The sequence below is a fragment of the Hemitrygon akajei genome, chromosome 9 (genome assembly GCF_048418815.1).
Source record: "Hemitrygon akajei chromosome 9, sHemAka1.3, whole genome shotgun sequence".
NCBI classification, from domain to species: Eukaryota; Metazoa; Chordata; class Chondrichthyes; order Myliobatiformes; family Dasyatidae; genus Hemitrygon; species Hemitrygon akajei.
This window is the reverse complement of record NC_133132.1, coordinates 86,598,299-87,751,731: the sequence shown is the minus strand read 5'-3', so window position 1 is coordinate 87,751,731 and position 1,153,433 is coordinate 86,598,299. Positions and strand designations below refer to the sequence as shown.

General features: G+C 41.0%; 5 protein-coding genes across 19 annotated transcripts in view; 3 read left to right on the top strand and 2 right to left on the bottom strand.

Moving 5' to 3' along the window:
• LOC140733319 (succinate dehydrogenase assembly factor 4, mitochondrial-like) overlaps positions 1–5,268 on the top strand; it is a 9,816-nt gene extending 4,548 nt beyond the window's left edge. Inside the window, exon 3 of the mRNA XM_073056494.1 lies at positions 5,077–5,268. Within this exon, the coding sequence (XP_072912595.1) occupies positions 5,077–5,186 (110 nt within the window). The 3' untranslated portion in view covers positions 5,187–5,268. The remainder of the gene's footprint in view (positions 1–5,076) is intronic.
• Positions 5,269–12,404: 7,136 nt separating this feature from the next.
• Positions 12,405–141,209, top strand: smap1 (small ArfGAP 1). Of its 5 annotated transcripts, none has more exons than XM_073056485.1 (13): positions 12,412–12,640; positions 13,660–13,744; positions 49,878–50,011; positions 50,159–50,244; positions 66,521–66,593; positions 69,320–69,391; positions 71,801–71,881; positions 88,135–88,230; positions 91,253–91,325; positions 108,785–108,912; positions 118,329–118,506; positions 132,247–132,560; positions 139,344–141,209. In XM_073056485.1, the coding sequence occupies exons 1-13, from the start codon at positions 12,563–12,565 to the stop codon at positions 139,476–139,478; spliced, it is 1,533 nt and encodes a 510-aa protein (XP_072912586.1). In that variant the 5' UTR covers positions 12,412–12,562; the 3' UTR covers positions 139,479–141,209. The 5 variants fall into 5 exon arrangements, with proteins under 5 accessions (XP_072912588.1, XP_072912590.1, XP_072912586.1 ...); XM_073056486.1 differs by lacking the exon at positions 12,412–12,640 and adding an exon at positions 13,395–13,451; XM_073056487.1 differs by lacking the exon at positions 13,660–13,744 and having other exon boundaries at positions 12,405–12,640.
• Positions 141,210–141,712: 503 nt separating this feature from the next.
• b3gat2 (beta-1,3-glucuronyltransferase 2 (glucuronosyltransferase S)) lies at positions 141,713–204,698 on the bottom strand. 3 transcript variants are annotated; one of them, XM_073056492.1, is made up of 5 exons: positions 204,680–204,698; positions 203,566–204,269; positions 160,245–160,389; positions 146,535–146,683; positions 141,713–142,000 (listed from the first exon to the last, which is right to left on the bottom strand). In XM_073056492.1, the coding sequence occupies exons 2-5, from the start codon at positions 204,067–204,069 to the stop codon at positions 141,914–141,916; spliced, it is 885 nt and encodes a 294-aa protein (XP_072912593.1). In that variant the 5' UTR covers positions 204,070–204,269; positions 204,680–204,698; the 3' UTR covers positions 141,713–141,913. The 3 variants fall into 3 exon arrangements, with proteins under 3 accessions (XP_072912593.1, XP_072912591.1, XP_072912592.1); XM_073056490.1 differs by lacking the exon at positions 204,680–204,698 and adding an exon at positions 204,480–204,566; XM_073056491.1 differs by lacking the exon at positions 204,680–204,698 and having other exon boundaries at positions 203,566–204,357.
• Positions 204,699–233,062: 28,364 nt separating this feature from the next.
• On the bottom strand, positions 233,063–782,510 carry rims1a (regulating synaptic membrane exocytosis 1a). 7 transcript variants are annotated; one of them, XM_073056477.1, is made up of 34 exons: positions 782,232–782,510; positions 662,170–662,262; positions 575,746–575,823; positions 538,087–538,300; positions 505,631–505,959; positions 498,730–499,598; positions 485,010–485,077; positions 483,416–483,526; positions 482,469–482,568; positions 475,835–475,958; positions 462,313–462,359; positions 448,437–448,549; positions 444,344–444,474; positions 433,018–433,189; positions 431,478–431,631; positions 423,888–423,959; positions 420,878–421,031; positions 420,465–420,590; positions 408,290–408,352; positions 379,588–379,683; positions 374,236–374,325; positions 368,657–368,734; positions 348,735–348,847; positions 342,795–342,907; positions 333,383–333,555; positions 332,653–332,814; positions 307,975–308,216; positions 301,816–301,947; positions 297,817–297,915; positions 259,196–259,334; positions 250,347–250,456; positions 247,227–247,328; positions 241,414–241,553; positions 233,063–235,351 (listed from the first exon to the last, which is right to left on the bottom strand). In XM_073056477.1, exons 1-34 carry the CDS (start codon positions 782,366–782,368, stop codon positions 235,133–235,135), a joined length of 5,163 nt encoding a protein of 1,720 aa, XP_072912578.1. In that variant the 5' UTR covers positions 782,369–782,510; the 3' UTR covers positions 233,063–235,132. The 7 variants fall into 7 exon arrangements, with proteins under 7 accessions (XP_072912578.1, XP_072912579.1, XP_072912580.1 ...); XM_073056478.1 differs by lacking the exons at positions 368,657–368,734; positions 379,588–379,683; XM_073056479.1 differs by lacking the exons at positions 368,657–368,734; positions 379,588–379,683; positions 408,290–408,352.
• A 40,806-nt stretch (positions 782,511–823,316) lies between these two features.
• hace1 (HECT domain and ankyrin repeat containing E3 ubiquitin protein ligase 1) lies at positions 823,317–928,778 on the top strand. 3 transcript variants are annotated; one of them, XM_073056474.1, is made up of 26 exons: positions 823,317–823,680; positions 837,624–837,698; positions 847,893–848,220; positions 851,162–851,216; positions 852,103–852,192; positions 852,659–852,763; positions 865,772–865,847; positions 870,921–871,052; positions 873,134–873,216; positions 875,153–875,249; positions 876,399–876,500; positions 878,033–878,139; positions 878,749–878,995; positions 880,575–880,921; positions 882,825–882,893; positions 882,977–883,064; positions 883,663–883,774; positions 887,539–887,636; positions 891,493–891,580; positions 891,767–891,916; positions 893,744–893,940; positions 901,838–901,969; positions 907,902–908,000; positions 915,705–915,775; positions 926,390–926,503; positions 927,933–928,778. In XM_073056474.1, the coding sequence occupies exons 3-26, from the start codon at positions 848,142–848,144 to the stop codon at positions 928,033–928,035; spliced, it is 2,841 nt and encodes a 946-aa protein (XP_072912575.1). In that variant the 5' UTR covers positions 823,317–823,680; positions 837,624–837,698; positions 847,893–848,141; the 3' UTR covers positions 928,036–928,778. The 3 variants fall into 3 exon arrangements, with proteins under 3 accessions (XP_072912575.1, XP_072912577.1, XP_072912576.1); XM_073056476.1 differs by having other exon boundaries at positions 823,319–823,680; positions 878,749–878,899; XM_073056475.1 differs by lacking the exons at positions 823,317–823,680; positions 837,624–837,698 and having other exon boundaries at positions 847,874–848,220.
• The last annotated feature ends 224,655 nt before the right edge of the window (positions 928,779–1,153,433 follow it).

Sequence of the window (1,153,433 nt, the reverse complement as noted above, 5' to 3'; positions counted from 1 at the left end):
GTCATCTATAAATTTGTTGCCATTGTCGGTAGAATCTCATGGAGATGAGAGGGCCTATGGGAGTGAGATATATCAGCTTGTTGAGTGGTGTTGCATTCAACGTCAGTAAGACCAAAAAGCTGATTGTGGACTTCAGGAAGAGTAAGATGAGGGAATGCAAACTAATCCTTGTGGAGAGAGTGAGCAATTTCACATTCGTGGGTATCAAGATCTCTAACGTGGTCCCAAAATATTGATGTAGCTATAAAAGGCTAAATTTTATTTGGAGTTTGAGGAGATTTGGTTTGTCACCCGAAACATTCAAAATTCTATGGATGTCCTGTGGAGAGCATTCTGACAGGCTGCATCACTATCTGGTATGGGGGGGTGCTACTGCACAATATTGAAAGAAGCTACAGAAAGTTGTAAAATTAATCAGCTCGACTTTGGGTACCAGTCTTCGTAGTATCCAAGACATTTTCAAGGAGCAGTGTCTCAGAAAGGCGGAATCCATCATTAAGGACCCCTATCAACCAGGACATGCCCCCTTCTCATTGTTACTGTCAAGAAGGGGGTACAGAAGCCTGAAGGCGCACACTCAGTTTTAGGAACAGCTTCTAACCCTCTGCCATCCGATTTCTAAATGTTTATTGAGTCCATGAATACTACCTCACTTTTTTTTATATTATTTCTGTTTTTGCAGTATTTTTAATTTAATTGGATGTGGTAAATTGGATCAGCAAATTTGCTGATCATACAAAGATTAGAGGTGTAGTGGACAGTGAGGAAGGTTTTCAAAGCTTGCAGAGGGATTTGAACCAGCTGGAAAAATGGCAGATGGAGTTTAATACAGAGAAGTGTGAGGTATTGCACTTTGGAAGGAAAAACCAAGGTAGAACGTACAAGGTAAATGATAGGGCACTGAAGAGTGCAGTAGAACAGAGGGATCTGGGAATACAGATACAAAATTCCCTAAAAGTGGCATCACAGGTAGATAGGGTAGTAAAGAGAGCTTTTGGTACATTGGCCTTTATAAATCAAAGTATTGATTATAAGAGTTGGAATGTCATGGTGAGGTGGTATAAGGCGTTGGTGAGGCTGAACTTGGAGTATTGTGTGCAGTTTTGGTCACCAAATTACAGGAAGGTTAATAAGGTTGAAAGAGTGCAGAGACGGTTTACAAGGATGTTGTTGGGACTTGAGAAACTGAGTTACAGAGAAAGGTTGAATAGGTTAGGACTTTATTCCCTGGAGCATAGAAGAATGAGGGGAGATTTGATCGAGATATATAAAGTTATGCTGGGTATAGATAGAGTGAATGCAAGCAGGCTTTTTCCACTGAGGCTAGGGGAGAAAAAAACCAGAGGACATGGGTTAAGGGTGAAGGGGGAAAAGTTTAAAGGGAACATTAGGGAGGGCTTCTTCGCGCAGAGAGTGGTGGGAGTGTGGAATGAGCTGCCAAATGAAGTGGTAAGTGTGGGCTCACTTTTAACATTTAAGAAAAACTTGGACAGGTACATGGATGAGAGGGGTATGGAGAGATATGGTCCAGGTGCAGGTCAGTGGGACTAGGCAGGAAAATGGTTCGGCACAGCCAAGAAGGGCCAAAAGGCCTGTTTCTGTCCTGTAATATTCTATGGTTCTAATTATTTAATATATGTACATATACTTTGATTTACTTCATTTTTTCTATATTACCGTAGATTTCGCACTACAGAGCGCACCTGATTAAAAGCCGCTGGCTCTAATTTTAGAAAGAAAATCAATTTTGTACTTGTACAAGCCGCACCGGATTTTAGGCCGCACCGGATTTTCGGCCGCAGGTGTCCCACGTTGTAATATGAGATATTTACACAGAAAGATATTACACGTGAGGATTTTTTAACTTTCAATTAAATCCGTATGGTAACATAAACAAATACATATTGCAAATGCTTTTTTTCGAACCGTGCCTGTAACGCAGCTACTTTTAAATATACATACGTATCGGTAACACAAATTACGTTGCGTATACTTTTTTACTGAACAACATTCCAATATCTCCTAACGACTGGTAAAAAATATATATACTGCAGCCTACCAGTAAAAGTTATTGATCGCCTTTAACTTAAAAGCAGCGTTCGCTCGCCCCCCCACCTTCCCGTTTATCGCAAACCGGTATTTCCCACAAGACGCGGCGAAACCGGGTGTGACGTCATAGCATCCCGCGATGTAGTACAGAAAACAAATATTGTTAAAACTCTTCTAACTTTAACTAGAAAATGAATTACTAAGCGAAAATATTATAAACTAAATAACTGCCATAAGGCAGCACAATGCTTCGAGTGTTTTCCATGTTGATGAGGGTGAGTACAAATGACTGATTTACAATAATTTAATTGTGAAACTGCGCTTGATTTATCGTACAATTTCATTGGACCTCTGTGAACTACTCATCAATTTTATTGGTCTACTGTTACGAGGCAAAATGTTTTTGGCGGCATGAAAAAAAATCATGTATTAGCCGCACCGTAGTAAAGGCCGCAGTGTTCAAAGCTGTTCAAAATGTGGGGAAAAAGTAGCGGCTTATAATCCGACATCTACGGTAAGTCTTGCATTTGTACTGCTGCCACTAAGTTAACAATTTCATATACTGGTGATATTAGATCTGATTCTGACTTCCATACATTGGTTTAATTTCTTTTTTAGAAACTTTTGCAAAGGAATTTTAGCCTCTTTATATTAGATTAAAGGAAAAGGTTGAGACTTTATTTTGAGACTATTACCCCTGGTTCTCATTTCCTTCAACAGGAAAAACAAGAACACTGCATCTAGCCTACCAAGCCCCTTACGGATTTATTGTTTCAATAGTCACCATTCATTCTTCTAAAACTCAGGTCAGCTTAATCTCACCCAGCTGGATCAACTCCCCAGCTCAGAAATAAGTATGGTGAAACTTTGCTGCATTTCCTCTATTACAGTTATGTTCTTGCTTCAGATACCTGATTTGCACTGAATATTCAAAGTGCAAGAAATCGAGTTTGGCTTTATAATTGCTTGCTCACTTGTGTATTAAATTCCAAAGATTTGTGTAGAACAACACTCATGACCCTCTTACAATCATCTTTCAGTCTCTCATTTGTGGAAAGAGAAAGTTAGCTGTTTCATAGAGAAGTTTCTCCTTCAGAATTGGAAAGAAGAGGAATCCAGTTTTAAATGACAGATAGTGGGGGAGGGATAAATAAAACAAAGAGCTTATCTCTAATACGGTGAGGCTGGGGTTGCCATGATAAGACTGTTGATGGGGTGATCTGGTTGATGTATTAAAGATAGCAGTTGCTGAGAGAAAGCACAAAGAAATTGCAAAAGTTGTGAAATGAGTTGTTAGGACTGCAAAACAAGTCAGGCCATGCTTGTATAGAGAGTAAAACTGAAGTAATATTATAGATGGTTTACTTAGAGTGGACCTGGGCCAATTTTGATATAGACAGAAAGCAAATTACTGGAAGCTGTTGAGCATAGAAGGCTGAGTGGAAGATGAAGTACTGTCTTCAAACCTAGCTTGGGTCTTACAATAGTGCAAATGACCTTTGACTGTTTGGTCAGAATGGAGTAAGATGGAGAATTAAAGTGGCAGGCATCAGAAAACTGAAAGAAAATGCTCTGAAAAGTTGTCATCCAATCTGTACTTGGTTTCTGCATTGTAAAGACTAGGTTGGAAGAAGTGTAGGTGAATTGCTATATCACCTTGGACAGTTCAGGTCCAAGATGGTAGTGGAAGGAGTGGATGGCAGAGTACATTGGATATTTGCCCTTCCTCTGTTTTATGGGGAAAGTGCTGTAGGAAAAGGAATAATTTTTGTGGGAGAGGAAGATGAGTCCACTTTGGCTTCTAGGTTCTTATTACACGGAATGGCAGGTGACTTCCCTTAAGGAAGTAAATTAATTACCGTAGATTCCGGATTTTAAGCCGCTACTTTTTTCCCACATTTTGAACAGCTTTGAACTTTGCGGCCTTTAATCCGGAGCGGCTAATACATGATTTTTTTCATGCCGCCTCGTAAACATTTTGCCTCATAACAGTAGACCAATAAAATTGATGAGTAGTTCACAGAGGTCCAATGAAATTGTACGATAAATCAAGCGCACTTTCACAATTAAATTATTGTAAATCAGTCATTTGTACTCACCCTCATCAACATGGAAAACACTCGAAGCATTGTGCTGCCTTATGGCAGTTATTTAGTTTATAATATTTTCGCTTAGTAATTCATTTTCTAGTTAAAGTTAGAAGAGTTTTAACAATATTTGTTTTCTGTACTACATCGCGGGATGCTATGACGTCACACCCGGTTTCGCGGTGTCTTGTGGGAAAAATGCCGTTTGCGATAAACGGAAAGGAGGGGGTCGAGCGGCGGAGTGGCATTAGACCCGAGCGAAACGCTGCTTTTAAGTTAAAGGCGATCAATAACTTTTCCTGGTAGGCTGCAGTATATATATTTTTTACCAGTCGTTAGGAGATATTGGAATGTTGTTCAGTAAAGAAGTATACGCAACGTATATTTAAAAGTAGCCGCGTTACGGGCACGGTTTGAAAAAAAGCATTTGCAATATGTATTTGTTTTTGTTACCATATGGATTTAATTAAAAGTTAAAAAATCCTCACGTGTAATATCTTTCTGTGTAAATATCTCATATTACAACGTGGGACACCTGCGGCCGAAAATCCGGTGCGGCCTAAAATCCGGTGCGGCCTTTACAATTAAAAAATTGATTTTATTTCTAAAATTAGAGCCAGCGGCTTTTAATCAGGTGCGCTCTGTAGTCCGGAATCTACGGTAGTTGTATGTTTTGACCATTATTGCTATTTTGTGATCAATGCTGCATTTATCATCAGATCTCACATTTTGTTGCACTACACCTTAAACTCTCAAACTCTTAGTTGGTTGTGAATTCCTTAATGATTGCACCTCAATATTTTGGTTGAATTTAAAATAGAAATTAGGCTGTAATGAAACATGCCTGATTTGTCATATCACTTGTTTGTACATCCACTCTCAGGGGAACTGCCTTTTTTACACAACAGGAAATTAAGCAGCTGACGTTCTTTTTTCCTAGGGTTTCCTGATGACATCAATCCGGTTACAAAGGAAAAGAACGGACCAAGAGGCCCAGAGCCCACTCGCTATGGAGACTGGGAACGAAGGGGACGTTGTATTGACTTCTAATTTTTTCTGTTGACCATATATGGGTGTATATAGTTTGAATATTTTGTGTTTAATATGTATTGGTAAAAGCATTTAAAAATAATGACATCAGTATCTCTCAATTTCTTTGCAGCAAATGACTATATAATTTAAAAATCTTTACATTCATACAACACACAAAATGCTGAAGGATCTCAGTAGGCCAGGTAGCATCTATGGAAAAGAGTATCATCAACGTTGCGGGTTGAGACCCTTCATCAGGGCTCTAAATCAGATTTGATCATACCTTCAAGATGAGTTGTTGGCCATTGTTACGTTCCCCAGTAACCGGGTGGTTTTCCAGCAAAGATAGATGGATGTACCAAAACCTGATGCTACTATTTTCAAACGTTTTATTCAAAAAGGGGCACAAACGTATGGTTAATACAAAACATTCAGATCATATACATCATCAAAACTCAATCTAAAACACCGGTGTAATAATAGTCATTCAAAACACAAGCTCGATTGTCGTCTAGGGGTAATGTAGATTTTATATCGTTCGCTGGATATCTAAAAGTCTTTTAGATCACGGCAGTTTCACTTAGTTGCCGGCGGAAGTGTCGCGTTGGTGCACTTTTGTTAGAAAGACAGAGAGAGCATGAAGCATTTACCCGACAGGTTTTCCAACCTGTAGGAGGTAGTCGGAAGTCTCGTTGGGGGAATGGACTCTCATCTGTGGCTTCCCCTGTAGCTAGGCCGTCTTCCGTGGTGAAGTCGCCAATCCCAGGCAAGGGAAGGACGCACACGAACCCCACCACCGGCTGTAGCTATTAAAACGCTGTTGCAGGATTTCTAGCGTTCCTCCTTCGTGTGTTTCCTTGGTGCGTCTGAGGGGCCGTCTCTACAGCCCCTCTTTTATCTGGACTCACGGGGTCTCAGATGTCAATCAGGTTGAGATGATGCATTCTCTCCCCGTCACCCAGCCCACATTGCCCTGAGGGCTTGCACGTAGCCCCAGTCCCCAATCCACAAAGGTGTCTCCAAGAGACAATGGCCGTTATCCGTGGCTTTGTCTTGCTGAGGGGCCAGGACACATTCCAGACTGTAAGGCTCTCTCTCTCTGGCGATTCTCCCAAAGGAGGGGGCTGAGGTCATAACACCATGTACGCACTTCCAATGTCATTGGAGTAACATAAAAAAATCACAAAGGCTGATCTTGACAGTTGACTATGTGGTGTATTTTTTTTGGTATCTGCATTGGCCACACCTTTTACTGTGGTGCAGTTAAGGTATGTGCTGGCCCAAGTGACACAGATATCCACTTGCCAAGTATTGGGTGGGGTTCCTCACACTGGTTTAATGAATTTGGAAAACCGATCCCTATAGGGCGTTCTTTCTGGTATGTTTCTGTTGGCAGACTTTCCCCTTTGTGAAGAGAAGGATATAAGATGTATAGTAACACACACAAAATGCTGGAGGGACTCAGAATTTCAGAAAATGTATAGGGGAGTAATAAAGAGTCAGTGTTTCAGGCTGAGGCCTTTCATTAGGATTGGAAAGAAAGGGGGAATAAACCAGAATAAGAAGGTGAAAGGAATACAAACTGGAAAGATGTGAAATGTCATGAAAGAAAACTACGAAGTTCTTTATCGCAAATACCTTGTTCTTCACTGTTATTCATAAATTATGCTGATAAACTTAAATAAATTTGCTCAACTGCTTAATAATCTCTAGAGTAAAATACATTAGCTTACTGCTTTTCATCAGACCTCATCTTGTCACATACTATTTTAGTCAACTAACAATTCTAGAAATTAATACCCTCAGATTGCTTGCAGGGGTAACTACATACCTGTCAGAATATTTTTTGGAGTATTATTTGAAAGTTCTTACTGAAATTATTTGAAATTATTTTCCTGTTCATGAATACTATAAAGATTTTTCCAAAGTTGTTGGAAAATATATATATACATGTGAGTGTGTATACAATACTGTGCAAAAGTCTTTGGCACATATATGTAGCCAGTGTGCTTAAAGCCCTTGCATAGTACTGTAGTAATTTTATGTATTGCACTGTATTGCTTCCACAAAAATTTCATGCCTTATATGAATGACGATAAACTTGATTCTGATATGAATCTCTATTGTGAACTGAGAGTGGGAAAAGGACAGGGAGAGTTTTGATTGGAGTACTGCACAGATGCAGAAGTGCTCCCATGCAAGTCCTGGGAAGAGCTTTAAAAAGCAGTAGGTTTTATCAGTAGGTGTTCTTGATTCGAGTACTGCTGCGACGCAGGAGAAGTGTTCCCGTGCAAGTCCGGGGAAGGGCTTTAAAAACCCAGTCTCCATAAAAGAGGGGTACTATCTCGTCATCAGAGTGGTCTGGGTCAGAGTGATAAGGCTTTTGCTCGACAGGGCTTTGGCGAGAACATTGGAGGTAAGTTAAGTAGGTGAGTTCTTTCCTTATTTCTTATTTCACTCTTGAGAGAATAGGGGGAATGTCTACAGAGTCAGTGTTCTGTTTGGGGTGTTATGTGGGGTTTCCGGGAGACTACTAGCCTCCCTGATGGCCATTTCTGTACTAGGTGCATAGGAGTGCAGCTCCTTAGGGGCCATGTTAAAGAACTGGGGCTGCAGCTTGATGAGCTTTGGCTTGTTAGGAAAAGTGAAGCAGTGATAGAAAAGAGCTACAGGGAGGTAGTCTCCCAGATGTCAGAATCCACGATGTTTCTAAATACATCCATGATATCCTGAAAAGGGGGGTGACCAGCCAGAGGTCATGGTACATATTGGTACCAACGGCACGGGTAGAAAAAGGGAGGAAGTCCTGAAAACAGAATACAGGGGGGTTAGTAAGGTAGCTGAGAAGCAGGACCTCAAGCGTAGTAATCTTGGGGTTGCTGCCTGTGTCACGGGACAGTGAGGATAGGAATAGAATGAGCTGGTAGACAATGAGTGGCTGAAGAATTATGTCAGGGATTCAGATTTCTGGATAATTGGGACCTCTTCTGGGGCAGGTGTGACCTGTACAAAAGGAACAGGTTGAACTTCAATCCAAGGGAACCAATATTCTTGCGGACAGGTTTACAAGAGCTGTTGCGAGTGCTTAAAACTAATATGGCAGGGGGATGGGAACCAGTATAATAGAGCTGAGGATGAGTCAGCAGGTTTACAAGTAGTTGATGAATGTAAGGAAGGACAACCCATTAATTGAGTACAAATGCAGGCAGAGCAAAGAGTTAAATTGTACCACGGGCAAAATTCAAAAGGGTGAAGAATGCAGGACTAAAGTGCTGTATTTAAATGCACGTAGCATTCGGAATAAGGTGGATGAACTTGTGGTGCAATTAGAGATTGGACGGTATGTGGGCATCACTGAATCATGGCTGAAAGAAGACCATAGTTGTAACATCAAAGGTTATACTTTATATCAATAGGACAGGCAGAAAGGCATAGGTGGTAGTGTGGCTCTGTTGGTGAGAGATAGAATTACATCTTTAGAAAGAAGTGACATCGGGACAGAGAATGTTGAATCTTTGTGGGTGTAGTTAAGAAACTGCAAAGGTTTTTTAAAAAAAACATTATGGGAATCACACAAGGGCCTCCATATAGTAGCCAAGAGGTGGGGTTGAGATTGCAAAGGGAGCTGGAAAAGGCGTGTAATAAGGGTAATGTCACAATTGTAATGGGGATCTTCAACATGCAAGGTGATTGGGAAAATCAGGTTGGTGTCAGATCGCAAGAGGGGGGAATTTCTTGAATGACTACTAGGTGGCTTTTTAGAGCAGTTAGTACTTAAGCCTATTCAGGGAAAGGTTATCTTCGATTGGGTGTTGTATGATAACTCAGATCTACTAGGGAGCTTAATGTAAAGGAACCCTCAGGAGGCAGTGATCATAATACAATTGAATTCATACAATGTGGAGGGAGAAGCAGAAGTTATATGTATCTCTGTTGCAATGGAATAAAGGGAATTACAGAGATGTGAGTGGGGATTTTGCCTAAGTGGATTGTTGGAGGATTCTGGTGGGGATGATGGCAGAGTAGATGTGGCTGAAGTTTCTGGGAATAGTTCACAAGGCGCAGGATAGATATCTCCCACAGTTGTTCTCAAATGGCAGGGGTAGGCAATTGTAGCAGACAAGGGAAGTTAAGGACTGCATAAAAGCCAATGAAAGGGCATATAAGATGGCAAAAGTGAGTGGGAAGTTCGATTTGAAAATCAAACAAAAGGCAACTAAGAAAGCTAAAAGAAGGAAAAAGATAAAATATGAAGGTAAACTAGCCAATAATATAAAGCAGGATACCAAAACATTTTTCAGTTATATAAAGAGAAAAAGGGAGGTGAGAGTTGACAGTGGACCACTGGAAAATGATGCTGCTGAGATAGTAATGGGCAGATGAACTTAATGGATACTTTGCATCAGTCTTTACTGTGGAAGACACTAGCAGTGTGCCAGAGGTTCGTGAGTGTCATTGCTATTACAAAGGAAAAAGTGCTAGGTAAACTGAAAGGTCTTAAGGTGGATAAGTCGCCTGGACCAGATGGACTACATCCCAAAGTCCTGAGAGGGGTTGCTGAAGAGATAACATGCATTGGTCATGATCTTTCAAGAATCACTTGATTCTGGCATGGTCTTGGAGGACTGGAAGATTGTAAATATAACTCCACTAAGAAGGGAGAAGGCAAAGGAAAGGAAATTATAGGCCAGATAGCCTAACCTCAGTGATTGGGAAAGAGTTGGATTCTATTATTAAGGATGAGGTTTTGGGGTACTTGGAGATGAGTAAAGTAAGTCAAAGTAAACATAGTTTCTGTAAAGGAAAATAATGCCTGACAAATCTTTTAAGAGTTCTTCGAGGATGTAACAAGCAGGGTGGACAAAGAAGAGGCAGTGGATGTCATTTACTTGAATTTTCAGAAGGCATCTGATAAGGTGCCCCACAGGAGCCTGCTGAACAAGATTAAATCCTATGGCATTACAGGAAAGATACTGGCATGGATAGAAAAATGGCAGACAGGCAAATGGCAGTGTGTGGGAATAAAGGGGGCCTTTTCTGGTTGACTGCCAGTGATTAATGGTGTTCCTCGGGGGTCAGTATTGCAACCACTACTTTTCACGTAGTTTGCTAAGTATTTGGATAATGAAATTGATGGCTTTGTGGCAAAGTTTGCGAATGATATGAAGATGGGTGGACAGGTAGGTAGTGCTGAGGAAGCAGGAGGGTTTGGACAAATTGGAAGAATGGGGGGGGAGTGGCAGATGGAATACAGTGTTGGGAAATGTACAATAATGCATTTTGGTAAAAGGAACAAAAGTGCTGACTATGGGGATGACGGAACAACTTTTGTATCTGGCACTGCAATGGTAGGAATGACAGAAAACACAGCAAAGTGTTTTTGAGAATTACTATAATGACAGTGAAAATAGAATCATCATTGACACTGTCCTGTCTCTCAGGCAGCAATTTCAGACAAAACAATGAAAGTTAAAATCACCCATTTACAAGCCTATTATTATTATTCTGAAGCTTATTATTCTTAGATCTGTGGTCTTCCTGCGTATTTGGTCCTTTAATTCCTGATGATTATTTGGGATGGGGCTGTGGTTTTGCATTGTCATGAGGTTCTCCCTAATTGAAGTACAACACCCTTTCATTTCTTACCACCATCTTTATTACACTTGCAGCACAGTATCACGGAACACTGAGCTGCTAGTCTTGCACACTCCTCAACCATCTTTCCGTAATACCTATAATATTCCAGTCCCAGTCCCAGTCCCGGCATCTGAGGAAAATGAAACAATTAACGTTTTAGGTCCCGGACATGTCAGAAAAGGGGACAAAAAGGTGGGATTGTGAGTTGCAGAGGGACATGGGGACTTCAAGACAACATCTTTACATTAAGAAACAGTGCAGGAGGCCATATAGAAAGATGGGGGGTATTTTTATGTAATAAATGAGAATATTTTTGGTCAGCCGAGTCAAGGATCAATTGGGTTCAAGGATCAAGCATCATCCATAAATTTGTTATATCGCTACTTTTAATACTGGTTTTATGGCTGTCAGGCATCTGAGTTGCGCTTTTGTACTGCTGGACATTGCTTGTACTGGCTGGTTACTTGATTTTATTTATTGTTTATTTTTGGTTGTTTTACAGCATTGAGTACGAGAGTTGCAAACTCATTTTCGCTGTATTGGTACATGACAAATTGTACTATGCAATGACAATAATGATATTTATTTTCAATCGCTGTTATGTGCAGGGTGTCACCAGTTGTAAAGTTGTGGGACATGCCCAGCGGGTCATTTATATTTATAAAAGTGCCAAAAGTAAAATAGAACTGAATCAAGGCAATGGTATGCAACAACAGTCAGTTCTGATAGAAATATAGACTAAGTGCGATTATCTAAAATTAGAGAATTAAATCTCATGTGCTGTAAACTGTAAATCCTGTAAGCATCTTCCCAGAAGGAAGCTGAAGAGCATTCCTTGAGATTGAGTCGACCCATTCTCGCAACAGGCAGATAGACACAGAAAATTGTGAGAAAAAGACAAGCAGTTAACTGATATCCTTTAAGTCACATGATGAAGGTTATCTAGCTATTTATCTCGTCGATATTTGTAATGTACACAATTTGACCAAAGTTTTATCTTCTATTCTACATGAGAGCGATAAGACGAAACATCACCTGTCGCACTTTCCCAATCGAAAAAGACCTGTTAATATCTCTTCCCATGATGGAAACCTTAAGATTCCGTGTCATCAACCAACAGTTCCATTGAGTATCTGCGTCCCTACACACCACGCATGTTCCTCAACGCCCAGTGTTTCCAATGCAGCTTCAAATTGGAGCATCTATAGTATTTGGGGCTGTCAACGTGAAGATCCTCTCACTGCCTGTTGCTCCCGGTGCCGTCACCTGAGATCGCACCCGGGTGACAGCCCCTGACGGAAATGGGCGTCACGTCACACCGTGGACGGCCCGAACTCACCTGCCGGCGCAACGATATGGAAAAGCCGCATATCGGCAAATCGTCCCGGAACCCGAATCAATGGGGGCGAACTGCTGATATTCCACAAAAGGTGCTATTCAATTTGCATTGTTAATCCGCATGCCACTTGATGTTATAATGCAATTTTGGTGAATAAATAAATATCTGCTCTTGGTTTCCTTCCTTGCTCAAGGTGGGAATTTTGGTGTTACTATTTTCCGCGGGCGGCAGCGGCATTATTTTGCCGGAGCTATTAGGAGGTAATGCGGCGCCGTTTCCGGTCGGCGCCACCATATTCGTGGGAGAACGGCGCGGAGGCGGTGAGTGAAACGGTTCCTGTTCGCAGATCGTTGGGCAGCCGGTCGCACTGCCATTCTCATGGCCACCCGGTCGGAGCGAGAGAAGTCTCAGAAGCAGAATGAGCAACACCAGGCCATTTTGTCCAAGCTGCTGCGGGAGGAGGACAACAAGTACTGCGCAGACTGCGAAGCCAAAGGTAACGACGAATCTGAGCTGCGCCGCTTCAGTCAGGGTGGGTCCGGTGTGGCCGCCTATTTGCCGCAGTGACCTTTAACGGTGTGGTGCAGATGGCGAGCCGGCTACGGGCTTCGTTTTCTCCGGAAATGCAGGCCACCGATTGTGTTGGTGTGGCTTATCCGGGTCTCCTTTCTGCCGGTAATGGGTGCTGTTTGGAGCTATGCGCTCACTTCCATTGCCACCGAGCGGTAACTTTTACTGATTGAATTGGGAAGTTATGTCATCAATGAGATAGTGCCATTTGTGTTCTTGGGTGAATTAATCAGCGTTCTTATCGTTAATGACACAAGCTGTCTTTAGAAGTGATTTCTGTTTGCCAAGATATAACGCTTTCACTTTCTACGTAATGCTAAAATTACAAAGGAAAATTATGTGGCATCCATTTTCGGTCAACGGTCTCAGCTGGATAAGTTACTTCGGATCTTTATCATTGCAATCCATTCAGAGGGGGCTGAATAGTGTGTCCACCTTGAATAAGCGGTCAATTCTTGAATTATCAAAAGTAAGATTTCCTAACGTAGCAACGATCAATCTGCTGGAGGAACTCAGCAGGTCGAACACCATCTGTTTTAGGGGTGGGGGTGGGAAAGAGAACATATATTTGTGTTTTGGGTTCAAACACTGCAGTATTTGGTTTATTTGGAGGTGGGTGCAGTGCTGTTATCACGACTTTAAGGAAATACAATGATCGTTGGCCTGTGGAATTGGTCGGTCTCTCTGTAATGTGGATGTTCTCTAGGTACTCTGGTTTCTTCCCTCATCTGAAATATGTAAGTTACTGCTTAGTTACTTAAACTGCCTATAAGGGGTCATGCACCAGTCACAGCTTTGAGTGCTTAATTTATTTGTTGAAGTGCAAGAAAATCCATAATTTCAGAAGTTGTCTAATTTAATCAGTAATGGTCAGTGAGATTGCTTGTAACTTTTAATGTATGTGTTTATATCTCCTCTGACCAAATGTACACAATTTCTCAGTAGAGGAAAGAACAGAAGGTGCTGGAAATGTGTGATGCAAACTCAAAATGCTGGAAGCACTTGGCAACTGAGGCAACATTTGTAGGAGGTAATAGTTAACATTTTGCGTGAAGGCCCTTTGACATGGTGTCTTCAACTTAACACATTAATTTTGTTTATCTGCCCATAGACATTTTGCAGAATCCAGTTCAAAATTCCATCATGATTTAGAATGACGCTTAACTTCTCTGAAGATAACAATTCCAGTTTTTCCTCATCCTCCCAAATATTTGAGAGTATTTTAGTTGTCATTCTATGGGACCTGCACATCCTACTTAAAGTGGCTGATATCACAATGAATAGAATTAGAAGTTTCATCACTTGTAACTGAAATTTGACAGCACTATCTGCTGCAAATGATTCATAGACATGAATCTGTTAATGTTACTTGCACTAAGAAATGGATTCTCCCTGCTTTTGCTTTCAGAGCCTCTCAATGTTGAATGCTTCTAATTGTGTTACCTTGGCATTCTCATTTCCACAGAAGACATTCTAACTTCTACAATCTCTTCAAATGACATGAGGGACAGTTATTTATGGTTAGTTTCCTCTGTCCCCTCTTTACATATGATATGCGATCACAGAATTGCATAAAATCCCAGCTAAGGCCAAGGAGTTGGAAATGTTAACATAACTGATTTGTTTTTATTTATAAAAACAGCTGTCATCTATGTGCTGTTTTGCCACACCTCCATCAAAAAGAAGTATCATTTTGAGATCTTCCCTCAAGTGGAGAATGATTGATTTCTGTCCAGATCATGCTTCAACATGATTCTTGTTGAATGATTCAATTGAAGAAATTGAATCCTTTACTAGATCTGGATGTAAACTGAAAGAGACATAAAGTAGATTTCATTGCAGAAACCATAGATGTATAGACAGATCTTTATACTTTATAGTTGATAGGTATATAGTTGTGTAAGTTAGGTTTGAAGTGCTGATTGAGTTTAAACTGAGTGACTTCTTGGCAACAGAAAGTAGTCAGTATGATCTTGTGTCTAATTTGTGATTGAAAGATACTACTGATAAATTATTACATATTTCTCTCATTGACAAAAAAAATCATTTAACTGAGAAAACTAAATGAAGCAATGAAGTACAGATATAAAAGTAGCTTGATAAGTTCAAGTGGACTTTAAAGGCTTTAATAATTCAAATAATTCAACTGTGGACCTGTTGACCATGTTAGTAGGCCATATGCTTAAAATTATGTTGGATTTCTTCTGGAAATATGTTAGTCAGGATTTCTATTTACTGTGTCGACACCAAGGTTAAATAATGACTGGTGCAATTTTTGAGGCTGATGTTTTCACTCATTGTCTTGATTTGTTGGATTCTGATTTTTTTTTCTGACTGTTGACATCTACAAATGATTGTTTTCTCGTATTTCCTCTTAAGCTTTGAGTAACTCAGTTTTGACCAGTATGACATGTGTATAGGGGTAGAAGGGAAAGCCTTTCTATATGTTTTATTGCAGTTAGTTTTTGCTTTTGGGTCTAATTTTTAGGAAAGCATGTCAGATTTTCTTATATTAAGATTATTACACTAAAATCTGGCATTCTGAGCTCGTTCTGGCAGAGTTCCTAAGGAAATGATTTTTAGTGTAATAGTAGATAATACAATTAGGTTAGTAAGTTTGGTGGAATTCTAGCGTAGAAAATGGGATATTGACAAGATGTAGAACTGGGTGAAAAGTGGCAGATGGAGTTCAACCCAGAAAAGTGTGAAGTGATTCCTTTGGAAGGTTGAATTTAAAGCTAGAATACAGGGTTATTAGGATTCAAGGTTCATTTGTTAACAAAGAGTTTATAAGTTATACAACCTTGCTCACAGGTAGCCACAAAGCAAGAAACTGGAAAGAACCCAATTAAAAGAAAAAGGAATAAAAGCCTAATGCTTGATGTGGAAGACAAAGGGGGGAAAAATACAAATCATGCAAACAATTAAGCGGACAACAGCATTCTGAACCAAAATTGAATCTTCAGATCCGAATCCCAGAGTAGGTCCAAAGCCTCACTTGTCAGTTCATCATATCAGAAGGTGTGGAGCACAGTAGCCGGGGCAGTCTTCATAGCCTCAGTGCCATGGAGATGACCATCATGGAGAGCAAGCGAAATTGGCTCTCATCCCAACCGACACTTAGCATTGTGGGGGAGCAGAACGATTTTAGGGTGCACATCCATCGGTCCCTCAAAGATTCCACACAGCTAGGGCTGTTCAGAAGGTATATAGATGTTGGCCTTCTTGAGTCAGGGTTAGGTTCAAGAGCCACAAGGTAACATTGCAGCTCCATAAAACTCTGCTTTGACCACACTTGGAATATTGTGTTCCGTTCTGGTCACGTCACTATAGGATGTGGAAGATTTGGAGTGGGTGCAGAGGAGATTTACCTGGATATTGCCAGGATTCAAGAGTATGTCTGCCTTATGAGGAAAGGTTAGGTGTGCTAAAGCTTTTCTTTTTGGAGTGAAGATGGTTGAGAGGTGACTTGACAAAGGTGTACAAGATGATGAGCATGGATCAGGTGGGTGCCAGAGACTTTTCCTCAGAGTGGAAATGGCTTGTACAAAAGGGCATAGTTTAAAATTGATTGGAGGACGGTATGGGAGGGGCAATGTCAGAGAAGCTTTATTAAATAGTGTTCAATACATGGAACACCCTGCCCTGAATGGTAGTAGAGGGCAGATAAGTTATGGGCATTTAAGTAACTCTTAGGCACGTGGCTGATAGAAAAATCGAGGGCTATGTAGAAGAGAAGGGTTAGAGGGAGTAGATTGAAATGTTGAAACAGCTTTGTTGGCTGAAGGGCCTGTACTGTGCTGTAATGTTATGATCTGTGCACATCTGGCTTTAAAAAAATAACTGCTTTCTGGGTTTCAGGTAGGTACCTCAGAGGACTTGAGATATCATGAGGATGTGAATATAAAGCTTGTGTATGAATGGAAGTTTTGGAGTTCAAATTAGAATCTGGTTTATTATCACTGCAACATAAAATTGTTATTTTGTGATAGCAGTACAGTGCAAAACATAAAAGTTGCTAAGTTACAAACATAGTGTAAAAGAATTGAATTGACATTATTTCTTACGTCCTTCACATACATGAGTAAAAATCTTTACGTTACTTCTCCGTCTAAATGTGCAATCATAGTAATTTATAATAAATGGCACAGTCAATGTAACAAAGAAATACACTCAAATCAGCGTGAGTTAATCATTCTGATGGCCTGGTGGAAGAAGCTGTCCCAGAGCCTGTTGGTCCAGGCTTTTATGCTGTGGTACTGTTTCCCGGATAGTAGCAGCTGGAATAGATTGTGGTTAGGGTGACTCGGGTCCACAATGATTCTTCGGGCCATTTTCTCACACCTGTCTTTGTAAATGTCCTGAATCATCGGAAGTTCACAACTACGGATGCGCTGGACTGTCCACACCACTCTCTGCAGAATCTTGCGATTAAGGGAAGTACAGTTCCCATACCAGGCAGTGATGCAGCCAGTCAGAATGCTCTCAATTTTGCCCTTGTACAAACCCCATTTCCAGAAATGTTGGGATATTTTCCAGAATGCAATAAAAACCAAAATCTATGATATGTTAATTCATGTGAACCTTTATATAACTGACAAAAGTACAAAGAAAAGATTTTCAATAGTTTTACTGACCAACTTAATTGTATTTTGTAAATATACACAAATTTAGAATTTGATGGCTGCAACACACTCAACAAGAGTTGGGACAGAATTAAAATAAGATTGAAAAGTGCACAGAATATTCAAGTAACACCGGTTTGGAAGACTCCACATTAAGCAGGCTAATTGGTAGCAGGTGCGGTATCATGACTGGGTATAAAAGTAGCATCCATCAAAGGCTCAGTCTTTGCAAGCAAGGATGGGTCGTGGCTCACCCCTTTGTGCCAAAATTCGTGAGAGAATTGTTAGTCAGTTCAAAAGGAACATTTCCCAATGCAACATTGCAGAGAATTTAGGTCTATCAACATCTACAGTACATAATATTGTGAAAAGATTCAGAGACATCTCAGTGCGTAAAGGGCAAGGTCGGAAACCACTGTTGAACGCGCGTGATCTTTGAGCCCTCAGGCGGCACTGCCGAAGAAGCCGTCATGCTATTGTGACAATTATAGCCACCTGTGCTCAGGAGTACTTCAGAAAACCATTGTCACTTAACACAGTCCGTCACTGCATCCAGAAATGCAACTTGAAACTGTATTACGCAAGGAGGAAGCCATGCATCAACTCTATGCAGAAATGCCGGCGAGTTCTCTGGGCCCAAGCTCATCTCAGATGGACCGAAAGACTGTGGAACCATGTGCTGTGGTCAGATGAGTCCACATTTCAGCTAGTTTTCGGAAAAAAACGGGCGTCAAGTTCTCCGTGCCAAAGATGAAAACGACCATCCTGATTGTTATCAGAGAAAGGTGTAAAAGTCAGCATCTGTGATGGTATGGGGGTGCATAAGTGCCCACGGCATGGGTGAGTTGCATGTATGTGAAGGTACCATTGACTCTGAGGCGTATATTAGGATTTTAGAGAGACCTATGTTGCCATCAAGGCGACATCCCTTCCTGGGACGTCCATGCTTATTTCAGCAGGACAATGCCAGACCACATTCTGCACGGGCTACAACAGCGTGGCTTTGTAGACACAGAGTGCATGTGCTTGACTGGCCTGCTGCCAGTCCAGACTTATCTCCTATTGAAAATGTATGGCGCATCATAAAGAGGAGAATCAGACAACGGAGACCACGGACTGTTGAGCAGCTGAAGTCTTATATCAAGCAAGAATGGACAAAATTTCCAATTGCAAAACTACTACAATTAGTATCCTCAGTTCCAAAACGATTAAAAAGTGTTATTAAAAGGAAAGGTGATGTAACACAATGGTAAACATGCCTCTGTCCCAACTTTTGTTGAGTGTGTTGCAGCCATCAAATTCTAAATTTGTGTATATTTACAAAATACAGTTAAGTTGGTCAGTAAAACTATTGAAAATCTTTGTACTTTTGCAGTTAAATAAAGGTTCACGTGAATTAACATATCACCAATGTTTGTTTTTATTGCATTTTGGAAAATATCCCAACTTTTCTGGAAATGGGGTTTGTAGAAAGTTCTTAGGATTTGGAGGCCCATACCAAACTTCCTCAACTGTCTGAGGTGAAAGAGGCGCTGTTATGCCTTTTTCACCACATACCTGGTGTGTACAGATCACGTAAGGTCCTTGGTGATGTGTATGCCGAAGAACTTAAAGCTGTTTGCCCTCTCAACCCCAGATGCATTGATGTCAATGGGGATAGCCTGTCTCCATTCCTTCTGTAAGCCACAACCAGCTCCTTTGTTTTTGTGACATTGAGGGAAGGGTTGTTTTCTTGACATCACTGTGTCAGAGAGCTGACTTCTTCCCTGTAGGTCACCTAGTTATTGTTTAAGATTAGGCCAATCAATGTAGTGTCGTTGGTAAATTTAATTAGCATATTAGAGCTGTGGGTGGTGACACAGTCACAGGTGTGGAGCCCACTGTTACCACCTGCCGGTGATCTGACAGGAAGTCCAGGATCCAGTTGCACAAGGTGGGATGAATAGTGAGGCAGTGTTCATGGACTGTTCAGGAATCTGGTGGAGGGGAAGATGCTCTTAAAATGTTTGGTGAGATCTTTAAGCTCCTGTACCTCCTCACCGATGGCAATAAAATTACATAGGGCATGCACCAGATTATGGTCATTAATGATGGATGCTACTTTCCTGAGGCACTCACTCTTGAAGATGTCCTCAATGGCAGGGAGTATTGTGCCCGTGATGTAACTGTCTGCAACCTTCTGCAGCTTCTTGTGTTCCTGTGAATTGGAGGCTTCATACCAAGCTGTGATGCAACCAGTCGTAGTGCCCTACATCTGTAGATGTTTGCAAGGGATTTTGGTAACATTCCAAATCTCATCAAGCTTATAAAGTAGGGCCACTGGTGTGCTTTCTTTGTGATTGCCTCTAAGTGTTAGGCCCATGATAGACCCTCTGAGATGTTGACACCCAGGCTGGTCACCTTTTCCACTGCTGATCCTTCAATAGGACAGGTGTGTGTTCTTCCCTCTTCCCCTTCTCAAAGTCCACACTCCATTCTTGCTGACATTGAGTGTGATGTTGTTGTGGAAACACTATTCAACCAGCTGTTCGAACTCTATCCTGTATGCATTCTCATCATCGTTTGAGATTTTGCCAACAGTGGTGTCATCAGCAAATTTGTAGATGGCATTTGAGCGGTGCCCGGTCACATAGTCATGAGTGTAGAGCGTAAAGTAGTGAGCTAAGCATGCGTCCATGAGGTGGACTTTTGGTGATTGTCATTGAGCAGATGTTATCATCGGTCAGCACTGACTCATTTCTCCCAATAAGGAGGACAATGATCTAATTAAAGAGGGAGGTCCAGAGGCACAAGTTGTTTAAGCTTGTTTATTGGTACTGAGGGGATAGTGGTATTGAATGCAAAGCTGTAATCAATAAACAGTAGCCTAATGTATGTTTTTTCCGTCGTTTATGTGCTCCTAAGCTGAGTGGAGAGCCATTGAGATCACGTCTACTGCAGACCTGTTATGGCAGTACGCAAATTGCAGCATGTTCAGGACCTTGCTCAGACAGGATTTAATTCTAGCCGTGACCAACCTGTTAGTGCACTTCATCACAGTAGATGTGAGTGTTGCTGGGTGTTTGAGGAGGCTCACCCTGCTCTTCATTGGCACTGGTACGATTGATGCCTTTTTGAGCCAGGTGGGAACCTGTGACTACAGCAGTGAGAGGTTGAAGATGTCCTTGAACACTCCAACCAGTTGGTTGACACATATTTTTGGTACCTTGCCAGGTGTACCATCAGGGCCCCTCACCTTGTGAGGGTTTACTCTTTTGAAGGATGTTCTAATCTTGGCTTCTGAAACAGAGATCATAGGGTTGCCGGATTTTGTAGAAATTCTCCCTTTAAAAGCATGCATGAAAGACATTGAAGCTCATCAGAAGTGAAGCATCACTCCCATTTATGCTCTTGGGTCTTGCCTTGTAGGAAATAATGGCATGCAAACCCTGCCACATATGTCATGCATCCAGTTGTGTTTCTAATTTCATACAGAATTTGCTTTTTTGCTCCAATGATTGCCTTCTGTAGATCACACCAGGACTTGCAGGGTTCTGGATTGCCATTCTTCAATGCCATCGCTCTAGCTTCAGCAGACGATTAATCCCTTGGTTCATCTAGGGCTTCAGAGGTTTAATGAGACTCAATTCTTTCTCAAAAGTGCACACTCATCCACATCTTGATGAAGTCAGTGGGAGCTGTGGCACATTCATTCAGATCCAGAGATGAAGATGGTTTGAAAATTTTAATAACTCTTGTTTCCAAAAATCAACAAGTGTTACTCATAGGTTCTAATTTTTTTGTATTTTTAACTTCCAAGTGAAGACTTTTCTAATATTCAATTCTGTTTATTTTGTCTTGATTACAGTGCTAAACACCAAGCTTATTTCATGTATTTTAGTGGAGTAGGTACTTCTATGGTTCAGTATATTTTGGCAATGCCATACTAACTTATGACTCTTCGCAAATTTGGAGCTAGCGTGACTACTTGTCCTATTGCTCTAATAAGAGACTAGTTCATATTGTGGCTGGTGTCACTAATGCACGAGAGGGTGTTTTGAAACATAGTTGTAAGCTGTAAGCTTTGAGACTACAACTGCAGTTTGATTTTCCTCTTGTATCTTTTGGGAGGTTGAGATCTGGTGCAGATGGAACACAATTGACAAAATGTGGATTTCAGGAGTGAGAAATAGTTTTTAAACGGTGGAAGACTTGAAATGTTCAAGTGAACATGGGTGTTCTTGCACAAGTCATTGAATGTGAACTAGAAAAGAATAAGGTTTTTTATTTGTAAAAAGATTTGATTTACTGCAATTATGTAGGTCCTTGGTAAGACTATACCTGATGTAACATGCAGTTTTGGTCTCTTTGCCTGAAAAATATTATGTTTGCTGTGATGGAGTACAGCAATGACTCCATGAGTACAAAGTTGTATAAGTGTCTTTCATATGAGGAACTATTTGAATAAAATTGTGTTATTCTCTGACTTTTTGAAAAATGAGAGGCTATTGTCATACTGATGCAGGCACAATTTTTAAAGTTGAACTGTCATTCAACTATACATGAATACTGCCAAATGAAACAGCATGACTCTGGCGTCAAGATACAAAACACAGTACCAGCTGTCTCACACACAGAATAGGGCACATGTATCACATATAAGATATCAGTAAAATAGTCACATCAAAAATAATATAGTCCTAATATCATGAGTCCAAGAATGTTGCAGCAATCTGCAATGGGAAACGATCTGGCTTGTCTTCTGCTGAGTGAATACAGGGGGCAGTACCGACACAACACCCTGGCTTGAGGCCTAGTGCTCTCTACAACGGAGAACACACAGTTCCCTCAGCGTCCGTCAATGAATCAGTGAATTGGACTTACAGTATTGCACATTAACAGGGCCTTGGCATCACAAGAAAAATGACCAAGATGCTGTGAGACTGCACACCACCTTTGCGTACTGACTCCTCTGGTGCCTCTCTGGCACAGGTAACGGCATGATCTGCGCCTTCTGTTTCTCCACCAACAAGCAACTCGCTGATAGGGTAGACCTGCACTACTTCCAAGTTCTTAGTGTCCAGTGGGGTTTTATGATTGTATACAATGTTTTTTAAAAAAGACATTAACACCTTTGGTTGGCCCTATAGAAGCCAGTACAATCAAATCTGCCGCCATCTTACTGGAAGTCTTGGAGAGTTTGACAAGGTGGGTATTTTCTTTAGCTGAAGAGTCTGCAACCGGAATTGATTTTTGTTTTAAAAAAGGGGGGTAGGCTATTTAATTCTGAAGTTAACAGATTTCTTCTGAGAATTTGGAATTCTTTACCGTAGAAGGTTGTTATATTCAAAATGGAGATTGATTTACTAGATTAAAGGAATTGAAGAACTTATTAAACAAACTACGTAAGTGAGCTATTTGGCCCTTAAAATCTGCCCCATCATTCAATATGGCAGGAAAGTGTTGATCGTCGTAAATCAGTATGCTTTTCCTCCTACTTTCTCCCTTTAAACCTTGCTTTATGTGTAGCCCTTGGAATAAGTATGCAGATCCTCCTTAAGTATGTTTTAATTTTATGTGAAAGAGAATTCCACAAGTTCAACACTGCATGAAAAAAAATCTCTCAGTTTTAAATGGTTTACTTCTCATCCTCCTCCCCCCCCCCCCCCCCAACCCCAATGGTGCTAAACACTCTGCACATCAGGAATGTCCTTCCCACAATTAACTATCCAGCCTCGTTAGTATTTTTGGGTTTTTCTGCAATCTGTTTTTTTTTCCTATCCTTTCTCTACAAATGTATATCAATTAAGTTTGAGAAGAGGCTGAGCCAGTCTTGCCATTCCATAAATCAATCAGATAAATTCACACCATAGCAAATTTGTCCTTGACTATTGAGAGGCCAATACAATGCTGAAGACATGTATGCCTGCCCCTGTACTTGAATTTACTCCCTGTCCGGGATACCCAGCATAGGGTGTCTGTTTTCAGATCTTCGAAATACATTATCATGGCAAATCTGGTAGATCCTTAGTGCATAACAATAGAGTTGCAGTGTGAAAATGGGTCCTTCAGCCTGTCTCATTCATGCCAGGTGAGATGCCTATTTGCCTTATTTACCTGCTACTCCGTGCTTGCTTTAAATGACTAGTGTATAAACACACCTATATCTTCTTGTGCCGCCCTTTCCAATCTGAAGTTATTCAAATATTCTATATTGCTATTATTGCCATTGAAATGTATGACCACAATTAGTCATATTATAGTACAACTGCCATGTATTTTAACCTGTTCAAATCAACTTTGAATTTCTCTGCATCTCTAAGGCTTATGTTCCCTAGATCTTTAAACTTGGTGTTATATTTAATTCCCTTACTTATATCAAAATTATGTATTGCAAATAGCTAATCTCTCTGGTACTGTAATAGCCAAAGTGCGTCATGTGATAAAATATCCATTTGTTTGACCCTTTTTTTCTGCTAGCCACTATCTAAATCAGACGTAATCTTCAATCCCATTCCACTTCTGTGGAACACACAAAATGCTTGTGGAACGCAGCAGGCCAGGCAGCATCTATAGGAAGAAGTACAGTCGACGTTTCGGGCCGAGACCCTTTGTCAGGACTAACGTCAGAATGGCACACAATATTCCTATGTGGCAGATGTTTTTGCATATTCATTAAACTATACCACTAATGTTTTCTTGCCATTTGAAACCCCGTTTACATGAACTGCGTTAAGTGCATTTCAAGGGATTAGTTTTCTATTGGAATTACTTGAGAGGAAGTGTAATATAAAATGCTAGCGTATGTATCCACAAAGGAAAAGCTGCCTGAATGGGGCCAAGAGCAATGAGGCTGTACTTTATTGTAGGTGGTAAACAAAAAGGTTGTGTCAACACGAGTGAATCTGCAGATGCTGGAAATAAATAAAAGCACAAAATGCTGGTAGAACTCAGCAGCCCAGACAGCATATATGGGAGGAGGTAGTGATGACGTTTCGGGCCGAAACCCTTTATCAGGAGTCATTGACAGGTTGTGTCATTGGTTTTGTTGCTGTGTGTTCTGGTGTTTAGCATGAGTCAGCTCTCAACCAACAACTTGCCACTGCAGTTACAATGTTAACTACTTATTGTGTTTTAGGATGGCCCAGTTTATTTCAAAAAATTACTTTTGAATATTTGAAGTTTGTGTTAAATATAACAACAGGCAATGTTATGAATTGGAATAGACAAAAGATACAGAAGATAGCCACTCATTAAAAGTGCAAGCATTTGTCTTTGGCCTTTTATTCTGCAGGATAAATATTTTCCATTTAATTCCATTTTACAGGTGACTTCAGGTAGAAGTAACTCTGTCCTGTCTTTGGTGTCAGTGAAGTATTGTGTTTTGGCATTTGCATTGTAATGTGAAACAATCTGACTGTTTCCAGTAGTTGTGTAACCACCAGTATGAATAACTTCTCTCTATTGTTTCTTCTGTTTATTACCTGTGAATAAAATGATTTTGGATTTTTGAGCACTCCCAGCTCCTAACTAACGAGATTGTGAGTTTAATTTAGAGAACATAGAAACATAGAAAACCTACAGCACAATACAGGCCCTTTGGCCCACAAAGTTGTGCCGAACATGTCCCTACCTCAGAAATTACTAGGCTTACCTATAGCCCTCTATTTTACCAAGCTCTACGTACCTATCTAAAAGCATCTTAAAAGACCCTATCATATCCGCCTCCACCACTGTTGCTGGCAGCCCATTCCACTCACTCACCACTCTCTGAGTAAAAAAAACTTACCCCTGACATCTCCTCTATACCTACTCCCCAGCACCTTAAACTTTTGTCCTCTTGTGGCAACCATTTCAGCCCTGGGGAAAAAGCCTCTGACTATCCACACAATCAATGCCTGTCATCATCTTATACACCTCTGTCAGGTCACCTCTCACCCTCCTTCGCTCCAAGGAGAAAAGGCCGAGTTCACTCAACATAATTCTCATAAGGCATGCTCCCCAATCCAGGGCAACATCCTTGTAAATCTCCTCTGTACCCTTTCTATGGTTTCCACATCCTTCCTGTAGTGAGGCAACCAGAACTGAGCACAGTACTCCAAGTGGGGTCTGACCAGGGTCCTATATAGATGCAACATTACCTCTCGGCTCCTAAATTCAATTCCACAATTGTTGAAGGCCAATACACAATGCGCCTTATAACCACAGAGTCAAACTGTGCAGCTGCTTTGAGCGTCTTATGGACTCGGACCCCAAGATCCCGCTGATCCTCCACATTGCCAAGAGTTTTACGATTAATACTATATTCTGCCATCATATTTGACCTACCAAAATGAACCACCTCACACTTACCTGGGTTGAACTCCATTTGCCATTTCTCCGCCCAGTTTCGCATCCTAACAATGTCCCGCTGTAACCTCTGACAGCCCTCCACACTATCCACAACACCCCCAACCTTTGTGTCATCAGCAAACTTACTAACCCATCCCTCTACTTCCTCATCCAGGTCATTTATAAAAGTCATGAAGAGTAAAGATCCCATAACAAATCCCTGAGGCACTCCACTGCTGACCGACCTCCATGCAGAATATGCAGTTTACGACCACTCTTTGCCTTCTGTGGGCAAGCCAGTTCTGGATCCACAAAGCAATGTCTCCTTGGATCCCATGCCTCCTTACTTTTTCACTAAGCCTTGCATGGGGCACCTTATGAAATGGCTTGCTGAAATCCATATTCATTACATCTACTGCTTTTCCTTCATCAATGTGTTTAGTCACATCCTCAAACAATTCAATCAGGCTTGTAAGGCACGACCTGCCCTTGACAAAGCCGTGCTGACTACTCCTAAATCATATTATACCTCTCCAAATGTTCATAAATCCTGCCTCTCAGGATCTTTTCCATTAACTTACCAACCACTGAGGTAAGACTCGCTGGTCTGGACAGCTAAAGGAATAACAGTTCTTTGCAATATAATGAAAGAAGGAACACTGTTCAGTTTTGAAATGCTTAAAGAGCAACACTTATTAGAAAAACAAGACTTTTATTGGTATTTACAGATGCAACAATATGTTAATAGGATGGTTAAAAATGTAACCAAGGCAAGAACATGTTTGATAGAGCTATTCAGAAAAACATATAATATAGATAACGGTAGTAGAATCATTTCAAGTGTGTATAAGTGTTTGTCAAAAAGTTAAACACATTTGACTTCATACATTAAAACAAAATGAGAGAAGGGAAGAGGCATAATTATATGAGGAAGAATGGACAATAATATGGAATTGTGCCAGTTCACAGAAATGGAGGGAGCTCGGATAGAAAAACTTGAAGATATTTTATTACACCCTCTCAGAAACCCCATTATGATAGTAACCTCCCTGATTGCTGGAGAAATTGTGGAAATCAAAATGCAAACCATTATCATATTTTCTGGGAATGACCCATTATCAAAGACTATTGGAGTGGGATACACAATGCCCTACAAGACATCTTTAAATGTGAAGTACCCTTAGAAAGTAAGACCATATATTTTGGGTATATACCTTAAGAATGGTTGAAAATAGATATTTAATGAATATACTGCTGGTGGCTGGTTAAAAAGACTCTTACTAGGAAATGGTTATCACAGGGGAGCCCAACCTTAAATGCATGGATGGAAATTACAATGGACATTTACAAAATGGAGAAGATGACAGCATCTGTTAATCATAAGTTGAAACAATTTGATTCATACTGGGAAAAATGGTTTAACTACATAACATCTCATAGGCCTGATTTCATCCTCACAAATCAATGAATATGTTGTTTTTTAAAAAAAATCACTCCCTACTTGTATGTAGTTTTCTTCTTTTGCTTGTTCTTTCTTTCCTCTCTTTTCTATAAGTGTATACCTCAGATAAATATATGGAGATTTGTGGCATATGACTATTTGATATATATGTACAATATCTGAAATACATCTTATAGAAATGTTTGCTTAATGATGAACTTCAATAAAAAATAAATTACAAAAAAAAAGACTCATTGGTCTATAATTTCCAAGGCTATCTCTACTCCCTTTCTTGAATAAAGGAGCAACATCAGCAAACCTCCAATCCTTGGGAACCTTTCCCGTCCCCAATGATGATGCAAAGATCATCGTCAGAGCTCAGCAATCTCCTCCCTCGCCTCCCACAGTAGTCTGGGGTACATTTCGTCCGGTCCCGGTGCCTTATCCAACTTGATGCTTTCCAAAAGCTCCAGCAGATCATCTTTCTTAATATCTACATGCTCAAGATTTTCAGTCTGCTGCAAGTCATCACTACAATCACTAAGATCCTTTTCCATAGTGAATGCTGAAGGAAAGTATTCATTAAGTACCTCTGCTATTTCCCCCGGTTCCATACACAATTTCCCACTGTCACATTTGATAGGTTCTTCTCTTTCACATGTTATCATCTTGCTCTTCACATATTTGTAGAATGCCTTGGGGTTTTCCATAATTCTGCCTGCCAAGCCCTTCTCATGGCCCCTTCTGGCTCTCCTAATTTTCTTCTTAAGCTCCTTACTCGTAGCCTTATAATCTTCTAGATCTCAAACATTACCTAGCTCTCTGAACCTTTTGTAAGCTTTTCTTTTCTTCTTGATAGATTTATTATAGCCTTTGTCCACCATGGTTCCTGTACCCTACATAACTTCCCTGTCTCATTGGAATGTACCTATACAGAACTCTACACGAATATCCCCTGAATATTTGCCACATTTCTTCTGTACTTTTCCCTGAGAACGTCTGTTTCCAATTTAAACCTCCAGTTTCCTGCCTGATAGCCTCATAATTCCCTTTACTCCAATTAAACACTTTTCTAACTTGTCTGTTCCTATCTCTTGCCAGTGCTATTGTAAATGAGATAGAATTATGATCACTATCTCCGAAATGCTCTCCCACTGAGAGACCTGACACCTGACCAGGTTCATTTCCCAATACCAAATCAAGTACAGCCTCTCCTTTTGTAGGCTTATCTATATACTATGTCAAGAAACCTTCCTGAACACACCTAACAAACTCCACCCCATCTAAACCCCTTGCTCTAGGGAGATGCCAATCGATATTTGTGAAATTAAAATATCCCATCACAACAACTCTGCTATTATTACACCTTTCCAGGATCTGTTTCCCTATTTGCACCTTGATATCCCTTTTACTATTGGGCGGCCTATAAAAAAACACCCAGTAAAGTTATTGACCCCTTCCTGTTCTTAACCTCCACCCACAGAGACTCCGTAGACAATCCCTGCATGGCGTCCACCTTTTCTGCAGCTGTGACATTATCTCTGATCAACAGTGCCACGCCCCCACCTCTTTTGTCCATTCTGAAACATCTAAAACCCAGCTCTTGAAGTAACCAATCCTGTCCCTGAGCCATCCAAGTCTCTGTAATGGCCACCACATCACATCTCCAAGTACTGATCCACACTCTAAGCTCATCCACTTTGTTCACAACACTCCTTGCATTGGAATAGACACATCTCAAGCCTTTGGCCTGAGCACGTCCCTTCTCTATCACCTGCCTATCCTCCCTCTCGCACTGTCTACAAGCTTTCTCTATTTGTGAGCTAACCTCCTCTTCCTCAGTCTCTTCAGTTCGGTTCCCACTCCACAACAATTCTAGTTTAAACTCTCCCCAGTAGCCTTAGCATTCCTCCCCGCCAGGGTATTGATCCCCCTGGGATTCAAGTGCAATCCATCCTTTTTGTACAGTTCACACCTTCCCCAAAAGAGGTGCCAATGATCCAGAAATCTGAATCCCTGCCTCCTGCTCCAATCTCTCAGCCATGCATTTATCCTCCACCTTATTCTATTCCTATTCTCACTGTCGCGTGGCACAGGCAGTAATCCCAAGATTACTACCTTTGCGGTCCTGCTTCTCCTAACTCCCTGTAGTCTTTTTTCAGGGCCTCTTCCCTTTTCCTGTCTATGTCATTGGTACCAATATGTACCATGACCTCTGGCTGTTCTCCCTCCCACCGCAGGATATCTTGGACGCAATCAGAAACATCCCGGACCCTGGCACCTGGGAGGCAAACTAGCATTCCAAGTTTCTTTCCTATGTCCACAGAATCGCCTGTCTGACCCCCTAACTGTAGAGTCCCCTATCACTACTGCCTTCCTCTTCCCTTCCCTACCCTTCTGAGTCAGAGGGCCAGAATCTGTGCCAGAGGCATGGCCACTGCCGCTTACCCTGGGTAGGCTGTCCCCCGCCTCCCCCCACAACAGTATTCAAACAGGAGTACTTATTGTCAAGGGGTACAGCCACAGGGGTACTCTAGTTCCTGACTCTTTTCCTTCCCCCTCCTGACTGTGACCCACCTGTCTGTCTCCCGTGGCCCTGGTGTGACCACCTGCATATAACTCTTTTCTGTAGCCTCCTCGCTCTCCATGACCAGGCAAAGGTCATCGAGTTTCATCTCCAGTTCCCTAACTCAGTCCCTCAGGAGCTGCAGCTCGACACACTGGGTGCAGATATGGCCATCTGGGTGGCTAGATGACTCCAGAACCCCCCACTTCTGATACCGAGCACAGAACACTGGCCTCACACATACTTTCTACCTCGCCTTGTAATGTTACCGCCTAAGCCCGTTGTGCCAAAGTCTGTCACTCCGTTGCCCGCTGGATACGGCGGTCTTTTTAAACCTTTTGTGCTGTACTGGCTGACGTCACGCATCTGCGCAGTCTCACATCTCTTTAACCTGAGTAGTTTTTTTTAAAAAAACTCCCTTCGCTACAATAAATCAGCAGTTCACATGGAGGAAAACAGAAGAATAAATGGTGGTGAGTCATTTTTTTGCCATAGTAGGAACACTGACAGTTTTGCCACATGGGAATGGTTTTGCAGTTAGCCTTGTTATTTCAGTTACAGTGAAATTACAATTTACAGTGAAAACCCAGTGCCTTGTTGCAGTGGTATTATCTAAACCACTGTGTGGTTTGAATTGTTGATTGCAGTTTAAGCTTCTGCTTAAAGTTTTGTCCTAGCAGTGTAGAGTACAGTCGGCCCTCCTTATCCACGGGTTCCGCATGCACAGATTCAACCAACTGTGGATCGGGAAAACCCGGAAGTTCTCCCTCCAGTACTTCTTTAAGTATGTACAGACTTGTTTGTTCTTGTCATTGTTCCCTAAACAATACAGTATAACAACTATTTACATAGCATTTACTTCGTATTAGGTATTATAAGTAAGTCGGAACAGGTACATCTGATATTATTTAGCGTCAGTCAAACGTTTGTCTTAGTATATAGTATATATTTTACCTTTCTATGCATGTAAGTCAGCTTACAGAGAGGAGGTGCAGCGGCTAACGGACTGGTGCAGTGCCAACAACCTGTCTCTTAATGTGAACAAAACAAAAGAGATGGTTGTTGACTTCAGGAGGGCACGGAGCGACCACTCCCCGCTGAACATCGACGGCTTCTCGGTAAAGATCGTAAAGAGCACCAAATTTCTTGGTGTTCACCTGACGGAGAATCTCACCTGGTCCCTCAACACCAGCTCCATAACAAATAAAGCACAGCAGCGTCTCTACTTTCTGCGAAGGCTGAGGAGAGTCCATCTCCCACCCCCCATCCTCATCACATTCTACAGGGGTTGTATTGAGAGCATCCTGAGCAGCTGCATCACTGCCTGGTTCGGAAATTGCACCATCTCAGATCGCAAGACCCTGCAGTGGATAGTGAGGTCAGCTGAGAAGATCATCGGGGTCTCTCTTCCCGCCATCATGGACATTTACATTACACGCTGCATCCACAAAGGAAACAGCATTATGAAGGATCCCATGCACTCCTCACATAATCTCTTCTCCCTCCCGCCGTCTGGGAAAATGCTCCGAAGCATTCGGGCTCTCACGACCAGACTATGTAACAGTTTCTTCCCCTAAGCTATCAGACTCCTCAATACCCGAAGCCTGGACTGACACCTTGCCCTGTTGTCCTGTTTATTATTTATTGTAATGCCTGCACTGTTTTTGTGCACTTTATGCAGTGCTGTGTAGGTCTGTAGTCTAGTGTAGGTTTCTCTGTTTTTTTTTACGTAGTTCAGTCTAGTTTTTGTACTGTGTCATGTAACACCATGGTCCTGAAAAACGTCGTCTCATTTTTACTATGTACTACACCAGCAGTTATGGTTGAAATGACAATAAAGTGACTTGACTTAACTTGAAAAGACTTAAGAAATGTAATTATTTCAATAATTAACTTTCACTGTGTTGCTTAGTAATAATTGTAGCTTTCATTGGGGCAGGGCCTTTCACATGCTCCATTATTTTCACTTTATCTTTTAAAATTGTTCTGATCATTGACCGACTGTAGCCTAATGCTTTTCCAATGACTAATGGTGTTTCGCCTCTTTCTGATCGCTTTATTATTTCCATTTTATTTTCAATCATGATTGTTTTCTGTCAACAAAACAGAAACACTGCGGGCGGTGGGTCCCAAGCTTTGCAGGGTCCTAAAGTCCACCGCACTGAGACAGGTTAAATAAGCTCTGCCGGGTCCTAAAGTCCACTGCACTGAGACAGGTTAAATAAGGGAATTGAGTATCTGTGTTGTTTGGTATCCACAGGGGGTCCTGGGACCAGTCACCCCCGAATAAGGAGGGCTGACTGCAATTTCCCTCTGTTGTCATTGTTTTTCTAATCTTTGCAATGATATCATTAGTTAACAGTAACAAAGGGCTGCTTATAGATTTTTGCAACCTTGAAATTTATAGATTCGTTTGAAAGACATAGCATGGAAACAGACCCTTTGGCCCACCTGGTCAGTGCTGACCACAACACCTTGAAGCCTGACCATTTGATCACTTTAGGTCCATATTTCTTTCTGGCCCTGTCTATACTTTCCGGTTTTTGGTTCCCCAACACTGTGGGCAGAAAAGAATATGTATTCACCATATCAATGCCCTTCATCATCTTGCACCTCTATATGATCATCCCTCATTTTCTGCATAATATTGAACAAAGTCCTGATCTACTCTACCTCTCCATTACTGCATGCAGGGTTTGACTCAAAACTATTATTCCCTCCAAAGTGCACGGACATGCAGTACCTGAAATGCTCCTGCACATATAGTATTTTTGTTGCCACACAGCTGGAATCTTCTAAATAATGTGCCAGGTAATTTTCAAGCTATGTAAAAATGTTTTGCTCATAGCAATGGTTGGTTCACACAGACTGTTTAAAAAAAAAATAGCAGGAACGTTGCTCAAAACAAAGAATTCCTGCTCTTTCCTCCATGTTCCACCCTATTGATACTGTTCGACCTGCTGATTTCCTCCAGCAGATTTTATTTCTGCAAGTTGATAGAGAGCCTCAATTTGAAGGTGTGTGCAAAGCCCGTTTTCTTGTATGCTTCAGTGGATGTAAACAATGTCACAAACCTTATCCCTGCACATGCACGTATGCCACAGTTTAATGACTGCACTTGGTTCTGGAATGAACATGCTATAGATTGAACAGTTCCTCCGAGGGATGCCGCAGTTGCATTCAAAGTACATATGTCACCATATACAACCCTAAGATTCATTTTCTTCTGGGCATAATCAATCCAATAGCCATAATAAAGTCAATGAAAGACTGTACCTAACAGGGCAGACAATATGTATGAAAAAGACACAAAACTATGCAAATACAAAATAATACATAAGTAATAATAATAAACAATAAAAATCATAAAAACATAGATATCATGCATAAAGCGATGCCGAACATGTCCTGTCCTTAGAAATTACCTAGGGTTACCCATAGCCCTGTATTTTTCTAAGCTCCATGTACCTATCCAGGAGTCTCTTCATAAAAGACCCAATCATAACCGCCTCCTCCACTGCCACTGGCAGCCCATTCCACCCACTCAGCACTCTGCGTTTTTTTTTAAAAAGAACTTACCCCTGACATCTCCTCTGTACCTTCTTCCAAGGACCTTCAAACTGTGCCCTTTCGTGCTAGCCATTTCAGCTCTGGGGAAAAAGCTTCTGACTATCCACACAATCAATGCCTCTCATCATCTTATACACCTCTATCAGGTCATCTCTCATCCTCCGTCACTCCAAGGAGAAAAGGCCGTTCACTCAACCTGTTTTCATAAGGCATGCTCCCCAATCCAGACAACATGCTTGTAAATCTCCTCTGCACCCTTTCTATGGTTTCCACATTCTTCATGTAGTGAGGCGACCAGAACTGAACACAGTACTCCAAATGGAGTCTGACCAACATTACCTCTCGGCTCTTAAACTCAATCCCACGATTGATGAAGGCCAATGCACCATATGTCTTCTTAATCACAGAGTCAACCTGTGCAGCAGCTCTGAGTGTCCTATAGGCTCGGACCCCAAGATCCCTCAGATCCGCAACACTGCCAAGAGTCTTGCCATTAATACTATATTCTGCCATCATATTTGACCTACCAAAATGAACCACCTCACACTTATCTGGGTTGAATTCCTCTGCCACTTCTCAGCCCAGTTTTGCATCCTATCAATGTCCCACTGTAACCTCTGACAGCCCTCTACACTATCCACAACACCCCCAACCTTTGTGCCATCAGCAAATTTACTAACCCATCCCTCCACTTCCTCATCTAGGCCATTTAAAAAAATCACAGTGTAGGGAACCCAGAACAGATCTCTGATACACTGGTCACTGACTTCCATGCAGAATATGACCCGTCTACAAAAACTATCTGCCTGTGAACAAGCCAGTTCTGGATCCACAAAGCAGTGTTCCCATGGATCCCATGCCTCCTTACTTTCTCAATAAGCCTCACATGGGGTACCTTATCAAATGCCTTGCTGAAATCCATAAACACTGCATCTGCTGCTCTATCTTAATCAATCTGTTTAATCAATCCTCAAAAAATTCAGTCAGGCTTGTAAGGCATGACCTGCCTTTGACAAAGCAATGCTGACTCTTCCTAATCATATTATGCCTCTCCAAATGTTCATAAATCCTGCCTCCCAGGATCTTTTCCATCAATTTACCAACCACTGAAGTAAGGCTCACTGGTCTATAATTTCCTGGGCTATCTCTACTTCTTTCTTGGATAAGGGAACAACATCGGCAACCCTCCCATCCTCTGGAACGTTTCCCGTCCCCAATGATGATGCAAAGATCATTGCCAGAGGCTCAGCAATCTCCTCCCTCGCCTCCCACAGTAGCCTGGGGTACATCTCGTCTGGTCCCGGTGACTTATCCAACTTGATGCTTTCCAAAAGCTCCAGCACATCCTCTTCCTTAATATCTACATGCTCAAGCTTTTCAGTCTGCTCTAAGTCATTTCACCAATCGCCAAGAACCTTTTCTGTTGTGAATACTGACGCAAAGTATTCATTAAGTACTTCTGCTATCTCCTTCAGTTCCATACACACTTCTCCACTGTCACACTTGATTGATCCTATTCTCTCACATCTTACCCTCTTGCTCTTCACACTGTTGTAGAATGCCTTGGGGTTTTCCTTAATTCTGTCTGCCAAGGCCTTCTCATGGCCCCTTCTGGCTCTCCTAATTTCATTCTTAAGCTCCGAGAGCATGAGTTGAAGAGTCTCTGAAAGTGAGTCCATAAGTTGTGGGAACAGTTCAGTGATAGGGCAAGTGAAATTGGGTGACATCTACATCATTTATTATTATATTGTGATTTGTCCTCTACTGTGCCTATTGTCTTGTTTATTAATTATTGTACAGTCCTGCACTGTTTTGTGTAATTTATGTAGTCCTGTGCAGGTCTGTAGTCTAGTGCAGTTTTTATGTTGTTTATGTAGTCTAGTGTAGCCTTGTGCTGTCTCACATAGTCTGGTGTAGTTTTGTGTTGTTTCATGTAGCGCCAGGGTGCTGGAGAAACGTCGTTTCATTTTTACTGTGTACTGTACCAGCAGTTTATGGTCGAAATGACAATAAACTTGACTTGAAGTTATTAGCACTGGTTCAATAGCTTGATGATTGAGGGGTAATAACTGTTGCTGACCTAGTGGTGTGAGTCCTGAGGCTCCTATACCTTCTCCACGATGGCTTCAGCGAGAAGACAGCATGTCCTAGGTGGTGGGGCATCCCTTATGATGGATGCTGCTTTCCTGTGAACACTGTGTATTTGTGCTGAATGGTGGGGAGGGCATTTCTCGGAATAGACTGAGCCAAATTCATAACTTTTTGTAGGATGTGAATTTTCTAATCAAAGGCATTGGTGTTTCCATACCAGGCTGTGATGCAGCCAGCCAATATACTCTCCACTACACATCTATAGAAGCTGGTCAAAGTTTTAGATAACATGATGAATCTTCAGAAACTCTTAAGGAAGTAGAGGTGCTGCCGTACTTTCTTCATAATTGGACCTGTGTGCTGGGCCCAGGCCAGGTCCTCTGAAATGATAACAGAGAAATTTAATGTTGCTCGCCCTCGCCACCTCTGATTCCCCCATTCAGGACTGGATTGTGGACCTCTGGTGTCTTGCTTCAAGTCAATCAGCTTCTTGGTCTTGCTGACCTCGTTTATTGTGGCACCACCAGCCAGATATTCAGTCTCCCTCTTATATGGTAATTCATCACCACCTTTGATTCAGCCTACAGCAATGGTGTTGTCAGTTTATGTAAATATGGCACTGGAGTTGTGCTTAGCCTCATAGTCGTAATTATGAAGTGAGTAGAGCAGGAGGCTAAGCACACAGGGACCTGCTGGTAGTTCTTCCATGTTTAGACATTTAAAGCGAGCATAGAAGGCATAGAGATCATCTGGAAGTGAAGCCCTATTTTCATTGCTTGATTTCACTTTAAAAGAGGTGATAGCATACAAGTCCTGCCACAGCTGTCAAGCATTTTTCACTAATTCAAGTTTAATTGGAATTGCCACTTTGCCTGTGATATGGCTTTCTGGAGATTGTGCTGGGACCTCTTGAAACTTCCTTGGTCATTAGATTTGAATGCCTTTGATCTGGCCCTGATGGTTCATCCAAGACTTCTGGTTGGGGAAGACTAAATGATTTTGTGGGGAAACATTTGACTGTGACTCTTTTTATAAGGCCTGTGACAGTCATGATGTGTATATTCATTCATATCCACACATGAGTCCTTGAACATGGCCCAGTCCACCAACTTGATTTTTTTTTGTGTGCCATATTCTGCCAGCGCTTTGGCGACCACTTAATTTTTCAAGTGATTATCTTGGGGGAAAGATTCTGTGAGTGGTCCCCCATGTCCTCACGGCGCAGTGTTTTTTTTTTACGAGGACGAGTTGCGAGCTTGACACTCGACCAGGCACGGATGGAAAGCATGTCCGAGAATGGCCTGACTGGATTCGAACTCAGGAACCTACGCTCCGGAGTCTAGCGCTGATGTCACTGCGCCACCACTTGATTAGGCTTGGGTTAAATTGGTGGGTTGCTGGGTGGTGCAACTCAATGGGCTGGGAGGGCCTGTTCCACACTGTATCTCAAATAAAAATGTGTTGCTACGATGCATCTGGATAGGTAGAATTCACACTGTGATATGGATAGTAGATATTCTGTCACTGGGAGGAAGCAGTTGAAGAGGACCCATGTAATAAATTTAACTGGAGGCTTGTTAGATTTGTCTTTGTTCTTGAAGATGGTTACAATTAGTCTCTGATTCCCCTTTCCCAGATGTGGGGAATGAATTTGTGCTGAAGTATCCCAAACCTCTTGACCTCCCGCACTTCCCCAAACTATTCTATTGTGATAGTTGGATGCAATACCAATTTTTGACAATAGAGACCTATTAAACACTGACTCAAATTTCCATCTGTGTTTACCTGAATGAGGATGAAACAACACATACCCTCCGAGTTCAATTTATTTACACATATACAGCCAAATAAAACAATATTCCTCCAGATTAAGTTGCACAACACGCTCTCACGCTCAAAAAGTAAACAGCATAATATTACCTGCACTTGATATGTGATGAGACCTTTGTGGTGGCAGGGAGTTCAGTAGTCTTATGGCCTGGGGCAAGAAGCTGTTTCCCATCCTAACAGTTTTCTTGTTTAATGCTACAGTACCTTCTACCTGATGGTAGGGGGTCAGAGATTGTTGGCCAGATGTGAAGAATCATTGATAATGCTAAGGGCCCTGCGTACGTAGTGCTCCTAATCTTGGAAAGAAAGACCCCAATGATCCTCTCAGCAGTTCTTACAATCCCACCCTAATTATGCATCTTCAAAGGCATGAATCCTACTATTTGGAAGAATTTAATTATTTACATACTTAATCATAGGGTAAAGAGATGAGGCTGAAGTTTTGATTGTTTCATGCCATTCAGACTGTCTTGATAAATAGATAATTTGGAAGGCAGATTGTTAAATCTGGATTGAGGTCCTGGCATACTATTCAAAGAATTTGCTGTGCTTGGCGATTGGATATTGTGCTACATATATATTACCTCTTTTAAGAGGTAATATACTGATGTTTCCACCTGAGCGTTCCCAATCTGTGAATCGTGAAGAAGCTGAGTCCTTGGGGAAAAGTACATGCCCTTTTCTGGTTCTGATTGCAGAATGAGATACAGGAGGAACATGAGGATATATTTGAAGTTTTATTGGGATTTAGCATGTATCAAACTGTGACCACTTCATGCATTCACATAACTGATTTCATCTGTCAATTTCTGATTCTTAGTCTATTTTATTAATAAAATAATATTTAGCCAGGTTATGATGCTTTGCATTAATATATTTCTTGTAACTTCAATTAGATCTGGCTGTTAATAAATTGAATTGCTGTGATTCTGTCTATAAGTTTTGAAAATGACTGCAAGAACTTCCTTCAGCTTTACTTACACAGTATGTTATCCTAAACAACAGCCATCCAATATTGTTTAGTGTAGGAAAACTGCAATCTCAAATTTTCATTTAACATACAACAAAAGAAATCCAAGGTTATTCCTGCTTAACAAACTTAAGAATTTTTGTATTACTGTACCATAGGGTAGAGCCAGAGTTAAATACATTATGAACATGTAAAATAAAATACTGGTGGTGGTGCACAGAATGAAAATTCAATACAGCTGTGGCTTTTGCACAATAATTGACCTCTTGAATTCCTTCCTAGACCAAAACAATGCTCATCCTCCTAGCCTATTGGAACAGTGTATAACCTAGAATATTGAGTACTGACTCCTTGTCACCCTGCTGTACTGAAAATACTGTTTTCCCAAGAAGCAGAAAAATTCTAACATTCAGACTTCAAATTATCTTGTATAATAGTGGTCATCAACCTTTTTAAGCCCAAGATCCCCTACCCTGGCCTTAGTAAAAGGCAAGATCGACTCCAGATCAATTAGTTACATGCATGAGCACCAGGGCAGAAAAGACCGGAAGTAAAACCTCGCAACCCGGAAGTAGAAATAATGTATAAACACCAGAGGTGCCCACCCTTTTTTTGCACCACGGATCCGTCTAATATTGACAATATTATTGCGGGCCGGCCGACAGTGGGGGGGGGGGGGGGAGTGTTAAACACAATGGGAATACAGCGATACTCAAAGCAGCTACCTTATGTCCAGTCTATTCCGCAGTTTAGTTTTTGCGGCGCTCGGCAGTTAGCTTCAGTCCCGCGCTGCTCACGTTTTTTCTTCTGAGAAAAACTCAATGGGCTTGTCTTTAAGTGCTGGGTGCTTGGACTCAGGGTACTGAAGCAGTTTTGAGGGCTTCATTGCCTCATTAGACAGCCTCCAGGTCTGTGCTCCACCCTCCCGCCCGCCCACTGCCAGACACCTTGGCCAGTTGCAGTTGGTTATGGGTCGGGTGAGAGAGCAAGGTCAGGGCCAGAGGTCCCCGTGCCAGGGCCGCAGCGGTCGCAATCCGGAGAGAGCTAGCGACCGAGCAAGGAGTGCAACAGGGTGCACACCAGCCCCCCTTGTAGGATCTATCGGCCGACAAAAGTTTGTTTCAGTAGATCACAACAAGATAGCTGCTCTGATACTTATGAAATGCTGAGCCCAAATTAGGTCATCTGCGAATATTTTAGCACCAGGTTCCTCACGAACATTCAGTGTGTTAAACAGGTTTAGAGGCAGCACTCCAGGCCAGTAGCGACAGCACTTCCTGCCGGCCGTCCAAGGCCAATCAGTGATCCCTGGCGTGTGTGTATTCAAGTTCAACAGTGGGCTGACAGGGAATGAGGAAAGGTGCAGCTGACTCCTATCGTTTCCTCGTGGCCCGGTGGTTGGGGACCACTGTAGTACACTGTGTAGTGTGGGGGAGCTACACGCATGTGCACTGGGCAGAAAGAATGGCACTTAAACCCCGCAACCTGAAAACAATCTCTCAACAGTATTTGTGTATTTATTTTTCTTTTTTTTGGGATCTACTGAGAAAGCCTCAAAGGTCGACTAGTCGATCGCGATCAACGGGTTGGCGACCACTATTGTATAAGATGACCAAAGTTCAATGTAGATGAATAATTTCACTTAGAAAGATATGATATACACCTTATCCTCGTTATATGCAGGGGGTACTTTCCTCACAGTCGACGCATAGTATGAAAATGCATAATATGACTATTTAAATGGAGAAAATAGGATTGTGTTCCAGAGGGCTTCCTAAATATGCTTTATCTGTAATTTATTCACATTTTCATACCAATACGACACAAAAGCGGTACCATAAGGCAACATTCGTATTATATTTAATCAATTTAAGGTAGTATTCAATGTAATAAATCAGAAAGTTAACATACTAGGGTGTACAGTACTCACCAACAGTGGCAGGTGTGTTCGCTCCAGGAGATGTGTGGTTGTGGTGTTGGGAAACTTTACATAGATGAGGTGGATGGTTGTGGGTCGTCAGGATCATCAAGCACAGCAAGGGGTGAAGGAGGACTCATCAAACTCTCAGAACTGCCGGCAGCAGGAGATGACACTGGTTTTGAATAAAATGAATAATCTCTTTCTTTTGGATTAATTCTTCTCCATATATCGATCAGATTTAAGTCTTTCATCAATGATAGAGTTAATTTTACTGCTTTTGATTTTGTAACAACCTTTGTTGATCTATCTAAAGCTGGATCTAGACAAAAATTAAAATCTCCACCTATTAATATTTTATCATGTGCGTTGGCCAAATTCAGAAAGACCTCCTGTATGAATTTTACATCATTTTCATTTGGTGCATAAATGTTCATAAGGGTCCATAGTTCTGAAAAAATTTGACAGTGTATAATTAGATATCTCCCCGCCGAATCAGTTAATACGTTTTGTATTTTAATTGGTAGATTTTTGTTAACCAAAATTGCAACTCCTCTCGCCTTTGAATTAAATGAAGCTGCAATAACATTTCCAACCCAGTCTCTTTTTAATTTCTGATGTTCTATGTCTGTTAAATGAGTTTCTTGTAAAAAAGCTATATCTGTTTTCATTTTTTTAATATATGTTAAAATTCTTTTTCTTTTTACTGGCCCATTAAGCCCATTAACATTAAAACTTAAAAAGTTTAGTAGATTAGTCATTATTTTTTTTATTATATTATTCCAATCTATAATAGTACCTAATCTTTCCACTTTCGTGGTATCTTGGGAAATCTTTATAAAAATCTCCGTGTTGCTATGTCCCCACCAATCATCCAGGCTAAAAGATAGAAGAAAATTAAAATATAAAGAAAAAAACAAAATACCCCCCTACTAATGTTGTGGGAAAAAAACACAACATTACCCCCCTCTGCTGTACGGGTCATGGCAACCGCCATGATTACACATGTGAATCCCGCAGTAACCGATCCAAAGCTCCCCAGCCCCCCCGCAACACAAAAACGTATATGTATAAGAAGAGAAAAAAAAGAAATACCATTCTCATTTAGTATTTCTAAAATTTTGCTTTTCTCTTCTATAATATCCATAAATGTCCATCACTTCTGTTCGTTGGGTCTATCTTCATCTTTAATCCATTACGTTTGGAAGTCTCTATGCGTAATTAGCGAATAGATGGAAGTTCTTGTACAAACTCCTCCGCTTTTCGATAATCGGGAAAAAATTTTTTTCCTTCCTCCAAAAAAATTATCAGTGTTGCTGGATGACGCATTGTAAATTTGTAACCCTTTACCCATAAGGCTTTTTTCACTGGGTTAAATTCCTTCCTTCTCTTCAACAGGTTGTAACTTATATCAGGATAAAAAAGAACTGGTTTTCCTGCTATCATCAATGGCCCGTTTCTATTTTTGGCACTTTGGGCAGCGGCCTTCAGGATCTTTTCTTTGTCTTGGTATCGTAAGCATTTTATCAAAATTGATCGTGGGTTTTGATCAGCTCGAGGTCTTGGCCTTAAGGATCTATGAGCCCTTTCGATCTCAATTGGAATTTCTCCTTCCATTTCCAACTTTTCAGGGATCCATTTTTGAAAAAAATTTATTGGATCTTCTCCTTCTATATCTTCTTTAAGTCCAACAATTTTAATATTATTTTGTCTACTGAAATTTTCAAGCTTATCAATTTGTTCCATAAATTGTTTTCTTTCTGATGCCCAAGCAGCATTTTCATTTTCTATTTTGTCCATTCTTTCAACCATGTCCTCCGTTGTAGTTTCCAAGTCCGTAATTCTTTTTTCCATTTTTTCCTGTCTCCTTGTCATTTTATCAAGCATAATCTCCATTTTGGTCATTTTTTTTCGAGTATTTTTTGATTATTTTTAATTATTTTTAATGTGTCTAATTTACGCATTATTTGCCTCAAAGTCTTTTCTATATTTCTAGAAGGACTTTTAACTTCTTCTTCATCTGATCCTTCCGAGACACTTGACTCTCCCTCCGATTCACTATCACTTTCAGTTGCAGTGGTAGCTGGGCTTTGTAGTTCTTGTTGCTCCCGTTTGCGCATGCTCCGTCCTTCGCGTTTGCGCAATTCACGATGACCCTTCCCTTTAGGAATGGCCATTGTTGCCGCGGTCTCTTGTTCCGCCTTGCCGGTGGCACAACGTACCTGAGACCGCGGTTCCTCGGCAGACGTGGGCCCGGCTCTTGTTCCAACTTGCGTAATCTTCCCGGTATTAGTTTTCTTCATCTTCCTTCTTTGAGGCATAGCTTGACACAATCCGGAGTAGTTTATAAGTAACTATTAGAAGGTACTGACTAACTTTTCTTCATTTAGACATTAATTTATTAACTTTTTACGGGAGAGCTGGGTTCCAGCGTCTCGATCCTACGTCATCACGTGACGTCCCCCCGAGATGACACTGGTTTGAAGAAAGTGGTAAGGGTTGTTTACTTGGCACCATTTTGTTTTTCAGCATAAATTTGCTAGTAGGGAAGAAGGGTTGACAGCAGCGAACGACTGAAGTGCTGACTCTGTTCTAAACTTGGGTCCATGTCCATCGCCATTTGTGCCAAGTGTTCCAACTTCCACCATTCCCACACTGTTGGTAAACTCCCGGGATTTTCAAAATTGTCTGTTGCTTGCAACAACTGAGATAGTTCGCGCATCTGACTTGTATTGGCGGGAAAGCGGTGCTTCTTGTCCCAACAGTGAGACTGTGAGGTATGCGCACGTGACTTGTATTGGCAGGAAAGCAGTGCTCCTCGCATAACTGAATTTTGGACGCATATAAGGAGACATTGGTAGATTAGGTTCCTCGCATAACTGTGAATCTGCATTGTCTGAAGATGCATATAACAAGGATGGGGTGTATACAGCAGTGTGTTCCAAACACTATTTTCTTACATAGTTCCAGATTTGTAACTAATAACAATGGAAATAAAGGCAGAAATGCAATGAGGGGTGCAGAATAGACGATCTTTACAGGTGATGACAGTAAACTGAGAGGAAACCTTTTTAAAACTTTTTAAAGATGGAGCGCAGAACACGGCCTTCCGGCCCAATGAGCCGCACTGCCCATCTATTTACCACTAGCTAAACACAGGAAAATTTATAATGACCAATTAACCTACTCATATCTTAGGATTGTGGGAAGATATTGGAGCACCCGGAGGAAACCCATGCACTCACGGGAGACCGTGCAAAGTCCTTGCGGCCTTAATTGAACTTTGAACTCTGGAATGTCCTTAGCTGTGATTGCACTAGGCTATTGTGATGCCCAGTTCAACTTTATTTCATCATTAAGTTGTTTTGAACTTATTTAGTCAATGTGCTCTAAGAATAGTATAAGTCAATGTTTAGGACAAAAGTATTTAATATGGCTTTTCAGAGTATTGAGATAAGGGAAGGCCTGAACAGATTAGATATGGCAAAGTTATTTCCCATGGTAGGTGAGCCCAGGACAAGGATGCATGACTTCAGGATTGAAGGACATCCATTTCGAACAGAAATGCAGAGAAATTACTATAGTCAGAGGGTGGTAAGTCTGTGGAATTTGTTGCCACGAGCGGCCAAGTCATTGGGTGCATTTAAGGCAGAGATGGATAGGTTCTTGATTAGCGAGGACATCAAAGGGTATGGGGAGAAGGCAGGGGAGTGGGGATGACTGGAAGATTTGGATCAGCTCATGATTGAATGGCGGAGCAGACTCGGGACGAATGGCCTACTTCTGTTCTGCTCCTGTATCTTATGGTCTTATTTTGTTAGGTGGAATTAAGGGTGATAGAGTTTTTTGCCTGCATGCTCCAACTTAACCTGTTTCTGGTCTCCAATCTGGATGAATGAATGCGTATGTATTTCCTTGACCTTCTTAATGACCCTGAATGGGTCACAGGAGACTATATTACTGAGACTGTATTACTTCAGAAATGAGAACTATTACTACAGAGAAGCAGTTTTGAGATCTAGGATTATGGGAATAGGGGATTTCTGTTTTGCCACCGACGTTAACTGGGATCACTTTGGTGTGAAAGAGACGGAGTTTTTAAAGTGCATCTGGAGGACCTTTTATTGAGCTGATACATAATCCTACAATAGAAGGATAATACTGAAACTGATCTAAGACCAAGTATTTGAAGTTTTTTGGAGAGCATTTTGGAAATATTGTGTGTATATTTGTAGATAGATTTATATCCAACAGTCAGTCAATTAGAATAAATGGAATTCTGAGCCAGTGTTTGTTTCCATAAGGCACACCCTCAGCGATTCAAGAACCACTTCTTCCCCTCTGCCATCGGATTTCAAAATGAACCCATGGACACTACCTCATTATTTATTTATTTCTGTTTTTTGCACTACTTATTAGTAGTGGAGAGGTAGTGGAAAGTGTGGAAAACCTAAAGTTTGTCAAAACAGCCGACACCTTGCTGCTTGTAAAAAAAGGCACAACAAAGACTCTTCTTCCTCAGAAAGCTGAAACAGGCCTTCTACAGAACTTCTACAGAAGCACAATTGAAACCATCCTGACCAACAGCGCCACAGTGTAGTATGCCAGCTGCATAGCTGCTGAGTGACAAGACCTGCATCGCGTGGTGAAGGTAGCCCAGCGAATTGTCAGGATGGAACTCCCAGGACTGGACACCATCTATTCCAGCAGACTCAGGAGAAAAGCAATCAGCATAACCAGGGACACCACACACCCCGGCCACTTCCTGTTTGACCTGCTGCCATCCAGCAAAAGGTTCAGGGCACTAAAATCCAGAACAAAGAGACTGAGGAACAGCTTCTACCCCAGAGCTGTGGCCTCCAGCACACCACTCCCACAGAACAATCACTGAAACTGTGAGCACACACATGCACACACAAGGACTCAAATACTTGCACTAACTTCGTGATATTCTGGTGCTGCTGCAGCTTATTTTCTGCTACTTATCTATTTAATATTGTTTTTCTGTTACTGGCTTGTTTTTATCTACCGCTTTATTTAATTGCCTGAGAGGAAGCCAAACAGAGTTTCATTGTATCTATGTATAATGACAATAAAGATCATTCATTCATTCATTTAATATGTATATACTGTGAATACTTAACCTTTATCGGGAAAAAACTGAATTATGGTTATGGTATTATGGTATTGAATTATGAATTATGGTACTGCTGCTGCAAAGTTAACAAATTTTCACGATATCAGTGATATTAAAGCTGGTTCTATATCCCTCACTGCTTGGGTTATTATGCTGGCAATCATTGCACTTATTTCCGTGCAATGTTTTCTGCAATTTATAACATACTTTATAAATTAATTAAATCTAACTTACAATTATTCCATGAACAATATATAGAGGGGGTAGTGGTTAAAATTATGTATTAAGTAGTTATCAATAAAAACATTCTGAAAATGTATATTAAAATATATATTCAAGTACCGTAGATTCCGGACTACAGAGCGCACCTGATTAAAAGCCGCTGGCTCTAATTTTAGAAATAAAATCAATTTTTTACTTGTAAAGGCCTCACCGGATTTTCGGCCGCAGGTGTCCCACGTTGTAATATGAGATATTTACACAGAAAGATATTACACGTGAGGATTTTTTAACTTTTAATTAAATCCATATGGTAACAAAAACAAATACATATTGCAAATGCTTTTTTTCGAACCGTGCCCGTAACGCGGCTACTTTTAAATATACGTTGTGTATACTTCTTTACTGAACAACATTCCAATATCTCCTAACGACTGGTAAAAAATATATATACTGCAGCCTACCAGGAAAAGTTATTGATCGCCTTTAACTTAAAAGCAGCGTTTTGGCTCCGCCGCTCCCCCCCTCCTTTCCGTTTATCGCAAACTGGTATCCCACAAGACGCGGCGAAACCGGGTGTGACGTCATAGCATCCCGCGATGTAGTACAGAAAACAAATATAGTTAAAACTCTTCTAACTTTAACTAGAAAATGAATTACTAAGCGAAAATATTATAAACTAAATAACTGCCATAAAGGCAGCACAATGCTTTTCTTCGAGTGTTTTCCATGTTGATGAGGGTGAGTACAAATGACTGATTTACAATAATTTAATTGTGAAAGTGCGCTTGATTTATCGTACAATTTCATTGGACCTCTGTGAACTACTCATCAATTTTATTGGTCTACTGTTACGAGGCAAAATGTTTACGAGGCGGCATGAAAAAAAATAATGCATTAGCCGCTCCGTATTAAAGGCCGCAAAGTTCAAAGCAGTTCAAAATGTGGGAAAAAAGTAGCGGCTTAAAATCCGGAATCTACGGTATCTACTTTCAATGATGTACAGTAATTTTTGAAATGGTAATCCTGTATCGTATTGGTGGGTAGTATTGGAGCACCTTTTAGTTCAAGATGATGGCATGCCAGGTTGTGACAAAGTTTTTAATAACTCAACAGGATAATGTCCTCTTCAATGTATTATAGTGTCATAAACTTGTATTATAAACATTGTCTGGGAAGCTGCTAAAGAATGGTAGGTGTCTGGAATTGTCTCCCAGAGGTGATGATTGATGCTGATATCTAGGAGCATTTAAGCAATTCTGAGATAGGTGCATGGGTGGGGAAAAATGGAGAGTTACGAGCTATGTAGAAGTTAAGGGATAGATTGATCATAAAATATATTAAAATGTCAGCACAACTTGATAGGATGAAGGGCCTGTGCTGTTCTATGTTCTAAGACGATTGATGACTTGCAATGAGTTTTTGTGCTGTTACGTACCCGTGACACGTGACAGTGGTACCCTTGTCACGTGACTGGGGTTGAAGTTATACTGGACTTGAGGTAATAGTCTTGTGATGGTGGAGTGATGTCATTTTCCCACCAGTAGAGGTCATGTGACAGGTTTTTTTTACAGGTTATAAAAGGAAGACCCACCCTGTGAGGTGGGGCAGTTCGTGGCTGGATTTGCCAAGCTGACTTCATGCCACTGCGTGATTTAATGTGATGACGCAGTTTAGTTGAAAAATGAAGTTTTATCTAATGCCTAAAGTTTAAAAGGTCATTGCCAGCAGTTTCTTTGCTGGTGGAGAGTGAAGATAAGAATTTGGAAGATAAAGATCGAGGAGAATCGATTTTCGACGGTGGATTGGTTTCGACCTTATTTGATCCTCATTCGGAAGGATTCCGTTGACTGTTCTTGCTGTTAATCCCTGGGATGACCAGAAAGGATTTGAGAATAGTGTGGAAGGAAAGGTCAGTGCCTTTAAACCGTTACATTTCATAAAAGTATTCATGGGAAAAGTTCGACGCCAAGGATCGAAGGACAACGACGTGGAAGAGAATTTAAATCGCCTTAAAAAGTCTCTCCTTTTAAATGGACTGGGCATTTTGAACTTTCGGCATACCGTTTTAAAGAACTGTTTTTTTTCAATACCGCTTTAAGAACTGTTTTTGCTGCATCGCTTTAAGAACTGTTTAAGCTGCTGCACAGCAGCTGTTTTCCGGTTACGTTTGAGTTTGTTTACTTTTGGGGGGTTTGTTTTCAGTGTTTAATAAACGTTTTATTTGTTATAAAAACCCTTTGCCTAACTCATATATATTTATTGTTGCCTGAATACGTAACAGTGCTCAAATTGCTCTTTTATGCAACCATTGGTAATTCAAATAGTGTTGAGTATTATATTTGGGGGAAGCTTCTTCCATTAGATCTCAAAATTGATGTGATTATTCAATCAACATTTTCATTGAAATTACCCCATTTAGTGTTTATTCTTTGGTGATTGAAGCAATAGATCGTCATTCATCCCTGACAAGTTTACACATCTTTTTAGATGATATTTTTTCTTTGCTGTTCCCGAATGTTAAATGCTGGCAACTGTACATTTTTTATATCAAATTTTAAAGGGACATTAAAAACTACATGCAGTCCTGTTTCCCATTGCCTCCACCCACCCAGCCTGTTTAAGCAATGCTTAATAATGCCAGGGCAGTTATGATTTGTCTTTGAACGTTAGTCAGATGTAGATTTGTAAGGATGGTTAATCCCCTTCCAGTAGAAACATCCATATTACTTTGTCAATGTAAATGGTTATTATACAGGCTAAGGTATTTCTGTGGCATACCATTAAACTTGGTTCTTTCTCTCAAGTATATTCTCATTGGTATAAATTTCAGCTGGTCTTGTGCAGAATTTCAATGCAGAAATTTTCAGTTTCATTCTGGTTTCAATAGACCAGTGGTCAAGTCCACCTAAACATTTGTTAGCTCAAATTTGAAGAAAAAAAATCTGTCAATTTTCAGTTGTGGAAGTTTGGACCCCCCTTGGTCGATGGAGGGCTTCCTATAAAGGTTTAGGAGAAGAAGCTAGAAGTGTAACAAAATTACATCCACCTTTCCAGATTTTGTAATTGAGCTATGTGCAGAACATGTGGACATTCTAGTTTGTATCTTTTTCTGGGGTAATATGATTTACATTTTCAATCTCTATAGTTCCATGATTTTATCCTTTTTTTTGAACAAAAATGTTACTTTCTGACCTAGTCTGATACTTTTCTGAACTAAAAATTTCTTCATGTTGGAAAGTACCCACTGTGATTAACTCTTGGCCAGACATACTTGTTTCTTGGGTTTGGTTGTGTTGATTACTCCTTTTAAACATAATCAACTCAAACTGTTTTTTTTATGATTTTTTGGGGGTTTTTTCCTCTCTCACTGTGGGCACTGAGGGGTTGGTCTTATTTTTTCATATTGGATTCTTTTGGTTTCCTTGCTTTGCGACTGCCTGTAAGCAAACATTGGAGAGGTTGTATAATTTATCTCAAGATTGTATAATATGTACATTCATTGATAATGCACTTTGAAACTTTGCATGTACTATAGCAGAATAGCCTAGTTTTGTTTGTAGTTCTGATCACCACACTATAGGAAGAATATGATTGCATTGGAGAAAGCATAGAGGAGATTAACTAGGACATTGCTTAGATTGGAGTTTTGGGGAGATGTTGGATAAGTTGGACTTGTTTCCCTTGGAGTAAAGGAGACTGAAAGGTGCCTGATAGAAGCATAAAGGTTGAGAGGCATAGGTGGGTCAAAAACAGATTATTCCTCCCCCCCCCCCCACCCCCCATTGTGAGGGCTATCAAGAACAGAGCGCATTAGTCCAATTTAAGAGATCGGAATTTTAAACAGGATCTGAGGGGCAAGTGTTGTAGAGAGTAATTGAGATCTGGAACATGCTGTCAGAGAAGATGGTGGAATCTGATGCAATTAAGAGGCATGTAGAGAGGCTCTTAAATAGGGAAGCATAGAAGGATACAGCAATGTATGGGCAAATAGAATTAGTGTAGTTGATATGGGAGAATGAAGGACCCATGTCTGTACTTTCAGACTCCAACTTTATATCCCCAGTTAATACAATTCTAAGTCCAGAATAGTTTGTTTGAGTTAAATGTTTTATTTCATGGACTTGGCTGTCAAGAATTTTACAATGATTTCAGTCTGGAGCTAGTAATCCCTGGGCCACTGGATGATACATCATAATTTCATTTTAAAGGGCTTTCTTGTCATCATCAAACTGGCAATATTCATTATTAAGTCCATTATTAAGTCTTGTTAGCTTTGCATTGTGCTTTTCTTCCCTTTTTCAATTTGATTTCATAATCAAGATTCCTGTCTTTGGGATTTGAAGCATCTTTGTCTTTTTTTACCATAGAAATGTTTGAAGTAAATTTAAGAAAAATAGCAGTAGAAATTCCATTTGTGTGTGTGGGGGAGGGGTGGAATCAAATGAAGATTTAATTTGACATTTTTGTTACACTTTTCCTGCAGGTCCAAGATGGGCTTCTTGGAATCTTGGTGTTTTCATTTGTATCCGGTGTGCGGGGATCCACCGTAATCTTGGTGTTCATATATCACGAGTAAAGTCTGTTAACTTGGATCAATGGACACCAGAACAAATACAGGTAAAAACTGTTATTATACTTGACTTTTACTAATAAATGACATTTTACTCAAAATGAAATGGGTGTATTTAATATTGTAGTACATTCTGCTCACTTTGGCTGGAGCAGTTATTTAAGAGTTGCTGACTGTTTACTTCTGCTCCACAGTGTATGCAAGATATGGGAAACACCAAGGCTCAACTTCTGTATGAGGCTAACCTTCCTGAACACTTTCGACGCCCTCAGACTGACCAGTATCCTTTTCTTTGTGTAATGTGAACTTATACCCAACATATAAAGAATGATTTGAGTGTGTTGGTCAATATGTGAGAGAGACATTTTCTTTGGTGCTGATTTTCCACAATTTATTACATTTGTGTTTTGATATTCTGCATCTAGCAGAATCAGTTTTATTATTATCGGCATGTGTTGTGAAATTTGTTAACTTAGCAGCAGCAGTTCAATGCAATACCTAATATAGAAGAAGAGAAAAAATAATAATTAACAATCATCATAAGTCAAGGGAACTGCACAAATGTGTTTGAAAAATAACCATTTTGCTGTTATATTTTGTATTGAGCCCTTTAATCCCCTACCTAGATTACATGCTTCATGCACTGAATTTTAGGATGGCCTAAGAGTCTGTTCCTCTGCTGTATTGTTCTGTAAGTTCGTCACTAGTTTAAATGCATGTAATTGACTTAGCAGTTGCATTTATGAAATTATTTAATTTCCTCCCACCACGAGACCACTGACTCAGTCTGACACTGAGATTTATTTTTGTCAATTTTCAAAATTAAAGATTTGTTTTTCCTTGCCTAGAATAAATTTGAGTGCTTCTGCTACTGAAAGAAAAGCTCTGATAAAATAGCTTAAAATATCTGATAATAAGTGTATTATTTGTGAAATTTCTATTGTCTCCATTTCTAAAAGATCTTGATTAGATTTATTGAAGTACTTTTTATTCTTAAAGATGAAGGATATAAGAGTCAAGTGAAAACAAATGACATTTCACAGCACAGAAATGGATCCTTTGGTTTAACTGATCTATTCTGACCAAAGTGCCTCTCTGAGCTAGTTCCACCTAACTGCATTTGGCCAATAACCCTTCTAAACCTTCACACACAAATAGAGGAAATCTTTGTGTGTGTATATACTGCTATCTCTCCTCTCTTTTAGTCCAGAAGTCGTGTCAACACAAAATAACAACTATCCATTTCCCTCAAAGTGCTGCCTGACTCTTAGTTCCTCCGGTTTGTATTGCTTGTGATTCCAGTATCTGCAGTCTCTTGCATCTCCCTTTATTTTCTTTTTCAACCATAAAGCTGCCTAAATGTCTTGTTAAATATTGTAATTTTACCTGTCTCTACCACTTTCTCTGATAGCTTGTGTCTATACCCCACCCTCTGTATGGGATGGAACTTGCTCTTCAGATCCCCTTAAATCTTTTGCTTCTCATCTTAAAACCTGTACCACCTTCTTCAAGATTACCCTGCCTTGGGAAATCGATTGGCTGTGACCATCTACCTTATCTAAACCACTTATCTTCTAAATCTTTCTAAGGTCATTCCTTGGCTCCCATTGTTCTAAGGAAGACAGCCCCAGCCTATTCAGTTTCTCTTCACAACTCAAGCCATCCAGTCTCAACTTCTTTGTGAATCTTTTTCACTGTTTCTATCTTAATTGTATCCTTCCTGTAGATGGCAACCAGAAATGAACATAATCAAGTACAGTTTCACCAGCATCTTGTATAGTTGGAATGTGCATCCTAACTCTTGTACTTGGTGCCCTGTCCAATTCAGGTAAACATACCATCCACCTTCTTTACCTTGTCTACATGTGTAGCCACTTTCAGAGATGTGTGTACTTGTAACCCTTGGGTGTCTCAATTCAACAACACTTCCCAAGGCCTTCTATTCACTGTGGTTGTCCTGCTTTGGTTTTACTTCCAAAACTACATTCCTTTGCATTTGTTAAAAATAAATTCTCTGTGCTATTCCCTTGTCCACTTACCCATTTGATCTAGATTGTGTTGTTGTTACCTTTAGTGCCCAATGTGACACCAGTATTAGTGTTGTCCACAAACTTAACTATGCCATTTACATTTCTCATGTAAATCATTGATCTGTGACAAACCTAGAGCCCAGAACCAATCTGTGTGGCATACCATTTCAGGCCTCCAATCTGAAAGCCTACTCTGCTACCACCCTTTGATTTCTTACTCTAGCCAATTCTATACCAAGTTCCTAGATCTGATATGACCTCATCTTCTGGACCAGCCTACCATGTGGGACCTGTGTCAAAGGTTTGCTTTGGTCCATGTGAAAGTGCCTCATAAATCCTCTTGGTTACCTTGAGCAAGTTGGAAAGACACTTTTGTATGCACAAAGCCATTTTGACTACTCCCAATCATTCCTTACCCTTTCAAGTGTAGGTAGAACCTCCCTTTCAGAATCTCTTACGGTACATTTTCCAAGACTGATACTGCTCCTTAAATAAAGGGACATCCCCCCCCCCCCCAACCCTTGGAAGTTTTCATGTTTTATTGTTATACAACATTGAACCACAGTGGATTAAATTTAGCTTTTTTTGCCACTGATCAACAGAAAAGACTTCCATGTCAAGGTGAGAACGGATCTCTACAAAGTGATCTAAATTAATTACAAGTATGAAACACATAATAATTGCATAATTACTCACCCCCTTCAAGTCAGTATTTAGTAGATGCGCCTTTGGAAGCAATTATAGCCCTGAGTCTGTGTGGATAGGTCTCTATCTGATTTGCACATCTGGACACAGCAATTTTTCCCCATTCTTCTTTACAAAATCATTCAAGTTCTGTCAGATTGTATGGGGGTCGTGAACAACAGCCATTTTCAAGTCCAGTCACAAAATCTCAATTGGATTAAGGTCTGGACTCCGCCTTGGCTACTTCAGGACATTAACTTTGTTGTTTTTAATTCATAAAGCTTTGGCTTTATGCCTCGGGTCATTGTCTTACTGGAAAACAAATCTTCTCCCAAGCTGCACTCTGCAAGGGAACTGAATCAGGTTTTCCTCCTGTACTTTGCTGCATTCATTTTACCCTCTACCTTCACAAGTCTTCTAGGACCTGCTGCAGTGAAGCATCCCCACAGCATGATGCAGCCACCACAATGCTTCACGGTAGGGATAGTGTGTTTTTGATGTGCAGTGTTTGGCTTGTGCCAAACATAGCACTTAGTCTGGTGGTCAAAATAACTCAATTTTGGTTCCATCAGGCCATAGAACCTTCTGGCTGACTTCAGAGTTTCCCATATGCTTTCTGGCAAACTCAAGCTGAGATTTCATGTGAGTTTTTTTTTCAACAGTGACTTTCAATTTGCCACTCTCCCATAAAACTGTGATTGGTGAAGCACCTGGGAACAGGAGTTGTTTGCACAGTCTCTCCGATCTCAGCTACTGAAGCTTGTAACTCCTCCAGAGTTGTCATGGGATTCTTGGTGGCCTCTCTCACTAGTCCCTTTCTTGCGTGGTCACTTAGTTTTTGAGGATGCCCTGTCCTAGGTATATTTACAACTGTGCCATATTCTTTCCATTTCTTGATGATTGACTTAACTGTACTCCAAGAGATATTCAGTGACTTGGAAACTTTCTTGTCTCCAATCTCCTGACTTGTGCTTTTCAATGACCTTTGCACAGAGGTGCCTGGAGTGTTCTTTTGTTTTCATGGTATAGTTTTTGCCAGGATACTGGCTTATCAGCAATTGGACCTTCCAGATACATGTGTATTTTTTTTTACTATCAATTGAAACAGCTTGACTGCAGACAAGTGATTTCCATTTAACTAACTATGTGACTTCTAAAACCAATTGGCTGCACCAGTGATGATATGTTGTGTCATATTAAAAGGGGTGAATACTTAGCAATCAATTATTTTGTGTTTTATATATGCCAGGGCCATAGCAATCTCTTTCCTTGCTTCCTGCAATATTCTAGTATATATTTGTTCAGGCCCATAGATTTATCCAACTTGATGCTGCTCCATTCTGCAACAAACTACCATGGCTGACAAGTGAAGTCAGAGCCAAAGTAAAAGCAAAAGAGAGGGCATACAAGGAAGCCAAAGCTAGTGGGAAGATAGAGGATTGGGAAGCTTTTAAAAACTTGCAGAAGGAAACTAAGAAGTTTATTAGGAAGGAAAAGATGAATTATGAAAGGAAGCTGGCGACTAATATCAAAGAAGATACTGAAAGCTTTTTTAAGTATATAAAGGGTAAAAGAAAGTTGAGAGTAGATATAGGACCAATAGAAAATGATGCTGGAGATATTGTAATGAGAGGTGTAGAGATGGTAGAGGAACTGCATCCGTATTTTGTATCAGTCTCCACAGTGGAAGACACCTGCAGTATACCGGACATTCAAGAGCGTCAGGAAAGTGAAGTATGTGCAGTGAAAATTACGACTGAGAAGGTGCTCAGGAAGCTTAATGGTCTGAGGGTGGATAAGTCTCCTGAACCTGATGGAATGCGCCCACAGGTTCTAAAGGAAGTAGCTGGAGAGATTGCAGAGGCATTAACGATGATCTTTCAAGAATCAATAGATTCTGGCATTGAACCAGATGACTGGAAAATTGCAGATGTTATTCCACTATTTAAGAAGGGTGGGAGGCAGCAGAAAGGAAACTATAGACCTGTTAGCCTGACATCAGTGGTTGGGAAGTTATTGTAATCGATTGTTAGGGATGAGATTACAGAGTACCTGGAGGCACATGACAAGATATGCCAAAGCCAGCATGGTTTTCTGGAAGGAAAGTTCTGCCTGACTAACCTACTGCAATTTTTTGAGGAAATTACAAGCCGGGTAGACAAAGGAGATGCAGTAGATATGGTGTACTTGGATTTTCAGAAGACCTTTGACAGGGTGCCACACATGAGGCTGCTTAGCAAGATAAGAGCCCATGGAACTATAGAGCAGTTACTAGCATGGGTGGAGCATTGGCTGGTTGGCAGAAAGCAGAGAGTGGGAATAAAGGGATCCTTTTCATTTTTCAATCTTTTTTTATTGATTTCCAAATAAAGAATATACAAATCGGAAGAGGAGTTTAACAAGTAGATAATATAAAAGACATATAAACAGCAGCAGTAAAAACAAAAAGTATATAATGTCAAAATCAAGTAAGTAAAATATTATGCTGTTATATATACAATGATAAAAAAAACTACAACTCCTCATAGCAATCATAAAAAAAGATTAGAAATTTTATTGATAAGGAAAAAAACCCCCACTAACTGAACAAACAAAAAACAGAAAAAAAAGAAAAAGAAAGAAAAAGAAAGATTGGGCAGTCCAATTGAGGATAAAGTTAGAAAAAACAGAGAGAGAGAAAAAAAACACATCCTTCCAGTCATCTCCGAACCTTCATGAATAAGGATTTTCCCCAAAGAGAATAAAGAAAAATAAATAAATAAAAATAAATTAAATCATGTGAAAATAATGAATAAAAGGTTGCCAGACTTGTTCAAAATTAAAGGATGTGTCAAATGTCTGGCTTCTAATTTTCTCCTGTTACGCCTGCGCCCCAACTCTGAGGTGCCGAAGGGTAGAAAGTAGCCCCCTCCTTTTTGAGAATTGCAAGATCGCTATTAATTCAGGTCAGGAGACCCAGGAAATGAGAGAGAGAGAGACGCAGAATCCACAGGGGGTTTGGAATGTCCTAGCCCTCAGCGATTTCAAAGCCACGGGAACCGGCCATTGTCTCTTGGAGACGGAATTGTGTATTGAGCGCTGTGCTATTCATCGATGCCCTCAAGGAATGAGCAACGTGGGCTGGTTGGGGGGATGGCATCCTCCCCAACCTGATTGACATCTGAGACCCCGTGAGTAAGGATAAAAGAAGGTCTGGGGAACCACCCCTTTAGACGCACCAGAAGAAATGATAGAAATTCCATGACAGCGTAATAGCGACAGCCGGTGGAAAGCCCACGTGCGTCCTTTTCCATTTGCCTCGGAATTGGTGGGACTGACCACGGAAGACGGCTTAGCTGAAAGGGAAAGGACACCGACGACATTTCGAAGGATCAACATCATAGAAAGGAAAACGGGCAAGTTCTAAACCCCGTCTCTCTCTCTCCAGCCAAAAGCTGCAGCCTAAATGAACTTGAGTGACTTTTATATTTCCATCGGACAATACATTATCCCCTAGACAACGATAGAGCTATTTCTTATTGATTATTATTATACCCGCGCTTTTAGATTTAGTATTGACGACGTATATTATCTGTATGTTTGCATTGATATTATTTTTGTGTATTTTTATCAATAAATACTGTTAAAAATAGTACCATCAGACTTCCACGGACCTCTCTATCTTTGCTGGTAAGTGACCCAGTTACAGGGTACGTAACACTCCAAGCTTAGACAAGACATAATGGAGAAGAGCCAATAGAAAACAGTAGGTGGGTTAGATTCTTTCCAATGTAGCAAAATAGCTCTCCTAGCCAGTAAAGTTGGAAAAAGCTATCACATGTTGGGCAGAAGCAGACACATTGCTTGCTTCCTCTGGAATAATCCAAAAAATTGCTGTAAGTGGATTAGGTTGAACATCCATATCTATAACTTTAGATATATTCCAAACACATCCCTCCGAAAATTATTTAAACTTACACATGACCAAAACATATGAGTTAGAGTAGCCATTTCTGCGTTACATCTGTCACAAATAGGGCTTATATTCAGAAAAATATGCGCCAATTTATCTTTGGACATATGGGTCCTATGTACTATCTTAAACTGAATTAAGATATGGCGTGCGCAGATAGATGAATTATTGACTAAATAATAAATTTTGCTCCATTGATTATCTGAAAGTGAATGTTCTACTTCCCAGGTACGTTGAACCCTATCATTAGGCGACATGCGAGCATTCATTAACTGTTTATAAATGATAGCTATTAATCGTTTTTGAAAAGGTTTAAACTGACAAATGACATAAGCAAAATTTGAAGAACAGGCCCAGGGGTAATTTGGTAAAAAATCACTTAAGAAATTCCTAACCTATAAATACCTGAAAAAATGTGTATTAGAGATATATTTATCCATTAACTGTGAGAAAGACATTAAACAGTCTTGTAAAAACAAATCTAAAAAAGTTTTTATTCCCTTAATTTTCCATGTTAAAAAAGCCTTATCCAAAGTTGATGGTTTCAAAAAGGAATTAGAATAAATATTACTAGAAAGTAAAGGATCATTTAATTCAAAAAATCTACGAAATTGAAACCAAATTTTTAAAGTATGTTTAACAATAGGGTTAAGAGCTTGTCTACCTATTCTGGAGAGCGAAAACGAAAGAGGAACTCCTAATAAAGAAGCTAACGAAAACCCCATTACTGAATTTCCCACCAACTGTAACCGTGAAGGGCGATCTTGGTCGTCTATATCATAAATCCAAAAAGTAATATAATGAATATTAATTGCCCAATAATAAAATCTAAAGTTTGGTAAAGCCAGTCCTCCATCTTTTTTTGATTTTTGCAATAAAAGTTTATTCACTCTAGAGCTTTTATTATTCCAAACATAAGATAAAATCAGAGTCTATTTTATCAAAAAATGTTTTTGGAACAAAAGAGGGAACTGCTTGAAATATATATAAAAATTTCGGTAGAGTAACCATTTTTATAGCATTTATTCGACCTATCGATGACATCGACATAGGTGACCATTTGGAAAGTGCCTGTTGAGTATATTCAACTAAAGGGAAGAAATTATACCTATATAGGTCTTTAAAATTTTTTGTAATTTTGATACCAAGGTAAGTAAAATGGTTTTTGGCAATATTAAAAGGTATTTGATCATAATAATAAAAATAATTATTAATAGGAAATAATTCACTTTTATGTAAATTAAGTTTATATCCAGAAAAAGTACCAAATTCCATAAATATAGATAACATAGAAGGAATAGATTTCTTAGGATTTGAAATGTAAACTAATAAATCATCCGCGTATAATGAAACCTTATGTAATTTATCCCTTCTCCTAATACCCTGCACAGAATTAGAATCCCTAAGAGCAATAGCAAGTGGTTTTAAGAGCAATAGCAAGTGGAAAGGGATCCTATTCTGGCTGGCTGCCGGTTACCAGTGGAGTTCCATGGGGTCAGTTTTAGGACCACTGCTGTTTAGGATGTATGTCATTGATTTGGACTATGCGATTAATGGATTTGTGGCTAAAATTGCCGATGGTACAAAGATAGGTGGAGAAGCGTGTAGTGCTGAGGAAATGGAGAGCCTGCAGAGAGACTTAGATAGTTTAGGGGAATGGGCAAGGAAGTGGAAGATGAAATACAATGTTGGAAATGGTCTGGTATGGTCATGCATTTTGGTGGAAAAAATAAACGGGCAGACTATTATTTAGATGGAGAGAGTATTCAAAATGCAGAGATGCAAAGGGACTTTGGAGTCCTTGTGTAAGACACCCTAAAGGTTAACCTTCAGGTTGAGTTGGTGGTGAAGATAGCGAATGCAATGTTGGCCTTCATTTCTAGAGGTATAGAATATAAGAGCAAGGATGTGATGTTGAGGCTCTATATGGCACTCGTGAGACCACACTTGAAATATTGTGTGCAGTTTTGGGCTCCTTATTTTAGTAAGTGTATACTGACACTAGAGAGGGTTCAGAGAAGATTCAGAAGAATAATTCCAGGAATGAAAGGGTTATTGTATGAGAAACATCTGGCAGTTCTTGGTCTGTATTCCCAGGAGTTCAGGAGAATGAGGGGCGATCTCAGAAACATTCCAGTTAGATATGGCAAAGTTATTTCCCATGGTATGGGAATCTTAGACGGGGGCATGGAGGACGTCAATTTAGAACAGAGATGCAGAGAAGTTACTTCAGTCAGAAGGTGGTAAATCTGTGGATTTTGTTGCCATGAGCGGCTATGGAGGCCAAGTCATTGGGTGCATCTAAGGCAAAGATAGATGGGGTTACTGTATGAGGAATGTTTGCCAGCTATTGAGCTGCATTTCCTGGAGTTCAGGAGAATGGGGGGGGGGGGGGATCTCATTGAAACATTCTGAATGTTAAAGGACTTGAACAGATTAGATATGGTAAAGTTATTTCCCATGGTTGGGGAGTCTAGGACAAGAGGGAATGTCTTCAGGATTGTAAGATGTCCATTTAGAACAGAGATGTGGAGAAATTACTTTAGTCAGAGGGCGGTAAATCTGTGGAATTTGTTGCCATGAGTGGCTGTGAAGGCCAAGTCATTGGGTGCTTGTAAGGCAGAGATAGATACGTTCTTGATTTGAGAGCATCAAAGGGTATGGGGAGAAGGCAGTGGAGTGGGGATGACTGGAAGAATTGAATTGGATCAGCCCATGATTGAATGGCAGAGCAGACTTGATGGGCCAAATGGCCTACTTCTGCTCATGTACCTTATGGTCTTAACTGCTTTTGTAATGTCAATATGTTCATCAATGTCACTTTTTTTCCATGATGTTCATGATAAACGTGAAAACCATAGAAAGGGTGCAGAGGAGATTTACAAGGATGTTGGGGAGCATGCCTTATGAAAATAGGTTGAGTGAACTCAGCCTTTTCTCCTTGGAGTGACAGGATGAGAGGTGACCTGATAAGGGAGTACAAGATAATGAGAGGCATTGATTGTGTGGATAGTCAGAGGCTTTTTCCAGGGCTGAAATGGCTAGCACGAGAGGGCATAGTTTTCAAGTGCTTGGAAGTAGGCACAGAGGAGGTGTCAGGCTTAAGTTTTTGACACAGAGAGTGGTGAGTGTGTGGAATGGGCTGCTGGCAGCGATGGTGGAGGCTGAAACGATACAGTCTTTTAAGAGACTCCTGGATAGGTAAATGGAGCTTAGAAAAATACAGGGATATGGGTAAGCCTAGGTAGTTCTAGGGTAAGGACATGTTTCGCACAGCTTTGTGGGCCAAAGGGCCTGTATTGTGCTGTAGGTTTTCTGTGTTTATATAAAATCAAAGTACTCATGTGAAACCTTGCCTATCTTTGATGACACCACCCGTGGGCAACTACACTGATCCTTATTGGCACCTATTCATCCTTGGTTACCCTTTTGCTCTTTATGTACTTAATCTTTTTGGATTCTCAAAAATATGTACTCATGTATCCCTTGAATGCAAAAGATTTCTTTGATCCCAGCTGTATATACCTGACTTGTGTTTTCTTTTTCCTGACTAGAGTCTGAGTATTCCTCTTCATCAGGGTTTCGTAATTCTACCAGTCTTGGCCTTTACTCTAATAAGAACATGCAGTTCCAGAACATCTTACTTCTAAAAGCCTCCCACTACCAGATGCTTCTTAACCTACAAGCAGCCTTTCTCAATTGCCCTCTGCAAGTTCATGTCCAATTCCATCAAAAGTAACCTTGCCATAATTTAGGACTTTTAACTTGTGGTAATACAACATGAAAATGGGCCCGTTGGCCCACCCCTCCATCTAAGCTAGTCCCATTTGGGCCATATCCCTTTAAACCTTTTCTGTCTAGTTCTGTCTTTTTCTATAATTATTATTTAATTTCTTCCTGTCATGAGTTCTTTCCTCGAGCCTGTCCTGGTCTGACACTGAGATTTCTTTTTCTGATGGTTTTAATATTTTAAATTGCAGTGACTAGTTTTCTGATGGAATGCCCTTTGCTATTTTTGGTGTAATTGCAGATTCTTGTAAAATCTGCTATAGGGTGCAGATATTACTCAAATGTGTATTATACATTTAAAACATTTAAATGTTTTAATCACTTCATTTACATCAACCCTTTCTTCCTCAAGAGTAATGTGTTTGCCCCTCTGTGGTCTTTGTTAAGATTTTTTAAAATATAATCCAGTGTTTCCTCAATAAAATGATAATCACCTAACTGCTTTATTAATGTTTGGTGATTTAATTGCCGAAAGATTTGGGGAATCCTCTGTCCAAGCAATTGGGTATCTGCTTACACTAAATATCCCATCTTAATCCAGTTGTATTCATACAACATTCTTGTCAATGTCTACTTCATATCTACTCCCCCACGTTTGCCCGCACAATCATATCTGCACATCCCTTGGGATCTGGCGATAATGCAGAGCGCCTGGATGCAATCCATGTTGTTACTCTGATAACGTACTAGTTCCAAACCGACAACACTAGAGGTCAGTATTGAACCTGGTGTTGGAACTATGAATTCATGGCATGTGTTGTGAAATTTGTTGTTTTCCAGCAGCAATACATTGTAATTTATAGTTTTTTTATTATGTATTACAATAAGTATATAAAGAGCAAATTATATAAGTAATTTGAAAAAGTGAGGTAGTGTTCATGGGTTCACTGTCCAATCAGAAATCTGATAGTGAAAGAGGAAAAAAACTGTTCTTGAAATGTTGAGTGTGTGTCTTCAGGCTCCTATACCACCACTTTGATGGTAGCAATGAGAAAAGGGCATGTCCTGGGTGATGGGGGTCCTTAATGATAGATGCCACCTCTTTGAGGCATTGCCTTTTGAAACTGCCCTGGATGCTAGGGAGGCTAGTGCCCATGATGGGGCTGGGTACGTTTACAATTCTGCAACTTTTTCTGATCCTGTGCAGTAGCCTCTCTACCAGAAAGTGATGCAACCAGTTAGAACGCTCTTCATGGTATATCTATAGAAGTTTGTGAGAGTTATTGGTGACATGCCAAGTTTCAGGTTCATGATTGTGTTGAATGCTGAGCTGTAATCAATAAACGGCAGCCTGATGTAGGAATCACTATTATCCAGGTGATCCAAGACCTACGTACACAATGCTGGAAGAACTCAGCAGGTCAGGCAGCATCCGTGAGAAAAGATTAGCCAACGTTTTGGGCTGAGACCCTTCATCAGAAATGCGGGGGAAGAGAGGGCCGAAGCCCAGTAATAGAGATAGGGGAGGGGGTAGGGCCTAGAGGCGCCAGGTGGAAAACCAATCAGAGGAAAGGTAAAGGGGAGAGGGGGAGGGGATAAGCATGAAAGAATTGTAGAGATAAAGAAGCAGAAAGTTGAAAGGGGAGAGAGAGATCTGGGATAGGGGAAGGGGGAGGGGTAGGGAATTACTGGAAATTGGAGAATTCAATGTTCATACCACCAGGCTGGAGGCTACCCAGATGGTAGATGAGGTGTTGCTCCTCCAACCTGAGTTTGGCCTCATCATGGCAGTAGAGGAGGCCATGTATGGACATATCTAGATGGGAATGAGAGGCAGAGTTGAAGTGGGTGGCAACCGGCAGGTCCTGTCTATTGTGACGGACGGAGTGTAGGTGTTCGACGAAGCGGTCCCCCAATCTGCGTTGGGTCTCGCCGATGTAGAGGAGGCCGCACCGGGAGCACCAGATGCAATTGACGACTCCAGCAGACTCGCAGGTGAAGTGTTGCCTCACCTGGAAGGACTGTCTGGGGCCCGGAATGGTGGTAAGGGGGGAGGTGTGGGGACAGGTGTAGCATTTGCGCTTGCAGGGATAAGTGCCAGGTGGGAGTTCTGTGGGGAGGGATGTGTGTACCAGGTAGTCACGGAGGGAACGATCCCTGCGAAAATCTCTACAGTTCTTTCATGCTTATCCCCTCCCCCCCACTTTATCTTTCCTCTGATTGGTTCTCCACCTGGCGCCTCCAGGCCCTACCCCCTCCCCTATCTCTATTACTGGGCTTCGGCTCTCTCTAACCTCCCCCCAATCCTGATGAAGGGCCTTGGCCCAAAACGTTGGCTACTCTTTTCTCACGGATGCTGCCTGACCTGCTGAGTTCTTCCAGCGTTGTGTACGTATTCTTTGATCCACAGCATCTGCAGTTGTATTTTTGTGTTTTGATCCAAGACCTAGTGGCTGTGCCATCTAGCATGATTTGTTTGATTAAATGAAGGTATTAAAGTTGGCAAGGAATACAGTAGATGTTTGTGTAGGTTTTCGAAATGATTTGGAAGATTTCAAAATATTGATTCCAAAATGAGGCCCATGGAATAAATATTTTTGTTTCGCAACATTGATAATAGAATCAGTTTAAAGATGGTAGATGCTTCTCCGTTTCCTATTGACATTGAGAAAGGATATGAGTAAGAAATGGGGACCAACAGAGCCATTCTTGGCTCTGAACTGAATATCAGCTTTCTTTCCAGTAATTTTTTTTTAAGAGGATTTGTGGAATCGGGCAAAAAATTGCAACCCATTTTTTCATTTCATTCTACAGTTGGAACAAGCAATTGAATCAGGAAATTGCTGAAGTTTTCAGTTGCATCATCTTCTAGCATGTTGGCTACCAATTTAATCATGTAGGTCAGTTTCTATTTTACATGTGAATAGTCATGTCCAAATCTTAGAATATTGAAACATCTCCATTTTTGAACTTCATCTTTAGCTCTTGAAACACAACTTTCCCTTGCTTACATCTCCTCTATTGTCTGAACTCCATCAGACTCTGCATTGATTTCAGCTAACACCAATGTGCTATTACACAGCCACAGAATAGACAGTGTCCTTTTAGAACAAAGGTAAGGTGGAATTTCTTTAGCCAGACAGTAGTGAATCTGTGGAGTTCTTTGCCACAGGTAGCTGTGGAGGCCAAGTCTTTATATTTAAGGGAGAGGTTGATAGATTTTTGACTGGTAAGGGCATGAAGATATGGGGAGAAGGCAGAGGTTGGGGCTGAGACGAGAATTAGATCAGCCTCGAAATGGTGGAGCGGAACCAATGAGCCGAATGGCCTAATTCCATTCCTATGTCTTATGGTCTATATGATTGCACAACTCGTTGTGTCTTCACATTCCTGCCCCGTTAAGTTTTCCACAAGGACCACTATGACTCTCTGATTTACTCATTCCTCCCTACCCACCTCTCCCTATCTTCCAGCACATTTTTTGCAATCATAGAAAGTACACTATTCTTGCACCACTTCCCTCACCACCAAGGACCTAAGCAGCTCTTTCAGATAATGCAGGGATTCACGTGTACCTCCTCCAACTTTGTAGATTTAATTTCATACTTGTAATGTGGCCTCCTTTACATTGGTGGGACCAGTCATTTGCCAAGGTGGTTACTAAGCTAAAGATTTGTTCTGTTCACAATTACTGTCTTGAACTTCCAGTTGTATGCCTTTTCAACTCCCCTTTCCTTTGCCACACTGACCTGTCTGTCCTCTGCCCTCTCTGCTGCCAAGGTGAGGCCATCCACAAGCTAGAAGACACCATCTTATATCTTGCATTGGATGTTGACTGTTTATTCATTACCATTGATGCTGCCTGAGTTTCTGCAGCATTTTGTGTGTGTTGCTATGAATGTTGATTCTTTGAATTTCAAGTTACTTGCACCTCCTGCGTTCATTTTTCTCTCCTCTTGTTCACATGCTCCCCTCCCCCACCTAGTTCCATATGGCAGTCACCCATTTACTCAACCTATTTGGCCCTTTGGCCTCTCTGCACTGGTTCCATCTGGCCATCATTCCTCTTTTATCTGATGCCACTTGTCACCTTGTCAGATTCCAGTATCTGGTCATTTTTTAGCACCACTTGTCAACTTCTATCCTCAGACACCAACATCCTTCTCCCTGTCTGGCTCTGTAGCCCTTCTGTCTTTTTTCATCTATCACCTACCAGCTCCTGCCTCAGACCTCCCCTTCACCTCTTTATACAAGCTGTCTCCCCACCTCACTCACTCATGATGTGCAATGTCAATCTGAAATATTGATTAACCCTTTGTCTCTACAGATGCTACCTTCCCTACTGATTCTTCTAGCAGTTTGCTGTTTGTTCCCATTTCCAGTACCTGCACTCTCTTGTCTCTCCAGTTTCCATTTTATTGTTCTGCTCCCTTCCTGTGTAATATTTTCTTTATTTTAAAATGTAACTGGTCACAGGTTGGTTTGCTTGCTTTGTATTTCCTTAATAGCTTTTTCAGACTTGACTGCTTCTCCCAAATCAACAGTAATCATTTTGCATAGGATTTGTGAATGTTAGAAAATAAAAAAATGAATCTAATTGTAAACCAGTCACAGTAGTGATAACACCATAATTTCACTAACATTTTCTTTAATATGCTGGAATTTGCTATTTATGTTAGTAAGAATAACTGGAAAACCTGTATATTCAATAGGTCAGCTAGAGTTAATGTTAATATTTTGGATGTGCCTTATGTAAAAACATTTCTTTCTGGTGTAACTATTGACAAGGTGATACTTTCAGAGTAAGGGGTAATATCTGAATTGAGCTAATTGCAACTTATCAAGTTGTGTAGATTCATTTGTCTTAATTACTTGGCATTTACAACAGTTAGATAGTATATGCTTTCTAAAGTACAGTGCATTCCAGCTCATTGGGGTAGCTGTTAATTTGGGTCAACTCTTAAAGAGCAAAAACTAACCGAGAAAATAACCAGAATTCCTTTATTTTATTTGGGACACTGTGCCACTTAATTGGGACAGGAGACTTGCCAATCAATTTCTAAGTAGCATCAGTTGCATGGAATTGTATTTGACCAATAGGTAGTACCTTGTGCTTCGAGTGAACAGTTTTAGAATTGCGTAAGTTGTGTGTTTGTTTTTTTTTTAAAGGAGTGATTTTTTTTTTGTCACTGATATTTGTCAACAAATAAGCAGTAAGACAATCCAGAACTGTTGTGCTCACTGGTTTCAAGCATGCAGGCTAGTATATGTCAGAAATGGCCAAAGTGAAAATGAAACTATTTCACTACTTCAAGTGAGAAACTGCAAACAATTTTAAGGTATCAACAATCGTCTTGAATGTTATAATGAAAATGATGATTTGGAGTTTGCAATCGTCAAAAGCATTGTATGATGGCAGTTCATTACCTGCACTAGTTGTCTTTGATTTTGTTCATTTATAGCCAGCATACATTGGATGAATTCTTCTTTGAAACTATTAGTAATTAATATAGTTTTATAGTATTGATAGTCTTCTAATTTGTTCTGTATTTGATTGAAGTACTTAATTTGTTACTCTGTTAAATGATAGTTTGTCTTTATAGCTTCTTAACTATTTCCATGAAACTTTGGGCCAAAATGGACTGGTCTCCATCTGTCCCAATTAAACAGAATCCACTATCTTAAAAATCCAAAGCAGATGCGTTTGCTCTCTTGCATTTCGAAAGTTGACCTATTTCCAATCATAAAATTGAACAACTACAGTGCATACACTTTGAGCATCATGATCAGCATACTGGTTGAGAAAACTTAAGAGTCCATTTAATATAGTTGGAAACCCAAAGTTGGGAAGTCTTGATCAGCAAATATTTTTAAGCTTGTGATCCTAAAGATGTTGCACTTTACCCCTTCTGCGAGATCTTAACTAGACAATCTCTTCTGCTGAGTTTGTTTTTCACCTTCAAAAATATTGTACTGCATATTGAAAAAACTACTTTAGCAATAAGAATTTTCTTTAAGTAGGAGTCAAAATACTGAATATTATAGTAATGCATGCTTTTAATTTGATTCTAGACACATGAAGTTTCTCTCTTAATTGCATTAAAGCAAAGGAAGTGATGACTTCTAATTTAATAAAATTTCCTTAATTGAATATTCATCAGAGCTGTAGAATTTTTCATCAGAGACAAATATGAAAAGAAGAAATACATAGATAAAAATATAAACAATGTAACAGTAAGTATTGAGGCATGATCTATATTGATGCAACTTTGTTTAAATCTCTTTTTTTCGCACCATCAACTCAACTCCAGGAGCTGTGGAAATTGTAGGATCCTTATTGAATTTGATAAGTTGACTCTCTTGCTGAGTTATTTAATGATAATATGGCATTATTGCCTCAGTGCACTTATTTTTTCTGGTCCACAAGAGGCAAGATGTGAATGTGTTGTTTAGCTATGTATTTTCTGTCTTCTGAGAAGCCAGGCACTTTCCATATGCAATATATATTTTGTTAACATGATTGCTGTAGCTGTTAACAATCATTCTAAACAAATTGTGGTGGAATTTAAATAGAGCCTCCTCTCCATGCTGTTATATTCGAGGGAGAAAAATACTCCCCTCAAGAGGTGCCATTTGTTAATGACCATTTTATTTAAGAACTAATAGGTTGTTGATTTTAAAAAATCTCTCCCCCCCCCCCCCCCCCCCCCGCATAAAGCAACCCTCAACAAGTTATGTTGTATTTACTGGATCAAATTATAGTACACCATTTTTCAATCAAAGACTTCATAAAGCACAGCACTGCACAAAACCTGTTTGGTTGACTTGCAAATTCCAAGTTAGTTTTATAAGACTAGGGTTTTCTTTGATCAGGGGCCAGTTTTTCACACAACCTGATTGAAAAAGGAACTGTAATATAAGAACCTTTTAAGAGCTCAGGATGCCACAAAACAATTGTGCAATTAATTACATAATTTCAAGTATAGTCAGGTATCATAAAGTAAATGTCCGTCAGCAGTTTATTTTTTTAGGCTTAATTTTTGGTTAACCTAACTGGGGAATATCCTCTGCTCTAGAAATAGTGCCATGAGATCTTTCTGCTGAGAGCACTGCTAGTATATAATCTAGAAGTCTGTACTCATGGCAGTTCAGCGCATCCTCTGTATATTACAAGAATGAGACATCTTGCATTTAGCTAAGAATAGCTGCAGTAGATAACATTTTTCCAAACAGTTAACTGTGTTTTTGTTTGACTTCCTCCAGTTGCAATATGCATCGTAAGTTGAGAGTCCAGAGCAGACAAAAGCATTAGTGCAATAACCTGTTGAAAATCCTGTTCAAATGCACTTAGTGATTACCAAGTAAGATTTAACTGAAGGAATCTTATATTTGTTGATCAAAGCTCTGTGAAGCAAAAATTATTTCTAATCAATAATGCCACTTTGAAAATATAACTTCAGATTGGCTTCTGACTGTTCTCTTTTTAAGTTCTGCATTTTTTTACCCCAAATTTAAATGAAGTTCTGATATGACAATAACTCTCAATAAGTCTGTTTCGTATGAAAATGTTTTGGAGTTACCATCTTCGGTATAACTTGGTGTCATAGAGTGCTACAGCCCATCTAGTCTGTGCTGAACTGTTATTCTGCCTAGTCCTATCCACCTGCACCTGAACCCTAGCCCTCCATACCCCTCCCATTGATGTAATTATCCAAACTTAAATGTTGCAATTAAAGTCCAAAGTATTGACTCTAAACCAGGTGTGCATTTAAGGTCTGAATGGTTTCAGAATAATGAATAGTTTGTTACTTTGATAACAGCTACCAAATTTAAAATCTTTTGTCCAATGGACAAGTAAACATGTTAATTAAAATCTTTAATCTTTATTTCAAAACTAAATGTAACAGTTTGGTATTAAAACCATATATTGGAATGGTGATATTGCAACTTACAAACATGTTTTAATGAAAGTGGGAAGTATGTGCAGACAATAGAAACAAATGTTGATCGAAGTGCTTTACTGTCTGTGAATTAACTTGGTGATGCGCTTGCAGTTCTAATGTAGCAGTAGCAATTCTGGAGTTCCCTGTGTAAGCTTGTTGCTTCTGTCTTTCCTTCCTCTTGGTTGCCTTTTTAAAGTTGGCTCACTTGGCAAAGCTTTGTCTCCTGCCTTTCTTTACCATGATATAGTGTTGTATTAAAATTCGATAGAAAGTTTTGTCAGGATGGAAGAATGGCAAATATGATGTTTCAGTCCTTGTAGTAACTAAATAATCTGCCCTGTAGTGACCATACTGTTTTAATTCATTAATTCTTCCAAATAAGAAATTATCTGTGTGTTCAGATCATTAACTAGTAATCTCAAAAATTAGGGCGTTCTAAAATAACTTGGACACTTGATAGAACTTAATTTGGAGGACTGAAATGGCTTGCACAATAATGACAGCTTTATTCTGTTTTCCTTGTCAATTGCTCTGATAATAAGGAGGGTCAGAGGTTCATTATTTTGTAGCCTTAAATATCCCCATCTGAATTTGTGGTATTAGTTGCAGTTTCCCCTTGAATGTGAATAGTTGTGAAATGACAATTGAAGTCATTCATGTATTGAAAATTCCCTTTTGATATATAGTGTTCAAATCATAGAATACAAATCTAAAATTCTACTGCATTTGATTAAATGTGAGTGAAAAAGCTTTTGATGTGTTATTGGCATTTTAAGCTGTAATCAAATGGATTTCTATACATGGCCAATATTACAATATTCTCTACAAAGTGGTGAGATATTTGTGTTCATGCATTATGTAGGTATGCAGTATATCAGAAATAATACCATACAACATGCCTTATACCTTGGCCACAGCTAATAGTTTCTGCTTTCATATCTGTGTATTCTATGATGATAATTAGTTTCTGCTCTTATTCTATATGCATCAGTGTGTTCTTTTCTCTGTTCTGTGCAGAGCAGCTCTGTTGCTGTGCCTTTGCCATCATCTCCTTCTTTATCAAATGCTGCTGAGAAGAGCAAGCTAGAGGTATTGCCTTAGGACTTTCAAAAAAAAGTGATGGACATTGAATGAGATGCATTTTTCTTTGCCCGATTTTCCTTAGCTTTTAATAGTGTTTGAAAAGCCATAATATATACAATCACTTTACAATCTAATTCTCACATCTTCTGATAAAAATCATTGTATTGGAATCTACATTGCATTGGGTTAGAGAATTTGCCGATTTGTAGAGTTTTGCAGCACAGGAATCAGCCCTTCAGCTCAACTCATTCATGCCAACCAAGATACCAGATGAAACTGATCTTATTTGTCTACATATCCCTCCATGCCTTCCCTTTCTATGCACCTGTCGAAATATTTTTTAAATGTTGTTGCATGTACCTCCATCACCGCCTCTGGCAGCTTATTCCATGTATAAAAGACTCGACTCTCATCTCTTTTAAATCTTTACCCTCTCACCTTAAATTTGTGCCCTCTGGTTTTTAGACTACCCTGGGAAAAAGACTGACTATTCAAATTATCTATGCATCTCATAATTTAGTATGTCACCCCCTTATCCTTTTTAGTCCAGGGTAAACCGTCCCAGCCTATCCAATCTCTTTGAAATTAAATCTTTCCACTTCAGGCAACATCCTTGTGACTCTTCTGTGAAACCCAGTCTGGATTTCCATAGCATGGCACACCATTTTGTAGAACAGCAAATGAGTGACTATAAATCTTCAGAATGTGTCCCCAGCTACAAGACTCTCTCCAGTCTATTAACATTGTGTCATCAATTGCTTCAAAATCTAGAATTTTGTTTCAATCACCCCTCATTCCTTTGTACTCCATTGAGGAGTTTACTCAGTTGGTTCTCCTTATGACAAGTTCTCACTGTAAAAAGCATTCTAGTGAACTCCAAAGCAAACTTTATCATTTTTTACATGTTGCATAACAGTATAATAAATTTTCCATTGAACCTGCTAAGTTTGAATTGAGTGCAGGAAACAGAACCAACTAGGTTTAAAGGGATTATGGGAATTGAGGCCCAGTGGATTTAAAGGCAGCTGTGAAACCAAATGCCCAACCATCAGGATTGCTAAACAATCATTTAATGGGTTATGAAAGTTTTCACTATATTCTGGTTCCTGTTTTATTAACAAAGTAGATGGCGTGATTTTCCTACATTTTAATTTACCTGCTTGCTAAACTTGTAGTAATCCCTTGGTGTTATATTGGACAGTGAAGATGGTTATCTAAGAGTACAATAGAATCTTGAATAACTGGAAGGATGAGCCAAGGACTGCCAGATGGAATTTAGTTTAGACAAGTGCAAAGTGTTGCACTTTGGGAAGTTAAACTATGTTGAGACTTCTCACAGTAAATAGCATGACTCGAGTGAATCAAGAGACCTAGCAGTACAAGAATGCTGAATGTGGCAATATAGGGGGACTGGATGGTGAGGAAAGCATTTGGCACACTTTCTACAACTGTACAAGACATTATTTAGAGATACAGTGCAGAACAGGCCCTACTGGCTCAATGAGCTGCATTACCCAGCAACCTACCTATTTAACACTAGCCTAAGTACAGGACAATTTACAATGACCAATTAACCTACTAACCGGTACATCTTTGGAAAGTGGCAGGAAACTGGAGCACCAGGAGGAAATCCATGTGGTCACAGGGAGAACGTAGAAACCCCTTACAGCCGGCACCGGAATTGAATTCCGAACTCCATCCCAAGCGGGAATAGCGTCTCGCTAATTGCTACAGTACAGTGGATTTTGAGGTGCATTTGGCATATTGTGTGTAGATCTGGTCACCTACCAAAAGGAACAATGTCATTAAGCTGGGTGGGATACAGAAAAAAATTTGCAATAATGTTAGGGTGGGACTGGAGGAGTTGAGGTACAAGGCCAAACCAGATAAGCTGGTGTTATATGTTCCCTGGAGAATAAGAGGCAAGGCGTGTAAAATAATGAGGAGCATGGATCAGTTCAATGATCAGTCTTTTTCCCAGGGTAAGTAAGTCTAAAACTAGTGGGGATAGATTTGCTATTGGGGGTGGGAGATGATTTAAAGGGACCTTGAGGGCTAAGTTTTACCAACACAGAGTAAGGTGGGTATGTGGGACAAGCTGATAAAGGTGGGTACATTTGCAAGACTTAATAAATGTTTGGAGATGTTCATAAATATGAATGATACGGAGGGATGTGAGCCAAACGAGGGCGAATGATTAGCTTACGTAGGAAACGTGAGCATGGACAAGTTGGGCTGAGCAGTTTGTTTTTCCCTTGTTTTCCTCTTTAATTCTGTAAGAATTATTCAATCACAAATGAACAATGAGAACGCTTTTTATGCTTCAGTTTTATCTGAAAGCCTGCTATTAAGGCAATAAACATTTTCTTAACTTGTAATTATTTTTTGTTATAAATTATTTTTTTATATTTGTAGAGAGAAAAATACAAAAGGAAAGACGAAAAGAAGGGGGGCAAAGATCAAGAGAAACCCGCTGCTTTTGACAAAGTAAAAATGGTAAGTTCAATAATTTTCTCCATTTTGAATTGTGTTGATATTGTGTCAAATGCAGAAATTTAAACTGACAGAGATGTAGTGTAATTATTTAATGACATGCCACTTAGCTGTTAAGCTCAATTAGCTAAGGAAGCAGATTGGACAAAAGCATATCATCTTTGACAGCACAAGTTATGGTGACTGGCATTTGCTGTTTTTGCAATTGCTAATTCAAGTATAAAAGGAATTAAATGTTAACCAAATACTAATTCTGACTCTGAATAACTAACCATTTCCAAAAAGGGTAGGCCATAAGATCCATTTCCACTCTTGAATTTCTGATTATGATTAGTTTAATAGGAGCAACTTTTAGCTTCATTATGGAGAAGCAAGTCAATCCAGTTCATAAACTCATGCTAGATAGTATACTTGTTTAGTAAATGCAAGTGGGAATATATTATTGTAGAAGCTCGCCTGTGTGGCCCAGGGTGGAAAATAATTATGGAGATCAGAACTGTATGATTTTCAATTCTGGAGCCATAATGCTTATTTACATTTTTATAGCACTTTTAGTAAAGCATGCAAAATGCTTCATGAAATGTTTTTTCAGAGACTAAGACATGAGCAAGTCTCTGGTTTCCCTGCAGCAAGGAATTTAATATTTTCAGTGAGCAATGTTACTGATGTCATTGCTTGAACGTATACACAACATTTGGTTTCTACATTTTTTTTCTTGTTCTGGTATTTTACCCTACATATAAGACTGTTATTCTGTTCCCAAGTTTAAGCCTTAACCAGTTTTTCCATAAAATGGCACTTAGTGTATCTAATTGCTTTGGGTCATCTGAATCCACCACATTTGTCAGCAAATTCCAGATACCCATCAATTTTTTTCGTTAAAATAAACTTGTCCTTCTAATCCCTGCCTTCCCAGAATCCCCTTAATTCCGGGGCACCTTCAGGATGGATACGACAGTGGCATGCAAAAGTTTGGGCACCCCTGGTCAAAATTTCTGCTACTGTGAATAGTTAAGTCAGTAGAAGATGAACTCATATCCAAAAGTCATAAAGTTAAAAACGAAACATTCTTTTCAACATTTTAAACAAGATTAGTGTATTATTTTTGTTTTATACAATTTTAGAGTCAAAAAAAGGAAAGGAGCACCATGCAAAAGTTTGGGTACCCCATGAGATTTGAGCTCTTGGGTAACTTTTACCAAGGTCTTAGACTTTAATTAGCTTATTAAGGCTATGGCTTTTTCACAGTCATCGTTAGGAAAGGACAGATGATGCAAATTTCAAAGCTTTATAAATACCCTGACTCCTCAAATCTTGTCCCAACAATCAGCCCAAAATAAATGATGCCCACAAAGCAGGAGAAGTCTATAAGAAGATAACAAAGTGCTTTCAGCTAACTGTTTCCTCAGTTCATAATGTAATTAAGAAATGGCAGTTAACAGGACGGTGGAGGTCAAGTTGAAGTCTGGAAGACCAAGAAAACTTTCCGAGAGAACTGCTTGTAGGATTGCTAGAAAGGCAAATCAGAACCCCCCATCTGACTGCAAAAGACCTTCAGGAAGATTTAGCAGACTCTGGAGTGGTGGTGCACTGTTCTACTGTGCAGCGACACCTGCACAAATATGACCTTCATGGAAGAGTCATCAGAAGGAAACCTTTCTTGCGTCCTCACCACAATATTTAGCATTAGAAGTTTGCAAAGGAACATCTAAACAAGCCTGATGCATTTTGGAAACAAGTCCTGTGGACTGATGAAGTTAAAATAGAACTTTTTGGCTGCAATCAGCAAAGGTATGTTTGGAGAAAAAAGGGTGCAGAATTTTATGAAAAGAACACCTCTCCAACTGTTAAGCACGGGGGTGAATCAATCATGCTTTGGGCTTGGTTATTAATAAAAATAAGCAAAAGCCATGTCAATAATGCAAATATACATATAAAACAAGTTAGCAGTAATAAACCTAAAAGTCTAGGAATAATAATAAACAAGCTCTATCAATGTCTAGGGGTAAATGAATTGTCATAGAATAGTATAAAGTTCAGTTCAGTTCATGAGTGCTGATGTAGTTATGGTTGTTGTAATCGTTGGGGAGAGAGAGAGAGCGAGCGAGATGTAACAGCTACAGTCAGGCATACCTTCCTTTGTTTTCTTAATCCGTCATATCGGTGTGGTCATTCAGTTATGACCTCTCCGTTCTTCTGTGGTGGACTCGTCACTCTGGCATGAGTGGATACACACACAAGTCCCCACTGGCCCTGCTGTAACACTGTGAGTTTTACTGACCGATCTCTTGGTTCGGTCTCCGAAGCCCCCACCTTTCTTGTGGGTTCCAACACTCAATCAGTGTCCACTGGCGTGTCTGGAGGGTGTCTCTCCAGACCTGTCTTTTTATCCCTACTAACGGGGACTCAGCTATCCATCACCCCTGAATGACTGTGTCCATCAAATAAGGCCACTCCTTCAGTCCACTGAGGAATGTTTATGAGCAAACTATTGTCCTTGCAGCGAAACAGTAAATAATTCAAAAAGGAGTCACAATACGGTTAATCAGTGATTTCCCCCCCTCTCTCTTATCTGTCGCAGATGTTCTTGCCTGTTTTTCGTCTCTTTCTCATGGTCAGCATAGCAACAGTAATAGTTTGTGTTTCTCGGGGGGGATGGTTAACTCTTCACCCCATTGTCCATCAGGTCTGTTCATCACTCATAACACCCCCATCCTTCTGGGAATTTTCACTGGGGGGGGGGAAATTAACTAATAAAGCACATGACTGAATTACAGAGTTTAACAAAATACAGAAGTTGCCTTAACTACAAGAATAATACAGATACACATTCAAATTAACATCTCGATAAACAATCAGCAATAACATTATCACTCCCCTTTACATGTTGTATTTTAATATCAAATTCCTGTAACAACAGACTCCAACTTAGTAACCTCCTATTTTTATTTTTCATGTTAGCCAAAAATACCAAGGGGTTGTGATCAGTATAAACAATTAATGGTCTCTGTGCTGAACAAATGTAGACCTCAAAATGCTGTATCACCAAGATAAATACCAACAATTCTTTTTCCACAGTGGAGTAATTTCTCTGATGCACATTGAACTTTCGAGAGAAATACGCCACTGGGTGTTCCACTCTATCCCCTGCTTTCTGCAATAGGACTGCCCCTGCAGCCTCATCACTTGCATCAGTCACCAGGGAAAAAGGTTTCAAAAAGTCAGGTGCTTTTAACACACGGTGATGGCACAGTATGGTTTTCAACTTTTCAAAAGCTTCCTGACAAGGACTGCTCCACTTAAATTTTTCCTCCTTCCATAGGAGTTTTGTAAGCGAGAGGGCAATATCCGCAAAATTCTTACAAAATTTCTGATAGTACCCCACCATACCCAAGAACCTTCTCAATGCCCTTTTATTTGTTGGGACAGGAACCTCGGAAATAGCCTGTACTTTTGCCTGCACAGGAGCCAACTGCCCCTGTCCTACCACATACCCCAGGTACGTGATCGTGGCATGGCCAAACTCACTCTTTGCGAGGTTCACTGTGAGATGGGCTGCAGACATTCGTTTAAGCAGTTTCTCCACAGCCTCAAGGTGTTCATCCCAAGTATCACTCCAGACCACTGCATCGTCAATATAAGCTTTTGTGTTTAACTCTCTAATCACTGCGTCAATCATTCTCTGAAATGTCCCTGGAGCATTTTTCATTCCAAATGGCAACACATTGTATTCATAGAACCCTGATGGTGTGACAAAGGCTGAAATTTCTCGAGCCTTGTCAGTTAAAGGAACACACCAGTATCCCTTTAGCAGGTCAATCTTATTGATGTATCTTGCTTTATCCACTTTATCAATACAATCATCCACTCTGGGGATAGGATAAGCATCTGTTTGTGTGATAGCATTCACTTTTCTGTAATCTGAACAGAATCTTATATTACCGTCCGGCTTCGGTACAATCACGCATGGAGATGCCCATGCAGAGGAAGATTCACGAGTAATACCAGCAGCTAGCATATGCTCAATTTCTTTTTTCACTAGCTTGCTCTTTTCCAAATTCATCCGATAAGGGGATTGTTAAATCGGCTGGGCCGAGGTAACAATAACATCATGCTCTGTTACTTTGCACCTCCTGGGAACATCTGGGCATAAATCTGCATGCCGTTTAATTAGCTGTGTCAGCTGCTCTCTTTCTGCAGGCTCCGAATGACTGACTTTATCAGCAAAGTTGGCTAAAATAACAGCGTTCTCTAGTCTGGTGGGTACTATGCTTATCTTTTCAAAACGCTCAGGCCCCTCCTTATCAATCCTTTCTGCCTCAGCGGTCTTCACGACAACACCGCCCACCGTTGGGAGTTGTGTCATGATAACCTTTGAGCATGTTAACATCAACCAACTGGCTCGGCTTTCGCCTATCATGTGTTTCGATCACATAATTCAACGAGTCTAGTTTTTTAATCACTTTGTACGGCCCTTGAAACCTTGCCTGTAGGGGTTGGTAACTACAGGGAACAGGACCAAAACCTTATCGCCCACTTGAAATTCCTGCTTTCGGGCTCGTTTATCATACCATTGTTTCATTTTAGTCTGGGAGTCTTTAAGATTTTGTTTAGCAAAATCACAAACTTTCTGGAGCCTTTCGCAGAACCTCAAAACATAGTCAATCACATTGACTTGCACGTTCGGACTAGACCATTTTTCTTTGAGTAAGGTTAAAGGTCCTCTGGGTCTGTGACCAAAAACGAGCTCAAATGGACTGAACCCCAGAGGTTCCTGAACCGTGTCCCTCACGGCAAATAACAGAAGTGGTAATGCATCATCACAGTCTCGAGTGTTTTCCTGACAGTAAGTTTTAATCATGGTCTTTAAAGTCGCGTGGAATCTTTCCAACGCTCCTTGAGATTCCGGGTGGTATGCAGAGGCTAGAATTTGTTTAACTCCCATCCGTGTCAACATTTGCTGAAATGCACGGGACGTGAAGGTACTTCCCTGATCTGACTGTATCTCTCTAGGTAACCCTACCGTGGTAAAAAATTTAATGAGGGCCTTTACTACCGCAGGAGTCCTAATGTTCCCCAGGGACACAGCCTCTGGGAATCGAGTAGCAGCACACATCATAGTCATGACATACTGCCGCCCGCTCGCAGTTCTGGGCAAAGGACCCACAAAATCCACGATGATTCGGGAAAAAGGCTCCCCAAAGACGGGTATGGGTCTGAGGGGTGCCTTAGGAATAACCCGATTTGGCTTTCCTACCACCTGACAAGTATGGCACCTTTTACAATAGTTAACAATATCCTTCCTCATGTTTGGCCAATGAAAATCTTTCATAACCCTATCTACTGTCTTCCTTACTCCCAAATGTCCACCTAGAGGTCCCTTGTGAGCCAAGTTCAAAATTTCATCCCGATAAACCTTCGGAACTACCACCTGGTGTACCACTGCCCAGTCCTCATTGACTGGCACCGTGGTCGGCCTCCACTTCCTCATTAACACTCCCTCCTTCAGGTAGTAGCCCTCTGGTTCTTTATCAATCTCTACTTCAGAAAGAGCTGATTCTTTCAACACCAGAAGCTCCTCATCACGACTCTGTTCCTTTATAAAGTCCCTCCTGGCTAAGGGTAAATCTACCTCCTCTCCTTTACTCTCTTTCCTTTCTTCCTCCTTTTTCCTTGCAGCTTCTCTCTCTGCTTCCAGCTGCCTTATCCGAAGTTCATGCTGCCTCTTCTCCTTTTCCTCAGCCAACCTTAATTTTTCCATCTCTAACTGAACCTCCCCCTCGGCTGGTTTCCTCTCAGGGAACAGGTCCAATACATCTGGTGTGAACACACCCTTGGATACATAATGCATAGCTATTTCTCTCTGTATATTCACCTTCCTTATCGACGATTTCACCTCTGGGAGATGTAATCGTTTCGCAACATTCACCAATTCAGCCTTCCTGGCAACCTCTAATGCCCCTGCAGTCGGGTCTTTTAAAAATTTGACAATGTCCATCTCTGCTGGTTTCCCATCTGGTTAATCTCACAACCAGATCAGATAAGGGATTTTTATCCCGATTCACTGACCCCCTAATTTGGTAATCAAATCTCGAGATGAGGCCCCAATTTGTTACGTACCCCGTAACTGGGTGTCTAACCAGCAGAGAAAGAAGAATCCATTGGAGTCTGGTGATACCAAACTAAAGGTGTTCATTAATAAAAATAAGCAAAACCATATCAATAATGCAAATATACATATAAAACAAGTTAGCAGTAGTAAACCTAAAAGTGTAGGAATAATAATAATCAATAATAAACAAGCTCTATCGATGTCTAGGGGTAAATGAATTGTCATAGAATAGTATAAAGTTCAGTTCATGAGTGCTGATGTAGTTATGGTTGTTGTATTTTAATCGTTGGAGAGAGAGAGAGAGAGAGAGCAAGCGAGTGAGATATAACAGCTACAGTCAGGCAAACCTTCCTTTGCTTTCTTAATCCGTCGTATCAGTGTGGTCATTCAGTTATGACCTCTCCGTTCTTCTGTGGTGGACTCGTCACTCTGGCATGAGTGGACACACACACAAGTCCCCACCGGCCCTGCTTTAACACTGTGAGCTTTACCGACCGATCTCCTGGTTTGGTCCCCGAAGCCCCCACCTTTCTTGTGGGTTCCAACACTCAATCAGTGTCCACTGGCGTGTCTGGAGGGTGTCTCTCCACACCTGTCTTTTTATCCCTACTAACGGGGACTCAGCTATCCATCACCCTTGAATGACTGTGTCCATCAAATAAGGCCACTCCTTCAGTCCACTGAGGAATGTTTATGTGCAAACTATTGTCCTTGCAGCGAAACAGTAAATAATTCAAAAAGGAGTCACAATACGGTTAATCAGCGATTTCCCTCTCTCTCTTATCTGTCGCAGATGTTCTTGCCTATTTTTCGTCTCTTTCTCATGGTCAGCATAGCAACAGTAATAGTTCGTGTTTCTCGGGGGGGAGTGGTTAACTCTTCACCCCATTGTCCATCAGGTCTGTTCATCACTCATAACAAAGCCTTTTGCAAGGAAGAATGGGTGAAAATCCCCCAAACAAGAATTGAAAATCTCTTAGCTGGCTACAAGAAGCATTTATAAGCTGTGATATTTGCCAAAGGGGGTGTTACTAAGTACTGACCATGCAGGGTGCCCAATCTTTTGCTTCGGGCCCTTTTCCATTTTTTGTTATTTTGAAACGGTAAAAGACGAAAATAAAAAAAGTAATCTTACTTAAAATTTTAAAGGAATTTGGAAATCAGGTCATCTTTTACTCACTTAGCTATTCACTGTAACAGAAATTTTGACTGGGGTGCCCAAACTTTTGCATGCCACTGTATTAAATACTCCCATTTCAGCTGAGAATCACAACTGTGTCCAAGGGTCAGTACAGTTAATAAAGTTGTTTTAATGTGATTGAACAATATTGCTGCTTCAAACTGATGGAAACAATCCCAATTGTTGCTGTACTTTTCATCAGACTTTTCAAAAGTTGCTGGTCTGTGGACACAAAGGTTGTTATTTAGGTTATTTAGGTTTAAAAAGTGTAATTTTTAAAAAGTAAATACATAAATGAGCGTTTCATCTCCCACTACTGACTATATTGCTGACAAATATACAATCTTTAGTAAATAAAACTAATAATCTCAGAGCTAAGATGCTGTATCAGAAGGACATTAGGACAGCGCATGTCCTGTACTTCACTAGTTAACCCCTTCCGTACCAGACACAGTGATTCGGATTGACAGGTTCACTATAACTCTGTCAAGATAGGACTGTCGAATCTTTCAAAAGCACAGCTGGAGGTGTATGCCTAATGATCAATTCCCTTTGGTGCACAAATGTGTCAATGATGTCCCAGTTCTGTTCACCAGACCTGGAATATCTCGCAATGAAGTGTCGAACATTTTACCTGCCGCAGGAGACTTCAGTAATCATTTTCGTAGCAGTGTAATTCCCCTCAGGACAGTGTCATTCAGGCTGTAGATGATGTGAGCAATGTGATCAACTTGCATGAAGTAGCACACTGGTGCCTTCACCATTATTTTAGGGGATTTTAACTAAGCCAGCCTGAAAGTCACTAAATAATTATCTGCAAATCACTTGTTGTACCTGAGGATACAACACTGGACCACTGTGACACCATGATCAAGAATGCTTCTGCGCCCACACTTCAGAAAGTCTGATCACCATACTTCTATCCCTGAGTATAGGCAGAGACTGAAGACTGCAGCACCAGTATTGAAGACTAAGAAGGTATGGACAAGGGAAGCATAAGAGTGTGTACAGGACTGCTTTGAATGAGTGGACTGTATTCAGGGATTCATCTTTGAATCTGGATGAGTATGCCACAGTTGTTACTGACCATTAAAACCTGTGTGGATGAGTTTGTGCCTACGAAAGCTTGCTGTACATTCCCAAACCAAAATCCGTGGATGAACCAGGAGATTCAATGTCTGCTGAGGGCTAGATCTATGGTATTTAAGTTTGATGATCCAGGTCTGAATAAGAAAACAGGTATGACATGGAGAGGGTTATTTCAAGAGCAAAGTTAAAATTCTGAGCAAGGTTGGAGGGAACATTGGATGCAAGCAAACTCTGGCAGGGTCCGCAAGACATTACTTCCTACAAAGTGAAACCCAATAGCATGAATAGCAGTGATGCTTCACTTCCAGACCAGCTCAACAACTTCTATAACCGCTTTGAAAGGGAGAATATAACTACAGTTGCACCTGGTGACCCTGTGATCTGTCTCGGAGGCTGATGTCAGGTTGTCTTTAAGGATGGTGAACCCTTGCAAGGCGGCAGGCTCCAATGGACTACCTGATAAGGCTCTGAAAACTTGTACCAACCAACTGGTGGGAATATTCACTGCTATATTTGGAAGTTCCCACCTGCTGCAAAAGGACAACAATTATACCAGTGCCCAAGAAGAGTAGTGTGATCTGCCTTAATGACTGTCAGCCAGTAGCCCTCACATCTACAGTGCTGAAATGCTTTGAGAGGTTGGTCATGGTCTAGACCCACTACAATTTGCCTATTGCCACAATAGCTCTGCAGCAGACGCAATTTCAATGGCTCTTCACACGGCTGTAGATCACCTGGACGATACAAGCAGCAGTGTTAGGATGCTGTTCATTGACAGTAGCTCAGCATTTAACACCACCATTCCCACAGTCCTGATTGATAAGCTACAGAACCTGGGCCTTTGAACCTCCCTCTGCAACTGGTTCTCAATTTCCTAAATGGGAATCGTAATCTGTGCAGATTGGTAGTCATATCTCCTCCTTGCTAACAATCAACACAGGTGCACCTCGGGGGTGTGCTTAGCCCATTGCTATATTCTCTCTATACCAATGATTGTAAGGGTAGATGTAGCTCAAATACTATCTCTAATTTTGCTGATGGTACAACCACTGTTGATAGAATCTCAGATGGAGACAAGAGGGCATACAGGGGTGAGATATACCAGCTAGTTGAGTGGTGTCACAGTAACAAACTTGCACTCAATGTCATTAAGATCATAGAGCTGATTGGTGACTTTAAGAAGAGTAAGATGAGGGAACACAAAACAATCTTCATAGAAGGATCAGAAGTGGAGAGAGTTCCTGAGTTTCAAGATCTCGGAGGATCTAACCTGCTGCCAGCATATTGGTGCAGCTATAAAGAAGGCAAGATGGCAGCTTTATTTCATTAGGAGTTTGAGTAGGTTTGGTTTGTCAAGCTTGTACAGATTTGACCGTGGAGAGCATTCTGACGGGTTGTGTCACTGTGTGGTGTGGGGGGGGGGGGGGGGTGCTACTGCACTGAATTGGGAAAAAAAAGCTTCAGAAAATTGTAAATTTAGTCAGCTCCATCTTGGGTACAAGCCTCTGTAATATCCAAGTTACCAACAAGGAGTGGTGCCTCAGAAAGGTGTATTATTAAGGACCCCCATCACCCAGGACATGCCCTCTTCTCTTTGTTACTGTCACAGTGGAGGTAGAGAAGCCTGAAAGCACAAACTCAGTGAATCAGGAGCAGTTTCTTCACTTCCCTTCTCCCATCCATTTCCTAAATGGACATTGAACCCATGGACACTGCCTCATTTTTTTATATTGTTACGTACCTGTGACATGACAGGTACTGTCACGTGACAGGTGTTGAAGCTGTACTGGACTTGAGGTAATGGTCTTGTGATGGTGGAGTGACGTCATTTTCCCGCCAGTAGAGGTCATGTGACAGGCTTTTTTCACAGGGTATAAAAGGAGGACCCCTCCCTGTGAGGAGGGGCAGTTTGTGGCTGGATTTGCCATGTTGACTTCATGCCACTGCGTGATTTAATGTTATGACGCAGTTTAGTTGAAAGATAAAGTTTTATCTAATGCCTAAAGTTTAAAAGGTCATTGCCAGCAGTTTCTTTATAACACTGCTGGTTGAGAATCAGTGGAGAGTGAAGATCGGAGTTCAGGAGTTAAAAGATCGAGGAGAATCGATTTCGACGGTGCAACAGGTTCGACCTTGTTTGATCCTTATTCGGAAGGAATTCGTTGACTGTTCTCATGTTAATCCCTGTGAAATAGCAGAAAGGATTGGGAACAGTTCTGTAAAGGAAAGGTCAGTGCCTTTAAGCTGTTTCATTTGTCCATCTTCGTAAAATTCTTCGTGGGAAAAGTTCGATTTGGGAACTGAAGCAACACAACGTGAAAGAGAGTTTAAATCATCTTAAAAAGTCTCTCCCTTAAATGGACTGTGAGCATTTTGAACTTTTGCAATACTACTTTGAAGAACTGCTTTTGCAACATCGCTTTAAGAACTGTTTAAGCTTCCTTGCTTTAAGAACTGTTTAAGCTGCTGCACAGCAGCTGATTTCCTGTTACGTTAGTGATTTGTTTACTTTTGGGGGGTTTGTTTTCAGTGTTTAATAAACATGTTATTTGTTATAAAAACCCCTGCCTAACTCATATATTTATTGTTGCTTGAATCCGTAACAATATATATTCTGTTTTTGTGCTATTTTTACTTTAACTATTTATATATATAATACTTGTTATTTATTTTTTATATTATCATGCATTGTATTGCTGCTGCTAAGTTATCAAATTTCACAACATGTGTTGGTGATATTAAACCTGATTCTGATACCTTTAAATTTCTTCCTCTCACTTTAAACTATGACCATTGGTAGAAGATTCTTTACCTGCCTCTTATAAATATGCTTCCATCAGATCATTTTTTCAGCTTCCTTTGCTGCAGGGAAAACAAGCCAAGTTTACTTACTCTCTACCCATAAGCCTTGTCCTCTATAATTCAGGCAACATCCTGGTGTATCTCCTTTGCATTTTTTCCTAGCACAACATTCTTTATAGTGTGATGACTAGAACTGCAAACAGTACTCTAAATGGGATCTAGCTAGTATTAAGAGGATTTTAATTTTACTGAATGTTTTGTCAACAGAGGGAAAAGAAAAATGCATTTGTTCCAAAAGTGAAGTTGAGATCTTATCATTTGAAGCCTATAATTTGGTTTAGTGTTAAACTCTTGAGACATGCCAGCAATTAATTGAGTATTCATGCATATTCTAAACTGACTTGTATGCTTAACAGTTCTGAAGCTAGACAAATTAGTTCTGAACTTCTATTTGGTGGTAACTGTTATTACACTGGGTTGTTCTTTGACAATTACAAATTTTCATTTTCATTGTGCAATGTTTTCCAATTGAATTGCTAAGGTAATCACTTTCTTCAAAGTCCAATAAAGTAATGGATATTTAAATTATATCCCTTGTGCCTTTGCAACAATATGCCTTGTTAACTACCATATTGATTCATTTGGATTCTTAATCAATTCCTTTTTCTTTCTGGAAAAGAGCATTAACATTATAATACTTCTCTACTAATGGAAAAGGTGCCTGACTGAATAATGTGCTGCATCTGGAGCTCAGATTTGTTTGTCTCATGAGTATGAATTTTTAAATCAGTGAGTCTCACTGGCATATTATGCTAATAACATGGTAACAATTCATTTGTTAACGGCTAGTTTACATGTCTGAAGAATATTCCTGATGTAGCTAAGTCAAATCAAATAGCAGATCTGCAGCATATGTGTAAGTTTCTCACTGCATTAAGTGCCAAGTAAAGGCACTCTCCTATTGAAGATGGTCAGAAGACCTTCCGTTAAGATTCAGCCACCATTATCATTGGCTGTCATTTTGAGAAGTCAACATTGACCAGGAATTTAAGTGCTGTGCAAATAATTCTTCTACTTCAGACTGGAGACCAATGCCTTGAATGATTTGCTTCTAATCCAATCCATCATCTTCAGGGCACATGATGAGTATTTCAGTTATCAGTTCTTGGATGGGGGGGGGGAGGGTAGCAACAGTGGTCCAATGCAGAAGTGGGCCTCTTGGCATGCATGTCCATGCATATACGAATTCCATTTATCAGGTAAATCAGCTGAGGTATCAAGTTTAGAGTTAAGTAGAAAATATTTTTGATTGCTCACTGGAATGTGCACTGCTTGAGGCCTGCAGATTACCAGATTGCTGGCTAATTCCCACTTCTAATCAGTATTGCCAAGGTGTATCCACGGGAACTTGCACGGCTCCCAGTTATGCCTGTCTTTTTGTCGGCTGCGTGGAACAGTCAATGTTCCAAGCCTAGACTGGTGTCCCCCACTTTTCTTACGCTGCATCAATGACTGCATTGGTGCTGCTTCTGTACCCATGCAGCACTTGTTGACTTCATCATCTTTGCCTCCAACTTATACCCTGCCCTCAAATTTACCTGGTTCATTTCCAACCATCTCTCTCCCCTTTCTCGATCTCACTGTCTTTATCTATGGAGACAGTTTATCTACTGATGTCTATTATAAACAGACTCTCACAGCTACCTGCACTATTCATCTTCCCACCCTGTTACTTGCTACTTCTCTCAATTCCTCTGTCTCCATTGCACCTGCTCTCAGGATGAGGCTTTTCATTCCAGAACGAAGAAGATGCCCTTCCTCCACGATTAATGCTGCCCTCCTGCATCTCTCCTGTTTTACGCACATCAGCTCTTACCTCATCCTCCTGCCACCCTACCATTGATAGGGTTCCTCTTGTCCTGACCTACCACCCCACCAGCCTCTGCCTCCAGCACGTAATTCTGGAACTTCCGCCATTTCCAGTGGGCTCCCACCGCCAAGCACACTTTTCCCTCCCTCTTTCTGTTTCCCTCCCCCATCCACTTCCTGCTTTCCGCAGAAATCACTCTTTATGTGACTCCCTTGTCCATTCGTCCCTCCCCACTGATTTTCCTCCTGGTACTTTTCCTTGCAAGTGGAACAACCTGCCCCTACATCACCTTCCTCATTATCATTCAGGCCCCAAACAGTCCTTCCAGGTGAGGTGATGCTGCAACTATGTTTGTTGGGGTCATATACTATGTCTGGCACTCCAGCTGTTATTTTGGGTTTCCAGTGGAAAATAATTAAGAAGTGATTAGTAAAGAGTGACATTAGTAAAATGTTTTCTGCAGGAAAAGACAAAGGGTCCTCTTAGAATCACAAACAAGAGAAAGTCTGCAGATGCTGGAAATCCAAGCAACACACAGCAAATGCTGGAAGAACTCCAGCATCAATGGAGAAAAGTACAGTCGACATTTTGGGCCGTAACCCTTCAGCAGGACTAGAGAATAAAAAGCTACGGAGTAGATTTGAAGGATGGGGGAGAGGAGAGTGACATTCCCAGTGATAGATGAAACTTGGAGGGGGAGGGATGAGTAAAGAGCTAGGATAGTGGTCGCCAACCTGTTGATCGTGATCGACTGGTCAATCTTTGAGACTCTCCCAGTAGAACCCGAAAAAGATGAAAAATAAATACACAAATACTGTTGAGAGATTGTTTCCAGGTTGCGGGGTTTTAGTTCCGTTCTTTCTGCCCAGTGCGCATGTGTGTAGCTCCCCGCCATGCACTACACAGTGTACTTCAGTGGTCCTCAACCACCGGGACGCGGGGAAACGATATGATTTGGCAATATGAAACGATATGAGTCAGCTGCACCTTTTCTCATTCCCTGTCACACCCACTGTTGAACTTGAAGGCACACGAGGTCATCAGTGGCCTAAATGCAGAGATACCCTCGCACCAGGAATCACTGGTTGGCCTCATGTGGCCGGCGGGAAGTGCCGTTGCTACTGGCCTGGAGTGTGGACAGATGGGTGCCACCTCTAAAGCTGTTTGCACTGAATGTTCATGGGGAACCCGGTGCTAAAATATTCGCAGACGACTGAATTCGGGCTCAGGGTTTTGTAAGGAGCAGAGCAGCTACCTCGCTGCGATCTACTGAAAGTCATCCCTCGAGACAAACTTCTGTCAGCCAATAGTTCCTACAAGGGGGGGCGGGGATGCGTCTTGTCGCACTCCTCGCTCAGTCGCTTGCTCTTTCCAGACTGTGACCGCCGTGGCCCCGGCATGGGGACCTCCGGCCCATACCTTGTCCTTTCACCCCACCCATGACCAGCTGCACCTGGCCAAGGCGTCTGGCGGCGGGCGGCTGGAGTTCGGGCCCGGAGGCTGTCTAATGAGGCAATGAAGCCCTCAAAACTGCTTCAGTACCCTGAGTCCAAGCACCCAGCACTTAAAGACAAACCCGTTGAGTTTTGTGAGCAGAAAAAAACGTGAGCAAGCAGGACAGCAGCTAAGTGCTGAGAGCCACAAAAACTAAATTGCGGAATAGACTGGACATAAGGAACCTGCTTTGAGTATTGCTGTATTCTGGTCGTGTTTAACGCCCGCCACCGTTAGCCGGTCCTCAAGAATATTGTCAATATTAAACCAGTCCGTGGTGCAAAAAAGGGTGGTGACCCCTGGTGTTTATACATTATTTCTACTTCCCGGTTGCGGGGTTTTACTTCCGGTCTTTTCTGCCTGGTGCACATGTGTGTGACTAATCGAGTTAGTAAATCGATCTTGCCTTTCACTAAGACCAAGGTAGGGAATCTTGGGCTTTAAAAGGTTGGTGACCACTAAGCTAGGAAATTGGTGAAAGAGAGAAGGCTGTGGAATAATGAAAAAGGGAGGGTGGAGGAGCATCAAAGGGTGGCGATGGGCAGGCAGGGAGATAACATGAGAGAGGGACAAGAGGGATGGGAATAGTGAAGGGGGGAAGTGTGAGAAATCGATGTTTGTGCCATCCGGTTGGAGGCTGCCCAAATAGAATATAAAGTGTTGTTCCTCCAACCTAAGTGTGGCATTATCCAGACAGTGGAGGAAGCCATGGATGGATATATTGGAACAGGAAGTGGAATTAAAATGAGTGGCAACTGGAAGATCCTGCTTTTTGGCGGACAGAACGTAGGTGCTCGGCGAAACGGTCTCCCAATCAATGTTGGGTCTTACCGATTATACAAGAGGCCACACCGGGAGCACTAAACACAGTATATGACCCCAACATACTCACATGTGAAGTGTCGCCTCACCATGAAGGACTGTTTGGGGCCCTGAGTGGTAGTGAAGGAGGAGTTGTAAGGGCAGGTGAAGCACTTGTCCTGCTTGTCAGGATAAGTGCCAGGAGGGAGATCAATAGGGATGGAGGAATGGACAAGACGGTCACACAGGGAGCAATCCCAGCAGAAAGTTGGTGGGGGGGGGGGGGGGGGCGGAGAGGGACAGATGTGTATGGTGGTAGGATCCAGTTGGAGATGGTGGACATTTTGGAGAATTATGTGCTGGACGCAGAGATTGGTGGGGTGGTAGGTGAGGATAAGAAGAACCCTATCCCTAGTAGTGTGGTGAAAGGATTGGGGGTAAGAGCAGACGTGCATAAAATGAAAGCAATGCGGTTGAGGGCAGTGTTGATGGTGGAGGAAGTGAAGCCTCTTTCTTTAAAAAAGGAGAACATTTCCGGAAATGTGGACTGTACTTTTTTCCATAGGTGCTGCCTAGCCTGTTGAGTTCCTCCAGCTTTTTGTGTGTGGTCCTCTGAGAATATTTGCTTTTGAAGATACATTCTCAACACTTTAAATATTTATATTTTCAGTTTTTAAAATGTATTATGTTACATACACTATCATTAATTGTCTTTTTAAAATAAATTTTGTGCTTTATACAGGTAAGTACTGTTGAAAGAAGCTGTCCTCATTGTCGATGAGAGTCCAGCTAGTTTGATTAAGTTAACCTGGTCTTCAGTAAATGTTAATTTGTTTCTCTTACTCATTTCAAATGCTCATCTTTCACTTCAGACGTTTTGTCTTGACCTTCAGCTCTTTTGTTTCTAGTCACCTCCCCATTCCATTGGGCTACCTCCAAGTATTCTCAACCTAACTGGAGAAGAACTTCCTGCTGAGAAGGAAAACTCTGTTACTGCAACTCCTGTAAGTATTTTTTCCTCAACGTAGCAAAAATGAAATTTGTCTACACAGAGCAAAAGCAGCAGGTGATAGCTAATATATATGGGTTTGACAAAATTGTCAAACATGGAGGGAAAAGGAAGCTGAAGTTGAATACGGACATGATGGATATCATCAGAATAAATACAGCAGAAGCCAGGTAACATGAAGAATTCAACAGATTCTTGTAGGAACTGAAGCAGATGAACTTTGTCCATTGATAAGCACAGGAGAATATTGTTGCTAACAGAGACCATTGAAAGTAGCAAAAGACTGGCGTCTAAATATTCCAGGAGAAAAGTTTCAATCATGGTGTCGGGAGGTGAAATTACATTTATTAGTTGAGGAGTTCATTATTAGAGTAATGAGAGAGGATACTGTAGAAGTCTCTCCAAATGAGGCCTTATTGATGGTGCTTGAGAATGAAAAGGGTAATGAAAAGTAAATGAGCAAATCTGAGATGCAAAATAATAAGGTTAAAATGCTAGGCTCTCACTTTGGTGTTACACTCTGGGCCTCCAAATAGGCAGCAGGAATTAGAAGAACACATAATAGGTACATCATGGAAAGGTGTAAAAGCAGTTGGTTTGGGGATCTTAACTTTCCCAATGTTGTCTTGGTTGTTCTTAGTGCATGGGCAGAGAGGGGGAGGAATTCATCAAATAAAGGTTTTCTGAAGCAATGTGCAGCAAGTCTCACTTAGAGGGAGCTGTGTCTGAGTTTAGGGAATGGAGATGGGTAAATGATTGAAGTTTCTGTAGATGTTCCCTTTGGGAACAGTGATAATTTCTGGTTAGCTTCAAGATGATCATGAAACTTGGTTCTTAAGTTAGAGTGTAAACCAGGAAGAGATGGGAGGAGAAGAGTAGATTTCCATTGGAGAGCTAGGTTGGAAGCAGCTGCAAGAGGGGAAAACAACATCTGATAAGTGGGAAGCATTTAAAAGTGAGATTGTAAGATTTCCAAATTAGCACATCCCAATAGGGGTAAAGAGCAAAGATAATTATTCAGTGAACTTTGGTTAACAAAGGATTTTAAATGTTTGACTGTTAATCCTTTTTTGTTAATTGTTTGTCAGTCTAAAACTGTCCCTCTAATGTTTTATGGTTTTGAAACCTGGCAAATATACGCTAAGACATACAACATTGAAAGGATAATTAATCTGCTTGAAAGGTTTGAAATATTATTTACATAATGTTTATTTTCCCTGCCGCCACTGAGGTCTTGTCACAAGGACTGCGAGTTGTATATTGTACTGTTGACCTGTGCTGCATACCTCGTGCATTTTGAATCATATTTTATTTATTTATTTTTGGTAATGTTTTATTTGCTGTGTGTGACATGCATCTGTGTGTGTGTGCGTGCGCACGTGTATGTATGTGTATATAAGGTGCATCATGGTCCAGAGGAATGTTTTTTTTCTGCTTGAATATACATAGTCAGATGACAATAAATGAACCTCATTATCTGTACTGAAAGCAAGAATGGAAGGTGGAAGAGTTTAACAAAAAACATTAAACATCTGCTATTTTGGTAATATTTGAATGTGCAGAAAAAAATATATGGAATAGGTTACTTGTAAAATGTCTACCTCCTGTGCTGAATTTTTTGATCACCCCAATATTTGATCTTGCTGCATAAGTACACTATATATGCAACCCCTGTACCTAGATTTCCCATCAAATTTGACAGTTTAAAAAGACAATAATTATTACCGTTGTCATCGTGTAACTATATTTATCCCTCACTCCTTGTTCTAAGCAAATTACTGACCCCACATATACATAAAATTAATAAAATCAAGGGACTGTTAGTGATGTTAACTACGTGCTTTTCTCTTTGAATTACTGAGACACAAATTTTGTGCAACGTTGGCCACTAAGTTCATTATAAACCACTTATTAAATTCCAGTTTGCTAAACAGCTCTGTTTATTCCAAGTGCATCCTGTTAAAGCTGGCAAATATTAAAGTTAATGTGAAGTTACTGATTGTGGTACAGGCCAGCAGGAGACTGGATTTAGGGCTGGTTTTGCTTTGTTTGAGGTAGAAAAGGCTGGTGAGAGACCTGATATAAGTATTAAAAATTGAGGTGTAGAAGTTCAAAGAAAGGGAAAATTTGACTTGATTAGCTCAATGGTTTGGTTTGTAAGATAAAAGCTGATGGGCAGTTAAAGCAAGATTAATAAGTTTATTAATTTAGGACAACTAGTACACATAGGGAAAATTACATTTTAACTATTACTTTCTTAAGGCAGACTTGTGTCATCTGTGCCAGTAAGTTTTCAATAAATTACACATTCCATAATTTTTATTTATTCAGTGAATAAAGTGCATATTTTCTCTGCCCTTTTATTAAAATATTTCTTTACTTCTTGTCTCCTTTATATTGTGCTGTTTTACATTAATGGTATCTTAGAATTTACATCAATGCTTGCAAATACATATTAATATCCTACCCCACAACAGAGTGGATTTGAAAACATTGCTTATCTGAAGATCTTTCCATAACGTTACCAAGTTTATCTCCTCAACCCTTTTAACAATTAGATACACCTTTGTTATTTATTCCAGAGTTGGTAGTGATATTATCCATTGTAGACTAAAGTTTTGGAATTCCTTCCTTCCTACCTTAAATATCCCTTTCAGAAGTAACAAAAAAAATTTAGTTGTGCTTCCAGTATACCTTTGTTTTATTTTCTTATTCAGGCTTCCCTTTAAGATTCCTAGATATTTTTACCCTCTTAGTTTTGTCCTACGTTAAATTATTGGTGCACATAGAACTTTAGCATTAAAGCTGCATAATACATTAACAAGTCATCATAAATGTTTTAAAAAATTTGTGATCTGACTTGTAATTGGACAAGAAAACTTGGCGAAGGTAAAACTGGATGTAGGAAATTCAAAATGACAGAATGTGAACATAATGTGGCTATTGTAAAAATTTTTAATAGTTTTTGTATTCAAGTTATCTTAAGCTCTATTAAGGTGCATATGATTTCAATGCAGAAGAAAAATCAACTGGACACCAGAACAAGCCCTCAGAAGGTGACACAATCCACCATTGATCTGTTAGGACTGGGTAAGTATAGAATATTTAATAAATATTAATGATTTTATAAATCATTTTATTGGCAAAAAAATAAACTGTAGGAGAAATTCAGTGTGTCAGGAAGTATATGTAGTAATAAAGGACTGGTTATGTTTGGCATCAAGGCCCTAAATGTAATAGCATTTTACTGGAATTAAAATTACAATGCTTGTTAACATTATAATTGTTGATAAAATTTGAAGTGGCTAGGAATCCTGATGCAGCAGTACAGGCTGTAAGACACCCATGCATTTCCTGCACAGCAGTTGGGCTATACGCACAATGAGCTCGAAGGGAGGGGGTTTCTCAGGACAAATGTACATGACGCTTGAGCAGTAATGATACAAAAGGCTTTAGAAAAGTTACTGGAGAGATATGAAATGCACATTTAGAATCTGGTGATGTTGATGTTGGCTAAGTAACTTGCTATTATCTTGATTGGTTGTAATTATAATTTATCTTGTGACTCAAATGAATTTGTAGGTATGAATTTGTTGAATTTTCCTCATTTTCTACCATCTGGTTTGATTTTTGAACAGGCTATTTTCCTGTAAACCATATTTGGCTTTAGATAGATAGATAGATAGATAGATACTTTATTCATCCCCATGGGGAAATTCAACTTTTTTTCCAATGTCCCATACACTTGTTGTAGCAAAACTAATAACATACAATACTTAACTCAGTAAAAAAATATGATATGCATCTAAATCACTATCTCAAAAAGCATTAATAATAGCTTTTAAAAAGTTCTTAAGTCCTGGCGGTTGAATTGTAAAGCCTAATGGCATTGGGGAGTATTGACCTCTTCATCCTGTCTGAGGAGCATTGCGTCGATAGTAACCTGTCGCTGAAACTGCTTCTCTGTCTCTGGATGGTGCTATGTAGAGGATGTTCAGAGTTTTCCATAATTGACCGTAGCCTACTCAGCGCCCTTCGCTCAGCTACCGATGTTAAACTCTCCAGTACTTTGCCCACGACAGAGCCCGCCTTCCTTACCAGCTTATTAAGACGTGAGGCGTCCCTCTTCTTAATGCTTCCTCCCCAACACGCCACCACAAAGAAGAGGGCGCTCTCCACAACTGACCTATAGAACATCTTCAGCATCTCACTACAGACATTGAATGACGCCAACCTTCTAAGGAAGTACAGTCGCCTCTGTGCCTTCCTGCACAAGGCATCTGTGTTGGCAGTCCAGTCTAGCTTCTCGTCTAACTGTACTCCCAGATACTTGTAGGTCTTAACCTGCTCCACACATTCTCCATTAATGATCACTGGCTCCATATGAGGCCTAGATCTCCTAAAGTCCACCACCATCTCCTTGGTCTTGGTGATATTGAGACGCAGGTAGTTTGAGTTACACCATATCACAAAGTCCTGTATCAGTTTCCTATACTCCTCCTCCTGTCCATTCCTGACACACCCCACTATGGCCGTGTCATCAGCGAACTTCTGCACATGGCAGGACTCCGAGTTATATTGGAAGTCTGATGTGTACAGGGTGAACAGGACCGGAGAGAGTACGGTTCCCTGCAGCGCTCCTGTGCTGCTGACCACCGTGTCAGACCTACAGTCTCCCAACCGCACATACTGAGGTCTATCTGTCAAGAAGTCCACTATCCAATCCACCATGTGAGAGTCTACTCCCATCTCCGTTAGTTTGTGCCTTAAGATCTTGGGCTGGATGGTGTTAAAGGCACTAGAGAAGTCAAGGAATGTAATCCTCACAGCACAACTGGCCCCATCTAGGTGAGAGAGTGATTTGTGCAGCAAATACATGATAGCATCCTCCACTCCCACCTTCTCCTTATACGCAAACTGAAGAGGATCCTGGGCGTGCCTGGTTTGTGGCCTCAGATTCTGTATTATCAGCCGCTCCATGGTCTTCATCACGTGCGACGTCAAGGCAACAGGTCTTATATAAAATATATAAAATACACAGCTTAATGCTGTGATGTTAAAGTGTCCTGCTGTAAATTACTACAACAAACAGAGCACACATGAGTTTGGTTCAAATTAAATTAAGAATTTATTTATTGCTTAAGTTAATTTCAGGCTGAGTTTTTTTTTAAGATGTTCTAATATGCTGATGAAAAGAAATCTTATATTTCAGAGTACAGCAACATCTAAGATGGTTTTAGGATACTGTGTCTTTTAAATTGGTAAACTCGCTTTAGGATTAACTGGCGTGAGATCTGTAGTGAACTGGCTGTTTGGATTCAGAACTGGCTTGCCAATGGAAGACTGAGGGTAGTGGTTGAAGACACTTATTCGAGCTGCAGGTCTGTAATTAGTGGAGTTCCACAGAGATCTCCGCAGATATACAAGTGACCTGCATGAAAGTGTAGATGGGTGTGTTAGTAAATATATGGTTGATACCAAGATTAGTGGACTTGTGGATAGTGTAGAAGACTGGCAAAGAACACAGCACATTATAGATCAATTGCAGATAAGAGATGAGAAATGGCAGATAGAGTTTAACCCAGATAAATGCGAGGTGTTGTATCTCTGTAGGGCAAATGCAAGGAGACAGTACACTGTTAAGGGCAAGGCCCCTAACAGTATCGCTGAGCAGAGAGATCCTGGGATTCAAGTTCATAGCTCCTTCAGAGTTGTTATCCAGGTTGAAAAGATGGTTAAGAAGGCTTATGGAATGCTTGCTTTCATTAGTTGAGGCATTGAGTTCAGAAGTCAAGAGGTTATGTTGCAACTTTATAAAACTCTGGTTATTGCATCCAGTTTTGGTCACTCCACTGTAGGAAAGACGTTGAGGCTTTGGAAGGGGTGCAGAAGAAATTGTGGAGGCATCAGCAGTGACTTTTCATAAATGAGTAGAGTCAGGAATGGTTTCGTAGGATGCATAATCTCAAATGTCACACCACTCTTTTAAAAGGTAGGGAAGAAAAATAAAGTAAGAAATTATAGGCTGCTTAGCCTGACTTAAGATGTTGGAGTCTATTACTGAGGATAACATTTCAGTGCAGACCAAAGTTAGCATGGAGAAATCTTGCCTGACAAATCTTACAGAATTCTTTGAAGAAGTAACAAGCAGGACAGACAAAGAGGAGTCAATGGATGTTGTTTACTTTGTTTTTCAAACTGCTTTTAACAGAGTACCACACAATATGCTGCTAGATAAGAGCCCATGATATTACAGGAAACATACTAACATGGAGCGAAGATTGGCTAACTGGCAGAATGCAAAGAGTGGGAATAAAAGGAGCTTTCTTCCTTGTTGGCTGTTGGTGACTAGTAGTGTTTGTTGGGTCTGCAACTTTTTGTGCTATATGTTAATGATCAGGATGATGGAATTCCAAACAAGAGAAAATCTCCAGACGCCATAAATCCAAAGCAACACCCAGAAAATGCTTGAGGAACTCAGCAGGCCAGGCAGCATCTGTGGAGCAGAGTACAGTTTCGGGCCAAGTCCTGATGAAGGGTCTCGGCCTGAATAGTCAAATGTACTCTTTTCCATAGATGATGCCTGGCCTGCTGAGTTCTTCCAGTATTTTGTATATGTTGCTTGGATGATGGAATTGATGGCTTTGTGACAATTTTGTGGATGATACAAAAATACTGTAAGTAGAGATGTACGGAGTGTTGAGGAAGCAGGGAGTCTGGCAGAAGAACTTGGACAGATTGGGAGAATGGGCAAAGAAGTGGCAGATGGAATACAGTGCAGTGAAGAGTATGATCATGCACTTTGGTAGAAGGAATAAAGGTAAAGACTTTTCTAAATGGGGAGAAAGTTCAGAAATCGAGGTGCAAAGGGACTTGGGAGTCCTTGTGCCAGATTCTCCAAATGTTAATTTGCAAGTTGAGTCAGGTGAGGAAGGCAAATGTGAGGTTAGCATTTATTTCAAGAGGAATAGAAAATAAAAGCAAGGATGTAATGCTGAGACTCTATTGGTGAGGCCTCACTTGGAGTATCATGAACAGTTTTGAGCACCGTATTTAAGAAGGGATGTGCTGACATTGAAGAGGGTTCAAATGAAGTTCATGAAAATGATTCCCGGAATGAAAGGCTTTATCATATGATCGTTTGATGGCTCTGGGCCTGTACTCACTGGAATTTAGAAGAATTGGGGGGCAGGGGTTATTTCATTGAAACCCATCAATGTTGAAAGGCCTAGTTAGAGTGGATGTAGAGAGGATGTTTCCAATTGTTGGGGAGTCTAGGATCAGAGTGCACAACCTCAGAATAGGGGGACGTCCATTTAAAAGGAATATCATCTTCTGCACGATTCCTTAAAGGTTAATTTACAGGTTGAATTGGTGGTGAGGAAGGTGAATGCAATAGAGTCGTAGAGGCTTACACCAGAGAAACAGGCCTTTTGGCCCATCTAGTCCATTCTGAAACCGTTTAAACTGCCTATTCCCATCCACCTGCACTGGGACCATAGCACTTCATATCCCTACTATCCATGTACTTATCCAAACTTCTCTTAAGTGTTCAGATTGAGCTTGTATACATCAGTAGTGCTGGCAGCTCATTCAACACTCTCACAACTCTGAGTGAAGTAGTTTCCCCTCATGTTCCCCTTAAACTTTTTAACTTTCATCCTTAACCCATGACCTCTGTTTGTGGTCACACCCAACCTCAGTGGAAAAAGCCTGCTTGCATTTACCCTATCTATACACCTCATAATTTTGTACACATCTATAAAATCTCAGTCTTATATGTTCTAAAAAATACAGTCCTAACCTATTCAATCTTTCCTTACAACTCAAGTCCTCCAGACCCAGTAACATTGTGAATTTTCTGTACTCTTTCAACCTTGTTGACATCTTTCCTGTAAGTAGGTGACCGAAACTACACCAATACTCCAAGTTCAACCTCATCAATGTCTTAGACAACTTCAACATAACATATCATCTTCTGTACCCAGTACATTGATATATGAAGGCCAATGTGCCAAAAGCTTTCTTTACAACCCTAGCTACCTGCGATGCCACTTCCAGCAAATTATAAACTTGTATTCCCAGATCCCTTTGTTCTACCGCACTCCTAAGTATTCCACTGTTCACAATGTAAGAACTAACATGGTAGGTCTTACTGAAGTGCAAAGCCTCACATTTATCTACATTAAATTCCATCTGCCATTTTCAGCCTATTTTGCAGCTGATGTAGATCCCTCTGTAAGCCATGATAGCCTTCCTCTCTGTCCCAGTCTTGGTGTCATCTACAGATTTGTTCATCCAGTTAACCATATTATCATGCAGATCACTGATATAGATGAGAAACAACAAAGGCTCCAGCACCAGTGCCTGTGGTACACCACTAGACACGAGCCTACAGTTAGAGAGGCAACCCTTTGTTACTGCTCTCTGGCTTCTCCTGCAAATCCAATATCTATTCCAATTTACTACCTCGTCCTGAATGTCGAGTGACTGAACCTTCTTGAATGGCCTCCCATGTGGAACCTTGTGAAATGCCTTGCTAACGTCTATGTAGACAATATCCATTGCCTTGTCTTCATCTACTTTCCTGCTAATTTCCTCAAAAAACTCTATCAGATTGACTAGACATTACCTACCATACACAAAGTCATGCTGACTATCCTTAATCAGTGTTTGCTACCCTGATGCAAATCAGAGTGGATAAATCCCCAAGGCCTGAGAAGACATTCCCTCGGACCCTACGGAAGGCAAGTGCAGAAATTGCCGGGGCTCAAGCGGAGATAGTTAAAATATCCTTAGCAACAGAAGTACCAGCGGTTTGGAGGATAGTCAATGTTGTTCCACTATTTTAAAAAAGGCTCTAAACATAAACCAGGAAATTATAGGCTGATGAGTCTGACATCAGTTGTGTGAAAGTTACCTGAAAGTATTCTGAGGGACCAGATATATAAGTATTTGGATAGACATGGACTGATTAAGTGTTCTGTTACATTTCTTGTTCTCCATAAGCACCTAATTTGTTCTTGTTTGCCTAAACCTGCTATGCATCTCCTTTTTTCCCTCTTAAACAGGCCTCAATATCTCTTGAAAACTAAGCTTTGTACTCTCAAAATTTCATTTTTGAAGGACTCCCACTTTCCAAGTACGCCTTTGCTGGAAAGCAGCCTGTTGCAGTCCACACTTGCCAGGTTATTTTTAATACCATTAAAATTGGCCTTTCTCCAATTTAGAATCTCAACCTGCAAACCAGCCCTATCTTTTTGTATATTTATTTCAAAACTAAGGACATCGTGGTCACTGGATGCAAAGTGTTTCCCTACACAGTATCTGTCACCCGCCCTGACTCATTCCCTAATAGCAGGTCTCATTGGAACTTGTATGCTGGTGAAGGAAACCTTCCTGAACATATTTGACAAACTCTATCCTATCTCATCCTTTTGCAGTATCTGATTCCCAGACAATATGTAAAGAGTTAAAATCACCTAAAAAAAACAACTTTGTTTCTTGAAACGGTTTGCAATCTCTTTGCAAATTTGCTTCTCTAAATCCGTAGGACTGTTGAGTATTCTGTAATTTAGCCTCATTAACGTGGTTATACCTTTCTTATTTCCAAGTTTCACCCATAATGCCTCACCAGTCAAGTTCTCCAGTCTGTCCTGACAAAGTATTGCCGTGACATTTTTCTCAACTAGTAATGTCACCCCTTCTCCTTTAACCCCTCCTGCTCTGTCACATCTGAAACAACAAACCCCAGAATTTTGAGCTGCTAGTCCTGCCCCTCGCAACCATGTATTGATCCATGCCCTGAGTTCATCCACCTTTCCTACAATACTCCTTGCATTGAAATGTACGCAGCTCTGGGCACTAGTTGCACCATGCTCATCCTTTCGATTCCTGACTTTGTCTGAGGTCTTACCAACATCTGTCTCCACAACCTTTCCATTAACTGTTCTGACACACTGGTTCTCATCCCCCTGCAACTCTAGTTTAAAACCTACCTTGCAGCATTAACAAATCTTCCTGCTATTGTATTAGACTCCCTCCAGTTCAGGTGTAAAAATGGCCCTTCTATACAGGTTCCACTTTTCCTAGAAGTAAGCCCAATGATCCAAAACTCTTGTGCACTCCCTCTTACACCAACTTCTTAACCACATATTAAACTGTACAAACATCCTACTCCAGCCTCACTAGTACGTGGCATGGATAACAGTCTGAAGATCACAACCCTGGAGGTTCTGACCTTAAACTTGGCACCTAATTCCCTGAACTCCCTATGCAGAATCTTGTCACTCATCCATAATACCTCATCAGTCATTGGTACCCACATGGACCATGACCTCTGGCTATTCACCCTCCCACTTAAGAATGCTGAGGACTCAATCTGAGATGTTCCAGACCTTGGGATCCAGGGGTCAACATGCCATTTGGGTGTTTCGTTCTCGCCCCCAGAACCTCCTGTCCGTTCCCTTAACTGACAAATCCCCTATTACCCCACTACACCTCCTCTTCTATTCCCTTCTGTTCTGAGTCACAGTGCCAGAAACCCAATTGCTGTGACTTTTCTTTTGGAACATCCCCAACCCCAACGGTATCCAAAGTGATATACCTGTTGTTGAGGGGGGTGTCCACAGGGGCACTTTGCATTGGCTCCTTAACCCCCTTCCCCTTCCTGGCTGTCACCCAGTTTCCCGTGTCTGCACCTTGGGTGTAACCACCTCTATATGTTCTGTCATGCCTTCAGCCTCCTGAATGATCAGAGTTCATCTTGTTCTAGCTCCAGCTGCTTAATGCGGGTTGTTAGAAGCTGCAGTTGGTTGCACCTCGCTGTTGTAGTCATTAGGAACACTAAAGGTCTCCCATGTCGTTCCACATCCCGCAAGAGGAGCATTCGCCTATTCTGCATAGCACTTCTACTGTCCTAGTTGAGCAGACATAAAGAAGGGCAGGAAAAAAATTACCTAGAGCTATTCTCTTTTTTGCTTTCTCTGACTGAAGCCTTTCTTTGCTGAAGTCTCAAAGAGATGCAATGTTAGTGTTTATTTCAAGAGAACTATAATATAAGGGTATCAAAGGTTATGGGAAGAAGGTAGATGAATGCAGTTGGGAGGGAGAGATAAATCAGTCATCAGTCAATGAAAGCAAGCATGCAGGTACAGCAGGCAGTGAAGAAAGCTAATGGCATGCTGGCTTTTATAACAAGAGGAATTGCGTATAGGAGTAAAGAGGTCCTTCTGCAGCTGTACAGGGCCCTGGTGAGACCCCACTTGGAGTATTGTGTGCAGTTTTGGTCTCCAAATTTGAGGAAGGACATTCTTGCTATTGAGGGAGTGCAGCGTAGGTTCACAAGGTTAATTCCCGGAATGGCGGGACTGTCATATGTTGAAAGATTGGAGCGACTGGGCTCGTATACACTGGAATTTAGAAGGATGAGAGGGGATCTGATTGAAACATATAAGATTATTAAGGGATTGGACACACTGGAGGCAGGAAGCATGTTCCCGCTGATGGCCACAGTTTAAGAATAAGGGGTAGGCCATTTAGAACAGAGATGCGGAAAAACTTTTTCACCCAGAGAGTGGTGGATATGTGGAATGCTCTGCCCCAGAAGGCAGTGGAGGCCAAGTCTCTGGATGCATTCAAGAGAGAGTTAGATAGAGCTCTTATAGATAGCGGCGTCAAGGGATATGGGGAGAGGGCAGGAACGGGGTACTGATTGTGTATGATCAGCCATGATCACAGTGAATGGCGGTGCTGGCTAGAAGGGTTGAATGGCCTACTCCTGCACCTACTGTCTATTGTCTGTAATAGTTTGGCATGGACGAGATGGGCCAATGGGCCTGTTTCTGTGCTATGCTGCTCATACGCTATAACATTTTGCTAAAAGCAAACTGCGGAAAACTCAGCAGGTTGTGCAACATCTGTGAAGGCTGAAGGATAATTGATGTTTTTGAGTAGAGACCCCGCATCAGGACTCAAAACTTTGACTAGTCTTCTCCGTCTACAGATGTTGTCTGACCCACTGAGTTCCTCCAGTAGTTTTTTTGCTCCTGATTCTAGCATCTGTAGTCTATTGTGGTTCCCTGTTACTGCTAAATTTGTTTGCTTATTCTGTGTAACACATTACACTAATTTCTTGGTTTAGATTATTCCCTATATTGCTATTGAGCCCTATAGATCATTCCCACTAACATTTTCTGTCATTAGGGTTTTTATTTAGCACCACTAAAGTGTTTGGCTTTTCTCCTGCCTGCACCTGATCTGTGACTTTCCTGATTCTGGCACTAGGCACTCATGCTCAGCTAGAAGTTTCCCTTCCCTGCTATGCATCAGGATTGATCATGGGGCTACAAATTTAATGTCTGCTGCAGTTTCTTTCCTCTGAGAGGCCTCTTTCAACCTGGCTGCTCTGAGGATGGTCACTCCACTGTAGGCTTTGTGTCTCTTGCTCTCATCATTCCCACAGGTCTTGCCAATTTCACTACGGCTTCTAGGCTTTATCTAATTTTTTTTCTCAAATGGCTTATATTTATAGCTGATTTGTTTTGATTTTTCCCCCTCGTGTTTTCATGAAATTCATTTTAGTTCATTCTGTAGAAAATTAAAACAAAGTATGCCAGGTTTGTCTCAAATGACAGAATATTTCCATTTCAATAACCAATTTAAAATTGCATTTAAGTTCAGAAGTTTAGTAATATGCTACATGCTGTGTATCCTCATCAGTTTTCAGAAATTTGGTGGTGCTAATTTTGAATGTTAATAGAACAACAAAAGGAAATATGCAGCAAAGAAACACTGTTCTCAAGTTCTTGGAAATGGAACCTTAAAATGGAATTAAAAGAATTGGGTGCAGATGGAAGTCATTTTCATTTAAATTTGTACTTTTATTTCAAGAGGCCTGCATCAGGTGTATGGCTTTGAGTCTTAATCTCTGCCTTCAAGGTTGTGCATCTTTTGAGGGCAAGGTTAAATTTACTGTTTCTCAAGTAGTATAAAATACTCAGTGTTGGTCTGCAAATTGACCAATATTTAACCATGAATATTAAAATAGATTATCAGGTCACTATCTCATTACAGTTTTCAGTACTTGTGTGGTTTCCTGCATTGTATCAGAGACTACACTTCAAAAGTACTTCATTGGCTTTAAAGTGCTTCAGGTATATCCTGAGGTCTTCTTAAGCAAGTTCATTCTTTCAGAATATAGATCAGAAGCAGGTTTTGTTCTCTTCTGCTCTCTGAATCGTTCATGTGGAAAAGGAAATTGAAGAGAGGATTGTGAATTTTTATATTTCAGATTTGTATTAGTAAATGTTTGAGCTGAATATCATTAATGCTTGGCTCTGGAAGAGGTATTTTATCATTTTTAGTTGTCACTCCTGGTCGTTAAGTTTATGTAACAAAAACAGAATGCTGGAAAAAGGCAGCCTGTCAAGCAATATCTATGAAAAGAGAAACCATTTATCAAGGGAATCTTCCTTTGAACTGGGCAAAGAGTGGAGGGATTTTTTTTACTGTGCTACATACCAAAATTCTTTAAAAAAGAAGTGATGCTGGTGTAGTAAAGATTTGCTTGGTCTCGCAGTATTGCACATTTGGCAAGCTTGTTACGTTAAGTTGATGAAGATACCTTGCATATTTTTTTTTTAAAATTAGAAGCTAGGGAAAGAAACACAGTGGTCAGCAGCACAGGAGCGCCACAGGGAACCGTACTCTCTCCGGTCCTGTTCACCCTGTACACATCTGACTTCCAATATAACTCGGAGTCCTGCCATGTGCAGAAGTTCGCTGATGACACGGCCATAGTGGGGTGTGTCAGGAATGGACAGGAGGAGGAGTATAGGAAACTGATACAGGACTTTGTGATATGGTGCAACTCAAACTACCTGCGTCTCAATGTCACCAAGACCAAGGAGATGGTGGTGGACTTTAGGAGATCTAGGCCTCATATGGAGCCAGTGATCATTAATGGAGAATGTGTGGAGCAGGTTAAGACCTACAAGTATCTGGGAGTACAGTTGGACGAGAAGCTAGACTGGACTGCCAACACAGATGCCTTGTGCAGGAAGGCACAGAGTCGACTGTACTTCCTTAGAAGGTTGGCGTCATTCAATGTCTGCAGTGAGATGCTGATGATGTTCTATAGGTCAGTTGTTGAGAGCGCCCTCTTCTTTGTGGTGGCGTGTTGGGGAGGAAGCATTAAGAAGAAGGACGCCTCACGTCTTAATAAGCTGATAAGGAAGGCGGGCTCTGTCGTGGGCAAAGTACTGGAGAGTTTAACATCGGTAGCTGAGCGAAGGGCGCTGAGTAGGCTACGGTCAATTATGGAAAACCCTGAACATCCTCTACATAGCACCATCCAGAGACAGAGAAGCAGTTTCAGCGACAGGTTACTGTCGATGCAATGCTCCTCAGACAGGATGAAGAGGTCAATACTCCCCAATGCCATTAGGCTTTACAATTCAACTGCCAGGACTTAAGAACTTTTTTTTTAAAGCTATTATTAATGCTTTTTGAGTTAGTGATTTAGATGCATATCATATTATTACTGAGTTAAGTATTGTATGTACAACAAGTGTATGGGACATTGGAAAAAATGTTGAATTTCCCCATGGGGATGAATAAAGTATCTATCTATCTATCTATCTATCTATCTATCTATCTATCTATCTATCTATCTATCTATCTATCTATCTATCTATCTATCTATCTATCTATCTATCTATCTATCTATCTATCTATCTATCTAAACAAAATACTGGAGCACTTGGGTCAGGCAACATCTGTAGAAAGAAAAACAGCTTCTTTTCTGGTCCAGTGCCTGTCTTAGAAATGCACAGAATGGTATATCATTCCTGTGTTTTCATCTTTGGGCATATTTTGAATAATTTTTGCTCCCAAGAAAGCTGTTTCATAAATGTTTGTTGCATGGTGTAATAGAAATCAACCAATGAAAGATGCTGCTGTTGAATTTAGTCAAAAAATGCAGGGCCACAAATATAAATCCTGATTATCCATATCTTAATTAAAATTTCTTTAGATTCTCTTTCATCATCTCTGCCGCAACTATCTGATCCACTCCTCCTTTTTCTTGTCCATGACTTCTACCTCTTAAAGGTTTCGCTACTCCTGCCAGATCTTTGCTTCGCTCTAACAGGAACATGTAGATCTTGAACTCTCGCCATCTCACTTTGAAAGACATCTCACTTGTTGGGGATCCTTTGCCCACAAACAGTCTACTTCAGCCAACCTTTGCAAGCTCTTGTCTTAATACTATCCAAACTTGCCTTTCCCCAGTTTAAAATCTGAACATGTGAACCAGATCTGTCCCTTTCCATAACTAACTTAAACTAATAGAATTTTGGTCACTGGTCTCAAAGTACTCCTACACTTCAGTCACTTGCACAAAAGTAAGTCAGGTTTTGCTCTCTCCCTTGTACAGTCCTTAATATATGGTATAAAGAAACTTTCCTGAACATAAATTCTTCCCCAACTGATTCCTTAATACTGTCAGTCCTAGTGTACATTAACAAATTTAAAATCTCTTACTATGACAACCTTGCTAATCAATCTGCATTTCCATGCATATTTTTTCTAGATTTCCACATTTTTGCATTCAAAGTATTTGTATCCCATTTAACTTTCCTATGTTGTAATTTTCCTCTTAACTGACTTTCCAGACTATCTTTGTGTCATCAGATTTGGTAACCATACAATACTTGGATGTCTTCATCCAATTAACTATATGGATTGGAAAACAAAACAAAGTTAGGTCTGACTGCTGCTTCCTTTGGCACACCAAGTAACCATTGCTTATTTCCAGTGGTTCAAAGCTATGCTCATTTCTGAAAATACATTATATATTATTATACAAGGCTGCTATCCTGCAATAAGGTTGGTAAAATAAGTGAACAGTTTGTTGTAAATTATTTAAAAATTCATTTGAGAAATGTCATTAAGGACAATGTAATATTGTACAAACCCCATTTCCAGAAAAGTTAGGATATTTTCCAAAATGCAGTAAGAACAAAAATCTGTGATATGTTAATTCACATGAACCTTTATTTAACTGACAAAAGTACAAAGAAAAGATTTTCTCAACTTTTGTTGAGTGTGTTGCAGCCATCAAATTCTAAATTTGTGTATATTTACAAAATACAATTAAGTTGGTCAGTAAAACTATTGAAAATCTTTTCTTTGTACTTTTGTCAGTTAAAGAAAGGTTCATGTGAATTAACATATCACAGATTTTTGTTCTTACTGCATTTTGGAAAATATCCCAACTTTTCTGGAAATGGGTTTGTAAATGAAATTTGCTTGATTCTACCATCAATTTTAATGTTACAACTGAATTAGTGACAATTATTTTTATATATAGTGCTATTAAACAATTTGTTCTGAAGTTTTGTCCATGAACAGGCATGTTGCTAAATAATACTGTATGTACTAGCATGTTGCTAAATAATACTGTATGTACTATTTTGCTGCTGTGAAAAAGAAAAGAAAGGTTGGATAATTTTATGTTGTCAGCATTGTTCCTAAGGCACATTCAATGTATTCTTTTCAAAGAGGCTGGTTGATTTTGCGAAGGCGTGCTCTGAAATTTGCTTCTCTTTTAGCAAGAGCTGTTGGATTTACAGATCTTGATTTCTCTCCTCCCCCTCCCCCCTTCAATTATGTACATATGCATATACTCGGAGTATTTTATCAGAGGCTGTTTGGTTGTGTAGTTCTTTTGCTGGATATGTGACTGCTATGAATGATGCTGTGAAATTGGTACCAATTTGAGTGGTGTGAGTAATGGCATGTTTCACAGTCACATATGCAGGGCTTTATATTTGTATTGAATGGACTTGATGTTTGCAATTTAGCTCAAACCCAAATATGCTTAAAGCAAAATGGACTGCTCTTATATAACTGCTAAAATGAAATACCTACAGCATAGCAGTAAAAATCTTAACCAGGGCATTACACACTTTTCACCAAAGAGCCAGAAACTATGCTCACAAAATGTCAGAGGAATTCAGTAAGCCAGGTAGCATCTATGGAAAAGAGCAAACAGTTGATGTTTCGGGCCGAGACCCTTCAGGACTTCTAATGGTGGTTGTAAAAATAGTTAACCAAGCACTTCTGAATGCACACATTGAAATAACAGCCAAATGGAATAATCCAAGTCATAAACAAATGAAATATTCAGCACACAAGATAGCTTATTTGCATATTCTAGAAGGACTTCGGGTATCTTGTACTCCAGATCAACTATCATGGATGCTTAAACCATGAATTAAAAACTCCAGAGAGACAATGGACATTAAGAATAGATCATGAATCACAGCTACCATTCACTCTGCCACTCCTGATGGAATTATTTGTTTTTAGTTTTAAAATATCCTTCTGTTGGTCTCCAGAAATGCCTGGTGTATCAAAGAAAACAAGCTGTGGATGTTTTGGCTAAGTTGGGTTAAAACCATTTTCTCAAGATGTTTTTGCACAATAAAAGATGCATAGTTATCTTCCTTAGCTTCATAATCCTCTTCAGAAAGTGTTCATGCTGCACGTGACAGCTCCAGTTCTTCGCCGCTGCTCATTTTACAGCAGTTCTATAGCTCTTTAATAGGACTTGAGCTTCAAAGTATTCTGACATGTCTCTTTGGGGATAACATATTGATTTCCTTTGATTTTGAAGTCTCTCTTACCTCATTCTCTCAGTTTGAAATTAACACTAGGACTTTTTAAGTGGCTATTGTGTTATCAGGTGTAATTATATAGGACGTTGTTCAATTCTGTTTGTTTATTATTTCTCCACAAGTACGCATCAGTATTGTTCACCTTTGTCTTCCCCCTTCCTCCTGGTTAGAAATTGATATTAAAACATACTTTAAATCATTTTTCAAGTCAGAAAATCCAAAGTATGCTGTGCCATATGTACATTTTTATTATATTTGTATAATTATATGACAGGGAACAAATCCTAATCTGATTTTAAATATTTTTGCTATGTAACTTTAACATAATTCTCTGCTGCATCTTTCATTTTCACATGTATTCTTAAATCTGAAGGATCATATAAATTCAGTTATTTATTCAGTTGAATAGCATTATGGGTTACAAATATTTTACCTAGGGCTGTTTTGCTTTAATGCTTTTATTGAATCTTATATTCATTAGTGATATTTATTGTTTTGCTCTAAAGAAGTGAGTGCAGTTGATATTATTAGGGAGATGGTGCTTCGGAAACTGAAAGATCTGAAGGAACTAAGTCACCAGGACCTGATGGACTACACCCCAAGGTTCTAAGAGGTAGCTGAAGGGATTGTGGAGCCATTAGTAATGATATTTCAAGAATCTGGCATGATTCCAGAGGGCTGGAATATTGCAAATGTCACTCTACTCTTCAAGATGGGTGAGAGGCAGAAGAAAGGAAGTTCTAGGCCAGTTAGCCTGACTTTAGTAGTCAGAAAGATGCTGGAATTGATTGTTAAGGATATGGTTTCAGGGTTTTTGGATGCACATGACAAAATAGGCCAAAGTCTGCATGGTTTCCTTGAGGGAAAATCTTACCTGACAAATCTGTTGGAATTCTTTGAAAAAATAACAAGCAGGATAGACAAAAGAGGATTGGTGGATGTTCTGTACCTGGATTTTTTTTGAAGGCCTTTGACAAGGTACTGCACATAATGTTGCAAACAAGATGAGATCTGAGTGTATTACAGGAAAGATACTAGCATGGATGGAGCTTTGACTGATTGGCAGGAGGCGAAGAGTGGGAATAAAGGGAACCTTTTCAGATCAGCTGCCGGTGATTACTGGTGTTCCATAGCATCTGTGTTGGGACAACTTTTTATGTCAGTGGTTGAAATTGATGGCTTTGTGGCCAAGATGGCAGACAATACGATGAGAAATCTGTTGGAATTCTTTGGAGAAGTAACCAGCAAGATGGACAAAGGAGAATTGGTCGATGTCGTGTACTTGGATTTTCAGAAGGCCTTTGATGAGGTGCCACACATGAGGCTGCTTAGCAAGCTACAGGCCCATGGTATACAGGGGAAATTCTAACATGGATAAAGATGTGGCTGATTGGCAGGCAACAGAATGGGAATAAAGGGAGTCTTTGCTGACTGGTTGTCAGTAACTAGTGGTGTTCCACAAGGGTCTGTGTTGGGACCGATTCTTTCCATGTTATGTGTCAATGATTTGAATGATGGAATTGGTAGCTTTCTTGCCTTGCAAAGATTGCAGACAGTATGAAGATAGGTGGAGGGGCAGGTAGTTTTGAGGAAATAGGCTACAGAAGGACTTGGGACAGATTAGGAGAATGGGCAAAGAGGTGGCAGATGGAATACAGTGTCAGCAAGTGTATGGTCCTACACTTTGATAGAAGGAATAAAAGCACAGCAATTTTCTAAATGGAGAAAATTCAAAAACCGAGGTGTAAAGGGATTTGGCAGTCCTCGTGCAGGACTCCCTGAAGGTTAATTTGCAGGTTAATTCGGTATTGATGAAGGCAAATTCTAACTTTAGAATTAATTTCAAGAGAACTAAAATATAAAAGTAAGGATACAATGCTGAGGCTGTACAGGGTACTGGTGAGGCTTCACTTAGAGTATTCTGAGCAAATTTGGCTCCCTTATCTAAGAAATGATGTGCTGATCTTGGAGAGGGTTCAGAGGAGGTTCCTGAGAACGATTACAGGAATGAAAGGGTTATCGTATGAGCAGTGATTGCAAGCTTTGTGCTTGTAGTTGCTTGAATTTAGAAAAATGAGAGGGGAATCTCATTTGAAACATAGAGATAGAGTGGATGCGAAGAGAATGTTACCTTTGATGAGGGAGTCGAGGACGAGAGAGCAGTCTCAAAATAGGGGGATGTTTATTTAGAACAGATGAGGAATTTCTTTAGGCAGAGGGTCAATTTGTCTATCTGTGGAATTTGTTGCCACACCTTTTGAGGCCAGGTCACTCAGTGCATTTAAGGTGGTTCTTGATTAGTCAGATTATGGAGAGATGGCAGGAGAATGGGATTGAGAGGGAGATTGATCAGCCATGATGAAATGGCAGGGCAGACTTGATGGGCCAAATGGCCTAACTTTGCTCCTAGGCCTATAGTCTAGATAATCATACCAAGTGAAAGGAATAGCTGCTGAAAACTGATGCACCTTTGGAGCTATAATGTTAAATTCTGAAAAGTGTCCTATGTAGTTTCTTTCTAAAGATTCATTGGTGCAATATCAATTTTTCCAGTTGCTAGCAAATGTTCCTGTTCACATCTGATCAACATAAACTTGTACAATTTTGGGCCCTGTTATCTAGTTGCATCAGAGTTGAATGCTCTACTTTTTTTGTAATTGTTAGTTCATTGTCTATTACTACACCATAATTGGTAAGAACTTTCCTCCTGGGTAAGCCACTTTTATACAGCTAAAAGCTAAGCAAAATGTTGGCACAGCTGATAGTTTATGATTTAAATAAATAGGTTAGTGTCCAGTTTGCTCTCTAAACTGTATCTTGAAATGCTTATCATAGTCAACTTAAACCTTCTGCTTTTCTCCTATCAAGATACACCTATTGAAGCTCCTATTGCTAATGGCGGCACCACTTCAAACACAACTTTGAATGATGACCTTGATATTTTTGGCCCCATGGTTTCTAATCCTCTTCCAGCATCAGATACACAGTTACAGCAGGTAAGTAAGCTTTATGTGTTACCACATGCTCTTTTTATTTCCATGTCTTTTGAGCGACAGAGGGAATCCATTGTAGGTCTTCCACTTCGTCTGTCTTAATGTGCCAACATTTGTTTAGTTTTACTATTGTTAGATGCGGTGGGAATCTAGGGGGAAATGGGGAAATGCTGAATGAGAGAAAATGATAGCAATGGTCCTGTTAAATGGAGGAGCAGGTGTGAGGAGTATCATTTATTAATTGTAAAATCTAAAAATCTGAATGAATAAAAACAAACTTTGTAGTATTAATGAAAACTCGTTCCCTATTAAATTCAAGCACAGTTATGACACTTTTGACCCATGCCAATTACAACTTAAAAAAGATCACTAGCTTTATTTATCTGCCTATTTCTTGATTTGATGCCTTGTACACTGTAGGACTACAAGGACTTAATAAATGTGAAGGCTTTTCCCTGAACTATTTTCAAATAGCTAATTTTGAATTTGAGACCCTTAATTACTGACCTGTGCTGAAGTACTCTGGGGCTGGGTGGTATATTAAGATGTGTTTCTTAATGCAAAATAGATCAAGGGATAGGGGAGAAGTTAGGAAGAGGGTATTAAGTGATGAGCAGCTATGATCATTTTGAATGGAGGGCAGGACAGAACTGCTGATGCTGTTTCACTGTATGCAGTTGTGAACTATACAGCCAACTTTAGTTATTTGCAGCCGCCTTAATTGTGTGCCATAATTTTGAGTGTAACAGTGTGTAGCTTTGATTTTCTGGCCCTGCTGCTTAATATTACACAATTTCAGCAAGTGTTAAAGAGAAAAGGTTCCGTATACTCACAGATTGGTTTAGTATGACTAATGGGTATCTATACACTCAAAAAAAGCTCCCAACTATTACATTAAAAATCTGAAATGAGTACTAATGTTTGTTTCTTATCTCTCTCTTCCTCCTCACTCCTCCCAACCCATTTCTAATAATGGTTCATATTAGTCCTGTGTTTCTGTTGCTATTCATTACAATATCTGGATCAATTGTTAACCTGTCGAGTGATTTGTATAACTGTGTGGATCACACATGCATTTAAAGAATAATGTCAGTCGCAATTAAATTTAGAAACCGTCTTCAAAAAATGCACTCAGCAAGATAATGTGTTTTTCTTTTCCAAAAATAGTTACTCTGAATGTGAAGAAGAATGCCTGCTCCTTTCTACAGCAGCTATGGCACTGATTTTTAAATTTAAAAAATTCCTCCAAATCACAACCTGCTCAAGTGCAAAATGTTTTGATTTTGCACTAGCAATTAGCCATTTCTTATGTAACCCTCAGGCTTGGCCAGCACATGTTCGTCTAGGGGAAAACAAATTCTGGCCCTGCCAAACTGAGAAATCTCATTTGTGGATGCTGCGTGATGTGTTGCCCAGTTACAAATCAGCACTGCAAAATATCAGACAGTACACCATAATCAATTAAATGATTGAACTTTATAAATCTTAATCTGAATAAAGGCTTAGTAAAGAAAATAAAAAGTAAAAGGGCCCTTTTTAAGGAAAAAGTCTATTGCGCATCTCCTCAGTCCACTCCATCCGGTGGTCTTCCAACTCTCTCCATTCGCGTTCTCACTCCATCACTACCCATTGAAAGACCGCAAAAATCTCGGCTCCCAGACACACAAGAACAACCTTTAGAACATAGAATAGTACAGCACAGTACAGGCCCTTCGGCCCACAATGTTGTGCTGACCCTTAAACCCTGGTCCCCATATATCCCCCCCCCCCCACCTTAAATTCCTCCAAATACCTGTCTGGTAGTCTCTGAAATTTCACTAGTGATTCTGCCTCCACCACAGACTCAGGCAATGCATTCCACGCACCAACCACTCTCTGAGTAAAAAACCTTCCTCTAATATCCCCCTTGAACTTCCCACCCCCTTCTCCCACTGAATAACATACATTGCAAAGTCCCATTATCTCTAGCCATTACCCAAACATTACTGCAACAGAGAAACCATTACATTAACAGTGAAACATTACATAGAAGCCATTACATTAGCCTTAGCAGTGAAACCTTACAGTGTGTTGCACTTAAATTTGCATAGCTGTGAGAAACAGCTGGCCTTGCATTATTTTTGTATCATTGTTAAATCTTTATGTGAATTTGATTGCATTCATGCTGCTGTTGATTTCCTTCAAATGATTACATAACTCAGTTTATTCATCGAACGTCTCCCCTCGTACCTAAAGCTACGTTCAATGCAGGTTTCCCCCGCAATCCGAAGGTAGAGCGTTCCTATGAAACTGTTTGTAATCCAAAATGTCGTAAAGCGAAGAAGCAATTACCATTAATTTATATGGGAAAATTTTTTGAGTGTTCCCAGACCCAAAAAAATAACCTACCAAATCAAAGCAAATAACACATAAAACCTAAAATAACACTAACATATAGTAAAAGCAGGAATGATATAATAAATTTACACCCTATATAAAGTAGAAATATTGTAGGTACGGTGTAGTTTCACTTATCAAACTCAGGAAGGCAGCGAACCAAAATCGATTTGGTGAAAAAAAAATCGGCACGTACAAACATGTGCAAACAACTACCCGCACAAGGCTTCACGGTCATTGTAGTCTTTCTCGGGGTAAACACACGTATAAAGTGGGCGTCCTTTTTCGTAAAAGCGAAAATCCTCTTTGGTTAGCGAAAACAAGTACCGTAGATTCCGGACTACAGAGCGCACCTGATTAAAAGCCGCTGGCTCTAATTTTAGAAATAAAATCAATTTTTTACTTGTAAAGGCCGCACCGGATTTTCGGCCGCAGGTGTCCCACGTTGTAATATGAGATATTTACACAGAAAGATATTACACGTGAGGATTTTTTAACTTTTAATTAAATCCATATGGTAACAAAAACAAATACATATTGCAAATGCTTTTTTTCGAACCGTGCCCTTTTAAATATACGTTGCGTATACTTCTTTACTGAACAACATTCCAATATCTCCTAACGACTGGTAAAAAATATATATACTGCAGCCTACCAGGAAAAGTTATTGATCGCCTTTAACTTAAAAGCAGCGTTTTCGCTCCGCCGCTCCCCCCCCGCCGTCCCGTTTATCGCAAACGGCATTTAAAAGCAGCGTTCGCTCAGATCCAAAGCCGTTCGCGTAATGCGCTCCCCCCCCTCCTTTCCGTTTATCGCAAACAGCATTTTTCCCACAAGACGCGGCGAAACCGGGTGTGACGTCATAGCATCCCGCGATGTAGTACAGAAAACAAATATAGTTAAAACTCTTCTAACTTTAACTAGAAAATGAATTACTAAGCGAAAATATTATAAACTAAATAACTGCCATAAAGGCAGCACAATGCTTTTCTTCGAGTGTTTTCCATGTTGATGAGGGTGAGTACAAATGACTGATTTACAATAATTTAATTGTGAAAGTGCGCTTGATTTATCGTACAATTTCATTGGACCTCTGTGAACTACTCATCAATTTTATTGGTCTACTGTTATGAGGCAAAATGTTTACGAGGCGGCATGAAAAAAATCATGTATTAGCCGCTCCGTTTTAAAGGCCGCAAAGTTCAAAGCTGTTCAAAATGTGGGAAAAAAGTAGCGGCTTAAAATCCGGAATCTAGGGTACTAATGTAAGTCTTTCGTAACAGCGAGTTGTCGTAAATCGAACGTTCGAAAAGCAGGGGCCACCTGTATTTATTTCTAAATTGATAGTCTATCTTTGTAAGTTATTTGGGAAGTTATTCCAGTTCAAAACAAAAACCAGGAGAATATTACCACTTTGAATTCAGTTCTGATTGCAGTAGAGTTCAGGGAGAATATTTTGGGGTTTTTTTTTGACAGCAACGCTTTTTGCTTGTCAGAAATGGCAGACTTCTTTTTAAATCTGAGGATAATCTGAACTAATAATAAATTGCTAGAAGCACACCAAGTCAAGTAGCATCTGTAAAAAGGAAACTACGTTTCAGGTAAAAGAACTGTGAATACCTTAGTTTTAAGTTGCAAGATTGTCCCAACACTCTGCTCTACCCCCCCCCCCCCCCAAACAATAAAGTGATACATTGAGGCTAGCACTGTGCAGATAATTTGTGTTTATGAAGCAGTGTTGTTAAACTGAGTGAAATCAAACAAGTAAATTTGTTGAACCTGAATGCTAGAAATATTCAGCACATTAGGCAAAATGCAAGACTAACTTTAACTTTACAGAACGCACCCATTCTGATACAAATAAAAAACAATGCATGAAATTATCATTAAAATCCAAAGGTTGCAATGTCTTGAGCAACATGCCTGATACTAAATTTTGAAGTATATCGTTATATTTTGTCACTTGCAGGATTCTGGATTGAATACATATGTTACTTTTGGATTGGTACCACTCTGACTTACTGACAGTGTGGATGTTGCTCTGCACAGCTGAGGTATCCTGCTGAATACTGTAGGAATGGTTTAATACTCCAAGTTTCCTGGAGTCACAGAGAACATATGCCTGATGAATTATTTGGAATTTTAATCTGATTTTATTGATTCAGTTGTCAGGAATATTGAATTATTGCAGGGCTTTGCTGCACATAGTGTATTTTTGCATGGATTTGAATTTTCTGATGCAAACAACTTTTATTGTGGTTTACAATTCATTTATTTACTGCTTAGTGTTTAAACCAGTCATAAAAGGAAACAAACTGGATAAAGAGAATTAAGAGGTTTTACCATATGCATGGATAAGAAAATGTCTGGATCCATTTCTTTCCAAGGCTCCGTGGAGTGCTTTTTGGTTAGTAAGCTGTCAAAATCTCACTAACATAGCTCTGAGATAGACAATTAGGTGATGTCTCAGTTTATTCTGTATTACCCAGTTCCTTTAAGTTTTTGTATCCAGCTCTCCCCTCTATAATGGCATTGACAGTTCTTGGATTTCCCTGTATTTTCTTTAGAAAACGGCTGACACGAGAATGTTTGAGAAATGAGGTCAGTTCAGGCTGTTGGATTCTTTTGAAAAGATCACACCCTGGAGCTGTAATGTTTGTTTTGGTGTATTTAAAAATGCTAAACTACTATCCATGTTTTTCAAAAACTTAGTCTGCTGCCTGTTTACATTTTAACTCATTTAAAACTAGTGATATAAGGAAAAAAGCCATATTGTGATATCTCTGTAGAAAGGCAGAGTGATTATAATTGATATACTCCATGGTCAATTAAACCAGCCGATTGGGTTGTTGTAAATTACTAAAATTGTGTTTGAAACACAACGTTCATGAGTAACTGTCCTCCCTATCTGGCAAAACTAGCCTGGTTATACTGGGAGAAGTTGTTGTTCCCTGAAGTTCATTTTCTCTTGCTCCTTAAATTGCTGTACCAATAAACTCAAATTAACCATACAAACTATTGTATATAATCCAACTTTGTAGCAGAGATAATTATTGATAGCGATTCTGTTACAAGTATAGGAAGTTCGAGCTGTGTCAGAACAACTGGAATTGTTCCTTTGGTGCTGAGATTGCTTTAATCAGCTGACGATTTTTGTTTTTAACTGTAATTTTCCACTTGCCTCCTTCTAAAATGCAACGATTCCTTAATCAGAGCATTGCTGTTTGTTCTTGATTTCTTTGCTTATCATTTAGCCACATTAGTTGAATGGTGTGATAGAATATTTAATTATTGAAGTATAGTTATTTCTAACCCAGTTGATTTGAGGCCATTCCAAGGTTGTTGCAGCTGACTGATCCTAGGTTGCTACAATTGTCAGTCATTCCTTTTATGTCTGTACAGTTAGATAAACCTGCTTGACAGCTATATATTTGTACTTTTCAATAGCTGAGATGAATGTGAATAGCTCATTTTGTCATTACTTCCCCATTCCATGGTTAACCACGTTATCAACCACTGAATTGGATAGCAGAGGAATCTTCAGCTATGTATCATGAGAATTTGAATCATTATCTGGGCAAAAAGAAATACCTGCAGTGATTTCTTTTCCAGAATTATATGTAAGAGTTGCACAGGATGGAAATAGGTCCTATAGCTTAGATTGTGCATGCTGACCAAATAAATGCCTTCTTGAATTGGTCCTAGAACAGCACATGATATTCCAGAGACTGTCACACCATTGTCTTCTAGTGTTGTGATATGATGTCCCAGCTCTTGTATTCAGTGCCCATTCAATGAAGGCAAGTGTGAATGCCCTCAAGAAAATAAATCTTAGGGTTGTATTTGGTGACATGTACATATGTACTTTGCTACTTTGAAATGCATCACTTTGCATTCATCTGAATTAAATTTCATCTGTTATTCTTTTGCCCACTTTCCCAGTTGGTCTAGATCCTGCTTTAACCATTGAATTTTCATTTGGACTTAGTCTGAATCCTGTGAGCCTCACAGAATAAATGTGCAGTTGATGCTTAATATGGGAGTTGAATGTATCGAAAAAGGAGCTACATTCTTGTCATTATCCTTGAGATGCTATCAGGATTAGTATTTGAAGCATAAGAATCATTAATGAAATTTATGATTGGATGTAATGTTTATTGTACTCTTGACAATTTTGGGAATGTTTTATCAAGTACTGTACCTTTGGGAGTTTACATGTTCATTGATGCATTCACTACTTCTGATGAAATTGAGCTCAGGATACCTTTCAACTAAAAACATCTTATAATGTGTTATTTAATGACCTATATGTTAAAATAAAATTGCCAATTACTTTTGTAATTTCTTTCTCTTTTTTTGTAATTTTTTTAATTGAAGTTCATCAAACAACTTTTGTAATTTCTCCAAATCTATTGTGCATTGTTCATGGAGGAGTGTTTTGAGTTAAAATATTTTTAGAGAATCCTAATAAAATGTACTTCATTCTGTCATCCTCCGTTATAACCTTTGAGTTCTGAACTCTTTGCACTTGGCTGACTGTGGCATAGTGATCAATTTGAATCACAATTTTATCATAAGTTCCCCGTCTATATTCTGTATATGAATGCCCAGTTTCTACTGATCACTTGCATAGCTTAACATTAGTTAAATCAGGTAAAAGTTCTGTGGTTCTCTTTGCGCTACTATGTTTAAGAAGTCATGGAAACAGAAGTAAAATATTCTGTGTAAAGAAAATGCCAGGTGCATGACCATTGATTTTCCAGTAATCCACATATAAAGACTACACCATTCTCAGGCTGCATCCACACTAGATCGGATAAATCCGTAACTGAAGTTTTTTCTCTTCGTTTTGACCCTCCATCCACACTGATTGGCCAGTGTAGTGTGTACGGGGTAACCGAAGTTTTTTAAAAACGCAGTCATGACGTGCCGGAACAGATGGTAGCGGCAGCGCAGCATTTCATGGTTTTCATGAACGCAACGTCCGCAAGAACAACGGCAGACGGCTTCAGGAGACTGTTCCTGAGCAGAATGTTACTACAGCTTTGGAGATAATTTCAACCCCCCCCCCCCCCCACACACACAACCTAACAATTTCAGAACAGACAGCAATGAGACTGAAGTCAGAAGAGTTAGAAATGTACTCACCAAATACTTTGACCCATAACTTACTGAATAAATGAGTATACTCACTTTGCCCTGTTTTCTTGCTTGTATGAAGGTGGTGTACCTATTTATGCAAGTACTTCTCTGACAATAGATGTGGTACAGCCTAATGTAACATTGTATGGAAATACAAGAAAACACTGATGCAGACATGTTTCATACATTTAACAAGGTGCTTTATTAATGTATTGCTTGTGCAAACATTCAATAGATGCAATTGTCACTACTTCCAAAATGTAATTTTTAAGTAGTAGCTTATGTTTGGCATAGATGTGAAAATGTTAAGGCCAAAAAAGGAAAATTGTAAGTTTCACTTTTACTCAAGTAAAAATAAAATCACTTTTGCCCAGTAATTTGTTTTGTTGCACGTGTTAAATACAGCAAAATAGTACAGAAAGACATGGCAAAAGTAAAGGCAAACAAATGAGGTAACAGCAAATTTCACTTTTGCCCAGTAACAAGCCTTATTACATTTACTTGTAGCCGTCGTCCCTTTCATCAGTGACGAGACTATGGCTGTAGGAAATGTTTCCAATACTGTCCATGAACTCCCTGTCGGTTGCCTCCATATGCTCCAGTATTTGTTTTTTTTTAGTTTTAAGTCCTCCTGCGCGAGAGCCAACAGCTGTCCATCGTTTGGCAATTTCCTTTTAAGTTTTTCTAGTCTGTAACTGGACAAACGCACTCCAAGTCTTTCACGGCGAGATGTGACACCAAACATGCCACCTGTTTTCTGTAGATGTGTCCTGCGCGTGCCCAGTAGGAGGAGATTCGCCCAAATACCCGTTTTAATGTGGACGGAGGTATTTTCAAAAACGCCTGGTGTGGACGCCTATTGTTTTTATGTGAAGCCGGCATTTTCAAAATTATCCGGTCTATTGTGGACATAGCCTCAGTGTTTTGAATTTCCCTCGAGTTCTGTCTACAAAAGTGATGATCATATTTGAAAGGTTCTGGTCCTGGAGTGACACATATTAATACAGTAAGACTTTCTCCCAGAAGGAAGCACAAATTTGTTTAGTGAAATTTCATTAAAGAAAATCCCAATGCATTCTATACCTCAAAGGCAAAAGGATAACTAAGAAGAGGGTCGGGGATAAAGGGAGGAATATGTGCTTGAAAACAGAGGATGTGGACTAGTCCGAAATGAATGCTTCGGCATTTACCAATGAATAGGGCATGGAGAGTAGTGAAATCAGTGTGGAGTGTGTTTGGCCAGGGCATTTTGACATGTTCGTTGTGTCATATTCTTTGTGTCCTCTAAGTATTGCATTTACTTCTGCATATTGAATACAGTATTACATAGAGTATTGCATTCAATCAGGTTGTTCCATTATAGGAAGAACGTGGAGGCTTTGGAGAAGCTGCAGAAGACGTTTACCAGTATGCTACCTGGATTAGAGGACATGGACTAATAAAGAGGGGTTGGACAAATGGCTGGTTTTCTCTGGGATGGCAAAGGCTGAGGGGAGACTTGATAGAAGTTGATAAGATTGTGGGGGGCATAGATAGACTGCCAGTATATTTTTCTAGAGCTGGGTGCCTGGAATGCCAGGAGTGCTACATAAATGCAATAGAGGCATTCAGGGGATTCTTACATTGCCACATGAGTGAGCAGAGGAAGGAGGGGTATGGATGTTTTATTAGGAGAAGGATTGTTTTCTTTAAGCATTTAATTGGTTTAGCACAACATTCTGGGCCAAAGGGCCTGTCTCATACTGTACTGTTCTATTTGCAGAGTTAGAAAAATCTCAAAATCCTGAGTTGATTCCTGGAAAATTAATAATTTAGTTGACTGTTCTCCTGCCTTGCATAATTATTGGTAAAGTTATATATCTGGATGTTTGCATTCACTACTTTTGACCTTTTCTTCACAGCCTACTTCCACTAAACCAACAGGAGCAGCCTCATCTGTAGCAGCAGGAGATCTTGATCTTTTCATTGAACCAACCACAAAAGCAGAAGACTGTAAGAAACCACTGTCCAAAGATTCCATTTTATCATTATATGGTACAGGAACAATGCAGCAGCAGCAGCAACAACAAGGAACCGCAGGTAAAGGACTGAAAGTCTGGAATACAAAGTTGAAGTCGCAGTCAGATGAAAATCTGTATCTGCTTTTTAGATGTACCAAGACCTCCATAATGAAACATTGCCATAATACATAAAATTTGGAGTATCCGTTCTTAGATGGTTGATATAGTTACAAGCTGTTCCTGAGCTAGTGTTCAATGCATTTATTAATTTCCATTGGATACGAAGTGTATAGAAACACAGAAAACCTACATCACAAAACAGGCCCTTCAGCTCACAAAGCCATGCCAAACATGACCTTACCTTAGAAATTACCTAGGATTACCCATAGCCTTCTATTTTTCTAAGCTCCATGTACCTGTCCAGGAATCTCTTAAAAGATCCTATCATATCGGCCTCCACTACCGTCGCCGGCAGCCCACTCCATGTACTCATCACTCTCTGCATTTTATTAAAAAAAACTTACCCCTGACATCTTCACTGAACCTACTTCCAAGCACCTTAAAACTGTGCCCTCTCATGCTAACCATTTCAGCCCTGGAAAAAGTCCTCTGACTATCCACAAGATTAATGCCTCTCATCATCTTATACACCTCTATCAGGTCACCTCTCATCCTCTGTCACTCCAAGGAGAAAAGGCCAAGTTCACTTAACTTATTCTTGATTTGATCGAGGTATTTAAAATTTTGAGAGGGATAGATAGAGTTGACGTGAATAGGCTGTTTCCATTGAGAGTAGGGGAGATTCAAACGAGAGGACATGATTTGAGAGTTAGGGGGCAAAAGTTTAAGGGAAACACGAGGGGTTATTTCTTTACTCAGAGAGTGATAGCTGTGTGGAATGAGCTTCCTGTAGAAGTAGTAGAGGCCAGTTCAGTTGTGTCATTTAAGGTAAAATTGGATAGGTATATGGACAGGAAAGGAGTGGAGGGTTATGGGCTGAGTGCAGGTAGGTGGGACTAGGTGAGATTAAGAGTTTGGCACAGACTAGGAGGGCCAGAATGGCCTGTTTCTGTGCTGTGATTGTTATATGGTTATATGTTATATGGTTATTCTCATAAGGCATGCTCCCCAATCCAGGCAACATCCTTGTAAACCAACACATGCAAAATGCTGGTGGAACGCAGCAGGCCAGGCAGCATCTATAGGAAGAAGCACTGTCGACGTTTCGGGCTGAAAGAAAAGATAGTAAGAGATTTGAGAGGGGGAGAGGGAAATGCGAAATGATAGAAGAAGACCGGAGGGTGTGGGGTGAAGCTAGGAAAGCAGATTGGCAAAAGGGATACAGAGCTGGAGAAGGGAAAGGATCATGGGATGGGAGGCCTAGGGAAAAAGAAAGAGGGAGGGGAGCACCAGAGGGAGATGGAGAACAGGCAGAGTGATGGGCAGAGAAAGAACAAAAAGGGGAGGGGGGTAAATAAATAAATCAGGGATGGGGTAAGAAGGTGAGGAGGGGCATTAACGGAAGTTAGAGAACTCAGTGTTCATGCCATCAGGTTGGAGGCTACCCAGACGGTATATAAGGTGGTGTTCCTCCAACTTGAGTGTGGCTTCATTTTGACAGTAGAGGAGGCCATGGATAGACGTATCAGAATGGGAATGGGACGTGGAATTAAAACTGGGAGATCCCGCTTTCTCTGGTGGACAGAGCAGAGGTGTTCAGTGAAATGGTCTCCCAGTCTGTGTCGGGTCTCACCGATATATAAAAGGCAGCACCGGGAGCACTGGACACAGTATACCACACCAGCCGACTCACGGGTGAAGTATTGCCTCACCTGGAAGGACTGTCTGGGACCCTGAATGGTGGTGAGGGAGGAAGTGTAAGGGCAGGTGTAGCACTTGTTCCGCTTACAAGGATAAGTGCCAGGAGGGGGATCGGTGGGAAGGGATGGGGGGTGGGGTGAACGAATGGACAAGGGAGTCGCGTAGGGAGTGATCCCTACGGAAAGCAGAAGGTGGGGGGGAAGATGTGCTTGGTAGTGGGATTCCGTTGGAGGTGGCTGAAGTTACTGAGAATTATATGTTGGACCCGGAGGCTGGTGGGGTGGTAGGTGAGGACAAGGGGAACCCTATCCCGAGTGTGGTGGCGGGAGGATAGGGTGAGGGCAGACGTGCGGGAAATGGGAGAGATGCATTTGAGAGCAGTGTTGATGGTGGAAGAAGGAAAGCCCCTTTGTTTAAAAAAGGAAGACATTTCCTTCGTCCTGGAATGAAAAGTCTCATCCAGAGAGCATATGCGGCGATGGGGGAATTGCAAAAAGGGGGATGGCATTTTTGCAAGAGACAGGGTGGGAAGAGGAATAGTCCAGGTAGCTGTGAGAGTCCATGGGCTTATAGTAGATATAAGTAGATAAGCCGTCTCCAGAGATGGAGACAGAAAGATCAAGAAAAGGGAGGGAGGTGTCGGAAATGGACCAGGTAAATTTGAGGGCAGGGTGAAAGTTGGAGGCAAAGTTAATGAAGTCAATGAGCTCAGCATCTGTGCAGGAGGCAGCGCCAATGCAGTCGTGGATGTAGCGAAGGAAAAGAGGGGGACAGATACCCGTATAGGCTTGGAACATGGACTGTTCCACAAAGCCAACAAAAAGGCAGGCATAGCTGGGACCCATGCTGGTGCCCATGGCTACACCTTTGGTTTGGAGGAAGTGGGAGGAGCCAAAGAAGAAATTATTGAGAGTAAGAACTAATTCCACTAGACGGAGGAGAGTGGTGGTAGAGGGGAATTGGTTAGGTCTGGAATCCAAAAAGAAGCGGAGAGCTTTGAGACCTTCCCGGTGGGGGATGGAGGTGTATAGGGACTGGACGTCCATGGTGAAAATAAGGCGGTGGGGGCCAGGGAACTTAAAATCATTGAAAAAATTCAAAGCGTGAGAAGTGTCACGAACATGGGTGGGAAGGGATTGAACAAGGGGGGATAAAACAATGTTGAGGTATGCAGAAATGAGTTTGGTGGGGCAGGAGCAAACAGACAATGGGTCTACAACATCCTTGTAAATCTCCTGTGCACCCTTTTTATAGTTTCCACATCCTTCCTGTAGTGAGGCGACCAGAACTGAGCACAGTACTCCAAGTGGGGTCCGACCAGGGTCCTGTATAGCTGCAACATTACCTCGCAGTTCCTAAACTCAATCCCACGATTGATGAAAGCCAGTGCACTGTATGCCTTAACCACAGAGTCAACCTGCGCAGCAATTTTGAGTGCCCTATGGACACGGACCCCAAGATCCCTCTGATCCTCCACACTGCCAAGAGTCTTACCATTAATACTATATTCTGCCATTGTATTTGACCTACCAAAATGAATCACTTCACACTTATCTTGGTTGAACAGGGCAAGCCAATTCTGGATCCGTAAAGCAAGGTCCCCTTGGATCCCATGCCTCCTTACTTTCTCAATAAGCTTTGCACTGGGGTACCTTATCAAATGCCTTACTGAAATCCATATACACTACACCATCTGCTGTACCTTCATCAACGTGTTTATCAATTGTACCCACCTCTACTTTCTCTGGCAGCTTGTCCACGTCCCATGAACAAATAACTGAAATCCTAAATATCAATAAAGCCACCTTCAGGGAAGGGCAGGGAAGAGTAGCTCCTGCTTTCAACTGAGCCTCTCCTGATCAGAACCAATTTTATTGCCAGAGGAGAAATACTTGATCATACTCACTCATCATGTGTCACTCATTATACTTGATCTCTATATAAAAAAAATGTACCTCAGATCCCCTTAAATTGTTTTCCCTCTCACTTAAAAACTGTACCTAATTTTATAATTCCCTATTCTAGGTTATTATTTGTGGCTATTTATTTTATTTCTGCCCCTCATGATTTTATAAACTTCTTAAGGTCACCGCTCAGCCTCCTAGACTCCATGGAAAAATGCCTTGGCATATCCAAATTCTCCGTGTAACTCAAAGCCTCTAGTCTTGGTAACATCCTTGTAAATATTCTTTGTACCCTTTTCAGTGTAATGGCATCCTTCCTATACCAACAGCATACAGTTCTCCATATGTGGCCCAACCAACATATTGTACATGTGTGTCATTTAGCAATATGGAGGCCTGATTGAATTGCTCCTTTGGAAGGTTGGTGGTGGGGTGGGGGCAGGTGAGGGCTGTTGATTTACATCATTACTGAGCTGTTTAATCCCTCTGCTCTTCTTTTCCTGACCTTTGCATCACAATTCATTCTGGTTATCTCTGTGGCAGTCTATGGAACTGCACAGCCTCTACAGACTTGGTACAGTAGTCAGATGTGAACTAGGCAGGAGCTCACAACCAAGTTATACACGAATGCACAGGCCAGGTTTTAACACTTCTTACAGGCACTAAACCACTGGAACCATTGTTTAAAGCAAGGATGTTCCAGTTCCATAGATTAGTTTTGTTGACTCCTTTTTTTTTGGCTTAGGACAAAATGTAATTCTAATTTCACCACCTAAAATGGGTGAAATTCAATTACCAGACAAATGTACTTAAAGCTGGAAAGACACTGGGCTCTGACAAGGTCAGAACAAATTCACTTCAACCAATAAAGGACAAAGTCACACTAAACTGTTAAACTGATCAACAGTTATATACTTTAATTCCTATTTACCAAATGTACAACCGTTGGCAAAGTTAATGAGAATGATATCATTGAGTATATCTTGTTAATTTCAACAGTAATTGTTTTCTATGAATGTTCTGAGCATAATGTTGTGGGATACTCAATTTTACTTTAATTTTCCTCAGTTCTTCTGCCATTTCTCCCATTTTCCAGAGGTTTTTTTGTTGAAGTACATTCAATGGCTGTGGCAGCTTGCTCAAGTAGTCAATCTCATAAAGTGTCATCAAACAAATTACTTACTTACTTTATTGTCGCCAAACAATTGATACTAGAGCGTACAGTCGTCACAGCGATATTTGATTCTGCACTTCGTGCTCCCTGGAGTACAAATCAATAGTAAATATAATAAAAATTTAAATTATAAATCATAAATAAAAAATAGTAAAGGGTAAGTAAGGTAGTGCAAAAAATTAATTGATGATGAATATTATATTAATTTTGACTGTGTGGTGTCTTGACCTAGAAGAAGCACTGGCTGATGGGAATCTGGTTGTTCTTTTGTCCTTCCAGCTTGTTTATTATCATTGTCCTTCCTGTGGACTGGAACCCCATCATATTTGACCTACCAAAATGAACCACCTCACACTTACCTGGGTTGAACACCATCTGCCACTTCTCAGCCCAATTTTGCATCCTATCAATGTCCTGCTGTAACCTCTGACAGCCCTCCACACTATCCAGAACACCCCCAACCTTTGTGTCATCAGCACATTTACTAACCCATCCCTCCACTTCCTCATCCAGGTCATTTATAAAAATCACGATGAGTAGGGGACCCAGGACAGATCCCTGAGGCACACCACTGGTCACCGACCTCCATGCAGAGTATGACACATCTACAATCACTCTGTGTTTTCTGTGGGCAAGCTAGTTCTGGATCCACAAAGCAATGTCCCATTGGATCCCATGCCTCCTTACTTTCTCAATACGCCTTGCATGGGGTACCTTATCAAATGCCTTGCTGAAATCTATATACGTTGCATCTGCTGCTCTACCTTCATCAATGTGTTTAGTCACATCCTCAAAAAATTCAGTCAGGCTTGTAAGGCATGACCTGCTTTTGACAAAGCCACGCTGAATATTCCTAACCATTTATGCCTCTCCAAATGTTCATAAATCCTGCCTCTCAGAATCTTCTCCATCATCTTACCAACCACTGAAGTAAGACTCACTGTTCTATAATTTCCTGGGTTATCTCTACTCCCTTTCTTGAATAAGGGAAATACATCTGCAACCCTCCAATCCTCTGGAACCTCTCCCGTCCCCATTGGTGATGCATAGATCATTGCCAGAAGCTCAGCAGTCTCCTCCCTTGCCTCCCACTGTAGCATGGAGTACGTCTTATCTAGTGTCAGTGACTTATCCAAATTAACGCTTTCCAGAAGTTCCCGCACATCTCTTAATATCTATATGCTCAAGCTTTTCAGTCTGCTGCAAGTCATCCCTACAATAGCCAAGATCCTTTTCTGTAGTGAATACTGAAGGAAAGTACTCATTAAGTACCACTGCTATCTCCTCCAGTTCCATACACACTTTTCCACTGTCACACTTGATGTGGTCTTATTCTCTCACGTCCTATTCTCTTGCTCTTCACATTCTTGTAGAATGCCTTGGGGTTTTCCTTAATTCTGTCCACCAAGGCCTTCTCATGGCCCCTTCTGGCTCTCCTAATTTCATTCTTAAGCTCTTTCCTGCTAGCTTTATAATCTTCTCGATCTCTATCTTTACATATTTTTTTTTAACCTTTCACAAGCTTTCCGCTTCTTGACTAGATTTACAACAGCCTTTGTACACCACAGTTCCTGTACCCTGCTATCCTCTCCCTCTCTCATTGGAACGTACCTATACAGAACTCCACACAAATATCCCTTGAACATTTGCCACATTTCTTCCATGCATTTCTCTCAGAACATCTGTTCCCAATTTATGTTTCCAAATTCCTGCCTGATAGCCTCATATTTCCCCTTACTCCAATTAAATGCTTTCCTAACTTATCTGTTCCTATCCCTCTCCAATGCTATGGTAAAGAAGATAGAATTGTGATCATTATCTCCAACGTGTTCTCCCAGTGAGAGTTCTGACACCTTACCAGGTTCATTTCCCAATACCAGATCAAGAACAGCCTCTCCTCTTGTAAGCTTATCTACATATTGTGTCAGGAAACCTACCTGAACACACCTAACAATCGCCAGCCCATTTAAACCCCTCACTCTCAGGAGATGCCAATCAATATTTGGGAAATTAAAATCTCCCTCCACCACAACCCTGTTATTATTACACCTTTCCAGACTCTGTCTCCCTATCTGCTCTTCAATGTTCTTGTTACTATTAGGTGGTCTATAATAAATACCCAGTAGAGTTATTGACCCCTTCCTGTTCTGAACTTCCACCCACAGAGACTCTGTAGACAATCCCTCCATGACTTCCTCCTTTCCTGCATTCCTGACACTATCTCTGATCAACAGTGCCATGCCCCCACCTCTTTTGCCTCTCTCCCTGTCCTTTCTGAAACATTTAAAGCCTGGCACCTGAAGTAACCATTCCTGCCCTGAGCCATCCAAGTCTCTGTAATGGGCACAACATCATAGCTCCAAGTACTGATCCTCGCTTTAAGCTCATCCACTCTGTTAATAATACTCCTTGCATGAAAATAGACACATCTCAAACCATCGGTCTGAATGCATCCCTTCTCTTATCACTTGCCTATCCTCCCTTGCACTGTCTCCAAGCTTTCTCTATTTGCGAGCCAACCACCTCTTCCTCCATCTTTTCAGTTCGGTTCCCAACCCTCAGCAATTCTATTTTAAAACTCTCTCCAAGAGCCTTGACAAACCTGCCCACCAGGATTTTGGTCCCCCTGGGATTGGAGTGCAACCTGTCCTTTTTGTTCAGGTCGTACCTGCCCCAAAAGAAATCCCAATGATCCAGAAATCTGAAAATGCTTACCCTCTGCTCCAATACCTCAGCCACGCATTTATCCTCCACCTCATTCTATTCTTGTACCCATTGTCACATGGCACAGGCAGTAATACCGAGATTACTACCTTTGAAGTCCTGCTTCTCAACTTCCTTTCTAACTCCCTGTTGTCTGTTCTCAGGACCTCCTCCCTTTTCCTACCTATGTTGTTGGTACCAATATGTATCATGACCTCTGGCTATTCTCCTTCCCACTTTAGGATATTGTGGACATAATCAGAAACGTCCCGGACCCTGGTACCTGGGAGGCAAACTATCATCCAAGTTTCTTACCTGCATCCACAGAATCACCTGTCTGACCCCCTAACTATAGAGTCCCCTATCTCTGCTGCCATCCTCTTCCCTTCCCTACCCTTCTGAGCCACAAGGCCAAACTTTGTGCCAGAGGCGCAGCCACTGTTGCTTCTCCCAGGTAGGTTGTCCCTCCCAGCAGTACTCAAACAGGAGTACTTGTTGTTGAGGAGGTCAGCTACAGAGGTACTCTCCCGCATCCGACTCTTGCCCTTCCCTCTTCTGACTGTAACCCACTTATCTGTTTCCTAAGGCACTGGTGTGACTACCTGCCTATAGCTCCTCACTCTCCTTGACCAGACGAAGGTCATTATTATATCATAATGTATGATCATTATTATTAATAATTAAACAGTCGTATCTATAGCAAGAACTTGTAAGTTGAATGTAAATTTCAAAACAAGCTATAATTTTGAGCTTGGGATTTTCAAGTCCTAACATACTGATACCAACAGCTGCAATTTTAATCCTGTTGGATTGAAATTCATAAGTTCCATTGTGTTTATCTATTTAACTAGTCTTCCTCCTCTTTAAATAAATACTTTTAGTTTTAAAGTTATTGTTTTGACATGATCTAAAGTTTACATCTTCACCTTTACATATCAATTAAATCATTAATCTGGAGACAGACCTTTATAAAGCTTGGCACTGCATAAATGGCTCTTACATGTCATTCAGAAGCATCCTTGGATAAGTTAACATCCTGAGAAAATGCTTTTATTCCACATTAATGTCCAAACAAATTCATAACCTTCAATTGATATTCCAGATATGCCTTTATCATAATTCAAGTGAAGGTAACTGACACAAAAATATCATAATATACCTGTGCCTATGAGTAGCTGTTCTGTCTGCCCTTTGAAGCTTAATTGAAAGAAAACAGATTTTGTTTTCCACTATTGATTTATGTCAGTTGAATGTTTTATGAAAGCCTTATCGCTCTTTTTTAATACCCACTATCCTTTAGCACAAACTTACCTAGCAGTTATATCTTTATCTATAGTTATACCATTTGATTAATTCTTTCCTTCCACATGACATTAATAGTGTCCCTTGAAGAAAAAAAATACTACTTTCTGATGTATGTTACTTGTGCAAAGTTATTCATTGTCATTTAGAATAAACCAATAGACATGGAAATTAAGCATTAATTTTTCTTTTAGGTCAACATTCTAATTTATTGAAGCTGCCCTGCTCATTGATGAACATATCTTTATTTTGTTGTAAGCAGTATTGGACTAAGCATTTTGATGTTTTCAAAGATACATCCTGGATTACCTTTGGACTTTCTATTGAAAGACTGGTTCTTTATGATGACAGTAGGAGAGTGAAGCACTTGTGAAATCCACTTCTGGAACCCAACTGAATACATTTCCCTAGCACCCCACCCCCTAAGCACTGAATATCTTCATTGTATTATCTGAGTGGATAATAAGTCAGACACCTTGTTCACTCTGAAGGTGCATGAAAGGTTCTGGACCTCTTCATCTTGAAAATTCCTGATGCTAGCAAGTCAGCACTCGGTAGTCTGTGTATAACCACGAAGGAAATAAAACTGATCTCTTACTTTGTCTTTCTATGTACAATATGTACAATAATTATAATCCATTCTTAGACTTGAAATATGGAAGGCATTGGTCATTCGATTAAAAAGCTGAGTTTTAGATCCATTTTAGTAGTAATTACCTCATTAAACACTTATGATTAATTAAGTAATGACATTTGCAATTTGCAAACACCAGAGGGCATATGCACAAAATTAAGGGAGGGAAGTTTAGGGGAGACATCAGGGGTAAGTTTTTTACACAGAGGGTTGTGAGTGCCTGGAATGACTTGCCAGGGATGGTGGTGAAGGCTAAGACATTAGGGGTATTTAAGAGTGTCTTGGACAGGCACATGGATGAAAGAAAAATGGAAGGTTATGGGGTAGTGTGGGTTTAGTACTTTTTTTAAAGGATTATATGGGTCGGCACCACATGGAGGGCTGAAGGGCCTGTACTGTGCTGTAGTGTTCTATGGTTCTAAGCAGAACATGGTCGGGTGGAATGTTTTCAAGGAGGTCCAGCTCAGGAATATTCAGTTCAAAATAATATTAATTTCTTAATTGGTAAGAACATGTCTCAGTACTCTTATTTCAGACATTGACCGTCAGATCAGTGCCATGTATTTTGTTTCCATATATTTGCAATCTGCAAGACCTTTGAATCTGGTGCAAATTTTATGTCTAGGGCAGTAGTATTTGAAGTACACATGTGTGTCTTCTCCTGAGGTATGATCTCAGCACACGGTAATGATCAGCCAGTCCCCACAAGGACCTATACATAATTTCACTGGTATTGGTAAAAACACCACTGTAGCCTAAATCATGCTGTTAGTGTGGTGATGTCTTAAGCTTGTCATCTTGTTTCTACTCAAGCTCAGTTTCACTGCTCCCTTTTGCATCTAAAAGGTAAAATAATTTTACTGTCATTAATTATAGTAATTAACTTTTCCAGATATTTGGAAGTGACAGGAAATTAATTATGAGCACAAGAGAAAAGGGCGCTTGGTTCTATTATGGAAATCTATCACAAGTGTAGCATAAAAATAAGATCCTGTGTCTACATAGTGAGGTCAAATTATAGCTTTGGTAGATTAATAAAACCCTCCACAATGACGCAACTGTACTGTACTTAAGTGATTGTGTGGGTAAATATTAAAAGAAATTGCTTTCTGGCTTTCATCTAGGTCCCTTATTGCAATTTTATTAAACCTGATCGTTTGATTTTTAATACCTAATGGAATTATTTTGTTTACATTAGCAATGATCCTTGCCATGTAGCAGTTTAAAACTCTCAAAATTTTGCAATTTCAATTAGCATTGACTTGTGTATGTTCTTGTATAGCATTAACTCCCTGCTGGAAGTTAAAAAGAACTTAGCTAATGCATAACACTATACACTAAATATCAGTTAAGAGAGTTGCAATGAAATATGAATCTGAGCTTAAGTGGCTGCATTTATTGCAATCAAAGAAAATTTTAAGTGTAAGTTATGAAGGGTAGCCTGCTGACACTGTAAGTTTATTATCATCCTGTATCTTTCAAAAGCAGTGTATTTATCAGGTACAGTATTTAGGCAAATTAAAATTAATGTACACTTTTATCAAGTGTCATAATACTTTAGATGGAAATCGCTGATGGTCCAAGTTGTGATCCATACCAACCTATGTGGGCTGTGGTTGCATTGAAAAGTCAGTTTAAAAGTAATGGTTGGATTTCTGAGGAGCTACACTTTGAACATAGAATAGTACAGCACATTACAGGCCCTTCAGCCCACAATGTTGTGCCGACCCTCAAACCCTGTCTCCCATATAACCTCCCACCTTAAATTCCTCCATATACCTGTCTAGTAGTCTCTTAAATTTTGTCTTTAACTATGATGAGCTAATTCATCTTGTTCAGAACTGAATCAGAAAATATGGCCTTCTCTTCAAATCTGATAGGCAGAAAAATTATTTCAGTGAGTAGTTGGGGAAAAAATGAAATCTTGGAATGAATAGTATTTTCAGCATTTCCTAATTTGTTTTCTGAATGAAAACAGGAAGGAACATTAAATTTGAGACATGATTAAAGTTAGTGGTATCAAATAACTTTGTACCAATTTTTCCCAAAGCTTTGTGGTTTCCTTAACTTCACTTGTGTCTGGTAGAAATTGCTATTCACTGATCTCCTCGGCACTACTCAATAGAATGCTGATTTGTTACCCTGTTTTTGTTCCTGGAGTATGTACACTTGCAGCTACCCAGTATTACCCCAGTTCTTCACAAAAATATATATGCATCCACCATGGCAGTGTGCTGCTGTGCCAGGAACCTAGTGTTGCTGCAGCATTGAAATGGTGATTTCATCACCAAAAGTAATATGTAAGGTCTGTCTGTGGGATCTGGTACTGGGCAGGTAAGATATGTAGGGGGGTTAGGGGTTGTATCTCTGATGACGTGAATGCAGACTTAGCCAATCATAGTGCCAAAACACATCCTGTCACTAAAATAGTTTTTAAATGTGCTCTTGTCTTCTCTCAGAGCTCTCACTCTGTAATAATTCATTTGTTTAATGTAATTTTCAGGCTTTTGATTAAGGTTACTAAGTGAATGACTGCAGAGTATGCTTAAAGTGACTGAAAATGGCCCATCTCAACTGACCTGGTTTTTTCATTTTAGTGAGGGCCCAACGTGCTTGAATTTGGATAATTCAATTTATCCCACACTGTGGGAGAGAAATACATATTTCTCATGTTGCGTGTGTGAGATGTGTATAAATTTTGTGCCGTGTCCAAAGATGATTAGGTTTCCCATAGTTACGTAGTATGTAAATGAACTTGTAATTGATGTTACCCGGACTCTGACTGTCAATGAAGGAAGGACAGTTGACATGACGTCATGATGATATATGACCTGTAGACAGTTGACATGAAGTTACAATGGTACATGACCTGTAGGGGAGTTTCAAGCTTGTGGCCTTGCCATCATATTGTTGTTTATTTGTGGTTGCTCATAGGAATTCAAATTTCAGATTAAATTTATTATCAAAGTACATATGTATGTCATTGTATACTACTCTGAGATTCATTTTCTTGTAGGCCTACTCAATAGATACATTATAGATTAATAACCATAATAGAATCAATGAAAGATCACACCAACTTGGGCATTCAGCCAATGTGGAAAAGACATGCAAACTATGGAAATACAAAAAGAAAGAAATAATAACAAATAAGCAATAAAAATTGAGAACATGAGATGGAAGAGTTTTGAAAGTCAGTCCATAGGTTGTGGAAACATTTTGAAAACAAAGGAGCTGGTTGTGGATTACAGGAGGAGACAGGTTAACCCCTATTGACATCAATGGATCTTGTGTTGAGAGGGTAAACAGATTAAAGTTCCTCGGCATCCCCATCACCGAGGACCTCACTTGGTCTGTACAAACCAGCTGTGTGGTGATAAAGGTACATCAGCACCTCTTTCACCTCATATGCTTGAGGAAATACTGGCTGTATCACTGTCTGGTATGGGAACTGAACCTCCCTTAATCGCAGGATTCTGCGGAGTGGTGTGGACAGCCAGCGCATCTGTAGTTGTGAACTTCCTGTGATTCAGGACATTTACAAAGACAGGTGTGAGAAAAGGGCCTGAAGGATCATTGGGGACATGAGTCACCCCAAACACAATCTATTCCAGCTACTACCATCCAGGAAACGGTACCACAGCATAAAAGTGAGGACCAACAGGTTCCAGGACAGCTTCTTCCACCAGGCCATCAGACTGATTAACTCACACTGATTTGAATGTATCTCTGTCTTACATTGACTGTTCTATTTATTATAAATTACTATGATTGCACATTTAGATGGAGATGTAAAGATTTTTACTCATGTATGTGAAGGATGTAAGAAATAAAGTCAATTCAATGAAGTGAAGTTGAGTCAACTCTTTGCTTCAAGAGCCTGATGGTTGTGGGGTAATTATTCCTGAACCTGTGGGTGTGAGCCCTGAGGCCCCTGTACCACCTTCCTGATGGCAGCAACAAGATGGGAGCATGTCCTGGGTGGTCGGGGTCCCTGATGATGGATGCTGCTTTCCTGCAACAACATTTCATGTAGATATGCTCAGTGGTGGGGAGGGCTTTTCTCGTGATGAACTGGGCCGTATCCACTACTTTTATACATAAGCAAATTTATCTAAGCTGAAAATACCCAATAGACTTTATACACTATGTATTAGGGCATATTGAAAGGCACATAAATTAATCCTGTCCTCTGTAAAATATTATGCACTTTATTTATTTAGTATTTGTTTACACTGTTTGCATAACCAAATTTTTAGTATATATTTTTATTCTCTACAGCTGCTGTGTTTATGGCACCTACTCCAATGCCGTTTGTTTCGCACTCTACGACTAGCTATCCTAATTTCCCAAGCCTTGGAGCCCCCTTGCCTGCTCCCACAGGCATGATGGGGAACATGATGGGACAGTCAGTTGGAATGATGGGACAGCCAACAGGGATGGTGGTTGGGATTGGAATGCCCAATGGATTCATGGGTAATGCCCAAGCTGGTGTCATCAGAGCTCCAGAGAATATGGTGGGTCTTCAAGGAGGAGTGCTCGGAAACTCGTATGGGGTACAACCAAGCCAACCACCACAGTGGAACCTCAGTCAGGTCAGTGAAGTCTAGTTCTTATTTAGTAGAAATGTAAAATTGCCATCTAGACTTATCTGTGCTGCTCCTTCACTACGACAAATCTAGCTGATTATTGATGTGAGTTTTCTGTGCTTTTTATTTGAGGTTCACTGTTACTCCATCATGCAGGTACTTGCCTGTGGAATGATATTAATCATTGTCATGGAATAGCTTAAAGCATTTAATCTCTTTGTTAGTAATCTAATTCACCCACTGCAGAATTTTCTGCAATGGACTAGCACTTTATAAACACCATGGGAGTTGTATTGAAAAATAAAAATGGCTGGTCTGCCAACTGCAGCCCATATCAAAAGAAAGACAAAAGACGGGCTTTGAGAATTAGGATTTTAATTTCTACTATTAACTTGTCTTCACTGTCTGGTATTCTATATCAGGTCCAGGTAGAGATTTGAGATACACTGTGAAAATAGAATGCTCAATCTCCAGGGTTTTTAACCGAGACGAGTGACTTGAAACAATGAAAAGGCAGGTTTACAAGTTAATTTTTTAAAATGTTCTTTATGCTTAGAGTATATCTAATTAGTTATGAGGAAAACATGATTATTTGACATGTTATTTGAATATCTTAAGCTATCAGCCTATATAGAACTGACATGGGTAGTATTTATTCATTCAAATGTTAAGACCCTAGATACTGCCATAAGAAAAATTATTGCAAAAAGCTGGAATCTATTGGTGCAGGGTGCTCTAGGAAAAGTCAGTGTTTTATTCTTCGTTAGGAAGCTTATTTTCTATACCTTGCCAAGCACAGCATGACTATTAACACATCCCACCTATTACCATCTCTGGGTTGCTGAATGCATTGGGAACACTTACAATGTTCCCAATTTGTAAGTGCTCCACTTACAATGAAAATTTAGATCCATTAATTCTGTATTTTAAAATACCTTTAACAAATGTCTTCAATCTGCTTTTTGCAGGTGACCCCTATGTTACAGGCACTTAGGTTGGAAAATTTGGTCTTGCAGAATTTACTCAAAAATAACTACCCCCAAAATTTCAAGATGTGGAATAAAAATAATTCCCACACAATTAATGTAAAATAAGTATATACCGTAAGTGTAATTTTTTTAAGCTTGCATTTCCTGACACATAGTTGAGAGGCAGAGTAAATCAGCAGTGTTGTAATAGTGGGGCAGACTTGATGGGCTAAATGGCCTAATTCTGCTTCTATGTCTTTTGGTTGTATGTGAAACAGAAAGTGCCTCCAACCCCTGACAATGTGGTGGTCACCTGTATTAAGTTTTAAAACACTTTCTTCCTTCTGTGCTCAAGTGTCCGTTTTTCTTCACAGAGGGCAGTGTTCAGAGTTTTCTCAACAATGTCAAGCAGGTTTTGTGAAATACCAGTTCTTTCTGAAGTTAGTCCAACTTTCCTTTCCATTGAAGCATAATCCAATGGTCATCTGATCTGCACATTTCCAGATCCACATCATGGGTCAAGTTGTGTCAACATAATCTTTCTTGACATCAATCCTGGTCGTCTAATTTCTGTCTGAGTCTGCTAAAATTATTTTTCTTAGTGGTGTTTCATGTATTTAGTACCAAGACAATTAGTCCACAATCACGTTTGAATTTAAAAATAACATTATAACTTTTTTATTGTTACCTTCTTTGAACTGTTAACAGGTGTTTAATTCTAGCTCTTATAAAAAGAGGTACAGTGTTTATAAAAATAATTTGAACTCTTTAGACTCATTAGTGTTAAATCTGAGGTGCAGGATTTTGTGAAAGTTTAAATAGCTTTAAGAAATGTCTGGAAATACTCAGCATGCCAGGCATTTAGCATATCAAATAGAATCAGTACCTTTCTCCCACACAAGCTATCTGGCCTTCTGAGCTCATTCAGCTTCTGTAATATTTTGATATTGTAAATTGGCAAAAGATAAATCTGCATGACTAACCCATTTATTGTGACTCCAGCAGTCAGAACATTAACTTCTCAACTGATAATTGGTGTTAGAGCAATGATTTATTAGCATCAGCCCCGATTATGATTTTTTTTTAAAAATAGCTTTAGTTTAAGCAATTTCTTACATTCTTAAGGGTTTCTTACGATAGTTGAGATCCAATTGTAATGTTTCACTCACCATCCCAAATTATGTAAACCCTAGTCTATAAATTGTGTTAGCTTACATCATTTAGAACCCAGCTTATTCAATACTTTCTTTTAGACCACAAGATATAAGAGCAGAGTTAGAGGCCATTTGAGCCATCAAGTCTGCTCTGCCAACTTATCATATCCTCTCACCACCCATCTGCCTTCTTCCTAAATCCATGTATACCTTGGCCAGTCGAGAACATATATATATCTACTCTCCAAATCCACTCTATCAGGGCCTTTCACCATTTGGTAGGTTTCAATTAGGTCACCCCTCATTCTTCTGAATGTTGTGAATACAAGTCCAGAGCCAGCAAATGTTCTTCATATGAAAAGCTATTCAATCCTGGAATAATTTTTGTAACCTTTGAACTCTCTTCAGCTTTAGCACATCCTTTCTAAGATAAGAAATACTCCAAGTGAGGCCTCTCCAGTGCTTTTTAAAGTTTCAACATTACATCCTTGCTTTTATATTCTAGTCCTGTGAAATGAATGCTAACGTTGCATTTGCCTTCCTCATCACAAACTCAAGTTGGAAATTAACCTTCAGGAAATCCTGCACAAGGACTCCAGGTCCCTTTGCACCCCAGTTTTGGTATTTTCTCTCCATTTATAAAATAGCTAACCCTTTCATTTCTTCTACCAAAGTGCAATATCATACTCTTCCAGACAATGTATTCCATCAGCCATTTTGTCTATTCTCCTAATCTATCCTCGGTCCTTCTGTGGCCTTTCTACTTCCTCAATAATGTAAAAAGAATAGGTCCCAACACAGAACCATGTAGAACACCACTAATCAATGGCAGCCAACAAGAAAAGGCTCCTTTTACTCTTTGCCTCCTGCCAGTCAGCCACTGCTTTACCCATGCTGGAACTTTCCCTGTAATACCATGAGCTTGCTTGCTAAAGAGCCTCATGTGTGGCACCTTGTCAAATGCCTTCTGAAAATCCCAAGTGCACAACATCAACTGAATCTCCTTTGTCTAGCTTGCTTGTTGTTTCTTCAAAGAATTCCAACATATCTCGTTTTTCCTTGAGGAAACCATGTGACTACAGCCTATTTTATCATGTGTCTCCAAGGACCCTGAAATCTCATCCTTAATAATTGACTTCAACATCTTCCCAACAACTGAAGTCAGACTAACTGGCTCCCTCTTCTTGAAGAGTGGAGTGACATTTGCAGTTTTCCAGTCTTCTGGATCCATTCCAGAATCTAGTGATTCTTGAAAGATCTTTACCAATCCCTTCACAATCTCTTCAGCCACCTCTCTCAGAACCCTGGGGTGTACACCATTTGGTTTAGGTTACTTATCTCACCTTCAGACCTTTCAGTTTCCCAACAACTTTCTAGTAATAGTAACTTCACACTCATCATGCTAGTGTCTTCCAGAGTGAAGACTGATTACTATCTCTCCAGCACCATTTCCGGGAGGATTGATATCCACTCTCACCTCTCTTTTATGCTTTTAGGATCTGAAGAAACTTTTTTGCAACCTCTTTCATAGTGTTGACTGGCTTACTTCCATACTCCATGTTTGCCTTAACGACTTTGTTAGTTGCCTTCTGTTGGTTTTTAAAAGGTTCCCAATTCTCCAACCTTACTAATTTTTGCTCTATCAATTCCCTCTCTTTGCCTTTTTGTTGGCTTTGACTTGTAGCCTTGGTTGTGTCATCTTGCCTTTAGAATATTTCTTCCTCTGTGGGAGATATATATCCTTTGCCTTCCGAATTGCTTCCAGAAATTCCAGCCATTGCATCCCTGCCAGTGTTCATTTCCAATCAATTCTGGCTATTTCCTGTCACGTGCCTCTGTGATTCCCTTTACTCCACTGTATTACTGATACATCTGACTTCAACCCTCCTTCTCAAATTTCAGAGTGAATTAGATCCTATTATGTCCACTTACCCCTAAGTGTTCTTTGACCTTAAGCTCTCTAATCATTTCTGGTTTATTACACAACACCCAATCCTGATTAGAAATTTCCCCCTCTTGGAATCTAGCACCAGGCTGATTTTCCCAATCTATCTCCATATTGAAATCCCCCATGACTAATGTAACATTGCCCTTTCAGCATGCATTTTCTGTCTCCCATTGTAATTAGTAGATCACATCCTTACTATTGTTTGGGGGTCTATAAACAAGTCCCACTGGGGTCTTTTTAGTCTTGCAGTTCATTAATTCTATCCACAATGATTCAATACTCCCTGACCCTATGTCACCAGATTCTAAAGATTTGATTTTTTTTTACCAACACTGCAACCCGCCTCCTCTACTTTTCTTTCTGTCCTTTCGATACAATCTGTATCCTTTGACATTAAGCTCCCAGCTATAATCTTCTTTCAGCCATAATTCAGTGATGCCTACATCATATATGCCAATCAGTAAATGTGCTACAAGTTCATCTACCTTGTTCCGTATACTGTCCCCTTTCAAATATAACACCTTCAGTCCTGTATTCATTCTTTTCAATTTTGGATACCTTTTACTTTGCAATTCATCCTGACTGTAATTCTACTCTATCAACAGCCTCTCCTCAATACATATTGCCTCTGTTTGTAAACCAGATACCTCATCTTCACACCATCATCTGCCTTTCCTACAATACTGCTTCAAATACATGCAGCTCAGGACACTAGTCGCACCATACTCAACCTTTTGATTCCTAACTTTGTCTGAGATCTTACCAACATCTGCCTCCACAGACTCTCCACTAACTGTTCTGGCACTCTGGTTCACATCCTCCTGCAATTCTAGCTTAAACCCCACCATGCAGCATTAACAGACTTTCCCACTAGGATATTAGCCACCCTCCAGTTGGGGTGCAAACTGTCCCTTCTGTACAGGTCTCACGTTCCCTGGAAGAGAGCCCTATGATCCAAAAATTTTGTGCCCTCCCTCCTGCACCAACTCCTTATTTCTGGCCTCACTGGTGCGTGGCATGGTTAGCAATCCTGAGATCACAACCCTGGAGGTCCTGGCCTTTAACTTAGCACCTAATTTCTCAAATTCCCTATGCAGAACTTAATCACTCATCCTACCCATGTCATTGGTATCTACATGGACCACGACATCTGGCTATTCACCCTCCCATTTAATGCTGAGGACTGTATCCAAGATATCCTGGGCCCTGGCCCCCTGGAGGTAACATACCATCCGGGAATCTTGCTGTCGCCCACAAAACCACCTGTCTGTTCCCCTAACTGACATGCCACATCTTCTCCACCACCCCCCCCCCCCCACCTTTCCTTCCGAGTCACAGAGGTAGACTTAGTGCCAGAGAACCGACCACTGTGACTTTCCTCTGTTAGGTCAGGTCAATCCCCTCAACAGTATCCAAAGTACTCTGCACTGGCTCCTTAACTCCTTTCCCCTTCCTGTCATCCAGTCTCTTGTGTCCTGCCCTTTGGTGTAACTACCTCCCTGTATGTCCTGTCTATCACCACTTTAGCCTCCCAAATGAAAGCGGATTGTTAGAAACTGCAGCTGGATGTACTTACCGCGGTTGCAATCACTGGAGGTCTCCCTGCCTTTCCACATCCTGTAAGAGAGCATTCAAGTACACTGCCTGGCATCTCTACTATCCTAACTGAGCAGATATAAGGGAAGGCAAAAAAAACTTGCCCTCTGGAGCTTTTCTTTTGCTTTCTCTGAGTGAACTCTTTCCTCACTGAAACCTCGAAGAGTTAAAACCTCAAGATGACCACTCTGATTCTGTCCACTCAGGTGACTGCTGCTGTACTTGTTAATCAATCACAAATGTAGATTGTTTGCTGGGCCAATGCTCTATTACATTGTTGTGACTCATTTGCTGATGCCTTATCTACTTGTGTGTGAACCTGATTGAAAGCACCCCCCCTCTCATTCTTCCGATGTCCTTTTCCACTAGTTGACCAGTTGCGAGTATCTTTTTACCTCGCAAGCTGCTCCTGTCTTTTTCATAGTTACCATACATTCTTTCTGATATGTTCTGTTGCTGTCTCTTGTATGTTATGAGCTGGCTAAAGATGTAAGCAGAGATAAGACAAATGTTCAGTGATGATGCTTCAGCTGTTTTCTAAGTCATTAGTTTTGTAGGGACGAATTAACTTCATGCCTTTTTATCTCTCTGCATGTGTGCCTACTAGCATTTAATAGCTTTGCTTTTTTTCAGTGTTCCTCTTTGTTTTCTCTCTCCTTATTCACTGTCCATCAGCTACACATTAGTTAATTCTTAGTGTTGTTAGCATATAAACAAAAGGAGTCTCTTCTCTTTAGATGGCTGAGTTGATGTAATTTTGTTAATATCATAAAAGCTTTATTATGACAATGGTTAAAATCACAGACCATGAATACAAGGCCAGAGATCCAGCTGTAAGTTGTAGAGAAAATTGTTTACCAATGGAGTCATGGCGATGTGAAACTTATTTCCACATGGAGAGGTTTTGATATATTTAAGGAGTGGGTTGATGATGACGTAAGGTTGAAGTGAATAGAGGCTCACACTGATGGATTCAAATGAAAAAATTCATGAGCCAGCTCATATGGAATACAAGCCAAAGTAAGGAGTGGTTGGGCCAGTTGGCCTACTTCTGTCTTGTATCCTACACAGATGGATTATTAATAGTTTAGTATATGACTGTATTGTCTCATTTCATTTACAGATGAATCAGCAAATGGCAGGAATGAATATAAGTTGCCCAAGTGGTATGATGAGCTTTGGCCAGCCTGCAAGCACAATGGGAGGATGGACAGGTAGTCCTGCAGGCCAGACCCTCAGCACTCAGCTTTGGAAATGAATGATGCCCCACTTATTATGATAAATTCCTGAATTGCATTACAGACTTGTTATTTGATCTATGTGAAAGAAAGCTCTGGTTTGACTGCTAATATTACCTAGTTGATCTAGATCATTCCTGGCAGTCTTGTTTATTCAATCTACTGAAGTGATTCCATGGTTAAACTATGGAAAAGCAGTTTCAGAACTTTTTCTCCCCCATATGTCTTTTTCTAAGATCTGTCCACTGCAGGCTGTCTGAACAGTGTATAATAACTTGTGATGATGTTATTGCGTGACATGTAGTTAGTACTTGTACAGCGAGGGAAAGGGGAAGTGAAATTACCCTCTATGAATCCAGTTCCCTTTGGGAAAAAAATAATCTGCAGACGTCTCTCTAGATGAAATTGTATGAGCCAATGTACGTTAAATAACTAAATGTGTGTGTGTGTTACAAAGCTGTTCTTGGAGTACCAACCATCTTTTGTCTTGTCCGTCATTATTTTTGTTATAATGAGGTGGAGCAATCAAAGTTATGAAAAAAAAATAAATCTGGATGATAGAGTAAACGATTTAAACTTTTGGTTGGGTTTAGATCCCAGGTATTGGAAGCAACTCAGGTTTGAAGTCTTTTACTGCCAGAGATCCCAAAACCATGTTGATTAATTTGTTGTGCAGACATGTTATATGCATAAATCGCCTCACTCCCACAAGTGAATAATATCTTTTTAAACAAAAGGTTACCAGTAGATTGTGTTCAAAATCAAAGCAGTGCTAACATTGAAGCATAAATTTAAACTTCAGATTGAGTTGATATGTTAATGAGTTGCACAATGCAGACATATAGGTAATGGATACCCTAAAGTATCCACTACAAATCAATTTTTAACAAAGCTTAAATTCTCACCTGTGTAAAGCATTGCTAGATACATTTGTGTAGGAGGTTGCAATACTATGATAAATTGCAGTGGTTGGCTCTGTCAAAAATTGAGCAATCTATACATGTTCAGTGGTGTGCTGAACAGTAATTTATTTTAGGCAGTAGTCACAAACTATTCACCATAAACAATGCATCCAAATATTGTGGCATTCATTCAAATGATGTAGAAAATTTATAATGTAATTCTAAATTTATTTTAAACTATTTGAACCAATTGACTGAATGTCTGCTGAGGTTTTAAAAAGGCTAGTTAAAGGAATATGTTTACAGTATTTTATTCCTTGTTTTATGATCCCTTTTTCAGCACAGTAACCTAAATGAGGGTCTTCAAGGACGTAAGCCTTATGTGACAGATAATGATGCGGCAACAAATACTTAAGGGCAGAAATTCTATTTGAGCTCACCAGCCTGTAATTTGATGCTCATCATCTTTGAAAGGCAGAGGATCCCAGGATAATGGGCACAGATTTCAAATTCTGGAGCACCATTTTTTTTAAAGTCCCAATTTGCAAATGATTGATATAGTTTTTAAAACTATTGATGCTATATGATAGTGTTTAAACATCTGTTGCAATAGGAATGATTTCTTTTGAAGCTGAGCATTATAGCTTTGTTAAATATTAACTGCTGCTTTGTAATAGATACTTAAAATGAAGGGTTACCAATTTAAAGCACCAAAGCACTTCTCAAGACATTGAATTTTCCCAGAGCTACATCCAGGTTTATTACTGCGGCTGTGTTTACATTTTATGGTGCCTAGTATAACAAATGTTATTTACCTGTATTAAATCAATTAAACCACTATCTATTGTGCACCATTTGTCTGGTGGAATTATTTACTATCCTGGTCTGAGAGCATTGATTTCATTTGCCTTTGTAAGGTATAAATAATTACCATTGTGTCCTCAGTGAGAGTCCAAGTTCAGAACATTGCTCAAGTTGAATACATTTGGTTTACATTAAAGAAAGGTGGATGTAGGCATTTACTTACGACATTGAAAGTGGCAGTTCAGCTTAATGTCTAGCAAGGCCATGCTAGCTCTCAGTGGTTCTCTGTAATCTGTTCCCACCACATTTCTGTCAGCTCCTCCAGGGGTAATTTACAGTGGCTACCAACCTGTATGTCTTTAGGGTTGTGGGAGGAAGCCAAAGGAACCAGGCAAAACCAAGATCACAACATGGAAACTCCACACAGGCTGGATATGTGAACCAAACTCATCATTAGAGCTATAATGCAGCATACTACCCCACTATAATCTCTATAAATTGGACATGCAGATATAAAATGTATAACTACATGTGTAAGAGAGACTTCATTTGTTTGTGGTACGCCTTTTATTGAAATGAGCACTGTACTACAAACATGCAAAGACACAGCTGTGAAAACTTTAAAACTGATGTTGTGAACTGTTTTGCTTTTAAAAAGAGTCCCAAGTAAATATTTAACAAACTAACAGATTGTTAGTGCAAACTGATTTAGCTGAAGGTATTACCAAGGTGTCTGAGCTCCCTGGATTCTATACTTCAATGTGAATTATATCCTGGTTTTGCTTCGGCTCAAAAGCAAGGTTGGCCTTTTCAGTCCGTGTATGCCAAACAAGCACCTGAAATAAAATATGAAAAGAATAATCATTTGATGCTGTCAAATCCCTCTGCCTGTAGCTCTGAAAATTTCTTAAGTTGAATTAATTATCCAATGCTGTTTTAAAATTATTGTTCAATCTGCCTCCACAATATCAGGCAGTGTAATAAAGATAACACTTAATACTTTTCCAAAAATTTGCATTTCCTAATTTCTCTAATTATTCTATCAAATTCCCCTCATCATTTTTGACGGAGGTTATAGTAGACGCGTTAGTAATCATTTATCAAAATTCTCTAGTTTGCTCATCACTATCTCTAGTGACAGTGATTTTATTGAGGTCCTCACCTCCCATTTCATCCATAACATCCTTCTTTGGCATATTAGACGTGTCCTCCACTGTGAAGACCAACACAAAATAGTCGTTCAATGCCTCAGCCATTTCCTTATCACCCAATATCAATTTCCCCTTCTCGTCTTCCAGGGGACCTATTTTGGCTTTAGCCACCCTTTTCCACTTTATATATTTATAACAACTTTTGCTATCTGTTTTTATATTTTGTGCTAATTTACTTTCATACTCGTATCTTCCCTTTCCTTATTTCTTGTTTAGTTGTTCTGTTGCTTTTTAAAGTTTTCCCAATCCTCCAGTCTCTCACTACTCTTTGCGACTTTGTACATATAAGTTTTTAATTTGATACTATCTTTCATTTCCTTAGTTATCCAAGGCTAGCTCTCCCGACACTTACTGTCCTTACTTTTGACTGGAATATTCTTTTGTTGAGCACAGTGAAAAATCTCTTTGAAAGTACTCCACTGTTCCTCAACTGTCCTACCAAATAGCCTGTGCTCCCAATCCACATTAACCAACTCCTCCCTCATCCTGTTGTAGTCTCCCTTGTTCAAGCATAATACACTAGTTTTAGATCCAACTATTTCATCCTCCATCTGAATGTGAAATTCAATCATACTATGTCTTCAGGTGCAGTAGGGATCTTCACAGCTGTAGTTGTGTTCTCCCTTTCAAAGCGTGCATAGAAGGCGTTGAGTTCATCTGGTAGTGAAGCATCACTGCCATTCATACTATTGGGTTTCACTTTGTAGGAAGTAATGTCTTGCAGACCCTGCCCAGAGTTGCCATGCATCTGATGTTGCCTCCAACCTCATTTGAGATTGTCTCTTTGCCCTTGGAATAGCCCTCCACAAATCATAGCTGGTTTTCTGGTATAGGCCTGGGTCACCAAACTTGAATGCCACAGATCTAGCCTTCAGCAGATGACGTGCCTCCTGCTTTTCATCCATGGCTTTTGTTTGGGAATATACAGTAAGTCTTTGTAGGCACACACCCATCCACATAGGTTTTAATGAAGTCAGTAACAAATGCAGCATACTCATCCAGGTTCGAAGATGGATCCCTGAATGCAGTCCAGTCCACTGTTTCAAAGCAGTCCTGTAGGCGCTCCTGTGTTTCCATTGTCCATACCTTCCTGGTCCTCACTACTGGTGCTACAGTCTTCAGTCTCTGCCTGTACTCAAGGAGTAGAAGTACAGCCAGGTGATCAGATTTCTGAAGTGAGGGCATGGAATGGCACAGTAGATATTCATAATGGTGGTGTAACAATGGTCCAGTGTGTTGTTCCCTCTGGTATTGCAAGTGATCTGTTAATGGTAATTGCTTAGTGATTTTTTTAAATTTCAGACTGGCCTGGTTAAAATCACCCAAAACAACGGTGATGGTGTTAGGGTACACTTTCGTGCATAAACATAGAAAACATACAGCACAATACAGGCCCTTCAGCCCACAAAGCTGTGCAGAACATGTCCCTACCTTGGAACTACCTAGGCTTTACCCATAGCCCTCTTTTTTTTCTAAGCTCCATGTAGCCATCCAGGAGTCTCTTAAAAGAACCTATCATTTCCGCTTCCACCACCGTTGCCGGCAGCCTATTCCACGCAACCACCACTCTCTGCGTAAAAAAATGTACCCCTGACATCTCCTTTGTACCTATTTCCAAGCACCTCAGAACTGTGCCTCCTAGTGCTAGCCATTTCAGCCCTGGGGAAAAGCTTCTGACTATCCACACGATCAATGCCTCTCATTATCTTGTACACTTCCATCAGGTCACCTCTCATCCTCCGTCACTCCAAGGAGAAAAGGCCAAGTTCACTCAACCTATTCTCATAAGGCATGCTCCCCAATCCAGTAAACATCCTTGCAAATCTCTGCACCCTTTCTAGGGTTTCCATGTTGATCTCATTGCTCAGACCATCTAAAACCTGATTGACATTAGCCTGAGATGGAATGTATACTTACCAAAATGATCCTTGAGATTTCTTGCAGTAGGTAAAAAGGACGGCACTTAACTGCTGGATATTCCAGGTCTGGTGAGCAGAATTGGGACAGCGCTGATATATTTGTGCCCCAAGAAGAGTTGATCATGAGGCATACTCCTCCACCTCTGCTTTTGAGAGGTGGACGAGTATGATAACGATGATAGGTCTATCCTGACGGTGTATAGTAATCCCATCGATCAGAATCGCTACATCCAGTGCATAAGGGTTTGAGCAGGATTCCATGAAATGAAGGGCACATGCAGTCCTAATATCTCTGATCCAGCGCCCTAGTTCTGAGATCATCGATTTGATTCACCAGAGACTGCATGTTTGCCAGCAAGTATCTATATTTACCAACAATTGGTCTGTAGGTTGTTATGCATTTCAAGTTCTCATCCCAGATACATCCATAGACATGAGAATATCTATCACCATCACTTTACTGTTTCAGATTGCAGCTACCCTCTGTTTGGAAATTTATTTTCTTCAGAACCTATGTAATTATCTTGCTACTCACAAATCTGAAAGTTGCTCACTATCTATGGCTTTCATAATTTTGTAACCTTCTGTCAAATTTTGTCTAAAACATGTCCTCTGCTTCAAGTTAAACAATTCCCTCACCTTCAAATTGATTTTCTTCTAAAATCTGAAATATTCCATGGCAGCTAAAAATTCTGGTAAACGCCTTTGCATCCCTTCCAATCTAATTATGGCTTGGCAAACAGAATTACACACAATATATCAGCATCCATATGCTTTCCAAGCTGCCACCTTTAGAGTACTGTGGACTTTTGTATACAAAGTTTTGCCTGTTCCTCAATACTTCCTAGAACCCTACCATCCATGGTATATATTCAACCCTTGCTGCATTCATCTTTCATCTCATCAATAACACACACTATCTTCCTCATTACCAACACCAGCACCAATTTTACATCATCCACAAAACAACATACCTCCTACATCTATATCCAAACCATTTAGCTTGCTTTACAGATATCCATGTAAACTAAATCAACACATTAACCTCAGTGTACTTTCTCTAACCCACCCCTTCCCGTCATCTGAATTTTAATGATCTAGGTTTGTTATATATTCATTAGTCAATGAAGCAAGTGGAAAAAAACTATCAAAATTTTAAACAAATTATTAATCAGATTCATTGACAATCCATTGTGAAAAGGTTTAAAAGGCAAATAATCAGCTAAACATGTAGTGAATTTCTTGTGATTTGGTTTATCCAGATCAGAGAAGAATTAGTACTTACCAAATTAACATTATCATGTTTTAATTTTTTACCAAATGTTTTATTATTTCCAAATCATTGGTTAGTACTAGGATTGTAGTGTTTTCCCCAATGTAGTTTGTTTCATTCTTTGTTCCCTTTAATCTATGGTCTGCCCTACTCTCCTATCAGATCCCTTCTTCACCTTTGTCTCTTCCACCTGTCACCTCCCAGCTTCTCACATCATTTCCTTTCATACACACTTCACCTCTCTCACCTGGACTCACCTATTATCTGACAGCTTATGTTCCTCGCCGCCTTTTTATTTTGGCTTGTGACCTCTTCCAGTCCCAACGCAGGGTTTCAGCCTGAAATGTCAACTGTTTATTTCCCTCTGCAGATGCTGCCTCACCTGCTGAATTGCTCCAGCATTTTCAGACTCACATGTCCTTCCTTGCCTCAGTTCAAAGGAAGCTGTTTTCCCTTTGAATCAGCTACAGATTCTGCCCTCCTTTATCATTCCAAGTCAGATCAGCAGCAAATAAAAATTGTTTGTGCAAAGGAATCATGCCAATTGCACAGAATTGACCTGATCTGTCAAAGCAGAAAAGTACAGTGTATGCTGTTAATTCATATTTGTTTATAGAACTTAAAAATTCCGGCCAAGTCTATCCTCGAAGTCATGAGAAGTACAACAGAACAAAATCTTAAAAATATACACAGACAGATGAAACAAAAACTCAAAATGCTAGATGCAGTCAGCAAGCTGGGCCACATCTGTGTAAAGAGAAAGAAGGTGAACTTTCCAGGTCAGAGACAGGGACAAGCTTCAACTTTTATCTGAGGTTCAGTTGGTCATTTTGTTGAAGATGCTGCAATTTCTTAGTGCTCACACAGACCCCTTCTAATCTTGGTTCAATAGTGACATAACAGCAATCAGCAAATAACAAACTAGCAGCGGTAGGTTTTATAGATCAGATAATACATGTAGTCATACCTTAGTGCAGTTAGCAGCTTTTGGCTCAAGTTCTTGGACAGTTGTGATTTGTTTCAGAAAGTCTGATTCCTGCATGCCAGGCTGTGATCCACCCCGTCTGAAGACGGCTTTAGGATTTGATAGAATAACTTTCAAATTCACAGCAAATCCTATATGAAAACAAAATGAGAACTTGCTTTTGTATTTGAAAACAACGGGGTTGCTTGGGAGTAATCATGCTGTCTAGAAATCATTCCTTGACGTGTCTCTATGGTAGCTTTCTGCCTTTTATTTACCATTTGCCATTTGCACTGCAGCAGTCAGCCAAAGTGGTTTTGAGTGACATCTTGCCTATGCCATTGTAAAAGGCAAGTAGCCCTACTTGTTTTAGTGTGTACAGTCAATCATGCCAATTCTAAAGATGGAGAATGCTAACTAAAGTAAGTTTGGTTCAATTTCCTCCGCTGTCTGTAAGGAGTTTGTACATTTCCCCCATAACCCAGTGGGTGTCCTTAGGGTGCTCCAATTTCCCCCCACAGTCCAAAGACTTACTGGTTGGTAGGTTAATTGGCCGTTGTAAATTGTACTGTGATTAGGCTAGGATAAAATCAGGGGATTGCTGGGCAGTGTGGCTCAAAGGGCCGTCCTGTATCTCAATAAATATATGACAGAGCATGATCCATTTAGTCCATATCCACAGTAAGCTGCAAATAAGCGAAGCCTGCACAAGATTGAAAGGGCTACACAAAAAAATACCTTTTTTATTAAATCCACAGCTATTAGTAGGCTTCAAGTTTTAAATTATTGATCAGAAAATAATTATTTACTTATTTAAGAATTTATGCATCGTTCTGAACCATAACAGTCCCATTAGTTTTAAGCCGTTTTACTAGTCCATTTTAAATTGTGTAAAAAAAAGGTTATTTTTCATGATAAATCTACTCTTATCTCAAAAATACACTTTGCTTTGTTACCCACTTTTTAAAATTTCATGCACTTTATAAACAGAATTGCACACAAAAGATTTTACGTTAATGACTATACAACTGAATTTCAGGTGGCAAGTTAGTGTGGCAGGTGTAATGAGTTTTACGTTGTGTCCTTGTTCAAAGCTTACCGCCATCATTTGCAGTTTTATCAGTTTTCATTGGGGATAAAACAGTCACAGAAAACAATCATGTTTGCCTGGATATCTAAAGACCAGTGGTTGCTAAAGATGCACTGCTTGCATCCCAAAAGAAAATCTTCCCTGAGGGTCGATCTTTGTACTTGGAAAAGCTACTGCATGCTGTTGTAACCATGCATGCTGCAATGATTTGGGAGTCTCTGCCTTCTCAAGTAAGGAGGCAAATGGATTATCCTTGATGAGAAGGTTAAATGAAAACTTAATCGCTGTGATGATTGTACGCTCTAGTATCAATTGTTTGGTGACAATAAAAGTAATCTGGTGATTTGAGATTTACACTCTTGTATAATTTGATCATCTGATTTTTGAAGTGACATTATTTATTTATGGTATGTCAGTACAATGCATGTTATTGATGATTCAATTATCTGAAATATAACCTTGGGAGACTCAGTTAATCAAATTCCATCCCCGTCAATGCTTTCTGAGTCCAACTTCTACACAAGAGTTTTCAAACTCATAAGTTCCTTGTAACTACTAAGAAATTTATGTTTGATTCAAAGCAAAAGTTGAAATAACAATATCATAAAACAATGGTATTAAAATGTAAAGGAAAAAAGAACTTTTATCATTATGATTTCCTCTGTTCGGACAAGACAGCAATGTAGTATTTAAAACAATTTTTAATATTGTGAAGCTTTGAATGAACAGAAAATAGGCTGCAATCATTTGTGAGCTTAGGAGGATGAAGGCACATGATGGAAACTCCTTTGCTTGCATCTTTGGAAATAGTTCAATTTCTATCTTTATTATCTCTATTTTTCCCTTTTCAGGTTTCTTTTGAAGACCCTGACCTAGAGCTACATGCTGACTTCAGTTCTTGGTGGGAATGGGACTTGTTCTCATGGTCTCATGACTGGCCAGTATTCGGTATACCAAGGACACGGCCTAGAAGACTAGCGCCTTCAGGGTCCTGGGGTTTTGTGACTCTGGAGGCGCGCAGACACGAGGTCGGTGCCACTGCAGAAAACTGGTGTGTTGTGGGAGATGGAAGATCGAAAGCAGCGAGCTGGCTGTGTGCCCAGAGACCCGAGTTCTTTGGGCACAGAGCTCGGAAGAAGCAATGCAACAGATTTTTAACACCATAAATCTGTGAGTTGTTTCGTTATGTCTCCTCTTTTGCTGTGAAATGGAGACACCTCTTTTTTCCCTGGTAGGTAGATAGAGAGCCTGTGGTATGTTGAATACCTGGTAGTCTTTAAGGTACTGCAAGTTTGTGTATTTATTGTTGCTTTGCTGCACACTTGACTGCTTGGTGGGGGTGCCATTGCTTTGCTGCTGGGGGAGGGAGGGGGATCATTGCTTTTTGCTGCTGGGGGAGGGAGGGGGATCATTGCTTTGCTGCTGCTTACGCATGGGAGCGGGGAAGCTGGGGTTCTAACATTTAACTGTCATTCATTCTTTGGGGCACTCTGCTTTCGTGGAAGTTTGTGAAGAAAAAGGATTTCAGAATGTATATTGTATACATCTCTCTGACATTAAATGTACCCATTGAAACCTATTGATTACAAAAATGATGGCAGTTACTTGTGTTGGAATTACCAATATTCTACCGGTGCCCTGGAGAGCAATAGGGAGTGCGTGTGTAAGGTTTAGGGGCATGAGTATCAGGAGCATGCACAAATGTGTCAGGGAACCAACTGTGTGGTGGGGACCTAATGGGAAATTGGCACGTGTCACCCATGTATGTGATATGCGAAGAGTTAAAAATCAGAACAAACAGAGGTTGGAAAATAAGGTCAAGTCTGGCAATGCTTATGGTGGGTACCTAAATACAAGGACTTTCCATAACAAGACTTGAGATGAAGGCATCAACAAGCATGTTGTAATCTGTTGTTCCAACTAGCAATAAAAATAGCTCAAAAGATAGGCTAGCCTAACAGGGTTTTCAGATGGGGAGGGGATAAAAAGGGCGTGGCAATACTCTGTAGGACCAGAAGATACAGGAGCAAAGTTCGGCCACTTGGTCCATTAAGTCTGCTCCATCATTCTATCGTGGCTGATTTATTATCTCTCTCAACCTCATTCTGCTGCCCCCACCTCGTAACCTTTGATGCCCTGCCTAACCATCAACCTATCAACCTCTGCTTTAAATATACTCAATGACTTAGCCTCCACGACCATCTGTGGCAATGAATTCCACATATTCACCACCCTCTGGCTAAAGAAATTCCACCTCACCTCTGTTCTAAATGAATGTCCCTCTATTCTGAGGTTATGCCCTTTTGTCCAAGACTCCCCCACTATATGAAACACTCTCTGCACATCCACTCTGTCTCTTACAGAAACAGTCACAACTGTGGGAAGGAATTTGTTAGAAGGGCCATAAAATGAAGTCCAGTAGGTTGAATGAAAGAACAAAAAGGAAGGTGGTCATACAGTTGGAAGCATGCTCATTTACAGCACATTTCTGTGGTGCAAAAACAAAAGAACAGTAAAGGGGTAACTGACATCCCAACTGGGACTGTCATCTAAAAGGAATATTCTAAAGCTGCATTCGAAAGAACCCTTTTAACTAAACTGTCCAAGCCCCACAAGAGGGGCAGCAATTCTGGATTTAGATTTGGGGAAAAGAATAGGCCCCTCTTGCAATAGTGATCATAGTTCAGATAGATTTTCCATAGTTATAGAGGACATAAAATAGTAGGGAAGTTCCTAAACTGCAGTTGCCCAGTTTTGTTTGGCTAAGAAATGATTTAAGCAAAATGGTTTGGAAACAGCTATCTGAAGATAATTCAGGCTCCAGCAATGGGATCCATTAAAAGATGAGATTCAGAAGGGTCTGGAGAAATATGCTCTGCTTTCTTCTTGCTGCTGCCATGGGAAGAAGGTATAGCAGACTTGAGTATCCCACCACCAGGCTCAGGAACAGTTATTATACTTCAACCATAAGGCTCCAGAACCAGCACTCACCTCAATACTGAACTGATTTCACAACCTATAGACTCACTTTCAAGGAGTCAATCCTTGAAAGTGAATATTATTTATTTACTTATTATTTTGTTATTGTAGTTGCATAGTTGTCTTTGTTTGCACATTGGTTGTATGACAGTCTTTATAAAGTTTTTCATTGTAATTCTTTGATCCTGTGAATATTTGCAAGAAAATTAATCTCAGAGTAGTTTATAGTGTCATGTATGTACTTTACTTTGAACATGTTCCCACAAAGAAACACAGTAGAGAGAGACCCTTGAATGATAAAGTGTCTAGAGGGTAGAATAAGGCAAAGGTAAAACAGCAGAAAGCTTGGAAGAATACAGAAAATGCAAGAATTAGAAAGGAAATTATTAAAGCAAAGGTAAGATATGAAAATATACTGGCAACTAAAATGAGAAAAACCTCAAAATATGTTCTATCATTGCATAAACAGCAGAAGGATAATTAAGCGAGTAAAACCAATTCAGGACCAAAATTGAGACAAAGGATGTGAGGAGGGTTCTTTACTCTTTACAAATACCTTGTAACTGTCTCTTTAAATAGACTGTGGGACATGAAGGGAGTGCCATCATGGCTGTAAATAAAAAGGAAAGGTGTGAATCGTTGGATGGGATAAACACAGTTAAATAACAAGTATGAATGGGTTGAAAATATTTGAAAGCGACCCAGCTATAGTATAACTCAGGTTGCTAAACATTAGCATAGGAAGAAATATGAACCTGGACCATTTCTCACTACTCCATGGTACAGTTGATGCTCTCAGGGAAGGAAAGGATAATGATTAATTAGACCCAATTAGTTTAAGAAAAATCAGGAGCTGATTTAAGTAAATCATTCCTGATATTCTTAACCTCAACACCACTTTATACACTCATAGTGTGTCCTCCGATTTCTGTTACAAAGTACCTTGTTAAGGTATTCAGCCCCAATCCTTTGTTCAGATAAATGAGTATTACAACCAGGGATTTGGTCAATTTAACTGAGAATTTTTATTTGTGAATCACATGCTGTCTTTTTCTCCCCCACAGTAAAGCCTAAAACAAAGACAGTAATTTGAAAAGCATGAAAAACTAATAATTCAAAAACATAAAAACAATTCAAAAGTATTCATCCCCTTTGATCAGTAGTTAGTTGAACCACCTCTCACAGCTATTATAGCCAGTAGGCTTTTAGGATATGTCCCTATTAGCTTTGCAGAATGTGATGGAGCAAAATTTGCCCATTGCTCCTTGCAAAATTGCTCAGGCTATGCCAGGTTAGTTGGAGAGCAGCAGAGGATAGCAAACTTGTGGTCTTGCCAGAGATGTTCAATTAAGTTAAGATCAGGACTCTGACTAGGCCACTCAAGGTCGTCAATTTTCTTCATTTGAAGCCACCCCATGGTTGCTAAGGCAATGTACTTTGGGTCGTTGGCCTGCTAAAAGACTAATCTCACCAGTTTAAACTATATGGCAGAGGCTAGCAAGTTTGTATCCAGGATCTTTTTGTATCTAGTAGCACTCATCTTCCCATCAATCCTGACCAGATTTCTAATCACTGCCGCTGAAAAGCGTCCCCATAGCTCAATACTACCTCCACCATACTTCAGAGTTGGAAAGATGTTACCTGGTGGTTGCACAGTGTTATAATTTCTCTATACGTATCACTTAGTGTTGAGGCCAGAAAGTTCCACTTTAGTCTCATCTGACCACAAGACCTGCTTCCACATCTTTACAGTATCTTCTAACTGATACTTTACAAAGTCATTATGGGCAACGATATGCTTCTCTTAAAGCCAGGGCCTCTTGCCACTCTTCCATAAACACCCTTTTTTTGTGCAAGGCCTTTGAGATTATGGAGCCATGAACTTCATCTCCAGTTGCAACTGCTGACTTCTGCAGCATTTTAAAAAAATGAAACTATAAAAGTTTATTTGCACAACAAATACAAAAAGTACAAAACTCTCAGTATTTACAAGACACTGAGTACATTCTGTAAAACATGATCACTACTGACTATAAAACAGACAATTCCCTGGGGGTCCCCGCTCCTGGAAATCCCCCACTGTACCTATTGTGACCATATGCTCCCTCTCCAAGGACAGCTGGGCACAAGTGTATCTTCGAAAGAGGGGCAGGCAGTCAGCCCTAGCAGAGCCCTCCACTTTTCAGCGCCTAGACCCGTGAATGTCCATCTTGACCAGGCCCAGGAGCAAGCCCATCAGTAGATCCTCCTCGCAACCCGCCCCCTTCTGTACTGGGTGCCCATATATGAGGAGCACGGGGCTGAAGTGCAGCCAGAACCCAAGCAGCTGCCCCTTCAGATACTCAAGCCGGGGCTGCAGCCTCTCTCACTCCATATCACTGACTGCTTCCACCCGCAGAATGGACAGGTGGATGGGGAGTCAGTGAACCTGCTTAAAAACATGTTGTGACTTCTGCAGCTCACTCAGAGTGACTGCTGGCATTAAAATAGCCTCTCTTACAAATGCCAGTCCTCTGTAGCAACTAAGTTTAGAAGAGCAGCCTGACCTAGGAAGTGTCTCTGTGGTTTCATATTTTTCCACTTTTCCATGATGGGCTGTACTGAGCTTCGATGTATGTTCAGTGCCTTTGAGATGGTCTCATCCCCTTCCCCAGATCTGTGCTTCTCTGTATCAGTTCCCGACTTGTTTTGACTTCTCTTTTGTCTTTATTTTGGTTTGGTCTGTTGAAAATCTATCGTACTGTTGTACCTTGCCAGTGGGGTGGGGGGGGGGGGGGGTTCGGTATTTATTCTTCTGAATTCATTGAGAACAGGTGATCCTCCAATTTTCTAGTACATCCACAAATTGGGTGAATTGGCAATGTTATATATTAACCTGAGAAAAGTCAGCACAGTAATTACTAAGGGGACGAATACCTTTTCAGCCTCAATTTTGTTTTTTTTTTAAATATTTAGTAAATTGCTAACAGATTTTGGAATTTTTCTTTTGATGTAACATAATGCACAGTATTTTGTAGATTTGTTAAAAATCCTACTTCAACATATTTAAATTTAGTAAATGAGACAATAAAAGGTAAAAATGGTTGTAGAGTTGAATACTTTTAAGGCTCTGTATCTTGAATAATCTCAGGAACGGAGTGTCCACAGCTTCTCTGATTGAGAATGTCAAAAACTCATCCCATTGATGAAGAGGTTTCTTCTATCAAAAGGATATACCCTTGTTTTAAAACTCTGATCTTCGGGAGTGCAGCACCTCTGAAACTATGTGCTACATGTAGCTACCCATCCTAGGAATCTCTAGGTCCAAATGTCAGGTCACTTATTTCTTAGTTAAGGGCCCTTGTTTAACCACTCATTATATTCCTTCTTTTAACAACCTCTAAAATAAATTATTTAATGTCCTCTGTCTCTTCCAAACCAGAATATAATGGTCTACCTACCAAATATTGAAAGACTTGGATAGAGTATGTTACATACCCCGTAACTGGGTGTCTGACCAGCAAAGATAGAAGAATCTGTTGGAGTCTGGTGGTACTATTTTCAAACAGTGTTTATTAGTAAAATATACAAATCAATATCAACAATGCAAATATATAGATAATACACGTTAGCAATACTAAACCTAAAAGTGTGGGTATAATAATAATCAATAATAAACAAGCTCTATCGATGTCTATGGGATAATGAATTGTCATATGTGAATATAAATTTCAGTTCAGTTCGTACGTGCTGAGGTAGTTGTTGGTCGCTGTGTTGTAATTGTTGGAGAGAGAGACAGAGAGAGAGAGAGAGAGAGAGAGAGAGAGAGAGAGAGAGAGCAAACAGTGACAGCTACAGTCAGGCAAACCTTCCTTTACGTTCTTGATCCGTCGATGTGTTGTGGCCATTCAGGTATGACCCCTCTGTCCTTCAGCTAGACCGTTCTTCTGTGGTGGACTCGTCACCCAGGCAAGGGTGGACACACACACAAGCCCCCACCGGCCCTGCTATAACACTGAGAGTTAAACTGACCGATCCTTTGTTCGGTCCCCGATGCCCCACACCTTCTCGTGGGTTCCAACACTCAAGCAATGCTCATTAGTGTGTCTCCGCAGACCTTACTTTTATCCCTACTCACGGGGTCTCAGGTGACAATCAGTTTTGAATGGCTTAGTCCATCAAACCAGCCCACTCTGGCTGTCCACTGAGGAATTTTAATGAACAGAATAGTACCAAGTAAACAATCCTTCTCAGAAGCCATAAGTCTTTCAGGAGTCATAATATGGTGGAACAACAAGCCTCTCTCCCCTCTCTTATCAGTAGCAGATGTTCTGGCATGTTTTTGTTCCATCTCTTTCTCTGTCATTAGCAGCATGGCAACAGTAATGGTTTGTGATTCTCCCGGGGGGAGGGGGGGTGGAATATGGGCAACTCTGTACCCTTCTGCCCATCAGAGTTGTTCATCCTTCATAACAAGTAGACATGGAAAGAATGTTTCAAATTATGGGAGAGTCTCAGACTAGAAACCACAGCCCCAAAATACAAGAACTCTCACGCCCCACAGTACAGAAATGAGGAAGAATTTCTTTCACCAGAGGGTGTTGAATCTATGGAATTCATTGCCACAGGTGACTGTAGAGGTTAAGTCATTGATAGGTTCTTGATTTGTAAAAGTGCCAAAGGTTAAGGGGAGAAGGCAGGAGAATGGGGTTAAGGGGAAATAAATCAGCCATTGTGGAATGACAGAACAGACTTGAAGGGCCAAATGTATTTCCTTGTCCCCCATTACTACTTTTCCAATGTCATTTTCCTGCAGTCCGATATCTACTCTTGCCTCTCTTTTACTCTTTATATATCTGAAAAAAGTTTTGCGTCCTCTTTGATATTATTGGCTAGCTTACCTTCATATTTCATCTTTTTGTTCCATATGACTTTTTTGGTTGTCCTCTGTCGATTTTTTTTTTTAAAGCTTCCCAATCCTCTAACTTCCTACTAACTTTTGCTCTTTTTCATTGATTTGACTTCCCTTGTCAGCCACGGCTGTGTTATCCTGCCTTTAGAACACTTTTTCTTCTTTGGCATGTATCTATTATGCACTTCCGAATTGTTGCCAGAAACTAAGTCATTGCTGCTCTGCTATCATGCCTGCTGGTGTCCCCTTCCAATCAGCTTTGGCCAGCTTCTCTCTCATGCCTCTGTAATTCTCTTTAATCCATTATAAATTAATACATCTGAGTTTAGTTTCTCCCTCTCAATTTGCAGGGTGAATTCTATCATATTATGATCACTGTTTTCTAAGGGTTCCTTTTCCTTAAGCACCTTAATCAAATTTTGTTCATTACACAATGTCAGTTCATTCAGTCCATGTCAGTCCGCTCTTAAAGATAGCCATGTCAAGGGATATAGGGAGAAGGCAGGAACGGGGTACTGATTGTGGATGATCAGCCATGGTCACAATGAATGGCAGTGCTGGCTCGAAGGGCCAAATGGCCTACTCCTGCACCTATTGTCTATTGTCCAGAATAGCCGATTCCCTAATGGGCTCAACCACAAGCTGTTCTAAAAAGCTATCTCATAGGCAATAAATTCTCTTGACCTTAGACTCATAGGCTTATAACTACTTGGCTTATCGCTGCTACCCTTTATGAATAAAGATACTCTGTTTGGTGTCCTTCAGTCATCTGGCACATTTAAAAATCTCTGTCAAGCTCCAAACATTCATCTCTTATAGCACACATTTAAACTCTATAAACATATAATACATCTTCCTTATTAATAATATTTAGGATTTCACAACCCTCTACTCCTATCCCTTCCCAAGTTCTTCAACTACAATGGGAAATCAAAAGAGGAGTTCCTCCTACCAGCGGGAAGGAGATACAGGAGGATGAAGATCCACACTCAGTGATTCAAAACAGCTTTTTCTCCTCCACCATCAGATTTCTTCGTTAACAATAAATCCATAAACACTACTTCATTATTCTTTTCCTGCACCATTTTAGAAATTTATGGAAATTACAGTGGATTCCAGTTAATTGGGCCGTCAGTTAATCAGGGCAGCCATTACTTTGTGACAACTCTTAAAGAACAAAAACTATTCGAGAAAATAGCCACAATTCCCTTCATTTATCTGGGACAGGAGACTGTTGCCAAAGAGTTTCTAACTTGTGCCAGTCATGTGTACGTGTGTAGCTATTAAACACTACTCCATACTTAGAGTGAATGGTTTTAAAATTGCACCTGTTGCAGGTGTTTGTGTTCAAAAATGATTTTTGTCACTAATAGTTGGTGAGAAAAAAAGCAGTAAGATAATTCAGAATGGTTTTGCTCACTGTGGTTTCAAGCATCAAGGCTTGGAGATGCCAGTAATGGCCAGGAGTGAAAATGAAAGAATTTCACTATTTCAGTAAGTTAGGAATTGCAAATAATTGAAGATATTGACAATCATCTTGAATATTAGAATTAAAATGAGGATTTGAAGAGTGCAATTATTCACTTTAATTGAACTAAAAGTTCAAAGTTCTAAGTACATTTGTTGTCAAAGTATGTATACATTATAGAGCCTTGAGATTTGTCTCCTTACAGACATAAAACAAGAAGCCAAAAAGAACCCATTAAAAAAAGACTAACAAACACCTGTTACAAATGTGAAGCAACTCTGAGTTGTACAAAGTCGCCCCCTCCTTTTTGAGAATCGCAAGATCGCTATTATTTCAGGTCTGAGACCCAGGAAATGAGAGAGAGACATCCAGAATACAGAAGGTTTGGAATGTGTCCTGACATCAGCGGAACGGAACCACTGATAACGGCCATTGTCTTTTGGAGACGAAATTGTGTATTGAGTACTGTACTATTCATTGAAACCCCTCAGGGGACAACCAGAGTGGTCTGGTTGAGGGATTGCATCATCCCAACCTGATTGACATCTGAGACCCCGTGAGTAAGGATAAAAGAGGGGTCTGGGGAACAACCCCTTTAGACGCACCAGGAAGAACGCTAGAGATCCCGTGACAGCGTTTTATAGCGAAAGCCGGTGGGGGCTCGTGTGCGTCCTCCCTTGCCTGGGTGGCGGGCTCACCACAGAAGAACGGTTTAGCTAACGGAGAGGCCACAATTGAATGGCCACGACAACGAGACACCTGACGGATCGAAATCATAAAGGTTGGAAAAACCCGTAGCGGTAAGTGTTCCCATGATCTCTCTCTATCTCTCTCCAACAAAGTGCAACACAGCGAAAACCAAAAGACGGCAGCTTGTGGAACTGCAGTGAACTTTATATTTCCATCGGACAATACATTATCCCCTAGATAACGATAGAGCTTATTTCTTATTGATTATTATTATACCCGCACTTTTAGATTTGGTATTGATGACATATATTATCTGTATATTTGCATTGATATTATTTTTGTGTATTTTTACTAATAAATACTGTTAAAAATAGTATCATCAGACTTCAACGGACGTCTCTATCTTTGCTGGTAAGTGACCCAGTTACAGGGTTTGTAACACACCCAATGTGCAGAAGGAGAAAAAAAACAGAAATAGTGCAAATAAAAGCAACAGTATTCAGAATGAAAGTGAGTCCATAGACACAAAGCCTGGAGCAGGTCCACAGCCTCAGTTCATAACATAGAGGAGTAAATTGTGGCAGAGCTTGCAGACACAAAGCCCAGAGCAGGCCCACAGCCTCTGAAGAGCAGAGCAAATGTCACGGAGTAGCAGGTAGAACTGGCCCAACCCTCGCCTCCGGTCCTGACACCCTTCCTTTTCACTTCATCCAGCCCTGCGTTTAAATCATCCAAATATCAGGTCGTTCTAAGACTCACTCTAAGACCCGGGCCCTGTCGGATTGATATGTTCTGGTCCTAGACCCCACCACCACATTCTGACTTGTACCCGACCTTCCCAAATCTGCCTGGCGTTTCGATCAATCAGACATCACTCTCGGTTTAGGTGGACTGCTCCGAAACTTCTCTGCTTCACATGGCCCAATTCTGTTTCAACCATGTCTCCATCCTGCTCTGACCATTTCTCCTCAAAAATGCCTTGATTTTGCTCTGTCTTTGCATTTGTTGGTCAGAATAAACCACAGTATACAATTAGTGAATTTGACAAATCAATGATAGGGGAAGCAGACAAATTAATTGTCTTCGTTTCCCTTCCATTTTGTGAGCTCTGAACTGATTCTTGCTCTGGGATAATCTAATCAGAGCAATCGAATGTGGACAAAACTCAGGTAATGACCTGCTAAACCAGAGACCATTCTCAGATGAGTAGGTACTTATTACGTAAAATGCCAGACGTACCAAAGAAGCAATTTGTAATCTCCTGGGACTCTGTCTGGGCCACCTCATTTAACTGCTTTGGACCAGTTAGAGTTGAAAGACACAAATCCACAAGGCTGGGGTGGGCAGAACCATGAAACAATGTTGGTTGTAGCCCTGTACAAGAACCAGTAAGAAGGTGACCCAGGTAGATCAGGTAACCTTGAGCCAATGGGATAAAGATCCACCAGTTCAACTGAGGAGAAATACAAGAATCAGGAGCTCCAAATGCACAGGGGCATTAACTCTCCAGCAACCAAAGAACAACCATCACAGATAGGAGGATCCCACAGACAAGTGGAGATTGGAACCTGTAGACTCCTTTCACGGGTAATACCTCATCTCTTCATTGACTCTTCAAGGAAGGTCAGGGAATTCTAGTGGGTGTGCACACAGGTAGTTAGTTTGTGAACCCATGTGTTTTTTAATTGAGACAATAAAGGTTACATCAATACAGATTCTCTGTGGCTCACTGATAATTATTACAAGGGGTCGTTCTTGAAACACATTGCACCGGCACACCTCAACCCTCGAGTCAGTCTTGCCTCTGCTTGCCTCTTCATTGTTTGTGGTGAGCATTTACAATTCTTTTTTAATATATAGAAAATAGGATTATTGACAAAGTATTTTGTTGTATTTCTTGCTTTGCGAACTCCCAGCAAGTTATTGCTTATCTTCAGTATCAGCATCTTAAATCGGATAGGATTTATAGAATTAAGCCATTGAAGGTTCACTTGTAGATCCAGCAATTCAGCAATTCTTCTAATTGGGTCATTATATTACTAACATAAAGATGATAAGACATAGGAACAGAATTAGGCCATTTTAGCCCACTGAGTCTGCTACACCATTCTATCGTGGCTGATATATTACCCCTCTCAATCCCATTCTCTTGCATTCTCCCTGTAACCTTTTATGCCCTTAAATATACCCAGTGACTCTGCCTCCACAGCTATCTGTGCCAATTAATATAACCAATTTACCATCCTCTGGATGAAGAAATTATTCCTTATCTCTGTTCTTAAGAGATATCCTTGGACCAGAGTGTACAGTTTCACAATCTTAGACATTCCTACTATTAGAAACATTCTCACCATGTCCACTCTATCTAGGCTTTTCAATATTCAGTAAGAGGAATCATGCTAGTATACTATATGTGTGCACAAACTTCATTGGCTATTTCTAATATTAAATTGTCAATATTAAGCCAGAGTGCCAGGGGAAGAGTTAGCCAAAACCATTTCTCTGATACCAGTGAATGCAGAAAATAGGTATGAGCTTCAAACCAGAATGATCCACTGAACATTTTTAAACGTAACGGAGCTGGTGTTTGCCTACCTGCCATATCGATGGCGAAGGGTCTGTCCGGTCTCCAGCCTGTATACCAGCCCACCACGTGGCCTTGTTCCACGAGTGGCCGCTCATACCGACGGCCCCCAGCCAATCCCACTGGCCAGACAGCCACCTTTTTGGTGAAACGCATCTAGAAAAGCACCAAGGCAAGCAAGTGATTAACCAGCAAGTGCAGGAATTGCCTTCACTAGCAGAAGGAGAGAATGATATAGCTAGATAATAACATTTTTCTTTTCCTCAGTTGTCCAAAAGTCTTTGGGACCATTCCCTACTTCTGAACATTCCTCTGGCAGGTAATACTAAGTCAATCCATATCTGATGCACATGGTTCAGCAACTGGTTGGTCAACATACTGTGTACATTCATGTGCAGGGAGGTAATCACTAGCTTGCTCACATCCCTATTAAAGCCCTCCCTACCATTGAGCACACCTACAAGGAGCGCTGCCACAAGGAAGCAGCGTCCATCATCAAGGACCCTGCCATCCAGACCATGTCCTCTTGTCGCTGCTGCCATCAGGAAGGAGGTGCAGGAGACTTGGGTCCCACACCACCAGGTTCAAATGTGGTTATTACCATTTAATCATCAGGCTTCTGAAGCAGCCTGGATAATATCGCTCACCTCAACTCTGAAATGATTCCACAGCCTATGGACTTAATTTCCTATTATTTATTTACTTGTTTTGTTCTTGTCCTCGTTTGTTCTTTGTTTATTTGTCAATCTTTGTGATTGCATTGTAAGTTTTGTTCTGTAAATGGTGACATATACATGACCCTGGGCCTTTTATGCCTTGGCAAAGGCATTCAGGGTATTTTGAAGGCATTGTTCAGAGCGTGCTGTGACGGCGTTGTCAACTAAAGTTCCACGGTAGTGGTGGTGGTGCTGGCCTTGAACTGCTGGAGGTTGAAATGATTGCAGTGCATTCTATGGATGGTTGAGATTCCCTGTGGCAGGTCTTGGCCAAAGAGGTGAGGGATGGGAGCAATAAAGGTGGCAAATAGGGCGGGCACAATGATGCAGTCCTGTTTATCAGTGAAGGGTTCTGATTCAACAATGCTATTTCTGAGTATATGCCATCATGCAATAGCCTCAATATCTGTAAGTACTTTTTGGGTCAGCTATGTCTTGAACATATATGCCAGAGAGCTTGGCAGTCTATGTCAGGATTATATTAGCCACCACCCAACTGCCACTTATCCAGCTCTCCATAAAAGTTATGACATGGCCCTTGAACATCTAGACCACTCTCTATTCCATGGCAGCATTCACTCCTCAAAGACAGTTACCGATTCAGAGATATACCACTGCTTGAGTAGTGCTCATGGAGGTTCTGCAAGATTAAGGAAAAAAGCCCTTGAAGACCAGGTCCAAACAAAACTTTTGTTTCTTCCTACATTAGCATGATGAGGCTACCTTCAGGGTGGAGGCGCAACACTTTATATTCTGACTGGGTAGCACCCAACCAAGAGTGGGCATAAATATTAATTTTGCTTTCTGGGAAAAACAATCTCCTCCCCCTCCCCTCTTCTTCTATTACCAACTCTGGCTTCTTACCTATTCTCACCTTACCCTGGTACCCCTCCACCTTCCCTTTCTCCTACTAGATTACTTTATCTCCACCCCCCTACCTTTCCCACCCAGCTGGCTTCACCTATCACCTTCTGCTATCCTTCTTCCCTCCCTCACCCCCCCCCTTTAATTTTGGCATCTTCCCCCAATCTTTTCCAGTCCTGAAAAAGGGTCTCGGCCCAAAGCATCGACTGTTTATTCATTTCCATAGATGCTGCCTGACATGCTATGTTCCTCCAGCATTTTTGTATCGTACTTTAGATTTTCAGCATCTGCAGAATTTCTTCTGTTTATAATCTCTGGCAATGCTTGATTGTAAAAATAACTGGAACACCCAAAGATCTGACTAATGACAAAATGTAAAAAGACAGAACTGCCCCTTTAAGTAGTTAAGGGCTTTTTGGATGGAGAAGTGACAGCCACAACATTCTTTCTTTATGCATGTGATACAAAAACTATTAGGTGATCTTGACTTTCTCACATTCATACTAAATCTTAGTGAAGGAGGTTTTGAAGTTTGTGCATCTGGTTCTCATATTCAATACTGCTCATAATCAGAGAGTGATTGTTAATCAGAACCATACAAAGAGTACAAGTATTAACAGAAACTATCATGTTAATTGTTTGCAAGCTTACATTTAAATTGTCTTTCCTACATTACTATGAGGAGCTGAATCGTGGAGCAGCTGCAGCAGGTACCCGAGAGCCCTGGAACAATACCACCAAAGATCCTTATGAAAGATTGAGCATCAGCTGGAAGGACAAACACATAAACAAACTCCAGCACATTGGAGGAGGTCAACATGAACAGCATCTCCACTACAATAAAGCAACACCAATTCCGATTGATAGGTCAGGTCATCCAGTTGCCAAACTCTCATATTCCCAATCAGATCCTTTACTCCCAGTTGAAGGAAGGTCAGCGGACCCCTGGTGGGCAAAGGAAACGCTTCAAACTGTAACATCAAAATCAGCCTGAAGAAATTTAACATTACATCTAAAGACTGGGAAGATACTGCACTCAATAGATACACCTGAAGGAAATTTGTTCAAGAGGGAGGTGCAGTACACAAGAGCACCCTGGAGAACGTGGCATCTGCGAAAGCAGAGACTGAACAACCAGATTACCTACATTGTACCAGGTTTTTTTTTTGCAACATTCCCTGTAAACTCTAGACTGTTGTGCATGAAAATCCCAGGAAATCAGCGATTTCTGACATGCTCAAACCACCTTTTCTGGTATCAACAATCATTCCACAGTCAAAGTCACCTAGGTCATATTTCTTCCCCATTCTGATGAACGACAACTGACCACGTCTGCATCTTTTAATGCATTGAGTTGCCACCACATGATCGGCTGATTAGATATTTACGAGCAGGTGGACAGGTGTACCAGATGGTTGAGTAAGGACAGCCAGTGCAGTTGGTTAAAAACAAGGGTGTGCTTAACCAAGCATGATTAAACTCTTGATACATGGATCTTCACAAATTCTCTCACAGCAGCCTGCCACAAAGACAGAAAGCAATGAGAGGTGAAAAAATGGTGTTTTCCAGAACTTCTGTTTCAGTGAAGTAGCCAGCATAATCAAAAACCCCACCCACACTGGGCATTCTTTCCCTTCCCCTCTTCCATCAGGCTGAAGATACAAAAGCCTGAGTGTATGTACCTCCAGGCTCAAGGACAGCTTCTGTGGCCCTGTTATAAGACTATTGAATAGTCCCTGATAAGGTGGTGCCTTGACCTCATGATCTACTTCATTGTGATCTTGCACCTTAATGATAATCTGCACAGTACTTTCTCTGTAACTGTGACACTTTATTCTGCATTCTGTTGTCGTTTTACTCTGTACTACCTCAATGCACTGATGTAATGAATTGATCTGTTTGAACTGTATATAAGGCAAGTTGTTTTTAGAAGATAATGTTTTTTTTAGAAAATGGGCCATCGTTTCAATAGAGTGCAGAGCAAAGCAAGTTTCGCACTGCCTTGTGTTGTTCTGCAGTTTGTTCAGAAAGCAATTAAAATTCCAGCTCATCTTTCAGATATGAGCTGGGAATACATGAGATGCAGTAGCAGCTGCCTGCTGACACATTGATTGCTTCAAAAGTTGTTTTAGTTCCCTCAAAAATTCTGCAGGCTTGCCAAGTGTCATTCACAATAGATGAAAAGTATCACATAGTTTCATACAAATTGTTTAGGAAACTAGCAATCTGGAGTATCACTCTGGTTTTAAATTTCACTCCTAACTACTCCCTTATGTTCACCAATTCTCACTAGCTTTTATCAAAGGAGCCATGAAAAGATCACTACATTGGAGAAACCAGTAGGATATCTCACATTCCTCACATTAATGATCCTTTGGTGGACACAATCCCAAGGCAGCTCTGGATAATTCTGGATTTGCATCCTAAAGCACCAACTTCTTCCTCTTTTAGAAAGCTCCTTAAAACCTTCAACTTTGACCAGACTTTGGGTCCTCTGATCAGACATCTCCAGCTGTGATTGGTCTCACATTGGTCACAAGTTGTTGATGTGCACCTTCCAGAGTATTCAAGAGGCTTTAGTGTCTGAACCAAGGTCTTCCAGATTGCTTGGAGGAGCAAGTAGATGAGCCACACGTGAACATGTCACTATCTTTGTGGCTCTCTATGGCACTGCCACCCATGATGATCAATAGATATCATATGAGCATGGGAAGGACTTGTCTAGAAGCAATGCTATTCAGGAAACCTTCCTGCTACAAGATGTCTTTCCCGGCTACTAAGTTTTGCTAACAGTGCTTCCTGTTAACTCAGGGTTGAAAGTCAACAACTGATGTCTCAGATAACAAAAATACTTAACAGGAAAGAACATTTTAAAAAATGCCTTGCGTTTTGACCTCAGTGTTACTAGATATGTTTGGGCTTCAGATTCCTGAAAGCCTCCTAATTCAATATTCTTTAATGAAAACTTGTAAGATATTTTGTTGCACTGACAAGCACAGTGAGAGAAGCAGCAAGCCTGCCCAAGGCAACACTGGCAATATGCTGACAAGTTCAACCAGCAAATCATTCAGCCCACCCAAAGACTAGGCCTTTTGAAGCACCTGAAATGGTAAAAACAAGGGTAAAAAAAGCAAACACGAGGAAATCTGCAGATGCTGGAAATTCAAGCAACACACACAAAATGCTGGTGGAACGCAGTAGGCCAGGCAGCATCTATAGGAAGAAGTACAGTCGACATTTCAGACCTTGACCCTTCGTCAGGACGAACTGAAAGAGATAGTAAGAGATTTCCCTCCCCCTCCTGTCTTCTCCTATCATTTCAAATCTCCCCCTCCTCCACTCAAAGCTCTTACTATCTCTTCTCTCAGTTAGTCCTGACAAAGGGTCTCAGCCCAAAACGTCGACAGTGCTTCTTCCTATAGATGCTGCCTGGCCTGCTGCGTTCTACCTGCATTTTGTGTGTGTTGGTAAAAAAACCAAGTTAATGGAAATAATGTCAGAGATTTCACTTCAAACCTTCTCAATCCTAACCAAAATAGGGAAGGAGATAAACTAACTGGTTGTAACTAGCAGAATAGATAAGGGGTAACCAGTGGAAAACAAAAGAGTATACAAACCAGGAGCAGGAATGGGCTGCTCACCTTCCTCCACTACTTAATAAGATCATGATTTATTAAAGATCACATCAATTCCACATTTCCATCTACTTGCAGTAAACTTTCACACTGTTGCTTATCAATATTTGCCTTTATGAAAATTAAATGAGGTCAGTACTGCACAGATACAGACTCAAAGTTCTGCAAAACTGAAGTATAACCTCTCTGATTTTATGTCCCTCTCAATAATCAATAATATTGTTAGCAAACATGAGAAAATCTGCAGATGCTGGAAATTCAAGCAACACACACAAAATGCTGGTGGAACGCAGCAGGCCAGGCAGCATCTATAAGGAGAAGCACTGTCAATGTTTATTATTGTTAGTTTCCCTTATGACTTGCAGTATTATGTACTGTAGGATTCTGATGTTTTAACCCAAGGTTCTTCCAGAAGTTAGGAAAGAGGCACAAAACTTGTTGCTTCATGATCATTTTATTAAGGGTTTATAAAACAAATGAAAAATTAAAATGGACAGTAAAAGGGAGCAGGAGCCAGTAGCAGAAGGCAGAAAAAAGAATAAAAGAGAAAGAGACTAAGATGGCACTGCCTTTATATTTCATTGAAAAGGAACATTCCATTCAATCACAATTAACAGTCCACCAATAAGGTAACCCTTATTCAAATAATACAGTACCAAGAGAACCTTTAGAACTTTCCAGAATTATACCAATGTAACCACCAGAGGACACACTTAATAACTGCATACAGTATAATAACATAAGTAAAATAAGAACTACTTAAAATACAAACAGATAATTGTTAAACTGCAAAGAAAATAACAATTACCCAGTCAGATCCAGCAATTTCCCCTTTGAATCTAAAGAACACATTTAGAATAATTCCATCTTGGATATTCAGAGGCAGAAAAACTTATGGTATCTATGTTAAATATAAAATAATCAAAACCTATCTAAGTTTTGAAATATAATAAGGTATATATTCTTCAAAGTATTCATAGGATTATATCATGGCTAGAAATATAGAAACATAGACAACCTACAGCACAATACAGGCACTTTGGCCCACAAAGCTGTGCCGAACATGTCCCTACCTCAGAACTACCTAGGCTTTACCCATAGCCCTCTGTTTTTCTAAGCTCCATGTAGCCATTCAGGAGTTTCTTAAAAGACCCTATCGTATTCATTTCTACCACCATCGCCGGCAGCCCATTCCACGGACTCACCACTCTCTGCGTAAAAAACTTACCCAACACCTCCTCTGTACCTTCTTCCAAGCACCTTAAAACTGTGCCTCTCATGATAGCCATTTCAGCCCTGGGAAAAAGCCTCTGACTATTCACACGATCAATGCCCCTCATTATCTTATGCACCTCAATCAGGTCACCTCTCATCCTCCGTCGCCCCAAGGAGAAAAGGCCGAGTTCACTCAACCTATTCTCATAAGCCATGCTCCCCAATCCAGGCAACATCCTTGTAAATCTCCTCTGCACCCTTTCTATGGTTTCCACGTCCTTCCTCTAGTGAGGTGACCAGAATTGAGCACAGTACTCCAAGTGGGGTCTGACCAGGGACCTATATAGCTATAACATCACCTCTCGGCTCTTGAATTCAATACCACAGTTGATGAACCCCAATGCACCATATGCTTTCTTAACCACAGAATCAACCTGCGCATCAACTGTGAGTGTCCTATGGACTTGGACCCTAAGATCCCTCTGATCTTCCACACTGCCATTAATAGACTTACCATTAATACTATTTTCTGCTATCATATTTGACCTACCAAAATAAACCACCTTACACTTATCTGGGTTGAACTCCATCTGCCATTTCTCAGCCCAGTTTTGTATCCTATCAATGTCCTGCTGTAACCTCTGACAGCCCTCCACACTACACACAACACCCCCAACCTTTGTGTCAACAGCAAATTTACTGACCCATCCCTCCATTTCTTCATCCAGGTCATTTATAAAAATCACGAAGAGTAATGGTCCCAGAACAGATCCCTGCAGCACTCCACTGGTTACCGAACTCCATACAGAATATGACCCGTCTACAACCACTCTTTGCCTTCTGTGGGCAAGCCAGCTCTGGATCCACAAAGCAATGTCCCCTTGAATCCCATGCCTCCTTACTTTCTCAATAAGCCTTGCATGGGGTACCTTATCAAATGCCTTGCTGAAATCCATATACACTATTCATACAGCACTTTGATTGTGCTGTATGGTGAACTCTCCACTGGCCACCACTGTGACGGGGTGGGGGGGGGGCACTGAAGAAGAGGTACAAGGACTCTCTGAAGAAATAGTGCCTGTCACATTGACCATTGCCAGTGGTCTACTCTAGCTTCTGATCGCGGGATCTGGCAACACACCATTCACCAGTCTGTCTCCTCCTCTGAGGACGCACACAGGGCTGGCCTTGAGGACAAAAGGGGAAGGAGGAATAACCGTGACACAGCAGCACCAAACCCAGAACAGCCGCTGCGGCCAGGTCTGCCTGTCCCGTATTGGCGTCATCAGCCACCAGGGAGCCCGCAGCAAACGTGGGCAGCCCCTGTCCTAAATCTTCATTCGCGAAGCCAAACCATGATGATGATTACTTTACCTTCATCAACGTGTTTAGTCACATCCACAAACAATTAAATCAGGCTCATAAGGCATGACTTACCTTTGACAAAGCCATACTGACTATTCCTAATCAATTATGTCCCTCCAAATGTTCATAAATCCTGCCTCTCAGGATCTTCTCCATCAACTTTCTAAACACTGAAGTAAGACTCACCGGTCTATAATTTCCTGGGCTATCTCTACTCTCTTTCTTGAATAAGGGAACAACATCTGCAACCCTCCAATCCTCCGGAACCTCCCCCGTCCCCATTGATGATGCAAAGATCATTACCAGAGGCTGAGCAATCTCCTCCCTTGCCTTCCACAGTAGCCTGGGGTACATCTCGTCCAGTCCTGGAGATGTATCCAACTTAATGCTTTCCAAAAGCTCCAGCACATCCTCTTTCTTAATGTCTATATGCTCAAGCTTTTCAATCCAATGTAAGGCATCCCTACGATCACCAAGATCCTTTTCCGTAGTGAATACTGAAGCAAAATACTCATTAAGTACCTCTGCTATATCCTCCAGTTCCATACACACTTTTCCACTGTCACACTTGATTGGTCCTATTCTCTCACATCTTATCCTCTTGCTCTTCACATACTTGTAGAATGCCTTGGGGTTTTCTTTAATCCTGCTTGCCAAGGCCTTCTCATGGCCCCTTCTGGCTCTCCTAATTGCATTCTTAAACTCCTTCCTGCTAGCCCTATAATCTTCTAGATCTCTATCATTACCTAGTTTTTTTGAACCTTTCATAAGCTCTTCTTCTTGACTACATTTTCAACAGCCTTTGTGCACCACGGTTCCTGTACCCTACCATCCTTGCCCTGTCTTATCGGAACATACCTATGCAGAACACCATGCAAATATCCCCTGAACATCTGCTACATTTCTGCCATACATTTCCCTGAGAACATCTGTTCCCAATTTATGCTACCAAGTTCCTGCCTGATAGCTTCATATTTCCCCTTACTCCAACTATACACTTTCCTGGAAGAGGCCTACAGACTCTCACAACTACCTAGACTATTCCTCCTCCCACCCTGTCTCCTGCAAAAATGCTATCCCTTTCTCTCAATTCCTCCACCTCCGCCGCATCTGCTCTCAGGATGAGGCCTTTCATTCTAGGACAAAGGAGATATCTTCCTTTTTTTAAAGAAAGGGGCTTCCCTTCGTCCACTATCAACTCTGCCCTCCATCGTATTTCACGCACCTCTGCCCTCACCCCATCCCCCCGCCAGCCCACCAGGGATAGAGTCCCCCGGTCCTCATCTATCACCCTACCAGCCTACAGATCCAACGTATAATCCTCCGTAACTTCCGCCACCTCCTATGGGATCCCACCACCAGCCACATCTTCCCCTCCCCCCTACTCTCGGCTTTCCGCAGGGATCGCTCCCTACGCGACTCCCTTGTCCATTCATCCCCCCCATCCCTCCCCACTGACCTTCCTCCGGGCACTCATCCCTGCAAACGGAAGAAGTGCTACACCTGCCCCCACACTTCTTCCCTCACCACCATCCTAGGCCCCAGACAGTCCTTTCAGGTGAGGCACCACTTCACCTGCGTGTCAACTGGGATGATATACTGTATCCGGTGCTCCCGATGTGGCCATTTATACATTGGGGAGACCCGCCGCAGACTGGGAGACCGTTTCGCCAAACACCGGCGCTCAGTCCTCCAGCAGTGGCGGGATCTCCCTAGGGCCACACACTTCAATTCCACAGACCACCCCCACTCCGACATGTCTGTCCATGGCCTCCTCTACCGTCAAGATGAGGCCACACGCAGGTCGATGGAGCAATACCTTATTTCCCGCCTAGGTAGCCTCCGACCTGCTGGGATGAACATTCAACTCACCGACCTCCGTTGACACCCCTGCCCCCCACCCTTACCCCCATCCCTATCTATAATTTTAGTCTGGTTCTCTTTCTCTTTTTCCCCCCTCACTATAATCTCCCCCCAGCCCTATCTTTCTTTCTCTTTTATTTCCCATAATTCTCCACCTTCCCCCTAGCCCATTTCCCTTCAGCCTATCACTTCCCAGCTCTCTACTTCATCCCTCCCCCCACTTCTTATCCCCCCTCGACCATCCCATGTTACTTCACTCCTGATGAAGGATTTCGGCCCGAAACGTCGTCACCACCTCCTCCCATAGATGCTGTCTGGCCAGCTGAGTTCTGCCAGCATTTGTGTTTTTATACACTTTCCTGACTTGTCTGTTCCTATCCCTCTCCAATGCTATGGTAAAGGAGATAGAATTGTGATCACTATCTCCAAAATGCTCTCCTACTGAGAGAATGACACCTGACCAGGTTCATTTCCCAATACCAGATCAAGTACAGCCTCTCCTCTTGTAGGCTTATCTACATATTGTGTCAGGAAACCTACCTGAACACATCTAATAAACACTACCCCATCTAAAACTCTTGCTCTGAAGAGATGCCAATCAATATTTGGGAAATGAAAGTTTGCCACCACAACAACCCTGTTATTACTACAACTTTCCAGAATCTGTCTTCCTATCTGCTCCTCAACAGCCCTGTTACTACTGGGTGGTCTATAAACAACACTCAGTAGAGCTATTGACCCCTTCCTGTTTCTAACTTCCACCCAGAGAGGCTCATAAACAGACAAGGTAAACTATTTACCTGAATCAGGGATTTTAAATGCAGATACAGTACACAATGTCACCTTTAAAGATTGAAACATTTGCAGTTGTTCTTCATTAAGAGTTACCGGTTGTCTGAGCATTCACTGCCTTTCAACAGATTGATGAGTGGTTGGGCAATAATTGATGGATCTGTCATTAGGGGGTTTAGCTGGTCAATGCATTGATTAGCAATGGTTTAGCTTGTCAATGCATTGATTAGTAATGAACTCACCTTCAGTCCTGCATGCCTTCACTCCCTTTTGCAAACATGAGACCACTCTCAGCATCGAGGAGTAACACAAAATATTCCATCTGGTTAGCCTCCAATCTGATGGCATAAACATTGATTTCTCCTGCCCGTAATATTCTTCTTTTTTTCCATTACCCCACCGATTCCCTCTTCTTTCATTCCCCACTTGGCCTCTTACCCTCATCTGCCTATTACCTCCCCCTCGGCACGAAATGTCGACTGTTCATTCATTTTCATTGATGCTGTCTGACCTGCTGAGTTCCTTCAGCATTTTGCGTGTTACTTGTAGCATAGCTGTCAATCTTGTTTCATTACTGTCATCCTCACCTGAGGCACTAGGGGTCACTGTAGCATCAATGTCTTGTAATTCTTTGGAGTTCGAATGGTGTTGCCCTGTCCAGGATCTGTTCAATATCGGGGGTGTTTCCCAGGGTGGAACTTCAGACATAGCGTCACTGTCAGAATCACTATAAGCATCAGTAGCAGGAATGGCCACTTGATCCCTTTTCAGATTCTATATATTGTTTCTGTTTGCTTCTGAGCTGCGCACAATGCACTTCGATTGAATTACCACGTTGTGCAGAGATTTGCTCTTTAGACATTTTTCTGTCTCTATCATGCTGTTTTTGTATTTTATCACAAACTTCGAGTTTCTTTTGATTAGTAAAAGTCTTTACTCACCACATAAACTTTTTAACTTGCTTGCGTATTTGATCAAATGGACCATGTGGTCTTATCTCAAAATCACTAGCAGTCAGTATAGGTTTTTCCTTTCGCTCAGCCATTTTCTAAATTTCAATAAACTTGAAATTGCTTGTAAATATCATCTGAACTTTTTTATTAATTTTCTCAAACTGAGATGTTTTATTCAGCTAAGAGCTCTTATTACGTTTGAAGACTTTAGCAATTGTTTTGATTCAATCTGAATTTATCCATACTTTATATTACTTTAACCACAATTTTGAAGTATTGATTGTAACTGAAATTTTAAGTTTCCTCTGTGCTCCACTAGCTTGTATGTATTTAAGTTTTCACATGCACTCTACTAGCTTGCATGCATTTCATTTTTCTTAATCTATACTCTGCTACTTGTTCATTTAAAAACATTTTGATGCTCTATAGGCCTGCATATTTAGTCTGCACTCTACTGGTTTGCATTTCTTTTTTACAGATCTGTTTTTTTAAAAAATAACAATGCAGTATTTCCTTTAATCCAGAACAAGTTTTTCTCTCAGACAATTTGGGACTGATGAAGATCTTACCCTTTTTGTGGTAGGCTAAAAAATCTACTTTGTCTGCAATTGTTCTAAGTCCTTAAACTGCAAAATATCCTGCGGCTGATTATACCAATTATTGTATTCTTATGTTTTAAATCCAAGGTTCTTTCAGAAGTCAGGAAAGAGGCACAAAACATGTTCCTTCACTATTAATTTATTAAGCATAGATAAAACAAAGGAAAGATTGAAACAGTAAAATGGAGCTGAAGCTAGTTGCAGAAGGCAGAACAAAAACTAAAAGGCAAAGAGACTAAGACGGCACTGCCTCATAATCAGCTATTTTTATACGCCACAAGGAAAATTTTATTCAAATTCTTGGATAAGTGTCAACCAATGAGATAGCCCTTATTCAAATAAGCTTCCAGAACTTTCCAGAATTATACCAATGTAACCACGAGGGTACACATTGAACACCTGCATATCGATACTGTGGCCACTCAGTATATTGAACTGCTACATGTATATAAGAGCTACTTAAAATAAAAGCAGATAATTAAGTGTAAGAACTGCAAAGAAAGTAACAATTAAACAGTTGGATACAACAGCAGTCTGTTAGATTCTCCTGTTTTCAGCATTCTGCAGTCTCTCACTTTTTATGTAATATGCTTCTTTTTTTGCATAGATGGATAAATTCACATTTCCCCACATCATTGCCTGTTCAGTTAACCTATCTGTATCCATGATGTGGTGCATATGGGCTCTTAGAAGACATCCAATAAACTGCCAGAGAAATTTACACCGCCCCAATAGGTCCACAGCTGTTGCAAATTCACTGGCTCTCCACTTGGCCTTCAGCCAACTGGACAACAGCAACATCTACACCCAGTGGCCACTTAGTTACCTCCTGTACCTAGTAAGTTCAAGTTTATTTTCATTCAACCTGACACATAAATACAGCTAAACATCATTCTTCAGGGACCAAGGTGCAAAACACAGTCCATATATCACATACAGCTCATAAAATAATATTAACACAATAATATTAACAGATAAAAAAGTATCCTGTAGATGTACAAGCTGACATAAAGTACACATACAACATATAGTTAAATATTTATCAGTATTATTGCTACTGGCAATGTCATAAATAATGTGTGCTGGGTGGTAGCAGAGTGTTCAGCAGTCTTACTGCCTGGGGGAAGAAGCTGGTAGAAATGACTATAGGATCGCACTGTTATTCAAGTTACTGTTGCCTTTCTGTCAGATTGAACTAGTCTATCCATTCTCCTCTGACCTTTCTCATTAACAAGGCCTTTCACCCACAGAAAAGGTGTCTTCTTGTCTCTCGCACCATTCTGTGTAAACTCTAGAGACCTACGTGTGAAAATCCCAGAAGTTTCTGAGATATTCAAACCATCCCATCTGACACCAACAACAGTTCCACAGTCAAAGATCACATGTTTTTCCCATTCTAATGTTTGGTCTGAACAACAACTGAACCCTCTTTACCATGTCTGTGTGCCTTTATGCATTAAGTGGCTGCCACATGATTAGCTTATTAGATATTTGCTTTAGTGAGCAGGTGTACTGAATAAAGTGGCCACTGAGAGCATGTTAGGCTGCTATTTTTGATTGCAGCTCAGCACTCAACACCATCATCCCCTCAGTACTTATCAATAAACTTCAAAACCTGGGCGGATGTATCTCCCTCTGCACCTGGATCCTTGACTTCCTCATTAGAAGACCACAGTCAGTGCGGATCAGAAATAACATTTCCTCCTCACTTACAATCAACGCTGGTGCACTTCAAGGATACGTGCTTAGCCCCTGCTCCACTTGCTCTACACCCCTGACTGTGGGGCCAGGCACAGCTCTAACATCATTTACAAATTCAATGATCTTGGCAGAATCTCAGATGGTGAAGAAGAGGTGTACAGGAGTGAGATAGGTCACCAGGTTGTGGTATTGCAAGATAGTGGACTTCAGGAAGGGGGAAAGCCGAGGGAACCTACACAAGTACTCATCGGGGGGTGGGGTGGGGTGGGGGTCAGCATTGGAAAAGGAGAGCAGTTTCAAGTTCCTGGGTGCCAACATCTCTATCCTGGGCCCAACATATTGGTGCAATTATGAAGAAGGCACACTAGCTTCATTCAGAGTTTGAGAAGATTTGGTACAGTCCTGTGTGAGATTTATACCTATATCTAGGATGTCTAAGACTTTTGTGCTGTACTGTTTGTCACAAGAAACTCTAGCAATCTAACTGGTTGCATCACCATCTGGTATGGAAAGGACAATTCACAGGATCAGAAAAAGCTGCATAAGGTTGTAATCTCAGCCAGCTCCCTTAATGGAGGCTAGCCTCCCCAGCTTTGAGGACATCTTCAAAAGGCGATGCCTCAAAAAATGGATGCCTTAACATCCATTATATTGTTAAAGGACTTCAACAACCCAGGACATACCGTCATCTCATTATTACCATCGAGCAGGAGGTAAAGAAGCCTGAAGATACATGCAATGATTTAGGCACAACTTCTTCTCCTCTGCCATCAGATTTCTGAATGATCCATGAACATAACCTCATTATTTTCACTCTCTTTTTGTATTACTTCTTTATTTTACATATTGTAGCATATGTATTGCACTGTACTGCTGCCGCAAACAGCAAATTTCATGGCATATGTCGATGAAAATAAACCTGATTCTGCATTTATTAAACAGAATCAGTGCACATCAAATTACAGGCAATATATTTGCATTTCCCTTTCACTTTAAATGCACTTGCTTGACAGTTCTGTCCTGGAAAAATAGACCTTGAAAGAGTATCAATTGTATATATGCCTCTCATAATTTGATGTACTTTAATGAGGTACCCTCATCCTTCATGCTGCAGAGAAACAACCCAAGTTTGGCCAACCTCTCCATTTAGCTAAATACTCTCTAATCCAGGCAATATCCTTAGTAACCTCTTCTGCATTCCCCCTAAAGCCTCCACATCCTTCTGTAATGAGGTGACCAGAACAGCACATTATAGTCCAAGTGTGACCTAACTAAAGTTTTTATACAACTACATTATGATGTTTCTACTTTCATAATTAATGCCCCAACCTATCAAGGCAAGAATGCCATCCACCTTCTTTACCATGCTATCCAGTTGTAATGCCACTTTGAGATCTATGGATTTGCACCCCTTGATCCTTTTTCCTTTTATTGTTTACTTTCCTCTTATATTTGACATCACAAAGTACATTATGTGTTTACTGCAAGGGGCTGGAGTTTAAAAATAGCTAAGTATTGTGCACAACTTTGGCTCTCTAATGAAAAATAATGATAATATTACAGGCAGTGCAAAAGGGAATTCACCAGACAAAATCCTGAGATGAGAGGACGGTCCTATCATATTAGTTATGAATTAGGCTCTGTATTCCTAGGAATTTAGAAAAATGAAACAAATAAGATACCAAGGAGGTATGACAGCATAGATATCAACATTTTACCACCAGCAGGAAAGTCTTGACTTGGTTATATAGGTGATCATTTAAAAGTGGGCTATGTGAGAATTTGCTTATGCAAATTATGAGAATCCCCAAAATTATCCACCAGAGGTGATTATGGACAATAGATTAAAGGAAGTATTTAAGGAGAAAGTAGTTACATGTCTGAAAGATCAGGATATAGAGGGCCATGTGGAACTGGAGGAGCTGAGGCCTAGACAGATCAGCCATGATCACAGTGAATGGCAAGACATGATCAAAGGGCTGGGCTGCCTATTCTGTACTCATTTTTTGTGTGTTATGGTCTTTGAATTTTTTCTTCTCAGTTTGTATTCTTTGAAATTTGAAATTGAAAACTTAATTCAAGGGAAGGAAGAGTCTAACTTGAAGAGCCTCTGGCATAATCTTTCCTGGGGACGGTTACAGAGAACTGGACAATAACGGCCTCGTACCCTGAATTTAAAAGTTAAACCAAATGATTACTGGCAAGCCAGACCAATAGATGACATTCTGAATCAACAATTCAGCACTAAAGGAAAGGGCATTTAGAAAAGAATGAATTCATGAATGAGAGCATTGATAGATTAAAAACACAGATGTTTGATTAACTTTCTGGCTCTCTTTGATATTGTAATGAAGGCGTTTATGAGGGTAATTGTTAACATGGTATGAGTGTTCAAATGATGTTTGATTAACAAAATAGATGGCATGAAATTTTAATGATGGTAGCAACAGTGAAAATGTGGACATGACTCCCAAAGGAAAAGAAAGCAGTACAGTACCGTATATGGTTGTTCTTCAGATTGAGAAGAGTTATATAATATGAAACTGCACTTCATCCCATCACAAGCTACAGTGAGGGGCTGGTATTGACATCAAAATGCAAAGTTAGTGTCAGTATAAGAGCTCACTGACAAAGTGAAGGAATAGACAAACTATGGCTATTGAAAACTATGTAGGGAAGTGAGAAGCTACATATTTTAGCAAGAGCAATGAAGCAAAAAGAAAATCCAGTTTATAGGGAACAGGTACATAAGGATTCCAAAGAACCCTGAGGAACAGGTAGACCCATCAAGGCAGCAATATTAGAGAGAGGAAAATGAATGAGATTCTGTTGAAGGAGATTCAGGGGTATAATAAGAAGCAGTTTCTAAATTCAATAAATGGACTCAAACAGTTTAGGGTTGCAATGTGTGGGTGAAAGGATGGCAGGGCTTCAATGGTCAAAACAGTCATTTGTATCAGCAAAAAACTAAGCTGTCCAGAGCTGCAACTCATCAATAACTAGCTTGTTAAATATGGTTTTAAACCAATAAGATATTGAATATAACACAGAGGCCAACTCTTGAAAGAAATATCAAGGGGGTAGGGGCTCACAGTAATTTGAGTAAAAGTAAGTAGATTAAAAAGAGGGACAGAAACTTAAACTGTTAACATTGGCAACTAAGGTCATGTCCTTGAATCATTACAGATGCTGTGAATGAGCAAACGTCTTTCGAAACAAGGTGAACATCACAAAATAGGGTTTTATTTGGTGGCTTTTACTGAGATTTTAATGAGTGGTTAGGGCAACCTCAGTATTGGTTCATTCTGTGATCTGGACCAGACAAGAGAACCATGCCATGTGTTACGATGTAGCAGTGCCGACTCAACGGCTCACCAACAGAAATAAGGATATTGCAATTTGGCAGAGCCCTCAGATAATGAGGAAACTGGATGATATACCACAAGTAGTAGTGACAGAATGATTTGAGGAAACATGATAAATAACAAGGGTTTGTTCTTGCAGACAAACAAGGGTTTTCAAGAACAAATAGGCCAAAGTCAACATGGCTTCCTCCAGGGGAAATCTTGCCTAACAAATTGATTGAAATTCCTTGAGGAAATAACAAGCAGGATAGACAAAGGAGAGTCAGTGGATGCTGTTTACCTGGATTTTCAGAAAGCCTTTGACAAAGTGCCACACATAAGGCTGCAGAACAAGATAAGAGCCCATAATATTACAGCAAAGATACCAGCATGGATAGAAATTTGGCTAACTGGCAGGAGGCAAAGAGTGGGAATAGAGGGAGCCTTTTCTGGATGGCTGCTGGTGACTAGCGGTGCTCTGCAGGGGTCGGTGTTGGGACTGCTTTTTTTACATTATATTTTAATGATTTCAATTACAGAATTGATGGCTTTGTGGCTGATTTTGTGGATGATACAAAGATAGGTGGACAGGCAGGTAGTGTTGAGGAAGAAGGGTGCCTGCTGAAGGACTTGGATAAATTGGGACAACGGGCAAAGAAATAACAAATGGAATCCAGTGTAGGGAACTGTATGGTCATGCATGTTGGTACAAGAAATAAAGGCATAAAATATTTTCTAAAAAGGGTAAAAATTCAAAAATCAGAAGTGCAAAGGGCTTTGGGAGTCCTCGTGCAGGATTCCCTAATGGTTAACTTACAGGTTGAGTCAGTGGTGAGGAAAGCAAATGCAATGGTAGCATTCATTCTGAGAGGACTAGAATATAAAAGCAAACTGTAATGCTGAGGCTTTATAAGGCATTGGTCCGACCACACTTGGAGCATTGTCAGCAGATTTGGGCCCCTTATCTAAGAAACTTTTCATGAGGAATCTGGTCTATCCATCACCGTGCATGTTCTACTGAGAGTGCATAGCAAACCACAGTACACCAGCGTGAATGGATTACTCATCATTGTATACAAGTGGGGTAATATGACTGATCCTAGTAACAAAGTGCTTGATGTAACCAATAAATGAGTTCAAGGACCAATCAATGTGAATATCAAGCCAACAGACCTGTTCTTCAAAGTGAACAAAATCACAGAAGATAAAGACCCAAATCAGTGGTCCTGCTGGGGGTTGGTCTGGTTGTATAATGTGCTGACAGATCTCCTCACACCATACAAGTTGGAAGCTGCATCGTAGAAAGATTACCTCACTCCAAAACCGTTACCGTAAATGTGGGACAAGGAACCAGAAGTAAGGCAATGTATGTGTGGTAAACTACGTATACCTGTCTGGACATGCCCCTCTGCTGACTGCTCTTGTGGCTCCTCCCACAGACCCCTGTATAAAGGCGATTGGAGGCACTGCTCCCCCCTCTGTCTCCGAGATGCTGTGCTCAGTTTTGCTGCTAATAAAAGCCTATCGTTCGCCTCCCGTCTCCGAGAGTTATTGATGGTGCATCAGTATGAAGGCGGGGTAAAGTCAAGATGGTGCTAAATGGCAACTCGTTTGCTTGCATCTTTGGAAACAGCTTTATTTCTATATTTGATATCTTTTTTTTTCCTTTTCAAGGTTCTTTTGAAGACCCTGACCTGAGTTCTGCTCTGACTTTGGTTCTTTGTGGGAATGGGACCAGCTCTCAGGGCCTCACGACCGGCCACTTTTTGATATCCCAAGGACGTGGCCTGGAAGGTTAGCGTGCCGTCAGGGTTCTGGGATGTTGTGGCTCTGGAGACGTGCTGATTCTCGGCTGGTGCCCCTGACTGCAGCACCGCGGGAGAACATGGAACATCGGGAGCCGTGGGCCAGCTGCTGTGTGTTGAGTGTCTGAAGTGCTGCGCCTTTTTGGTGCCGACTCTCTGGGTGGAGAGTTTGGAAAAAAGCGACACAACTGACTTTTAATATCATAAATCAACGAGTTGTTTGTTGTGTCTCCACTCTCACTGTGAAACGGGGACACCTCTTTTTCCTTTATTTGGGAGAGAGCGAGCCTGTGGTATGTTGAATTACTGGTTTTTAGGGAACTCCAAGTTGTGTCCTCAGTGATGCTTTGCTGCACACTTGAGTGCTCAGCGGAGGGTGCTGATGCTTTTTTTGCTGGTGGGGGTGCAGGGTGGTGTTCATTGTTTTGCTGCTGCTTGTGTATGGGAGGGGTTTGGGGTTCTAATATTTTAACTGGCATTCATTCTTTGGGGCATTCCTCTGTTTTAGCGGATGCCTGCAGAGAAAAAGAATTTCAGGATACATGTTGTATACATTTCTCTGACATTAAATGTACCTATTGAAACCTATTAATGAACCTTGCCTTGCAATTTAAGTACCTTTGTAGAACATACCTTACTCTGCTCTGAACAGGACATAAATAGATTCTGACAAAACCATTAAACAATCTGACATTGGTGTGTGGAGACAAATGGCATTTCAAAATGTGACCACCACAAGTGACTTGTATGGCTGTAGTACATCGTCAGAGTGACATAACAAAATCCAAGACTACTAATGCATCAAAGATTATGAGGAGAAGGCAGGGGAATGGGGTGGAGAGGGATAATAGATCAGCCATAATTGAATGGCAGAGCAGACTCAATGGGCTGAATGGCCTAATTCTGTTCCGTTGCCTTATGGTAAACCAAGTCCAAAGCACACAGTCTAAAAGTGGGCCATCATTGTGGTAGCTGTCACTCTCCACAGGCCTGTCAGCTTACAACAATTAAGGGTCCATTTGCCAAAGCAAGGTCATATTCCAGTGGCTTATAGATCGAGGGTTAAAACACCAATAAACACAGCTTTTCTGTCAATGGACAATGGAGAGGAAGACTTTACAGTTTGGCAGTTCATTCAGACATGACTAACAGGGATTGTACAGCATCTATATCAGAAGCAGCAATGATAGATAGATTTGAGTAAAAGTATTAAATAACAGGCAGTGCATTGACATGGAAATGGATAGTTCTGCAGGCAACAGGATAATGAACATATGTTCAACCAGGCACTATCGGCAGAAATGGAGACACAGTGGCTGTAGATGCTGAAATCTGGAGCAAGGAAAAAAAAGCTGCTGGAGTAAGATGCTGCCAGTTAGACAGCAGCTGTGGAGGGAGGACGGTCAACATTTCCAGTTGATGCCCTTCATTTGGACTGAAAGACAATATGAAGGGGTGAAGGGAAGAGATGGAGCAAGAGCCGGAAGGTGACAGGTGGATCCAGGTGAGAAGGGGTAAAAGGCACATGCAGGAAGAAGAGCAGAAATAGTGACAGAGGCTGGGAGGTGATAGGTGGAGACATCCAAGAGCTGCAGATGATGGAAACTGAAAGGAAAGAAAGTGGCACCGTGGAAACAGATAAGGAAAGTAGAGTGGCAAAAGAGAACAGACAGGTATCTGGTGAGAGAAACGTGTGTTATCGACAGATGGAATGCAGGAGCAGGGATGGAGTCCCAGTGATTTCAGGTAACCGGCTCTCTCCCCCATTCTACAGTTCCTTCTACTGCCACTTTGCCCCCCTTTTACCACCCTACATTAAGCATGGACGTTGGTGCGGATAATTACAGCTCCTACTTTCTGGGTTCAATCCTGACCTCCAGTGCTATGTAGAGTTTACACATTCTTATGTAACCCCATGGGTTTTGTTAGGTGCTGCAGTTTGCACCCATCTCCAAGACATGTGATTTGGTAGATTAATTGGTCACTAATTTATTGGTCTCGGGGTGGAGGATCAACACGTTATATTTCGTCTGTGTAGCCTTCAACCTGATGGCATAAATTTTGATGACTCCTGGTTAAAAAATCCCCACCCCCTCTCCTCTTCTTCTACTCCCCCCTCTAGCCCCTTACCTCTTCTCACTTGCCTCTCAGCAACCCCTCACCCCTTCTTCTTCCCTTTCTCCTATCAGATTTCTTCACCTCCAGTCCTTTACCTTTCCTACTCCTCTGGCTTCACCTATCACCTTTTAGCTATCCTCCTGCCCCTCTCCCCACCTTTTCAATCTGTCATCTTCCCCCTTCCTTTCTAGTTCTGAAGGCTCTTGATCTGAAACATCAAATGTTTATTCATTTCCATAGTCGCTGCCTGACCTGCTGAGTTCCTCCAGCATTGTGTGTGTGTGTGTTTGTGCTGCTTTGGATTTCCAGCATCTGCAGAATTTCTTGTGTTAATAATTCCACTTGCTGTGTAGGTGGATAGTAGAATCTCAGGGGAAGTTAATGGGGATATAGGGAGAACGAAATAGAATTAATGCAGGATTGATCAGCCTGCGTTTGGTGGGCCATAAGGCCCATTCCCATTTGTATAACTAGTGCTACAAGTTAGCACAAATCGATAGGGTGGTTAAGAAGGTGTGCAAGTGTGCTGGCCTTCATCAGTTGGGCTATGGAGTTCCAGAGGCACGAGGTGATGTTGCAGCTCTATAAAACTCTCATTGGACCTCACTTGGAATATTAAGTCCAGTTCTGATCACCTTATTATAGAAAAGATGTAGAAGCTTTAGAGAGGGTGCAGAGGAGATTTACCAGGTTGCTGCCTGGATTGAAGAGCATTTCTGATGAGGACATGCTGAGAGAGCTGGGATTTTTCTCTTTGGAGAGAAGGAGAATGAAAGGTGACTTGATAGATTTTGATGAGATAATAAGAGGCATAGAGTGGACAGTATAGAATGTAACAATTCTGAAGTTAAAGCTTGTCTTGGTGAATGATCACAAGCTTTTTCCCTGGGTGGGGGAATCTAAAACCAGAGGGCCTAGATTTAAGGTGAGGGTGTATGTTTTAAAAAGGGTCTTGATGGGTGAGAATTTCCATATGGAGGGTGATGAGTAGTGGAACGTACTGCCAGAGAAAATGGTTGCAAAATAAGCATTTTTAAAAGACATCTGGACAATTCAATGCACAAAGTGATATAGGCTGAATGCAGGTAAATGGAACTAGCTCAGAGCAGCATCTCAGTCAGCAGCGATGAGTTGGGTTGAAGGGCCTGTTTCTGTGCTGTATAACTCTAATTCAATGAGTAACCATGATTGAGACATCATTAGGTCTACCTACACAACTTACCTACTTCACTAATGTTCCTCAGGGAAAGCTCCCAGCTGAACCAGTATAGTCTCTATGTAACTCCAGACTTCTGTCGGTTCAGGGATAAATAGGGATCAAAGTTCAAAGTAAATTTATTACCAAAGTACAGATATGGTGTCACCATATACAACCCTGAGATTCATTTTCTTGTGGTCATATTCAATAAATCTATAGAATAATAACCAATAATCTATTATTCTGAGCACCAAACGAGAGTGGCTTCCAGCTGGATGGTGAAATCTGGGCCCAGAGCGAGTCGCTGGCAGTGTGGTCTAGGCCCCAAGCCCTTCGTAGTAGCTGGATTCTAGTGCGAGGTATCATGTGCTGTTTAGACAATTTAAACACTGGCCCAGATCAGAGGCAAGAGCCAATTTTGCTCACTGTCTGCAATGTTCACTTCTGTTCTGGGCACCAGAGTCCTTTGCTGTCCATTGTTTGGTCAATTTAAACACCAGCCCAGATAGACTGAAAAGACAGGGTGTCGGGGTCCGAGGCGAGAGCCGATTTTGCTCACTCTCCTCAATGGTCACTCTTCTCTCCATGGTGCTGAGGACATGAAAACTGCCCTGGCTGCTGGGCTCTGTGCCTGCGAATATGATGTACTGGTAAGTGAGACTTTGGGCTTACTCCAGGGTTCTGATCAGAGGACTCAATTTGGTTTGGAATATTGTTGTTGACTTCAACTGTTAGCATGATTTGTGTTTTTCTTCCCCCTCTTGCTTGTTGGGAGTTGGTCTTTTTATGTTTTTTCTTTAATTGGGTTCTTTTGGGTTCCTTGCTTTGTCAGCTGTCTTTAAGCAAACAAATCTCAAGGTTGTATAATTTATAATGTATAATGTACTTTAAATGTTTGAATAACAAAATCAATGAATGATCGCCAAACTGGAGCATTCAGCCAGCATGCAGAAGACAATGAACTGAAAATACGAAAAGAAGAAACAATATTAATAAATAAAGTAATAAATATTAAGAATATGAGATGAAGAGTCCTTGCAAGTTAGCCCATTGGTTGTGGGAACTTTTCAATGATGGGGCAAGCGGACCTGGTGGTGTGAGTTCTGAGGCTCCTGTACCTTCTTCCTGATGACAGCAGCAAGACCTCAGTTTGTCCTGGATGGTAAAGTCCCTGGTGATGGATACTGCTTTCCTATGACAACGCTTTGTGTTGATGTGGTCAATGGTGGGGAGGGCTTTACCTACGATGGACTGGGCCATATCCATTTTCCATGCAAGGGTGTTAGTGTTTCCATACCAGGCTGTGATGCAGTCAGTATATGACAGAAGTTTGTCAAAGTTTTAGGTGTCATGCTGAATCTCCACAAACTCCTAAGGTGCTGCAGTGCTTTCTTCATAATTCCACTTGTGTGCTGGTCCCCGGACAAGTCCTCCGAAATAATAACACTGTGGAATTTAACGTTGTTGACCCTCTCTACCTCTGGTCCTCCCATGAAAACTGGGTCATGGACCTCTGGTTTCCTTCAACCTGAGGTCAATAATTAGCTCTTTGGTCTTGTTGACATCGAGTAATGGTTGTTGTATTGGCACTACTCAACCAGATTTTCAATCTCCCTCCTACATGCTGATTCATCACCACCTTAAGCAAAGACATAGCAAAGGCAAAAGCATCCTGTGAATGAATTGAAGTAGTTTAAGGACATTGTCCTGCAAATAAATCAATACCTCTTGTAGATATCTGCTGATAAAAAAAGAGAAAGGATCCAGCCCACAAGTCAGCATGGATTGAATTTTAAACACAAAATGGGCAAAACAAGAGGTGGGAATAGTTTAGAAGATTAACTGCATTAATCAGGGGGCACACCAGCAAATGTTAGGATCACAGTACAAGGTAGGCTACAATCACACAGGAGATCAATCTTCTTGTAGATAAGCCAAACTGACAAAAGTAGTTCGGGGGAAGGAGGAGTTCACAAAATGCACTCAAGACAATTTTCTAAAATGTTAAGTTCATCACACAGCTGGAGTACAGGCTACTTTAGGATCTAGTTTAGTTTAATGACTCCAGGTTAATTAGTAATCAAATTGTAATGGATCTTTAGGGAAGATGTGATCATAACATGACAGAATAACACATTGGATTTTAGAGTGAATTGCTCAAATCCCAAAATAAGATCTTAAATTGAAACAGATCCAATTACAGAACTACAGCAGCAAGTTAAGATCATAGAACAGTACAGCACACAAACAGGCCCATGATGTTGTTCCAAACTAATTAAACTAATTTCACTTAATTAAATTAATTCCTTCTGCCTACACATGGTCCATATCTCTTCATTCTCTGCAAACCTATGTGCCTATCTAAGGACCTCTTAAATGACTCCACTGTATCTGACTCTTCCACCATCCTTGGCAGTGCATTCCAGGCACTCACCACTTCACTGCATTTTCTTTCAACTTTTCCTCTTATTTTAAATGCATACCCTCTAGTATTAGGCATTTCAAACCTGGGAAATGGCTACTGATTGCCTAATATATCTACGCCTCTCTTAATCTTATACATCTCCATCAGATCAACCATCAACAGCTGCCACTTTGAAGAGTAAAAAAAATCACAAGTTTGCCCATCTACATTTAACAGGAAATGCTCTCTAATCCAGGCAGTATCCTAGTAAACCACTTCTACGCCCTCCACATCCTTCCTACAGGAAACTAGATCTGAATGCTATACTTCAAATGCAGCTTAACTCGACTTTTATAAAGTTATAACATGACTTCTTGGTTCTTGAACCCACTGCCTTGACTAATAAGCAAGTCATCCACTTTCTTTACAAACCTATTGACTCCTCCAACCCTATGGACTTGGACCCCAAGGTCCCTCTACATTAAGAAGCATTGATGTTAGCTGTTTTCCTCTCCACAGATGCTGCATAGCCCATGACTATTCTGGAATTCTCTGTTTTAATTTCAGATTTCTGCAGATTATGATGCCATTCTATCTTAGAGATCTGCAGCAGAAATTGGAGAAATAGTGTACAGAGTCCACACTGAACCACAGATGGTTTTAGGACACCAAAACTCAGGAAGAAGCCAGATCGAGTTTCTCTGATTCCCCCAAAATGATCCCAGACAAGGCCATGCTGGAAAATAATGAAAGGACAATGGGAGAACTATGTTGTGACTGGATCAGAGATGGAAACATAAGAATATGAAAAGAAAACATAACAGGTTTCATGAGCAGCAGTGACATGGTCAGTATCAATGAATTAAATAAATGCAAGTCAATTTTTTTACACTTTTACACCCCTTGAAAGTTTTCATGTTTTATCAATTAATAACATTGAATCATAGTGGATTTAATTTGGCTTTTTTTGACACTGATCAACAGAAAAAGACTCATGTGTCAAAATGAAAACAGATCTCTACTAAGTGTCTAAATTAATTACAAATGTAAAACACAATAATTGATTGCATAATTACTCACCCCTTCAAGTCAGTATTTAGTAGATGCACCTTTGGTAGCAATTACAGCCTTGACTTTGTGTGGATAGGTTTCTATCAGCTTTGCACATCTGGACACTGCAATTTTTCCCCATTCTTCTTCTTTACAAAAGGCTCAAGCTCTGTCAAATTGCATGGGGATCATGAGTAAACTGCCCTTTTCAAGCCCAGCAACAAATTCACAGTTGGATTGAGGTCTGGACTCTGACTTGGCCACTCCAGGACATTAACTTTGTTGTTTTTAAGCCATTCCTGTGTAGCTTTGGCTTTGTGCTTGGGGTCATTGCCTTTGTTGGAAACAAATCTTCTCCCAGGTTGCATTTCTCTTGCAGACTGCATCAGGTTTCCCTCCAGGATTTCCCTGTATTTTACTGCATTCATTTTACTCTCCACCTTCACAAGCCTTCCAGAGCCTGTGGCAGTGAAGCATCACATCAGTATGATGCAGCCACTGCCACGTTTCCCGGTAGGGTTGGTGTATATTGATGATGTGCGGTGTTTGGCTTACACTGAACAGAGCATTTATCATATGGCCAAAAAGCTCAACTTCTGGTTTCATCAGACTATAGAACCTTCTTCCAGATGACTTTGGAGTCTCCCACATGGCTTCTGACAAACTCTAGATGAGATTTCATGTGAGTTTTTTTCCCCCAACAGTCACTTTCAATTTGCTACTCTCCTATAAAGCTGCAACTGGTGAAGCACCCAGGCAACAGTTGTTGTATGTGCAATCTCTCCCATCTCAGCCACTGAAGCTTGTAATTCCTCCACAGATGTCATGGGTCTCTTGGTGGGCTCCCTCACTAGTCCCCTTCTTGCAATGTCACTCAGTTTTTGAGGACAGCCTGCTCTAGGCAAATCTACAGCTGTGTCATATTCTTTTCATTTCTTGATGATTGACTTAACTGTACCCAAAAAATATTCAGAGACTTGGAAACTTTCTTGTATCCTTCTCCTGATTTGCAATTTTTAATAATCTTTTTGTGGAACTGTTTGGAATATTTTTTTGTCTTCGCAGTGTAGTTTTTACTGGGATACTGACTCACCAACAGTTGGACCTTCCAGATACAGGTGTATTTTTACTATGATCAATTGAAACATCTTGATCGGACACAGGTGATCTCCATTTAGCTAATTCTGTAACTTGTAAAATCAATTGGCTGCACCAGTGATGATGTGCAATAGTAAAGAGGGTGAATACCTATGCAATCGATTATCTTGTGTTTTATATTTGTACTTAATTTAGATCACTTTGTAGAGGTACGTTTTCACTTCTTCATGAAAGTCTTTTTCTGTTGATCAATATAAAAAAAAGCCAAATTAAATCCTCTGCGATTCAATATTGTGAAACAATAAAACATGAAAACTTCCAAGAGAGGTGAATACTTTTTATAGGCACTGTATAATGATAGGATCCTGTTTGAAACAAAGTAAATTTTAAATTTCAATAACATGGCTTGGACCCCCAAGTGCTTTTACTGTCATAACCTGTATATCAACTCCATGCTCATTCTCCCAATATCTCTTGATTTTTCTCAAGGATAAAAATCTACCAGCCTCAGCCCTGAATATATTGTCTCAGCATAGAAACCTTGAAGGCTACAGAACTCTAATGATTCACAATGAAAATTTCTCCTCAACCCGGTCCGAAATGACCATTTTCTCACCTGGATGGCTATGGGTATTCGCCAGGGAAAACACCCTCTCAGCATCTCTTCCAGGAGTATTTCTTCATTTCAGGAGTGACCATCACTGAAGGCCATGAGGATATAGAACCAGTTCCACTCTAGCAATGTGGAAAGGAAAAGAGCTAGCCTGGGAGTTCTGGAGCAGTTGGTTCACAGAACTGTACAGGGACAGGGTGAATGATCGCTTATGGAATTCAATTCTCTCGGTTCTCATCGTGTTCTCCAAGTCTTCAACTCATCTGAGATTCGCAATTGCATGGGTGGCAGAGTTCACTTCTCATGTTCCTTCTATTTCCATTTCTCATTGCCAATACATACAGTTAACATAACAAGAAAGTGCAAAACTATTTTGCTTGCCTCAAATCAATACATTAAAAAGCAAAAAAAAAAGCTTGATGATAAGAGGAAAACTCCGGCATGGATGGTCCCAAGTCTAGCTGCGAAAGGAGAAGGGTTAGGCATTGAGATAGCAACCCCAACCCATAAAAGCTCAGAGCTACAGAAACACCAACAAGAGCTCCAAAGACCTCATTCCTGGGAGAGGAAGGATCTTTGCCTGGAAGACATACGAAGCCATGTGGTGAAAGCAGAAATCACAGGGCTGATCAACCTTCTAATGGCCCAGTGAGCTGCTGTTGGTGGCCTATGCCCCAGCAGGGGTGATGGTCTTAAGAAAAAGATGAAATTTGTAAATTTAAAAAAAGACCTAAAGAGTTCTAGATGGCTGAGTGCTCCACTGAGGGGTTTACTGATGTGCCTCAGCTTTTACTTTATTTTTATTTAGAGATACAGCACAGAACAGGTCCTTCTAGACCAATGAGTCACACCACCCAAGAATCCTCCATTTTACCCTAGCATAATCACAGAACAATTTACAATGTCTAATTAACCTACTAAATGGTACATCTTTGAACTGTGGGAAGAAATCCACATGCTCACAGGAAGGATATACACACTTTTTCTGGCCAGGGTAAGAATTGAACTCCAATGACCTGAGTTGTAATAGTGTTGTGCTAACCACTACATTATCGTGGCAACATCAGTTGTTCAAGGGCCAGTGCAATGCTCCTTCAAAATCACTAACTGTTCAAAACCTGACATTAACCTCAATTCAATTGCCCTCAGATTCCAAACCTCCATCCATCTTGTACCTCTTCTATCTCATCATCAACTGTTTCTGCATCATCTGGATCAATGCACGGATTCCCAAGTTAGCTCTCCCACAATGCTCTCTAGACACAATTCCTTCCCACATTGCTCCAATTCCTTAGCATCTGACACTCTCCAGTCTCCATTATTACACCATTTGGCCCCTAACACTTGTGCAGCTATTCACTATTAATCTTTTATGTTCCTTAACAAGTCTATCATACAGAGACTGAAGACCCACAGATCTCGTTGATAAAAGAGACCAAAGATTACACTGGATAGTAAATTTTTTTCTAAAGTTTTGCTTCCTCAGAATTTTTCTCTGTTTATGATAGACTGCTTGAATATGAGTTCAAGAATCATTTCAAACTATTGTATCAGATTGGAATTTGGAGAAACAAGAATTTATCTTTTATTGACTATATGTTTAATTGCATAAAGGTGCTGATGTTTGCAATAGTTCAACTAAGCTAAAAATGTTTTATTGATGATTTTCATTTGTACTTGACGTCTGAGGCTTCTCAAGTGTCCCACAATAATCATTGATGATTCTAGTTGCCCTGGTATTGTTTCTCCATGATTGCAACATCCTGGTGAAACCTTTCACCATGCTCGTTATTGACAGTGCCAACACTTTCAGGGAAGAAGTCTAAATGGGAATGTAAAAATGAAAGTTGCACTACATGGTTTTGTATGCTTTAAGCATATTGTCTACCAGTTGCATATAGTCTGGTGCTCTGTTATTGCGATGAAAATGTATAAATTATACAACCTTGGGAATTGTTTGCTCACAGTCACTCCCAAAGCAAGGAACCCAAAAGAGCCCAATTAAAGAAAAAAGAATTAAAAGACCAACCCCTGATGCTCAAGAGAAAGGAAAAAAAAACACAAATCATGCAAACAACTGAAGCAAACAACATTCCAAACCAAATTGAATCCTCAGATCTGAACCCCAGAGTAGGCCCAAAGCCTCTCTTACCAGTTCATCATATTAGTGGGCACAGAGCACAGTATTTGGGGCAGTCTTCATAGCCTCAACACCATGGAGAAAGGAGTGACCATTCAACAACATCCTTCAATGCCTTCTGTACAATTTTCTCCAGTCCCTCCAGAAGTTCTTTAAATTGACTGTCATTAATGACCTGTTTGATTTTTTGGACCAACAAAAATGTTTTCCTTAATCTTGGCATCAGTTACTTTGGGAAACAACTGTCTCAAATATTGAAACCCTTCATGGAAATTTTTGTGCCTGGTGACAGCAGATTCTATCCTTGCAGTCTTGAACCCAGTAATTCTGCTTTTGCCTTTGACAAACCCAAGTCTCTGACCAGGTCAGTTAACTCAGATTGAGCTATCAGCTGAGGCTCAGGGTTCAAAATCTGGATCAGTATCAGTGTGGTTTTCCATTTCTGGTTCATGCATCATGGCATCTTCATCTGCCTCGTCATGCAGCATGGGTCTCATGGCTGAGGGAGATTTGGGTATTCAATGGATTTCTTGCTCGGTACACACTGGTCAGGCAGAAGCAGCAGTCTGTCACACGATCCTCTGCTCTTGCCATATCATTGGGCAGGTAATAGGCATTGACTTCCAAGTGCCTCTGAGCCAAGCTCTAAGATTGACAGGGTATGTTGCAAAGGAAATGTGAGGAGCCCAAGCTTTGGCTTGGTCACCAACTTTACACCCAAAGTAGAGCTCATAGGCTTTGTTCATAAGAGGAGTCATACTCCATCTTTGAGATTTAAATGTTTGCACACCAGAAAATATCACTGGTGCAACATTGGTGAGACACTTTGCTATCACAAATACTCCTGAAAATACAATTACTTTATTACTATGTACTTAATAAGTACATAGAATATGCTATGCACGTACAGCATGCACATCAACATGATCACAAACTGATATACATGTAAACACAATGCATAGAACAGTGTGTGTGTGTGTTTGTGTGTGTGATGCTTCTATAGCCTTTCTAAAATGTGTCCTGCCTTGCAGTATCCGCCCTGCCTAAGCATGCCTGGACAAGATAGAAAACGTTTCATCTTATGTTGTGGGCAACATTTTAATTGACTTGAATTGTGAATTGAAATAACAAATATTGGTAATTTTTTTAAAAATAGTGTACGATAAATAAATTTCATGGTGATTTTCATGATCAGCAGCCCAAAATCCATAAGGTAGACCCAAAGATATTCAGGAAGCAAATTTGTTCTCCAGTGTTAGCACTCATTAGTGAAGAGATCTCATTTTTGAATGGCCAAATTATTGTTATGAGACTGTGACCTCCGGTTGAAATTACTTCAATTAATAGACAATAGACAGTACGTGCAGGAGTAGGCCATTCGGCCCTTCTAGCCAGCACCGCCATTCACTGTGATCATGGCTGATCATGCACAATCAGTACCCTGTTCCTGCCCTCTCCCCATATCCCTTGACCCCGCTATCTATAAGAGCTCTATCTAACTCTCTCTTGAATGCATCCAGAGACTTGGCCTCCACTGCCTTCTGGGGCAGAGTATTCCACATATCCACCACTCTCTGGGTGAAAAAGTTTTTCTGCATCTCTGTTCTAAATGGCCTACCCCTTATTCTTAAACTGTGGCCTCTAGTTCTGGACCCACCCATTAGCGGGAACATGCTTCCTGCCTCCAGCGTGTCCAATCCCTTAATAATCCTAATAATGGAAACACCAACTCCACATCTACCCTGTGAGTGAAGCTCCAAAAATGTGGTGTCCGTCATTAAGGACCCCCACCACCCAGGACATGACCTCTTGTCATTGTTACAATCAGGAAGGGGAGGTACTGAAGCTTGAAGGAACATACTCAATGATTCAGGAACAGCTTCTTTCTCTCTGCCATCCGATTTCTGAATGGATATTGAACCCATGAACACTACCTCCCTATGATTTTATTTCTGTTTTTGCACTACTTAATTAATGTAACTATTTGATATACATATGTATACTTACTGCAATTCAGTTTTTTTCTACATTATCGTGGATTTCATTGCACTGCTGCTACAAAGTTAATAAATTTCATGACATATGCCAGTGATATTAAACCCGATTCTGAAGTCCTGTAGGCATTTTGTACATTTTAATGAAATCACATCTCAGTTTTTTAAAAATAATAATTGAACACTTGTAGAGTAAGTCAATCAACAAAGGGCGGTATGACCTTGTTAGGGGTGATACATCACTAAATGAACTGCAGATCAATCTATGCTCTGCAAGTTGCTATACATCTTTACCACAGCTTTAGTAAATATGTTAGCCTCCAGCCATGCAAGAAACCTATCCAATATCTAGTGGTTGCTAAAATCTGACTTCCATACATCAGCTAAGTAGATAATTTAAGAAAAGTGAAATTAAATGATTATGCAGACAAGCTGAGGCAAGTATAGTGGAAAGCCTATATGGACCAATAATGCCAGTTTAATTAGTCCAGAAGACCGTTTTCAACGCCACTTCATCAATTTGATTGTTTTACATTTGCCTGACCACTCTAAGATACAGCACTTAGATAATCCCTAAAACATCAAGATTTCTTAAATCATCAGCATGCTCAGAAGCTGTTATTCTTGCAAAAAATTCCAAAAATTAGTTCGCCTCCAAAATATTAACCAGAGAATCATCAGTCACATGTTAGCAATCATGAGGTTCCACCATAAACCAACACTTGAATCATTTATATTGAAGTCAGAGGCAATTTATAAAAACCTGAAGCTGAAAGATACCAATGGATAGTCTGCATTTAACAATGGCTGTGTGGAGAGACTGTGACATCAAGGAACTGCTAATAACCATCAGCAGTTACCCGGTAACTATTGATGAGTTTACAACCAACTAACAAAGTTCCCCTTCACAGAACAATCTTCACAACAAAATAAGGTCCATTTGTCATACAACACAAACTGAACAGAGCAGCATAACAGATCACTAGAAAGAAATTTCAGAATAATTGTCTGGATGGAAAATAGGGGAGAACACGTGGATTTCTAGTTTTAACTAAACATGCACTGTACTGCACAGACACCAGACAAGTTGGTGACAGGACTGGGGAAGGAAAGAAAGTATTGGGGATAGGGGGAGGGGAGAGGATCAGGTGCAACCGAAATGAAAATGATAGAGGGATAGGCTATTTACCCTTCAAGACTCTCCCCACCATTTAATAAGTTCAGAGCAGATCTGTACTGGGATCAATTTAACTTTTGTGCCACTTCTCCATAATCCTGTATTCCTTAATCTATAAAATATTTATCTTCTTCCACTTTAAATACTTCTAATAATCCAGCTTCCACTACCTCTTGGGGCAGAGAATTCCAGAGATTCACCACACTCAATTGTGCCTCAGTTTTAAATGATTGCCCTCATTTTTTGTTCAAGACTGTTACTAGTGAAAACATCTCAACATCTATCAGGACCCCTTAGGACCTTATGTTTCAACAAGATCATGTCTTATTCTTCTAAACACAAAGTTGAATTCAATGTATTATCAAAGTAAGTATATATCACTATATACTACCTTGACATAAGAACCATCACAAAGGCACACCAATACCTGCACTTTCTTTGAAGTTTGCATAGATTTGGTATGCCATCTAAAACTTTGTCAAACTTCTATAGATGAGTTATGGAGAAAGATTGAGAAGTTTAAGATTTTTTTCATTAGAGTGAGCTTATAGAGGGGTATAAATCTATGAAGGGCATAAACAGAGTGAAATATGCACAGTCATTTTCCCAGTGTTAGGGAATCAAGAACTAAAGTTTTAAGAATGAGGGGAGTGATTTAAAGGGAACCTGATGTGCAACTTTCTCACCCAGGCGGTGGTCAGTATTTGCAATGAACTGCCAGAGGAAGTATTTGAAGCAGGTTTATTACCAGCATTTAAAAATGTACCTGGATGGATAGGAAAGGTATTAAATGGATATTAGCCAAATGTGGGCTAATGGTACAAGCTCAGGAAGACATTTTGGTTGGCACGCACAAGTTGGGCTTGAGGGCTTGTGTCCATGCTGTATAGCTCTTTAACTCATGTCTCCTTTGGTCCTTTTGCCCTTAGCTATAACATTCAATTAGCTTACCAGTATATCTTTGTGATGTTACAAGAAATGGGAGCATTCGAGTGCTCACAAGGAGAACATGCAAAGTCCCCATAGAGTGTAAATCTCTGTCCTCCACATGTTTTTTTTCTATATTTTTCTTATAATATGGTGGCTAGCACTGCACACTGTACAATTTGCCTGCATGCATGTTCAAGGGACTGTGTGCGTGGGCTTTTGTGCCAGTGTGCATATGTGCATAGGTTTTGTGTATGGGAACGTGTTAGAAGTGTGAGGTTTTGTGCATTGGGTTCTGTACAAAGGTTTGTGAGCACATGCAGGGACATTAAGGAATATGGGAACCATGTGGATGGTGGTGTAGCTAGCATACACAAAGGCTCTTGAATATACGTCCACTCCTCCCAGCATACACACTGTTTCTTGCATATACTGAATCTGTCACGTCATCTCTGGCACAGGCAGAGTCTGCTTGTGTATACCACCTTTGACATAAACCATACAGTATATACAGTGCGTCTCACATATACACTGACCAAAGTATACACACTGTGTCTCATTTCACATATACACTGTCACTCATATGCACTGATCAAAATATACACACAGTCTCTCTCATATACACTGTCCGAAGTATATCCCAGATATACCGTGTCCAGTATACACCACCTCTCAGATATGCATTGCTGCCATTATCCACTCTGGGAAATATACTGGCCTGAGTACACTCAGCAACTCTGGGATATACACCAACCCCCAGTGAATAAAGATCTTTACCTTAATATAGTTGGCGGGGGGTGGGTGGGAGAGAAAAGAGAGTGGGGGAGAGTCAGAGGACAAGGAGAGGCAGTGTAGACTTAGTAGACATGTGAGGAAGAAGGAGTCATTCGACACAGGCAGTGGGGGAAAGAGAGTCAGTCAATACTGGGAGAGGGGGGAGAGAGTCAGTGGACACGGGGAGGGGGAGAGAGTCAGTGGACACGGGGAGGGGGAGAGTCAGTCGACACGGGGAGAGGGGAGAGAGTCAGTGGACACGTGGAGAGGGGAGAGAGTCAGTGGACACGTGGAGAGGGGAGAGAGTCAGTGGACACGGGGAGGGGGGAGAGAGTCAGTGGACACGGGGAGGGGGAGAGTCAGTCGACACGGGGAGAGGGGAGAGAGTCAGTGGACACGTGGAGAGGGGGAGAGAGTCAGTCGACACGGGGAGAGGGGAGAGAGTCAGTCGACACATGGAGAGGGGAGAGAGTCAGTCGACACGGGGAGAGGGGAGAGAGTCAGTGGACACTGGGAGAAGGGCAGTGGACACGGGGAGAGGGGAGAGAGTCAGTCGACACAGGGACAGGGGAGAGAGTCAGAGGACACGGGGAGAGGGGAGAGAGTCAGTCGACATGGGGAGAGGGGAGAGAGTCAGTGGACACGGGGAGAGGGGGAGAGTCAGTCGACACGGGGAGAGGGGAGAGAGTCAGTGGACACTGGGAGAGGGGAGAGAGTCAGTGGACACTGGGAGAAGGGCAGTGGACGGGGAGAGGGGAGAGAGTCAGTCGACACGGGGAGAGGGGAGGGGGCAGTGGACACAGGGAGAGAGTCAGTCGACATGGGGAGAGGGGAGAGAGTCAGTCGACACGGGGAGAGGGGAGAGAGTCAGTCGACACAGGGAGAGGGGCAGTGGACACAGGGAGAGGGGAGGGTCAGTGGACATGGAGGGGGGGAGAGTCAATGGACATGGGGAGAGGGAACAGAGTCAGTGGACACGTGGAGAAGGGCAGTGGACATGGGGAAAGGGGGGAGAGTCAGTCGACATGGGGAGAGGGGAGAGAGGCAGTCAGCATGGGGAGAGGGGAGAGAGTGGACACATGGAGAAGGGCAGTCGACACGGGGAGAGGGGAGGGGGCAGTGGATACAGGGAGAGGGGGAGAGAGTCAGAGGACGGGGAGAGGGGAGAGAGGCAGTCAGCATGGGGAGAGGGGAGAGAGTGGACACGGAGAGAGGGGGGAGAGTCAATGGACACAGGGAGAGGGTACAGAGTCAATGGACACAGGGAGAGGGGCAGTGGACACTGAGAGGGGAGAGGGGCAGTCAGCATGGGGAGAGGGGAGAGAGTCAATGGACACGTGGAGAGGGGGGAGAGTCAATGGACACAGGGAGAGGGGAGAGAGTCAATGGACACAGGGAGAGGGGCAGTGGACACTGAGAGGGGAGAGAGGCAGTCGACACGGGGAGAGGGGAGAGAGTCAGTCGACACAGGGACAGGGGAGAGAGTCAGTTGACACGGGGAGAGGGTCAGTGGACACTGAGAGAGGGGAGAGAGGCAGTCAGCATGGGGAGAGGGGAGAGAGTGGACACGTGGAGAGGGGCAGTGGACACGGAGAGAGGGGGGAGAGTCAATGGACACAGGGAGAGGGGGGGAGAGTCAGTGGACATGGGGAGAGGGGCAGTGGACACGGGGAGAGGGGGAGAGTCAATGGTCATGGGGAGAGGGTACAGAGTCAGTGGACACGGGGAGAGGGAACAGAGTGGACACGGGGAGAGGGGCAGTGGACATGGAGAGAGGGGGGAGAGTCAGTGGACACGGGGAGAGGGACAGTGGACATGGAGAGAGGGGGGAGAGTCAGTGGACATGGGGAGAGGGGAGAGAGTCAGTCAGCATGGGGAGAGGGGGGAGAGTCAATGGATACGGGGAGAGGGGCAGTGGACACGGAGAGGGGGGAGAGTCAATGGACATGGGGAGAGGGGGGAGAGTCAGTGTACACAGGGAGAGGGGCGAGTGTCAGTGGACACAGGGAGAGGGGCAGTGGGCACGGGGAGAGGGGAAGGGCAGTGGACACGGGGAGAGGGGGAGAGAATCAGTGGACACGGGGAAAGAGTCAGTGGACACGGGGAGGGGGAGGGTCAGTGGACACGGGGAGAGGGGAGGGTCAGTGGACATGGGGGAGAGTCAGTGGACATGGGGAGAGGGGCAGTGGACATGGGGAGTGAGTCAGTGGACGGGGAGTGATGGGGAGAGGGGAGAGAGTCAGTGGACACATGGAGGGGGAGAGAGTCAGTAGACACGTGGAGAGGGGTGGGTCAGTGGACACATGGAGGGGGGAGAGTCAGTGGACATGGGGAGAGGGGCAGTGGACAGGGAGAGGGGGGAGAGTCAATGGACAGGGAGAGGGGAGAGAGTCAATGGACACGGGGAGAGGGGAGAGAGTCAGTCGACACGGGGAGAGGGGAGAGAGTCAGTGGACACGGGGAGAAGGGGAGAGAGTCAGTGGACACGGGGAGAGGGGCAGTGGACACAGGGAGAGGGGCAGTGGACAGGGAGAGGGGGGAGAGTCAATGGATGGGGAGAGGGGGAGAGTCAGTGGACACGGGGAGAGGGGGGAGAGTCAGTGGACACGGGGAGAGAGTCAGTCAGCATGGGGAGAGGGGGGAGAGTCAATGGACATGGGGAGAGGGGGAGAGTCAGTGGACACAGGGAGAGGGGGAGAGTCAATGGACACTGGGAGAGGGGAGGGAGTCAGTCGACACGGGGAGAGGGGAGGGAGTCAGTCGACACGGGGAGAGGGAGAGAGTCAGTCGACACGGGGAGAGGGGCAGTGGACACAGGGAGAGGGGAGAGAGGCAGTCAGCATGGGGAGAGGGGAGAGAGTGGACACATGGAGAGGGGCAGTGGACACGGAGAGGGGGGAGAGAGTCAATGGACACTGGGAGAGGGGAGGGAGTCAGTCGACACGGGGAGAGGGGCAGTGGACACAGGGAGAGGGGAGAGAGGCAGTCAGCATGGGGAGAGGGGAGAGAGTGGACACATGGAGAGGGGCAGTGGACACGGAGAGAGGGGGGAGAGTCAATGGACACGGAGAGGGGGGAGAGTCAGTGGTCATGGGGAGAGGGGCAGTGGACACGGGGAGAGGGGCAGTGGACACGGGGAGAGGGGGAGAGTCAATGGTCATGGGGAGAGGGTACAGAGTGGACACGGGGAGAGGGGCAGTGGACATGGAGAGAGGGGAGAGAGTCAGTGGACACGGGGAGAGGGACAGTGGACATGGGGAGAGGGGAGAGAGTCAGTCAGCATGGGGAGAGGGGGGAGAGTCAATGGATACGGGGAGAGGGGGCAGTGGACACGGAGAGGGGGGAGAGTCAATGGACATGGGGAGAGGGGGGAGAGTCAGTGTACACAGGGAGAGGGGCGAGTGTCAGTGGACACAGGGAGAGGGGCAGTGGGCACGGGGAGAGGGGAAGGGCAGTGGACACGGGGAGAGGGGGAGAGAATCAGTGGACACGGGGAAAGAGTCAGTGGACACGGGGAGGGGGAGGGTCAGTGGACACGGGGAGAGGGGAGGGTCAGTGGACATGGGGGAGAGTCAGTGGACACGGGGAGAGGGGCAGTGGACATGGGGAGAGGGGCAGTGGACGGGGAGTGAGTCAGTGGACACGGGGAGTGATGGGGAGAGGGGAGAGAGTCAGTGGACACGTGGAGAGGGGTGGGTCAGTGGACATGGAGGGGGGAGAGTCAGTGGACACGGGGAGAGGGGCAGTGGACAGGGAGAGGGGGGAGAGTCAATGGACGGGGAGAGGGGGAGAGAGTCAGTCGACACGGGGAGAAGGGGAGAGAGTCAGTGGACACGGGGAGAAGGGGAGAGAGTCAGTGGACACGGGGAGAGGGGCAGTGGACACAGGGAGAGGGGCAGTGGACAGGGAGAGGGGGGAGAGTCAATGGACGGGGAGAGGGTACAGAGTCAGTGGACACGGGGAGAGGGGGAGAGTCAGTGGACACGGGGAGAGAGTCAGTCAGCATGGGGAGAGGGGGGAGAGTCAATGGACATGGGGAGAGGGGGAGAGTCAATGGACACTGGGAGAGGGGAGGGAGTCAGTCGACACGGGGAGGGGGAGAGAGTCAGTCGACACGGGGAGAGGGGCAGTGGACACAGGGAGAGGGGAGAGAGGCAGTCAGCATGGGGAGAGGGGAGAGAGTGGACACATGGAGAGGGGCAGTGGACACGGAGAGAGGGGGGAGAGTCAATGGACACGGAGAGGGGGGGAGAGTCAGTGGTCATGGGGAGAGGGGCAGTGGACACGGGGAGAGGGGCAGTGGACACGGGGAGAGGGGGAGAGTCAATGGTCATGGGGAGAGGGTACAGAGTGGACACTGGGAGAGGGGCAGTGGACATGGAGAGAGGGGAGAGAGTCAGTCAGCATGGGGAAGGGGGGAGAGTCAATGGACATGGGGAGAGGGGGAGAGTCAGTGGACACAGGGAGAGAGGGGAGAGTCAGGGGACACAGGGAGGGGGCAGTGAACACGGGGAGTGAGTCAGTGGACACGGGGAGAGGGGCAGTGGACATGGAGAGAGGGGAGAGAGTCAGTCAGCATGGGGAAGGGGGGAGAGTCAATGGACATGGGGAGAGGGGGAGAGTCAGTGGACACGGAGAGAGGGGAGAGTCAGGGGACACAGGGAGGGGGGCAGTGAACACGGGGAGTGAGTCAGTGGACACGGGGAGAGGGGCAGTGGACACGGAGAGAGGAGGAGAGTCAATGGACATGGGGAGAGGGGGGAGAGTCAGTGGACACGGGGAGAGGGTACAGAGTCAGTGGACACGGGGAGAGGGGGAGGGTCAATGGTCATGGGGAGAGGGTACAGAGTGGACACGGGGAGAGGAGCAGTGGACACGGGGAGAGGGGGAGGGTCAATGGTCATGGGGAGAGGGTACAGAGTGGACACGGGGAGAGGGAACAGAGTGGACACGGGGGAGGGGCAGTGGACATGGAGAGAGGGGGGAGAGTCAGTGGACACGGGGAGAGGGGCAGTGGACACGGAGAGAGGGGGGAGAGTCAGTGGACACGGGGAGATGGGCAGTGGACATGGAGAGAGGGGGGAGAGTCAGTGGACACGGGGAGAGGGGCAGTGGACATGGAGAGAGGGGAGAGAGTCAGTCAGCATGGGGAAGGGGGGAGAGTCAATGGACATGGGGAGAGGGGGAGAGTCAGTGGTCATGGGGAGAGGGTACAGAGTCAGGGGACACAGGGAGGGGGCAGTGAACATGGGGAGTGAGTCAGTGGATACGGGGAGAGAGGCAGTGGACACGGAGAGAGGAGGAGAGTCAATGGACACGGGGAGAGGGGGGAGAGTCAGTGGTCATGGGGAGAGGGGGGAGAGTCAGTGGACACAGGGAGAGGGGCAGTGGACACAGACAGAGGGGGAGAGTCAGTGGACACTGGGAGAAGGGGAGAAAGGCAGTCGACACGGACAGAGGGGGAGAGTCAATGGACACGGGGAGAGGGGAGGGAGTCAGTCGACACGGGGAGGGGGAGAGAGTCAGTGGACACGGGGAGAGGGGCAGTGGACACTGGGAGAAGGGGAGAGAGGCAGTCGACACGGGGAGAGGGGCAGTGGACAGGGGGAGGGGGGGAGAGAGTCAGTCGACACGGGGAGAGGGGAGGGGGCAGTGGACACAGGGAGAGGGGCAGTGGACAGGGGGAGGGGGGAGAGAGTCAGTCGACACGGGGAGAGGGGCAGTGGACACAGGGAGAGGGGCAGTGGACAGGGGGAGGGGGGAGAGAGTCAGTCGACACAGGGAGGGGGGAGAGAGTCAGTCGACACGGGGAGAGGGGCAGTGGACACAGGGAGAGGGGCAGTGGACAGGGGGAGGGGGGAGAGAGTCAGTCGACACAGGGAGAGGGGCAGTGGACACAGGGAGGGGGGAGAGAGTCAGTGGACACTGAGAGAGGGGAGAGAGGCAGTCAGCATGGGGAGAGGGGAGAGAGTCAGTGGACACGGGGAGAGGGGGGAGAGTCAATGGACACGGAGAGAGGGGGGAGAGTCAGTGGTCATGGGGAGAGGGTACAGAGTCAGTGGACACGGGGAGAGGGGCAGTGGACACGGGGAGAGGGGGGAGAGTCAATGGACACGGAGAGAGGGGGGAGAGTCAGTGGTCATGGGGAGAGGGTACAGAGTCAGTGGACACGGGGAGAGGGGCAGTGGACACGGGGAGAGGGGGAGAGTCAATGGTCATGGGGAGAGGGGGGAGAGTCAGTGGACACGGGGAGAGGGAACAGAGTGGACAGGGGGAGAGGGGCAGTGGACATGGAGAGAGGGGGGAGAGTCAGTGGACACGGGGAGAGGGGAGAGAGTCAGTCAGCATGGGGAAGGGGGGAGAGTCAATGGACATGGGGAGGGGGTACAGAGTCAGGGGACACAGGGAGGGGGCAGTGAACACGGGGAGTGAGTCAGTGGATACAGGGAGAGAGGCAGTGGACACGGAGAGAGGAGGAGAGTCAATGGACATGGGGAGAGGGGGGAGAGTCAGTGGACACAGGGAGAGGGGCAGTGGGCACGGGGAGAGGGGAGGGGCAGTGGACACGGGGAGAGGGGGAGAGAGTCAGTGGACACATGGAGGGGAAAGAGTCAGTGGACACGGGGAGAGTCAGTGGACACGGGGAGAGAGTCAGTGGACATGGGGAGAGGGGAGAGAGTCAGTGGACACGGGGAGTGAGTCAGTGGACACGGGGAGGGGGGAGGGTCAGTGGACACGGGGGGGAGGGTCAGTGGACACGGGGAGATGGGAGGGTCAGTGGACATGGGGGAGAGTCAGTGGACATGGGGAGAGGGGCAGTGGACATGGGGAGTGAGTCAGTGGACGGGGAGTGATGGGGAGAGGGGAGAGAGTCAGTGGACACGTGGAGAGGGAGAGTGTCAGTAGACACGTGGAGAGGGGTGGGTCAGTGGACATGGAGGGGGGAGAGTCAGTGGACACGGGGAGAGGTGCAGTGGACACGGGGAGAGGGGCAGTGGACAGGGAGAGGGGGGAGAGTCAATGGACACGGGGAGAGGGGAGAGAGTCAGTCAACACGGGGAGAAGGGGAGAGAGTCAGTCAACACGGGGAGAAGGGGAGAGAGTCAGTGAACACTGAGAGAGGGGAGAGAGTCAGTTGACACGGGGAGAAGGGGAGAGAGTCAGTCGACACGGGGAGAGGGGAGAGAGTCAGTGGACACATGGAGAGAGTCAGTCGACGGGGAGAGGGGAGTCAGAGGACACGGGGAGAGGGGGAGAGAGTCGGTGGACACGGGGAGTGAGTCAGTGGACATGGGGGGGAGAGGGGAGTCAGTGGACACAGGGGTAGAGAGTCAGTGGACATGTGGAGAGGGGAGAGAGTCAGTGGACACGTGGAGGGGGAGAGGGGAGTCAGTGGACACAGGTAGAGAGTCAGTGGACATGTGGAGAGGGGAGTCAGTGGACACGGGGAGAGGGGCAGTGGACACGGGGAGAGGGGAGTCAGTGGACACAGGGGTAGAGAGTCAGTGGACATGTGGAGAGGGGAGAGAGTCAGTGGACACGGGGAGAGGGGAGTCAGTGGACACGGGGAGAGGGGCAGTGGACACGGGGAGAGGGGAGTCAGTGGACACAGGGGTAGAGAGTCAGTGGACATGGGGAGGGGGGAGAGAGTCAGTCGACACAGGGAGAGGGTTGAGGGGCAGTGGACATGGGGAGAGGGGAGAGGGGCAGTGGACATGGGGAGAGGGGAGTCAGTGGACATGGGGAGAGGGGAGAGAGTCAGTGGACACATGGAGAGAGTCAGTCGACGGGGAGAGGGGGAGAGAGTCGGTGGACACGGGGAGTGAGTCAGTGGACATGGGGGGGAGAGGGGAGTCAGTGGACACAGGGGTAGAGAGTCAGTGGACATGTGGAGAGGGGAGAGAGTCAGTGGACACGTGGAGGGGGAGAGGGGAGTCAGTGGACACGGGTAGAGAGTCAGTGGACATGTGGAGAGGGGAGTCAGTGGACACGGGGAGAGGGGCAGTGGACACGGGGAGAGGGGAGTCAGTGGACACAGGGGTAGAGAGTCAGTGGACATGGGGAGGGGGAGAGAGTCAGTCGACACAGGGAGAGGGTTGAGGGGCAGTGGACACGGGGAGAGGGGCAGTGGACATGGGGAGAGGGGAGTCAGTGGACATGGGGAGAGGGGAGAGAGTCAGTGGACACATGGAGAGAGTCAGTCGATGGGGAGAGGGGAGTCAGAGGACACGGGGAGAGGGGGAGAGAGTCGGTGGACACGGAGAGTGAGTCAGTGGACATGGGGGGGAGAGGGGAGTCAGTGGACACAGGGGTAGAGAGTCAGTGGACATGTGGAGAGGGGAGAGAGTCAGTGGACACGTGGAGGGGGAGAGGGGAGTCAGTGGACACGGGTAGAGAGTCAGTGGACATGTGGAGAGGGGAGTCAGTGGACACGGGGAGAGGGGCAGTGGACACGGGGAGAGGGGAGTCAGTGGACACAGAGGTAGAGAGTCAGTGGACACGGGGAGAGGGGAGTCAGTGGACACAGGGGTAGAGAGTCAGTGGATATGTGGAAAGGGGAGAGAGTCAGTGGACACGGGGAGAGGGGAGTCAGTGGACACGGGGAGAGGGAGAGGGGAGTCAGTGGACATGGGGAGAGGGGAGTCAGTGGACACAGGGGTAGAGAGTCAGTGGACATGGGGAGGGGGGAGAGAGTCAGTCGACACAGGGAGAGGGTTGAGGGGCAGTGGACACGGGGAGAGGGGAGAGGGGCAGTGGACACGGGGAGAGGGGAGTCAGTGGACATGGGGGTAGAGAGTCAGTGGACATGGGGAGAGGGGAGAGAGTCAGTGGACACGGGGAGATGAAGAGGAGAGTTAGTGGACAAGAAGTGATGGGAAGTCTCGGGGAGAGGGAGGAGGTAGGTGTTGATGGAGAGTGGGCACCAAGTCGCGGAGGGCTGAGGGAGACAGGAGAAGTGTCGCAGTCTAGAGGCGCCGAGTACTTACCTCCTGGAAGAGTTCGAGGCTGTAGGTGTTGTCATCGTCAGCGAAGAAGACCACGCCGGAGTTTTGCAGGGACAGATTCTTGCGGAGCCAGCGCAGCCCCTCATTCCGCTGCTCGGTGGCCCGCGGCATGCCGGCCCGCTTGTACCTGCGCTGGGTGGGGACATGCAGCTGGGTGTAAGAGTGTACCCCGGAGTTGGCGAGCAGGTCGGCGACCAGGCGGCTGCGAAAGGAAGCGTCCTCCACCAGCACCCAGTGGAAGTGCTCGAGCTGGCGGAAGGTGTTGGCCAGGCGCGTCAGCTCGGCTTTCTGCACCGGCCGGCTATAGGTGGGAGTGATGGCATAGATGGTGGGCAGCGAGGCGTTGCTGACTGCAGGTTGCCCGTGCTCTCGGCGGCGCCCCGAAGCTCGCAGCGACCGTCTTCCAGAGTCAATGTCCGCCACCAGCAGCAGCATCAGCACCCAGGGCAGGACGAGGCACAGGCGTCCGAGCAAAGGCGACTTCATGGCGTGGCAGGCGTCTGAGCGATGGCCAGTAGCTCGCACACCTCATCCCTTTCCCCCGACCGGCTCCCGCCGCGATCCTCAGCCTCCCGCCGCCGCGGGCAGGGCGGAGACCGGTGGGTGAGTGGGTGGACGTTCGGGCGAGCGGACAGACGGCGACGCTGATAGAAGCTGCTTGTGTTGTGTTGGACGGGAGTTAGAAGCTGCGAAGAAAGGGGAGGGAGTGATGGTGAGAGGATGAAGGAAAGGAAGTCGAGGAGGGGAGCGCTAGCGGAGCTAAAGGGAAAGAGAGGGAGGAGGCAGTGAAAGGAAGGAGAGTGCGGGAGGGGAAGGGGGGATCGGAGGAGAGAGGCGGGGGGAGGGAGAGCAGTGATCCTGTCATTCACCTCTCCTTCAATAGTTCCCATTCTTACCTTTTACTTATCAGAGCCAGCACCGGTAGCGCTTTGCTCATCTCCCTGGAGCAGTTATCTCCAATCTTGACACTCCTCTCTTCCCGCCTTGTTCCACCCCTCCTCTCTTTGTCTGCCGCCATCTGTCACTCACCTGCCATTGCCTTCCAACTCCATTGCCGCTCTCCTCCGCTACCTGTCACTCCCTGCAGTCATCTTACCTCACTCCTCAGTCCTTCCGTTGCCCCAGAACCCTGTCTGGCCTCACACAACAGGCTGGACGTACTCAGCAAGTCAAGCGGCATCGAAGTTTGTTTCCCTGCCTCCGCCACTAACTCCGACAGCTGATTCCACATACTAACTACTCTTCGTGTGAAAACGTAAGCATTATTTCCCCGTTCAATCTCCTATCTTTCACCTTCAACCTGTGTCTTCTAGTTTCAGATACCCTTACCCCTGGGCACAGGCTCTGGCTGTCTGCCCTATCTAACACTCCCATGATGTTCTATCATATCAGTCCTCAGCCTCCATTGCTCCAGGGAAAACAAACCCATTGTATGTGAAACACAAGAAATTCTTCAGGTGCTGGATAGAAGGTACAAGAGCCTCTGGACTCACACCACTAGCCCCTGGAACTGTTATTACTCTTCAACCATCATCCTGAGCCAAAGGGATAACTTCACACAGCTTCACTTGCCCCATCATCTGAAGCTTCCCTAACCTGTGGACCCACTTTCAAGGACTCTTCATCTCATGTTCTTTTGCTCTTTCCACACTGGTTGAACACCCAAGTTGGTGCAGCCTTTCATTGATTCTATTATGGTTATTATTTTGTTATGGATTTATTGAGTATGTTGGCAAGAAAATGAATGTCAGGGCTGTATACGGTAACATGTATGTATTTATATAATAGATTTACCTTGAACTTTGAAATCCAGAGCAACACACAAACTGCTGGAGAAACTCAGCAAGACAGGCAGCACCTGTGGAGGAGAATAGATGTCAACATTTCAGGTGGAGACCCTTCATTAGTGTGTCAAAATGCTCATTGTAACTGAAGCCCTGCAATACAAGCAACAGCTTTATCAAACTTTTCTGCATCCTCCCTTGTTTGATCACATCTTTCCTGTAGTGTGGTGACTGGAATGGTGCACAGTACACAATGTCACCAGCATTTTGTACAACTGTAAGATGACATCCTAATCCACACCTGATGAAGGCAAGCTGATTATCACTGACGTACTGTATGTCATGAAATCTGTTGTTTTGTGGCTGTCGTGCAGTGCAAAAAATAAAATTATTGTTAATTACAACAAGAGTATATAGTGGATTCCGGTTAATTGGGTCATTAGTTAATCAGGGCAGCTGCTTATTTGGGACAACTCAAAGAAGAAAGACCGATCAAAAAATAGCCAGGATTTCCTTCATTTATTTGGGACACTATGCTACTTAATTGGGACAGGAGACTGTTGCTGAACAGTGTGATGAGATCCTAAGGTTTATTCATTATGGATTGTGCCTTTAAAAAGAGAGAGAGTGTGTGTCACCGATTCAGAGAGAGCGAGCACTGAGCAGCTCGTGAATCTCCATGGTGATGGAAGGGCAGAGCTATATGATGGACAGCTGGTGTTCAGCATGTTTGGGATGTATACAAGGTCAGCTGGCTTTTCAGACGGACACACAGAAGACACAGAAATACAGAAGAAATAGACACTGGATGAGCTTTGAGTGCCCACGAAAGGGTGGGTTTTGCTCGCAATGTGGAAAAGGGGTGACCGGTGGAAGGCTATCGGTATGTTTAACCCTTGCCTGGGTTGATAGCTTTACCACGTGAAGACGGTACCCTTTAGTGTGGTCATAGTCGGTGACTTTAACAGGGTTAGGGTTCGGGTGACTTCGAAGGGCAGCGGAAAGATCAATGCCACCGACTTATCTGGAAAACAAATCACCTCTCTCTCTGTCCTCAATCTACTCAACTCAATATCACGAACTGAACGGACTTGTACCATTATTCCTACACCATCGTAAGACTGTATCATTTATCACCTGAGCTTGAAGAAGTTTGGGGTTTTATAGTTGGCTAACATGTTTGATTTATCTGGTTTTATATTACCATATTATGTAGATACTAATAAATAGAGTTTTGGTAATAGCAAAACTAGACTCCAGATGTGTTCCATTTCTGCTGGTTCTTTTAACCTGTTATGGGGTACGTAACAACCGTTTCTAAATAGCATCAGATATGTGTATTTGTGTGGCCATTAAATACCATACCATGCTTAGAGTGGTTCTCCTTCAGATCATCCCACTTTCTCCAGACTTAAGGGATAGCCATGGCCCCAGCTATGTCTGCCTCTTTGTTGGCTATGTAGAACAGTCCACATTCCAAGCCTTTCCTGGTAATACTCCCCAATTCTTCCTCCACTACCTTGATGACTGCATTGATGCTGCTTCATGTATTCATGCTCAGCTTGTCAGTTTTAACAACTTTGCCTCTAACTTCCACCTTGCCCTTAAAATTCACTCAGTCCATTTCAGACACCTCTTTCTTGATCTCTCTGTCTCCATCTCTAGAGACAAATTGTCAACTGACGTCTTATATAAGCCTACCGATTCCATAGGATTCCCACCCTACCTACTGTGAAAACGCTATTCCCTTTTCTTCTGCCTCATCTGTTTCTAGGACATCAAAGATGTCTTCCTTCTTCAAAGAATGGGGTTTCCTTTCCTCCAATATTGATGCTGTATCTCCTCCATTTCCTGAACATCTGTGCTCACCCCATCTTCCCACCACCTTAACTGTGAAAGAGTTCCTCTTGTCCTTACCTACCACCCCATTTCCAAAAGGATCCTACCACTAAACATTTCTTTACTTCTCACCAATTTCTGCAGGGATCTCTCCCTCCGCAATTCCCTTGTCCATGTGTCCCTCCCTAATAATCACCCACCCAGCATTTACCCCTGCAAGCGTCCTATGTGTTACACTTGCCCATTCACTTCCTCCCTCACCTCCATTCAGGGCCCCAAACCTTCCTTCCAGGTGAGGCAACATTTCACCTGTGAAACTGCAGGGGTTGTCTATCGTATCCGTGCTCCTGAAGCAACCTCGTCTACATTGGTGAGACCCACTGTAAACTGGGTGACCATTTCGTCAAGCACCTCTGCTCCATCTGCCAGAAGTAGAACTTCCCCATGGCCAAACATTTTAATTCTGATTCCCATTCCTATTCCAACATGTCAACCCATGCCCTCTTCTTGTGCCAAGATGAGGCAATCTTCAGAGTGGAGTTTCAGTTCCGTATATTCTGCCTGGGTAGCCTCCTACCTGATGGCATGAATATTGATTATACCTTCCAGTAAAAAAAACCCCTCTCCTCCCTTCTTCTATTCCCCACTCTGACATTTAACCTCTTCTCACCTGCCTATCTCCTCCCCTGGGTCCCTTCCTCTTTCTTTTTCTCCTATTCCCCACTCTGACATTTAACCTCTTCTCACCTGCCTATCTCCTCCCCTGGGTCCCTTCCTCTTTCTTTTTCTTCTATTCCCCACTCTGACATTTAACCTCTTCTCACCTGCCTATCTCCTCCCCTGGGTCCCTTCCTCTTTCTTTTTCTTCTATTCCCCACTCTGACATTTAACCTCTTCTCACCTGCCTATCTCCTCCCCTGGGTCCCTTCCTCTTTCTTTTTCTTCTATGGTCCACTCTGACATTTAACCTCTTCTCACCTGCCTATCACCTCCCCTGGGTCCCTTCCTCTTTCTTTTTCTTCTATTCCCCACTCTGACATTTAACCTCTTCTCACCTGCCTATCTCCTCCCCTGGGTCCCTTCCTCTTTCTTTTTCTTCTATTCCCCACTCTGCTGTCTTATCAAATTCCTTCTTCTCAATCCCATTACCTTTCCTACACACTTGACTTCACCTATCACCTTCTAGTTAGCCTCCTTCCCCTCCTCCCACCTATTTATTCTGGCATTTTCACCCTTCCATTTCAGTCCTAAAGAAGGATCTTGGCCCAAAACATTGACCTTTATTCATTTCCATAAATGCTGCCTGACCTACAGAGTTCCTCCAGCATTTTGTGTATGTTGCTTTGGATTTCCAGCATCTGCAAACCTTCTTGTGTTTATGATATTCTCATTGATAGTTGACAAGAAGTAAGACCATAAGGTCATAAAATATAGGAGCAGAAGTAGGCCATTCAGCCCATCGAGTCTGCACTGCCATTTAATTCTTCCAGTTACCTCCACTCCCCTGCTTTCACCCCATACCCTTTGATGCCCTGGCTAATCAAGAACCTATTTATCTTTGCCTTAAATACACCCAATGACTTGGCCTCCACAGCCGCTCATGGCAACAAAATCCACAGATTTACCACCTTGTGACTAAAGTAACTTCTCCGCATCTCAGTTCTAAAAGTACGTTGTTCAATCCCGAAGTTGTGCCCTCTTGTCCTAGAATTCCCTACCATGGAAAATAACTTTGCCATATCTAATCTGTACAGGCCTATTAACATTCAGAATGCTTCTATGAGATCTCCCCTCTTTCTCCTGAACTCCAGGGAATATAGCCCAAGAGCTTCCAGTCATTCCTCATACGGTAACCCTTTCATTCCTGGAATCATTCTTGTCAGTCTTCTCTGAAGTCTCTCCAATGTCAGTATATCCTTTCTAAAATAAAGAGCCCAATATGTTACAATACTCCAAATGTGGTCTCATGAGTGCCTTATAGAGCCTCAGCATCACTTCCCTGCTCTTATGTTCTATACCTCTAGAAGTGAATGCCAACATTGCACTTACCTGTTTCACAACTGACTCAACCTGGAGGTTAACCTTAAGGGTATCTTGCACAAGGACTCCCGAGCCCCTTTGCATCTCTGCATTTTGAATTCTCTCCTCATCTAAATAATAGTCTGCCCATTTATTTCTTCCACCAAAGTGCATGACCATACACTTTCCAATGTTATATTTCATTTGCCACTTCTTTGCCTATTCCCCTAAACTATCTAAGTCTCTCTGCAGGCTCTTTATTTCCTCAACACTACCCGCTCCTCCACCTATCTTTGTATCATCGGCAAATTTAGCCACAAATCCATTAGTACCGTAGTCCAAATCATTGACATATGTTGTAAAAAGCAGCGGTTCCAACACCTGCCCCTGTGGAACTCCACTGGTAACCTGCAGCCAGCCAGAATATAATCCCTTTATTCCCACTCTCTGTTTTCTGCCGACCAGCCAATGCTCCACCCATGCTAGTAACTTCCTTGTAATTCCATGGGCTCTTATCTTGCTAAGCCACCTCACATGCAAGTCCTTGTCAAAGGCCCTCTGAAAATCCAAGTACACCACGTCTACTGCATCTCCTTTGTCTACCCTACTTGTAATTTCCTCAAAGAATTGCAGTAGGTTTGTTAGGCAGGATTTTCCTTTCACAAAACCATGCTGACTTTAGCCTATCTTGTCATGTGCCTCCAGATACTCTGTAATCTCATCCCAAACAATCGATTCCAACATCTTCCCAACCACTGATGTCAGGCTAACAGATCTATAGTTTCTCTTCTGTTGCCTCCCTTCCCACCCCTCTTAAATAGCAGACTAACATTTGCAATTTTCCAGTCATCCAGTACAATGCCAGAATCTATCAATTCTTGAAAGATCATCGTTAATGCCTCCACAATCTCTCCAGCTACTTCCTTCAGAACCTGAGGGTGCATTCCATCAGGTCCAGGAGATTTATCCACCCTCAGACCATTAAGCATCCTGAGCACCTTCTCAGTCATAAGCAGAAAGACAATTCAGAACCGTTTTGCTCACAATGGTTTCAAGCATTCAGGCTTGGAGGGAAACAGCCAGAGTGAAAATGAAACGATTTAATTACTTCAACAAGTTAGGGACAATGAACAATTTGAAGGTAATTGACAATCATCTTGAATGTTACAATGAAAATAAATATTTTGAGGATGCAATCATCAATATCATTGTATGAAGGCAATCTACACTAGGTATCTGTGCTGATTTTGTTAATTTACAGTCAAATCAATAGAACACACCAGTGTACACTTGATGAATTCCTCAATCGATAACTATTAAGAAGTAATACACAGTTTATAGTACTATAGTAGTATTGATAAAGTTCTAATTTGTTCTGTATTTCATCTAAATACCTAAATTATTACTCAGTTAAATAGTAGTTTGTAATTTTTATACATAATTAACTATATTCATGAAACTTTAGCTAATTGGGGCAGCTGCTTTCTTTGGCCAAAATGTACTAGTCCCGATGTGTCCCAATTAACCAGAACCCACTGTGTATAAAATAAGTAGGAAATAGTTCAATAAGAGAACAAAATAGTGAGGCAGCGTTCACGGGTTCATGGACCGGTCAGGAATCTGATGGTGGTGAGGAAGAAGCTGTTCCTAAAATGTTGAGTGTGTGTCTTTAGGCTCATGAACCTCCTCATTGATGATAGAAATTATAAGAGAGCATGGAAGGTGAGGGTCCTTCAAGATGGGGAGTGTCCTAGTGTCCGTGTTGGAGCTAGCTGAGGTTACGACCCTTTGCAGCTTTTACTGATCCTGTGTGTTGCCACCTCCGTACCAGACAATGAAGCAACCTGTCAGAATGGTTCATAGTACTTGCCACAGGATGTCTTCACCACTCCTTTTATCTTTATTTTGAAAACATTACAATATATAAAGGCAATACAGCAAATTTCTGGACATTGCTGTCAAGCAGATATAGAGACAGTGTTCATTTGCTACAATTTCCTAAATCCAGCCGGTTAGCATTTGCCCAGATCCCATGTAAAAAGGGGTGATCAAAATGAAGGGAATAAAATTAATCATTGTGATTTCCTTCCTGCATTGCCTGCAGGTACACTGAAATCAATACAGTGCCTTACAATGTGACTGTTTATAAAGAAAACTTGATTCAGTATTTGTTATTGGAAAACTGGAAAAATGATAGTGTCACCAACAGTATCTCTGTAGGCTTATTAACCACATGGGAGGTGACTCTGTTGACTACTCTGCAGGTAAGCTGACTGCTGATGTAGGTAGATCTGGCTGCTGTCAGGCAATAAAAATGTTCTTACATTTTGTTTGTTGTAATTTAAAAAACATTTATATTTTTGTAATAATTTGATCTTCATTTTCTCCTTCTGTCCCTGGAGCAGGATTGTTCCAGAAATGGAATACTGAAGTTATGAGGTTATACTTGAGTTAAGTAAGGTGCTGGTGAGACCACATCTGAAGTCTGTATACAACATTGACCTCCTTTAAGGAATTTCATTGGATTATGCCTGGAACACATGGGTTAACTTGCAAGCAAAAGATAAACTACTGGTGTAATTCAACAGTCAGGCAGCATCTAAGGAGGGAAATGGACAGTCAATATTTCAGCTTGAGAGTCTTCATCTGGACTGAAAGCATAGAGGGAAGATAACCATTTAAAATAAGTGAAGGGATGAGATAGGACAGGAGTTGGCAGGCAATAGGAGGACCTGTGTCAGCTCAACAGCTGATCCGGCACTAAGTGAGGACGTGGTCCAGCCTGTCATGCCTCACCACTTAAGAGAGAGATTTGGATTGACTAAGCCTCAGTAAGTAAATGCATCAATGATATCCAGCCCACATGCACTGCTAAAGCTTGTTGCAATGTCCACTATGTGGTTGTTAATTGCGGTAACGCAACCGCCCAGAAAGTGAAACCAAAGTGTAGGTGTTTTAGATCAAATTATAAACACGGTTACAGATAAAGTGCGTAAATTAGATTTTTAGATTTAAATGTAATGAGTCATTATAAACCTGTTTGTATTGCATTTATGTTCTTCAAGCTTCTATAACAGTTAATAGAAAATTCTGTACATGAAGTTGTATTGGCTCTTGAAACTGCTCAAGATACAGATGGGAGGATCTCAGACTGTGCCGATGGATGCACAGTGCAGCAATCAAGTGTTACCTGTATTGATTAAATGGAACAAGAAGGAATGCTGTGCTGGCCGCCCACACAGGTTACTAAACATGTTTATGAGACACACTTGTTTTATCTATTGTAACTGGAACTCCAACAACAATTCAGTTATTATCTCACAATTCTGCAGCCTAAGAGGAATTCGAGAGATTGCAATTTTAAATCAAGTTAATTGTCCTTGCCACCCACTATATTAGCAAACTATACGGTAAATAGATATGTTGTTTAAATGGCAAATATATATTTGGTCTTATACACTACAATAGAGGGAGGTGAGAAAAGTTGGACAATCACTCTCAGAAGAGAAGGCTGGGGAGGTTGATTATGGATTCAAAGCAATGATAGTAATAAGTGAGGAGTGTAGGCACTGGTGAAAGAAGATTTGGAGGTGGAAGGATGCCAAGACAAAATATATTTGATTGTGTAATGACACAGACTCAACTGGTCCATACTGACCAAGCTTCCCATCTAAGCTAATCTCATAACTGATGTTTGGCCCATGCCCCTCTAAATCTTTCCTAAATTTACCAATTTCTAAATGCTGCTAATGCATCTGCCTCAACCACTTTCTCTGGCAGCTCATTCTGTATATATGCCACACTCTGAGTGAAAATGTTGCCCTCAGATTCCCTATAAATCCTTCCCCTCTCAAATCAGACCTACACTCTTTAGTTCCTGATTCCCCAAGTCTAAGGAAAAGATGGCACATTGACTATTCATGAGTTTAAACAGTTTTATAAAATCACCCCTCATTCTCCTACTGCCCAAGTCCTGGCCTGCCCAAACTCTCTCCATAACTCAGTCCCTCAAGTCCTAGCAATATTCTAGTAAATCTCCTCTGCACTTTTTCTAGATTATTAACATCTTTCCTATTGCAGTGTATCCAAACCAGAATCAGATTTAATATCACTAGCATATGTTGTGAAATTTGTTAACTGTGTTAACTGTGCAGTAGCAGTACCATGCAAAACACAACAGAGAGAAAAAACTTTATCTATGTGTGTGTGTATGTATATTATATATATAGTACCTATAAAAAGTGTCAATGTGAAAACAGATCTCTACAAAGTGATCTAAATTAATTACAAATATAAAACAGAATAATTGATTGCATAAGTATTCATCTCCTTTAATATGACACACCAAATCATCACTGGTTTTTGAAGTCACATAATTAGTTAAATGGAGATCACCTGTGTGCAGTCAAGTTGATTCAATTGATTGCAGTAAAAACACACCTGTAGCTGGAAAGTCCAGTTGCTTTTGAGTCAGTATCCTGGCAAAAATGACACCATGAAGATAAAAGAACACTCCAAGTAACTCCTTGTAAAGGCTATTGAAGTCACTGAATATCCCTTGGAGTACAGTTAAGTCAATCATCAAGAAGTGGAAAGAATATGGTACAGCTGTTAATCTGCCTAGAATAGACCATCCTTTTAAAAACTATGTGATTATGCAAGAAGAGGACCAGTGAGAGAGGTTTTCACGAGACCCATGATAACTCTGGAGGAGTTTCAAGCTTCAGTGGCTGAGAAGGGAGAGACAGTGCATGCAACAATTGTTGCCCAGGTGCTTCACCAATCACAGCTTTATGGGAGAATGGCAAATTAAAAGTCACTGCTGGGAAAAAAAACTCTCATGAAATCTCAGCTCGAGTTTGCCAGAAGGCATGTGGGAGATTCTGAAGTCAGCTGGAAGAAGGTTCTATGGTCTGATGAAACTAGTTGAGCTTTTTGGCCATATGACAAATGCTCTGTTCAGTGTAAGCCTAACACTGCACATCATCAATATACACCATCCATACCGTGAAACGTGGCAGTGGCTGCATCAGGCTGTGGGGATGCTTCACTACGGCAGGCCCTGGAAGGCTTGTGAAGGTGGAGAGTAAAATGAATGCACTGAAATACAGGGAAATCCTGGAGGAAAACCCGATGCAGTCTGCAAGAGAACTGCAACTTGGGAGAAGATTTGCTTTCCATCAAGGCAATAACCCCAAGCATAAAGCCCACCGCTACATAGGAATGGTTTAAAAACAACCAAGTTAATGTCCTGGAGTGGCCAAGTCAGAATCCAGACCTCAATCCAATTGACAATTTGTGGCTAGATTGTGGCTGTTCACAATCGCCATATAATCTGAAAGAGCTTGAGCAGTTTTATAATGAAGAATTGGGAAACATTGCAGTGTCCGGATGTGCAAAGCTGAAAGGCCTATCCACACAGACTTGTGGTTGTAATTATTGGCCAAAGGTGCATCTATTAAACACTGACTTGAATGGGGTGAGTAATTATGCAATCAATTATTTTATGTTTAATAATTGTAATAAATTTAGACCAATTTGTAGCAATGTGTTTCACTTTGACGTGAAAGCATCTTTTCTGTTGATCAGTGTCAAAAAGCCAAATTAAAGCCACTGTGATTCAATATTATAAAACATGAAAACTTCTGGGGGGATGAATAGAGTATATTTTAAATTTTTTTTCAATGTCCATTCAGAAATCAGATGGAGCAGGGGAAGAAGCTGTTCCTGAATCACTGAGTGTGTGCCTTCAGGCTTCTGTACCTCTTTCCTGATGGTAACAATGAGAGGAGGGCATGCCTTGGGTGATGAGGGTCCTCAATGATAAATGCCACCTTTCTGAGGCATGTTCCTTGAAGATGTGCTGGATACTATGGAGACTAGTGCCCACAATGGAGCTGACTCTCTGTAGCTTGCATCGATCCAGTGCAGTAGCAACCACTGCACCACTCCCCACCCCCATACCAGATAGTGATGCAACCGGTTAGAATCCTCTCCATGGTACATTTGTAGAAATTTGAGTGTTTTTGGTGACAAGCCAAATCTCCTCAAACTCCTAATGAAATGTAGCTGCCGACTTGCTTTCTTTATAGATGCATTGATGCATTGGATGCAGGTTAGATCCTCAGATATTGACACCCAGGAACTTGAAATTGCTCACTCTCTCCACTTCTGATCCCTCTAAGAGGACTGGGGTGTCCTCATTATAGGCTTTCTGAAGTCCACATTCAAATACTCCAAATGTGGCCTCACTAATGTCTTCTACAATGGTAATTCTCAGTCGGGGATTCACTCAATCCTGAATAATTTCCCCACCCTGTCCAATTGTGACACCATTTTCAGGGAACCATGCTCACTCTGTTCTACAACCCTCCCCAGGTGCTGGTATTTTGTGGACTATGTGAGCATTGAATTCCACCCCACCCCCCACAACCTAAATTTTGCAAGTCCTTTGGTTTCACACAGACTAACTGTAGGAAACTGTAGAAGACAGGAAGAACTTGTAATTGGTTTAAGAGTGACACTTTGTGTTTCTTTGATATAGTTTATCATCACTTTGTGATATGACTTTGTTAAAGAAACCTGTGCTATAATGGTTAATGTGTTTAAACAGCTTGATTCAAGCTTGTTTGCTGTTGTGATTTGTCATGTGACAAAGGGCTTGTCACATGACAGAGGTTGCTTGCTCTCAAAGAGAAGGGGATTTTTGCCATTGACAGAGAGTCTGTCCATGGACTGGAGTTGGAAGGGGTCCCTAGGATCAGACGAGAAGATTTGTTGATGATGCATCTGTGGAATTGCAGAAGGAATATGAGAACATTTGTTTTCTCATCAGAATTGTTTTATTTCAAACTTGGCTAAATGGTGTCAAGGACTATTGATGATTAGTACACTCCTAGGCCTGCGATACTCGCATACTGTACTGTAACCTATTTCTCTTTGTTGCTAATTGCTAATAATTGAACTTATGGATTAGCTCTGAACCTGATTGCAATAAATCAGCATTTTACAATACCAAGCTTGAAGTGCACTCTGCTTGCCTGCACTGAACAACCTCCTGTGCTGGTACATACTGTCATACACAGAGGCAGTTCTTCACTTGTCAGGATGAATTGATATTGGTTTATTATTGTTGCATGAACCAAAAGCCTGACTTGCATACTGCAGATACAGATTAAATCATTACAGAACATTCAGTTAGAATAATGTAAAACAATATCAATGTGGCATAGAGTGTAAAGCTGCAAAAAACATAGTGCAGATAAGAAACAATTGTGAGGCCAAGAATCCATCTCCTCATACAAGAGGTGACAGTGTCCTTGCTGTCTTTGAGCCTGGTATGTGCTCTCAGGCTCTTGTATCGTCTGCCCAATGGGAGAGGAGAGATGAGAGAATATTAGGGCTGGGTGATGTTTTGTAACTTCAAAACATTAAACCAATTCACAGGAAGACATGGGATGTCTGAAATGGAGTGTAACTTCATGTTTACTTTAGGTGAGGTGTGCATATATCAATAGTAATACCATGATGTATACAATTCACATTTTTACATATAACCTGCAATTAAACAAATAGGGAAACACTGTGTTTTACAGTACAGGCAACCTGGGTTCAATATCCACCTCTGCCTGTAAGGAGTTTTTATGTTCTGTTTTCTTTTCAAACATCCACGAAAATGAGTGCCCAAAAGAATGAATGACAGTTAAACATTAGAACCCCAAAGCCCTCCCCCCAGCTCCTCCCTCCCATGCACAAGCAGCCGCAAGTCAATGCTCCCCGCCCCCATCAGTTTTTTTTTTAAAAAAGCATCAGCGCCCTCCACCAAGCACTCAACAAGCAACGGTAAAGACACAGACCTGCAGTACCCCAAAAACTACTCGTTCAGCTGGTAATTTGACATACCACAATCCCCTCCCCCAATAAGGGGAAAGAGGTGTCCCTGTTTCACAGAGGGAAGACATGACAAACAACTCATTGATTTATGTTAGAAGTCTGTTGTGCCAGTTTTCCTGAGCTCGGTGCCCAGAGACTCAGCACCAGAAGGGCACAGCTCTCTGGGTACACAACCCCCGGCAGTTAACTGGCTGCTCCCAATGTTCCATGTTCTCTCGCGATGCTTCAGTCAGGGGCACCGGCCTAGAATCAACACGTCTCCAGAGCCACAAAAATCCAGAACTCTGAAGGCATGCTGGTCTTCCAGACTGTGTCCTTGGGATATCAAAAAGTGGCCGGTCGTGAGGCCCTGAGAACGGGTCCCATTCCCACAAAGAACTGAAGTCAGTGCAACTCCAGTTCAGGGTCTTCAAATAAACATTGTAAAGGGGTGGGGGGAGATATCAAAGATAGAAATAGAGCTGTTTCCAAAGATGCAAGCAAAGGAGTTGCCATTTAGTGCTATCTTGACTTCGTTCAATCAAGAATGCTTAATCAACAACTTAATAACAATAACTCAAATGTTAAATACATAACATTCCTTCCTGCTTAGCTATAAACTCCAACTCAATAGAGAATGTATCTCAATTATATACACAATTTACTATATAATACAACTACTGCATAAACTGCCATGATTGAATGGTGGAGCAGACTCGATGGGCCAAATGGCCTAATTCTGCTCCTTTGTCTTATGGTCTTGTATACAGACATCCATAGCATAGTAAATTTTAAATTGTCCCATTTGGGCCTAAAGATTTAATCACCGTGGAGGATTTCTTACTCTTTGGCAAAATGTCTTTCCTGACAAAGGGGATCACCCTGCTTAGGTGGTGAGACTTGTGGCTGTGAAGCAATCTCAGTTCTGGGGCCTTCTCTGTGGTGGTTGTAGGAGATGATTCTGACACTATAGGAAGTTGTTCTGACAGTGGTAGCCTCTTCTCTTCCAACTTGTGCATCTTGATCTCGGGAAGGTTTACTTAGTTCACTAGAGTATTCTCTTATAATCCTTCTATTGCTTCCTTTACTTTCTGATCTCTCCTCTTGGTTTCCTCATCCACAACATCATCTGACAAATCCTCTGTTTTTACCTCCAATGACTACTTTCTTTTTGGCCTTCCACTCATTCAGCTGGGCTTTGGTGTTTTACAAGTAAGCTTTTTGTCCGCCACTTGCAGTGCACGCAATAACCCTATTGCACGCAGAGTAGAATCTCGTTCTTTATATTCACAAAAGCCGAATACTTGTAACTTTCCTGAAATTCCCTTAACTCTCTTCCAGCTTAAAACCAAGTGACACTGTGCAAGCGACTGCCTGATTAACATACCAGACGCTTTCTCAGATATATTCCTACAAATACTGTTGTGGTCAGACCACTGCGTTCATCACTTTCATGACTCCTCTCAGTAGCATGGTCCTTCTTGGTCCAATATGCTTTTCAACAAAAGACAGAGGTTGGCATCAACATCTGTTTGTCCTGTATTGGGAATGGTTCATGGTGTTCAGCATAGAGATTGTTGTGCCATCATCTACTTTCAGGTGGCTTCATTGAAGGGGATGTAGTATGCAAATGGTGGATGGATCTCCGGTCAAGTCGTAGTTGTTTCAGTCACTTATGACCCCACAATGCTGGCCCTCACGTTTTTATGACATACAAGCTCAATGTGGCTTGTTGGTTGTTGTATTTCACTGTTACAAATGTTATTCCCACAGGAGTTATCTTTTCTCCAGTACAAGTCTTAGGCTATGACCACACTACACCAGATAAATCCGTAACTGAAACTTTTTCTCTTCGTTTTTACCCTCCATCCACACTAAAATGGCGTTTTTGTCCCCCAAAAACAGAGAATTTCAGAAACGCTCTCCAGGGTGTAATTTTGAAAATGCCGGATTGGCTGGAGCAGTGTGGATGGGGCAACTGGAGAAATCTAAAAATGCTGTTGTGACTTGCCGGAACAGACGGTGACAGCAGCGCGCCATTTCATTGTTTTCTTTAATGCAACCTTACAATTTCAGAACAGACGGCAACGAGACTGAAGCTAGAAGAGTTAGAAATGCACTCACCAAATACTTTGACCTATAACTTACTGAATAAATAAGTATACTCACTTTGCCCTGTTTTCTGTCCTTGCTCGTATAAAGGTGGTTTACCTATTTATGCAAGTACTTCTCTGACAATAGATGTGTAACAGCCTAACGTGACATTGTATGGAAATACAAGTTAATACTGATGCAGACATGTTTTATACATTTAACAAGGGGCTTTATTAATGCAACAGAGTTTGTCAGTTCTTCAATGTTCGTTGTCAGCCGGGTCATACTGTCCGTGGACTCCCTATCGGTTGCCTCCATACGCTCCAGTATGTTTTTTTTTTACTTTTAAGTCCTCCTGCGCGAGAGCCAACAGCTGTCCGTCGTTTAAGTTTTTCTAGTCTGTTACTGAACAAACACGCACCAAGTCTTTCACGGCACTTGTATTTCGACACCAAACACGTTGCTTGTTTTTGGTAGATGTGTCCTGCGCATGCGCAGTAGGAGAAGATTCACCGAAATATCCTTTTTAATATGGACAGAGATTTTTTTTAAAAACGCTTAGTGTGGACGCCTATCGTTTTTACACAAAACTGGTGTTTTCAAAATGATCCTGTCTAGTGTGGACGTAGCCTTAGTTGGGTATCTATAGGCTTTAGTTTAGTATCTTTGAAATGCCATTCAAATGCATTTTGTGGAATGTTTGAAACAGCTGAACCAGTGTCCAATTCCATTTTAATTAATTTGCCATTCACTTCTGGTGTAATCTGTATCACTTGTTTACAGCTAGATTTCACCTAGTAAATCTCAAGGCTAGTCAGTCCTCTGTCACTCTCATCATTGTCATATTTTTCATCAACAGTGTTCAGATTAGTGATCTTTTTGGAACTGCAACTTGACTTTTTATCTTTTTCACTTCCATGTGCAGACCATTTATTTTGTCTCCCCAACATACCCTTTGTACTAGAACACTGTACAGGCCCTTCAGCCCTTGATGCTGTGCCAACCCATATATTCCTTTAAAAAAGTACTAAACCCACACTACCCCATAACCCTCTATTTTTCTTTCATCCATGTGCCTGTCCAAGAGGCTCTTAAATACCCCTAATGTTTTAGCCTCCACCACCACCCCTGGCAAGTCATTCCAAGTATCCACAACCCTCAATGTAAAACAAAAAACACACAACAACAACTTGCCCCTGATATTTCTCCTAAACTTCCCTCCCTTAACTTTGTACATATGCCCTCTGGTGATAACTATTCATGCCCTGGGAAACAGGTACTGGCTATCCACCCTATCTATGCCTCTCATAATCTATTAGACCTCTATCAAGTCCCCTCTCATTCTTCTACGCTCTAAAGAGAAAAGTCCCAGCTCTGCTAACCTTGCCTCATAAGACTTGTTTTCCAATCCAAGCAACATCCTGGTAAACCTCCTTTGCACCCTCTCCATAGCTTCCACATCCTTCCTATAATGAGGTGACCAGAACTGAACACAATACTCTAAGTGCGGTCTCACCAGAGATTTGTAGAGTTGCAACATAACCTCTCTACTCCTGAACTCAATCCCCCTATTAATGAAGCCTAGCATCTTATAGGCCTTCTTAACTATCCTACCAACCTGTGCAGCAACCTTGAGGGATGTATGGATTTGAACCCCAAGGTCCCTCTGTTAATCCACACTCTTAAGTAACCGACCATTGACCCTGTACTTAGCCTTCTGGTTTGTCCTTCCAAAATGCATCACCTCACACTTATCTGGATTGAACTCCATCTGCCATTTTTCTGTCCAACTCTGCGGCCTGTCTATATCCTCTTGTAACCTGCACCACTCTACAGCTCCATCCACAACTCCTCCAATCTTTGTGTCATCCGCAAACTTACTCACCCATCCTTCCACCTCTTCATCCAGGTCATTTATAAAAATCACAAAGAGCAGGGGTCCTAGGACAGATCGTTGTGGCACTCCACTAGTCACCAACCTCCAGGCAGAATACTTTCCTTCCACAACTACCCTCTGATTTCTTCCTGTAAGCCAATTTTTTATCCTAACAGCCAAGGTTCCACTTATCCCATGCCTCATGACTTTCTGGATGAGTCTCTCATGGGGGACCTTGTTAAATGCCTTGCTAAAATCCATGTAGACCACATCTACTGCCCTACCCTCATCAATTTCTTTCTTTACGACTTCAAAAACTCAGTTAGGCTCATGAGGCATGATATTCCCTTCACAAAGCCATGTTGACTATCCTTGAGTAGACTGTACTCCTCCAAATGCTTGTAGATCCTATCCTTAAGAATCCTTTCCAATAGTTTGCAGACCACTGACGTATGACTCACCGGTTTATAGTTCCCAGGATTCTCCCTATTACCTTTTTTAAACAAGGGAACTACATTTACCATTTTCCCATACTCTGGCAACTCCCCTGCAGCCAAAGAGGATTCAAAGATCATAGCTACTACTCCAGCGATCTATTCTCTCACTTCCCACAGTAACCTGGGGTATATCACATCTGGCCTGGGGACTTATCAATCGTGATGATTTTAAGAAGATCCAACACTTCTTCCGTAATCTCCACATTGTCCAGCACGCAGGCCTGTTCTATGTCGACCTCACCCTGATCAAGATCCTTTTCACTTGTAAATACTGAAACAAATTATTCATTTAGCAACTCCACCTCCAGGCACATATTGCCTTCTTTATCCTTTAGTGGCCCAACCTTTGTTCTTGTCATCCTTCTGTTTTTCACATATGCATAGAACGCCTTGGGGTTCTCCTTAATCTTACATGCCAAGGCCTTCTCATGCTCCCTTCGTGCTCTCCTAAGTCCTTTCTTAAACTCCTTCCTGGCTATCCTATATTTCTCATGAGCCCCTCTTGCTTCCTGCTTCTTGTATCTAACTCATGCTTCCTTCTTCCTCTTGATGAGTTGCCTCACGTGTTTCGTCAGCCACAGTTTCCTTTTACTACCATTTTTACCTTGTCTTCAGTGGGACAAACATATCCTGAAACCAGCACAAGTGGTCCTTTAATTTCCTCCACATTACTTCTGTGCTTTCACCCTCAAATATCTATTTCAAATTTACTCTCGCTAGTTCCTGCCTCATCCCTTCATAGTTAGCCCTTCCCCAGTTAAGCACTTTCCCACTTAGTCTGTTTTTATCCTTTTCCATAGCTATGCTGAAGCTAAGGGAGTTGTAGTCGCTCTCACCAAAATGTTCCCCCACCAAGAGGTCTGCCACCTGACCAGGTTCATTACCCAGAACTAGATCCAGTATAGCCTCTCCTCTCGTCAGCCGGTCCACATACTGTGTCAGGAATCCTTCTTGAACACACCTGACAAATTCAGCCCCAGCTATCCCCCTTCACAGTTAGGAGGTGCCAGTCAATATAAGGAAATTGAAATCACCCATAACTACTACCCTGTATTTCCTGCACCATTCTAAAATCTGCGTGCTTATCTGCTCCTTGGTGTCCTGAGAGCTATTTGGGGGCCTATAGACTACTCCCAGCACAGTGATTGATCCCTTCCTATTTCTGACTTCCAACCACACCAACACAGTAGACACCCCTTCGGCAGTGTCCTCCCTTTCTATAGCCGTGATACTGTCCCTGACCAGTAATGCTTTCCCCCACCCCCCTTTCTACCTCTCATCCTATTCCTTCTAAAACCCCTAAACCCCAGTACCTGCATCAGCCGATCTTGCCCTTCCTCCAGCCAAGTTTCAATAACAGCCACAGCATTGTAGTTCCACATACTGATCCATGCTCTGTTCATCCCCTTTATTCCTAATAGTCCTAGTGTTGAAATAGACACATTTCAACCCCTCTAACTGGCTACATTTATGTTTTGTCCCCTGCCTGTTCTTCCTCACCAACTCAGAACACATTGTATCATGCCCTTGTCCTTCTACCCTAATCTCTGCACTCACATTCTGATTCCAACCCCCCCTGCCAAACTAGTTTAAACCCTCCCCAAAAGCTCTAGCAAACCTGCCAGCCAGGGAATGTACACGATGCTGGAAGAACTCAGCAGGTCAGGCAGCATCCGTGAGAAAAGAGTAGCCAACGTTTCGGGCCGAGACCCTTCATCAGGAATGGGCCCGCCAGGATATTTAGAATGGTGCAGGAAATACAGGGTAGTAGTTATGGGTGATCTCAACTTCCCTTATATTGACTGCCCGCCAGGATATTGGTCCCTTTTCAGTTCAGGTGCAGCGCGTTCTTTTTGTACAGTTCAGACCTTTCCCAGAAGAGATCCCAATGATCCAGAAATCTGAACCCCTTCCCCCTGCACCAACTCTTCAGACACACATTCATCTGCCATAACTTTCCATTCCTACCCGCTCTGTCTCCCGGGAAAGGCAGCAATCCCGAGATTACCACCCTTGAGGTCCTGCTTTTTAACTTCTTTCTTAACTCCCTATATTCCTTCTTCAGGACCTCATCCCTACTCCTATCTATGTCATTGGTCCCCATGTGGACCATGACATCTGGCTGCTCACCCTTTTTCCTGAGAATACAGAGAACTCGATCTGAGATATCGCGGACCCTGGCACTAGGGAGGGAACAGACTGTCCGGGATTCTTGATCTCTCTCCCCTCCTCCCCCCCCCCTCTCCCCTCCTCCCCCCCCCCCTCTCCCCTCCTCCCCCCCCCTCTCCCCTCCTCCCCCCCCCTCTCCCCTCCCCCCCCTCCCCTCTCCCCTCCCCCCCTCCCCTCTCCCCTCCCCCCCCTCCCCTCTCCCCTCCCCCCCCTCCCCTCTCCCCTCCCCCCCCTCCCCTCCCCTCTCCCCTCCCCCCCCCTCCCCTCTCCCCTCCCCCTCCTCCCCCCCCTCCCCTCCTCCCCCCCTCTCCCCTCCTCCCCCCCCCTCTCCCCTCCCCCTCCTCCCCTCTCCCCTCCCCCTCCTCCCCCCCCTCCCCTCCTCCCCCCCTCTCCCCTCCTCCCCCCCCCTCTCCCCTCCTCCCCCCCCCTCTCCCCTCCTCCCCCCCCTCTCCCCTCCTCCCCCCCCTCTCCCCTCCTCCCCCCCCTCTCCCCTCCTCCCCCCCCCTCTCCCCTCCTCCCCCCCCCTCTCCCCTCCTCCCCCCCCCTCTCCCCTCCTCCCCCCCCCTCTCCCCTCCTCCCCCCCCCTCTCCCCTCCTCCCCCCCCCCTCTCCCCTCCTCCCCCCCCCTCTCCCCTCCTCCCCCCCCCCCTCTCCCCCTCCTCCCCCCCCCCTCTCCCCTCCTCCCCCCCTCCCCTTCTTATCTGTTCCCCTAACTATTGAATCCCTTATCACTACTGCTCTCCTCTTTTCCCTCCTTCCTTTCTGATTTGGTCCAGTCTCGGTGCCAGAGATACAGCCACTGCAACTTGTCCCTGGTAGGTCATCCCCACCAACAGTATCCAAAACAGTATACTTACTGTTGATGGGAGTTTATATAAACAAAGAATGCTTAATCAACAACGTATTTATAATATTACTCAAATATTAAATACACACAGGTGGGATTTTTGATATGCTGGCTGCTTTACTGAGGCAGCGAGAAGTACAGAGTCCAAAGAGGGAAGGACTGTTGCTGTGATGTGCTGAGCTGCGTCCATAACTCTCTGCAGTTTCTTGCAGTTATGCACCGAGCAGTTGCCATACCCAGCTGTTTTACCTCCAGACAATGCTTTCTATGGTGCATTAAGGATTGACAGAGATATGACTGCTTTATTTGGATCCCTGAGGAAATGGAGGAGTTGGTGAACTTTCTTAGCTCTGACATGGAGGACAGAGCAGGGTAGCTTACTGGCAATGTTCACATCTAGAAACTTGAAGCTCAACCCCCTCAACCCGAACATCATTAATGTAGACAGGAGCATGTGCACTGCTCCTCTTTCTGGTTAATCTCTTGCTTGTTCGTTGACATTGAGGGAAAGATGTTCATGACACCATGTTACTAAGCTCTGTACCTTCTTCCTGTAGTCCACTGTTATTTGAGACATGGCCCACTACAGTGGTATCATCTGCAAGCTGTAGATGGAACTAGACCAGACCCCGGCCTAAAAGTTATGAGTGTATAGGGAGTAGAGTTGGAAGCTGAGTGCACAACCTTGTGGAGCACCAGCGTTCATAATAATCACGGCAGAGGAGCTGCCGTCTATTCTTGTTGACTGGTCTGTTGGTGAGAATGTCAACAATCCTGTTGTAGAAGGAGGTATTAACTCCCAGGGTTTGGATTTAGTGATAAATTTCCTTAGAATAAAAGTATTGAAGGCAGAAATGTACTGAATGAACAATCTGATGTAGGTGAGTTTTGCTGTCCAGATGCTCCAGAGATGAGTGCAGGACCAGGGAGATGGTGTTCGCTGTAGATCTGTTTCAGTGATGGACAAATTGCAGTGGGTGACCGTTGTTTGGAAAGCTGGAGCTCACGCGTGCCATGCCCAGCCTACTGAAGCATTTCATGATGATAGATGTTCGAGCCACTAGTCAGTAGCCATCATTAAGGCACGTTACCTTGTTTTTTTCTGTAGTGATGTAATGATGTTGCACTGCTGGTCAACCTGCCACAGCAATAGCAGAGTGACTATAGTACAACAGTCTGTCAGCTTCTGTTTTAAATGGGATTCATGTAGATGGGCATTATGATCAGCATGGACTCCAAGGGCCCGCTACTGCACTATATTATACTCGTTATATGGGCAAGAGATTCCAGGGCAAGAGATTCCACTAGGAATTAATATAATTTACAACAGGATTCAGTTGGTTCTGCCATTCAATAAGATCGTGTGAAATAGCTTAGCATTTAATCCTGTGATTCCCTTAATATATAAGATTCAATTGATTTCTATCTTTAATACACTGACTGATGGAGCCTCTGTTGCTTTCTTGGTGATCAAAAATTCCCTTTCCTTTAAGTGAAGACATGTCGTCTTCTTTATCCTGAACGGTTTATCCATTATCTTGAGAAGGTGATGTATGTTTCTGGATACACCAGCTTGGGGAAACATCAATTCTATATCTGCCTTGCAAAGCTGTACATTCATTGAGATCGGGTGTTGGTTGTGGCCAGTGGGTTCTGCTTCCTCCTGGGCAGAGTTTCCACCATACTGTCCTGCCAAGCAGGGCAGGCGCAACAAGGCTGAGCTCTCTGTCCACGTGAAGGAAAGGAAGACTGGAGCCTTGATCCAGTGTCGCATCTGAAATGGAGCACCTCCAAAACAGCTATTGCCCACATCCAATTCTGGGATGTCAGCTGAGACCATTTTGCTGTAAATGCTCAATGTTCTGCAATGACCTTGAGGGGCTGAGCAAGGGGGTTGTAGATCTCTTGAGGTTAATTCCATCCATACACCACCTCTGGTGGTGGGCTTGCTGAGCTCCACCCAGGGCAGCTTGTCCACCTTTGGTCCCCACCTGCCACCCAGCTCTCCCCTGTGGCTCCAAGTAACAGTTTACATGCAGCAGTGGCCACACACTGGTACACCACTTTGACAGGTGAGCTAAACCCGGTGAGCATAGCTGGGAACCTCCAACCCTGGTGAGATAGTGTTATGCCTGCCCCAGCATGTGAAGCCATTTCCAGTAGATTGGGTGGATGAGATCAACTACAATATCAAATGGCCAAGAAGGCGGTGTTACAACACTTCATGGAGAGCAAAGGGCACGACAGGGCACAGGAGGTGTCATGGCTATCCACTGCAGTCAGGGAAGTCTCTAGTCGTGATGATTTTTCATACCATTGGACCAAGATTTTTGAGGTTGAGAGAGTGGAACTATTCTAAAGCAACAGCTTTTTCCACTATAAAACTCTATAAAACACAGGTTATATCATCTTCAGAAAAGCTGGAGAACCATACAACATACACCAGCTAATTTAGGGCAGATGAGGGCATCTGGTTTACAGTGGAGGCCAAAGCCCAAGTGATATCAGTACAGTGCAAAGACCTTAACAATAACAATAATTTGGAATAAAAAATAAATCATTAGTACAAAAGGGGAATATTGAGGTAGTGTTCATGGGTCATAGACTGCTCAGAAATCTAATAGTTGAGGGGAACAAGCTGTATCTAAAACATTGAGTTACTGCCCTCATAGAGGCGGTACTCCTTAACATCCTCCCTGAAGATAATAATCAGAAGAGGGATATCTCAGATGGTGAGGTTACCACCTTTTTAATGCAATGCCTATTGAAGATTTCCTTGATTGTGTGGAGGCCTGTGACCATGATGGAGCTGGCTGAGCCTCTACAAAGACTCCAGTGCAGCTTCTTTCAATTCTGTGCAGAGGCTCCAATCAGCAAGGTGATGATGGACACATGGGGATATCTGATGATTCTAAAATGCAAATAAAGGAATCAAGATTATTTTGATCATGTTCGGTAAATGTGCTTTGGGTTTATTTAGTGACGAACTGTGACTGCAGAGCAGAATGGCTTGTTCTCGTCACAAATCCTGACATGCAAATAACTGCTCTTAGCCTTGAGTAATCTGCCTTCATGGTTTGGCATCACTTTCCCTGCTTCTCTCCCACAGTCTGTGACTCACCCAGAAGCGTGTGGGTGCCTCTGGCACCTGGCAGACATGCTGCTGCTGTGAGGTGCTGGCCTTGCAGCAGGACTGCAGATTCGGCAGTCTCAGCCTTCCTCAGAAGAGGAGCATCTGTTAGTTCCACAAAGCCTGCCAAACAGGGACTGATCGTAATAAACTGAGGAGAAAATTGTACAGTTGGACCTGGTGCAGTTTCATGGACTGGGAGTATGGACAATTCCCTGCCAATAAGGCTCTATGCTCCTCCAAGGTGATGAAGGATCAATTTCATGAAGGATCCTGCCCACCCTGCTTATGGTCTGTTTGTCCCACTCCCATCAGAACAGGCTAATCAGTATTCACATCAGGCCCACATTCCCCAAGTTGTCAGCCTGATTAACACCTCCACTCTAACTCACCCACCAACCCCACCACCACTTCATCCACATCAGCCCCTCAGCACATTTTGTACCCCTAAGCACTGCAACTTTGTTTGCACTACACACATCATGCCTACTCTGACATTGTCCTACTGTTTTTGTATGCCATGCTGCTACCAAGAAGGGTTCCTCTTACCGAGAGTCACTTTATCATTTCTTGTCAGATTCACCTTGTGTAGATACTCCTGCACCTTCTGTCACTTTACATACAATCAGTCTAATATAAGCTAATTTTGTGCATATACAGTCATAACTAAATACTTGTACATTGTGTTTTCTAGGATTGTTTCTGTTATTTATTTTTGTGCTTTTTAAATTTGTATTTATGCTTATTGTGTTTCCTTATCCTGCACCGGATCCAGAGTAAAAATCATTCAGTTCTCCTTTACACTCATCTACTGAATCTTGAATCTGTAGCATTCAGTGAATACAGCCAGTGTGGGCAGAATGAGTTGGGATTTGGTGGTGTCCACCAGCAGAATTTCCAGATCCCCAGTGGTAACTTCAGATGTATCCTCAATGAAAGCAGCAATGTTCATAACTGAATCATAGAAATGTTCAGCTCAGAAATGGACTTGCCTTGTCCATGATGATGGTGATACCAATTCTGTTTGCCTGCATTCGATCGGTGCCCCTCTATTCTACCCCCTTTCCTGTCCAAGTACCTGTTTAAATGTTGTAAATTTTATCCATTTCCACCACTACCTTCTCCTGCACCCCATTCTAGATATTCACTATCCTCTGTGTGTAAACCTTGCCCCTTAGTTCTTTAAAATTCTCCCCCTCATCTAAAACCTTTGCCCTCTAGTTCTGCATTGTCATGCTTTGGGGGAAAAACATTCTGATACATATCCTGTCCAATCCAAAGTTATGATGCCTTCCATAATTTTTAAAATCTGTATAAGGTCACCCTTCAGCCTCCTATTTCCAATGAGAAAAATTCCTGCCTATCTATCTTCCCTTGTAATTGCAGCCCTCTACTCCAGCCAATATCCTGATGAATTTCTTCCACACCTTCTCAATCGCTACAACATCCTTCCTGTAGGGTGTGCCAAATCAGTGATTTGTACAACTGTAAATGACATCTCAACACCCATACTGAATGCCTTGGCTGATGAAGGCAAGCATGCCATTAGATTTCTTCACCTCGCTGTGTACTGGTGTCTCCACCTTCAGGGAACTGTATTTCATCCCTGCTTAACTGTTCGATAACACTCCCCGGGTCATGCATACACTGAGTATGGCTTAGCCAGGTCCAGTTTCTCAAAATACTTCACTTTGTGCTTGTCTAATTCAATTTTCATCTGCTCTTCCTTCATTCACTTTCCCATTTGATCTAGATTCCATTGACCACTCTACTACAGTTTTAGTCTCATCTACAAACCTGTTAGTCATACCACTCACATTCTCTTCCAAATTGTTAATGCATATGACAAATGATAAAGGACAATGGACTATAATGCACATTATTTGGGAGTTATAATCTTGGGATGAAAATGGTCTAGTTTCTACAACACCACAATCTTCTTCACTGTCCCGCACTCCACCAATTTTGGTGTCATCTGTAAACTTGTTAATTCTGCCACCTGCGTCCTCCAAGTTAATAATGCAGATGACAACAGCAGAGAAACTGACATTGATCCTTGTTGTACACCACTGGTCACATTAGCAGCTACCTGAGGAAACAGCACTCCACTACCACCCTCTGACCTGTTTCATCAGACCGATTTGAGAGAGCTTAGAGGAGATTCATAAGGAGATTCCTGGACTGGAGGACTGTAGTTATAGAAGACATTGGATAAGATGGGTTTGCTTTTCCTGGAGAGATTGAAACTGAAGGTTGACTTGATAGAGGTTGTTTAAAATCATTAGAGGCATGAATAGGGTAGATAGAATGTATTTTTTTCACATGCAAGGAGTATCAAAAGTGGGAGAGCAAAGGTTTAAAGTGAAGAGAAAAAGTAGTATTAGGGGATCAAAGGGCACTTTTTATGTAGAGAGTGGTTGATATATAGAATGTGCAGTTGATGTATAGAACGTGCAGATAGAAGAGATAATGGAATTGGATATAATTATGTTTTTAAAAAAACATTTAGAAGGGAGTTTAAATAGGCAAGGGTAGAAGAATACAGACCTAATGCAGGTAAATAGAATGATTGAGATGGGCAGAAAGATCAGCAGGATAAGCATAGGCTGAAAAGCCTGTTTTTCTGCTGTGTAATTGTATACTAATGGCCCATTCTTGTCCCTATTTCTTGTGTCCTGTACGGGATAATATTCTAATTCTGAGGCCCATTTCAAAACAAGCTTGGAAAATCCATTCTGGGTAATTATTGCCCAATCTGTCTTTGGTCAAAAATCTGCAAAGTGATGGAAGGTGTTGTCAACAGAGCTTTCAAGAAGCATTTAATTATCTACAACCAGTTCAATGAAGCCCAGAATAAGAAGGCTTTGTTACGGTTGTACAGATGTCAGTAAGGCCACAACTGGAATACATGTACTGTGCACTGTTTGGTCCCCTTTATGAAGAAAAGGGATATCACAGCTTTGGAAGCACCAGGTTATTTCCTGGATTGAGGGTTGCTCTATCAATAGAGGCTGGAGAGTATGGGTTCTATAGTCTTAAGAATTTAAAAGAATCAGGAGTTATTTAAATTTTTAAAGCTTATGGAGGCTTGACAGGCTGGATATTGAGATGTTTCCACTAGTGATAGACTTACAATCAAGAGGACATAACTGTTCAAAACTTATGTGCATAGAAATCTCTGCCCTCAGAGGATGGTAGAATTCTTTGCCTTCAAAGGTGGTAAAAACCAGACAATCGGGTATATTTAAGGTGGAGGTAGATTAAATATTTTAAAGAATTGTAGGGAACAGGCACACAGAAATTGAGGCCAGCATCAATCAGCTATGATAATATTAAATGATAGAGCAGGCTGGAGAGGTTGATGGCCTTTTCTTGCTCCCATTTTCTTGTATTGTTGGGCTTTTAGTGGCATACTCTCTAAATCATTACGTGCAATTTATGTTCCAACTTTTGAATATTATCAGCCAAAATGTATCAAAAATAAAAGTTGTTAATCATTTTATGGTGTATTATATTTATGCAGGTAACAATTAACAAAACAACTTAGAAATTGAAATCTCCAAAGAGGGTAAAATCACTTTTTAGATCTGGGCAAACAAAATTACAAAGCATAAATCTCCTACAGTTCATTGGATCTGCCTCACTTACTCCAGAACCTGCCCCACTCCACGCTCTGAGAGTTACACCGCAAGGAGACAGACTCTACAGCCCCATTGCTTGGTGCTAAACATTATTCCCATCTAAAGCAAGTTCCACTTGCCCACATTTCCTACCCATGTACATGTGCCCTCTAGATGTTGTTCATATGCCATGGTGGGGAGGCTGGTTTCTGTGACATGCTGAGCTGTATCCACAACACTCTGTAGTTTCATGTGGTCATGGGCAGAACAGTTGCCATTCCAAATCGTGCTGCATCCAGATGGGTTTCCCTCTATGGTGTATAAATAAAAATTGGTAAGGGTTGATGAGGACATGCCAAATTACTTTAGCAGCCCGAGGAAGCTGAGGTGTTGGTGAGACAGTATTGGAGGAAAGGGCCAGTAGTGAATATTTCACTGCACTCGCAAATATTTCTGGTCAACAAAATAAATTCATGTTAAGTACAATATAATCACAATAAATCTAATTTGCAAGGCTTCTTTGAAGTGCTTCCCATTGATGTAAGTTATCATGTTAGATTTGGGAGAAAGGTAAACATATTTAAACAGAGGAAATTCTACATTAAAATGAAGAAAAAGAGCTGAAGATAACCAAAACATCTAAATAGCCCAAAATACAGATCTTCAGTTAAGAAAATTGTTAATGACAATATCTTCTGCATCTTTGAGAGGAAGAGACCAGTAAGACAGTTAACCCTAGCTCTTCAAAAAGCATTAATCACAATCTGGCCCTATTTCCAGACAGGATGAATCAGAATCACCGGCGTGTGATGTGAAATTTGTTAACTTAGCAGCAGCAGTTCAATGCAATACATAATCTAGCAGAGAAAAAAATAAACAAGTAAATCAATTACATATATTGAATAGATTTTAAAAAAGTGCAAAAACAGAAATGTTGTAAATTTAATAATAAAAAAAAAAGTGAGGTAGTGTCCAAAGACTCGATGTCCATTTAGGAATCAGATGGCAGAGGGCAAGAAGCTGTTCCTGAATCGTTGAGTGTGTGCCTTCAGGTTTCTGCACCTCCTACCTGATGGTAACAGTGAGAAAAGGGCATGCCCTGGGTGCTGGAGGTCCTTAATAATGGACGCTGCCTTTCTGAGACATGGCCTGTCTCATTCTCTCCAGCTGAGGTCTCTTTCACTTCTACTACTCTTACTCTTGTTCTGATTATACTTGTAAGATCATTTATATCAGTTTACATTGTTAAGATTTATTGGTTGAATAATGTCTTTAATGAAGCCCCTATTTATTGCTCATAGTCAGAAACATAAAATTGTCAGCAACACATTTCCATATATATGAAATGTCATTCTGACCCATTTTTGGAGCTTGCTTAATTGCTATTCCCATGAATGGGAACACAACCTGCATGCTAAGTCAGTCAGGTACCAGCATATTGAGTGATGCCACCACCAACTGTATCATTTATTTAATTTTTCCCATCTTCTCAGTTAAATCATTCATTGGCTGGTTTAATTGATTTAATTACACTATAATTCATTTAATGATTTGTTAATTATTTGTACAGTACCATCATTCATTCACTTCCAATAGCAACGTTTTGGCTGCAATATTCACACATTCATTCAGTTCAATATTATTCACTTGTTTTCCCTTCATGTTACCCAGCAATGTTGTCATTCATTCCTCATATTAGGGTTGGTTATGAATAAGGGAAAAACATTTAAGACTGACATGAAAAGTAACTTTTATTAAACATGTTGTTTACATAACATATGTCTGAGGTTCATTTAAAAGCACAGGGAGTGTTTAGACAACTGTTGCCATTAGAAAGATACCACCCAATCAGCTGAATTTGGCCACAACAAATCGAATAGATCCTAAAGGTGTAGCAAACCAGTGTTTTAAATCTTCCTGCTCAGCAGGTCGAGCAGTGATCAGTCTTATTCTACATTGTGGGACCACAGACAAAGTGCTGGCCAATTTAAATGAGACAATTCACTCGGTGCAGGCAAAATACCTTGAATTCAAAACTGTGTACAGACAAGGCTGTTGAAGCCCCACAGTATTGAGTTCACATCAAGGCCAATAAGGTGCTTTTATGTACTGCATCAGCAAGTATTTGCCAGATAGGGTACAAAACAAAATCTTTCAGTAGCCATCTACCACCAAACCTGAGGGTCATTAAAATTAACAATTGGGTCTCTAGCAGAAACAAATGGCTTTGAATTTTTTAAGTAATTTCTGTATATTAATTAACAAGCAAACTGTACAAGAACATGCAACTTACAAGCTGGCCTATGTGGAACTAACACACATACTAACTCCTGTGTTCTGTCCCCACCACCCTCCCCCCACTACAAAACGTGCATGCAGCAATTGATCAGGTCCAGAGTCATGCTGCTTCACATCAGTGATCAGAAACTCAAAACAGCCATGGGAGCAGGAGGAAGAAGGTTCACTGCACCTCATGGACACAGCTTAAACAGGGGGCTTCAAGTACTACGTGACTAACAGAACAAAAATGACTTGTTTCAAAAGCAATCAAAAGTTTGCCTTTCTTTCAAAAAGTAATGCATTTCATTGTTTAAAAAATTGTTCTTGCAGTAATTCTGAAATTAAGTTAACTGAAATCAGATATAAAATTATTAACGTGTTTTAAACTAGAACTTCCAGCAATCACCATGCTCTGTCTGGTCAGTTCAGACTGCCAAATGACAAACAATCAGGGGAAGTCTCAGGTACAGCTCATACTCTGTCCATTATTGGCCAACACTTTAGGCAGTCAAATGTACAATTTTATACAGTGTTTATCTCAACTGTAATTATCGGAAGAGAATGGCATCACAAGGAATATTTTAGTGCCACGATCTCTGCAGAATACCAAAACTGAAGTTGCTTTTCACAGTCCCCAGCACTGACAGCAGTTTCAAAACATTGTTTTCATGCAAAAACATCAGAAAACATAAAAAATATTAATTCATAATGCAAACATATGCCTGTTTTACAAAGAGAAGCAATGGCAATTATATGGCAAATGACAAACAACACTTTACAGTCTTCTGTTTAGAAATATTGTGGGTGCTGCTGATTCAATTCTGAATATCAAATCTCACGTTATCTTTCTCTCTGTTGCTAACTCGCAATATATGTGATGTTTTTGACTGGGAGCCAATGATATCCACACACTGACATTATCTGCATAAAGTCTAAAACTGCTGAATACCATTTGCATTGCTCACAGAATGTTGCCATTGGCCTTGAGTCATGGGCAAGGACTCCGCCAGCGGCAGGTGGGGGGGGGGGGGGGGGGGGGAGGGGGGAAACTGCCGAAATTTAGCAAGGCTTCAGTACAGCAAACAGCAGTGGAAGTAGTATGTGCAAGGAAACAAAATGTAAGAGCAGGAAGGTAACACTGTTTGTCATTTCTAGAGAAATGCCAATGAAAAATTCCAATTTTTATCTCAGTTTGATACTTTCCAGTTTGTGGCTAAAGCTTATTTAATTTTAGGTCAGAGCACTGGTCTCATTCATTTAGCCTCTTACATATAATCAGTGAATCTTACTGATCACCATTTTCCATTCAGATTTAATGCAGTGCGCGGGTGCCAGTTCATGCCAGCATACATACAGAAATACATTCAAATATGTATGTCATTTTTAGGATTTAAGAAGCCCTATTGTTTTTTTCAAACAGGTGCCATTGGCAAAACAAGAGTGATTGTCTGGCTCCAGCAGCGATTTTTGATCGTATTTGTGGTCAGTGTCTTATTTTTGTCCTGTCTTTGATTCCAAAATCATTATGACCTTATACAAGGAGATCCAGTTGAACTCTCAAGAGATGATTGGGAAGCTCTACGAGTAAGTGGTGTTAAGGTGGGGTCCACCAAAGATGATGTTGGAAACAGTTTGTACCAGCCAATCACCATGCTGGAAAGGTCAAGCTCTTCCAATAGGATCTGTGCCACACCCATAAAACACTTGTGGTCCATTCGGCCATAATCTCCCCAGACTATTACCTAAATAAAAAAGACAGAAAATGTACAGGTAATTGCATTTTAATGAATATTGCAGTCCATCTCAGACAAAGTTTCCCCCACCACTGAGCACACCTACAAGGAGGGCTGCCACAAGAAGGCAGCATCAATCATCAAGAACACCCATTATCCAGGCCATGCTCTCTTCTCACTGCTGCCATCAAGATAGAGGTATAGGAGCCTTGGGTCCCACACCACCAGTTATTACCCTTCAACTAACAAGCTCCTGAGCCAGTGTGCATAACTTCACTGAATGGATCCCACAACTATGAGCTCACTTTCAAGGTCAACACAACTCAATTCTCAGTATTAGTTATTTATTTGTCTATTTGTTCATCTATCCATATACCTGTCTATCTATTTAATATATTTGCAGTTTGCCTTTTCTCACATTGGTTGTTTGTGTGTAGCTTCCCATTGATTGCATTGTATTTCTTTGTTTTCTTCCCTGCAAGAAAATGAATCTCAGGGTGGTATATAGTGACATATACATTCTTTGCTAACAAATTTACCTTACACTTTGAATATTATATAGCAACATTTTTATAATTATACAATCATTAGTTTAGCTTGAGCATGGTCTGAAGTTCACCAGGCTTGGGCTTGAATACCAGAATAATCAGAATGTTGGGTACATTGCAATCAGAACAATATGGGAGTCAATTGAAATGTAATCAATACACTCTTGGGCAATAACATGGTTTCAATTTGGATTCTGTGCCTGCCTCTAAATCTTCAACAGATTCGAGGCTTCTTCAGATGATATAAAAGCAGTGATTCTCTATCTCTCTATCTATCTATCTATTGTTACCATCCCCTTGCATACCAGACCACATCCTCACTGCCCTTTCCCTTTCTGCTCATTAATAAAAACTAGAAAGAATTTTGATTTTATGATGCACAGTGAAAGAAAATAGGAACTGCAAATTCAAAGCAGTGACAAATAATTGCAAAAATTATTCAATTATTTAAAGCTATAAATAAAATTACTACTTTAATTAGAATAAAAAAATTCATAGTCAATTTTAGAGCATACATTAGTAGTCCAACTATTCACAACTTCACTGCCTTTACACCTTTCAGTGAGATGGATGGGCTTGGAGCAGTGATATCAGTTTCTGAAAATCATACTGAATGTCACTCAGTCTCAGATCTCCATGTTCTGTAATTTGCCGTCTGTTTCAATGTTTTAAAAGAAATTGGCTGACTGCACTGAAACTCTGCTCCCCTGAATGTAATGTTGGAGAGCCAATAAAGAACATATCGACCTTTTTCCACAGTGCAGGATAGTGTTCAGAGAGTACTTCCTGCGTCCAAAAGTCTTGATATGAGTTTTTGAACCTTGGCTTCAGTTCAAAGTCATTTTGTAGTGAGAACGGTCCTTCCTCTATTTTTCCTGTTAATTCCTCATTACAAGTATTCAGGAATGGATTTATTCCCCAATCCGGAATTTGGATTGAGAGAAGATCCTGAAATCTCTTGACATGTCTTGATGCAGCTCACCCAGGTGGGTACAGTATACTTGAAGATCATCATCTGGTATTCTTTCTTCCAATTCAGAGAGGCTCAGAAATTGGAAAAAGGTTGCAATAGCCAATTTGCACTTAAATAGGGTTAATTTGGACAGAATGGTGGAGCTGACTGATTTGATTTTGATATTCTGCAATTGCAAGAAAATGATGTGAATCTTGATTTCATAGAACATTGCAAATAATTCTAGAAACAGAAACACAGAAAACCTACAGCACAATACAGACCCTTCGGCTCACAAAGCTGTGCTGAACATGTCCTTACCTTAGAATTACCTAGGCTTACCCATAGTCCTCTATTTTTCTAAGCTCTATGTACTGATCCAAGAGTCTCTTAAAAGTCCCTATCGCTTCCACCTCCACCACTGTCGCCAGAAGCTCATTCCACGGACTCACCACTCTGCGTTTTTAAAAAAACTTACCCCTGATATCTCCTCTGTACCTACTTCCAAGCACCTTAAAACTGTGTGCTCTCATGCTAGTCATTTCAGCCCTGGGAGAAAGCCTCTGACTAGCCACACAATCAATGCCTCTCATCATCTTGTGCACCTCTATCAAGTCACCTCTCATCCTCTATCACTCCAAGGAGAAAAGGCCAAGTTCACTCAACCTATTCTCCTAAGGCACGGTCCCCAATCCAGGCAACATCCCTGTAAATCTCCTTTGCACCCTTTCTATAGTTTCCAGTAGTGAATTGAGCACAGTACTCCAAGTGGGGTCTGACCAGGGTCTCTTTAGCTGCAACAGTGCCTCTCGGCTCTTGATTCCCATGGATGATGAAAGCCAATACACTGTATGCCTTCTTAACCACAGAGTCAACCTGTGCAGCAGCTTTTAGTGTTAAGGACTCGAACCCCAAGATCCCTCTGATCCTCCACACTGCCAAGAGTCTTACCATTAATACTATATTTTGCCATCGTATTTGACCTCCCAAAATGAACCACCTCACACTTATCTGGGTTGAACTCCATCTGCCACTTCTCAGCCCAGTTTTGCACCCTATTGATGTCCTGTTGTAACTTCTGACAGCCCTCCACACTATCCACAACACCCCCAACCTTTGTTTCATCAGCAAATTTACTCACCTATCCCTCCACTTCCTCATCCAGGTTATTTATAAAAATCATGAAGAGATTGTTGCACAATGCGTGTTGCACTTTCTCAGCCGTTTCATCTATTTGTGTTTGAACATAGTTTTCACTGAGCAAAATTGCTTTAATTATTTAGTTTAGCGACTGATACAAAATGGTACTCATAACCTCCCTTACTATTGGCATAATCAGTTCTTCTCCAATTGTATGGGGCTTTCCAGATGTTGCAATGAAATGTTGTACGAAGCACACAAACCATCACTGTTTGTTGTGAAATGACAGCAAGTATGTTTTGAGGTGTTTTCTGTTTCTGAAAGTTTTCACAGTGACTGAAAATAAGCTAAATTCTTGTTTGCGTTATCAGTTTTTACTCTTCAACTGTTCAAGGAGCCTAGACAGTTTCATGGCCTCATTTGAAAAACAACTTATTTTTCCCACACAAGACACACTGACTGCTGTTGGTTGCTTGGTGCTGTTATAAATCCATATTTCAGACACTCTACACTATCTACACTTTTTTGTTTGGCCTGTTTCTGTCATTTTCATAATGGACTAATGACCAGAGTTAAACACCTATTGTTTAATTCCAATCTCAAACACTGTGATCAATAAAAGGGAAAGTCATAGCTCAGGCAAAACCTGTCCCTCTGCCTGAAGGTACTGTACATAATGTTTGGCAGCAATATCTCTGTTAGGCCGTGGGCTAGAGAAAACTGGTCAAGACCATTTGAAAGGGCAGATTCTGAACTTTACTCCATTGATTGCCATACCCCAATTCACAGGAATTACATCACTGTGTGATTTGAATATGGGAATTGTACTAGCCAGCGCTGTACTACTGTAGTTAATGACAACAATGCATTGGCTGAGCCTGGAAATAACACAAATTCTTGAGTCCAGAAGTATCAAATTGGTTTTCAAGAACTATAACATGCTTTGAGCCAAGTCCAAGAGAATGGTGGGTTTGCAAGATATGAGGTGATGACTGTAATCAATTATGAGGCAATGAGGATCAACTGCTTATAAGTAATTAATTTCTTAAATTAAACCTGTACTCCCTCAGATGTTCCCCTCGCTACCAAGTACACCACCACTGCCCCCTTAGAAACTTCCACTGTCCCAAGGGGTGATATCACCCACTTTGGGAACCACTGATATAAGTAACACTGCATCACAATGTCCAGGGAATGCTGTGTTTCCTTTGAGGGAATGTTGATGACAGTGATTCAAGGCCAAAAAATATAACTACAATTTATCTCATTATCCCTTTTTGAACATTGCTACATACAAATAAGAATAAATAAGTAATACTGGAGGAGCTCAGCTGGTCAGTTCTGATGAGGTCTTGGCCTGAAATATCAACTCTTCATTCCTTTCCAATAGATACTGCCTGACCTGCTGAGTTCCTCTAGCATCTTGCATGTGTTTCTCTGGATTTCCCGCATCTACAGAATCTAGTTTCAAATTAAAAAAAATCTTTGGTTCTAAAGGATGTTACTCCTTGAGTCTTGAATTGAATGAAAGAGTCTTGAATCTTGCCAAATAAACAACAGTGCAGAACTGTGCAACCAATGGCGGCATCCTAGAACATCTTACCATCAAAAAGCAAGAGATATTACATGTCTAGGTATACATAAAGGAAGATAGATTCCCCAGAGCCTAAAGAGAATTTCAATCCTTGCTGGCCACATATGGGGTGTATTATGACTGTTCAAAAGCAAATATGGTACCTTACTTAAAAAGGAATGCTGAGGTAAACCAGTTAAATCTGGGACAGTGAATGTAACATCAGTGGAAGGGAAGTTATTGGTAAAAATCCTGAGGGACACAATTAATCTACACCTAGAAAGGCAGACGTTGTTCAAGGATAATCAGTTTGGGAGATCATGTTTGACTACTTTAAGTTTTTTTTTGAATAAGTAACAAAATGTACTGGTGGGATCAGAGTGATTGATATATTCTACAGGGACTTCAGAAAGGCCTTTGAGAAAAGGTCCCATGTGGAAGATTGGTTGATTCACAGCACATTGGCCAATTGGTCCTGACATTAGCTTGGTAAAAGGAGACAGAATAATGGTGGAGGATTGCTTTTGCAATTGGATGCCTGTGACCAGTAGTGTATCACAGAAACTGATATTGGGACATTTACTGTATTTGCTGTTTGTCATTTAGATTAATGATTTTGATATGAATGAGGTATATGATTAGTAAAGTTGCAGTAATATGAAAATAGGCCATGCTGTTGATAGGATGAGGGAAGAATCCTGGGATGGAGTTTTTCAACTATGAGGAGAGAATAGATGAGTTAGTTTTCCTTGAACAAGAGGAGGCTGCTGTAGGATGGGGTGGGTGGGGGAAGGGATGTGCACGTGATAGATGTGTACAAAATTATTGGGGCCTTAGACAGGTGGAGAAATTTCTCTCTATAATGGAGATGTCTAAAATTAGAGGGCATAGGTTTAAGAACATAGAACAGAACAGGCCAGGCACAGGTCTTTCAGTCTACCATGTCTGTACAGACCACGATTCAATTCTAACAAATCCTACCTGTAGGCACGTGGTCCATATCTGCTATTCACGTGTTTAAATACCTCTGGAATATTGTTACCTACTTCTATCGCCTTGTTTGGCAGCATGTTCCAGGAATCTATACTTCTATGTGTTTTTAAAAAAACAACACATCTCATCTCTTAGGACTAAGAGTGCTAAAGAAAATCTGAGGATTTTTCCCTACCCATTGGATAACTGAAGTCTGGAAAGTGGTGAAGGCAGGTACTCTCACAACATTTAAGAAGTAACTGGAAGTGCACTCGGATCCACCAAGTGGTGGTAAACCAGAATATTGTTTATGGGTTCCTGATGCTCAGCATGGACAGGATGAGCCAAAGGGCCTGTTTCTGGGCTATATGATTCTATGACTATAAACCGTAAAGATCTGATGGAAACAATGGATTCACTGGACAAAATCTGATTTTGCATAAACTTTTAAAATGTACTCTAGATTTGATAAGATGTATCACTTCACACTAATTAAGATTAAATACCATTCATCAATGCTCTGCCCACCTTGCCAATTCATCAGTTTAATTCTATAACTTTAGACTACTCACGTCACCATCACCGACACCATCTTACTAAACTTACTTAGCACATCTCCTTGATTCATATCCAAGTCTTTTTGTAGAAATAATCAACAATAAATTTCTCAGCACTGATCCTGTGGTACACCAATGGTTACAGGTTTCCAATCACAAAAAGAAACTGCCTACCAGAGGTGCAGAGAATTGTGGAGGGATTTCAAACTGTGTAAAATCTGGAGAGTAAGTAAGGCTTTCTGAAAACGTTTCACAGAGAAAAGGCATAGGCACCACTCTGAAAGTCTGCTGAAACAGTGAAGTTCACCAAGACACTGAATAAAACTCACCTGTAAGACTTTACCCTGTGGGCTTTCTTCAAACAGCAATGACTGTTGATAGAGAGGATCAAGTGTTTTCCGTGCAATCTTTGTTTTCTTTTTGGCAATACAAACACCATTCTCCAGCAGATACACTTTGACATAAGGAGCTGCAAAAGAATGAAATTAAAAGTTAAATAAAAACACACTTCTAAGGTCAAATTCTTATGAATGATGACTTTGCAGTGTATTTTAGAATGACCTTTGGCTTCTGAGCCAGGGAGCGAACCTGCAGGCCAGATTGCTGGTTTGCTTTAAAAGCTGTCATAGTTTTAAAATAGGGCCAACTGTATAATGGCCAAAGCAACTTGGCTGCTTGTCAGGGAAGCAATTAATGAAGCACTAAATTACAAAAGGTAATAATACAGGAGATGGATTTTTGACTATGCAAGGCTCTGCTAATTCTCTGCAGAAGCAATGCAATCCCAGGCCTTTCCCTGCAGACCTGAGATTAATTGTCTTTCAAGTACTGACCCTTCTCCATTATGAAAGCTAAAGTATGGGAATAGGAAACCTGGGAATAGGAAAACTACTTTCAAGTGCAACTTTGCTTCTTGTTGGAGTACAAATGCCAAGTGTCAACTACTTGCTGATTAAGGAAATGTGTTCTTGGTTCTTTTACCAAGTCACATAAATCTGTAATCTCCAAAGCCTGACTTTTCTAACACGGCAATGATTTGAACCATTTTGAACAATTTCATCAGCTGTCTCCCCATTAGGAGAGCTTCTCACCTACTCCAGCCTTTTTATGTAACTTCTCACCTAGAAACTCTTCCAGTAGGTCTTTTCTGTCCCTCTCCAATGTCTTTACATGTTATTTGAAAAGATGATATTCCAGTTGTGGCCAAACCATTGTTTTACATAGTTCAGTAAAGCAATCCTGTTTTAGTTCACTATGTTATAAAGCTGTATTTTCAATCTACCCAGTTATTCTTAAGACTGCTACGCAAATGTCTGTGTGGAAGTAGAAATTTGCACATTAGTCATTTCTAATGAGATTGAGAGTCATGGAGGGGAACGGGATGAAAACAGACCCTTTGGCCAACTGGTTCACACTAACCATTGAACTCCCATTCACACTAATCCTACTCTATCACATTTCATTTTCTCCATATTCCCACAGTTTCTCTGCCCAGCCAATCCTTTACCATTGTCCCACCCCTCAGATTTTACCACACCATAGGCAATTTACTCAGACCAATTAACCTACCAATCTGCAAGCTTTTTTGAAAATGACAGGAAAACAGAACACTTGGAAACAAGGCAAACATATAAACTCCACACAACCAGAGAGGTTTGAATTAAACAGATTACTGGATCTATGAGGCAGCTGGTCAACTTGCTGTTGAACTGTATAACACAATGTGTTTTTGGATGAAGTTTACAAACTACATTGGAAGAGGAAAACAACTTTCAAGTGCAACTTTGCTTCTTGTTTAAGTACAGATGACAGGGTGCCATGTAATGGAGGCCTTGTCTACAATAACATTCCTTCAGCCATGCACTCACCTCTCAGATCTGCCTTTTCCTCTGAAAGACTGATTAGAGTTCAAAACACAATTCAGAGATCCAATCAAAAAACTAGGTAGTTTTTTTAAAAACTAGAAGATTAAAAGGCTAGCAGGAAGGAGCTTAAGAATGAAATTAGGAGAGCTAGAAGGGGCCATGAGAAGGCCTTGGCAGACAGGATTAAGGAAAACCCCAAGGCATTCTACAAGTATGTGAAGAGCAAGGGGATAAGGCATGAGAGAACAGGACCAATCAAGTGTGACAGCGGAAAAGTATGTTTGGAGCTGGCAGAGATACTTAATGAATACTTTGCTTCAGTATTCCCTACAGAAAAGGATCTTGGCGATTGTAGGGATGACTTACAGCAGATTGAAAAGCTTGAGCATATAGACATTAAGAAAGAGGATATGCTGGAGATTGCTGAGACTCTGGCAATGATCTTTGTATCATCATCAATGTGGTCGGGAGAGGTTCTGGAGGGTTGGAGGGTTGCAGATGTTCTTCTCTTATTCAAGAAGGGGAGTAGAGATAGCCCAGGAAATTATAGACCAGTGAGTCTTACTTCAGTGGTTGGTAAGCTGATGGAAAAGATCCTGAGAGGCAGGATCTTGGAACATATATCAAGGCATAATATGATTAGTAATAGTTAGCATAGCTTTGTGAAAGGCAGGTCGTGCCTTACGAGCCTGATTGCATTTTTTTGATTAAACACATTAACGAAGGTAGATGTACTGTACGTGGATTTCAGCAAGGTTTTTGATAAGGTGCCCCATGCAAGGCTTATTGAGAAAGTCAGGAGGCATGGCATCCAAGGGAACATTGCTTTGTAGATCCAGAATTGGCTTGCCCACGGAAGGCAAAGAGTGGTTGTAGATGGGTCGTATTCTGCATGGAGGTCGGTGACCAATGGTGTGTCTCAGCGATCTGTTTTGGGACCCTTCTCCTCGTGATTTTTATAAATGACCTGGATGAGGAAGTGGAGGGATAGGTTAGTAAATTTGCTAATGACACAAAGGTTGGGGGTGTTGTGGATAGTGTGGAGGGCTGTCGGAGATTACAGTAGGACATTGATAGGATGCAAAACTGGGCTGAGGAGTGGCAGATGGAGTTCAACCCAGGTAAGCGTGAGGTGGTTCATTTTGGTAGGTCAAATATGATGACAAAGTATTGTATTAATAGTAAGGCTCTTGGCAGTGTGGAGGATCAGAAGGATCTTGGGGTCTGTGTCCATAGGACACTCAAAGCTGCTGTGCAGGTTGACTGTGTAGTTAAGGAGGCATATGGTTATTTGGCCTTCATCAACTGTGGGATTGAGTTTAAAAGCCGAGAGGTAATGTTACAGTTTATAGGACCCTAGTCAGACCCCACTTGGAGTACTGTGCTCAGTTCTGGTCACCTCACTACAGGAAGGATGTGCAAACCATAGAAAGGGTGCAGAGGAGACTTACAAGGATGTTGCCTGGATTGGGGAGCATGCCTTATGAAAATAGATTGAGTGAACTCGGCCTTTTCTCTTTGGAATGGTGGAGGATGAGAGGTGACCAGATAGAGGTGCATAAGATGATGAGAGGCACTGATCGTGTGGATAGTCGGAGGTTTTTTCCCCAGGGCTGAAATGGCTAACACGAGAGGGCATAGTTTTAAGGTGCTTGGAAGTAGGTACAGATGAGATGTCAGGGGTAAGCTTTTTTATGCAGAGAATGGTGAGTGTGTGGAATGGGCTGATGGTGGTGGAGGTGGATACAATAGGGTCTTTTAAGAGACTCCTGGATAGGTACATGGGGCTCAGAAAAACAGAGGGGTATGGGTAACCCTAGGTCATTTCAAAAGTAAGTACATGTTTGGCACAGCATTGTGGGCCAAAGGGCCTGTATTGTGCTGTAGGTTTTCTATGTTTCTAATCCCTTCAGCTGCCTTACCTTTAAGATAACTCCAGCATCTAGTACTCCCCAAACCAGATGTCTCACCTATTGTCTCCCGTTATGTCAGTCCTGGTATTGGTTGGATCCTTTCCTTCCTGTGTAATGTATCCTGTGCCAATCCAATGTACAATCTTTGACTCCCTAACTCACTTCTGAAGAATATAATTTGTACTCTCAAATATAGAATGCCATATGTTAATGCCCAGCTTTCCTGTAGCAGTAGTTATGTACACCCAAATTCATACACCCCAGCCCTGCCCAACTTCCTGCAGCCCAACACTCCATCACATAATTCTCTATACCTCACCCCTCCCAATCAACTCTTCTTAACACAACACATTCAAACTCTCTTCATTTTACCCTACATTACCCTTTCCCTGCACCCCATCTTATTCTACTCCATACCCAACTTTACCCAACCCTCCCTACTGCCGATTTCTTTATTAATCCCTGTGATAAAGGACATATGTTCTTGCTGCTCATCCATTCTGGGTCTCAGTTAAATCTCCCCTCAGTCTCCTTTATTTCAAATTAAACAACCTTGGCACAGACCAACCTTCTTTAAACTTATTTCTCATCCCTGGCAGTATCTACATAAATCCCCTCTGCACCCTTTCCAGTCCTCTCACATCTTCCTGCAGCACGGTAACCAGACGTTGTAGCTATCCCCAGGGTTCCAGTTACTAACATTGCCCTTTACTTCCTGCCTCAATGCTAATTTTTAATCCACTTTGGATCCAATGAGTGTTTATTTTTTTAATCCATCTGCCATTAACCACTTTGTTCAGCTTTGCTAAGCTCCACACTGATCCCATCAAACATCCTATTCTCAATGCCCATCCTTATTAGTCCCTCAAAATTTTCAATTGTTCGTCAGATCAGACATTCTTTAAGAATGATGGGAAAAGGTCTGAGGTAATCTAAAATTTAACTTGTTAAATGGAGACAGGCAACCATTGGCAGGATAAGGGAAGATCTGTCCCAGGTAAATTGAGATCAAAGCCTAGCTGGCATTAACTATGGAAGGACAATAGCTGACCTTCAAAGAGGAAATGTTCAGGTATGGTCTGGATACATTCACAAGAAGCAGGCAGACAGAACAACAACAATAAAAAAGAGCTGCTTCGATGATGAATTAAACAGACTAAGATAGATACCAAAAAGGTAACATTTGACACATATCAGGTTTTTAAGTGGCAATTAATGTGGACATTCCACAGGGGTTGTATTTAGAGCATCCTGAGCAGCGGCATCACTGCCTCGGATCGCAAGACCCTGCAGCGGATAGTGAGATCAGCTGAGAAGATCATCGGGGTCTCTCTCTCACCATCACGGACACTTACACTACACACTGCATCCGCAAAGCAAACAGCATTATGAAGAACCCCACGCACCCCTCATACAAACTCTTCTCCCTCCTGCTGTCTGGGAAAAGGCACCGAAGCATTCGGGCTCTCACAGCCAGACTATGTAACAGTTTCTTCCCCCAAGCTATCAGACTCCTCAATACCCAGAGCCTGGACTGACACCTTACTGCCCTATTGTCCTGCTTATTATTTATTGAAATGCCTGCACTGTTTTGTGCACTTTATGCAGTCCAGTGTAGGTCTGTAGTCTAGTGTAGTTGTTTTTTTTTCTCTCTGTTTTTTATGTAGTTCAGTCTAGTTTTTGTACTGTGTCATGTAACACCATGGTCCTGAAAAACGTTGTCTCATTTTTACTATGTAATGAACCAGCAGTTATGGTCAAAATGACAATAAAAGTGACTTGACTTGACAATAGCCTGAACGTGGAGTACTCAGATGGGAAGAAGAAAGGCATTAGGAATAGATGGACAGCTAATCCAAGATGAGCACAAACACCTCTATCAGACATAAATAATATGAGGCGGTGAGGGGAGGTAGGGATGGGGTTTGCACTTTGGGAAGGGTTTATGGTGATCAGAAATTTAAGGATGGAACTGAAGGCCAGGATTAGAATAGTAGAGGATATTTTGTGTTTACCACTAAAACCTCGGGGGGAGTGGGGGTAGTGATAATGGATGGGATGAAAATTGGAGGCTACCAGTGCTTAGAGTTGACAAGACACCACAGTGATCCAGTTGTCTTCACTGTAGGTTTCTAGGTAGGGATAAAGACCACAAATCCTTAGATACAGGGAGTGTATCTGAGGATTGAAGGCTGGCAAATGGATTTATTCAAAAAGGAGTGTAAGGATGTCACTAGCAATGGCAGATCTGTCAGCTTAACACCAGCTGTGGGGAAGGATTTAGAAAAATAATTCTCAAAACAACTTGGAGAAGTGTGAACAAATAAGAGAACGTACCATTGATGAGATGTGTTGCTGACTTACCAGGGAGTGATTTAGAGCCCGGCTTTTGACTGAGGCCTCGTGCTCGGATTACTTCAACTTCCAACTGCCCTTTCCGGTCTAGCATTCCCATTTGAATGTCACCTAAGAACACACAGGAAATTTGATAAATAAAGACAACAACAGTATGCTTAGAGCATTGGAGACTCCAATTCTCACTGTCAGTTTGCAAACGAGGAAAAACAGGCAGAAAAGACAACCTGAGAAACATAATAATTCAGCTCATCAAGGAAGATATGAACCCACTCCAGAACATTTTACACCCAGGAAAAGATCCTTCAACCAAAATGGGATCACACAAGGAAACAAGAAAGTGGAAGTTGGGGTAGACTGCCTGAACTCTCATTACAGTACTCCAAAGATCACCCATGTGTCATGAAGCTTTCAATCAGCAGCTGGTCATACTCTGACCTGAAAGACCTTTCCTCACCTTGAAATGGGACTCCTCTGCACTTTCTTGTGCCGGAAATTACTCCAGATCAGATAAGCCATGGTTTTACTACCATTGCAGAAAGCTGTGGCTCTTGACACTGGAGCACACAGGTTTGGCCCAAAACCCTGCTGCATTATTTAGTGAATGTCACACTGATGGAGGTGCCATCTTTTGAATGAACCCTCAAATCCTGGGCCCATTGGCTCAATCAGCTGTTTTAAATTTTCAATCAACATAACCAAAAACTGAACTGTTACATCAGTATTTGTGGGAGCTGCTGTATACAAACTGGCATATATTTCCTGTTTCACCATGATGATAATTGCATTATGTAGATGAAAGTCTATTCTCAATGGGGAAACAGTTCACATTTGACCAGAAACTATTCATCATTCCCCTTCACACGAATGGGTCCAAATCATCCTGAAGGTCTTTGCTTCAGGGCCTATTTCCTGAGCAGTGGCACTGAATTGTGGTGAGTAGGCAGACAGCTGAGAACAATGGACTCTTAAGAGTGAACTATGGGCAGGGGGTGTGGACAGGGAGTTGTGGCAGGAAGCTGTGGGTAGAGGTCAGCAGGGTGTGTGCAGTGGGATCTGGACAGTAAGCTATGGGCGGTGGAATTTTGATTGAGCCGTCGGTTGTAGGCAGGAAGATGTGGGCTGTGGACTGTGAGTCCTGAGCAATGAGCTCCCTGGAAAGGGCTACAGCGAAGTGAGACTACTGACTCCCCTGAGTGTACAGATAACAACACAAATGATCAGAGCTTTCACTTCCTGAACAGACAACTGGGTAGGATCAGAAGGAACATATCAGAGCCCTGGTCATTTCTTACCCTGACAGAGGCAGCAGACATTTGTTTATATATCCCTCAGCAAATTTGGAGCATTTGTGGAAAGAGAAATCAGTCCACAAGTTGTGGGTCTGTGCTGAATGACTATGGACATCTGACACACAGTTCATTGCATTGCAACAGGTGCTCACCCACTACTTTCTTGGCAGAGGATGTGGGAATGTGAACTGACAGCAGGAAGAGTGAGAGGAGGCTGATGGAGAGAGTGGTGTGGCAATAGTAGGACAAGCAGACACCAGGCTCTCTGCCCCCTGAGTGAGTGCCCAACCACTCAAAGTATATGCTGTGCGGCCGTGGTGTGACCAACACTGACAAAACTTCTGCTGTCTGACCTGTCATTGCTTGGTGAGGCAGCAACCCCTGCTCTACCCTGCCAGCCCTCACTCCCACTGGCTGCAGAGAGTGAGGATAAAAATAGCATTAATTAATTCAGTTCTTTCCATTTTTCACAGATGGATGGCCCCTCACAGGGACGCTGTGAATGTTGAACAGCCACCCCTCTGTAAAACCGATGCTTGCAAATCAAGCCCTGATTTCAAATTGTTTGGAGGAAGAGGTGCTCTCCATCACTTTGAGTGGCATTTGTCACACTTTATCACTTTTAAATGGTGACTACTTGATTGAACTTTGTGCAAAATAAACTCTCCATAAGCTGTCACTCACATCTGAATGGGGATCATTGAACTTGAAAGCATACTTGCATTAAAAGTCTTGCAATGACATTCTGGAATTATATTAAGAAGTTCCATTGCCCTCTCTGCTGTTGATTTTTTTTTTTGTCCTCCTGTTATCCACTTCTTCAGGCAACCAGATACACTCAGTGGCCACTTTATTAGGTGCAGGAGTGGAGCCTGGTATGGTCTTCTGCAGCTGCAGCCCATGCTCTTCAAGGTTCAATGTGTTGTGCATTCAGAGATGCACTTCTGCACACCACTGTTGTAATGCATGGCTATGTGAGTTACTGTTGTCTTCCTGTCAGCTTGAACCAGTCTGGCCATTCTCCTCTGATCTCCCTCATGGACAAGGCATTTTCACCCACAGAACTGCCACTCACTGGATGTTTTTTGTTTCTTGCACCATTCTCTAGTCCAGAGATTGCTGTGCGTCAAAATCTCAGAAGGTCAGCAGTTTTTGAGATACACAAACCACTCTGTCTGGCACCAACAATTATTCCACGGTTAAAGTCACTGACATCACATTTCTTCCCTATTTTGATGTTTGGTCTGAATAACAACTGAATCTCTTGACCATGTCTGCATGTTTAAACAACATACATTAAGTTGCTACCAAATGATTGGCTGATTAGATTCTTGAATTAACAAGCAAGTGTACAAGTATACCTCATAACGTGGCCATGGGTGTACATACCACTCCCAAGTACAAATACAATGATAATAATTAAACACCATAATAGTATTATGTTACATTAAAATAAACTTGTACAAATGATATTTTTTATTTGCTAAGCAGTACAGATTGATAAGCTGATGATGTAATTACAGATGGAGACACAGGAGACTGCAGATGCTGGAATCTGGATCAGCGAACAATCTGTGGGAGGAACTCAGCAGGATGAGCAGCATCTGTGGGAGGAAGGAATTTATTGACACTTTATGGCAAAATCTTGCCTGAAATGACAACAATTCCTTTCTCCCACGGATGCTGCTTGTCCCATTGAGTTTTTCCAGCAGATTGTTGCATGCAATTACAGACTCCTTGTGGATTAAAACAGTTGCCTTTGCCAAAGTGTTCTAACAAACTGTGCGTAGAAAGTTGATAAGTTCTCTGCATGCAATTCTAGTAGCTCATCACTTACCCATAGCTGGTGTTGCTAATGTTTGCCTTCCAACAAGTTGCGCAGGTCCCAGGCCATCAAGGAAGTCGCTGAATTGACTGTCGGCACCTAATCTCATCCCCGGAAATAAACTAGAGCAGACAACAGCAGTTAGAAGAATGAGCATTTAAATCACACTGTTGCTTGATCACTGGACATTCCCAGTGTGAAAGGATTCACAGCTAGCACAGATTGGATGGTTACCCATTCCCTGATTTCCAATCCTGTACCTCATGGACTGCTAACAAGGCTCAATCTTCAGCATTTCAGACACTCTCATTCAAATTATTTTCCTTCTAAGATCCCCTGTTTTGCCCAAGGGTTAGAGTAATATTCCTGAAATATAGCTGAAATATTCAATCTTCGGCAATCTCCTGATGAATCTCCTCTGCACCTTCTCTTTACCTTCACTTGCAGTGGTGACCAGTATTGTACTTAGTTCTCCAGCTGTGGCTTATTAATATTTAATACAATAAAATATAGGGAACGCAGCAAGTTGGATAGCATCTGTTAAAAAAAGTATTAGTGTGATTGAGATCATTCATCCAAATTTCATCAGGAGAAAGGATTAGAGTGAAAATGGAACTCATTACCTTAGACAGCTGTGGAGGCCAAGTCACTGGGTATATTTAGAATGGAGGTGATAGGTTCTTGATTAGTAAGCATGTCAAAGGTTATGGGAGAAGGCAGGAGAATGGGGTTAAGAGAGATAATAAATCAGCCATGATGGAATGGTGCAGCAGTCTTTATGGGCCGAACAGAATAATTCTGCTGTTCTATCTTATGGAAAATTAATAAGATGCAGTCATTTTTTTCTGTCAGCTATGGGTCAACCAAAGGGTCTTCTAGGAGAAATATTGACTGTTTCTTTCCAGAGATGCTGCCTGACCTACTGAATGTTCTCAGCTTTTATTTTTTAAATTCACTTTTTCAGGGGTTTTCTGATTTCATTTACTGTTCTGTGGACTTGTACCGTGACCTTTTTGCTTATCTATTCTATACATTGGCTAATGTAGGCAAGTGTCTCATCTATCTTTGCTGCCACCTGCTGGAATTATTGAACTAGTGTGAAAGATCCGTCTGTTCCTCAATACTTCCTGAGGGGATTACTGAAGGAAAGAGACAAGAGGGCAGAAAAAAAGAAGTCAAGTATGTACGATAATCATGTGACTGTAAGAAATGAGTTGAATTTGATTCCTCCTTGGCATATACTAAAATGAATAACATAAAGTGTAAGTCTTTAAGACAAAATGGTGCTGGCCTGTAAGTGGTATAGTTCTGAAAAAGTTAAAGCAGTACGAGTCTACAGTTTTGAGTGAGAGTAGCTAATGATGAACACATGTTTGTCAAGGGAAGGTGAAATTGTTGTGCAGGTACAGATACTAAGTGGTGCCTTATCATGGGAAAGTACTAGTGATAGGGGTTTTGAAGGGTATTAAAATGGTCAATTTCTTTGTGCAAGAGGGAATCTTCTCTTAGGCTGGGTCATGACTTCAGTAGTGCAGAAAGAGAGAGGGACAAGGTGAGAGGGAGAGAGCGACAGCGTCGTATCTGTGGTTCCCTCTGGCATTCTGTAGATCAGCTCATTTAGTGGATGATAAACATTAGGTTGTTTTCCGTCCTGCTACATTTTTCTTCCTGTCTTGCACATTTCGTATAACTGTAATAAAGTCATTTTTTGTGGTTTAACACATGTACAGTGACTCCATTGTTCGCAAATACATACACGAATGTCCCTTGCTGAGTGGGAAAAGAATATGGAATGAATTTTAAAATCTTTTTGTTACAGAGGCCCAGTGAGACGAACAAGTGTTAGGGTGGGCATACATCACTGACCTGAAGCAAGGAGAAACATTGAGAGTAACTTCAACACCAGGATGAAGACTTAAAATCTAACGCACTGAAGGTCTAGAGATCACAAGGACAGAGGTTATATATGCATTGGGAAAATAAAGTGGATTGTGTGCAAGTGTACTGAGAACAAGCTGAAGGGTATAGGGTAAGGAAAGACAGCCATGAGAGTATTGGAAATATCAAGTTTGTACTCCTGCTCACAGCCTACCCCTATCAGAGAGAACAGAAAGAGTAGATAGAGTTCCTCGAGCCCTTATCTTTCATTCTGCCAGCCTCTCCATCCAGAACACCGTTCTTTGTAATTTCCTCCAGCTGCAATGAGATTCCACCAGCAGCCGCATCTTCTCCTTCCTACCCTTTCTGACTTCTGCAGTGGCTACTCCTCCTGTGAACCCCCTGGTGCACTCATCCCACTCACCCATCCCTCCCAACCCCTTGATCTTTCCCCCATCGTTGCAGGAGAAGTAACACTTGTTCTTACACCTGGTCCTTCACCACCATCCAGAGACCTTGTCTACTGCATTTGGCGCTCCCATTGTAGCCTACTCTACATCAATGAGACTAAACAAAAAATGGGTGATTGTTTCACAGAGCAACAATGCTAAATGGCCCTTTCAAGTCCCCAGCTACATACTCATTTCAATTTTCCTTCCCATTTCCACACTGACCTTGTCCTTCTCCAATGCAAACTGGGGAAACAACATCTTATATTCTGTAGTCTATAACTCAATGGCAGAAACTTTGACTTTTTTAATTTAAGGTAACCTTCTCCTCAGTGGATTTTCTTTCTTTTTCTCTTTTTTTCTCCCTCTCCCTCTTCCTCCTCCAGTCTCTTTCTCACCTCCTTCTCTAGATCCTAATACACATTATCAACCCCTCCCTTTTCTCCTGGTTCCACCCATCCAGTGCACACAAACAATCTTCTCTCCACCTCTCCCCTAGTCATCTGATTCTAGTTCTGGTTCTTTTGCCATTCGCCTCTCTCCTAATGCCTCCTATTATTTCCTCTTTTACTGGTGGCCTTTTGTGTTCTTGCTTAACATCACCCTGTCAGCAGCTGTCTCCAAACTTCCTGTTGCCTTCTTCAGATAAGGTAAATGAGAATTCTAAAAGATTCTTTAACTATATTAAAAACAAAAGGGCAACTAAGGAGAGAGCAGGTCCCCTTAAGTATCAATGTGGTCATTTACACATGAAGCCAAGGGAAATGGGTGAGGTCTTAAATAAACACTACTTGACTGTCTTTAATGTGGAGGCTAGGGAATTCAAAGAATATTACAGTGATGTCCTGAAAAATATCGACAACATAAAAGAGGTGATCTTAGCATGAGGTGCATGAAGGTGGATATATTGCCAGGGCCTGACCAAGGTTATTGTGGGAAGGAAAAAAAGTTTTTGGAGCCCTGGTCAAGACGTTTGTTTATTGCAGCTTTTTTCCTTACTCATGAATGAACAACTGGCAGACCAGAGTGTGGCTAATGCTCTCCCTTTATTTAAGAAGAGCTGCAAGGACAAAGGAATGGAAACCAAAAACTGGAAGACATAGATTGTAGGTGAGAGGGGTAAGATTCAAAAGGGACCTGAGGAGCAACTTCACACAGAGCGTGATGTGTATTGAATGAGCTGCCATTACAGTAACAACACTTGAAAGACATTTGGATATGCACATGGATAGGAAAGGTTTAGAGGGATATAAGGCAAATGGAACTGGTTTAGGTGAGTATCTTGGTCAGCATGAATCAGTTGGGCCAAAGGGCCTGCTTCCTCAATGTCTCTATGACAAGCTATGGAACAACAGGCTAATAAGTCTAATATCAGAGGTGGGGAAGTTACTGGAGGGGTATCTATCTGAATTTGAAAAGCCATGGACTGATTAGGGACAGTCAGCATGGTTTACCCATGGGAAATTGAATCTCACATATTGATTGTGTTTTTTGAAGAAGTGACCAAGAGGATTGATGTTGGTAGGGTGAAAGACTTGATCATATAGCCTTTAGCAAGGCTCTTGATAAAGTCCTGCATTGGTCTGGTCCACAAGGTTAACTTAATGTGAGCTAGCTAATTGGATACAATATTGGATTGTGGAAGAGGTTTAGAAGGTGGTAGTACAGATTTATTTTTCTCATTCAAAGCTTGAAACCAATGGTGGGCTGCAGGGATTGGTGCTGGGTTCACTATTGCTTATCATACACTGTATTTTAACAATTTGGATGAAATGTAGAGGCCTAATTAGTAAGTTTGCAGATGACACTAAAATTGGTGGTGAAGTGGATAGTGAAAAATGTTGCCTAAGGTTCCAACAGTATCTGCATCAGCTGGGAAAGTGGACAAGGAAATGGCAGATAGAATTTAAACCAGAAAAGTTCAAAATGATACACTTTGGGGAATTTACCAGGGCAGAATATATATGGTGAATGGCAGGGGCCCTGTGGAGTGTTGTAGAATAGCATCTCTTCTCATGTTACCAAAAAAGTAGTTAATAATTGCTAACTAAGATACATGATTAATCAAGATAAAAGCCTTGAAAGAAGAATAATGTATTTCTCTTTCTTACACACAGCCAGGCCAACCAATTTTGCCTAGTTCCATGTTAAAATAATGTTGATCGTGTGTTACTATTGTTATGACCCCAGCCCCCTCCTTTGTGAGAATCGCAAGAGCCCTAGTCAAGGGGGGGGGTCAAATGACCCAAGAGGGGGAGAGACGTGCTGAATAGACACAGGAAAATGGGAGAGAGAGGGAGACGTGCGGAAGACCACGTTCCCCTGGGAAGCAGAATAAAGTGACTCTGACTATTGTCTCATGAAGACCACGTTCCAAGCCCTCGGGCAACGTGGGCTGGTTGAGAGAGAGATTGACACCGGTGATCCCGTGAGGAAGTATAAAGGAGGGTCTGGGGGGGACGACCCCTTCAGACGCACCAGAAGACACGCTAGAAATCCTGTGACAGCGTTTTGATAGCGACAGCCGGTGGTGGGGTTCGTGTGCGTCTTTTCCTTGCCTGGGATTGGCGACCCCACAACGGAAGAACGGCTTAGCTACAGGGGAGGCCACAGATGAGCGTTCATTCCCCCAACGAGGCTCCGACAAACCGAACTCCTCCAGGTTGGAAAACCGGTCGGGTAACTGTTTCATCCCATCTCTCTCTCTCTTTCTAACAAAAGTGCACCAACGCGACACCACAACGACGGCAGCTGGTGGAACTGCAGTGACCGCAAAAGACTTTTAGATATCCAGTAAACAATATATATCTACATTACCCCTAGACAACGATAGAGCTTATTTCTGATTGATTATTACTATACCTGTGCTTTAGATTGAGTCGTGACGATGTATATGATCTGAATGTTTTGTAGTAACCATACGTTTGTGCCCCTTTATAAATAAAAACGTTTGAAAATAGTAGCACCAGGCTTCAGCGGACCTATCTATCTTTGCTGGTAAGTCACCCGGTTACTGGGGAACGTAACACTATTCTTGAGGGGTATACCCCCACTATTATAAATCACATATTGTTATATATCCTCCAAAAATATTAAATAAAATGGAAGCAATAAATATATAGATAGTCGTCCAAGCTCCACCTTCTTTAGAATAAAGCCCTCCAAATGTTTTGATTGACAGACTGCTTTCAGATCTGGTCCTATGTCTTTTCCTCTGTTGTAGGATATCCTCCATTTTCATTACCTCGTGACCTGAGATATGATGGGTGTCAAGTCACCGCTACCTTATGCCCTGTTGGAGCTGTTATTTTCACTCACTCCAACCCATGCTAGGAGATCTTTAGAGTCCCTGGGATACTAATGTTCAAGTCGCCTTTAACTCATATCCACCTGTCTTCCTCTGATCTGGTCCTCTTGCTGTGTGAAGGACATTTGCATCCATGAATTGTGTGGCTGAAATGATTACTTAAATTGAAGCAAGCTTATGGTGCACCTTTCCAGTCCTAGCTGCAGAAATGTACTAATTCCAAGTAAAGGTCCGACTGCTCTCTCCACTGCCATTTTACAGATATCTTGTCTTTAGATTAACTATCTGCAGAGGATCTCTCTCAGCTGGCTTCAGTGCATTTTCTTGAAGGCCTAAACCCTTCCCTTGTTGGTGTTAACTGCCTCAAGTCTGATGAGTTGTTTAGGAGGACACTGCATACATATTGCTCCCCAGTCACCTGTTGCTCTTCATCAATATCTTGGTGTTGATACATCCAGCAGGTAATCCTTCCACAGAATGGAAAAAAATAGGAATTCTGAATCTGACTTTGCCTCACCCACTCAATGGACCTTTAATGGTCGCTCATTTTGTTCTTCTGTTGAAATTAATTTCCACAAAGTTGAGAATGAAAGTGAATCCTACTTTCCTGCACCATCAGGAAGGCAAAATGGGATTATTCCCAGATGTACAGCTATTTCTGTGACACAAGGTGCATTCAGACCATAGCTGACTACAAGCCCACCCTGTGTGTCAACAACAGCGATGCCTCTCTTCCTGAAAGGCTGAATGTCTTTTATGCAGAATCTGATGCACAGAATGATGTGCTGGCAAAGAAGGCCCCACTCTTCCCCCTATGGAGCAGGCACTCTGTCTGGCTGCAGCTGACGTGAGGAAGACCCTAGCCAGGGCTAGCCCACAAATACTGTGGGGCCGGATAACATACCTGGATGGGTGCTGAGGAACTTTGCAGTCCAGTTAACAAAGGTTCTAAAAGACATCTTCAACATCTCTCTGAACCAGTAACCTGACTCAATGACTACCATCCAGTGTCACTGACTTCAACAATAATGAAGTGTTTTGAGTGATTTATTATGTATCTCATTAAATCCCATCTTCCTATTGTATTGGACCCTTTCCGGTTTGCTTAATGCTCAACTCATTCCATTGATGATACCATAGTTCTGCATTCCACTCAGTCCTGTCCCACCTGGAAAATGGTGCCTCATACTCCAGGATGCTGTTTATCGACTTCAGTTTGACATTTAATATGATCATCCCTCTGAAGCTGGTGGGTAGACTGTCCTTGCTGGGTTTCAATACCTCTTTCCATAACTGGATGTTAGGCTTCTTGACAGAAAGACCATAGTCAGTCCATGTTGGCAGCAGGATCTCTCGCTCCATCACCCTGAGCACCAGCACCACCCAGGGCTGCATGCTCAGCCTCTGCTAATGCAACACTGCACTGTTAGATTCAATTCAAACCAAATCATGACATTCATTGATACGACGACGGTTAGTCTCATCAACAATGACGAGAAGGCAGCATACACAGAGGAAGTAGAATGGCTGGTGTAATGGTTTGCACAACAACTTGAGTCTCAGTGTGAACAAGACTAAAGAGATTATTGTGGATTTCAGGAAGGTGCAGGCTGACTACTCCTCTCTGCATACAAACAGCTCCTTAATGGAGAGAGATAGGAACACCAAGTTTCTGTGAGTGCACATAACAGACAATCTCACCTGGTACCTCAACACCACCTCTTTAATCAAGAAAGTACACTAGTGTCTCCAGTTCCCGAGCAAATTTAGGCAAGTGAGATTCCTCCCCCCTCCCCACCCCACCAATTCTAACCAGTTTTTACAGGCGCACCATTGAGAGTATCCTGACCAGCTACATCAGTATCAGGTACAGGAATTGCAAAGCATCTGACCACAAGTCTCTACAAAGGATTGTGGGGCCTGCTGAGAGGATCATGGGGTCTTTCTTCCACCCATCAGAGATACTTATCAGAAATATTGTACACACAGCACCCTTGGCATTGTCAATTATCCCATCCCATCCAACCAACAATTTCTTTGACACCCTCCCATCAGGCAGGAGGTACCGTAGCATTAGGGCAAGGACGATTAAGATGGGAAACAGCTTCTTCCCCCAGGCTGAACTCCCTGCCGCCATCCACGTCTCATCATGTACGAAGCCTTAGTAGTGTTATACAGTTTACTCTTTACCTCGTGTTGTAAATACACATTATTTATTAATTTATCTGTGGTAATTCACTTTGTGTTGCGTATGAATTATATGTACTGTGCTGTGTTCCGGAGGAATGTTGTTTTGTTTGGCGGTTATACATGTGTACAGTTGACTGACACTTGAACTTCAATTAGCTAAAGGCAGATATATTAGGCATATAGATGCAAAATTGCTCTCTGCTCCATGTTGACAAATGCAGTACTGTGCAAATGTATAAAGTACCCTAGCTATAAATACACTTTGTGTCTAAGACTTTTGCACAGTACTATATGTCAGCCATGCAATCTCATGAATCCTGAGCCTTAATTCTTTAAAGAATTGAATTGTTAGACAAATGTAATGTGACATTAATAAATGGTTTATTTTAATTAATCTATTCGTATTGCTTAATCTATACTTTTCCAAATGCCAATTAATTTTGTCTTTCATACCAGTCATAAAAGGGCGAGGATCATAGACAGGGTAAAAACATTCAGTTTTTTTTGTCCCAGGGCTGGAGTATCAAGAACTGTGGTGGGGGGGCATAGTTTAAGGTCAGAGGGGAGAGATTTAATAGGAACCTGTGGTGGGGACAACTTTTCATACAGTGAATAGTCCATATATGTCAGAAATGGCTGAGATAGATACATTAACAACATTTAAAAGGTAATTGGATAGATAAATGGATTGGAAAGGTTTTGAGGGATATGGACCAAACGTGGGCAAATGGTATTAGCTTAGATTGGAAAGTTGTTCAGCATCAACCAAATGGGCCAAAGGCCCGGTTCGATGCTATATGACTATGACTAAGTGTGATTTGCATAAATTAGCTTCTTCTCAGCCAGCACAAACATGATAGCCCAAATGGATTCCTTCTGTACTGTAAATTTTTATAATTCTGAAATAAGGATTTAATCTTTTACTTCTTTGTGAAAGGAAGTCTCTGCAGTGTGAGGTATTAGTAAGAGTATCTCACCACCAGATATTTTGGATCCCACCTATGACAGAGTATCCAAAGGGAATTCAGTGTACTTACTTTCCTTCGGAGCTGTAGCTGTTCATGCTCCCATCGGTGGATTCCCGGCTGGCCTGCCGTGTCATGCGCCGCATTTCCACTGCCATGCCAGTCTCTGTGCTTCTCTGGATGGCATTTCTGGACTTCTTCACTCTCGCCTCTGTTGACAAATACTCACTTTGAAACACCTCAGAACATTTTAGTAACAGGTTCATTCAGTAACAGTAAAAACGTAAAATAAGAGTTTGGATGATGGGTTGACAGGCCAATTGCTGCTTATTTAGTCTTCTAATGGACTTTTACACTCAGTACCCTGATGATGCATGATGCCTCATGGTTCTCTCAGCCCTCCTAATAGCTTGTTTAATTATTTCCTGTTTCCTTTATATTCCCCAAAGGTCTTGCCTGATTTCACCTTTGCCAGCTGTCCATATGTTTCTTTTTTCTTTTAAAGTAAATTTACAATCTCATGCAACAATCATTGGAAGAACTCAGTGGGTAGAGACACAGTTGTGGGAGGAAAGGAATTAGTGATATTTTGGATCAAAACCTTGCAATCGGACAAACTCTCTGGTTGTCCATGGCCTTTGAATCTTGCCCTTCTTATCTTTCATCCTTACAGAAACACCTGGCCCTGAACTCCAACCAGTTGGCCTTTAAAAAAAATTTCCACACATCATATGATTATTTACCTTCAAGCAGCCTCTTCCAATCTATTTTCCTTAGTTTTTGTCTAATAATGTTGTAATTAGCCTCCCCCCATTTAGCACTTTTGACCAAAGACTAGTTTTATCCTTAAACATAGCAGAGAACTTATGGAATTATGATGACTATTCTGAATGTGTTCTGCCATTGAAACTTCAATCACCTGGCAAAGGCTCACTAACCAACACCAGTTCTAGTTCTGTCCCTACTCTATCTGAAAAGGTGAAGGTGTTTTAAAGGTTAGCTTTATTTGTCACATGCATGTCGAAATATAGAAACGGACATTGAAATGCATCATTTGTGTCAATGACCAACACAGTTTGAGGATGTGCTGAGGGCAGTCCGTAACTGTTGCCATGCTTCTGGTGCCAACACAGCATGCCCACAACTCATTAACCCTAACGTATAAATATACGTGGGAGGAAACCCGAGCACCCGGAGGAAACTAATGCATTCATGGGAGAATGTACAAACTCTTTACAGACGGTGGCAGGAATTGAACCCCAAACAGCCCCCAATATCTGCATTTTGTTACAACAAACCTAACAAATTCTGTCCCATTTAAGCTCCTGGGACTGAGAAAGTCTCAGTCAATATTGGGGAAATTAAAAACAATCATACAATAATTTTATTGTTTTCACATCTTTCCAGGATCTGCCTGCATATCTGTACTACTAGTTCCCACCAGCTATTTGGAGGCCTCCAGTTTAACCCATCATTGTGGTTACATTATTTTTATTCCCAAGTTCTTAGACTTGCTTGATGAACCCTCCAAGATGTCTTCTTTAAATGCGACCGTGACATTCTCTCAAATTGGTCATGCAACTACCAATATACCTTCTCATCCCTCACTGTCATGCCTGAAAATTCTGTACCCTGAAATTTTAAGCTGCCAGTTCTACCTTTCTTTCATCCTAGTTCATGTAATAATTCACGATCTAATCTCACCTGCCTTACTCTTTGCATTAAAATAAATATACTACAGACGGTCAATCCTGGTGTGTTTGTGAATCTGGCCTTGTCAAAGTCTCTGTACTTAGGCTCACCACTTTCAACAGCCCTTCTCAAAAATGTCAAATTCTATTGTATCACATATTAAAAGATCATGCTGACTTTCTGTATTTGTCTTCCCAAAATGCAGCACTTCACACATCTCAGCAATAAACTCCACCTGCCCACACCTGGTCAAATTCAACATCCTCTGTATGGCATGCTGAATTATTCTAATCAATCTATCTTCTGCCAAACTTCTAATCATCTTCAGATTTATTATTATGTCCTTGGCATCCAATCCAAGTCATTGCATAAGTACTGGAAACAGTAATGGGCCCAAAAATAAACACTGGAGACATGGCAGGGTGATTGGAGATGGCGTGGTTAATGGTGGGCAGAAGGGCCTGTTTCTATATTGTATCTCTCAGTGATTCTCCATGATACTATCATGTTACCATCAGGTAGGAGGTACAGAAGCCTGAAGGCACACACTCAACCGATTCCTAAATCAACATTGAACCTGTGAACACTACTTCATTTAAAAAAATATATATCATTTCCATTTTGCATTTTTTTATCTATTCAATATATGCATACTGTGATTTATTTATTATTTTTTCTTCTTCTATATTATGTATTGCATTGCTGCTGCTAAGTTAACAAATTTCTTGACACATGCCAGTGATAATAAACCTGATTCTGATTCCATGACTAGGGAATACCAGTTTGGTAGTACCATTACCATGGCTGTCCTACTTACTGGAACGCAGGAAGAGGTTAATCAGCTCATCAGATCTATAGCATGCTGGCTCCCTACAAAATTATCTCATCAATCTCATTCCTTCTCCTCCCCTTCCCCTTTCCCTGTTGCCAAGGAATTTGTTTTCTTCACACATGTCCATTAATCCCTTCGTGACTTTTTTTTGCCACTTTCCACACTAAAGGCATTTCACGGGAGCCAATTAACCAGTATGTCTTTGGGACATAGGAAGAAAATGGAGCACTCAACAGAAACCCACACATTAATGGGGAGAATGTGCAAACTCCACACAGATGGCACCCAAGATCAGATTACCATCATTTCTCTATTTCCAAAGGATTTCAATGCCTTGAGTGTGATAGGCTTAGTATAAATGGGTACTTAATAGTCACATGAATTAGGTGGCTTTGTTGGCCTGTTTCACAATGATCCAATGCCAATTCTCCAAGAAAGAAGATTTTCATTCATTCTATTGTGAATGCTTGCAAGAAGACCAATCTCAAAGCAGTATATGGTGACATATACATACTTTGATAATAAATATACTTTGAAATTTGAATCTAAATCCCTTCTTCCTGTTCCAGTCATAGAATTATCTGGATCATATATAAAAAATATTAGAGGACTATACAACAGTCCTTTACAGACCACGTCTATGCTAATCCTATTTGCACGCATTAGGCCTAGGTTGTTTACATCTTCCCTAAGTATCTGTTCAAATGCTTTTTACCATTTGTATCTTTCTCCACCACTGACCTTGGCAGTTTATTCCAGATAACCATCACTCTCTATGTGAAGAACTTATCTCTCAGATATCCATTAAATTTCATCCCTCTTACCTGTGCCCTCTAGCTCAAATTTCCCTTGGTCCAGGAATTTGATTCTATCTATCCTATCTATGTCCCTCATAATTTTAGAAAACCTTTTTAAAGTTATCCTTTGGCCTTGTACATATCAGTGAGAATAAACCCAACCTACGTAATTTCCCCTACATTCTAGGCAACATCCCGGTGAACCTCTATTGTGACTACTTCCTTTCTGCAATGTGACCATCAAGTAATACTTACAATACTCCAAATGCTGTCAAACCAATGTCTTGTACTGCTGTACCATGATGTCCCAAATTCACATGGGTAGAACTCAGAAATACATTAAATAAGGAGATAACCACTTTGATAGGATTATTCCATAGCCAACAGGAATTAAAGGAGCTAATTTGTAGGGAGATTGCGGATAGGTGTAGAAATAATTTTTATTTTTAATTTTAATTTTTCTAATATTGACAGAGCTGCCATAGCACTATGGGATTAGATAGGGCAGAATTTGTTCATTGTGTCCAGGGAAGTTTTCTGGAAGCAGTATTTAGACTGCCCTACCAGAGGAGCTACAATCAAGCTCTCATTAAGACATGAGGATGGACAAATTGGTGATTATGTGAAAAAAATCAACACAAAATTTCTAAAAGGAATGAACTAATTTACCATGGACAATGATCACAGGCTTGTTTATGGAGACATATATGTCCTTTGATAATTTATTTGTACTTTGATGAAGAAAATATGATAGTGATGCTAAGGTAGGCACATTAAATGCATGGAATGGAGGGATATGGAACATGTGCAAGCAGAAAGGATTAGTTTAATTTAACATCACATTCAGCCTGTTCCTGTGCTGTACAGTTCTATATTCTGTTTTGTTCCATAATATTAACTGGGAAATCATTAGGAAAATTGGCTTAGATGGGGCATTTAGATAGGCACATCAATACGAGGGGTAAGGATGCATATGAATCATGTGTAGGCAGAGAGGATTAGTTCAGATTCAGATTCAGTTTATTGTCATTTAGAAACCACAAATGCAATGCAGTTAAAAAATGAGAAACCACAAATGCAATGCAGTTAAAAAATGAGGCAACGTTCCCCCAGAATGATATCACAAAAGCATATGACAAAACAGACTACACCAGAAAATCCACGTAACGTTTGGCAATCCCCAATCCAGAGTCCGGAGAGGCTGCTGCGTATTAATATTGCGCTACCGTCTAGTGCATTCCCCGGAAAGGAGCTCCAAATCCACCAGACAAAAACAAGACCAAAAACTAAAGCTACAAGACCTGCACAAAACCACATAATTACAACATATAGTTACAACAGTGCAAACAATAGCATAATTGATAAAAAAAAACAGACTATGGGCACAGTAAAAAAAATAGTCCAAGATGTTAAAGGACTGCAAGTTCAAAAGAAATCACCACAGTTTCCACAAGTCCCCAGAGTCCCGACAGACTCGCCATCCCACGCCGGCGGCAGAAGGGAATACCCCCGCTATGGACTTCTAAGGCGCCGCCTGACTCAGCCTCGCAGATGCAGCACACAATGGAAGCTCCGTCGAAACCAGCCTCGCAGATGCAGCACACACCAAAAGCGACCTGAGTCCGTCGAACCTCCGAGCCGACGACCATCCCCTCCAGCACAGCTTCTCCAAGCACCATTTCTCTGCCGAGCGTATTAAGACAGCCCCGCCAATGGCCATCGGCAACGTGACCCCGAGGACTGGGGGCCTGTTCTTCCCAGCAGAGTCCCGGACCTCACAGCAGCAGCAGCAACGAAAGAGGGTCTTCCTGGAATTTCCCGATGTTTCTCCGTGCTTCCACGTCCGTTTTCAATCGATTATGATTGCTCACGGCACCCCACTTCACAAATAACAGATAATCATTTCCAGAGTGGCTGCTGCAAGCTGCGTCGCGCTGCCATCTTGGAGTATCATTTCAGTTTCCATTGGCATCATGGTTACCACAGACATCATGGGCCAAAGGGTCAGTTCCTGTGCTACAGGTTCTACGTTCTATTTTCAATTTCCAAAATCTGGATGTGAATTTGAGAAGCTGGTGACAGATCCTATACACGTGTTCATCCAAATTCATGATGCATTTCTATATTCCCATATACAACAGTTTCCTGCTGCATTCACATTGTTAGTTTTCAATATCAACGATTATTAAGCAAGAAACTAGTCTAGATTGGCAACTAATTTTCAATATTCTTTAAATTGGTTTATGCACTGCAAAAGGAACACCTTATTAATAGTTAATTTTGGAGATAAGCACATTTTCAGTATTTTAAAAACATTATCATTCTTAAATATAAGCTTAATGGAAAGATAATAACTAATTGTGTTCTGTAACACTGTCCAATTTCACTGGCTGATTGATTATACGATTAGAAATATAAATAGAATATAATAAGGATTGCTTGAACTGATGTTTTAATGCAGTTATTTACCCCAGAGATGAGGGGAGAACAGTCAGACATAAAATTAGAAGTTGGTTGCTCACACTGTTGCCTAGAACACTTAATTCATCCAAAAAGTAATAGAAATTTTGATTTCTCCTGTAAATACCAACTGAAAACAAATTTATGAATAATTAGTTCTGGTAAAAATTAATTGGCATGAAATTATCGCCATTTCTCTCCTCAACTTTTGCCTAGCCTGCTGAGTTTATGCAGCATTCTCCATTTTAAATCCTCAAGATTTTGATTTGTGATGAAACTGATAAAGTTTATTTATGAAGAGTTATTAATGTTACAGAATCCAGACATTCGTTGTAGGTTTCGATGTGCTTAAGACATGATTTTAAATCATGATGAAGGTACCGCAAGTGTTCAGCTGCTCTTGCTGTGAGCTCAGTTTTGCCCATTCTGAATCTGTCCACGTAGTTACATGTTTTTTATGACAGTGATCACCACAATGGCTGTGTGGCAACTGATGCCTCCCTTGATGCTTGACCTATGTGAAAGGGCTCAAGGGCCCAAAAATGAGCTTCAGCATTATTAGGTCTCCAATACACATGAAAAGGATCAGCTATGCCAGATTTTGATCTTAGTCAACACCCAATGTCACTACGTCCAACAAGATTTAAAGGATAATGAAAACAGAGAATAATGATTGAGTTTCTATCAAAACCTAGTAGATTCCAAAGCTAAATCTTCCTGTTCTTGTATGCTATTGATTAAAATTAATGAATGTCCAATTTAATGACATTTTAGCAGCAAAAATATCCAGTCAAGAAACAGCACTCCCTAACTAATGTACATACTGTAATATATACCAATCTATGTAATAACATTGATCACACAAATTGCATTTTCCAGAAGAATGTCTTCAGTTAATTGTTCAAACCTTTTCCAAGAAAATGGCCCTTCTACTACTTACACTCTGACTGAAAAGCAGTTGCAAGTTTTTTCTCTCTCCAATCACATTGGTCCTGATTGTATGCTTTTTATTGAAGATATGCCATTGCTTGTACAGCGCGGAGATATTGTGTGAACGTTGCAAATGGAAGCTGAATAGACTTTTTTCATTCTGTTAATTATCATCCTCTTTTGCCCTCAAGAAGGTGGTGGTGATCTACTTATGAACCAGTCTATCTGGTGGAGGTATTCCCATATTGCCACCACCCTCACCACTGTTCTCCCCTCATCTCTGGGGTAAATAACTGCATTAAAACAATGCCAGACTATGGATCCGGAGGTGATAAATTATATTTCCAAACCAGGGTGGGGATTTGCAGCTAATAGAGTATAGACCTATGCCAGCTATCCTTGCCCTTCCCAATACAATAGGCAACAGACTGAATGCTTTTTGAATACTGCTACTTTAAAGTGTTCCATCACACTACTGACCTCTATATTGTAGATGGTGGAAAGGCAACAATTTTATCCAGGACTATCATGAGATCCTAAATTAATTATTTTCATTGGTCCATGGGAGGCAAGTGATGAATTTGTTAGGCTGTTGCTAAATTTTTAAAATATTTTTCTTAACACAAGAGAGGTACCTGATGACTGGAGGAGTGCAAATGCAGTTCCTCTTTTCAAGAAAAGGCAGCAGGGAAGTCTAGTAACTATAGACTTGAGAGCCTAACATCAATGGTAGGGCAGGTACTGGGAAAAGTTCTAAGGAGGTTTAATGATCACTTGGGACTAATCAGAGATAACCAGCATGGCTTTGACAAGGACAGATCCTGTGTCAATAGCATAGTGGTCAGTGTAACATTATACAGCGTCAGCGACCCGGAGTTCAATTCTACTGCTGTCTATAAGGAGTTAGTATGTTCTCCCCGAGACCACATGGATTTCCTCTGGTGCTCTGGCTTCTTCACATATTCCAAAGATGTACAGGTTAGTAGCTTAGCTGGTCACATTGGTGTAAATGGACAGTGTGGGCTTGTTGGGTTGGAAGGGACCGTTACTGTACTGAATCTTCAACCAAATAAAAATAAACAAAATAATTGGACTAATTTATTTGAAGAGTTAACAAAGTTTACACAAGATACAGCTGTAATCTGAGGTAAAAAATAAAATGCTAGAGCAACTCAGCGTATTGGGCAGCACTTGTGGAAGGAAATGCAGAGTTGGAGTTTCTAGTTCAGACTCTTCAATTGGAATTACATGGATCATATCAGATCCTGCTTCAAAGGATTGTGGCCCATGGGATCCAGAAAAGTGGGCAAACTGGATCCCAAACTGCCATAGTAATCGAAGAGACAGGAGGCTTGTTTTTGTGAATCCTTTCCTGTGAAATGTGGAATCCAACATCGATTGGTGCTTTGACCCTTACTGTTTATGATTGACTTGGATGTATATATGATGCATGATTAGTAAGATCATGGATAACATAGGACCATAATACTAGGATTCTAGTGAATACAGGCTCAGAGCCATCAAATGCTCTTCATATGACAAGCTATTTTAATCCTGGAATCATTTTCATGTACCTCCTTTGAACCCTTCCAGTGTCAGCATATCCTTTCTAAGATAAGGGATCCAAAACTGTTCACAATGCTCCAAGTAAGGCCTCAACAGTGCTTTATAAAGTTTCAACAGTATATCCTTCTTTATATTCTAGACCTCTTGACATGAATGCTAACATTGCATTTGCCTTCCTCACCACAGACTCAACCTGCAAATTAACCTTTAGGGAATCCTGCACAAGGACTTCCAAGTCCCTTTGCATCTCAGTTTTTTGCATTTTCTGTCCATTTAGACTATAGATCCCTATGGAACATCACTAGTCATCAGCATCTAGGCAGAAAAGACTCCCTTTATTCTCACTCTATGGCTCCTGCCAATCAGCCACTACTTTATCCATGCTAGAATCTTCCCTGTAATACCATGGGCTTGTAGCTTGTTAAGCAGCCTTATGTGTGGCACCTTGTCAAAGGCTTTCTGAAACATGAAGATTAGAGGAATCGTTCATCTCTAGAAGAGAAGTATCAATATGTAGGTGAAATGGGCTGAAAATTGTCAGATTAAATTAAAATTCAAACAAATGAGGTGATTTATGTTGGGTGTACAGATGAAGCTCAAAAATACACCAAGAATGGTAAGAACTTAGGCCCAGAGGAACCATAAGACCCCTATATATGGGAGCAGAATTTGGCCCAGCAAGTCTGTCCTGCCATTTCATCATGGCTGATCCATTTTTCCTCTCAGCCCTAATCTTCTGCCTTTGCCCTGTATCCTTTCCTGTCTTGACCATTTAAAAATCTATCAACATCTGCCTTAAATATTCATAAAGATGGCCTCCGCAGCTGCCTGTGACAACAAATTCCATAAATCTCCACTCTCTGGCTAAAGAAATTACTCCCCATTTACGTTCTAAAAGAATGCCACCCTATTCTGATGCTGTGTCCTCTAGTCCTAGACTCTTCCACAAAAGGAAACATCCTTTCCATCTCCACTCTATCAAAACCTTTCACCATTCTATATGCTTCAATTAGGTCATCCCTCATTCTTCTGCATTCTCGTGAATACAGGTCCAGAGCTATCAAACGCTCTTCATATGATGAGCCCTTCAATCCTGGAATAATTTTTGTGAACCTCCTTTGAACCCTCTCCAGTATCAGCACATCTTTTATAAGATAAAGGGCCAAAAACTGCTCACAGTACTTCAAGTGAGGCATCACCAGGGCTTTATAAAGACTCAACATTACATCTTTGCTTTTATATTCTAGTCCTTTTAAAATGAATGCTAACAATGCATTTGCCTATCTCACCACAGACTCAACTTGCAAATTAACCTTCAGCCAATCCTGCACAAGGACTCCCAAGTCCCTTTGTGACTCAGATTTTTGTATTTCTCTCTCCATTTAGAATAGTCAACCCTTCCATTTCTTCTACCACACTGTATTCCATCTGTCACTTCTTTGCCCATTCTTCTAATCTGTCTAAGTCCTTTTGTAGCCTTTTTACTTCCACAAAACTACCTGCCCCTCAACCTATCTTTGTATTATCCACAAACTTTGCAACAAAGATATCAATTCCATCATCCAAGTCATTGATTTATAACGTAAAAAGAATTGGTCCCAACACAGACCCCTGTGGAATACCACTAGTCACCAGCAGCCAACCAGAAAAGGCTCCCTTTATTCCCACTCTTTGCCTCCTGCCAATCAGTCACTGCTTTATCCCTGCTAGTATCTTTCCTGTAACACCATGGTCCCCTAACTTGTTAAGCAGCCTCATGTGTGGCACCTTGTCAAAGGCCTTCTGAAAATCCAAGTACGTAACATCAACCCATTCTCCTTTGTCTATTCTGCTTGTTATTTCTTTAAAGGATTCCAACAGATTTGTCAGGCACGATTTTCCCTTGAGGAAACCATGTTGACTGTGGCCTTTTTTAATCATGTGCCTCCAAGTACCCCAAAACCACATCCTTAATAATTGTCTCCAACATCTTCCCAACCACCAAGGTTAAACTAATTGGCCCATACTTTCCTTTCTTGTGTCTCTTTCCCTTCTTGAAGAGTGCAATGACATTTGCAATTTTCCAGTCTTCCAGAACCATTTCAGAATCTAGTGATTCTTAAAAGATCATTACCAATGCCTCCACAATCTCTTCAGCCTCCTCTTTCAGAACCCTGGGGTGTACACCATCGGGTCCTGATGATTTATTTATCTTCAGACATTCCAGTTTCCCAATAACCTTCTCCCTAGTAATGGCAACTTCATACATTTCTGACCCCGATACTCTAGAATTTCCACTGTACTGCAAGTGTCTTCCACAGTAAAGACTGATGCACAATACTTATTCAGTTCGTCCAACATTTGCTTGACCCCCATTACTACCTCTTCAACACTGTTTCCCAGAGGTCTGTTATCCACTCTCACCTCTCTTTTACACTTTATGTATCTGAAGAAACTTTTGGTAACCTCTTTAATATTATTGGCTAGCTAACTTTCATATTCTGTCTTTTCCTTCTTAATAACTTTTATAGTTTCCTTCTGTTCATTTTTAAAAGCTTCCCAATCTTCTAACTTCTCACTAAGTTTTGATCTATTATATTCCCTCTCTTTGGCTTTTATGTTGGCTTTGACTTAATTTTGTTAGCTATGGTTGTCTTATCTTACCTTTAGAATACTTCTTCCTTTTGGGATGTATATATCCTGTGCCTTCTCAATTGTTTCCAGAAATTTCAGTCATTGCTGCTCTGCCGTCATCTGTACCAGAGTTCTTTTCCAATCAATTTTGGCCAGCTCATCTCTAAAGCCTCCATAATTTCCTTTACTCCACTGTAATACTGATACATCTGACATTAGCTTCTTCTCAAATTTCAGCATGAATTCGATCATATTATGATCACTTTCCCCTAAGAGTTCTTCTACCTTAAGCTTTCTAATCAATTTCAGTTCATTGCACAACACCCAATCCAGAACAGCTGGTCCCCTAGTGGGCTCAACCACAAGTTGCTCCAAAAAGCTGTCTTGTCTTCATTCTAGAAATTCCCCTCTTGAGATCCAGCTCGAACCTGATTTTCCCAATCTACCTGCATATTAAAATCCCCCATGACTAGTGCAACATTGCCCTTTTGGCTTGCACTTTCTATCTCCTGATGTAATTTGTAGACCAAATCCTTACTACTGTGTGGGGGTCTGTATACAACTCCCATTAGGGTCTTTTTACCTTTGCAGTTCCTTCGCTCTACCCACAATGATTCAACACCCTTTGTCCCTATGTCACCTCTTTCTAATGACTTGATTTAATTTTTTACCAACAGAGCCATCTCACCCCCTCTGCCTACTTGCCTGTTCTTTCGATACAATGTGTATCCTTGAACATTAAGCTCCCAGCTATGATATTCTTTCAGCCATGATTCAGTGATGCCTATAACATCATACTGTACATGCTAAACTGTAACTGTGCTACAAGTTCATCTACCTTATTGCTACAAAGATTGGTGGAGCGGCAGGTAGTGTTGAGGAAACAGGTGAGTTGCAGAAGGACTTAGATAAGGAGAATGGGAAAGAAGGTGGCAAATGAAGCACAATATTGGAACATGCATGGTCATACACTTTGGTAGTAGAAATAAATGTGCAGACTATTTTCTAAACGGAGAAAATCCAAAAATCTTCAGACTAAAACTTGCAGGTTGAGTCCGTGGTGAGGTAAGCAAATGCAATGTTAACTTTCATTTCAAAAGGTCTAGAATACAAAAGCAGGGATGTGATTTGAGATTTTATAAGGCACAGGTGAGGCCTCACCTTGAGTACTGTGAACAGTTTTGGGCACCTCATCTAAGAAATGATGTGCCAGCATTGGTGAGGGTTCAGAGGAGGTACAGAAGGATTATTTCAGGAATGAAATGGTTAACATATGAGGAACATTTGACAGCTCTGGGTCTGTACTCATTGGAACTTAGAAGGATGGGGTTGGATCTCATTAAAACCTTTTAAATGTTGAAAGGCCTAAAGAGTAGATGTGGAAAGGATGTTTTCCATGGCAGGGGAGTCTAGACAAGGGGGCACGGCCTCAGAATAGAGGGTTGTCCACTTAAAACAGAGATGCAGAGAAATTTCTTTAGTCATGCTGGTGAATTTGTTACCACAGGCAACTGTGGAGGCCAGGTCACTGGGTGTACTTAAGGCAGAGAGTGATAGGTCCTTGATTGGACATGGCATCAAAGATTTCAGGGAGAAGGCCAGGGGTCTGAGGAGGGGAAAAAAAGGATTAGCCATGAATGAATGGCAGAGCAGACTTGATGGGCCAAAAGGTCTAATTCTGCTCCTATGTCTTATGGTCTTAACCTGTATACTGCACACATTCAAATATACCACCTTCAGTCCTATATTCACCCTTCTCAATTTTGTCTGCCTTTTACACTGTAACTCATCCTGTTGACTGCAATTTTGCCTGTCATCAGACTCTCTTTGCTAGGAGTCTCAATATAGATTACCTTTGTTACCTCATCCTCAGCACTATCACTCCAGTTCCCACATCCCTGCCAAATTAGTTTAAACCCTCCAGGACAACTCAAGCAAACCTGCCCGCAAGGATATTGGATTCCCTTGGGTTTGGGTGCAACCTGTCCCTTTTGTACAAGTCATACCTTCCCCAGAAGAGATTCTAATGATTCATAAATCTGAACCCCTACCCCCTGCACTAGTTCCTCAGCCACACATTGATCTGCCAAATCATCTTATTTTTACCCTCACCGGCATTGGCACATGCTGCAATCCAGAGTCTACTACCCTGGAGGTCCTGTTTTTGAGCTTTCTACCTACCTCCCTAAAATCTCTCTTCACGACCTCCTCACCTTGTCTCCCTATGTTACCTGTGCCAATATGCACCAAGACTTCTCACCACTCACTCTCACCCTTGAGAATGCCATGGACCTGATCTGAGACATCCTTGACCCTGGCACTAGGGAGGCAACATACCATCTGGGTGTCTCTATTGCTCCCAAAGAATCTCCTCTCTGTTGCTCTGACTATAGAATCTCCTATCAACACTGCAGACCTCTTCACATCTCTGCTCTTCTGAGCCACAGCACCAGACTGTGCCAATGCCCCAGTCACTGTGGCTCCTCCCGGTATGTGTCCCCCCCCCCCCGACCCATAGTATTTAAAGTTGTATACTTATTATTGAGGGAAATGGCCACAGGTGTACTCTACACTGGCTATGCATTTTCCTTCCCTCCTTCTGACAGTCACCCAGTTCCCTGCCTCCTGCATTCTGGGGGTGACTACCTCCCTGTATCTCCTATCTATCACCTCCTCATTCTCCTCTACAAGTCAGAGGTCATCATATTGTTACTTCAGTTCCTTAATACATTCTCTCAGAAGCTGCAGCTTGGTGCACCTGATGCAGATGTGTTTATCTGGGAGACTGGAGTTTTCTGAGACTTCCCACATGCTACACACCATACAAAACACTGCCCCTATGCCACTACAGATGAAGAATGAAGAAATAAGAACAAAAAAGAGAAAGCTGCCAGATACTTTGTCATCCAAACCTGATGAGCCTAAGCCACCCTTTCTAATGAATTCTTTTCTGTTGATCAGTCGCTGCACAGTTCAGAAACTGTCACAAAGCTCTACCTCTCAAACCTTGATCGTGGACCTAATTGATAAAGTAGCTCTTTTTTATGCACTCCCTCTCTGTTGATTGGTCATCACACAACTCAAAGATACTGCAGTGAAGCTCTGCCTTTTAAGCCTTGATTGTGGACTTAATTGGAAAAAGTAGCTCTTTTTCTGCACTTCCTCTCTGTTGATTTTTCGCTGCACAATTCAGAAACTGTTGCGAAGCTCTGTGTTTTAAATCTTGATCACTGGACCTAATTGAAAAGTTAGCTCTTTTTACTCAATCTCCTTCTGTTCATTGGTCGCCATACAACTCAACTTTTGGGGTCAATCTAAATCATCCTAAAGGTGCAATATAGATAAATATTGTAGTTAGAAAGGAAGGACAGGCTTCTTCATTAGTCAGGGCATTCAAAACAGAAATAGAGAGGCTATCCACCAACTTATAAAAACCTTGGTTAGAGCTCAGCTACACCACTGTGTACAATTCTGGTCATCGTGCTTTTGGAAAGATGTGAAAGCACTGAGAGGGTGCAAAAAAGGTTTACCAGGATGCTGCTAGTGATAGAACAGTCCAGTTATGAGGAGAGACTGGAGATGCTGAGACTGTTCTCCCTTGGGTGGAGAGATTTGAGAAGGGGCATAATTGATTATGACTGACATATATAAAATAATAATGAGTATAAATAGGATAGTCGGCAGGAAACTTTCCCATATCAGAAATAGATAACATGTTGGGGTAACAGAAGAGAAATTTAGAGAAGATAATGAAAGATGTGGCAAGAGAGTGGCAAGTGCCTGGAAATGCTGATGACCCCAGGTTGGGAATTCTTGCTGTAGTCTGTGACTCAGACAGTCATAAAGTCACACAGCTCAGAAACAGGCCCTTCTGCCCAACAGGTCCATGCTGACTCAGGTACCCATCCAAACTGGTCCCATATGCCATGTTTGACCCGTAATGTTCTCATTTTTTTTTCTGTCCATGCACCAGTCCAACTGTCTTTAAAAGTTGTTATTGTATCTTCATCAACCATTTCCCTTGGCAGCTTCAGATCTGCATACACATGGGTCTGTACATACCGGCTGTGTGGTGAAGAAAGCACAACAGCACCTCTTTCACCTCAGACAGTTGAATAAGTTTGGCATGAGTCCCCAAATCCTAAGGACTTTCTACAGGGGCACAATTGAGAGCATCCTGACTCACTGCATCACTGTCTAGTATGGGAACTGTACTTCCCTCAATTGCAGGACTCTGCAGAGAGTGGTGTAGATAGCTCAGCGACATCGAAGATGTGAACATCCCACTATTCAGGACATTTACAGAGACAGGTGTGTAAAAAGGGCCTGAAGGATCATTGGGAACCTGAGTCACCCTAGCCGTAAACTGTTCCAGCTTCTACCATCTGGGAAACAGTACCATAGCATGAAAGCCAGGACCAACAGGCTCCGGGGCAGCTTCTTCCACCAGGCCATCAGACTGATTAATTCACGCTAATACAATTGCATTTCTATGCTATACTGACTGTCCTGTTGTAATTATAGGAAAGATGTCAACAAAATAGAGAGCATACAGAGGAGACTTACTAGAATGTTACCTGGATTTCAGCACCTAAGTTACAGAGAAAGGTTGAACAAGTTAGGTCTTTATTCTTTGGAGTGTAGAAGGTTGAGGGGGAACTTGATAGAGGTTTTTAAAGTTATGAGGTGCATAGATAGAGTTGACGAGGATAGGCTTTTTCCATTGACGGGGAGATTCAAACAAGAGGACATGAGTTGAGAGTTAGGGGGCAAAAGTTTAAGGGTAACACGAGGGGGAATTTCTTTACTCAGAGAGTGGTAGCTGTGTGGAACAAGCTTCCAGTAGAAGTGGTAGAGGCAGGTTCGATTTTGTCATTAAAAAAAAAAAATTGGATAGGTATGGACAGGAAAGGAATGGAGGGTTATGGGCTGAGTGCGGGTAGGTGGGACTAGGTGTGAGTAAGTGTTCGGCACGGACTAGAAGGGCCGAGATGGCCCGTTTCCGTGTTGTAATTGTTATATGGTTACTATTTGTTACAAATTACTATAAATTGCACATTGCACATTTAGATGGAGGTGTAATGTAAAGATTTTCACTCCTCATAAATGTGAAGGATGTAAGAAATAAAGTCAATTCAATTCATTCCATACACACTCTCCATGCTTAAAGAAAAAAAAACTCCTCAATTTCAATTAAATCATTCCCCTCTTACCTTAACACCTAAATCCTCTAATTTTTGATTCCCCAACACTGGTAAAAAAAAGAGACTGAATGTTTTAACCATATCAATACCCTTCATGCTTTTATACATCTCTATAAGATTACCTCTTAGTCTTCAATGCACCAGGTCCTAGCCTGTCCAACTTCTCCAGATAACTCTGTCTCTTGAGTCCTGGCAACATTCTTGTAAATATTTCCAGCACTTTTTCCATTTTAATAACAGCTTTCCTACAGCAGGGTGACCAATACTGAACACAATTTTCCAAGTGCTCTCTCACCAGAGTTCTGTACTACTTCACAATGACTTCCCAACTATGAGTTAATTACAGACACAGTGCTGCCCTTCAAACCGCACAGCCCAGCAGCTCCGATAATCTGCAATTTAACCCTAACCTAATCATGAGGCAATTTTCAAAGACTAATTATCCTACTAACCAGTATGTATTTGGACTGTGGGAAGAAACCAGATTACCTGTAGAAATCCATGCATTCCAAGGGGAGAACATACAAATTCCTTACAGAGGACACTAGGATTGAACTCCAAACTCATAAACCACAATCTGTAAGAGTGTTGTGCTAACCACTATACAACTGTGGTGCCCTGACAAAGGCCAGCATGCCAAAAGCCATCTTCACTACCCTGCCAATGATCCCCAAGGCCATGTTCACTGTGAAAAATCCTACCTTGATTTGATTTTCCAAACTGCAACACCTTGCAGTAATTTGAATTAAACTCCATTTGCTACTCCATGGCCCACTTACTCAGCTGATAAAAATCCTTCTCTAATTTTTGATAATCTTTTTCACTGTTCACTATACCACATATTTTAATGTTATCTGCAAAGTTATGAATGATGTTTTGTACATTTTTATCCAAATCATTGATATGGGTGACAAATAGCAATGGGCCCAGCACTAACCCCTGGGGAAAACCACTCATCATGGGGTTCCAGTCTGCAGAAAGAACAATGCTAATAAACAAGCTAGAAGGACAATAGAGTAACCAGATTCCCACCAGCCAGTGATTCTTCTGCGACAAGACACCACAGTCAAAATTAATATAATATTCATCATTAATTCCTTTGATGACACTTTATCAGTATGAGATTGACTGCTTGAGCAAGCTGCCATAGCCATTGAATGTACTTCAACAAAAAAACCTCTGGAAAATGGGAGAACTGGCAGAAGAACTGAGGAAAATGAAAGTAAAATTGAGTATCCCACAACATTATGCTCAGAACATTCATGGAAAATAATTACTGTTGAAATTAACAACATATCCTCAATGATATCATTCCCATTAACTTTGCCAACGGTTGTGAATTGGGTAAATAGGAATTAAAGTATATAACTATTGATATAGGTCATCAGTTTAGTGTGACTTTGTCCTTAATTGGTTGAAGTTAATTTGTCCTGACCTTGTCAGAGCCCAGTGTCTTTCCAGCTTTAAGTACATTTGTCTGGTAATTGAATTTCACCCATTTTAGGTGGTGAAATTAGAATTACATTTTGTCCTAAGCCAAAAAAAAAGGAGTCAACAAAACTAATCTATGGAACTGGAACATCCTTGCTTTAAGCAATGGTTCCAATGGTTTAGTGCCTGTAAGAAGTGTTAAAACCTGGCCTGTGCATTCGTGTATAACTTGATTGTGAGCTCCTGCCTAGTTCACATCTGACTGCTGTACCAAGTTTGTAGAGGCTGTGCAGTTTCATAGACTGTCATAGAAATAACAAGAATGAATTGTGATGCAAAGGTCAGGAAAAGAAGGGCAGAGGGGTTAAACAGCTCAGTAATGATGTAAATCAGCAGCCCTCACCTGCCCCCACCCCACCACCAACCTTCCAAAGGAGCAATTCAATCAGGCCTCCATATTGCTAAATGACACACATGTACAATATGTTGGTTGGGCCACATATGGAGAACTGTATACTGTTGGTATAGGAAGGATGCCATTACACTGAAAAGGGTACAAAGAATATTTACAAGGATGTTACCAAGACTAGAGGCTTTGAGTTACACGGAGAATTTGGATATGCCAAGGCATTTTTCCATGGAGTCTAGGAGGCTGAGTGGTGACCTTTAAGTCTATAAAATCATGAGGGGCAGAGATAAAATAAATAGCAACAATTAATAGCCTAGAATAGGGAATTATAAAATTAGATGATACAGTTTTTAAGTGAGAGGAAAACAATTTAAAGGGACCTGAGGTACATTTTTTTAATATAGAGACTAAGTATGATCAAATATTTCTCCTCTGACAATAAAATTGGTTCTGATCAGAAGAGGCTCAGTTGAAAGCAGGAGCAACTCTTCCCTGCCCAAGCTTGAAGGTGGCTTTATTGACATTTAGGATTTCTTTTATTTGTTCATGGGATATGAACAAGCTGCCAGAGAAAGTAGAGGTGGGTACAATTACAACATTTAGAAGACATCTAAACAGATGCATGGATAGGAAAGGTTTTGAGGGATATGTGCCAAATACAAGCAATGGGACAAGCTCAGGAAGACATCTTGGTTGGCATGGATAAGTTGGGCTGAAAGGCCTATTTTCTCTGTTGCATAGTTCTATGACTCCTGGCTATTGTTAGGAAAATAATCTGAAGGTGAAGATCTACATTGAATATAAAAGTATGTAAGTCATGTTACAGCTTTACTAAACACTTGTTAGCTAGCATATTGTGTACAGTGTTGGTAGTCACAGTGTAGGTAGAATGGATTTCACTGGAGCAGGTACTGAGAAGATTTACCAAGACATTGCCAGGAATAGATAGTCTGGGTTTCTTTTCCATGGAGTAGAGGAGGCTGCTGGGAAACTGATAGAAGTATACAAAATTATGAGAAGTATAGATAGGGTGGATACTGAGAAATTTATTCCCATAACATAGATGTCTAAAACCTGAAGGCATATGTTCAAGGGTTGAGAATGAAAGTTAGAGGGAATCTGAGAACTCATTTTTCACCAAAATGTGGCTGCAATCTGGAACACATTGCCTGAGTGGGTAGTGGAGGCAAGTACTCGGACAACACTTTAAAAGTATCTGGATGAGCGTTTGAATTGCCAAGACTGAAAAGACCAAGGACTGAGACTTGGTAAATGGTTGACGCTTGAGTAGTAGTGGACCAAAGGGCCTGTTCCTGTGCTGTCTGTCACTTTGAGTTAAAAGGGTGGGTCAAGCTCAGTGCCCTGAGTGTCTCCAGCTCTCTGGTCAATCACAAGAATGGGGCAGCAGGTTGAGGCATTGGAGAGTGGAGGCATCAAAGTACAGGAGTTTTGACCTGTCACAGCATTGCCCTTATGGGATTTTCAACCACTGAAATAACTAGAGGGAGCTTTTAAAGTACAAATATAATATTCAGCACTTGATGCACTTGAACTGTGACTTAAAACAAAGACTGCAACCTTTTGACTCAATTTTGGTTGCTAAGTGTGAAATATGATAGAGCATGATTTGGATGAGTTGCAACAGGCCATTAGACTGATTAATTCATGCTGATACAATTCCTATGCTATATTGACTATCCTGTTGTACAGTACATATTATTTATTACAAATTACTATAACTTGCACATTGTGCATTTAGACAGATGTAACGTAAAGGTTTTACCCGTGTGTGTGAAAGATGAAAAAAAAAATAGTCAATTCAATTCAATTCAACTGGACATGCCTGATCAAATTTCCCAAAAGACAGAACTTCAACACATAGCATTTCCTATGGTGATTCATTTATAAAAGAAGGCACTAATGGAACCAATTCCTTAAGGTTGTTATAACCAGGGGTGGTAATGGGGACAACCTCCCACATTAAATGCTCCCAATGGTGTGTGCCTCAAATAGCCTCTGACAACCAAGTCCAGCTCCTGGACTTCACATGTGGCTCAGCTATGAAGCCTGGTGGAACTATTTCTACCGACAGGAGAAGGGACAAAGGCAGGTTACTGGCACCATAATACCAGTTGCTTCGAGCTGACGGGGCTCGTTAGCCGTGGCTGGCAGCTCATCTAGGAGAAGGAAAACTCTGATCTCAAACCTTCACTGCCTTGTGGCTATACCCACTCATGGGGAAAGCTTTGGGAGTAAACCTAGTGACAAAAACCCAGAGCTGGAGTTTAATGAGTTTAATGCTAACTGGCAACTCCTGCAATGCTGCTGGTACCAAACTGTTCGGTCTCTGCCGTTCCTTTGGGTTCATCGAGTTCATCAGATGTGTGGAGAGGGGCTGTTGACTACGTGGCCAACAGCTTGCTTACCGTATCGTACTGCCCAGCCTTGCATACCAAGACACCTGGACACAATATACATGGTCAACTCTGACTGATGGAAGCTCTTACCTCACCTCACAAAAGGAGTAACTTCTAGATATTTACTTTTCCCTTTCAATAATCCCTGTCTCAAACATTGACCATCTCTTCCGGCAGGTAGTTCATGCTTAAACAGATTTCTCTGAACATTTCTCTTAAACTTTTAGTTTTAAAAGTTCTGATATCATCATTTAATTAAGCTCTGAGTTCTTACTTTAACTTAAAGAAATTTATATTAAAACGTTTGTAATGATGATGACAGAGGTAATGCATTTTGGCATGTCAAATGCTGACAGGACATACACAGTAAACGTGACGGGTCTTTGAAAGATCTTGTGGTGTAAGATTATATCTCCCTGAAAATTATCGCACAGGTGACTAGGGTAGTGAAGAAAGCATATGGCATGCTTGCCTTCATGGGCTGAAGCATTATGAGAGTTGGAATGTCATGGTATAGCTGTACAAAATGTTTGTTAAGACAACTACAGGGATTATGTGGTAGCATTAAGAAGAATGTATAAGGGATTCACCAGGATGTTGTCTGGAATAGAGGACTGTTGTTCCAAGGAGAGATTTGACAGGATGAGTTTGTTCTCACTGGAAGAAATAAGGTTAAGGTATTACCTTTATAGAGGCATACAAGATCATAGGGGATATAGATAGGGAAAGTAGTCAGAATATTTTTCCCAGGATAAGGGGAATTTTAAACCAGAAACTATAAGCTTAAGGAAAGAGGGGAGAAAGGTAAGGCATTAGAAGAGCAAGTTTCCCAGCAGCCTGAGGAGGTTATAGATGCAGAGACAATTATTATCTCTGAAAGGTAATTAGATAGGAAAGGCATGGAGGGATGCAGACCATTGCAGGCAAATGAGGCATTTGTTGGAATGGATGAGAAGGACCAAAGGGTTCACTCCTTTGCTATACAGCTCTATAACCCTACAGTACTCTCCTATAGCAATGCAGAAGGCCATTTAGTCCATTGGGTTTTTGCTGGGATTTATGGTGCAATCCTTAGAGACTTATTTTGTTTCTTTATTTCCCTGCACTCCTGTAACTTATTATCTTTCATTTATTCCCATTTGATTCCATTTGTCATTAACCTATAATTAAATTACAACAGCTGGGTGTGAGATGAAACTGGAACCCCAGGTGGAAAGTCATAGGGAGCACTCAAACTCTACATGGTGAGGATTGAAACCAAGCTGCTGGAGCTGAGGGGCAGCGGCACTAATTGTTGCAAACATGTTGCCTTTCAAATTTCACAGCTGGCCATTGCTGGGATTTGAATTCAGGGGTTGAGGTTGTTTCTCCAAGTCAGTGGATTGTCAGTCTGGTAACCTACTCAGCATAGCTCTATACCCTCAAATATAACCAAATTAAAAGTGTTACTTTTTCATTAACATTCTTTCTCCCACCATCGTTATGAGTCAACAATGATCTTATACTTATTGAATAGTTATCTGAGTATTTTATTGTCTGTTTCTTTGGAAACCACCTAATATGCAGACCCATGAGATGAAGAATGACTTGTCTCTTATCTGGTTTTATGGATTCTGAAGTGATAAATGAAGCCAATCTGGGAACTACATACCTTGCTACAGATAAGGCAGGAGGTGTCTGACGGGAAGGCTGGGTAGGTGTACCCCTTCTGCTCTTTACACTAGGCTTTTGTGCGCTCCTGGTATATCGTCAGTCACAGATGAACTTCCAGAAATCTGGAGTATAGCTAATGTTGCTCCTTTATTTAAGAAAGGCAGCAAGGATAAGCCAGTTAACTACAGGTCAGTGAGCCTTTCATCAGTAGCGGGAAATTTGTTGGGAGGAAATTCCAAGTGATCTGATGTATGGACATTTGGAAAGACAGGGACTGATGAGGGTCAATCAAAATTGCTTTGTCTGGTGGATATCCTGTTATATTAATTTTGACTTTTATAAGTAAAAAAATAGATTGATGAAGGCAGGATAATAGATATTATCTATGAGGATTCAGCACTGACAAACTTCTGCATGGTAGGCTGGTCCAGAAGGTTAAGGCACATTATTTGGAATATGTTAATAACTTGGATGTGAATGTAGGAGGTAGGATTAGTTTTTAGAAGTGATGTAAAGAGTAAGGTTATCTAAAGCTACAGCAGATATAGATCAGAAGACCAGCTGGGGAGAGCACTGACAGATAGAATTTAATCCCTTTCAGTGTAAACTGGTGCATTCTAGGGTTCATGAATACTCAGTAAATAGTAGGACATTAAAGAATGGTGATGAACAGAGATACTTAAGGGTACACACCCATAGCTCACTGAAAGTGGCAACACAATTTGATAGGATGGCGAAGAAGGCAGGTCAGCCCATAGAATATAAGAGTTGGGACATTATGTTGCAACTTTATAAAATACTGGTAAGGGCATTTTGGAGTATCATGTGTAGTTACTGTTGCCACACTAACGGAAGGAATAGTTGTGTTGGAAAGAGTGCATTATTTGCCAGAATATCATCTAGAGTGGAGGACTTCAATTATGGGGAGAAATTAGATAGACGGGGCTTGTTTTCCCTGGAGGATTGGAGGTTGTTGTGTGACCTATTGGAAGTAAATATAATTCTCAAAAGGCATGGATACAATAAGTAGTCAAAATCCTTTTCCCATGTAGGGGCATCAATTGTGAGGGCATGGGCTTAAAGTGAGAGGAAGGTGTTTTAAAATAGATCTTTTGCAAAGAGAGTGGTTAATATCTGGAACTTGATGCCATAGCAGATGGCAGAATCAAATATAATCACTTTATTTAAGAGGCATTTAAACAAGTGTTTAAATAGATATAGAAGAATAATGCAGGGAAATGGGATTAATGGAATGGTGACAAAAGTATTATGGGGAAATGTACAAGTTCAAATTCAAGTTTATTGTCATCTGACTATAATATGTATCTCTCCAAATGAAACAATGTTCCTCAGGGCCATGGTGCACCCACACAACATATATAACACACTGCACATAAAGCAAAATATTATACTATAAATAAGTTAATAAAATATAATTCGAAGTACATGTAGCAAGATGCAGCACAAGTAAAAAGTAAAGAGCTCCCTGTCCCGGTGATGAGACCTTGGTGGTGGCAGGGCATTCACTAGACAGAATATAATATTAGTATTAATAGTATGACTCCTGGCAGTGTGGAGGATCTGAGAGATCTTGGGGTCCATGTCCACAGGACATTCAAAGCCGCTGCACAGGCTGACTATATTGTGAAGAAGGCATATGGTGTGTTGGCATTCATCAACCATGGGATTAAGTTCAGGAGCCATGAGGTAATATTACAGCTATATAAGACCTTCGCCAGAACCCACTTGGAGAACTGTGTTTGGTTCTGGTCACCTCAATGCAGGAAGGATGTGGAATCCGTGCTCAGTATAATAGAGCTTGAGATATTGCTACCAACTCAGATTGACTGGGGTCTTTCTGTCAAGAAGTCCCAGATCTGGTTACAGAGAAGGATCCTGAATTTGAATGAGCACAGTTTACCCACTAGCCTCTGAGAGATGAACACTGAGCTGAAGTCGATGAAAAACATCCTGGCATATGAGGTATTGTTTTCTAGGTGGGACAGGATGGAGTGGAAGGCCAATGCTGTGTCATCATCAGATTGAGTGGTAGGTGAACTGAAAAAGTGTCCAATGTAACTGGAAGATGGGATTTTCTATGATCCATTACCAGCACCTCATGATTGTTGAAGTCAGTGCCACTGAGTGGAAATCACTTAGACCTTCCCAAATATGCCGTGTGGCCTTGATGTCACAAAGGTGTCTGTAGATATTCTGTGCATACTCACACTTTACCATTCTGATGGTATGGGAGAGCTCGGCTCTTACTGACCTTAGAGTTGTCCTGTCTGCCAATCTGAAGGCAGCGCCCTGGTCCCCAAGTGGTGTACAAACCTCTGCAGGCAGCTAAATTTTTGGTTTGCCCTGGCAGTGTAGCATTTAATCATGGAAATGTCCTCAATGCACTTTTCTATGTAGCCAGTCACCGATCCTGCACATTGATGTATTGTTCGTAGGTAGCTGCCTCTCTGAATATGCTTCAGTCCGTGCTTTTGAAGCAGTCCTGCAGAACTGAGGTGGCACCTTCTGACTAGATCCTGATCTCCCTGTGAACTGGTTTGACAGTTTAACCAGTGGTTTGTATGCAAGGATCAGCAAAATGGATATCGTGAGGGCAAGGGATACTGCAAAAGGAATCTCAGGGTTGTATGTATATGGTGACATATATGTACTTTGATAATAATTTAACTTTGACCTCCTCCACAGGTCTTGCAGGAGGTAGCAACATTTCTGTCCACCTGAAAGGAGATTAGGCTTCCAGCTGGATGGTCGAGTCTGGTATGGTGTCTTGAAGCCATGTTTCTGTTAGGAAGAGTGTGCAACAGTCCCTCATCTCCCACAGGTTCAGATGCTGATGCAATTAATCCAGTTTATTTTCCAGTGATTGCACGCAAGTAAGTTTGATGGGAGTAAGGGCTGCAGGCATCTACTTTAAGTCTCACTTCAATACCAGTGTTCTTACTGCATTCGACTGCATCACTTCCCTGAGTAGCTGTAGTAGACCATGGCATGGAGCAGGAACTGGCTGCCTGCGTTAGTCTGTAACTCCACAGTACCTTCGTTATTTCACTCGCAGGGAGGTAGACCTGAAGATTTTAGTTTTCTTAATGTTCTGCAGTGTTTATCAGTCATAGAAAAGATGATCAGGACAAGAAACTTCACCACTGTTTTGAGATGAAGTGGCTGCTGTGTTTATGTGCTCTACCATCTTGTGACAAAGGTACCTCTTCTGTGCTCTATGACTCTGTGACAAAATTCTCTATACTATCCCAAATACTCTTTCACTGCCTTAAGTGGCCATGAGGCAGAGATTTGCACAAGTCAGTGAGGATCTTGCAATATTTCAAACAAGCTTTGAACAAATCTTGACTCTTCAAGAATCTATGCACAAAAAATTCTACACAAATTCTATATTATCCTCTCCATTATTACCTGTATCTTCCCCTGGATTCTGCCACTAAAATTACAGACTAGGAATAATGTACAATGGCCAATTCACATATTCTTGTATTGTGAGAGGAAATATAAGCAGCCAGGAAAACACAAAACACCAGCAGTTGTACAAGTTGAATAGTTCTCCATTAGACCATAAGACACAAAATCAGACCATTCTCCCCTTCAAGTCTGCACTGTAATTTGACCACAGCTCATTTATTTTCCCTTTCAGCTCCATTTTCCTGCGTTCTCCCCAAAACCTTTGACACCCTTAATAATCAAGAAACTGTCAACCTCCACTTTAAATACAGCTTTTGGGAGTTAATTCACTCCCAAGAGAAGTTTGTTGCAGATGAGATGCAGCAATGCAAAAAAATAGTTGGTGCATTAATACGGCCTTTGAAAATGTCACATTGAGATTAGTTCTGTGTCAACCAATTGGTTAAAATCATGACCTGAGTGCCATTAAGGAGAAAATATATAACAGCGGGATGAATTCTGCAGTCAGTGAGGAAGGTGTTCTACTGCCATTCTTTCTTGGTGAATTCAAAAGTTTCAGTGAGTTTGAAAGTGATCATGTTCAGTAATTGATGCTGCTCCCTGCATTTCTCTTAGACTGGTTTTAGAGGAAGTGATATCCACCTTGTCTCTGATTAGGTAGATCCGCATTGCAATTTGGGAAGCAGCTGTTCAGCCACTGGAAGGAGACAGTTGAGAGGATTCTCATGATGACTTTCTATGTGATAGAAAGCAGCAAAACTTGTCAGTTGTTACAGAGACTGTTTCTTGTTCAAGAAAATGACAGTGACTATACTGGCTTCTTCCAAATGTGGATAATGAAGTTCTGGATCTGTAACTGAAGCTGTAATTGCTGAGCTTTAAAACATGAGTATGAAGACCATCTGCTCCAAAGCTTTATTTTTTGATTGGGATTGTAGTATGGCTTTGTTTTTGACTTATTATCAGTCAGGGCTGGTGGCAAGACTAAGACAACTCGGCTGATGCAGGTGCTCATGTTCAGGATGGTTATGACTGAGGTCATCTTTGAAGTGCTCCAATTGGTAGCGCTGACTTTGTCCTCTCACTCTCCGACTCTCAAGTTCACCTTACAGGAGGCAAGAGAGGAGATTGCTGGGATTTTCAGTCATAGTCAAAATTCCAGAAAACTGGAGAATAGCTATCATTGTCCTTTGTTTAAGAAATATATAAGGACAAACCACAATTATAGAGGGAAGTTTAGGCGGATGATTTATTCACTACTGGGAGGGAAATTTCTGGAGAAGATTCTTAGGTATAGGATTTACCTGCATTTGGAAAAGCAAAGACTTATTAGAGACAGTAAGCACGGCTTTGTGGATTTGTTAAGAGATTTTGAGAGATGATGGAAATGATTGATGAAGTAGGCCAGTAGATGTTCACAAAGAATTTAGTAAAGCATTTGACAAGGTGTCTCATGGTAGGCTGGTCCAGAGGATTAAATCATATGAGGTCTACAGCAAGTTAAACACAATATGGTCACCACACAGAGAGTGGTGGTGGAAGCATGATTTTCTGATTGGATATCTCCAGCCAATAGTGCTTTGCAAGGATCAGTGCTAGGACCTCAATAAGTGATGTAAATGAAAACGTACACAGTCAGATTACTAAATTTGCAGACAATATGAACAATGGTGGAACTGTGATAATGAGGAAGGTTGTCAAAGGACATAGCAGGGTAGAGATTGAAATGTCATACTAGTTTAATCAGGACACATCTGAAGTGATGCATTTTCTTGGTAAAATACAAGAGGAAAGTATAGAGTAAATGGCAGGATCCTGAAGAGCACTGTTGTTTAGCGTAAACTTGTGGTGCAAGTTTATAGTGGCAACACAAATGGTTAGAGTAATAAAGAAGGCTTGCCTTTATTGGATGGGGCATTGAGTTGAAAAGTTGGGAGTCATTTTACAGGTGTATAAAATTATTGTTTGGCCATATTTTGTATTGCGTGTCCACTTCTTCATTCAATGAGGTGTGGAAAGCTCTGGATAGATAAGGTACAGAAGAGGATCATCAGGATTTTGTCTGGATTGGAGGGTATTAACTATAAGGAGAGGCTGGACAAACTTCGATTGTTTTCTCTGGAGTGTCAGGAGGCTGAGGGGAGATCTGATAGAAGTTTATGAGAAGCATGGTCAGGGTTGAAATATCAAATAGTAAAGGGCAAAGATTTAAGGCAAGATGAGGTAAGTTCAATGGAACTATGTAGGACATGTTTTGTCTTAAACATAGATTGGTCAGGTCCTGGAAGGTGCTGCCATGGGAGGTGGTAGAAGCATACAAGGGCAATACATAAGGTATCAAGACAGATGCATGCCAAGCAGGGGATAGGGGAAATGCAGCCAGATGGGGTTAGGTAGTTTGTCATTATGGCCAGCTCAGACTTGGCAGGCCAATGGGACTGTTCCCGTATTGTAATCTTCTCAGTTGGGTGGAAGATTCAACGTTTCAGGTGCAGATGGCTTTGACAATGGTTAAGGACCTGCAGATATCATAGCTGTCAGGAAGATTGCCGGGATCCTTTTACTTTTTGTCACCCATGATCTTAATTTAGCTCATAGGATTTCTGCCAGATCTCTAGGTTCAGATGCCTAGAACTGTTCTGTGGCCTTGAGGAATGGTGATGTTTCCAATAAGGAGCATTATACATTTACTTTTAGTTAGCCCCTCAATCTTAATTATTCTCATCAGACCAGTACTTGTTCTTGTTGGTACAAAAGCCAAGAGACTTTATTGGTTGCCGAACACAGTAAACTTCAGGGAAGCCCATGTTTTGTGGCTATGCTGTGTCATCAGCTTGCTTTGAGCTGCTGTCTGATATTTGAAAACACAAAAATACAACTGCAGATGCTGTGGATCAAAGAATACGTACACAACGCTGGAAGAACTCAGCAGGTCAGGCAGCATCCGTGAGGCATTCTCACGGATGCTGCCTGTCCTGCTGAGTTCTTCCAGCGTTGTGTACGTATGTCTGACATTTATCTAGCTTTGTGTGATCCTTGAGTGTTTTTTGCAGCAATATTTCTGTTTAGTTAGTAGTTAGTCCAGCACTCACAGTAGCTATCATGACGTGGATGATACAAACATTCTTGCAGTCTCTCATTGGAACAGTGATACAGTATAACAAGTGCCAGCCCTTGCACTGGAGTGTGGCCTGAAATTTAGTCCTCGACTCTCTGATGAGAAAGGAGGTTGGTTACAACATGACTGTGCTCCAAGCATTTCATCAGGGCAATGGCCCTGCTGACATTGGCTTTTCCAATTCCCTCCTTGCTGATCACACCTTACACTTTTTCCCAACCTCCTGCTGAAATCACCTAGGAGCATCAGCTTGCATTCTTCCGGGATATGGACTAAGGTTTTTCCAGAATCCGAGTGAAGACCCTGCTTGGTTTCATTTGTAGCTTCCAAGGTTGTGGTCATGTGCAAATTACCTGAGTGTGTTGGTTCTGCGTTAAAGTGAGCTAAAGGGTTGTGAAGTAATCACTAATGACATGGGGAAACAAGCAATCTGCTGTAGGAACTCATGAGGTTGAGGACAACTTCAGAAACACCTGAGGACAAAGGAAATGTTGCTATTTTGTGTTGGAACCCTGCATCAGGGCAACAATGGGAGATGCTGATAGGTAGGTCTTGGTCATTCATCATGGGAAAGTTCACTCCATGAAAATATTACTCCCCTGGTTGGCCCTTCAGTAGAAAGTGCCTTGTTCTTTAATTGGACATAACCTGCAAATTGCCTATTATTTCAGATAGCAGTGTCAATGTCAAAGTGACACCTTATTTCCTGAGCAGTGTTCAGATCTATTACAGTTAGGACTGTCCATGGTGGTTCTGATGTTACAGTATTCAAACTTCATACAATGGAGTAGAAATTGGCTGTTTTTGTTTTCCTATAGCGTGGGGTTGCCATTGCACACAAACTACTACATGGACTTGGTAGAGCGAAGTTTTGATCCCAGTAGTAAAGGAAAACAATTCATTCTTTGTGAAAATGACTTGGAACATCTTAAATTTAAATTAATTTATGATCTTGTTCTAATGTTTCAGTTTAGCTGCTTCTGCTTCAGCAGAAATACTTCCAGCAATAATAGTAGTTGTCCTTTTCTGGAATCATGCTGGTAAATTTATGGCTTCTGATGCTGGAGTGATGTTGCACAACAACCTTGCACTGAACGTCACTAAGACAAAAGAGCTGACTATGGACTTAAGGAAGGGTAAGATGAAGGAACAATTTCCAATCCTCATAGAGGGATCAGAAGTGGAGAGAGTAAGCAGTTTTAAGTGCCTGAGTGTCAAGATCTCTGAGGACCTAACCTGGTTCCAACATATCGAGCAGTTATAAAGAAGGCAGGACAGTGTCTGTACTTCATTAGGAGTTTGAAGAGATTTGGTATGTCAACAAATACACTCAAAAACGTCTTTAGATGTACTGCGAAGAGCATTCTGACAGGCTGATTCACTGTCTGGTATAGGGTGTTGGGGGGGGGGGGGGGGTAGCTACTACACAGGGCCAAAGAGGCTGCAGAGGGTTGTAAATTTAGTCAGTTCCATCTTGGCTACTAGCCTACAAAGTACCCAGGATATCTTCAAGGAGCAGTGTCTCAGAAAGGCAGTGTCCATTGTTAAGGACTTCCAGCACCCAAGGAATGCCCTTTTCTCATTGTTACCATCATGTAGGAGATACAGAAGCCTGAAGGCACACACTCAGCGACTTAGGAACAGCTTCTTCCCCTCTGCCATCTGATTCCTAAATTGAACCTTTGAACACTATCTCACTTTTTAAATATGTATTATTTCTGGGGTTTTTTTTGCATGATTTTTAATCTATTCAATATACATATACTGTAATAGATTTACTTATTTATTATTACTATTATTATTTCTTCTTCTAGATTATGTATTGCATTGAACTGCTGCTGCTAAGTTAACAAATTTCACGACAGATGCCGGTGATAATAAACCCGATTCTGATTCTCTTCATAATGGTTCTCCCAGAATGACCCAGTTAAGGTTTTCTTTGGACTTGAGACCACTACAAACAGTAAAATACACCCTGTAAAATTCTTAGCATTTTAATTGTTTTAAGTCTACCTCCTTTCCAGATTTAACCTGGTATGCCCCAATGATCCTCTACTGGCTTTCTGAGATCAGTTAGAATCTAGCATTTCTAAACAAGTTAAAGCTCAATTTTAATTGTCTCTCAACCACACATGAACACCCATGAATACAGCCAAATGAAATAGCATTTCTCTGGGGCCAAGGTGCAAAACAAAGTACCAACAGCCATACATAACACAAGTCATAGAAAACACAAGAAACATAGAAAACCTACAGCACAATAAAGACCCTTCAGCCCACAAAGTTGTGTCGAACATGTCCCTACCTTAGGAATTACTAGGCTTACCTATAGCCCTCTATTTTCCTAAGCTCCATGTACCAATCCAAAAGTCTCTTAAAAGAACCTATCATATTCGCCTCCACCACCGTTGCCAGCAGCCTATTCCATGCACTCACCACTCTCTGTGTAAAAAAAAACTTACCCCTGACATCTCCTCTGTACCTACTCCCCAGCACCTTAAACCTGTGTCCTCTTGTGGCAGCCATTTCAGCCCTGGGAAAAAGCCTCTGACTATCCACACGATCAATGCCTCTCATCATCTTATAATTGAATTGAATTGACTTTATTTCTTACATCCTTCACATACATGAGGAGTTAAAATCCTCACATTACGTCTCCGTCTAAATGTGCAATATGCAACCATAGAAATTTATAATAAATAGAACAGTTAATGTAACATAGAAATACACTCAGATCAGCGTGAGTTTATCAGTCTGATGGCTTGGTGGAAGAAGCTGTCCTGTAACCTGTTAGTCCTGGCTTTTATGCTGTGATACCATTTCCTCGATGGTAGCAGTTGGAATAGATTGCGGTTAGGGTGATCTGGGTCCCCAGTGATCCTTCAGGACCTTTTCTCACACCTGTCTTTGTAAATGTCTGGAGCCATGGGAAGTTCACAACTACAGATGCGCTGGGCAGTCAGCACCACTCTGCAGGATCCTACAATTACCGGAAGTACAGTTCCTATACCAGGCAGTGAAACAGCCAGTCAGGATGCTCTCAATTGTGCCCCTGTAAAAAGTTCTTAGGATTTGGGGGCTCACACCAAACTTCCTCAACCATCTGAGGTGGAAGGGGCGCTGTTGTGCCTTTTTCACCACACAGCTGGTGTGTACAGACCACGTGAGGTCCTCGGTGATGTGGATGCCGAGGAACTTGAAGCTGTTTACCCTCTCAACCCCAGATCCATTGATGTCAGTAGGGGTTAGCCCGTCTCCAGTCCTCCTGTAATCCACAACCAGCTCCTTTGTTTTTGCAACATTGAAGGAGAGGTTATTTTCTTGACACCATTGTGTCAGGGAGATGACTTCTTTCCTGTAGGCTACCTTGTTATCGTTTGAGATTAGGCCAATGAATGCAGTGTTGTCAGCAAATTTAATTAGCAGATTAGAGCTCTGGGTGGTGACACAGTCATGGGTATACAGAGAGTAAAGGAGGGGACTTAGTACACAGCCCTGAGGGACTCCTGTGTTGAGAGTCAGAGGGTTGGAGGTAAGGAAGCCCACTCTTACCACTTGCCAGTGATCTGACAGGAAGTCCAGGATCTAGCTGCACAAGGCAGGGTCATGGCCAAGGTCTTTGAGCTCCCTGTCGAGCCTGGGTGGAATTATTGTGTTGAATGCTGAACTGTAGTCCAAGAACAGCATTCTCACATAAGCATCCTTCTTCTCCAGATTATAAGGATGATATGTAGAGCTGTGGCTATTGTGTCATCTGTCAATTGGTTGTGTTGGTAGGCAAATTGTAGGGTGTCCAGGTGTGATAGTGGTAAACATACAATCACGAAAAAATATAGCCCAAGTCCCTGAGTGTTATGTCCTGTAGATTGATGGTGCACGGGATGTTGTCAGCAAGAGCAAGCCCGATTGTCGGACGTTAGTGCAGCTGCAGGCCAACACAATCCAGTTTGTCTTTCACTGAGCGAACCTGAAGAGCAGCACCAACAGGAGGGAACAGCCCCCAACCTAGCATGTAGACCACACATCACCTCTGGTGTCTTCTCTCTTGGACAGCTGCAACAAGTGACCCCACAGCATAAGAGCCTAGTCCTTGCTACAGCTGAGGCCACACAATTCCCCCACTGTAGGTCTCAGCAATGAACCAATACCAGACTGGAAGTATTCTACATTACTAATGCCCAATAAGGTCTTGCGATCACAAGAAAAAAGTCCAAAACAATCACTCGCACTGTTTGTTAGACTGCACACTGTCTCCGCTCAATTAATCCAACACCTTCCTGTAGCAGGCAGCAACGTAGTCTGCACCAACTCCTCTGCTATTGAACAATTCGCTGATGGGGTAGACCTGCAGTACTTGATGTTCTTAATATGCTGCAGTGTCTTACGGTCGTAAAAATGATGTAAAAGATGTACAATTACACCTTTGTTCATCCTGTCCCCTTGCAGGTAAGACAACACAATTCTATTGGCTTTATTACATTAATCAAGAACTCTTATTCTTGCTGTTGTTCATCTACTGATGGCTTTTTTTGACTTACTATCCCAAGTCCTAATAACTATAGTGGTCTCAGGACTAATAAAGGCACAAAAGGAACGAAGGGATGATGCATTTATGTAAAACCATAGAAGGTCATTCTGGAAGTACCATGTAGTGTTAAGAGTGCTTCATAATGAAAAAGAGAATGAAGAGTAAAGAATTACTTTGTAGATTTACTTGAAAGCCAGCTCAAATGCAATTTATGAACTCAAGTAAATTACTCAAGCCAAGTTGATTTGCCAAGCACACACAAGAATTAAAAACCCCCAAGATTAATGTGGAATTGCTGGAAGCTACTCTGAAAATTTTGAGAAGTTCATTTTTTGAATTTTTATTCTGTTTGAAAAGTAATTGATATAAAACATTAGCTTTGTTTCCTTCTCCACAATGTTGCCTGACCTGCTGAATGTCCACAGTAATTACTGTTTTTTTCTCTTGTCTTGCCCCCACACCAATTGAACTTCCTGTTCCTTTGGTTTGAGATCACTCATTTATTATCATTGCCTCCCTCCACTCATTGCTGTCATCTAAACTCCTCTCCCACCTGAAATAGTCTCCTGTAGCATAATATTGTGGTCAGATTTCCCATTCCCTTTGCTTGGATTCATATACACAGAAAGGGTAGACGCTGGACAAAACTTGCAACACCACATGGTAGGTACTGACTTACTTATATTAATCTGATGCTGGACACTGTCCACACTCAGATTTCTACCTCATGTCATCCTTTACATCAAAGATACTTCTATTCCTCATCTATCTTGCCTGTCCTTGTATAAATGAGCAAAAATGAGCTTTGCTTAAAGTGCACACAAACTAGTTCTACACAGTTTTGCCAACATACTGTGGCTTCAAATTAAAGTTATGAGATAGCACAACCATATTCCCATCTCCTCATTGTGCCCCAGTCCAGATGACTTTGTAACCTTTGCCAGACACCTGTTTGACATTTCTTTTCCCTTCTTCTATTGGGCAGAAGATACAAAGGCTTGGAAGTGTGTAATACCAGGCTCAAGGACACTTCTCTCCCACTATTATAAGATGATTAAATAATTCCTGAGTATGATAATTTGACTTTTGATCTCCCAATGTACTGTCGCTATTATTTTGCATCTTATTGTTTAACTACACAGCACTTTTTCTGTAGCTGTTCCACTTTATACTGCACTGTTATTGTTTTACCTTCTATTTCAATACACTGTGTAATGATCTGACCTGTATGAACAATATGCAAGACAAGCTTTTTACAATATCTCAGTCCATATGACAATAATAAAGCACTTCTCAATTTATGTTGGGGTCCTCTCCAAATCATATTCTCCAGTTCCTTTCCTTTAGAGATGCCTGTGAAATTCAGAGTTCTCCATAATCAATTAGACATTTCAGAAGTGTCACCATGCCCTAATCTGGAGAAGCTCCATTGTCTCAAAGGCTTGCAGACTGTAATGTCTGTAGAGGCAGATAGCATGGCAGGACTAGGACCAATGGTGAGAATTTCAAAACAGGAATTGATGTAATGCAGAGCAGTGTTGGGCAACAAGCACAGAGGGATGGATGAATGAAATACAGTTACAATAGAGTTTAGAAAAGCTCCATTTTATGCAGAGTTCAGACTTGCTCAGAAGTCTGAAGGATGCAGGTTGCTCAGAAGATTTGGAAACTGCTTGGAAGAAAGGAAGCAGGTGGTGGAGAGAATGCAATCCCATGTTTAGGGTGATGTAATGCCAAATGTCATTGTCAAGGAGTCATTGTATTATGTATCCAATTTTAATTCCTTTGGAAGTCTTTAAGGTTGTCTACTGTGAAAACTATTATCTGGTTCTGAATCTGTGATGCCAGTATTGACAAAAGAGAATGATATGACGACTGTTACAGTTGAGGCTTTGGGTGTAGAGAAATCTCCTCCATTGATTGTCTGATGGTAAAATTTGATTCACAAAGACTGAAGGGACCAGTAAAACAGTATAAAGTGAACGTAGCAGAACACTTGAGTTGAATTGTCAAATAGTCTTGTGTCCAGCCACTTCTACAGTATCTCAGACTACCTGCTGCATAAACTTTCACCCTCTATCACTGATTGATGATTAGGTCAATACTCTTGCTTCAGTGCTCCATGGTTTCCCATCCTCATATCCTCTACAGATTTTAACATCAACTGCCTGAAGGGTAGCCCAGGCAAATTTACCCATTGTTCTTGCTGACTTATATAGATCTAGCTTCTAACTTCAGTCTTAAAATGGCTGAAGTTGACTTCATCAACTTTGCCTCCAACTTCCAACCTGCCCTCAAATTTACCTGGTCCATTTCCAACACCTCCCTCCCCTTTCTCGATCTCTGTTTCCATCTCTAGAGAGAACTTATTTACTCTATCTTTTACAAACTCACTGATTCTCACAGCTAACTGGACTATAACTCTTCCCACCCTGTCACCTCTAAAAATGCCATCCCCTTCTTTCAGCTCCTCCGTCTTCACCACATCTGTTCTCAGGATGAGGCATTACATTTTCAAAACTCACGAGATGTCCTCCTTCTTCAAAGAAAGGGACTTTCCTTCCTCCACTATCAACGATGTTCTGACCTGTATCTCTTCCATTTCATGCACGTCTGGCCTCACCCATTTCTCCCACCACCCAACCAGGAATAGGGTTCATCTTGTTCCAGTAGCCTCTGTTTCCAGCATGTACGTAAATCTTCATAAATTCTGCCATTCCCAGCAGGATCCCACCACTAAGCAAGTCTTTCCTTCTGCTCTCCCACTCCCCCCCCACCCCAATTTCTGCTTTCCACAGGGATTGGTCCCTATGTGACTCCCATGTCCATTCATCCCTCTCCACTAATCTCCCTCCCGGTACTTAATCTTGCAAGTGAAACAAGTGCCATACCTGCCCCTACACCACCTCCCTCACCGCCCTTCAGGGCTCCAAACAGTCCTTCCTGATGAGGCGATTTTTCACCTGAAAGTCTGTTGGGGTCATTACTGTATCCAGTGCTCCAGGTGTGGTCTCTTGTATATCAGTGAGACCCAATGTAGAAGGGTTGCCGAGCACCCAAGCTCAGTCCGCCATAAATAGTGGGATCTCCCGGTGGCCACACACCTCAATTCTACTTCCCATTCAGTCATATGAGTCCATGACCTCCTCCACTAACATGACGAAGCCACACTCAGGTTGGAAGAGCAACACCTTATATTCTGTCTGGGTAGCCTCCATCCTGATGGAATGAATATCGATTTCGCGAACCTGCAGTAATTCCAACCCCCCCCCCCCCCACTCCCCTTCACCATTCCCATTTCCCTCTCTCACCTCATCTCTGTATCTGCCATCACTTGCCTCTGGTGCTCCTTCCCCTTCTTCCATGGTGTTCTACTCTCTTCTAGCAGATTCCACCTTCTCCAGCCCATTATCTCTTTCACCAATCAGCTTCCTGGTCTTCTACTTCACCCCCTCCCTGTCTCCCAGTTTCACCCATCATCTTGTACTTCTTCCTCCCCACCTTCTTGCTCTGACTTCTCATCATTTTTTTCCAGTCCTGATGAAGGGTCTCAGCCTGAAGCTTTGACTGTTTATTCTTTTCTTTAGATGCTGCCTGGCCTACTGAGTTCCTCTAGCTATTTGTGTGTGTTCCTTAAAATGACTACCTTTGTCTTCAACCCTCTTTGTGGTTCAGCCACCACTGACTCTCTCTCTACACTTAACAGTTCCAGTCTCTTGGCAATGCTTGAACTGAATTGCCTCTCTCCAGTAGCTGGGTCCTCAGCTGCCAAGGCCCTGAGCTCTAGGGGCGTGCCTGTTAACCATGCTGCTTCTGCCTCTTCAGCCCTTTTACAATGCTTCATAACCCTCACGCTTTGACTAAGGTTTTAACCCTTAAATCTTCTCAAATAAGTTGATGTTCAGTGCTTGTTCAGTTACACTCCTGTAAAGTACATTATTGTATTCTTCGGTGCTAAAGGTGTTAAAGCATAGGAAGCTGCTGAAATTAGTGAAAAGGGCAAATAGATGGCAAAGAAAATTTCACTTTGGTAGTGATAAATTTTGGTCAGAAGAATGAAACCAGAAAATATCAGATGATTCTAAATAAGGTGTGGGAGTAGAGTTTCCCAGATACATATTTAGAAATAGTTCAAAGAACTGAGGAAAGTGATAACATTGCTAAAAGATCAAGGAGAAGCTTAGGAGGATTAATGGTGCCTAACGGTGACTCCTTTGCTTGCATCTTCAGAAGCAGCTCTATTTCCATCTTTAATATCTCTATTTTTCCCTTTCAGGGTTCTTTTGAAGACCCTGACCTGGAGTTATATGCTGACTACGGTTCTTTGTAGGAATGGGACCTGCTCTCGGCACACCAAAGGTTCGGCTAAGAGCTTCGCTCACCTTTGAAGGACCGAGATTTTGTGGCTTTGGGGTTGAGGGGAATCGAAGGTCGGTGCCTCTGCAGGATATCGGTGTGTTGTTGGAGGTGAAAGATCTCTGGCTGTGTGCCCAGAGACCCGAGATCTTTGGGCACAGAGCTTGGAAAAAGCACCACAACAGACTTTTAACATTGTAAACCAGCAAGTTGCTTGTTATGTCTCCCCTCTCATTGTGAAATGGAGATACCCCTTTCTCCCTTATTAGGGAGAGAGAACGAGCCTGTGGTGGGTTGAATATCAGGTGAACAAGTAGTCTTTGGGATAAATGCAAATCTGTGTCTTTGCTCACGCTTGAATGCTCGGTGGCGGGTGCTGATGCTTTTTTATGCCAGTGGGGGAGAGAGGGCATTGCTGCTTGTTGCCGCATACGTACGGGAGCTAGGGGACTTTGGGGTTCTAACATTTAACTGTCATTCATACTTTGGGGGCACTCCTCTGTTTTTATGGATGGTTGCGAAGAACAAGCCCTTCAGGATGTATATTTCTCTGACATAAAATGTGCCTCTGAAACCTTTGAAGCCTCTCAGGATCTGTTGCTTTAGAGACAAAGCATAGAGATAAAATATAAAGCTGATTATGAGGAAGCTTTCAATGAGTAATCAAAAATAAAATGAATTGCCACTTTGAAAATCAGGTTAATCATAACAAACATTTGAATCAGGGAAAGATAACTATAATCATTCAACATTAACAGAAGGAATCTAAACTGCTGCATTTTCCCACAGTCTGTTTCTTCATATCTTGCTCCAGCTCAAAGAATAAAATAAAAGTTAGGGTCCTGTCTTTGGCAACTGTTTCTGAGGCCTTTGAAAAGAAAGAAACTGATGACCCTTGTCATCAATGATGACAACTCAGTGAGCAGCATCAATTTTCCAAAGCCATTCAGTTCAGAGACACAATGGGAGAAAGCGGAGAGGAAGCATGGAGCATAACACAAGAAGAGTTGCATTCCAAACCACAGGGATGAACTTTAGACTGTATGAACTTGAAAAGAGAATATTAATTGATAAAGTTGCTGATGTGGGGTGAGGTGTAGGAACAGGGAGCTGGGACCTAAAGCAGCATAGATCATCCTAGCATCAGCTGATATCTCTGTATGGACATGTCGTCCTCCTGCCATAATTGCTCACACTATCAGTGCCGCTGCAGACAAACAGACCATTTTCTTCCTGTTTCTTATTTTCTCACCTTTTCTCCTTAAGGTGCTGACTCCAGTTTCAGAACAGGTCCAAGGGTACTGGGCACCCTCCAGTACCTCGGTCATTTGGTCATTCTTCATGTGTGAGCCTAGGCAGTGAGCACAGACAGTCAATGTTGGCAGACTATTTGAATGGGGGAGGCATCATGGCCGACTACGATCCTCTCCTTATTTAAATCCATACACATGCAACTTCCACCAAATCATTGGACGCTGATGAATAGAAAGACATATTTCCAATAGGCCTCAAGTCCAGAGGAATTCTGCATTGATTGCGAGCAGAGTCTAAAATGTTCTGGGTTTATAGTTCCAGTGTCCAGGCTTGAGATGGCTGAAACAGGTACTCTCTAACATGGATTGTAATTCTGCAGGTCAGAATGATAGAATACAGGAGCAGGTCATTCAGCTCAAAGTGTATGTCCTGTCTTAGAATAAAGTCATGAAATGAGTTTTGCACCCCTCGCCTGATCACTTACCCCTCTTGACTCCCAAGTTTTCTTCTCAGCTCTATACCATAATCACCCCTCATAGCCCACAACTCCTTCAAGTGTTTTCTATTCAGATATTTATCCAATTCATAAATTAAATATATTTGCTTCTACCGTCCTATCTTATCTTAGAACATGATGGCGCTTCATGTTCTGAGAGAAGGTGATTGTCCTGAGGGAACATAATATCTGCCATATGAATACAAGTCTATGTTTCCCTCCTTTGGACAGTGCTTTACAGATTTCTGGAAACAAAACCCTATTGGAGCTTATTCCCTTAAGTGTGTGGCCCCTGATCTTGAGAACTATTAAAGACTTGGAATAGCATCACAATGAATTTAATATGGCACAGTAGCTTTGCGGGAGGGTTATCAGATCTGGCATTGACAAAAAGCTTTGCCAAAAGATCAAAGGAGAAAAAGCAAGGCAGCAAGCAGGGAAGTTTGAGGATGCGTTTCAGGAGGTTTAAAGCTTGACCAAATAAAGGCACAGCCAGCAATTAAGGAGTGATTACATTCAAAGTTCAGAATCACAGGAGTGCAGATATCCTGGCAGGAGCTAATGCTAATCTGAAGTATAGAGATATTGAAGAAGCCCATTTGGAGGGATGTCCATTTTAAGCATAAGACGCTGCTTTACTGGAAATCAATGTATATCACCAAGAATGGGTGGTGTAGAGGATGATGGGATTTGTCAATGAACCAAAAGTGAGTTAGGATGCAGCTGAAATGTCTGAGGTGATTTGAGGATAACTTGTAAAACATGTGCAATTTAGTCACTGATTTCCAAAATTTCAGCAGCCTGCTCGACCAGAACCTAAACGATGGATATGGTTAAAGTCCTCCCCAAATAATAACACTTTCATGATTACTTCCTTAGTGTTCACCTTGGAATTAGAGGGTTAGAACAATACAGCACAAGCACAGGCCCTTCAGCCACCATGTCCAGGCCTTTCTTCATCATTGTGAGACGGAGTTTACCCAGTTTACCCTTAAAGACAACTTCACTGAAGAAATTAAAACAATCTGCTGGAAAACTTAGCATTTCAGGCAGTATCTGTGTAAAGAGAAACAATCAATGTTTCAGGTTGCAATTCTTCATCAGAATTGGAAAAGAGGTGTTTTAGTAGTTGAGAAGATAGTGGAGGATTGGAAAGAACATGCAGAATGTCTGCAATTGCATGAGTCAACATGGCTTAATGGTATAATTTATCAGAATTCTGGTCAAGATGGTTCTGAGCTGTGGTCTCTACTATGGTTGTGACTTAGACTTACTGTTTTTTATAGGTCTGTAGGGGTGATTTGGGGAACAGAAAGGGGAGATAGGGGTCAGATCAGGATATAGGGTTAGGGATATGGGAAGATAGAGGTCAGGCTTGAATCTAGGCCTCTGCTTTACACTCAAAGGTCAGCGATCACATGAACAAAGACATAGTGATGGATACTGAGCCAGCCCAGCAAGTACAATAGACAAAAAGCAACAGGGATGAGGGCTAGTAACGAGCAACCCCCCACCCCCCAGGTCAGTGAGACCCCACAAGATCAGTGGGATTGGAGTTCTGTGCAGGCAGGAGGTATGCAGGCTGGCGACTCCCTAAATATGCAAATCAGCAAGTCTGAAGTTCGAAGCCTGGAGTGCAGGGTACTGCCATCAGTGAGTCCAGAGTTTGAGGCTTGAGTTCAGGATCCTACGATCAGCGAGTCCTGAGGTCGATACCGAAGATTGAAGCCTAGAAGGTGATTGGAAGTCTGGAAGTCAAGGCCGACAGCCAAAGTCCTGGTACTGTGTGTCCACTGGGAAGGTTTGAAGCCGGTGTCTGCATGTCCAGAGGCTGGAGGCCAGAGGCCCTGCCCTTTCTGGCTTTGAAGAACTGCCTGTGTGTGTGTGAGTGGGTGCGTGGGTGAATGGGAGGGAGGAAAGGGGCTTTTTTTTTGCTGTTGTTCTGCTAAACAATGTGGGCATACTATGTTTGCGTTGGAATATATGGTAAACTTATGGGCTGTCCTGAGCACATTCTTATGTGTATTGGTTGCACATTTGCACATTGGTTGCAAATGACACATTTTACAAAACTATGTTTTGATGTACATGTGATAAATAAATCTGAATCCGATTCTGAACATCAAGCATTGTAGTAAGTGTAATGCCACAATGATAAGGTAATTGTGATAAGTGTAATGATAAGGTGATGGGATCTGACCAGCAAGCAAGTCTGGTCTGCCAAGAAGCTTTAAGATGAACATGTTTTTATAAAGGAAAATCATTCATGAACAAACGTAGTGTGCATTGAATGAAAGAAAATCAGCGATTTCTAGAGGACGTCAGATAAGATTATTGCAGAAATTAAAAACCCATGGAACATAGAAAGCTTTGTACAGGGGAGGTCATGTTTTCCAAATTTAATAGAATTTTTGAGGAAATGGATGTGTTTGTTCACTTCAGTAAAGGTTTTGCCAAAGCTGATCCAGAAGATTAAGGCTTCATGGAGATTTGGTAGATTGGATTCAAAATTAGCTTGGACATGCACTATTCTAATTGAAGACTGTGATCAGTGATGTTCTACAAGAATCAATGCTAAAACCTTTATTTATTGTGGTAAATAAATGATCTGCATGAAAATGTAGATGCCCCAGTCAGTAAGTTTTAGATACCACAAAAACTGGAGGAGTTATGGAGAAAGTTGTTAAAGAATACAGCAGGATAAAGACCATTTGGAGATATGGGTGGTGAAATGGCAGGTGGAGTTTCATCCAGATGAGTGAGAGGTATTACACTTTAGGAGGAGAAATTTAAGGCAAAGGTATACAGTACATGACAGGACCATTAGAAGCATTGTTGTACAGAGGGAACTTGGCATCCAAGTCCATAGCTCCCAGAAAATGGTAAGACAAGTATACAGAGTAGTAAAGAAGGCATATAGAATACAGTATATGGCTTTATCAGTTGGGGTGCTGAGTAGAAAAATCAATAAGGCATATAAAGCTTTGTCCAGGCCACATCTGGAGTATTGTGTATATACGTGGTTGCCACATTACAAGAGAGATGTGAAGGCTTTTGAGGGGGTGCAGAATAGACTCACCAGCATGTTGGCTGCATAAGAGAATATTGGCTGTAAGGGGAAGTTGGATAAACTTGGATTTCTTTCTCTGGAGCATCAGATGTTAATACAGGTTCATAAAATTAATAGACATGCTAGGTAGAAGAAGTCTTGTTTCCAGGGTAGAAACATCAAACACTGGAGGATGTAGCTTTAAGTTGAGAGTTGAAAAATTTAAAGGAAATTTAAGATGCAAGAGGCAGGGGAGGTGGTGGAAGCAGATACAATAGCAAAGTTTAAAAGGCAATTAGACAAAGACATGACCTGGCAGGGAAGTGAAGGATATAGATGGCGTGCAGGCAAACATGCAGTTAAATTGGCACCATGGTCTGCGCAGCTGCCATTAAAGTGCAGTATTTGGTGGGGCAAGAAGAGCAGACTGGGGAGCTGCAAAGGAACAGTACCTTCGAAATGCTGAAAGTGGTGGGGAACAAGATGTGTCTGATGGACTCCTGTTGGAGATGGCGGAAATTGCAGAGAATAATCCTTTGAATGAAGTGAGGTGGAAGGTGAGGACCAGGGGGACTCTTCTTGCTCTGTTCAGGAGGAGAGAGTGAGACCAGAGCTATGAGAAACAGAAGCATTATAGTCAAGTCTGTGTCAACTAAGGTTCTGTCAAAGAGTCTTTGAATATTAACTCCCCTTCTCTCTTTACAGATGCTGCCTACCTCATTTCTGACAAAATACAATGCCTATTAAAAGTATTCACCCCCACCCAGAAGTTTTCACGTTTTATTATTTTATAACATTGCAGTGGATTTAATTTGGCTTTTTTGACACTGATCAACAGAATAATACTCTTTCATGTCAAAGTGAAAACAAACAGAAGATAATTGATTGCATATTTACTCACCCCCTTCAAGTTCAAGTCAGTATTTAGTAGAAGAGCCTTTGGCAGCCTCAAGTCTACGTGGATAGGCCTTTATCATCTTTGCACATCTGGTCACTGCATTAGGTTTACCTCCAGGATTTCCTTGTATTTTGCTGCATTTATTTTACCCTCTACCTTCACAAGCCTTCAGGGCCTGCTGCAGTGAAACATGCCTACAGCATGATTCAGCCACCACCATGCTTTACAGTAGGGATGGTGTGTTTTTGTTGATGTGTGGTGTTTGGCTTACACCAAACAGAACATTCGTCTGATGGCCAAAAAGCTCAATTTTAGTTTCATCAGACCATAGAACCTTCTTCCAGGCTGACTTCAGAGTCTCCCACAGGCCTTCTGGCAAATTCTAGCCGAGATTTCATGTGAGTTTTTTTTCAACAGTGGCTTTCTCTTTGCTGTTCTCTCATAAAGCTACAACTGGTGAAGCACCTGGGCAACAGTTGTTGTATGCAACAGTCTCTCCCACCTCAGCCACTGAAGCTTGTAACTCCTCCACAGTTGTCATAGGTCAAGGCCTCCCTCACTAGTCTCCTTCTTGCATAGTCACTCAGTTTTTGAAGACGGTCTGCTCTAGGCAGATTTACAGCTGTGCCATATTCTTTCCACGTCCTGATGATTGACTTAACTGTACTCCAAGGGATACTCGATGACTTGGAAATTTTCTTGTATCTATCTCCTGACTTGTGCTTTCAATAACCTTTTTGCAGAGTTGCTTGAGGTGTTCTTTTGTTTCATGGTGTAGTTTTTGCCAAGATAATGACTCACCAGCAGTTGGACCTTCTAGATACAGGTGTATTTTTACTACAATTAATTGAAACAGCTTATCTACACACACACAGTGATCTCTATTTAACTTCTAAACCCAATGGCTGCATCAGTGTTGATTTGATGTGTAATATTAAAGGAGGTGAATATTTATGCAATCAATTATTTTGTGTTTTATATTTGTAATTAATATAGATCATGTGGTAAAGATCTGTTTTCACTTTGACACAGAAGTCTTTTTCTGTGATTCAATGTTGTAAAACAATAAAACATGAAAACTTTCAAAGGGGGTGAATACTTTTATAGGCACTATATATTGACAGGTTCAGTGAATAAGCAAAAATCTGACCAAGAGAGCTCAAGAGGAAGCAAAGTTCCTCCTGGTTGGCTTATTCAGAAAGTCAGGAGGCATGCGATCCAGGGAAACTTGGCTGTATGGATTCAGAATTAGCTTGCTCACTGAAAGCAGAGGAAGGTAGTAGATGGGGCATATTTTGCCTGGAAATCAGTGACTGCAGGGATCTGTTCTGGGACCCTGCTCTTTGTGACTTTTATAATGACTTGGATGACGAAGTGGAAGGGTGAATTAGTAAATGTGCAAATGAGTTGAAGTTTGGTGGTGTTGTGAATAGTGCAGAAAGTTGTCAGGGGTTACAACAGGACGTTTTATTAGATGCAGAGCTGGACTGAGTAGTGGCAGATGGAAGTGGGTAGGAGGCATACATAGAATGGACAGCCAGGGACTTTTTCCCAGGATGGAAATGGCTAAAACAAAGAGGTATAATTTTAAGGTGACTGGAGGAATGTATAAGGGGAAATGTCAGAGGTCTTTTTTTTTGTAGAGAGTGGTGGGTGTGTGAAATGTGTTGCCAGAGGTAATAGCTGAGGCAGATACATTAGGAGCATTTAAGATCCTCTTGGATAGGCACATAGATGAAAGAAAAAAGGAGTACTACGTGGGACGGAAGGGTTAAGTTAATCTTAGAGTAAGTTAGAAGGGTAGGTAGGTTAGAATAGGTTTCTTGATTAGTCAGGGCATCAAAAGTTATGAGAAGAAGGCAGGAGTATGGGGTTAAGAAGGATAATAAATCAGCTATAATGAAATGACAGAGCAGCCTCGATGGGTTGAATGGCCTAATTCTGCTCCTATGTCTTATGGCTTAAATAGTCGGCTGAAGGGCCTTTACTGTGCTCGACTGTTCTAAGTTGTTAGAGTTTAGGATTTGGGATGTCATGTTAGACAGGATTTGCAGTATTATGTATCATGCTAAGGTCTACACCAGACCTTAGGAAGATAATGGTAAAATTAGAAAGAGTGCAGAAGAGCTTCACCAGGATGTTGCCTACAATGGAGGATGCAGTAAAAGGAGAGCTTGGATAAGGTGGGGTTATTCTCATTGTAACATCAGAGGCCAAGGGTGACCTTATAGAGGATTATAAGATTATGAGGGAGTCAGTGTATTTTTCTCAGCTCAGGGATGTCTACAACAAGAGGACACTAGTTTATGTGAGGGGAGAGAAATTTACAGGTGATCCAAGGCGTAAACTTTTCAGAGGGTGATGAATATCTGGAATGAACTGCAAGTGGAGGAGATACAATTATAATGTTGAAAAGATATTTTGTCAGGAATGGGTGGGAAAGGCATAGAAGGACACAGACCTAATGCAGGCAAATGGGATCAGCTTATGTAGACACCATGGTCGGCATGGATGAGATGGGATGAACTGGCCTATTCCTGTGCTGTACTTTTCAATTATTCTATTTGAAATTATCCACAATGACAGAAATGGTGAAAAAAAGTGTTGTCTAAATAGTGAGAGACTGCAGAGCTTTGAGATGCAAGGGGATCTGGGTGAGTGTCCCATTGGATGATTTGCAGAAGGCTAACAGGCAGTGACAGCAAGTAATGAAGAGAGTTAGCAGAATATTATTTGTTATTGTGAGGGGAGCAAGGGTACAAGGTTATATTTTAATGATACAAGGCACTGGTGATATTGGTTAACATTGGTCTCATGGATACAGGCCATCCAGCCCAACTCATCTATATTGACCCTTCTATATTATTTCCATCACTTGGTCCATAGCCTTTTAGCCCAAATGGCTCACTTTTTGAATGCTATTAACCATTAAGTTTCAACCACTCTCAGGCAGTGTATTTCAGGTACTTACAACTCTCTGGGTGAAGAAGATCTGCCTCATATTCCCCATTATCCTGAACCTATATCTTTTGTTTTATCTTCCTCAGACAGGCTAAACTTTTATCCACTGAAGTTAAGAAATGTGAAAGGGGACAATTGAAATGTACAAGATAATGAGGGCCTGTAGGGAGTGGAAGTATCTTCTTTTGTGAAAATCTGAAACTAGAGGGGTCTCTGTATAAAAGAAACAACAGGTTACCCATTTAAGACAGAGAAGATGCAAGTCTTTGAAACTCTTTTCCTTAAAGCACAGTAGAAAAAGTATTCGAATATTTTTAATGCAGTGGTAGAGAAATATATATTAAGCAAGAGGAGAAAGATTCCATGGATAGAGAGGAATTCAGGGCTGAAGCTACATTTAGATTAGCCATGATCTTATTAAGTAAGCTTTAGCCACCTACTCCTACTTATAATGCCTATGTTTGTTCACTAGTAATGCCTGACTTGCTGAGCATTTTCTGCAGTTTTTGTTTTATTGTATATTTCCTGTAATTGCTAGGCAATGCATCTCATAGTTTCAGGATGACTCTTCCTAGGCTTCAGAGCAGTGAGGGAAGTAATTCACAACTTGACTATCACTGCTAAGGATGAGGAATTTGGTACAGCGGGCCATAGACCCAGACTGACAGACATATATTAAGATGCCTGGGGCAATGGCAGGTTTGCTTAAAAGCCAGTGCATAGTGTTTTGGAGCATGGAGGGAGTCCAAACTCTAACTTGGATGTTACAAAGTAATATTAGCATTGACTGAGTCAAGTAAGCTTGAAGACCTCTAATAGCAGACTTAATTTCCATCATGTGATGAGGGAGTCTTGTTGGGAATTTTGTGATATTATTGAACATTCCATGTCATATCTGTCCAAATGCATTTGTCTGTTACAGCACTGGAAGAGACACAGGTTTCATTTCCAGAGTTAGGATATCTATGATCATGTACTATTAACTGAGATTACACTGGCAACAACTCTCTTCCTTCAATGCAATAACACTACCATTCACCCCTAAGTTCCTCTCTACATTACATACCTTTCTCAGCTGGGCACATACTACCATCCCTTCATCACTCCTGGACTTCCTTATCCAAAACCACTACGAGAATACTATCACAACAAGGACTGTATTGATTCATGAACAAGATCAATCAGGAAATGGTACAAAGTGTGCTCACCGTCTCAGGACAAGTAAGAAGACTTTGTCATATCTAATCCATTCTGCAACTCTGATAACATGAGACAAATCACACCACTGTGATTTCCCATTATTTTGGTGATAAATCCCATAAAACCATCAGCAATGGATGGTTGGGCACACTATCAAACCATTTGGTATAAGCAGTCATTACGGAGAGTACTGGCAATGTTACTTGGCAATCAAGTAAGGTGAAGCAACAACAGAAAAATAAAGGTGTGACAACATTGATGAACTGTTTGAAACTTTAAGTTTCTTCCCCCAAGCAGTTAATCAGATCAACCATTCTACTTTGCCCCCTCCCCATCCCGTCTATTGCCTCAGTCACTGCACTGCACTGTAAACACTTTACACCACTTTTTATAATGCTGTTTACATTGTAAATACATGCTGGTACTTATGCAGACTTTATTCCATATCTGTACTTCTAACTTTATTTTTATATAATTCTTTATTCTTTATAATTGTTGAATGTGTTGTTCTTGTTGCATATAGCACCAACACACTACAGCAAATTCCTAATACATGTAAATGTATATGCTGAATAAATTTGATGGTTGATACTAAGTGGGAGATGTTACAGCACTCCTGATTATGTCACCAAATCTAGCTTGTGGCATATCAGCCAGAAGTTCCTTCAACAACTCAAAGTGTGTTCTTTAGTAAATGATGTCTACGTTGCATGAATGCTGCTCTTAAGACAAAATGGTGCAGATAGCTCTTCTTTTCTTTAGCAAGATGTAGCATGGAGTCTCATTAGAAAGGAATGTAGTGCCCATATGCCCTTATTTCTCCTTGAACCTGTAGTTTAATCTAGCAAAACTTGTTGTGCAACATCACTAAATTACTCCTTTACCAATTTCCAAATTTCAAATCATGAATTTGAGAAGGCAATATTCCTTATGAAATAAAGTCATTTTATGGTTGAATGCACAGTCTAAAGGACACCATCATAACAACTAAAGAACACAAAATAATATCCAAGTTCAGCACCATACACTGAGCACTGTGTTTCTGTGTCAGGTTCATCTGATAATATACTTACCTTGCATTACATATTTAAACACACCTTTTTACCCCTCATTTTCTGTCATTAAAATAAGTAATATTCCATAATGGCCAGAAGGCTGAACTGGATGGCAAGAAGCAGTTCTTCATCTATATGGGCTGGGGCTTTGGTTCCTATGCCAGCTGAAATTATTAATTAAACCCTGTGTAAAATGACTTTTTCTTTATGCTACTTCAGAGATAAGGTCTGACTTGGTATTCACTTTGCTACCCTTGGATTGTTACATAGAGCACTTAAGACATTGTTGAACTTGAATATAATTCTGCTCTGTACATAAATCATGTAAGACTTCCCTTCTGTGTTACTTAACCAATAGTTCATATAGTGGCCTTACTTAACATTATGTGCAAGCTCTTAAAAAAATTAAACATTATAAATCACAATTTGACTGTTCATACCCTTTGATGATGAGATGGGAAATGGTAATGCAAGGATGCACATAAATGAACACTCACCAGTCTGGCTGAGCTGTGACGTGCTCCTGCTCCTCCTCGACAAGCCGACAATGGCCACCATTTTTGCACCCAAGCTCGATCTTCGTTTCTTGCCCCCTGTTCCTACTGTTCCCACAGCAGTATCCGACTGACTGCCGTCGTTATTGTCCAGACTATACATCTCCTCACTTACACTTGTGCTCTTCAAAATATTTCTCCCTGATGTCCCCATTTGCCTGCTTTGCATTTTAGAGGTAAATGCACTTTTTTTCCACAACCAGTTTCACCATGGGAGAACATGAAAAGGGAAGAAAACACAGTGAAAAGTAAATTTGCACACTGTCTTAAATCATTACTGATAACGAAGAAAAAGCTTTCACATTTCAATTGCTCTATCCAACTGCAGCATCTCCTATTAGAATAATTTAGTGAGCTTTAACTGAAATGCTTTGTTTTCAAGCCAAACTGGTAATAAAACTGGAATGTACATTAAACAGTGGTTTTTAAAAGAAGCAGGAACTTCCCTGTATGGTTCTAAGTCACACAGACTGCAGGTTCTAGCCCAAATCACAATGAATTGGTTGGTCAGTAGCACTGTCAGGATATTAAAAGTGCAAAATGAGTCATAATTTCTGCTCCATTCCATGATAAATTAAGTCCAATGGAGAATGAGTTGATGGGTGAGATTGGGGGTTGTGATATTCCTTTTGTTGTACAAAATCCCAAGAGCTAGCCTAGACCTGAAATTATCAACAGCATGTTAGAACTGAACAGGATCTTGGTCACGAAGAATTATGGTAATGGAGATTCCCAGTGATAATTAACTTTGATTAGTTTGTATTCATGTCTGTATGTGATTTTGTTCCTTATTTGGAGACCAATAGGAGAGATTACTTGCCATGTACATTGAACCCTGTATTCAAGTATTAAGGAACAATGGAACAGAAAAAATTATTTGACAGAGCACTGAGTTTTACACATCTGACAGAATGAAAACTGACAAAATGCCAACTGTGCTTCATTACTAAAACAGTATAGTCCAGACATTGCAAAAATTTAAGATATTAACTTATTTCAACAAGGACAAAGGTACTCAATTGGAGGTGGGTTAAGTGATTTACTTTTATAAATTGACAAAATAAGAAAATCATATGACATGTATTCATAAAAGCCAGCACAGTACAAACAAATGGGAAACACAGTTGATGTAACTGCTATTTGTTCTTAGTCTGTTAACATACTTTTTGGTCATCATTACTAACTGGAAATTTATTCCCTGATCTAATTGCAAACAAGTGCACCTTTCAGATAATGATAGAGCTGATGATAGATTTACAAAGGATAAAATTGTCCTTGTACATCTGTAAAAGAGCTACCCAATTAGTTGTTCTCCAAGCTCTCTCCTGCAGCGAAGCTTTTTTGAGAGAATTATTCCTCATGCTGTGTTATTCTTTTTGTGTGTTTTTCATGAATATGCCTTTTAGTTACCAAATCTTCTATCACTGTTGACTGTTTGTAACATGTACATCATTGTCATTTAACTTTCGCCACTCTGAGAACAATGCCAGTTTTTCCAGCCTCTCCACAAATTATGTAGTTAAATTGTTCAACCTGTAACCATTTTTGTAAATAGGTTATTAAATCATAGCAACTGCTGAACTTCAATTTAATTCACTAGATCAGCAAACTTAGCTGATCCAAACACGTGACAATGATTTGACCAAATACCAAGAATTCCAGCAGTGCAAACGAATATAACTGACTGAAAATTAGATTGTGCAGCATCTATGTTTTTTGTTATACAATAAAATTTTAAAGGAAAAATCACTTGAATGGGAAAATTGTGGAGTTATTGCAAATTCAATAAAGTCTTTGAATTTCCTTTGTGGCTACACACCCAATGTAATGATGCACAGAGAATTCTCGACATGCAGGTGTGTTGAACAGATATCTGGCACTTTCACCAGTTTACAAGACAACAGGCTATTCATTCATAGAAACATAGAAAACATACAGTACAATACAGGCTCTTCAGCCTACAAAGCTGTGCCAAACATGTCCCTACCTTGGAACTACCTAGGCTTTACCCATAGCCCTCTATTTTTCTAAGCTCCACGTAGCCATCCAGGAGTCTCTTAAAAACAGTATTGTTTCCTCCACCACCACCGCTGCCGGCAGCCCATTCCACACACTCATCACTCTCTGCGTAAAAAAACTTACCCCTGACATCTTCACAACATTCAGAGGGATCCTTCACAACATTTACCAGAACTGCTTCACTTACCCAGAGTGGACTTATATGAGTGAGACCAATGCACATTGGTCAGGGTCCCATTAGTCCTCCAAGCTCACCATTCCACTTCCCAAACTCTTCTGTGCCTAATCTCGACTTTGACCACCAATCTACAGTCCGGCAATGTACCCTGACCACACTTACTGTCTTACTACTGCCTCACAACATCCAATTGCCAAGCTCCCATTTGTCGAAATCCTAGGCTTAGGATCCCCACCACCTTAGCAACCAACATTGATTAAGACTCACCTGATTCCCAGAAAACCCTGCATAGTGCACACACGGATCCTGGCCAGATCCTCACTCCTCTCTATCTTCAAAGCTCTCTCCACCAAGCATAAACCCACCCTTTACCTGTATCATATCTTATCAATCGTGTTGTAATGACATGGCCCCCAGAGAAAGACCTTTCACCCACCATGTAATACTGATTCATAGTAATTTCAGGCTACAGATCATGTCTGTTGCTAACAAGTATTCTGGAGGGAAATGTGGACGTAGGTGGAGTTTGCTACCTCTGTCCATATTTTCCACAAGACTCAGGGTCAGCAAGGGGAGATGGTGTGTGTGTTAGGAGAATTAGGCATAAAGGCAAGATTATTGCCTTTGCTATCACTGAAACATTCCTTCCAAAATTACTGCTTCAAAACCATTCTCATGTTTAAACATTGTCATATTTATGCTTTGCTCCCTCTGATGTACAGAGAACAATATCTCTGGTCCTTCCTCATAACACTGAGGAACTAATGAAGAAGGAGATATTTTTATCTCAAGCAAACCAACAAAGCTGAACTATGATAGGTAATACAGACTGCTTGAAGATTGTGTTCAAACACAATATGGCCTTGACATCTACTGATCATTGCTGGAGCCCTGTGCATCACATAAGTGCAGCCACTGGTCCAATGGGAAGTTTATGAACTGACCAATCCCTGCTGCCAAGGAGAAATAGAGGAAGCAATACTCCTCTCTGTGTAAAGAGCATTAGTGATGACCCCAATCGAGCAGTGTTTTGCAAAATGAAATAAAGTGCAGCTGTTGATGAAAAACACAAAACTTCAGTTCTTGGAAGTCTGAAATAAAATAAAAAAATATTTTTATGAAAGAAGTTTGACCAGTTTCCCTTTCTCTTGGCGAAGAAGGATCTTGGCATTCTGGCCTTCCTTGGTCAAGGCATTTGGTATAGGAATTCGGATGTTATGTTGTACAACACATTGGTGAGGGCACACCTGGAATATCGTGTACAGTTTTGGTTACCCTGTTATAGGAAAGATGACATTAAGCTGGAAAGCATGCAAACAAGATTTATGAGACTGTTGCCAGGATTGAGGTCTGAGTTATAGGGAGAGGCTGGGCAGGCTAGGATGTTTTCCTTGGAGCGTAGGGTGAATTGGGATGAAGGGTCTGTTTCCACACTGTACACCTGTATGACTCTAAACTCCCTGATTTGCTAAGTGTTTACAGCATTTTCTCTTTCTTTTCAAACTTCAGATATCACTGTTTGGAATGACCTTCAGGTTAAGAAAAGCATAATGGTAGCCTTGATGTCTTCATACTATGTAATCAAGTTGTGCTTTGCACTATATGAGAAATAGATGTCACCACTACCTAAGTAAATATCCTTTTGACATTGTTCCTTGAGGAGTTTGTGGTAAGAAATATAGCTTCAGCTCCCTGTCCTTCTCCATCCCATGCATTCCCAAGATGCCCATCTAGGCTAGTCTGATTTATCTAAGTTTTCCCATCTCCCTCTAAACCATTCCTATCCATGCAACTGTCCAACTTCTTTGAAATGTTATAACTGTATCTGTCTCCATCACCTCCACTGTCAAGTGTCCAAACGTCCCTCTCCCCCCCCCCCCCCCCCCCAGTTAAGACTTGCTTTTTTGTGTGTTGTCCTCACTGGAAATGTTTTACATTTCTATGAATTACAGACAAAAGTCATAGAATTATACAATACAGAATCTTGTCCTTTCAGTCTAACCAGGATGCCTATTTATGCTAATCCCATTTACCTGCATTAGGCCTGTGACCCTCTACATGTTTCCTATCCAAACCTCTATCCAAATGCCTTTAAATGTCTACTGGCAGCTCACTTCAAATAATCGACTCCTCGTGAAAACCTATCCTTCAGATCTTCTTGAAATTTTACTTCCACCTTGATCTCAAGTTCTAGAGTCCTCTACCTTGATATAAAGAACTCCAATTATCTATCCACCTGAACTTTATAAACCTTTAAAAAGGCTCCCCACTTGCTCCAGTATACCCAGTCTATTCAATCTCCCTTTACAACTGCAGACCTCCATTCCAGGCAACATCCTGGCAAATCTCCTCTGCACTCTCTCTGTTGCTACCACATCCTTCCTGTAGTTCGAGGAACAGAACTGAACACAACTTTCCAAATGTAATCTTACACTCGATGCCTTGGCCTATGAAGGAAAGTATACCAAATACCTTCTTCATTACCCTGCGATTTTTTAAATAAGATATGGATTGTATCAATGGTCCTGAGGTCCCTGCCATTTGCTCCATATATGCTGAATTCGATGATGATTGGTTTTTACAAGGAAGCCTCTATTACAATGTACTTTCTCAGGGCGTTAACTCCGTATGAGCTGATGCTAGATTTGTGCTACAATCTGAGCATCTAATTTTTTATCAGCTTAGACTCATGTTGGTCTTTATCCACTTGCAGGACAGCATAGTTCTGACATGCAACAACTCAATGACATCTCCAATTGACCTGCACGGGTTACAGCATGCTCAGTATTCTAAATATAAAGTGTGTGAATACTTGATGAGACAAACTTGATATGAGTTATTAAGCCATTTTATTTCCCATTGGATAAACATTCATATCAGGTATGAACATATTCACACATTTCAATGAAAAGAATTAAAGTGGTAATACCAAGATATTAATTGTGCTGTGCTGAACTACCTCTGTAGAACATCTTGCTTAACTTTAATGATATCTTTTTTTTTCTATATCCTAATCCTCACAGATCTTTTCTCTGCTGTTTAGCGCTCTAGGATCTTTTCTCGATTTTTGAGTTGGAATTGTAAATAGTCTATTATTGTCACATGTACCAAGATACAGTGAAAAGTTTGATAGCACACTGTTCCTACAGATCAAGTCATTTGCACACAACATTGAGGAATTTTCCATGTTTTCATTCAGCCTATAGGTCTGTGCTGGCTAACAGAACGATCCAATTCCCTTACCTATAATTTATTCTCCACAGACTCATATCAAGCTCCACCCACCCAGATTCTACTAACATTCACACACCAAGGCAATTTGAAGTAGACAGTTAACCTATCAACCTACAAGTTCTTGGGATGTGAAAGGGAACCCAAGCACCCGCAGGACACCCATATATTGAGAGGGAAAATGTGCAGACTCCACACACATTTGAGGTCAGTATCAAACTTACTGTGGGTGGCTGTAATTGTGAAGCAGCAGCTCTCCAGCTTTGCCACTGATTAAAGGGTTTCCCAGCAAGTATGAAGCACCCTTTCTAAACATCTGCCCGAGGATATAATTGGGAAATAGTTGAAACTTAAGTATAAAATGCCAAACTTCAATTTTGCTTGAAATAAAATATACTAATAAATGTAAATTATATTTTCTTTCTTTTCATAGAAAAAATATTGAATATATGGGTTTACTTAGCTTAGATTGGGTGTTATTTGACCAGCCTTTACTACAAGGCACATCAACCTCATAGATGCCATTCGGGTTGTGAAACAAAAATGACATTTGGCATGGCAGATTCTTGTTGGTGGAAAATAACTTTTTGAAACACGTTACTTTGCAAAGCACTGATTAAGAGATTGATTAAGAGAAGAAATTGTGAAGCCCCTTAAAGAAATATTTGCTTCATAATTAGGCAAAGTTCCCCAAAGAATGGAAAATGGCTAATGTTGTTCCATTGTTTAGCAAGGACAAGCCAGGGAACTACAGGCTAACCAGCTGATATCAGTGGTGGGGAAGTTCCTGGAGGGAATTCTGAGAAACAGGAACTACCAGTATTTGGACAGGTAGAACTTAATTAGGAGTCAGCATGCCTTTGCACGTGGGAAGTTGTGCTTGATGAACATTAGTGTTTTGAAGAGGTCACCCTAAAGGTAGATGAGGATAGGACAGTGGAAGTTGGCTATTTGGACTTTAGTGAAGCCTTTGACAATATTCAACTTGAAAGGCTGGTCTAGAAGAGTCTCCATATCATGGAAACCAGGTGGAACTAGTTAGGTGGATTCATAACTGGTTTGGAGGTAGGAAACAGGGTGATAGATGTAGGTTGTTTGTCAGATTGATGACTTGTGACTAGTGGTGTGGCACAGGGATCAGTGTTAGATTCTTGTCATTCAATATTAATATAACAAATTTGGATGGAAATCCACAAAAAGCTTGATCAGTAAATTTGAGGACGACATGAAATTAGGAGGTGGTGTTGATAGCAAAGAAGGATGTCGCAGATCACAGGGGGATCTTAATCAAACAGGGAAGGGTGCCGAGGAATGGGAATTGGATTTCAATACAAACAAGTGCGAGGTGATGCATTTTAGAAAGTGAAACCAGCAGGGGTCTTATACTGTGAATGGCAGGATACGAAGGAGTGTAATGGTACAGAAGGATCTAGAAGTACAAGACTGTTGAAAGCTGCATCACAGGTAGACAGGGTGGTGAAAAAAGGTGTTTAGCATGCTGGCCTACATCAATCAGCGCAATGAGTATAGGAGTTGGGATATATGTTGCATTTGTACAAGTTGCTGGGTGAGGCCACACTTGTCAAATACCATGTACAGTTTTGGTCACCTTGTTATAGGAAGGACATGGTTAAACAGGAAGAAGTACAAAAAGATTTACGAAAATCTTGCCAGGATTTGAGGGCCTGGGTGAAAGGGGAGAGGTTGGCCAGGCCAAGTCTTTATTCCTTGAGATGTAGGAGAATGAGGGGTGACCTTATAGAAGTGTTTAAAATTATGAAAGGCATAGATAAGGTGGATGGTAATAGTCCCTTTCCCTGAGTAGGGGAGTGCAGTGCTAGGAGGCATAGGTTTAGGAAGAGAGGGCGAAGATTTAAAAAGGGCCTAAAGTGCCAGAGGGTGGTGAGTATATGGAAAGATCTGCTAGAGGAAGTGGTTGAGACAAGTACAATAGTGTCACTTAAGAAGCACTTAGATAGGTACATGGAACGGTGGAGCTTATGGGGATATGGAATGAGTACAGGAAACTGGGACTAGCTGAGCGGACACTGTAGATGGTATAGATGTGTTGGGCTGAGGACCTGCATCTATGCTGTATCACTTTCTGACTCCATAACATGTACAAACGTACATTTAAGGTTTGGATATAATCACTTTAGGTGCAGCTTGAAAGCTGCACAATTACTGGTATGGGATAGGAAAATATCAGCTAGGGATTTAAGGAATGGTGACTCCTCTGCATCTAACTTGCTAAACTTGGTTGTATATTTCTTTGTTTTATCAACTGTAAAGTCATATGAAATCCCTAAACAATACATCCCTTTTAATGTTGCACTAATTTGGCACACAACAGAACTTCAGGTTTAAAAAGCATTTTTGCTATAACGTTCAAATTTTAACTTGAAAATATAGATATATTGGAAAGAGAAACTGTTTAAAAACTTTTAAGTCTTTTTATGTTGTCTTCTGATTAATTTTTTTTTATCCTTCTTTACTGAAAGTGCATCACTGCATGTACTTGTGATGCTGACAGTTTCTATGCTTCCAACTCTGTCTGACAGTGTACCAGGAACCAATTCTTGTAAGTCAAAGATGGAGAAGTCATTGGCCTTCTTCTCAATGGACTGAGGCAGTGATCTTGGTTCTGCAACAATGGTCTGTTGCTTAGGCAGTGTATTGGATTTCACAGGCTTAGCTTTAGGCCTCTGTTCCTCCTCATTCTCCCCATTCATACAGCTGACACATAGAAGCTCTCGAATGCATGATGAACTATAACACAAACAAGGAGAAGGGGCAGAAATAAAAGAAAATCAAAATGATACTGAAGAAAAAAAATGCAACTAAACATAAGATTAATGAAGGGGAAGAAATATATTATACAAATGGTTAATAAAATGAATGAAAAACATGCTACTCTACATCTAAGATGAATATAACAAAATCAAAACTTGGACGACTGAACATCATTTTGTAAGGCCCAAAAGCCTTTATTTGATATGTCACCCAAAATAATCAGATACCATGAGCAAAATGATGTTTATATTAGCATATTACACAACTTCCAAAAGGAATGGATGGGGTTAATACAAAAATGTATTATTTTGCAGTGTAGCATGCACAAGATGTTAGCAGTCACGCTGATGTGTGCAATGAGCTGCAACTGAATTGCAAGTATTTATCATTTTATCAGCTGAGACAGGAGAATATTCTCACCTCATGCCATGCAGGAGACCTGTGATCTACAACTTAAGGGTTGTTAATGCTCATGTCAATTGTTTCATTTCTCATCATAAATACATAATTATGTGGGCTATCAGGACCCCATACTTTCTATTATACACATAATACATACTCCATATATGTTTAAATCCCATTAACAGACATGCCCCTATCTCATTACAGATAGTGGATTCTGGTTAATTGGCACATTGGGACCAAAACTTTTTGGCTCAATTAATTAAGCTGCTCCCCCAATTATCTGATGTTTCATGAAAATAGTTAAAAAGGTATAAAAAAGCCAAACTGCCATTTAAATGAGTAACATTTATGCACTTAAATGAAATATAGAACAAATTAGAACACTACCAATATTACTACAGTACTATAAAACTGTATTAGTTTGTAATAACTATTCATGGAGGAATTCATCAAAGTGTACCCTGGCATAATACTTGATTGGTAAACTATCCATTCTTAGCCCCTTAAAGCATTGAGATTTAACACTTTTTAACACCAACAATTGCTTTTCACCAGTTCTTGACACATTTGAACAACACAACACAGTTATACAATCCATTGCATTTTTTCAATATGGTGATGTTGCATGTTTGCAGCAAAAGGAAGCATCCGGTGTGGCATAAGCAAGGCCTGTTTTCTCAACCTTGTATATATCAACTGCACAAAATTTTTGAAGTGAGTGGGAGAGTTTAGTAGATTTCCATGTTTCTGCACTTAACAGCATCAGCACTAACTTTCTTGTCATGTGTTTTCTTGAATTTAATGTGGTGCCTGTATTTCCTTCAAGGCAGCCAACCATCTGTTGCTTTAAATATTCATGGCACAGCTTCTTAGCTCGCTCCTCTTGTTTTTTTTAAACATTGGTCCACTGACACACAACCTTGTTCAGTTATAATGGAAAACCATTGTGTTTGGGATATTCCCTGTTATCCCTCACGCAATGCCCATTCTTTTTGCAGTTTAACTTACAAATTGTAAGCATGAAATTGTAGATTTTGGCATCCTAGTTATCTCTGCATCTGGCGATGTTTGGTCCAGTAGGGTGATTCTTTGGGCTAGCGTCAAATCTTTTTGTGGCAAGGGTCTCAAAAAAATTTTCAGAGTCAAAATAAATAAAACAAAATGATCAAAAATCACTGCATTTTGAATTGATGTACATCCGCCCAAACGGATAGAATAGCAGAAGTACACTGAATCGATGCAAATGTTTGCTCTAAACACAGTGTCGTGCCTAACAGCCACACAAGTGCACATTGCTGACAGTCTCCTGTCCTGATTCAGCAGTATAGTGTCCCAAATAAACAAATGGAATCCTGGCTATTTTCCCAGTTGCTTTTTTTTCTCCTGAAGAGGTGTCCCAAATAAGTGGCTGCCCTATTAACTGGAATCCACTGTTTATGCTTAATTCTCATTAACAGACATTCCTCGATCTCACTGCATATACATATATGCTTAATACTTATTAATAGATATTCCACTATTTCATAAATCTTAAGCTTAATCCTTATTTCATTACATATCATCACAATTTTTCCTTATTTTTCTTAAAATCCATTATTTCCTGATTGGTAGGAAATCACCATGACCCTTCTATAAAGCATCTTCGTACGGTTTGTGGCACGATAATCAGCTGATCCCCACTAATTGCTCAAACTTGACATATAGCTGTTTTGACACACAATCTATTCTTAATTGTCTCAGGCTTCCTCCTCTACTAGTTCCCTTGATCAATGTATTCTTGTCCTTTCACTTTCTATTTTTAAAGTTGTTACCAGATAACACATTTCTGGATTTAATATAAAGGCTTCTATTCAATTGTGGGAATAGGTGAGTCCTGGGCTGGATATCCCGCTCACTTAAGGAAGGTGAAGTGTCTTCCATAGTGTCTCCTTTCCAGGTAGAGTGATCACTGCAGACCACTGTTTGGCTAGCCATGCAGGAGGTCACTTACATATGATGTTCCTGTTCTTACTGGGTTTGCTATGCCATGGTGTGACCGAGCGTCCAGTGGTATAACTAGGCAGGCAGGCTGGGCTCATCAGCCTTGGTTGGCAGCCAACTGAGGAGGACAACTCTGATTCCAAACCTGGGTAGATGGGACTCGTTAGCCTTGCCAGACAGTCTGTCTAGGAGAAGATAAGCTCCGAAACTCATCCTACAGCCTTGCAGTCACCGCAGTCATCACAGCTCAGCCAAAAGAGCGGAATCAGTCTGCGCACACTGATCCTCACTATAAACCTATGCAGAGCAGGCAGGAAAAAAAGTTCTACAGCAATAGAGTTCCCTCCTGATCTTCACAAGCAAAGAACCAGTCATCATCCAATTGTGTCCTAATAACCACAATTACTTTTTGTGTGTGTAGCTAATCAAGTGATGCTCCTATACCATTCTCTTGTTGAAAAGTTTGCATGATTGACTGTTGATTTAATTTATTTGAAGTGATGATCAACATAGAACTGCACCCCACTTATTAAGTTTGAACTTTTGCATTGATGAAGCAGAGGCGACACTGTAAACATAGTGAGAGATGACTCAAAGTAAGTTTAGCAAGGTCTTATCAATGGAAAAAGGCAAAACACCACGTCATTTGCCAGGTGTATGCTGATGATACTTAACCAACCACTGTCTCTCCTGCACCACACTTCTATTACTGAGCAGAAAATCCTTACAATTTACAGTTGGAAGGACTGAAGCCATGGCCCTTGAACCCACTACACTTTTTTGCTTGACTGTAGAGACACCCCCTCAACAGAATATTGTGAATAGGTCTGGCAGCTTTGCCCAATAGCCCACTGAGGCTGGTCTGATGCCCAATGGGATCACAGCTGATCTTCTACCTCATCTATTCTTCAGATCAGTCCTAACCTTTGATTCCTCCAGTGTGCATCCATTTATCAGTCTTATTCTTAAATATCCTCTATAACTAATTATCCACATCCCTCTGTGGCAGAGAGATCCAAATGTTTACACTCTGTGTATGCAGATTTTTATTATTTCTGTTCTAAATGGCTGAATGGATCTTGAGAAATTTACCATAGACTTGGACCTTCCCACTGGATGAAATAGCCTCTCAGATTCTCCAACGTTTAAATAAAATCACCTCCTATTCTGTTTCAATGAGGTGATATGTCATTCTTTTGAACTTTTAAGATTATTCAATTCAATTCATTCATGTCTTAACAGTGCCTCTAGTATCAGGATTTAATTTAGTCAGACCACACCATACCACTTCCAGGGTCTACTTCGCACATAATGAGACAAAAACTCAACTGAACTAAATCTCACCGAAGTGTACTGTTGTACTCAAACACCTTGCTATAATGAGAAATGCACTGTTTACTTTTTTGAAGGAAGGTCACTGAGACGTTGAGAACCAGGGAGAGATAGTGAATTGGATTCATAATTGGCTCATTGGTAGGAAGCTGAGGGTGATGGCGGAGAGTCGTTTGTCAGACCGCAGGCCTGTGTCTACTGATGTGCCACAGGAATTAGTGCTGGGATCTTTGTTGTTTGTGACATATAAACAACTTGCATGTGAATGTACAATGTGATGATACTGAAATAAGTGGTGTTGCAGACAGTGTAAAAAGTTATGAAATATATTATTAGGGAACTTTGATTAGCTAGGTGTGTGGGCTAAGGATTGGCACATGACTTTCAGTTCAGATAAATGTGAGGTGTTTTATTTTGGGAGATCAAACCAGTGTAGGAACTGCACAGTGTATGATGGGGTCCTAGAGAGTGTTATGGAACAGAGAGGTGAGGGAGTGCAAGTCCATAATTCAGTGAAAGTGGTTCATAGGTAAGTAGAGTGGTGAAGAAGGCATTTGGCATGCTGGCCTTCATCAGTCAGGGCACTGAGATTTAGAGTTGGGAAGTTACATTACAAATATATAAGATATTGGATTATTGTGTACCGTTTTGGTCAACTGGGAAGAATTACTAAATTAGAAAGGGTGCAGAAAAGATTTACCAGGATGTTGCCTGAACTTGAGGGCCTAAGTTACAAGGAGAGGTTGCACAGATTAGGACTTTATTCCCTGCAATGTCAGAGATTGAGGGGTGATCTGATAGAGGCATATAAAATTATGAGGGCCAAGAAAGTGTGAAAGTACATAAACACAAGAAAGCTTACAGATGCTGTAAATCCAAAGCAGCACACACAAAATATTGGAGGAACTCAGCAGGTCAGGCTGCATCTTCGGAGATGAATAAACAGTCAACATTTCGGGCTGAGATCCTTCTTCAGGACTGAGAAGGAAGGGGTAAGATGTCAGAATAAAAAGGTGGGGGCAGGGGAAGGAGGCTAGCTGAAAGGTGATAGGTGAAGCCAAGAGGGCGGGAAAGGTCAAGGGCTGGAGGGGAAGGAATCTGATAGGAGGAGAGTAGACCATAGGAGAAAGAGAAGGAGCAGAGGACCCAGAGGGAAGTAAGTGAGAACAGGTAAAAGGTCAGAGTGGTGAATGGGGGGAGGTGATTATTTCACCGGAAGGAGAAACTGATATTCATGGCATTAGGTTGGAGGCTGTCCAGACAGAATATAAGGTGTTGCTCCTCCACCCTGAGGGTCTACATTAGTGAGACCCATCATAAGCTGGGGGACAACTTCTTCAAGCACCCCCGCTCCATCTGCCACAAGTGGAACTTCCTGTTGGCCAAACATTTTAACTCCCATTCCCATAATAACATGTTGATCCATGGCCTCCTCTTGTGCCAGGTGGAGCAGAGGTGCTCAAAGAAGTGGTCCCCAATTTACAACGGGTCTCACCAATGTAGAGGAGGCCACATTGTAAGCACTGGACACAATAGATGACCCTAGCAGATTCACATGTGAAGTCTTGCTTCACCTGGAAGGACTGTTTGGGGTCCTGAATGGAGGTGGTAGGAGGAGTATGGGCAGGTGTAGCATAGGTTTAAGTTCAGAGGTGAGAGATTAACAGGTACATCAGGAGCAGCTTCTTCATACAAAGGGTGCTATGTATTTGGAATGAGCTGCCAGAAATAGTGATTGAGACGGGCACATTAACAAAATTTAAAAGCCATCTACATAAGTATGTGAATAGGAGGGGTTTAGAGGGCTATGGACTAGACTTGGGTAGATGGGACTAGATCAATGGGCAACACAATGGAGGAACTCAGCTGGCCAGGCAGCATCTATGGAAAACAGTACAGTCGATGTTTTGGGCTGAGACCCTTCAACAGGACTCAGATGGCATGGACAAGTTCGGCTGAAGGGCCTTTTCCAAGTTGTATGGCTCCATGATTTTGTACTGAATTTGCTTCTCTCTTCAGACACTGGCTGACCTATCCAATGCATCACGGCAACTATGGCTAAGACTGCCAGAAATTAAAGTTGTGGACACAGCTCAGCTGTTCAACATCCAGAGGAAATGATGAGGCTTTCACTTGACGCAGATACTCCCTCTCAGGCCCTTGTTGGCATGCTGCTAACATAAGTTAACACTTTTGAACATGACCTTTGTGCACTAGCAGAATAAATAGAGTGCTTAATATCCCAACCACAGGGCAAGATCTGACAGCATACCCAGAAAAGGCCAGGATATTTCCCCCTTCTGTGTGTAAGGCCAGGATATTTTCCCCCTCCTGTGTGTAAGGCCACGATATTTTCCACCTTCTGTGTGTACGGCCAGGATATTTCCCCCCTTCTGTGTGTAAGGCCAGGATATTTTCCCCCTTCTGTGTGTAAGGCCAGAATATTTTCCCCCTTCTGTGTGTAAGGACACCTTACCAGCATAGTGAGACTATGTAGGACTCCGGAAAGTATGGCAGGGTTTTCCTAACTGATTCAGGCAACAGTATCCTCCCTTGAACATCTTGATAGTACTCTGAATAATGCTCCCTATTAATGCTCGTGATTACACTGTGTAGTCTGAACTGAGTCGAAGAGTCTCCCTTAATTCTCTGCAAAGTAAAGATCAAGGTATTACCTCACAATGAAACACTCATTGGCTTTTCCTGGATGTAGTGTGTTGACCACAAGGATAGACTGGTTGTTGTTAATGCCATGTTATTCAGACCACAATGTAATATTCTAATAGATGAAAAAGATATCATGTTGAGTCTAGAGCAACACATAAGAACAGTCTATTACTCCCCAAATGTTTGGAAAGCTTGTGAACCTGCAAACACTCTCCATTCCAGTGTAAAAGAGATGAATCTGCCCACCTTTATTAAAGAGGATGCATGAGTCAGCTACAAACTGCCACACATATCAGATATAGTGAGGCAAAGGGCCTGTTTCTGTGCAGCACTGTTCTATTACCCATTGTTGTCTGTGTTGATCTGGAGGTTAAGATCTCAGCTGAGATAATAACCCTAACCATCATAAGCCCAGGTCCATTTGCTGAAACTCAGTCAACAGAAGATTATATATGCAGTGGTCTTCAGACATTTGTAAGTAGGACTTAATCCTGTTAGATGCTTATGAATTGGTCCCTACTAACTCCAGATTCCGAGCCTCCTCACTCCCAGCCCTTCACTGTGCACTCTCTATCCTAAGATCCACAAGCAGAACTGTCCAGGTGGAGCCATTTCTTCCGACTGATCTTGACCCACTGAACTTATTCTTTCTAGACTAGACTCCATTCTTTTGCTCCTGTTCTTTCCACTTACATTCATGATATTCTTTGTTACTTTAACAGCTTCCAAGTTCTAATCCCAATCAGCTCATGTAAACACTTGCAGCCAATCCCTCTGTATCTCCATCTCATCCTGAAATGTCTCAAACTGTAAAAGTCCTAGAGCTTTTTGCTTCATACTTGAACAGAGGCTCAATTGATCCCCTCCACCATCTGGTTTAACTTGTGCAACTTTACTCACTTCCTTCAAATCAAAGAGATGCCTAGGATTACTCACATGGGATCAGGCCATACCTATCAGGTTGTGGGAAATGTGAAACAGTTCTTGTTAAAGGCTCCTCAGATCAATTTTTTTTGCCTAATGACCTCATTGATGTTGCTTCCTGCATTCACACACAACTCTTGTTTGTCAAAAAAAACATACCCTTTTCTGCCATTTTCAACTTTGATCCAAATAAAATTGTAAGACATAGGAGCAGAATTTGGCCACGGCCTGCCCACCAAGTCTGCTTTGCCATTTCATCATGGCTGATTTATTATCCCTCTCAACTTCATTCTCCTGCCTTCTCCCTGTAACCTTTGATGCCCTGACTAACCAAGAACCTTACAACCTCTGCTTTAAGTATACTCATTAACTTGGTCTCCATAGCTGTGTGTGGCAATGAATTTCACAAATTCACCACCACCTGGTTGAAAAAATTCTTTCTCCTCTCTGTTCTAAATGGATATCCCAGTATTCTGAGATTGTGTCCTCTGGTCCTAGAATCACCTATTATAGGAAACATCCTCTTCACATCTATTCTATCTATTCAATAGGTTTCAAAGAGATTCCCCCCTCATTCTTCTAAACTCCATTGAGTACAGGCCCAGAGCTATCAAACACACCTCATGCATTAACCTTTTCATTCCTGGGATCATTCTCATGAACTTCCTCTGGATCTCTCCAATGCCAGCATAGTTTTTCTTAGATAAGGGGCCCAAAACTGCTCATAATACTTCAAGTTTGGTCTGACCAATGCCTTATAAAGCCTCAGCATCACATCCTTGCTCTTATATTCTAGTCCTCTCAAAATGAATGATACCATGACACTTGTCTTTCTTACCACTGATTCAACCTGCAAGTTAATCTTTAGGGAATCCTGCACAAGGACTCCCAAGTCCTTTTGTACCTTGGAGTTTTCCATTTTCTCCCCATTTAGAAAATAGTCTACACCTTTATTCCTTCTACCAAAGTACATGAACATTCACTTTCCCTACACTATATTCTATCTGCCACTTCTTTGCTCATTCTCCCAACTTGTTCAAGTCCTTCTGCAGACTCCTTGCTCCTCAACACTACCTGCCCTCCACCTTTGCATCAGCTGCAAATGGCTACAAAGCTATTAATTCTGTTATCCAAATCATTGACATATAATGTGAAAAGAAGCGGTCACAATACTGACTCCCATGGAATGATGCTTGTCACTGGCAGTCAACCAGAAAAGGCCCCCTTTATTCCAACTCTTTGCCTTCTGCCAATCAGTCAATCTTCTATCCATGCTAATATCTTTTATCTAATACCATGGCCTGTTGTCTTGTTAAGCAGTCTTATGTGCAGCACCTTGTCAAAGGCCTTCTGAAAATCCAAGTAAACAATATCCACTGACTCTCCTTTGTTTATCCTGCCTGTTATTTCCTTATGAATACCAATAGACTTATCAGGCAGGAATTTTCCTTAAGGAAACCATGCTGGTTTTATCATGTGCCTCCAAGTACCCTGAAACCTCATCCTTAATAATGGACTCCAACATCTTCCCAACCACTAAAGTCAAGCTAACTGGCCTATCATTTCCTTTCTTCAGCTTTCCTCTCTTGTTAAATTTTGTAGTCATCTGGAACCATTCCAGAATCTAGTGATTCTTGATAGATCATTACTAATGCCCCCACAATCTCTTCAGCTACTTCTTTCAGAACCCTGGGCTATAGTCCAAGGAGAGGTGAAGTATCTATCTTCAGACCTTTCAACTTCCCAAGCACCTTCTCCTTTGTAATAGCAACTACACTCACTTCTGTCCCCTGACACTCTCAAATGTGTGGCATACTGCTAGCATCTTCCACAGTGAACACTGACGCAAAATACTTACTTAGTCTGCCATTTCTTTGTCCCCCCCATTACTACCTCTCCACAATCATTTTCCAGTGGTCCAATATTCATTCTCATCTCTCTTTTACTCTTTATACATCTCAAAAAAACTTTGGCATCCTCTTTTGGTGTTTTTGGCTAGCTGACCTTCATATTTCATCTTTTCTCCTTAAGGGTTTGTTTTAGTTGCCTTCTGTTGTTTTTTTTTAAGCGTCCTAATCCCCTAACTTCCTAATCATTTTGGCTATATGTTCTCTCTTTTGCTTTTATACTGTATTTGGCCTCCCTTGTCACACACGGTTGCCTCAACCTCCCTTTAGAATACTTCTTTATCTTTGAGATGTATCTATCATGTGCCTTTCAAATTTTCCTGACAACCTCCAGCCATTGCTGTTCTGCTGTCATCCCTGCTAGTGTCCTCTTCCAATCAACTTTGGCCAGCTCCTCTCTCATGCCTCTGTAATTCCCTTTACTCCACTGTAATAGTGTAGTATCTCATTCTTCTTTTCTTGACTATTTCCATCTCAAGGAATGTGACCAATATCACTACAAACCCACAGAAGGTCTAAGCTAACTTGACAACAGCCCACCCCTTTATGACCATTTCCACCCTGCTTCCTGGTTTTCAAGCTCTGTAGACTTTGTTCTGATGATGAGACCTCCATACCAATTCTTCTGACTTCTCTTTCCTTAACTGTGGGTCCCCTTCTAGACAAAGCTCCTATCCTCACCTCATTTCCTACACCCTTACAGAAACAAGCATAGTTTGTTTTTTCTCTTCACTTTTCTCCCCTTCAGCCTTCACATTCCATGCATCATTTCTGTAATATCTGCCACTAACAATGACATTCCACCAACAGACACATTTTCCCTTCCCCTTGCCTTTTGGCATTCTGAAATGACCATATACTTTATGACTCTCTGGTCTGTTCTTCTAGTGCCAGTTTTCTGGTGTCCCAACTAACTCATATGCACCATGGATGTTCAATCCCTCCACACTTCCACCTCATATCAGGATAGCCCTTGAGTTTTTGTTTCTTTCCTGGACATAGGCCCAATCAGTACCCCTGATCCACCTGCCTAAACCCATTCTTACGTTGAATAACACTCAAATCCCACTATAGCACTTTCCTTGGAATTACAGTCAATGCAACACCTGCCCCTTCAACTCTTCCCCTTCTACTATCCTGTGGCTCAATTAGTTTTCGTATGAAATACTCGCTCAGTTTCATCTTTTCTAATTTGATGTACTAAGTTCCATGCGTAAGATGTGATGTCCTCTGCATTCAAAAAAGCAATACAGGTTTGGTGACTGCTTTGTAGAATATTTATACTTAACTTTCAAGATGGCCCCTGAATTAACAAATGCAGATTTGTTTAATTCTCCATCTACTCCCACTCTGACTATGCCTTTGGCTATATTCAACATGAGTGCAAGAAACAACATCTCATCTTCCCTGGGTTGGTGATCTCTCGGTAAATTGACAGCTTGAGATTTTGACTTCCTTTCTCTGTCCACAGAAAATGCTTGGCCCGTTGAGTGTTCCTAGCACTCTCTGTCTCGATTTTGATTTTCAGTATCTGCAACTTTTCGATTTTCAATCATGGACGAGCTCTGATATAATTCCATGTTTCATTCTCCATACACAAATCCTGACCTCCTGGGCTGCACCAGCATTCCCCTTTATTTTTGATTTTTAGCAACAGCTGTATTTTGTATTTCACTGTCCAGCACTGAGCTATGTTTTATTTCTCTCTACTCCCTCCTTTTGCACCAACATTGGCCAGATTAGCTACTTTTAATAACCCCTCTTCATCTTCTCTCAGTCAACATTAATTGTGCCATCCTGTTTGACTTGGGCCACCTGATCACAGCCATTCCTTTTGTTTTCTCCACCCTTCTTTTTCTCTTTGCTAGTTAAACATGCATGACTACTAAATTCTCCCAGTTTCACAGAAGGATATTTGAGCTCAAACTGTTTTCTGTTTCTTTCTGCAGAGATGCTGCCTGATCTGCTGAGCATTTCCAGCATTCATTGTTTTTATTTTAACCAGTCAGGACCTAATTCTGATTGAGTTATGGGGCCATACATGGAAGGTTGGTCCTGCTAGGAACACAGAGCCTGTGATTTTCTGAATGAGGTAATTTGCAGAGGAACCTTCATCCATGGCCTCCACGAAAACCAGTTAGAGTGATGCTATTACAGCTTGGGGCTCTGATGTCTGGAGTTCAATTCTAACACTGTCTGTCAGTAGTTTGCATGTTCTTCCCCGTGAATGCGTGGGTTTCCTTTGGGTGCACCGGTTTCTTCCCATAATCCAAAGATCTACTTGTTAGTTAGTAGGTTATTTGGTCTTTGTAAATTGTCCTGTGATTAGGCTAGGGTTAAATAGGTGTGTTGAACTGGAAGGGCCTGTTTTGTGCTGTATCTCTAAATAAAATTAGAATTAGAACAGCAAGAAAATAAGTCAGTTTTAATTTGCACAGTAGGTAGATGGTGGATGTGGGATAGATACCCAGCAAATTAAGCGATTTTTGTGGAAAAAGAAAAAACGCTGGAAATACAACATATGTGGAAAGAGAAACAGAATTAATATTTCTGCTCTAAGACTATTAATCAGATTTGGAAAAAAAAGAGAAAGCAAGTTGGTTTTAAGTTGCGTAGAGAGTGGGAAAAGGTATGGCCATTTCAACATTTTCATTTTAGTCTCAGTTCTCTACAACAGCTCTAACCTGCATTTCACAGCTTTTGCATAACCCTTTGTTTTCTCTTCCTCATTAATCAATTAACCACTTTGCTTCATAACAATATATAATCACGACGATCCTCATACTATCAGAGATATTTCTTTTGTCCAATTCATTTAGCGCATCTTCTCTGCCATTTCTTTTTCTTAAGCCTGTCAGCCCAACTGGAGCATTGGCTGCCGACATAGTCCTCAATGTATTTTCCAACATACTATTCTCCCAATTTCTCTGAAGACTCACTGCAATTCCAGGTTGATTGGCCTCGTGGCTTCTGTTTTCAACACACAGCTTCATATATCTTCTGGATGAAGATCCTTCCTTTCCCAGGAATAAGATCTTTGGAGCTTCTGTTGGCATTTCTGTAGCTCTGGGTTTTTATGAGATAGTGTTGCTAGCTCCATATGCAACCCTCCTCATTTTGCAGCCGGGTTTGGGACCGTCCAATTCCCAGTTATCTGCCACTTGAAATTAACTTATTTCTCTTTCACTTTCCCTGAGAAAGTGTCTATGACATGCGCCATTCTCTTTCTATGGACACGTTGAGCAATTCCAGATTTTCCTGCTTTTTTTCAGATTTCCAGCATCTGTAGATGTTCAATTTTTAATAATACATGAACCAGAAAGTCCTTTCCTATATATCATACTTAATCTTTTATATATTTTCCAACATAATATTCTCCCAATTTCTCTGAAGACTCACTGCAATTGCATGATGTGAACATGTAAGACTAAAATCTGAATCAGCTGACCCTACACAAAGTACTGACAGGGGCATATGATTGTAATTCTGTACATTCTACTGAATTTGCATGTGGATGTCTAGTGGGAAACTGGTCGAGCTTGGGAATGATGCGAAACTTGGCAAATGGATTGCTGGTACTCAGGCAATAAGAATCATTGATTGGGTCTCCTCAGGGTTTAACTCATTAAATCGATGCTATTACATCAAGAGGTTTCCAGTGAGGGATGGTAAAAATATGTGTGAGGTAGAAGTACTTCAGCTTCATGGATCAACACATTCATTTACTGGATAAGAAGGGAATCTAGACTTGTTTCTCAATTACCGGTTTGAAAAGAAGTAAATGCTCTTAGATTTTGTTGAATTAGTGTGTAATTATTCAGAACTTTCCCCAAGGAATAATGCAACTCATCCTACAAAGGACTAAATTATCTAAGTGAACAAGGGACACCATCAGGTACAAAACAAATGAATGCACATGCCAAAAACCAGATAAATCTTGGCCTTCTAATTACTTTTGCTTATGCATATTAACCTAGAGTTTCCTGAGGATGTGCACCATCTTAAAATCATCAAAGAACCCAGAAGGTTATTTGATCCTTGTGCCGATGCAAGTGCTATTGTGGAGCTCCCTATTAAGAATACTTTGTGCTCTTGTAACCTAGCTCTTTTTCACTTTAAGTACTTGTTCAGTTTCCTTTTGAAAATGAACATTAATTAATTTCAACACCCCCAGTCAGTGTATTCCATGTCAAAGCAATTCATGTGGAAAATGTTTTTCCATATTGCTCATACTTCCTTCTGCTGATTATCTCAAATTTGCATCCTCTGCTTACTGATTCTCTGTAAGCAGTTTGATTCACACACACTAAGAAAATCATGTCTGATTCTAAATATTATCAAACTCTTCTTAAACTTCTCCACTCTACAAGAGCCTAAGATGAGGTGGAAAGAAGTTAAGATTACAGACAAAGTGAATTTTTCCACTAATTATGGTAATCTATAGATCACATCAATCCAGAGAAATAATGGCAAATTCACAATATACCCTATTAATCAATAAACTGGGTAGTATGTTCACTCAAAGAACAGACACATAGTGAGTTATGAATCACTATAATTTTCTGAACAATTTACACCATTATGCTGTTTGCATTTGATGTACATTAACAACCTGCTATATTTATATGTTAAATAATGCAAAAAGGACATAATTTATCATTATAATCAATAATTTTGATCCATGAAATGAACAATAGATCTGTTGAATCACATTCACTCATTTCTTCATATAAATTAAAAAGTTCTTATTTTCTTTTTTCCCCTCTCTCTTGAACCAATCTTTTTACTTATTCTTGATATCTGATTTGATTCCATCACTACTTTTTTGTGGCTCTTCAACTTCTAATCTGATTGTTAAATTTATTTGTTAAGAGGATGCCACTGTTCCCCTGAATCACTTAAGTTCCATCAACTCTGTTACTCTCTGACATTTTTGTTGAAAGACAGAAAAAAAGTTGAATCATCTATTTGGGAAATACCTTTGAGAACTTGACTGAAAGCAGAAAGGAAAGCATTTCTCCTGTGCAACCAAGGCTCCTGTGCAGCCTTCCTTTAGAAAGGCCAACAATCGCTAAAGAATCCCGCAAGTTAGGAAATTTCTAAAACTATGGGAGTTCTACATTGAGGGACTCATATTGTGCAATATATTTTACCTTTACTTCTAGATTCTTTGCCAAATATTTCAATGTTTGACTTGGTTGCCAAAGTACCTTTTAGATAGTGCACTTTCTCCTATTTCACTATAGCAATCTCCTCCAGAATTATGAACACATAGATTAAATCATCTTTTAAATTGTTCCTACCTTACAGTAGATGCTCCTCCCTGTATTGCCCAGATTATCTCTCCATTTGTACTTTTCCAGGACCATAACACCTGAAGCATGATGTTCAAGCTAACTCAATACTCCCATCAAATCTCCTGTCCCGATTCAGTTTGACCAGTGAAAAGGAATTCTTCATAAGGTATTTGTGGATTGCAACCTGTGACATGCCAGTAAAATTACCTGCTCCGGCTCAAAAGGAATCCTATACAAACCAGCTGCTGTCTGCCTGACCAACAACCTTAGCTACTCGAGCCAGGCTGATCTTGTTGCTCTCCAGGGAACATCACTTGCTGACAACTTCATTAGTTCAATGAAGCTGATTCAATTCTCATTTAAGATCTTGTAGGGATGGCTCTGTGAGCTCACATTGCGCCCATCACCTGTGCAGTGACCTCTTCCACACCTCAGTTTCTCCTGTCTTTTGCTCTCTTCCTGCTGCTTCCCCTCAATCCTTCCAAACAAGAAATACCAAGAAATGGCCATGAAGCTCCAACTGACATTCAATCAATATATTATAAAGTCTGATCAGCAAAATTGTGGAATTGTAAAATCAGTTAAGTTGTGGATTTGGGAAGTGGTCATGGAGATGATAGTGGGAAGATGTCGATGGAAACAGACCTGAGAGTGGCACCAGTTGGGTGATTTGGAACAAAAATGAATAAGTTGACACTTTGGTGTGGAGGCACTACCTTTTGAAAAATAATGAAATGAGTCTTATAAAGTCTGTGTAGACCTGTTTTCCACGTGAGAATCTAACACTACCTGTAAGCTACAAATACAGACAGTAAAATATCTGAAATTTTATCCAGGCAAGTAATGCATGTCACCACACATGTTCTGATTCCACTGTGCAATGGGTTGAAGAAAAATCACTGCTTTTGTAAATCTAGCTGAAGTTAACAATTTTTCCTTGTAATTCATTATTTGATAACAATTTTACTTTATGATTCATTATTTGTTCTGCACAAAAACGAAGTGCTACACAATGCAATTTCTCCATGAACATCTTTGGTGCTGACCGCCCATTAATATTATCTATACCTTAACTAAGTTTGTATCTTGCTGGTCTGTTTATTTACAGGGGCTTCAATCAATCCTCACAGAGTGATGTCTTTACATGATGTCACACTAACTTTCTCAATCTTCCTCATAACTGCATCGAAGAACTCAATTAGCTTAGGCAAACATGATTTTATTTTAATAAATGTATGTTGACTTTAGTTTCTGATTTTAAAGACTTTTATTTTTAAATATAGATCCAACTCATAATGCCGTGTGCCAATTTTGACCTCTCCGTGTAACATTTTATCTATTTTAAATAAAATATTAATTATTTATGCTATTATAGCCACTGAAATATTCTGACTTGCATTAATGCACAATGACTGCATGATCATGACTCTCTGAAGTTAGCATAAGTTACAGGGATCAAATTCAAGGAATTCAAACATCAGATTTGCCAATTTGCCCCAATGGAAGAGAACAGTCTCAAAATCATTGCTCTCATGCTTCATTATTCATATCTGTTGCATTATAGTACATACATACCCTTTACCAGTTCACCCTACCCAAAAATGACATAGAATTATCGATAAATAAACACTGCCACAATGCAAACTTTCTATACAGTGCAAAGGTAAACTGCTCTCTAACTCTGTACATTGTCAAGGTACAGCAGTAATTTATAGCTGAATAAGACTGATGAATAATGGATGATCCATTTCCTGTGGTTATTACTGTAAGAAGGATAAAGAGAATTGAGGAAGAGGAAGAATGACTAGATGCAGACCAATGCTGTGATGGAACTATGGGAGTCATCACTTGAGGGAAGAGGCAACAGGGTAAGGCAACTAAGCTTTACCTCAAGTCACCAGAAGCCGAATGCCGTCTCTTTTTCAGATCTTCTTTTCCTGGCTTCTTTTCAGAGTGCCCCGTCTCTGTTTCTCCCTGGTCTACTAACACCCACGATATCCTCCTCTCCTTTTTATTTGTCACATCCCTGTTGTTTTCTAAGGATTTCGATCTTTTCCACAATCACAGCATGCAAAATAAAATCAAAACAACTTAAATGGAACTAACTAGTTGAGCAGGATGTGACAAGCTTCACATACTGATGATAAAAGAGCCATCCTCCTGCTTGCCAATTCAAAATTGTAAATGAACAAAGCTAATTGTAACAAAAAGAATAAATGCAAGTTTTAGATATGGCTAAATATGGATAAACAGAACAGAAAATAGTGTTACTTCTGTAAGGTGGCACTTTACCCTAGATCAGAGAGATATTTTTTATCATCCTAAAATGAAAAACAAAACTCAACAAATGGATCCATAAGGGAACACTGAATGATCACTGAATAAAAGGCTGCCATATTCAAATAATTCTTAGCTAATATAATAAAGTTGCCACATTTATTTGAATTTTCCTTCTGATTTTTAACCGATGTGACATTTCCAAGAAATTCTTCTTAATTTTCCAACTGCTAACTATTATGTGTCTAATCTAAATGTGGAATTGAATATTGCAACTATTTTAAAGCTGTATTTACCACACTGTATGCTGTTCAAACGAGAAGTCTAGAGTTGGAACTCACCTAATCTTACGACTACCCCTTGGACGTTCAGATTGTACTGACATATAGCTTGTGCTGCTGAGGCGAGAGGCACTACTGGTTCGAGAGATGGCTGATACATCACTGGCATCACTGTCTGATGATTTGACTGAAACGTTATCAATGCTTCTGTTTTGTTCATTGTATGAAAGATGCTGGAAATGAAGAAAATAATATACCATTAATACTAAACAAATTATTCACAACTGCTGTACTGAGAGTCATTAAAATTACTAATATGATATGACAAATTAATTTTCAATTATATTAATTAAACTCTAGACAAAATTCTCATTGGTGATTTATGTTCTGTTCATTAATTTCATAATTAATCCCCTCCAAATTATGCATTTAAATATACAATGGAATATTTAAAGTAATTTTACCTGAAAGAATATTTTAAAATTAAAACGCTACCTCCTGACATTGTTTAGATTCAATAATTTTGTAAATAAATTTGGGGAGAATCTGGAAAAACACATTTCCCCAAATACAAACAATTTTAAGCACAATTTCCAGAGAGATTGCTCCTTGCATCTATAGCAGGTATTCTATTCACAATTTTATGAATACATAAATTTAATTTTTTTCTCCAAATAAAATCTAATGATCAGTTTCACAAATAAGATGATATAAGAAAATATCATAGTTTACTAATACCACATCTACTGAACTAAATTCCATTTTCTATTATTTTTTCTCATATATAATCAACTCAGGATTTCCTGAACCCAAATCAGCAAATCATGTACTGAACATGTGAATCAAAGGCTAAAGAAATCACAGAATTTCTTAAACTATACTAGAATGTTATTCTGTTACCAATTAGGTAATACAGGTTGAGTACCACATATCTGAAATTCCAAAATCTGAAAATCTCCGAAATCCGAATTTTTTTGAGTGCTGACATGACGACACAAATGGAAAATATAACAGGGCACTGGAAAGGTTCCCAGGCGATGCTCAGGTCTCTGACACTACACACAGTTCTGAGAAGTGACCTCATATATGTAATGACATAGATGAATGGAAAATAGAAAAGCATTGCATGATGCAAAAATTGAAGATCTAGATCATGTATTTAGAGTGGTTTTGTTAGTGTCAGAGTGAACATATGCTGCTTAATGGTATGCTGATCATGAAACAAGCAAAGATCTACCACAAAGAACTGAAAATTGAAGGCAATTGCTTCTTGCATAAAATTATTAAAAATATTATATCGAACTACCCGATCCCCTGTCACAGCTGCAATGAAACAGGCAACTGTTTGAAATCAATAGTGGAAATGAAGCCAATCACAGCACTGGAACCGGGTAATAGATGCAGTCAGGAGTGTCATTCAACTTCAACAGTCTGTGGAGGACTCAGCTCGATCACGTCAGACTGCTCAAAATAGAACTGTTCACTCTACGAGCTTTATACCAGCTGTACATAAGCTGTATACGTAATGTAAATGGATTTCATGTTTATAGTTGAGTCCCATCCTCAAGGCATCTCATTATATACAGTAACTGCAAATATTCCAAAATCCAAAATAAAAATCCAAAAACCAAAACACTTCTGGCCCCAAACATTTCAGATAAGGTATGCTCAACCTGTACTAATCTATTTTTAAAGAACTCATTTATTTATAACCATTAAACACTTAAATATTGCTCCAAAAATGAAAATTGGTAGAACTATTATTGACAGAGAAAAATTATTGACAGAGAATTCAGCTAATTCATCCCCTGTGCAGTCCTGTCCGACTTTCACCAGACCAGACAGTGTCTTTCTCCCTTTGTTCACCTTCTATGTTCCTGCCACTATCACTCGCCCACCATTTCCAAGACTCATCACCCTGGCCCAACTAGGTCATCTGCATACATGTGTGAGGTTAAATGTAATAGCACAGGAGAGGCAACACAGGACATTGCCTGGCATGCAGCATTTCAGTTGTGAAGAGAGACTGGTGAGGCAAAGTCTGTTTTTCCAGAGTGAAGGAGGTTAAGAGGGGATGCGCCAGGGGTTATGTAAAGTTATGAGGTGTACTAATAAGATAGACTGAAGGAAAGTTCTCCCTTTATCAGAGGCAATTAGACATAGAATATAGATTTTGTGTGAAATGCAAGAAGGATATGAAGGGAAAAAGGATGTGAGGGGAATATATTGCAGTACTGAGTCATGTGTTGGAAAACAGGGACTTTACAATGTATGCCCACAGTTAGGTAGGATAGATAAAAAGCTTCCCTTTATTAGCCAAGTATAAGAGAATAAGAGGTGGAAAGTTGTGCTAGGTTCTATTCAACAGCAGTCAGGCCTTAGCTTGCTGTTCTGGCCACATTTGTGTAAAGATGCTATTATACTGCAGAAGATGCTGGATCAATCCATAAGGAAAAATGATTGCTTTTCCTGGAAAGGAGGAGACTGAGGTGAGATAGTTTTATAAAATTATGGGTAACTAAATAGTGTAAAGGCATTTGGTTCTATTAGCAAAGAGGTCAAAAATCAGGGGACAAAAGAAGTGAAGAAGTTTTAGGGAGGAGATGAGTGATATCTTTTCAGCTGGTAACTGGTGGGGATCTGGAACAAACTGCCTGAAAGGGTGGTGAAGAAAGAAATGGAATTACATCTAGATTTCAGGAGGATATGGAGTTGGAGAACTGGGACTTGCAGAATATGGACCCAGTACTGCAGAGTGTGGGGAAGCTCTCTTTGGATCATCATAATGGCTGAATGGTCTCCTGTGCTATAAACTTTTTCTGATTCAATAGTTCAGTCAAGGCAACAGACCTTTAAAAGTCTACCACACAACCCTCTCAGCACTGATCTAAATTTATAGAGCTGTTCCAAAATGTGACTGAAATATATCTTCTAGGCAACATTCAGATTTTTCCACCATGATCCATGAATAACTGGACTTCAATAAGTTTTGTTGGTAAGGACCTACTGAATGTAAGCTGATTCAGAAGGTTAAGACACAAAGAACTCCATGCGTATTGGAAAACAGGATCCAAAATTGGCTTAGAGGTAGAGGTCAGTGGTGGATGGATATTTTTCTGATGGTAAGTCTGCAGTAAATGGTATATCACAGGGATTGGTGCTGGGATCTTTCTTGTTTGTCATACATTGGACTCATAAACAGTGAAGTAGGTTGTCGAAGAATACAGATAACCGCCATCCTTTGTATAACAATCTTACTTCTTAGATTACCTTTAAACTTCTCCTCTCCCATCATGGATCACAGATCAGCTGGAAAGTTGGGCATAGTGGTGGCAGATGGAATTTAATTCAGACAAGTGTGAGGTATTAAACTTCAGGAATTTAAATTCTGATAGGACATATAGAGTAAATGGCAGTGATTTTAGGAGCATTGACATACAAAGAAACCTTTGGGTGCAAAACCAGAGGTGACATAAGTAGCTAGGATATTGAAGAATTCATCTGTTATGCTTATCTTCATAGGTTGGGGCAGTGAATATAAAGGTTAGAATGTCATGCCCAGGTGACATATCTACCTTCAGATCTTTCAGTTTCCCAAGAACCTTCTCCCTAGTAATAGTAACTTCACACACTCCATGACTCCTGACACCTGGACCTTCTGCTAAACCACTAGTGTCTTAAACAGTGAAGGTGATGCAAAAAAACTTATCCAGTTCGCCTGCATTTTTGTGCCCCCATTACTACCTCTCCAGCATCGTTTTCCAGTGGTCTGATATCCACTCTTGCCTCTCTTTTACCTTTATGTATTTGAAGAAACTTTGCGTATCCTCTTTAATATTATTGGCTAGCTTACTTTCATATTCCATCTTTACTTCTTAATGACATTTTTAGTTGCCTTCTGTTGGTTTTTAAAAGTTTCCCAATCCTCTAACTTCCCACTAATTGTTGTTCTGTTATATGCCCTCTCTTTGGCTTTTGTGCTGGCTTTGACTTCTTTTGTTAGCCATGGTGTGTCATCCTTTCCTTTAGAATACTTCTTCCTCTTTGAGATATATATATCCCATGTTTTCTGAATTGCTTTCAAAAATTCCAGACATTGCTGCTCTGCTGTCATCCCTGCCAGTGGGCTCTTTTCCAATCAATTCTGGCCTACTCCTCTCTCATGCCTCTGTAATTTCCTTCACTCCATTGAAATACTGATACATCTGACTTTAGCTTCTCCTTCTCAAATTTCAGGGTGAATTTGATCATATTATTATCACTTTCCCTGAAGGATTCTTTCATCTTAAGGTTTCTAATCAATTCCAGTTCATTGCACAACACCCATCCAGAATGGCTGGTCCCCGAGTGGGCTCAAGCTTGACCTGTTCCTAAGAAGCCATCTCATAGGCACTCTAGAAACTCAGCACCAACTTGATTTTCCCAATCTACCTGCATATTGAAATACCCCATGATTACTGTAATTGCCCTTTTAGCATGCATTTTCTATCTTCCATTGTAATTTCTAGACCACATCTTTACTACTGTTTGGGGATCTGTATATAACACCAGCATTAGGGTCTTTTTACCCTTGCAGTTCCTTAGCTCTATCCACAATGATTCCACACCTCTGACCCTATGTTGCCTCTTACTGATGATTTGATTTCACTTTTTACTAACAGAGTAATGCTGCCCCCTTTGCCTTCCTGCCTGTTCTTTCGATACAATGTATCTCCTTGGACGGTAAGCTCCCAGCTACAACCTTCTTTTAGCCACGATTCAGTGATGCCTAGAACATCACACCTGCCGATCTGCAACTGCGCTGGAAGTTCATCTACATTATTCTGTATATTGCACACATTCAAATATAGCCCCTTCAGACCTGTATTTTCCCCTTTTCAATTTTGTCTGCCTTTTACATTGCAACTGTCTTGTTGACTGCAATTTTGTCCCATCAATAGCCTCTCTTCACTACACATTGCTGCTTGTTTGTAAACCAGGTACTTCATCTTCAGCACTATCATCTGCCTTTCCTATGATACTTCTTGCATCAATCAATTCAGCTTCAGTGAGGAGTTCAGAAGGTATGCTGAGATCATACCTGTGCACTGCAAATGAGGGTCTGTCCCATTGATGCCACAATGTACTGTGGTAAAAATGAGATAATGTAAATGTGTAGTTGATGGTTGGTGAAGACCTGATGAGCTGAAGGGCCTGTATTCATGCTGTATCTCTCTAAAGAGTGAAAAAAAGACATCCAATGGATAGTGCTAAGCAATGCCACTAACCCCAAATCCTCCCTCAGAAACCGAGTCACAGACGAATGCACTCATGGAGTTGTATGGCACAAAAGTGGTCCCTGTGGTCCAGGTATCCATACAAAACTTTGGTCATTTACAATAAGTCATGATTAGTGAAGGACAATAGGAGAAGGAGACTTTATGAAGAGCCTTCTGCCTTGAGTGACCAGGCAAGGCACGTGAATATTAAAGACAAGGAAGAAGCATTCACAGCCCAAAGTGCCAGTGGAACTCACTCAACTTCCTTTGAGAGTGATTAGTCAATTGAATTTATTCTATGTTATATTAAGAAAGGACTGAAAACCCTATGGTCACTATGGTAAAGTCTATGGGACCAAACATCTTAACCACAGTACTTGAAGCTCTGCGCTGCAGAACTAGCTGCACCTCCATCACATTTTATTTTGCCGTTCTGCATGCTGTGCTGCAGCACTGCTGTAAGAATTGAATTCCAGAGGTTGCATGAGAGTGGCTGTCCCTGTCGTCAAGGTATTCTAACAAACCTGAAGTTAATGAGTACCAAGATAAAAAAATCCCTGTGGTTGAAGTTACACCTCACACAAAGACGGTGGTTGAATAAATCATTTCCCAGCCCCTAGGTATCCTGCGGGAGTTGAGCATAAGGCACAGCCTCAGAAGCTTCATTAGCGACCTTCTTTCCATTCTAAGCTTATATCCAGCAATGTTCACTGATGATATGCACAATATTCATACCCACTCACCATTCCTCAGCAAGTGAAGCAGTCCATGACTGCATACAGCAAGACCAAGATGATATGCAGACATGAGCTGGTAACATTTTGTCACAGAAATACCAGGCAATCAACATATTCAACAAGAGATAATCTAATAACTTATCATTTACATTCAATGACATTTAAGTCGGTCAACATCCTAGGAGGGTCTTTGTTGATCAGGAACTCAGACAGACTGTCTTCATTAATCTGCAGCTATTTGAGCAAATCAGATGCAGTATACTTTGTGGCAGATTACTGACCTCCTGACATTCCAATGTCTTTTCAACCTGCATGAGCACAAGTCAGGAAGGTAATAGAATATTCTTCAGTTGCTTGGTGAACAACTGCCCAGAAGCTCAATTTAATCCAGGGCAAAGCAGCCCACTTGTTTGGCATTTGATCCATCACATTAAACACCTCCCAACACTAGCTCACAGTGATGATAATTTGTACCATCTATAGTTATATAATGTGGCTCCTCTGAAAGCACCTTCCAAAGCTATGACGTCTCCCATCAAGGAGGTGCATTTCAATCCCACCTTGACTTAGGGATATCTTGTCATTCCCTTATGGTCATTAAATTGTAATACTGAAATTCCCTACATGATAGGAATATCTTCACCAGAATGACTGCTATTTTTCAAGAGAGTGTTTTTTCATCATCATTTCAAAGGATGTTTGAGAAGGCAATAAATCTGGCTTTGCCAGTGACACCCAGATCCCAAACAATTAATAAAAAGGTACTACAATTTAACATCACCCTTAATTTTATATTCAAGTTCTGGACTGTAATTTGAATGCAGTAGGCTTCAACAGTGCCAGCTGATGAGCCAAGCTGACACCAATTAGCAGCTAAGTTCAGATCAGTTGTTTTGTGTTATTATAAACATCAAACTGTAATTTCTCAACAAATTATTTGAAAGAGCAAAGGTTATGAACTCGCAACTCATGGCAGAGACTGAAAGTACTCTGCAGGATTTCTTTCAGCATCAGCAAAATTACCTTTTTGATGAAGAAGGTTTTTAAAATAGGTATCTATTGTCATTAATGAAGTAATGTTTTATGGTTAATGGTCACTCCCTGAAATTTGACTGCTGGTCAGTTTTTTAAAAAAAATCTATCCTTCAGAAGTGAATATAAAACAAGTTCAGGCATTGACGATGCTGTCTGTGCGAAAAGTCCTTTTCTCACCAAGAGTGGTCTTTGTCCTGGTACAGCAACTTCCAAAGATGAAGAGGTTGGGTATGAGCGGAACTGACAGCAGGCTTATTAGACAAGTACACATCAATTAGTTACCAGAAGTGCTTGACCAGATACAGGGTGGGGAATTGGAAGCGACATAAGCATGGAAGATGAAGGAAGGAATGAGCAGGAATTGAGCAGGAAGATTAGGAAAGAGAGGGAAGGAGGGGGAGGGAGTTGAAGCAGTGATGGAAGGGGTACAAAACGGTAGGGAAGGAAGTTCACAAATTGAAGCCCAATAGTTGAAGCCTGGAGGCTGGAGACTGGAAGACTGTCCTAGGGTTGGAGAACTGGAGAACTGCCTATATCCGTGTGTAGGAGGGAGAGATGTAAGAGGCTTGTTTTGCTGTTATGTTGCCTGATGTGTTCTGCTTTGTACAGCCAAACACTGTGGACATGTTATGTTGCCCCCAGCACATCCTTAGGTTGTGCATATTGTTGACACAACAATGCATTTCACTCTGTGTAATGACCTTGTCAAAGGCCTCACTGACATCCATGTAGACAATATTTGCAATGCCCGGCCCTCATCAACTTTCCTGGTACCTTCCTCAAAAAAACTCTATAGGATTGGTTAGACATGACCTACTACACACAAAGCCATGAAAGAGCAAGGTTATGAACTCGCAACTCATGGCAGAGACTGAAAGTACTCTGCAGGATTTCTTTCAGCATCAGCAAAATTACGTTTTTGATGAATATATCTCCCTGTCTGTCCAAATAGTCATATATGTGGTCCCTTAGAATATTTTCTTATAATTTTCCATTACTGATGTCAGGCTCACCACCCTATAATTTCCTGATTTATTCTTACAGCCTTTTTTAAACAGCGAAACAACATTATCTATCCTCCAATCCTCCGGTACCACACCTGTTGCTAAAGAGGACTTAAGTATCTCTGCTCGGCCCTCCCTTGCAATTTCTGCACTTGCCTCCTAAAGGGCCTGAGGGAACACCTTGTTAGGCCCTGCGAATCTATCTATCCTGATTTGCTCAAGACAGCAAACCTCTTCCTCCATAGTCTGTATAGGGTCCATGACCTCGCTGTTGCTTTGCTCACTTCAACAGATTCTGTCTCCATCTCCCAATCTAATACAGATGCAAAAAATCCATTAAAGATCTCCCCCCCCATCTCTTTTGGCTCATGCATAGATTTACCATCTTTTCTTCCAGAGGACCAGTTTTGTCCTTTGTAATCCTTTGCTCTTAGAAGCCCTTAGGATTCTCTTCACCTTGTCTACTACAGCAATGTCATGTCTTATTTTAGCCCTCCTGGTTTATTTCTTCAGTGTTCTCTTGCATTTCTTATACTTCTTAAGTACCTCATTTGTTCCTTCCTACCTATACTTGCTATGCACTTACTTTTTTTTCTTAACCAAGGCCTCAATATCTCCTGAGAACAAAGGTTCCCTTCACTTGCTACTTTTACCTTTTATTCTGACGTACATATATAAGTTTTGTACTCTCAAAATTTCAGTTTTGAAGGCCTCCCACTTACCAAGTACACCTTTGCCAGTCCCAATGTACACTTGGCCGATCTTTTCTGATACCAGCAAATTTGGCTTTTCTCCAATTTAGAATCTCAACCTGAAGACCAGACCTGTCCTTTTCCATAATTCCCTTGAAGCAAATGGCATTATGGTCACTAGATGCAAAGTGTTCCCTACACAAAAATCAGTCACATATGATAAATAAATCTGAATCTGAAGAGAAGAAGGATTAAAGGAAGGGGAAGACCATGTTTAGACTATAATGACTAGATAACAAATGGAATTATGAGAATGTGCAAAACAGAAGGATAGACAAGAATAGAGATGTTATACATATCAAGAAAAATGGAACCCGTTAAGACTTTTTCTTTTGTAAAAGATGTGAAAACTAGTTAGGTAAGTGCTTTTAAATTATGAAAATGCTTTACAGACAAACAGAAGGATAAACTAAGAGAAGCTATTTATACTTCTGGGGGAAGATCTAAACTGGAATCTGTATGAGTCACTAAAAATCCAGCAAGGAATTGAGGTGAGTCTTCTCAACCTTTAGAGGTGGAAGTCATTGCCAGGAATTGAGTTGGAGGAGTCAAATTTGATGTGAGGGTGAATGGAAGCAGCAGTCTTTGGCTGGGCTTAAATGATGAATGTAGAAACAAGATTCACATGAAAGATACAGCTTTGATTATGGTCTATTTCTGTATTGTACATTCTTTGTTATTTTTACCTTTGTGTATACTTCTCGCTCTTGTTCCAAACTGGCCACTGATCCCATAGGTTGCTTGCTGGGATACATTTTTGTCTTCATCGGTTTTGTCCGCTCTTCCACAATTCGGCTTCCTGCAGAAATATGGGTTGGTTTTAAATTTTCAAAGGAAATGTTGAACAAGCTTAAGCTATTACACAGAAGTTTTCAGTTGTATAAACATAGAAACCTATAACCTAGAAATATATAATTGGGCCGAAAATCTCTGTGCTGTCTATTAAAACAGTTACTGCATCTCTTTCCCCTTAACTCTTCATATTCCTAATGCTCAGAAATCTGTCCAATATCATTTTTGAAATTAAAAAAAATTATAATCAAGGACAAAATTAACATTCACTTGAACAACTGTGGATTGATCAGAGAGGGCCATCATGAACTTGTTAAAGGCAAATCATATCTAAATAACAAGTGCTTTTTTGATGAAGAATCAATAAAGGAAATGCAATTGATATGTTATATATGGACTTCAAAAGCACATTTTATAAGGTGCCAGATAGTAGATTTGTCATCAGGCTTGAAGGCCCTGTAACGAGTTGGGTTGTGAACACATGCACAAAGGAGATCCCCAGAGGACTCTACTTGGACAACTGCATTTGTTAACATATATTGTGGTTTGACTTGGGTGTGCAGAGTACACTTTTCAACTCTACACATAATAAAGATCTTGAAGATCTCAGATGTGTGAGGAGCGTACTACAGTAACAAACCTCAGAGAAATGGTAAAATGGGCAGAAAGGTATCAGATGAAATTTAACATAAGGATCCTAAGAACTTTAACCTTCTGGACCATAATAACATTCAGAACCTTGTCAAAATCCTTACTAAACTCCATATAGACAACATCTACCACCCTGCTTTCATCAATCTTCTTCGATACCTCCACAAAATATTCAATCAAATTCTTGTGGGATGTTTTCTCCTGCACAAAGCCATATGACTATTTCTGCTTAGCATCCCCTTTCCAAATGTACACAAATTCAATCTCTTAGGATCTTCTCCAATACTTTCCCTCATATTTACTGTAGTTACATGGCTTATCCCAGATGCCCCTCTGAAAAGGTACAATATTAGTATTCCTTTAGTCTTCTGGCAACTCACAAGTAGTTAACGAAGATGCAAAAATCAAGTCAATGCCCTGGCTATCTCCTCCCTTGATACTCAGCTACCTGGGATAGATCTCAACAAGTCTTGGGGAGTTAACAATCATTGGCATCCCATTATATTCAACATCTGCTCCTTCTTAATACTGCCTACTTCAGATTACCCATATAACTTTCCCTGAACTCTCTATTGTATACTCCATAATGTTTTCACTTTTGAATGTACATGAGAAGTTTTCATTAGGATCTGACCCAGATTGCCAGGCTCTACACAAATATTCCCACTTTGGTCAACAAGACCTATAAGATATTGGAGCAGAATAGGCCATTGGGTCCATTGAGTCTGCTCTGCCATTTCATCATGGCTTATCCATTTTTCCTCTCAGCCCTTTTCCTGCCTTTCCCCTGTATCCCTTCATGCACTCACCAATCAAGAATCTATCAACCTCTGGCTTAAATATACATAAAGACTTGACCTCCACAGTTGCCTGAGGCAACAAAGTTCACAGATTGAACACTCTTTGGCTAAATAAATTCCTCTACATCTCTATTCTAAAAGGACATCCCTCTATTCTAAGACAGTGTCCTCTAGTCTTAGTCTCCTACCAAAGGAAATATCCTCTCTATCACGCCATTTCATCATTTGATAGGTTTCAATGAGGACACCCCTCATTCTTCTGAATTCCAGTAAATACAGCCCCAGAGCCATCAAAAACTCTTCATATGACAAGCTGTTCAATCCTGGAATAATTTTTGTAATCGTCCTTTGAACCATCTCCATTTTCAGCATGTCCTTTCTAGGATAAGGGGCCCAAGACCTTTCACAATACTCCGTGAGACCTCACCAGTGCTTCATAAAGTCTCAACATTATATTGCAGTCCTCTTGAAATGAATGCTAACATTGCATTTGCCTTCCTCATCATAGAATGAACCTGCAAATTAATCTTTAGGGAATCCTGAACAAGGACTCCAAAGTCCCTTTGCACCTCTTTTTTTTTGTATTTTCTTTCCATTTAGAAAATAGTTTATCCTTTCATTTCTTCTACCAAAGTGCGTAACCGTAAACTTCCCGAATCTGTATTCCATCAGTCACCTACTTCTTTGCCAGTTCTCCTAATCTGTGTAAGTCCTTCTGTAGCCTCTCTACATCCTCAAAACTACCTGTCCCTCCACCTATCTGTACAGTCTGCAAACTTTGCAACGAAGTCATCAATTCTGTCATCCCAATCACTGACATATAAAAAGAAGCGGTCCAAACACAGACCCTTGTGGAACACTACTAGTCACCAGTGTTACGTTCCCCAGTAACCGGGTAAATTTCCAGCAAAGATAGATGGGTCCACCGAAGCCTGATGCTACTATTTTCAAACGTTTTTATTTATAAAGGGGCACAAACGTATGGTTAATACAAAACATTCAGATCATATACGTTTTCACGACTCAATCTAAAGCACAGGTATAGTAATAATCAATCAGAAATAAGCTCTATCGTTGTCTAGGGGTAATGTAGATATATATTGTTTACTGGATATTTAAAAGTCTTTTTGCGGTCACTGCAGTTCCACCCGCTGCCGTCGTTGTGGTGTCGTGTTGGTGCACTTTTGTTAGACAGAGAGAGAGAGGGGGGATGAAAGAGTTACCCGACAGGTTTTCCAACCTGGAGGAGTTCGGTTTGTCGGAGCCTCGTTGGGGGAATGAACGCTCATCTGTGGCCTCCCCTGTAGCTAAGCCGTTCTTCCGTTGTGGGGTCGCCAATCCCAGGCAAGGAAAAGACGCACATGAACCCCACCACCGGCTGTCGCTATCAAAACGCTGTCACAGGATCTCAAGCGCGTCTTCTGGTGCGTCTGGCGCCCCACCTCGGCAGCCCACCTTTTATCTGGACTGGCAGGGTTGTAGATGTCCATCAGGGTGGGGGGGCGAGGCAATCCTTCCCCCATCACCCATCTCACATTGCCCTGAGATTTTGCACGTAGGCCAGTTCCTTATCCCACAAAGGTGTCTCCCAAGACAATGGCTATGTCCGAGGCTTTTGTCTTGTTGGGCGACCAGCCCACATTCCAAACCGTAAGGCTCTCTCTCTCTCTTGCGATTCTCACAAAGGAGGGGGCTGAGGTCATGACACCAGCAGCCAACCAGAAAAGGCCCCCTGCCTCCTGCCAATCAGCCACTGCTTTCTCCATGCTAGAGAGTCCCAAAGGAGATTAGTTTTTTCAATACAAGAGAAAATCTGCAGATGCTGATAATCCAAAGTAATACACACAAAATGCTGGAGGAACTCAGCAAGTCAGGCAGCTTCTATAAAAAAGAGTAAACGGTCAACGTTTCAGGCCGAAACCCTTCACCAGGGCTGATGAAGGGATTTATCCTGAAATCTTGACTGTTTACCTTATAGATGCTGCCTGACCTGCTGTGTTGCTCCAGCATTTTGTGTGCATTGCTTAATTTTTTTCCTATGGTTATCTTCTTGCTGTCATCATAGAATGTCTTGGACTTCTCCTTAATCTTAGTTGCCAATGATATTTCATGGCCCCTTTATTTGCTCCTAATTTCTTTCCTAAACTCTTGCTACATTCCTCAAGTGACTCTCTTGATCCTAATTGCCTATACCTGCTACAAGCTTTGTCTTGTTTCCTGAAAAAACCCTTAATATCTTTTGTTATCTAAGTTTTAGTAATCTTACCATATTTGCTTCTGCCTTTAACTCTTTCTGAAACATGCTGTCCCTAAACTCCTAGTAATTTTCGTAAAGACAGATGTCATATATAATTTTACCTGTATGCACCTGCTCCCATCCAATTTTGTCTTGAGCAAAAAACAAACAGCTGGAAATGTACCAGATTACAGCATCTGCAGTTGCATATCTCTACATTTGCTCATGCTATTTCCGCCAATTCGACACTAACTTAAGGAAATCTTGTCCATTGTGAATCTTTCCCTCTTCAAAGCCTCTCATTATTTAAATAATCCGCACGGATCATTTTAGGAACTTCTAGGTTCCAAGGAAAAATAACGCCAACTTTTTCATCCTCCATTCATCATTGAAGTTCTTTGTCCTTGGAAACAAGCATTGGAATCCAGCTCCATATTTTTGCTCTAGGCTTTTCCATCTGTTTGAAATGTAGTTGTTAGAATGTCCTTTGTACCTCAATAAGGTCAGGTCTAACCAGTGACCAGTACATAATCCATCTGCTTCTACATTCAGTGCCTTTAACCTACTTAAACCACATACTGTTTTAACTATCTGTAGGAATACAATTCTCAAACAGACCTTTCTTAAAATCTTCCAAAATTAACTATCGTTTTCCATATTTATGCTCAATATCCTTCTGAAGTCAAGAACAATCCTTACTGCCTTAACAAGTTTTGTAAGACTGGAAAGCTTTAAGAAATTGCTTCCTACATCCAAGTGTAGTTGTTAACACTAATTGTGAAGAACAATGGACTCAAAATACATTGCAGCAAAAAGCATTATAAACTTCTAGCTTGTCAAATATATATACAACACTGTTTTATGTTTCCTGTTTCAGAACTAACTCCACTCCTACAACATCACTGCTCCCATAATTCCATGGGTTTGTTGAATACTTTCCAAAGTCCATTCACTCAAAATCTTCTGTATTATCTTGATCTTCTTTCTATGTTACTTCATCAAAATAAAACTCTCTACATTTGTCTTTATGCTAGCACTCTTTGAAGTTTATAATGGATTTTGCCATCATGTCTTTGAATCCATTATTCTTTTCACTTCTTACCAATTAAACCTCGATGTAAAGAGCAACATTTTTAAGCTTCTCAATAATGCAAAAACTTGATCCCCTATAGATAATTTCTAAAACAGTGCATTTTAATTCATTTGTCCCAGGAAAAAAATATAGATTCATGCCATCCTTTTCAATCTTTAGTAATGTTTATGTCATTGGTTGCTTGTTTCCAGGGGATACAATCTTTAATGGATCAAATGTAAAATTGAAATATATGATTCAATTCTGTTTTAATCATATCAGGCACAGATAGGTTTCACTCTTCCTTGCCAAAACCATGCACTCTTCTAGCATCATCCTGAAGAGATAAGATGATCACAGGTTGCTTTCCTCTACTATTAATTGCTCCTTTAAGGTTCACACAATTATTAACAATGATTTACATTTCTTCTGTTCTCTAGATTTATAATTTAAATTTTAGCCAGGGATTCATATTTCCTTTTGAATACACCTTGATGTCAAAATACTTTGCTATATTGAGCATGTATTTTTTCTTTTGCTCTACTAATGCCATACATTTATGCAACTACTGTATTTAGGTCTCAGGATCTGAAGTTCATCTCCTACACTTCTCTTGTCCTTATAGGTAAATATCTTAACCAAACTCTTTATGAATGACATGAGCCAATAGAAGTTTACATAATTAATTGAATGTTTACAAATTATTGCTTTGCTGTTATCCCAAACTTTCTGGCCAATAATACCATTCATCACAAATGTGCCAGGGGCCAGGTTACTTCAAGAATTATTGACCCATTTTTCTACACAGTCAAATCATCACACACAGCATTTAGTAAACCATTAACATCGATAAAGTTCATCCAAAATCCTTTTGGGGATCCTCAAAGACATATACATCTAATCTGATATGAGAGACCTAAAGATTTACAGTTTTTTAGTATCTTAGCTTATAGAAGCGGAGCATGGTTAAATTTTACCAGCTTTTTAAATGTTCCTTTGCAATGGTACTTGAGACCAGATTCACTGCAAGACGATAGTAAATGAATGTACCATAAGGGTAGTTACAAGTTGATACCTTGCTCTAAACTTGAGCTTTTAATGGGGACCTGTGGGAGCTGCCTTCCCCTCCGCCCAGACAGTGGTGTTGCTGCTGATGATGATTGCACCGGGCTTCCTTGTTGGTGCATTCTGTGAAAATAGAGCAAACATTACTATTCTGATTTGTATTTTTCTCTTCCTGAGTCTGATACTATCAGTACCATATAAAGCATTCCCACCAATTTTTGCTCAAGTAATATTAAACTAGTTCATTCTCTTTTACCAAACTGTTTTGAAAAACCTCCGGATCTTTATTTCTGAGCAAAACTTCAGTTCTGGTTCCATCTTTGTATGGGTGTTCTCTTGCTTTCTGAATCGAATCCCTTGGATATTTTTGGCATCAGAAATCCAACATTTTTCCCAGATGTGAAGTCAAGATTATGTCTTTCTTAAGAACTGTTTTGTGAAATTTGATCCATGTCATGCCAACTGATGCTAGGTTAATAATTAATTTTAAATCAGTAATTGAATTGTTATCAGCTAAGGGTCTATGAGAAGGAAAATCCAAGTCTATTCAAATTAGAATAATTGAACAAATTATAACCAAATTGTGGTGATAGTCCCATAATACGAACATGAAACCTGGGTGACAGACCCAGTTTCCTCTCTGACAGCTTGTCTCTGTAAAAGCACTTTGAATTCTTTCAAATATCTCAGGTAGAATAAATGTCTCTTAAAATTTAAAATTAATCAAAATAATTTAAGCTTTTAAAAATGGTAAAAAACTTAAAAAAATAAATACATACCTTCACTTACCTTTTTAATCAAACTTGAAAACCCCATTCAAATGACTGGGATAATGCTACTTTTATCAGCCAACTCTGAAAAACTGCCTCTGCCTCCCTCAGCACAAGAAGTCTGAGCTCTACCCTTAGACTCTGTCCAAGACCAGGGACTGAATGGAAGGTCAGAGATCAGATCACCTTTGACTTCAGTGCTGCAACATGCAGATGTGAAGTCACTGGTGAGCTGAATGGCAAACAGGACAGGAGTAATTATCTGTAGAAATACCTGCCCCAGGAGAGCAGAGTCTGGCTCAATGACTCAGATACATTGCCAGGTTTATTAAATATATAAACCATCATTCTCATAAACTATATTTCTTGAATTATATTAATTGACTGACATTTCTTATATACTGTTTTTAATACATGTAAAACATTGAATTGCTAGGAAAACCATTAAGTCTAAGGATTCCTTAATGAGAGGTTGCATTAGAAATTTCAGCTGGAGCGAGCTACAGTCAGTCAGTGACTCTCCAGCTTTAATGAATAGAAATTTATGCAGTTGAGAATTTGAAGATTTGACACAGGATCAACTTTTACTGCATTGACCTCTATTAATCGATTCACAGAATCTCAAACTTGTTGATTGTAATCAACTAAAAGCAACAGGGAACACAATTTAAGAACTGCCTTTCATAAAGGATTTGGTAATAGTTGTTAGAAATCTCTTCACTTCAAATGAATGGGACAAAGTGAGTTAGTGATTAACACAACTGTATCAAGAATTCTCAAGGCATACAAACATCAAAATTCAATTGCATTATGCTTTAAAATCACAGCATTACATGACTCATTTTCTATGCATTGACCTTTTGAAATGTATATGACCAAAACCATTAACAGTTTCGAAGATGAAGACCAACCAGGTGGGGTGCTTTCAACACGAAGCTTCCTGTTGACAAATGGGGATAAAATGTTTGCAGTAGGGAGAGATTGCCTTAATTAAAAATGTCCTCTGACCTCCAGTCCTGCAGTACAATCTGTTCCAAAGCCTCATTGGAGGTATGTCCTAGTAAGGCTCAAACCCAGTATACAAATTAGTTTAATATCAGAGATGAGATGAGAGTGGTATCTCTGGTGAAAGTCACGCTGTCTCAGATATACACCTCAGTAGGAGTGTGGTTGACAGGAGTGAAACCATAGACCTGTAATGCAGATTTGCCAAGTAGTGTATTAATCAGCTCAATCCAAGGTTCTGCACAATCCATGACTCACAATATTTGAACAAGTAACAGAAAGAATTTAAAGCTTTTATTCATCCATGAGATTAAGGCATCACCAGCAAGGTCAAAATTTACTACTCACCCCCAAATACCTCTGATCAAGTGCTGGTGAACGACTTCTGTAAACTGCAACAGCCGTAAAATAGATCACAGAATTATACAATATGGAAACAGGCTATTTGGTCTAACTTGTACAGCACGTGCCAACTAGTGGGCACCCTTCTGCATTAATCTCATCTCCTGAGTCCACAGCCTTCTATCCTTAATCATTTCCTATAGAAAACTACAGCACAGAAACAGGCCATTTGGCCCATCCAGTCCTTGCCAAATAATTTAAACTGCCTCATCCCATCAACCTGCATCTAGACCATAGCCTCCAATCCAGGTATCTATGCAAACTTCTCTTGAACGATGAAATCGCATCCACCACTTGAGGTGACAGCTCATCTATACACTTCTTAAATGTCATCAATGGCCCAGCTTCAACCACCCTCTGGGTGAAGAGGATACTACTCATATCTCTTTCTCCTTACCCAAAGTTGTGCCCTCTAGTTTATCTATCATATAGGTAAAAGTTTCCTGCAGGCTACTCTGCCTAAACCCCATATGATTTTATGTCTCAAATACGCCCCTTTGTTAACTTCTTCTGTCCCAGAGAGAAATGACCCAGCTTCTTAAATCTCTCCTCAGAAGGGAAACACTCCATCCTTAGCAATATGCTGGAGAATCTTCTTTGCAACATCTCCAGCACTTTCACATATTTCTTTTAAGCATGATGACCAGAACTGCATGCAGTACTCAAGATGAAGTCTGACCAAGTTTCTAAAAATCTGCAGTATGACCTCCAAACTTCTGTATTTAATACCTTCATCCAATGAAAGGAGGTATCCAATATATCCTCCCAACAATCTCATCAACCTGCATTGCCACCTTCAAGGATCAATGGACTTCCAACGTCCTACTTTTTAACAATATCTCTGAGATCCTACCACTGTATCACTGTATATGTCCTACACTCATCAGTATAGACAACATCACCCACAACCCCCCTTCCCCATCATTATGATTGGTTAGTAACAGAAATCTGCCCTTACAGAATTTCCAAGTCATTAACCAAATATTTATGATAGGAAAATAAAATTCACTCTCAAGGAATTTATGGACCAGAAAGTAAATAAATAAAGACAAATTCACATATTTTCAGATTTTGTTTCTTGATGTATACACAAATGATGCATCTTCACATTATGGAAAATTATGATATGGATTGTTTCTAGAAACACAACCCACCCACAACATAGGGTTCATCTGTATTCTGAAATGCATCAACTCATTTTGTTTGAATTAAAATACATCTACCATTTGCTGCCCCATTTCACTAACACATCAAACCACTCTCCACATTATCAACAATTCCACCGATCGTCATGTTACTTGCAAATTTACTGACCATGCATCCTATATTTATATTCACATCCAAATCATTCACATATATTACTTACAACAATGGATATTATTAGCTGCAGGCACTCAATTGTGAAAACAGCTCTGCCAACAACCATGGTCTCCTACTGCCAAGCCAAATTTGGATCCAGTTAGGCAAACTTCTCTGGATTCTATTCGTATTAACTTTTGGACCAGTCTTCCATGTGGAGCCTTGCTTAAGTTCATGTAAATTATATTACTGTTCTTCCCTCAATGATACTCTGTGTTACCTCTTCAAAGAATTCAATCAAATTGGTCAAACAGATTATTCCCTCGAAAAAGCCATGAAGCTGCTTCCTGCAGTACTGTTGGGTGTTGCAGTGAAGATAAAAGAATGGTGTTATATTTCTAGATCAGGACTGTGTGTGATGTGCAGAGAAGGCTGCAAATGATAATATCCTAAAGTTCCTGCTGCCTTTGCCATTCTCAGTGTTTCCAAGGTACTGCTGGATTAACTGATATGGGCAATTTATAACTGGTATACTCTGCAGTCACTGTATGTAATGGAAGGAGTGAATATTGATTATGATTCAAGATTGTTTGATGGCATTTCCAGTACACAGGTGTAAAGGGGAATGAAATGATTGTTACTCCAGATCTGATACAGGAGAAACACACAGTAAGATAAAGAACACAACAATAACAATATATAAAAATACACAAGATAGGTCATATACATAGATTAATTGTATGTCTGTAAAGTGAGGCTAGGCACAGGAGTGTCTGTACACAAGGTGATTGACAGAAAATGATGAAGTAGTGGTGGTTGGGGATATGGAGGGGTGGGTTAATGGGCTGAGGCTTACTGCTTATGGAAAGTATCTGTTTTTGAGTCTGGTGGTCCTGGCATGGATGCTATGTAGCCTCCTTCTTCACAGGAGTGAGACAAACAGTCCTATGAAGAAGGACTTCATGATGTTAACTTTCTTTATATATAGTGCTAATTAAATTGGTTGCTTTGTTTTGGTGGTCCTGAAATTCTTTGGAATGGTACTGTTGGAGCTACATTCACCCAGACATTAAGAGTATTAGATGATATTCTTGACTTGTAGATGGTAAGTAGTCCTCTGGGTATCAGGAGGAGAAAGACTGCCCAGTTTTTATTGCCACAGCATACAGTAGGATGTAGATACCAGGTGATAAGAGAAATTGGTCTCATGGTGCCACTGAAAGGGAACAGGAATAATAATCTGGCAGTCCAAGCTGCTGAATGAAATTGTGAACCTTTAAATAGCAACTTTCATGGGGTATTAAAACAACTGGCCATGGCCATGATGCACCATCAATAACTCTTGGAGACGGGAGGTGAACGATAAGCTTTTACCAGCAGCAAAACGGAGCACGGCATCTCGGAGACTGAGGGAGGAGCAGTGCCTCCAATCGCCTTTATACAGGGGTCTGTGGGAGGAGCCACAGGAGCAGTCAGCTGAGGGGCGTGTCCAAACAGGTATACATAGTTTACCACATTCACCCCCCCTTTGTTTTAAAAGAGAGTCCCCACGGGGTGAAGTTTCTTACAAGTATATTTACAGGTTAAGTCTATCAGGCGGTCAAGTCTGTCGCTGCGATCTACGTAGCACTGGTGGTGATTGCACCAGTGACGGTGGTTGTGCTGGCTCCTGCCTGACTTGAGGTGCCAGCCCGTTAGGCGTCAGTAATCCCTCATGCGTGTGCGAGGCGCCCAGTATGGGAGTGTCGTGAGGAGTCTGTATAGGGCTTGGTGTGCACGGTGTCTCGTGGGTATATACAATGGTGGGTACGGGGTTCATAGTCACCGTGGAGTGTTCGGGGTAGGGGTCTGGTGCTCCTGCGGGTGCCAGGTCGCAGACAGAGACCGTGTCCTCCCACCCATCAGGTAAGATCACGTAGGCATACTGGGGGTTCACATGAAGTAGGTGAACCCTCTTGACCATCGGGCAGTATTTATTGCTCCTCGCATGTTTCCAGAGCAAGCACTGGCCCTGGGGACGTCAGCTAAGCCGGTAGGGTGGTCCCAGTGGCAGACTTCCTGGGAAAAGAAAAGAGTCGCTCATGAGGGGTGGCATTGGTGGACGTGCATAATAGGGAGCGGACCTCGGGGAGGACCTCCTGCCAGCGAGAGACCGGCAATCCCTTTGACCTAAGGGCTAAGAGTGTGGCCATCCTGATTTCCTCAAGGGAGTAAGGCAGGTTCCGGGCTTTCACGAAATAGTAAAGTCAGGTGACCCCCGGGTGGCAAAGATCTGCATGGAGGGTGTATAGCCGGTCGAGCTGCGCGCTGGCACATGCTCCCTGGGATAAGACATCAGGGGGCTCATTGAGCCTTCCAGGCCGGTACAGGATGTCATAGTTGTAGGTGGAGAGTTCTATTCTCCACCTCAAAATTTTACCATTTTTAATTTTGCCCCGCTGTTGGTTGCTAAACATGAACGCAACCTAGCGTTCAGCAAGGTGAACTTTTTGCCGGCCAGATAGTGCCTCCAGTGCCTAATAGCTTCCACTATGGCCTGGGCTTCTTTCTCCACCGCGGAGTGCCGAATTTCAGGGCCTTGAAGGGTACGAGAGAAGAATGCTACTGGCCTTCCTGCCTGATTGAGGGTAGCAGCCAGCCTGAAGTCGGAGGCGTCACTCTCTACTTGGAAGGGAATGGTCTCGTCCACTGCATGCATCGCTGCTTTGGCAATGTCCCCTTTAATGCGGCTGAAGGCTGCGCGGGCCTCGGCTGAGAGGGGAAATGTGGTGGACTTGACCAGGGGGCGGGCCTTGTCTGCGTAGTGAGGGACCCATTGGGCGTAACAGGAAAAGAAGCCCAGGCACCGTTTGAGGGCTCTGAGTGTGGTGGGAAGAGGGAGTTCCAACAGGGGGCGCATACGGTCGGGATAAGGGCCAATGACCCCATTCTCCACGACATACCCAAGGACAGCAAGTTGGGTGGTTCCGAACACACACTTGTCCCTGTTATAGGTAAGTTAAGAGCTTTGGCCGCTTGGAAAAATCGTTGGAGGTTGGTGTCGTGATCCTGCCAGTTGTGACCGCAGATGGTGATGTTATCCAGGTATGGGAACATGGCCTTCAGTTGGCACTGGTCCACCATCCGGTCCATTTCCCTCTGGAAGACAGAGACACCATTCGTGACACCGACGGGGATGCGCAGGAAGTGACAGAGCCTGTCGCCCGCCTCGAAGGCAGTGTAGGGGCGGTCCTCCGGGCGGATTGGGAGCTGATGGTAAGCGGATTTCAGGTCTATAGTCGAGTACACCTTGTACTGAGCTATCTGATTGACCATATCCACGATGCGGGGTAGGGGGTATGCGTCAAGCTGCGTGAACCTATTGATGGTCTGGCTATAGTCCACGACCATCCTATTTTTCTGCCCTGTCCGAACAACAACCACCTGGGCCCTCCAAGGACTTGTGCTTGGCTCAATGATCCCCTCCCTGAGCAGCCGCTGCACCTCCGACTTAATGAAGGCCCTGTTCCCCCGCGCTATACCTCCTGTTTTTAGTTGCCACAGGTTTACAAGTCGGGGGTCAGGTTGGTGAACAGTGGTGGGGGAGGGATCTTGAGTGTGGAGAGCCTGCAAGTGGTGTCAGTAGTGCAGCTGCTGGCATGGTGTTGGGTGGGATGTGCGGGGTGTATGACGAAGTCCCACAGAACTGAGGATTTCTGACAGTGATTGGTGGGAGGGGCCCATCATACTCCATTGTCACACTTTTCAGGTGGCTCTGGAAGTCGAGCCCCAATAGCACAGGGGCACACAGTTGAGGCATGACCAGTAACGCAAAGTCCCGATATTCTGTGCCCTGCACCACCAATGTCACTACACAACCCCCCCGGATGTCTGTGGAATGCGATCCAGAAGCCATGGTGACCTTCTGGCTTACCGGCTGTGTCACGAGTCTGCAGCGTTGCACTGTGTCCGGGTGAATAAAACTCAGTGCTGCCCGTGTCAAACAGGCAGCTAGTGCTGTGCCCCTCCACCAGGATGTCTATCATTGACCTTGCGGGCTGGTGTGGAGCGCTTTGGTTGAGGGCCATGGAGGCCAGAGTTGAATCACCGTCTTGGTGCCCAGTAAACACCCGTGGGTTGGAGGCGGGGTGAGGTGGTGCCGACAAAGATGGCCGCCACCATGTCTTGCATGAGGTGGGCAGGCAAGATGGCGGCCCCCATGTCTCGCATGAGGCAGGCAGACAAGATGGCGACCCCCATGCCTTGCACGCGGTGCTGCTCAACCCCGCTCGTGGTTTGCACTTACAGGCCTTGGCGAAGTGGCCCTTCTTTCTGCAGCTGGGGCAGGTTGCTTCTCGGGCCGGGCAGCATTTTTGGGGGTGCTTTTCGAGTCCACAGAAGTAACATTGCGCGGAATTGCGACTGGCAGCAGCCGAGGTCGATTTGCCGGCGTGTTGCGGGGTCTGCAGCATCCACGGGGCCGGTGGGAGATCGCGTGCCTGGACAGCGTCAGCATCGTGCAGAGTGGCCTCCAGCATGTCGGCCATCTCCATCTCCAAATGTAAGGTAAGATCGCCGTGTTCCAGCAGCTGCTGGCACACGTACATTGACCTGATCCCCGTAACAAAAGCGTCTCTTACCAGCAGCTCCGTATGCTGTTCTGCCGTCAGTCCCCTGCAGTCGCAGGCCCGCACGGGTGTCTATAGGGCCCGGACAAACTCAGCACTCGACTCTCTGGCCTGCTGCCGCCCTGTCGCTAAGCGATGTCTTGCGTAGAGGGTGCTTACCGGCCGCCGGTATTGTCTTTTGAGGGCATCCATCGCACCCTGGTAGTCCGTTTGGTCCCTGATCATGGAGTAGACCCTTGCACTGACTCTGGAGAGGAGAACCCTGTGCATCGTGGCAGGGTCGGTCACATGAATCTCCTCCAGGTACGATTCGAAGCATGCTAGCTAGAGTTCGAAAGTGTCGCCGGCTTCCTGGGATTGTGGGTCGAGATCCAATCTGTCTGGTCGTAAAATGCTCTCCATGTTTTAAAATTGCTGCTAATAAAATTGATGCACCATCAATAACTCTCGGAGATGGGAGGTGAACGTTAGGCTTTTACCAGCAGCAAAACGGAGCACGGCATCTCAGAGACTGAGGGAGGAGCAGTGCCTCCAATTGCCTTTATACAGGGGTCTGTGTGAGGAGCCACAGGAGCAGTCAGCAGAGGGGCGTGTCCAGACAGGTATACATAGTTTCCCACACCTAAGCAACTTGTTGGAAAGCATTACAGCTAACAGATGAGGGACAGGAGGCCTAGGCTTCATTCCCATCCCAGAAGAAGAAACACAGTAGATTTGCTGTTATGGTCCCTTTTCACAATGATTCTTTTCCACAAGCATGCAAGATTCACTTCACACTTTAAGGTCTCAGGTTAGGTGTGATATTAGGCTCCATTAATATTACTGACTTCAGGCTCAAATAATAATATTGAACTTCAATCCACTTACGGAGGAGGAGTCCTGCAGTTGTGTGTGTGCGTGGCACGCATCTCAGCAGGGAGGGTGGGGGAGGGGGAGTTGCTTGCTCACAAAAGTAAACATTGAACTTAAGTGAGAAACCACTGGAGGGATGATGCACCAACAATAACTCACTCTGAGACATAAGAAGCGAGATATTGGCTTTTATTGACTGGAAGAATGAACAACACTACATCCTGGAGAATGAGGCCGGGCTCAGGCCTCAATCGCCTTTATACAGGGGTCTGTGGGAGGAGCCACAGGAGCAGTCAGCAGGGGTCTGTGGGAGGAGCCACAGGAGCAGTCCAGACAGGTATATGTAGTTCACCACAAAGGAACAAATATTTAGAGTGCTTTGTGGGTTGTCAATCAAACAGGCTGCTTTGTTCTTGGTGTTATCAAGAGTTTTGAATGCTGCAGTCATCCAAATGGAGAGCATTTCATTATACTCTCAAGCTATAGATGATGGAAAGGCCTTGGCATGTCAGGAAGTGATATCCCCAAAGCTAACTCAATACTCAGCATATGGGTAGGGTTAAAACTGCTCAACATCTGTGCTTATTACTCTTCAAATGTAGCAACTTTAAGATAGCAAAATGGGTCAAGGAGCTTCGCTGAAGATTGGTAAAGAAAAGAGCTTTGGGTAGTTATACCTCCTCAACATTTCTCCACATGACCATCAGCTACTGACTGGATCAGCTGGTGTCTATTTAATGAACCTTACTTCTGAAATAGACATAATATCTGCTCTGCCCAAGTGAAGACTCACCTTCAACTAAATCTGATGTAGTAATGGAAATCATTCTGTAAAAATGAATTTCCCCAAAATTTTCCAATATTTGTTTCTTATGACTTTGAACAAAATTGTTATGCCAACAATTAAACAAAAAAGAACTTCAAGGTCTGTAAGGTTTTCTATGGAGGATAACATTATAAGTACTACTGTACAATAATTCTGGGGATGATTATCTGAGCATTCTAAGCACTACAGATAAATTGAATTATTTAAACAAATAACATCTGAATAAAGTCAGCATCATTGTTTAAACGACAAATTGGCCTTAAATTATAGCTGGAACAATAAGTAATTTCAATTCTAATTCAAGAAGACAACTTCTAAAAGCAATTAAATGAAGTCCAAAGTAAAAAGCATGTTCTAAGGATATTAAGGATTGCTTGTTTGTTAATGTCTGCAATAGTGTTGTAGTCAGCTCAGTATCAATTTGTGGTATTTTAGGAACACTGGTTGTTTCTTTTAACATAGAACATTTCAATTTTTAAGGAATTAGCATTAAATTTAATGAGCACATTATACCAGACTGCATAAAAATATATCACTTTCCCCACACTTACTCAATTGTGAAAAATATTCCCTAGCCATCTTCAACATGACAAGAATGAGCTAATTAATGGCAGCTTCAAAAAACATGCTTATTATAAATCTATTAAAATTTAAATTATACAGTTTTTCTGACAGGGATAACTAGTTATTCTTTCAACATTTTATGTGCAGTTCAGTGGTATCATTTGGAACAGTAATTAATGAGATATGATCTGGAACTTATTGGTATGTGTTTCTTGGTCTTGGCCATAATAGCAGTGCCAAAGGTTCACTTTCAGGCTTGAAGTGTGTTGGTCCCTCATTTTGCTTTCTTTTGCTGAAATACTTTACTGGGCAAGATAATTTAGGAATGCACATTCGTGCAGACTGCTGGACTATTTACTCATGAAAGACATCATAAGGAGGCTAACTGTTTTGCACATGTTCAAACTTACTACTACTGGTTCTTAAATAATAATTAGGAGCAGAGGGCTTGGCTGAGTACATCTCTTTCCAGTTCAGAATTATGCTACCCTACTAGAAATTCAGCAATTTCAACACAGATTAGGGAATTAGGAATTATTGATGTTGTTTTAGTCTCTACATCTCCACACTACGTCAGTCATAAATAAAAATAATCCAGCCATTTAACAGCTTTTCTAAACTACTATTTAATAATGGGATCGGCAGCAATTAAGATGAGAGTTACTTTAATGCGAATGTATGATAAAATTAGAATAATGGTCATCAAAAATGTACTTGAAAATTAGAAAAGGACAAGTTAATTTTTGGATATTGTGCTGCCAAAATCTCAAAGATTCAAACTGACAATAAATTAGAAGACAAAATTAAGTGAATGCCACCAGTTTGTTGTTAGATGAATTTGAAGGTATTCATTACCTAATTTCCATAATACTGTATCCGCAGTCCACAGTTCCTCAATGACATCTTGTGCATTATTTTCAGTTTTTGCTACCTAGTTTTGTATAATGGACTCAAAAATCCTGACAAATTCTGTGAGTAGCTCAGGTAGGTTTGGGGACCTTAATAAATTTCAAAGAGTTTTCAATCCTCTGGTTGTTTTGGTATCTAATGCTCATACTTGCTACAGGTTTCATATACTTTACAATTTTATGCTTGTCAATCAAGTATTGTACGCTACTGACAGCAGTAAGTATACAGTCCAATGGTTTTCATCCTTGTGGGAGATCCTAACTAAACAAGAAACATCTGGATGTGTGCTGTGAGCACTCAGTGTTTTCTTGGAGAAGGATACCATGATCGGCAGCTAACAAAAGTAGTAATGAACAGTATCAAACTAAAATGCAGAAAATTTTGAAAGATCAGTGGTAGCAGAGGGTTGATAAATCTTTAGAAACAAGCAAAAGATGACTAAAAATAATTATGAAGAGGCAGAAAATCGAGTATGAAGGTAAGCTGGCAAATAATGTAAATAAAACAGTATACTGTAAGGGAAGACAGCATCTGAAGTAAACACAAGTCACTTAGAAGATGAGACTGAAGGTTACAAATGGAAAAGTGAGAAATGCCAAAATGATTATTTTGGATTGGACTTCATGGTAGAAGACACTAAAATCATCCCAAGAGTAACAGATAATCCAGTGGCTATATAGAAGGGTGGGGGGGGGGGGGGAGTGGAACGATCAACTGTCTATCAGTTGAGAAAATGTTGTGGTCAAACTAATGGATGCGAAGGGCAACAACTCTAATGGAGGTGATGGCCTGCATCCTATGCTCTTCAAGGAAGTGGCAGCATGGAGAGTGGTTGTTGTCATTGTAAACAACAACAAAAAATTGAATTATGGAGTGGTTATAGAGGAGTTCAAAACTGCAAACCTGACATCGTTCTGTTAATGCAACAAGAAATAAGAGAGAAAGGAAACAATTGGGGAAACACGGGAATCCATTTCAGTGAAGTAATAGCAGGTTGATGAGAAAAGTCAAAATACAGTTTTAAACAACACTTGGTGCCACAAGTTCAGCTACAGGTTCACAGTTCTCGTGACCCAAGTTCACTCCTGACCTTCAGTCCTGTGAGTGGAATTTGCACATTCTCCCTGTGGCTGCATGGATTTCCTGTAGATGCTCTGGTTTTCTCCCACATTCCAAAGGGAATAAAACAGGATTAGTATAAAATTTGTGTTAGATGGTTGAAACAGCCTTAAATGGTCTGAAGGGCCTGTTTCTGTACTGCATGATTCTATGACAAGCCGAGTTTATGAAAGATGAATGGTATTCTGGAAATCTGTTCAAGCTCTTGAAACACGTAACTAACAGAGTAGATCAAGCAAGAAGAACAGAATTGTAATAAATGGGAAATTTTCAGATTGGCATTCAGTAACTAGCTGGGTGTCTCACAGATCAGTGTTGCAATAATGACTTGGATGAAAATATAGACTATATTACTGCTAAATTTGCTGATGATGCAGAGACAGGTGGATTAGCAAGAAAGGAGGAGACATTAAAAACTCTGTAACAGCATATAGATAGGTTAAAGTAAGTGGGCATGAAGCTAGCAGATGAAATATACTACAACTGGGAAAATATGAGTTATCTGCTCTGGAATGATAAAGACAGACTGCAAGTGTCAGGATGGATTTTTTTACATGCCGATAGAACAAGTATTTAGAAAGGCTCATGCAATGTCAGCCTTAATTTCAAGGAGAAAAATGTATTAATATATGAAGGGTTGGAGACACCTTAATGACACTGGAAACACTACAGCTGGAATGCCACATATAGGTTTGGTTTGTATGTTTAAGGAATGATACACATCCACGGGATGTGGTTCAGAAAGATGGCTTTTAGGTTGATTCCTGGGATGAAGGGAGTGACTTTGGATGAAAAGTTGAACAAGTTGGCATAAGCTCAATGGAGTTTAGAGAAATAATTGTATTGAAGGTGACCTTACTGAAAATTTTAAGATTTTGAGAGGATCGATTGGGTCACTGCCAAGAGGAATTTCCTCCTGGTAGTGGTCTACAGTATCAATTATACCATCTGTTCTCAACCTCATTGTGTGCACATTGTGTGCAAGTGCTTAACCAGTGTCTGCAGGACCTTTTCTTACTGTTACACTTGGTTTTTCATGGTGGTGGTCTCTCTCTCCTGGGCAAAGACACATTGCACAGGACAGTGCAAGAATCAGAATAAGAATTAGATTTATTATAACTGACATATGCCATGGTATAACATATTGCTGTCACATATACTGTAAACTTAAAATAAGCAGTGCAAAGAGAGTGCAAAAAATAGTGTCCATTCAGAAAATTGATGGTGGAGGGGAAGAAGCTATTCCCAAAACGTTGCGTGTGTGTCTTCTGGCTCCTCTATCTCCACTCTAATGTTAGAAATCAGAAGCAATGTCCTGAGTGATGCATGCTGCCTATTTGAGGTATCACCTTTTAATTATGTTCTCGGTGGTGGGGAGGCAAGTGCCCATGATGTAGCTGGCTGAGTTTACAACCCACTAAAGCTTTTTCCTATTCTGTGCAGTGGCTCCTCCATATCAGAAGGTGATGCAACCAGTTAGAAAGCTCTCCATGGTACAGCTGTAGAAATTTACTACAGTCTTTGGTGACATACAAAATCTCCTAAAACTCCTAATGAAATATAGATGCTGGCTTGCCCTCTTTATAACTGCATCAATATGTTGGCCCTAGGATAGATCTCCAGAGATGTTGCCAACAAGGAACTTGAAACTGCTACACTTTTCATTGCCGATCCCTTGATGGGCACTGGTGTGTATTCACTCAATTTTCCCTTTTTAAAGTCCACAATCAATTCCTTTGTCTTACTGATATCGAGTACAAAGTTGTGACATCACTCAACCAGCTAATCTATATCATTCCTCATCACCATCTGTGATTCTGCTGACAACACACATGATGTCGGTGAATTTATAGATGGCATTTGTAATGTGCTTAGCCACACAGTCATAAGTGTAGAGAAAATAGAGCCCCAGGTTAAACACACATTATTGTCCTTTTATCATGTCTTTCCAGCCCAAAGCAAGTTCCTCCATTTTTTTTTGACAGGTGCAACATTGGCATCTAACTAAGTGCAGTTCAGAGAGCCCTGTGTGCTCTGATATGGCCTTCCCACTTCTGTTCCTGCCTCACCCATCTGTTCTTGCTCATTTGTGATATGCAAGTCACTGAACTATCCTTACTAAGACCAATGGAGTGCAAGCATCAGTGGTCTCTCCTGATGAATGCCCTGTGTCAATGCATCATTCAGCATGTTTTTCATGTTCAGCAATGTTCAGTTCCATTCACAACTCATCAAATGGACCAAATCTATACCTATAACCAGAAAGAATTAGTCACCCTTCAAGTCAACATTAAGCGCATTATCACTGTCCATACATTGCTTACTTCAGGTCCACCTGAGTGACAATTGTATTCAATGTGGCTGGATGGGATTGAATTCCATTATAGAATAGGGGAAAGGTCCCACTTCTTCAGTTCCACAGACTAAATGTCCATTATATCCGAGTTGATGCCTCCGCAGTCATTCTTGTGGAATGCCTGGAGGGTTCTTTCCTGACAGAGAAGAAACATTATTGAGAGTAATAGATGTACTAAACGGGATAGATTAGATGGAGAATATCTACTGATGGTGATTATGTAAGGCATTGCATGAAGATGGAAGTTGAATGCCACGTGGACAATGACTCCAGAAGTGCGGAACTTCTCACAGCTGTGACAATCCCCAAGCTAACCAAATGGACACTCCTGACTGGCTTCTTAAACCAGAGGATACTACGTACTCAGGGTAAAGAGTCAATGTCCCTGGTAGAAGTCCTGGCAAACTTCACACCATTTTGCGAGTTTCAGATTTTGTGCACCTATTTCCAATACATTAAGTTTCATGTTCACAGTGCTCCTGTAAATGATGTAACCGGAAGACAGCCTTCCCAAACTCCCCAATGCCCCCAAACCTGAGCTATATTAAGACTGTGTTAAAAAGCCACTGACACAGTTGAAATTATTTAGTTTCTTGTTACCACTAGAGCCATCTATCACACCCCACCATTCCTTACCTGCTTGACTGTCAGTGGCTTGGAACATTAGAGTTCACTTGAAAACCTCTGGGCAACCATAAAGCAAGCATTAGAAATTAAATCTATGTCATCTCTCTAAATTTCAGCCAGTTAATACAGACATGTCTTGCTTTTGCTCTCTTTTCCCCACTATCCTTCCCCTAATCTAATTGCCTATTTTCTCCAAAACAGATATGTCAAATTGATTAAACAGTTTGTGTAAGTTTAGAGAAATTCAGAACAACTGCTTGTACAATTTAAAGCTGTATCTAAAACATGTAATGAACAGATTTTTCTACTCAGTTATGTCAATCTATCAGTTTTGCACCTTTGGTATTATTTTGAGAGCATTGTAACTGGCTGCATCAATGTCTGGTATGGCAGAGGGGCTATTACACAGGATTGTAGTAAGCTGTAAACTTAGTCAGCTTCATCATGGTCACTTAGCCTCCAAAGTATCCAGGAAACCTTCAAGGAGCAATGCCTCAGAAAGGTGGCATCCATCATTAAGGACCCCATCACCCAGGACATGCCGTGTTCTCACTGTTACCATCAAGAAGAGAGTATGGGAGCCTGAAGGCACACACTCAACGATTCAGTGACAGTTTCTTCCCCTCTGCCATCCAATTTCTGAATGGACTTTGAACTTATGAACACTAGAAACATAGAAAACCTACACCACAATACAGGCCCTTTGGCCCATAAAGTTGTGCCGAACATGTCCCTATCTTAGGAATTACTAGGCTTACCCATAGCCCTCTATTTTTCCAAGCTCCATGTACCTATCCAAAAGTCTCTTAAAAGACCCTGTCGTATCCATCTCCACCACCGCTGCTGGCAGCCTACTCCACACACTCACCACTCTCTGCGTAAAAAACTTACCCCTGACATCTCCCCAGCACCTTAAATCTATGTCCTCTTGTGGCAACCATTTCAGCCCTGGGAACTACCTCACTACTTCTTTTATTTTTATTTTCGCACTACTTATTTAATTTAACTATTTAATAAATAAACACACACACACACACACACACACACACACACACACACACACACACACACACACACACACACACACACACACACACACACACACACACACACACACACACACACACACACACACACACACACACACACTTATCATTTACATTTACACTACACACTGCATCCGCAAAGGAAACAGCATTATGAAGGACCCCATGCACCCCTCATACAATCTCTTCTCCCTCCTGCCGTCTGGGAAAAGGATCCGAAGCATTCGGGCTCTTACAACCAGACTATATAACAGTTTCTTCCCCCAAGCTATCAGACTCCTCAATACCCGAAGCCTGGACTGACACCTTGTCCTATTGTCCTATTTATTATTTATTGTAATGCTGGTACTGTTTTTGTGCACTTTATGCAGTCCAGTGTAGGTCTATAGTCTAGTATAGCTTTCTCTGTGTTTTTTTTTATTACGTAGTTCAGTCTAGTTTTTTGTACTGTGTCATGTAAACCATGGTCCTGAAAAATGTTGTCTCATTTTTACTATGCACTGTACCAGCAGTTATGGTCGAAATGACAATAAAAGTTGACTTGACTTGACTTGACTTATTGTAATTCACATTGTTTTCTTTATTACTATGTACTGCATCGTGCTTCCGCTGCAAAAACAAGTTTCACGACATTTGCTGGTGATTATTGAACCTGATTCTGATCTATCCTGCTCACCATTTTGAAGTTAGGCTAGCAACTAATATCCACCAGTCCATGGACTACCACACCACTCCAGCTCCTCCCACTGTGCTCCCTGCATGCCTCCACTCCATTATTCCAGTTTCTCCATCATATCTGCTTTGAAGTCATCACCTTCTATACCACTGCATCTCATCTCGGCCCTTTCACGAAGCAGACTCGGTGGGCTAAATGGCCCAATTCTGCTCCTATATCTTATGATCTTTCTCTCATTCAGCATCTCAAAGGCTCTCTCCAGGTAGAGCAGCTACTTACTCTAGGTGCTAGGCTTGTTGGTCCTTGCAGCAAATGTGGAGTAAGAAAGAGCAGTCTGAAGAGAAAGCAAGGCACACAGTAGTAGGGTTCTGACCAGGACATTTCCCTAAAATTTCCTTGGCAATAATGTTAGGTATTACACTATGGAAAGTCAAATATTGGTAGGACATGTAAAGTAAATGGCAGAATTGATATACAAAGGGACCTTCGGATGCAAATTCATACCTTGCTGAAGTGGTAACACAGGTAGATAAGATAGTGAAGGAGGCATAGGTATGCTTGCCTTTATAAGTCAAGGCATTGAATATAGCAGTTGTGATGTCATGTTGCAGCTGTTTAAAACATTGGTTAGACTGCATGTGGAGTAATGCGCACATCTCTAATCACCACAGTACAGAAAAGATGTGGTAACAATAAACAGCGAGAACAGAAGGGATTCACCATGATGTTGGTTGGAATGTAATTCAAAGGAGGAATAGGGTAGACTAGGTTTGTTCTCACTGGAACATAGGAAGCAGTGGAGAGTTTGCAAGGGAACCCAGTAATTAAAAATAAGATATTTAGAGATACAGCACAATAAACTTCCGTGCCTGTACTCTCCCTGTGTTTCTGCTCTCTTGGAGTTAAGGGAGCAGCAGGTGGCTGAGAAGGATGGTCCTGCTGGAGACAGCACTGGCACACCAGTCACAGTAGCAGACTGAATTGACTAAGGATCATCTGTGGGGAAGTACGGATGGTCTAGTGGTAGGGCACAAAGGCTCAAATCTTCAGGGGACAACATATTTGTGGTTCACTGGCACTTCTCTGAGCAGGTCCGTGATGATTTTGCAATCCCCAAAGGCCTTTTCAGAGCATCAAGATTTGTACCGATCTGGAGCCTGGGGTGGTCAAACTCTGTGTCCAGCCAGCAGCGAATGGGATATATTTGGCAGAGGGAAAGATTGGCCATTTGCATTTGGAACTCCCAAGTTCCAGCACAGAGTTAATGGAGGCCCCAATCATGCTCTGCTGAATTCATTGCTCTGTAGCTGGGTCTGTGATTGTTTGCGGTGAGCTGGACTCATTTCCCAAATGGAGAGGAAGGTGTCCAGGTTCCAGGCAAATCTGTGGGAAGAGTGCAATAAAATCTTCTCCATGCCCTTTACTATTTTCTACAGCTCATTCTGCATCACATGAGCTTTCTTCTATAGTCTTTCCCACAGAATTCTTCATCTCTAAGTCCTCCAAAGCTGACCTGAGGCACGTGCTCACCCTGTAGGGAACTGCCACCAGTCAACTGGCAGGTTTGCAGAGCACTTCTGCCACACCTTGTCACATGAAATACACTTCTAAACTCTCCATGACAGGAGATTGCACAACCTGAGGTATCATGTCCAACAGACATGCCTGTCGAACAGACACAGTTCACTGCAGTCACCAATCATTCTGTCAAGCACACTGAATAAACTGTCTGTATTGTAAGAATGGGTTCCACCTGACAAGGAAACCTCGTCCATTACACCACAACCTGCTGAGAGACCAGGGGGCTCATGAGAGGAGCTTTAATAACTGTTGCTTATGAACACAGCATTGATGAACAGACAAGAGGGGAGAGTTGGGTGAATGGGCAGAGTGGGTAAATGCTTCAGGCTTAATGATCCTGCTCTTTACTGAGTTGCAGCAAAGCAACAATGGCTGACATGCTCTCCTTCAGGCATCTGGAACAACATGGAACTCTCAAGTTTGATCTGATCATATAGATCATCTAACCTTTTTTTCTGCGCTGATCCTAAAAATGCCATAGTTCACTGTAGTCACCAATCTTTCTTGACACCTTCACCTGATTTTGGCAGAGGAGGAGCACCTGGAACAACAGACGTTCTTGGGTTGCCAACTCAACCATGGGGTTTCACATCAACACTATGAATTGGGGAAGAGCATCATGCCTGACTCCTACTGTGATCTAACTACACCTACAGCAATGTCTTCAGCAATTCTATGGGTAAATTGGAGTTGTGGCAACACAGTACTGGACTACCTTTGCTGCAGGGGACTGCTGCAATGAACAGAGCCAAACAAATAGTACCAAATGCCACAAACAGTTGAGGTTCAGATCTGAAACCCATGCTCCCAGGGAACCATACCAAACAGCCTTGTACCCTCACACCCACCCCCAACTATACAGTGCTAGTTTAGAGTACATTTTCAGAAAGAAAGTAATTTATTGTTCTATAGATTCAAACTTATCCAAAAGAAACTTCTCTTTTTTCACATTTTGCACTGAATAACACATTGGCACTGTATAAGCTGTGGAAGTGATTTAAATTCAACCATCAGTAGAAACATATGAATACCAGAAAGGCAAAGGATGATTAACATTGACACGAGGTTCTGATGGTGAAATCTCTTCTTTATAGTACCAAGCTGTAGACTGGAACATGGAACAAGGATGTAAACTGAAAGTCATTTACCACAGATCAAAGCAGAAGATTAGAATTGTCACCTATATTTGGTATTAAAAATCACTAATTGAACTAAAAACAGTTAGCTGTTCCAAATGAGCCAGCATATTTTGCTATACATATAACTTCATGTACACTTCGAATTATTCAGTACCTGTCATCCTCTGGAGAGGCATGCTGGATGTGAATCCTGGGACTAGGAGGTCGTTTCCTATCTAGGGAATGAAACCACCTGTTCCACCATGAAACAGGAAGATACATAGACAAGTTAAACAGAGACTGGGAACCAGAAACTGCTGCAAAAGCTTAGCGGTAGATGGCTGACTAGGAGTGTACCCCAGGTGTCTCAACATAAGTAACATGGAAACTAATTGAGATTTTATAATGATAATTTTGCCCATGAATGATGTGGAGCTGAAAATGGTGATGACAAATGATGGTGATGCTATCATTCAATCTTTATGCAACTGCTGGAATGTTTTGATCAAATTTACAATAGTTTGAAGTAAAAAGTCTGTCCAAAGTTACATTAGACAGTGGGAATAAGCAGGCAATTTTCCAGTATCTGGTAATGTGCATCTTGTATAGCTCTGTGTTAGACCTCATACATTTATGATGTCCTTTTTTAGAGATTTAGTTATGGTTTGTCTGGTGCTTCAAAATTATCCCCACCATGTGAAAAAATATGGCTTTCTGTTTCCCCACCAAATACACTTCTTCCATGATTGCGACTTTGAGGATTTCTGGAATCTGAATGTAGATAATCTGAAACTTTTTTCTTCAGTAAGTATGCCAAAATAGCTCTAAGGTGTAAGAGGGAAGTGTTAAAAGAGATCTGAGAGCAAAGGTTTTACACAAAATGTATCTGCTATGCACTGCCAGAGGCAATGGTGGGATCAGATTAGATCACTGCATTGAAAAAAGGCATTTGGACAAGGATTTGAATGGGCAAGGCATGGAAGGTTACAAACCTATTGTGGGCAAATGAGATTAGTATAGATGAGAAAAACGGTTGGCAAGGACATAATGGGCCCATTTCTGTGCTGTATGACTCTATGAGAAATGTGTGAACTTCCTTACTAATGTGACAATCTCATGATGGTGGATTTATCCAATGAAACATGAGCCCTGTGCATTACTTCTGATGAATCTATCTGTTCAGATAGTGATATAAAAGGCTTTTCCCATCCACTCTGAATATTATGTGGAAGCCTAGGGATTTAATTTTTTTTTACAAATAATCTGCCATAACATTCTCAAGACCAACCCTGTTAGCAAAAAAAAATCTGTGAACATGCTAATCAGCCAGCAAATGATGAAAACTGTGATCACTAAACAGGAATGGAGTGTTCCAGAGCTTGATGAAATCCTTCTGCAGTTTTGTTGATGACACTAATTCCAGATCAATGGTCTGGAAACTGAGCCTGTGTTGACATATCCAGTGCTACTTGATGTAGTGTAGATGATATGTAACAAATGTTCAAAATGAAAGCATGCTGAATGAACCACAGAATATTATTTAGAAAATAAAATCATCCAATTTCTCTTGGGCATTTTTCCCTCTTGATACTCTCCTAAACACTGGACCTCTAAATCTTGGGATTTACATGGAAGAGTTGGAATTTCAAAGAGGAGAAGTTACAGAATTGGGCATATAAAAGGCAAATGTAAAATAGATATGCCTTACTTTTCAAAGGGTAGCACGCAATACCCTTCTGCATGTCGAGCTTTCCAGCTCCTTCCTTGGTCTGGGTTTTGGTGAATTTAACATTCTGCTCACTGAGAACACAAGGATTCAGGACCATTGCTTCATTGCAAGCTCCTTGGGTTTAACAGTTGGCATGGCCCCAAAGGCCTATTTCTGTGATGTATGCCTCTCTGACTTTGAAGCGAGCCCATATAATCCACAATATGTGGTATTGTTATTGAAGATTAACCCATCTCCACCTAATAATCACACGTGCATGCATAATGCCACACACACACACACACACACTCTCTCTCTCTTACCCAAAGCACAGAAATAGATGCCTTGCGGATTTCCCTTTTCTTTATAAGGAATTCTAAAGCCTATTACAGACTCCTTATAGATCTATCCTTCTGGCTTGGAGGATATTTTTAACCAGCTTGTCACTGAGAAGAGGAAGTTACCTTTTTTAGATGTATTTAGACGTCTTGGAACCTGGATTCCAATTAAGTGATTACAGTTAGAGCTCTGGTATTTCACAATGAACTACCAATATTTTAAATTATTTTTGTTCTGTAACATGATTAATATGAAAGATAATAGTGTTCACAGCATTATGTTGAGTTGGTCAGCTGGAGTTCTATATGATGCATAATAAAGTCCACATCAGCCTGCTATGCCTGTTAAGGATGACTCCAGTTTTCATCATGCCAATGAAGGCATGTGGCTTCTTTCAACACAAGCTAAGTGAAAGAATTTGGGGAGTATGAAATAAGTCATAGCTGCCAACTAAACGCTTACTTTGTGAATGTTAAATTTTCCCTTTTCTAAGTTTGTGTGGTACATTTATTTCAAATATATTTCTGTAATATCTTCAAATGTGTTAAGATGGCATGAAGGTTCTCTTTCATCATTGAATCACATAGGTGTGATTTTCACTGCATGAGTCTGAGGGGAATTATGAATTATGAGTGCAAGTTTATTCGGGAAAAAAGTAAAGTCTGAAATATTTCAGGAAGCACAATTCAACTGGTAACCTTTTTGAAAAGTCAGGCCCGGATTAGTAAAACTCGGCCAGGCTAGTATCAAAACCTACCAAGGAAAAACATTAAATCACTAAGAAAACGTACAAGGATAAGAAGGGATTTTACTAGCTTGACTTTATTTGACATCCAGTTATTTTTAGTAAATGCAGTACTATATTGTGTCTAAACACATCACCATCCTACAAAACCACTCTCTATCTGGGGCATTGTTCCAGTTGGCTGTTTACCGCTGAGCAATACAAGAAAATATCAAAGTACCTCCAGTCAATCTTGCAAAGCTTGGAAAATCTGGCAAAGCAGCCGAAAGTGAGGAAAAGTGAAGAAAGCTGCCACAATGCCTGTACCTTGTGCAGTGCTCAGAAAGAGCTGGTTGGCTTCCATGCATTTCGCCTGTCCAAATTAAAGCCAAACACTGCCTATGCACATCTTGTCAATACTCTTAGTTTTTAAGTTGCTCTGTTCAAGGATGAAGCACAGCCTAAGGAGAATAAAAACTCTAAATAACATGAAGGAGAAAGGCCCTTAATATGTTGACAGGTTCTAAACAATGCATTCAAGCAAAATATACCTTTATCTTTGATATATTTTATTTTTCCCCTTTGTAATATATGCACAACAGATTATTTTGTTTGTCATCAGCTCTTAAGCATTAGGATTTGTCCCCAAGGTGCAGAACACAAATACAAAATACACATTTATACTATTATATGTAACTATTGAAAATTAATCTTGTCCCATAATTTGAAAAATTATATACAGTATACTGTCAAATTTCAAACAGTTTAGATCAATGTCTTAATTAAATTTGCTGCATGAAAAAAGCTAACATCTATTTAATGGCCTTTGAAGGATATTGAGGGAAATGAAGTAACTGCTTTGAGCTTTGGTGACATACAAACATCCTATTTGCATCAGGAAGAAAAATACAGAGATTCCGACTTTCAGTTATATTTTGTGACTGGTGACTTCTGCATTTCAATTCCAGCCACTTAAAGCATTTGGTCATGGCAGCAACACTACTGAGTATACTCATCGGGCCAGAGTGAGAACCAACATTCTTGAGATTTTAAATGAAACTGAAGTCGATCCACTGGGTTATGCCCAAATTTGAGACTTAATTGCCAAGGGAAGAGAGGTTAAATTGGTGTGATTGCCAAAATGGGTGTTCAGGGCTGGGAAATATTTTGGTACTTGAGCACTCAATATCAAGACTAAACTTAGACTTAGGGCAAACAGCTGAAAGCTAAACTCACAGCAACAGTGAAATTTCTTTCCACTTGAAGTACTTTGTTACAATCAAAGAGGGAACCACAAGTTAAACATATACTCCTCAGTTCCAAGAAAGATATAACTCAAAATATTCATGCCTCAACGATCCCCTCTACTCGCCACAAGTGACCCAGTGGAACAAATTTACTTTTGTGCTGCATCTAAAGCCATGAGGCTTGGGGATACTGAGCAAGATTATGCACAAAGTGCTTGTAATCCTGATAACATTTGTGTTTCAAAACAAGTGTGTTGTTTCTTTGGTAATGATTGCGATGTTTAACTACTGAAGATATTCACAAAACTGCAGTTTATGCATCAAACAGTATACATCTGTAGTGCTTTAATTATTCATAATAGTTATTTTTTAAAAATTTAATGCTTAGGGTGCATTTTAACTACATCCACACAGTTCTGGGGTGCAAAGCCTCCTTGATTGAACGAGAAGCTCTAGGAATTGAATATTATAGTTTCCTGAAAAAACTCTTCAAATTTTGTTGTGAAGTTACTAGAGTTGGGAATATTGGAGAAGGAGCATTTGGATTCAAGATTCAAGAGTGTTTTATGTCATTTCCAGTACACAAATGTAAAGATGGCATTAAAAGCACTAAAATTGTGCTTTGGGAGCACAAGGAAGCCCAGCATCCTGGCCCAAGCTACAGACACCTCCTCCCCAACAATGGAAGAATCTGTTGTGCAGAATTTGCCTCATCAGTTACTTCAGAGCCTGAATAGAAACAATTCATCTTCAAACCCAAGGGATTACAGAAGAGAGATGAGAATAACTATTTGACTAACAGTCAAGGATTTTACCACGGGGTAAGGAAGAAATTATTTGCTTTCCAATTGGCATGTGGAACTGACTATAGGCACATTAAGAACAATAGTTGGAGCCTGAGTGGGTTAGTTGAAAAGGGAAAGCACAAAATACCCTTGGAGTGAATGAACCCTCCTATTTATATCCAATTAAAGGCAGTAATCCTACTATCCATTTGTAAATGTTCAGGCCTTTTCTGGAAGTTTCCAAGAAGATAAAAATGTGCTTAAGGATATCTGGAAAATTCCTACCAGTGACACTCAGTAGGATCCAGCTACACGAACATTGGACTAGTTGGACACACACACATTCCTTCAGGAGTGAATAAACAGCAACCAGGAACAGGAAACTTCACTAAATATTCTGCTTGCATATATATCACTTCTTGAACTGAGATGAAGTTTTTGTATATTTTCCTATTCTAATTTGTGATTATCCCATCAAGGCTTAAAGTGATTACAGACCAAACCTCATAACTCAGAAACCAAGGTAAATTTGCAGGCAGAATCAAATAGGACCTACTTCTATTTTAATTCATGAAATTCTAATAGCATCTGCTTGAATTCTGTTTAAAAAGGTTCAAATTTAAATTCTTAACTTTTTTCCTAAACTCTAGCCACTGAGTAATAATGAAGTACAGATCACTGTCAACATATGAAAGGCTTTCTACAAGCTGGAGGAAGAAAAAGTAAGCAAGGAAAGCAAAATTATTGAACTGCCGAGCACTTAATGTAAAAGATATACACAAGGTTAATACGGTTCAAGTCTGAGGATTCACCTAAGCAAAAGGGTAAAAAACATTGTAAACGCTGCTATAATCGGAATATGACACAAAGCTAAGAAACCTACAGGGTCACGACTAAAGAAACACGGAATCATCAGCACAGATGACAAGGATAAAAAAGGGTTAGATATACCTGTCTTGTTCTGGTGACTGTAAACTAGAATCTGGTCTCAAACAGTTGGTGCTAGCACTCCTAGCCCTGTCAAGAGAGTGCTGTATTTCACTAATGCCAGTACATGGGATCCAATGGTGGAAGAGGAGGAGGACAGGAAAGGAAAACAAAGAAGGAATATAATGTTAGATCGTAAATCATAAAGGCAATGCACTCTTTAAAACATGATACAGAACAGTTATGATTTCAATCATTCAAAAATGCTGGAATGTTGGCAGGGTGAATGTTAAAAACAATCCAGTCAAAACAAGAATCATGGCACAATTAAAGCAATCTTTGACAATCATTTGCTAATGTTATACAGAGTGGGTTTAACCCTTTCATTAGCAAAAAATCAATATAACAAGCAAGAGTTGGTTGAGAATGCAGCAGCATGATTTGATGGTTAGCAATTGGCATGTTGATGATTTCTGCTTGAAACTCACAAAATGCAATAGGATTGTACAAACATTGACCATTTTATTTGGGTGTAATCAGAACTTTGAAAAACATTGTGACATTAGCTCCAACTCCAAAGGGTCACATCTGAAGATATGCAGAGCTGCAAAGTTTCTTCTAAACTGGAATAACACTTGTCCACTGAAAGTGACTAATCTAAGAGGGCTGTGGAAGGTAAATCCAATGTGGATTTGCGGAATTGATGTGTTAATTCAAGAAATAACTGAACATTGCAAGATATCAGGTCTAAGGTGTGCAAAAAGTAGGATTAGTAGTCCTCTACAGACCAATTAAAAACCGCAATAGGTTGTAATAATGTAGTTCCCCATTTAAATGCACATTATGGCTATATTTTATATTAAAGCTATTGTGTATACAGTATAAATTCACTTAGGCAGGAATTTGTTTGTATTTCAGAGTTATTTTGCAAGACTGTATATAATAATTTTGTGTGAACTGAGTCAGCAAAAAGGAATCAGCAGGTGGCTGAACCATCATTAGTGGAAAATGTGGAGCCAAACCAAAAAATCAGGTATCACATGCAAGTCAAGAAGATCTATTATGCCAATATCTCAATGCACAAACACTAACCTTACAAAAGGCCAATGCTTTCACTAAAATAAAGCACCTGTAGCATTGACAGATAACTTTAAATTTCCATACATAGAAAAATATCTGATTTCAATGAATCAATGAAATAAGTTATATAATTTGCTTCTAAAATAAAATGTTGCTCTTATATTTTAAACTCATCTGTGGACATAAACACTCCATGCCTCAATGGATTGTCTTTAAAACCACTTCCATCCATTGGGTGACAATGTCCTGTGTGTCACTGGTTATTCACAGCTCTGCAACCTAAAGTCAGACAGATTATCCTCCCTTACTGATGCTGCCTTTCCTTCCTCAAACTTACTGACACTGCCCACCCTATCACACTGCTGCTCTCCCCCACTTATGTAACCCTTCCCTCATAATGCCATTTTCTGTACTCATTGCTCTCTCTCTCATGCTTCTGGGTCCTCAATCCATCATACGCTTACCTCACTCTCAATGCCACCTCCTCCACTCAGTATCCCCACCCCTACTGATACTGACTGCCCCACTCTCACTCCCCATTCCCTCTCAAACTCTTCCTTCTCTCCCTCTACTCATATTGCTCCCACTCATTGTTATTGCCCATTCTCACTGACACCATGCCAGACATCATTCACTTTCTTCCCTCTCTTTCCCATTGAAATGTGGTTCCCTCATCCAAATCATTCATCTTAATTGTTAAAAGACTCCCAATTGTTGGTCAGACTCCCAATTCAAAAATGACCTTTTTATACCTAAACTTAATTTCTCCTATTAACAAAGGCTTAAACCAGTACAATAACAATGAGTCATAGAACAGCACAGGAACAAGACCTTTGGCCTATAATGTTGTGCCAGGCTAATAAAACTGGTAATTAAGTGTCTAATGAAATGAATCCCTTCTTACTCATAATGTCCATATCCCTCCACTATTTGCACATTCAGAAGCCTATCTATGAGCCTCTTGCATAATTATATCCATTAGAACTCCTAGCAGCACAATCCAGGCACCCACTATATTCTGTGCTAAAAAAAACTTCCCCTGCAAGTCACTCTGTTCACCTTAAATTCATGCCTATTATTGTTAGAGACCTCGACCATGGGATTAATTATATTGGCTATCTACTCTATCTATGCCTTTCATAATCTTATAAACCCATTTCCAGCCTTACATGTGCTTTCCCACTGTTTAGGATCCCACCAAGAGAAACAGTGTTGTAGCTGGAGAATTCAGGAAGGGAGATAATAAAATTCTAGTCTATATTAACAAGAGAAAGGTGAAATTATTAGACCAAGGGTTCCCATACTAGGATTCAAGGACCCCTTGCTTAATGGTATTGGTCCATGGAATAAAAAAGGTTGGGAACCACTGGGACCGCATGTTTTAGCTTGTTTACAAGTGGATAAACTCCTAGGACTGGTGATGACCCCAAGCTCGGGAAGGCAAGGGAGAAGATTGTTGGGAGCTTGACAGAGGTTTGTTAATTTTTGATGGCCAAAGGTGTCAGATGACTGGAGAATAGCAAATGTGGCACTTTTATTCAAGAAGGACAGTAGGAAACTGACTGGTAACTACACGTTTGAGTCCAAAGTCAGTGGTAAGGGAGTAATTATTTAAAAAATCCTGATGAACAGGATTAAAGTTCAAAAATAAAAACTAAGCATCTTTAGAAAAGCTACCCATCAACTGCCTCATCCTGTACTAAATAAACCATGCAGCTTCAGTTTTGTTGGTTTATGGAAAAGGCACTGATCAACAATGACTCTGATCTCTTTCACCTTTTTGTTCCAGATTAGGGCTGATCTATATCTTAATTCTACCTACTACCTTAATTAATTTATAATTAATTTCCTAGCCTAATGATCTGTTAGTTACAAAGTGAAGGTTTTGATTAAGTTAGCAAAGAAGGGTTTTGGAGAGTTGCTACAGATACCCTTTGTGTTAAAGAAAGAGCTTGCTCTAATTTTATATTCCATTGTCTTGGATTCCCTCCCCCACTAGAGAAACTGGTTTCTTTCCAACCTTTCTAACCTATAAAAACTTAAATCAACTGAAACACCAAATTAAAATCCTCCTTGAATTTTAGCAGAGGGAGTACAATTCTTATCCAAGCAACCTTTCTTCAGAATTTTACTTTGGACCAAGCATCTTCTGGTGATCTTGTACTGCAATTTCTTCCCCTAAAGCCAGTATATCCTCTCTAAGCTATAGCATGCTTTATGACACTTTTTATTCCAGCCCTTGAGATGAGGTCATCAACTGTGCAATCTTTAATGAAGCATCTTAGCTTCACTTCTCAATGAAGCCTCTACTCATTGCTGCCATCAAGGAGGACATTCAGGAGCCTGAAGACACACACTCAATGTTTCAGGAACAGTTTCTTCTCCTCTACCATCATATTTCTGAATGGACAATGAACCCATGAATACTAACTATTGTTTTTGCTCTCTTTTTGCACTACTTATGCAATTTTTAATATATATTTCTTAGTATAATTTATATATGTTTATTCTTATGTGTTACAATGTACTTCACCACAAAACAACAAATGCCAGTGACATTAAACTTGATTCTGATTCAGTAATGTTAGCAATTCAAAGTTGTCTCAAGCAATAAATATGTTAGGACAGATGAGCAAAAGTTTGGACAATGAGGCAGCTTTAAAGCAGCATCTTAGGTAGAAAGGGGAGCAGTCAGGGAGGAAGATTAAGAAAAGTGATCTCAGAGCCTAGGAACATGGCAGATGATATCACAGCTGGTGATAGTGGAAGATTAAGAGGCCAGAAATGGAGGTTTTTTTTTTTGTTGTTTTTTTTCCCCCCTGAATGAAAACAAAACATTTTACTGGTGCATTATTTTTTTCCATTTTTTAAAAACTTTTTTTATTGTTTTCAAATAGTTACAGAATAAATGTGTATAAAAAAATGTGTTACCCAGCCCCCCTCCCCCCAACATCCCTATTAAAAAAGTAAGAAAGAAGAAAAAAAGAAATGGAGGGTTGCAAATAGCTGAGCAATACCTTTGAAGAAGATTGCAGACGTACTGTGTTATGAAACATGAAGGAATTTGAAACCAAAGTTGAGAACATTAAAATTGAGGTACTACTTAACTGGATGCCAGATTAGCAAGTACAATAGATCTGAGAATAACTGTCCATGAATTTTTAAAATTAATTTTGCATCTGTTCACTAGATTTGATATGTTTTATACACAAGGCATCCTATTATCAGTATTCCACAGGACCTAGTTTAATATTAATTAACAATGCAATGGTAGAAGATGCTAGGTTAAAGGTGAGTGTTACAAAGAAAGGGATACTTAATGTTAGTGGGCTGCAATCAGGCAGGAGGTGAAGGAATCAGCACAATGGCAGGGTGACTACAGAAGACATGACACTTCACTGTTTAAAAAGATGATGGTCAATCGGATTGTAACTTCAGCTCTGCTTTTCTATCTGCCCTTCATAACTCTTCACTTCATGCTTAAAAATATCTATCCAACTCTGCCTTAAAATATTTCAAAACTCCACTTCTGCCACTGTTTGAGGGAAAGTTGTTTGAGAGAAAACCTCGTGTTATTCCTGCCTTAAATTGGCAATACATATAGTTTTCTTTCAAAGGGGAATGACTTCTCCTTTGGATGGAGAAGATGCAGTATAGGGTCACCAGAAGGTAAAAATAAATTTAAATTACAAGGAAAGGTAGCATGGATAAGAATTGTATTCTCTCTGGTAAAGTTCAAGGAGGATTCAAATTAGGTGTTTAAATTGCTTTAAGTTTTTATAGCTTAGAAAGGTTGGAAAGAAACCAGTCTCTCTGGAGGGGGAGGGAATCCAGAACAAGGGGACATAAACATAAATGGTAGTATAGAGCTTACTCTGACACTACCACAGCTTGAGTCATCGGAGTTTGGAGATCAATCCCAGCGTCCTCTGTAAGGAGTCTCTGATTATCCTCCTTGTGGAATGTGTGGGTTTTCTTCAGGTACTCCAGTTCCTTCCCACAGTCCAAAGATGTACTGGTTAGTAGGCTAATTGGTCATTGTAAATTGTCCCGTGATTAGGTTAGGTTAAATTGCGGTTGTCAGGGTTTGCTAGGCAGCTCAGCTTGAAGGGCTGGTAGGGCCAATTCCACACTATATCTCTAAATAAATTAAAGAAAAATAAATAGCTACATTTCTTTAAAACTGAAACCTACTGTTAAATGCAGCCACTAGAGGGTAGTAAATTCAATTTCCTGTTCTTCAGATAAGTAGCAAGAAAGTAACTGGAACATCCAGACACTTTCAACCCTTCTTACCTAATCAAGATGTCTGTAAATGACAATATCCGTGATTCGCCACTCTGAGATCTATCCAGTCTATGGCTGGATTTAAAGCAGGAAGGCAAAGTGGAGCTTCAGGAGCAATTTAAAAATTAAATATTAAAAGCAAATTATTAATTCATGCAAACATACAGAATTATCCACTCAAAATCAGAAAAAAATTCAAATACATAAAAATAAGGTAGCAAATAAGAGACATATTACAGCAAGCAAGAAAAATAAAAGAAGAAATGTTAAACAGGCTCCAGCAAAATTAAATTCAAATAATTTTAATTCTGACTAATTGTTTGAAATCTGAGCTCCCAGGAGAAAGAAAAAACTGCTTTCTCCTCATTTCAACAAAAATTGCATTGAAAATCTCAGTCTTCTGGAAATAGTTTCCATAACACCACAGCTGACAATTGGGTTTATCTTTAACAAACTGACTGAGGTTTTATCTTAAGTCTGATTAAACGAATTTAAGAAAGCAGATTCATCAGGCAAAAGTGAAAATTATAACTAAAAATTAACTGCAACAAAAAATAAAGATTATGATACATTTCAAGAGAAAGTAAAATTGAACGAAAAAACAGTTGCACAGTCAAGAAGAGATTAACTATAATAATGAGTGTCAATGTACAATATGCCTATACTTCCGCAACTACTTTGCTCATCATCCACTGCCCTCTCTTTATGCACAATGTTGCTTTTATACTAAAGGGGGCAGCATACTCAAAATTGTGACTGTGTCCTGCTAGTTTCATGGTACACCAGCTGGTCACACTGGAACCTTGGCAGAGCAGCTGGTCACGCTGAACACATTGCACAGTAGCTGCCTCCTACACAACAACTTAAAGAGACTGCACTCTAAAGATAATTTGGGTGAGCCAGGAACCTGGAGATCCTGTCTGATTTACCAGCAGGCTCAATATTGTTCTGCTTTCTGCTAGGCAATATGACTGGATGGGGCAGGGAATTCTGGTGGGAGGAGACCATATTCAGAATGGGGCAAGGAAAACACAGAAGCTGGGCCAGCAGGACAAAGAATAAGACTGCGGCAGGAGGAGAGAAGGGAGAGAAGCCCTGATCTGCTGGAGGAACTGGGAGAACCTACTTTTCAAAATAAAGCATTTAAGATTTTGATAATTTAAAAACTAAAGTCATGTATGTGGAATCAAATTCCAGACTGAAGTTGTAAGGTAGATTGCTTGGGATACCACATATTATACAATGCTAATTCAGTTTTTTGTCTTGATTTATAATCCTTGAAAGTTGGTCTTGGCTCAAAATGTTGGCTATTTACTCCCCATCTATTGATGCTGCCTGACTTACTGAATTCCTCCAGCATCTTGAATGTGTTACACAAGAAGAAGCTACATATATTCTCATAACAACAGCCAAGTTGCATGTCAAAATAATTTCTTTAAGTTTTGCATAAAGATTGATATCCAGGTTTTATCCACAATGAAGTAAAAATCAATGAAGTAAAAATTATTAAACAAGGATACAGAAGTGTGAAGTTCAAATGAGATTTAATTTAGCTTTAATTTGCTCAGCCTGGCAGCCAGGCAAGTATGGGCCACATCCACTATCAGCTAGAAACTATTCAATTACAAAGGCTTGAGGAATCAGAAGGATGGTGGGTAACCAACATTGAGGTGCTGTTTGTGTATCGTGAACAGAAACTGGCATTTAAGGCTCAATACCAATAAGAAGGTCCCACATGGGAGACTTCCCAAAATAGTTAGAAGCCACAGGATCCAAGCTAATAAACTGGATGTAAATTGACTTTGCTAATAGGTGACAGAGGACGGTTATGAAGGGTTGTGATTGGAATCCAGACAAACATCTTCCAGGAATCGGTGCTGGAATTATTACTCTTTGTCATATACTTTACAGATCTGAACATGACTTATGTAGATATAAATATCAAACAAAGAACATGGAGCAGTACAGCACAGGAAAAGGCTTTTTGGTCCATGATGTCTGTGTCAAACATGATGCCGAATTAAATTAAATTTTCATGCACCTATCTAACAGACTCTTAAATATCTGCACCGTATCTGCTTGCATCACTATTCCTGGCAGCCCATCCTAGGCACTTACACACGCTGTGTACAAAACAATCTGCCATGCACATCCCCTTCAAACTTTCCCCTTCTCAGCTTAATTGCATGTCTTCTAGCATTTAACTACCTGGGGAAAAGATTCTGTCTGTCTACCGTTATCTATGCCTCCTATAATTTTATAAACATTTATCAGGTCCCTGTAGCCTCTGATGTTTGTTCAACTCAGGTTTCTTCTATCTCACTTTGTAGCACATATCCTCTAATCCAGGCAGCATTTCACTAAACCTCTTCGGCACCCTCCACATCCTTCCTATAATAAGGCAACCAGAACTGATTGCAATGGCCTAACCAAAATGTTATACAGTTGCAATGTAACATCCTTACCCATATATTCAATATTCAACATAAAGGAAAGCATCCCATACACTTTTTTTTTAAAGCAACCTATATACTTATGTAACCACTTTCAGAGAGCTAGGGACCCCAAGTTCCCTCTGTACAACAATGCTGTTAATGATCCTGTCATTAATGTACACTTACACGACCTCCTAAAGTACAACGCCCCACACTTGCCTGTATTAAGTTTCATCTGCTATTTTTTTGACCATAACTCTAACAGATTTATTTTTCTCCTATGTTCTTTGGCGATTTTCTATACTGTACACAAGTCCTCCTGAGTACTCCAGCACCAGCTTCAGTTTCTTGATTCAGTCCTTCAAGAGCAATGGCTGGGCACACCTCCCTGCCTACCATACTGTTTATCTCAAAGCTGAAAGTAAATTCATTATCAGAGTACATATATGTCACCATATACAATCCTGAGATTCATTCTTTTGCGGGCATACAAAGTAAATCCAAGAACCATAATAGAATCAATGAAAGACCACATGCAACATGATGGGCAAACAACCAATGTGCAAAGGACAACAAACTGTGCAAATACAAAGGGAAATAAAAGAAATAATAATAATAATAATAATAATAATAATAATAATAAACACTTAGAACATGAGATGAAGAGTCCTTGAAAGTGAGTCCATAGGTTGTTAGAACAGTTCAGTGATGGGGCAAGTGAAGTTATCTCCACTGGTTCAAGAGCCTGATGGTTGAGGGGTAATAACTGTCCCTGAACCTGGTGGTTGGAGTCCTTTTCATACTTTTCAAAGTACAGTATGAAAAGTTAAAAGTAACAGACCTTACCTGTTCTTATCTGTCACTCTTCACACCAAAACGCCTTACACCAAAGTCTCAAATACTGGCCGTTCTCGCAATGGCCACTCCACATTTCCTTGCCTTCTTTTTATTGGCTGGTGTGCTTCTCAATTAGTTGATCATAACTGCCTCTCTGCTGGTTCCTCCAATTACTCTCTTACCTCTGTAATGGACTTTTCTTTTAAACCTTCCTGCTGTTGCTCAGGACAGGCACCCTGTGACCTCATGTGATCACCCTTCTCCTCTGCTTGCCAACCATGTCAGCTCTTGATTAATTTTTCATCAACCTGTCCCTGTCCCTTCATTTCTACAGGTCCCTTGTAAGTCAATACTTGGCATTTTGAAAGACCAGATATGCAATATCAATCACTTCAAAGAATTCAAGTTTGTGAGTCAAAATTTGCCTTTGTATATATGTTTGCTTTCTTTATTAGCTCGTATTCTTTCCTAAATGACCATTCATAGAAACAAAGAAACCCAACAGCACGATACAGGCCCTTTGGCCCACAAAGTTGTGCGGAACATGTCCCTACCTTAGAAATTACTAGGCTTACCTATAGCCCTCTATTTTACCAAGCTCTACGTACCTATCTAAAAGCCTCTTAAAAGACCCTATCGTATCCGCCTCCACCACCATTGCTGACAGCCCATTCCACGCACTCACCACTCTCTGAGTAAAAAACTTACCCCTGACATCTCCTCTGTACCTACTCCCCAGCACCTTAAACCTGTGTCCTCTTATGGCCATCATTTCAGCCCTGGGAAAAAGCCTCTGACTATCCACACAATCAATGCCTCTCATCAACTTGTACACCTCTATCAGGTCACCTCTCATCCTCCTTCGCTCCAAGGAGAAAAGGCCGAGTTCACTCAACCTATTCTCATAAGGCATCTCCACAATCCAGGCAACATCCCTGTAAATCTTACCTGGGTTGAACTTCATCTGCCACTTCTCAGTCCAGTTTTGCATCGTATCAATGTCCCACTGTAACCTCTGTCAGCCCTACACACTATCAACACCTCCAACCTTTGTGTCATCAGCAAACTTACTAACCCATCCCTCCACTTCAGCATCCAGGTCATTTATAAAAATCACTGAGTAAGGGTCCAAGAACAGATCCCTGAGGTACCTCACTGGTGACCGACCTCCATGCAGAATATGACCCATCTACAACCACTCTTTGCCTTCTGTGGGCAAGCCAGTTCTGGATCCACAAAGCAATGTCCCCTTGGATCCCATGCCTCCTTACTTTCTCAATAAGCCTTGCATGGGGTACCTTATCAAATGCCTTGCTGAAATCCATATACACTATATCTGCTGCTCTTCCTTCATCAATGTGTTTAGTCACATCCTCAAAAAATTCAATCAGGCTCATAATGCATGACCTGCCCTTGACAAAGCTCCAGCACATCCTCTTTCTTAATATCTACATGCTCAAGCTTTTCTGTCTGCTGTAAGTCATCACTACAATCACTAAGATCCTTTTCCATAGTGAATAACTGAAGTAAAGTATTCATTAAGTATCTCTGCTATTTCCTCCAGTTCCATACACACTTTTCCACTGTCACACTTGATAGGTCCTATTCTTTCAGGTCTTATCATCTTGCTCTTCACATACCTGTAGAATGCCTTGGGGTTTTCCTTAATTCTGCCCGCTAAGGCCTTCTCATTGCCCCTTCTGGCTCTCCTAATTTCCTTCTTAAGCTCTTTCCTAGTAGCCTTATAATCATCTGGATCTCTAACATTACCTAGCTCTCTGAACCTTTAGTAAGCTTTTCTTTTCTTCTTGACTAGGTTTATTACACCCTTTGTACAGCATGGTTCCTGTACTCTACCATAACTTCCCTGTCACATTGGAATGTACCTATACAGAACTCTACACAAATATCCCCTGAATATTTGCCACATTTCATCTGTACTTTTCCCTGAGAACATCTGTTTCCAATTAGCCTCAAATTTCCTCCCTGATAGCCTCATAATTCCCCTTACTCCAATTAAATGCTTTTCTAACTTGTCTTTTCCTATCTCTCTTCAATGCTATTGTAAGGGAGGCAGAATTATGATCATTATCTCCAAAATGCTCTCCCACTGAGAGATCTGACACCTGACCAGATTCATTTCCCAATACTAAATCAAGTACAGCCTCTCCTTTTGTAGGCTTATCTACATACTGTGTCAAGAAACCTTCCTGAACACACCGAACAAACTCCACCCCATCTAAACTCCTTGCTCTAGGGAGATATCAATCGATACTTGGGAAATTAAACTCTCCCATCATGACAACTCTGTTATTATTACACCCTTCCAGCATCTGTTTCCCTATATGTTCCTCGATATCCCTGTTACTATTGGGCAGCCTATAAAAAACACCCAGTCGAGTTATTGACCCCTTCCTGTTCCTAACCTCCACCCACAGAGATTATGTAGACAATCCCTCCATGGCGTCCACCTTTTCTGCAGCCGTTACACTATCTCTGATCAACAGTGACACGCCCCCACCTCTTTTGCCTCACTCCCTGTCCTTTCTGAAACATCTAAAACCCAGCACTTGAAGTAACTATTCCTGTCCCTGAGCTATCCAAGTCTCTATAATGGCCATCACATCATATCTCGAAGTACTGATCCATGCTCTAAGTTCATCCGCTTTGCTCACAACACTCCTTGCATTAAAATAGACACATTTCAGGCCTTCGGTCTGAGCGTGTCCCTTCTCTATCAGCTGCCTATCCTCCCTCTCGCACTGTCTACAAGCTTTCTCTATTTGTGAGCTAACCTCCTCTTCTCCTCTTCCCCAGTCACTTCAGTTTGGTTCCCACCCCCCAACAATTCTAGTTTAAACTCTCCCCAGTAACCTCCCCGCCAGGATATTGGTCCTCCTGGGATTCAAGTGCAACCCATCCTTTTTGTACAGGTCACACCTGCCCCAAAAGAGGTCCCAATGATCTAGAAATCTGAATCCCTGCCCGCTGCTCCAATCCCTCAGCCATGCATTTATCTTCCACCTCATTCTATTCCTATTCTGTCGCGTGGCACAGGCAGTAATCCCGAGATTACTACATTTGCGGTCCTGCTTCTTAACTTCCTTCCTACCCCCCTTAGTCATTTTGTTTCACATTGTCACTAGCATTCCAGTACAAGAGGCTCTTAAATAGGCACATGAATGTGATGGGAATGGAGGGATATGGACATTATGCAGGCAGAAGGGATTAATTTAGAAGGCATTTAATTACTATTTTAATTAGTCTGGCATAACATCATGGGCTGAAGAGCCTGTTCCTGTGCTGTACTGTTCCTTGTTTTAAATTATATGGACATCATATTAATTGTTCCATCTTTACTGGTTTTACACTTCATCTATTTATGGTACAGGTTGTGCTATATACAGTGGTGCTATAAAGTTTGTGAATCCTGTAGAATTTTCTCTATTTCTGCATAAGTATGACCTAATACTACATGTATTTGTTGGAAAAAGTATGTGAGTCTTCGCTTTCAGTAACTGGTGTGACCCCCATGAAGAGCAGTAACTTCAACCAAATCTTTTTGGTAACTATTGATCAGTCCTGCACATCCGCTTAAAGGAATTTTAGGCCATTCCGCCTTACAAGTACTGTTTAGGCCATTCCGCCTTACAAACAGTACTTGAGGAAGTTAGATATGGCCCTTGTGGCTAAAGGGATCAGGGGGTATGGAGAGAAAGCAGGTACAGGGTTCTGAGTTGGATGATCAGCCATGATCATACTGAATGGTGGTGCAGGCTCGAAGGGCCGAATGGCCTACTCCTGCACCTATTTTCTATGTTTCTACAAAACTGCTTCAACTCTGGGATGTTGGTGGGCTTTCTTGCATGAACTGCTTACTTCAGGTCCTTCCACAACATTTCTATAGGATTAAGGCCAAGACTTTGACTTGGCCATTCCAAAACACGAATTTTCTTCTTTTTAAAATTATCTTTCGGATCATTGTATTGTTGTGTTATGCAACTTCTATTAAGCTTCAGGTGATGGATTGCTACTCCGACATTCTCCTGTAAAATGTATCGATACAATTTTGAATTCATTGTTCCCTCAACAATTACAAGCTGTCCAGGCCCTGAGGCAGCAAAGCAGCCCTAAACTGTGATGCTCTTTCCACCAGGCTTCACAGTTGGAATGAGATTTTGGTGTTGGTGTGCCATGCCCTTTTTCCTCCAAATGTAGCAATGTGCATTTTGTCCACAGAACATTATCTCAGAAGTGTTGTAGAACATCCAGGTGGCCTTTCGCAAACTTGAGATATGCAGCAAAGTTTTTTTTTGAGAGCAGTAGTTTCCTCTGTGGTGTCCTTCCATAAACACCATTCTTGTTCAGTGTTTTTCTTATAGTAGACACATAGACTTTAGCAAGTTCTAGCAATTTCTGCGGGTTTTTTGCTGTTACCCTTGGGTTCTTTTTCACCTCCTTCAGCATTGCATGTTGTGCTCCTGGTGTGATCTTTGCAGGATGCCTACTCTTAGGGAAAGTAGCAACAGTACTGAGTTTCCTCCATTTGTAGACAATTTCTCTTACTGTGGACTGATGGAACACTCAGGTTTTTAGAAATGCTTTTGTGGACTTTTCCAGCTTTTTGCATCTCTGCAATTCTTCTATAAGGTCCTCTGCAAGTTGTTTTGATTGAGGCATGGTGCACATAAACAAATCTTTCTTGAGAAGAGCAGGCTCTGTCAGTAACCTGACTTTGCAAGTCTTTTCAATAGGGCAGGGAACCTCTACAACCCACACTTCAATTTGGAACACCTGACTCCAAATAGCTTTTGTAGAAGGCATTACCCCAGAGACCCACATGCTTTTTCCAATAAAAACATATAATATTTGAACATTTTTCTCAGTAAGTAAATGAACAAGTATAATGTTTTTGTGTTGTTTATTTAATTGGATTCTCCTTATCTAGTTTTAGGACATGTGAAGATCTGATCACATTTTAGGCCATATTTATACAGAAATTGAGAAAATTCTGCAGTGTTCACAAACTCTCTAGTGCCACTGTATAATCTTCAAGTCTTCTGGCATCACTCCCAAATCTAAGGAGGTACAGAAAACTCTGGTCAGAAAATGTTATATATAGCCTTACTCCCTTCAGTAATGGAGGACACATCCTATCTGAACAGGATAACTGTTCTGCTTCAAGTTCAGCTGTCATTCAAGATTATCATATCCAATTTTAGTGTGATATTGGCAGCAACAGTTGTGTTAATAGAGTTATGATACACTAAGCGGCGTATTTATCCCTTATGCCTCCACAAGATTATTTTCCTTTGCACCTTTCCTTTGACTGTTCAGTATTTAAATACTAAAAAAAATCTGTATCTCCTTTCATGTTGTTCATTAATCTTTCCTTATAATCTCTTTTGCCATTTTGGAGTTCTTCTCTGTAGACCATGCATTTACTATTATTATGATCATGACATTTATCTTAAGTTCACTTTCTTATTTTAATCTTACTCTCATATCTTCCCAGGAGCTTTAGATTTGGCTGTTGTTTATTTCTACAGGTTTACCCAGTGTTATTTTATTATGACATATTAATCAAAAGCCCTATAAAACCATATAAAAATAATTACCTATTTGGTCTAGTAATACACAAATGCTGGAGAAATTCAGCAGGCTAGGCAGCATCTATAGAAAAGACTAAATAGTCCTGATGAAAGGCTTGGCCCAAAACATCAACCATTTACTTATTTCCGTAGGTGCTGCCTGGGCTCCTGAATTCCTCCAGCGTTTTGTGTGTATTGCTCTGATTTCCAGCATCCGCAGATATTCTGGTTTGCGATTTATTTACTCTATCCTGTACTCCAGGTATATGTAACACTTGCTGTCAAACATCTCAGTGAAAACCATTCACCAGTAATTGCACCGAGAGATGCAATTATCGTTCCCAGTGTGCAACCCAAAGAAGCTTCTCAAATCTCTTTTAAACTTTTCCTCTTTCACATTAAACCTAAGCCCGCTTGTATTTGACCTTTCTAGCTTGAGAAAAAGCCTTACTAGCCACCCTTTCAATGTCTCTCAGAATTCTGAAAACTTCTATTAGGTTGCTCCTCAGCCCCTGATGTCCTAGAAAAAACAGTCCAAGCTTGTCCAACTTCTCTTAACGGCTAATAAACTCCAATCCAATCTGTCCATTTAGATCAACGTCTAAACATTGCTTCTTGGTGAGATTAATCTTAAATCACAGGAGGATCAGCTCTTATGTACTGACCAGTGATAGGAGTAGAGATAGCCCAGGAAATTATAGACCAGTGAGTCTTACCTCAGTGGTTGGTAAATTGATGGAGAAGATCCTGAGAGGCAGGATTTATGAAGATTTGGAGAGATATAATATAATTAGGAATAGTCAGCATGGCTTTGTCAAGGGCAGGTCATGCCTTACGAGCCTGATTGAATTTTTTGAGGATGTGACTAAACACATTGATGAAGGTAGAGCCATAGATGTAGTGTATATGGATTTCAGCAAAGCATTTGATAAGGTACCCCATGCAAGGCTTATTGAGAAAGTAAGGAGGCATGGGATCCAAGGGGACATTGCTTTGTGGATCCAGACAAGAGTGGTTGTAGACAGGTCATATTCTGCATGGAGGTCGGTCACCAGTGGAGTGCCTCAGGGATCTGTTCTGGGACCCTTACTCTTCATGATTTTTATAAATGACCTGGATGAGGAAGTGGAAGGATGGGTTAGTAAGTTTGCTGATGACACAAAGGTTGGAGGTGTTGTGAATAGTGTGGAGGGCTGCCAGAGGTTACAGCGGGACATTGATAGAATGTAAAACTGGGCTGAGAAGTGACAGATGGAGTTCAACCCAGATAAGTGTGAAGTGCAAACACAAGGAAATCTGCAGATTATGGAAATTCAAGCAACACACACAAAATGCTGGTGGAACGCAGCAGGACAGGCAGATGCTGTCCTGCTTAAGTGTGAAGTGGTTCATTTTGGTAGGTCAAATATGATGGCAGAATGTAGTATTAATGGTAAGACTCTTGGCAGTGTGGAGGATCAGAGGGATCTTGGGGTCGTGGAATTGAATTTAGGAGCCGAGAGGTAATGTTGCAGATATATTGGACGCTGGTCAGGCCCCACTTGGAGTACTGTGCTCAGTTCTGGTCACCTCACTACAGGAAGGATGTGGAAGGCATAGAAAGGGTGCAGAGCAGATTTACAAGGATGTTGCCTGGATTGGAGAGCATACTTTTGAGAATAGGTTGAGTGAACTTGGCCTCTTCTCCTTGGAGCGAAGGAGGATGAGAGGTGACATAGAGGTGTACAAGATGATGAGAGGCTTTGAGTGTGTGGATAGTCAAAAGCTTTTTTCCAGGGCTGAAATGGTAGCCACAAGAGGACACATATTAAAGGTGCTGGGGAGTAGGTACAGAGGAGATGTCAAGGGTAAAGGCTGACTTAATACTTGTGCGTATAGGCTACGCCACAGCCTATGCCGTAGCCCTGATTTTCACATCTGCGTCGCTCTACACTGTAGCGAGCGTACGTTGGTGTGCGCCAAAACGCTAGTTGGCGGTGGGGTTTCTATGCCACTGTGTTGAGTTTCTTCAGGAGAGACATGGACGAGGAAATGCATTTCAAACATTTTCGCAAGTTGGCAGGTAGATTTGACAATTTGCTTAATCTATTACGCATCGGTGTACACACAGCCTACAGACATGGCGGAGAAGAAGCAACTGGAAATGCGTAAGAGGAAATGCGATACTACCAAGTGGACCAATCACAGTTGTTGCGGTCTGCGTCACCGCAACGTGTGAGTTAATTTTCTGAGGAGGTGCATGTCACCCTACAGCATAGGGTACAGTGTAGGTAAGGCGTAGGGTACTTGATACCTATGGTGTCAATGCGACGCACAAGTATAAATCAGCCTTAAGTTTTTTTACTCAGAGAATGGTGAGTGCGTGGAATAGGCTGCCGGCAACGGTGATGGAGGCAGATACAATAGGGTCTTTTAAGAGACTTTTAGATAGTTATATGGAGCTTAGTAAAATAGAGGGCCATAGGTAAACCTAGTCATTTCTGAGGTAGGGGCATGTTCGATACAACTTTCTAGGCCGAAGGACCTGTATTGTGCTGTAGTTTTTCTATGTTTCTATTTATGGTTCCAGGAAGTAACATGTTAGCAGAGTTTTGGGCATAAACAAGAACACATAAGAAACATAGAACTTGGTTGTGAAGGCAGTGATGCGTAGACTGTTAAATCAATGTATGACTTTATTAATTTTCTTTTACTTGCCTCTATCACTTTCATACTGGAAAATTCATGAATACCATTTTAAATTTTGAGAAAGGTCCTCCATTTAATGAAAAGGTATGTTATGGAGAAAGTAAGTGCACTTTATGAAGGAGTCACATTAAAGATAAAGTTGCCAAGCATTACGTTACTGGCTAGGAGTTGGCTGGGATCAATTGAAATATGTCAACCTTTATGGGTAAGGAACTGCACTGGCAATTTTGGTTATACTATTACAAAGAAATGTTAGTAAGGATGTGGAAAGAGAATGGCTAGAAATCAGAACTGTAGGAGTATGCTAATTAACTTGGCCTAGCTATCCTGCTGAATAGTGAACTGCTTCAGCTTACTCGACACCTGACAATCAGAACTTACTTTTACTTGATACACACAAGAAGGTTTGCAGATGCTAGATATCCAAGCTTACTTGAAGTTCTTTTCCAAGTACTGTCTTCTGCTGGGAAGCACCAACATTGTGAAGGGCTTCGACAATCAAAGAAACAGGTTTCATCCCAGAGTGCTTCGATACTGGTTAAGCTTCACTCTCACCTATGAATGTCCTAACTTGCATTTTTGAAAGTCCTTATACACAATGTCAACTACTTTTCCTTCAGAATCCACATTGCTTCTTCATTACAAACTGTTAGATATGTTTGTTAGATATGATTGACCTTTATTGTATTTGATTTAACAAAAATAAACTTGTTTGTTATCTAACCTTTATATTTTTTATAAATGACAATTCAGTTTATCTTGCATAATTGCCGCAAATAATTTTTTAAAATCAATGACCAGAGGTTGATTGCCCTCTCCTATTTTTGTTAAAGGTGACACTGACAATATCCAGGTCAACTGGCATTATCCCCAGATTTAAAAGGTATGGAAAATTGTAGCCAGATTGAGTAACTTCCCTATTCTCATTTTATTTAATAATCTAAATGCAAAAATTGCCAGCAATTAAAAATTGTGTAAGCAAGGTAAGGAGCTTGTTAATTTCAGATTGGCGTCACCTGTAGGGAGAGAAAGGAGCAGTTTAAAATAGGCTGTAGTTCACATGGAATAACTGTTCTGTGGGCAAATGGTTTTTGAGGCTGAAGTGCTGAGCTTGATATCTAAGTGCAGAGGCTTTGATTAGTGAGGCTGAATGCTAACAGGGCATAAAGTCAAGGAAAGGTATTTCCTTCTTTTTCTTTAGCCGCATTTCAGGTCAGGGATAGAAAAGGCAGCCAGTGTAGTGGTACGCTCTTTCTGCAAAATGGGAAGACCAGGGGGAGGTCAAATATTCCTGAAGCAGGAAGTGTGTCTGGCTACAGCTCCTCCCTGACCAAAAGGATCAGGTGGAATAAGTATTTGGATTTGGTGAGCAGAAAGTACTGTAGATAGGAGTTTTCAGGAAGGTGGTCACACTGCAAACTCAACAAGATAGATGGGTGATTGCCAAGAGGAGCAGATAGGTAGTGTAGGAGTCTCCTGGATGCTGTGGGCGGATGGTCTCTTAGGGAAAACGACAGCAGCAGGGGCACCATGATGCCTGGTTCTTTTGTACTTCAGGGTAACGCAAACTTTTGACAAGCAACAGTGATTTAAAAAAAACTCAGTAGTCATGGGGACAGAAGGGCGATTCTGTGGATGGAGCGAATCTCCAGTTTGGTGTGTTGCCTCCATGGTGCCAGGGTGATGGATATCAATGAGTGGGCACAGAACATTGCAAAAGGGAGCAGTTTCCTAGTCCATGTTGGTCCATAGGTAAGGAGAGAATGAGGTCCTGCAAAGGGAATTTAGAGTTATATAAAGTTGAAAATCAAGACCTCTTGGGAAATAATCTCAGGATTAATCCTTGTGCTACGAGGTACTGAAGTAATGGGTTAAAATAGGAAGAACAAGCTGCTAAGAATGTGTAGCTAAGGAGCTGATGCAAAGGGGCAGGGCTTGAGATATTTGGATAATTGGAATCCCTTCTGGGACCAGGGTTGGCTTGAACATAAAGGTTGGGTTACATCTAAACTGGAGTGGGAGCTAATATTCTGGTGGGGAGGATTATCAATTCTACTTTGAATGGTTTAAACTTGTGGTGGATGGGGTGAGACCAATAATAACAGCAGAAGGAGGGGGGAAAACACGTACAGTAAATGGAGTAGGCAAATAGAATGGGTAGAGAAGGTTGAAATAGGTCAGGGAGCATATATACGATAGTAGGCTTACCTGTGTTTACTTTAATTCAGGAAAAATGGTTGAGCAAAGAGCACGGATCGGCATGTAGGACTATGATACGGAAACAAAGCTGAGAGAAAGACAGAATGGAAGCTCAGTGTTTCTGGGTATAATATTTTAATACATTACAGGTGGAGGGGGTGCAATGTGGAAGTTGTCCTCAAAGAGAAGGAGGTGTTGTACTGCTGATCAGGGTGAGTAGGAGTATTCTACACAATATTCCAGGAGGATCATCAAATCAAATTAAATGGGTAGACTTAGAAATAAGAAAGGAGTAATCTCTTTAATGTGGATCAAACCACGGATGCCTAAATAGTCCGTGAGATTTGAAAGAACACATAAACACAATTAGCATTAGATTGTAAAAACAATATGATAGTTGTTAGATTGCTTAGCGTAAGGAAAACAGAAGGGATGGAATTTGTTAAATATCCCAGGAAAGTCTTATTTGGGAGGGAGCTGTACTCGACCTTATTTTAGGGAATGAGGATAGGCTAGTGGTGAAAGTGTCTGTGACCACAATTGCCAACAGTGACCACTATTTGGTAGGCTTTATGGTACTTACGGAAAAAGATAAAACTGGACTTTAAGCTAGGGTCTTAACCTGTGGGAGGGCTGACATCAATAGTAAACAATATCACTTGGCAAAAGTAAATTGGAAGCAGCAGCTAGGGGGAATAACAATATCTGATAAGTGGGAGGCACTTAAAAGCAAAATACTAGGAGTTTAGAATCAGCATGACCATTTAAAGGTAAGGAGCACAGATGGCTTACCAAGGAAATTAAGGATTTGCATCCTTAAATTGCATGTCGGGTATAGGAATTTATTAATTGAGTTCTTTGATGTTTATAGAGGATATAGGAGAGATTTGAAGTCAACAGTTCAGAGGGCAAAAGTCACATGAAATAGGTGTGGTCAACAGAATTGAAGAGAACTCAAAGACATTTTAAAAATATATTTGAAGAGGATAGCTGGGGACCATTATGGAAGTCTGTGGTGCCAAGGGATATGTGAGGTGCCTTGAATGAATACAGTCAGTCCTGGGTTATGTAAGAACTGCTCATAAACCAATTTTGGCATATCAGAAAGGTCTATTTTGATAGAAACCCTATCATATTGTTCGATATACTCTTGCTATAATTATTTAATTTCATGGAATAAACACCCTAACACTACTCATAATTAAATTAATAGAATATTATATCAAATTATTAATGAATAGTATGAAACAGTTTATTTTTATTACTTGCTTCAAAAATGTTTAAAAATACATGGGATAATTTGTGTACAGATGGATTTTCATAAGACAATTTGTTGATAATCTGGGGAGCTCCTATAATTCATGTCACTATTCACTATTCACCAGACAGAAGGATGGGGAGAATGGATAGTTAGGGGATATGTATGCTGCTAGCTTGGAACACGAATGCAAGTGAAAAATTATACAGCATGGAATAGGCCTTTGACCTGTGCCACCCAGCACACTACCTATTCAATCCTAGCCTAATCACGGGACAAATTACCATGACCAATTACCAACCGGACACAAGGAAATCTGCAGATGCTGGAAATTCAAGCAACACACACAAAATGCTGGTGGAACACAGCAGGCCAGGCAGCATCTATAGGAAGAAGTACAGTTGATGTTTCTGGCCCAGACTCTTAGTCCTGACGAAGGGTCTCGGCCCGAAACGTCGACTGTACTTCTTCCTATAGATGCTGCCTGGCCTGCTGCGTTCCAACTACCAACCAGTATTGTCTTTGGACTGTGGGACGAAACCAGAGTACCTGCAGAAAATCCATGTAGTAATGGAGAGTACAAACTCCTTACAGAGAGCGGAATGACAGTAGAAGAGATACTAAGTTTGACAAATCTCCAGAGCCTAATAAAATTTATCCCAGAGTGTTAGGGCAGCAGGAGAGTAGCTCTGACAGAGGTAGTAGAAGACTTAAGTACAGGTAATGTGGATCTGAGAAGGATGGTGAGGCTAAAAGCAGGAAACATAGGCCAGTGAGTCAATAATAGGGAAACTACTCTTAAGGCAAGAACTGATTTGGGGAATCAATATGGTATTGTGCAGGGGAAATCCTGCCTCAGAACTATTCAGACTTTTGAGAAGGTTACTAAGAAAACTGATGAAGGTAAGACAGTAAATGTGGTTTACAGGGACTCTAGCAAAGCTTTTGATGAGGTCTTGCATAGTAGGATTACCTAGAAAGTTAGGGCAGATGAAATCCAAGGCTTTTCTTGGATAGTTGGATCCAAAATTGACTCAGTGATAGGAAGCAGAGGGTAGTGATAGAAACACAGAAAACCTACAGCACAATACAGGTCCTTCAGCCTACAATGCTGTGCCGAACATGCACTTACTTTAGAAATTACCTAGGGTTACCCATTGCCCTCTATTTTTCTAAGCTCCATGTACCTATCCAGGAGTCTCTTAAAAGACCGTACTGTATCCACCCTCCACCACTGTCACTGGCAGCTCATTCCATGCACTCACCACTCTCTGTGTAAAACAAACTTACCCCTGACATCTCCTCTGTAACTACTTCTAAGCATCTTAGAACTGTGCCCTCTCATGTTAGCCATTTCAGCCCTGGGGAAAAGCCTCTGACTATCCACACGATCAATGCCTCTCATCATCTTATACACCTCTATCTGGTCACCGCTCATCCTCCGCTGCTTCAAGGAGAAAAGGCCAAGTTCACTTAATCTATTCTCATAAGGCATGCTCCCCAATCAAGGCAACATCCTTGTAAATCTCCTCTGCACCTTTTCTATGGTTTCCATATCCTTCCTGTAGTGAGGTGACCAGAACTGAGCATAGTACTCCAAGTGATCTCTGACCAGGGTCCTATATAGCTGCAACATTACCTCTCGGCTCTTAAACTCAATCTCATGGTTGATGAAGGCCAATGCACCATATGCCTTCTTAACCACAGAGTCAACCTGCCCAGCAGCTTTGAGTGTCCAATGTACTCTGACTCCAAGATCCCTCTGATCCTCCACACTGCCAAGAGTCTTACCATTAATACTATATTCTGCCATCATATTTGACCTACCAAAATGAACCAACTCACACTTATCTGGTTTGAATTCCATCAGCCATTTCTCAGTCTAGTTTTGCATCCTATTGATGTCCCACTGTAACCTCTGACAGCCCTTCACACTATCCACAATACTCCCAACCTTTGTGTCATCAACAAATTTACTAACCCATCCTTCCACTTCCTCATCCAGGTCATTTATCAAAATCATGAAGAGAAGGGGTCACAGAACAGATCCCTGAGGCACACCACTGGTCACCAACCTCCATGCACAATATGACCCATCTATAACCACTCTTTGCCTTCTGTGGACAAGCCAAGTCTGGATCCACAAGGCAAGGTTCCCTTGGATCTCATGCCTCCTTACTTTCTCAATAAGCGTTAAATGGGGTACCTTATCAAATGCCTTGCTAAAATCCATATACACTACATCTACTGCTCCACCTTCAACGTGTTTTGTCACATCTTCAAAAAATTCAATCAGGCTTGTAAGGCACAACCTGCCTTTGACAAAGCCATGCTGACTATTTGTAATCATATATTGCCTCTCCAAATGTTCATAAATCCTGCTTCTCAGGATCTTTTCCATCAGCTTACCAACCACTGAAGAAAGACTCACTGGTCTATAATTGCCTGGGCTATCTCTACTCCCTTTCTTGAATAAGGGAACAACATTTGCAATCTTCCAATCCTCTGGAACCTCTCCTGTCCCCATTGATGATGCAAAGATCATTGCCAGAGGCTCAGCAAACTCCTTCTTCGCCTCCCACAGTAGCCTGGGGTGCATCTTGTCCAGTCCCAGAGATTTATCCAACTTGATGCTTTCTAAAAGCTCCAGCACATCCTCTTTCTTAATGTCTATATGCTCAAGCTTTTCAATCCGCTGTAAGTCATCCATACAATTGACAAGATCCTTTTCCGTAGTGAATACTGAAGTAAAGTATTCATTAAGTACCTCTGCTATCTCCTCTGGTTCCATACACACTTTCCACTGTCACACTTGATTGATCCTATTTTCTATGTCTTGTCCTCTTGCTTTTCACATATTTTTAGAATGCCTTGGGGTTTTCTTTAAACCTGCTTGCCAAGGCTTTCTCATGGTTCCTTCTGGCTCTCCTAATTTGATTCTTGAACTCCTTCCTGTTAGCCTCATAATCTTCTATATCTCTATCATTACCTAGTTTTTTGAACCTTTCGTAAGCTTTTCTTTTCTTTTTAGCTGGATTTTCAACAGCCTCTGTACACTACAGTTCCTGAACCCTACCATCCTTTCCCTGTCCCACTGGAATGTTCCTATGCAGAACATCACGCAAATATCCCCTGAACATTTGCCACATTTCTGCTGTATATTTCCCTGAGAACATCTGCTCCCAATTTATGCTTCGAAGTTCCTGCCTGATAGCTTCATATTTCCCCTTACTCCAATTAAATACTTCCCTAATTTATCTGTTCCTATCACTCTCCAATGCTATGGTAAAAGAGATAGAATGGACAGTCATCCTTTGAACACTACCTCACTACTTTTAAAAAATTTCTATTTTTACACTACTTACTTAATTTAACCATTTAATATGCATACACTTACTGTAATTTACATTTTTTCTATTATGTATTGCATTGTACTGCTGCCACAAAGACAACAAATTTCATGACATAAGCTGGTAAAATTAAACCTAATTCTGATTTTGGTTGTTTGCCAGTAATTGTGTGTATTTTTTTCATTGATGCTATTGTATTTTTTGTTCTACTGTGAATGTCTACAAGAAAGTGAATCTCAGGGTAGCATATGGCGATGTGCATGTACTTTGATAATAAATTTACTTTGAACTTTTAACTTCGAAACCAGTGATTTACTGTAGGTAATGGTTCTGGGTCCTTCATTGTTTGTCTTGTTATCAATTACTTGGATGAGAATGTTTGTGGACTGATAAGCAAGTCTGCTAATGGCATGAAAATTGTTAGAGTTGTAGAAGGGGAGAATGTTGTCTAAGGATACAGATGTACATTGATTAGCTGGAAAGTGGTGACAGATGGAACTTATTTTAGACAAGATAGGCAATGCATTTTGGGTTGTCTAATACTTGCAGGATATATAGAGTAAATGGTAGGGACCTTAGAAGTATTGACATACAGTGGACACCCTAGAGTGTAAAGTCCTAGCTCTCTGAAAATAGAGACACAAATGAATAGTCTAGTTAAGGTGTACAACTTTGTTTGCCTACATTGGCTAAGGTAACAAGTATGAGAGTTGGGACTTCATATTGTGTGTACAAGACATTGGTTAGATCACATCTGAAATATTATAGACAATAGACAATAGGTGCAGAAGTAGACCAGTCGGCCCTTCGAGCCTGCACCGCCATTCTGAGATCATGGCTGATCATCTAACTATCAATACACGGTTCTTGCCTTGTCCCCATATCCCTTGATTCCCCTATCCATAAGATACCTATCTAGCTCCTTCTTGAAAGTATCCAGAGAATTGGCCTCCACTGCCTTCCGAGGCAGTGCATTCCAGACCCCCACAACTCTCTGGGAGAAGAAGTTTTCCCTTAACTCTGTCCTAAATGACCTATCCCTTATTCTCAAACCATGCCCTCTGGTACTGGACTCTCCCAGCATCTGGAACATATTTCCCGCCTCTATCTTGTCCAATCCTTTAATAATCTTATATGTTGCAATCAGATCCTCTCTCAATCTCCTTAATTCCAGCATGTACAAGCCCAGTCTCTCTAACCTCTCCGCGTAAGACAGTCCTGACATCCCAGGAATTAACCTTGTGAATCTACGTTGCACTTCCTCTACAGCCAGGATGTCCTTCCTTAACCCTGGAGACCAAAACTGTACACAATAATCCAGGTGTGGTCTCACCAGGGCCCTGTACAAATGCAAAAGGATTTCCTTGCTCTTGTACTCAATTCCCTTTGTAATAAAGGCCAACATTCTATTAGCCTTCTTCACTGCCTGCTGCACTTGCTCATTCACCTTCAGTGACTGATGAACAAGGACTCCTAGATCTCTTTGTATTTCTCCCTTACCTAACTCTATACCGTTCAGATAATAATCTGCCTTCCTGTTCTTACTCCCAAAGTGGATAACCTCACACTTATTCACATTAAACGTCATCTGCCAAGTATCTGCCCACTCACTCAGCCTATCCAAGTCAGCCTGAATTCTCCTAACATCCTCATCACATGTCACACTGTCACCCAGCTTAGTATCATCAGCAAACTTGCTGATGTTATTCTCAATGCCTTCATCTAAATCATTGATGTAAATGGTAAACAGCTGTGGTCCCAATACCGAGCCCTGTGGCACCCCACTAGTCACCACCTGCCAGTCCGAGAAACACCCATTCACCGTTACCCTTTGCCTTTACTGGTTATCTTTCAACCAGTTTTCTATCCATGTCAATATCTTCCCCCCAATGCCATGAGCTCTGATTTTACCCACCAATCTCCTATGTGGGACCTTATCAAATGCCTTCTGAAAATCGAGGTACACTACATCCACTGGATCTCCCTTGTCTAACTTCCTGGTTACATCCTCGAAAAACTCCAATAGATTAGTCAAGCATGATTTTCCCTTGGTAAATCCATGCTGGCTCGGCCCAATCCTATCACTGCTATCTAGATATGCAACTATTTCATCTTTAATAATGGACTCTAGCATCTTCCCCACTACTGATGTTAGGCTGACAGGACGACAGTTCTCTGTTTTCTCCCTCCCTCCTTTCTTAAAAAGTGGGATAACATTAGCCATTCTCCAATCCTCAGGAACTGATCCTGAATCTAAGGAACATTGGAAAATGATTACCAATGCATCAGCAATTTCCACTGCCACCTCCTTTAGTACCCTAGGATGCAGACCACCTAGACCTGGGGATTTGTTAGCCTTCAGTCCCATCAGTCTACTCATCACTGTTTCCTTCCTAATGTCAATCTGTTTCATTTCCTCTGTTACCCTATGTCCTTGGCCTATCCATACAACTGGGAGATTGCTTGTGTCTTCCCTAGTGAAGACAGATCTAAAGTACTTATTAAATTCTTCTGCCATTTCTCTGTTTCCCATAACAATTTCACCCAATTCATTCTTCAAGGGCCCAACATTGTTCTTAACTATCTTCTTTCTCTTCACATACCTAAAAAAGCTTTTGCTATCCTCCTTTATATTCCTGGCTAGCTTGCGTTCGTACCTCATTTTTTCTCCCCGTATTGCCTTTTTAGTTAAGCTCTGTTGTTCCTTAAAAATTTCCCAATCATCTGTCCTCCCACTCACCTTAGCTCTGTCATACTTCCTTTTTTTTAATGCTTTGCAATCTCTGACTTCCTTTGTCAACCACTGTGGCCCCTTTCCCCCCTTTGAATCCTTCCTTCTCCACGGGATGAACTGATTTTGCACCTTGTGCATTATTCCCAAGAATACCTGCCATTGCTGTTCCACTGTCTTTTCTGCTAGGATATCCGTCCAGTTAACTTTGGCCAGCAACTCCCTCATGGCTCCATAGTCTCCTTTGTTCAACTGCAACACTGACACCTCCGATCTGCCCTTATCCTTCTCAAATTGCAGATAAAAACTTATCATATTATGGTCACTACCTGCTAATGGCTCCTTTACTTCAAGATCGCTTATCAAATCCTGTTCATTACAGAACACTAAATCCAGAATAGCCTTGTCCCTGGTCGGCTCTCGTACAAGCTGTTCCAAGAATGCATCCCGTAGGCACTCTACAAACTCCCTATCCTGGGGTCCAGCACCAACCTGATTCTCCCAGTTCACCTGCATGTTGAAATCCCCCATAACTACTGCGACATTACCTTTGCCACATGCCAATGTTAACTCTCTATTCAACTTGTACCCAATATCCATGCTACTGTTTGGTGGCCTGTAGAGAACACCCATTATTCTGAAATATTCTGTGCAGTTCTGGTCAACTCATTAAAGAAAAGCTAGAAAAAGTGCAGAAGACATTCACCAGAACGATACCTGGAAGGGAGGGCTTTAATTATAAGGAGACATTGGATAGATTGGGTTTTTTCTCACTGGAGCACAGCAGGCTGAGGGGTGACCTTGTGGAAGTTTATACAGTAAAATTATGAGGGACATAGATTTGATAGCCAAAGCTTTATCAAAGGGTAAAAGGATCTGAAACTAGAGGGCATAGGTTTAATGAGAGGAGATTTAAAGGTTATCTGAAGGACAACTTTTTCACACAGAAGATACTGGGTATGGAACAAGTTGCCAGAGGAGGTGATAATTTTTTTTAAAAAAAATCTGAGGACAGGCACATCAATAGAAAAGGAATAGAGGGTTATGAGCCAAATGCAGGAAAACTATATTGTGTAGAAAGGCGCATCAGTTAGCATGGAAAAGCCAAAGGACCTGTTTTGGAATTGTACTTCCAGTTTAAAAAAAAATGATTTTTTTTACTTAGTTGCTCTTCATTCATTTTTTAATCCTGCAAGATGCCTTCCAGCCTGGCACAGGGTGCATCATATAGCTTTGTGAAGATAAGATACAGCATTAGTGACACATCTATACTATTTATCTTAACACATATTTACTGCTTTCCTCTGTACTCTTCACTGATTGCATGAAGACACTTAGAAATACGTGATTTATGAAATACTTTTCCCAAAGATAATCATTGTCTCACCCATGTCTTTGTTTGCAACTTAGATCTGACCTTTTCTGTCCAATGTTTAATTTCCTCTGAGCTCATTTTAACAAGGCTCTTGCACCTCACACTCCCAGCTCCCTTGACTGCTTATGAACTAAACTTTTGACCACCAAATTTCCTTTCCTTGTTCTGATACAAGCAGACTCTATTTATGTTTCCTTGTTCTTCTTGATATGGTTAACCAGTCAGTCCAACTCAGTGTGACTGCTCTTGTTTGGTAATGCTCTTACCAAACAATCTAAATAAAATAACTTTCACAAAAAGCTTCTTTCTTTAACTATGCTTTTTCCCACCAACACTTGTAAAAATGCCATTCTCTTTTCTTAGTTCCTGCCTCCGCTGCATCTGTTCCCAAGATGAGACTTTCTTTTCCAGAACATCAGAGATGTCCTCCTTCTTCAAAGAACAGCGTTTCCCTTCCTCTACCATTGATATTGCCCTCAGTCGCATTTCCTCCATCTCTTGGATATATGCGCTCACCCCATCTTCCCACCGCCTCAACAGGGATGATGTTCCTCTTGTCCTTACCTGCCAGCCCATCAGCCTCTGCATCCAGCACATCATTCTCTACAACTACCACCATCTTCAATGGGATCCTACCACCAAATACATCTTTACCTTCCTCCCACTCTCTGCTTTCTACAGGGATCGTTCTCTCCATGGTTCCCTTGTCCATAAATCTGTCTGTACTGATCCCCCTCCTGGCACTTATCCCAGCAAGCAGAATAAGTGCTACACCTACCCATTCACCTCCTGCTTTACCATCATTCATGACCTCAAAATCATCTTTCCAGATGAGGCATCACTTCACCTTTGAGTCTGTCCAGATCATCTACTGTATCTGTTGCTCCAGGTGTGGCCTTCTCTACATTGGCGAGCCCCAATGTAGATTGGGGGAACTGCTTTGTCGAGCACCTTCGCCCTGTCCACAAAAAGCTATATTTGCCAGTGGCCAACCATTTTAGCTCTGCTGCTCATTCCCATTCCAGCATGTTGGTCCACATGCTCTACTGACACAATGAGGCCACTCTCAGGTTGGGGGAGCAATACCTCATATTGCATCTGGATAGCCTCTGCCCTGACAGCATGAACATTGATTTTTCTAACTTCTAGTAATTTCTCTCCCCTCACCCTGCTCTCTTTTTCCATCTTTCCTCCTCTGTTTCCCTTTCTCCTCATCTGCCTATCAATTGCCTTTGGTGCCTCTCCTCCTTCCCTCTCTCCTATGGCTCATTCTTAGATTTCTTCTTCAGCTCTTTACCTTTTCCACCTATCATCTCTCAGCTTCTCACTTCACCTGCCTTTCCCACTTACCTATCTTCCTCCTCACCTCAGTTCACCCATCACCTTCTAGCTTGTACTCCTTCCCCCTCCCACCTTATTTTGATTTCTTTCCCCTTCCTTTCCAATCTGAATGAAAGGTCCCAGCCCCAAACAGTGTTTCTTTATTCCTCTGTGTAGATGTTGCTTAACCTGCTGAATTCCTCCAATATTTTGTGTGCGTTACTTTCCTTATAGCATATCAACATCTTTAATGCATTCAAGGGACCACATTAGTGGGGTTGCCTTCTATTCACCTGCCTAATTGCAGCATAATTTCTAATGCACAGTTAGCACCTCCATGACAGCTGATAACATCCAGATCCATCTTTCCTGATCATTTGATTATATTCATGCTGACAGCCTATTATCCCAAAACCAGTACAGATTTAAACACAAGCTGAATGAAAGTGAACTCTTGCCATGTTCAACACAGAACAGAAATTCTGAGAGCACATTTTCTCTATCATAAAGACATTTTTTCCACCTTTACAACAGTGAGCTTATTCTCACTCTTTTTTGAATCTTTCCACTACAAATGTCTCAGTGACTACTGAATTGCTCTCCTGCCCAACATCTCATCAAAATCTTTGAGAAACTTAAGCTTTCACCACAATGCTGTCTTACAAATACCTTATTTAGCAGCAGAGCCATACTGGACAACACACGGTCTTGGGCTCATATTTAACAGTTAAGCTAATTATTTGCTTTTCCACTCCTCCTTTATTCTCAATGTTCTTCTTCCTCTTCGCACAGGTCATTGGAACCACAGCAGGAGTGTCCACTCCTGGCCCTGGGAGTTCTTCTGCCTGCTGAGACTACTTACAATAACCACTCACCAAGAGAATCAGAAAAATCACGCCTGCGAATGGGAAGATCAATAGATGAAGATGAAGAGGTAGATGAAGATGAGAAAGCAATAATGACCTTTAGGACACATGTGGGCTAAGTTCCTTCAACTCATTTGAGACATATCAGTAAACCCACTTTTTAAACAAGCACAAACAAGAGAAAATCTGCAGATGCTAGAAATCCAAGCAACGCACACATCTTCAGCTCCTGAACACTCCTTTGTTTGTCTTTCCTTTATCTACTCACATATCCATGAAATACCTTGGGATAGTGTGTAATGTGATAATGTTAAAGCTGTACTTATGTTAAAGGGAATCTAGGATCAGAGGGTACAGCCTCAGAATTCAAGAACGTTCCTTTACAGCAGAGATGAGGAGGAATTTCTTTAGCCAAAGGGTTGTGAATCTGTGGAGTTCGTTGCCATAGACAGCTGTGGAGGCCAAGTCATTTGGTCTATTTAAAGTGGAGGTTGACATACTCTTGAATAGTAATGTATCAAAGGTTATGGGGAGAAAGCAGGAGAATGGGGTTGAGAGGGATAATAAATCAGCCATGATCGAATGGCAGAAAAGACTCAATGGGCTTAACAGGCCAATTCTGCCCCTATGATGGTAAATATGTCACATGCTATTTTAATCTTTTTTTTAAAAAAGGCTGACTAATACTCTAATGAAACATGATCAACTGGTTGATTTTCCATTAATCTGAGATGGAAAGGTGGAGTGATTCTGGTGAAGTTTGACTTTTAAGCATCAATCCTTCTTGCCAGACAGCCTCACAAAAACACAGTCTCTCCAGATAGTGAGGTGAAATTTGCAATCAATGGCACAAGATAGAAAAACAAAGTGTCTGTAAACATTAAGAAAAAGTATAAAATCAGAAGCCATTAGCATTTGTTAAAATTACTTTGAAATGAGTATTTTTAAACCAATAAACTATCTGAAAGTCTTCTCAAATGAACTCTTACCTGAATCTTTTGAAATTGTTCACTTCAAGTAAAGCAGCAACAGCATCCCCATAGCCATGGGGTAAAATCTCTTACTGAGTTTGCATCATAATTATTGTACAATTAGCCCAACTCTTGCTTCCTTGCCAGACTCCAAGATGAGTCCAGTGATGGAACATAGCCTGTTCTCCAGCAGCAAATCACAATCAGGGGCTTCAGGATGTCCACGTATATTGAAAACACAATGCTTCTGTCAGCTCCATGGTTTATTCAAATTATTACTTGGAAAACTAGAGCAATGTGAATATTTTTTGGAAGTGACAGCAAAGAAAGGTGATAGCAACCTATCTATTATCTCAAATTTAGTAAACATTTGTTTACTAAATGGTCACCACTGTCTCTGTCACAGATAGGTCTGATCAATGCTATTAAGATGATTATTTTACCTAAATTTTTATATATATTTCAAGCGGTACCAATTTTTATTCCAAAATCCTTTTTTGATAATGTTGATTCAAAAATTTCTTCATATATATGGCAAAATAAAAATCCTAGGTTAGGTAAAAGATATTTACAGAAGTCTAAAAAGGGAGCTGGACTAGCATTGCCGAATTTTAGATTTTATTATTGGGCAATTAATATCCGATATTTGAAATGTTGGTTATGGGATTTGGATTTATCTTTTAGTCCTCATTGGGTAAATTTGGAAACCAAATCTGTACAAGGGTTTTCATTGGGTTCTATTTTAGGGACTTCTCTTCCCTTTGCTTTTTCTAAATTGCATAAACAAATTGACAATCCAATAGTTAAATACACTCTATGCATATGGTTTCAATTTCCAAAATTCTTTGGGTTGAATCAATTTGTTTTAGCAATTCCTATTATATCTAATTTCATTTTTTTCATCCCTCTATTATGGACCAAGCCTACTTAGCTTGGAAGACTAAAGGTATATTACAATTTTCCGATTTATTTTTGGATAATTGTTTCATGTCTTTTGAACAATTATCTAATAAATATAATTTGCCCAGATCCCATTTTTTTTTAGATATTTACAGATTAGGAACTTTTTAAGCATTGTACTTCCTACCTTTCCAAATTTGGATTCTATGGATATTTTGGAGAAAATTTTAGAATTAAATCCTTTTCAGAAAGATGTAATAGCAAATGTTTACAATATAATTATGAAAATACGTTCAGAGGTTTCTTATAAAATTAAGAATGATTGGGAAAGGGAACTTAAGTTTACTATTCCTATTGAAAAATGGGAAAAAATTCTTCAATTAGTTAATTAATCCTCTTTATGTTCCAAACATTCGTTGATACAGTTTAAAGTTGTGCACAGGACTCATATGTCCAAGGATAAATTAGCTCATTTTTATTCCCATATAAATCCTATTTGTGACAGATGTCATTCTGAGACAGCCTCACTAACTCATATATTTTGGTCATGTCTGTCTTTGAAAAAATATTGGAAAGATATCTTCGATATTATTTCTATGGTATTGAGTATTGATTTCCAACCTCACCCTATCACCGCAATTTTTGGTTTACCAATGGTATTATGAGTTTTAGTGGCTGGCTTTCCAGAAAATCTTATTAAGCTACCTAGGGTTGGTTTACTGCAAGAGATTCTTGTTTTGCCATGAATGCAAATAAAAGATTGGCATAACACACCACTAAATTAGTGGGCATAATTAGCAGCAACAATGCATTCTAATGTTCTTGATGGTGTATGAGTGTAAGGAGTGGGGGTGGGGAGGGTAGGTGGGAATTCTGTCACATTTAAATCTGGAAATCACGTGACACTCCTCCCTATGCCCTCAGTACTTTAGGGCCTTAGTCCGCACATGTTTCAATAGCTGTATTTCTTTGTTGAGAAAAGCTGGGCCATTGGGAATGTGTTGGCCATAGATTCCCCAAAATAAATCCCGCTGGGATCATTAGACACAAGGCATTGCCATTAAAGGTCACGTTTTCTACTTTGTGGATTGTTCGGAAATCTCTTGATGATCAGGATAGAACTTATTAAAGTCAGAAATATATTTTTCATGCATTACTGGCTTCATAGAGGATGACTAAAATTCAGTCCAACCTGGTCACACCCAAAAATGGGAACAAAATGACAAATTTATTTGTACTTATTTAGAGATACAGTGTGGAACAGGCCCTTCTGGCTCAACGAGCCAGTCTAGCCCCACAACCCATCTACTTAAGTCTCACCCAAACACAATGCAATTGTACAATGAGCAATTAACCTACTAACTGAAATGTCTTTGGACTGTGGAGGGAAACGCCGGCAGAGCTGAAACAGTGCAAAAGTGATGCTGGCAATGAAACACTCCAGGGCAAAGGGTATACATTTTATGATTGGCTACACATGTGTGAGATTTTATTAACATCTACTTGTGCAGCCAAAAACAATTGCCTACTTGTGGGTACTTTCAAGTGAAAATGGCTCAGAGAAAAATGTTTAGTTTTTCATTAAATATACATTGAGGGAGCAGTCCCTGTTGAGAAAGGTATTTTTCGGAGATATGTATAAATTTCAGGGAAATGCAACTGTTTGTTGTAATAAGGGTTATTCCAACAATGGATTAAATACCAAAGAACATCATGTCACAGTACATCTATATTGCCACGTTAGTTTGTAGAGACAATATCTAAATAAAGAACGTGTGTTAAACTTGATGAGATATTAGGTACATAAGCAGGCAGTTTGCCCAATGCACAACATAAGAAACCAACATCTGAAATGGATGGATCCTCTGGCTCATACGTTTGTTGTTCTTACCAATTTTACTTCTTAGGGGCATTATCAAAAATTTACTGAACACACAAACAAATACAAACAATGAAAATGATAATCTTTCAATATTATTCACCACAGGGATGAAAGGCAGCATTACAGAAACAGAAAGTGTAGCTGTGTTAAAGCACAACAAGATGTCGGCCAATGAACTCATATTTACAACTGAAAACCAATTTTACGACAGCAACACTAAACCAAAGAATTTAGAAAGTCATTTACAGATTACCTTCTGTTACAGAATGAGAAAGCAGTCTTGAATGGTGCTGCGCTGTTATATTTACCTGGCAGTATGCAGGCACTCTGCACTCCTTCCTCGTTTTGCCCTGGGCAGCATAAGGAATTCACTGCACAGACATGATGAATGGGGAGCAATTCAGTGAGGAGAAAAGATGAAGCAATGAAAAAGAAAGTGAGATTTGATGAAGATGCCACTGACAATGAACAAATCATAATCTTTTCATTGTACGCTTCATGACACAAGTACTTAAAACTTGTAAACTAATGGGCAAACGTTAGTTCTTGTGATTAAATATCAGAGAAAATTCATTTAAATGTGTTATGACATTAAATGCAGAATTGCCAAATAAAATGATGTTCAATTTAATTTCATTTTTTTACAGACTCATAATATACCCTGCACAGAAGAATACCATGAAATTACAAGGAAATGTGAAAGGATTTCCCTTATTCCCAGACCATCTCTCTGGAAATCTAATCTTATTAGGATCAAAACAGAATAGGTAAATTTATTTCTTAACAAAAGCTTTTTGTAAGAATTACTGGTGCAATGGAGAAAGGCTATGTAAATTCGGAGATGGCAGGAATGAAGCAAATTTACCAACAACTCTGTACTTAAACCAATCATGTTCCCTCAGCAACAAAATGTTTAAGCATCCCATGTCCTCAGTTAGGGAAGAGATTAATAACAGGCAATGGTGGGTCTCTAACTCTGCTACACTGGGACAATAGACCAAGATTTGATGGCAATTTACTTGCCGAAGGCTACCAACACCTGGATGTTAACTTTGCTGCAGCCCCAAGAAAAGCCCAATAGCAAAGAGGATACTGAAAGCATGATTTGAGGAGACATTGTTTTTACTTTCACATGACAGAAATCATAAAAATACTGATAAATTTAAACTTGTTCTTCTTCAGAACTGTTCTTTTCTGAAATACATCTGTAGGCAACAGCGTTCTTCTTTCTTCTCAGGAAATACGTTAACACCTAATTATAAACTATCACTAAGGACCCTAACTATTTGGGACATGCCCTCCTCTTGTTACTACCTTCAGGGAAGAGGTACAGGAGCATGAACCTCCACATTCAACAATTCTGAAACAGTTCCGTCTTCTCCATCATCAGATTTCTGAACGGTCAATAAACCCATTAACACAACTTTGTTATTCCTTTTCTTTAGACTACTTACTTATTTTTACAATTTATAGTAGTTCTATGCTTTTGCACCATACCGATACCACAAAACAACAAATTTCACATCATAAAAGTCAGTGATAAGAAATGTGATTCTGATTCTATCAGGCTTGCCATTGCAGGAATCAATTCAGTGAACCTTCGCTGAATTCCTTAGTAAGAACATCTATAAATAAAGAGACCAAAACTGGACACAATACTCAAGGTGTACCAAGACCTTGTACAGCTGTATCAATATGTTCATGTTCCTGTACTCAAATCCTATTACAGTGAAACCCCGATTTAACGCGAATTCGGATATAACGTGATGAGTCATTGGACTCCATGTCCACGTCAAACCATACTCCCCCTTCTCCAGCTTTGTATCACTTTAGCCAATCAACTTCCCAGCTCTTGTCTTCATCCCTCCCCCTCCTGTCTTCTCCTATCATTTCGGGTCTCTTCCTCCTGCTCCCACTTTCAAATCTCTTACTAACTCTTTTTTTCCGTTAGTCCTGACAAAGGGTCTTGACCAGATGCTGCCTGGCCTGCTGCGTTCCACCAGCATTTTGTGTGAGTCATTGGACCTTTTTTTTGCTCAAAATGGAACAAACTGCGAGAAAAAGAAAAATCTTTTTCTGTGAAAAATAAGCTTCACACACTTGACACGATCTAGACTAAAAGTCAAACTCAAGTTGCACGAGACCTCGGGATACCAGAATCAACACTTCGTGGCTGGAAATCTCACAAAGAAAAGTTACGTGTGTCGCTTTGCAAAGTTGACGAAGAAGCAGGACCAAAAGCCAAACGCCTGAAGACAGCCAAAGATTTCAGCCTCGATGACTCCCTGTATGAGTACTTCGTTCAAGCTCGCTCAGGAGGCCTTTCAATTTTGGGTCCTATTCTCAAAGCTCAAGCCGAGAGGTTTGACAAGCAGATCAATAGAGAAACTTCACAGTTCAAAGCTAGCAATGGATGGCTAGACCGGTTTAAACGCTGTCAGGGGATTTCTCAAGTGTTAGTGTCAGGAGAAAAACCCCCCAACTCAGAAGCACTCTAGATTTTGCTGGCAGCCAGCGACAAGGTACGTTCAAGCAAGGAACACTCGATCACTTTTTTAAGAAATAAACTGTAAATGATTATTGCTAATATTCTTGAATGTTTTTATTTGTTGTTTAGTGTATTGAAAAGCTTTACTCAAAATTAATTTGTGTTTTAACTTCTACAGTAACAACGATTAATTTGTGGAATTCTTTAATTCAAAGGTTAATTTACTTGCCAGAAGGTAAACGTGTAAAAAATGGGTCAAATAGGGCAAAAATAGGGGTGTTTTAGGATTTGAGGTCAACATTGGGTCAGTTTGAACGCTGAATTTCTTGAACCCTGATTTAGTGTGACCCTGCTTTTTTTGTGATGACATTTTATGGACCCAAATGGCACTTGTAGCCTCTCACAAGTGCCATTCGTCTCTGGCAACTAAGTTTAGAGGGATGGTCTGAACTAGGCAGTGTAGCTGTGGTTTCATATTTTTTCCACTTCTTCACGATGAAGTGCACTGAGCTTCGAGGTATGTTCAGTGCCTTTGAGATGGTCTGTTCCCTTCCCCAAATTTATGCTTCTCTATTATTTCCATGTCTTGCCTTGAATGCTCTTTGACCGTCATTTTGGTTTGGTATGCTGAAAAGCAACCATACTGTTGGACCTTACAGAGAGAGGGGGTTATTATTCAGGCAGTCCTCCAATTTTCTACATCAACAAATTGTGTGAGTTGGTCAGATAATATACAGTATTGCACCGAAGGAAAGTTGGCATTGTAATTACAAAGGGGATGAATACTTTTACAGCCTCACAATTTTGGTTTTTAATTTTTAGTAAATTGTTGACAGGTTTTGGAATTTTTCTTTTGACTTAACATGATGCACAAAGTTTTATAGATTAGCTCAAAAATCCTACTTCAACATATTTTAAATTTAGAAAATGAAACAGTAAAATCTAAAAATAGTTGTGGGAGCTGAATACCTTTTCAAGGCACTATACACCTCATATCTGGATTAAATTCCATCTGTCATGTGTCTGTTTGTTTTACCAGATAGTCTATATTATTTAGTGATAATTCTGCTCCCTGTAAACATATTTTGAAACATCCATGAAATTTAAAACACTAATCCTGATTGCTAAATAGAATTGATTTAAATAACAAAAGAAAGCAAAATTGGATTCATTTTTTCTGGTTACATAAATTTGTTCTCAGCCAGCTGTAACAGCTTACATTCTAGAGTTTTAATAAAATTAAAACCAAATTTAAACTTAGTCTAATTTGCTATGCTTCTTTCTAAAGGTAAAATTTTTCCAAGATAAAAACAATTTTTAAAAGGTGAAGTTATGAAGTGAATTTCTAAAATAGTTACTTTGAATAAAATTTGAGTTCTAAAACAGTTATTCATCTTCAAACAACTTGCAGAAGGGCTTACCCAATAAAAAGAAACTAGTTCAACCCAACCACATTGGTGTTTCCACATTAACAATTTCAAGACTTTTTTGAATAATATATAATGTTTTTAAAGTGGAGTTGTGTTATGCACATACATTTCATAATGATACAGGTTTGCCCTCACTTCTCCTTTATCAGCACATAGTGATGTCTTCTGTGCTTTATCGTTCCCTTTGTTCACAACATCTCTTTGATTGTCAGCTCAGGTACTGAAAACAATGCCTGCTCATAGCATTCCTGGTGGATCGAACAAATTTTCATCCTTAGTGAATGCACTAGTATTGCTCACTGGAAAGCATACCATTAGGCATGGATGAGGTCAGGATGTTTATCCTATTATGTGCACTTGTCCTCCGAGGTCCCTCTGTTCCATTACATTCTCTTGTGCCCTACCATTCATACTATGTGCTACTTTGCTCTGACTTTACAAAATGTATTAGCTTACAATACCAATATTGAAATCTACTTTCCACTCCTCAGCTCACTTCTCTAACTGATCAAAATACCTTTGTAATCTACAATAAATTTCTTCACTATCAACAACACCAAATTCTGTGTCATCTGCAAACTTACTGATCAAGCCTTATGCACTTGCATCCAAATCATTTATATAAATAATGAACAAGGGTCTCAACACTGATTCCCTGTGACACACCACAAGTCACTGGCATTCATTTCAAGGAAAAAAAAAACCTTTTACCCAGCACCTATCTCAGATTTGATTTTCAATCCACTTATCTAGCTCTCCCTGGATTCTATATTCCGGACCTGCCGACCACGTTGGACATGTCAAATATTTTGCAAAATTCCAAATAGGCTGCCCTATTCCCATTTATCTTTTTGCTTACTTCTTCAAAAAACTTCTAGGAGGTTCATTAAGCATGATTTTACATGAACAAAGCCACACTGACTCCTTCTAATCATATTCTGTCTATTTAAATGCTGGGAGATCCTGTTTATCAGAATTCCCTCCAATAATTTCCTTACTACTGATGTCAGGCTGACCAGTCTGTAGTGCTATGACTTGTCCTTTTTAACTTAAGCATCTGAATAGCATTAGCTACTTGGAGACAAAAGAAGTTCTGCTGGAAATCTCAAGTAACGCACACTGGAGCAACTCAGCAGGTCAGGAAGCATCTATGAAGGGAAATGAAGAGTACTGCTTTGGCAGACTGGAAAGGAAGAAGGCAGTAGCCAGAAATAAAAGGGAGGGGGAGAAGGAGAAAGAGAAGCACAAGCTGGCAGGTAAAACATGACTGGGTCGGAGGGGGAAGGGGGAGGAGGGATGAAGAGGAATGATGCAAGAAGATAGGAGGCAAAAGATGGAGGACGTAAACGGCTGAAGAAGATGGAAGACAACGGTAGACCATGGAATAAAGGGAAGAAGGCGGGGAACTAGAGAGAGGTGATGGGCATTTTTTGAGGGCAGGGAGGAGAAGAGATGGTGAGCAGACCACATGAATAAGGGCAAAGAAGGGGGGGGGGGGAACTGAGGAGACTAGTTACCAAAACTTAGAGAAATCGATGTTGAAGCCATCAGGTTGAAGACCACTAAGATGGAATATGAGGTGTTGCTCTTCCAACCTGGGTTTGACTTCATTGTAGAGGAGGTTCCAGTCAAGTACATCAGTGTGGAATGGAACGTGGATTTGAAATGGTTGGCTGGCTGTTGTAATGGACAGAGTGTTCTTGACAAAGTGGTTCTCCAATCTGCATTGGATCTCACTGATACAGAGGAGGCAACACTGCGAGCATTGGATACATTACTCCAATAGACTCACAGGTGAAGTGTTGCCTCACCTGGAAGGACTTTTTAAGGCCCTGAATGATAGTGAGGGAGGAGGTATAGGGGCAGTTGCAGGGATAAAGTGCCAGGAGGAAAATCAGTGGGGAGGAACATATGCACAACATGACAACAGGATAACATTTATCAATAACATTTTCCACAACCTTTTTCTTTCTCTATTATCCCAAAATACTTAAGAACCAGAAACATTATAAACCAATTCCTGAACTTGTGCATGCCATACCTCTATTAATATAACCATGTTATAATACTAGCTCCTGGTCTAATGTTACTGCTTGTATATCTCTTTCATTGTTTCTGATCTAATTATGGCTTATATCTGTTGTTCTCTACTTTGTTATCCCTACTTAATTACAGTATAGATTCCAAACTGCATCAAACCTTTCAATGAGAATTTGATCATTTTAATCAGACTAAAATTGTCCTTTTAGGTAAGACTTTCTCCACAATCAGGGCAATGCCTCCAGAGTCTGAACTTGTATCATTTTTCTATATATTGATTTAACTGCAGTCTTCCTATTTCATACAGTTACGCAGGATGCAAAGAAGCTCTTCAACCCACCATAGCTACGCTGACCATCGGATACCAATCTACACTAATCCTCTTTACCAGTACTTAGTCCATAGCCTTCCATGCACTAGGTACTCAGGTTACAGTTACAGTTACGGATCCCGCAACCCGCCTGGGTCATAGGGGCACTGTACAGATGAGTGTTGCACCAGTTCCCTCTGTTTTTCACAGTTGTTGACGAGTGCCTGGGTTGTGGCAAAGCTCTCTCCAGTAACTTCTGCAATGTTGTCTGCCATTTCTTCCTCTGTCTGCCTCTTTTTCTTTACCCCTGCACCATTCCCAAAAGAATGGACTTTGAGAGTCCACTTGACCTTGTTATTTGGCCATACCATCTCAGTTTCCTCTTCTTTACTGTGGACAGTAGATCTATATAGTGTCTCATATGCTGGGTGATGGTTCTTTGTACTTCATCGTTTTTTAGACAAGGTTTGTATAGGAGATGTTGAGGAATCTTTTGAAGTATCTCATTTCTACTGCCTGCATCTTCTTTTGCAGTTCTGCTGTTCAAGTCCATGGTTTGCATGCATTTAAGAAGATGGAGAGCACAAGTGCACGCAGGAGTTTCAACTTGGATCTGAGAGTGATGTTATTGTCTCTCCAGATTGGTTTTACTTTAGCCAGTGTTGCTGTTGTTTGGACTATCCTTGCAAGGGCTTCAGGTTTTGATCCTTTTTGGTTGATGATGGTGCCAAGATACTTGAACTGTTTGGCATTCTCTAGTTCTTGTCCACAGACTGTGCTCTTTGATGTGAGTGTCTCCTCACTGTTTCTCATCAGCTTGGTTTTATCTGTGCTGATCTCCATGCAATATCTGGTAAATGTATTGTCCAGACTGTTCACAAGGTAGGCCAATTCATCCTCACTTCCTGCCAGCCCATCAATGTCATTGGTGAACCTGAGGTTGGTTATGAACTATCCTCCTATGCTGACTTGCTGATACGGTCTTCCAGAGCATCCTGCATTATTTGCTCCAGGAAAATGCTGAACAGCAAGGGTGAAAGGAGACAGCCTTGTTGGATTCCAACTAATGTGTGGAACCACTCTCCGACTGTGCCTTGCTGAAGTTTTGCACTGCTAGCTTTGGTGTAGAGCTGCATGATGGTTTGGATCAGCTTCTGGCTCATGTTGTAGCTCTTCACTGTGGCCCAGAGTACATTATACCACACTCTATTGAATGCCTTCTTGAAGTCTATGAACATGTGGAAGATGTTCTGTTGATTTTGGCTGTATTTCTCATTCAGTACTTGGAGGTTGAATATTTGTTCTATTGTATTTCTCCCACTTACAAATCAGGTGACTCAGGTGTTAGTCTTAAATATCATAAGAGTGCCTTCATACTCTATGCACTTTGGTCATGTATTTCAGATTCCAACCACCCAATGAGTGAAAAAAATTCTTCCTCAAATCCCTCCTAAATTTCTTGTCCATCATTCTAAGCCCTCTAGTTTCAGATACCCCTGCAATTGCAGTTTCCTAATATGCCCTTGTAATTCTCTAGCAGGTCCTCTCTTAGTCTCCTCCATTCCAAGGAAAATGAACCACACCTATGAGTCTCTCTTCATAATTAAATATTTAATCTCAGGCAACACCCTGATAAATCTCTGCACCTTTTCCTGTGCAATCATGTTTTCCTTTAAGGTGACGAGATGTAGACAGCTCTCCAGTTGTAGCCTAACCAATATTTTATAATGTTAAATCAAAATCTCTCTGCAGTTAAATTCTATGCTCCAGTGAATGAAGGCAAAGATTCAATATTTTTTTTTAGCCACTTTATTTAAATATTTCAGTCAGAGCCACAGGAATATCGTCTTGCCTTCTTTAGCAGTCTGGGATACATTTCATCAGACTTTTCAGATTTATCCACTTTTAAGCCTGCTAAGCTATCTAATACCTCTACCTTTTTAATAACATGTCCTACAGTTCTATTTCTCCACCCCAATCTTGACAACAAGGTTTCCAGCATCTGCTGCAGAATATTTTGTAACTTCCTGTAGACAGGAAGTGGTGATAAGCTGCTGAAGGGAAAAATGCTAATACATGAGGTTAAAAAGCACAATCTTCCATCCCTATTTCACCCATCACAGCTCTCTAACTAGATCTTGACTCCTCTGCCACCTCAGGTACAGCACTATTTTACTCACGAGCTCCAGCACCCTTATTGGGTGTAAGCAGCTCAGCGTTCAAAGCATGGGAGCAAACTTACACCCTTTCAAATACTCTGATGCAAGCTGCCATTAAAGTGTGGTTACCACATACCTGGAGGGCTGTTGTAGCCTGTTAATGCCTAGAACTTGCCTTCTTTGTCTTCTGAAAAGTACCCCAGAATACAATGATTAATTGTTATCATGAATTGGTACCAAAGAAAAATAAGGTAACATGCTTTAATGATTACTGCTGGTGGCTCAGACACCCACCACCATGAGAGGCTGGACATGGCTTGTATTAACTCCAGCCTTCCAGACAAACTCAACCCACTGCAATATACGTATTCCATAGCAAATGTCATCTCACCGGCCCTAAACTCATCTCTGGAGCATGAGGACAGTAAAGACACCTACTGTATGTAAGGCTATTGTTTATATACTTCAGCTCCACCTTAAATTGTGTAATTTGCAAACTGTTAGGCATCTGACTTAATACCTCCCTTTGCAACTGGATCGACTTCTCGCCCAACAGACTGCAATTAATAAGGACAGGACACAGCAGCTCCACCACAATTCTCAATATTGGGTGCCTTACAAGGCTGTTTCCTCACCAACAACTTTAATCCCTACACACTCATGACTACGTGGGCAGATTCTGCTCAAACTCCATCCACAAGTTTGCAGATGACACCATCATAGTGGGCTAAATATCTCAAATAATGATGAGTTGCAATACAGGAAGGAGATACAGAACCTAATGGTATGGTGTCAGCAAGGTATGGTGTCAAAGTCAGCAAAACAAATGATCTGGGCATTGAACATTGAAAAGGGGTGCAGGGGTGATGTACATAATCCTATTTCTATCAATATTGCTGAGTCAAGAGGGCTGAAGACTTTAAGTTTATAAGAGTAAACATCAGCAATAGCCTGTCTTGGTCCAACCATGTAGGCACATGGCCAAGAAAGTGCACCAGTTCCTCTATGTCTTCTGGGGGCCTAAAAAATTTTGCCACATCCCCTGTGACCCCCACTAATATTAATAGATACACCATAGAAAGCATCCTATCTGGATGCATTATAGTTTGCTATGGAAACTGCTCTGCCTGAGTTTGCAAGGAACTGCAAGAGAATTGTGGACAGAATTGTGGAAACCAGACTCCCCTTCATGGACTCTGTTAATACTTACCCTGCTTCAGTAAAACAGCAAACATTATTAAATACCTCACTCACCCTGGATATTCCCTTTCCTCCCCCTACCCATCATGCAGAAGATACCACACACATACTACCCAGGCAAAAAGACAGTATCTATCCCACTGTTATAAGACTATTGAACAGTTCCCTACTGTAAGATAGATTGTGAGCTCAAGATTCCATCTTGTTATGACCTTGCACCTTCTTGTCTGCCGGCACTGTTCTCTGAAAGTATAACCCTTTATTCTGCACTTGCTTTCCCTTGTACTACCTCAGTGCACTGATGTGATGGAATAATCTGTATGAAGGGGTTGGAAAACCAAATTTTCCTTGTACCTCATTTAACATGACAATAACAAATGGATTTACAGTTTATTACATAAAGTGATAGAAAGGGAAGTTAGAATTTTCTTGCTGTAATTTGTTTTCTGTTTCTAATACAATCCACATAGCCCTTGCTGCTCTTAACCTCCTTTTTTCAATTTGAGATCAGTTTCAATGGCCAATATTTCCAGTCTCCATATTTCAAATATCCTTTTGCCGAATCACCCACTGATTGAAATCATCTTCAAAATAGAGCAGTCATCAGGAGGGCACACACCAAGCTATAATAATGTAGTTAGGTCCAGACTATGACAGTCTTGTTAGGTATGGTTAATAACTTTTGTATAATCACCCCTGCTGCATGTGACAAGATTGAGAACTGATTTAACACTCCAATACAAAGGACATTTTGGAAAGTTTATGCCTTTGGTAGACTCATCCCAGTAAGCAGCAAATGGGGATGAGAAAGACATTACTGGATTTCACCATATCAGATGTGAAAGTAAGATGAGAAATGAAGTGAGAAAGCTTCACAGGTGAGGCCAGGCAGCCTCCCCAAAAGCATGGAGAAAGACGGCCATCTGAAACATCTGAGTTGTTTACAACTACTTTTGAAGTTCATACTGAATCAAAATGCATGAGGAAAATATAAAACCCAAAATAAATAAATTAAGAAGATGCACTTGTACTCCATGTTGAAAAATGAGTATCTGCACTTTTTCAGTGGGGATCCTAAATGGAGAGTGAAAATGAATAACACAGGACTTCCAAGTCATGATACAAGGGAAGAGAGAAAATAAATTGAGGTTATTATAGATAAAAGGAGAAAGAGAATGCAGAGTTTGAGAACATGCATCATAGGTTTAGCATTTCAGGAGAAAATAAAGGTCAACTGTGAAAGATTAGATTTTTCACATCATCCACCAAAAAAAAAATTATGCTGAACACTGCCAGTTGTAAACTATTAAGTAATTCAGACCTAATTGGAAATGTGCATGGGATATGGGATTATAGTCAATGGAATATCCTGAACCTTGTGAAAATTGTGACCAAGAATTTATCTTCTGCATGAATAGCATTCATGGACACAAGAAGAAGCAAGAAATGACAGCAAAGGAATTCGTCAAATTAAATACGATGTGTTAAACAAAGAAATGGAAAGAAAGATTGGATGAAGGAGAAAAGACAATGAAAAGGAAATGAGACAGAAAGGAAATGGAAGGAAAAATAAGTAATTTAAAGAATATCTAGGAGATTTTACTACAGGTAAATTGGTCCCTCAACACCACCTCTTTGGTCTAAAAAGCAAAGCGGTGTCTCCATTTCCTGAGGAGATTGAGTCAAGCGAGGGACCACCCCTCCCCCCATTCATTCAAACCAATTTTTACAGAAGCACCATTGAGAGTGAACTGACCAACTGCATCACACCATCTAGTCCAGGAATTGTAAGGCATCTGACCACAAGTCCTTACAAAAAAATTGTGAGGACTGCTTAGAGGATCATTGGGGTATCTCCTCCATCCATCAGAGATATTTATCAGGAGTGTTGTGTACACAAGGCTCTTAGCATTTTCAATGATCCCTCTCATCTGTCCAACAATCTCTTTGATCCCCAACCATTAGGCAGGAGGTACTTTAGCATTAGGACAAGAATTGTTAGGATGTGAAAAAGTTTCTTCCTGCAGGCCGTAAAACTACTGAATTCCCTGCCATGGCCCAGGTCTCATCACGCATGAAGCATCAGTAGCATTATACTGTTTATTTGTTAACTTGTCACAAAGCACCTTATTATTTATTAATTTACTAGTGGTAATATAACTTTATGAGTTATGTATGTGATTTATATGTAGTGTGTTGTACACTTTGGTCTGGAGGAATATTGTTTCATTTGGTGGCATACATGTGTACAGTTGAATGACAATAAACTCAAACTTACGGTATGAGTGGGTTCCCATATGTTACGTTCTCTCTGATATTGTTTAATACTAACTTTCTGTACATGTGAAATTAACCTCAACAAATTTTCTTGAAACCCAGTCAGAAACTGACAAAGCTCTTTCCATTTCTATGAGTCTCCTAATGAAATGCTCCTGAATCATATGGCAATTTACGTCAATTTACATTATGGTATTTTCTTTCTCATCTCTTTTTTAAAATCAATGTTAAGGTACTGCATTAATTTGCCATTATTTTCCCAGCATTTCCTTGCCTATTGTGTGCTAAGTCTCTATTCTGATGTGGTTAATTATGCTGGCTAGTTGTGACTCAGAAAGTCAGTCAGAAAGTTTTGGTAGAGCTCAGAACAAAAACAGAGACACTAGTTCAGAGGGGAATGGCCATGAAATAATTCAGCTGGCAAATAATTCAGATATTTTCCAATTTAGTCATCTCTATTGGAGAGATGACGTTTTAGATCAGTGGAATTACTTACAAACATCACTAAAATGGAAACTATTACAAAACGTTGATCAAGATGCTGAGCAAGAGCACTGGGAAAATTGATGAACACTGTACCTGTCTCTTTCATATGCGTAGTGAGTGTCTAAGTCCCTGGGCCTGCGCTCGATGGGACTGCGTGAGACAGCTTGATATCGGGTAGGAGAGCGAGATCGTCTGCTCTGATGGATCTCATCCAGACTCCTATGAGAAAAGATCCACAGGTTAGTTGAGGATTGTTAAGACTACACTTCAAGAGAAAACGTTCTCTCAACATCTTTTATTTCAAGAGAAAACAAGGAAGTCACAGAGCACTAAGCCCAATATTGGTTATCACAATGTCTTTTTGCCTAATGATTTTGAAATTCTATGGAAGAAATTGTAGTTTTCCAACAAAACAGATTAACAATTTTGTAAAACAAAGATTTTATATGATTCTTCCTGTCCATAGTTTAATAAATTGAAACTAGCAGCAAGAACAAGAAACACACCTCTGTAGTGGGACACTGGGTAATCGTGACCGGGTCCTGCCCTGGTCGTCACCACGGTGAGGAGAGACAGAACGTGAACGATGATGCGGGCTTCTCTGCTGATCTGGTACTGTTAGTGTACTTGCTCTACTTTCTCTACTGCTAACCCTATAATCTGTTGGTTAAGATGCCAAAAATAAAAGTACAATGTAAGTTTTAATATTTGTATGCAAGAATATTAATCAATATGAGCAATGCTGCAACTATAAAGATGAACTTCAATGAAACAAGAAATTAAAAGCGTGATTCCATGCCAACAGCATTTTCACCCTCGTTTTAGCTCATCAATTTTAATCTTTTAATCATGAAACGGTCTTTTAATGCATGCAAACAAAACAACCTACATCCAAATTAGATTGTCAAGGGGCTGGCCTAGTTGTTTGATATTTATTGTGCAACATTATGATCAAAAACAATTGGAAAGCCATCAACTTGGACACATGGACAAGGCCATGCAAATATCTACAATAGGCTAAAGCAAAGCCATGCAGGTTGCAGTCAATTGGATATTTTGTGTCTATGACTATGTGCTGCTCTATAGCACTTCACCTGTGGAGCTCAAGCAGGAAGGCACTTAGGGAATAAGTGGAATCCAAATATTTACTGAAACAGTACAAATATCATCTGCTCCATTGAAGTACTTAACTGATCTTGTTGACTGATAGTTTAGCCTCAAACAGTACAGGCAAGCCACAAGAAAAGTATTTCTGCACTGTCAGAACATGGCCATCGACTCTGTCACAAAGCAACACTCTTTCCAAACAGAGTCTTAGATATTATAAAATGCAATTTATTCTGAGAAGCATTAAGTGAACATAACACAGAAAATAAATGAATACAGTATTTCTCCTCTGTCAGGTGGAAAAGGCATAAGCTAGCATTAATTCCAAAATACTGAGAATGTGAGTACAGGAACTTCACTCCTAATTTTGTTTGGCAGCCAAATTAAGTAGGAAGACAAGTAAAGGTATGTTACCAAGCAACATCCTCAGCAATCAAAATCAATGGCTCTTAAATTTTTCATTTTATCTTTTGACAATTGGAACACTTGCAATAATTAAGAGTTTATTATTAAATATTCCTCAATTTTTATGAAACAGATAGTGACATGGCGCTCTAAAGCCGGATTCTTTAGCGAAGAGTAAATATAATATGGTGATAGAAATTGATTAGAATAATTGCTCAGTCTGTTGAAGGGTTAATAGGACAAGCAAGGCAAGCCAATATACGGTAAAAATTGTAGGAGACTGGATAGACTTGATTTTCTAATTAGCTTTATTCTCTAAATAAAAAAAAAATGCCTTTAACGTTTTAACAATGAGAATCAGAACATTTAGGCTAATCTATTTAAGTAGAGAGTAAGAAGCTTGCAAATGAGCAATTCAGCAAGACCATAATCAAAATGCATCGAGATTTGTTTCTGGAAATTGAAAGGATTCAGGGATGCTGTGTGAAGAAAGATAAATAGGGCTGGTTTATTTAAAAAAAGACAATTTAGTTTGGTATTTTTATTTTCAACCCTTCATTTTCTTAATCTCTTAATGTTTTACTTAATAATCTGTTGTTCTTTATTCTCATTGTGCCGAAAAATGTCAAATCTCTTCCCTGTGCCCCTGCATTGATCACTTGTGGAATAGGGTATAGAGTGGGATACCAGAGGCCTCTCAAGCAGAAAACAAAAATCAATTCTTAAAACCATAATTAATGAAAAATGAAACACACAACATAAAGCAGAATATTTAGCTTTTAAAATTCTTTAAAGTTTATTTTTATGTAGAATTTAATTGCAGAATTTTGTTAAAGCCTTAAGCTCTAAAGTTTTAACCTAATAAATTCCATCAAAATTGCTATTCAAATATCACTTGACACCATTGTTTTTGCTTGAGGCATGTTGCCTTTCTTTCTTCCAATGTGGATTGCTAGTTTTATTGTGGTACTTTATAATTTCTGTACAAATGACTGAATAAACTTCACAGAAACAACAGCATACTGTTATTTTTATTGAGCAGTGAGCAAATAGACTTTTTGACAAAAACTAGATACAAAGTTTTCTTATGATAAACAAATTGTTTGCTCACAGCTGATCCAAATTGCAGACAAGTCTAACTACATGTTTTTAAAATTTTGTGCTTTGAAAGCAAGCTTGACTTAACTGAACATGCAATTTAATTATGTGCTAAATTATTTTTTAACTTTATATTTTTCATTTCATTTCATTTAGCGAGGCTTTACTAATCATGTGGACAAGGATATGTGATAATATCTTCCTCAAACTCATCTCTATCTTCTAAGATTTTATATCTTAACTGAGGCCTCGCAGCAAGTGATTAATCATGACTACTCATTTTGTATACAATGTCTTATGAAAATGTCCTGAATTGTTTTTAGGACACAGAGTTAAATAAACCCAAAACAGAAATTTATCTTTATGTTGTTCACTTGTAAGTTTATGTAGGTCATCAAGTTCAATCAGATGTGAAACTACTTAGCTAATTTATTTCAACCCTAATTTACATCAGTTCATGCCTTCCAAAATGTGCTGCATTATTATGACATGATTATTGTACTAATGCCACTAATCTGAAAGTTGATGAAAATAACTTTTTCTTTAAAAGTCATTACTGTAATACTCAAATTCAATTGCTTTAGTTAAAAATTACGTTAGCCCAATCAAGTCATCTGTGCACTGTCAAATGTACATTTACACATTTAAAAGTAATATGCACCATCTTTAGTGTGAAATAAATGCTTCTTAAGCAGTGAATTTAACAGAATAATCATTATTGTTTGTATATATTAAATATCAGCTAACAAAGGTGTGCTTTCACATATCTGATATTTATCATGGCTGGCAGATAGATGTTATCTGCTTCTGGAAATATTACTGACCTCCTGCTAGAGCCCCACATCAAAAGCAATTCTAAATGTAGATAGCATTCATAGATTAGAACATAATCTGCCCCCCACCCACCTGCTGAGACCACTCCAATACCATCATCAACATCATAATCTGAGATGTCACTATCACTGATTCGCTGAGATCCTGGTTAGTGTTGGAACAAACAGACAAAACAACTGTGTGCGTGGACTCATTAACAGTTACTTTAAAATCAGAAATGCTTTAAAGAATAAACATGTTAAATGAACAAGTAACCTAGAAAATTAAAAATTGAGTTATTCTACACATGTAGCAATACAATATTTTATTGGGCTCTTTTTAGCACAGAGTAAATCAGTTCAAATGAAATGAATAAGAAACATGCATTTAGTCAGTCATGGTATTTCATTTTGTAAACTGAAATTAAGAAAAAAATAATTAAACTTTAACCATACATGACAAATGACCAACAGCATTCTTACTGCAGAGCCTTACTCACTGGGCGAATATGCTGAGGCACTGTGTCATGCTCAAGTATGCACAGCTCAAGATTTTTCATCCACTTATGATGCAAAAATTGTGGAGGACACTCATAGAAATTCCCAATACTTGGCTGCAGTAAGTAAGGCTCCGTAGCAGGACAGTACACTGTGAAATGTATTGTAACACTTGGAATATCTTAAAATTTTGTTCTTGCTGCATGAGATTGGTGATTAATAATACCATATTTGCACAGCATGCTGAGACAGCAATATAAATCAAAACAAATGAAGTGTGGATGAAGTTATTGACAAAATTTGAGTCAGCTATTGTTTATTCATGATTTCAATTATTATTATTTTGTTATAATGCTTACTCCCTTTTAAAATGTAAACTCTATTACAGTGTCATTTAGTCTGGGAGTGGAACTTGTGTTGCATATGAAAAGAACAAGGATTCCTCCTTGATATATGCCAAAATAATATGGAGATTCAGACAAAATGGTGTCAGGTTGGTATGTGGTAATGGCTTGTCTGCATCTGAATAGGCATCATTAAAATGAGATACCAGTGAAGAATATTTTCTTCTTTACAGACCTGTCATTTCCTTTTTCCCCAAATTATGTAAATGGGCTGAGGGTTATATGATAAGAGGGTGCAGCTGGTACCATCAAGGAATGGAAAAATACTGGGTTGATTAAGAGTATTATGTTTTTAAGGGATTTTAAAGGGTATAAAAAAGGGGCACTTACTTTGTGCAGTGGGAGAGTTTTGCCATGGGTTAGATCACGGTTGGGTTTAGTGTTAATGCCGAGGCAGAGAGAGAGAGCGAGATGGAGGGGGAGGGGGGGGGGGTGGAGGGGGAGAGAGGGAGAGAGTCTGACATTGTAGAGGCCGGCTTGCTTAGTAGGTGATAAGTATTATTTTGATCTCTTTACTGCTACTACTATAAACATTTGTTTTCCTTTCTATATTGCATTTGTGCAAGTTCTAAAAAAGAATTTTCTTGTGATCTTGAACATGTCTGTCATGTCTCCTTGGTTTTCAAATGCAAATACAAATACTCAGAGCTGAATCAGGAAAGAATACAGAATGAATTTTATAATAATCTTCATTTCATCTGGAAATACACAGAGATCATCAGTTTGCAGCAGGTAATCTTTCAATATTAATCCAGAATGATCTGTGGTGATTTCCATTGTTTCCCATTTTAGGCATTTAATCCTCCTCAAAAATGCAGTGTAAGTTTTGTGCAGTATAAATATTTAGCATGCTCTTTACAGTCATTTGGTAACAAAGTTTTGATGCATTCCAGGTATGATTAGGCAGGGTGAACATGTTTTCATGAAAAGGAAATCATTTTTGAAAAATCTGACATAAATTGTGGTATATACAAACCAGAATGACTATACTGATATACTGACACACATTTTCAAAGTTCAGAACTTTGAGGAAATTTGATTTAATTTAAGTTGGAGCTCAGGCTACCCTGTTAAGTTATTCTTTACACTGATTACCTAGATTTTAAAGAGGTATTTGAGAAGTTATCACAGAAAAATTATAGGTACATTAAAAAGAAACATTCAAGAGCTGGGGATGGGGACTAGTAAAATGGCAAAAATCAGAGTAGGGATACATTGGTCATTTTCAGCTTTACATGTTGGACTGGTGAGGTTCCCCTAAGATCTGCATTGGCCATTGCATTAGTACTCTGCTTAGTGCAGCTAACTCATGGTTCCAGTGTTTGATACTAACCCCCAGTGCTGTCAACATATATGATTACCTTTTAACCTTTCCTCCCACATCCCAAAGATGAGCTGCTTGTTAGCTTAACAGGCTTATGTAAATCACCCTTTACATAGTGCCTGCTGGGAGAACTGGGGGATGTTAATGGGCAAGTAGAGAGTGTAGGTTACAGTTAACTATATGGGAGAATGAGATTGATGGGATTCATCTGGAAGCCAACATAGACCCAATTAGCTGAATAGTAACCCTCTCTGTTGTAAGGGAATATAAAAACAAAAAATAAAATAAAAGTTTGAAAATATGCCCCTCAACAATATGCAGCAACAGTAATGACTATGATTGAAAAAGGATGTGTTGCACATCCAAAGGTAGAAAATTAAGGAGGTCATAGTGATTCTGTTCAGAGTTGTAGTACCATGAACTTTTCATTACAGAAGAATGCCAATAGAATAACTTAGCAATAGCAATTTATGGAAAAAATGTATTTGATTTTCAGGATTGAAGTATCAGCAACATGGAGAGCATTTACTTCCCATCCTTAATTGTTTTCAAAAAATGGTCTTGGGCCTAAACAGACATACAGCACGGAAGGATGTGCACAAATTCCACACCAACTATCTGCACTAATCCCACATTAATCCCTTCTTTTCTTTCATTCACCCCACATTCTAATCAACCCCCTTCAGATTCTACCACTTACTTACACATGGTGTAAGTGGCCAGTTAAGCTACCAACCCACAGTTTTGGAAAAAGCGTGGATGAAAACCATATGGTCCCAGGAAGAACATGCAAACTCCACATAAGTGCTGCCTTCTTAAAGCACTGTCATCAAGTGGGCTGCTTTTCAGTATAAAGATTAATTCTACTTTTATTTTATAAAGCACTATCACAGAATCATTGCAGCACAATAAAATCATTTAGTTCACTTTCCCTTCAGCTATGTTAATTACTTTCCCTCAAGTTGGCATCCACTTTCTCAAAAAGCTGTGGGTTCTAGATAATGACCAATTTCTGATTCCAGAGATTATATCTCAAAACCTCCCCAGGTCTTTTGCCATCACTTTTAATTTGTGTCCCCTGATCCTTAAAGCTGTTTGGAACAACTTCACTCAGTTTTATCTAATGAAAACAAATAAACATATGAATCAGAAGTAAGCTGGGTGTCAAAATCTTCCATGTTTCAACCAACCCTCCCTCAATCTTCAAAACCTATCATCATTCAGTACATCTTTATTAAACCTCTTCTCAAATAATGTTGCTCCAAAGAGAATAACTCCAGATTCTCTGGCAGTACAGTGCAGCATCAACCCTGCTTATCCCTGCTTCACAGCACCTCTAAAGCTTGGTGACTTAAGATGGATGTATTGATCTTGAGTTGCTGCATTTTAAAGTTGAGCACAACCTCTCTGGTTTTGTACTCTATAACTCTGTGAAGCTCAGAATTCCAGGTGTTTTATTGAATATTGTCAATACTCTTTGCCTGTTTTGCAGATTTATGCACACAAAATCTCTCAGTTCCTCTACAGCTTTTAGAACTGTACCATTATCATACACTGCTCCTCTCAGTATTCTGTCATTTTCTGTGATTTCCTTATCTTGTCTACTCTCAAAATGGACAACCTCACACCTGGCTGAACTAATTTAGTTCTATTTGCCACTTTAGTGCCCACCTAACCAGTCAATTCATATTTTCTCGGAATCCTAATTATTCATTCCAGTTTTGATGTAATCTACAAACCTTTTATTACATTTAAATAGATATCACTAAACTGTACCATAAAAAGCTAGGAAGATAGGATTGTATCATGCAGAACCCTACTAGAAACAGCCTAGTCAACTAAAATCCCATTGTTTTTTTTTGCCACAAAACTCTCTATGACTTTTTAATTTCCTGTCCAATACCTTGGTCAAATTCATATAGATCATATCAAAAGAATGGATTTCATCAACTCTTGTTCTTGGCTCATCAAAAAATAGTTCAGCTATCTAAAACAAGAGGGCCCAATGGGTAAGATAATTAGAGGGGTACAGAGGAATCCAGAAAAATGTTGGAATCCGGAATGTGCTGCCTGAGGGTGTGATGCAGGATGGTCCTCTCACGACACTTAGTAAATATGTAAAAATACACTTGAATCACCAAGATATAGTTGACTACAGACCAATGCTGGCAAATGGGATTAGTATACTACATAGTAGCTGACAATTAGCATTGATGAGGTAGCTGAGCTCTGGTTTTGGTGCTGTATACTCTAAATTTATATGACTCTAAATTTAAGTGTTAATGAAACATAATCTTCTTCTAACAAGTCCATACTGATTGTCCCTGAATAACCTGTGTTTTGGATACAGGAGGATTAATTAGTTGGTAATGGATTATAATGTGGGACTAACTGAGGCTACTTTAATTTCTCAGGTGGTATGGTGAATCTGAATATTTTTTAAACTGATGTGTAACTAGTAAATGATAGTGTGGGTCTGGATTTGCTGATATAAAAATAGTGTATTGACCTCTATTGCAAGGGATTGAAGTACTAGATTGCTGTACAAGGTATCTGAGTCAACTTGAAGCACCTTGTGATAAATCTTTGTAATTGAAGACACATTTGTTTTGGAATCAATTCAATGTACACTTGTTTGATTGATTCTTCGAATGAAGCATTGTTTGATGAGTTCAATGGTATAGGCCTATAGTTACTGCAGTTCAATGTTCTATTGGAAATACACAAGGCTGGTAGATAGCAAAAGGCAGCTTCCTCCAGCTGGACATCTAGAAGTACAAAGTCTCGTAATAATGGACCAGAAATTTAGCATTAAGAAGAGAAGTTTTTTTAATGGTGAGGTTGTTCAGCCACTGGGATCAATAGATTTTTAGATGGTTAAGGGAATCAGAGGATACTGATCTGAGGAGGTAAAGTGAGTCTGGGACAGGAGAATATCCCAGTAAATGGCAGATTAGGGCTGGAAGAGTGGCCCACGTATGCTTCTACTTCTTGCAAATCTTGTATCATTCATACAATCTATAACTTTGAAAAATCAGAAAAAGATTTCAAATGCTGGAAATCTGAAATAAACAATGACTATCTTAAAATTTGGACTATGGCAAACACCAAGAAAAAATTGAATCAAGCATTGTTAGCATTCCCAGTGAAATTCTGTACATTATGCCAAACAAATTTCTGAAGTGAAATTGTGGAAGGAGCCTGGGTTTTCCTTTTTACAATTCAAATATTAATAATATTAAAATCCATTATTTTCTTGAAATAGATTAACACAGTCTGAACTACTTTGTGGAACAGTCATACATCTCAGGTATAAAGTTATCAACTGGAAAAATCAAGAGACTCCACAAATATATATGGTCAGAAGATCTCAAATATGAATTAAAAGGCTGTAATTCACCAGTCTAAAAGGAGCTAGGGGTTGACATCAGAATTAATTGGTATTTTAAAAGTGGCTAATCTGAGGGACGATTCTTAAAGAAAGTAAAATGGTCCGAGTTACATCGTTATTGTCAAAGGATTAAGACATATCTGTAATTTATTAAGTAGATACTTGTTATTGGATAATTTACAGGTATTCAAGAAAATTAGTTCCAGTTAACTGGGTATTTTTTGATGATATGACAGAAAAACAGATGATAAATTTATATTATGTACTTGAACTTTTGAATATCAGAATATGTCAATGGAAAAAAATAACATAAAATGTAAAAAGGCAAGTATAATTTCAAAGGAGCTCTAAAAGATGTCATTTTTATTTATCAAGAGTGAGAATACAAAAGGTATTATCTAAACTAAATACTGTTTCATTGCTTCTTGTGAAATACATACAAAGTATGAAATCACATTTGAAAATATATTCAATATGTTGGAAATTTTTTGTCTTGCACTTAAAGAGAACATTAATTAGATTATTTTAATCTACTGGTAAAATAATCATGAAATGTAAAGGTTAGGTGTTTGTATGCTGATAACCCCAAATATTTTGGGGACGATTGTCTTTTTCCATGGTTTAACATTTTAATAAGACTTAAAATATCATTCCTCATGATAAAGAGAAAATCTTATTTTAAGACCAGTCTAACGGCAAATTTTACCATATATTTTACATGGTAATTTCAGATAATCAAAATACAATAACTGAGGAGATTCCTTTTAAATATGCAATTGCAAACTATCACCCAATTTCCTCTTCCTTGTTAAAATGCAAACACGACAGTAGCCTTTAAATTCATGTCCCTTTTCTTCCAGGTCACATTCCCTCGATCTGTATTTTAGGCCATGCAACAATACAGAACCAGCTCAGATTAAAGTCATTTAAAGAACATCTATTTAAATATATCAGAGGCTGATCTATCCTTCTCTGCTTTTCAACCTGACTGTGATTGATCTTTTTCCTGTGCTTTTTATCCTGACTTTGGCCTTTTACATAATGGAGCCTACCAGCAGATTCAAGCTTCTCTCCAGCAGCTTTACTGGCTTTTTCCTTCCATACACAATCATATCTCTGGTGTCCCTCAAGTCCTTCCTGTCTCCCATCTTCAAGCTGCCGCTCAACAATGCTGCTTATCATATGGAATCTATTTCCACAAGTGTTGGCAAATCTTAAACCTTCTTGTCCAACATTCAGTACTAGATGAGCAAATAATTCCCCTTTCCATATTCTGTAAATATTAAAGCCATCACAAAATCCATGGCAACTCTTTAAAATTGAATAAGACAGCCTGCTCAATAGAGTTATCACCACAATCTCTCAGCTTCACCTTTGTGCACCACAAGGTGGCAGTTCATAAACTACAGAAAAAAAATTCACCATGTCTGTTGTGTTTTGAACAATGGTCTCAAGCTCTTCTGGCTGATTTCCCAACTCCTATCTCTGTAAACACAAATTCATCCAAACCCTATCTGTCCAATTCACATTAGGCTCCTTTAGTCCTTGCATACTGTTATATATTGATTCCTGATTAAGCAATACCTAACTTTCACAAGACTTGTTTTTATTCAAATAATTAATCTCCCTCAGCCTTAAAATACACTGAAATATCTGTTCTCCTCTCATTCTGACCTTATATTCTGAACTCCATCATCTGTGCCCTCACTTTCAGTTACTGAAGGTATAACCTCTGAAATACCCTTTATTTGCCTCTCTGACACTCTTACCTCTTCCAAGATGCTCTTTAAAACTTACTTTTTCTTTCTGATCAAGCGTCTGATGTACTCTAGGAGTACTCTAGGAGTTCCTTCATGGGAACTGGTATAATTTCATGTGGAAATACATTCCTGTAAATCACCTTGGGATATTTTACTTCAATTAAATCAAAATGCAAGTTGAAATTGCTCTTCTCATTTCAATTAACATTTAACCAAGTTAATCAAATATTTTTGACATTTAATATTTACATTAGAATGTTTGAGGTTTCCTGGATTCTCAAAGGGATTATATTAATCAATCACCTACTTTGTAGCCTTTTACTGGGACTTTCCCCATGGACATGCCTCCGTGGCATGTAGGGTGATGGCTGGGGCAGAGGTAGTGAAGATACGTCATGTGTCTGAAGTTTATACCAGTGTGGTTCGTCATCCAGCAATGCCGTCTCCAGCTCTATAAGGATCTGAAAAAAGTGCAACAATGTCATCTGTAGCAGTTAGCCAACCAAAAGGTTGTAGGGAAATTTCTGAGAGAGAACTGGATAAAGAATGAATTCAAAAGGGGATGTAGATGATTATAAACTTAAGTGACAGATAGAGAAAGCCTTTTAGCAGGGAAATTGGGAATTACATAAATATCAGGGCAAGGAAATTACCCAATGAAATAATTATTGGAAGCATGTCACCATGCTACTTTGTGAAAACACCAAGCTCACTGTCCCTTTAAGTATCGAGTACTGTGATTCTAAAATAAAGTACCTGGTTTATTATTAAAATGGACACTATTATAGAGCAAGTACTTTCTGTCTAATAACCTTAATTAGCATTACGCATGAATTTTTGTCATTGTAAACGGTGACGCCAGATTTTTCTATTAATTTCTATAATGTCAATGGTTATAAGGTAATTTCAGATTATAGTCTTTGAAGAGAGATCTTCTGAGAGCTCATGTTGAACTTCTTCACCTTCTCATATAAAACACATATCATCATCAGCTGTTCATGAGGACCTTGTACCATTTTTTTCATATTAAAATATTACAACTCATATCTTAATTTAAACATCACTGGAATGGTGGCTGCCATTTAGTGAGACTGTCCTTTTGACCACCATTTGGTAAACTACTTTATGAACTGGTTTTTGCTTAGGGATAGTTTGATTGGTGCAATTGAAAGTCAACATAACACAGTCAGAGATCGTTTCCAGACAAGAAGCAGTTATGAATTGTTTATTTGATTAGGAGAAATGGCAGATTTGTGGAAAGAAATGCCCTATGACCTGAAGTAATCTCAGCCCAGTGTTTGGCTGACCAGGTTGAATTGTTGACGAAGGGAGAACAATAAAGTGGCATGAGACAGAAGTCCAGTTGGGCCCGATCCAGTAAGAACCTTACACAAACCACTCAAATAAGCCTGAGCCAATTAAAACAAAACAAGACAGTCTGTTCTGATTTTTAAAAAAGCATAAGAACAGAGGATTTCAGGAGTAGAAGTACTGAAAACTCCATAGACCAACTATTGTGGAAGTTGATGACTTCACATTGAAACATGGAATAACACTGGAATCAAGAGGAATGCCTGCCCAGTGCAAACTCCTGTTCCCAAGAACTTCACCTTCTCTTCTTTGACTATTTAGGGATTGTCAGCTAAACTTAGTGGGTGTGTGCACAGATATTTAGTCTTGTATGCTTGATTTAAACTGAACTGAACATGTTGTTAACTGATCCAATAAAGGTAATTGTTAGTTAATACAGATTCTCTTTGTGCTTAACCAATCACTATTGCCATGGATAGAAAAAAGGAATGCTTTAATAATAATAAACCCAGGTTTAAAGTATTAGTGTATTTTACCTCTCCAAGAAATCCACTTTCTTCTTCTTGCACTCGGGGCTGATCCCACAATGTGATCTCTAACATTCGTTCTCGAAAGTCTCTTCGATGTACATGAGAATAGATAAATGTTTGGTTCCATTTTGGCTCTAAGCTTCTCTTGACTGTTTTGGTCCTCCTCTTACTCTTGTCACTGCCAGTTAAAATACACAGCTCAATTTCAGTTGCTAACCAATATCAAATAACCAAGTTCAAAATACAAACCCAAGTCAAGACAAGTTCTGCATTTTCAAAATGAATTAATTAAAGAGCTCTGAATTTTAAAAAAAAGTTCTGAAAAGCCATAAATTATGTATATATGTATGTATTTATTTAGAGATATAGGGCCTTCTGGACTGATGAGTTGCACCATTGCAGAGGCCCACCTATTTAACTCTAACCTAATCACAGGACAATGTACAATGACCAATTAACCTGCTAAATGGTACATCTTTGGGCTGTGGTAAGAAACTGGAGCACTAGGAGGAAACCCATGTGGTCACGGGAAGAATGTACAAGTTCTTTAGAGATGGCAGCAGAAACAAACTCTGAATTCTGAAGCCCTGACTATAATAGCATTACACTAAATGCTACACTACAGATATTTGCTGATGATATTGACCTATATCTGGCAAATACAATGTCAGCAAAGCCAGTGATACGCCGTCACTACAGCATGACACTCTCAGTATCCACAGGATTTCAGCACGTGTAGCCTGTTACAGGAATCCTGAGGATACTGTGCATAATTCAGCATTCCTCCATAGTCCATGCTGCTCACCAGAATCAGCAACTGAAATACCAAAAACATCAGATAGTTATAAACCAATAAGATATCTTGGAAAGTTAATGCTTGGTAGAATATGCAATTGGCATACTGTTAATGAACAATAAATAAAACAATTCTAAAAAATCTCACTTTTTGCTTGTGTTTAATTTCTTCACACAAATATTTCAACATTAGACAAAATATTCTAAAGTTAATTTACAGAATCTACTAACATAAATCACAGTAGCAGTTCCAGTATATCAAGATCCAACTAATGATCATTTGATTCTTTTTATCAATAAAACTTGGAGAACAAAACACTCAATTCTTCACTGTACAATTACCTTTCCATTCAAAATTTAGCTGCCCCAGGAGATAACATGAATTACTTTAATAATGCTCTTTGATGATTTAATCAGACGTAGGAGAAACTACTATCTCTTTTTTTTTAAAGATTTAACTCTGTCTTTGAGGGATTCAGATCTGATAGTTCATTGGGTTGAAATACAATTGCAAGATTTCAACATTGAACACACAAGTAGTAGAATAGATTAGAATCTTTTGTCACTACATGTAGTATTTATTATTTTCTATCCTAACATTGTACTGACTGTACATATCAACTGGTCTACAAAATAAGAAAATGTATCTACTTCATTATTAGACATCAAGGAAACATAATTTTAAGCCACCTGGCTGTCAACATGTTAATATTTGGAAACACAATCTGTCGCAGTTTACAGCTCATTAAGGCTATCGTCACAGATCTCACCAAAGTTAGGATTTATGATACATGCCTGTCAGGTAGCCAGAGACCAAACCTAGTTGTATCTCAGATGGGATTCTTTACGTTGAGACTTGGAATCAGAGTCATACAGCAGAGAAACTGGCCCTTCAGCCCACCTTTCACATGCTGATCATCAAGTACCAATCTGTACTAAACTTATTTGCCAGTACTTGATCAATTACTCATATGCCTTGGAGATTATCTGACCATCTAGATACTTTAAATGTTGTGAGAATGCCCACTTCTATCACTATTTGCAGACTCAAATCACATTCTGATTGGGAAAATATATCTTCCTCAGATCCACTCGAGACCACTTACCCTAAACTAGGGGTTCCCAACTTGGTGTCCATGGACCCCTTGCTTAATGATATTGGTCCCTGGCTTAATAGAAGTTGGGAATTGCTGCCCTAAACCCATGTCCTCTATTTTATGCACTTCAGTGATGGGGAACCATTTACTATTGTCTTCTGCTCTTCCTCGATTTTGTACAACATTTTTCAGATTTCTACTTCAGCCCTCTCTGCTCCGATCAAATCAATGCAGCCTATTCCAGTGGTTCCTTATAATTTAAACTCTGTATTCCAGGAAATGTACTGGTGGATCTTCTCTGCACCCTTTTCCAAGCAATGACAGCTTCCCTATATGAAACAAAGCAATTTCCTATAGAACTGTAGACAATATTCTGATTGTGGCTTAACCAAAGTATTATAATGTTGTACCATAACCTTTCTTCTTTTATATTCTATTCCATGGACAATTAAGACATTAGAGAATGCAATATGGAATAAAGTATCCCAAATACTTCATTTTCCACCTTCTAGGATCCTTGGACTGGTGATACCAAGACATGTCTTTTCCTGAAACAGTCCCTAGTATCCAACTATTCATTGTACATGTTCTTCCCCAGTTAGTCCTGCCTTGGTGTACCTAGTTGTACTCAAAATTAAAATTCCATCCATCATTGCTCAGCCCATCTCACCAACTAACAATCCAGCCCAAAACTATCTAGTTCATTATCAACATCACTGATATTCCTGTCATCTGCGTATTTGCTAATTATACCCCTACATTTATATCTGAATTATTCATGCATACAACAGTAAAAATCCCAGCACCAATCTTCATTTCTTTTAATTTATAAAGTTTATCTTAAATAACTAGTAAAATCAGTACTTTTGTACCTACTGCTGCTGTTGTAATCAGAAAGATAAACCTATCTAGCTAATGAGCCCCATTATAACAGGGATTCTAAGTGCCCAACTTCCCTGAATACTTCCCCAAACTGGCAGAAAATAAGGCAAAGATGAATGAGGTGTTATGCCTGTCTCACCATCTCCTAAACATTGCTGACAGTTTACAGAGCAACTCAAGCTCCTCTGGTGTATCCACATAACTGAGATCCCATGCCCATTTTAGTAGCTCTCCCTCCATCTTCTTGGGCATTTACATTCTTCCCCTACCCGTGTCCAATACAAACTGCACTTCATGAAACAAAACTGAATCTGCGATGAAGGTTTACTACAACTTCCTTGCTGGACCACCTGCCCTTACTTAAGAGTACAAAACATCTTGTATCTGTCTATTTCAAGTACTTGTGTCATCGCAGTCCCAGGTCTTTTTTATCCAACCACTTTTGTATTGTTATGCCTCCTCATTTTCCTGAGCAAAACATATTGCTTCATTCTTCAAAACAAGAGATTCTGCAGATGCTGAAAATCCAGAGCAATACACACAAAATGCTGGATGAGCTCAGCAAGTCAGGCAGATTCTACGCAGAGAAATAAGCAGTTAACGTTCATGACTGAAGGGATTTGCCACAAAATGTCGACAGTTTATTCCTTTCCATAGATGCTGCTTGACCTGCTGAGCTCCTCCAGCATTTTTGTGTGTGTGTTGCTTCATTTTCTTTTCTATTATGGCTCATCTGCCTGGCAAATTATGCTCAGTTCAACAAATTATTTCTCCAAATGAAATCTGTTACCATCCTTCTCATTTTTTCTTACTGTGTTTGTGGTTATCATTATCAGATTTAGCATTGCTCGTTATATTGATCCAGTTTTGGATATATCTGAAATAGAAGTGCCCCATTGCTGAATTTATTTTTGTCAAGTTTGAGAATAAAAATTCCTCAAAAATGCAGAGTTAATTAATTTTACATCTTTGTTGTCATCATCCTTGCACCAACTTCCTTCCCATGGGCTTGAGGTTAAATGGCTGGCCAGCATGAAGTAATGGGCTGGGACCAGCCTTCTGCATTTTGCTCATTTTGTAGATGTCAAATACACTAGATGCCATAATTTCCAGGCCATTCAGGAAAGGGGGAGGGTTTCTAAAGATGGGGTGCCCACCCCCCCATTATATTTACACTTTACCATTGCAATGCTCTGGGTAGCACTGAATTTCAAATTCAAACAATGGTATCTAGTCTACAGTCCCATTGATGAAGACAGTGCCCAATACACACACAGACCAAGGAGGCCAGCAAGTACTTGACATTAAGGCATGCCCTCACAAATGGTCTTGAAACTTATGATGTGCATATACAGTATCTTCTCCAGAAGAAATCCCAATGATGCAGAAACTGAAACCCTGCCCCCACACCACTTCCACAGCCAGTCATTCATCTGTACTATCATGTTATTCCTGCCCTGACTGACACATGGCATTGGGAGTAATCCAGAAATTACTATCTTGGAGATCCAGCACTTCAACCTCTTCCCTAACTCCATACACTCACTGCACAGAACATCTTGCTCCTTTCTACCTATGTCACTGGTGCCAATGTGCACCACAACCTTTGGCTACTCATCCTCCCTCTTGAGAATCTCTGCAGCTGTTCTGGGACACTGTGGACCCTAGCACCTGGGAGGCAACACACCAACCTGGCGTTGTTATTGTGGCCACAGAATCTCTTGTCCGTCACTCTAACGAATGAGTCTCATCACTATCACTCTGCCTAACCTTACCCTCCCTTCTGAACCTCAGAGAAGGTCACAGTGCCATTGACCTAACTCCTGTTAACCCCCCACCCCACAGCAATTTCCAAAGGGGTATACTCGTTGCTGAGGGGAATGGCTACGAGGTACCCTGCACTAACTGCTTACTCCCTTTATGTGTCCTGGTGATCACCTACCTACTATCTGAGGCCTACACTCAGGGTGTGACTACCTCAGAAAAAGTCTCATCTATGAGGTTTTCAGCCTCCTGGGTGGTCCTGAGTACATCCAGCTCCAGCTCCAGTCCCTTGGCCTTGTCAGTCAGGAGCTGCAGTTGATTGCAACTTCTGCAGATGTAGTCATCAGGGAGACTGTCAGGTACCTCAAATTCCCACATCTCACAGGATAAACACTCCACTGCCTGAATTATCATCCTGCCTATATTTGCTATAACTCTAACTTCTGAAGCTTAAGTTCTAGCCTCTGCCTGTTCTTTACTAAACCTGTTGAGTCAAACGCTGACCATTTTAACACTGTCCACTCCAACAATGGCCAGTCCATTTACACCTCGCTTCTTTTTATTGGCCTCTGCCAAGTGCCTAAGAGATTGTTGTGATTGCAGCCTGCCGTAAGTTCTGAAAGGCCAGGAATTCTGTTTATACCTCATGCTGCCTCATCAACAAATGATTTTTCATAATGAATGTAGCCCGTAGAAAGTCCTAACAGGCCCCAGTCGCTTTTTCAACCTGGTCCATGAAGTCACAAGGAACTGTTTCTAATTCACTTTGCAATATCCCACTGCATAGACAAGTCCTGACAGGCCTGAGTCGCTTTTTAAACCGAGTGCAAAGTCCGCAAGGAACCGTCTCCAACTCACTTGCGATCTTCTACTGCACAAACAAATCCTGACAGGCTCCAGTCATTTTTTAAATTTGGCGCCTGAAGTCCACAAGGAACTGTCACAAACTCCCTTTGCATAAGTCCCTTTGCGCAGACTTGTAACACATTTAAGTTACATTTATCAATTTGCCCACACCCATTCTTGTATCTCTGTCACAAAAAGCTGGCAACAATCATTTAATCTTATGTGCAGTTTCATCCTCTTTAAATTTGAAGGCATAGAGTTTAATGAAGAAGTTTCCATGTTGTATAACTCTATGATTCTAAGTGTGCTTTAGAGCTGCTGCCTCATGGACAGAAATGTGCCAAGATCTTGCAATCAGTAAATGGGATTTAAAAAGATGTCTGATGAGTGGTGTTAATACAGTGGGCTGAGAGATGCTCTTCCGTGCTGTGTGACTATCACTATGTGCAAGGTATCTGAATCTTCTAGACTCTGATAAGTCAAAATGCTGAAACTTAGAGTTGCAAAATTTTTGAGGTACATTTCTTTACAATATACACAACTTACACACAATCAATGTGGACCAAAATGAAATATGATACCAATGCAGTTCAATTTACAATCCTAAAGAAAGTAAACAAATTTACATTTATCCATTCAGTGGCCACTTTATTATGTACAGGAGTGAAACCTGGTGTGTTCTTCTGACGCTAATGCCAAGCCACTTCAAGATGCAATTGGTTGTGCATTCAGAGATGCTCTTTTACACACCACTATTGTAATATGTGGTTGTTTCAGTTACTGTCACCTTGATGTCAGCTTGAACCAGTTAGGACGTTCTCCTCTGTCCTCCCTCATTAACAAAGTGCTTTCAGTCATATTTCAACTGCCACTCTGTAAACTCCAGATTCTGGAGATTACAGTGCATGAAAATCCCGGAAGATCAGCAGCTTCCGAGATACTCAAACCTCACCATCTGGCACCAGCAATCATGTAACAGTCAAAGTCACTAAGATTGAATTTCTTCCCTATTTTACTATTTGGTCTGAACAACAAGTGAACCTCTAGACTATGTCTTTGTGCTTTTGTACTGTAACCTCCTCACCAGGTTCATATGCAAACTTGGCTTATTAGCTGGCTTTGCTAACAGCCATGTGACTTAGTGATGAGAAGACCACCGTTCATAAACAATATATGACTCAGGTTGGTATGATTTGGGGTTCAACCAAACGGGAACACTGTGATCAATGGAAAATAATACAGTCGACGATTTGGACCGAAACCCTTAGGCAGGACTACACAAAACGTCAACTGTACTCTCTTCCTAGATGCTGTCTGGCCTGCTGAGTTCTTCCCAGCATTTAGTGCATGTCGCTTGGATTTCCAGCATCTGCAGATGTTCTCTTGTTTGGGAATGTTGTGATGTTCCGATTACAGATTGAACACCAGAGCTTCTTATCTCTAGTTTTTTATCACTATAACATTCTACCAGCAGGACACACTACTTCTGCAGAAACTGTTAATATGAAACATCAATAAGACAGCAGTAGAAATCTTAAGCAGGGCGTTACAGTACTTTGAGTTGGTGTCACATGATTGGCTGACTAGATATTTGCATTTACAAGCAGGTGTACAGGCGTTTCTCATAAAGTGGCCACTGAATGTATATTCCATGGAATATTACAGGCAATAAAGCATATCTGAGAGTAATCATCATTGCAATATAGGAAATGCACCTGATAAATGGTGTGCTGCATGTTCCCAAAATAAAAATGTACCCAAATAGTCAATTTTATAAATATTAATTGAAGATAGAAATCCAAGAAATCCCTCGTCCTTCTTTGAAGTGATGCTGTGGGTGCTGGAAGAGCAGGCAGAAACTCGTTTTAATGTCTCATCAAAGGATGGCAGTCTGATAGAACAGCATTCCATTAGTACTGCACCAGGATCATTCTATTCATTTCCTTGGAGTGGTTCCTAAGAGTCATACAGCATGCAAACAGGATCTTTGACCCAATTCACCCATGCTGACCAAAATACCCATCCAAGTTAGTCTTATTTGTCGGTGCTTGGCCTGTAACCTTCCTATTCATACGCGTCCAAACATATATGAAAAGTTGTTGTGCCTGTCTCAACTGCTTTCTCTGATAACTCATTCCATATATGTATCACCCTCTGAGTGAAAAAGTTGTCCCAAGTTCCTATAAATCTTTTCCCTCTCATTTTTTATATCTATGTCCTCTAGTTCTTGATCCCCAAATGCTGGGGAATAAAAATCTGAGTGTATTCACCCGATCTACATCTCTCATGATTATATACACCTCTATAAGATCATCTCTCAGTCTCCAATGCTACAAGTCCCAGCCTGTCTGACCTCTCCCTAAACTTCTGTCCCTCAAGTCTGACAAAAACTTCGTAAATTTTTCCTGCACATTTTCCAGTTTAATAACAGGGTGATTAAAACTGAACTCAAAACTTCAAGTGCAGCCTCATCACCATCTTGTATAATCATAACAGGATCTCCCAGCTTCCAAACTCAATTTTATTCCTGCATCCCCAAAACACGTCTATTTATTAACTCTTGTAAACTGCCTTTTAAGTAAGTGCTAAGAAAAAATCGAAAGAGGAGTTGAACACATGAGAGAGTTGATGCACATTGGCTGTCTGTGGTGGAAGGAATGCACATTCAAGTAGTTGATGCCGAATTGTGAATAGTATTGAACATTGCAATTGTAAGCCAACATTGACACTTCTGATCAAATAATAGAAGGAAGGTGATTGATGCAGTTGCTGAAGATAGTTGGGCCAGCATAGTACCCCAAGGAATTTTGGCAGAATCAGAAGTGAATCGTGGCCCATCTCATTCCCTCTGAAATAGCTGGCCAAGCCACTCAGGTGCACTTCAACTGCCAGAAGACATAATAAAAAATGGATTGACCATCAGGTATTGACTAGGCATCAAATTCGAGCAATCACAACAGTATATATCTTTGCGTGAGCTATGACTTCAACCATTGGAGTATGTTTCCTTTGATACCCATTTACCTTTATTTTACCAGGATAATCTGAGGCCACACTTTGCCAGAGGTCAAAGGCAGTCACTCTCCAGTCATGCCAAGTGAGCAAATGGAATATACTCTCTGAGAAAGTAGTGAAAATAAAGTTGTTGGCAGCATTTATGAAATGACTAAATATTGCCCAGGCATAGAAGGCTATGAAAATGGGATTAATTATACAATTGTCCACAATGTCCTCAATTTCATCATGGATATGGTGGTCTTTATGGCCTGTTCATATATGACTATGACTCTGAAGGTTCTGCTTGACTTATTGTCCACCTCCCTGATTTTCTTCATTAAAAAGGTTATTGTTATTTTTCCTAGGTAATTTTCCCCCAGATTGTAAGTCTGTGCATCTGACCCCAAAATATCTGATAATAGCAACAATTTTTCTCTGCAAATCTGCCACAACTTGTTAATATTGATTGAGAGAGACGAATGAAGATTCTAATTTTAATATGAAAGGAGTGAAAACAGTTGAAGATTAAAGAGCAAGAAAATGAAGGAAATCATCTCTGTAATGAATAATAACTCAGGAGGCTGTGAGATAACAATGGGAGCTTGATATAAACATGTATTCCTTTTGAACACAGAACACACGTGATGCCAACTGCTATTAAAATGACAACAAACATGTCAAAATCAACTTTCTTCAACTATCATAGTATAATTCCTTTATTTTATGAAAATGTATTCTGTGTGACACAAAAAATGGCTGAGTACTTTTGATTTCTTCAAAATGGAATTTCTGTTTGAATTTGTTAGTTGAATCCATTTTGAAAGCATCAAAGGATTTATGTAAATATTATATTAAAATGAGTTATTATGATTTTGCTCAGCTGCGATTTTGAAAAGAATATTAAGTTTTGTCTTGTAAATTCCAGAGTTGAGTGAGAATGGATGTTATGTGGTGCAATACTGCCATCTATTGCTTAGGATTGACAACAAAATCCACCAATGCCTCCACAACCTTCACCTGAGATGCGTTTTATATTAACACTTCAATCTTGACATCAACCTCATTGTCTATTGAGTAGCAGTGATTTCCGTCTCTTTGTATACATCAGAGATGTAGATAACTACTTTTAAGCACTGGTGAGGCATGACCAATGCTATCCTTGGAAAATCTTGCGGAGTTCCAGGTACACCAATGTCAATGACCTATTCAAGGCTCACAGATCTGGCATCAAGACTCCCAAGCCATGTACTCTTCTCCGATCTTTACACTGCAAGAAGTTTCCCAAAGGACAGAGATAATGCTTCAAGGAAGTGTTCTAGACCTCCTGAGAAAATGTATCATCTTCATTGACTCATGGGATTCACTGTCTTATCTGCTTAAACTGGCAAAGAAACATTCAAGAAGGGATTAAGCACCTTGTGGCTCTCAGGCGGAAGCATGGAGAGGTGAAGCATAAGCTGCTAAAAGGAGTATGCAGGAATCCCATCAAGCCATCTATCTATCTACTTCCTCAAACTCTATCTGTCCCTCCTGTGACAGCATCTGCAGGTCTGGTGTAGGATCTTAAAACCTACAGAAGTAAGATGAAGGAAATTTTCCTCAAAGGAGATTACATATCACATAGTTAGCTAGATATACAAAGGGTGCATGCAAAGATTTCATGATAGCATTCTTTTGCCAATATTAATAAAACCAATACATTCATTTATCACTGGCACATACATCTTTCTAATTTAGATTAATCTATTCACTTTAAAAAATGTATCCTACAAAGTTCTGAGCTTATCAAGGCTGTGGATCTGGCTTGGAAATTGTGAACCCTGTTCCGGTTTCTGTATTAACCTGGTTGCCAGAGAGAATTAACTTGGCCAATAGGAAATGAACAGTGGCAATTTGAACAGGAACAGCACCAATATCCTGTTCTGGCCCAACCATGGAGATACCCTGGGCAATAAAGCACACAAGTGTTTCTACCATCTCAGAAGGCTAAAAAAATTTGGCACCTCACAATTTTTTCAGATGCACCACAGATAGCATCCTATCTGGAAGAGTCACAGCTTTATATGACAGCTGGTCTGCCTGAGAATAAGAAACTGAAGAGTATTGTGGATACAGTTCAGCACATCATGAAAAACAGCCTCACCTCAATGGATTTTGTCTACACCTCTTGCTAACTTGGTAAAGTAGCCAGCATAATCAAACACTTCAAGCATCCTGGACATTTTCTCTTCTTCCTCATCCTATTTGGCAGAAGATACTAAAACCTGAAAGCATGTACCACCAGGCTCCAGGACAACTTCTATCCCACTGTTAAAAGACTACTGAATGGTTCCCTTCTATGGTAGGAAGACTCTTGACCTCACAATCTACGTTGTCATAGCCTTGCACCTTGTCTACCTGTACAGCTTTTTCTCTATAATATATCATACTGTGCATTTTGTTATTGCTTTTTCATGCTTTTCCCTTGTATTACCTCAATGTACTGATGTGATGAAATGAACTGTATGGATGACATGCAAAACAAAATTTTTCATTCTATCTTGATGCATGTGATAATAATAGCAATTACAATTTAATGGCTAGCATTATTCAAAAATCTTTATGTCCTTCATAGATCTGACCCTCAATGTGTATATGCAATTTCTGCTCAATCTAGGATTTCGTAAACTTTATTCCATGTAAAGTTACAAAGCAATTTGTGACAATCTAATGGGAAACAAAATCCACTGTGATAACTCATTGCAGTTTTCAATCCTTTTGATCTAGCAGGATGGATAAGGCTTTTAAACATGAGAGTCAATGTTTACAAAGCAGCTGGACAATTGACTTTTCTTCTAATGAAAGCGAAGAACTAACTGGAGATGTAACAACACTATGCCTAACACATAGCACAAATGTATGCGCAGCTAAAATTCAAACACAAAAGTTAAAAATTGATTCTCAATCTTCACCTTCGATCTGGAAGGAAGTACATTTTTACATAAGGATTCCTGGGCCGGCCATCCCCGCGGGAAGGAAGCTCTGTGGCTTGTAACACATTAACTATCAGCTGGTGGCCTACTTTATCATACCAGAGTTTCACCTGTGAAAACAATGCATTTTATGAAGTCTATGCATCATGTGGAAACCTCATTGTTTAAAAAAATTACATAGGAAAATATTAGACTTTCAGTACATCTTATATTCTTGCAGTTGTGTCAATAATGCAGGCACTAAGATATTAGTTGCCATTCTTTCAAATGTTATTCTCGCTAGATTATTAATTATTTTTAATAATTGTCCAGTTGCAGGTTTTTAAAGATGTAAGGACCCATGCATCCCTATTTACTTGAGTAGAAATGTCAATTCCAAATCATCTTCTATTAACAGGATTTGCAAATTACCTGATATTAGTATGAATATTATCTGGGCTCCATTAATTAATCATGATCAGCCATCAAATGGCTACATCTTGACATTAAGCTGTGGGGCACTAGCCTAGGATGGCTTCAGATACTTATATAGAATGGCATACAAACAGATTTTAATTTGACAAAGGATCTGCTATGTCCTATGAGGGTCACGTTTTATCTCCTCTTCCTCTCTAAGGTGTTGCCTCTTTTTGAGGTACCAACCATTTGCAGCAATATCACCCTAAATGGGTGATTTTCATCTCTAAGCCAGTTTGGTAATTATTGGTGCATTTTAAAATCTAATTTCCAGTTCTGGTTTCCTCTGACTGACCTATGGAGAGACTATTTTAAGTGGTGAGCTTTCATCAGAACTTTCCATTTACAATGAAGGGCCAACAACCTGCTGCTTTAATTGTTTTTTTCTCTCTCTACAGATGCTGCCTAATCTGCTGAGTTTTTTTTTATAGCAATTTCTGTTTTGATTTAAAAGTTTTAGCAGCTCTTTTTGCATTCAGACCATGGAGAGACTTTCTAACCCTGGTAAGGAGACAGAACTCTGGAGCAGAACCTTCTGCTGATCCATTGACTTCATAATCTACTGGAGAAGAAAAATATTATAAACTTTTACCTGAACTGTGACTGAACTCAAACCAACCAGAATTCAGATCAAAGAGCTTTTGTTAATGGCAAATAAGTTGCAGACTAGAATATGTTGAATCAGCAGGTGCTGTCTAATTAAAGGCTTAAAACACCAATCATCTTGATTTAAAAAGGGAAGATGTAGTACCCAAAATATGATACATTGTGGACAAACCAGTCCATTCATTTGAAGAATTATTGCAAAGGAGAGCTACATGTTAACCAATTTACATTTTAAAAAAATGATTTATTTGCTTGAAAGTATGCTTTAATTTGTAATTGTATTTATCTGCTTAATATTAACATTTAATAGCTTTTGAATGTTGATGTTTACCCAGCTTTGACCAGAATTTTATCAGCTGCTTTAAAGGTTTATTTTGGCCCCCATGTAATAATATTTGAAAAAAGATGAAGCATGAAGTACCTAGTCATTTTGGATTTGATAGCTTTGGGCATTCATATGAGCCAAATTCAGAAAAGTTCCAGAAAAGGGCGAGTCTCAGTTTATTGCCTATGTCAAAAGTAAATGTGGGCAGCTCACCAGAAGCATCATGTTCCATCTTGATTATTCTCCATTATGCTGTCTCTTTATTCTACTGTCTTAACTTGGCCTGCTCTTTCTATTGCTTTGTGTGTGTGTGTGTGTGTGTGTGCGTGTGTGTGTGCGTGTGTGTGCGCACACACGCGCGCCTGTGGTTGTGTGAGTTGTTTGTATGTGTTTCTGGATCTGGACCAACTCCTTTAACGTTTATAACTTTGTAAATTATTTTTCTCCCCAAACCCTGCTTGTAGGACAGGAGGACAAAACCATCTAAGGAAAATTTGGATGTAACAAATCAGTCATGAAAGCATAAAAATCATAAAAAAATCAAAAAATGAAATCAAATCATAAAGAAAATTAACTGCCTTACTAACAAAACAAAGAGAAAAGTTAGAGGAAAGGACCATCAAAGAATCAGCAAGTTAAACTCTCAGCCAATCACATGGAAATGCTATCAGACTCCTGAATACCCGAAGCCTGGAGTGACACCTTGCCCTACTGTCCTGTTTATTATTTATTGTAATGCCTGCGCTGTTTTTGTGCACTTTATGCAGTCCAGTGCAAGTCTGTAGTCTAGTGTAGCTTTCTCTGTGTTGTTTTTTTTTATTATTACGTAGTTTGGTCTAGTTTTTTTGTACTGTGTCATGTAACACCATGGTCCTGAAAAATGTTGTCTCATTTTTACTATGCACTGTACCAGCAGTTATGGTCGAAATGACAATAAAAGTTGACTTGACTTGACTTGAAATGGACAATGTATGAAACAATTACTTAATGACCAGCAAGTTCGTTAGTGGATGTCTGGTTCACTAAATTGTGACAACGGAAACTAAAACACTTTCCTTCTCCATTTTGTTCTGACTCAATGCTTGCTGCAAGATCTACCACTGGATATTAGATAGATAGATAGATAGATAGATAGATAGATACTTTATTCATCCCCATGGGATGAATAACATTATACAATGCATTGAATGGGAAACAAACTCAACAAATCCCAAGTAAACATAGGCTTTTTTTCTCCTTTCACCACTGCTCCGTGAGAAAGTGAAATAACCCTTAGTTATAATTCTGTGCAGAAATATTTCTATGATTTAAGTCACAGATTTGCCAGATAACCAGAATCTCTGCAATATCATGGTTGTCTCATTTTTTAACTGCATTGCATTTGTGGTTTCTAAATGACAATAAACTGAATCTGAATCTGAATTCCATGACACAGTCAACTTAATACCTTTGCCTGGAAGAGTGAGAAGGCTTGCTCTGAATTTATCTTCCTGAGTTGTACTTATTTACTGATTTAGAGATACAGCAGGGAACAGGCTCTTCTGACCCAATGAGCCACGCAACCTAGCAGCACACCAATTTAACACTAGCCTAATCACAGGACAATTTATGATGATGAATTAACCTATTAACCAGCACTCAAAGGAAACTCAAATGGTCACAGGGAGAAACTCCTTACAGACAGTGGCAGAATTTAACTTTAAACTCTGATGCTCCGAGCTGGTTATCGTGTTACGCTAACCACTACGTTACTGTTGCACCCAATTGGAATGGAAATGGATTAAGAATGAAAATGTAGGTAAGTGAGTAAATTACACAGGCATTGTGAATTTCCATGGAAATGTATTGAGCAAGTGGGGAGTGCTGTGGGTTAACTTTTGTAATCCCTCTGTACTTTTCATTTTGTATTGAACAATATTAACACAAATAGCATTCAACATTATTAAAAACAAAGGTAAAATCAACATGCAGTAACAACTTCCCAACCACTGGCCACTTATCTATTGAATCTTTGATCCTATTAGGTTATTTATTTGTTATTCAATGAATGTGTTGTTTTCTTAGAAGCTCACATGGTGATGTTCCATCTTCAAACTATTTCCCTTTTTGCTCTCGTTTCAAGACAAGATCCCAGCTATGTACTAGTTTATTCTTTGAAATTACATTATTCCATATTATCCTAAATACTAAATAGACCAATAAACTGAGGAAGTTCAATATTGCATTTTCGTATGCTTGTACATGGATGAATAGTCATCCACAATTACACCTAATTTTATAAAGATAGCCAACATCAACATCTATTTTCCTAGGATTTAGCAACCATCCACTCTGCTTATTTGGGTTATCTGTTTCAGTAAATAACTTAATATTGATCACAAATATTAACCAAATACTGAAGAAAATAAATTAGAAAATTGTCAACTAGATTTCTTTTGTTTAGGCATTAGGTGAAAAGAAAACAGAATCAAAATCAAAAAATTATGAGTCTTCAATGGGGGCCAGTTGTATGTTCCACTCAAGTGACTGCTATCTAATGACAAGGTGGTAAAGCTTTTCCTCACATTTAACAGTTTCATTTGTCAAAGCTTAACTTATTTATATAATTCATACTCATTTTAAATATTAATTAAAACTATTAAAACTAATTCTCAATGTGTGTGTTACTTCTATTGTTTTACTCACTGAAAGCTGTCCAGGTAGGACCTGAGGGGCATCTTTCAAAGCTCCTGGGCTGGTTGGAGAAATGACTGAAATACAGGGGCGCTCCATCTTCTGTGATTCAAAGGAACTTGAACCTGGTAAGATAACATTTACTCAAAATGCTTCTATTTATGCAGAAGCTTGGCATACCTTAATTATTATAATACAAATGCAAATATAAATGTCTAATAGCCATCAAAAATCATACAACACAGAAGCAGGCCCACCAAATAGAGTCCCACACTAAATCAACATGGAAACAGGCCCTTTGGCAGTCGTCCATGCCAACCAAGATGCCCATCTGAGCTGGTCCTGTATACCCATATTTGGCCCATATCCCACTAATGTAAATACCCATTTACATTAATCCCACTTTTTGTTATTCTCCTAACATTCTCATCAATTCCTCTCAGATTCTGCCGTTTATCTACACAAGGCTGTTATGGTAGGTGATTTCAACTTCCTACATACTGACTAGGGCTCCCATACTGTAAAAGGACTAGATTGGATAGAGTCTGTCAAATGTATTCAGGATAGCTTCCTTAGTCAGTACAAAGAAGTCCCAATGAGAGAGTGCATGATACTTGATGTCTTATTAGGGAATGACATAGAGCAGGTGACAGAAGTTTGTGTAGGAAAACACTTTGCATCTAGTAATCATAATGCCATTATGTTCAAAGTAAATATGGAAAAAAAGACAGGTCTGATCTGCGGGTTGAAATTCTAAATTGGAGGAAGGCCAAATTTAATGACATGAGAAAGGATCTGGCAAATGTGGATTGGGAAAGTGTGTTTTCTGACAAAGGTGTACTCAGTAAGTGGGAAGTCTTCAAAAATGAAATTTTGAGAGTACAAAGCTTGTAGGTGTCTGTAAGAAAAAAAGGTAAAGACAATATGGTTTTCAAGAGATATTGAAGCCCTGATCAAGCAGAAAAAGGAGGTGCATACCAGCTACAGGCAGATAAGAACAAATATATTCTTTGTGGAGTATAAGAAATACAAGAGAACAAAGAAAGAAATTAGGAGCGCTGTAAGAAGGCATGAGGTTGCCCTAGCAGACAAAGGAGAATCTAAATGGATTCAACACATATGTTAAGAGCAAAAGGATTCCAAGGACAAAATTGGTCCTCTGGAAGATCAGAATTGTAATCCACGTGATGAGCCAAAAGAGATGGGGGGAAGATCTTGAATGATTTTTTTCTATCTGTATTTACTTGGGAGACAGACACAGAGTCTATAGAAGTGAGGAAAATCAGCAGTGAGGTTGTGGACCACATCCAGATTTCAGAGCAGGCAGTGTTTAGTGTCTTGAGGCAAATTAGAGTGGATAAATCCCTAGGGCCTAACAAGGTGTTCCCTTGGACCATGTGGGAGGCAAGTGTAGAAATTGCATGACATTAAAATCATCCTTAGTGACAGGTGAGGGACCGGAGGATTGGAGGATAATTAATGTAGGCCTGCTGTTTACAAAAGGTTTTAAAAATAAACCACGTAAGCCTGGCGAGCCTGCAATCAGCAATGGGAAAGTTACTGGAATGTATTCTAAGGGGCTAGATATATGAGTATTTGGATTGACATGGATAGATTAGGTATAGTCAGCATGGTTGTGTTCATGGTAGGTCACATTTAACCAACCTTATAGAGTTTTTCAATGAAGTTACCAGGAAATTTGATGCAGGCAAGGCAATGGATGCAGTCTTCATGGACTTTGCTAAGGCACTGAACAAGGTCACACATGGGAGGTTGGTCAAGAAGGTTCAGCCACTAGGCATTCAAGATGAAGCAGTAAATTTCATAGGACATTGGCTTTGTGGGAGAAGACAGAGAGGGGCTGTTGATGGTTGCTTCTCTGATTGTAGCCCTTGACTAGTGGAGTGCTGCAGGGATTGATGCTGTGGACATTGCTGTCTGTGATCTATATCAATGGTTTGGATGATGATGTGGTTAACTGGATTAACAAATTTGGAGATGACACCAAGATTTGGGGTGTAGTGAACAGCGAGGAAGACTATCATAGCTTGCAGCGGGATCTGGACCAAATGGAAAAATAGACTGAATAATGGCAGATGGAATTTAGTGCAGAAATGTGCGAGGTGTTGCAATTTTCTTACACAGTAGGGATTGAGGAGTGAGGTTGAACAAAGAGATCTGGAAATACAGCTCCATAATTTATTATATGTGGCAGCACAGGTAGGTAGTGTCATAAAGAAAGCTTTTTGTACATTGGCCTTCATAGATCAAAGTATTGAGGACAGGAGATGGAATGTTATGTTGAAGTTGTAGAAGATGCCATTGAGGCCTAATTTGGAGTATTTTGTGCAGTTTTGGTCACTCACCTACAGGAAAGATGTAAATAAGGCTGAAAGAGTACAAAGAAAATTTACAAGGATGTTTGCAGTTTCTGGAGGACCTGAGTTATAAGGAAAGTTTGAACAGGTTAGGAATTTATTCCTAGGAATGTAGAAGATTGAAGGGAGATTTGATAGAGGTGTACAAAACGCTGAGGGATATGGATAGGGTAAATGCAAGCAGGCTTTTTCCACTGAGGGTGGGTGGGTCTACAACTAGAAGTCATGGGTTAAGGGTGAAAGGTGAAAAGCTTAAGGGAAACATGAGGGGAAACTTCCTCACTCAGAGTGTGAAATGAGCTGCCAGCATGTGATGCATGCAAGTTTCAATTTCAACATACAAGATATATTTGAATAGGTACATGGATGGTTGTGGTATGCAGGGCTATAGTCCGAGTGCAGGCCAATGGGAGTAAACAGTTTAACTGGATTGGCATGGACTAAGTGGGCTGAAGGGCCTGTTTTGTGTTTTATTTTTCTGTGACTCCATGACTCTAAGAGGGACAATTTAGTGAATATGCATTATATCAACCCAGAGATATTTGGTATATGGAAAGAAACCAGAGCACCAGGTGGAAACTACACTGTCATAGGTAGAATGTGCAAAGTGCAAACTCCATACAGACAGCATTCAAGCTCAGGATTGAACCTGGATGGCTCTGACACTGTGGAAGACCAGATTCACAAGCTGTGCCATTGTGGTAGTACAGATAATGAACATGAATGTAATTGTGACTACACTCAGTTATATAAACTCATATTGTTAATTTCTTATCAAGAAGTAAAGTCATGATTTTATTCATCCTAAGCTATCCTTCATTTGGAAACAATATTTTTCAGCAGGCCATGACTTATAGTGTGTTACTCAACAATGGTAAATATAGATCACAGATGCTTGCTGAGTTGATGGCTTGGACATAAACCTATTGTTCAAAGCCTAAAATTAAATGCAGCTCTGAAGAACAACAACTCAGCTTCTTTTGTGTGATGAATTTAGGCAGGGACACAAAATAATTAATGGGTACAAGACCACAGTAGAAATGTTGTGCCATGTGGCAAAAATAGTGAAAAGTATATTTTCCAAGATTGTCAATGTGATTATCATTAGAATTAGTCAAAAAAACATGTATTTAATAAATAAATGCAAGATCCTAAATCATTCACAGGTTACACTGGGTGCTTATCCCTTCATTGCAGAATATACATTGGATCCTCACCCCATTTCCTTAGGTCCTACAGAGTCTCTAATCCTTGGCTTCTACCTTTCACCTCAGGAAAAACCAGCTTCTACCCTTTCATTTAGAATATACTGGCCTCTAACCATTAATCTCATGATACAACTGCTTCTACTCCTTCACCTCTGCATACACTGCACCTCTACCCCTTCAGCACAGGATGTACCAGCTTCTACCTTTCACCTCAGAATATACTGGGCCTATATCTTTTTACCTCAGGGTACAATGGGTCCCTACTCCTTCACCTCAGCATACACTGGATCCTACACTTCACCACAGGATCTACCGGCTTCTACCACTTCACTTCAGGATACACTGGGCTTCTACAGTCTAACCTAGGGTGGGGGTACGGGTTGAGATTGCAAAGGGAGCTGAAAAAAGCATGTGATAAGGGTAATGACACAATTGTAATGGGGGACTTCAATATGCAAGGGGATTGGGAAATCAGGTAGGTGTCAGATCACAAGGGAGAATTTGTTGAATGCCTATGGGAAGCCTTTTTAGAGCAGCTTGTGCTTGAGCCTACTCGGGGAAGGCTATCTTAGATTGAGAGTTGTATAATAACCCAGATTTCATGTTATGGAACTTAGTATAAAGGAGCCCTTAGGAGGGAGTGATCACAATATGATTGAATTCATACTGCGATTTGAGAGGGAGAAGCATGTCACATGTATCAGTATCACCGTGGAATAAAGGGAATTACAGAAGCAAGTTAGAGGAGCTTGCTCAGATGGATTAGAGAAGGGTACTGCTGGGGATAATGGCAGAGCACAGATGGCGGAAGCTTCTGGGAATAATTCACAAGGCGCAGGATAGATAAGTCCCACGGAAGAAGAAATTCTCAAATGGCAGGGCTAGGCAGCTGTGGCTGAGAAGGGAAGTTAAGGACTGCATAAAACCTAAGGAAAGGGCATATAAGGTAGCAAAAATGAATGGTAAGTTAGATGATTGGGAAGCTTTTAAAATCCAACAAAAGGCAACTAAGAAAGCTGAAATATGAGGGCTGACTGGCCAATAATATAAAGCAGGATACTAAAAGTTTTTTCAGTTATATAAACAGTAAAAAGAAGGTGAGAGTTGATATTGGACCACTGGAAAATGATGCTGGTGAGTTAGTAATGGAGGACAAAGAAATGGCAGATGAACTTAATGGGTACTTTGCATCAGTCTTCACTGTGGAAGACACTAGCAACGTGCTAGGGGTCCATGAATGTCAGGGTGCAGGAGTGAGTCCCACTGCTAATACAAAGGAAAAAGTGCTAAGTAAACTCAAAGATCTTAAGGTGGATAAGTCACATGGACCAGATGGACTACATCCCAGAGTCCTGGGAGAGGTTATTGAAAAGATAACGGATGCATTGGTCATGATCTTTCAAGAATGATTTGATTCTGGCATGGTCCGAGAGGACTGGAAAATCGCAAGTGTTACTCCACTCTTTAAGCAGGGTGGAAGGCAAAAGAAAGGAAATTATAGGCCAGTTAGCCTAACCTCAGTGGTTGGGAAAATGTTAGAGTCTATTATTAAGGATAAGTTTTTGGGGTACTTGGAGGCTATTGATAAAATAAGTCTAAGTCATCATTGTTTCTGTAAAGGGAAATCTTGCCCGAGGACAAATCTGTTAAGAGTTCTTTGAGAAAGTAACAAGCTGGATGGACAAAGGAGAGGCAGTGGATGTCAGAAGGCATTTGATAAGGTGCTACACATGAGGCTGCTTAACAAGATTAAATCCTGCAGCATTACAGGAAAGATGCCAGTATGGATAGGGGAATGACTGACAGGCAGGAGGCAGCAAGTGTGAATAAAGGGGCCTTTTCTGGTTGGCTGCCAGAGACTAGTGGTGTTTCTCAGGGGTCAGTATTGGGACCGCTGCTTTTCACATTGTTTTTTCAATGATTTAGATAATGGAATTGATGGCTTTGTGGCAAAGTTGGTGGATTATACGAAGATAGGTGGAGGGGTAGGTAGTGCTCAAGAAGCAATGTGATTGTAGCAGGACTAGCAACACAGAATGGGCAAAAAAGTGGCAAATGGAATAGTCCTGGGAAATGTATGATAATGCATTTTGGTAAAAGGAACAATAGTGTGGACTATTATTTAAATAGGGAGAAGGTTCAAATGTCAGAGGTGCAAAGGGACTTAGGAGCCCTCATGCAAGACTCCTAGAAGGTTAGTTTATAGGCTGAGTCTGCGGTAATGTATGCAAATACAATTTTAGCATTTACTTCAAGGGGAATAGAATATAATGTAAGGAGATATTGCTGAAGCTTCATAAGACACTAGTCAGGTTGCACTTGGAGTATTGTCAACAGTTTTGGACCCCATATCTCAGAAAGGATGTGTTATTATTGGAGAGAGTCCCGAGGAGGTTCACAAGGATGATTCTGGAATGAAGGGGTTAACATATGAGCAGTGTTTGGCAGCTTTGGGCCTGTACTCACTGGAATTTAGAAGAATGTGGGGGATTTCATTGAAACCTACCTAATGTTGAAAGGACTAAATAGGGTGGATGTGGAGAGGATGTTTCCTCTGGTGGGGGTATCCAGAGCACAGCCTCAAAATTCAGCGGCAATCTTTCAGAACAGGGGTAAGGAAGAATTATTTTAGCCAGAGAGTAGTGAATCTGTAGAATGCTCTGCCACAGACTATCCTCAGAATATAATGAACCTCTACTCCTTCGCCTCATGATGCACAGGGTCCTTATCCCTTCACCACACGATGTACTGACTTCTACCCCTTCACCTTCACTGTTAGGAAGTTTATAGATAACATCAAAATTAGTGGTTAGTGGACAGTAAAGATTATCTAAGGTTACAACAAGACCTAGATCAGCTGGGAAAGTGGGCCAAGAAATATCAGATGTAATTTAATCCAGAGTAATTGCAAAGTTAATCCAGAGCAAGGCATACCTAGCATATAGCAGGGCTCTGGAGACTGAGTTATAGAATTCCCTGAAAGAGGTGACACAGGTAGACAAGGTGTTGAAGGAGTTATTGGGCACACTTAAGTTCATTGGTCAGGACACTAAATATTACATCAGGTTAGAACTGTACAAAACATCAATGAGACTATACTGCACTATTGTGTGTATTTCCAGTTACCATACTTTAGGTAGGATGTCATTAAGCTGCAATGGGTGCCAAACAGTTATGCAAGGATGTTGTTGGAACTAGAGGGTTAAGTTATAAGGAGAGATGATAGATTGTTTCACCTGAGTGTAAGAGGTAACTTTATGAAGGTCTATGAAATCATCGAAGGCATAGATAAGGTGAATGGCTATAATTGTTTTTCCCAGGGTAGGGAGTCTAAAACTAGAGGACACAGGTTTAAGATATGAGAATAAAGACTTAAAAGAACCTGAAAGGCAAGCCTTTCCACACAGAGGGTAGTGGGCATGTAGAATGAGCTGGCAGATAAGTGGTAGAGAAAGGTACAAATTAAACATTTAAAAGACATTAAGACAGGTACATGGATATGACCAAATACAGGTCAAGTAACTAAATCAAGTAAGTACTTCAGTTGGCACAGATTCATCTTGGGAATCAAGACAGCCCAAATGCCACAAGCACCTGCAAAATTGTAGTACAGCATTCCAGGGCCAGTTCATGCCAGTGGCAAGAGAAGCTCCATTTGAAACTGCTAGTATTCAGCTTTTGAAAATGAAGTTAGTCTAAGGCTTTGCACATGTGATATGCCAAGAGTAATGATTTCCTGACAGATTTGGAGTGCTTAATCTGTTAGTCTAGTCTACTGCTGGACTCCACATAAGGATTGAAGGGATAAGGATTACGAAGAAAGGCAAAATACATCATTAAAATTAATTTGCTGCAACAGTAGTATTGATTCTCTTGACAGGTTTTATTTTTTCATTTAAAATGTTTTTCTTCTCAAACTATTAACTTCTTTCTTTCTCAAATTGATTGAAATTAATGACAATTTCCCAATGCTGATTGTTAGAGGAAATTCAGGGATGGGGCCTCGGCACTCAGTCATCTGCAATCCAGTTGCTGACTTTATCTCATAATTAGATCCCACATCCATTATAGATTACCACCTACACTGGCAGAATGTGGGCTGCAGCTCCAGAATAGGGATGGATACGGGCTGCATATTCATGTGTCTAAGAGTCTCTTAAATGCCTCCAACATCACCCCTGGCAGCGCATTTCAGGCACTCACCGCTCTTTGTGTAAGAAAAACTTGCCCTGGGTGTGTTTCCTTTGAACTTTCTCCTTCTCACCATTAAGATATACATTCTATTTTTAGATATTTTGACCCTGGGGAAAAGATAGCAGCTGTCTACCCTATTTCTGACTCATAATTTTATAAACTTCTATCAGGTCTCCCTTCAGCCTAAGACCTCAGAGAAAACAATCTTAATTTGTCCAGTCCCTCTTTATAACACATGCCATCTAATCCAGGCAGCTTCCTGGAAAACTTCTGAACCCTCTCCATAGCTTTCATGGTATTTTTATAATAGACAATAGTTTTCAAAATCTTATGTCACTACAGCTATACCATCCCAGAATGGTCTGTATCCAGCTGTATTGCTCATTCTGCAGCTCCCACTCAAATTGTCTTAGGTTTTGTGGCCCCGGGACAGCAGTATGGAAGAAGGCATTGGATAATCAGCGACTTTATAATGGAGAAGTGTGATGAGGAAGCTGTGTCCAGGCAGGATTCCTGACACAATATGTCGACAGCCTAACTACAGAAAAGGCTATATTGGATCTAATACTAAGCAATGGACCTGGTGGGTAAGCATTTTGGAAACAGTGACCACAACTCCCTGATCTTTATCATAGTCTTGGACAGAGATAAAAGCAAACGGTGTGGAAAAATATTTAATTGGAGGATGGTGAATTATTGGGCTGAAACTCGGTGGCATAAAGTGTAAACAGATGTACCCAGGGAAATGTACAATGTTGGAACATGTCAGCATTAAGAAAAAGGATGTGCTGGAACTTTCGAAAAACATTAGGGTAGATATGTCCCTGGGGTCAGATCACTATGAGAAGTGTTGCAACTTTTGCAATGATCTTTGCATCCTCACTAGCTATAAGAAAGGCAATAGGGATAATCCTGGGAAATGTAGACTAGTGAGTCTTAAGTCAGTGGGGGGCAAACTATTGGTCACAATTGTTAGAGAGGATTTACGGGTATTTGGAGAAGCTAAGTGATAGTCTGTATGGTTTTGTAAGGAGCAGATTGTGCCTTACAAGCCTGAATGAATTCTTTGGGGAAGTGACAAAATAAATTGATGAAGTTATAGCAGTGGATGTGATGTATATGATTTTAGTAAGGCATTTGACAAGGTTCCCCATGGTAGACTCATTCAGAAAGTCAGAAGGCATGGGATTCAGGGAAACTTGGACACTTGCTCTCTGTAATTTTTATAAGTGACTTGGGTAGGGAAGTGGAAAGATGGGTTAGTAAGTTTGCAGATCACACAAAGGTTGGTGATGTTGAGAATAATGTAGAAGGTTGTCATGGTTTATAATAGGATATTTTAATTGGTCAGCTCATTATAGGAAGGATATGGAAGCTTTAAAGAGGGTGCAAAGGAGATTTACCAGAATGCTGCCTGGATTAGAGAGAATGCCTTATGAGAAAAGGTTAGGCAAGCTAGGTCTTTTCACTTTGGAGTGAAGGAGGATGAGAAGTAACCAGATAGAGGTGTATAAGATTATAAGAGGTATTGATAGAGAGGGCAGCCAGCACATTTTTCCAGGGACAGAAATAGCTAACAAAGAGGGCATAATTTTAAGGTGATTGGAGGAAAATATGGTGGGGGAAGAATGTCAGAAGTAAGTTTTTCTTTGCACAGAGTTGGGGGTACATAGAACGTGCTGTCTGTGATAGTGGTAGAGGAAGATACATTAGGGCTGTTTAAGAGCTGCTTAGATAGGCAAATGGACAAAAGAAAATTGGAGGGCTATGTGTGAGGGAAGGGTTAAATTGATCCTAGAGTAGGATCAATGCTCTTCACAACATCATGGGCCAAAGGGCCAAAACTATGCTGTATTATTCAATATTCTGGGTGAACCATTTTTTAAGGTAATACTCTTTAGTTTTGATTTTTAAATCAACCCTTAGTGCAAAATATCATCTTTGAAATGTTTGGAAAGCTCTCTAAGTTACTGTTACACCAACTATACTACATCACAATCCTCAGCCTAGGAATACATATTTATTTTTAAAAATTTTTTTTTATTAGTTTTTCAAAACATTTTACAAATTAAAAACCCCAAATCCCAATGAGGAGCATTAATACAGTGCAAAATTAAGCATACAATAACAATATGCTACAAAGGAAGAGAATTTAACAAAAAAGCACCTAAATTAAAGACAAGTAAGCTTAGTGTCCTCCCCAAGTCCCACAACACAAGAAAAAAAAACAACTCCAGACCGACCACAACACAGTATAAAGAGTATAGGTCAGGACGGTCAAAATCCCAGACTGTGAATACACTTAGCAACAGAGGATAATAATGCCTACTACCAGAAAAAAAAAAGGGAGCTGAAAGCAAGGGACCGAAAAGAAGAAAAAAAAAGAAAAAAAAAACCCTAGTCAGGAGGAAGGTTATGAAAGTACTTGATAAAAGGTCCCCAGACCTTATGGAACTTTAGATCCGAATTAAGAACTGAATAATGAATTTTTTCGAGGTCCAAGCAGGCCATAATGTCGTTAAGCCATTGCGCATGAGTGGGCAGGGCAACATCTCTCCATCTAAGGAGGATCAAGCGTCTAGCCAGGAGACAGGCAAAGGATAGTATTCGGCATTTGGTCAGACCCAGACATAAATCTGTCTCGCCCCAAAAACCGAACAGAGCAATTAAGGGGTTTGGTTCTAGGTGCTGATTCAGAATACCCGATAATGTAGTGAAGACATCTTTCCAGAATTTCTCCAAGCTAGGACAGAGCCAGTACATATGGATGAGAGAGGCCACGCCCCTCTTGCATTTATCACAGAGCGGACTAATGTCAGGGTAGAATCGAGATAGTTTAGATTTAGACATATGGGCTCTATGAACAATCTTAAACTGTAAAAGGCAATGGCGAGCACAAAGAGAGGTTGAGTTAACCGATTTGAGAACGGAGTCCCAGCTCTCCTCGGATAAGGAGATATTTAAATCCTGCTCTAGGAATACATATTAATGCTTTGATAATGCTCATGTTACCTTGTAGGTATTGTATCCTTTTGAACAAATACATAAATCTAAATATATAAAATGTGTCCATGTGTGCACATGTGTGTATATGTACAGAACTGTATGTGTGGTTTTTAAACAGGTGTGGAGGATGGATGTGACTACAGAAAGAAGATAATCAGAAACCTTTACTAACATGAGCTACAGGTCTTGAATGTGACATCAATGTTTATCCCCCTCTTCATTGTGTTATAGAACATAGAACAGTACAGTACAGGAACAGGCCATTCAGACTAGAATGTGGATGAAGATGATGCTGAATTAAACTATACCTTTTATCTCTGTACATAATCTATATCCCTCCATTGCCTGTAATAGTCCTGTGTCTAACAGCCTCTTAAATGCCACTATCATATCTGCTCCCAACACTACCGCTGGCAGCCTGTTCCAAACACCGACCTCTCTCTGTGTAAAAACTGTGCCCTGCAGATCTTCTTTAAACTTTTCCCTCCAACCTTAAAGCATGTCCTCTAGACAATTTCTAACTGGTTTCTAACTGTCTATTTATGCCTCTCCCCTCAGCTCCTGATGCTAGAGGAAACAAGTATATCCAATCCTTATTTATAGCACATCCCCTCTAATCCAGGCAACATCTTCTGCACTACAGTCTTTTCAAAACTTCCACATCCTTCCCATAATCAGGAGACTAGAACTGTACATAATTCTCTCTCTGATTTCTCAGTCTATTTCTGTCTCAGCTGTTCTATTTGGTTTAAGATGTTACATAACCAACAATGAAATATAGAGAAACAGTTCAGTTTTGGAGTATGCTGGATAGTAAAAATAGTCCTTAAATTAATCATAGACCATAGTAAAGAACAGTACAGGAACAGGCCCATCAGTCCACCATATCTGCTCTGACTATGATGCTAATATCGATAATCCCTTTTACCTATACATGATCTGTATCCCTATATCCCTCATTTGGTCATGTACCTGTCTTGAAATGTCTCTCATATGTTACTATCATATCTGTTTCCACCACCTCCCTCAGAAGTATGTTCTTCGCACCCATCACTCTGTATAAAATATTTCCATTCTCACCCTAAATCTATGCTCTCGAGTATTTGATATTTCTACCGTTGGAAAAAAATTCTGACTACCCTATTCATACACTTATCATTTTATACACTCTATAAGATCGCTCCTTAGCCTCTGATGCTCCAGAGGAAACAGTATTAAGTTCGTCTAACCTCTTCTTATAGTTCATACTTTCTAATCCAGACAACCTCTGCTGCATCCTCTCCAAAGCCTCTAAGAAAACTCATTCAATGTTGCAAAAAACAGTAGCAAGGGTTGGACATTTTTTAGAAACAAGCAAAGAATGACAAAAAAATTATAAAGGCAGTGAAGAAGAGTAAATTAGCAAACAATGTAAATCAGACAGGCATACAACAAGTAAGATATTCTAATTAATTCTTTTGGATTGGAGTCCACAATAGAAAACACTAAACACATTCCAACTATAATCGATTACAAGGAAGTATAAGGAAGGAGAGGAGAACCTAAAGCAATCCCTATCATGACTGAAGAATTCAAGTAACATTCATGAGGTAAAGGCCAACAACTTCCCTGGACCCGATGACCAGAATGTCAGCTCCTAAAGGAACTGGCTGTAAAGATGCCTTGATTATAAACCACAAAAAATTCCCCAATGCTGGAAAAGTTCCAGGAGAATGGAAAACAAATGTAACACCACTATTAAAAAGAGTTAAAAAGAATGCAGAGAAGTGTAGGCATGAGACCCCAATATCTGCCACTGGGAAAATGCTGGAATCTATTATTAATGATGTAATAGCAAGACATTTAGAAAATCAAAATTCTACCAAGCATGGCCAGCATATTCTTAGAAACAAAAATAGTGTTTCACTAATTTGCTAAAATTGAGGATGTAAAGAATGAGGCAAATAACGGTGAACCAGTAGATTATGTGTATTTAAATTGCCAAAAAGGATTAAATAGGTTTACTGCACCTGAATTTAGGATTAATTTAATGGCATGGATAAAGAACAGGTAGCTAACAGAAAACAGTGAGTTGGAATTGAATGCCACAAGGAACTTTATTACGGACCTCTACAAATAAATATATATCAATAACTATGATCAATTATACAATAGTCAGATTTGCTGATAAGATAAATGGTTAGCAGGTTTGAGAAGCACACAAAGAGCTGGAAAAGATATGTACATAGGTTAAGCAACTGAGCAAGAAATAGATGAGTGGAATATAAAGCAGGGAAAACTTACGAAGGAAGAATGAAAAAGTAAATGATTACTGAAAAGGAGATAATAAAATGATGCAGTACAAATGCAGGAAATTCAAAATATTAGCATATGAGCAGAGCAACTAATTTGAAATGCAAGTGGAATGTCGCAAGAAATAAGGAATTTCAATTCTGCTTCTATATCTTACGGCAAGGACATTTTGAAGCAACTTTACAGGTGCTCATAAGGCTCCACTTGGACTATTACAAATAGTTTTTGTCCCCTTGTTAAAGGAAAGATGTGTTTGTCCTGCAGGGGGTGTATGGAAAGTTCACAGGTTTATGAAGGGATCAATGTATATGAAGAGATTGGACCAACACTTACTGGTATTTAGAAGAATATCGCAACATATAAGATTCTGAGGGAGCCTGACATGGTAAATGATGAGTGAATGCTTCCCCATTGAGCAAATCTAGAATTAGCGACATGATTTCAAAGTAACGGGTCACCTATTTCACACATAGATAAAAAGTAATTCCTTCTCGCAAAGGATTGTGAAATTTTAGAATTCTCTACCCCAGTGAGCTGTGGAGGTGGAGAAATTGCACTGCGTACATTCAGTGTGGAGAATGGCAGAACTACGTGAGTTGAATATAATGGGGAAAATACAGAAAATGGGGATAAGCCATAATCTAATTGAATGGACAAGAAGCCCAGGGCCGACCATCTCCTGTTTCCCAAGTTCCCAGGTTTGATGGACAGTACAGGAAATTATTCTCTTTAGTTCAGAATAATACAATGAATGAAATATCAAAACTCATTTTCATAGCCAAATCCCTCTCTTTCTTAAAAGATACTTACTGGATTCCAAAGGGGGATGGGAACTCTCCGGAATTCTAGGTATATCACTATGGACAGAAAAAGCAACAACATTTCGAATTGTGATATTTTCAGCAAAAATAGATAATTATCAACAGGGTTAAGTACAAACAAGTTAATAAATTTATTCTATTTTTTCAAAATATCTTCTCTGAAAATAGTCAATGGGATTAAGATAATGAAAAGGACTTTGATGCAAACACAGTTCAGTCATTCTAAATGCCAAGTCTCTACCCATTTGAGAAAAACTGCAATAAATTTCACCAGAAAGAATTTAGTTTAATACAGCTTCTTCTAAATAGATAATCAAGCCAAAAATAAATCCCTGTTAAATGGTAAGAAGTGATTGCCACTTTGACATCACTTTAGTTTGTTACTTCCGTCACGTGTTTGAAAACACCTTCTGCCTTCCCTCAGTGATTCCAGAATGTTCATGTTTGGAAGAAATCTACAATGAGAAGTGAAATCATTCTAAAAGGAATGGCAAGCAGGACAGACAATTTCTTGAAAAAATAATTCTCATCTTGCTTTTGACTGTCCTGCTGAATGCAATAAAGGCACATAGGAGTAAATTCTGTTCTTCACTAGGTTGGATTCACATGGAGGTCTACAGACATTATATCAGTGTTGTCATGAAGCTGAGCTTGTAGACAATGCCATGGCTCCCAATGATTCTGTCTTCAGAACTGAGATGTAGCTTACACCAATTAAATTGGTAGGCCACTGGTTATGGGCCTTCAGTATGAATTGTCTGCTTAAGAGTCTTTCCAAGGAGAAATTAACTGTGATATCATATTTATTGCTTGTACATGAGGCAGAGTCTACCGGTCAAAACTTCCTGCCACTGAGCCACAGACCTCTATTTTTTTTTCAAAATTACAGATCCAGCTATGTCAATCTGCTGCAAAGTGCTAGCCTAATCCTTGATGTCAAGGGCACGATGGAGAAAAAGCCTTACATATTTATCAGTTGTTTGGAAAGGCTAAAAAAAAGTACTGCCCATAAAGCATCACCAATGTAACTGTTTAAACATGTCTCAATATTTAAAAAAATAAACAAGAAAATTGAAGAATAGTTCCAAAATTTAAAAAAAATTTGGATGATGTTCAATTAAATTAAACAATATTGATTACCAAATATTATATCCCTTCTGGCCTCACTTCTCTATTCATGTGAATGGAGATGCTGTTTCTGCTCCACATCCATACAAGGTAACTGAGGCAAGTTAACTGAGACTCCGACTCCACTCAACAAAACTGGAAATCAAACATCAGACTGCATGTGGAGAGATCGCTGGCAAAGAATTCTTGTGAGTTTGGGACCCGAGGAGAAATGCTGGTAGCTGGTAGCTTTTCAGAATTCACCTAGAAAATCCAGCTCAGCAACACACACAAAATGCTGGAGGAACTCAGCAGGTCAGGCAGCATCTATGGAGGGTAATGAACAGTTGACATTTCAGGCTAATGGTTCTGATGAAGAGTCTTGGCCTGAAATGTCAAATTGTTCATATCTCTGCATAGATGTTGCCTGACCTGCTGAGTTCCTCCAGCATTTTGTGTGTTTTACTCCAGATCTCCAGCATCAACAGTCCCTCTTGTGTGGACCGAATAAGCAGCCTGATACAATGAAGTAAATCATATTACAGATACTGGACAGCAGGGCAGGCAGTACATTTTGCAGCAGGTTGTCTGAACCAGTGTCCTCAAACACTGACATATAATTTGCCATTCCAGCAATCATTCATAAAAATGCTTACTGTGATAATTCTATTCAATACACTGGTAGATTCTATAAGGGCTAAATGCAGTTAATCCCCATCATAGAAGGATCTAATTTAATACATGTTAAAAAGGCAGAAGGTACTCGAGATACTCAGCAGGTTGAGCTGCATCTATAAAGAAAGAAAGAGTCCTAAACATTTACTCCTGCTTTTCTGTTCATAAATGCTGCCTGACTTGCTGAGTGCTTCCAATATTTCAAATTCCTAGCACTTGTGATTTTTTTCTACTTCTTGATACCTTTCGTTAAAATATAATTTTTGTTACATTTCATCCTTATGTAAGACTTATGTACATATATCATGATACCACTGTGATGCAAGTCTGCAACTGTGAACCATGACAGCAGAATTACAAACACAGAGTCAGTAACTATAAGAAGATTGTTTAAAACTAATTTTTTGCAGCAGATAAGATGACATGGTTTTATCACTCCTGATGAAGGGCTCATAGAAACATAGAAAATAGGTGCAGGAGTAGGCCATTCGGCCCTTTGAGCCTACATCACCATTCAGTATGATCATGGCTGATCATCCAACTCAGAACCCTGTACCTGCTTTCTCTCCATACCCCCTGATCCCTTTAGCCTCAAGGGCCATATCTAACTTCCTCTTAAATATAGCCAATGAACCAGCCTCAACTGTTTCCTGTGGCAGAGAATTCCACAGATTCACCACTCTCTGTGTGAAGAAGTTTTTCCTCATCTCGGTCCTAAAAGGCTTCCCCTTTATCCTTAAACTGTGACCCCTCGTTCTGGACTTCCCCAACATTGGAAACAATTTTCCTGCATCTAGTCTGTCCAATCCCTTTAGAATTTTATATGTTTCAATAAGATCCCCCCTCAATCTTCTAAATTCCAGTGAGTATAAGCCTAGTCAATCCAGTCTTTCTTCATATGAAAGTCCTGCCATCCCAGGAATCAATCTGGTGAACCTTCTTTGTACTCCCTCTATGGCAAGAATGTCTTTCGTCAGATTAGCGGACCAAAACTGCACACAATACTCTAGGTGCAGTCTCACCAAGGCCTTGTACAACTGCAGTAGAACCTCCCTGCTCCTGTACTCAAATCCTTTTGCTATGAATGCCAACATACCATTTGCCTTTTTCACCACCTACTGTACCTGCATGCCCACCTTCAATGACTGGTGTACAATGACACCCAGGTCTTGTTGCATCTCCCCTTTTCCTAATCGGCCACCGTTCAGATAATAATCTGTTTTCCTGTTCTTGCAACCAAAGTGGATAACCTCATATTTATCCACATTAAATTGCATCTGCCATGAATTTGCCCACTCACCTAACCTATCCAAGTCACCCTGCATCCTCTTAGCATCCTCCTCACAGCTAACACCGCCGCCCAGCTTTGTGTCATCCGCAGACTTGGAGATGCTGCATTTAATTCCCTCGTCTAAATCATTAATATATATTGTAAACAACTGGGGTCCCAGCACTGAGCCTTGTGGTACCCCACTAGTCACTGCCTGCCATTCTGAAAAGGTCCCGTTTACTCCCACTCTTTGCTTCCTGTCTGCCAACCAATTCTCTATCCACATCAATACCATACCCCCAATACCGTGTGCTTTAAGTTTGCACACTAATCTCCTGTGTGGGACCTTGTCAAAAGCCTTTTGAAAATCTAAATATACCACATCCACTGACTCTCCCCTATCCACCCTACTAGTTACATCTTCAAAAAATTCTTTAAGATTCGTCAGACATGATTTTCCTTTCACAAATCCATGCTGACTTTGTCCAATGATTTCACCTCTTTCCAAATGTGCTGTTATCACACCTTTGATAACCGACTCTAGCATTTTCCCCACCACCGATGTCAGACTAACTGGTCTATAGTTCCCCAGTTTCTCTCTCCCTCCTTTTTTAAAAAGTGGGGTTACATTAGCCACTCTCCAATCCTCAGGAACTAATCCAGAATCTAAGGAGTTTTGAAAAATTATCACTACTGCATCCACTATTTCTTGGGCTACTTCCTTAAGCACTCTGGGATGCAGAACATCTGGCCCTGGGGATTTATCTGTCTTTAATCCCTTCAATTTACCTAACACCACTTCCCTACCAACATGTATTTCCCTCAGTTCCTCCATCTCACTAGACCCTCGGTCCCTTACTATTTCCGGGAAGATTATTTATGTCCTCCTTAGTGAAGATAGAACCAAGGATCCCTGAACATCCTCTACATAGCACCATCCAGAGACAGAGAAGCAGTTTCAGCGACAGGTTGCTATCGATGCAATGCTCCTCAGACAGGATGAAGAGGTCAATACTCCCCAATGCCATTAGGCTTTACAATTCAACCGCCAGGAGTAAGATATGTTAAAGTGCCGGGGTTGATTGTATTTAATGTATTTAAGTAAACTACTTAAGAACTTTTTAAAAGCTATTATTAATGCTTTTTGAGAGAGTGATTTAGATGCATATCATATTTTTACTGAGTTAAGTATTGTATGTAATTAGTTTTGCTACAACAAGTGTATGGGACATTGGAAAAAATGTTGAATTTCCCCATGGGGATGAATAAAGTATCTATCTATCTAGTCATTCAATTGGTCTGCCATGTCTTTGTTCCCTATGATCAATTCACCTATTTCTGACTGTAAAGGATCTACATTTGTCTTGACCAATCTTTTTCTTTTCACGTATCTATAAAAGCTTTTATAGTCAGTTTTTATGTTCCCTGCCAGCTTTCTCTCATAATCTTTTTTCCCTTTCCTAATTAAGCCCTTTGTCCTCCTCTGCTGGTCTCTGAATTTCTCCCAGTCCTCAGGTGTGCCACTTTTTTTTGCTAATTTATATGTTTCTTCTTTGGACTTGATACTATCCCTAATTTCCCTTGTCAGCCATGGGTGCACTACCTTCCCTGGTTTATTCTTTTGCCAAACTGGGATGAACAATTGTTGTAGTTCAGGCATGCAATCTTTAAATGCTTGCCATTGCATATCCACCGTCAACCCTTTAAGTATCATTTGCCAGTCTATCTTAGCTAATTCACGTCTCATACCTTCAAAGTTACCCTTCTTTAAGTTCAGAACCTTTGTTTCTGAATTAACTATGTCAATCTCCATCTTAATGAAGAATTCCACCATATTATGGTCACTCTTACACAAGGGGCCTCGCACGACAAGATTGCTAACTAACCCTTCGTCATTGCTCAATACCCAATCTAGAATGGCCTGCTCTCTAGTTGGTTCCTCGACATGTTGGTTCAGAAAACCATCCCGCATACATTCCAAGAAATCCTCTTCCTCAGCACCCTTACCAATTTGGTTCACCCAATCTATATGTAGATTGAAGTCACCCATTATAACTACTGTTCCTTTATTGCATGCATTTCTAATTTCCTGTTTAATGCCATCCCCAACCTCACTCCTACTGTTAGGTGGCCTGTACACAACTCCCACCAGCATTTTCTGCCCCTTAGTGTTCTGCAGCTCTACCCATATTGATTCCACATCCTCCAGGCTAATGTCCTTCCTTTCTATTGCATTAATCTCCTCTCTAACCAGCAATGCTACCCCACCTCCTTTTCTTTCCTGTCTATCCCTCCTGAATATTGAATATCCCTGGATGTTGAGCTCCCATCCTTGGTCACCCTGGAGCCATGTCTCTGTGATCCCAACTATATCATATTCATTAATAACTATCTGCACATTCAATTCATCCACCTTGTTACGAATGCTCCTCACATTGACACACAAAACCTTCAGGCTTGTTTTTACAACACTCTTAGCCCTTATACAATTATGTTGAAAAGTGGCTCTTTTTGCTTTTTGCCCTAGATTTGCCTGTGGCAAATTTGAACCACCATCTACTTCTCTCTACTAACCAATGAGTCCCTCTAGCATTTTGGGTGTTGCTCCAGATTTTCAACATCTGAATTCTCTCTTGTGTCTCCATGAATGTTGTTACTATTGTTAGGGTGATTGAATACAAAGGTAGGATTATGCTTCAGTTACAGAGTGCACTGTTGAGACAATTTCTTGAACACTGTATATGGTACTGCTCTTCTTTTTTAGGATGGAAAAATGCACTGGTAGATACCTGGAAAGGGAAGATCGAACAGCCTAAATTTGCATTTGCTAGAGTTTAGAAGAGTGCAATGGGACATAATTGAAACATACAAGATCATGAAGAGTCTTGAAAGGACAGATGTAGAACAGATAACTCCAATTGTAGAAGAGATTGGAACTACAAGTCATTTTAAAATTAAAGGGATACCCATTTCAAACATAAATTTTCACTCTCAGGGTGTTGTGAGTCTTTGGAACGTTTTTCCTCAAGGGACAGTGGAAGTCAAATCTTTAATATTTTTTAGGGGAGAGCATGGAAAAGATACTTGATAAATAAGCATAGGAAGAAAGGTTACGATGCGTGGTCAGGAATGTGGAAGTTAGTTAACAATCAGTTCAGTCATGATCTTATTAAATGGCAAAGCAGGGTTAAGGAGCTGAGAAGTCAATTCCTACTCCTAATTTGTATATTATATGCATATGAAGAAAGGAAATTATAGGCCAGTTGGCCTGAACTCAGTGGTTGGGGATATGTTGGAGTCCATTGTAAAGGATGAGTTTCAGGGTCCTTGGAAGCTCATGATAAAATAGGCCAAAGTCAGCATGGTTTAAGGGGAAGTCTTGTCTGACAACTCTATCAAAAGCACGTGAGGCTGCTTAGCAAGGTAAGAGCCCATGGCATTACAGGAAATATACTATCATGGATAGAGCAGTGGCTGGTTGGCAGAAGGCAAAGAATAGGAATAAAGGGAGCTTTTTCTGAAAATCTGCTGGTGACTAGAGGTGTGTTGCAGGGGTCGGTGTTGGGATTGCATGTCAATGATTGGGAAGGAGGAATTGATGGCTTTGTGGCCAAGTTTGAAAATGATATGAAGGCAAGTGGAGGGGCAGGCAGTGTTGAGGAAGTAGGGAGGCTGCAAAAGGAGCTAGACAGGTTAGGGGAATGGAAAAAGAAGTTGCAACTGGAATACATCAGAAAGAGTACAGTCGGAGCACCTATATATCCAATCCCATCCCCTGTAAACAAGGGCGCCAAATTTTCAAAAATGTTTCATATTTATCTCTTAAATTATAAGTAATTTTTTCAAGTGGATTACAGCCATAAATTTCTTTCTTCCAACGATCTATACTTAAATATGTATCCGATTTCCAAGTAACTGCAATAGCCTTTTTGGCTACTGCCAATGCAATTTTTATAAATTCTTTCTGATATTTATTCAATTTGGATATCAGTTTTATCCCTTCAATATCACCTAGTAAAAGTAATATTGGTTTATGTGGAAGTTGTATTCCAATAATTTGTTCCAATAAAACTCTTAAATGAAATAATTGGTTACTTGGGGAAAGAAATAAATATATATACTAAAGTTATTATGAACTCCATGGAGCATGTGGGGATCTTCCAATATCCAGGCATTCTTTCTTTCTTTTTTGTTTCTTTCTTTCTTCTTTTTTTTTCTATAGGGATGTTAGGGGGGAGGGGTTAAGGGGAGGGGGGATGGGTAATATACATTTTCTTTTTCATACACTTTTATTCTGTAATTACTTGAAAACACAATAAAAAAAGTTTAATACAAAAAAGAAAGAAAGAAAGAGTACAGTCGTGCACTTTGGTAGAAGGAGCAAAAGCAGAGACTGTTTTCTAAACAGAGAGAAAATTCAAAAATATGAGGTCCTCATGCAGGATTTCCTAAAGGTTAACTTGCAGGTTGAATCAGTGGTGAGGAAGACAAATGCAATGTTAGCATTCATTTTGAGAAGACTAGAATATAAAAATAAGAATAAAAATATACTGAGGCTTTAATGGGCACTGGTGAGGCCTCACTTGGAGTAGTGTGAGCTGCTTTGGGCCCCTTATCTAAGAAATGATGTGATAATATTGGACAGGGTTCAACTGAGCCTCACAAAAATGATTCTGGGAATGATAAGCCTTAGCATACGAGGAGCATTTGATGGCTTTGGACCTGTACACACTGCAATTTACAGGAATGGAGGGGAGAATCTCATTGAAACCTATCAAATGTTGAAAGGCCTAGATAGAGTGGATGTGGAGAGTATGTTTTCTATACTGGGGGAGTATAGGATCAGTGAGCACAATCTCAGAACAGAGGGATGTCCATTTACAATGGAGATGAGGAAGAATACCTTTAGCCAGAGGGTGGTGAATCTGTGGAATTTGTTGCCACAGGCGGCTGTGGAAGCCAGGTCATTGGATGTATTTAAGGTGGACATTGATAGTTTCCAGATTAGTCAGAGAGTGAAAGGTTGTGGGGAGAAGGCTGAAGAATGGGGTTGAGAGGAAATGGATCAGCTATGATGAAATGGTGACCCCGACTCAATGGGCCAAATGGCTTAATTCCACTCCTATGTCTAATGGTCTTATGAATTTGTCTGTGGAAGTTAAATGTAACAATTCATATTTACACTATATGCAAAGCATTTCTTCAATCATTTTAGCAAAGCTTAGAGAAATAAGATTAAGGATACTTGCAAATATAGAATACAATTTTAATACAATTGGATATAGAATACAATTTTTCAGTATCTATACTCTGGTGCTGGAAAGGCACCTCACAGATTCAGTGGCCCAGGTTCAATCTTAATCTCCTGTGTTGTTTGTGTTCCCCCTAGGTGCTCCAGTTTTTTCCAGATCCTAGAGATGGTTTGCTTGATCATTTAGATGGTATAAATTATATCAGGGCTATAAGCTGGTGGCAGAATGCAAGGACCACTGATGTAAATGTAGAGAAGAAAGTTTACAGGAAAAATATTAGTTGGGGAATAGGCTTAACATGATTGTTCTGTGCAGATGGTAGGCTAAATGGCCTCTTTCTATATCACAACGAAATATGGAAAGAACTACACACACATGCAACATGTGTTGCACATTAAAATGCAGTGTGGTTGCACCTACTGACATTTTGGCTATAGCCCAACAGAAGCAGAAGGAGCTGGCAGATTGTGGCAATGTCTAATGCTGATTTCTCAGAAGCTGAGTCAAAATAGAGCTCAATAATGCAACAAAAATAAATGGTATTTATTTATTGTACTTAAGGATACAGTGCAGAATAGGCCCTTCTGGCCCTTTGAGCCACACCACCCAGCAACCCCAGACAGTCCCTTTTTAACTCTAATCCAATCATGGGACAATTTACAATGACAAATTAATCTATGGACTGTGGGAGGAAACTGGAGCACCAAGGGAAAACTCAGGTATTCCATGGGGAGGATGTACAAGCTCCTTACAGTGGATGCCAGGATTGAAATCCAACTCTGAATTCTGACACCCTAAGCTATAATAGCTTAGTACTAACTTCTACGCTATTAAGGCACCTGGAAGCTGAGTTTGCCTCAGTTCATTGTGATATGGTGCACTAGAAGCTGAGAAAGAGGAATTAATAATAGACAATGATGAAATTGTGGCAATATTTTTAAAAATTGTAGCTGCATTCACATTTAAAAACCTGAAGAATACCAAGGGCACAAGTGAATGAGAAACTTCAATTTCTATTGTGATATTAATTATTTTAAGTGGAAAATAATCAATAACAATAGGATTGATTATTTGGACACAGGCATTCATGAATGAAGGGGTAGATTAAGTAAAGATTGGACCAGAAGATAAGTCCCCAGGACCTGAAGGTTTATATCCCTCAGATTCTAAGGGACTTGGCGGTTGAGATGCAAAGTTTAATGGTTGTGACTTTCCAGAGCTCCCTTGATTCTGAAAAGGTTCAAATCCCAGCAGATTTGAAAATAGCTATCTGAGAAGGGGTAGAATAGAGAAAACGGGCATCCACAGGTCAGTTAGCTTAATACAGTATCTGTTAATGGTAATGTTGGAATCTATTACTATGGAAATGTAAACAAATTACTTTTAAAATGATTAGATGGAGTCAATATGATTTTATGAAAAGGACATAATTTTTGAAGAAAAATCAGTATCAGTATTCATGGAAATTACCAGGGTAGCAACAGAGGAACAAGTAGATACAAGTCCAAGAGGAGTAGAGTGTGAGTAGGCAAGAGAGTACTTTGAGCCTTTCCTGTCTTCTAAAGAATCATGGCTGATTCAATATTCCTCTAGCTTACTTCTTGTCCTCTTTCCGTAGCATTTACTGAGTAGTTTTTGTGCTCTTGGGGTTGAAGATAAAATACCAGAATGGTTAGAGGATTGGTGAACAGAAAATAAACCATTTTGAGGTTGGTAAATTGCAATTAGTGGGCACTAGGGGGTGCTCAATTATTTATGTTCCATATTAATGACATCAATGAGGACTGAGTGTAATGATTCAAGTTAGTGACAATACAAAGATGATAAAAGGATGGTTGAAAAACTTAGATGTCAGGACACAAATGTCTATAAATTTGATTTTACTCTCTTCACGTACTGAACATATGCTGTCTAGTGTTAACTCTCAATTCATGTAAATGGGTGAAAATGCATTTAAAAATAGTACAATGATGTCTTTCTCATAGGACTAGGTGATAAATGGGTTCCTATCAGGAGCTGCACAAAACAATACCAGCTGCTACAAGAACTGCTACAACAACTGCTGTCTTTAACTCTTCTTGTAATGAAGGCCAATGTACCACTTGCTTTCCAGAATGGTTGATTTCAGCACCTCGTGTTGCTGCACCTCCGCCCTTTTCAATCATATTCCTCTTTCTGCTTTTACAGCCAGAAATGAATCACCTCACAGTTAACTACTTTACACCGCATCTGCTATACATTTGTTCACTCTATTTTGTAGACCCTGTGTGGAGATGTCCACAGCACAATGCATTTCCTCCAAATGTTGTTTCTTTTCTAAGCTCAAGTGGATTTTAGTGGTTTTCCCTAAAGCTCGAATTTATGCTGGCAAATGTAGAACTGTTCATTGTGTAACTTGTCATGTCACTGGGAATGCAAATAACACTGGAAAAACATGTCCAGGCGAGTTTCCAGAAGGATATGATTTCATCCAACTAAAACCACTTCTGTGCTCGATCTGCCCGTAAAAAATGTGCACTAATGGACTGAAATTCTTGACTAAGGGTTCTGAAAATCTATTACTATTTGAATAATGTGAGATGATTAAAAGTTGGTTGAAAAGCAAACAACTGTAGGTGCTGGTAATTTGGAATAAAGACAGAACATACTTGAAAATACACAGCATACCAAAAAACACCAGGAAAAGAATTAGCATTTCAGATGATAATCTTTTATATAGGTAGGACAAAATGAATAAGGAGAAAAAGAATAGAGACAAGGGAGGAAGGAATAAGCCTTGATGGTGCTGCAATCTACCTCCTCAAGGAGGAGGCAGAAGTGTGGCTGAAGGACAATGAACTGAGGTGTGTGAAATGAAGATGTGTCAAATGAATAAAACAGTGGCCACTGTTCAGTGATGAGGCCATGCTCCAGAAAAAGGTATGAGGAAGTGTCTGGGAGCTCTCTGAGGCAAATGTCAGCTTGCCAAAACACAACATCATTATCCTTATCAGCAGTTTGAAAGAAAGATATTAGTGACCAGAATGCTGCAGGTTCTGAGGGAAGATTGTTAGAGTTAGTCAAGACAGTGTAAAAACTTAGATGGTTATTGTTATAGAACAGAAACAAAAAACTTTATTATTTTTTATGTTTTCCAAATTACAGTTCTTGACACATGCAGGTAATGTGGTGGGTTTTCTTAGTACAAGTTCCGGGGTGTCAACATCTCTATAGTTGGGCCCAGTGTATTGGTGCAATTACAAAGAAGGCATACTAGTATATTTCATCAGGAGTTTGAGGAGATTTGGTGAGTCACCAAAGATTCTACCCAATTTCTACAGATTTATCATGGAGAGCATTTTGACTGGTTGCATCACCATTTGCACAGGATCAGAAAAAGCTGCAAAGTGTTGTAAATTCAACCAGTTCCATCATGGGCACTAACCTCCCCATCATCGAGGACATACTCATGAAGCCAGCATCTATCATTAAGGATCCAGGATGTACCCTCTTTCATTACTACCATCATTGAGGAGGTACAGGAGCCTGAAGACACACTCATAGTTTACAGAATAACTTCTTCCCCTCCACTGTCAGATTTTTGAATGTTCCATGCACCCATGAACACTACCTCACTATATTGATCTCTTTTGCACTACTTAATATTTTATATTTATTATTGTAACATATAGTAATTTCTTTATGTACTGCACTGTAATGCTGCTGCCAAACACTAAATTTTATGACCAACGTCTATGATAATAAACCTGATTCCGATTTTGCTTTCTAACAGTGTGTTTTTTAAAAAGAGTTTTCCATATTATTTATCCTCAAAGTACCTGAATCAGGGCCAGCAAGATTAAGTGCAAGTTTTAAACCTAAACAACCATGGTTAATTATTGTGAAATATATAACATAACTATCTGGCCTATACTTGATATGTGTTTAAAAGTCTCCATTCAAATTGAAGTCTGTAAGGTGATAAGCATCTGAAGTTGTTTGAGTCTCCAAACACAGTTATGGGGTATTTAAGAGGTTGCTTTGTCAATTTCTTCCCTGCCATGAACCAGCAGCTGCAGTCCTCATCATTAGTGTTGAGAGGAAAATATCACGTACAGACACATTAATGGGAAATAGGGTTTCTTATGACAGAAAATCACAATATGTATGGTTTTCTAGAAATGCAACCACCCCATAATACCTGAGTTCCCTGTACTGATTTATTATCTCCCCCACATTATCTACTCCAGAAAATTGATTATTTAGTCCTTAAAAGGCCACATTTCTTTTGCCTTTCCTTTCGCTCTCTAAATATTTATGAAAGACTTTTGGTTTTCTTTGACGTTACCTACTAAAATACTCCAGTACATTTTCTATCCATTTTATTTCCTTCTTCAATTTTCTTCTATCTTTAGTTTGTAACTGGCTTGTCCACAGTTTCATGAAACTAACATTGATCATCATCTCCTTTTCTAGCCATCGTTAGCTATCCATAGAGATTAAGCTTTGAACACTTGAGCTTCCCCTGCTGTGTGAAGGTGCTGAATCTGTTCCTTTTTGATGGTGTCTCCCTGATGTACCTCAGATAATGTTATCTGTCATTCTTTGATCAGAATGTACTTGGGCTGAATCCATTAAATGCAGCTTTATTTTACTTCAGCATTTTCACATTTTGTGTTGAGCTTTTCCAAACCTGTCAATATTTATCAAACACTCATACACAGCAGGCAGAAAGAAAGCTATGTTGGCCTTGAATGCAAGAGGATCCAAATTCCAGAAAAAAATAATTGAAACATGGCTGAAAGAATACCCTAGAAATTACTCTAGGTTCCCCTAATATGACCAATAATGCCTGGGTAAATAGATACCCAAGTTTTCAAGATATGCAGGGTTTGCAGAAGTTCTGTTTATATTTTTCCACTGTAGAATCCCAAACCACTTAGTGTGTGGGCTATATTGGAGGACTGGAACAAATGTTGTAAGATCCAAAACCTCAAGTTGTCAACAAGTCTCTAGGTAAACTGTGCTGAGTTGCCTAATGAGAAGTGCAATCCTTTTCATTCTGCAATTGTTATCAATGTTGGTATTGGATAAAAGAAATGTATAGGGAAAATCTATATTGGACCAGACGTCCATGTGGCTTTCATCATTTTTACTTTCCCAACACAAGACCTATGTACCTTTTAAAATATACTTTCACAAGCAACACTAAAAGAATAAATTCTTACCCAATTGGCCTTGAAACAACTATTTCAACCTGAAGTTCTGATTTTGATTCCAAAATGATATTGTAAACCTCTTCATTTGTAGCTCCTGGCAATGGTTTTCCATTCCATTCAAGAACCTCATCACCTCGAAGAGAAAAGTAAGTTTCAACATTATTACATCATTCCAAAAACTATAGTATACATTTTCCCATGGTAAAATACTGAGATGGAAGAACTGCACTCACATTTTTCTGAGAATGCCATTAAACATAGTAAGTTGAAACAAATATACTTTAGAACAGATATCAAACAGCTTGTGAATACTGCGATTTTACTGTGTACCTATGGAAGCATCCAAAGCTGCCTTCTATATTGACATTGGGAAAAGAACATTCAAAGAATAGAAATATCATTATTAAATACATAGTCAAAAACAACTGAGAAATTTTAGTGAGAGCAAAACAGGGAGTGAGTATAGAGATCAATGTGGGAGGGAGAGGAGGACAGGGAAAATAAGGAGAAGAAAGAAAGAAGGAGGGAGAGAAGAGAGAAAGGCTAAGAAGTAGGAGGAAGGGGAAGCAGAGTGCTGGGAATGAGAGCAAGGAAATAACTGTTGTCAATGGACCCAGTTAAGATGTACTGTATGTTTAAATTTAAAATCAGTGGTTTTCATCAATATGAGCCTGGAAAAGGGAAATGCTTTTTATCATGTAACTTTCTTGAGCCGTCCACTCAAGCTACAAGAATGGAATCCTGAAGCAGACTTGAGCTGAATGTTGCTGGGATACTATTTGCTGCTGAGCCACCCTAGAAGTACAAAAGCCATGGACTGAGGAGTCAGCAACAGCACTGCCAGCTCAACACTGACCTCCAAGTGAAACACTACCTACTTCTTTGGATGAAAACTTTGATCAAAGGTTTCTGGAAGCTGCCGATATGCTTTCTAGATTGATAAAACAAGACCCGTCCATTGCAATCAATATTTATTTCCATCTAAGATTCCCCCCCCCCAATTCTTCTAAACTCCAGCAAGTACAGACCCCGAGCCATCAAAACCCTTTTATTTCTCTTCTGCTATGCAGTTTGGTTTCTCCACCCCATACATTGCACAGAAAGATACCAGAGAAATGAGCGTGTAATTGGTGACAGAAGAATGAACTAAAACATTGGGAGGAAGCAGGTCTTGCAAAACAGTGGAAAGGGAAAAACAGTGGAGGCAATGCAATGATGAGAAAGAATCCAAATGCCATTTTTCAAATTTAATCATTTTTTAAGAATGATTAAAATTTCCCAATTTCACTGAGATATAGTGTGTTACCTTCTTGAGATATTGTAATTCTTCTGGTGAAGATTCTCTGCAAGTTTGATTGGGTGCAGCAGGAATTAGACACAGTAATAATGTTGCCCTGGCAATAAGTCAGGGTCAGCATGACACAGATGGGAACTTATAAGGGGTGGTGTTCTCACATGCCTTAAAGCCTTGTGCTTTGTTGGCAGAGATTTGAACTCTTGTCCTTTAATCCGTACTCCAAGACCATTTGGAAAGTGCTATTGTAATAATCAAGGGGAATAAGTGCAGTGAAATTTGCAGAAGGTACACACAATAGTTACAGTGGAGAGAATGAATGCTTAGGACAGTTAGCTACTTTGTCCTGAATATGTTGAGCTTGAGATTTATTGGCATACTCATCAAGGGAATTGGAGAGAATTCCATCACACTTACAGTTTGTGTCTTACAGACGGTGGAAAGGTTTTGTTCTAAAGTATCATCCTTGTATTCTGAGGTCGTGCCCTCTGGTCCAAGACTACCTCACAAAAAGAAACACCCTCTCCATGTCCACTTCATCAAGGCCTTTCAATATTCAATAGGTTTCAATGAGATCCCCCCCCCCCCACTATTCTTCTAAACTCCAGCAAGTACAGACCCAGAGTCATCAAAACCCTTTTATTTCTGAGATGATTCTCGTGAACCTCTAATGGCAGCACATCCTTTCTTAGATAAGGGGCTCTAAACTGCTCACAGTACTCTCAAGTGCAGTCTGAGCAATGGCTTGGCCACAGCATCATATCCTTGCTTTTACATTTTAGTCCTCTCGAAATGAATGCTAAGGTTGCATTTGCCTTCCTTAGCACTGAATAAACCTGCAGGCTAACTTTTAGGGATCCTACATAAGGAATCTAAGTCCCTTTGCAACTCTGATTTCTGAATTTTCATCCTGTTTCCTTCGACCAAAGTGCACAAACTATACACTTCCCTACACTACATTCCATCTGCCACTTCTTTGCCTGTATTCTAATCTGCCTAGGTATTCCTGCAGACTCCCAGTTTCCTCGACATTACCTGCCCTTCTACCTATCTTCACATTGTCTGTAAACCTGGCCACAAAGTCATCAATTTCTTCATCCAAATCATTAACATATAATTTGAAAAGAGGTGGTTCCAAAACTAATCTCTGTAGAACATTATTAGTTACCAGCTGCCAACAGAAAAGGCCCTTTATTTCCACTCTTTGTTTCCTGTCAGTCAGCCAATCTTCTTTCCATGCTAGTATCTTTCCTGTAATACCATGGGCTTTTATTTTGTTCAGCAACCTCACATGTGGCACCTTGCCAAAGGCCATTTGAAAATACAAGTAAACAACATCCACTGACTCTCCATTGTCTATCCGGCTGGTTGTTTCCTCAAATAATTCCAACAGATTTGACAGGTAAAATTTTCCCTTAGGGAAACCATGCTGACTTCAGTCTATTTTATCATGTACCTCCAAGTACCCCAAAGCCTCATCCTTAATAATGAACTCCAACATTTTCCCACTGACTGAAGCCTAACTGGTCTATAATTTCCTGTCTTTTGCCTGCTTCCCAATTTAAAGAATGGTGTGACATTTGCAATTTACCAGCCCTCTAGAACTTTTCCAGATTCTGGTGATTCTTGGAAGATTACAGTAAGGCCTCCAGAATCACTTCAGCTACTTTATTCAGAGCCCTGGTGTATTGTCCATCTGCTCCAAGTGACTTACCTACTTTTTGACCTTTCAATTTCCCAAGCGCTTTCTCCTTATTAATAGCAATTCACTTCTGCCCCATGACACTCTTTAATTTCTGGAATACTGCTGGTGTCTTCCACAGTGAAGACTGATGAAAATAATCATTGAGTTTGTCCACCATTTCTTTGTCCATCCCCCCCATTACAACCCCTGCAGTGGATTCTATCATATTATGATCACTGCCTCTTAAAGGGTTTCCTTCATCTGAAGCTCCCTAATTTGCTCTGCTCCATTTAAACTTAGCAAGTAATCTTAAAGCAAGGTAATTTAACAGTAATCTGGGCATTAAATTGCATCCTGCTCAAGGATTTTTCCACTCTCCATCCTCATAAACATGTGGAGCCTTTTGTTATATATAATTTCTAAGTTTCAAGTAAATTTATTTTCAAAATATGTATGCAATATATAATCCTGAGGTTCATCATCTTACAGGCAGCCACAAAACAAAGAAAAACAATAGACTCCACAAAAAACACACACACACACGCACAACAAAGCCCAACAAACATGCAATGTGCGAAAAAATGAACAAATCATGTAAACAAATAATGCACAGAGTGCATTACAAAGTGAGTCCACAGCCATGAAGCCAGTTCAGCACTGAGGTGAATGGAACCAGTCCAAGAGCCCAATAGCCACAGGGCAACAACTACCGTACTTCTGAATTAGTGGCCAAGACTCCTGCAATTCCCACCTGACAAAAGTAACGAGAAGAGAGGGAGATGAGTCAAATCCAAACAGACAGGACAGGTTCAGATGGCGGATCTTGGCTGACTCGGAGAAGTGAACTGAGCTTGACACCTTAATCTTTTTAATCTGGTTCCTCTCTTAAATTGGTTGAACATTGGTTTCTTTTTCCGTTCTTGTACCTAGGCCCTAATGCTTCAATCTGGCCCTGTCTGTTCCAACAATGGAAGTAAGTGCATTCTTGAGGGTTCAGCTTGTTGAATCTTTCAGGAGACTGCAAAAATGCTAGATTATTCAGGTGGTTCAAAAGCACACCTTCCACATGGAAATTACAGGCCGCAGATTGCAGTAATCATGGTCCAGCAGAAGTACATTTAGTAGAATAAGATTGTAGTTTTGTGAGCTGTTCGTAGATCACCAGCGATGATTTCAATGTGCATTCCTCAAATAAATTATTATTCAGATGAACTCCATGTATGTTCCTGATGGGACTATTTGCTTGCCCTACTGCTTCCTCCAAGGAAACCATGGTCTATAGCTCTCTATGTTGGCAATATTGTGTTACTTCTGCAACTGCTAATGGTATCAGGTTTTCAATTTTACATTTCCGATAGGAGGCTGCTTTACACAGTAAGATGGAAGCTGTGTGGTTTCCCTGACTTCAGGAACTCCTGCCTTTTGTATTATGTACTCTGTTATTTTCTGGCCTTTAAAGGTTTGCACAAGTAGCTGGCTTCACCCTAAAGCCACTCTAGTATCCAGGGCCTGATGGACAAAACATGGCAGGTACCACTCTTATTACCTCAGAATACTGTCAACATCCTGAGCTGCCAATGCCATTGAAAGTACAATTTTAATTGCCTTTTCAAAGAAAGATTTTGGCTGTTAAACAGTTTGGCCTGTTTTCTCTCATCACACTGACATGTTCCCATTTGCTCTATTCAAGAATGTGTCAAAAATTTTACCCACTTGTTAAATCCCTCATGAGGCAATTCATAACTGCTTTCTCTGGCATCTGATTATGAGTATTAAACGTTTAACTCGAGTATTTGAACTGGAGTGTGCTTTTAGCTTTCTAACAAATGGAATGTTCAATCATACTCTGGGGGCCCAATTAGTTTGCTTGTGTCATATAGATGTTGAAACCACCAATGCTCCTTATTTCCACTTCTGCATCACTGAATTTTGTTCAGCTTCATTGGCTGTAATGTTATTAGGCATTAACAATATGTGCAAACACTCCAAGTAAATCTTAAATGCCTCTTGGGTTCATTCAACTTCCCTTTTGTGATACCTCTGCCATTTCATTTTGAGCTTCCTTGTGCATTTCTTAATGCTTTTTGAGTTCTTATTTTGCCAATTTGCAGTGATCCCATTTTAATTCCTTTTGCTTTGGATTTCCACATGCCCACTCTCATCATTACATTCTCAGTGCAGTGGGGGGTTTTCTGAACTGATCTGGAGCAGAGTATCATTATTGATCATTCGTTCATTTGGACATGGAGTACCATCACTTTTATTGTGGCGCTGGGTCTTTAACAAAACAACAGCTGTCTGTAATATTGTTGCTTGGGATGGAGCTTTTTGTAGACTGATTTTGTTTTCCTTATAGCAAAGGTGGTTAAAGGGGACACTTGATAGAGGTATGCAAAATGATGAATGGCAGCAACAGGTGAGAAACCTTTTGCTTTAGCAGACTATCTGCAGTTGTAGAGTATAGATTTAGAATAAGTTGTAAAAAGTCCAGAGGGGATCTGAGTAAGATTTTTTTCACCTGGAGGGAGGCTGGTATCTGTCATGCACTGCCTGAGGAACTTTCACAATATTTAAGAGTATTGTATACAGTTCTGGTCACCGAATTATAGGAAAGATGTCAACAAAATAGAGAGAGTACAGAGAAGATTTACTAGAATGTTACCTGGGTTTCAGCACCTAAGTTACAGAGAAAAGTTGAACAAGTTAGGTCTTTATTCTTTGGAGCATAGAAGGTTGAGGGGGGACTTAATAGAGGTATTTAAAATTATGTGGGGGTTAGATAGAGTTGATGTGGATAGGCTTTTTCCATTGAGAGTAGGGGAGATTCAAACAAGAGGACATGAGTTGAGAGTTAGGGGGCAGAAGTTTAGGGGTAACACGAGGGGGAACTTCTTTACTCAGAGAGTGGTAGCTGTGTGGAACGAGCTTCCAGTATAAGTGGTAGAGGCAGGTTCGATATTGTCATTTAAAGTAAAATTGGATTGGTATATGGACAGGAAAGGAATGGAGGGTTATGGGCTGAGTGCAGGTAGGTGGGACTAGGTGAGAGTAAGTGTTTGGCACGGACTAGAAGGGCCGAGATGGCCTGTTTCCGTGCTGTCATGTTTCTGCGCGGGAAACATGTTCCTGATGTTGGGGGAGTCCAGAACCAGAGGCCACAGTTTAAGAATAAGGGGTAGGCCATTTAGAATGGAGTTGAGGAAAAACTTTTTCACCCAGAGAGTTGTGGATCCATGGATTGCTCTGCCTCAGAAGGCAGTGGAGGCCAATTCTCTGGATGCTTTCAAGAAAGAGTTAGATAGAGCTCTTAAAGATAGCGGAGTCAAGGGATATGGGGAGAAGGCAGGAACGGGGTACTGATTGTGGATGATCAGCCATGATCACATGGAATGGCGGAGCTGGCTCGAAGGGCTGAATGGCCTACTCCTGCACCTGTCTGTTGTAATTGTTATATGATTAAGAATTTAGATGAGCACTTGAAATACCAAGATCCACAATTATTGGTACATGGAATTTGTACTAACATGAAACTGAATGACAGCATGGACTGAAGGGATTGTTTCTATATTGTTTGATTTGTTTCAATGGCTCCATAACTATGTACCACCATCTCTCAAAATAGCAGCAATCCACTAACCATAGAAATGTACCTGATATTAACTTACCAGCTCTTAAGTGGCCAACAACATCAGCTAAACTGCCTTTTTTCACTTTAGTGATGAAGGCCCCAAGTCTTCCACTTTCTGTTAACTTTCCTCCAACTACCTGGATGGCAAATTTAACAAATTAATACTCAGCTGAAAGCTGATTATTTTCTAATTGTGATTAAAGAGAAACTTCACAACGTTGTCCAACAATCACAGAAATTTTGTGGGGTCATGGAGTAGACAAATTATACCAGTGTCATGTTTAGATCACTGCTCCTATGGGGGTGAACGGACATGACAGGATTAATCTGTTTGAGCACTACCTGATGTAAATGAGATTTTAAATTGTTTCCAAAATTTATGCCAAGTTAAAGCAGAAAGAAAACAAAATACTGTAATCAACTAACATTTCTATTTCTAGTCTTCAGGCTTCCCTATTTCGTGACAGAAATGCAAAATCTCTTCCTAAATAAAACACGACATTGTGTTTTGCATGAAATCTCTTGCCAAATTAATTAGTTTGTCATCGCTTGATAATTTAGATCCACCACTGAAGGAATCAGTGGTACTTTTAACAATCTTTTGGTTATGAAAAATTATTTAGCAAGTCAACTTAAAAAAGACTTAAGTCATCTCTGCATGTTTCCTTCCATGCAGTTTGAATTGAATTATTCAGTCAGTGCACACCTTTTATTTGCATGCTGTTCCTTTTGCTATCCTTTCGAGGTTGAAACAAAAGATGTGGGCCTCAAACTCATTTGACACCAACTCCCATCTACTTCTAATCAGATTGTAATAAAAAGCATTTAGTAAGTAAAACAACTCCCAATTTTCACATGAAACTTTTCCCTGTACACATATAAAGGAATATGAACTTTCCCTAAATAGGTCAGTGCTCATGACACAGAATGCATTGATTTTTTTTGTGGTTGAACTCTGTATAAAGGGTATTTGAACATACTCACTTTTAACCCAAGTAAAGCACCAGATTCTTTGGGCATACTTGTTCTCTTATTCAAAATAATACGTCCTATGAGACGATCGCCTTCTTTGGATGGTTGCCATGTAACAGGATGCTGTCAATTAGATAACATGGATTAAATTACAGAAGCAAATTGGAATCCAGGAAACAGAACACTATTTCTTCTAATTAGTTCTAGTTCTAGTATTAATTGAGTTCAGATTTTTACAATGTGTGTTACAGATTAGTTTGTGACAAGAGAAAAGTCTGTGCTTCCCAGAAAGCTCAATTAAGGGCATTTTTGTGCAATCTGCACAATTTGGAGACAGGTAGTGGATTTAACATCTATTCAAGTCAATGAAAAACCATTTTGATTAGAGCATAACTGAAAACCCATATGGGCACGTAGGACATGTTAAACACAAGAACTAGAAGTTCATAATGGAGAAGTGGGAAAGATGGCTCATCGTTTTTCACTAATGTGAAATAAGCAACAAATATAACACAAGATTCATAAATAAAATTCCTAGGTAGTATGTCCCTACTATGATTCCAAATCCACTGTCTTTCAGTTCAGCTCCAATTCAATTATCTCAGCATAAACTGGTTCACTGAATAGGAGGCCAGCTGTTAAAATTCAATATACCAAAAGGCAGGGCTATTGAAAGTGGTGAGAAACTAGTAAGTGATCGTGTATTGAGGGATTTGCTACAGTGAAGCATGGGATGGAGATCATAACCAGCCCTACCAAACATAAGACCATAAGAATAACAGTTACTATCCCTCAACCATCAGGCTCCTGAATCAGAGGGGATAACTTCACTCAATTTCACCTGACCCTTCATTGAACTGTTCCCCCAACATATGGACTCACTTTCGAGGATTCTTCATCCCATGTTCTCAATATTTATTATTATTATCTATTTTTATTTTTCCTTTTGTATTTGCACAGCTTGTCTTTTACACTCTGGTTGTTCCCTCTGTTGGTGTGGTCTTTCATTGATTCTACTATGGTCATTCGATTTATTTACTATGCCTACAAGAAAATGAATATCAGGGTAGTTTATGGTGACTTACTGTACGTACTTTGATAATAAATTTACTTTGCACTTTGAATTTCTAGTATCTATGTTACACTTTTTTTTAGTGTGCATTTCCTGCAGTCTCTTTGAGGTCTTACTTGTTTGAGTAACCTGCTATAAGGTAGATAGTTGGACTGTTTGTTTATGTAGATGATTTTGAGGGACATGCACAGCTAAGCAAATGTTGGATGTTTACTGTGACAGTGGTGGTTAGAGAACATTGGCAGTCCTACCACTTTCTATCAAGTGTACTCCAAAGGTAGCACTTGTCCCAGTTCACCTGGCGACCCAAGTTCCATAGCCAAGGGAATATCTAGAATTTCCACAACCTTCTACACTAGTAGCCTTTCAGAATCAAGACATTTAATTGTATTGAGATAAATAATTGAAAGTCATCTATCTTATCAATTATTCTTTAAATAATATCAATTATGCTTGTAACGTGACTGCAAGTGAATAGCTACAAAAACTAGTAAAACTAATGTTAAAAAAAATAAAAATCTGGCACAAACTTACCGAGCAGATTGACGAGGTCTCACTGCCATGCCACGTTATGGGATCCAGCCAATAGTAATCTAAATCGCCTGGGGAGGCAAATGAAAATATAAGCATAATATAAAAGGTTAAGCAGAATATAAAGGTTTTAGGCAAAGAATTAATGCTGTTTGGGTTATTTGGTGAAACATAACTGTCACTGCATGACAGTTTTGAAGAAATTCTCTCTGGGAAAACAGCACAATTCTTTTAGTCTAAAATTTCAGCCAATATAACCATCCCATTTTCAATGTGAACTCTCTGCCTTTGGAACCCTACATGTTTCAACGTTCAACAAGAAACATCAGAGACTTTCAGATGTATCATGGAAACATACTGAAAAGAAGCAGGCTGTTTCATCTTTCTCAACCATGCTAACCATGTTGCCTGCCTATGCCAATCCTTGCTCACATCAGTCCCTTACCTCTCTGTTTTTTTTATAGAAGTGCCTGCCAATTGCCTTTTTAAACATACTTGTTTTGGCATCTACCACTTCTTCTGGAAGTTTGTTGCAAATAATTACCCCCTCAGATACCCTCTCACCTAAAACTTTTCTGTTTAGTTCTAGACACCTCTGCCCTGGGAAAAGGATTCCAAATATCCATCTATGCTCCTCATTATGCTCCTCATAATTTTATAAGCCTCTATAAGATCATACATCAACTTCCAACACTGCATGCAAGAATAAACCCAGCTGATTCAATTGCTGTTATTATTATAGTCCTCCATTCCAGCCAATATTCTGGTGAATAGCGATAAAGTTTATAGTTTTTTGTCACATGTACCTAGAAAAAGTCAGTGATATGCATTGTTTGACATCTTATCAAATCAGCAAGGATTGTGCAGGGCAGCCCACAAGTGTTGCCATGCTTCCAGTGCCAACATAGCTTGCCTACAACTCGCCTACCCTAACCGGATGTTTTTGAAATGTGGGAAGAAACTAAAGCTCCTGGAGGAAATCCACAAGGTTATGGAGAGAATGTACAAACTCCTTACAGACAGTGATGAGAATCGAATCCCTATCTTACAGCTGACCCTGTAATAGTGTTACTCTAACCACAGTATCATTTAACAAACACTGGGATAGGTACATGCAGGGGCTGGGATTAGAGGGACACAGTCTGGAAATTGGGACTGGAAGGGTGTGCCCTATGGTCAGCATAGACTCAGTGGGCTGAAGGGCTTATATCCATGTATTACTCTATGACTCTATTTTTCATGCTGACTAAATTATTCCGGACTCTTGGTTAGCTAATTCCATGTCATCATGTACAGTTCTGGTGATTTAATACTTCTATCTCCTTTGTATGAAATTTGTACATATTAAAGCAGAATATCAAATGAAAAGTCACCCCAGAAATGATCATTTAAATATGGGGAGAAGGGAAAATGGATTCCCTTGAAGCTTGAGTAAACTTCATGCCTTGTTTTTCCTTCTTCCTCCTCTAGCGAGCACAATGTCATTAATTGAAGTACATGGATAGATAATTATTAGAAGTTCCCTCAGCACCCAGTGACCCTGTGATCTCTGTCTCAGAGTTTGATGTCAGACTGTCTTTCAAAAGGGTGAACCCTCGTAAAGCGACAGGACTCAATGGAATACCTAGTAGGGCTCTGAAAATCTTTGCCAACCACCTGTCCAATGTTCAAAGACATTTTCAATCTTTCATTGCTACAATTGGAATTTCCTATCTGCTTCCAAAGGGCAATATCATACCAGAACCCAAGAAGAGCAGGGTGAGCTACATTAATGACTATCATCCAGTCGCACTCACATCCATGGTGATGAAGTGCTTTGAAAGGTTGATTATGGCTAGAATCAACTCTTATCTTAGCAAGGACCTGGACCCACTAAAATTTGCCTATCACCACAATAGGTCTACAGTGGATGTGAACTCATTGGCTCTTTATGTGGCCTTAGATCACCTGGACAATTCAAATACCTATGTCAGGATACTGTTTATTGACTACAGCTCAATGTTTAATATAATAATTCCTACAGTTCTGATTGAAAAACTCCTAAACTTGGGCCTCTGTACCTCCCTCTGCAACTGGATCCTCGACTTCTTAACTGGAAGACCACAATCTGTGCAGATTGGAAATAACATCTCCACCTCGCTGACGATCAACACTGGCGCACCTCAGGGGTGTGTGCTTAACCTACTGCTCTATTCTCTTTACACCTATGACTGTGTGGCTAGGCACAGCTCAAATGGCATCTATAAATTTGCAGATGACATAACTATTGTTGGAAGAATTTCGAAAGATGACAAGAGGGTGTACAGGAAAGAGATATATCAGCTTGTTGAGTGGTGTTGCAGCAACAACCTTACACTAGCACCAGTATGACCAAATAACTGATTGTGGACTCCAGAATGGGCAAGGCCAGGGAACATATACCAGTCTTCATAGAGGGATCAGAAGCAGAAAGAACGAGCAATTTCAAATTCATGGGTGTCAATATCTCTGGGGATCTATCCTGGGCACAAAATATTGATGCAGCTACAAAGGCAGCACAACAGTGGCTATATTTCATTAGGACTTTAAGGAGATTTGGTATGCCACAAAAGACACACACACATTTCTACAGAGATACCCTGGAGAGCATTCTAACTGGCTGCATCACTGTCTGGTATGGGGGAGGGGCTTCTGCACAGGATCAAAATAAGCTGCAGAGAGTTGTAAACTTAATCAGCTCCATCATGGGGACTAGCCTCCATAATATCCAGGACACCTTCAAGGAGCGATGCTTCAGAACGGCAGCATCCATCATTAAGGACTCCCTCCACCCAGTTCTCACCCAGCCCTGTTCTCATTGCAGCCATCAAGTAGCTGATACAGGAGCCTGAATGCACAAACTCAATGATTCAAAAACAGCTTCTTCCCCTCTACCATCTGATTTCTGAATAGACACTGAACCCAGGGACACTTCGTCAGTACTGTATTTTTATTTTTGCACTACTTTTTAACTATTTATTATACTATTTACTATTTGGTCAGTGGAGATGTAGACAGAACTCTTGCTGGTTTAGTAGACAGACAAGAAACTGCAACAAAATCAAATTGCTGGAGGAACCCAGCAGATCATGCAGCAGGCAAAGAGATAGTAGATGTTTCGGGTCAAGACCCTGCACTATGACTGACGGTGTAGAGGGAAGATAGCCAGTAGAAAGAGGTGAGAGTAAAGGGTGAGATGAGTGGGCTCGTGATGGTTTTACTGTAGCACTAAGAAAAGGTTTAATGGAAAAGTTTGATGTGATAGATCCTATTCAAAATCACAGGAACTTGCTTCATCTAAACAGATAATTGTCTTCATTGTGCTGTTTATTACTGGCTCTTCATATCAAGCATTCTCATTCTTAACAGCACACTTTTCAGTTTAATATATGTGAATTGGAAGGTCAGCTGGCAATATATTGGAACAAAGATATCTTGACACGTACATCCAGAGGTCATTAACGGTAGCGGTCATGTGTGCACATGATTCAAAAATCTTTCCTTCGAGATATTGAATACAAAAGCATGGAGGAGACAATGGAACTGCATAATCATGCAGTCATAAAGAAAGATCATTTGGCCCAACACATCCATGCCAACTAGTGGGCACCCATCCCTATCAATCTCATTTTCCAGCACTTGGTTCACAGACTAGTTGATTTAAGCACTCATCTGGACACTTAGGAAATGCTGTTAGCAACTCTGCTTCCAACTCTCCCTCTGAGAGTGCATTCCAAGTATTCATCATCACCTGGTGAAAATAGCCCCTTTCAGACCCCCTCTAAATCACTTAACATTTAGTTTAGATCTCTGTCCCTTAGATCTATGATGCCTGTCCTTATTTCTCATAATGTTATATATCTCAATTATGTCCTCACTTACCCCGTCTGCTCCCAGAAAAAGAGACACCAGCCTCTCCAGTCTTGTCCTCGTAACTGACTTTATACCTATGATTGTATGGCTCCAATGCCATATTTAATTTTGTTAATGACATATTTTGCTGACATGCCAAAACTACCGAGTAGAGGCACTGTTGTTGGCTCAATCAAAGGTGGTGACAAATTGGCATAGAGGAGAGAAATTGAAAAATGGAACTGCAACAACAACTTCTCACCCAACATCTGCAAAACCAAAGAGCTGATTGTTGACTACAGGAGGAAGAAGCCAGAGATTCATGAGCTAGTTCTCTTTAGAGGATCGAAGGTGGAAAGGGTCAGTAACTTACAATTCCTTGGTGTTACCTGGAGTATTGTCAATAGTTTTAGGCCCATATCTCAGTAAGGTTGTGTCGTCATTGGAGAAAGTCCATAGGTTTACAGGATGATTCCGGAAATAAAGAATTTTGTGTATGAGAAGCATTAGGCAGCTTTGGGCCTCTACTCACTGGAATTCAGAAGAATGCAGAGGGATCTCTTTGAAACCTACCAAATGTTGAAAGGACTAGACAGGGTGGATGTGGAGAGGATGTTTCCTATAGTGGGGGTATCCAGAACTAGAGTGCACAGCCTCAAAATTGAGGGGAAACCTTTTAGAACAGAGGTAAGGAGGAAGTCCTTTAGCCAGAGAGTAGTGAATCTGTGGAATGCTCTGCCACAGACTGCGATGGAGGCCAACTCTGTAGTTATATTTAAGTTGATCATTTCCTGATCGGTCAGGGTATCAAAGGATATGGCAGGAAGGCAGGTGTATGGGGTTGAGTGGGATCTAGGATTAGCCACAATGAAATGGCAGAGCAGACTTGATGGTCTTATGGTCTTATCATATTAGAGGATCCTTCCTGTGACCAGCTCATAAGTGTGATAACAAAGAAGACACGACTGTGCCTCTACTACGTAGATTTGGCATGTCAGCTAAAACTTTGACAAATACAGAGTATCCTGACAGGTTGGATCACGGCCTGGTATGAAAACACCAATGCCCAAGAATGGAAAAGTCTACAAAAAGTGGTGGATGAAGCCCAGTGCATCACAGGCAGAGTCCTCCCACTATTGAGCACATTTATGAGGAGCGCTGCCACAAAAAAACAAAATCCATCCGAATCTGAATCAGGTTTATTATCATTGGCACATGTCATGAAATTTGCTGTCTTGTAGCAGCATCAAGGTTCCCAACATCCAGACCATACTCTCTTCTTGCTACAAGCATTGGGCAGGAGCTACAGGGAGCTTCAGGCCCCATACAACCAGGTTCAGGAACAGTTATTACTCTAAAACCATCATGCTCCTGAATTGGTATAGATAATATCACTCTCTCAAAGCTGAACTGACTTCACAACCTATAGACTTATTTTCAAGGACTCTACAACCCATGCTCTCAGTATTTTTTGTTTGTTATTTGAGCAATTGCATTCTTTTGCAGATTGGTTGTTCACCAGTCTTTATTTATGTATAGTTTTTAGTAAATACTATTGTTTTTCTTTATTTTCCTGAAAATGCATGCAAGAAAAACAGAATCACTGTAGTATATGGTGATAACAAATTTTACTTTGACAATTTTGATTACTGTTTATTCCTATTCAAAGATACGGCCTGATGTAGAGTTCTTCCAGAATTTTGTATATTTTTCCCTGGATTTCAAAGTTCAAAGTAAACTTAATATCAAAATACATATCTGTTGCTGTATACAACCCTGAGATTCATTTTCTTGTGTGATACGCAGTAAGACTCTTAAACATAATAGAATTGATGAAAGACTGCACCAACTAAGCATTTAACCAGTGTGCAAAAAAACAACAAATTGTACAAATACACATAGAAATAAATAATAATAATAATAATAATAAATAAATAAGCAAAATCATTGAGAACATGAGATGAAGAGTTCATGAAAGGGAGTCCATAGGTTGTGGGAACATTTCAATGATGAGGCAAGTGAAGTTGAGTGAAGTTATATCCCCTTTGGTTCAAGAGCCTGAAAATTGAGGGGCAATAACTGGTCCTGAAGCTGGTGTTGGTAGTCCTGAGGCTCCTGTACCATCTTTCCAGTATGTATTTATACGACATTATATTAGTCACTAAGCTTTTGCATTATAGTTGATCAATCACTAAACTTTCATAAATAACTGAGCCTTCTTCTCAGTGTAATCTGTGCTTTTGTACAGTGCATGCAATCAACTGAATGGCATGACCTCGACGGCTGCTCGGGGGTGGGGGGGGAATGACCTACCAGGTAGAAGCCGCAGTGAAGTAATGAATCTGGCTCTGGCTCTCAGAGAGAAGGGGGAGAAGAGAAGTACTATAGAAACAGGGAATTCTATAGTTGGAGGAGTAAACAGGGGATTCTGTGGATGAGATAAAGAAACTCAGATGGTATTTTGTCTCCCAAGTGCCAAGGTCAAGGATGTCTCAGATCAGGTTCACGGCATTCTAAAGTGGGAGGGTGAGTAGCCAGAAGTCATGGTATATACTGGTACCAATGACAGACAGGAAGAAGGAGGAAGTCCTGAAGACATAATATAGGGAGCTGGATAGAAAGCTGAATTGTAGGATCTCTAGGGCTGTAATTTCTGGATTGCTGACCGTGCCATGCGCTAGTGAGGGTAGATAGATAGATAGATACTTTATTCATCCCCATGGGGAAATTCAACATTTTTTCCAATGTCCCATACACTTATTGTAGCAAAACTAATTACATACAATACTTAACTCAGTAAAAATATGATATGCATCTAAAATCACCCTCTCAAAAAGCATTAATAATAGCTTTTAAAAAGTTCTTAAGTAGTTTACTTAAATACATTGAGTCCTAACCCCGGCACTTTAACATATCTTACTCCTGGCGGTTGAATTGTAAAGCCGAATGGCATTGGGGAGTATTGATCTCTTCATCCTGTCTGAGGAGCATTGCATCGATAGCAACCTGTCGCTGAAACTGCTTCTCTGTCTCTGGTTGGTGCTATGTAGAGGACGTTCAGGGTTTTCCATAATTGACCGTAGCCTACTCAGCGCCCTTCGCTCTGCTACCGATGTTATACTCTCCAGTACTTTGCCCACGACAGAGCCCGCCTTCCTTACCAGCTTATTAAGACGTGAGGCGTCCCTCTTCTTAATGCTGCCTCCCCAACACGCCACCACAAAGAAGAGGGGCGCTCTCCACAACTGACCTATAGAACATCTTCAGCATCCCACTACAAACATTGAATGACGCCAACCTTCTAAGGAAGTACAGTCGACTCTGTGCCTTCCTGCACAAGGCATCTGTGTTGGCAGTCCAGTCTAGCTTCTCGTCTAACTGTACTCCCAGATACTTGTAGGTCTTAACCTGCTCCACACATTCTCCATTAATGATCACTGGCTCCATATGAGGCCTAGATCTCCTAAAGTCCACCACCATCTCCTTGGTCTTGGTAGGAAAAGGATGATAAGGCAGGTGAATGTGTGGCTGGGGAATTGGTGCAGGGGACAGGGCTTCTGACTTCTTAGTCACTGGGATCTCTTCTGGGGAAGGTATGATGTTAAAAGAAGGACAAGTTACACCTGAACCTGAAGCAGACCAATTTCCTTGCAGGCAGGTTTGCTAGAGTGGTTGGAGAGGGTTTAAACTTACTTGGCAGGAGGAAGGGAACTGTAATGATAGGGCTGAGGATGGGACAGTTAGTACAGTCTGTAGTGAGACAGTGAAGAAGGACAGACAGATGAGAAGGCAAAATAAAGGTCAATGGGATAAGTTGAAGTGTAAAACAGGGCAAAATTGAAAAGAGTGATGAATACAGGACTGAAGGTGTTATACTTCAATGTATGCAGTATACAGAATTAGGTAGATGACCTTGTATCACATTTAGAGATTGGCAGATATGACGCTGTGTGCATCACTGAGTTGTGCTGAAAGAAGATCACAATTGGGAGCTTAACATCCAAGGATATAGATTGTATCAAAAGGACAGACCGGTAAGGAGAGGGGGGTGGGGTGGCTCTGTCGGTAAAAATTGAAATAAAATCCTTAGGAAGAACTGACATAGGAACAGAAGCTGTAGAATCCTTGTGGGGAAAGTTAAAGAACTACAAGAGTGAAAAAACCCAGGTGTGAGTTACTGTGTGTGCGTATGTGCGCGTGTGTGTATGTATAAATATATATAATACACCTCCAAACCAGGATGTAGGATGCAAATTAAAACAGGAGGCAGAAAAGGCACGTAAATAAGACAATGTTATGATAGCGATGGGGGATTTCAATACGCAGGTAGAGTGGGAAAATCAGGTTGGTGTTGGATTCCAAGAGAGGGAATTTGTAGAATGCCTTTGAGATGGCTTTCTAGAGCACTTGTGATTGAGCCCACTCGAGAAAAGACAATTCTGGAATGGGTGTTTTGTAATGAACCTGATTTGATTAGGGATCTTAAGGTAAAGGAACTCTTTAGAGGCTGTGACCATAAAGATTGCAGAACTTTGACAGAGAGAAGATGAAGTTAAATGTATTAATAATACAATAGAGTAAAGGGAATTACAGAGGCATGAGAGAGGAGCTGGCCACAGTTGATGGGAAGGGGACACTAGCAGGGATGACAGCAGAACAGCAATTGCTGGAGTTTCTGGGGGCAATATGGAAAGCACAGGATAGATACCTCCCAAACATGAATAAGTATTCTATAGGGAAGATGAGAGAACTGTGACTGACAAGGGAAGTAAAAATCCAGCAGAAAAGCAAAAGAGATGGGATATAATACAGCAAAGATTAATGGATGTTAGAAGATAGGGAAACTTTAAAAACTGACAAAATGCAACTGAAAAAGCTGCAAGGAGATCAGCACTGAGCAGCGCCTAATCAGAGACATCAGAAGCCTGAGAAGACATAGTTCACTCAGGTTCACTGACTGAGTAGAAAAGGCAGCAACTCACGGAAGGTTGGAGCTTTGAGGAACAGCAATCAGCGTGTGAGATTGATTGGCAAGAACAAATTAAAGTAAAGCAGGGGCAAGCTGAGTAGACAGAGTTAGAATGGAGATTTTGAGGTTTTAGCTCTTCAAAGCTTCAGCATGGAGAAGCTTCTGTTAGAAAAGGCAAAAAAGCTGTAGGGAAGTTTCTCCCCCTCCACCACCCGCCTCCTCCAACAGTTTATTGTGCTTTCTTCTTTACTATTGCTCAGTTAGAACAGTAGAGATGCCAGGCAGGATAGTGGAAGGAGATCTCCAGTGTCTCTGACAATTTCACCTGCAACGTGCATCCAGCTGCAGTTTCTAACACTCCGCGTTAAGGATGAACTCTGGTTCACTTGGGTGGTTGAGGGGGTGATAGATAGGACACAGGAAACTGGATAACAGTCAGGAAAGGGAAAGGGGTAAACAGCCAGTGCAGAACACCCCTGTGGCCATCCTTCTTTATAACAGGTATACCACTTTGGATACTGTTGGAGATGAATGACCTAGCAGAGGAAAGTCACAGTGGTCAGGTCTCTGGCAGTGAGTCTCAAAAGGGAAGGGGGAGAAGAGGAGAGTTGTGGTGATAGAGGATTAATTAGTTAGGGAAACAGAAAGGAGGTTCTGTGGCCAAGAATTAGAATCCCAGATTGCCCCCCTCCCCAGGTACTAGGATCAAATTTCATGACACATGCCATGATAAAAAAACCTGATTCTGATTCTGATTCTGACATCTTGGATCGGGTCCTCAACATTCTTAAGTGGGAGGGTAAACAGCCAGAGGTCCAAGTAGGTACAAATGACATACGTCATGAGGTTCTGCAAAGGACTTCAGGGAGTTAGGTGCTAAATTAAAGGGCAGGACTTCCAGAGTTGTGGTTTCAGGATTGCTACCTGTGCCACATGCTAGTGAAGCCAGAACTAGGAAGATTATACAGTTTAACATGTGGCTAAGGAGGTGGCGTAAAGAGAGGCCATAATAATTTTGGATCATTGGGCTCTCTTCTAGGGAAGGAGGGATCTATACAGAACAGGCGGTTTGTAACCTGAACTGGATGGGAACTAATATCCTAGCAGGAAGGTGGGAACCAGTGTGCCAGAACAGATAGTGGAACAATAGTGGAGACAGATGTTGTTAAGACCTCAGGCAAAGTCAGGATCCAAAAGATTGTGCATGGTGTGACTAATGTCCTTAGCTGCATATATTTCAATGCAAAAAACATCATAGGAAAGGCAGATGAGCTCAGGGCATGGGTCAACACAGGGAATTATAATATTGGTAGGTAGATAGACAGATAGCTTATTGATCCCAAAAGAAATCACAGCATTTCAAGTTCACAGATATACAATATTAGAAGAGAAGCAAGAAGAATAAATAAAAATAAGTTACCTTAAACAGTCTAACAAGAGGGGTTCATCACTCCCCTGGCTGTAGGTTGACTCATTATAGAGCCTTATGGCCGAGGGTAAGAATTGCCTCATATAGCATTCTTTGGAGCAGTGCAGTTGTCTTAGTCTATTACAGAAAGAGTTCCTCTGTTCAGCCAAGGTGGCATGCAGAGTATTGCCAGGGTTTTCTGTAGGGTCCTTTGTTCTACCTCAGCCTCCAGTGTGTCCAGTTTGATTTCTATAATACAGCTAGCCTGTCTAATCAGTTTATTGAGCCTGTTGGCATCACCCATGTTGATGCCATTGCCCCAGCACACCAGGACGTAGATGATTGTACTGGTGACAACAGACTGGTAGAATATATGAAGGAGAGGCCTGCATACTCCAAAGGACCTCAGTCTCCTCAGGAAGTAGAGGCATCTCTGGCCCATCTTGTACACAGCCACTGTGTTGATGCTCAAATCAACTCTGTCATCCAGGTGCACCCCCAAGTACTTGCAGGTCCTCACCACGTCCACGTCCTCAGCATCAATAGTAGCAGGGAGCAATGCAGGCTTAGTCTTCCTAAAGTCCATTATCATCTCCTTTGTCTGACTGATGTAGAGTTAGAACTGATACAGCTTGCACCATTCGACAAAATCCTCCTGACCTCCCTTTATACCCCTAGACTATTTTTGAGTCATCAGAGAACTTTTGCAGATGACATTACTCAGTGTTGTATCTAAAGACCAAGGTATATAAGGTTTACAGGAAGGGATGCAAAGTAGGCTCCTGTGGGGCCCCAGTGTTCATTATAGCTATATCTGACATACAGCTCTGAAGCCGCACAAACTGTGGTCTGCCAGTCAGGTATTCCATTATCCTGGATAAAGTGGCCTAATTCTGCTCCTATATCTTACGGTCTTATGATCTAATCAGCTGGATGATAATGTAGTTAACTGGATCAGCAGCTTTGCAGATGACACCAAGTTTGGAGATTTAGTGGACAGCGAAAAGCCTATCATGGTTAACATAGGGATCTGCATCAGCTGGAAAAATAGCAGATAGAATTTAATGTAAACAACAGCAAGTGCAACCGACCAGGATAGTTCTTGGGGAAAAAAGGATCAGCCATGATTGAATGGCGAAGCAATCTTGAGGGGTCAAATAGACCAATTCTGCTCCTACGCCTTATGGTCTTATAGTCTTAGGTGTCAGGCAGCAGGCATGAGTTTCATTGCTATTACAAAGGAAAAAGTCACCTTGACCAGATGGACTACATCCCAGAATCCTGAGAGAGGTTGCTGAAGATGCATTGGTCATGATCTTTCAAGACTGACTTAATTCTGGCATGGTCCTGGAGGACTGGAAAATTGCAAATGTCACTCCACTCTTTAAGAAGGGAGGAAGGCAAAAGAAAGGAAATAATAGGCCATTTAGCCTAACTTCGGTGGTTGGGAAAGTGTTGGAGCCTATTATTAAAGATGAAGTTTCAGGGTACTTGGAGGCTCATGATAAAATGAGTCAAAATCAACATGGTTTCTGTGAAGGGAACTTTTGTCAGTCAAATCTGTTAAGAGTTCTTCAAGGAAGTAACCAGCAGGGTGGACAAAGGAAAGGTAGTGGATGTCATTTACTTGGATTTTCAGAAAGCACGTGATAAGGTGCTGCACATGAGGATGTTTAGCAAGATAAAATCTTATGGCATCCAATGTTACGGAGAGAAGGCCGGGAACTGGGATTGAGGAGGAGAAAAAAAAAGGATCAGCCATGATTGAATGGAGGAGAAGACTTGATGGGCCAGATGGCCTAATTCTACTCCTATGTCTTATGGTCTTATGATACAATGGAAGAGCCAGCCTGCATTGAACAGAGCTTTTTCCCCAGCAAAGGTGATTGTATGGTATTGGAGGCACTTGAGAAATTAAAAAAAAACATGATCCTCACAAAGCTGCCCTGCTTATCCAAATGGAAGTAAGCAGGTAGATGACAGCATCATCGACCCCAATGTGCTCCTGGTAGGCAAACTGCAGGGTATCGAGGGCTGATCTGACCAGAGGTTGGAGGTGAGCTCGGACCAATGTCTCTAGGATCTTCATGACGTATGAGGTCAGAGCTACTGGACAGCAGTCATTCGGGACTTTCGGTCAGCCCTTCTTGGGTACTGGGACCACACATTATGTTTTCTGCACACTAGGGACCCTTTCCAGGCTGAGACTCAGATTGAAAATGCGCTGGAGAACTCCACACAACTGCTCAGCACAATCCTCCAGGACTTGAGGTTCACACCATCCGGTCCCAATGTTTTGCCATGTCTGAGTTTCCCCAGAGTCCTTCTCAGCTGTTCAATAGTGAAGGTCCATGATGACTGGGGAGATGGTGGAAGGTGGGGGCTGGGGGAGATGAAGAACAGAATAATAGGATTTGGTATGTGGAGGTGTGGATGGTAGGTGCAGGGGAAGGAGAGGATGTAGACTGTGGTAGCCTGTGTCATTCCTCAATGTGTTGAACTGGGGAGGAGGGGAAGCATTGGTGCTGAGAGAGAATTGGGTGTCTCAGCAGCTGGACTGGTGTGCTGAAGTGGGTGCAGACAGAAGGGTAATTGTAAACCTATTAAAGAATAGGTTTAACTCATTAGTCCATTCATGGCTGCATTCCGAGGCTCTACAGCTAGACTGTAGCCTTAGTGAGACTTAATTGCAGGAGATGCACGACTGGCAGCTCAATATTCCGAGGTTCCATCATTTTAGACGTGACAGAGCGAGGCAGTAGTTAATAGTGGTATTTTAAGCTCAGGTTCTCCAGTCTCGATAACACCCTTGTAAAGTTTCCCTGTACTCTTCCAACCTTATTTACATTTTTCCTATAGGTAGGTGACCAGAAATGAACACAATAGTCCAAATTAGGCCTCACCAATGATTATAAAACTTCAACATAACATTTTATTTCAAAACTTTGATTTATGAAGGCCAATATGCCAAAAGCATTTTTATGACCCTGTCTACCTGTGCCGCCACTTGCAATGAATTATGAATGCATAGCCACAGTTAGATGTGGAGGCCAATTCACTGAGTATATTTAAAGTAGTGTTTGATAGATTCTTGATTAATCAGGGTGTCAAAGGTTACAGAGAGAAGGCAGGAGAATGGGGGTGAGAGGGATAACAAACCAGCCAAAATCGAATGCCTGAGCAGCATCAACGGGCCAAACGGCCTAATTCTGCTCATGTGTCTTTAGGTCTTTTTATTTATTTCAAGAGCACCAAGTCTGTATTCAATTTATGAAACAGGTTAATGAAGTGTGCATTGCAGCAAACCTAGACACTATGTTTTGACACTTTCCCTCTCATTTCCAATCAAACGTTTCAGACCAGGCTCTGAATTCTGTAATGAATACATTCCAGCTTTCCCTTCTTTTTTCATTGCTTTATAATGGCATTATTTCAGAAAGACATTATTTAAATGTCAGAAAAACATTGGGTCTTACCTTTCTCACTGACACTTTCACTTTCTATTTCCACATCTTCACAACTGGTGTACTCTGGTGTCGATGCTCCTTCTTCCTCAGAGCTACTTACTGAAATTTGTCTTTTTTTACCCACTTTCTTCATTCTATGTGGTTTTGGTGGAGGTGGCCTTACAGATTCTGATTGGTCAGAACTAAGAGAATCATTTCTCAGCATAGTTTCACTTTTTTCCCGCTTAGTTCGAGCCACAGCAGAGCTGGGATCCAGATGCGAGTGCTTTCTGTAGGAGTCATGTTCCTTTGCATCTAGATACTCAGTAGAAGCTGTGGTCCGTCCCAGTGTTGGTGGGCTGTGATTCATCAGATGCTGCTGCCTAGAAGAAGACAGGTGTACATCTGCATTTCTTTCATCTGGGTAGGATTTCTGTATATCAGTGGAGGAATTCTCCTCTTCTTGCTGCTGCGTCCTCCTTGCTAATTTGTGCTCTGTCCCTTGGCTTTCTTCAGCCGGTGTGTGTGGGAGTGATGCATCACTGTGTCTCCTTTCGTGTCGTGCTCTCGACACTTTAGCATGCATACGCATCTGCTGCTCCTCAGGAAGGGATTTAGCAGGGTATCTTGCCAGATTGGGATCACTCTTGTATCGATTCTGATATTCCTCTCCATTTCTTTCAGTGTCCTGATCTACCAGCTGCTCCCCTTCTAATTTTTCATTCATGTCCTGATAGTCTTGTGATCGGCCTTTCTCTAGCCGCCGGCTCTCTCGTCGCTCCTTATGCTCCCTTTCCTCAGCTGGCCTGTCATTCTGCCGAGGGGACGTCTTTGGTGTGCGTTTCCGTTCACCTCTCTGCACTTTTCCATTCTGTTCCGAAAATGAAGAACTCTTCCTCCTGCAATGATGGTCATTAACAACATGTAAATATTTTCACACCAAACCTTTGAGGATTTTTGCAAGCAGTAAATTAACCTAATACCATTAAAGATGAGTAAAAATGAATGGTGACTGCAGTCTTAATAATCCAGTACAAACAATACCATTATACAGAATTAAGTCAAATTTAGATGAAGATTCCACAAAATAACTAATAAGATTCGCACAGACCATATATCTTAAACAAATCCAATTTACACGTGCTCTTTCTCCCACAAAGAGAATTTCTTCAATTTATTGCTTAAATAGAGGTGATCTAGAATTTATTGTAAATTAATTCAGATATACTGTAGGTTGACTACAAGAGGTAAATTAACTACCTTTTCTCCAATGAATGCCACAGATGAACACTGGTCACTCGGATTTGTTACAAAGGAACCCAGAATACCCCTTTCCACCTTAAATGACTTAATAAAGTTGTATGGCAATGAAACAGGCCCTTTGGCCCACAACATTCATGCCATCCAAAAAATATTCATTTTTGTTAATCCCATTTAACAGCACTTGGTCTGTAACCTTCAATGCATTAGCAATTCAAGTGCTCATCCAGATATTTATTAAATGTTGCGAGAGCCTTCACCTTCACCTCCGCTAGCCAGATAGGCAGTGACTTCCAGATTTTAGTTATTATCTGATCCCATCAAAATCTACCGCCCATTACCCCAAACCCATATCCTCTAGTTTTAGACACCTCTGTTATTAGGATATGTTTACTTCCTGTTATCGACCTGCTTTATGCCTCTCATAATTTTGCTACTACTATCAGAATACCCTTCCTTAGTCTCCATCGCTCCAAACAAAACAAACCTGACCTATTCAACCTCTCCTCTTAACTAAAATATTCAATCCTAGGAAACATACTGGTGAATCTTCTTTGTTTTCCATGTAGCAATCAGAACTGCATGCAACACTATAGCAGTGGCACACCAAGTAACTGCCAGGGCAACTCAGCATGTCAAGCAGTGTCTATCGTAGATAAGATGCTGGATAGCCTTCTGAGGGATAAGATACATATACATTTTGAAAGGCGAGGGTTGATTAGGAGCAGCCAGCATGACTTTGTGTATATGAGATCTTGTCTTATGAATTTGGTTCAGTTTTTTGATGAAGTGACAAGGAAGGTTGATGAGGGGAGGATAGCAGATGCAGTATATATGGATTTTAGTAAGCTTTTTGATAAGGATCTGCATAGTAGGCTGCCATTGGAGGTTAGATCTAAATTGGAATCAAAATTGGCTGGGGATAGAAGACGGGGTGATTATAGAAGGATATTTCTCACACTGGAGATTTATGACTAGTGATATACTTCAGGGGTTAGTGATAGGTCCATTGTTAATTGTCATCTATATTAACAATTTGGATGAGAATATACAAGGAATGGCTAGTAAGTAGATAGCACAAAAATAGCTGGTATTGTAGAGAGTGAAGAGGAGTATCAAGAATTGCAGTAGCATCCTGATCAGCTAGGTAGGTGGGCTGAGGAATGGCAAACGGAATTTAATTCAGATAAGAGTGAGGTTTACATTTTGGAATACAACTCAAGTTTGGATTTTTACATTGAACAGGAGGATCCTGGTACTGTTATGGAGCAGAGAGAACCTGGAGTACAGAAGCATAATTCCTATAAATGGAATCACAGATAACTAGGGTAATGAAATGGCTTTTGGTTTTCTGACCTTCATCAGTCAGGGCATTACATTTAGAAGTCAGGAGGCAATATTGTGATTGAACAAGATATTGGCGAGCTCACACTTAAAGTTTTGTTTTCAGTTTTTGTCACTCTTTTATAGGAAGGATGAGATTAAACAGGAAAGACTGTAAAAAGGATTAACAAAGATTTGCCAAGACTTGAGTAACAAAGTTATAGGGGAAGATTAGACAGGCTGGGTCTTTTGTCCTTGGGGCACTGGAGAATAAGAGGTGATCTCCAAGAAAATCATGAGGGTGTGTGGTCTTCTTCCAGGTTTCAGAATGAACACTAGAGGACATAGTTTCCAGTTTTGAGATGAAAGGTTCAATAAAAACCTAAGGGGCAGCTGCCAGAGCAAGTGGTTGAGGCTGGTACATTAAAAACATTAAATAAGTATGTGGACATATATGGATAACAAGAGTTCAAAGGGATGTGATCCAAGTGCTGGGAAATGGGAATATCTTAAATATACATTTTGGTCAGCATGGATCAAAGGGCCTTTTACCTTGTTGTACAACTCAATGATTCTATAAATCAATAAGAGGGTTTAAAAGGCTAGTTTTCCATTTGAGAGTTTTAGTTAACAGCCCTGTTTGGCCTAGTATTTATTGTTTTCTTTTTTCTTAAAATACTGTTCACATTAAAATCTGTGAACTATCAACCCACTTCAGTGTCTCTCTCTCTCCACACATGGGCCTTATCTGAACCTAGTGATAATAAGCTAGCCAATAATATGAAAGATGATACCAAACGTTTTTTCAAATATATAAAGAGTAAAACAGAGATTAAAGTGAATATCAGACAACTAGAATGACACTGGAGAGGCAGTAATGGGGGATAAAGGAATTGTGGATGAACTTAATACATATCTTGAGTCAGCCTTCACTGTGGAAGACCCAGCAGTTTGTCAGAAATATAAGTGTCAGAGAGCAGAAGTGAGTGTAGTTGCTATTACTAAGGAAAAGGTGCTTAGGAAGCTGTAAGTTCTGAAGGTAGCTAAGTCATCTGGTCCAGATGGACTACACCTCAGGGTTCTGAAAGAGGTAGCTAAAGAGATTGTGGAGGCATTAATAATAATCCTTTGAGATTCACCCAATTCTGGAATAATTCCAGAGGACTGAAAAATCGCAAATGTCACTCCACGCTTTAAAAAGGGAGGGAGGCAGAAGAGGAGAAATTATAGGTTAGTTAGCCTGACCTCAGTGATTGGGAAGATGTTGAGACTATTGATTAAGGTTGAGGTTCCAGTGTTCTTGGAAGCACATGATTAAGAAGGCCAAGGTCAACATGGTTTCCTTAAGGGGAAATTTTGCCTGACAAATCTGTTGGAATTCTTTGACAAAATAACAGGTAAGATTACAAAGTACATTACAAAGGATGGTGTTTAGTTGGATTTGCAAAAGGCCTTTGACAAGGTGCCACACATGTTCCTACTTAACAAAACAAGAGCTCATGGTATTACTGGAAAGATATTACCATGGATAAAAGATTGGCTGACTGGCAGGAGGTAAAGAGCAGAAATAAAGGGGGCCTACTCTGCTATTCTGGTTGGTTGCTGGTGACTAGTGGTGCGCTGCAGGAGTTTGTACTGAGACTGCTTCTTTTCACATTATACAGTATGTTAATGATTTGGATGATGGAACAGATGGCTTTTTGGTTTGGTTTGAAGACAATACATAGGTAGTTGGAAGTGCAGGTAGTGTTGAGGAAGTAGGGAGTCTACACCAGGACTTAAACAGATTGGGAGAATAGGCAAAGAAGTGGAAGATGGAATATAGTGTAGGGAAGTGTAAGGTCACGCACAGTGGCAGAAGGAATAGACTATCTCCACACTGTCTCAAGGACCTTCAAGTTCTTCTTAAAGAGTGGTAACCAAAACTACACATGATATTTGAGATGGGTCCTAATCAGATCCTTTAAAAAGACTGAGCCTAACTATCCTCCGTTTCTGCTCTTGCACCTCTATTGATGACTAAGGTCTTATATGGTTTGCTAACAACTCTTTCAATATTCTTGCCACATGCTGACTGACTGGGCTGTCAATTCTCCCTGGAACTGACTGACTGGCTGACTGGACTGTCAATTCGCTTCTAGAACTAACTGACTGGTTGACTGGGCCATCCATTCCTGTCCGGGGCTGACTAACTGATTGGATCATCCATTTTCTCACCCAAGCTGTAGTGGGTTATAAACTTAGCCAGCTCCACTACAGGCACATCCCTTAACCATCAAGGGTATCTTCAAGAGGTGGTGCCTCAAGAAGGCATCACTTATCACCAAGGATCCTCACCATCTAGGACCTGCTGTCTTCTAGTTATTACCATAAGGGAGGAGGTACAGGAGCCTGAAGAATAACACCCAATGATTTAGGAAAGATTCTACCCTTCTGCCATCAGATATCCCAATGGTTCATGAATCCATGAACACCATTGCATTATTTGCTTATTTTTGCATTATTTATTTATTTAACAGGTAATTTATAGTTATTTTTATGACTTTCACCATACTGCTGCCACAAAACAACAAATTTCACTTTATTTACAGCGGTGATTAATAAACCTGATTCTGATCCTGAACATTATCATAACTCAGCAGGCTAAAGAGCATCTCCTAGAGTCATAGAAAAACACAGCACAGAAACAGGCCCTTTGGCTTATCTAGTCCCAGCCAAACTATTTAAACTGCTAAGGTCCATGTAGACAACATGCACTTCCTTGCCTTCATCAACTTTCCAGGTAACTTCCTTGAAAAGCTCTATAAGATTGGTTAGACATGACCTACCACACACAAAGCCATGCTCTCTGTCCATAATCAGTCCATGTCTATCCAAATACTCATATGTCTGGTCCCTTAGAATACCTTCCCATAACTTTCCCACTGCTGATGTCAGGCTCACCAGCCTATAGTTTCCTGATTTATTTTTAGAGCCTTTCCTAAACAGCAGAACAACATTAACTGTCCACCACTCCTACTTTAAATACTTCTAATGATCTAGCTTGTCTTCAACTCGTTTTCTCTTTTGCTTTGATGAAGGATGTCCAACCTGAAATGTTAGCTCTTTTCCTCTTTTTTTCAGAAGTCAGCTAACCACTGAGATTTCAAGTTCAAGTTGAAATTTATTGTCATTCAACTATACACATGTATACAGCTAAACGAAGCACTGTTCCTGTGGGGATGAGGTGCAAAGCATGGTACATAGTCACATACAGCACATATAGTTGTGATCCAGCACATACAGTCACAAAATAATATTAGCACAAGTCCCTGAATGGCATGGCCTGAGGACTGGCAGGATGATAAAGTGTGAGGCGCATATTTATGTAAGACCATATAATGCTACTGGCACTGTTATAATAAAACAAGCAATAGTCTACAAAGTACGTAAAAGTATGTAAAATGGCAACAACAAAAGATGAAAAGTGGCCAATGCAAGATGGGGGCCATTCAGACAGGGTGTTAATGTGTACTGGCTAGCTCACTGACTGTTAAGATGTCTAATAACTTTGGGAAGAAGCTGTTACCCAGCCTGACAGTTCTGATTCTTATGCTGCAGTAACTTCTCCTTGATGGAAGGCATTTCCTGCACTTTCTGCTTTCATTTCTGATTTCAAAGCAGTTTTTAAAATTTTCATTATCATGGTTCTCTATTTTCTGTAATATAAACCTAAAATGCTGGGGAAATTAAGCAGTCAAGCATCATTTCTGGAGAGGGAAATCTGAAGGAGACCTTTCATCAGAACTCCTTTTTATCCAAATTGACATTGACACTCTTATTTCATGAACATCAATCTTGTTAAAGCATTCTCAGAGGCATTGTCGAAAAACAATTTCCCTTTAATTTTGCTTCTTTATACCTCTTTCATTGTTTGAAGGTCCCTGTAAGAGGCTTTTAAATTCAAGCAAATAGATATCATCCTGGATTTCTCTATTTCTTGCACTACAAAGGTTCCCTAATGATTGTTCCCAACCCATCTCCTGTTTTCCCTTCCCAAATACTTTAAATATGACAATATTAAGAACTTGTCTTGTCTATTGCTAATACCATGAAATGATATTCCAATATAGCTTGTAGTACTTGTAGCTCTCCAGCATTATTCACCACACATGTCAATGTTTCTTGTAATTTTTTCCGTCCACTTCATTCCAATGTGGTACAACATCCTTCTCGAACACTAACCATCTAATCCTTTCTACTTCTCAATACTTATGGAAATATAAAGCTATGTGCAACACATTTCACCAGTATCGACAACTGCTGACTGAAAATACAACAAAGCAGGTGATAGTACTTCTAAGATTACCTCTCTCTAGGGGGTTCACTCCTAGATCTTGATGCAGACTGTTTCTGTTCAAATCCCATCTCTTGCCGAGCAAGTTCGGATACCCGAGTCTTATCAGGTGGAGTAGCTTCTGGTACTGCTCCTACTGTACTTAAAGGAGTCTGGGAACGTGAACGCTCTTGCAGTCTTGCTTTCTTTTCCCTTGGTGCATCAGAACCACCACCTGTGGCTGTGTCACTCAGAGCTCCATCCTGACTAGAAGGCTGTGCTGTTCCACTTCCAATGAACCACGCTTCTGACTTTGTAAGAATTTCTTGCTGTTTACGACATAAATTGCATACCCACATTACCTAGATAAGACAAGAAAAGTAATTAAGTGATCAGGTCTCAGACTCTTCAAAATTAAATCTTCAAAATCTGCATGCTTTTTTTTTTTACAACACACACAAAATGCTGGTGGAACACAGCAGGCCAGGCAGCATCTATAGGGAGAAGCACTGTCAACGTTTCGGGCCAAGACTCTTCGTCAGGACTAACTGAAAGGAAAGATAGTAAGAGATTTGAAAGTAGGAGGGGGAGGGGGAAATGTGAAATGATAGGAGAAGACCAGAGGGGGTGGGGTGAAGCTGAGAGCCGGAAAGGTGATTGACAAAAGGGATACAGAGCTGGAGAAGGGGAAGGATCATGGGATGGGAGGCCTAGGGAGAAAGAAAGGGGAGAGGAGCACCAGAGGGAGATGGAGAACAGGTAGAGCAATGGGCAGAGAGAGAGAAAAAAAAGAGGGGGGGAAACTAAATATATCAGGGATGGGGTAAGAAGGGAAGTTAGAGAAGTCAATGTTCATGTCATCAGGTTGGGGGCTACCCAGCCGGTATATAAGGTGTTGTTCCTCCAACCTGAGTGTGGCTTCATCTTGACAGAAGAGGAGGCCGTGGATAGACATATCAGAATGGGAATGGGAAGTGGAATTAAAATGTGTGGCCACTGGGAGATCCTGCTTTCTCTGGCGGACAGAGCATTGGAGGTGGCGAAGGAGATCTCTTCCTTTTTTAAACAAAGGGGCTTCCCTTCTTCCACCATCAACTCCACTCTCAAATGCATCCCTTCCATTTCCCACACATCTACCCTCACCCGATCCACTTGCCACCCCACTCGGGATAGGGTTCCCCTTGTCCTCACCTACCACCCCACAAGCCTCCAAGTCCAACATGTAATTCTCCGTAACTTCCACCACCTCCAACAGGATCCCACTACCAAGCACATCTTTCCCTCCCCCACCTTTATGCTTTCCACATAGATCTCTCCCTACACGACTCCCTTGTCCATTTGTCCCCCCAACCCTTCCCACTGATCTCCCTCCTGGCACTTATCCTTGTAAGTGGAACAAGTGCTACACCTGCCCTTACACTTTCTCCCTCACCACCATTCAGGGCCCCAGACAGTCCTTCCAGGTGAGGCGACACTTTACCTGTGAGTGGGCTGGTGTGGTATACTGTGTCCGGTGCTCCCGGTGTGGCCTTTTATATATTGGTGAGACCCGACGCAGACTGGGAGACCATTTCACTGAACACCTATGCTCTGTCTGCCAGAGAAAGCAGGATCTCCCAGTGGCCACACATTTTAATTCCACGTCCCATTCTCATTCTGATATGTCTATCCATGGCCTCCTCTACTGTCAAGATGAAGCCACACTCAGGTTGGAGGAACAACACCTTATATACTGGCTGGGTAGCCCCCATCTTGATGGCATGAACATTGACTTCTCTAACTTCCCTTCTTACCCCATCCCTGATATATTTAGTTTTTCCCCCTCCTCTTTTTTTCTCTCTCTCTCTGCCCATCACTCTGTCTGTTCTCCATCTCCCTCTGGTGCTCCCCTCCTCCTTTCTTTCTCCCCAGGCCCCCTCCCCCTTTCTTTCTCCCCAGGCCTCCCGCCCCACGATCCTTCCCCTTCTCCAGTTCTGTATCCCTTTTGCCAATCACTTTTCCGGCTCTCAGCTTCACGACACCCCCTCTGGTATTCTCCTATCATTTCGCATTTTCCCCTCCCCCTCCTACTTTCAAATCTCTTACCATCTTTCCTTTCAGTTAGTCCTGATGAAGGGTCTCGGCCCGAAACATTGACAGTGCTTTTCCCTATAGATGCTGCCTGGCCTGTTGTGTTCCACCAGCATTTTGTGTGTGTTGCTTGAATTTCCAGCATCTGCAGATTTCCTCGTGTTTGTTTTTATACACATTATTTTACATAATCATTCAATAAGATTCAATTTCAGGTTCATTCATCCTTCACAAAATTATCTTTTTATTTAATCCATATTACTACCAACACATTTTTAAAAACAAGTTGCATAAATCAGTGATGTGATTAATTAATCCCCATTTTGCTCAGAATCTGTTTCCTTTTCTCAGATTTCCCCTGGAGTGTAAGAGGCCAAGGGTGACTTTATAGAGGTGGATAACAACATCATGGGTACACCTGGAAGACATAGGTTTAAGGTGAAAGGAAAAGGTTTAAAAGGGAAATAGGGGCAACCTTTTCACACAGAGGATGGTAGGTATATGCAGCAAACTGCCAGAGAAAGCTGTAGAGGTAGGCACAATTACAATGGTTAGAAGATATTTAAACAGGCACATAGATAGGAAATGTTTGGAGGTACAACACAACAAATGGCACTAGCTCAGGTAGACACTTGGTCAGCATTGGCAAGTTGGGCTGAAGGGCCCATTAACTGAGTTGGGATGAGGTGGAGTTATATGAAAGTCAGTCCAAAGGAATTGGAGTCTGTTGGTTCCCTGGTGTAGCTGTTTCAGAAGAAAAAAGGACAAAATAACCATGACCAGGATGTCGTTTAGTGAAGGCAACAGCTTTCAATCCCACAGCAGTGTGTGGTACTGTGGCATATCAATGTCAAAACTATACTGCACAGTGCACTTGCATGCACTACACTGCTTTTTTCCAAACAAAAACTTATGAAACTATTAAATGCATGAAATTACACAGCTGGTTATTCTAACAAATTACAATTAATTATTAAACCAATTATTAATTCTCATCTCTGTTCATTTACTCTCTACTGCAAGTTGTCCAACATCTCTGAAGTAAAAAATGAGCTACTGGAGGAAGTTGGAGGGTGAGGCAGTACCTGTGGAGGGAACTGCATAGTCGATGTTTCAACTTGGGACCCTTGATCCAGACCTCTAAAGTGTCCATGCCAGACACTAGTTATTGGGGTAGATCCTCAGGCAATCGTCATACACCTCTTGTTCTGTAACTGTTACCTTGATACAACCACTTTATGACAATGTTTCCATTATGTTATTAGAACATAAAACAGTACAGCACAGCAATCGATGTTGTGCTGAAAAAAATTAAACAAATAACAAGAGCAGAAATAAACTAACCCTGCTGCCCTCACAAAATCCATATCCATCATTCACTGCACATTCACGTGCCTATCTAAGTGCCTCCTTGACGCCTCTAGCTTCTTTGCCTCTATCACTACCTCTGGCAGCACATTCCAGGCATCCACATCATCTGTATATAAAAACAGACTTTTTTTACAGACATCCACACAACTCCTTTAGATTTATCCCCTCTCATCTTAAATGCCGGTCCTCTAATACTGGACATTTCTTTTTCAATATTTTTATTAATTTTCACATAGAAGAATACAGGGTACGAGGATCTATATTATGAATCAAAAAAAAAGATAGAATAGTACCGAATACATTATATTTAAATCATACTTGCAATCGCAGTACCCTATATTCATAATCAAACACATACATTAATTAAATTGTAATTTGAATTGTAATAATTTTATGATACAAAAAAGAATCTAAACCCACTACCAAAGTCGAAGCTGTTTGGTAAAGAAAGGAAGGTGGAGAAAAATCCTTATCACATAGTGAATATTGGACTTTTCGATCTTGGGAAGAAGATACTGGCTGTCTACTCTATTTATGCCTTCCATAATCTTATAAACTTCCAATTTCCTCTCAGTCACCACTGCTCCACAGAAAACAACCAGTTTGTTCAATCTCTTTGTATAGCACATGCCTTAAATCCCATCCTAGTAAACTGCTTCTGCACCCTCTCCAAAACCTCCATATCCTTCCTATAGTGAGGTAACTAAATCTGAATGCAATACTCCAGACGTAGCCTAACCAGAGTTTTATAAAGGTGCAATATCACTACCCAACTCTAGTATTCAGTGTCTCAATTAATGAAGTAAGAACATGATACGTCTTCTTTACTATCCTATCAACCTGTCCAGTCATTTTCAGTAAACCATGTATTTGGATCCCAAAATCTGTCTGTACTCTTAAGGGTCTTGCCCTTAAGAGGGTATTTACTGTACCTTTACATTTGAAATCCCAAAGAGCAACATTTCACATTTGGCTGGATTAAACTCCATCTGCCATTCTTCACTATATCTGCAACCCATCTATATCTCATTGTATGCTTTTACAATCTTCTGCTTTTTTCATAACATCACCAATCTTTGTACTAACTACTAATTTATTAATGTATCCATCTATATTTTCATTCAGGTCATTTATCTTTATTACAAACATCAGAGATCCCAATACAGATCGTTTCAGAAACTATGCGTCATGGATTTCCATCTTCGAAGGGCAAGTTAATTTTGAATCTGAAAGCAAGTCACTGTGGATCCCATGGATATTAATCTTCTGGATGATCCTCTCATGAGGGACCTTGTCAAAGGTCTTCCTTAATTTCATTTTGACAACATCCACAGTTCTATCTTCATCAATCACCTTTGTTACCTCTTCAAAAAAATTAGTTCTCCTGTATACAGCCATACTGACTACCCTTAAGTAGGCCATAGTTTTCCAAATGCTTGTAAATCTTATCCCTAAGAATCCTCTCAAGTTGCTTCCCTGTAACTGATGTGAGACTCACTGGTCTCATTACCGATACTTTTACATGACCATCTCCTTTCAGTCACCACCATGCACTAAACTAGCTTCAGAAAATTTAACGTCATTGACTCATTGAAAACACAGTAATCATTATTAAACATTTCATTTACTACTTTACTGAACAGCCTGAAATCATTTGCAATGATCAGTCATTGAATTGTGTTGTTTTCTCCATCTTTGCTTTCATATCGCTTTCCACACCAGGTCTTTCCCTTTCCCGCCCTCACTGTAAGTCATAAAATCATCACCTTGGTCCTTCCCTTTCTAAAGCTCATCTTCCATACTATCTTGAAGAATATCAGACATCAGGGAACCGAGTGAACAGTAAGGACAGAGAGGCCAGTAGGGACTTGAGTGAACATGAGGAAAAGATCTGGGGATCTGAGGGAATTATAGACCCGTAAAGGAGAAGGAAGCACCAGAAACCAGAGCAAACTGTTCCAATACAGGGTATTGGGGACTCCAGCAAATAAAAGGAATTTGTAAACAGGGTAAGCAGGGACAGATGCGAGAGGGGAAGTTATATCTGGGAACAGATTAAATTGTTTATCTGCTGATTCAATCAAATTTACGACAAAGGATTGTGAATGAGTGTGATTTAGACAAGGTGAATTCAATATCTAATCAGGTTCAGAAGAGTTACAAAGATTGGCAAAACCTGGATTTACTGAGAGGGGTGTCGAAGAAGGAAATTAAGTAATAACATTTCTCAAGTTCTGATAATTCAAAGCAAGAAGCAGTAAAAATCTATGGTTATAATTATTGATTTGAGATGCCAGGCAGATCTTTTGGTGTCAGCTTTTGCTTGAAAAATAATGAAGTAGGTTGAGGAAGGTTTGGATGAGTAGATAGTTCAAGGAAGGTGAGGGGGCTTAGGGAGGAGATCTGGGAGAGGAACCATGTTCAATAGAGTGTTGGGGTCAGAAAGGGTTGTAGTAAGGGCAATTACAAAATAAATGAACTTACCTTGATGAATGTTGTTACCATACTTTCAGCAGTCACCTATATGGGGGTGCACCTTCTAATATTGCTGCATGTGGCCTCAAGAAAAAAATCACTTTGTGGCAGTCTCAAACTTGCAATACTAATAGTTATACTGATATTTTTCACATCTTATGTTCTACATTTATACCGACTTAATATTGTTTACATTTATCTCTACTCTGATCGAAACAAAAACACAAGTTCTCACCTGCCACAAATTAGTCCTTGATGTAGAAGCTGATCAGGTAAATTGATTACTGATGGCTAATGTTTTTCCCACCTAGACATATTCATGTACACTAAATAACTTCAAAGTAAACGGATCTTCAGTTTACACAAAACTATTTAAATTCAGGGTCAAGGATACCAGAAACCTTTCAACAGTAAGTTTGACTTAAAAATTAAGTACTATCAATTAAGATAAAAATTGTGTTCTCAACCTCCTGCTTCACAGCCTAGATACTGACTGAAAATAGTCCAATATAGATTCCCATCACATATTTTGGCTTTTTTTCACAATCAGATAATATTTTCATTCTTTATTAAGGTAACAGAATTGTTATATTATCTGTCATCTCCAATGTATTACAATTGACACATTTATCAACTAAGGAAATCTGTACCCCAAGGAAGAACAGCACTGACAACAAATACAACCCTTATACTCACACAGCAACTGCAAACAAAATCACAAATGAACTTCTCGTCTTTGCAATTCAAAGCCGCTTGTTCAGCAGACAACAATCTGTTAACTAAGGCAGTTTTAAGTGTTAACTGCTTCTTGGTCTCGAAGAAAAGAATAATTTCTGAGAAATGTACAAAACACACCAAACATTTCATTAGTTGTGCTTGTGCCCAATGATCAGACCAGAGTTTAATTTTAATTATTTGGATTCTGTCCAAACTAATCCAAATTTAGAATAACAATCCACAGATGTCAGGTTACCCAACACAAATGGTCTGGTGAAAGATTAAGAGGATCTAATTTTGCTTTACTTTTTACATTACCCAAATGCAGCATAATGGATGATGAAAATGTTTTCAAAATCCTTATCTTCAAAGGATTATTTAATACTTTTACTTCATCTGATTTGATGTAAATTAAAGTACACCATTTACAGACAAAACACAAACATACATTAAAAATGCAGATTAACAAACTGTAACAAATAGAGAGTATTGAGGTGCAGAAATTAATGTTGAATCGCATTCATTTGACACCTTGATAAGGTACTTAATGAGCATCTTACCTACTCAGATGGGAAACGGCTCAAGTTTTTCCCTTACAACCTGACCTTACTCAGAGTTGCAATACAAGCACAATTAATTTGACTTTAATACCACTGGATAAGAAAGGAGAAAAAATAGCATGTGGTCCTGTCCAGCTGCTGGGTTTTCTCCTTGCTGGAAATCTGACATGTATGAAGAGAGATTAGGTTCACCTGAGATGGCCCATGTAGTTGCACACCTAACTCTGCACCCTTAACCCAGCCACTCATTATGAATAAGTGGATCTCTAGCTAGCACTTGCCATAATGGACAGGAATATTTTGCTGTTGATTTTTCAGTTTGGATTCTCCCCAACCTAGTAGAGAGTTGATTGGCCAGTCCGGTGCTCTCAGCAAGGAACAACAGGCAGTTTGTGATTTTGGACTAGTGTAACAGAGTCGCATCACAGAGAAGTTTATTTTTACATGCTAGGGCTTGCATTTCTTTTGCAAACTGCATATTTTAATGTTGCATGCACAGCATATAAATGCTCAGTCCATAAAATGCAGAGATGACATCACTCCTGTCGCAATCCTGCTTATTTGAAGCCAGTCCTACTACAGTGAAATTAGTTGATGTACATTATAGAACACAGTCAGGAGAAAAAAGCCTAAAAGCAGGGCCTACATCCGTGAGTTTGTAGGTCAAGTGTTGGAACTCCTCTGTTTGGAACATGGTATGAGTGCAGGTGAGCATTTGCAGGCTGCTGAAAAGTTAATCCATGTCCTGACCTTAGAACATAGAACAGTACAGGAACTTCCAACCACTGTGACTGTGCTGACTATGATGCCATGGCTACTTGTAAGAGTTCGTTAAAATACATTGGAATTAGAGCCTGGGACTTTTTCTCCTGGCATTCCCTTTCTATTGTTGTGTCATCAAACCAAGGTCTTCAAAATACCCGACCCACTCACATTCACACAGTTCATCACAACTGAAGCTATATCCCCATAGCCCTTCAATTAGTCCCACTTGCCCTAACCCTTTCTCACAGTCCTGTAAATCCTTTACTTGCACCCAGCCTTCGCCCGACTATCAAAACTGAATCTGCCTCCACTTTTACCCTGGCCATGAATTCTAGGTTGCAAGCACAGTACATGCTGTGTGTAATAAAAAGTTTTCATCATGTTAATTTCAGTTCTTTCGCAAATCACCGTTATTCAATGTACCGTGGTTCTTGACCCTTTGCTAGTGGAAACAACTTCTCTCCATTTACTTGATCCATAACTTCTATGATTTTAAATACCTTCATCAGGTCGTCTTGCAAAATCCTCTTCTATAAAGAGAAAAGAATCCACTCTTTTCTCTTCACTTTTTATATAGTTGTATAAATGGAATTATTTCAGTAAATCTCATCTGCATACTCTCTAAAATCTAAATATTATTCTGCAACCTGAAGTGTTATATTCTAAATGCAGGTTATGTGGGGCAAGTTTAAAAAGCTTGAACTTGCAATATTCATTCCTGCAGCTTGAACCATGACCTCTGCATTTATGGGAAATGTTCCATGGAATGAATTTCTGAATCAATATTTCCATTGTATTGTCTTTGAAATGTCTCTTTCACAAAGTTTCTTGCCCATTATCAACCTGAGAAGCATCATGCATATCCTCTAAAAGCCTCAACCCACTGATCTTCAGGCTTTAGAATGGATTCCAAATTGATTTGGCTACCAACTTTAAGAGCATGAATGAGCTCCATACATCACAACACAAATTTTCACAACCCTTCTCACTATCTCTTAGGTCATCCTGCTCTTCTTCCTCCCTTAGTAATCCTATCACTTCATGTTATTTATTTCCCATTACACTAAGTCATAGAAATGCTGATCAAATTCACACCTAAGTTAATCACATATCTCTCTAAACCATTTCTATTCATGTACCTGTTCAGGTGACTTTTAAAGGTTGTTAATATACCTGCCTCAGCCATTTTCTCTTGGTGAAAAGTTGCCCCTTAGATTCCTATTAAATCTCTCCCATCTCACCCACCCTAAGCCTTCTAGTTTCTGATTTTCCAACCTTGGGGAAAAAGATGAAATGCACATTCACCCCATGATTTTACACTCCTTGAATAAAAAACACCTCTTATTTTCCTATGCTCCAATGAAGAGACCCAACCTGCTCTACCCCTTTCCATAACTCAGTCTCTCAAGTCTCAGCAATATCCTTATAAGTCCTCTCTGTACTTGTTCTAGTTTAGTCACACCTTTTCTATAGCAAGCCGACCAAAACTGAATACAATGTTCCAAATGCAGCCTCATCAATGTCTTGTACAATTGCTTCATGCTTATCTGCATTAAGTCATATCTACTCTATCCTTTGCATCATGTATCATAAATCTGCTGAAACTAAATTACTAACTAGTATATCCTTTACAAATTTTAATATTATGCACCACACTTAATACCCAGACTTCTTATACTATATTTCTCATAACACAGAAGGGAGGCAAGACTGGGAAATAAAAAGGAAAAACAATATCCCAATATTAAACCTCAGGGATCTATATCCTTTTCTCCTACTGGAGTAAACAGCTGTTCACCACCACTTTCTGCCTCCTATCCCCTTATCTAATTATGCCTCCAAGTTAACATTATCTTGTTAAATTGTGCTTTATTTTCTAAGTCAGTAAAATGGCTTGTACTATTGCACTTTGTTTCTTTCAGTAACTGAGATTAATCAGATCCAATTTAAACACAGAGCAGTATTGAACAGCACAGGTTATCTGGCCCATGATGTCTGTACCGAATACGATGCCAAATTAAACTCATCCCTTCTACCTACTAATAAAAAAGGGTAGGCAACCTTAAGCACAAATGATTTTCTAGCATGCATTATTCATTAATTTGAGGCAATACATAACTAGATGTATTTAAATGGATAATTCCCATATTTCATGTTTTTTATGGCATTTTTCTGGCCCACCGTCCGCCCATTAAACACAATCCGGCCCACAGAGGCAAAAAGGTTGCCGACCCCTGATCTATATCCTTCCATTCTCAACATATTCATTTGTCTACCTAAAAACCTGTTGAATACCAATATCGTATCTGCTTCCAATTCTACCGCTAATAGCCTGTTTACGCTACTTACTAATCTTTGTAAAACATTTGCACCACATATCCTTTTTAAACTTCCCCCTTTCACCTTAAAGCTATACCTTGAATATCCTGGGGAAAAAACGTTCTGGGTGAATATCCTATCAGTGCCTCTCATAAGTTTATATACCCATCAGGTCTCCCCTCTGTCTCCAGTGCTCCACAGAAAACAATCCAAGTTTGTCCAAACCCTCCTTTTTAATTAATACTCTATTTATTTATTGATTTACTTCCTTACTCATACTCTATGCCCCTGGTGATGAAGGTATTCATACCATACAACTTCTTTACCACTCTATCGACGTGTTGCCACCTTCAGGGAGGTATTGATTTGGATCCCAAGGTCCTTCTGTACATCAATGCTGTTCCAGGAACTACCATTTACTGCATATTTTTCCTTTACCTCTAACTTTACCAAGTGTAACACCTGACACTCACTTGGATTAAACTCCATCTGTTATTTCTCTGTTGTAATTGTAACTGAGCTAGATCCGGATGTAGCTTCTCATAACCTTTTTACTGTCTATAACTCCATTAATTTTTGTGTAGCCTGCAAATTTACGAACCAGCCCATCTACATTTTTGTTCAACTCATCTATATACTATATATCTCAAAGATTAGAGGTCCTAGCAAAGATTCTTGCAGAACTCTGCTGGTCATACAAAATAAAGCCTTTTCACCTCAATGTTTGGTCTTTTCTAGGCAAATCAATTCTGAATTCAAAGTACCAATTTGCCATCAACACCATGTACTTTAATTGTCTTAATCAACCTACAATGAAAGATCTTATCAAATGCCTTACTAAGGTTCATGTAGTCAACATCTACTGTCCTGTCTTCAGAGGCATAACGATGTACAGCATGGAACAGACCCTTTCACTCAATTGGTCCATGTCAACCAAGATATACCTACGCTAGTCCTCTTTATGCACATGTATTTCCATATATGACTGTTATATTGTTCTCTACTGTTCCATAATGGTAAAATTAAATTAGTCAAACTCTAGAGGGAGTAGCTTTGTGAAGATGGGCAGATTGGCTAACAATTCTATTTTTCTCTTTTATTAATACTCTTTTTCACTTTATGAACTAGAACATAGAATCTAAACAATTTTATGAAATTTGATAAGTTGTTCAACATTATATTTACCATTGACTTACAATGATGAAATGATGAAGGAATGTTTTCTATAGAGTTGATATACAGTGGACCAGATCTCGTTGATCTGGTTTCCCCACCAAGAATCTACTTCAGACACAAAGTACTAATGCTGCTGGCCAGAAGTATTCCAACTTCTGTACAGTGCATCTCTGGGAGAAGATGTAAGAAATGTGTGAGATTTTATAATCGATTTTTAATTGTCTCTAAGATCTTGAGATAAAGGAAGATGGCACCAGAGCAAAGTGATTCATGGCAAACTGCTCTCCGCGCATTTTATTCTGCATTCTGTTATTTATTTCTCTTGTACTATCTTAATGCACTGCAGTAGTCAAATAATCTATATGGTTAGGATGCAGAAAAAAGTTTTTCACTGTACTTCGGTACAAATGACAATAATAAATCAATTTGTCACTTATTTACCAAGTTACCACTTGATCTCATTTGGCATATCCCTCTAAATATTTCTATCCAAGTACTTCTCCAAGTTGTTAATGTATCTGCCTCAAACACTTCCTCTTGCAGCTCATTCCATATCTGGACCACACTCTGGGTGGAAAAGGTTGGCACTCAGGTTCCTACTAAATTTTGGCACAGCTTTGTGGGCCGAAGGGCCTATATTGTGCTGTAGGTATTTTTCTATGTTCTAAATGTCTTCCCTCTCAACTTAAACCTATGCCCTCCAGTTCTGGTTCCCCAACTCTGAGAAAAAGACTGTGTGTATTCACCCTACCTCTACCCCTCATAATTTTATACACCTCTATAAAATCATCCCTCAATCACCTATGCTGCAATGAATTACAGACCAGCCTGCTCAATCTCTTTCCATAACTCAGTGCCTTGAGTCCCTGCAACATACGGATAAGTCTCCTCTGCACCATTTTCAGTTCAATGACATCGGTCCTATAGCAGGATGACCAAACTGAACAATATTCCAAATGCAGTCTCACCAATGTCTTTTCTAATGTCATACATTACCTTTGTCGCTTCTTGAAAAAAACTCATCAGATTTGTAAGATATGAAAATCCCTCACATGCTGTCTCTAATTTGCTTTCAGTCAATCTATCCTGGATGTTCTTTTTAACCTTTGCTTCTCTAAATGAGTATCAGAGTTGTCGCTAGCTACCAGTACTATCCCAATGCCATTTTTCTTTGAACAGAGTATAACATTTAGCATCTTACAATTATTTGTAAACATCCCCATAACCGAACAAGAATTGAAAAAATGTGGTTAGAGCTCCTGCTTTCCCCAAGATGCATCACATCTGGTTAATTCATTTTATTTAATTTAATAGAGTTGTTATCTCCCTCTTTGATTACTGAACCCCAATGACATAATTTCTTGATATATATTCTAAGTTTATAAGTTTGGTCTGAATATAACATTCCAGAGTATGAGCATAGTCACTGGCAGCTGCCCATATAATAAATAATAAGTTCCTCCTTAAGTTATATCTCTGACATGTTTTCACTTGCACAGTACTTAACCATGTTTGGATTTTTTATACTTCATGAATTTGAAAACTTGGCCAGCAGTTCAGTCTTGTGTTCTGATTTTGGTTTCTTATTTTGAAGGTTAATGACACTCTTCAAATGAAAGGACCTATTTCGGGTCTCCAGTAGCAGATAAAAAGAGCAAAGTTGTATGATTGTGCCTGCTAAGTTGGAACAGGAACTAGTCAGTCAGCTACATGATCTGATCATAATACCATGACATAGGGGCAGAATTAGGCCATTCCACCCATTGTGTCCATTCCACCATTTCATCATGGCTGCTCCCAGATCCAATTTAATGCTATGCACTTGCCCTCTCACTATATCCCCTGATGCCCTGATCAATCATGAATCTAACAACTTTTGCTTTGAATATACCAACAGACTTGGCTTCCCCGCAGTCTGTGGCAGAGCATTCCACAGATTCACCACTCTTTGGCTAAAAAAAAATTCCTGATTACTCCTATTTCAAAATGTCGCTGCACAATTTTGAGGCTGTGCCCCCTAGTTCTGGCTAGCCCCACCATAGGAAACATCCCCTGCACATCTACCCTATTTAGTCCTTTCAACATTCAGTAGGTTTCAATGAGATCCCCATGCATTCTTCAAAATTCCACTGAGTACAGGCCCAAAACTGCCAAGCACTCCTTATATGTTAACCCTTTCATTCCAGGAATAATCCTCTTGAATCTCCTCTGAACTCTCTTTAATGACACCACATCCTTTCTGAGATAAGGGGTCCAAACAGTTGACAATACTCCAAGTGTGGCCTGACTAGTAAGTCTTACAAAGCATCAGCATTATTGCAAACAAGAAAAATATCTGCAGATGTAGGAAATCTGAGCAACACACACAAAATGCTGGAGGAACTCAGCAGGCCAGGCAGCATCTAGGAAAAGAACACAGTCAATGTTTCAGGCCAAAACATCAACTGTACACTTTTCCTAGATGCTGCCTGGTCTGCTGAGTTCTTCCAGCATATTGTGCATGTTGTTCAGCATTATCTCCTTGTTTTTATATTCTATTCCCTTTGAAATAAATGACAACATTGCATTTGCCTTCATTACCACAGACTCAAACTGTAAATTAACTTTCTGGGACTCTTGCCGAAGGACTCCTAAGTCCTTTGCATATCTGATGTTTGAATTTTCTCCCCATTTAGATAATAGTCCACATTATTGTTCCTTTTACCAAAATGCATTATCGTCCATTTCCCAACATTGTATTCCGTTTGCAACTTTTTTGCCCATTCTTCCAATTTGTTTTGGTCCTGCTACAATCACATTGCTTCCTCAGCACTACCCACCCATCCAGCTATCTTCATATCATCCGCAAACTTTGCCACAAAGCTATCAATTCCATTATCTAAATCATTGAAAAACAATGTGAAAAATAGCAGTCCCAATACGGACTCCTGAGGAACACCACTAGTCCCTGGCAGCCAGCCAGAAAATGTCCCCTTTATTCCCACTTGCTGCCTCCTGCTTGTCAGCCATTCCTCCATCCATGCCAGTTTATTTCTTGTAACATCATAGGATTTTATTTTGTTAAGCAGCCTCACGTGAAGCACCTTATCAAATGCCTACAGAAAATCCAAGTAAATGACATCCACTACCTCTCTTTTGTCCACCCTGCTTGCTACCTCCTTGAAGAATTCTAACAGGTTTGTCAGGCAAAATTTCCCTTTCAGAAACTATTCTGAATTTGATTTATTTTATCATCAGTCTCCAAGTACTCTGAAACCTCGTCCTTAATAATTACTCCAACACTTTCCCAACCACTGAGGTTGGGCTAACTGGCCTATAATTTCTTCTCTTTTGTCTTCCTCCCTTCTTAAAGAATGGAGTGAATTTGCAATTTTCTATTCCTCCAGGACCATGCCAGAATCAAGTGATTCTCGAAAGATCATGACCAATGCATCCATCATCTCTTCAACAACCTCTTTCAGGACTCTGTAATGTAGTCTATCAGGTCAAGTGACTTCTCCACCCTAAGACCTTTGAGTTTGCCTGGCACATTTTCTTTTGTAACAGCAACGGCACTCACTCCTGTTCCCTGACACTCAGGGACCTCTGGCATACAGGTAGTGTCATCCACAGTAAAGACCGAAGCAAAGTACTTGTTAAGATCATCTGCCATTTCTTTGTCCCCAGCATCATTTGCCAGTGGTCCAATATCAATTCTCACCTCCCTTTTACTCTTTATATAACTGAAAAAATCTTTCAGTATCCTTCTTTATATTATCCACTAGTTTGCCCTCATATTTCATCTTTTCCCTTCTTACAGCTTTTTTAGTTGCCTTTTGTTGGATTTTAAAAGCTTCCCAATCATCCAACTTCCCACTCTCTTTTGCTACCTTATATGCCCTTTCCTTGGCTTTTACGCAGTCCTTAACTTCCCTTGACAGCCACAGTTGCCTAGCCCTGCCATTTGAGAACAACTCCTTCTGTGGGACATATCTATCCTACGCCTTGTGAAATATTCCCAGAAACTTCAGCCACCTCTGTTCTGCCATCATCCCTGCCAGTATCCCCCTCCAATTCACAAGGGCAAGCCACTCTCTCATGCCTCTTGTAATTCCTTTGCAATATTGATACATGTGACTAATGCTTCTCACTCTCATATTGCAGCATGAATTCAATCAAATTCTGTCACTGCTTCTCAAAGGTTCTCTTATATTAAGCTTACTAACAAAATCTGGGTTGTTACACAACACCCAATCTAAGATAGCCTTTTCCCTAGTAGGCTCGAGCACAAGCTGCTCTAAGAGCTATTCGAAATGCATTCAAATTCCATCTACCCCTCGTATTTCCAATAACATCTAATGCCTTTTGTTGAACTATGCATTTTCCAAATCATTATCTGCAGTGCCTTTAGAAAGGGAAGCTATTCAGTTATACATTACTCTGTACTCTCAAGCTTTCCACCCATAAGTACTGACCTAAATCTCTTAGAAGTATTTGCAAATTTCATATAAAAGGGCAATTCCCAACAAAGTTCCTACTCAATGGTCAAGATGTTTTCATGAAATCTCTGTACATTTCGAAGCAATATCTTGTATTCCAACACTCCTATCTGTACACATGGGAGGCACAGAGGTACTGCCAGAACAGTTACCTCTGAGCTCCAGCAACCTGGACTCAACCCTGAATTTGGAATTGACTGAAACTCAGAAGTTCTCCCTGTAACCACACTGAATTCCTCCCATATTCCAAAAGCTTGTGGCTTGATAAATTCAATTATAATTTTGTCATGGTGCATGGCTGAGTGGTGGAAACAGGGAGTAGCTGATGAGAACTTAGGAAGAGAAAATGAATTACCGCCTGATAGTTGGTGCTGAAGGGCTTATATGCTGTATTGTTCTGATTCCATTATAGGCAGTATGCTAGGTACTGCATATCAACCTTATGTTTCATGAACAAACACAAAAAGATATCCCTTTAAATACTGCATACACTACTGCAACTGTGATCTAACAGTGTGAATAAGGTTCTAGCATGACTACCCTGCTCTTAAGTTTTATACCTTTGCTTATGATATTTCTCGATTGGAAAGTATAAGTTTAGCTTTATTTGTCACATGTATATCAGAATATCGAGACATACAGTTAAATGTATTGTTGGTGTCAAATCAAATTAGCGAGGATTGTGTTGAATAGCCTGCAAGTGTTGTCACATTTCCATTGCCAACATAGCATGCCCACAATTCACTAATGCTAATTGTACATGCTTGGAATGAGGGAGGAAACTGAAGCACCTGAAAGAAGCCCTACGCTGGCACTGTAATAGAGCTACACTAAATGCTGCACTATTGCACAGTATCTTCCACAATTGAGAAGGCCAGTTTCAATGGACAGGTACATAAAATATGGACTTTCAGAACAGGAACAAGCTGATCAGGCTACAATATAATGCCTGTGCTAACCATGATGACAATATAAACCAGTCTTACCTGTCTGTATATGGCCTACACTCCTCCAACTCCTGCCTGCTCATGTACTCTTCTAAATACCTCTTAACTTTTCATAACCAGATGGGGCATACCCTATGTTTTATACTGATGCATGTAACTTGCCAACCCTTACAATAAATGCTGTGACTGTTGAAGGGAAGTATTCTGTATAGTTTCTTTACAACCCTATTGACTTGTTTGCCACTTTCAGGGAGCTATCTATGAACTTGTGCTTCAAGATCCCTCTGTACATCAATGCTCCATGGGTCCTCTAAGAGGTGACAACAAGCATTGCAGAATTCTTGTTTAACTTCTCACCGGAACTACTGGTGACCCAGGATCACATCCCTTCCTATGTAGAAGTGATGGACACATTTGTACCAGGTGGAGGGAATGCTCCCATGTTCAGTGGCTGATGCACAGATCTCTCCTCCCAATGAGGCCTCAGTGGAGTTTTGTTTGCTACTGTTCATTAATCACAGTGTGCTCCAACCAGAATACAAGGACCCCCTTTAGAACCAAGATGAGAAGAAATTTCTATAGCCAGAGGATTTTCAACTTTCAAATTTTTCATAGTTCCTAACTTGTTGAAATAGTTCGCTCGAAGTGACTAACAGTCACACAAGTACAAACAACTGACTCAAGTTAGAAACAAAACTGTTCAGCAACTGTCTCCTGTCCCAATTAAGGGGCATAGTGTCTCAAATAAATGAATGGAATCCCAGCTATTTTCTCAATTAATTTTTGTTCCTTAAAAGTTGTCCCAAATAAGTAGCCTCCCCAATTAACCATAATCCACTGTACTAGGTTGACAGATTCTTGATAAGTAATGGTATCAAAGGTTCAGGGAGAAGGCAGGAGAAAAGGGCTGAGGGGGTTTAATGAATCAGCCATACAAGAATGGCAGAGCAGACTTGATGGGGCAAATGGTCTAATTCTGCTCCAATGTCTTATGGTGCTATGGAACACAGAAAGATGGGTAATTCCTATCACTGTGTGTATTTTACTTCTTGGAGTTGGCATTTTAATTAAAATGATTATTATCATGATTTAAAACATTTACTATTGTAACTTGCATGATCCAACCCTGAAGATCCTTTCTACATGGACTAGTGGAGAGTTAAGGTGACTTTTCTCACAACTCTGCTTGGTGTAATTAGAACAATCAGGTCTCCAAATGTAAGGAGATCATATTTTGGCTACAGTTAACTCAACATTTCCTCTGTCTTCCTATTGATGGAGAAGAGGGGCTACTCTCCCTTTCAAGGATTTCATGGTGTAGGACTTTCTACAGGTCTTACACGCTCAATAGTGCATCATTAAAATGTCACTGTTTCAGGCTATACATTTGAGAACTGTGACAAATGTATCCTGAACCTTATATGGTTGTATGTGTTCAAACAAGCATCTTGTAACCTCAGAGTTGATCCTTTACAGGAAGCAGAAGGGAGAAAAAAAGGCCACAGATTCTTGCAATGTAAAACATCAATACCAAATCATTCTGTGTCAGAACTCACCCCACAGTGAGCAGCAGTACAAAACAGTCAGAATGCACCAGAGGGAGACTTTATATGCATAAGCAATTGCAGATGACAGGTGCTTAATCTGATGCATTTGAAAAGATAGTTTCATCGCTGGCGGTGAAAGACTATCAGTGAGGGATGACAAATGATCTGTAAGTGTTACAACAAAAGTTAAGGGGGGATAATAACATTCAGTACCGAGGGAAATGGAATCCTGATATAAAAGGGGGAGAGTAGACAAAATTCCACCATTATCCAGACAGATAGATCCCAGGCACACTATACACATGTGTGTATAATGCCATGAGCAGGACTTCTGTGCCTGTTCAATTTTAAACTCTCCTGCTGCTGTCACTGTCCCATAACTGTTCTCCCACTGAAAGGTCATTCACCTGCTTAGGCTCATTTCTCTATACCAGGTCCAATAAGGTACTTCTTCTCAATGGACTATCTACTTATTGAATTAAGAAACTGTCCTGAATGCACCTAACAAATTCGACCCTGTCAAACTTTCTTGCACTGAGAAGATCCAATACGATATTGGGGAAGTTGAAATCAGTCACAACAACATAAGCTTATTGATCTGTTCCTCAATATCCTGGCGACTACTGTGCAATCTGTAGTCTAATAGCATCATAAAGTGAAATGCTTTGTTTATGTCGAGTCAAATCTTCAAGGATGTGTTAGAGCAGCCCGTGAAGATTGCCATACTTCTGGTGCCAACAGAACATGCCCTCAACTTACTGACATAACCCTAAGTGTATGTCTTTAGAATGCGGGAGAAAAATGGAGCACCTGAAGGCACCCAGAGAAACCCACATGGTCTGGTGAAAGCATACAGACAGTGACAGGAATTGAACCCTGATTAGTGATTGCTGGCAGTTCAAAGCAATAACCACTGCGCTACAGAGTGCAGCCCCAGTATCTAACTTACCATTGATCTCTCTACTTTCTGACTTGGTGCTCTGATTCCCATCCCCTTGCTGGACTAGCTCATACCATTCTGAGTATCATTAATGAACATCTGTCCAGGATATTGCTTCCCTTCCAGTAAAGCCATAACCCATTCTTCTTGAACAGGTCTTCCCTACCCCAGAGTGGTTTTCAATTATCCAAGAACCAAAAACCCTGCCACCTTTGAGGTGCTGCTTTTCAGTCTCTTTCCCAAATTCCTATAGTCACTGTGCAGAACTGTATTCCTCTTTCTATCAATGCCGTTGATGCCCCTGTGCATCACAACCTCAGGCTGCACACCCTCTTACTTCGAATGTTCTGCAGTCATTCTGGGATATTCTCATCCTGACAGACAGTTGGCTCCCCCCCACCATTCTGTCATCTTTTTCACAACCACAGAATCCCCTGTCTGTCTCCCTAACTACTGAGTTTCCTAATCCTGTTCCTCTGCATGACCTTATACCCTTCCTGCTGAGCCTCAGAGCTGGCCATGGTGCTAGTGACATAGTCATCCCCACCATCACCTGAGCAGATTCTAAGGAGTACAGGGTATACTTGTCACTAAAGGGAAGTGTCATAGGGGGAAATCTGACATGTCCGCAACATCACATTAGCACAAGTTTATTTGCATGGCTGAATTCATTCCCATTGAGTCCAAGTGGGAGAAGGATTAAATTACTGCAAAAGTTTTTTCAATGCCTTTTTATTAAAATCCAGATTTTTTTTTGTAAAATCATGAGACAAATTATGGCATATATACCCTTCATTGATTGTTGATCCTTTCACTTCAAGCCTTTAGGAGACAATCCATAGTTAAAAAAAAATGCCTGACACATTTCTTAGCATGAAGCCTAGCATTTTTTCTTATAATCTATTTTATCATTGCTAGAACTAGTGTCAGCAGCTAAATAAATTATTCCATTAGTGTGACCATATAGGGATGGATAGTAGGGTGGAATGTTAACTTTTAGTCCTTGAAACTAAACATGACTCTTCATTATGAATACCAGAGCACAGCGCCCTGCCAATGTTCACAGTTTAGGTCCCAGTAAATCTAAGCTGAACAACAGCTACTTGAGTTTTCTGTGCTATGTTTTTGAAATACCTTTGTGACCAAAACTATTTTCAAATGCAGAACTTGTTTTAAAGTAAAATGGATTCTGCACAGTTCATAAACTGCAGGGAAGAACTATGTGCAATTCCCTGAAAAAAAATTAAAACCAGAAACACAATGTAACTAAGATAATGAAAAAAATTACTTTTATTTTACATACTAACGCACTTCTTGAAACTCACAGATGAATTAGGTCTAAGGGCCTACTTCTATTCGGCATAGGACTATGAAATGATGGCAAAGTTCTGGAACTTTGGATGACAAGAAATATTGTAAGTTTAAATCATAAAGAAAATGCATACAGTATACATGGATTAAAAAGCAAAAATCAGACATAACCTTTGAGTAATATAATGGAAGCAGGGAAAAACAAGGAATAAAGAGAGCTAAAAGTGACCATGAATGTCCTCAGCAAGTCAACTTAAGAAGAATTCCAAGACATTTTAGACATTATCAGAAGTAAGAGGGTAGCTATGGAAAGGGTAGGTCCACTCAAGGGCCATGGAGGGAAGTTAATGTGTGATACGAAAAGAAACTGGCAAAGATGTTAATTAATATTTTGCATTAGTATTCACTGAAGTGAAGGATGTGGAAGAGAGGGAGATTAGGGGGGGGTACATTGGTGTTCTGGGGCATGTTGATAATAAGAAGGAGGAAGTACTGTGGGTTTTATGAAATGTTATGGTGATGTTCCCAGAATCAAATGAAATCGATCCCAGAATATTGTTCCATTGTTTAAAAAGGGTTCTAAGAGTAAACCTAGCAATTATAGGCATGTCAGTTTGACGTCAGTGGTGGGTAAATTAATGGAACGTATTCTTAGAGATGGTATATATAATTATCTGGATAGTCAGGGTCTGATTTGGAACAGTCAGCATGGATTTGTGCGTGGAAGGTCATGTTTGTCAAATCTTATTGAATTTTTTGAAGAGGTTACAAGGAAAGTTGATGAGGGTAAAGCAGTGGATGTTGTCTATATGGACTTCAGTAAGGCCTTTGACAAGGTTCCGCATGGAAGGTTAGTTAGGAAGGTTCAATCGATTGTCAGATTGGAGGCCGGTGACTAGTGGTGTGCCTCAGGGATCTGTACTGGGTCCAATGTTGTGTGTCATATACATTAATGATCTGGATGATGGGGTGGTAAATTGGATTAGTAAGTATGCAGATGATACTAAGGTAGGTGGCGTTGTGGATAATGAAGTAGGTTTTCAAAGCCTGCAGAGAGATTTAGGCCAGTTAGAAGAGTGGGCTGAATGATGGCCGATGGAGTTTAATGCTGATAAGTGTGAGGTGCTACATTTTGGTAAGAATAATCCAAATAGGACATACATGGTAAATGGTAGGGAATTGGAGAATGCACTATAACAGAGTGATCTAGGAATAATTGTGCATAGTTCCCTGAAGGTGGGATCTCATGTGGATAGGGTGGTGAAGAAAGATATTGGTATGCTGGCCTTTATAAATCAGAGCATTGGGTATTGGAGTTGGGATGTAATGTTAAAATTGTACAAGGCATTGGTAAGGCCGAATTTGGAGTATTGTGTACAGTTTTGGCCACCGAATCATAGGAAAGATGTCAACAAAATAGAGAGAGTACAGAGAAGATTTACTAGAATGTTACCTGGGTTCCAGCACCTAAGTTACAGGGAATGGTTGAACAAGTTAGGTCTTTATTCTTTGGACCATAGAAGGTTGAAGGGGGACTTGATAGAGGTATTTAAAATTATGAGGGGGATAGATAGAGTTGATGTGGATAGGCTTTTTCCATTGAGAGTAGGGGAGATTCAAACAAGAGGACATGAGTTAAGAGTTAGGGGGCAAAAGTTTAAGGTTAACACGAGGGGGAATTTCTTTACTCAGAGAGTGGTAGCTGTGTGGAACAAGCTTCCAGCAAAAGTGGTAGAGGCAGGTTCAGTGTTGTCATTTAAAGTAAAATTGGATAGGTATATGAACAGGAAAGGAATGGAGGGTTATGGGCTGAGTGCGGGCCAGTGGGACTAGGTGAGAGTAAGTGTTCGGCACGGTCTAGAAAGACCGAGATGGCCTGTTTCCGTGCTGTAATTGTTATATGAAATATTGAGAAGCAAGATTGCTGGAGCCATGATAGAGATTTTTGTACCCTCCTTAGTAACAAGCAAGGTGTATGAGGACTGGAGAATAGCTAGTGTTATCCAAATAGTTTCAGGGCAACAGGGATGCACCAGGAAGTTATAGACTAATGAGCCTTACACAAGGTTGGGAAATTATTGGAGAAAATTCATAAGTACAGGATTTACTCATATTTGAAAAAGAATGACCAAGTAAAATGAGCATTGTTTTGTTACGGGGGACATCCTATCTCACAAACTTGAATTGTTCTTTTTTTGAAAAGGGGATGAAACTGATCAGTAAGTGTAAGGCGGTGAATGGACAACATCATCCTCAGCGAAGCATTTGACAAGCTCCCTCATGGTAGTCTTGTCTAGAAGACTACATCACATGGGATACACAGAGAGCTGGTTAGCTGAATATAACATTGGATTTCTTATAGAAGTCAGAGAACAGTGTTACAGAGGTATTTCTCTAACTGGAGGCCTGCTGCCAGTGTTATTCTGGAAGGTTTACTGCTGGCTCTGTTGGTGTTAGGCATGCAAACACATGACCTAACTGAACTGACAGAGAATAATGTAGGTCTCAGTTCTGTATCACTGAAAATTGGTCTGCTCAGCAGAGTTACATACCTTCTTAATCTGGGTCAGTGGGCTGGCAAAGAGCTGCTCTCTGTGCACTCTTATCAGGCCATGGCTAGCAGTTTTACTATCTTCTTTATACAGTAATAGGAGCCAGAAATGACCTAACATCCATATTATAAATTGGGAAATTTGCACCTACAGTTCTGACTATCTAACAAATGCCTTTTATGAACACCCTCTCAGACTAGCTGCTTTGTGGAGAAATTGGAGCAAAAGAAACTATAGATAGTGAAAATCCAACAACAAAAACAGAAAACGTTCGTGGCACTTTGGATTAACCTTAATCGTATCTGCCAGTTAAAACACCTGTTTAAGAACAAGTGTAGAAGAGGATATTGCAGAAATAGGCCCTTCACACCCCCCCAATTCCCTGTATCACCCAAAATATCAATTGAAGTAAATCCTATCTGCCTGCATGTGGTCTGTATCCCTCTGTTCACTGCCTGTTCATGTGTCTGATTAAATACCCTTGAACATTGCACCAGATATTGCATAAATAAATGCAAGGATGCTCTCAGAACCTGTTTGAAAAGGTGTAACATCTGCACTCACTCCTGATAATCCCTGGCCCAAAATGCAGAAGCAACTTTCAGATGACATTCTGACTCTTGAATCCTCACATCAAGAAGTGCCCAGCAAAAGAGCAAATGGTATGTGCAATCTCCCAAGATACCCACTGGCATGTTAATCACAAGACAGGAGGGAGGAAAGGGTGGCTTGGAGAGGAAGTGACAAGAGTGGCCTGATCCATGGGAGATAATTTGGCTGACATATTTTTCAGAATTTTCCACACAATTTCCACTACATTCTGTATCTTTATGTCTGGCACATCTCTTCCTGGGTCACTAATATACTTAATGAACATAAAGAGGATTAATGAGTGCACACAAACAGCACACACAAAATGAGCAGAGTTTATCAGCACACACCTGATGAATTGTAAAAATCACATGTATTAGAGTTATGTATGCAATCCACGTTCCACTGAAATTTAATTTACTACAGTCATATCCAATACTACAGTCATACTTACTGAAGCTTTACTAGTTACAATATGTTTAATCATTGAGGATGTCACATTTTCCACCCAACACTTTTGGTTAGTAGAGACTGTACACACTTGGTTTCACCTGTTTGTTTCTATAAATGCAATATCCAGCTGTTACCTTTCCTGTCCTGATGAAGGATCTCGGCCCAAAATGTCAACTGTTTACTCTTTTCCATAGATTGTTACCTGGCCTGCTGAGTTCCTCCAGCATCTTATGCATGTTGCTTGGATTTTGAGCATCTGCAGAATCTCTTGTGTTTATGTTAACTTCCCTTGTTGTATTTCCATTCTCAACTCATGATCATTAGTCCTTTTATGTTAAATGTTTCTAAGTTCCCAGCACAGTTATACATTCCTCTGCCTTCCATAAAAAAGCAGCCTGTTCAGTGTGCCTCTCAAGTTCCAACAACTCACCTATATAGGTGTTACAGAAATATTTAATAATAATTGGGAAATTGGGAAACATCCCAATTAATAATAATTCCATCATTACACTGAAGATTCTTCTGTTGTGTCAAACCTAACAATGCATTTAATGGAACAGCCGAAGCACTTAATGGGATATATTCCAAATGGATCTCACAAACTGAACTTAACATCCATAACAACATACATAAGTTTCACAACAATCTTTACCTTTTTTCACAGTATGTCTTTCCCTGGGCCACTGTCAGTTATACAAACCCTGAATTCATAGATACAAAGATGCTGGTAGCAGTATGAAATGAATTGGAAATAAAGAGCACCCAATCTTTCCTCTACACCTTTAGTTCTGTTGCAACATACACAAAATAAGCACAGTTTATCAGCATATATTGATAAATTTAAATTCACATGTGATATACAGAGCTGTGGAATCACTTATTCAACTGGGCTTCACTCTTCCATACTTGGTCATGAAAGGTACTGGACAAATTTCCAGCTAAAGGGCAGTAGTAGTTCTGGAAGCATAAAAGAGACCCAGTGGTCAAAGAAATGCCAAAGAAACAGTTGAAACATTTGCAACTATCTTCAGATGAAAATACCAAGTGCATGATCCACCAGAGCTTCCTCCTGTATGTCAACTCTGAGAACAGAGTTTTGGGAAGGGCCACAATAATGCCCACAGCATTGGAGAAAATCACAGCAGCTCAACAGGCTCACAAGATGATATGGTATCACAAAAATGATATGGTAAAAAATATATTAAATAAAAGAATGAGTAAAATGAAAATATGATATAGGATTTGTTAGTTACCTATCCTGAAAAAAAAACCCCTTTTTTAAAGACCAGAACTCAAAGCAATGGTTAGATATCACATTCAGAAATCATGTCCACTACAATGGTGCACATCTTTCAGAACAAGCAAACAGAAACAAATTTTTTTTTCTCCTAAAAGCTACTGTGGTTCCATCTTCCCTCTACACATTTAGTTCTGATACAAGGTCTCAACCAGAGATCTTGATCGTGTCTTTCCCTCCACAAATGGTGGGTGCTTCACTTGCTGAATTCCTCCAGTAGCTTGTTTTTAGTTCCAGATTCCAGTCTCTCGTGTCTTCTGCTTAAAGGGAGCGCAGGGACCAGGGCTCTGGTGCATAGGTAGGGAGAATGGGTACTGCATTGTGAGCAGATGGGGAGAGTGGGAACTGGGTCCTGGTGAAGGGACAAGCATTACAGGAACATTTAAAATATGTGTCAACAACATTTTTGTAAGTGTCTGGACAAGCTCATGAATTGACCAAGTATAGAGGCCAAGTGCCAGGTGCTGCAAGATGGGATTGTTATGGATGGGTGCCTACTAGTCACCATGAATGTGATGGGCTGAGTGACTTGCTTCCATGCTGCATGGCTCATGGGAAATAAGAAGAATATTACAAATGTACCAAATGGTATAGGGATTTGTGATACTGTCCTATCTCAGAAGGCAGCTCCAACCCTGTTTGTGCAGATTGTGACTGTCAATTGTAGGGTCCTAATATACTATGTGCTTAGATAGTTCTGCTCAGTGGTTAGAAAGCTAATTTCTAAAACTTTAGGTTACAAGTGACCTACTTACAGTAACTTAAATGGCAAACACTGTACCTTCCAGAATAACACTCTCACTTTATAAAATAAAACTCAAGTCTAGCATATTATATCCCCAATCTCAGGTTAACAATAAATTCTGATAACAGTTACAGTATGCTATTTCAGCATTTTAAAATCAACTCAATCAAATGCTTTTCAGAATTATTTTTACATTTTCCTTTGCTAATAAAAGATTAACAAAATCTAAAATAGAAAAATCATGAAATCTAACCACTTTGTCCTCCTTTTAGAAAGCATCCAAGGAAGCATAGCAAAGAGAAAAGGAGAATGAGAGAGGAAGAAAGGAGCAAGTGTTAATCAAGAGAATGGAAAGATTCACATCAATATTATCAAAAAATAACTTTTATACACATTTTCAACACAACTTACCAGGAAACAATTTTATTTTAGATTATTATTATATCAACAAAGCAATGAGTAAATTAGCCAACAAACTAAATTAGTAATTTAATGTATTAAATGGTTCTATCAGGCCACATTCAATTATGCTTGTAAACCTTCCAAAAATATCTCAAATCAGTATTAAATGGGCATTCATCTTCCCTAGAGAATGCATGGTAAAAAAAGAGAAAAATAATGCATAGCTATTCATCCAAATTATGTTCTTTTAAAATCTGTTGTTAGTGGATATGTGGGATTCTAAATCTCAGCAGGCACAATTTTATTAATTATGCCTGGAATTTACTGTTATATACAGTATATAGTTGGATAAATGCCATTTTGTGGATGAGGGCTGGAAAAACTATGTAGAGAAATATTTAGCAAAGGTATTGGTAGATTTTCACTGGTGTTCAAAACACCCATTGTCCCACATCCTCAATCACCTATTCTGTAGGTCAGATTTAATTAAGACAACAGTTATGTAAGGAATATCCACCCATCCTCTCTCCCTTTCCTTTATCCTTCTCACCTTTGAGCCTTACTATCTCTAAATGACAATGACTTTTCCAGAGGATTGGAAAGAGATTTTGCAGACAGTGTCTCACAGATACCCTGACCAGTCTAACCAAAGGAGCTCTAGAGAGCCCAAATATCAGAACCTTACAGAGATTTGCCATAATTAGCCCCTTTAAAGGCTTGGATTTTATACCTGGAAACATCAGGGCCAATTTGATGAAAATAACCAGAAGGTACAATAATTAAGTGAAATATAGTTCTTAGATGGAAGGCTCTCCCATGGCTCAAGAGAAAATCAACACGTTCACAGATGCTTGAAGGTCAAAACCCAGTGACAATCAGGTGATTTAGAGAGAAGATGGTAGAACAAAGAAAAATGGGAATCCAGCCACTTGCTGCTAATCATGGTCTATGAGGGTTGCTTGATATTGGCATTGCTGCAGATCTCACTGATCAAGAAAAGGAAGACAGTCAGTGTCTGCTGGAGGGAATGTATTAGAGATAGTTTCAATTTAACCACAATACCTACAAGTGACTCTTTGGTACAAGTGACATGAAATTCATTCCACCGTCCTGCCACCACTTGTGATCAACAAGAAGCTGACAAGGTCACATACCAACTAAAAGATCACAGAAACAGGTGGTGTAACTGCTAAAGTTCTGAAACTGGGTAAGGAGGAGCTTCAGTCATAAATTCACAATGTGATCTCCCTCTTCTGGGACGAAGAGGTCATACTTGGTGCCTCAGAGATTTTAAGACAAAGTTTGCAATTTCATTTTTATCAATTTTCTTTCATTTCTATTTTTGCTATAGAAAGGTTTCCATTACAGCCAACCTACTTGATAACAGAAAACTGCCTTGAAAAATTCACAAACCTCTACCCAAATTGAGATGTGGATTAAAATTCATACTTACAGAATTAATGTAATAAAAGTAAATAAGTAAACACAAAATATATTTCCCCACTTGAGTTTCTTAATACATGCACAGACGAAACTAACCATTTGCTAGGAATGCAACCAGTCCCTACTGAACCCCCGCTTCGCCCCCACCACCTCAGCGCCCACCTCCCAAAAAGTAGGGGGTCACATGTACTCATTTACCAATGTGAAAAGATGTTTGCCATTGCAGGCTGCAGCTTTTCCTAAATAAAAACCAGATGGTAGTTTATAACCTGGTAATAATACGTCCTCAGTCATGGAGTTACTCAAGTTCCACCTGTTTTATCCAACTTGTCTGAACTAATATTGTTTGTTGTTCATTTTTTGGTTAACTTCTTACTTGTCAATCATTGGATTGACTTAAATGCTAATATATCATTATTAACATCAGAAGGTATACACCCATATAAACTGTAAGAACAACACACAAGGTATCCCAAATGTGCTCTGTTTCCAATATATGATTGGAGTTGGAGGAGGAGGTAAAAATAATCTGATGCGTCTACAAGTAAGAAATCATAAAACATTGCTCTAGAATACATTCGTCCTTCCAAATGTCATACTTAAGATGTGTACTATTTACAAACTTTTCATGTTCTTGCCCAGGCCCCCACATAGAACTCAAAGTATGCCCTGATCAGTCAACTGTGAAATTAATGATAATTATAGGTTGTCACCACAGTGCCTGCACAACATACAGGTTTAACTTGGCACAGGATCTGGAAGCAGATTAATCAGCATAAACACAGGAAAACAGCAGGAATGTAGAACTCCATTTGTACACTCCTCTTACTATTGGCCAATGGTATTTAACATGAAATCTGGGATTTCTATATGTAGGAATGGCTCTCAGCCTTCCTCATAAGAATATCACATACTAGTGTGTGAACTGAAAAAAAATCTATCAATAACTTAAGAAAAATAACAGGTGCTAGGTTGCTAGGTAAGAAATTCCCCATTATTATTTAGGCTGGAGTATGTAATGGAAGGAAGATGGTTCATCAAGATTTGGTTTTGTTACAATAGAAGGCAGTCCAATCCACAGTGAAATGTGAGTGAACTGCACCCAGTTCCTAATTCAGCTGTAGCAGAAAATAATTTTTCATTGTCTTATCTTAAATTTAGAATTGAAAACATGAAAATATAAAAATAAAAATCTTTGCCAGATGATTTCCTCGATTGTTTACATTTATCTGACAGTTTCCAATTAAATTAGTCAAGTAAGTCCATATTTTTGTAGATTTCTTTTTGAGAATTCAAACTAGTTCAGAACTTCCACTGCTTAAGATTACATCAAGTTCAATGTACCATTAATGTTATATGATCTCTGAACTCAAGCTGAACGGATAGTTCAACAACTCAGACCCAGATTGCTGAAAGTATGTATGTCTGTGTATATGTTCATTTAAAATGGTAATCTCAGGATTACTCCCAGTGCCATGTAAACAACAAGGACATAACTTGTGTATGGCTAAGGAGCTAATGCAGGATGGAGGGCTTCAGTTACGTGGATTACTGTGATCTCTTCAAGAGCAGCTGTGACTTGTACAAGAAAGATAGGTTCCACACAAACTAGAGGGGCACTAATAACCTGGTAAAAAAGGTGTCTAGCACTACTAGGGAAGATTTAAACTGGTATGGTAGAGGGATGAGAATCAGAGCAAGAGGTCAGCAGCTGGGAGGAATTGATGGGAAGGTTAGTAAGGTTGCAGACAAGGATTGGTGGTGTTGCGGATATGATTGCCAAAGGAATCAGCGCCAGTTGCAGATATGGGTGGAAAAATGGCAAATGAAGTTTAGTCAGACCCATATGTGAGGTGTTGCTCTTTGGGACATCAAATGTAAAGCATTGGGGTGCACAGTAGCATAGCGGTTAGCACCATGCCATTACAGCTGGGGTGTCAGAGTCGGAGGAGAATACTGGTATCCTACTCATGGGCTTTCCCAGCTGCTCCAGTTTCCTCCCACAGTCCAGAGAAGTACTGGCTAGGTTTAAAGATCATTGTAAATTGTTCTGTGATTAGGCTAGGGTTAAATAAGCGTTGTCAGGGGTTGCTGGGTGGCGTAACTCAAAGAGCTGGAAGGGCCTATTCCATGTTGTATCTCTAAATAAATAAAATTAAAGGACAGAACACTGTTATTGGCAAGACGCTTAAGGATGTTATGTTCAGAGGGATCTTGGGGTCCAAGGGTATAGCTCCCTGAAAGTGACTGCACAGGTTGATAGGGTGGTAGCGAAGCTGTCTAGATTGCTTGCCATTATTCATCACAGCACTGAGTTCACTCGTCAAAAACTTATGTTGCTTCTCTATAAAACTTCAGTTAGGCCTCATTTGGAGTCATTCTGGTTCCCACTATATAGAAAGCATATGGAAGCTTTTGAGAGGGTACAGAAGAGGCATATTAGAATGCTGCCTGGATTAAAGTGCACATGTTATACAAACAGTTTGGACAAACTTGCATTGTTTTCTTTGGAGTGGTGGAGGGTAAGGGGATAGAGGTTTATAAAATTATGAGAGGCACAGATAGCCAGCTGGTATCTTCCCCCAGCATTGAAATATCTAATACTAGTGGGCAGACATTTAAAGTGAGGAAGGGCAAATTCAAAGGAGATGTACAACAGGGCAGTGGGTGCCTACCAAGAATGGTGGTAGAGTTAAGTATGATGGAAGCATTCAAGAAATTCTGAGATTGTGCAGAGAAAGGAGGAATATGGACATTGTGTTGGTAGAAAGTATTAGTTTACCTAGACATTTTATTATTAGTTTAATTAGTTTGGCTCAGCATGGTGGATAAAAGAGCCTATTCCTGTGCTGTAGTGTTCTATATTGTATGTTCTAATACATTCAGTAATGTGGAAATTTTTGTTTTAACCTCTGTATTATTGCCAGGCATGTGGCTCCCTGGGTATGATGCACCCTTTCGTTGTCTGAGGAGCTTCCTCACCTCACTCAGACCCTCAATGTCTAATTGCAACAGGTTCCTAGAATGAATTATTGTTTTAATTCATCATGCACGCTAAACATTTACCATTGCCTGTCCACTATCAATCATTTAAATAGAATTTCCCTATCTATCACAGCCAACTTGCATCTCACTCACACCTTTATAATTTCCTTAATTTAGACTCAGGATTATATTTGCAGAATCAATGTTTTTTTTACTCTCCACCTTAGTGAAGAATTCTATTATCTCTTTCTCAAGGGACTCCACAAAAAAGATTATTTAATAATCCTTCCACATTACAAAGTAATTGGTTGCATTTGGGTGGTGACTGCACTTCAACAAATACTTTATTGATTACAACATGGAATTTATTTATTTCATCAGAGTTGATAAGTAGCTATGCCCTTTTTGCCCTTTGCAATGTTGATACTTTCTCCTTTGTTTCTCAATCCTGAAAGGCACTGTCAACCTTTAACCATGCTAGCTTGGTAAGTTATAAAAGAATGACTAAAGGAAAAAGTTGTGATAAATTTAAAAAGTCGAAAACAAAAGTAAGATTTTTACTAACGGTGGCCAACATTTTCACCTTAGCAAACTGAATGATGCACTCTCAATATCCTGTTACATTGGAAACTATCCATTCATTACCAGTGACACAAGGGTTTAATCATATGGTTGGCTTATTAAAGGGAATCAGTGAGGATATTTAACAACATGAAGGATGTGAATAAGAGTATACCAAAATTATTTCCACAAGATAAATTTAGTTAATAGTTTATCCAAAATCGTTGCATAAACGGCAAATTCCAGGCATGTAATAATCTTTCCATTATTTTGTTTCTGCTCTTAAAGAAAATAATATTTCTCAGGATGAAGTCAATGATGGGACCTCGTTCAATTTCCTGATCAAATTCATTTTAAGCCAGGAATTCTAACCAGGATAAACTTCAGCTGCACCCACTTTTCAACCTGGAAGTGCCTGCCCACTTCACTCCATGAAGGGTGAGATAAAAGACAATCAAGCCTCAACATTACAAGGAATAATGAGCAGACTGACAAAGTTATGTTAAATCTGTTCATTAATTCATGAACGAGACCAAACAATCACATTTGTGCAGATAGTTTTTCCTCCAGGATGAATATTGTCAAAATAGCTACTCAGATTCTAAAGATAAGAATCCAACTTACTTGCTTTTTGATCTGTTTAAGACATTGTACTATGCTAAAATACATTGCCACATTCTGTTCCTGAGCAAAAAAAACTATTCAAAAATCACAAAATAATCAATCAATTCTCAAATATAAATGTTGAACACAGCCTCAATAAGAGATTGCTGGGTGTACTCACATTATTGGAGCGAAGAGTAACCCGACCCCCACACCGGGCACAAAATTTGGTCTGGCAGTAAGAACAGATGTGGCCACAGCCATCAGCAAACTTAGTTTTAAGGCAGATTCCACAAGTTGGAGCATCATCCTTGTGTTCCCCCTGGTAACGCCGGGCTTCATCACCAATCTTCCTGATCTGCTCCTTGTAGCTCTCAAATTGCTGATGTAGCCGTCTGTGAGGTAGTGAACAAATTAAAGTGAAGGCCGTGAGTTCACCCACGTGGAGGTGATTAGGCAACACAAAAGTACTACACCACCCCAGAGTCCAACAAAAAATTTCAGTGCAAGTTATCTCAGACAGTGGTGCACAGCATTTTATGCAAGAGGATTGGAGTAACAACATTTTGTTAAATACATAAATATAACTAGATATTTATATTTTCAGTCAGCGCTATGAAAACGTATATTTAAGAGTTTATTAACAATCTATACAGTACCAAACAATAACCAACCAATAATGATTTCCTCACTTAAAATGCAAGGATTTCAGACAAGGGTTTTCATGTGTTTCAACTGCATAAACAATTCAATGTATTCCCTGGTTCAAGTGCATTCTGGGTATTTGATCAAAACTGCTTTCTGAATGATTTAAAAATAGATACAAATAGTCATAAATTCAACTTTTATTTGCAAATAATAAACTAAGCAGTTTGAATTGTAAATGGCATTCGAGTTGTCAACGTGTGAATTTGCAATCACTCAGAGTTCCTTAGAGACCAAATAAAATAAAACATATTAGTTTCAATTTGATTGGCACTGATTTAATCCCATACATTCCCCATGACCCATCTGAAGCATTGAGTCTCAGCCTATCCAAGCAAAACACTCAGATTACAATGCAAAACCTCTACCCAATCAATAGTAGCAGTTCCTTTAGAACTGAACACATAACCACAGAATTTTGTTACTTCATGTACTATCAGTGTGCTGAGATTCATTTTAGGTTGCGCTGGGACACATCATCAGTGATGTAACCGGCTGTGTATTTAATATGTCAGTAATTTTTGAGTAATATTGTAAACAAATTGTTTTATTAAGCATTATTTGTTTAAATAATTAATTACAGGTTATGAGTAAAAATACATGAATTGCATACATCATTACATATGATAAGTGTGTACACCTTGCTTAAAGTAAAAGACAAAAGTTAGATTCACATTCCCAGTTTCCCTGTTTTCCTTTCAAGTAGTACTTATGTTTTGGAGTTACAAAACATGACAGTAGCGATAAGGAAATTTTAAATGAACCCGAGACAACTACCTACCTGTTGAAGTGCAGCGAGATGTTCAAATTTTTTAAAAAGGGCAGTGAGAAACAGTCAAAAAAAAACAGCACAGTATGTGTTCTTCGGAAGGGAAAACATGATTGAGTTTTTAAAAAAAGGCAGAAAATAGAAAAACGCATGGCTTCATAAATAGTGAGTACCAAGTGATAATAATCACATGAAAAAGCTGAAATGGCTGGCTACAAAGGAAATACAGGCATGTTCCGTTGGACAATAGATAACTGGCTCATGTATACTGAGCAAATTGAGCAGTATTTTAAAGCAAATAAAATAGCCAATAAGAAACAAGTACCACTGTTGCTAAATGTGTTGGGTTTAAAGGCATATAGTTTGCTTTGAAGTTTAACTGCTCCAACCAAACTAACTGAAATGAGCTTTGTTGATATCATGAAATTAATACAGGAAATATTTAGCACCAAAACCATTGTTGATTGCAGAACGCTTTAGGTTTCATAAGTGGATCAAAAGTAAGGGCAGTCCATTTCAGTGTACCTGGCTGAATTGAAGAGATTGTCTGAGCATTGTCTGTTCAATGATGGCCTACACTGAGAGATTGCTTAGTTTGTGGAATTTTACAAGAAAGCATTCAAAAATGGCCCGTAACGGAAGCATTTAGAAAAACACATTTAGAAAAACACCTGAAATCACTTTATCAATGGAAACAGCAGACAGAGTTGCAGTCAGGAACAAAAGAGAGTGTGAACAAAATAGCTGTGTCTAAACAGAAATGGCCTGGGTGAACAAATTGTGTTACCATTGTGGCAGGGACTCACATACACCAGACCACTGCAGATATAAACATGGAATTTGCAGAAAATGCCTCAAAGTAGGACACATACAAAGAGCATGTTGGCCAGACATAAATAAATGGACTGGAGAGTGAAGAGGCAAAGATAAAAATTCAGTTGCAGTTTCAAAGAGAGCACTACATACCATTGATGAAAAATCTGATAATGACAAGAGTGACACTGGACTTAGTAGCCTTGAGATTTAAAGTGTGAAAATTAACAAGAGACCAACAACATGGCTTACACCACAATTGAACAGCAAATGAATTAAAATGGAATTGGATACTTGCTTGGTTGTTTCAGTCATTGCACAAAATAAGTTTGAACAGCATTTCAAATATACTAAACTGAAGCCTGCAGATATCCAACTAAGAATTTATACTCGGAAAAAAATAACTCTTGTGGGAATGACTTTTGCAATAATAAGATACAATAGCCAACAAGCCACATTGGTCTTCTATATAGTAAAAATAAGGGACAGCATTGTGGAGACATGAGTGAGTGAGACAACTACAACTTGATTGGAGATCCATCCACCATTTTGCATGCCACATACCCTGCAAAAGAGTCAACTGAAGGTGAATTAAGAAAGGTACTGGATGATGCCACAACTGTCTTCATGGTGCACACCACAAACAACAGAGAGCAAGATGTCAACCTGTACAACAAGCTGGAGGAACTCCGCAGGTCGGGCAGCATCTGCAGTGTACTTTGTGTTTAAGATGTCAGCTTCTGTGTTTCTGGTTGGAAAGTATGTTGCTGCTCAGAGGAATTGTGAGTTATGAAAGCAGTTGTGTGATTACAACAGTTTTTGTAGGCAACATATCTAAGAAAGCTTCTGATATGTTAATTTGGCTGTTACTTGAGATATGTGGTTTTAAGCTGTAAGAGAGTTCAAGAAGCTTCAGGAAAGTTACAAGTACTTGGCTTTTCTGAATATAAAGGACCAGAATCTACTTTGCATGCATTAAGGTTATTACATGCACTTCAAGTAGAAAACAAAAAAACTGTTAGTAAACATATTGTAGATGCAAAGACAAGATCTAGCTGGAAGAATGAAAGGCCTAAAATAAATGAGTCAATGGAGACACGAAAACAGAGGATTCATTAGATGATGTGGTTGAGAAAACCAAGCAGAGAGATCAAATTGTAAAGGGAGCAATAGAAGGATGAATAAAAGAATACTCAAGTGAACTAAATACACATTCCCAAGATCAAGATGCACATCCTAGAAAGAAGAAAAAGGAAAAGAAAGAGAAGGGTGACATAAGCACTATCAAAATGGAAGAAGATAAATGAGGAAAAGAGCTGGACTTGGTGAGGCTTATGCTGTTGCCTGTGCCAGAGAGGCATCGGCGCATAAAAAGTGTGTAGTTTAATAGCGAGTGGTCATCTTAGTCACTTTACTTGTGATCGTAAGACCCTGCTGGATATTGTTAATGCGGCATACTGAAAATCCAATTCACTGGTTTATTAGTAGGCAGCAGGGGAGTTCTGCAGCTACCGTTGTAGTGAGGACACGGCCTCAAGCCATGATGTTGCCTTTTTACCACTGCCCAGGGCAGTGGCTGTCGGTGTGCTTCACCTGAGTGCTGGGGCTGTGTGGCATTGCACCCAAGCTAGAATCAGTGCTGCTCCCAAGTGTTCACTTGGCAGAAGACAAGCCACATTGTATTCAACTGCAACAACGTTCAAAGACCCAGGGTCTTGAACTATATTTTTTGTGTGTGACTATATTTTACTGATATCTTACATGTGCTTGCTATCTTATATGTGCCTGCTATCTTGGGTGGCACAGACCATAGTGGTTAGCACGACAGTTTACAGTACCAGTGACCTTGGTTCAAATCCTGCCACTGTCTCTAAGGAGTCTATACATTCTCTTCATGACTGTGTGGGTTTCCTCTGGGTGCTCCAGTTTCTTCCCGCAGTCCAAAGATGTACCAATTATTAGGTTAATTGGTCATTGCCAATTGACTCATGATTAAGCTACGGTTAAATCAGGGGTTGCTGGGCATTGGAGCTTGAACAGCTGGAAGGGCCTATTCTGCACTGTACATCAATAAGTTAAAAATTAATAAATCTTATGTGTGTCTTTTTTATGTATGACTGTTGGCACTGTGTTTTGCACCTTGGTTCCGAAGTGCCAATGTTTAATTTGGCTGTATCCATGAGTATGCATGTATGGTTGAATGACAATTAAGCATGAACTTGAACTTGAGACCTAACTTCTTGAGAAATTAGTGAATTCAGAAATACTCACGAGAAACTAGAAGAGAAAGGAAAGCAAGAAAAAAGACAAGTTGAAAAGGAGAGAAAAGATAGAGAAGAATACAAGTGAGAAGATGAAGGTATGAAAGATAGAACATGGAGAAAGAAAAAAGTGGGAATGAGAGCATGAGCAAAATTAGGACTATGATAGGGATTGTGAGAGAACCAAGGATAAGGAAAGGGAGCACAACTGAAAAAAGAGATTGAGATTGGGATAAAGAGAGAAAGAAGCCGGGACCAGAAGAGAAGCAAAGATCAAAGTAGATCTAGAGTGAAAAACTGAGAAAAGGAGTAGAAAGGAGTCCAGAACTACTTCCTGCAGTTCAGAGTCAGCTCCTGCAACCAGCATGGAAGGGGCCACAGACCTGAGATTGTTTTCACAGCCACAAATCTCACCTGCCTAGCAGAGTGACTTCCCTTGTCAGGAAAGACATTATCCCACAAGAGTAAGAAATCCTTCACAGTGATTAAACCTTCAGGCCTGAATGGGAAAATTAAAAATTTGCTATACTCTGGATATCTGTATATAGTAATTATATTATATCTTAAATTGTATATAAGTTGAGATGCATTCCATATTGAATTGGAGTTTATAGCTAAGCAGGGAGCAGAGTTGTGTATTTTTTAACTTTAGTGATATTTGAGTAGTATTGTAAATATATTGTTTGACTAATCATTCTTTTTTGTTTAAATAATTAATTACAGGTTAAATGCAAATATATGTGAATTGCATACATCATGACATGTGATACATATGTGTACGTGCCTCACTTAAAATGAAAAACGAAGTTAGACTCACATTCCCAGCTCTCTTGTTGTCCTTTCAATTAGGTTTTATGTTTTGGAGTTAAAAATCACAACATAATCTGGGGTCATCGGTGTTTTGAGTCTTTCAACATCAGACACCCTCACCCAGGTGACCGACCCAGCCAGGGTTGATCGGGTCCAGCAGTATTGGTCCACGGGTCAGATCTCTTGATTCATAGCCATATGGAGACTCACTCAGCAGTGAGTCTTCTCTTTGTAGCCCCCATAATACCAAGGACAGATTAGGTTCTGCAGAGCAAGCAACCAGCAAAACCTCAACACCTTATCCCTACAGGTTTGCAATGTGCCCTCCACCACTGTCTGTGGCACTACTCTATCAGCTCCTGGTATCTGGCCTTCTTATGCTCGAATGCCTCCTCAATCCAGTTTTCCCAAGGCATTGTCAGTTCTACCATAACCACCTACTTCGAGGTTTCTGGCAGAATGACTATGTCCGGCCTCAGTGATAATGATGCAATGAAGTTAGGCAACTTAAATTACTTGCCAAGATCGACATTCACTTGCCAATCAGACACCATAGTGAGCAAGTCTGCTGGTGATCTAGACTGAGGCTGTGGTTGGTCCCCAGCTTTAACAAAAGGCTCTGGCTTTCTAGGTTGGCAGCAGTACTTACTGTTTTTAATGCTGAGGAGATATTTTCTGCCACTACCTTCAGCAACTGGGAATGGGGCCAGTGGTAGGAGCACTCTCCCAGGGCTTTTGGGCAGCTGCTGAGGATGTGCTGCAGGGTCTCTCTGTCAGGGCAAAAAGAACATGATGGTGCCTTGTTTTTGCCCCAAGCAAAAAGGTTTACTAGACTAGGCAGGACATTGTATACAGCCTGGATCATTAAATTGACGGACCGGGGTTCTGCCTGCCAGATGTTGGACCAAAAGATCTTCTGCTTCAGCACACCTTCCCACCTCGTCCAAGCTCTTTGGTACCACCCTGGTAGTACGCACTTCCTTGATAGCTGCTCACGCCTTTCCCAGACCAGCTTACATCTGTTCCTGTCCTGGGCTCTGTCGAAGAGAAGCTGCCTAGGCCCACCTGACTTGCCACCACTGTCCCCACCAGATCCCTGTGCCTCAAACGTGATTGAGCCATCTCCACTGCATCTTGGGCCTTCCACTTCCTACCTGTCCAGACCTCAATACTGCTGTGAGATTTTGGGGTCACTTTGGGGTCTGTATAAGAGCAATTCTAGTTATGTTCACAAATAGCTGACACTTTCTGTTCTGATGTTATTAGTACAGATTTAAAGCTTAAGGTTCTGTTTTGAAGCTTCCGTAATCTTTGGTGAATTTTGACAAATGAATTTGATTCAAAAACAGATGTTATTTTTTACTTACATGTGCATATCTGGTCCTGTTGTTGACAATACCAGCAAATATTCAATTGTACATGTGAATTAGGAGCAAGAGTTAAACACCCAGTTCCTCATGTTTGTTTAATAAAATCATGGATGACCTAAATGTAAATTCAACTTCAGGTTCTACTCACAATTACCGTTCCTCACATGATTATGAAGAATCTATGCATCTTTGACTTAAAAATATACAACTTCCTTTTCATGATTGAAGACAAAGTCATCTCACTCCTTTGACATAAATAATCAAACGCTTAATTTTAAAACATTGACCTCTAGTTTTATATTCTCCAACAAGAAGAAACAGCCCCTCCACATTCATTCTTTAGGAACTCATTAGAATTATACATTTCAATCAATGTGTGACTCTCACATTTCTAAAATCCAACTCATACGTGCCAAGCTTCTCCAGATAACCTGCCCATTGCAGGAGACACAAAAATCTGCCCATCTGAACCAAAAAACTAACTGCTGGATGAACTCAGTGAGTTAAAGTTTCAGGTCAAGATTAAATCCAGATGAAAGATCTCAATCCAAAGCATCAACTGTCCATTATCTCCACAAATGCTGCCTGACCCATTGAATTCTTTCAGCAGTTTATGTTTTTGTAGGCAGCCTAAATGATATTGCAATTTCCCTAAAGTAAGGCCAAGTCACCTGCGTAAATTCAAAATATAACTTTGTACTTCATTACATTTTCTCTTAAGCTGATTCTATTCATTATCTTAAATTTCTGAGGAATGATACGTGAATTTTCTAAGGGCAAATTTCAGTTCCTAAAATAACTGAAACATACATTCAGTGCCCACTTAGCTCAGTACCTAATAAAGTGGTCATGGAGCATACATTCATGGGCTTCTTCTGTTGTAGCCCATCCACTTCAAGGTTCAATGTGCTGTGCATTCAGAGATGCTCTTCTGCATACCAGTGTAACGCGTGAGTTTTTGAGTTATTGTCAACTTTCTGTCAGCCATTCTAGCCATTCTCCTCTGATCTCTCTCATTAACAAGGTGTTTTTGCCTATAGAACTCACAAGATGTTTTTTTTTTGTTTTTGCACCATACTCTATAAATTCTCAAGAATGTGTGCATGAAAATCCCAGGAGATCAGTGGTTCCTGAGGTAATCAAACCACCCTGTATGGCACCAACAATCATCTACGATCAAAGTCACTCAGATCATATTTCTTTCCTATTCTGATGTTTGGTCTGAACAGCAACTGAACCTCTTGACCACTTCTGTGTGCTTTTTTTGCATTGGGTTGCTGCCATATGCTTGGCTGATTGATCTTGCATTAACAAGCAGTGTACGGGTGTCCTCTGCAATAGCTGGTAAATATTTCAACTGTTCCTACTGGTATATAGTTTTTCTTAAACAGACAAATATTGTACAAAGTACTCATGGGACAGTTTCACCAATGCCTTATATAACTTATGCCTAACTTCCTTATCTTTGTATTCAGTTCCTCAATAGTCAGTAGTAGCATTCCATACTTTTCCCTAGTAACACATACAAGGTGTAACTCAGCAAATCAGGCAGCATCTATAGATAGGAATAAATGATTGACGTTTTGGCCTGAGAACCTTCATCAGAACTGATGTCCTGATCCTGATGAAGGGTCTTGGCCCAAAATGTCAGCTGTTCATTCCTTTCCATGGATGCTGCCTGACCTGCTGATTTCCTCAGACATTTTGTATGTGTTACTCTGGATTTCCAGAATATGCAGAATCTCTTGTGTTTATGCTGTACTTTTCCTTAATCACTTTTGGTACTTGGCAGTCGTCTTTTGCTAGGTCATTGGTCACATTCCTGTGCAAAGTATATTTATTCAGTTGCCATTGTTTACTTTCCGAAAAAAAGTTCCCTATATTTTTTTTTCTTTACCTCTTTTCCAAATTTAGCCATGCGTATTTAAACATATGCCCTACCAAGTAAGCATCCAAGTCTATTTAAGATATGGTTATATTTGTTTTAAGCAAATCTGTTTCACATAGTTGTGGTTATTAACTGGAGTGTCTGAGTTTCTTGAGATTTTCTTTCCTTCTACTTTTTAAACAATTTCTGTAATACATTTGCAGGTACGGTGTCTTTTTCTTATGGAGAAAGAAAGTGAATCTAGTTTCACATTTGGTGACAGCGTTATTGATTATGCTTTAAGATTATGCAAGAACTACATCTTTAGCTCTTTGGTCAGTCAACTCCATGAAGAAAAAATGCTTTTAAGAGCTATGGAATCAAGCTCATAAACAACTGAACATTTATAGATATTCAGTGATTGTTTGATATACTGCACCATGATCTCCCATCAAAATGTTGGACTTGTCAACATTCAGATTATACTTAAAGGACATTACAATGAACAGACAGTGGCTGTAATTTAAAAAAAAACACATGGTTTACAGCAAATGTTCATTCCATTAACATATATTGATGTTTCAGGAGAACTTGTCTAACAATGGTACTTGGGAAAAATTAAACACAGCGCTAAAAGAAAGAATAGGATTATAAAGTTGCTAGAAGAAATGCAGTTAGCCTGAAGATTCAGAGTGATTTGGAATTTAACAAAGGAATGATAAACACCAGGAAAATAAAATAAAGGTACACCAGAGAGGAACAAAAGCACATGTAATAGCTTCTATGATTATGTATAAAACTAAAAACTAGTAAAGGCAGATGTGGGCTGCTTAAGGACAAGCAGGAAACTTTATCATGGCGAAAGGGGAAATAGCAAAAAAACTAAACAAGTTATTTAATTTTGTCTTCAAAGAACGAGGAGGAGAAGGAGCCCCTCAAAGGCCTATTTGGAAATCTAAGAGGATAGATGCAGGAGATGGGCAAGGTTCTCCATCGATATTTCTCATGTTTCTCGTACAGGGAAAGGCTTGAGAACTTTGGATCTAGGGAAAATTGGGGGGGGGGGAGCAATTAAGGCTGCATTTCAGTAGAGCAGTGGTTCCCAAACCTTTTTGGGTTACTGCTCCCTTCACTCCTACACCACGTTCCCAGTGACCCACCCATCTTCCTTTCTGCATATTATATAAAAACTATTAAAAAATTTTGATTTATGATGCACAGTGAAAGAAAATAGGAACTGCAAATTCAAAGCAGTGACAAATAATTGCAAAAAATATTCAAATCTATTTAAAGCTACTTATAAAATTATTTCTTCATTTAATTGCAGTAAAAACAATCTTCATGAACAATTCTAGAGCACACGTTATATATTCACTACTTTGTTGTTTTTTCAACTTTCACTGAGATGGATGGGCTGGGTGCAGTGATAGCAGCTTCTCAACATCATCTGAAAGTCACTCAGAAGGAAGCTCAGATCCCCACATTGAATAATTACAGTCTGTTTCATTGCTTTGAAAGAAATTGGTCGATTACACTGAAACCACGCTCCACTGAATATAATGTTGGAAAGGCAATAAAGAACATCATGAGTAACACGCACAAAATGCTGGAGGAACTCAGCAGGTCAGGCAGCACCTATGGAAACCATCAACGTTTCGGGTCGAGACCCTTCTTCAAAACTGGAAAGGAAGGAAGGGCGAAGGTACCATTATAAAAAGGTGGGGGTGGGGAGAGGGAAAAGAGTACTAGCTAGAAGGTGATAGGTGAAACCAAATGACTAGGAAAGGCAAAGAGCTGGTGAAGAAATCTGATAGGGGAGGGAAGGGGAGTGGACCATGAGAGAAAGGAATCCAGGGGAGGTAATAGGTAGGTTAGGAGAAGAGGTAAGAGGGCAGAGTGGAGAATAGAAGAAAAGGGAAGAAGGAGGGGGAAAAATTAACAGAAGGATAATTTAATGTTCAGGCCATCAGGTTGGAAATCTAAACCTTTTTCCACAGTGCAGGATAGTATTGAGAGATTACATTTTGCAACCAAAAGTCTTGATATGATTTTTTGAACCTCAGCTTTAGCTCAATGTCATTTTGTAGAGAAATCAGTTCCATTCTTCCTGTTAATTCCTCATTATCAATGTTCAGGAATGGAGTTATTACCTTATCTGTAACTTGGATCGAGAGAAGATCCTGAAATGACTATGACATCTCTTTTTGTAGCTCACCCTAGTGGGCTCAGTATACATGAAGATCACCATCTGGCATTCGTTTTCTTGTAACTCTGAGAGGCTTGGAAATTGGAAAAGTATGTAATGGCCAACGTTGCACTTAAAAAGTGTTAACTTCGAAATTTGGAGATGACTGATTTGACTTCAATAAAATCCACATCATTTTCTTGAAATTGAAGATTAATTTCACAGAATTTTGTAATAATTCTAACAAATAAGCAACATCACGCCTAATATTATTGAGTTGATTACTAAATTAAACATTTGAGTCTTCAAAGAATTTTATCACTGCCTCAAAAAGTGCATAAATATGCTTCAGAGAATTTCTTTCTGAAAGCCATCTGACTTCTGTGTGCAACAGCAAGTGTTAAAACTGTTCATCATCAGCAATACAAATCTCTCAATATAGTCGAGAATTGAGAGAAGGAAAGATTATATTTACTGCTGTGATAACTATAGTTAATGATTTATGCAATCAATCACTTAGACTTCTTTGCAACAAGATGTTGTCTGTGAATTACACAGTGAATGGTAAATATATTGTGTGCAGCTTTTTTTAAGAAAGTAATAATGCCGCAGTGGTATTCTGTCATTGATGGTGCTCTATCTATTGCACAGCAAGAATGCTGGTGAGTGGAATGTCCTTCTCTTTGAAAAATTGCTCAATAACATGAAATATTGACTCCCCCTTCATATAGGTTTCTAGTCCCCTTGCAAATAACAACTCTTGAACCATGCTTTCATCTTTAATGAAGTGAACATAACCAAGAAGCAAAGATTTGTTGCCTGCAGAACAACCTCTGTTGTCCTAAGTATTTTACACAATTTGTCTTCCACATTCTCAGACATTTCATCTATTTGTCTTCGAAGAGAGTTGTCGCTGAGAAGAATCACTTCAATTATTTGGTCAAAGTCCAAGGTAAATTTATTAACAAAATACATATTTGTCACCATATACAACCCTGAGATTCTTTTTTTGTTGGTCTGCTGACTTATACAAAACTGTACTCAGAACCTCCCTTACTGATGGCAGGATCACTTCTCCAATTGAATGGGGCTTTCCAGATTTAACAATGAGCAATGAAATGTTGTATGAAAACAATCACTATTTTGTTGTGAAAGCGCTGACAAATGTGTTTTGAAGTGCTTTCTATTTCTGAAAGTGACTGAAAATAAGCCAAGTTCTTGTTTGCTTTAACAGAATGTTCAAGGAGGCTTCAAATGTGGTCAAAACCTTTCAAAAAGGTAGAATTTGAAGTTTAACGCATTGAATGCCATACACTAATTCAATGGAGTTGCATTATAGGAATTGAGTCCCTGCATGATTAGAGTACAGGAATTATACTAGTAGCGAACGACAATAATGCGAGGGATGGACCCAGACATAACACAATTTCTTCAGTACAGATTTCTCATGATACGCTAAATACAGAAGTGTCACATTGCTGTTCAACAACTGTAGTGCACTTTGAGCATTCTAGGAGAACTTGTGGGTTAGCAAGAGAGGATGTGATGACATGACCATTGTATTCAATTATGAGGCACTAAGGATGAAATGCTTACAATAAGCAATTTATTTATTAAATTAAACATGTCATCCCTCAGATGCACCATTGAGTGCCCCCACCATGGCTCCCTTAGAAAGCCATTCAGGAGGGGGATATGGCCCACTTTGGGAACCACTGCAGTAGAGGAAATGATGGGCATCTTAAAATGTATGAAGGTAGGCAAATCTCTGGGAATTGACCACGCATATTCAAGAACATCATGGGAGGCTCAAGAGCTCTCTGGTTGAGATATCTGCATCTTCATCAGCAATGGTGAATTGCTAGAGCACTGGAGAGTAGTAAATATTGTCTGCTTATTTTAAAAACGCATGCAATGAGAAACTGAGTAACTATAAACTGGGCTGTCACTGGCTTGACCATTAAAAACAGAAGGGCTATTATTCTAACTGGAGGTCAATGAGCAGTGATGTTGTTGAGGTAATGACTTGTAGCAGAATCACAGGCACATAGCATGATATAAGCAGCATTCACAAGATATTGACTGTTCATTCATTTCCATAGATTTTGCCTGACCTGCTGAGTTCTTCCAAAATTTTGTGTGTATTGCTCCGGATTTCTACTAGCTGCAGAATTTGTTGTGCCTATAAAATAAATTATATACAATTTTCACAAGGAAAAACTCTTAGAAGAAGAAAGGGAACCAGAGTGAAGGGACTCAGGATAGGACAAATGGTTAAAAAAGCAAAGATAGCGTGCAGTCAGACTATCAGGAAGGACAGGCAGATGATAGGACATAATTGTAGCCAGCAGAGCGAGTATCAGTGCATTAGTGATGCAGAATTAAAAAGGGTAGCAAATACAATACTCAAAGTGTTATATCTCAATGTATGGAAAATAAGAAATAAGGTGGATGATATTGTTACAGTAATACAACAAGCTATGTTGTAATACTGCAACAAGATGTCTTGTTGCGGTACAATGTCACAGCCATCACTGAATCGTGGCTGAAGGATGGCTGTAGTTGGGAGCTAAACATCCAAGGTTACACATTGTATTGGAGGGATAGGAAGGCAGGTGGAGGGGTGGCATGGCTCTGCTGTTAAAGAATGGCATCAAATCTGAAGAAAGATGTGACATAGGATCGGAAGATGTTGAATCCTTGTGGGTTGAGTTGAGAAACTGCAAGGGTAAAAGGACATTGATGGCAGCTATATACAGGCCTCACAACAGTGGTTGGAAGGTGGACAGCAGGTTACAACGGGAAATAGAAAAGGCGTGTCAAAAGGGCAATGTTACGATAATCATGGGAGATTTCAACATGGAGGCAGATTGGGAACAATCGGGCTGGAAATGGATCTCAAGTGAGTGAGTTTGTTGAATGCCTATGAGATGGCTTTTTAGAGCAGTTTGTTATTGAGCCTACTAGGGGATCAGCTATATTGGATTGGGTGTTATGTAACAAACCAGAGGTGGTTAGGGAGCTTAAGGTAAAAGAACCCTGAGGACCAATGATCACAATATGATAGAGTTCAACTTAAAGTTTGATAGGGAGAAAGTACTGATGTAAGCAGTATTTCAGTGGAGTAAAAGAAATTGCAGTGGTATGAGAAAGGAGCTGGCCAAAGTAAATTGGAAGGAGAGGTTGACAGGGATGACAGCAGAGCAGCAATAGCGTGAGTTTCTGGGGAAAAAATGAAGGAGGTGCAGGATAGATGTATTCCAAAAATGAAGAAATACTCAAAAGGCAAAGTAGTACAACTGTGGCTGACAAGAGAAGTCAAAGCTAATGTAAAAGCAAAAGAGAGGGCATACAACAAAGCAAAAATTAGTGGGAAGACAGAGGATTGTGAAGCTTTTAAATACCTACAGAGAGCAACCAAAAGAATCATTAGGAGGGAAAAGATAAAATATGAAAGGAAGCTAGCAAACAGTATCAAATTGGATAGTAAGAGCCTTTTCAAAGTATGTAAAAAATAAAAGAGAGATGAGAGTGGATATAGGACTGCTAGAAATGAGGCCAGATAAATAATAATGGGGGCCAAGGAGATGGCAGATGAAATAACTTAGTATTTTGCATCAGTCTTCACTGTGGAAGACAACAGCAGTGTTCCAGATATTGAAAGATGTGAGGGAAGAGAAGTGAGTGCAGTTACTATTACAAGGGAGAAGGTGCTCAAAATCTGAATGATAGGGTACATAAGTCACCTGGACCAGATGAACTGCATTCTAGGGTTCTGAAAGAGGTAGATATTGTGGAGGCATTAGTAATGATCTTTCTAGAAACATTGGACTCTAGCATGGTGCCAGAGGACTGGAAAATTTCAAATGTCATTCCTCTCTTTAAAAGGAGGAAGGCAGCATAAAGGAAATTATAGACCAGTTAGCCTGATCTCAGTGGTTCGGAAGATGTTGGAGTCAATTGTTAAGGATGAGATTATGGAGTATTTGGAGACATGGAACAAGATAAGGCAAAGTTAGCATGGGTTCCTTAGGGGAAAATCTTGCTTGATGAACCTGTTGGTATTCTTTGAAGAATTCATAGGATAGATAAAGGGGATGCAGTGTTTGTTGTATATTTGGACTTTCAAAAGGCCTTTGACAAGGTGCCACACCTAGGCTGCTTACCAAATTGAGAGCCCCTGGTATTACAGGAAAATTACTGGCATGGTTAGAACATTGGCTGATTGGTAGGAGGCACTGAGTGGGAATATAAAGGATCCTTTTCTGGTTGGCTGCCAGTAACCAGTGGTGTTACACAGGGATTGGTGTTGGGACCACTTCTTTTTATGCTGTATATCAATGATTTTGATGATGGAATAGATGGCTTTGTTGCCAAGTTTGGAGATGATATGAAGATTGGTGGAGGGGCAGGTAACATTGAGGAAACAGGTAGGCTGCAGAAGAACATAGACAGACTAGTAGAATGGGCCAGAGAGTGGAAAATGAAATACAATGTTGGAAAATGCATCGTCATGCACTTTGGTAGAAGAAATAAATGTGCAGACTATTTTCTAAATGGGGAGAAAATCCATAAATCTGAGATGCAAAGGGACTTAGGAGTCCTTGTGCAGAACACCCTAAAGGTTAACTTGCAGGTGGAGTCGGTGGTGAGGAAGGCAAATGCAATGTTGGAATTAATTTCAAGAGGTCTAGAATACAATAGCAGGGATGTGATGCTGAGGCTTTATAAGGCACTGGTGAGGCCTCACCTTGAGTATTGTGAACAGTTCTGGGCTCCTCATCTAAGAAAAGATGCACTGGCATTGGAGAGGGTTCAGAGAAGGTTCACAAGGAGGATTCTGGGAATGAAAGGGTTATCATATGAGGAATGTTTGAAAGCTCTGCGTCTGTACTTACTGGAATTTAGAAGGATGGGAGGGGGAATCTCATTGAAATCTTTTGAATATTGAAAGGCCTTAGACAGAGTAGATTTGGAAAGGATGTTTCCCATCATAGAGGAAGTCTAGGACAAGAGGGTACAGCCTCAGGATAGAGGGCCGTCCACTTAAACCAGATGAGGAGACATTCCTTTAGCCAGAGGGTGGTGAATTTGTGGAATTTATTACCACAGGCAGCTGTGGAGGCCAGGTTGTTGGGTGTATTTAAGGCAGAGCTTGATAGGTTCTTGATTGGACATGGCATCAATGTTCATGGGGAGAAGGCCGGAGAGGGGGTCTGAGGAGGAGAAAAAAGGATCAGCTATGATTGAAAGGCAGAGCACACTCAATGGGCCAAATGGCCTAATTCTGATCCTATATGTTATGGTCTTATGACCTAAAATCCATTTTAGTGCGAAGTGATCAGAGTAGTCATGGTGGTGCAGTGGTGATTAGGGTTCTGCTGGTTAATTCAAGAACTGAACAGTTGAAGGGGAGTAGCTGTTCCTGAACCTGGCAGTACGGGACTTCAAGCTTCTGTTCCTTCTGCCCAATGGCAACTGTGAGAAAAATACCTGGCCTGGATGGTGGAGATCTTTGATGAGGGATGCTTCTTGAAGTGATATTCTCCAAAGATCAGTGATAAGATTTCTGTTGTTTATGGTATATTGGCAGGCTGATCCATAAGTTAGCACACAGCACAAAAATTGGCAGTGTTGTGTATGGTATGGAAAGTTGTCAAATAATTCAATAGGTTATAGATCTAGCAACCCCATCCCATAACAAAACAGAGCTACAGAAACACCAACAGAGACTCTAGGGACCTCATCCCTGGGAGAGGAAGGAGTTTCGAAGATGGGTTATACTTGGGGAAAGACTATTCTTGGACAGAGGGCTCCGGCAAGTTGCTTTCAGCAGCTTTTGCCCCAGTGGTGGTGATGGGATTAAGTAAGCAAGCTCAAACAAGAACAAATGCAACATAAACTTCGTTAACAAAACTGTGCAAATACGATAAAAAAGAATAATAATAAATTAATAAGCAATAAATATTAAGATGAAAAATCCTTGAAAGTGAATACATAAATTGTGGGAATATTTCAAAGATTGCGCAAGCGAAGTTGAATTAATTTATCCCCTTCGGTTCTAGAATCTGATGGTTATGGGGTAGTAACTGTTTCTAAACCTGGTAGTATGAGTCCTGAGGCTCCTGTACCTTCTTTCTAATGGCAGCAGCAAGAAAATAGCATGCCCTGGGTGGTAGATGCTGCTTACCTGCAACAATGTTTTGTATAGATATGTTTAATGGTGGGGAGGGCTTTTCCTGATGTTGAACTGAATCGTATCCACTACTTTTTGTAGGATTTTCCATTCAAGGGCACGCGAGGCTGTGATGCAGCCAGTTAATATACTCTCCACTACACATCTATGGAACTTTGTCAAGATTTTAGATGTCTTTGTAAACTTCTAAGGAAGTAGAGGGCCTGCCATTCTTTCTTCATAATGGTATTACATGCTGGATCCAGGACAGATCCTCTGAAATAATGCTGAGGAATTTAAAGTTGCTGATCTTCTGATGACGACTGTCTCATTTCCACCTCCTGAAGTCAATAATCAGCTCCTTGCTCTCGCTGACATTGAGTAAGAAGTTGCTATGGCACCACTCAGCCAGTTTTTCCATCTTCCTCCTATATGCTGATTTGACACCACCTTTGATTCAGCCTACAACAGATGTGCCATCAGCAAACTTGAATATGGCAATGGAGCTGTGCACAGCAACAAATATAAAGTGAGTCGAGCAAAGGGCTTAGCTCACAGCCTTGTGGTGCATCTTTGTTGATGGAGACCTTGTTATTAACAATCTAGTCATGTTGGTCTCGAGCTAACTGCCACAGATCTACTTCTCAGCATACTATGCTTCATCTAGGGCTTCTGCTTTGGGAAGATTAAGTTTGTATGGGCACACACTCATGTATGCAGGTCTTAATGAAGTTGGTGATAACTGGCATATTCATTCAGATCCATTGATGAATCACTGATTCAAAACAATCCTGTACACACTTCTCTGATCCCCTTGACCATACTTTTGTGGTTCTCACCACTGGTGCCACTCTCTTCAGTTTCTATATGTAGAGAGGAAGTAGAAGCATGGCAAGATGGTCAGATTTCCTGATGTACAGGCATGGGATGGATTAATAGATGCTCTTGAAGGACTAACAGTGATCACGTGTGTTGGGTCCTCTTGTGTTGCAGATGACATGCTGTAATGGTTCAGCAGAGGCTTCTTTAAGCTAGACTGCTTTAAGTCCCTCACAATAATGGGAAGGCAGCAAGGTGTGTCATTTTGTGCCCGTTAATCAAAGCACTAAGTTCCTCCAGTGCCAACTTGACATCCTGATGCAGGACTTAGACTCAGAACATTGATAATTCCTTTGTATACCCTGTCTATGCTTAAAATAATCTGATACATTACTATCAGGTCCATCCCTAGCCTCTGCCACTCCAGAGAAGGTAACCCAAGTTTGTCCTATCTTTCCTGATAGCACATGCACTCTCTCATCCAGGCACCATCCTGTTCTGCATCCTCTCCAAAGCTTCCACAGCCTTCTTTTAATGGCACAACTAGAATTGAATGCAATATCCATCTGTGCCCTAACTAAAGTTTGAAGTAAGCTGCATAATAATTTTTCAATTCTTGAAATCAATGTCTCAACTAATAAAGGCAAGCATGTCATATGCCTATCAAGTTGTGCAGCCAGTTTCAGGGTGATATGGACTTGAACCTAAAGATCACATTGTACACCAACATTTTTGGGTCTTACCATTATCAATATACTGTCCATTTATATTTGATTTCCCAACATGCATTACCTCATATTGACCATTTCTTTGTTTATATCTACAACTGATATATCCCACTGTATACTTAGACAATCTTCTACACTATCTACAACACTAAAAATCCTTGCAATGTCTGCAATCCACCCAAGTGCACTTTCATGTGGGTCAATATATAACATGAGAGTTCCCAGTAGAGGTCCTTGTAGAATATCACTAGTCACAGATCTTCAGCCGGAATACCCTCTATGGGCAAAATAATTTTAAATCCAAATGGCCAAGTCACCGTGGTGCCCAAGGAACCTTGTCAAGTATCTTACTAAATCTCAAAATGCCCTTGCATATCAGCATGCACATTTCTACACAAATAGATTCAGTGGATGAACCCTCCATTATGTACCCTACACGTACAGCTGGGATATTGTCCCTGATAATTAGTGCAATTCTCCCACCTCTTTTATCTCCCTCTCTTTCTTTTCTACAACAGCAAAATCCTGGAATACTAAGATGCATCATTTCACAATTGTCTGTTAAATTTCATCTGCTATTCCTTGGCCTACCTTACCAGTTGATCTAGATCCAGTTGTAATATCTTTACTGTTCAGCACACACCACCAATTTTAGTGTCTCCACAAACATTCTATTCAAGCCAACTTCATCCTCATCCAAATCATTAATATATAAGACAAGCACCAACTGTCCCAGCACCATAGCACTGGTCACAGGCCTCAAATCATACAATGACCTCCAAAATCATCCTCTGACATTTTCAAGCTACTTTGTATCAAGTTGGCAGGCTCACCCTGGATCCCATGTGGATCCTTATCCTTCCAGATAAGGAGAGGAATGAGTAGACTGGGCCAAAATCAGGAAGGTGATGCAGCTTTTGAGAAGCTCTAAGTTTATTGAAAAAAACAAGAGAGAAGATTGCAGGGGTCTTGATTGTACTACATATTGATATATTTTGGGTAAATGTGTAGCTGGGTTGGCTAGTAAGTTTGCAGATGACCAGGAGATTGGACTTAGGGTCATATTGCAAGTTATTGCTGCCAAAGCATACAGCAGAATATTGGTCAGTTACAGACAAGGGTGGAAAAATGACAAGTGGAGTTTAATCCTTGCAAGTGTTAAGTGCAAACTGGCATTTCCCACTGAGTTTCAGTGAGACTAGAACTAGAGATCATACGTTAAGTTTAAAATGTGAAGTATTTAAGGGAAACATTCACTCAGTGATGTGAGTGTGGAAAGTCCAGCCAGCAGAAGTGGTGGATTCAGGTTTGATTTCAACACTAGGAAAAGCTTGGATAGGTACTTAGATAGGAGGGGTAAGGAGGGCGGAGGGCTGTAGTCAAGCTGTGGGTTAATGGGGCTAAGCAGAATAACAGTTCAGCAGGGACTAGATGGATCGAAGCATCTGTTTCTGCACTGTGTTACTCTATCACTATAGGAACCAGTGCACTTTGGGAGGTCAAATGGAAGATGAATATATACAGTAAATGGCATGACCCTTTACAGGCTGAGGGGGAACCTGACAGAAGTTTATAAGACTATGAGAAGCAGAAGTAGAGTAAACAGTCAGAATCTTTTTCCAAGGGTAGAAATATCAAGTACTAGAGGACATGCATTCAAGGTGAGATGGTGAAAGTTTAAAGGAGATGTGTGGGTCAAATTTTTTAGTAAAGCACAGAATTTTGGGTGCCTGTTACAGGCTGCCAGGGGTAGTGATGGAAGCAGATACAATAGTAGCATTTAATAAGCTGCTAGACAGATATATCAATGTGCAAAGAATGGAGGGATATAGATCAGCATGGATAACTTCACTCACCTCAACTTTGAACTGATTCCATAGACTATGGACTCATGTTCTCAGTATTATTTATTTGGTTGTTTATTAATCTGAATTTGCACAGTCTTCTTTTGAAAAAATGGTTGTCAGTCTTTGTGTGTGTAGCTTTTCAGTGATTCTATTGTATTTCTTTGTTCTACTGTGAATGCTGCAAGAAAATGAATCTCATTATGTGGACACATATACGTACTTCAATAATAAATTTATTTTGAACTTTGAACATACTGGCAGAAGAGATTTGCTTCAATTTGGCACCACATACAGTGTATTGTGGTTAAAGAATCCATTCTTGAGTCGTACTGTTACATGCTCTAAACTCTTCTCAGTTCAACAGAATAAGGCATAATCTCAATGCAATGCATCGTCCTCTTAAGAAGCTTAACAAGATACACATGTAATTTATAATTTACTGTCAAGGGTATATAGAACCAGAGGTCATGATCTCAAACTAAGAGCCATCTGTTCAGGACTGAGAAGAGAAATTTCTTCACACAGAGGGAAGCATAGCATTGCTCAAAGGACTATGAAGGCTGAGTTGTTGAAGATTTTCAAAGTAATTACAAATGGATATTCTTGATAGTCAAAGAATCAAGGGATATGGGGTTAGTGAAGGAAAGTGATGCTGAAGTAAAACATCAGATGTGATCTTATTTAGTAGCACGGTAGGTATGCAAAGGTGAATGGCTTATAACTGATACTTCTGGTCACCTCCATCCCCCACCAGAAAGGACTAAAAGCTCTCCGTTTCTTTCTGGACGCCCCCCATCTACCACCAGGAAGGCATCAAAGCTCTTTCTGGACACCAGATGCAACCAGTTCCACTCCACCACCACTCTCCTCCATTGAGCTGAATTTGTCCTCATTCTTAATAATTTCTCCTTTGGCTCCTCCCACTTCCTTCAAACAAAAGGTGCAGCCATGGGCACTCGCATGGATCCCAGTTATAACTGCCTTTTAGTCGGCTACATAGAGCATTCTACGTTCTAAGCCTACATTGGTGTTCTCCCCCACTTTTCCTACACTATATTGACGACTCCATTGGTGCAACTTCCTGCACCCACGCGGAACTTGTCGACTTCATCAACTATGCCTCCAACTTCCACCCTGCCTTCAAATTTACCTGGTTAATTTCCGATACCTTCCTCCACTTTCTCGATATCTCTGCCTCTATCTCTGGAGACAACTTATCTGGTGATGTCTATTATAAACCCACGGACTCTATCAGCTACCTGGACTATATCTCTTCCCGCCCTGTTACTTGTAAAAATGCCATCCCCTTCTCTTAATTTGTCCGTCTCCACTGCATCTGCTCTCAGGATGCTTTTCATTCCAGAACGAAGGAGATGTCCTCCTTTTTCAAAGAAAGGGGTTTGCCTTCCTCCATCATCAACGCTGCCCTCAAACACATCTTGTCCATTTCATGCATGTCTGCACTTAGTCCAACCTCCTGCCACCCTACTAGGGATAGGGTTCCTCTTGTCCTCACCACCACCCTAGCAGCCTCCACCTTCAGCACATAATTCTCTGTGACCCCCCCACCCCCTCCCATCTCCAACAGGATCCCACCACTAACTGCATGCTTCTCTCTCCACCCCCACTTACTGCTTTCTACAGGGATCGCTACCTATGCGACTCCCTTGTCCTTTCGTCCATCCCCACTGATCTCCCTCCTGTCACTTACCCTTGCAAGCAGAAGAAATGCTACACCTGCCCCAACACTTCCTCCCTCCTTACCATTCAAGCTCCCATATAGTCCTTCCAGGTGAGGCAACATTTCACCTGTGAGTCTGCTGGGGTCATACACTGTGTCCAGTGTTCCCCATGTGGTCTCCTGTAGGTCTGTGAGACCTGACGTAGATTGGGAGACCACTTCACCAAGCTCCTACTCTCCACCTACCAGAAGAAACAGGATCTCCTAGTAGCCACCCATTTTAATTCTACTTCCCACTCCAATATGTCAATCCACGGCCTCCTCTACTGTCACGATGGGGCTACACTCAGTTTGGAGTAACAACACTTTATATTCCGTCTGGGTAGCCTCCAACCTGGTGGCATTTCTGGAAATGCCTGCTTCCCCCCTCCCCTGCACCATACCTCATCCCCTTTTCCCTCTCTCACCTTATCTCCTTGCCTGCCCATCACCTCCCTTTGATGCCCCTCCCCTTTTCTTTCTTCCATGACCTTCTGTCTTCTCCTATTAGATACCCCCTTCCCCAGTCCTGTATCTCTTTCACTAACTTCCCAGCGCTTTACTTCATCCCTCCCTCTCCCAGTTTCACCTATCACTTTGTGCTTCTCTCTCTCCTCCCCAGCTTTTTAAATCTACTCACCTTTTTTTCTTCAGTCCTGCCAAATGGTCTCAGCCCAAAACATCACCTGTACTCTTTTTCCATAGATGCAGCCTGGCCTGCTGAGTTCCTCTGGCATTTTGTGTATGTTGCTTCTGGTCAAGTGTTTTTTTTTTGAACTTGCAATGACTATTGCCTGGAGAATTTTCAACTAACCATCACCTAAAGCTGTATCTTTTTAAATTAGCAATGACTGACTGTCCTGAAAATTGTAAATGAACTGACAATGAACTCTGTGATTTTCTAACCAGCACTGATTGCTAGTCCAGTGATTTCACAGTTCAAAGTAAATTTATTATCAAAAGTACATGTATGTCACCATATATAACCCTGAGATTCATTTTCTTGTGACAATCACAGGAAATCAAAGAATCATAATTCAATTCAAAGTAAATTTATTATCAAAGGATATGTAAGTTAGACAAAGTTGAGATTTGTTTGCTTACAGGTAGCCACAAAGCAAAGAACCCGAAAGAACCCAAATAAAAAGAGTAAAAGACCAACACCCATTGCACAAGAGAAAGGATAAAAAAAACACACAAATCATGCAAACAATTGAAGCAAACAACATTGTAAACCAAATTGACTCCTCAGATCTGAACCCCAGAGCAGCCTGGAATAGGCCCAAAGTCTTGCCTATCAGTTTATCATGTTAGCAGGTATGGAATACAGCAGCAAAGGCAGTCTACATAGCCTCAGTCAGTGCCATGGAGAGAGGAGTGACCAGCATGGAGAGCAAGCAAAATTGGCTTTCGCCTTGGATCCTGACATCCTGTCTTTTCAGCCTATCTGGGCAGGTGTTTAAATTGACCAAACAACAGAACAGTGAAAGGCTCCAGCGCCTTGGAGAGAGGAGTGAACATCGTAGAGTGCGAGCAAAGTTAGCTCTCGCCTCCGATATGGGCTGGCGTTTAAATTGTCTAAACAGCAGACCCTATTTCGGACCCATCTACTGCGAAGGGCTCAGGGCATAAACCGCACTGCCCTGAAAGTCGTTCCAGGACCAGATTTCGCCATCCAGTCCGAAGCCACCCTCAAGTTCTTCAAATCAGCTCAACGCCCAGAGTAATTCACAATAATGAAAGACCACACCCGACAGGATGGACAAACCACCAATGTATAAAAGACAACAAACTGTGCAAATATAAAAGATAATAAATAATAATAATAATAATAATAATAATAATGTAGCAGTTTAACAATCTGATTACTTACACAGGCACAATCAAATGGCAAACATCATTCATAAAATATTGCTTTAAATTGCAAACTCATAAAAGAAATCACACCTTACAATAAATACAAGCCTGATCCAGTTTTAGAGTCAGAATACCACAAATTATATGATGACCACTCAGTTATTACAGATAGGACCATCCATAATAACCATCAAGATAGAATAATACAGGATAAACAGGCAAAAGCAACTTATTTAATACACATAGCCATTCCAAACACACAGAACTTACAGAAATCAGTAAGTGAAAATCACCAAAATATGCTGAATTAAAAGAGGAAACTGAAAGACTTTGAAACATGAACAAGGTATACATGTCTTGATAGTAATATCTACAACTGGTGTAATCCCAAAGGCACTACACAATAGCATTAAACAATTAGGGCTACACAGTAATATCTATATAAATCTTCAGAAAGCCACGTACTAAACACCACTAGAATAGTCCGAAAGTTCCTAGCATTTGACAAATAAGCATGGTTGGCTATGTCCTTACCTCAGGTTTTACCAGCTTGAGCTGAGGAAAAATAAATTTAAAAAAAGAATAATAATAACATATAAGCAATAAGTATTGAAAACATGAGATGAAGAGTCCTTGAAAGTGAGTCTACTGATTGTGTAAACAACTCAGTGACAGGGTGATTGAAGGTGGGTGAAGTTATCTCCTCTGGTTCAACAGCCTAATGGTTGAGGGATAATCACTCTTGTACATTACCTTCTTCCTGATGGCAGCAGTGAGAAGAGAGCATGGCTGAATAGTAGAGGTCCTTGATGATGGGTGCTATTTTCCTGTGACAGCACTGCATGTGGATATATACAATGGAGGGAAGGATATTTACCCATGATGTACTGGCCATATCCACTACATTTTGTAGGCTTTTCCATTCAAAGGCATTGATGTTTCCATACCAAGCTGTGATGTAACCTGTCAATATACAATCCACCACACATCTATAGAGGTTTGTCTAAGTTTTTGATGTCATGCCAAACCTTCGCAAACTTCCAAGGAAATAGAGGCACTGTCATGCTTTCTTCATTATGGTAATACGTGCTGGACATAGGACAGATCCTCTGAAATGATAACACCAGTTGCTGATCCTCTCCACCTCTGATCCCCTGGCTCATGGAACTCTGGTTTCTTTCTCCTGAAGGCAATAATCAGCTCCTTGGTTTTGCTGACATTGAGGAAGAGATTGTTGTTATTGCACCACTCATTCAAATTTTCAATCTCCCACCTATATGCTGATTCGTCACCACCTTTGAATCGCCAGAAACAGTGGTGTCGTCAGCAAACAAACATAGCATTGAAACTGTGCTTAGTTGTAAATATAAAGCAAGTAGAGCAGGGGACTAAGCAGACAGCCTTGAAGTGCACCTGCGCTGATGGAGATTGTGGTGGAGATGTTGTCAATATGAACTGACTGGTCTGTGTGTGAGGAGTTAATGATTCAACTACACAAGGAGGTATTAAGGCCAGGGACTTGAAGCTTATTGATTACTTTTGAGGGGATGATACTATTGAATGAAGAGCTGTAGTTGATGAAGAGCATCCTGATGAATGTGTCTTTGCTGTCCAGATATTCCAGGGTTGAGTGAAGAGCCAATGAAATGGCATTTACTGTAGACCTATTGTGACAGTAGGCAAATTGGAGTGGATCCAAGTTGCGTCTCAAGCAGCAGTTGACACGTTTCATCGCCGACATCTCAATGGATGTAAGTGTTACTGTTACTTCATTCACAATGACTATGTCACAGTGGCATCACAGTTATATAAGAGTCGGAAGGAAAGCTTTTTTTGACACATTGGCCTTCATAAATCAAATATTGAATGGAGGACTTTGGATGCTATATTGAAATTATATAAGATGTCAGTAAGACCAAATTTGGAATATTGTGTGCATTCTGGTCACCTACCTGTAAGAAAGATGTAAATAAGTTTGAAAGAATACAGAGAAAATTTACAAGGATTAGAGGACTTGTGTTATAAGGAAAGACTGAATAGGTTAGTGACCTTATTCCTTGCAGAGTAGGAGAATAAAAGGAGATTTGTTAGACGTATACAAAGTTATGAAGGGTATAGATGGGGTAAATGCAAGCACACTGTTTCCACTGAGATTGAGTGAGACTAAGCTAGAGGCTGTAGGTTAAGGGTGAAAGGCAAAATATTTAAGGGGATCCTGAGGAGGACTTTCTTCACCCGCAGAGTGGTGCAAATGTGGAATGAGCTGCCAGCAGAAGTAGTGAATGCAAGTATGATTGAAACATTTAAATAAAGTTGGATAAGCACATGGATGGAAGTGAAATGGAGTACTATTGTCCAGATATGATTCAATGGGACAGGACAGAATAGCCATTTGGCATGGGCTAGATGGGTTACAGAGCCTGTTTCTATGCTGCAGTACTTATCGTCTCTATGATGATTCTTTCTGTGATTTCCCAACTAGCAATGATAGCTGGCATATAGGTTTTCTGTGCAGCACTGATTACAATTCCCAAATGGGGAACACACTTCTATTGGCTCTAGGGAGAGAAATCATCTATAGGAAGACTATGGGACTGACTACAAATTCAGAATCAGAATCAGATTTAATATCTGTGGCATGTGTTTGCAGCAGCAGTACAATGTAATACATAATATTAAAAACTATAAATTACTATATCTATATCTACAGTATATATAGACATATATCTGTATATAGAAAGGTGAAAAGGACTGCAATGTTAATAGGAGATTCTTTAGCCAGAGGAGCAGAGACGAGGTTCTGTGATATGATAGAGACACCTGGATGGTACGTTACCTCTCTGGTGCCATGATCAGGGATGCATTGGATCATGTCCATGGCATTCTCAAAGGCAAGGGTGAACAGCCAGGAGTACTGGTACATATTGGGACAAATGACATAGGTAGACAAGACAAGAAGTTCCTGAAGAGAGATTATAGGGAGCAAGGTAGAAAGCTGAGAAACAGGACCTCCAGCATAGTACCTTCTGGAATGCTGCCTGTGCCACGTGTCAATGAGGGTAAGGATAGGATGATTTGGCAGGTGAATGCGTGACTGAGGAACTGGTGCAGAGGGCACAGGTTCAGATTTATGCATCATCGGGATCTTTTCTGGGGAAGGTATGACTTGAACAAAAGGGATGGGATACACCTGAACCCGAGGGGGTCCAATATCCTTGTGGGCAGGTTGGCTAGAGTTGCTCGGGTGGGTTTAAACTAATTTGGCAGGGGGATGGGAACTGGAGCGATAGTGCTGAAGATGAGGTAGTTGGGTTACAAACCGAGGCAATGTGCAGTGAGACTCCTAACAAGGAGAGGCTAATGACAGTCAACAGGATGATTTGCAATGTAAAAGGAGGTCAAAATCAAAAAGGGTGAATACAGGACTGAAAGCATTATATTTGAATGTACCTAGTATATGGAATAAGGTTGATGAACTTGTAGCACAGTTACAGATTGGCAAGTATGATTTTGTAGGCATCATAATCATGGGTTGAAAGAAGATTACAGCTGCGAGCTTTATGTCCAAGGATACACATTGTATCAAAAGGATATCTACCAGAAGTAAATCAAGGCAACTGTACTTGCTGTGTTGTCCAGAAGCCGTTTTGCCACTCATCCAAGAGGTTTCTCCAGTTCTGGTCCATGGAGGGTAGTTTACCAGCTTATAAAGTCTATGAGTTGCTTAAAAGTATAGCAATTACATGAGCTTGTTAAGAGTTGTACAAGCAATGAGAGAGTAATCAGTCTTATCTTTGCATAAATGGAGGTGTAAACTGTTGTGGAGACACTGGGATAGAGATGTTAGGAATACTTTCTAAGTGGCTGAGAGGTAGTGTTGTACCCCACCCCATTTGTTCAGTGATGGGTTTTCCAGTTTGACAAAGGTGGCTTCTTTAACTCTTCTTTCAAACCATATCTGTTGGAATTCTTTGAAGAAATAACAAGCAAGATAGATAAAGAGGATTCAGTTAACATTGTGTACTTGGATTTTCAGAAGGTCTTTGACAAGGTATTACAGAAAAGATTCTAGTGTGGATAAAGCAGTGGCTGATTGGGAGGAGGCAAAGAGTGGGAAGGAAGGGTTGGCTGCCAGTGGCTAGTGGTGTGTTGTGTTGAGACTGATTCTTTTTACATTGTATGTCAATGATCTGGATGATGGAATTGATGGCTTTCTTGCAAAGTTTGCAGACAATACAAAGATAGACAGAGAGGCAGGTAGAGAGGCTACAGAAGATCTTAGATTAGGAGAATGGGCAAGGAAGTAGCAGATGGAATACAGTGTTGGGATGTATATGATCATGCACTTTGGTAGAAGAAATGAAAGGGTTGACTATTTTCTAAATAGAGATAAGATACAAAAATCTGAGACACAAAGAAATTTGGGAGTCCTTGGTGCAGAATTCCCTAAAGGTTAATTTGTAGGTTGAGTCTGTGGTGAGGAAGGCAAATGTGATGTTAGCATTCATTTCAAGAGGACTAGAATATAAAAGCAAGGATGTCATGCTGAGACTTTATAAAACACTGTTGAGGCCTCACTTGGAGTATTATGAGTAGTTTTTGGCCCTCATCTTGGAAAGGATGTGCTGAAACTGGAGAGGCTTCAAAGGAGGTTCATGAAAATGTTTCTAGGATTAAAAGCTTGTCATATGAAGACCGTTTGATGGCTCTGGGCCTGTATTCACTTGAATTCAGAAGAATGAAAAGTGACCTAAGTGAAACCTATTGAAAGGAGAAAGGCCTTGATAGAGTGAAGTGCAGAGGATGGTGGAGTGTCTCAGACCAAAAGGTATAGCCACAGAATAGAGGGTTGTCCTTTTAGAATGGAGATGAGAAGGAATTTCTTCAGCCAGAGGGTAGTAGGGGGGACGTCACGTGATGACGTAGGATCGAGACGTGGAAATCCAGCTCTCCCGTAAAAAAAACCAGTAAAATAATGTTTAAGTGAAGAAAAGTTAGTAAATACTTTTTTAAAATTACTTATAAACTACTCAGGATTGTCTTAAGATATGTCTCCTAAACAGAAGCAGAAGAAAACTACTACTTTGAAGACAACACAAGTTGGAAAAGAATAAAGGCTGGCTGCCATGAAAGAGCCTCGGGCTCAAATGCATTTTACCTCTGGCGATACAGAACAGGAAACTGCGGCAACATCAACCGTTTCCAAAAAAAAGCGCAACAGGAATTGCGCATGCGTGAAGGAAGGGGCATGCGCAAACATGAGCAACCCAAACTACAAATCCCAGCTATGATCGGAACTGAAAGTGAAAGTGAATATGAGGTGGAATCAGATTCTCTGGATAAATCAGACGAAGATGAAGAGACAAACAAAGAAGAGCAACAGGAAGAGGTTGGAGGTGATATTGGAGACATAAAAAAATCTTTGGTGCAAATAATGCATGAATTAAAAGCATTAAAAGTAATAAAGAGATATTAAAAATATGAAGATTATGTTTGATAAAATGATGAAAAGACAGGACAAAATGGACAAGAAAATTAAAAACTTGGAAGAAACAACGGGAGACACCATTGATAGAGTGAATAAAATGGAAGATAATATTTCTGCCTGGACATCAGAAAGAAAACGGTTGTTGGAAAAAGTGGATGCACTTGAAAATTTTAGCAGACGAAATAATATTAAGATTGTTGGACTTAAGAGGGAGAGGATCCAATAAATTTTTTTCAGAAATGGATTCCGGAAATTTTGGAAATGGAAGAAGGAACCCAGTTAATTGAAATTGAAAGGGCTCACAGAGCCTTAAGATCAAGACCTCAAGTTGATCAAAACCCACGATCAATCTTCATAAAATGCTTAAGATATCAAGATAAAGAAAAGATCCTGAAGGCGGCTGCCCAACGTGCCAGAAAGAGAAATGGGCCATTGATGATAGAAGGGAAAACAGTTCTTTTCTATCCTGGTATAAGTTATGACCTTTTGAAGAGAAAGAAGGAATTTAACCCAGCGAAAAAAGTTTTATGGGAAAAGGGTTATAAATTTATATTGCGCCACCAGGCAACCCTGATAATTTTTTGGATGACGGAAAAAGAAGATCTCTTACTGATTATCAGGATGCGGAAGAATTTGCACAAGAACTCCCAAATATTCACTAACCACAGCCAAAGATTTAAAAGTGAAACGGATTAAAGATGAAGACAGGGACAGTGAATGGAGTTGATGAACGTTTAAAGTCAGAAGAATATTTAAATATATTCTTAATTATATGATACAGGGGGAGAAAGGTAAAAATTTGAGAAATATTAATCAAGAGTAGTGATATTATTTTTTCTTCTCTTATATATACTTTTTTATGTTACGGGGGAGCTGGGGGAACTTCGGATCGATTGCTACGGGATTCACGTGTGTAATCATGGTGATTGCCATGACCCGTACAACGGAGGGGGGTAGTTTTGTGGTTTTTTTTATTCACAACATTAGTAGGGGGGTATTTTTTTTCTTTATAATCTATTTTTCTTTAATCTTTCTTTCTTTGCCTGGACAATCGGGGGGGGGGGGGGGGGAGAGACACATAGCAACACGGAGAATCTTAAAAAGATTCCCCAAGGTATTACGAAAGTTGAAAAATTAGGTATTACTATAGACTGGAGTAACCCTGTTAAAAATAATGACTAATTTACTGAATTTTTAAAGTTTTAATGTTAATGGGCTTAATGGACTGGTGAAAAGAAAAAGAATTTTAACATACATTAAGAAAATGAAAATAGATATAGCTTTTAGCTGCATTCCACTTGAAAAAATTACTTATCATTTAAGAGATGAATATGAAATATTTCTGAAAATTTGGCGCCCTTATTTACAAAAGTTAGGATTAAATATATAGATGCTCCAAAGATAAAATTATTGGTTATTTGGGGAAAGAAATAAATATATATACTAAAGCTATTATGAACTCCATGGAGCATGTGGGGATCTTCCGATATCCAGGCATTCTTTCTTTCTTTCTTTTTTTTTCTCTTTCTACAGGGATATGTTAGGGGGGAGGGGTCAAGGGGAGGGGGGAAGGGTTGATAATTTTTTTTTCCTTCTGTAACCATTTGAAAATTTAATTTAAAAAATTTATTTAAAAAAAGCCAGAGAGTAGTGAATCTGCAGAATTTGTTGCAGGCAACTGCGAAAGCCAGGTTTTAGGAACATTTAGGGCAGAGGTTGATAGATTTTTGATTGGTCAGGGCATGAAGGGGTATGTGGGGGAAGGTAGGAGATTGAGGTTGAGAGGGAAAATAGATCAGCCATGATGAAATGGCGAGCAGAGCCGATGGTCCAAACAGCCTAATACTGCTCTTATATCTTGTGGTCTTATATTTATATAATTAAATTAAATAAGTCATGCATAAAGAGAGGAAAACATAGTGAGGTAGTGTTCATGGGTTCATTGTCCATTCAGCAATAAGATGGTGGAGGTGAAGAAGATTTTCCTGAAACATTGAGTGTGTGACTTCAGTCTCCTATTCCTCCTCCTTCATGGGAGCAATGTGATGGTGATGGTGGTCGTTAATGATGGATGCTGTCTTCTTGAGGCATTGCCTTTTAAAGGTGGCCTCAGTGCTGGAGAGGCTATGACTGAGCTGGTTGAGTTTACAGCTTTTTCTGATCCTGTGCAGCAGCCCCTCCATGCCAGATGGTGATGCAACTAGTTAGAATGCTCTCTACGGTTCACCTGTAGAAATTTGCAAGTGTCCTTGGTGACATACCAACTCTCCTCAAACTGCTAATGAAATATAGACGCTGGCATGCCTCCTTTGTAATTTCATCAATTATGTTGGGGTTAGGATAAATCTTCAGAGATGTTGACACCCAGGATCTTGAAACTGCTCACCCTTTCCGCTGCTGATTTTTTGATGAGGACTGGTGTGTGTTCTGTTGGATTCTCCTCGAATTCAATGAAAGTGGCGTCACTGGTAGACATGGTTGTAAAGAAGGCTTTTGGCATCCTGGCATTCATAAATCAAAGTATTGAGTATAGGAGTTGGGATGTTATGGTGAGGTTGTATAAGACATCGGTGAAGCCCAACTTGGAGTATCGTGTGCAGTTCTGGTCACCTAACTGTAGGAAGGGTATCAGTAAGATTGAAAGAGTGCAGAGAAGATTTACTAGGATGTTGCTGGGTCTTCAGGAGTTGAGTTACAGGGAAAGATTGAACAGGTTAGGACTTTATTCCTTGGAGCATAGAAGAATTAGGGGAGATTTGATAGAGGTTTACAAAATTATGAGAGGTATAGACAGAGTAAATGCGAGTAGGCTCTTTCCGTTTAGATTAGGAGAGATAAATATGAGAGGACATGGCATTAGGGTGAAAGGGGAAAGTTTTAGGGAGAACATTAGGGGGAACTTCACTCAGAGAGTGGTGGGAGTGTGGAATGAGCTGCCATCTGACGTGGTAAATGTGGGCTCACTCTTAAGTTTTAAGAATAAATTGGATAGATACATGGATGGGAGAAGCCTGGAGGGTTATGGATTGGGTGCAGGTCAATGGAACTAGCAGAATAAAGTTTCGGCAGACTAGAAGGGCTGAATTGCCTGCTTTCTGTGCTGTAGTGTTCTACGGTTCCTGAAGTCTACAATCACTTTCTTGGTTGTACTGATGTTGAATGCAAAGATGACATTTGAGCTATGCCTAGCACACTATCATAGGATTCTGTGCCATTAACAAAGAATGTATCCTTTAAGTAATTTATGATATAATTGCATATGAGAATTCTGAGCAGGAGAGGCCACTTGGACCCTCAATCCTGTTGCACCATTTAATAAGATTGCTGCTGAACCTACTATAACACCAATTCCACATTCTTGCTTAACCATAGTGACCTTGCAGGCTATTGTTTAATCAAATGCCACAATGACTGAAACCATTATAAATATGCAGATTCACATAAATCTTGGAAAGATTATATCTGTATAACAGTAGTTTATGACAGTTTACGAAAATGTGCCATAGTTCCTTAGGAGACACTGGTTGTATAAAGGGAAAGAGAGTTTAAAAGAAGCAAGCTGGGACAGCCGTCACATTGTGTGCACGACAGTTCCTGAGGAGACACTGGACTGTGTAGGAGAGAGTTTAAATGAAGCAAGCTTGGACAGCCAACATGCATGCCACAGTTCCTGAGGAGACATTGAGTAGTGTAGATGGAGAGATTAAAAGAAGCAAGCAGGGGCAGCCAGAACATTTTGCGCATCACAGTTCCCGAGGAGACATTGGATTACGCATAATTAGGCACTTCGCAACCACACTGAAGAGAATTTAGGTTTAAGCAGAGTGGGCCAGTGTCAGAGTGGGGAAGTTGAGGCTTTTGCTCAACAAGGCTTCGGAGAGGAGAGGTAGAGGCTGTAGGGAGATTATTTTTTTATTTTATTTTTTTCTTATTATGCATTTAGAGCAGTGGGGATGCCAGGCAGGTCAGTGAAATGCTCCTCTTGGTGCATGTGGGAAGGCACTGTTCCTGACAAATACACCTGCAGACCTCCAACCTGAGTTGGAGCTGGAAGTGGATGAACTTCGTATCATTCAGGAGGCTGAGGGGTTGATTAACAGGGCACAGAGAGAGGTAGTTACACACAAGGTGCAGGACACAGGTAACTGGGTGACCTTCAGGAGGGGGAAAGGGAATAGGCAGCCACTGAAGAGTATCCCCGCGGCTGTTCTCCTCAACAATAGGTATAAAATTTTGGATACTGTACTATTGAGAGGATGACCTAGAAGAGGTCTGGCTCTGGTGTGTTGCCTCCCAGGTGCCAGGGTTAAGGACATCCTGGATCGAGTCTACAATATTCTTAAGTGAGAGGGTGAACAGCCAGAGGTCATGCTCCATATAGGTACTAATGACACGGATAAGACTGGTGATGAGGTCCTGCAAAATGGGTTCAGGGAGGACAGGACTTCCAGGGTTGTGATCTCAGGATTGCTACCCACGCCACATGCGAGTGAGGCCAGAAATAGGAAGATCATATAGTTTAACACTTGGTGCAGGAGAACAATCTTTGGATCATTCAGCTCTCTTTTAAGGAGAGGAAGGTGGGAACTGTACAGAAGGGATGGTTTGCACCTGAACTGGAGGGGAACTATATCCAAGTAGGATGGTTTGCTGGTGCTCCGTGTGGGGAAGGTGTTATGAAAGTTTAAACTAGAGTTATAAGGGGGTAGAGACCAAAGTGCCAGAACAGATACTGTAGTGGAGTGGTTGTGGAGAAATATGTTGTTAAGCCTACATATAAAGTCAGGTTGAGCATGCTGTGACTTGCATTCTGAGCTGCATATATTTAAATGCAAGGGGTATTGCAGGAAAGACAGATTAAGTTAGGACATGGATCAGCCATAGAATTATGACATTGTAACCATTAGTGAGACTTGGTTGCAGGAGCAGCAGGATTGGCAGCTCAATCTTCCAGGGTTCTATTGTTTTAGATTTGATAAAGTGGGAGGGGTGGTGTTACAAGTTAGGGAAAATGTCACAGTAATGCTCAGACAGAACAGACTGGATAGCTCGTCTAGTGAGGCTTTATGGATGGAATTGAAAAATAAGAAAAGTATGACCACGTTATTGGGATTATATTATAGATCACCCAAAAGTCTGCAGATTTAGCACAGCAAATTTGTAGAAAGATCTCAGACTGCTGTAAAAAATTTAACATTGTGATGGTAGGTACTTTTAACTTTCTACATATTGACTGGGACTCCTATACCGTAAAAGGGTTGATAGGAAAATTTGCCAAATGCATTCAGAAAAGTTTCATAGACTCCCAGTTGGACAGAGTGTGATACGAGTTATTAGGGAATGAGACAGGGGAGGTGAGAGAGGTTTTTGTAGGGGAACACTTTGCATCTAATGATCATAGTGTCATTAATTTCAAGGTAATTATGGAAAACGATAGGACTGGTCCTTGGGTTGAGATTCGAATTTGGAGTAAAGACAATTTTGATGGGTCAAAAAGGATCTGGCAAGTGTGGATTGGTATAGTTTGTTTTCTGGCAAAGGTGTACTTGGTAAGTGGAAGGCCTTTAAAAGTGAAATTTTGTGAGTGCACATTTCATATGTTTCTTTCAGAATAAAAGGGCAAGAACAACATGTTTAGGAAACCTTGGTTTTTTAAAGATATTGAGGCCTTGGTTAAGAAAAAAAGTTGTATAGCAGGTATAGGCAGGTAGGGACAAATGAAGCACTTGAGGACTAGAAGAAATGCTAGAGGACACTTAAGGAGGAAATTAAGAGGCCTGAAAGAAGGCATGAGGTTGCTCTAGCAGACAAGGTGAAGGAGAATCCCAAGGGAGTCTACAAATACTTTAAGAGCAAAAGGATAGCAAAGGACAAAATTGTTCCTTTGAAAGATCAGAGTGGTAATCTACGTGTGGAGCTGAAAGAGATGGGGGGGGGAAGAACCTTAAACAGATTTTTTGCAGCTGTATTTATTCAGGAGATGGACACAGAGTCTATAGAAATGAGGAAAAGCAGCAGCGAGGTCATGGACCCAATACAGATTATGGAGGAGGAGCTGCCATGAGGCAAATTAAGGTAAATAAATCCCCAGGGCAAGACAATGTGTTCACTTGGATCCTGTGGCAGGCTAGTGCAGAAATTGTAGGGGCTCAAGCAGAGAGGTGTAAAACATTGTCAGCCATGGGTATGGTGCCAAATGATTGAAGGATAGCTAATATTGTCCATTGTTCAAGAAAGGCTCTAGGAATAAGATAGGAAATTATTGGCCTGTGAGCCTAAAATCAGTAGTGGGAAAGTTATTGGATGGTATTGTAAGGGACTGGATATACAGGTATTTGGATGGACTGAGAGTGATTAGTGACAGTCAACAAGGCTTTGTGCATGGTAGGTCATCTTGAACTAACCTTACTGAGTTTTTTGAGGGAGTTACCAGCTAAGTTGATGAAGTCAAAGCAGTGGATGTTGTCCACATGGACTTTAACAAGGCATTTGACAATGCCCTGCATGGGAAATTGATCAAGAAGGTTCATTCATCTGGCATTGAAGATGAAGTAGTAAATTGGATTAGACATTAGCTTCAAGGGAAAAGCCAGAGTGTGTTAGTAGATGGTTACTTCTCTGACTAGAGACCTGTGCCACAGGGATTGGTGCCGGGACCATTTCTGCTTGTCATTTATATCAATGATCTAGATGATAATGTGGTAAAGGGGATCTGCAAATTTGCAGATGACACCAAAATTAGGGGTGCAGTGGACAGTGAGGAAGACTATCAAATTTTGCAGTGGCATTTGGATCAACTTAAAAAATGGGCTGTATTCTGGCAGATGGAATTTAACACAGTCAAGTGTGAGGTGTTGTACTTTAAGAGGACAAATAAGGGCAGGATTTACATGGTGAGCAATAGGGCACTGAGAAGTGTGGTAGAACAGAGGAATCTGTGAATACAAATCCATAATTCCTTGAAAAAGGTGTTGCAGGTAGATAGGGTCATAAAGAAATCTTTTGGCACATTAGCCTTCATGAATTAATGTACTGAATACAAGAGATGTTATGTTGTGTTCAAGTTGTATAAGATGTTGGTGAGGCATAATTTAAAGTATTGTGTGCAGTTCTGATCACCAACCTACAGGAAATGTATAAATTAGGTTGAAAGAGTACAGAAAAAATTTACAAGAATGTTACCTGGACTTGAGGACCTGCATTATAGGTAAAGGCTGAATAGGTTAGGACATTGTTCCCTAGAACATGGAAGATTTGATAGAGGTATAGAAAATTATGATGAGTATATAAAGGGTAATTACAAGCAGGCTTTTTTCACTGAGGTTGGGTGAGACTACAACTAGAGGTCATGGGTTAAGGATGAAAGGTGAAATGTTTAAGAGGGACCTGATGGGGAACTTCATCACTCAGAGGGCAGTGAGAATTGAAATGAGTGGCCAGCGCAAGTGTTGAATGTGGTTTTCGATTTCAATATTTAAGAAAAATTTGGATAGGTATGTGTAGGGGAGGGGTATAGAGGACAATGGTCTGGGTGCAGGTCATTGGGACAAGGTAGATTAATGGATCAACACTGATAAGCTGAGCTGAAGGGCCTGTTTCTGTGCTGTAGTGTTATGTAACTCTTTTAGAGTACTTTTAATATTATATAATGATACAATGGGAATATGAGAACCTGATAAAAGATACAGTTTTAAATATAATGTTCTACAAACTGATCGCTAATTTTAATCTTTTAGCAAAATTTGTTTACCTATATACCTTCCCTATTTCAACATTTCATTTGTACCTATTTTACTGTTTAGTTTCTGATGTCTTTTTTTTATCCTGTGTTGTTCGTTTCTGAATTGAATGGTGATGACCCACATACTTGGCTTAGTCACAAGTAAACTGGATGTCATATTACTCAATTTACCTTACTGACATTATACCAACTGCTTTTTCAATATTGCTTCACTGAATGCAGCAATTTCGTGCAAAATTTGCAATCAGCTTCATCACTAATTTTTTCCCTCTGTAAAATTTGATTGTAATATTCTGGGCAATTCTGAGATTGATCTGTGAATGACCTCGGAGTTCACAGCCACACAGCCAGAGCCCTACAACAAGTTGCCCATATCACATACAAAAATGCATGTACCACACCACTGAAAAGAAAGAAACTAGAATCTGTAAGTTCAAATGATAAGTTATACAAGTATCTATTTTAATACCAACTACCTAATAATTTACAGCAGTAATCAAAATTAAAGAGCTCATAATTAATGTCTCATTTGACTGTTTACTGTGAAATAGCAGTACCAATGAAATCAGTTAAATAATTTAATCAATTAACAAGGCTTCTTTTAAGTCCTTAAATACTGTATTTCTTGCACAAAGTATTATGAACACAAGTTTGTAAAATGTAGAATGGATAAAACAAAACATACTGGTCCAAATCTGGAGAAGAATACCTCTTGCTGAGTCTCTTCGTTGGTCTTGATGGCAATTCATTCCATTGGGATAAGCTATAAAAGTCATAGTTTGTATTATTATTTTATCCTTTGTAATCTTGTTACAGGATATACTGTACTGCATGTTGTACTGAGCTGAAGAAACAGTATCCCTTCTGCTGGTCTCCTCTGGGCTGAATTCAAAAATGTATCTATCTTGAATGCATGATTAATTTAAACGAAAGCTATTTTCTGGATGATGAGCTTCATATTTTGCTTTTACAAAGATTTAATTAAAAACACCACAGAATGCAACAGGAAACATAAAGAATTACACGTACTTCAAATACGTACATGTATTTGAAGATGCATGAACAAAACACACATTGCATATACTAACAAATACATTATATCTAAGTGCAAATCTTGTGATGGATGCAGGTTTGACGATATATAGCACTGACTCTATAGAACATGGAACATAGAACAGTACAGTACAGGGTACAGGCCCTTCAACCCATAATGTTGTGTCAAACTAGTAATTAAATGCCTAATTTAATTAATCCCTTCTGTGTATACAATACCCATATCACTCCCATATCCCTGTCTAATAGCCTCTTAAACATCTCTATTGTATGCCTCCAGTACCACTCTAGGAGCACTTTCCAGGCACCCACCTCTGACTATGATTTTTTTTTTTAAATTGCCCTGTACACAACCTTTGAAAATACCCTGTCTCACTTAAATGCATGCCTCTGTTAATTATTTCAACCCTGGGAAAAAGATAACGGTTGTCTATGCTTCTCATAATCTTATAAATTTCTATCAGGACTCCCCTCTACCATTTCAAAGAAAGTGACCCAAGTTTAGCTAAACTCTCCTTAAAGCACCTGCCCTCTAGCCATGGTACCATTTTGGAAAACCTCTTCTCATCCTCTCCAGACTCTCCACATACTACCCAAAATGGGGGCAATCAGAACCAAATGCAATATTCTTGATGCAGACTAACTAGAGTTTTATGAAGCTGAAACATAACTTCCTAATTCTTGAACTCAATGCAATGACTAATAAAGGCAAGCATTCATAATAGCTTTATCAATCTATGCACTTCAGAGAGCTATGGATTTGGACTCCAAAATCTAAAGGAGGTACATCAACACTGTTATGAGTCTTGTCATTAACAGCATACTGTCCCTTTACATTTGTTCTGACAAACTGCAACACTTCACTTTTGGCTGGAATTAAACTCCATCAGCCATTTTGCCACCCATATCTGCAACTGATTTATCTCTTGCTGTAAACTTTGACCATTGTCTACAATATCCACAATGCTTGTATCATCTGCACGCTTAGTAACCCACCCTAATAACTCATTTATATATAAGTAGAGGTCACAGTATCGATTCCAGCAGGGCACCAATTCTGAATCCAAATAGGCAAGTCACTATGAAATACGTGCATCATATTCTTCTAGGTGAGCTTCAAGAAGAACCTTGTCAATCACCTTACTAAAATCCAGGTTGAAAAAACTCCAAAGCTTAACCTTTATCAATCATGTTTGTCACCTCATTGAAAAACTCAAACAAGTTAGTAGGAGATAACTTGCCTGCACAAAACCATGCTGGCTGTTCTTAATTAGGCAATGGTTTTCCAAATGTTCATAAATCCAATCCCTTAGAATCCATTCCAGTAGCTCCCCTACCGGTGATATTTTCCTTCTTCAATAACAGAACAACATTAACTACTCATCAGTCCTTTGGGACCTTGCCTGTGGCTAGAGTGGACATGAACATCTTGGTCTAGGCCCTGGTAATCTTATCTCTTGCCTCTCTCAATAACCTGAGGTGTACCACATCATGTAGTGGGGATTTATCCATCTTAATGTCCTTTAAGAAACCTAACACCGGCTCCTTATTCATCTTATAATGCCTTATTAGCACACTGATCTTGCAATCGTCCACATCCTTCTCCTTAGTAAATAACGTCACAAAGTGCTCAATTTGAACCTTGCCCACATCCTCCATCACCAAGCACACGTTCCCTCCTTTATCAGCAACATCATTTTAATGGGAGCTAACACAAAAATTTTTAGAGCTTTCAGATTTTTTGTTCTGTTTTCAGATAGTTTGCTTTGGGTTGAAGGCTCACTTACCTGCAAGTGCCTCACATCCCTTGGATCACAAGAGATAGACATAAAGGGATGCAGACAAAGACAATTTGCTGCACACATGTAACGAACTAACAATTCTAAAGACTATAAAGGGAGAAACAGACAAACACAATTACAAATGAGCCAGTGGATTTTAAAATCACATTTTATTCCAAATCAAATTTTAATTTTTTTTTAAATGAACAATCTTTAATATTCAATGAGTGGGCTTTATACACAACTTAACTGTGCAAACGGTACTGGAATTGGTTTGGAGTAACTTAAAATGCATGCAAAATTTAAAATGTAGTATGCAGCTCTCACTCCTAATATTTGTTGATTTGTTTCCAAAGACCACCAAGAGGGATACAGTCCACTTAAACACTGCAAAAAACCAAGCTTAACTAGTTAACTGAATATCAAAATTAATGCAATTTCTTACAATATGAGAACATATATTCTGCTTTTTCATCGAAGTAGCAAATAGAGAAGTTTATTTGTCTCCCTCCTGAGAATATCTGTTGCTTTTAACACACACGTTTATGAAGTGAAAATTCTTCATGAGGGTGCCTGTAGAGTGCTGATTCCTTGAATGTGCAAAACTTGATTGCCTCCACAATCAAGTACAGGAACAACTCAGCTCATTCAATAAGCACTCAGATGGAGTTCAGTCTGGATCATTGGTTTCAAAGGAAATTATCAATGAAATCGATTGCATAGCCTTCCCATTGTAAACTTAGTATTTTTGTAAACTCTGCTAGGGCATATTAGTTTATCAGGGGCAGACATGAGTTTCCTACCTCTTGGTCAACCAAAAGAGATTCTGGACTGATCGGATGACTGCCTGCTCTATGTAGCTTAGAACTACACTGAATTTATCCCATGTATTGTTGGATCTGTATAGTTTCTATACAGACATTCTCTTCAATATTCACACCAAAATGAATTTTCCATTTATTTTGATGTGATTTAATTTTTTTTTTACAAAGTACTACTTAGATCACTTCTGCAAGTCAGAGTACACATACAATAAATAAGCGGCAGTTCTATCAGTATGTGAACATTCTTGCAGTTTAAATATTGTTCTCCATTGTCAATTCCAGATTTTAGAGGCCATGTTCAAGTCCTATGTTCTGAAAATATCCACCTAATGCTTCCATAAGACCAGAAGACATAGGTGCAGAATTAGGCCATTTGACCCAACAAGCTACTCTGCCATTCTATCACAGCTGATGTATTATTCCTTAAACCCCACTTTCCTGCTTTCTCCCCCTTAACCTTTGACACCCTTACTAATAAAGCACTATCAACCTTTGCCGTCTGTGGCAATGTATTCCATAGATCCACCATCATCTGGCTAAAGAAATTCCTCTTTTTTCTGAAGGGATGTGCTTGTATTCGGAGACTATGCCCTCTGATCCTAGACTCTCCCGCTACCAGAAACTTCTTCTCCATGTCCATTCTATCCAGGACTTTCAATATTTGATAAGTTTCAATGAGATTCCCCTCATTCTTCTAAACTTCAGCTAATACTGGCCCAGAGCCATTAAATACTCCTCATATATTAACATTTTCATTCCTGGGATCATTCTCAGATCATCTGCTGGTATGACACATTTAACAGGCTAACATTTTTAAGGTTTGTAAAATATTTAAGATTTCTGAAAATATTGTGAATTAGTTTAAGAATGTTACTAAATTAACCAAAGTGGAGGAGCACAACTCTATAAACTGTAACAGGGGAAGCTACATTTCCTGAAAAAGGAACACATTTCAATAGTCCTAAAGTGGAAAGCCCCATCTTAAAAACAGATGCAGTGAAAAAAGGAAAACTGAGGAAAAAGGCATGGTGTTAGAGTTGCAGACTTTATAAGAGACAAGTTGGGAGGAGGTGTGGTCAAGGACCTACACAGCCCTTCCAGAAGAGTCAAAGATTTATACTTTCCTCCTTGTCTATTGAATTCAGTCCTCATTATACGGCCTCCACTACATCAGTGACCCCAACTGTAGACAAGACAATTAAGAGATGTGCTTTTCTTGAATCTGGTAGCATGAGTAAAACAAGTATATCAAATCCAGCCACGTGGATAATATACATTCCCTGAACCTAACAGTGTGCGCAATGCCCTAATCAGCACAGAATTGTACAGCACAGAAACAGACCCTTCAGCCTGCTATCTCTGCACCCATTTATGCTAATCACATGTGGCTAAATTAGGTCCCCTCTATACACTCACATTTCAAGTTCTTGTATAGATTGTTGCAAGTATATCTACCTCTACCACCATCTCAGGCAGCACATTCCAGATTTCAACAACACTGTGTGAAAACGTTCTACCTCAGATCCTGCCTCTCACATTCAGCTTTCTTGACTTAGACACACCTCAATGGGAAAAAGATTCTTTATATCTGCCCTCCTCAAAACTTTGTATACCTCAGGTCTTTCTTCACCACACAAGGTAAAACAAGCACAGCCTATCCAATCTCGCCTTACAACTGAAACAATCTGTATCAGGTAACGTCCTGGTGAAGCTCTCTGCATCATCTCAGTCATTATGACACCCTTGCAGTATGATGAACAGAACTGCAAAAAAGTATTCCAAATGTGGTCTAACTAATGTTTCTTTCAGATTGAAAGATGTATTAAATTCAATGCAATGGTCAATTAAGACGTACCCAAACTGCCTGTGTACTTTCATAGATTTACATCCTTATTTCTTGAACCCAGCAGTGCAAGTGATGGGCTTTTCCAGAATGCAGCAGTATGAGTAATGTGGGTTTCTTGAGCTAGATTATGTGCATAATGTGCATTTCTCAAACACAGCAGTGTGAGTGATGCTTGTTGTCGAATCACAACGTGGGTTTTGTTTGGATCTTCAACCTGGCAGTGAGCGTGAAGTGCATTTCCTGAAGCCGGCAATACAAGTGAAATGCAACTGTTGAATCCTGCCTCAAGAGTGTGGTGCACTTCCTAGAGGCTGGCAAGGCAAGAGGGAGTCGCGTTTTGTGCGTATAGCACTGTGAATGGTTTGAATTTCTTAATATCAGCACCATGAACGACGTACCCTTTCTGAATCTGACATGTGAGTGAAGTGCATTTCCTGAAGGTGGCAGTGTGAGCGATGTATATATGCTGAACACAACAGCATGAGCACAGTATTCTTCCAGGACAAACTTTAATTTGTTGGACCTAGTTCCTCTAGGCAGGTGGGGAGTGCTTAATCACATTCTGAACTTGTAGAGGGCTTTGGGATTTTTACGGGGTGGGTCATTTTGAAGGTTAATACTGTTGTGGACTGGTAGAGACAAAGGTTTTAAAATTTCTTCTTTTAATATTCATTCCTTTTCAACAGCTTTATTTTTAATGTTACCGGTTATTGAGCTATAGGGGCGCTGTGGAGTGGAGTAGAACAGAGAGATCTGGGAATATCATGAGACACATGTAACGTTCAGCTATATCAGCTCGTATGTATCTAGGGGAGATCCCGTCCCCCGCCCAACCTTGCCTCACGGTTGCGTCAGTTGCTGTGCAAAGCCACCTGATACGGCCTCAAACATCAATCATCAGCCAGCACACAATGTACATTTTACAAATTACACTTTATAAATCTTACTTGAACTATGAGATTAATAAAGATACAATACAAAAAGGAATGAACGGAAACAAAAAAAGGCACCACACTTATCAAAGTTCAGTTTCTTCGTGCACACACAGTTGGAGCTTCCTTCTTCCCCTGTGATCCGCTCCGACCCTACGACTTGTAGCTCGAGACCACCCGAAGTGATCGACCAGAGCACTCCCAGCACATCTGTCTTCCTCTCAATCTCCCCTCCAACTCCCCGCCAAAACTCCTGTTTCCCAGCCAGCATATGCTGTCCTAGAGAGCATATCACCCCAAAAGAAGAATAACATGGATACCCATTGGTTCATTCGCTCTCTTATCAATAGGATAACCAAAACAAATGGCAGCGAGAGAGCCTTCTCAGCATTTAGAATAACCAAGAAGCCAGTTTAATTAACATACGCAGTAACAGAAAGAAGAAACCCCTTACACACAAGAGCAGAATTAGGCCATTTGGCGCATCAAATCTGCTTGACATTCCATTATGGCTGAATTATTATCCATCTCAATCCTAATCTCCTGCCTTCTCCCTGTAACCTCTCTTATGGTGACTAATCAAGAACCCTTGCTTTAAATATACCCAATGATTTGGCCTCCACAGCTGTGTGTGACAGTGAATTCCACAGATTCACCACTCTCTGGCTAATGAAATTCCTCCTCATCTGTTCTCATCTCATTTGCAATTTTCAAGTCCTTCAGAACCATTCCAGAATCTGGTGATACTTGAAAGATCATTGCTAATGCCTCCACAATATCTTCAGCTACCTCTTTCAGAACCCTGGTGTGTAGTCCATCTGGACCAGCTGCCTTATCTACTTTCAGACTTTTAAGCTTCCCAAGCACCTTTTCCTTGGTAATAGCAACTACACTCACTTCTGCCCCCAACACTCTCAAATCTTCTGGCATACTGCTAGCATCTCCCACAGTGAAGAATGACGCAAAATACTTATTCAGTTTGTCTGCAATTTTTGTCATCCCATTACTACCACTCCAGCATCATTTTCCAGCTGTCCAATTTCACCTCTCCTTTACTCTTTATATACAGTACAGGCAATCCCCGGGTTATGTACGAGTTCCATTCCTGAGTCCGTCTTTAAGTCAGATTTGTAGTAAGTTGGAACAAGTACATCCGGTATTATTTAGCATCAGTCAAACGTTTGTCTTAGTATATAGTATATATTTTACCTTTCTATGCATATAAAACACTTAAGAAACGTATGTATTCCAATAATTAAACCACTGCATTGCTTAGTAATAATTGTAGCTTTCATCAGGGCACAGCCTTTCACATGCTCCATTATTCTCACTTTATCTGTTATCCTTTAAAATTGTTCCAATCGTAGACCGACTGCAGCCTAACGCTTTTCCAATAACCGATGACGTTTCACCTCTTACCAAATGCTTTATTATTTCCACTTTATTTTCAATCGCGATTGCTTCCCATCAATGGAACAGAAACATTGCGGGCAGCGGGTCCCGACCTGCGCCGGCTCCCAAGGTCCACTGGGTCCTAAGGACCACTGCACTGAATTCCCCGGGTCCTAAAGTCCACAGCACTGACACAGGTTAAATGGGACAAGTGGGGGCTGTGCTGGGTTTGGGTATTTGATCCTTCACAATATTCCGCGTGGGATTTAAACTGGAGGTGGCAGTGTTTTTTTTTACAAGGTCAAGTTGCGAGCTCGACATCAACCCGGCATGGATGGTACGGGAGTCACTGGATCAACATCAACCCAGCACGGGAGCGGTCTGTCATTAAATCGAACTTGGGAACCTCCGTTCTCTAGCCCAGTGCTGATCTGACTGTGCCATCAGCCGACCGGAATGGGCGGGGTCAGGGTGAATCTTACTAAAAAAAATTTAAGCCAAATACAAAGTTAACCACTCAACACAGTGTCAACGGCAATGACTTAAAATGGCAGACGGCGTTCTCCTATCTCGGTTCGTAAGTACGAGTTGTCCATAAGTCGGACGTTCGTAACTCAAGGACTACCTGTATCTAAAAAATACTTATGGTATCCTCTTTATATTATTGACAAGTTTACCTTTATATTTCACCTTTTCTTATGGCTGTATTTCTTCCCTTCTGTTGTTTTTAAGAACTTCCCAATCCTCTAACTTCCCACTAGATTTTGCATTATTATACTCCTTCTCTTCTGCTTTATTGCTGTCTTTGACTTCCCTTGTCAACCATGGTACTCTCATCCTCCCTTTAGAATACTTCATCTTCAGGATTTATCTATTTTCTACTTTCTGAATTGCCCCAGAAACTCTAGCCATTACTGTTCTGCTGTGATCTCTGATTCCAATCAACTTTGGCCAGTTTCCCTCTCATGCCGCTGTAATCCCCTTTAGTCCAGTGTAATACTGATATATCTGACATCTTCTCCCTTTCAAACTGCAGGGTGAATTCTATCATATTGAGAGGCATTGATCGTGCGGATAGTCAGAGGCTTTTTCCCAGGGCTGAAATGGTTGCCACAAGAGGGCGCAGGTTTAAGGTGCTGGGGAGTAGGTACAGCGGAGATGTTAGGGGTAAGATTTTTTTACGCAGAGAGTGGTCAGTGTGTAGAATGGGCTGCCGACAACGGTGATGGAGGCAGATACGATAGGGTCTTTTAAGAGACTTTTGAACAGGTACATGGAGCTAGAAAAATAGAGGACTATGGGTAAGCCTAGTAATTTCTAAGGTAGGGACATGTTCCGCACAACTTTGTGGGCTGAAGGGCCTGTATTGTGCTGTAGGTTTTCTATGTTTTCTATGTTTCTATATTATGATTACTTACTTCTAAGGGTTCCTTTACCTTAAGCTCCCTAATCAATAATGGTTCATTACACAAAACAAAACCATAATTGTCTTTCCCATTGAGGGCTCAAGCACAAGCTGCACTAGAAAGTCATCTTGTAGGTATTTCACAATTCTCTTTCCTGGGATCCAGCACCAATCTGACTTTTCCAAATTGCCTACATATTGAAAACCCCCATGATTATTGTAACATGGCCCTTCTTACATGCCTTATCTATATCCCATTGTAATTTATATTATACACCTTGGCTACTGTTCAGAGGCTCATCAAGGGCTCATCCAAGGTGTATCCTTGGATATCTAGCTCCCAATTATGATCTTCTTTCAGCCACGACAGCGATGCCCACAACGTCATATCTGGCAATTTCTAACTATGCTACAAGATCATCTACCTTATTCCATATATTGTGTGCATTCAAATATAATACTTCCAGTCCTGTATTCATCATCCTTTTATTTTGCTCTCAAATTACACTTCAATTCATCCCACTGCTTGGAATTTTGCCCTATCATCTACCTATCTTTCCTCACAGTCTCATTACACACTGCAGCGACTTGTACACCAACTGCCCCATCCTCAGCCCTTTCACTCCATTTCCCATTCCCCTTCTTTGAAAGTAGAGTCACAGATAGACTGGGTCTTAAAGAGCTATTTTGGCACATTGGCCTTCAGAAATCAAAGTACTGAGTACTGGAGTTGGAATTTTATGCTGAAGTTGTGTAAGATTTTGGTGAGGCCTAACTGTGTCCATCGTCGGACACCTGCCTACAGGAAAGATATCAATAAGGTTGAAAGAGTGCAGTGAAAAATTTTAGAAGGTGTTTCCAGGACTTAAAGACCTGAATTATAGGTCAAGGTTAAAAACGTTAGGATTTTATTTCCTGGAATTTAGGAGAACAATAGAAGATTTGATAGAGGTATACAAAATTGAGTGATGTAGGTACATAGGGTAAATGCAAGCAGGCTTTTTCCACTGAGGTTGAGTGGGACTAGAACTAGAGGTCACAGGTTAAGGGTAAAAGGTGAAATATTTAAGGGGAATCTGAGTGGGAGCTTCTTCACGGAGGGTGATGCAAGTGTGGAACTCCAATGCTCCTCCTATTTTACCCCACTCTATAATAAAATCAAATTTCCTCATCCTCCCTCTAATCATTCTATTCCACTGCTTTTATGAGGGATAAACCCTGATTTTTTACTTCATCAATGCCTCTCATCATTTTATATCCTCAGTCAAGTCTTCCCTTCTCTCCATCTTGCCTGTTGGAATTCTTTGAAGAAATAACAAGCAGATAGATAAAGGAAAAAGTGGATGTTGTATGCTTGGATATTCATAAAGCCTTTGACAAGGTGCTGCACATGAGGCTGCTTAAGAAGATAAGAACCCATGGTGTTACAGAAAGATACTAGCATGGATAGAGGATTGGGTGATTGGCAGGGGGTAGTGAGAGAATAAAGTGATCTTTTTCTGGTTGGCTGCCGGAGACTAGTTGCTGAAGCTTTATAAGGGATTGGCGTATTGTGAACACTTTTGGGCCCCTTATCTAAATAAATACCTGGCATCGGAGAGAGTTCAGAGGAGGTTCACGAGAATGATTCCAGAAGTGAAAAGGTTATGGCTCTGGTCCTGAACTTGCTGGACTTTAGAAGAATGAGGTGAGATCTCATTGAAAACTATCAAATGTTCAAAGACCTAGATAGAATGGACGTAGTGAGGATTTTTCCTCTAGTGGAGGAGTCTAGGAACAGATCTCCCTTCAGAATGGAGATGAGGAATTTCCTTAGCCAGAGGGTGGTGAATCTATGGAATTCGTTGCCACAGGTGGCTGTGAAGACCAGGTCATTGGGTGCATTTAAGGCAGAGATTAATGGGTTCTTGATTTGTGAAATTTTATGTGCAGAAGGCAGGAGAATGAGGTTGAGAAGGAAAATGGATCAGCCATGATGAAATGGCAGAGTAGACACAATGGGCCAAATGGGGCAATTCTGCTCCTATCTCTTGTGGTCTAAATCTAAATCATCAACATTTACTGAGATTGTTTTGGTTAATGTGTACAGTTTTGGTCATCTTGTTATATAGGTGAGACATTCTGAACCTGGAAAGAGTGCAAAGAAGATTTACAAGATTCTTACCAGGATTTGAGAACCTGAGTTATAGAGATAATTACACATGCTTGGACTTCAATCCTCAGAATATTCCTAACTCCTTAATAGAAGTTGATAAAATCACGAGAGTCATAGATAGGATAAATGCACACTTTTTCCCAGGAAAAAGGAAGACAAAAATTAGAGAGCTTAGGCTTAAGGCGAAATGGGAAAGATTCATAAGAGACCTGAGGGACAACTTCTTCATGCAGAGGGTGATACGTATACGGAACAGGCTGCTAGAGGAACTGGTTGTGGCAGCACAACAACGAACTTTAAAAGTCATTTGGATCAGTACGTGGACAGGAAAGTTTTAGTGTGATATGGGCTAAATACACACAAGTTCAAAGTCTAAATCCTGAGTCCTGTGGTATCAGCCTAGTACTTACTCAAAGTACCAGTCTTCATTATGCTTTGTCAGCTTTGGACCCTATTTGTCACAATCATTGAAGGCAAAATACTGAAGAGTATTCTAAGGAAAAAGATGTGCATACATCTGGAAGGATGGTGGTTGATCAGGGGTAGTCAGCAAGGCTTTTTGAATGGGAGATAGTGTCTTATGAAATTGATTGATTTATTTTTGATAAGGTGACAAAGGAAGTTGATGACAGCAGGATGGTAGTTTAAGTTGACTTCGGTAAGCACTTTGATAAGGTTCCACGTGATAGGTTACTTTGGAAGGTTAGATCACATGGAACCCAGGGAGAGCTTGCTGACTGGCTTGATGGTAGAAAGCAGAGGGTGGTGTTAGGAGAGTGCTTCTCAGACTGGATGCTCATGACCAGTGGTGTGCCTCGGGAGTCGGTACTGTGTCCATTGTTGTTTGCCATCTAAATTAATGAGTTGCAGGTGCCACTAAAATAGGTGGTAGAGCGGACAATGAAAAAGGTTATCAAAAATCACAGGAGATCTGGATCAGCTGAGTAAGGGGGCCAAGGAATGACAAGCAGTAAATTGAATTAGTGTAAGGTGCTGCATTTTGGAAAGTGAAATCCAGGTAGGACTTTCACAGTGAATGGCAGGACCCTAGGGAACACTGTAGAACAGAGCGTCCCTGGACAGAGGGACAAGTACATGGTTCACTAAAAGTGGAGTACAGGTAGATAGGGACGTGAAAAAGGCTTTTGGCATGCTGTACTTCACTAGTCAGGGTGGTGGAATCAGATATGATAGCAAAGTTTAAGAGGTAGTTAGACAGACACATGAATGGGCGACGAACTGAGGATATACAGTACACAACATGCAGCTTAAACCGACATCATGTTCAGCACTGACACGGTAGGCAGAAGGACCTGTTCCTCAGTTGTACTGATCTCCATTTTAATACTGTGTGAATACAGAAGAAGCAGGCAGAGGGAGCTAGAGGCACAAGAGACTGCATATGCTGGAATCTGGAGCAACAAATAATTTGCTGGAGGAACTAGGGACCAAAATGGGAATTGCAGGAAATGTGTAATACTTTTAGAACACTGTGAAACAATGAGCCAAATGGGGAGAGACATGAGAAATGTAGTAGTCGCAAGGGATAGCATCATTAGAGAAATAGACATGTTCTCTACTGCAAGAGTTCCAAGAGTTGTCAACCCTAGTTCCAGGGTTAAGGACATTTCTTCCGGACTGAAAAACTTGGAATGGGTGGGGGAGGATCCAGTGGTTGTGGTCTATGGATGCAGTAGTGATATAGTTAGAATGAGGAAAGAGATTCTAAAGGAGTGAGGTGGTCGGGCAAAATAGAAAATTTGGAGAGATTTTCACCAATAAGGGTAATAATTTCAGTATTAAAACCTGGTGCAGCCTCTTCTACATCAATGAGGCTCAACATAGACTGCTGGACTGCTTTGAGCACCCTTGCTATGTCTGCAACAAACAGGCTTTGCCAGTGGCCAACCATTTTAATTCCAATCCACATTCCCATTCCAACATGTCAGTCCATGGCCCCTTCTACTGCCATGATAAGGCCACTTTCACGTTGAAGGAGCAACACCTCATATTCCATCTGAGTAGCCCCCAAACTGACGGTGTGAATATCAATTTCCCTAACTTCAAGTTATTTCTCACCCTGCTCTCCTTTTCCATTCTGGGTACTTTCTTACCTCTTCTCTTCTCCTCATCTGCCTATCACTTCCCTCTGGTGCCCCACCTCCTCTTTCCCTCAAGGTCCACTCTCCTTGTCTACTGCGTTCCTTCTTCTTTAGTCCTTTACCTTTTCAACCTATCACCTCCCAGCATCTCACTTCATCATCCCTCCCCCACCCAAATACCATCCCCTTTGGCTGGCTTCACGTATCGCCTTTTGGCTTGTACTCCTTCCCCTTCACCCACCACCTTACTCTGACCTCTTCCCCCTTCCTTTCCAGTCTAGATGAAGGGTCTCAGCTCAAAACGTCAGCTCTTTATTTCTATTCATAGATACTGCCGGACCATCAGAATTCCTCCAACATTTTGTGTGTGTTCACTGTATGTTTCAAAGTTTTGATGTACGTTTGACAAATAAAACTAATTTAATTTTAACTTTAAAAATATTAAACTAAATTGATCTATCCACACTAGAACAATAAAGCACAAGAATACAATGTCTGCACCAAACACAATGTCAAATTAATCTACAAACACAAGAAAATCCCCGGTCCTGATGAAGAGTCTCGGCCTGATATTTTTACTGCTTACTCTTTTCCATAGATGGTGCCTGGCCTGCTGAGCTCCTCCAGCATTTTGTGTGTGTCCCTCCATTCCCTGCATATTCATGAGAGTATCTAATAGTGTCTAAAAAGCCACTATTATATCTGCCTTCACCACTACCCCTACCAGCCTGTTCCAAGCAAAACAACTTGCCCCAACATCTGCTTTAAACTTCCTCTCCTCACCTTAAATGTCTATCCTTCAATGTTTGATATTTCAACCCTGGTGAGAAATTACTGACTGTCTCGTCTATCTAAGCTTTTCATAGTCTCATAAAGTTCTTATCAGGTCTCTCCTCAGAGGATAAACAATCCAAGTTTGTCCAATCTCTCTTTATAGCTTGTACCCCTCTAATCCAGGCAGCACCCTGCTACACCTCTTCTGCTGACACACAAGATGCAGCAGAGAAACGGGTCAAGCAACATCTGTGGAGGAATACAGATAGTCAATATTTTGTGTCAAGATCCTTTATCTTAACTGAAAAATAGAAGGGATGGTCAGTATAAAAAATGTGAAGGGAAAGAGGCAAGAGCTAGCAAGAAATAGGTAGATAAAGGAGAGAAAGAGCGATAAGCAAATGGAAGAAGATAGAGACGAAATAGTGCCCAAAACTTGGAGGTGATATGTTTAGGTAACAAAAGTGCTAAAGAAAATGGATTTGGATAGGAGAGGAAGGTGCAGCATGGAATAAAGTAAGGGACATTGGGAGGACAGATGGGCATATTAGAAGATAGTGGGAAGAGTGTGAGGATGATGGGCAGATGGAACGAGTGGAAGAGGGGAAAGAAACTGGATGATGGAGGTAGGGTAAATATTGGGAAACTGCATAGATCAGGAGCGAGGAAAGGGACAGAGGGGGAGTAGTTTACCGGAAAATGGAGAATTCAATGTTTATATCATTGGCTTGGAGACCACCCAGATGGAATAGTAAGCACAGAGACACAAGAGATTCTACAGATGCTGTAGAAAAGCTGGAGGAACTCAGCAGGTCAGTAAGCATCTATCGAAGGAAATAAACAGTTGACATTTTAGGGCTGAAACCCTTTATCTAAAACTAGAAAGGAAGGGGTCAGAAGCCAGTATAAGAAGGTGGGGGTACGGGGAGGTGTACGAACTACTGCTTTTAGCCTCACCTGGGCAATGGAGCAGACTCAAGATAGACATGTCAGTGTGGGAATGGAGGAGCATTAAAATGGCTTGCATCCAAAAGCCAAACAACCACAGCAGATGGAGTACAGGTGCTCAGTGAAGCAGTTGCTCAGTTTGTTCCTGGTCTCAAAGATGCAGAGGAGGCTACATTGGGAGCAATGGATGCCGTAAATAAGACTGGGGGATTTGCATGTAAATGACTTCCTCACCTTTGATTGGAGAAAGTGCAAGGAGGCAAAAAAGAAATTGTTAAGGGTAAGCACAAGTTCGACCACCCTGTTAGTAGAAGTGAATTAGTTAGGTCTGTGCTTTAGAAAGAAACACAGAGCTCACAGGCTTTCCTGGCAGCAAAGGCAAAGTATTGCAGCCAGGCATCCAAGGTGTAAATAAGGTGATATGGGCTCATGACATGAGAAAGCATATGAGATTACCGATTATGTAGGAAGGGATTGGACTGGGGAGTTAATGTATGACGAGATTAATTCAGTAGGACAAGAACTAGCAGGTAAAATGGCCTTCTAGGGCAGTATTGTTTGTGAATCTTGTGTAGAAGATAGAAACTACAGGGATGAAAACTATCAGGCGGGGAGATCTCCAGGAGTGATCACATCTGTAATGGTATGGGAGACAGTGGACTGATAATCATCATGGGATCCTGTTCTAGGCATGGATAGGGTGTCTGAGAGTTAACATCTGGCCGCTGCAAAGTAGAGGTTAGTCAACCAGACTACAATGGCACCAACTCATGTCTGCAGATCGATGGCAAGGTTGTGATTAGTACAGAGAGTGAGAATTGTAGTCTGTTCAGTGTCAGCAAGATTGGAGTGGGTGAGGAGAATGGAGAAGTCAAGATGGTTGATGTCACACCAGCAGTTGGAAATGAAAAGGTCATGAAAATGAAATAAAAATCTTTTCTGCCGCCTTTCCAAAGCTTTCACAACTTTTCTGGAAAAGGACAACCAGAAATGCATACAGTAATCCCAGTGTGCATAACCAAAGCATTATATAGCTGCAACATGACTTCCTTATTCAATACTCCTACCAATGAAGGCAAGCATGCCATGTGCCTTATCACCCTATTTTCCACTTCCACTAGAAATTTTCGGTGTACTATGGATTAAGACCCCAAGTTTCCTCTGTACATCAATGGTGTTAAGGATTCTGTTATTAGACACATACTTTCCCATTACATTTGACAAAGTGCAGCACATCACAATTGTCCATTTGTTCCTAACAGCTAATACTCTCTATCCAGGCAACATGGTGGTAAATCCATTCTGTACCAACTCCAAAGTATGTACATCCTTCCTGTATTGTGGCAACCAGAAATGAATGTTCTCAACGGGGCCTCATCAGACTTTTATATAGCACATTTGCAATATAACCAACTGTTAAACTCATCACCCTGACTGACGAATGTAAGGAAACAGTCTGTAAGGTCTATGTAGTAATGTAGGTCTATTTTACCACCTATCTACTTGTGTTGCCACTTTCAGAATGCCGTGGACTTCTACCACAAGATCCCTCTGTATATCAATGCTCTCAAGGATCCTGCCATTTACTACATCTGTTCTGCTTTCATTTGACCTCAAAATGAAACATGTCATGTTTGTCCAGATTAAACCCAAAATGCCCTTTCTTCCTTATTTCCCACTGAACTATATGCTGCTTATCCTTTGACAACCATCGTCATTATACACCATTCCAATGATTTTTGAACTGTCTGCAAAGCAACTAATCATCTAAAAACATATTCATCCATATAATTTAAATATAATACAAACAACATAAGTCCCAGCAAAATCCTTGCAAAACACCACAGTCACTGACTTCAGTCAGAATAACATCCATTCATCAGTATCCTCTATCTTCTACAGCCAATCCAACTTTTAATTCAATCGATCAAATTTCCATGGATCTCATTTTCTAGATCAGTCTACCATGAGGAACTTTGATGAGTGCTTTATTAAAGTCCATGTAGACAACATCCACTGTTGTGCCCTCATCAGTCATCTTTGTCATCTCCTCAGAAAAACTCAATCAAGTTGGTAAGAGATGACCTGCCCTGCAAAAAGCCATGCTGACTATATCTAAATATGCCTCTGCTTTTCCAAATGTGAGTAAATCATATCTTTAAGAAGCTTCTCCAATAATTTATAGAACATAGAACATTGAATAGTACAGCACAGTACAGGCCCTTCGGCCCACAATGTGCCGAACCTTAAACCCTGCCTCCCATATTACCCCCCACCTTAAATTCCTCCATATACCTGTCTAGTAGTCTCTTAAATTTCACTAGTGCATCTGCCTCCACCACTGACTCAGGCAATGCATTCTTCGCACCAACCACTCTCTGAGTAAAAACCTTCCTCTAATATCCTCCTTGAAATTCCCACCCCTTACCTTAAAGCCATGTCCTCTTGTACTGAGCACTGGTGCCCTGGGGAAGAGGTGCTGGCTATCCACTCTATCTATTCCTCTTAATATCTTGTATACCTCTATCATGTCTCCTCTCATCTTCCTTCTCTTCAAAGAGTAAAGCCCTAGCTCCCTTAATCTCTGATCATAATGCATACTCTCTAAACCAGGCAGCATCCTGGTAATCTCCTCTGTATCCTTTCCAATGCTTCCACATCCTTCCTATAGTGAGGCAACCAGAACTGGACACAATACTCCAAGTGTGGCCTAACCAGAGTATTATAGAGCTGCACATTACCTTGCAACTCTTAAACTCTATCCCTCGACTTATGAAAGTTAACACCCCATAAGCTTTATAACTACTCTATCCACCTGTGAGGCAACTTTCAGGGATCTGTGGACATGTACCCCCAGATTCCTCTGCTCCTCCACACTACCAAGTATCCTGCTATTTGCTTTGTACTCTGCCTTGGAGTTTGTCCTTCCAAAGTGTACCACCTCACACTTCTCTGGGTTGAACTCCATCTGCCACCTCTCAGCCCACTCCTGCATCCTATCAATATCTCTCTGCAATCTTCGACAATCCTCTACACTATCCACAACACCACCAACCTTTGTGAGTGGCATTTACCTGCCACTCACCGGCCTATAGTTTCCTGGTTTATAGCCATTGTCCTTCTTAAATCAAGGAACAATATTTGATATTCTCCAGTCCTCTAGGACCTCACCTGTGGCTAAAAGGATCTCTGTCCAGACCCATCAATCTTCTCATTTGCCTCCCTCCATAATCCAGGATGATCACACCAGGCTCTGGGAACAAATCCACCCTAATGTTCAGTTTTAATGTTCTTCAAAATGCACACCCCCTTTTTGATATCAATGTGTCCTGGAATACTAGCATACCCCTCCCTGATCTCTCTAGCCTCCATGTGCTTCTCCTTGATAAATAGCAATGTACAGTAATCATTTACTAATTTGCTCACTTCCTCTGGTGCTGGACATAAATTCCCTCCATTGACCCTGAGTGTCCTATTCCCTCTATCTTGCTTTAAATATTCATATAACATGTCTTTAGATTCTCCTTAATCCTACTCACCAAGGAAATGCCAAGGACCCTTTTGGACCCCCAATTCCTTGTTTAAGCTCTCTGTATCAAGGGTTTGTTTTAAAAGAAACTGCAGTTATGGGAAACTTTAACCTATGCAGTGACTGGATGAGCCAACCTGGTAAAGGTACTGAAGAAGAGTAATGTGTAGAAAGCGTCATAGATTAATTTTTAGAGCAGCATGTTGTGGAATGTAATTGGGAACAGACTATTTTAGATTTGTTGTTTTGTAATGAGGAAGGATTACTAAGGGATCTTGTGGTTAAACATCTCCTAGGGGGTAGTGACCACATTATGCTAGAATTCCAAATGCAGTTTGAGATGAACACCACATGTCCACAACCAGTGTCTTCAATTAAATGAAAGCATTTCTAATGAAATGAGGGAGAATTTATCTGAGGTGGACTGGGTAAACAAGATTATAAACAGAGGTAGATATTCAAACAGCTGGCCTTTAATGCTCTGCATGAGTTTGTCCCAATCAAAAAGAGCAAGAGACACAATCTGTGGTTAATAAAGGTAGTAAAGGACAATAGTAAATTATATTTTAGGCAATATTTAGTGATAGCAAGAGAACTTAGAAGCATTTGTGTTTCAGCAGCTGAGTATTAAAAAGCCCATAAGATGAAAGGGAATGAACTTGGAGAGAAAGCTTGCATGTACAGGCCATCCCAGGGTTATGAACACTCAGATTATGCACATCCATACAAACAAGGTCCCTTAAATACTATTATATTCAAACGTGAACCAGTCTTGAAAAATTAATCTGTTTGTATGTAACTTGCTTGTAGTAATCGGACATCATTGCCTTTTAAGAACAGCGGTTTCATTGTCAGAGCCATGTTGAGAGTAGCATTTCATATTGTCAAGCAAACTCATCTATTGATACGTGAGCAATGATACTCTACTGAACAATGAAACCATGTAAACATTGATACTTCAAAGCCAATTGAAACCAGTCATTGTGTATGGAACTAAGCAGGGTAAAACAATAGATTTATGTTCATGTTAATTGACCCTCATCAACACCATTCATTACAAACTGTAGAGGTATGTTACTGCATCAAGTGGTATCACACAATTGACTTACGGAACATGCTTCTAAGGGAAAGCGGCAGAAGCAGATGTGATAGCAATATTTACACAGGCACATTTGAGACAGACATTACAGACAAATGGGATTAGTTTGGACTAGCATCATGGCTGACACAGACATCTTGGGCCAAAAGAGCCAGCCTATGTTCTATGATGCCTGTTGAAACAGAACCCATTCATACCTAAGGATGGCCTGCTGTATAAAAATAGACAAAGTCTCAGCAGATCTTAAATAGGAAGAGAGTGACCATGCTAAATGTAAGGCCTCGAGAGAATGAGGCTCATAAATTAACAAGAAGTGTCGAATAAATATTTTATGTCAGTCTTCGCCATGATATTGCTAATGGCCTGAAGATAACAATTTCAAATAACATGGTAGAACTACAAAGAACTTTTGGGAGACAGAGTATTATAGACAGTAACTTCAAGGAGTTGGTCAGATATGTTCAATCAGTCATGGTGAAATCTAGAGGGGGCAGGCAGGTAGTGCAGGAGAATCCATCCTGTGGCTGTTCCTTTCAGGAAAAAAATTACAGTAGCAGCCTGATATTGGCACTTCAGCATCAGCGATGCACAGCAGGGCAAGGTGAAGACAAGGAGAGCTATACAATAATGGATTAAATAGTGCGACGGACATGGGATTCTATGGCCACAAACAAGATTCCAGGATAATATGGTGCCTTGGCATACCAAGTTCAAGTCTGGTTCTGAGGATTCCACAATATTCTTAAGAGGCAGGTGAAAAGCCAAAGGTTATTTTACACATCAGTGCTGGCATGAATAGCAAAAGGGGTGAACTCTTGCAGAGTGAATATAGTTAAACAGAAGGTTAACAAGCAGGACCTCAAGGTTTGTGACCTCTGTAAAAGTCTCAGTGTCATACGATAGTGAGGGTGGCAACAGCTGGATCGGTCAGATGACTACTATATGTGGCTGAGCAGTTGATGCAGGAGGTTGGGATTCAGGTTCTTGGACTGTTGGGAATTCTGTACAAAGGTGATCTGTACAGACGAGTTGCACCTGCTCTGGAGAAGGGGTAGTTAATGGGAAGATTAGCTCGTACTACTTTGGAGAGTTTAAACTAATCTGGCATGGTAGTGGATCCTAAAGCAGTTAAGAAAGTTGAGATTAATAAAGGCATGTGTGCCAAATGTATTTTTTACCAACCCATCAACCTGTCCAGCCAGATTCCTTTCTCTACTCCAAGGAAAACAACTTAGCCATCCAGTCCCTCTTCATAAATGAAATACAATCAATATCTTGGTAAATTATCTCTGTATCTTTGACAGAGCAATCAACATGTTTTCTATACTGTGGTGACCAAAACCACACATAATTTCAGTTGCAGCTTCACCAATGTTTTATAGAGCTACACCATAACTTCCCCGCTGTTATATTCTATGCCCTGGCAAATGAAGACTAACATCCTGTTTCCTTTCTTCACTACACTACCACTTATGCTGCCACTTTCAGGAATCTTTGGATTTGTACACAAAGGACTCTTTATTCAATTCTCCCAAAGGCTCCCTGAGTAAGACTTACTCTTGTTTGATCTCTTAAAGTGCATTACTTCACACTTCCATTCCCATTGCTCTGCAATATCAACTGATCAGTATCTTCTTAAAGCCTGAAACAATCCTCCTCATTATCAGCAACTCACCAATTTTCATGTCATCTGCAAAATCATTATTCATGCTTCCTACTTTCACATCAAGTTATACAGATATATAATAAGCTAACAATAACAGCACCAGTCTCCATTTTTTGCCACTGGTCACAGGTTTCCAATCACAAAAACAACCCTCCATCATCACTTTATCTCCAATTATCAAGCCAGTTTTGGATACAATTACCACATTGCTTTAGATCACTTGGACTTTAACATTTCAAATCAGCCTTCTATATGATGCCTTGTCAATTGTCTCAATGAATGTATGTAGATTTGGCTTTAATTACACAGACATCTTAGTGTTCAAAAACAGTGAAGAACTACTAGTCTACAGTGAATGAGGAAAAGAAGGAAAATATCTTTGGTAAAATAAGGGTTCCATTGAAATTAATGGAACTGAAAGATAGTACATCCCAAACAACTGATGACTTGCATTCCAATGTTTTGAAAGAGGTTGAGATAAAAGAAAAGCAAAGCAAACAGTTAGTTTTAGAAATCAGAAATATTAAAAAATACAAAAAAAAACCTCAGCAGGTCAGGCAGTATGTGTGGAAAGAGAAACAGTGAACATTTTGGGTTTGCAAACTTTCATCAGAACTGGGAAATATAGAAGCAAATTAGGTTTCAGGGAAAATAAACAAATCGGGTGGTCCCCATACAGTCACTGGGCATGGAGCTTACAAAAAAAATTTCTGATCAATCCCTTCTTTTCCAAAATTAGATTGATTCTGTGTCTCAAAAACTTTCAATAACTTTCCTACTACTGATGAAATACTTTCTGGCCTATTCCCAGCTATCCTTCTTAAATGCTGGCTGATGGTGAAGTGGCATTAGCACTGGACTTCAAAGCAATTGGTTCTGGGTTCGAATCTAGTTGGCCTCTTCTCTTGAACACTTTTCATCTGTGCTGGGTTGAGTGTCGAGCTAGCAATTCTGCCTTGTATAAAATAAATGGACAAGGCATGAAAAGGAACAACAATCCTTCTTGAATAAAGGAACCGCATTTTCAGTCCTTCAGTCTTTTAGCACCTCAGTAGTGGCCATTGAAGATTTAATAATCTACAATGAAGCCTTAGCAATCTCCTTCCTTAGCTCTCACAGCAGCCTGGGATGCATCTCACCAAATTCCAGGGATTTAAGTACTTTTATGTCCACTGAGACATCTAATACCTACTTTTTAATAACAATACTGTCCAGAATATCAGTATCTCTAATGATATTACACAAGGATTATCACATAGGAACAATCCACTGTCTCCGCATGCTTCAGTGCAGCTACCATCATTCTGGTGCCCAAGAGACAACTGTAATTGGCCTAAACATTTTTTGCCCAGTGGCACTGACTTCAACAGTTGTGAAGTGCTTTGGGTAGCTGGTAATAGATAGTATAAAATCCCACGTTCCAGCTACACTGGACCCTTTCCAGTTCACCTAGCGCTCAAAGCAGTCTTAGCCTTAGCCTTCCACTCCATCCTGTCCCACATAAAAAACAATGTCTCATATGCTAGGCTGATGTTCATCTACCAGGTTTGTCCTTTTTAGGACTCAACACCCCTTCCCCTTAACTGGATATTGGACTTCTTGATGGAAAGACCACAATCCTAATTGGCAGCAATATCTCAAGTTCCATCACACTGAGCACTGGTGCCCTCTAGGGCTGTGTGTTCAGCCCACTGTTGCTCACGCTGCTAACTCACCACTGCACTGCCAGATTCAGCTCAAACCACATCAAGTCCACTGATGATACAACAGTGGCTGGCTTCATCAGCAGCAACGATGAAGCGGCATACAGAGAGGCTTGTCAAATGGTGTGAGAACAGCAACCTGAGTCAATGTGGACAAGACAAAAGAGATGACTGCGGACTTCAGGAAGGCGCAGGTTAACCACTTTCCATTACGAATCAATGGCTCTGTCGTGGAGAGAGTGAAGAGTGCAAAGTTCCTTGGTGTGCACATAATAGACGATCTAACCTGGACCCAAACACCTCCTCATTAGTCAAGACACAGCATCATCTACACTATCTGAGAAGATCGAGGAATAAAAGGCTCCCCGCCCTCATTCTAATAACTTTCTACAGAAGCACCATTGAGAGTGTTTTGTCTGGCTGCATCATTGGGAGGTACAGTACCTGCAAGACTCTACAGAGGACAGTGAAAACTGCTGAGGGGATCAACAGGGTTTCCCTCCCCTCTATTTGTGACATTTTTTACTGGGAACATTGCACATGAAGGACCCAAAGCATTGATGAAGATCCCTAACACACAATCCACGATCTCTTTGACCCAGTACCATCAGGAAGGAGATACAAGAGCATGAGGATGAGGGCTGCCAGACTGGGCAACAGCTTTTTCTCCAAGACTGTGAGACTAATGTATACCCTAACACCACCAAGGTCTTGTTACCAGGACAGTGAGCTGTTTATTGTTTACCTGTACTGCACACTTCACATGCATTTTGAATTATACTATATTAATTTATATGTGGTAATAGTTTGTTCTTTGTGCTGTGTGTGATATATGTATTATGGGTGCACTGTAGTCTGGAGAAATGTTGTTTCACCTGTACAAAAAATTGATAATAAACTTAATACTGGATTTGATTGTGATCTCTCTTCCAGAAATCTCCAGCTACAGGTCTTTCATTTTAGTAATATGGAAAAAAAATTCAGACCTTAATAACTTTGATACATGGATATACCCTTAGTATGGAATGGGCCCCACTCTTTCCCCAGCTATCCTCATGTTGTCCATAAACTGCCAGTGAATACTCAGGAAGAAAGTAATCCAAGATATTGGCAGCAGAAGCCAAAGTAAAATCATGCAGAAAAAACATAAAATATGACAGCATATCACTGGAAGAATCTCTAACTGGCAGGATGTTCAAACAAAAGGATCTGAACAAGGCTGTAAAGTAGAAAACAGTAGAAGAGGGTAAACAAAAACTATAATGGGTGCTGGGGAGGGAACTATGGTGACAAATGAGGAATGGAAAAAGAACAAATTGAAAAAAAATACTGTACTTAACAGGAAAGAAAAGCATTAAGTTGCAGGAAGCTATAAGCAAAGGCCAAATCACCATGCCTGAATTTCTACTGCTCATGTTGAAAGAGCACAGATTGCATTCAACAGATGAACACAGCATGTAACAGGTGGTGCACACCCAGGTGTGAAGGCATTGGATTTACAAGATAAGAACAAAACAGTGGAATTGCTCAAGGGGGAGTGCTTGAAAACCAGGAAGTCTGAAAAGAATGGAATATCATTAATACTGTAAAAATCAACCAAGTACCATATTAATAAAAACAGAGAATATTACAGCAGAGAGGGAGGCAATTTAGCCCACAAAGTATACGTAAATCAAAGATGGATTTTAGGGTACTCCCTCTTTCCAGCTCCAGTGCTTATCCAACTACATTTACATGCAGTGAAGCACCATTTCTCACAACCGGTTCCATATCACCAACATTCATTCACCTCAACTCACCTCTTATTCTATACTTCTACAAATTAACTTAGAATATGTGTCTTAATTACTTTACTTTCATGTAAGGGAAACTGACTCCATCTGTTTCGTATCATAACCTCTCACTTTTAAACAGCTCAATGAAATCATCCCTCTCTTTGTTCCAAACAAAGCACCCCTGTCAGTCCCCTATTATAACACAAATCTCATTATAATAACTGCAACTTGTTGCATTTTACCTGCAATCAATTTCCTACGGAAATGAAGCTTATTCTCCAAACTACTAAGAAGCTGGGGACTTTATTCGCCTTAATGTTCTTCTAGAGACTCAATGCAACCTCTGTATCTGAAATCATCCCAACATATCGTCACACTCTATATTGAGCTTACTGTACTCCACATCATTGTCTTTCATAAATAAGGACACAGAGTACTCATTTTGGACCTTGTCAACATCCTCTGCTTCCAAGTACATATTCCCTTCTTTATCTTTTAGTGATCCTACCCTCGCTATTGATGAACAGTATGTATAGAATCCTTTGGTATTCTCTTTAATCTTGAGTCAGACTACTCATGGTTCCTCCTGGCTCTCTAAATTCCACTCCTGAATTCATTTCTAGCTTAGTACAATTTTCAGGGTTTTTCTTTGATTCTAACTTCCTGAATATTAAAAACACATCCTTTTTCTTCTTGACTAAATTTGTCACCTCTCTCATCATCCAAGGTTACCTTACCTTGCCATCCTTGTCCTTCCTTCTTACTGGAACGTAACTGTCCTGTGCAGTTGGTCTTTAAACAATCATCACGTGCCAGATGTGGATGTGCCCCAAACAGTTATTTCTACTTAATTCTTCCACATCTCTGCCTAATACTTGGGCAATTTAATGTCCTAATTTAACACCCTCTCATAAGGTTCATATTCATAGTTATTTTAACACTTAAGGAGTTGTGATAACTGTGCCCTTAATGTTTCCTACTGAAAAGTCAGTCACTTAGCCAGACTTATTTCTCAACACTAGCTCCAGTAAAGATCCTCCTTGAATTAGACCATTTTCACACTGATTTAAGAAACCCACTTCAATGAACCCTAACCAATTCTAACACTTCTTGCACTAAGAATACCCAATCTATATGGAAAACATGATAGCATAATAGTTAGTACTTCACTTTACAGTGCCAAAGATCACCAGTCGGGGTTCAACACCATCTGCTGCCTGTAGTGGATTGTGTGTTCCCCCATGATCTTGTAGTCCAGTTTACTCCCACGTTCAGAAGCTGTATGGGTAGGGTTAGTGAGATTTGGGCATGTTACGTTGGTGCTGGAAACATTAAGGCAGTGGAATGCTCCTCACGGCAGCAAATGATAAAGTAGGGCTGGATGGGAGTGTAAAGGGGTGGGTTAATAGGTGAAGCTTTACTGCTTGAGTAAAGTATCTGTTTTTGAGTCAGGTTGTCCTGGCATGGATACTTCGTAGCTTCCCCTCTGATGGGCATGGGACAAACAGTCCATGCACAGGGCAGTTCAAATCCTTCATGATGTTACTAGCCCTTTTCCTGTACCTTTCTGTATATATAACCTTGATGTGGGTAGGCTGCTGCCGGTGATGAGTTGAGCAGATTTGACTGCCTTCCTGCCTGCCACAGTGCAGTTTCCATACCATGCAGTGATGCAGCTTGTTAGGATGCTCTCAAAAGAGCATCTGTACTAAGAAGTGATTATGGATGTCATAGTCTAGCAATGAAGGCCAATTTACCAAATGGTTTCTACATAACCCTGTCTACTTGTGATGCCACTTTCAATGAAAGCCTCCCATGTGGGACCTTGTTAAATGCCTTGCTGAAGTCCAAGTACACAACATTCACTACCTTGCCTTCATCAACTTTCCAGGTAACTTCCTCAAAAAACTCAGTAAGATTGGTTAGACACAACTTAACAAGCACAAAGCCATGCAGACTATCCCTAATCAGCCCGTCTATCCAAATACTCATATATCCAGACCCCCAGAACACCTTCCAATAACTTTCACACTACTGATGTCAAGCTTATCAGCCCATTATTTCCTGCTTTATTCTTAGAGTCTTTCTTAAACAGCAGAACAACATTAGCTATCCTTCACTCCTCCAGTACCTCACATATTGCTAACAATGATTTAAATGTCTCTACTAGAGCTCTTCCAGTTTCTGCACTTGCTTCCCACAGGGTCAGAGGGAATACCTTGTCAGGCCCCAGGAATCTGTCAATTTGTGTGGGGTCCATGACCTCACTGCTGCTTTGTCTCACTTCTATAGACTGATTCTGTCTCCCAAGTAAATACAGATGCAAAACTTTCATTTACAATCTCCCCATCTCTTTTGGCTCTACGCATAGAATACCATTCTGATCTTCCAGAGAACCACTTTTGTCCCTTATAATCCTTTTGCTCTTAACATACCTGTGGAATCCCTTAGGATTCTTGTTCAACTTGTCTGCCAGAGCCTTCATTTAGCTCTCCTGATATCCTTCTTAAGTTTTCTCTTGCATTTCAAGTACCTTATTTGTTTCTAACTTCCTATATCTGTAATGCACTTTCTTTATTCTCCAGGATCTCAACATTTTTAAAAACCAAGATTCACTAACTATTTATCTGTGCCTTTTATTTTGACAGGCACACACAAGCTTTTTACTCTCAAAATTTCACTTTTGAAGGGCTCCCAATTACCTATTACACCTTTGCCAGAAAACAGCCTGTCCCAATCCACATTTGGCAGATCCTTTCTGATAGTATCAAAATTGGCCTTTCTCTAATTTAGAATCTCAACACAAGGACCAGACCTATTCTTTTACGTACTTACCTTGAAACTAATGGTATTATTAACACTAGTCTGGAGTGTGTCCATTTTAATACTAGGAATATTATGGGCAACGGCAATGAACTTATGAATATGCATCAGTATGTGAAACTATGATGTTGTGGCCATTATAAAATGTTGGCTGAGAGAGGGGCTGAACTATGTGCTTAATAAGACCATAACATATAGGAGCAGAGTTAGACAATTTGGCCCATTGAGTCTGCTCCAGCATTTCATCATGGTTGATCTACTTCCCTCTCAGCTCCAATCTCCTGCCATCTTCCTGTAATCCTTCATGCCCTGACTAATCAACAATCTGTAAATATACACAATGACTTGGCCTCCACAGCCACTTATGGCAATGAGTACCATCGATTCACCACTCTCCGGCTAACAAAAAATTCTGCTCATCTCCCTTTATTCAATAGATGTCCCTGTATTCTGAGGCTGTGCCCTATGCTCTTATACTCCCCTATAATAGGGAACATGATCTCCACATCTACTCTATCGAGGCATTTCAACATTCAGTAGGTTTCAATGAGATTCCACCCCATCCCATTCATATGAATTTCAGTGAGCAAAGGCCCAGAGCCAGGCCCTACCCCTTCATTCCAGGAATCATTGTAATGAACCTCCTCTGAAGCCTCTCCAATGTCAGCATATCCTTTCTTACATGAGGAACCCCAAAATTACTCACAATACTCCAAGTGAGGCCTTACTACTACATTATAAAGCCTCAACATTACATCTTTGCTTTTATATTCTAGTCCTCTCGAAATGAATGCTAACATTGCATTTGCCTTCCTCACCACCAACTCAACCTGAAAATTAACCTTTACAGAATCCTGCATGAGGACTCCCAAGTCCCTTTACGCTTTGGATTTTTGAATTCTTTCTCCAGTTAGGAAATAGTGTATGACAAGACATTTCCCAACACTGTATTCCATCTGCCATTCCTTTGCCCATTCTCCTGATCTGTCTAAGTCCTTCTGTAGCCTGCCTGCTTTTTCAACACTATCTGCCTATCTTCATTTTGTCTGCAAACTTGGCCACATAGCTTTCAACTCTATCCTCCAAATCACTGACATATACACAGAAATTGTCCCAACACAGACCACAATGGAACACCACTAGTCACCGGCAGCCAACCAGAAAGCACTCCCTTGTTTTGCCTCCTGTCAATCAGCCAATCCTCAATCCATGGTTGTACCTTTCCTGTAATACCATGGGCCCTTATCTTGTTAATTAACCTCAAGTGCAGCACTTTGTCAAAGGCATTCTGAAAATCAACGTACACAATATTCCCTGCTTCTCCTTTGTTTATGCCGCTTATTATTTCTTCAAAGAATTCCAACAGATTTATCAGTCAAGATTTTCCGTTAAGGAAACTTCAGCCTATTTTATCATGTGCCTCCAAGTACCCTGAAACCACATCCTTAACAATCCACTCCAACATCTTCCCAACCACTGACGTCAGAACAACTGAGCTATAATATCATTTCTTCTGTCACTCTCTCTTCTTGGAGTTTCATTTGCAATTTTCCAGTCCTCTGGAACCATGTCATAATCTATTGATTCATGAAAGATCACTACTAATGCCTCCACAATCTCTTCAGCCACTTCATTAAGAACCTTGGAGCATCGACTATCTGGTCCAGGTGATTTATCTACCTTCAGACCTTTCAGTTTTCCAAGAAACTTCTCCCTTGTACGGCAACTTCACTCTTGTGCCCTGACACTCAAATTTCTGGCACACTGCTAGTGTCTTCCACAGTGAAACTGATGCAAAATGATTACTCAGTTCATCCACCATTTTCTTGACCCCCATTACTCCCTCTCTAGCATAATTTTACAACAATCTGATATCTACTCTTCCCTCTCTTTTATTCTTTCTATATCTGAATAAACTTTTGGTATCTTCTTTAAGTCCATCATATTCCATCTCTTCTCTCTTTATGACTTTTTAGTTGCTTTCTGTGGTTTTTTTCATATAAGCTTCCCAATTCTCTTACTTCCTGCTAATTTTTGTTCTATTATATGCCCTCTCTTTGGCTTTTACATTGGCTTGAACTTCCCTTATTAGCCACAGTTGCGTCATTCTGCCTTTAGAATACTACTTCTTCATTGGGATGTATCTATACTGCGCCTTCTGAATTGCTCCCAGAAATTCTAGCTACTGGTGTTCTGCCATCATCCCTGCTAGTGACCCCTTCCAATCAATTTTGACCAGTTCTTCACTCATGCCTCTTTACTGCCCTGTAATGTTAACACATCTTACTTTAGCTTCTCTCTCACTAACTGCAAGATAAACTCTATCATATGATGATCACTGGCTCCCTAAAGTCCCTTTACCTTAAGCTCTTTAATCAATTCCCAATCCAGAATAGTTTATCCCCTAGTGGGCTCAACTATGAGCTGCTCTACAAAACCATCTTGTAGGCATTCTACAGAATCCCCCTCTGGGGATCCAGCACCAACCTGATTTTCTCAATCTACCTGCATATTGAAATACCCTATGACTACTGTAACATGGCCTTTTGACATAACTTTTCTCACTTCTGTTTTAATTTGTAGCCCACATCTTTGCTACTGTTCAGAGGCTTGTATATAACTCCCATTTGGCATCATCTTACCCATGCAGTTCCTTAGCTCTACCTATAAAGATTCTACACTATCCAATCCTACGTTACCTCTTTCTAAGAAGTTAATTTCATTTTTTTTACCAATGGAGCCACCTACCTCTTTGCCTACCTTCTATCCTTTCAACACAATATGTATCCTTGGATGTTCAAGTCTTTTCATACCTGCCAAGCTCTAACTGCTACAAGTTCACTACCTTATTCTGTGTATTGCATAGATTCAAATATAACACCTTCAGTCCTGTATTCATCATCTTTTCTGATTTTCTCCTCTTTTTACATTGTCCCATGGTTTCAACATTTTAGAAAGGACAGACAGAGAGGTAAAAAAAAAAAAAGGTGGTAGTGGTGGGGGGGAAGTTGCACTACTAATCAGGGATAATAACACAGTTGCATTCGGGGGGGACAAATGGAGGACTTGTCCACTGATTCTTTATGAACAGAACTCCAAAATAAAAAGGCTGCAATGACTCTGATGGGGTTGACTATGGACCCCACCCCAATAGCCACTGAGACATCCAGGAACAAGTATGCAGACAGATTAAGAAAAGGTGTGTAACACTTGCTTTGCTCAGCAGTTTGATCTCGGGAGTGATGATCCACCTGCCCAGCCAAACTTAAGAAATCTCATTTGGGTGGATGCTACGTGATGTGCCCCATTACAAATCAGTTCCCGGAAATAACAAACAGTACACAATATGCGATTAAATGATTAAGCTTTATAACTCTTACTTTAACCATATAACCATATAACAATCACAGCACGGAAACAGGCCATTCCGGCCCTCCTAGTCCGTGCCGAACTCTTAATCTCACCTAGTCCCACCTACCCACACTCAGCCCATAACCCTCCACTCCTTTCCTGTCCATATACCTATCCAATTTTACCTTAAACGACACAACTGAACTGGCCTCTACTACTTCTACAGGAAGCTCATTCCACACAGCTATCACTCTCTGAGTAAAGAAATACCTCCTCGTGTTTCCCTTAAACTTTTGCCCCCTAACTCTCAAATCATGTCCTCTCGTTTGAATCTCCCCTACTCTCAATGGAAACAGCCTATTCACGTCAACTCTATCTATCCCTCTCAACATTTTAAATACCTCGATCAAATCCCCCCTCAACCTTCTACGCTCCAATGAATAGAGACCTAACTTGTTCAACCTTTCTCTGTAACTTAAGTGCTGAAACCCAGGTAACTTTGACTATGGTTAGTAGAGAAACAAAATATAAAAGGAAAAGGCGCCAATCTTAGTAAACAGTCTGCGCACAATCGTTGGAGTTCACTCAGTAGTCTGCCTTCCACCACTCAATCTCCTCTGTGCGTCGCCAACCTTCGGACCTCCACTCGGAGTTCACTTCGTCTGGAGGCCTACCGGATCTCTCCATTCGCTCTTCTCTCTTCATCCTTCTCTCACCCTCTGGCAAAAGCCCGCAAAACCAACAGCTTCCAGAATCACCAGAAAGGGCAACAGAATCCTGATTGGCTAACATGCATAATTATCTCCAGCTATAAACCTAAACATTTTGGCTACAGAGAAACCATTACCTCAGCATTTAACATTACAGAGAAGCCATTACAGGTGTAAAAACAATAAGTTTGACATCATGTGGGACTTCAACTTCCCTTATATAAACTGGGACCTTCTTAACGCAAGAGGCTTAGGTGGAACAGAATTTGTTAGGTGCATTCAGGAGGGTTTCTTAACATATGTAGTCTGTACAGGACCTACTGTTTGGTAATGATCCTGGCCAGGTGACCGACCTTTCATTAGATTAGCAATTCAGGAACAATGCCCTGGAGCATTAAGATAGCTATAGTTAAGGATAAGTATGGAGCATGTGGGGGTGTCTTAAATTGGAGCAGGACAGATTACAAGAGAATTAGGCAGGAACTAGAGAGAGTTAATTGGGAACAGTGATTTTTGGGAAACTCAACATCTGAAATCAAAGACCATCTGCACAGAGTACAGGACAGGTACATTCCAGTAAGAAGGACAGACAAGCTTACAGTACCTTGAATGTCAATCGATGTGTTGAATTTAGTCAAGAAGTAAAGGTATGTATAGCTTGGGAAGCTAGAATCAAACAGAGCCCTTGAGGATTATAAAGAAGCCAGAAAAGATCTCAAGAAAGGAATTAGGAAAACCAGGGTTAAAGAGAATCCCAAGGCATTCTATGCATACACCAAGATCAAAATGATAACTTGGGAGAGGGTAGGACAACTTGAGGATAAAGAGTGGAACATTTTCTTGGATGCAGAGGTTATGGGTGAAGTCCTTATTGAATACTTTACATTAGTAATGATCAGGAACATGGGAGGATAGGGAGATGTGGGGCTCTGGCTAATATATCTGCATGTCCTCCCTACCCACAGGTGAGGTCCCAGAGGACTGGCAAGTAGCTAATGTTGTTTTATTATCCAACAAGGAAAATAGGCATTAACCTGGAAACCGTAAACCACTAAGTCTCATGTCAGTGTTAGGGAGGCTACTGGAGAGAACTCTCAGGGATAGGATTTATGAGTATTTGGAAAACCAAGGCCTAATTAGGAAGAACAAGCATGGATTTGTGCAGAGCAAGTTGTGTCGTACTAACTTGATTCAGTTTTTTGATAAGGTGACAAGGGTGATTGATGAAGGTAGAATTGTGGATGTTGTCTACATGGATTTCGGTAAAGTATTTGCCAAGATTCCTTGTGGGAGTCACATCCAGGAGATTAAGATGCATAGGATCCATGAATTGGCCATTTGGATTCAGAACAGACTTGCCCAAGGAACACAGAGGGTAGTGGTCAATGGGACTTAGTCTAGGTGGAGTACAATGATTAGTGGTGTTTCAAAGGAATCTGTACTGGGAATATAAATAACCTAGTTGAAAATGTAGATGGTTGGATTACTAAGTTTGTAGATGATAAAAAGACTGGTGGGGTTGGGCATAGCAAAGAAGACAGGCAAAGATGGGATATAGATCAGTTGCAGATATGGGCTGAGAAATGGCAAATGGAGTTTAATCTGGCCAAATGTGAGGTGTTGCACCTTGGTAGATCCAATGGAAAGAGACAGTACACTGTTAAGGGCAAGACATTAACAATGCTGATGAGCAGAAGGATCTTGAGTTCCAAGTTCATAGTTCCCTGAAGGTGGTTACACAGATTGATAGGGTAGTCAAGGCAGCATATAGCATGCTTGCCTATATTAGACAAGGCACTAAATTCAAAAGTCAGGAAGTCATGTTGCAGCTTTATAAAATTCTAGTTAGGCTACATCTGAAGTATTGTGTACATTTCCGGTTGCCCCATCAAAGGAAAGATATCAAGGCTTTGGAGAGGGTGCAGAAGAGGTTTGCCAGGATGCTGCCTGGATTAGAAGGCATCTGCTATAACAAGAAGTTGGACAAACTTGAGTTGTTTATTCTGGAACGCCAGAGGCTGAGGGGAGATCTGATAAAGGTTTATAAGATTATGAGAGGCATAAATATAATTGACAGACATTATCTTTTTCCCCAGGGTTGAAATGTCTAATACCAGCAATCATGCATTCAAGGTGAGAGGGGAGTAATTTAAAGGATATATGAGGAGCAAGTATTTTTTCACACAGAGAGTAGTGGGTGCTTGAAATGCACTGCTCAAGGTGGTAAAGAAATTTACATTAGAGACTATTAAGGGACGTTTAGATAGGCACATGAATGTATATGGGAATGTATATGAGTGATATGGACATTGGGTAGGCAGATGCAATGAGTTTAGTTGGCCATTTGATTACTAATTTATGGGCCAAAAGCCTATTCCTGTGCTGTATCTTTTAATGTTTTAAGTGTGGTAGCTGTCCGGCACAATCCTGGCTGATTTGATTTGATGCAAGTGTCAGTATTCACTGTATCTTTTGAAGTTTCATTGTACATGTCAGAAATAAAGCTGATCTGTGAAGTCACCTCCTTTAACAACCCTATTATTTTCCATGGTTCCCTAATCTGCCTGGATATGTTTTCCTCAATGATTCAGTGGCTATGGTGGGGGAGGGGGGTCTGTAGTACAATCTTATCAGTGATTGTACCTTTCTAATTTTTGAGTTCTACCCATAATGAACTCCCACTATGTCCCCTCTGGGTGCCCTCTCAAATTGTAATGGACACATCATCATAGTTCCATCTACTGATCCATAATCTAAGTTTATCATGTATGCCTTTAATACTTCTAGCATTAAAACAAAACACTTCAACCCATCTGTCCCATCATATCCATTACCTTGCTCCTGTTTGTTCTTCCTTAGATTTACTGGTCATGACATCTACCATCCTCTAAATCCCTCCACTTTTTGCCCTGGTACTCTGATTCCCAATCCTGCTGCTAAGCATTTAAACCCACTTGGGTAAGTCATGATTTTCATGTAAGGCCACATTTACCTCCCATGTGTCCACACATAGATAACCACACATTTGTGGACCTATTCTTCCCCTTTTTCCTTACACAGATGGCCTTTATGATCAAAAGTGCTCTTCCTGAAATGAAGGAGGACAAACAGTAACTTTCAACAGGATCATGGATGAAATGCTTGAGGGACATAGAATTAAAGCATGGTAGAGCACTAAGCCAACAGCTATTTCAAAGCAACATTCAAGGTGCTAGAAGAAAACAGCAAGTCAGGGGCACAATTTTCTGAATAGCATCCTTCTATTCTGCCAAATTCCATAATATTCCGCACCACATACACACAATAGTGTGATGGCTAACAAGCAGTCAATTCCAGAGTACATTTGAGAGATTTTAATTTGAAATGCTTTCTACCTTACTGTTGGAAAAGCACAACAAACAATGCAAAATCCAAAAAAAAAGCAGATACTAGAAACCTGTAGTAACGAACTGAAAATGTTACAAATACTTTGCATGTTAGGCAGCACCTATGATGAAAGAAACGAAGTTTATCTTTTGGATTATTAACCTTCATCACTCCATCTACTCATTTATATACATGACCTCTGAGGATCAAGAATTCTTTTAAATCATAAAATGAATGCACTGTATCCTTCGAAGGATTTGTGATTTGCAGTAACAGAAAAGACATTCATTGTTTAATTACTATGTTTAGTTCATAACCATAAAAAAGCATTGGTTCAGACTCCAATCCTTTTGATTTTAATTACATGCTGATTTATAATACATCTCCTCATTATACCCATTTCACACCAGCTGCACAGCCTCTGTAATCACTTAATATTATGCAAATTGTAAGTTCTTATAAATGGTCCGAAAGACTGCTCATTCCGGCTCCTCCTCTTAACTCTGCGGTTTGTTTTATGAATGACTGGCGATCAATGACTATCAGCTGCCCACTCATCTCATTCCCATCAGTTCAACATGTATGCAGTGCAGCCTCAAGCAGTGCCTCTTGATTGTCAATGAGTTTTCCTGTTGGTTACATACTTCCATAAAGCAGAAGATGAAAAATGAAAATGGATATGACATAAACTACTTCACTATCCTGTCTGTGACAAAAGCTTGCACTAATGTTGTAGTTCATTGAGGTCAGATTTTCTCTTTAATTTTCCCACTGCAAAGTATGAATCAAGTCTATGCCAAGTAAACAGCATAATATAATTTGGCACTAAAATCAATTCACCGGAAAGGAAAATCAATGTTAGTTGGAACAAAAATAGCTGCCACATTTGCTGGAATTGGAAACTGCCACATTTGTTCCTTTCCTTTCCAGATTTTCTAGTAGCCTCATTAATACATCTTATTTACAAGAGTTAGATTTTTCCTTTCAACATGAATTAATTCCCTTAGTTAATAATTTCAGTATATGGGTCCTCACCAATGGCATAACAATTAGTGCTGCCACTTCAGAGCTCAAGCATCAGAGATTCGATCCTGGCCTTGGGTGTTGTCTGTATGCAGTCTGCAGTTTTCCCCTGATTGCACAGGCTTCCCCAGGCATTCCTATTTCCTCCCACTCCCAAAGATATGCTGTCAGGCTAATTGGCTCCTGAAAAGCATGCAGTGTAGGTAGATGTTGTTGCAACTGTGACTAAGCCATTGGAGACTGAAGCTGATAGATGTAAAAGGTGTGTATTCATCACAAACGTGTCTTCTAGAAAATCTATTTCTCCTCTACCATTCCTGAGTTCTGGGGATGGTAGGGGACATGAAATCAGTGTCAGATTCCTGGCAGCTTGCACATTTCCTTCTTCACTTTCCCTGTAAAATGCCAATCTGATTTGAATCTACCTGGCATGGGGTACCTTACCTGGAAGCAATATATAGTAATATGGAATCATGCTCTTCGATCCCGCTGATAAAGGTGCCCACCTAAGATGGTCCTATTGCCCGTATTTTTCCCATAACCCTTTGAAACACTCCTATCCATTTAGATTCATTTTTATTTATCACATGTACAGAACATTGAAACATACAGTGAAATGTGTCAATTGCGTTAACAATCAACACAACCTATTGGAGCTGGGGGCAGCCCACAAGTGTTGCCACACACTCCAGTGCCAATATAGCTATGCCCACAATGCTCGGCAGAACACAGAACACAACAAGCAACAAAACAACAGTGAAACAAACCCCTTTCATCCTCCCACTCACCCAAACACAGACAGTCCTCCAGCTCCAGGTCAAGACAGGCTTCCAGTCTCCAGGCTTCAGACATCAGGTTTCAACTTCCAGACTTTCAATCAACCTTCGATCTTCAGTATTGACACTCGGACTAGTTAATGATAGGAACACCAGATGAACTTAAGGCTCGAACTTTAAGGATGCCAACTGACCCGCCTTTGTGCCTCATGTTTATATTGTCTTTGAGTGCAGAGCTGAGGCCTGGTCTGCAGATGTCCTTTGTCTCTTGTCCACTTCATTGGCCTTCAAACACAGAGCAGAGCCCCGAACTGTGGATGTTCTTCATCTCTGGTCCTCATCACTGGTCTTCAAACAGAGTGCAGAGGCCTAACTTCTAACTCCTCCACATCCCTAATCTGAACCTCTAACTTCCACACATCACTGTACTTAAACCCTAACCTGAACTTTAATTTCCCTCTGTCTCCAAAACCATCTCAAATACCTTAAAAAACAACTTAGTCTGAGTCCATAATTTTGACTACAGCTCACTGCCATCTACCTGTCCCAATTTCTTTTCAATGTTGTTATTATACCAACCTCAATGACTTGATATGGTAGTTCGTTCCATAGTTCCATATATGTACTACCCCCTATAAGTTATTGCCCCTTGCATTCCTTGTAAATCTTTCCCCTCACCTTAAACCCATGTCTTTTAGTCTTTGGTTCCCTTTCCATGGTTAAAAAAAAGCGTGCTCACCTTATCTATGCCCCACTTAATGTTACACACCTTTAAAAGGTGCTCCCATACTCTAGGCATAGCCTCACCAACCAGTTGGCATTTATGTTACCGTCAGTTGTACTGTCTCTTGCCACAATGGGTGAAGTGATTAGAATCAGAATCAGGTTTATTATCACTGGCAGGTGTCGTGAAATGTGTTAACTTAGCAGCAGCAGTTCAATACAATACATAATATAGAAGGAGGAAATAAATAAATAAATTAGAGTATGCGTATATTGAAACGATTAAAAATCGCACAAAAACAGAAATAATATATATATTTTTTAAAGTGAGGTAGTATCCACGGGTTCAATGTCCATTTAGAAATTGGATAGCAGAGGGGAAGAAGCTATTCCTGATTTGTTGAGTGTATGCCTTCAAGCTATTGTACCTCATACCCAATGGTAACAGTGAGAAAAAGGCATACCCTAGGTGCTGGAGGTCCTTAATAATGGATGCTATCTTTCTGAGAAACCTCTCCTTGAAGATGTCCTGGGTACTTTATAGGCTAATACCCAAGATGGAGCCAACTAAATTTATAACCCTCTGCAGCTTCTTTCAGTCCTGTGCAGTAGCCACCCCCACCTCCATACCAGACAGTGATGCAACCTGTCAGAATGCTCACCTTAATACATCCATATAAGTTTTCGAGTGTTTTTTGTTGACAAACCAAATATCTTCAAATTCCTAATGATGTATAGTTGCAGTCTTGCCTTCTTTATAGCTGCATCGATATGTTGGAACCAGGTTAGGCCCTCAGAGATACTGACAGCCCATCTTGAAACTGCTCACTCTCTCCACTTCTGATCCCTCTTTGCAGATTGGTATGTGTTCCTTCATCTTACCCTTCCTTAAGTCCACAATCAGCTCTTTCGTCGTACTGACGTTGAATGCAAGGTTTTTGCTGCAACACCACTCCACTAGTTGACACATCTTGCTCCTGTATGCCCTCTCCTCTCTATTTGAGACTCTACCAACAATGGTTGTATCATCAGCAAATTTATAGATGGTATTTGAATCATGCCTAACCACACTATCACAGGTATAGAGAGAGTAGAACAGTGGGCTAAGCACACATCCCTGAGGTGCACCAGTGTTGATTGTCAGCAAGGAGGAGATATTATCACCAATCCACACAGGTTGTAGTCTTGCGGTTAGGAAGTTGAGGATCCAATTGCAGGGGGAGGTACAGAGGCCCAGGTTTTGTACCATCTCAATCAGGATTGTGGGAATGATGGTGTTAAATGCTGAGCTATAGTCGATGAACAGCATCCTGACATAGGTGTTTGTGTTGTCCAGGTGGTCTAAGGCCAAGTGAAGAGCCACTGAGATTGCGTCTGCCATTAACCTATTGTGTTGATAGGCAAATTGCAGTGGGTCCAGGTCCTTGATGAAGCAGTTCAGTCTCGTCATGACCAACCTCTCAAAGCATTTCATCACTCTAGCTGTGAATGCTACTGGGCAATCATCATTAAGGCAGCTCATATTATTCTTCTTAGGCACTGGTATAATTGTTGCCTTTTTGAAACAAGTGGGAATTTCCGCCTGTAGCAGTGAGAGGTGTAAAATGTCATTGAATACTCCTGCCAGTTGGATGGCACAAATTTTCAGAGCCTTAACAGGTAAACCATCCAGACCTTCCATCTTGTGATGGTTCACCCTCTTTACAAACAGCCTAACATCGGCCTCTGAGACAGAGATCACAGGGTCACCAGGTATCTTCACAGCTGTAGTTATATTCTCCCTTTCAAAACAGGCATAGAAGGCGTTGAGTTTATCTGGTAGTGAAGGATTGCTGCCATTCATGCTATTGGGTTTCATTTTGTAGGAAGTAATGTCTTGTAAACCATGCCAAAGTTGTCGTACATCCAATGTCACCTCCAACCTCATTGGAAATTGTCTCTTCGCCCTTAAAAAAGCCCTCTGCAAGTCATAGCTGGTTTTCTGGCACAGACCTGAGTCACCAGCCTTGAATGCCTCAGATCTAGTCTTCAGCAAATGATGTACCTCCTGGTTCATTCATGGCTTTTGGTTTCGGAACGTACAGCAAGTCTTTGTAGGCACACGCTCATCCAGACAGGTTTTAATGAAGTCGGTAACAACTGCTGCATATTCATCCAGGTTTGAAGATGAATTCCTGAATACAGTCCAGTCCACTGATTCAAAGCAGTCCTGTAAGCGCTCCTGTGCTTCCCTTGTTCATACCTTCTTGGTCCTCACTACTGGTGCTGCAGTCTTCAGTCTCTGCCTATACTCAGGGAGTAGAAGTACAGCTAGGTGATCAGACTTCTCAAATTGAGGGCATGGAATAGAATGTAGGCATTCTTGACGGTGGTGTAGCAATAGTCCAGTGTGTTGTTTCCTGTAGTACTGTAAGTGATCTATTGATGGTAATTGCTTAGTGATTTTTTCAGACTGGACTGATTAAAATCCTCCAAAATGATGGTGGTGTTAGAGAGCGCTGTTTCATGCATGTTGATCCCATTGCTCAGATCATCTAAAGCCTGACTGACATTAGACTGAGGTGGAATGTATACCGCTACCAAAATGATCACAGAAATTTCCGCTGGTAGGTAAAATGGACGGCATTTAACTACTAGGTATTCCAGGTCTTGTGAGCAGAATTCGGACAGCACTGATATATTTGTGTACCAAGAAGAGTTGATCATGAGGCATACTCCTCCACATCTGCTTTTGAGAGACTCTGGTAATCAAACAGCTTTTTCCCCAACTCCGTTAACCAAACAGCTTTTCTTCCAACTCTTAGACAATCGCCCCATGACATTTATCGGGATGTTCTCCCAGAACCCAAGTTATTGGGTGTATTTAAGGCAAAGATAGATAGGTTCTTGATTAGCCAGGGCATCAAAGGGTATGGGGAGAAGGCAGGGGAGTGGGGGTGACTGGAAGAATTAGATCAGCCCATGACTGAATGGTGGAGCAGACTTGGTAGGCCGAAAGGCCTACTCCTGCTCCTATATCTTATGATCTTACAGACTCCTGGGTGTAGCTGGTTGGCTAGCTGCATTTTTATGCATTGAACTTGGTTAGATTGGCAATGGATAACTTACTTTGACAAGAGTTTTCCTACATCTCTGCCCACCACCAGGCCTGCCTGGAGGGTAGTCATCATGTTGTGCCTTCTCTGATATGATGCCCCACAATATTGATTTCTCAGTACTTGCCTCATATATGCTGGGGCTACTGCTATTCTCAGCCTCCCACGGGTCCAGCTACCATCTGTCTACTCCTTTGTTCTGCCGTTCCTCCACTTCTCCGACTTCTCTGCATTTTCCACTCTCCATATAATGTAATTAAATTTGCTTTGACAGTTTTATCTTCTGTTGAGTCAGGTTTTTCTAGCTCTCTTTGTTCGCTGAGATCTACCTAGTGATTTCATTTGCAACACACAAATTTCTGGAGGAACTCAGCAGGTCAGGCTGCATCTATGGAAATTAAAAATCAGCTGACATTATGGGCCAACACCCTTCTTCAGGACTGGAAAGGAAGTGGGAAGATGCCAGAATAAAAAGGTGGGGGGAGGGGAAGGAGGATAGCTTGAAGCTGATAGGTGAAGCCTGGTGGGTTGGAAAGATAAAGGGCTGTAGAGGAAGGAATCTGATAGGAGAGTGGACCATAGGAGAAAGGGAAGGAGGGAAACCAAGGTGGGTGAGAAAAACAAAGAGGCTAGAGTGAAGAATAGAAGAGGGGAGGGGGAGGGAATTTTTATTTTAACGGAAGGAGAAATCAATATTTACGTTATCAGGTTAGAGGCTACCCAAACAGAATATAAGGTGCTGCTCCTCCACCCTGAAAGTGGTGAGTGAGTGGAAGTGAGTGAGGAGGCGAGTAAGCAGGTGTAGCACTAGCCTACTTGCAGGGCTAAGTGCCAGGAGGGAGAATAGTGGGGCAGGACAAACAGACAAGGAAATCACAGAGGCAGCGATTCCTGCAGAAAGTGGAGTGGGGGGGGGGGGCAAAATATGTTTGGTGGTAGGATCCCTTTGAAGAGGCAGAAATTGTGGACGATGATGTTGGCTGTGGAGGCACATGGGACGGTAGGCAGGGAGAAGAGGAACTCTATCACTGTTAGGGTGGCGAGAAGATGGGGTGAGCACAGATGTTCAGGACATGGAGGAGATGCAGGGGAGGACAGCATCAATGGTGAAGGAAGGGAAACCATATTCTTTGAAGTAAGAGGACATCTACGATAACCAGGAATGGAAAGTCGCATCCTGGGAACAGATGCAGTGGAGAAGAAGGAACTGAGAAAAGGGAACAGCATTTTTACAGGAGACAGGGTGGGAACAGGTATAATCAAGATAACTGTAGGAATCTGTAGGTTTATAAAAGATGTCGATTGACAGTTTATGTCCAGAGAAGGAAACAGAGAGATCAAGAAGAGGAAAGGAGGTCACAGAAATGGACCATCTAAATTTAAGGGCAGGGTGAAAGTTAGAGGCAAAGTTGATGAAAGTGATGAGCTCAGCAGGGGTAAATGAAGCAGCACCAATGCAGTCGTCAATGTAGCAGGAGAAGAGTTGGGCAGCATTACCAGGGAAGGCTTGGAACATGGACTGCTCTATGTAGCCAACGAAGCAGCAGACATGGCTGAGGTCCATGTGTGTGCCCCTGGAGTCTGAAGAAATGGGAGGAGCCGAAGAAAAAATTGTTGAAGGTGAAGACCTGTTCTGTCAGACGAAGGAGGGTGGTGGTGGAGGGGAACCAGTTGGTTCATTTATTGAGAAAAATGCGGAAAGATTTACAGCCTTCTTGATAGGGATAGAAGTGTACAGTGCCTGTAAAAAAGTATTTACCTCCCTTGGAAGTTTTCATGTTTTATTGTTTTACCGTGGATTCAATTTTGCCTTTTGTTTTACACAGATCAGCAGAAAAAGACTCTTTCGTATCAAAGTAAAAACAGATCTCTACAAAGTGATCTAAATTAATTACCAATATAAAACTAAAAATAATTGATTGCATAAGTAATCACCCTCTTTAATAGTACGTGCCAAATCATCACTGGTGCAGCCAATAGGTTTAAGAAGCCATCTAATTAGTTAAATGGACATCTGTTTTTGGAGACCTGTGTACAGTCAAGGTGTTTCAAATGATTATAGTAAAAATATGCCTGTACTTGGAAGGTGCAACTGCCGGGGAGTCAGAATCCTGGCAAAAACTACACTATGAAGACAAAAGAACACTCCAAGCAACTCGATGAAAAGGTTATTGAAAAGCACAAGTCAGGAAATGGATTATAAGAAAATTTCCAAGCCACTGAATATTCCTTGGAATACAGTTAAGTCAAGCATCAAGAAATGGAAAGAATATGGCACAGCTGTAAATCTACCTAGAGCAGGTCATCCTCAAAAACTAAGTGACCGTGCATGAAGGGGACGAGTGAGGGAGGCCACCAAGAGGCCCATGACAACTCTGGAGGGGTTAAAAGCTTCTGTGCCTGAGATAGGAGAGACTGCATATACAACTGTTGCCCGGGTGCTTCACCGGTCGCAGTTTTATGGCAGAGTGGCAAAGAGAAAGCCACTGTTGAAAAAATCTCACATGAAATCTTGGCTAGTTTGCCAGAAGCCATGTGGGAGACTGAAGTCAGCTGGAAGAAGATTCTGTGGTTTGATGAAACCAAAATGAGCTTTTTGGCTATCAGACAAAACATTATGTTTGGTGTAAACCAAACACCACACATCATCAAAACACACTATCCCATCTGTGAAACATGGTGGTGGCTGCATCATGTTATGGGGATGCTTCACTGCAGCAGACCCTGAAAGGCATGTGAAGTTAGAGAGTAAAATTAATACAGGGAAATCCTGGAGGAAAACCTGATGCAGTCTGCAAGAGAAATGCAACTTGGGAGAAGATTTGTTTTCCAGCAAGACAATGAGCCCAAGTACAAAGCTAAAGTTACACAGGAATTGCTTAACAACAAAGTTAATGTCCTACAGTGGCTAAGTCAGAGTGCTGGACTTTAAAAGGGCTATTCACTCATGATCCCCATGTAATCTGACAGAGCTTGAGCAGTTTTGTAAAGAAGAATGAGGAAAAATTGCAGTGTCCAGATGTGCAACACTGATAGAGACCAACCCACACAGACTCAAGGCTATATTTGCTGCCAATGGTGCATCTACCAAATACTGACTTGAAGGCGATGAGTAATTATGCAATTATTTTGTGTTTAATAATTAGAATAAATTTAGAGCAATTTGTAGAAATTTGTTTTCACTTTGCCATGAAAGAGTCTTTTCTGTTGATCAATGTCAAAAAAAAACAAATCAAATCCACTGTGATTCAATGCTGTAGAACAATAAAACATGAAAACTTCCAAAGGACGGGTGAATACTTTTTAGGCACAGTATAGGGACTGAACATCAATGGTGAAAATGAGGTGGTCAGACCAGGTAACTGATAGTTACTTAGTTACTGGGGAGATCGAGAGCATGAAAAGTGTTGCGGATGTAGGTGGGGAGGAACTGAACCAAGGGGGATAGAACGGAGTCGAGGTATGCGGACACAAATTCAGAGGCAGATGCAGGCAGACACAATGGGCCTACCTGGACAGTCAAGTTTGTGGAACTTGGGTGGGAGTTAGAAGCAAGCAACGTAGTGTAAGGGAACTATGAGTTTGATGGCAATGGATGAGAGTACTCTAGAGATGATGAGGTCAGTTATGGTGTCGAAGACAGATTTCCTTTTCTTTTCTCACTTTGCTTTTTTTTAGTCCATGGCTTCCATTCAATGTGCCTCCAGGACCCATCTGTAAAACTTTGCTCTACTTCCCATCCTGGAGGCATTTCCCTTACATCAGTATCTTCCTCAAACTTGTTGTACATCTCCCCCTCCATTCGAATGACACATACTGTGTTTACTCCAATGTCTCAAACTGTCAGTGACTGCACTTATCCTCCCTGTATTCAGGAGCATAGGGAGTTGCTCCACCATTTCTTTAAGTTTGCCAACCCAAAATGTTACACATCGGGGAAGGCCTGCTAAAAGAGGAGGAGCTTAGGAGCAGACAATGGTGCCTAACGCCAACTCCTTTGACCATTAGACCATAAGACAAAGGAGCAGAAGTCGGCCATTCAGCCCATCCAGTCTGCTCTGCCATTTCATCATGAGCTGATCCAATCTCCCCTCCAGTCCCATTCCCCCGCCTTCTCACCATAACCTTTGATGCCCTGACTACTCAGATATCTATCAATCTCTGCCTTAAATACACCCAACGACTTGGCTTCCACTGCCACCCATGGCAACAATTTCCATAGATTCACCATCCTCTGGCTAAAATTTTTTTTTCGCATCTCTGTTCTGAATGGGCGCCCTGCAATCCTCAAGTCATGTCCTCTTGTACTAGACTCCCCCACCATGGGAAACAACTTTGCCACATTCACTCTGTCCATGCTTTTCAACATTCGAAATGTTTCTATGAGGTCCCCCCTCATTCTTCTAAACTCCAAGGAGTATAGTCCAAGAGCTGTCAAACGTTCCTCATATGTTAACCCTCTCATTCCCGGAATCATTCTAGTGAATCTTCTCTGAACCCTCTCCAATGTCAGTACATCCTTTCTTAAATAAGGAGCCCAAAACTGCACACAGTATTCCGAGTGAAGTCTTATCAGTGCCTTATAAAGCCTCAACATCACATCCCTGCTCCTATACTCTATTCCTCTAGAAATGAATGCCAACATCGCATTTGCCTTCTTCACCACTGACTCAACCTGGAGGTTAACCTTAAGGGTATCCTGCACGAGGACTCCCAAGTCCCGTTGCATCTCAGAACTTTGAATTCTCTCCCCATTTAAATAATAGTCTGCCCGTTTATTTCTTCTACCAGAGTGCATGACCATACACTTTCCGACATTGTAATTCATTTGCCACTTCTTTGGCCATTCCCCAAATCTATCCAAGTCTCTCTGCAGACTCTCTGTTTCCTCAGCACTACTGGCCCCTCCACCTATCTTTGTATCATCAGCAAACTTAGCCACAAAGCCATCTATTCCATAATCCAAATTGTTGATATACAACGTAAAAAGAAGCGGCCCCATCACAGATCCCTGTGGAACACCACTGGTAACTGGCAGCCAACCAGAATGGGATCCCTTTATTCCAACTCTGCCAATCAACCAATGCTCTATCCACATATGTAACTTTCCCGTAATTCCATTGGCTCTTACCTTGTTTAGCAGTCTCATGTGTGGCACCTTGTCAAAGGCCTTCTGATAATCTAAATACACAACATCCACTGCATCTCCCTTGTCTAGCCTACTTGTAACTTCCTCAAAAAATTGCACTAGGTTTGTCAGGCAGGATTTTCCTTTAAGGAAACCATGCTGAGTTCTGCCTATCATATGCCTCCAGGTACTCCGTAACCTCATCCTTGACAATGACTCCAACAACTTCCCAAACACTGATGTCAAGCTAACAGGTCTATAATTTCCTTTTTGCTTCCTTGCCCCCTTCTTAAATAGAGGAGTGACATTTGCAATCTTCCAGTCCTCCAGAACCAGGCCAGAATCTATCGACTTTTGAAAGATCATTGCTAATGTCTCCGTAATCTCCACTGCTACTTCCTTCAGAACACGAGGGTGCATTCCATCTGGTCCAGGAGACTTATCTACCCTTAGACTATTCAGCTTCCTGAGTACTTTGTCTGTCATAATTGTGACTGCGTATATTTCTCTTCCCTGACACCCTTGAATGTCCGGTATATTGCTGATGTCTTCCTCAGTGAAGACTGATGCAAAATACTCATTCAGTTCCTCCACCATCTCCTTATCTCCCATTACAATTTCTCCAGCATCATTTTCTATTGGTCCTATATCTACTCTCACCTGTCTTTTACTCTTTTAGATACTTGAAAAAGCTTTTAGTATCCTCTTTGATATTATTTGCTAGCTTCCTTTCATAGTTCATCTTTTCCCTCTTAATGACCTTCTTAGTTTCCTTTTGTAAGCTTTTAAAAACTTCCCAAACCTCTGTCTTCCCACTAATTTTTGCTTCCTTGTATGCCCTCTGCTTTGCTTTTACTTTGGCTTTGACTTCTCTTGTCAGCCACGGTTGCATCCTTTTTCCATTCGAAAATGTCTTCTTCTTTGGAATACATCTGTCTTGCACCTTCCTCACTTCTCGCATAAACTCCAGCCACTGCTGCTCTGCCGTCCTTCCCGCTAGTGTCCCTTTCCAGTCAACCTTGGCCAGTTCCTCTCTCATGCCACTGTAATTTCCTTTACTCCACTGAAATACCGACACATCGGATTTCAGCTCCTCTTTCTCAAATTTCAGTGAACTCAATCATGTTGTGATCACTGGCCTCTTAAGGGTTCCTTTACTTCTATCTCTCTAATCACTTCTGGTCCATTACACAATACCCAATCCAGTACAGCTGATCCCCTAGTGGGCTTGACAACAAGCTGTTCTAAAGAGCCATCTCGTAGACATTCTACAAATTCTCTCTCTTGAGATCCAGTGCCGACCCGATTTTCCCACTCCACTCGCATGTTAAAATCCCCTACAATTATCATAACACTGCCCTTCTGGCAAGCCTTTTCTATTTCCTGTTGTAATTTGTAGTCCACATCACTGCAGCTGTTTGGAGGCCTGTAGATAACTGCCATCAGGGTCCTTTTACCCCTGCGATTTCTTAGCTCAACCCATAAAGATTCTGTGCCTTACGATCCTATGTCAACTCTTTCTAATGATTTAATATAATTTCTTACCATTAAAGCCACGCCACCCCCTCTACCTACCTGCCTATCCTTCCGATACACCGTGTATCCTTGGACGTTCAGCTCCCAGAAACATGCATCCTTTAGCCACGTCTCAGTGATGGCCACAATATCATACCTGCCAATCTGTAACTGTACAACAAGTTCATCCACCTTATTCCTTATGCTGCGTGCGTTTAAGTATAACACCTTAAGTCCAGTATTTGGTACTTCTTACATTGATTGCATTGCAACTCATCCCAATGGCTGCAAATTTGCTCCATCACCTGCCTGTCCTTCCTGACATCCTTACTGCTCACTACCTTAGATCTACTTCTGTTTTACCTCTCCTCAGCTCCATCATTCTGGTTCCCATCCCCCTGCCAAATTAGCTTAAACCCTCCCTAACAGCTCTATTAAACCTTCCCACCAGTATATTGGTCCCCCTAGGATTCAAGTGTAACCCGTCCTTTTTGTACAGGTCACACCTGCTCCAAAAGAGGTCTCAATGATCCAGAAACTTGAATCCCTGCCGCCTGCTCCAATCCCTCAGCCACGCATTTATCCTCCACCTCATTCCATTCCTACTCTCACTGTCACGTGGCACAGGCAGTAATCCCGAGATTAGTACCTTTGCGGTCCTTCTTCTCAACTGCTTTCCTAATTCCCTATATTCTCCTTTCAGGTCCTCTTCCCTTTTCCTACTTGTGTCATTGATACCTATATGTACCATAACCTCTGGCTCCTCACCCTCCCACTTCAGGATATCTTGGATGCAATCAGAAACATCGCAGACCCTGGCACCAGGGAGGCAAAAAACTGAAACCAAAACCTACCTTGTCTCGCCCACTTTCACCTAAGCCTGTTCAGCCAGAGTCCTTAGGCCTACACTCTGCTCCCAGCTCACTCCGCTGCCTGCAAACGACGCTGCCCACTATTTACGGCTGTGTCCTTTTTAAATCTTCCCTGCTTCATTGCCTGATGTCACACGCCTGCGCAGTCCCGCCTCTCTTAACTCCGATGAGAATAAGAAAAAATCAAAATGGCTCCCGCCACAATCCCGTTCTGATCCTCCGACTTCCTTCTCCAAAGGTTGCATCTTGCTTGCATCTTCAGTAATAGCTCTATTTCCATCTTTAATATCTCTATTTTTCCCTTTCAGTGTTCTTTTGAAGACCCTGACCTGGAGTTCCACACTGACTTTGGTTCTTTGCGGAAATGGGACTAGCTCTCAGGGTTTCACAAGTGGCTGTTATTCGATATGCCACGGATGCAGCCTAAGAGATTAGTTCACCTTTGAAGTGCCGGGATCTCGTAGCTCTGGAGATGGGCAGACCGAAAGTCAGTGTACCAGCAAGAAATCGGTGTGTCATGGGAGACCGAAGATTTCTGACTATGTACCTAGAGACCTGAGACCTTTGGGCACAGAGCTCAGAAAAAGCAACGCAATGGACTTTTAACATTGTAAACCAGCGAGTTGATTGTTATGTCTCCCCTTTCGTTGTGAAATGGAGACACTGCTTTCCCCCTTATTAGGGAAAGAGTGAGAGCCTGTGGTATGTCGAATACCAGGTGAACGAGTAGTCTTTAGGGTACCGCAACTCTGTGTCTTTGCTGCACACTTGAGTGCTCGATGGTGGGTTCCGATGCTTTTTCTTTGCTGGTGGGGGAGGGCAGAATCGGTGCTTGCTGCTGCTTACGCGTGGGGGTGCTGGGGGGGCTATGGGGCTCTAACATTTAAAGGTCATTCATTCTTTGGGGGCACTCCTCTGTTTTTGTGGATGGTTACAAAGAAAAAAGCATTTAAGGATCTATATTGTATACATTTTTCTGACATTAAATGTACTTTCGAAACCTTTGTTTTGTTGAATACAAAGCTACTTTTTCTATCCCTATGAGCCTACACCACTACTGCACTCTACTACCTTCTCCCACTGAGCTGAAAGGGGAAAGTCACGTTTGGTATTCCTAAGTCAGGTGCAAACACAAGGGTTTTCTTAATGGGAGACCTCAGTCAGTCTGGATTGGGAGCAGCATCTCCAACACCATCACACTGAGCACGGGGGCCCCCCAGGGCTGTGTGCTCAGTCCACTTCTTTTCACTCTGCTGACCCACGACTGTGCAGCAATACACATCATCAAGCTCGAACCACATCATCAAGTTCGCCGACCACACGACCATGGTGGGTCACATCAGCAAGAACGACAAATCAGCTTACAGAGAGGACATGCAGCAACTAACGGACTGGTGCAGAGCCAACAACCTGTCTCTGAATGTGAACAAAACAAAAGAGATGGTTGTTGACTTCAGGAGGGCATGGAGTGACCACTCCCCTGCTGAACATCACAGCTCCTTGGTAGTGATCGTTAAGAGCACCAAATTTCTTGGTGTTCACCTGGCGGAGAATCTCACCAGGACCCTCAACACCAGCTCCATAGCAAAGAAAGCCCAGCAGCATATCTACTTTCTGCAAAGGCTGAGGAAAGTCCATCTCCCACCCCCCATCCTCATCACATTCTACAGGGGTTGTATTGAAAGCATCCTGAGCAGCTGCATTACTTCCTAGTTCGGAAATTGCAGCGTCTTGGATCGCAAGACCCTGCAGCAGATAGTGAGGCCAGCTGAGAAGATCATCAGGGTCTCTCTTCCCGCCATTATAGATATTTACACTACATGCTGCATCTGCAAAGCAAACAGCATTATGAAGGACCCCATGCACCCTTCATATAAACTCTTCTCCCTCCTGCCATCTGAGAAAAGGCACTGAAGCATTCGGGCTCTCACTACCAGACTATGTAACAGTTTCTTCCCCCAAACTATCAGACTCCTCGATACCCAGAGCCTGGACTGACACCAACTTAGTGTCCTGTACTGTGCCTATTGTCTTGCTTATTATATATTGTAATGCCTGCATAGTTTTGTGCACTTTATGCAGTCCTGGGTAGGTCTGTAGTCTAGTGTAGTTTTTTTTCTGTGTTGTTTTTACATAGTTCAGTCTAGTTTTTGTACTGTTTCATGTAGCACCACGGTCCTGAAAAACATTGTCTCATTTTTACTGTGTACTGTACCAGCAGTTATGGTCGAAATGATAATAATAAGTGATTTGACTTGACTTGATATCTGTAAGGACCTTCCCTCGAATGGCTCGCATTTGACTTCCTCCACAGATGGCTTCCCTTCTTTTATTAAGACCTCTGTCAGTACAATGGGTACTGTAATCATACATACAATGTTATACAGTCCCATTACATTTCTTATTCTCCTTGCATTGACTCAACAAGGCATGGAGCTGATTACTGTTCGCCTATCCTCTGACCTAACCCACCTCCCATGAAATAATATGTCCCAGGTACCACATTGTTTGTTTTCCTATTTGGATCTTATATTGGCTGATCTTAAATCCCTAGTGTTGTAATATTTCCAGAACACTTGCAATCACCTTACTTTGTTCTCTGGGGCAATTAATTAATTATCTACGTATTATCATGCACAAAATGCTGGAAGAACTTAGCAGGTCAGGCAGCATCTATGGAAAACAGTAAACAGTCGACTTTTCAGGCTGAGACTCTTCTTGACAATGAGAAAGGGAGGGGAGATGTCTGTATAAAAAGGTGTGGGTAGGGGAAAGAGCTGGTTGGAAAGTGATGGGTGAAACCAGGTGGATGGAAAAGACCAAGGGCTGGAGAAGAAAGAATCTGATATTAGAGGAGAGTGGACAATAGGAGAAAAGGAAGGAGGAGGGGATCCATGGGGGAGTAATAGGCAGGTGAGAAGAAGTAAAAAGTCAGAGTGGAAAATAAAGGGGGGGGGGGGGTAAATTTTATTCACCAGCAGCCGAAACTGATATTTCTACCATCAGGCTAGAGGATCCTTGAGTAGAATGTAAGGTGTTCTCCTCCACCCTGAGGGTGGCCTCATCTTGGCACAAGAGGAGGCCATGGATCGACACATTGGAACGGGAATGGGAATTTGAATTAAAATATATGACCATGAGGAAGTCCCACTCATGGCGGATGGAGCAGAGGCGCTCTACAAAGTGGTTCCCCAATTTACAACTGGTCTCGCCAATGTAGTGAAGGCTGTATTTTAAGCACCGGAAGCAATGGACAACCGCAGCAGATTTGCAGGTGAAGTGTTGCCTCACCTGGAAGGACTGTTTGGGGCCCTGAATGAAGGTGAGGGAGGAGGTGTATGGGCAGGTGTAGCAGTTAGGCCACTTGCAAGGTTAAGTGCCTGGAAGCAAATTAGTGGGGAGGGATGAATAGATAAGGAAATTGCAAACAGAATGATCCCTACCAAAAGGGGTGGGGAGTAGGTAAAGATATGTTTAGTGGTAGGATCCCTTTGGAGATTGCAGAAGTTGCGGAGGACAATGTGTTGGATGCAGAGGCTGATGGTGTGGTAGGTGAGGACAAAAAAGATCTATCACTATTATGATGGTGGGAAAATGGGGTGAGCACAGATATATTGGAAATGAAGGAAATGTAAGTGATGGCAGCACCAATAGTAGAGGGAGGAAAACCCTGTTCTTTAAAGGAGAGGGACATCTCTGATGTCCTGGAATAGAAAGCCATAACCTGAGAACAGATGCAGTGGAGGCAAAGAAGCTGGGACAAGAGAATAGAATTTTTACAGGAGTAAGGGTGGGAAGAGGTGTAGTCAAAATATTACACATCTACATATTATAGGATTACACGGCAGTAAACATGAGGTAGAACTTAAGGTTTGTGATGCTGCTTTGTGGAACATTGCTGGGCTATTCTGAAAACTCCAAGGAAGTCAGGTCAATAAATACTGCAGGGTTTACTTATAGAGTATTGTTTGTAGGAATTCAGTTGTAGATTCCTGTAGCACATCACTGATCACAGACTTCCAGTTTGCAAAACTGTAATGGTATTGGGTTTGCTGTCGGTGAAGTTCTGAACTCAGAGATCTTAAGCCTTATCCATGTAGATATCAACAGTACCCTCACTAAAGGGAGGTTATGCTGTAGGCACTTACTCTTCAAAGGCTAGTTCACTCACTTGTTTATCCTGAGTGTAGCTGCCAATACCACTATTCGAGCTATAGGGACCTCCCTTCCCTGCCAAGGAGATGATACTTCCAGCTAGCGAAGTAGTTTCAAAAACACAGTTCATTTATTTTTAGTGACTAATGTTTAAATTTAGATAGAATTCTTAAAGCACATTTAAAACTAGAGTATTTCTATCTTATAAAAGGTTTCCAAATTACAAACTATTTGTAAAGCTCAGGTAAAATTCCTATAAGCTAAAAAGGCATATCAATGAGAAGCAGATGAATAAGTCATCTGTCACATAAATTGAAGGCAGAGGAATAAATTACTGTCACTCCATCTTTCCGTCTTTCTTCTTGTTATTCTTTGACCATTCCTAGGAAGTCTGACTGCTCTCTTATGATAAATTTATACTATATTTTGCTACTTGGTGACTTCACACGCATGTGATATTCTTTCAGTTACTTTTTTTGGAGAATCCTGAGGACAGAGATCCCAGACACTTAAAAGTATTGCTGTGAGAGTTGACTCTGAGTACACAGATCTTCCTACAATTGTTAGATCACCTATTTGACGTGCTAAGCTATAGTATCAGTCTGGTCTGCAAGCTTCCTTGACCTAAATAACTTAGCCAGTGTTGTATAAAATCCCTACTGTCTTACACTGCATCTCTTGAGCCATCTACCCTGTGCTGCGGGCCTGTAGCCTGTGTTCTATCAAAGGTGCTGTTCGTTTGTCCTTTTAACCAATAGCATGGCACGGATCGGTAAAGATGGAACTGGCGAGACTTGGTGACGGCAAACAAAACTATTCCATTAATTCCACTTATTCTGAACTACAATCACTGCAATCCACAGCCTGTAATTTCCCTTTTGAAATTGTGATGTTGAACTGCCTATACCACCTGGCATTTTTGTGGTATCCTAAAGGATACAATGAACTGGACTCTCAAGAATTCAGGTATGGCAGTGACAGCCATGGAGTGGACTTGGGGTTGGATCGAAGTGGTGGGGCCCAGGCATGAGGGGAAAAAATGAACCGATTCAAGCATTGAGCCAGATTAAAAGGTCAAGGCCGAGGGTGAAGGTCGAACCAGTGTCCAGCTCACTACTCCACGAGGTTTACTCGCTATAGTGCTTAACCATCTCTGCAGCTGTGGCCTGTAAACATCAGCACTTGTCTCAGTACTGAACTGGTTCTGTGGCTGTTGCCTGTAGCCATTGTGCTCCTGGACCAGTTTCACTCGCCACAGGACTAAGCTGGTTCCATGGCTGTCGACTCACATTGAGGGACTTTGAGGTTCCTGTTTTGTGTGTTTTTTTTTTTACTTTTTATTGTTTGCACAATTTGATCTTTATTTTTTACACATTGTGTGTTTGACTACCTTTGTTGTGTGGGTTTTTTTAAAATGGGTTTTATTATGTTTTTGTTTAGTGGATGCCTGCAAGAGGTCAACTCTCAAGATTATATGCAGTATACATATATTGGTAATAAAAGCACAGTACCTTGAACTTTCAGACTGATTATTGCTTGCATTTACATTCAGAATTGAAGATTGGTTCTTATTTACGACAATAAACTGAGCAAGGAATAATGGTTGAGAGCTTACTCAAAAAATATTCCTTGATCCCTAAAAGTGTCATCTACTGTGTTAGAAAGTTGAGCCTGGCAAAAAGGCATATACCCCTCACCAACAGCCCTGTGCAGTGTATATCCATCACAAAACAACCCTCCACTCCCACCTACTGAATCCTTCCACCAAGCTGATTTTGTGTCCAGTCTGCTGGTTCAACCTGAATTCCATGATCCACTGCTTAGTAATAATTGTAGCTTTCATCAGGGCAGGGCCTTTCAAATGCTCCATTATTCTCACTTTATCCTTTAAAATTGTTCTGATCGTTGACCGATTGTAGAGGCGTTTCACCTCTTTCCGATCGCTTTATTATTTCCACTTTATTTTCAATTGTGATTGTTTTCTGTCAACGGAACAGAAACGCTGCAGATGCAGACCTCCACCAAATCCTAAAGTCCATCACACTGAGACAGGTTAAATAAAGTCTGGAGCTCCACTGGGTCCTAAAGTACACCATGTAAAGCTTATTGAGAAAGTAAGGAGGCATGGGATCCAAGGGGACATTGCTTTGTGGATCCAGAATTGGCTTGCTCACAGAAGGCAGAGTGGTTGTAGACAGGTCATATCCTGCATGGAGGTCGGTCACCAGTGGAGTGCCACAGGGATTTGTTCTGGGACCCTTACTCTTCGTGATTTTTTATAAATGATCTGGATGAGGAAATGGAAGGATGGGTTAGTAAGTTTGATGAGTTAGTAAGTTGGAGGTGTTGTGGATAGTGAGGAGGGCTGTCAGAGGTTACAGCGGGACATTGATAGGATGCAAAACTGGGCTGAGAAGTGGCAGATTGAGTTCAACCCAGATAAGTGTGAAGTGGTTCATTTTGGTAGGTCAAATACGATGGCAGAATATAGTATTAATGGTAAGACTCTTGGCAGTGTGGAGGATCAGAGGGATCTTGGAGTCCGAGTCCATAGGGCGCTCAAAGCAGCTGCGCAGGTTGACTCTCTGGTTAGGAAGATATGCGGTGTATTGGCCTTCATCAATCGTGGAATTGAATTTAGGAGCCGAGAGGTAATGTTGCAGCTATATAGGACTGTGGTCAGACACCACTTGGAGTACTGTGCTCAGTTCTGGTTGCCTCACTACAGGAAGGATGTGGAAATCACAGAAAGGGTGCAGAGGAGATTTACAAGGATGTTGCCTGGATTGGGGAACATGTCTTATGAAAACAGATCGAGTCAACTTGGCCTTTTCTCTTTGGAGTGACAGAGGATGAGAGGTGACCTTATAGAGGTGTATAAGATGATGAGAGGCATTGATCGTGTGGATAGTCAGAGGCTTTTTCCCAGGGCTGAAATGGTTGCCACAAGAGGACACAGATTTAAGGTGCTGGGGAGTAGGTACAGAGGAGATTTCAGGGGTAAGTTTTTTTTTTTTACACAGAGAGTGGTGAGTGCGTGGAATGGGCTGCTGGCAATGGTGGTGGAGGTGGATACGATAGGGTCTTTTAAGAGACTTTTGGGTAGGTACATGGAGCTTAGAAAAATAGAGGGCTGTGGGTAAGCCTAGTAATTTCTAAGATAGGGACATGTTTGGCACAACTTTGTGGGCCGAAGAGCCTGTATTGTGCTGTAGGTTTTCTATGTTTTTTTCTATGTCATAGAAATTTTCTTGGAGGAACAAAGGAAACTAGAATTTAAAAGAATCAAGGTGCTCTCTTTGAAGCAGTGTAAGACCTTACCTATACAGGATCATAAGGAGTGAGAGGAGAAGTGGCCTGCAGAGTACCTCAAGACTACTCCACAATTGACCTAATCTTACCCTCAACAACACCTTTCTGCATGAAGCTAATAGTCACTGATTGTCCAAATATCTGTTTACCTTGACAAATACATTAATGAACTAAGCCTCTACAGTTCTCTGTGGCTGTAAATTCCAAAGATTCACAGTGACACTCCAAAGAAATTCCTGTCCAGTTTCACCTTAGAGTTGACCCCTTACCACAAGGCCACCTAGCCAAGAAAATTACTCTCTCTACATTCAAGCTGTCAAGTTCAATTATACTTTTCCATTTTAATAAGATCATCTCTCATTCATCTAAAGACCAATGCACTGCAGATATTCACAGAAGAACAAAGAAATGCAATAGAATCAATGAAAAACAACACAAAAAATACTGCAAACAGCCAATGGGCAAAAGACAAACTGCAAATATGAAAAAAAACATTATAATAACAGGAAATAAATAATACTGAGAATGTGAGTTGTAGAGTCCACAAAAGCGAAACCATAGGTTATAGAATCAGTTCAGTTATCCATATCGGTTCAGGCACCTGATGGTTGTAGGGTAAAAACTGTTCCTGTACCTGGTGATGTGGGATCCAGTGCTCATGCATCTCCTTGCTGATGGCAGCAGTGACATGAGAGCATGGCAATACAATCTAGCCTTCTCACATTAGGTAATTCCCTTTTCAAAGGATTACCTCCAAAGTATATCCCTTCTTAAATAAGGTGACCAGAAATGTACACACATCTCCATTTGTATCATATCTATTTTAAATACGCAGCTGATGGAAGTTTTAGAAATTTCAGTACTTCTGTATTTTCTATTTTAGTACTCTTCTAATAAAGACCAACATTTCATTTCCCTCATTAATTTCTTGTTGAGACTGCATGATAGTTTTCTTGTATAAGGATACCAAAGCTCTCTGTAGATAACAATTTCACACTGTTTAAAATATAATTTACTTATCTCTTCTTCCCCCACATTATGCTCTGTCTGCCATTTTATTGCTACTCACACAATCTGTCTCAAACACCTTTGCAGACTGACTCTTCATGTCCTCATCAAGACTTATATTTCAGCCTATTTTTAAATACAGTAGGTGTAAGAGTATACAGTCCTTAAAATCAGGACACCAGCATTGGTTAAATTTTACTGTTGTTGGATTTGGGTGTAGAATAAACACAATAAATTCTGCAGATGTTGGTAATCCAAAGCAACACACACAAAATATTGGAGGAACTCAGCAGGCCGGGCAGCATCAATTGAATTAACAAACAGTTGATGTTTTGGGCCAAGACCCTTCTTCAGGACTGGAAAGGAAGAGGGAAGACACCAGAATAAAAAGGTGGAGGGAGGGGACAGAGGATAGCTAGAAGGTGATAGGATAAGCCAGGCAGATGAAGCGGAAGAAATCTAACAGAATGGGAGAATAGACCATAGAAGAAAGGGAAGGAGGAAGAGCACCAGGGTGAGGCAATATGCAGGTGAGGAGAAGAGGTGAGGGACCAGAGTGGAGAATAGAATAGGAAATATAGAGAAGAGGGATGGGAAAAAAATTACTGGAAGGAGAAATTGATGTTCATGCCCTCAGCTTGCAGGTGTTGTTCCTTCACCCTGAGGGTGGCCTCATTGTGGCACAAGAGGAAGCCATTGACTAACAGGTCAGAACAGGAATGTGAAACAGAATTAAAATGTCTGTCCTCTAGGAAGTTCTGCTTTAGGCGAATGGAGCAGAGGTAATCAATGGAGTGGTCCCCATACCATGCAGAACTGTTATTCTATGGAACACAGAAATATTACTTTCCTTATACTTTTCTTTCAGTTTAATTTTTCTATCCTTGCATTTTTATATAATCACCTATATACACGTAATTGTTCAGTAGTAGGTGTTGTGCTGCTTGAACCTGGCTATCTTGTAGGTCAAGTCATTGTCACCGGAGTTTTGTTCTCTCTAGTCTGAGCATGAGTCTACCATCTCGTAGTGCTTTGTTTTCTCAGCACTTCTTTCTTTGTTCACTCTTCATTCTTATAACACTTGTAAAAGGTTTGTAACCAATAAGTTTTATGCCTCATTCTTGACTTCTGAAAACGTTTGGATTGCGAAAGCATCAGTTTCCAACACAGGTTTATTGATAATTCTGTCACTATGACTTGCCTTTGCAAGCAGCAACACAAAACAGTCTTCACTGGAGGCAGGGATAGAATGCTGGACACACATCCTTCGTATGATACACCATCTATCATGTCCTTACCCGTTTGCTTGTTTTGTCTATATCCATCTGAAATCTTGTTGCATTTCTCCAAAACCCACACATACTTGTGGCAGAGCACTCATCTCCACTCATCTCATCTCATTTGAACACTCCCTCACTCTTAAATGCATGCCCTCGAATATTAGACATTTTGATCCTGGGAAAAAGATACTGGTCATCTACTCCATCCATGCCTTGTGAACTTTTCGTCAGTTCTCCTCTCTCGCACTCCAGGGAAAACAACCAAAGTCTGCCCAACCTCTCCTTTATAGCATACGTTCTCTAATCCAGGCACCATCCTGGTAAACTCTTCTACACCCTCTCCAAAGCCTCCACACCCTTCTGATAATGGGTTGATAAGAATTGAGTGCAAAACTCCAGATTCAGCCTAACTAGAAATTTATAAAGCTGCAACATAGTTTCCTGACACTTGAATTTAATGCCTTGACTAAATAAAACAAGCATGCCATATTTAAAAACGCAAACACGAGGAAATCTGCAGATGCTGGAAATTCAAGCAAACACACACAAAATGCTGTGGAACACAGCAGGCCAGGCAGCACCTATAGGAAGAAGTACAGTCGACATTTCGGGCTGAGACGAAGTCCTGACGAAGGGTCTCGGCCCAAAACGTCGACTGTACTTCTTCCTATAGATGCTGCCTGGCCTGCTGCGTTCCAGCAGCATTTTGTGTGTGAAGCATGCCATATGCCTCTTTTTAATACTCTATCAAACTATGCAGCTATTTTCAGGGAGCTATGGACTTGGATCCCAAGATCCCCAACGTGCAACACCTCACCCTCAGCTGGATGAAACTGTATCTGCCATTTTTCCACCCATATCTGCAACTGATCTGTATTCTCCTGTATCTTTTGACAATTTACGCTATCTGCAACACCAGCAATCTCTGTATCATCGGCAAACTTACTAACCTATCCATACACATTTAAACCTCAAGCTAGAATAAGTCACATTAGTACAACACTAAAAATAAAATCAGTAAATCTCTCACACTGGATTAAATATCAGTTCATTACTAGACTGTCTGCCAATGGGAATCTTGGTCCCAGTATTACACAGCTTCAGACCGTCTAACTTAATTCTTTTTTAAAGTCATCCTTTTTCCTTTATCCTACCATTCTATATTTTCCACTCTTCCAATTTTGCTTTGAATTTAGTTCACCTTTCTTTTTTAAAAAAAATCTGTTACTGCTTGTCCAGTGCAACCAGTTGTCAGGCATCACACTTGCTAGACATCCCTGTTTGAATTTCCAGTAACTCTCTTCCACCTGCACATAAATAACATATATGTTTGACTGATGAAAAGTGAAATCACCACGCTGTTTTAGCTCCTTGATTTTTACACAACTGTGAAACAGGATGCAAAGATAATGATTCCAACAGTAACACCAGAGTGTGACTAAGCAAACACTGACTCCACACTGCTAAAACATTTGCTTAAGGTCAACGTGGTGACATTTGCTATTGGTACTTGCTTACCTCTTACAAAATATTTTAGCTGGGAACATTTCAGGTAAATCATGAATCATTTTATTATCAATGTTAGCATCAAATTGACATCTCAGTTCTTGAGCAACTACAATATATTGAGAGCCTAGTGGATAAGATAAACATACATTGAGCTGGAGTTTGCAGCCAGTATGAAAATAACAGCTTGAGCCAGTGATACAAGAGATATACAGTTCTGTGGAGAGCAAATTCCCTTTTTTTTATCATTCCTGGATATCATGGGAAGCTCTAGACTTTCCCTGGCATCAACATAAACAATGTCATCATTTGTACAGATGTCTAATCTAAAATAACATAATTTTAACAAACATTTTCACCATTGCATAGAATGTAAAGTAAACCCTGGAAAGATCTCTTAAGATTAAAATTGTTGATTATCAAAGTTATTAAAATCTATTACTTATTACAATAATTTAAGGAAACCATATGCAAAGTTATGAATCCCAGTGCTGAGAAGACAGTTTGATGTTGAGAAGCTCAAGGATAACAATGTGAGATCTGCCTTCACTATTCAGCTTAAGAACAGATTCCCGGCCTTGCAAGACCTTGATGAGGATGTGTCACCATACAAGGTCAACACAACATGGAAATGGATTGTCTTAGTCTTCTAGGAGAGCAGTGAGGCTTGTCTAGGATACAGAACTGCAAAGAAGAACAAAGAATGGATAAAGAATAGATAAATCCAAAAACCGAGACAGCCTTAGAAAAAGATGGAAAATTAAGAAGAACATGTTAGATGCAAAGTCAACACAAACTAAGGTGAAATTGCAACTAACATAAACTGAAGCTAACAAGAAAGTGAAGCAACTTGTAAGAAAGGATAACAGAGTTCACAGAGGAGGCCAAAACAGCAGCCATTTAAAGTGATCAGAGAAATATAAAAAAGATTTCAAAGTTGATATGTGGAAAGTTCCAAGCCAGATCCAGTGGTCCTGCGAAAGAGAAGAACGGTCTACTTTTGACAACTGAGAAAAATAAGAAGCACAACAGACACAGTATTTCAGAGAACTGCTGAATTGACAACTATTAGATGAAGAACCTGACATACAAGTGGCAGCAGAGGACCTCAACATCAACACAGATCCACAATCCCAAGAGAGATTGTTGCTGCAAATAAATCACTGAAGAACAGCAAAGCTCCAGGACATGACAATTTGTACACCGAACTGTTCAAAGCTGAACCAAGTCAAGTCACTTTTTATTGTCAATTTGACCATAACTGCTGGTACAGTACACAGTAAAAATGAGACGTTTTTCAGGACCATGGTGCTACATGAAACAGTACAAAAACTACACTGAACTACGTAAAAACAACACAGAAAAAAACTAGACTACAGATCTACCCAGGACTGCATAAAGTGCACAAAACAGTGTAGGCATTACAATAAATAATAGACAAGACCACAGACACAGTAGAGGGCAGTAAGTTGGTGTCAGTCCAGGTTCTGGGTATTGAGGAGTCTGATAGCTTGGGGAAAGAAACTGTTACATAGTCTGGACGTGAGAGCTGGAATGCTTCGGTGCCTTTTCCCAGAGGGCAGGAGGGAGAAGAGTTTGTATGAGGGGTGCAACCAAAAGTTGCAGTAGCCATCTTGCAACAACCATTTACTATTGATGCACCATCAATAACTCTCGGAGACGGGAGGCAAACTATAGGCTTCTATTAGCTGCAAAAGTGACCACAACATCTTGGAGACTGAGGGAGAAGCAGTGCCTCCAATCGCCTTTATACAGGGGTCTGTGGGAGGAGCCACAGGAGCACTCAGCAGAGGGGCGTGTCCAGATAGGTATACACATAGTTTACCACAACTATAATCTGGAAATGGGGACAAGTACCCAAGGATTGGACAAAGGGAATTATTGTTAGGATCTCCAAGAAAGGAGTGCTAGGTGATTGCAACAACTGGTGTGGCATCACACTTTTGTCAGTACCCAGCAAGATTCTTGCCAAAGTCATTGTCCAATGGATTACAGACATTGTTGATGTATGCGTAAGAAAAGAGCAAGCTGGCTTCAGGAAGAACAGAGGCTGTGCCGACTAGATCTTTACCTTGCATAACATCATAGAACAGTGCACAGAGTGGCAGAGACAAATATATGTTAATTTCGTGGAATTTCAAAAAGCTTTTGATGGCATCCACAGGGAGAGCCTCTGGCAAATTCTCAGATCATACAAGATCCCTTCCAAAAATAGACAGCTTATACATAGTTTCTATGCTAACTTCACCTGCACAATTGGGGGCTACAATTTGAGTTTTGAAGTCAAGACAGGAATCAGGCAAGGCTGCGTAATGTCAGTGATATTGTTTAACCTGGTGATTGTCTAGGTTAGTGGGCAAACACCGAGAAATAAGCAGAGAGGCATTAGGTGGACTCTATTCTCTACTTTAGAAGACTTTGACTTTGTGGATGACCTCACATTACTATCACATGCACACCAGCACGTGCAAGAGACAACTCAGCACCCATGTGCCTTTGGTGGATAGGTTGGACTCAAGAGTCACCAAGAGAAAGATTGACCATGACCCTTAATGTAAAATCTCCTCCTCCCGTCAAGACATATAGTGCTGACTTACTTGGCACCAACAGATTCACCTATCTGGGCAGCATAATTCGGCAGGATGGTGAGATCAGTAATGACATCCAGTGCACTCACAATGCTACAGATGTCTTCAGATCTATAAGCAACATATGGGGATCAACCAAGTACAGTGTCCACACCAAGGTGAAGCTATACCAGAGCTCTGTACTGTCCACAGTGTATGGGTCAGAATACAGAGCATGACAGAGAGCAACCTTGCCAAGCTGTTGTCATTCTGCACCACCAGCCTCCAGATGATCCTCTGTATTTTCTGGCCAAGAAAGATCTCCATCAACACCCTTCTCCTTCAGCGTCATGAAGAGGACATGGCGACAACCACCATGAGGAAACATTGGAGATGTATTTGGCACATGATGAGAAGAGAGGCCAACTTCATCATCAAGACAGAATTTCATTGGACCCTTGAAGGGCAGAGGAAATGTGGAAAACCAAAGGCAACTTGGCACTGTACCATATAGGCAGAAATGAGGACCCTGAACCACACCTGGGGCACAATAGAGATGATGGCCACAGACAGACAGAGACCTTCAGAGTTGCCCTAAACACCAGCAATGTAACAGGCAGTAAGTAAGTAACATACAAAGTTATTTTACCGCCAAATAATTTGCAAAGTAGTAATTATGGTTTTGCACACCTTTAAAAACAAATTAATGCTTCCTACTACAAAACATAATGTTTTTAGGATATTTTACAAGAAGTTTCTTAAATATTCACATGTTCAAAGAATCATTAAACTTTCTTTGATTATTCTTTGCAAATCATGTTACCTGAAGGTTACAAACAGCATTCTCTGTAGAAGAAAAAATATCTTAGAACACTACCCTATTTATCTACAGCAGGACTGGACATTGACTTTTGTCCATCTCCAAAATCATAACTAATAGGTGAAAATAAAACAATAAAAACCTTGCTCTTCCATATCATTATAACATGGTGTACTGGAATAACACAAGATGATATAGTTGGGGAAATGTTTCAGTCAACATCTTTCACTCTGAGATTTTTCTGAAAAATATAGGAACTGACAAAAATGTAAATTACAGCGCTAATAATCTTGACCAGTTTTGTCTGCATTCTGAGAAGAACCAGTCTATTTTCCAAGAATAAGCTAATGAGTCATCTGCTGTATAAAACTCTACATATAAAACTATGATGCTCACAGTCTATCAGGTCTGTAAAATTGATGGTCACAATTTCATATTCCAACTGCTTAAGTTAAGACATTTCCTTCAACAAATATCAAATACAGAGAAACTGCATGAAATTGGCAACAGTTAAAAAAGTCAAAAATCATAGTCAAACTATGCAATAGCAATTTTAAGCAAGCACAAAACTTTCTTCCACATCTTTATAGTATCTTCTAAGTGACACTTTGCAGTCTTTCCAAGCAAGGATATGATTTTTTCTTTAGCCAGGGTTTCTTCCTTGCCACTCTTTGATAAATACCTTTTTTGTGCTCGTCCTTTGAGACTGTGGAGGCACAAATGTCTTCTCCAATTCCAGCCACTCATTTCTGCAGCTCACTCAGATTGACTGTTGGCATCTCAGTAGTCTCTCTTACAAGTGTCATTCTTCTCCAGTAACTCCAGGGATGGCCTGACATAGGCAGTGTGGCTGTAGTTTCATATTTTTTCCACTTTTTCACAATGGATTGCACCAAGCTCTGAGGTACGTTCAGTGTTTTTAAGATGTTTTTATACCAAACCCAGATTCAGGATTCTCTCTTATCATTTTCCTGACTTGTCGCAAATGCCCTTTTGTCTTCATTTTGGTTTGGTCTGTTCAAAATCTACCATACTGATGACCCTTACAGAGAGAGGGGGCATTTATTCATTATAAATAAGTCATCCTCTAATTTTTTGCATAATCAAAAAATTGGGTGAGTTGGTAAGATAGTATGTATATCGCACCTGAGGAATGTTTGCATAATAATTACAGAAGAGTTGAATACATGTTCAGCTGAACAAGTTTGGATTTAATTTTTAGTAGTTAACAGAATTTGGAAATTTTCTTTTGATTTGACATAATGCACTATGTTTGTAGATTAACTCAAAAATTCTTCAATATATTTTAAATTTAGAAAATGAGAGTAAAATGTGAAAATAGTTGTAGGGACTGAATACATTTTCAAGGCAGTGTATAAATGTAACGCCAATCTTGGCAGCAGATACATTAATGAAGGAAAGACATCCCTACATAGCTTCTTTCAACTTCTCAAGGCTTTATCATGCAGAGCTGCTGTGTCTTTCAGAGGAAGTTTTAAAAAGACAGACTGGAAGTGAAATAGTCAAATAAACCAAGAGGTGAGCAACAGCTTGGGATCAGAATCATGGGCTCAATCAATGAAAATGGAAAAAATGTGGTGGACGCTTGAAATCTAAAATAAAAACATAAATTGTTGTTAATACTCAGCAGGTCAGTGCACATCCTTGGGAAGAGAAATAGCATTACCATTTCAATTGACCCTTCCATCAGAATTGGGGAGGACACTAAAGAAGGTTTAGATTTAAGAAGTATGGGACAGGGTAAATCAAAGGTGACCTAGGGAAGGGAATAGGCTATAAACACGGTTATCTGGTTAATGAGTGAATGGAGGCAACTGGAAATACAAAAGAATGAGGGAGTTGCAAAATTCAGAACAGGAAGACAAGCCCAGCAGGTGCAAGTGGGAAAGTCCTCCAGTCCTAGAGGAAAGAAAATGGTAAAAAAACTGAATCAATATGGAGGATGGAGATAGAGGATTAATAGAGAAAGAAAAATTAGGTTGTTTCAAGTTGTAACATCATGTCCAGAAGGCAGCAATGTGCCCAGTTAGAAAAGTTAAGTGTTATTTTTTGAGCTTGCATAGGACATACAGGAAGCCAAAGATTGGATAGAGACAGTGGGCGTGGCATTGTTCTGTTGGTAAAAAAATGAAATCAAATGATGAGAAAGAGGTGACACAGGGTTGGAAGGTGTAGAATCTTTGTGGATTGAGCTAAGGAACTGCAAGAGTAAAAAGACACTGATGGGAGTTGTATATACACCATCAAATAGTAGTAAGGATGTGGTTTACAAATTACAATGGGAGATAGAAAATACATGCCAAAAGGGCAATTTTATAATAGCCATGGGGGATTTCAATATGCAGTTAGATTGGGAAAATTAGGTTGGTGCTGGATCCTGGAGGGGGAAATTCTAGAGTGCATGCAAGATGTATTTTTAGAAGAAGTAGCTAAAGTCAGATGTATCAGTATTACACTAGAGTAAAGGGAATTACAGAGGCATGAGAGAGGAATTAGCCGGAATTGACTGGAAAAGAAGACTGGCAGGGATGTCGGCAGAGTAGCAACGGCTAGAACTTCTGGAAGCAATTCAAAGGCACAGAACATGTATAACGCAAAGAGAAAGAAGTATTCCAAAAGCAAGATATCACAACTGTGGATAACAAGAGAAGTCAAAGCCAACATAAAAGCCAAGAGAGAGCATAAAATAGAGCAAAAATAGTGGGAAGTTAGAAGATTGAGAAACTTTTAAAAAGCTATGGAATGCAACTAAAAAAGTCATGAAGAAGGTAAAGATGGAATACAAAAGTAAGCTAGCTAATGATAGTAACAGGCTACCAAAAGTTTCTTTAGATATAGTCTAAAAGAGAGGTGAGAGTGGATATTGGACCACTAGAAAACGATGCTAGAGAGGTAGTAATGGGGGACAAGGAAATAACAGGTGAACTGAATAAGTATTTTGCATCAGTCATCATTGCAAGAGACACTATCAGTATGGTGAAAGTTCCAGGAGTCAGGGGTCATAAAGTATGTGAAGTTACCATTCCTAAGGAGAATGTGCTTGGGAAACGGAAAGGTAAGCCACCTGGACCAGATGGTGTACACCCCAGGGTTCTGAAAGTGGAGGCTGAAGAGATTGTGGAGGCATTAGTAATGATCTTTCAAGAATCACTAGATTCTGGAATGGTTCTGGAAGACTGGAAAATTGCAAATGTCACTCCACTCTTCAAGAAGGGAGAGAGGCAGAAGAAAGGAAACTATAGGCCAGTTAGTCTGACCTCAGTGGTTGGGAAGATGTTGGAATTGATTATTAACGGTGAGGTCTCAGGGTACTTGGAGGCACATGATAAAATAGCTCATAGTCAGCATGGTTTCAAGAGAAAATCTTACCTGACAAATCCATTGGAATCCTTTGACGAAACATATAAAAGAATGCATAAGCAAGGCTGTAATGTTGAGACCTTATAAAGCACTGGTGGGGCCTCACGTGGTGTACTGTGAACAGTTTGTGGCCCCTTATCTTACTTTATAGAAAGGATGTGTTAAAACTGGAGACGATTCAAATATGGTTCACAAAAATAATTCCAGGATTGAATGGCTTGTCATATGAAGAGCGTTTGATGGCTTTGGGCCCATATTCACTCGAATTCAAATGAATGAAGGGGTTACCTCATTGAAGTCTATCAAATGGTGAAAGGACGATAGAGTTGATGTGGAGAGGATGTTTCCTATGGCAGGGGAGTCTAAGACCAGAGGACACAGCCTCAGAACATAGGAGCATCCTTCTAGAATGGAGATGAGGAGGAATTCCTTTACCCAGAGAGTGGTGAATCTGTGGAATTCTTTGCCACAGGCAGCTGTGGAGGTCAAGTCTTTATGTATATTTAAGGCAGAGGTTAACAGATCCGTGATTGGTCAGGGCATGAAGGGATATGGGGAGAAGGCAGGAGATTGATGCTGAGAGGAAAATTGGATCAGCCATGATGAAATGGTAGAACAGACATGATGGGCCAAATGGCCTAATTCTGCTCCTACATATACCTTATGGTGTTATGTTCCTATTACTTACTTCTTCCGGCACTTTTATATTTCTACTTCTTTTTAACACAGTATGATCTTTTCTTTTATCATGTAACTTTTCCTATCTTTCACTCTATCACAGACCTTCCCATTTGCTTTTCCTCCATTCTGTCCACTCTTCTCCAAATTAAAATTTGTTGATCTCTTGCTTTCCCAAGTTCTGAAGGGAGTTACAGACCTGAAGAGTCTGTGTTCTGTATTTATAGATGCTATATTACCAGCCAAGAACTTCCAGCATTTTCTGTTATTATTCATTTATATATTACCTTCAACAAAATGTCCTTTGGTTTCACCAAAGCACAACTGAGCAACATTTAATTCAATACAAGCCACCACCTTCTAAAACAGATATACCACTTCCAGCATTGTTTGGTGGGGGTAAATGATCCCTCAGAGAAAGTAGCAAAATCAAGTCCATGGCACAACAGATGGTTCTACTGGAGAGCATGGGGTAAAATAAAATGGCAAGGCAAGCTTTAGTCAAGGGAATTCAATAGTAGGGAGAATAAAAAGGCACTTCTGTAGTCAAGAGCAAAACTGCCAAAAATTACTGTATCTACCAAAGGTATCTCATGTTCTCTTTTTGCCCTCCTGAATTTTTTGTTTACATCTACATCCTTTATACTGCTTCCAAGATTTGCTTGTTCCCAGCTACCTATATCTGAAATATGCCTCTCCTTGTTCCTGACCAGAGCCTCAAATTCTTCTTCAACCTGGTTCCCTAATCTTGCCAGCCTGTCCTTCACTCTAACAGCAACAAGTTGGCCCTGAACTTTCCCTTTTCTTACTTTGAAATGCCTCTCACTTGCCAGGTGCTCTTTACCTGCTAATACACCCTCCTGGTCTACTCTTGCAAGTTCCTGTCCAATGCTCTCAAAATTAACCTTGTCCAATTTGAGGATAACTTGTCTCAACATGTGCACTTGAGAAGCCTGTCAAGGGAGATGAAAATAGTTTATTCTGAAGGACATAAGGTATGTGTTACAGGTAGCCCTATGTTATGATTGTTTGGATGATGGAAATTTGACTTTAAAGAATTCAGGATTCACTACCCAAATATTTGATTGAGAATAAAATTTACACTGGCAGAATTTATGTGGAAAAAGTAAATAAATAAACAGAAAAGTTTATTTCAACTTGTATTTCTTGAAGCAAGCGCAGATGATGCAGCTTCATGTTATGGAAAAGAACAATATGAACCATTTTATATTATTCCATTTAATTCAATACAAGCCATGACTTACACATTATGATTGTGACTACCACATCTTAGCCTTGCTCCAGTCTGTAACTTCAAATATTGTGAGATAAAGCTTTAGTGCACATTGCTAACCAATGATTTAACTAAAGCATGCAAAGATGCAGAATGAGGCTCAGTTAGACATGCGAATCCTGGAGTGCACAACTGCTCTGTAATTCATGCTGCCACCTCAGGTCCAGTGACAGATTCAATCCTGCACCCTGATGCTGTCTGGGTGCCATGACTTTGTGGGTTTTCCCAAACCATGCTGGTTGTAAGGTTAATCAGCTGCTGTAAATTACCTGTAATGTAAGTGAGTAGTATAAGAATGATAGGAATGTTAATAGACATGTGAAAGAGAATAGGTTACAAGGAAGTAAGTGGGAGAATTTCAAGGGTTATATAGTAACGTTTCATGAAGAAACACTTTGTAAAAATGAGCAACCCATCAATACAAATTAATTATCCATCACCAAACTCCTCATTTGGGCAAATTGGCAAGGAAGATAATAATTATGAAAACTTATGCCCATTTACAGTACATTGGGTACACTACCAGAATCAACAATCCCATTCACACAATTAATTTATCACTTGCTAGTAAATGTCTATTATAACATTGCAGGAATTACAATAAAACTCTGAGAATCTTGCACCCTTGGGACTTTGATAGTGCCAGACTAGCCAATTCTCTGAATGAATGAATGTGATTCCTATTAAGAGTCAAGCACACTTTAGTTTCACTTTTTTTTAAATACATGTTACACAAAAATAATTTTTTAGTGAATCGGATGACTTTAAAGGAAGGGGGATAATGTGCAAACTATCTGGTCCCAACTCTACTACAAATCTAATCACATTGCAGCTCCCAAGCCCAGTTACAGCTGTATTTCCTGTTTACATGTTGAATTAATGAGTTTGCCAGACTTAAAACATCGAATACACAGGAAAAGACCATTTGGCCTGCAATGTCTTTCTTGATCATGAAGCCAATTTAACCTAATCCAATCACAAACAAGAGAAAACCTGGATGCTGGAAATCCAGGCAAAGACCTGCTGAAGGGTCTCGATTAGAAATATCGACTGTATCATCTATTATGTCACCCTTAAGCCTCCGTTGCTTCAGAGAAAACGATCCAAGTTTGTCCAACTTTGCCTTAATGCACTTTAACTGAGTGTAAAAACCTCACACAATGCTTCAAATGTAGCCTAACCAAAGTTTTATACAGCTGCTACATGATTACCCCAGTTTTATACTCAGTGTCTGACTTATAAAGACAAGTACGTCATGAGCTGCATTTACTAGCCTATCTACTTTTTTGCCACTTTGCAGCTCAGGATCTCCGATCAGATCTCAGATTAACAGAGATTTACTATATAGTTAGAGCATATGTTGTTGAGGTTCAGTAACTATGTTTTGCTGAAAACAAATAAAAGAGTATTTATTTTTTGTCAGCTACATGGAACAGTCTATCTTCCAAGCCTACATTGACGCCACTCTCCAATTTTTCCTGCACTACATCAATGGCTGCATTGGAGCTGCTTCCTGCACCCATCCAGAGCTTGTCGATTTCATCAACTTTGCCTCCAACTTCCACCCTGACCTCAAATTTACTTGGTCCATTTCTGACACCTCCCTCCCCTTGATCCCTCCGTCTGTATCTCTGGAGACAGCTTATCTACTAATGTTTATTTTAAATTCACTCCCTCTGTTACCTGTATCTCTTCCATTTCGTGCACGCCTGCCTTCACTCCCATTCTCCCACCACCCCACCTGGTATGGGGTTTCTCCTGTCCTCACCAGCCACCCCACTACCCTCCGCAACTTCTGCCATCTCCAAGCTCATCTTACCCTCTCCCACCCCTACTTTCTGCTTTCTGCAGGGATAGCTCCCTACCTAACTCCCTTGTCCATTCGTCCATCCCCACTCATCTCCCTCCTGGCACTTACCCTTGCAAGCAGAACAAGTGCTACACCTGCCCCTATACTTCCTCCCTCATTATCATTCAGGGCCTCAAACAGTCCTTCCAGATGAGGTGACACTTCACCTGTGAGTCTGTTGGGGTCATATACTGTATCTGGTGCTCCCAGTATGGCTTCCTGTATATCAGTGAGACCAGTCATACATTGGGATACTGCTTCGCTGAGCACCTACCAGAAAAAGCGGGATCTCACAGTGGCCACCCATTTTAATTCCACTCCCCATTCCCATTAAGGCATGTCAATCCATGGCCTCCTCTACTGTTGCGATGTTGCCACACTCAGGTTGGAGGAACAACACCTTATATCCTATCTGGGTAACCTCCAACCTGATGGTACGAAAATTGATTTCTTGAACTTCCGATAATGCCCCCCCTTCACCACTCCTCATCTCCTCACCGGCCCATCACCCTCCTCTGGTGCTCCTCCTACTTTCCTTTCTTCCATGGCCTTCTGTCCTCTCCTACCAGATTCCCCCTTCTCCAGCCCTGTACTTCTTTCACCAATCAACTTCCCAGCTCTTCACTTCACCCCTCCCTCCTCCTGGTTTCACCCGTCACTTTGTGTTTCTTCATCCCCTCTCCCCACCTTCTTACTCTGACTCCTCATCTTTTTTTTCCTCCAGTCCTGATGAAGGGTCTCAGCCCAAAATGTCAACTGTACTCTTTTCCATAAATGCCATCTGGCCTGTTGAGTTCCTCCAGCATTTTGTGTGTTGCTTGGACTTCCAGCATCTGCAGATTTTCTCTTGTTTGTGATTTAACACACAACCCAAATAATAATCTTTCTGCTTGGCAATACAAGCTACATCCCTTAATAGTTATTAGATCAGATCCAATGTCCCTAGAAAGTGGAGCCAAGGTGCAAGATCACCTTTTTCTGCAACACACACAAAATGCTGGAGAATCTCAGCAGTCAGGCAGCATCTATGGAAGAGAATAAGCAGTTAAGGTTTCAGGCCAAGACCCTTCATCGGCACTGGAAAAGAAGGAAGAAGATGCCAGAATAAGAAGGTGGGGCGATGGAAGGAGTACAAGCTGGTAGGTGATAGGTGAAACCAGGTGAGGGGGAAGGTAAATGGATGGGAGAGGGCAGATGAAGTAAGAACTTGAAAAGTAATTGGTGAAAGAGGTAAAAGGCTCAAGGAGTTTGATAGGAAAGGACAGTGGACCATTAGAGAAAGGGAAGGAAGCAGGGAACTGGGGGAAGTGATGGTCTGGTGAGAAGAGAAGGGGCAAGAAGGGAGTCAGAATGGGGAAATGAAAAAGAGAGAAGGGGGGAGGGGAGAAATATTGGAGTTCAATATTCATGCAGTCAGGTTGGAAGCTACCCTGATGGAACATGGGGTATTGCTCCTTCAACAGTAGAGGAGGGCATGGGCCAACATGTCAGAATATGAATGGGAAGCAGAATTAACATAAATGGCCACCAGGAATTTCCACCTGTTGTGGTGGGTGAAGTAAAGGTGCTCAATGAAGCGGTCACCCAATCTACATTGGGTCTAAGGGAGACTGCACCTGACACAGTAAATGACCCTGACAGACTTTCAGGTGAAACACTGCTCTCCTAGAAGGACTGTTTGGGGCCCTGAATAGTGGTGAGGGAGGTGGTAAAGGGGCAGCTGTATCACTTTCATTGTTTGCAGGGATAACTGCCAAAAGGGAAATCAGCGTGGAGGAACAAGGGGACAAGATAAGAGGTCACACAAGAGGTCACATAAAGAGCAATCCACATGGAAAACAGAGTGGTTGTGGGGTGAGGAAGATATGTTTAGTATGTTTAGTTGTAGGTTCCTGTTGTTGATGGTTGAAGTTACAAAGAATAATATGATGGATACAAAGGCTCATGGGGTGGTAGGGAAGCACAAGTGGAACACTATCCCTGCGATGGCAGCAGCAGGATGGGGTAAGGGCAATTGTTCAGGACATGGAGGAGATGCAGGTGAGGGCAGATGTGCATGCAACGGAGGAGATATGGGTGAGAGCAGCAACGATCCTGATCCTGAGAGGAGATGGAGGAACTGAGAAAAGGGGAATAAATTTTTTTTTTACTAGTGACAGGGTGGAAAGAGGTGTAGGAGTGTCAGCAAAAATTGACACTAGTATAAGTACTTCTAACATACACTTTAGTTTTCCTGCAAACAAATGGTGACGTTATATATCAGGAAAATAAACACTGCCAAAATAATAACATAACGTGTAACATACACGGTGAACTTAACCCTTAGCAGTTTGGGTGAATTCTGCCTAATGAAATTAAGGAGTCCCTATAGAGGTATAGTCAAGATAACTGTGAGAGTCAGTAGGTCTATAAAAGATATTAGGAGAAAGAAAGGGGGGGGGAGAGGAGAGAGGAGAGAGGAGAGGGGAGAGAGGGGGAGAGGGGGAGAGGGGGAGAGGGGGAGAGGGGGAGAGGGGGAGAGGGGGAGAGGGGGAGAGGGGGAGAGGGGGAGAGGGGGGGAGGGAGAGGGAGAGGGAGAGGGAGAGGGAGAGGGAGAGGGAGAGGGAGAGGGAGAGGGAGAGGGAGAGGGAGAGAGAGAGAGAGAGAGAGAGAGATGAACCAAATAAATTTGAGGGCAAGATGGATGTTGGAGATACTAGGACCTTTGGTTGCTGCTACAAAAATCTCCAGGCCTAGATCATGCTGCCCAGCAACTTGCTCCAGGTCCAGATTCCATCGCCCAGCCCTAAGCCACTCTCTTCTCTTCAAATTAGCTTAGCGCCTAGAGCAATCCAACCTCACACCTAGGCCAGTTGAACAAGCTTCAGAACTTCTCTGCCTGGGCCCCAACTTCTTCTTTTAGTGCCCAGAGTGATCAAACCTTGATCCTGAGCCAACTGCACAGGTCTCGGAACTCCATCTGCAACACACAATCTTGGCTCATCTCCCGAACTCGCCTAGCTATTGCTCACCCCTTCACTGTTTGTGGCAATAATTTAACATAATTTACCTCAGAAAAGGAATTTTTAAGTGATGTTTTTAATTGGATTTCTTAGCTTTTTGACCACCAGAAAACTGTCGCACACATTCAGTAGTGCCATCTTAACTGCAAATCATTTAATTTCATTAAATGAAATTCACATTATTAATTACAAGTTATGGATCATCAAGCATAACTTATCATGGTAGTCTGTTGCTCTAATCTACGTGTGTTGCTTAAAAATAAACTGAAGGAAATGCAATGAAAATTGGTAAGCAGTAATGCACATTAGTGCAGAAAAGATCCCAAACAGATTCATAACAGATGTTTCTTCAGTTACATGGATAAAGGAAGATATCTGAATGTCCAGATAAAATATATTAAGAGTACGTGCATGCAATTTAAATGTGTTATAAAACAATACTGCACAGGAGGCAATTATTTATTGAACTTGTGCCAGATTTTTAGTTAATCCTGCTTGCTGCTCTTTCATCATATCACAGGAAAATTTTTCTTCAAGTCTTCATGCAATTCTCTTTTGAAAGTCACCACTAAATCTTGGTCTGCCCTTCTTTCTGGCAGGTTACATTCCAGATAACAATTACTCATTAGATAAAAGTAGTTTTATGCTATCTCTTTTTCTACCAATTTTAAATATGCATTATTTTGGTTACAGACACATTAATGGCTGGAAACAGTGGAAGTAATGATTAAGTTTCTCAATACCATTTGTAGCAACTCTACAATACCTTCCCTTCAAATTTGATCTTTGGTTGCTCCATATATCCAAAAATCCCTAACTACAGCTCTGACGGGAGAAAATCACTTCCGCACCAACTTCACAGTGTTGCCATTACTTCCAGAACCGAACACCACACTCTACTGAGCTTAATAACAATCTTTAATAACAATCCTTCTCAACTTGTCCTACCACCTTCAAACTATATTTCCAAATCTCTTTAATAATATTGACCATTTGAAATTGCACCATTCAGTTATCTTTGTTTCTTCTCATTCTTCCCACCAGTAAACTTACGTGGGGTGGTCCTCACTTACTATCCCATCAAATGCCTAGTGTTAACTCGGCTTCAGGTGGTGCAGTGCAGGGGCACCATCTTACAAAGGTAAGTTGTATCTAAGTAATATGGATGATTCTTTAACTCCAAGTACAATGGGTAAAGTACTGTATATCTTCCACATAACAAGTGAATATGCTGCCTTCAGAACAAACTTGAATCTTCTAAGACCTTTGATACCCGAGTAATCAAGAACCTATCAATTTCTGTTTTAAATATACCCAACGGCTTAGCCTCAACAGCCATCTGTGGCAATGAATTCCACAGATTCACTACCCCCTGTCTAAAAGAAATTCCTTCTTACATCTATCCTAAATGGACATTCCACTATGGTTGTGCCTTCAGGTCCTCAACTCCTCCACTATAAGAAACATCCTCTCCACATTCACTCTATGTGGGCCTTTCAGTTGAATAGATTTCAATGCGATTCCCCCCACCCCATTCTTTGAAACTCCAACAAGTCCAGGCCCAGGCCATCAAACGCTCCTCATACGTTAACCCTTTCATTCCCAGAATCATTCTTGTGAACCTCCTATGGAACATCTCCAATGCTAGCCCATCTTTTCTTAAATAAGGGCACCAAAGCTTCTCACAATACTCCAAATGTTGTCTAACCAATGCCGTACAAACTCCCAGCATTATATCCTTGCTTTTTATACTCTAGTCCTCTTGAAATGAATGCTAACATCGCATTTTGATATGGTGCAACTCAAACTACCTGCGTCTCAATATCACCAAGACCAAGGAGATGGTGGTGGACTTTAGGAGATCTAGGCCTCATATGGAGCCAGTGATCATTAATGGAGAATGTGTGGAGCAGGTTAAGACCTACAAGTATCTGGGAGTACAGTTAGACGAGAAGCTAGACTGGACTGCCAACACAGATGCCTTGTGCAGGAAGGCACAGAGTCGACTGTACTTCCTTAGAAGGTTGGCGTCATTCAATGTTTGTAGTGAGATGCTGAAGATGTTCTATAGGTCAGTTGTGGAGAGCGCCCTCTTCTTTGTGGTGGCATGTTGGGGAGGCAGCATTAAGAAGAGGGACGCCTCACGTCTTAATAAGCTGGTAAGGAAGGCCGGCTCTGTCGTGGGCAAAGTACTGGAGAGTATAACATCGGTAGCTCAGGTTCAGGTATAACCCTGAACATCCTCTACATAGCACCATCCAGAGACAGAGAAGCAGTTTCAGCGACAGGTTGCTATCGATGCAATGCTCCTCAGACAGGATGAAGAGATCAATACTCCCCAATGCCATTCGGCTTTACGATTCAACCGCCAGGAGTAAGATATGTTAAAGTGCCGGGGTTAGGACTCAATGTATTTAAGTAAACTACTTAAGAACTTTTTAAAAGCTATTATTAATGCTTTTTGAGAGGGTGATTTTAGATGCATATCATATTTTTACTGAGTTAAGTATTGTATGTAATTAGTTTTGCTACAATAAGTGTATGGGACATTGGAAAAAATGTTGAATTTCCCCATGGGGATGAATAAAGTATCTATCTATCTATCATTTGCCTTCTTTACCACCAGCTCAACCTGCAGGTCAACCTTCATGGAATCCTGCATGAGGACTCCCTTTGCACCTCTGCTTTTGAAATTGTTCCGTTTAGAAAATAGTCTATACCTTTATTCCTTCTACCAAAATGCATGACTATACAATTCACTACATTATATTCCATCTGCCACTTCTTTGCCCCATTCTAGTATCTTCATATCATCTGCAAACTTGGCCACAAAGCCATCAATTCCATCATCCAAAGCACTGACATATAATGTGAAAAGAAGCGGTCCCAACACTGACTTCAGCGGAACACCACTAATCTCCATCAGCCAACCGGAAAAGGCTCCCTTTATTCATGCATCCACCTTATTTCCATTGGTTAAAACAGTAAACAAAGCTGCATGCTTCTGGTAGAAATGCCAATAAAACTGAGTTCTTATCATTCAATTAAAGAGCAATGGTGTGAGTTGTTTAAATTATTAACAGAGGAAAAAAAAGCAACAACTCAAATGTTAGACAATACCAGTGCTCATGAATGGAACAGCCTACAAAAAGGAGTAAAGTAGTGGATACAGCTCAGTCACTCATGGGTAAAGAACTTTCCACCATTGGGCATATCTACAGAGAGTGCTGTCGCAGGAAAGCAGCATCCATTATCAGGGACCTCCACCATCCAGGCCACGCTTTCTTCTCACTGCTGCTATCAGCAAGAAGGTACAGGAGCCTCAGGAATCACACTGCCAGGTTCAGGAACAGTTATTACCCTTCAACCATCAGGCTCTTGAACCAGTGGAGATAACTTCACTCGCCCCATCACTGAACTGTTTCCACAACCTATAGACTCACTGTTAAGAACTCTGTCTTATGTTCTTGATATTTATTGCTTATTTATTATTACTACTCTCTTCAGTATTTGCACAATTTCTTGTCTTTTTTACATTGGTTATTTGTTCATCCTACTGGGTGTGGTCTTTCACAGTGATTCTATTGTGTTTCTTGGATTTAATGTGTATGCCCACAAGAAAATGAACCCCAGGGTTGTTCACGGTGTCATATATGTACTTTGATAATAAATTTATTTTTAACTTTGATAGCCATGAGATGCTAATCACACACCAAATAACAACAAAAATAACAATTGAGAAATATAAACCCAGCTACTTAATGTGTTAAAAGCTAGGACTGCAGTTCTAAGAGCTGTGAAGTTAACAGATTACAAAAACAGCAGACACAACAAAGCATTTTTCCTCCTGGTGATTAATTTGGATTTGTGCTGACACCTTTGATTCACCATGTGGTGATTACTAACCTCACATATGTTGCCATGGAAGTCAAAGAAAGGTCCTCTGCCACATTGACAATAAGTACATTTGGAGGAAAAGCTTTGAAATCTACTAGCACCAAAAGGCTACTTGCAGTTAAAAATCTAGAAACTTGATCTGCCTTTAATTAAATTCTGCTACAACTATAAGATTTTAGAGTGGCATGACAATGTTAAGAAGTTAACTTTTTTTCCCTCTGTTGTAGCAGCAATGGTGTGCAAAATACTTCTACTCAGACCACTAAAACTTTCATGATTAGCTAGTTTTAAAAAGTGTCAATCTGGAAAAGGAAGAGCTTCAGGCTTTTAAGAAGATTTGATAGTATAAATACCAACTATTCTGAAGTCCGGTCAGGAACATGGGGCTGTTGAGAATGGAATGGAAACGGAAATAATTCTTTGAATTTTTTGCTCTATTGGCAATTTTGGATTAGAGATTAATTTGTATTGACAGCTCTTATTTGATAATCGATAAAAGACTGAATTGTCAACAAACAGGATGTGAATATTTCCATCAGGTTATCAAGTGCAAGATTTTCACTCCATGATTATCAATAAAACAGTTTCTCATCATTGATTGGCAAGGGAATGAAGTGACTGGCTTAGAATTGGCAATGGAACAACTCCTCTATCTGTATGAAAAAACACCATCCCACTCAACATCCTTTCTCACAGATTAACTGAGAAAATAAATTTGAAGTGCACACCAACTTCATCAGAAAACATTTTCATATTTTTCACATTATCCAGAGCAACAACTGTAAAACCTTATGACACAGGAGCAGAATTAGACCAATTGGCCTACTGAGTCTACTCCACAATTCTATCTTAGCTAATTTATTTTCCTTCTCAGTCCCATTCTCCTGCCTTTGCCCCATAACCTTTGATGTTCTGACTAATCAAGAACCTACCAACCTCTGCTTTAAATATGCCTAATTACTTAGCCTCCAAAAGCCATCTGTGGCAATGAATTTCATAGATTCACTGCTCTCTGGCTAAAGAAGTTCCTCCTCATCTGTTCTAACCTTGTATTCTGAGGCTATGGCCTCTGGTCTGAGACTGCCCCACTATTGAAAAAGTCCTGTCCATATCCACCCCATCTAGGCCTTTTAATATTTGGTAGGTATCAATGAAAAAACCCACCTCATTCTTCTAACCTCCCACAAGTACAGGCCCAGTGTCATCAAATGCTCTTCATACTTGAACCCTTTCATTCTCAAGATCCTCTGGACCTTCTCCAATGACAGCACATCCTTTTTTAGACACAGGGCTCAAAACTGCTGAGAATACTTTCTAACGTGGTCTGATCAATGCCTTATAAAGTCACAGTATTCCTTGGTTTTAGTCTTCTTATAATCTTGTTGAAATGAATGCTAACACTACATTTGTCTTTCTTACTACTGATTCATCTTGCATATTAACCTTCAGGGAATCCTGCACTAGGTGGCCTAAATCCTTTTCACTCCCTGTTTAGGAAGTCATCTACACCTTTATTCTTTCTACCAAAGTGTCTGACCATACATTTCCATCCACTGCATTCCATCGGCTACATCTTTGCCCAATCTCCCAATCTGTCCAAGTCCGTCTGCAGACTCACTGCTCCCTCAACACTACCTGGCCCACCATCCATCTTTGTAGGATCTTCAGACTTGGCCACAAAACCATTAATTCCATCATTCAGTCCATTAAATGAAATGTAGCAAACCCAATACTGACTCCTTGGAACACCACTAGTCACTAGCAGCCATCCACTGAAGGCCCCGTTTATCCCCAGTCTTTTCTTTCTGTCAGTTAGCCAATCTTCTGTTCACACTAATATCAATCCTGTAATACTATGTGCTCTTATCTTACTTAGCAGCCTCATGTGCTTTCAAAGGCCTTCTAAACGTGCAAGTAAACAACATCATCTTTGTTTATACTGCCTATTATTCCTTCAAAGGATTCAAAAGATTTATCAGGCACAATTTCCCCAGAAGGAAACCATGCTGACTTCCAGATATTTTATCATGTGTCTCCAAGTACACCAAAACCTCATCGTTAATAATCTCCAGCCATTGGTGTTCAACCATCATCCCTGCTAATATTCCATTCTAATGAACTCTGGCTGCTCCTCTACTACTTCTAGCAGTTACCTTTGCTCAACTGTAATACCAATACATCCGATTTTAACTTCTCACTCTCAAATTACAAAATAAATTCTAGTCTATTATGATCACTACCTCCTAACCTTTGCTTTACCTTATGCACACTAATCAAATCTGGTTCAATGCATAACATCCAATCCAGAGTTGCCTTTTCCCTAATGGGCTGCTTGAGAAAGCCATAACATTGCATTCTACAAATTCATTTTCTTGGGATCCAGCACCAACCTGATTTTTCCAATCTACCCTGCATATTGAAATATCCCACAGCCATCATAACATTGCCATTTTTTCATCCCTTTTCTAACTTCAATTACAATTTGTACCCCACATCCTGGCAACTGTTCAGGGGCCTGTATACAACTCGCGCCAGAATCTTTTTATCCTTGCAGTTTCTCATCTCTACCCACAAGGATTAAACATCTTGATCCCATGTCACTTCTAAGGATTTCATTTCATTTTGTAACCAACAAAGCCACTCGCGCCCTCTACCCACCTGCCTGTCCTTTTGATAAGATGTGTATCCTTAGATGTTAAGTTCCTAATTGTGATCTTCTTTCACCCACAATTCTGTGATGCCATAACTTCACATCTGTCAATTTCTAACTGCGCTACAAGATCATCTACCTTATTTTGTATACTTTGTGCATTTGAATATACTGTAACACCATCACTCCAGTATTCATCATCCTTTTCAATGTAGTCTCTGTGTTATTTCCATGTTGCTTGAAGTTAAATTCTTACGCCTTTCTAAAAGGTCTCGACCCAAAATGTCAACTGTTTACTCTTTTTCGTAGATGCTGCCTGACCTGCTGAGTTCCTCTAGCATTGTGTGTGTGTTGCTTGAATTTCCAGCATCTGCAGATTTTCTCTTGTTTGCGATTGCCCTTTCTAAACTTGTCTTATTTTTTATTCTGGAGACTTCAAGTAACCTCTCCTGCACAGTCTTTCCCTTTTGCTTTATCCATAAATTTCACGTTTAACTAGAAGTACTTTGTTTCTGTATAATTTAAAAGGAATTCTGCTAGATAACATTCATGCATGACCAACTAAACATTACAGGTAACAGTCAGAGAGTCACAACATAGATACCGGCTAGGCTCTTCAATCCAATTAATCAGAGGAGATGTCAGGGCTAAGTTTTTTTTTTACGCAAAGAGTGGTGAGTGCGTGGAATAGGTTGCCGGTAGCGGTGGCAGAGACATACAATAGGGTCTTTTAAGAGTCTCCTGGATAGGTACATGGAGCTTAGAAAAATAGAGGGCTATGGGTAACCGCAGGTAATTTCTAAGGTAAGGACATGTTCAGCACAGCTTTGTGGGCCGAAGGGCTTGTATTGTGCTGTAGGCTTTCTATGTTTCTATCTATGCTGACTAAAGAATCTACCTGAGTTTGTCCCATTTGCCTGTGTTTAGTCCATATCCCTTTAGACTTTTCCAATCCATGTGCCACTGCAGGTTCGTCTGGGAATGTGTGTGAAAACTTGCCCTCAGGTCCCTATTAAATTTTGCCTCTGTCACCTTAAATCTAAGTAATCTAGTTTCAGATCCTTCTCGCTTAGAAGAAAAGACTGACCATTTACCTTATCTACACCCCTCCTGATTTTATATATCTCTGTAAGATCAGGGAAAAAGTCCTAACCCTTCAGTCCGAGTAACAATTCCATGAATCTTTTCTGCACCCTTTCCAACTTAATCGTATCCTTCCTACAATTGGGTGACCAGAGATGTACACAGTGCTCCAAGTGTGGTCTTACCAAAGTCCCCTTCAGTTGGATCAATGTCTTTAACTCTTTTATTCAATGCCAGACCTGCGTAACTGTGTATCCATTTTCAATGAACATTTATTCTTATCAACACACAGACAAAATGCTGGAGGAATTCAAGAAATCAGGCAGCATCTATGGAGGGAGATCAACTTCATTTTTCTCCATAGGTGTAACTGACTCCTTAGTTTCTCCAGTAATTTGTGCATGTTTCTCAAGACTTCTGGCATCTGCTGTCCCTCTCTAGTATCGTCTCTCCGTTTTATAACACTGTCCAGGTTCCTCCCATTTACCGCGCAAATTTTGCTTTTGGTTTACTTATTGAATGCAATAGCTCATACTTGTTCGAGTTAAATTCCATCTGCCAATCATAGGCCCTATCCCCAGTTGATCTAGATCCAGTTTTATTCCAAAATAACCCTCTTCAATGTATACTATACCCTATTTTGGTGTCATCTGCAAACTTACTAATTATGCCAACAACAATCTCGTTCAAATTGTTAACACATATGACAAACAACAGTAGACACAGCACTGATCCCTGTGACACACCACTTCCAATCTTCCACAGGCTTCCAATCTGTAAAACATCTCTGCACTATCACCCTCTGACTTCTTCTATCACATCAACTGAATCACAGTTAAATTCACAAGACAAAAGTCTCCATCTAGAATGTGGGTAACTATCTCCACTTAATAGTCAATGGCAATGTCATCTTTTCCCCACCATCCATATTCTAAGGGTGACCACTGGTCAGAAACTCAACTTGACATAAATACTGCAATTATAAGAGTAGCTCAGAAATCAAGTCACTCCGCATGCTACTCCCAATAAAGTCTTCTCTAGCACCTTAAAGGTATGACAAGGGCATGATTGTGTACCCTGTACTTAACTAGATGTCTGCAGCTTCACTGGCTCTCAGGAAGCTCAAACCATACAGCTTAAAGCAGCAAAGTACCTAGTGAAAACATAATATACCATCATAATATATATACCAGATACATTACACAAATTCATCAAGAATTCTTTACAACATATCTGAAATCTGTAAACACTGTGCTCAGGACTAGGTCAGGAGGCATATGGGAATGGCAGACAAAATTTAATCTGTACAAATCTGGGGTATTGTATTTTGGAAAGTCAAATGTAAGAGGAAAGTAGGAAAGTATATTGTAAATGGCAGGACTCCTGAGGCAATGATAATTGGGGGTTGGGGGGAATCTTGGGTCCATTGCTCCCCAAAATGTGAAAACACAACTGGATAGGGTGTAAAGAAAACATTGTTTATCTTCACTGGTTAGGGCATTGACCAAATAAATTGTGTTGCAGCAGCTGTATACAACTTGAGGTAAGGCACATTCGGTATATTATGCTACATTACTGGAAGGAAATGACAGTTTGGAAGGGTGCAAAAGTCTTCCCAAGGAGTTCCCCACATTAAATTCAGATTGTTTAATGTCATTTCCGGTACACAAGTGTAAAGGAGAACGAAATATTGTTACTCCGGATATGATGCAGCACCAAAAAAAAAATACAATAAGATAAAGAACACTAAGAAAGAACACAATAAATATAAATCGATAGAATAGCTTATATGCATAGATTGATTGTATGTCCATAAAATTATGCTAGGTACAGGAGTGCCTGAACATAAGGTGAGTCTGACAGGAAATTATAAAGTAACAATGTGCATATAGTCCTGTTCTCTTAAGCCTTCTCAGAAAGAACCATTGGTGAACTTGCTTGATTATGTAGGATGTGTTCTGGGACCATGAGAGGTTGTGCAAGATGTTCACTCTCAGGAATTTGAAACTGCTCAGTTTCCACTGTTCTGTTGCCAATCTAACAAGGGGTGTGAGTTCTCCTAAAGTCAATAACCAATTCTTTTGTCTTGTTGACATTGAAGAAGAGGTTATTTGCCTTGCACCAAGCCTTGAGCTATTCCACCTCCTATAACCATATAACAATTACAGCACAGAAACAGGCCATCTCAGCCCTTCTAGTCCATGCCGAATGCTTACTCTCACCTAGTCCCACTGACCTGCACTCAGCCCATAACCCTCCATTCCTTTCCTGTCCATATACCTATCCAATTTTACTTTAAATGACAATACCGAACCTTCCTCTACCACTTCTACTGGAAGCTCGTTCCACTCAGCTGCCACTCTCTGAGTGAAGAAATTCCCCCTTGTGTTACCCTTAAACTTTTGCCCCCTAACTCTCAACTCATGTCTTCTTGTTTGAATCTCCCCTACTCTCAATGGAAAAAGCCTATCCACGTCAACTCTATCTATCCCCCTCATAATTTTAAATACCTCTATTAAGTCCCCCCTCAACCTTCTACGCTCCAAAGAATAAAGACCTAACTTGTTCAACCTTTCTCTGTAACTTAGGTGCTGAAACCCAGGTAACATTCTAGTAAATCTCCTCTGTACTCTCTCTAGTTTGTTGACATCTTTCCTATAATTTGGTGACCAGAACTGTACACAACACTCCAGATTCGGCCTTACCAATGTACCATTTTAACATTACATCCGAACTCCTATGCTCAATGCTGTGATTTATAAAGGTCAGCATACCAAAAGCTTTCTTCACCACCCTATCCACATGAGATTCCAGCTTCAGGGAACTATGCACCATTATTCCTAGATCACTCTGTTCTACTGCATTCTTCAGTGCCCTACCATTTACCATGCATGTCCTATTTGGATTATTCGTACCAAAATGTAGCACCTCACACTTATCAGCATTAAACTCCATCTGCCAAAGTTCAGCCCACTCTTCTAACTGGCCTAAATCTCTCTGCAAGTCTCTCTCATTGTTGTTGATGAGCACCACCACTGTTGTGTCAAAGGCGATTTTGACACTGATGGGCTCAGTGCACAGCCCGGGGGGGGGGGGGGGGGAGGGGGGAGTGGACCCATGTTGAAGATGATGGGGAAGGAAGAGTGATTGTGCACCCTGATTGAGATCTGTTGGTTAGGACCCCAGTTGCACAGTGGTGTATTTAGACTGAGAAGTACTGAAAAGAAGGGGTTTGTTCATCATGGTGTGTGGGACAATGCTATTGAATGCTGTACTTATATCCAGAATCAGCATTTTGACTTAAGTGTCCTTATTTACTAGTTGTGTCAGGGCCAGGTGCTTGACAGATACTATCTGTTGTAGAGTGGTTCAGTCAGGAAGCATATAGTGAGTGCCTAATATGGCAAGAATGCAGTTTTTCATATGTCCCATTACCAGCCATTCAAAGCACTTCATGATGACTGGCATCTGAGCCACCATGCAGTAGTCATTTGATTCTGAAGGTGCAAAGTTCTTTGGTTCAGGAATTATGGTCTGATTGAAAGCATGGCTAGAGAGATTAGAGACCATTAGCCCTAAGGAGAGGTTGGACGTATTCAGGTTATTCTGCTTGAAGATCAGGGGCAACTGATGTAAGTATATAAAATTATGTGATGCATAATTGTGATAAACAGAACATCTTCTTCAGGGCAAAATGTTAAATATTAGAGTACATGGATTTACGATGAGAAAGATGGAAGATTAAAGGTGGTGTGTAAGGCAAGTACTTTTTTGTATTACACAGAAATTGCTAGGTATTAGGGAGGTGGTAGAAGTAGCTACTAGAGCAATGTTTAAGAGGCATTTTTAACAGTCCCCTATTCAAGGCAACCAGTAGCTTCAAAGTGTTCAAATTTTGCAGCTTTTCAATAACAAGACAAAATAATATAATTAAAAATAGTTACAGATCACGATTTAGGAATTGGTACCATATCTTATGATTCTGCATCAATGGAATTATTCTCAATTTTACCAGAAACTGTTAAATGTTATCACTTTTGCTAAAATAGTAAGTGGAGAAACAGCGTGAACATACCAACATATCTACTGGTAAACACATCAACAGCATATTCATGTTAAATTAAAAGAACTTCACAAAGAAAACAAAAATTATATCAAACACAGAGAAGAGATTTTAGACCAGGAGAATAAATACAGAAACCACAATAATACAAGGGCTAGAATATTTAGTCCCTTCAGAATTTTGCAATATTGATTATATCCACATGCCAATCAAAGTCTCCTTCATTGCTGACTATTTGCATTAAATTGGTATCATTATTGCCTAATCAAAACGGAAAATGTTGAGCCCACATATAAAAACAGAAATGCAGGAAGTATTCAGTAGTTCAGGAATCTATAGAGGGAGCCACAAAACTGATGCTTCAAGTTTAAGTATCAGCTTAAATTTTTATTCCAGTTATCTATCAAATCTCATCTCGCCTGTGTTTCATGTTTTCACAGTATTAGTAAAATTAGTCAGTTAGTCACAAGTCAGGAGGAGTGATTTTCCCACTAATGAGAAAGTTGGGGGCTGTGTGATTAAGATTGTGCATCCTGTCCTTCAATGCCAGAGCCTGCTTTCAATGCTCCCTTGCCTGATATCACAACATAAGGATCTATTGTGTACAGGAGAAAATGGTGTAAGTGGTATTGTAAGACTGAAACAAGCTTTAACTGGTGAAGGGAGTAGTCAAAGAAACAAAATACTCATTAGGCTGCTTTTGAAGTATTGTATGCAGTTCAGGTTGCCCCATTACAGAAAGGATGTGGAGGCTCTGGAGAGGGTGCAGAGGATATGCTGGGATAACAGAGTATTAGCTATTGAGCGGGGTGAGTTAGACTGACTTGCATAGTTTTCTCAAAAGTGTCGAAGACTGAGGGGAGATCTAACAGAAATTTATAAAATTATGAAAGGCGTAGATTTAGGGAAGATAGTCAGAGCCTCTTTCCCAGGGTAGAAATGGTGAACACTGGTGGGCATCTCCTTAGAGTCTAAGGGAGATATATGAATGAAGTTTTGGTTTTCCAAAGAGACTGGCAGATACCTGGAACATGCTGGGTATTGGGGTAATAAGTATGTTAGTGGCAGTTAAGAGTTGTTCAGACAGACAAATGAACATGAAGGGAGTGAAATGTATGGATTATGTGTAAGCAAATGGCACTAGTTCCATTTGGTATCATGGTCAGCACAGACATTGTGGACAAAAGGCCAGTGATGTACTCTTCAATGTTTTATTTCAACAATACAACATCTTCAAAATAAAATTTCAAAGTATTTTACAAGACCGTGATGAGGAAAAAAATCCACATAACCATAAAAGCATTAATTAGAACAACAGCCAGGTTAAAAAAAAAAGTACCCTTTAAAGACGAGGGAGGTGTTCATGTGGAAAGTATGGTTAAAAACTCAGCTGCACAATCAAGATTCTTGATAAGGATGTAACTGGTTGAATTCTAATTTTCAGGAAGGTTCTCGAGTTGGAGGTGACTAGGTTGAAGTGAAATAAAGCCAGGGAGCAATTTGAACCCACAAAAAGAAACCCAAAATCGAGATATTGCTGTCAGACATCAAGGTTGATCAGCTAGTGTAGGGTAGGTAACAAGTGAACTCAACACAAATTGTTATCAGAAACAGTGTTCTGAGAGACCTGAAAGTTTAGAGGCAGAAAGGTTGGTCAGGGACAAAGGGAAATACACTCAGCAAAAGTATGAACAGGCAAAGCAGCAGCAAAGCATGCTGTGATTTGTTTAATTCATGTTCAGACTGAATCACTAAATTGTCGTAAAGCCAACTGACTTTCAACAAAATGATAAAATTAACCCAGAAAACTGTTCTCTAAGGCCCTGATTAAGCAATCTTTTGCATTTGAATAGATTGGTTTGACCTTGCATTCAATATACTACACCTAACACAAGACTGCAAGATTTTAACAATAGGTGGGGTGGCTATCCTTCAGATGAAACAAGCTGCCAATACACACCATTACATTCATAATGAATCAGGGCAACAAAGGTGAGTTTTGCAAAAAAAAACAGTGAAAATCATCACGACACAGAATGAAACCCTTTCTACCATCAGGTCTGTAGTGCTTTTTTGTCAAACAATCAAATATGTTACATTCCCTCATTCTCAGAAAAAAATAACTTCAAAAGTAACAGTAGAGCACAATATCAGTAAAGAAAAGCAGATTGACTTGCCTAGCAGTTGGTGCATCCTGGTGTTGAGATGCCTGGGTGCAGATAAAGCCAAGACATGGCATCGCTAACCATGGTGACATCTTCTGCTGGTCCCTGAAAGGAGCCATTGAAGTAGACCTTAGTTTGGTGCTCAGTTTCAGTTTAATAGATGGTGATGCTGTTTGTTGCTTCTCATATCGAGTCTGAGTTTCCTGTCATCGCTGACTGGTTATATCCCTAGTTAGATATATTATTCCTCAAATTCTGGGACTAACACCACTGCATTACATTGAATTTATTAATGTCCAGATAGGCCAAATTTCATGCACTCAGACCTCCTCGTTAGCTATTTTCATATTAATTTTTATGAATTTGTGCACTATTGACAAGGCCAGTATTTATCCCATTCCCAATTTCTTCAAGAAAGTAATGATGGGTTACTTTATTGAACACGCAGTATAAATATATTGTTTCGGCACAGTCAAGTAGTTTGCTGAGTCACTTCATTGGGTTCTTACAAATCAACCCACATTGCTGTGGATTTAGCCAGACAATTTGGTCAAATCTACTCAGGGTAGTTTTAAAGTTTGCTTCCAGATAATTCACTGAATTAAATACCACAGGTGTCATGATAAGACTGGAAATTTTGTCTTCACAGATAGACAGGGTGCCAAAAAAAGTACATATGGCATGAATATACAAGTTGGGAACATCAGCATTAGAAGTTGATGGAAAACTAACTTAATAGAAGTTGATAAAATTCTGAGAGGTATAGATAAGATGGATAGTCAGTGTGATTTTTACCCAGGGTGGGAAAATCAAACACTAGAGGGCAGAGGATGTTTAAAGGAGATTTATGAGGCAAGCTTTTTATAAGTGCCTGGAATGTGCTGCCAGTAGAGGTGGTATAAACAAATATTAAAGCAAGGTTTCAGAGGCATTTAGACATACACATTAACAAGTGAACAGAGTGATACAGATAACTGGCAGGCAAATGGGAATAGTTACACATATAGGTTGGCACAAGCACAGTGGGCTGATGGGTCTGTTCCTATACAGTACTACTCTATGGTCTGTAGCTGTGTAATATGAATCCAAGTCTTTGGATTATCACTTTGGTAGTATAAATACTAGTACCTATAAGCTGATCAGCTTTCAGTTGGCACGTCAGCAGATCCACTGAAATGTCTTTCCCTACTTCAGGAGCACTGTTCAAGTTTACTTGCATGGACAATGACATTAATTTCTTTCTTAAAAATTCTAGTTAAATTAGAATTTATGAAAATTCTGTAGAAATAAACAACCCAGAGGAACTTCCTTCCTTTTACTTACACCGGCATATTTATCATTCTGTGTGTTGTACTAACATAGAATCTCATAATAATGCATTAATTTATGGATTGTGGGGAAAATTTAATCAAAGATATAGGGGTTGCATTCTTCTGTAAACTGTATTGTAAAACAAAGCTGCGTCAACTGTGCATGTGTCAAGAAGCATGTGTTAAAAATTGTGTTTATTTCTTCACACCTTTTTAAACTATCAGAATGATGATCCAAAGACCTGGATTATTATTTCACAGATGTAGATTGCTAATTTAGTTATCTTAGCATAACACTGTGGGCTGAAGAGCCAGTTCCTTGAAAAATCTCAGGCAGTCATAGGGAGAAAGTACAGACTTCTTATAGATGACGGAGGAATTGAGCCCATATTGCTGGCATTGCAATAGCATTATGTTAACAACTATGCCACTACATGCCCCTCTGTTTTTCATAAAAACAACTTGGCCTGCATATCTCCACCTTAAATACTATACATGTCTTCTAGTAATTGATATTTCTACTCTGGGGAAGTTTCTAACTTATATGTCCCTCACATAATTTTATAAGCATCCATCAGGTCTCTCCTTAGTCTCCAATGCACCAGAGCAAACACAAGTTTGTCCAACCTCTCCTTATAGCTCATAAACTGAAATCCCCACAGTATCCTGGTAAAACGCAGAATTTACTGGAAGAACTCTGCAGGTCAAAACGTCTTGATGGGAAGAAAGAAATTGTTGACATTTTGAACAAAAACCCTGCATGAGAAATGAGGTTGCCAAATACAGTGTTTGGTGCTCCTGATGTGGTTTCTTCTATATCAGTGAGACCAAATGTAGACTAGGCAACCGTTTCACAGAACAACTATGCTCAGTCTGCAATGGCCATCCACAGCCCTCAGTTGCTGGGCATTTCAACTCTTCCTCCCTGTCAATGGTATGAATATAGAGTCTTCGAATTTTAAGGCTCCCCCTTTTTTTCCTTTTCCCATCTCAGCATCAGCCGCCTATTCTCCTTTAAGTCTCCAGTTCTCACATTTTTGTCCCCATTCCCACCCTACCCCAGCACCCCCTTTAACTTACCTTTGTCCCCCTGTCCTTTCCTCTATCCATCAACTTCACATGTAGGTTCCCCATCCCCCCATCTGGTTATCCTCTTTTTTCTCCTCTAATGGCTCCCATTCTTTAGAATCCAGCACCAATGTTCCTGCCATCTTCCTCCATCAGTTGTCTCCTATCTTCACATTCCTCTCCCCCTGCCTTGTTCTATCTCTTTTTTTCCACCTTGCTTCAGTCCATTAATTGCGTCAGGTCCTTTCTTGCCACTCCCCTTTTTCTCCACATGCTGGCCACCTTGCTCCTCCATCTCAGTCCTAATGCAGGGTTTCGGCCTGAAACATTGATATTTTCTTTCCTCCCACCAATGCTGTGTGACGCACTGAGATCTTCCAGCAGATTATGTATTGCTTAAGATTTCAGCATTTGCAGTCTCTTGCATCATACTCCTTCTGTACCCCTTCCAAGGTCTCCAAATCCTTCCTGTAATGAGGCAATCAGAAATGTACACAACACTCCAGTGGTTTATATATATGAAAAATAACAAAAAATCTTCTCTTTTGTTTTCAATGATCTTATTTATAAAAGTGAAGGGTCCACTTTACCTTTTCAATGAACAGTTTCATGAATGCAATCCATAACCTTCCAAGGCTTTTTTCAATATATTACTTAGGTGCCTGTACGAAAACCCACTTCACATTTTGTAAATAATGACAAAGATAGAGACACTGGAGTAACAACCTCACATTGAAAAGTAAACAAAAATCTTCAATCTGCCACTCCAAAAGAAGCAATAGTTCAGGATTATTCCACAGTAAACTTTTTTTTTGAAGTGAGTGAGAAGGGTGCCAATGTAATTAAATCCCTCTTTTAGATAGTTCACAAAAATGTAGCTGAAAGAGGTTGACCTGAAATTAAATTAAGCCAAGCTCAAACCAATCAATGGAAGAGTAGGCAAACAATCAAATGTTCCTGTAGACCACAAAGACATCAAGGTCACTATGAAAATGAGTCTGAGGTTTTGGTATAGAGTCCAGTGTGACAATGTTTTACTCTGTTAGTCAACATCTACTTCCAAAGTTTTGCTTTCAAAACAATACACAAAGGTACAAAAGGATAACAGACCTCTAAAATGAAGTTGGGAGATAAAGATTTCCTGAATAGTATGGCAGTGCAACCTTTATAAAATCATACCTAGATAAGGAGGAAGCACTAACAACCCACATAAATGCCATTGAGAATTTTAATCTAAGACTGCCAATTCATAGGGAAGTTGTATCTTTGGAACAAAAAATATCTGTTTATGGTCATCTCATGAAAAACATGATGGGTCTAGTAGCACCTTACAAACAATGAGTTTTTGTTCTGTTTTGAAGTTGTGATTAAACATAGAACAGAAAACAGCACAGACAGAAAAAAGCTCTTTGGTCTATGATGTTGTGCCAAACTAATTAAACAAATAACATCTAATCACTTCAGCCTGCACATGATCCATATCCTTCCATTCTCTGTATATTTGTCTCTAAAGACCTCAAACAACTCGATCATATATGCCTCCACCAACAACCCTGGCTGCTCTTTCCAGGCACCCACTTTGTGTATAAAAATAAAACTTTCTCTCCACATCAACTTTATAGTACAGTGGAAAAATCTCAACTGGTTAATCTTATTTAATCATCACACTTCAGAAAGAATGTCCGGGCATTGGATTGGATCCAGAAGGGATTTGCTGGAATGATGCCAAGAGTGAGTAGTTTTTATTTAACGTGGGATTATTCCTATGAACTACTTCCAGTGGCAGCAGGAGAAATAAATTCAATAAGATCTAGGTTGGTGGCAAAAAAAATTAGAGGCAACTTAGATAATTGTTTTATTGTACATTATGTTCTAAATATTGAAAACAGTGTCTGAAAAGGGCTTGGAAGCAGATCCAAGCATAGGATCAAAGGAGGAATTGATATATACTTTAAGGAAACATACAAAATAGAAAAGTAAAATTCATTTTAAAACCAAATCACAAATTAGAGTGTAGGTGCAATAGTCTAACTGGCCTCCTTTGACACATCATTCTATGATTCTGTTTTACAGTCCCACTTTTGCATCCAAAATGCAACTTCACACTTTGCTAATTGAACTGAATTTTCCATGTATCTACCCATTTTGCAAGTCTACATACTCTTTACCACCTATGTCATTTCCAAGCTTCTGCAATCTGTAAACTTTGAAATTACATCTTCGTTATTAACATGTATCAATAAGAGCAGTGCAGCCAACATTGACCCAGAGTGAGGCAAACATCCTTCCAGTCTGAAAAATACTCATTGCTATACTGCCTTGGTCCTTTCAGTCCCATGGCCTTAAATTTTACTACTCTATGAAATGACAATTTATCAAACACCTGCAAGTTGCCGGGTGTTTCTCTTTTCACAGAGGACCACAAGGGTGCCAACTCCATACATTTCTTATGTGATCTGTTTATAACTTTCACAATTTTACCTACGTGTTTTTACCCCCCAGTGCATTTGATAAATGGGAAAATATATATTTCAAGACTTTAATGCAAGTGCCAATGGAACTGGAGGATGTGATGGATGATGAGCATGTAGCTAGACAGAATGCAAGAGGAGGGGCTTTAGATACTTGGATTACTGGGATCACTTCCAGGTAGGTGGACCTTGTATAAGAAGAATGGGTTGCAGGGAAGTTTGCTCCCAGTACTTGAGAGGGTTTAAACTAATGGCTGGGGGAGGGGGGGGCGGTAGGGGAGCATGTGAAGCCCAAGAGCAGGATGGTGAGTAAAATGAAGAGGGTAAATCAAGTAGGCAGGCCCAGCTGGCAAAACAGAGGCACATTAGGAAGCATACAGTCAAAGCATACGAAGGCTGGCAAGCTTTCGCCCATTCTTCCTTGCAAAAGGCTTCTAGTTCTGTGAGATTCTTGGGCCATCTTGCATGCATTGCTCTTTTGAAATCTATCCACTGTTACGCCTGCGCCCCAACTCTGAGGGGCCGAAGGGTTGAAAGTAGCCCCCTCCGTTGTGAGAATCACAAGATCGCTATTGATTCGGGTCAGGAGACCCAGGAAATGAGAGAAAGACATGCAGAATCCACAAAGGGGTTTGAAATGTCCTGGCCCTCAGCGATACAAAGCAACGGGAAGCTGCCATTGTCTCTTGGAGACGGAATTGTGTATTGAGTACTGTGCTTCGTGGAAGCCCTCAGGCAACGTGGGCTAGTTGGGGGATGGCATCATTCCACCCTGATTGACATCTGAGACCCCGTGAGTGGGGATAAAAGAGGGGCTGGGGAACGGCCCCTTCAGACGCACCAGAAGAAACGCTAGAAATCCTATAACAGCGAAATAGCGAAAGCCGATGGAAAGTCTACGTGCGTCCTTTTCCATCTGCCTCGGAATTGGTGGGCCTTGCCACGGAAGAACGGCTTTAGCTAACACAAAGGAGAAATCAGCCCCAACGACTCTCGAAGGATTGACATCATAAAAGGAATGGGCAAGTTTAAACTCTCTCTCTTGACTCCAACCAAAGGCTGCAGCCTGCAGCTTGAATGAACCTGAGTGACTTTAATATTTCCATCGGACAATACATTATCCCCTAGACAATGATAGAGCTATTTCTTATTGATTATTATTATACCCGCGCTTTTAGATTTAGTATTGACGACGTATATTATCTGTATGTTTGCATCAATGTTATTTTTGTGTATTTTTATCAATAAATACTGTTAAAAATAGTACCATCAGACTTCAACGGACCTCTCTATCTTTGCTGGTAAGTGACCCAGTTACGGGGTACGTAACACCACAGATTTTTGATGATGCTTAGGTTGGGGGACTGTGAGGGCCATGGCAAAACCTTCAGCTTGCGCCTCTTCAGGTAGTCCATTGTGGATTTTGAGGTGTGTTTAGGATCATTATCCTGTTGTAGGAGCCATCCACTTTTCATCTTCAGCTTTTTTTTTACAGATGGTGTGATGTTTGCTTCCAGAATTTGCTGGTATTTAATTGAATTCATTCTTCCTTCTACCAGTGAAATATTCCCCGTACCACTGGCTGCAATACAAGCCCAAAGCACGATCGATCCACCCCTGTGCTTAACAGTTGGAGAGCTGTTCTTTTCATTAAATTCTGCACACTTTTTTCTCCAAACATACCTTTGCTCATTGCAGCCAAAAAGATCTATTTTAACTTCATCAGTCCACAGGACTTGTTTCCAGAATGCATCAGGCTTGTTTAGATATTCCTTTGCAAATTTCTGATGCTGAATTTTGTGGTGAGGACGCAGGAAAGGTTTTCTTCTGATGACTCTTCCATGAAGGTTATACTTGCGCAGGTGTCACTGCACAGTAGAACAGTGCACCACCACTCCAGAGTCTGTTAAATCTTCCTGAAGGTCTTTTGCAGTGAAACAGGGGTTTTGATTTGCCTTTCTAGCAATCCTACAAGCAGTTCTCTCGGAAAGTTTTCTTGGTCTTCCAGACGTCAACTTGACCTCCACCGTTCCTGTTAACTACCATTTCCTAATTACATTACGAACTGAGGAAATGGCTACCTAAAAACGCTTTGCTATCTTCTTATAGCCTTCTCCTGTTTTGTGGGCATCATTTATTTTAATTTTCAGAGTGACTGGCAGCTGCTTAAAGGAGCCCATGGCTGCTGATTGTTGGGACAAGGTTTGAGAAATCAAGGTATTTATAAAGCTTTGAAATTTGCATCACCTGGCCATTCCTAACGATGACTGTGAACAAGCCATAGCCCTAACAAGCTAATTAAGGTCTGAGACCTTGGTAAAAGTTATCTGAGAGCTTAAATCTCTTGGGGTGCCCAAACTTTTGCATGGTGCTCCTTTCCTTTTTTACCACTCTAAAATTGTACAAAACAAAAATAATACACTAATCTTGCTTAAAGCAAGATGTTGAAAATAATGTTTCATCTTTAACTTTATGACTATTGGAGATCAGTTCATCTTCTACTCACTTTAACTATTCACAATAACAGAAACTTTGACCAAGTGTGCTCAAACTTTTGCATACCACTGTATGCCTCAATGCAAGGAGCATGGATCAGCAGTAAGAACTATGACTTTATTGTAATCACAGAAAGAAAGTCAAAATTGAGTTTACTGTCATATGCATAAGTACATGCAAGCACAGGTGCAGTTAAAACCTGCAACAGCAGCATCATGTGCAAAGGTATCATAAAAGCAGCATTCACAAGAGAAATTATACACAATTTTTACAAATAAGTAGACAATCAGATCAAAGGAATAACAAGGTCCATTTGATTGTAAAATGATCAAGAGTGGTGCTGAATTGTAACAGTTAGGGTTGTACCAGTTAGTTCATGAAATAAATGGCCAATGGGGAGGTGGCTGTTCTTGAAACTACCGGTGTGGGACTTCTGGCTTTAGTACCTCCTGCCCAATGGTCATTGCAGGAAAATGGCACGGCCTGGGTGGTGAGGATTTTTGATGATGGATTTGCCTTCCTGAGGCAGTTCCTTACATAGACATTACCAATACTCAAGAAGAATGTGTCCATAATGTATTGTGCCGAGTCCACTATTCTCTGCAGCTTCTTAAATTCCCATACACTTGAATTGACATTCCAAACCATAATGCACCCAGTCAGAATACATCTGTAGAAGCTTATTAGAGTACTCGGAGACAAGTAAAACTTGGCACCACTCAATCAGGTGCCCAATCTCACTCCTGTAATTGACTCATCACCAGCTGCAATTCATCCAACAACAGTGGCATCATTGACATATTTGTATATGGTACTGGAGACAGTCATAAGTGGATTGAGAAAAGAGCAGGGGACTAAGCACACAACCTTGAGGTGCAACTGTCTTGATGATCAGTAAGGAGAAGATATTGTTATCAATCCTGATATCTGCTGATGAGGAAGTTGAGTATTCAAAGTTCAAAGTAAATTTATTATTGAAGTACACATCACCATATACAACCCTGACATTTGGCTTCTTGTGGGCATCTCAGAAAATCAGAGTCATTATAGAATCAATGAAATACTGCACCCAATAGGGTGGACAAACAACCAATATGCAAAAGACAGCAAACTATACAAATACAAAAGAGAAAAAAAATAAATAGGCAATAAATATTGCCAGTATGAGATGAAGAGTCCTTGAAAGTGAGTCCATAGGCTGTGAGTGATGAGGCGAGTTAAGTTACCCCACTGGTTCAAGGGCCTGATGGTTGAAGGGCAATAACTGTTCCTGAACCAGGTAGTGCAAGTCCTGAGGCTCCTGCACCTTATTCCTGATGGCAGTAGCGATAAGAGAGCATGACCTGGGTAGTAGGAGTCCCTGATGGATGCTGCTTTTCTGTAACAGTGCTCTGTGCAGATATGCTCAATAGAGGGGAGGGCTTTACCCATGATGGAATGGGCCATATCCAGCACATTTTGTAGGATTTTCCATTCAAGAGAATTGGTACTTCCATACCAGGCTGTGACTCAACCAGTCAATATATTCTCCACCACACATCTATAGAAATTTGTCGAAGTTTTAGATGTCATGCTAAAGCTCCGCAAACTCATAAGTAGAGATGCTGCCGTGCTTTCTTTGTTGTTGCACTTACATGCTGGGCCCAGGAATGGTCCTCTGAAACAAATATACCAGGAAGTTAAAGTTGCTGAACACCTTTGATCCTCTGATGTGGACTAGCTCATGGACCTCTGGTTTCCTCATTCTAAAATCTTGTTGACTGAGTGAGAGGCCGTTGTTCTGGCTCCACTCAGCCAGATTTTCAATCTCCCTCCTATCTGCTGATTCATCACCACATTTGACTTAGCCAATGACAGTGGTGTTCTCAACAAACTTAATAATGGCACCAGAGCTACGGTTAGTCGCGCAGTCATAAGTGTAATGTGAATAGAAAAAGAGAGATACAGAGACTCAGGTATTGAAGCTTGATGGTGAGTTTGGATGGGATGATATGTTAAAAGCTGAGCTGCAGTCAATGAACTATCAGTGAATAATCAGCTGATATGTGAATTCCTTTTGTCCATATGGTCCACATCAGAATGAAGAGCCAAGGGGAAGGAAGGCTGGAGCGTTGTGGGCAAATGCAATAAGGCCCAAAAGGCTCCAGCCAAACAAAAGAGGGCGGAGTAGAAGGAGAATTGGAAGAAAGGGGCAAGGGACCACACAGTCTCCGGTAACCTGTCCACTTCAGAGGAGGAAGGCATTGGGGGAGGCCAGCAGCAGCCCTGGCAGAGGAAGTGACGGGCAAAACCAGTGGAGAGGAGCAGAGAGAGTGGAGAAAGTCTGCTGGCCACCACCCAAGTACAAGTACAGGAGGCGGCGAGCAGCAGAGAGCCCCAGCTCTGGGAGCAGAGCTACGTCTGGCGCTCCACAGCCTGAAGGGGAAGCAGGCCTGGGAGACAACAAGCCCCCAGGCACAGAACCAGAGCTGAGGGGAGGATGACCTACAGTTCCTGAGCCCACAGAAGGTGAAAGACTTCACAAAGATGGTGGGCATGAAGACTCAGGACTGTGAAGATAAGGATGGTGAGCTGCTGAAATAAATAACTTTAAATGATGGCAGACATTAAAAAGGCATGCATAAATGTGCGCAGTTTGAAGAGTACTGGGCGATGCGACAGCACGTTCCAGTACTTGGACACTGTAAAGGCCGACGTGACTTTCCTTCAGTAGTGTGGACTACCACACCTCCGCAACTACCGGAGGTGGTCACGGTGGTGGACCCAGGGTTTCCCGGTGTGGTCAGGGGGGCAACGATTGTTGCGCTTCCAGCCAGGGGATTCTGCTACGGGGAGGCAACATCTCAATCACCCAAGTCAAAGAGGTGGTTGCAGGGTGCCTTCTGGTAGCAGATGTCAAATACCAGGGCACTCTGCTCCAGCTGATCAATGTGTACACCTCCCTCGTGCAGAGCAAGCTGCTAGCCGTCCTCGAGCAGCTCCCACTGCTGTTGTCGTTGATGTAGTATAGGAAAAGTTGGTGAGTGATACCCATGTAGGCTTGGAATACTGACTGTTCCAATTAGCTGACAAAAAACAGGCATAGCTGGGACTCAGTGCCTATGGCTACACCTTTTGTTTGAAGGAACTGGGAGGAGCCAAAGGAGAAATTATTGAGAATGAGGACCAAATAGACGAGAGTGGTGGTGGAGGGGAACTGGTTGGGCCTGGGTCCAGAAAGAAATAGAGATCTTTGAGGCCTTATGGGGAATGGGGGTGTATGGGGACTGGACATCCATAATGAAAATAAGATGATCAGGGCCAGGGAACTTGAAATAACTAGGAAGGGGCTGAACCAGGGGGATAAAACTGAGTCGAGGTATGCAAATACAAGTTCCATGGGGCAGGAACAAGTAGAAACAATGGGTCTACCTGGATACGCGAGTTTGTGGATCTTAGGTGGGAGGTGCAGGGTGAGGGAACTATGAGGTTAGTGGCAGTTGAAAGGAGATTCCCCAGAGTTAATAAAGTCAGTAATGGTGTGGGAGACAATGGCCTGGTGCTCCTTAGAGGGGTCCTGTTCAAGGGGCAAGTAAGAGGAGGTGCCTGCCAGTTGTTGCCTGGCCTCAGCAAGGTAGATGTCAGACTGCCAAACTACTACAGCACCCCCCTTATCTGTGGGTTTAATGGTGAGGTTAGGATTAGGCAGAGAGAGTGGAGTGCACTTACTATCCTGTTTTAATTCCTCTCCTTCCCCATCTTCTTACTCTGACTTCATCTTTTTTCTCCAGTCCTGATGAAAGGTCTCAGTCTGAAACATTGACTGTTCACTCTTTTCTATAGGTGGTGCCTGGCCTGCTGAGTTCCTCCAGCATTTATGTGTGTTTCCCAGAGAACACATTGTGTCTTAAAGCTGCTGAAGTTCACCGGATTCACTAAGAATTCTAGGTGAGAGCCCGAAAATTCTGTAATGGATAATCTAAGCCCTCCCGCACCTATGCGGTTTACCGGGAATTTAACTGATGACTGAAACGCTTCCAACAGTGATTCAATACATATTTAGCGGCAAACAGAGTTGGCAGGGCAGAGGAAATGTTGAAAGTGTTTACCTTTCTACATGTAATTAGCAAAGATACTTTGGACATCTATAACAGCTTGACATTGGATACGCTGATGACAGAATTTGAGGAGTATTTTGCCCCAAGTAAAAACATAACATTTGAAAGATACAAGTTCTTGTCCTGTGACCAGAAACAAGGTGTTAGCTTTGACCAATACTTTGCTCAGCTTCTCACACTGAGTCAGTCCTGTGAGTTTGGAGATTTGAGAGACCCACAAGTCAGAAACAAAATAGTTTTAGGAATCACAGGCTTAAAAGAACACCTGCTCCATGAAAAAGATTTAACACTGGAAAAGGCTGTGAAGATGTGTAGGGTAGCAGAGACCATACAAGCACAAGATAAGGACCTGCACAGGGCAGAAACAACAGTACAAACTGTTCAAAAAGAGGGGCAGAGCGCAAGGTATTTCCCTACTGATCAAACAGTAAATGCAGCAAATATGGAGGTAGGCACATCTCAAAGAAGTGTCCTGCTTATGGAAAGTCCTGTAATAATTGTGGGAAGAAAAATAATTTTGCAATATGTTGCAAAGCTTGGGCTACCAAGTGAAAGGTGCACTTGGTTGATGAGGAAATGGATGAAGTCTTTGTAGATTGTCTACAAACTGCTCATAAAACAGAATGGATTGCTCTAGTGACTGTGAATGAGACACTAATTCCGTTCAAGCTTGACACAGAAGCTCGGGTGAAACTGTTGCCTGTGTATAATTAGACCCTCTAAGTGAAGAGCAAGATTTACCCAGTGAAGTTAAAAGTGACTGCTATATTGGAGAGAACGTTCCAGTAAAAGGGTGCTGCATAGTGGCCTTCAAGCACAAGGGGCAGCACCTAAAGGAACAGCTAAAAACAGTATAGCCAGTATTAGATCTGAGTGCATGTGAAAACTCACGATTTTAGCAGGCTGAAGGTCCCGAGTAAAATATGGTTGAACTGAAACTATTCTGTACATTTGTAAATAAAATAGTTCTAGCATTTTTACCCACACAAGTTTGTCTTTAATCAAGAGTTAACATTAACAGTTGTAATTGGACATGCCTCAACCACTTCCTCAAGCAGCTTTTTCCATATATGCTTCACAATCTGCATAAAGACTTTACCTCTCAGATCCCTTTTAAATTTTTCCCCCATCATCTTCCACCTATTCTTTCTAGCTCCTGATTCCCCAAGTGTGGGGGGAAAAAAACTGTGTGCAAGTTTAGGAGAATCCCAAGTCATTCTATAAGCATATCATCATTCCCACAATCCTGATTGAGAAGTGGCAGAACCTGGGCCTCTGTACATCCCTCTGCAATTGGATCCTCGACTTCTTAATCATAAGACCACAATCTGTGCGGATTGGTGATAAGATATACTCCTTGCTGACGATCAACACTGTTGCACCTCAGGGATGTGTGCTTAGCCCTCTGCTCTACTCTCCATATACACATGACTGTGTGGCTAGGTATAGCTCAAATACCATCTATAAATTTGCTGATGATACAACCATTATTGGTAGAATCTCAGGTGGTGAAGAGAGGGCATACAGGAGTGAGACATGCCAACTAGTGGAATGGTGCCGCAGCAACAACCTGGCACTCAACGTCAGTAAGACGAAAGAGCTGATTGTGGACTTCAGGAAAGGTAAGATGAAGGAACACATACCAATCCTCATAGAGGGATCAGAAATGGAGAGAGTGAGCAGTTTCAAGTTCCTGGGTGTCAAGATCTCTTAGTATCTAACCTGGTCCCAACATATCGATGTAGTTATAAAGAAGGCAAGACAGTGACTATACTTTATTAGGAATTTGAAGAGATTTGGCATGTCAACAAATACACTCAAAAACTTCTATAGTTGTACCATGGAGAGCATTCTGACAGGCTGCATCACAGTCTGGTATGGAGGGGCTACTGCACAGGACCAAAAGAAGCTGCAGAAGGTTGTAAATCTAGTCAGCTCCATCTTGGGTACTAGCCTACAAAGCACCCAGGACATCTTCATGGAGCGCTGTCTCAGTGAGGCAGCATCCATTATATTAAGGACCTCCAGCACCAGGTTATGTCCTTGTCTCACTTTTACCATCAGGTAGGAGGTACAGAAGCCTGAAGGCACACACTCAGCGATTCAGGAACAGCTTCTTCCCCGCTGCCATCCGATTCCTAAGTGGACATTGAATCTTTGGATACTACTTCACTTCTTTTTATAATATACAGTACAGGTATCCCCCGTTTTTCAAACGTTCGCTTTACAACACCTCGCTGTTATGAAAGACCTACATTAGTTACCTGTTTTCGCTAACAGAAGGTGTTTTCACTGTTACAAAAAAAGGAAGCGCGCGGCCCCAGGAAAAGCTCCTCCCCCAGAACTGCATTCTAGCCAGCATTGCTAAAACACGTGCCTGTGAGCATCTGTGCTTTATGTAGATTTATTTTGTGCATCCGTTAGCAAAATGAGTTCTAAGGTATCGGAAAAGCCTAACAGAGCACGTAAGGGTGTTACACTTAGCGTAAAACTAGACATAATTAAGTGTTTCAATTGTGGTGAACGAAGTAAGGACATAATGAGTTTGGCTAAGGAGGCTGGGTTTGTGGAAATTTACGAAAATGGTGTTGAAGAGGATTTGGGATCCCATGACCAAGAACTGACAGATGAAGAGCTGATGCAATTGCAAGAGGAAAGGAAACGAAATCAAAACTGAACGCAGTAGCGAATGGCCTGAAAGTGAAGTCGCTAGGAATGGAACATGAAGCAATTGCGTGAGATTTTCACTATGATTGACAACGCTGCAATGATTGCAGAAAAGTATGACTTTAATTTTGAAAGGGTATGTAGGTTTAGGGCATATTTGCAGGATGGTTTGAGTGCTTACAAAGAACTGTATGATAGAAAAATGCGCGAGGCTAAGCAGTCAAGCATACTGTCATTTTTCAAGTCTTCCACATCAGCCACAGCAGACGACGAACCTCGACCTTCAACATCAAGGCAGGCAGACAAAGAAAAAGGTGACCTGCCTGCCCTGATGGAAACAGACGATGATGAGATGATACCCCAGTCTCCTCTACCTCCCACCACCCCAACCTCCGATGACTCAGCCTAACACACCATCATCAGTGTGCTCGCTGTCTTCCTGATTCTGTTAAGTGAAACTACACTGTACGTATATTATTTCTACTTTATACAGGTTGTGTATTTTTATGTGTTATTTGGTATGATTTGGCAGCTTCATAGCTTAAAGGTTACTGGAGAGAGTGCTTCTGCCGAGAGCGTTTGCGCTGGGTGTTTCTACCAAGAGCGCTTTCGCCGGGAGTGCTGCCAAGAGCACTTGTGTGAGATTTTCGCTACATTAAACAGTGCTGCAATGATTGCAGAAAAGTATTTCTACTTTATACAGGCTGTGTATTTATCAGATCATTCCTGCTTTTACTATATGTTACTGTTATTTTAGGTTTTATGTGTTATTTGGCATGATGTAATTTTTTGGGTCTGCCAACGCTCACAAATTTTTCCCATATAAATAAATGGTAATTGCTTCTTCACTTTACGACATTCCGGCTTACAAACTATTTCATAGGAACGCTCTACCTTCGGATAGCGGGGGAAACTTGTATTTCTGTTTTGCACATTTTTAAAAATCTATTCAATATACGTATAACAAAATCTATTTATTTATTTATTTATTTTTTAGCTCTCTGGTAGATTATATATTGCATTGAGCTGCTGCTGCTAAGTTAACAAATTTCATGTCACATGCCAGTGATAATAAACCTGATTCTGATTCTGATCAGGAGCAAGAGGATAACCAGGAAACAGTGAAGATAATGCTGGAAGGATGCTTTTCTAATTGGAAGTGTATGACTATTGGTGTAGTGCAAGGTTAAGTGTAGAAACCTGATGGTATTTGGTACATATAACAGTTTGGGTGCAATTACAAAAGGTATGATTAATAAGTTGGACTGAACATTGGTAAATTGAATTGAATCCTGACAAATGCAATGCAATGAATCCTGTGAAGTCAAATAGAGTAAGGCATATACAGATAATGGTAGAAAGCTAAAAAATATTGAAAAACGGGGTGCCTTGTGGTTCAAGTCCATGCTTCCCTATAAGTGGCAGTATAGTCATTAGGAAAGAGAAAATTGGATATGCCATGCATCATGACTTCATAGAATGGGGCACAGATTAAGCTGGAAAGTTATTTTGCAACTTTGTTCCTACACTGTACTGTTCCGTGTTTCATGGTGTTCCACATTTATAAAACATTGGTAAAACAATACTTGCAATGTTGTGTGCATTTCTGGTTGCCACACTTTAGCAAGGTTGTGATTGCACTGAAGAGTTGAACATTGATTCACCAGGATATTCCAGAATTGGAGGACTTTAATTATGGGGAGAGATTCAATAAACTGGGCTTATATTCCCTGGAGTGAATAAAACTGAGTGGTGACTTGAGAAAGATAATTAAGCGGGAATATATAGGCGAGATAGCCAACATCTTTTTCCCGTAGTAAGGGATTTAAGGGGATTTTTTTAAGCACATTAAACACTCTGAAGCTTGCTATCAGAGGTGGTGGTGAAATGTTTAATAATAGTTTATGCAAATGATTAAATAAGCAGAAGAACACAACCTAATATGCACAAAGAGGATTAATATACATGGGCAAAGAGTCAGATTGGACATGGTAGGCCAAAGAGCTTGTTTCAGTGCTGTACAAATATATGACTCTCTCATCTTTTCAAGGCTGAAGTGATAGAAAATGAGCAAATGTCAGAAGTACAAAGAGAATAGACTTTGCCAATTGACTGTCTTTATGGGGAATTATAAAAGAGTAATGAGCTGCAGGCATTTCTAAGTATACAATTTTACTTCCTACAGCGTTTTAAATCATTAGTTCTTCAGCCTCAGTTGGATGGCTTTCATCCAACTGTTTATCAGGAAATCCAATGATTAAAAGCCACAGTTATCTTCGACTCTGAATTTAGCTCTAAACATAAGAGTAAAATTTGTAAGAAGCCTGGGTCAGAAAAGTTTCTATGAATTTTAATCTAAATATGTCTTTAATTTTACAAAGTGATAACTTCTTAATATTTTATGTTTCTTACACTGAGATCACATCATCTGGTAGGTACGTTTAAAATTAAACCAAACAGTATTATAGTTAAAAATATTGCTATTCATAGCTTAATTACCAAGTGTTACATTCCTAATAAGTTTCAGTTTTAGGTACTGAGGCAAAGGACAAGGTTCACATCAACATAACTAAGTAACGAAGATTATAGGCAGAACTGACTTGAGTGTTTTTCAGATCTGAGAGAGAAAAAAAATGACTTAGAATACATTAAGTAATTACATCAGCAAAAAGAGAAAAATTTCATAGGACTAAATGGCTGACTAGTTTTACATCTGATTCTACAGCATTGAAAAAGGCATGTGGAGACAAAGTCTGCAGATGCTCAACTCTGGAGCTAACCAAGCACTGAAGGAACTCAACAGGTCAGGCAGCATCACATACCAACTATTCATTTCTTACCACAGATGCTGCCTGACCTGCTGAATTCTTCCAGTGCTTTACAAGAAAAATGCCTGTTGGTCAGGCTGGCTTTTTCTTTCATATGGATTCTGTCTTTCCATTGGTCTTCAGCAATGCACAAAATGAAGCTTAAAACATGATAGTAAATTGGATCTCAAGATGAAAGTTGTCATCCACACCTCATCCAGGTTGTAATATGATATGGCAACCATCAATCTGGCCAGGTAATTCTTCGTGCTGCATGACAAAGCATATCTCTCCTTGTTGTCACAGTCTGCTTCCCTTTTCAGTCCATTGATCACCTTACTGGTATATGGATTTGGACCTCATCTTTCTGTGAGACAAGGCAATGAGAGTAAGTTGTTTCCTTAATTCCTTTTCACCTGATGTGCCCACTAACTCAATGGGGTTATTGGAGAGCAGCTGGGGACCTACGTGGCTATAAGATTTTCCCCAACAAACTACCTCAACTTTTTAATCCCATTTCCTTTTTTGCAGAAAACCATGTCAGGATGACATGGGGTAGGGCACAGAATTTTGGAGCAGATATTTGTGGGCACAAACTGTTAGATTCTTTAAATGATTCAAAATGCAGACCAATATGGTGGGAAAAAAAATTAAACAGTTTATCTAATTAACATCAGAGTGCAGATGCTGGAAATTCGAAAACTAAGAATTTTGGAAGTATTAAACAGTTTGGATAGTCTGGAGAGAGAAACAGAATTAATACTTTAGTTGATGGCCTTGTTTCATACAGAAAAAGCCCAAGTGAGTAAACTACAAAGGATGGTAAGTGATTAAAAAGCATATAAGAACTTGCAAATCTTCGGGCATCAAATAGGGGAAAAAGCAATCTGCATCAATGTGCTCTGAGGATAGTTAAATTCTGTAATGTTAATTATCTTATTTTCTCAACTGATGCTGCCTAGCCTATTGAAGAAGTCTTGGAAAGTGTACCATTTCCCAGCATTAGCCCATGGCCTTCTGCTTCTTAGTGATTCAAGTGTTTCACTAAATACTTGCTGTGGGCGTACCTACCGCTAGCACTCACTCAGGCACTATGTACCAGGTTTCAAATGAGCTACTGGGTGAAAAAAAATATCTTCGTCTATTCTCTTCTAACCCTTCCATTAAATTTAGGTGCTTTGGCGTAAACAATTGATAAAGGATCAAGCTTCTCACAATCTATCCTATCCATACCCATCAATTTTGTACTTCTCAATCAGATCATCCCTCAGACTCTCTCAACTTTGAGGAAAACAAATCTAGTTGATCCAGTCTCTCTTCACAGTGGAGAAGCTCAATCACAAACAATATCCTAACATAAAAAACATGGAAAAACTACAGCACAGTACAGGCCCTTTGGCCCACAAAGCTCCGTCGAACATGTACTTACTTTAGAAATTACCTAGGGTTACCCATAGCCCTCTATTTTTCTAAGCTGCATGTACCTATCCAGGAATCTCTTAAAAAATCCTATCGTATCCACCTTCACCACCATCGCCGGCAGCCATTCCATGCACTCACCACTCTCTGCATGAAATACTTGCGCGACATCTCCTCTGTACCTACTTCCAAGCACCTTAAAACTGTGCCCCCTTGTGTTAGCCACTTTAGCCCTGGGAAAAAGCCTCTGACCATCCACACGATCAATGCCTCTCATCATCTTATACACCTCTATCAGGTCACCTCATCCTCTGTTGCTCTAAGGAGAAAAGGCCAAGTTCACTCAACCTATTCGCATAAGGAATGCTCCCCAATCATGGCAACATCCTTGTAAATCTCCTCTGCACCCTTTCTATAGTTTCCACATCCGTCCTGTACTGAGGAGACCAGAGATGAGCACAGTACTCCAAGTGGGCTCTGACCAGGATCCTATATAGCTGTAACATTACCTCTCGGCTCTTAAACTCATTCCCACGGTTGATGAAGGCCGATGCATCATATGCCTTCAGTTTTGAGTGTTCTATGGACTCATACACCAAGATCCCTCTGATCCTCCACATTGTCAAGAGTCTTATAATTAATACTATATTCTGCCATCATATTTGACCTACCAAATATCTCGGTGAATCTCCTCTGCAGACTCTCCAGCGTAATAAATGCACACAGTACTACGATTGTGGCTCTGCTAGTATGATTGTATTATAACCTTCCTGCTCTTAATTTCTATTATATATTGAAAACTGTTTCCTGTTTTGTTTGATTTTTTTATATTCAATTATACAAGCAGACAACTGATTCATGAAAGACGATGCTTAATAAACCAGATTGTAGATTGGCTGGAAACAGTGATCTACAAGTCACAAATGACTTACAGTTGCCCAGATTCTATGACCCAATAATTTCATTTGTTTCTGTGTACACATTTTCAAACAAGATCTCAATATTTATGGCATGTATCTGTTATTTTTATATAACTACTGCTATCTGAGACTTAATATATCCTGGCTAATCCAACTATTCTTTGTTTCTCCATCTGAGTTCTGAAATCCACAATGATCTGAGGGTCCTCAACCATTACTGTCAAAGGACTACTATGCAGGTTGTGAATAATTATCACAGGTAGGAACTGAATACCAATGTAAGAAGGTCATGCTTCAGTTTGTTACAAATTTCACTGAGGGTTGGGTGTCTTGGGAATTCCGTTTCTCAAATTTAAACAAGGGCTCAAAATCATTAAAATATAATGCGAAAAGTAGTGGTCCCAACAATGACCCCTGTAAAACATCACCAACCAGTAAAGGCCCCCTTTATCCCCACTCCCTGCCTTTTTCCAGTCAACCAATCTTCTGTCCACGCTAGTATCTGTCCTGGTATAACATCTATCTTGCCTGCTATTTCCTCAAATATATCCAACAAATTTGTCAGGTAAGTTAAGGAAACCATGCTGACTTTGGTCTACTTTATCAAGTGCTTCCAAGTACCCTAAAACCTCACCCATAATAATGGACTCCAATATCTTCCCAACCACTGAAATCAGGCTAACAGGCTTCTAACTTCCTTTCTTCTGTCTCCCTCCCTTCTTAAGGAGTAGAGTGACATTTGCAATTTTCCAGTCTTCTGGACCAAGTCCAGAATCTAGTGATTCATAAAACATCACTACTAGTGCCTCCACAATCTCTACAGCTATCTTTCAAAACACTGGGTATAGTCCATCTGGTCCAGGTGACTTATCTGCCTTCAGACCTATCAGCTTCCCAAGTACCTTCTCCATAGTAATAGTGATTACACCCACTTCTGCCCTCTGGCACCCTTAAATTTCTGGCATTCTTTGGTGTCTTCCACAGTGAAGACTAATGCAAAATAATTATACAGTTCTTCCACCATTTCTTTGTTCCCCATTACTACCTCTCCAGCATCATTTTAGGCAGTAGCCGAACATCCATTCTTGTCTCTTTTTATACATCTGAAAAACCTTTTGGCATCCTCTTTTATATTATTAACTACCTTACATTTATATTTAATCTTTTCTCTCCTTTTTTTTGTCATCCCTTCTGTTGGTTTTTAAAAGCTTTCCACTATTTTGCTATATTGTACACATCTCTTTTAGCTCTTATGTTGTTTTTGACTACCCTTGTCAGCCACAATCGCCTTATCCTCCATTTACAATGCTGCTTCTTCTCCTTTGGGATGTACTTTGATCAGCTCCTCTCTCATGCCTCTGTAGTTATCTTTAATGCCAATACAACTGATTTTAGTTTCCTCCTCTAAAATTGCAGTACGAATTCTATCATATTATGATCACTATATTCCAAGGGTTCCTTTACCTCAAGGTCCCTAATAAAATCTGGTTCATTACACAACACCTATCCAGAATTGTCTTTCCTCTAATGGGCTCAACTACAAGCTGCACTAAAAGCCATCTTGAGACCTTCAATAAATTCCTTCTCTTGGAATCCAGCACCAATCTGATTTTCTGAATCTACCTGCAGATTGAAATCCCCCATGACCATTGTAACACTTCCCTTTACTACTTTCCATTGTAATTTGCACCCCACATGCTTTTTCTATCTCTCATTGTAATTTGTACCCCACAATCTGGCTACTGTTTGGAAGCCTGTATATAACTCCCAGTGAGGTCTTTTTATCCTTGTAGTTTCTGAATTTTACCCACCCACAAGGATTCTACATCCAACGTCACTTGTAGGGTTTTTAGATTGTATTTTTTTTTAAACCAGCAAAGCCACTCACCCCCTCTGCCCACCTGCTTGTCATTTTGATTGAATTGTATTCTTGGATGATAAGCTCCCAGCTGTGATCTTCCTTCAACCAGGATTTTGTGATGCCTATAACATCATTCCTACTCATTTCTACCTGTACTACAAGTACATCTACCTTATTTTGTATATCGTATGCATTCAAATATAACACCGTCAGCCCTATATTCACCACCCTTCTTTTCAATTTTGTTTCCATGTTGCCTGAAGTTAATTTTTTATCCCTTTCTAATTTTTTAAACTTCTCACCCACATTTACTGTGGTGAAGATTGTTGAAGCCAGGGAATTCAGGAAAGAGAATGGTGATGTTTTGAATCATATCCACATTACAAAACCAGAGGTGCTGGCAGTTTTAAAGTACACCTTATCCTTGTTATATGCGTATTCAGACAATACGGGTTCACAGTTATGCGAGGAACCTATTTCTACCAACTTCTCCTTATATGCGTCCAAAACTCACAGTTATGCGAGGAACACTGCTTTCCTGCCAATACAAATCACATGCGCACGCCTCACAGTCTCACAGTTGGGACGAGAAGCACCGCTTTCCCGCCAATACAAGTCAGATGCACGCGCCTCACAGTCTCGCTCCCACCAGTCTCACATTGGTTTTGGCAATGTGTGGATGTGTGATCTAGCACTCTTAAACTTTTGTTGTTTTTATCTACGGTGCAGTGATTTTTTGCTTGAAATATTTAACTATGCCTCCTAAGTGTCCGATGTCAAGTCCTGGGCCATCAGCCAAGTGGCAGAGAACCGCTTTAACACTTGAAAAAAAGGTGGAAATTATAAATAGGGCAGCGTCAGGTGAAGGTAACACAGCTCTGGGACGCTACTTCGGCCTGAGTGAGTCTATGATCAGAAACATAAAGTAAAATGCTGAGAAAATAAAAAATGCAGTGATTGATTCACCACAAGTGTTTTCAAAGATTGTTACCAAGGTGCGTAACCCAATTATGACAAAAATGGAGAAAATGTTGAGTTTGTACATTGAGCACGAAACAAAGAAAAAAACAACAATTAGTTCCGATAATCTTTGTGTGAAAGCTTTGGAAATTTATGGTTCAGAGGCTAGTGAGGAAGTGTCAAGTGATATGGTTAGCTTTAATGCAAGAAGGGGATGGTTTTCTGAGTTTGTTAATCATCACAGGCTTCACAACTTAGCTGTGTATGGTAAGCAAGCTAGTGCTGACCACAAAGCTGCTGAATGCTACCCTGTGCAGTTGCAGGCTATGGTAGCTGAGTTAGGCATCACACCAAAGCAAATGTTTAATGCAGACAAGACTGGACTTTTTTGGAAGCGTATGCCGAAATGCATTTACATAAGTAAGGATGAAATAACTGCGTCAGGTTTCAAGGCAGCAAAGGATAGATTGACTTTGCCTATGCGTTCCAATGCCGAAGGAGACTATAAGATGAAGCCTCTCTTAGTTTACCATTCACTGAAGCCCCATGCTCTTAAGAGTTTGAGTAAGAATATGCTTCCTGTCCATGGGGCAGCTAACAAGAAAGCAAGGGTCACTGGTCAAATCTTTGAAGACTGGTTTGCTAATCATTTTGCTGTTGAGGCTGAATGCTACTGCCAGGAACAGAATCTTGCCTTTAAAGTTCTTTTATTGCTTGACAATGCGCCAGCCCATCCTAAACATTTGGAGAGCATTCATCCTAACATAACAGTGCGTTTCCTGCCACCTAACACAACATCACTGAATCAACCACTCGACCAAAGTGTGATATCCATATTCAAGGCATATTTTTTACGGTGAACTATCTCTCAGATGCTGCAAGCAACAGACAATTTTGAAAATCCTGGGAGTTTACCAACAGTGAGGGAATGGTGGAAGTCCTTCAACATCAGACATGACATCAACAACACTGATGAATCCTGGAAAGAGGTCAGGTCTTCCACTCTCAATGGAGCATGGAAATCAATTTGGGTGGAGTCTGTGCACACCGGCAAGGGGTTTCCTGTCTTCACTGCAGCTGTCCAGGATTGTGTGGCCCTGGGCCGTAAAATTGGTGGGGAAGGATTCTCGGATCTTGAGACGGCTGACGTGGTAGAACTCCTGGTTTCTTATGATGAAGAATTAAGTGTGGATGACCTGTGTTCAACTCAGACTGAAGGTGATAATGATGAAGAAAGTGTCGAGTTGCAGGTGAAGGATTTTACAGTGAAGCAACTGGCAGAATTTTTTAAGGCTGTGGAACACTTGACACAAATGGTGATGGACATGGACCCAAGTTTAGAACGGAGTCAGCATTTCAGTCATTCCCTGCAGTCAACCCTTCTTCCTTACAAGCAAATTTATGCTGAAAAACAAAATGCTGCCAAGCAAACAACTCTCACCACTTTCTTCGAACCGGTGTCATCTCCTGCTGCCGGCAGTACTGAGAGTTCTGTGAGTCTTCCTTCACCCCTTCCTGTAACCATCCACCTCATCTATGTGAAGCTGCCTGACACCACAACAACCACTCCTCTCCCACAGCGAACACACACCTGCCACTGTTGGTGAGTACTGTACACCCATGTTAACTTTCTATGATTTATTACGTTGAATATTACCTTAAGTTGATGAAATATAACATGAATGTTGCCTTGTGGTACTGCTTTTGTGTCGGATTGGTATGAAAATGTGAATTAATTACAGATAAAACATATTTAGGAAGCCCTCCAGAAAGCATCCCTATTTTCTCCATTTAATTAATTATTCACATTATATGTTTTCACATTATGTGTCCACTGCGAGGAATGTATCCCCCACATATAACGAGGATAGGGTGCACATTAAAGTGAATAAATTCCTTGAGAAGTTGGGGAAGAAACTTCTGGGCCCATGGGTGAGGTATCAGAAGATTGGCTATGTTGTGTCTTTATTGAAGAAGGGCTACAAAGACAAGCCAAAGGACCACAGGCCAGTGAGCTGAACATCAGTACTGGGAAAGTTACTGAAGGAGATTCTGAGGGGCAGGATTGACCTGAATTTGGAAAGGCAAGGATTATTAGTGATTGTCATCTTGGCTTTGTGTGTGGGAAATCATATCTCACAAATTTGATTTGAATTATTTGAAGTAACCAAGTGGACTAAATGAGAGCAGGGTGCTTGACATTGTCTATATAGATTGTGATAGATTGGTCTGGGAGGTTAGATTACTTGGAATCCAGAGTGATTTAGCCAATTTGTCATAACATTAGTTTGGTGAAACAAATCAGAGGTAGTATTAGAGGATTGGTTCTCAGACATAAACCCTGATATATTATAGTTATTACAGAAAAATGGTTGCAGGATGGGTAGCACTGGTGCCTCAAAGTTCCAGGGTACAGATGATGGAGATGGAGGAGTAATGCAATTGGAGAGTAAGCAGAATATTGCAGGATCGACTTTTCTTTGCCATCTAGAATAACTATTTGGAACATAGTATAAGAATATAGTTTGCATAATTAGTAAGATGCAGATGACACCGAATTTGGTGATGTAGAGGACAGTGAAGGAGGCCATCTGAGATTACTGCAAGATCTTGGTCAGCTGGGAAAGTGGGCTAAGGAACAGCACATGGAATTTAACTCAAGTGTGAGGTGTTCTATTTTGAGAAGTTAAACCAGGACAGGACTTGCACAGTACATGATAGGACCATGAAGAGTGCTGCAGAATAGAGAGATCTAGGGGTACAAGTACACAGTACTTCTCTGAAAGTACTCACAGAGGAAATAAGGTGTAGAAGGCAGCATTCAGTATACTTTCCTTAATTGGTCAGGATGTTTGGTACAAATGTACATCATGATATAACTGTACTTTACTCTGTTTGTGAAATTTGTGAGTATTAATGTAGTTCTAGTCACCTATCTATGGAACAGAAGAAAACACACAAAATGCTAGAGGGACTCAGCAAGTCAGGCAGCATCTATGGAGGGGTATGCTGAGCTCCTCCATGATTTATGTGTGTTGCTCTGGATTTTCAGCATCTGTAAAATTTCAAGTTTATGGAAGAGTAGGAACAGGCCTTTTGATCCATAGTGTCTGTGCTGACCATGATGCCAATTTACAGGAAGGATGTCATTAAGCTTCTCAGAGTGCAGAAAAGATTCATAGGGACTATTCTGGAACTGGAGGGCTTAAATTACAAGGAGAAACTGTAAGGGCTGCATTATGTTTATTCCTGGAACTTAGGAAGCTGACAGATGACTTTATGGAGGTATATAAATCAAACAGGGGCATAGGTGGATGAATCGTAACAGTTTTTCTCCCATGGTAGCCTAGTATAGGCATAAACTTTAAGTGAAGGGGAAAGATATAAGGAAACCTGAGAAATAAATTTTTCACAAAGAGTGTGGCAGGTACATGTAATGAACAGCCAGTGAAAGTGGTTCAACTACAATGCTTAAAAATAGATAGATAGATAGATAGGAAGGTTTTAGAAGAATACAGGCCAAAGGCAAGCAAATGAGGCTAGCTCAAGCAGGCAACTTGGATTAGTTGCGGTGTAGGGACTGTTCCCTTGCTACACAATTCTCTGACTCTCAGACCATACTTAAAGCATTTTGCTGGAATGAGGACCCCACTGTAGTTAGCTGTCTCTCCTTGTCAAAGAGTTGCATCTTTTTCTGCCCTAATGCTAGAAATACCCAACTAGATCAGTTTATTGTCCTTTGAAATGGTGACCAGATTTCCCTCCCTCCAAACAGGTTAGAGAAGTCCTGCATGGCCTATTCCAAGCTTCCAAAGCTGTGGTGGATGCATTGACAATGGTTGTGTGTTGGAGTGAGCCGTATTATCCTGATAAGGTAGAATCAGACACTGACCAATTCATTCTTGAGGACAAAACTCTTTTCATGAAGACAACTTTCTTCCTCCAGTTTGACCTTCCAGAAGGTGTACCTGTAGTCTTGTTCTTTGAACAGACCACTGGCTGGTCATACCCAACTCAGGGCAAATGATGTCAATATAAGAGTGCCAAACTCTCAAAGAGCATAAGAACTGAAGAAATAGGAGCCATTTGGCCCATCAAGCCTATTCCACAATTCAATAAGGTCATGGCTGATCTGGCCATGGACTCAGCTTCTCCCACCTGCCTTTTTCCCACACCCCTCAATTCACCTGCTTTGCAAAAATCTATCCAACTGTCTCTTATCTATATTTAATGAGATCTACTGCACCCCTGGGCAGAGAATTCCACGGGCTCACTACTCTCTGGGAAACAGGTTTCAAGCCATGGGTAACAAAGGACATCCTGAATGCTAAAAAGAGGGCATTTAGAGATGGAAATAGGGAGGAGCTGAGGACAATACAGAGGAACCTGAAAGCCAAGATCAGGGAGGCTAAAGACAAGTATAGGAGGAAGCTTGAGTGGAAACTCCAGCAGAAGAACATGAGAGAGGTCTGGAGTGGGATGAGGACCATCACTGGGTTCCAGCAAACTAGCAACAGAAGAGCTGAAGGCAGTGTGGACAGGGCCAATGAACCTAACCTGTTCTTCAACAGATTTGACACTGTGGCCCCTGCCCATCCCCCACATGATTCATCTGTTGTTGGCCCCCAACACATACTCCACTTTCCCCTCCCACCCCTCCTCACAGCCCCCCCACCCTGCTCTCATGACTACACCCCTCCCCCACCTGAAACCACCACGGTGGGTTTCACAGCTGAACAGGTGAGAAGACAGCTGAAACGTCTCCACCCAAGCAAGGCTGCAGGCCCGGATGGTGTCAGCCCCAGGGTGCTCAAAGTCTGTGCCCCCTAGCTATGTGGAGTACTTCACCATGTCTTCAACCTGAGCCTGAGTCTCCAGAGGGTTCTTGTGCTGTGGAAGATGTCCTGCCTCGTCCCTGTACCAAAGACGCCGCGCCCCAGTGGCTCCAATGACTACAGACCGGTGGCATTGACCTCCCACATCATGAAGACCTTGGAGAGACTTGTTCTAGAGCAGCTCCGGCCTATGGTTAGGCCACCCTTAAACCCCCTCCAGTTCGCCTACCAGCCCCGACTAGGAGTTGAGGATGCCATCGTCTACCTGCTGAATCGTGTGTACGCCCACCTGGACAAGCCGGCGAGCACTGTGAGGGTCATGTTTTTTGACTTCTCCAGTGCGTTCAACAACATCCGCCCTTCTCTGCTGGGTAAGAAGCTGACAGTGATGCAGGTGGAAGCTTCCCTGGTGTCATGGATTATTGATTACCTGACTGGCAGACCACAGTACGTGCGCTTGTAACACTGTGTGTCAGACAGAGTGGTCAGCAGCACTGGGGCTCCACAGGGGACTGTCCTGTCTCCCTTTCTCTTCACTATCTACACCTTGGACTTCAACTACTGCACAGAGTCTTGCCATCTTCAGAAATTTTCTGATGACTCTGCCATAGTTGGATGCATCAGCAAGGGAGATGAGGCTGAGTATAGGACTACGGTGGGAAACTTTGTCACATGGTGTGAGCAGAATCATCTGCAGCTTAATGTGAAAAAGACTAAGGAGCTGGTGGTGGACCTGAGGAGGGCTAAGGCACCGGTGACCTCCGTTTCCATCCAAGGGGTCAGTGTGGACATGGTGGAGGATTACAAATACCTGGGGATACGAACTGACAATAAACTGGACTGGTCAAAGAACACTGAGGCTGTCTACGAGAAGGGTCAGAGCCGTCTCTACTTCCTGAGGAGACTGAGGTCCTTTAACATCTGCCGGACGATGCTGAGGATGTTCTACGAGTCTGTGGTGGCTAGTGCTATCATGTTTGCTGTTGTGTGCTGGGGCAGCAGGCTGAGGGTAGAAGACACCAACAGAATCAACAAACTCATTTGTAAGGCCAGTGATGTTGTGGGGGTGGTACTGGACTCTCTGATGGTGATGTCTGAAAAGAGGATGCTGTCCAAGTTGCATGTCATCCTGGACAATGTCTCCCATCCATTTCATAATGTACTGGTTAGGCACAGGAGTACGTTCAGCCAGAGACTCATTCCACCCAGATGCAACACTGAGCGTCATAGGAAGTCATTCCTGCCTGTGGCCATCAAACTTTACAACTCCTCCCTCGGAGTGTCAGACACCCTGAGCCAATAGGCTGGTCCTGGACTTATTTCCACTTGGAATAATTTACTTATTATTATTTAATTATTTATGGTTTTATATTGCTATATTTCTACACTATTCTTGGTTGGTGCGACTGTAACGAAACCCAATTTCCCTCAGGATCAATAAAGTATGTCTGTCTGTCTGAAAAGCAGTTGCTCCTCGTCTCCATCCTAAATTTAATCTCCCAAATCTTGAAAGCAGCTGTTGCCTAAATATGGTGCTGGAGATAGGCAACATTAAATCGACAACAGGATACTTTTATATACAACCTCTGAGCTCTTAAAGCTTGAATCTACAGGCAGAAACATTTCAAGAATAAATGCACTTTAAAACCATTTAAATATATTTATAATCTTACAATCACTGGAAAGACCCAATGAACTCAGCAAACCCAATTTCCAGACAGTAACAACACCTGGAAACACCACAAAAATCTTTGTTCCAGTAAACATGGTCAAAAGGGAAAATTTCAGGTAAGACTGAAGCATTGGGGCATGAGACCACTCCCCCCCCACCCCAACAATCACCCACCACCCTTCTCATGAAGGGTGTGAAACCACTGGAGAACAAAACGGCTGACTGCTATATCAGAGGGTTATGAAGGACTGTTGTGCACTGTTTCAATGAAACATGGCCCACTCCCAAATCTCAGGACATAGTGCTCCAGCTCAAGAGTTTCTCCATCTAGTAAAAGGAAGGTGATGTCAGGAAAAGATAAGGCGGTGGTTTCTGCTACATGATAAACTCATGATGCTCGGATGTGATACTCCTGTCTCATTCTTGTTCCCATGACCTGGAACATCTGGCAGTTAAGTACTAACCTCGCTATCTACTGAGGTGGTGATCTACCATCATCCTGATTTAGTCTACATCTCACCTCAGGCAGTATTAACAAATATGAAACAGTGTACCCTGATGCTTTTCTCATCCATCACAAGCAACTCTTCCAGGGAAGCTTGACAAAATCTACATTCAACTGCCATCAACACATCAGCTTCAACACCAGAGGACCAAACATACTTGATCACTACCACATCACCATTAGGAATGCCTCCCTCACCAGACCTTGGCCACATTTTAGTAAAATCAACCATTCTTCTTCCCGCATAAAGGCAGAGACTGAAAAGTGAGGCACCAGAGGTGAAAGCTATGAAAAAGTTGTTTAAGGCAGGTAGAGAAGTGAATACTAAACTGCTTCAAATTGGTGGACTGAACCATGCTCAAGGGTTCTTCAACAGACTTGAGTGAATATGCCAAAGATGCCACTAAGTTCATTAAGAACTGAGTGTGTACACACCAAATAATGTCTTCCCCAACCTGAGGCCCTAGATGAACCAGATTTGTAATCTGCTAAAGAATAGATCTGTGGCATTTAGGATGGCTTATCTGGAGTCATGCAAGAAGTAGTCCAGGCATATAGACAGTACAATAGCAGGAACAGGCCCTTTTGCCCATGATAGTCTGTGTCGAGCATAATGCCAAATTAAACCAATACCTTCTGCCAGCACATGATCCATTTCCCTCCATTTCTGCCTATCACGCGCTTATCTAAAGGCCTCTTGAATATCACTATTTTATCTGATTCTACTTTCAGCCCTGGTAACAAATATTCCAAGAATCAGCCAAAAATTTCTCCAAAAGCATTTTAGAAACAACTTCTATATTTTCTTTAAATTACTATCCTAGTTTATACTTGTAAATTTGAAGCAACGTACAAAATATTGAAGAAAATCCCTAAGTCAGGCAGCACCTATGGATGGAAATGGACAGTAGATATTTCAGGTTGAGACCATCAGCACTAGAAAGAAAGAGGGGAAATAGTCAGTACAAAAAGGAGGGGAGGGTGGGTGAAGCAATAAAAGCTAGCAGGCCATAGGTCAATCCAGGTGACAAATGGCAACTGGCAGATGAGGGAGGGATGAGATTGGGAATGATGTAAGAAACTGAGAGGTGATAGAAATGACAAGAGGCAGAAGAAAATGGAATCAGATAGGATAGTACAGTGGATCACGGAATAAAGGGAGGGAGGTGAAGAGGGAAACCACTTGGAGGATGATGGACAGATTATGAGGTTAGAGGAGAGAATAGAGATGGAGTGATGGGGGCCAGTGAAATAGAGGGAAAAAGGGAGATAGGGGTTTGTTTACCGGAAGTTAGAGAAATCAATGTTAACATTGTCAGATTGATGACCACCAAAGAAAAACATGAGGTGTTACTTCTCTAATTTGCATCTAGACTGACCTAAGCAATTGAGGAGGCCACACAGAGACATGTTGGTGTGGGAATGGAAAGTGGAATTAAAATAGCTGGCCTCTGAAGTTCCCACTGGTATGACTTAAAGTGCTCAACAAAGCAATTCCCCAATCTGCGTCTAGTCTCACCAATGCAGAAGAGGCTGCACTGGGAGCACGGTGTGCAATAAATGACACTGATAGATTCACATATGAAGGACTGCCTCAGGCTGTGAATGGCAGCGACAAAGGAAGTGAAGCACCGTCACAAGGATAAGTGTCTGGAGAAGGATCAACGAGGGAAGTGCAGACAAGAGTGTCACAGAAAGAGTAATCTCTCTGGAAAGGGAAGAGTGGAGGGAAAGATGTGCCTGGTGGTGGGATCCCTTTGGAAATGGCAGCAGAATGATATGTTGGATGCATAGACTCATGTTTTGGTATTTGAGGGCTAAGGGAGCTCTATTTGCTCTGAACAGCAATGGAGGGTCATCTTCACCAAGAGAACTGTACATTTTCACCAAATGAACTGCAGCAGTTTGAGGTGTTTGCTCACCACTACTTTTTCAGGTGAAGTCAGAGATAGACAATGAATGCTACCCTTGCCAGTGATGCCAAAACTCCTGTGGCTGAATAAGATACTAGATATCAGCACCACATTTTCAAGTGTCTCACATCTTTACTAAGTAGTATGGTGCAGGAGGAAGAACAAAGCTAAGTTACAATGTTGTACAGGTATACACAGGAAGAAACTTACTTTGTATGTGACCAATAAGAGATCTTAACAAATTAATGACATTCCAGTGCATTAATACCGTATATCAATTGCATTGTCTTGAGCATCTCAGTTAGGTATTTAGTAGTTTCATTTCAAAGCATCACAATAAAATTTAACATAGAACACAGAACAGCATAGCATAAGGACAGGGCTTTGCCGACCACAATGCCGGTTTAAACTAATCCCATCCAGTTGCATATAGTCCATATCCCTCCATTCCCTGTCATTTCGACCATCTGCCTACATGCCTCTTAAATGTTGCTCTCACATTAGCTTCCATCTCCTTTGGAAGCACATTCCATGCAACCATCACTCTGATAACATCCACTGCTTTACCTTCATCAATCATCTTCATCGCCTCCTCTAAAACTCAATCAAGTCTGCAAGACATTACTTTCTCTACATAAAACCATGCAAAAGCTATGAAAGCAAGCTAGCAAACAATAGCAAAGTGGATAGAAAAAAGCTATTTCAAGTATATAAAAAATAAGAGAGATGAGAGTGGATATAGGACCGCTGGAAAATGAGGCCAGAGAAATAATGGGGGACAGGGAGATGGCAGATGAACTAATTCAGTATTTTGTATTAGTCGTCACAGTGGAAGACATTAGCAGTGTGCCAGGTGTTGAAGGGTGTGAGGAAAGAGAAGTGTAGTTACTATTACAAGGGAGAAGGTGCTCAAAAAGCTGAAACATGTAAAGATACACAAGTATCCCGGACCAGATAAACTGCACCCTAGGGTTCTGAAAGAGCTAGTGGTAGAGATTGTGGAGGCATTAGTAATGATCTTTCAAGAATCATTGGACTCTGGCAGGGTGCCAGAGGACTGGAAAACTGTAAATATCACTCCACTCTTTAAGAAAGGAGGAAGGCAGCAGAAAGGAAATTATAGACCAGTTAGCCTGACCTCAGCTGTTGGGAAGGTGTTGGAGTCAATTGTTAAGGATGACATTATGAAGTACTTGGTGACACAGGACAAGAACAGAATTGAATTGAATTGACTTTACTACTTACATCCTTCACATACATGAGGAGTAAAAATTTTACGTTACGTCTCTGTCTAAATGTGCAAAGTGCAATTTATAGCAATTTGCAATAAATAGTATGTATTACAGGATGATCAATATAGCATAGTAGTACAATTGCATCAGTGTGAATTAATCAGTCTGATGGCCTGGTGGAAGCCTGTTGGTCCTAGCTTTTATGCTATGGTACCGTTTCCTGGATGGTAGCAGCTGGAATAGATTGTGGTTGGGGTGACTTGGGCCCCCAATGATGCTTCGGCCCTTTTCTCACACCTGTTTTTGTAAATGTCCTGAATCATGGGAAGTTTGAAAAGATTATTGATTTTGTTTCTTGGAATACAAACGGTTTAAATCATCTGATTAAATGGAAAAAAACTATTTAAAGTATTCCAGATAATGAATGCCCACATTATCTTTGCACAAGAAACTCATGTTAGAAAAGAGGATAATCAGCGTTTTTTTAGGTTTTGGGGGGGTCGGGACCAACAATACCATTTGAACTCTCAGGCCAAACTGAAAGGACTCTTCAATTTCATTTGTCTACTATGAAACAATTTTGGATCAGAATGGTAGATTCTTGTTAATTACTAGTTTACTCTCTAACAAAAATGTGGTTTATGGTGAATGTTTATGCTCCAAATGTTGATTATCCTGAATTTTTTAAACACTTATTTATATCCCTTCCTAACTTAAATGATTATATGTTGATAATGGGTGGAGATTTTAACTGCTGTTTAAATCCTTTGATGGATAGGTCTATGTCTAAACAGGCACTTCCTAATAAATTGGCTACTCTTATTAACTCCTTTATGCTTGATTTTGGAATTTCACAAATTTGGAGGGCTTTACATCCAAAGGATAAAGAGTTTTCATTCTTTTCTCTTGTATATCACAATTATTCTAGAATTGACTACTTTTTTATTGACTCTCATTTAATTCCTTCTGTTATTGACTGTAACTACAATTCCATTGCCATTTCAAATCATGTGCCCCTGAAACTTTCTATCAATTTAATGGATACACCTTCTAGTTTTGGACAATGGCGATTCAATTCCGTTTTACTTCAAGACCCGGACTTTGTTAATTTTATTAAGGAACAGATTGATTTCTTCTTTTCAACAAACTTTGCTGAAGAAATTTCCAGCGGGGTATTATGGGATACTTTTAAAGCATACATCCGTGGGCAAATTATCTCATATTCTGCTGGACTGAAAAAAAACGTATGAATAAAGAAATCTGTATGTTGGTTAATAAGATCAAATAAACCAACAAGAAATATTCTATTGCTCCTAGTAAGGAGCTTTATAAAAAGAGGGTTGAACTTCAAATGGAGCATAGTTTACTTTTAACATCCTCGATTGAAAATCAATTAATTATAAACAGGTGTCAATTTTTTATACATGGTGATAAATCTGGTAAATTGCTGGCTAATCAATTGAAACCTGCTTCGGTTAAACGTCAGATCATTAAGATTCATAAACGAGATGGAACTTCAACTGTCGTTCATGATAAGATAAACAAATCCTTTCAAGAATTTTTAAGGAAATTAAACATACCAAAATTATCACCCGATGAACATTTAGTATTAGATGCTCCTATTACGGAACAAGAAATAAAGGATGCTATTTCCTCGATGAATTTAAATCCTTCTCAACTACACTTTCTCCCTGATCATGTAGAATTTTTAAGAATGCATTATGTATAGGTAAATTACCACAATCTTTTTACAGTGCTTCTATTTCCCTAATTCTTATAAAAGATAAGGATCCTACTGAATGTGCATCATATTGGCCTATATCCTTATTGAATGTGGACTCTAAGATTTTTTCTAAAATATTGGCAACTAGATTGGAGAATGTCTTCCCTCAAATTATTTCTGTCGACCAGACTGAATTTATTAAAAAACATTATTTGTCTTTTACTATTAGGAGATTAATGAATATTGTTTATACTTCTTCATCTAGAATTCCAGAATGTGTCATCTCATTGGACAGCGAGAAAGCATTTGATAGAGTTGAATGGGCATACTTATTTAGCACGCTTGAGAAATTTAATTTTAGCTCGAAATTTATATCTTTGATTAAATTGATATATCATACCCCTTCGGCTTCAGTACTTACCAATGATTTAAGATCTCCCTTTTTTCAGTTGTTTTGCGGCACTAGGCAAGGTTGCCCTCTTAGCCCATTGCTATTTGATATTGCCCTGGAACCTTTAGCAATTGCTATTTGTGAATCATCTACTATACTCGACATTTCCCGTGGGAATGTGATACGTAATTTATCATTATATGCAGACGATTTGTTACTATATTTTTCTAATCCTGAGAAATCTATTCCTGCTGTTATATCCCTGCTCACTCAGTTCAGTAACTTTTCTGGTTACAAACTGAATCTTAATAAGAGTGAACTTTTCCCTTTAAATAAGCAGGCTCCAATTTATAGAAGTTTACCATTCAGATTGGTTACAGACTACTTTACTTATCTGGGTGTTAAAATTACTAAAAAGCATGAGGATTTATTTAATGTCGCACTCAGGTTGGAGGAACAACACCTGATATTCTGTCTGGGTAGCCTCCAACCTGACGGTATGAACATTGATTTCTCTAATTTCTGTTAATGCCCCTCCTACCCTTCTTATCCCACCCCATATCTATTTATTTATTATCCCCCCCTTTTTCTCTCTCTTTGCCCTTCTCACAATCACTCCTTGCCTATTCTCCATCTCCCTCTGGTGCTTTCCTCCCCCTTTCTTTCTCCCTAGGCTTCCTGTTCCATGATCTTTTCCCTTCTCCAGCTGTGAATCCCTTTTGCCAATCAACTTCCCAGCTCTTAGCTTTATCTCTCCCCCTCCTGTCTTCTCCTATCATTTTGGATTTCCCCTCCCCCTCTAAGTTTCAAATCTCTTACTATCTTTTCTTTCAGTTAGTCCTGACGAAGGGTCTCAGCCCAAAGCATCCACTGTACTTCTTCTTACAGATGCTGCCTGGCCTACTGTGTTCCACCAGCATTTTGTGTGTGTTGCTTGAATTTCCAGCATCTGCAGATTTCCTCATGTTTGCAGCTTCAATATACATCTCGGTTGGCACTGGAAAGTATGGGCCAAACTGATTGTAGAGATTATACAACTCTATGACTATGAGATACCAAGTTCTGAAGGTGGCAAAAGATGCTGGAAAGACTATGCAGCTTATTGCTATATAGTTATACAGTGAATGGCAGGGCACTGGTGAAAGTTGTAGAACAAAGGGAATTGGAAGTACAAATGCACAGAACACTGAAAGCAGCCACACAAGGACACAGGGTGGTGAAGGAGGCATTTAACATGCTGGCCTTCAGTAGGCAGGGCATTGAGTTTAGAAATGGGGACATTATGTTGTACAAAAATGGGTGAGGTCACAAAGAGTATTGTGGCTAATTTTGGTCACCCAAATGTATGAAGCACATTGTCAAGCTGGAGAGAATGAAGAAGATTTATGAGGATGTTGCCGGGATTAAAGGGCCCAAGTTACAGTAAGAAGTTGACCATGCTGGATCTTTAATCCATACAGTGCAGGAGAATGGGGGTGACTTTATAGAAATGTATAGAAGTATGAGGGGTATGGATAAAATGAATGGAATGAGTTGGAAAATCCAAAACTAGAGGGCACTAAGACAAGCTAAGAGAGGAGAGATTTAAAAGACCTAAAAGATAACTCTTTAACAGAGGGCCATGAGTATTAGGAGTGAGCTGCCAGAAGAGCTGGTTGAGGTGGGTAAATTGCAAAATTTAAGAGGCATTTGAATAGATACATGAAGCAGAGAGGCTTGGAGCATTATGGGCTGTACTTGGGCAACTGAGACTAACAAGGAGAATGCTGTAATCGGCATGAACAACTTGGGCCAAATAGTCTGTTTACATGTTGCATTACTCTAAGACTCTAATATGAAATACAATATCCTAAAGGGTGGAGGAATCCAATTCAATAGTAGGTTTCAAAGGAGTATTGAATAAATATTCAAAAGAGAAACATTTGTCAAGCTATGTAGAAAAAACATATCGAACAGTGAATCATTAATAATCTAGGCAGTACAGGAATCCACTCTATGCAAAGAATAGCGAGGCTCTAAAGAGGGTGCAATGCAGATTCATTAAGGTCTGCTGTCAGATAAAACTATATTAAAAAGGTTTCCTTTAAACTTTTGCACATGCATAAATTATGGAGTGGTATAAAAGAAATTATAAAAACTTGGGGTGGTGACAGAAGAGAAAAACATTTCCAGTAGTTGAGGGATTAAGAAATACAGATCACGGCTACAAGATTAAATGCAAGTAATCAAGGACAAAGGTAAGGAAAGAATCTTTTCAGAGTTGCAAAGCTGTCAAATTCATTTACCAGGTTATTGACTATCAACACACATTGAAAAGTGCTTGGAAAAAAAAGTTAAAAGGAATCTGGAAAGAGCAAATTAATATTGACTCTAAATTTCTCAAGCTGCGGACAAATGCCACTGTTGAACAAAGATGCTGAATGCATGTGCATGTTTAAGTGTTTTAAGCATTTTCTTTCCATTTACAAATATTAAATTCAGCACTTCATCCATTGAAACAACTTACTGGTTTCCAGCTTAGTCAGCCTTCATGAGCATTGCTACACTAAGTAGAGAGATTTAGCTGCTGTAAAAGCAGGAAACTCATATCTGTGATATACACAAACGATTCACACTAAATTGTATTTGACTGATTGCTAAGTTTGGAGATGACACAAATAGTAGCAGAGATGAGGAGAGAGAGGAAGGTTATCAAAGGATTCGTCAGGAATTTGGGCAGAGAAATGGCAGACAAAGCTTACCATGGACAAATGCAAGGTGTTGAACTTTGGGAGGTTAAATACAAGAGGGAAGTATACAGTAAATGGCAGGACCTATAGGAGCACATCTCTATAGGTGATGTACAGAAGGATCTGGGGGCCAATTTCATAGTTCCCTGAAAGTGGCAAAACAAATGGGGTGGTAAAGGCAGCACATGGCATATTTGCCTTCACCCATTTACACATTGAGTGTTGAAGCCGACAATGTTGCAGTTGTAGCAAGCTTTGGTTGAGTGATTTTGGAGTAGTGTGTGCAGTTTTGGTTGCCACATTACAGGAAGGTTGCGGAGGTTTTCAAGAAGGTGCAAAAGACATTCACCAGGATGTTAATATAAAAGAGGTTACCAAAACTTTTTTCAAGTACATAAAGAGTAAAAGAGTGTCGAGAATAGATATTGGACTGCTAGAAAATAATGCTTGAGAGGTAGTTGTGGGAGACAAAGAAACGGCAGAGAATCATAATAAATATTTTACATCAGTCTTCACTGTGGAAGATATGAGCAGTATGCCATACATTCAAGTGTCAGGGGCAAAAGTTCAAAGTAAATTTATTAACATTATACACATATGTACTGATAGCTGAGGGGTATTTGCTATAACTAAGGAGAGTGCTTAGGAAACTGAAAGGTCTGAAGGTAGATAAGTCACCTGTACCAGATGGTGTACACCCCAGAGTTCTGAAAGAGGTGGCTGAAGAGAATGTGGAGGTATTGGTAATGATCTTTCAAGAATCACTAGATTCTGGAATGGTTCTGGAAGACTGAAAAATTGCAAATATCACTCCACTCTTCAAGAAGTGAGGGAGGCAAAAAAAAAATTATAGGTCAGTTAGCCTCACCTCAGCGGTTGGGACACTGTTGGAGTCCATTATTAAGGATGGGGTTTCCAGGATCCATCAGGAACATGATAAAAATAAGCCAAAGTCAGCCAAGTTTCCTGTTCAAATTCTTTGAGGAAATAACAAGTAGGATTGACAAAGGAGTGGATGTTCTTTACTTGGATTTTCAGAAGGCCTTTGACAGTTACCACATGAGGATGCTGGTATTACAGGAAAGATACTAGCATGAATAGCATACTGGGTGACTGTCAGGAGCCAAAAAGCGGGAACAAAGGGGGCCTTTTCTGGTTGGCTGCCAGTGACTAGCGGTGTTCTGCAGGAGTCGATGTTAGGACAGCTTCTTTTCACGTTACATATTCATGACTGGATGGTGGAATTGATGGCTTTGTGGCCAAGTTTGCGGACGATATGAATATATACATGGAGAGGCAGGGAGAGTTGCTGAAGCAGGGAGTCTGTAGTAGGACTTAGACAGATTGGGAGAATGACCAAAGAAGTGGCAGATGGAACATAGCGTGGGGAATTGTATGGTCATCTACCTTGGTAGAAGGAATAAAGGCATAGGTTATTTTATAAACTGGGAGAAAATTCAAAATTCAAAGGTGCAAAGGGACTTGGGAGTCCTCGGGCAGGATTCCCTTAAGGTCATCTTGCAGGTTAAGTCAATGGTAAGGAAGGCAAATACAATGTTAGCATTAATTTCAAGAGGACTAGAATATAAAACAATGATGTAATGCGAAGGCTTTATGGAGGCATGGTCAGTAATGAGAGTAATTTTAGGCTCCTTATTAAAGATGTGCTGGAATTGGTGAGGGTCCAATTCAGGAATGAGAAGGTTAACATGAGGAGCGTTTGATGGCTTTGGGCCTGTACTTGCTGGAGTTTAGAAGAATGGAGGGTTGAAATCTCATTGAAACTTATTGAATACTGAAAGGCCCCGATAAAGCAGGTTTTGGAAAGGATGTTTCCTATAGTGGGGAGGACCACAGGACACAGCCTAAGAATACAAGGACATCCTTTGAGAACAGAGATGAGGAGGAATGAATCTGTGGAGGCCAAATCACTGGTCATATTTAAAGCTGAGATCAATAGGCTCTTGATTAGTAAGGGTGTCAGAAGTTAGGTAGAGGTGGCAAGAGAATAGGATTGAGAGGGATAATAAATCAGTCATGAAGGTATAATGGAGCAGACTCGATAGGCCAAATGGCCTAGCTCTGCTCCTATGTCCGATGTTGCCAGTGATAGATGCTTGGAATGTGCTGCCAGGAAGATGGTGAAAACAGATATGATCGTAAAATTTAATGCTTAAGAAGCATTTAGACAGGTACATGAACAGGCAGGGAATAGAAGGATATAACCCATATGCAGGCAGATAAGATGAGTTAAAATTGGCATCATAGTTGGCAAAGACATTGTGGGTCTGTACCTGTGCTTATTCTGTATTCTGTGGTTATTTAGGCAAAACATCAGAATGCTTCCCCATCCAGCAAGCAGGAATGTATTGTAAATGTAGGCAGAGTGGTACATTCATGTGTAAATAATGGGTGAACAAAACTAATAATTATCATAATTAGGGTGAGGCATTTCTTCCTGCCTACACAAGTAATTGCAAGATGCTAAGACTGTAATTTTTTTAAAAAGATGCTTTGATTAAAACGTCTCTCCATTTCAAAGCAAATTAATAACAAGGTACAAATATCTATTCAACCCAGTGCAAATGTTCATGTTTAGGTACTATGATATAAATTTTGAAATTAATCAAATAGGTTTTTATTTTCCAAAGTTATATGTACTATGTGCATGATTCTTAACAAATAAGCCAAAATGGAACTTTCACAATAGCAGGGCAATCTTTTAAATTGGGCCTTTCTTTCAAAATGCTCTCTATGGCTAAATAATTACAAAGCATTAAAGGATTATTGACTGCTTTATCAGCAGCACAAGAATAATATACTCACTTAACTGAAAATATACAGTACTTAAGGACAGATTTTCAAACAAGCAATTACCTCCAAGTATATTTGAAGTACATTAAACATTAAGCCCACTGTCCACATGCAAATCTATGTTTTACACATATTCTGGATGAATCAAACAGTTCATTTTAACTAATTATGATTAGACAGATTCAATTAACTTCAGTACTGGTACCACAAAAATTCACAAAGCATAGGGTTCATGCACTATTGTGAATTTAAAGCAACAACCTACTAGAAGAACTAAGTGAGTTGAGCAACATTAGTGGGAGGAAAGGAACTGTTAATTCTTTCGGTTGACACCCTGTTTCAGGATAAACAATGGAGTGGAGAGATGGCCAGCATAAAGAGGAGCGTTGAGTAAGAGGTCTGAGGTCACTGGTCAACTGAAAAATAGGTGAAAGATCCCCGCCTCCTACAAATGCTGCTTGTTCCATTGAGTTCTTCAAACAGATTACCTGTTGCTCCAGATTCCGGCATCTGCAGTCTCCTGTCATTACTGTGGATTTGAACCAGTTTAACAGTGGATATACTGGAGTACACAACTATTTTACAGACTCACAGTGCACAGAAAAAGGGCCTTGTCCCAGCATATTCATACCACCCAGCAAGTACCTTCTACAGTGATCCTATCTACCATGATTCAGTCTGTATCCTTTTTTGCCTTGCTAATTAAAATGTTCATCTGAATATTTCTTAAAACACAAAGGGAATACTTATGCCACCACTTTCTTAGATTGTAACTGTGCTCTGTGAAAAACACTCCTTCTTCAGATCCCTCGAACTCTCTTACTCCTCACCTTAAATCAATGCCCTCTTGTTTTAGATGTCTCCATTATAGGGAAAGGTTTCTCATTATTCACACCATCCATGCCCTCTCAAAATATTGTATTCCTCTATCAGGTACCACTTCAGCCTCCTTCACTCCAAGGAAAACAAACCCAGCCTATAATCTCTCCTTATAATTGAAACATTGCAATCACATGTAATGTTCTGGTAAATATCCACTGCATCCTCTATAGTGCTAACACTTCCTTCTTAAAATAATGCAGTGTCCAGCAATAATATTCCAACTTTGCCCTCAACAAAGACAACCAAGTGATCTCCATGCTCTTACATTCTATGACCTGGCTAATGAAAGCCAGAAACCCACAGGCTTTCCTTGTCACCTGCACTGTTACCTTCAGAGGTTTGTACTTTATTCTTCAATACTCCTAAATACCTTGCCATTCATGATGTATGTTCTTCCCTTATCAACATAACACCTAGCCCCCCAAAATACATCCATTCAACCTATCAGGATTAGGGTCCATTTGCTCCATCCAATATACCAGCTAATCCATATCATTCTATAACTTTCCTCCTTGGTATCAACACCAGTATTATTATGTCATCTGTAAACTTATTGACCACACCTCTTTCTTGCAAACCCAATAGCAAAAAGCCATGTATCACTAAGATACACCATTGATCACGTCTCTAATCCCATAAGTAATCCTTTATCATCACCCTCTGCACCCTTTTAGCAAGAAAACTATAGGTCCAATTGATCAAATGGCCTGGGACTAGAATTTTCTGTGGGGCCTTATCAACGATATTAGTGAAATCCATTGAGACTTCATCAACCACAATACCCATTAATATATATTTGTAACTTCTTTAAAAATCTCAATACAATTAATAAGACAGGATCTCCCAACAACAAAGTTGTGCTGACCATCCTTTGCTCCCTGTAAGTGTCCACACAAGTTGAGAGTATGGTAAAGAAGGCATATGGCATGTTTGCCTTTATTCATTGAATTCAAGAGTCAGGAAGTTACTGTATATTACAGCTTTATATTACATTTCAGATTGAGTCCTATGCATTCTCAAGTGGGAGGGTGAGCAGCCACAAGGTAGTGGTCTATATAGGGGTACCACTGACATGGGTAGGAAGAAGAATGAAGTTCTGCAAACTAAGTTCAGGGAGCTAAATGCTAAGCTAAAGGACAGGACCTCCAGGGTTGCGAACTCAGGATTGCTACCTATGCCACATGTTAGTGAGGCCAGAAATAAGAAGATTATATAGTTTAGTACATGGCTAAGGAGTTGGTGTAGGAGGGAGGACTTCAGATTTTTGGATCACTGAACTTTTTTCCAGGGAAGGGGGTGTTACGTACCCGTGGGAATCTTGTGCCTGTCACATGACTATGATGTAATTGAGGCTATGCTGAGCATGATGTAATGGTCTCGTGATGGTGGAGTGACGTAATTTTCCCGCCAGTGAGAGGTCATGTGATAGTTTTTTCAACAGAGTATAAAACGAGAACCCCTCCCTGTGACGTGGGTCAGTTCGTGGTTGAATTCATCAGTGACTCCGTTTTGCTGCGTATTTGATTTTATGGCGCAGTTTTGTTTTAAAAGTGGAGTTTTAATTCCTACTGTAAGAATTGTTGTGCCGGCAGTTCTGAAAATCACTGCCAGTTAAAGTCCAGTTGGAGAGTGAAGATTTATTGAAGTTCAGGAAGCTGAAGGATCGAGGAAAGTTGATGTCGGCGGTAAACAGGTTCGACCTTATTTAATCTTTGTACAAGGAATTAGTAACTTCTGTTCAAGATAGCTCCTGCATTTCTGAAAGCAGAAAGAGCTGGACGCAGAATTTCATCAAGGAAAGGTCAGTGCCTTTAAGCCGTTTTATTTCCTTCAATCGTAAATCCCTCGGCAAAGGATACTTCAACTGGGATCAGCAGTAACGTCGCGAAAGAGGATTTTATTACTTCAAGGAAAGTCTCTCCTAACTGACTGTAAATCATTTTGGACTTTTTGCAATACTACTTTAAAGAACTGTGTTCCCATTTCTTGCTTTAAGAACTGTTCGAGCTGCCATATTGCAGCTGACTTCCGGTTAAGTTAGTTGTTTGTTTACTTTTGGGTTTTTTTTAAAGCAGTGTTTAATAAATGTTTTATTTGTTATAAAAAAAACCTGTTTCAATTATATATTCATTGTTGCTGGATCGTAACAGGGGGCCTATACAGAACAGAGAGTTAGAAACTAAACTGGAGTGGAAAGGTTTACTACTACTTCACCGGGGGGTGGGGGTTAAACAAGAGTTGCAGGGGGATGGGAGGCAGAATGCCAGAACAGATAACAGAGTGGATGTGGAGAAAGATGTAGTTAAGACCTCTGAGTCAGGAAGCAAAAGGTTGAGCATGGCTGGACTAATGTTCTGAGTTGCATATGTTTCAACGCAAAAAGAATTGTAGAGAAGGCAGATCAGCTCAGCGCATGAATCAACACATGGAATTATGATATTGTAACCATTAGTGAGTCTTGGTTGCAGGAGAAACAGGACTGGTAGCTCAATATTCTGGGGTTCCATTGTTTTAGACATGATAGAGGAGGAGACATGAAAGGGGAAGGGATGGCATTACGAGTAAAGGAAAACATCACAGCAGTGCCCAGTCAGGACAGATTGAAGAACTCATCTAGTAAGGCTATATGGGTGGAATTAAGAAATAAGAAAAATATGATTGCATTAAGGGGCTTATATCATAGACCACCCAACAGCCTGTAGGATTTAGAGGAACAAATTTGTAGAGAGATCACAGACTGTTGTAAGAAACATCAGGTTATGATACTAGATTATTTTAAATTTCCACATATTGACTGGGACTCTACTGTAAAAGGACGAAATGGGATAGAGTTTGTCAAATGTGTTCAGGAAAGCTTCCTTAAGCAGTACATAGAAATCCCAATGAGAGAGTATGTGATACTTGATCTGCTATTAGGGAATGAGACAGGGCAGGTGCCAGAAGTTTGTGTAGGGAAATACTTTGCAGCTAGTGATCATAATGACATTAGTTTTAAGGTCAGCCTTTCTCCAATTTAGAATCACAACCCAATTTTGATGGTGTCAGAAAGGATCTGGCAAATGTGGATTGGGACACAGTTTTCTGGCAAAGGTATACTTGGTAACTGGGAGGCCTTCAAAAGGGAAATTTTTGAGAGTATAAGGCTTACATGTAATGTCAGAAAAAAAAAGCAAGAATAACAGGTTTAGGGAACCTTGTTTTTTGGGGGGGAAATATTGAGGCCCTGGCTAAGAAAAAGATAGAGTTACATAGCAGGTGTCAGCAGGGAGAAACAAATGAGGTACTTGAGGAGTACAAGAAATGCAAGAGAACATTTAAGAAAGAAATCAGGAGGCCTAAAAGAAGGCATAAGGTTGCTCTAGCAGATAGGGTGCAGGAGAATCAGTATGGTAATCCATTCATGGAGCCAAAAAGATGGGGGAGATCTCAAATAGATTTTTTGCATCTGTATTTACAAAAAAGTTTATAGAGTTTATAGAAGTGAGACAAAGCAGCAGCAAGGTTATGGACCCTGTATAGATTACAGAGGTGGAGATGTTTGCTGAGTTGAGGAAAATCAAGGAGGAAAAACCCCCAGGGCCTGATAAGGTGTTCCCTTGGACCCTGTGGGAGGCAAGTGCAGAAATTACAGAGGTCCTAGCAGAGATATTTAAACTATCATTAGTGACAGGTGAGGTAGCTATTGTTGTTCCATTGTTTAAGAAAGGCTCTAAGAATAAACAGAAAATTATAGGTTGGTGAGCCTAACATCAGTAGTGGGAAAGTTTTTGGAAGGTATTCTAAGAGACTGGATATATGAGTAATTGGATAGACAGGGATCGATTAGGGATAGTCAGCATGGTTTTGTACATGGTAGGTCATGTCTAACCAATCTTATAAACTATTTTTGAGGAAGTTACTAGGAAATTGATGAAGGCAAGGCAGAGAATGTCGTCTACATGGACCTTAACAAGGCAGTTGACAAGGTCCCACAAGGGAGGTTGGTCAAGGAAGTTCAGTTGCTTTGCACTCGAGACGAGGTAGCAAACTGGATTATACATTGGCTTTGTGGGAGAAGCCAGAGAATGGTTTGTAGATGGTTGCCTCTCTGACTGAAGGGCTGTGACTAGTAGCGTTCCACAGGGATTGGTGCTGGGTCTGTTGTTGCTTATCATTTTGTCAATGATTTGGATGATAGTGTGGTTGACTGGATTAGCAGATACAGGAGTTGGGATGTTATGCTGAAGTTGTATGAGATGTTGGTGAGGCCTAATATGGAGTATTGTGTGCAGTTTTAGTCACCTACCTACAAAAAAGATGTAAATTAAGACTGAACAAGTAGAGAAGATTTACAAGAATGTTGTCAGGATTGGAGGATCTGAATTATAAGAAATGATAGAATTGGTTAGAAATTTATTTCCTAGAACATATGAGGGGAGATTTGATAGAGATATACAAAATTATGAAGAGTATAGATAGGGTAAATGTTTGCAGGCTTTTTCCCCACCAAGGTTGGGTGAGACTACAATTAGAAGCAATGGGTTAAGCATGAAAGATAGCACTGGTGAAACCCAGTGACTATTTAGGGTGGCAAACAAAACAAAGAATACAGCCAAATATGTTATCAATAACACTTTTACTTGCAAAGTTTATGGTAAATGATCACCACAAACAATGGACAGGCAAGCAAAGGAGAAGCTGAATCAAGGGCTGAAGTGTGCAGGTGCAAGGTGAAGTTGAGGCATGTTCAAGGCAAAGTCGGGGCAAGGTAGAAGCATATTTGAGACACAGTCAGGGCAAGCAGAGCGGTGCAAAGTCAGAGCGGAGGAGAGGCAGATTTGAAGCCCATCCACCTAAGCTGTGAGCAAGATTTGATCGATCTAAGTGCCAGGATGATAGAAAAGATCAGGTACGGGCCAAAACGTGGCAGTGGGGTCCAGGCCTAGAGCATATTGATGTGACAGGGCCTGGGTCCTAGTACGATGAACAACCTGATATCTGGACAGTCTAAACACAAGCAGATGGATTGAAAAAGCAGGATGTCAGGACAAGAGGCGAGGGTCAGGCCAGTTCCACAATGTTCACTCAGTTGTACGCTAAACTGAGGCTGAGACTGTGGCCTACTCTGGATGCTCTGAGCTTTGTGTTTATGGATTCACTTTTGTTATGAATGCCATTTGCTTACTTTCATTGCTTGCATGATTTGTTTTATTTCTCCCTGCACATTGATGTTTGATGGTCCTCTTTTTTCCCCCCAAATGGATTCTTTTGAGTTTCTTTGTTTTGTGACTACCTGTAAGGAGACAAGTCTCCAGGTTGTATAATGTATACATTATATACTTTGATAATACATGTACTTTGAAAGGTGAAATGTTTAAGGAGAACATGAGGGGAAACTTCTCTCAGAATTGTGAATGTATGGAGTGAGCTGCCAGCATAAGCAGTGAATAAGATTTTGTTTCAATATTCAAGAGAAGTTTAGATATACATGGATGGGAGGGGTATGGAGGGCAATGGTGCGCATGCAGGTCAATGGGACTATGAAGTTTGCATGGTACAGCACAGACTGGATAAGCTGAAGAACCTGTTTCTGTGCTGTACTTTTCTATGATTCTGTGCAGAAATTATATCAGGGGGCCTGGCAAGGGTGGAGACAAATCTATACTTGTCCAACTCCTGCGGCTCCACATATAGGCAGCCATGATGATCTAAGGGGATCTACTCTCTCCCTAGCTACACTACTAGGGTCAGTGGTGAGACCATCGTTGTTCATAATTTACATAAATGATTTAGATGTGAATCTACAAGGCAGGGAAGGCATAGTAAGTCTGTGTAAAATACTAAAATAGCTGGTGTTGAAGATGGTGTAGAAAATTATGAAAAATTACTGGGGAATCACGATCAGCTTGGTATGTGGGCTCAGGATTGACAAGTGACTTTCAATCCAGGTAAATGCAAGGTTTTGTATTTTGGTAGATCAAACGAGGGAAGGACTTATACAGTGGATTGTAGGAGTTGGGAAATATTGTTGCTGTTAAACATTAGGTTGGTGAGGCTGAAAATTGGAATATTGTGTGCAGTTTTGGTGACTGTTATAGGAAGGCTGTAGTTAAACTAGAAATAGTGTAGGAAAAAACTAATAGGATTTTGCCTGGGCCCAAGGACCTGAGTCACAAGGAGAGGTAAACCTTGGTATGTATGAGAATGAGGTTGACCTGATAGAGCTGTAAGAGATCATGGGCACAAACTGGATGAAAGCACGTAGTCTTTTTCCCAGTGAGGGTGTACTAAAAATAAGATGAGACAAGTTTCAGATCAGAGGTGAGACATTGAAAAGGGTCATCAGCGATAGCTTCTTCACTCAAAGGGTTGTGCATACTTGGAACAGGCTGCCAGCAATAGTGGATGAGATGAGCACATTAGCAGCATTTAAAAGCCATCTGATAAGTATATGGGTAAGAGGGGTTTACAGGGTTATGGTCAAAATGCAGCAGATGAGACAAGCTTGCTGAACAACACAGTCACATGGATAAGTTGGGCAGAAGGGCCTGTTTCCAAACTGTATGATTCTAAGACTTGGATGAAGATGTGGATGAGTGGGTTTGTAAGTCTGCAGATGATACAAAGAGAAGTAGCACTCTGATAATACTACCATCACAGAGTTAGTACAGGAGCATGAAGACCCTCACTCAATGACTTAGAAACATAGTGTATATAGTTAGGCCACATCTGGAGTACTGCATTTAATTTTGGTCACCCCACTTTAGGAAGGATATGGATTTGGAGAGGATGCAGAAAAGATTTACAGGTTGTGGGTGTGTATTTACCTTGATACTACCTGGACTGGAGGGCATGCACTATAAGCACAGGTTAGACATATGCGTAGTTTTCTCTGGAACAGTGAGGCTGAGAGAGACCTGTTAGAAGTTTATAAGATTACGAGAGAGTTGACAACTGTAATCTTTTTCCAGTTTCTGTCACTTCAAAGGAGATGCTTGGGCAAGTTTTTTTTTTACATATGCAGAGTGTGGTGGGTACCTGCAACGCACTGCCAGGGTAGTAGTGGAAACAAACTTGATAAAAGGCTCTTATATACACAAATCAGAAACAGGTTTATTATCTTATTGTCTTATGTGATGTGAAATTTGTTGTTTGCAGCAGCAGTACAGTGCAAAGACAAAATTACTTATTGTTAGGGTTAATGTTAGGGTTAATTCGAGACTGCCACTACAGGTCAGGAGTGGCTCACGTGATATTAGGAGACAGGAATGCAAGGGAGGGGGGAAGCGAAACTGGGGATTCCGCTACACCGAAACTGCTAGTGTCACGCGATTCAGTAAACAAAAGAAACAGGTAACTCATGAGTGAATGGCATCGGGCCAATAAGGAGGACACAAGTGCCCGACATTACCTAATTTGTACAACAAAGTTCGGCCTTACCAAATATGTGTAGCGAGGGGTTGGAATGGGGAAAAGGGGTATAAATAAGCGTAGAATGTAAGGGGAGGGCAGAACGCGCCTTCTCCAGCGACTCCGTGTATTCGCTGTGCCAGTTACGATTCACCATTAAAGCCAAGTTTTGTAATATTCCAGTGTTGGTTGTCTCTCTTCCTAAACGAACACAGGGCAGAATTTCAAGCCCAACATTATTTATTTTGTAATTTATACTAGTGCCAAAGAAAATGAGATGGTGTGCATGGACTGTCCAGAGGTAAAGAAGTCATTTCTAAATTATTGGATGAGGATTCAGGCTCCTGTAGCCCCTCCCTGATGATAGCAATGAGAAGAAGGCATGTTCCAGGTGGTGAGGGCCCTAGTGCTGACTGCCACTTGAAGCTCAATGTCCAGAAAACAGGAGAGATGTGTAGGTAGATTAATTTAATAAGGTGTTTAATTAGTTCAGCATAACATCATGGGTCAAAGGATCTGGTCCTGTGCTGTACTGTTCAATGTTCTATGCTCTATGGATAAATCCACAGGACCTGACTGATTGCATCCTCAGACCTTGCAGAATGCAAGGGAAGAAATTGCAGGGGTCCTCTAAGAGGTATTTGCTTCCTCTTTAGGCACAGGTTATGTTAAAATTGAAAGGTGACTAATATTTGTATCATAATTTAAGAATGCCAGCAAAGACAAACTAGGAAACTATAAGCCCAATGAGTCTGACATCAATGGTGGGTAAAATTCTGGACAGCATACCAAGGGACAGGATGTATCAACACTTGGATAGGCAAGGTCTAATTAGGAATAGTGGGCATGGGTACAGTATGTGAGAAATCATGTCTGACCAATCTCAAGAGCTTTTTGAAGAAGTAGCCAAGATGATAAATGATAGGTAATGTAGTGAATATTATCTATATGAACACCAGCAAGGCCTTTGACAAGGTCCCACATGGCAGTCTAGTCTGGAAAGTTAGAATGCATAGGATTTAGGGGAAGATGACCGACTGTATTTATTACTAACTTAATGGACAAAGATTTTCTTCAAACTCAGGTTTACTGCAATGTGCATATATACCCCAGGTATAAATGTCATCAAAAATTACACAGTACATTACAAATATGACAGGCTTAATTTAACAAATTTTATTCTTGTTTGTTAGACAAAACCCATCACCTTCCAGCTTATACTTGTTCCCTCCCCCACCCCTCACCTCATTATTCTGGCTTCTTCCCCCTTCCTATCCAGTCCTGATGAAGGGTCTTGACCTGAAGTGTCAACTCTTTATTCCTTCCAATAGATGCTGCCTGACCTGCTGAGGTCATCCAGCAATGTGTGTGTGCTGCTCTGAAATTCTTCTTGTTGTTTTCAAGGGGTAAGACTAATTCAATTAATCTTAAAACAAACATGCAAGATGGGAAATAAACTTTGAAAAACAAAATCAACAAAAAAAAAAACAGCAAACAGTGGAAGTCAAATTCCAATCAATAAATGGTCTTTGACTTCAAATGTAGACCATTTCTCTATCCGCTGTTGCTGTGTCACCTGATGAGTTTATTTTAGAATGAAGGATCTAGTGCCTTCCTGGCGTATATGACAAATAAACTCTTATCGGGCTTCTAGCTGGGTACAGGTCTCAATTTTAACTTATGTTTCAATGATAAACTCTGTTATCTTCATCAGGGATGATGCCTCGGCATGACTAGTCTGGTGGAATATACATACCTCCATCACTTGTCTCTCCTGATTAGTTACTCCTCATCCAAGTCAGGTTTCCACTGTCCCACCATGTTCATAATCAAATTCCAGTTCTTACTTTAGAGCAAGACATTTGTCTCCATTAAAATTATGTTTCTTTAGTTTTATTTCACTGGCTGCCTTCATCAGGTGGTCCCAAAAGCCATTGGTCTGGAACAGTAGTTTTGTGATATCAAAGTCAATCCTATGGCCATTGTGAATGTAATATTCTGCTACCACCAATTTCTCTGGGTAACCCAAACAAGAAACCAGATGGTAGACTTGGGTATGGTGTCTATCAGAAACCCACGCACACAAACTTATACCTCAACAGTAACAGCCACCGTCACACCTCCCAACTTAGAGCAGCTCTTTCTACTTTGATTAACCATGCAAAAACTATTTTGGACCCAGAGAGTTTATGAGGAAATAAAACAATTACACATGACATTCCTACCGAATAGCTACAATATGAAGGAAATCAATCAGGCTCTTAAAAGGACTGACAGAAAAATCAGGAAACCTAACACTGAATCAGTCGATACCGCCTGCCTTCCCTATGTTTCCATGGTTTCTGGAAGAATTGCCAGGATCCTGAATAAATACCGGATTAATACTATCCACAAACCCATAAGGAAACTCAAATCGCAGCTTCTGCGGGTGAAAGATGACCTGGGACTCAGGACAGCTGGTATTTACTGGATTCCCTGTGAATGCCGAGTAGCCCTATATCAGCCAGATGGGGTACACAGTGGAAGCATGCATCAAAGAGCACAGGAGAAGCACCTGTTTTGAGTTACCCAGAGAAATCGGTGGTAGCAGAACATTGCATTCACAACGGCCATAGGAACGGCTTCAACAGCAGAAAACTACTGTGCCACACCAATGGCTTTCAGGAGGGCCCAATGATGCAAACCATTGTAATAAAACTAGAGAAAAAGAATTTTAATAAAGGCTTCACTCTTAGTAAGAACTGGAGTTCAATTGTAAACAAGGTGGGACAGTGGAAATCTGATCAGGAGAGATGGAAAAAGGGTATATTTTTACCACCACACTAAACATGCCTGGACATCATCCTTGATGAAGATGGCAGCGTTTGTCATTGAAACTTCAGTTAAAATCGACACCTGTACCCAGCTAGAAGCCCAAGAAGAGTTTATTGTTCTAAATTTTTTGGGTTTTGTAGCCAACTAACCAGCTTTTAGGGTCACAACAGCTAACCAAACAGAACTCTGTAACAATATAAATGCTAGTGGAGCTCAGCAGGTCAGACAGCATGTATAGAAGTTTTGCAATGCTGCCAATCAAACTGCATTACTAAAATATGACAGAGTCCATACAACTTTTTTATTATTTAATTTATTTAATAATTTTTCAGGATCTGGGCAAAGTTTACAAGATCTGCAGTTATTGTTCATTTACAATTGGTGCCAAGGTGGTAGTTATGAGCTGCCACCTTCAAACACGGTAGTTTTCAAGTGCATGTTTCCCATAGTGCTTAAGGGAAGACAGTTTCAGAAACGAGATCCACATTTTTTTGATGTTAGGATGGTGTGTGATTTGTAAGGAAACCTACAGATTACATCATTCCATCTACATGGTACTTTTCAATGGTATAGATCATGAGTTTGGAAGATACTGTCAGTGTAACGTGGGTAACTGCAGTGCATTTTGTAGACAGTACATATTCCTGCATCTGGATGCTGTTGCTGGTAGGAATAAAAGTTCAGGATGGTTGATAGGGTGCCAATCAACTGAGATGCTTTATCCCAGATGGAATTAAACTTTCAGAGTTGTTGACACTGCAGTCACCCAAACTACCCCTGACTTATGCCTTGCAGATGATAGAAAGCCTTCCAGCTATCAAATAGAAAATCATTTTCTCTCCAGTACATCAAGCCACTCACTGTCCTTGATGCCAAGGTACTGTTGGCTGGTTCAGCCGAGTTTCTGGTCTGCAGAAAACTTTAGAACCATATAGTTAAATAAATGCTCTTACAAGGTGTTTGCATAAGCCACAGGTAGACTGGCAAGGTCAAAATAGGTTTATCACTTGTTTGATATAAAACTATCCCATTTGCTGCATATTCAAGTAATGGCAGCACTGCCTTCAGGGTGGCCAGTTCACTTAGTACTGAAGTCCACCACCACTGAACTAGAGTATATTCTATATATTTGATATTCTTGCTATTTTCAGTGCTTCTTCCATGTGTTGGTTTTTTTTAAAACATGGAGGAGCAACAATTTATTATCCAGTGGAGAATGAAAAGTGATTAACAGGAAGTAATTGCCTTACCTCTGTCTACCTTGGTGCAATGAAGTACAGGAGAAATTGCATTGATATTTAATACTTCTTCCTTGTGATGTATGTATTTACTCATTCACACCAGCTGTTATAGAAAACTCATATTGGAAGGTTTGTGGGTTTGGCTATCAATTTTAAAAGTTGTGCCATCCATTTAATGTAGTGGCATTCCGCATACAAGACTTCTTTTGGAAAAATGACAGCTACAGTACTAACTTGTGCCTTTAATGAGCCAAGTACAATTGAGTTTATTATAGATTTCACAGTACTGATGCAACAACCATCGATTATACAACACTGGCAACAAGGATGCCAACTGTTACTCAAGTGAGCTGGTGAACCTGCAAATTGAAGAAAGGAAGACAAAACACAAGGATAAATCTTGAAATGCAAGTAACAGAGGTGGAAATGGAGCACAAGAAAAAAAGAAGAGTACAAACTAGATATGCCTGGAAACTCAGTATATACAACAGAATTTAAGATATGTTTGTCAAATGTTATTAAAGCAACAGATAACAATGTTCCCTTCAATAAATGTGAAGCTGGACACTTCCAACACACTTGCTGCTTCACTGGCAGTACATAATGCAGCTGAAATGTCATTTGATTGAGTGATCAAAAAATTCAAGTTATAATTTAACAGAGCACCATCCAAATTAATTTAAAGCTAGAAATTAGCAACTTCCGGGGCACCTAGGCTCGACTCGAGTAGCAGCAGTACTCTCAATGGATATGATTACATATTCCCATTTCAGCCTGTTACAGTTAAAAAGCACAACTGCTTCCAAGGTCAGTAGAGTCAATAAAGATGTCTTAATGTGTTTAAATGAACTATTGCTGCTTAAAAACGATGGAAACACAGTCTGTGGTTGGAAGGGCCCACGGAGAAAACCTCGGAGAAAGCATGGGCAAAGATCAGGATTACAGGCGTGTTTAAGGAAACGGTGCTTTAAACTCCCTATACTGACTATCTTGCTGGCGAACATGCAGTCTCTGGTGAATAAAAACGATGATCTCAGAGCCAGGGTGCTATATCAGAGGGACATTAGGACCACCTGTGTCCTTTGTTTTATGGAATCCTGGTTAAACCCTTCTGTACCAGATTCAGCAATTCAGATCGACAGGTTTACTATACACCGTCAGAATAGATCTAAAGAGTCTCTCAGAAACAGAGGTGGAGGAGTATGCCTCATGATCAACTCTTCTTGGTGCACGGATACATGTGTTGCCCCAATTCTGCTCACCAGACCTGAAATATCTAGCAATAAAGTGTCGTCCTTTTTACTTACCACGGGAATTCTCTGGGGTCATTTTAGTAGCAGTTTACATTCCACCACAGGCCAACGTCAAGCAGGCTTTAGATGATCTGAGCAATGGGATCAACATGCACGAAACAGCGCACCTTGACGCCTTCACCATCATTTTGGGAGATTTCAACAAGGCCAGTCAGAAAAAAAATCACTAAGCAATTACCATCATCAAATCACTTGCAATACCAGAGGAAACAACACACTGGACCATTGTTACACTGCATCAAGATTCCCTACCGTGCTATTCCACCCCCTCACTTCGGGAACTCTGATCACCTAGCTGTACTTCTACTCCCTGAGTATAGGCAGAGACTGAAGACTGCAGCACCAGTAGTGAGGACCAAGAAGGTATGGGCAAGGGAAGCACAGGAGCGCCTACAGGACTGCTTTGAATCGGTGGACTGGACTGTATTCAGGGATTCATCTTCGAACCTGGATGAGTATGCTGCAGTTGTTACCAACTTCATTAAAACCTGTGTGGATGAGGGTGTGCTTACAAAGACTGGCTATACATTCCCAAACCAAAACCCATGGATGAACCAGGAGTACATCGTCTGCGGAAGGCTAGATCTGTGACATTCAAGTCTGGCAACCCAGGCCTGTACCAGAAAACCAGCTATGATTTGCGGAGGGCTACTTCAAGGGTGAAGGGAGAATTTCGAATGAGGTTGGAGGTGATATCAGATGCACGGCAATTCAGGCAGGGACTGCTAGACATTACTTCTGACAAAGTAAAACCCAATAGTATGAATGGCAGTGATGCTTCACTACCAGATGAACTCAACGCCTTCTATGCACGCTTTGAAAGGGAGAACACAACTACAGCTGTGAAGATCCCTGCTGCACCTGATGACCCTGTGATCTCTGTCTCAGAGGTCAATGTCAGACTGTCTTTAAAGAGAGTGAACCCTCGCAAGGCAGAAGGTCCCGATGGAGTACCTGGTAAGGCTCTGAAAACCTGTGCCAACCAACATGGACATTTTTAACCTCTCACTGATACAAGAACAATTACACCAGTGCCAAAGAAGAATAATGTGGGCTGTCTTAACGACTATCGCCCGGTAGCACTCACATCGACAGTGATGAAATGCTTTGAGAGGTTGGTCATGACTGGACTGAACTCATGCCTCAGCAAGGACCTGGACCCATTGCAATTTGCCTATCGTCACAATAGGTCAACGGTAGATGCAATCTCCATGGCTCTTCACATGGCTTTAGTCCACATAGACAACACAAACACCTACATCAGGATGCTTGCTGTTCATCGAAAAAAATAGCACAGCATTTAATATCATCATTCCAACAGTCCTGATTGAGAAGTTGGGCCTGGGCCTCTGTACCTCCCTCTGTAATTGGATCCACGACTTCCTAACCGGAAGACCACAGTCTGTGCGGATTGGTGACAACACAACCTCTTCAATGACAATCAACACTGGCGCACCTCAAGGGTGTATGCTTAGCCCACTGCTCCACTCTTTGTATACACATGACTGTGTGGCTAGGCAGAGCTCAAATACCATCTGCAAATTTGCTGATGATACAACCATTGTTGGTAGCATCTCAAGTGGAGAAGAGAGGGTGTACAGAAATGAGATATGCCAACTAGTGGAATGGTGCCCTAGCAACAACCTGGCACTCGATGTCAGTAAGATGAAAGAGCTGATTGTGTACTTCAGGAAGGTTAAGACGAAGGAACACATACCAATCCTCATAGAGGGATCAGAAGTGGAGAGAGTGAGCAGCTTCAAGTTCCCAGCTGTCAAGATCTGAGGATCTAATCTGATCCCAACATACTGATGTGGGCGGCTATACTTTATTAGGAGTTTGAAGTGATTTGACCCGTCAACAAATACACTCAAAAACTTCTATAGCTGTACTGTGAAGAGCATTCTGACAGGCTGCATCAATGTCTGGTATTGGAGGGGCTACTGCACAAGACCGAAAGAAGCTGCAGAAGTAAATCTAGTCAGCTCCATCTTGGGCACTAGCCTACAAAGTACCCAGAACGTCTTTAGGGAGCGGTGTCTCAGAAAGGCAGCGTCTATTATTAAAGACCTCCAGCACCCAGGGGATGCCCTTTTCTCACTGTTACCATCAGGTAGGATATACGTAATTGATTTACTTGTTTATTTATTATGTTTTATTTTATTTATTATTTTTATTCTCTCTGCTAGCTTATCTATTGCCTTGAACTGCTGCTGCTAAGTTAACAAATTTCATGTGACATGCTGGTGATAATAAACCTGATTCTGATTCTCATAACCAGATTCCAAAGGAGGCAATTGGTGAAACCAAGCACATTTGGAAACTTACAGGACCATCAGTTTAGGAACAGATTAGACTGTGAAACAATGGATAAGAAAATGCTCTTGACTGTAGGTTTGAAAAAGAAAGTTAGTCTTAGCAGTGAGGATGAACATGGGTGTCTTAAAAAAAAACACAAAATGCTGGACATATTCAGCAGCTCAGACAGCATTTGTGCGAACAGAAAAAGAATAAATGATTGTAGTCCCTTTGTCAAACCTACAAGTATTTTAAATAGGTCAAGACACAGATATAAAATTGTGCAATATATCAAAGTCAGTAATGGTAACGTTGACTGTTTTTATCAGTTCCTGGTCACGACAGCCCAAGACAATTTCTGAAGGAAACCCACAGGCCACGTGGATGCATTTCTAGGGGGAAAATAATAGTTCAAAGTGAATTTAATATCAAAGTATGAATATACTATATACTATCCTGAGATTTATTTTCTTACAGGCATTCACAGTAGACCAAAGAAATACAGTAGAATCAATGAAAACCTACACACAAAGTCTTACAAATAACCTAGATGCAAAAGAAAGACAGACAGATAGATAATAGAGAGAATACAAGTTGTAGAGTCCTTGCAAGTGAGTCTATAGGTTGGGGAATCAGTTCAGTGTTGGGGCAAGTGATGTTATTCATATTGGTGCAGGAGCCCGATGGCTGAAGGACAATAATGGCTTCTGAACCTACTGGTGTGGGACCCAAGACTCCGATAACTCCTTCCTGAGGGCATCAGTGAGAAGAGAACATGGCCTGTTTGGTCGGGGCTCTTGACAATGGATGCTACTTTCTTGTGGTATCAGTGATGTCATCAGCAAACATAGCTGTAGAGAACCTATTCCTGCATGTCAACAAAATAGAGCTATATATATATATATATATATATATATATATATATATATATATATAAAAAATAAAGAATAAAAATAAAAACAATGTCATTATATGCTTTCCTGGACCATTCCAAATTCTGATGGTGGAGGGGTAGAAGCTGTTCCCCAGTTGTTCAGTGTGAGTCATCGGGCTCCCTGATGGTAGTAACAAGAAGAGGGCAGGCCCTGCATTGCACAGCTTCTTAAAGAGGTCTTTGGTGGTGGGGAGGTTGTGCCTTGTGATGGAGCTGGATGAACCCACAACTCTCTGCTGCTTCTTGTGATCAACTGCATTGGAGTCACCAAACCAGGCTGTGATGTAATCAGTCCAGATGCATCAAAAATTTGTAAGTCTCCGGTGACATACCAAACCTTTAACAAAGTAGAGCCACTGCTATACCACCATCATGACTGCTTCAATATGTTGGGCCCAGGATAGATCCTCAATGACGATGACACCCAGAAACTGCTCACTCTTTCCACTACTGAGCCCTCACTGAGGACTGGTGTGTGTTCTCCTCACTTCCCCTTCAATTGATCAACATCAATTCCTTGGTCTTGCTGATGTTGAATGCAAGATTATTGTTGAGACACCATTCAATTGGTCAGTCTAGCTCACTCCAATATGCCTCCTATGGCCATATGAGATTCTAGCAAAAACAACTAGATGATTCTAGTTGTCATCAGTGAATTTATAAACAGTATTAGAGCTGTGCTCAGCCATACAGTCAGAGCAGTAGAGTAGTGAGCTCAGCATCCATCCTTGACATGCACCTGAGGGTCAACAGTCAGCGAGGAGATGGTATTACTGATCTGCATTGTCGGTGGTCTCCCAGTAAGGAAGTCGAGGATCCTGCTTCAGAGGGAGGTCCAGGGGCTTGAAGCTTGTTTATTAATACTGAGATACTGAAGGGATAATGGTGTTGAATGCAAGAACAGGCCACTTTAAATGCATTTGATTCTTGTATATCAAGAAGTTATCTATCTCTACCATATTTTTAGGTTCTCCCATGGGGGGAAACCTTCTCAATATAGCTTTCATGCTCCACGTTGATACAGAATACTGTCATTCAGCTTACCAAGGTGCTGACAGCTCTTAGATCACATAGAGAAGAAGCCTCTACATCAAGAGGAGGATGGAGGACCAGATAAGTATGAAATCAGAGTTGTGAGAATACTCTTATTGCAATAGGAGATTTCAATTTCCCCAGTAATATTTCTGATCACCTTCATATGAAAGACTTAGAGGGGAATGGAATTCTTTTTTATATAATAAAAACTGCATTCATGAGAGATTGTGAGGGAGCACTGGACCCAACCTCAGGGAATAAAGCCAGGGAAGTGCTTAAAATCACCAAGTCAGAGAAACAGGGCCTTCAAACCAAATGATACATGTTGACCAGGATTCTAATCTAAACTTATCCCATTTGCCCATGTTTGGCCCATATCCCTCTAAAGCTTCCCAATTCATGTACTTGACAAAGTGCATTGTAAATGTTATTAATGTCCCTGGCTCAATCACTTTCTCAGACAGCTTATGCCATATATTGACCACCCTTTGAGTAGACGAAGTTGCCACTCAAGTTTCTATTTAAGCTCCTCTCATGCTGAACCTATGTCTCTAGTTCTAGGTTCTCCAACACTGAAAAAAAAAGTGCGCATGTGCTCTGCCCCCCCCCCCCCCCGCTGACTGCTCCTGTGGCTCCTCCCACAGACCCCGGTATAAAGGCAATTGGAGACACAGACCCTTCCTCAGTCACCAGGATGTTGTGTGATGGTCACTTGCTGCTTGTGCTTTCTTCCAGCCAATAAAAGCCTACCTTAACCCACATCTCAGAGTTATTGATGGTGCATCAATTTTATTGGCTGGAAGTTTCAAAACATGGAAAGCATTTTACATCCGGAAAAATTGGACACTGATCCTCAAGACTCAGAAGCAGCTCTTGCCTTTGAACTCTGGCTTGCATGCTTCTAATCATACTTGGAGGAGGTTCGAGTGACTGAGCCCGCTATTATGCACAGAATCCTCCTTTCAAGGGTCAGCCTGAAAGTTGACTCCCTTATCAGGGACCTGCTGACCTACCAAGGGGCACTGGACGCCCTCAAAAGACAGTACCTGTGGCCGGTGAACACCGTCTACGCAAGACATCGCTTAGCGACACAGCGGCAGCGAACCAGCGAGTTTCTCCGAGCCCTACAGACACTCGAGTGGGCCTGTAACTGCAAGGGACTGATGGCGGAACAGCATGCGGAGCTCCTGGAACGAGACGCCTTCATTACGGGGATCAGGTCAGTGTACGTGCGCCAGCGGCTGCTGGAAAATGCCGATCTTACCTTACGCTCGGCGATCGAGATGGCCGACATGCTGGAGGCTGCTCTGCACAACGCTGACGCTGTCCAGCTGCACGATCCCCCGCCGGTTCCGTGGAGGCCGCAGACCCCGCCGCCCGCGAGCGAATCGACCTCAGCTGCTGCCACTCGCGAATCCACAAACTCCCCGAAACTGACCACAGCTGCTGCCAGTCGCAAGTCTGCGCAGTGTTACTTCTGCAGACTCAAAAAGCACCCCCGAAAACGCTGCCCGGCCCGAAAAGCTACCTGCTCCAGCTGCAGAAAGAAGGGCCATTTTGCCAAGGTCTAAGTCTGAACCACGAGCGGGGTCGAGCAGCGCTGCATGCGAGGCATGGGGGTCGCCATCGTGGTCGCCGCCATCTTGCCTGCCCACCTCGTGCGAGGCATGGGGGCAGCCATCTTTGTCAGCGCCACCTCGCCCGCCTCCGACCCACGTGTGCTTACCGGGCACCAAGACGGCGGTTCAACTCTGGCCTCTGTAACCCTCGACCAAAGCGCCCCACACCAGCTTGCAAGGTTAATGATGGACATCCTGGCAGAGGGGCACAGGACTAGCTGCCTGTTTGACATGGGCAGCACTGAGAGTTTTATTCACCCGGACACGGTGCAACGCTGCGGACTCATGACACGGACGGTAAGCCAGAGGGTCACCCTGTCTTCTGGGTCACATTCCACAGACATCCGGGGGGGTTGTGTAGCGACATTGGTGGTGCAGGGCACAGAATATCGGGACTTTGCGCTACTGGTCATGCCTCAACTGTGCGCGCCTGTGCTATTAGGGCTGGACTTCCAGAGCCACCTAAAAAGTGTGACTATGGCATATGACGGGCCCCTCCCACCACTCACTGTCAGGAACCCTCAGTTTTGTGGGACTTCGTCATATACCCCGCTACTGACCACGCACATACACCAACCAACACATCCCATCCAGCACCATGCCGACAGCTGTGCTACTGACACCACTTGCAGCCTCTCCACCCTCAAGATCCCTCCCCCACCGCTGTTCGCCAACCTGACCCCTGACTGTAAACCTGTGGCAACTAAAAGCAGGAGGTACAGCGCGGGGGACAGGGCCTTCATTCAGTCGGAGGTGCAGTGGCTGCTCAGGGAGGGGATCATTGAGCCAAGCACAAGTCCTTGGAGGGCCCAGATGGTTGTTGTTCGGACCAGGCAGAAAAATAGGATGGTCGTGGACTATAGCCAGACCATCAGTAGGTTCACGCAGCTTGACGCGTACCCCCTACCCCGCATCGCGGATATGGTCAACCAGATAGCTCAGTACAAGGTGTACTCGACCAAAGACCTAAAATCCGCTTACCATCAGCTCCCCATCCGCCCGGAGGACCGCCCCTACACCGCCTTTGAGGCGGGCAGCAGGCTCTTTCACTTCCTGCGTGTCCCCTTCGGTGTCACAAATGGTGTCTCTGTCTTCCAGAGGGAAATGGACCAGATGGTGGACCATTGCCAACTGAAGGCCACATTTTCCTATCTGGATAACATCACCAACTGTGGTCACGACTGGCCAGATCACAAAACCAACCTCCAACAATTTTTCCAAGTGGCCAAAGCCCTGAACCTTACTTATAACAGGGACAAGTGTGGGTTCAGAACCACCCGACTCGCTATCCTTGGGTATGTCGTGGAGAACGGGGTCATTGGCCCTGATCCCGACCATATGCGCCCCCTGTTAGGACTCCCTCTTCCCACCACCCTCAGAGCCCTCAGACGGTGCCTGGGCTTCTTTTCCTATTACGCCCAATGGGTCCCTCATTATGCAGACAAGGCCCGTCCCCGGTCAAGTCTACCACATTTCCCCTCTCTGCCGAGGCCCATGCGGCCTTCAGCCGCATTAAAGGGGATATTGCCAAAGCAACGATGCATGCAGTGGACGAGACCATTCTCTTCCAAGTAGAGAGTGATGCCTCCTATTTCGCGCTGGCTGCTACCCTCAATCAGGCAGGCAGGCCAGTAGCATTCTTTTCTCGTACCCTTCAAGGCCCTGAAATTCGGCACTCTGTGGTGGAGAAAGAAGCCCAGGCCATAGTGGAAGCTATTAGGCACTGGAGGCACTATCTCGCCGGCAAAAGGTTCACCTTGCTGACCGACCAGCGCTCAGTTGCATTCACGTTCAGAAACCAACAGCGGGGCAAAATCAAAAATGATAAAATTTTGTGATGGAGAATAGAACTCTCCACCTACAATTATGATATCCTGTACTGGCCTGGAAGGCTCAATGAGCCCCCTAATGCCCTATCCCGGGGAGCGTGTGCCAGCGTGCAGCTCAACCAGCTATACGTCCTCCATGCAGATCTTTGCCACCTGGGGGTCACCCGATTTTACCATTTCGTGAAAGCCCAGAACCTGCCTTACTCCCTTGAGGACATCAGGACGATGACCAGGGACTGCCAAATCTGCGCTGAGTGCAAACCACACTTCTACCGTCCTGAAAAGGCGCAACTTATCAAGGCCATCCGCCCCTTTGAGTGACTGAGTGTTGCCTTTAAGGGTCCCCTTCCCTCCACCGACCGCAATGCCTACTTTCTCAACATTATCGACAAGTACTCGCGGTTCCCCTTTGCCATCCCCTGCCCCGACACCATTGCCACGTCCGTCATAAAAGCCCTGCGCCAGCTCTTCACTCTGTTCGGATACCCCTGCTATATCCACAGTGATAGAGGGTCCTCCTTTATGAGTGACGAGCTGCGCCAGTACCTGCTGGCTAGGGGCATTGCTACTAGTAGGACCACAAGCTATAATCCCCGGGGAAATGGACAGGTGGAGAGGGAGAAGGCCACACTTTTAGCCCTTGAGTCAAAGGGGTTGCCGGTTTCTCAATGGCAGGAGGTCCTCCCCGAGGCACTCCACTCCATCCGCTCTCTGTTATGTATGTCCACCAATGCCACCCCTCATGAGCGCCTCTTTTCTTTTCCCAGGAAGTCTGCCACTGGGACCATCCTACCGGCTTGGCTGACGTCCCCAGGGCCAGTGCTGCTCCGGAAACATGCGAGGAGCAATAAATACTCCCCGCTGGTCGAGAGGGTTCACCTACTGCATGCGAACCCCCTGTATGCCTACGTGGTCTTACCTGATGGGCGGGAGGACACGGTCTCCGTCCGCGACCTGGCACCCGCAGGAGTAGCAGACCACTACCCCAAACACTCCACGGTAACTATGAACCCTGTACCCGAGGTGACACCGCGCACACCAAGCCCAACACAGACTCCTCACGACATTCCCATACTGGGCGCCTCGCACACGCATGAGGGATCACTGACGCCTAGTGGGCTGACACCTCCAGTCAGGCCGGAACCAGCACAACCACCGTCTCCGGTGCAATCACCACCAGCACCTGTGCAATCACAGCCAGTGCTACGTAGATCGCAGCGACAGATTCGACCACCTGATAGACTTAACCTGTAAATAAACTTGTAAGAAACTTCGCCCCATGGGGACTCTCTTTTAAAACAAAGGGGGGGGGGGTGAATGTGGTGAACTACATATACCTGTTTGGACACGCCCCCCCCCCCCCCCCGCGCTGACTGCTCCTGTGGCTCCTCCCACAGACCCCGGTATAAAAGCGATTGGAGACACAGACCCTTCCTCAGTCTCCAGGATGTTGTGTGATGGTCACTTGCTGCTTGTGCTTTCTTCCAGCCAATAAAAGCCTACCTTAACCCACGTCTCAGAGTTATTGATGGTGCATCAGTACCTGTCTCCATACCTCAGTCCCTTGAGAACTGGCAACATCCTCACAAATTTTCTCTGCACTCTTTCCAATTTAATGGCATCTTTCGAACAGCAGGATAACCAAAACTGAACACGATATTCTAAACGTGGCCTCAGCAATTCCTTATGCAACTGCAACATAACATTCAAATTCAGTGCCATAACTGCTGAAGGCAATCATGTGAAAGACCTTCTGCACCACCACCTTCGGGGTGCCATGTACTCGTACTCCTAGGCCCCTCTCTTCTGCAGCACTCTCCATGGTACTACCATACACTGAATGCCCTAACTTTGTCTTCTCAAAATGCAATTAAACTCAATTTACCATCTTTGACCCAGTTAGCCAGCTGACTAAGATCCCTGATATTCATCTTTTATTGTCAATGACACCACCAATTTTAGTCACCAGCAAACTTACCAACCATGCAGGTTCATTCTGATATTGATGACAAATAGCAATGGGCCCAGTATCAACTCCTGAAAAACAGCACTAGTCACAGGCTTTCAGTGTGAGAAACAACCTTCCACTTCTATTCTCCTCTTCTTACCATTGAGCCAATTGTGTGTCTAATTATAAGCAGATGATACTCTGCAGATGCTGGAAACACACACAAACTACTGGAGGAACTCACTCACCCACTTACCCCCTTACCAGGTCTTACCTATTACCTACTTGCCTGTACTCCTTCCCCTCCCTCCACCACTTTATTTTGACTTCTGCCTTCTTGCTTTCCAGTCCTGATGAAGGGTCTCAGCCCAAAATGTCAACTGTTTATTCCTCTCCATAGATGCTGCCTAACTTGTTGAGTTCCTCCTGCAGTTTTTGTGTGTATCTAATTCGCTCACTCTTCCTGGATCCTATGCAATCTAACTTTCTACAGCTGACTACCATGCAGAAATTTTCAAAGGCCTAACTGATGTCCATTTGGACCATATCTGTAACCTGAGCCTCAATGATCTTCTTGGTTATTTCAAAAACCTCAATCAAATGTATAAGATATGATTTTCCACACACAAAGCTATGCTGACTATCCCTAATCAATCTGTTTTTCCAAATGCACGCAAATCCCACAGAAACCCCTCCCGTAACGAATAAATGTTAGGCTATCTGGTCTATACTCAACAGGTTTTTATTTGCAGAATGTTTTTTTTAAAAATGAAGACACCCTTCCAGCATTTCACCCATTGCTTGTGATTATACACTTATTCAGCTAGGGCTGCGTAAATTTTCTTTTGTGTCATGGAAAAGGAATCAGAAAACATTATTATAATTCCAGGATAATTGGAAAGAGAAAGGAGTGTCCAGAAACCAAGGTCCTGAATTGAGGTAAGGCGTATTTCAAAATTTGAAGACAGGACCTGGCAAAAGCAGACTGAGAGCAGTTACTTGCAGGTAGATTGACATCAGACACAAGTCATTCAAAAGTGAAATAGTGAGAGTTCAATAACATCATGACCCCAGAGAATGAATGGCACAGACAACATTCAAGGAACCCAGGATCTCAAGAGAGTGAGCACTCTTTGGATTACCAAAAGGGAAGCATGTGACAGGTATAGAAAACTGAAAAAGGTAAACCTGACAGGAATATAAAAAGTGTGTGTACACATCTGTCTGGCTGTGGACTTAAAATGTTACTGGTGGACAAATATTAATATATTAAGGACAACATGGCAAAATGGAAAAGAGATGCAGCAAAACGAGAAGCCAACAGATAAAGACAAGGTCATCACTGAGTAATTCTTATCCATGTCCATTTCCCTCAGCAACCAGTATATCCCTGAGGATAATGTTGGGAGTTCAGTAGGGAGGTAGTAGTGGGATGACCTATTAGGGTTCAGTAGCAGCAGCTAGGCCCTCTTCTCATTGCTACCATCAGGGAGGAGGTATAGGAGCCTGAATGCACACACTCAATGACTCAGGAATAGTTTATTTCCCTCTGCCAACAGATTTCTGAATGGCTATTAACACTACCTCACTATTTTCTTTTTCTCATTTTGCACTACTTATTTAACTTTTGTAATATATATAGATATACTTACTGTAATTTATAGTTCTACAATGTATTGCAAAGTACTGCTGCCACACAACAACAAATTTCACAACCTAAGCCAGTGGATATTAAACCTGATTCTGATTCTAGTTGTGGCACTTTAGTCAAGTAAAAGAAAGTGTATGTCAGGTTTCGGAAGCAAAAAATCCTAGATGGTGAGTCTGGAGTTCAAGGTCTGGGGTTTGGGGTCCGACATCACCTGGGGTTGATATTGAAGACCGAAGCTCAAAGGTTGAAGACAGAAGTCAAAGGTGATTCTGGAAATTGAGGCATTATGGCTGAAGACCTGGATCTGCAAGTCCATTGGGAAAGTCAGAGGCCTGATGTCTGAGAGTCTGCTCGGAAATAGCCTAATCTGGGATTGGAGAGGTGAGAAAGAGACAGAGAGAGTGAGTGTGTGAGAGTGTGTGTGCACGTGCACGCGCAGAAGGGAGAAAAGGGCTTGTTCTGCTGCTGTTGCTTGTCTTGTCCTACTCAACACCGCGTACATGCTATTTGGCACCAGAATGTGTGGCGCTACTTACAACACACCGTTAGATTGTCAGAATCAGAATCAGGTTTATTATCACCAGCATGTGACATGAAATTTGTTAACTTAGCAGCAGCAGTACAATGCAATACATTGTGTTGGTTATTAACACAAACTATGCATTTCACTGTTTGTTTTAATGTACATGTAACAAATGAATCTGAACCTGACTATAAAGGAGCCAAAAAAATAACTGAATGCTTGAATTGGCCATTTGGATTTAGAATTGGCTTGCTCATAGAAGACAGAGGACAGTGCTTGGTGGGACTTAATTTGCTTGGAGGTCCATGACTAGCGTCCCACAGGAATCTATACTGAGACTTCTGTTGTTTTTCATAGATCTGTTTATATATCTAAATATATAAAATATAATAAGACAGATGAGTAAGTTCGCAGATGACACAAAGATTGCTGGTGTTTGCATAGAAGATTGCCAAAGGATACAATGGGGTATACAATAGATAAGTTACAGATATGAGAGGAGGAATGACAGATGAAGTTTAATCTAGCTAAATGTGAAATGTTGCACTTTGAGAGATCAAATGTAAATATAGTGTAAGACAAGACCCTTAACAATGTTGATGTACCGAGTAATCAGGAGGTTCAAGTCCATAGTTCACTGAAAATAGTTACACAGCTTAATTGGGTAGTAAAGAATGTGTGTGGCATATTTGTTTTTATTAATCAAGGAATGAGTTCAAGAGTCAAGTTATGTTGTGCCTTTATAAAACTCTAGCTAGGCTGTATCTGCAGTATTGCATTCAATTCTGGTCATCCCCTTATACTAAGGAAAGATATGGTGGCTTTTGAGAGGCTTACCAGGAATCTACGTGGATTAAAAGGCATGTGCTATAAGGAAAAGTTGGGGAAAAAAACACTGATTTTTTTCCTCTGGAATTGCAGAGACTTAGAGGAGATCTGAAAGAGAGTTAAAACACTATGAAAAGGATAGTTAGGGTAGGCAAACCAATATATTTTGCTCAGTGTCTGATACCAGAAGGCATGCATTTAAAGTAATAAGGGCAAGCTCAAAGGAGAAGTGCTGGGCAAGTTTTATATACAGTTGATTCTGGTTATTTAGGGCAGCTGCTTATTCAGAACAACTCAAACTAATTGAGAAATTAGCTAGGATTCCCTTTGATTATTTAGGATATTATGCCACTTATTTGGGGCAGGAAAATGTTGCTGAACAGGTTCTACCTAATGTCAGGCATGTGCACAGTGCTTCAAGCAAACAGCTTTTAAATTGTGTCACTTACATGTGTCTATCTTCAAAAAGCAACAATTTCTGTCACTGATAGTTGCTGTGTAATAAGCAGTAAGACAATTCAGAACTGTTTTGCTCACTGCAGTTTCAAGCATTCAGGCTTGGAGGTGTCAGAAACGGCCAGTAGTGAAAATGAAACAACTAGACTACGAAGAACTTGAAGGCATCAACAATCATCTTGAATGTTACAATTAAAATAAAGATTTGGAGGATACAATTGTCGACAGCATTCTGTGAAGGTGTCAGCTGATTTTGTTCATTTACAGTCAAAAGAACATGAGACAGATGAATTTCTCCATGGATCAGTATTAGGAACTATTACTTTTATATTACTAAATAGCATTGTTAGCATTCCAATTTGTTCTACATTTCATTTAAATACATAATTTCTTATTCTATTTGTCTTTTTATACTTTTTAACTATTTCCATGAAAGTTTGACTAACTGGGGCAGCCGCTTAATTGGACCAAAATGTACTGGTCCCTATGTGTCCCAATTAACCAGAATCCACTGTAGATATACATAGGAAAGATACGGACACTATGTAGGCAAAAGGGATTAGTTTAGTAGGCATTTCATGTGCTGTACTGTATATGGTCAGAATTCACCAAGAAGAATATATTTGGTGGTGTAGGGGAAAATGAAGACTCTGAAATTCTAGAATATTAATATTTAAAAAGGTAAAAGGTAGTAAATGCCTGGATAGGCTAAAAGGTACATAAATCCCCAAGATATCCCAATTCTGTGGAAGGATCACTGACCTGAGATATTGGCTAGTTTCTCTTTGCACAGATACTATTTGAATGGCTGAGTTATCCCCAGGGCCTGATGAGATGCCTGAAATTTATTATTATTTTTTTTTAAATCTTTGCTGGCCACAGGCAAGGTGCCAGAAGACTCGAGGATACAAATGTGGTATCTTTATTCAAGAGGTGGAGTAAAGTAATTACAGTGCTGTAAGTCTAACATTAGAGCTAGGAATTAATTTGCAAGATTCTGACAGACAAGATTAACCTACACTTGGAAACAAGGGCATTAATTAAAGATAGATTGCATGATTTTTATTTTTCAGGAGATCCTGTCTTGCTAATTCAAGTCAGTAACCAATATGGGTAGTGTGGTTGATGTAGTCTATACAGACATCAATAAGAACTTTGACAAGGTCCCATACAGGAAAATGGTCCTTAAAATTAGAGACAAGAGATTCCTAAGCAAGTCAGCACATTAAAATCATAATTGGGTTGATTATAGTGTGGTAAAAAGTTATTTTGTGATTGGAAGCACCATAGCAATGAGTGCTAGGACCCTTATTAGAATGTAGGAATGTCGGCCCTCCAACCCGTAATACTGGCCAAGTTAATTAAACTGGTAATTAAAATGCCTAATTAATCCCTTCTGTCCACACAATGTCCATATCCCTCCGATCTTTGCACATCGATGTGCCTATCCAAGAACCTCTTAAATTACATTATTGTATTTGCCTCCTCTACCATCCTTGCCAGTGTATTACAGGCACCTGCAACTCTCCAAAATAATTTGGAGAATAAATAAAACTATTTTCAACTTTCTCACCTCACCTTAAATGTATACCCTCAAGTATTGGACATTTCCATACTAGGAGAAAGGTAACAGCTCTCTATCCATCCCTCTCATAATCTCATAAACCTCCATCAAGTCTCCCCTCAACATCCATCGCTCCAGAGAAAACAACACAAGCTTGTCTAACCTCTTCTCAAAGCATAACTCTCTCTCTAATATGGGCAGCATCCTAGTATACATCATAAGTATCCTTTCCAAAGTCTCTACATCCTTCCTTTTATGGGGTGACCAGAAATAAATACAATACTCTAGATGCAACCAAACCAGACTAATATAAAGCTGCAATATAACTTCCTGACTCTAGAACTTAATGCTTTGAATTATAATGATGAGCATGGCACACACATTCATTACCACCCCATCAACCTGTGCAACTACTTTCAGGGAGCTACACAAATGGACCCCAAGATTCCTCTGCACATCAACACTGTTAAGGTTAAGGATCTTGCCATTAATAGTGTACAGCCCTTTACATTAGGATTGCCCAAAGTGCAGCATATTTTGCATATTAAACTTCATCTGTCATTTTTTCACCCTTATTGGTAACTGTTCTATATCACACTATCCTTTGGCAAATTTTTACATCTACAACACCACTAATCTCTATCGGCTGTGAAATTACCAACCTCCCCAACTACCTTTTCATCCAGGTGACATCGCAAACAGCAGAGACTCAAGTTTATTACCACTGACATACAGTATGTTGTCAAATATATTGTTTTGTGGCAAAGGTACAGTGCAAGACATAAAATTACTTTGTTACAATAAATAATTAGTGTGAAAGTGGAACAGTGAGGTAATATTCATGGGTGTATGGATTTTTCTGAGATCTAATAGCAGAGAGAAAGAAGCTGTTCCTAAAGCATTGACTGTAGATCCTCAGATTCCTATAAAAAGTATTCACCCCACCTTGGAAGTTTCCATGTTTTATTGTTTTACAACACTGAATCACAGTGGATTTAATCTGGTTTTTTTGACACAGATCAACAGAAAAGATTCTTCTGTGATAAAGTGAAAACAAATTTCTACAAATTGCAATAAATTTATTAAATTATTAAACACAAAAAATTGATTACATAATTACTCACCCCCTTCAAGTCAGTATTTAGTAGATGCACCTTTGGCAACAATTACAGCCTTGAAACTTGGATGCCTCAGGAGCAGGAATGGCTGCTTAGTGTGCCAGGCTTTAGATGTATCAAAAAGAACAGAAAGAGAGGCAAAAGAGGTGGGGGGGGGGGGGGGGGGGGCTGGCATTGCTAATTAGCGATAGTGTCACAGCTGCAGAAAGGGAGGAAGTCAAGGAGGGATGGTTTACAGTCAGTGTGGGTGGAAGTCAGAAACAGGAAAGGAGCAATAACTCTACTGGTTTTTTTTAAAATATATAGACAACCCAATAATAACAGGGACACTGAAGAGCAGATAGGGAGGCAGATGCTGGAATGGAGCAATAATAATAGAATTGTTGCAATGGGAGATTTTAACTTTCCTAATATTGATTGGCATCTCCGTAACGCAAGGGGTTTAGATGGAGTAGAATTTGTTAGGTGTGTTCAGGATGGTTTCCTGACAAAATATACAAAATAAGCCAACTGGAGGAATAGACAATAGACAATAGGTGCAGGAGTAGGCCATTCAGCCCTTCGAGCCAGCACCGCCATTCTGTGTGATCATGGCTAAGCATCCACAATCAGTACCCCGTTCCTGCCTTCTCCCCATATCCCTTGACTCCGCTATCTTTAAGAGCTCTATTGAAATCTTTCTTGAAAGCATCCAGAGAATTGGCCTCCACTGCATTCTGACGCAGAGCATTTCACAGATCCACAACTCACTGTGTGCAAAAGATTTTCCTCAACTCCGTTCTAAATGGCCTACCCCTTATTCTTAAACTTCTGGTTCTGGACTCCCCCAACATCGGGAACATGTTTCCTGCCTCTAGCGTGTCCAATCCCTTAATAATTTTATATGTTTCAATCAGATCCCCTCTCATCCTTCTAAATTCTAGTATATACAAGCCCAGTCGCTCCAATCTTTCAACATATGACAGTCCCGCCATCCCGGGAATTAACCTCGTGAACCTTCACTGTACTCCCTCAATAGCAAGAATGTCCTTCCTCAAATTTGGAGACCTAAACTGTACACAATACTCCAGGTGTGGTCTCACCAGGGTCCTGTACAACTGCAGAAGGACCTCTTTGCTCCTATACTCAACTCCCCCTGTTATGAAGGCCAACATGCCATTAGCTTTCTTCACTGCCTGCTGTACCTGCATGCTTACCTTCAGTGACTGATGAACAAGGACACCCAAATCTCGTTGTACTTCCCCTTTTCCTAACTTGACACCATTCAGATAGTAATCTGCCTTCCTGTTCTTTCCACCAAAGTAGATAACTTTACATTTATCCACATTAAACTGCTTCTGCATTGCATCTGCCCACTCACCCAACCTGTCCAAGTCACCCTGCTTTCTCATAACATTCTCCTCACATTTCACACTGCCACCCAGCTTTGTGTCATCTGCAAATTTGCTAATGTTACTTTTAATCCCTTCATCTAAATCATTAATGTATATTCTAAATAGCTGCGGTCCCAGCACCGAGCCTTGCGGTACCCCACCAGTCACAGCCTGCCATTCTGAAAGGCTGTATTTGATCTGGTATTCACAAATGAACCTAGCCAGGTGTCAGAGCTCTCGGTGGGAGAGCATTTTGGAGGTAGTGACCATAACTCTATCTCCTTCATCATAGTGCTGGAGACGGATAGGAGCAGACAATTTGGGAAAATATTTAATTGGGGTAGGAGGAAATATGATGCTATTAGGCAGGAACTTGGAAGCATAAATTGGGAGCAGATGTTCTCATGGAAATGCGTGACAGAAATGTGGCAAATGTTCAAGCAATATTTGCATGGAGTCCTGCATAGGCATGTTCCATTGAGGCAGGAAAAGGGTGGTAGGGTTAAAGAAACCATGATGTACAAAGGATGTAGAAAATCTAGTTAAGAAGAAAACCTTATGAAAGGTTCAAGAAACTAGGTACTGTTAGAGCTCTAGAAGATTACAGGGTTGCTAGGAAGAAGCCTAAGAATAGAATTAGGAGAGTTAGAAGGGGCCATGAGAAGGCCTTGATGAGCAGGATTCAGAAAAACCCCAAAGCATTCTACAAGTACGTGAAGAGCAACAGGATGAGCTGTGTAAGAATAGGACCAATCAGGTGCGATAGTGGAAATGTGCGCACAGAGTCGGAGAAGGTAATGGAGGTACTTAATGAATACTTTGCTTCAGTATTCACCAGGGAAAAAGACCTTGGCAATTATGGGGATGACTCACAACGGACTGAAACGCTTGAGGATATAGACATTAAGAAAGAGGATGTGCTGGAGCTTTGAAAAGCATTAAGTTAGATAAGTCACCTGGACCAGATGAGATTATACCCCAGGCTACTGTGGGAAGCAAGGGAGGAGATTGCTGAGCTTCTTGCGATGATCTTTGCATCATCAATAGGGACTGGAGAAGTACTGGAGGATTGGCGGGTTGTAAATATTGTTACTTTGTTCAAGAAAGGGAGTAGAGATAACCCAGGAAATTATAGAGCAGTGAGTCTGACTTCAGTGGTGGGGAAGTTGTTAGAGAAGATCCTGAGAAGGCAGGATTTATGTTCATTTGGAGAGACATAATTGGATTAAGGATAGTCAGCATGGTTTTGTCAAGGGCAGGTTGTGCTTTATGAACCTGAGTGAGTTATTTGAGGATGTAACAAAACACATTGATGAAGGTAGAGCAGTGGATGTAGGGTATATAGATTTCAGTAAGGCATTTGATAAGGTTCCCCATGCAAGGCTCCTTCAGTATGTAAGTATGGGATCCAAGGAGACCATGCTTTGTGGATCCAGAATTGGCTTGCCCACAGAAGGCAAAGGGTGGTTATAGATGGTTCGTAGTTGGCATGACAAGTGATGTTCCGCAGGGATCTGTTCTGGGACCCCTACTCTTTGTGATTTTTATAAATGATTTGGATGAAGAAGTAGAAGAGTGGGTTAGTAGGCTTTCCGATGGCACAAAGGTTGGGAGTGTTGTGGATAGTCTGGAGGGTTGTCAGAGGTTACAGGAGGACATCAATAGGATGCAGAACTGTGCTGAGAAGTGGCAGATGGACTTCAACCCAGATAACTGTGAAGTGGTTCATTTTGATAGGTCAAATTTGAAGACAGAATATAATATTAATGGTAAGACTCTTGGCAGTGTGGAGGATCTGAGAGATCTTCAGGACTGTGTCCATAGGACAAAGCTGCTGCACAGGTTGACAGTGTTGTTATGGTGTACAGTGTGTTGGCATTCATCAACCATGGGATTGAGTTCAAGAGCCGTGAGGTAATGTTACAGCTATACAAGGCCTTGGTCAGACCCCAAGGAGTACTGTGTTCAGCTCCAGTCACCTCACTACAGGAAGGATGTGGATATTATAGAGAGAGCGCAGAGGAGATTTACAAGGATGTTGCCTGGAATGGAGGGTATAACTTATGAGAATATGTTGAATGAACTTGGCCTTTTCTCCTTAGAGCGATGGAGGATGAGAAGTATCAGAGGAGTATAAGATGATGAGAGGTACTGATCATGTGGATAGCCAGAGGCTTTTTCCCCAGGGCTGAAATGGCTAACATGAAGGGGCATTGTTTTAAGGTTCTTGGAAATAGGTACTGAGGGGATGTCAGGGGTATGTTTTTCACAGAGAGTGGTGGATGCATGGAATGCACTGCCAGCAGTGCTGGTGGAAGCAAAATTAATAGGGTCTTTTAAGAGCCTTAGATAAGTAAATGAACCTTAGAAAAATAGAGGGCTATATGCTGGAGGAATTCTAGGCAGTTTCTAGAGAAGGTTGCATGGTCTGCACAACATGTGGGCCGAAGGGCCTGCAATGTGCTGTAGATTGCTATGTTCTACGAGTCTGTGTGGATTGGTCTCTATCAGCTTTGCACAGCTGGAAACTGCAATTTTTCCCCATTCTTCTTTACAAAACTCTTCAAGCTCTGTCAGATTGCATAGAGATTGTGACTGAAGTCTACTCCAAGTCCAAATTTTCAATTTTGGCCACTCCAGGACATTAGCGTTGTTGTGTTAAGCCATTCCTGTGTAGCTCTGGCTTTATTATTGGTGCCATTGTCTTGCTGGAAACAAACCTTTTCCCAAGTTGCAGTTCTCTTGCAAATTGCAACATGTTTTCCTCCAGGATTTCCCTGTATTTTGCTGCATTCATTTTACCCTCTACCTTCACAAGCCTTCCAGGACCTGCTGCAGTGAAGCATCTCCACAGCCTGATGCAACCACCACCATGCTCCATGGTAGGGATGGTGTGTTTTTGATTATGTGCAGTGTTTGGCTTACACTGAACATAGTGTTTTGTCTGATGGGCAAAAACTTCAATTTTGGTTTCATCAGACCATAGAACCTTCTTTCAGCTGATTTCGTAGTCTCCCACAGGCCTTCTGACAAACTCTGGCTGAGATTTCATCTGAGTTATCCCCCCCCCCCCCCCCAACAGTAGCTTTCTCATTGGCACTCTCCCATAAAGCTGTGACTGGTAAAGCACCCAAGCAACAGTGGTTGTATGCACAGTCTTTCCCCATCTCAACCACTAAAACTTGCAACTCCTCCAGAGTTATCAGAGGTCTCCTGGTGGCCTCCCTCACTAGACCCCTTCTTGCACGGTCACTCAGTTTTTGAGGATGGCCTGCTCTAGGCAGATTTATGGCTGTGCCATATTCTTTCCATTTCCTGATGATTGACTTATTCCATGACATGGAAATTTTCTTGTTTTCATCTCCTGACATGCTCCTGACTTTTCCAGCATCTGCAGATTTTCTCATTCTTGACCTGTGCTTTTCAAAACCTTTTTGTGAAGTTGCTTGGAGTGGTCTTTTGTCTTCATGGTATACTTTTTGCCAGAATACTGACTCACCAGCTGTTAGACCTTCTAGCTACATGTGCATTTTTACTACCATTTATTGAAACACCTTGACTGCACACAGGTGATCGCTATTTAACTAATTATGTGCCTTATCACACCAACTGGCTGCACCAGTGATGATTTGGTGTGTCATATTAAAGGGGATGAATACTTATGCAATCAATTATTTTGTGTTTTATATTTGTAATTAATTTAGATCATTTTGTATAGATCTGTTTTCACATTGACACAACTGAGTATTTTTCTGTTGATCAGTGTCAAAAAAAGTTGAATTAAATCCACTGTGATTCAATGTTGTAGAACAATAAAACATGAAAACTTCCAAGGGTGGGGTGAATACTTCTTGTAAGCACTGGGTTTCTTAGTTGATGGTAGTAATATAAAGATGACATGTCTATGTAGCTATCCCAAGGTTTGTAAAAATATCGTTTGTGATATACATTAAAATATAGATGTAAATGCAGATGGAATAATAATTTCACACATGATAGGGAAACAGGTGTGTTACTGTTAGTATATTGGACCATGCAAGTATTCCCATTTCGTCACATATCTTAAAAGGTGTGCTCCTTGCTAGGTTAATTGGTTGCTCTAGTGTAGGTAGACAGGAGGAACATCATGGCAGCATTAATAAATGTCTGAGTGGATTCAAAAGTGTCAGTAGTAACTGGGTGATTTGTGCAACCAACACTCTCTTCGAGACTCTTGCCAGTGTTCAATATTCAGACCGACTTCAAATTCTGCATTTAAATTTATAGCTGGTAGCATTAAAAATAAAGCTGCTCAAGAAGAATAAATATTACAAACTGAAACATAAAAGCTATTTGTTCCTACCAATCCATAACCTTCAAAACAACTCACCTTCTGCCATCCTAAAGTCATTTCAGTTATCTACAACACCCGAGTCAGGAATGTGATGAATACTCCCCACCTGCAAGGATGAATTAGGTTCCAACTACTCTCAAAAAGTCAAAGCAATCCAGGACATACCAGCTTTCTAGGTTGCCACACTGAACATACAATCCCTCCACCACTGGTATACAGTGGCTACAGTATGCACTTTCTACAAGATACACTACCATTACTCAGCAGACAATTTGATTTGTGCCTTCTAGCACTATGAACACCAGGGAGAGCAGACAGATGTGTATATCATGACCTGCAGGTTCCCCATGTTGTATGTCAGATGAATTGGAATATATTACTGTTCCTTCATCACTGGGTCTAAGTCCTGGTGCTCCCTCCCAACAGCACTCTAGGTGTTAGCTTTATCAGGTCTATAGATGTTCAAGTAAACAGCTGACTATTTCAAAAGGCAATGAAAGATGGATAATAAATGCAGCCCTGCCTAGCCATTCTGCATTATGCGAATGAATAAACCTAAAAATCCAGTAGTTACAAAAAGGTAGCATTTTTCCACAGCCCCTCTGCCTTGACAACTCAATGCTTATCCAAATACATTTTAAATGTTGCAAGAGTATCTGTCTCTACCACTTTCTCAGGCAGTGAGTTCCAGTCTGCAACGATGCCCTAGGTGAAAAGAAATTTCCTCAGATCCTATCTAACCCATTTACTCCTGACTTTAAATATGACCTCAAGCTTATTCTTTGAGTTACAGAGTCATTATGTAACCATATTCTCTCTAAGAGGCATCAAAGCACTTTTTATTTGGACTACTAGAGATAGATCAGCTCTCTACTTCTTAAAGCTGCAATCATTACAGTGAAACTCCAACAATTCAGCAATAGGCGGACCAATTGAGGAACCAGAAAGAAAACAAGTCAGAATCAGAATCACGTTTATTATCACCGGCATGTGACGTGAAATTGGTTAAATTAGCAGCAACAGTTCAATGCAATACATAATCTAGCAGAGAGAAAAAAAAATAATAATAAATAAAATAAAACATAATAAATAAACAAGTAAATGTGCTAAAACAAAACTACTGAATACTTGAAAAAGTATTTTTAACTTTAAAAATTACTTTAAAAAGTGAGGTAGTGTCCAAAGCTTCAAAGTCCATTTAGGAATCGAATGGCAGAGGGGAAGAAGCTGTTCCTGAATCGCTGAGTGTGTGCCTTCAGGCTTCTGTGTCTCCTACCTGATGGTAACGGCGAAGTCTTTAATGGACGCTGCCTTTCTGAGACACCTCTCCCTAAAGATGTCCTGTGTACTTTGTAGGCTAGTTCCCAAGATGGAGCTGACTAAATTTACAACCTGCTGCAGCTTCTTTCTGTCCTGTGCAGTAGCCCCTCCATACCAGACAGTGATGCAGCCTGTCAGAATGCTCTCCACGGTACCAATATAGAAGTTTTTGAGTGTATTTGTTGACATGCCAAATCACTTCAAACTCCTAATAAAGTATAGCCACTGTTTTGCCTTCTTTATGACCACATCAGTATGTTGGGACCAGGTTAGATCCTCAGATCTTGACACCCGGGAACTTGAAGCTGCTCACTCTCTCCACTTCCGATCCCTCTATGAGGATTGGTATGTGTTCCTTCATCTTACCTTTCCTGAAGTCACCAATCAGCTCTTTTGTCTTACTGATGTTGAGTGCCAGGTTGCTGCTGCAGCAGCATTCCACTAGTTGGCATATCTCACTCCTGTACGCCCTCCCCGTCACCACTTGAGATTCTACCAACAATAGTTGTATTTTCAGCAAATTTGTAGATGGTATTTGAGCTCTGCCTAGTCACACAGTCATTTGAATACAGAGAGTGGAGTAGTGGGCTAAGCACATACCCCTGAGGTGCGCCAGTGCTGATCGTCATCAAAGAGGATATGTTATCACCAATCTGTAAAGACTGTGGTCTTCCGGTTAGAAAGTTGAGGATCCAATTACAGAGGGAGGTACAGAGGCCCAGGTTCTGCAACTTCTCAATCAGGACTGTGGGAATGATGGTATTAAATGCTGTGCTATAGTCGACAAACAACAGCCTGACGTAGGTGTTTGTGTTGTCCGAGTGCTCTAAAGCCATGTGAAGAGCCATGGAGATTGCATCTGCTGTTGAACTATTGTGGTGATAGGGAATTCCAAGGGGTCAATGTCTTTGCTGAGACAGGAGTTCAGTCTAGTCATAACCAACCTCTCAAAGCATTTCATCACTGTCGATATGAGTGCTACCGGGCGATAGTCATTAAGGCAGCCTAAATTATTCTTCTTTGGCACTGGTACAATTGTTGCCTTTTTGAAGCAAGTGGGAACTTCTGCCTGTAACAGTGAGAGGTTGAAAATGTTCTTGAATACTCCCGCTAGTTGGTTCGCACAGGTTTTCAGAGCCTTACCAGGTACTCCATTGGGATCTTCCGCCTTGCGAGAGTTCACTCTCTTTAAAGACAGTCTAACATCGGCCTCTGAGACAGAGATCACTGGGTCATCAAGTGCAGCAGGGATCTTCACAGTTGTAGTTGTGTTCTCCCTTTCAAAGAGTGCATAGAAGGCACTGAGTTCATCAGGTAGTGAAGCATCGCTGCCATTCATATTACTGGGTTTTGCTTTGTCAGAAGTAATGTCTGCAGTCCCTGCCAGAGTTGCCGTGCATCTGATATCGCCTCCAACCTCATTCAAAATTGTCCCTTTGCCCTTGAAATAGCCTTCTGCAAATCATACATGGTTTTCTGGTACAGGCCTGGGTTCCCAGACTTGAATGGCACAGACCTAGCCTTCAGCAGATGACGTACCTCCTGGTTCACCCACGGCTTTTGGTTTGGGAATGTACAGTATGTCTTTGTAGGCACACATACATTCACTCAAGTTTTAATGAAGTTGGTAACAACTGCAGCATACTCATCCAGATTCAAAGATGAATCCCTGAATACAATCCAGTCCACCGATTCAAAGCAATCCTGTAAGCGCTCCTGTGCTTCCCTTGCCCATACCTTCTTGGTCCTCACTACTGGTGCTGCAGTCTTCAGTCTCTGCCTATACTCAGGGAGCAGAAGTACAGCTAGGTGACCAGACTTCCCAAAGTGAGGGCATGGAATAGCACGGTAGGCATTCTTGATGGTGTAACAATGGTCCAGTGTGTTGTTTCCTCTGGTATTGCAAGTGATCTGTTGATGGTAATTACTGGGAGTCTGGGAGTCAGAACCTGAAGGATTAACTTGTGGGGGGAAATCCAAGAACCTGTGTAAGTTTACGGCTAGCATTTGACTCTGGAGTATTTGCACATTTCTGATCCCTTTAAACTTAACAGGTTCACTGGAAAATTAATGATTGTATAAGTACTATGTTTCTTAAAATAGAGAAAAATTAAAGTATGTTTGGGTCTAAAAGTTGTGCTTGACGAACAACAAATTCCAACGGAGCAGGATTATCAGAATTTTATTGTACCATATCCAAAGCAGTGTTGCTAACCATTCCACACCATGAAGGCAAGTATTAGACTCATGGACACATACAGCATAGAAACAAGCCTTTCCACCAACCTAGTCTATACCAACCATCACTCATTTATACTAATCCAACATTTATCCCACATTTTCTTCTCCTCACATTCTCATCAACCTCAACCTAATTCTACCACTCGAGACAAATTATGTTGATGTACTAACCTACCTACTCCATATGTATTTGGATGAGATTTAAAGCCATGCCACCCAGGGAAAACCCACACAGTCACAGGGAGAACATGAAAACTCCATGCAGATAGCAGCATTTCACTCTATGGTTTTAAAAGTCTTTGCTATAGGGAAAATGTTTTTCACTATCCCCATATCATTACAATTATTGGAGTCAGAGAGTTATACAGCACAGAAACAGACCCTTCAGTCCAAATTTTCCACCCAACCAAGTTATTTACCAGAGACAGTCCTATTTGCCTGCACTTAGCCCATTTTGCATTAAGTGTTTCCTACCTATACACCTGTCCAAATGTGTCTTAGAGGTTAAACTGTACCCCTCTCTCTCTACTAGCTGCATCCCTATATTGCCCTTAATTCTACCAAAACCCAGGTGTAATGCACCTCACAGCAAGGGCACAGCAGTTGGCTCTGCTGCTTCACTGCTCCAGGAACATATTATCAATCCTGACCACTTGAGACACAAACACAGAATTTTCATGTCTTCTCTATGACCAGGTGAACCTCCCTGGATGATGCAGTTTCATTCCAACATGCTGTCCTGCTAATTCTGAGGGTAATGACAAGCAATGGCATGTTAGAGAATAAGATACAAAGAAATAAAGGGAGGGAAATGGCACAAATAGGAATGCTTCTCTGGGAGCTGGGCTGTAGCCTCCTTCTGTGTTACAAACAAGGAGTGCTGCCCTCATCAATGCCTCCTTTCACCAACCGCAAAATATTCAATCCAGTTAATCCAACTAGCTCACCTCCTGCTCACAGACATCATCATCCCAACAAATCCCTGTATTCTGTCCTTGAATAATCTAACAAAGACTTAACTGTCCATTGTAATGCATTGCTATATTAGTCTATCTTTAAAGTTAAACTAACTGGCTTGTAATTCCTCCATTTATCCCTTTTTTATATAAAGCAATGGTACAATACACTACATGCAGCTCTATATCTCATTCAAGTCCCAGTTCTTCCTGCCTAATCTTACTCACTGTGCTCTTAGTCATCTGATGGCATCTGTTAGTCTCGCAAGACCATGGATCTGCACCTGGAAAGTCTTGCTTCAAGAGTGTCCTCTCCAGGGCGCAGGCTTGGGCAATATCTAGTCATCTAGGGACACTAGATTTGGGAATCTCATCCTAACTCATTCTGGGAACATGTCAAATAGACCCCTAAATCTCCTGCTTAAATACCTCCAATCTTGATGACTAATTTACCTTCAAACAGCTCCCCTGTCTACTTTTACTGAAGTGGCATTACCCCAGTTGGGAATATTTACTTCTATTTTATCTTTCCCACAGCCATGTTAAATCAAATTGGATCATGATCACTACCATAAAAATTCTCTTCCACTGAAACACCTTCTACTAAACTACTTCATTTGGTAATACTAAATTCAATACCCCATCACTCTGTTTATCCTTGCTAAGTGCCAACTGTCAAAATTCTACATGAAGTATACATTTTTTAATTTACATTTATTTATTGGAGATGCAACGCAGAATAGCCCCCTTCAAGCTTTGCTGCGCAGCAAACCCCTTCCCATCTCACACCCTCTGTACCGTTTTAAGGATTTCAGGTTCCCTGGCCCCCATCATTTTATTTTCACTATGGATGTCCAGTCCCTATACACCTCCATCCCCCTCCAGGAAGGCCTCAAAGCTCTCCATTTCTTTCTGGACACCAGATCCAATTTGTTCTCCTCCACCATCATTCTCCTCTGCCTAGCGCAACTTGCCTCGCTCTAAATAATTTCTCCTTTGGGTCCTCCCACTTCCATCAAACAAAAGGGCACTTGCATGGGTCCTAGCTATACCTGCCTGTTTGTCAGCTACATTGAACAGTCTATGTTTCAAGCCTACACTGGCAACTGTCCCACTTTTTCCCTATGCTGCATCAACTACTGCATTGGTGCTGCTTCTGCACCCCGTGCTGAACTCATTGATTTCATCCACTTTGCGTCCAACTTCCACCCTGCCCTCAAATTCACCTGGTCCTTTCTGATACTTCCCTTCCCCTTCTTGGTCTCAGTCTCTCTATTTCTGCAGACAGCTTATCCACCAATGTCTATTATAAACCAACGGATTCTCACAGCTACCTGGACTATACCTCGTCCTACTTACTTGTAGAAACACCATCCTCAATTACTCCGTCTCCACTGCATCTACTCTCAGGATGAGGCTTTTCATTTTAGATCAAAGGAGATGTCCTCCTTTTTCAAAGAAAGGGGCTTCCCTTCCTCCACCATCAACGCTGCCCTCAACTGCATCTCTTCCATTTCACGCACGTCTGCTCTCACCCCATCCTCCATCACGCTACCAGGGACAGGGTTCCTCGTCCTTACCTACAGCCTCCGCATTCAGCACATAATTCTCTGAAACTTCTGCCACCTCCAACTGGATCCCACCACATCTTTCCTTACCCACCTGCCATTTTCTGCTTTCCACAGGGATTGCTCCCTACGCAACTCCTTTGTCCATTTGTCCCTCCCCACCGATCTTCCTCCTGGCACTTATCCTTGTAAGCAGAACAAGTGCTACACCTGCCCCTATACCTCCTCCTTCACTACTATTCAGGGCCCCACAAAGTCCTTCCAGGTGAGACGACACTTCACCTGTGAGGCTGTTTGGGATCATGTACTGTGTTCGGTGCTCCTTGTGGGGCTTCTTGTATATCGGTGAGACCTATGTAGATTGGGAGACTGCTTCACAGAGCATCTAGCAGAGGATATTGATATACTCCAATATTAGGTTAATTGCGACTTTAAAATCACCACAGATCCTGACAGACCCATTCCTCTTGGCAACTGGGTCATTTGGTGTTGCCCACAGACTCCACCCAACCTTGGAAAGAATTCCTTCAGCCTCCATGCAATCTAGCACTCTGGCTACATTATTACAGACAGTACAAGGAACTGGATGTGCTTTGCAAAACCTGAGTGTGGTATTTTCATTTAACACTATTTTACTCCTGATTGCAATGCCATCCTTGAACATTGCTGTGGCATCATCCAGTCCCTTTCTTAATTTGCTTTCAGTTGACTAATTTAGGGGATATAGCATGCAAATAGTGGATGGATCTCCAATCAAGTTGTAGCTGTCTCAGCCACTCATGCCCCCCCACAAAGCTGGCCCTCCCTTTTTACCACGTACAAAGCCCAAAATGATTGGTTGTTGCAACATCCATAGATGTCATTCCCACAGGAGTTATTTTTTCTCAAGTGTAAGTTCTTAGTTGGACATCTGTAGACTTCAGTTTGGTATCTTTGAAATGTCATTCAAATTCATTCTCCGGAATGACTGAAACAGCTGAGCTAGTGTCCAAATCCATTTTAATTAATTTGCCAATCACTCTGATGTCCTCCAAGAGGACCACAACCTTGTCATAGTTTGGAGGCTTCAATGGCCTTAATAGCCCAGAGCGCTACGTTGGCTGGAGTCAGGGCTTTATGCTTTGGCTCCTGGTAGGGTCACCTATGCCAAATAGGTCAAAGGATAGAGGCAAGACTAAGTGGCCCACTGGTCCTCCATGTTCAGGGGTTCAGCTGAGGGCTAACAACCCTAACTGGTAAAACACATCTGTTTCAGAAACAGCAATGAAGAATCCTTCTACATCTCAGTGGCCAAGGACAGAGAGAGATGTAGGACCTTTATTGCTGCCCTAAACCACAACAGCATAACAGGCAGTAAGTCAGTCAGTCACTTCTGGAGTAAGCCATATTGCTTGTCTAGTCTTAGTTTCACACTGCAAAGTTCAAGGCTACCCAGTCTTGTGTCACTCTCGTTATAAGATTTTTCATCAACAGCACATAGATTAGTGCTCTTTTTGAAGCTGCAACTTGACTTTTTATCTTTATCACTTCATTTGCAGTCCATTTTTTTTGTCTGTCCAACATGCTCTTTGTACGTATTTTTGTTACATTTTCTCTAAGTTTCATCTTTAAACCTGCATTAGTCTAGAATAGACTAGACTGTCACAATGGTAACACAATTTGTTTGGCCAGGCAGACCTCCGTCTAGACACCGCAATTTTGTTCATGCTCACTTTCATTCCTGACTGCAACTCAATGGCATCTTTGACTACTGTTTCCATTGATACAACGATTTCAACTGCTCTTTTAAATGCAAGTTGTGCTTCAGTTAGAGGCCATTTTTGAATACTTTATTCTAAGATTCCACAAACTAAACAATCTCGGTGCATCATTAAGCCCATTACCAACTGACAATGCTCAGACAATTTCTTCAAATCAGGCACACAAGCTGAAATGGACTCCCCTTCCTTTTGATTTCACTTATGAAACCTAATGTGTTCTGCAATCAACAAAGGTTTTGGTTCTAGATGGTCCTGTACTACTTTCACAATATCAGCAAAGGTCATTTCAGCTGGTTTGGTTGGAGCAGTTAAACATCTAAGCAAACTGTAGTCACTTAAATCCAACGCACTCAGCAAAACTGGTATTCACTCCTCATTGGCTATTTCATTTGCTTCAAAATACTGGTCAATCCATTCAGTAAACAAAGTTATCTCTTGTGCAATCAAACACATCTTTCTTTCCAACATAGCCAGTCATTTCTGCTCTTTTTAGAAATTATTTTTAATCATCCAGTACTCACTGTTTATGAACCTGTAGTTTATCCACTTTTTGATTTTTATTTTTAAAACTCAACTGTGTTTGGCAAATGCTCAGCTTGCAGCCAAAAAAGTAAGAGATGTAACTAGAACTAGAATGGGTCAGTAGCTTAGAAAAAAACCATTGAAATATTTTGGCCTCCAGAAGGAATATCTGCAGCTAAGTTAGAAAATGAAAGAATTTTTATGAAAGGTTGGTGACAAAATTCACTAATACATTTTCAGAAGACAAAAATAAGTGACCACCAAAACTTAACTGATTATATCCAGACCAAAATGAACAAAATAAAACTGATAATAGGGATAGGAGAGGTGTTTAAGAAATTGTGGGTGAAAAGGACAACAGTGGATGAAAATTGGTTAAAATGCCTTCTTTACAACCACTTCTGTTCATTTGTTTTAACTTCTAAGTAACAAATAAAATTAGCCACTCTAATCAAGAAAAGTGCTGAAAAATAAAATCTTACAGGTCTCTTTAGTCATGTCTTTCACAATTTTGTCTTTCACAATTCACATCATGTCTTTCAAGAAGGAGCTAGATAGGTATCTTATGGATAGGGGAATCAAGGGATATGGGGACAAGGCAGGAACTGGGTATTGATAGTAGATGATCAGCCATGATCTCAGAATGGCGGTGCAGGCCCAAAGGGCAGAATGGTCTACTTCTGCACCTATTGTCTATTGTCTAATTCTCCCACATCTATGTGCCATCTTGAAAATGATCAGGGATAACAATTTCTTTGAACGCAGAGAGATTGGCAGCAGTTAAAACTGAGTGACAGACTCTTCTGAATTGCTCACAGGTTTAAATGTAGGAACTGCCCAAAATATGGTTTCACTACTTATGAGTTTGTTAGCTAATTTTGCCAACAAAACTAAGAGAAAGTCAGTTCAGAATTCTGCTTGATGGCACTGAAATGGCAAAATAAGAGATTACATGAGAGTTTCCCCATTACCATGGTGAAAGAACAATACATTCCAGTTAATTGGGACACATCAGGACCAGTACATTTTGACCCAATTAACGGCTGCCCTAATTAGACGAAGTTTCATGGAAATAGTTAAATGGTAGTTTGTTATGCCTTTTAACTAAATAACTTATGCATTTAAATGAAATACAGAACAAATTAGAACACTACCAATATTACTAGATTATAAAACTCTATTAATTTCTAATGGTTATCGATGTAAGAATCATCACTGCTGTGTTCTTTTGATTGACTGTAAATGAACAAAATCAGTGCAGACATCTAGTGCAGATAATGGACTACCTGCATTGCCTTTCTGCATAAGGTCAAAATATAAAACAAAATGATCAAAAATCACTGCTATATGAATCACCATCTGTCAACCCAAATGGATAATGTAACACACAACTAACATTGTTTAAAAACCTTTCACTCTGGAATGTATAATGGCCGTTCCTGGCATCTCTAAGCCTGAATGCTTGAAACCATAATGAGCAAAACAGTTCTGAAATGTACTATTGCTTATTTCTCAACTATAGTTGAGTACAGTGATCGGTGACAAAAAAAAACACTGCTTTTTGAACACATACACATGCAACTGACACTATTTAAAAACTGTTCTCTTTAAGCACAGTTTAGACATCTAATAGCCATACAAGTGCATGTGACTGACACTGGATAGAAGCTGGTCAGCAACAGTCTTCTGTCCCAATCATGGCATGGTGTCCCAAATAAACAAAGGGAATCGCGGCTCTTTTATTGATTAGTTGTTGTTCTTTAAGAGTTGTCCCAAAGAAACAGCTACACCTTTTAACCAATGGTACAATTAACCGGAATCCACTGTAAATGTTATTTGGCAAATCATTGTGCATACATACATTGTGAACAATTATCAAATGCTGCTCTTTTAGATTGAGGAATACTCGAAAATCAAAGTGGTTAAAAACTATTATCACACAACCTGACTCCCTTCCATTGACCAAGTCTATCCAACCCCTCGCCTAGCGAAAACAGCCAATGTAATCAAAGGTTCCAGCCACCTCTGTCATCCTCTCTTCTTCCACAGCTCATTGGGCAGAAGAGACAAAACCCCAAGACTGGAAACAACCAGTCTCAAAGACAGCTTCTATCCTACTGTTATCAAACTCTTAAGCAGAGCTCTCGTACATTAAAGAATGAATTCTGAAACACCAAATATAGCCACTGCACTTTATTTGTTCTGCACTTCACTTTCTCTCTAACTGCAACACTACATTCTGAGTTCTGCTTTCTTTGGTGCAATTATGATCTGTCTGAATGACACACAAAAAGGTTTTCGCTGCACTTCTATATGTGACAATAATGAACCAATACCAATACTGTCTGACTTTATGGGTAATGCTACTGCAGAGATTATCTTCAAAAAGCTGCTTGGAAATGTGCTGGTTATGTCAGAAATGGAGAATTTTAGACACTAATGAGAGCTTTAAGTTCTGGCTCTTTGTCAGTATCTTGTGCCCCAGTTAGAACTGTCTTTTTAAAGTGCGGACTTTAGATAAAATGCACAGAAGCCAAGTGAATGCAACTTTCAAAGGATTTATGTCAAATTGAGGATTGAATAATTGTACAAATGAATTGCCTCAGGACTTCAAGCAAACGTAAATCTTTTTGACAATGAACTTACAGTCCACTATATGGAAATTTCTCACCTAGCGTAGAAGATAGCAGAACATTTCTACAAAAGGGAGTACAATGAAGTAGCATGATGTTAAATGGGGGAGTGGGAATGGGAGAATAACATGGATATTCAGGGAAGGCAATGAACAAGGAGAATTAATACAACTTTCCTGTAACCCATTTTCCAAATTCTGCCTGCAATTTCTGGCAGTTTCTTTCCTATTCACATCAGGTTTTTACAGGCAACTCTAAAAAGGGAAGAACACAACAAAAACCTGGGATAAGCAGAAGGAGCACCGTTACTGAAACAAGGACACACCCTTTGATGTGCCATATAAAGTGCAGAAGATATTACAATCTTCACTTCTTTAAAGTACTTAAAATCAGTGACCCAACAAATCCAAGCTGAATGTTGCAGGCTACTTCATTTTGATACATCCTTAAACTAGGTATAAAATCTACTCACTGTACAACACAAGTTATACAAATGTAACAGCAGCACTGAAATATTTGTCTACAGCAAAGATAATCAAAAAGATTTATGTTTCTACATTCAATAAAGTGAAAGATCTGTTGGCTCAAACAGATTTAAATCTGAGAATAGTACAGCTGTTAATATTTGCAATTGGGTCTTGGCCAGGGAAGTATTTTTATAAGGTTTCTTATTGACTGTTGAAAATCCTGAGCAATGTCATTATTTTGCTTCCTGTTAAAAGGGATTCAAATTAATTTAGTTCCCTTGATAACAAATATAGTTTACTTGCAATCAAGTATGTTGGGAAGACGTCTACTGTATAATATACATAAGCAAGACAGCACACACTGATGTTCAAATACCTTATTTCATCAATGACCAGATAAAGGAAAAGAATGTAAAAGGTAGCACCTTAAGAAATGTAGAAGAATCAAGAGTGTATATTCATAATCTCTGCACAATCGATAGATAAGGAGATAAGAGGCATACATAACAGATGCTTGCTTTTTAGATGAAGAAAACGAGAGCAAATTGGTCGTGCTGGAACTGTACATTACAGTATTATGGCTGAGGCCTACCTATCAGCTCTGATTTAATACACTTTGGGAAGCATGTAACTATGCTAGAGAGGATGCAGTTGGGGAAGGTGGGGGGTTACAAGCATGTGACCAATTCTGGGGAATTATAATTATATTGAGGTTGGCTATTTCCTTTCTGGAGGAGCAATAAAGATATGGTTGAAGTTTAGCCAATTATGCAAAGCTGTGACTACTTTTAGAAGAATTGTCCATTGCCCTAAGAGGAAGAGGAATAACAAGGGAATACAGTCAGAGAATGGTTAGAGGGAAGTAGAGGATTTTTAAAGAATTAATGAATGGAAGAAACTTGCTACCATTCAGTGTTCCATATTGCTCACAAAAATAGTGGTAGAAGCAGAAACCAGGAAAATTTATCAGTGAGTGGGGATCACTTGAACTAATGTTACCCATAGAATTAGAAAGCAGGAATACATTTCTTGCCAAAGGAACAACAAACTGAATGGTCTCCTGTGTTATCAACTCCTACAATTCCATAATACAATAAAAATCCACTTCACACTTGGGACATTGGTGGTGTCAGTATTGTGTTTAAACTTCAACATAACTCTTGTACTTAAAAAAAAGACATGCAATTGAATCACAAAATTTCCTGAGGCTCCATCAAAAAGAAGGAAACATGGGACTGGGTCCTGGTAAGGCAAACAGAGTAGTGCAGGAAGCAGCAATTGTTACCAAACCACTGACAATGTCAAACCACTGAAATTTCTGAAAAGTTAGATAGTGAATTAACAGAGTTTTACTGTATTAACTTTCCACAAACACTGACTGTGGGATAATATTGACCATGCCATCAGGTAAGCACCCTATCCTTTTGCCAACACAGGTTCTGTACAGATGTAGTGTGAACTTCCTTAGCTCCAGACATAGACAAAGGTGCTACCAATTAAACTACTACTGACAGAGAAATCTAGATATACTGGTAGTCCCCGAGTTACGAACGTCCAACTTACGGACAACTCGTACTTACGAACCAAGAAAGGAGAACGCTGTCCGTCATTTAAGTGGGATCGCGATGCCGTCCGCCATTTTAAGCTGTTGCCGTTGACACTGTGTTGAGTATTTAACTTTGTATTTGGCTTAAATTTTTCTTAGTAAGATTCACCCTGACCCCGCCCCCGCCCCCAGTTCTGGTCAACTGGTGGCTGTGAGATCAGTGAGATCAGCGCCGGGCTGGAGAATGGAGGTTCTCAAGTTCGATTTAGTGACAGACCGCTCCCGTGCCGGGTTGATGTCAAGCTTGCAACTCAACCTCGTAAAAAAAAAACACTGCCACCTCCAGTTTAAATTCCCACGCGGAATATTGTGGAGGATCAAATACCCAAACCCAGCACAGCCCCCACTTGTCCCATTTAGCCTGTCTCAGTGCAGTGGTCTTTAGGACCTGGGGAATTCAGTGCGGTGGTCCTTAGGACACAGCGGACCTCGGGAGCCGGCGGAGCTGGGGACCTGCCACCCATAAGTGTTTCTGTTCCATTGACGGGAAGCAATCGCGATTGAAAATAAAGTGGAAATAATAAAGCATTTGGAAAGAGGTGAAATGCCATTGGTCATTGGAAAAGCATTAGGCTACAGTCGGTCAACGATCGGAACAATTTTAATGGAGCACGTGAAAGGCCCTGCCCCGATGAAAGCTACAATTATTACTAAGCAACGCAGTGGTTTAATTATTATTATTAACATTTGTTTCTTAAGTGTTTTATATGCATAGAAAGGTAAAATATATACTACATACTAAGACAAACGTTTGACGAACTGATGCTAAATAATACCAGATGTACTTGTTTCGACTTATGTACAAATCCGACTTAAAGACGGACTCAGGAACGGAACTCATATGTAACCTGGGGACTGCCTGTAGTGTAAAATCAGAAACCATTGACAATCTCATTGTGAACTACTGCTGGCACTCAGAAGTATAACACTGAAACTGCAGAAATATAAGACTTCCCCATCCAAATTAGATTCTTGAATATTGCAGGTCTGACCAGACCACCCAATTAGCATCTACAAAAAGTCCCCAAAGCAATTAATGCTGAGTAAAGAGGAAGTAATACACTTTGCATCCTCACTTCTAAACACAGTCCCTTTTCCCCCAAATATCCCATATACATACTGTAACTGATATTCATCAGGGATAGCTAATACATCAGATTATTTTTACTAAACTCCATTTAACTTTCTGTAAAGACTCCTTTGTAATACATCAGGATTTAAAACCAGACACCAAAATGTTTCTACTGTATTTTACATCAGGAACAGCTGGATTACTGACAACAATGTTTTTGCAGAGCAGATTCTGAGTGCAGTAGTCTCAAGACTGAAGCCTTTGATGAATGACAGGGTTTCAGTAAAAGGGTGCCTTGGATAGGAAAGGTTTAGAGCAGTGGTTCCCAAACTTCTATGGTTTACTGCTTCCTTGGCTCTCAGACCACATCCCCAACAGATATCTCCCTTTCTAACCATTACATAAAAACTACAACAAATTTTAATTTATGGTGCACACTGAAAGAAAATAGGAACTGCAAATTCAAAGCAGTGACAAATAACTGCAAAAATTATTCAAATCTATTTAAAGCTACAAAATGATTTCTTTATTTAAGTGCAATAAAAACAATTTTCATCATCAATTTTAGAGCGTACATTAGCTGTCCAACTATTCACCAGTTCACACGAGGAAATCTGCAGATGCTGGAAATTCAAACAACACACACAAAATGCTGGTGGAACGCAGCAGGCCAGGCAGCATCTATAGGGAGAAGCACTGTCGACGTTTCGGGCCGAGTCCTGATGAAGGGTCATTGCTTTTTCATCTTTCATTGAGATAGATGGGCTTGGTGCGGTGATACTAGCTTCTCAACTTTAGGCTAAATGTCTCTCAGGAGTCTCAGATCCTCATGTCCAGTAATTTACAGTCTATTTCATTCTTTTGAAGATATTGGATGACTGCACTGAAACTGCACTTTACTGAATATGATGATGGAAAGGTGAAAAAGAACATCTTTATCTTTTTCCCCCCACAGTCCAGAGATTTATTTCTTCAACCAAAAGTCTTGATATGATTTTTTGAATCTTGGCATCAGCTCAAAGTCATTTTGTAGCAAGATCAATTCTTCATTCATCCTCCTGTTAATTCCTCATTACAAGTGCTCAGGAATAGATTTATCATCCAGTTTGGAATTTGAATCAAGAGAAGATCCTGAAATCCTTCTGATATGTCTTTATACAGCTCATCCATGTACACTTGAAGATCATCACATGGTATTCTTTCTTTCCTAGCAAGGTTCAGAAACTGGAAAAGGTTGTGACTGCCTGGTGTTGCACTTAAATAGGGTTAACAGACAGAAATGTGGAAACGACTGATTTGACTTTGATAAAAGTCACATCATTTTCTTGCAATTAAAGACTGATTTCACTAAACTTTGCAAATAACTGACAAATAAGCAAAGTTGTGCACATTATTCTTAAGTAGATTACTGAATGGAGCATTTTGAGTCTTCAAATAACTTCATTACAGTTTAAAAAGTGCATGAAAGTGTCTCAGGCAGTTTCCTTTTGAGAGCCATCTGACTTCTGTGTGCAACAGCAAGCTGTTCATCCTTCTGAAGACAAAACTCTCAAAATAGTCAAAAATTGAGAGCATGGGACTTGATTTTATTTACCACTGTGATTAACAGTATTTAATGATTTGTGCAGCTAATCACTTAAGTTTTTCTTGAGACAAGATATGAATGTTGGTAAGGAGAATGTCTTTCCTTTGAAAAAGAAAACCATTCAACTCAAAATATTGACTCCCCCTTCATATCTGTTTCTAGTCCCTTGCAAATAACAACTCTTGAACCATGCTTTTATCCTTTATGAAGTGAACATAACCAAGAAGCAAATGTTCGTTGCATGGCAAAGTTGATTCATCCAACTGCAGAGCAAATTCTGTTGTTCTAAGTATGTTAAGAAATGTGTGTTTCACATTCTCAACTACTCATCTTTGAACAGAGTTGATACTGAGCAGAATGGTTTTAATTATTTAGTCTGGTGACTTATGCAAAATTGTATTCAGAACCTCCCTTACTGCTGGCAGAATCAGTTCTCCTCCAACGGTGAGGCTTTCAAGATTTGCCAATGAACATGGAAGTGTTGTATGAAGCACACACACACCATCACAATTTTATTCCGAAGTGCTGGCAAACATGTTTTGAAATATTTTCCGCTTCTGAAGGTTTTCACAAAATGACAGAAAATAGACAAGTTCTTCTTTGGGTCTATCAGAGTGTATTCTTTTCAAATGTTTAAGGAGTCGCTCCCTCACCTCTGCCCCTCAACATAGATGCCCCTCAGGGCTGTGTCCTAAGCCCTCTCCTTTACTCTTTGTATACCCATGATTATGTCGCCACTCACAGCTCCAATCTACTAATTAAATTTGCTGATGATACTACATTGATTGGTCTAATCACAAATAATAACAAGGCAGCATACAGAGAAGAAGTCATCACCTTGACACAATGGTGTCAAGAAAACAACCTCTCCCTAATGTTGCAAAAACAAAGAAGTTGGTTGTGGACTGCAGGAGGAATGGAGACAGGCTAACCCCTATTGACATCAATGGATCTATGGTTGAGAGGTGAACAGCTTTAAGTTCCTCGACATGCGCATCACTGAGGATCTCACATGGTCTGTACATACCGGCTGTGTAGTGAAAAAAAGCACAACAGTGCCTCTTTGACCTCAGAAGGCTGGAGAAGTTTGGTATGAATCCCAAGAACTTTCTACAGGAGCATCCTGATTGGCTGTATCACTGCCTGGTACTTCCCTCAATCGCAGGACTTTGCAGAGAGTGGAGCGGACAGTCCAGTGAATCTGTAGATATGAACTTCCCACTATTCAGGACATTTACAAAGACAGGTGTGTAAAAAGGGCCCAAAGGATCACTGGGGACCCAAGTCACTCCAACCACAAACTGTTCCAGCTGCTAACATCCAGGAAACGTTACCGCAGCATAAAAGCCAGGACCAACAGGTTCCGGGACAATTTCTTCCACCAGGCCATTAGACTGATTAATTCACACTGATACAATTGTATTTCTATGTTATATTGACTGCCCTGTTGTAAATACTATTTATAACAAATTACTATAAATTGCACATTGCACATTCAGAAGGAGATGTAACGTAAAGATTTTTACTCATGGATATGAAGGATGTAAGTAATAAAGTCAATTTAATTCAATTTCTTGCCTCATTTGAAAACGTTTGGACAATGGACACATTGGCTGCTGTTGGTTGCTTGCTTGGTTCTCGAATATTTCAGATACTCCACACTACACCTTGCTTTTTCATTTGGTCTACTTCAGCCACTTTCATTATGGATTAACGACCATAGTCAATCATCTATTCTTTAATTCAAACCTCAAGCGATACAATGAATAAAGGGAATTTCATTATGATGTCATCATAGCTCAGGCAAAACCAGACTTCTTATGGTATGCCAAATACAGAAGTGTCACATTGCTCTTCAATAACTATAATGCGTTTTGAGCAAAGTCTAAGAGAACGGTGGATTCGTCAGTGATGAGGTGATTGCATGATCTTTGTAATCAATTATGGGGCACTGAGGATCAAATGCTAGCAATGTAATTCATCTCCTAAATTAAGCCTGTAATCCCTCAGCTGCCCACCCTGCGCTAGCAAGTGCTCACTCACTGCCCTCTATCTTTTTCACCCCCTTAGAAACTCACACACCACCCTGGGGGGGGGGGGGGAGTGATATTGCCCACTTTGGGAACCACTAGTTTCGTGAGACTTGGGATAAATGGCAAACATCTTTACTGTGTTTACTATAGATATGACAAACCTCTGGCACTTACACTTGAAGCAACTACTGGTCACATGCCTCCAATCTAAAAAAATGACCCTCTATCAACATCCTGCCTCCTTAAATCTAAACTTCTAGAACAGCCTACCATGTGGCATTTTGTCAAAAGCCTTGCTAAGGTCAGTGTAGACAACATCAGCAGCCCTCCCTTGTCAAACCTCTTGGTAATCATTTCTAAAAACTTTAAATGTCCTCAAATAGACAAGAGAAACCAGGTCAGACCTATAGGCAAAGCAAGAATGGGCATGATAAGATGCATGGGAAACTTAAAAGGCTAAATTGTATCTGTATAAATTTAGATACTTAAGAAACAGATGAAATAGCTTAATCTGGTAAAGCAGACAACATGTGGGAATTTGATGTTGTTACAGTCACTGAGACAGTTGATGCAAGGACAGCTACAAAATCTTGCTTAGGCATTCCACTTCAGGATCTCATTCGAGAGGTTAATTCAATTCCCCTTTAAATCTTATACCACCTACTCTAAATCTATGTCCTCTAGTTTTACTCACCTCTGATATGTGGGGTGGGGGGAAAAGATTTCTTCAGGCGATCCTATCTATACGTTTCATTATTTTAAATACTTCAAAATTGTTGCTCTTTAAAACCTCCATTCTAGTCCATTCTTGCAAATAAAATGCTCCATCCCTTATGAATCTCCTCTGCCCCCTCTCTAAAGTTATCACAACTTTTCTATAGAGTAGTAATCAGAATGAGAATGGCTTTCGAATGCCTGTCAAATGGAGGCACGCAGGCGAGGTTCTGGAACAAAAAAAGGCTTGAACATTTACTAGGATGTTTTAGTGTGAATGAATTAGACAGGGTGTTTTTTTTGTAAAGCATTCAGAAGAGCTCTGTGCATCAATATGCAGCTTGTCCTACAAGGAACAGGGCCACATTAGACCTATGAAATAAAACCAGCTAAACAGTGAAGCATTTTTCATTAGCATTTTTGAGATAGTCACCATGACTTGGTATGTTTCAAAGTAGTTGTGGAAAGGAATGAAAATGGTTTGGATTGCAGAAAGGAAGTTTACAATATTGTTCCGCAGTCTAACAAACATCAACTGAGATCAGCTACTTACAAATAAATCTACATTTAAAAAGTGTTAAAAGACCAGGACTGAAACCAGGAAGGCCTTTCAAAGGTATAAAAGGGGGGAGCGAAGGATGCTAAAAATGTTAGTGGGAAAAACAGAGGTAACAAGATATCACTGGCAGATAGAAGTACTATTACGTTTTCTCAATACACAAAGTGCAAGAGTGTAATCTGGGAAAGAGAGAGGTCCATTAAGGACCAAAATTGCTAGCTCTTTGTGGAGCATGGGAGATATTAGCTGTTTCAATGGGCATATGAGTGGATAAATCTTCAGGGAGCCTGATAGAAATTGCTGGGGTCTGATGGAAATGCTTAAATCTTCATTGGCCATAGGAAGGAAGTTAGATGAATAGACGATGATGAACATGATACCTATGAAAGACAGCAGGTACAAGCCAGGTATCAAATGATAGTTAATCTAACAGCAGTTGTATGGATATTACTGGAAAATTTTCTGAGATTCGGGATTTATTTTCACTTGGGGAAGGCTGTGTTAGCCAGCACGATTTTCTTAGTGGGAGATCTCATTTCATCAATTCATACAACAGTACAGTATTGGAACAGGCTCTTCGGCCTAGGGTGTGCCAAAGTAATTAAGCTAATGACATCCATATTTTTATTTATTTAGAGATGTGGTGCGGAATAGGCCCTTCCAGCCCTTTCAGCCACACCACTCAGCAACCCCCCGACAACCCTGATTTAAACCTAACCTAATCACAGGGCAATTTACAATGATCAATTAACCTACCTGGTATGGTTTTGAACTGAGGGAGGAAATCAGAGGACCCAGAGAAATCGCATGCATTTCACGGGGAGGATTTATAGAGTATGCCTGGATTGAACTCCAAACTCCAACACCCTGAGCTATTATAGCGTCATACTAACCACTACACTACCACTGTGCCCGTCTTGTAATTTGTGCAGTTGATCTTTAAAGAAACTCTACTTTCAGTTTAAGCTTTTGAAGAGGTAACTAAATATAATGATGAGAGCAGTGCAGCTGGTGTGCTTTACGTAGACATCATTAAGGTCTCTAACATGGTCCCACGTGGAAAGTGCAGTGAGGTCATGTTAAAACTCTATAACACAGTGTACAACAATGGTTTGGTTACAGGTGGATATTGTGTGCATTTTTTATTGCTGCATTATTGCAGAATATCATTGCACTGATGAGGGCTCAGTGACAATTCACCAAGACATTGCCTGGGATGGAATGTTTCTGTTAGGAGGAGAGATCTCTTGGCAGCCACCTTAAAAGCATGTCCACTTGTCTTTGATACCTCTATCCTGGGGAAAAGTTTCTTAAAACCTACACTGTCTATACCTGTCATTATTTTGTATCTCTTTAATGAGAGCCAAGAGATTAAGAGGGGATTCAAGGAATGATAATTGTAATTTTAAACACACAGTCTGGGAACACGATGGAGGCAGAGACTCACAACAGTTAAGTGCCTACAAATGCACTTTAATTGCAAATGAACAGAAGGCTACAGACCAAGTGCTGATAAGTGGGATTAATACAGATGGCATTGGCATAGTGGTCAAAAAGCACATTTCTGGGATATATTTCACACTGCCCACAACCCAGCCAAGGTGACTGAAAACACCAACATAACTAACTCAGCTGTGATTTTAAACGCTGGGGTTTTCAGTTATTAGAGGTAGTAAGAAATTTCCTGAGATTGTCAGAAAGTAATTTCCATGCATCATGCATCGGTGGCTTTCCACGCAATAAATCAACATTTCACATCATGTTCAAACCAATCTAAACAATGGAAGAGCTCTGTGTTAATGCATGGGAAAGTTTGTCCCAGCCACTGAACTGCAACACATGAACAAACTTTGCTCACAAAGCAAAACAATTTTTTTTAAACTGGATCAGATTTCAATATTTGCAAAATCCAAAAAAAAAATCTACTTCAGAAAGTAGATATAATGACATGGCTTACCAATATATTCGCACATGGTTTATGCAAATGATTGCACCTATCAAATTTGAAGGTGGGCTGAGGCATGCAATGTTTTTTATATATTAGTGCAAATAGTTGTGCCAATTGATATTTGGTCCTAATTAAACATGGATTCCCTCCTAAAAGAATAACATGGAAACCAGTGAACATGTACATCTCTCAGGAAAGACCTGCAGTCATAAACATATAGAGCACAAAACAAGCTCTTTTGGCCCAATTTGTCCAAAGAGGGAAAACTGCCTTTCTGAGCTAGTCCATTTGCCTGCATTTGGCCCATATCCCTCAGATCCATGACCAAATGACAGCTTGCTAAATATACCCACCACCTGATGAGTAGAAAAACTTGCCCCTCAAGTCTCTTTTAAATCTTTCCCCTCTGGCTTTAAACCTGTGCCTTCTGGCTTTGGACACCACTGTCCTGGAAAGTGACTGAGCTGCTCACCTGATGACCCTCAAGATTTTATAAACCTTTAAGTCACTCTTCAGCCTCCTACACTCCAGGGAGCCATTATATGCCCATATTTTGTTATATCTGACTTCAAAAAAATCAAATGATTAGTTTTTCATGTATCAAATGACTGTGAGGCAGAGATACAATCCTAACTATCTGCCATTCACATCAACTCACATCATTCACAGAGCAGAGTTACTACTGTGAGGTTGCTATATGCTGCATCATATTTCCACAGATAAACTGTAATACCAAGTTACTTCCTTTGTGAGTGTTTGGCTCTGCTTGGCACTAGACACACTTTAGGCATGACCAGCTAAAACAGGATTTGTGCACAATGTAGATACTGTTATTTTCCACCACATTAGTGTGACAGGCATAATGTTAACAAAACTATTTCAAGCACAGTAGTGACATGTGATGACAATCTCTGATCCAAGCAAAGACAATTAGAAGTCCTGAATCACAATAGTTATGAAAAACAGACAGCAATTCAGCCCATGCCATCATGCTGCTTCTCTACCAGAGAATTCACTAGTTCAACCCACTGGTTTACCTCCACATCCTTGAATTTTTTTAAAAAATCACCATGTTTATTCAATTTACTTGAGGGAAACAATGCAACCCATCTCCACCACAATTGAAGGCAGTGCATTTCAGATTCCAACTGCACAAAATGTTTCTTCCTCACGTCACTCTTCCCCTTTGTTTTTATACGTGTGATCTCTAACCCTGAAACTCTCCACCAAAGGGATCAGCCTCCCACTATCCATCTGTACAGACTCATGATTTTGTGTAATTCTTAAATCGTCCCTCACCCTTTGAATTTCTAAAGAAAACAGTCCCAACCTCTCTAATTAATCCTTCCAGTCCCTCATCCCAGCAACCATCTTCATACCCATTTCCTGGATCTCTCTTATGCTTTCACATTCTTCCTAAATAATGTCAACAAGTATTGGAAAAATAAAGCTCCTGTTGAGGTCAGACCATTACTTTATAATAGATTTTACTGCTTTTATTTTCTGTACCTCTATTGGCAAGAACAGTGTATACCTTATTGTATGCTTTCTCAAACTATCCTACTTTCAAATTATTTGTACATGCCTACCAGCAGGTCACTCTGCTTCTACATTCAGAAAAGCATTAAGCATTTTTTAAAATTCTACATCACTGCCCTTTTGTTATTCATTAAGTCACAGAACTATATACCATGGAAGCAGGTCCTTCAGCCCATCTTGTCTATTCCAACCAGTGCCTCCTACCTGAGCTAGTCCCATTTACCTGTAATTGGCCCAGCTTTCTTATTCATGTACCCACTTTTACCACTCCCTCTGCCAGTTTATCCCACATATGCATCATCCATGTAGAAAAAAAATGCCCAAGTCATTTAAATCTTTCCCCTCTTACTTTAACCCCTATGTTCTCTAGGTTTAGTCATTCCTGGGGGGAAAAAATTGGCATTCAACTTAGCTGTACCTTTCATGTTTTCTATAGATCTGTTGTGGAGAGCATTCTAACTGGTAGCATCTCCATCTAGTACGGAGTAGCCACTGCACAGGATCGGAAAGAGCTGCAGAAAGTTGTTAACTCAGCCAGCTCCGACATGGTAACTACGTTTCCCAGCATCAAGGACACCTTCAAAGAACGATGCCTTAAAAAAGCAGCATCCATCATTAAGGAACACCCCCTCCCCCCGCCAATCAGCCAGAACATGCCCTCGTGTTGTACCATTAGGAGGAGGTACAGAAGCCTGAAAACACCTACTCAATGTTTTAGGAATGGCTTCTTCCCCTCTGCTATCAGATTTCTGAATGGACAATGAACCCATGTACTATTTTTATTTCTTTTTCTGCTGTCTTTTTGGACTACTTATTTAATATATATTTCTGATTGTAATTTAATTTTTTATTATGTATTTCAAAGTATTGCTGCCACAAAACAGCAAATTTCACAACAGATACCAGTGCGATTAAACCTGATTCTGAAATTAATATACCACTCTCCAAGAGTAACTTGCAGTACAGAAAACATAAAAGATCATTTAGCCTACTGAATGCGCTTTTAATGCGCCACTTCTAAAAAGATGTCCTTGCCTCTTACATCTCAAAATTTTCTCTTACAGCTTACATTATTAAGCGCTAATGCTGTATCAGACTTCAAAGTAAAAACTTTGGTCATTCAAGTTACTCCTAGGGTTGCACTTTCCAAATAATGATCAAGTTCACAGGACGATGGCATCCAAGTATTTAATAACTCATCGTTTATTTAATTACTTGAGTAGGTGTCAAAAACCAGAGCACTAATCATAATTTAAAATCAGTGTTATAAATGGAAGACTCTCAAATTTACACTTGAATTTATGGTGAGTATCATGAAGCTTAACAACACTGATAAAGTAATTGTGGCCAAATAAAGTACCAAAATACCAAAAGCAGTAATGAACCCATCTTAACTAGATTATCTTAGCTTCAGCAGAAAAAGAAATCAATTCTGTAGTTCATGTAAAAAAAGTCTGAAAATAGTATTTTTTAAATTTATGGAATATCTTGCAAATTACCAATAGGTCCAAAAATTATCACCCTGGCATTCATTCTACCTTCCTCTTAGGTGGTACTTCTGGAAGCAAGTCAACCTCAAAACACTCAGGATCTGAACTAACTGACATGTAATGCAGGACCTGTAGACTCCATAAGAGATGGAGCAGATGTTTGATAGGATTTACATGCAAGTACTTTGTGAGATAGTCCAGCCCTTCCCTTGGAGGAGTAATGCAGCTTCCAATGCAGGAAAGCCTTATGTTAGCAGTTAATTAGCTTCTGACCATTCTCACCAAACCAGTGCTGATTCAAGTCTCTTTAAAGGTGCTAATCACTATGGCCCTGAGGCCTGGTTGACTCAATCTTGTCAGATAGTATGCTAGGCACTCTCTGAGAAGAACTACTTCTGAGGGGTCATTGAGAGTTTCCAACATTGAAATTCTTGCCACAAAGTTTCTATTGATATTAGCACGTTGTGGCAAGGTTAAAGATGATGGTGAGAGCAGACTATATACATTTTTACCTCTGCATCAAGACATCACTTTGTTAGGTCAATGTGGCAGCTCATATTCCACATTAAAAGAAAACCACATAACAGCACTTTCCATTCCCTGAAATGAAGTTCAGGATCGAGAATGTCATGGCCCAAAGAACAATCTTAAGTCTCAGATATGAATGCCATTCTGCTTTCATAGCTTAGGAACAATGATAATTTAACAGCGGCATTGTTAGTAGACCCACTATTTCACTGCGGCTGAGATAGAGTTTAGTACTGATCTCCAACGCTGCCCATGCAGAGTTTGCACATTTTCACTCTGATCATATGGGCTTCCAACCACCGGTTGGAACCACTCTAGTTTCCTTCCACATCCCAAAAACAATTTGATAAATTGAAGGCAAAAGAAACTGATGCCCTAATTTGGAACAGAAAACAGATTCTGGGAGGACACAGTGGGTCAAGCAACATCTGTGGCAGATAAAAGTGCAAGTCACTGTTTCAAGTCAAGATCCTGCATCAGGACAAGGGAAACGATGAACAATGTACAGCAGTACACGGCAGGGAAGGCATCATAGATGCTGGTAGGTGATAGGTGGAACCTGATAGGGAGGAAATGATGAAGAAATGGACAACAGAAGGCAACCAGGTATACAGATGAGTATGTGTGGAGGGAGAACTCTGGGGGTGTGGGTTACCTGAAATTGGAAATTTCAATGTTCATCAGCAGGTAGGAAGCTACACAAGCTTAATTTGAGATATATTGGAAGGTCTTCCAATCTGTATTTTGCCTCACAGTAAATATGGAGAAAGCAGAGGACAGACAAGTCACTGTGGGACTGGGAAAGAGTTTAAAGTAACATGAAATGGGAGCTCGAGATGGCTGATGTAGACTGCATGCATGAACTCTGTATAACAGCCATCTATACTATGCTTGAATTCACTGGAAGCCACATTATGAACATCAAACACAATAGATCAGGTTGGACGAGCTGCAGGTGAATCCTTGACTGACTTGGAAGGGCTGTTTCAGTCACTGGACGGTGGAGTACAAGGAGCTGAAGTGAATCTCCTATGGTTGTAGGGAAAAGTACCAGATGTCAACAAAGGAGTCATGAAGAGAGAGAACACTGAAGCAGGCAGAACTGTGTTTAGCAGCTGGTGGGGTGACAAATGAGGACTGCAGAAATTCTTATTTCTGTTCTGCCTCTGGAGAGAGGGGTGACAGCAGAAATGCGGAAGTTCTACATGAAGACTTCATCAACTGTAGTAGATCTGGAAGGAGGACATTTCAGAATCCCAGTAGCATGACTCATTTAGAGAACAGATGTAGCAGAAATAGAAACTGACAAAAAGAGAGGTGGCCCTGGGGCCTGGCAGAAATGAGGTTGGTAAGTCATTTGGCCACCCCAAATGGCCATGCTGTGCAGATAAGTGATAAAATGTGTAAGATAATTGATGGGAAATATGAGGAGGATGAACTGGTTATCAGAGACTCAGAGGATAAAAGGCATAGTTGCACGCTAGCTCTCTATGATTCCATGATATTGCTGCCCTGAGTGAGACAAGCAGGCTGATCTGGTCAGCTGAAAACAGAAAAGGCAGATACTAAGAAATGTTTCTCCACAGCAGAAGTATCTAATGAGCAGAGGCATAAGCTATGGGTTAAAACATTAAGAAGATTGATTTTGCCCAGAAAATGGCTAGAATCTGCCCAGAGGGTTCTTAAGAGTTAGAAAAAAATAATACTCCTATAATCCAGCAGTTTTAAGAATTTTGTGGTTCCCAATGGGCAATTTTTTCCAGACTACTAGATATTACTGCAATTTGAGCACCACAGTTATAATTCATTTAATATAAAAAATACACTGTAGTACAATAAATTTCCAGTGGCCCCAGCAAGTTCAGAAAAGAACGTGGGAAATAATCAGAAAAATGACCAACCATTTTAATTTCTGAAAAATCTTACAGATTATCAGTTTTACTGTGCCCTCACACTTCACTAATATTAAGATGATGAATACTTGAAACATTATTGCAGACAAGTCTACAGGTCACCTATGAGATTATTTGATTATTGCAGATCAATACTTGATTGCTGGCATGGACACCCTAGGGACAAATGTTGCATGCTTGATGCATGCAGAACTCTACGACTCTCACAAAGATGGCAGGTGCACCTTCTGAAGGAACAAACAAGAAAAGTGGAATCAGTTTTGCCAGCAAAAATGAGCTAAGATCAGCAATCAAATCACAAACAAGAGAAAATCTGCAGATGCTGGAAATGTGAGCAACACACACAAAATGCTAGAGGAACTCAGCAGGCCAGGTCCATAGCTTTTTTATTTGCATAGATGCTGCCTGGCTTGCTGAGTTCCTTCAGCATTTTGTGTGTGTTGCTAAGCTCAGCAATCCCTAGCAAGAAAGAACTAGGGGAAGCTCACTACAAAAAAAGTCCTCCTCTTAGCAAAATTCTCAGTCTCATAATAAACAACCCCCACTTCAGAACCTAGCACAAGACTTCATAGCAACATCTGGGTGCAAGCACAGGCACCTGTCATCTAAGTGAGAGACTACAACAATATCAACAGACAATGACAGTAACTAATGACACTGAACTGATCACCACTTAATCCACCATGTTATGTCCTTTGCTTTTACAGTATTATTATTTTTGTTATTGCTAGGAAGGGACAGAGCTAATTAAGGGAACAAAAAATTAGAGGAATGGCTTTGGGATGCTGTGGTCCTGCATCAAGGGTAAGGAGCAAAGGTGCAATCCAATCACTATTGATGATATTAGTGACTATTTGCTGGAGTTTCAGTCCTGTGGAAAGGCCCAGGTTCCAAACTTGACTGCTCTGTACATTCACAAAATGTTCCAATGCTTAAATCTGCTTCTCTGTTTAATATTCTGTACTTCCATTTAAGATAAATATCTGCCTTGCTGCATTTCTCACCCTTCCAGAGAGCTGCATATAATCTGCTCATGCCAGTTATGATGGTTAACTGTTCCATTTGAAGAGAAACTCAATAATCAAAATCAAGCATACCATCTATTGACAGTGGGTAAACTGGATATCAATTGCACAATCTGCACACCACACCAAAACAATCCCAAAACCTGAAAACGCTCTTTGTTATAGTATGAGCAAATTCTCTTAAAAATTACACATTCCACGCATTTTCCAAGAACGTCAAAGCAGAACATTCTAATTTCAAATTATAGGGCTTAGTAATTTTCCCCACATCTTGACAAAGAAATCATTCAACATAAGAAATTGTCTCTACATTAAACTCTTCTTTGCTTTCTGTACCATTGATTGATTTTGTCTTGTGCTACTTACGAAAGAACATGGAGGAAGTACTGGAGAACTTAAAATGCATTAAAGCAGGTGGCTATGGTCAAGGGCTGTTTCTCAAAATTAGAAGCCCATATCTGGTGGCTTGCCACAGAGGTTGGTGCTGTGATATTTGTTATTAATAAAAGGATTTGGATGTGAATGTACAAGGCACAGTTAGTAAGTTTTTGGCTGATACCAAAATATTACTGTGTTAATATTATTTTATGTTCTACAAGTGACACATCTACTGTGTTTTGCACTTGGTCCCTGAGGAATACTGTTTCATGTAGCTGTATACATCTGTACAGTTGAATGATAATAAATTGAAACTGAATTGAGGTAGTGTTGTAGGTATTGTAGAAGGTTATGAAAAACTGCAGGGAGATCTTGATCAGCTAGGTATTGAGCTACAAACTGGCAAATGGCTTTCAATCCAGATAAATATGAGGTATTGCATTTAGGGAGAACAAACTAGCAGAGGAATTATTCAGTGAATAGTAGGGCCCTGGGAAGTGCAAGTGCACAGTTTGCTGAAATGGTGTCGCAGGTAGACAGGGTGATGAAGAAAGCAATTGGCATATTGGCCTTCATCAGTCTAGGCATTGCGTATAGGAGTTGGCAGTTACATTGTAATTATACAGATGTGGGTGAGGCAGCACTTTAAGTATTGAATCAGAATCATTATCACTAACAAGTCATGAAACTTGCTGTTTTGCAATAGCAGTACAGAGTAATACATAAAATAGAGTATAGATTATAATAATTTATTCTATATATTTGAAAATATAGTGCAGAAAGAACAGTTTTGGTCACCCTCTTATAGAAAAGATGTTAAGTTAAAAAAAGTACATGAGATTTACCAGGATGTTGCCTGGACTTGGAGCTTGAGTTATAAGGAGAGGCTGCATGGACTAGGACTTCATTCCCAGGAACATAGGAGACTGAGGGTTGACCTGATAGAAGTACAAGATCACAAGAATCATAGACAAGATAAAGTACATCGTCTTTTTTTCCAGGAAGTGGGTGCTAAAAACAAGAGTGCATAAGTTTAAGATCAGACGTGAGAGAGATTTTAAAAGGGATATCAAGAGCAGGTTCTTCTCCTGGGACTTTTGGGGATGGCCAACCTGAAGATCACTGGCCTCTTCAGGATTATTGACTTTCTACCACAGACTCCAAACTCTAACCCCTGCCCTGACTCTTCATTTACTGCCCGACCTCTAACTCTCCTTCGTCCCTGCTCCTAAACACCTACTTGACCCCTAGCTACCCATGCTGTCCTGAAAACCATTGCTACAAACTAAGAAAAAAAAACTACGTATGAGGCCATGACATTAATGGAGATCATAGCTTGATGCCATCTTAACTGGAACACATATGATCTGTCAAGGTTTTTTCACGTGCCTTTTTTTATGGTCCTCCTGATTTCCTTAAATGTACTCAATGGATTTTCCTGATTTTGGCTGCCAAACCTGACATAGCATCCTCCTTTTGTCTAACCACCAATGTTTCTAATATTTATTATACATGTCCAACCCTTCCCTTACTTCAAAATATATCACCTTGCTAAAATAATTATTATATAGATGCAAACCTCTTTTTAAAATTCTCCTCCAAGATCTGTTACAAACAAGAAATAGTTCATAACTGTAGGAATGAAGTATTGAAGTGAAGTTCACTGCTATTCCCTTGATATGACAAGATGCATGATCCAGCAACTTCAACAAATTCATTTTAATCCTGGGCATGAAAAAACATGTTCCTTTTAAAAAACTTTTTAAAGGTAACTTGTTTCAAGAAAATTCCACCCCCACTTTCATCAGTCAGTGTCTCCTACACCATATATCCAAATCCTGTGGCAGTATCACAATTCCAGACTGAAGGTTGCTAATCTGAGGCATAAATAGCATAGCTGGTCATTGTCTTTCAGTGTCTATGTGGAGATTGTACTGTCTTCCTATGACTATGTTCTTCCTCTGGATGCTTCTGTTTCCTCCAACATCCCAAAGCTAAGCTAAACTAGATTAAATGACAACTGTAAATTGCCCCACTATTTAGCTAAATGGTCGAATCTATAGAGAGCTGATGCAATCATAAGGAGAATTAAACAGGATTTCTGTAAAATTTATGCGTATGGTTGGTTGATGTTTGTGTGGGTCAAGGAGCCGTTTTCGTACTATATGACTCTGACTATTTCCTTTGCAAATCATTTGTGGGGTTATCTGGTCTGCTGCTCACCATCTCTGCAAGATGACACAATATTTATGAATTGTGGAAAAGTGACACACTTCTGCACCACATATCACAAGATTAGTCCACCTAGGTAAAAGCATAACATGGTTTGTTCAGTTGGGAAAGACTCCACCTTCTCCAAAAGCATCCCCGCAAAACAGATCCACTTTATTCATCCATTACACAAAATTCTCACTCATACAAAAAAATGGAAGAGCCTACTTTGCTGCAATCCCATTATTGATAAAGTAGCTACAGCTTTAAAGAGGAAATTAATGATTAACTTACACACTCTGCATCAGTTATTTTCCACAATATATTTCACTCTATAAGTACCTGGCATCATCCAAGTAGCAGGAACTAAGCAAGCAATGACACCAACTAAACCCATAATGTCCCAATTGCATGATTGCATCTAATATACCTGTTTCATGTGCCAGACTGTTATGCTAATCTATGCTTCATTCTTTATACTAAAACATGGTCATTCAAATCTGAAAATGGAAACACAACACAAAATGCAATAAAAATTAATCTTATGGGAAAGTGGGAGGTTTTATTTATTTTTTTTTACCTACAGCTTACAGGTTCTCTAAAAGGCAAACTTGCAATCAACACATACATCATTCCTTCAAATGACACGCCAAAACCATAGCTGACAGAAGGTACCACTGTAGTTGAAAGTTTCCTTGAACTTTGGGTTGATGAAAGGCCACCAACCCAAATGTTTAGCTCAACACAGATGCAACCTCGCCTGCCGGCTTCTTACACTTTCTTTTTCAATTTCAGATTTCCAGCATTTACAATATTTTACTATTTCTCTTAAATTCCTGTAGGTCAAAGAACAATGGATACATGATAAAAATCATTATAATATGAAAAAAAACATTGAGATCATCTAAACAATAGCAAAACAATAACAATAAGACAACTCCAGTCTAACTCACTTGACAGCTCTTTCCTTATGCACCTGGACACTTCGCGCCCCCCCCCCCCCCCCCCGGCTTTCAAATACCATTTAAAATTTAATTTAAATTTAACTTCTTGTAAAGTGATGATTGAATCTGTTTCCTCCACTGTTTCAGACAGTGTATTTCAAATCAAAGCAAGAAAATTGTGTTCCTCAAGTCAATCTTAGATCTTTTGCTTTTCAATTTTTGTGCAAATGTAAACCCTTTATTTATCTTATCCATTCTCTGGAATGTTTTTTGAAGATCTATCAAATTACCCCTTTACCTTCTCTGTTCAAAAGGAAAATAATCCCAATTTATCCGATCTATTCACATGACTGAAGTTCCTTATCCCTCTGACAATTCTATTAAATCTTACTGGCACTCTCTCCAAATCTCTAATTTATAGCCATCATATGCTGTGGTAATAGTAGAATGTATACAGTAGTTCAGCTACAGTCAACTGTGTTTTGCACAGATTCAAGATAACCTCTTTCCCTCCACATTCCCACAAAGCCTGGGAATCGAACTGGACATTTAAAAGAAACAAATTATAGCCCATCTTGCCACCTTTAAAAATCTCAACAGAAGCATCCAGCTCATTTTTCCCTGTAACCCTCTTAGAAATTATCCATATCTTTGTTTTTCTTACCTAAGTGAGTTAAACTTAGCTTTATGTCTCCCCATTCCATCAATTTGCCTATATCTACTTTAGATTTATGTCTGTACTCATGAGATCATTCCATTTTTTATAGAATAATACAAAAGAAACTGGAGCAGGTGTCAACCATCTGGCCCCTTGAAACATCTTCCCCTTCCCATCATGGCTGAATTAATCTTGATTGAAGCTTCCCTTTCTTTCCCAACTCCTATTATCTCAATTTCCCTATAATCCAGAATATATTTATCTCAGCCTTAAATATATTTAATCAAAGGTCACAGTATTCAGACGTAAATAATTCAAAACTGTCAGAGAACAGATTCCTCAACATAGTCTTTAGTATCCTGAGATAAAGCCTCTGTTATCTGCCAGTTTCAGAGTCATAAAGTTACAGTCATTGCGTTCTACCAGACAGAAACAGGCCCCTCTGCCCACTATGTCCACGGGGAATATCAAGTACCCATAGATATTATTCCCAATTACCAGACTCGTCCAAAGCCATTTTTGGTCTAAATACAGACCGTCAATGAATTCTGAAGACCCAACTATGGCCACCCTTACATATGAACGAGCTCCCATAGTATTAATAAATTCAAAAGTTCAGTGCACAAACATATTTTTCCTATAAACAACAGTACACACTCTCTCTCTTTCTTCACTTTTAACAATTGTTCTTCCCCATCAGTCTTAGGTACTTTTCATGACATTCATTACAATATTGTGCTGGATCTGATGATATCTGATCCAGAGGTAATTCAGAAGTCAGGAATGAGGCATAATCTTGGTGAGGATATGGCCATTTATCAGGACAAAGAACAAAGGTGGATAAAAAAAATAGAAACATAAAAAGTTACAGCCGTCTTGCACGAAAAACTAGCTCAGATTAGAGAGGTAACAAAGCATTCCAGTGATAAGGAATACCCTATGAAATAATCAGGATCAGTTGGTGACACAGGCTGCGGAGAAACTTCTAGAAATATACAGAATCAGCAATACTACAATTACTGAAATTCATTGAACAATTACACACTTAATAAAAAATAAGCAAGCATAGGAAAGTTAAACTACAAGAAAAATAACAATTCGACACTCTAATCCATATACGGGTCATCACTGACTTACAGCCACCCCTACATATGAACAATCTTCTATAATATTAATAAATTCAAAAGTTCAATGTAAAAACATGCTTTTTTTCCTACAAACAACAGAACTAGTTTCCTTGCTCCCTCACTCCACTTTTAGCTAATTGCTCCTTCCATTAGTCGTGTGTACTTCTGATGCCATTTACTACAATACTATTAACATTTGGTTATTTTCTGACTTGTAGACAGGATCAACTAATAGACAATGATAAAAACCTGACCCGTTTATTACCCAAGGATGGTCTGTACTATTTTAATGTTGGGTGAGTACATCCCTCCACCTCCCATTCATGTGATGTATTCTGGATTGCAACCACCTCTTAAGTGAATAAACTTCCTCCTCATATCTGCACTAAACCTCCTACCCCTCACTTGAAATGTATGCTATCTGGTTACAGACACCTCTGCTATGGGGGGAAAAAGTTTCCTTCATCTGCTTGTCCACTTCCCTCAATTTGATCATCTTTCAGGTTTCCACTCAGCTTCCTTTGCTCCTGGAAAACAATCCCAAGTCCAAAAAAACCTGCTTCACCTGCATTAGAGATACCGCTTCAAAAAAAACCCACAAAAATATTTAGCCAAATACAAGGAAATAGAGCACTTAAAAATTTTCAAACAAGGAAGCATTAGCTGGCCAAGACCTGTCACCAAGATCACAAATTCAAGTTCATTGTCATTCAACCATATGCATGTATAGAGAGAAATGAAACATCGTTCCTCTGGGCCAAGGTGAAATACAGTACATACAGTCACACACAGCACATATAGTTACAATCCACAGTGAACAGCACAGATTTCCTGCCCTCCTATATAGAACATGAAACAGCGCAACACAGGACAGTCCCTTTAGCTCACAATGTTGTGCCAAACAAATTACACCAATAACTCCTAATTAATCTAATCTTTCTTCCCTGTACATGGATCACATCCCTCTCTTCTCTGCATATTCAAATGCTTATCTCAGAGTATCTTACACACTTATTTGCCATTTATCCCTTTCACCACTCCTGGCAGTACATTTCAGGTATCCACAACATATTTCCATTGTAATCATCTCCTCTTACCTTAAATACATGTATCTAATATTTTCTAATACAAGACACTTGAATTTTGAGCAAAAATACTGGCTATCTACTTTATTTATAATTTTATACACTTGTTTGAAATCTTCCCTCAGCCTTGCCACTATAGAGAAAATAGTCTAAGTTTGTCGAACCTCTCCTAGTATGTCCTCTAAACCCGAAAAATCCAAACTACCTGAGCACCCTCTCCAAAGCCTCCACATCTTTCCTATAATGAGATTTTAATACAATACTCTAAATGTGGCCTATACAGAATTTTATAAAGCTGCAATATAACTTCCTGACTATTGAACTCAGTGTCTCAATTAATGAGGGCACACATGCCATACACCTTCTTTACTGCTTTATCAAACTATGAGGCTACTTTAAAGGAGCGATGTACTCAAACCACAAGAACCTAGGTTCATCAACACTGTAAAGCGTCCTACATTATCTGTGAACTCTTATGTTGGATCTCTCTAAGTGCAACAGCTCACACTTGCCTCCAGCTGCCCAGATTTGCAACTGATCAATATCCTACTGTACCCTTTGCTAATCTTTTACGCCATCCACAATGCCACCAATCTTTTTGTTGATTGTGAACTGATTCACTTACCTACAACATTTTTATCCAAAATCATACATTAAATAACAGAGGTCCCAGTACAAATCCCTGTAGAACACCAACGATCACAACCTCCATCCAAAATAAGACCCATCCACCACTTCTATGGGCAAGTCAATTTTGGATCCAATCAGCCAGATCACCTTTTTTTTTCATTTTCTGGATGAGAATATCATGCAGAAGCTTGTTGAATGCCTTAATAAAATCCGTGGATACAACATCCATTGCTCTCTCTCTCTCTCTCTCTCTCTCTCTCTCTCTCTCTCTTCAATCACAAATGTCACCTCTCAAATAGTTCAATCAAATTAATCAGACATGGCCTGCTCCACACAAGGCTATGTTGACTGTCCTTAATTAGACCATGGTTCTCCAAATGCTTATAAATCATATCCTGAAGAATCCTCTCTATTAGTTTCCCTACTGACGATGTGATGTCATCACCATTCTCTTGAACAAAAGAACATTAGCAACCCATAGATTAAAGAATACATAGGCTGTCACCTCAAAGTACAGGTAATGTATTTAATGTATCTCCACAAAACCTAAAGAATCACTGGCATAATAAGTGAACTGACATTGGCGTCGTCTTTTTGGACAACATGCCTAGCTTGAAACAGTAATTACACTTAGTTGGCTCAACCTGGCCAAGTCACCTGCATATCTCCCACGAAAGACACTCCATTCTAAATCTCATCACAGCAAGAAATTGGTGAACAGTACATAAATGTTTTTTCAAATTTCCTGGTAACATATTCACCAATATTTGGGAGTCCTGGGACAATCACCATTCAAAACTAAGATGGAGTAGTCAAAATTATATATATCTCATCTCACCAAGCACTTCTTGCCCATGTAGAGGGTCTATAGCTTTCACAAATGGCTTAGCAGCCAGCTCAACAATCTTTAGTTCTGAGGGACAGCTAAAACAGGAATGGGGACACCGAGAAAGCAAAACAGAAATTTTGCAGTTAACCAGAAGAGCTGAGTAATCCATTACACAACCAGAATTCATCTGACATCCAAGAGGCAGAAGTATGGCTAGTGATCTGACAGGTAACAAGCCAGAGTAGGGAAAGTTGCAAACTGAAGGAGCAGAGGCGATGAAATAGGAAGATTGGAGAAATTATAGGGTTCAGAACAGAGGGTCCTGTAAAAGATCTGTGAAGGTGGGTGAAGGTAATGGAAACAAGAGGGAAAAAGACACATGTAACCAAGTGTATACACAAGCAAGTGCCTAAGTGTCAATGAAAGAACAAGTCTGCACTTGTCAGTGGCAGTGTTTGCCACTCCTTATCAATACATAATTAATCTGTAAATACAACTTTTTGCAATGAAAGTCTGTTTTTGCAAAGTAACCCAATTAAAACATCTTAAAGATCACTGTTCAAATTAGTCACCCCTCAAATACTTCACTAAACTACCATTGCAATATCTAAAGGAAGAATGAAAAAGGAATACCCTACATAAGCAATCTTGACGGGTGAAATATATTTTATTTAATTATCATTTGTGACAAGATTTGCCATTCACCTTCTGTTCTCTGGGTTTAACAAAAGCTCCTGTAACAGAAAGAAGAGACCTTCTCAGCCACTGAGCATTTTCACTCTGCTTTGCCTAATAGAGTAGAATGTCTAGGTGGATCCAGAATAGGCAAGGATGAGGGATGTGGTGACCTTCACTTACACCTGATAGAACTCTGATTCTTCTCCATCGCTGCTAATCAAATATCCTGCATACAATGTTTACAATGGAGTTTCTTCCACACTGAAGTGACCAAATTAAGTTTTGGCATCACTTTGTGGAGAACCTGCTTTTAATTCAGATGAATGACACAAAGCTTCCAGCTGCTTGTCACTTCAATACATCATTCTGCTTCTCCCCTAACCCATTTTTCTGTGGCCTCATGAATGGTTATAACATAGCTCAAAGCGAGCTTGAGGAATGACACATCTTTTGTCTGGGTATGTTTAAGCCTTCTGGACTCAATGTCTAATTCTCAATTTTTAATGGAATTTGCTTTTTCTATCTCTATTGGAACTGGTCATTTCTGTTATAATCCATTCACCCAGAGGCTGTTTTCCCTCCATTCCCTCAAATTTACACTGGGCGTCATTATAATAGAAGCACATACAAAAAGGTCAAAGTGGGAGTAGCTGATGAATTAAAGTGCCAGGCAACTAGAAATGCAGGGTCTTTTCTCTACAAAATCATTGTCTGGTCTGGGTTAGGTTTCACCAACAATAATGGGAACAAGATTTCGAGTGGCTGTCATAAACGTTCTGCAGTGTTGGAGAAAAAATTTTAGACACACTAAAATTTTTTGGTGAAATGCAATGAGACACAAAAATACTTTCTCCAACACCATACTTGCAAAAAGATAACCAAGAATGATTTAGCACAATTTAACTTTCACTATCTGACAATAGCACAAAGCACTTTACAACTAATGAAATAGGTTGCATGGGAAATTTGACACCACCAAGATCCCATAGGCAGTTCAAAACTAAATGACCACCTGGTGGTCAGGATTGAACATGGAACGATTGAACTGTGAGAAAGCAGCCATTCCTCAGGGAAAATAGGTGGTGGTTAAAAAAAGGCACAGAATGTTTCCTTTCATTAACTAAGGCCTAGAATGTACTCTGAAGCACAATCAGAATTTGTGCTGATAGCCCATCCATAGCAATGTGAAGAAATGCTCCACTAACTTACAAATATGAACTAGCACATACTATATATCCTGGATTGAAAAATAATGTAAAGCTGTACACTTATACTGCTCATGATTAATTCAGGGACAGCCCTGGCTTGGGGTAACTTTTTTGTTTGTCCTGTAAGTGCACTCTTGCAGTCAATAGCGTAACTGTATTCTGGCTGAGAACCTATCATTTTGAACGCCATTGAGGTAATACAAAGATAAAGGTTTTCAAGGAAGATGCAAGTTGCAGCACAGTTTGGGAGATTACCAACACATTACCTAAACAGGTGAGAACATGGCAAATGGAATACAAACTGGAAAAACTGAAAGTGCCATTCCCTGAAAACAGAAAAAGCTAAGAATGTTAAGAATTATGAGCAACTGAAAGGTGTCTGATGTTCTGAGGGACTTGGTGTCCTTCCATATAAATCACTGAAAGTTAATGTACACATAAATCAAGTGACTAGGAAAGTAAATGAGGACAAGAATAAAGATGAAGTAGGGCTCTGGTATGGCTGTGGTGAACAGGTTTGATCTTTCTACTTAGAAGAATGAGAGAGCATAATTTTAAGATGATTGGAGGAAAGCATAGAAGGAACTTCAGAGGAAGTTCTTTTAAAAAAAACAATGAGTGTGCGGAAACACGTTGCCAGGGATGGTGGAACAGGCAGATGCATTAGGGACATTTAAGAGACTTATAGATAGGCACATGGATGAAAGAAAAATGGAGGGCTATTAGATTGACATTAGAATAGTTTAGAAGGTTGTGACGTACTATATTCTAATAAGTTTGCAACAGAGGGAGAACAGCAAAGGTTCATCAGATCGTTTCATGAGATAGTGAACTTGTCACATGATTGTGATGACTGGGCATGTACTCTAGCATTTTTGAAGCATGTGTTCTCATTGTAACAGTGAAACTTCTTACAAGGATTGACAGAGTAGATACAGAGTTGTTGATTCCTCTGGCTGGGTTGGGATAAACTGGGTTAGCATTCTGAAAATAGGAAGCTCACCACTGGGACGAAGAAGAAATTTCTTGACCTAGAGATTACCAAATCTTTGGAATTCTCCATCTCCCCAGCCGGCTGAGGAGGCTCAGTCACTAAGAATATCACTGATAGAGACCAATGTATGTCCAGATGTTTAAGGATTCAATTGATTATGGGGTTAATGTACGGAAATGGTGCCAAGATAAAAAATGTATCATGAACTTATTGAATAGCTTCTATTTCTCATATTAGCTGCTTAATAATCACCACAGATGGAGTGAACCAAGATTCTGCTGCTAAACTTACAGCCACAGAATTGTAGAGGCAACTGTTCTGTACTATGTAAAGTTCATAGCAAATTTATTATCAAAGTACATATATGTCACCATGTACAACCGAGATTCATTTTCTTGTGGGAAAATCAATAAATCCAATAACCATAATAGAATCAATGGAAGACCACACCAACAGGGCAGACAACCAGAATGCTAAAGACAACCAACTGTGCAGATACAAAAATGAGAAAAAATAATAAATAAACAATAAATATTGAGAACATGAGATGAAGAGTCCTTGAAAGTGAGTCTATAGGTAGTGGGAAACAGTTAAGTGATGGGGCAAATGAAATTGATGGATATTATCCCCACTGGTTCAAGAGCCTGATGGTTCAGAGGTAATAACTGTTCCTGAACCTGGTGGTGCGAGTCCTGAGGCTCCTATACCTTTTTCCTGATGACAGCAGCAAGAAGAGAACATGTCCTGGGTGGTGGTGGTGGTGGTGAGGGGGGTAGGGAGGGTTCCCTGATGATCTCTATGTAGATATGCTCATTCGTGGGGACAGTTTTACCATGATGGACTGGGCTGTATTCACTACTTTCTGTAGGATTTTCTGTTCAAGGGCATTGGTGTTTCCATACTAAGCTGTGATGCAGCCAATTGTTATACTCTCCACAGAACATATTTAGAAGTTACAATTTATTTCCCTCCAATGGGGTAACAAAAACAAAAGAGCATAGGTGTAAAGCAAGAGGAAGGAGTTTAAGAGGGGATCCGAGCATGAAGGTTCCATCCGCAACCCCACCCCAGTGAGACAGACATCCTCACAGGGTGGGTGATAGCTGGAAATCATTGTCAGAGAAGGTGCTGGATTAACACATTAAGACACATTTGTACAAAGAATTAAATAGGCATGACATTGAAGGAGACAGACCTAAAGTGGGCAGATAGGAATAGTATGGACAGGCAAAAAGGTTGGCATGCATGTTGTGCGGCAAAGATCTTATTTCTGTTATGTACAATTCTACGATTTTGTACTTACATTCATTAGTAAATATTTTTGTTCCCAAAGATTATAAATAACCATGTGCTCAACAGGATTTTTGTTCTGCTTTTTTATAACGTGTGGGTTAATCTTCTTCAAAATATATTTTATATGCTTATGCTTCAGTTTTATCTTTGTCAGCCTTACATTTCACATAGAAAACCTACAGCACAATACAGGCCCTTTGGCCCACAAAGTTGTGCCGAACATGTCCCTACCTTAGAAATTACTAGGTTTACCTATAGCCCTCTATTTTTCTAAGCTCCATGTATCTATCCAAAAGTCTCTTAAAAGACCCTATCGTATCCGCCTCCACCACCATTGCCAGCAGCCCATTCCACGCACTCACCACTCCCTGCGTGAAAAAGCTTGCCCCTGACATCTCCTCTGTACCTGCTCCCCAGGACCTTAAACCTGTGTCCTCGTATGGCAACCATTTCAGCCCCAGGAAAAAGCCTCTGACTATCCACACGATCAATCCATATACAGTGTTCCATCTAATATTAATGATTTATTGTTACTGGTCTTTGGTTCAAAGCAGCAAAGATGGTTGATGCAGGTTAACCTCCCCAAATTCAGTAGATTTCACAAATTAAATGAACTTTCACCTCAATGAAAACAGAAGATTTACTTAATGCTCAGAATACTTAGAGGTCAGAAAGCAGCTATGGAGACAGAAACAGAATTAATATGTCAAGTCAAAGATCATCAGAAAGAGGGAAACAAGTCAACTTTAAATGGCTGAGAGGGTAAGGAAGAACAGATGGGAGAAAGGAATCTCTCCGAAAAGCAAGGCCAGGATTGCTATAAAGACGTGCTGTTGCCTGACTTGCTGAGCATTTCCTGCATTTTCTCTCTATTTCAGTATTTCCAGCATGTACGTTTTATTTAATATCAGTTACAGAAGGTGTATTTACTTCTTGTGGAGTAATAAAAACTTAACATCAAGTAAACATCACTTGAAATTGAAGGTAGCTCTCATACCCATTCCACCCTCCCACCTCCCCACCAGCATAGTAGACCAGCTAGTAGATCTGCCGTCTCATAACTCCAGAACTGGGTTCAATCCTGACCTCAGATATATCCAGTAGAAATGGAGCTTGCAAAATTTCACTACATGGGTTTCCTCTCATGTCTGAAATGCATGCATGTAGGTTGACCACTGCAAGTTACCCTTATTGTGCTTGGAAGTGGGGAGGAGTAGAATCTAGGGCAGTAAATTGAGAGAATATGAAAAAAAGAGGCATTACTGTTGGATTGGCGTAAAAAAATAGGTAATGTTCAGCACAGACAGTGTGCTGAAGAGCCCATTTCCATACTGCATGAGTTAATAACTCCAAATCCCAGAATGAACCACACACCACTGTTGCTTTCCAAGGTCTATTTCAATCTGAGATTTCTTGCCACAAAAATCAATCATCTGAGCTGAAAAATCCCAGCAGAGCGTGGTTCACTGAAAGGAGAGGCTACTACTTATCAATGCACAGACTGGCAGATTCCATTCCATTCCCAGCAACACAATGAGGGACTGACTTGAAACCTACCTCATTAGTTATTTTCTAATCTACCAACCTAACCCTAATGAGAAACAGGGGTAAGTATAGGCAGTTATAGTATAGAAGGAATGCTCTTTGTGCTATTTTTAATCTGTTTGAGATTTCTATAGTGAATTAATTAGCAATACAGAACTTATGATATCATGTGGAATTAAAAACCAATGTGACTCACTCAATGCCTCCAAATGGCTAAGTGTGAACTGTTGCCACAAAGAGGAAAACATGCTGCCAAACCAATTTGTGAGCAACTGCATTCTGCAAGAATATGTCCCAATTCTAATTATACTAACCCCATGGATTATCAACAAATATACACCCCACAAGAGGATGTATGGATTCCAATTTAGCATAGAGATCTTTTATATAAGCCTTACACTACAGCAGTCTTTATTTAGGTCATTTCTGTGTGATTCTTGTTTCTAGCACAACAAAGCATCCGAAAGCAGCCTCAAGCACACACCTTATAGTTACACTTTGGAACCAGATTTAATCTGCATAGCACAGAACTTTCAGATTGATTGTCTGCTCAAAGTTAGCTCCAGTGAAGTACAAATCTGCAAGACTACTTGCTGACACTCTCAGAAAATTTGGTTTTTGGTTGGTTCAAATAATCAGGAAGGCACTTTCTGATATTCAGGAAGATATTTTAAACATTATAGCCCCAAACCTCAATGTGTTTATAAGAATATTGTCTCATAAATATAGGCCACTGACAATTACATTAAAAAATTTTGTCTTCTACTAAGAAGAAGCAGACATAAACATTTCCTGGCAGATTTGGCAATAATGAAAGTGTGAATATTAACTGATTTCTCTGACATTCAGCATCCTCATCCAGATCAAGGTGAGCTATGTGATGAGTTGAGTTAATTTTCTTTAAATGGGATGGACAGAATTGTGCACAAGAGTGACACAAGAGATATGGAAACATGGTAATTTACCAGAGTTGGTGCTCAGACCGAAGAAGATCTAATTTACTGACAGAATAGACTCAAACAGGCCAAATAGCCTTCTCTCATCCCTATGATTTTTCTGGTTATGACAGTAGTTTTGTGCAGGTAGCAAATTATCAGGTGAATCGTGCGAGTCACTACATGAAATCAAAAACAAAACATAGGACTTTTCAAACCAACCCACTGCCATGCTATACAATTATAGAATATTATCAGTATCAGAGCAGATCACCAGACCAAGCAACAGATAATACCTGAATGGTGTACAGAAACACAAGATGCAATTTGTCACACAGATAAAAAATTAAACTAATTGTTACATTTTCCCCACTTGCCCAATACTGCAGTCAGAGCTTCACAACGTAAACAGCCGTTGTTTATACATTTTTGGCACAGTAGTTGCTGATCTGGTTATTTCCTACCAGCTCATCAACAGACATGCATAGTCACATGGACACGATCAGCAAATAAAGGCAGAGGGAAGTCAAGATACCAACCATATTCCACAGATGAAACATGCTGTGTGGCTAAATAACAAGCAGTTCTTCAGATTAGATAATAAGCACCCATACCAAATAAGGCCATAAGACATGGGAGCAGAATGAGGCCACTTGGCCCATCACGTTTCCTCCACCATTTCATCATGGCGGATTTGTTTTCCCTCTCAGCCCCATTCTCTTGCCATCTTCCCATAATTTTTGATAGCATGTCCAATCTCAACGATCGTTTGTCACATTTTCACTTTTGTCACATTAAGAACATGAATCCTAAAACTAAAATAAACAAAATCTAGATATTTCAGAACAGATTCCTAACTACTTGAATGTTACATCTTTTAAAATTAGCATATCATATGATCTTGCTGAATTCTCCAATGAATTGATACTTTACCAATCTTGAATACATCAATAATGCTCAAAGATGTTTGCACTGGATGTCATTAAACTCACCATTTCCCATTTCATGGACAAGATTAAAACACATTGTGGAGTGAACACTTAAATGCAAAAGAACATCATGACAATCAACAAAAACAAGTTGTACTTATGTAGCTGCTGCAAAATGTCCCAAGATGATGCACAGAAGCATTATCACAAAACAGCATTAGACGTGACACTTTGAAAGGGAAAGGTGATACTTGTGACCTGTCAAAGTACATTAATGGTACATTAAAACATAATGAGTCATTATAAAAAAATTTGAGATGCAAGATTTCCTGGAGGGTTTAAGATATGGAAGAGATAAAGACCAGACTCTCATGAAGGGAAAAACAAACAAGGACATCCTGTAGATTGTTGGAAGTTAAACACATTGGGTACAAACAACACGGATATCAGCAAAGGATTAGACGAATCACGGCAGAGTCCGCAATGCCATGGAGGTGAAAGTGCTCGTTATCAATGTATGGGTGGGCTCCACAGCTCATGTTGCAATCCCAAACAGTTAAAAAGTATGGATTTGGAGGTTTAGGAAAAAGTGCTTGTGGCAGAAGAAGACGACAATTGGTTTAGTGTTTCTGACATCTGGTTAAAGGAAATCCCTGTTCATCCAATAAAAACTTAAGGAGTACTAGCATATTCTGAATTCTGGCAGGAAATCAAGGGAAACTAAGGTAAAGACTAATTTTATTTAAAATGTTAAGTAAAATTTCAGTCTCTTATAAAATCATTAGCTAATTTCTCAGAGCCTTTGGTTGCCTACTAGATAGCTTTTGAGTTAAATCCACAAAACAATGTCATTCATTTGACAACTAATATTAAAAATGTACAAATTAAATCAGTGTAAGGATAAACAAATTTGCTTTCCCAATGTATGCTGCTGTACAAAATATTATTTAAACAATAGGACTGTTTCCCAACACACCAACCCCATAATTAACATAAAATACAAAATAGAAAGCTGTTGCACAAGGGTTTAGCTTGTTTTATTAAATTTATTTCCCTGATCTCCCGAACATCACTGACAAATTGTCAGCCATCCAAACCCATTTCACAACTGTACCCTGACAAATAACATGGAATTGAAGATACTGACATTTCAAAGGAAGCAGAGGAAGTGTTGGCCTTTCTAGATACAATGAAATTGAAATCAATGAAGTGACCACTAGTTTGAAACTGCTATGTTATTCAACATAATTGAGTGCTTTGCCAAACAATTCGACACATTAAATAAATATTTTTAATTCTTCCAACAACTCTAGCAGTATTGACAAAACACAACAAAGATTATGCACAACATCAGGTATAAAAATATTAGACACACCCACAGATAATCACGAAACACATTACAGTTGTGGCATTCTTTGATCTGGGCCTTGAATACTTAATGCTAAACATACGCAAGCGCTTTGACAGCTAGGTTTCAGCCACAATGTAACATCATTTACGGGTCAGCCAATACAAAATTACTCTAAATTCTGAAAAAAAGACTGAATTCACATGTATGCCAATGCAGACGACAAAACTATGATGCAGTAGTTGGAACATGAACAGATTAAATAAATTAGTTTTTTTTTGAAAAAAGACTAATGGAAGATTGTAAATAAAAAGGTTCTTTGAAAGAAAATGGGAGCGGTCCAACAGTGTATTCGCCTTGCTAGATTTAATGGTGTCTTTTTAAACACACCCACCCCATCCAAATGCATCCCACCCACCCACATCTATAATGGGATGAGACAACATGAATTCCCACACAACAGGGTGCGCTACTCGGGGGAACGGGGTGGGACAGGGCAGCCCAGCCGCAGAGATCGGCGTCGCCGGGTCGGGGTACCGGGATACGGCCGGACTCCACTACCGCCCCCCTTCATCTCACACGGCACCAGTGCCGACCCGACTCCCCACGGCATCAACGGAATGGAAGGGGCCACACTGGGCTCGGACTGGGTGGCACGACCCCATCCCGCCAGGTAACGGCCATCCCCCGACCAGAGCCGGCCGGCCAACGGAAGTAGTGGAGCCCCGGGCATCACCTGGGGCAGGAACCACGCACGGCGCTTACTTGAGCATCGCCTCCTCCTTGCGCTCCTCCTCACGCTGCCGGTCCAGCACGGCCATGATGATGCTCCGCTCCTCCTCAGTCAGATGGCTCAGGTCGGGCACGGTGGCGGGGGCGCGGGGGCCCAACGAGGCCGACATCTCCGCGCCCGACCGGCCGCACTCCAGAAGCCACTGCGATCGCCGAGGAAGGGTGCAGTCGCACGGTTAGCCCTCCGCCCAATCCGGACTGATGCTCGACACGGCTCGGCTCAGCGCGGTGCTGATGCTGCGGCTGGGCGCTGGCAAGGTGGGCAGGAGGGGGGCGGGGCGGGGCGGGGCCTAACCCCCCACCAACCCCCCCTCCGCGCGCGGCGCGGCCCGGCCCGGGAGCGGGTAACGCGCACCACCGGCCCCGCCCCCGCGGCCCCTCCCTCGCTCTCCGTCCACCGCCAACGCACCGGCCCCGCCCCCGCCCCCCGGCACCACTTTGTTCCCACACCTGCTGCCGCCCCGGCCACACGCTCCAACTTACCCCGAGCCCGTTTACTCTCCCACCAGCCGCCCTTCGCTGGATCTCCCTGCCCAAACCAGACCTAAAACTAGACGGCAGGGATTCAGGGTGGAAGCATTTGTGGGGAACCTGAGGAAGGGAGTGTCCGTGCGAGTGTTGGAAGCAGATATTCTCGCATTTAAGTATAAAGATGAGCACTAAAGTCATCGATTTATGGTAGCCTAATGGTCAAGAGCTGGTAACTGGGATTAGCATAGATACTTGAAGGTCAGCATGGATTTGACAGGTAAATTGATTTTTAATTGTCACATGCACCAAGGTATAGTGAACAGCTTTGCTTTGCATGCCAGCCATGTGGATCATTTCATCACGAGTATATGGAAGTAGTACAAAGGAAAAGCAATAACAAAAGTGTTCTAATTACAGAGAAAATGTAGTGCAGACAAACAATAAAGTGCAAGTCATGACAAGTTAGATGAGATGCTCAAGAGATGTCCATTTTATTTATACAACTGGTCCAATCAACTGTGGGATAGAAGTTATTCTTGAGCCAGGTGGTCCATGCATTCAGATTGTTGCCTCTTCTAACTGATGGGGGGAGGGGTCTTCTGTGGTCTTTTGTCTCTTTCACCAATCAACTTCCTAGCTCTTTGCTTCATCCCTCCCCCTCCAGGTTTCACCTGTCACCTGGTGTTTCTCTCTCCCCTCCCCCCCCTTTCAAATCTATTCCTCAGCTTTTTTTTTACTCCAGTCCTGTGGAAGGATTTCAGCCAGAAATGTCGACTGTGCTTTTTTCCCTGGATGCTGCCCGGCCTGCTGAGTTCTTCCAGCATTTTGTGTGTTTCTGGGGTGGTGTCTTAGATTAACAAGGCAGCAAGAAGTGTAGACAGGATCCATGGAGGACAGGCTGTTTTCCCATTACATGCTGAGTCCTGTCCACCACTTAGCAATTTTTTTGTGATATCAATCACAGCAGTTGCCATACCGAGCTGTAATGCATTTAAATAAGATGCTTTCCATGGCGCATCAATAAAAACTGGTGAGAGTCTAAGGGGGAACTTGCTGAAATTCTTTAACCTTTTTTTAATGTATGTACCATATACAATATCCACCTGGGCTTGGTATGCCAAATGCTTTGCCCAAGACACAAGAAACTGCAAGAGTGAAAGTGGGAGTGAAGAGAATATTGGTGGGTGGAGGTGGTTTACCGGAGGGGCAGCTGTGGGAAATGTATGGGCAGAAGGCTGTTTAAGAGTGTGGCTGGTGAGAGAGGAGAAGGTTGGCCAATAAGTGGGAAGGGAGGGCAGAGCAGTGAGGCTGAGGATAAGTGTTTGTGGAGGAGGAGGATTGCAAGGTGAATGGGAGAAGCAAGGAAGGTGCTGAATGGTAACGATTGGTGAAGCAGTTGTGTGGGAAGTGTGGATGGGGCAGTGCAGAGTGAGGGTGGGAACTGGTGGACCTTCAGCCTGGAGAGAGGCTCCTTGTTGTGATTGGCTGAGCTGTGTCCACAATTCTCTTTAGTTTCTTGCTGTCTTGACACCAAGCCATGATGAATCCAGACAGGATATTTTCTATGGTGCATCTATAAAAATCCAGTATCACCAATTTTTACAGATGCATCATAGAAAGTATCCTATCTGAATACTGGGCTTATACAGTATCATGATAAGGCAAGTTTCTGCTGTGGCACACGAATTATGGATATCCTCTGATAGCCAAAATCCGATCACCGTTGGAATGAAATGATTCATCTGGTTTTTTCCCCTCTCACTCCTTATGAGTGTCCATTTGATCTCAATCATATTTCAATTTCTTTTTCCATAATACTGATTTGCCAAATTAATGTCTAGTTTCATCCATGATTATGAAAACTTTGATTTTATTGTCCCAGTTCCAAGAAAAAATATAGCGGGCATAAGAACATATTAAACAAATTGAGAATATGTAAACAGTCAGCAAGTGAGCAGCAGAGATGAGCAGAGCTGTTCAGCTTTACCTTTCAATGACTATGTTGACTCTGAACTTACACTGCTTTACTTTTGACTACCGTTCATTGGATGTAGAACAACTTGCATGTAGCTGCCACCAGTCTAATCTGTAAGATCCTGTCGCACAACATTGAAATCAGCCTTTTCCAAGTTCAGGACTTTAATTTCCTTTACATTGTAATTCTTTTCTGTAATTCATTTGAAACTTGGAGTTGTGTTCACTCTTTCCAAAGAGCTTTCTTACAAGATAATAGTGAGCTAACTTTCGTGTCATAACTCTACGGCAATCCAAGTCCATAGCTCCCTGAAAGTGGCCATGTAAATAGATAGGGTGGTGAAGATGGTGTGTGGCATGCTTGCCTCCATTGGTTGGGGCACAGAGCAGGAGTCAGGAAAACATGTTGCTCCTCAATAAGACTTCAATTAGGCCATCCTTGGGATATTGTGTGCAATTCTGGTCACCTCATTGATTTGTAGGCTTTGGAAAGAGTACAACCTTTCCAAGGTTTTCAGGTATGGACTGCAAGGAGATTGGTCAAGCTGTGGTTGTTTCTTCTGGGCCATCAGAATCTGAGGAGGGAACTGAGAGAAAAGGTGGACAGTCAGAATCTCTTTCCCAGCACAGAAGTGTCAAATACTGGATGGGATGAATTTAAGGTGAGGAGGGAAAATTTAAAGGAGATGTGTGGGGCAAGTCTTTTTTAAACAGAGTGGTGGGTGCCTGCAACGGATTGCCAGGGGTGGGTGGTGGAGGAAGATGTTATAATGGTGTTTAAGAAGGCTTTAGATAGACATGCAGGGAATGGAGGCATGTAGATCATGGCAAAAGAGTCAACCTGAATGTAGTGTTTATGTTTGGCACAGAAATCATGGGCCAAAGGCAGTACTGTACTGTTCTTGGTTCAGTGATCCATGGTTCAGCTACATCCCCTTTCTCTAATAAGACGATCTCATAGATAAGTTTTCCATTATGTTCCCTCTGAATGCAGCTGTAATATTGTCCCTGATTAATGCTGCAACTCCCCCCCATCACTTTTAACCACTATCTTTTCTAAAACATTGAAAACTGAGTGTCCATATCTATCTCTTCCTCTCTCAAGTAAGGGATTTGCTTTATCTCAGTAGCCTAGACTTGACTTGTGTCTCATTTTTCCTGACTACAACCTCAGTATCCTTCATCAATCAGGGTTCACTACTCCTGCCAGTCATCCCATTATCAGCAAACACCCTCTAACAGTCAACAATTGCAATAGCCTGTACAATGCCTCTAAACAGACACAAAATGCTGGAGGAACTCAGCAAGCCAGACAGTATCTATGGAAAAAAGTACAGTCGACGTTTTGGGCCGAAACCCTTCAGCCTCGTTTGTGGTAAAGTTTACTTTATCAAAATGTATGAACTTAACTTAAGGAAAAAGATGGACCTGGTCCACAATATTTTAAAATTAGGAGAAAATTATCACCAGTCCCAAAGGGTTGAATGAGGTGACACTTCCTTCATTTGACCAGCCTCGTTTCTCAAGAGGAGACATAACCTACTATTATTAACATAGAATAGTACAGCACAAGAGCATGCGCTTTGGCCCATGACGTTGTGTTGAACTAATTAAACTAGAAATTAAACAGCTTTACTTACCTAATCCTTTCAGCCAACACAATTCAAGATTCAAGATTGTTTAGTATCATTTCCAGTACACGAGTGTAAATGAGATGAAATAATTGTTACCCTGGATCCAATGTAGCACACAAAAAAACACAGTAAGATAAATAACACATTAAATATAAATACATGAGATAGATTATAGACATAGATTGATTGTATGTCCATAAAGTGATGCTAGGCACAGGAGTGTCTGTACATAGTGTAACTGACAGGAAATGATAAAGTACTGGTTGGGGGTTTGGAGGGGTGGATTAGTGGGTGGAGGTGTTGATCAGTTTTCCTGCTTGGAGAAAGTAACTATTTTTCTGTCTAGTGGTTCTAGCATGGATGCTATGTAGCCTCATCCTTGCGACAAACAGACCAAAGCATGATGGGTAGGATCCTTTCTGATGTTACGGGCCTTTTCTAGCACCTTTCTGCATATAGGTCCTTGATGACAGGTGGGTTGGTGCTGCTGATGCGTTGGGCAGTATTAACTAATCTTTGTAAGGCTTTCCCACCTGCCACGGTGCAGTGATTCAGCTTGTTAGGATGTTCTCTACTGCACATCTATAGAATGTGTATAGGTGTGCATAATCTGGCTCTCTTCAGCTTCCTCAGAGGCATTGGTGAGTTTTCCCGATTGTGTAGAATGTGTTCTGGGGCCATGAGAGGTGGTGTGAGATGTACACTAAGAGGAGTTTGAAGCTGCTCGCAGTTTCCACTGCTGTGCCACTGATGTAAAGAGGGTTGTGGGTATTGCAAATTCTCCTGAAGTCAATAACCATTTCCTTTGTCTCTTGAACATCAAGGGAGAGGTCATTTGCTTGGCACCAGGCCTCGAACTCTTCATCTCCTCTCTGCAGGCTGTCTCATCTTTGTTGGTGATGAGCACCACCAATGTTGTGTCACTGGCAAAATTGACAATGTGATTACTGAGGTGTTTGGTCATGGTGAGCAGAGTGTACAGTAGTAGGCACAGCACACAGCCCTGGCAGGGGCGGGGGGGTCAGCGAGGAGAATAATACCCTGACTATCTAAGGAAGTTCAACACCCTGTTGCACAGTGGTGTATTTAGACCAAGTAGGAGTTTGTTCACCAAGGTCTGTGAAACAATGGTGTTGAATGCCAAACTGAAATCCAGAAACAGCACTCCGACCCAAGGGTCTTTGTTTCCTAGGTATGTCAGGGCCAGGCGCAGGACAGATGCTATGGCATCTGTTGTAGAGTGGTTCTGTCAATAAGTATATTGGTGAGAGTTTAATGTGGCAGGAATGGAGTTTTTCCATGTGTGCTGTTACCAGCCATTCAAAGCACTTCATGATGATTGGAGTACTGCCACCGGATGGTGCTCATTTAGTGTGAAGGTGTAGGGATGATGGTAGCTGATTTAAAGCACGTGAGGGCAGCAGCGTGGATGAGTGAAGTGTCTATATCCTTCCATTCTCTGGCCATTCATATGCCTATCTAAGGACATCTTAAACGCCTCTGTCCTATTTGCCTCCAATACCATCCTAGCAATGCGTTTCATCATATTCCAGATATCTAACATTCTCTATGTGGGGGGAAAAAACACTTGCCCTGCACATCTTGTTTGAATTTAACCCCCTCACCTTAAATGCATGCCCTCTAATATTAAACATAATAACACTGAAAGATGGACACCGGCTTTCTATGCCTTTCAAAGCTTACACATTTCTATCAGCTCTCCCCTTAGCCTCCATCGCTGCTCCAGAGAAAACAACCTTATCTTGTCCAAGCATTCATATTAGAACATGCCTTGTAATCCAGGCAGTATCCTGTTAAATCTTTTCCGCTCCCTCTCCAAAGCCTCCATATCCTTCCTACAATGGAGTGACCAAAATTGAATGCAATATTACAGATACAGCCTAACCAGAATTCTATAAAAGTATAACGTTACTTCCTGAATTTTGAACTCAATTCCCAAACACATAAAAGGTAAGCATGCTATACCTTTACCACCTATGCAACCACTTGCAGGGAGTTATTGACCTGAACAGCAAGATCTCTCAGTACATCAATGCTGTTGAAGGTTTGGCCTTTATCAGTGTACTGTCCATTTATATCACAAATAGCAGCAATTCCAGTATTGAAACCTATGTAACGCCTCTAGTCACAGACTTCCAGCCAGAATAAGTCCCATCAACCACTACCCGCTGTCTTACATGAGCAAGCCAATTCTGAATCTTAACTGCCAAGTCACTGTGGATCCCTTGCATTTTAATTTTCTCAACGAGTTTTCCCATGAGGACCCTGTCAAATGTCTTACTAAAATCCACATAGACAACATCCACAGGTTTACCTTCATCAATCACCTCCTTAAAAGTCTCAATCCTTGTATAGAATCGAAAATGACTCAGTACCAGCCTACTATGTACGAGTTGACCTGTGTCATGTGATTATTAGGGTAAATAAAGTGGATCACATGATCCTAAACCAGTTGTCTTCCTAAAGGTGGAAGCTGTGGGTTTATCTGGGCTGGCATTTCACTGTAGTACTGAGGTAGTGTTGTACTGTTGGTCTTTTTCAGCTGAGAACATCAGAAAATGATTCATTTACAGGTGCGAACTAGTCATAAAAGCAGACGTGGACATTTTGAAAAATAAGGTGGATATTTTCATTAAATAAGGATTGCAGGAGAATGGGAATGTGATACAGATCAGTTGTCATCGAAACAGGCTCAAGGAGCCAATTGGCCTACCACCATAGCCATGTAAAATGCATTTCTCAAACAAGCAGATTAGCTTGATAGTGCAGCATGAGACCATATTTCCTGCCATGTTTGCCAAAAACACAGAATGAAACCAATTATGTTTAAAATATGGTTAAATAAACTTAAATACTTTGGAATGTTCTGATTACACGAAGGATATTACGGTTAAAAAATTGCCGCAGCATTTGGATATGATTAACCAGCCTAATAATGCTCACTAGACTCCAGGTTTTCGTTAAGCTTTGTTTCTTTTGGTGAGATTCTTTCCAGATCAATACATTCTGACCAATCAGCAATGTAATTAAACATTTAAAATCCAGCAGGTTGTCAAAAATACAGCGAGTATATACCAGCTGGAAATATGCTCAGAGAAATGGCAGATGAACTTTAATCCGGACAACTGTGAAATGTTTCATTTTGGCAGGTCAAATGGATGAAGAATGTATACAGCAAGAGCATTGGCATATAGAGGGATATTTTGCTGCAAATCAATAGCTTCCTGAAAGTAGCCACACTGGTAGATAGTGTAATAAGAACAGTGTCTCACATACTTGCCTTCATCAGTCATGAGGGGAGCACATAGGGTGAATGCAAGCAGGGTGGGTGAGATTAGAACGAGAAGCTATAGATTAGGGGTGAAAGGTGAACCTGCGAGGGAACTGTTTCACTCAGATGGTGGTGCTAGTGTAGAATGAGCTGCCAACAGAAGTGGTGGATGTGGGTTCAATTGCAACATTTAAGAGGAGATTGGATTATTACATGGATAGAAAGAATATGGGTGGTAGGGCCCATGTGCAGCTTGATGAAATTAGGCAGATTAATAATTCGGCATGGACTAGATGGGTCAAAGAGCCTATTACTTTGCTCTTTAACTTTAGGTATATAAAACTTTGTTTAAGCCACACTTTGTATGATGTTGTGTGTGTGCATTTATTGTGTTCATTTACTATGTGAATTTTGTGCACATTATGGTATCCCGTGCATTTCTGGTCACTGAATTACAGGAAGGATGTGGAGGATTTGGAGTGGATGTTGAAGAGTTCACCAGGATGTTACTTGAATTAGAGAGTATTGACCATAAGGAGAGACGTGGTTGTTTTCTCTGCCACGTCAGAGGCTCAAGAGTGACCTTAGAGAGGTATATAAAATACAGAGACCCATAGGTAGGGTAGCAAGTCACAGTCAGTTTTCAAGATGGAGAATGTATAGTATCAGACAGCATAGCTTTATAATGAAAGGGGAAAAGTTTAAAGGATATTTCCTAGGCAGTTTTGTTTTAATGCAGAGAGTGCTAGGTGCCTGGAAGGCGTTGCCAGGTGAAGAGCTGGAAGCACAGATGATAGTGATGCTCAAGAGGTATTTAGGTAGGCCTATGAAAAGACAGGGAATAGAGGGCTTAGGGACCATGTGCAGACAGATGAGCAGTTGAAGTAGTATACTAGTCAGCATAGACATCATAGTCCACTCTTTAGGAGACAATAGAAAATAAATTATAGGCCAGTTAGACTGGTTTCAGTGGTTGGAAAGATGTTGGAGTCCATTAAGGATGAGGTTTTTGGGTGCTTGGAGACACATGACAAATAGGCCAAAGTCAGCATGGCTTCCAAGGGGATATCTTACCGAACAAATCTGTTGAAATTCTTTGAGGAAATAATAGACAGGATAAACAAAGGAGAGTCGGCGTTATGTTCTTTACTTGGATTTTCAGAAGGCCTTTGATGAGGTGCTGCACATGACTCTGTGTAACAAGACAAGAGGCCATGGTATTTTAGGGAAGATACTAACATGAACAGAAGATTGGCTGACTAGCAGGAGGCAAAAAGTGGGATTATAGGGGACTGTTTCTAGTTGGGTGCTGGTGACTAGTGGTGTTCTGCAGGGGTCAATTTTGGGGCTGCTTCTTTTCACGTTAAATGTCAATGATTTGGAATAATAGTATTAATGGCTTTGTGGCCAAATTTTCAGATGATAAATGGAGGGACAGGGAGTGTTGAGGAAGCAGGGATTCTGCAGAAAGACTTGGACAGATTGGAGAAGGGGCAAAGAAGTATTAGATGGAATATAGTGTAGGGAAGTGTATGGTCATGCTCTTTGGTAGAAGGAATAAAGGTGTAGACTATTTTCTAAATGAGGAGAAATTTTAAAATTCACAGATGCAAAGGGACTTGGGAGTCCTCACTCAGGATTCCCTAAAAGTTAATCTGTAGACTGAGTTGGTGGTAAGGAAGGCAAATGCATTCATTTCAAGAGGACAGGAATACAAAAGCAAGGATGTAATGCTGAGGTTTTATAAGGCATTGGTCAGACTGCACTTGAAGTACTGTGAGCAGGTTAAAACCCTTTATGTAAGAAAAGGTGTGCTACCTGTGCTGACTTCGGAAAGGGTCCAGAGGAGGTTCATGATAGTGATTCCAGGAATGAAAGTGTTACAATATGAAGAGCATTTGTTGGCTCTAGACCTGTACTCACTGGAGTTTAGAAGAATAATAGAGATCTCATTGAAACCAATCAAATATTGAAATGCCTTAATAGAGTGGATGTGAAGAGGATGCTTTCTATAGTGAGTGAGTGTAGGACCAGAGGTTACAGCCTCAGAATAGAGGGATGTCCATTTAGAACAGAGATGAGGAAAAATGTATTTAGCCAGAGGGTGGTGAATCTATGGAATTTATTAATGCAAATATCTAATCAACCAATCATGCATACTCAATGCATAGAAACATGTAGACATGGTCAAGAGATTCAGTTGTTGTTCAGACCAAGCATCAGAATGGGGAAGAAATGTGATCCAAGTGACTTTGACCATGGAATGATTATTGGTGCCAGACAGGGTGGTATGAGAATCTCTGATCTCCTGGGATATTCATGCACAACAGTCTCTGGAGAATGGTGCGAAAAAGAAAAAAAAATGCTGTGAGTTGCAGTTCTGTGGGCGAAAACTCCTTGCTAATGAGAGACGTCAGAGGAGAATGGCAAGACAAGTTCAAGCTGACAGGAAGGATTTCTAAAGGGGCTGCTGCTCAGGTTCTGGTTGCACTTCAGCCCAATGCTCCCCATAGAGGGGCACCTAGAACGGAAAGGGGCAGGTCATAAAAAGGATCTACTGATGGACTTGCTCTTGGGCCTGGCCAATATGGCCATTTACGGGTCTAGGCGGCAGAAAATCGAGGATTCTGCCAGGGCCGACTGTCTGTCCCTCTTCTGAGGAAACATTTGTGCCCAGCTGATGTTGGAGAGGGAGCATGTGGTCACAATGGATTTCCAAAGAATTGACTGTTTTATAGATGGTAGTAATTATACTTTAATTTGAATTATTCACTGTCTTGTAAATACTTAATGTTTACACTTTGTGTATTTGTGTAAATAAACTATTATAGTTTTGTAAAAAAGCTGACAGGAAGGAAGCAGTAACTCAAATAACCACACATTACAACAGTGGTGTGCAGAAGAGCATTTCTGAATGCACAGATGATCAAACTTTTAAGTGGATGGGCACGGCAGCAGGAGACCACAGGCATACACTCAGGTACCTCCTGTATGGAATATCTGATAGAAAGAAAGGTACCGGTCATTCCTGTGAGGCTGCATAATATGTGCTGGAAATATGAAAGTAATCACATCTTTTGGATAAATGTGAAGTAAAGACAATTTGAGTGAACAAAGCTAGATATTGAATTTTGTCTCTGACAGAACTATTTGGGGATTTTTCTTTCAGAAAAAATATCGAACGCTGAATAGATTTGACAGGAAACTGATCTTATTTATTTCTGTATGTACTGAAAATGCCATGTTGATTAAAAGTATCTTAATGACTCCTCAGGGAATATTTCAACCAATAACCATGGGAAAGTTTTCACATAGTACACATTTAAACAAATGACTGATGGGCTTTTTAAAGTAAGCATGTTGATGTGGATCAACGATGCATGAAAGTACAACGTCAGACTCATCTGTATATATCACAAATTTAGGCCAAAGAGAAGCTTGTGCAAGCCCTCCGAGAACTCCCTCACCCAATACTGTCAGCAAAGTCACATCATGGGATATAAAAAAGATGATGATGAGATAAGGCAAGACAGTTCTCAAGAGGAAGGGCTAATTGTAGTCTTGCAATAGGCTTGTAACATCAATTTCATAGCATTAATATTTCTTTCATCATTAATTATTATACTGTCATCCAAATTTTTAGTGTCAATGGAAGCATGTGTCATTCAGGAGTGAGAAACTAAGTACTGCTTGGACCGCCACCACCCATCATCTGCAGTGTCATTACAATTATTTTTAAATATTAAATCCTATTTAATTTTTTTATTGAATGCTTATAAAAGAACAATGAAAACTATGGAAGAAACTGAAGAAAAATAACAGAACATAATTCTATTGTGATTATATGTTTGTGGGAGACAATAATGTTTCTATTTGACATAATTTATCAAAATAAATACATATTAATTATGCTCAGACATATAATCATGGCTGGAAACTATTTGAATAAAACCATGTAAAGTCACTGGAACTACAACACAGGATCAGCCACTAGGTCCAACCTGGGTCAATAGTAACTCACCATGTGATCGAAAAGTCCAAATCCCACTAAACTTTGCTCAACATAGAACATAGAATTGTAAAACACAGGGACAGGCCCTTTGGCCAACAATGTTGTACTGAGATAATTAAAACAGTAATTAAATATCTAACTAATCTACTCCCTGCTGCCCACACAATGACCATCTCCTTTCATTCTCCGCACATGCATATGCCCATCTAGGAAACTTTGAAATGCATGTATTGTATTTGCCTCTACAACAACCCCTGGCAGTGCATTAAAAGGCATTCACCGCTCTCTATATTTAAAAAAAATTACCCTGCACATCTCCTTTAAACTTAAATACTTACCATCTAGTATTAGACATTTTGATTCTGGGTAAAAAAAAAATACCAGATGGACTCTATCTACGCCTCTCATAGTCTTGTAAACTTTTATTCCTCTGTAACTGCCACTCCAGAGGAAAAAGCTCACAAGTTTGACAGATCTTTCTTTATATTACGTGTCCTTAAAGCCAGACAGTATTCTGGTAAACCTCTTCTGTACCTTCTCCAAAGCCTCTGATGGGGCAACCAGAACTCAATACAATATTCTGGATGCAGTCCAGCCATAGTTTCATGAAGATGCAACATAACCTCTTGACTCTTGAAATCAGTGCCTTGACTAATAAAGATAAACATGTCATATACCTTCTTTACCACCTTGTCGTCCTGTGTAGCCACTTTCAGGGAACTATGGATTAGGACCCCAAGTTCCCTCTGTACATAAACACTGTTAAGGGTCTTGACATGAACAGTGTACAGTCTCTTTATATTTAATCTCCCAAAGTGCAGCCCCTCACATTTAAGCAGATTAAACATCATCTGCCATTTCTCTGTGCATATGTGCATCTCAGCTATGTCTTTCTGTATTCTTCTGTAATCTCCAGAACTATCCATAACACCAGCAATTTTTGTATTGTCAGATACCTTTGTAATCCACCCATCCACATTTTCAGTTAGGATATATATCTATTTATTTTGTGACTATTAGACACTACACAATTCTTAGAGCAAGCTGTTATAAAATAGAGCCATTTGCATGTGTTTGCATTCAAAAAGCAGCATTTTTTGTCACTGATAGTTGATGAGTAATAAGCAGCAAGACAATTCAGAACTATTTTACCCACTGTGGTTTCAAGCATTCAAGCTTGGAGATGCCAGAAATGGCCAAGGAGATGGTGGTGGACTTTAGGAGATCTAGGCCTCATATGGAGCCAGTGATCATTAATGGAGAATGTGTGGAGCAGGTTAAGACCTACAAGTATCTGGGAGTACAGTTAGACGAGAAGCTAGACTGGACTGCCAACACAGATGCCTTGTGCAGGAAGGCACAGAGTCGACTGTACTTCCTTAGAAGGTTGGCGTCATTCAATGTTTGTAGTGAGATGCTGAAGATGTTCTATAGGTCAGTTGTGGAGAGCGCCCTCTTCTTTGTGGTGGCGTGTTGGGGAGGCAGCATTAAGAAGAGGGACGCCTCATGTCTTAATAAGCTGGTAAGGAAGGCGGGCTCTGTCGTGGGCAAAGTACTGGAGAGTATAACATCGGTAGCAGAGCGAAGGGCGCTGAGTAGGCTACGGTCAATTATGGAAAACCCTGAACATCCTCTACATAGCACCATCCAGAGACAGAGAAGCAGTTTCAGCGACAGGTTGCTATCGATGCAATGCTCCTCAGACAGGATGAAGAGATCAATACTCCCCAATGCCATTCGGCTTTACAATTCAACCGCCAGGAGTAAGATATGTTAAAGTGCCGGGGTTAGGACTCAATGTATTTAAGTAAACTACTTAAGAACTTTTTAAAAGCTATTATTAATGCTTTTTGAGAGGGTGATTTTAGATGCATATCATATTTTTACTGAGTTAAGTATTGTATGTAATTAGTTTTGCTACAATAAGTATATGGGACATTGGAAAAAATGTTGAATTTCCCCATGGGGATGAATAAAGTATCTATCTATCTATCTAAAATGAAACAATTTTACAACTTCAACAAATTAGGAACTATGAAGAGTTTGAAGCTATCAACATTCATCTTGAATATTACATTGAAAATTAAAATTTGGAGGATACAATCATGCAACTTGTTTGAAGACAGTCCAGTATCTGCACTAGACATCTGTGCTGATTTTGTTCATTTACAGTCAATCAAAAGAACACAGACCACACACTGGATGAATTCCATAAACACAAGAGATTCTGCAGATGCTTAAAATCCAAAGTAAAACATACAAAATGCTGGAGGAACATAGCAGGTCAGGCAGCAATATGGAAACGAATAAACAGTTGATGTTTCGGGCCAAAACCCTTTTTGAGCATTGGATAATTTCTTCCATCGAAAACTATTAAGAACTAATACCCATTTCTAGGGTATAGTAGTAGTTTTGATAATGCTCTAATTTGTTCTCTATTTCATTTAAATATATAATTTTTACTTAGTTAAATGGTAGCTTGCCTTTTTATACCATTTTAACTATTTCCATGAAAATTTGGCTAATTGGGGCAGCAATTTAATTGGGACAAAATGTTCTAGTCCTTTATGTGTCCAAATTAACCAGAATCTACTGTATATTACAAACACCACAGTATGATTGGTGCAGAGCTTAGCCGGAGCTTAGGAGGAGACAATGGTGCCTAATAATGACTCTTTTGCTTGCATCTTTGGAAACAGCTCTATTTCTGACTTTAATATCTCTATTTTTCCCTTTCAGGGTTCTTTTGAAGACCCTGACCTGGAGTTACATGCTGACTTTGGTTCTTTGCAGGAATGGGACCCACTCTCAATATGCCAAAGATGCAGCCTAAGAGATTAGCTCACCTTTGGAATTCTGGGATCTCGTGGCTCAGGAGGGGGGGCGGACCAAAGGTTGGTGGCCCAGCAGGAAATTGGTGTGTCGTGGGAGACGGAAGATCTCTGGCTATGAGCCCAGAGACCAGAGATCTTTAGGCACAGAGCTCAGAAAAAGTGACGCAACGGACTTTGAACATCATAAGTCAGTGAGTTGTTTGTTATGTCTCCCCTCTCGCTGTGAAATGGAGACATCTCTTTCTCCCGTATTAGGGAGAGAGGGAGCCTGTGGTACATTGAATACCAGATGAACAAGTAGTCCTTTGGGTACTGCAAGTCTGCCTTTGCTATTGATTTGCTGCATGCTTGAGTGCTCGGAGATGGATGCCGATGCTTTTTTTTAAACTGGTGGGGGAGGGGGATTGTCTCTTTGCTGCTGCTTACGTGTGGGAAGTGGGGAGCTGAGGGGGACTTTGGGGTTCTAATATTTAACTGTCATTCATTCTTTCGGGGGTATTTCTCTTTTTGTGGATGGTTGTGAAGCAAAAGCATTTCAGGCTGTATATTGTATACATTTCTCTGACATTAAAAGTACCTTTGAAACCTTTGAATGCCACTAGTCACAGACTTCTAGCCAGGTTAAGTCACAATGACTATTATCTTCTGTCTCCTATGGGCAAACCAATTCTGAATCCAAATAGCCAAGTCACCATTTGGACCCCGGGATACAGTGGGGCTCTGTTTGCTTTCAACCACCTCCACCCTGTCTATAGGTTTATAGATTTTTCCTTAGCCATTGACCTGGAATTAAATGTCACAGCCTAACAATACACCATAAAACATAACACTTCTGTTTAGGTCTGTTTCTGTTCTCTTATTCTAGAGTATTATATCTTACCATTTGAGACCCCACAATGGTCAGAAGCAGCCTATCTCATTGGCACTATTACTTAACACAGTTCATTCACAGAATAAAGCTCAAAGGAGATGTACAGAGCAGGTTTTCCACACAGAAAACTCTAAGTGCCCAGAATGAGTCAGCAGGAGTAGCAGTAGAATCAGAGAAGATAGGGATATTTCAGAGGCATTTAGACCGGCACACAAATGTGCAGAGAATAGAGAGATACAAATCACATGCAGGCAGATAGGCTTAGTTCAACTAAGCATCATAGATAAAGGGCCTGTTCTATATTCTAGAGTTCTCTTCAACACATCGATCTGATGAAAAAGAACAATTATTTACTTCACTTACAGCTCTTCATAGCAAACAACATCTCAGTGTAGGGTCACTCAAACTAAGGCATGTGGCAATTCTTAAATAGCTGACCAAGCCTGATATTCATGCTCTAATATGTTATAGTGTATTAGTCCAAAGACATTATGTCTGCCGTCATTTCTTCTGGGATCTCCTATTATTTTGATATGGAAATTGCAGAGGATGTGTTGAATGGACTTTTAATGCTGAGAGTGGATGAGCTGGAGGGGGGTATCATAGATTTGTTGAGAGGAATAATATCTAAAGTAGGAGGAGATAAGAATGAATATCCAAACTTGTCTGTGGAGAGAGGGGTAGAGGGGGAGAATCAATCAGAAGGATGAGGTAGAGTTGAGAGAGATGAATGAAGGGTTGTAGAGAAAGGAAGAGTAAGTTATTTAGGAGATGGTTGGCTGGGGAAGCAAGGTGAGGAATGGGTTGGAAACTATGTCAAAGAGATAGAATTAAAGAAGATACATGTGGAAGAAAATATTTTCAGATTTGCTTATAAAATAGAAGGCCATTATGCCAGCTCACAAAGTAATCTCATACCACTATGAAAGTAATCCTGTAACTTATTTTATTCACATTCTCATTAGCTCCCTTCAGATTCTGCCTCCCATCAACATCTCCACAAATGAAGCTATGTAAAATGACCAATTAACCTACCTGCCACACATACATTTGGAATGAGGGAAGAAACCAGACATCTAGGGATAATCAGTGTGGTCAGAAGAGAACTAAACTCCACACAGATTGGAGGCAGAACTGAACCCAGCTTACTGGAGCAGTGAGACAGAAGCACCGGCAGCTCTGACACAGAAAACTCTGATTCCATGAAGGCTCAGGCCAGATCAGGCACCAACAGACAGTGGGAAGAGGCCTCAACTCAGTGATTAACACCTGCTTCACTGTTTGGAGCCCATAATGATCCCAGTCCTTCTTTGCACAGTGTAACTTAATGCAAATGATGCTTAATGTGCATTATACATTGCAGCCTAAGCTGCATGCATCAAACAGCTTTTGTCTACCAGCAGACAGTGGACATAGACATGTTGGTAACAACCTCAAAGCGGATTTTTCATCTGAAAATGGCCTTCCTAACTCAAAAGTTTTGCCATGCCTATCCTAATGTAAGACACAAAAATGCTGGAGGAACTCAACAGGTCAGGCACCATCAACATTTCGGCCAAGTCCCTTCATCAGGACTGAAATGGAAGGGAGAAGAAGCCAGAATAAGAAGGTAGAGGGGAAGGGTATCCTAATGTATCTGGGTTGCATATTGCTTTAAGAAGTAAAGTCTTAGAAGAAGTCTATGAAGAAATCCTTAGGAGCTTTATATCCCACATCACCAGCAGCAGATATTACCCTTCAACCATCAGATTCATGAAGTAGTGTGGATAATTTAACTTGCCTCAACACTGAACTGATTCCCCATCCTATTGTCTCACTTTCAAGGGTTCTACAACTCATGTTCTCAGGATTATCTATCTATTGATTATTAGGTTTTTTGTATTTGCAGTTTGTCTTCTTTTGCGCATTAGTTGCTTGTTCTTTTTGCTTGTGTGTAGTTTTTCATTGATTCTGTTGTATTTCTTTGTTCTACTATGAATGCCTACAAGACAATGAATCTCAGTGTAGTGTATGGTGATGTGTACTTTGATAATAAATTTACTTTGAACTTAGAAGTCATAATTAAACAGGCTCCTTCGGTCCACTGAGTCTATACTGATGACCATTTGCACTAATCCTACATTAATCTCATTTTTATTCTGCCCACATTTCTCTGGCTATAATTCATGATTAAACCTAAATTCTATATACTAATCTAGTTGAGGCATTGCATTGCTGTTCCTCCCCACACCTTGTAGAATATTGGGCAGTAATCTTTGCTGTTTCCTTACTATTTTTCCGTTTTTTTTATGAAGCTGAATTGCTAGCTTGACACAACTCGGCATGGATGGCAAGCATGCAAAGAGCCAGCCAGATTCAAACCTGAGACCACTCGCCTCAAAGTCCGGTGTGGAAGCCTCTACACAACTGGCCAGCAAGGCACTGCATTAGTGTCCCATTAATAGGTATTTCAATCCACCCCACTCCATCCTCACATCCAGCTGCTCTTATATTTGGAGCAAAATTACTGCTTACAATTTCATTTTTTAATTGTAAACCATCAAACTTACTGATGTTGTATTCCTTGTGCCACATGACACCATATTTCCTAGCAACAGCTCTACATTGTTTCCTTTTGCCTGTTCAAGAATTAATGTAGACCTAGATTCCTTGCCAAAGTCATGAGTTCAAACTTTAGCATGACAGTTGGGACAATAGAAACAAGTTGTTATCTAAAACAGGAATTAAAAAATAATTCTCAATAATTTCCTATATTTTCTTCTGACATATAAAAAATATTCAGCCAATCAGATCCATTCCAACACTCTCTAAATTCAGATTAACTGCCATTAACAAGCAGTTAAATGAAAAACCTAAATAAAGACAGATGATGCCTCATATTCAGCTTAAACACCTTGAAGTGATATTAAACCCAATTCGGATCCTGAAAAAGCCTTCATCATTCTCCCTTAGCCACATTATTCTGTGCTAATCACCTTCTCTTGATTTTCACCAGCCATGAACTCCAATTCTTAGCAAGTACATGCCTACTTTCTGTTCAAATGTCATGGATCTGAAATGATGAATCTGGTTTTCTATCTTTATAGATGTTACGCGACCTGTTGAGGCATCTTCTGTTTTTATTTAGAATTTTTGGTTCATCAGTTTCTTGGATCATGGTGATAATCTGCTCATAAACTCTTTGCATGTCTCTTAACCATACAAAACAGAAATGGGCACTTCCCTCATTCTCCTATGTCCTGATCTTCTCAATCCCTTGAATCCTAGCAACAACCTTGTAAATCTCATCTGTATTATTTCCATCATAATGTCATCATTCCCATGGTAGTGTGACAAACCTGTCATACGTTGTCCACAGATGGTAATTTGGTTTTTATTGTCACATGTACTGAGGCATAGTGAAAAACCTGTCTTATATATGACTCACAATTTAATTTATTGCAACCAGTGCATTGAGGTGGTACAAGGCAAAACAATAACAGAGTGCAGAATGAAGTGTTACAGTTACTGAGAAAGTGCAGTGTGGATAGGCTGAAAGTTGCAAGGTCATTCTGAGGTAGATTATGAGGTCAAGAGTCCATCTTATCTTACCAGGGAACAGTTAAATAGTCTTATAACAGCGGGACAGAAACTGTCTTTGAGTCAGTTGGTACATTCTTTCAGGCTTTTGTATCTTCTGCCCAATTGGAGAAGAGAAGAGAGAATGTCCAAGGTGGGTGGGATCGTAGATGATGCTGGAAGCATTACTGAGGCTCCATTGCAGTCAGTCAGGAGCTGCAGCGTGACATATCCCTGAACCTGGGACCCTTGAAGCGCTAATTTCACACTTAGCACTAATGGTTACCTTTATACTCTAAATAAGGACTAACTCTACTACAATTTATAGTTCCAGCTTTTAATATTATTTCACTGAATGAATGAATGAAAGGTACATATGCCTATTGCTACTGTTACAAATGTGCCACAACTCTGAGGGGCCGAAGGGTACAAAGTAGCCCCCTCCTTTTTGAGAATCGCAAGATCGCTATTAATTCGGGTCTGGGACCCAGGAAATGAGAGAGAATCCACAAGGTTTGGAATGTGTCTTGGCCTCAGCGATACAAAGCCATTGATAACGGCTATTGTCTCTTGGAGACAGAATTGTGTATTGAGTACTGTACTATTCATTGAAGCCCCTCAGGGGATGACCAGAGTGGGCTGGTTGAGGGATTGCATCATCCCAACCTGATTGACATCTGAGACCCCGTGGGTAAGGATAAAAGAGGGTCTGGGGAACAACCCCTTTAGACGCACCAGGAGAAACGCTGGAAAGCCAGTGACAGTGTTTTATAGTGAACGCCGGTGAGGGCCCGTGTGCGTCCTCCCTTGCCAGGGTAGCGGGCTCATCACGGAAGAACGGCTTAGCTAAAGGAGAGGCCACAAGTGAATGGCCACACCAACGGGACTTCTGACGGATCGAAATCATAAAAAAGGAAAGCCGGCAAGTTTCTAAAAATCTCTCTCTCTCCAACCAAAAGGCTGCAGCCTGAATGAACTGAGTGACTTTTATATTTCCATCGGACAATACATTATCCCCTAGACAACGATAGAGCTATTTCTTATTGATTATTATTATACCCGCACTTTTAGATTTAGTATTGACGACGTATATTATCTGTATGTTTGCATTGATATCATTTTTGTGTATTTTTACTAATAAATACTGTTAAAAATAGTACCATCAGACTTCAACGGACCTCTCTATCTTTGCTGGTAAGTGACCCAGTTACAGGGTTCGTAACAAAGTGGGGATCTTGTCTCAGGATTTGATACCAAATTGGAGGGCCAGTGAATCAGGCTTGTAAGTCCAAACTTGAATCTGGTTGTGCGGGTAACCAGACGGGAAACCAGCAAAGATGGACGTGGATGAATTTATAGAAAACCTGACTCTGGAGGCGCTAGAGTCTGCCACAAAGTCGGACTTGATAAATATTGCGAAAGGATTAAATCTCGCAGAGGTGAGGTTGTCAATGAAAAAGCGGGAGGTGCGGAGGGCCATAACTCAGTATTATATTGTGAAGAATGTGTTTTCTGCTGAGGTATTGGAAAATATCCCTGAAAAGGGACCAGCTAGTGGGTTAGTTAGAGTTGGAGAAATTAAGGTTGGAACATGAAATTAAGTTAAAACAGCTGGAAGCAGCTGAAAAAGAGCAGGAAAGAGCTGAGAAACAAAGGGAGAAGGAGAAACAGAGGCAACATGACTTGGACATGGAGAAGTTAAGGCAAGAGCGAAGAGCTCAAGGGTCAGACCGAGAGGAGCAGTTTAATGTTAGTCGGGAGTTTAGGTTAGTACCTCCGTTCGATGTTGATAGTTATTTCTTGCATTTTGAAAAGGTGGCAGTGAGTCAGAAGTGGCCCAAAGAGCAATGGGTGGCGTTGTTACAAAGGGCATATGCGGCGTTGTCCATGGAGGAGGAGTCTGAGAATTATGAGAAAGTAAAGGAGGCCATTCTTCAGACCTATGAATTGGTACCTGAAGCCTATAGACAAAAGTTCAGAAATTTAAAGAAAGGGTGGAATCAGATGTATACCGAGTTTGCCTATGAGAAGGGTGTGCTCTTGGATCGTTGGTGTGCAGCAGAAATAGTGGAAGAAGATTTTTGGCGTCTCAGGGAGTTAATTCTGATTGAGGAATTTAAAGGTTGTGTTTCGGATGATAGCTGGATGTATTTGAATGAGAAGCTGAATAAGTCCATCTCCAAATTTGCTAGGTTCACAGATGAATATGCCCTAACCCACAAGACAAAGTTTTCCTCGAATAAAAGTTACCAGAGAGACCGTGGGAACGGTAGAGAAAGCCCGCCGGCTGAGGCAGAGATCCCGCCGGGAGCCAGTGGTAAAATTGAGGAGGAAAGGCAAGATGGCAGGAGAGGTCCTGGCTTGACCTGTTTTAATTGTGGAAAGGTGGGTCATATTGCATCTAAGTGCCTTGCTCCGACGAAGGAGACAGGAAAATGGAAAGCAGCAGTCCCTATAGGATGTGCTGTGGTGATCAGTAAATCGACGAGAGAGTCCCAGGTAGACAGAGTACGAGAAGGGTCTGAGAAATGTATTTCAGAAGGAACTGTGTCTGTGAGAGAGGGAGACACACCAGTTCCAGTGCGGATCTGGAGAGACACGGGAGCTGAACTGTCATTGATTAGCAGTAAGGTACTGTATTTTGGTCACAAGACTGGAGAGGTGGCTTTGAGAGGCATAGGAAAGGGGACAGAAGCGGTGCCCTTACATAGGATCATTATAAATTGTGAGCTGGTATCTGGACCAGTTGAAATAGGGGTGCAATCAGAATTCCTGAGAACTGACGTAGACATCCTTCTGGGTAACGATTTAGCTGGTGGTGACGTTTGGTCGGCCATGGAGCTGACGAGCCCGCCTGTAAGTGTTGCAGTCCCGCCCCTAGATTCCAAGATCTATCCCGCATGCGCGATCACTCGCAGCATGTCGAGAAAGGCAGCTGAGAATGAGACCAGTTTAAATCCGGCCAGTATCGATTTGGCTGAGACGTTTTTACCGACCCTGTGCCAAGAGGAGTTAGAGGGTGGAAAAATGGAGAATAGGAAAGTGAAAGAGAGTAAGGGAGAGGAGGTAGTCCTGCCCTTAGCCAGGAGGAAATTTATAGAGGCACGAAGTAAAGATGAGAAACAGATACGGCTGTTAAAAGGTCCAGGGTTGGACATGGATGATCTGTCTGGTTTGGCAGAACTGTTTGAAGAAGTTGAAGATTCTAAAGGTGTTCCCGATAATGAAATGAGGGCAGTCCTAGATGAAAAGGATGCCATTACCTTGAAGAAGTCTGCTGGGTTGGCAGATGAGGTTGTTTCAGCCCGCGGGGTTGAGTTTACTCCGGAAGGGAGCTGCCCAGAGAGTAACTGGGAGGATCAGGGGAATTTAGAATTTGAAAAGGGTACGGGTATTGAAAGCCTGGAAGAGGCAAATGTCCCATTTGAGTGTGTTCAAGATGTGGACGCACATGGTACTGAACCTAGTAATGGAGCTCAGAAAAAGTCTGAGGTATTTGATTCAGTTGAAAAGGAATGCAGTCCTTGTGGGTCAGATGGACTTGGTTCAGTGAAGAAAGGGTTAACTTTGGTAATAGTGGGAAGTGAGAATTCCCAGTTGTTTGTGCTCGAAGGTGTGTTAAAAGTCAGTGAGGAGATAAAAGGTGGTGAGGTGAATATTATTATTGAAGGAAAAGGGAAAAGTGTAGTTCCTAAGTTGAATGAAGAAAATTTAAAGTCTGGATTGATGTCAGAAGCAACCACCAGGCTACAGAGACAATGGCTTGGTAACGTGGTGCCTGCGAATCAATTACAAGTTGAGTCGGATTGTAAAGGTGCCCCACACACTATTGTTATTCAAGAGTGTGCTGTGAAAAAGCAGAATTTGAAATGCTGTTTGAACAAAGAGTTTAAACTGAAAACTAATAGCATGAAGGGTCCTGAAGAGAAAACTAGCAACTTGCTTAAAATTAAAGAATTGTGTGAAAATTCGGAAAATGGTCTAAGTTTGGAACACATTGTTGATAAAATAACTCCTATGAAAGGAGCATGCAACAGCCTATTCCACACTAGTATACAAGTTAACCACATGGGAGTTAACTGGAAAAGGGGCGAGGGTTGACGGGATACCATTTTAAATAACAGGATCCGGTTTTAAGGGATTTCGACAAAGCATGTGAATAATAAAGACAACCCCATGGAAGATTGACTGTTAAGTTTGAAAGTAACATAAAGATTAGTATTTGCATGAACTTTTGTAGTATACATGTAAGCTAAGATCACAACTCTTTAGTTTTTGTTTGCGGAAGAAAAGGAAAAAAAAATAGGTGGTTATTAAATTGGAGTCTGATGCTACAAGAATTTATTAAGGTACAAGATGTTAAGATATTAAAGGAAGTGACAATGTAATCGCTAACTGTTTAGATGCTGAATTGAATGTATAACTGTATTACTCTGTAGTGAAAAAAACTCTTTTGTATTGTGTTAGATTCTAAAATCCTGTAAGACTCTGTATTAATTCATTTTTACTGATGGTAAAAATCTTTGAAGGAAGGGGGTGTTACGAATGTGCCACACTCTGAGGGGCCGAAGGGTACAAAGTAGCCCCCTCCTTTTTGAGAATCGCAAGATCGCTATTAATTCGGGTCTGGGACCCAGGAAATGAGAGAGAATCCACAAGGTTTGGAATGTGGCTTGGCCTCAGCGAAAACAAAACCCCTGATAATGGCTATTGTCTCTTGGAGACGGAATTGTGTATTGAGTACTGTACCATTCATTGAAGCCCCTCAGGGGATGACCAGAGTGGGCTGGTTGAGGGATTGCATCATCCCAACCTGATTGACATCTGAGACCCCGTGAGTAAGGATAAAAGAGGGTCTGGGGAACAACCCCTTTAGATGCACCAGGAGAAACGCTGGAAAGCCAGTGACAGCGTTTTATAGCGAACGCCGGTAAGGGCCCAAGTGCGTCCTCCCTTGCCAGGGTAGCGGGCTCATCACGGAAGAACGGCTTAGCTAAAGGAGAGGCCACAAGTGAATGGCCACATCAACGGGACTTCTGACGGATCGAAATCATAAAAAAGGAAAGCCGGCAAGTTTCTAAAAATCTCTCTCTCTCCAACCAAAAGGCTGCAGCCTGAATGAACTGAGTGACTTTTATATTTCCATCAGACAATACATTATCCCCTAGACAACGATAGAGCTATTTCTTATTGATTATTATTATACCCGCACTTTTAGATTTAGTATTGACGACGTATATTATCTGTATGTTTGCATTGATATTATTTTTGTGTATTTTTACTAATAAATACTGTTATAAATAGTACCATCAGACTTCAACGGACCTCTCTATCTTTGCTGGTAAGTGACCCAGTTATGGGGTTCGTAACACTACACACCAATCTTCCACCTTACTGAAGCTCTCTGATTCATAAAGCCCAGACTCTGAGACTGCTGCACTCCAAAATTCATTGTAGAAAACCACACTGTGGTTTCTCTGTGTCTTTTTTTAAAATCCACTCAGAGAGTTCTCATCCAAACAGCTGTACATAGTTGACTTCAATGATATGATTACAATTATAATCACTAGCGGAGGCCACCATGAAAATCATCTTGTTTACCTGCTCAGCTCTAACTGCAAGCTTCAGCAATTTAAGGTTTGCAGAAATTTGACTAAAAATAATGCTAGCTTTGACTATTAACTTTGGATGAACTTAGGGAAATAATAAATACCTACACTTTCTTTACCTTAATCATCAAAGCCCACACGCTAGGATTGCTGTAATAAAACACTCCTAAATTGAAAACATCATATCCATGTATCAAGAGCTCATAGAAACCTGACTAGAATGGCCGGAGTGCACCACAGAAAGCAATGAGTTTGTTGGTACCTATTGCATGGAATGTAGTAAAAGATTAAAGGAAATGCAACACAACCATGGATAACAAGAGAAGTCAAAGCCAACATAAAAGCCAAAGAGAGGGCATATAATAGAGCAAAAAATAGTGGTAAGTTAGAGGATTGGGAAGTTTTTAAAAACCAACAGAACTAAAAAGTCATTAAGGCAAAGATGGAATACAAAAGTAAGCTGGCCAGTAATATTAAAAAGGATACCAAAAATTTCTTCAGATACATAAAGTGTAAAAGAGAGTTGAGAGTAGATATTGGACCACTAGAAAACAATGCTGCAGGGATAGTAATGGGGGACAATGAAATAGCAGACGAACTGAATAATTATTTTGCATCAGTCTTCATTGTGGAAGACACCAGCAGTATTGTGGAAGTTCCAGATGTCAGGGGGCATAAAGTGTGTGAAGTTACCATAACTAGAGAGAAGATTCTTGGGAAACTGAAAGGTCTGAAGGTAGATAAGACACCTGGGCCAGATGGTGTACACCACAGAGTTCTGAAAGCGGTGGCTGAAAAGATCATGGAAGCATTAATAATGATATTTCAAGAATCACTAGATTCTGGGATGATTCTGGAAGACTGGAAAATTGCAAATATCCCTTCACCCTTCAAGAATGTAGAGAGGAAGAAGAAGAGAAACTATAGGCCAGTTAGTCTGTTCTCAGTGGCTGAGAAGATGTTGGAGTTGATTATTAAGCATGAGGTCTTAAGGTACTTGGAGGCACATGATAAAATTGGCCAGTCAGTATGGTTCCTTGAGGGAAAATCTTACCTGACAAATCTGTTGGAATTCTTTGAAGAAGTGACAATCAGGATATACAAAAGGTTGATGTTGTGTACTTGATTTGCAGAAGGCTTTAATAAGGTGCTACACATGAGGCTGCTTAACAAGCTACGAGCCCATGGTATTACAGGACAGATTTTAGCATGGATAAAGCAGTGGCTGATTGGCAGGAAACAAAGAGTGGAAATGAAGGGAGCCTTTTCCGACTTGCTGTCGATGACCAGTGGTGTTCCACAGGGGTCTGTGCTGGGACTGATTCTTTTTACGCAATATGTCAATGATTTGGATGATGGAATTGATGGCTTTGTTGCAAAGTTTGTAGATGATATGAAGATAGGTGGAGAGACTGGTAGTTTTGTGGAAGTAGAGAGGCTAAAGAAGAGCTCAGACAGATTAGGAGAATGGGCAATTGACAGATGAAATAGTGTTGGGAAGTGTATGGTCATGCACTTTGATAGAAGAAATGAAATGTTTACTATTGTCTAAATGGAGAGAAAATACAAAAAAACTGAGAAGCAAAGGGACTTCAGAGTCATTGTGCAGGATTCCCTAAAGGTGAACTGAGATCACAACCCTGGAGATCCTGCCCCTTTACTTAGACTCTGATACCCCCCCCCCCAAAACTTCACTGTGCAGAACCGCGTCATTCGTCCTACCCATGTCATTGGTACCTACATGGACCACGACTTCTTGCTGTTCACCCTCCTGCTTAAGAATGCTGAGGACTCAATCTGAGCTGACCTGGATCCTGGTTCCCAGGAGGCAACATACCATCAGGGAATCGCATTCTTGCCCACAGAACCTCCTGTCCATTCCTCTAATGAATCCCCTATCATCACAGTGTGCCTCTTCTTCCCCTTCCCCACTTCCCTTCTGAGTCACAGAGCCAGACTCAGTGCTAGAGACTCAACTACTGTGATTTTCCTCTGTTTGTCAAACCCATCCCAACAGTATCCAAAGTGATATGCCTGTTGTTGAGGGGGATGGCCACAGGGGTACTCTGCACAGATTCCTTAACCCTTTTCTCCTTCCTGACTGTCACCCAGTCTCCTCTGTCCTGCACCTTGGATGTAATACCTCTCTGTAAGTCTTATCTATCACATCCTCAGCCTTCTGAATGCTCCAGAGATCACACAGTTCCAGGTCCAGCTCCTTAATATGGATCGTTAGAAGCTACAGCTAGATGCACTTCTCACAGTTGTAGTTGTCAGGGACACTGTAGGTCTCCCTTCCCACATCCAGCAAGAGGAACATTCAACTATCCTGCCTGGCATCTCTACTGTCCTAGCTTAGCAGATATAAAGAAGGGAAAGAAAAAGAAACTTAACCTTGAGCTTTTCTTTTCTTTGATTTCTCTGACTGAAGCCTCTCTTCACTGAAGTCTCGAAGAGCTAAAACACCACTCTGACGATGGCTGATGCGCTTTCCCCTGCCTTCTTTTAATTTGCTCTTGCTAATCAATTCCATGGTTGCTGCGCAGAGTTCTTCTCACTGTAATGACCCGCTGCTGGCTTTTCTATTCATGCAGTGGACCTCAGTGAAATCCCCTCTGTTACATTTGTGATATCAATGACACGAAGATCCAACAAGTTCAACAACAAAAGCTGGCCATAACGATGTGGTTCTTTGGTTCCAATTATTTCAGGGAATTGATTGATTAGACCATGCAACAATCTTCTCATTTTAGGTCAGAGGCGCGTGCCTTTCAGGATGACTTTACCAGGATAACAGTGCCGGATTCAATGTTACCATTCAATGATGAGGCTCTGCAGCTTCTCTTATGTTTTTCCAAACGGGCAAGTGCACAGTTTTGCTCTGGCTCAGGACTTGGGTATTTGCCAGACACTGAGGGCAGGAGATTTTCTTTCATTTCTGAGCCAGATGAGCCATTTCAGCAATCTGCTTATTTCAGGATCATCACTAATGATACTAGGATCACCTAATTAATTCAATTTAAACTCCACATCTGTTATGGCAGATTGGAATATAAAACTTTAGATAATTGGTCAAAAGTCATGGATTGCTCATCCAGTGACATATAGATGGTGTTTGGACAAGCTAAGACCATCATAAAGTGGCAAGCAAAGCTTTTGATAAGCATGCCTAATATGAAATTCAGAAATACTTCTCAGTGAGTGGTACAGATATTATGGTGCAGCATATTTGATGGAACAGTCATACTTGTTGAAACTGAAGATTCCCAAAATAAAGTTTACATTTCCACCTTATTACAAGGAAGGACCTACTTGTAGCCTTACAGTGCATTATGGTGTATGAATCCCCAGGGCCTGACCTTTGTGGGAGACTAGAGAGAAAATTGCCAATGCCCTTGCAGATACTTGCTTCATCGTTAGCCACTAGTGAAATGCCCAAAGACTGGAAGGTGACTAATGTTGTTTCATTAATTGAGAAGGGCAGCAAGGACAAGCCCAGGAACTACAGGCCAGTCAGCTGGACATCAGAAGTGAGGAAATTACTGGAGGGAATTCTGAGGGACAGTATTTGGATAAACAGTGTCTGATTAGGATGCATGGCTTTGCTTGTGGAAATTCGTATTGGATGAGCTTGTTTGAGTAGAAGTAACCAAAAAGGTAGATGAGTGTAGAGTAGTAGATTTTGTCTGGACTTTAGTAAGGCCTTCTACATCGGTGACTGGTCTGAAAATTTAAGTGTCAGAGAATTGAGAAGGAAGCAAATTAGGTGGATCTAAAATTGGCAGAGAGTGGTGGTTTCTCAGAATGGAGGCTGATGACGTGGTATGCCTGGGGTCAGCATTAGGACTCTTGTTATTTCTTAGTCATATTAAATCATTTGGATGCAACTGCACTAGGCTGATCAGTAAGTTTACAGATGTCCCAGGTAGTGAGGACCTTAATGATGAATACCACCTTCTTGAGACATTGCTTCTTGAGGATCTCTTCGATGGTGGGGAAGGTTGCGTCCATGATGGGGCTGGCTAAGTAAATAACCCGATGCAGCCTCCATACCAGTCCATGATGCAACTGTCAGAACGATCTAAGCTTTACATCTATGGAAATTTGTACGAGTCTTTTGTCAAAGTAGGTCTGCTGGCATTCATGATTGCATCTATGTGTGGGTCTGAAGATAGATTCTCTGAGATGTTAAATCACACGACATTGAAGCAGAATTAGGCCATTCAGCCCATCAAGTCTGCTCCACCATTCCATCATGGCTGATCCCAGATCCCGCTCAACCCCATACACCTGCCTTCTCACCATATCCTTTGATGCCCTGACCAGTCAGGAAATGATCAACTTCTGCCTTAAATATATGCATGAACTTGGGCTCCACTGCAGTCTGTGGCAGAACATTACACACATTTACTGCTCTCTGGCTAAAAGAATTCTTCCTTACCGCTATTCTAAAGGGTCGCCTCTCAATTTTGAGGCTGCGCCCTCTAGTTCTGGATACCCCCACCATAGGAAACATCCTTTTCACATCCACGCTATCTAGTCCTTTCAACATTTGGTAGGTTTCAATGGGATTCCCACGCATTCTTCTAAATTCCAGTGAGTACAGGCGCAAAGCTGCCAAACGCTCCTCATATGTTAACCCCTTCGTTCCCGGAACCATCTTCAAGAACCTCCTCTGGACTCTCTTCACTGACAATACATCCTTTCTGAGATATGGGGTCCAAAACTGGTGACAAAACTCCAAGTGCAGCCTGACTTGTGTCTTATAAACACTCAACATTATCTCCTTGCTTTTGTATTCGTTTCCCCTTGAAATAAATGTAGATGCCCAGGAACATGAAGCTGCTCTCCCTTTCCACCCTTGACTCCGCAATGTGGACTGGTGTGTGTTTTCTCCTGACATCCCCTTCCTGAAGTCCACAATCAGTTTGTTGGTCTTGCCGATGTTGAATGCAAGGTTGCTGTAGCAACAACATTCAACCAGCCAACCTATCTTGCTCCAGCGAGCCTTCTTATCACCACCTGAGATTCTACCAACAGTAATGTCATTGGCAAATATAATTGATGGGATTTGAGCTTTGTTTGACCACAGAAATCAGTACAGAGAAAATAAAACAGTGGATTCTGCATGCAGGAAACTGAAACTAGCTGTGTGGTACAGTGCACAGCAAGGACCTGTTGGGCCAAAGGGCCAATATCCCTGATGTATTGCTCCACGATTCCATGACTCATATTTTAAAGAAAGATGCAGCATCTTGCAGTGCTGCCTCCTCAATCCTTTTGCATTTTATTTTTAACCAACATCAAGGGAACGGACACAGATTGAGCTGAAATCCTCTGCTGCCCACCCACAAATCAACAGAGAATTAATTAGCTTTGAAGTGCTCTTGGACGTCCGCAGGTAGAAACAGGCACCATGTGAATTTGAGTGCTTTCTTTCCAAAACTTTTCAAATCAGAATGATATTCAAAGGAAGTTTGACTAATTAAGCATGAAATAATCATAAGTCAGGAAGAGGAGAGAGTAGTCAGAAATGCCCGACATCAATTTAAACTTGAACAGATGTGAGAAGGGGACAAATGATGGATGCGATGTACAACGAGTTGGAAATAAAATGACCAAGTTCCACAACATGATGCTTAATGGTCATCTATATTAATGATCTGGATGAGGATGTACAAGGCACAGTTAGTAAGTTTGCAGATGACATGATAATACTGTCATTGACAGTAAAGATGGTTATCAGGATTTACAGAACGATATTGATCAGCTGGGTAAGTAGGCTGAGGAATAGCAAATGGCGTTTAACTCAAATAAGTGTGAGATGTTACATTTTGGGAAGACAAACAACGGTAAGATTTCCACAGTGAATTACAGGGCTCTGGGGAGTGTTGTTGTAAAACAGAGAAACATAGGTGTACATTTACCTGGTTCTGTGAAAGTGGTGTTGCAGCTGGACAGGACGGAGAGGAAAGGTTTTGGCACCCTCGCCTTCATCGTTCAGGGCACTAAGCATAGAAATCAAAATGTCATGTTACTGTCGTCCAAGGCATTGGTGAAGCCGCATCAAGTTCAAGTTGAAGTTCAATTTCAAGTTTAATGCTATTCAACATTTCACATGTATACAGCTAAACAAAACAATGTTCACAAGGTGCAAAATACTGTAAATATATCACATACAGCACATAATATTAATTGATAAAACATCAGTAGATGTGCAGGGCGACTTAAAGTGCATACGACATATAGTTAAACATACAGCAGTATAATGCTACTGGCAATGTCATAAATAATGTGTACTGGGTGCTAGCAAAGTGTTCAGAAGTCTCAGTCTGGGGTAAGAAGCTGTTATCCAGCCTAACCATCCTTGTTCTTGTACTACAATACCTTTAGCCTGACGGTATGAGGTTAGAGATTGTGGGATCAGTGAGACTGGTTCCTGACAATGCTGAGGGCTCTGAAAACACAGAGCTTCTGGTATATCTCCTGGGGGAGGAGGTGGGGAGGGAAAGAGACCCTGATGATTCTCTCAGCAGCCCTCACAATCCAATGCAGGGTCTTGTGATCAGGTGCCTTGCATTTCCATACCAGGCAGACATTCTTGACCAATTTTCTTTAGTGAGGTAGTTACACTGCAAGTAATGGCTGCACAGGTGGAAAATGGTGGTTGCCAGTAGGGAGAAAAGTAGAGTAGAGAGGTGTACAGTCAATCACCACTCAAATGCTGTGCTGGATATTGCTGGGAGGGAGGGGTAGCTCAGTGGAACGCAGCAAAAACCAAGGTTATGCATAATGCCTGTCTCTGCTGCACAACAGGAGAGTAGGAGAAACAATGATAGGAGATTAATGATAGGGGAAACTGACAGGCATTCCGCAGTTATGAATGAGACCCTCATAGGATAGGCTATCTCCCTACTGCAAGGGACATGTCTTGGAATGGCCGCAGGACATGTTGAAGAGGGGGATGTCAGTGAGTGAATGTGGAGCAGGTTGGTACCAATGACATAGGGGGAAAAGAAATGAAGTCTTGCAACATCGATTTAGATTTAAGTAGCATATTGAGGAGCAGGAATTGCAAGGTTGTATTTGCTGGATTACCAGCAATGACTATAAGAAGAGGAAGAGAGGAAGTGGCTAAATGGATAGTGTAGGAGAAAGGGTTTAGATTTTTGGATCATTGGGATGTTTTGGAAATATGTAGTACCTACATATGCAGGATGGGTTGTACCTGAACTAGAGCAGGCCCGATATCCTTGCTGGGATGTTTGCTAATGTTGTTGGGAAAGTTTGAGTTAACTTGGTGGGTGAAAAGAATGGATGCATAATCGGAAGCAAGGTGCAGGTCAAGTATGGAAGAAAAACTACGTCTGTCCAGAAGAGGTGGCACAGAAACAGCAGTTAGCTCATTGCTTTACAGCCCCAGCTTTCGCCGATCAGAGTCCAATTCCATCCCATCTGTACAGAGCTTCTATGTTCTCCCCATGACCATATAGGTTTTCTCTGTATGCTCTAGTTTCTTCCCACATTCCAAAGATGTACAGTTCAGCTTAGTGAGTCGTAAGCATACCATGTTGGTAACGGAAGCACTGAAACAGGTATTTCAGCCCAGCTGGTCCATGCTGAAAAAGATACCCATCTGAAGCTAGTTTCATTTGACAAAGTTTCACTCTGAACCTTTCCTTTCCACATACCTGTCCAAGAGTCTTTGCAAAGTAAAATATTATAAATATTAATATTATTATAAAATGTTGTTCCAAATGTTAAATCTCAGATGGTGATGAAAAGACAAACAGGAGTGATATAGATCGGCTAGTTAAATACACACACACACACACACACACACACACCAAACCCCACCATTGAGGAGTCAGTGGTGGAATGAAAAAACAGCTTCAGGTTCCCAGCTGCCAACATCTCAGAGCATCTATCGAGACCGAACACATTGATGTAGTTATGAAGTTGGTATGCCAGTGACCCTTCTTCTTTAGCAGTTTAAGATTTGGTACGTCAACGGCTGTAGCAAATTTCTACAGATATATGGTAGGGAGCACTCTGACTCTTTGGTATGGAGGCTCTAAGACACAGGATTGAAAGAAGCTGTAGAGGGTTGTAGACTCACCCAGCTACATCATGGACACAATACTTCTCATCATTGTGGGCATCAAGAAGTGGTGCCTCAGAATACCATCTATCTGGGACATTTCTTCTTTTCATTATGATTGGTGAGGAGGTAGAGGAGGCTGAAGACCCGCACTCAACAATATTAGAAACAACTTCCTCCCCTCAGGCATCAAATTTCTGAACAGTCCATGAACCCACAAATAATTATTCCTTTTTCAGTACACTACTTATGTAATTTATATTTAAGACTTTACACCGTACTGCTTTTGGAAAGCAACAAAATGTCATGTGACACAAGTCAGTTATAGGAAATCTGATTCTGATATACTTCATCAGCATTTATGACACCACCTATTTTAGTACCATCTGCATACTTACTATTCCTCATTTTCTCATACATTGTGATGGTATTGGGTTTGCTGTCTGTGAAGCTCTAAACTCAAACAAAGACTTTAAGCCCTATTACAAATAGCTACGAGTACTCTCAATAAATGGAGATTATACTGTATCTACACAGTCTTCAAAGTCTAGTTTACTTCCCTGTTTATTTTCCTTGGCATGTTTAGCTGTCAATATCCACTATTTGAGTGGTGGGTCCCTTCTTCCCCTGCCAAGGGAAAATACTTCCAGATAACAAAGTAGTTAAAAACCCACAGTTCATTTATTTAGTGATGCACAGTTAAATCCACACAACACTCTTACATTTAAAACTCAGAGGATTTCTATCTTAAATGTTTATTTCTTGGTTAGAAGCCACTTCTAAAATAGAAACCATTTCCAAACAACAGAGCATTTCCCAAGCACAAGAAATTAAGGATTTCCAAAACAGATATAATTCCTATTATCTAAAAAGATATACCAAAGATGCAGACAACCAGTTGTCTGTCACAGAAACTGACATTGGAAGAATAGATTTTAGTTCTTCCATATTTCCTGATGTTCCTTACTACATTCCTAATAAGCCTGAACTGCTCTCTACATTTATATCCTTTTCCTACTTCTTGGATGACTTCACAAGCATATATTTCCTCTGTTTAAAAGCATTATTTTGGAGACATAGATCTTAGCTAATTTCTGAGTACATAAACTTCTTACAAATATAAACACATCAGTTATTGGTATGTTAAATGATATTATCCATCTGTTCTGCAAGCCTCCCTGAACCAAGCAACTTAAGAGTCAGCTTGTCCATTTGAAGCAACCCATTGTCTTATAGCCACTCTTCAGTAATAATAAGCAGGTGCAATGACTCTTTAGAGCCTTCAAAATGCAGAGCCTATTTGCAAAGCTGTTTTATAAAGATTTTTTTACACTTTAAGCTGCTTTTCATTTACCCTTTAAGAAATGAAGACTGACTTCAAAGTTTAACACAAATCCATTATCGAAGTACATATATATAACCATATACAACCTAGAGATTAAGTTTCTTGTGGCTGTACTCAATAAATTCAATATCCATAATAGAATCAATGAAAAACTGCACCAATAGGACAGACAACCAGTGTGCAAAGACAATAAACTGTGCAAATACAAGAGGAAAGAAAGAAGTAGTAATAATAATAATAAATAAGCAAGAAATATTGGGAATATGAGATGAAGAGTCCTTGAAAGTGAGTCCATAGCTTATGGAAACAGGTCAGTAATGGGGCAAATGAAATTGAGTGACGTTATCCCCTCTGGTTCAAGAGCCTGATGGTTGAGGTTTAATAACTGTTCCTTAACCTGGTAGTGAGAGTCCTGAGGGTCCTGTACCTTCTTTATAATGGCAGCAGTGAGAAGACAGCATGTCCTGGGTGCTGGGGATGCATGACGATAGATGCTACTTACCTGCAACAACACTTCGAGTAGATGTGCTCAATGATGGGGAGGGCTTTACCCATGATGGGCTGGATCATATCCACTACAAACCCATGAGCCTTTGTGTGGAAAAAGATGTCTCTCAGATTCCATGTAAAAGTCTCCATTCTCACTTTCAATTTATGCCCTCTAGTTAGAGACTCCCTAACCTGGGATACGATGTTCTGTTATCTATGTCCTTCATGATGTTACATGTCTCTATTCACTCACATCTCAACCTTCAACACACCACAGAAAAGTCCCAGCCTATCCAATCTCTCCTTGTAACTCAAGTCCTCTAGTCCTGGTTAGATCCTTGTGAACTTCTTCTGAACTCTCACTACTTAATGACATCCTTCCTTCAGTGAGCTGACCAAAGCGACACATAATACTTCAGGTATGGCCACACCTACATTTTGTAGTTGCAACATGACATCCTAACTCCTGCACACACAATGCCCTAATTGATAATGGCAAGAATATCAAGTGTTTCCTTCAAATCCCTTCTACATGAGTTGTCACTTTCAGGGAACTGTATATGAGTATGTCTTAGTCTCTGTTCTACAAAACCCCCTTCCCCAAGGCCCTACCATTTACTCCAAGTCCTACTCAAGTTTGACTTTAACCTTACCCTTTTTTCTGCCTTTGTTGGTGCCAACATATACAACCACCTCTGGCTGTTCATCTTCCCCTGTAAAAGTTCTGCAACCATTCACATCCTTGACTGAGTTAGCCATAAATGTAATCCTCTTGAAAAGCTGATAGAAATAACTTGGTGTTGGTATGAAATTTTGAAGAAGTTGGGGAATTTAAGTATTAATTTTGTTTCCAAAGACCTGTAGGTGAATTGTGTTGCATCTCATAATTCAAATTGACTTTCCTGCAATGGCAGCTTCCTCCAATAAAACATTCATGCTGAGACTGAGCAGATTGATCTCACTGATGTGACAACACATTTGAGTATTCTTTCCTTCCTTTATAAGAGTGTATCACTGCCCTCTACAGTTACTGTGGAGCATTCATAGAATGCCTGCTTTTTGCAACTCAAAGATGCTTCACAACCAAAGAAAAATCATAGTTAAGAAGGTAGTGAAATGAACTGGAAATTAATTCACTATAAGTGCACAAAGTTTTGCTCTTCCTGGGTTGCAATCATTGGTGCTTCTCCTGGTCCTCTTACACCAGTTAACTTGGATTTAGTCCCAATATGACATAGGGAATTTGATCTGAAACTCCCAAACAGCTCCTGGAATGCACTTGTATAATATTCTCAGAAATCAGGGACAACCTGCTGCTCACTAAACATGGTGATCTTTCCATTGAAGAGCACAAAGGAAAGCTCAGTTTTTCCTCACTGAGAGTGAAAAACACACTGTTGGAGGAATCCCTGGGTCAGGCAGCATCTGTAGAGGCAAAGGAATAATAAGCATTTCAAGTCAAGACCCTGCATCAGGATTGAGAGTTTAGCGAGAACATAGTCAACATTACAAGGTAGGAGAAGGGGGTGCTGATGCAGTGTTAGGTGGAACCAGGTAACAAGGTAAATGGATAAATGGAACCGGGGAGAAAAAGGTGGAGGGAGAGACAGAGGCTGTAAAAGATGATAAATGGAAACAGGAGGCTGCCTTTTCTGGAACCTGCTAAGTAAGGAAGGCAAGTAGAACCAGATGAGGGAAAGATGAGATAAGTTTAAGATTAGCTTTATTTGTCATTGAAACAGTGAGATGCACAATTTACACCATGCTTCTGGCACCAACATACAGTAGCATGCCTACAACTTACTGACCTGTACATCAATGGAACACGGATGGAAACTGGAGAACATGGGTGAAACCTATGGGAGTTACAGGGGGAAGATCCAAACTCCTTGCAGACAGTGGCAGGAGTTGAACCCTGATCACTAGTGCTGCAAACTGCTTTGCTACTGCACCACCCCATAAAGGGCAGAAGAACCAGCTGGGGGGGGGGAGAGGATAGGAGAACTTGAAGGAGTGGTATGTGGGTGAAGGGTAGGTAGAACCAGGTGGGAGAAGGACTGAAAATTGGTGATGTGGGTGGGGATGCAGTTGAAGAATAAAAATGAGAAAGAAGAGAGCACAGGGAGTGCGGGTTACCTGAAACTGTTCTAACTTCTTTATCTCTCTCTCACTCACTTGATTCTACCCATTACCAATCAATCCCTGACTCTATTCCTCTCCCCAACCTCAATCCATCTATCCATTCATCTTCCTCCTCAGCTGGTTCCACTTATTACCTGCCTACCACTTTCTTAGCCCTCCCTCTCACTTCTTTATACTCGTGGCGCCACTCTAAGCTGTCAACCTTGATGTAGAGTCTTAAACCTAAATGTTGACATCCCCTTTGCCTCTTCAGTTACTGCATGACCCGCTGAGCTTCTCCAGAAGTTTGTGTTTGCTCTAGATTCCAACGGCTGCATTCCCTTGTGCCTCCTCACTAACATCCTGGTCCAGGCATGGGCGATCCAGGTAATGGGCAGACAAAACTGTGGTCTGCTTCTTGCTGTAGTTGGAAGTCACCAGTGTCTCATCAGAATAACACAAAAGGCCATTTGGCCCATATCAACTCCCAGAACAGCAATTCCATCAGTCTCATTTCCCCATCCCATGATCCTCCAGCAACTTAGTGTCATCATGCCATACTGCAAGAAAACAGGTCAGTTGGCCTAACCAGTCCATGCTAACCAAGATCCCCTTGCCTGAGTTTGATCTATAACCTCTTCTATCCATGTACTTATCCAAATGTCTTTTAAAAGTTAGTACTATACCTGCTTCAACCACTTCCTCAGGCAACCCATTCGACATACATACCACACTGTGTGTAAAAACAGCTGCCACTCAAGCTTCCATTAAATACTTCCCCTCTCATCTTTAATCTGTCATCTTGCTCAGGAAAAAGACTGAGTGCATTCATTCTCTCTATACCCCTCATGACTTCTTCCCCTCTTACTCCTCGAAGCTTATTCCTTTTCACATGCCCATCAAATCCACTTTATTTCACTTGCCTCAATGTACAGTATGGTTATATTGATCTGTATGGATGATATGCAAAAGTTTTCCACTGTACCTCAGTACATGTGACAATAATAAACCAGTTTCTTCAACTGGGGGCAAATTATTAGTTTATCTTTGAACATGGGGGAAAGCCAGAGCACCATATGGTCACTGAGAGGAACTAGCTGAGGTCAGGATCAAATGAGTGTCCCTGTGCTGTGAACCAGCAGCACTGACAGTTACACTGTCATGCCACCCACTGTGCAACACCCCTTCATTTCATTTTCCAACTTGGGAGCAGATGTGGTGCCAAGTCTTCCAGATCAGTTCTCTGAACTGACTTTGAACCCATGAATGTGTCCTTGAAATTCCTTCCTTTTGAACTGTTTATTTACGTTGTATTTTATAGTAATTTTATGTCTTCACGCTGCACTGCTGCCATAGAATAACAAATTTCACATCATAGAAATCAGTGATAATAAACCCAATTCTGATTCCATTCTCCTCTGTCACCATCTCTGTTCTCACAGCCTTTCTGTCCAACCTGTTGAGGTCTGGAAGTTGCATTTCCACTGTTTCCGATGGGCTGTGACAGTAGCAGTGCTGACTTTCCAAATGACCATGGGAAACATCTTGCAGGACTCCAACAGATCTTGCACAGTTGTGTCGCCAAATAAAGTGCATTTGGCATCATCTTTTCGCTCTTTCCTTTTCCCTGGTCAATCCCAGCTCTCTCTGGGTATCTGATGGTGCTATTTTAATGGGGATGCTAAAATTTGTTGGCTTAAGACAGTCAGTCAATGATGGTTCAGCAGCAGCAGCTATCACTCAAAATGATGCATCTCTACTTGGGACAATCATACTTGGGTAATATAGGGTGGCTTGGGAGTTGTCTCAGCGGGTTTACAGCTTTATCTTTTTATCACAATTGCACAGGTATAAGAGGTATGATTTCAGTTGATCAGCAGTGCATCAGTCAGTCTTGCCCTCTCTATTTAAATACTTCAGCCTTTCTTCTTGGAGCAGAAGTATTTCTGTGCACAGAATGTGCAAAATGTGCACAGAGTTTGCTCAGTCATTTTGAGCAAGGTTTCTTTGACTTTAATAGCACACGTCGTTGTTGTGGTGTTCAGTTGAAGACCCAGGCCTATGAATTATTCTACTCTTAAGAACTGGAATTGGTTTATTACTCTCAGGTTACTGGGTTACATTGAGTATCTTGTTTTTCGTACTGTTCATACAAATCAAATCATTATGCAATGTGCATTTAAGAGGAGCTGCTGCTCAAGATTTGCTTGCACTTCAGCACACTGTACCATTTCTTTAGAATTCAGGTGTGGGTGTAGGGGGTGGTTGGGTTGTAGTTGGGTAAAGATCTCTTCGTTATTTGGCTCCTAGGCCTGTTGAAGTGGGCTGCCAGCTGATCTGACCAAGCCACTGCCTATCCCTCTCCTGAAGAAGAGAAAGAACACCAGTCTCTCTGAACGCTTCCTAGAGCTGATGGATGCTGTAGAGGCTGGAGTAATCTTGAACAATATGTTAAAAAGAATAGAGTCAATTTTTCTGGCTGAGGATCTTCATCAAGTCTTGACTTGAAACGTCGACTCTATTCTTTTACATAAATGCTGCCTGACCTGATGGGCTCCTCAAGCATGTTATTTTTGTTGCTCTAGATTTCCACCGTCTGCAGAATCTCGTGTTCAAGTACGTTAAAGTTTTAAATTGAAGTATAATGGCAACTCTTTTGCTTGCATCTTCGGAAACAGTTCTATTTCTATCTTTAATATCTCTATTTTTCCTTTTCAGGGTTCTTCTGAAGACCCTGACCTGGAGTTACACACTGACTTTGGTTCTTTGCAGATATGGGACCCACTCTCAGGATCTCACAACTGGCCGCTTTTCGATATGCCAAGGATGCGGTCTAGAAGATTGGCGTGCCTTGACGGAGCCGTATTTTCATGACTCTGGAGGCGGGTGGACTCAAGGTCAGTGCCGCCGCCTGGTGTGTCATAGGAGACAGAAGATCAAAAACAGCGAGCTAACTGTGTGCCCAGAGACCATAGTTCTTTGGGTACGGAGCTTGGAAAAAGCAACACAACAGACTTTAACACTATAAATCGGCGAGTTGTTTTATTATGTCTCCCCTCTTGCTGTGAAATGGGGACACCTTTTTCCCTTATTAGGGAGTGAGTAAGCCTGTGGTATGTTGAATACCAGGTGAACGAGTAGTCTTTGGGGTACAAATCTGATTTGGGGTACAAATCTGTGTCTTTATTGATGCTTTGCTGCACGCTTGAATGCTTGGTGGGAGGTGCTGATGTTTTTTTGCTGCTGGGGAGGGAGGGGGATCATTGCTTTGCTGCTGCTTACGCATGGGAGGGGGCTTTGGAGTTCTAACATTTAACTGTCATTCATTCTTTGGGGCACTCCTCTGTTTTCATAGATGTTTGTGAAGAAAAAGAATTTCAGGGTGCATATTGTATACATTTATCTGACATTAAATGCACCTATTAAAACCTATTGGTAAATATTGTAAATGTTAATATTAAAAAAGACTAATCATTGACAGACACCTTATCAACAATTAAACTGGAAGCAAACACAGAGTCAGACACATTTGGTTGGTCAGGCAGCAATTTGGGAGGGAACAAATGAGTTTTTTTAAAAAATGAAGAATCAGATCCTGGGATCAAAACGAAGATATTATGGATCTTGAAAGGATCAAGTCTAAAGGGTCGGTGGGGGGGGGGGGGGTGGGGTGGGGGGGGGAGGGATGGGACCTTTTACTCGGCTTAATTGAGAAACAAGTGGTCGTTAAAAAGCAATGTTTATATTTGAATGTGACAACAGATTTCTGATAGTTGTCAAACCTTTCCTGCTCATGAATAATTTAACACAATGCTTTCTCAGACTCAGGAGCTGATTGGTGGAGCATGCTTGATATTTGATTGGGAAACCAGAAGGAAGTGTTCTTAAAGCAGTTATAATTTCTGGTATGCTAGTTGTTCTTCAGACTCTTATTTTAGATTGGTAACTGGGGCCAAGTCGAGAAAATTGGGATCAATAAGGAAAAGTGGCTGAGATGAGAATTTTGGTGATTGGTTGAGGCATTTTTTTTGCCCCTTCTGTTGTTAAGTAGAGCAGTGGCAAAGGCTCTCACAGACAAAGGTCTACAACCTGGTTCCTCAGTGAAAATTAGTTGCAACCACGTTTAGTGATGCTATTATCACACCCGTTGTGCTGGAGAGTCTCCGTCCGAAACGTCGACTGTACTCTCCCCCTCCCCAGTGCTGCCTGGCCTGCTGAGTTCCTCCAGCAATTTGTGTGCGTTGCCACATTCACTTAACCGCTTTTGAAATCCATGTGCTCTGCCTGAATCTGATTACAGTCTTTTTATTCTCACCTTTAAATTATTTCCCCAATGTTCCTCTAGTCTAGCTAAATCCAAACTGATTAACATTTTCAACTCAAGGCAACACTTGACCTTCTTCCCTGCGCCTCCCCCATCGCCCGCCCTCTGGTGCTCAGGGTAGGAGTGGGTAGTCTGGGGTAGAGGAATTGTTGAAGAATACGGTAAAGAGAATGGAGAGAAACAGAAATAAAGCAACGTCTTATCTCCCCTGTCCTACTCAGACAGAGTTAGTTGTAGTTCAGGACCGTAGATTGTCCAAGGACAGCGTGCTTACTGCTGAAAGTTGCCCGAGTTTCCTGGCGACGCTCGGAGTTCTGCCGCTGACGGATAGAGGAGCTGAAACCCGCCTGCCTCTCAGCGCTACACTCCCTCTGCTGCCTCTGGCCAGCCGCGCACCCAGTGCCTAGGGTTTTCGTGCCGCCAGCCGCGGAAGTAAAACTCGCCGAAGTTTGAGATGTTATTTTCTTTTGTTTGTGTTACTTCACTCCTGAAATTCATTTTTATTTTGTTTATTCAACGGTGTGAGTGTATGAATCTCTCTTCATCATCGGAGTTTGGGATTGGTGGCGACGCGGCTGTCACAAATGAAGGACAGACGTTCCCTTAAAGAGAGAGCAAATTTACTGCTTTCCACGGCGGCAGGAAACCCTTAAAGCTTATCATGTTCTAAGATATGTGTTTGATTTGAAGTTGAGTTTGTAGTTTGTTTTGGAACGTCTGAATCGCACAAGATGACCTTGAGGGCAGAGACCGCAGAGGAGAGTCGTTTCCCGAGGTACAAGGCCAGGTGAGAAAAGAAACGTTTCGACAATTCTCTGTAGTCATGTCTCAAACAAAGCATGCATTAATTTTATTAATGGATTCTCTCATTACGTTTTAGTTTATTCTCGCTAATCCTTAATCTGAAGGTGTTTAATGTTAATAGTTGCATAAATCCTATAATGTAATAAACTCGTGCCCTATTTACCCTAGTCCTGAATTGCATTACTATGAAAATTTCACAAGCTCCAACTTACCTTTGTTGCTGCGAAGCAGTTAATAAAAACATAGAAAACCTACAGCACAATACAGGCCCTTCAGCCCACAAAGCTGTGCCGAACATGGCCCTACCTAGGGTTACCTATAGCCCTCTATTTTTCTGAGCTCCATGTAGCCATCCAGGAGTCTCTTCAAAGACCATATCGTTTCCGCCTCTACCACTGGCAGCCCATTCCATACACACACCACTTTCTGCGTAAAAAAACTTACCCCTGACTTCTCCTCTGTACCTACTTCCAAGCACCTTAAAACTATGCCTTCTCATGCTAGCCATTTCAGCCCTGGGGAAAAGCCTCTGACTATCCATATGATCAATGCCTCTCATTATCATGAACACCTCTATCAGATCACCTCTCATCCTCCGTCGCTCCAAGGAGAAAAGGCCGAGTTCATTCAACCTGTTTTCAAAATGCATGCTCCCCAATCCAGGCAACGTCCTTGTAAATCTCCTCTGCACCCTTTCTATGGTTTCCACATCCTTCCTGTAATGAGGTGACCAGCATTGAGCACAGTACTCCTAGTGGGGTCTGACCAGGGTTCTATATAGCTGCGACATTACCTCTCGTAATGCACCTCTCTTCAAATCGTCATCTACTCCCGCCAACTTCATCGGTCTAGTCAATGGCTTATTATGTTTAATAAAGGATATTACTGCAAAATATTGACAATATATCATAATTTGTACTGTGTGGAAGCAGGACATTCGGCCAACTCGCCAAGCCAACTGTGTTCACCGTCCAATCTTAATGCTGTCTCCCAGCATTTGGTCCATAGCGTTCTATACCCAATCAATGTAAGTGCTTATCTAAACACTTAAATGCTATTACCGACCCAATTTATCACACTCTCAGGAAGAGCAGGTAATTTAGGGAGAGTTAGCTCATTGGACATACAATTAGATTGGTAGTAGGAAGTAGAGGGTGATGGTGGATGGCTGTGATTAGCGTGCCTCAGGGATCAGTGCTGGGCCCATTGTTGGACAAGACTGTCCAAAACATGGTAACTAAGTTTGCAAATTGAAATTGGGTATTATCATCACATATGCTGAGATACAGTGATAAGCTCAGTGCCTTCTAAGCCTGCTTTGACCTCAAAACATGGAGGAACTCCCACACCTCCCAATGATCTCATAATTTCAGTTTCTGAGGCCGAAGTGCCAGTAGCCTTCAAGTAAACCCACAAGTACTAAACACCAATGCTGATCAACTGGCTGGATTGTTCACTGAGATCTTTAACCTCTCTCTTCAGCAGTCTGAAGTACCCACCTGCTTAAAGCAGGCTTCAATTATACCAGTGCCTAAGAAGAACCTGATAATCTGCCTCAATGACTATTGTCCAATAGTAATTACATTCACAGTGATGAAATATTTTGAGAGATTGGTGATGAAACACACCAACTCCTGCTTGAGAAGATACTTGGATCCGCTTCAATTTGCCTACAAGAGCAACTGGTCCACAACAGATTCCATCTCATTGGCTCTACACTCAACCTTGGAATATCTGGACAGCAAAGGTGTATACATCAGGATGTTCTTTATTAACTACAGCTCAGCATTCAATGCCATCATCCTCTCAAAACTAATTAATGAGCTCCAAGACATTTGCCTCAATACCTACTTGTGCAGTTGGATCCTGGATTTCCTCACTTGCAAACCTCAGTCAGTTCAGATTGCAGACAACATCTCCTCCACAATCTCCATTATCACAGGTGCAGCACAAGGCTATGAGCTTAAACCTCGCTCTACTCGCTCTACATTTATGACTCTGTGGCTAAGCACAGATCCAAAACCATATTCAAGTTTGCTGATGACACTACCGTCATAGATCAAATCAAAGGTGGTGATGAATCAACATAATGGAGGGAGATTGAAAATCTGGGTGAGCGCTGGCATAACAACAACCTCTTACTCAATGTCAGCAAGACCAAGGAGAAGGAAACTAGAAGTCCATGAGCCAGTCCTCATCGGAGGATCATAAGATATAGGGGCAGAATTAGACCATTTGGCCCATCAAGTCTGCTCTGCCATTTCATCATGACTGATCCATTTTCTCTTTAAACCTCAAACTCCTGCCTTCTCCTCATATCCTTTCATGCCCTATTTAATCAAGAATCTATCAACCTCAGTCGTAAACAAATTCCCCAGATTCACCGCTCTCTGGCTAAAGAAATTCCTCTTCAACTCAGTTCTAAAAGGATTCCCTTCTATATTGGGACTGTGGACCAGACGTGGAGAGTGTCAGCAACTTTAAATTCCTTGGTGTTATTATTTTGGAGGACTTATCCTACGTCCAGCACATAAGTACAATTACGAAGAAAGCACAATAGCACCGATGCTTCCTTAGAAGTTTACGAAGATTCAGCATGACATCTAAAACTTTGACAATCTTGTGTAGATGTGCAGTGGAGAGTATACTGACTGGTTGCATTCCAGCCTGGTATGGAAACACCAATGGCCTTGAATCGAAAATCCCACAAAAAGTAGTGAATACAGCCCAGTCTGTCACGAATAAAGCCCTCCCCACCATTGAGCACATCTACACAAGGCGCTGTTGCAAGAAAGCAGCATCCATCATCGGAGACCCCCAGCATCCAGTCCATGCTCTCTTCTCGCTACAGCCATCAGGAAGGAGGTACAGGAGCCTCAGGACTCACACTACCAGGTTCAGGAACAGTTATTATTCCTCAAAGATCAGGCTCTTGAAACAAAAGGGATAACTTCATTCAATTTTACTTGCCCCATCATTGAAATGTTCCCTCAATCTATGGACTCACTCTTCATCTCGTGTTCTTGATATTTATTGCTTATTTATTTATTATTCTTTCTTTCTTTTTATTTGCACAGATATCTTTTGCACACTGGTTGAATGCCCAATTTGATGTGGTCTTTCATTGATTCTGTTATGGCTATTATTCTATTGTGGATTTATTTAGTAAGCCCACAAGAAAATGAAAAATGAGTTACTTCAGAAAAGTGTAAGGTATTGCTTTTTGGAAAGTCAAATCAAGGTAAGGTAGAAATTTCACAGTGAATGGTCATGGGTTCTGGCAAGTGTTGTAGAGTAGAGGGGCCATGGAAGTTTATTCACAGGGTGGTATAGAAGAATTTGGGCACATTGGCATTCACCAGTCAGTGAACTGAGTATGAAAGCTGGGAGGTCATGGTGTGGCTGCATAGGATGCTGGCAAGGCTGCACTTAGAGCATTGTATTCAGTTTTGGTCTCCCTACTATAACAAAGACGTTATTCAACTGGAAAGAGTGCAGAAAAAGATTTACAAGAATTGCACTGGGACTTGAAGGCCTGAGTGGTAAGTAGAGGGTGGACGTGCTAGGACTTAGAAGCTATAGGAAAATTAGATGTGGTCTTACAGAAGTGTATAAAATCATGAGGGCTGTGGATATGGTGAACACACTCAGTCTTTCTATCAGTGTTGGGACATCAAAGATTAGAAGGTATCTAGTGCCTTGAAAAAGTATTCAGCTCCCACAACGGTGTCATATTTTACTGTCTCATTTGCGTCCTTTGTTTCATGGAATCCTGGTTAACCCCTTCCACGCCAGATCAGCTATTCAGATTGACAGGTTTACTATACACCGCCGGGATAGATCTATAGAGTCTCTCAAAAACAGAGGTGGAGAAGTATGCCTCAGGATCAACTCTTCTTGGTGCACAGATATATTAGTGTTGCCCCAATTCTGCTCACCAGACCTGAAATATCTAGCAATAAAGTGTCGTCCTTTTTACTTACCACGGGAATTCTCTGGGGTCATTTTAGTAGCAGTTTACATTCCACCACAGGCCAACGTCAAGCAGGCTTTAGATGATCTGAGCAATGGGATCAACATGCACGAAACAGCGCACCTTGATGCCTTCACTATCATTTTGGGAGATTTTAACAAGGCCAGTCAGAAAAAAAATCACTAAGCAATTACCATCATCAAATCACTTGCAATACCAGAGGAAACAACACACTGGACCATTGTCACACCACCATCAAGACTGCCTACCATGCAATTCCACCCCCTCACTCGGGAAGTCTGATCACCTGGCTGTACTTCTACTCCCTGAGTATAGGCAGAGACTGAAGTCTGCAGCACCAGTAGTGAGGACCAAGAAGGTTTGGACAAGGGAAGCACAGGAGCGCCTACAGGATTGCTTTGAATAGGTAGACTGGAGGTATTCAGGGATTCATCTTCGAACCTGGATGAGTATGCTGCAGTTGTTACTGACTTCATTAGAAGCTGTGTGGATGAGCCCACAAAGACTTACTTACATTCCCAAACCAAAAGCTGTTGTTGAACCAGGAGGTACGTTGTCTGCTGAAGGCTAGGTCTGTGGCATTCAAGTGTGGCAACCCAGGCCTGTACCAGAAAACCAGGTATGATTTGCAGAGCACTATTTCAAGGGCGAAGAGACAATTTCAAATGAGATTGGAGGCGACATCGGATGCCCGTCAACTCTGGCAGGGTCTGCAAGACATTACTTCCTACAAAGCGAAACCCAATAGCATGAATGGCAGCGAAGCTTCACTACCAGATGAACTCAATGCCCTCTATGCCTGCTTTGAAAGGGAGAATACAACTACAGCTGTGAAAATCCCTGCTGTACCTGATGACCCGGTGATTCTCTGTCTCAGAGGCTGATGTTAAACTGTCTTTAAAGAGGGTGAACCCTCGCAAGGTGGAAGGTCCCAATGGAGTACCTGGTAAGGCTCTGAAAGTCTGTGCCAACCAACTAGTGGGAGTATTCAAGGACACTTGCAGCCTCTCACTGTTACGGGGTGGAAGTTCAAACTTGCTTCAAAAGGCAGCAATTATACCAGTGCCTAAGAATAATGTGAGCTGCCTTAATGACTATCACCCAGTAGTATTCACATCCACAGTGATTAAATGCTTTGAGAGGTTGGTCATGACTAGACTAAACTCCAACCTGAGCAAGGACCTGGACCCATTGCAATTTGCCTATTGCCACAATAGGTCAATGGCAGACACAATCTCAATGGCTCTCCACACGGCTTTAGACCACCTGGATAACACAAACACCCATGTCAGGATGGTATTCATCAACTATAGCTCAGCATTTAATACCATCATTCCCACAATCCTGACTGAGAAGTTGCAGAACCTGGGCCTCTGTTCCTCCCTCTGCAATTGGATCCACAACTTCTGAACCAGAAGACCACAATCTGTGGATTGATGTTAACATCCTCATCACTGACGATCAACACTGGTGCACCTCAAGGGTGTGTGTGTAGCCCACTGCTCTACTGTCTATTTATACATGACTGTGTGGCTAGGCGTATCTCAAATACCATCTATAAATTTGCTGACGATACAACCAATGTTGGTAGAATCTCAGGTGGTGTCGAGAGGGCATATAGGAGTGAGATATGCCACAGAAATATCCTTCCTGTGCCACAGCAACAACCTGGCACTTAATGTCAGTAAGACAAAAGAGCTGATTGTGGACTTCAGGAGGGGTATGACAAAGGAACACATACCGATCCTCATAGAGGAATCATAGGTGGAGAGAGTGAACAGTTTCCAGTTCCTGGGCGTCAAGATCTCTGTGGATCTAACCCGGTCCCAACATATCAATGTAGTTATAAAGAAGGCAAGATGGCAACTATACTTCATTAGGTGTTTGAAGTGATTTGGCATGTCAACAAATACATTCAAAAACTTCTATGATTGTACCGTGGAGAGCATTCTGACAGGCTGCATCACTGTCTGGTATGGAGGGGCTACTGTACAGGACCAAAAGAAACTGCAAAAGGTTGTAAATCTAGTCAGCTCCATCTTGGGTACTAGCCTACAAAGTACCCAGGAAATCTTTAGGGAGCGGTGTCTCAGAAAGGCAGTGTCCATTATTAAGGACCTCCAGCACCCAGGGCATGCCCTTTTCTCATTGTTACCATCAGGTAGGAGGTACAGAAGCCTGAAGGCACACACTCAGCGATTCAGGAACAGCTTCTTGCCCTTTGCCATCCGACTCCTAAATGGACATTGAATCTTTGGACACTACCTCACTTTTTTTAATGTACAGCATTTCTGTTTTTGGACATCTATTTAATCTATTCAATATATGTATACTGTAATTGCTTTACTCGTTTATTTATTATTATTATTTTTACTTTTTTTCTTTGCTAGATTGTGTATTGCATTGAACTGGTGCTGCTAAATTAATAAATTTCAAGTCACATGATGGTGATAATAAATCTGATTCTGATTCATTTTTTGAATTTAAAATATTGAAGTAAGATTTTTGAAGTAATCTACAAAACATTGCCCATCATGCTAAATCAAAAGAAAAATTCAAAAACCTGTCAACAATTTACTAAAAAATAATAAACCAAAATTAAGAGGCTGAAAAAGTATTCATCTCCTTTGTAATTCCTAACTTTCCTCAGGTGCAATACTATATATTATCTTACCAAGTCATTCAATTTGTTGATGTAGAAAATTGGAGAATCACCTATTTTCAATGAATGGTAGATTTTCAACAGACCAAACCAAAATGAAAGAATATCTAAGACAAGACATGGTAATGATAATAGAGAAGCACAGATCTGGGGAATGGTACAAGACCGTCTCAAGGCAGTGAACATATCACAGAGCTCAATGCAGTCCATTGTGAAAAAGTAGAGAAAATATGAAACCTCAGCTGCACAACCTAGGTCAGGATGCTCCTCTAAGCTTAAGCTGGAGAAGAATAGAGGGCTACTGTGATGCCAATAGTCACACTGAATGAGCTGTAGTAGTCACTGACTGGAACTGGAGATGAAGTTGATGCCTCTGCAGTCCCTAAAGCCTTGCACAGGAAGGATATTTATGGAAGAGTGGCAAGGAAGAAGCCCCAGCTAAAATAAAGCATATCCTTGCCTGTAAAGACTTTGCAAAGCATCTCTTAGAAGATACTATAAAGATGTCAAAGAAGGTCTTATGAGACTACAGTGGAACTTTCTGTTCTCAACGTTAAGTGGTCGGTGTGGCGTAAATCTAACACTATCCACCAGCCAGGTTACATCATCCCTACTGTAAAGTATGGTGAAGGTAGCATCGTGCTATGGGGATACTTTTCAGCAGCAGGGACTAGAAATCTGGTCACGATTGAGGGGAAGATGAATGCTGCTAAATACAGAGAGATCCCAGATTAAAAACTTGCTAGCCTCTGCCAGAATGCTTAAACTGGGGAGGAAGTTCATCTAGCAGTGGGACAAGAACCCAAAGCACACTGCTAGAGCAGCCATGGAGTGGTTTCAGATGAAGAAAATTTATGTCCCAAGTGGCCCAGTCAGAGTCTTAACCTGATCATACATTTCTGACAAGATCTCAAGATTACTGTTCACCGCTGCTCCCCTACTAGCCTGGCACAGCTTGAGCAATTTTGCAGGTGAAATGGGTGTCATCACGTTATGGAAAGCTAATGGAGACTTTTCTAAAAATGCTACTGGCTGCAATAGCTGCAAGAGGTACTGAGTAAAGGGGATTGAATACTTTTGAACTACTAAAAGTTTTAAATTATTTTGTTTTTCCTGCCTTACAATTTTTCCTAGTTTTTTTTCCAGAGCATGTGATTCACAAATAAAAGTGGTGATATTCACTCCCAGGAGCTTGAAGCTCTCAATCTTCTTAACCTCAGCACTGTTGATGTACATGGAAGTGTACGTCCCAGCCCCATTCATGAAGTCAATGACCAACTCTCTTGTTTTGTTGACATTAAGAAAAAGATTGTTGTCATGACACCACATCACTAGTGGATAATTGAATGTAATTAGTTAGTGGGTGCTTGATAGTCGGTGTGAAATTTGAGAGACTGAGGGTTGTTTCGATAGTGTATTATTCAATTCTAATGTAGAGTCGTATAGCTTCCTCTCAGCTGCTTAGCAGGTCAGGCAGTTTCGAAAGAGAAAGGGGAAAACCAGAGTTAATGTAACCATGAAAGGTCATGGTCTTGTAACACTAAATCTGCACAGAGCAAGAAACAGTCTGCTGCGGAAACACAGTGGCTTGAACTGTATCTGCAGTGGAAAAGGAACTGTTGGAAATCCTGCTTCAGGAATCTCAACAGCTTTCCAAAGATTCAACCTGCTGAATATCTCCCAACATTTTCATTCTTTATTTCAGTTTTCCAGCATCAATTTTTCTTCTTTTCTATTTATGCCCTATCACCCTCCAACATGTTCTGTTGTGAAACCAGCTCACTATGACCTATTGTGTATAAACTCAATTCTTGAGTAATCCTTGGCCCTGAGACAAACAGAGGCCGATTAATCTTCTCAGAGTCAGAAATGACATCGAGCTTGAAAAGGTATGGTTGGCAAGGAAGCAAAGGGATGACTAACTGCATTGGCCTCTTTCACCTAACAATATACTTAGAGCCCTTATCATCAGCACCTCTTGCATCATGTCATCATCCAAATGAGTGAGTGAAGCATGTCTGAAGTGACAAATGCCAACACTTACTGAATTGACCATAAATGCTGATAAAAGAAAATCAATGCCAAAGTGCTAAAGGCCCTGCAAAGAAAGATCTACTCAAACAGTGTATCACAGACAATCTGTCCACCCCCAACTAACCCTAGCTTCAAAGTGACCTGCCCTGAAGTCCACTATAATTCACAGTCATGAAGAGACTCTTGCCTCCTTGATCAAAAAAAAAAGGACTGGGTTAATAACAATGTGGATTTGGGAGAGCTAATTGTGCAAGCACAAGATGTTCTTGGGAGATTGCAGACCTCTGAGGCACAGAGAGATCTGAATGTCCTCGTACATAATTCTCAAAAGGCTGGTATGCAGCTGCAAGTAAATTGGAAAGAAAATAGTGTTCTTTATTGCAAGCTAAATTAAATACTAAAGAGAGGTTATGTAAGGCTTGATGAAACCATATCTGGAGTAGTTTTCACACTATTACTCTCCTTAAGGAAGGAGCAGTAGTATTGGAAGCAGTTGAGAAAAAATATATACTAATAACTGGAATACGTACTTCGAATTTGGGAAAGGGTTTGATCTGTACCTGCTGGCATACAGAAGACTGAGAAAGGATGTTTGAAGCTTAAGTTTCTAAAAGGTCTCAACAGGGTGGACCTGGAAAGGATGTGACCATGGATCACTACTTAAGAATAAATCATCTCCCATTTCAGAAAGATAAGGCAACATGATTTGTCAAAAGGTCTTGGGACACTGCAACTGTTTTGCTTCAAATATTGTGAATGTAAAGCTTTTCAATAATTTTAAAACAGCAGTAGATACATTCTTGACAAGCAAGGGCTTGAAAGATTTCTACATGGAGGTGGGAAAGTAGCTATTATACGGCAAACAGACCAGTCTCCAGAGTGTGATGGGCTGAAAGGCCTAATCCTGTTCCTATATTTGCTTACACATATATTCATTTGGAAAATCTACCATGCCTTGCAATGGCAACATAAGAGCTCCACAGCTACCTAAAGCAAAGTACCTCCAGAAAACTTGTAACAAAGGACAGATAATAGGTGGAACTTGTGGAGGAGGTCCAACAACTCACTGACAACCATGACACAGGCAAGTTCTTTGGCTCTCAGTCCATCTGCAGCCCTAAACATTTAATAGTCCATCTCACTGAGAGAATAGTCATGAGTTTATCAAGGACAGAGAGGTGGTCTTCAGCCCCTAGAAGGAATATTTTGAAGATCCATCTACTGAGTCCATGTTTTTGAGTGTCCTTGACTCCACCTCATATGATTAAATCCTATCTTGCTACTACCTTAACAAATGTTTGGAATCTACTTTTCAGCTGAAAAGCAGCGATGCCTACAGAGCAAATGATATTCCTGCTGAGTTCTAAAATTTGGAGCATCTGGCATGAATTCACAGCCTTGTTTCCCTTATCTTGGAAAAGGAGGATATGCCAGGGGATATTGGACATTATTAAATGTGACCATCTTCAAGATACGAAGCAAAATGAATATGATATTCATCATGTGAAAACTACAGAAGAAATATTAGTGTCACACATTATATTTTAATCTTGGAGAAAGCCAATGACTGTCAACCAAAGTGGGACTCTGAGGAACCCCCAAATTTGTCTACACTTGGATTTTTTCTGAATTTTCATTTTGCTATATGATGGTATGTGAGCTGTGATCCTAACAAAGGATATACCATAGACCCAGTCCCAGTACAGACTAGTGTCAAATGTCATCCATGCTATATTTCGAAATAAAATGTAAAAAACCCTCACCTTGATTTTCCTTAATGCAAAGCAGATCTTTATGCACAACACAGTTAATGTAGGGTGGACATTTTATTTAGTATCCATAAAGCTAAACACTTTTAAGTTTGTCTTTATTGTAGAGAAGCTCCCTCTGACAATAAAGGTACAGAGAGGGACTCCTCTAGAAAACGCTGATGACTTCCCACTTATTTGGGAGTCAGTTCCCAATGAAGGATAGACATTGAATAATGAATTTCATCATTGCCTCAATACACCAGTACAGCCTTTCCCTATTGGTCATTCCTGAACTTCCCACGTTCCAATGAGAACACAATCAGCCAATCCAATCTCATGTTACAACTCCAGCTTTCCATTCCCGGCAACACTTTGGTGAATCTCTCCTGCAGATTTAGCTTTACAGCCATATTTTTTCTATAGTGTGTTGACCAGAATCATGCAAAAACTCCAACTGCCATCTAATCAATGTACTCATTCAATGCAACATGACCATCCAACTCTTATACACAATGCCTTGGCTTATGGTGGCAAGCATACCAAATACATTTTTTCTAAATATCAAGTGTCTTCCAATATTCTTTAAATTCTGGAGCAGTTCTGATACAATGGAGGGTGTAAAATGTAAGCTTTCCATATTGAAAGGAGGGAGGAAAAATGGGGATTACTTTGAAAAATACAATGACAGAACTCTCAGCGTATTAATGCATAGAATAAAGTCAGCATAGGCTAATGAAAGAAAAATCTTACTTTAAAAATGTCTTGTCTTTTTCTGAAAATGTAACTTGTAGAATGGATGTTGGACCAATGCACATTATGTCTTTGCACCTTTAGAAGGCTTTTGATATGCTCCCTCAGTAAAATAATTAGTGAGCAGAATTAAGAAACATAGAACTTGGAGTAATTGGGGGTGCCACTGGGGCATAACAGATAGTGCTGTTAGCTCATAGTTCTCCTTCCCCAGGTTCAATCAGAGCTCTGTTGCTGTCCCTTTGTCTACTGTACATTTTCCATGTAAATGTGTACTTTTCCTCCCATACCCCACGGGCATGCTGGCAGATCAATGAGCCACTCTTGAGTATCCCCCTGATGCAGGTGGGTGGCAGGTGTTGTTGGGTTGTTGAGAGAGCATGGGTTTCTTAGGGTAGCAGAGTTGCTCTGTGAGCTGGTGTGGATTTGATGAATCAAAGGATGTCATAATATGAAATATGGCGACACTTTGGCTTGCAAAAAATGCTGTGACAGATTTAAACAAATAGAAAAGCAATCTTAAAGGTGTCTTTCTTATTTGTATTGTTAGCAGTGGGTGGGTATATCATGATAGGCGCTGCCTTAGTGCTTCCAGAATTTGAGCACCAGACTTGAGAAGAATAGATTTCAATAATAGGAATAAAGCAGACAATTGTTGTTCAGTGAATACCTTTGAATCCTCCTTTCAAGGCGATGACAAGTTCAGCAATAAGCAATGAACAACGTTATCTTGTTTTTCTAATGGCCTCGTCTGACTTTGATCTATTTGATGCATCTGTTGTAATGAATTATCTACTGAAGGAACATTGTCATATTTTAACAAAATATCTTAAAATTTAGTTTCTGAACTACTTTGATCTTTCATATTTTTGTCGACTTTCCAATTATTCACAAGCAAATAAATCTTCATGTTTTACAACTTGCAGTACTTAGAGTTAAGTCACCTTGTGTTATAGATCTCAAACTATATTGCCTAACCTCTTCAAACCTTGTTTAGCATGCCAAGTGTTAAAACATTCTTGGAATGCTGGATTGCTTTGCTGAAATGAAGCCCTGCTTTGTTCTGCTACTGACTGGGCCAATGAAAATATGTGGGTTGCCAGGAATCTTTGATAGCACACAATCAATGTTAGACAATTCCTGAATTGTACATCTGCTCCACCTAGTTTTAGGAAATTTAGTCTCTTAATTCTCTGTTGCTTCAGCAAAGTATGTTTTGTTGCAGGAATTGAACTGCTGCTCAACAATCCTGTTTGAATCATGAACTGGACTCCAGTGACTGGTTCTTTCACTTTTTTAAAAAAGCAGTTTCATGCCTCCTGAGTTTCAAGGAGCAGTTTTTAAAGTTTTGATTTTAGGTCTAGGTTTTGACTGGCAGGGAAGAAATACGACGCCACAAGTCATTATCACAAGAGATATTGCAAATGCTGGAAGTCAGAAGTAACACACACAAAATGCTGGAGGAACTCAGCAGATCAGGCAGCATCTTTGGAGAGGAATAAACAGTCGACATTTTGGGCCAAGACTATTCATCGGGACTGGAAAAGAAGGGGAAAAGTGCAGAATGACAAGGTGAGGGGAGGGGAAGGTGTACAAGCTGGAAGTTGATAGGTGAAGGGGGAAGGCAGGTGAATGAGGGAGGGGCATGGTGAGAAGCTGTGAGGTAATAGGTCGATAAGGTAAAGGGCTGAAGACGAAGGATGAATCATCTTTGAATTTATTAAACATTTTGCAAGAAGAAATTTTAAAACTTGGTCCTTTGAACCAAATAATGTAGAAGGCTAAAAGGGTGGACTTGTAATTGGAAAAAGAATGATACCTATCAGAAAGACAATGTCGATGGATGCTGCAGTATTGCAGACTGCGCAATTTGTATGGAATACCCGGGATTTTCTTTTCTGCCACTGTGCTGTACAAAACCAGATTACACCAACAACTACTTAAAATTAACTGGTCTGCAGTTGTGACAGAAGTCAAGGTATGTTGGAGTATTAATCACGTAGTATTCCCTGACTCTTCTTCAGTGCTTATTTATTTTGTTCAGCAATACAACACAGAGTAGGCCCTTTGAGCCCTGCCACTCCAGCAACCCCACAACCCCAATTAACCCTCACCTAATCATGGGATAACTTATATTGACCAATTAATCTAACTGGTACATCTTTAGACAGTTGAAGGAAAATGGAGCACTTGGGGAAAACCCAAACAGTCCAGGGCAAGGATGTACAGAGACCCCTTACAGATTGGTGCTGGAATTGAGTTCCAAACTTAAGAACACCCAAGCCGTAGTTGTGTCATGATAACTGCTGTGCTACTGTGGAGGCCCATGGTATAAATGGGCCAAGGAATCAATATAATTAATCTTTAGTACCACCAAGTTCCAAGAGTATTTTAATTTGAATATTTATAATAGGATCATTAGACATAGGAGCAGAATTAGGCCAATCAGCCCATTGTGCCTCTCTGCCCTATGCACATGGCTGATATATTATCTCTATCAACCCCATTTTCTTAACCTCTCTCCATAACGCTTGATGCTCTTGCTAATCAAGAACCCATCAACCTCCACTTTAAATATATGTAATGGCTTAGCCTTCATAGCCATATAAACTTGCTGACCATACTGCATGTTGTCTTCCCGAGTTAAGCTGCATTTTTGCTTTGTGCTCTAGTTGTGGCCTGGGCAGTAAATACCCAATTGGTTGATTTTTAATGTTTTTTTCTGTTTTGTTCAGGCCACATTGAACCTCCTGGTTATTCCTGCTGGCTGGCATGACATATTGCATGAAGAGAAAGCAGCGGCTACTCAAGTAGGTTGACAGTATATGCTGCTGTAAACATCCTTGACTGGAAGCTTTACTGGAGGAAACTGAGCTTTCAGTCAGATGTTTATGGCTGCAAGCTGCCATGCACTCCAAAAGGAAACTGAACTCCTCTCCCATGGATGTGCCTGGAGATAATGCACGTTCAAAGTGGTTGCATGAAAACTGATAAGATGATGTAATGAAATGTAAATTTCTTTGCAACAACAACTCTGTTTAATATTGATGCAGTGTCCAAGCCACTTGACAGCTCTAATCTAAAACAAGGTTTGATATTAAGCTGATTTAGATTTGGTGGCCAGGGGAGCATCTTGGAGGAGAAAGAGACACAGATTTCTACAGATGTATGGTGGTGCTGAATAGTTGAAACATCTGCTGGTATAGAGACTCCAATGAATAGTATTGAAAGGAGCCTCTTCTCATTACTACAATTGGGGCAGATCTACAGGAGCCTAAAGTCATACACTTAACATTCTAGGAAAAGCTTCTTCCCCCGCCATCAGATTTCTGAATGGTCCATGAACAGGACTGCATTATTCCTCTCATGCTCTTTTTAATTTTTGTAACTTACAGTAATTTTTATGTCTTGCAGTGTACTGCTGCTGCAAAACAAGAAGTTTCACAACATATGTCATGGATAATAAACCTGATTCTGATTATGGAGCTGGGGTCAAGGCAGCTGAAAGCACCTCCGCCCATTTGTGGAATGCTAAACACTAGGAATGCCAGGATTTTAGTAGCGTTGGTAGAGGGAAAACCATGAAAGATTAAAAAGCTGGATATGAAATAAAATATGTAGTCATCTGCATAAGTATCTAGCTTCAGAAAGTGAAATTAAGATGTTTGAATTTTTATTTGGGCGTTTTGCTAAAACATTTTTTAATATCTGAATTGAATTCTTTGTAACTGAATAACATCATTTTAGCTAATGACTTTAAGGCCTTTTAGAAAACTGTAAAAATCTTGTTACCCCAATTAGCAAATTTCAAATCACTTGGTAAGAATGTTCAATAATCTGATTGAGATGCTGAAAACCTGAATTAAAGTCAGTCAATTCTAGAATTTACGCCTCCTTTTTTTAAAATTACCTCCATGATAAGGGAAATATATTCTTCTTATTTACTTAAGAGCTGAATCAGGTAACAATTTCATGCACCCCATTCAAGTTTCCTCTCAATTTCTTCTGTTCAAAAGAAAATAATCTCAACCTATTGAATATTGTCCCGTGTTTAGGCTAGCATTAAATTGGGGATTTAATGTAAGTTGTCCCGTATTTAGGCTAGCATTAAATTGGGGATTTAATGTAAGTTGTCCTGTATTTAGGCTAGCATTAAATTGGGGATTTAATGTAAATTGTCCCGTATTTAGGCTAGCATTAAATTGGGGATTTAATGTAAATTGCCCCGTATTTAGGCTAGCATTAAATTGGGGATTTAATGTAAATTGTCCCGTATTTAGGCTAGCATTAAATTGGGGATTTAATGTAAATTGTCTCGTATTTAGGCTAGCATTAAATTGGGGATTTGCTGGGTGGCATGGCTCGAAGGGTCAGAAGGCCCTACTCTGCACTGTATCTCAATAAATAAATGATATCTCTAATCTTCCAGCCCAGGCAACATCCTCATATATCCTCTGCACCTTTTCCAATGTGATCAAACCTTTCCTATGGTGTGATGATCAAAATTAAACTCATCTTTGTACTTTTAGACTTGGGAGATGACACTTCCTTTTGCAACTAGAACTTTGAGCTGCTGACTAACAGAGCACACTAAGCATGTATAGGCAGCAACACCTCCAAAACAATTATTCTCATCTCTTGTGCCGCACAGAGCTATGTCATCAGATCCTGTGCATTCACAACTGTGTGGCCAGATTCTTCTCTAACTTAATCCACAACATTGAAGATGCTGCCACCATAGTTGCCTTAAATTAAATAAAGATGTCTTAGAGTACATAAAAAAGAATGGGAGCTCAGTGATGTGGGGTCATTGACAATCATTCCATCAATGTCTACAAAACAAACAAGTTTTTCATTTACTCCAGGAAGTGGGGCGGGGGGAGGGGTGTTGGCAGAGCACACGCTCCTGTTCACATCCATGGTGCTGAGTTGAAAAGGTTGTAAGTTTCAGATTCCTAAGAGTGAACATTGCCATGGTCCAACCACGTACTGTAGATGGCATGGTCATGAAAGCTCAGCAGTGCCTCAGCTTCCTTAGGAGGATAAAGAAATCTGGCCTATCCCCTTTGACTCTCAACAATTTTTATTTATACCCCACTGAAAGCATCATGGTTTGGTATTGCAACTGTTAGACCATAAAATATAGGAGCAGAATTAGACCATTCAGCCCAGACAGTCTGCCTTGCCATTCTATGATTGCTGATTTATTATCCCCCTCAATTCTATTCTCCTGCCTTCTTTCCATAATCTTTAATGCCTGATTAATCAAGAACCACTTTAGATATATCCAATGCCTTGGCCTCTACAGCCATCTGTGGCAATGAATTCCACAGATTCCCTACCCTCTGGCAAAAAACATTCCCTGTCATCTCTATTATAAATGGATATCCTGCTACTCTAAGGCAATGTCATCTGGTCCTAGACTCACCACTACAACCACTCTATACAGGCCTTTCAATATTCAATGGGTTACAATGTGATCCCTGCCCCCCATTCTTCTAAATTCCAGCAAGAAAAGGCCTAGAGCCATCAATTGTTCCTCATACAATAAGCTTTTTATTTCCAGAATCATTCTCATGAAAATACTCAGAACCCTCTCCGATGTCAGCAAATCCTTTCTTAAATAAGGGAACTGAAACTGCTCACGTAAGTGAAACCTCACCAGTGCCTTATAAAGCCTCAGCATTACAGCTTTGCTTTTATATTTTAGTCCTCTCAAAATGAATACTTACATTGCATATGACTTCCTCACCACTGACTCAACCTGCAAATTAACCTTTAGGGAATCCTGCATGAGGACTCCCACATCCTTTTACACCTTGGATGTTTGAATATTCTCCCCATTTAGAAAATAGTCTGCACCTTTATTGCTTCTAACAAAGTGCATGACCATAAACTTCCCTACACTATAATCCATCTGCCACTTCTTTGCCTGTCCAAGTTCTGCAGACTCCCCGCTTACTCAACAGTGCCAGTCTATCTTCACCACCTATCTTCATATTGTCTGAAAACTTGGCCACAAAGCCATCAATTACGTCATCCATATCATTGATATATAACATGAAAAGAAGTTGTCCCAACACCGACCACCGAGAAACACCACCGAACAGCCGAATAGAAAAGACCACCCTTATTCCCCCACTTTGCCTCCAGCCAGTCAGCCAATATCCTATCTATGCTAGTCTCTTTTTTGTAATACTATGGGCACTTATCTTGTTAAACTGCCTCATGTGTGCCACCTTGTCAAAGGCTTTCTGAAAATTCAAGTAAACAGCATCCACTGACATTCCTTTGTCTATCCTGATTGTTGTTTCCTCAAAGAATTCCAGCAGATTTATCAGGCAAGATTTCACCTTAAGGAAACCATGCTGACTTTGGCTTATTTTATCATGTACTTCAAAGCACTCTAAAACCTCATCCTTAATAACAACTTTCCAGCCACTGAAGTCATGCTAACTGGCCTATAATTCCCTTTCTTCGGCCTCCCTCCATTCTTAAAGAGTGGAGTGATGGATCCGAATCCGCGTCCAAGTCGAGTCTGAGTCCAGATTCCTAGTCCAAGTTGAGTCTAAGGCAAATTCAAGTCCAGGTACCAAGTTCAAGTCCTAGTCCAGGTTTTACCGGTTTGTTATCCAACGTTTATGTCCATGTTGACATTTTGACCTCGCTGCCTGGCCTCCCTAGTAACTATCAATAAACACTGTTTTGTTTATAACTACCTCTGTGTCTGTGTCCTACACTTGGGTCCGCTCTCAATGCCCCTGTGTAATATCAGAAGAGGAAAAAGTGAGCAATCTCAAGTTTCTGGGTGTCAGCATCTTTGAAAATCTAAAATCTACCCTGGGCCCAACATATTGATGCAGTAACAAATAAGGCTTGACGGTAGCTATATTTCATTAGGAGTTTGACAAGATTTGGCATATACCCAAAGACACTTGCAAATTTCTATAGATGCTCTGTAGAGAGCATTCTAACTGGCTGCATAACTGTCTAGAATGGGGGGGGGGGGCACTGCTCATGATTGAAAAAAGCTGCAGAAAGTTGTAAACGCTGTCAGCTCCATCATGGCAATAACCTTGTCAGCATCCAGGACATCTTCAAGAGATAATGCTTCAAAAAGGCATCGATCATTAGGACCTCTATCACCCAGGAATTTCCCTCTTCTCATTGCTATCATTAAGATGGAGGTCCAGGAACCTGAAGGCATGCGCTCAATGATTCAGGAATAGCTTCTTCCTCTCGGCCATCAGATTTCTGAATGGACATTGAACCCATGAACACTACCTCACTACTTTGTTTTTTTGTACTGCTTATTATTTAATTTAATTTTTAAAAATATACATACTTCTTAATGTAACTTACAGTTTTTATTATGTTTTGCAATGTACCGCTGCCACATACCAACAAATTTCATGACATATGCCAGTGATATTAAACCTGATTCTGATTCGGATTCTTATACTGTAAGAGTTGGGGTCCCAACACCGACCCCTGCGGAACACCACTAGTCACCAACTGCCAGTCTGAGAATAAACCATTCATCCCAACTCTCTGTTTTCTGTTAGAAAGCCAATCCTCCACCCATGCCAGAAGATTATCCCCAATCCCATGATTTTTTACTTTAAGTAATAATCTTTGGTGTGGCACCTTGTCAAATGCCTTTTGGAAGTCCAAATACACCACATCCACTGGTTCCCCTTTATCTACCCTATATGTTATGTCCTCAAAGAACTCCAACAAATTTGTCAAACATGACTTCCCTTTTGTAAAGCCATGCTGACTTTGTCCTATTAAGCTATGTTTATCCAAATGCCCTGTTACTGTTTCCTTAATTATCGAAACTTACCTTTCTCTTTGAGGGCTCAACCATAAGCTGGTCTAAAAAGCCATCTCATAGGCGTTGATTTTCCCAGTTTACCTGCATATTGAGATCACCATCACTGTCGTAACATTGCCCTTTTTACATGCATTTTCTTTCTCCTTTTGTAACTTGTAGCCCACATCCTGGCTACTGTTCAGAGGCCTGTATATCACACTATCAATGTCTTTCACACTTGCATTTTCTCAACTCTACACACAAGGATTCTACACAAGATGTCACCTCTTTCTAAGGTTATGAAAACATGTTTTACTAACAGAACCACCCCACCCTCTCTTCCTACCTTCCTGTCCTTTTGAGAAAAAGTGTGTCCTTGGATACTGCATTCAAATATGACACCTTCAGTCCTGGATTCATCACCCTTTTTGATTTTGCCCCCATGTTACACTTCACCTCATCCCACTGACTGCAATTTTGTCGCATCATCTGCTTGCCCTTCCTCACAGACTCACTACAGACTCATCTATGTGTATACCAACTGCTCATCTATTTGTCCTGCCTGTAGAGTGCAAAAAATGCCTGACACAGCTCAGCACTTTGCGAAAACCAACCTCCTCTCCACAGACTCTGCCACATTATGACCTTGTGCTTTACCCTTTAATTGCACTGCATTTTCTCTGTAACTGTAACCCTTTGTTCTGCATTATGTTATTATTTTACCTTAAACAACTTCAATGACTGTTGTAATGAATTGATCTTATGCTATGAGGTGAGGTTGGACATTCTGAGGCTGTTTTCTCTAGAATGGCAGTTGATACACGGAGAGTAGTGGCTTCTGAAATGCACTCCCAGGGGTGCTGAGAGAGGCAGATACATAGAAGTGTTTAAGGTACACAGCTATGTGAGGAAGAGAAGGATATGGTCAATGTGTGGGGAAGAGGAATTAGATTAATTAGGAGTCATTGGTTTAATTGGTTCCACACAACATTGTGGGCCGAGGGGCCTGTCATGCACTGTATTGTTCTATGTTCATGTTAATTTAAACAAAAATAAAAAATAACATATAATATTTCAGAATATTTCACTTCTGGTCAATACATTAGCAGAATCAGAATCAGATTTAATATTATTGACATATGTCCTGAAATATGTTAACTTTGTGGCAGCAGTACAATGCAATATATTTTTATTTTTAGAATCTTTTTATTGATATATAATCTTCAACAGCTATAAAATGATACAAAATTTCAACAGATTAATATGTATGCAATTAATAAAGCTGAAGAAAAAAACTGATCTTAAAATATAAAAATGGAAAAAAAAATTATATATAGGAAAAAGAAGGAAAAAAAAGAACCCCATCTAACTAGGGGAAAAAACCCACTAACTACAAAAAAACACACCCATTAGGAATCAACCCCCTGGAGCAATACATTTGACCATCATCTAAATAAATAAAAAAAAGTCATCAACCGCCATTTCGTATTTATAAAAAAAATAAAATTGGAAGGATACCATATAACTTAATTCAAATTAAGTGATAATATTTGGAAAAAGAACCCCATCTTCTCTCAAAATCAAATCGAGTATCAAAAATTCTACTAACTTTTTCCAAACTAAGACATAACATCACTTGACAAAACCATTCAATTAATGTAGGGGAAGAAATATCTTTACATTTTAACTACTGGCCCTTCTTGCCAGTAGTGTAACAAATGGGATTACATGTTGATCTGAAAATGAGATACCCTGAATATGATGTGGAACTATTCCAAATAGAACAGTCAAAATTAATTTTGACTAAGGGTTGTAAATTAATTTTCAACGCTTTAGAGATTGTAGAAAATAAAGATTTCCAGAATGATTTTAATGCAGAACATGACCAGAACATATGTGACAAAATAGCTCCATTACCTTTACAGCTCTCTAAAATTCCAAATTTAAATCTCTATCCAGTTATTAAACAATCCCTATGGATTTGGGTTCAGTTTCATAATTTTTAAAATTTTAAACAATTTAAGTTATCTAGTTTTTTATATCGAAACTTCTCATTTAAACCTTCAACAACTGACCCCATTTTTCTTCTATGGAAAAATAAAGGAATTCATTCTTTTACAGCTTTATTTTGTGATGGTCGATTGATGACTTTTGAGGAGTTAATTAACAAATATTCTCTCGCTCATACACATTTTTGCAATATTTTCAGGTTAGGCATTTTTTACAACAACATTTACCTAAGTTTCCATATTTACAAGAATCTGATTTGTTGGATACCATTTTGAAATTGAATCCCTTAGTTAAAGGTTCCATTAGTAGAATTTATAATATATTTTTGTTCCAAAAAGAGAACTTATCACTAAAGATTAAACAAGATTGGGAGAGAGAACTTAATATGATCTTTGTTAATGAAGGTTGGCTTCGAGTTTTGAAAAACGTAAATTCTTCTGTATGTGCCAACCATTGTTTAATTCAATTTAAAATTGTACACCGTTATTACTTAACAAAGGAGAGACTATCTAAAATATTTCCTAGTATAGGTACAATGCAATATATGATAATAGAAAAAATGTGAACTACAGTGGGTATATACATAAGCACAGCCTGGATCGACCACCAGAAAGCGTACAACTTAATGCCCCACGCATGGTCAACAAGACACTAAGGACCTTCATCAAGAACTTGGTGGGCTGTTGGATGACAGTGCTAGAAGTTAACTCAAAGCCAATGGCACAAGTGTCCATCAAATGTGGAATATACCAGGGTGGTTCATTATCCCCACTGCAGTTCTGCATGGGCTTGAACCCCCTCAGCCAGTTCATCTCAAAGAATGGACATGGGTACAGGTTCAGGAGTGGAAAGACCATCAGCCACCTCATGTACATGGATGACATCAAGCTGCATGCCAGAAATGAGACATTGATTCACTAATCCACCTGACAAGGGTGTACAGGTGAGATATCAGGATGTCATTTGGACTGGAAAAGTGCAGCTGGACAGTCATGAAAAGAGGTAAACCTGTCAAGACTGAAGGATTTGAGTTACCTGAAGACCACATGCCAGATGTACAGGACATCTACAAATGCCTAGGTATCTGGCAGGCATATGAAGCCACGATGAGGACACAACATCCATGTACCTCCAAAATGTGAGACATGCCTCAAAAAGCCAGCTGAATGGGAAGAACAAGATCAGAGCCATCAACACATTTTTGCCCAACCAGTCATCAGATAAAAAGCCACAATAGTTTGCTGGCCAAGTAAAGAACCAGAAGCCGTTGATATGAGACCCGGAAACTCTTACATGGAGGATTCCATCCAAAGTCCAAAGTTGAGTGACTGTACACCCACTGGAATAAAGGAGGATGGGGACTTGGAAGTGTCAAGGCCATAGTCCAGGAAGGAAAGCGAAACATCTATGAGTATGTCAGGAAGATGGCCCCGAAGGAGGACCTGCTTGGAGAATACCTCAGACAGCAGGCAGTGCATATGAAATAGAAGTGGGTGAAGCAGAGCCAGAGGACCAGAGGCCATGGCAGGACAAGCCACTGCACGGGATGTACCATCGCCAGTTCTCAGAGGAGGCGGACCTAAGAAATGGCTGGACCTGGCACAGAGGTGCTGCTCCCGGCTGCACAAGAACAGGCGCTGAGCACAAGAGCAATAGAAACGAGGTCTGTCAAACTAGACAAGACCCAAGATGCAGACTGTGCAAAGAATCTTCTGAAACCATCCAGCACGTAGCAGCAGGATGCAAAATGCAGGCAAAAACAGCATACACTGAATGGCACAGCCAAGATGCAGGAATTATGTACAGGAACATCTGCTCTGAATATGGATTGGACACTCCCAAGTCAAAATGGGAAACACCCGTGAACGTAAATGGAGAATGAGAAAGCTAAGATCATGTGGGGCTTCCAAATACAGACTGATAAGCAGGTACTGGCCAATCAACCAGACATGGTAGTACTGGACAAGGAACAGAAGAGAGCATTCGTAATGGATGAGGCAATCCTGAATGATGGTAATATCAGGAAGAAAGAATATGAGAAGCTGGAGAAATACCAGGGCTTGAAAGTGCAGATGGGGGGATGTGGAGGTTAAAGCCAGAATAATCCTGGTGGTGATAGGAGCACTTGGAGTGTGACACCTGGATAGGGAGGATGGCTCCAACAAATCACAGGAAGAGCATCTGAGATCTCAGTCCAGAAGAGCGCACTGCTAGGAACAGGAAGGATATTGCGCAGAACTCTGAGGCTGCCATACCTCCGGTAGAGGACCTGGGATTGAGGGAAGAATACACATATACATCACCCATAAGGGATGAGAATATAATAGTTAAATTAAAGAAGCAGTGCAAAAAATAAAAATAAAAAGGTGGTGGGGTCGAGTTCATGGGTTCAATGTCCATTCAGAAATCGGAAGAATGTGGAGGTTTTCACAGAGTACAGAAATTTTATTGGGTTGTAGGAGTGAATGAGAGACTGTGAAAGGCAGCACCATTAGAGGATTTGAAAAAATGAATGGACATATTTTAGTTTGCTCTCCAGGAACTGTGTTGTTGGATGAATGAGACGGTGCACAATTGGTGAGGAAGAGCTGAAACTTGTAGAAAGGTAATGTTGAGTGTATGGGTGTTGGACATAGCTCATTATAAATTTGCACACACGTAGAATTTGCATGGTTGATTCTGATTACCTCAAATCAAAAGAAGATAATCGGAGATTTAGAGTCAAGTATTGAAACCAACAGCATCTACACTACACGCTGCATCCACAAAGCAAACAGCATTATGAAGGACCCCACGCACCCCTCATATAAACTCTTCTCCCTCCCGGGAAAAGGCACCGAAGCATTTGGGCTCTCACGACTAGACTATGTAACAGTTTCTTCCCCCAAGCTATGAGACTCCTCAATTCCCAGAGCCTGGACTAACACCTTACTGCCCTATTGTCCTGTTTATTATTTATGGTATTGCCTGCACTGTTTTGTGCACTTTATGCAGTCCTGGGTAGGTCTGTAGTCTAGCGTAGTTGGGTTTTTTTGGGGGCTTTTTTAACGTAGTTCAGTCTAGTTTTTGTACTGTGTCATGTAACACCATGGTCCTGAAAAACGTTTTCTCATTTGTACTATGCACTGTACATAGTAGTTATGGTCGAAGTGACAATAAAAGTGACTTGACTTTTTAGCGAACTCCCATCGTTCATTGAAGACTACTGAAAACTACAAGTCCCAAAACAACCCAGTGCTACGCACGGATCCGCGTCGGAGCTGTAGCCAATGGCGTGTGCGGAGGAGGTGGAAGTGCTATGTCGACGCGTTACGAACGGCCTGGGGTTCGGCTTGTGGTTTGAACGTGAGCCGGGTGATGCGGTCCTAATCGGAGGGTGGAAGGCCGGGGTTCGGGCCGTACTTTCTTCCACTTGCTACGTCGGCAGATGATGGAGCGGGCGATGGAGCAGCTGAATCGGCTGACCCGTTCTTTGAGGCGGGCTCGGACCGTGGAGCTTCCCGAAGGTACGGAGTGTGCTGTACCCGCAAGGGGAGGCGGGTGGTATGAACCCTCGAGCAGTGGAGGAGGAGGAGGTGTGGGATCTGACCATCACAGTGGTCAGGGCGGGCAGCGGGCATTCCGACTCCACGGTAGTGGGTACTGGGAAGGGGGCTGGGAAGAAAGGTGCCTGATCCCCGTTGTGGTGGGGAAAGAGGAGAGGCAGCTTGGACCCCGGGGTGGTGGGGAAAAGGGGAGAGTGGGCTTTATCCCCGGGCTGGTGGGTGAAAAGGAGTAGCGGTCTGACACCTGGGGTATTGGGGGAACTGAAGAGATGTCTGACCCCCCCCCCCCATTCCCAGTGTGATGATGGGGGGGGGGGGTTGTCCTGACCCTACCCGACTCCCAGGGCGGTGGGGGAAGATTAAAGAGGTGGCCTGATCTCCCAGGTGTGGGGAGCAATGGAAAGGTGGGTCTGATTGACAGTTCGGTGCAGGGGAAAGAGGATAGGATGCCTGATCCCTAGTGTGGCGAGCGGAGAGGGTGGGGTTGACCCCAGGGTGGTGGGGAGGGCCTGACCAATGTTCTTTCTAATTTGTAATGACCAGTGTGTGCAAAAATCTTGCGCTGTGCAATTTTTTTGCCCAGTGACAGCAACGTGGGCACTGAATAATTTCTTCAATAAAAACATTATAAATAAGCCTGTTTGAGTGCCTGCAGACAAACCATCACAAACTCCACGTTGTCAGCACCGCCCGCATGAGAAACTGGAAAAGGAAATGTGATTGTTTATGATCACGAAACATACTTGCATGGCAACGAGGTTGAGGGTGACAACCTTTTGTGCACAGTTTAAATTCCTTTGTGCGCTAGTAGCAATAGATGTGTGTGCACCTTAGAGAGAACATTGGGGCTTCCCCAGGGTGCTGGTGGGAGAAGAAAGTGGTTGACCTCTGGGGTAATGGGGTGGGGGGGGGGGTAAGAGGAGAGTGGAGCCCTAACCTGTTTTTCAACACCAAACTCGTATCCACCAAAAGTAGTGTCAGATATGTTATGTTCTACAGCCTGTTTTGGTTGAGTTATTTTGTCTTACTTTAAGCAAAATGACAAATTGAAATCCAAATTGTCAAGCAGCCTGTTATATTGTTCACTTCTTAGGCAATTTTGCATTCTATGTAATTCAAGTGTTGTAATAGTGGTCTGCAGTTCCAGGATTTGGATCGTTTGATAAAGGACCAGCAATATATTTTATAGCTGTGCTTGTGTACAACCTGGAAGTTCCCATGCAATTGCAGTCGTAGCCCTTAGTGGTGGAGCTTGTGAATTTGGGAGGCATGTTGGAGTCATCTGGGCAAATACAGTAACTACAGTGTATTTTGTTAGTATTACAAATAGTGATAGTGTTGGAGGAATTGAAAGTTTAGGAAGGTTCATGAGGTGCCATTGAGAACCTTGAAGTCCTTGGTTCTGCACTCATCCATGCACCATGCAGATGGTGGAATGGCCCTGGGATGTCTGAAGCTGAGTCACTGAAATGTTCTTGTAGCTATGATTTTGTGGTTGGTTGAGTTGTACTTCTGTTCAATGGTGATCCCCAGAATATCGATGGTGGGAATGGGGTGATGGGATGACACTACATATCAAAGTGGGGTCATAAATTTGGAAATGTCATTGCCTGGAACTTATGTGGTACAAATGTTCCAGACACTTAATGGGAAAACTGCTCTTGAAGAATGCAGAGGGAAATTCCACTGCAATGCCATGGCTTATTCTGCTGGCTTTATCCAGATTGATAACCAGGAATGGGAGAGTTAGCAGACATTACCCTGATTGTGATGGTGTAACATCTGCTCCAATACTCATCAACTTCAATTAAATCTAAAGAAATCACATATCAGCTTCTTCCACCTGCACAGTTGTGGTCCAAGCAAAAATCTAAACACAGCCCTTAAATGTAGTTATCTTACTTGCTATTTAAACTCAAATATCAGAATACCCAAAAAATCTCATCTTTTATTTTAAGATTCATGTTGAAATGTGAATTAATTGTCTAAAGTAATACTAGATCAAAATGGCAGAGTGGCAAGTGGAATGTCAGATGCCCTACATTGAGCTGGCTGCAGAAAATATATGAAGTGAGATAGGAGTTGCTTCATGATAGATTAAGCGAAGCATGCAGACTTTGGGAATGAGAGTGATTGAGGAGCTTCCTGTGAGGGAAATGACAGGAGTGGATTAAGTATTGGAGTGGATTAAGTATTAGGCTCTAAAATTGCCTCCATCCCAAGTTAGTGAAATTATACTGTTACAACAGCTGATACCTACTATACTGGAATGATGCTGACCACACTTTGTTTTGCCTACTCAGTGAATGAGGACAGTCAAATACATATGCTTTTCTATCTTGCAGAATCTGCTTTTGAACTTTGCATTGTACTCATTAGGAGAAAGTTATATCTTTAGGCAGTTTACAGTGTGAAAGCTTTGCAATGGGATTTGGTCATGGTGTGAAGTTTTAATTCTTAATTGTGCTTTGGTTTCTTAAGGCATTGCATTCAAGACTCCTAAATCCGGAGTGGTGTGGTATGAGTGAATACAGTTTAGGCATGTCTGTTCTGTTGCAGTAAATGCACTTGCCCCATACTCTGCTAATGTACTCTAGAGCAGATATAATTGAAGTGGAAAATTGAATGTATTTCTCTTCTTATAAAGGGACTTAAGCTAGTTCGTCTTTATTATTTAGCTGAAAGAACAAAAGTTAGGAATCCTGGTGCTTAAACTTAATTACATAAACTTGTGTTACTACAAACATTTATTTCAAATTCCATAAGAAAATAAGGATGGGGGAAATATAGAAATGAAAATATGAAAAAATCAACATCTCTGTGTAAAGAGAAGATGTCTTAATGTATTATTGTAGCAGCATTTCTTTTAGCTGAAGTAACAACAGGTATTTTGTGCTTGTAGATAATGAAACTGCAGTTTATACGTTGATGCCTATGGTAATGGCTGATCAGCACAGGTGAGCTTTGTAGTCCAATACATTTCAATTATTTGAGACTAAATGGAAGGGGAGATTGCGTGATGATAATATTCCAATAGAATCAAAATTTAACACCTTCAAGGATAAAACATGTTTACATATTTTATGAAGATTAAAGTAATTGGACCTTTTACTGTTAATGTCATTTTTTTCATGAGAGCCTGTTAAATCAAAATTAAAAATTGTTGTCATGGTAATTGTCCTGGTAGTGCCATTGGGAGATTACTTTTCTTGCATGTATTGTGTATTTTGAGTATCAGGAACAGTGTGAGTAAATGCAATGTAAACGACTCCTTATTCTGTCCCAGCAAACTACCTCAGGTTCATATTTTGGAGGGAGTCATGCAGATGGCTGGAAGTACAATGGACCAAGTCTGAGTAACTTTCATTTCACTTCATCGAGTATGTGGGAGGCTAAAATTAATCTGTGTTTCAGAGGCTATGGGTATGGTTGTGTTGTGATATTGTATAGCTGCTATTTAACTATTTCTCTCCCTGATTTTGGTTTAAGTTGAAGTTCTTTCATGATAATTCTGGGCTATTATAACTCTTGCAATAATTCGTTTTCCTATGTAATTGGACAAGGAGACCTAACTAATTTAAGCAGTCCTGATAAGGGGTCTTGACTAGAAATACTGACTTTCCATTTCCCTCACAGATGCTGCTTGGCTTGTTGAGTTCCTTTGTGTGCATTGCCACTAATTTAAGCAATGTTCTTTATTATTTGTGAAGGCTAATGAGATTCCCTGGAGAAGTTTAAAAAAAAAGTTGTATTATTTGCTGTTATTATGGAAATCTTCTATCATAGTTTTGTGCATATCATTGAAACCATTTGTAATGTTGTGTTATATTGTTTCTTTTTAAGGTCCGTTTCAGAATTGTTGACAAATTCAAAATTTGATGTTAATTATGCTTTTGGTCGTGTCAAGAGAAGCCTGTTGCATATTGCTGCAAAGTAAGATAGTTTGCTATTTTTATGATTTACCTTGCTATTACTTTATTACATCATTTTGTCTTCCATTAAAGTGTTTCACAGTTATGCTAGATTACAGGGCTGCACATAGAATTGGTTCAAATCAATCTTTTCCATAGCTATTGTCAATTTTGGTGGAACTAAAGTTGGCTAAATTGGACAAAATGTACTCCAAACCACTTTGCATGGAAAATTATCTGGCTGCCTTTCGGCCTGGACTGTTAATGGGTATTTTAAATGAAGGTGGTGGGAACAGCAAGAATGTTGTGGTCCATTCTACTTAACTGTAATTTATTATACCTCTAAAAGTGAAAGTGTTGTGACTTATCTCGCGATATTTTTCTTTTCATGAAATCTGTAAGTTGGCATTATGAACTACTAGAATAAAATTCCAGTGATAAAATAAAAGTAATCATGCCTAATAATGACTGTTTTCTTTACACCTCAGTTGTGGCTCTGTTGAATGCCTTATTCTGCTTCTGAAGAAAGGTGCAAATCCAAACTACCAGGATATTTCTGGATGCACTCCCCTTCACCTAGCAGCTCGGAATGGGTGAGTATGCTGAGGCTTTTAAGGTCTTTTAAAACATCAGTGTTTTTTCACCTGGTATCTTTTATTAAGAGTTTATTTGAAATATAATGAAATATTAAGAATTGTTAAGTAGAAGTACGTATTAATTATTGGTTAAGCAATCAAATTATGCCAGCAATGTGGCATTTTACCTGTATAGCAATGGATTTAATTTTTTTTTGTAATCCAAATGTCACCACCAGTGTATTTATGTGTTTGTCCTTTGTAGTTAGTGATGAGCACCATCTTAAACAATCCTTGTCCTTATAATGGAGGTTCTCCTATGCAATGGAAATCAGCTATCCAACAATTGTGAAAGAATGGGAAAATGTCAGGGTGGTTGAAGAATTGGAGAGGATCCTGCACTGGTCAAAGTGCAGATTTGAGAAGTAGAGTGTAGTACATTTTTATAGATAATGCCACAGTACGTCAGTGGTGGGGTGATGAATGTTTGAAATACACTTAATGCCAATGAAACAGGCTTATGTGTCTTGACACTGTATTGAGTATTGTGTATTGAGATTCTTGACAGTTGTTGGAGCTACACTCCTCCAGACATAGAGTGTTCCATTGCATGCTGAATTTATGTGCATGGAGTGAGGAGCAAATCACTTGCCACTGGATACTCTTGTGTCCATTGTATTTTGTAGCTGGCCCAGCTGAGATTCTCGTTGATGGAGTGTTTCAGTGATGGTAATGCCATATGATATCAAGATAAGTGGTTAGATTTTTATCGTAATAGTCATTGCCTGCCACATATCATAGATTACTTATCACCTCTCAGCCCATTGTCTTGCCGCCAGCAGACATGGATTGCTTCATTTGTTAAGATTTTGTTACTTTTTTTTCAATTTTTGGATCTGGGCAGTGTTGATCGGACCTGTGAAGGTGATAGTAAGCTGCCTTGAAGCAAAGGAGCCCTTCTGGTGAAGGTATTTCTATACTGTTCTTGGGTAGGGAGCTGCAGGATTTTAACCCTACCATAATTTCCAAATCAGTGTGCTATGCAGTTTGGGGAGAAATTTTCAAGTGTTATGTGATGAGAGAGGACTTGATAGAGGTCTGCAAGATTATAAGAGGCATAGGTAGGGTGGACAGCCAGTTCCTGTTTTCCAGGGCATGAATAGCAAACACCAGAGGGCATGCGTACAAAGTTAAGGGAGGGACGTTTAGGGGAGACATCAGGGGCAAGTTTTTTACACAGAGGTTTGTGGGTGCCTGGAATGACTTGCCAGGGATGGTGGTGGAGGCTAAAGCATTAGGGGTATTTAAGAGCCTCTTGGACAGGCACATGGATGAAAGAAAAATAGAGGGTTATGGGGTAGTGTGCGTTTAGTACTTTTAAGGAATATATGGGTCGGCACAGCATCGAGGGCTGAGGGGCCTGTACTGTGCTGTAGTATTCTAGTGTTCGGGAGATACTGTTATAAAAACCTAGGCAAGTATAGACATGTCAATTTATAATTCTAATGGCACGTAGAAAGAAGCTGTCCTGTAGCGTGTTGGTCCTGGCTTTAATTCTGTGGTACCGTTTGTCAGACAGAAGTGGTTGAAGCGGTTTATGGTTGGGTTGACTGGTGTCCCTGATGATCTTCCAGAACTACTTTATGCGTCTTTTGCTGTAAATGTCCTCAGTGGAGGGAAGTTCACATCCACAGATGCCCTGGGCTGTCTGTACTACTCTCTGCAGTGCCCCGCGATCAAGGTTGGTGCAGTTCCCAAACCAGTGGTGATACAGCCAGCCAGGATGCTCTCAGTGGTGCTCCTGTAGAAGATCTTGAGGACTTGGGGGCCCACTCTGAACTTCTTCAATCGTCTGAGGTGGCAGAGATGTGCACATTCCGGGTGAGATCTTCGGTGAAGTGTATACCAAGGAACTCAAAACTACTCACCCTTTCAACTGCAGTCCCATGGATGTTGATTGGTGTGAGCCTGTCTCCATTCTTTCCGTAATCTACGATCAGCTCTTCTGTTTTTTGGACATTGAGGGAGAGGTTGTTATCTTGACACCACTGTGTCAGAGTGTCTCGTCGCTGCTAGAAATAAGGCCAATCAATATTGTGTCATCTGCAAATTTGATCAGCAGATTGGATCTGTGTGTTCAGCACAGTTGTGGGTGTAAAGGAAGTAGAGGAGGGGACTCAGGATACAATGCTGGGGGGCACCTATGATGAGGGTCAGAGGGACATGTGAGGGAGCCCACCCTTACCACCCATTGGCGATCCATTAGGGAGTCCAAGAGCCAGCTGCACAAGACAGAGGTCTCTGAGCTTAACTCTCTGAGTTAAATCTGGAAGGAATTATGTTGTTGAATGCTGAGCTGTAGTCCAGAAACAGTATTCTAACATATGCATCCCTCTTCTCTAGGTGAGTGAGGATGGTGTGTAGTGCTGTGGCTATGGCATCGTCGGTACAGCAGTTTCTTCGGTAGGTGAATTGTAGGGGATCTAGTGTGGGTGGTAGCAATCTGCAAACGTAGTCTTTGACCAGCCTCTCAAAGCATTTGCTTATAATGGAGATGAGTGTGACAGGGTGCCAATCATTCAGGCATGCTACCTTGGTTTTCTTAGGTATAGGGACAATGATGGACAGGAGGGCACTACACACCAGCCAGCTGTTCTGCACACACTTTGAGGACTTGCCCTGGGATGCCATCTGGCCCTGCTGCCTTGCAGCTTTTGCGGTCCATTGTAGGACCGAATACTTTTGTCGATGATGAGATGTTCACAATGTGTTCTATCTACAAATGCTTCACTTTCTAGACAGTTATCAGTCCTGCTCTCATGCAGGCAACTGGAGAGTATCCCTTTAAACTCTTGATGTGTGCCTTGCCGATGCAGTGAAGGCCTTGTGGTAAAAGATGGTAGGTCTCCTGTCACTTCTGATTTGCTCTTGTGGACGTGGTATTGAGTTTCTGGACATTGGTTATCTTCCATACATTGCGGTAGGACATGCGCCGATGATAATGATGGTGGTCTATATACACCACTAGGAAACTGGGTGTTGGTCATCCTAATGAACAGACTTCAGATGGTCAAGATGTACAACCGCTCCTCCCTCCCCATAATCCTCAGCATAGATACCGACCCACTGCTATACACTATGGTCACACACAACTGTATGACCAAACACCCGAGCAATCACATTATTGAGTTTGCCCAAGACAAAAGTGGCTCTCATCAAGAATGATGAGAAGACCGACACAGAGGAGGTGGAAGAGCTCGAGGCCTGGTGGCAGGCAAATAACCCCTTCCTCAATGTCAACAAGACAGAGGAGATGGTTATCAACTTAAGGAGAGCTTATACCACTCATCCCCTCTCCACATTGGTGGCATAGCAATGGAAACTACTGGATCCTGCATAAATATATAAATTCTTATGGTCCCATAACACATGCTCCACAGTCAAGAAAACTCACCAAAGCCCCTACTTTCTGAGGAGGCTGAAGAGAGCTGGTATATGCACATCAATGGTCATGATCTTTTATAGTTGTGCAGTGGAGAGCATCCTAACATGCTGCATCTGTCGTAGTTTTTCGTGCCTTACAAATGACCAAGAGACGCAGAAGATTCTTCAAGAAGGGTTAAACTTTAATTTGCAAATCAAAGCTGAGACAGTCATTGAGCTAGTCGCTGATTGCCCCCCGATCCTCGGACACAGCAGCTTTTATAGCAAATCTCTTGTTGCATACTGCACGTACATTATGTCCCTTTTGTTCCTATCAATTGGCTTAATCATGTTTTAATCTACATCTCTTAGCTACCTCTCATTAACACACCATTGTCTTCTACATTCCTAAGATTTCATTCTACTAAATTGAGTAAATTGAGTACATGCATAGAAAATAATAAACTCAGAACTGAGCAATGTTCTAATCTACATCTCTTAGCTACCTTTCTTTAACACACCATTGTCATCTTAAGACTGCAGTCTCCTACCAAATTGGGTACATGCATAGCAAATAGGAAACTCAGAACTGAGCAATGTTCTAATCTACATTTCTTTAGCTCTTTAGCTACCTCTACATTCCTAAGATTTCATTCTACTAAATTGAGTACATGCATAGCAAATAACTGACTTCATAGTTAAAGTTTATACTTTTATACTCCAATATATCCCCCCTTTGAGACCCAGAGGGTCTCACACAGAGAAAGAAGACGAAGAGTCTGCGCATAAAAGCCCCAATAAACTCAAGCACTTATTCCCAAATCTCGGGTTAAACTATAATTTTCTGCGCCAAGACCTCAAAGTATTCTCTCCCTGTAACCCTGGGCCGCTGAGCCAAAAACGTGTCCCTATGTATCTGAGACAGGGAAAAAGACTCAGAAGCCCTTACAATCTACTCCCACACTGTCATCTCCTGTTCATCCTGCAGGTGTTGTAGGCTGTAACGATACATGTTCGGTGTTTCTTTCTCCACTAAGCTTGCTTCAGTAATTGCCATGAGCATCGGAAATTGTTTGGTTGCAGTACGCACTACAAGAGATTTGAGACAAGGAAGAAAACAGCACAGAAGCGCACAGTTCAACAATATAATACTAACAGTTATTGCTATTTTAGTCAGCCATGCTCCCCATCCTCCGAGTCTACTTTCTAACCAATCAAAGAACTGATGTCCGAACCCTGCATTCTGTTTGACCTCTGTCCGCAGATTCTTTAACTTATTCATTGCTCTGGTGAAAGACCCTTCTGGGCTAGTATTGTTCGGTATGAAAGTGCAGCATTGTTCTCCAAACATTACACACCCCCTTTCTCTGCCAAAAGCCAATCCAGTACCTGTCTGTTTTGCCACACCACCCTGCTAGTTGCATCCAGCTGTTGCCCTAAGGCCTCCAGTGCATCATCGGTGTAGTTGATGAACCTCTGCTGATTATAGTATATATAGTTTATCCATTCAACATTTTTGCTTACCCCTATCACAGGTATGATAGCTTCCCAGTGAGCATCTCATGCGGTGTCAGGCCTGTCCCTCAATTAGTTTGCATGTGGTAACTCATCAATGCTAACGGTAAAGCATCGACCCAATTAAGTTTAGTGTCTGCACAAATTTTGTTTAGTTTGGCTTTTCAGGGTTCCATTAATTCTCTCTACCATGCCCTGCGCTGAGGGTGATATACACATCCAAACCTTTGCTTTATCCTCAGCGCCTGTAGTACCAGTTTGACCACTTTCTAGATAAAAGCTGAACCATTGTCTGAGCTAACTTCTGTAAGGTATTCCAAACCTTGGGATCACTTCATTTGTCAGGAATTTTACCACTGTCTTTATCATGTCTACGTAATCGATCACTAAATGTTTAAATGGTCCTTCAGGTACAGGAATGTGACCTATTGGGGTTGTAATTCCCTTCCGAACATTATTTTGTGCGCATACCTCACACTGTGACAAAACAAAGTCCACTGAAGCCTGTAAATAAGGTGACCAAAAACCATCCTTCTTTATTTTCCTTATCACTTCCCCCCTTGCACAATGGTCCATCCCATGCGATTCTGAAATCAGAATCGTCAGTAGAGGGGTGGGCGCTACCAACAAACCGTCTTCCGTGCTCCACAAGCCTTCCGGGTTCTGCTTGGCCCCCCTTTTTCTCCACATTGTCTGTTCTGCCAAAGTTGCCTTACCTTGTATTTCAATTAGGTCCTCTACGTCAGGTTCTGGAGTTAGGCTTACCTGGGGGGCAATGACAGCTGACGTACATCCAGACGCTTTTCTAGCTGCCTCGTCTGCAGCTTGATTTCCCTTTGTTATTACATCGTTTCCCTTTTTATGTGCCTGGCATTTTACTATAGCCAATGCTTTAGGTTTCATTATGGCTTTTATTAAGTCTAGAATTTGCTGACAATGTTGTATGGGATCTCCGCTACTTTTTTTAAAACCTCTCTGCTTCCACACTGCCCCGAACAAATGGCATACTCCGTGAGCATATGCTGAATCAGTATAAATGTCTACTTTCTCACCTTCCATCATTTCACACGCAGCTGTCAGGGCTTTGATTGCTGCTAGTTGGGCGGAACACGGTTGGGGACAGGACTCCATCCTAATAATCTTATAGCTCGACTGATCCTGCTGCACCACTGAGAATCCTGCGTGATTTCCATCATAATCCCTATAACAAGAGCCATCTACGAACAGAACCTTTTTATCTATATCCTCTAGTGGTTCTGACCGTAAATCTGCTCTCAATTTGGCAAATGCCATCGTCTTCCCTACACAATCATGGGGTTCTCCTTCATAGTCTAAAGGGACAAAATCGGCTATATTACTGGTAGTGCATCTCTGTATAAAGCTATCTCTGCCTCTCCATTCCACTGTAAGCCGTTCTTCAAATTTGTATGTCCTGCTTCTTTCATTATCTTTCTTAAAGGTGCCACAATCTCAGCATATTCTCCTATCCAATCTGAGCTGTACCCTGCCATTCCCAAAAATGTCATCATCTGCCCTACAGTCTGGGGTTTTGGGGCCTTAGCTATTGCCTCAATCTGATCTGGTGCTATCGCCTTCACTCCCTTGGATACTACCCTGCCTAAGTACTCCACTTGCTGTGTGCAGAATTGCAGTTTCTTTTTGGATACTTTATGTCCTCCGTGCGCTAGCTTCTCTAACAGAGTTATAGTGTCCTGCTTACACTGTTCCTCGCTGTGGGAGCAAATCAACAGGTCATCCACATATTGTAACAATGTACTTTCCAATGGCATGCCCTCTAGGTCTGCCTTCAATACCTGATTAAAAATGTGTGGTGATTGTTTTGAAGGAGGTATATTAATGTCATTCGATCAATTAAAGAATAAATATAAAGTATCAAACAACACTTTTTTGTTACTTTCAACTAAGGGCTTATTTAAGAGAAAAGTTAGGTCAAACAATGTTATTACCGAAACCCAATGAAATAGAAACTTTAATTCAAAAGGGAAAGACTAAAAAATTTATCTCTTGTATGTATAATTTGATTCAAAAACAGGCAATTAAACAAGGAGTCCATAAGTCAAGACAAAAATGGGAAAGTGACTTGAATATTAAAATTGAAGAAAAAATTGGTCAAGACTATGTCTTGAGAGTATGACAAATACAATAAACGTCCGATTAAGATTAGTGCAATACAATTTTTTACATCAACTATATATTACACCACAAAAAATAAATAAATTGAACCCAAATTTATCTGATCAGTGTTTCCGATGTAACCAAGAAATTGGTACTTTTTTACATTCTACTTGGTCTTGTTCTAAAATTCAACCTTTTTGGACAAATTTAAGAATTTTATTGGAACAAATTATTGGAATACAACTTCCACATAATCCAATATTACTTTTACTAGGTGATATTGAAGGGACAAAACCGATATCCAAATTGAATAAATATCAGAAAGAATTTATAAAAATTGCATTGGCAGTAGCCAAAAAAGCTATTGCAGTTACTTGGAAATCGGATACATATTTAAGTATAGATTGTTGGAAGAAAGAAATTTATGGCTGTATTCCACTTGAAAAAATTACTTATAATTTAAGAGATAAATATGAAACATTTTTGAAAATTTGGCGCCCTTATTTACAAAAGACAGGATTAAATATATAGGCGCTCCGAAGATGAAATAATTGGTTACTTGGGGAAAGAAATAAATATATATACTAAAGTTATTACGAACTCTGTGGAGCATGTGGAGATCTTCTAATATCCAGGCATTCCTCTTTTTTCTTTCTTTCTTTTTTCTTTCAATAGGGATGTTAAGGGGGAGGGGTTAAGGGGAGGGGGGATGCGTAACACATATTTTCTTTTTCACACACTTTTATTCTGTAACTATTTGAAAACAATAAAAAAAAGTTAAAAAAAAAATGTGTGGTGAATGTTTAAATCCTTGCGGCATTCTGTTATAGGTATACTGAGCACCTCTGTAAGTAAATGCAAGCAAATACTGACACTGGTCGGCCAGAGGAATGCTGAAGAAAGCCGAACACAAATCGATCACTGAAAAGTAACTTGCTTCTGGTGGAACATTAGTCAAAAGCGTGTGTGGGTTGGGGACTACCGCTGGCCAGTCCTCTACCAAATCGTTTACTGCTCGCAAATTATGCACCAATCTCCACTTAGATTTATCTGCTTTTAATACCGGCAACAACGGGGTATTGCATGGACTGTTTGTTCTTTTAAGCACTCCTATTTCAAGCAACCCCTGCACTGTCGACGCTATTCCCTTTTTAAGGCTTTGGGGTCCACTTTGGGTGGATAAAGCTTTCTGAGGGCTTGCCATACCCTCTGCCTCACTCTGTCAAACCCATCTCCATCAGTTCTCGGGTCGTTCGAGTTTACTATGCCAGACATTTCCATTAGTTTGTTAAATTTGGAGGTTCCCATCAACCTTATCAACAGTGCCTTCAAATCTCCCATAGCCAATAATTGTCCCGCTGTTTCTTCTTCAAAGGCTCTAATCCATTTCCCTGCTCCTTCATGTAAATTGGGCAGAGTGTTTTTCAGCCCTTCTAGGTCCTGGGATCCCAAGGGATATACTGCACTTGTCCTGATCCTTTAACTAACAAGGGCATCATTCTTCCTCCTCCTTCCCACCTGCCCTGGCTTTCCTCCTCACCTGACTCCCCATCTGTCTCAGGGTATGTCTTTACTGCCTCCCACACAAGTGTCTCCGGGGTTCTGCTCTTCCCTCGGTCTCCCTGTGGAGTCCTTCCTTTCTGTCTTGATTCAATGCTTGGTTGGCCCCTAGAATATTTTTCGCATCTCTCCTGGCAATCCCCTTTTAGTAACTTATCTGGCTCTCTCTCTACTTCCGCAAGTCGCTCCCCTACTGCCTCCTTCTTTCCTTCTAGGCTTCTGCCTCCTACCTTTTCCCCACAAATTCTCACATCCTCTCTCTCTCCACTTAACTCTTGCTCCTCCAATGAGTCACCTTTTCTAGTCTGTTTATTTCTATGGTATAATCGATACTCCTCATATTCCTTTTCCTCTCTCAAATATTTCATCCGTTCAATCTCTTCTTGCATTTCTCTCTGTACCTGTTCTATCTTTATTCTTTCTGCCTGTATCTCCTTCCATATCGCCGCTCTTTCCTTCTCGTATTGTTTTTTCTCCTCCTCATTATCCCAAACCTGTACTTCTCCCTGCATGTTTACTGTTCCCGTCAGCAGGGGGCACTGCTTAGGGGTTCCTTCCTCATTATAGGGAGGGGGTTTTTCTGTTTCTTTCACATCCGGGTACGGAGCTGAAGCCAGCTTCTCATCGTACCCTTCTTTCTCTTTAACAGGCTGTTTCTCCAGCACCTTAGTGTCTTCCTCGCTTGTAATCAATATTCTACCTGTCCTCCTCAGCCTTTCTCCCTCCATTCTGAAGAGTTTTAGCACTTCCATTTCTCATTCTCTTTTTTGCTCTCTTTTCTTAGATTTATCTTTTGATTTGTAATTTTTAATTAGTCCCTCCATTTCTTCGCACAAACTTACATCAAATGTTCCTTCTATTGGCCACTTTGTGACCAGGTTTTTGGTTCTTTTTTTCCCATTTTTCTGAAGTTTTTGTGATCTCATTTTGAAAAAATGGGAATTTTTTGCTCAGAATCTCTACTGCTGTTCCTTTACCTGTCATGTTATTCTCTCTTGTTAAGGTATTTCAGAGATTCACAGTTTGTTTACTGGATAATATTATTTACTCTAATTCTACACCTAGTCTAACACCTCTCCCGTGCAGACCCTTATCTCTTAAGGCGGTATCCACGAGGACTTTCTACTCTAATTCTATTCTAACACCTCGCCCGTGCAGACCCTTATCTCTTAAGGCGGTATCCATGAGGACTTTCTACTCTAATTCTATTCTACTTTCCCTGCCCGTTCAGCCCTTCGTTTCATACGAAGCGGTACTCACAGGGATTTACCAACACCACGTGGACTTTTTCTTAACGTATTAACTTATTTGTACTTACCCTCACTGCAGTGTTCTTGAGCAATCCTCTGAGCCTCCTCCGTTAACCCCCAATTCTGCCAGATTCTTTGGACCGGAGAGACCCTTCGGCAGTGGTTCCACACTTCTGAGACTCCCAAGACCTCCCCAAAGCCAACAGAATTCTTAGTCCAAATTGTCGCAAAAAGCGCTTTCCTTTTGTTTGGGTGCACCCTTAATTCTGTTAGCCTTGTGGGGGTCCCTAGAGGACCGGGAAGCGTTCCCAATCTGCCGTTTCCCTTCCGCGGGTCTCTATCCGGTCCTGCCGCGGTCGCCAATTATGTCGTGGTTTTTCGTGCCTTACAAATGACCAAGAGACGCAGAAGATTCTTCAAGAAGGGTTAAACTTTAATTTGCAAATCAAAGCTGAGACAGTCATTGAGCTAGTCGCTGATTGCCCCCCGATCCTTGGACACAGCAGCTTTTATAGCAAATCTCTAGTTGCATACTGCACGTATATTATGTCCCTTTTGTTCCTATCAATTGGTTTAATCATATTTTAATCTACATCTCTTAGCTACCTCTCATTAACACACCATTGTCTTATACATTCCTAAGATTTCATTCTACTAAATTGAGTACATGCATAGAAAATAATAAACTCAGAACTGAGCAATGTTCTAATCTACATCTCTTAGCTACCTTTCTTTAACACACCATTGTCATCTTAAGACTGCAGTCTCCTACCAAATTGGGTACATGCATAGCAAATAGGAAACTCAGAACTGAGCAATGTTCTAATCTACATTTCTTTAGCTCTTTAGCTACCTCTACATTCCTAAGATTTCATTCTACTAAATTGAGTACATGCATAGCAAATAACTGACTTCATAGTTAAAGTTTATACTTTTATACTCCAATACATCACAGTCTGAAATGGAAACTGCACTGCTGCATACAAGGGGGCTCTACAGCAGGTAATTAAAACTGCAACGCATTACTGGCACCAACCTATCCACCATCAAGGACATAAAAAAAGGCCAGTGGTATCATCCCACCCACCTTGCTTATGGACTGTTTGTCCCACTCACATCAGGGAGGAGGCTAAGCAGCAGCCATGCCAGACAGTACTTTTCCCAAGCCATCAGCGCTGATCAACAACTCCAGCTATTAACGCAGCCTACCACCACTGCTATCTACACATTACCTAGCGTCACTTTATGTACATACTGTCAGTCTTTGTACAGTTATCTGTACGGTGTGTTTTATAGGACTGCTATGTATTTCTGAATTTGTGTTTGAAGGATGACCATCGACGAAGCAGCTGAAGATGAAAAGTTTTTTTAAAATGCAGCTGTTTGAAATTTTCATCTGAATTCACATATTGACTAAACCACAGGGACAGCAGAGTTCCTTGCTTGAAGGCTATTATAACAGTTTGGTAATTTTGTAGCCCAGATTATTACACTAAGTGAATTAAAATTCTTCCATGGACATAGTATTTGAGTTTGTTACTCTGGATTGATAGCCCAGGTGATTTGGTTATTGATCTTAGACCATAAGACATAGGAGCAGAATTAGACCATTTGGCCCATTGAGTCTGCTTCCCCATTCTCCCTTTCAATCCCATTCTCCTGTCTTCTCCCAATAACCTTTGACTCCCTTCCTATCCAAGAATCTTTCAACTTCCACTTTAAGTATACTCAATGACTTGGCCTCCACAGCTGTCTGTGTCAATGATTTTTGTTAGTTAATCATAGTGCAATCATAGTGCCTATAGTATTTCAGAAGAATAATTTTCTGTTGCGGCAATAATTGTGCCCAGTGTTTGAAATGTTAGCCAATTGTCAAATATTTTTCAGTTATGCATTTTGAACTAGGTAGAATACTATTTTTGCAGAAAATTCTATACGGGCCAAATGGCCTAATTCTGCTCCTATATCTATGTCCTTAGGTTTTGGCTTCTTCCACTAATTTCAGACAGTAGAATTTCTAAATTTTAGTGTAAATTTCACAGTACTGTTATAGGATCGGACTAAAAATTGTCAAACCAACCACTTTTTAAGAACACTGAGTTGGTTGGATTTCCATCCAAAAACAGTTAAGTGTAGAAACTGAGGGGAGTCAGGCAGTACCGTCAATGGAGCAGGTAGAATGGGGGTTGAGAGAGGAGAAATCTGGTATTGGTGGATTGCAAGCTGTATTGTGCTGAAGATCATGAATGAGGTTGGGACAAATATTTGCATGTGAGGAGACTTTAAATATAAAGTGGATCTACTTGGGTCAGGCAGAACATTAGAGTGAGAGACACAGTTGATGTTACAGGTTGCTGAGCTTTTTTCAAAACATTTCAAAGTAACTGGATCCTGTGGGACTTGACTCTGGTGAAGAAATTGTATTTGAGTTAGTGTACGATCATTCATAATGGGTCAAGTTGCAATATGTGAAGAATGAAGGCTGACAATTTTCGTGGAAAGAAAGCTAAGTGCACACCAGATCATGCAAGGTCTCCATTTCCCAACCATACAAGATAGAAGCCTCATAAGTTGGAACTGAGATTAATTACAGGTCATGATGGCAAAAGTTCAAGATGGCATTGATGATGATGGTATGGGGCTGCACGATGTGTAACAGTGCAATGTTTTATAATGCCAGCTGTAGTAATATCAGGGTTCAATTCTCATTGCTGTCTAAGGAGTTTGTACATTCTCTCTGTGACCGCACAGATTTTCTCTGGGTACTGCGGTTTCTTCCCACATTCCGAAGATGTATAGGTTATGGTTGGTGAGTTGGGGCATGCTATGATGGCGCTGGAAGTGTGGTGACACTGGCACAATCATTGCTAGTTTGATTTGAGACAACTCGTTTCACCGTGCATATATGTTTTGATGTACATGTGACAAATAAAGCTAATGTTTTATTGCAGTTCTTGTTATTAAGATAGACAATATTTTTGTCCATTGAGTTTGGTTAGACATTGCCAGTAATGTATTTGTGGAAGAGACCAAAAGGTAAGTCATCACTGATGTGTGTGTTGAAGTAAATGAGCCTCATTCATGTTTTTTGTTTTCTTTTTAATCAATGGAAATGTTGTCAAAGGATGTATTCTATTTACAGGCAGAAAAAGTGTATGGGAAAATTACTGGAGTATAGTGCTGATGTGAACATCTGCAACAATGAAGGACTGACTGCAGTACGTATAAAATCTTGTATTTTTCCTTTTACTGTTGGCCATTAATGCAGCAAGCTACAATCTGTAATTTTTTTTGTTTACTTTTTGTTAAATGAATATGTGGATTAACACTTTAGAAAAGGTACCTTTCATGATTTCAGAATATTGAAAGTGATTTATAGGTAAAGATAGGCCTCCTTCCATGTTGCATTCTTTCTGTGAATGAAGAGATCTCTCTTCAAAACTTGCTTGTTCTACAAAACCAAATAACTGGCAAGATTGGAAAACACACAAAAGATGATCATGTTTTATGCTAACCTGTTTGATGATCTTATTACAAGAAGTTCAGGTACGACCTACCGAAGACAGTAGGCAATTCCAGGTGAAGTTAGAGACAAAATTGGATGCATGACAGCTGTGGCAGGGTTTGTGTTCCATTATTTCTCACAAGGCGAAATCTTAACAGCATAAATGTCAGTGGTGCTTCACTCCCTGATGAGTTCAATGCTTTTTATGGATGATTTGAAAGGGGGAATAAACATTTGTGCGAATCCTCACAGCATTTGGTGACCCTGTGATCTGTCTCTGAAGCTGACGTTAGCACATCCTTCAAGAGGGTGAAATCTCACGAGGTGTAATGCGTCAATTGCGTACCTGGCAAGATACTGAAAATCTGTGCTGATCAACTGGTTAGAGTGTTCAGTGACACATTGAACCTCTCACTGCTGTAGTTGTAAGTTCCCACCTGCTTCAAGGGAGCATCATTCATACCAATGCTCGAGGAGAGCAGGGTGAACTGCCTCAACGATTAACACCTAGTAGCATTCACTTATGTTGTGATGAAGTACCTTGAGAATTTGGTCATGGATATAATTAAGTCCTGTCTGAGAAAGAACCTGGACCGATTGCAATTTGCTGAATGCCAAAGGAAGCCTACAGCAGACACAATTTCTCTGGCTCTTAACTCAGCCTTATTGATTACAGCTCAGCATTCTATGCAATCATCCCCTCACTACTAACTAACAAACTTTAAAACCTGGGCCTCTGTATCTTCCTCTGCTACTGCATTATTGGCTTCCTTATCAGGAGACCACAGTCAGCGTGGATCAGTAAGAACATCTCCTTGCTGATAATCTACTCAGGTAAAACACAAAGTGGTGTGCCTAATCCACTGTTCTACTCTCCCTACACTCTTGACTGTGTGGCTGGGCACAACTCCAATGTCATCTGTAAATTTGTTAATGGTGATAGTCAGATAAATTGGGTGGTTGACTGGTGTCGCAACAATAATCTTACACTCAACATTAGCAAGAGCAAGGAATCGTATACCTGGGAAAGGGTAGGTTGAGAGAATGCACACCAGTCCGTATTTAGTGGTCAGCAGTTTCAAGTTCCTGGGCATCAGCATCTCAGAGGATATGTCGAAGGCTGCACACATTGATGCAATCACAAAGAAAGCATGCCAGCAACTGTGCTTTATTAGAAGTTTGAAGAAATTTGGTATGTCACCAAAAGCTAGCCAGTTTCTATAGAGTTATGCTGGAAATCATTCTGACGGGTTGTATCACTGCCTGCTGTGGAGTCTCCAATGTGCACAATTGAAAGGGACTAGAGAAGCGTTTAATGGCTCAGGGCCTGTACTCTGAAGTTTTGAGGAATGAGGAGGTATCTCATTGAAACCAATTGAATATTGAAAGGCCTACCATGAATGAATTTGGAGAGGATGTTTCCTATAGTGGGAGGGAGCCTGGACTATAGGGTATAGCCATAGAATACAAGGACATCTGTTTAAAACAGAGAGGAGGAACTTCTGTAGCCAGAGCATGGTGAATCTGGAATTCATTGCTATAGATGGCTGTGGAGGCCAAGTTATAGAGTATATTTAAAGCAGAAGTTGTTAGGTTCTTGATTAGTAAGGGCATCAAAGTTTATGGGAAGAAGAGAAAAGAATAGAGTTGAGAGGGACAATAAATCAGCCATGATGGAATGGTGGAGCAAACTCTTTGGGTCAAATGGCCAAATATGTCTTAGGGTCAAATGGCCAAATATGTCTTACGGTCTTGTGGACAGGTTGTAGATGTGGCCAGCTCCATCATGAGCAAAAGGACATCTTCAAAAGGCAATGCAAGAACCTCAAGGAACCTCACAGTCCATGACATGCCTCTTCTCATTTCTGCCATCAGGGAGGAAGTACAGAAGTCTGAAAACACACACTCGGTGTTTTGGAATCGGCTTCTTCCCCTCCGCCATCATATTTATGAATGGTCCTTTAATGCTATCTCATTCTTTCTCTTTCACACTATGTATTTATTTATTTACGTTGTTGTTGTTCTCCACGACCTGTGGCGCATCAGGCGACAACCACGCCGTTTCTTTAGCTTCTTTCTCTATTATTTATGACGCTGAGTTGCTAGCTCGATGCTTGACCCAGCATGGATGGAAAGCATGAAAGAAGCTGGCCGGATTCCAACCCGGGACTGCTCGCCTTGAAGTCCAGCGCAGATGCCACTATGCTACTAGCCGGCTTTTTACTTTTGTGACTTTGTAATTTTTATTTCTTGCACTGTACTGCTTCCACAGAACAACAAATTTCACAGCATATGTCAGTGATAATAAACCTGAATCTGATTTTTGGACTGTCTTACACTAAACCAATGTTACACTTGTCATAGAGTAATACAGTACGGAAATGGGACATTTGGATTTGTGGAAGGGAAATAGTGTCAGGTTATTCTAAAATTGAAGATGAAACCAGAATAGATGAACGAGAACCATTTGATATGTATTTGGATTTGCAAAACGCCACATGATTATTAAACAGATTTGACATGGAATCATGCTCCGAATAGAAGGAAAAGGGTTTCATTTTTGAGTTGGGATTAAGTGATGAGTTAGGTGCTGGAAGCATTGGTGGTGATATGCCTGGTTTTTAGTCTATATCAATAACTGGATGAGGGAATTATAGTTGCAAGAAAAAGGTTGTGAATTCTTTGCAGTTACCTGGTTTTCTGTATTAATTACTCGTTTGTGGTCTGATCTTCATCTAAGTCGCATTAATAGACAAACACAATCTGCCTAAACAATAAACAATTGTATTGTCATGTCTTTTTTGAACACGTTGTTTAATCATTTGCAGTCCAGGCTGGAAAAAGTATGTGAACACTTGTTTTTAATAATTGATAGAACCTCCTTTAGCAGCAATACCCTCCACTAAACGTTTCTTGTAGCTGCTGATCAGACTTGCACAATGGCGAGGAGGAATTTTAGTACATTCCTCCACACAAAACTGTTTCAATTCATCAATATTTCTGGGATACCTTGCCTGAACAGCTCTTTTCAGGTCATGCCACAGCATCTCAATTGGGGTAAGGTTTGGACACTGACGCGGCCATTTCAAAACATAAATTTTCTTCTTTTTAAATGATTCTCTGTTGTTAATTTACTCTTGTGTTTCAGATCGTTGTTGCACCATCTAACTTCCATTCAGCTTCAGATGATGGACCGCTACCCTGACATTCTCCTGTAAAGTGTCTTGATACAATTTTGAATTCTTTGTTTTTTCAATGATTGCAGGCTGTCTCAGCTCTGAGGCAGCAAAGCTACCCCAAACTGTGATGGTTCTCCCACATTGCTTCACAGTTAGAATGAGGTTTTGGTGTTGATGGTCAGTGCCCTTTTCCTGTAAACAAAGCGGTGTGCATTTCAGCCAAAAGTTCAACTTTTGTCTCACCTGTCCACAGAATGTTGTCCCAGAAGCATTGTGGAATATCCAGGTAGTCTTTTGCAAACTTGAGACGTGCAGTAATGTTTTTTTGGAGAGCAGTGACTTCCTCCGTGATGTCCTTCCATGAACGCCATTCTTGTTCAGTGTTTTTATTATGATGGACGCATGAACAGAGATTTTGGCAGATCTTTTGCTATTGCCCTTCAATTCTTCAGCACCTTCAGCATTCCACGTTGTGCTCCTGGTGTGATCTTTGCAGGTTGCCCACTCCTAGGGAGAGCAGCAACAGTACTGAATCTCCTCCATTTGTAGACATTTTCTCTTACTGTGGACTGATGAACACTCAGCTCTTTAGAAATGCTTTTGTAGCCTTTTGCAGCTTCATGCATCTCTACAATTCTTCTGAGGTCCTCTGAAAGTTGTTTTGATCAAGGCATGGTGCACATAAACAGACCTTTCTTGAGAAGAGCAGGGTCTGTCAGTAACCTGCCTTTGTGTGTCTTTTCTTATAGGGCAGGGCACCTCTGCAATCCACACCTCCAATCTCATCTCATTGACTGGAACACCTGACTCCAAATAGCTTTTGTAGAAGGCTTTGCCCGAGAAGTTTACATACTTTTTTGAACCTAGACTGTGATTGTTTAAATGGTGTTCTCAGCATTGATGAGAGGAAATACAATTTTTTGAGTGTTAATAGCTTGGGCAGATTATGTTTGTGTTATTGTGATTTAGATAAAAATCAGACCACATTTTATGAGTAATTAATGCAGAAAACCAAGTAATTGCAAAGGGTTCACAAACTTTTTCTTGCAACTTTAAGTGTAATGTTTAAGTTTGATGTTGATGTGAAGCAAAATGCCATGTATGCAGTGAGCAGGATGTTCAGAGGCTTCGGGGGCAAAAGACAAGTAAATGGAGTTGATTCAAGTTGTTCCATTTTAATTTGCAATTTATTAAAGAAGATAATTGCTGAAATTTGCATTTTTAATTGGCTTTACAGTAGCTTTTGTACTTGTATACCTGTGTGCTAATTTGAGGCCTTGAGATGTATGCAGAAAATATTGTAGTTTGATCCATAACTTTCTAATAAAACTACTCCAATTTGTTATGTTAAAGTCTGATTTATACCTTTTATATAAATGAAGTTTTAACAAATACAAAATAAATAATGCTTAATACATGGCATCAATCTTGATTTTGGGATTTAAAGAAAAGTATTTAATTTATAGATCTGAGGTTGGTGAAGCAACAGGAAATTGCAAGAAATGTACGGTATTTGCTGTTTATCTCTGGTTTTATACACACAAATCCAATTATTTTACAATTAAGTATATTGCAACAATTTAAAGCAAGCAATTTCTTTGCTGCAGATTCATTGGCTGGCTGTCAATGGCCGCACTGAGCTTCTTCATGATCTACTGCAGCATGTTAGTAATGTGGATGTTGAAGATGCAATGGGCCAGACTGCTTTACACGTGGCTTGTCAGAATGGGCATAAGACGGTTAGTACAAAAGCTTTAACAGAAAAGCGATGGTTTGATGCCATTTCGAATTGCTTTTGCAACTGCTAAACACAAAAATATTGTTTTAAAATAACTAGATTGACAACATCATATATTTTAAAATGAAATTTAAATTCATGTGTATTTTTGAATGCACCATATTCATTTCTAAATCCTGTATCGAAGTCTGGGCAGAGGAAGTGGAAGACGGGGTTTAATCTGGTCAAGTGGAAGATGGAAAGGAGAAATAGAGGTATACAGGTAATAGTAGGTCCCCTAATAGTACTGAGATACAGCGGAATTTTGGAGTTCACGTCCACAGTACACTGAAAGTGACTATGCTAGTAGATAAGATGGCATGTCTTTGGCATATTAGGGCATTAAGTATAAGAGTAAAGAAGTGATGCTGCAGCCATATAAAACTTTTATTGAACTGCACTTGGAGTATTGTGTGCAGTTTTGATATCATCATTATAGGAGGCTAGAAAGGGTGCAGGAGAGGTTTACTGGGATACTGCCTGGATTAAAATGTATGAGCTCCAAATACAGGTTGGACAAACTTGGGTTCTTAGAGTATTCGAGGCTGAGGGAGACATAATTTAGAGGCATAGCTATGGTACAGTCAGAATCTGTTTCCCAGCGTACAAATGTCAAACATCAGAGGACAGACATTTCATGTTGGAGGATTGAAGTTAAAGGCAACTTGAGGGGCAAGTTTATTTACGCAGAGAGTGGAAGGGTGCCTGGAATGGGTTACCAGGGCTTGTAGTGGAAGTGAGTAGTTTAGAGTTGAGGCTTTTAGATAGACATGTGAATATGAAGGGGATGGAGTAATATGGCTGGTAAACAAGAGGACACAGTACAAATCAACATGAAGATACATGCATCTTGTAAATACGATAACTGGAAATTTAACTGATCAGATTTGCGCTGCTGAAAACATTTCTGTGCTTTCTGCTGTGCTCTTATTATTTTTGTCTTTTATATTTTACAATTTCTTTAGCGTTCATGACATAAGTGGCATTTCATTGTCAGTCTACCAGGTGCATTCAGTTTTCCTTTAACAACCACTATTACACCAGGTAGGATATACGTGACAAGTGGCGAATTGGTGATCCTGAGTGAGGACATCAACAACCTAAATGTGCACATCAGTTCACCTTCTCAGGAAATAGATTTAATCATAAGCTCAGTCATAAGGCCCAAATCAATTACTCCTTAGGGTTCCCTAATGCAATGAAATCAAAACTCAGCTTCATACAAAACCACTTCATGTACTTACAAGATTCCATTGCAAAGATAAGATCCAGAATCACATCTTTTGTATTAGGGCTATCTATTTACTAATTTTTAAAGTTCATTCCAGGGTTAAACTGCATTATTTAATAAGGGTAAATTTTGACAGTAGTGTTGTCATGAATTAAATAAAGACTTGTTTGCTTTGGGTAGTGGTGATATATTTGACTGAGGCAGGACACTGAGTTCAAATTTGACATAGTCCGGATTGATATCAAACTGCAGAAGCTTGAATGCTGCACTGTGCAAGATCATAGGCTGACGTAGCACAGAAAGAATCAATTAGGCACGTGTCTCTGCATATCTTTTTTGGGGACCTTTCCAATTAGCTTTTCACCATTGTTCTAAATCTTACCCCTTGAAATATTAATTCAATTCCCTGTTGAAAAATGCTACTGAATCATGTCCTTCCATCTTCCTTTCAAACCATGCATTTACATCATAACTGTGTGAAGTTTTTCATCTAGATATCATTTGCTGCTCTTGCCGTTTATCCCTCTGACCCATTGCCATAGAAAAGTTTTCTTACTCTATTAAGTCATTGATGTTGTAAGCTTTAATCATGTCAAATTTATTGTCCTATTGATTGTACAAGCACTTACTTGCACTCACTTGATGTCCTCACTCACCTTCCTCCTTCAGCCAGCATGCTAAAACAGTTTTTATGTTCTTGTGGAAGAAATTGTTTGAAGCTTCACTGGCCCTTTTGTGTGTGTATATTACAGCAGTGAGATTATTCTTAGTTTTGTTATCTGGCAGTTAACTCATCTTTTTTTTCTTCACAGACAGTACTTTGTCTTCTTGACAGTGGTGCGGATATTAACAGGCCTAACGTATCAGGCGCTACTCCTTTGTACTTCGCTTGCAGGTACCATGCAATTCTTTTAAAGGATTGTGTTTTTAGGTCAGATTTAAATCTGTAATTGTTTGCTTTTGCACTTATGGGTTGATTTCCACTAATAGAATATGGCTTCTAATTTTGAAGACCAGCATTTAAAAGGATGTTTTGAGTGATGCAAGCTATTAAAACAGCATTAGGCAAAATTGTTCTGACTGGGAATGTCAGTGAATTGAAACTAAACTCCGTAATTAGAGAATTTCCTTCAATGACAGTATTGCCATCTTGTAACTAGACTTGGTCATGTGTCCCACACTGGATTTGTACGTTTTCCTATATGGCTTGAAGCTCAGTACTATATGAAGTTACCTGCCACATGATAGATTACTCTATTTGTAACATCCCTTTCTTTTCCCCCAGGTAGAGGTAAAACAGGGAAGTTATTCTCTTTAATCCTGAACTAGTAAGGTAGAGTTAGGGCAAAGATTGTGGTCTTGCCACCATATAGTTCTTCAAGCTAGCAGATTGTATCTGGAAGTCCAGCTTTTGTTGATGCCATTAAGTAATTAATTCCATTGTCAAAATTGCTCCAGTAATTAAACAGGGATGTCTCCTGTTTTACCTCTTATCTTTATCCATTCAACGTGAGGTTATAATGTCTGACTTAAATGCATAATGTTCTGTTTCATAACAAGTATTTTTTGTGGTTTGCTAGACAGCTTAAGTTCTCACCCACTTGGTTAAGCTAACTGTATCTTTGCCGATTCTGTCCTCACAACTTTTGTGTCAATTTTTTTAACACTGGCAAACTCGGTTGTGCGGGTGTTTTAGGTTGATTCTTGGGAAGAATAGGTTTGAACTATACTTGTCAAGAATTTAGGATAATGAAATATGATCGTAGTGGGGGGGGGGCAGAGATTTTGGGAAGGGAGGGTTAGGTGAGAGGATTTTTCACCTGGGGAATTCAAGGATGAGGGGGCAATGTTTCAGGAAAGAATATTCTAACTTAACAAAGATTTCTTAGATTGGCCATGAATCTTTGGAACTCTTTATCCCAGAGATCTGTAGTGGTTGGATCATTGAATATAGTCAGGTATGTACATTATTCATCAAAGAGCAGTTGTGGTTTATGAGCAGCAGGCAGGAGAATGGAGTTAATCATATCAGTCATAATATTATTGAATGGGATAGCAGACACAAAATGTCATCTGTAATCCAAGCCCTTTATAGATTGCAAGTAATTGTGGTTCCAGCCCTGAACTGGCATGTCATAGGTTAACAGCTTCAAATCATAAAAAAGATCCATTTATCTGATTATAGTTTTAATGAGCCATCCTTGTACCAATTTTAATGTATTACCTCCAATGCTATGAACTGTTATTTCTGTTGTAAGTTATTGAATATGTTGCATCTAATGATTTTCTGCTTTGCTAGTTGTATCATGAGAAAGCTTTCTAAATCATCAAACAGGATTCCCCTTTCATTAAACCATCTCAATGATATTTAATCATTTTATGATTTTATAAATGTTCTGCTGCTGATACTTTATTGATAATAGGCTAATGGCCTTCAATTTCGTGTTTTCGGCCCTTCTTTCCCTCTCTACTAGAATGTTTTGTGGTTGTCCAGTCTGTGGGATCCATTCGTAATGTGGGAAACTTTGGCACATCAAAATCAGTGCAGCTGCTTTTAAGACCTGTCAGGTTCCGAGCTTGCCAGATTTTAACTCTGTTCATTTGCCAAGTTCTATATATATTCCTGCATTTGCAGTCTCCTGTGCTTCCACATTCTAATTCTGACTTGAATTAAAAAGGAGAGAAAGATCTTTCCACATTCCCAAGTGCTGCCTTATTCACCACTTTATTTCTATACGTCGGCTCCACAGAAAAAGCTGGGTTAGTTTCAGTTGTCTTGTAATGCTCATGATTATAACTTCTGAAGTTGATATTATGTCAATTTATTGCAGCCATGGTCAAAGGGATACAGCACAGATCTTGATTTCAAGAGGTGCCAAATACTTACCTGACAACAATGGTGTTACCCCACTGGATCTCTGTGTGCAGGTATAGCACCGTATTGTTTTATCCGATACAGTGATTTAAGAAAGGTCCTCCTATTTTCCATCCATAGGAGGAATAGAAATTAGAGTTCAGGCATATAACATTTTTTAGCATAGGTTCCAATAGGTGAATTATGAAGTTTCTGTTTCTGAATTAAACTATTGATGGATGTGCAACTTTGATTAGAAATACAAAAGTAGGTAGGTTGAGCTTTGAGCCTTTTCTGCCATTCATTTTGATAATAGCTGATCATTTATCTTGAAGTATGCTGTCACTTTTTCTATGTATCTCTCTCTGCCTTTTGCTAAGTATATCAGTCTCAATTCAGCAACCTGTTCTCTAATAATGAATTCCACAAGTTCACCTTCCCTTTGGTGAAGAAACTTCCTAATGCAGTCTTGTAATGGGGCAGAAGTTTTAGACACCCTAGCAAGAGAAAACAAAGTTTGCATTCTGTATAGCTTTGTCAGAATTATTTAAAGTCATGCAAAGCTATCTATGGAATTGTTTCATTTTTCTGCAAAGTTAGCATCATGCATAAGCTTAAACCATCATTGCAGTGACCAGAGTTTATCCCCTCTATGTGGTGTATAATTTTAACAGCCAGGAATTTGCAATTGCTGAGTTACAGCTGTTGCACTAATTTGTCGGAACACAAGGAGCAGAAATGAGTAGGTCATTTGCCTGACGAAGGGTCTCGGCCCGAAACGTTGACAGTGCTTCTCCTTATGCTGCCTGTCCTGCTGTGTTCCACCAGCATTTTGTGTGTGTTGTAGGTCATTTGCCTCCTTGTGTTTGCTTCACTTTTCAATTTGATTTTTTTTTTCTCAGTGCCAGTTCCCTGCAATAACCCTGCAACCTTTAATTCCTTTGTTATTCGCAAATCAATAAATTTTTCTTGCACATGCTCAGTGGTTGAGCTGTCATAGCCCTCCTGATTTGCTACCCTTCAAGTTAACAAATTTCCACTAATCTCCAATGGACTTCGCATCTTAAGAAGGCTATTGGTTTGGAATGCCATTGATAGGGGTCCAACATAATTCCTGCATAATTCCTCACCCTTGCCCTTTTCATAATTATCTGCTCAAAGTTTTACTTTATTTTGTTAACAAGTTGGTCAAGAATAATGCTATGATGCTTTTGCTTTTTCAGGGTGGATATGGGGAAACATGTGAAATTTTAATCCAACACCATCCCAGGCTCTTTCAAACACTTATCCAGATGACACAGAGTGAGGATATCAAGGAAAACATGGTAAGGTCAAACTTAACAAGATTGGTTACTTATTTTAAATGTACTTGCACAATTTACAGTAAACACTAAAATGAATGTATATATGAGCAATTGTTGTCCTATTATGCCATCATGCGCCATCTAGTGTTACAATATGGAAGCTCAGTTCTGTTCAAAGATTCTGATCATTTGGGAGTGATTTTAAAAACTAGGCCTTATCTTCCTCACTGAAAAGACACTTAAATCATGGTGCTGATATTATGGAATAGTTTTGGCATTTGTAGTAGATGGTAAATGTGATTTGTGATATTGGATTAATGACCTGTGTAATTTTTAAACTTTCACTGATCTAGTATTCCAACTTGGATTCTTGAGCAATGTTTTCCTTGAAATTATATAAGTAGAATTGGATTAAGTATTCAGTGATACTGAAGAGATATAAATGTTCTAACATTATACTTTTAGAAATTTATGTTATATGGTTTTATTAGTTAGTGCTTATCTTAAAAGTGGAAACCCCATTGGTGTTTATTACAATAGGTATTTACTTTCCCATCCACACTTTCTCAATTTTAGAGTTCTTGAATTCACTGCAGTTCTTCTCAGTTAGAGAAACCATATTTTTTCTAAATACTCTTCAGATCTTCTGTTTAATTCTAACAAAGGAGACTTGTTAAATTTCACTTTAAGTAGAGCTTATCTTCAAAAAAGAGATTTGTCAACACGAAAAATATTGAGCACATCTAGTGCTTAATGTTTAAGTGGCCATCCCCTCATACTGTAGCTATGTCTTGTTGGAGGTTCACTCACTAGTGAAAATATAAATTCAAAAAGTCTGCAGATGCTGCAGATTCAATGCAGCAACACACAAAATGCTGGAGGAACTTGGCAGGTCAAGAGGCATATATGGAAATGAATAAATAGTTGACATTTCGGGCTGAAATCCTTCTTCAAGACTGGAAAGGAAGGGGGAAGCTGCCAGAATAAAAAGCTGGCGGGGGGGAAGGAGGAAAGCTAGAAGATGAAGCATAGTGGCATCTACCCTGTGACGCTCAGTCAGAATCTCATGTTTCAGTATGATCACCCCTCATTCTTTTGATCATTAAAGCATATAATCTTTTGGCTTCTTGTGGTATGACAGCCCTTTCATCCATGAATCAGCTTAGTGAATCTTTTTGTAATGCTTTCAATGCCAGTATGATGTTCTTTAGAGGACCGAATTTTTCACTGTACCCCGAACTGCTTTTTGTCTTATTTCCGTGAACATTGGAGTCACACTTGCAGTTTTCCAGTTGGTACCTTCCTGGAAATGACTTTGTAAAACTTTAACCAATTCCTTTGCGATTTCTGCAACCATTTTCTTTAAAATGACCTGCAAGCCACTTGGACCTGGTGGCTTGTCTTCCTTTACTCCCATTAGTTTTCTAATACCTTATCACTTGTGATAGTGATTGTTACAAGTTTTTCAAATTTTGTATTTCTGGTAGCTTTGCAGAATACATTATAAGTGTCTTAGACAAATTAAGTGACTAAAAGTCAGTTTTTGCATTTAGTTACGCAAGGTTCTTGAGCACTTGTGCCCACAGAATGAGAACCAGTATCAGAAGATCCTCACCAGTCTTGCTGAGGTTGCCACAACAAATGGTCACAAGCTACTCAGGTGAGTTGACATGCTTTATTATCATCCAAAGATATTTTAATTCTGACCTGCATTTTTCACCCATAATATAGCATTCTAATTGGTAAGAAATGGTCTGGGCTATTGTTTCCAAAATATTTTTTTCAAATTACTTCAGCTGTATGTGCATATCTGTAATGTAATCATCTAAGGCTTAATTGTGAGATGTCCAGAGTAATGAAGGACCAAAGTACTAATTGCTTAGCCTTCGAGATGAAAACACTTTAACCTGATAAAATCAATATGATAAAATGGTCTGAAGAAAGCTGTTCTGTATTGTAAGCTGCTTCTACAAAAATATTTGATTGTTATAGGACATTTAGTTATAGGTATGTTCAAACAACAGCAAAGGTGATTATGCATCTGTATTTTTGGTTTGTATGTACGGTATTTGAATTTGTTATTTCTACATCATTATAGTAATGGACGCAAAGAACATTGACCTATTATTTTGAATTCCTACATACCAATTGGCTAATATTCATTCAGACTGAGTGTATTCCATTCTGCAGCAATTAAAATATTTATTTGGAATATTTGTTATACAAAACCTTTACAGGCTGATTATAAATCCTAGTTCTCTTTTCTCAGTATATCAAGTAACTACGAAGCACAGATGAAGAGTCTGTTGAAGATAGTGCGTCTGTTCTGTCATGTATTTCGCCTAGGCCCATCCTCTCCTAGTAATGGAAATGACATGGCTTACAATGGAAATAAAACTCCACGAAGCCAAGTTTTCAAGGTCAGAAAATTGTATGACGTTATTAGGAAGATTGAAGTAAAAGAGCTGAATTTCACAAAGCATGCAAACATTAATCAGACATCTCTTGAAAAAGAAGTAAGTTTGGTTAACAGAGTATGTACATGTTTACAAGTCATGTGAAGCATAAAATCTTTAATTAGATAACTTTTACTTTCCCTTATCTGGGATGTGTCACAAGGAATCTGCAGATTTAAAAAAAACATTTAATTTTAATGTATTAAATGGTTTCAATTTTCCAAAATGAAGCATCTTCAGCTTTAAATTTTGAAGCAGTCTTCTAGTTAATATATTTCAAATAAAGCATTGATTTGCTCTGGTTCTTAAAGTTGTTTTGTTAAGTTTTTTTTTACTATACCTTGAGGTAGGTCTTCCCTTCCCTTGATATTAGTTCCTAGGCCAATGCTATTATTTCAGCATGACCCAAGGTACAGATCTCATTTGGGATCTTGGCTACCAGGGGTTTGCAGTGACCCAATATAAGGCTGCAACTGTCAGCACAGAATTGAATTCACTAAACTATTTTGATAGCCAGTGAGGTCTAGAGTCCAGACATTAGGGCTGTCCAAGCCATCACTGTAGTTAGGTCCTTGAATGTCGAGCAGAGATAATTCCAGTCTCTGTGGGCAATGAAAGAGCTACATTAAAAATATAGGGTAGGCAAATTAGGACTGAGCCTAGGTGAAATTTCTTCTGTAGAGATCATTAGAATTCTAGATGTTGAAGAACTGAAGGATGTAGGGGTAGGCCTGGAAAATTGTTTTGAGATTTAAATACAGCTCCTTGTTTTCAATAGCAGAAAAATACCCTCTTTTTAATTCTTGTATTAGAACAATTTTCAGTATTTCGGGATGTTGGTCTTTCTAAGGTGACTTGAGCACATAATATCAGGCCTCTGTGAAGGACTGGGAGAAGAAAAGTTCCATAGCACCATTTTGAAGGACAGGATTCTTTTGTTGAGAGATAAACTTAAAGCATTAAATGGAATAACCTTAGTAAGCCAATTGGCCCCTGAGCTTTGGGTGCTAATAAATAAGATCGAGTCTTCTCAACAAAGCCATTCTCTATTTTCGATATAATCCTAAGATGATGTAGCTTGATTGTCTATCTGCCTCTGCCATGAATATATTCAAATGATCCATCTCCAAAGCTGATGATGAGCCCTACTCATTAGCTACGGTCCTGATGAAAGGTCTCGGCCCAAAACGTTGACTATTTACTCATTCCAATAGATACTGCCTGGCCAGTTGAGTTCCTCCAGCATTTTATGTGTGTCCTTTGCTCTCCTCTTGACATGGACAAATACAGTGTGCAAAAGCCTTAGGGCACCCTAGCTGGATGTATGTGCTCAAGCCTTTTGCACAGCACTGTATTTCTCCATATTTAACATTAAAAACTTAGAAAATTCCCACATAAACCTGAAAAACTTCATGTGGCAGAGATCTGCAGGTCTTTGGTTTTCCCGTTGTAACATTTCTAAGATGCAAATCACTACAATTGCCATTTAATAGGATTGATGTGGTTCCAGAAAATAGGGTCAAATACAGTACTTGATTTTTAGCATTATCAATCTTAGTAAATCTTAAATTTGCAGAAAACTTCCATAATAAAGTACTGTTTTCATGATGGTTTTTAATACTTTTTTTTGCTTTTACAGCCATTAGAGCTGCTGTGGCATTCACTGGATGAGTGGCTAGTTCTCATTGCTACTGAACTGAAGAAAAATCAAGAAGACTCTGCAATGGATACCAAAAATATCGCTTCCATTTTACTGAAGCAGAGAGCCCAAGAGCAGAGAGCTGTCGTAAATGCACAGACCCTTGATACTGTAAGGAAGGAGGTCTTGGAAAATCAATGTGCCAGCTCTGAGAAGGAAGAAGACAGTGAAGATCAGATACAGGATGCCAGTTCAGATGGTTTAGATGTAATTTCTATGACAGCAAATCGACTCAGTGCCGTGATCCAAGCGTTTTATATGTGTTGCTCCTGTCAGATGCCACAGGGGTGAGAAAGTTTGGATTAATTTTGGTCATTTCCTTAATTTCAACTTCATCCCCACTTGTATGGTAAAATCACCTGAATAAGAACCATTTACAACAAAGAAAGAGTATCTAAAGTTTGTCACTTAGGAGATGAGATTGGGGCATTAATAAATAAAATTGAGAAATGGCAGAGGTTCCAAATGGGTTTTTACAATAAAAGACACCAAAAGATCTCAGTAGTAGTTAACCATGGGGATTTTGTGAGGGAAGAGCTTAAAATAATTACTAACTAGCAAAAATTCATTATCGGCAAATGAATGGGTCTTAAGATTGACGAGTTCCCTGGACCTGAAATGTATTTTATGACATCGAAGCTAGTGAATACATTTATTGTAATCACCCAAAATTCCCTACATTTTGCTGAGATGCCATGTGACTGGTAAACCATGTATGTGATGCAAAGGTTCAAAAAGGGAGGGGCAGGAAGCATAAAAGCATAGGCCAATTAGCTTAGCAGCTGCCATTGGGGAGACAGTAGGAAACTATTTTTAGAATCAACATGATTTTATGAGGAATATTGTTTGATGCATTTGCTGGATTTATTTTAAGGTATAGTGGATAGGATGGATAAAGTAACAGCAGGCGTAAGATAATGAGTATCAGAAGGTCTTTGATAAGATGCCAGAAAACATTATTGCATAAAATGCAAGTTCAGGGTTGGGAGCAATTTACTGATATGGATAAAAGGCACCTAGCTAACAAAAGAGTGGGAATAAATGTTTTATTTTCTGATTGGTAATCAGTAATTTGTGAGCTATCACAGGTCATGATAGTTTATTATCTATATTGATGAATTAAGTGACTGTGTACCATTGCTACGTTTGCTTATGACAAAATAATTTTTAAATAGGGCACAGCTCTTAGTGAGATTGACAGTATCTCATTTCAAAGTTGAGGAATATTGAAGGTCACAAGTATTGTTATTCTTCATTCCAGAAAGTTGTGGAGGTACTTGTCAAATATTGTCTGGGTAGAAATTGACAAATACTAGAATAACAAGGGTTTGAGGGGTATGCTGCTAGGGTAGGAAAGTGGTTTTGTGCTTAGGCTTGTATCATGACTGAATGGTAAGACCGGCTTAAAGGGCAGATGTATTGCTGCTACTTGTGTTTTCCACGTGTATAATAACTGGCAAATAGTTTAGAATAAAACCAGAAATTGCTGCAAGTACTCACCTTAGCAGAATTCCAACACCTGTAATTCTTTAAAATTTACTTTGTTCCATTTTTAAACGGCATTTGCACTGAAATTTAGTTATTACAGAGTACATAGATTTGATCTTCAGGTAAGACCTGATGTTTAGAAATAAGGCAGATACTGTTAAAATGATTTTAAAGCACTGCTGGTCAAGCTCATTACGGAGGAACAAATAATGTTACAGTGGAGGAGGTGCATGGTTTCAGAATTACTGGATGAGAAGTCATCAGAATGTTGAGTTTCCAGAACATTGTGTGAGATTTCAGAAGAGTTGAAGAAGCGAGTTGGAAAGCTTAGGAGCATGGAAAAGCACCACATGATAACAGTCTGAGGATGAAAGAAATAAGTACAAAGTTGAAAACATTTTAGGAATAGTATACCCATTGGGAGAGAAAATATCACGTATACTGTGGATATATTCAGTGTCTTTGAATTGTCTATAATTGAGGAGAAATTCCCTTCTGTTGATGATTGAAAATACCAAAGATATTCAGCTAGATCACATTAGATCTCCTAAGCATCTGATGGTAGTTCTTATGCCTTATGTATGACTACATAGCTTAGTGTCCCCTTTGTATTCTTATCACCTCAGTCATGCGATCACATTTTTTTGCTGTTTTCTAGTGTCATTGATTGTGTAAGACGTATCCTACATTTTGTTTTTACAGAATGACGTCACCTCGCTTCATTGAATTTGTGTGTAGGCATGATGACGTTTTGAAATGTTTTGTGACCAGGTGAGCAGATGTTTTCAGGTGTCTCCTTTGTTGTTTACTTTATTGGAGTTATCTTTTTAAAATATTATTATTATTTGCTGCAGAAACCCTATAATAATATTTGACCACTTTCACTTTCTTCTGGAGTGCCCTGAGTTGATGTCAAGATTCATGCACATCATCAAAGCACAGGTATTGGTTAATTTCTCATTATAAATGTTGCTTCAGTTTCTAAGTTTATAAAATGTAGGGATTTTATCAAGCTCAATTTCTGATCTTAAACAGCAGATAGCTATTCTATTTAACCACTTATTTTATTTCTCTGGGTGTTCAGAAGATTGACTGAGGTCATACTCTTAATTCCAATGTAGCGTTTTTCTCCCCCCCCCCCCCCCATTGTTAGTAATCTGTGAAGTTTAGTTGACAAATTCATTTCTCTGCTTGTGATACAAACCTTTGATTCTAGCTAAAATTAATATTAAAATTTAGCCAGTAAATTATTTTGTAGCTGAAGATGGAAGGAAATTGCAGGCTGAAAATTTGGCTTCTAGTGAGATCACTTTCTCTGTTTTTCCTCATTTTTAATCTTTTTAATGATCTTGTCCAGTTGTGAAACCTTTATCGTTATCCTGAACCAGTTTGGAGCAGTGGGGAATAATGACTGAGGTCCAATGTTGGATAACAATGAAGAGATTATAGCCTTCCTGTTTTTACCTGAGGATTTTGACCTGTGTCTTTTTCCAGAGAATCAATATTCACTCTTTCAATATTTTTCATTCTTATCATCTAGGCCTTCAAAGATAGATGTGAGTGGTTCTATGAACATCTTCATGCTAATCATCCTGATTCTGACATGGTACACAGGCCTGTTAATGAAAATGATATCTTGCTTGTTCATCGAGGTACTCAAAGTTGTTTATTTTATCCATAGTAATAACAATTAATTTGAAAATGCTACTGTGGTGGGCATGGTCTGGTTGGGTAAAAGGGCCTGCATTTGTGCTGTATTTTGATAGGTTGGATTATCCCCAAACCAGGAAAGCTGTCTTTTGGCAGCTTTCCTGATCCAGTGATGATCCTTGTCCAATTTCATAATTCTCTCTCCCACTTTGCTGTTTCCAAATGAAGATGAAGTATTACATTTTTGGCAGCTGTTTGAGGCAGAGAGAATGTATGAAGATTGTAAAATATTTTATACATTAATAAAAGGATAGCTTGTAAGGACTTAAAGAAGTGGCTAGCTTCAGGTTCTATCTAATACTTAAGATACATGGGATCCACAGTGACTTAGCCATTTAGATGCAGAATTTGTTTGCCCGTGGAAGCAGAGGGTAATGGTCATTGGGATTTAATCTGGCTGGAGATCTGTGATTAGTGGTATTCTGTGGAGACCTCTGCTATTTGTGTAATTTTATGTAAATAGCTTGATTGAAAACGTGCATGGGTGCAAGTCTGCAGATGACACGAAGATGTGCCATTGTGGATAGTGTAGGAGTTCCAAAGGATGCAGCGGGATATAGATAATTTGTATTTGGGAAATGGCAGGTGGAGTTTTATCTGGTTAAGCATGAAATGGTGCATTTTGGGATGTCAAATATAAAAGAAAGTACAGATAATGGTTGGCCACTGAATAGAACTGATGTACAGAAGAACCTTATGGTCTAAGTTTGTAGCTCTCTGAAAATGGCTGCGCAAGTTGATAGGTACAGAAAAAGGCACTAGGATGCTGTCTGGATTAGAGAGCATGTGCTGTAAAGAGGTTGGACAAACTAGTTTCTTTTCTGGAGTGGTGGAGACTGATAGGAGACCTGATAGAAGTTTATCTTTTCATGAGAGACATGGGTAGAGCAGACAGCCATTATCTTTTTTCTGGGAGGCATGCATTTAAGGCAAGAGGTGGAAAGTTCAAAGGAGATGTGCAGGCCAAGGAATACACTGCCAGGCGTGATGGTGGGGGCAGACCCTATAGAGGTGTTTAAGTTGCTCTGTGGCAGAGAGTAGAGGGAAATGGGCCGTGTGCAGGTAGAAGCAATTTGTTTAATTCAGCAGCATTATCTTAATGAGTTTGGCATAGCATTGTACAGCACATTGTTCCTAGCTGTAATGTTCTATTTGTGTGCTGCCACTGCTCCAAGGCTTACTGCCATTTCTCTTTTCGTAGTGAATGGGGATTGTAATGGTAAAAAGAGAAATTGGTTCTGTTCCCTTCCTCTATCATTCTTTATCTGAAGGATTGAGCAGGATTATAGGAACATTGGTTTATATGGTGGCTTTGAAGTGAGTCTCCACACTATTTTCCTTTTTGCTAACATATTTGTCATTTTTTTGATTTAGTGACTGGCTGACTATTAGAGTTATAAATTTTCTACAGAGCAGGCAGAGTTGTTGAACATTTTGAAGGCTAAGGCAGATTTTTGTATGACAGGGAAATTAAAGTTTATGGGTATTATATAGGAAAGTTGACCCTGTGATCAAAATAAGATTAGGCATTATTGAATGCTGGTGTAGTCTCCTCTGAGTCTGTATTTCTACCTGCTATTCTTATTTCTTTTGTCCTTAAGGTGTATATTGGCTGCTGAATTTTAATATATTGTATTTTTGAAAAAACAAAAATAAAAATAAAAGTACAGGAGATAATCAACAGGTCAGCCAACATCTGTAGCTAGGGAAAGAGGTAAAATTTTGGGTTGAAGTTACTTCATCAGAAGTGGGAAACTGAGCAAGCAAGTTGGTTTTAAGTTGCAGAGAGGTTGGAGAGGAATGGACAGTGTGAAGGGTGGGACAGGGCTTTGGTTACTATAGTATTTTCAATATCCAATTACACATGGAAAGTAAAATAAAAATTGGGATAAAAGGGTCATGGGAAATATTTTTCTGTCTCCTATCATTAACTTAAACCTGAAAATATTAGGCAATTTTGTAGTGAAGGTTAGTTTTTCAGTTTTCCAATATCTAGAAGTTAGTTTGGAATAATCAGGATTACACTGGATATGCAGTCGATTCCGGTTAATTGGGAAGGATTGAGACCAGTACATTTTGCCCCAATTAACCATAGTTTCATGGACATAGTTAAAAAGCTATTAAAAACAGACAAACTACAGTTTGACTGAGTAATGAATTATGTATTTAAATGAAATAAAGCACAAATTAGAACATAGCCAATACTACTACAGCAGTATAAAACTATATTAGTTCCTAATAGTTATCAATGAAGGAATTCATCCGGTGTATGCTACCTTGTTCTTTTAATTTACATGAATGAACAAAATCAGTACAAACACCTAGTGCAGATAATGGACTGCCTTCAAACAATGTTATTGATGATTGCATCCTCAGTATGTTCATTTTCATTGTAAATTTCAAGATGATTGTTGACACCTTCAAATTTTGCGTTGTTCCTAACTTGTTGAAGCCGTAAAATCATTCCATTTTTACTGCTGGCTGTTTCTGGCACCTGGCACCTGAAAGCATGAAACCACAGTGAGGAAAATAGTCCTGATTTGTCTTCCTGCTTATTTCTCACTATCACTGACAAAAATTAGTGCCTTTTGAACACAAATATGCAACTGACGCTATTTATAAACTGTTTAGTGTCTAGAGGCCATGCAAGTGCACGCGACTGAAATTATTTAGAAACTGTTTGGCAACAGTCTCCTGTCCCAAATAAGCGACTGCTCGATTAACTGATAGCCTGATTAACTGGAATCTACTGCATATCATAGATTTGGCAAGCTCGAGCATGCTTTGCTTATTACCTATTTGTTGACACAGCAATGTAAAGCTATTTAATATGTCTAAATGTTGAGCTGGGCAACAAAATGCCATTATCATGTACCTTTTGGCAAAGCATGGAATTTCTGACATCTTCCTTAACTTGTGTTTTCACTGTGTGCTTTCTTGCTGGAAGTTGCTACATGTCATGTAAATAAATGACATGTATATAAATAATAGTTTGCATATGCATAGCCAAAAGAAAATCTAAAAACTTGCATGATCTCTGTGTGAAATTAATAACCCAGACCAAAATTCTGAAGCATATTTTAAAATTGCTTTATTGTATGTGCAATATTGTATCTCTTCATAGTGTAGGAGATCATTTGGTTTATTGACAATAGACTCTCAATCCTATTCCCTCTTAAATAATAAAACTGTGATGAACAGGTGCATGTGCAGAGCATCCTTGGTGGATAAGCTTGTACTCCAGTTCCCCACGTGAGGTGAAAAAAAAATTGGTGATGTTAGAGCTAGGAAATAATTTTTGCTTTGTTATTGGCAGCTTTGCGTGACTAATTAGATTAGAGGAAATAGGCTGCTGAGGGACTGTTAATCAGAAGTTCAGTTATAAGTTTGGGTCTGATTTGTGTACAAGGAAGATTTGAAGGCCATTACATCCAGCAGTGTACATCATAATTTGTTGTCACATCAGTTGATCACATCGATTTCCGTACCCTTTGGAAACTTTAACAATAATATTGTATTGTTAAGTTAGTGTTTTTAATGCCTTGAGGCAGGATCTCCCTTGGTATTAGTGCCTTGGGTAATGCTATTATTTCAGCATGACCTCTGGCACACTCCTCAGTTGCGAGCTTGGCTACATCATAACTTGTTGTCACACCAATGTTCTAACTCTTTGGAAATTGCAATAACATAGATTCTGTTTTTGTAGATTCAATTTTCCAGAGTAGTTGTGAGGTTGTTTCAAAAGCAAGCTATGAAAAATTGAAACAAGGTGTCGCTGTGCGTTTTCATGGAGAAGAAGGGATGGTATGCATTGTTTCCCTTTCAGAATGATTTAAATAATTTCTGGCACCTATGTAATTCTATGCATTTTACAAATACATCGTTATCAAATTGTTATATAATTTTGATGTCAGCAGTGATATTGTAACATTTAAGTGGATAGTGTGTTAATGTTTTCAATTATGGTTACCATTTAAAATTTGTACATTGAAATTTATGATGGGCTCTGAGAAACTTAATATATTATGTTTGATCAGTTCATTTTCCTAATTCCTTACAGTATTCTTGCTGAAACAACTAAATCACGTGGCATTTAAAAAGACCCCTTGGCCCACCACGTTCATACCAACCATCAAACATCCATGTCTACTAATCCTTAATACAAATACACTGGCAACATTTTGTGCCCTGCTGATCGAAGACTTGCCTGTATTCAAAAATGTTGAGAGTACCAGCTATACCTTTAAGCAGTATTCCTGATTTCAACCATCCTTTTGTTTAGGACCTCTAGGACTCCTATCCCTTAACCCAATCTGGTTTTAGATATCTTCTATAACTTTTCTTCTATATTTGAGCTCCTTAATTTAGTACACCCTTATAAGGCCCTCATTCCTCCAAGGTATGGTTTAGAAAACAGTATGTAAATTTATTGATCCTAATTTAATTCTACTGAGAAGTTTTGTTAAAATTATTCAGATAATTAACACATAAATTCAAGATAAAGAAATTCATTGACCCTCTGCCATTTGAAAGTGAGATCTGGCCAGTCACTTTCAATGCTTTGGTAATATTGAAGAAACAATTTGACAGAATAATATTAGAAAAGTTTAATTATTTATGTGCATTGGCCTGCTTTACATGCAGATTGATTTTTCATCGCTATAATTGTTAGTATGCTAAATACTTGATTATGTTTATGTTGAATGGATCTCTCTTGATTGAATGTGAGTTGATATCTGAAATTTCCAGGATACCTTTGAGCCTCAGTTCTCTCGAAAAAACCTGGATAGAAAATTTTGTTGTGGTTAGAACAAGGGAGGAGATAGTGCAGGTAGTCCCTGGTTTACAAACAATTTGAGCTAAATTATGCAACAGATCTATTTACATGTAACCTCTCTGCGGTAGTCAGATTACTAACTTTCACCCTACCCTTAAATTCACTTTGTCCATCTCTGACACTTCCCTTCCCTTTCTTGATCTTTCTGTTTCGATCTGTGAGCCAACCTACTGATTCCTACGGTTATCTTGACTATACCTCTTCCCACCCTACCTCCTGTAAAAATGCTGTTCCCTTTCAGTTCCTTTGCCTCTGCCATATCTGTTCCCAATGCATGGTTTTCAGTTTCAGAATCTCATGACCTCCTTTAAAGAATGTGGTTTCCCTCTACTATTGATGCTATCCTCATTCGCATCTCCTCCATTTCCTGCGCATCTGTGCTCACTTCACCTTCTCGTGGCCTGAATTTTGATAGAGCCCCTCTTGTCCTTACCACCGCATCAGTGTCTCTATCCAACACATTATCCTCTGCAACTTCTGCCATATCCATGGGATTCTACATCTTTACTCACAACCCTCCCCCCCCCCCCCCCAAGTTTTCTGCAAGGATCGCTCCCTCCGCGATCCCTTTGTCCATTTGTCCCTCACAACTTATCTCCCTCCTTGCACTTGTCTCTGCAAGTGGCCTAATGTATAAGTACCTGCCTATACATCTCCCTCACCTCCATTCTGGGCCCCAAACAGTCCATTCAGGTGAGGCAACACTTCACCTGTGAATCAACTGGGGTCGTCTACTGCGTCCAGTGCTTCCGATACAGTCTCCGCTACATTGGCAAGACCGTTGTAAACTGAGGACCACTCGTACCATCCACCACAAGCGGGACTTCCCGGTGTCCAAACATTTTAATTCCAATTCCCATTCCCCTTCTGATGTGTCAGTGCATGACCACCTCTGCCAAGATGAGGCCACTCTCAGGGTGGAGGAACAAATATCTTGTAATCCGTCTGGGTACCCTACAAACCTGATGGCATAAGTATCGATTGTTCCTTCCTAAACAAATACTCCCTTCCCTTTCTATTCCCTACTGACTTTTAATACTTCTCACCTGCCTATTACTTCCCCTGAGTTATTTCCTCCTTCCCTTTCTCCTGTGGTCCAACCCTTGACCTTTCCCACCCACCTAGCTCCACCTATCACCTTCCAGCTAGCTTTTTCCCCTCTCCCCCGCCCCCAGCTTTTGTTCTGGCATCTTCCCCCGTCCTTCTCAGACCTGAAAAAGGGGTCTCAGTCCAAAATGTCGACCATCTATTAATCTCCATAGATGCTGCTTGACCTGTTGGATTCCTCCAACATTTTGTGTGGGTTGCATCAGGTACTATCTATCATCTTTTAAGACCACAGTCTGCCAGTTTCATGGCAGGAGGCCACTTTAGAATTGCTTTGGAAATTGACAAGCAGTTTTTTTTTTGATACTTTGGCAAAAGCACTGTAACATCCTGAAAAAGGATCTAGTGCTTTCCTGGCATATATGATGAATAAACTCTTCTTGGGCTTTTAGCCAGGTGCAAGTATCAATCATAACCGACGTTTCGATGACAAACTCTTCCATCTTCTTCAGGGATAATGCCTGGGGATATCTAATCCGGTGGCATTTATACCTCCATAGTTCATCCCTCCTGATTGGTTAGTCCTCATCCAATCAGGTTTCCATTCTCCTGCTTTGTTTACAATGGAATTCTAGTTCTTACTCAGAGCAAGGCTTTCTTGAAATAAAACTAGAGGAAAAGAATTTTAACAAAGACTAAGGTCTTGCTCCAAGGAAGAACTGGAATTTGATTGCAAACGATGTAGGAGAGCAGAAACCTGCTGATTGGATGGGGACTAACCAACCAGGAGGGACTGATGGGGGGTGGGGGTGGGGGAAGGGAGTATAAATACCACCGGACTACACTCGGGCATTATCCCTGAAAAAGGTTGCAGAGTTTGTCATAGAAATGTTGGTTATAATTGACACCTGTGCCTTGACTGGGAGCCCTAGAAGAGTTTACTCTAACATCCTCATTATTTACCATCATAGCCAGGCAATGGAAGACAAATACATGCTAATGTTAATTAGCTTCCATCACAATTCATTGTATTACAGTGGAGCTATGATTAAAGTATCAGTAAATTGTGTATTTACTGACTTATGGGCAAATTGGTGTCCAGATGTCTGTAGGAACAGAACTCCTTCGTTACCTAAGGACAGTGTATACAGGTAAATGAGTAAATACTTCAAGAGCTGTGATGTAGGATTAACTTAAAATCACTTTTTAGCTGGCATGAGCACAGTGGGATGAACAATTCCTTTACACTGTAAATCTGATTTCCCGATCACAATGATTTTGGAAGTTATTGCGAAATTTTCTAAACTGTTTTGAAAGTATCCAAATGTTAAAAGGCCTGAACGAGGCATGACTTCAGGATTGAAGGATGTCCATTCAGAACAGAGATGAGATGTGGAGAAATTACTTTAGTCAGAGGGTGGTGAGTCTGTGGAATTTGTTGCCACAAGCAGCTATGGAGGCCAAGCTAGTGGGTGTATTTAAGGCAGAGAAAGGCAGGTTCTTGATTAGCCAAGGCATCAAAGGGAATGGGGGGAGAAGGCAAGGGAGTGGGGATGACTGAAAGAATTGGATCAACCCATGATAAATGGCAGAGCAGACTCAATGGGCCGAATGGCCTACTTCTGCTCCTGTGTCATATGGTCATATGGAAAGGGTTTTCAATTGCTTCAACTAAGATGGATTTGGGCATAATTTTCTGAAAGGGGAATGGGAGTAAAGGACTAGGAATCCTACTGTTAAATTTTCCCTTTGAATTCTTCCCCTTTTCATATTCAGGGCCAAGGAGTGGTGCGTGAATGGTTCGACATACTGTCCAGTGAAATAATTAACCCAGACTATGCACTCTTCACTCAGTCAGCAGATGGTATGTGTTCCTGATACACTGATAAAAGCTACCTTCATTATTCAATATTGATTTGAGATTTTAAAATTTTCAACCTTTTCAATTTGTTGATGAATATTTTAATGTAAATTTTGAACAAAAGTTCTTTGAGTATATATTTGCTTTATCAATTAAATCAAGGAAGTAAGTTAACTGTTTTTTATTTAGGAACTACGTTCCAGCCAAACAGTAATTCCTCTGTGAATCCAGACCATTTGAATTACTTCCGATTTGCAGGGCAAATTCTAGGTTTGGCACTTTATCACCGACAACTGGTTAACATCTACTTTACACGTTCATTTTACAAACATATACTTGGTAAGAATCCTGTTTGGAAATTCATATTGTAATTTGAATTGTTCTTTGGTTTTCAAGAGTTAGCAGTTTATGGATGGGAAACTGAACAACAATTAGTGTTATTTTGGGTTTGGATCACACATGTATGTGACAAAAGTACAGGCCATCCCCAATGGAAATGGAAACAAAAAGGAAGACGTGAATATAGTCTTTGAGGCTGAGGGAAGCTGCCTTTTGTAAACAGCAGTAAAAATTTGATTTCATCTGGAACATAAGCTAGCATCTCAAGGTTTTTCATAGAAACATAACTTGAAGTTGAATCCAAAAAAGGTAGCAACAAGTTTGATCAAAAGAGATTTTATTAAGGTATTGTGGGATTTCATAGGGTCAGTAAGTTTGAAGGGGACTGCATAAAAGACTGGCAAGTATATTAATGCCTATTGATCTTGAATGCAGAAGTCTCCCTCATGTTCTGAGGGTGGTGTTTCTGAACAAGTTATTGTGGCGAGAAAGTTGAGAGATTAAAGACTGTTCAAGTAATGTATTTGAAGTTTATTATCACAAAAGATTTATTTCTAATTATGCTATCACCATTGATCCATTTGGCCTTTGTAAATGGTGTATTGATTGATAATCATCTCTTTCATCCTTCTGGTTGAGCTGGAATAGTGTCACGAGGAGAATGTGAGAAGCAAATAAAACATAGAACAAGATGTAGAACAGTACAGCGCAGTATATGTCCTTTGGGCACAATGTTGTGTTGACATTTTAACCTCCCCTAAGTTGAATGTAAGCCTTCCCTCCCACGTAGCCCTGCATTCTCTTTTATCTATGTGCTGAACTAAGATTCTCCCACATAGACCTCCACTTGTCTTTGATCCCTTTCATCCATGTGCTTATCTAAGTTTTTCTCAAATGTCCCTAATGTATTGGCCTTTAACCAGCACTCCTAGCAGGGCTTTCCACACACACAACATTATATGTTTTAAAAAAAACTTGCCTCTGATATACCACCCCCGCCCCATACTTCCCTCCAATCACCTTAACAGTGTGCAGTCTCATGTTAGCTGCTTTGAGAAAAAGATGCTGGCTTTCCTCTCTATCTATGCCTGTAATTATCTTGTACACTTCTTTAAAGTTGCCTCTTATCCTCCTTTTCTCCAAAGAGAAAAGCTCTAGCTTGCTTAACTTTTCCTCATAAGACATGCTGTCTAATCCAGGCAGCATCCCAGTAAATCTCTTCAGCACTGTCCCTAAAGTAAGGCAGCCAGTACTGATCAGTGTGGTCTAACTGAAGTTTTATAGAGCTGCAACATTTCTCCATGCTTTGAACTCAGTCCCCTGAGTTATGAAGGCCAGCACACCCCGAGGCTTCTTAACAACCTATCAACTTGCGTGGTAACTTTGAGGGATCTGTGGATGTGAACTCCAAGATTCTTCTGTTCCACCACACTGTTAAGAATCCTGCCATTAACCCTTCAATATCAACCTTGCAAAATTTATCACTTCACACTTTGCTGGATTGAATTCCATCTGCCACTTTCAGCCCAGATCTGCATCCATGTCCCATTGTGACATGTAGATAAGAAAGGTCACAATGTTGGATTCATCAAAGGCAGGCAAAAAGAAAATCAATTATTATCCAACAAGAACCCTGAGTGAAAAACTAGAGCAATCTTGGGTTACACTTCAAAATCATTACAGAATTGAAGTGTGGCTTAAGATCCGATAATGACATACATGTACAAGGACTTAGCTTTAGTTGGATTCATAATTAGATTTCTGCATCTACTTGGCACCATAGCATTTTGTGGCTTAAAGATTGTCCTGGTGTGTATATGTTTTCAGGTATCCCTGTAAATTATCAAGATGTGGCATCCATTGACCCAGAGTACGCCAAAAACCTTCAGTGGATTCTGGATAATGATATTAGTGACCTTGGGCTGGAACTTACTTTTTCTGTGGAGACTGATGTATTTGGTGCAATGGAAGAAGTACCTTTAAAACCAGGAGGCATAAGTATACTTGTGACACAGGAAAATAAGGTAAGTTGGCTATGATAATATTTCTTTCTTTTCACGTGGCAGACATTTTTTGCACATCAACTTTGGCCATTAATTGTATTACAGTTGATGTGGACTGAGGGTTGCAACATTTACTGATTAGTGAAGACTTTATTGTCAGTATGCAGATTCCAGATTTTACCATAAGTAACATGTTTCAAGATGTCAGTGAATACTTCATTTGCAAAGGGGCTTTTGAATCTTGTCTAAGTATCAGAGGGCAACAAACAGATAATACTGAATATAACAACCACCAAAACAATGATTTGGTCAAACGTGCGGTAGTATATTATTTGTGAAATTATTTTTATCTACGCTGATAATAAAATAACTGGGTCCAGAACACGTGTACTCTTACAACTCAAACGTATTTCATATTACTTGTGCACAAGGAGAACAGAATGGCCCCTGTCACCCACACTGTTCTGAAATCGAACTGGAATACTGCTATTTTTATACAGAATTGGCTTATCAATTACGGTTATTGACCATTTGGTAAATTGTTTGAATTCTTTACCATTCACAATAAAGTTAAAAGTCAATAGAAACTACATGCTGTCAAGCAAGAACATGTTGTAGTCAGTAAAACAACCGCCCCTTAGTTGTTGGGTGTATTTCTCATCCTTCTGTTATTCCTATCTTGTCTGCCTCTGGCACCCCCTATTGTGTAAAGGGAGGCTATGTTCATCTAGGTTGGTTACACACTATCTCGTCTGCAGTGAACTAGGTTGGTTCCGGTGGTCTCACTTCAAAGGTCTCATTTGACTACAACTACCCAAGGCTATCCTTACCTGGATGTTGTATTACTATCTATTTTTCTATTTTTCTTTCTATCTATCTATTTTTCTTTTCAGATAACTATCTAAATGGAGTCAAGTTAGGAAAAGGGGAAGTACAACGAGATCTAGGTGTTCTTGTACATCAGTCAATGAAAGCAAGCATGCAGGTACAGCAGGCAGTGAAGAAAGCTAATGGCATGCTGGCTTTTATAACAAGAGGAATTGAGTATAGGAGTACAGAGGTCCTTCTGCAACTGTACAGGGCCCTGGTGAGATCCCACCTGGAGTATTGTGTGCAGTTTTGGTCTCCAAATTTGAGGAAGGACATTCTTGCTATTGAGGGAGTGCAGCGTAGGTTCACAAGGTTAATTCCCGGAATGGAGGGAATGTCATATGTTGAAAGATTGGAGCGACTGGGCTTGTATACTGGAATTTAGAAGGATGAGAGGGGATCTGATTGAAACATACAAGATTATTAAGGGATTGGACACACTGGAGGCAGGAAGCATGTTCCCGTTGATGGGTGAGTCCAGATCTAGAGGCCACAGTTTAAGAATAAGGGGTAGGCCATTTAGAACAGAGATGCGGAAAAACTTTTTCACCCAGAGAGTGGTGGATATGTGGAATGCTCTGCCCCAGAAGGCAGTGGAGGCCAAGTCTCTGGATGCATTCAAGAGAGAGTTAGATAGAGCTCTTATAGATAGCGGGGTCAAGGGATATGGGGGGAGGGCAGGAACGAGGTACTGATTGTGTATGATCAGCCATGATCACAGTGAATGGCGGTGCTGGCTAGAAGGGCCGAATGGCCTATCCCTGCACCTACTGTCTATTGTATTAATTTGAAGTAGAGAGAGAGAGATATCGTTGCATGCAGGGAGACATTTGAAAAGAGCAAGTCTTGTCGGGAATGAGTCACAATTTGAAGTAGTGAGTGAAAGAGAGACATCGTTGCAAGGCGGGAGCTATTAGAAAAGAACAAGCCTTCCCGGGAGTCAGTTTTATTTGAGCCAAGGACGACCAATGTCCTTGTGGACAGATTTGCTTGAGTTGTTGGGGAGGGTTTAAACTAATCTTGCAAGGGTATGCGAACCAAAGTGATAGGGCTGAGGATGGGGTAGTTGGTATGTAAGTAGATTAGAATCAGGTTTAATATTACCGGCATATGTTGTGTTGTTTGTTGACTTTGCAGCAGCAGTACAACGCTATTCATAATAATAGAGAGGAACTGTTGAGTGTGTGCCTTCAGGCTTCTGTATCTTCTTCCTAATGAGGAAAGGGCAATGAGCTGGGTGATGGGGGTTCTTAATAATGGACACTGCCTTTTGAGGCATCGTTTGTTGAAGATGACCTGGATACTACGTAGGCTAGTGCCGGTGATGGAGCTGACTAAGTTTACAACTCTCTGGAGCTTACTTCGATCCTGTGCAGTAGCCACCACCACCCCCCTCCCCCCCTCCATACCAGACAGTGATGCAGCCAGTTAGAATGCTCTCAACAGTACAACTGTAGAAATTTAAAAGTGCTTTAGGTGACAAACCAAATCTCCGCAAACTCCCACTGTTGTGCTGTCCTTGTAGCTGCATTGATATGTTGGGTCCAGTTTAGATCCTCAGAGATATTGGCGCCCAGGAACTTGAAATTGCTCATTTTTCCCCTTTCTGACCCCTTGTCTTACCCTTTTTGAAGTCCACAATCAGCTGTTTGGTCTTACTGACATTGAGTGCAAGGTTGTTGCTGTGAGAGCAGTCAACTAGCTGATATATCTTACTGTTGTACGTCGTCTTGTCACCATCTGAAATTCTGCCAGCAACTGTTGTATCATTATAGATGCTACTTGAGCTTTACCTAGCTACGCAGTCATGGGTGTAGAAAGAGTAGAGTACTGGGCTAAGCACACATCCCTGAGGTGTGCCAGTGTTGATTGTCAGCAAGGAGGAGATATTATTACCAATTTGCACAGATGGTGATCTTCTGGTTAGGAAGTCAAGTATCCAGTTGCAAGTTGTTCCAGGTCGGGTGAACAGAACTGCTGTGTTTGTACACCACAAGGTGTACAAATCATGAAGCATACTCCACCTCCTCTGCCTTTGAAAGACTCGGCAGTGCAGAGTGTAGTGTGACTGAGCAAGGACAAGCAGATGATAGGAAAAAATTGCAGTCAGCGGAATGAGCTGAAATCAGCATCACTGAGTGAGGCTGAAAGAAGGTCATAGATGAGACCTTAATATCCAAGGATACATATTGTATCAAAAGGACAAGCAGGTAGACAGATGGAGGTGGGGTGGCTCTGTTGTTAAACAATGAAATCAAATCCTTAGACGTGACATAGGATTGGAAGATGTTGAATCCTTGTGGGTAGCGTTAAGAAACTGCAAGGGTAAAAAGACCCTGATAGGAGTTATACACACTCCTCCAAATAGTGGCCAGGATGTGGGATAGAGATTACAGTATGAGAGCGAAAATGCATGTGGAAGTCCTAAAGAAGGGCCTTGGCCTGAAATGTTGACTGTTTATTCATTTCCATAGATGTTGCCTGATCTTCTCAGTTCATCCAGCATTTTGTGTGTGTTGCCCTCAAAGGGGCAAGTTAGAGTAGTCATGGGGGACTTCAGTATTCAAGTAGATTGGGAAAAATCAGGTTGGTACTGGATTGCAAGAAAGGGGATTTGTAGAAAGCCTATGAGATGGCTTTTCAGAGCAGCTTGTAGTTGAGTGCACTAGGGGAAAGGTAATTCTGGTTTGGGTGTTGTGTAATGAACCAAATTTGAGTAGGGGGCAATAATCATAATATGATAGAGTTCACCCTGCTGTTTAAGAGGGAGAAGATAAAGTCAGCTGTATCATTATTACAATAGAGTCAAAGGAATTACAGAGGCATAGGTGAGAAGCTGGTCAAAGTTGACTGGGATGCTAGCAGGGATGATGGCAGAACAGCAATGGCTAGAATTTGGATGGTGCAGGAAGGTAAATCCCAAAGATGAAACTCTCCAAAGGGAAGATGAGGCAACTGTGGCTGACAAGGGACATCAAAGACAGCATAAAAGGAAAAGAGATGGCATATAATGTAGCAAAAATTAGTGGGAAGTTAGAGGATTGGAAAAGTTTTAGAAAACAATAGAAGGCAACTAAGAAGCCATAAGGAGAGAAATGGTGAAATAAGAAAAGCTAGCTAATAATGTAAAAGGATATCAGAAGTTATTTCAGATATATAAAGAGTAAAAAAGAGGCAAGAATGTATATTAGACCACTGGAAAATGACATTGGAGAGCTAGTAATGGGGGACACAAAAATGGCAGATTGTTTTGGCAAAATGGCAAAATACACTTACTTTGCCTCAATCTGCACTGCGGGGTGCACTAGCAGAATGCTAGAAATTTGAGTGTCAGAGAGCAGGGTGAGTGTAATTGCTATTAATAAGCAGAAGTTGCTTTGGAAGCTGAAAGGTCTGAAGGTAGCAAAGTTACCTCAACCAGATGAAAAGACCCCAGGATTTTGAAAAGTGTAGCTGAAGAGATTGTGGAGGCATTAGTAATGATCTTTCAAGAACCACTAGATTTTAGAATGGTTCTGGAGGACTGGAAAATTGCAAATGCCACTGCACTCTTTTAAGAAGGGAGGGAAGCAGAAGAAGGGGAATTTTAAGCCAGTATGACTGACTTCAGTGGTTGGGATGATGTTGAAGTCCATTATTAAGGGTGAGTTTTTATACTTTGAAGCTCATGATAAAATAGGCCAATGACCATATGATTTCCTTAAGGGAAATATTGCCTGTCAAATCTGGTGGAATTCTTTGAGGAAAGGTGAGTCAGTGGATGTGCCTTTGACAAGGTGCCACACATGAGGCAGTACTAGCTTGAATAGAAGATTGGCTGACTGGCAGGAGGCAAAAAGTGGGAATAATGCGGGCCTTTTCTGGTTGCTGCTGATGACAAGTGTTCAGCAGGAGTCAGAGTTAGGTCCACTGCTTTTCATGTTATGTCAATGATTTGGATGACAGAATTGATGGCTTCTTGTCCAAATTTGCAGTTGACACAAAGATAGGCAGAGGGAAAGGTAGTGTTGAGGAAGCAGGGAGTCTGCAGAAGGACTTGGACAGATTGGGAGAATGTGCAAAGTAGTGGCAAGTGGAATGTAGTGCAGGGAAGTGTAAGGTCATGCATTTTACTTGAAGGAACTATTTTCTAAATGGGGAGAAAATTTTTAAAAAAAGAGGTGCAAAGGGATTTGTGGGTCTTTGTGCAGGATTCCCTAAAGATTAATTTGCAGGATGAGTTGTTGATAAGGAAGGCAAATGTAATTTTAACATTCATTTTGTGGGGACTAGAATATAGGACCAAGCATGTAATGATGAGTCTTTATAAAGCATTGGTGAGACTGCATGAAGTATTGTGAGCAATTATGGGCCCCTTATCCAAGGAGAGGGTCAAGAGGGGATTCACAAGAATGATTCTGGGAATGAAAGGGTTAAAGTATGAGGAGCATTTGATGGCTCTGGGCCTGTACTTGTGTTTAGAAGAATGATGGGGATCCCATTGAAACTTATGGAATATTGAACGTTTATATTTTGGATGTTTCCTATATTGGGTGAGTCTAGGATTAGAGGGCAGAGCTTCATGAAAGAGGGACAAAAAAGACACGTATGTTTGAATGCTGTTCATAGACTTCAGTTCAGCATTCAACACAATCATTCCTCAGTACCTGATTGGAAAGCTGAAACTGCTGGGCCTGAACATATCCCTCTGCAACTGGATCCTAGACTTCCTGACTGGGAGACCTCAGTCAGTCCGAATCGGAAGCATCATCTCCAACACCATCACACTGAGCACGGGGGCCCCACAGGGCTGTGTGCTCAGTCCACTGCTGTTCACTCTGCTGACCCACGACTGTGTAGCAATACACAGCTCGAGTCACATCATCAAGTTCGCCGATGACACATCAGCAAGAACGATGAGTCAGCATACAGAGAGGAGGTGCAGCGACTAACGGACTGGTGCAGAGCCAACAACCTGTCTCTGAATGTGAACAAAACAAAAGAGATGGTTGTTGACTTCAGGAGAGCATGGAGTGACCACTCCCCGCTGAACATTGACGGCTTCTCCGTTGAGATCGTTAAGAGCACCAAATTTCTTGGTGTTTACCTGGCGGAGAATCTCACCTGGTCTCTCAACACCAGCTCCATAGCCAAGAAAGCCCAGCAGCGTCTCTTCTTTCTGCGAAGGCTGAGAAAAGTCCATCTCCTCCCCGCCATCCTCACCATATTCTACAGAGGATGTATCGAGAGCATCCTGAGCAGCTGCATCACTGCCTGGTTTGGGAATTGCACCGTCTCGGATCGCAAGACTCTGCAGCGGATAGTGAGGTCAGCTGAGAAGATCATCGGGGTCTCTCTTCCCACCATTACAGACATTTACACCACACGCTGCACCCGCAAAGCTAACAGCATTGTGAAGGACCCCACGCACCCCTCATACAAACTCTTCTCCCTCCTGCCATCTGGGAAAAGGTACCAAAGCATTCGGGCTCTCACGACCAGACTGTGCAACAGTTTCTTCCCCCAGCCAATAGACTCCTCAATACCCAGTGTCTAGACTGACATCTGCATAATTTATTATTATATTGAAATCTGTCCTCTACTGTGCCTATTGTCTTTATTAATTATTGATTAATTAATTATGGCGCTGCCCTGCACTGTTTTGTGCATTTTATGGGGTCCTGTGTAGGTCTGTAGTCTAGTGTAGTTTTTGTGTTGTCTTACGTAGTCTAGTGTAGTTTTGTGTTGTTTCATGTAGCACCATGGTCCTGGAGGAATGTTGGTTTGTTTTTACTGTGTACTGTACCAGCAGTTTATGGTCAAAATGACAATAAAAAAGCGACTTGACTTGACATCTATTTAGAACAGAGATGAGACGGAATTTCTTTAGCCAGAGGGTGGTTAACCTGTGGAATTCATTGTCACAAACAGCTGTGGGGGGCCAAGTCATTGAGTATATTCAAAGTGGAGGTTGACAGGCTCTTGTAAAAGGTACAGTGAGAAGGCAGGAGAATTGAATTGAGAGGGATTATAAATCAGCCTGTTTCTTCTCCTATGTCATATGGTTGTCTTTAACCCATGCTTTATTGGAACTTCCACACTTGTTAATGTTTTGATAGTTTGATATCTTTTCCTTTTACTCTGTGCCACTATTGGCACTTGGATGACGGGACAGAAAAATCACGTATTCTTGTTTGCCACCATCATGAGTTGTGTTTGTAGAGGCATTAAGTTGCAAAGAGTTTGTTGAATGAGCAAACAGAAAAACTGGATACTGGAAAAACAAAATACTGGATGTATTTCACTATAGGAAAAAGTGTTTATTCATTTTGGACTGAAAAAGTCTTAAAACTTTGTGATTTAAAAGCTATTCAGGTCTTTTGCATTTGACTCTATAATGTTTTTGGTTTTGCAGTTTTATTTGAGCAGTGATATTTGTTTCAGGAAATTGTTCTTTCATTAAAGAATAATTTGTCATTAGAAACTTCCAATGGATTCACTGGTTTTCTTTTCTGATTACTTTTTCTTTCTAATTGAAATATGTGCCAAAATGCCAGTAATGTTTTAATTATTATAATTTTGTAAAAAGGCAAAAAACAAGGCAGTTTTTCAGTAGGTTCTTTCTCAAATTCTTGGTGATTGTACAGATTTATGAAGAGTATGAATACGATGCAGATGTTCCCAAGTAAATTACCTCTACTTTTGAATGTTTAAAGTTGTACAGGGTGCTGGATAAAGCAAGCTTTCACAATCCTGTTCTGTTGCTTGATTGAATGTCAAATGTATTTTGCCTCCCCAATCTCCATAATCTAGAAACTGAACCCTACAATCTAGAAGTTCAGGAAGCTTCAGTATTGCTGTTGAATCCCTTTTTAAGTTATTAATACCACCATTTTGTATTGCACTATTGATTCATTAACAATGCAACAGGGCTAGCTTGTTGTAATGATTAAAAGATAATTGAAAGGATCGAATGCATAGAAGTGCTATTTTTGTTAATCTCTGTGCATTGTTTCAGCTAATGAACTTCCAATTTGCAGACCATTAAATAGCTACCCTTTCTTTGTAGGCTGAGTACGTCCAGCTGGTTACTGAATTAAGAATGACTCGTGCTATTCAGCCTCAGATAAATGCATTTTTGCAAGGCTTTCATCTGTTCATCCCAGCATCCCTCGTTCAGCTTTTTGATGAATATGAGCTGGTAAGTGCTCATTGTGCTTTGCAATTTACTAAACCATGGTTATAACTAATATGTGATTAAGGAGTGGAACAAGAATAAAATAATAATGAGAGCAAGGAGTTCTTGTTTCCCCTGAATTTTTTCCACAGTACAGCCATTTCTGTCTGTTCTTTTAGAAGAGTGCATTCTTGGGAGAAGTTCAGCAAAATTTGATAAATTGTCAAGTCTGAGTGAAATGTATTTGTATGGACAGAGAATGACGTGCTATTCATTACAGCCAATAAGTGTGAGGTTATCCACTTTGGGAGTAAGAACAGGAAGGCAGATTATTATCTGAACGGTATAGAGTTGGGTAAGGGAGTAATACAAAGAGATCTCGGAGTCCTTGTTCATCAGTCACTGAAGGTGAATGAGCAAGTGCAGCAGGCAGTGAAGAAGGCTAATGGAATGTTGGCCTTTATTACAAAGGGAATTGAGTACAAGAGCAAGGAAATCCTCTTGCATTTGTGCAGAGCCCTGTTGAGACCACACCTGGAGTATTGTGTACAGTTTTGGTCTCCAGGGTTAAGGAAGGACATCCTGGCTGTAGAGGAAGTGCAGCGTAAATTCACGAGGTTAATTCCTGGGATGTCTGAACTGTCTTACGCAGAGAGGTTAGAGAGACTGGGCTTGTACACGCTGGAATTAAGGAGATTGAGAGGGGATCTGATTGCAACATATAAGATTATTAAGGGATTGGACAAGATAGAGGCAGGAAATATGTTCCAGATGCTGGGAGAGTCCAGTACCAGAGGGCATGGTTTGAGAATAAGGGGTAGGTCATTTAGGACAGAGTTAAGGAAAAACTTCTTCTCCCAGAGAGTTGTGGAGGTCTGGAATGCACTGCCTCGGAAGGTAGTGGAGGCCAATTCTCTGGATGCTTTCAAGAAGGAACTAGATAGGTATCTTATGGATGGGGGAATCAAGGGATATGGGGACAAGGCAGGAACCGGGTATTGATAGTAGATGATCAGCCATGATCTCAAAATGGTGGTGCAGGCTCGAAGGGCCGAATGGTCTACTTCTGCACCTATTGTCTATTGTCTATTGTCAAAGATGCATACCCCAGTAGAAGATGTCTTATTGTGAAAATCCGTGAATCAAAAAAAATAGAATACCTTGATATACTATGCTGAATTTCCAACTTGCTAATAAAGGTGAAAAGATTTAGAGCAGTATGCATAATCATTGAACAGATTAAAAGTGCAATCAAGCTAATTTATTAGGTTACAGAATTAGATGTGGTCTCTTCAGCCTACCACTTTCATGCCCACTTAACCCATTTTCACTAATCCTACTTGTCCACATAGGACTGCAGTTTTTATGTGCCAGGTTTTATCTGTTTCTATCACCACTGGCAGCAGATTCTAGGTATCAACTGCTCTGTGAAAATAAAAACAAAGTTTCCTTATAAAACTCCTTCCTCTTACCTTGAATCTATGCGCTTCTGTTTTTGATGCCCCATGGGCCGAAGATTTTGACTATTAACCTTAACTATAGCTCATGTATTTTTGTATTCTTATATTAGGTCACCTTTCATCTTCCTTTGCTCCATGGAAAGTAATCCTATCCTCTCCCAAGTCAAACATTCTAGTGAACCTCCTCTCGATTCTCTCCAGTGCAATCACATCCTCCTTGGATTGTGGCAGCTAAAAATGCAAATAGTATTCTATGTGTGGCCTAACAAGTGGCTTGTAAAGTTGCATTATAAGGTCTTGCGTTGCATATTTTTTGTCCTGATATCTACACCACCCTGTTGACCTATGTTGCCAATTCTAGGGGACCATGGATTTGCACCTCTAGTTTCTCTGTTCATCAACATTCCTTGGTGCTCTAACATTTGCTGTACACGTTCTCCCCTTTTGATTTGCCAAAATACATCACTTTATACTTATCAGGATTAATTTACAATTAGAATGCTGTGCCAAATGTCCTGCCAGATTTCTATCTTGCTGTAACTTTAGGCAACTTTCCTCGCTATTCACATGCCATTGGGTTTGTTTTCTGCAAACTTACTGATCTTACTTCCTACATTTGCATTCAAATTGTTAATGGATGTCACATCAGTAAAGGTCTAGCTCTGATTCATGGAGGACACTATTAGTCACTGAACCATCAAATAGGAAGCCAATGGTTTCCTGTCACCAAGGCAACGTGGATCCAATTAACCAGTTCCTATTGGATCCTAGCTGCTTTATCCTTTAGAACCAGCCTACCATGTCTTGGATTCACGTAGATAATATCTACCGTCGTCATCCATCACAATATTCAATTAAATTAGTGAGATAGGACTACACCCTGCACAAGCCATTTTTGATTATTCCTAATGAGTCCTTGCCTTTCCAAATGAATTCCTATCCCTTAGAATTGTCTCCAGTAATTTCTCTACCATGGATGGAAGGGTTACTAGCCTGAGTTTATAAACATAAGAGATTCTGGAAATGCTGGTAATCTTGAACAACATGCACACACACACACACACACACACACACGGTGGAGGAACTCAGCAAATCAGGCAGCATCTATGGAGGAGAATAAACAGGCAGTGTTTCAGATCAAGACCTTCGTCGGGACTAAAAATACAAAGGTAAGGAGGATGGGTGGGAGAACAGTAGGGGATGAAGTAAGAAACTGGGATGTAGAAGATTAAAGAAGGAATCTGATAAGAAAGGACAGTGAAACATGGAAGAAAGGGAAGGAGAAAGGGAACCAGAGGGACAAAATGGGCAGGTGAGGAGAAGACAAGGAGTGAGAGAGGAACCAGAATGGGGAATGGAAAAAGAAAGGAGGTGTGGGGGGGCGCAGAAATTACCAGAAGCTAGAGAAATTGATGTTCATGCCATCAGCTTGGAGACTACCCAGACAGAATGAGGTTTTGCTCCACTGACCTGAGAATAGTTTCATTATGGCTGTAGAGGAGGCCATGAACAGAAATATCAGAATGGGAACGGGAAGTTGAATGAAATGGATACACACCAGGCAAACTTGCCTTTTGTAGCGGACAGAGTGAAGGTGTTCGATTACCTGGCTTCTCTCTGCTACTCTTAAATGAAGGAACAATCCTCCAATCTGGTACCTTGTTTGTGCCTAATTAAAATGTCCCATCAGGGGCCTAGCTCTCTTGTTTCTTATTACATTTTGGGATGTATTGCATATGAATCTGGGGAGTTATCTACCTTGTATCTTTAAGACATCTAACACCTCTTGTATTGACATACTCCAGACCATCAATGTATCCCTCTACTCTCAACTCTTTGCCTCCTTTGTAAGTACTGATGATGTATTTATTAAAGACTATGCCTACATCCCCTGGCTTCAAAAATTCATTATCCCTTTCGTCCCCAAGGCAACCACTCTTTTTCAAGATGTCCTCATACCTCTAATATAGAATGAATTGGGATTCTCCTCAGTCTTGGCTGCCAAGGATATTTCTTGGCCTCTCTTTACCCTCCCAATTTAAACACACTTTCACACCCTTATATATTCCCCAGGGGACTCAACTGTATCTGTCAGTACTTGTCATGTGCGTCACTTTTTTTGATCAAACCATCAATACATTCAAAATTCTATAATCTTGCCATCTTTTCCTTTGCCCTTACCTAAGCATACTACCCTGAACTCTTGCTAACTGACCTCCAAAAATTGCCACTTATCAGATGTTTCACTCACAAATGTTTGCTCCTTTTCATTAGGTCCTCTCTTCCTCCACCCAAATCAGCCTTGCCACAATTTGTCTTCAGAACTAACCTTCACCTTTCCGTTATTGCCATAAAATGTACAGAATTATAATCACTATTCCCAAAATATTCCCCGATTGAAACTTTCACCATGTATCTCATTTCATTTCCTAAGACAAGGGTATAAACAGCCTGGTCTCTTTCAAGCTATCTACATGTTGCCTCCAAATTCAGCTTTGATGGATTTGACAAATTTTGTCCCATGTTATGTAATCTCAGTCAATATTGGGAACATTATAATCTTCCACTATAATACCCTATTTTTACATTTAGCTGCAATTTGCTTAAATCTTTTTTTTCTAATTCCCACTGACCATAGTATTACCCTCACAAAGTGATTGCCCTCTGGTGCCATTACATGATTCTTCTCTGTATTTCCTTCTTGCATACTGCTTTGTCACTTGAAACCTCTATACTGCAGAACATTAAGCTGCCAGTCCTGTCTTTTTCTCATGCAGTAATGTCATAGTTCCATGTATTGATCCATGCTCTAAGCTTACCTGACTTGTCTTCTTCCATTAAACTAAACACAATTGAGCCTACCAGACACCACCTCCCCCTGCCCACCAACATCATCTATCATGCCTCTGTCTACTTTGTCTGCTGGACTTGCTTTATCCTTGACATTTGAGTCAATCTTTCTGCCAACCACACTGCTACTGAACTCATGCCTCTGCCACATTAGTTTAAACACTTTTGAGCAGCATAAGCAAACCTCTTTTCAAGGATATTGGTCCCTCTCCAGTTTAGATTTGACCTTGTGCAAGTCCCACCTATCTCAAGACATTCCAAGTCCACTCCAAGACACTCCTGACTCTGGCAACAAGGAATTAATGTATATTCTGGAATCTTGCTCTTGGGCTAATTTTATTTCCTGCCAATGCTGTTGCTAGACATTGTCCTCACCTAATGGTGGAACGGTCAATGGTAGCATCATAAACTTAGTTACTGCTTCTGCTTTCCTCTCGGAGGCCATCCCTTTATCTGTTGGTTAAGGTTAATCAAAGGTTATCTATCTCCTTTCTGTGACTACCACACTAAATATACTATCGGTGACATTTTCCATGTCACAGTTGCTCCATAGTAAATTTTACTAGAGCTTCATTTGTTCTGTGGCAGACATTCTTCCTGCAAGTATTTTGGAAATGATCTCCTACATTTTGCAGGAGGAGCATATTGTTGCCCTTGCTTCCATAATCCTCTAACACCAGTTCCTACCAAGAGAAAAACAAAAAAAAAGATCATTATTAACTGTTCTTGCTGAAGCCTGATGCTCTGACTTCAAAGGCCCCTTGTAAAATGGCTGCTTTCTAGACCATGCTCCCATTCTCTCTGGCCCTCCTTTTTAAAATCTTTCTCTTGACAGTCCCACACATGCTGCCTTATCTAAACCTTGATCTATGTTTCAGCTGAATAGAAAAATAATGTCTTTGTCCTCTAATTTTTTTCTGAAGAATTTTGCCAAATGTATACAGTAATTTTAAGTGCATGGTTTGATAAGTCTTTCCACAGCAGGTGCAGGGTTTTGACCTGAAAAATTTGTCAATTTCTTTCCTCCCACAGTTGCTGCATGAACACTTAATTTGTCCATATTGGTTGTTACTCCAGATTACAGCATCTGCAGTCACTTTTGCTTCCACAGCTAATAAATTACTGTTTAGTTAATATTTACGTACAATGAAGCTGCAAATACAGATAGTATAAAATACCTTTAAATCTGAGCTTGTTTAATTTGTTTGCACTTCATGAAAAACAATTGGTGAATTGTTAGATAGTTGAGACTATTTCTTTCCCTTTTGAAATAATGAAAATTAAAAGAAATGACTTTATTACTATGACAGGACATGTCAGACTTTGGAAGTATTAGTGTCTGCCTGAATTAACTGAATAAAAGACTGCTGAAGATCGTTTTCAATTGTGTGAGGCTAACTTTTTTTAATGATATGTTCCTGAAGTGATGTCTGATAGACTTGAAGTTATATTAAGCAATTTTTCATTAACCTTTCAAGGTGAGATGTAATAATATTGGGGAAAATAATTGAACAGCTTTGATGAAAGGATAAAATGGAATTGGCACAATGCAAGTGGTTACATTTAATTTGTGATTTGCATTTTATTTCTGGTCTGAATTTTATTTCTTGGCTGCAGAGATAACAATGACAAATTGTTCTCTTAAGGAATTGCTACTGTCAGGAATGCCAGAGATTGACGTGACTGACTGGCAACATAATACAGAATACACCAGTGGCTATGATAAAGAAGACCCAGTGATAAAGGTACTGAGTACAGCTTGCAAGATAAAGTTCATTAGCTGTGTACCTTTTCTTCGAGAAGGCTAAGTTTAAGCTCTGTTATCACCATATAGTACAGGAACGCATCCCTAAAAGATGTTTAAAAAAACAAACTTGAAGGTAGAAGGAAGTCTCCATACAAGGGAAAAAAATAATATAGATTCTAGAAACTTGCAAAATCTTTTTAATTTGCACTTCACTCTTTGTGCTGTCACTTAAGTTTCTTGAATGTGGATTGCATTGTTACATAGTTGTGCAGTATAAAAATATAAGTACTTGTCATACATGGAAGATAAAGCAGTAAATGTAATGCAGTAACTCTAGTTAACATCAGTGGGGGGAAATGTTACTATCTTCAGTGAGTTATGTATTCAAAATTATAGTAAAGTATTTGGATATGTGCTATTGAGCAATGTAGATATGGTTACTTCAAGTAACTAACTGTAACTTAATGGTTAGTAAGTTTGAAAATTACACTGAAGTAGGTGGTATAGTGGTTCACTGAAAGTGGAATCATGTGTAGTCATGGTAGTGAAGAAGGCTCTTGGCCCACTGGCCTTTGTAGGTGCAGACATTGAGTACAGAAGTTGGGAGGTCACTCTTGGGGTATTGTGTTGAGCTTTGTCAGCCTGCTGTGGGAAGGATGTTATTAAAAGAGTGTAAAAAAAAAAAGTGGTAGAACTTTATAAGGATGTTGCCAGTACTTGAGGGTTAAGATATAGGGAGAGGTTGGATAGGTTTAGACTTTATTTTGTAGACTGTAAGGGACAGTGATTTTTACAAAGCTGTTTCAAACCATTGGAGCATAGATAGAGTTGGGAATCAGGAAGTAGGGGTTCAAGTTAGGAGGGAAAAAAATGTAAGATGGACTCAATTTTTAATTTTACTGAAAGTCTGTATCTCTGTGGAATAAGTGCTGGAGAAAGTTATTGAGGTATTTACATAACTTTTCAGGTATGTTATAGTTGTTACGTACCCCGTAACTGGGTCACTTACCAGCAAAGATAGAGAGGTCCGTTGAAGTCTGATGGTACTATTTTTAACAGTATTTATTGATAAAAATACACAAAAATAATATCAATGCAAACATACAGATAATATACGTCGTCAATACTAAATCTAAAAGCGCGGGTATAATAATAATCAATAAGAAATAGCTCTATCGTTGTCTAGGGGATAATGTATTGTCTGATGGAAATATAAAAGTCACTCAAGTTCATTCAGGCTGCAGCTTTTGGTTGGAGAGAGAGATGATTTTTTTAGAACTTGCCCATTTTCCTTTTTATGATGTCGATCCTTCGAAATGTTGTCGGTGGTGATCTCTTGTTTAGCTAAGCCGTCTTCCGTGGTAAGGCCTCAATCCCGGGCAACGGGAAAGGACACACGTGGGCCTTCCACCGGCTGTCGCTATTAAACGCTGTCATGGGATTTCTAGCGTTTCTCCTGGTGCGTCTGAAAGGGGTTGTTCCCCAGACCCTCTTTTATCCTTACTCACGGGGTCTCAGATGTCAATCAGGTTGGGATGATGCCATCCCCCAACCAGCCCACGTTGCTCATTCCTTGAGGACTTCGATGAATAGCACAGTGCTCAATACACAGTTCCGTCTCCAAGAGACAATGGCCGTTTCCCGTGGCTTTGTATCGCTGAGGGGCCGGGACGTTCCAAACCCCTTGTGGAGTCTGCGTCTCTCTCTCATTTCCTGGCTCTCCTGACCTGAATTAATAGCGATCTTGCGATTCTCAAAAAGGAGGGGGCTACTTTGTACCCTTCGGCCCCTCAGAGTTGGGGCACAGGCGTAACACCCCCTTTCTTCAACGTGTTTTTTTTACCAACGGAAAAAAACAAAGTAATACAGAGTCTTACAGGATTTTAGAATCTAACACAATACAAAATGTTTTTTTTTCTACAGAGTAATACAGTTATACATTCAATTCAGCATCTAAACAGTTACCGATTACATTGTCACTTCCTTTGATATCTTAACATCTTGTACCTTACTAAAGTCTTGTAGCATCAGACTCCAATTTAATAACCACCTATTTTTATTTCTTATTTTCTTTAGCAAACAAAAACTAAAGAGTTGTGATCTTAGCTTACGGGTATACTACAAAAGTTCATGCAAATACTAATCTTTATGTTACTTTCAAACTTAACAGTCAGGCTTCCATGGGGGTTGTCTTTATTATTCACATGCTTTGTCGAAATCCCGTAAAACCGGCTTCTGCTATTTAAAAATGGTATCCCATTAACCCTCGCCTCTTTTCCGGTTAATTCCCACGTGGTGAGCTTGTGCACCCTGGCGAAATAGGCTTTCGCCCGCTCCTTTCGTAGGAGTTATTTTATCAACAATGTGTTCCAAACTTAGACCGTTTCCCGAATTTCCGCACAATTCTTTAATTTTACGCAAGTTGCTAGTTTTCTCTTCAGGACCCTTCAGGCGATTAGGTCTCAATGCCAGCAATCCCTCTTTGTTCAAACAGCATTTCGAATTCTGCGGTTTCACACCATACTCTGGAATAACAATAGCGTGTAGGGCCCCTTTACCTTCCAACTCAACCTGTAATTGATTCACAGGCTTTGTGGTACCAAGCCATTGTCTCGGTAGCCTGGTTGCTGCGTTTGACATCAATTCAGACTTTAAATTTTCTTCATTCGATTTGGAAACTACACTTTTCCCTTTTCCTTCAATAATAATATTCACCTCACCACCTGTTATCTCCTCACTAACTTTTAACACACCTTTGAGCACAAACACCTGGGAACTCTCACTTCCCACTATTACCAAGGTTAACCCTTTCTTCACTGAACCAAGTCCATCTGACCCACAAGGACTGCATTCCTTTTCAACTGAATCAAATACCTCAGACTTTTTCTGAGCTCCATTACTAGGTTCAGTACCATGTGCATCCACATCTTGGACACACTCAAACGGGACATTTGCCTCTTCCAAGCTTTCAACACCCGTACCCTGTTCAAATTCTAAATTCCCCTGATCCTCCCAGCTAGTCTCTGGGCAGCTCCCTTCCGGAGTAAACTCAACTCCGCGGGCTGAAACAACCTCATCTGCCAAACCAACAGACTTCTTCAAGGTAAGGGCACCCTTTTCATCTAGGACTGCCCTCATTTCATTATCGGGAACACCTTTAGAATCTTCAACTTCTTCAAACAGTTCTGCCAAACCAGACAGATCATCCATGTCCAACTCTGGACCCTTTAACAGCTTTTCCTGTTTCTCATCTTTACTTCGTGCCTCTATAAATTTTCTCCTGGCTAAGGGCAGGACTACCTCCTCGCCCTTACTCTCTTTCACTTTACTACTCTCCATTTTACCCCCCTGTAAACCCTCGTGGTACAGGGTCGGTAAAAACGTCTCGGCCAAATCGATACTGGCCGGATTTAAACTGCTCTTGTTCTCAGCTGTGAGTGATCGTGCATGCGGGATAGATCTTGGAATCTAGGGGCGGGACCTCCACCGGCTGTCTCGTCAGCTTCATTGCTGACCAAACCTTACCACCGGCTAAATCATTACCCAGAAGGACGTCCGTGTCAGTTCTCGGGAATTCTGATCGCACCCCCATTTCAACTGGTCCAGATACCAGCTCACAATTCATAATGATCCTATGCAAGGGCACCGTTTCTGTCCCTTTGCCTATTCCTTTCACAGCTACCATTCCCGTCTTGCGACCAAAATCCAGTACCTTACTGCTAATCAATGACAGTTCAGCGCCTGTGTCTCTCCAGATCCGCACAGGAACTGGTGGGTCTCCCTCTCTCACAGACACGGTTCCGTTTGACATACAAGTCTCAGACCCTTCTCGTACTCTGTCTACCCGGGGCGCTCTTGTCGATTTACTGATTACCACGGCACATCCAATAGGGACGGCTGCTTTCCCTTTTCCTGTCTCCTTCCTCGGAGCCAAGCACCTAGATGCAATATGTCCCCCCTTTCCACAATTAAAACAGGTCAAGCCCGGAAATCTCTGGCCGTCTTGCCTCTCCTCCCCAATCTTACCACTAGCTCCCAACGGGACCTCTGCCTCAGCCGGCGGACAGTCTGTATCGTTCCCACGGTTTCTCGGGTAACTTTTATTCGAGGAAAACTTTTGTCTTGTGGGTTAGGGCATATTAAATTCCTCAATCAGAATTAACTCCCTGAGACGTAAAAAATCCTCTTCCACTGTTTCTGCTGTACACCAATGATCCAAGAGCACACCCTTCTCATAGGCAAACTCGGTATACGTCTGATTCCACCCTTTCTTTAAATTTCGGAACTTTTATCTATACGCTTCAGGTACCAATTCGTAAGTCCGGAGAATGGCCTCCTTTACTTTGGCATAATTCTCCGCCTCTTCCCCCTCCATGGACAACACCGCATATGCCCGTTGTGCCTTCCCTTTTAGCACACTTTGTAACAGCGCCACCCACTGCTCTTTGGGCCACTTCTGATTCACTGCCACCTTTTCAGAAAGCAAGAAATAACTATCAACATCCGTGTCCTCGAACGGAGGTACTACCCTCAACTCCCGACTAACATTAAACCGCTCCTCTCAGTCTGACCCTTGAGCTCTTCGCTCTTGCCTTAACGTCTCCATATCCAAGTCATGTTGTCTCTGTTTCTCGGCCTCCCTTTCCTTCTCGGCTCTTACCCTCTTTTTTTCAGCTGCTTCCAGCTGTTTTAACTGAATTTCATGCTCTCTTTGTTTCTCAGCCCTGTCCTGCTCCCTTTTCACCTCCAACTCCTTTAGCTGGAGCTCATGCTCCCTTTTCACCTCTAACTCCTTTAGCTGGAGCGCATGCTCCCTTTGCTTGTTGGCCCTTTCTTTCTCCTTCTCAGCTGTTTCCAGCTGTTTTAACTGCATTTCATGCTCCCTTTGTTTCTCAGCTCTGTCCTGCTCTTTTGCTTTCTCAGCTGCTTTAATTTAATTTCATGTTCCAACCTTAATTTCTCCAACTCTAACTGAGCCGTTCCACTAGCTGGTACCTTTTCAGGGATATTTTCCAATACCTCAGCTGCAAACACATTCTTCTCAATATAATACTGAGTTATGGCCCTTCGCACCTCCCGCTTTTTCATTGACAACCTCACCTCTGCGAGGTTTAGTCCCTTCGCCATGTTTATCATGTCCGATTTGGTGGCCGCCTCTAGCGCCTCCAGAGTCGGGTTTTCTATAAATTCATCCACGTCCATCTTTGCTGGTTTCCCATCTGGCTACCCACGTACCAGATCCAAGTTTGGACTTACAAGCCCAATTCACTGGCCTCCCAATTTGATGTCACATCTCGAGACGAGAACCCCAAGTTGTTACGTACCCCGTAACTGGGTCACTTACCAGCAAAGATAGAGAGGTCCGTTGAAGTCTGATGGTACTATTTTTAACAGTATTTATTGATAAAAATACACAAAAATAATATCAATGCAAACATACAGATAATATATGTTGTCAATACTAAATCTAAAAGCGCGGGTATAATAATAATAAGAAATAGCTCTATCGTTGTCTAGGGGATAATGTATTGTCTGATGAAAATATAAAAGTCACTCAAGTTCATTCAGGCTGCAGCTTTTGGTTGGAGAGAGAGATGATTTTTTTAGAACTTGCCCATTTTCCTTTTTATGATGTCGATCCTTCGAAATGTCGTTGGTGGTGATCTCTTCTTTAGCTAAGCCGTCTTCCGTGGTAAGGCCTCAATCCCAGGCAACGGGAAAGGACACACGTGGGTCTTCCACCGGCTGTCGCTATTAAACGCTGTCACGGGATTTCTAGCGTTTCTCCTGGTGCGTCTAAAGGGTTTGTTCCCCAGACCTTTTATCCTTACTCAGATGTCAATCAGGTTGGGATGATGCCATCCCCCAACCAGCCCACGTTGCTCATTCCTTGAGGGCTTCGATGAATAGCACAGTGCTCAATACACAATTCCGTCTCCAAGAGACAATGGCCGTTTCCAGTGGCTTTGTATCGCTGAGGGGCCAGGATATTCCAAATCCCTTGTGGAGTCTGTGTCTCTCTCTCATTTCCTGGATCTCCTGACCTGAATTAATAGCGATCTTGCGATTCTCAAAAAGGAGGGGGCTACTTTGTACCCTTCGGCCCCTCAGAGTTGGGGCACAGGCGTAACATAATCTGAATGTAAGAAAACAGCATTCCTCTGGACCATGGTACACCCACAAAACATGTATCACAAACAGCACCTAATATTACAAAAATATTACCATAATTAAATTAATAAAATGTAATTGAAAATGCATGTAGTGTATTTTGGAACACTGTTGGACAGGTACATGGATAGGAAAGATTTAGAAGGAAATGCTAGCAAATGGGATGAGTTTGTATGGGGCTTCTTAGTTAGTGTGGACCATTTTGGGCTGAAGATATATAAAATATTTCCTTTCCATTTATCCTTGTGACTTTTAGACTGATAAAATAGAAAAACCAGAAAATGCTGGAAATACACAGCAGGTCAGGTAAAGAGAAGAAAAAGTTAATATGTCAGGTTTGTGACCTTTCATCAGAACTAGTTAAAAATGTCCCTTGCATTGGAGAGAAGTGGAACAAAATGTGTTTCATGATGGAGAAGGCGAATACAAAATGGTGTTACTGCTGGGTGACAGAGGATGTGAAGTCTTATAAATGTAGAATACCTGTCTGGGAGAGACATGAATGCAAATTACCTGTCTGGGGGAGACGTGAATGCAGATTACCTGACTGGAGGAGACGTGAATGAAGGAAGGCAGGAGCAGAAACATGGATCAGGAACAGTAAAACAGGGCATTGTATGTAGTTGCTGGATATCTGAAATGAAAGAATGGTGCAAACACCCAGCAAATGAAGAGGCTGGTTGTGAAAAAAGAAAAAGTCAGCATTAATGTTGCCATTAATTCTGCCTTTTGCATTACATCAGATACAGTCTATCATAATTTGGAGTGATCCAGAGATCAGCTATACTAGTTCACAAATTCATACATCATATGGCAGTTTGAGAATTTGAATTTAATTTTCTACTTTCAAAAATCTGAAACCAAGATGATAAAAGGCAACGAAGTATTTCAATTGTCGTCATACATTATTTGCGTAACAAACTTCTATCTTGTGCCAAATGGGACTCCAGTTCCACAGTAGTTCACTCTTACTACCTTCCTACCTTATGGAGCAGTTTAGCCTTAAGGCACTCAGTCGCATCAAGAACTATTGCAATCTCAAGATTTCAGTGAATTGAGCTAACTACCATATTCAGAAGGCATGGGAAATGAACTCAAGTCATTCCACAGCTAGTGCAGTATAATTTATCAATATTTTAAAAAGTCCTTTATAGAAAAAGGATCTAGTGCTTTGCCAGTGTATATGACAAATAAACTCTTCCCGGGCGTTCAGCCAGGTACAGGTTTTGATTTTAACCAACTTTTTTATGACAAGCTCTGCCATTTCATGAGGCATCATCCTTGGTGAAAATGGCAGAGTTTGTCATCAAAACGTTGTTTACAATTGATACTGCCCTTGGTTGGAAGCTCGAGAAGAGTTTATTCCCCTTATAGAAAAGTTGTCTGTAATGTAAAGTTCACACAGCTACATTTCCACCCATTAAAAATATCACTTAATGTTATCTCAAAACAATTATCTGTGTTTGTTGCTTAAAATTTCCAACATCTGCAGAATCTCTTGTGTAATGTCAACTCAAATCTTTTTTTCTAGTGGTTCTGGGAAGTTGTCAAAGAGTTCACTCAAGAAGAATGTGTATTACTATTACAGTTTGTTACAGGCAGGTAAGGCAAACTGTGATTAAAATTGATTCATAAAGCCATGTGACTACATAATAATTTCAGGCCCCTGTTCAGATCTGCATGTATATCTGACTTTGCTAAATGACTTCCTAATTATTGGATTGCTTGGGTGAACGAAGAGAAGGGAAGTGGCTGAGGAAAAAAAACTAATGCACTAAAGTCAAATGAAACGGAAATTGTTTCAGTTTTTGAAATAGTTTGGGGTTGTCATCATGAAGATTTCCAACAGTATTTATTAACATTTAAATCTATTTGGTAAATGTTTTTTAAAATTGATTTTAGTCAATTGGAGTATGAAGCAATCCAATTGTGATCACAATTTCTAATATACACTCAGTGGCCACTTTATTAGTTACACCTATCCTTATTAATGCAAATATCTAATCAGCCAGTCAGGTGGCAGAAACTCATTAAAGCATGCAGACATGGTCAGGAGGCTCAGTTGTTGTTCAGACCAAACATCAGAATGGGGGAAAATCTGATCTAAATGACTTTGACCATGCGATGATTGTTGGTGTTGGATGAGATGTTGGAATATCTCAGAAACTGATGAACTCATGGGATTTTCATGTACAACATTCTTTAGAGTTTACAGAGAATGGTGTGAAAAACAAAAACAGTGAGTGGCATTTCAGCGGGCACCATTGAACCCGAATGGCCAGACTGGTTCAAGTTGACAGGGAGGCGACAGTAACTCATGACCACGTGTTGCAACAGCGGTGTGTAGGAGATACCTAATAAAGTGGCCACTGAGCGTATTTAGTGGATCTTGACCGGGGTAACTGGCATTAAAAATGTAAACAAAACTGGCCAGATACTGGATTGAGTAGCAGTTTTTCAGGCCGGTGCAAACCAAAGTTGATTTTACCTGAAGTAATTTTCATTAATTTAATTTTCTTTGTTCTGAAATTGCATGGTACAAAATTGATCACAATCTACAGGATCATTACTGACATTTTCTGAATGCGCTTTGTCATAATTGCATTGCATATTTTCACCCAAATTAACACAAATTGTCGCTCAAAGTTGCACATGACAACTATTATGTTTAGTCTCAGTAATTCAAGCATAGAGTTCTAGTTTGTGTTTTATTTCTGATTTCAAAAGACTTTCTGCTGACATCAGGAGATCTGACAGTATAGTGTCAGTATTGACTGCAGAATTATTCAAATAACTTCATATCCAATATGCCAAAACAAACAGAGTGCTTTTTGCAGCAGTCATCAGTTGAGCTACTTATTCAGTGAATGCTTCAATGGTAACAACGTTAGCATTACTCCATTACAGAAGGCTTTGGGATCGATTGCTATATAGGACACTAGTGAGATTGCACTTATAGCATTGTGTGTTGTTCTGTTTGCCAGATGGGAGCGTTTTCTACTGCTGTTCAGGAGGATTTAAACTAATGTGGCAGGGGGATGGGAACAAGTGCAGAGAGACAGAGGGGTGTAAAATGAGGGTAGAAGCAAAAAGTAGTAAGCTGAAAAGTAAAAGTGGCAGGCAGGCAAATCCAGGGCAAAAAGCAAAAAGGGCCACTTTTCAACATAATTGTATAAGGGCTAAGAGTGTTGTAAAAACAAGCCTGAAGGCTTTGTGTGTCAATGCGAGTAACATTCGTAACAAGGTGGATGAATTGAATGTGCAGATAGTTATTAATGAATATGATATAGTTGGGATCACAGAGACATGGCTCCAGGGTGACCAAGGATGGGAGCTCAACATCCAGGGATATTCAATATTCAGGAGGGATAGACAGGAAAGAAAAGGAGGTGGGGTAGCGTTGCTGGTTAGAGAGGAGATTAACGCAATAGAAAGGAAGGACACGAGCCTGGAGGATGTAGAATCGATATGTGTAGAGCTGCATAACACTAAGGGGCAGAAAACACTGGTGGGAGTTGTGTACAGGCCACCTAACAGTAGTAATGAGGTTGGGGATGGCATTAAACAGGAAATTAGAAATGTGTGCAATAAAGGAACAGTAGTTATAATGGGTGACTTCAATCTACATATAGATTGGGTGAAATAAATTGGTAAGGGTGCTGAGGAAGAGGATTTCTTGGAATGTATGCGGGATGGTTTTCTGAACCAACATGTCGAGGAACCAACTAGAGAGCAGGCCATTCTAGATTGGGTATTGAGCGATGACGAAGGGGTAGTTAGTAATCTTGTCGTGCGAGGCTCCTTGGGTAAGAGTGACCATAATATGGTGGAATTCTTCATTAAGATGGAGAGTGACATAGTTAATTCAGAAACAAAGATTCTGTACTTAAAGAAGGGTAACTTTGAAGGTATGAGACGTGAATTGGCTAAGATAGACTGGCAAATGATACTTAAAGGGTTGACGGTGGATATGCAATGGCAAGCATTTAAAGATCGCATGGATGAACTACAACAATTGTTCATCCCATTTTGGCAAAAGAATAAGAATATACCAGGGAAGGTAGTGCACCCGTGGCTAACAAGGGAAATTAGGGATAGTATCAAGTCCAAAGAAGAAACATATAAATTAGCAACAAAAAAGCGGCACACCTGAGGACTGGGAGAAATTCAGAGATCAGCAGAGGAGGACAAAGGGCTTAATTAGGAAAGGGAAAAAAGATTATGAGAAAAAGCTGGCAGGAAACATAAAAACTGACTAAAAGCTTTTATAGATATGTGAAAAGAAATAGATTGGTCAAGACAAATGTAGGTCCCTTACAGTCAGAAACAGGTGAATTGATCATAGGGAACAAGGACATGGCAGACCAATTGAATAACTACTTTGGTTCTGTCTTCACTAAGGAGGACATAAATAATCTTCCGGAAATAGTAGGGGACCGAGGGTCTAGTGAGATCGAGGAACTGAGGGAAATACATGTTGGTAGGGAAGTGGTGTTAGGTGAATTGAAGGGATTAAAGGCAGATAAATCCCCAGGGCCAGATGGTCTGCATCCCAGAGTGCTTAAGGAAGTAGCCCAAGAAATAGTGGATGCATTAGTGATAATTTTTCAAAACTCCTTAGATTCTGGATTAGTTCCTGAGGATTGGAGGGTGGCTAATGTAACCCCACTTTTTAAAAAGAGGGAGAGAAAAACCGGGGAATTATAGACCGGTTAGTCTGACATCAGTGGTGGGGAAAATGCTAGAGTTGGTTATCAAAGATGTGATAACAGCACATTTGGAAAGAGGTGAAATCATCGGACAAAGTCAGCATGGATTTGTGAAAGGAAAATCATGTCTGACGAATCTTATAGAATTTTTTGAAGATGTAACTAGTAGAGTGGATAGGTGAGAGCCAGTGGATGTGGTATATTTAGATTTTTAAAAGGCTTTTGACAAGGTCCCACACAGGAGATTAGTGTGCAAACTTAAAGCACACGGTATTGGGGGTATGGTACTGATGTGGATAGAGAATTGGTTGGCAGACAGGAAGCTAAGAGTGGGAGTAAACGGGACCTTTTCAGAATGGCAGGCAGTGACTAGTGGGATACCGCAAGGCTCAGTGCTGGGACCCCAGTTGTTTACAATATATATTAATGATTTAGACGAGGGAATTAAATGCAGTATCTCCAAGTCTGTGGATGACACGAAGCTGGGCGGCGGTGTTAGCTGTGAGGAGGATGCTAAGAGGATGCAGGGTGACTTGGATAGATTAGGTGAGTGGGCAAATTCATGGCAGGTGCAGTTTAATATGGATAAATGTGAGGTTATCCACTTTGGTTGCAAGAACAGGAAAACAGATTATTATCTGAACGGTGGCCGATTAGGAAAAGGGGAGGTGCAACGAGACCTGGGTGTCACTGTACACCAGTTATTGAAGGTGCGCATGCAGGTACAGCAGGCGGTGAAAAAGGCAAATGGTATGTTGGCATTCATAGCAAAAGGATTTGAGTACAGGAGCAGGGAGGTTCTACTGCAGTTGTACAAGGCCTTGGTGAGACCGCACCTAGTGTATTGTGTGCAGTTTTGGTCCCCTAATCTGAGGAAAGACATTCTTGCCATAGAGGGAGTACAGAGAAGGTTCACCAGATTGACTCCTGGGATGGCAGGACTTTCATATGAAGAAAGACTGGATTGACTAGGCTTATACTCACTGGAATTTAGAAGACCGAGGGGGAATCTTATTGAAATGTATAAAATTCTAAAGGGATTGGACAGGCTAGATGCAGGAAGATTGTTTCCGATTTTGGGGAAGTCCAGAACGAGGGGTCACAGTTTAAGGATAAAGGGGAAGCCTTTTAGGACCGAGATGAGGAAAAACTTCTTCACACAGAGAATGGTGAATCTGTGGAATTCTCTGCCACAGGAAACAGTTGAGGCTGGTTCATTGGCTATATTTAAGAGGAAGTTAGATATGGCCCTTGTGGCTAAAGGGATCAGGGGGTATGGAGAGAAAGCAGGTACAGGGTTCTGAGTTGGATGATCAGCCATGATCATACTGAATGGAGGTGCAGGCTCAAAGGGCCGAATGGCCTACTCCTGCACCTATTTTCTATGTTTCTATTAAAAGATTAAGCTAAAGAGGATGCAGAAAAGATTTGTGAGGTTGAGGATGTTGCTGGAGCCTGAGGGTTTGAGTTATAAGGAGAGACTGGATAGTCTGGGGCTATTTTCTCTGAAGCCAAAGAGAGTGATGGGTAACCTGACAGCGGTTTATAAAGTCATGAGGAGCCCAGGTTTGGAGCATGGTCAGTCTTTCCCAGGGAAGAGATGTTTGAAACTAGAAGACATAGGTTTCAGGTGAAGGGGTGGGAGATTCAAAGGGGACCAAAGGAACAGATCTTTGATACAGGGGTTGGTGGGTATATGGATTGAGCTGTCAGAGCAAATAGTAGAGGGTAGTACAATAACAACTTTAACAGGCATTTGCACAGGTTGATAGATAGAAAAGGGATATGGGTCAAATATAGGTAAATGGGACTACTTAGGAAGGCACCTTGGTCAGCAAAGGCGAGCTGGGTTAAAATGACTTTTCGTGCTGTATGACTTAATAGATATGGCAGAGTATTCAGGGAGGCTTGGGAACTTTGAAAAGTTGGAGGCAAAGACTCTTAGGATGAGTTCATTGTGAATGAATCTTTAAGACATCAGCTTTAAGTTCCATGGTATAAATATCACTGAGGATCTCATGCAGTCTGTACGTACCGGCTGTGTGGTGGAGAAGGCACGACAGCACCTCTTTCACCTCAGACTGTTGAAGTTTGGTATGGCCTCCCAAATTCCAAGAACTCTATAGGAGCATGATCACTGCTTGGTATGGGAACTACTTCCCTCAATCGCAGGACTCTGCAGAGAGTGAAGCGGACAGCCCAGTGCATCTGTAGATGTGATCTTCCCACTATTCAGGACATTTACAAAGACAGGTGTGTAAAAAGGGCCCGAAGGATCATTGGGGACCCAAGTCACCGCAACCACAAACTTGCAGCTGCTACCATCTGGGAAACGTTACCGCAGCATAAAAGCCAGGACCAACAGGCTCCGGGACAGCTTCTTCCACCAGGCTATCAGACCTGCTTAATTCATGCTGATGCAACTGTATTTCTCTGTTATATTGACTGTCTTGCTGTACATAGTATTTATTATAAATTACTACAATTGCACATTGCATATTTGAACAGAGATGTAACGTAACGATTTTTACTCATGTATTGAAGGATGTAAGTAATAAAGTTAATTCAATTCAATCATATGATCTTCTGGTAATGCCCCCCCTCTCTATTTCCCATCCCCTTTTTCCTCACTCACCTTATCTCCTTGCTTTCCCATCACCTCCCTCTGGTGCTCCTTCCCCTTTTTATTTTTTTCCATGGCCTTCAGTCCTCTCCTATTAGATTACCCCTTCTCCACCCTGTATCTCTTTCACCAATAAACTTCCCAGCTCTTCACTTCCCCTCCCTCCTGGTTTCACCTATCACTCTGTGTTTCTTCCTCTCCTCCCCTCCCTCACCTTCTCACTCTGACTCCTCATCTTTTTTTTTCTCCAGACCTGCTGAAGGGTCTTGGCCCAAAATGACAACTGTACTCTTTTCCATAGATGCTGCCTGGCCTGATGAGTTCCTCCAGCATTTTGTGTGTGTTGCATGGATCATAAGAAATTCTTGATATCAAATGCTATACTTCATTGCAATCCCATGACTTATTAATAATGAGGTGGATGGCTCTGTCAGGGATCTACAGCAGTTAGTGCTATTCTAATAGATGGAGGTTACCAAAGGGATATCCTTTGCTCTGCTAAGCCAAGAAGCCAGGCATTGACCAAGTGTCCAATCAAAGATAAATGCTCGTTCATGCAACCTGCAAAACCTCCGTCCCACTGCAAACAAAGTGACACTCTCTACACCAGTTGTCACCAATGTACAGCTTGGAGAGCTTAGATAAAACATTGTAAATTAAAGCAGTGGAACAGGGCCACTGGGCCATGATGTTTGTGCTGATTATGATGTCAAATGAAGCTAATCCCAACTTTCCTGTCTGTGATTCATTCCCTTCATTTACACATTTGTTAAATGTCACTGTTGTGTCTACTTGAATCACCATGTCTAGCAGTGTATTCCAAGCATCTACTCCTCATGTAGAAAATGAACTTGCCCTGCCTATCTCCTTAAGTTTACCCCATTTCATCTTAATGTTATGGCCTCCAGTCTTTGCCATTTTTACCCTTGGAAAGTACTCTCGACTACCTATCCTTTCTATGCCTCTCATTTCATAAATTTCTGTCTAGTCTCCCTCAGCCACTGGTGCTCCAGAGAAAGTTAGCCAAATCTATCCATCTCCTCGTAGCTAAGACTCTCAAATCCAGGCAGCATTCTGACGATCCTTTTCTGCAGCCCTTCCAATGTCTCCATATCCTTTCTATAATGGGGGTGACCAGCACTGAATACAGTATTCCAGTGTGGCCTAACTGGAGCTTTATATTCTCTCATGCTGTTTTCCAGAGCCTCACATACTGACTTTTACGCATGAATAACTTCCTGATGTCTCTGTGGTAGTAGAATCATATTTCACCCTATTAGCAACAATTATCATCTCACCTTCATCTTTTTGCATTGTGTTCAATCCGATTTATGAATGTAGGCACCTGGGAACAGATATTGCAGAGCAGATGCTTAATTTCAACATCAGATCATGCTTGTATTTTGGACTCCTGAGGGAGGTAGGGATTATGCAAGGATGGATCAGTTGATGGAGAAAACTTCTGATCTAGAAGTAAACTTCACTTTGGATGTCACATTCAATCATTGTCAGAATGAAGAAGCAATGATGGCATCAGTCAGATTATTTCACTGCTTTGCTGAGTGAGGTCGTGATTTTTATATGAAAATCCTCCTTCATTGCCTTGTCGTATTTAGGATTTCCTTGAGCACATTGGCATGAAAGGCATGTCATTAAAAACTTGGGTTAAGTATTGCATCAGTTCTAGCATATGCTACATCAAGTTTTGTTGTGTAGTGAAAGAATTTGTTCTAAGCAGTGCTGGTATATGGATCAACAAACACACACAAAATGCTGGTGTACTTCTTCCCATAGATGCTGCCTGGCCTGCTGTGTTCCACCAACACTTTGTGTGTGTTGCTTGAATTTCCAGCATCTGCAGATTTCCTCGTGTCTGGTATATGGATAATGCTGTGTGAAATGCAAAATCAAATAATATACGTCATTACTTGTCTGTTAACATTAAATTGAGCTTGTACCAAACTCGTGATCCAAAGACCAATATTCACATCCTAGCATGTTAGCTGCGGAACTTAAATCTGATTAATCATCTGTAATGGAAGTTCTGGTCATTTGTAATGAGGACTGCAGAAGAGCTATATTGTTGTAAAAACCTATCTAATATCTTTCAAGCAAAGAAATCTGCCATCTTTGCCCAGCCTGGTTTTTGTGTGACACCAGATCAGTTGATGTGGTTGATGAGCAACCAGGGATGCACATTTAATTAATCTTTTTGTGGATGTTGCAGTAAGGCAAGGGTTACTGTCCAGACAAGGTTAGATTGCAGATAGTGTGCAGACAGGCCAGGCAAGAGATGTCTTTGAAGAGCAGAGCTTCCCTTTGCACAGCAGTTTACCTGAGCCTTTGAGGCTTACTGAGACAAGATAAGAACATGACAGAAGGATGCAAGGGATACACACACCAACGAGGTGACAATTACTTTGCCAACTTCAAAGTATCATCAGGTTGTTCACTTGTACTTTCAATTAATTTATAACACCTGTATTGTGAACGGTGATTGATCTTGCAAGTAAGGAATTCAAACATGCACAGTTTACCAAATGGCCAATATCCATAACTGCTAGTCAAATCTATATGAAATTGGCATTTCTGTGTTCAGAATTCAGAACTGTGGGTGACGAAGGTCGTGTTGTTCTCCTTGATTGAGAGCAACACGAATAGGCCCTTCTGGCCCTTGTCACCACGCCGCCCAGCATCGCAACTAACTGCTGTGCTACCATGGCACCCAAGTAGAAGTAAAAGTATAATTGTGGAATGAGTACAGGTTTTCACAGTCCACTTAATCGGTGACGGCATTTTCAGTGGTTTCCTGAAAAAAAATTAAGTTGGTTAAAATGTGCAGTCATGATTCACCTGTGGCTGCTGGAAGACTACTATTTCAGTTTGACCACAGAAGCTATTGCCCTAGATGGGCTGGCTTGATGGAGCAGTCTGGAATAGTTGTCTATGGAGTTACTTAATCACGTTTACTGAGAAGCCGTTATGATAGATGAATTGTGAGTGAGTACATCGATATCCTAAATCTGCATAGCAGTTGACCTCTTGGGAATTAACCAGTGAGGCATTGACCTGCAAACACGAGGAAATCTGCAGATGCTGGAAATTCAAACAACACACACAAAATGCTGGTGGAACACAGCAGGCCAGGAAGCATCTATAGGGAGAAGCGCTGTCGACATTTCGGGCCGAGACCCTTGGTCAGGACCAGCATTTTGTGTGTGTTGTTTGAGGCATTGACCTGTTGGCATTTACTGCAGATCACAAATTCAGCTGGCAGACACCTCAGGTCATTTTCTTGTCCCTGCTGATCACATGACTGAATCATTGATCCACTGTGTCTATGCCAACCAGTCTATCTTCTATTCCCATTTACAAGCACTTTGTCAATAGCTTTCTATGTGCTGGTGATTTGGAATATCTTTGCTAATTGGTGATCATGAGCTACAACATGAAGTCATGGTCTGGGTGTGCATGTTTGTGTAAGCTGAGGGCGCTTGGAGAAAGACCACGCTTATGATATCCTGAGAACACGGGATTCTGCAGATGCTAGAAATCCAGAGCAGCATACTCAAGATGCTGGAGGAACTCAGTAGGTCAGGCAGCATCTATGGAAATTAACACAGTCGAAGTTTCGGGCTGAAAGGCACCTTCAGGACTGGAAAGTAAGGGGAAAGATGCCAAAATAAAAAGGGGGAAGGAAAGACGAAATAGCTAGAAGCTGATAGGTGAAGCCAGGTGGGTGGGAAAGATAAAGGATGGCAGAGGAAGGAATCTGATAAGAGAGGAAAGTGGATCATGGGAGGAAAGGAAGGAGGAGGGTACTAGGGAGAGGTGATAGGCAGGAGAGGAGAAGAGCTAAGAAGCTGGAGTGGGAAATAGGGAAGGTGGGAAGGGAGAAATGAAATTACCGGAAGGAGAAATCGTTATTCACGCCATCAGGTTCGAGGCTACCGATCCGATGCTCCTGATGCAACCTCTTCTACACTGGTAAGTACCAGTGTAAATCGAGCTTTGATGAGCACCTCTGCTCCATCCCCAAAAGTGGAATTTCCCAGTGGCCAACTGTTTTAATTCCTCTCTCCATTCCCGTTCCAACATGTTGGTCCACAGCCTCTTTTGCCACAATGAGGGTGCTCTCAGGGTGAAGGAGCAGCACCTCATATTCGGTCCGGGTAGCCTCCAGCCTGATGGCATAAGGTGGCGTGGTTGAAAGTTGTCAAGCTTTTGTATCTTCTATGTGCTAGAAGAGGGAAGAGAGAATGATTGGGTGGGGTGGAGTAATGGTGGGGCACAGGGGTGGTCTTTGATAATACTGGCTGCTTTTCTGAGGCAGCAGGAAGTGTGGAGGGAGTTCCGGGAGCGGAGGCAGGTCTTTGTGATGGACTGAGCTGTGTCCACAACTCTGCAGTTTCTTGGTTTTTGGCTGATCTACACGTGTGTGTGTGTGTGTGTGTGTGTGTGTGTGTGTGTGTGTGTGTGTGTGTGTGTGTGTGTGTGTGTGTGTGTGTGTGTGTGTGTGTGTGTGTGTGTGTGTGTGTGTGTGTGTGTGTGTGTGTGTGTGTGTGTGTGTGTGTGTGTGTGTGTGTGTGTGTGTGTGTGTGTGTGTGTGTGTGTGTGTGTGATGTTTGGCGGAGGGTTGGTTTTATTAACTTGATACCCTCTTATGTTAGGAGCTATGCTGCATTGAGCGGTGCTGTTGGAAATAGCAAAAATGCTGCTTTAGTATTTCTTTCCTTTGCACATTGATTATTTGAAGCTAACAATACGTGGAAAAGTGCCATGCTTTGTGCAAAGTGTGACATTTTTGTTTATTTTGATACAAGTGTGTTTTAATGGAAGTGAACAGATTGTTTATTTATGTTCTTAAACTTTTCATTTTCTAAGCTCAAGAGTCCCACATGGTGGCTTTGCTTACCTTATGGGTGGTAGTGGATTGCAGAAGTTCACGATAGCTGCTGTACCTTACACGTCCAACCTCTTACCAACATCCAGTACCTGGTATGTAGAATTTATGAGCATTGTAAAATGGAGGGAGCATTTGATTTATTAAATTTATAAGTCAACGTAAATATTTCTCTTAATTCCATCTGTATATGTTAGAAATGTCATTCAAACTATGGTTTGTCCTTGGTTTCATAAAAATCAATTGATTTCAAGATGATAGTCTGTTTAGACTATTAAATGCTGTGACAGGAAGATAAATGTCAGCTGAAGAATAAATTTATGTGTTAGATTACCATCACAGTAATGGAACAATGTATTGGAAGCATTTAAAGTACTCTGAAATTTTGTTAAGTCAAGACAGAAATTTCTCCAATAAAATCATCGCAATCCAAAAGCCATTTTCTTAAAGACTAATTGTCTGTATTGGCATTTATTAGGTATTCTTTGCACACTTTTAACAGCTGTTAGATAAATGTATTTATGGGCTCTCATGTAGCTAGAATAGTAGGCAGTAATTTTCTGTGATTAAAAATAATTGCCACCACAATGAAATGTACAATGGTATTTACTTTTATATTTCTCTATTTGTAAATCAAATCTAATTGGCAAACCATAAAATATTACGTGTCTGAGATTTACTTAAGTTTAACATTTATGCAAATAGACCATAAACACCTTTAGAATTGGCCTTCATTGGATTAACAGTTGACATCATGGCCTAATATATTTTGGGTACTTTCTGCCACAGCCTTGATTTTTTTGTTGTTTATTCATTGTTGGGGACTTGGGTTTACAGCTAAATCAGCACTTAATTGCCCTTAAGAAAATGGCAGTGAATTGCTGCAGTCCTTGAGGTATAGGTATACCTACAGTGAGGTTAATGAGAGATTTCCATGATTTTTGCCCATTGCCGGCAATGTATTTCTACATGGCTTGGAGGGCAACTTTCAGGTGGCGGTCTTTGTATGTTCCTACAAGGCATCTTATAAATGGTACCCACTGCTACCCACTGCATCAGTGATGGAGTGAGTGGTTGTGGGTGGGCTGCTGTGTCCTGTAGGATGTTGAGCTTCTTGAGTACAGTTAAAATGTTGACATCTTCCATTTTCTGCTGATGACTGAGAGCAGACATGGCAGCAGTAAGCCAGGTTGTCCTACATTTTGTACAAGATATTGGCAATCTTTCCATGTCCGGTGCCATTACTGTAACTATACAGGAACAACTTGGTTAAAAACAGAGTATTCTGAAGCTCAATTCTCCAGAACTATAAGCTAGAATACCGACTGGACTAATAATCATTGTGTCATTTCCTCCTCAGCTGTTACTTGATAACAAATTTCTGTGACGGTGGGATCTTGGGAGGAATCGTAATTCATAAATTCAGAAGCTTACTTTGTTCTTTGATGCATTTAAAACATTAGTGGGTACAATTCAAATCTTTATACAAATTTAATGCGAACATTTCAAAATCATCTTTTCCAGCATTAACATGTTGAAATTGCCAGAATATCCCAGCAAAGAAAACCTGAAAGATCGAATTCTCGTGGCATTACACTGCGGCAGCTATGGATATACCATGGCATAAGTATATCTAAAGACATGGAAGTGACTGTAGAAGAGACCTTCATTCCTCGACTCTGTTCAATGGTGCTTCCGGTTTTAAAAGGTTTCCAGATTGATTTGCAAATTCACTGTAGCACATTTGTATATGCATGGCAAGCACTGAATGCTGATGTCAAGCATTATGCTTGTGTGTTATTTTAGAAGTTTTTTATTTTTAAAATTGGGTATACATAACTTATGCACTTGGAGGAAGTGATAGGAATTTGTAAATTTGCAATATATGTAGAAAAGGTATTCTGAAATGCAGACATACTCTTGGAGTACTTGAATTAGTGGCTGAAGTATGCAGATTCAGTTGCCAAACCTCACTTACAGTGGAGGGTAAGAAAAAGCCAAGGTTTCATTATATTTTTTGTAAGATAAGGACAGACGTTTTATTTTTTTGTGAAGATGTTAATTTTTAGTTTATTACTCAGTCTTCATAATTTAACATCTTTTTGAGGGAGGGCATTATCATTAGAAATGACAAAATATTTAATAGATTCTCACAACCAAAATTATTTTACAGAATTTCTGCTAAATCTTAACTACCATCTTAAATGGATTAAACTACCTTATGAAAGTATTTGTATATTGTGAAATTTATGTATATATTGCTTTATCCTGTACATTTGAAAAGCATGGTGCATCTACCTGTGTTTCTTGACAATTGCATGTCTTTTTCTAAAAAATTATTAAATTTCTTACTGAAAAAATTGCCATTGTAGCTATGTTGCATTATTTAATGTCTACTATAAAATGGATAATGCTTCAATGTCATTCTGCATATCTTTTTCTTCTCTAGGATTCATCACTTAAATTGACTTTATTTCTTACATCCTTCTCATACATGAGGAGTAAAAATCTTTACATTACGTCTCTGAATGTATGTAACCCTCAAATTCTGATGGCAGCGTAAGTCTAGGGAAGACAATCTCTGGCCCCACCAAATGTATGAGATTGAGGTGCAAAACCTCCTGTTTGTGTGGATGCTGCGTGATGTGTCACCCTGGTACAAATCAGTACTACAAAATAACAGACAGTACACCATATACACCATAAATGATTTAGCTTTATAACTCTTAATTTGACTAAAGGGTTAGTGAAGTAAAACAAAAAGAAAAGGGCCCATTTTAATGAAACGGTCTAATGTGCACAAGTGGGAGCTCATGATTTCCCTTATGCTGGTCCTTCATCGATTTCCCCGGGCTTCGTCGACTCCCGGCCCCATCCAAGTCCGCTCCTTTCTGGAGTCTACAACCACTCCTTTCTGGCATCTTCCGCCGAACAAAAGACCCAGATCACCTCGGTGTCAGACACACAGCAGGAAAACACTCCCCTCATGGGACGGCTCACATTCCAAAGCACCCGTTATCTCTAACCATAACCCAAACACTGCTGCTACAGAAAGACCATTACGTTAGCAGTGCTTCTAAAGACTATTGCATTCACAGTGAAACCTTTCCCGGGGTGGTACATGTGCAACATGTAAATTATAGTAATTTGTAATAAATAATATCTACAGTAAGATGTACAACAGAACAGTCAATATAGTTTAGAAATACTGTCGTATCAGCATGAATTAATCAGTCTGATGGCCTGGTGGAAGAAGCCGTCCCAGAACCTGTTGGTCCTGGCTTTAGTGCAGCGGTACTGTTTCCCAGATGGTAACAGCTGGAACAGTTTGTGGTTGGGCTGACTCAGGTCCCCAATGATCCTTCAGGCCCTTTCTTCACACTTGTCACTGTAAATGTCCTGAATAGTGGGAAGTTCACATCCACAGATGGACTTGCTTCTCCACCTTTTTTAAATTGATTTATTATTGTCACTGAGATACGGGGAGGTGGGAAACTTTATTTTGCATACCATCCAGGCAGATCATTCTAAACATGTACACTGAGATAGTTGAAAGGAGAAAAACAAATCTAATGGAGTCAAACTAGACCCTGATCTTGAGGAATATTTTGCCTAACTTGATGTATCCTGTTAGGAGCTTATTCTCAGTTCCTGTAATACTCTAGTGCAGGGGTTTCCAACCTTTTTTATGCCATGGATCAGTTCCATTAAGCAGGGGTTCTGTGGGGTAAAAAAAGTTTGGGAATCCCTGCTCAAGGCATATATTCTCATTTAAGATGGAGCCTTTTAGAATCACTGTCTTAAGTGACATGAAATTTATTTTACCGCTGCAGTGCAATACAAAAATATAAAACTGATTTTAACTTACAGAATAAATCAAGCAAGAGAATGAATAATGAGATAGAGTTAATGGACTATCCAATAACTGATGGCAGAGGGGAAGAAGGTGTTCCTAAATCCTTAATGATAGATGCTGCCTTCTTGAGGGACTGCTTCTGAAAATATCCTCGATGGTGGAGAAGGCTGTGCCTGTGATAGAGATGGCTAAGTCTACAAATCTCTACAGTCTCTCGCATTGAAGCCTCATTATCAGAAATTGATGGAACCAGTCAGAATGCTCGCCACTGTATATTCTGAGACTTGCAAGTGTCTGGTGACACATTGAATCTCCTCGAATTCCGGCTGCAGGCATGCCTTCTTTGTGATTGCATCAATGTGTTGGGCCCTGGACAGATGCTTGGAGATGTAGATATGAAAAAGTTACCCCTTTTCAATACTGATACATCAATGAGGACTGGTGTGTGTTCTGACTTCCCCTTGTAGTCCAAAATCAATTCCGTGGTCTTGCCGATATTGAGTGCAAAGTTGTTGCAAAACCAGTTTTTTGATCTATCTCACTCCAGTATGCCTGCTTGTTGCCCTCTGAAATTTTACCAACACCGGCTTCATCTGTGATTTTGTAACTGTTGTTACAGTCATGAATGAAGCGGTGGGCTAAGCATGCATCCTTGAGGTGCATCTGTGCAGATTGTCAGTGAGGAAAATATATTAATCTTTACTGACTGTTGTCTCTTGATGAGGAGGTTTTGGATCCAGTTGCAGAGGAAGAGACTGAGCACAAATTTAGATGCTTAATGATTTACAGTGCCTATAAACAGTATTCACTCCCTTGGAAATTTTCATATTTATTGTTTTACAACATCGATTCACAGTGGGTATAATTTGGCTTTATTGACACTGATCAACAGAAAAAGACTTGTGTCAAAGTGAAAACAGATCTCTACAAAGTGATCTAAAGTAACTACAAACATAAAACACACAATAATTGATTGCCTAGGTATTTACCTCCTTTAATATGATACACCAAACCATCACTGGTGCAGCCAATTGGTTTTAGAAGTCACATAATTAGTTAATTTGAAATCACCTGTGTGTAGTCACAGTGTTTCAATTGATGGTAGTAAAAATACACCCATATCTCGAAGGTCCAACAGCTAGTGAGTCAAGCAACACACACAAAATGCTGGTGGAACGCAGTAGGCCAGGCAGCATATATAGGAAGAAGTACAGTCGATGTTTCAGGCCGAAATCCTTCGTCAGGAATAACTGAAAGAAAAGATGGTAAGAGATTTGGGAGGGGGAGGGGGAGGGGGAGGGGGAGATACGAAATGATAGGAGAAGACCGGAGGGGGAGGGATGAAGCCAAGAGCTTGAAAGTTCATTGGCAAAAGGGATACACAGCTGGAGAAGGGAAAGGATCATGGGACGGGAGGCCTAGGGAGAAAGAAAGTGGGAGGGGAGAACCAGAGGGAGATGGAGAGCAGGCAAGGAGTGTTTGTGAGAGGGGCAGAGAGAGAGGGAAAAAAGGGGGGGGAATAATAAATGAGGGATGGGGTAAGAAGGGGAGGAGGGCTAGCGAATCAGTATTCTGGCAAAAGCTACACCATGAACACAAAAGAACACTAAGCAAATCTGCAAAAAGGTGAGGGAGGCCACCAAGAGACCTATGACAACTCTGGAGGAGTTGAAAGCTTGAGTGACTGAGATGGAAGAAACTGCACATATATCAACTGTTGCCTGGGTGCTTTATCAGTTGCAGCTTTATTGGAGAGTGACAAAGAGCAAGCAATTGTTTAAAAAAAACCCGCATGAAATCTCGACTAGAGTTTGCCAGAAGGCACATCGGAGACTTGGAAGTCAACTGGAAGAAGGTTCCATTTTGGTAATGAAACCAAAATTGAGCTTTTTGGCCATCAGATGAAATGCTATGTTTAGCATAAGCCAAATGCTGCTCGTTGTAAAAACACACCATCCCTACTGTGAAGTATGGTGCTAGCTGCATCATGCTGTCAAGATGCTTCCCTGGAAGGCTTGTGAAAGTAAAGGGTAAAATGAATGCAGCAAAGTGCAGGGAAATCCTGGAGGAAAACCTAATGCAGTCTGTAAGAGAGTTGCAACTTGGGAGAAGATGTTTTCCAGCCAGACAATGGCCCCAAGCATAAAGCCAAAGCTACACAGGAATGGCTTAAAAACAGCAAAGTTAATGCCATGAAGTTGACAAGTCAGTCCAGACCTCAATCTGGTTGAGAATTTGTGGCTGGATTTGAAAAGGGCTGTTCACTCATGATCTCCATGCAATCTGACAGAACTTGAGCAGTTTTGTACAGAAGAATGAGGAAAAGTTGCAGTGTCCAGATGTGTAAAGCTGATAGAGACCTATCCACACAGACTCAAGGCTGTAATTGCTGCCGAAGGTGCATCTACTAAATACTGACTTGAAAGGGGTGAGTAATTATGCAATCAATTATTTTGTATTTAATAAATTAAGACCAATTTGTAGAAATTTGTTTTCACTTTGACATGAAAGACTCTTTTCTGTTGATCAGTATCAAAAATGCTGCATTAAATCTACTGTGATTCAATGTCGTAAAACAATAAAACATGAAATCTTCCCGGGGAGGTGGTGAATGTTCTTTATCAGCACTGTATACTGAGAGGATTATGGCATTGAACATTGACCTGTAATCGATAGTCAAGATTCAAATTTCTAATATTTGTGGATAAAAATACACAGTGTAATGTTAAACAAGAGAAAATCTGCAGATGCTGGAAATCCGAGCTACACACACAAAACGTGTAGGAACTCAAGAGACCAGGCATCGTCTGTGGAAAAGAGTACAGTTGACTTTATGGGCCTTGATCCTTTGGCAGGACAGGAGAAAAAAAGGTGAGGAGAGGGGAGAGGAAAACACAAGGTTATAGGTGAAACCTGAAGGGGAAGGGGGAAGGCTACTTGAATGGAATGCAGGTACCTGTGAGACTGTTGATGTCATATACTGTGTCCAGTGTACCTGGTGTGGCCTCCTGTATATCGATGAGACTCAACGTAGACTGGGAGACTGCTTCGCCAAGCACCTACGCTCTGTCTGCCAGCAAAAGCAGGATCTCCCAGTGGCCACCCATTTTAATTCCAATATGTCAGTCGTGGCCTCCTCCAACATCGCGATGAGGCCACAGTCAGGTGGGAGGAACAACACCTTGTATTCCATTTGGGTCGTCTCCAACTTGATGGCATGAACATCGATTTCCCAAACTTCTGGTACTGCCACCCCTCCCCCCCCTTCTCCATTCCATATCTCCTTTTTCCTCTCTCACTTTATCTCCGTGCCTTCCCATTGCCTCCCTCTAGTGCTCCTCCCCCTGTTCTTTCTTCCATGGTCTTCAGTTTCTTTCACCAATCAACTTTGCAGCTCTATACTTCAACCTCCCTCTCCATTCAGGTCAACTGTATTCTTTTCCGTAGATGCTGCCTGGCCTGCTGAGTTCCTCCACCATTTTGTGTGTGTTATACAGTGTAATGTGTTTGTGTTAACAACCAACACACACAAATCTTAGAGTTCTTTGAAAAGGTAATCAAGTGATTTATAGAGGCTAGAAAAGAACTCAAGGCAGGAATTAGGAGAGCAAAGAGGAACAATGCAGGTGATAGTTTAATTAGTTCAGCCCAACCTCGCAGGCTGCAGGGCCTGTTCTGTATTCTAGTTATATGTTTTATTTTCATTTGGTCATTAATGAAGTGAAATTCCATGTTCACATTTCTTCTAAGAGCAAGCAGTGCCCTTCAATGATTGATGTCAGTAATGATTCATTGAGCTATATTGCCAGAGCTATTTTCAGACTTTATTATACTTCCAATTTGTTTTTTTTAATATATGCTATATATATTATAAATAACACATTTACACTTAATTCATTGCTTCTATAATTAAAGTAATTATAGCACTTAGGTAATGCTAATGTAAAATTTCAAATATTTTATGTAGATATTTCCAATACAGAAAAATGCTTGAATAGACCCATTTTGCATTGGTGATTATCACTCTGATAACGTAATTGGGATGGTATTATACGGTCCCGAGGAATGTATATACTGTAAATAAGACTCAAGTAATTAAGAAAGATGGTTGTACATTACTGTTTACTGTGCACTTTGCTTATTTTGTTTTAAAATTATGTTTGTTTTTAATTAAGATTTAATTACTATGTTGATGCTAATTATCTAACGTTGCTCCCTTCATTCCAAATGTAATTAGCTTCCAGGTCGAATACTCCTTGAACCATGAGGAATTTAATCGTAAGGCATCTACATACCAGGTAAAATCGCCACTACTATGTTGGTCAAGGAACTGGTCTGTGTGTGTCAATGGAGACAGAAGAAGACATCAGCTCACAAAAGGGAGCAGATGGGCACAAACAACCAATATTCTCCTGTAGTTTCCAGGAGTAGGTAAGCCCTGACGATGACTCATCTTCTTGATCTGCTGAACTCCTTTTGATGAAGGTGACTTCAGTGTTGTTCTAAGGTCCTATTTAATGTCAGAGAAATATATAAAATATACATCCTGAAATGCTTTTTCTTCGCAAACATTCACAAAAAGAGGAGTACCCCAAAGAATGAACGACAGTTAAATGTAAGAACCCCAAAGTCCCCCCCCCCCCCGGCTCCCCTCCCTCACGCGCATAAGCGGCAGCGAGCAACGATCCCCCCTCCCCCCATCGGCACCCACCACCGAGCACTCAAGCATGAGCAAAGCAACGGTCAAGATACAGACTTGCAGTTACCCCAAAGACTGCGTTTCATCTGGCATTCGACATACTACAGGCTCTCTCTCTCTCTAATAAGGGAGGAGGAGATGTCTCCTTTTTCCCAGAGCGGGGAGACATAACAAACCACTCTCTGGTTTACAACGTTCAATGTCCATTACGTCGCTTTTTCTGAGCTCTGTTCCCAAAGATCCCGGGTCTTTGAGCACATAGCAGTAGATCTTCCGACTCCCCCAATAGCACACGTGTCTCCTGCTGTGACTGACCCTCGATTCGCCCATCTCCAGAGCCCCGAGATCTTAGGCTTCCAAATCTGAGCTGGACTCTCAGGCCAAACCCTTGGCGTGCTGAACAATGGCCAGTCCTGAAACGCTGAGAATGGGTCCCATTCCCGCAAAAACTGAAGTCAGCGTGTAACTCCAGGTCAGGGTCTTCAAAAGAACCCTGAAAGGGAAAAATAAAGATGTTGAAGATGGAAATAGAGCTGTTTCCAAAGATGCAAGCAAAGGAGTCACCGTTTAGTGCCATCTTAACTTCGCTCCACCTTCATTAGCAATTCCCAGGATTTAGGCCCAGAAATAATGAACGTATGATCATATACTGTACTCCCATGTTAGAATGGTGTGCTCTTTGGTGAGAAGCCAGCAGGTTTTGGCACACCCATGCACTTATGGCCATTGCTTTTCGTCATGGTAGGGGACCACTTGACTTGGAGTTGCTGTAGGAGTATCTGCTTTATCCTGGGTGGTGTGGAGCTTCTTCAGAGTTTTTGGAGCTACAGAGAAATGGAAAACATTTCATCATGTTCCTGAATTGCACTTTGAAGACGCTGAAAAGTCTTTGGGTTGTCAGGAGCCGAGTCACTCATTCCAGAATGCCCAGTTTCTATCTTGTTCTTGCACCCATAGTTTTTGAATTGCTAGTAGTGTTGAGTTTCTGGTCAATAGTGGTATGGCAGTGTTGGGGGACGCAGCAAAGGTAATGCTCTTGAATCTCAAATGTAAGAAGTTAAATTCTATCCACTTAGAGATGGTTATTTGATAACTGTTGGGCTATGGTCTGAATGTTGTCCAAATCTAATGCATATGGCATGGACAGCATCATTTTCTGGCAAGTGTGTATAGAATGAATCATTGTGTATTCACCAGTGCACATCCCAATTTTTTGTGTTATGATGGGAGAAAGATCATTGATTAAAATAGCTGAAAATAGATATGCGTAGGATTTTGCCCTCAAGATGTGCAGTGATGTGCTGGGCTGGGATGATTGACTTCTAACAATTACAACTGTCTTCCTTTGTGTGAGGTGAACATGGTTAAAAATGATGAAGTACAGTGATGAATTCTTCCGTCAGAAAGATGGGTGCTGATTCAATTGTTGATGACACTCTTGACCACACCATCTAATTTGTTGTGACCTTGCATCTTATTGTATACCTGCACTGCACATTCTGCAGTTTGTAATTGTTTTACCTCAGTACACTGCATAATGAATTGATCGGTAAGAACAGTACGCAAGAGAAGTTTCTTGCTGTACCTTGGTACATGTGGTAATAATAAATTTACCAGGAAAATCCCATAACTAGTCGATAATCTAGGCAGGGCACATGTTGTTAGTAGGCAAATTGGTGTTAGCATAAGTGTTTTTGTAATATTCATCAGAAATGAAATAAGAGATAAAACAACTGAAAATCAACAAATGACAGATGTCTGAATAAAAATACAAAATAATGCTGACCTGCTGAGTGCTTCTGGCATTTTCTTGTGTGTGTTTGAGATAAAGCTTACAATCTATGGTACTCAAAATCTCTTCCCAAATAAAGTACCAGTGAGAGCTGAAATTTGGTGTAAGTACACCAAAGTTTGGTGGTGTTATGGATAGCATAGAAGATTGCCAAAGGTTACAGTGGAATATAGATCAGAACGCAGATGAGTACGGAGAAATAGGGACGTGGAGTTTAATCTGGCCCAGTATGAGGCCCACTTTGGGAGATCAAATATAAAGGGACAGTACACGGGTAATGATAGGACCCTTCACAATGTTGATGTACAGAGTTATCTTGGGTTCCATGAAAGTGGCTGCATAGGTTGATGAGGCGATAAAGAAAGCATATGGCATGCTGACCTTTACATTACACGTTTATAAAACTTTGGTTAGACCACACCTGCATTCCTTTCTGGTCAGCCCCCTTATAGGAAAGAAGTGTAGGGTGCAGAAGACATTTACCAGGATGCTGCCTATTTTAGAGAGCATGTCCTATAATGAGAGACTAGAACAATTTGGGTTGTTTTTCTCTTGAGTAGTGGAAGCTGAGAGAAGACCTCAATGAGGTTCATGAGAGCCAAAGACAGTAGGGAGCCAGTATCTCTTGAACTTCCAGTAATGCCCGATCCTTCTCCTTCACCATTCCCCATTCCCATTTCCCCTTATCTCCTTATCAGCCCATCACCTCCCTCTGGTGCTCCTCCCCTTCCCTTTCTTTTATGGCCTTCTGTCCTCTCCCATCAGATTGCCCCTTCTTAAGTCCTATATCTCTTTCACCAATCGAATTCCCAGCTCTTTACTTCACCCCTTCCCCTCTCACCCCTTTGCCTATCACCTACTACCCTGAACTTCATTCTCTTTCCCCACCCCCAACTTTCTTACTCTGACTTCTAATCTCTTTTTTCCAGTCCTGATGAAGGGTCTCGGACTGGAATGTCAACTGTTCACTCTTTCCCATAGATGCTGCCCGGCCTGCTGAGTTCCTCCTGCATTTTGTGTGTATACGTTGGTATATTTTCCCAGCGCCAAAATGTCTAACACCAGAGAACATGCATTTAATATGAGAGGAAGTAACTTCAAAGGGGATGTATGGGGCAAACTTTTACACAGAGAGTGGTAAGTGCCTTGAATACACCGCTAGGGGTGGCAGTATAGGAAAACAGGATGGGCATGGATGAGGCTTTTAGATAAACACATCAATGTGCTGAGAATCAAGAGAAATGGACATGGTATAGGCGGATCAACGATGACCTGGAAATCAGGATTCCCTGTGATTGTGGAGCAGCGTATATCAGCCAGACAGGTCGCATGGTGGAAACCCGCATCAAGGAACATGAAAGTTGTATCAGATTGTGATATCAGAAATTGGCAATAGCAGAACATTGCATTCGCAATAGCCATAGGATTAACTTCAACAGCACAAAGCTACTCTGATGCACCAACACCTTTTGGGACCACCTGGCAAAGGAAGTCATTGAAATAAAACTAGGAGAAAAGAATTTTAACAAAGACGAATGTCTCGTTCTAAGTAAGAACAGGAATTTAATTGTAAACAAGGTGGGAGAGCAGAAACCTGATGGGATGAGGACGATCCAGTCAGGAGGGACAGTCTACAGAGGTATAAATGCCAATGGCCTAGACATGCCCAGGCATCATCCCTGATGAATATGGCAGAGTTTGTTATTGAACTGTCAGTTATAATTGATACCCGTACCCAGCTGGAAGCCCAAGAGAAGTTTATTCATACTTACTAAGTTTGTCTGCTATTTACTTTGTCCCCCTATTGTTACCTCTTCAGCATTATTTTCCAGAGGTCAAATATCCATTCTTGCCTTTCTTTTACTTTTTATATATCTGAACAAAACTATTGGTGTCCTCTGATATTTTCGCTAGCTTACCTCCATATTTCATCTTTTCTCTCCAGCTGGTTTTTAAAAGCTTCCTAATCCTCTAACTTCCCACTAATTTTTGCTATATTATATGCCCTCTCTTTTGCTTTTGTGCTGTCTTTGACTTCCTAGACACTAGAATACTACAGCACAGTACAGGCCCTTCGACCCTCCATGTTGTGCTGACCCATATATTCCTAAAATAAATACTAAACCCACATTACCCCGTAACTCTCTATTTTTCTTTCATCCATATGCCTGTCCAAGAGGCTCTTAAATAACCCCTGATGTCTTAGCCTCCACCACCATCCCTGGCAAGTCATTCCAGGCACCCACAACCCTCTGTGTAAAAAAAAAAAAGCAACTTACTCCTGATGTCTCTCCTAAACATCCCTCCCTTAACTTTGTACACATGCCCTCTGGTGTTTGCTATTCGTGCCCTGGGAAACAGGTACTGGCTGTCCACTCTATCTATGCCTCTCGTAATCTTGTTGAGCTCCATCAAGTCCCCTCTCATTCTTCTATGCTCCAAAGAGAAAAGTCCCAGCTCTGCTAACCTTGCCTCATAAGACTTGTTTTCCAATCCAGGCAACATCCTGGTAAATCTCCTCTGCACCCTCTCCATAGCTTCCACATCCTTCCTATAAAATAACCATATAACCATATAACAATTACAGCACGGAAACAGGCCATCTCGGCCCTTCTAGTCTGTGCCGAACATTTACTCTCACCTAGTCCCACCGACCTGCACTCATCCTATAACCCTCCATTCCTTTCCTGTCCATATACCTATCCAATTTTTTTTTAAATGACAATACTGAACCTGCCTCTACCACTTCCAGCAGAAGCTCGTTCCACACAGCTACCACCCTCTGAGTAAAGAAGCTCAACCACAAGCTGCTCCAAAAAATCATCTTGTAGGCATTCTACAAATTCTCTCTTGGGGTCCAGGACCAACCAGATTTTCCCAATCTATCTGCATAAGGGGAATCTATCGTGATTATCATAACATTTTCCTTAATGCATGCCTTTTTTACTTCCTGTTGAAATATATATCCCACATCCTGGCTACTGTTCAGGGAGTGTATATAATTCCCATCAGGATCTTTTTACAGTTGCATTTTCTTAACTCAACCTTCAAGGATTCTATACTTACCAATTCTCTGTCACCTCTTTCTAAGGGTTTGATCTCAATTTTTTACCAACAGAGCCATGCCACCTCCTTTGCCTGATCTTTCATAAAAGCTGTATCCTTAGACGTTAAGTTTCCAACTATGGTTTTCTTTCAGCCATATCTTGGTGATGCCCACAACATCGTATCTGCCAATCTCCAACTGTGCTACAAGATCATCCAACTTCTTCCATATATTGCATGCATTCAACCTGGTGGACTTGAGAGAGTGTTGTTGAAATATATCCCATGCCTGACCTCAGAAGCAGATTGGCAGGCAGGGATCACAGCTGGTGAATTTTAGACGGTGAATTTTATTCCTCAATTGATGTCTTGATTTTTTCCCACTGTTGCCTTCCGCTAGTGGTGAACTTCATTAATATTTGCCTTTGCCATCTGAGAATCGGGGAGTAAATAGTTTGCAGTCTTTCTGTGAACCTTAGTGGGAAACAATGAGGGTAGGCAAGAAGAGGATCTTGATTTTAGAGATAATATGTGGAAGAAACATCCAGGGTATACTTAGCCCCAGAAACCCTCTTTGAGGTCAAGGAATTCTTCTGCTCTGACCTTGGGGGGAAAATATCCTGGTCTGCACCCCAAGTGGAAACAAACTGATGCTCTTTATGTTACAAGATGGCTGTGCTCATGGACGCAGTGCCCACTGTGACTCCAACTAACAGTGAAAGCTATGCCTGGAAACACTGCTGGTAATAAAGAATACTAAAGTCTGCAAGTGCACCTCGTTAGCGAGTGAAATAACAAAGGTTGCAGACTAACGCGGGGAGAGGGCCCTTGCTCCATGCTGAGGTCTACTACAACGGCCGCTAGAAGTAAGTGCACTGGTATTCAAGCAAGACTTAAAACGGATCCCTGCAGGCCCACAGTCCCAGCGTCTCCCATCTGCAACCTCGACGCCACTCACCCTGATGGTGTCTTCATTCTTAATAGTGGCTTCAATCAGGCCAGCTTTGAAACAGTCCTGCTGAAGTTCTACAAGCATGTCAACTTGGCAACAGGGGAGAGAATACATTAGACCTCATCTATACCAATGTTCATGGAGGTTGCCCTAACCCTCAGCTTGGATACTCAGACCACATATCTGATTTCCTTATCCCTGCGTGCCACAGTGACGTGTGGCGCATATGGCAAGGAATACCAACTATAGCCACAAGTCCACCCTGTGCACCAACAATAGTTATGCCTCCCTCTCTGATAGGCTGAATGCCTTCTCTGCACATCTGAATGATATAACATCTAGGAAAGTCCCCTCTCCCCTGGAGGAACTGGCACCCTGACTGACCGCAGCTGAGGTGAGGGGTATCCCCGTGTAAAGTGCACGGATGGAGAACATAACTAGTCAGGTTGTGCGGCCCAGCTAGCAGAGGTCTAAACAGACATTTTTAATATCTCTCTGAAACATCCCATGGTCCCTGCAGGCTTAAAAACAGCCACCATCATCCCTGAGCCCAAAAGAGCAATGGTAACTTGCCTAGTCAATTACAGCCCAGTGGCACTGATGTCAACAATCACAAAGTGCTTAGGACTGGTAATGGATTGTATAAAATCCCATCTTCCAGCCGCATTGGACCCTTTCCAGTTCACCTTCCACTCAAAAGATCCACTGATGATGCCATAGCGTTGGCCCTCCACTCCGTCCTGTTCCACCTCAAAAATGATGCCTTATATACCAGGATGTTGTTCATTGACTCCAGCTCGGTGTTTAACATAATCAATCCCTCAGGCATGGTGGGTAAATTGTCCCCATTGGGACTTGACGCCCTTCTCTGTAACTGGATCTTGAACTTCTTGGCGGAAAGACCCCACTCAGTCCAAGCTGACAGAAAGATCTCAAAATCCATCACACTGAGCACTGGTGCCCCCCAGGTCTGTGTGCTCAGCCCACTGTTGTTCACGCTGCTGACTCATGACTGCACGGCCAAATCCAGCTCAACCCGCATCATTAAGTTCACTGATGATACAACAGTGGTTGGCCTCATCAACAACAATGAGTCATTGTACAGAGAAGAGGCAGAGAGGCTTGTCAAGTGTTGCGAGATCAACAACCTGAGTTTCAACATGAACAATGCAAGAGAGATGATTGTGGACTTGGGGAGGGCACAGGTTAATCACTCCCCATTGCACATCGATGGCTCTGCTGCAGAGAGTGAGGAATGCAAGCTCTCTTGGTGTGCACATAACAGATGAACTAACCTGGACCCACATCACTTCTTACACTTTCTGAGAGACTGAGGCGTGCAAGGCACCTCACTTCCATTCTAACAGCCTTCTACAGGAGCACCGTGTTGGGCTGCATCATTGTTCGGTACGGAAGCTGCAAAGCATCAGACTGCAAGACCCTACACAGAACAGTAAAAACCACTATGAGGATCACTCCTCCTATTTACCTCATTTACCTGGAGTGTTGCTAACAAAGGCCCCAAAGCATTGTTGAGGATCCCTACCACCCTTCCTGCAATCTCTTTGACCCACTACTGTGGAAAGAGATATAGGATCATCAGGACTAATGAGTACCCTGCTACCATCGAGGTCTCGTCACTAAGTCAGCAAACAGTTTACTGTTTCCTGTCCGCATTGGGACATTTGCAGACTGGACATCAACCGTCTTGACTTCACCACACCCTGTTCCAATTCCAAACTCACTCCTTCTGAACGCTCTGCTCTCTGCTCCCTTCGCACCAATCCCAACTTCACTATAAAACCTGCTGATAAGGGGGGAGCTGTTGTTGTCCAGCGTACTGACCTCTACCTGGCCGAGGCACAGCAACAACTCTCTGATACCTCCTCTTATTTACCCCTTGATCATGACCCCACTAAGGAGCACCAGGCCATTGTCTCCTATACCATCACCAACCTTATTAGCTCTGGGGATCTCCCATCCACTGCCACCAACCTCATAGTTCCCACACCTCGCACTTCCTGTTTCTACCTCCTACCCAAGATCCACAAACCTGCCTGTCCAGGTAGACCTATTGTCTCAGCTTGCTCCTGCCCCACTGAACTCATTTCTGCATACCTTGACACTGTCTTATCCCCCCTTGTTCAATCTCTTCCCACCTATGTTCGTGACACTTCTCATGCTTTGAATTTTTTCAATGATTTTAAATTCCCTGGCCCCCACCGTCTTATTTTCACCATGGACGTCCAGTCCCTATATACCTCCATCCCCCACCGAGATGGTCTCGAAGCTCTTCGTTTTTTTTTGGATTCCAGAGCTAACCAATTCCCCTCTACCACCACTCTCCTCCGTCTAGCGGAATTAGTTCTTACTCTCAATAATTTCTCCTTTGGCTCCTCCCACTTCCTCCAAACCAAGGGTGTAGCCATGGGCACCCATATGGGTCCCAGTTATGCCTGCCTTTTTGTTGGCTTTGTGGAACAGTCCATGTTCCAAGGCTATACCGGTATCCATCCCCCTCTTTTCCTTCGCTACATCCACGACTGCATTGGCGCTGCCTCTTGCACGCATGCTGAGCTCGTTGACTTCATTAACTTTGCCTCCAACTTTCACCCTGCCCTCAAATTTACTTGGTCCATTTCCGACATCTCCCTCCCCTTTCTTGATCTTTCTGTCTCCATCTCTGGAGACGGCCTATCTACTGATATCTACTATAAGCCTACAGACTCTCACAGCTACCTGGACTATTCCTCTTCCCACCCTGTCTCTTGCAAAAAGGCTATCCCCTTCTCACAATTCCTCCATCTCCACCGCATCTGCTCTCAGGATGAGGCTTTTCATTCCAGGACGAAGGAGATGTCTTCCTTTTTTAAACAAAGGGGCTTCCCTTCGTCCACCATCAACTCTGCTCTCAAACGCATCTCTCCCATTTCCCGCACATCTGCTCTCACCCCATCCACCCGCCACACCACTCAGGATAGGGTTCCCCTTGTCCTTACCTACCACCCCACCAGCCTCCAGGTCCAACATATAATTCTCCGTAACTTCCGTCACCTCCAATGGGATCCCACTACCAAGCACATCGTTCCCTCCCCCCCCTTTCTGCTTTCCGCAGGGATCGCTCCCTACGCCACTCCCTTGTCCACTCGTCCCCCCCATCCTTTCCCACCGATCTCCCTCCTGGCACTTATCCTTGTAAGCAGAACAAGTGCTACACCTGCCCTTACACTTCCTCCCTCACCACAATTCAGGACCCCAGACAGTCCTTCCAGGTGAGGTGACACTTCACCTGTGAGTTGGCTGGTGTGGTATACTGCGTCTGGTGCTCCCGGTGTGGCCTTTTATATATTGGTGAGACCCGATGCAGACTGGGAGACCATTTCGCTGAACACCTACGCTCGGTCTGCCAGAGAAAGCAGGATCTCCCAGTGGCCACACATTTTCATTCCACGTCCCATTCCCATTCTGATATGTCTATCCATGGCCTCCTCTATTGTCAAAATGAATCCAAACTCAGGTTGGAGGAACAACACCTTATATACCGGCTGGGTAGCCTCCAACCTGATGGCATGAACATTGACTTCTCTAACTTCCGTTAATGCCCCTCCTCCACTTCTTACCCCATCCCTGACATATTTAGTTGTTTGCCTGTTCTCCATCTCCCTCTGGTGCTCTCCCCCCCTTTCTTTCTCCTGAGGCCTCCCGTCCCATGATTCTTTCCCTTCTCCAGCTCTGCATCACTTTTGCCAATCACCTTTCCAGCTCTTAGCTTCATCCCACCCCCTCCGGTCTTCTCCTATCATTTCTCATTTCCCCCTCCCCCCACTACTTTCAAATCTCTTACTATCTTTCCTTTCGGTTAGTCCTGACAAAGGGTCTCGGCCCGAAACGTCGACAGCGCTTCTCCCTATCGATGCTGCCTGGCCTGCTGTGTTCCACCAGCATTTTGTGTGTGCTACTGTTTCCTGTACTGTTTACTGATTACCTGTGCTGAGCACTACATGGTTTTTATTCATTTATTTATGGTAATTTTTTTTGTGCTGTGTGTGATATATGTTTATGGGTGCACCATGGCCCAGAAAAACATTGTTTCATTTGGTTGTATGTTGGTGCAGTCAGATAATGATAAACATGAACTTGAACTTCACTGTTTCTTACAGTAGTTGTGAATATACAGCAGCAGGTGCACTACTGACAACTACCACTAGATGGTGCAATTGGTACATAAAATAATCTTAATTGTACTAATCTTTTATACCAAGTGCTGAGGATCACTTTGCTTTATTTTGCATAGAACAAACGATCCAGAACACAAGCACTTCAATAATCCACTGTGGGTCAGTATTGTACAATTCTTCATTCTCTCCAATTTTTCTGTTATTAACATGCAAGGCTTGAAAATCAGATGCACGCTGGACTGATAAAGGTATTTTTTTACCTGTTCTAGGAGTGGATCCCCACTGGGTGTAAGGGAAGTGGAAGTGGTGATAGAAAGGGCTGAAGGTCGGATAAACTGTCTCTATAACATCTGGTGCTGCTTCTTTCTTTTCCTGGATTTAAACTCTTCCTTTAAACAACATAGTAAAGACCATATTCGCTGTGGAGGTATTGAAGCATATTGAATTTGAAGGATTTGGTGGAGACAAAATCAGAATAAGTCAGGTTTATTATCACTGACGTCATGAACTTTGTTGCTTTGTAGCAGCACTAAAGTGCACAAGACATAAAGAAATTACTAGAAATCAAATTAAACTTATTTTCAATGCTATGCATCATTCCATTGCTTATGCGCTTGTGGCTGTATTTATTATTACCATGTGTACTGTTTACACCGAGCTTCAAGTGAGCAAAGAATTTCGTTGTGCCCTGGTGTGTTTGACAATAAACTAATCTGAATCTGAGCGCCTCCGACATGCATCAGCATGCACAGAAGCCTTACATCAGAGGTGTAAGGCTTCTGTGAACGCTTCACATATCACCCACTCACCCGTTCCATCCGGTGTCTCCTGTTCCTCCTGTGGGAGAGTTTGTGTGTCCCATCTTGACAATGTCAGCCACCTCTAAACCAGTCATTCTGCATCCTGAAGGACTGCAAATGGAAGATTAGACCCAACAGCCACCGTGCTTAGATGTTGCAATGCAATAGTTATGTTACTATAATGGACTAGCTATCCAGATAATCTGAACATCTGAAGTTAGTTACAAAATCTGTATATTTTATCCATTCCCATAGGTACATAGGAAGCAGGAAACCTGTGAACCAGCACTATAATGCAATTTTGGTCTCAATTCCACTTTCCTATTCTCTTCAGGGTCTTTGACTTTCTTGTAGGTAAAATGTCTGTCATTCTTGGCCTTGAATTTGTTTACTAAGTCTTTATCCACATCTCTTTGGGATAGAGAAAGGTTCATAACTCTGAGAGGAGTATTTTCTCCTCATCTCGTCACTCTGAATATTTTTCAGGGAGTTGTCCTTCTAAAATAAATCCTTCAGATCAACTTCATTCAGAAATTAGACAGTATGTTCCAATAATGAGTCTAAGTGTGCGTAACCCTCAGGTTCTGACGGCTGCGAAAGTCTGGGGAAGACCATCTCTGGCCCAACCAAACGCGTAAGATTGAGGTGCAAATCCCCCTGTTTGTGTGGCTGCTGCGTGATGTGTTACCCTGTTACAAATCAGTACCACGAAATAACAGTCAATATACCATATGCAATTAAACGATTTATAATTCTTAATTGGACTAAAGGTTTAGCAAAGTAAAACAAAAACAAAAATTGATCGTGTGGATAGCCAGAGGCTTTTTCCCAGGGCTGAAATGGCTAACACGAGAGGGCACAGTTTTAAGGTGTTTGGAAGTATATACAGAGGAGAAATCAGGGATAAATTTTTTACGCAGAGAGTGGTGAGTGCGTGGAATGGGCTGCCGGCGACGGTGGTGGAGGAGGATACGATAGGGTCTTTTAAGAGACTCCTGGATAGATACATAGAGCGTAGAAAAATAGAGGGCTACGGGTAACCCTAGGCAATTTCTAAAGTAAGTAAATGTTTGGCACAGCATTGTGGGCCGAAGGGCCTGTATTGTGCTGTAGGTTTTCTATGTGTCTATGAGAAGGGCCCATTTTAATGAAGCAGCCTAATGTGCACAAGTTGGAGTTCGAGGTCTCCCTTCCACTGGTCCTTCATCGATTTCCCCGGGCTTTGTTGACTCCTGGCCCCACTCTAAGTCCACTCCTTTCTGGCATCTTCTCTCTCCATCTTCCACCGAACAAAAGACCTTGATCACCTCGGTGTCAGACACACAGCAGGAAAACACTCCCTTCATTGGACGGATCACCTCGGTGTCAGACACACAGCAGGAAAACACTCCCCTCATTGGACGGATCACCTCGGTGTCAGACACACAGCAGGAAAACACTCCCCTCATTGGACGGATCACCTCGGTGTCAGACACACAGCAGGAAAACACTCCCCTCATTGGACGGATCACCTCGGTGTCAGACACACAGCAGGAAAACACTCCCTTCATTGGACGGATCACCTCGGTGTCAGACACACAGCAGGAAAACACTCCCTTCATTGGACGGATCACCTCGGTGTCAGACACACAGCAGGAAAACACTCCCCTCATTGGACGGATCACCTCGGTGTCAGACACACAGCAGGAAAACACTCCCTTCATTGGACGGCTCACCTCGGTGTCAGACACACAGCAGGAAAACACTCCCTTCATTGGATGGATCACCTCGGTGTCAGACACACAGCAGGAAAACACTCCCCTCATTGGACGGATCACCTCGGTGTCAGACACACAGCAGGAAAACACTCCCCTCATTGGACGGCTCACCTCGGTGTCAGACACACAGCAGGAAAACACTCCCCTCATTGGACGGATCACCTCGGTGTCAGACACACAGCAGGAAAACACTCCCTTCATTGGACGGATCACCTCGGTGTCAGACACACAGCAGGAAAACACTCCCCTCATTGGACGGATCACCTCGGTGTCAGACACACAGCAGGAAAACACTCCCCTCATTGGACGGCTCACCTCGGTGTCAGACACACAGCAGGAAAACACTCCCTTCATTGGACGGATCACCTCGGTGTCAGACACACAGCAGGAAAACACTCCCTTCATTGGACGGATCACCTCGGTGTCAGACACACAGCAGGAAAACACTCCCTTCATTGGACGGATCACCTCGGTGTCAGACACACAGCAGGAAAACACTCCCCTCATGGGACGGATCACCTCGGTGTCAGACACACAGCAGGAAAACACTCCCCTCATTGGACGGCTCACCTCGGTGTCAGACACACAGCAGGAAAACACTCCCCTCATTGGACGGATCACCTCGGTGTCAGACACACAGCAGGAAAACACTCCCTTCATTGGACGGATCACCTCGGTGTCAGACACACAGCAGGAAAACACTCCCCTCATTGGACGGATCACCTCGGTGTCAGACACACAGCAGGAAAACACTCCCTTCATTGGACGGATCACCTCGGTGTCAGACACACAGCAGGAAAACACTCCCCTCATGGGACGGATCACCTCGGTGTCAGACACACAGCAGGAAAACACTCCCTTCATTGGACAGATCACCTCGGTGTCAGACACACAGCAGGAAAACACTCCCCTCATTGGACGGATCACCTCGGTGTCAGACACACAGCAGGAAAACACTCCCCTCATTGGACGGATCACCTCGGTGTCAGACACACAGCAGGAAAACACTCCCCTCATTGGACGGATCACCTCGGTGTCAGACACACAGCAGGAAAACACTCCCCTCATTGGACGGATCACCTCGGTGTCAGACACACAGCAGGAAAACACTCCCTTCATTGGACAGATCACCTCGGTGTCAGACACACAGCAGGAAAACACTCCCCTCATTGGACGGATCACCTCGGTGTCAGACACACAGCAGGAAAACACTCCCCTCATTGGACGGCTCACCTCGGTGTCAGACACACAGCAGGAAAACACTCCCTTCATTGGACAGATCACCTCGGTGTCAGACACACAGCAGGAAAACACTCCCTTCATTGGACGGATCACCTCGGTGTCAGACACACAGCAGGAAAACACTCCCCTCATTGGACGGATCACCTCGGTGTCAGACACACAGCAGGAAAACACTCCCCTCATGGGACGGATCACCTTGGTGTCAGACACACAGCAGGAAAACACTCCCCTCATTGGACGGATCACCTCGGTGTCAGACACACAGCAGGAAAACACTCCCCTCATGGGACGGATCACCTCGGTGTCAGACACACAGCAGGAAAACACTCCCCTCATTGGACGGATTACCTCGGTGTCAGACACACAGCAGGAAAACACTCCCTTCATTGGACGGATCACCTCGGTGTCAGACACACAGCAGGAAAACACTCCCCTCATTGGACGGATCACCTCGGTGTCAGACACACAGCAGGAAAACACTCCCTTCATTGGACGGATCACCTCGGTGTCAGACACACAGCAGGAAAACACTCCCCTCATTGGACGGATCACCTCGGTGTCAGACACACAGCAGGAAAACACTCCCCTCATGGGACGGATCACCTCGGTGTCAGACACACAGCAGGAAAACACTCCCCTCATGGGACGGATCACCTCGGTGTCAGACACACAGCAGGAAAACACTCCCCTCATGGGACGGATCACCTCGGTGTCAGACACACAGCAGGAAAACACTCCCCTCATGGGACGGATCACCTCGGTGTCAGACACACAGCAGGAAAACACTCCCCTCATTGGACGGATCACCTCGGTGTCAGACACACAGCAGGAAAACACTCCCTTCATGGGACGGATCACCTCGGTGTCAGACACACAGCAGGAAAACACTCCCCTCATGGGACGGATCACCTCGGTGTCAGACACACAGCAGGAAAACACTCCCCTCATGGGACGGCTCACATTCCAAAGCACCCGATGTCTCTAACCATAACCCAAACACTGCTTCTACAGAAAGACCATTACATTAGCAGTGAAACCTTTCCCGGGTGTTACCTGTGGTTTTAACTGCACCCTGTAAAGTTGTAACAACATATTTATTACAAGATCCCCCTTGCTATACAGCTCGATATTTCACTAGCCTTCCTAATTTCTTTCTTTACTTGCATGCTAGTCTTCTGCACTTCATGTGCTAAGATTTCCATAAATTTCTTTGTACAGCAACATTTTGTAGTCTCACATCATCTAAATATAATTTTCATTGATATTAGAGAGTAATATCACATTCTTCCACCTTTTACTCTACCAGCTAACTTCATGCTCATTCACTTGACCTGTTTCTATCCCTCTAAAGCTTCATTGTCCCAAGGTCTTAGCTGTCCTCTGAAGTGGTTGAATGATTGTTCAGTTATTATCAATATTCCAGTGATTCAAGTGATTGTAGAACAGCTTGTTATGACCTTCTCAAAGGCAACCAGGACTGGACGGTCATACCTTCAGTATGACCCGCTCCTTCTAAGAATGACTCTACTTACTTGGTGTTTGAGGAGATACGGTATGACAGCCAAAGGTTCTTGCAAATTTATACAGGTGTACAGTGGGGGGCATTCTGACTGGTGGCTCCACAGCCTGTTATGGAACCCCCAATGCACAGGATTGCAAGCAGATACAAAGGGTTGTAGACTCAGCCAGTTTCATCCCCAAAATCAAGGACATCTTCAAGAGGAAATCCATTATCAAGGACCCTGATCTGGGAAGTATCCTCTTTGTGTTATTACCATTGTACAGAATACTGAGGACCTCACTCATCATGTTAGGAACAGTTTCTTTCACTCTGCCAACCGATTTCTGAAAGGTCCATGGACGTACATCATTATTTGTCATTTGCACTATTAATTATTTTTGTAACATTGTAATTTTACTGATTCTAATCTTGGTACTAAATTCTCAACAGTACAGAAAAAAGCTGCATTTGAAAAGAAGGTAACACCAATGATTTCCGGCTAAACCAGAGAATTCCATGTAAATATACCTTCATGTGAAAAGTACCTTCTTGGTTTTTGTTGTAAAAGTGAGCCATTGTTACATTTTGAGCAGGTTTGTGACAGTACTGTACTTTCAGAACTACCATTGGGTCGCATACACTGACACACATTCAACTTCGAATATAGTTCATATTCAGTAGACTGATTTATTTGAAGGAGGTTCTTAAAGACTATTTTAATTGTCATTAATGCAAATAATAGTTTAAAACCATTATTGAAAAAGCACTTTGCTGCCCTCCCTTCATTATCATTAATCCCTTGATCTCTGGTATTATCCAGCACGGTCCTTCATGCTTTTATGTCCTTTCATTATTGTTGTACTGAAAACTATACTTCAGTCACTAACTCACGTATCCAGGTGATCCATCTATCCACTCGTGACTCCAGAAGAAAAGCCCTGACCCGAAATGTTGACTGTTCATTTCCCTCCATAGATGCTGCTGACCCATTGAACTCCCACCAGTGCTTTACCACCTGCAGTCTTGTTTCACATAATTTCCAAATTCTGTATTTTGTGTTCATATTTAAATAAGACAAAATGCCGTTGGCTTTAATATGGATTTTTGGTCTTGGTTATGCATGTCATGTTATGCATGACATTTCGAAGTGGGGAAGGAATGTTGTGGGATGCCTTTGGGAATCCTGCACAGGCATCCTGTTTAACACTGGAAGGAGTGCTTTACCTAACAATCCCACTCCCCCACTGCCCTGCCCGGCAAATCTTGTCAAACACTGCACTGTATTGATCTCATTGGTCAACTCTGAATCTCCAGAGCCAGAATGGAATTGAATCAGGTTTAATATCACTGGCATATGTCGAGAAATTGGATAACTTTGTGGCAGCAGTACGATGATAAACTCTGAGCTACGGTAATTATATATATGTATCTTAAATAGTTATGTTAAGATGAATAGTACAAAAACAGACATTTTAAAGAAAGTAGTGAGGTGGTGCTCATGGGTTCAATAACCATTTAGAAATTGGATGGCAGAGGGGAAGAAGCTGTTCCTGAAGCAAGTTATGCTCAACCTGGAGGAAAATGGGAACTGAATGCACAGATAGCTGCCCGGATTTTATGGACTTCTCTTTCATTTTCAACACTTCATCTCTGGCTGCTGTGCAGTGGGTCTGAACGAACAACAGCTTTTGGGTAATTTGCTTTCAGAACTCGAATCCATGAATCCCTGTAACCTGCCACTGGAACCAACGCCAGTGGAAAACTCCATCATTCCCACCGTTAATCTCACTGGAAGCCTTTACTGCAGAGGGTGCTGGGGGCTGTTGAGGGCATTTAGAGAGGACATTGGTAAACTGTTGTAAAATAAGGAAAGGAGGGTCTATGGGGAACTGGCACAGAAGAGGAGCTGAGGGGTGGGGAGGATTACCTATGACTGTATTGAAGGGTGGAGCAGACAAGTGAACAATTACATATTTGTGCTGAAGAGACAGTCAAATGAAGTTTATTGTCATTTAACTATCTACATGTATATAATGTATATAGAAACAAGAGACCATCTCTTTGACCAAGGAGTACAGCACATAACAAACAATAGCCTATGAAGGTAAGGATAAAATCTACAGATGAATCACACATAAATTACAAACTAAAGTGCATTTATGTTAAATATTGTAAGATAACCAGTGACAATTCCATAACGATGCGGCTGGGAGTTCAGAAGCCTAATGGTCTGGGGGAAGAAACTTCCTCATCCTGTTGTTGTTTTTGTGGATCACAGTCTCCCGCCTGACGGTAGAAAGTCAAAGAGGATGCTGGAGGGATCAGCGGAATCCTTAATGATACTGAGGGCCCTGTGTATGTTGCACTCATGATAACTGTCCCAGTAGATGGTAGTGAGACCCCTACGATCCTCTCAGCTGTTCTCACAGTCCTTTGTAGGGATTTCTGGTGCGATGCTCGACTGCTCCCATACCAGCTGGAGTTGCAATTTGTCGGGGGGCTCTCAATGGTACTCCAGTAAAACACAGTTAAGATGGGGGGTGAGAGCCTTGCTTGCCTCAATCTTCTGCAGAAGTGGAGACGTTGTTGTGCCTTCTTGTTCAGGGAGGTGATATTAAGGGACCAAGTGAGGTCATCCGTGATGTGAACTCCCAGGAACCTGGTGCACTTAACTCTGTCTACAGAGGAGCTATGTAGTCACGGAGGGAGATGGGTCGTCTGCACCTCCCTGAAGTCCACAATGATTTCCTTTGTCTTCTCCACATTCAGGCTTAGGTTGTTCTTCTCACACTAACCTGCCAACCTGCAAACCTGATGGCACTGTTTGAGTTGGATCCTGTGACAATCATGCATCAGCAGTGTGAACAGCAGTGGGCTGAGCACACAGCCAGTGTCAGCGTAATGGGACTAGAGACATTGCTGCCACATGGACTGTCTGTGACCTTACTGTTAAGGAGCCCAGTATCCAATTGCAGAGGGAGGTGTTGAGACCCAGCAAGGACAGTTTCTCCATTGGTTTTTGGGGTATGATGGTGCTGAATGCTGAACTGAGGTCTATAAACAGCAGTCTGGCATGCGAGACCCCATTTTCCAGGTGGGACAGGGCAGTGTAGAGGGCAGAGGCTATTGCATCAGCAGTGGATCAATCTAAGTGATAAGCAAAGTGTAAAGGATCCAGGAGAAAGGCTTTAATGTGTTCTATGACTAGCCGCTCAAAGCATTTCATAATGGTTGATGTCAATGCCACTGGACGATAGTCATTTAGGCAGGTTACTCTGTAAATGTAAAATGCACTTAAAGCATTATAAAGAAATTTGTAAACACAAATTTAAAAAAGAAGGAAGCAGAGAATTGCAAATATTTTGAGAACTTTGTAAATATAACAGCAGTAATTAGATGTAGTGGGGTAAAAGGATGGTCAGAATGGTATAAAATGACAGCAATAACTTGCAAGTGATCACTGTCACAGAATCCATGATAATGTGGGAAGAAACAAGAGGGACACTAATCCACATCTCATTTCTCAAGGCTTTCTTCATATCTGTCTCAGTGCCTTTCTCTCGTTTACTCAGTGAAGTATCAGAAGAGAACCAGCAATTGAAACCACCAGGATGCATTATTAAACGAAATAGCTCGTGGAGATGAGCAGCGGTTCTACTGCACTCTACAAGATAACAGTGAACATTAGGTCCACCTTAATCTGATATTTTCATCAGGGAATCTTAATTAAATCTCTGCACCTGATCTCTTTATTTTTATGTAGCGCACTGTACTGCCGCTGCAAAACAACAAATTTCATGGCATATCTCTTTCATAATAAATCTGATTCTCATTTTTCCCTTCCTTTCCTGGATTTATCCAAAAGAGTTGTCCTCATCATTGATGTTTTCTGGTGCTGTATGGATAGGAATTTCTTTGTGCATTGTCATTTACTCCTTTGCAAGCAAGTGGGATTCTTATTGAGCTTCCACTGTCACACACACCAGGGGAGCCCTTAGGAAATCTTGGTATATGCAATGTTGCAATGTCTGTGTTGTTGTCACTTTTGGATTTTGCTTCCCCTTTCTCCTCAGCCGTTTCTGTCATTCCTCGTCTCTCTGTAGTAGGTCAATACATTTCTCCCATTTTGCCTTAAGCTCATGTTCCAGATGGCATCTACCCTGGGAAAAGAACTCTATCTGTCCAATCTGTTTCCATCATAATTTTATCAACCTCTGTAAGTTCGCCCCTCAGCTTCCTAAACTTTTGTGAGAATAAGCTCAGCCAATCCAATCTCTCCTTATAACGGCAGTCTCCGTTGCAGGCAGCATCCTGGTGAATTTCGCCTGTACTCTCTCTGTTGCTACTGTGTGTGCTCCCTGTAGGTAGTGAGCAGGGCTGCACACAATATTGCAAAGCAACACTCACAAAATGCCGGAGGATCTCAGCATGTCAGACAGCATCTATGGAAGAGAGTAAACAGTCGACATTTCAGGCTGTGACTGTTCATCAGGACACTATACAGTACTCCAAATGCAGTTGAAACAATGTCTTTTTCACAACTGTAATGTAATACCCCAAATATTACACTTGGTGCTTCAGCCTGAATGCAAGCATACCAGGTGGCTTCTTCACTACCCTACCTACCTGTACATCAAGCTATGGACTTGTACCCCAATGTCTGTATGAACATCAATACTCCTTAGGTCCCTGCCACTTATTCCATATGTCCTACCAGAGTTTGACTTCTTAATGTGCATTACCTCATGCTTGCTTAGACAACCTTCATCATTATCTACAATTCCACATATTTCATATCATCTGCAAACCTGCTAATCAGACCACCCATGTTCTCATCCAAGTCAATTGTATATATTACAGAGAACAAAGGCTCCAGAGCCAATCATTGCAGCAATGCCCTGGTTATGGACTTCCAGGCAGAAAAATAACCATTCACCACTACCCTCCGCCTCTGATCACAAAGCCAGCTTTGGATCCAGTTTGCGAACATGACTTGCACCTTAACTTTCTGGGCCAGTCTCCCATGTGAGACTTGTCAAAATCTCTCATTTCTAAAGAGACAGCCCATGACAACACATCTTGTAAGAGAGCTGGGAAATTGTAATGAGGAAACTGCACACCCTGCAGGAGTTTTCCTATGGTGCCCTTCAGAAGGTCGATGAACATTACGTCTACTTAAATGTTGCTGCAGCGTATTTAATGTGTCTTATTCTATGTGGCAGCTCCCAACAGATTCATTCGTAATGCACATTTTATATAATTGCTTTAAATGATTTGGAATGCAGCCAGAAATGTTGAGAAACTGATTTTACTTACTATTCATCAGTGTGAATAAAACTAATGCTAGGGAACACAACACTTTTCCTCTTTGGACATCCCAGAGTCCACCCTCAGGTCACACAGGTCAGAGAGAAAGATTGACATAACCTCAAGCTCTACTCTACCAGGTGAACATTTCCCTCTCCTGCACCTACCAGGCAACATCAAGGGATGTGTCATTTTCTCAGCCTGTGCTGGATTTAACCCAGGCCCCAGGTATGAATCAATCTGTTGGTTCACTCTGTTTCCAGCACATAGTCACACCCTGTTTATTGTCATGTGCATAAGTACGGTGGGGTACAGGTACAATGAAAAACTAACAGCAGCATCAGGAGCATGTAGGTGCAGACAGCACATAATAGAAATCACACATAATTTACACATAACATTATAGCATACAGTTAAAAAGCAAGATCATAATGTTAAGAAAAACAGTGGCAAGTTAATGCTGGTGCAAAAGCTGATCTGTAGCCTTCTATTGTTGAGCTAGGATTAGGATGCTGCAGGTTGGTTCAAGAAGTAATGGTTGTGGGAATGTAGATGTTCCTGCACATGGCGGTGTGCCACTTCTGTACTTCTTGCCTGACAATAGGAGTGAGAAGGCATGACACAAATGGGGGGGATCCCTGATGATAGATGCTGCCTTCTTCAGGTAGCACCTCCTTTTGAGGTGTGCAGATCTGTGTCAATGTTGGGCCGGACCCTGTAAACTACTCTACTCTCCACATTCTTTTGTGCTCTGTGCATAGTAATTGCTCCACTAGGCCAAGTATCTCTCTCTCTCTTTCTCTATCTCTATCCCTCTCTCTCTCTATCTATCTACACAATTTGTCTTCTTTTGCACATTGTTTTTGTTAGCCTGTATTTATGTATTTTTAAAATAAACTCTACTGATTTTCTTTATTTTTCTATAAATGCATGTAATAAAATGAATCTCCGGGTAGGTATACAGTGACATATATGTACTTTTATAATAAATTTACTTTGACTTTGGATATTTTATACCAGTGCACCAGTTGGAGTATTTAGTCACATGCCAAAATTTAGGGGGCGTCACAGTAGCATGCAATTAGTGCGACGCTGCTACAGCTCGGGGTGCTGGAGTTTGGAGTTCAAATCCAGCGCCTCTGTAAGGAGTTTGTACGTTCTTCCCGTGACCAGCTGGGTTTCCTCCAGCTGCTCCGGTTTCCACCTACCATCCAAAAGACGTACCGGGTAGTAGGTTAACTGGACATAGTAAATTGACTTGTGATTAGGCTGGGGCTGAGTTGTGTGGCTCATTGGGCCTGTTCTACACTGTATCTCTAAATAAAATAAAATAAAATATAAAATAAATAAATAACTTTATCTAAGTCTTTATGCCAAAGGTGATAAAGTGAATAGAGCAAAAATCAAGAGCAACACTCCTTACCAAGCTAAAATCAAGACCAACAAAATACAATCTTAAACTGCAGCATACAAGGAAATACTAGTAATTTCTTTCTGCAAGTTGAATCTAACATCCTATACTTAAAAAGAGACTTGCAAAGTAATTTAAGAGCACAGAGTTCCAAATGGTTGTCTCAAAGGGACTTGCTGGTATGACTTACGAGGATTTGCACTGAGGAAGTCATAGTTGACCATTGCTCAATGACCTCTGCTTTCTGAATACCTGATACCAAAGTGCCCTCTGTAGGGGTAATCTGTCAGTTCTAGGTTGAGGCTGTGCCACCAAACAGATTCACTTTAGAAGACTATCCAGTTTGTCTTCTATGATTTTATTGTTTGCCTGCATAAGGGTCTCTTCTTTCCCAAAACAAAGTGCCACTTCCAAATTGTAAGATACGTAATTAATATTATCATCTGTACAGTAAAAGCTGGCCTCAAACGCAATGGTTCAGATGCTTTGCAAGGTTAGTAATGGCTGGATATAAATTTTGTATGGAATCCTGTAACAAATGGATGGCCAGACATATTTCTATGAATGTGGTTACTTGCCCATAGACTTCCTGTGGACTTCCTGCAACATGATAATTAAAGAGTTCAGTAGCCTTCAGAGAACTCTTGGAACCTGTGTGAACTGGGGTGGTAATAGCGTGCCAGCTGACCACTAGACTAAAGGAAATTTCCTCATCTACATGAAACTTTAACCCTCTTGCCTAATGCCACCAAACTTGCTGAGTATTTCCAGCATTTAGTTCAGATGTCTAGCATACACAGTAGATTCTGTTGCCCCAAACTTTCTTTCTGTAACTATTGTGTGACACCTCCCACTGCCTTCTCTCTTGCAATGCTAATGCCCTTCATTAGTCATTAACAACTACGGTACTATATTCTCATAGCTCACAGTTTAATATTTGCTATAAGCACACGTTCTGAAGTGTCAGTGCTGTAAGATAATAATGAAGAAGCAAAGACCATAGTTAGTGGGTCAGTGAGCTGCCATATGTCTGTTGTTTGATAATTGTCAGTCTATTTATTACCAAAGTATGTCGATATCATCATATACTACTTTAAGGTTCCTTTTCTTACAGGCATTTACGGAAAAATAAAGAAATACAACAGAATTTATGAAAAACTACACATAAAGACTGACAAGCCACCAATGTGCAAGAGAAAAATTGTGCAAATAAAATAAACAAGTAATTCTGAGAGGGTGAGGTGTAGAGACTAGTCATTATAGGTTGTGGCATCAGGTGAATGAAGTTATTATACACCATTTCAGGAGCCTGATGGTTGTAGGGCAATAACTGTTCCTGTATCTAGTGGTGTGGGACCTAAAGTTCCTGTGACTGATGGCAGCTGTGAGAAGAGAGCAAGGCCTGGATGGTGGGGGTCCTTGATGATGGTTGCTGCTTTCCTGCGGCAGCGCTCCATATATATGTGCTCAATGGTGGGGAGGGCTTTGCCTTTGATGGCCAAATCCATCACTTCCTTAGGCACTGGTGTTTCCATACTAGGCTGTGCGTGATGCAGCCATTTAGGATATTCTCCACTCTGCATCGATAGTATTTGTCAGACAGATGAAACACAAGCCTGCATCTGGCTTCCTCATTGCTGGCCTATCAAATAATGTCAGTTCAGATCAGATCTTTTTGTTGAGATGGCTTCTGTTCAGGGATTGTGTTGCACTCATCATTGGTACACTAAACCATGGCTACAATTAGTTTTTTTTTGTTTATGAGATATAGCAGTGTAACATTCCCTTCCAGCTCTATCGGCCTGCACCATCCAGTTGCTCCCTTGTGACCAATTAGCCTACTAACCCATCCATCTTTGGATGGATGGAGGAAACACACATAGTCACGGGAAGAATGTACAAGCTCTTTACAGACAGTGGTGGAATCGATCCTGGGTCGTTGGCACTGTAATAGCATTATGCTAACCACTACACTACCATGCCGCCCCAAATGAGATCCCCAGCTAAGCTTGAGCAGACTGGCTAAAATCTGATTTGAGATGAAACTGCAACCAGAGCTCAGCTCTGAAATGGGCTACCATGATTTCCAGTTGAATCTCTCACACTTCCGTGCATTTCCAAGTACGTGGCTGAGCTGTGATCCCAGAAAGGCAGCGGCCATTTCCCGTTATAACCAGACACTAGTGATACAGACTTAAAGGAAAGATGACAATGCCACGCTGCACAATTAGTGTCTGGTCAAAGTGCATAGGCCCTAAATTCCAGGCAACCAACAGGTTAATCTGCACAAAATGCTGGAGGAACTCAATAAGTGAAGCAGTATATATGGAGGTTTGATGCACCATCAATAACTCTCGGAGACGTGAGTTGAGTTAAGGTAGGCTTTTATTGGCTGGAAGAAAGCACAAGCAGCAAGTGACCATCACACAACATCCTGGAGACTGAGGAAGGGTCTGTGCCTCCAATCGCCTTTATACCGGGGTCTGTGGGAGGAGCCATGGTCTGTGGGAGGAGCCACAGGAGCAGTCAGCGGGGTGGGGTGGGGGGCATGTTCAGACAGGTATATGTAGTTCACCACAAGGTTAATTCTAGTTTCTTTTCCAGACCTGATGATGGATCTTGGACTGAAACATGGACAGTTTATTCCTTTCCATAGATGCTGCCTGACTTGCTGAGTTCCTTCAGCATTTTGTGCCTGTTGCTCAAGGTTTCCAGCACCTGCTAAACACAAGAAATTCTGCAGATGCCAGAAATCCAGAGTAACACACACAAAATGCTGGAGGAACTCAGAAGGTCAGGCAGCACCCATGGAAAGGAATAAACAGTCGATATTTTAGGCTGAGACCCTTCATCAGACTTTCAAGTGAATCACTGCTTCACTTGAAAGGGTCTTCGCCCAAAGTGGTGACTTCTTGTTTCTTTCCATGGAAGCAGCCTGACCTGCTGTGTTCCTCCAGCATTTAGTGTGTAACCCTGCAGAGTCTTGTGTTCATAAGAAGTAAATCCTTCAGATGGTGGCTCTCTTGAATCTGAGTCAAAGATGATACTGCAGAGACACGTCTGTTAGATTCTCAATTGTCCTTCCAGTGTGGCCCTGTCATAATGCCATCTCTTTTTGGATTAAGGCATTTTTCGACATACTCTTCATGACCTTTGACATTACACCTGGTGCGTCAGTGCAGTCTGCCACCTTATGCCTATTGCAGTGCTGGAGAGCTGCTGTTGTCTCTGCTCAGGGTCCTTCTTGGATTAAGTGCCTTACAATATATCACCCAAATAGCCAAATGCATTCTCAGCTGAAAAAAGGTTGTGCCTGAGGCTAGGAATGTATAACATACCTGATACATCAGTACAGGGGCATTCCTTCTAAGCATCTATTATTCTAACAAATAAAAAGTTATTACTATAAAATAAATCCTGGTGTCACTTGTAGCCTTTGGACAGCGCAAAGCTAACAGCTAAAGTAAAATCCAGGCCTCCGGACTTTGCTGAGCTGGGCAAATTCTGGCAGGATGAAATGGCTTTAAAAAAATACCTTCACTCTGCAATACTCAGAAGCACTCTAATTCTGGCATCTCTTCTGAAACAGAATTGACTCTATAATCGGCACTGATTTCATTAAAGTTATGTTGGGTCTCTGTGGAAATCAGAGTTGATAGCAGTTAAAATGGGCTCCTAGCAAACTAGGATTGGGGTTAGACCATTCCGCTCCCTCATTCAATTAGATTGTGTCTGAGCCGAACCTCAGCACGATTTACCTTTGCTCCACGTCCCCTAGACACTGTCACACAACAAAAATCTATCGGCCTCAATTGTCTGCACACAGCCTGTGAAGGGAAAGCTTCAGATCTCCGCCGCCTGAAAGTATGGATTCTGATTTCACTGTTGAGTGTTCCAGCTTTAATTCTGTCCTGATTTGCTGTGGTGTCTCCTATCACAGGAAATAGTTTTTCCTCTGTCAACTCTACCAAGTTCTTTATCATTTTAGCAAACTCGATTAAAGCAACCTCCAGTTCCTAAACTCAGGGGAGAGGGATCTGTTCCCATACTTTAACCCTTCAGTATCATTTGTAAATGATTGCAGCTGAGGCTGGGCTGCTGTTTTAAACAACCCAGTGCCAAAGCACAGAACCTGGAAATTGATGCTCATAGATGAGAGACTAAAAGATGTTAAATTTTACGAACAGCACAGGGTCTATGAACAGAGGTATAAAATGATGGAAATATGCAGTATTAGTGGAAAAAGAAGCAGAGTTTATATTTCAGGCTGATGACCTTTCATTAGAATAGTTAATAGGAGCTTAAAGGAGTCTTCCAGCAAGCAACCAAAATCTGAATGGACAAATCATTCTCAGTTAAAATAAGTTAAGAAGATAAGATTAAACAAAACTAAGTCAATTAACTAAAACCATCACAGCCTTTACAGAAATGAAAAAGGTAAAAATAAAAAAAACACTTTAGGTTTGATATGAAGAGCGGACCATACCAGCTCTGTTATTCATCACTGCATTTGCTTTATAATGAATTAATATCCTTCTGTCTAATCCATCCCCTCCTACAGACCCTCATGCATCTCTTTCATTGTCCTTATAATCCTGGACCAGGAAGGAGGGGGAGGGGGAAGGATTACAGTTTAAATTTGTAATTGACAAAGACAAAGTTCATTGTAATTTTAATAACAAAATAAACAAGTAACAATCATCAGCAGGTTAAAGGCTAATCCTATTGTAATTATATTTGTAGATTAAAGTCATTAACAAGTATGCTGTCGCTTTGTGTCCAGTTGAGCAGCTGGTCATGGCAAGTCATAGGAATATAATTAGAACATAGGACATAGAACAGTACAGCACAGGAACAGGCCCATCGGCCAGAAATGTGGTGCGGAACTAATTCAATTTGCAGTTAGATGCTCAGCTGATCTTTTCTACCTCCGTTGTATTTGCCTCCATCACCATTCCAGGCAGCACATTCCAAGCCTCGCACACCTACTTTGAACTTATTGCCTCCCACCTTAAATTCCCTACTCTCTGGTGTTTGCTGCAAAACAGCAAATTTCATGGCATATGTTAGTGATAAAAAGCCTGATTAGACATTTCAAGGCTGGCAAAAAGATCCTTGCTGTCTACCTTGTGCCCTGATAAGCTTACAAAACTCTTATCAGATCTCCCCTCAGTCTCTGCTGCTCCAGACAAAACATCCAAACTTTGTCCAACCCCTCCTTATAGAATATGCCCCCCTAATACAGACATCATCCCGGTAAATCTTTTATGTACGCAGTCCAAAAGCTTCTACATTCTTTTCATAATGACACAAATAGAACTGAATGCAAGATGCAGTCTAACTAGATTTTTATAAAACTGCAACACAACTCAATTCCTTTACTAATAAATGCCTGATGTGATTATTTTTACTGGTAAGGAGGACTTTTGCATACGAGTGGGTTTTCTATTTTACTATCTGTTTTTATATTAAATGAGGGTGGAGATGTTGAATGATAGAGATGCAAGGCATTGGTTCTGTCAGACTTTCATATTCTGTTGCAAATGGTAGATTTTCAGGTCTGATGTGTTATCTTCAATATTCATTCTAATTATTTGGGATGCAAATATGGGTAAATAGCAGGACACTAAGAATGAACAGAGAGACTTTGAAGTACAAATCTAAAGTTCCCTGAAAGTTGCACCATAGGCTGATAAGGTGGTGAAGAAGGAAAATGGCACTGTGATGTTAATAGGTCAGTATATACACTCAGTGCCCATTTCATTAGGTAAACCTGTACACCTGCTCATTTATGCAAAAAGCTAATCAGCCAATCATGTGGCAGCAACTCAATGCATAAAAGTATGCAGACATAGTTAATAGGTTCAGTTATTGTTCAGGCCAAATATCAGAATGGGGAAGAAAAGTGATCTAAGTGACTTTGACTGTAGAATGATAGTTGGTACCAGATGGGGTCATTTGAGTATCTTAGAACTGCTGATCTGCTAAGGTTTTTATGTACAACAGTCTTTAGAATTTAAAGAGAATGGTGCAAAAAACAAACATAAACATCCAGGGGGTGGAAGTTCTGTGGACAAAAATGCCTTGTTAATGAGAGAGGTCAGAGAAGAATGGTCAGACTTGTTCAATCTGTCAGGAAGGTGACAGCAACTCAAGTAAACACATGCTACAACAGTATGCAGAAGAGCATTGAATGTACAACGCATTGAAATTTGAAGTGGATGGGTCACAGCAGCAGAAAGCCATGAACATATATGAATTGGGTGGTTATGCCTCAACGTTTCAGAACATTACTTAGTCTACCCCAGGGTTTTGTGTTGCTCTGGAGAGAATGGAGAGGACATACACCAGATTGTCACCTGGAATGGAAGACCAGTTATGGGAAAGATTGGATAGGCTGGGCTTGATTTTCTTGGAGCTGTTATGAATGTACCACAGCTCTGAGGGGCCGAAGGGTGCGGGGGTAACCCCCTCCTTTGTGAGAATCGCAAGATCACTATTGAGTCAATTCAGGTGACACAAGAAATGAGAGAAAGACATGCAGAATCCACAAAAGGGTTAGAATGTGTCCTGGCCTCCGAAAGGCGGACCCATTGATACCGGCTATTGTCTCTTGGAGACGGACTTGTGTATTGCATCCTGGACGATGCAATCAAAGCCCCAGGCAATGAACCAAGGAGGAGGTTGGTGGAGGGATTGCATCAACCCCAACCTGATTGACACCTGAGACCCTGTGAGTCAGGATAAAAAGAGGGTCTGTGGCAACAGCCCCTCAGATGCACCAGAAGAAACGCTAGCGATCCCGTAATAATGAAAGCCGGTGGATGGCCACGTGCATCCGCTTCCATTTGCCCGGAATCGGTGACCTTTGCAACGGAAAAATGGTTTTTAGCTAACAACGGGGAACTCAACTCTCAACGACTCTCGAAGGATTGACATCATAAACAGAATGGGCAAGTTTTAACCCGTCTCTCTCTCTCTCTCCAACAATTGCCACACAGGGTCCCCAACGGCTGCAGCCTGTATGAACTGAACGAACTATATATTTCCATCGGACAATTCATTATGCCCTAGACAACGATACAGCTTATTTCTTATTGATTATTATTATACCCGCGCTTTTAGATTTAGTATTGATGACGTATATTATCTGTGTGTTTGCATTGATATTATTTTTGTGTATTTCTACCAATAAATACTGTTAAAAATAGTACCATCAGACTTCAACGGACCTCTCTATCTTTGCTGGTAAGTGACCCAGTTAGTGGGTACGTAACAGAGCAAAATAAGCTGAGTAGTGACCTGATAGAGGTATATAGGGTAGATAGTCAAAATCTATTTTAGATAATATAAATCATTATTATTAGCATGATCATTAGTAGCATCATTACTTCGCATATGGGGATACCAGATCTCCTTCATTAACAAAAAGGTTTGGCAGAGGATTCACTTTTTGTGGCAGTTGTTAAATTTCCATCTTCCCCAGAATATGCTGGTGTAATTCTACACTGCCATCCTAGACAGCATCCTCACATCAGCCACTAGTTTGGTGCAACGTCCTCTCATGATATATGAAAACTACAGCAAACTGTTAGCACAGCAAAAAAGGCAATTTGGTGCAGGCTGCCTTCACTGCAGGACTTGTATGAGTCCAGGACTAAGTGGGCAGGAAAAATGATTGCAGGCACTACACACACTACCCACCCTGCAAACCACCTTTTCCAAAAGCTCTCTTCTGGAAAGCAGTATAAGGCTATTAAAACAGAAACTTTACGCCATCTTATAGTTTCTTCCCCCAGGCAGTTAATCTGATCAACCATTCTACTTCGTCCTCCTCCCACACCCCCTCTATCTAATACCTCAGTCACTGCACTGTAAACACTTCAGACAGTTTATTATAGACCTTTTAAAGTTGGAAATACATGCTGGTATTTATGTATTTTAGAACATTTATTCCATATCTGTACTGTATTTCTAACTTCATTTTTATATAATTCTTTATTCTTTGTGGTTGTTGAATATTGTTGCAAGTCACACAAACACATCACAGCAAATTCATAATGTATATAAATGTATGTGGTGAATAAAGCTAATCCTTGATCCTTGAACTGTTCAACATCGACAATGAAGTTCCCACAATATCCGTGGACAGGAACGTTTTTGTTCACTATGAGTTATCCATTGTCGCTGAAGACATCAAGGATGACACAAATCCTCTCACAGCACTCAAATCTAAAATTCATCCAAGGACATTCAAAGGAATAGGGATAGGTAGAAATTATAGCTGTTATAAAATCAGAACCTTGGACAGGGAAAAGGGCAGTAGAAAAGAATGTTTCTGTCATCTGAGGAATCAAGCATTGATGCAAGTTGGCATTGGGTCTTTGCACAGTAATTTATGATGAAGAATGAAGATACCAACATACTGTTGGAATCACTCTTGCATAACTTTGTAAAAGAAGGGTCAAGAGAATAATCCCAGGAATGAAAGGGTTAAAGTGTGAAGAGCATTTGATGACTCTAGGCCTGTACTCATTGGAGTTTAGAAGAATGAGGAGGGATCTCATTGAAAACTATCAAATATTAAAAGGCCAAAATAGAATGGACTTGGAGAGGAGGTTGGGGAGCCTAGGACTAGAGGGCACAGACTCAGAATACAAAGACATCCCTTTAGAACAGAGGTGAGGAGGAATGTCTTTAGCCAGAGTGTGGAGAAGCTGTGGAATTCATTGCCACAGATGGCTACGGAGCCAAGTCAGTGAGTATATTTAAACAGAAGTTGTCCCTGGTGCACAACATGACCATGAGTGTGTCAACACACCTTTATTCAAGCCAGAGTCGTCTGCTGTTCCTCCACCCATGGAACATAAGACACAAACTGGGTGGCTTATCTGAGCTCCGGAAAGGCTCATAATGGCAGTTTCAGTGAGTTCTTGGGGGCCTGTGTAACATAATTGGGAGAAATGTACATAATTCACAACCACCAACTTTGAGTTGGGGTTTCCCTGTAAGAGGCTGGTCTGACATGATGATGTCATTACGTAAAGAGTTTTAGTGTGCTTTTGTATGTAGGTTTAGGAGCTCAATAAAATGCGTAATGGGTTTCATTCAACATAAAACACCTCACTTCGTTTTATTTGCAAAAACATACAATAGGTTCTTGATTAGTGAAGGTGTGAAGGTTACAGGGAGAAGCCAGGATAATGAGCTTGAGGGGGATAATAACCCAACTATGATAGAATGGCAGAGCAGACTCAACAGGTCGAATGGCCTAATTCTGCTCCAACGACTTGTGATCTTAAGATCTTATAACTGCTTGATCAAATGTTGGCCACCCGATTGAATATGTTGTTATGTAAGTTAGTGTTAAATTTTAACTGATTAAATGCATTGAGATATTCAATTGCATCAAAGGTACTACATGAATGGTTATTGTTCCTATTACAGAGGTCTTAAATGGTTGCTTGGCATTTATTTTCATTACTGATGATGATACGTTGTCACTATTGAATGATAGAATATCTCTGAAAATATAACTCCTGGAAGATAAAATCAAAATGGCCCTGGCTGATATTAAAGCTCTTAATATTGATCAGGCCATGGGATTATTTATTAAATGATTGAAGCTGCTGTAACACAAATTGTTGAATTGTGTATTACTCATTGAGATTTTTAATTTCTGGAGAAAGAGGCGATGCAATAGTTTAGAAGGTGCAAGCCAGATCCCAAGTAACGCAGGCCGATTAGCTTGAATGGAGTTCTATGCATTCTCATTTACCCCTCGATCATGACCCCACTAAAGAGCACCAGCCCATTGTCTCCCATACCATCAGCAACCTTATCAGCTCTGGGGATCTCCCATCCACTGCCACCAACCTCATAGTTCCCACACGCCCCACTTGCCATTTTTACCTCCTATCCAAGATCCACAAACCTGCCTGTCCAGGTAGACCCATTGTCTCAGCTTGCTCCTGCCCCACCGAACTCATTTCTGCATACCTCAACACTGTTTTATCCCCCCTTGTTCAATCCCTTCCCACCCATGTTCATGACACTTCTCACGCATTGAATTTTTTCAATGATTTTAAGTTCCCTGGCCCCCGCCGCCTTATTTTCACCATGGAAGTCCAGTCCCTATATACCTCCATCCTCCACCAGGAAGGTCTCAAAGCTCTCTGCTTCTTTTTGGATTCCAGACCTAACCAGTCCCCTTTACCACCACCCTCCTCTGTCTAGCGGAATTGGTCCTTATTCTTAATAATTTCTCCTTTGGCTCCTCCCACTTTCTCCAAACTAAAGGTGTAGCCATGGGCACCCTTATGGGTCCCAACTATGCTTGCCTTTTTGTTGGCTTTGTGGAACAGTCCATGATCAAAGTCTACACTGGTATCCGTCCCCCACTTTTCCTTCGCTACATCGATGACTGCATTGGCGCTGCTTCCTGCACGCATGCTGAGCTCGTTGACTTAATTAACTTTGCCTCCAACTTTCACCCTGCCCTCAAATTTACCTGGTCCATTTCCGACACCTCCCTCCCCTTTCTTGATCTGTCTGTCTCTGTCTCTGGAGATGGCTTATCTACTGATGTCTACTATAAGCCTACGGACTCTCACAGCTACCTGGACTATTCCTCTTCCCACCCTGTCTCTTGCAAAAATGCTATCCCCTTCTCACAATTCCTCTGTCTCTGCCGCATCTGCTCTCAGGATGAGGCTTTTCATTCCAGGACGAAGGAGATGTCTTCCTTTTTTAAACAAAGGGGCTTCTCTTCTTCCACCATCAACTCTGCTCTCAAACGCATCTCTCCCATTTCCCGCACATCTGCCCTCACCCCATCTGCCCACCACCCCACTCGGTTTAAGGTTCCCCTTGTCCTCACCTACCACCCCACCAGCCTCCAGGTCCAACATATAATTCTCCGTAACTTCCACCACCTCTAACTGGATCCCACTACCAAGCACATCTTTCCCTCCCCTCCTCTTTCTGCTTTCTGCAGGGATCGCTCCCTACATGACTCCCTTGTTCATTCGTTCCCCCCCACCCCCCATCCGTTCCCACCGATCTCCGTCCCGGCACTTAACCTTGTAAGTGGAACAAGTGCTACACCTGCCCTTCCACTTCCTCCCTCACCACCATTCAGGGCCCCTGACAGTCCTTCCAGGTGAGTCGGCTGGTGTGATATACTGCATCTGGTGCTCCCGGTTCGGCCTTTTATATATTGGTGAGACCGGACGCAGACTGGGAGACAGTTTCGCTGAACACCTTCACTCGGTCCGCCAGAGAAAGCAAGATCTCCCAGTGGCCACAAATTTTAATTCCATGTTCCATTTCCATTCTGATATGTCTATCCATGGCCTCCTCTACTGTCAAAATGAATCCAAACTCAGGCTGGAGGAACAACACCTTGTATTCCGTCCGGGTAGCCTCCAACCTGATGGCATGAACATTGATTTCTCTAACTTCAGTTAATGCCCCTCCTCCCCTTCTTACCCCATCCCTTATTCATTCATTCATTCACCCATTTATTTATCTATCTATTTATCCATGTATTTATTTATTCCCCCCTCCTTTTTCTTTTTTTCTCTCATTCTGTCCCTCTCACAATCACTGCTTGCCTGCTCTCCATCTCCCTCTGTTGCTCCCCTCCCCCTTTCTTTCTCCCTAAGCCTCCCATCCCATGATCCTCTCCCTTCTCCAGCTGTGCATCCCTTTTACCAATCAACTTTCCAGCTCTTAGCTTCATCCCTCCCCCTCCTGTCTTCTCCTATCATTTCAGATCTCCCCTCCTCCTCCCACTCTCAAATCTCTTACTATCTCGCCTTTCAGTTAGTCCTGATGAAGGGTCTCAGCCCGAAACGTTGACTGTACTTCTTCCTATAGATGCTGCCTGGCCTGCTGCATTCCACCAGCATTTTGTGTGTGTTGCACTCTTAGAAAGCATTGTTAAAGATACATTAATGGTCTCTTAGAGAGTACAGGAGTTATTCGGAAATCCTAAGATGGCTTATGAAGACATTCCCTTATTAACTTGCAAAGGAGACTGCTGGGTAATGTAACTGGCTGTATAATTTAATTCACTAAAAAGTTCTTGGCTGTTAATTGAGGTTTCTTCATTGCATAATCTTCAAGGACAATACAAGGGGAATCAACAGAATGGAAATGTTAAGTGTGGGGTATTTGGATTTTCGACAGCCTTTTGTCAAGTTGCCACTTAAAAGGGTGATGCACAAGATTTGTGTGTTAATGTGACTAAAGATTCAAGAAAGGGAAAATCAACAAATGTTTCTTTTATAGGCTGGGAGGACATGACTAAAATGATCTAAGGAACATCTCTTAGTCGTCAATTATTTCCATTTTATATTAATAAGCTGAAGAAGGGAGCAGTGTGGAAGATATCCAAGTTTCCCAATGTCATAAAGTGGTTTGGAGGTTGTTGTGATAAGGATATTTCAATTGTTCAGCACAATAGAAATAAAATGAAGTTTATTGTGGGATTATGTGAGGTCATGCACTTCAGTAAGAGGAAGCTCAAGACAGACAATTATTAAAATGAATAAGGCTTGCAAGTGAGTGAAATACAGAGAGATTCCGATATTCTGGTGCACAAACTGCCAATATAGCATATTGGTGTTGTAGCTTAAAATGTGGAAAGCATTGATACAGTAGCACAGAGTACTGGTAAGGCTGCATCTGGAGTACTATGCAGTATTGCCGGCAGCTCAGCAAAGATTCATTAGCTTAATACTTGGGATGAGATGGTTGTTCATTCACCAGCGTTAAAGGAATCAAACCTATGCTCTTTGGAGGTCAGAAGAATGTGGGGAGATCCTGTGGGGTCATAATAGGGTAGATATTCAGATAATTCCACAATGGGGGGAGGTAATTACAATTAGGAGATGGCAAGCTAAACTGTGGTGATTAGACCCTTCTCACAGTGGGTGCTGGATCTCTGTAATTCTCTATCCGAGAAGGATGTGGAGATTAGATCATTGGGGGTACTGAACGAAGAAGCAGATAGATTTTTGAAAGATCGGGGATTAAGTACTATGAATACCTGGCAGAAAAGTGGAGATGAGGCTGGGAAGATCAACTGTAATTATGCTGCATGATTGAGGGACTCTGTGGCCTTCTCCTGCTCCTATTTTTATATGTAGTGTACATATGATATAGCACAGAAGAAAGGCCATTAATCTATTACATATGATGCAAGCTGAGATATAAGTCATAAGAGCAGAATTAGGCCATTCAGCCCATTGAATCTGCTCTGCAATTCCATCACAGCTGATTTATTATACCCCTCAGCTCCACTCTCCTGTCTGATAACTGTAACCTTTGACGCTCTGATTAATCAAGAACCTGTCAGCCTCCACCTTAAATATACCCAATGACTTGGCCTGCACAGTCAGCCAGAAATTTCCACAGATTCATCACCCTCTGGCTAAAGAAATTTTTTCTTATGTCTATTCTGAAGAGACATTTTTCAATTCTGAGGCTGTGCCCTCTGGTCCTAAAATTCCTCACTACAGGAAACATCCTCTCTACATCCACTATACCCAGACCTTTCAATAGGTATTAATGAGATCCTCCCCTCATTCTTCTAAACTTTAACAAGTAAAGACCCAGAGCCATCAAATATGCCTCCTTGTTAACTATTTCATTCCTGGAATCATTTTCATGAACCTCCTCTGGACCCTCTCCAATAGAGCACAAATTTTCTTAAATAAGGAGCCTGTTCACAATACTTAATGTGGTTTGACCAATGCCTTATAAAGCTTAGCATTACATCTCACTGTTGTAATCTAGTTCTCCTGCCCATTACCCCTATCTCTCTAATTCCTTCTGCAGACACCCTGCTCCCTTGACACTACCTGCCCTTCCACTTATCTTCGTATGCTCTGCAAAATTCACCACAAAGTTATCAATTCTTTCATCCAAATCATTGATATACTACGTGAAAGGAAGTGGTCCCAGCATTGACCCCTTTAGGATACCACTAGTCACTGGCAGCCAACCAGAAAAGGCCCCCTTTATTCCCACTCTTATTCTCCTACCAGTCAACCAATCTTTTATGCATTCTGGTACCTTTCCCGTAATAACATGGTTTCTTATTTTGTTAAGCAGCTTCACATGTGGCACCTTGTCAAAGGCCTTCTGAAAATCCAATAAACAAAATCCACTGACTATCCTGCCTATTAGTTCCTCAAAGAATCTCAACAGATTTGTCAGGCAAGATTTCTCCTTTAAAAAAAACAAACTGACTTGGGCCTATTTTATAATGTGTTTCTGAGTACCCTGAAACCTCATCCTTAATTAAAGACTCCATTTTTCCATCTGCTGAAGTCAGGCTAACTGGCCAATAATTTACTTTCTTCTGCCTCTCTCCCTTCTTAGAGAATGGAGTGACCAGTTTTGTCAGTTGAAATATCTTAACATATCTCTAGAAGCCTTTAGGATCCTCCACCTTTTCTGATAAAGCAACCTTATGTGTTCTTTTCGCCCTCCTGATTTCTTTCTTAAGTCTTGTCTTGTCTTTTTTATACTCCTCGAGTACCTCATTTGTTCTTGCCTGTCTATGCCTGCCAAGCACCTCCTGTTTGTTCTTAATCAGGGCTTCACTATCGCTCAAGAACCGAGATTCCCTAAACCTTCAGTAACAGCTTTTTTTCCCTCTGCCAGCCAATTTCTAAATGGACATTAAACCCACGAATAGTATCTTAATACTTATAACCATATAACATATAACAATCACAGCACGGAAACAGGCCATTCCGGCCCTCCTAGTCCGTGCCGAACTCTTAATCTCACCTAGTCCCACCTACCCGCACTCAGCCCATAACCCTCCACTCCTTTCCTATCCATATACCTATCCAATTTTACCTTAAATGACACAACTGATCTGGCCTCTACTACTTCTACAGGAAGCTCATTCCACACAGCTATCACTCTCTGAGTAAAGAAATACCCCCTCGTGTTTCCCTTAAACTTTTGCCCCCTAACTCTCAAATCATGTCCTCTCGTTTGAATCTCCCCTACTCTCAATGGAAACAGCCTATTCACGTCAACTCTATCTATCCCTCTCAACATTTTAAATACCTCGATCAAATCCCCCCTCAACCTTCTACGCTCCAATGAATAGAGACCTAACTTGTTCAACCTTTCTCTGTAACTTAAGTGCTGAAACCCTGGTAACATCCTAGTAAATCGTCTCTGCACTCTCTCTAATTTATTGATATCTTTCCTATAATTCGGTGACCAGAACTGTACACAATATTCCAAATTTGGCCTTACCAATGCCTTGTACAATTTTAACATTACATCCCAACTTCTGTACTCAATGCTCTGATTTATAAAGGCCAGCGTTCCAAAAGCCTTCTTCACCACCCTATCTACATGAGACTCCACCTTCAGGGAACTATGCACTGTTATTCCTAGATCTCTCTGTTCCACTGCATTCCTCAATGCCCTACCATTTACCCTGTATGTTCTATTTGGATTATTCCTGCCAAAATGTAGAACCTCACACTTCTCAGCATTAAACTCCATCTGCCAACGTTCAGCCCATTCTTCTAACCGGCATAAATCTCCCTGCAAGCTTTGAAAACCCACCTCATTATCCACAACACCTCCTACCTTAGTATCATCAGCATACTTACTAATCCAATTTACCACCCCATCATCCAGATCATTTATGTATATTACAAACAACATTGGGCCCAAAACAGATCCCTGAGGCACCCCGCTAGTCACCGGCCTCCATCCCGATAAACAATTATCCACCACTACTCTCTGGCATCTCCCATCTAGCCACTGTTGAATCCATTTTATTACTCCAGCACTAATACCTAACGACTGAACCTTCTTAACTAACCTTCCATGTGGAACTTTGTCAAAGGCCTTGCTGAAGTCCATATAGACTACATCCACTGCCTTACCCTCGTCAACATTCCTCGTAACTACTTCAAAAAATTCAATAAGGTTTGTCAAACATGACCTTCCACGCACAAATCCATGCTGGCTACTCCTAATCAGATCCTGTCTATCCAGATAATTATAAATACTATCTCTAAGAATACTTTCCATTAATTTACCCACCACTGATGTCAAACTGACAGGTCTATAATTGCCAGGCTTACTTCTAGAACCCTTTTTAAACAATGGAACCACATGAGCAATACGCCAATCCTCCGGCACAATCCCTGTTTCTAATGACATCTGAAAGATCTCCGTCAGAGCTCCTGCTATCTCTACACAAACTTCCCTCAAGGTCCTGGGGAATATCCGGTCAGGACCCGGAGATTTATCCACTTTTAAATTTCTTAAAAGCGCCAGTACTTCCACCTCTTTAATTGTCATAGGTTCCATAACTTCCTTACTTGTTTCCCACACCTTACACCATTCGATATCCTTCTCCTTAGTGAATACCGAAGAGAAGAAATCGTTCAAAATCTCTCCCATCTCCCTCGGCTCCACACATAGCTGACCACCCTGATTCTCTAAGGGACCAATTTTATCCCTCACTATCCTCTTGCTTTTAATATAACTGTAGAAGCCTTTCGGATTTACTTCCACCTTATTTGCCAAACCAAACTCGTAACTTCTTTTAGCTTTTCTAATCTCTTTCTTAAGTTTCCTTTTACATTCTTTATATTCCTCGAGCAATTCCTTTACTCCATGCTGCCTATATCTATTGTAGACATCCCTCTTTTTTCGAACCAAGTTTCTAATATCCCTTGAAAACCATGGCGCTTTCAAACCTTTAATCTTTCCTTTCAACCGAACAGGAACATAAAGATTCTGTACCCTCATAATTTCACCCTTAAATGACCTCCATTTCTCTATTACATCCTTCCCATAAAACAACTTGACCCATTCCACTCTCTCTAAATCCCTGCGCATCTCCTCAAAGTTAGCCTTTCTCCAATCAAAAATCTCAACTCTAGGTCCAGTCCTGTCCTTCTCCATAATTATATTGAAGCTAATGCTATTGTGATCACTGGACCCGAAGTGCTCCCCAACACATACATCTGTCAGCTGACCTATCGCATTCCCTAACAGGAGATCCAACACTGCCCCATCTCTAGTCGGTACTTCTATGTATTGTTGCAAAAAGCTATCCTGCACACATTTCACAAACTCTAAACCATCCAGCCCTTTTACAGAATGAGCTTCCCAATCTATGTGTGGAAAATTAAAATCTCCCACAATCACCACCTTGTGTTTACTACAAATATCTGCTATCTCCTTACACATTTGCTCTTCCAACTCACGCTCCCCATTAGGTGGCCTATAATACACTCCTATCAGTGTTACTACACCTTTCCCATTCCTCAATTCCACCCAAATAGCCTCCCTAGAGGAGCTCTGTAATCTATCCTTCCAAAGCACCGCCATAAGATTTTCTCGGACAAGCAATGCAACACCTCCTCCTCTGGCCCCTCCTACTCTATCACACCTGAAGCAACTAAATCCAGGAATATTTAGTTGCCAATCACACCCTTCCTGCAACCATGTTTCACTAATAGCTACAACATCATAATTCCATGTATCAATCCACACTTTAAGCTCATCCACCTTTCTTACAATGCTCCTAGCATTAAAATAGATACATTTAAGATACTCTCCACCTCCTCCTCTCTTTTCATCCCTAGCAATGCATTCAAATTTATTATCCTTTTCTTTCTTCTCCCCTACAACTTCGGGCTGAGCGCATCCCTCCTCCATCACCTGCCTGTCCTCCCTCACACACGGTCTACTTACTTGCTCTACTGGTGAACTAACCTCCTCTCCCATAGTTTCCTCAAATTGATTTCCGCCCCCCCATCTTACTAGTTTAAAGTCTGCCCCGTAGCCCTAGCAAACCTCCCCGCTAGGATATTGGTCCCCCCAGGATTCAAGTGTAACCCGTCCTTCTTGAACAGGTCACGCCTGCCCCAGAAGAGGTCCCAATGATCCAGAAACTTGAATCCCTGCCCCCTGCTCCAATCCCTCAACCACGCATTCATCCTCCACCTAATTCCATTCCTACTCTCACTGTCGCGTGGTACAGGCAGTAATCCCGAGATTACTACCTTTGCGGTCCTTCTTCTTAACTGCCTTCCTAACTCCCTATACTCTCGTTTCAGGACCTCTTCCCCTTTCCTACCTATGTCATTGGTACCTACATGTACCACGACCTCTGGCTCCTCACCCTCCCACTTCAGGATATCTTGGACGCGATCAGAAACGTCCCGGACCCTGGCACCAGGGAGGCAAACTACCATCCGGGACTCCCGATCACCTCCACAGAACCGCCTGTCTGAACCCCTGACTATCGAGTCCCCTATTACTATGGTCCTCTTTCTTCTATCCCTACCCTTCTGAGCTACAGGGCCGTCCTCTGTGCCGGAGGCCCGGCCACTGTCACTTCCTCCAGGTAGGCTGTCCCCCCCAACAGTACTCAAACATGAGTACTTATTGTCAAGGGGTACAGCCACTGGGGTACTCTCTAGTACCTGCCCCTTCCCCTTCCTGATCGTGACCCACCTATCTGCCTCCCGTGGCCCCGGAGTGACCACCTGCCTGTAACTCCTCTCTATCACCTCCTCACTCTCCCTGACCAGGCGAAGGTCATCGAGCTGCAGCTCCAGTTCCCTAATTCGGTCCCTCAGGAGCTGCAGTTCGGCGCACCTGGCGCAGATGTGGACGTCCGGGAGGCTCGGAGACTCCAGGATCTCCCACATCCGACACCGAGAACAACAAGCTGCCCTCACACTCATACCTCCCGAATAACTGAAAATAACAAGAACTAAAAGATAAGCCTACTGTGCCCTCTTCCGCCTAAGCCCTCTGAGCCCAAGCCCTACACTCTGCTCCCGACTCACTCCGCTGCCCGCTGCTTAAGGCTGCGTTCTTTTTATATCTTCCCTCCTTCCCAGGCCTCCTTCACGCGCCTGCGCAGTCCCGCCTCTCAGAACTCCGATCTGAGAAGCAATTTGAAAATGGCCGCCGCCGCACTTCTTCTCAGCCTCGCTGTCCTCTTCCAAAAGAGAACTGCCTCACTCCTTCTCTCCTTTTTATATCTTCCCTCCTTCCCAGGCCTCCTTCACGCGCCTGCGCAGTCCCGCCTCTCAGAACTCCGATCTGAGAAGCAATTTGAAAATGGCCGCCGCCGCACTTCTTCTCAGCCTCGCTGTCCTCTTCCAAAAGAGAACTGCCTCACTCCTTCTCTCCTTTTTATATCTTCCCTCCTTCCCAGGCCTCCTTCACGCGCCTGCGCAGTCCCGCCTCTCAGAACTCCGATCTGAGAAGCAATTTGAAAATGGCCGCCGCCGCACTTCTTCTCAGCCTCGCTGTCCTCTTCCAAAAGAGAACTGCCTCACTCCTTCTCTCCTTTTTATATCTTCCCTCCTTCCCAGGCCTCCTTCACGCGCCTGCGCAGTCCCGCCTCTCAGAACTCCGATCTGAGAAGCAATTTGAAAATGGCCGCCGCCGCACTTCTTCTCAGCCTCGCTGTCCTCTTCCAAAAGAGAACTGCCTCACTCCTTCTCTCCTTTTTATATCTTCCCTCCTTCCCAGGCCTCCTTCACGCGCCTGCGCAGTCCCGCCTCTCAGAACTCCGATCTGAGAAGCAATTTGAAAATGGCCGCCGCCGCACTTCTTCTCAGCCTCGCTGTCCTCTTCTTTTTATTCCTGTTTTTGCACTACTTATTTTAACTTAACTATTTAATAAATATAAATATAATTACTGTAATTCATTTTTTTCTATATTTATCATGTATTGCATTGTACTGCTGCCGCAAAGTTAACAAGTTTCATGACATATACAGGTGATATTAGATCTGATTCTGATTCTGACCTGTTATCCTTGTTTTTTATTCTGACAGGCACATGCAAGCTTTATAGTCTTAAAATTTTACTTCTGAGGACCTTAAGCTTACCAAGTGCACTTTTGCCAGAAAATAGCCTGTCCCAATCCAGACTTGCCAGCTCCTTTCTGATACCATCAACACTGGCCTTTCTCCAATTTGGAACCTCAACCCAAGGACCAGAGCTATTCTTTTCCATAATTACTTTGAAACTAATGGTATAATGATCACTAGTTGCAAAGTGTTCCCCAACACAAACTTCCGTCAACTGCCCTATCTCATTCACTGGTAAGAGATGAAGCATTGAACAGCCTCTCATTGAGAATTCTATGTAGTGATTAAAGAAACTTTCCTGAACACGTTTGACAAGCTCTAGTAAAAGGACTAGTCATCTAGTCCTTTTACAGTATGGGAGACTCAGTCAATATATGGAAAGTTCAATCACCTGCTATCACAACTTTATGTTTCTTGCAATAGACTGTGATCTCTCTACAAATTTGTTATTCTAAATCCATGGACTGTTCTGTAGTTTATAATATTGCCTGATTAACGTAGTCATACCTTTCTTATTCTTTAGTTCCACCCATTAAGCCTCATTAGTTGAGTTCTCAAGTTTGTCCGGACAGTACACTGCCATGACATTTCCCCTGAATAATAACACCGCTCCTCCCCCTTTAATCCCTTCTGCTCTTTAACAATGAATACACACAAAATGCTGGAGGAACTCAGCAGTCTAAGCACTAGTCCCATCCCTCTGGCAACCACGTCTCTTAATGGCTATAACATCATAATTCCATGTGTGAATATAGTCCTGAGCTCATCTGCCTTTCTTACAATACTTCTTGTATTGAAATACATGCAACTCAGAAATTAGTCCCACCATGCTCAACCTTTTGCTTCCTGACTATGCCCAGGATCTTAACAACATCTGTCTCCACAACCACTCTACTATCTGTTCTGGCAATCTGGTTCCCATTCCCCTGCAAATCTAGTTTAAATCCCCTCCCCCTGTGAAGTACTAGCAAACCTTTCCACTAGGATATTAGTTCTCCCTCCAGTTTAGGTGCAAACCATCTCTTCTCTAGAGGGCTTACCTTCCCAATGATACAAACATGTGAAGCCCTTCCTCCTACACCAACTCCTTTGTTAACTGTTTGATCTTCCTGTTTCTGGCCTCACTAGTGCATGACACGGGTAGCAATCATATTTCAACTTTTCTCTATGACTTTTATAGTTCCCTTCTGTTGGTTTTTAAAAGCTTCCCAAGCTTCCACTTTCCCACTAATGTTTGCTATATTATATGCCCTCTCTTTTTCTGTTATGTTGTCTTTGTCTTCCCTTGTCAGCCACAGTTGCCTCATCCTCCATTTAGAATACTTCACCTTTCATCTTTCATGCGCCTTCTGAATTTTCCCCAGAAACACCAGCCATTGCTGTTCTGCCGTCATCCTTGCTAATGCCCTCTTCCAATCAATTTTGGGCAGCTCCTCCCTGTGTAATTCTCATCCTCCCCTCCTCATGCCTGTGTAATTCCCTTTACTCCATTGTAATATACAACTGATTTTAGCCTCTCCTTCTCAACTGTTGGGTAAATTCTATCATATTATGATCACTGCCTTCAAAGGATTCCTTCACCTTCTGATTCCTAACCAAATCTGGGTCATTACATGATATTCAATCCTGAATTGCCATTCCCCTAGTGGTTTCAACCACAAACTGCTCCAAAAAGCCATCTCATAGCCATTGTGCATATGCTTTCTCTTGGGATTCAGCACCAATTGGATTTTCCCAATCATCCTGCACATTGAAATCCCCTATTATAATTGTAACATTGCCTTTTTTACATGCCCTTTATATTTCCCGTTATAATTTGTAGCCCACATTTTGGCTACTGTTTGGAGATACAGACAAGTATTGTTAGAAGTCTACAGAGTGTCGGCTAGGCGGTATTCTTTTTATGCTGTATATCCGTGATTTAGATGATGGAATAGATGGCTTTATTGCCAAATCTGCAGATGATATGAAGATTGGTAGAGGGGCAGGTAGTGTTAAGGAAACAGGAAGGCTGCAGAAGGACTTAGACAGATTAGGAGAATGGGCAAATAAGTGGCAAATGAAATACAATGTTGGAAAATGCATGGTCATGTACTTAGGTAGAAGAAATAAATATGCCGACTATTTTCTAAAAGGCAAGAAAATCCGAAAATCTGTGATGCAAAGAGACTTGGAAGTCCTTGTGTAGAACATGGTAAAGGTTGACTTGCAGGTTGATTTGGCAGTGAGGAAGGCAAATGCCATGTAGCATTGATATCAAGAGGTAGACCATAAAGACTATTTGACGTAGATGTAAAATATAAGAGCAAGTATGTTATACTGAGGATTTATAAGGCACTGGTGAGGGCTCACCTTGGGTATTGTGAACAGTTTAAGACCATAAGACATAGGAGCAGAATTAGGCCATTCAGCCCATCAAGTCTTCTCCACCATTCTATCATGGCTGATCCTGGTTCCCACTCAACCCCATTCTGGATCTCACCAGATTCTTTAATGCCCTGATTGATCAGGAAACTATCAACTTCCCCCTTAAATATACCCAAGGACTTGGCCTCCACTGCAGATCTGTGGCAGAGCATTCCAAAGATTCACTACTCACTGGCTAAAAAACTCCTCCTTACCTCTGTTCTAAAAGGTCACCACTCAATTTTGAGGCTGTACCCTCTAGTTCTGGATACCTCCTCCATAGGAAACATCCTCGATATCCACCGTATCTAGTCCTTCCAACGTTCGGTAGGTTTCAATGAATTCTTCTAAATTCCAGTTAGTACAGGCCCAAAGCTGACAAGAGTTGATCATGTTAACCCTTCGTTCCCGGAAAGATCCTTGTGAACCTCCTCTGGACTCTTTCCAATGACAGCACATCCTCTCTGAAATACAGGGACTAAAACTATTGAGGGTACTCTGTGTGGCCTCTCAACATTATATCCTTGCTTTCACATTCTGTTCCCCTTGAGATAAATGCCAACATTGCTTTTGCCTTCTTTACCATAGACTCAACCTGAAAATTAACCTTCTGGGAGTCTTGCACGAGGACTCCTAAATCCTCCTGCACCTGGGATGTTTGAACCATCTTCCTATTTAGGTAATAGTCTGCACTAATGTTTCTTTTACCAAAGTGCATTTTCATACATTTCCCAACACTGTATTCCATTTGCCACTTTTTTGCCCAATTTGTCTAAATCCTGCTGCAATCACATTGCTTCCTCAGCACAACTTCACCTATCTTCATATCATCCGCAAAATTTGCCACCAAGCCATCAAGTCCATTATCCAAATCATTGACAAACAATATGATAAGTAGCAGTCCCAATACTGACCCCTGAGAACGCCACTACTCACTGGCAGCCAACAGAAAAGGCCTCCTTTATTCCCACTCGCTACCTCCTGCCTATCAGTCATTCTTCTATCCATGTCAGTATCTTTCCTGTAACACCACAGGATTTTATCTTGTTAAGCAGCCTCATGTGTGTCACCTTATCAAATGCCTTCTGAAAATCCAATAAATGACATCCACTGCCTCACCTTTGTCCACCCTGCTTGTTACTTCCTTAAAGAATTCTACCAACTTTTTCAGGCAAGATTTCCCTTCACAGAAACCGTGCTGACTTTGACTTATTTTATCATTTGTTTCCAAGTACCCTGAAACCTCATCCTTAATAATAGACTCTAACAACTTCCCAACGACCGAGGTTCGGCTAACTGGCCTATAATTTCCTCTCTTTTGCCTTTCTCCCTTCATAGTGGAGACATTTACAATCTTCTAGTCCTCTGGCACCATGCCAGAATCAAGTGATTCTAGAAAGATTGTGACCAATGTATCCATTATCTCTTCAACAAACTCTCTCAGGACTCTGGGATGTAGTTCATCTGGTCCAGTAAACTTATCCACCTTAAAATCTTTGAGTTTGCCTAGCACTTTTTCCTTTGTAATAGCAATGGCACTCACTCCTGCTCCCTGACACTCACGGACCTCTGGCACACTGCTAGTGTCTTCCACAGCGAAGACTGATGCAAAGTACTTATTAAATTCATCTACTATTTCTTTGTCCTACCATTACTATCTCAGCAGCATAATTTTCCAGTGGTCTAATATCAACACTCACCTACCTTTTACTCTTTATATAACTGAAATACTTAAAGTATTTTGCTTTATATTATTGGCTAGTTTGCCCTCATATTTAATCTTTCCCTTTCTTGTAGCTTTTTAGTTGCCTTTTATTGGATTTTAAAAGCTTCCCAATCATCCAACTTCCCACTCACATTTGCTACATTATAGGTCCTTTCCTTGGCTTTTATGCAGTCCTTAACTTCCCTTGTCAGCCACAGTTGCCTACCCCTGCCACTTGAGGTTACTATCTGGAGGCCTACGTATGATTCCCATAATTTTACCCTTGCAGTTTCTTAACACCACCCACAAAGATTTAATGTTCTCTGACCCTATGTCGCCTCTTTCTAAAGATGTAATTCCATATCTTACCAACAGAGCCACACCACCACCTATTGAATGACGGGGCAGACTTGATGGGCCAAATGGATTAATTCTGCTTCTATGTCTTATGGTCTTATGGAGTAATGTGTGCTGGTTTGAGTCTTAAACTCATAGAGCAGAGATACAGACCCTTCAGCCTGACCTATCCATGCTGACCAAGGCACTAATTTGATGTGATTCCAGTTCCTAACATTTGGCCCCTTCCAATACAAGTTTCATATTGAGAAAGGATACAGCACACTTGGATGCAGCCAGAAGAGATTCACTCGGCTAATTCATAGGATGAATGTGATATCCTTTCACGAACATTGAAAACAATTTGATCTTTGGGATATGACAGGGTGCATGTTGAATGGTAGGGTATACAACAAGAGACACAGATATTAGATAAAGGGCAAACAAGTCCTGACAAAGGGTCTCGGCCCGAAACATTGACAGTGCTTCTTCCTATAGCTGCTTGCCTGGCCTGGTACGTTTCACCAGCATTTTGTGTGTGTTGCTAAGATAAAGGGCAGTCATTTAAGTCTGGGATGTGTAGGAATACTTTCTTGCAGATGGTGATAAATCTTTGGAATTGTCTCTCCAAGGACGATTGTGAAAGAGGAAGTCGATGTGTTTTTGTATGTTCAGACAACTGAGGACTCTGAGGAACTGGGACAGAAGAGGAGCTGGGTCCTGGGGGTGGGGGGAGATCAGCAATAATCATATTGAATGATGGGATAGGCTTGAGCAGCGTTCTCTCACTCTGATTTTCTTGTGTAACACTTAAATGAAGTACATAGTAATCCGTTTAACCTCTCTACTTCCGCAGCTCTGCAAGGGATTTTTCTTCAAATACTTATCCAAGGTTACTGCTGCATCTGCTTTCTTCACATTTTTTTCCGGGCAATGCATTCCAGATCACAGCAACTCATTGCGTGAACATTGTTTTCCTTATTTTGCCTCCGGTTCTTTCCTCTATCAGTTTAAATCAGCATCTTCACCTTCCTGCCACTGAGTGCAATTCCTTTTTGATTAATAAAAAGCATTTACTTCTTTCTTCTGCATTGCCCCTGGATTAATTAACTGCTGCAGTGAAAGGTCAGTCGGTGTATGAATGGTGTGATGATGAAAGATGTTTGCCTTGCAGCCTGCACAGCATAGGTATGGTATTCAGACCCAACACACATAAAGTTGCAATAACTCGGTGGCTCAGTCTTAGGTCTCGACTTGAAATGTCGACTGCCTGTCTCCCTCTGCAGATGCTGCCTGACCCACTGCATTTCACTTCGTGTTGTGTGTTGCTCCAGATGCTGCAGTCTCTTGTGTGACATTGAGACCTCTATGACCACACTGACCCTGGTAACAGTAGACCAGTGAGCTTAATGTGCATCGTAGGTAAGATGATGGAAACAATAATAAAGAATGAGATGGAAAAGCAGATGATAAGAGCAGGCACGAGGAAATCTGCAGATGCTGGAAATTCAAGCAACACACACAAAATGCTGGTGGAACACAGCAGGCCAGGCAGCATCTATAAGGAGAAGCACTGTCGACGTTTCAGGCCGAGACCCTACGTCACAACTGATAAGAGCAGGCACGTTCGCAGAAAGCCAGCATGGGTTTAGAAAAAGGAAATCATGTTCTACTAATATGCTGGAGTTCTATGAAGAGGCAACTGAAACTTATGAAAACAATAGAATGGTTGATGTCATTTACTTCGACTTTCAGAAGGTACCTCGTAAGAGGTAGGGTTTCAGAGTAAGGTGTATAAATGGGGGCAGAACTGGCTCAAAAAAGAAGACAACGAGTAATGGAGAGAGGATCATCTTTACACCTAGAAGATGTCAAAAATGGGGTTCCGCGGGGATCAGTTTTGGATCCACTGCTGTTTCTAATTTGTATTAATGATTTGGGTAAATGCATAATAAATAAACTAGTAAAGTTTGCAGATGACTCAAAATTAGAATGATGGGCTGATAACATTCAGGCAGCAGAATCAATACAGTTAGATCTAAACACAATCCAGATATAGACAAATAAATGGCAGAAGAAATTTAATGCATTTAAATGTAAAATATTACATATAGGAAGTAGAAATATTAGATATAAATATCCAATGGAGAGGTCTTGAGTTAGAAAGTGCACTGCATGAGAAGGATTTGGGTGTCCTGGTAGACTCCTCACTGTCAACATCCAGACAATGCACAGAAGCAATCGGGAAGGCTAATAGAATATAGGGCTATATAATGCGCTCAGTGGAGTTCACGTTTAGAGACGTTTTCCTTGAGCTGTATAATACGCTTGTGAGACCACACCTTGAACACTCTGCACAACTTTGGTCTTCATATTTTGTGAGGGATGTTTAGGCACTGGAGAGAGTTCAGAGAAGGGCAACCAGACTCATTCATGGTCTGCAGGGTATGAGCTATGAAGAAAGATTGAAAGAATTAAATCTTTTTAGCCCAAGAAGACGTAGAATGAGAGGAAACATGATAGAACTGTTCAAAATCATTAAGGGTATAAGTAAAGTGGATGCTAGCTGCTATTTCAAAATTAATCCATCATCGAGGGCATGGGGCCATAGGTGGAGACTGGTTAAAGGGAGATTTCAGACTAACACCAGGAAGCCTTTCTTTACATGTGAGTTGTGGACACATGGAACAAACTACCTAGTTGTGTAGTTGAGAGTAGTACCATAGAGACTTTCAAATCTAAACACACTATGTGAATAGGAATTTGGCAAGATTGTTGGGCTGAATGGCCTGTTCTTGTTAAAAACTTTCTCATGTTCTAATTTCCAGCTTGACCTTTTTATGTTGAGACTCTCATCTGTTTCTCAAGTTGCAATAACACCTGCTGCACTGAGCTAACATTTGCTAGATTATGTAGCCTTGACACATTTCCCGCTGTAAAATTGGCTTCATCATAAGATGGTTTCAGATCACAACCAAATTTATGTTGCTCGTCAGGTTCACTTTATTTTTGTTGATGATAACAAATTGAAGGGAAAGTTTAAACAGAGGACGTAACTTCTATTATAGTGATCAACATTCACAATATGAATCAACAACAATTGCTTCATGTGGAGGGCAGTTTTGGCTGCATGCCATGGATTCCTATGGTGTTACCTGGAAGTTCAAAATGGTGATTGAATTTTCACCATGTCAATCTCTTGATAATCGGAAACGCTGGCTTTTCACAGCATTGACAAGCCTGTCCCATTTTCTTCTCCATAACTGAAAATGATTATAAAGAAGGCAAATGTGCTCGCTAAATAGATTTACATGACAAGACAGCACAGAAAGAATGGGTGGCATGGTAGTGTACCGGTTAGTACAACATTATTACAGAGTCAGTGACCGGGGCTCCATTCTGCCGATGTCTGGAGGGGTTTGTACATTCTTCCCCGACCCCATGTGTTTCTCCATGTGCTTCAGTTTCCTTCCACGGTCGGTTGGCTAACTGAGCAGCATGGGCTCATTGGGGCAGAGGGACCTGTTAACATGCTGTATCTCTAAATCAAAAGACGAAGGTTCCAGGCCCAGATATATTGAGATGGTCATTTATGAAAACTCATCCATTCTTCCCATTCCCATGCCCACTCCTATGGATTTATAATCTTCTTCACTCCAACTACTTACCTGATTCCATTTTGGAGGCATTATTGAATGCTTGCACCATCCTTTTATGCATAATATTTCAAATTATAACAGCTCAGTGCACTCGGCTTAATATAATCTGTCCTAAGGATACTAACATAGATTCTATAATTGTGTCTGGTGCTCCCGGTGTGGCCTCCTGTGCATCGGTGAGACCCGACGTAGATTGAGAAACCGCTTCACCGGGCACCTACGCTCCGTCCTCCTGAGAAAGCAGGATCTCCAAGTGGCCACCCATTTTAATTCCACTTTCCATTCCCATTCCAATATGTCTATTTGTGGCCTCCTCCACTGTTGTGATGAGGCCACACTTAGGTTGGAGAAACACCACCTTGTTTTCCATTTGGGTAGCCTCCAACCTGATGGTATGAACCTTGTTTTCTCAAACTTGCTGTAATCCCCCCCCCACCTTCACCATTTCCCATCCCCTTTTCTCTTCCTCTCCTTATCTCCTTGCCCATCCATCACCTCCCTCTGGTGCTCCTCCGCCCTTTACTTTCTTCCATGGCCTTCTGTCACTTTCACCAATTTACTTCCCAGCTCTTTACTTCATCCCTCTCCCTTCAGGTTTCACCTATCACTTTGTGTTTCTCTCCCTCCTCCTCCCACCTTTTCAATCTACTCCAGCTTTTTTTCTACAGTCCTGCCGAAGCATCTTGGCCCGAAATATCAACTGTACTCTTCCTAGATGCTGCCTGGCCTATTGAGTTCCTCCAGGATTCATCCTCCTGATGAAGGGTATTGGTCTGAAACGTCGTCACTACCTCCTTCCATAAATGCTGTCTGGCCTGCTGAGTTCTGCCAGCATTTTGTATTTTTATTTATTTCCAGCATCTGCAGATTCACTTGTGTTGTCCTCCAGGATTTTGTGTGTTTTGCTCAGATTTCTACATCTGCAGATTTTCTCTTGTTTATTCTATAATTTCTTAGTATATCTGAAGCTCTACACCCCCTGGTAGCAAGCAAGAACACTTTTGTCAAACAGGGAAAAATAACTTTTTACTGAGGACAGGATTCCTTTTCACAATACTTAAAAAGTACTGTCATTATGCTACATCTGTCACAAGGGTAATGTCAGAATACTTCCATTGTTACATTGTGAATATGGCACAGGCAAGCTTCATGGTATCTGGTTATTTCTCTTTTTTTTGTGAGAACTTGTCCAATAAGAAAGTTATTGCAAAAGGTCCAGCTGGGAAGAAAGATCCCTATGCTGTTCAAATTAATGATACTTTGATAATAATCATCTTTGATGCTGGCGACATTAAAGATTTCATCCATATTGAACAGTTAAATTACGTTACTGAAAGAAGTTTTGTCACTTAACAGATGAGGGAGAGAATTAGTCATCAACTGCAACTGGAAAATGAAAAGAGCTGCAAAGAGAAATGGAAATATGTTTATGTACATACAGACTCTGGAAGCACTGGCTCCCTGCCTAACAAGGAAAAGATTGATCACCTTTCAGTAAACTAACAGCATTTTGTTCAGTAGAGTACAGGGAGGTGGAGTGTAAGCTGGTCTTGTTGTTCTACTAGGTTTAATCTATAACAGTTGTTGTGAGACACAGGAACTTCAAAATGCGGTTTATACTTTATTGCAAACTAGCAACAACAAACTCATGCCATACCACTAACTCGTAAACATATTTTCATGCAAATGTAAAGGTACCGCACTGTGCTAAGAATCGATATATGATGGAACAGAACTAAATTGCAGGAATTAAGCATAACCAAACATGCTTAAATCCAAGATATTCATGTGAAAACTAATGACCCTGCTTAAAGCCACTTCTCTTGAAATTCAATTTGTGTTGCAAGGTGATGTTTTTATATTGATTTATATCTAATAAATTCAGTAAGAATTTCCTGCAATTGTCCATCCTGTGAACTTTCACAAATCCTGATGTGGATTTACGCTAACAAATGCTAGGAAAGGAATCTGAGTGTGTAGGGAGCATAATGATGAATCCGAGCAAAAGCTATCCCCTCTGTAATACTGAAAGCAATCAGCAGTTCAGTTTGAAGGGAGTGACAGCTGTCAGAATTTCAAATCCTTTCACTATGCTGTGCTTGGTCACTGCAGAAGATTCTTAGGAGCTACGTACATCTTCCGCTGCTGTATTCAGTTTCAGGAACATTTCGGATTTTCTTGACTTCATTTGTTTCCAATATACTGAATCAGAATCAGAATCAGGTTTAATATCACCAGCATATGTCGTGAAATTTGTTCAGGATATTTAAGCAAAATATGGGCTAAATTTAAACTAATCTTTTCCATTTCTTAAGTGCAAAGTAGGAAAAAGGAGCTCTTGCTTTGTTGCCCAGTGTTGTCACCTCAAATTGACTAATGTCAGGGGGCCACTGGCAGGTGCATCAACAGACATTCACCACTTCCCTACATTGCATAAGAACATAAGACATAGAAGCAGGAGTGAGATGCCTGTCCAATGAGCCTCTCCACCATTCAATAACATTTTAGCTGATCTGGCTGAGGACACTGCTTTATCTACCTGCCTTTCCCCCATAATCCTTAGTTCCCCTGCTATGCAAAAATCTATCTAACTGTGTCTTTAATGTGTATTTAATGTGGTAGCCACTACTGCTTAACTGGCCAGGGAATTCCACATGGTCACCACTTTCTGGGAAAAACAGGTTTTTAAAAATTTCCATCCTAAATCTATTCTGAATCTTGAGGCTATGCTCCTCGGTTCTAGTCTCATTTCAGAATTAGGTTTATTATCATTGATGTACAGTATGTTGTGAAATTTTATCAGTGGAAACAATTTTCATGCCTCTATCTTATAAAAAATTATGGAAGGGATATATGTTTCTATAAAATCCCCTTTCATTCTTCTGAATTCCAGTGAGAATAGTTCAGGCAACTCAATCTCTTCTCAAAAGTTAAACCCTCATCTCTGGAATCAGTGTCTGCAGCACCTCCAATTTCAGTACAGTTTGCCTTTCTTCAAGTAAAGAGACCACAACTGCTTGTAGTACTCTAGATGTGGCCTCACCAATACCCTGTTCAGATGCAGCATACTCACCAATTTAACCGGTCTAGCAATGAAGGCCAACAATCCATTTGCCTTCTTGATAATCCGTTGCACTTATTACTATTACAGATGGTTTGAAACCTGTTAAAGGAATCCCAGCCAAATGTAGAACTCTGGCATGGTATGCCTTGGCATTTTACAGAGCTTTAAGGATCTCTAACAGAGCTACCATGGAGAGCATTCTAATTAAGAAGGTGGAGTGGAGTGATGATGGTGCTAAACGGTGACTCCTTTGCTTGCATCTTCGGAAGCAGCTCTATTTCCATCATTAATGTCTCTATTTTTGCCTTTCAGGCTTCTTTTGAAGACCCTGACCTGGAGTTACACGCTGACTTCGGTTCTTTGCGGGAATGGGACCCGCTCTTGGGGTTTCATAACCAGTCATTGTTGTTCAACATGCCAAGGGCTCAGCCTAAGTATTCGGCTTGGCTTTGGAAGCCTAGGATCTCAGGGCTCTGGAGATGGGCAGATCAAGGGTCAGTGTCACAACAGGAGACCTGTGTGTCGGTGGGGGAGTCAGAATATCTGCAGCTGTGTGCCCAGAGACTCGTGATCGTGATCTTTGGGCACGGAACTTGAAAAAAGTGACATGGCAGACTTTTAACATCATAAACCAGCAAGTTGTTTGTTATGTCTCCCTGCTTGCTGTGAAAATTGAGACATCGCTTTCTCCCTTATTAGGGACAGAGAGAACCTGTGGTATGCTGAATGCCAGGTGAAATGTGGTCTTTGGGGTAACTCTTTGTTCACACTTGAGTGCTCGGTGGCGGGTGCTGATGCTTTTTTTGCCGGGGGGGGGGGTTGTTGCTTGCTGTCGCTTACGCGTGCGGGGGAGCTGGGGGGGGGTACTTCGGGGTTCTAGTATTCTTTGGGGCACTCTTCTGTTTTCGTGGATGGTTGTGAAGAAAAAGCATTTCAGGATCTATATTGTATACATTTCTCTGACATTAAATTGTTCCTTTGAACCTTTGAACTAGTTGCATCACAGTCTGGTATGGAGGTGCCACTGCACAGGATCATAAAAAGCTGCAGAGGGTTGCAAACTCAACCAGCTCCACAGCATTGAGGACATCTTCAAAAGGCAATGCCTCAAAAAGCTGGCATTCATCGTGAAGGAGCACCATTGCCCTCTTCCCATTGCTACCATCAGGGATGAGTTGCAGCACCCTAGAGGCACACACTCAGTGTTTCAGGAACAACCTTTTCTCCTTCACCATCAGATCTCTGAATGGACAATGAACCAACCCATGAACACTACCTCATATTTTTGCTCTCCATTTGCAGATATAATTAAATTAAATAAGTAGCGCACATCATGCGGCCATTAGACACTACACTGTGCTTAGAGTGTACAGTTTTTAAATAGCATCTCTTGTGTTCAAGTGTTCAAGTTCATTATTATGTGACTGTATGTATATGTAACGAAATGAAACAACATATATCACACACAGCATATATCACAGCACATAAACTACAATATTATGCTCTAAATAAATTAATAAAACATAATTCAAAATGCATGTAGGAAAGCGCAGCACAGGTAAACAGTAACGGTAAACATTTCAGTAAACAGCTCGCTATCCTAGTGATGAGACTTCAGTGGTGGCAGGGTCTTCATTAGTCTCACAGCAGAGGGAAGAAGCTGTTACCTAGTCTGACTGTTCCAGTCCTGATGCTTCTATACCTCTTTCCTGATGGTAGTGGGTCAAAGAGTTTGTGGGATGGGTGATAGGGATCCTCGACGTTGCTATGGGCCCCTTGCCTACAATGTTCCCAGTAAACGTCACAAATAGGTGGAGAGAGACCCCGATGATAAGCTCAGTTTTTACTGAGTCTTGTGGACTGATGCCTGGCAGCTTCTGTACCACCCAATGATCAGCTCCTTCTGCAGGACTGTTTTTAAGTTGGTATGATTGAAGTCCTCAGCAGCAATGAAGACACCTTCTGGGTGAGTGGCTTCAAGGTTTCCGATTACATCAGAGAGCTTCTGCAGCGCTTCCCCAGCAGTGAACTCCCTCAGTAAGTACAAGTGGCTGAACTTCACTATTGAAAACTCTATCTGTGGTGAGCAGTGGGCCATTACTACCGAGACATTCACCCACCAGTTCTTATTGATGTAGATACGCAGACCTCCATGGGTCTTGCTGGAGATCATAGCATTTCTGTCTGTTCGAAAGGAGATTAGGTCTTCTAGCTGGATGGCCGACCCTGAAAAGGTGTTTTGAAGTCACGTCTCTATCAGGGCGAGTGTACAACAGTCCCTCAGTCTCCTGCAGGTTCAGATGTAGATGCAGGCAATCCAGTTTATTTTCCAACGATCAGCCATTGGCGAGTACAATCGATGGGAGTGTGAGACTGCAGGGATCTGCTTTACCAGTAAGTCTTGCTTTAATACCTGTGAGCTTACTACTCTCCCATTAGAGCGCATCACTTCCAACGGGCACTTCCCTGAGCAGTTGTAGTAGACAACAGCATGGACGAGAGCCCACTCCCCACGTTAGTCTGTAACTGCAGAGCAGCTTCGTTATTCTGCTCGCTAGTGAGATAGACGAGCAGATTTTAGTATTTTTTATGATTACCACTGTTTCCAGTCATAGAAATTCCAAAGAAGGACAAGATATTTCACCATTAGTTGGAGTCAGAGTAGCTGATGCATCCATGCACGCCACCATCCTGTGACATTAGAAGTATAAGATGTTTTCCATTTGGGGAGCAGACTAGGATTTTTTTCCTCCAAAGTCGGAGTAGAAGAACTACTTGGCTTCTGCGGCTAAACATACTCATGGATGGTCTCTTCACTTACATCTCCAAAATCAAGATCCTCGTCTAACGTGTCCTCATTGTTTTCCAATAAGGTTCACAGAAAGACTCTGCAAACTGTTTACTCCTCATATCCCAGATGGCAAATGTGTCCCAATTAACCAGAATCTACTGTATATCTAGTGTAACCTGGATTATTCTAAACTAACCTCTTGATATTAGAAAATTGACAATTAACCTTCACCACCAGATCTTCAGGCTTATGTTAAATATGTATGCATATTTATATATGTATATATTCTTATTGTAATTGAAATCTCAGTTACTCAGACCTCATCTCTGTTATGCTAATGCCAGCATACAGACCGCTTGTCAAACTCTCCAGACCAGTTCAGAAGCAGGTGAAAACCTGGCCATCAGGAGCCATCTCCGCTCTTCAAGACTGCTTTGAGCACACTGACTGGCACATGTTCAGGGAGGCTGCAACCGATAGCGACTCTACCAACTTAGAGGAGTACACGGCATCAGTGACTAGCTACATTAGCAAGTGCATCGATGACGTCACTGTGTCCAAGACCATCACTACACACTCTAACCAGAAGCCATGGATGACCACGGAGGTTCGTGCACTGCTGAGGACCCATGACTCCGCTTTCAGAGCAGGTGACAAGGCAGCCCTAACAACAGCAAGGGCCAAACTGTCCCAGGCCATCAGAGGGGCAAAGCGTGCACACGCTCAGCAAATCCACAGCCACTTCCAGGACAGCGGCGACACACGGCGCATGTGGAAGGGCATTCAGGACATCACCAATCACAGGACAACATCACCTGACTGTGCGGGTGATGTCTCCCTCCCAGATGTGTTTCTATGCTCGTTTCGAGGTGGAAAATGACGTGGTGGTGCGGAAGACCACTCCTCCTCCCAATGACCAGGTGTTGTGTCTCACCGTGGCCTATGTGAGGAGAACCCTGTGCAGGGTCAACCCACGGAAGGCTGCTGGAACAGACAATATTCCTGGCAGAGTGCTCAGAGGATGTGCAGACCAGCTGGCAGATATTCTCACTGACATCTTCAACATCTCCCTGCGCAGTGCCGTTGTTCCAACGTGCTTCAAGGCCACCACCATTGCCCCGTGCCAAAGAAGTCTTCAGTGTCCTGTCTCAGTGATTACTGTCCCGTTGCACTCACATCCATCATCATGAAGAGTTTCGAGAGGCTCGTCACGAGGCATATCAAGACCCTACGGCCCCCCTCACTGGACCCCCTGCAGTTTGCGTACCGTCCCAACCGCTCAACAGATGACTCCATCACCACTACCCTCCACCTGGCCCTAACTCACCTGGACAAAAAAGACACATACGTTTGAATGCTGTTCATAGACTTCAGTTCAGCATTCAACACAATCATTCCTCAGAAACTGATTGGAAAGCTGAGCCTATTGGGCCTGAACACCTCCCTCTGCAATTGGATACTAGACTTCCTGACTGGGAGACCTCAGTCAGTCTGGATCGGGAGCAGCATCTCCAACACCATCACACTGAGCACAGGGGTCCCCCAGGGCTGTGTGCTCAGTCCACTGCTGTTCACTCTGCTGACCCATGACTGTGGAGCAATACACAGCTCGAATCACATCATCAAGTTCGCCGATGACATGACTGTGGTGGGTCTCATCAGCAAGAACGACGAGTCAGCTTACAGAGAGGAGGTGCAGCGGCTAATGAACTGGTGCAGATCCAACAACCTGTCTCTGAATGTGAACAAAACAAAAGAGATGGTTGTTGACTTCAGGAGGGCACGGAGTGACCACTCTCCGCTGAACATTAACGGCTCCTCTGTTGAGATCGTTAAGCACCAAATTTCTTGGTGTTCACCTGGCGGAGAATCTCACCTGGTCTCTCAACACCAGCTCCATAGCTAAGAAAGCCCAGCAGCATCTCTACTTTCTGCAAAGGCTGAGAAAAGTCCATCTCCCATCCCCATCCTCATCACATTCTACAGAGGATGTATTGAGAGCATCCTGAGCAGCTGCATCACTGTCTGGTTCGGGAATTGCACCGTCTCGGATCGCAAGATCCTGCAGCAGTTAGTGAGGTCAGCTGAGAAGATCATCAGGGTCTCTCTTCCCGCCATTACAGACATTTACACCACACGCTGCACCCGCAAAGCTAACAGCATTGTGAGGGACCCCATGCACCCCTCACACAAACTCTTCTCCCTCCTGCCATCTGGCAAAAGGTATCAAAGTATTCGGGCTCTCATGACCAGACTGTGCAACAGTTTCTTCCCCCAAGCCATCAGACTCCTCAATACTCAGAGTCTAGACCAACATTGTAATTTGTCCTCTACTGTGCCTATTGACTTGTTTATTAATTATTGTACTGCCTTGCACTGTTTTGTGTACTTTATGTTGTCCTGTGCAGGTCTGTAGTCTAGTGCAGTTTTTATGTTGTTTTATGTAGTCCAGTGTAGCCTTGTGCAGTCTCACATAGTCTGGTGTAGTTTTGTGTTGTTTCATGTAGTACCAGGGTCCTGGAGGAACATTGTCTTGTTTTTACTGTGTACTGTACCAGCAGTGTATGGTCGAAATGACAATAAAAGCAACTTGAACTTGATAGTTTGTTTTTATGTATTGTATTGCACTTTACTGCTGCCAAAAAACAAACTTCACAACATGTCAGCAATATTAAACCTGATTCTGATAATCATAGGATTTTGCTTGATGTAGTTTTATTTTCCAAACTATGTCTTTCTTTCCTTCTAGATGGTATATATGGTATACTCAATTCATGTTGACTGAATTGTAAGCTTCCTACAACATTCCAACGTATCAAAAACTTACAGTGAGATTTATGAGAGTCTATGGATATTAGTGTAGCTCGAACTGATTAATTTAGGTTTTGAAAAGGCAGGGAACTTGGCTGAGAAACTTATTAACTCAAGCGTAAAATCTTGTGGAAAAGCACTGCTGCAGACTGATGGATTATTCAGTTTATGGTAATAAGATCATTTGTTTTTCTTTTCATTGTGAGTATGTGTTTGGTTCCATTCTGTTACTCACCTTCTTCAAAGTCATTTTGGGCATCATCAAATCCGACAGCAAGCCCAATGGAATGCTTAACTCTCCTTCTGAAAGAGCAGCACTGGCTTAATCACAGCAGGCAGACAGGGACGGAAATGGACAGCATGCAAACAAATGGAGTACAGTCCACAGGGCTGAATAAATCAACTCAATAACTTTGTCAAGAACAATGTACTGGCATATTCTTTGTGCTCATCTATGCTCGACAGGTGCTGTCATTTACTTACAAATTTCATCATGAGCTACTTAGGGAAAATGTTTGATGAAAATGCCTGGGAAAAATATTGCAGAAAAGAGGCACCTGCAAGTGAGGTCTACATAACCTTAATTTCAATATTCTGCTAAGCCTGTTCCCAGCAACGATTCAATTTCTTTCAATTGAGTTTTTTCTTGCGTAACCATCTGAAGCAGTAACAATAGAGAGGCTTTGAATTATTTTTAGCAATGTTTCCCTCTCTGTGCTCAAAGTGTGCCAAAACTAAAAGAGAATGACCTTAATCTTAGAAGCCAGCATACAGAAGTAGAATCTGTTGAATGGGATGGCAAGGTAGTGCAATACTTTACAGCACCAGCTGTGAGATAGGCGTTTGATTCCTGCTGCTGTCTGTATGGAGTTTATACAGTCTCCCAGTGACTGTGTGGATTTCCTCTGGATACTCTAATTTCCTCCTGTTGGTGGCCTAGGATGAAGGATGATGTCAAGAATTGCTTGAATTGTGCACAATATCATCTGGATAGAAATGTAAAGAAAAGAGCTCTCCTACATACTAGGCCAGTGGAAGGGCTTTTGACTAATTTGCAGATAGATTATGTTGGATTCTTGCCACCCACCGCAGGACAGTACAAATACATTCTTGTAGCAGTAGATACTTTCACCAGGTGGGTGGAAGTTTTCCCGACTAAGACCAGTTGAAATTGGTGGGGAAGAAACAGGATAATTATCATCATTGGCACATAACTATTGATGTACACTCTCATCCCAATTCTGGAGACTTGACAATTGATGCACGTACATAGTAATTCTGATTTGGAAGATTTGGGGTTGGAACAGCTGTTCCTAGAAGATGGCGACAGACGTGACCAAGGAGGAGTTTTTCCATTTTCTCAGTCTGAGAACCTGTGGAGTTTTGTAAAGAAAATAAAGAAAAGAAAAAAATACATTGGTTCCTACTTACCCTATTCTGAAACAAAATTGGGTGAGAAAAGATGGATGGCATGAGTCCAAAGACAATTGGAAGCCTGGATTGGATGGTTTAGAAAAACAGATAGAAAATATGGATTTAAAGTAATTTAAGATGGAAACTGGAAGTAAGAACAGAAATTACTCTTGTGCATTACAGATTTATTCAACATGAAGAAAATAATGTATTTTATTGTGATGGAATTAACCATGACTGGGGCTATGGGTGGTTGTGCTTCAAAACCATTACAGTGGCCTGCACAACAACTTCAGTATATGAAGAACATTTGGTGATCAAAAAATGTTTTTCTTAATGGACACGTACGGGAGAAATAGTAGACTCGAATTTGTATTATGCTGTGGTAGATGTGGGTGGATAAATATCCAGAAGCCACAAAAGTACAACTCCTATGTAATAAAATTCTAGAGCTGAGATTGTTTAGTAACCCGGAGGGGATAATCATAAGTTTTTTTTTTAGGCCCAGTTATTGAGCAGCCTTCAGGTAATGATGGCCATGGTAAAATTAGTTTTGTGGGATCATGTGCATGTGACTATTGAGTGGGGTGGTGATCTACACTAGAGATATATCAATTGGGGTGGTCGCTTCAAGCATTTGTTGAAGGTTGCTTCCATTGTTATAAACTATCCACAGGAGGATCTAGTACACGGGAGTACAGAATGGAAAGGACACTCAGGGACACAGGAAAGAGTTTCTGTCAGGGCCCAGGCCCTTTCAGGGTTTTCAAATACCAGGAAAATGACCACTCCACAACCCCAATTAACTGAAACTACACCAGAGCTTAAATGTAGTGAGACTCAGCATAACACAAACAGGGTAGGATTAGTGTTAGAAGGTATGCGGGAATTTGTCACTTTGGTACTACGGTACAGCATGTGCAAGTAATTTTTAACTTAGCTGAAATTGCGGTGCCTGAATGGTGCTCGCCTACAGTGAAACAATTATTTACTCACCTTTTTGGGAGACAAAGAAGCAGAAGAGAGTTTAAGGCAGTCAAAAACAAGTCAAGTCAAGTCAAGTCAACTTTTATTGTCATTTCCACCATAACTGCTGGTACGGTGCATAGTAAAAATGAGACAATGTTTTTCAGTTTGACACAGTACAAAAACTAGACTGAACTATGTACCGTAGATGTCGGATTATAAGCCGCTACTTTTTTCCCACATTTTGAACAGCTTTGAACACTGCGGCCTTTACTACGGTGCGGCTAATGCATGATTATTTTTCATGCCGCCAAAAACATTTTGCCTCGTAACAGTAGACCAATAAAATTGATGAGTAGTTCACAGAGGTCCAATGAAATTGTACGATAAATCAAGCGCACTTTCACAATTAAATTATTGTAAATCAGTCATTTGTACTCACCCTCATCAACATGGAAAACACTCGAAGAAAAGCATTGTGCTGCCTTTATGGCAGTTATTTAGTTTATAATATTTTCGCTTAGTAATTCATTTGCTAGTATTTTCTAGTTAAAGTTAGAAGTGTTTTAAGTATATTTGTTTTCTGTACTACATCCCGGGATGCTATGACGTCACACCCGGTTTCGCCGCGTCTTGTGGGAAATACCGGTTTGCGATAAACGGGAAGGTGGGGGGCGAGCGGCATTAGATCTGAGCGAACGCTGCTTTTAAGTTAAAGGCGATCAATAACTTTTCCTGGTAGGCTGCAGTATATATATTTTTTACCAGTCGTTAGGAGATATTGGAATGTTGTTCAGTAAAAAAGTATACGCAACGTAATTTGTGTGTTACCGATACGTATGTATATTTAAAAGTAGCCGCGTTACAGGCACGGTTCGAAAAAAAGCATTTGCAATATGTATTTGTTTATGTTACCATATGGATTTAATTAAAAGTTAAAAAATCCTCACGTGTAATATCTTTCTGTGTAAATATCTCATATTACAACGTGGGACACCTGCGGCCGAAAATCCGGTGCGGCCTAAAATCCGGTGCGGCTTGTACAAGTACAAAATTGATTTTCTTTCTAAAATTAGAGCCAGCGGCTTTTAATCAGGTGCGCTCTGTAGTGCAAAATCTACGGTAATTTAAAAAAAACACAGAGAAAGCTATACTAGACTACAGACCTATACTGGACTGCATAAAGTGCACAAAAACAGTGCAGGCATTACAATAAATAATAAACAGGACAGAAGGGCAAGGTGTCAGTCCAGGCTCTGGGTATTGAGGAGTCTGATAGCTTGGGGGAAGAAACTGTTATATAGTCTGGTCGTAAGAGTCCGAATGCTTCAGAGCCTTTTCCCAGATGGCAGGAGGGAGAAGAGTTTGTATGAGGGGTGCATGGGGTCCTTCATAATGCTGTTTCCTTTGCGGATGCAGCGTGTAGTGTAAATGTCCGTGATGGCGGGAAGATCCTGATGATCTTCTCAGCTGACCTCACTATCTGCTGCAGGGTCTTGCGATCCAAGATGGTGCAATTTCCGAACCAGGCAGTGATGCAGCTGCTCAGGATGCTCTCAATACAACCCCTGTAGAATGTGATGAGGATGGCGGGTGGAAGATGGACTTTCCTCAGCCTTCGCAAGAAGTAGAGATGCTGCTGGGTAAACGTTCCTGTGTATAGATGTTAGGTAGACCACAATAGTTTACACTATCTAAACCAGCCACTTCTAATCCTGAAACAACGTAGCTACTCACAGTTTAGTGTGTAAGAGAATGTGTGTACTTATTCCTTTCAGGTTGAGTTTGTTCATGAGGCTTATTGCCCTTGTGTAATATTTGAAGCCTGACACTAACCAGTAGAGTATTGGGTACTTGTGATGATGGTAAAGGAAGGTTTTATCTTGGTGTAGTATTTCACATTCTCCATCATGGAAATAATTTAACTTGCTCTTTGAAAAGGGTTCGCAATGTGGGTAAATATTATGAAAATACTGGGATATCCTTAAGCAGCCCATCAACACATGCTATTGTTACGAATGGTACTGGAAAAGGGATAGATTTATCAATACGTCATCGAGGAGGAAACCACTGGGCTTGTCCAGAAGAGATGATGAGACAGCAACTTCTGGATTATGGTTTCAGTACTTATGAGAATTGTTCATTGTCTATTTTGTCTGTGAATGAGTCTTTTCTGCAATATGCACTGGTGGGACAAACATATATAGCAACAGCAGCCATGAGGTATACGAGGATGGAAAGAGTGTCCTTTGGAAAGCCATAATGTTGCAGTTGGGAATGTGACTTTAGATTTGACTATTGGAGGACGAACCAGCAGTAGAGAAGGTGGTGAAGGAGAGCCTTACAATCGAACAAACTGATACGGATTGATATTTGTGGGGCTATGTTTGTTACCGAGTTGCCGCCAATTCCTCATTTGACTGCAGACTAGACACGAGTTGTGGAGGGGGCAAAGGAAACAATCCATCAATTGACTAAACATACAAAGTAATTAAGATATACATTAATGAAGCAAATGAAATATTGAGTGACTCAGACTCTTGAGATAAGTGGTCAACAGAATAGAGGAGGATAGTGATCCTAAGATAAAAATCTTTGGATCAAAAGCATGGAAATGTTGGCCAGAAAGAACTAGGCTACAAATCAGTAAATTCGAATGAATCAAGGACAGTGGAAGTAGACAGACCAATTGTATTGTTTTTTGCTGTATATTTGGGAATGGAGGCAGCCATTCATTTTATAAAGACACACTATTCTCCATTTTGTGAGCTTAAGTTGTTTGGCTTGATCAGTGTCTTGAAGAAGACACAATGATGATCCAGGTAATCTGCTGGACTAGGGACCATTTCCAAAAAGAAATTATTTATGAAATGTCCTTTGGTTGGATACAACATGCAGATTTTTGACTGTTGGAGTCAGTATGTGCCCTGTGTGATTCAAGCTGGTTGCTGATTGAGAACAAAGAGCCATAAATTACCAACTGTCTCTTGCCGGGAAGAGGGCAATAGATGGATGGAGGCCTGGAGAAGAGCCAATAACAGGGTGTTAAAGGTCAGACACATGACCTGTAGCCAATGACACTGGAATGCAATATTTGAATGAATATAAAAGTGGATGCTTCATGTGTGCTGGCAGTGGTAACTTTGAAGAATAACCATCGCAGATATGAGAGTGAGTGACCTTGTGTGAAACACACAGAGAGTGAATTGACACTATGAGGAATGCCTGGCCAGCATAGTCTCCTTTGGTCGGGTAATACCTTTGCTATTCTTTAACTATTCAGGAGAGTCAGGGAAACTTAGCGAGTGTGTACACAATTATTTTGTGTTTGAATACACCCACTTGTTAGTTCAGACAATAAAAGTACTTGTCGGTAACTAGAGATTCTCTCTGTACCTCACTGATCATTATTACAAGGGCTGATTCCTCTAACGTTCCCACTTTGCAAATATGTACAGTTAGGGTTAGTGAGTTATGGGCATGCTATGTTGGTACCTGAAGCATGGCAACACTTATTGTCTGCTCAGTAAAGTCCTCACTGATTTGATTGGATGCAAGTGATGCATTTCACTGTATATTTCAAAATGTACACATGACACGTAAGGCTAATTTGTATCTTTATTAAATTAGGCTGCATTTTTGCTTTTACAGGATGGTAGATTTCTCTATGACAAAAGGCTGAGGATGCTTGGGTCTGGTTGAAATTCTTAAGACTAAAATTAATAAGTTCTTGTTGAGTTAGGGTATCAAAGAATATGGAATGAAGATGTACAGCTGGTGTTTCTTTACAGGTACAGGAGTTGGAAAGTTCAAATTCACATTTAATTGTCAGTCAACCAATCACGAATACCCATTGATACAGCCAAACAAAGCAAGGTGCAAACCACAGTATCAACAGTCGTACACATGACAAAGCACATACGGCACATATAATAAAGATCATAGTAAACATACAGTCATACAAAAAATATAGCCTATGTCTCTGAGTGTAGATTGCCTTATTGACTTATGCTGCTTGGAATGTTGTTAGCAAGAACAAGCCTGCAGTAATCCGATCATCATGCACTAGTGCACCACAGACAAATGCAGTCCAGCTTGTCTTCCACTGAGTGAACACTAGAGGGCAGCACTGATGGGAGGGGCTGGCCATCAACCCAGCATAGACGCCTGCTGCACCACATTACCTCTGGCATCTCCTCCCCTGGGCAGCTGCAACAGGTGATCCCACAGCATAAGGGCCTGGTCTGTGCTACAATCAAGGCTATGCAGCTCCCCTGTCATCGGTCTCACCAATGAACCACAGTTGCCATATTCTACATTACCAATGTCCAACAGGGTCTTGTGATCACAAGAAAAATGTCCAAGACAATCACATGCACCGTTTGATAGACTACGTACCGCCTCTGTGCACTGACTCTAACACCTTCCTGTAGCAGGCGGCAACGTAATATGCAGCAAGTCCAACTCCTCCACTATCGAGCAATTCGCTGATGAGGTAGACCTCTAGTTCTTAATATGCAGCAGTATCTTGTGATCATAAAGAAGACATAAAGGACAAACAATTACACCTATGGTTGGTCACGGAGAAGTTGTTGTGACCATACATACTGCCATCTTACCAGAAGGCCAGCAGTATAATTAAGAAATAAATGGCTTGTGACAGTGATACCTTAAGATGCCTTCTTCATCTGCTTCCATTGTCTGTTGTGTAGAGAATTCCAGTGTTCAACATCAAAGGAATGACTATACATTTCCAAGTGAGAGTGATGTCCAATTTGAAGGGAACACTGCAGATGGAGATCAGAAGTCAATGGAATATAATGGAATTAAGCAATATGGTGTTCATGGAGGGAACTGGTGCTCAAGTAAAGGATCAACCAGACCTCATTGAATGGTGGAGCAGACACAAGGGACGATAGCTTATCCCTGCTTCTCTGTTGTAAATTCTTATTGTGTTTCCAGTAATTAGGTAGGTTCAATGTAGGCTTCTCAGAATGAATAATTCTACAAATAATACTTCTGAAAAATATCATCATGGAATGTGGGTATTGTTAATCCCTAATTCCCCTGAGTGCTGATGATGGATTCCTTTCTTGTGCAGATGTGATCTCCTTGGGGATTTAAGCCTGTAATTCTGGCAGGTCAGAGTCAAAGTCAAAGTAAATTTTATGTATATGTCACTGTATACCTACCTTGAGATTCATTTTTGCAGGCGTTTACAGGAAAATAAATACAATAGAATTGATGAATAACTATACATAATCAAAGACTGACAAATAATCAATGTGCAAAAGAAGACAAATCATGCAAATAATAAAAAGAAAGTAAATAAGTAATACTGAAAATGTGAGTTGCAGAGGCCTTGAAAGTGAGTCTATAGGGTTGTGGAGTCAGGTCAGCATTGAGGGAAATGAAGTTATTCATGCTGGTTCAGGAGCTTGATGGTTGTAAGGTAATGACTGTTCCTGGACTTGGTGGTGTGGGTCCTAGGTCTCCTGCCAATGATTGTAGTGAGAAGAGAGCACGCCCTAGTGGGTGGGGATCCCTGATGATGGATGTTGCTTTCTTGTGGCAGTGTAGATGTGCTCAGTGGTGGAGAGGACTTTGCCTGTGAAGATTGTTAGAGTGCAACAGGTGATAGAAATGTCATGACTCCAAACCAGGATGGCACTCGTCTTGGGAAATGCTGGTGATTCTGTGTGTGAACTGTATTTGTTCCTTTGAATGGAGGAGGCTGAGAGTTTGGGAGGTGCCGCTGAAGAAACTTTAAATAAATTACAGTTTTGCATCATGAGGACAGAATATTTTACACTCAAGTGATACACTGTGGATGAAGTGAATGGTGAATTATGTGTTAATTAAATGGACTCTACCCTGCCACACAATCCAAATAACAATATAAATGATCAATGTAATTACATTTGCTGCATTGCTGATACACATTGTAAATAGGTGACTATAATTCCTGAACAGTGTATGTTTTTTAAGATCCAGTAAAATACAAAGCTAATTTACTTCATAGTTTTCCTAGCAAAATCTATACTAAGTAAATTGAATTAATTAGATGTGCAGTTCGACTGAATAATGTCAATAATTCTAGAATTACATTTGTGCTAAATAACCTGATATAATATTAATCTCGCTAATAAGGTTTGCTTTTAAGCCTGGTCTGAGTGAGCAGAAACAACAGCGAGTTTAACACTTGGCACATTTTTGACTCATAATACTGAGTAAATATATTACTGCGTGACAGTAGAGGGACATTTTATTGAAGTTTATTCCCCATTTAGTCTCAGTTAGTAGTTGGTTTCTGCAGCTTTTCTGCCCATGTTGAATTGGGACAGGAGCTTACACTTCTAGAAATGTTGAAGACACCTGACATGTAAATCATGAAATACAATTTTCTCTCATGCCTTTTCTTGGTTATCACTGGGAATCTTAAGGATACAAAAAAATCATTAGATGAATGCACAGAGCTAGTTTGTTAAAAAATCGTTCAGACTCCAAATTGTTTAAAGTTAAGTAAATTTATTTAATATACAGGATAAGTAACCATATGCTACCTTGAGATTCATTTTCTTGTAGGTATTCACAATAAGTACTAAGAAACACAATATAATCAATGAGAAAACTGCACATAAAGACAAACAACCAATGTAAAAAAGACCACAAATTGTGCAAATACAAAAATAAAAAACTGATAATAAATAAACAAATAAATACATAGATTAATAAATGAATAAATAAATAAATAATATTGTGGATATGAGTTGTAGAGTCCTTGAAAGTGAGACCATAGGTTGTGGAATCAGTTCAGTGTTGGGTGAATGAAATCCACACTGGTTCAAGAGCCTGATAATTTAAGGGTAATAACTATTAATCAACATGGTGGCATGTGTCCTAATTGCTGCTGGTTAAATTCCATTCAGCATTCAAATTCCTGCCGTAAGTGGACAGATATCAAATATCATTACTTTACTACAATCAATAAAAGTGAGAACCTTCTCCAAAAGAATTGAATGTCCAAGCTTAAGTTGTATAGGGAACCAGTTACATTAACTGTTGTCCTATGTGTAGCAGCTACGGACCAGGCACGGTTGGGGGAGGGTGTGCTGGGGTTTAATACTGGTTGACACGTCTTCCATAGAATCCAATAATAATAATGTTCATGGTCAAAGAAATGTACTTGATTCTTTATTAAGAAACTAGCAAAACAAACAATCTTGGAATGATAAAACTAATGAAACTAATACTGACAAAATTAAGTGAAGTTAAGCGAGGTTAAATATAAACGGTTAAACAAAATTAAACAGTCAACAAAAAGATATCACCTCAACTTATTCCTTAGTTCTAAACATACTGAGGCCTTGACACTCAAGTCTCATTCTTCAGAAAAGCCATATCTGCTGGGTTGCTTGAAGTACTCATGTAGCTCCATTGAGAAAATTGTGAAACTTTAAGAATTTCTGAAACTCTGTTAACAACGAAGTTTTGGAATCTGGAAGTCTAATTACTAATATACTTCAGCATGGAAGTACTATCAGTCCAAAAAACTGAAGTGACATATGCAACTCCTTCCTCTGCAATACGTCCACACAGCTTGCCATTGGAGTAGCAATTAGCTCCATGCAAGGGACTGAAATCATCTTCAATGGAGCTACCCTAGATTTTCCCATGGCAAAAATACTGTGCACCTGGTAACACATGTCATGCAATAATGGGTAGGTCACTACTTCATAGCCATCTTCGCTCATGTCTATAAAATGGTGCAACTATGCAATGGTAGATTCACCAAAATCCAAGGGTTTCAAATATCTAGATACCTTGAAGTCTTCCAATTGGTGAAGTTCTTCCAGCCAGTTTGTCTATTCATGAGTGACCGATGTTGATATAATGTCATCCCATCCAAACCCTTTCTTGCGTAGGTCTTGTAGGATCTTCTTAATAGATAACACCACTGGACTCAAGATTCCTAACGGGCATAAATGGACTGCTGGTTAACTGTCGGCTAACTATTACTTGGATTGCACTACCTGTATGTATAATCTATATTTTCATTTATATTTATCATTATTATTGTTATGAGCAGAGAGACAACATCTGCCGGAAGTAAATTCCTTGTATGTGCATAGGTACTTGGCGATTAAAGTCTGATTCTGATTCTGATTAACTGTGGAGAGGATTCCCCTTCTGGTAAGTGGTCATAAACCTGAAAGTATCTGACTGAAAACACTGTCTCACACTTAGAACACTCTCAACCGAAGGAATATGTTGATCCAGATCCACATCCTTCATGCCTTTCACTCTTAGCTCTTCTGGTATTACAGATAGCACATTACATCAGTTCCTTATCCACTTCATGAGTCAAAAATTGCCTTTAGCACAAATGGGTACAAAATTGGCATAATTTGGTAATGAAGTTGCTCCAAAGATTGCTCCATATCTTGGCCGAGGTCATCATCAGGCCACCAAAGAAAACTGACTAAGTCTGCATCTTCTGCTACTACTTTAATTTGATGAAACATTAATTCAATATCTGACATAATCCACCATACTCATTTTTGAATCTGGTTATAATTCTAATCAAAGAACTAGTAAGATCAGGTCCCTGTAACAACTGAACAAAAAGTGATATTCCCTGGAAAGTTGCTCCACAGTCAAACACAACACCGTTTCCCTTTTCTGGGCTGATAAACACTGTGATGTGGAAAATACTAGACTTTCCCATCACTGTATACCAGATCCTCTGCTGTCACTCTTTTGGCATAACCTTTGGAGATGACATCTTTCATAAAAGTTGTGTAGTCAGTGTGAAATAACAAATCTTTCTTGAACTCCTTCCATTGGTTCAGAGCACGTTGCTTATCAGTCTTCTTGTTATTAGGCATGTTAACATCCTCCTTTCTCAGAGGCAAACTAGCCACATAGTGACCATCCACTAGTTTTGCAGAATTTGCCACCAACTCCATTAACTTGTGATGTTCTCTTGACAAACCATGTTGCTCCTCCTGACTGTATTCAGGGAAATCTATCTTGAATTGCTGCTGCCAAAGCTCATCTACATTCAAAATTAAAAGCCTGTTAACTGGCAGCTCTGGCAGAATGTGGTCTCTTCCACCACCTTTTTGTGGTCCATTAACAGTCCAACACAATATTGTTCTGATTGCATAGGGTCCATCATTAACACTGCAAATCACTTGTAAAAATCACTATAAATCCAATACTTTAGGCACATTTGTCTCTATCGGCAGCTCAATTTTGAAATAAATTTCTGGCAAGTGAATGTGCTTCAGGTGAGACCATACCAGAAGATCCCTCTTATATGGAAATGCTCCCTTTGTGGATAGGCATACTTTCCTGTGTATAGATGTTAGGCAGACCACAATAGTTTACACTATCTAAACCAGCCACTTCTAATCCTGAAGCAACGTAGTTACTCACAGCTTAGTGTGTAAGAGAATGTGTGTACTTATTCCTTTCAGGTTGAGTTTGTTCATGAGGCTTTTTGCAGAACACCACTGTTCTTCCCTGATCTAGGAAAGCACAAGTAATCACTGTCTTGGTCTTCTTGGTCTTCACCTGAATTGGAATTACAGAAAGTTTTCAATCATGATTGCCAGTTCCTGTAAGGCCTCTAGATACCAGAGCGTTACTCACTGCTGGGCTTAATTCTTTCACAGCTTGTTTCAAATCAGCACCCTTTTCATCAGAGAGAAAATGAAGCATGTTAGGATGTTTGCCACTGCATACCTTGCATGGAAGTTGCTTCCTGCAATCCTTGGTGACGTGTTCTGTACACTAACAACCAAAGCAGACACCATTCTCTTTTAAGAAGGCAATCTTCTCATTATGAACCTTCTTCTCCAGCTGAGAACACAAATCCAAAGTATGTTCACCCTGGCAGAACAGACAAATTCCGTTTGGCTGATGAGACCATTTCACTTTCTGGGCTCAGTTTTAGCTTTACCTTTCACAATAGCCATTGTAGTGGCAAAGTTGCTTCCTTTAGCTTTAAAACAAATTTGTGGCTTAGTTTTTCTTTTGCCTGTTGCTGGTGATGCAGCCTCACGTATATTCCCAAACAGTGGGTTTATATCAATCTTTACTTTTCTTTCTATAAAATCAACAATTTTAGTGAAAGTAATCTTACAGTTGTGCTTTTCTTGCAGTTTATAGACTACCTTTCTGCATTATCCCTAAGCATATAAGGACATTTCTTTACAACAATTGTCATATTAGCAGGCATGTCCAGCTCACACAGGTACTGCACTTCTTCCATGGCATTGCAACAGCCTCTAAGAAAAAGACTGTAGCCTTGAAGAGCTTTCATGGCTTCAGGTTTGATATGTGGCCAAGAAAGAGCCTTTTCCATGAAGGCTGCTACGATTTTCTGTTCATTGCCAATATGTTCCTGTAGTAAAGCACTGGTCACCCATATAAAAGCACCTGGCTTTAACAGCTCTGTAAATTTATGGTTGTATTATATCAGGTAACCAGATATAACAGAGAGTGAAAACACTCTATTAATCCAAACTACCCACAAAAGAATTTTGATTTGTAAAGATATGCACTGTACTCCTGTACTGTGGAATGTACTCCTGATTTCCATCATTACTTGAAATTCTTGAGCTGGATTTATCACCCTTTTCAATTGTTAGCCTAACTTTCCATCACAAATGAGAAACCTCATGCAGCCTGGATTATGGCCAAATTTTTGGCCTTGTGCAGTGTATGACTTTTATTTTAACACCAAGGTTGATGTCTTTGGATGTAATTATACGGGCTTTCACGTTAGCATTGCATTAAGGCTTTGGAATAACCAGGAGACTGTCATCTTGAAGAAATGATGAGGGCCAGTGAGAGTGAAGATGAAATCTCTTCTGAATTTAGATACACTAAATCTTATTGCTCAAAGTGACTACGCATTCACTTTATAAATAATTTTCAATCTCATTTTCCATTTGCTTTGGAGTTTAAAACTGACTGGATAATGGAAATGACTTTTTAATCTGAGTGAACAGATCTGCCAAAGACAATGACTTTAGGGGACAAATACACCAAGAAGCTTTTATAACCAAGAAAAATTACTTTGCCACATGAAAATACAAGTATTGAACTGCTGACATGTGTGTCGCTATCAATTATGTTTGAAAGGCCCATTATAATACTGTTACTTATCCATTCTGCTCTGTGATATTAGTTAGCTCGAACCTTTCTATATCTAATGTTTAAGAAAGTCCTTTTACATTTACTTTCCTGTTGACATGTTAATTCTCCTGTCAACTCAAGGATTTCTCATGGGCAGTAATATCCATTTCATTCATTAGGAACACATATTGCCTATCTTTTTAAAACAAAATCTCAGATAGTGCTTTGGCAAATTCATTGTGATGAAGACGCTGTAACAGATCTTACGTTCTTGAACAAATAGGAAAAGGAACATCAAAGGAAGATACTCTTACTTTTGAGTTGCCTGTTCATAAATTTATAATAAAAACTAACAATTTCAGGTTATACAGAGGGTTTGAAAATGGATTACCGGTATATGATATTATAAAATGAAAATTGAAAATGTTCATATGTTTATACAGTATGCTGTCTATTGACAAAGGTACTAATATTTTAAGTAAATGTTTGTATATTTATTTTCTTGTGGATAGTGCAATGCTGAAAATTGAACTTGAGGTTTGTATGCCTTTACAGAGAGAAGATCATCTCCATTAAATCTATGCTTTGATCAGAGTGTGATGATACTGTCTACTATTTACCACATTCATAAGCAGGTGAGGGTTTGCTTCACTACTTAAATATTAGGTGACCACATCACTCATATGCTGTTTATTAAATAGTCAAATGGATAGAGCCAGTCTGCTGGGCATTGGATCACTTCTTCGTATGCATGAATATGTAGTAATATGAACTCATTGCATTAAAGATCAGTTTATGGTGGTGGATAAGAGAATCTCAAATTAACATTGATTGCTAACATTGCACACCATGCCTCAATGCAAGTACATAGGTCATCAAGGAAGAATGAAAGGGGTTTTCTTCATCAGATATGGACTGTAAATTGTTGTGCTTTGTACTGGAGACATATAGGTTGATTTAGCACTTCTGTATTGAACAAAAAATTGATTGGCACAACTGTGAGCATGCATGGAGAAAGCACAAGCCTCTTCGCAATCTCTGCCTTAAAAGTTCCTGCTGCAGTGTTCTTCACCTGTCCATCTTAAGGTATTGAAATCCTCGCTGCTGGTCATTGGAGCATCTGGGACGTACTGGGCAAGTGCATGGACTCCCCAGCACCATCGCAGCAAGCTCACATTTCCCTGAGTTTGATGCAGAGATTGACCTCCCTGAGCCTCTTTACCCTCAGGTACATTGATTGGCGAGGCAGAAAGACACCGAGTCATAGTTCAGAGATTTAACCAATAAAATGTCTTTAATTCAGAGACATTGAAAATCTATTAATATTGACCATAACAGCATAAGAGCAGCCTCGTATGCTGCTCTGACATTTCATAAGACCATTACTAGTTCTCTGTGTCGGTTCTTCCAGAACACCTTGATTTCTTAATACACAGCCTATTCCAGCAATCACTGATTGGAGGTTTGATTCCCAGCGTTGTCTGTAAGGAGTCTGTATGTTCTCCATGTGACCGTGTGGGTGTATCTGGGTGCTCTGGTTCCCTCCCACATCCCAAAGATGTACAGTTAGGATTTGTGAGTTGTGGCCATGCCACTTTGGCACCAGAAGCAAGGCAACACTTGCGGGCTGCCCACCACCATCTTCATTGATCTGATTTGACACAAAGAATATATTTTACTGTACGTTTTGATGATTCAAAATCAGATAAAGCTGCTCTAATCACAGCACTGAACATCAATGGGGCATATCTGAATACCCCATTCAGAATAGCAAAATTCCAGAGATTCCAAATTGAACGTAAAACATTGGGAGGCGTTGTACATTAAGCACGCGGCACCAGGAGCCCGGATGTTGTACACATTCAACGCTACGGTACTGTACGCGCACCCAACACTAGTGGCTACGTGATATACACCCAACATCATGACACTATACATTGAGCACCCAGCATCAGGGGACTGCACACAACACCCTATTCCAGGGTCTCCATCATGATTATGACATTTGTTTATGTGCACTAATTTAAGGGATAAAAAACCCCCATCATATTGCAAGCCAAAGCATTCAGTTAATCTTGAGAATATAAAACCATGTATGGCAGAATTAATGTATAATATTTGAAAGAAATGGAGCAGTAAACCTGAAATTAATGGCTTGGAAAGAACAAAAAAATGAACCGAAATGTAATGTTGGCTGTTTGCTGATGCCGAAAGGATATAAAGTTAAATGATTACCTAGAGTATAATAATAATTACATCATAGGAACTGCAGTACAATCACTTTATTTTCTTCAGCAGAATAACATTACTATCAATATTGTAGATGATAATTGAAATACGCAGATAGAGTGTATATAGACTCAGTGGCCACTTTATTAGATACATTGGTACTCCTGCTTGTTAATGCAAATACCTAATCAGGCAATTAGTTGGCAGCAAATCAATGCATAAAAGCATGTAGACATGGTCAAGAGGTTCAGTTGTTGTTCAGACCAAACATCAGAATGGGGAACAAATGCAATCTAAGTGACTTTCGCCATGGAATGATTGTGGGTGATATCTCAGAAACAGCTGATCTCCTGGGATTTTCACACACAACAGTCTCTAGAGTTTACAGAAAATCATGTGAGAAATATAAAAAAAACAGTTCTGTGGGTGAGAATTCCTAGTTAATGAGAGAGGTCAAAGGAAAATGGCCAGACTGGTTCAAGCTGACAGGAAGGTGAGTGTAACTCAAATAACCATACATTACAGCAGTGGTGTGCAAAAGACCATTTCTGAATGCGCAACACATTGAACCTTGAGGCAGATGGGTCACAGCAGCAGAAGAGCACGAAAGTACACTCAAAACTTAAAGCTTAAGCAAAACAAGATTTGGTCATTCTGTATGTGTACTGTGTGGAGTTGTTTATTCAGGTGAACAAATTGTCAAGATCCTGTACAAAGGAGATGACAACATGGGAGGAAGGGAAGATGTTATTGTTGCTGGCAGAAGGATTGGAGACATTGAGAGACTGGTGAGAACAATCACATTATGAACTACCACTGAATTCTTTGAAGGAATATTTCAATTCATCCTCATTGGGAGTTATTCAACTGTGTTGGACCAAAGGCTACAGCTTTGTCACCTTAGGGAACTAGCAACCGAAAACTTTCCATTGAATTAATGATATCCAGCAGATGACTGTGTTAATGCAACAAGTGCGGGTGAGGATGCCAGACCAACTGTTTATTAGACCTGCATGAAAAAGTGACTTATTGGATTTACGGTAGGCATTTCAGAGATGCCAAACACAGCCCGTAACCAGAGAGGACCAAGAGGCTGTGGTTACATTAACCCCCATAAATAATTAATTGTATAATTTTATATACCCAAGCAACTAACTGATGGCATAGTTATACTTGTGCACATAGTTAATGGTTTGTATGGTTTTGTGAAGGGGAGACTGTCTATGTATAGTCTGTAAAGTGCAACTTTAAGAAGTAGTGGACCATGTTGTAAGACCTTGCTGTTTAGGTTAAAGTGGGTGCTTTCAATATAAGAATTCTGGATGTTAACTCTGCCCATTCAGAGTGATATTTCTTGCAGCAACACTCACAGAGAAAATTGCAGAATAACAGAGAATGAAAAGTAGTGGGGCTGTGGTTTGTCCAGTTCATGCTGTTGGATGGGCATCCTGCTTCAACGGACTCTATTCAATTGATATTCTATTTCCTTCTCTTGCGTTCACATAACCTTCCAAAACATGTTAATATACTGTCCACCTCAACTGCTTCCCTCAGGAGCCATTTTTACATTCTGACCACTTTCAGGATTTCTCCTACATTTCTTATTCGACTTTCTGGTGAGCACTTTATCTGAATGGCGTCTAATTCTCTTCCCTTCTGCATCTGTCCAAAGCTTTTATAATTCTGTTTCTTTAAACCACCCTTAGCTTCTTCTTTCTGAAAGCACATTTTTTTCCAGTTGAGGATAGCTTAATTTTCTTTGTGTCATTATTGTATACGTTTTTTGAACCTGTCCTAATGCCTGTGTCTTTTTTATAACATGGGGGTTAGTATTTTTGACTGCACTCCAAGTATGGTTTAACAAAGGTTAAAATTAGTACAACCTGCAGGTTTTTAGTTTTATTCATCAACCAGTAAGACCCAGTGATTGGTTTCCATTTCCCTAGCATTAATCTTCACTCTAATGATTTGGTTATTTGTTCTTCAGATCCCTCTAGCCTCTTGGAGATAAAGACGCTGTAGATGCTGAAATCTGTAGAAACTAACAGTCTGCTGGATGGTCTCAGATGATCGAGTGATATCTATGAAGGGAAAGGAACTTCAGCATTTCACATGGACTCACTGAGTTTCTCCAGCAGGTTGTATGTTGCTGCTCTAGCCTTATTCATTGTGATTGCAAGTAAAACATGACCTCTTTTTTAACCACAATGTTATACCTCATTCTTTACTGTTCAAATTAATCATTCCATTATTCATCTCTTCTACGAGAAATGCATTTTCGAAATAGACCACTCATATTTTCTTTCTGTTTCAACTAATTTGATATCATTTAATCTGATATTGAATACTGATACATCAGTTGCAATAAATATTACTTTGCTGCTGAATCAAAGCTAAACAGACACATATATTGATCTGTGTTGTTTCTGTGCTCTCCTGTTAGATGTTTTAAATGAACAGTTCAGACACTATCTGTATCAATGAGGAATGTTTATTGGATACCTACAGCTGATTATAACAAAGTCTTTGACCTAAATTACAAATTGTTTCTCTGTCCACCGCGATTGCTTCTCCTGCTGAGTTATTTATTTATTTTTATTAATTTAGAGATATGGAGCAGAACAGGCCCTTCCAGCCCAAACAAACTGCACTGCTCAGCAACCCACCAATTTAAGACTAGCCTAATCACAGGATAATTTACAGTGACGAATTAACTTACTAACTGGTGTATCTTTGGGCTGTGGGAGGAAACCCAAGTGGTTCACGGGGAGAACATATGAGCTCCTTAATAGCAGTGGAAACCAAACCCTGGTCACTGGTGCTATAAAGTGATGTTTTCCAGCATATTTAGTTTTTAATCCCTGTAGTCGGAATTGGAAGTCAGAATAAAATGCAGTTTGTGGGTGCTGTGAGACAGCAGTTTATTAGATAAACCATTACTTGCCTTAACAGTTTTTCATCAGTCTATGAACTTTTTTATCTGCTCATTGGCCATTTTTTGGCAATCTACCCACAAACTATTGACCCTTATACTCATCACATCAATTTGATTCACTCATTATACAGGGGAAGCATCAGAAATTCCTTATTATGGGCTCAACCTAAGGCCACTAATCTACATTTGTTATAAAACCATAATTTTATTTCATAAGTTTATTTCTCAGTGTAGCTCCATCTATAATTGCAGTCTGCTGACTACCTTACTGTTCCATGTGACAGGTAGGATCCATTTATCACTTGTTAGCTCTTGCTCCACTCCTTCCTTTCACCATTTCACACTGTCTACTTTCCCTCCATCTTTCAGTCTAGATGAAGACCCGAAGCATTTACTGTCCATTTCCCTCCACAGATGTTGCCTGACCAGCCCAGTTCATCCAGCATCTCATGAGTTAAACACCATTGCTAATTCTTCCTCACTTGACAAAAGACATATGAATCATTGACTGTCGCCCTGGTTTCTCATGACATTTCAGGAACTTCATATATAGTAAAGTGCCTCTTATCAGACAATGGCTTGTTTTGAACATGAGGTTGAAAGATCCCCCATAATTGACACAAATTACTTGCAACTGGAGAATGTTCAATCAGACTAATTAACCTCTCACTCTCCAGTAGAACACATCACCTAAAATCTTCTCCTTAAGCCAAAGTGTTATGTAATACAAAAGTAGAAATACTGAATAGGATTAAAGAGTCAAAGTAATGTAGCAAAGATATGGGCCCTTTGGCCCTATCAGTCCATGCCAATCATGGTGCCTCTCCAGCTAGTCCCAAGTTTCTGTATTTTTTTGCCTGTATCTCTCTAAGCCTCATCCCGCTACCTACCTATGCAAGTGCTCCTTAAATGATTTTGTTGTACTAGCCTCAATCACTTCCTCATTCCAAATACTCACTCCCTTCTGTGTGAAAAAGATCCCCCTCAGGTCCCTTTCAAATCTTCTCCTTTCACCCTAAGTCTATGCCCCCTAGTCTTGTACTCCTTTGGGGAAAAGGCTATTACCATCCACATTATCCTTGCCTCTCATAATTTTAAACATTTCTATATGGTCGCTCCTTATTCTGCTAAGAAGAATAATATGGGCTGCCTTAATGACTATCACCCAGTAGCGCTCACATCAACAGTGATGAAACGCTTTGAGAGGTTGGTCATGACTAGACTGAACTCCTGCCTCAGCAAGGACCTGGACCCATTGCAATTTGCCTTTCGCCACAATAGGTCAACAGCAGACGCAATCTCAATGGCTCTCACACAGCTTTAGACCACCTAGACAACACAAACGCCTACGTCAGGATGCTGTTCATCAACTGTAGCTCAGCATTTAATACCATCATTCCCACAATCCTGATTGAGAAGTTGTAGAACCTGGGCCTCTGTACCTCCATCTGCAATTGGATCCTTGACTTCCTAACCAGAAGATCACAGTCTGTGCAGATTAGTGATAACCTATCCTCCTAGCTAATAATCAACACTGGCATACCTCAGAGGTGTGTGCCTAACCTACTGCTCTACTCTCTATATACACATGACTGTGTGGCTAGGTATAGCTCAAATACCGTCTATAAATTTGCTGATGATACAACCATAGTTGGTTGAATCTCAGGTGGTGACGAGAGGGCGTATAGGAGTGAGATATGCCAACTAGTGGAATGGTGCCGCAGCAACAACCTGGCACTCAACATCAGTAAGACGAAAGAGCTGATTGTGGAATTCAGGAAGGGTAAGACAAGGGAATATATACCAATCCTCATAGAGGGATCAGAAATGGAGAGAGTGAGCAGCTTCAAGTTCCTTGATGTCAGGACCAAAAAAAGCTGCAGAATATTGTAAATCTAGTCAGCTCCATCTTGGGCACTAGCCTACAAAGTACCCAGGACATCCTTAGGGAGCAGTGTCTCAGAAAGGCAGCATCCTTTATTAAGGACATCCACTACCCAGGGCATGCGCTTTTCTCACTGTTACCATCAGGTAGGAGATACAGAAGCCTGAAGGCACACACTCAAATAACTTCTTCCCCTCTGTCATCCAATTCCTAAATGGACATTGAAGCTTTGGACACTACCTCACTTTTTTTAATATACAGTATTTCTGTTTTTGCATATTTTAAAAAAATCTATGCAATATACGTAATTGAATTACTTGTTTATTTATTATTATGTTTTATTTTATTTATTATTATTTTTTTCTCTCTCTCTGCTAGATTAAGTATTGCACTGAACTGTTGCTGCTAAGTTAACAAATTCACGTCACATGCTGGTGATAATAAACCTGATTCTGATTCTGAATGAAGACCTAGCCTGGCCCCCTGGTCTTGGCACCATCCTCATAAACCTTTCCAGTTTAACCAGTCATTTCTAAAACAGAGTAGCCACAGCAGTACATAGTACTCCATGTGCAGCTTCACCAACAACTTGTAATGTTCCACTCCTATCCTCTGTGGCCGACTAATGTTGAATGCCTTTTTCGCCACCATGTCTCCTGTTCTGCTGCTTTCAAAAACTATGTACTCATGTTCCTGGGTCCGTCTGTTCCATTACATTCTCTAGTACCTCATGTTTCATAGCATAAGTCTTCATGTGATTAGACTTTTCAAAATTCATCACCATGAAATCCATTTGCCAATCCATCTTCTTCTCACCCTCCCATCCCTGAACACCCCAAAACTCCCTTCTCCTCAGACACTACCAACCCTCTCAGCTCTCATCTTTGCTGCATCTTCACTATTCCCTCTGACCTTCCCCTCTCTGAGGCAGAATGTTCTGTCCTTAGTAAGGGCATCACCTTTGTACCCCTGCACCACACTCAGTGAGTTCTGCACCGCCATGACGCTGAGCTTTTCTTCTATTGCCTCCATCTCTGTGCCTACTTCTCTGGCAAGGACTCTCCATCCTGCACCGATGACCCCTTCTCCCATCTTCAACCTCCTCCTCTTCCTGGACACCCCACTCTGATCTTCTGCCTGCTCAGGAACTTTTTATTGCCAACTGCCGATGGGACATCAACCCTCTCAACTTCAACACTCCTCTCTCCTATTCCAACCTCACTCCTTCCAAACGCTCTGCTCTCCACTCTTTCCGCACTAATCCTAACCTCACCATCAAACCCACAGATAAGGGGGGTTCTGTAGTAGTTTGGCGTACTGACCCCTACCTTGCTGAGGCCCAGCAACTAGTCTCAGACACCTCCTTTTACTCCACTAAGGAGCACCAGGCCATTGTTTCTCACATTATCATCGACCCTATTAGCTCTGGGATCTCCCATCCACTGCTCCCAATCTCATAGTTCCTGCCTTGTTTCTACCTCCTACCCAAGATCCATAAACCTGGTAGACCTGTCCAGGAGACCCATTGTTTCAACTTGTTTCTGTCACACTGAACTCGTATCTACATTCCTTGATTCTGTTTTATACCCCCTAATTCATTTCCTTCCTACCTACATCCGCGACATTTTACAGGCTCTGGATCTTTCCAATGATTTCAAGTTCCCTGGCCCCCATCATTTTATTTTCACATTGGATGTCCAATTCCTGTACACCTTCATCCCTCAACCAGGAAGGCCTCAAAGCTCTCCATTTCCTTCTGGCCACCAGGTCCAACCAGTTCCCCCCTACCACCACTCTCCTCCACCTAATGGTACTTGTATTCACTCTTAATAATTTCTCCTTTGGCTCCTCCAAATTCCTTCAAGCAAAAGGTGTAGCCATGGGTGCTCGCATGGGTCCCAGCTATGCCTGCCTTTTTGTTGGCTATGTGGAACAGTCTATATTCCAAGCCTACACTGGTGTCCGCCCACCACTTTTCCTACGCTACATCAACGACTGCATTGCTGCTGCTTCCTACACCCATGTGGAGCTCATTGACTTCATCAACTTTGCTTCCTACTTCCACCTTGCCCTCAAATTTACCTGGTCTATTTCCGATTCCTCCCTCCCCTTTCTCTATCTTTCTGTCTTTATCTCTGGAGACAGCTTATCTACTGATGCCTATTGTAAACCCACATACTCTCACAGCTATGTGGACTATATCTTTTCCCACCCTGTTACTTGTGAAAATGCCATCCCCTTCTCTCAGTTCCTCCACCTCTGCCACATCTGCTCTCAGGATGAGGCTTTTCATTTCAGAATGAAGGAGATGTCATCCTTCAAAGAAAGGGATTCCCCTTCCTCCACCATCAATGCTGCCCTCAAATGCATCTTGTCTATTTCACACACGTTTGCCCTCACCCCGTCCTTTTCCTCTTGTCCTTACCTACCATAATTCTCTGGAAATTCCATCATCTCCAACCAGATCCTAGCACCAAGCACATCTTTCCCTTTCCTCCCCCCAACTTTCTGTTTTCTGCAGGGATCACTCCCTAAGCGACTCTCTTGTCCATTCATTTCTCCTCACTGATCTCCCTCCTGGTACTTATCTTTGCAAGTGGGATCTGCCCCTACACCTCCTCCTTCACTACCATTCAGTGCCCCAAACAGTCCTTCCAGGTGAGGCGACAGGTGAGTCTTTTGGGGTCATATACTGTATCCGGTGGTCCAGATGTGGCCTCCTGTATATTGGTGAGACCCAACGTAGATTGGGAGACCGCTTCACCGGGCACCTACCCTCCATCCACCAGAAGAGGCAGGTTCTCTCAATGGCCACTCATTTTAATTTCACTTCCCATTCCCATTCTGATATGTCAATCCATGGCCTCCTCTAGTGTCGTGATGAGGCTGCACTCAGGATGGAGGAACAACACCTTATATTCCATCTGGGTAACCTCCAACCTGATGACATGAACATCGATTTCTTGAACTTCCAGTGGTGCCTGCCCCCACCTCCTTCACCATTCCTAATCCCTTTTCCCTCTCTCACCTTGCCTGCTCATCTCTTCCCTCTGGTGCTCTTCCCCACTTTTTTTTCTTCCATGGCCTTCTGTCCTCTCCTATTAGACTCCTCCTTCTCCAGCCCTGTATCTCTTTCACCAAGTTCCCAGCTCTTTATTTCACCCCTCCCAGTTTCACCTTTTAAATTTACTCCACATAATTTTTCTCCAGTCCTGCTGAAGGATCTTGGCTTGAAACGTTGACTGTACTCTTTTCCATAGATACTGATGGGGTGAGAGCAGACATGCATGAAACAGAAGAGATGTGATTGAGGGCTGCATTGATGGTGGAGGAAGGGAAGCCCCTTTCTTTGAAAAAGGAGGACATCTCCTTCATTCTGGAATGAAAAGCCTCATCCTGTGAGTAGATGCTGTGGAGACGGAGGAATTAATATTCTAATGTCAATGAAGTTAAATATCTTTGCAAGTGTCTCTGCAATTTTCTCCCTAGCCTCCCACACAGTTCAAGGATGCACTTGGTCAGGCCTTGGAGATTTATCTACCCGAATGCACTGTAAGACAGTAAATACCTCCTCTCTAGTGTAAATAGGCTCCAACCCATTTCCACTTGTTTCCTCATCTCTTGAACAATCATGATTTGCTCCTCAGTAAATAATGAGGAGAAATTTTCAATTAAAATCCGACTGCTCTCCTGTGGTTTGGACATAGGTAGCCCTGCTGAGCTCTAAGAAAACTTATTCTCACCCTAGCCACCCTTTCACTCTTAATATAGCTATAGAACCTTTTGGGATTTTCTTCAACCTTAACTGCCAGATCCATCTCATAACCTCTCTTCACCCTCTTGATTTCCCTGTTAAGAATATTCTTTATCTTTCTAAAGTCATTGAGAGAATCACTTATTTCTGACCTCCTGAAAGCAATTCCTTCTTTATCTTGATGAAAATCTTTGTCTCTCATCAGGCATGGTTCCCCAAACTTGCCATGCTCATCCTTCACCATGACACGAATATGTTGCTCTTGTACTCTTGTTATTCACTCTTAAAAGTCTCTCACTTGCCATTCATTCCTTTTCTTTCCAACAGGCCCACCAAATCGACTTCAGCCAGATTTTTACTAATTTCTTCCAAGTTAGCCTTGTTTTAGTTTAGGACCCAAACTTGTAACCCTGCCCTATCTTTATCCATTACTATCTTAAAACTAAGAGAAATAAGTTAACTGGAGTTGAAGTGCTCCCTGACTGCCATTTGTTACTTGCTATTGGTCCCTCATAAGTAGAACATAGAACATTACAACATAGTATAAGCCCTTAGGCCCACATTGTTGTGCTGAGCTTTTAATCTCAATTTAGCCCTTCCTTCCTACATAGCTATCCATTCTTCTATCATCCATGTGTCTACCTAAAAGCTTTTTAAATATCCCTAATATATTTGCCTTTACCACCACCCCTGGCAGGTCATTCCATGAACCCATCATTCTCTGTGTAAATAGTTTATTTCTGGCCTCCCCACTATACGTTCCTCCAATCATCTTAAAACTATGTCCCGTGGTATTAGCCATTTCCACCTTGGGGGTGGGGGGGAAGCCTCTGATCATACATTTGATCTATGCCTCTTATCATCTTGTACCCCTCTCTCAAGTCACTTCACATCCTCCTCATTCCAAACAGAAAAGCCTTAGCTCCTCAACCTATCTTCATAAGACATACCCACTTGTCCAGGCAGCATCCTGGTACATCTCTGTGCCCTCTTCTAAAGCTTCCACAGCCTTCCTATAATGAGGTGAGTAGGATACTCTATATATTGACTGCTGATGCCGACAGTCCAAAATAAAAGAGAAAATACCGGAAACTCTCAGCAGGTCCAACAGAATCCATGCAGAGGGAAACAGAATCAAAGTTTCATATTGATGACCTTTCAGCAGAGCTGTTGAGCGGTCATTTTCCTGAAATATTATCTCGTTTTATCTCTGCGTAGAGCTGCTTGATGCCAGAAACTAATCAGAAGGAAGCAAATTAAAAGTACTTTTTGCATAGCTTTACCTCTTTATTCATACAAGTAAACTCGGTGAAGATAGTTAACTAAGGCTGTCTACTCACATTGAGAATGCAAATTAGATGTACCTTTGCAAGCAGATGTTCAATTTATTATTTAATTTTTTCTCAGGAAAATATGTTTCATACCAACATTTAATTGGCACGTGATTTGTAATACACTTACAAGTTCAATTATAAACCAATTAAATTTACTGCCAACACAATATACAAAGAGTGGAATTTCATACTGCATAAAAACAAAGCTACCTTTAGTATCATTTAAAGCAGTAATCTGTTGTCACCATTCTCTTCAGATCAAGAAAAAGACGAATAAGTAAAGGCTGCAAATGCCATGGCTGCACAAGCTTCAATTTCTACATGATGTTTGAGATTAACCAAATTATCCACTTGGTTTAAGTGCTGCTGGAGCAACTGAGCAATGGAGGTACAGGAACTTTAGATCCCACGCCACCAGGTTCAGAACCCTGCAATCATCAGGCTCCTGACTTTCACTCACCTCAACACTGAACTCCTTCCTCAACCTAGGATTGTACAAGGATTCTACAACTCAGGTACTCAGTATTTATTCATTATTTGTTTTTTTTGGTATTTGCACAGCTTGTCTTCTTTTGCACATGGGTTGTTTGTGTTTCTCTCTTGTGTAGTTTTCCATTGATTCCATTGTATATCTTTGTTCTACTGTGAATGCTGCAAGAAAATGGACCTCAAGGTAGTATATCAGTTCTGGTGATGCAAAAAGACTAAATAAACTCGTCAAAGAGGATGGGCCCATCCTTGGCTACAATCTGGCCTCTTTTGAGTTAGTGGTGGAGAGGAGGTCACTAAACAAACTGTTATCCATTATGGACGATCTGGCACATCCTCTCCATGACCCACTGAATAAGCAGCTGAGCACCCTTTTGAACAGAGTCATTCAGCTCCACTGTCACAAGGATTGTTTCAGAAAAACTTTCCTAGCAAATGCAATAAACATATACAATAGTTCATCTCTGTGTGACAGGAGAGCACACATCATGGTACAATAGTCTCTGTTTTATTACTTCGTACATTATCATTGCACATTGGCAAATTATTATTGTGTATATTATTATTCTGTACTTTATTATTAGTTAATACTATTATATTTATTATTATTATTGCTAAGTGTGTTTTATAAATGTTGCTGCTGTAATGAAATTATTTCCCACTCAGAATCAATAAAGTATTTATTATTGTTATCATTATATATGTATTTTGGTAATAAATTTATTTTGAACTTCTTGAACTTGAAGAAGAAAGTTCAAAAGGTCACTGTGGAGTCCACTATCTCAATTGTGTTTTCTTCATTTACTTGTTCACAACACTTGCAAGTCCAGCATTTATTTTCTACCTCTGATTGCCTGCTGACTGAAGTAGTTAAAAAGTCAATCACTTTGATTGGTCTGATATCACCTGCAGGCAAGACTCGTTAAAAATGGAAGATAGAATTCCTCTTGGGAAAGGCCACTACAGGATCAGCGATTCAGGGTTCTGGATACCATTTCAGTGACTTAACCATTCTGCCACTGTCCCTTCTCACCAGAGAGTAAAGGCATTGCACATGGAATTAAACAAGTAAACACAAGTTACACACACAAAATGCTGGAGGATCTCAGCAGGCCAGGCAGCTTCTATGGAAAAGAGTAAACACTTGACGTTTCAGGCCGAGTACTTCCATCAGCACTGGAAAAAGGAGATGAGAAGTCAGAGTAAGAAGGTGGGAGGAGGGGAGGAAGAACTACAAGGTGGTAGGTGATAGGTGAAACTGGGAGAGCAGGGGGAGGGGTGAAGTTGATTGGTGAAAGAGATAAAGGGCTGGAGAAGGGGGAATCCGATAGGAGAGGACAGAAGGCCATGGAAGCAAGGGAAGTGGGATGAGCACCAGAAGGAGGTGACAGGCAGGTAAGCAGATAAGGTGATGTAGGGGAATGGGGAATGATGAGGGGTGGGACAATTACTGTAAGTTCGAAAAATCGATGTTCATGCTGTCAGGTTGGAGTCTACCCAGACGGAATATAAGGTGTTGCTCCTCCAACCTGAGTGTGGCCTCATCATGACAGTAGAGGAAACCATGGATTGACGTATCAGATTGGGAATTGGAAAGAGAACTGAAATGGGTGGCTGCTGGCAGATCTCGCTTTTTCTGGTGGTCAGAGCATGGGTGCTCAATAAAGCAGTTTCCCAATCTGCGTAGTGCCTCACCGATATACAGGAGGGCATGCCGAGAGCACTAAACACAATAGATGACCCCATCAGACCCATAGGTGAAGTATTGCCTCACCTGGAAGTAATTTTTGGGGCCCTGAAAGCTAGTGAGGGAGGAGGTGCAGGGGCAGATGTGGCTCTTGTTCCTCTCACATGGATAAATACCAGGAGAAATATCAGTGGGGAGGGCCAAATGGACAAGGGAGTTGCATGGGTAATGATCCCTGTGGAAGGGGGAAGGGAGGGAAAGATGTGCTTGGTTATGGGATCCCATTGGAGATGGCAGAAGTTGCAGAGAATTATGTGCTGGACATGAAGGCTGGTGGGATGGTAGGTGAGTACACGAGGAACCCTATTCCTGGTGAGGTGGTGGGTGGATAGGGTGTGGGCAGATGTGTGCAAAATGGAAGAGATGTGGGTGAGGGCAGCATTGATGGTGGAGGAAGGAAAACCCCTTTCTTTGAAGAAGGAGGACATCTCATTAGATCTGGAATGAAAAGCCTCATTCTCAGAGAGGTAGAGAAATTGAAAGAATAGGATGGGATTTTTACAAGTGATGGGGTTGGAAGAGGTATAGTCCAGGTAGCTGTGAGAGTCCATGGGTTTATAATAAACATCAGTAGGTAAGCTGACTCCAGAGGATGAGTCAGAGACGTTGAGAAAGGGGAGGGAGGTCTCGAAAATGGACCAGGTAAATATGAGGGCAGGGTGGAGGTTGGAGGAAAAGTTGATGAGCTTGACGAGCTCTGAGTGGCTGCAGGAAGCAGCTTCAATACAGTTGTCAACGTAGTGCAGGAAAAGTGGGGGACGGACACCAGTGTAGGCTTTGAACATAGACTGTTCATGTAGCTGGCAAAAAGGCAGGCAAAGCTGATACCCATGCAAATGCCCATTCCTACACACTTTGTTTGAAGGGAGCAGAAGAAGCCAAAGGAGAAATCATTGAATGAGGACAAGTTCCTCTAAAGAAAGGGGAGTGGTAGCGGAGGGGAACTGGTTGGGTCTGGTGTCGAGAAAAAGAACAGTGAGCTTTGAGACCTTTCTGGTAGGGATGGAGGTGTATAGGGACTGGACATGCATAATGAAAATAGATAATGGAGGCCAAGGAAGTTGAAATCATTGAAAAGATGAAGAGCGTGTGAAGTGTCATGGATGTAGGTAGGAAGGAACTGAACCAGGGGGATAAAACAGAGTTAAGGCATGCAGATATAAGTTTGGAGGGAAGGAAATAGAAAGCCCTTTCCTTGATCATCAGTAAGTGGTTCAGCAGGCACAATGAAAACAATGATACGATCCTCAGAAATATTATAAGTCACAGAATGTGCTGGTGGCAAGCAAAAGAACAATGATAGTTTTGATATTTAGAAGTAAAGATCTTGTAGGTAGTATTTAGTAAAAATGCCTGCAGGTTCTTACCATCATACTTGGAAACTGATTTCAGATCATTTGGGGAGATAGGAAGCTTGTAGGAAGTGTCATTATTACTGAACCAAAAAAGTCCAGTTAAGTCATAGGAAATAGCTCAATGAATTGTAGATGAAATATTATATAATCAGGTCAAGTTTATTGTGATGAAGTGACACAGTAGTGTGTTGCTATTACAGCACCAGCTCTAAGCTCCGGGTTCGATTCCCGCTGCTACTTATAAGGAGTTTTTATGTTCTCCCCGTGACCAGGTGGGTTTCCTCTGGGTGCTCTGGTTTCCTCCCACATTCCTATGATGTTAGGATTAGTGAGTTGTTGGCATGCTTCTTAGGTGCCAGAAGTGAGTCAACACTTGCAGGCTGCCCCCAGCAGAATTCTCACTAATTTGATTTGACACAAATGATGCATTTCACTGTTAGTTCTGATGTTCTGTGCATGTGATAAATGAAGCCAATCTTTAAAAGTTAATCATTAAAATATCTTTCTCTTTAATCTTTAAGTGCAGTGAGATACAGGTACAAAGAAAAAAACTTGCTTACAACAATATCGCTGGCATGTAGATTCAGGCAACATACAGAATATAATTACACAAGACCATGAAGAACAAATACTGTGTAAAACAAGACATTAGTGAAGAAAACACATTTGGAGATGAGTATATGGTAGTGCAAGAAGTGGTCTGTAGTGTCCGGTTGCTGAGGTATGGTTAGGGTTCAGCAGGTTGGTTTAAGAACCTGATGGTTGTGATAAAGTTGCCGTTCCTGAACCTGGAGGTAAGGGACTTCTGGTTTCTGTACTTCCTCCCTGAAGATAGTTGTGTTAAGATGGCGTGGTGCAGATGATGTGATTCCTTGGTGATAGTGCCTTCTAGCATCAGTGTTTCTGATGGACACATTCGATGGGATGGAGGAATGAGCTCATGATGTACACTCAGTGGCTGCTTTATGAGGTACACCTGTACACCTGCTCGTTACTGCAAATATCTAATCAGGCAATCATGTGGCAGCAACTCAATGCATAAAAAACATGCAGACATGGTCAAGAGGTTCAGTTGTTGTTCAGACCAAACATCAGAATGGGGAAGAAATGTGATCTAAGTGACTTTGACCATGGAATGATGTTTGGTGCCAGAAGGGGTGGTTTGAGTATCTCAAAAACTGCTGATCTCCTGGGATTTTCACGCACAACAGTCTCTAGAGTTTACAAAGAACAAAAAACATCCAGTGAGTGGCAGTTTTGTGGATGAAAATACCTCGTTAATGAGAGAGGTCAAAGGAGAATGGTCAGACTAATTCAAGCTGTCAGGAAAGCAACAGTAACTTAAATAACCATACTTTACAACAATGGTGTGCAGAAGACTATCTCTGAATGCGTGTTGAATCTTGATGTAGTTGGGTTACCGCAGCAGAAGACCACAAATATATATTCAGTGGCCACTTTATCATGTACCTCCTGTATTTCTTGTTCCTAATAATGAAGCCATTGAATGTCCCTGCACTACTCTCTGCAGTTTCCAACATTCAGTGTTACTGAGTCTAAATCTTGGAACTCCATCCTCAGTGGAGTTGTAAGACTACCTTCTTCAGCTGTGCTCCAAGAAGACTGGCTTACCACCACCTTCTCAAGGACAAGCATTGATGGCAAACTGGCCTTGTCAGCAATGGCTAGTCTCTAAAATGAATAGATAGAAAAATAACTCCTCCAGTCATATCATAGTCAATAAACTTCATTTGCAGTTTCTTTGTGCACTCAACTGAAGAATTCGATTAATCAAACTCAGGCATGATCCAATTACTAGGCCTTCAGATTGAAGGGACAGAGAAAGAGTCTGAGAGTGGTTTGTCTGATTCCAAATATAGAAATAGAATCATGTGATTGTACTCCTCAATGAGATGATAGGCCAAGGAATGTTCATTCTGTAGTTGTACATAATTTGACATTACAAAACTTTTCAAACTTATTCCAGGATTTAAAATCAATCTTCATTAGAAATGGTAAGATATCCATCAGGTTTCAATGTTAAATGATTAATGAAGTAAAGTACTCTGGTATTTTGTCAATCCTGTTTTATCTTAAAGATTTGAAGTTTTCCTTCAATAAATCTGACATTTATTTACTCTGGCAGATGACTTAATACTAGAGCTTTCAAATATATTAAAATTTACCAACTAATTGCAATTTTAATGTCATTAGTAACATTAATAGAATACCAATAATTTACATTTTATGAATTTAATTTATTATTAATACAGTTTAAATGTGTGTGAATGTCAAATACAATCAGAAACATTTATATTTGACAATTCTCCGCAGTTAAGCCATAAGGCATAGGAACTAGGCCATTTGGCCCATTAAGTGTGCTCTGCCATTCAATCATGGTTGATTTATTTTCCCTCTTAGCACCATTCCCCTGTGTTCTCACTATAGCCTTTAACACCCCTATTATTCAAGAAAATATCAACCTCCGCTTTCAATATTCCAATGATTCAGCCTCTTCAGTCATTTGTGGAAATAAATTCCACAGATTTACCACCCTCTAGCAAAGAGAATCCTCCTTGTCTCTATCCTAAAGATACAACCTTCTACTCTGAGACTGTGCCCTCTGGTCCTACATTTCTCACTATTGGAAACATCCTCTCAGTGCTCACTCTAGCCAGGCCATACAACATTCCGTAGGTTTCAATGAGATCCCCCCCTCATTCTTCGAAACTCCAGCAGGTACAGGCACAAAGCCATAAAGTGCTCCTCATACATGAAGCCTTTCATTCCTGCAATAATTCTCATAAAACTCTGCTGGGCCCCCTCCAATGCCAGCATGTCTTCTTAGATATGGGGTCCAAAACTACTCAATGTGGTCTGGCCAATGCCTCATTAAACCTTGGCGTTACATCTTTGTTTTTATATTTTACTCCTCTCAGAATGAACGCTAGCCTTGCATTTACTTTCCTTACTCCTGACTCAACTTAGTGGTCATCTTTCAGGATCCATCACCGGAACTCCCAAGTTCTTTTGCACTTCCAATTTCTGAATTTGCTCTGCATTTAGAAAATAGCCTACTCCTTTATTCCTTCTTCCAAAATGCATGACCATGCATGTTCCTATACTTAATTTCATTTGCCCATTCTCCTAATTGTAACTCTCGCTTCTGCTAGCGGCTAAATACAAGGGGTGATAGCCACCGGCCCGGCCAAACTTAAGAAATCTTGTTTGGCAGAATGCTGCGTGATGTGTCCCCTGTTACAAATCAGTACTGTGAAATAACAAACAGTACACAATATGCGATTAAACGATTAAGCTTTATAACTCTTACTTCGACTATATGGTTAGTAAAGAAAATGAAAAGAAAGAAAAAAGAGCCCAATCTTATGAAACAGTCTATTGTGCAATGTTGAAGCTCACAGGTGAGCTGATTGTTCACCATCGAACTCCTCCATTCATTGCTGCTCTTCAGACCCTCACTCCAAGTCCATCCCGTCTGGCAGTCTACCAGCTCTCTCCATTCGCGTCTTCTCTCCACATCTCTCTCTGGCAAAAAGACCATGAAAATCTCTCTTCCAGCTCACAAGAAAGAACAACACCGTTCCAAACCCTGTTATCTCTAGTCATAACCCAAATATTGCAGCTACAGAGAAACCATTACATTATCAGTGAAACCTTACAGCATGTTACACAGCAGTGAAACCCTACAGCATTTTACATAATATATAGTATGTCCAAGTCCTTTTGCAGACTCCCTGCTCCCTCAACACTACCTGCCCCTCCATATACCTTTGTATCATTTGCAAACTTGGACACAAAGCCATCAACTTTGTCATTCAGGTCTCCAGGATATAATGTGAAAAGCAGACCAACATCACCCCAATGAAGCCAACTTGAAAAGCTCCCACTCTTTCACTGAAGGTCTGACATAGCTTCAGTCAAGTTGTTTCTTTCGGTAGTTTTTGGAACACTGCTGACTAAAAGATCAAAGACTTTAAATTTTTATTTGATATTGTATATGGCTACCATCTTAAACATGAATGCATTTATTTGCCAGAGTGTTTACTGCCTGTAATTTACTGCTGTACTGAAATCTATAGTGCTTAGATATTGAAATTACCTATTGTTGGCACGCTCAATTCTGCTTTGGTACACTGAATTGAGTCCACACTCAAAAATGGTAAGGTCGGCAGAAACCAAACTTACAGCAGTGTCCATGAAGATCTAAAATAAAAACAGGAAATGCTGGGAATACTCAGCAGGGCTGCCTACATTTGGAAAGGAAATTAGAGTTAACATTTCAAACCAGAGAGTATACGTCAGAACCGGAAGAAGAGAAAAAAAGTTTGTTAAACTGTGGTGGGGGGTTTGATGGGGGGCATGTGGGAGAATGAGCATTTGTGATAGATTAATACCTGGGTGACTGTAGGTATAAACTGTAGACAAAACCATTAGGTCCAGGAGTGAATTGGAACTGTTAGAGAGTGAGAACATCCAGGAATGTCAGAATTGTGAAATGCAGATCAGGAGGTCAGGTCAAGCTGGTCATTTCCTCCATTTGTTAAGAGAAGAAAGAAAACAAAGGAAATTAAAATGAACAAATATCTCAAAAGGAGGACTGATACAGACTGAGAAATCAAGTTACCTGAAGTTATGAATTACATACTGAGTCCAGAAAGCAGCAATGTACCAGGGCATAGAAGCAGGGAACAGTTCAGCTCAGAAACAGGCCCTTCACTTCACCAGGTCTGTGTCGACAACAATGCCATATTAATCTAATCCCATCTGCCTGCACATGATCTGCATCCCTCTATTCCCTGGCTTTTCATGTGATTGTCTAAATGGATATAACATTGCTAAACTACAGTGAATCGTGTGAGGCCTGGATGTGATAAGACTTGCAACTGTGGAGGGAACTTTTCCTGAGAAAATGAAGTCAATGGGAGACCATGGCCTAATTTTGATGGTGGACGTCACGATCCAAAGGGAGGTAAGAGGAGGTGTAGAGAGCTGACGTCTGATCGGATAGGGGTCTGTTCACTTGGCCCACAACAGCACTCCCTTTCTCAGTGGAATTGATGATGGTATTGGAGTTGGTTCTTGGTAAACAGAGGGCTGCAGAAGTTCAGAGTGGTATTGAGTGTAGTGCTGTACAGAGCTCTGGTTTCAGAAGTAGGTAGGCTAGAGCTTGAGAGAGAAATTGAAAAGTCAAGTGGTCAATGTCATGGGAGCAGTTTGAATGAACTGATCTAGAGAGGGAAACTGGCCCGAGGAAAGAGTCCAGGTGGATCAGGAGTACTGGAAATGGATAAAGGGTCCATGGTTTGGACTGAAATCTCCTGGCTAAAGAAATAGACACAAAGGCAGAAACAGCAGAAGAAGAGTTTTGCAGTTGAAGAAATCTCTGCCCAATTATTATCAATATATTATCTGCGGCACCAGAGGTCCCAACACATTAGACCACAGCTATGCTACCATAAGGAAGCCCTACTATTCCATCCCTAGTCTGCTTTTGGGAAATCTGATCATCTGGCTGTCCTCCTCCTACTGGCATTTGCTGAGGATAAAGAGCGAGGCTACAGGGATGAGGACAACTCTGCAGTTTTGGCTACCTTCCTACAGGAAAGATGTCAACAAGGTGCAGAGAGTGTAGAGAAATTTTACAAGGATGTTGCGGGATCTGGAGGACCTGAGTTATCGAATAGCTTAGGAATGTACTCTTCAGAACATAGAGGACTGAGAGGAGATTTGCTAGAAGTACACAAAATTAAGAGGGGTATTGATAGGGTAAATGCAAGCAGGCTTTTTCCACTGAAGTTGGGTGGGATGACAACCAGAAGGTCATGGGTTAATGGTGAAAGGTGAGAAGTTTAAGGAGAACATGAGGGGAAATGTCTTCATTTAGCGGGTCTTAAGAGTGTGGAATGAGCTGCCAGCACAAATGGTCCATACGAGTTCAACTCCTTAAGAGGAGTTGGAATAGGTACATGGATAGTAGGATATGGAGGACTATGGTCCCGGTGCAGGTCAATGGGAGTAGGCAATTTAAATGGTTTCTGTGTAGAGTAGGCCGAAATGCCTGTTTCTGTGCTGTTCTTCTCTGTGACTCTATGACTCTATAAAAGGGGATAATTACTCTCAACTTCACTTGCCCCATCATTGATATGGTCCCACAACCAATGACTTCTCTTTCAAGGGCTCTTTATCTCATTATCTCATGTTCTTGGTATTTATTGCTATTCATTTATCTTTGTACTTGCACAGTTTGTTGTCTTCTGCACTCTTGCAGATCTTTCATTGATCCTTTTCTAGTTACTATTCCGTGGATTTGCTGAGTATGCCCACAAGAAAATGAATCTCATATATGGTGACATATATGTACTTTGATAATAACACTTACTTTGAACTTCGGACATTTTGAACTTTGCAACTGGAATTCATTGAGATGGGATGAAGCTACAGCCTCTGCTGAGGAGTAATCATTAGGGATCTGAGAAATGGAGATCAGAAGGGAAAGTAGAAACATGAAAGAGGGTGGGCCTGAAGAAAGTGAAGAGAGAGGAAGATCAGGAGGGAAATCGGAATGCAAGAGATGTTAGTTTACAATCCTTGACATCTAAAAGAAAGGGGAAAAGTCATATACTGCAGCAATAAATTCATAGAAGATTAAAGTGGAACAGTGGACCATAATAGTTTTGAGATAGAGTGAGTTGCTAGTGCTGCAAAAAGACATCAAGAGCCTACATGTGCTGATGAATGGCACAGAGGATGTGATGAGAATAGTGCCTTGAGAGATGTTGGATTGTTTGAACACCACTGTGGCCCTAAGTGGGTTACGATTTTGAGGAATGAGATTTTAGTTGGAATTCATCTCAGAGACAATATTGGTGGCCAATAAAATCTCGTAAATTGGGACCTGCTCCACAAACAGGAGCACTTCCAATTCATAGAACATAGAACAGTACATCACTGTAACAGGCCCTTCAGCCCACAATGTTGTGCTAAACTAAATACATTTATAATCAAAAGCTCAACAATCCATTCTGCTTACAAAATGTCCATATCCTTGTATTTCTTGCATATTCTCGTGCCTATCTAAGAGCCTCTTGAACATCCCTATCGTATTTGCTTCCAGCACACTATGTGCAGCACATTCCAGGCATGCATCATGTTCTGAGTGAGAAAAAAACTTGGCCCGCACATCTTCTTCGAACTTATCCTCACTCAGCTAGAATGCTGAATGCAACTTCCAATAGTTTCTCAAGATTATGAAGAAACAGCCATAGAGGGGCAAGCGATGTCACGGTCAGTGTTGAGATCTGCATTTAGGTTTGTACCGAGGATTGGCAGAAAATGATTTTAACGTATAAAAAATTGCAAGGTACAAAATATAGGTGCAGAAAATTAAGAGTGACTTTTAATGTAGCATATGTTTGGATCTTGAAATAGGCTCCTGCAGAAGTCGTGGAGGCTATTTGCATAATAGCAATGAGGGAAGAATTGGATGAATACATGCTGAGCAAAAAAATGTGCAAAGCTATGGAAAATGTGTTGAAACTACTGAATGAAGCTGGGTGAAACCTAATGGGCTGAATGGCCCCTCATATTGTGATAATTTTATGATTCCATGATATTGAGCACATACCAATAGTATCCTGCATTGGTGGGGGTGTGCTGTGATAAATATTTACTGTCAAGGCCATGGGAGACCTTGTTTTTTTGCCAAGCTTAGCTTTCTAAACACAGCAGATATGATAAGTTAAACTTCCAACCAACATTCTTTGTTTAGTTGCTTATTGTAAATGGGAGCCAGTCCTCAGTTCTTAAAGTGGCAAGCAGTAATCAGTTTGAAGTTGAAGGGACAGGTTTGACAACAAGCATTATGTAGATCTACAGACTTGTTGGTCCCAGAGCACCTGGACTAGTTGCTTAGAAAACATAGTATAAGACAATGGATTATTTAATTGGGCTTGATTCAAACTAGGTTTCACTGGCTAAGTTGTTTAGTTCAAGGAAGCTTGCAGACCAGATTGCTACATCAAATATACCACTTGGTATATCAAATAACTGATCTATTAATGGTTGGACTCATGGAGTCAGCATATGGGTACCTGGGATCTCTGTCTTCAGAAGCTTTTACAGCTCGTATGTTAAAAGGTATCTGAAAAAAAATTCACATGTGTGTGAAGTCACCTAAATGGTAAAAAGACAGTATGAAGCAAGAGAGAAGTTCGGGCTTATGAGGATTGTCCAGGAACATCAAGAAGTATGATAGAAATATGGGGTGAACTAGAATCCATTCTTCTGCTTTCGATTTCTGCGATGGGCGATTGGTTTGTCTGTGGCTTGTGGGTATATCTTTTTAGCTTATAGGAATTGTACCTGTGTTTTGGAAATCTGTGTTTTAGAAATGGTTGTAATTTGGAAATCTTTGATAAGATAGAAACCTGCTGGGAGTTTTAAATGTGTTTTAAGAATATTGTTTGAATTTAAATGTGTATCACTGAAAATAAATGAACTGTGTTTAATTCATCTGCAGAATTTCTTCTGTTTGTGATTGAATTGCATTTAAAATACTCTGTTAGCTGGAAGTCTCTCCTCCTTGGTAGGATAGCATTTAAGGTCTTTGTTTGAGTTTAGAACCCAATATTGAAGTAAATAGACCCAATACTATCACAGTGGGAAAAGAAGTTGTAGGATGTGGAGGGAAAGATTTAATTCTTGTAGGTTCCATAACTCTCATTGTGATGCACTTTCTGATTGCATTCTAAGTGCCTCATAAAGGTTATAAGTCATGACTTTTTGATTCATCTTCTGTTGATGAATAGATAATGTTATTAATGTCATTTTGTGCGTGATGCATGATGATATTAGTGTAAGGTGAGTTGTAAGCAGAGGTATCCAGTCTAATTTCCAAAATGAACAGGACTTCGGCAAGGGATGGGTGCCAACAATGGTTTCTTCCTGATAAAAAAAAATCTGTGCTTCAAACATTTTAAACATTTTTAAACAAAACAACCAATCATTGAAGTCAATAAATATTTGAAGTGTTTTAAAAGAAAAATTTTGGAAGTCCCCTTTAAAATAAAGTTAAAAGTTTACTTTGCAAGTGTTTGGTATTGTTCTCATCAGTTAAAATAAATGGGAAACACATCTTTGTGCTTCCTCAGCTTTGCCAGGGAACCTTTGAACCTTTTTCCTTAAATCTTGTTCCTGGAAGAGCTGTGAACTATGAGCCCAACTTCATGCTCTTGAACTGCTCGCTCTATTACGTTCAATGTTGGAATGCAGTCTGGAGGCTTTGAGACAGACAATCAACAGCACTTCCAGACACACACACATGCAGAGATCTTGAGGTTGCCTTGACTTTTGCAGAGTAATGATTTGGAACCTGGCAAAGTTTCCCACTGTCACTCCTTCCCCATCCAGACCACTGAGTTGCAATGCTGAGGAATAAGACAGGAAATCCTCCACAGTTCCCTTTGTGGCAGCTCTTCCCCATGCATGGCACCAGATGGTTTAGTTAAGTTCTCAAATAGTAATTGATGGGTCCTACAGAACCATGTCAGTGCACTGCTAGATGAAGAAGGTACAATCACTCACCCCTCTTGTGACCCTGTGTTGTTAAGTCTGTATTCTCATTATTTGTCTGCATTTGAGGTGCAACTTCAAAGGCACAGGGTAAACTGATGCAAAATATTGAGCTGTACAACAGATTACACTGGGCATCCTTCCCTGAAGAGAAGAAATTGTATCATGTGGTTCCATTTATCCCTATTGATCTGTACACACTGATGCTTCTCTGCTACAGTGAATAAACAACATGACAATGCTCAATGAGAATTTTGCCAATTTCTATAGAGTGGGAACTGCACAAAAGCATAACAAAAGAAGAAATTATAAATAATCAGATTTTTATTGAACTTACTGCATACAGTACTTGGTAGTATCAATGATGAACTGAGTTTTGCTTTGAAGAAAATTATTTGGAAAGTCACTTTATTATAGGCTTATTATAAATATAAGAGATTCTGCAGATGCTGGAAGACCAGAGTAACACTCAAAATGCTAGATGAATTCAGCATGTCGGGCACCATGGAAAGGAATAAAGAGTCTTCATCAGGACAGGGGGAAGAAGCCAGAATAAGAATGTTAGGAGAGGGGAAGGAGTTCAAGCTAGAAGGTGATAGATGAAGCCAGGTTTGGGGAAGGCAGGTGGGTAGGGGAAGGGGAATGAAGAGAGAAGCTGGGAGGTGATACGTGGTAAAGGTATAGAGCTGAAGAAGAAGGAATCCGATAGGAGAGGAGAGTGGACCATGGGAGAAAGGGAAGGAAGAGAGGCACCAGAGGGGCTGGTAGGCATGTGAAGAGAAAAGGTAAGAGGAAAGTCAGAATGGGGAGTGGAAAAAGAAAGAAAAGGGAGGGGAAGAAATTACTAATAAATAAGATGACAGTGGAGGCAAGTTCCTAGAAAGGACACGTGGGTGAGCACATGGTCAAAGAGAGCTGCAGAGATCACAGATGGGGAGCAGTGAGAGAGGGTCTTGCTGAACTCCTATCACAGAGAAGGTACACATACCTCGAGGAGACTTCACAGTGGAGCTGAAATATATCCATGTGAATATACTATCTAAAAGCAGAGCTTTGTTCATTGAGTTCTGACACGGATGTATATGGCATAACAAATCCATCCAGATTATTTTTTTGAAAATCAAAAAGCTACAGAAACTGCAAATCTGAAATGAAAACAGAAAATGCTGGAAACACACAGCAGATCAAGCTGAGTTTGCAGAATGAGAAATGAAGTTAACATTTCAGATCAATGACTCTTCATCAGAATTGAGTTTCGAATGAAAGAACTCTTTCCCGAGATGCCAGCTGACCAGCTGGGTGTTTCATATCATATTTTTTTAACATTTGAACACTAATCCTCACAAAAAAGATATTGAAGAATCATTCACAAACATGAGAAATTCTGTAGGCTCTGGAGATCCAAAGCAACACACACAAAATGCTGGAGGAACTCAGCAGGTCAGAAAGCATCAAAGGAATCAACGTTTTGGGCCAAGACCCTTCTTCAGGACTAGAAGGAAAGGGGAGAAGATGGGGAGAGGTGAGGAAGAAGTACCAGGTGGCAGGTGATAGGTGAAACAGGGAGGTGGTAACGAGCTGGGAAGTTGATTGGTGAAAGAGATAAAGGGCTGGAGAAGGAGAAGTCTGATAGGAGAGGATGGAAGATCATGGAAGAAAGAGAAGGACGAGGTGCACCAGAGGGAGGTGATTTGTAGGAGGTGATAGCATTCAAGCCCTGCCATAGCTGTCGAACATCTTTCTGTTCCTCACTACAGGAGGGATGTGGAAGCCATGGAAAGAGTGCAGAGGAGATTTACAAGGATGCTGCCTGGATTGGGGAGCATGCCTTATGAGAATAGATTGAGTGAACTCAGCCTTTTCTCCTTGGAGCGACAGAGGATGAGGGGTGACCTGATAGAGGTGTATAAGATGATGAGAGGCATTGATCGTGTGGATAGTCAGAGGTTTTTTCCCAGGGCTGAAATGGTTGCCACAAGAGGACACAGGTTTAAGGTGCTGGGGAGTAGGTACAGAGGAGATATCAGGGGTAAATTTTTAACTCAGAGAGTGGTGAGTGTGTGGAATGGGCTGCTGACAACGGTGGTGGAGGCGGATACGACAGGGTCTTTTGGATAGGTGTATTGGAGCTTAGTAAAGTAGAGGGCTATGGGTAAGCCTAGTAATTTCTAAGGTAGGGACATGTTCGGCACAACTTTGTGGGCCAAAGGGCCTGTATTGTGCTGTAGGTTTTCTATGCCTCTATGTGATTCTACTTTGGTCTCAGAATTGCCTTTTGGCATTTGAGATGGCTTTCTGGAGGTCTAGCCTGGAGCTCTTGTATTTTACTTGGTCAACGGTCCTGAATGCCACTGATCTGGCCCTCAGTAGATTGTGATTCCCTTAGTTTATCAAGTTTTCTGGTTGGGGAAGACGCTAAATGATTTTGTGGTGAGACACTTGCCCGTAACTGACTTTATAAAGTCCGTGCAACCATGCATATTCGTTCAGGTCCCCCTGATGAGTCCTTGATCTTTAACCAGTCCACTGACTTTAAGTAATCCCATAGCTGCTTCTCTGCCTCCCGTTACCACCTGTTTGTTGTCCTCATCTCTGTAGCCTTACTCTTTATCCTCAGCAAATGCCAGTAGGAGGAGGACAGCTGGATAATCAGATTTCCCAAAAGCATACTAGGGATGGAATAGTAGGGCTTCCTTATGGTAGCATAGCTGTGGTCTAATGTGTTGGGACCTCTGGTGCCGCAGATAATATATTGATAATAATTGGTCAGAGATTTCTTCAAGCAAGCTTGATTGAAATCCCCAGCAATGATTTGAAATGTGTCAGGGTAGGCTGTTTCTGGTTTGCTAGTCACTGCACTCAATACATTGGGTACTTGCTTAACATTGGCCTTTGGCGGTATGTAAACCGCGGCAAAGGTCATAGAGGAGAACTCTCTTGATAAGTAGAATGGATGGCACTTAATCACAGGATGTTCCAGGTCAGGGGAACAAGAGTGTGACAAGACCACTATATCCCAGCACCACAAAGAGTTTATCATGAAACATAGATCCCCCACCTACTGCCATCTTTAAATTAGCAGTCCTTTCCATCCTGTATATGGAGAAGCCCTTGGGTCTGACCACCTTATGAAGTCTCTCTGAGGTGAGCCACATCTCCATGAAGCAGAGAATGCAGGAATGCCTCATCTCCTGATGATACAACAATCTTGCCCTTACATCCTCTGTCTTTTTCTCCAGAGACTGTACATTTACTGACAAGATACTAGGTGGAGGAAGATTTACACCCTGCCTTTTTAGTCAGGCTTGGAGTCTTCCCATCCTTCCTCTCTTGGGCCATGGTGATGTACCCTTGTCCACTTAAAGGTGCCATATGTGCTTTCCTGAGAGTCGAGTGTACCGAGTCCTTCAGGATATTGTACAATCATTGGTTCACTAAGGTGTTACATAAAAGGGAAAATGCAGGCTACAGATTGCAGTGAAGATATTAGTTCAGAAGAGGTATGGTTAGAAGTTTTGTTAGCAGCCCCCAAAATGTGGCTGTGTGTTGCCAGTGACATTTTTCCTGGTGCTGAGGATTTGGAGTTATAGGGAAAGTTTGAATAGGTTAGTACTTTATTCCTTGGAGAGTGGGAAAATGAAGGGAGATATGTTAGAAGTATACAGTACAAAGTTATGAGGGGTAATTGCAAGCATACAGTTTCCACTAAGAATGGGTGAGACGAAAAAGAGAGGTCATAAGTTAAGGGTGAAAGGTGAAATATTTAAGGGGAACTTTTTTACTCACTTTGGTGTGAATGTGGAACAAGCTGCCAGTAGAAGTGGTGGATGTGGGTTTGACTGCAACATTTAGGAGTTGTTTGTTAAGTACTGTATATGGATAGGAGTGTTCCAGGTGGAGGGCTATGTTCCAGGTGCAGGTCGATGGGAATCGGCAGAATAATAGTTCAACTTGGGCAAGCTGGGGCGAAGGACCTGTTTCTGTTGCTGCTGTGACCTATGACTCTATAAAACAGGTATAAGGTGAAGAGAAAAGTCAGAAGGGAAGGAGAGAACAACTGAAGGTCTGTGAGTGGGTGAAAAGTGGAAGAAGTTAAATGCCAAAAGGGACAGAAAATTAACTGTACTTTTTCCACAGAAACTTCCTGGCTTTCAGAATGTTTCCCAATTTTGTGCTGTGTTTCAGATTTCCAGCATTTCTTTTCTCTTACATGTTAAAGAGAATAGTAACATTGAAATGATGCATATAACCCATGTGACATCTTCAGATAGTCACAAAAAATTACATACCTCTTTCTACATTAAGGAAATACTCGCCCTCACCTTTGGAACAATAGAAAAGTATGTCGTCAGACCAAATTACCTGCAATAATCCTGATCAGGCTGCTTAGCTAAAATGTAAATGTTCTTTAAAATAGTCCTGAAATAGTCAATTTTCAGTGATAATGTCTGTAATGGTGCTCTAAAAATGTTGAGAATCATAAAGACTAGGGAGAAAGGAATTGACAGTTGTTAAGGATTCAGACACTAGGCAGTCCACCGATACAGAGAAATACAAAGTAAGAGGTAGCAAACAAAACACGTGGAACATTGGAATCTGAGTGGGGCCTTCTGCCATTCAATAGGGACTTGGCTGATCAGTTATTTATCTCCATCCATCAAACTTAATTGCCTGTCCAGCATGAATCTATCGGTCTCAGTTGTGGAATTATTAATTGACACGCTTCTCAACTTCAAGGACCTGGGTCCTTTGTATGTGGATTTTTACTAGGTACTTTAGTTTCCCCCACATTTCAAAGATGTGTAGCATATGATGAAAACCTCTATGAACTCTGTCTATATGTCTCGCTGTATCAGTAAAGAAGCCAGCATGATCAAAGAACCCACCCACCCTGGACATTTACTCTTCTCCTCTCTTCCAGCAGACTGACAATACAAACGCCTGAATGCCCACACATCCAGGATCAAGGACAGCTTCTGCCTTGCTGTTGTAAGACTATTAAATAGGTTGCTAGCATGATAATTGGGCTCTTGGCCTCACAACCTAGCTCATTATGATCATGCACTTGTTTATCTGCACTGCATTTTAGATAGCAGTTACACTTTACTCTGCATTGTTTGTGTTTACCTTGTTCTACCTCAATGCACTGTGTAATGATCTGATTTGTATGCATGACAAGCTTTTCACTGTTTCTCAAGATAGGTAACAATAATAAACCAATTCAAAATTCTCATTTAAACATAATGGAAGGTAAATGGATGTTGTTGAAGAGGATGTGTCAATGCAATATTGATCAAAGATTGCAGCGATGGATTAATGAGGGACGATATCTTAGAAACTAAAACAAAAATTGGCTTAGTGCAATAGGGGGCAGGGGCCAATGGTGGATTGTTGCTTTTGTGATCAGAAGCCTGTGGTCGGTGATCTACAACAGGTATTGGTGCTGGAGCCTTTCTCATTTGTTACCTACATTAGCAATCTGGATGTGAATGTGTGAACTTGCATAGGAAGTATGCTTAGAAGTTCACAGGTGACATAGAAAGTGTTGGTGTTGACAGTAAGGAGGATATTAATAGGTTACAAGACTGAACAGTTGGTAAGATCTGCTGTACACACTTGATGCATTTTTAAAAAGTGGTTAAATTCTTGAACCATGCATTTCAGATGTTGTTATAACTGAGCCTCATTGGCTTTAAAGGACTGAACATCTCAAGGTTATGAAAGGGATTATAGACATGTCAGCTCTTATCTTTCCTTCTATATCAGAAAGTCCAGACATCTAAAACCATTTGTAAAATTTTGATGTTGAACTGATTTGGGAAGATCTAAACATATGGAAAATATAAGTGTCTTTCACCCCATTTTTCAGTCATGACCATTCATCACAACTCTCTTTGATTCAAAGTTCCTTAATATAGGTAATTGAAATTCTTTGAAGGTTCAGATTTTGCCGTGGCTTTACGCTCATGGAGGCCCTTATGCTGATCTAAGAGAAAATAGCACAGATTACAGAAAACTCAAATGCAAACTGAAAACACTGTAAGCAATAAGCAGGTCAGGTGGCATCTGAGGAGAATAAAGTGTCAGAAATGAAGTAAGTCCAATTCTATTTACATATCTCAGGCAGTATATATTTAAGGAATGGAAAGTAATGTTAATGTCACAAAAGTTCCAGGCCATAACATGAGAATCCAAAGTAACGTCCAACTTTTGATATTCAGTCATTCCAATGCTTATTCTCCACAATCAATATTCTAGAGGTTACCTTTAAGCAGAAGCTCAGTTAGACCAGCCACATAAGTACTATGGTTGTAAGAGCAGTTCAGAGGCTGGGTATTTCACAGTGAGTGACTCAGCTACTGACACCCAAAGCCTTTCCCCATCTACAAGACACAAGTCAGGAGTGTGATAGAATGTCCTCTGCATGCCTAGATGAGTGAGGGCCCATCAATACTCTAGAGAAGGGGGTTCCCAAACTGGGGTCCATGGACCTCTCAGTTAATGACAGGGGTCCATGGCATAAAAAAGGTTAGGAACCCCTACTCTAGAAGAACAATGCCATCTAGAGCAAAGGAGTCCACTTGATTAGTATGTTATCCACTATCCCAATCATTTATTCCTTTAACCATATTGGATGCACTAGATCACTGCCTATGAAACACATTGTACTTCATCTCAGCTTTTGGAACTCCTCCAAATCTAGTGACCTCCATTAACAAGAAGGAAAAGATGCACTACAGCTTGGTATGGTAACTATTCTGTCCAAGACCACAAGAAATTCCAGAGAGTTTTGAACACAACCCAATATATCATACAAATTAGGTTTCCTCCATTGACACTTCTCGAAGCATTTTGAAAGCAGCCAATATAATAAGAGCCCCTCCCATCTTGGTAATTCTCTCTTCTCTCCTCTTTCATCAAGCAGAAGTTGGAAAACATGGAAATCTTATAGATTATAGCATCCTGAGTCTACTTTTTGAGTATGTGCACCATTTCATCTGGCTTCCAATGCATTGATTCTGATCCATTGGAATAAATGAAGTGATAAGTAACCAGCAGATGTTATGCTTTTCTCTACTCTATTGCAGTTTTTAACTACTGCCCAAACGTCTTTAGCTTCTGTGTATCTTTCTTTTCCCTTGCAATTGTGGGCATTTCCTGTTTACATGGCACTCTCAAAAGTCTATCAGAATCAGGTTTATTATCACTGACATACTCTATGTCATGAACTTCTTTTGTATTGTGGCAGCATTTCAGTGCAAGACATGAACAATTACTGTAAGTTACAATAAAAAATAAAATAAATAAAAAGTGCGAAAGAGGGATAGTGCAGTAATATTCATGGAACCATGGACCATTCAGAGATACAGCAGCAGAGAGGAGAACCTGTTCCTTTAGGCTGCTGAGCTTCCTCCATGATGGTAGTAATAAGATGAGGGCATGTCTTGGATGGTGAGAATCCTTAATGAAGCTGCAGAAGGTTGTAAATCTAGTTGGCTCCATCTTGGGTACAACTCTACAGAGTACCCAGGACATCTTTAGGGAGCAGTGTCTCCGAAAGGCAGTGTCCATTATTAAGGACCTCAAGCACCCGGGACATGCCCTTTTCTCACTGTTGCCATTGGGTAGGGGATACAGAAGCCTGACGGTACACACTCAGCGATTCACGAACAGCTTCTTCCCCTCTGCCATCCAGTTCCTAAATGGACATTGAATCTTTGGACACTTCACTTTTAAAAATATACAATATTTCTGTTTTTGCACATTTAAAAAAAATCTATTCAATATATGTGATTGATTTACTTGTTTATTTATTATGTTTTATTTTTTTTTCTCCCTCTGCTAGATTATGTATTGCATTGAACTGTTGCTGCTAAGTTAACAAATTTCACATCACATGCTGGTGATAATAAACCTGATTCTGACACTGATTAATGATGGAGGCCACCTTCTTGAGGCATACAGCCTCTTGAAAATATCCTTGATGGTGGCGAAGCTTGTGCCCTTGATGGAGCTGGCTGAGTTTACAACCTGTACATTGGAGCCTCCATGTCAGGCAGTGATGCAACCATTCTGAATGCTCTCCACGGTACATCTGTAGAAATTTGCTTTAGTTTCGGTGATCTAACAAATCTCCTCAAACTCCTAATGAAGTATAACTGCTGTTGTGCCCTGCTCAAGATTGTATCAATACGTGGGGCCTAGGGTAGATCCCCTGAGATGTTGACAACTAGGAACATAAAGCTTTGCATTTGAATAGAGACAGAGATAGGCCCAGCTAGACAGGGGGACAGATTTCATTCAGAACAAATATTGATCACCTATATTTAGGGGAGATTGCAATCATCTATCATAACTGTTTTTTCATGAGGTGAACTATGGTTTCATGGCAACAGCCTAGTTTTAGTAATTTTTAAAATTATATCCTTGGCTCTTGATTTTTGGGCTTCTCACATTACCACAGTAATAATTCATGTTTTTTGGATTATTATTCTTGGTTTCAAAATATTGTTTTGAAATGCCATTCTCCCTATATTGTAATCTATTGTGCATAATATTTCACCTTGAATTGTGCAGAAAATTACATTATGTAATTACTGTAAATATTGCACAATGAAAAACATCAAACCAAGTAGCTGTGCCATTAATCTCAATGTGTTGTGTTGAATATTGAGGAGGGGAAATTTTGGATTTATGACAGTTCAGTATAAAACATCAGCAATGTTACTGGTGTAGGAGTTTGTACATATTTATCATAATCTGCTGTATGATGAACAATTCAATAAAACATTACAATAGTAAATAATTAATTATAAATCATAGTTAACTGAGGATATATCGTATTGTAACGTCTTATCATGAAACTGAAAGAAATTTACTTGGAATTGTGTTAACCTTGACCTAACCTTTCACGTCAGGATCTTGATGTTGACAAAAATACAATGCATCAGGTTTTGGTTTAATTGATAGAAAAGATTGGTAAAGCATCTACGACATTTCTGGGTGAAACATCATGCTGTAAGCAGCTGAATGTTGAAATTCCTAGTGGGATATTGATAGGTGTAATGATTTAATATTTCAGTAATCTTTTAGTAATATTGTAAATATATTGTTTGATTAAGCATTCTTTGTTTACATAATTCACTACAGGTTTTACGTATGAAGTACGTGATTAGTCTAACATCATTAGCTTATGTCATTAGTCCAACATTTTATACGTGAGAGCCTCAGTAAAATGGTAAATAAACTGAGTAGACACCATCCTGGCCCTTGTGTTTTTCTTTTGATTAATTTTTGGAGATACAAAACATAGCAGTAGTGATGAATAAGTTTGAAAATGAACCCGAGACAACTACTTACATGTTGAAGCACAGCATGCTTTTCTTTGGAAGGGGAGAGGGAGAGGGAGAGGGAGGGAGAGAGAGAGGGAGGGAGAGAGAGAGAGGAAGGGAGAGAGCATTTAGAAATGAAACTATTGTTGATTGCAGAATGCTTTAGGCTTCATAAGCAGAATCAAAATGAAAGGAAGTCCATTTCAGCATATGTGTCTAAATTGAATAAATTGCCCAAGCATTGTCAGTTCAGTGATAGGCTTAATGATGCACTGGGAGATCACTTAGTTTGTAGAAAGTTACAAGAAAGCATTCAAAAAATGGCTCCTAACTGAAGCACAACTTACATTTAAAAGAGCAGTAAAAATCGCTGCATCAATGGAAACAGCAGCTGGAGCCGGAATTAGACCATAAGACAATAACCATAAGATAAAGGAGCAGAATTAGGCCTTTTGGCCCATCGAGTCTGCTCTGCCATTTCATCATGGCTGATCCAATTTTCCTTAGCCTCAGTCTCCTACTTTCTCCATGTATCCCTTCATGCCCCGAACAATCACCAATATATTAACCTCCACCTTAAATATACTTAAAGACTTGCCCTCCACAGCTGCTTGTGGCAAAGAATTCCACAGATTCGCCACTCTCTGGCTAAAGAAATTCCTCTTCATCTCCGTTCTAAAAGGATGCCCCTCTATTATAAGGCTGTGTTCCCTGGTCTTGAACTCTGCCCCCATAGGAAACATGCTGTCCATTGAGGTGCTGCCTGGAATTAAAGTGAGGGTGAACAGAGTAACAGTGTCAAAACAGAAACCTGCCTGGCTGAACAAGTTACATAACCATTGTGGCAGGAGCTCACATACACCAGAACAATGCAGGTTTAAAGATAAAAATGGGACAAAGTAGGACACTTACAAAAAACACACCAGGCAGACAAAAATAAAAGGTCTGCAGAGGAAAGAGAAAGACATAGTCACATTGCAGTTTCAAAAACAGTGCTAATCTGCTTACTGTTGTTGAAAAACCTGATATTGACAAGAATGACACAGGACTGGGTAGTCTTGAGATTTACAGTCTGAACATTAGCAATAGAGCGCTCACCAAAAGTGAACAGCAAATTAATTAAAATTGATTTGGACACTGGCTCGGCTGTTTCAGTCATTCATTCTACAAATGAGTTTGAACAGCATTTCAAAGGTACTCAATTGACACCTGCAGATATCTACGGTAACTAAGAACTAAATAAGAGAAAAGATAACTCCAGTGGGAATAGCATTTTTTACAGTGATTGGCTGAAACGATTATCACTTGATTGGAGATCTGTCCACCATTTTGCATGCCACATCCCCTGTAAGAGAGTCAACTGAAAGTGAATTGAGAAAGCTGCTGGATGATGCCACTGCAGTGTTCAAGGATGGCATTGGAAAACTCAAACATATCAATGGTAAAAAAGAGTTAAATGAAAATACCACACCTAAGTTTTACAAAGCCCTTCTGGTTCCTTTCTCCATCTGTGGTAAAGTAGCCAGTGAACTAGATAGCATGGAGACTGAAGGAATTGTTTCCACATTTGAATGGAGCCCATGGCCAACACCAGTGGTCATGAAGAAGAATAGGTCTGTCTGCATCTGAGGTGATTTTAAGATCACCTTTAACTCAGTACTGAAAGTAGATCATTACCCTCTGCCCAGGAGAGAGGATATCTTTCCAAACCTTTCTGGAGGGAAACACTTTAGCAAAGTGGACTTAGCTGAGGCCTACCTACAGATGGAGATGGAAGAAGAGTCCAAGTTGTTTCTCACCATAAGCACTCACAAAGGGCTCTATCGCTATAATAGTCTTATTTTTGGAGTAGCATCTGCTCCTGCATACTGGCAGAAAGCTATATATCAGGTGCTGCAAGGCTGCCCAGGTAGTCAGTGTTACCTGGATGACATAATTGTTACCAGTGAAGATGACAAGGAACATCTCCAAAATCCCAGTAGATAAGATTATAGGTTCAGAGCATGATGCAACAAGTGTGAATTCTTTAAACCAAGCGTCACTTACTGTGGTCACACCAATTGATGCACAATGATTACACAAGTTTACTGAGAAAATTCAAGCATTGGTTGATGCCCCAAAGCCAAAGGATGTGTCGGAGCTGTGTTCCTTTTTAAGATTTGACAATTACAAAAACAGGTTCCTACCAAACCTAGATACGGTACTGCACTTCTTGGACTCATTACAACAGATAGGGAAGAAATGGCAATGGACCAAGCAGTGTGAGGTGCAATAGTGACATCAGACACTGTACTCACACATCATGATCCACGTTGTCTGGTGAAGCTCATCTGTGATGCCTCGCCTTATGGTATAGGTGCAGTCATGTCCCATGTATTGAGTGATGGAAGTGAACTTTTGCATCATGTTCCCTTTGATGCACCATCAATAACTCACTCTGAGACGTAAGAAGCGAGATATCGGCTTTTATTGACTGGAAGAATGAACAACACTACATTCTGGAGAATGAGGCCGGGCTCAGGCCTCAATCGCCTTTATACAGGGGTCTGTGGGAGGAGCCACAGGAGCAGTCAGCAGGGGTCTGTGGGAGGAGCCACAGGAGCAGTCCAGACAGGTATATGTAGTTCACCACACCTTTACTGCTACAGAGAAAAAATATGCACAGATTGTAAGAGAGGCCATGAGTCTGGTTTGGGGTGTAAAATATTTCAACCAGTACTTGTATGTGAGTGAGTTTACCCTTGTTACTGATCATTAACCACGAGTGTTCCTTTTCAACCCACAGAAGGGTGTTTCACTGTCAGTAGCAGCACAGATGCAGAGATAGGCTCTGTTACTGGAAGGACACAATTACAAGATCGAATTCAAGAGGACAACTAATCATGGAAATGCTGATGGAAGACGGGGGAGCAATACATTACGTCTAAGAGTTGAAATGTATTCTATCTTGAGTTGGAGTTCATTGCTAAGCAGGGAAGAGTGTTGTGTATTTAGTATGAAGTACACAAATGGTACATGTTATTATGCTCCCGTGTAAAATGTGAGTGACTCACTAAAAAGGGAAAGAAACTATGTAGAGACCAACCTAGCTCCTGTGTTTTTCCTATGATTAATTTAGAAACATAGAAAACCTACTGCACAATACAGGCCCTTCAGCCCACAATGCTGTGCCGAACATGTACTTACTTTAGAAATCGCCCTCTGTTTTTCTAAGAGATTGCAATTTCTAGAGATACAAACCATAACACTAGGATTTTATTTAATCTTCCTTTGACAGATCAGCATATATCAAAAACTATGTAATCCATTTAAAATGAATGGATTAATGGCAGCTCTATATTGTACATTGAACATTGATATGGGCATTTTAAACCATAGGATAAAAGTGGCACCTTATAGAATCATACAGCATGGAAGCAAGTCTTTAGGCCTAACTAGTCCATGCTGACCAACATCCCCACCTAAGCTAGTCCCATTTGCACAGATCTGGCCCATACCCCTACTTTTCCTATCCATGTGTCCAGTTCTGGTCGCCTCACTATAGGCAGGATGTGGAAGCATTGGAAAGGGTACAGAGGAAATTTACCAGGATGTTGCCTGGTTTAGAGAGTATGGATTATGATCAGGGATTAAGGGAACTAGGGCTTTACTCTTTGGAGAGAAGGAAGATGAGAGGAGACATGATAGAGGTGTACAAGATATTAAGAGGAATAGATAGAGTGGATAGCGAACGCCTCTTACCCAGGGCACCACTGCTCAGTACAAGAGATCATGGCTTTAAGGTAAGGGGAGGGAAGTTCAAGGGGGATATTAGAGGAAGCTTTTTTACTCAGAGAGTGGTTGGTGCGTGGAATGCACTGCCTGAGTCAGTGGTGGAGGCAGGTACACTAGTGAAGTTTAAGAGACTACTAGACAGGTATATGGAGGAATTTAAGGTGGGGGGGGGTGGTTATATGGAAGGCAGGGTTTGAGGGTTGGCACAACATTGTGGGCTGAAGGGCCTGTAATGTGCTGTACTATTCTATGTTCTATGTTCATCTTGTTGTCCAGGTGCCTTTTCATTGTTGTCAATGTACTTGTCTCCACCATTTCTGCTGGTAGTTCATTCCATATACTGACCATCATCTGGTTGAAAAAGCTGCCCTTCGGGCTCCTATTACATCTCCCCCTCTCACTTCAAACCTACACCCTCCAGTTCTTGATTCCCCAAACCTGGTGTGTTATATTAGATTTTGTAAAAGATTTGATACATTTCTGGAAGGTCAAATTGATGATCTAACTCTTTCTGAGCTTGCAGCATTCGAAGAGTCTGTACAGAGTAAACACTGATAATGTCTGTAGAATGTTTGCTGATAGTAGCTGGATTCTTTCTTAGTCTCAGTCACCATTAAAGTGTGAATGTTTGTCAAGTTGGCTTGATGGATTCTGTTTGGATTTGAGCTTATTGCTTACATGTACTTTTGTATTTCCAAATTAATGTTGTGTCCAAAACATTGTTGAACTATTGATGAGAGTGACCATTACAATGTCTAATTGATTTATGAGAACTGTGTTATTTGGTGTGAACAGACTAAGCTAAAGCTGAATCAAATAGTTGTCTGTCTCGTGGTTGCTTTGTGCTTGTGAAGCTCACATTTATTGGAGTGCCTTTCCTGGTTTCGTTGGACTTCAATCAAGGGCTGGAAATCGTGATCAGTGTCTAAGACCTAGGGGTGATTTCATGAGCAAGCTGGAATTCAGAATTCCCACGACAACAGCATCAAGTGGTGACTAAGAATTGTGAGCCCTGAAATCTTCTTGCTTTGCAGAAATCTTTGTGACTTGCAATGTAGCATTTTGTGTGGATTATTTCTGCTTTCTATTTTATGACAATAAATTAAGCTTAAGTTACTTTGTTGTGCTTCTATGCTTGTTGCCACATCTCCTGAACACTTGAATAGTTTGGGTCCAATTAATCCAGCCCACTACAACACAGGAAAAGGCCTGTGCATATTGACTCTATGAATGCCCCTCATATACCCACCTTTATAAGATTCTCCTACGCTCTGATGAAGAAGGTCCCAACCTGCTCAACCTCACTCCATATTTAGTCCCTCGAATGAATCACCTTGTGAATACTAGTCTCCAGCAGTAAAGTTGTCAAATGATAAACTTTAGCTCCTGTTTCTTACTCTCTTATCTCCCACCAATTCAATGACTTCATTGTTTGTGAAGTTATTTGTAATAATTAGAGCATAAGTTGGATCTGTGGAACAGATCCACAGGGAATAACACCCATTGTACTTAATGTTTTGACATCACAATGTAATGGTATGGAGTTGCACAAATGAGTTGCACTGGAGGAGTTGTTTTTGTCCAACTGAGCACAGCTGGTAATGTTACAAATTACAGATGTTCAGTTGAGTTTCTGGAAAGCTGCTTGGTTTGAGACAACACCAGACCTTGAAATGTGTTATTATTCTGTCCTTTTTGGAAATGATGGTGCTCTTAAAAACAGATTTCTCCATTTGTGGTCCTCTTAACATTCAAGTTTTCAGCCACCACTGTGATTATCCTTAATATCTTTTCTTTTCCTTGATTCAGCAGCTCAGACTTAGAACTCCTATTAAATGGTCATCAACACTTGTTATTTGAACATGAAAAATAGCTAATTTAGATATGAGAGAAAAAAATTAAATAATACCTGATTTCTAAATAAAAATACACACAATTACCTAACCATAGAAGTATACCATTTAGCTCGAATTGTCTATGCAGGTATTGCTCTCTACACAAACTCCCTCCAGCCTTTTTCCTCTGAACTATGAAGACATGTTTTATTTTTACTTTCTCATATACAGAGATCACCTGCTTTTAAGCGCACCAGGGAAATTTTGAAAGCAGTATTTTCTGCTCAAGTTAGCTTCCCATTAGAGGGTAGTTGTGTTTGAGCATTAAAATGTATTTTAATGAACCTGCCAACACTGGTGGTTTGATGCAGCCATGATCATTTCGAGCTGACTGGCATTTTGTCTCCAGTACTTCTCTTTGTGTCCAAATCAGAATGACTGAGGTGAAGTTTGCCTTGGGATGTTGGGCTTAAAGTGCAAAACTGCTCTAAAGTGCAAATAAAAAATGAAACTGCAGATGTTGGAGCTCCACGATGAAAACAGAAAATGCTGGAAATACCCAGCAGAGTTCCGAGTGTGGGAAGAGAAACAGGTTTACAGGTCGAAAACCCTTATCAGAATGTTTCAGGCTTGAATTGTTCAGTCTGAAATATTCTAATGAAGACTCTTTGACTTGGTATGTTAACTCTGTTCCTCTTCCTGCAGATGCATTGAGACCTGCTGACCATTTCTAGTACTTTCTGTTTTTATACGTGAACTGCACCTGCTCAGCAGTCATCCCACTGGGCATTGAATGGTTTTGCATTTCTTGAATTCTTTGTTTTTCTCACCCTTCTTTCTTTGTAACTTCTAGCAGCTTCACTTTCTGCAAGGTGGAGGAGCAGAGCTCAGGTTTATTTGGTTTATTATGGTAATTATGAATCAGGTTTATTATGTTGTGGAATTTGTTTTGTACAAACTATGCCAACTAGTGGAATGGTGCCACAGCAACAACTTGGCACTTAACGTCAGTAAGATGAAAGAGCTGATTGTGGACTTCAGCAAGGGTAAGATGAAGGAACACATACCAATCCTCATAGAGGGATCAGAAGAGGAGAGAGTAAGCAGTTTCAAGTTCCTGGGTGTCAAGATCTCTGAGGACCTAACCTGGTCCCAACATATCAATGTAGTCATAAAGAAGGCAAGACAGCGGCTATACTTTATTAGGAGTTTGAAGAGATTTGGCATGTGAACAAATACACTCAAAAACTTCTATACTTGTACCATAGGAACATTTTGACAGGCTGCATCACTGTCTGGTATGGAGGGGCTACTGCACAGGACCAAAAGAAGCTGCAGAAGGTTGTAAATCTAGTCAGCTCCATCTTGGGTACTAGCCTACAAAATACTCAGGACATCTTCAGGGAGCAGTGTCTCAGAAAGGCAGCATCCATTATTAAGGACCTCCAGCACCAGGGCATGCCCTTTTCTCACTGTTACCATCATGTAGAAGGTATGGAAGCCTGAAGGCACACACTCAGCGATTCAGGAACAGCTTCTTCCCCTCTGCCATCTGATTCCTAAATGGACATTGAAGCTTTGGACACTACCTCACTTTTTTTAATATGCAGTGTTTCTGTTTTTGCACATTTAAAAAAATATCTATTCATTATACATAATTGATTTACTTGTTTAGTTATTGTTATGTTTTATTTTATTTGTTATTATTATTATTTTCTCTCTCCACTATATTATGTATTGCATTGAACTGCTGCTGCTAAGTTAATGTCACATGCTGGTGATAATAATCCTGATTCTGATTCAATACATAAACAATTTCTAAAAGTTACAATGAGAAATATAAGTTATATAAAATGAGGAATCTCCTTGTGTCCAGTATAATCATGCCCCTTCCTATAATTTGGAGACCTGAACTGTATATGGTATCTCAGTTGGGACTGAATTAACATTTTATGAATTTGTACAATAACTACCCTACACTTGTATTCTCTGCCCTGGCTAATGAGGTAACCATCTTATCAGCCTTCCTACGCATGCTGCAATCTTCAGGGATCTTTGTATTTGCATTAACTTCTCTCCCTATCACAATACTCCTTGGAGCTCCACCACTCATTGTGCATACCCTACCTTTTTCAGTCCAGATAAGATGCATTACTAACTCACATTTAACAGGATCAAATTCCAAATAAATACCTGAAATATTCACAAAATACCAGAAATGCTCAGACGGCAGACTGAACTTTTCCAGTAATTTTTATTTTCATTTAAAATTAACATCTTCTGTTTTTTTATACATTTATGGGATTAAATTCTACCTACCATTGCTCTGCTCATTTCCCAGCTGATCAAAAACATCCAGTGACAACTACCCTCCTCACTTAACAAAACACCACTAATTTTTGTGTCTTTTGTAACCATGCTGAGCATACAACCAATATTCATATCCAGATCTTTAATACATAACAAACAGTAATGATATCAGCACTGATTTATGCTGTATATAATTGGTTACAGGTGTCAAATCATTGAAACAGCCATCCATTGCCACTGTTTGCAAAAGCACTTTTGGATCCACTTTGACATCTAACCTTGTATCCAATGAGCTCCAAATTTTTGGGCCAGTTTCCCAATGGAACCTTGTTAAAGGCTTGATTGAAGTCCATGTAGAGTACATGCTCTGCTCTGACCAAAACACTTGGTTACTCTGAACAATATCAGTCAAAATAGTCAGTTAGAATCTTCCCCTAATAGGTCACGTAGATTAAACCAGTCTCTCAAATTACTTTTCCAATAGCCTCCTCACCACTGATGTAAGACTCAGAGGTTTGCATTAACCTGGCTTATTCCTGTTGCCCTTCTTGAATAAAGTTATCACATTTCCTATCCTCTCATGGTCTTGCATTTGACCTGGACAAGTGAAGATTTGAAAATTCCTTATCCAACCTTTATTAGCCTTTGACATCTAAGATATTTTGGACATGCCTTCCTTTCTTTACACCATTACAGGAAAATGTTGGCTCTGATCTACTGTAATTAAACTTTTAATCTACTTTTAATCAGATCTGGTTTCCCAATTGCCTTCCCCAATTCTAAGACCTTAATTTCTAGTCCATCCATAAGTTTGAAATTTATCTTTTATGGTCATTATCTCTAAAATGTTTTCGCACTGACATTCAAATGACTTGTCTGGCTACGTTCCCTCAGTATAGGTTTTTTTCTGGTAGGACCATCTGCATATGGGTTCACAAAGCTCTCTTGGATGGACTTCAAATATTCCAAACCATACAAGCCCTTCAAGCTGCTGAAAGGCTCCATTACTATAACACCCTTATTCTTACACCTTTCTGTGATTTGTCTACAGGTCTGCTCTTCTGCCTTCTATTGACAGCTAGGCACCCTGACATATGCACACTACAGAGATAGTTCTTCCATTTTGTTTCGAAGCTCTACCCATATGGCTTCATTTGATGAGACTTCTAGAATATCATCTCTAACTTCTGCATTGATTATTAACATTGATTAATATCACAGTTCAATTTCCTCTTTTGTATCCCTTACTCTGTCTCCATGGAGATTCAGTTCCTCAGATTATTGAGTTGCTAGTCTTTCAATTACGACAACAACAGTATCATATCCTAGTCCGATGAATGCTCTCAGATCATGTGCCTGAATCGTCAGCACCCTTGCATTAAAACAGAATCAATTTAACTTGGTATTCTTCCCTTTATTATGCCCGTAAGTGCTCTGACCATGAGACTCACTTAGCTTTCCTTCTATATTGGACTATCTCCCCCTCTCATCTTAGTACATGTATTCTGCTTCATATTCCCCTGCCATATTAGTTTAACCCTTCCCCAACAGTAATAGTAAATCTCTCTGCAGGATGTTGGACCACTTCTAGTCCAACTTATATTGGTCCCACCTTTTCCAGATATTGTTACAGTGAATCAGAAATTTGAAACCGTCTTTCTTACACCACCCCTTCAGCTACATGTCCATCAGACTTATCCCCCTTTTCTATACTCAATATACATTATGTGGCATCATACATAATGCAGAGATGACCATTTTTGACAGCCTGTTCTTTTAGCTTCTGTCTTGTCCCCAAATTCAAGTCACAAGATCTTATCTCTCTTTTCAACTATGTCATTAATGCCAATGTTAGCTCTTCCATTCAGCCATCATTTTCAGCTTCTTTAAATCCATCACGTTTGACTAAATTTCTTGTTATGCCTCCTGATATCTTTTGAGCATTTCAAAGATAGAAGATATGAGTTTTAACTACTTGAGCTGTATTTTCTTTGGCTTTCGTTAAATGCAAACCATTACAGCCTTTGGATCTTAAAGAAAGTTACTATTTTATTTAGCTACCGTGTCTCATACCAATTTATGAATTAAAGGTTCAAATCAATTAATCATAGGTGCCTAATCAATATATGCCCTTTAGTACTATTTCAGTGAGAGAATTTTTTCTCCTAAAGTTGCCTGTTCATCTAAAGACTTTTTATGACCCTATTTCCCTCAAGTCATTAATGGTTTGGATATTTCCTAATGTATGAAGCACTCTGATTCACATTAAGGAATGCAATTTTCCTGTATAGACTGGGATTAATGACATCTGTAATGGACAATATATGAAATGCTGATGTATATTGCTGCCTGATCAGCTTAACCGCTGACAAATTGTTTGGTAAAAATCAGGGCTGATGAATTTTCTATATAGCAAAGTAGCATTCTTTATTTATATTTTTAGTGCTGAGGAAAGAGCTTTACTGCTTTGCCCCTTTTCTCAGAAATTTCTAACTTGAAAATCCTTGCAAGTTGCTGTATTTAATTGGCTTTGTGTTTTAATTTACCAGCTTCCTAATTCCTAATAACTTTGATATAAATTACTTCTGCTTTCCAGCTAATTGCCTTTAACATATAGCAAAGCTCATTACAGACTTGACACATTGGCAGAGGATTTCCTTGGAACTGTTCCATCTCCCACACGTTTTTGGTGATATACTGCTGATATAAATGCTCCTGCTCCTTTGCAAGATTGCGTTGTCTTTTGCTTCCAGTCCACTGAAGTCTTTAGCATTACTAGTTATGAATGAATTTCTTGGCACATTTCTCTCTTTTCGGCTTACTTATGTTACATACAGTATTTTGGATTTTGCTTTACTTGCAGCAGAACTTCAAGTCATCCATATACTTTTTTACACATCTGTTTATTTTGGAACAATTATTATCAATCATTTTTCTCCCAGAGCCTCACATCTTACATTTTCATTTCTTTTTACTCATTTAAGGTCGCTGACGAAACTAGCATATATAGACAAACCTTAATATCCCTAAAAAGTGACCACCAGCTTCCAGCGCACCCTACCACTTTCTGTGTCCATTCTGGATATACTATAGCTCTTTCCCAATCCATTCCAGAAGGCCTCATCTACCTTTGGACCTTCAGCATTCCTGCTCAGTTGTATCTTTGCCTCCAGCTTTTATGTCCTAGTCCCCTTTAAAACCATTGTTCTCTCACTTTGACCATAGCTCAGGCACAACTTTCATCTTGGTTCCCTTGGATCCAAATGGACACAGTCTTCAACAACTGTGACAGGTAACTAGCTTCTCTATTTGCCAGTAATGTGTCAGAATGCATAAATTCAGAAATTACTTATGTATGCAGCAAAGACAGAATCATCTTACAAAGGGATTTTAATTTTGATATGGATTGGGATAATCAGACTCAGTCATGTCAGAATGGCAGTGATATTTTGAGTGGACTCTATTTTCTGTAAGAATGTGATCCCAAATTGACAACTAGGGAGATATGGACCAGGCTAACAGATGAGGACATTTATCGAATAATGATATTAAATGTAATATTTGGATCACAGTAAAATGAATCAGCTGTTAAGTTTCCTACAGCAGCCGCTGAAATAAAAGATGCAGATTTCAAGTTTCAGGTTGTGGACTCTTCATCAGAACTGGAAAACTAACAAAACATTCCACTTCAATGCTGCAAGGGTAGGGAGGGAGGTCCTGGACAAAGTGAGTATCTCTGATGGTTGATTTGGGGTTGCTGAGGTAATTCACTAGTTGTGGGACTGTTTTATTGATAGTTCAATGAGGGAAGTTAGAGAGAGAAATCAAAGGGCACATAAGAACCATGAAATGCACGTCAGAACTGTCGCTGGGATCTAAAACCTGACAAAAAACTATTGGGGATGTCTTGCAGATTGGTCATTACAGCAGAACTGTACGTTTCTGATACTGAAAGAATCAAACAAATTGTCTAAAATTGTTGAGCTCAATATTTATTCCCAAAGGCTGAACTGTATCCAGATGGAAAATGAGATGTCTCTCTTCATGTTTACATTGGGTTCTGTTGGAGCAGTGGACGAGGCCACAGACAGAGAGGTCAAAATAGGAAGGTGATGGAGAATTAAGGTGTCAGACAATGGGATACTGAAGCTAAATGAACAGAAGTGCTTGCCAAAGTGGTCATCCAATTTACACTTTATTCCTCCAAAATGGAGGAGAAAACACCATATGCATTGAATAACTGGGAGAAGCACTGGTGAATCACTGCTTCACTTGAAAGGATTACTTGAAGCTCTGGATGGTGGTTTGGGTAACTCTCTAATAAAAGCAGAGATGTTTCCACAAAAAAGTGAGTAGAGGATAATTACTTTTAAATACATTTTGAATCACAGCGTCATTCTTCAAGGAGTCATAGAGCCATTCAGCCCATCTCCTCCATGCCACCCATGTTGCCTACCTGAGCTAGTACCATTTGACTGCTTCTGGCCCATATACACAGCACTTTCAGTGTGGAAAAGCCTGCCCCTTAAATCCCCTTTAAGTCGTCCCCCTCTCACCATAAACCTATGCCCTCCAGTTACAGAATCAGAATCAGGTCTAATGTCACTGACATAAATCATGAAATTTGTTGTTTGAGGCAGCAGCCTAGTGCAGATATAACAAATTACTATAAGTTACAATAAGATAAATAAATAAAAAATGCAAAAGAGGATCAGTGGGGTAATGTTCATGGTCTGTTCAGAAATCTGATGGTGGGGAGAAGAAGCTGTTCTAAACCTTTGAGTGTGGGTTTTCAGACTCCTGTACCTCCTCCCTGTTGACAGTAATGAGAAGGGGGCATGTCCATGATGAGTGTCCTTAATGATAGATGCTGCCTTCTTGAGGAAGATGTCCTTGACGGCAGGGCATTCCTTTGCAGTTTCCTTTGATCCCGTGCATTGGAGCCTCCATAGCAGGCGATGATCAAACCAGTCAGAATGCTCTCCATGGTACATCTGTAGAAGCACTTTTCAAACTCCTAATAAAGTACAGTCGACTGGTTTGCCTTCATCATGATTGCATTAATATGGTGGGTCTATGAGAGATCCTCTGAAATGTCAACACCCAGGAACTTGAAACTGCTTGCCCTTTTCTGTGCTGACTCCTCATAAAGATTGATGTGTGGTCTCTCAAACTCTCCTTCCTAAGGTCAATAATCATTGTTCAACCCTGTGAAATGTCAACCTCTTCCTATAAACAATTGACACAGAAACCCGTATGTTTTTGGAATGTGGGAGGAGATGGGAACACCTGGAGAAAATGCACACAGTTATGGGCAGAACGTACAAACTTCTTACAGAGAGTGGCACAAGTAAACCTGGGCTGATGCCACAGTAATAGCATTATGCTTGCCACAATGCTACCGTGCCACCCAAAAGAGTGTTGCAGACCAAGTAGTACCTGCTTGGATGAACAGTTGGGTCAAAGATGCTGCTTCAATGCTGTGTGACTTAATGATTAGAAAGTGGTAAGGAGGTGAATCATCGAAGGTGTGACTGATAGTTCTGACCGTGTGAATGCCCCACCCCCACCCCAGCTAAATAAATTCCAGATTTTACTGAATCTAATACAAGTTTGGGATGTAGTGAGTGACAGATCTCGGCACTTCAGGTTATATGCTGTTACACTGGTCTCCATGTGGAGTCTCTTTTCTTATTGTATGTCAGCATAGCTCTGAAGACCTACAAAAATCAGATTCAGATTTATTAATCACAGGTACATTGAAACATCTAGTGAAATGTAATAGTTGTGTTGACAACCAACATACCCAAGCATGTGCTGGGGGCAGCCTGCAAGGGTCCCCACACTTTCCAGCACTCAGAATGCTTGGTAGGACAACACAGAACACAATAAAATAGAACATACTGATCAACGAGGTAACAACAGCAAAACAAGTCCCATTCTTCCCTCCCATCCATGCACATAAACAGTCCTCTAACCCTAGGACAGACCATCTTTGGTCTCCAGCCTCCAGACACTGACACTGGGCCCCGACTTCTCCAGCAAACAGCCAGAGACTCACAGACTTGGGGCTCCGACCAATGGCCCTAGACTGGACTTTCGATTGACCTTCAGTCTTCTGTCTGGATTTTCGATCGGCCTTTGGTCTCTGATTTAATCCTCTGTTTAGACCTCGGGCGTTGACCCCAGACTCGTAGATGATGATGAATGAGGATAATGAATGAGGGCCTGAACTATAAGCCTTGGACTCTGGAATTGCCAATGACAGGAACCCCCAAAATCCCTGAAAATAGCCTATTCTTGTTCCTACCTTTCCAAATTGTTGTCTTCCTAACACAGCCAATAATCTAGAAGTAAAACAATACAACTAATATGCTGAACACAACAAACTGAGACTGCACCTGTGACTGATTATTGACATTCTGTGCCAATTGAAAAAAAACTTTGTAAAGAGCATTTCTTGCATATATCACCATGTGCAGTATATAAGGACCGTATTTGGCTAAGGCTTTGAATTAGAGTGACAGACAATCATTGTGGATGCTTCAGTAAGATTCAGATGATGCTGTGGTGTACAGATTTTGTTTGATCTGACAGATAAATAGCCTCACGTTCTTGGATTTTAGAGCTCATTGCTTTCTTAGACAATCCTTAATGGAATTCTAGGAGGTGAGGTATTGGAATTTATTGCTCCCCTTGTAATCCTGCACTTCAATAGATACTGGAACTGCAGCAGATGGGTGGGTGAACTGTGGAGGAGAGCTGTGCGTTCAGAACTCTGCTGCTATTGGGGTTAAATGCTTGATAGTTAAATAAGGCTTATTAACATCAGTAGGCAATCAAATGCAGACACAAATCTCACCATATGAATACAGATTTTCTGAGCACAATGTCTAATCCTACAGAGTTCTATAATATTACACTTTGTAGTGGGTCCTTGCAATCCAATCTAAATGTTAATATTCAATATTACTTCCAAGCAGTATTCACTGTGACTATGGATTTTGCTGCTGAAGTTATTGAGATATTGAAAATGAATGTAAATTTATGTATGATATTAGATTTTCACATCCTAAGATAAGGTCACTACCAGGGGTAATCATAAGTTTATTTTCTAAACTGCCTGTAAGAGATATTGCTTTGCATTGCACAAAACATTCACAATCCACTTGAACAAGAAATTGGATTAAATAGGGGAAATATTTAGTGGTTCATACTGAGGGTCTTTTCTTATATAAAGATAGAAAATTCATGGAGGTTACAGTACTTACTCTATTATGCCTGTTCTGATCTCAAGTCTAAAATGGAAACTTTCTAATCTAGTCGATTTTCCCACTCTCTTCCCATATTCTCATATATTCATTAATTCCATATACATTATATTACTAATTAATTTCCATCAGCAAAATTATAGATGGCATTGGAGATGTGCCTAGCCACATAGACATGAGTGTAGAGAGAGTGGACCAGAGGGCAAAGTGTTGATTGTTAGCAAAGAGATGTTATTTCCAATCTACACTGTGATCTCTTGATGAGGAAGTCAAAGATCCAGGCTCAGAGGCCCAGGTTTTGAAGCTTGTTAATTAATACTGATGGGATGATGGTATTTTACGCTGACATGTAATCACTAAACAGCAGCCTAATCCAGGTGGTCCAAGGCTGAGTGGAGAACCAATGAGATTGTAACTGCTGTAGACCTGTTGTGGTAGTAGGCAAATTGCCGTGAATCCAAGTGCTTGCTTAGGCAGGAGTTAATTCTAGCCATGACTAACCTCTCAAAGCACTTCGTCACCAAAGCTGTGAGTGATACTGAGCGATAGTTGTCGAGACAACGCACCTGCTCTTCTCTGGCACTGGTATGATTGATGCCTTTTTGCAGTAGTGAGAGATTGGCAATGCCCTTGAACACTCCAGCCAGTTGGTTGGCGCAGGTTTATAGTGCTCTACCAGGTGCACCATTAGGGCCAGGTGTCTTGTGGCATTTTAGGTAAGTGGCTGCTCATCAGAACTGTCGACCATATACAATCTGAAAAAAGAATTCGTATTTTGGGTGCCTCTGTCAATTGCCTGTTAGCACAGAAATGAGCATTAATCTACAGTGATATACAACAGCCAGTATCAACTTTATTCACATGTATCTGGGGTTGCTTTTATGAAAGAGAAGAACTTGTGAATAGAGATGTAAAATATTTCAGAATGCCCTGATCTCCTGTCTTTGAATTCTTGATGGATGATTTACATAGTTAAAGCAAAGTCAGAGGACCACTCTATGCTGGTAAGAGATTCCACAAAAATATCAGCAACATGTGGCAGGGTAGTTTTTAATATTATGAAACAAGGTCAATGATTTCTGAGCTTATGGGAAGTAGATCACTTAAGCTAGGGTGAAGTGTTTGCTTGGATACTGGAAATAAGTGAAATTATATAGCAGAATATCTGGATCTCACTAATAGAGTGAACAGATGAAATGCATCACTTTATATAATCTGATGTTACAATACAGTGAAACATCAATGTCATGCTGATAAATGCAACCATAAAATTCCATCCTGATTCACTTCCATTCATGTGCAATGTGATCCTTGTAGGAATTGTCTGATCTTGAACTCTATGCCCAAATTACATCCTCTGCAAATAAGTTTTGTGATCTGCCAAACTGTGCTTGCTTTGTACACCTCAAAATGTGCTGTTTTTCATTAAATCATACACGGGTTCCTTGGTTGTTCATTAAATCATACAATGGTTCCTTAAGGTTGTTACAGCCGGGAGTGGTAGTGTGGTCAAACTCTGACTTCCTATTAAATGCTCCCAATAGCGTGTACCTCAAATAGTCTCTGACAACTAAATCCAGCTCCTGGCTTTCACGTGTGGCTTAGCTACTAAGCCCTGTGGAACCATTTCCACTGACAGAAGAAGGAGCAAAGGTGCGTAACTAGTACCTTAAAACAGTTGTTTCAGGCAGATGGGGCTCATCAGCTATGGTTGGCTACTCATCTAGGAGAAGGAAAATTCTGATCTCAAGCCTCCGCTGCCCAGGAGTGTGGCTATAGGAGGGAACAATCTGGAGCTGGAGTCCTTAAGACAGTCCTACATTGAGTTCAATATTGACTGGCAACTTCTGTAATGATGCTGGCACCAAGCTCTATCAGTCTCTGTAAAAATTATACTTCTGAAGCTTCTGATCCTGTCAATTTTTGCTTGAGACAAACAAATTTTCCAATTCTTTGCATTGCCAGCAATCCCAAAGTTCTTAGACATCATGTCATAAAGTCATCATTGGTATGATAATAATTGAGCAATGAACAAGTTGAAGCCATTTCCTGAAATGATAATGGACTATCAGGTAACCCAGGACTTGAAGGTTTTCTTAGCGTGTCGCACCAGGCAGTTAGCCGTTCTTGTCTGGCGCTTGATGTTAGGATTGGTCTCCTTTCGGATTAACCGGGTCACAATATGAACGTTCCTGACTTGACCCTTGTTTTTTACGAGGCCGAGTGGCTAGCTCGATGCTCAACCCAGTGCGGATGGAAAGTGTGCTTGGGGACGGCCCATCTGGGATTCGAACTCGGGAGCCTTCGCTCCGGAGTCCGGCGCTGATGCCATTGCACCACCAGCATCCCAATAACAAAGCTCTTCTCTTTCTGCAGGATGTGACCTTCAATGTAACCAAGTCAGCTACTCCTGTGGATTTGCATAGACAAAGTGGGTCATACTCTGGCAAAACGCAAACATCTGGAGGGACTCAGTGGGCCAGGCAACATCTGAGGATGGAGATGGTCTGCTGATTTTTTTTTTGGGTTGAGACCCTTCATCTACAGAATTAGCTGCCTTGGTTACAGTGGCAATAGAGTCCCATGCTCAGGAAAGACTTTGGTGTTAGGATGACATTGTTTTCCATTCCTGGATCACTAAATATTCTGTTATCATCTTCTACATCACACTCTAGTAGGATGAGAACAAAACTAGCCAATCAGGATTCAATGCAAGGATTACTGGATGGTCTGGTCAACCACAGATGATCAAGGTTGTTTGCATGTCATCCACAGAGATCATTCCACACACAAGTACATCAAGGTAGTAAAAAGAGAAAGAGAATGCAGAGCATTGTTTTAAGGTTACAGAGAGAGTGCAGTGTAGATAGACCTGATGGCAAAGATGGGAGATCAAGAGTTCATTTTTTAGCATACAAGAGGTGTCTTCAATAATCTGATTTGGAGATATGATTTCACCAGTGCCCAATGGAAATTTAAATCTGGTTAAACTTGGAATTAAAGAAAACTGCTGTCAGTAATAATGGCCAAGAAATTAGTGTATTGCAATAAAAATCTTTGTTTCATTAATATCCTCTAGGAAAGGAATTCTGCTACACAAATCCAGTTTAGCCTGACTCTCAATGAGTGGCAATGTGGTCTGAAGGTAACTAGAAATGGAAATGTCTACATAATGAGCGTACATTAAAATAGTTCTTAACTACCGTAGATTCCAGACTACAGAGCGCACCTGATTAAAAGCCGCTGGCTCTAATTTTAGAAATAAAATCAATTTTTTAATTGTAAAGGCCGCACCGGATTTTAGGCCGCACCGGATTTTCGGCCGCAGGTGTCCCACGTTGTAATATGAGATATTTACACAGAAAGATATTACACGTGAGGATTTTTTTAACTTTTAATTAAATCCATATGGTAACAAAAACAAATACATATTGCAAATGCTTTTTTTCGAACCGGGCCCGTAACGCGGCTACTTTTAAATATACGTTGCGTATACTTCTTTACTGAACAACATTCCAATATCTCCTAACGACTGGTAAAAATATATATATATTGCAGCCTACCAGGAAAAGTTATTGATCACCTTTAACTTAAAAGCAGCGTTCGCTCAGATCCAAAGCCGCTCGCGTAATGCGCTCCCTCCCTCCGTCCCGTTTCATCGCAAACCGGCATTTTCCCACAAGACACCGCGAAACCGGGTGTGACGTCATAGCATCCCGCGATGTAGTACAGAAAACAAATATAGTTAAAACTCTTCTAACTTTAACTAGAAAATGAATTACTAAGCGAAAATATTATAAACTAAGTAACTGCCATAAGGCAGCACAATGCTTCGAGTGTTTTCCATGTTGATGAGGGTGAGTACAAATGACTGATTTACAATAATTTAATTGTGAAAGTGCGCTTGATTTATCGTACAATTTCATTGGACCTCTGTGAACTACTCATCAATTTTATTGGTCTACTGTTATGAGGCAAAATGTTTACGAGGCGGCATGAAAACAAACCATGCATTAGCCGCACCGTATTAAAGGCCGCAAAGTTCAAAGCTGTTCAAAATGTGGGAAAAAAGTAGCGGCTTAAAATCCGGAATCTACGGTATTCTTCTTCTCTCTGTGTTGTAATACTAGTGTGTTGTACTAGTAGTGTTTTGTTAGATAGATTAAACTTGAGTATTCAGAAAAAATATGCCATTGTAACTTACTCTGATATCAATGACTACCTACATGTAATGTATCTTGATTATATTACTTCCATGGTTATGCTTATTCCTTATCATTAATACTGTATAGCTGTTTCTCAATGATCATTGGGTCTCGTTGACTTTTTTGTGTGTTTCTCTACACTGCACTCAGCTAGTCTTTCCATCAACACCTTTGCTGAAGTTGTCTCTATTTCATTGACTCATTTCCACTTAAGAATCCTTTTTAATAATAATCAGAATCAGAATCAGGTTTATAATCACCGGCTTGTGACGTGAAATTTGTTAACTTAGCAGCAGCAGTTGAATGTAATACATATTTCTAGCAGGGAGAAGAAATTATAAATAAAATAAAAATAATAATAATAAATAGGTAAATCAATTACAGTATATGTATATTGAATAGATTTAAAAACTTGCAAAAACAGAAACACTGCATATTAAAAAAAGTAGATTCAATGTCCATTTAGGAATTGGATGGCAGAGGGGAAGAAGCTGTTCCTGAATCACTGAGTGTGTGCCTTCAGGCTTCTGTATCTCCTACCAGATGGTAACAGTGAGAAAAGGGCTTGCCCTGGGTGCTGGAGGTCTTTCTGAGACACCGCTCCCTGAAGATGTCCTGGGTACTTTGTAGGCTAGTACTCAAGATGGAGCTGACTAGACTTACAACCTTCTGTAGCTTCTTTCGGTCCTGTGCAGTAGCCACACCCCCTCCGTACCAGACAGTGATGCAGCCTGTCAGAATGCTCTCCATGGTACAGCTTTAGAAGTTTTTGAGTGTACTTGTTGACATGCCAAATCTCTTCAACCTCCTAATAAAGTATAGCCACTGTCTTGCCTTCTTTATATCTACTTTGATATGTCAGGACCGGGTTAGATCCTCAGAGATCTTGACACCCAGGAACTTGAAACTACTCAGTCTCTCCACTTCTGATCCCTCTATGAGGATTGGTATGTGTTCCTTCATCTTACCCTTCCTGAAGTCCACAATCAGCTCTTTCATCTTACTGACATTGAGTGCCAGGTTGTTGCTGTGACACCACTCCACTAGTTGGCATATCACACTCCTGTACGCTCTCTCATCACCCCCTCTCGTCACCCTTTGAGATTCTACCAGCAATTGTTGTATTGTCAGCAAATTTATAGATGGTATTTGAGCTATGCCTAGCCACACAGTCATGTGTATATAGAGAGTAGAGCAGTGAGGTGCGCAAGAGAGTAGAGCACCCCTGAGGTGCGCCAGTGTGGATCGTCAGCGAGGAGGATAACAAAATATGGCACTCAAATACAAAGTAATTAAAGATTCATTAATATGCACATTTTTTGATATTTAATAATTGTCTCAAGCAACATCATTTATATTAGAGGAAATTCACACACACCCTTTGCTTTGTTGGTGCAGAAGGTAGGGTTGACATTAAAATCTACATAAATAAACAAGACTTATTCATGAACAATGGTATCAGTTCACCATTGGTACAGTGAGAGATACAGCTGTTTCACTGCAAAATATTCAGATTAAAGCATTGAGACTTTTAATTTCTCCCATGTGAACTCCAGTGCACTGATCTTTATGTGCTCATAACCTTGTGGGGTTTAATTATATTCAAATGACTTTGACAGAACATCATTAGTAGATATTTAAAGGACAACAAAAAAATCTCCTTTGTTCTTATAAGAGTTATTTGGCAGTGTATGTATCAGGACTGATTTGTCTTTATTTACATTAAGATGCTTCTCTTCTTGTACTACTGAATAAAGAAAGGCATCCATACATAAAATCCAGGGTTGCTAATTCTGTTGGTTAATAATAATCAAGGGCATTTAGTGTGTATGTTTCATATTAAATGGTGAAGGGTTGTGGCAATTGGGTTGTTTTTAATTTTGGGGTTACTGTTGCTGGCTGGTGGTGTAGTGGCATCTGCACCGGACTTTGGAGCGAAGGCTCCCGAGTTCGAAACCAGCCGGCCCCATTGCACGCTTTCCATCTGTGCTGGGTTGAGCATCGAGCTAGCAACTCGGCCTCTTAAAAATAAGAAAGCCTGCTAAAAAAACCACCGTCGCGACAGCATCCCTATTACTCCACTCGGAGTTAAGGGCTTTCTTCTTCTCCTGTTGAGATATTAATGCAATTTTTTGCACTGCAGGATCAATTTGAAAAGTGAAAATTATACAAAAGTGATGAAAGTAGTAGAATATCAACACTGACAACAGCATCACCAGTTACAAACATTTGTCTGCCTAATAAAATTGCCACACTCTTAGCTCAGAGATATTAGCTAACATTCATCTCAAATGTACCCTTGCATACTCATCATTCTTCAAACCATTTACTTCCATCGACAGTGTAGGCACACTGGCATATAGGCTTCCAGAGCAGTCAGACCACTGCTCGCAAGAAAAGGGAATAGGAGCAGGAGCATGTCATTCAGCCTCTTAAATTCCACCATGATCTTTAGGAAGTTGATTTAATGCTGAATGGATCATGGCTTCCTGCCTGTTCTTCTTACCCTAAAGACCCAAATGCTATCTGGCTCTGGCTGATAATATGCAACAATACAACCTTTTCAGCTCTCAGCATAGACAATTCCAAAGATTCATAATTCTCACAAAGGAGATACTCTTTCCACATCATCACCTTAAATGGGAGATCAGCACCACAACATCAAGTGACTATATTATTAGCTGGAAGATTCCCTGTTATGCAGTACTTCAAAGCACAAGGAGTATAGACCAAAGCTGTTACCCTTACCTTGAAAGCATATTTCTCTTTCATTTCTAGAAGATAATGATTGCCATTTGGCAGGATGAAGTATCTGTTCATGGTCAATGATGACATTGACTTATTGACATTGTCCTTAGACATAATGATCATTCTAATATCCTCTGCATCCCATATTCTCCTGACTTAAAGGCTGCAGACCCTGTAAGCATGCATGTCTTACTTCTCGCATCCCCTTGCTATCTCCTTTCTCTATGCCTTTCTTTCTTCAGATATCCAAGGGTGCTCACTTCTACTTATGGCCTATTGAGCAAGACAGCAACCAAGAAGTACTCCGTTAATCATTTGAACTAATATGGTCAATAGCTTAGATAATGGAACTTAATGTAACACAAAGAACATTTTCAAGGCAGGATCTACATTTGATGAGCAAGGGCTTATCAGATTCTGCTTACATCGACTCATCTGGATCATAGTCAAATTTGGCGGGGCTTATGTCAAATCAGTATCGTATAAGAATTGACGTTACAACCAATGTTCCTTCTAATTTGTATTGTCCACTGTGTGCAAAAATCTTGCGCTGTGCAATTTTTTGCCCAGTGACAACATGTGCACTCTGAATTTTATATATAGAGGTATTCATTTTAACAACTAGCAAAACACTGCCAATAAGAACTTGATCTTTGCTGGGTTTGATCATTTCACTGTCATTCATCTGCACTCTCACAAAACGTATATAGTAGGCATGTAGTGGGTATTGAAGAATTTTCTCACCAGAGCTTTTGCACACTGTCCATATGTGACTTGCTTGCTTTAAAACATCAAGTTTCCAAATATTACATCACTTCTTCCCACTTGCAAATTCTCCAGCAACTTTTTCATTGCGACAATATATACAGGTAACACCAGTTTCAGTATTATAGCCCTTTGCTTCTTTGGAATTAGACATAATAAATCAATTACTTCTTCAATGAAAACAGTATAAGTAAGCCAGTTCTAAAATCTGCAGACAAATCATCACAAACTCCATGTTGTCAATACCATTCGCATCAGAAACCGGAAAAGGAAATGTGATCATGTACGATTGTGAAATATACTTAATATGCCAACGAGGTATCAGGTGACAATCCGTTGTGTGCAGCTAAATTCCCGTGTGCGCTAGTAGTGAAAGATGTGTGTCCACACACACACACAATCCTTAGAGAGAACATTGCCCACAACTCACTTGTTCTGCATAATTAAGTGTGCTCCCATTCAATCTAAAATTTTTAGGTAGAACAAAGTAAAACTTTGCCAACAACTAGGCTGTTGATTTCTACGCCTCATATGAAGACAGAAGAGACTGCAGATGTTGGAGCAAAAAAAACAGAATGTTGGAAGAACTTAGTGGGTCAAGCAACATCTGTAGGAGTAAAATGTGTAAAAAATGATACTTTTGGATTGTGAACTTGCATCACAATTGAGAGGGAAGAGGAAAGTTTGCTATATATTACAGTACCTAGGTGGTGGGGACAGGCTGATATGGTGGCTGTGGGTGGGAGAGAGGCTGGTAGATGGTAGGTGGAACCAGATTGAAGCGGATGAAGATGACGGGTAGGCGAAACCAGGTGCATAAGGGGCATAGCAGCAGCGATCAAAGGGAGAAGAAAACTATTGAAGAGTGAGTGTGTATGAGTACAGAACACTGGGAAGTGTGGGTTACCTAAAAATAGGACGTTTGGAATTTGAACAATTGGGTTGCAAGCTACCCACGTAGAATAAGTGATGCTGTTCTTCCTAATTGGCATTTGGCCTCTCTGTAGCAATTGATAAGGCTGAGGTCAGCTAGGACTGGGAAGAAGAGCTAAAGTGGTATGCAAATAGATAATCAAAATGGTCACTGTGGACAAAGTGCAGGATGATTGCCAAGTATATGCTTGGCTTTAGAGAGGCCAAACACAATTTGGAATCTTATATCCTGCTTGGATAGCACACAATCCAATGCAACATTGAATTTTCCAATTTCAGGTAACTCCTTCACCCTGGCAATCTTCTCCCCCACACACTCACATGTCCATCTAGTTTTCTTCTTCCTTTGTTCACCTCTCCTATCCCCTTGCTGGCCTGGTTCCTTCCACCTCGTTCCACCCATCATCTACCACCCTCTCTCCCATCCCCTCTTGCACTACGTTATACCAGCACGTCTTCCTCTGCTCTCATAGTTCTGATGCATGGCCTCAATCCAGAACATGTAGGCTTGATGGCTAAGTATACTTAAAGATCAGCTAGATATATTTTTGAAAGCTTGGGGAATTAAGGGCATTGTGAAACTGGCACAGAAGAGGAATTGAGACATTAGTGCAGATCAGCCAGGATCATATTCAACAGCAGCAGAGGCCTGTTTTCTTGTGTTGTTGACTAACAGAATGGTTGTCATGCTTGCAGGACACCAATAATATATCAACACTACTATGGCCATGTCTTTGGCATGAGATACTATTGTCCATTACTACCACTGGCTGGCCAATCCTAGCCTGTTTCTGCCCTGTGCCTTATAGTAGAAGAAAGAGTCTATGCAATCAAGTAAATCACTCAGTTCAGAACACCCAACACTTGAACTGTTCTCATAAATTCAGCTCTCATAAATCCAGTCCAGCTGATTTTCTAGTCAATGGTGATTGTCAGGGAGTTAATGATTGCTATTTGGCAAAGGTAGTACTGTTGAAAGTCAAGAAGAGTTGGTTAAATATATTCACTTTGGTGAAAATTATTACCTGGCACAGATATGACATGAACATTGTTCAGCACTTACTGTCTCTTCCCTGAAAGTTATCTAAATCACTCCATGCAGCCCAGTGATATTGAAGGAAATAAAATGGAATTGGACATTATGCAGTCATCAACAAGAATCTCTCTTTCAACCTTACGATGGAAGGGAGGTCATTGATAAACAATGGAAGGCTATTGGGCACAGTAAACATCTCTGACAAATTTCTGCATGACTTCAAAACTGGCATACCAATGTTCCTAATTCAGTATATTCTCTCCTTTTTCTGTATTTCACATCAGATGTGCCTTACAGATTCCTGGTAGCTTATAATATCTTACTTTCTACCTACTGTGCATCAGATGTGTGTGCTGAGCTGACAGCTTCAGAGGCTGTTATCTATGTCCATAGATATTTTTGTCTGTAAACTCACAATATTCGTGTCATACTTTAATTTGTCTTCAAGAAGTAAACTAAGGTTCAAGTCTCATATCTTGACATAAGTTTCTATTTATTATCATAAACTTTGAGCTTCTTTCCCCACCTGTTTATAATTTTCATCCTGATGGCTGTCAGCTCTTGAAAACTGTTTTCTTCCAAAACATTCTAAAGGTAGATTAAATAACTTAGTAATTGTTCTGTTTCTTAAGTGGCTTGAAAATTGTTTGTAATGTGTTAAAGTGTTATTATTCTGGAGGTGTTTTGCTTGTCTGTGATAATTCATTCCAACAAAAATAATTGGATTTGTTGGGAATACACATTTCACAGTTCCATATGTGATTGTTAACAGCTCATAATATGAAGAATAAACAGACATTTCTTTGAATTGAAATGGGAGAAATATGTCCCCTGTGATATGTGGTGTTTAAAGAGCATAAAAGGGATTTATTAAAGGCTGTAAGGCATGTTGACTACACGGAAGATTTGTAGAAGTTATAGCATAATAAACAATGAGACATTAAAGTTCTTTGATCTGTTCTTCATCAAATTGAGCAAGTTCCAAATATATGTTAAAATATTAGTGAATATCCTTGGATTCAAGCTCGGCTTCTCTTTTCCATTATTCTTCCCTGACATGATGTGAATATCACTGGTAAAGCCATCAATTATTTCCCACTCATATTTGATTAAAAGAAGGTGAAATGTTCATATAGCAGAGAGACTTGCATTGTTGGTTTATGCAGCCGAGTTATTACTGGATTGGCATCCAACATCCTGGACTATTGTTACAACACGTGAGACTGCTGATGTAGGAACTTGGAACAAAAAGCAAACTGCTAGAGAAACTCAGTGGGTCACGCAGCGTTTGTGGAGGCAGAGAGATAATAGAAGCTCCTTAAATAAAGACTAACACATACAAAATGCTGCAGGAACTTAGCAGGTCAGGCAGCATTCACGGAGAGGAATAAACAGTTGACGTTACAGGCCGAGACCCTGCATCAGGAGTGAAAAGGAAGGGTGAAGAAGCCAGATTAAGAAAGGTGGGGGGGAGGGGTTCGGGGAAGGAATATAAGCTGAAAGGTGATAGGTGAAGACAGTTGAGGGGGAAGGTTGTTGGGTGGCGTGCCAACAGTAAAATGATGTTGTGTGGTACTATTGATCTGAAGGTATTGCAATCCTATCATGGCAGCTTTGTAATTTAAATGTATATGGTTAAATAAATCTAGAAGAATGAACTAGTCCTGTTGATAGTGGCACGAAACCAAGGGATAGTCTGAAAAACTCAGCTAATTCATGTGTCCTTTGTGAATGGAAAACTACTATATTTACCTGATTTGGCCTTTATCTGGTTCTTAACATATGAATATGACTGACTTTAAAGTGTTTACTCAATGGCTTAATGACTCTCTCATTTTGGGAACCTTAGAATTGGATGATAAGTTCCTGATGCATGTAAATGTATATGGGCTTGACCATTAATCCTTCGTCCATGACACCTAACATTGAAACAATTCTGATGGATAGGGAATTCTAGGATATTAATCCACAGACAATGAAGAAACCTGGCTTTCTAGGTTTCTCGCATACTTTTGGCACTACTGTTGAAGAAAACTTCTTAAAACTGCTGTGGATTATTTTCTCCCGAATAAAACAAAATGTCTTTCAAGAGCAGAATAAGTAGCCTTTTCAATGGACTGCTATTAATGTTGGTAACATGGGAGGGGACACAATTGTAATTTGATGGACCTAGATAAGCTAGAAAATATAGAACATAGAACAGTACAGCACAGGAACAGGAACAGGCCCTTTGGCCCACATTGTTGTGCCAAACCAGCTAAAAAGTAAGTAAAGTAAATAAACCCCAAAAAACAATCCCTCCCACCAACAAAATGACCACATTCCTCCATCCTCCCTACATTCATGTGCTTATCTAAGTAAAACCTTTAACGTATTGGACTCTACCACCATACCAGGGCAGTGAATTCCAAGAATTCACCACTCTCTGAGTAAAAAACTTACCCCTCACATCCCCTTTGAACCTACTGCCTCTCACCTTCAATGCATGCCCTCTGGTTTAAGACATTCCTACCCTGGGAAACAGATACTCCATGTCTTACCTATCCATGCCTCTCATAATCTTATAAACCTTTATCATCTCCCTTTAGCCTCCACCGAATCAAAGAAAACAGTCCGAATCTGTCCAGCCTTTCACGATAGCACATGCCCTCAAAACTAGGTGGCATCCTAGTAACTAGCACAAAATTCCGGAGGAACTCTGCAGGCCAGGCAGCAACTAGGAAAAGCCGTTTCATCATGACTGGAGAAAAAAAAATGAGGAGTAGATTTAAAAGTTGGGTGGGGAGAGAAACACAAGGTGATAGGTAAAACCTGAAGGGGGAGGAATGAAGTAAAGAGCTGGGAAGTAAATTGGTGAGAGAGACAGAAGGCCATGGAAGAAAGAAAAGGGGGAGGGGAGGAAGAGCACCAGGGAGAGGTAGTGGACGGGCAAGGAGATAAGGTGAGAGAGGGAAAAGGGGATGAGGAACAGTGAAGATGGGGGTTGCATTACCAGATGTTTCAGAAATTGATCTTCATGCATCGTTGGAGAACGGCATCCTGGTAAATCTGTTCTGCACCTTCTCCAGAGCCTCAACATCCTTCCTATAGGGGGAAAACCAGAACTGTACACAAAACTCCAGTGATGGCTTAACCAGAGTTTTATAAAGTTGCAAATTAAGTATCATTTGGTAGGATTTATATTGCTTGTGATGCTGATGTTGTTTGTGGCAGTACCATCGGGAGTTGAGCAATCAGATGGCTGGAACATGAGTATTTAGGCTAAAGTGCTATTTTTGCTCATACCACATTTAGAGTGCCTATAAAAAGTATTCATCCCCCTTAGAAGTTATCATGTTTTATTGTTCTGCAACATTTAATTTAATTTAATTTGGCATTTTTTGACACTTAGCAACAGAAAAAGACTCTTGTGTCAAAGTAAAAACAGATTTCTACAAAGTGATCTAAATTAATTACAAATTTAAAACAGAAAATAATTGATTGCATAAATATTCACCCCCTTTAATGTAACACACAAAACCATCACTGGTGCAGCCAATTGGTTTTAGAGTTCACATAATTAGCTAAATGGACATCACCTGTATGCAGTCAAGGTGTTTCAATTGATTGTAGCAAAAAATAACTGTTGGAGAGTCAGTAAGATAAAAGAACTCTCTAACCAACTCTGTGAAAAGGTTATTGAAAAACACAAGCCAGGAGATAAATACAAGAAAATTTCCAAGTCACTGAATACCCTTTGGAGTACAACAATCAAGAAATGGAAAGAATATGGTACAGCTGTAAATCTGCCTAGAGCAGTCCGTCCTCAAGAACTGAGTGACTGTAAAAGAAGGGGACTAGTGAGGGAGGCCACCGAGAGACCTATAACAACTCAGGAGGAGTTACAGGCATCAGTGGCTAAGATAGGAGAGACTGCATACAACTGTTGCCTGGGTGTTTCACCAGTTGCAACTTTATGGGAGAGTGGCAAAGAGAAAGCCACTGTTGGGGGAAAAAAAATTCACATGAAATCTTGGCTAGGGTTTGCCAGAAGGCATGTGGGAGACTCTGAAGTCAGCTGAAGGTTCTATGGTCTGTTGAAACCAAAATTGAGCTTTTTGGCCATCAGATTAAGTGCTATGTTTGGCACATCATCAAAAACCCACCACCCCTACCGTAAGCATAGTGGTGGTTACATCATGCTGTGGGGATGCTTCACTGCAGCAAGCCCTGGAAGGCTTGTGAAGGTAGAGGGTAAAATGAATATTAGCCATTAATCATCTTTCAATATTGCATCAGACAGCAAATAATTTTAAGTAAACCAGAGAGAATATTAGTTGATGCTTCATATTACTGCAGGCTTCTCCTGCCTTATGACTTACATAGGTGTCTGCGCCCTGTCGAATTCAACACACTCTATTCCACATACATGACTTCTGGCAATCTGTGGCTTCTGATTTGAAGACAGAAAATGCTACAAACACAAGAGATTCTGCAGATGCTGGAAATACTGAACAACACACACAAAATGCCGGAGGAACTCAGCAGGCCAGGCAGTATCCGTGAAGGGAAATGGAAAATTGAGGTTGGCGGGGGCGGGGTTCCAGCATTTTGTGTGTTTTGCTCAGGCGATGGAAACACTCAGCAAACCAGTGGAAAGAGAAACAATTGACATTTGTCAGGTTTTTTGATTTCAGATATTTGTGCCTGAGTTCAGCAGCAACCCTTTCTCTTTATCTCTCTTTCCTCCTTTAGGCACTTGATTAGCTATGTCTTATTATAATATTATAATATCTTATCAGATGGTGGTGTCAAATTTCATTAAAGTAGCTTTTACTTCCAGAAATGCTATTGCTGTTTGCTTCTACACTTGTGGTGCCCAAGGATCAACTTTATTCACCAAATACTTCTACATGTACTGTATTAGGAAATTGTTGTGGAGTGTTGGTGCGACATGTAACAAAAAAGCAGCATTCGACAATTATACAGAATAAAGAATTGTATATTGTAGTTATGGAATAAAATGTTTGTAAACACATGCTGGTATTTATGTATTTACAATGTAAACAGCATTGTAAAAAGTAGATTAAAGTATTTACAGTTCAGTGAAGTGACTGAGGTAATAGATAGAGGGGTCCATTAGGTAAAGAGGCCCATTGGACCTTTCTGAGAGACAGATGAAAATGTGCCATTAGGTCTGGCCCTGATAACAGTCACGTATTTAGCCCATTATTTTTGTTGGAAAAGCGGATCACAATTGATGTTTATCTCAAGGTACCTGGTTCTGAAACAGATTACAGATTGAATTTACATTAATTAAGCTACCACTCAGCTACCAAGCAGAGGCGCACTAAAACATTGGCTGAAATACAATTTAAATCTCAGACTGCATCAGAGTTTTGAAGGTTTAAAAACACACAAGGGTGCATTACTAACAACTCCTTTGTTTCACAAACTCTATCAAGGGAGGGATAATATCATTATATACAGTCATGCAAACAATTGATTTCAAATGGTAAAATCGCTGTATTCTGTAATCACTGTTTAATTTGGTTAAGTAATATTAAATTACAGTGCTGCAGTCCAACTGAATATAATTAGAGTATCATAATTTTATCTTGATATGGTTTGAATGGGCAATTACAGTTTTGCAGCTATTTTACACCCAGCCTGGTTGCTTTAAATATTAATTATTATTGAAAACGGTATTTTTTAAAGAATCCATGTAACAAATGAGCCATCACCGGTTCAAACTTCTCACAATCTTTTTCAAATACTTATACCTCAGTATAAAATTTCCCTTTTTAAGTACTACTAAAAAAGTGAGGGTTCCATGCAATCTGTCTTGTCAATCAATGCATTCATCAACTATGAAAGGAAAATATTAGAGAGGTTGAATAAATCTCATCAAACTCTGAATATCAATTGAAATTTGCCCAAGTTCAGCTGTAAATTATTAATACATCATTTTTTGGTCCAGTTGCCTTTCTTCCATTGGCTATTAGTGCTTTAGATTATTTCAGTACACATATATTGTCTGTTGTGATCATGTGTACCATGTTTAACACGTTGCTGTGGCAGTCTTGACATGTATTGATCTTCATTGGCAGAGGCTTTGAGTATGGGGCAAAAATGTCTTGCTACACTTACGCAGAGCCTTGGTGAGAGCAAGCCTGGAATTTTGTGTGTAACTTCGGTCTCCTTGGATTTAGTTTCTATAATGGGAGTGCACTAAATCTTTACAGGGGTAAGTCCTGATGAAGGATCTCTTCCTGAAACAGTCTGTTTGTCCCTTCCATTGATGCTGTCTGACTTGCTGAAGTCCTCCAGCATGTTGTATGTGTTGCATAAGATTTTGAGCATCTGTGGAATCACTTGTGCAGTCTGAATCTTCACTGGCCTGATTCCTGGAATACTGGGACTGCCAATATAAGTCCACTTGGACCATACATGGTTCTGACAGGGGTAGACAAGAGGATAGTCCTTGGCCCATGAGTGTGGGTCACAGTGGCTAAAGGGTAAGTCATTGATGAATGAGCTGGTGAGGAATTTTTTCACTAGGTGGTAGTGAACCTGCAGACTCTATCTTGTAAGGGTGTGAAGACTGACACTCTTGCAGGATAAGAAGGAGAAAGATAGATTTCAAGAATAAAAAGCATCAATAAATATGGGAGAGAGCAGAAATATGGATGAAGATCAAAGATGAGCCATGCTCAAGCTGAACAGTTAAGCCGGTGTGAAAGTCATAAGGTCCAAACCTGGTCTTATTTTCTTATTTTTCTGTTTCCATGTATCTGAGAACTCTAACAGGGAATTCAGAAGGAACTCCTTTACACAAAGGGCAATAGGACTGAGGAACTTGGCAGCACTCTTCCCAGTTGCAAAGAATAGACTAGATATATTTAAGGGAAGAAGTTGGATTGACAAGTGAGAGAGAAAAGAGGGGGCAAGGATTACAGTGATTTAGATAGAAGGAACTGGAGCGGAGCATTGCTACTTCCATGGAATGGTTGGGCCAAGTAGCCAGTTTCTCTCCTATGTAATTCTATGTATACAGTATATTGGTGTTGAACTTCATGTCTGAAATTTGCTTTGAATAGGGTAACAAAGAGAAAGTTTCTAAACTAGCTTCTCTTTTTCATACTCTTAATCTAGGAGACTAGAAGTTTATTATCTCCTTTCACTTCTAGGAAACGTTCAGGAAGTGGGGACTGGGAGTGTGTTTTCCTCATTTGAGATCTTTATTGTGTGCTCATTCAGGGAGTAGGTTCTGTGGCTGGGGTGGGGGGGTGGTTGCTTATCAGGAATAGAAAGGGTGGAATTTGAACTCTTGGATGGTGGATTTGAATTGTTCAGTTGGCAAGTCTGTACTGGAGACATAGAGAAGTACAGCACAAAAATGGGCCCTTCAACCCATTAAGTCCATGCCAAAACCATTTAAACTGCCTACTCTACATCAACCTGCATTGGGACCATAGTCCTCCATACCCTTACCATCCATGTACCTATCCAACACTCCCTTAAATGTTGAAATCAAAACTACATCCACCACTTGCTCTGGCAGCTCATTCCACACTCTTGCCCCCCTCTGAGTGAAGATGTTTCCCCTTTATGTTCCCCTAAACAGCTCACCTTTCACCCTTAACCCATGACCTCTGGTTGCAGTCTCATCTAACCTCAGTGGAAAAAGCATGCTTGCATTAATCCTATCTTTACCCCTCATAATTTTGTACACATTTATCAAATCTCTTCTCAATCTTCTAAGTTCTAAAGAATACATTCTTAACCTATTTAATTGTTCTCTATAACTTGGGTCCTCCAGACCCAGCAACATCCTTGTAAATTTTCGCTGTATTCTTTCAACCTTGTTTATGACTCTTCTATAGGTAGATGACCAAAACAGCACACAATACTCCAAATTAAGCCTCACCAATGTCTTGTACAACTCCAACATCTCCTGTACTCAGCACCTAGATTTAGGAAGGTCAATGTGCTGCATGTTTGTGGTGATTAGGTATTGGAGATTCAGGCAGATAATCAGCCAGGTTGGACAAACAAGGATTTTGGGAAGTTTGATGTGGGAGGTTTGGAAGGAGTGGGATGTGGGGAGGTTGGGGCAGGTGGCATGTCATCAAAGGAGAAAGAATAGGGTGTCAGCATTTGTTATGGGGGAGGGGGCTGGTTCTGAGATGGTGGTGATTGGGATTTGGGAGGGATGAGGTTAGTGTATAATAGAAGTCACTTTACCACAAAAGCACTTCAATAGAAGTTTTGCAAAATAAATGACACCATTCAATGCATGTCAAATGGGAATATCAAGTTAGTTAAGCAAGCTTGATTCTCTTCCTGCCTGGTCAAATTTCAAGAGTGCCCCAGATGCTACTTGTTATTGCACTTCACTTTAGCAAAGATTGATTTTTCAATCCTGTAGCGCTGGAACTAATGGAACCAAACAAATTTCTATTGTACATTTGCATTTTAAGGGGAAGCAAAATGAAAAGATGAATATACATAAAGTATGCCTCTAGGTGGCAGTAGAACACCGTTTTACTTTGTTCACTGCCCTGGTATGTACAGAATATTTATAGCTCTCCATTAGGATGCATCATATGTCAAATGGCATCATCATTCTCAATGTTGTCTTCTAGCTAATCCATGAACCGTTATTTTTTATGGCAAAGTCAGACCAGCATTTAAACAAAGCTAGCATGTCCTGAGAATCCTAACAATGGAGCAACTGTAAAACATTTCCTTGGAGACAATGGGGACATGATGTGAAATACTAATGTTGTCCAGCATTGGTGAGGAAAACAAATACATAACACTGATGAAGTGAGACCTGCCACTTGAATGTAGGTGTTGTTTGACAAATAGTTCTGGTCTTTTTTGAGATGGGGGCCCCTGTCTGCTGCATTTTAAGTACGTTAAGGCATTGTTGGACGTATTTCATCCAGAATATGGGATCTGTGGTCAATAATGGCAACTGTCTGCCAATCCTGTCAGATCTCATTTTATGGCTCCATTTAACTGGTTCTCAGTTCCGCATTTCTTGGTAATAAAGAATAGGGATTTGACTTTGAATAGATCAGCTCACTCATTATCTCAAGCAATCAAATGGAGCTCCTTTACAAAAGCCACAGTACATGAGAAGATAGCTAGACAATTGTTAAAGTTTATATTTGATGGTTTTAGATTTTTAAACTAAAATTCTAATCGATGATTTTAATAAATTCAAATTGAATATCCATAACACGGTGGCATAAACTCACTGCACAATTTATAAGGTTTCTAAAAACCTAGATTCCTTAAATTGTCAGTGTGAAATGATAGTAGCCATGGGTCTATTTTCAAATGCAAATGACTTAAAATTATCATGAGGTAATTATTGACTTTGGACGGTGGTGTAATAAAGATTTCTTGCTCCCCGCTGTACTTTCCTGTTGATTCACATTTTCACTTTTGAGGTTAAAATTTCAAAATAAATTTCTTACCAATGTACATGTCAGCATATATAACCTGAGATTCATTTTATTGTGTATCCTAGAAACACAATAGAATCAATGAAAGACCATACTCATCAAGACAATCAGCCAATGTACAAAGGATGACAAATTGTGAAAATACAAAAGAAATTTAAAAAACAATAATAAGCAATAAATATTGAATGTGAGATGATGAGTCCACAGGTTGTAGGAACAGTTCAGTGATTGGCAAGTGAAGTCATCCTCTCTGGTTCAAGAGCCAGAATGTTGAGGGGTAACAAGTGTTCCTGAAGCCAGTGCTGTGAGTACTGAGGCTCCTATAAATCCTTCCTGTTGGCAGCAGTGAGAAAGGGATCGTGTCCTGGTTGGTAGAGGTCCTTGATGGATGCTGCTTTCCTGCACAAGTGCTCCATGTAGATGTGCTTTATAGTGGGCCTTGTCCGTTATGGACTACATACTTTTTGTAGGCTTTTCCATTCAATGGCATTGGTGTTTCCGTACCAGGCTGTGATGCCACCAGTCAATATACTCTCCATTACACATCTACAGAAGTCTGTTGAAATTTTAGATGCCATGCTGAATCTTTGCAAACTCCTAAGGAAGTAGAGATGTTGCTGTGATTTCTTCATAACTGCACTTGTGTGCTGACCCAGGACAGATCCTCTGAAATGATAACACACGGAATTTAAAGTTGTTGACCCTCTTCATCCTGATTTCCCCCAGTGAAGACCAGCTCATGGACCTCTAGTTTCTTCCTCCTGTCATCAAGAATCAGCTCCTTGGTCTTGCTGACATTGAGTGAGAGGTTGTTGTTGTGGCACCACTCAGCCATATTTCCAAACTCCCTCCTATGTTGATTCATTACCACTTTTGATTCAGCCTGCGACAGTGCTATCATGAACAAACTTGAATATGGCATTGGATCTGTGTTCAGCCACACAGTCATAAGTGTAAAGTGAGTGGAGCAGGGGTGAAGCACATGGCCTGGTGGTGCACCTGTGCTGATGGAGATCATGGAGGGGATGCTGTTGCCAATCCGAACTGACTGCATCTGCAAGTGAGGAAATCGAGGATCCAATTGCACAAGGAGGCTGAGGCCAAGGTCTTGGAGCTAATTGATTAGTTTTAAGTGGATGACAGGATTGAATGCCAAGCTGTAGTCGATAAACAGTATCCTGATTTATTCATTCGCATCCTTTGAGTCCATAAACGTGGTTCAGTCCACTGACTCAAAGCTGCTCATCTGCCTCTCAGAACCATATTTTTGCTGTCCTTGTCTCTGGAGCCTTGCTCTTTAGCCTCTACCAGCATGTAGGCAGGAGAAGGATAGCAGAGTGATCAGATTTCCTGAAGTGCGGTTTCGGCATTCCTAATTATGGTATCGCAGTGGTCAAGTATTTTGGGAACTCTGGGTCAGCAGGTTATATGCTGATGATAATTGGGCAGAGATTTCAGTCTTGATTGAAGTCTCCGACTATGGTTTGAAATAAGTCAAAAAAGCAAGAGATGTGCATGTTTGTGGCAGATTAGAACTGGGTTTAATAATATCACTGGCATATGGATAATTAAATTCCATTAAGAATATATATGTATATTACACAGTTTAATTAAAATAAATAGTGCAAAAACCAGAAACAAATTTAAAAAGTGAGGAAATGAAAACTCCTAATTAAATGTAGCCACAGAGAGAGAGATCCAGAATCAACTACTTTAAACAGCTATCATAGTTAAAAATAATCTGTTTTATCAAGGACCAAATGTCCCACCTTCAAACTCTGGTCTGTTGCATTATTTTTTTAAAGAAAGATTGATGTGATATATATTTATTTATATACAGCTTTTCAAAAATTCTCAATCAAAATCTGGTTTATTATCACTGACATAAGTTGTAAAATTTGTTGCTTTGCAGCAGCAGTACATAAATAGCAATAAACTAGACTAAGAAATGTGGATATACTCCGTGGTTATTTTATTTAGGATGCCTGTATACTTGTAAATGCAAATATCTAATCAGCCAATCGTGTAGCAGCAACTCTCTGCTTAAAAGCGTGCAGTCATGGTCAAGGGGTTCAGTTGTTGTTCTAGCCAAACAGCAGAAGAGGGAAGAAATTGACCTAAGTAACTTTGACCATGGAATGATTGACGCCAGACAGGGTGGTTTGAGTATCTCAAAGTCTGCTGCTCTTATGGGATGTTCACACAGAAAATGGTGCGAGAAACAAAAGAACACACAGTGGCAGTTCTGCGGGTGAAAATGCCTTATTAATGAGAGAGGCCAGAGGAGAATGGCTAGACTGGTTTAAGCTGACAGGAAGATAGCAGTAACTCAAATAACCACACGTTACAAGGGTGGTGTGCAGAAGAACATCTCTGAAAGCACGTTGAACCTTGAAGTGGTTGGGCTACAGTAGCAGAACATCAGAAAGGAACGTGAGGGGGTCACTTTACTGGTAAAGGAGGTACCAGATAAAGTGGTCACTGAATGTACATATAAATAAGTAGAACAACTAGAGAGCAAAAATAGTGAAAAGTAGTGTTCATGAGTTAGTTCATTGTCTGATCAGAAATCTGATGGTGGAGGGGAAGAATTTCCCCGACAACTCTATTGTAGTTTATTTTCCTGTAAGTTCCTGCAAGAAAATGACTCTTAAGATGTATACTTTGAAAATGTATCTTAGTTTGACTTTGCTGTCTTTTAATATCTCAGTATTTCCCATAGACCATTGCTTTAAGAAATATGGCAGCTGGTTTGTTCAAAGCATGTTCCCATTAACAGCAGGGTGATAATAACTAGTTAAACCACTTGGCTGAGAGAAATATTGATCAAGACATTGACATGAATAAGAAGCAGGTGTTACGTACCCGTGACACGTGACGGTGGTACCCTTGTCACGTGACTGGGGTTGAAGTTATACTGGACATGAGGTAATGGTGGAGTGATGTCATTTTCCCGCCAGTAGAGGTCATGTGACAGGTTTTTTCTACAGGGTATAAAAGGGAGACCCACCCTGTCAGGTGGGGCAGTTCGTGGCTGGATTTGCCAAGATGACTTCATATCACTGTGTGATTTAATGTGATGACGCAGTTTAGTTAAAAATGAAGTTTTATATAATGCCTAAAGTTTAAAAGGTCAGAGCCAACGGTTTCTTTGCTAATGGAGAGTGAAGTTTGGAAGACAGATCGAGGAAAATCGATTTTCGATGGATTGACTTCGACCTTGTGTGATCCTCATTCGGAAGGATTTCGTTTACTATTCTCATGATAGTCTCCGCTGGAAAAAGCGGGAGATTGAGAATATTGTGGAAGGAAGGTCAGTCACTTTAAGTTGTTATATTTAATAAAATTCGACGTGGGAGTTCGACGCTGGGAATCGAAGGACATCGACGTGGAAGAGAATTTACATCGCTTTAAAAAGTCTCTCCTTTTAAAAGTACCGTGAGCTTTTGAACTGTTGGCATATCGCTTTAAAGAACTCTTTTTTTTTCAATACTGCTTTAAAGACTGTTTGGGACTGCAACGCTATTAAGGACTGTTTGAGCAGCTGAGCTCGGATCATTGTTTGGGTTGTTTACATTTGAGGGGGGTTTGTTTCAGTGTTTAATAAACATGTTATTTGTTATAAAACCCTTCGTCTAACTCATCTATAATTATTGTTGCCTGAATACGAAACTTAAATATGGGGGCTACGTCCGGAATTGAATTGTTTGAGTTTATAAAGCTTTTTGAATTTTGAATCGGTGTTTTGGTAACGGGGATTGCTCGGTTTTTTTTTTGTTTGATTGGCTTGTGAGTGGTATTCGGCAACGATGAATATTGATGAGTTTCTGGATTCGCCAGTCGCGGATTTGTTAGCGAAGGCGAAAAAAACTGAAGTCTCTGAAATTGCTAATCGGTTGCATCTTAAAGGGATTTTGTCGTTTACATCAAAAGCTGTAATACAGAGAAAGATCGCATCACATTTTGTGGCTTCGGGTCATTTTGAAGAATCGATTTTAGAATCGTTTCCAATAAGTAATCTGGAGATGCAGTTGCAAATCGAACAAATGATGTTAGAAAGGTGTAAATTGGAAGCTGAGCAAAAGCAAAGAGATTTTGAATATGCAATGGCGAAATTAAGGTCTGTAGAACAGTCTGCTGATTTTAAAAAACCGTTTGTTGCTAGCCAAGAAATTAAATTGGTCCCTCCATTTAGTGAAACAGAAGTGGAAAGATATTTTCAACATTTTGAAACTATTGCTCGGATATCAGAGTGGCCGAAAGATAAATGGTCAGTGTTATTACAGAGTGTGATTAAAGGCAAGGCACAACAGGTTTACACAGCTTTAACTGCTGCGCAAGCATTGGATTATGATATTGTGAAAGAAAATATTCTCAAAGCATACGAATTGGTCCCAGAAGCGTACAGGGAAAGATTCAGGAGTTTGAAAAAGTCTGTGGAAAAGACTTATGTGGAATTTGCCTATGATAAAGCTATGTGTTTTGAGAGATGGGTTTCTTCTAAAAATGTAAATGGGGACTATGAGACATTGAAAGAGCTGATTTTGATGGAGGAATTTAAAAGAAGCATTCCTGTTGAAGTAAGGACCTACTTAAATGAGAGGGATACTGATAAATTGCAGGACTGTGCTAGATTAGCTGATGAGTATGTTTTAATCCATAAGAATAAATTTCCTCAGGGTAGAATTTTTAAGAGGAAAAATAATATGGAGACTCAAGGTAAATCAGAAATTAAATTAGAGGTTAATGAGAGAGGTAAGGAGGAAGGAAAACCTGTGATGGAAAGACGGTTTGGTCTTATTTGTAACTATTGTAAGAAGCCTGGCCATGTAATAGCTAACTGTTTCAAATTGAAAAAGAAAGAGAAGGAAGCAGTTCCGGATGCTTGTGTGCAACATACTAAAGCACCTGTAAAGTTACAGGGTTTGGTAAACACAAATGAGGATTTGTTAGAGTCTGACCAAGTTAGAAAGGGATATGATCACTTTATAACTGAAGGGTTTGTATCCTTGAAGGAAGGATCTACTCTGGTGCCAATAAAAATTCTTAGGGATACTGGAGCTTCTCAATCACTGATGTTAGATAGTGTGTTGAAGTTTAATGAAGAGAGTGATACTGGTGAGGTAAATTACATAAGAGGTGTTGGAAGTGATTTTATGGCTGTACATTTACATGAAGTAAATTTAAAGTCAGGGTTAGTTACAGGATTTGTTAAGGTAGGATTACAGCATAGCTTACCTGTGAAGGGTATTTCTTTATTGTTAGGTAATGACTTGGCAGGTGGACAAGTTTTTCCTGAAGTGCATTTGACAATGGAGTCAGAGGAACCAGAGGTGAATTCTAACACAGATTTTTCTTGTGTTGTGACTAGAGCGATGGCTAAAAAAATTGATGTGCAGAATGAGGTTGTTACTCATGACTGTTCAACTCAGGATTTGAGTTTTGAGGATGTGTCAGAGACTTTCTTACCTTCGTTGTTTGAACAAGATTCTGGGAGTAAGTCTGACTATGAAGATTTATCTCTGTCTCGGAAGGAGATGATAGCAGAGCAGAATAGAGATCCTGAGATTGTAAAATTAAGGGAACATGCTTTACTAGGTAGTGAAATTGAGAAGGTGTCAGTAGGATATTATTTGGAAAAAGGAGTGTTGATGAGGAAGTGGAGGTCGCCTACAATTCCTGCAAGTGAGGAATGGAATGTTGTTTACCAGGTGGTTGTTCCTAAAGTTTATCGGAATGAGATTTTGACTTTAGCTCATAGTGTGCCTTTAGGTGGACATCAAGGGGTAAGGAAAACTGTGGACAAGATTTTAAAATATTTTTACTGGCCTGGTCTAAGAAAAGATGTGGCGATGTTTTGTAAGACGTGCCATACTTGTCAAATTGTGGGTAAACCAAATCAGGTTACACCAGTAGCTCCATTACAACCTATTCCAGCATTCGGTGAACCGTTTTCTAAAGTTATTGTAGATTGTGTTGGTCCATTACCAAAGACAAAAACTGGTTATCAGTATTTGTTGACTATCATGTGTACTTCGTCTAGGTTTCCAGAGGCGGTACCTTAGGAATATAAAAGCTAAAACTGTGACGAAGGCTCTTATAAAATTCTTTACTTATTTTGGATTGCCTAAGGAAATACAAACTGATCAAGGTAGTAATTTTATGTCTGGATTGTTTCAACAGATAGTTTATAAATTGGGAGCTAAGCAAATTACTTCGTCTGCATACCATCCAGAATCGCAAGGTGCCTTGGAGAGGTTTCATTCTACTCTCAAGAATATGATTAGGACATATTGTGTGGAGAATGAAAGTGACTGGGATGAGAGTATAAACTTACTTTTATTTGCAGTAAGGGAATCGGTACAGGAATCTTTAGGTTTTAGTCCATTTGAACTTGTGTTTGGACATAGAGTTAGAGGACCTTTAGCTTTATTGAAGGAACAGTGGATTAGTAAGGAAGTGCATACTAATTTGTTGGACTATGTTTTGAAATTTAAGGACAGGTTACATAGAGCTTGTAGCTTAGCCAAGGAAAATTTAAAGTTGGCTCAGGAGAAAATGAAAACTTGGTATGATAAGGAAGCTAGGATGAGGATGTTTAAGCCTGGAGATAAGGTGTTGGTTTTTTTCCCAGTGCAGACAAATCCTTTACAAGCTAGATTTCATGGACCTTATGAAATTGTGTCTAGAGTTAATGATGTGGATTATGTAATAAAAACTCCAGATCGCAGAAGGTCAACACAACTTTGCCACATAAATATGATTAAACCATATTTTGAGAAACAATTTGATACTGTGACTGTTGTGGTTAGTGAGAATGAGTTGGATTTAACTGGGAACATGATAGATGATTCATCTGACTTTCATTCTAAATCTAACATTGTTTCTGTTAGGTTACCTAATTCGACTATTTTGGAAAATATGGATGAGAAATTAGCACATTTACAGCTAGAGCAGAAACAACAGATGAAGGAATTGATTTTTAAGTATAAGGATTTGTTTCCAGATGTTCCGAGAAGGACTACTATAGCTTCACATGATGTAGATGTTGGAGATGCCAAACCTATTAAACAACATCCATATAGGATGAACATGGAAAAATGTGAACTTGCTGAGAAAGAAATTGAATACATGTTAGAGAATGATATTATTAGACATTCTAACTCGAATTGGAGTTCGCCATGTGTTATGGTGCCAAAACCTGATGGTAGTATTAGGTTTTGTACGGACTATAGGAAGGTGAATGCTGTAACGAAAACAGATGCATATCCAATTCCTAGAGTAGATGATTGTGTAGATAAAGTTGGGAAAGCAAAATTCCTTGCAAAGATTGATTTATTGAAAGGGTATTGGTGTGTTCCACTAACGGACAGAGGTAGAGAGATTTCTGCATTTGTAACTCCATCTGGGTTATATGAGTATAATGTTCTTCCATTTGGGATGAAGAATGCCCCAGGTACTTTTCAGAGGATGATTAATTCTGTGATTCAGGGTTTGAAAGATACTGATGCTTATATTGATGATTTAGTGACAGGAAATGATACTTGGGAAGCACACATTATTGAGGTGGAGAAATTGTTTGAAAAGCTTTCAAAAGCTAACTTGACTATTAATTTAGCCAAGAGTGAATTTGGACATGCCACTGTGACTTACCTTGGTTATGTTGTAGGTCAAGGTAAGGTAGCTCCTGTTCAGGCAAAAGTTCAGGCAATTTTGGAAATTCCCACTCCGACGGGGAAAAAAACTCTCAGAAGATTTTTGGGAATGGTAGGATATTATCGAAAATTTTGTAAGAATTTTGCTAATGTTGCCCTTCCATTAACTAACCTTCTGCAGAAGAATGTGAAGTTTGTGTGGACAGTGTTTTGTCAGGAAGCATTTGAAAAATTGAAAACAATGATATGTGAACAACCTGTGCTTAAGGCACCTGACTTTGAAAAACCTTTTTCATTAGCTGTGGATGCTAGTGATGAAGCTGCGGGAGCAGTACTGATGCAAAGGAATGAGGGTGATGAGGTTGATCATCCAGTAGCATACTTTTCTAAGAAATTTAATAAGCATCAAAGAAACTATTCAACAATAGAGAAAGAATTGTTATCTCTTGTTTTAGCTTTGGAATATTTTGAGGTATATGTTGGTACAACTCAAAAACCACTTATTGTTTACACTGATCATAATCCGTTAGTTTTTCTGAGTAAGATGAAAAACAAAAACAGAAGATTGTTAAATTGGAGTTTGATGTTACAAGAGTACAATATTGTGATAACTCATATTAAAGGTAAAGATAATGTGGTTGCTGATTGTCTATCTCGATGTTGAATGTACAATGTTTTTTTTTGGAGTGGTTTTTTTTATTGTAACACTCCTACTGTATTGTATATTGTGTATGTTATATAATTTATACCTTTGTTTTTTTTGGGTTTTTTTTGTAAGTAATTGTTAAAAATTTTTGTTCTTGTCAGACCAAAAATGTTTTTTTGGAGGGAGGTGTTACGTACCCGTGACACGTGACGGTGGTACCCTTGTCACGTGACTGGGGTTGAAGTTATACTGGACATGAGGTAATGGTGGAGTGATGTCATTTTCCCGCCAGTAGAGGTCATGTGACAGGTTTTTTCTACAGGGTATAAAAGGGAGACCCACCCTGTCAGGTGGGGCAGTTCGTGGCTGGATTTGCCAAGATGACTTCATATCACTGTGTGATTTAATGTGATGACGCAGTTTAGTTAAAAATGAAGTTTTATATAATGCCTAAAGTTTAAAAGGTCAGAGCCAACGGTTTCTTTGCTAATGGAGAGTGAAGTTTGGAAGACAGATCGAGGAAAATCGATTTTCGATGGATTGACTTCGACCTTGTGTGATCCTCATTCGGAAGGATTTCGTTTACTATTCTCATGATAGTCTCCGCTGGAAAAAGCGGGAGATTGAGAATATTGTGGAAGGAAGGTCAGTCACTTTAAGTTGTTATATTTAATAAAATTCGACGTGGGAGTTCGACGCTGGGAATCGAAGGACATCGACGTGGAAGAGAATTTACATCGCTTTAAAAAGTCTCTCCTTTTAAAAGTACCGTGAGCTTTTGAACTGTTGGCATATCGCTTTAAAGAACTCTTTTTTTTTCAATACTGCTTTAAAGACTGTTTGGGACTGCAACGCTATTAAGGACTGTTTGAGCAGCTGAGCTCGGATCATTGTTTGGGTTGTTTACATTTGAGGGGGGTTTGTTTCAGTGTTTAATAAACATGTTATTTGTTATAAAACCCTTCGTCTAACTCATCTATACTTATTGTTGCCTGAATACGTAACACAGGGAAGTTGAAAAATAGAGTTCTGCTTCTGATTATTAGTAGCAGCTGCTTCTGTAAAGCAAACCTGAGTTTTTTTTCCCTGATTATTTTCATGCCTTGCTACATTAGCACCACCTCCTATCGCTGTAACATCTTCCAGCTCCATCCATCACCATGTTCCTCAGATACTAACCTCCTCTGCACTACCCAATTTTCTTCACTCCAAGATCTGTGCAAATTGCCTTCAGCTGCCCAGGAGGAGAGCTCCTGAATTCTCTTAATCTTCTAGCTTCTTAGAACTTTGCTCTTTGATCGAGCTTTGAATCACCTGTCCTGAAGTCACTTTTTTTTTGGATCCGCTTCAAAACACTTAGTATTGCTTTACTTTGTGGCTATGTTAAGGGCACCACACAGATGCTTGCTGTTATGTAAAATGTGAATCTGAGTAACTTCAGAAGTGCAGGAAAGTTTTTAGCCTATCACCAGTCACTGCTCAGATGTATAAATGAAGAACGTAAAATGGTAGATTCCTGAATCGAGGAAAATGATTGTCTGTTAGCTTAAGCAACTGAAGAAGAGAACAGGTAAGATTAATGTCATAATAAATTATTTTAGAAGGGAAGTGCATTCTTTAAATTTCTGTAATATTGTATAACCAAGTTAAATGGAAAGAGTAATGTCAAAACTGGTGGCTTCTCATAAAAAAACAATATTTGAAAATAATCAAATATGCACGTTTTTTTAAATAAACTTTTTAAAATGAAATAAATCTCCCCCTGTGGCATACTCACTCTGTCAGATGATCCAAAGTTTCAGAATTTGGAATCATAATCAGATTTATTATCATTGACTTGTGTTGTGAAATTCGTTGTTTTACAGCAGTAGTTCTGAGGAATACATTAAAAATCCTATAAATCACAAAAATAAATAGCGTAAAAAGAGAGCAAAATAGTGATGTAGTGTTCATGGGTTTATCTGATGGCGGTGGGGAAGAAGCTGTTCCTAAAACATTGTGTGCATCTTCAGGCTCCTGTATCTTCTCCCTGATGGTGGTGATGAGAAAAGGGCATGTCCTGGATGACGAGTGTCCTTAACGATGGAATGAAAGTTTTTTTTCCCCCAACTTTCCATGAGTATGCTCAGTATTCAATACTTCCTCAAAGTTCTGTCCACTTTGCCTTAGAATTATTTCAATTAATTTACATACCAAGGTAAACAGGAGCTGCCCTCAGCTACAGGAGCCCAAACTTTATATTATATGGCAGATGTAGTCTCAGTGAAGTTAGGCATAGATACAATAGAACATCTTTATCCTTGTACTTCAAGCTGAGGTTCTCACGCACTTTAAAGCCACTATCATCCTGGAATCTAAGACTAAGTTGATGTGCCTTAATCACTATTGTCCATTGAATATCCATCATCATTTGTTTGACAAACCTTATTGAATTTTTTGAAGTAGTTACGAGGAATGTTGACGAGGGTAAGGCAGTGGATGTAGTCTATATGGACTTCAGCAAGGCCTTTGACAAAGTTCCACATGGAAGGTTAGTTAAGAAGGTTCAGTCGTTAGGTATTAATGCTGGAGTAATAAAATGGATTCAACAGTGGCTAGATGGGAGATGCCAGAGAGTAGTGGTGGATAATTGTTTATCGGGATGAAGGCCGGTGACTAGCGGGGTGCCTCAGGGATCTGTTTTGGGCCCAATGTTGTTTGTAATATACATAAATGATCTGGATGATGGGGTGGTAAATTGGATTAGTAAGTATGCTGATGATACTAAGGTAGGAGGTGTTGTGGATAATAAGGTGGGTTTTCAAAGCTTGCAGGGAGATTTATGCCGGTTAGAAGAATGGGCTGAACGTTGGCAGATGGAGTTTAATGCTGAGAAGTGTGAGGTTCTACATTTTGGCAGGAATAATCCAAATAGAACATACAGGGTAAATGGTAGGGCATTGAGGAATGCAGTGGAACAGAGAGATCTAGGAATAACAGTGCATAGTTCCCTGAAGGTGGAGTCTCATGTAGATAGGGTGGTGAAGAAGGCTTTTGGAACGCTGGCCTTTATAAATCAGAGCATTGAGTACAGAAGTTGGGATGTAATGTTAAAATTGTACAAGGCATTGGTAAGGCCAAATTTGGAATATTGTGTACAGTTCTGGTCACCGAATTATAGGAAAGATATCAATAAATTAGAGAGAGTGCAGAGACGATTTACTAGGATGTTACCTGGGTTTCAGCACTTAAGTTACAGAGAAAGGTTGAACAAGTTAGGTCTCTATTCATTGGAGCGTAGAAGGTTGAGGGGGGATTTGATCGAGGTATTTAAAATGTTGAGAGGGATAGATAGAGTTGACGTGAATAGGCTGTTTCCATTGAGAGTAGGGGAGATTCAAACGAGAGGACATGATTTGAGAGTTAGGGGGCAAAAGTTTAAGGGAAACACGAGGGGGTATTTCTTTACTCAGAGAGTGATAGCTGTGTGGAATGAGCTTCCTGTAGAAGTAGTAGAGGCCAGTTCAGTTGTGTCATTTAAGGTAAAATTGGATAGGTATATGGATAGGAAAGGAGTGGAGGGTTATGGGCTGAGTGCGGGTAGGTGGGACTAGGTGAGATTAAGAGTTCGGCACGGACTAGGAGGGCCGGAATGGCCTGTTTCCGTGCTGTGATTGTTATATGGTTATATGTTATATCATGAAATGTTTTCAGAGGCTGGTCATGGCACACATTAGCTCCATCCCCTCAGACAGTCTCAACCCACTGCAATTCGCGTATCGCTGAAACATGTCCATGGTGAGTGCAATATCCCAGGTCCTACACTCATCTGAGTATCTAGGCAGTAAAGACATCTATGTTAGACTATTATTTATTGACTACAGATTGCATTTTATCCCTTTTTCAATTTAATATCTCTTCAGTTCTTCTGAGTCCTCCTTAAATTATGCTGAGCTCAGTTTGATGTATTTTGTATTTAATGTGGTTTAGCCAGCAAGTAGAGGAGAAACCTAGGAGTATTCGCCTATATCCTGTATTTGGAGAGAAGATGAGTGGTTGAGGTTGTGGCATTCAATATTAATGAATTGTGAGGTGCTTTCATCCTAGTAGATGGAAAGATGCTATGTCAATTTAAGATCTTGTTTTCTCTTTTTTTAAAAAATGACACACTTATCCTATTTTACTTGACTGAAAAGTTTTCAAAACAGTTTCTTCATATAGGTCCAGAAGTTATTTTTACTTTTGACCATAAATGAAATGAGCAAAATGGTATGGTTTCACTGAAGGGTTATGAATCTTTGGAATGCTTGAACCCAAAAGACTTTGATTGCTTACCCTCAAAACAGAGAGGAATAGCTTCTGGACATTAGAGGAATTGAGGGATATTGGGATTGGACAATAAAATGGTTTGGAGGCAGAGGATCTTCCATGATCTTGTTAAATGGTGGATCAGGCAGAAGGTGCTGAATGGCCTATGGATGGCTCTTGTTTCTTGTCTTATCAAGTTCCTGTGCATGCATTGTCATAACTTGATATGTTTTATTTCTCAGATAGTTCTACAGTTGGCCTTTTTTTGTACTCTATTCTTCTTTCAATTTTTTGCTTGGATCTCTTCCATTTACAGATCTGCTTCTGAGTTACGTATTCTGTTATTTGATCACAGTTGGTGCTAATTTAAAAGTTGCAGCCAATGCAAAGAGCTCAGTCGCCCTGTTTCAGATGGTGATTGAGAATGATTTATTGGAGTATTGTTGTTCCATATGATGAACAGGAAGATAGCAAGAGATAAACTAGTGGAACCATAGTCTTTATGTTGTTTCACACATGCTTTACTCCTCATAAATGTTTCAAACATAGATACATTGCCAGTTAATTTGAGATTAAATTTACAGTACACAGTGAACTTCAGATGACTCCTCTCAAATGCAACAGACAGGTCTTGAAATATCAACTTTAATCTGATAAAAAGAAATTCAAGTGCAAATTTAATAATATTGTGAAATATAATGTTCATGTAAATTTAATAACATCGCAAAATATCACATTGTGATTTTTTTTAGAATTTTATTCATGAGCACAATTGACAAATATGAGTGAGGCCTGTGTCAGTCAGGGTTGACCATGGATATTGTGTCCTAGCTGTCTAGATATGCAAGCCTGAGTAATACACTATGAAGAGCAAGCTGTTGCCCACGTAGCAGGCTCCCCCTCTCCACGCATCTGATGAACCCAAGGAATGGCAGAGACCGATACAGTGTGGTACCAGCAGCTTTGCTGGGGTTGCCAGTCAGTGCTGATCTCATTCGTAGGACTGCCTTAGGGACTCCAGCTCCAGAGTTTTCCCTTGGAGGTTTACTCCCAAAGCCTTCCCATGAGTGGGTATAGCCACAAGGTAACGGAGGTTTGAGATTATAGTTATCCTTCTAGATTAGCTGCCAAGCATGGCTGACGTGCCCCATCTACACCAAAGCAATTGGTTTTAAGGCACCAGTAGCTATCTTTGCCCCTTCTCCAATCAGTAGACATGGTCTGGCTGGGCTTAGTAGCTAAGCCACATGTTAAGGCCAGGAATTTGACTTGGTTGTCAGAGGCTATTTGAAGTGCATGCTATTAGAAGCATTTAATAGGTAGTGGGAGCTTGTCCCCATTACCACCTCCGGCTGTAACAATTTTGAGGAACCAATTGATAAATGACCTTGGACCATTTCTGGCTGAAGAATCCCAGAACTGAAATGTTAACTGTACACTAAGATGCCGGTGTGCTCATTTTGCACAGCTCTCTCTGGGTCCAAACTAAGGTGTAATTGTTTATCCTTTATGTCTTTTTTATAATTGCGAGGATATTAAGAACATTGAGCACTGCAAGTATAGCTCATTAGTGAGGTGCTCAGTGGAGCTGGACTTGTTGCTTGCTACAGCCACCCTAAGAGGATGGCATCGGAAGTGGTGAGCAGTCCAACAAGTGGTGCAAATAATTGTCATGGATGTTTTTCTTGTGATTGAGAGACACTGTTGGACACTATTAGTGTAGAATATTGCAAGACCAGTTCGTTGATGAGACTGATGACAGGAGTTGTGTACCCTCCATTGTTGCATGGGGTGACCCATTGCAGCTGCCCCGGGCAGGAGACGCTGAAGGCATTATGGCATGGCTGGGTTGGGGATGGGCCCCATCCAGTTCGTGCTGCCCTCTAGTGTTCACTCGGTGGAAGAGCAGCTGGATTTCTTTTCATCTACTGTGGCACCAGTGTGTGATGAGAAACTGCTGCGAACTTGTTCTTGCATAAACGTGGCTCATGAACAGCATCCCATGTGCTATCAATCTGCAGGTCATGATACTCAGTCACTTGGGCTATATCATTATTTTATTTGTGACTGAATGTTTTACTGCTTCGTAGTTATGTGCCTTGCGCTATGTGTGACTGTTGGTATTGTGTTTTGCACCTTACCTAGGAGGAACACTGCTTCTTTTGGCTGTGTCCACGTGTATGGTTGAACGACAATTAAACTTGAACTTGACTGTTTCTCTTTCACAGGTGCTACCTGACCTTTTGAGTGTCGCAGCGTTTTTTATTTTACTTCAGATTTCCTGTGCCTGCAGATCCTTTTCTACTTTTCAAACTGTTGACAATGGAAGGTGGGAAAGGAGATGCTGAGAAAGAAACCACATCACTCATGTTATATTATGAAGTCTTTCGAGCCCACATTTCAGCTGTAGTCCTTGGACTGAAATAGTTTTACACAATACCAAGCAAAATATATTAAACTGTGTCCATTAAATACCAATTATACAATCTTGAGGAAACCTTATTTGAGATTTACTATGCTATGATGCATACTTTTACCTCTGGAGATTTATAAATGATTGATGCTTTTAACCTTAGCCACAACATTGTAAACATTTTCTTGGGCAAGGCCTTTTAGCCTCTGTGAGCGAAGCCATAGGTGATTCAATAATACAAATGTATTTAAAGATTTAATGGAGAGGTGAATAGAACTTCATATAAGTGTGTAGAAGTCTCATCATGGTACCAAGCTGCTTCCCTAATTATTAAGATTGTGGAGGTGTAATTTAAAATAGTCCATGTAACGTACAAAGGATTTGTCCAAATACACAGTATGCCATTACATGAGAAGAAGTTTAAAGTTTTCTTTAAACTTATTGTCACATAATCACATGAAGAAGTATTGGAAATGTACTACATTCCTTATGACAAAGTTAAAGACTATTTTGCACATCAAGGCTGTGACAGCTCTCAGATTAATCCCGTCAGTGTCAACTGCGTCTACTTCCTTATCTATTCTCTCTCATGCCCATTAACAACCCCAATTTTCCCCTCTGGCCTACCCACACTAGAGGTAAGTTATAGTGGCCAATTAATCCCAGAGTACCCAGTGTGGGTGTGAAGAAGAGCGTGTAAATTCCACGCAAACAGCACTGGAGGTCAGGATCGAGATTCGAGATCGCTCAATGTCATTTATCAGAGAATGAAACAACTGCTACTCCAGTTCTGATGCAGCATAAAAAAGACCACACTAAGCAAAAAGAATACAAGAAAATACACAATAAATATAAATACGTAAGATTAGTTTAAATATATATACTCAGTGGCCACTTTATTAGGTACACTGCACACCTGCTCGTTAATAAAATATCTAATCAGTTCATGTGGCAGAAAAGCATGCAGACATGGTCAAGAGGTTCAGTTGTTGTTCAGAACCAAGTATCAGAATGGGGAAGAAATGTGATCTCAGTGACTGACTGTGGAATGATTGTTGATGCTAGACGGGGTGGTTAAAGTGTCTTGTAAACTACTGATCTCCTGGGATTTAAATGCATAACAGTCTCTAGAGTTGTAGAGAATGGTGCTTTTTAAAAAAAAATCCAGTGAGTGACAGTTCTGTGGGGGGAAAATTGTCTTGTTAATGAGAGGTCAGAGGAGAATGTCCAGACTGGTTCAAGCTGACATAAAGGTAACAGTAACTCAAATAACCATGTGTTACAACACTGGGTGCAGAAAAGTATTTCTGAATGCACAACATGTCAAACATTGTAGCTGCAAAAGACTACATTAGGTTCTCCCCTTATATATAATAGAGGCTACTGACTGTATGTACACTAAGTGATGCTAGGTGCAGGAGTATATGTACTTAAGGTGACTCTGACAAGAAATGATAAAATAGTGGTGGTGTGGACTGTAGTAGGTTGGTTGATGGAAAGAAGTGTTGGCTGGAGTGAAAGTGACTATTTTTGAGTTCCTAGCTTGCAGGAACAGTGAGACAGCTATGCTATCTGAAAAGTCTGTGTCCCACCCCTCCTGCAAAGCTAAAGCCAGCATTCTAAAATGGCTGAAAGCAATCAGATGTCAGTGATTCTGGAATTATTTAAAATCAAAAGATTATTTATGCTACTGAATTAAAAGGGGCAATTTGAGAGTCAAGTGAATGTTCAATATCTGCACCTGACTCCATAATCCTGGGTATGGAACAGCTTGAAAAATAGTGCAAAAAAATGGACTATGGAAAATTGTCCATAGTGTGTATCTAGCCATTGGAAGGTAATTATCAGCAAACTAAGAAGAAGATATGGCAATCTACTAGACACCCATTGAAAGAGCAGTCACTGGAGATCATTTGGAAGATGGGCCCCAAAGAAGTGGCTGCAAGGAGGAGAATGATGGGAAGTCATGTCTGAAACTTCCTTGGAGTTCTCTCAGGGGGGTAACTAAGAGGGGAGATGACAATGGGGCCTGAATCGTGCCCATGTGAACTTTACCAAGGCCTTTAATAAAGTCCCTCATGGCAGTCTGGTCTGGAAGATAGGAACGCATGGGATTGAGGAGAAGATAATCAGTTGGATTTATAATTGGCTCAGTGGTGGGGAGCAGAGGCTGATGGTTGAGGGTTGTTTCTCAGACTGAAGACCTGTGTCTGTGGTGTGCTGTGACGCTGGTGTTAGGCCCTTTCTTGGTTGTAATTTATATAAATGATTTGGATGAAAATGGTTAGTAAGTTTATGGACAGTACTAAGAGATTGTATTGTAAATAGTCAAAGATTGCGAAAAAATTACAGGGATCTTTATTAGCTAGGTATGTGGGCTGAGGATTAGCAAATGGCTTTCAATTAGATAAATGTGAGGTATTGCAAATTCAAAGATATGAATATCTTAACCCATATTATCATCATATTGGGAGGCCAAACCAGGATAGGAATTACCGTATATAGTCAATGGTAGAGTTATGGGGCGTATTATGGAACAGGGTTACCCAGGAGTCCAAGTCCATAGTTTACTGAAAGTGGCATCACAAGTAGATGGTTTGGTGAAGAAGGCTTTTGATATGGTGGCCTCCATCAATCAGAATATTGAATATAGGAACTGGGAAATTATGTTACAGTGATATAAGATGTTGGTGAGGCTGCATTTGGAGCAATGTGTAGAGTCTGGTCACCCACTATATCAGGAAGAAGTTAATCAACCAGAAATAATTTGAAAAGATTTACCATGCCATTGCCTGGACTTGGAGACCCGAGTTACAAGGAGTGGTTACATAAAACAGAACTTTATTCCCTGAATTGTAGGTAATTGAGGAATGGCCTGATGGAAGTATTTATGATTATGAGGGGCATAGGCAGGGTGAAACAACCAGTTTTTTTTATCCTGCGGGGTACAAAATAAAAGAGTATAGGTTGAAGAGCAGAGGTGAGTGATTTAAATGATAAGGGATCAGGTGGCTATGGGCCAAATGAGGACAGCTGGGGCTAGCTCACTAGGCAGCGAGTCGGCATGGATAAGTTGGGCTGTAGTGCAGTTTTCTATGTTGTATGACTCTGAACAGTCAAGACCCAGAAACTGAAACTCGGAACAATGAGAGAATATAATCTTGCACAATAGTGCTTGTTGAAAGATTGGCTGGACTGGTGATTTTCCTTTCAAGTGTCAGTGCATCTGACAGTTACAATGAATGAGGGTGAGTATGATGTTTTCCTAAGAGGTTGAATATTGGTTGGGAGCTCAGGTGGCTGTAGAGGCCAATCTGGGGTCCATGTATTCTGATGCAATGTGGGCAGGAATAGTGGTAGCTGTGGCTAGTGGTTGGGTCTTTTGTTGTTCAGACTCTCTCGTCCCAGCTGCCACTCCCTCTTGAACACATTTCCTTCAGGTTTATCTACTGCATGCTATGTCTTCCTGATTTTTTTGATGTATTATTGAATTTTTAAGGATGCCTTCCCTATCCTTGCAGTGGATTTCAACCAAGCCAGCTTGACGAAGTCTCCGAGCAGCTACCACCAATACATCACCTGTGGAAGCAGAGGAGCCAACACACCTGACCACTGTTGTTCCACCATCAAGGATGCTCATTCTGCCATCCCAGGCTCACACTTTGGAAGTGCAATCACCTGGCACTCGGCATACAAGTAAAGACTACAGACCACAGCACTGTTGGTGAGGACCAAGAGGTTATGGTCAAGGGAGGTGGAGGAACACTTACAGGACTGCTTTGAGTCTGTGGACTGGCCAATTATTCAGGGACTCGTATTTGAATCTGAATGAATATACCACAGTTGTCACCAACTTCATCAAGACCTGTGTGGATGAGTGTGTGCTTTCAAGAACATACCCTGACATACTGCATCCAAGCCAAAAGCCATGGATGAATCAGGAGATTTTTAGTCTGCTGAGACATTGAAGGCATTCAAGACTGTGATCCAGAACTGTACAGGAAGTCCAGGTTCGGCCTGTGGAAGGCTACTTTAAGAGCATGAAACCAATTCCGATTGAAGTCGAAGACTGAATTGGATGTATGTCAACCAAAGCAGGGTTTGTAGGTCATTACTTCCTACAAAGTTAAACCTAACATCATGAATGGCTGTGAATCTTCACTGCCAAATGAGCTCACCTTTCATGCACGCTTTGAGAGGGAGAATAAAACTACAGCTGTGCAAATCCCTGGCAGGATCCGGTGACCCTGTCATCTCTACTTGAAGGCCGACTTCAGCACATCTTTCAAGAGGGTGACCTCTCGCAAGGTGTCAGGCTCTGATGGCGTACCTGGTAGGTCATTGAAAACCAAGGCAACCAACTGTTGGGCGTCTTTAACTACATCTTCAGTCTCTTACTACTGCAGCCAAAGGTTCACACATGCTTCAATAGGGTGAAAGTCATACCAGTGCCCAAAAAGAGCAGGATGAGTTGCCTCAATGACTATTGCCCAGTTGCACTTGCTTCTACTGTGATGAAATGCATCGAGTGATTGTTCATGGCCAGAATCAACAGCTACCTTAGCAAGAAACTGGATCAGCTGCAATTTGCCTCTAGCCACAGTAGATCTGCAGCTGATGAAATCTCACTGACTCTCCACTCTACCTTGGATCACCTGGCCAATAATAATAGCTGCATCAGGATGCTGTTTAATTGCTACATCTCAGTGTTCAATACAATCAGGCCCTCAGTTCCAATTAAGAAGTTTCAAAACCCTTGCCTCTGTACACTCTCTGTAACTGGATTCTTGACTTCCTCACCAGCAGACCACATGTCTGTGTGGATCGGAAATAACATCTCCTCCTCATTGACAGTCTACACTGGCACATTGCGATGTGTGCTTAGCCACTGCTCCACTCTCTCTCTACACCACAGTCTGTGTGGATCGGAAATAACATCTCCTCCTCATTGACAGTCTACACTGGCACATTGCGATGTGTACTTAGCCCACTGCTCTACTCTCTCTCTACACCACAGTCTGTGTGGATCGGAAATAACATCTCCTCCTCATTGACAGTCTACACTGGCACATTGCGATGTGTGCTTAGCCACTGCTCTACTCTCTCTCTACACCACAGTCTGTGTGGATCGGAAATAACATCTCCTCCTCATTGACAGTCTACACTGGCACATTGCGATGTGTGCTTAGCCCACTGCTCTACTCTCTCTCTACACCACAGTCTGTGTGGATCGGAAATAACATCTCCTCCTCATTGACAGTCTACACTGGCACATTGCGATGTGTACTTAGCCCACTGCTCTACTCTCTCTCTACACCACAGTCTGCGTGGAACGGAAATAACATCTCCTCCTCATTGACAGTCTACACTGGCACATTGCGATGTGTGCTTAGCCACTGCTCTACTCTCTCTCTACACCACAGTCTGCGTGGAACGGAAATAACATCTCCTCCTCATTGACAGTCTACACTGGCACATTGCGATGTGTGCTTAGCCACTGCTCTACTCTCTCTCTACACCACAGTCTGTGTGGATGGGAAATAACATCTCCTCCTCATTGACAGTCTACACTGGCACATTGCGATGTGTGCTTAGCCACTGCTCTACTCTCTCTCTACACCACAGTCTGTGTGGATCGGAAATAACATCTCCTCCTCATTGACAGTCTACACTGGCACATTGCGATGTGTGCTTAGCCACTGCTCTACTCTCTCTCTACACCACAGTCTGCGTGGATCGGAAATAACATCTCCTCCTCATTGACAGTCTACACTGGCACATTGCGATGTGTACTTAGCCCACTGCTCTACTCTCTCTCTACACCACAGTCTGTGTGGATCGGAAATAACATCTCCTCATTGACAGTCTACACTGGCACATTGCGATGTGTACTTAGCCACTGCTCTACTCTCTCTCTACACCACAGTCTGTGTGGATCGGAAATAACATCTCCTCCTCATTGACAGTCTACACTGGCACATTGCGATGTGTGCTTAGCCCACTGCTCTACTCTCTCTCTACACCACAGTCTGTGTGGATCGGAAATAACATCTCCTCCTCATTGACAGTCTACACTGGCACATTGCGATGTGTGCTTAGCCCACTGCTCTACTCTCTCTCTACACCACAGTCTGTGTGGATCGGAAATAACATCTCCTCCTCATTGACAGTCTACACTGGCACATTGCGATGTGTACTTAGCCCACTGCTCTACTCTCTCTCTACACCACAGTCTGTGTGGATCGGAAATAACATCTTCTCCTCATTGACAGTCTACACTGGCACATTGCGATGTGTACTTAGCCACTGCTCTACTCTCTCTCTACACCACAGTCTGTGTGGATCGGAAATAACATCTCCTCCTCATTGACAGTCTACACTGGCACATTGCGATGTGTGCTTAGCCCACTGCTCTACTCTCTCTCTACACCCATGTCTGCGTGGATCGGAAATAACATCTCCTCCTCATTGACAGTCTACACTGGCACATTGCGATGTGTACTTAGCCCACTGCTCTACTCTCTCTCTACACCACAGTCTGTGTGGATCGGAAATAACATCTCCTCCTCATTGACAGTCTACACTGGCACATTGCGATGTGTGCTTAGCCACTGCTCTACTCTCTCTCTACACCACAGTCTGTGTGGATCGGAAATAACATCTCCTCCTCATTGACAGTCTACACTGGCACATTGCGATGTGTACTTAGCCACTGCTCTACTCTCTCTCTACACCACAGTCTGTGTGGATCGGAAATAACATCTCCTCCTCATTGACAGTCTACACTGGCACATTGCGATGTGTACTTAGCCCACTGCTCCACTCTCTCTCTACACCACAGTCTGCGTGGATCGGAAATAACATCTCCTCCTCATTGACAGTCTACACTGGCACATTGCGATGTGTACTTAGCCCACTGCTCTACTCTCTCTCTACACCACAGTCTGTGTGGATCGGAAATAACATCTCCTCATTGACAGTCTACACTGGCACATTGCGATGTGTACTTAGCCCACTGCTCTACTCTCTCTCTACACCACAGTCTGTGTGGATCGGAAATAACATCTCCTCATTGACAGTCTACACTGGCACATTGCGATGTGTACTTAGCCCACTGCTCTACTCTCTCTCTACACCACAGTCTGTGTGGATCGGAAATAACATCTCCTCCTCATTGACAGTCTACACTGGCACATTGCGATGTGTGCTTAGCCCACTGCTCTACTCTCTCTCTACACCACAGTCTGTGTGGATCGGAAATAACATCTCCTCCTCATTGACAGTCTACACTGGCACATTGCGATGTGTACTTAGCCCACTGCTCTACTCTCTCTCTACACCACAGTCTGTGTGGATCGGAAATAACATCTTCTCCTCATTGACAGTCTACACTGGCACATTGCGATGTGTACTTAGCCCACTGCTCTACTCTCTCTCTACACCACAGTCTGTGTGGATCGGAAATAACATCTCCTCCTCATTGACAGTCTACACTGGCACATTGCGATGTGTGCTTAGCCCACTGCTCTACTCTCTCTCTACACCCATGTCTGCGTGGATCGGAAATAACATCTCCTCCTCATTGACAGTCTACACTGGCACATTGCGATGTGTGCTTAGCCCACTGCTCTACTCTCTCTCTACACCCATGTCTGCGTGGATCGGAAATAACATCTCCTCCTCATTGACAGTCTACACTGGCACATTGCGATGTGTACTTAGCCCACTGCTCTACTCTCTCTCTACACCCATGTCTGCGTGGATCGGAAATAACATCTCCTCCTCATTGACAGTCTACACTGGCACATTGCGATGTGTACTTAGCCCACTGCTCTACTCTCTCTCTACACCACAGTCTGTGTGGATCGGAAATAACATCTCCTCCTCATTGACAGTCTACACTGGCACATTGCGATGTGTGCTTAGCCACTGCTCTACTCTCTCTCTACACCACAGTCTGTGTGGATCGGAAATAACATCTCCTCCTCATTGACAGTCTACACTGGCACATTGCGATGTGTACTTAGCCACTGCTCTACTCTCTCTCTACACCACAGTCTGTGTGGATCGGAAATAACATCTCCTCCTCATTGACAGTCTACACTGGCACATTGCGATGTGTACTTAGCCCACTGCTCCACTCTCTCTCTACACCACAGTCTGCGTGGATCGGAAATAACATCTCCTCCTCATTGACAGTCTACACTGGCACATTGCGATGTGTGCTTAGCCACTGCTCTACACTCTCTCTACACCTCAGTCTGTGTGGATCGGAAATAACATCTCCTCCTCATTGACAGTCTACACAGGCACATTGCGATTTGTGCTTAGCCCACTGCTCTACTCTCTCTCTACACCCATGTCTGTGTGGATCGGAAATAACATCTCCTCCTCATTGACAGTCTACACTGGCACATTGCGATGTGTTCTTAGCCCACTGCTCTACTCTCTCTCTACACCCAAGTCTGTGTGGATCGGAAATAACATCTCCTCCTCATTGACAGTCTACACTGGCACATTGCGATGTGTACTTAGCCACTGCTCTACTCTCTCTCTACACCACAGTCTGTGTGGATCGGAAATAACATCTCCTCCTCATTGACAGTCTACACTGGCACATTGCGATGTGTACTTAGCCACTGCTCTACTCTCTCTCTACACCACAGTCTGAGTGGATCGGAAATAACATCTCCTCCTCATTGACAGTCTACACTGGCACATTGCGATGTGTACTTAGCCACTGCTCTACTCTCTCTCTACACCACAGTCTGTGTGGATCGGAAATAACATCTCCTCCTCATTGACAGTCTACACTGGCACATTGCGATGTGTACTTAGCCACTGCTCTACTCTCTCTCTACACCCATGTCTGTGTGGATCGGAAATAACATCTCCTCCTCATTGACAGTCTACACTGGCACATTGCGATGTGTGCTTAGCCCACTGCTCTACTCTCTCTCTACACCACAGTCTGTGTGGATCGGAAATAACATCTCCTCCTCATTGACAGTCTACACTGGCACATTGCGATGTGTGCTTAGCCACTGCTCTACTCTCTCTCTACACCACAGTCTGTGTGGATCGGAAATAACATCTCCTCCTCATTGACAGTCTACACTGGCACATTGCGATGTGTGCTTAGCCCACTGCTCCACTCTCTCTCTACACCCATGTCTGTGTGGATCGGAAATAACATCTCCTCCTCATTGACAGTCTACACTGGCACATTGCGATGTGTACTTAGCCACTGCTCTACTCTCTCTCTACACCACAGTCTGTGTGGATCGGAAATAACATCTCCTCCTCATTGACAGTCTACACTGGCACATTGCGATGTGTACTTAGCCACTGCTCTACTCTCTCTCTACACCACAGTCTGTGTGGATCGGAAATAACATCTCCTCCTCATTGACAGTCTACACTGGCACATTGCGATGTGTGCTTAGCCCACTGCTCTACTCTCTCTCTACACCCATGTCTGTGTGGATCGGAAATAACATCTCCTCCTCATTGACAGTCTACACTGGCACATTGCGATGTGTGCTTAGCCCACTGCTCCACTCTCTCTCTACACCCATGTCTGTGTGGATCGGAAATAACATCTCCTCCTCATTGACAGTCTACACTGGCACATTGCGATGTGTACTTAGCCCACTGCTCTACTCTCTCTCTACACCACAGTCTGTGTGGATCGGAAATAACATCTCCTCCTCATTGACAGTCTACACTGGCACATTGCGATGTGTACTTAGCCCACTGCTCTACTCTCTCTCTACACCACAGTCTGTGTGGATCGGAAATAACATCTCCTCCTCATTGACAGTCTACACTGGCACATTGCGATGTGTGCTTAGCCCACTGCTGTACTCTCTCTCTACACCACAGTCTGTGTGGATCGGAAATAACATCTCCTCCTCATTGACAGTCTACACTGGCACATTGCGATGTGTACTTAGCCCACTGCTCTACTCTCTCTCTACACCACAGTCTGCGTGGATCGGAAATAACATCTCCTCCTCATTGACAGTCTACACTGGCACATTGCGATGTGTGCTTAGCCCACTGCTCTACTCTCTCTCTACACCCATGTCTGTGTGGATCGGAAATAACATCTCCTCCTCATTGACAGTCTACACTGGCACATTGCGATGTGTACTTAGCCCACTGCTCCACTCTCTCTCTACACCCATGTCTGTGTGGATCGGAAATAACATCTCCTCCTCATTGACAGTCTACACTGGCACATTGCGATGTGTGCTTAGCCCACTGCTCTACTCTCTCTCTACACCACAGTCTGTGTGGATCGGAAATAACATCTCCTCCTCATTGACAGTCTACACTGGCACATTGCAATGTGTACTTAGCCCACTGCTCTACTCTCTCTCTACACCACAGTCTGTGTGGATCGGAAATAACATCTCCTCCTCATTGACAGTCTACACTGGCACATTGCGATGTGTACTTAGCCCACTGCTCTACTCTCTCTCTACACCACAGTCTGTGTGGATCGGAAATAACATCTCCTCCTCATTGACAGTCTACACTGGCACATTGCGATGTGTACTTAGCCCACTGCTCTACTCTCTCTCTACACCCATGTCTGTGTGGATCGGAAATAACATCTCCTCCTCATTGACAGTCTACACTGGCACATTGCGATGTGTACTTAGCCCACTGCTCTACTCTCTCTCTACACCACAGTCTGTGTGGATCGGAAATAACATCTCCTCCTCATTGACAGTCTACACTGGCACATTGCGATGTGTGCTTAGCCCACTGCTCTACTCTCTCTCTACACCACAGTCTGTGTGGATCGGAAATAACATCTCCTCCTCATTGACAGTCTACACTGGCACATTGCGATGTGTACTTAGCCCACTGCTCTACTCTCTCTCTACACCACAGTCTGCGTGGATCGGAAATAACATCTCCTCCTCATTGACAGTCTACACTGGCACATTGCGATGTGTGCTTAGCCCACTGCTCTACTCTCTCTCTACACCCATGTCTGTGTGGATCGGAAATAACATCTCCTCCTCATTGACAGTCTACACTGGCACATTGCGATGTGTACTTAGCCCACTGCTCCACTCTCTCTCTACACCCATGTCTGTGTGGATCGGAAATAACATCTCCTCCTCATTGACAGTCTACACTGGCACATTGCGATGTGTGCTTAGCCCACTGCTCTACTCTCTCTCTACACCACAGTCTGTGTGGATCGGAAATAACATCTCCTCCTCATTGACAGTCTACACTGGCACATTGCGATGTGTACTTAGCCCACTGCTCTACTCTCTCTCTACACCACAGTCTGCGTGGATCGGAAATAACATCTCCTCCTCATTGACAGTCTACACTGGCACATTGCGATGTGTACTTAGCCCACTGCTCTACTCTCTCTCTACACCACAGTCTGCGTGGATCGGAAATAACATCTCCTCCTCATTGACAGTCTACACTGGCACATTGCGATGTGTGCTTAGCCCACTGCTCTACTCTCTCTCTACACCCATGTCTGTGTGGATCGGAAATAACATCTCCTCCTCATTGACAGTCTACACTGGCACATTGCGATGTGTACTTAGCCCACAGCTCTACTCTCTCTCTACACCACAGTCTGCGTGGAACGGAAATAACATCTCCTCCTCATTGACAGTCTACACTGGCACATTGCGATGTGTGCTTAGCCCACTGCTCTACTCTCTCTCTACACCCATGTCTGTGTGGATCGGAAATAACATCTCCTCCTCATTGACAGTCTACACTGGCACATTGCGATGTGTGCTTAGCCCACTGCTCTACTCTCTCTCTACACCCATGTCTGTGTGGATTGGAAATAACATCTCCTCCTCATTGACAGTCTACACTGGCACATTGCGATGTGTACTTAGCCCACTGCTCTACTCTCTCTCTACACCACAGTCTGCGTGGAACTGAAATAACATCTCCTCCTCATTGACAGTCTACACTGGCACATTGCGATGTGTACTTAGCCCACTGCTCTACTCTCTCTCTACACCACAGTCTGTGTGGATCGGAAATAACATCTCCTCCTCATTGACAGTCTACACTGGCACATTGCGATGTGTACTTAGCCCACTGCTCTACTCACTCTCTACACCACAGTCTGTGTGGATCGGAAATAACATCTCCTCCTCATTGACAGTCTACACTGGCACATTGCGATGTGTGCTTAGCCCACTGCTCTACTCTCTCTCTACACCCATGTCTGTGTGGATCGGAAATAACATCTCCTCCTCATTGACAGTCTACACTGGCACATTGCGATGTGTACTTAGCCCACTGCTCTACTCTCTCTCTACACCCATGTCTGCGTGGATCGGAAATAACATCTCCTCCTCATTGACAGTCTACACTGGCACATTGCGATGTGTACTTAGCCCACTGCTCTACTCTCTCTCTACACCACAGTCTGTGTGGATCGGAAATAACATCTCCTCCTCATTGAGAGTCTACACTGGCACATTGCGATGTGTACTTAGCCCACTGCTCTACTCTCTCTCTACACCACAGTCTGTGTGGATCGGAAATAACATCTCCTCCTCATTGACAGTCTACACTGGCACATTGCGATGTGTGCTTAGCCACTGCTCTACTCTCTCTCTACACCACAGTCTGTGTGGATCGGAAATAACATCTCCTCCTCATTGACAGTCTACACTGGCACATTGCGATGTGTGCTTAGCCCACTGCTCTACTCTCTCTCTACACCACAGTCTGTGTGGATCGGAAATAACATCTCCTCCTCATTGACAGTCTACACTGGCACATTGCGATGTGTACTTAGCCACTGCTCTACTCTCTCTCTACACCACAGTCTGTGTGGATCGGAAATAACATCTCCTCCTCATTGACAGTCTACACTGGCACATTGCGATGTGTGCTTAGACCACTGCTCTACTCTCTCTCTACACCCATGTCTGCGTGGATCGGAAATAACATCTCCTCCTCATTGAGAGTCTACACTGGCACATTGCGATGTGTACTTAGCCCATTGCTCCACTCTCTCTCTACACCACAGTCTGTGTGGATCGGAAATAACATCTCCTCCTCATTGACAGTCTACACTGGCACATTGCGATGTGTACTTAGCCCACTGCTCTACTCTCTCTCTACACCACAGTCTGTGTGGATCGGAAATAACATCTCCTCCTCATTGACAGTCTACACTGGCACATTGCGATGTGTACTTAGCCCACTGCTCTACTCTCTCTCTACACCACAGTCTGTGTGGATCGGAAATAACATCTCCTCCTCATTGACAGTCTACACTGGCACATTGCGATGTGTACTTAGCCCACTGCTCTACTCTCTCTCTACACCACAGTCTGTGTGGATCGGAAATAACATCTCCTCCTCATTGACAGTCTACACTGGCACATTGCGATGTGTGCTTAGCCCACTGCTCCACTCTCTCTCTACACCACAGTCTGTGTGGATCGGAAATAACATCTCCTCCTCATTGACAGTCTACACTGGCACATTGCGATGTGTACTTAGCCACTGCTCCACTCTCTCTCTACACCCATGTCTGTGTGGATCGGAAATAACATCTCCTCCTCATTGACAGTCTACACTGGCACATTGCGATGTGTACTTAGCCCACTGCTCTACTCTCTCTCTACACCACAGTCTGTGTGGATCGGAAATAACATCTCCTCCTCATTGACAGTCTACACTGGCACATTGCGATGTGTACTTAGCCCACTGCTCTACTCTCTCTCTACACCACAGTCTGTGTGGATCGGAAATAACATCTCCTCCTCATTGACAGTCTACACTGGCACATTGCGATGTGTACTTAGCCCACTGCTCTACTCTCTCTCTACACCACAGTCTGTGTGGATCGGAAATAACATCTCCTCCTCATTGACAGTCTACACTGGCACATTGCGATGTGTACTTAGCCCACTGCTCTACTCTCTCTCTACACCACAGTCTGTGTGGATCGGAAATAACATCTCCTCCTCATTGACAGTCTACACTGGCACATTGCGATGTGTGCTTAGCCCACTGCTCTACTCTCTCTCTACACCACAGTCTGCGTGGATCGGAAATAACATCTCCTCCTCATTGACAGTCTACACTGGCACATTGCGATGTGTGCTTAGCCCACTGCTCCACTCTCTCTCTACACCCATGTCTGTGTGGATCGGAAATAACATCTCCTCCTCATTGACAGTCTACACTGGCACATTGCGATGTGTACTTAGCCCACTGCTCCACTCTCTCTCTACACCACAGTCTGTGTGGATCGGAAATAACATCTCCTCCTCATTGACAGTCTACACTGGCACATTGCGATGTGTACTTAGCCACTGCTCCACTCTCTCTCTACACCCATGTCTGTGTGGATTGGAAATAACATCTCCTCCTCATTGACAGTCTACACTGGCACATTGCGATGTGTGCTTAGCCCACTGCTCCACTCTCTCTCTACACCCATGTCTGTGTGGATCGGAAATAACATCTCCTCCTCATTGACAGTCTACACTGGCACATTGCGATGTGTACTTAGCCCACTGCTCCACTCTCTCTCTACACCACAGTCTGTGTGGATCGGAAATAACATCTCCTCCTCATTGACAGTCTACACTGGCACATTGCGATGTGTACTTAGCCCACTGCTCTACTCTCTCTCTACACCACAGTCTGTGTGGATCGGAAATAACATCTCCTCCTCATTGACAGTCTACACTGGCACATTGCGATGTGTGCTTAGCCCACTGCTCCACTCTCTCTCTACACCCATGTCTGTGTGGATCGGAAATAACATCTCCTCCTCATTGACAGTCTACACTGGCACATTGCGATGTGTGCTTAGCCCACTGCTCCACTCTCTCTCTACACCCATGTCTGTGTGGATCGGAAATAACATCTCCTCCTCATTGACAGTCTACACTGGCACATTGCGATGTGTACTTAGCCCACTGCTCTACTCTCTCTCTACACCCATGTCTGTGTGGATCGGAAATAACATCTCCTCCTCATTGACAGTCTACACTGGCACATTGCGATGTGTACTTAGCCCACTGCTCTACTCTCTCTCTACACCACAGTCTGTGTGGATCGGAAATAACATCTCCTCCTCATTGACAGTCTACACTGGCACATTGCGATGTGTACTTAGCCCACTGCTCTACTCTCTCTCTACACCACAGTCTGTGTGGATCGGAAATAACATCTCCTCCTCATTGACAGTCTACACTGGCACATTGCGATGTGTGCTTAGCCCACTGCTCTACTCTCTCTCTACACCACAGTCTGTGTGGATCGGAAATAACATCTCCTCCTCATTGACAGTCTACACTGGCACATTGCGATGTGTACTTAGCCCACTGCTCTACTCTCTCTCTACACCACAGTCTGCGTGGATCGGAAATAACATCTCCTCCTCATTGACAGTCTACACTGGCACATTGCGATGTGTGCTTAGCCCACTGCTCTACTCTCTCTCTACACCCATGTCTGTGTGGATCGGAAATAACATCTCCTCCTCATTGACAGTCTACACTGGCACATTGCGATGTGTGCTTAGCCCACTGCTCTACTCTCTCTCTACACCACAGTCTGTGTGGATCGGAAATAACATCTCCTCCTCATTGACAGTCTACACTGGCACATTGCGATGTGTACTTAGCCCACTGCTCTACTCTCTCTCTACACCACAGTCTGTGTGGATCGGAAATAACATCTCCTCCTCATTGACAGTCTACACTGGCACATTGCGATGTGTACTTAGCCCACTGCTCTACTCTCTCTCTACACCACAGTCTGTGTGGATCGGAAATAACATCTCCTCCTCATTGACAGTCTACACTGGCACATTGCGATGTGTACTTAGCCCACTGCTCTACTCTCTCTCTACACCCATGTCTGTGTGGATCGGAAATAACATCTCCTCCTCATTGACAGTCTACACTGGCACATTGCGATGTGTACTTAGCCCACTGCTCTACTCTCTCTCTACACCACAGTCTGTGTGGATCGGAAATAACATCTCCTCCTCATTGACAGTCTACACTGGCACATTGCGATGTGTGCTTAGCCCACTGCTCTACTCTCTCTCTACACCCATGTCTGTGTGGATCGGAAATAACATCTCCTCCTCATTGACAGTCTACACTGGCACATTGCGATGTGTGCTTAGCCCACTGCTCTACTCTCTCTCTACACCACAGTCTGTGTGGATCGGAAATAACATCTCCTCCTCATTGACAGTCTACACTGGCACATTGCGATGTGTACTTAGCCCACTGCTCTACTCTCTCTCTACACCACAGTCTGTGTGGATCGGAAATAACATCTCCTCCTCATTGACAGTCTACACTGGCACATTGCGATGTGTACTTAGCCCACTGCTCCACTCTCTCTCTACACCACAGTCTGTGTGGATCGGAAATAACATCTCCTCCTCATTGACAGTCTACACTGGCACATTGCGATGTGTGCTTAGCCCACTGCTCTACTCTCTCTCTACACCCATGTCTGTGTGGATCGGAAATAACATCTCCTCCTCATTGACAGTCTACACTGGCACATTGCGATGTGTGCTTAGCCCACTGCTCTACTCTCTCTCTACACCACAGTCTGTGTGGATCGGAAATAACATCTCCTCCTCATTGACAGTCTACACTGGCACATTGCGATGTGTACTTAGCCCACTGCTCTACTCTCTCTCTACACCACAGTCTGTGTGGATCGGAAATAACATCTCCTCCTCATTGACAGTCTACACTGGCACATTGCGATGTGTACTTAGCCCACTGCTCTACTCTCTCTCTACACCCATGTCTGTGTGGATCGGAAATAACATCTCCTCCTCATTGACAGTCTACACTGGCACATTGCGATGTGTACTTAGCCCACTGCTCCACTCTCTCTCTACACCCATGTCTGTGTGGATCGGAAATAACATCTCCTCCTCATTGACAGTCTACACTGGCACATTGCGATGTGTACTTAGCCCACTGCTCCACTCTCTCTCTACACCCATGTCTGTGTGGATCGGAAATAACATCTCCTCCTCATTGACAGTCTACACTGGCACATTGCGATGTGTACTTAGCCCACTGCTCTACTCTCTCTCTACACCACAGTCTGCGTGGAACGGAAATAACATCTCCTCCTCATTGACAGTCTACACTGGGACATTGCGATGTGTACTTAGCCCACTGCTCTACTCTCTCTCTACACCACAGTCTGTGTGGATCGGAAATAACATCTCCTCCTCATTGACAGTCTACACTGGCACATTGCGATGTGTACTTAGCCCACTGCTCTACTCACTCTCTACACCACAGTCTGTGTGGATCGGAAATAACATCTCCTCCTCATTGACAGTCTACACTGGCACATTGCGATGTGTGCTTAGCCCACTGCTCTACTCTCTCTCTACACCCATGTCTGTGTGGATCGGAAATAACATCTCCTCCTCATTGACAGTCTACACTGGCACATTGCGATGTGTACTTAGCCCACTGCTCTACTCTCTCTCTACACCCATGTCTGCGTGGATCGGAAATAACATCTCCTCCTCATTGACAGTCTACACTGGCACATTGCGATGTGTACTTAGCCCACTGCTCTACTCTCTCTCTACACCACAGTCTGTGTGGATCGGAAATAACATCTCCTCCTCATTGAGAGTCTACACTGGCACATTGCGATGTGTACTTAGCCCATTGCTCCACTCTCTCTCTACACCACAGTCTGTGTGGATCGGAAATAACATCTCCTCCTCATTGACAGTCTACACTGGCACATTGCGATGTGTGCTTAGCCACTGCTCTACTCTCTCTCTACACCACAGTCTGTGTGGATCGGAAATAACATCTCCTCCTCATTGACAGTCTACACTGGCACATTGCGATGTGTGCTTAGCCCACTGCTCTACTCTCTCTCTACACCACAGTCTGTGTGGATCGGAAATAACATCTCCTCCTCATTGACAGTCTACACTGGCACATTGCGATGTGTACTTAGCCACTGCTCTACTCTCTCTCTACACCACAGTCTGTGTGGATCGGAAATAACATCTCCTCCTCATTGACAGTCTACACTGGCACATTGCGATGTGTGCTTAGCCCACTGCTCTACTCTCTCTCTACACCCATGTCTGCGTGGATCGGAAATAACATCTCCTCCTCATTGAGAGTCTACACTGGCACATTGCGATGTGTACTTAGCCCATTGCTCCACTCTCTCTCTACACCACAGTCTGTGTGGATCGGAAATAACATCTCCTCCTCATTGACAGTCTACACTGGCACATTGCGATGTGTACTTAGCCCACTGCTCTACTCTCTCTCTACACCACAGTCTGTGTGGATCGGAAATAACATCTCCTCCTCATTGACAGTCTACACTGGCACATTGCGATGTGTACTTAGCCCACTGCTCTACTCTCTCTCTACACCACAGTCTGTGTGGATCGGAAATAACATCTCCTCCTCATTGACAGTCTACACTGGCACATTGCGATGTGTACTTAGCCCACTGCTCTACTCTCTCTCTACACCACAGTCTGTGTGGATCGGAAATAACATCTCCTCCTCATTGACAGTCTACACTGGCACATTGCGATGTGTGCTTAGCCCACTGCTCCACTCTCTCTCTACACCACAGTCTGTGTGGATCGGAAATAACATCTCCTCCTCATTGACAGTCTACACTGGCACATTGCGATGTGTACTTAGCCACTGCTCCACTCTCTCTCTACACCCATGTCTGTGTGGATCGGAAATAACATCTCCTCCTCATTGACAGTCTACACTGGCACATTGCGATGTGTACTTAGCCCACTGCTCTACTCTCTCTCTACACCACAGTCTGTGTGGATCGGAAATAACATCTCCTCCTCATTGACAGTCTACACTGGCACATTGCGATGTGTACTTAGCCCACTGCTCTACTCTCTCTCTACACCACAGTCTGTGTGGATCGGAAATAACATCTCCTCCTCATTGACAGTCTACACTGGCACATTGCGATGTGTACTTAGCCCACTGCTCTACTCTCTCTCTACACCACAGTCTGTGTGGATCGGAAATAACATCTCCTCCTCATTGACAGTCTACACTGGCACATTGCGATGTGTGCTTAGCCCACTGCTCCACTCTCTCTCTACACCCATGTCTGTGTGGATCGGAAATAACATCTCCTCCTCATTGACAGTCTACACTGGCACATTGCGATGTGTACTTAGCCACTGCTCCACTCTCTCTCTACACCCATGTCTGTGTGGATCGGAAATAACATCTCCTCCTCATTGACAGTCTACACTGGCACATTGCGATGTGTACTTAGCCCACTGCTCCACTCTCTCTCTACACCCATGTCTGTGTGGATCGGAAATAACATCTCCTCCTCATTGACAGTCTACACTGGCACATTGCGATGTGTACTTAGCCCACTGCTCTACTCTCTCTCTACACCACAGTCTGTGTGGATCGGAAATAACATCTCCTCCTCATTGACAGTCTACACTGGCACATTGCGATGTGTACTTAGCCCACTGCTCTACTCTCTCTCTACACCCATGTCTGTGTGGATCGGAAATAACATCTCCTCCTCATTGACAGTCTACACTGGCACATTGCGATGTGTACTTAGCCCACTGCTCTACTCTCTCTCTACACCACAGTCTGCGTGGATCGGAAATAACATCTCCTCCTCATTGACAGTCTACACTGGCACATTGCGATGTGTGCTTAGCCCACTGCTCTACTCTCTCTCTACACCCATGTCTGTGTGGATCGGAAATAACATCTCCTCCTCATTGACAGTCTACACTGGCACATTGCGATGTGTACTTAGCCACTGCTCTACTCTCTCTCTACACCACAGTCTGTGTGGATCGGAAATAACATCTCCTCCTCATTGACAGTCTACACTGGCACATTGCGATGTGTGCTTAGCCCACTGCTCCACTCTCTCTCTACACCACAGTCTGTGTGGATCGGAAATAACATCTCCTCCTCATTGACAGTCTACACTGGCACATTGCGATGTGTACTTAGCCACTGCTCTACTCTCTCTCTACACCACAGTCTGTGTGGATCGGAAATAACATCTCCTCCTCATTGACAGTCTACACTGGCACATTGCGATGTGTGCTTAGCCCACTGCTCCACTCTCTCTCTACACCACAGTCTGTGTGGATCGGAAATAACATCTCCTCCTCATTGACAGTCTACACTGGCACATTGCGATGTGTGCTTAGCCCACTGCTCTACTCTCTCTCTACACCCATGTCTGTGTGGATCGGAAATAACATCTCCTCCTCATTGACAGTCTACACTGGCACATTGCGATGTGTGCTTAGCCCACTGCTCTACTCTCTCTCTACACCCATGTCTGTGTGGATCGGAAATAACATCTCCTCCTCATTGACAGTCTACACTGGCACATTGCGATGTGTGCTTAGCCCACTGCTCTACTCTCTCTCTACACCCATGTCTGTGTGGATCGGAAATAACATCTCCTCCTCATTTACAGTCTACACTGGCACATTGCGATGTGTGCTTAGCCCACTGCTCTACTCTCTCTCTACACCACAGTCTGTGTGGATCGGAAATAACATCTCCTCCTCATTGACAGTCTACACTGGCACATTGCGATGTGTACTTAGCCCACTGCTCTACTCTCTCTCTACACCACAGTCTGCGTGGATCGGAAATAACATCTCCTCATTGACAGTCTACACTTGCACATTGCGATGTGTACTTAGCCCACTGCTCTACTCTCTCTCTACACCCATGTCTGCGTGGCTAAGTACAGCTCAAATACCATCTATAAATTTGCCAATGACACAACTGTTGCTGGCAAAATTTCAGATGATGAGGAGGCCTACAGGTGCGAGATAGATTAGCTGGTATACTGTTTTCGCAATTGGTTGTGGATTTCAGAAAGGGAAAGTTGAGGGAACACATGTCAGTCCTTATCGAGGGATCAATAGTGGAAAGGGTGAGCAGTTTCATATCAACGTTTCTGAAGCTGTAGCCTGGGTCCAACATATTGATGCAATTACAAAGACACAGTGGCTAATTTTATTAACAGTTTGAGGAGGATTTGGTATGTCACCAAGAGCTCCCACAAATTTCTATAGGTGTACCATAGTGAGCATTCAAGCTAGTTGCATCACTGCCTGATGTGAAGGGACCATTGCACAGAATCAGAAAAAGCAGTTAAAACTTTGTAAACTCCGCCAGCTCCATCATTGACACTAGCTTCCCTAGCATCCTGAGGACACCTTCAAAATGCAGTGGCATCCCACATTACCAAAGGCATGCCTTCTTATTGCTGCTGTGATGGAGGAGGTGAAAGAGCCCAAAGACAAACACTCAACATTTCAGAAGTGGCTTCTTCCCCTCCACCATCATGTGTTCACCCATGAACACTACATCACTTTTTTTTTTGCTTTTTTCTTTACGTAATTCAATTCTTGTATATATTATTGTAATTTATAGTTTTTTTTATTATATATTGCAATATACTGCTGCTGGAAAACAACAAATTTCATGACATATGCCAGTCATATTTAACCTGATTCTGATTTTGATGTTATCTTTGAGGAGCTTCCTTAGCCCACCATTGGCACTTGACAGTACCCTTGAAACCATGTGGTTTGTCTCACGTGGCTTCAACTCCTTCAGTTAAATTTTAAAATCCCTCTTCATTTTTATCTTTGAATGTGGATACAATAGTGATTGAATTAAAAGCATGCACGTTTCCATTGGTACAATCTCAGTTTCATTCAACTGACCATATCATTATTCATATTGAAGCAAGTTCACTATTTGGAAGGAGCATCATTCTTAATTAGTGTAATACTGTTGTTGAATGTTAAGTTGTTCAGTACTTGAAGGTGTTTGTAGCTGACTTTGAACATGTTTGGTATATGAGAGGAAATTTTGGAGTGGAATACTAGGCAACAGTATTATTTGCAACAACTTGTATGAGAAACAGGATTTTCCCATATAACAAGATGCCATGATAATATTTTGCAGTGTTCTGTCCACTTTAAGTTACATGCAGAAGATTTTTAGATTAGATGGGATGTGGGATCCCTCTGATGTGGATTGCTCTTGGTACAAGAGAGACTGCATACACAGTTTGATTTTATTTTGCATGAGTGTTGATTTACTGAAGGTTGCTGTGCGCTTTACCAATCCCTTTCTTCCGTAGTCCCAATGAGATTTGCTTTGTACAACTGAGCTCCAGAGTACTTAAAGGTAGCCATGGTAAAGGAGTTGCCAAGGTTACGGCTGTGTACTTGCTGACGGTCAGATCTAGCACAAGGCTGTTTGATTTGTTTTTAAGTTGTCAGTACTTTGCATGCAAGCAAGCAAACTGGTAATGTATTTGTTCTTGGCCATACTTCATAAATAGCTTTCACTTATCTCGTTTCTACTCTGACTTCTTATTTGACTTAATATGCATGGAATTGCAGGAAAACTAACACCTGGGAAATGAGCTCAGAACAGTAATAACAGTACAACCTTCCATGTTGCTGTCAGCTAAATGAATAGTTTGAAGGATGGCTTAACATTCTTAGAGTCATATAGTTATTCAGCTCAGAAATTGGCCCTTCATCACAACTGCTAACCAAAATACCCATGTAAACTGGACCCATTTGCTTGTATTTGGTCCATATCTTTCTGATCCTTTTCCATCAATAGACCTGTCCAAGTTCCCTTTAAATGTTGTCAGCTCACTTACTCACTTGATCAAGATCCTTCTGCCAATCCTGATACACCTTCACTGTCAATGACACGACCTGTTTTGGTGTCATCCTCAAATTTACTAACCATACCTTATACATTCTCACTCAAATCATTGACAAACAACAAGGGTGACAGCACTGACTCTGCACCCCACTTTCCACCCCTGTCCCCCAGAATATCTGAACACTGACTTCCATCAAAAAAGCAATTTTCTACCATTGCCCTATGCTTCCTACAGCAAACCAATTCTGTATCTGATTAGCTATCTCACCCTGAATCCCATGCCTTCTAACTTTATCTGCATGCTATGTTGTACCTTATCAAAGGCTTTACTGAAGTCCATGTAGGCCATGTCTATTACTCTGCTTTCATTAACTCTCTTGGTGACTTTATCAATAAACTCAATCAAATTCATGTGACATTATCTCCCACATGCTGACTATCCTTAAGCATTTGAAAAGACAAGGAATGATTATCTAATCCCTCAAGATACCTGTGATAATGACCCTGCCACATACTGGTCTACAGATCTCAGGATTTTCCTTGCTGCCCTTATGTAAAAGTGTACCATTCACCCTCTCTGGTCCTCTGGCACTTCACCCGTTGCTAATGATGATGCATATATCTCAACCAGGGCTCCCATAATTTTTCTCACTAGCCTCCCACAGTGGTCATGGATATATCTGCTCATCCCTGGAGATTTATCTACTTTCACACTTTTAAGACAGCCAGTACTTCCTCTGCTCATTGCAGACAAGCCCAAGAAAAGGGGCATACCCCTTCAGCTTTCTCAAGATCTACATTCTTCACGTAAAACCAGAGGAGAAATTGAGGACTTCACAAATCCCCTATGGCTCCACACAAAGATGTCCATTTTGGTCTTTGGGAGGGTGTATTCTTTCCCTAGTTGCTCTTTTTCACTTAATATACTTAGAAAATCTTTTTGGATTTGATGAACCATGGATAACTCTTGGAGACGTGAGACGAGATATAGGCTTTTATTGGCTGGAAGAAAGAACAAGCAGCAAGTGACCACCACACAACATCCTGGAGAATGAGGCCGGGGCTGTGCCTCCAATCGCCTTTATACCGGGGTCCGTGGGAGGAGCCACAGGAGCAGTCAGCGGGGGGGGGGGGGGGGTGTCCAGACAGGTATATGTAGTTCACCACAGGATTCCCCTTGATCTTCTCTGCCAAAACTATCTCATGCCCCTTTTCTTTGTCCTTCTGAATTCCTTCTTGAGTATACTCCTGCTACCCCTGTACTGTTGTTGGGATTCACTTGATTCAAGCTGCCTGTACCTGACACATGCCTCCTCCTTGTTCCTGACCAGTGCTTCAATGTTCACTGTCATCCAGAGTTTGCTATTCCTGCCAGCCTTGCCTTGCACTCTAACATGTGGATCTTGAACTTTCCTGCCTGCCAGATGTCCTTTTGCTGCAAATGAATTATTCCAGTTAACATTTGCAAGCTTTTGTCAAATTCTGCAAACATTTGCCAGCTTTGAAAAGGAAGCATTCTTTTCAAGTGTTGCTTTTCTGCTGTGAGACAACTTCTCTGCTACAATAAGGTAAAAAAATGCTGCTTGGTTTAACAGCATTATACTCATTTCTGAGTTGGCATTTCTTGCTTAATCAAATGAAGAATGCTCCATAGTTGATTTGAATGAGAGATGAACTGTAAGCAACAAACACAAAAATGCTGAATTAACTCAGCAAGTCAGGCAACATCTGTGCAGAGGAGTAAACAGTTAACAATTTGGATTGCGACCTTTCAATAGGAGAGGTCTTGACTTAAAACATATGCTGTTTATTCCTCTCCATAGATGGGGCCTCCTTCAAGAGGACCACAACCTTGTCATGGTTCAGAGGCTTGTGTGCCTTAATGACTCAGAGAGCTATGCTGGCTGTAATCAGGGCTTTATGCTTTGACACTTGGTGGTATCACCCATGCCAGACAGGTCAAAGGGCAGAAGCCAGACCAAGAGTGAGCCACTGACCTCTAGGTTCGGAGGTTAAGCTCAGGGCTAACAACAGTGATGGAAACAGCAATGAAGTATCCTTCTAAGTCTGAGTGTGATAGAATTCCTGTGTCTCCACTGGGGACTTGCATGACTAACAGTAGTGAAACAGCACTGAAGCCCAGAACACCACCAGAGATGGAGGACCTTCACTGCTGCCCTGAATGCCAATGGCGAAATGGGTAATAAATAATATTTGCTGCCTGACCTGTTGAGTTCCTCCAGCATTTTGGGTGTTTTGCTTGAATTTCCAGCAACTGCAGATTTTCTCAAGTTTGAGCACTTTCCCCTGCTTATTTGCATGTGGACATTCCCAAACTGCCATCTGGAGATGAGAGGATAGGTGGTATGGGCAGTATTTTCATTCCAAAAGCACTAGCGAAGGAGATTGGCAATAATTTGCATACATTGCTGGGCAATAGTGCATCAGGCATTGATAGAGATTAATCAGAATCCATATGGTGGTACATGGTCCCTAGTTCATCCTTCTCCATGTGGTGCTAAAAGTGATCAGGATCAGGTTTATTATCACTGACCTAGGTTGTAAGATTTGTTGATCTGTGGTAGCAGTACAGTGCAAGACTATTTAAAAAAAATATGAAAGTTGCAATTTAAAAATCATTAAATAGTGCAAAGAAGAATAGTGAGGTATTGTTCATATAGACATGGACTGTTCAAAAATCTGACAGAGGGGAGCCTAAAACATTAAGTTTGGGTTGTCGGGTTCCTGCACCTCTTCCCTAATGGTTGTCAATGAGAAGAGGGCATGTCCCTCAACCATAAATCCCTAATTGTCTACTGTTCTAAATCTCATTACCTCATGCCCCTATCTTTTAATAAAGACCCCAGTCCCATATACAAAATTAGCCATTAACATAATACCAAGTGGCATTTGCAAAATAAAATACAAAACTACTTCTACTCCTGTCTGAGGAAATGTTTCCTGTTCTCCCTTCTAAAATATCTAGCTCTAGACCTAACATTACCACATAGCAATAGTTCTCTGACCATTGTTCAGCTTCTAACAATTCCATGAAAACCTTTCTAAGTTCCATGAAACTTGGGCCCAGTTTCCCTGTCATGCATTGGCTGGTAGCATTCTTGCCTCTGAGAGAACAGATCATGGGTTCATATGTGCCCCGTATACTTGTGCACGAAGACACTTTGTGGTAGGATAACCACCTTCTGGATGAGGTGTATTGGGCTAAAGTTCAGCTTGCTTAATCTCATGGATGTAAAAGATCTGAACATAGTATTTGAAAGGAATAGTTTCCTGGAATATATCTGCCCTTCAATCAATACCACAAGTAAAATGCCACATCTATTTATTGTGCTGTTTGTGGAGTCTTGTTGTTTCAGGTTGGCAGCTGTGTTTCCTGTGATACATTGCTCTTTAGGGATAAAACTGGCTGTAATGTCTCCTGAAATATCCTGAGGTTATAAAAGGCATAAATCACAATTTTTAAAATCTCTCTTTGTAAGTACCCTTAGGGGTGTGGATAACTTACCAGTTAACATCCACAGTCTGGTAACCAAATGCAACATCTGTCTGATTGCAGGTTATCAGACCTTAATGTGCACGAATCAGCTGCCCTACCAGTTTGTATAATAAACAGTGACTAAACTTTGAGTAAAAAGGGCTCTGATATCCTGTGGATGCTTGAGGTGTTCTACAAATATCACTTTTTTTTCTTTGGCTTCAATAGCTCAGAGTGAAACATAAACCAAAGAACTTGTGTCATCCTGCACCCTGAAGCAGTCAAAGCTCCACAGGTTTAGGAAGCAAAGATTTATTTAAAGACTTGCACACAATATTTGAGATGTCAACTGACATTCTCAATAAACTCTATGCAAGTTCCTTCAGTTGTTAAAATTATTATTTTATCGCAATTTTTTTGTAGGTGTGAGGATGGGGATTCTTATAAAATAAGATTAAGATTTGGCTTTCTTTGTCACATGTACATCAAAACATGCAGTAAAATGCATCATCCTTAAGGAATTAAGCGTTAAGGAATTGGAGCTGGAAATTAATGATCTCTGGATCATTTGGGAGGTTGGTGGGGTGATAGAAAGGACATGTAGAGAGGTAGTTACACCGAAGGTGCAGACACAGGAAACTGGGTGACAGTCAGGAAGGGGAAAGGGGTTGAGAGGCCAGTGCAGAGTACCCCTGTGGCCACCCCCTCAACAACTGGTATATCATTTTGGATGCTATCAGGGAGAATGACCTAACAGAGGAAAGGCACTGACTCAGATGGGAAGGCAGATGAACAGTCACACTGGTTATAGGGGATTCGTTAGTTAGGGGAACAGACAGGTGATTCTGTGGGTGAGAATAAGATTCCCAGATGGTATGTTGCCCTCTGGGTGCCAGGATCTGGGATATCTCAGATCAAGACCTTGGAATTCTTGAGAGGGCAAACTGCCAGAAGTCATGATCCACGTAGGTACCAATGACAGGGGTAGGATGAGTGACGAGGTTCTGCATAGGGAGATCAGGGAATTAGGTGCTAAGTTAAAGGGCAGGACCTCTAGGGTTGCACCTATGCCATGTGCTAGTGGGGCTAGAACTAGGAAGATTCTACAGTTCAATATGGATCAATTTTGCATCACTAGGCACTTTTGGCGACTTTCATATTTTTTTAAATAGTCTTGCACTGTACTGCTGCCACAGAACAACAAATCTCACAACCTATGTCAGTGACAAAAGGGACAGTTTGTACCTGAACTGGAGGGGGACTAATATCCTAGCAGGAAGGTTTCTTACTGCTGCACAGGGTTTAAACTAAAGTTGCAGGGGGATGGGAACCAGATTGCCAGAACAGTTAGTGGAGAGGTTGTGAAGGCAGATGTTGGTAAGACCTCAGACAAAGTTAGGAATCAAAAGGTTATGACAAAAATTGAAAAGGGTGAATACAGGACTGACGGTGTTGTATCTGAATGTGTACAGTACAAGGAATAATCACAATTTCAGACTGGTATGTGTGATGTTGTAGGCATCACAGAATCATGCTGAAAGATTGTAGCTGGGAGCTTAAATGTCCAAAGATACACATTGTTCGGAAAGAATAGACCAGAAGGCAGATGGGGCAGCATTGCTCTTCTGGTAAAAAGTGAAATCAAATCATTAGAAAGAGGTGACATAGGATTGGAAGGTGTTAAATCATTGTTGATAGAGCTAAGGAACTGAAAGGATGAAAAGACTCTCGGAATTGTACACAGAGTCCCCAAACAGTAGTCAGGATGTGGCCTACAAATTACAATGGGAGATAGAAAGTGCATGCCACAAGGCAATGTTACAATAGTCATGGGGAATTTCAATATGCAGTTAGATTGGGAAAATCAGGTTGGTGCTGGATTCCAGGATGTGGAATATCTAGAGTGCCTACACAATGACTTTTAGAGCAGCTCATTGTTGTGCTCACTAGAGGATCAGCTATTCTGGATTGGGCGTTGTGCAATGAACCAGAATAGATGAGAGAGCTTAAGGTAAAAGAACCCTTGGGGACAAGAGATCATAATATGATTGAATTCACCCTGAAATTTGAGAAGGAGAAGCTAAAGTCAGATGTGTCTGGATTACAGTGGAGTCAAGGGAATTACAGAGGCATCAGAGAGGAATTGGCAGAATTGATTGGAAAAGAAAATGTCGACTGTACACTTTTCCATTGATGCTGCCTGGCCTGCTGAGTTCCTCCAACATTTTTTATATGTTGCTTGGATTTCCGTATCTGCAGATTTTCTCTTGTTTGTGACTGTATTCCATTTACCACTTTGCCCATTCTCCTAATCTCCCAAGCATGGTAACCTCTCGAAGTGACTATTGCCCAGTGGTACTTACATCCACAGTGATGAAGTGTTTTTGAGATGCTGATGTTGTAGGATATCAGCTCCTGTCTGAGCTGTGACTTATATCTGCTCTAGTTCACCTACTGAAGCAACAGGTCTATAGCAGATGATATCTTGCTGGGTCTTCGCAGAACCTTGGAACAGATGGACAGCAAATAGTCATACATCATGATGCTCTTTCTCAATTACAGTTCAGCACTTAACACCATCATCTCCTTAAATCAGTAAACTCCAAAACCTGGGTCTCAATACCCCCTTGTGCAATTGGATCCTGGATTTCTTCACTTGTAGATCCCAACCAGTTCAGATTGGCAAAAACATCTCCTCCATAATCTCCATCAGCACAGGAGCACCGCAGGGATGTGCACTTACTCCCCGCTCTACTCACTTTACACCTATGACTGTGAGGCTAAGTACAGCTCCAACACTGTATATAAATTTGCTGATAACACCACTGTTGTGGGTTTTATCAAAGGTGGTGATGAATCGGCATACAGGAAGGAGATTGAAAATTTGACTGAGTGGCGTAATAACAACAACCTCTCCCTCAATGTTAATAAGACCGAGGAACTTCAGGAGAGGGAAACCTGAGGTCCATGAGCCAGTAATCATTGGAGGATCAGAGGTGGAGAGGGTCAGTAATTTTAAATTCCTGGGTGTCACTGACTCAGAAGACCTGTCCTGGACCCATGGCATAAATATAATTGTGTAAAAGCACAACAATGTCTCTATTTCCTCAGGAGTATGCAGAGATTTGGCATGTCATCAAAAACCTTGGCAAACTTCTATAGATGTGTGGTGGAAAGTGTGCTGACTAGCTGCATTATGGCTTGATATGAGAACACCAAGGCTTTTGAGCAGAAAATCTTATAAAAGATAGTGAATTTGGCCCAGTATATCATGTGCAAAAACCCTCCCAACCATTCAGCATATCTATATTAACGTTACTGTAGAGAAGTTGCATCCATCATCAAAGACCCTCACCACCCAGGCCATGCTCTTTTCTCACTGCTGTCATCAGGCAGAAAGTGCAAGTGCCTCAGGACTCTCACCACCGGGTTCAAGAACAGTTACTACCCCTCAACCACCAGGCTCTTGATCAAAAGGGGATAACTACACTTATTTAGGACTCTTTTATCCTGTTAATTTATTCTTGTTATTACTATAATTACATACATAGCATTTGCACAGTTTGTTGTCCATTCATCCTGTTTACTGTTACTGTTCTATAGATTTGCTAAGTATGCCTGCAGAAAAAGAACCTCAGGGTAGTATGTGGTGACATGTATGCACTCTGATAATAAGTTTTACTTTGAATTCTTCAAGTCCTCTTGCATCCTCCCCGCTTCCTCAACATTACCTGCTCCTCCACTTACCTTCGTATTGGCCACAAAGCCATCATTTCCGTCATCCAAATCATTGACATACAATGTAGATAGAAGCGGTCCCAACATTGACCTCTGTGGAACACCACTTGCCACCAGCAGCCAATCAGAAAGGCTGCCTTTATTCCCACTCTTTGCCTCCTGCCTGTCAACCAATGCTCCATCCTTGCTAGTAACGTTCCTGTAATACCACGGAGTCTTGTCTTGTTAAGTAGCCTCATGTGGCTTTTCTGCATCCTTAACAGCTTGATAGTGTTCTTTCATACCCAGGTGACTGGATCTGTACACAGTATTCTTACCAGATGATATCCCAACACTTGTGCTTAAAACCCCGACTAAGGAAAGCAGAGCTTGCCAAACAATTTCTCACCACTTTGTTTAACTGAGTCTACTTCCAGGGAGCGTATACCTGTGCCCCTAGATACTCTTTTCTACAATACTTTCTGGAACCCTGATATTTATTGTGCAAGTCCTGTTTTGGTTTAACTTAGTAAGCATAACACCTTGTACTTAAGTTAAATTCACTATTCCATTCTTTGGCCCATTTTCCAAGTTGTTCCAAACCCTCTTGTCAGCTTTGGCTGAGTGGTTGAGTGAGCTAGGATGAATCTCTTTGGTATGAAAGAGGAGTAGTGGCTACTTGATAGACTTTTTCTCAGGGTGGAAATGGCTAATACCAGGGGCATGATTTTAAGGTGATTAGAGGGAAGCATGAGGGAGGATGGAAGGGGTAAGTTTTTTTAGACAGGGACTGGTGGGTGTGTGGAACACTCTGCCAGTGTTGGCGGTACAGGCAGCTACATTTGGGGCGTTTAAGAAACTCTTAGATAGGCACATGGATCATAGGAAACTATAGGACTATGTAGGAGGGAAGGTTTAGATTAATCTAAGAGTAGGTTAAATAGTCAGCATCACATCATGGGCCACAGGGCCCGTACTGTGCTCTGGTGTTCTAAATTTAATGATCAATGTCAGAATCGGAATTGTGTTTAATATCATGGTATATGCTGTGAAATATGTTGTTTTGTGGCTGCAGTACATTGCAATATATTATAATAAAAAAGCTAAGAATAACAATAAGAAATAAATATACTAAGTAGTGCAAAAGGAGCAAAATAGAAAAACAACAGTGAAATAGTTCTCATGGTGCAGTGTTTTTAATATTTCAGTAATATTGGAAATATTGTTTGATTAAGCATTCTATTTACATAATTCATTATGGGTTATATGTAAGAAGTATGTGAATGGCATATGTCATTATGCCACCATATCACAGGCGAGTGCCGCACTATAAACACTCAGGAAGGGATTTCTTGCTATAGTAGTCTTATTTTTGGAGTAGCATCTGTACCTGCTCTCTGGCAGAAAACTATGGATCAGGTGCTGTAAGGCTGTCAAGCCACACAGTGTTACCTGGACAACATTTATTTTTACTGATGAGAATGACAAATAACATCTCCAAAATATCAGTTAAGTTAGTTAAAGTTAAAGCCTGTCCTGAGCCTTATAGGCTCATCAGGCCAGTGCTTATGCTGGTTTCCGTGGCGTTGAAGTGACTGAGAGTACGAGACTCTTTCCACCCCCCCATCCCCCACCGGATAGGATGGGGGGCCAGTCTATCACGAGGTTAAGCCTTGGGATTTTGCCGGTACCCATTTTCAGCTGGGTGGACTGGAGCAATGTGTGGTTAAGTGCCTTACCCAAGGACACAACACACTGCCTTGGCTGGGGCTTGAACTAAAAGACCTTCAGATCTCTAGTCCAATGCCTTAACCACTTGGCCACTTCAAAATATCAGGGCAGTGTTAAATAGATTAGAAGCTTAATGGGCTCAGAGCATGATGCGATGAGTGTGAATTCTTTAAACCAGGCATCACTTATTGAGGTCACAGCATTGACACACAAGTGTTACACAAGTGTGCTGAGAAAATTCAAGCACTGATTGATGCCCCAAGGTCAAAGGGTGTGTCACGGTTGTGATCGTTTTTTAGGATTTATCAGTTACTATAACAGGTTGCTCTCAAACCTGGCTACTGTGCTCCACACAGTGAACTCATTACTACAGATCAAGGAGAAATGGCAATGGACAAAGCAGTGTGAGGTGGCTTTCCAAACGTCAAAGTAAACATCAGACACTGTACTCACACATCATGATCCACATCATCCAGTGAAGCTCGTCTGTGACGCCTTGCCTTATGATATGGGTGCCGTCATGTCTCATGTTATGAGTGATGGAAGTGAACGCCCCATAACCTTTGCATCATGTTCCCTTACCGCAGCAGAAAAAAACTATGCACACATTGACAGAGAGAGTTTGAGTCTGGTTTAGAGTGTAAAACCTTTCAACCAGTACCTGTATGGGAGACAGCTTACCCTCATTACTATTCATCAACCATTGGTGTCCATTTTCAATCCAGAGAAGGGTGTTCCACTAACTACAGCAGCACAAATGCAGACATGGCTCTGTTTCTTGGAGGACACAATACAAGATCAAATTCAGAGGACAAATAATCAAGCAAATCATAATAGATTGTCCCACTTACCCTTGGAAAAGAACATACCTGAAAAATTTACAAAAGATAACAGTCCTCTTGATGTATTCTTCCAAATGCAAGTCAAAAGTCTCCCTGTTCCAGTAGAGATGATCCAAAGGGAAACCAGAAAAGACCCCACACTGTCTCAGGTCTACATGGAAACCCAGTATGGCTGGAATGTTCAGCAGAAGTTCTAGCTCCCCCATTTTTACCAGCTTGTGATGAACTTGCCCTTGACGGGGGTTGCCTTGTGTGGGGATTGAGAGTTGTTGTACCATCCAAGCTGAGAGCTAAAGTGTTGGAGGAGCTACATGCCAGTCATTTTGGCATGGTCAATATGAAAGCATTGGCTCAAAGCTTTATATGGTGGCTGGGATAGATCAGCAGATCGAGCAGCTTGCCCTGCATTGTTCAGGATGCCAACACGTCTGGAAGATGCCAAGTGCAGCGCTTTCTATAACCAACAACTCAGCAACCATACTATTCCCGGGTCAGCCCTTATGCTCATGCTTGGATGTCCTAAAATCCATTCTCAGAAGGAATATGCAGGATAAACAGCTGAGACGGACTGAGGGCTCCTCAAATAAAGAGGTTCAATGTTTGAGTCCTGGTGAGGGACACAGAGTTGATCAAAAGAGGGTATTTGCAAAGATTAAGGACAGAATTGCACTACCCTCCTACTCAGTGGAGATTACATCTGATGTCACCTGGGGGCTACGCATCGTTCAGTTGAAGAGATAAGAGTAAACTGTTAGAAAAGAAACTGACAAGAGCTGTCAGAACAATTTCCTGCAGTCCCAGAGTCAACCGTACACCCACCACGGAGGAGGCCCCAGAGCCCAAGGTTGTTTCACAGCCGCAAATCTCACCCGTGAAGCAGAGCTGAAACCCTCTGCCAACCATCAGGAAAGATGAGATCCTACAAGAGTAAGTAATTGATGCACCATCAATAACTCTCGGAGACTAGAAGTGAATGATAGGCTTTTATTAGCAGCAAAAGGGAGCTCCACATCTCGGAGACTGAGGGAGGAGCAGTGCCTCCAATTGCCTTTATACAGGGGTCTGTGTGAGGAGCCACAGGAGCAGTCAGCAGATGGGCGTGTCCAGACAGGTGTACATTGTTTACCACAGTAATCCTCCACAGTGTTTAAATCTTTAGGCCTGAGTGGAACAATTTAAAATTTACTATGCTGTGGATATCATGTAGTAGTTGTATTGTATAATATAATATGCTGTGAAAAAATTATGTGTGTATATAATGTGAAATGCATTACATATTTCAGTTGGGATGCATACGAAATTGAGTTGAAGTTTATAGCTAAGCAGCAAGGAGTGTTGAGTATTTAATATTTCAGTGAATGGCATGCGACATTATGCCTTAACGTCATATGTGAACACCTCACTAATGAAAAGTAAACTAAGTGCAAGAATGTCCTCGCTCCTGTGCTTTTCTTTTAATTAATTTCTAGAGTTACATGGGTTCATTGTCCATTCTTAAATCTGATGGTGAAGTGAAGATGCTGTTCCTGAAGGGGTGGGGGTGGGGGGGGGGAAGAGAGAATGAGAGAGAGAGAGAGAGAGAGAGTGTCCTGGGTGATGGGCGTCCTTAATGATGGATGCAGCTTTTGCTTAAGACATCACCTTTTGAACGTATTCTGGATCTGGGAAGGCGAGTGCCTGTGATGTGACTGGCTGAGTTTACAACTTTCTACAGTTTTTTCCGATGCTATGCAATGGCCCATGCATACCTGATGGTGATTTAACTGGATAGAATGTGGAAATTTGTGAAGATAACCTATTCCACAGTCACTCCACCACTGTTGTCTACCACGTTAACAACATCGTCACACAAGTTGCAAATATCGATGACAAACATCAGGGTACACACAGAACTGATCTCTGTGGCACACCACTGGTCTCAGGCCTCCAGTCTGAGAAACAACCCTCGCTTACTACCCTGTGCCTCCTTTCACCATGCCAACTTTGTAACCAGGTAGTGAAACACTGGATTCACAATGTGATCTAAACTTCAGATCAGTCCTTTTTGAAACTTGTCAAAAGCCTTACTAAAATCCATACAGACCATGTTTACCATCCTGATGTCAATAATCCTCTTGGTCATTTCTCTAAAAAGATCAGATTCCTGAGACATGATTTCCCACGCACAAAGCTACCTTGACTATCCCTGCTTAGCTCTTGCCGTGGTTAAGAAGGCATACGGTGCATTTCCCTGCATCAATCGTGGGATTGAGTTTAAGAGCTGAGGGGGTAATGTTGTAGCTCTGTAGGACCCTTGAAGAACTAGTTCTGCTACAGGAAGGATGTGGAAACCATAGAAAGGGTGCAGAGGAGATTTACAAGGATGTTGCCTGGAAAAGGGAGCATGTCTTATGAGAGTAGATTGAGTGAACTCAGCCTTTCCTCCTTGGAGCAGAGGAGGATGAGAGGTGACCTTATAGAGGTGTATAAGATGATGAGAGGTATTGATTGTGTGGATAATCAGAGGCTTTTTCCCAGGGCTGAAATGGCTAGCAAGAGACGACGCAGATTTAAAGTGCTTGGATGTAGGTACAGAGGAGATGTCAGGGGTAAGTTTTTTACGCGGAGAGTGGTGAGTGCGTGGAATGGACTGCCGGCGACGGTGATGGAGAAGGATACGATAGGGTCTTTTAAGAGACTCCTGGACAGACACATGGAGCTCAGAAAAATAATGGGTAACCCTAGGTAATTTCCAAGGTAAGGACATGTTCGGCACAGCTTTGTGGGCCGAAGGGCCTGTATGGCGCTGTAGGTTTTCTATGTTTCTATGAAGGCAAATGAAGGGAATTTGCCAGCTAATCAGGTTTTGTAATTGACTGACCAAAACCAGGGATTTTTATTTTTAATTTCAAAAATATACATACAGCAAATATAATCACCACATGTCTGTTTTTACATGAATTGTACCATCAATTCAATATATTTTCTTATGATGCATCCTTCTTAGACAATGCACTTAATCTGTGAGGGCCCAGTCCCCCTGTGATCCATTGTCTGTCAAACCCTATATTGTGGTCCTCCTCCACATCTGAAGTGGCTACACCAAAGGTCACCAGACTGCTTCAAGCTGACGAGAAGGTGATGGTAACTCAGATGACCATGTGTTACAACAGTGGTGTGACGTGCATAGCATGTCATCCCTTCAATTGAATGGACTACAGCAGCAGAAGATCACAAGTGTACACTCATTACCAACTCTATTAGGTACAGGAGTTACCTAATAAAATGGCCACTGACTGTGTGTGTCTTCTTCATGGTTAATACTGACAAATGCACAGAGGAGAACAGGAACAATGAGGGGAAGATGTCTTGGTAGTCATTGTCATAATGAGCTATCCATCTGAAAGGAACAACTTTCATTGACTTGAGCAATGAATCTGATTGCTTATGACTGACTGTCTGTGGCTTCTCTGCTGGGGTCTGAGATTTTCTGGCAACCTGGCAAGAGGGAACAGCAGTGCCTTTCACAAATAATGCATAATCAGCTTTAGGCTGACAACTTAAATTTCCTGCAGCCATTCAAAATCTCAGCTACAAAACTTAAACTCAGTCGACCACTTTGCCTGATCCCTGTAGCTGAAACTGAGAAAGGAAAATAGATCCAGATAACAGAGGTTTTTGACATATTGTTTTGTGAATGTATATGTATTTTATTCTAGCTATACACTCTTCTCCAAGAAAATGATCTTATCCCCTTGACTTGCAATCTACTTATCTCTAACCTTACCCTTCTAGTTCCTCAAATCCCTTTCCTTAACTACACATTCTAGCTCCTCAAATCCAAGCCCTTCTTATCTGAGAGGACCTTCCCAGTCTTTGGCCTTTGATACAGAGAGCCACACCATTCTGCTTCTCCACTGTTAACTAGATGGTTGTGCTTGGAACCCAATTTTATTTGAAATCCTGGCCAATTGCTTCTCTTTCCACATCTTTATCATTACCTCCAGTTTCTGTTAGGGATATAAGCTTGACACTCACCTATGTTTTATGTGTTAATCTGTCAGCTATTTCAAGGCGTTTGTTTCCAAATGTACTCTGATCCTATGTTCACCACCATCTCGCTTTATCTCACACCTGTCCTGAAATCATTAGATTGGTTTCAATAACTACCACCATTTTACACATTGAAATGCAAAAGGGATTGAGAAAGATCAGCAAAACAAAGATGAATTCTGAACATCGAATGAAGACTCAATGTAAGATGTATGCAGACGTAGTTATTCCTCATAATGTTCTGCTCATTTGGCAGAAGCACAGGAGAGGTAGGGTGAAACCATCCTGATGTTAGCAGAGATTTCTGTGGAGGATTTGACCTCCTTAAGTTGGAAATTTTCAAGTACAAATTCAAGGCTGCATTGTGCCAGTATTGTCAACAAAATTATTTTCTCTTTTATCAAATGTATGGTGAGGTTTCATAGGTTGTGAGGTAAGATGCTGAGTATAAATTCACCTTCAAGTCAGAATCCAGATACAAAGCAGTTCATATAAGCAGCATCCCACCCTCAGAGGATTTGAAGTTGCTGTAAAAGATTTGTGAGTAAGTGAGTAAAAGTTTAGAGAGAAATTGATGAGCTACTGAAACAGATTACATATTTCTTTAAATGTAGGAGGCAGCAGCTGCTTTTAATTTTAGGACTGGCATACTTCAGCATGGATTATATACAGTACATTAAATCACACTGAGTGACTTTTAATCTGAATAACATTAAGTAGATCTTGTGCCAATAATTTCACTAATACTCTAGTTTTCCAACTTAAATCATTAACCCAGGCAATGAATTTTTCTTGTGGTGATGTGTAACACTGAATTCATTCATGATCATTTTCAAGGGCCAGTGTATCTCAAATACTTTTATATAAAATATTAGACACAGAGGTGGGCCTTTCACCCTAAACGTTGCACCCTGCGTGATGGTAGGTAGGGCCACGCAGACTCAACATTCTTTTTGCTCAGAACACAGAAAAGGGGGAAAAATCAGCGTGGTTTGTCACTCTTCATGACCTTACAGCTGTGTGTACATGGAAAAGTATTGAGGACAAGAATGACAGTCACATACATCCTTTTACAATTTGTTCTATATACACATAGACATCACCTGTGGGATTTAGCATACATAACTTCTTAAATAAACAAGCCCCATCCTGCTTGTATTGAAATGATAGATGCTTCTTTTTTTAATGTCTTTGCAATAAATGTCTATCATTCTGATTGTATTGACAAAGCCATTATACATAACAACCAGAACACATCAGCCTCCCTCATTGCCATCTATCAGATAGAACATAGTTTATCAGTGCATAGAACATTTTCTACCCATCATTATAGTTGACAGGTAATACATATTTGGAGAACTCTTGGGTGACATGTCCTTTTGAGGAAGAAATTGGTAGAGGAAGAACTAATTAGTTTACTTAGTTTCTCCTTGGCACTTATCCCTGTCCAACCCTTTTATTACTGTCTCAATGTACAGGTTCTTTGCAGCTGATTGTCAGATGCTCAGATGCTGCTGCTGCTTACTGAGCACTTTCATCTGTGGTGTTACTGGACAACTGGAAGGTCTTTAGTAAGCATAAAGTCTTTAGACTCACATTATCTATCAAGGCAAATTTCTTTTCAAATGCCCTCTCTATTATACTTGCTATCTCTAACTTTCAATTAATGACAAATGAATAATTCTCTAATAACTTTAAATAAGTGAGATTGTTCACACTCTCAATCAATTTCCAGTTCTGGTGGATGCTTGCTGACCAGAAATATTGCCTTTGTTTCCCACCCCACAGAGACGGCTGGACCTGTTGAGCAATTCTTTCATTTCCTGCTTTATTTGGAGTCATAGAAACAGAAATGTAAAGCACGGAAATGGGTTCTTGGGTCCATCAAGTCCACGCTGAACATCAATTGCTCATTTATATCACCTACTCCTTCATTCATCCTATTTTTTACTTCTCCCCACATTCATATTAGTTCACCCCAGATTCTAGCGTTCATTTACACACTAGGCACCATTTATAATGGCCAATGAAGCTATTAACCCCCATGTCTGGGATGCAGGAAGAAATCAGAGCATCCAGAGGAAAGTATTACTGAGAAAAAAAGTCTGCAAATTCCACACAGATAGCACCCAATGTCGAGATTGGGCATTGTTCTCTGAAGTTTCCACTGTACTGCCCAGAAATCAATATCCATTATGAAGATCTTTTAATAAGTTAAGTCTGTAAACAATATTTTAAAAAAAACAAGCAACACACACACACACAATGCTGGAGGAACTCAACGGGCCAGTCTGCATCTATGGAAAAGAGTACAGTTGACATTTTGGTAGGACTGCGGGGTCTCAGCCTGAAATGTCCACCATACTCTTTTCCATAGATGTTGCCTGGCCTGCTGAGTTCCTCCAGTATTTTGTGTGTGTTGCTTGGATTTTCAGCATCTGCAGATTTTCTCTTGTTAATAAAAAATAAACAAGATTATTTTTGATCTGAATGAAGCTTAACAAAAATTAGTTTTAATATAACCACAGCAGAACAACTTTAACTTTCATGGATGAAAACTGGAAAATGAGTGATAGTTGAGCGACAGTTTCCAAAAAAGATGGCATAAATAATTAAATGCTCTATGGTTTCCAAAGTTGAAGAGTTAAACTTTTATTATGGAAGGGCAAATCTGCCACAAGTTATGCAAAGCTCTCAGGTTGCATCTGTGGTGCATTGAAAACTTACACAAGTGCTGATGACGTGATGCTGATCTTGAGGCAAGTATCTTGTAGATTCTGACACATTTTCAAGTCATAGTTACAGATATTTTGAACTTCAAAATAAAGTTGTTATGTTGATTCAGACAGCTCTAGAAGGTGTAACGAATCTGACTGAAAATACTTTCTCCTGCATTATGTGCGATTAAATATTTCACAAGTCAGAATCTCCAGCAGCAGACTAGATAGAGGAAGATATATGGCTGCAGGAATTAATGGCATACTGATTTAACTATTTTAAATAGGTTAAAATGTTATAGTAACATGGCAGTTTAGTTGGCACCACCTTTGTGATCCTCTACAGTTTTTTTTTGCAATCCTGTGTATTGGAACCTCCATTCTAGACTGTGATGCAATCAGTCAGAAGGCTCTCTGTGGCACATCTGTAGAGAGTTGCTAGATTCCTGTTAAGGGTAAAGAAAACACATCAAATACCAGTCTTTAATTGCATTTCTCAGAAATTATCAGATGAGTTGAAAACCTATTAGCTGTGTAGGAATCTCTAGTTCCTATACAGATAATGATAGGGGAAAGTAACAGGTCCCTGATTGTTTAATAGCCTTCAGTCTCTGCATCACATAAATCTCCAGTTGGTACTGACACTGTCCAATTTCAGTTTGTAGGGAGGGATGAGGAAGGTGCTGATTTTTCTTGTAAAACATTGACAAGCTGTCATGGTGGGGGGGGGGGGGGGTTAAAATGTTAATTATCAGCTTAATTTGTTTGACATTACCAGCATGGGCACCAACTCAGTAGTGTTGAAATAAATATGTTCTGTATGGCAGAATAAAACATCATAAGAAATAATACTGCTCCATTGGAACATTCTGTGAACTATCTGTATTTTATTTATTTAGAGATATAGTGCATAACAGTCCCTTCCAGCCCAACGAGCTTCACTGCCGGGCAAACTACCGATCTAACCCAGCCTAATTACAGGACAATTTATCATGATCAATTAACCTACTAACTGCTGTGTCTTTGGAATGTGGGAGGAAATTAGAACATGTCGGAGGAAACCCATGCAGTTCATGGGGAGCACGTACACATTTCTTACAGACGTTGCCAGAATTGAATTCCCAACTGCAGAACACTATAGTGTAATAGTGCTGCACTAACTGTTAAGCTACCGTGGTGTCCACTACTACAGAGCAAAAAGTATTGAGGAGTCCCTTGAAACTAAAACCATTTTTCCAATGTGCCTTGTGCATCTGTTTAAGAACCTAATACAAATTTTTTTTAAAAGTTAAGGATTAAAAATTAGGTTGGTTATAACATGAAACAAATATTATTGTTGTATAAAAGAGAAACTTAGAGTTTCTTGTGTCTTGATTACAAATAGTGGTCTTCAAGATTTTCGACTTCATGGCCAATTGCCTGAACTCAGCCAACTGATCCCGAAGCACACAATTCCTCCAGGACCTTAGTTTTCTCCGAGATTACCAGCAAGGCACTGCTCAGTGAAGAGATCTGAGCATAAGAAGTGGGCCATGAATTGAAGAGCTTTGACAGATCACCCGGCTTTCACATTCAGAAAGGTTTAGATTGAGTGGATAGCCAGAGACTTTTTCCCATGGTGGAAGTGGCTAATACCTAGGAACCTAATCATAATGTGATTAGTTAAAAGTATCAAGGATGCAGATGTCAGAGGTAGGTTTTTTTTGCACAGGGAGTGGTGAGTGCATGAAATGCTCTGCCCGTGGTGACGGTGGAGACAGGTATATTAGAGGTATTTAAGAAACTCTTATATGGGCAAATAGATAGTCGAAAAATGGAGACTATATATTGGAGGGAAGGGTTAGTTTGATCTTAGAACATACTTGAATGTTGCCAGAACATCGTGAGCCAACTAGCCTGTATTGTGTTGTGGTGTTCTGTGATCTATTAATCATACCCCAAAGACGTCTTAAAATATTTAATTAGGAAGAACATAAGAAAACTGGGAAAGCACATAAAAATTTCTCACAATTAACAATTGAGAAGTATAAACTCCCTTTCCCCACTCCGTTGTTTACACCTTTCGAGTCAATTGTTCACTGGACATTTGTGACTGGAAGCCTGTTGCAGATCCAGTGCACAGATGCTCCGGTACAATTTTGTCGGTGAGACCCAATGTACAGTGCCTATAGAAAGTGTTCACCCCACTTGGAAGTTTTCATGTTTTACTGTTTTACAACATTGAATCAAAGTAGATTAAATTTGGCTTTTTTGACACTTATCTACAGAAAAAGACACTTTTGTGTCAAAGTGAAAACAGATCTCTACAAAGTGATCTAAATTAATTACAAATATAAAACACAAAATAATTGATTACATAAGCATTCAGCCTCCCTCTTTAATATGATACACCAAATCATCACTGGTGCAGCCAATTGGTTTTTGAAGTCACATAAGTAGTTAAATGGGGATCCGTTTTTGGAGATCACCTGTGTGCAGTCCAGGTGTTTGGCTTGATTGTAGTGAAAATACACCTGTATGTGGAAGGTCCAGCTGCAGGGGAATCAGTACTCTGTCAAAAACTACTCTATGAAGACAAAAACACTCCTAGCAACTCCGCAAAAAGTTTATTGAAAAGCACGTCAGGAGATGGATACGAGAAAATCTCCAAGTTAATGAATATCCTTTGAAGTACAGTTAAATCAATCATCAGGAAATGGAAAGAATATGACACAGCTGTAAATCTGCCTAGAGCAGACCGTCTTCAAAAACTGAGTGACCGTGCAAGAAGAGGACTTGTGAGGGAGGCCACCATGAGACCTATGACAACTCTGGAGGAGTCACAAGCTTCAGTGGTGAGATGGGTGAGACTGTGCATACAACAACTGTTGCACGGGTGCCTCACCAGTAAGAGCTTAAAGCAAGAAAAGCAAAGGGAAATTCGCTGTTGAAAATAACTCACATGAAATATCGGCTAGAGTTTGCCAGAAGGCATGTGGGAGACGATGAAGTCAACTGGAAGAAGGTTGTATGGTCTGATGAAAACAAAAATGAGCTTTTTAGCCGTCAGACTAAAAGCACATCATCAAAAACACACCATCCCTACTGTGAAGCATAGTGGTGGTTGTATCATGCTGTGGGGATGCTTCACTGCAGCAGGCCCTGGAAGGCTTGTGAAGGCAGAGGGTAAAGTGAATGTAGCAAAATATGGGGAAATCCTGGAGGAAAACCTGATTCAGTCTGCAAGAGAACTGTCACTTGGGAGAAGATCTGTTTTCCAACAATACAATGACTCCAAGCATAAAGCCAAAGCTACACAGGAATAGCTTAAAAACAACAAAGTTAATTTCCCAGAGTGGCCAAGTCAGAGTCCAGACCTCAATCCATTTGAGAATTTGTGACTGGACTTGAAAAAGGCTGTTCATTCATGATCCCCATGCAATCTAACAGAGCTTGAGCAATTTTGTAAAGAAGAAATGGGGAAAAATTGCAGTGTCTGGGTGTGCAAAGCTGAAAGAGACCTATCCACAGAGACTCAAGGCTGTAATTGCTGCCAAAGGGACATCTACTAAATACTGACTTGAAGGGGGTGAATACTTATACAATCAATTATTTTGTGTTTTATATTTGTAATTAATTTAGATAACTTTGTAGAGATCTGTTTTCACTTTGACACAAGAGTCTTTTCTGTTGATCAGTGTTGAAAAAAGCCAAATTAAATCCACTGCGATTCAATGTTGTAAAACAATAAAACATAAAAACTTCTGGGGGGGGTGACTACTTTTTATACACACTGTAGATTGGGGGACTACTTCATCAAGTACTTTCATTCTGTCTGCCACAAAAGGTGATCTACCCATTTCAATTCGACTTCCCATTCCCACTCTGACATGTTGGTTGATGGTTTGCTCTACAACAACAATGAGACCATTCACAGGCTGGAGGAGCAATACCTCGTATCCTTTCTGGGTAGCCTCCAGGTGGCATGAACATTGATTCACTAACTTACAATAATCACCCCCCCTCCCCTATCTCTGTTTCCCCATTCCCCATTCTGGCTCCCCTCTCCTCACCTGCCCATCATGTCCTGCTGATATCATTCCTTTTTCCTGTTTACCTATGGTCCACTGTCCTCTCCTAACAGATTCCTTTTACAGCCCTTTACCTCTTCCATCTATTACCTTCCAACTTCTTATTTCATTCCCTCTCACCCATCTACCCACCTTTATCCTCACCTGGTTTCACCTATCACCTGACAGCTTGTATTCCTTCTCCTCCCTTCTTACTCTAGCTTCTTCCTCCTTCTGTTCCAGTCCTGATGAAGGACCTCAGCCCAAAATATCAACCATTTATTCATCTCCATAGATGCAGCCTGACCTGCTGTTCCTCCACAAGTTTGTGTGTTGCTGGAAAATTAGCTGAAATACACTCTCTGCTGCTGAATGTTTTCCTGAGACTTAGAAGAACTGAGGTCTTCAGGTTGTTGGGAGTTGTGTGACCCCAAAAATACAAGAGTGACCATGTAGAGGGTTGGACAAGCACTACCTGGCCCATTATACCTCATTTTCATTTATTCTTTTTGTGGTGCTGTGGGTAGAGCCTTTGATCAAGCTATGGTCTCCATCTGATGGTATGTTTAAGGGTCTTGAGAAGGTAATTGACAAAGGTAACATGATAGGCATGGTTTACATGGACTTCAGTGAGCGTTTTGAGGAAGTCCTCCATTGTAAGATATTTGGTTTTGATCTTGCACTTTATCATTTAAATACACTACATATTTGGTAGTTTTTACACTTCATTCTGCATTGTAATTGCCTTATTCTAGCTCAGTGCACTGTGCACTAATGTAAGAACAGTATACAAGACAAGCTTTTCATTGTATGTGTGACAATAATAAACCAATTTCAATTCCAATGTATTTCTCCAATATCCAGAGCTTGCTATCTAGAGGCTCGGATCCATGGACATAACATCAAGTCGCATGATATTGGATGGGAAATGTAAATTCAAGTGGTTACATTTCTTCATAACAAACAAGCTAAGACATTAATAAGCTAGTGGTGTAGCAAGTCAGGAGGAGATGTGATTGCAGCCAGGAGCAGGGGTATGGTCAGCAGTGAGAGGAGGGGTTCAGTAGTTGAAGGGGTGTTAATAGTTAGAGAGGAGAAAATACTTATCAGTCACTGATTCAGCAAAATATCATGTGTTGGGTTAGGCTGAAAGATTTGGCAGGTGTTATTTAAAACCCCTCTGCTGTGTTCATGTCGAATATTGAATTGACTTTATTTCTTACATCCTTCACATACTTGAGGAGTAAAAATCTTTACATTATGTCTCCATCTAAATGTGCAATGTGCAATCATAGTAATTTATATTAATTTATAATAAATAGAACAGTCAATATAATATAGAGTACACTCAAGTCAACGTGAGTTCATCAGTCTGATAGCCTGGTGGAAGAAGCTGTCCTGGAGCCTGTTGGTCCTGGCTTTTATGCTGTGGTACCACTTCCCCGATGGTAGTAGATGGAATAGATTATGGTTGGGATAGTTTGGGTCCCCAGTGATCCTATGGGCCCTTTTTACACATCTGTCCTTCTAAATGTCCTGAATCATGGGAAGTTCACATCTACAGATGTCGCTGGGCTGTCCGCACCACTCTCTGCAGAATTCTGTGATTGAGGAAGGTACAGTTCCCATAACAGGCAGTGATGCAGCCAGTCAGGATGCTCTCAATTGTGTCCCTGTAGAAAGTTCTTGGGAGTTGGGGGCACATACCAAACTTCCTCAACTGTCTGAGGTGAAAGGGGCGCTGTTGTTCCTTTTTCACCACACAGCTGGTGTGTACAGATCACGTGAGGTTCTCAGTGATGTGGACGCTGAGGAACTTGAAGCTGTTCACCCTCTCAACCCCTGATCCATTGATGTCTATAGGGGTTAGCCCATCTCCATTCCTCCTGTAATCCACAACCAGCTGCTTTGTTTTTGCAGCATTGAGGGAGAGGTTGTTTACTTGACACCACTGTGTCAGGGTGGTGACTTCTTCCCTGTAGGCCACCTCATTATTGTCTGAGTTAAGGCCAATCATTGTAGTGTCATCAGCAAACTTAATTAGCAGATTGGAGCTGTGGGTGGGACACAGTCATGGGTGTATCAGGAGTAAAGGAGGGGACTCAGTACGCAGCCCTGAGGGGCTCCTGTGTTGAGAGTCAGAGGGGTGGAGGTGAGGGAGCCCACTCTTACAATCTGCTGGTGATCTGACAGGAGGTCCAGGATCCAGCTGCACAAGGCAGGGTGAAGGCTGAGATCTCCGAGCTTCTTGCTGAGCTTGGATGGAACTATGGTGTTGAATGCTGAACTCTAGTCCAAGAACAGCATTCTCACATTAATGAAATCTGCTGTCTGCCTGGTCTGGTCGAAATATGATTCCAGACCCACTGAAGTGCATGATCTTAGCTGCCTATTCCCATCTGTCAAGTCAAGGAGGAATGAGTGATTGGGAGTAAATACAAGCTTAGCCAGCAGTCCCCAAACCCATGAATGATTTAGTGAAAAATGAGTTATTTGGTTGAGGGAGAGTTCCAGCACTTTGACTTCTCACCATGAGGGAGCATTTATCTATTTCCAGATCAGGGTGATTTGGAGGAAGACTTGCAGATGGTGATCTTCCCATATTTACATCCCTTCAGATCACCAACCCTCCTGTGTTGAATCCACTGTGCATCTCCCTCCTTGCCTATCTCTGAAGAATGGACAGAGAGTGATAGAATCCTGGTTTACGATTGTACAAAGGCTAAATGTTTAACATGATGAGCTTTCTTCAAAGCTTCTGGTCAGAGTGTCCCAACAAAATGCAAACGCAAACACTGCTGCTAGTTTACATCTTGGTAGCCATTTGGCAATTTTTAACCTAATTTGTTGCTAGATTATTGACATGGGATAGTGCATTTAAAGTTTCAATTCTTATGTATGCATCATGCAGGATGAAGTGTAAAAACTACCAAAATATGTAAATGATAAAGTGCAAGATCAAAACAAGATATATTGTGAGGCCAGAAGTCAATCTTACCATACAAGAGTTCTGTTTAAGGGTCTACTAACAGTGGGATAGAAGCTGTCCTTGAGCTTGGTGGTACATGCTTTCAGGTTTTTGTATCTTCTGCCAGATGGGAGAGGGGAGGAAAGAGAATATGCAAAGTGAATGGAGTCTTTGATAATGCTGGCAGCTGTACTGAAGCAGCATCAAGTGTCCTTGGAGGTGAGGCAGGTTCCTGTGATGTACTGAGCTGTGTTATTGGAGAGCAGTTGCCATACCAAGCTGTTATGCATCCAGTCAGAATGCTTTCTATGGTGCATGGATAAAAGTAGGTAAGAGTTGACAGGGATATGCTGAATTTCTTTAGCCTCCTGAGGAAATAGAGGCAATGGTGAGTTTTCTTGGTTGTGACAACAATATGTTTGTACCAGGACAGGCTATTGATGATGTTCATACCTAGGAATTTGAAACTTTCAGCCCTCTCAACCTTAACACAGTTGATGATAAATTAACCAGTATGATGCTATTCAAGAACTGAGACACGTTCCAGTTCCTTGTTCTTTTTAAAATAACCATCAGGATCCTTTTCTCAGGCGTTACCATTGCCAAGGCATGAATTATATTCAAGGCTCAGTCCTCACTTCATGAGCAATAAATGATCAGGTGGAAGAAATCACCAGGTCATGCAAAGTTTTTGGGAGGAAAAAAATAGTCAAGTTCAGAGTCAAAACCCTGCATCAGGATCCTGAAATATTGGCAATTCATTTCCTCCCGCAGATGTTGGTTTGACTTGCTCAGTTCCTCCAGCAGATTGTTTGTTCTTTCCAATAGCAAAACAACACACTGAAGCAGGCAGAGGGCAGAATGGGACTCCTCAGCTGAGGCAGGCTACTAAACTACATCACTTGTTTTTAAGAAGTCCTCTCTACACTGTCAGTGGGTCTGATAAATTACTACCCACTGAGTATTCATTGATAAAAACTCATTTCATTGAAACTGCCATCCCTACGTTGGTACTAAATACCTTCCAACTGACGATGATATATTGGATCCTCAAAGTGACCTCAAAACCTTTACATAATAGGTAAAATTCAAAGCTGCAAAGTCAACTTTATTCAAATTTTCACCTTCAAGACTGCCAAGGACAGGTTTTATTGTTTGGAGAAATAATGCATTTCAGTTTCCTTCAGAGCATTTTGTCAGCATAACATGTATTGAAGGGCATTTTTTTAGTGAATAATGGAAAGTGCTTGCCGAAGGGCATAGCATGTGATGTTTAGTAACACAGTGCGGGAGAAAGTTTGTGTTACTTGTCAGAAGGAAATTCTTCTTTCTCATTTATCTTGAGTATTTTCAATATGCAGACTGCAGTGAAAAGATATCCTTGCATTTATGTGTTGCTTGAACTTTAGGGTATCTTAGAGCTCTTACCAGCCAATAGTTTACTTTATGAAGTGTTTCCTCTGTTCAACACAGCTGCCTATTTTAGCACAGCAGGATATCTAAACAAGCAATGAAGAAAAGCAATAGGTTTATCCCTTTTGGTGGCATTGGTTAAAGGGGAAATATTGGTAAGGTCAGACTTACTTTCTTCAAAATAAGTGCCACATGTCAAACATAGTGGTACAACCATGATGTTGCGCTGATCTTTTAACCTACTTCAAGATCATTCTAACTCTTCCCTCCAAAATAGCACTCAATTTTTCTTTCATCTGTATCTATAAGTCTCTTAAGTGTCCCTAAAATATTTGCTTCTACCACCACCCTCGGTGGCACTTTCCACACAGTCACCAATCTCTGTGTAAAATGCCATCCCCCCCATACTTTCCTCCAATCAGCTTAAACTATGCCCACCCATATTAGTCATTTTCACTAAAGGTACTGGCTCTCCATTCTGTCAATGCCTCTTTTCATCTTATACACTCCTATGAAGTCTTGACTCATCCTCCTGGCTCGCTCATCCTTTTCTCATAAGACATGCTCTCTAAGCCAGGCAGGATCCTAGCAAGTTTCCTCTGTACTCTCTCTAAAGGTTTCCCATCCTTCCTTTAATGAGGCAACCAGAACTGAACACAATACTCCTATTGTGATCTAATCGAGTGTTATAGAGCTGCAACATTACCTTGTGGCACTTTAAGTCAATTCCGCCAAATAATGAAGGCCAAATAAATCAATTCTGCCAAATAAATAAGAGCATATACATTCTTAACCATCCTATCAACTTGTGTGACAACTTTGAGAGATCTGTGGCTTGGACCCCAAGATCCCTCTACTTCTTCACATTGCTGAGAATCCCATCATTAATCCTATATTCTGCCTTCAAGTTTGAGCTTCAAAAGTGAATCACTTCACACTTTTCTGGATAATAAACTGATACAGATACTAAGAATACAGAGTAACACACATAGATAGCTGGGGGAAAACTCACCAGCTCAGACAGTATCTTTGGAGGGGAATAAATAGTTGACTCATTATCCTTCATCACTTTCTCAATCTAAAATATCAACCATTTATTCCTCAGCAGATCAGGCAGCAACTATGCAGAGTTCCTCCAGCATTTTGTGTGTTACACTTCTCAGGATTGAACTCCATCTGCCACTTCTCAGCTCAACTTTGAATCCTATAACTGTCCTATTTCAACCTACGAAAACTTCTACACTGTTACAACATCACTAACCTTTGTGTTATCTGCATATTGACTTACCACCCTTCCACTTCTTCATCCCAGTCACAAAAGTGAGAGTTCCAGCAAGATCCCAGCAGGATCTGACCTCCTGTTCCTCTACGTTCACTAGTAGTGGGATCTTGGTAAAACATTTTATCCAAAAGCTGGATTCAAATTCATGCAGTGCCATGTTGAAACATTACAGGCTGAAAACCTGAGAAGCAAAATTTCTCATTTCTGTAGTCAGAGTCATGAAGCACACAACCTAGCCAGCTTTATACAAGACAAAGGCTGAAAGGCACAAAAAAAGTTTCAAACAGAAAATTCTGGAAATACATTGCAGATCGATCAATATCTGAAAGGGAAAAGGGAAACATGATGATTCACTGTTTTCCAAGGAGTGCTTCATGTACAGATCTCATTGTTCTGTACATGTACATGTCTACGTAACACTGTGGTGAGTGTGCAGTCATTCATCTAAGGAAGTTGCTCAAGAAGTTACTTACACTCCAATATTTGCAAAGTTTAAAAGGCCAAATGAATATTTATTCTTAGCTTGACCCAATGCTCGATCTGCTGAGTTCCTCCAGCAGATTGCTTGTTGCTCCAGATTCCAGCATCTCCATTCCTTTCTGTCAACATTTGTTCCTTATTTTACTTTTTAATATAAGATCATGTATATAATTTTGCTGCAATTTAACGAATTTCTGACAAGAAAATATCCCTTGTATAAACTAAGTCAGCAGGCCATGGCTTCAAACACCACTGCCTGTGTACATCATTTAGACAAATATACGCCCTACTCAAGGAGAGTTGCCCTTGGGTAGGATGTTAATCCAAAATCTGTTTTTTCTGCCTTCATTGAATATGACAGATTCTTGGCACTATTCAGAATTAGTATTTGGGCCAATTTTTATCTTCACAAGCACTACTATCTAAAGAGTTTCTGTTAGTTCATTAATGCATGTCAGATTTTGTGATGGAGAGAGGTGCTGGTAGATTATTGTACATGACACCAAAGACTTTCTGGTGTGTGAAATATTTTGGAATATAAAAAACCATTTTGAAACACTTACCATTTCTTACAGTTAATCCTGACGAAGGGTCTTGGCCCGAAACGTCGACTGTACTTCTTCCTATAGATGCTGCCTGGCCTGCTGCATTCCACCAGCATTTTGTGTGTGTTGCTTGAAACACTACTTTGACAATGTACAGTGGAGAGTATCTCGACTGGTTGCCTACCAGCCTGGTATGGAAACACCAATGTCCAAGAATGGAACAGCCTGCAATAAGTGATGGATACAGCCCAGTCCATCACAGGCAAAGCCCTCACTACCAGCTAGCACATGTACAAAGAGCATTGCCACAAGAGAGTAGTATCCATCATCAAAGACCTCCCCCATCCAGGCCATGCTCTCTTCTCATTGCTGCCATCGGGAAGGAGGTACAGGAACCTTTGGTCCCAAACCATCAGGGTCAGGAAGAGTTATTACCCCCGAACCATCAGGTTCCTGAATCAGCATGAATAACCTCAGCTCTGAACTGATTCCACAACCAATGGACTCTCTTTCAAGGATTCTACAACTCGCGTTCTCAGTATTATTTATCCACTTATTTATTATTATTATTATTACTACTTTTTGTATTTGCACAGTTTGTATTCTTTTGCACACTGGTTGTCAGTTTTTGTTTGGTTTAGTTTTTCAGTGATTATATTTTATTTATTTGTTTTACTGTGAATGCCTGCAAGAAAATGAATCTCAAGGTAGTTATATGTGCCATAAATTTTACAGTAGTTTGAACTTTGATCTTTTTTGTAGAACATTTTGGAGCAATGGAAATGGCTACGGCAGAAATTCACATGCTTTGAATATAGATGCAATGCAATTTATTAGTAGTTGGATAATACTTGTTTTTTAGCAGTTCTGATTGGCACTTGTTCTTTTCTTTTAAGATTATTTTTCAATTGTAAGAATATTTGACAATTTGAAATGCCATATCTGATATTTCACATCTGATCTTGAAACTTGACAGTGCAGTGTTTGCTCTCTCCGAACCACATAATTAAATGAATGTAATGGTTCATTATAGAGCCCTTGATCCATACTGAGACTTTGGAACAGACTTTAGCATCACAGGAAGGATCTTGAGTGCACAGCCTTGACATCTACTATCATACAGCAATCGTGAGAATGTGGGAGATTTGATAGAGGTATACAAAATTATGAGAAGTATTGATAGGGTAAATGTAAGGTGGCTTTTTCCACTGAGGGCGAATGAGACTAGAACTGGAGGTTACAGCTTGAGGGTGAAAAGTGAAATGTTTAAGGGGAACATGAGGGAGAACTTCTTCTCTCAGAGGGTGGTATGAGTGTGGAATGAAATGCCTGCAGAAGTGGTGGATGTGGGTTTGATTACGACATGTAAGAAAAGTTCGGATGAAACGCCTGATGGAGTTTAATCCAGAGAAGTATGTACATGGTTGGAAGGGGTATGGAGGGCTATGGTCCTAGTGGGTCAATTGAATTAAGCAAAATAATGGTTTGGCATGGACTAGATGGGCTGAAGGGCCTTTTTCTTTGCTGTAGTGCTCTATGACTATGACACTAATTTTTGACATCACTGTTTCAATCTTTAACCAGGCGGACATAACAGAGAAACTGCTTGAACTACAGACAATGTTGTAAATGTTGCACAACATATGTCCTGTGGGTTAATAACCCTCAGTAGGAGATTTCTTTTCATCTTTTTGTTTACCCTTTAATGTGGGTTCCAGGGCCCAGAAGCTGCTATGTGATTCTACTGGATTTACTTCACTTCTGTTCTGAACTTGGACTTCTTATTAGTTTACAGTGAGTAAAAGGTACAATTAAATTCTATCTGGGAAAACTTACAGAAAGCCACACCCCACTAAAATAAATTTAAAAAAATACACAATTTGAAGCTGTACATTAAGAGTTGCTCTAATACTCCACATATTATCATTTAATTTTAACTGCTACCCTTCTTGATGGGGTGCTGGATGCAAAGACTCTCATCATTTTTAACAAATAAAAATTTGACCGTGGATTTGTTTCTTAGCTGTCTACTTGATACATAAGCCAGGGCAATATTATATGGAGAGCAAGGTTTTGGCTGTGTAGCAAGCTCCCCCTCTCCACTCATTTGATGGATCTTAAAGAATGGCAGTTCGGCACCAGTGGTGTCACAGGAGATGCCAGTCAGCGTTGAACTCAACATAGAACCGTCTTAGGGACTCCAGCTTTGGAGTTGTCCTCAGAGTTTAGTCCTGAAGCCTTCCCCATGAGTGGGTGGAACCACAAGGCAGCAAAAGTTTCAGATCAGAGTTTTCCTTCCAGATGAACTTTCTCCGCAGCTGACGGGCCCCATCTGACAAACAAACAGACAGACATACTTTATTGATCCCGAGGGAAATTGGGTTTCGTTACAGCCGCGCCAACCAAGAATAGCGTAGAAATATAGCAATATAAAACCATAAATAATTAAATAATAATAAGTTAATCATGCCAAGTGGAAATAAGTCCAGGACCAGCCTATTGGCTCAGGGCGTCTTGACACTCTGAAGGAGGAGTTGTAAAGTTTGATGGCCACAGGTAGGAATGACTTCCTATGATGCTCTGTGTTACATCTCCGTGGAATGAGTCTCTGGCTGAATGTACTCCTGTGCCTAACCAGTACATTATGGAGTGGATGGGAGTCATTGTCCAAGATGGCATGCAACTTGGACAGCATCCTCTTTTCAGACACCACCGTCAGAGAGTCCAGTTCCACCCCCACAACATCACTGGCCTTACGAATGAGTTTGTTGATTCTGTTGGTGTCTGCTACCCTCAGCCTGCTGCCCCAGCACACAACAGCAAACATGATAGCACTGGACACCACAGCCTCGTAGAACATCTTCAGCATCGTTCGGCAGATGTTAAAGGACCTCAGTCTCCTCAGGAAGTAGAGACGGTTCTGACCCTTCTTGTAGACAGCCTCAGTGTTCTTTGACCAGTCCAGTTTATTGTCGATTCGTATCCCCAGGTATTTGTAATCCTCCACCATGTCCACACTGACCCCTTGGATAGAAATTGGTGCCTTAGCCCTCCTCAGGTCTATCACCAGCTCCTTAGTCTTTTTCACATTAAGCTGCAGATGATTCTGCTCACACCATGTGACAAAGTTTCCTACTGTAGCCCTGCACTCAGCCTCATCTCCCTTGCTGATGCATCCAACTATGGCAGAGTCATCAGAAAACTTCTGAAGATGGCAAGACTCTGTGCAGTAGTTGAAGTCCGAGGTGTAGATGGTGAAGAGAAAGGGAGACAGGACAGTCCCCTGTGGAGCCCCAGTGCTGCTGACCACTCTGTCTGACACACAGTGTTGCAAGCGCACGTACTGTGGTCTGCCAGTCAGGCAATCAATAATCCATGACACCAGGGAAGCATCCACCTGCATCACTGTCAGCTTCTCACCCAGCAGAGCAGAGCGGATGGTGTTGAACGCACTGGAGAAGTCAAAAAACATGACCCTCACAGTGCTCGCCGGCTTGTCCAGGTGGGCGTAGACACGGTTCAGCAGGTAGATGGCAGTTGATGGCATCCTCAGCTGCTAGTCGGGGCTGGTAGGCGAATTGGAGGGGGTCTAAGTGTGGCCTAACCATAGGCCGGAGCTGCTCTAGAACAAGTCTCTCCAGGGTCTTCATGATGTGGGAGGTCAATGCACCGGTCTGTAGTCATTGGAGCCACTGGGGCGTGGCGTCTTTGGTACAGGGACGAGGCAGGACATCTTCCACAGCACAAGAACCCTCTGGAGACTCAGGCTCAGGTTGAAGACATGGTGAAGTACTCCACATAGCTGGGGGACACAGGCTTTGAGCACCCTGCCTGAAGCAACTGGGTTTAAGGCGCCAATAACCAGCCTTCCCCCTTCTCCTGTCAGTAGAAATGGTTCCACCAAGCTTGGTAGCTGAACTATATGTTAAGGCTAGGAGCTGGACATGGCTGTTGGAGATTATTTGAGATGCACGCCATTGAGACCATTTGATAGGTAGTGGCAGTTTATCCCCATTACCTTCCCTGCCTGTAGCAATTCAATAAGCATTTAAATCACCAAAGCACAGAAAACCATGCATCAGAAGCTGGTAAATGGGAGTAATATACAACGGACCTTGATGGTTGTTATTGATGTGGTGGAAGAAAAGACTTGTTTTCATACTCTATGACACTATGTCTCTACGACTCAGTGAGATGTTTCTACATCTGTTATGTAAAGAACACTAATGTCTGAAGACTATTGTGCTATCATACTAAATGAACTTAATTTGTGAATATTTATAAAATAAATGGGATGTTTAGCTAAGCATTACAGAATTTGATAGCCTATATGTGAACCAAGCATCTACCTGTATTTCTGTTAACTGTAACAAGCATCTTTGGTTCTGTGTTTACCTGCAGAATTAAGACAATGTGTAAAGATCTTTTTGTTTAAAAGGCTATTCTGTGCAGAAACCATTAATGTAACCACTTGAGTCTTGATTATTTGTAAAGATTCACACAAAATGCTGGAGGAATTCAGCAGGTTGGGCGGCATCTATGGAAAGGGATAAACGTTTGACATTTTGGGCGGAGACTCGTCATCAGGTCTGGAAAGAAATGGGGAAGGTGCTGGAATAAAAAGGAAAGAATGCAAGCTAGAAGATGATTGGTGATAGGTGATTGCTTGTACTCCTCCTCAGGGCACGAAGTTGAGACGTTTTATTCCAGATGGACAAGACATTGATGACACTGCCTTTAGAATATTGAATTCAGTTTTAATCACTCTGCTACCGGAAGAATGTCTTCAGCTGGGAAGAATGCAGAAAAGTTTTAGGAGGATGTTTCTGGGACTTGAGGGGCCTAGTTATGGGGAGAGATGGAGCAGAATGAGACATTTTTCATTGAATCGTGGGAGAGTAAGGGCTGATCTTATAGGGCTGTATAAAATTATTAGGGGCATGAGATGGTGCCTTAAACTATACTATTGCCTCATTATGTGGTACAGGTTGAGTGAGATTAAAGTATCATAAGTTGTTGCTATCAATTTTGGAAAAAATACATGAGTATGATCAAGGTCATTAGCCTCCAACTACAGGCGTCCACACACTGAACTAGTAGTTTATATATAATAGTACAGCGTCATAGAGAACTATAGAACAGAAACAGGCCCTTTGGCCCTACTACTCCATGCCAAACTGTTATTCTGCCTAGTGCCATCAAATCACACCTGGACCATACCTCCCCCATATCCCTCTCATCCATGTACTTATCCAAACTTCTCTTAAGTGTTGAAATTCAACCGCATCCACCACGTCCACTGGTGGTTTGGTCCACACTAGCAATGTCCTTTGAGTGAAGAAGTTTCTTCTCAGATTTCCCTTAAATATTTTACCTTTCACCCTTAACCTATGACCTCCAGTTCTAGTCCTACCCAATTTCAGTCGGGGGGAGAAAGCCTGCTTGCATTTACCCTATCTATCCCCCTCACTGCTTTCTTTATCAACTAACCTTGATGCACATGCAAAGTCATCCTTGCAGTGCAGGAGTCAGATTGGCGAGCATTACTGCATGAATTGATTTCTTTGAATTGACACCCTTCCTCCTCCATCTTCCAGTGATTCTTTGCAGCTGAAAGCAAACAAACAGAATGCTGGAAAATATCTGTGGGTCAGGTAGCATGCAGGATGCTTAGAAGGTGGAGGTGATGTTCCATCAGGACTGAGAATGATCTGAAGAATTAGCTAGTGTACAGCAACGTATAAGGGAAGCAGGTGGGACAGGGGAAACTAGGAGGGGAGGAGATGATGGACAGATGGGAGCTGGTGGAACCGATGTTGGCAGGCCCTGCAGTTTCTAGTGCTCCCAGCATGCAGAACCTTTCCCTGGGGAATCCTTTTTCCACCAGGATCTCAAGGCTAGCATCAGAAAAATGGGGATCTTGCATTAATGTTAGTGAAGTCACTGGGGCAGTGAAGCTGTACAACAGTGGTCAGAGCCACTGGTCACGTTTTCTTGCAGAGGTGCAAACCTTTCAACACTCCGTGCTGAACAGATCAGGGGATTGAACTTTTATTCTGTCCACACCTTTTGAGGTTAATTGGGAAGCTTGATTTTTAACAAATGTCTGATTCTTTTGCAGCACAATAAATTTAGAGCAGCACATGAAATGAGATTCCCAAGAGTAAGTGATCATTCTATTTAACGTTTATACGTTTGTGATATATTCCTATTTTTCATTTGTGAGAAATGAATGTGATTTTTATCATAAAAAGCAGTTTTGATTAATATTTCTCTTCTCACACAAGTGAACCAGATTAATTGTTATTCATGGTGTCAATAGGATCCCTGGGATTAGACAAGGTTATAGTTCCTTTATATGAATTTGCATCCTGCGCTATGTGATAGGGAATGGGCTTTGCAATAGAATTGAGTTAGATTTACATTTAATCTGTTATTTTTATTCCCATTGTTCAGCAATATTTTTTTAAATTAGAAAGCAACATAACTCTAATAGATTATTAGAATGAACACAAAGACTAAGAAACCAAATGACACAATGCAATTTTCTGCCTCATTGAGCACGCACCAATAAGATATGAAAGAAGTCTGCTTAACAGTACTTGGATGCAGTGCAACTATCTTCCTTCAGCAAGGAGTCAACTTTCTTCAATCATACTGCTATAGAATTTTACAATTACCTGAGCTCACATGCACTGATAGATGCCTGCCGCCACTATTCTGCTACACATTACCCTTTTATTATTCGGATGTGTGCATTTAAAATTCAACAATGCCTGTATTCACTTTTATCTACTGCTGGGAACTGACCAGACAGATAACTGACTAGTCTAGCCAGCAAGGTTTGAAAGCAGACATGCTGCCAGACTTGAAGCAAAGTATTGCTTGACATGACATTCGGTGCAGCTCTGGGTATACCCCGTAATAGTTAACCATCTATCATTGTGCTTCCTGCTTCACTGCTCAGCACATTCTTTGAATATTGGATTAAGTTTAATTTCAAACTTCAAACTTCTACTTCTACTTTGGAAAAAAAATGTGATATTTTCTTTTCCCTCTATAAAATTATTTTTTTTTAAATTGCAAAGGGCACATTACCTTAGGCTAAAACAACAACACACACAAAATGCTGGTAGAACACAGCAGGCTAGGCAGCATCTATAGGGAGAAGCAATGTCGACATTTCGGGCCGAGACCCTTCGTCAGGACGAACCGAAAGGAAAGATAGTAAGAGATTTGAAAGTAGGGGGGGGGAAGGGGAATTGCAAAATGATAGGAGAAGACCGGAGGGGCTGGGATGAAGCTAAGAGCTGGAAAGGTGATTGGCAAAAGTGATACAGAGCTGGAGAAGGGAAAGGATCATGGGACGGGAGGCCTCAGGAGAAAGAAAGGAGGTGGGGGGAGCACCAGAGGGAGATGGAGAACAGGCAAACAACTAAGTATGTCAGGGATGGGGTAAGAAGGGGAGGAGGGGCATTAACGGAAGTTAGAGAAGTCAATGTTCATGCCATCAGGTTGGGGGCTACCCAGCCGGTATATAAGGTGTTGTTCCTCCAACCTGAGTTTGGATTCATTTTGACAATAGAGGAGGCCATGGATAGACATATCAGAATGGGAATGGGATGTGGAATTTAAATGTGTGGCCACTGGGAGATCCTGCTTTTTCTGGCGGACCGAGCGTAGGTGTTCCACGAAACGGTCTCCCAGTCTGTGTTGGGTCTCACCAATATATAAAAGGCCACACCGGGAGCACCGGACGCAGTATACCACACCAGCCAACTCACAGGTGAAATGTCGCCTCACCTGGAAGGACTGTCTGGGGCCCTGAATGGTGGTGAGGGAGGAAGTGTAAGGGCAGGTGTAACACTTGTTCCATTTACAAGGATGAGTGCCAGGAGGGAGATTGGTGGGAAGGGATGGGGGGGACGAGTGGACAAGGGAGTCGCGTAGGGAGCGATCCCTGTGGAAAGCAGAAAGAGGGGGGGGAAGGGAAAGATGTGCTTGGTAGTGGGATCCCGTTGGAGGTTGCGGAAGTTACAGAGAATTATATGTTGGAGCTGGAGGCTGGTGGGGTGGTAGGTAAGGACAAGGGGAACCCTATCCCAAGTGGGGTGGCAGGTGGATGGGGTGAGGGCAGATGTGCGGGAAATGGGAGAGATGGGTTTGAGAGCAGAGTTGATGGTGGACGAAGGGAAGCCCTTTGCTTAAAAAAGAAAGACATCTCCTTCGTCCTGGAAAGAAAAGCCTCATCCTGAGAGCAGATGCGGCGGAGACGGAGGAATTGTGAGAAGGGGATAGCCTTTTTGCAAGAGACAGGGTGGGAAGAGGAATAGCCCAGGTAGCTGTGAGAGTCTGTAGGTTTTGTCAATCTCAGATTACCTTAGGCTGTAGGGTCTAATTGCAAAAAGGGCAGAACAATAGAACAATAGCATAGTAGTTAGTACAGTGCTATACAGCGCTGCCTGTAAGATTGGAATTCAATTCCAGGCGTTTGAATGTTCTCCCCTTGACTGTATGGGTTTCCTCCAGGTGCTCCATTTTCCTGATGGAAGGTCTTGGCCTGAAATGTCGACTCTTTATTCCTTTCCATAGATGCTGTCTGACCTACTGAGTTGCTTTAGCATTTTGTGTTTGTTACTCTGGTTTTCCAGCATCTGCAGAAACTCTTGTGTTTATGACACTTGCAAACTGTCCCGCACAACCCTCGCTGATTTGATTTCATACAAATGACACATTTTTCTGGATATTTTGGATTACTTGTGACAGATAAAACTAATGTTTAAAATCTATACATATTCACATCCTTCTGCAGATGCACAGTAGAAAGCATCCTGACATGTAGAATCACTTCAAGGTACAGAAAAAGAACTGTGGCAGACGGAAAGGCTCTGCAACAGGTAGTCAAAACTTCCCAACACATTACCGACACAAACCTATGCACCATCAAGGACGTATATACAGAACGGTGCCAAGAAAAGTCCAGTAACATCATGAAGATCTCATCCACCCTGTTCCTGGGTTGTTTATCCACTCCCATCAGGAACAAGGCTATGTAGCATCAATGCCAGGACTATCAGACACAAAAACCGTTCCTTTCCCAAAGCAGTAATGCTGATCAATGCCTCCATAGACCCTCCACCATCACTAATCATTTCCTATAAGATGCACTTTATGTACAGACACTCTCATATCTGGCATCAGTTTATAGTCATACAAGCTATGTAATGTACTTATATTTATGGTGTTTTTTATAACTGTGTTCTTTAGCTAATTGCATCTTAGTGCCAATTTGGATCTGGAGTAACCATTATTTAGTTCTCCTCTAAACTGTTGTACTGGAAAAGATATTAAACGATCTTGAATCTTTAACAATGTGCCTTAAAGGATCTGGATGGTAATGGTGCTTCCTTGTGTGATTTGATAAGTTTCTTACTCTGAATTCATGCTGAGCTATAGATGAAAGGGACTGTTCAGATAAAGTGGTCCTGGATGAATTCTCTGGCCATTTGCAAAAACAAGCATTGATAATTCTTTGTACGGCATTGCTCCCTTCCTTTAAACTGAGGGTCCAGTTATGCTGGATTGAACTCTGAGGCTGGCTCTCGCCTTGAGACAGGAGCACGTGGAAATCTGAGATGTACTGGGGTCTGAGAATAACAGTCAGTAGTTGCCTTTGGAACTGTCGGTTGTCAGTCACTTACATAGACTGGCAGTAACATGCAGGATACAGGGTAGATAAATAGCTAGATACTTTATTGATCCCAAAGGAAATCATAGTATCATAGTAGCATTACAATTGCACAAGTACACTAATATTAGAAAAGAAGAAAGAAAGAATGAAAAATGTAAATTAACTCAAACAGTCCAACAGTAGGTGGTCATCACTTCCCAGACTATAGGTTGACTCATTATAGGGCTGAATAGCTAAGGGTAAGAATGATTGCATATAGCACTCTTTGGAGCAGTGCAGTTGTCTTTGTCAGGATGCCTCAGGGCTTAGAAATGATGTTTAGTCCCACTAACTGCTTAGAAAAGTTATTCTGTAGGAAAACAGCCTCATTCTTTCTCTAACTGGTAGCTTTGGTGCCAAAGTAAACAAAACCTTGGAACTTCTGTGTTGAGTTATGTCGGGAGATACTATTCACAAGTGTTGCTAATTTTCAATTTCCTTGTACGATGTGATTGAAGTGATGGTAAAACCAGGCTGAATTTTAAAATATTTTATCCTGCCAGCCCTTTTTGGTTTTGAGGATCGTGCCCTCAGTCCCCTGCTGCCTGAAATTGACTACACAAGGCTGAGATTATTAAAAGAATTCTCATCTCATCAACACTTTCTGCTCTGTTTACCTTTTGCAGATTGAAGTTAGATTTAAAAAAAACAGAACTTCCCATGACTAAGGAAAATGTATCACTGCTGCTTAACTAGTAATTACCAGAAAATAACTGCTCATGAGGTACACTTAGTTTCCAAAAACAGTGTTGTTTAACTGGATATTAAAACTCTAAAAACCCTGAATCTGAAATCTAATCTATCTCAAACAAGCCTGATTCTAATTTTAAACAGAGAAGGTGCTGCAGATGATGGAAATCCAGAGAAACATGCACAAAATGCTGGAGGAACTCAGCAGGTCAGGCAGCATCTATGGAAATGAATAAACATTCAACGTTTCAGGCCAAGACCATTCTTCAGGACTGGAAAGGAATGGGAATGATGCCAGAATAAAAAAGGTGAGGGGAGGGGAGGGGAAGAAGAACAAATTTTGTACTAATTTTATCTGATTTGGAGCTGGATTGTCAATACAGGTATTTTATTTAGGTTATGGTTCATAGATTTTAACATGTTACAATGATAGGGCTAGTTAGCTGGGTTTCCTGGGACTCAGATGAATGAGTACAATGCAATAGCCTAGCATACACACAATCAGAAATCTCCTACTTACATTTAAACTGTAATCACACTATCTCCACAATAAGACCCTTTCTTTACAACTGTAGCCCAACTAAACACTATAGTTCCCACCATGATCCTCCCATAATCATGTTGTGATCACTCTTCCTTTCTCTTATCACTGATACTGTAACCATTGTCACTCCAGCAGCTTGCAAATCCTGCCCCCTAAATACTGAGACCATAGTGTTCATACACATCAAAAGTATTTACTGTCAGGAGAACATTTGAAAGCTAAAGGCTAAGTTCCTCTCACAAATTACTGTAGAATAAAATCAATGTACATCTTATGTGTCTTTGGGATAGAACAATTTAAATTATGAAGTGGTGTGGAACAAGCTTCAGTGAACTCCATGAAACACTGCCTCCTTCTCAATTTGCTTTTTTTTTCTCTCTAAATGCACAGCCAGATTCAATGATATTAACTAAGTACTATTAATTCCACTAAACAGTGATCTTTATTAACCTCAAATATGCAGCTGTATCAAAGATGATCTCTCTGAACTGTTTGCAGAGGCACTCTTGAGCACCAATTTGGATGCACAAAACCTACCAGAAGTGAAATGAGTTGTTTAACCAAAACTATGTCATCTCTCAATGAATTGGCCCAGAGTTTACTAATGCTAACAGTATATCAACACTCATTTGCTTACTGTGAAGGAGCAACAACCTGTGAATTTTCAGTCAGCTTGTATTTCCTAATTGCTGTTCTCTTCGGGAAAATGAAAATGGAGTATTGCAGATATTAGTCACCTGAAATAAAATCAGAATATTCAGAAAATACTCTTCAAGTCATGTGCCTCTGTGGAAAATTAAACAGGGTTAACGTTTCTGAGTTAATGGGACCCTGAATCAGAAAATGAATAATAAAAATGGAAAATAGAAGCTTGCCTACAACCTGCACTGAGAGGTGATGAAAGAGAGCTAGGGGGGTAGCAGAATTGGAAAGATTTAGTCCTGAGGAACGATTGGAGAGGCCAGAGTTATTTTCTATGAGTAAAGGGAGATTGTGAGGAGACTTAAATGACTATATAAATTGTAGAGAGAATGAATATTTCCTTTAGCTGAGGGCATGACCCATGGATTTAAAAGGACTATTGGAGAGAAGACCCGGCTTGTGGCGTAGTGGCATCAGCGCAGGCGGGAGGTCCTGAGTTCAAATCCAGCCGGCTCCCCTGCACGCTCTCCATGCTGGGCTAAGAGCTGGTGATTTCTTTGAAAAACTCTCCCGGCAGAAGGCAATGGCAAACCACTGCTGTAACTGGCCTCGCACGCGACTTCCCACTACGTCAGAGCGGCGTGGGAGCAAGTCGTCCGCTAACTGGAA

Excerpts from the sequence above, each read along its gene's own strand:
- b3gat2 (XM_073056492.1), bottom strand. The coding sequence starts at position 204,069 with ATGAAGTCGCCTTTGCTCGGACGCCTGTGCCTCGTCCTGCCCTGGGTG. Across the intron at positions 160,390-203,565 it reads GCCTCGAACTCTTCCAGGAG|ATGCGTTTCACCAAAAAGGT; the intron begins GTAAGTACTCGG and ends GTGCTTTTCTAG. Across the intron at positions 146,684-160,244 it reads CTTCGCCATCGATATGGCAG|GATTTGCTGTGAATTTGAAA; the intron begins GTAGGCAAACAC and ends GTTTTCATATAG.
- hace1 (XM_073056474.1), top strand. The coding sequence starts at position 848,142 with ATGATGGAGCGGGCGATGGAGCAGCTGAATCGGCTGACCCGTTCTTTG. Across the intron at positions 876,501-878,032 it reads AGGATATCAAGGAAAACATG|TTACGCAAGGTTCTTGAGCA; the intron begins GTAAGGTCAAAC and ends TTTTGCATTTAG. Across the intron at positions 891,917-893,743 it reads ATTTTACAAACATATACTTG|GTATCCCTGTAAATTATCAA; the intron begins GTAAGAATCCTG and ends ATATGTTTTCAG.
- rims1a (XM_073056477.1), bottom strand. The coding sequence starts at position 782,368 with ATGTCGGCCTCGTTGGGCCCCCGCGCCCCCGCCACCGTGCCCGACCTG. Across the intron at positions 482,569-483,415 it reads GTGCTTTACTTGGGTTAAAA|GTAGTTGGAGGAAAGTTAAC; the intron begins GTGAGTATGTTC and ends TTTGCCATCCAG. Across the intron at positions 297,916-301,815 it reads CCACTTTCAGCATTTCGAAG|GCTCACACATGAAGAATGAC; the intron begins GTACTGTTCCTT and ends CTCACTGCCTAG.
- smap1 (XM_073056485.1), top strand. The coding sequence starts at position 12,563 with ATGAGCAACACCAGGCCATTTTGTCCAAGCTGCTGCGGGAGGAGGACA. Across the intron at positions 50,012-50,158 it reads GGACACCAGAACAAATACAG|TGTATGCAAGATATGGGAAA; the intron begins GTAAAAACTGTT and ends TCTGCTCCACAG. Across the intron at positions 88,231-91,252 it reads ACTCTGTTACTGCAACTCCT|AAGAAAAATCAACTGGACAC; the intron begins GTAAGTATTTTT and ends ATTTCAATGCAG.